Source organism: Apodemus sylvaticus, chromosome 9, assembly GCF_947179515.1.
Source record: "Apodemus sylvaticus chromosome 9, mApoSyl1.1, whole genome shotgun sequence".
In the NCBI taxonomy this organism is placed as follows: Eukaryota; Metazoa; Chordata; class Mammalia; order Rodentia; family Muridae; genus Apodemus; species Apodemus sylvaticus.
In genome coordinates this window covers 101,407,566-102,560,998 of record NC_067480.1, presented here as the reverse complement: position 1 = coordinate 102,560,998, position 1,153,433 = coordinate 101,407,566, and the positions used below count along the sequence as shown (strand labels likewise).

Below are 1,153,433 nucleotides of genomic sequence, written 5' to 3'. Positions count from 1 at the left end.
CCATCTATAACTTTGGTGCTGGAGGATTGTGTATGTGCATGTGCGTGCGTGGTATGTGTGTGTGTGTGTGTTTGTGTGTGTAGGAAATGGCATGGTCCTTTGAGATCACTGGTTAATAGAGCCTACAGGTGATCTGGTTTCAGTGAGAAAACCTGTGTCCAAAAACTACTGAAGAAGATACTATAAAACAACTTCTGGCCACTACATGCATATACACACACACATACACACGTGAGTACACACAAAACTATTATACATATTGTACAGATATATTCATTCAGACATACAAAGTGAGGGAGAATGTTCATGTTGACAAAATAATAGGAATTACTTAGAAATATTATTTTAAATTTTATTATGTAGGGAAGTTTGATAAGTGGATATATGTTTTCAGAGCAAAAGACTATGTTCCTTAAGTGCAAAGCAATAGTATAAATGCAGGGTTTGAAATTCATATTTAAGTACCCTCCTCTTAGTCAATAAACTCTAAGGTATGATTTGAAACAAATCCCATGAGTTTGAAATACTTCCAAAAAACTGCAAAACTAAACACAATGTAAATAAGAGCAAAGGAAACTCAACAACTCCTTGTTCGCAGGGAACAATCAAACTGCAGCTTAGAGAAAGAGCAAGGAGAGGAGACAGTCAAGGATTCGCTTTCTTCTGTGAAATTTCTTTGTAGAGGTAAATTGACTTACAGTCCGCCCCCTGAACTCAGCTGAAGGTACTTAACTGCCTTCTGTGCAGCAAGTGAGGCAGTTTACAGCTTCCACATACCTTAACTTGCCCTCTAAGTCCTAGCTAGGTTCTGAGCAAGGTTGGTTTTTGTTGTTGTTGTTTTATTGGTTATTTTATGTGTTTACATTTCAAATGTTGTCCCTTTCCCAGTTTCCTCTCTGCATGCCCTCATTTCATCCCTGCCCCTCCGCCCCTCCCCACCTCCCCACCCCCCCACCCCCGCCTCTATGAGGGTGCTCCCGACTGACCCACCCTTCCACTCCCACCTCACTGCCTAGCATCCCCTATGCTGAAGCACCGAGCCTCCACAGGATCAAGGGCCATTGATGTCTCCCATTGATGCCAAATAAGGCCATCCTCTGCTACATCTACAGCTGGAGCCATGGGTCCCTCCATGTGTACTCTTTGGTTGGTGGTTTGGTCCCTGGGAGATCTTTGGGGTCTGGTTAGCTGATATTGTTGTTCTTCCAATGGAATTGCAATGCCCCTCAGTTCCTTTAGTCCTTCCCCTTTCCTTGGGGTCCATGTGCTCAGTCTGATAGCTAGTTGTAAGCATCCATATCTGTATTTGTCAGTCTCTAGCAGAGCCTCTCAGGAGACAGCTATATCAGGCTCCTGTCAATAAACACTTCTAGATATCAGCAATAGTTTCTGGGTTTGGAGTCTGCAGATGGGATGATCCCTAGGTGGGACAGTCTCTGGATGGCCTTTCCTTCAGTCTCTGTTCCATTCTTTGTCCATGCATTTCCTTTAGATAGGAACAATTCTGGGTTTAAATTTTTGAGATTGGTGGGCGGCCCCATCCCTCAACTGGGACTGTGCCTATCTACTAGATATGGTCTCTACAGGTTCTCTCTGCCCTATGTTGGGCATTTAGGCTAATGTCATACCTGTTGGGTCCTGGGAACTTCTTGCTTCCCTGGCATCTGGGACTTTCTAGTCACTACTGCCAGTTCCCCATGCCTACTTCCACACACCTCCATTCAATTTCCTGATTCTCTGTATTTCTCTTCTATCTCCTCCCACACCTGATCCTGCCCAGCTTTATCATCATCATCATCCTCCTCCTACTCCTCTTCCTCTCACCCTCCCAAATCCTTTCCTCCCTCTACCTCCTGTAGTTACTTTGCTCTTCCTTCTAAGTAGAATTGAAGCATCTATACTTTGGTCTTACTTCTTCTTGAGCTTCCTATGATCTGTGAGTTGTATTGTGGCTTTTCGGCTAATATTGTAAGAAGACCTCAAAAGATGGAAATATCTATCTCCCATGCTCATGGATTGGCAGGATTAACTTAGTAAAAAGTGGCCATCTTTGCAAAAGCAATCTACGAATTCAATGCAATCACCATAAAAATTCCAACTCAATTCTTCACAGAGATCGAAAGAGCAATTCTCAGATTCATCTGGAACAACAAAAACCTCAGGACAGCAAAAACTATTCTCAGCAATAAGAGAACTTCAGGGGGAATCACCATCCCTAACCTCAAGTTGTACATGTGGTATGTACTCACTGAGCTAGGTTATTGTACTCTGGCCCTGTCTATTCTATTTCTTCTGGGAATAGGAGATGGCTAATAATTTCCAGAGTTTACTGTTGGGCTGGCATGAAACTTTTTGTTCCAACAGCTGAATTATGCTGTTCAAATTCTCCCTCTATTCAAATTCTCTCTCCCTCTCTCCCTCCCCCCCCCCTCTGTCTGTCTCTTTCTACATGGACCCAGAAAATGTCTTACACTCTGTCTGCTCTCCTAACTCTATCTTGGGAACACACTGGCAAGGCATCTAAAGGGCAATGTAAAGGAGACCTTGGATGAATTAAAAGTCAAAGGAAAGCAATGACATTTTTAGTCAGTTGTGGAAATTTGAATAAGAGGACCTGGAGACATGGCGTTACTGCTGGTACTGCTCTTACACAGGGTCCAAATTAAGTTTCCATCATCCATGGGTGGCTCAGAAAGTCATGCAATTCCAGTTCCAGGGGGTTCAGCACCCTCTTCTTACTTGTAAGTGTACCTCACACCAGTGAACAACAACCCTCAACATACACACATAATTGAAAAAAGCTATAATTCTTCATAAGAAATAAATGTGATTATGCATTGAGTATTGCCCTCACTAAGATCTGCTAACACTGTTGTGTATGACAGTGACAATCTGGTTGCATCTCAAGTATTCATATGATTGGATGACTGAAATACATGAGGAGATGATAACTACTTCTGGGATTTGGTAGAAAGACAGGATCATGGGACAAGTCAAGAAATAATCCTGAGGATCATATTAAGGATGAAGACTGTAGCCATTGCAGTATGGTTATAAGTGCAGGACAAGTTTCAGATGCTTGTCATGTTACCTGGATAAATTGGCAATGAGGTAGAAAAACAAGCCCTTTTTTGAGGAAAGCATGAAATGGGAACCTAGAAGGAAGAGGAGGCTACTTATCAAGCAGTTTGGGAAAGGAGAATGGTGTCTCTATTAGTCATTTCACATTGTGAGACCTATAATTTCAACTAACTTCATTTGTTTATTTATTTTTTATTTAGTTAGTTGCGCGACAGAGTCTCATTGTATAGCCCTGTCTGATCTGTAACTTGTTGTCTCACTGTATACACTATCCTGGTTTTCACCAGATATCCACCTGCCTCTGCCTCTTGACTGCAGAGATTAAATGTGTGCATAACCGTATCTGTGTGACCTTGTCATTTTCACATGCATAAAGCTATGGAGTAAAGTACATTCTTCTTTAAATCAGAATACCTAAGCTTTATGTATTCCCTTCAGCATTTACAAGGCATCTTTATTAGGACAATTTGAGTAATAGTTTCTAAAATTAATGAGAACAGTAATTCCCATTATAATTCATTATTGATCTTTGCATATTTGTAAATGGATAAAATGACAAGGTGCTAATTATTTTATTTGTTATACAATAAACAAAATGGCCAAGTTTCAGGTTTATATTTGCATATTGCCATCTCATGTAGAGACAACCCTAATAAAGTAAAAATATGCACATAAAATACAAAGGAGGAGCAGGAGACGACACTTGGCCTCCACAATTACTACCATCAGGAGGAGCCAGCCAGTTCTTTTGTTCATGCTGCATTGTCATACTTATTTATTCACATGTTTTCTGCATTGCATTTTTCTGGCCACATAAAAATAGCATTAATTCTTTGGATAAGTAGAGGAGCAGCTACTGAGGAAGGCAGATAATATTATTCTCCATTTAAAAGCATTTTAACAATGTAATATAGAATTGTTCTTTCAAAAATTGTAAAGTACAGGGCCAGAGAGGTGGCCCTGCAGTAAGAGCTCATGTTGCTCTTACAGTGACCCTGGTTTCAGTTCCCAGAGCCACAGGAAGGCTTACAACTGTTTGAACTCTAGTTCTCAGGTATCTGATGCCATCTTTTGACCTCTGCAGGCACCAGTCAATCCTGTGGTACATGTATGTATGTATGTATACAAACACAGGCAGAACATACACTTAATCACAAAGCCTAAGAATGTGAGGTAATACATGATAATACATTGAGCACTTATTTGGTATCATACTATGGGTTTTCATTTAATCTTAAGAATCATATGGTTTGGGACTGATACAGAGAGCTGGAACTTTTTATAAATATAAGACACTGCAGGACCCTATCACAAGAGCATGTAAGATGACAGAAAAATGAGGTCTTAGTCTCCGTGCATCCTTTTGGAAATAACACTTGTCATTTATTTAGGCCTGTGAAGTACAACCAGCATTTAAACTGCTTTTGATGAAAAACAATAAATTCATGTGAAAACTGAAATTCCTTTGTCATCCTGATTTTCTAAAACCAGCTGGGTAGTGGTGGCATATGCCTTTAATACCAGCACCGAGGGGGCAGAGGCAGGCGGATCTCTGAGGTTAAAGCCAGCCTAGTCTACAGAGTAATGTCTAATCTGGCCAGGGCTACACAGAGAAAAGCTGTCTTGAAAAACTAAAAACCTTCAATGAAGTAGTTAGATACAAGATTAACCCCTAAATAAGTAGCCCTCATATATACAAAACACAAATGGGCTGATGAGTTCTTTGGAAAACCAGTTGGATGGTGTTTTGCTGGGGCAAACATATAAAGAAGCATTTAGCTAAAGCAGACACAGGTGAAAGGTTGTTCTGCTAAAGCAAGCACATGAAAGGACACATGATGATGGATTCTTTGCTAATGACATGCATGTACTGTTCTGCCTTACATTGTGCAGTTGAGGTGCGTTTGTCTGAACTCCATAGAGAGAAACACACCAAAAATCTTCTGGGGATATGCTGTAGTTTCTTGCCACTTCCACAAAGTTGGGCCGGTTGACAAAATGATGACAACTGAGACAGATGCAGATACTGAGGCAAGACCTGTGGAGGTCTTGTGATGTTTGGAGGGTATAAATAGGACTTGACCCACACTGAAAGAGGCTGAGCTAGGCTTGGTTATATAGCTAGCTGTGCACTGCTTGTGGGTCTCTCTTCCCTGATCCTCACTCCCCTATGAAAGGCACAGTCAAGAACCTCTCTCCTGGTACCCCTGCTGGTCTCTCCTGTTAACTGAGGCTGAGGCCTGGCTGTCTCTGCTAGGTAGTGCCACCTCTGCTATTCTACTGATTTGTGTTTGCTATCCCAACTCTACCAAACTGGACTGCTGGTGTATGTAAGTGGGTAGAGCTGCCACTGCTAATCTGTGAATTGAACTGCTGATTTCCAGACATGGGAATTGCTCCTAAGAACCTTTCAAAAGAGGTCTACTTCCCTGGTATCCTTTTGTAGTGCCAAGAAAGTACTAGTGAACTCTGAAAGATCAGACAGGAACTGATCCGATGTAATCACACCATTACCTTTAGTCAGGATAGCTTGGGCCCCCACCCCACCCCACCACCGACATACAGAACAGTTTTGGTGGACGGGAGCCTTGAACATCTATCTATCAGGGTAAGGTTTTATAGAAAGCAGCAAGCAGGGGGAGAGAGTGAGTGTTTCTAGCCTGGCACTCATCTAATTGGAAGGAGAGCTACTATGGTCTTTAGCATAATTGGCTGGTGCTGGGAGTCAAACCATAAACTTAACTTCTACTTCCCTCTGCATTGGTGAGTTTTAAGGAGTGGGCAGGGTTGTTGGGGATTAACCTGGAAACATTGGATTTGTTGGGGGTGATTAATCTGGAGATATAGGTCTTGTTGGGGTTATCCAAGAAACTGGAGCTAGGTTTGGGTTTTGTTGGGGGGGGGGGAACTTGATGTTTGAAAAAGATTAAAATTATAGGCTGAGAAAGAATTCGGGAAAACAATTTCATTCATAATAGCCACAAATAATATAAAATATCCTGCAGTAACTAATCCCACAAGTGACACTATTAGATGTGGCCTTGTTGGAGCAGGTGTGGCCTCATTGGAGTAGGTGTGGCCTTGTTGGAGGAGGTGCATCACTGTAGGGGTGGGTTTAAGCCCTGCCCAGTGTGCTAGAGAGAGCCTCTTGTCTGACTTTAGGTCAATATATAGAACTCTCCTTCTCTAGCACCATGTCTACCTGTATGCTACCATGCTTCTCACCATGAGGAAAATGGACTGTACCTCTGAATTTGTAAGCCAGATCCATTTAAATGTCTTTTATAAGACTTGCCTTGGTCATAGTATCTCTTCACAGCAATGAAACCCTAAATAATGTACTAACCAAGCAGATGAATGACTTATACTTCAAGTCTTGGAATAAACAAATTGAAAAAGGTATCAGAAGATGGAAAGATCTTCCATGCTCATGGGTCAGTAGTATTAACATAGTAAAAATGGCCATTCTACCTAAAGAAATCTACAGATTCAATGTAAGTCTAATTAAAATTCCAATAAAATTTTTTACAGACCTTGAAAAATCAATACTCAACTTCATATGTAAAAACAAAAAAGAGCAAGGATAACTAAAAAGAGTGCTATACAATAAAACTTACTTCTTGAGGTAAGTATCACTATTCCTGATTTCAAGTTGTACTACAGAGTTATAGTCTTAAAAATAGCATGATATTGGCATAAAAAAGACAGACTGATCAATGAAATTGAATCAAAGACCCAGATGTTCAAATACATATGGACATCTGCTTTTTTATTAAGAAGCCAGAAATATACAATAGAAAAAAAGAAAACATCTTCAATAAATGGTGCTGTCTGAACTGGATGTCAGCATGTAGAATACAAATAAATCCATATCTATCACCCTGCACAAAACTCAAGTCCACGTGGATCAAAAACCTCAACTAAAATCTGATAGAAGAGAAAGTGAAGAATAGCCTTGAACATTTTGACATAGAAACAATATCCTGAACAGAACAGCCACAGTGCAGGCACTAAGAGTAGCAATTAAATGGGACCTCATGAAGTTTCTATAAGGCAAAGGACACCTTCAAAAGTACAAAGTAGCAGCCTACAGAATGGAAAAGATTTTCACAAACTCCTCATCTGACAGAGGGTTAATATCCAAAACATATAAAGAACTCAAAAAATTATATACCAATAAACCAAATAACTTAATTAAAAATGAGGTACAGATAATTCTCAATAGAAGAATCTCAAAAGACCTAGATGTATTTTAAGAAATGTTCAACATCCTTAGCTAACAGGGAAATGCAAATAAAATAGCTTTGAGATTCCATCTTACATCTATCAGAATGGCTAAGCTAAGACACCTAAGTGACAGCTCATGCTGGAGAGGTTGTGGAGTCAGGGAACACTCCTACATTGCTGCTGGGAGTGCACATGTGTACAGCCACCTTGGACATCTATACAGTAGTGTCTCAGAATCTACCTCAAGATTCAGCTATACCACTCTCAGTCATATACCCAGGTGATGTTCCATCCTTCCACAAGGACACTTATATAACTATGTTCATAGCAGTTTTATTCACAATAGCCAGCAACTAGAAACAACCTAGATATTCCTCAACCAAAGAACAGTTCGAGAAAATGTGGTATAATTAGATATCAGAGTGTTACTCAGATGTTAAAGAAAATAAAATCATGAAATTTGCTGGTAAATGAATGGAACTAGAAAAATATCCCAAGTGAGGTAACCCAAACCCAGAAAGACAAACATGGTATGTACTCATAAGTGGATATTAGTTTTTAAGTAAAGGATAATCAGGCTACTCTCCACAGATCCAGAGAGGCTAAGTGACAAGGAATATTCAAGGGAGGATATAAGAATCTCCTTAGTGAGGGCAAATGAATAGTTTTCAAGGGTTAATTGTTTATGGGTGTGGATAGAAACTGGAGGGGTCAGGTAGTGTAAGACCCCCCAAAACTGAGGGTGCCCCAGCACCCCACACCCTGGAAGGCGACACCCAAATCATTCGCTAGAAACGGTCTCGATGCAATAGGATGAGGATTTCTTTATTCCAGAATTCTGGGTTCCACAGCCATACACCACGCAGGAGTAGAGGACTGAGGACCACGAGTGCCGAATTGCAACCTCTTTTATAAGTTTACGACAGAGCCCGAGAATCACAAACCAATCATTTCTTAGCATCGAGAGCCCATGAAATTCGAGCCAATTGATTTGTACCACTCCATAGTTTTTAGGCCAATCAGTTTAAATTGTTGGAGCCCGCGCTCAGTGGACCAATTAGTTTCTTATAATGTCTATAGCTGCGTGAACTCCTGCATAGGGGTAATGGCGTTAAGTTTACAGAAGCAAGATAAGCTTAGCCCATTTCCAGTTACCTTATGGGGCCAGGATCACCTATTCAAGGCCTGTCTGCTAGGTCTAAACAAAGGGCGGGCTCTGGAATGTGACCTTTTACCTAGTTTCTAAGAAAGCGAGATAGCATTTTAAACTCCTGATTTCTTGGGGTCATTAGAATTAGGCTGTATTATTTTCTATCCTTTCAGTAGCAGACAAAGATAGAGGGGAGAGAACTTGAAAATATGGCTGAAATTGGGAAGGGCTTGAGGGTGAGGCAGAAACTTAGTGCAGTGGAATCTCCTTGGTATCTAAGGGTGATTCTAGCAAAAATTCCTAGTAATGGGGGACCCAGAGCCTGAACCAGCCATCTTCTGTAACCCGACGAGGCTTCCAGTAGAAGAACCATGACACTAACCCATACATAACATCTTCAACCTACCTGTAAGATGTGCTGGGAGACACAGAACTTGAGGGCATGGTCAACCAGTGACGGTTCCAACACGAGACCCACGCTATGAGACGGAGCCCATGCGTGACACTGCCTGGAGGTCCAGGAACCATAGACTGGATAGCTCAGAGACCTGGAGCCTTCACATAATTGTCATCAGAGAGGCTTCATCCAGGAACTGATGGGAACAGATGCAGAGACCCACAGCCAAACACTAGAAGGAATGTACAAACCATTGCTATATAAACTAGGCCCCCACCCTTCCTTGTTTTCAGAGTTTTCATGCATGAAGTTATATTTAGTTCCTATTTTTCCCACCATGTCTGGAAGCTTACTTACACTTTTTCATTCAATAATCCTTACATAGTTTCTGTTACAGTTCTTCCCTGTAAACTTCTCATTTGTATTTTCTCTTATTGATGGATCTGGAGTTCATAAACTCTCTAGTAAGTTAGACACTTTAAGTCTCTCAACCTAAAAGTGTTACTGAATTCCAGAAATTATTTTTAAAATTAAGCTGAAGAAGTGAAGTCAGTTTGGGGCTGATCTAAATGCTGACCACCTGGAGTCCTCAAGCTTATTGTATGAGGTCTATGGTATAGAGTTCATCTATCATTCTCTTCAATCAACAAAGAGCGCATTTCCTCAGGTCCTGTTAACAAGAGTGATTGCTTAGCCACAGGAAACTCAGAGCTTTAAAGTTAAAGAAGTTGAGAGCTCCCTTAGCTCCCATTGTGTCTTGTTCTGCACAGCTGAGTGTACTTCTGTCTCTAGAGAGGAACCCACTCCTTGCAATATATGCTAATGTTTACTAAGTGATCAACCAAAGACCCCAGACCTTGGAGAAAGCTAACAAATAACTCTCATAAGCAACTGCTCTCCTTGGCAGCTCCTGCTGACTGAGGTACTTAGGTCTCAGAACCTCTTCTTGCAAATGCAAATTGTCACTATTACCAGGTGTTAGAAGTCAGGCTTGCCTGAATTGAAGGGCATTCTAAAAATACCTGAGATCTTAGGACTGCCACCTACTAAATCTCTCAAGGTCATCCCAAACAAAGAATGTGAGAAACTGATGGTCCAGAGAAGCCTAGAGGCCCTGTAACAGGAAGTGGACATTAGAAAGAATGTAACAAAATCTAAATAAAGTGTAGCTTTTGGTTACTAATTGTGTCTTTGTGTTGCTTCATTAGTCACAGCAAATGGAACATACTAGCGAGAGAGTCAGTCCTCCCAGGGAGAAAACTGTGCCTGAGATCTAACAGCATACTGAACACTACATTTGCAATTTTCTGTTAAAAATAAACTCTAATATAATACTTTCATTTATATAAATATCATCCAACCATAGGAAGGATGCTTTTAGACAGGCTCTAAGATACCCTGAAGAGAGTGAAAGGATAGAAAATAATACAGCCTAACTCTAATGACCCCAAGGAATCAGGAGTTTAAAATGCTATCTCGCTTTGTTAGAAACTAGGTAAAAGGTCACATTCCAGAGCCCGCCCTTTGTTTAGACCTAGCAGAAAGGCCTTGAATAGGTGATCCTGGCCCCATAAGGTAACTGGAAATGAGCTAAGCTTATCTTCTGTAATCTTACGCCATTACCCCTAAGCAGGAGTTCACACAGCTGTAGACATTATAGGAAACTAATTGGTCCACTGAGCGCGGGCTCCAATAATTTAAACTGATTGGCCTAAAAACTATGGAGTGGTACAAATCAATTGGCTCGCATTTCGCGGGCTCTCCATGCTAAGAAATGATTGGTTTGTGATTCAAGGGCTCTGTCGTAAACTTATAAAAGCTGTCGCAATTCGGCACTTGGGGTCCATAGTCCTCTAACCCTGCGTGGTGCATGGCTATGGAACCCAGAATTCTGGAAATAAAGAAATCCTCATGCTATTGCTTCGAGACCGTTTCTCGCGAGTGATTTGGGTGTTGCCTTCCGGGGTGTGGGGTGCTGGGGCATCCTCGGTTTTGGGGGTCTTACAAGAGCAAAGTTTCCCAGTCACTTTGCTTACAAGATCCTAAGCCAGGGCAGGGTGGTAGACTGTGGTGAATATTCTTTCTCTCTCCTCCCCCCTTCCTCTCTTCTTCTCCCTCTCTCCTTTCCCCTTCCCCCTCTTCTCCTCTCCCTCTTTCCCTCTCCCCTCCCCCCTCTCTCCCTCTTTCCCTCTCCCCCTCCTCTTCCCTCTCCCCCACTGTGTGTGTATATGTGTGAGAGATAGAGACAGACAGACAGAGACAGACATGCATGTGTCACTGTCTTTCTCACTTGCTCTCTGTCTTATCTTTTTGAGATAGGTTGTCCTTTTGAACCCAGAGCTCAGAGACTGGCTAGACCGGCTATCCAGTGAGTCTCAGCACTGGGCTTGAGGTTGTGCAATGCTAAGGTTAGCTTCTATGTGGATGCTGGACATCTGAGCTCAGGTCCACATGTTTATGCAGTCAGTACTTTACCCACAGAGACATCTCTATGTCCCACCACAGACTTTAACCTCAAGCAACTCTTAGAGAGTGGGTGTCCCGTGAAACAGTCACTGTTCATGCTCAGGTTGTTTTAGTGAGAGTTAGCTTCAGAAGGAAGAACAACTGCTTGCCAAAATTTGAAAAAGAAAAATATCAACAGGTCATTTACCATCAGATAAGAATCTCAACACTTTAAGTAGTGTCCTCAAAACGGCATGCCACAAATTATGCTTGATGGTATAGACAGTCACAGTCTTATTCCATCTTATATTCTAAACTCCCTCTTAATGGTATGCACTCACTAATAAGTGGGTGTTAACCTAGAAAACTGGAATACCCAAAACATAATCCACACATCAAATGAGATGCAAGAAGAAAGGAGGAGTGGCCCCTTGTTCTGGAAAGACTCAGTGAAGCAGTATTTGGCAAAACCAGAACGGGGAAGTGGGAAGGGGTGGGTGGGAGGACAGGGGGAGAGAAGGGGGCTTATGGGACTTTCGGGGTGTGGGGGGCTAGAAAAGGGGAAATCATTTGAAATGTAAATAAAAAATATATCGAAAAAATATTTAAAAAAAAGAAATCAAGCTAAAAAAATGACATCATCCATTTTAAGTCTTAAATGGAAGACACATTTCTCATTTTGATTATTTCTTATTCAAGCGTTTATATCACTCATGCTGAGTTGGCTCATTTTTTATGAACAAATAATGTAAAGGAGACAATTATATCACATATCACATCTCTGTGCTTGTTTAGTTAATGTTTTATCTTTAACAAGTGAGTTAGTAGCCCTTTTAATACTTTGGATAAAATTTTTCTGCTCTTCAGAAATACATAATACATCCCTTTATTTGACCTTCGTAATGAGGTGGAGTTGATATTGTAAGACTAATGAAGCAATCATTCTTACAGAGAACATCAGTCATAAAGGCACAATGTCTTCCTAGCTTTATTAGGCACATTAATTAAAATAATCTTTCTTGTTATTTGCATTGGTAAGTAACCAAGAATGGGAGTCATGCTATGACCCTGTGTCTCCCATGAAACCTGAAGCTCTGTCTTTTGTAACAACACTTTCTTGCATGATAGAGATTTTTCAAGTTTCCTTGCATGGTTTTCTGTGGTTGTTTTGTTTTTGCTTTTGTTGTTGTTGTTACAAAGGCAGAAATAATGGGTGTTACTATGAAAAAAATATTATACATGAAAGTTGAAATTGTTTCTAAATCTGCCCTTGACTATCACCTTAAAGAGTACTCAGCTGGTTGACTGTGACATTTAATCATGAATAGTCCAAATTTATACTTTGAGTTATTTTTCATGTTGAATTTATTTAGGGCATAATAAATGAATTTTTATTAATAAAAGTACATTTCTATTAATCATATCAATATTCCTAACAGAACAGAAATCTTAATATTTCTTTCATTCTTCCACAGCAATTAGCAAACCTCTATTGATTAATGATTGATTGATTGATTGAATCAAGTATATGAATGATTAATATGTTTAAGTAAGCATTATTTGACTCCACTACTGTAACTTTTTATACTTAAACCAAAGACAACTGTCACATTACAAATATATGCATCTCTTACATCTGAATTTAGACATATATGTTTGCTGAAAATTCAGAGTTTGACTTAAAAATATCTAACAGTGCATACCCTGCTGCAGCTTAGAGGATAGACATATGCTTCTCAGCGGGCCTCTTTTTCTTTTGTAAAATGCTCTGAGGAGACATTAGGTTGTGAAAATTAGGACTAGAACATAGCTAGAAGGGATGAGAACCAAACACTGCGCTGCTCTTCATAACAAATAATGTTTTCGGTTTCTAACGAGAGGTTGAGAAGGGAATGGACAGGCTCACTGCAAAAGAAAGCACCGGAAGCCAACAGTACATATGATTGCACCGGAAGTCTACAGTACTTGTGATTGCGGTGGTGGAAGATGGATGCCAGAGGGATGCTAGGACCAGATTCTCTGAACCCAAAGTGAAGTGTTTTGAGCGTCCCCTGTCCCCATGGTGACGGTTCCGGCAGAGGGCTATCCCTTTGAGAAGCAGGGTATTACAAGCCCTTTCTGGCTCGCAAGACCCAGAGAAGGGCAGCAGCAGCTTCACTCAGACAAAAATCCTCAGCCTGGTTCACTGTGGCCCAAGGAAGGACTCAGAAACTTTCAAACACCAGTGAGTTAGATGTCCTCACGTTAAAAATCTAAATATCACTATTTGCAGCAGTACCGCCATGCTCCGGTTTCAAAATACTTCACGCACATCATCCGCAAGACTATCGCACTGTGGCTTTGAGTATAACATAAAGATCCGTGAACACCTTCATCACACGAAACAGAAAGGGTAAGTGTCTACGTAGTGAACACTCAAGCTATTTCTTCCTCTGTAGCCTGTTGCGATATCAGAAATCCAGGGCTGGCTTCTCACATCTGTCCTTTAAAAACCACGGAGGAGAAACCATAGAGTGCTACCAGGCTTCCAGAACTGGAGGAAGGTGAGTCGGAGCTCTGCTTTGATTTTATGATTAAGGAAGTGACCTAACATTTTACTATTTCTTAAGCGATTTGGAAGCACTTTGACAAGGTTTAAACCTAGTCTCAAAGTGGGTGGCAAATAACTTCATAGGTCTATTAATTAAGCTGGTAAACAGTTTATATATTTGCTTTTGGTATATTTTCAACATAATGACTTCTGTAAAGGAGAAATTATACCGATTATGATGATCTTTTCCTCTTCTTACCGGATCAGGAAGGAATTGTGAACTTTGGCCTCTTCCACTGAAGTTAATTTTGTAATTCAGAAACTCATTGGATAATAACTGGCTTCAAGTAGAAATACTTGGCGATTATTAGTCATTTTTACCTTGGCATGAACTGCTTGTTAGATGACCTTGTCCCTAACATATGTAAAAATCATCCACAATGAATAATTCAGAATGCAGTAGAGCCAGAGAAGGGGGCTTAATTTGCAGCAGGGGTCAGTGACACAGCATCACTGGTAGTGACCTGAGGCAGGTCAGGGCCAAGGAAGGGATGGAAATAAGATAAGAAAGGATCAGGATAAAATCCCCTCTCAGCTTTCTCACATTAATCCATACATTTATTACACTCAGCTGTGGGGGTAACCATGGAGATTTAGGGTGGCCAGGGAAAATGCATTCTTAAAGCTAATGGAACAAAAGATTTTAAATCTATTTTTAAAAACGGTGCTGTTTGTGTGTAGTCTCTAGATGCCTGCACGTACCAACAGTAAATCAACAACAGCCTCATGAAACTTCTCGGCTTCTGGGGGAGAAGGATGAGCTGAGAGCCATCAAACACCCACTTGGAAGCAGCTCATCTGTGGGAACCTGCACTGGGTGCCTTTATTTCATTTTGATGAGTAGCTTTACTGTTTCCTGGAGAACAGAGCCCCCATGTCTAGGAGCTTTCGTGTCTCCTGAGCACACAATGTCTGCGCCCAGGGGTATCTCATAGACAGTAACTACTGTGATTCAGTGGGCTTAGACAATATTAAATTTCCTGAATATTTTTTCCTGAGAAGATGCTCCTCAGACAGCTATTTTGTTTAGGGATTTACACACAGACACACACACACACACACACACACACACACACACACACACACGCACAGTGTAAAAGCAATTCTTTGTTGATATAATGGAATGTAACACATATTTTGGTATGAGATTCGGTTGGGGCCTTGAACACAGAGTGGACAAAGTCTGTTGGTTGACGTAAGACTGGTCTGACCCAAGGCTTGCCACTCCCCATAGGATTGTGGGAAGGATCGAGTGCATGAGAGGACATGTACGTAACACAGTAAAGTCCAAAGCACATAGAAGGACACATTCACATTCTTAATTCTTACAACTCCCTACAGCATATTTTGCTTTTGTTGTCTACCAGAACTCTAAGGTATGGGAAACATAGAAACCTAAAATTTTATGTTAGGTCATACACAACAGAATCATTTTCTGCTATCAAAATGCATCAATCATATTTGAAAAACCTAGGCTGGCATGTGGGCTGTCATTTAAGTTCTCTGAATTTTCAATTACTTTTGCTGCCATGCAAGGGCAGAGGTGACAGGGGGAGCTGAGTCTATCTAATCTCTAAGGCCCTTTCAGCTTTAATATTTTATCATGTGAGACTCAGGCCCCTTTCTATAACAAGAAGTGAGCTCCCAAAAGTATAAAGCAGGTAGGTTTCAGAAAAAAAAATTATACACCTTGTTTTAAATATCTCGACATTTTGCTAGACACCATGGTGAACTATTTTTAGTTGAATATTTTAGACAAGTATATTTATTGAAGCTAAGTGTGCAATTAGCTATGGTTACACAAGAGTAGCTCGCAAATGAAATCAGTGCCCTTGAAAACACGTTCTTGACATGCTTGTGTTTTCTATCAGATTGGGATTTACTAGGGGGAGCAGAAACCACTCAACATAAAGGTAATTAGGAGCTAATGACATTGTCTGATATTCTGAAGATGCAAGGCTGTGTGTTCATGCTTGTTGCTTTGACACCAGGCTAACCCCACGTCCACATGGCTATGAAGGCTCCAGGGAACAGGAGGACTAACTAAGGCGACTTGATTGCCATTGTCCCTGACATTTCATCTACAGAGCATCATTCCTGTTGTCAACAGGAGCCAGGAGCTGACTTCCCCCAAGACACAGGCGATAGTCTGCAGTTCCCTGAACCATGAACAAGTACTTGTAACTGATGGAGACTGAACTCACATCTCGATATCTGCTGTGAGGGAAGCTACCTAGAGCAATTCTCACTTTCTGGGCCAGTATCAGAAGGTGATTCTCAAAGCTTACTTTATCCCCATCCCCATCCCTCTTCCCATCCCCATCCCTCTTCCTCTTCCCATCCCTCTTCCCATCCCCATCCCTCTTCCCATCCCCATCCCTCTTCCTCTTCCCATCCCTCTTCCCATCCCTCTTCCCATCCCCATCCCTCTTCCCATCCCCATCCCCTTCCCATCCCTCTTCCCATTCCCATCCCCCTTCCCATACCCATCCCTCTTCCCATCCCCATCTCCATCCCTCTTCCCATTCCCATCCCTCTTCCCATCCCCATCCCCAGCCCCCTTCCCATCCCCATCCCCTTCCCATCCCTCTTTCCATCACTCTTCCCATTCCCATTCCCATCCCCATCCCTCTTCCCATCCCCATCCCTCTTCCCATCCCCATCCCCCTTCCCATCCCCCTTCCCATCCCTCTTTCCATCCCAGTCCCCATCTCCATCCCCATCCCCCTTCCCATTCCTATCCCTCTTCCCATCCCATCCCTCTTCCCATCCCCATCTCTACCCCATCCCCATCTCTACCCCATCCCCATCTCTACCCCATCCCCATCTCCATCCCCATCCCTCTTCCCATCCCCATCCCTCTTCCCATCCCCATCTCTACCCCATCTCCATCTCTACCCCATCTCCATCTCTACCCCATCCCCATCTCTACCCCATCCCCATCTCCATCCCCATCCTTCTTCCCATCCCCATCCCTCTTCTCATCCCCATCCCTCCTCCCATCCCCACCCCCATCCCCCTTCCCATCCCCATCCCTCTTCCCATCCCCATCTCTATCCCCATCCCCATGCTCCTTCCCAATCCTATCCCTCTTCCCAATCCCATCCCTCTTCCCAATTCCATTTCTCTTCCCATCCGCATCCCCATCCACATCCCTATCTCTGTCTGCAGTCTCATCCTCATCGTCATCCTTAGGGTAAAAACACCCACACAGCCACAGACCCTGAGACATTGTGGGAAACACAAAATTGTGGCCTACTGAGTTGTGGTCCTGTGCTTTGTAATCCCCGGAAACTTGTAGCTGATTCTGATTCAGAGTCTGCAAGACAGAAAACTGGAACTATTATAAAGGCCCTGGCTATTTCTTTTGCAATGATCTCCATTCCACTTCACAACAACAGGTAGAGGAGTGCGTGGAACACGGGGTGAGCCACACATGATGCTCTGCACCTGGAGGACCAGGCAGGTGCAAGCCAAGACCAGGCAGCAAGGCCAATAGCTTGGGCTATATAAGGAACAAACAAACAAATAAAACACACCAATGACCCAAAGATGGAAATAAAAGGTAAATTGCTGAAAATGCAAATTATAGACCTTTTATTAACATATTTCAAAATTAAATTTATTCTCTCTTTCTCTGTTGAGGGATTGAAGATATCTGTATATGTGTGTGTGTGTGTGTGTGTGTGTGTGTGTGTGTGTGTGTGTGTATGTGTATATGAGGGCAGGTAACACAATGGGCATGGAGGAGTCCTTTGGTCAACCATAGATATAGGGCCTTGCTTTTCATCTTGTTTGAGACTGGGTCTTTCTTTTATGTTGTATCCCCAAGCTAGCTGGCTCATGCACATCTTGGGGTTCTCCTGCCTGTGCCTTATTTCTTTCCCGATGGGTACTGGGGTTACAGACTCCAGGTATCATACTTAACTTTGTATAGGCTCTGGGGAATTGAACTCAGATCCTCATGCTTGCAAAACAGGTGCTTTGTCCTCTGAGCTGTCTCTCCATTCCTGAATTGGCTCATTTGTTTTTGCTATCATTATGCAATCCTTTTACTACATTAATATAATCAGTATAGGGACTTATATTCTTAACATGTGAAGTAGTTAAGTGCTGTGTTACTCTTGTGTGTGCATCTTCTTGAAAAAGTGTTATTTTAACATTTTATTCTCTATATTTAATTATAACACTAACAACACAATAGAGATGTTTTAAGGGGTTACCTTTCAAAATCCTCATAGAAAAATCTCCCAATGGCAAATTGCTTGCTGAGCATATACAAACCCTGGATTTGATTCCCAGGGCAAGCAAAGCACAAGACCAAACATGGCAAAAACAAAATCAAAAACAAAAACAAAAACAAAAACAAAAACAAAACAAAACAAAAAACCCAAAAACAAAAAAAAAGTCAAATCTTATTGATTTTTATGTTCTTTTATTTAGCTCTCAAAGATTATAGATGGAGGCATGGAGCTGACTCATTGGCTAAAACACCTGCTGTGCAAATATGAGGTCTTGAGCTCAGTTCTTCAGATCCCATGTGAGGCTGGGCCACTAACATGCATCTGTAACCTTGATGCTCCAAGGGCATGCTAGAAGGCAGAGACAGGGAAAGCCCTAGAAGCCACCTGACCAGCTAGCCTGGCAAACACAGCAGGAAACAAAAGGCCCCAGCTTACACAAATAAGCCAAGTGATGAGGACTCTCCTCTGATCTCCACACTCATGACATATTACAAGCACCCCTATACTCACACACAAATATGCACATATACACATAAACACACAAAAATAATTGGCATATAAATCATGCATGCAAACACACACACATGCAAAGATTTTTCAAAGTCACAGGAAGGATGGAGTAAGCCCGTCTTCTTTCTCTCCCTTTCTCCAGTCCCAATTCCTCAGTCTCATCCCTAGTCCTCCCACAGAAGAGCCTCTGCAGCCTCCTTCCCCACTGCTCACTTCTCCTGTAGATCCCATAAGCCATTCACTCCTAACGTCCCTCTCCCCATCCATTGAATTTGGGGGCTGTCTCTCAAATCCACCAGGCATACCTGCTAAAGCACAGGCCACGGCTGTCAGAAAGTCAGGTTGACTGCTTGCAATCCTTCTCCCTTCTCTTTGTTTCCCTAGATCCATCTCCCAGCCTCCTCGCCAACTTTACAGCAGAAGACCTGTGGCAGCCTTCCCTGCCTGCCTACTCCCATCTCCTGTGAATCCTTCAGCTCTTCATAGTCTACCCACTCCCCATGCCCCACTTGTTGCCTTGTCTAGTCAGGCAGCCTCTGCAAACCCAAGGGTTCCTCCTCCCAGGGCAGCAAGTAGGCTAAGGGCATAACCACACCTCTCCTATTACTCCAGAGATCACCTTAGTTTTACACCCAGCTCTGTAGTTGGAAACCTGCTGTTGTTTCTCTTTCTTCTTTGACCCCATCTCCAATGCATTTCAAAGACCTCCACCAACCTCCCTCTCACCATGCATTCCTGTATTCCACCCTCCAACCTCAGAAGATATTCTCTGTGAACACATCAGCTGAGCAGGTCAGGAAACCAGAGCAAAACATTCATCTAACAAAGACAAATCCAGAAATTAGCACCTAGAAATATAATCCCAAACCCAGATGTCTGAACATCAGTTTAAAAACACAATCAATAATAACCAGGGCAGTATGTATCTGTTTAGAACAGAGCTGTCCTGCCACAACATTCCCTGAATATTCCAACATAGCTGAATTACAAGAAAAGGGCATTAGTATCAACTAAATGAAGATGATAGAGGTCCTTAGAGAGGAACCAAATAAATCCATTAACCCTTAACCCCTAAATGGAGGAAATAAAGCTCTTAAAGAAATTCAGTTAATCACAAACAAAAAGTTAAAAGAAATGAATAAAACTATTCAAGATCTGAAAATGGAACTAGAATCAATAAAGAAGACACAAACTGAGGGAATTCTGGCAATGAAAAGTTGGGAAATTCAAACAGGAACTACATTGGCAAACTTCACTAACGGAATAAAAGAGATGGAAAAGAGAATCTCGGGTATTGAAGATACAGTAGATGAAATAGAAACATCAGTCAAAGAAAATGTTAAATCCAAAAACATCTGACATAAAACATTTAGGAAATTTGAGACACTTTGTAAAGACCAAACTAAAATTAATAGATATAGAGGAAAGAGAAGAAACCCATATCAAAGACCCAGAACATGACTTAAAAAAAATCATGGAAGAGAATTTGCCTAACCTAAAACATGATATGTCTATAAAGGTAAAAGAAGCATATCAAACAGCAAATAGATTGGACCAGAAAAGAAAGTCTCTTTGCCACATGATAATCAATGAACTAAACATACAGAACAAAGAAAGAACATTAAAAATTGCAAGGGGGAAAAGGCCAAGTAATACACAAAGGCAGTCCTTTCAGTTACACCTGACTTCTCAGTAGAGACTGTAAAAGCCAGAAGGGCCTGGCAGATAACAGATGCTAGCCCAGACTGGTGTACCATAGATGAATAACCCAAGGAGGTTAACCACAGCCATTAAAACACAGGAAATAGTCACATACCAGCAGAAGAAGAAGAAAAAAGGGACACACACACACACACACTCACGTGGAGAGAGACATAGACAGAGATAAAGAGAGACAGAGAGAGAGACACACAGCAAAAAAGAGAACACCACCATCAACAACAAGATGAATCAACAATCATTGATCATTGATATCTTTGCTATCAATGATTCAATTCTCCAATAAAATGACAGACTAAGAGACTCAATGTGGAAACAATTCATTCACTCTTCTTTCTCCTCCTTCTCCTCTCTATTCTTCTTCTTCTTCTTCTTCTTCTTCTTCTTCTTCTTCTTCTTCTTCTTCTTCTTCTTCTTCTTCTTCATTTAAGAAAGATACTTTAGCATCAAGGATAAACATTACCTCAGGGTAATGGATCAGAAAAAGTAATATTCCAAGTAAATGGACCTAAGAACAAGCCAGTGTAGCCACTTTAATATCTAACAAAAATAGTCTCCCAATGAAAACTATTTTAAAAAAAGATAGTTAAAGACACTATATACTCATCAGAGGAAAAATTTAGCAAGATGACCTTTCATTTCTTAACATCTATGCTTCAAATGCAAGAGTACTCAAGTTTGTTAAAAGAAATACTACTACAGATTAAATCACATATTGACCCTCACCCACTAATAGTGGGAGACTTCAGTACTCCACTCTCACCATTGGACAGGTCATCCAGAGAAAAACTAATCAGAGAAATATGGCTAATAGCCACTATAAACCAAATGACCCTTACAGATATCTACAGAACATTTCACCCAACCACAAAGGAATATACCTTTTTTTTCTCAGCACCTCATGAAACTTTCTCCAAAACTGACCACATTCTGGGACATAGATCAACTCTTAACAGACACAAGAAAATTAAAATAACTCCCTGCATCCTATAAGGCCACCAGGGCTTAAAGCTGAGTATCAACAACAGAGATAACAGAAGGTTTACACACTCATGGGAACTGAAGAAACTCCTGAATGAAAAATGAGTCAAGACAGAAATAAAGAAATTAAAGACTTCCTAGAATTCAATGAAAATCAATGTGTAGCATACCCAAACACTGGAGACACAATGAAAATAGTACTAAGAGGAAAGTCCATAGCACTAATTGCCTACCTTTAAGAGAGAGAGAGAGAGAGAGAGAGAGAGAGACAGACAGACAGACAGAGACAGACAGAGAGAGAGATCTCAGACTAGTAACTCAACAGCACATCTGAATGTTCTAAAACAAAAAGAGAAAAGCAGACCCAAGAGGAATAGACAATAAATAAACTGAGGTCTGAAATCAATAAAATAGGAATACAAACAATCAATGAAACAGAGTTGGTTCTTTGAGAAAATCAACAAGATAGATAAACACTTATCCAAACTAACTAAAAGACACAGATTATCCAAATTAACAAAATCAGAAATGAAAAGGGGGACAGAATACCAGACACTAAGGAAATCCAGAAAATCATAAGAATATATTTCAAAAACCTATACTCCACAAAATTTGAAAATGTAAAAGAAATTGATAATTTTCTCAATAAGTATCAATTACCAAAGTTAAGATCATATGCACAATCTAAATACACCTATAACTCCTAATGAAATGTGAAATCAAAGGAGACGTTAAAAGTCTTCCAACCAACCAACAAAACAAACAATCAGAATAGAACAAAACAAATAAATAAACAACAACAAAAACACTCAGGGTCAGATAATTTTAGGGTAGAATTCTACCAGACTTTCAAGGAAAAGCTAATAATACCAATATTCCTCAAATTAGTCCCCAAAACAGAATCACAAGGAACATTGCAAAATTCACTTTTCTGAGGCCACATTCACCGTGATGCCCAGACCACATAAAAGATTCAAAAGTAAAAAAATGAAGAGAGAGAGAGAGAAAGAGAGAGAGAGAGAGAGAGAGAGAGAGAGATCTATGAACCCATTTCCCTTATGGGCATAGATGCAAAAATAATTGATGAAATGCTTGTAAACTAAATCCTAGACCACATTTAAAAGATAATCTATGGTAATCACGTAGGCATCATCTCAACGATGGAGAGATATTTTTGTATATAAAAATCAGTGAACGTAATCTATCATATAAACCACTTGAAAGAAAAAAGATCACAAGATCAATTCATTAAATGCAGAAAATGCCTCTGATGAAATGCAACACTACTTCATGATTAATGGAGAATATAAGAAATCAAGGGAAATACTACAACATAATAAAGGTAAGTTACAGCAGGCCTAGAACCAACATCAAATTAAATGGAGAGAAACTTACACTTAGATCAGGAACAAGACAGGGCTGCTTACTTTCTCCATACATATTTAATATAGTATTTGAAATTTTAGAGAAATAATACAACTGAAGGAGATCAAGAAGATACAAATTAGAAGAAAAATTAAAGTATCATTATTTGATACAAAAGTAGCCCTTAATATCCTACGAGGGAACTCATACAGCTGATAAACGCTTTTAGCAAAGTGTTTATCATACAAGATTAACTAAAAAATCAGTAGCCTGCCTATATACCAAATGACAAATTGAGAAATCAATCTATCATGGAAACAGAACCTTTCACAATAGCCTTAACTAATATAAATTTTCCTGGAGTATCTCTGACCAAACAAATGAAAGAGTTTTATGATAAAAACTTCAAGCCTTTGAAAAGGAAATTGAAGTAGATATCAGAAGACAGATTGCCAATGTTCATGGGTGTGTAAGATTAACAGCAAAAATGGTGATCCTACCAAAAGGGATCGTCAGCTTCAGTGCAGTCCCCATCAAAATTCCAATGCAATTCTTTACAGACCTTGAAAGACAACTCTCAACTTCATATGGAAAAAAAAAAAAAAAAAACAACTCAGGATAAGTAGAAGGATCCTAAACAATAAAAGAACTGATGGAGCTATCACTGTTCTTGATTTCAAGGCGTACTATAGAGCTATAATAATGAAACCATCATAGTATTGGCACAAAAACAGACACGTTGATCAATGGGAGAGAATACAAAACCTAGAAATCTAGACACATATGATTTAGATTTTTCACTGGAAAAGAGAAAGCGTTTTCATCAAGTGATGCTGGTCAAACTGGATGCCTGCTTATAGAAAAATGCAGATGGATTCATATTTACCATCCTGTACAAAAATCAAGTGCAAGTTAAACAAATACCTCAACATAAAAAAGCAAGCAAACAAACAAATTAAGCAGCTACACTGGACCTGATAGTCCAGGAAAGCGGGACATTAGCCTTGAACACATTGGCACAGAAGATGAGTTTCTGAATGGAATACTGTGCCAGGAGCCATCTTCATTTAGATCTCAATGCCAAGAACTCTCCATACCAGGAGCCATCCCCACCTGGCTCACAATGCCAGGAGACCTTGATACCAGGAGTCATTCTCACTTAGATCTCCATGCCAGGAACTATTCCTACATAAATCCCAAAACCCCTTCCTTTTGAAGTTCATCTGTAGATAGGTTACTATAGCAACCCCTTTCCACTTCACCGCCTCATGACCCCCCCTTTTATCATGCCAGAATTCCAACAGCAATAACTAGATTTACCAGAAATTATGAGAAACTGTTTCTTAGAAATGATGCCAACCTCCTGAGATTGTTCCCCCCTTTCCCCTCCCAAAACTTGTATACTTTCCTTTATATTGACTTGTGTAAAAATTAAAGTTTGACAGCTTGATCTGGATTAGACTTGCTGTCCGGCCTCTCTCTATTGTCTTGTTGCCCCATCACCTTTCTTCTAGGTGGCTTAAGGAACCCTGTTGACTGTTCTGTGGGTTGGGACAATACTGTTAGCACAGGCATGAAGATCAATAATTAATAAGTCGGACCTCATGAAACTGAAAACCTTCTGCAAGAGAAAGGGCACCATCAATAGGACAAAATGGCAGCCTACAGAATGGGAAAACATCTTTACCAACTCCACATCTGACAAAGAGCTAATATCTAAAATATATAAAGAATTTAAGAAACTAGATATTGCAAAACCAAATAGTCCAATTAAAAATGAAGTACAAATCTACACAGAGAATACTCAATAGAAGAATCTCAAAAGGCTGAGAAACACTTAAATGTTCAAAATCCTTAGCCATCAGGAAAATACAAATCAGAACAACTTTGAGATTCTATCTTATACCTTTCATAATTGGTAAGACCAAAAACTTAAGTGACAGTTCATGTTGATGAGGGTGTGGAGCAAGGAGAACACTCCTCCATTGCCTTTGGGAGTACAAATTTATACTCTTGGAAATCATTATTATGGTGTCTAAGAGATATGATCTTCCTGAAGACCCAGTTATTCCAGTCTTAGGTATAAACCCAAAGGATGCTTTATCACATCACAAGGATACTTGCTCAACTATGTTTATAGCAGCTTATATATAATATCCAGAATCTGGTAACAATATAGATATCCCTCAGTGAAAGAATGAATAAGAAAAATATGGTATGTTTACACAATTGAGTATTACTCAGCTATTAAAACATGAAATCATTAAATTTGCAGATAAAAAAAAAAAACAACAACCTGAGTGAGGTAACCCAGACCCAGTGCAATGGACCCCATGCGCTCAGAGGGAATGACACTGTTAGGAGTGTGGCCTTGTTAGAGACATTGTGTCACTAGGGGCAGGTCTTGGACTAAACCTCTGAATTATAATCCAGCCCCAATTAAATGTTTTTCTTGATAAGGGTTGCTGTGGCCCTGGTGTCTCTTCATAGCAATAAAAACCCTAATAAAGACAAATAATGTATGTATTCATTTATAAGTGAATATTATCCATTAAGTAAGTCCTAATCAAGCTACAATCGATATACCCAGAGAAGTTAGGTTAAAAAAGGAGAAGAACACATGGATCTCCTTGGAAGTAGAAAGTATGATAGATTTTTTTTTGGTGGATTGGGGATAGGTGGAGACAGAGTAGGAGGGATCAGGGATGTGGGAGGTGTAAAATGGAGGGAAAGAGTATGGGGTATGGGGGATTGCTTGAAATGAGGATAATAGGTGGGTAGTGTGAAAACTCCCTGGAATAAAGGTAGTCTTAATGAGAATTCTCAGTAACAGGGTAGATAATAGAGCCTTAACTGGCTATTTCTTATTGCCAGGTGATGCTTCCAGTGGTGTGACTGAGTGCATTCAATTGAGTTGTTGGCTAAGCGGTCTCATGGAAATCCCTAAGCAACATAGGCTAATGCTAAGACAAAAAGATTGCTTTCCATAAACAGTGTTGCTGAGAACACTGTCCATATAGCTCTTTAAGCATGGAAAAGTCTAGCTTGCTCTTACATGAAGCCTTCACCCCATGTTCTAGTATGTAAGGTACTCTGCAGGCTACAAAAATAGAAACATAAATGCCAACTAAGCCATGAAATGTTTGACTTAAGATTTTTCCTGCCTGAAAAATATGCTAGGGCAATAGTGGCACAGGAGTTGTGGGAGTAACCAACCAATGTCCCAGTTGACTTAAGGACCAAACCACAAGAAGGAATCTATATCTGACACTTCTTGAGTAACAGAGAACAAGAGAGTAGATAGCTCAGGGATCAAGGATGAAAATGGAACATCATGGGTCTAAAAAAAAATCAATAAAATGATTCCTAATGATATTCTGCTATGATCCTAGGTCCTATGACCTTATCCTGTCATCATCAGAGAGGCATCTTCTGGCAGCAGATGGAAACAGATGCAGAGACCTACAGCCAGACATGATGATGAGAGTATAAAGTGGAGGTCTCCATCAAATCCCTGTCCTCAGAGTTCAAGGATCCCGAGGAACAGGAAGTGGAAGATTGTAAGAATCATAGGGAATGGAAGATACTAGGAGAACAAGGCCCTCTGAATCCACTAAACACGGCCTATATGAGCCCACAGAACCTAAAGAAGGAAGCCCATAGGTCTACTGTAAAGTCTTCTGTGTATATATTACAATGCTTAGATTAGTATTTTTATGGGGTTCCTGACTCTGAGAAGTAGTAGTTCCTTGTTTTGTCATGTTTGCTTGTTATCTCTTAGAAGCCTGTTATTTTGTAACAAAAGATAGAAAGAGAGTTGATCTGGAGGAAAGGGAAGATGGTGAGGACCTGCGGGAAGTAGAAGGAGGAGAAAATAAAAATCAGGATATATTATTGAGAAAACCATCTATTTTCAATGAAAGAAAAAGGAAATATGGGCTTAGTTGTTTTAAGTGCTGCCATGTAAGGGGGAATCTGTATTCACATCGCCAACAGGAGGGTGCAGTGCTATGTATCTATTATTCTAGCACTGAGGAGATGGAGACCTAGGTCACAGTGATCAGCCTCTGTAGCTGAATTGATTAGCTTCAGGTTTTATGAGAATGTCTTTCTGAAAAAAATGTTGATAGTGATAAAGACTCTTGATGTCATCTTGTTTTCTCACACACGTGCATGTACATTGGTACTCTCATGGGCAGACATGAACACAGACATGAACACACATGTGCATATACCCCACACAATTAAAAAGTTCCTAGGAATTTGAGACAAAATGTTCTTTTCAAGTTAAACTTGTAAGCTTTCTTCGAAAATGGGTTGGTGTGTTCGTAGTGAGAGGGCAGAAATTAGTTAACTGGAGCACTAATGTTTTCTGTGCTACAGTTCATTGTTTCCCTTTTTGTAAAGTAGAGATTCTTGTGTGTTGAGGATATTTACTACACGTTCATTACATATACTTTATACGTGCACGTTATATGTGTATTTTGAGTTGGTTGTAGACAGGCGTGTTGATGTGTACCTATAATCCTAGCACTCTGCAGGCCTCGATAAGAACATCATCTCCCCGCTAGGGTCAGGGTGGTCTACTCAGGGAACCCATGTCTCAAATCCTCAACAATAAAACCTGTAAACATATTTAATGGCTTCAGCCTTAACATCTATCTCTTTTTAAAAAGTATCTCTAATAGATTTATGTTTTATTATAAATATGTTTTTATTAATTATTTTATACACTCCATATTTTATTTCCCACCCTGATAACCCTTGTCCACCCTCCGACTGTTCCACATCCCATACCTCCTCCCCTCCCCCTGTCTCCAAGTGGATGTCCCTATCCCCCACCCCACCTGACCTCTAAACTCCTTGGGACCTCCAGTCTCTTGAAGGTTAGGTGAATCATCTCTAAATGAACACAAACCCGGCAGTCCTCTATTGTATGTGTGCTAGGGGTCTCATATCAGCTGGTGTATGCTGCCTGTTTGGTGGGCCAGTGTTTGAGAGATCCCAGGGGTCCAGATTAATTGAGTATGATGGTCCTCCTACAGAGTCACCCTCAGCTTCATTCAGCCGTCCCTGATTCAACAGCAGGGGTCAGCTGCTTCTGTCCACTGGTTGGGTGCAAATATCTGCGTCTGAGTCTTTCAGCTGCTTGCTGGGTCTTCTGGAGTGCTGTCATGCTAGGTCCCTTTCTCTGAGTGCTCCACAGCCTCCGTAATAGTGTCAGGCCTTGGGACCTCCCCTTGCTACTTAGAACCTGTCGCTGGACCTTCTTTTCTTCGGGCTCTTCTCCATTTCCATCTCTGTAATTCTTTCAGAAAATGGATGGTTTTTCTAGACAGATGCCACATACCAAAGTTAAATCAAGAGCAGGTAAACTATCTAAACAGGCCTATATCACACAAGGAAATAGAAGTCATTAAAAACCTCCCAATCAAAAAATGCCCAGGGCCAGAAGGATTTAGTGCAGAATTCTACTAGACCTTCAAAGAAGACGTGATAGCAATTTTCCTTAAACTATTCCATAAAATAGAAAGAGTAAAAACACTACCTAACTCATTCTATGAAGCCACAATTATTCTAATACCTAAACCACGCAAGGACTCAACCAATATAGAGAACTTTAGACCAATCTTGCTTAAGAAAATCGATGCAAAAATACTCAATAAAATTCTTACAAACCAAATTCAAGAACATATCAAAGCCATCATTCACCACGATCAAGTAGGCTTCATCCCAGGGATACAAGGTTGGTTTAATGTAGATTTATTTTTTAATTGCACATGTTTCACAACTCATATGCTTATTTTGTTTTATACATCACACCTTTAATATGCTGATAACATAATGTATGTTAATGTATCTCATTACATAGCCATGAAGATGATGTCACTGGCTGGGAGATCTGGAAGAAGGCCAGATCTCTTCCAGAGATAAAATGCCAGTGTCTCCATGTGCTGTTAAATACTGAGGCCTGAATCTCACCTTTCGGTCTGTGCTCTTCACGTTGACCTTGTTCTATCAGTGCATCAGTGTTTTGTGACCATAGTGTTCCAGTGTTATGCTTTGTCCCTGTGCAGTGATGCTTAGACTGGAATGCTCAGAGAGCCAGCTTACTCTCCTCCCAGCAGTCTTTAATACTGTACATTAACTGTACAAAATGTCCAGTGAGTCTAGATCCTCCTTTTCAGCCACTTTCTAATCATTTCTTCAGAGCTTAATATAAATATTAATTAGCCTTTAATCAGATGGTATTAAAGGTCTGTATAAAATACCTACACGTAAGCGCTGGGAGTATTTGTTAAAATAGTCACCATTTAATGCTGCTTGTATATAAATGTTTTTGTGATTTAAATGCTTATTATAATATTTTAATTTTTAAAATTTAATGTGAGCTTTTGCATTTCTGCACATATGTGTATGCACTATTTGTGTTACTAGTTCCTGCAGAAGTGAAGAGGGCCTCAGATCACCTAGAAGTGAAGCTACAGATGCTAGTGAACATCTGGGTAGGTGCTGGCACCAAACTCATCTCTCCAGGCCCTGAAGCCTTTTTTGCATTGCTATATAAATATTTATAGTTCACAGTTTCCGTTCTAATATCTGATGCTCTACTGTGAATAGAGACAGTATAGAAACATCAAACATTACTGATATGAACTTAAATTTTAAAGAGACTTGAAATTTAATATAACGCACACACACACACACACACACACACACACACACACACACACACACACCAGCTCACAGAGTATCAAGTGTCCTCATGTATTGTCATACATAGTTCTTGTCTAGCTTTCCCCCAGTCTCTCCCCTACCTCATGTCCCTGCCCCTCCTAGTCCTTGCTTAAACCCTTATGTCCCCAGGATTTCCTAATCCACTTGCATATCACATGTGTTCTGCTTTCTTCCCCCTTGAAGCGTCTATTTTCTTTCTTACAGAGCCCCTTTCTATTTGACTATCTTCTGAACACACCTGCTCCCACATAAATCTACATATATAAAAAATTAGAAGCTAGTATCTACGTACAAGAGCAAACATGTGGCATTTGTCTTTCTGAGCCCAGATTATCTTATTTAGTACGACAATTTCCAGTTCTATACATTTTCCTGAAAATATCATAATTTCACTTTTCTTTGCAATTTAGCAGAATTCCATTGTATCTCTCTCTATAAAACACATTTCCATTGTTGATTCATGTGTTAATGAACCATTAATGAGCGGTAGACTGAGCCAACTTCCTAAAGGGATCTTTTCAAAACAAACCTGGAAAATAGGCGTTTAACTGACTAAGGGATGGAATTACTGTTGTTACATTCTAAATGGTTATTACGTGGTATTGGGTCTTATTAGGAACCTTTAACAAATGTTTATTGAGTGTCTTAGTTAGGGTTACTATTGATAGGGTAAAACACCGTGACGGAAAAGCGACTTGGTGAGGAAAGGGTTTCTGTCATTCACAGTTACATATAACAGTTCACCAAAAGCAGTAAGGGCAGGAACCCAAGCAAATGGAGAGCCCGGAGGGAGAAGCTGATGAAGAGACCAAGTAGGAGTGCAGGTTCCTGCCTTGTTCACCATGGCTTTCCCAGTCTGCTTTCTTATAGAACCCGAGGTCACCAGCTCAGGGTTGGTCTCACTCACACTGGCCTGGGCCTTGCTACATCAATCAAATATAAGAATGTGCCCTACAGATTCCTTACAGCCTGATCCGAAGGAGACATGTTCTCTATTGAGGCTCCCTCTTGTCTCTGATGACTCTAGCTTGTGTCAAGTTGGTGTAAAACTAGCCAGCACAAGTGACCCTTTGTCAACTTAAGACACAAACACAGACAATAATAGGTATCAACCAGTACCCCCAGAGCTCCCAGGGACTAAACCACCAACCAAAGAGTACACATGGAGGGACCCATGCCTTCAGCAGAGGATGGCCTTTTCAGACAACAATGAGAGGAGAGGCCAGTGGTCCTGTGAAGAGTCAATGCCCCAGTGTAGAGAAATGCCAGCTCAGGAAAGAGGGAGGGGGGTTAGTAAGGAGGGGGAAAGGGGGAGGGGATAGGGGATTTCTGGAGGAAAGGGGATACCATTTGAAATGTAAATAAAGCAAATATCTAATAAAAATAAATAAAATTACACTCAACACTACCCAGCCTCCAGAATGATAAGCTGTAACTATTGTCTAAGTCCTCACTAGTGGTACTCCGTTGTAGCAGCTCAAGGGAACAAATACACTGTTTCTAGATTCAGATTTTTTTTAAAAAGGCACAAGCATATAACTCTTTCAACTAGAATCTTCTCTTTCTCATTTATCCACAAGAAGCATGTTAGTAATGTCACAATATTAAAAAATAACTTAAAAACCCTCCACATTCTTTGTAAATCCATATACATTTACAGTTTAGTTTCTCTAAATTAGTCAATCATTTAAAAAACAAACAGAAACCTCTTTAAAAAATTTAAACTCTCAACTGTGGGTTCCTGTCAAAGTCAAAATTAAGTCAAATATGTTCTTGCTTCAAGAAGGAAGAACCAGGGCACAGTCACAATTAGAATAAAGTAAAACCAAATTTCACCAGTGTAAATAACTGTTTCCAGTGTCTGGGATTCGCTCACACTCTTCCGGGCTCCTCTGGAGGTCTTAAGTCACTTTTCTGCAGCATATACAGTTTATCTTCCAGGATTTGGCAGACTCCACTCCATCACTGATTCTATTCTTGGTGGTCATCCCATGATCCAGGCATCTCCAAATCGTTGGGGTCTTCCTCTGCAGCGGGACTGCACTTTCTCCTATAGCCACTTCTGAGAGCCTTCATGATGCCAAGCCTCAGTTTCTTTGCACGTGACTCCTTCAATCTTGAGGCTTCAGCTTTACCAAAGCTCTCTCCTGGACTCTTACTGTGCCAAAGCTCAGCTGTTCTCCATGACTCCTTCATGACTTCAAAATGGGTACCACCTTGGCTCTCACACTACTAAGTTTAGCTGCAAGTGCTAGATACAACTTTGGACACCTCTGGAACCTTCCTTCTGTTGGCTCTCAGAAAGGAGTTCCTAGAATATTTCACCTCAGTGATGCTGGTCTCTTCTTTTTTGGGGGGGTGGGGGATGGTTTTTTTCGAGACATGGTTTCTCTGTGTAGCCCTGGCTATCCAGGAACTCACTCTATAGACCAGGCTTGCCTTGAACTCAGAAATTCGCCTGCTTCTGCCTCCCAAGTCCTGGGATTAAAGGTGTGTCCACCACTGCCTGGCTGCTGGTTTCTTCTTAACTAGCCTCAAGTGTCACAGAAACACCTAAGTTTCCCTTCAATGGTCCAGCCTCTATTTTTGTAAGAGGGATGTTCTGTGATAACCAACCCTTGACTCTGGTGATCCTCCATGCATCTATTATGGCTACATCTTCTATCAAATATCATTGGCCCTCTGGCACTGATACTGCTGTCCTTCTGTGTTTCCAGTTTTCAGATGATTCTGACTCCTTGTCTAGAGTCTAAGATGCTTAATAGCATTGGTTGGTTTCTTAGCAAATTAACCTTATTGTTGTCTTTTTTCTTTTTCTTTCCTTCTTTCCTTCTTTCCTTTCTTCCTCCCTCCCTCCCTTCTTCCTTCTTTCCTCCCTTCCTCCCTTCCTCCCTTCCTCTCTTCCTCCCTTCCTCCCTTCCTCCCTTCCTCCCTTTCTTTCTTTCTTTCTTTCTTTCTTTCTTTCTTTCTTTCTTTCTTTCTTTCTTTCTTTCTTTCTTTCTTTCTTTCTTTCTTTCTTTCTTTCTTTCTTTCCTTCCTTCCTTCCTTCCTTCCTTCCTTCCTTCCTTCCTTCCTTCCTTCCTTTCTTTCTTTCTTTCTTTCTTTCTTTCTTTCTTTCTTTCTTTCTTTCTTTCTTTCTTTCTTTCTTTCTTTCTTTCCTTCCTTCCTTCCTTCCTTCCTTCCTTCCTTCCTTCCTTCCTTCCTTCCTTCCTTCCTTCTTTCTTTCTTTCTTTCTTTCTTTCTTTCTTTCTTTCTTTCTTTCTTTCTTTCTTTCTAACAAATCTCTGGAATAAAATCTCCTTTTATTTTAAACATCAATTAGTAACTCTATTTTTTTCTGTTTGAATCCTATGATTAGACATTGTATGAAATTATTTCTTATTTGGCTAACACATCTTTTTCCTTGTATATAATGGAAAAAACACACAATCACTATAATACATGCTATTTTGTTTTCTTCAGAGGAGAAAAGTCAGATTTAGTATTATATTGCTTCATTGAAAGCAATGGTGTCTTATTCTAGGGGTGACTGCTGGGCAGATTTCGTGATGATTGTAGTGTGCACGTGTAGATAAAATGGAGTTAACTGGACTATAAGAAAATGAAAAGTATTAACTTAAGCTCAGCAGAATGTTTGAGGGAAATGAACCAATAAGTCACAAAAGATCCAGGAATGCATGCTGCAGCAATACCCATTTGTAAATGGATGGTTGAAGGTGACCTTCATAGCCATTACAGTTTAAAAGGCACTTCTCTCAGTGGGCCCACCCTGTGAACTAGTCAGACCATTTAACACCTTTCATATCCTTGGGTTTGCTCCTCTTGCCCTTAGCTCACTCCAGCCACAAACAAATCATCAAGTCAGAAGAAGCTCATCTGGAATTTGATTTCCTGCATAGTACATAGTCAGTTTGAGACATGTTGCCACTAATTGCAGAAAAGGGAAAGAAGGATTTTCTCAGCTTGATATTTTCATATTTACCCTTTAACTGGCACAGATCCCTGAGAGGTAGAGAGCTGTAATTTCACATTATGTAAATATTTTAATAGAACTGGACAGTGAATGTCAGAGCCTGGAAAATATATCAATTAAGTAGTAGTAAGTTTATGAGAAATTAGAAACAGATGAAGAATCCTAGCTTCCAAAGAAAATGGTGGGCAACGTATTAGATCATAATCGAAAGACATAGGTTAAAATTCAGTTTTGCCCCTCTGGTTGTTGTAGGACTTTTAAGAAAATTCTTTTTCAGTAATACCATTATCCAGGCCAAGAGAATGGTTACAGATGTATAGAGTAATAGAAGCAACTACATTTTAATGAACATAAAGAAATATATATACATATACATATATATCATATACATATACAAATACATATACATACACATACACACACATACACACACACACATATATATACATTCAATGTATATATATATATATATATATATATATATATATATATATGATCTCTATGATCCCAAAACATTATCTAGCTTTAATGAGATGGGCCATGGATTGATTGTGGTGGGTATGATGGACTTTTCCTGCTGAGACAACACACATCTATTCAGACTAGAGAAAGAACTCAAAGGAGACCAATGCAGGGATTTCCTCATTGTCCAACTTGGTGAGTCAGTTACTAACTTGGGGTTACTAACAGGAGTGTGGGTTGTAGGTTACTTTCAAGGAGCAGTAGCATACTAATGTAGCTGCACAGAAGAAACATGGATGAACATGAGCTCCTGAAATCTGTAGCCTTGGAACTCTTGGTAAATCTTACAAGCAGCTCTGTAGTCAGAATCTTGGCTTTCTAGAGTTGAGCAGGCCATCACGAGTCTTCCAACTTACTGACCTTCCAGTACTAGACCCCACCCTTTAAATACTGACCCACTCCTAGTAACATGGCAATACTGTAACCAAGCTTTTAACACAGATGCCTTGGGTGTACACATCACTTCAAGATCACCACACAACCTGGATGTATGCTTCTTTCTCCATGCTTCTTTTTCCATTCACCCAGAAATCACTTCTGCCATCTGTTCTCTTAGGGCCTTTATTTAGAAATGTAGAAATATTGTGGGCAAGAAAGAGAAATGGATGACTTACCATGTTTTCCCATTCTTGAAGTTTCTAGGAGAAGTCCCCTCCCCATCAATGTCTGCTAAATAAAGATTGGAAGTACCACACTTTTCTCTTTACTGAGAATGATATTAGGGGTGATGACTAATTTTGCAGGTGGGACCAAACACAGAGCTTAGGATGTGTCCCCAAATCACATTAGGTATGTGGTTGTTAAATCCCATATTTCTCATCCTGAGCCCCACAGCCACGTCTACTGTCTTAATTTGTGATACATTCAAAAATCCTATTTTTCTATCAGCAGTGGTGGTCCTCTGGGTGACCCACCTGTCAGAGACCCCTTCTGCTTATCTTCTGTAGTCCCTGACATTGGCACCTTTGTCCTTATGTGTTTCAGATGAAGTGGTAGTTATTCATCGCCTGGCTGCAACATAATTCCTGATCAAAACAACAAAGGAAGGAAGGAAGGGTTGATTTTTTGACTTATGGCTTCAATGGAAGTAGCTCATGAGGGTGGGACAGGCATGGCAAAGAAGGTGGCTGCCGGTCACACTGTATGCATACTCAGTTAGCATTGCCATGCTTTATTTTATTTAGACCAAGACTCCAGCCAATGCAATGGTAAAAAATTCTACATTTAGAGTGCATCTTCCCACCTCAATTAACCCATCAATATAGCCCCTCACAGAAATTCCCAGACGTTGGTTTCCATGGTGATTCTAAGTCCCATCAAGTTGACAATTAAGATTAGACACCACAGATGGCCCCTGGGGCAGCCTTATCTTTAGACACTTGAAATTTTCTCTCCTTTCATTTCTGAACTGCAGTTATCTCTTAGGTGATTGTCTCCCAGTATTTTCCTGGCAGCTCAAGCTGACTTCCTTTTCCACCCGTGGTGAGGGTTGTAGCTGTTTTAGTTCTTTACTCTCATTTGCAGAAGGCTCTGCGTTTGATAAAGAGGGATAAGTTTTGCTTTGTTCACTAGGATCTGGTTTTATAAGACTCCAGTCCTATATTGCAAAGCACAGGAAGGAGGTTCAGTAATCTCAAATATGGATCTTCTTGATATTGCACTTTAAGCTTTTCTCCTTGTTTATGTGTATTTTAAACAATGTGGATATGAACAATTTTGTTTTTAAATTTGGATGGCTAGTTTATTCCTGCCTGTTTAAAATGGCACAGCATACTAAAAGAAACCTGAAACCTACAACCACAGCCATAATTTACATGTGTGGATCACTAGAGTATGCTTTGGAAAGAAGCACACTAAGTCTGCAAAGACTGAAGAGTTCTTTTTTAAGACATGAAATAGTTCATAAAATTTAGTCTCTCGAATGATAAAAAAAATCCTGTTAAATCATGCCAACTTACCTCGGAAACAGCCTTTAGTCTCCGGTGATTTTATCTGGTACTCATTGAGAGTTGGCTTTCTGAGCCTTTGATTTTTGTCTCTTTACCTTATCAGTTAGCTTAGTACAAAGACTTCTTTGCAGAACTCGAGTGTGAAGGTAGGAGATAAAGATCAAATTACCAGAGCAAGAAAGAGAAATAGATGACTTACCTTGTTTTCCCATTCTTGAGGTTTCTAGGAGAAATCCCCTCCTCGTCAATGTCTGCTAAGTAAAGATTGGAAGCACCACAATGTTCTCTTTACTGAGAATGATATTAGAGGTGATGACTTATTTTGCAGGTGGGACTAAACACAGAGCTTAGGATTTGTCCCAAAATCACTGCTTAATTTCTAGCAGTGAGTTTTTATTTAATTATAATGACTGAAGCAGGCCTGTGAAGGCATCCACCATGTAAGTGAAGAAGAATTACAATAATTATTTCAAGAACCTATCATTTTATATAGTTTTATTGTCTTGGCTTTTCCCCTATGGTTAACAGCTTGAAAAATTTTGTATGATAAGTTTTAAAGCAATATTTATTTTTTTAAAAAAGTGCATCTAAGCGCTATTTATTTTTTAACACAAGTTATTTATTTAATAGCTTACAAATGTAAGTATATTTAGATTAAATATATCATAATAGATTAAATACATACACAAACACACATGGAAAGTAATACAGTTTTTAAGCCTAAATTATACATTTGTACTATAAAAAATAAATTCTTGTGATGTGCCTTTTGTGTATTTAAATATTTCCAAAACTGGAGGGATACTCTCTCTCTGATTGGCTCAAGGAGCAACAGTCTCAGTCTTAAGTCTTTAGTCCAGTCTTCAGATGACCAGGCACATGCGTCATCATCATAGGAATGGAAGCTCTGTGCCTGCATGGATTCTGTAATATAGTCCAAGTCCCTTGCTGGGGCCTGACTTGATGTGGTGGGTTCCCTGGTCAACGGTAAGATGTTTGGGAATCTTTCACTGGTGATTCACCATCCATTGAAAAGGACAACTTTCATAAAGGATGAAGAACAGGACTCCATGCAGTGTCTTCGGTCATAAATGAGTTTCGGGGCTCTCGGGACTTGCAAATCAGAGACTCTGATGGCTAAATTCTCATCTTAACATAAAGGAAATCTCTCTGGTAAGCCCTGCCTGCAGGAATAAGTCTGTCATCAAAAGGCAAAGTACTGATACACATGCATTGGACCAAGAATAAATCAGGGCAGGCCCACGAGGGCGTTAGACAGCAAAACTAATGAGGGGCAGGCAGGCAGTACACAGAAAAGGGTAATACACTCCACTCCCCTTTGCAGTCTCTCTGATTAGTTTTCTTTTATCAAGCTCTGGGGAGCAGGCTCCACCTCACATGCACATCAGGAGGGATCTGCTCCTTTGTGGATCAGTGCTATGGAAGCAGGAACTGGGGAGGCTTAAATGTGCAGAGGAATAATACAAACTTTGGAAGCAGCATAAACATGTCTGTCTGCAGAATATTATAAAAGACAGTATTGTTAGAAAAGGAATATATTATTATAATCTTGCCATTTGAGACCAACCCACCAAGTAAAGATCTTTATTTTTTTAATTTTGGGGTATTATTATTATTATTATTATTATTAGCATTTATATTAAAGGGCCTCAACCTATATTTTTGGAATGCCACAATGTAGCTGTTTTGTTTTTGTTTTATTGGCTAGAGTAAACACACACACAAACATTTCAGCTTAAGATTCTTAACAATTTCAATTTTGTATCAAGTCATACTAGACTTGAAGAAAAATACTGTGTCTGCAGATGGTGCTGAATTAATTATATGTGCAAGGCTTGAGCAATTAACTCCAGCAAGACCTGTAAAAAATTGATTGTGAACAGAATTCCATGCTTTTTAACTTCCTGGCTTCTAACCTGAAGATTTCTTCTTGTTTTTGTTTGTTTGTTTGGTTGGTTGGTTGGTTTTTCGAGAAAGGGTTTCTCTGTGTAGTCCTGGAACTCACTCTGTAGACCAGGTTGGCCGGGAACTCAGGAATCTGCCTGCCTCTGTCTCCCAAGTGCTGGGATTAAAGGTGTGCGTCACCACTATTTCTTTTGCAATGCTGAGAAGAAATGAAAGTGACACGGAATCAGAGCTGTCATTTGGGAAATGCACAAAGTGCTGGTGATAAAACGGGACTAGCCTCTGGCTTGCGGAGCCACATAGTTCTCGGGTGCTGCAGGTTTCAGTTACAGTACACTTGTCTCTGCAGTGGATAAGAAGATCATCCCTGTCTGCTGGTGCTGATACTGTTGTCTTGTGTATACTTTCTAGTCATATCTAGGAGACTAGCCAGGCATTGGTTCAGCATCGATCACCTTTTATACTGCTGTGAGATTTTCATTTTTCAGTGTTTTTTGTTATCTTAATGAAGGAATGCTCACATCCCCCAAATTCATTTCATACAACTGAATATTAATATACCTTGTCCAAAGCAGTAATGCATCTGGTCTTGCATAAGGGGCTACTGTTATTGGATGCAAAAGAAATGGGAAAGTTTCAATTTTTCAATTCATGCTGATAATATTTTATGTTTGTTTCTAAATTCTATGTTTGAGAGAGGGTCTTTCTATTATATAGTCCTGGTTGTCCTGGAATTTATTACATAGAACAGACTGGTCTCTAACTCACAAAGATTATCCTGCCTTAGCCTCCATGGTACCGCAATGAAAGGCAGAAAACACTACTGACAAGACTGATGATATTTTGAAATGAGGATTTTCACTACTTATTTTGATTGCATTCTGAATCATGGACCTTTAAATTTTCTGTGGTTGTGAACTGTGGAAACTTTGAGCCAGTCGAATTTTATCCACATGGCATAAAGCACTATCTATGATAAATACGGAGACTGCTTGAATAAAGGCATTGTTTAGTTTAAGGATTAATTCAGGTGGATAAAGTTGGATTCTGATAGTATATGTTATTTTTTATTTATTTTTTAACACTCCAGATTTTATTCCCCTCCCCTTCTACTGTTCCACATCCTACATCTCCTCCCCATAGTCCTGTGACCCTGGACCCCACCTGACCTTTAAACTCTCTGGGCCCTCCAATCTCTTGAGAGTTAGGTGCATCTTCTCTGATTGAGCACAGATCCAACAGTCCTCTGTTGTGTATGTGTTGGGGGCCTCTTATTAGGTGGTATATGCTGCTTGTTTAGTGGTCCAGTGTTTGAAAGATCCCTGGGGTCCAGATTAATTGAGACTGCAGGTCCTCCTACAGGGTCACTCCTCTTCAGTTTCTTCCAGCCTTTCCCTGATTCAACCACATGTGTCAGCAGCTTCTATCCATTGGCTTGGTACAAATATCTGCATTTGAGTCTTTCAGCTGCTTGTTGGGTCTTCCGGAGTGCAATCATATTAGGTCCGTTTTTGTGAGCACTCCATAGCCTCAGTAAGATTGTCAAGTCTTGGGACCTCCCCTTGAGCTGGATCCCACTTTGGGCCTCAAGCTATACGACAGACCAATAGTAATAAAAATTGCATGGTATGGAACAGAGACAGATAGGTTGACCAATGGAATAGAATTGAAGAACCAGTCATAAAACCACACACTTACAGACACTTGATCTTTGATAAAGAAGCCAGAAATATACAATGGAAAAAAAAAACATCTTCAATAAATAGTGCTGGTCTTACTAGCAGTCTGTAAGTAGAAAAATAAGAATAGATTTATATTTTTCACTTTGCACAAAGCTCAAGCCCAAGTGGATCAAGGACCTCAACATAAAACCAGATACACTGAATCTAATAGAAGAGAATGTGGGAAAGAGCCTCGAACTCATTGGCATTGGGGGAGGGATTTCCTAAACAGAACTTCAATGGCTCAGGCTCTAAGATCAAAAATTGATAAATGGGACCTCATGAAATTGACAAGCTTCTGTATGGCAAAGGACATAGTAAATAGGACAAATCGGCAACCTACAAATTGGGAAAAAAATTGTCACTAAACCCGCATCTGATAGAGGCCTAATATCCAAAATATATAAAGAACTCAGGAAGCTAATCACCAACAAACCAAACAACCCAATCAAAAAATGGGGCATAGAACTAAACTGAGAAGTCACAACAGGAATCTTGAATGGCTGGGAAGCACCTAAAGACATGTTTAAAGTCCTTAGTGATCAGAGAAATGCAAATCAAATCAACCCTGAAATTCCACCTTACACCAGTCAGAATGGCTAAGATCAAAATCTCAGGTTACAACACATGTTGGCGAGGATGTGGAGAAAGAGGAAGACTTTCACACTGCTGGTGGGATTGCAAACTGGTACAACCACTCTGGAAATTATTCTGGAGGTTCCTTAGGAAACATGTGAAATTATTTTAAGTATAAGTTTGGAAGTCCCTCAGAAATAACCAGAAATAATATATTACTTTTAAATAAATTATTATCCTAGTTCTTTATCTATACATATACCCGAACTGACTGTAAGAAAATGTGACTAAGGAGTCCTATAGGATAAATTTAATGCTAGTTTTACCCCAGACAAAGAATGACCCACTCTTATACCTATGGATACATCCACAACTAAGCTGTTTCTTGGCTATCATTCAGACAAAAATATGCTGTTCATTTGGGGGGAGGTGCTCAGGTATTTTACTTTCTAAGTATATGCTATTCATTCTAGGTTCCTTAATTATCTCATGTCTGAAGAAAGATTATGGTAAATTATATTAATAATTCAACAATTGAGATTAATATTCAGTTTCTGGCATTTATAGAACTTAAAATAATAGATTAGACATGAAACTTAATTTTAGAAGATTGTCTAAATTTCTTTAGTACCATCCAACTGCCAAGGGGGAAGGCAGCACCTTAGAATTTATAAGGTAATATATAGATCTTACTTCAAACCAAACGAATGGACTGCTCTTCACTGTACTGCCTCATTAGTATTTCTAAGCCTGGTTCCTCATAGAAAGAGGATTTCTGTGATCCTTGCTTTCTGTTAATGATTCTGTCACATACGTTTTTAGGATCTGGGACCATTGCCATATTATAGTTGACATCCTGGGAGAGACTGGAAAGATGGGGGCCATGGTGTAAGTTTTCTCTGATATTAGAACTGTCAGGTCGACAGAGTTCAGGACTACCTGTGAGATCACTGTTTGGTGAGTCCTGTGGGATATTATCTTGATTACATTACTTGACCTGAGAAGACTCATCTTGACCTTGACAGGAAATCCTGTGCTATATAAGTGTAGAGATCAATTGTGGCCTTAGAAGTACTGCTGTTTCTTGACTAAGAATATGATGGGACCATTTGCTTCAATGTCCTCCTTCTGTGGCTACTGTTCATCGAGCACAATGGACTGCAACTTAGAACTCCAGGTGGAATAAACCTTTCATCCTCAGGATGGTCTTATCATGATGGTTTTTCACAGCAGTATGAAGGAAACAAGACATCTTTGCTGCTATAGAGCAGAACCAAAAATATCACGGTGCCTGTCCTGGAAACTTGGCAGAGGAGAAAACCATATCCATTCAGAGTAGATGGCTATCACGAAGGTGAAATGGTCTGTGGAGTCTTGCCTCAGCTGGAGAGGGATCTGCGCATCATAAGCTGAAGGCACCAGTATCAGAGGCCAGCAGGGCATGCAGTGACTAGCAATGACCAGATGCTGCTTCAGTGAGAACAGTGAAGCCAGCACACCTGAGAAACCATACAAAGCCAGAGACCATCCAGTCAACCTCACGAGAATGTGGATGTCATGGTCCTTCCTTATGGTTAACTGAATATTATTCTAGATAACAAATGAAAAAAGGGGATCATTATGTGAGTGACTATATAATCCTATTTATCCTATACATTTGCTTCAAATATAATTTCAAGACATTCTCTGGAGGCCAGTGAAATGGCTTAGTGGGGGAAAGCTGCTTAACAAGAAGAATCTGATGACCCAAGTTTGAGACCCAGATCCTGTGTAAAAAGATGGGTATGATAGCCCCTATCCCAAATCCTAACATTCCTGCAGTGTGGGAGGTAGAGACAGGAGAGCCATCTGGAAATGGACAGGCCAACCAGCCCTGAATATGCAGCATGGAAGAAATAAGAGAAACATGGCTTATAAAACAAGGTAGAAGATAGCCAAGAATTATCTCCTGAAAATTCTCTTCTGTGCATGTGCCCCCCCCACACACACAGAGAAACACACACAAACACACACACACACACACACACACACACACACACACACACACACACACACTCATATACATTCACACATCATATACACACAGTGACACTAATGATAAATACAATTAAGAAAATGTAAAGTATACTTTAAAACTGAAAATCTTTTGTTTGAGTCTTGTTTACATAAAATGTCTCACACAAAAACTGGAATTTTTCTTGTGCTAGGGGTAGTGAATGATATGGTTTCATTGATGCAGAATTGAATTACCAAGTTTACTAGCCTGCTCAGGGTGCCATAAAAAGAGAATAGGACGGTAGCTCAAGCAAAGAAATGTATTTATTCATAATTCTGGAGGTCTACACTGGCTGTAAGCAGCCACCTTCTCAATGTGGTTCTGCAGAGAATGACCTATGCCTTTTTCATTGTATGTGGCAAGAATTTTATTAGACTGGGGACACACCCTACGATTTTACTATTGTAAATCACACTGAGTAGCAGGATTCCAATTTTGAAGTGGCAATTGCGGGTTTCTTTACCAACTCAGTTGTGTCATATGATGTGATGATGCTTTTCTGGAAGCTGTCTTTTGAGTGGGCACTTGATCTTTTGCTGAAAACAGACAGTCTGAAAGGTCATGTGATATTTTGCTGAAAACATACACTTGAAATGGTTTCTGATATTTAGAAAGAATATCACTAGGACCCCCCCAAATAGTGAGAAGGTGGTCTTACATTGCAAGGCTTCACTTCTTCACTAGTTGTTGGGCATCCGTGAACTTAGCTCAATGCCCCCATTTGAGCTGTTTGCACAGAAAGCATCCCGCAGAACATCCTGCGGAACATCCTGCAGCTTAATTTCCCGCTCAGTGTGGTAACAACCTCCCTGGTGCCTAACCTATGGCTATGATTGTTTCTTCCTGTTGTTTTCCCTGGCCTCTAGTATATATATTGCTGGTCCCTCAGTAAAGCGTTGGCATTCTCCTTACAGAATGACCTGAGTCTGTGTTTTCTGTCAATCGCCCAGGCCTATGCCTGATACTTGGTTCCTTGGCAGTGCGGGCGCTGTCAACGGGTCATCACTTGTCTTTGCTGGTTTTGCTTCTTCATTTGTAGAGAGAAACAAGCCAAAGAACTTCTCATGGTATTCCAGCTGACTCTGGCTACTTCCTCTGACTTGTGCTGTCTCAGGGAAGCCTTGTTGATTCTGCTGGTTTGTACCTTTGCATTTAAAAACCCCAAATAAAGTAGGCTTTGAAAAAACCAAGCCTACACAATTTATTCATCGTAGAGGGAAATATTTGTCTATTGTGATCATATAAATTATAGTATTTTAACACAGTTCCAGCCCACCATACTACATGTGGTGTACACCAACTTCAGGCTATGTAAAATACTGAGCTGATTTCTAAAGCATAAGCAAAGAGTTAAATTACATACATTATACATCTTGTGTTAAATTGCCTTTTAAACTTTATAGCGAATGGGGTGATGTGCAGTACACAGTATGATAAGTTGGCTGTCTATGTAATCTTTTACTAATTCTGAGAAAATAGAATGTATCATGTTTTCAGCTTGGAAACTTATGTAACTTGGAAGATATTTTAAAGTCCTTCCTTTATTTACTTTATTTAGACTAAGACTTTTTCTAATGTACACAATAGCTAAGAAGCCATTCTGTTACTCATTATTAACAATTTAAATAAGCATTCAAAATTGCCACATTTTTGAAGCTTCTTAGTATGGTTTTCATTACCTGTCCTTATAATTAATTAATGCTGGAGTGAATGTGGACAGTACCTTTCTTAGAAGGCACTGGCCTTTATCTCCAGGCTCCCACAAATAGCTACACTGGTTGTGGCACATACGGTTCCACTTACATAACATAATAGGCATTGTGGTTTATATACATATTTCTGCAAAACCTTTCCAGCAGATGGCAGTAAGAAGATGTCTCCTTCTCTGGAAATCAGTGTAAGATAACAATTTTCTGAAATGTAGAAATAACGGTTTGCAAGGAAAGAACATGGGTTTGTAATTTACAAAAGGACTCACGCAGAGTGTGCCTCCTGCAGCATGTGCCTGGGTTAAGTCATCTGCAGTCATTCCTGGTTTAGTCACAGACTGAATGAAGATGAGCTACTAACATTTCTTAACAGTTTCTCATTCTGCCCATTAACAGTATCCACAAGACCAAGTTAAAGAGCCTACACGTGGATGAGCAACCTATTCGGGAAAGGGAGATGTTATGGAATTCTCTGTTCCTGAAAATGGATTCTTTTGATAATATTAAGATACTCAGTGTAAGACTTAATCTTTGCCTACAATGAATATTCAAGCTTAGATAGACTGATATATTTGACATATATAATTTTTCTCATAATATGCTGGGAAGTAAGGATTAAAGTTTCTGGATAATATATTATTTTTAAAGTCACTTTCCCCTTAGTCATGAGCAAATTTTTTCGCTTAAGTCCTGTGACAGGAAGGTTCAAAGACATGATTGGAATAGCATAGGGAATCCTTCAGACTACAACATAGGCCTTCAACCTGTGAAAGAAAAAAAAACTGAAGGAAAGGATTGTAGCAATCTGAGAGAATGTGGCACATTTCTGTAAAAGCCTTGGTGACGCCAACATGAGTCTCTAAATAAAGACTGTTCACATTGGACAGAAATATCCTGTCTCCAGCACTCTTATCAAGCTGTTATTAGTTGGAAGCAGCCTAGTTTGTTCTCTGACTTAACTCAATGGCAGATCCAATGTTGTAGCAAGTAGAGAGGTCTGTCCTCATTTCCCATAGCACTTGAAGAAACATTTAAATGAGAAGTGTCTTGCTTTATGTATTTTAAAATACAGTATAACACACCCATATATTTTCACCTCTTAATACATGTGATAGTGTAATATAAATATTTATATAATTGAGGGATAAGACATACAGCTGCAATAGAAGTGAGATACCTCCAGTCCCCATTTTCAGTAATAAATTGTGCAACACATATCAATCATGATGTAGCTGACTGGGACCATATTCATCAGGTTTAGCAGGTACCTGATGAACATTTTATGTGACAAAAATAGAACATGCATTTTTTCAAGAGCACACAGAGCATTTTCAACAATATTTTGGGTCTCAGAAAAATCCTAGTAAGCTTTTAAATATTGAAATAATGTTGTTTTGAGATCACAATAGAATAGCATTAGAAATCAAGTAGGGAAGAAAGGCCAGAAATGCATGAGAATGTCTGGAAATTAACAACATATTAACAATTAACCATTAGCAGCCAGAGAATGAATAAAAGAGAAACATGCAGACAACTCAAATGAAAACACACTATAAGACATGAGCTTAAAACATACAGTGCTAACTTCAAAATCGCCTGTAAATTCTCTCTTTAAAATGGAGAAATATCTCTGATTAATAAATATACTTTATTCTTACTGGAAATACAAAATGAGAGCCAGATTAAGCTTAAAGCACAAAGCAGAAAATGGGGAGCAATCCAGCGATAAAATACAAACACCCAGAAAACAATAGAAATAATGAATGAGGCTAAGAAATCTGTTTTGTATTAAAATACCCATGAAACATTAGGAAAGAGATCACCTCAATGCTACTTTTACAGAAACAGAATGCAGTATGAGGGAAGAGTGAATAAAGGTGTACATCAGCAAACAGGAAAGCTTGGTTGAAGCAGATAAATTACTAGCAACACATCACTAGCCAAGAGTAAATCATGAATTAAAAACATGAATAAACTTAGCAAAGTATTGACCCAGTCTGTAATAAAAATATTACAAGAACAAAATCCCAAGAACCATTGACTTTTCTGTTGAATTCTATCCTAACATTTAAGGAAGAAACACCAATCTCATCCAACCAGTTGAAGAAAACTTGAAGCAATCCCACTAAAATCAGGATCTAGACAAGGCTGTCCACTCTCTCCCTACCAGTTCAATATAGTACTTGAAGTCATAGCCAAAGCAATTAGATAACAAAGGAGGTCAAAGGGATACAAATTGGAAAGGAAGAAGTCAAAGTATCATTATTTGCAGATGATATGATAGTATACTTAAGTGACCCCCAAAATTCCACCAGAGAACTCCTAAACCTGATAACAACTTTAGCAAAATGTCTGGATATAAAACTAACTGAAATAAATCAGTAGCCTTCCTATCCTCAAAGGATAAAAAAGCTGGGAAAGAAACTAGGGAAATGATGCCATTCATAATAGTCACAAATAATATAAAATACCTTGGTGTGACTCTAACCAATCAAGTGAAAGATCTGTATGACAAGAACTTCAAGTCTCTGAAGAAAGAAATTGAAGATCTCAGAAGATGGAAAGATGTCCCATGCTCATGGATTGGCAGGGTTAACATAGTAAAAATATAGGCCATCTTGCCTAAAGCAATGTACAGATTCAATGCAATCTCCATCAATATTCCAACTAAATTCTTAATAGAGTTAGAAAGAGCAATTTCCAAATTTATCTGGAATAATAGAAAACCCAGGATAGCGAAAACTATTCTTAACAATAAAAGAACCTCTGGCAGAATCACCATCTGCGACCTCAAGCTATACTACAGAGCAATAGTGATTTAAAACTGTTTGGTATTGGTATAATAACAGGCAGGTAGATCAATGAAATACAATTTAAGACCCAGAAATGAACCCACACACTTATGATCACTTGATCTTTGACAAAGGAGCTAAAACCATCCAGTGGAAAAAAGAGCATTTTCCACAAATTTTGCTGCTTCAACTGACAGTCAATATGTAGAAGGATGCAGATTGATCCATTCTTATCTCCCTGTACAAAGCTCAAGTCCAAGTGGATCAAGGACCTCCACATAAATCCATCTAATCTAATAGAAGAGAAAGTGGGAAAGATCCTTAAACATATTGGCATCGGGGAAAACTTCCTGAACAGAATACCAATAGCTTATGCTCTTTGATCAAGAATTGACACATGGGAACACATAAAATTGCAAAACTTCTGTAAGGCAAATAACACTGTCAATAGGACAAAATGGCAGCCAACAGATTGGGAAAAGATCGTTACCAATCTTACATTCAATAGAGGACTAATATCCAATATATACAAAGAACTCAAGAAGTTAGACTCCAGAGAACCAAATAACCCTATTAAAAATGGGGTACAGAGCTAAACAAAGAATTCTCAACTGAGGATTGTTGAAAGACACCTAAAGAAATGTTTAACATTCTTAATCATCAGGAAAATGCAAATCAAAACAACCCTGACGTTGCACCTCACATCAGTCAGAATGGCCAAAATAAAAAAATTCAGGGGGCAGCAGATGCTGGAGAGGATGTGGACATTGCAAGTTGGTAAAACCACTCTGGAAATCAGTTTGCTGGTTCATCAGAAAATTGGGCACAGTACTACCTGAGTACCCAGCTATACCACTCCTGGGCATATACTCAGAAGATGCTCTAACATATAATAAGGACACATGCTCCACCATGTTCATTGCAGCCCCATTTATAATAGCCAGAAGCTGGAAAGAACCCAGATGTCCCTCAACAGAGGAATGGATACAGAAAATGTGGTACATTTACACAATGGGGTACTTCTCAGTTATTAAAAACAATGAATTCATGAAATTCTTAGACAAATGAATGGAACTAGAAAATATCATCATGAATGAGGTAACCTGATACCAAAAGAACACACATGTTATGTACTCACTGATAAGTGGATATTAGCCCAAAAGCTTGGAATACCCAAAATACAACTCACAGACCACATGAAGCTCAAGAAGAAGGAAGACCAAATTATGGATGCTTTGGTCTGTTTTAGAAGGAGGATCAAAATACCCATGGCTCACAGCCAACCAAATGGACTGAGCATAGGGTCCAATGGAGGAACTAGAGAAAGGACCCATGAAGATGAAGAGGTTTGCAGCCCCATAGGAGGAACAATAATATATACCAACTAGTACCTCCAGAACTACCAGGGACTAAACCCCTAACCAAAGAGTACACATGGAAGGACCCCTGGCTCCAGCTACATATGTAGCAGAAGATGGCCTTTTCAGACATCAATGAGATGAGAGGCCATTGGTCCTATGAAGAATTGATGCCCCAGTGTAGAGGAATGCCAGGTCAGGAAAGTGGGAGGGGGTTGTAAGAAGAAGGAGTGGGATGGGATAGGGGTTTTTTGAAAGGGTAATGAAGAAAGGGGCTACCATTTGAAATGTAAATCAAGCAAATATCTAATAAAAATCATAACAATAAAATTAAAAAAACCAATACATCCATTTTATTCCCAAAAGGTTGACCCCAAAACTAGAGAAAGACTTAAAGGAAGAAAAGCTGCACAGTTCTGGCAACTTGTATGTCTTGGCTCTGGAAATTTTACTAGGGTAGAGGAGGAATGGAGAAAGGAGACATAGTAACAGACATACAGAATAGCTGGGGCCATGGTCAGATGGGGTGACATCAACCTCCACAGCTATCCAGAGCCTCGGTGTATTTATTGTGTACAGCAAGTGGGAGAAATGAGCTTGTCTCAGTAGAAGGTGTCTATGTACAAGCAGTTTCAAGCTGTGAAACAACTAGAGGATGAAGTTGCTGTTGTAATTTGGGTAGACATTAGTCAAACATTCCTAAGTACTCAGACTTGGGCCAGAGGACAGCTTCATTGCTTTTAGCCTTATGCGGTGAGTAGGAAGCTTGGGTAGATTCTTATGGATCTGAGACATTGATCGTTGACATAGCCATACCCACACTAACAATATACACTCTTTCAGGAATTTATCCATTGTTTACCCACTTACAAGATCAATAGTCTTGAACATTGAAGTAAAATCCTGTGTAAGATCCAGTCTACATAATTAAACAGTATGCTGAGATTATACATTTTGAAAGATTTAGTTTTAGTTGTGGGGTGTGTGTGTGTGTGTGTGTGTGTGTGTGTGTGTGTGTAAATCAGTGTTAATGCCTGTGGACACCAGAGGCATTATATCTTATGGAGCTGAAGTTATTGAAAGCCACATGGCATGGATTCTAGAAAAGAACCAAACTGTGTTTCTCTGGAGGGTAGCAAATGCTCTTAACTGATGCTCTTAACCTTTTCAGCCTCAAGGTTAAACTTTATAATCAAGTAAAATTTATTACTGGCATATTAGAATTTTCTCACATACAAAATTTAGTATTATATTTCACATGAATAAAATGAAGAAACAGATACACACTTTAATTGAAGAAAAATATCAAACAAAATTTGTGCTTTTTCATTATAAAACCTCCCATCAAACTAGGGTTGGAAGGAAGGGATTTCAATACAGTTCCAAAATCCAGTTATCTTTGTATTTGCTGGTCAATTGCTGAACATTTTCATCATGGGATTAGGTTAGGGACAACTTACCTTAACTAATTTTTACCCAGAAAAATTAGGTAAGAATATAGTGTCTTAGTTAGGGTTTTACTGCTGTGAAGAGACACCATGACCAAGGCAACTCTTATAAAGTTAATATTTAATCAGGGCTGGCTTTCAGGTTCAGAGGTTCAGTCCATTATCACCGAAGTGGAAACATGGTAGCATCTAAGCAGGCATGGTAGGGGAGGAGCTGAAATGTATTACATCTTGTTCCAAAGGGAAACAGGAGAAGACTGGCTTCCAGGCAGCTAGGATGGGGGTTTTAAAGCCCATGCTCACAGTGACATACTTCCTCCAACAAGTCCATACCTACTCCAAAAAGGTCACACCTCCTAATAGTGTCATCCCTGGGCCAAGCATATTCAAACTACCACATTCCACTCTCTCCCTCCATCAGCTTCTTCAAACATATGAGTCTATGGGTGACCATACCTAAACACAGCATAATGCAAAATATATTTAGTTCAACTTCCAAAGTCCCCATAGTCTATTGTAATCTCAACAGTGTTCAAAGTTCAAAGTTCAAAGTCCCTTCTTCTGATCTAATCTAATCACTAAACTGTAATCCCCAAAGCAAGACAGGAACCCAGCTGTGCAAACTCCATGTCTCTTCACGTCTGATATCAAAGCAGCCTTTAGATTTCTAACTCCTTTCACATCTTTGTTGACTGCAACAAACTTCTTTCTCCTGGGATGCTTTCACTTTCTGTTAGCAGCTTTCCTTAGCAGATATCTCATGGTTCTGGCATTTTGAATATCTTGGGGTCTCCAAGGCAACTTCAGCATTACAACTTCTTGTTCCAATGTCTGCGATCCACACATGCTCCTCTAGGCTCCTCCAAAGGGCTTGGGTTACATGTCCAGCTCTGACCTCTGTAGAACTCTAGGCTTTGGTCGACTCCACTCCACTGTTGCTGCTGTTCTTGGTGATCATCCTATGGTAATGATGCCTTCAATATACTGGGGTCTTCCACTACAACTAGGCTTTACCAATAGCCTTTCATAGGCTCTCTTCATGGTTCTAAGCCTCAACTTCTGTTTGTGGCCCCTTCAGTCTCTGGCTGTCAACTGCAACTGATGCTGTATCTTCACCAATGACCTTCCCTGTCTTTCTCTGTGCCAAGCCTCAGCTGCTCTACATGACCCCTTCATACCTTCAAAACAAGTACTATGTTGTTGATTCTTACATATTACCAATTCCACCTGCAGCACAAGGTACAACCTTGGCTATCCTGGAGCACTGCTTCTTTAGACTCTCAAAAAACACTTCCTAGATTTCATTCAGTAATGCTGGTCTCTTTTTAATCCCTGCTAATTTCTTAGCTCCAACTACAGCATTTGTCCTAGTAGTCCCTTCTATTCTTGACTCTAAAGCCAGAGCTACATGGCCAAAGCTACTGATTTCTGCTGCTTCCTGGGGCTAGAACATGGCCTCCTTTATTCTATTACTAGATTTCTGTTTTCCAACTTCCTCACTTTCTAAGCTTGACTGTCCTGGAACTTTCTCTGTATATTTATGCTGAATTCAGAGTTCTGCATGTCCCTGTCTCCTGGTATTAAGAATATGTACCACCATGCCAGGACTTAAATTTAACTGGGTGTGTTCTTGCCCCAATGTCCCATTCCCTTAATCTGTTATCTCCTAGAACATAGGATCCAGTTCCATTCTACTTCCTGATGTCCCTTTAATACTTGAACCATATATTTTGTATTTTTCTTTTCTTAGCTTGCTGCTTTTCATTAAAACAGATTGAACTCTAGTAACTGCACAGCAAAATTTATACCAGGCTGTTTTGAGACTTTTTTTTTCAAAGCAATTAATCTAAATCTCTTCGCCTTAACCTTGGGCAGACTCTTTAGACAGTGGCGAAAAGCAACCATATTCTTCACCAAATTACCACAAAAATAATCTCTATGCCACATACTGAAATGTTTCTCCACTGAAACTTCTTGGACCAGCTGCACAGTTCAAATCACTCTCAGCAACAAAGACTTCCATATTCCTATCAGGATAACCCATTAGATCTCACTTAAAGTATTCCACTGGTTTCCAAATCCAAAGTCCCCAAATCCACATTCTTCCAGACAAAAGCAGGATCAAGCCTATCACAGCAATACTCCACACCTGGAATGAATTTCTGTCTTAGGGTTTTACTGCTGTGAATGGATACTATGACCAAGGCAACTCTTATAAAGACAACATTTAATTAGGGCTGGCTTACAGATTCAGAATATCAGAACATTATCATCAAGATGAGAGCAGGGCAGCATCCAGGCAGACATGGAACTGGAGCAGTTGAGAGTTCTACATCTTGTTCCAAATGCAATCAGAATACTGACTTCCAGGAAGCTAGGATGAGTGTCTTAAAGCCCATACCCATAGTGGCACACTTCCTCCAACAAGGACACAACTCCAAATACTGGGACAAGCATACTCAAATCACCACACATAGTAAAGTTTTCTGATACCAGACTAACTCCCTTTTTTTACCTCACTTGTTTTGTGCTCATTCTTAGCTTCCTCTCTCCTAGACTTCCTCTCTATTATTGCCTCAGTTCTTGAGTCTTTCTTTTGTCTTCTCTTCCTACCTTCCAACCTCCTTTACCCCTTCTCCACCTCATACTCCTTTACCTTTCTCAGTGATGTTCTAATTGACTCTTATGTCTGTCTGCCTTAGAGTGGATGAGTAAACACAGTGATATATGTGCATAAAACAGAATATATTCAATTTTAAGAATGAAAAAAAAAATGGGCCAAGAGTGTAGCTCATTGGGGAGTGTTTTCTAGCATACACAGGCCCCATGTTTGAGTCTAGCCTTGTGACCAAATAAGCAAAGAAATTCAGACAAAATGATGGCAAGGATGGACCTTGAAGACATTATGTCAAGTGAAATAAGCAGTAACAAAAGCACAGGAACTAAATGACTCCACTTCTCCAGTAATGTCACTAGAGGCTTTTAGCTTTAATGGTGTAAAGTGGCCCTTTTGAAAGACAAGGAAAGTTGTGAAGATGGGTGTTCATGGTGGTCATACAACAACAAAAATGTATTTAACACCATTAAATGTATATTCAAATTTCTGAATTTTGTTTTATATACATATATATGTTATTTATTTTGTCATGTATTAGTGTTAATTAAAATGGAAATTAAAATGAACAAAATATTAAATATATTGTATATATTTATAATACATAACAATGTGACAACATTAATCATGAATAATTTAAGCAATGATAATCTGTGACAAGAAAGCCAGATTGGAGTAACAAATTTGAATTTAGTTATTAACTTACCAAGGCACAGAGTCTGAACACTCAAATCCCTCCAAAGTATCCTGAGTATATTTGAATTTTAGAATGATATTACCAAAAAACAAAAACATAAATAAAAGGCTTCTAAACTCAAAATTTGGAAAAATCCCATAGGTAAATTATTCTCTACATTTCTAAGGCACTTTGATAACAGAATTGAAGTACTGAAACTCTGACCCTTTCCTTGACTAAAATTGTGCTATTTCTGTATGTGCCCACTTAAGCTTATAGCAGATATAAAATTTTTACTGTAGAATTTATTTAAAGACAAGCAATGCCTTTATTTGGTGATTGTGTGTTTTTCATGAAGAGTGTTTACCACACATCACAGATGTGAAATCAATATGTGGTTAAGGGAAAAACTGTGTTATCAAAAAGTCACTAGTCCCAGTGGTTGTCATTATTAAACAACCAAGTGCAGTCATGTAGCAGTGTTTCATCAATGAGAAATCCCTTTTCAACTGTTGTTTGGCAAGGCCATCATGTGGCTGAAATACTCAGTTACTGTCTTTGTTCTGTTTCTATTGCTGTGATGAGACACCATGGCCAAAGTAACTGATAAAAGAACATGTTTGATCAGTGGCTTACAGTTCCAGAGGACTACAGTCCATGACCATCACAACAGGGAGGCAGGCATGGTGCTACTGATACACAAACAAGAAACAGATGGGGGGGGGGCTGCTCTGTAAATAGCACCAACATTTAAAAGCTCAAAGCCCAACCCCCAGTGACATAACTTCCCCACAAGGCCAAGTTCTTAATCCTTCCTAAACATTTTCCCCAGCTAGGGACTAAGTATTCACACAGACATGTTAAACTATGGGAGCATTTCCATTCAAAACACCACAACCACCTAGTGATACCATGGCCCACTGTAATGTTAAAACTTTTTATCACTCCTGTGTGTCTGGCGGAATGGGTATAAACTACCCCATAGTGTTGTTAAGCATACTTATAATGCACACACACACACACACACACACACACACACATTCTTTCTAAGATTAAAATATGGTTTGTATAATAGAATTAAAATTATTTTATACAGTTGTACAATGTATTTATATTTTAATTAATGAAGTGTTACAGATGGAAAGTTTATTAAGTAAATATCTATAGGAAATGTGTTAATTTATTATTGAAAAAATGTTTTAAACTAATTTAATGTATCTGAAGAGGCTAAATGGTTAAGACTGCTGCTCTTCCAGAAGACTTGAGTTCTATTTCCAGGATCCAGGTCAGTCAGTTCATAAAATCCTGTATCTTTAGCTCCAGGATACTTCACTATCCTCTTATAGCCTCTGTAGGTGCAGGCAGGTTCAATTACACACACACCACACACACACACACACACACACACACTCATGCACACACACACACTCACACACACAGACATACACACATATGCATGCACACATGGGCAATCAAATAAGCAATAAATACTGTACCTATCTATGTTTATATGTCACTATTAGTCTCAGTAATTCACAGTCCAGTGAATTCTCAGAGTCCTTCATAAGCACATCTCTTCCTCACTGATTCACAGGAAGTAACTTCATTATCCCTCATAGGAAGTTGCTCAAATGGTGTATATATAAGTTTTAGGTTTTAGACTGTGTTTTTGTGATAGCTATTCTTCGCTGTCAACTTGACTATACCTTGAATGAGCTACAATCAGGGAATAGATGGCACACGTTTGAAAGATTTTTCTGTTTGGTTTGACAAGGATGAATCCCCTTCTAATCCAGACCTTTGAGGTAGGAAGACACACTTATAATCTGGATTTTGAGGAAGGAAGTCACTGGCTTTTGATGTTTATCTTGAGGTGGGAGGACCTACCTTTAATCAGGGCCATACCTTCTGTATGGTGGCAGGTTGCCATATGATAGTAACTGTCATCATTTAAAGAAGCATGGTCTAGGAAAAGAAGCAGATGGTGGGTGGAGAGGATATAAGAGGGAAGAGATAGTGTGAAAGGAGAAGAAAGATTGATAAGAGAAAGAAGAAGGGGGAAAATAGAAGTAGGGGGAGGGAGAGAGGGGGAGAGGGGGAGGTGGGAGAAAGAGAAAGAGGAATAAAATATTCAGGTAATAATCAAAGGTAGAAAGTAGATTCTAAATACCAGAGACAGAAACCTGTTTGGCAGCTTGGAAGGATTAAACAACTCTAGGACAGCCATCATCATTAAGTAGTACAATTCATTGCACATATATTGTACATTCTTATATTTTCCAAGGCTTGAGTTTCACTATTTGATCAACCAAAAACACAGTTGGCATTGGATTTTTGAACTGTGTAGGTGTACAGACTCCAAAGATCATGGAAAGAGTCTTGTTACATTTGGGTTATAATTTCACACCCTTAGCTTAATGGTGTACAGGAAGCTGAGAGCCAGTTTTTGAGGGGTATTAAAAATACATTACCTTTAATATTGCTTTGCACCATTCTCAGGTCTATCAATATTTTTCGACTTTTTAAACCAACATTAGAACTTTGACTGTTCATTTACATATATCAGAGGACTCAGCTTAGACATTAATGTCTCCATCTACAAGATCATACTGACACTCTAATCCTAATAAATCTATCCCTTTCTCAGCAACCCAGGCAAGCTTAGAGTCTCACCATTTCTGTCCATACATTATTAATAAAATCTTACATGTATCTTTAGAATCATACAAGCTAATAAGCAAGCCAGTTTCACAAACACAGTTTGTATGGGCCATCTATGAAGACAGACATTTTAAAAGGTTATGGGTGGGAGCAGAGGTCTTTGAGACAAAGACTGTAGGTCCAGAACTGTCCCTATTACAAATTAGTTATGGGACCTTGGCTGCCCCAATTTTACTCCTTGGGCTTCTTTTCTCTTATCTTTTATATAAGAATTTTTATCTCAGTGACATTTAAACCTCTTCCAACTCAAAACCTTTATGTGTGATATAAGGGTTGATCACTTGGAAAATCAGGAGTCAAGGGATACAACTCCAACAATAGAAGTAAGAAACGATGTTTATGGTCTGTTGTGAACTTGATGTTTAGCTGTAAAGTAAGGATCAGCTGACATCAGCAATACAGCTTCTTTGGAGAATTACTTTTATATCTGAATAAACAATCACTTTCTTCAGATATTGCTAAGTACTTTTGGAAAGTTTCCAAATATTTTTATGTTCATGTATGACTAAGATTTGATTGGAGAAGAGGAGACTCTCATTTTCTGATTTATTCTCTTCAAATTACTTTTTTTAATGTTCAGAAAACTATATAAGCTCACTTGTGGTAAGAAATAATATAGGTAGATTCTATGTCCTCTTGGCCTATATTTTTGTTATTAGATGATGACACTGTTTCTCTCTCTCTCTCTCTCTCTCTCTCTCTCTCTCTCTCTCTCTCTCCTCTCTTTCTGTGTGTGTGTATATGTGTGCATGCATGCATGATATAGAGATATAGAAAATAGATAGATGGATAGATAGATAGATAGATCCTTCCTATGAAGAGTCCAGGTTAACATCAGTCTTATGATTTTTCTGCCTCAGCCTCCTAAATTCCCTCAAATGCTAGTTTCAAAGTTGTGTACCAGCAGGCCCAGCAATGTATCATCTTGTAGAAAATGTGGTGAAAATCACAACCAAGATTTTGCCATTGATGTATTCAAGGTATAAGTCAATGCTGTCACATAAGAATCCTTGATATTGCCTTTTATAGCCATACTACAAGATATAATAGCAATTTTCCTGGTAAAATATCCCCAAAGGGTCCTTACTGGCATGAGAGTTAACACCAATTTCTTATTTGACTTAAGGTCAACTTTACAAGGTGCAACTCATGCCTGATAGAATCAATTGTCAAAAAAACACAGGAAATATGGATGCCCAGGTTATAGGCCCTAATGGAGAATCTAATACTGTTATTCTGCTAAATAGGCATAGTGTTAAAATATACCTAATTTCTTACCCATAGTTTAGTGCATCCCTTAACCCTCATCAGAGAAGTTTCTTTTTGCAGTAGATGGTGTTTAACACAGCTAATCAATGGGCAGAGAATAATGAACTACAGAATAATCCGGTTTAAATAGGACACCTACTTTGTGGATAGCCCTGATTCTGTTGTTTGTAGTTTGATGCAAATTTAGCTTCCCCCAGGAGGGGCTGCCTGGGGTGAGTAGTGAATCAGGTACTCAGAACTTCATAAGACCCTTCTAATCAATAAAGAAACCAATCACTGGGTAAGTAGGCGGGACTTCAGGGTCAGAGAGAGGAAGGGAAGAGGCAGGATAGGGATACAGGCTTTTGGATGGGGAGAGTGGGAGGACAAGACATAGCTACTAGTGACCCCTAGTTTAGATCCTGGAGGATTTGCCACTGGAGGATTTAGATTTACTATGACTTACAAAATTAGGATTCTAGCTGTTGTGCCCAGCAATTGTATTACTATGATTCTGATCTAAATTTTCCTTCCACTGGTTTTCCTTCACACTGTTGCTTGACTGGGTTCCAGAGAGAAAGGTTACGGTGGCAAAGAGTGGGTTTGACAGAAGTGCACCCCAAAAGGCCATGGGAATTTTGAAGTATGGGGCAGGTGTGGTAGCAACCCACTGGTGGGAACTTAGTGAGATGGGTGAAGAGATTTTGAAGCTTTGAATCAATCGCCATGAGATGAGAACAGGCTGGCCACGCCACCAGTGCCCACCAGGGCCTGCCAGTGTTGAGAAAATTGCATTTTAATATTCACAGCAACACACCTATTTCATATCCCTTTCATGAAAGCCTAAGTGATCATCGTAGAAGAGGAAGAGGAAAGATTTAAGAGCCAAAGATAATGGATATCTGCAACACATGAATACTTGTAGGACATGACTAGACCATTGCACATATCAACTCAGTGCCTAGGGATGCATGAAGATCATGCTTTCCAAAATCCCAGTTTTGATGGACAAAGGGCTCATGAAATACTCCCTCTAGTGAGGAGCTATTGACAGTTGATTGCTTTGGAAGGGAGAGTCTGTTTTCTTCAGGGATGGTGAATTACTAAGTAGACTCTGTGGTTTAAAAACAAAGCACAAAAAGTTGAGAGGAAAGAGTAGTGAAAGGGTTAAGACATGAACTGGGGGTTAGTGGGGGACAGTAGTGGATGGAATGCTCAAAACACATTATGTAAATAAATGAGAGTCTCAAACAAAGAACAAAGCTTATTAGGACCTTTCTTTAAAAAGTCTGGTAACGATCATGTCATATTTTCCTCAATATACCTTGCTTTTTCCTTTATTCCTGAAGAATGCTCTGGCTAGAGATAGTTTTAAAAATATTCTAGTGCATTTGATGTCTTTGGTTTCTTATGAGAACTCTCTATTGTCCTATGTCATTCAAAGTCATTTGTTTGTTTGTTTGTTTGTTTGTTTGACATACCATTTCATGCCATAGGACTCTGGGTCTGTTTTAAGGCTTGTAAGTTAGCTAAGAGGTCACTGCCATAGTCACAGGAGCAACACCATCAGTCATGTTTGGGTTTAATCTGTACTCTCAAGGTCCTGCAGAAGCAGGATAACTCAACTCTCTCTGTCTACAGAACTGGGATGAACAGCCCTGTGCATCATCATGGTATGAGGCCCCTACAAGGAGAAAAACACCAAGATTATATGAAATGGGGTTTGTGCTTGTCATTCTATTCTGACATTACTACCTTCTGCCAGAGCTTGCAGAGCAAAGGAGGAGATCAACAGTGTCAGCCAGAGCCAGCTACTCAACATGGTGATCTAGTCTTCAATGATGCCAAGACGGAAAGACAATACCACAACCCATGATCTCCAAGTACAAGGCCTTTGTCTTTTGCAAGGACATCAGAGAGAGTGCATCAGATATGTATATATATAACAGGAATACTAAAAGTTCTGGTCCTCTGATATCACTCTAAGGAATGAGGAGATGTCTCTGTTTCATCAGCTAAGAGTTGAAAACCAAGGCCTGCATTCCTCTTGTTACCCAGGAGGAAGATGAGATATAAGCCTGAGCATGAGCATCCTTCTTGATCTCTTCTGACACTATTAGAAGGGAGGATAGAGTATTTCAGCATAGCCATTTCAAGATTAAGATGGGGCTAACCACTGACACTTTGCTGCCATGGGTAGGTGTTGGATTGTTTGTCATGGATACGGTAGCTATGGTGTAAGAGGTTAATATTTTTTCTAGGTTTCCCATTCTCTCTGCTTGGGACCCAAATGTGAAGCTTTGTTCCTGTTATTGTTCCATCTTAACTCTTGGGTGTTTGTGATTTTCCAGGTTTTTGTTCCCAGTCTGGAACACCTAGTATTCCCAAGACCATGGACTCATCCCTGAATTGTGCCTTGGGTCTTGAAGTTATGAAAAGTCCATGTTCTCCCTCTCCTCTCTCTCTCTCTCTCTCTCTCTCTCTCTCTCTCTCTCTCTCTCTCTTCTCTCTCTCTTTCCCACCCTCCCTCCCTCAGACCTATTGTTCATTTGAAATACAATAGCCCAGGATTTTCTTGGGGGTACTAAAGAAAATGGCTCTACTTCACTGCCCAGACATGGAACTGGATTGCTTTCTGCATGCGGATAAAGACCTGTCTTAAAACTTCAAAGTAAGGTAAGTTTAAAGTTAAACATTGTGTCCCCATTCTAAGGAAACCAAGTTTTTTCCTTTAAAATAATAATAAAAAAAAACCTTTGATAAAATGTATTTACTATGTAGTTGTTGTATCTAAGATGGGTACCACTATTAATCTTGTCATTATTTCTGATCTTCCTTCAGTGTTTTCACTCCCAGATGGCATTGCCCAGCAGGGCTAATGTTTACAGCATCTTAACTCTGTGGGTTTTGTTTGTTTGTTTGGCTGGCTGGCTGGTTTGCTCCATTGACTGATTAATGCAAGTTTGGTCATTGTACTCTCAGGGTTGAAAAATGTGTTCCTTCATGACTACTTGAACTAGTATTTTTTATCCTGATTTTTAAAAAATGCTTAGTTGTAGAGCTAAATGATTCTGATAATCAATGACAAAATTCTTTCTTTCTTCCTTCCTTCCTTCCTTCCTTCCTTCCTTCCTTCCTTCCTTCCTTCCTTTCCTTTTTCTCTCTTCCTTTTTCTCTCCTTTTTTCATGGCTGAAAGACACTTTTATTTGGTGTAGTATTTTAGACTGGTAGTTTTTTTTTAATTAATTAAGTTATTTATTTATTTATTGTACAGCATAGCTTCCCCTCCCTTCTCTTCTCACAGTCTCCCCTTCTCACCTCACCCCCAATCTATTTTTTTCCTGCTTTAGCATCAGTCTTTGTTGGGTGAAATTTAACATTTAAACTGTCATTGTAAATTTCCATATTTATTCTTATATTTATGATGGCTTTAGTAAGTATGACGTTTAACTATTTAGAATTTCCAAGTACACAAGTAAACATGTGTGGACATTCTGTTCTTACAGAGCAAGGCCTGCTCAACCCTGGAATTGGTTTCACCTTCATATATGTGCTTGTGCTGAATGTGAGGAATGGAACTATGTCTTGCTCTCTGTCCCTTCCCCAGAATCATTTTTAGCTTCATTTACTAGCTAATGCAGGGAAGTAGCATGAGTAGGAAAGGATATGATTGTGTTCCCTGAGTGTTATGTTTTCAGGACGCTGTTGCTTTGCTTTTATACTTCAAGCAAATGGTTTGTTAAAATGGAAAGCTGGTGCCTGCTTCCTGAACCGTTTCTGTTTGGAGAGTCGAGACAAAAGTAATTGAATCAAAATCATCATTAATAAAACCCTGTTTTCAGATTTGTTGTTTCTTTTATGTAACAAATCAAGGTTAATGTTCTAGGCAAAGGTTTTTAGATCAACTCAGGGATGAATATTTTGCATATAAATTGGAGGAGACACTTTGTGAGAAAGGCTATTCTCTTTCTGGCTGTATTGTTTTTTACACCATAAGCCTGGGAAATCTGGAGAGTGGCTCTCTCTTCTGCATCCTCTGATGCTGACCAAACACAAATGGAAGGAGCTTAAAATGTTGTTGGAGGGCTATTCTCAGTAGAGAGCATTCTAAAGTTTCTGTAGAAATGGGGTACTGTCTTCCGAAATGACAGATGCTATCCTGGTTCCTAAGTATATTTTCTATATGTGATTCAAATGGTATCACACACTAATCATAAGAGATACTTTTTCTCCTGTGTATGCTCAGTCAACACCTCTCAGGTGTCTTTGTGTCTTTTCAAGCATCTGTAGTAGCTCTGGGGACAGAGGACGTAACTTGTGGCTTATGGGCGGTGATATCAGACTTGACTCAGAAAGTGTTAATGGGTCTCCTCATTTTAAACTATAGACTACTATCCATCATGGTGAAGTTTGCTTGCGTATCTGTGCAAGAAACTTTAGTACAACCAGAAAAAAAGGCATAGATCTGAGAGAAAGCTAAAACACAACAAGACATGTTTTAAAATAGGGTGAATATGGGTAAAAAAGGAACTGGAATTGAGAGATCAGTGAAGGGAAATCAAGACGTGTCCTAATGTCTACCTAGAGCTGAGTATATTTATGTCACTGCTCTTAATAGTACCTGACACACAGAATATGCTAACAGACTGTACTAACAGACTGTAAGATTACCAGAGTTGTCACCATTTTTATTTGACTTGAGAAAGCTGGATAGTGCTTGATAAATATGCAAATTCTAAAATGGTCTCTTAGATATTTTTTTTTCAGATGCAAGTAGACACTTGGTGCCTGCTGTTCAACTGGAATGCCACTGAACCTCATGGCGCATGTACCTTTACCTTTATTTGGAACTGTAGAAGTCCCTGTCTACTCAGGATGAGCTCAGTGATTTGGAAGTCAAACGCTGCAGCCCCATTACCTATTCAGCTGCTCAAGTGGGACACAGTTGTCATTAGTCATTTCCAGCTCTTTGGAAAATACATCTCATCAACCTATAAATTATGGAGCTGTTGTTATAAATTCATAACACAACTGTATGAAAGTTTGAGATTAAGTTCATATCTCTTTGCCTGAATTAAAATATGAATGAGCTACTTTGCATCCCAGACTGTGGTCCCCTCCAAGTTTGATGTGGGAGGACAATGTTAGAATGAAAAAATGAGATGAGGACGCTGTGTTATTTGAAGTCTGTATCTAGGCTGTCACTTTGACAGATGCGTGTTCTTGGCTTATTTTAATGCTTAGCTCAAGAGAGAGAAAAATGTAAGAATTCTCATTTGGTTTTCTTATGGATTTTCAAATCTACAAGGATTTGTACTCCCATGGGAAATAGATCATGAGCAACTCTAAGGAAAAAGAGAAAGTTTTATGTCTGATGTTGATCATCTATCCAGGAAGCTGTTTACAGTTCAAATAGGACTTTGTGTCATTTGATTATGTCTGTAATTCACTCAAGAGAATCTCACTACCAGTGTGTTGTAGGTTACACACAATTAGCAAGCTTAACACCCACAGTCACGGAGCATGCAATAAGCACATTGGGCCATGATGTAGATTCCTTAAAAGGCAACAGGGGTAGAGAAGCTGTTATGTTAACAAATAACACCAACAGCAATTGCTACCAATCTTCTGGAAACTGCCCTGTTCTCTGAAACCACTGCAGGGAATCAACTGTAAGGTAAAGAGCAACTCTTTTGCAGAAAGTTGCAGCCTGATTTCCAGCTTTGATCCCCTTACAGACCTGAGGTTTTTAACTGTGTACAGAGATAGCCCCAAGCAGGATTTGCTTAGGGCATAGGAAGAATTGTAAAGTGGCCAACACATTGTAGTCCCCTTAAACTTATCATCACATGATAACAGTTTTTGTTTGTTGTGCTTGTCTGTTGTGATGATGCTTACCAGTCCTGATATGGGGTGCATAATCAAAGATATATAAAGTTGTTTTTATCTATATCTGACTGTCATTACTCACAAACTTTTAAAATACCATTTCAACATAAATTTGAATGTTCGCAGATGTATCAATCATATACCATATTTACATCACAACCAGCCCTTTCAACAATACTCCTCCTGCAGTTACCCCCTTTAACAGATATTTCCCACAGTGCTTGCTCCTCAGAAAGAGCTTTGGAATATACTTTCTACATTAATCTCTGCATATTTTACTTCTACATACACTTTTTTGGTTTTGGTTATTATTATTTCTTCAATTTTTTTATTATCAGGAGTAACTGAAATAAAAAATATAATTGAGTCCCATCATTATCGTCATTATGGAAATAGCTTTAAGAGAAAACTGGTCAGATGAATATTATTGCTTTCCACGTTTCAACTGGTAAATAGTAGCCATTGATAAAACAGACAAGGCCAGAGAATCTGTCCAGAATGTTCAGGATATGGTATATTATATAACATGCCTGTTCTCTGGAGGAACACCTAGGACATAATTATGTGTATTTCTTGATCTCATTGTATAAGACAAACACAAAGGCACCACCCATGCCTCTGAGCACATTGGATCATGCACCTTTGAAAAAAGCCTTGTTTCCTTCATTGCCAGAGATCTTCCACCAGCAGTCAAGCATGCCTGTACACATGATATCAGTTCCTTTGCATCCTGACTGCATCATCATGTGACTGAACCGTGTCAAAAGGATAGGAAGTCAGTCCATACGACAGCAGTGACAGACTGTGCAATCATCCAGCTGATGAAGATTTGAGTATTCTTGGGATCTGGGATCATTCCCTTTGCAATGTCATAGATACTAAAGAAAAGTCAGGACTTGACTCATGCTGTAAACTCTCACTTGTCATCAACAGAATTGGGAACGTCAAGCAGTAAGATGGGAGGAAGTTCTTGTGGTGAAGACGGACCTGATGGGAAAACGGAAGTTTGAGCACCAGCGGTAGATATCATATGACATACACAAGAAAAGAAGACACACACAACTGGTTAATAGATTGGATGCAGGTTATGAAAGAAGTGAAGGCTGCTGCCAAAGTTTTCAGAAGCACAGGGCTGTACTTACTGTGTCCAGGGTCTGTGGATAGAGGATTGGTTGTTTGTTCTTTGAAGTTAAATCTTTCCATTGAGATCCACTGATACCATCCATTGTCAAACATAAAAGTGAGAGCCTGGAGCCTAGGTTGGGAGAAGCAGAGACCTGATATCGGATCTGGAGTCTTCTGTGGAAGACTATGGCACCTGGTACGTGGGCCAGTTAGAAGCTTGCAGAGGACAGAGGCTAGAGGACTGTCTTCCCAGAACCGCAAAATATGAAGGTAAAGGAGTTGGAGTAGAATGATTCACAGTTCCTGCTGTGAGGAGGTTGTGAGATAGAGTTATAAAATCCAGGATGCTTCAGGAAGATAAATGTTTATAAGTCATGCAACAGACTTATAGAGAACAGATGATTGACTGAAAGATTTTACAATATCAAGATCGTAGTAACCTCTCCTTGAAAATGACCTTTCCCCTGCTTTTTATCTAGCTGATCCCTACCCACACTTTTCATTTCTCTGTGGTGCTGAAGGAGAAATAGAGAGAGAGGAGTGAGGGAGAGGAGGAAGAGAGGGAGAGAATATTGTAACTAATCTTTGCATGTCTTTTTCTTTTTCTTTTTTCTTTCTTTTTTTCTTTCTTTCTTTTTTCTTTTTTTCTTTTTGGATTTTCAAGACAGGGTTTCTCTGTGTATCCATGGTTGTTCTGGAACTCACTCTGTAGACCAGGCTGGCCTCGAACTCAGAAATCCACCTGCCTCTGCCTCCCAAGTGCTGGGATTAAAAGCATGCACCACCATTGCCCAGCTCACATGTCTTTTACATGAAAAATGAGCTTGATCTTTGGAGCAAGGCCTAGGTGAGGACATGGTCAGGTGTTTTCCTGTGTAGTTGTGCCATAGGCACTGAACTCGCTATGGTGGAGCATGCACTAAGCAGAGGGGAGGCTTAAGAGCTCTGTACTTGTTGCAGCATCCATTAATGTGAGCACAAAGAAGAACCAACATTTAGATATGTGCCATTGTCTTCTTGGGAAAACGAGCTGTTGATATCATTTTGAAAAGCAATTGATTTTCACACATTTTTGAGACTTTCTTGGAAGCAGAGTGCACATGTACTTTGAACTCAAAACTAAAATATTTGAGGTGCATTCTTGCTGCCATAAAATAATTCTTAATAAGAAAAATAGTTGCAGTGAAATATAAAGGAAGCAATTGAAGCTTCTTCCCTCCCCACCCCAGAAGAGGCATTTCAGGGGTGGCTCATCAGATAATCCTGTGGATTAAGGAAAATGCAGTTATCAGCGGATGCTATGACATTCTTCCTAAAGGAATTATGTAACAGATTAAAATAAGCTTTTAGACAGTTGTTTTCTTAAGTCTTCCTATTTAGGAGAGAACAGAATTGAGATTAAAATACATTTATTTTACTTCAATGTAAAGCTACAAATGTGCAGCTTCGTCCGTTATATTGGAAAACTACAGGATACCAGAAGAAGCAAGGCTAATAGATGGCGTGATCATTTAAAGTTTGTCAGGCTCTGAGAGCATTTTTTTCAGAAGCTGTTATCACTGTTTCTCTGAATGGAGGGTGATGACTGTGCCGTGCCAAGAGGATTTAGCTTCTGTTGTTAATATCAATATGTTGTTATAAAGCAGATATGATGGATGAAAAGGTGAATGCTGCATACTTTGGGTGTATTCCAATGCTTCTCAGAGTTAATGCACAGCAGACTGCCATACAGGGCTGGGTCATTCAGTCAAGTTCCATAAGGCTAGAATGAGATTCCACATTTTCAGCCTAGTCCCAAGTGAAGCCAAGGCTGTTGCCTGACAAGTGACTCTGAGAAGAAAAACATAGAGAAAGTGTTACTGCACTGACTTGGATTTGTGTTTGATCATATTTCACAGCTGACTCTTCTCGCCTGATTAACATCATCTGGCCTTCATTGTTTCTTATAAATGAAACTCGAGATCTTGAGGGATATTATAGCATGCTCTCAGGAGAAGTGATGGATTTGCAGTGTTGCTTCCTGACTATTAGGTATGTTTCTTGATGGCCAAGAGGAGCATTGGAGCATTGGAGAATGAACATCCTGTGGCTATCAGACAAGAAAATCAGTAGAGAGTAGATGGAGGAATGGGGGAGGGAAGAGGGCTTATGGGACTTGCAGGGAGTGGGAACCCAGAAAAGGGGAAATCATTTGAAATGTAAATAAAGAATATATTGAATGAAAAAAAAAAGAAAATCGGTAGACTGATAAAAAAAAAACAAAAAACAAACAAAAAAACCTTAACTGTCTTTCATTAGCACTGTGTTCTAAAACACTCTTTATTAATGTGTGTGTGTGTGTGTGTGTATCTGTGTGTATACGTGCACTCGTGCACTTGTGCACTCGTGTATGCAAATGTACCACAATCTGTGTGCAGAGGTCAGTGTGCAGAGGTCAGTGTGCAGAGGTCAGTGTGCAGAAGGGTCTATTCTCTCATATTTTGTTTCTGCTGTTCTGTACATTTCAGGTGAGCTGACATATGGGTTCTGGACAAATTCTTCCTTCTTGGTCTCCCAAGTGCCTATTAAGGTCCATCTGAAAGCCAGGTGGTGGTGGTGCATGTCTGTAATCCTAGTACTTGGGAGGCAGAGGCAGGCAGATTTCTGAGTTCGAGGCCAGGCTGGTCTACAGAGTGAATTCCAGGACAGCCAGGGCTATACAGAGAAACCCTGTCTTGAAAAAAACTAAAAAAACAAACAAACAAACAAAAACAAAAAACCCACCCCCCCAAAAAAAAGTTCCATCTGAAATAAGTGTAACATATAATACACATATGCATAAGAAAGAATTAGCCATGTTCTGGCAATATAAACATTGGTGGATCTCTTTACACTGTTGTTGTATCTTTTCTGTAAGTAATCCTAAAGTTATTTGAAAATATAACATTAGAAGTACAGAACGTGAGGACAGCTGATTTACTTAATGCCATGCTAAGGATCTGGGAGACAAGACAGATATTGGCCATTGAGATGGCTCAGTGGGTCAAAGTTCAGTCCCCAGATCCACATGCAGGAAGCAGAGAACTGATGCCTTCAACTTGTCTGTTGACCTTCACATATGAGGTACATGCGCATATAAAATAAATAAATAATAATAAATACATTTATAAAATTAATAAACGTTAAAAGGAAAGAAGAGGAATCTGGTGAGTGCAATAGAAAGCAGTGAAGATGGAGTGTTTGGGAAATGTTGCTGAGGATGAAGGAGAGCCGAGGGGACAGGCAGGGCTGGGAGAAGGGTTATGTAAGTGCAATGACCTTTATGTGACCAGCTGTCTGGATCTCCACTTTGTGATCATTTCAGTGAACTGTAAAAGCCATCCTTCCACCCAGATGCCAGAGAGATCTAACAGACAGCGCCAGCTACGCAGACATAGCCCGAGGCTAACATCACTTGGGTCTCAGCCTGTCAGGCTTTTGCCTGCACTGAGGACCTGGGCAGCTCTGGGGGGGGGGGGTCGTTTGCCCTGCAGAGCAATTAGCACTTGGAAAAGGTCCCCATAGCACCCACCATCTTTGCTCCCTGTCGGAGCAGATGGGCAGCACCAGGTTCACAAAGACAACCAGAGTATAGCATTGCTTGGGGCAAGACACACCAGGGCTCCAAGGGCACCCAAGAGGAGGGCAGCATATCAGTAATCTGTGCCAGGGGAAACCCAGTCATCCAGAGGTGTGGAAATAGCCTTACAGGCTCACAGGAGGTTCAAACACCAGCCAGTGACAACGAGACCAATTAACATCAGAGATAACAAGATGGCAGAAGGCAAATGTAAGAACATTACTAACAGAAATCAAGGCAATATGGCAGTATCTGAACCCAATTATACAACAACAGCAAGTCCTGGATACCGCAACAGACTAGAAAAACAAGATTTGGATTTAAAATCACTGATCATGATACTGTTAGAGGAATGCAAAAAAGACATAAATAAATCTCTTAAAGAAATACAGGGGAACATGAATAAGTTAAAAGCCCTTACAATGGAAACAAAAAAATCACTTAAAGAAATGCAGGGGAAATTGAATCAACAGCAGAAGTCATGAAAGAGGAAACACAAAAATTTCTTAATGAATTACAGGAAAACACAAACAAACAAGTGAAGGAACTGAGCAAAACCATCCAGAATCTAAAAATAGAAGTAGAAACAACTAAGAAATCACAAAGGGAGAAAACTTTGGAGACAGAAAACCTTGGGAAGAAATCAGGGGCCATAGGTGTAACTATCAACAACAGAATACAAGAGATAGAAGAAAGAATCTCAGATGCCGAAGATACCATAGAAACCATGGACTCAAAAGTCAAAGAGAATGCAAAATGCAAAAAGCTTGTAACCCAAAATATCCAGGAAATCCAGGACACAATGAGAAGACCAAACCTAAGGATTATAAGTATAGATGAGAGTGAAGATTTACAACTTAAAGGCCCAGTAAAAATTTTCAACAAAATTATGGAAGAAAACTTCCCTAACCTAAAGAGAGAGATGCCCATGAATATACAAGAATCCTACAGAACTCCAAACAGACTGGACCAGAACAGAAATACCTCCTGTCCCATAATAATTAAAACCCCAAATGTACTAAACAAAGAAAGAATATTAAAGGCAGTAAGAGAAAAAGACCAAGTAACATATAAAGGAAGACCTATCAGAATTACACCAGACTTCTCACCAGAGACCATGAAAGCTAGAAGATCCTGAGCAAATCTTATGAAGACTCTAAGAGAACACAAATGTCAGCCAAGACAACTATACCCAGGAAAACTCTCAATCACCATAGATGGAGAAACCAAGATATTCCATGACAAAACCAAATTTACACAATAGCTTTCCACAAACCCAGCCCTACAAAGGATAATAGGTGGAAAAATCCAATCCAAGAAGGGAAGCTACACACTGGAAAAAACAAGATAGTAACATTCTTTCAACACAAAAGAAGATAACCACTCAAATATAAAAATAACATCAAAAATGACAGGAAGCAATAATCACTATTCCGTAATATCTCTTAACATCAATGGACTCAATTCCCCAATAAAAAGACATAGACTAACAGACTGGATACATAAACGGGACCCTACATTTTGCTGCATATAGGAAGCACAACTCAGTGTCAAAGACAAACACTACCTTAGGGTAAAAGGCTGGAAGAAAATTTTACAAACAAATGGTCTCAGGAAACAAGCTGGGGTAGCCATTGTAATACCAGATAAAATTGACTTTCAACCTACATTCATCAAAAGAGACACCGAAGGACACTTCTAGCTGGTCAAAGGAAAAATACACCAAGAAGAACCCTCAATTCTGAGCATCTTTGCTCCAAATTCAAGGGCACCCTCATTCGTAAAAGAAACCTTACTAAAGCTTAAAGCATACCTTGCACCTAACACAATAATTGTGGGTGACTTCAACACTCCACTCTCTTCAATGGACCAATCAGGAAAATGGAAATTAAACAGGGACACAGTGAAACTAATTGAAGCTTTGGACCAATTGGATTTAACATATGTATGTATATATATAAAGAACATTTCATCCTAAGGCAAAAGAATATACCTTTTCTCAGCACCTCATGGTACCTTCTCCATAATCAACCATGTAATTCGTCACAAGACAGTTCTCAACAAATATAAGAAGGCTGAACTAGTCATAGCCTTCTATCAGATCACTATGGAGTAAGAGTGGTCTTCAATACCAACAAAAACAACAGAAAGCCCACATACACATGGAGACTGAACAATACTCTACTTAATAATAACTTGGCCAAAGAAGAAATAAAGAAATCAAAGACTTTTTGGGATTTAATGAAAATGAAGGCAAAACATACCCAAATCTATGGGACACAATGGAAGCAGTGCTAAGAGGAAAACTCATAGCCCTGAGTGACTCCAAAAAGAAACTGGAGAGAGCATACACTAGCAGCTTAACGGGACATGTGAAAGCTCTGGAACAAAAAGAAGCTAATTCACCCAGGATGAGTAGAAGGCCGGAAATCATCAAACTTAGGGCTGAAATCAATCAAGTGGAAACAAAGAGAACCATACAAAGAATCAACAAAACAAAAAGCTAGTTCTTTGGGTTCCAGTCTTGAGGCCTCTGGCGGGAGCCCTCAGATCTCCGCTTCGGGATCCAGAACAGCCTGAGCTGCAACACCACATCTCCAGGTCCTGCAAGAGGCAAGAGGGGCATCCAGGAGGCCGGCTGGGAGGAGTAATTGTGCTCTGGTGAGTCCAGCAGGCCCCTGCGGGAGCCTTCAGGTGTCTGCTTCAGGATCTGAACAGCCTGGGCCACAGCACTTGGTCTCCAGGAAGTACAAGAGACCTGGTGTGCACCTGGAAGCAGACTGGGAGCACACAGCTTGCTCCAGCAGCATGGAGCTTAGGTTCCAGTCCTGAGGCCTCTGGTGGGAGCCTTCAGGTCTCCGCTTCGAGATCCAGAACAGCCTGGGCTGCAACACCACATCTCCAGGTCCTGCAAGAGGCAAGAGGGGCATCCAGGAGGCCGGCTGGGAGGAGTAAGTGTGCTCTGGTGAGTCCAGCAGGCCTGGGCGGGAGCTTTCAGGTGTCTGCTTCAGGATCTGAACAGCCTGGGCCAAAGCACCCTGTCTCCAGGCAGTGCCAGAGGTCAGCTGTGCACCAGAGGCCACCTGGGAAGAGGCAGCTTGCACTGGTGAGTCCAGCATTGACAAGACTAACTAATACCAGTGAGAACTAGATGGCAAAAGGCAAATGCAGGAACGTCACTAACAGAAATCAAGGCAATATGGCAGCATCTGAACCCAATTCTCCTTTAACAGCATGTCCTGGATACCCCATCACACCAGTAAAACAAGATTTGGATTTAAAATCACTGGTCATGATGCTGGTACAGGAACACATGAGGGACATACTTAAAGAAATTCAGGAGAAAATAGATCAAAAGTTAGAAGCCCTTACAAGGGAAACACAAAAATCATTGAAAGAAATTCAGGAGAATACAAAAGCCAATAAGGAGGAAATGCAAAAATCACTTAAAGAAATACAAAGGAGAACTTTGGTCAACAGGCTGAGGTCATGAAAGAGGAAACACAAAAATCTCTTAAAGAATTACAGGAAAGCACAAACAAGCAAGTGAAGGAGCTAAGCAAAACCATTCAGGATCTAAAATCAGAAGTAGAAACAACTAAGAAAACTCAAAGGGAGACAAATTTGAAGATAGAAAACCTTGGGAAGATATCAGGGGACATAGATGCAAATATCAACAACAGAATACAAGAGATAGAAGAAAGAATCTCAGATGCTGAAGATACCATAGAAACCATGGACTCAACAGTTAAAGAAAATGCAAAATGCAAAAAGCATGTAACACAAAATATCCAGGAAATCCAGGACACAATGGGAAGACCAAACCTAAGGATTATAGGCATAGATGAGAGTGAAGATTTACAACTTAAAGGGCCAGCAAATATCTTCAATAAAATTATGGAAGAAAACTTCCCTAACCTAAAGAGAGAGATGCCCATGAATATACAAGAAGCCTACAGAATTCCAAACAGACTGGACCAGAACAGAAATACCTCCCATCACATAATAATCAAAACACCAAATGTACTAAACAAAGAAAGAATATTAAAGGCAGTAAGAGAAAAAGGCCAAGTAACATATAAAGGAAGACCTATCAGAATCACAGCAGACTTTTCACCTGAGCCTATGAAAGCCAGAAGATCCTGGGCAGATGTCATGAAGACTCTAAGAGAACATAAATGTCAGCCAAAACTACTATACCCAGCAAAACTCTCAATCACCATAGATGGAGAAACTAAGATATTCCATGACAAAACCAAGTTTATCTAATATCTATCCACAAACCCAGCCCTACAAAGGATAATAGGAGGAAAACACCAATACAAGGAGGGAAACTTCACCCTGGAAAAAGCAAGATAGTAACCTTCTCTCATCAAACCCAAAAGAAGTTAACTAATCAAATTTAAAAAATAACATAAAAAATGACAGGAAGTAACAATCACTATTCCTTAATACCTCTTAACATCAATGAACTCAATGCCCCAATAAAAAGACATAGACTAACCGACTGGATATGTAAACAGGACCCTACATTTTGCTGTTTACAGGAAACACACCTCAGTGTCAAAGACAAACACTACCTTAGAGTAAAAGGCTGGAAGATAATTTTACAAGCAAATGGTCTCAGGAAACAAGCTGGAGTAGCCATTCTAATATCAGATAAAATTGACTTTCAACCCCAAATCATCAAAAGAGACTCTGAGGGACACTTCTTGCTGGTCAAAAGAAAAATACAACAAGAACTCTCAATCCTGAACATCTATGCTCCAAACGCAAGGGCACCCTCATTCATAAAAGAAACTTTACTAAAGCTCAAAGCACACATTGCACCTAACACAATAATTGTGGGTGACTTCAACACTGCACTTTCCTCAATGGACCGATCAGGAAAAAAGAAACTGAACAGGGACACAATGAAACTCATTGAAGCTTTGGACCAATTAGATTTAACAGATATATATATAGAACATTCTATCCTAAAGCAGAAAAAAATATACCTTTTTCTCAGCACCTCATGGTACCTTCTCCAAAATCGACCATATAATTGGTCACAAGACAGACCTCAACAAATATAAGAAGATTGAACTACTCCCATGCCTCCTATCAGATCACTATGGAGTAAAAGTGGTCTTCAATAGCAACAAAAACAACAGAAAACCCACATACACGTGGAAACTGAACAATATTCTACTCAGTGATACCTTGGTCAAGGAAGAAATAAAGAAAGAAATTAAAGACTTTTTAGAACTTAATGAAAATGAAGACACAACATACCCAAATCTATGGGACACAATGAAAGCAGTGCTAAGAGGAAAACTCATAGCCCTGAGCGCCTCCAAAAAGAAAATGGAGAGAGCATACACTAACTAACAGCTTAATGACACACCTGAAAGCCCTGGAACAAAAAGAAGCTATTTCACCCAGGAGGAGTAGAAGGCAGGAAATCATCAAACTCAGGGCCAAAATCAATCAAGTAGAAACAAAGAGAACCATACAAAGAATCAACAAAACCTGGAGCTGGTTCTTTGAGAAAATCAACAAGATAGATAAACCCTTTGCCAGACTAACCAAAGGGCACAGAGACAGTATCCAGATTAACAAATTTAGAAATGAAAAGGGAGATATAACAACAGAAACAGAGGAAATACAAAAAATCATCAGATCCTACTACAAAAGCCTATACTCAACACAACTGGAGAATCTGGAGGAAATGGACAGTTTCCTAGACAGATATCCGACACTAAAATGAAATCAGGATCAAATAGATCAACTAAACAGTCCCATAACACCTGAAGAAATAAAAAGGATCATAGAAAGTCTCCCATCCAGAAAAACACGGGACCAGATGGCTTCAGTGTAGAATTCTATCAGACCTTCATAGAAGACCTAATACCAAACTCTTCAAACTATTCCACAAAATAGAAACAGAAGGAACTCTACCCAACTCGTTCTATGAAGCCACAATTACGCTGATACCAAAACCACACAAAGATCCAACAAAGAAAGAGAACTTCAGGCCAATTTTTCTTATGAATATTGATGCAAAAATACTTAATAAAATTCTTGCCAACTGAATCCAAGAATACATCAAAACGATCATCCACCATGATCAAGTAGGCTTCATCCCAGGGATGCAGGGATGGTTCAATGTAAGAAAATCCATCAATGCTATCCACTACATAAACAAACTCAAAGAAAAAAACCATATGATCATCTCTTTAGATGCATAAAAAGCATTTGACAAAATTCAGCATCCTTTCATGCTAAAAGTCTTGGAAAGAACAGGAATTCAAGGCCCATACTTAAACATCATTAAAGCAATATACAGCAAACCGGTAGCCAACATCAAACTAAACGGAGAGAAACTTGAAGCAATCCCACTAAAATCAGGGACTAGACAAGGCTGTCCTCTCTCTCCATATCTTTTCTTTCTTTTTTTTTTAATAAATATTTTTATTTTCAATATTCTTTGTTTACATTCCAAATGATTTCCCCTTTCCCAGCTCCCCCCTTCCCATATGTCTTATAAACCTTCTTCTCTCCATCTATTCTCCAATCACCTCTCTCCTTTTTCTCTGTCCGTATATTCCCCTCCAATGCTAGATCAATCCTTTCCAGGATTAGGACCCTCTCCATACTTCTTCATGGGAGTCATTTGCTATGTGATTTGTACCTTGGGTATTCAGAGCTTCTGGGCTAATTAATATCCACTTATCAGAGATTACATTCCATGTGTATTCTTTTGTAATTGGGTTACCTCACTTAGGATGATATTTTCCAGATCAAACCATTTGCCTAAAAAATTTGTGAATTCATTGTTTCTAATTGCTGAGTAGTATTCCATTGTGTAAATACACCACATTTTCTGTATCCATTCCTCCTTTGAGGGACATCTGGGTTCTTTCCAGCTTCTGGCTATTATAAATAAGGCTACTATGAATATAATGGAGCATGTGTCTTTATTGCTCCATATCTTTTCAATATAGTACTTGAAGTTCTAGCCAGAGCAATCAGACAACATAAGGGGATCAAGGGGTTACAAATTGGAAAGGAAGAAGTCAAATTATCACTATTTGCAGATGACATGATAGTCTACTTAAGTGACCCAAAAACCTCCACCAGAGAACTCCTACAGCTGATAAACAACTTCAGCAAAGTGGTTGGTTATAAAATCAACTCAAGCAAATCAGTTGCCTTCCTATACTCAAAGGATAAGCAGACTGAGAAAGAAGTTAGGGAAATGAGACCCTTCACAATAGCCACAAACAATATAAAGTATCTTGGTGTGACTCTAACCAAACAAGTGAAAGATCTATATGACAAAAACTTCAGATCTCTGAAGAAGGGAATCGAAGAAGACCTCAGAAAATGGAAAAATCTGCCATGGCGTGGATCAGCAGGATTAATATAGTTAAAATGGCCATCTTGCCAAAAGCAATCTACAGATTCAATGCAATCCCCATCAAAATCCCAACTCAGTTCTTCACAGAGTTAGAAAAAGCAATTCTCAAATTCCTCTGGAATAACAAAAAACCCAGGATAGCTAAAACTATTCTCAACAACAAAAGAAATTCTGGGGGAATCAGTATTCCTGATTTCAAGCAATACTACAGAGCAATAGTATTAAAAACTGCATGGTATTGGCACAGTAACAGACAAGTGGACCAATGGAATAGAATTGAAGATCCAGAAATGAACCCACACACCTATGGTCACTTGATCTTCGACAAAGGAGCCAAAAATATCCAGTGGAAAAAAGATAGCCTTTTCAACAAATGGTGCTGGTTCAATTGGAGGTCAGCATGCAGAAGAATGCGAATTGATCCATTCTTATCTCAATGTACTAAACTTCACTCCAAGTGGATCAAGGACCTCCATGTAAAACCAGACACACTGAAACTAATAGAAATGAAACTGGGGAAGACCCTAGAGGACATGGGCATGGGGAAAAAGTTCCTGAACAGATCACCAATAGCTTATGCTCTAAGATCAAGAATTGACAAATGGGACCTCATAAAATTACAAAGTTTCTGTAAGGCAAAGGACACTGTTAAAAGGACAAAACGGCAACCATCAAATTGGGAAAGGATACTCACCAACCCTACATCTGATAGAGGGCTAATATCCAATATATACAAAGAACTCAAGAAGTTAGACCCAGGGAACCAAATAACCCTATTAAAAATGGGGTACAGATCTAAACAAAGAATTTTCACCTGAAGAAATTTGGATGGCCGAGAGGCACCTTAAGAAGTGCTCAACATCATTAGTCATTAGGGAAATGCAAATCAAAATACCCCTGAGATTTCACCTTACACCAGTCAGAATGGCTAAGGTCAAAAACTTAGGAGACAGCAGGTGTTGGCGAGGATGTGGAGAAAGAGGAACACTCCTCCACTGCTGGTGGGGCTGTAAGATGGTACAACCACTTTGGAAATCAGTCTGGTGGTTCCTCAGAATACTGGACATGACACTTCCGGAGGACCCTGCTATACCTCTCCTGGGCATATACCCAAAGGATTCCCCTGCATGCAATAAAGACACATGCTCCATTATGTTCATAGCAGCCTTATTTATAATAGCCAGAAGGTGGAAAGAACCCAGATGCCCCTCAAAGGAGGAATGGATACAGAAAATGTGGTATATTTACACAATGGAATACTACTCAGCAATTAGAAACAATGAATTCACAAAATTTTTAGGCAAATGGTTTGATTTGGAAAATATCATCCTAAGTGAGGTAACCCTGTCACAAAAGAATACACATGGAATGCAATCTCTGATAAGTGGATATTAATTAGACCAGAAGCCCTGAATACCCAAGGCACAAATCGCATAACAAATGACTCCCATGAAGAAGTATGGAGAAGGTCCTGATCCTGGAAAGGATTGATCTAGCATTGGAGGGGAATATAAGGACATAGAAAAAAAGGAGGGAGGTGATTGGAGAAAAGATGGAGAGAAGAAGGTTTATGGGACATATGGGGAGGGGGGATCTGGGAAAGGGGAAATCATTTGGAATGTAAACAAAGAATATAGAAAATAAAAATATTTTTTAAAAAGCTGGTTCTTTGAGAAAATCAACAAGATAGATAAACCCTTAGCCAGACTAACCAAAGGGCACAGAGAAAGCATCCAAATTAACAAAATTAGAAATGAAAAGTGAGATATAACAACAGAAACTGAGGAAATTCAAAAAATCATCAGATCTTACTACAAAAGCCTATACTCAACACAACTGTACAATCTGGAGGAAATGGACAATTTCCTAGAGAGGTACCAAATACCAAATTAAATCAGGATCAAATAGATCATCTAAAGAGTCCCTTAACCCCTAAGAAATATAAGGTGACATAGACAGCCTTCCAACCAAAAAAAGAACAGGACCAGATGGTTTTAGTGCAGAATTCTATCAGACATTCAAAGAAGACCTAACACCAATACTCTTCAAACTATTCCACAAAATAGAAACAGAAGGAACACTACCCAACTTGTTCTACAAAACCACAATTAAGCTGATACCATAACCACAAAAAGATCCAACAAAGAAAGAGAACTTCAGGCCAATTTCCCTGTTGAACATTGATGCAAAAATACTCAATAAAATTCTTGCCAACTGAATCCAAGAACACATCAAAACGATCATTCATCATGATCAAGTTGACTTCATCCCAGGGATGCAGGGATGGTGAAATATACGCAAATCCATCAATGCAATCCACTACATAAACAAACTCAAAGAAAAAAAATCACATGGTCATTTCATTAGATGCTGAAAAAGCATTTGACCAAATACAGTATTCTTTCATGCTAAAAGTCTTGGAAAGAACAGGAATTCAAGGCCCATACCTAAACATAGTAAAAACAATATACAGCAAACTGGTAGCAAACATCAAACTAAATGGAGAGAAACTTGAAGCAATTCCACTAAAATCAGGGACTAGAGAAGGCTGCCCTCTCTCTCCATATCTTTTCAATATAGTACTTGAAGTACTAGCTAGAGCAATTAGACAACATAAGGAGGTCAAAGGGATACAAATTGGAAAGGAAGAATTCAAACTATCACTATTTGCAGATGATATGGTAGTATACTTAAGTGACCCAAAAAAACCTCTACCAGAGAACTCCTACAGCTGACAAACAACTTCAGCAAAGTGGCAGGTTATAAAATCAACTCAAACAAATCAGTAGCCTTCCTATACTCAAAGGATAAGCAGGCTGAGAAAGAAGTTAGGGAAATGAGACCCTTCACAATAGCCACAAACAATATAAAGTATCTTGGTGTGACTCTAACCAAACAAGTGAAAGATCTGTATAACAGTAACTTCAGGTCTCTGAAGAAGGGAATCGAAGACCTCAGAAAATGGAAAAATCTGCCATGCTCGTGGATTGGCAGGATTAATATAGTTAAAATGGCCATCTTGCCAAAAGCAATCTACAGATTCAACACAATCTCCATCAAAATCCCATCCCAGTTCTTCATAGAGTTAGAAAGAGCAATTCTCAAATTCATCTAGAATAACAAAAATCCCAGGATAGCTAAAACTATTCTCAACAGAAAAAGAACTTTTGGGGAATCAGTATCCTGGGCCTACCTCAAGCAATACTACAGATCAATACTGTTAAATGCTGCATGGTATTGGTATAGTGACAGGCAGGTGGATCAATGGAATAGGATTGAAGATATAGAAATGAACCCACACACCTATGGTCACTTGATCTTCAACAAAGGAGCTCAAAACATCCAGTTGAAAAGATAGCCTTTTCAACAAATGGTGCTGGTTCAATTGGAGGTCAGCATGCAGAAGAATGTGAATTGATCCATTCTTATCTCCTAGTACTAAGCTCAACTCCAAGTAGATCAAGGACCTCTGATTAAAGCTAAACACACTGAAACTAATAGAAAAGAAACTGGGGAAGACCCTTGAGGACATGGGCACAGGGGGAAAGTTCCAGAACAGAATACCAATAGCTTTTGCTCTAAGATCAAGAATTGACAAATGGGACCTCATGAAATTACCATGTTTCTGTAAGGCAATGGACACTGTCAAAAGGACAAATCAGCAACCAACAAATTGGGAATAGATCTTCACCAATCCTTCATCAGACAGAGGGCTAATATCCAATATATACAACGAACTCAAGAAGTTAGACTCCAGAAAACCAAATAACCCTATTAAAATTGGAGTACAGAGCTAAACAAAGAATTTTCACCCGAAGAACTTTGGATGACTGAGAAGCATCTTAAGAAATGTTCAACATCATTAGTCATTAGGGAAATGCAAATCAAAACAACCCTGAAATTTCACCTCACACCAGTCAGAATGGCTAAGATTAAAAACTCAGGAGACAGCAGGTGTTGGCAAGGGTGTGGAGAAAGAGGAACACTCTTCTACTGCTGGTAGGATTGCAAGCTGGTACAACCACTCTGGAGATCAGTCTGGCAGTTCCTCAGAAAACTGGGCACAACACTTCCGGAGGACCCTGCTATACCACTCCTGGGCATATACCCAGAGGATTTCCCAGCATGAAGCAAGGATACATGCTCCACTATGTTCATAGCAGCCCTATTTATAATAGCCAGAAGCTGGAAATGACCCAGATGTCCCTCAACAGAGGAATGGATACAAAAATTGTGGTATATATACACAATGGAGTACTATTCAGCCTTTAGAAACAACGAGTTCATGAAATTCTTAGATAAATGGATGGAGCTGGAGAACATCATCCTAAGTGTGGTAACCCAGCCTCAAAAGAACACTCATGGTATGCACTCATTGATAAGCAGATATTAGCCTAGAAGCTTGGAATACCCAAGACACAATGCACATATCAAATGATGTCCAAGAAGGAAGGAGTGGCCCCTTGTTCTGGAAAGGCTCAGTGCAGCAATGTAGGGGAATACCAGAACAGGGAAGTGGGAAGGGGTGGATGGGGGAACAGGGGCTGGGAAGTGGGCTTATGGGATTTGAGTGGAGGGGGATCAAGGAAAGGGGAAATCATTTGAAATGCAAATAAAGAATATATAGAATTAAAAAAAAAAGCCATCCTTCTCCCATAGCCACTCTCTATGACTGTTAGCTGACCCTGTATAAGTTAAATGCATCCACTAAATTATTCTTTTAGTTTTCCTCTGCCAGACAGGAACTTTCCTAGGGTAGTCACATGACTTTAAAAATAGAAGAACTTTTATGAAAACGTCATAGAACTCCCAGTGGGAGTGAGACACCATCAGGCTGTATTATATGCACTCACAGCATCAGAGAAAGCAAGAAGCAAGGAAAAAAATGGATCTGTTCTGAGAACGTGCTCCCACCCCATTGGAAACATTGGAGGAGGAATGAAAGGGACATGGAATCTCTCTTGGAAAGAACAGGATACCTACTAGGTGGCAAAGTCACTTAAATGGCTTCAGAACAATCAGGGAAATGTGGCCTATCAGGTTTAACATTCCTCCCTTTTCCTGTGCAAAAAAGTTAACCAGAGATTAGAGAGTGAGGGCAATTCTTGCTCATGAGTACCGCAATCAAGATTTCAATGAAAGGTATACACCCAGAAGATATGTACTCTGTATGGTAATTTCCTAGATTTAAGACTGATTACTGCCTTTCTCAATACAAGTTTACTTTTGATATCTTAGAATATTATTCACCAGATGGCAAGTATGTCAAGTTTCCTTTCATAATAAGATTCTGGAGAATTTGTAGCTCCACAAGAATCACATACAACGACTCTTTGAAGTCTTTTTCTTGTCTCCAGTGAAAAGTCTATGATGGATTATGACTTTATATTTCAATATTGCAGGATGGCTGATATCTAGGAGAACCTTACTATACTCTCCATTGCCAGAGAGCTCAGAATTCACATTTGGCTCCTATGGCTGGAATTATAACAAAGTGAGAGGAAATGAGAATGTGTTGTTTTCTCCTGTGTGTGTGTGTGTGTGTGTGTGTGTGTACATTCTCAGAAGAGCTTTGGATGTGTGTGTGTACATTCTCAGAAGAGCTTTGGAATGGCTCTAAAGTCTCAAAGTCACATAGAAATCAAACAGAATCAATGAGAGTTAGCTAAGATATTTAAGAATATCTTAAAAATGACTATAGATAGTAAAAGTCATTGTGTAGATATTGCATACAGTATTAATTGGGGTTCTCCAGAATCATAGAATTTATAGAATGCATCTCTCTCTCTCTCTCTCTCTCTCTCTAACTTTCTTCATTTCATATATATCTTTCACATATATTTCATATAGTGAATATGAAGTATATATATATACTTCCAGCACAAGGTGTGGTCTCATCCCATCTCAAGATCCAGGTGAAAGCTGTGTATCTTCCTACTTTAAAGGTCCAGATGAGAAGTGGATTCACACGATTCAAACAAAGCAGACAGTCTCTTACGGGTGTTTCCTCCACTTCTGGATTATAATTCATTCCAAACAGAGTCAGGTTGGCAGCCAAGAATATCCATTATAGATACCCTTATTACAAACATGGGAGAACATTTACCAATAACAGCTTTGAGAATGACAATATTTGTTTAATGCTGTATTCTTGTTTTTACAGATCATTTAACCTGTAAAATTGAGTTAAGTTGTCTACTTATGTTTATGGAAAAATAGTGATCTGGTAAAAGGCATATAGTAATGCAAAGCAATAATATAAGCCAAGACATAAATACACATGAGAGACCCAAATGCAATGCAAGGGGTGTTAAATGACTCGAAGGATAAAAATGTCCAATTGTATTAGTGGGTGGTGAAGATAATCCAGACAGTGGCTGCTTCAAAACAATTTAAAATGGCAATATATTCTCAATGTGAGATTAACTGAACCCTCACATTGAAAATAAGAAGAAAATGTGATTTCCTATATTTGTCTCACCAGAACTTTCTTAGTAAATGGCAGTCTTTTGACTATCATTGCAATAGCCAGCAGCAAGAAAATTTCAGAATGTCAAACAAGCAAACTAGAAACCAAAAAGTTTGAATCCCAGTAGAAATACAGAAAAAAAAAACCCCTCAGTTTACAAAGCTTGGCCAAATTGAAATAACCCCAGATGAGAATCTGTAGGGTATAAAGGAAAAAAGAAAAATTGTTTAGAATGCAGTAATGGGATGCAATTAGGGGGAAGAAAATGCAGGCTGAATATCAGAAGCAAGTTCCTAACAGTCTATTAGACTGTGCATTAGTATCCTAGGGGAAGAAATGGAAGCCTCATTGCTTCAGCCATTTAGAGCCAGACTGATTCCCAGAGGGTGTGGCAGCTGGGAAGGAAATGAAAAATGGAAGAGTCGGGGAAGTCAGTCCAACTTAATTTTATAGCAGAATGAAATTCTGCTCTAGGTGTCAAAAGGGGCCAGAGTCTTTGCAATAGACATATGTGATCACCTTTAAATAAAGAGTTCACCTATCCATGTTTCTGGACAGGTGGGCTCTCTAAGACTCAGGTAACCAGTGTGATCACTGGGCAGAAGGATAGGAAAAAAAACAGAATTATAACATGAGAAAAACAGGCTAAAGATACTTAGCCTTGGATCACCCAGCTCCTTCCATATCTACTGCTTCTGCTTGCTTTGTGTCTTAAGATAGGGTTTCATTGCTGTGAAGAGACATCATGACCTAGGAGACTTGTATAAAAGAAAACATATAATTGGGGCTGGCTACAATTTCAGAGGTTTAGTCCATTACATGGCAGGAAGCATGGCAGCATACAGGCAGACAGAGTGTTGGAGATGGAGTTCTACATCATGATCAAAAACCAGGCAGCAGGAGATTGCCTTCTGCAGGAAGCTAGGAGCTAGACTCTTCTAGGGACTGGGTAGAGCCTGAGCATAGGAGACTCATAGCCTACCTACATAGTGACATACTTTCTCCAACAAGGCCACACTTCCTCTAATAAGGCGACACCTCCTAATAGTGCCACTTCCCATGAGAAAAGGATATTCAAACCACCACACCTAGGATATTCTTTCCACAACTCCAAGTAAATAAGAGAATGTACCATAATGACAGGCAGGAGGATCAATGGAACAGGATTGAAGATCCAGAAATGAACCCACACACCTATGGCCACTTGATCCTCGACAAAGAGGCTGAAAACATCCAATGGAAAAAAGATAGCCTTTTCAACAAATGGTGCTGGTTCAACTGGAGGTCAGCATGCAGAAGAATGCGAATTGATCCATCCTTGTCTCCTTGTACTAAGCTCAAATCCAAATGGATCAAGGACCTCCACATAAAGCCAGACACTCTGAAGCTAATAGAAAAGAAATTGGGGAAGACCCTTGAGGATATCGGTACAGGGAGAAAGTTTCTGAACAGAACACCAATAGCGTATGCTCTAAGAGCAAGAATTGACAAATGGGACCTCATAAAATTACAAAGTTTCTGTAAGGCAAAGAACACCATCAAGAGGACAAATCGGCAACCAACAAATTGGGAAAAGATCTTCACCAATCCTACATCAGATAGAGGGCTAATATCCAATATATATAAAGAACTCAAGAAGTTAGACTCCAGAAAACCAAACAACCCTATTAAAAATGGGGTACAGAGTTAAACAAAGAATTCTCACCTGAAGAACTTCGGATGGCGGAGAAACATCTTAAAAAATGCTCAACTTCATTAGTCATTAGGGAAATGCAAATCAAAACAACCCTAAGATTTCATCTTACACCAGTCAGAATGGCTAAGATTAAAAATTCAGGAGACAGCAGGTGTTGGAGAGGGTGTAGAGAAAGAGGAACACTCCTCCACTGCTGGTGGGGTTGCAAATTGGTACAACCACTCTGGAAATCAGTCTGGCGGTTCCTCCGAAAACTGGGCACCTTACTTCCAGAAGATCCTGCTATACCACTCCTGGGCATATACCCAGAAGACTCCCCACCATGTAATAAGGATACATGTTCTACTATGTTCATAGCAGCCCTATTTGTAATTGCCAGATGCTGGAAAGAACCCAGGTATCCCTCAACAGAAGAGTGGATGCAAAAAATGTGGTATATCTACACAATGGAGTACTATTCAGCCATTAGAAACAATGAATTCATGAAATTCTTAGGCAAATGGATGGAGCTAGAGAATATCATACTAAGTGAGGTAACCCAGACTCAAAAGGTGAATCATGGTATGCACTCACTAATAAGTGGATATTAACCTAGAAAACTGGAATACCCAAAACATAATCCACACATCAAATGAGGTACAAGAAGAAAGGAGGAGTGGCCCCTGGTTCTGGAAAGACTCAGTGAAACAGTATTCAGCAAAACCAGAACGGGGAAGTGGGAAGGGGTGGGTGGGAGGACAGGGGAAGAGAAGGGGGTTTGCGGGACTTTCGGGGAGTGGGGGGGCTAGAAAAGGGGAAATCATTTGAAATGTAAATTATATCGAATAAAAAAAAAAGAATAAAAAAAAAGAGAATGTACCATAAAAACAAACAAACAAATAAATAAACAAAAAAACAAAAAAACCCATTGTTTTCTCTTGGGACCCCCTTCCCAGATAGAATTCCACACTTTTAAGTTCTCTCCAAACTAGTGTGTCTTGCTCATCTGGGCTATTTCAGGGACTTCTAGTGTTTTAGTGAATATCCATTTTCTCACCACAGAGATAAGATTTTGTGTGCTTACCCTGATCCTCCCCCAAGGTTTTTCAGATATTTAAGATCTAATCAGCATCAACATAAAATAGACTTTAAGGGAGATTAATGCAAGATAACAGCATTAAGTTTAACAATGATGAAAACTACCATTCTGACCACAAGTTTGTGTCATGATAGTTTATCTTTTAAAGATTTTATTCTGTACTAATTTAAAGGCATTTTCATTATTTTTATAGATTACTCAAGATCAGAGTATGTTTTAAATAGATAAAGTTACTGAACAGAATCCAAACTTTAATTTCATGCCATCAGTATAAATTTCCCTCATCAAAAGAGCTCAGTATTGGCTTACCTTTTTTCTTCATCCTCTAAATCCTGGGTGTGTGTCTTTCTAATATCCAGAACCAGGTGTACAGACATCCAGATAAAGCAGTCTCCACTTTCTGTCTGCAGGTGTATAAAACAGTGGGTCTCCGTACCACTTCTGCCACGGGGAGGATCCTACTTCCTGATACTTTCTAGAGAACTGGCAGGAGCAGGGAATTCAGTAAGAATTCACAGACACCCCCCACTTCTAGAGGCCCAGAGCCACTCTGGGATTCACTACCCAGCAACCTCCACATCACCACTCCCTTCCCTCCCTTCTATCCTTCCTTCCTCCCTCACTACCACACTGTTCCCTGTGGTAGACCTGCACCATTTCTACCACTGGGAGGATGCTACTTCCTGATACTTTCTAGAGAATTGGCAGCAGCAGGGCATTCAAACTGGCAGAAGCAGGGCATTCAAGACCTGGCAGCAGCAGGACATTTGAGACTAGCAAGCTGCAGGGCATTTGACCATTGCCAAGTATGCCACAGGGAAGACCCCATCACCTGATACTTCCTGGAGAACCAGCTGTTTGCAGGGCATTGAAGAGAAAGGGAATCCAAGGAGTACAGACACACAGGCCTGCAGGGCAGAGAAGTTAGAGACAGCAAGACCAGCTAACACCAGAGATAACGAGATGGCCAAACACAAACGCAAGATCATTACCAACGGAAACCAAAGCAATATGGCACCATCAGAACTCAGTTCTCACAATAGCAAATCCTGGATACTCCATCACATCAGAAAAGCAAGAGCTATATTTAAAATCACATCTCATATTTCTGATGGAGGACTTCAAGAAGGACATAAATAACTCCCTTAAAGAAATACAGGAGAACATGGAGCAACAGGTAGAAGCTGTTAAAGAGGAAACACAAAAATCCCTTAAAGCAATACAAGAGAACATGGGTCAACATGCAGAAGCCCTTAAAGAGGAATCACAAATATCCATAAAAGAAACACAGGACAACATGGGTCAACAGGTAGAAGTCCTCAAAGAGGAAACACACACACACAAAAAAAATCCTTAAAGAATTTCAGGAAAAAACAAACAAGTGAAGAAACTGAACAAAATTATCCAGTATCTAAAAATGGAAATAGAAACAATAAAGACATTGCAAAGTGAGACATCTCTGAAGATAGAAAACCTTGGAAAGAATTCAGGAGTCATAGATGCAAGCATCAACAACAGAATACAAGAGATAGAAGAAAGAATCTCAGATGCTGAAGATTCCATAGAAAACATTTACTCGACAGTCAAAGAAAATGCAAAATGCAAAAAGCTTGTAACCCAAAACATCCAGGAAATACAGGACACAATGAGAAGACCAAACCCAAGGATTATAGGTATAGAAGAATGTGAAAATTTACATCTTAAAGGTCTAGTAAATAACTTCAACAAAATTATAGATGAAAATTTCCCTAACCTAAATAAAGAGTTGCCCATGAACATGCAAGAAGCCTACAGAACTCTAAACAAGATTGGACCAGAGCAGAAATTCCTCCCATCACATAATAATCAAAACACCAAATGCCCTAAACAAAGAAAGAAAGCAGTAAAAAAAAAAAAAAAAAAAAAAAAAAAAAAAAAAAAAAAAAAAAAAAAAAAAAAAGGTTAAGTAGCATATAAAGGCAGACCTATCAGAATTACACCAGACTTCTCAGCAGAGATTATGAAAGTCAGAAGATCCTGGGCAGATGCCATACAAACTCTAAGAGAACATAAATGTCAGCCCAGACTACTATACCCAGCAAAACATTCAACTACCATAGACAGAGAAAAAAAGACATTCTATGACAGAAGCAAATTTACACAATATCTTTCCACAAATCCAGCTCTGCAAAGGATAATGGGTGGAAAATACTAGCACAAGGCAGGAAACCACACCATAGAAAAATCAATAAGGTAATCTTTCAACAAACCCAATAGAAGATAGCTACACAACCAGAATTTCACCTTTAACTAAGAAGATAACAGTAAGCAACAAACACTTTTCCTTAATATCTCTTACTATCAATGGTCTCAATTCCCCTATAAAAAGACATACACTAATAGACTATTTTAAACAGGTCCCAACGTTTTGTTGCATACAAGAAAACCACCTTAGTGACAAAGACAGTTACTATTTCAGAGTCAAAGGTTGGAAAACAGTTTTCCAAGCAAATGGTCCCAAGAAACAAGCTGGAGTGGCCATTCCTATATCAGATAAAATTGACTTTCAACCAAAAGTTGGTCAAAGGAAAACTCTACTCAACTCAATTCTGAACATCTATGCTCTGAATGCAAAGGCACCCACATTCATAAAAGAAACTTTAATAAATCTCAAAGCACACATTGCATCCTACACAATAATAGTGGGAAACTTCAACACCCCACTGCCAAAAATGGACAAATCATGGAATCAGAAACTAAACAGAGATACAGTGAAACTAACTAAAGTTATGGAGCAAATGGATCTAACAGATATTTACATGACATTCCACCCTAAAACAAAAGAATATACCTTGTTCTCAGCACCTCATGGTACCTTCTCCAAAACTGACCATATAATTGGTCACAAAATTGGCCTCAACAGATACAGAAATATTGAAATTATTCCACGTACCTTATCAGATCATCACAGCCTAAGGCTGGTCTTATGCTCAAAGAAAAACAATGGAAAACACACATACACGTGGACTTTGAACAATGCTCTTCTCAATGACAGCTTGGTCAAGGAAGAAATAAAGAAAGAAATGAAAGACTTTTTAGAATTAATGAAAATAAGACACATCATACCAAAATTTATGGGACACAATAAAAGCAGCGCTAAGAGGAAAACTCATAGCTCTGAGTGCCTCCAAAAAGAGAATGGAGAGGTTGCACTAACAGTTTGACAGTGCACTTAAAAACATTAGAACAAAAAGAAACAAATACACCCAAGAGGAGTAGACAGCAGGAAATAATCAAACTCAGGGCTGAAATCAATCAAACAGCAATAAAAATAACTATACAAAGCATCAACAAAACAAGGAACTGGTTCTAAGAAAAAAAATCACCAAGATAGATAAACCCTTAGCCAGACTAATCAGAGGGCACAGAGGCAGTATCCAAATTAATCAAATCAGAAATCAAAATAACAACAGAGACATAATAACAACAGAAACTGGAAATTCAAAAAAATCATCAGATGCTACTACAAGAGTTTATAATCTACAAAGTTTGAAAATCTGAATAAAATGGACAACTTTCTAGATACATACCAGGTGCGAACGTTAAAACAGAATCAGTTAAACTATCTAAATAGTGCCATAATTCCTAAGGAAATAGAAACAGTCATTAATATTCTCCCATCAAAAAAAAAAAAAAAAAAGCCCAGTATCAGATGGGTTTAGCAGGGAATTCTATCAGATTTTCAAAGAAGAGCTAATACCTATACTCTTCAAACTATTACATGAAATAGAAACTCAAGGAACACTACCCAAATCATTCTATGAAGCCACAATAATGCTTATACCTAAATCAAACATAGACCAAACAAGGAAGGAGAACTTCAGACCAATCTCCCTCATGAACATTGATACAAAAAATGCTGAACAAAATCCTGGCCAATAGAATCCAAGAATGCATCAAAACTATAATTCACTACCATCAGGTAGGCTTCATCCCAGGGATGCAGGGGTGGTTCAATATACGGAAATCTGTCAATGTAATCTACTACCATAACAAACTAAAGGAATAAAAACACATGGTCATTTCATTAGATGCTGAAAAGGCTTTTGACAAAATCCAGTGTCCCTTCATGATAAAAGTCTTAGAACAGGAATTCAAGGCCCATACCTAAGCATAGTAAAAGTCAAAAGCAATCTACAGATTCAATGCAATCTGCATCAAAATCCCAAATCAATTCTTCATCGATCTAGAAAGAGTAATCCTCAAATTCATCTGGAATAACAAAAAACCCAGGATAGCTAAAACTATTCTCCACAATAAATGATCTTCTGGGGGAATCACCATCCCTAACCTCAAGCTCTACTACAGAGCAATAGTGATAAAAAACTATTTGGGATTGGTATGCAGAGAGGCAGGAAGATCAATGGAACAGAATTGAAGACCCAAAAAAGAACCCACACACGTACGGTCACTTGATATTTGACAAAAGAGCTAAAACCATCCAGTGGAAAAAAGACGGCATTTTAAACAAATGGTGCTGGATCAACTGGAGGTCTGCATGCAGAAAAATGTAAATCAACCCATTCTTATCTCCTTGCACAAAGCTCAAGTCCAAGTGGATCAAGTATCTACCCATAAAACCAGACACACTGAAGCTTACAGAGGAGAACGTGGGGATGAATCTTGAACACATGGGCCCAGGGGAAAAGTTCCTGAACAAAACACCAATGAATCCAAGAACAAGAATTGACAAATGGGACCTAATAAAACTGCAAAGCTTCCGTTAGGCAAAGGACATAGTCAATTGGACAAAATGACTATGCTCTAAGATCAAGAATTGAGAAAATTTACAAAGGACATTATCAAAAGGACAAAATGGTAATGAACAAATTGGGAAAAGATCTTTACCAACCCTATATCCGACAGAGGGCTAATATCCAAGATATACAAGAACTCAAGAAGTTAGACTCCAGAGAGCCAAATAACTCTATTAAAAAATGGGGTACAGAGCTAAACAAAGAATTTTCTCCTGAGAAAACTTGAATGGCTCTAAAGCTCCTTAGTCATCAGAGAAATGCAAATCAAAACAACCCTGAGATTTCACCTCACACCAGTGAGAATGGCTAAGATCAAAAACTCAGGAGAAAACAGGTGCTGGCAAGGATGTGGAGAAAGAGGAACACTCCTCCACTGCTGGTGAGGTTGCAAACTGGTACAACCACTCTGGAAATCAGGCTGGCGGTTCCTCAGAAAACTGGGCATAATACTATGGGAGGACCCTGCTATACCACTCCTGGGCATATACCCAGAGGATTCCCCTGCTGGTAATAAGGATACATGCTCTGCTATGTTCAGAGCAGCCCCATTTATAATAGCCAGAAGCTGGAAAGAACCCAGATGCCCCTCAATGGAGAAATGGATACAGAAAATGTATATTTACACTATGGAATACTACTCAGCTATTAAAAACAATAAATTCATGAAATTCTTACACAAGTGGGTAGAACTGAAGAATGTCATCCTGAGTGAGGTGACCCAATCACAAAAGAACACACATGTTATGTCCTCACTGATAAGTGGATATTATCCCAGAACCTTGGAATACCCAAGAAACAATTCACATATCAAACGATGCCCAAGAAGAAGGAATCAGAAGCCCCTGGTCCTAGAAAGGCTCAGTGCAGCAGTGTAGTGGAATTCCAGGACAGGGAAGCTAGAAGGGGTTGATTGGGGAACAGTGTGAGGGAAGAGGGATTATGGGACTTTCGGGGAGGGGGCATCCTGGAAAGGGGGATAAATGTAAATAAAGAATATATCAAATAAGAAAATAATTTTTAAAAAATGGGGTACAGAGCTAAAGAGGGAATTCTCAACTGAGGAAACTCGAATGGCACTAAATCACCCAAAGAAATGTTCAGCATCCTTAGTTATCAGGGAAATGCAAATCAAAACAACACTGAGATTCCTCACACTGGTCAGAATGACCAAGATGAAAAACTCAGGGTCAGCAGATGCTGGAGAAGATGTGGGGCAAAAGGATTACTTCTCCATTGTTGGTGGGATTGCAAGCTGGTGAAACCACTCTGGAAATCAGTTTGGCAATTCCTCAGAAAATTAGACATAGTAATACCTGAGGACCCAGCTATATCGCTCTTGGCCATATATCCAGAAGATGCTCTGTAATAAGGACACATGTTCCACTATGTTCATAGTAGCCTTATTTATAATAGTCAGAAGCTGGAAAGAACCCAGATGTCCTTCAACAGAGGAATGGATACAGAAACTGTGGTATATATACACAATGGAGTACTATTCAGCTATTCAAAACAATGAATTCATGAAATTCTTAGGCAAATGGATGTAACTAGAATGTGTCACCTTGAGCGAGGTAACCCAATCACAAAAGAACGCACATGGTATGTACTCACTAATAAGTAGATGTTAGCCCAAAAGCTCAAAATAAACAAGTTACAATTCACCCAAGGCAGGAAGCTCAAGAAGGAGGAGGACTTAAGTGAGGGTGCTTTGGTTCCTCTGAGAAAGAGAACAAAATAATCACAGGAGCAATAATGGAGACAGTGTGTAGTAGAGACTGAAGTAAAGGCCACCCAGAGACTGCCCTACCTGGGAATTCATCCTATAAACAGTCACCAAACCCAGACACTACTATGGATGACAAGAAGTGTATACCAAAAAGAGCATGCCATAGTTGTCTCCAGAGGGGCCCTGCCAGAGCCTTACAAATACAGAGGCAGATGCTAGCAGCCAACCACTGGACTGGGCATGGGGTCCCCAATGAAGGATCTGGAGGAGCTGCAGGGGTTTACGGCCCCATGGGGATTTTGGCCACCCAGATGCCCCAGGACTTCCAGGGACTGAACCATCAACAAAGTGGTACACATGGTTCCAGAGGAATGAATACCTTGTTGGGCATCAGTGGGAGGAGTGGTCCTTGGTCAGGTGAAGGCTCAGTAGATGCCCCAAGAAATGGAAAATGAGGACAGAGGAGGCGGGAGTGGGTCAGGTAGAGGGGCATATATGTGGAGGCAGGGGGTGGGAGGAGGGGTTGGGGGCCTTTGGGGAGGGGGGAAATAGGGAAAGGTTTTACCATTGGCAGTGTAAATGAAGATGATAGTCAATAAAAAAAAAAGACAGTGGGGTTCCAATCCTGATCCTTACAGAAGAAGCACTAACATCCCCTAAAAAGTTGTGAAAAATGAAAACACTGTGTCTTCTTTTAAACTCAGAGTTGTTACTCCTAATTGGAAGTTTGTTACCCAATAGCTTCTTCTGTACTATTGGATTAATTTCATTCCTGCTGCTCTGATAAAACACTACAACAAGAACAACAAATGTCTTAAAAGAAAGAAACAGCTTAATTTTGCTTACAGCTCCAGAAGGATTGGTGCCAGTCATGTCAAGGAACTGTGGCAGTGAGGAGCAGGTACAGTGACAGGAACAGAAAGTGGAGGATTCATGTATCAACCTCAAGTAGAGATAGAATTGCTGGTAGCATGGGACATTTAATAATAAAGTTTATTCCCATTTGACATATTTTCCCCAGTAGGGCATTGCAACTTAAGCCTCCCCAGCTGTTGCCAACTGAAGAGTAAGTATTTAAAGTTATGAGCCTATGGAGGACATTCTCATTCAAACTGCCACAGCCATCCAAGACAGACAGGCATTCGACAATGCTTGAAAGCATTCCACTGCAGATTATTGAATCTCCTTACAATCTGTTGATCTTTGTTTTGTAAAATCTGTTGCCAGAACACTCTTCCTTGGCACATAATAAGCGAAAGGAAGACATATATCTCCTTACCTCCCTGAAGTACTTGCCTTCTTTCACTCCAACAGTTCATTTTGCTTTTGCTTTCCAAGTAAATATATACTTTCATTTATGATATCGAGGAGAGGTACTTGTCTGTATGTGACTTAAGGATGTGCCCCCACGTATGATCGCTGAGATTTTCAAAACAGTTATTTCCACTTCAGTGCAGAATCAGAATGTAGTTCTTGAAAACATTTTAAATGACAATTACATTTAACACAACACACAAATATAATTTACGTAAATGTCAATGTCAAGAGTTAGGAAGCTTTGCTTCTGTACGAATAACTGCATCTACATCATAGCTGTCACTTGGTTGATAATGACAGGGAGATGTGAAAAATGAAAGTATTTTTCTGGAAATAGCTCAAGTCCTTTGTTTTTATATTTTTTCCAGGCCTTGTTAACCCATCTATAAAATTTCAACTACTGCTGAGTTAAATCTAGAGTTACTGAGAAGCAATCACTGGGGTGTTTTGTGGAGACCTTTCTTTTCCACATCACTAGGTGAACATCCCAGGTGATTAAAGGACATGGTTTTGAGGGAGAGTTTTCCTGAGACAGTCTATCACTGTAGCCAAGGCTGTCTGAAATTCATTGCATAAACACAGCTGGCCTCTGATTCCTGATGATCTCTAAGCTTTAGCCTTCAGGGTGCTGGAATTAGGCATGCTACCCAATGCCTGGCTGAAAGACTTGTCTTACAGGGTTGGAGGCTCTGCTTAATGTCAGACCTTTTTACTACTTGTAAGAGGAACTGTGCCCTGTCCCCAACAACTTATAAACTTTCTTTCTCCTATGATGACTTTGAAGTACTTTTTTCAGCGGTGTTAGAAGATTACATTTCTAATGTTTTAATAAAGCACGATGATCAAGGCAACTGGTACAAGGAAGAGTTTATTTGACTCATAGAGTTCCAGAAGGAGAGTCCATGACCATCACATCAGGGAAGCATGGCAGCTCACAGGTATGGTGACTGGAGCTGGAAGCTGAACACTGAATGCTCATATTTATCAGCACAGAGAGAGAAAACTCAAAATGGCATGAGTCTTTGGAAACCCTCAAAACCCGCTCTCTGGGACACACTTTCTTCAGGAAGGCCAAATCTCATAAACCTCCCCTACGAAGAGGTGACCAAATATTCAAATACCCAGACTATGGAGGACATCTTATTCAAAGCACTAGAGAAGGATATAGCCTCCAGTTCATTCAGCTCCTTGTAGTCATTCAACAAATATCATTAACTTTGAAAAGGAATTTCTACATTAGAGGTGTGCTTCCAGCTGATGCAAAAGATTACAGGGCATTTGATAGCCCGTTTTATTGTTTAGTTTTTCTTGGCTTTTAAAGTCAGTTATGGCATATAGGCTCATAGTCACAAAGACTATCTGGGATGCCGGTCTTAGAGTTCAATAAGAACTTTGGGGGAGACTTATCAGATAAGTGGGTACCATGGAAGTTATAGATCTCAGGTCATCTCTTTCACTCAAAAAATGTCAAAGCTTCTGACATTTATAGATCCCCACATGCTCTGGGGTTCATATATCTAAGAAAAGTATTGACTAGAAAGTCTTGTGACTTGTGTCCTTTTAGCATATTTTCCCTAAGTATAGTTGATTCTGCAGTTAATTACAAGGACACAAACTTTCTCCAGAAAACAGGGGAGAATAACCGGGAGCTATTTTCTTTCCCCAGAGGACCAGGGAGTTAGAGAAAAGCAATTTCCTCAGAAGACAGGGACAAATAATATTTGCTGTTAGGTGACTCCCATCTGTAGTGTTTTCTATAGCAAAGCCAATGGAAATCTAAGAACATGTAAGTTGGTGCTACATAATACCTGAACTAATAACGTTTAGCACTGGTTAAAAACAAGTCTAGGGATGTAGCTTTGTGTATAGCATTTAATTTTCATGTACAAAAGACCTGGGTTCAATCCTTAACACTATCCAAAAAGAGGAAATTAATTAATCGATAGTGAATGGAGCTGCAATATTTACTTAATCCCTCCCTTGGTAAGATAACTGCATATCCCTTATTCTGGAGAGGCACTTTAAGAGACACCAACATGGCTAGGAAACACATGTGGACACTCCTAACCTTGTAAATCTGTACTCCCTTTTCCCAATAAACAAGTAATTACTGAGCACATACCGTGTGTCATTTTTAGTATCAAGCTCTAGAGAGAACTCTCTTGTTAGGTATGGCTTCTAACCTGGGACTTACATAAAAGATTCTATCAGCAATGGTGAAGATCCTGTAGTACTGGACAGCTCAGTGTCCCAGTTACAGAGGACATGAATAGTGCCAAAGGAAATGGCACTATTGTGTCTCACAATAGCTTTTGAGCCTTGTGTATCTGTGACTATGTTAGCATGCATAATTACAGCAGAATTCTACGAAGGACAGACAACTTGCAGGAGAAGAAGAAAGACAATAGAGGTTTTCTGTGGTTATGTAGGAGCTCCTGCAAATGCTGCAATAATCTTGGAACAACCAAATGAAGAAGAATTTTCCAGGATTCTGCATACTTCAAAGGATTTAAGTGGAGATATAAAGAATAGCTGTATAAATTTAACTTTGAAGAGACACAAATAATCTCCTTCAAGCCGTTCTAAATTTCCAAAGGCAAGTAAATTGATAATTGAACATTTAATTGACATTTACTGTTTAGTGTATTAGTTTGGCCTGACTCACATTTAGTACTAGAATAGAGCCATTCTCTGGCTACCACTGTGCACATTATAACGTATCCAGCCCAATGTATAATCAACTCCTGGTTCATCTATGCTCATTTTGTGATATTGTCATATAACTTCCACCCTTTAAAGATGATAAGAGTTTATAGTTCTGTTACTGCTTCCACCAAACTCATTAAGGTAAGAGAAGCAGTGGGAGTTAGCCCTGAAAGTGGAAGTGTCTGTCAATTGCCAGGGTCACATGTTAGGAAGTTTACCCAAGAATTGTGGGTAGTTTTCAGTTCACTTTAAATATGGGGATGGCATGGACATCCTTTTGTTTTAAAATAATTTCTTCCAGGAAGGGACAGAGAGAGATTTGAGGATTTTGAGCTCTATTCATTAATCTAATAATGGACATAGTAAAAGATGAAGACAATGGATTGTGATGTCTTTTTTATAGCAGTTGAATTCCGTCCTCCTCTTCTTGTACATGAACCTCTACATTCCTAGCTCAGATGTGGTACTCACTAATTCAACATTTAATATGTTCCGTTATTTTTTTCATTATAATAAAAACATACATGGCAGCTAAACTCATAGAGGAAACTGGTGTAAGTAACACATTGGTAAACACACTACCACTATATTTCAGCTACTTGAAATATAAGTAGTCTGTATATGCTGAATGAGGTGTAGAATTTAAAATAACCAAATACTAATCCACACTTTTGTACATCATGACTAGTGTGCTGAGTAACTAGTGATCATTACATCACTCAATGGCCAGATTGAACCACAATAAGTATATCACTACTTAAGTCTAGAAACTGCTTTCTCTTAAGTTAAGGGCATAGTTATTTTTTTTTATCAGTTTCAGTATTCCTTAGTAGCCAATAGTTTAAGTGAATATTACTCACAGCATCTCTGTGTTGATACCCTGCAGTCAATAACATATGGACTCACTCAGCCAGCTTTAAATAAAGATTTACACTGGTAATTTGTAAGGAAATCCTCAACCATTTAAGTCCTTAGTATCAAAGACTGGGCTTTCTTGAAACAAAAAATGATGAACTATGACTGAAGAATCTATCTTAGAAATATTGCCCAATTTCCAGTTGTATGACATTTGATTTCAAAGATCAACAAAAGCTTTCAGCCTGTGTGGCCAGTCTGCTGCTCTTCCTTATAGGTTTCTGTCCTGGTGCTTTGGCAGATACTTAAATGGATGCCTTTAAATCAAACATGCTCACACACATGCACACACACACACACACACACACACACACACACACACACACACTTTTTGGAAATCATTCTTTCTGTTTCTTTAGAGAATGCTGACATTGTTTAGTTGTTGGCTTGGGTTTATTTCCAAGCTGAAGAGCAGAAATGGAAGATGGAGAAAAATCTCCACCTACTCCATGCAAGAATATCATGGGATCCAAAGAATGAAATCACTTGGAATTAATTTACCCTGCCTGAGGCTCTTGCTCTTCGTTGTTCCTCAGTCTTATTTTTATTATGAGACCTATCTCAGGTCCTCTAATTAGACCAAACCTGTCATAGGAAATAGCAATCATTTTCAGGTCCTTGTTATGCTATTTAGTGTTGGGTGTCAACATTTTCTCTTAGTTCTATGAACAATAAAGGAACTAGCGATGTTTCAATATTAATATAAAAATAAATAGTTTTTTCACCTCTGGCATTCACGTTTATGTTCAGGAGGCAATAAGTGATGGTTATTAATTGCAGTCATTTCCACAAACAACATTCTTAGTATTTTATTTGTTAGGTAAGATGCTCAAACCATCCTGTTTATGAAATGCAGAGGTGCTTTCTCCCCTATGGTTTCCAACTAGCACTGCTTTCAGAAGCACAACAAATCTTTTATATTCATTGGAACATTGTGGGTAATGAGCCTGTCAGTTTCTAGCCATTCTCTCTAATTAGAGCCTCCCCAGGGAGGAGGTGGCGCCAGGGGGAAGAAAATTAACTATTTGGGCAATGTATTGATTAATGTTGCTACAATAGGAATAGACAAGAAAATAATTTTTGAATTATTAAATTAATTCAATGGAAACCAATGCATTGACTCATACTTTGGTCAAGGACAATAGTGCTACTCTTTATAAATAGACTTAAAAGATCTTAAGCTAAGGCTTGGGAGACAGGGAACAAAGCTTTGCAACCAAATAGCATAAGTAAAGAAATACATTTAGGCTTAGAGAGAGGGAACAAGACACAGGAAATTGCTACATTTCCTTTACAGGACTTGTAGTTCACACTGGGCTGAGGGAAGTCAGTAGCTGGTTTCTAGAAATCACCCATAAGTGGTTGCAGGCCTAGCTCCAAGAAGTGGTACCCAGAGCAGTTGTAAGATTAACTCCAATCTGTAAGGATGTTGAATTTGTCTCATTTGTCTTCATCCGACCCAGCAGACAGATGTCATGGGACTTTTCCTCTCAGCAAAGATTCAGAAGAAAGATGCTCCATGTGAAGAAGCTGTTCTTGAGTCAGCTGCCATTCTGTTTGGTTATTTCTATCACTGTGGGTAAGTTGTACAGTGGGTATCAATTGCAAGAAGCATAAAGAGAATTCATGACTTTTGAGTTCAAGCCTGATCTTTCCATAAGCAGGATCACTGATTTCACCCACACCTTTGAAAGGTATAAGGCAAATTGGAATCTAAAGATGGGTTAGCCACTGGCATTGAGGAAGCACAAAGGATTTGAATCTGAAGATTCTTTAGTTCTGGGTGCAGCAGTGAGCCATGCCCTCTTTTATTACTCATCAGAATGGGGAAGAATGTAACTTTCCCCAGAACTTAAATATAAATCTGCATATACCAGAACAGAGCCTAGCTTTGTAAAATCATTTTAAGGGTTTGGCCAGCACTTATGTAAGGTCTAAACTAGCCATCTTCCTCTAGGTTAGATACCTTTACCTTAGAAAGATTTTCACTGAAATTCGGCATTAATCTCTTGCATCATTTTTTCCCCTAAGGTTCACAAGAATTTTCTTGGGAGCATTTTGGATAAGTCTGGCAAAAGCTATGTTAGTGATTATAGTCTCATGTTCAATCACTAATTAAGTGATTGATCGTGAAGCATATTTGACTAGTTTCCAAACATATACCAGCCTACAGTGATAATATTGAACGAGAGTATATGGCTGTTCCTGCTTTAGTCCTCTGCATAAAAACATCTGCAGCATCATTTCCAAATACTATCAATCCATTGTGCCACAGTTTGTGCCTCCACACTGTAACAGGACCTTGTCCACTGGATGCTTTAAATGCAGTTGATGTCTCTTCATGATATCCACATTTAATTTTACTTATAGAAAAGTAAAATTTATCTCTGTATTTAAACGTATTATTTAATATATAGATTTTTGTTAAATTGAAAAATGAGAAGTGTTTTAGTGAGGAAGCACCTACGAATGAATTTGCATCCGTGGGATTTTCTCCAGGTACCACCACAGATACTGTATTCATTTTTTCTCTGTTGCCATGACAACATGCCTGGCAGAAGCAAGTTAAGGGAAGATGAATCTATTCTGGCTCATGGTTAAGAGGAGCTACAGAGGCTGGTCACACTGTATCCTTGGTCAGAAAGCAGGACAAGATAAATGCTGAAGGTCAGCTAGCTTTCTTCTTTCCTACCTCTTTTATAGTATGGGGCCCTGTAGAATACTATCATCCATATTCAGAGAGATCAGAGTTCTAACACAGGCTCTGTTCCAGGACTAATAAGATCTAAGCCAAAGTATCTGAAACAAAGTATATGAGAAAATACTTAGCTTAAAAATAGGGACAGTCAGACCTTGAATAACCTCTTGCCTCTACTCTATTTCTGACTTTGAATGTAGGTTGATGCAGCAGGCATCTTTTGAAGACCTAAAGGTAAAAACCTAATCCCTCTTGGTGGCAAACAAAGATAAAAACAGTGCTATCACCTGTAAAAAAATAAAAGAAACAACAACAACAAAAATAAAGAACATTAATCTTTGCTATTATCTGAGTATATGTTTTCTGTCTGTCAAATAAAAGTGCATGGCATTGTAATTAGTAATTGCCATGTATTTGGATTATTCTAACAACTTGTATTCATGATTTTTAGCTATATATCTTTCTTCTTGGTTTATAATTGAAATAACATATAGGAAATAGGAAACAGTCTTAAGAGAAAAATCTGTTAAGACACAAAGAATTCATATGGTTTCCCCTAAAATCTTTAATAAATGGAGCCCTTTAGAAGTTTCAAAATGACCTTGCTATTGTGTACTTATTACCCAATTTCTCAACATTATAATTTTTCAGTAATTACATATTATTCTTAAAAATATTTTAAACCTAGAAGGGAGCATATATTAACTGAAGAAACTCTTGCAGTGTCTTGGATTATTAGTTACTACTCTGTTACCTTGCCAAAAAATCATGAACAAGGCAACATATAAAAGAAAGAACTTATTTGTGGATTAATTTTTCAGAGTCTATGACTATCATGGTGGGGATCATGGAACTAGGCATGGTGATGGAGCAGTAGATGAGAGCTCACATTTGATCTACAACGGTGTGGGGGAAGACTTGGAATCTTGGAATGGCATGGACTATTCCCACTCTCCAGTGACACAGTTCCTTCAACAAAGTTATGCATAATCATTCCCCAAACAGATCTACCAACTGGGGACCAAATATTAAAACATATGAGATGATGGGGGCCATTGTCACTCAAATCCCTGGGATGATTTAGGTTGTCACATCGGAAAAATGCTTCTTGTGTCAAGTTTGTCAAGGTAAAAGGTGTTGCCAAACATCCTCTAATGCAAAGAAGGATCATGCAAGGCACAGGATTCTACCTAACCCAACAGAAATGATGCTCTCAATGTCATGAGTGCTGAATTTGTGCAAAGGATTTGGAGTTCTTAAGGGACTTATTGAAGAGGATTGAGCCAATTAAGCTATTAATTATTAGTTAACACAATGGGCAGATTATACTTGTGATAAAACAAGAGCTAAAGTTCAGGTATTCTATATAGCTGTTTTTTCTTTTCTTTTTTCTTTTCTTTCTTTCTTTCTTTCTTTCTTTCTTTCTTTCTTTCTTTCTTTCTTTCTTTCTTTCTTTCTTTTCCTTTCTTTCTTTCTTTCTTCTTCTTTTTATTGTTATTATTTTTTTATTTTCTAAATTCTTTGTTTACATTTCAAAATGCTTTCCCCTTTCACAGTTCCCCCCCTCCCCATATGTCCCATAAGCCTTCTCTACACCCATATTCCAATCACCCCCCTCCTTTTTTTTCTGTCCTGGTAATCCCCTAAAATGCTGGATCAGGCCTTTCCAGGATCAGGGCCCTCTCCTTACTTCTTCATGGGAGTCATTTGATATGTTACTTGTGTCTTGGGTATTCAGAGCTTCTGGGCTAGTTAATATCCACTTATCAGTGATTGCAATCCATGTATATTCTTGTGTGATTGGGTTACCTCACTTAAAATGATATTTTCCAGTTCCAACCATTTGCTTAAAAATTTCATGAATTCATTGTTTTTAATTACTGAGTAGTATTCCATTGTGTAAATATACCACATTTTCTGTATCCATTTCTCCATTGAGGGACATCTGGGTTCTTTCCAGCTTCTGGCTATTATAAATAAGGCTGCTATGAACATAGTGGAGCATGTGTCCTTATTACATGCTGGGGAATCCTCTGGGTATATGCCCAGGAGTGGTATAGCAGGGTCCTCCAGTAGTGTCACATTCAGTTTTCTGAGGAACCTCCAGACTGATTTCCATAGTGGTTGTACCATCTTACAATCCCACCAGCAGTGGAGTAGTGTTTCTCTTTCTCCACAGTCTCACCAACACCTGCTGTCTCCTGAGTTCTTAACCTTAGCCATTCTGACTGGTGTGAGGTGAAATCTTAGGGTTGTTTTGATTTGCATTTCCCTAATGACTAATGATGATGAGCATTTCTTAAGGTGCTTCTCAGCCATCCGAATTTCTTCAGGTGAAAATTCTTTGTTTAGATCTGCACCCCATTTTTTAATAGGGTTATTTGGTTCTCTGGGGTCTAACTTCTTGAGTTCTTTGTATATATTGAATATTAGCCCTCTATCTGATGTAGGGTTGGTGATGATCTTTTCCCAGTTTGTTGGTTGCCGTTTTGTCCTTTTGCCAGTGTTCTTTGCCTTACAGAAACTTTGTAGTTTTATGAGGTCCCATTTGTCAATTCTTGATCTTAGAGCTTAAGCTGTTGGTGTTCTGTTCAGGAACTTTTCCCCTGTGCCCATGTCCTCAAGGGTCTTCCCCAGTTTCTTTTCTATTAGTTTCAGTGTGTCTGGTTTTATGTGGAGGTCCTTGATCCACTTGGAGTTGAGCATAGTACAAGGAGATAAGAATGGATCAATTCGCAATCTGACCTCCAGTTGAACCAGCACCATTTGTTGAAAAGGCTATCTTTTTTTTCCACTGGATGTTTTCTGCTCCTTTGTCGAAGATCAAGTGACCATAGGTGTGTGGATTCATTTCTGGATCTTCACTTCTATGCCATTGACCCACTTGTCTGTTGCTGTGCCAATACCATGCAGTTTTTAACACTATTGCTCTGTAGTATTGCTTGAGGTCTGGGATATTGATTCCCCCAGAAGCCCTTTTACTGTTGAGAATAGTTTTAGCTATCCTGGGTTTTTTGTTATTCCAGATGAATTTGAGAATTGCTTTTTCTAACTCTAAGAAGAACTGAGTTGGGATTTTGATGGGGATTGCGATGAATCTGTATATTGCTTTTGGCAAGATGGCCATTTTAACTATATTAATCCTGCAAATCCAAGAGCATGGCAGATTTTTTCCAATTTCTGAGGTTTTCTTCAATTTCCTTCTTCAGAGACCTAAAGTTCTTTTCATACAGATCTTTTATATTTTTGGTTAGAGTCACACCAAGATACTTTATATTGTTTGTGGCTATTGTGAAGGGTGTCATTTCCCTAACATCTTTCTCAGCCTGTTTATCCTTTGAGTATAGGAAGGCTACTGATTTGCTTGAGTTGATTTTACAACCAGCCACTTTGCTGAAGTTGTTTATCAGCTGTAGAAGTTCTCTGGTAGAGTTTTTTGGGTCACTTAAGTATACTATCATATCATCTGCAAATAGTGATAATTTGATTTTTTTCCTTTCCAATTTGTATCCCTTTGACCTCCTTATGTTGTCTAATTGCTCTAGCTAGGACTTCAAGAACTATATTGAAAAGATATGGAGAGGGGGGGGAAGCCTTGTCTAGTCCCTGATTTTAGTGGGATTGCTTCAAGTTTCTCTCCATTTAGTTTGATGTTGGCTACAGGTTTGCTGTATATTGCTTTAACTATGTTTAGGGATGGGCCTTGAATTCCTGTTCTTTCCAAGACTTTCAGCATGAAAGGATGCTGAATTTTGTCAAATGCTTTCTCAGCATCTCATGAAATGATCATGTGGTTTTGTTCTTTGAGTTTGTTTATGTAGTGGATTGCATGGATGGATTTCCTTATATTGAACCATCTCTGCATCCCTGGGATGAAGCCTACTTGATCCTGGTGGATGATTGTTTTGATGTGTTCTTGGATTTGGTTGGCAAGAATTTTATTGAGTGTTTTTGCATCAATATTCATAAGGGAAATTGGCCTGAAGTTCTCTTTCTTTGTTGGATCTTTGTGTGGTTTTGGTATCAGCATAATAGTGGCTTCGTAGAACGAGTTGGGTAGTATTCCTTCTGTTTCTATTTTGTGGAATACTTTGAAGAGTATTGGTGTTAGGTCTTCTTTGAAGTTCTGATAGAATTCTGCACTTGGATTGGCAGAATTCATGCTCTTGGATTGGCAGGATTAAAACAAGATGGTTTTACATCTGGTCCCCGTGCTTTTTTGGGTAGGGAGACTTTCTATGACCTCTTTTATCTCTTTAAGGGTTATGGGACTGTTTAGATGGTCTAATTGATCCTGATTTAACTTTGGTGTTTGATATCTGTCCAGAAAAGTATCCATTTCATCCAGATTCTCCAGTTGTGTTGAGTATAGGCTTTTGTAGTAGGATCTGATGATTTTTTAAATTTTCTCCGTTTCTGTTGTTATATCTCCCTTTTCATTTCTAATTTTGTTAATCTGGATACTGTCTCTGTGCCCCTTGGTTAGTCTGTCTAAGGGCTTATCTATATTGTTGATTTTGTCAAAGAATCAGCTCCTGGTTTTGTTGATTCTTTGTATGGTTCTCTTTGTTTTTACTTGATTGATTTCAGCGCTGACTTTGATGATTTCCTGTCTTCTACTCCTCGTGGGTGAATTAGCTTCTTCTTGTTCCAGGGCTTTCAGGTGTGTCGTTAAGCTGCTAGTGTATGCTCTCTCCATTTTCTTTTTGGAGGCACTCGGGGCTATGAGTTGTCCTCTTAGCACTGCTTTCATTGTGTCCCATAGATTTGGGTATGTTGTGCCTTCATTTTCATTAAATTCTAAAAAGTCTTTGATTTCTTTCTGTATTTCTTCCTTGACCAAGGCATCATTGAGTAGAGTATTGTTCAGTTTCTATGTGTATGTGGGCTTTCTGTTGATTTTGTTGCTATTGAAGACCACTTTTACTCCATAGTGATCTGATAGGAGGCATGGGATTAGTTTGATCTTCTTATATTTGTTGAGGTCTGTCTTGTGACCAATTTTATGATCGATTTTGGAGAAGGTCCCATGAGGTGCTGAGAAAAAGGTATATTCTTTTGCTTTAGGATGAAATGTTCTATATGTATCTGTTAACTCTAATTGGTCCAAAGCTTCAATTAGTTTCATTGTGTCCCTGTTTAGTTTCTGTTTTCTTGATCGGTCCATTGAGGAGAGTGGAGTGTTGAAGTCACCCACAATTATTGTGTTAGGTGCAATATGTGCTTTGAGCTTTAGTAAACTTTCTTTTATAAATGAGGGTGCTTTTGCATTTGGAGCATAGATGTTCAGGATGGAGAGTTCTTCTTGTTGTATTTTTCCTTTGACCAGCAAGAAGTGTCCCTCAGTGTCTCTTTTGATGACTTTAGGTTGAAAGTCAATTTTATCTAATATTAAAGTGGCTAGTCTGGCTTGTTTCCTGAGACCATTTTCTTGTAAAAATCATCTTCCAGCCCTTTACTCTAAGGGAGCGTTTGTCTTTGTCACTGAGGTGTGTTTCCTGTATGCAGCAAAATGTAGGGTCCTGTTTATGTATCCAGTCTGTTAGTCTATGTCTTTTTATTGGGGAATTGAGTCCATTGATGTCAAGAGTTATTAAGGAATAGTGATTTTTACTTCCTGTCATTTATGATGTTTTTTATATTTGATTGGTTATCTTCTTTTGTGTTTGATGAAAGAAGGTTACTATCTTGCTTTTTCCAGGGTGAAGTTTCCCTCCTTGTATTGGTGTTTTCCTCCTACTACCCTTTGTAGGGCTGGGTTTGTGAAATGATATTGGTTAAACTTGGTTTTGTCATGGAATATCTTGTTTTCTCCATCTATGATGATTGAGAGTTTTGCTGGATATAGCAGTTTTGGCTGGCATTTGTGTTCTCTTAGAGTCTGCATGAGGTCTGCCCAGGATTTTCTAGCTTTCATAGTCTCTGGTGTGAAGTCTGGGGTGATTCTGATAGGTCTTCCTTTATATGTTACTTGGCCTTTTTCTCTTACTGCCTTTAATATTCTTTCTCTGTTTAGTATATTTGGGGTTTTGATTATTATGTGTCGGGAGGTATTTCTGTTCTGGTCCAGTCTGTTTGGAGTTCTGTAGGCTTCTTGTATATTCATGGGCATCTCTCTCTCTTTAGGTTAGGGGAAGTTTTCTTCCATAATTTTATTGAAGATATTTGCTGGCCTTTTAAGTTGTAAATCTTCACGCTCATCTATGCCTATTATCCTTAGGTTTGGCCTTCTCATTGTGTCCTGAATTTCCTGGATGTTTTGGGTTACAAGCTTTTTGCATTTTGCATTTTCTTTGACTGTTGAGTCTATGGTTTCTATGGTATCTTAGGCATCTGAGATTCTTTCTTCTATCTCTTGTATTCTGTTGTTGATATTTGCATCTATGGCGCCTGATTTCTTCCCAAGGTTTTCTGTCTCCATAGTTGTCTCCCTTTGTGATTTCTTAGTTGTTTCTACTTATGTTTTTAGATCCTGGATGTTTTTGCTCAGCTCCTTCACTTGCTTGTTTGTGTTTTCCTCTAATTTTTTAAGAGATTTTTGTGTTTCCTCTTTCACGATCTCAGCCTGTTGACCAAACTTCTCCTGTATTTCTTTAAATGATTTTTGCATTTCCTCCTTATTGGTTTCTCTCTTTTGACCCATATTCTCCTGAATTTCTTTTAATGATTTTTGTGTTTACCTTGTAAGGGCTTCTAACTTTTGATCCATTTCCTCCTGAGTTTCTCTAAGAGATTTATTTATGTCCTTCATGTGTTCCTGTAACAGCATCATGACCAGTGCTTTTACATCCAAATCTTGTTTTTCTGGTGTTTTCAGGTATACTGGACTTGCTGTTAATGGAGAATTGGGTTCAGATGCTGCCATATTGCCTTGATTTCTGTTAGTAACGTCCCTATGTTTGCCTTTTGCCATCTAGTTCTCACTGGTGTTAGTTGGTCTAGTCACTGACTGGCACTTCAACCTCCGTTGAACCTATAAGGCTAATTTTACAACAGTGGATGGCTGGGTTTCCCCTGTCACAGATTGCGGATGTGCTGCCCTCCTCTTGGGTGCTGTTGGAGCCCTGGTGTGTCCTGCCCCAATCAATGTTATGCTTGGGTTGTCTCTGTGGACTGAACCTGGTACTGCCTGTCTGCTCTGTCAGAGAGTTAGGATGGCAGCAGGGATCCCTCAGAGTACCGGCCCCACGCCGGGCTGGCACAAAGAGGAACCACTGCTCTCCCAGTTCCTGGGCGCAGGTGGCAGCCCGCAGCTTGGTTGTCTGTGTCCCCCTAGGTCTTACACTCGGGATAGCTCAGTACCTGGGGTGGCCTGTCTCCACTGGCTTGGAACAAAGATGGCGACCCTTCTTTCTTCTTGTTCTTGTTCTTCTTGTTCTTCTTGTTCTTCTTGTTCTTGTTCTTGTTCTTGTTCTTCTTCTTCTTCTTCTTCTTCTTCTTCTTCTTCTTCTTCTTCTTCTTCTTCTTCTTCTTCTTCTTCTCCTCCTCCTCCTCCTCCTCCTCTTCCTCCTCCTCCTCCTCTTCTTCCTCCTCCTCCTCTTCCTCCTCCTCCTCTTCCTCCTCCTTCTCCTTCTCCTCTTCCTCTTCCTCCTCCTTCTCCTCCTCCTCTTTGTCCTCCTCTTCTTCCTCCTCCTCCTCCTCTTCCTCATCCTCCTCCTCTTCTTCCTCCTCTTCCTTCTCCTTCTTCTCTTTCTCCTTCTCCTCTTTCTCTTCCTTCTCCTCCTCCTTCTCTGCCTTCTCCTCCTTCTCCACCTCCTCCTTCTTCTTCCTCCTCCTCCTCTTTCTCCTCCTTCTTCTTCTCTTTCTCCTTCTCCTCCTTCTCTGCCTTCTCCTCCTTCTCCTCCTCCTCCTTCTTCTTCTTCCTCCTCCTTCTTCCTCTCTCTCTCTCTCTCTCTCTCTCTCTCTCTCTCTCTCTCTCTCTCTCTCTCTCTTGCTTTTGACAAGCTAGCAATGTCCATGTGTAAGGTTTGATTATACACCTGTAGAGAGAGCAGTTGACTAAACAACCTATGGTAAAAAACCTGAGAAAATCCCAACATCATAAAATTTCTACTCTGTTAACTACTGATAAGTATTGTTACTGTTTTTCAAGCTTCATCACCTCATACTCTCACACACTTATGCATAAATAATAAAGTTTTAAAGTCTGTTTTCATGATCTCTATTGGCATAAATATTTTAGTTATGGAGATGGTGAATAATCATTTTGGATGCAATACAATATTAGACAATTTTGCACACCTTAAAAAAACACAGTATTAGAACTTTGAACACTGGAAGATGAGCTGTAATAGTTGATTAATAGTGCTAACAAAAACATAAAATATATTTTCTCCAATTCAGTGCTTTAAAAAAAATAAGATCAAACTATGTAATTATCATTGCTGGAAATACTGATAAGTCACTAGGAATAAAGGGTGAATTGAATTACTATCACATATTTTACTATATATGCCACACAGATCAACCATTAAAGCATAAAACCTTGCCAAAAACTAAAAACCTGAGTGAGACAAACATCACACATTACAAGGTTCTAGTAACATCAGTGTTGTTTTTATAAACCATATATAAAATAAAGCAGGTAGAGAAGCAAGCAAGCAAAGTTAATAGAAAAATATAAAAAGGAAAAATAAATATATAAATCAGACAATTCACGAATAATAAAAAAAATCCACAAATAAAACACAATTTCACTTTCTTGCCAAACGCACAAAATTGCCAGGATGCATGAATGGTAAGGGAACCAGTGGTGGGGTTACTCAGACCCTACTGGAAAGAACAGATTTCATTCTTTTTAAGAATATTTGATAACAGGTTTAATAATTTAATAACAGAGGTCTTCAGGTACACAAAGTTAGATAAGTAAACCTACTCCTTAAAAATATTTTAAAGTATGATGCAGTGATTTACAAATAAAAGTGCTCATGCTTGACTGATTCTGAATAGACTAATATTCTAATTTAATATTGTAAAAAGAATTTTGGCACAGCTTTTTAATGACTAACTGGGTCATCTTCACTAGTTGTTATCTTATGACTTTAAGCCACTCTATCAATGTTTTATATAACAGAGGCTGTAGTAAGAATTTAATGAAATTATGTAAGAAAAAAAGTGTATTTATTTCATTACCTGGCACAGAATGTGATTAATGTTAATATTTTTCCATATTGGTAATCTTGATCTTGCAAAAGTGGTTTCAGTGATTCAACACTCATGGCAATGACTTGAATGCTAATTTGTTTTGCTTGAGATACATTTGTGTTCTAAAAGAAGGAATATAATTCCTCTTGTCCTCTACTAAAACTATCTTTGTTATTGATATTGAGTGCTCATTAAGTGTAGTTAATTTGTCTTTAATTATGTAGAGTTCGTTGGTGAAGTAGTAGAGAAATGGAAACATAGACTGTTGTTGAAAATTAAATTGAACAGCTAGGAACGCATGGGACATAGAGTGATCTCCCAGCAGTGCTTTCACTTCTGAGCACTGAGTTGAGATCTCCAATTTCTCTCTGAAGTGTAACAGCTGGGAGCACACTGGGAAGATGATCAGTGGAGCAGCTGGGATAGAGGTCTTCAGGCTGCCATTGCACCAGGGAGCCAGGCAGTTGCACAGCCTTCTGTGCCCAGACCCTTCTAGAAGAGAGTTGGTCTCCCAGGAGTGCAGGCACAGGCTTACAGGCCCACCAGAGGCACAAGCTTCAGCCAGAGCCAGAAAGACCAACTAGCACCAGAGATAACCAGATGGCAAAAGGCAAGCACAAGAACCCTACCAACAGAAACCAAGGCTACTTTGCAACATCAGAATCCAGTTCTCCCACCCAAGCAAGTCTCGGATACCCCAACACACCAGAATAGCAAGAGTTGGATTTAAAATTGTACCTCATGATGCTGATAGAGGGATTCAAGAAGGACTTAAAGAAACACAGGAGAACATGGGTCAACAGGCAGAAACCCTTAAAGAGGAAGCACAAAAGTCCCTTAAAGAATTACAGGAAAACACAATCAAGTGAACAAAACCATCCAGGATCTAAAAGTATAAGTAGAAACAATAAAGAAATCACAAAATGAGACATCTCTGGAGATAGAAAACCTTGAAAAGAATTCAGGAGTCATATATGCAAGCATCAACAACAGAATACAAGAGAGAGAAGAAAGGATCTAAGGGTGAAGATACTATAGAAAACATTGACTCAACAATCAAAGAAAGTGCAAAATGCATAAAGCTTGTAATCCAAAACATCCAGGCAATCCAGGACACAATGAAAAGACCAAACCTAAGAATTTTATATATACATATATATTTTTTTAAATTTTCTATATTCTTTGTTTACATTCCAAATGCTTTCCCCTTTCCCAGTTCCTCTTTCCCCATATGTCCCATAAGTCCTCTTCTCTCCATCCATTCTCCAATCATTCCCCCTGCCTTTTCTCTGTCCTGGTACTCCTCTACAATGCTCGATCAAGTCTTTCCAGGATCAGGGCCCTCTTCTTTCTTCAAACCTAAGAATTATATAGGTATAGGAGAGAGTGAATATTTACAACTTAAAGGGCCAGTAAATATCTTCAACAAAATTATAACAAAATTATAGGAAAAAAGTCCCTAAACTAAAGAAAGAAATGCCCATGAACATACAAGAAGCCCACAGAACTCCAAATTGACTGGACCAGAACAGATAGTCCTCCCAGCACATAATAATCAGAACAGCAAATGCACTAAAGAAAGAAGGAATGTTAAAATCAGTAAGAGGAAAAGGACAAGTAACTTATAAAGGCAGACCTATCAGAATTACACCAGACTTCTCACCAGAGACCATGAAAGCTAGAATATCCTGGGCAGATCTCATACAGACCCTAAGAAAATATAAATGCTAGCCAGACTACTATACCCAGGAAAATTCTCAATCACCATACACAGAGAAACCAAGATATTCCATAATAAAACCAAATTCACACAATATCATCCCATAAACCCAGCCCTACAACAAAGGATAATATATGGAAAATGCCAACACAAGAGGGAAACTACACCCTAGAAAAGGCAAGAAAGTAATCATCTGACAAACCCAAAAGAAGATAACCACACAAACATATAAATAACATCAAAAAATAACAGGAAGTAATTCCTATCATCACTATTCCTTAGTATCTCTTAACACCAAATGGACTCAATTTACCAATAAAAAGCAATATACTAACAGAAATATTTTTCCTGTAAATCTTCAATTTTATAAGAAAATGTTTGTAATTCCTCTTTCAATTAATTTAGTAATGTTTTTTGTTTACCATTTTATCTGCATTATTTTTATGATAATCCTCAATTTTAACATGTTTTTCTGTATATTTCTTCTATTTTATCAGAAATGTTATTCATATAAATCTCTCATTTTATCATAAAGTGTTTTCAATTCCACCGTCAATTAATTTAGAAAGGGTTATTTTTCTTTTCTTTTTTTTTATTCGATATATTCTTTATTTACATTTCAAATGATTTCCCCTTTTCTGGGTTCCCACTCCCTGCAAGTCCCATAAGTCCTCTTCCCTCCCCCTGTTCTTCCATCTACTCCTTCCCACTTCCCTGTTCTGGAATTCCCCTATACTGTTGCACTGAGTCTTTCCAGAACTGGGGGCTACTCCTCTGATCTTTTTGGACATCATTTAATATGTGGATTATTTCTTGGGTATTCCAGGTTTCTAGGTTAATATCCACTTATCAGTGAGTGCATACCATGATTCATCTTTGGAGACTGGGTTACCTCACTTAATATGATGTTCTCCAGCTCCATCCATTTGTCTAAGAATTTCATGAATTCATTGTTTCTAATGGCTGAATAGTTCTCCATTGTGTAAAAATGCCACATTTTTTGTATCCATTCCTCCGTTGAGGGACATCTGGGTTCTTTCCAGCTTCTGGCTACTACAAATAGGGCTGCTATGAACATAGTGGAGCATGTGTCCTTATTGCATGCTGGGGAATCTTCTGGGTATATGCCCAGGAGTGGTATAGCAGGGTCCTCTGGAAGTATCATGCCCAGTTTTCTGAGGAACGTCCAGACTGATTACCAAAGTGGTTGCACCACTTTACAATCCCACCAGCAGTGGAGGAGTGTTCCTCTTTCTCCACATCCTCTCCAGCACCTGCTGTCTCCTGAGTTTTTGACCTTACCCATTCTGACTGGTGCGAGGTGAAATTTCAGGGTTGTTTTGATTTGCATTTCCCTAATGATTAATGATGATGAACATTTCTTAAGGTGTTTCTCAGCCCTCTGAAGTTCTTCATGTGAAAATTCTTTGTTTAGCTCAGTACCCCACTTTTTAATGGGGTTATTTGGTTCTCTGTGTTCTACCATCTTGAGTTCTTTGTATATGTTAGATATCACCCTTCTGTCAGATTTAGGGTTGGTGAAGATCCTTTCTCAATCTGTTGGTTGAAGTTTTGTCCTTTTGACAGTGTCCTTTGCCTTACAGAAACTTTGTAGTTTTATGAGGTCCAATTGGTCAATTCTTGATCTTAGAGCATAAGCTATTGGTGTTCTATTCAGGAACTTTTCCCCTGTGCCAATGTCCTCAAGGGGCTTGCCCAGTTTCTTCCTTATTAGTTTCAGTGTGTCAGGTTTTATGTGGAGGTCCTTGATCCATTTGGAGTTGAGCTTAGTGCAAAGAGATAAGAATGGATCAATTCACATTCTTCTGCATGTTGACCTCCAAGTGAACCAGCACCATTTGTTGAAAAGGCTATCCTTTTTTCCACTGGATGCTTTTAGCTCCTTTGTTGAAGCAAGTGACCATAGGTGTGTGGGTTCATTTCTGGATCTTCAATCTTATTCCATTGATCCATTTGCCTGACATTGTACCACTACCATGCAATTTTTATCACTATTGCTTTTAGTAAAGTTTGAGGTCTGGGATACTATATCCCCCCGAAGTTCTGTTACTGTTGAGAATAGTTTTAGCTATCCTGGGTTTTTTGTTATTCCAGATGAATTTGAGAATTGCTCTTTCTAGCTCTATGAAGAACTGGGTTGGGATTTTGATGGGGATTGCACTGAATCTGTAGATTGCCTTTGGCAAGATGGCCATTTTAACTATATTAATCCTACCAATCCACAAGCATGGAAGATTTTTCCATTTTCTAAGATCTTCGATTTCCTTCTTAAGAGATTTGAAGTTCTTGTCATATAGGTCTTTCACTTGTTTGGTTAGAGTCACCCCAAGATACTTTATGCTGTCTGTGGCTATTGTGAAGGGTGTCATTTCCCTAATTTCTTTCTCAGTATTCTTATCCTTTGAGTATAAAGGCTACTGATTTGCTTGAGTTGATTTTGTAGCCAGCCACTTTGCTGAAGTTGTTTATCAGCTGTAGGAGTTCTCTAGTAGAGTTTTTTTGGGTCTCTTAAGTATACTATCTTATGATATGCAAATAGTGATAGTTTGACTTCTTCCTTTCCAATTTGAATCCCTTTGACCTTATGTTGTCTAATTGCTCTAGCTAGGATTTCAAGAACTATATTGAAATGATATGGAGAGAGGGGGCAGCCTTGTCTAGTCCCTGATTTTAGTGGGATTTCTTCAAGTTTCTCTCTATTTAGTTTGATGTTGGCCGGTTTGCTGTATATTGCTTTTACTATGTTTAGATATGGGCCTTGGATTCCTGTCCTTTCCAAGACTTTTAGCACGAAAGGATGCTGAATTTTGTCAAATGCTTTTTCAGCAACTAATGAAATGATCATGTGGTTTTTTTCTTTGAGTTTGTTTATGTAGTGGATAGCATTTATGGATTTCCTTATATTGAACCATCCCTGCATCCCTGGGATGAAGCCTTTTTGATCCTGGTGGATGATCGTTTTGATGTGTTCTTGAATTCGGTTGGCAAGAATTTTATTGAGTATTTTTGCATCGATATTCATAAGGGAAATTGGCCTGAAATTCTCTTTCTTAGTTGGATCTCTGTGTGGTTTTGGTATCAGTGTAATTGTGGCTTCATAGAAGGAGTTGGGTATTGTTCCGTCTGTTTCTATTTGGTGGAATAATTTGAAGAGTATTGGTGTTAAGTCTTCTTTGAAGTTCTGATAGAATTCTGCATTGAAACCATCTGGTCCTGTCCTTTTTTTTGGTTGGTAGACTTTCTATGACCCCTTCTATTCCTTTAGGGGTTATGGGTCTGTTTAGATGATCTATTTGATCCTGGTTTAATTTGGGTATTTGGTATCTGTCTAAGAAATTGTCCATTTCCTCCAGATTCTCCAGTTGTGTTGAGTATAGGCTTTTGTAGTAGGATCTGATGATTTTTTTGAATTTCCTCAGTTTCTGTTTTAATATCTCCCTTTTCATTTCTAATTTTGTTAATTTGGATATTTTCTCTGTGCCCTTTTGTTAGTCTGGCTAAGGGTTTGTCTATCTTGTTGATTTTTGTTGGTTTTGTTGATTCTTTGTATGGTTCTCTTGGTTTCTACTTGATTGATTTCAGCCCTGAGTTTGATGATTTCCTGTCTTCTCCTCCTCCTGGGTGAATTAGCTTCTTTTTGTTCCAGGACTTTCAGTTGTTCCATTAAGGTCCTAGTGTATGGTCTCTTGAATTTCTTTTTGGAGGCACTCAAAGCTATGAATTTTCCTCTTAGCACTGCTTTCATTGTGTCCCATAGATTTGTGTATGTTGTGCCTTCATTTTCGTTAAATTCTAAAAAATCTTTGATTTCTTTCTTTCTTTCTCCCTTGACCAAGGTATCATTGTGTAGAGTATTGTTCAGTTTCCATGTGTATGTGGACTTTCTGTTGTTTTTATTGTAATTAAATACTACATTTACTCCATAGTGATCTGATAGGAGGCATGGGATTATTTCAATCTTCTTATATTTGTTGAAGTCTCTCTTGTGACCAACTATATGATCGATTTTGGAGGAGGTACTATGAGGTGCTGAGTGACCAACTATATGATCAATTTTGGAGAAGGTACTGTGAGGTGCTGAGAAAAAGGTATATCCTTTTCCTTTGGAATGAAAAGTTCTGTATATATCTGTTAAATCCAATTGGTCCCTGTTTACTTTCGTTTTCCTGACTCATCCATTGAGGAGAGTGGAGTGTTGAAGTCACCCACATTTATTGTGTTAGGTGCAATGTGTGCTTTGAGCTTTAGTAAAGTTTCTTTTATGAATGAGGGTGCCCTTGTATTTGGAGCATAGATTTTCAGGATTGAGAGTTCTTCTTGTTGGATTTTTTCTTTGATTAGCAAGAAGTGACCTTCCATGTCTCTTTTGATGACATTAGGTTTAAAGTCAATTTTATCTGATATTAGAATGGCAACTCCAGCTTGTTTCCTGAGACCATTTGCTTGTAGAATTGTATTCCAGCCTTTTACTCCAAGGTAGCTTTTGTCTTTGACACTGAGGTGTGTTTCCTGTATGCAGCAAAATGTAGGGTCCTGTTTCCTTATCCAGTCTCTTAGTCTATGTCTTTTTATTAGGGAATTGAGTCCATTGATGTTAAGAGATTTTAAGGAGTAGTTCTTATTGCTTCCTATCATTTTTTATGTTAATATTATACTTGTGTGGTTATCTTCTTTTGGGTTTGATGAAAGAAGCTTAATATCCTGCTTTTTCCAGGGTATAGTTTCCCTCGTTGTAATGGTGTTTTCCCCCTATTATCCTTTGTAGGGCTGGGTTTGTGAAAAGATATTGTATAAATTTGGTTTTGTCATGGAATATCTTGGTTTCTCCATCTCTAGTGATTGAAAGTTTTGCTGGGTATAGTAGTCTTGGCTGGCATTTGTGTTCTCTTAGAGTCTGCATGAGCTCCACCCAGGATCTTCTAGCTTTCATGGTCTTTGGTGAGATGTCTGGTGTAATTCTGGTAGGTCTTCCTTTATATGTTACTTGCCCTTTTCTCTTACTGCCCTAAGTATTCTCTCTGTTTAGTATATTTGGGGTTTTGATTATTATGTGACGGGAGGTAGTTCTGTTTTGGTCCAGTCTGTTTGGAGTTCTGTAGGCTTCTTGTATATTCATGGGCATCTCTCTCTTTAGGCTAGGGACGTTTTCTTCCATAATTTTATTGAAGATATTTGCTGGCCCTTTAAGTTGTAAATCTTCACTCTCATCAATGCCTATAATCCTTAGATTTGGCTCTCTCATTGTGTACTGGATTTCTTGGATGTTTTGGGTTACAAGCTTTTTGCATTTTGCATTTTCTTTGACTATTGAGTCCATGGTTTCTATGGTATCTTAGGCATCTGAGATTCCTTCTTCTATCTCTTGTATTCTGTTGTTGATATTTACATCTATGGTCCCTGATTTCTTCCCAAGGTTTTCTATCTCCATATTTGTCTCCCTTTGGGCTTTCTTAGTTGTTTCTACTTCTGTTTTTAGATCCTGGATGTTTTTGCTCAGTTCTGTCATTTGCTTGTTTCTATTTTCCTCTAATTCTTTGAAAGATTTTTGTGTTTCCTCTTTCATGACTTCTGCCTGTTGACCAAAGTTCTCCTGTATTTTTTTTAAGTGATTTTTGCATTTCCTCCTTATTGGCTACAAACTTCTGACCCATATTGGCCTGAATTTCTTTAAGTGATTTTTGTGTTTCCCTTGTAAGGGCTTCTACCTTTTGATAATTTTCCTCCTAAATTTCTTTAAGAGATTTATTTATGTCCTTAATGTGTTCCTCTAACAGCATCCTTACCAGTGCTTTTAAATCCAACTCTTGTTTTTCTGGTGTGTTGGGGGTATCCAGGATTTGCTATTGTTGGAGAATCAGGTTCAGATGCTGCCATAATGCCTTGGTTTCTGTTAGTAATATTCTTACACTTGCCTTTAGCCATCTAGTTCTCACTGATGTTAGATGGTCTTATTGTCACTGGCTGGTGCTTCAACCTACTGTGGACCTTTAGGGCTATTTCCGTGACACTGGATGACTGGGTTTCCTCTGGCACAGATTACTGATATGCTGCCTTCCTCTTTTGTGCCTTTGGAGCCCTGCTCAGTCTTGCCTCAAGAAATGTTATACTTGGGTTGTCAAGGTGAACCAGGTGTTCTCAGACTCCTCTGTTATGGAGCAAAGATGGTGTGTGTGGGGTCATTCCCTCTATTGATTCTCACGTAGGACACAGTCCCCACGACCAACCAGCTTGCAGATAAACCGCCTATGTTCTCAGGTCCTGGGCACAGGCAGAACCCTGGAGATTTCCACCCCTAGAGATCTTAAGCTCAGGATAATACAGTACCTAGTGATGTTTTTCTGCCCTGGCAGGCCACAAAGATGGCCACGGAGAGTGGCTCCCTCTGCTGCCCTCCATGCAGGACACAGGCCCCACAACCTACTAGCTGGGAGATGAACCAACTGTGTGCTCAGCTCTTGGGTGCAGGCAAACCTCTGCTGGTTTTCACCCACAGAGATCTTAAGCTTGGGGTGATACAGTACCTAGTGAAGCTTTTCTGCCCAGGCAGGCAGCAAATATGGCAGCTATGATTCTCTTCTTCTGCTGTTCTCCAGGCAGGACACAGGCCCCACGCCTGGAGGTCTGGCATACGAACCGCCTATATGCTCAGTTCTTGGATGCAGGCAGACCCCTGGCGGTTTGCACCCCCCAGAGATCTAAAGCTCAGGGTGATACAGTACCCAGTGAAGCTCTTCTGCTCTGGCAGGCAGCGAATATGGCCACAGGGATTCTCTCCCTCTGCTGGTCTCCAGGCAGTACACAAGCCCCATGCCCAGTGGACTGGCAGATAAACCGCCTATGTGCTCAGTTCCTGAGTGCAGGCAGACCCCTGGTGGTTTGCACCCCCAGAGATCTAAAACTCGGGATAATACAGTACCTAGTGATGCTCTTCTGCCGCAGCAGGCTGCGAATATGGCCGCAGGGATTCTCTCCCTCTGCTGTTCTCCAGGCAGGACACAGGCCCCAAGCCCGGAGGTCTGGCAGATGAACTGCCTATGTGCTCAGTTCCTGAGTACAGGCAGACCCCTGGTGGTTTGCACCCTCAGAGATCTAAAGCTTGGGTTGGTACAGTACCTAGTGAAGCTCTTCTGCCCCGGCTGGCATCGAATATGACCACGGGGATTCTCTCTCTCTGCTGTTCTCCCAGAAAGGGGTTTTATGTCTACCATTTTATCTATATAATTTTCCATGAAATAGTCCATTTTAATGTCTTTTTCTATATGTTTCTTTAATTTAGTTAAAAATATTTTCCATGTAAATCTTCAATTTTACCTGAAAATGTTTATAATTCCACTTTTAATCAACTTAGAATTATTTTTATGTCTACTATTTTATCTATATAATTTTCCATGATTTTTAATTTTAGCATATTTTCTATATATTTCTTCAATTTTATCAGAAATATTTTCCATATAAATCTTCAATTTTACCTGAAAATGTTTATAATTCCACTTTCAATCAACTTAGGAATACTTTTGTGCCTACTATTATTATATCTATATAAAATTATCCATTATAATCTTCAATTTTAACATGTTTTCTACATTTTCTACAATTTAATCAGAAATAGTTTCCACATAAATCTTCAATTCTATCATAAAATGTTTCTACTTCCATTTTCAATTAATTTAGCAATGTTTTTATGTCTACCACTTTACTCTTTAATTTTCCATGAAAATTGTCAATTTTAATGTGTTTATATATATATATATCTTCTATTTTATCAGAAATACTTTCCATGTTAATCTTCAATTTTATCATAAAATGTTTTTACTTCCTTTTTCAATAAAAGAACACGCTTTTCAAAAAAAAAAAAAAAGAAAATTAAATTGAAGTCCTGCAATTTGAGCCAATGTCTGATGTTAAGTAAATAGTGCTTTATATGCCTTTTCATTAACATTAATTTAAGGTATTAGCTGTTCCTTCTTTATATTCATAAGAAATAATATTATTGAGTCCACTGCGACCCTTTCAGAAAAGTTTTCTTGTCTCAATAACTCCAGGATAATATATTCTATGATGTAATTTAATAAATATTATCAAGTCCATTGCAACCCTTTCAGAAAAGACTTCTTTATCCTGTATACCCCAGGGTAATAAATTCTTTAAGAAGATATACAGATATATAAGTTGCTTAGACAAATGTCTTTCTTTCCAGGGCATATAATACTACTTTCCTCTTCATGGGAAGCCCTGTGTCTCAGGTTCCTTTTGCTGTGATAAAACACTGTGACCAAAAGCAACTTGAGGCTGAGGATGAAGGGTTCATTTCAGCTTACAATTGCAATCCATCTCTGAGTGAAGACAGAGAGGAATCTCACATCAGGAACCTGGGGGCTGGAAGTAAAGCACAGATCGTGGAGAAACACTGCTTACTGACTTGCTCCTCCTGGCTTGTTCAGTTGATTTGTTTTGTATCATAGGACCACCTTTCCAGGGATGACACCACTTCCCATTGATCTTCCCCATCAATCATCCATCAAGAAAATGCCCCCCACAGACTTGCTTATAGGCCAATCTGATGGCAGCATTTTCTCAATTGAAGTTTTCTTTTCTCTAGTGATTTAAGCTTCTGCCACGTTGATGAAACTTACCAACACAATTGACCCCTGTCAGCTTGACACACAAATACATCATCATTGTTAAACAACAAACATTGCTTTCTTGTTTGTCTGCAAGATCTCATACTACACACAAGGTAATATAATACAATACTATAATATAAAGCATTTCAAATTTTAAAAGTTCCACAGTTTCAAAGATTTTAACATAAAACACATTAAAATTCAGTTCCTTTAGAATATTTAAAATCTCTTTGAAAGCTCTAAGTTTCTTAAATGTGGATTCCTACTTAAAAGTAAAATGACTGGTTACATATTTTCTTGTTCCAAGAGAGATGATTTAGAGCACTGATTCAAGGCAAGGGACTGAGGCAGGAATCAGAGCCCGTGGAGAAATACTTCCTTCTGGCCTGTACCTCCAGCTTGCTTGGAATTCTCTTCTTCCTTCCTTTCTTCCTTCCTCTCTACCTTCCTCTTTTCCTTCCTCTCTTCCATCCTCTCTTCCTTCCTTCCTTCCTTCCTTCCTTCCTTTCTTTCTTTCTTTCTTTCTTTCTTTCTTTCTTTCTTTCTTTCTTTCTTTCTTTCTTTCTTTCTTTCTTTCTTTCCTTCTCCTTCTCCTTCTCCTTCTCCTTCTCCTTCTCCTTCTCCTTCTCCTTCTCCTTCTCCTTCTCCTTCTCCTTCTCCTTCTCCTTCTCCTTCTCCTTCTCCTTCTCCTTCTCCTCCTTCTCCTTCTCCTTCTCCTTCTCCTTCTCCTTCTCCTTCTCCTTCTCCTTCTCCTTCTCCTTCTCCTTCTCCTTCTCCTTCTCCTTCTCCTTCTCCTTCTCCTTCTCCTTCCTTCTCCTTCTCCTTCTCCTTCTCCTTCCTTCTCCTTCTCCTTCCTTCTCCTTCTCCTTCTCCTTCTTCTTTCTTTGTTTCTTTCTTCCTTTCTTCCTTTCTACCTTTCTTTCTCTCTCCCTCCCTCTCCATCCCTCTCTCTTTCTCTCTCTCCCTCTCCTTTCTTTTTTATTTTTCTTTTATTTATTTTCTGAATTCTTTGTTTTCATTCCAAATGATTTCCCCTTTCCCCGTTTCCCCCCTTCCCATATGTCCCATAGGCCCTCTTCTCTCCACTCATTCTCCAATCACCTCTCTCCCTTTTCTCTGTCCTGGCACTCCCCTACAATGCTGGATCAAGCCTATCCAGGATCCAGGCCCTCTCTTTACTTCTTCATGGGAGTCATTTGATATGCTAACTGTGTCTTAGGTATTCAGGGCTTCTGGGCTAATTGATATCCACTTATCAGTGAATGCATTCCATGTGTATTCTTTTGTGATTGGGTTACCTCACTTAGGATGATATTTTCCAGTTCCAACCATTTGCTTAAAAATTTCAAGAATTCATTGTTTTTATTTTTTGAGTAGTATTCCATTGTATAAATATACCACATTTTCTGTATCCATTCCTCCATTGAGGGATATCTGGTTTTTTTTTCAGCTTCTGGCTGTTATAAATAAGGCTGCAATGAACATAGTGGAGCATGTGTCCTTATTGCACGCAGGGGAATCCTCTGGGTATATGCCCAGGAGTGGTATAGCTGGGTCCTCCAGAAATGTCATGCCCAGTTTTCTGAGGAACCTCCAGACTGATTTCCATAGTGGTTGTACCATCTTACACTCCCACCAGCAGTGGAGCAGTGTTCTTCTTTCCCTACATCCTTGCCAACACCTGCTGTATCCTGAGTTTTTAACCTTAGCCATTCTGACTGGTGTGAGATGAAATCTCAGGGCTGTTTTGATTCTCATTTCCCTAATGAGTAATGATGTTGAGCATTTCTTAAGGTGCTTCTTGGCCATCCGAATTTCTTCAGGCAAAAATTCTTTGTTTAGCTCTGTACCCCATTTTTTAATAGGGTTATTTGGTTTCTTGGGGTCTAACTTCTTGAGTTCTTTGTATATATTGGATATTAGCCCTCAGTTAGCCAATTTTATTTTAATCATCAAATGAAAAACATATCAAGGCATTTAGCATATTAGCGATTATTCCACAAACCAAAATCACTCCACTTAACCTGGAACATTGGTGATGTTCCCTGAAGGTTATGCATGAAGGTTGTTTAAGAATAAAGGAAATTATCCATCATTTAGTGTCTGCCCACCAGCGTATAAGACACTGTGCTAGTCGCTGTATTTCATGTTGATTAAGCCAGGACATTGGTAACTTTTGGATTCCAACATCCAAAACAAAAGTTTTGTAAGGGCACTGTCATTGCTTTTCCTGTAAACCCTTCAGTGTTCTTTTCATTGAATTTACTATAAAACTCAAAATAGTTCTCTTTCCTTCAGGTCCCCTGGTCTTCTTTCTGCCTTTCTTACATTATGAAACCTTCTTCTGCCTTCTAAGTCTCAGGGATTTTGTTGTGCTTCAAGTTTTCCTTGTATTTTTTTTTCTTTTCTTTTCTTTTTCTCTTTTTTTATTGGATATTTTCTTTATTTACATTTCAAAGTTTTTGCCCTTTCCAGGTCTCTACTTTGGAAAGTTCCCCTATCCCGTCCCCCCTCCCCCTACCTCTATGAGGTTGCTCCTTCACCTACTCCCATCCTCCTGCCCTGGCATTCCACTGCACTGGGGCATAGAACACCCTCAGGCTCAGGGGCCTTTCTTCTCATTAGTGTCCAACAAGGCCATCCTCTGCCACATATGGCCAGAGCTGCGAGTCCCTCCATGTGTACTCTTTGGTTGGTGGTCCAGTTCCTGGGAGCTCCGGGGGTCTGGCAGGTTGACACCACTCCATGAGGCTGCAAACCCCCTCAGCTCCTTCAGTCCCTTCTCCAACTCCTCCATCGGGGACCTGGTGCTCAGTCCAGTTGTCAGTTGTAAGCATCTGCCTCTGTATTTGTCAGATTCTGGCAGGGCCTCTCCAGAGACAGCCATATCAGGTTCCTGTCAGCAAGCACTTCCTGGCATTCACAAGAGCATCTGGGTTTGGTGATTGTATATGGGATGGATCCCAAGGTGGGGCAGTCTCTGGATGGCCTTTCCTTCAGTCTCTGCTCAACACTTTGTCTCCATATATACTACTGTGAATATTTCGTCCCCATTTCTAAGAAACACTGAAGCATCACCTTTGGTCTTCCTTCTTCTTGGGTTTCATATGAATTGAATCTTGGTATGTACTCACTGATAAGTGGATATTACCCCAAAAGTTCAAATGCTTTCTTATATGCCCAGGACCATGCCCCTAGAGGTGGCCCTGCTATAATGACAATAGGTTGGGCCCTTCCATATCTATCATTAGTCAGAAGATGTAGCACAGGTTAACTAGCCTATATGCCAATTTGTTGTATTTGTTTGTTTGTTTGTTTGAGATAGGATTTCTCTTTGTAACTCTGGCTATCCTGGAAATCACTCTGTAAACCAAGCTGGTCTCTTATTCACAGAGATCCACCTGTCTCTGCCTCCGAGTATTGGGAATAAAGACTTGTACTACCACACCTGGCTCCCTACAGGGCAATCTTGTTAGGGGATATTTTTATTATCCAGGATTCCTTTTATCAGATGAATCGACATTGTGTCAAGTTAATGAAAGTCTAATCAACATACCCTGCAGGGTAAGTTGAAGGTTTCTCAGATGGTGCCCAATGATTTCATAAAATTTAATTTCATGCTCATTTTTTTTACTGGGGACACCTTTGTCATCAAGAAAAATTTCCTTTGAAAGTTTGGAGCTTCCCAAATGTCTTGACAGCAGACATGAATTTTTCTAAACAGGGACCCAACAGGGGACCATTTAGGGTTAGGGTTTAATATTATACACACACACACACACACATTGCACACACATACACACACAGAGACATAGATACATATATATATGAATATTTCACTTTTTCTTTATTCAGACTGTTCCATAATTTTGAATATTAATTCATTCTAATTTGTAAACTACAAATGAGCTCTGAAAATTTCCAAGATCTCTGAAAGTTCCTCATTTCAGATTATATCTTAGAACTACAACCAGCTTGTCCGTTTAAGGCAGTGGTCCTCATCCTGGGGGTTGTGATGCCTGTGGGAGTGCCATATGATCTTTTCACAGGGCTATCAGATATCTGGCATATCATATGCTTACATTAAGATTCACAACAGTAGAAAATTACAGTTATAAAGTAGCAGCAAAAATATTTTTATGGTTAGGAGGAGTCACCACAACATGAGGAACAGTATTAATGGTTTGCAGCATTAGGAAAGCTGAGAGCCATTGCTTTAAAGAACCAGACTCCAAAGGCACACACATATTTCGATGTAAAGAGCTATCCGCTTACAGAACTCCCTTAGCACCTAGGCTGGGATTTGTCTAGATGAGTTTCAGACCTGCTCCCAGGCCTTGAGCAGCCCATCTGTTTAGGCAGGATCATCTTCCTTGTGTCTGGTACAGACCCGATACCCACTTTGCTGAGATTTTCTCCTTCCTCTTTGAGTATGCAAGTGACATTTTCCCATTCATCCAAAGAATGAAGTAAACTCGATTAGATTTGTTCTCCATCTGGGAGCAGGAAATTAACTTTGAAAATGATTTAAATCTCTTGCCTAGGGGAGGACTTTCACCATTCCAAGTTCAATAGTTCAATTTGACAGAGGTCTCTGCTGGAATTTTAATATATAGCTGTGTTTTTAAAAAGATGAAAACGTGGCTGCTTTCACTTTTATTAACTGAATATTTACATTAATTGGAGACTGGTCAGATAGACAAAGGTAGGTGAATAAACATTTTAGGCAGACTCATTAGTTTCAGGGGAAAATAAAGACATGCTTTTTTTGGGTGAGATGAAAATATTTAAGATTGGAACTTATTCTGCATTACTATTTCTTATATTGATCATTGTTCTAGTTTTCCTTCTATTGCTGTGATGAACATTGTGACCTAAGTAACTTTGGAAGGAAAGAATTTATTTCATTTGATATTTTATGGTCCATCATCAAGGGAAGCCATGAGAAGAATTTGAGGTAGAAGCTTGTAGCATGGAGGAATTTTGCTTATTGGTCCCCCTTTGGGCTCTTTTGGCTACTTTTTTGATACAGCTCTAGCCCAGAAGGAATTTGGTACTGCTCACAGTAGGCTAGGCCTTCCTACCTGAAGTAGAAATCAATAAAATGCCCAGAAAACACACTCACAGACAATCTAGTGGAGGGAATTCTTCAGTTAAGGTTCCCTTTTCCTAGGTGTGTCAAGTTGTAACCCAACATCGCTCATCATAGCCATAAATTCAGGTACCACAGGACCAGAAACTAGGATTCGCTGTTTAGAATCCAGAAGATAACACGGGGCTAGACATGTACTTTAGTTGGTAGGGTTGCCTAACATGCATGAAGCCCTGTGCTTAATTCCCAACATCACGGAGAGTTGGGAGAGAGTAATGGATAACATCACTTGGGAGGGAGATGGAAGCAGGCAGATCAGAAGTTCTTGGACATTCCTAGGTAAATAGTAAGTTCAAAGCCAGCCTATGACACAGAAGACTCTGTCTCAAAAAATAAATAAATAAAAGATAAAGTAAAATAATAATAAAATGAAATGGAAAAACAAGATTAGAAAAATTATTTTGACATATTTTTGATGTATATATACAATTTTACTGAAAGATAAGCAAGCAGTCCAAGACAGAACTATCTATCTCTTAATTTTTATATGAAGATATATTAAAATTTTAGTAATTATTTCTTCTAAATTAATGTGCATATATCTATAACTAGTGTTGGTGTTGACAATAATCCCTATGAAGCAACATCACAGAGGCATAAATATATCTCGCTTCAACGTGAACTTATACGGCTGTGCACCACATCAATACCTTCTGTGTGCATTGCATTCCTTTCCTGTGTCCCTGAGCAAGATCATTACTTTTTTTTTTCATGTACTTACACCTGAACTATTTTCTTGTCAATGGAAAGAGATCTTTGGAATCCTCTCCACAGGTAGTAGTTAATTGTGCCAAGTTGTATCGTGGTAGAAAATGACCATAAATCTGCCACCCTTTCCAATCCTGTTCTCTTTTTTTTTCTGATTTATGTCTAATAGGAGCTGGCTGCCATCCTGATTTATGATATTTTCACACTGAGACATAGGTATATGGAATGAGTGCTATCTGAAACTGTCTTAGTCATTTTCTGTTTCTCATAACAGAAGACCACAGACTGGCTTAAATGATAAACACTCAGGGTTGGTTGGCTCAAGGTTTTGTTTCAAGATGGGGCCACATTTGGTCACCAGCAGAATCCTAAGACAAGACAGGACATCTGAGATGAAACAGAGAGAATATCAGAGTCCTACAAGATTGTCCCTATAGCAGACTGACCCTCCTGATCACCCAACCACTACTCATTGATTAATTGTGTGCATGAGTTAATGCAGTCCTAGTGGCAGATCACTAGTGCCTCTTTAAGGAGTTACCCATTAGCACTACAGAGTAAGTTTTAAATTTCAAAATGAGTGTCAGAGGGAAAATATATTTAAACCATGGCAGAAATGCTATCAGATTTACGGTAGAGGAAGAATAAAAATGGATCATCAGATGTCCTCTGAGTCTTCTCTTTTCAGGTGGTCCATATTACTCGCCTTCATATTTAATTTTCAGACAAGATCACGTAACCAAGCTCAATGTCAGTGGAGCAGGAAATAGAATTCTCCTATAAGGAGTCTCTTGAGAGGTAAGAATTCCAGGCTTGTCAAATGTATGAGCCTGTAACCTTAAGTAAAATGCCATGTGCATGCCACAGTACATACATGTGCACAGAACCCAATCTCAGAGATCACTAGTGGTGCTCAGTAAAGATATCTAGAATGAATTATTGAAAGAACACGACATGACATGGTTCACTTAGATATCCCTTTCCTTTCGTGTTCTGTCCTAATTTTATAAGCTCTCATTGCCCATTAAATGTCAGGATCTACAACCTTAGATGCCATTGTCATTTTCAATCCTTGATTCTGCATTTTCCCACGAGTCACGAATACTCATTCAATGAACTTTTTTTTTTAATGTTAGCACTGATGTTAGGAAGTAATTATAATGAGATGAATTAGACATTTAAGAAGCTCAGAACTAATGCTGTCACTGCAAATTTAATAGAAATACATGGTGATGAGAGAGATCTGTTGGCTGGGGGCATTTGAAAATGCTTATGCAAGGAACAGACACTTAAATATGTCAGGAATGATGAGGTTTAGAAAGACAAGAAAAATTTGTGTAAGACACTTCATGTTATCATGGGAATTCATGGTGAGTTTGAAGCTGTCTAGCAGGTATGAGGGTGGATGGTCTTTTTCATAATCACTGAACTACTCCTTAATTACTAGGTCAATCAGGAATTCCTGGTCTGTAATTCTAGGCTTAAAGGGGAGGAGAAAAGAGAGCGGAGGAATAGAACTAAGGTTGCTACTCTATAAATAGATGAGACTTCAGGTTAACAAGTTCTATTTCATATAATTGCTAGATAAGGTTTGTCTTCGAAGCATAGCGAGCTGACTTTTCTCTTAAATCCTCCCATTTGAGGTTTGCCAGGTACCAATTACATAGTTATAAAACAAATTGGCCTCATTTCCTTATCTATATAAATAAATGCATAATAGCTACTTTGTGCACCATGTAGGAAACACTTGGCAGCATGTAATAGAAAGGAAATTAACTTTAATCAAGTAAGAGGGAGGGAGATAAGCCTGGTTCATATGGTTCATATGGAGATGCGGTGTAAGCCAAGGTCACTCCATTCTCACGCTTTCCCAAATGATTGCCAGGTGCTTGCTGGTCTTTCAAATACAGGATGCATGCATGTATAAGGAATTAGACAAAGGAGAAAGGTAAGGAATCAAGTACACACCTGCAAAACACACTTCCGACCCCCCCCAGCTACTTTTGAGTTGAACTTATTAAAGTCTTATTATTTTTAGACAACCATGCCTATCTTAAAAGAGGCCTGAAAGGACATTAAGAGCCAATCATAGCCTTATTGTCTTGAGCATGATGAGAGTTACTTATAATTTTGGAAAGGGATTGAGGAACTGCCACATCCTACTTCACAGACTCCTGAGGGAATTAATACATTTTATGCATATAAGGGGATTTTGAGAAACACCAAATAGCCTCAAGTATTCTTTTGTTAAAATTAAGAAATCCTCACAACTATTCCTAACTAATTAATTATGTCTGACACAGTCCATTAACACATAGCAAAATACTAGAAAACTGTGTTCTGCTCAGCACTTAGTAGAATGAATGTTTGCTAATTTCCCCCATGATAATCCTGAGTGGAAAAACTAGTTATTTTTTAACTTTCTTTTCTTTTTAGCTTGGAGGAGGACATCCTTGTGAGTGCACAATGACTTATGCTGTAGTGTAGATTGTTTGATCTACACTAACCCACGTGTCAACATGGTAGAAAAGGTAGACAATTAATTTCTTATTGTGAAAACACTCATTTCAACTGGAAAGAGCCAGAGATGTGCCCTCAGACCCTTTGACTGCAACTGAGACCAGGGCTACTTTGCGTGATGACATCAGCAGAGAGCTCTTTGCTAAAGTAGCATAACAATGCTGTTACATTATTTACATTTTTAATATTGGTTTATATTATGATCCTTCACAATACTACATTATTTTCATCACAGCATAAATATATAATGTTACTGAGCCATTGAGTCAGCTAATAATAACAGTGCAGAAAGAAACATAGCCATCCAGAAGTATGGGACCTATGAGATGCTTTGACCTACTAACTACTAACTCAAACTTAACATCCATTCAGTTCTTCCTGACATTTCTTATGAGGTCAGAAGTCTTATTAATACATCTATGCTGCATAATGACGTCAATATTTTGAAATTATTTACAATTCATTCAAACTTTTAAGTTAGCAGATGAACAGATGCCTTTAGTACAGCAGCACAGAGTTCTGTTCTATATCCTGCATGCCTACTTCTTTCCTTCGTGCATTTCTCTTCTCTTCTCTCCTTCCCATTCTCTTCCTCTCCTTTCTCCCTTGCCTCCTTAACCACCCTGTCTTCCCCCTCTATATCCTTTCTCCCTTCTTTCTTCTCTTCTCTGGCTCCTCTCTCATCTTCTACATCTCTTCTCCCTTGTCCTCCCTCGTTTCTTCCTTCCCTTCACCCCCTCCCTTCCTCCTTCCATTCTTCCCCTCATCTTTCTTCCCCCCTCCTCTCTCCTCCTCCTTCCTCCTCTCTTCCCTCTTCCATACTCCTCCTTTTCTCCTTTCCTCCTCTCTCTTCTTCTTTCCCTCCTCTGTTCCTCCTTCCCTTCTCCCCTCTGTTCCTCCTTCCCTCCTCCCCTCTGTTCCTCCTTCCCTTCTCCCTTCTGTTCCTCCTTCCCTCCTCCCCTCTGTTCCTCCTTCCCTCCTCCCCTCTGTTCCTCCTTCCCTCCTCCCCTCTGTTCCTCCTTCCCTCCTCCCCTCTGTTCCTCCTTCCCTCCTCCCCTCTGTTCCTCCTTCCCTCCTCTCCTCTCTTCCTCCTTCCCTCCTCCCCTCTCTTCCTCCTTCCCTCCTCCCCTCTCTTCCTCCTTCCCTCCTCCCCTCTCTTCCTCCTTCCCTCCTCCCCTCTCTTCCTCCTTCCCTTCTGCCCCCTGTTCTTCTTCCCCTCTTCCATCTTCTTATTTATCTTCCTGCAGGCATCATCTTCCTCTTTCTCTTCCTCAACCTTTATGCTAGAGTTTAAACACAGAGCCCACTGGCACGTATCCTGTTACTGAACTGTATCCACAGCTCTTGCTATGGCTTTATAAAGGGTTCTCAAAGTTGAATGAGGAAATACCACCTGATAAATTTGGAAGTAGAAGCAAATAAAATTAGTCATAATCTTCTGAAAGTATTAATTTTTTCTTCCTCGTTCCTATTACCTAAGTGGATAGGTTTTCTTCACATACTTCAACCAAAATATACAACTATAAAAGTAAATACAAAAGCAAATTAGAGAACCAAGTGTTTCTAAAATTTGATTTACAAAAATAATACAGCACCTCTCATTATATTTTGTTTTGGAAAATATCATTGTTTTCAAATATATTTTGATATTAATAATTGAGTTATCACCACTATTTCCTCAAAGTTTGTTATATTAATTGTAAAAATTATTGAGGGAGGTCTGGTGATATGGGTTTACAGTCATAGGTGGATAGAAAGCTAAGGCAGGAGAATGACAACTTCAAAACTTTTCTGTGATACAGACACAAGAAAGAGTTATAACTCAGCGAGAGCCTTAGTCAAAATACAAAGTAAAGAAAGGGTTGGCTACATGCTATCATATCAGATATATTACTTAGCATGTGGAAGGCCCCAAATTCCCCCCACAGTACCACAACATAAACAATGTAAAAATAAATTAAGTTTAAGTTTCCATGTTTTACTTTCAATGTTGTAAATAATTAATATGTTCATATAATAAATGTATTTAGGATTTTTGATTAATTATAAGACTGCACAGGATTCTTGAGACCAAATTTCAAAAATGAGACAAATTATTTCTGTGAAATAATATTACCAAGAACTCACTAAATAATTATTATTATTATACCAGTTAACACAATTAAGTCTTTTATTAATCTATTGTTTGTGTTCTTCATATGTCCTACAGTTATTATTTGTTTTTCAGTATTTGTTTTCATTATTTAGATAATCAGACAGGCTTTTCATTTCCCAATGTTTTTTAAATCTCAAAGGTCTACAACTGTGGTTCTGAAACCTTCATAATGCAGTGATACTTGAATACAGTTCTTCATGCTGTGGTGACCTCTCCCCCCACAGTCATATAAAATTACTCTGTTGCCACTTCATAACTTTTTCTGAAACCATTATGAATTGTAATGTGAATATCTATGTTTTCTAATTGTCTTAGGTGACCCTTGTGAAAGGTTCATTCAACACCCCAAAAGAGTCCTGACCCAGACTCTTATATATGTTCTGATATGCTTCTATTCTATTTTCTTTTCTTTTAAAATCACATGGTAGTCTAGAAGCTAAACTGATATTGTAGTTTATACATGTTTCTGGAAAAAGTAAGTGTGTTACAGCCTTGGTCAGTACCTGTGGTGCAATTGATAGTTGACTAGATCATGAAGTCACTACCTTCGCTAATGTGGCTTTTATGAGTTGGGTCTGTTAGAAGTGAGTCATAAGGAAGTCTTTGCTGATGATGCCTTTCCCGTCTTTCACTGTCTCTGCTTCTTTTCTACTATAAGGTGAGTAATTTTGCCCCTATGATGCCTTCAACTATGATGGATATGTATGTATATATATGTATATATATATATACATATATATATATGTATATATATATATATGTACATGTATATGTATATGTGTGTGCATGTATGCATATGTATGTGTATGTGTATGTGTTTGTGTATGTGTATGTATAAATAAGTATATGTATATGTATATGTATATGTATATGTATATGTATATGTATACGTATATGATGTATGAAAATAAACCTCTGAAACTCTGGGATGAAATAAACCATCCCTTTTAACTTGATTTATCAGGTGTTGTGACACTTGTAACTCAAAACTAACATAGATCAATGGAATGCAAAAATTGAGGTCATTGGTACAGTTGTTGTGAATGATGCAAAAGGTTCAAGAACCTTGTGAGAAGAATTTGGAATAATTTCAATTTTGGATATAGATGCTCTAGAATGTTATAATCAGAGTCTCAATGGTGATTCTTTTGGTGTTTCAGAAGACAAGAATAGATGTAGGAATACTAATGGAGAAAATCACGTGCACCTGAGTTCAGAATGGGACAGGGAAAAGATTAGGATTTGGGCTAAAGCTAACTTGTGTTACATCAAAGTAAAGAACATTTCTATGCTTTGTTCATGGCCTGAGACTTACAGGGAATCTGTTTTAAAAGGTAATGGATGGGTGAATTGGCAAATGAAATTTCAATGCATCCCACTGTTCACGTTGTTGCATGAATCTTATTGGCTGCTTCTTTCTACATTTGCAGTGAGGATTGAGGGGAAATATCAGAACAAAATTATTTAAAAATGTTTCTCTTTGGCCAAGAAGAAAAACACATGAATGAAGTTGAGGATAATTGGCATGTGGCTTTAATGAGATTGGCACGTTTATAGAGAAGTCAAGTCCTACACATTAAAATGTGAAAGGTGGCTGAGGGTATCTTGGGAGGCAAGAAACCTACACACTATAGGCTCAAGGGTACAAAAGCAAAGACTCATTGGAAAGAAAAGGTGTTCCCTTTAACAGAGACCATTATTAGAGCATGCTGGTCACTTAAAACTAACTAAAGAAGTATTTTCTTAGGGTTAGTCACTAAAGTAACAATGATCCCAGAGAGTTCAGTTACTACTGTAACTGGCAGATATTTTCCATATGATGCTGGCTTGGTAAGTATGAAAAATACAAGATATATCTATCTCTTATATATATATGGAGAGAGAGAGAGAGAGAGAGAGAGAGAGAGAGAGAGAGAGAGAGAGAGAGAGAGAGGTGGAGGTAGCGATAGAGATAGAGATAGGTAGAGATAGAGATAGAGATAGAGATAGAGATAGAGATAGAGATAGAGATAGAGATAGAGATAGAGATAGAGATAGAGATGGGTAAAGGCTTTCTACTCATATCTTTAGTAAAATCCTTATGGTTCAGGATTCTCCTGAGTTCAATGTCTGAAGCTGAGAAAACAAATCCTACACTGTAGTAGATACAAGGATATTGAACAAAGCATCATAAGAAACATCTGCAACAGAGAATAACAGGCAGTGAGCAGAGCCCATTCAGGAATGAGACAGATGGAAATCACAGAGATACACTTGCCTCTACCTCCTAGATGTTGGGATTAAAGTCATATACCACCACCCCTAGCTGCCTAGAGTTTATGAACTAGACTTTTTGAATAGTTTTGTAACTTTGAAGAGTAGTGGAGTTAAATTTAATACATCTTATAGTCCGTCCAGAGATCAAGGATTCAGTATTCCACTTTGGATATGAAATGTGCCTGTAGAGTTCATGTATTAAAGGCTTTCTTCCCAGTTGGTGACTCTAGGGAAGGAGGGCTCATGAAGGGAAAGGTCTTATTGGAGAAAAATGTAGAATTTGGCAGCAATGATTACTCCATAAGGCCTTTGACTTAAACATTAGATTAAGCCACCAATGGCTCTATAACCGAATGGACTATGGTGAGATACTCATGTAATCAAAGGATGGCTGGAATAATTGGGTTAGTGGGGCTATATCTTCTTGGAGCTTCTATTTGTCTCTTACTTCTTTTTTATTCTCTCACTCTGCTTCTTGTTTTACATAAAAGGAGTAGCACTACTATCCATTCATGTCTCCGTAATGTTCTGTCTCAGTCTCACCATGAACCCATAAAAAAGGAGCAGAAAATGAGCCTTTCCTTTGGGTTACTATATCAGACAGTTTGTCACTGTGATGAAAAACTGAGGAACAAGGTTCATTTTCCTGTTTTAAACCCCCCACCCCCATTATCTGTTGGTGACAGCACTGATACCATTGCCAAAAATTAAACTTGATCTACATATCAATTACAGTTGATCTTAATCAAAAGGCCAAGAAGCAATACATATCAATTTTTTAATCTACAGCCAGCTACTTATAGCCTCAGTGTGTGGTGGAGACAAAGCAGTAACGAGTAGCAGAGGTTCTCTGCCCTTCCTGTACAAACTCACAGAATGCACTTTACATCTTAAATTTGATTATTATGTGGATACTTTCATCTGTGTAGATATTAAAATGAATAACTTCCCATAGTAATGCTCAAACATTAGTTCTTGCCCTGAAACTTCCTATCCCCTGGGAGTTTGTTAGAAATTCAGACACTTGGGCTTCACAAATACTTAATCAAAATCTGCATTTTAACAAGTTCCCTAGGAGGCTTATGGGCATCATGTTTGTAGCGATGCCATAGAGTTGTCTGAGCCCTAATGATCTCAGCATGCCGTCTTATAATTGGCAAATGGTCACTATATAAATAGAGCTCCAACAAATGTGTTATATTTCAAGATGTTAGATAAAATATCCCATCTACCCTGTTTCTCCATGTGTTTTCATGTTCCCTAGTTAACTGAACTTTTCTCCTTTCAAATATTGGAATGGTTTTATATATGTTTTATAGTTCATTTTTAACTAAATACCATAGAACTTGTACTTTTTGGAGCATAAGATCTATTATTTCAGTTCCTATTGGATATTTTGTCCTTGAAAATACTGATGTATAAATTTCATGCTCTGTAGAATGATCAGCCAGAGTTGATACATATTTCCCTCTCTGGCAGTTTGGGGGCTCGTTTTTATGTATTACTCAATTAGCAGTGTTCAAATACTGTGCCTCTGGATTCTGTGAGTCACCTCTAACCTTCTGACTACAAAGCCCCTCAAAAATTTACTACGATGTAGTTCAAGAGCTTGGGCAGAATTAACTGGCCAAAGAGGAGAAAGAATACATATAAAGTGTGCTAATTTGTTTTTAGGAGTTTAAACAAGACCCTCTAAGTCAGATAATCTCATGTTGGCTGCACTTAGAATTGCCTGTGAAAGGTTTAAGAAATGCAAGCCCTAGGTCTTTGGTTAATTCCTCCAGAGACTCCAGTTTCCTTAGACCAGTATTATTTCCAAGCATCAGTATTTTTAGAAATTACATTGTATTAGTCTCTTTTCTATTGATGTGCCAAGACACCATGACCAAGATAAGCTATAAAAGAAAATATGTAATCAGGCTTACAGTTTCAGGGCGTTAGAGTCCATGTGAGCTTCACTAAGGCATCATGGCACAAATAGCTGAGGGCTCACATAGAAGAAGGAGGCAGAGGGCACACTGGAACTGATATGAGCTTTCGGAAACCTCAAAGTTATCCTCAGGACGAACCCTCTCCAACAAGGACACATTCCCTAATGCTTTTCAAATATTTTCATCAAACTGGGGACCAAATATTCATACAGATGAGTTTATGGGAGCCATTCTCATTTGAAACACCATATACTTACTTTTCATCTTTGCATTTCCAAGTGTTTAAATGGTGTTCATATGTGTGCATGTGCATTCCTGTTTGCAAATATGGGGACACACATGGAGGAGACTCAGAGTTCATGTAAAAAATTAGGAATTATCCTTGGTACTTTTCCTCCTTATCCATAGAGGTAAGGTCTCTCAAAGACAGAGATCACTGATATGGCTAGTTCATTTAGACAGCTTGCTCTAGGAAATACCTTGTCTTTGTATTCCAAGGTTGGAATCCAAGGCTGGCTGCAATGGCACCCAGAATTTACATGGGTTCTGGGGATCTGGACACTGGTTTTCATATTTGTATGGCATGTGCTTTAACAACTGAATCATCACTCTATCCAGAAATGCTCATTTAGAACATTCACTATGTAAGTGAAGAAAACCAGGGGCTGGAAGTCATTGTTCTACAGAACGGTGAATCAAAAATATCCATGCCTTGATGAGCCTTGGAACAAGCAGCATTTTCTTTTACTAAGCTCTCTCTAGGTATCAGGATGGATAGTGTTTACAAAGGTCAGCGACGTCTGTCAGGTTTATTTAAATATCTGAAGAATTATTTAAGGGTTTGTTTTTGTTCTTAATAAAGGTTATATTGTATCTTAATAAAGATTCAAAAGATCAAATGAACTGATGAGGCTATACTATGAAATAAATTACATAAAACTAAATAAATATTGAAGACCACATTAGGTCTATGTGAATAAAACTAAAATGAATCTAAGCACATCAAAGTGGATAACAAGTTACCCAAACTTCGAATTCTTGACTGAATCTGATGCATGATCCCACTGGAGCCCAAACACAAACTGGCCTCGTATAATAACCTGCAGGCATATGACATTTCATTTCTTTCTTAAAGTTTTATGTCATTTTGGCATCTTATTTCATAAATGTTTCATAGTGCTATATTTCACATATCATAATATATATGCATAAGAGGCACTGATGTAAATCTTTAAATGCAATAGCTATTTCAAAGTTCTCATGTTTAAATCTTTTCAGACTATTTCCATGAGAAGTTTCAGTTAGGTCAGAGGAATAATACATTAAATTTTTTCAGGTCAATGTCATGTATTGTCTTTGTTCTTGATTACAATTTTAGCCTTGGGGCTAAGTGCTTTTTTATTTTAAAAATAATAAGAAATTTAATAAAGGACTGTGACATTCAAAAGTAGCTTAGAATTCACCTGAGATACTAACAGATCTACAGGGGCCTGTGTTGAAGTACTAACTATGTACCACCCCTACTGATTATTACTGGGTGATTTGGTGAGGGAAAAATGGTGTGATTTGGTCTGCAGAGTCTGTACCTGAATTTTGAATTTTATCTTATACATATCTTTTTGTTTGTTTGCTCCTCTGTCTTCTTAGTAAAGATGAGGTAAAATAGCAGCTATTTATTTTTAGTGTTTAGTACAATAGAATTTATAATAATCTTATGGCTGTTTTATACATCTTTGCAGAGATAATTATTGCAAATAACAACAGGCCAAATGACCAGGTTTTCAACAAGGATATTAAAAAGAAAACCATAGGCTCAGGAGATGGCTTTGTGTGTGTGCTAGTTTGCTCTACATTGTTGTGAGAAAGACCGTTACCAAAAGCACATTGGAGTAGAAATTGTTATTACAAATCTTACAGGTTAGAGTTCATCACTGAGGGAGATCATGGCCAAAACCTGGATGGGAAACTGAGGCAGATAGCATGGGGAAAGGCTGCTTGCTTTCTATGGCTTTCTCTGCTTACTGTTCTAGATGACCCAGGACCACCTGACCGGGTGAAATCACCCCAGTGGGCTGGGCATTCCACATACATGCCTGCTGCGGATTTGATAGAAGCATCTTGTCAATGGTGGTTCCTTGATGTGTCAAGTTGACAGAAAACAAACCAACAGAAACAAAAAGAACTGAGCAGCTCAGTCGGTAAACTGCTTACCACGCAAGTAGGCTCTGTATTAAATTGGCAGAATTTAAATCTAGTTGCCTGGCATAGAAAACGTTTTCAAACAAGGTAGAAGGAAAGGACCCACAATTGACACTGCCCTCTCACTCTTCACATAGCATATCACATGTACACACACACACACACACATAATTGAAAAACAAAATAAAATATAAAAATAAAACCTTGAGACATGTTCACTCAAACAAACAATTACCTCTAGGCCACAGGATAATATTTGTTTACTTAACTTTTGTGCTTGATAATGTTACGACTCAAAAGTTGGTGCTGGAGAGAGTTTCTAGTGGTTAAAGGCAGTTTCTTTACCTTCAGAGGACTGAAGTTCGATTCTCAGCATCATGCCCTGTGGCCCACAATTGCTGCAATTTTAGTTCCAGATGAGGGCCTCTGTGAGATCATGCCTTCATGTGTGTAAAAGCTTCTGCATTTTTAAAACTAACAAAAACATAAATAAAATAGAAAGAAGTTAAATGTTTGTTGGGGTGTGATGGCTTGTTGTTGAAATGTCAGCTCTTTCAGAGGCATCAGAATTTTCATAAAGTCAAGGCCAGCTTGGTCTATATAGAAGGCCCCAAACTGGTCAAGGAGACAGCACACAACAATAACAATAACAAAAATGAGGGTTTTTTTCCTTTTCTTATATCATCTGATAAAATTTACCTTTGAGAAATGTTTTTGGTTTTACCCAGTGTAGAACAAAACCAGAGATTATCATAGTCAGAGAGGCAAACTCAGAGGGAATTATCTATATAAAAACCACAGATCTTATCTGGAGCACAGATTTGAGTTACCTCAAATTCCATGTTCCAATGTTGAAGCAATTTCATGAAGTTGTTATAGTTTTGCGGAACAAAGAAAGCCATAAATTAAGACTAGTTTAGAATACCTCAGGGAGATGAATACAGTGAATTGGGAAAACTTTTCTATTGGGCCAAGATGCTCCCGAGCTTTTGGATTGATGCAAGTTAGTGGTCTGCTAAGTTAATAGATTATAAAATGTTTTTACCTATCACTCACAAGATGTTAATTAGACATTGAAGTAGACAAGGGGTGACTTTGTTGGAGGGCCAGAGCTAGCCCAATTCAAGGCAACTAGCTTCTGAGCTTATAACACAGAAACCTTTTTCCGACACTGTAACGTTTTTCCAGCACTGAAATTCTAGTCAGCCAGTCTTTGCAGACACATAGCTTCTTTCCTGGAGTTCTCCTTTACAGTACCCTCTGTTGGTCGAACACCACATTTTGTGTATGTGGGGGCCACATACTTTTTACTGAATATTATAATTTCTCTCAGAAGTAGGAAGTCTCATCCTTAGGATCCAATACAGATGAGGATATATAGAAGGACGGCAACCTTCATGATACAGAAATAAGTGGTAAAGACAATTAACAAACAAATTCTTGCATCGTGTCAAAACCATTAGCCACCATGATCCAGCTCTCACGTTTTTTTGTACTTCTCTTATCTGACATAACACTTACATGTAACATTTTACTTTGATGACCAGTTCATTCATTTATGATTTCATTTTACTTTAGGTGTGTAAAATGCTTCACTGTGTACATAAATCACTTTTTCCCATTCTCTGGTCCTGTGGATCCTTGATCCCTTCCATAGATTAGCTATTTTGACCAGAGGAAAACCAAAGCTAGGTATGTACAGATCTTTATTGTATGCTTTGAGTATTACTCACCAGTGGTAATCTGATTAACCATCATAAATAAGACGATAGTTCTAGTTTTAGTTCTTTGAGGCACCTTCATATTTCCAAAGTGGCTGCAGTAACTTACAGTCCCGTTAGTAGTGTATAATGACATCCCCTCTTCCAACACTTACCTGCTTTCTTTGTCACATCTTAATAACAGCTCTTCTAACTGGGGTGTAGTTGAGTCTCAGTAAACTTTGATTTGCATGTCCTTGATGGCATTAAATGGCAGCATTTTTCACATATTTACTAGCCATTTGAGCTTCTTTTGAGAAGTACCTGTTTAGATGATTTGTTGTTTGGTCTATTTATTCTTTCCACATTTAGTATGATCGTTCTCTATGTGATTTGAATTTTAATCCCTTGTCAGATAAACAGCTAGTGCAGTCAGTCCCTCATCTGGTAGGCTGTGTCTACACTTTGCTGCATCTTTTGCTAGGCAGAAGCTTTTTAATTTCATGGAGTTCTGTTGGTCAACTATTATTTTCAAGATACTTGAGTTCTGTTTGGAAAGTCATTTCCCATGCCTATGTCTTGAAGTGATTTCCCTATATTTTCCCTAAGCAGCTTCAAAGTTTTCAGGTTGTGGCCTTGAGGTCTTTCATCTACATGACTTGTCTTTCTGAAAGAGATTTCACACTGTTCTAAGACAGGACTGAAACACAGACAATTGTGAGTCAAGGGTTGGCAGGACCATATCTTGACCAAGACTGCTTAGATGTGCTGATTCTTGGTGACCTGTTTAAACTCTTATACTACGTCATGACCTTGCAGATGAACTTGAGGGGTTTTCTGGATCTCTCTTATCCTATTCTTAATAAATTAAAAACAAAACAAAATAAAACAAGACAAAGCAAAACAAACAAACACTCCTTATTTGTTTTTCTATTATTAAGCTGGCTTTCCCCCTTTTTTTTCTTTTTCTTTTTGGCTTCTTTGGGATAGGATACATTTTGTAGCACCCCAAGTTCAATAACAGATATTTAAGATGCCATCCTTCTCCAGTAGTTGGGTTTTTTTGTTTGTTTGTTTTTTATCAGTTTTGTTGCTATCTCAAGGGCTGTGGTTTCATGAACTGTTTCTGGGTCTTTAGTTTCATGGGTCTGTGTAGCTGTTCTTGGGTTGGAATCATGTTGCCTTTTCTGACCTGTGATATAGTTTGAAGGTGAGAATTAGGTTCTCTCTGTTGTTGCTTTATTGATTGCTATTGCTTGGGTTCTATGAGAAAGCAAGTTGAGCAAGTCAGGGGAAGCAAGTCAGTAAGGAACATCCCTCAATGGCCTCTGCATCAGCTCCTGCTTCCTGGCCTGCTTGAGTTCCAGTCCTGACTTCCTTTGGTGATGAACAGCAATGTGGAAGTGTAAGCTGAACAAACCCTTTCCTCCCCAACTTGCTTCTTGGTCATAATGTTTGTGCAGGAATAGATACCTTGACTAAGACAAATTAGTACCAGCATAGTGGGGTCCTAAAATGTCTCCATTTGAATATTAGGCCTGTCTTTTCTGTTTCTATACAGAGCTCTTGTATTTTAATGGCTACTGAGTTGGTAGATGACTTGGATTCTGTGGTTATTTCAACCACATATAATTCTACTAATTTACCAACTACTATTCAAATCTAAGGGTGTCCACTTTCAAGTGTCTTCTTGATGTCCTTAATGATTTTATTCTCATTGTGAATTTCTCTCACTTCTTTGCTTAGGATTATTCTGTGGACTTTATTTTGGTTTGTGCATATACTGCGAATGTGAATTTTCCCCCCTAGCTGTTTTGAATATTTTATGTTCTTTCTTTTTCACCCCTCTTAGAGCTTTGCTGATTTACTAAGTTACTCTAGTTGATTCTTTCCTATTTATTATTTTTTATCTATTTCCTAGTGAGATTCATTTCTTCACCAGACCTTGCATTTGCATGCTATCCTAGTCAGGATTTCTATTCTCCCACAAACATCATGACCAAGAAGCAAGTTGGGGAGGAAAGAGTTTATTCAGCTTACACCTTCCACATTGCTGTTCATCACCAAAGGAAGTCAGGACTGGAACTCAAGCAGGTCAGGAAGCAGGAGCTGATGAAGAGACCATGGAGGGATGTTCCTTACTGGCTTGCTCAGCTTGCTCTCTTATAGAACCCAAGACTACCAGGCCAGGGATGGCACCACACACAAGGTGCTAGGCTCTCCCCCCCTTGATCACTAATTGAGAAAATGCCCCACAGCTGCATCTCATGGAGGCACTTCCCCAACTGAAGCTCCTTTCTCTGTGATAACCTTAGCTTGTATCAAGTTGACACAAAACCAGTCAGTACACATGCATTTTCCTTGTCTATTTGTAGTTTCCCTATAAGTACATTCTGTAGTACTGACTTAGTAGTAGTAGTTGTGTGTGTGTGTGTGTGTGTGTGTTATTCTGAGTTTTAAAGTGTAGAGATGGTAGAGACAGTAACCGTGGCCACAGGTTTTTCCTATCATTCTGTAATTTATTAGTTTGAAATGTTGTCCATGTTTTCATCATATTTATCATCCTCCACCTCCTCCCTGATCCATCCTCATTTACTACCCAGCCAGACTGCTTCTTATGCATGTTTTAATCCTATCATTTCCAATTTGTACTGCCCATATATTCTTGGATGTGTGGTCTTGCACTAGAAGAAGATATATAGTCGATTTACCAGGGGCTATATTCTTAAAGGGAAATGACTCTGTATTCCAACAACTATCAATTGCAATTAGCTCCTCTACTGGCAACCGACTGAGACAGATGCAGATATTTACAGCCAATCATTGGACTGAGATCTGGGACTCCTATGGAAGAGTTAGGGGAAGGATCAAAGGAGCTGATGGGGATGGCAACTCCCTAGGAAGAACAACAGTATCATCTAACCCAGACCCCTGGGAGCTCCCAGAGACTAAGCCATCAACCAAAGAGCGTCATCAAAGATGATGGCTGGTTTGTGGTCCCTGGCACATATGCAGCAAAGGGCTGCCTTGTCTGGCCTCAATGGGAGAGGATGAGCCTAATTCTGAAGAGACTTGATGTCCCAGGGAAGGGAGATTATGGGGGGGGGTGAGTGAGTTGGGTGGGTCAGGACACCCTCTCAGAGTCAAAGGGAAGGAGAGAATGAGGTGATGACCTCTCAGAGGGCAACTAGGAAGGGGGCGGGGACAGTTGAAATGTAAATAAATAAAATCATTTAATTTTGAGAGAGAGAGAGAGAGAGAGAGAGAGAGAGAGAGAGAGAGAAGGAACTGGAGAGGCAATGACTGTAACAGGTGTGAGAGGGCTGTGGTCCTTGCACAGGGGGATCGGTGTGGTGGTGTGCAGCAACCTAGAGCTTATGCAGACACAGACTTGGCCCCTGGACATGCTGCCAAATCTGCGGGGTCACCCTGGCTCCTGACTGAAGGGGTTCTTCCTTTTTGTCATTTTTTCCCCTGTTGCTCTCATCAGGGGTTTTTCTTATTCTTCCAACTTGGCACCAGTGTTTGCTACCAGAATTCCCTCTTTTGCTTATAGTCCTAAAATCCAGTGTTTCTGTCATCTATTTGCTGACTATTACTGCAACCCACTAGTTGTCAGGAAACCTAACATCTCTCCCTGCAGCCTATTGTACAGATTCAGTCTGCTGGACATATAGGGAAGTACTAACATCTTCAGTCTATATCCTCATCTCCTACATGATAGTTTCTTGCTCATCAAACAATGAAAGAGTTCTCTATCTTATTCCATTTATGGACACTTCTTTTTGGGGGCAGTTTATTTTTAATTATACTTCCCTAGGTCTGATTTCCTAGCAATCTTTCTTCTGTAGAAGTTGATATCTAATATGTCAATTTCTGAGGTCCAACTACATGTGTTTTCAGGCTCTGTTGAATATAATTTTCAAAATGTAAACCTGGCAGTGGCTTGGGAGGCAGAGGCAGGCAGATTTCTGAGTTTGAGGCCAGCCTAGTCTACAGAGTAAGTTCCAGGACAGCCAGGAGTATATAGAGAAACCCTGTCTCAAAAAAAAATTTTTTTTCCAAAATGTAGCCTTGCAAGATTCTACTTTCTCAGTTGGATTTAATTATTTTCATTATACCTACATCTTTACCAAGACTTTGGCAAATACAGAGTTCTTGGGAAGTTTTGTTTCTGAGAGCAATACATTTTACAGATGTTGCCTACGCTGTCCTCTCTTGTCTATATTTCTGAGATAGAAGGTGTTTTAACTCTATCCTTAATGGTCCTGCAGAGATTCAGTTTTAAATGGTAAATGGTAATTGCCACTGCTGAGTTGAATTTTAACTAAGGTTGGTGACCTTTTGTTTATTAAAATTAATATTGATTGGTTCAATCTATTTTGCTAACAACCAAGAGAAGGTGCAGGCATTGTACATGGAGTCAGTAGCACTCGGATTCACAGGAATCAGGACTCTCCATGCAACTTTGCTTTGCACTTTCTGAAAGGCTTCGATTTAAGCATGACTTGTAGCTGTTCTAGGCAAAATATGGACAGAGAGATGTCTACTAAGATAGATCCTAAAGCTATTACTGCTGAGAGCAAGTCACAGAAAATATATCACACAGTGCCTATGAGAACCTAAGAGGGAAAGGTCTTGCTGACATCAACCAAGACAGCTCATGGCAGCCTTCGAAAAGGTGTCTTAAAGGTCATTTGCACATAAGCGAACAGTTTCTTCACTGCAGCATGCCCAGGGTTTAGAACTAGGAAGCGTTAGCAGAATGGGAGTCAGCCATACTCTTGCCGAGTCAGCAAAACCCAGAAGTCTTGTTATTTTCAATGTGATGATCACAAAGTCATAACAAGTCAAAGGATCTTCTGTGTGATTCCTGCTCTGAGCTCACCAGTGTGGAGAGAAGCAGTAGCTAGCTGGCCAAGAGCAGTGATCAACAACGGTGCTTGTCTAGAGCTCAGAGTGCAGATCAATTGTTCACATGTCCAGCTTCAGTCTATGAGCATTTTCCTCAGAACTTTGCAAACGACGCTAAGTTCCATGAAGGGAACAGAAGTTATAGTTACTGCCCTTTAAAAAATTACAATAGTTGTAATAAAGAGGGCAATTTCTGTTGTTCCAAGTAACTCTTTGTCTTTGTCTTTGAGAGAACAGTCTTTATGTAAAATGGAGGTCTCCTCCAAACCAAAAAGATAGGGCTGAGAAACTGCCAAAGAAGGAAAGATCAAGACAGAAACAGAAAATGTGGATTTAAAAAAATCAGTGTGGGTCTGGAGAGAGGCTAAAAGCATTGGCTGTTCTATTCCTCTAGGTCCTGAGTCAATCAATTCCCAGCAAACCAACCCATGGTGGCTCATAACCATTTGTAACTGGGTGGATATCCTCTGCTGATGAACAGACATACATGTAGGCAAAGCACACCACACACAAACATAGACAATCCTTTAAAAAAATCAGTGGTGTTTATCATAGCACAAAAATAAGACTTTATTATGAATGGTGGCAGTCGCTATTGCATTGCATTGGGGTCTGGAAGTATGAGAGATGGGTTTGGCTCAGCTCTGATCACAGAATGGGAAAGTACAGATTATAGCCAAGGACCAGGTGGAGGTCAACAAATGGTAGATTACTAAGAGCATCGGTAGGAGGGAGTGTGGATCTATCACCCTAACAGTCTTGTTGCTGAAGACCTGGCATAGTATTCAGTTATCACCTGAGGGATAATGGAGGACAAGCATCCAATCATGTAGAGAAGTACTATGGGGAAGAGCATTTTCTGCTAAACTGACTTAGCAGGGTTCTTAGGATAAACAATTTTACAGTGCAGCACAGATGGTCTAGCAGAAGGTTCACGAACCTGACTAACATTTGGACAAGCAAACAATCTCTGTCACTGTCTGTTTCTGCATTGCTTGTGCAATTTTATTAAGGAGAAAGAGTCTGTGGGAATGGAGAGGAACCTGACCCATTGGGATTCAATTATAGTAAGCATTTTAGCTTTGGACACTGTTTCTCAAAGGATCTGTCACTTCCCTCCTCTGTGTCAGACTGCTTCCCAAAGAAAATGAACGGCTTCAAAAGGCCATGTCTCTTTGAATCAATCAAACTCTCTACAGTGATTTATTTGGGGATATGGGAGTCACATATGCAGAGGATGGGGATATGTGTTTTGGGGACTAGGGGTCAGGAGTTCTGGTGTACACTTGTTAGAGTGTGCACAAGGTGAGCTAAACAAAGCTAGATAACTTTCAGGAAATTAAATGTCAAAAGAACAAACTCAGCAGACTAGACAGACTTTAGTGAACACTCCTCTGAAGGAGAACGAGAATGAACTCTGAGACAAGAGACAGGGAGATTTTCAAATGCTGGGATGAGTAAGTTCATCAAAAAAGACTGGTGGCCTTTGGGATGGAGATCAGTGAGTGTGACTAGACCAGGTGTTGGAGCTAGGATCCCTCCTATGAATCCACAGACTGAGAGACAGGGATTCTACCTCTTTCAATAGTTACTTCTCCAAGCAAAGACTCTCTGCCTAAGAGGGTTAGCACTGGGTTATAGAAGATGTATATCTCAAAGGGCCAAAGAACACATTTACAAATGTGTTTTCCAAAGTCAATGTATGGAAGAAAGATGAAGAATCCAATGTGATAAAGATGCCTGTCTAAAGTTAAGTTCAACTATGAATTATATTTGGCAAATGTTGGTTAAACACAGAAGGGAAATATGTTCAAAGTTTTCTCCCTTTTTCTCTCATTTTCTGTCCCTATGTTTGTTGTTTATTCTCTCTGTCGTTTCTCTCTTCCTTTTCTCTTTTCCCTTTTCTTTCCCTTGCTTCTCTCTCTCTCTCTCTCTCTCTCTCTCTCTCTCTCTCTCTCTCTCTCTCTGTCTCTCTCTCTTTCCTTCCCTCCCTCCCTCCCTCCCTCCCTCCCTCCCTCCCTCCCTCCCTCCCTCCCTCCCTTCTTTCTTTCTTTCTTTCTTTCTTTCTTTCTTTCTTTCTTTCTTTCTTTCTTTCTTTCTTTCTTTCTTTCTTTCTTTCTTTCTTTCTTTCTTTCTTTCTTTCTTTCCCATAAAGCTAAACCTTGATCATATCTTTAAGTCTGGATGACTTGAATGTGGCTATTTGGTTCAATAACAAAATTTGCAATGATTGATCACCAATAATCTGTTAGAATGAGGTGAAATATATTTAGCATAACAATAAATACAATTGAGTGTATCATTTAAAAGATAAATAAGATGTTTGTAGGAAGTAATAAAATCACTATTAGTTACATAATATCAGATGCCCTGAACTAACTATGGATAGTTTATAATATAGATTGAAGTAAAATATTGTTTATGAACTTTTCCTCATGGATGCTAACAAATGCCTACCCATTCTCTCCAAATAGGGCACCAACAACAGAGCAAAACAATAATTCTACCAGAGTCTAATTTGGTGGAGCAATGAGTTTTATTGACTTTTATTTACAGGAGTATAGGTGGGCTTTCACATGAGCATGAGTGACACCAAGGCAGCTTTACCACCAGAGTCTCACCTCAGGCTGGATAATAATGACTTGTCTGATTCAGTCAAAATTACACAGTCTGTATATTTTGGCACTTTCCAGGACTGCAAAACCACTTACAGTGAGGATGTAACAGGTAATGGGGAACCAGGAAGAAGTGGTTGGTGGCAGTGTATCCGATGAGCCACCCACCTCTCTCTCTATGATGCAGTATTAGCAAGCCCAGTCTTGGTTGCATCTAATGAAAATGTTAATGGCTTATGTGATTAAAGGGCAGAATTCTACAATAAATGTGCAAGATAGATTTTGATGGCATGTAAGTTGTGAAAAGATAGTTTATGGAAATAATATTTATTCTCCTAAATAGGAAATAGAATATTTGGCATTTTCTATGTTAAGGTTAATATTAAAAGATCTAAAATGTATTATGATCCAAGGTAAAAGTTGATATTAAGAAGTCACTTAAATAAGTATACCCCAAAATATTCATAATGTACCCTTGTTCCATTTGGTGACATCGTTTGACATGGTCATTCACCATCTCTGTATGTATTCTGCTAGAACATGATCTTTTATTTTTTTAGAACACATTTCACCTGCTTCCAGCATGTTGCTAGCAGATATGCTAATCTATAATCATAGATCAGGACCTGATAGACAATCTGATTGCAAATAATCTCTATTCAGTCATATGTGGTTAGTGCTGGGCTATTTATTAAAGCCAAGCAAAGACATATACTTTTAAAAACCTAGAAATTTAAGAAAGGATATATTTACATATTAAAATCTCTCTCTCTCTCTCTCTCTCTCTCTGTGTGTGTGTGTGTTGTGTGTGTGCATGTGTGTGTGTGTATATATATATATATATATATATATATATATATATATATACTCAAAGTGGCTAGAAAAGTACAGTGGATCCCATGGAGCAAGAGTTATAGGCAATTGTAAATCATTTAACATTGGCATTGGAAAAATACACTTGGATCTTCTGGAAGACCAGCCAACGTTCTTAACTATGGAGCTATTTCTAAAGCTCCCAAGGTTAAGTATTTGGAAATCAAAACGATACCCAGAGCCACAAAAAGAATAAGGCAAAGTAGGCAGGAAACAAAATGTGAAGATTATTATAGCAGATGTAATTTGAAAGAAAATTACATAAGAAAATGTGATCTTCATCTAAAAGTTGACACATTCCCAAGCATTGTCCACCACAGGCTTTCAGGCAGAGGTCTAGAAATAAATGAAATTATAGAATTTGGTGAAAAGCTCCTATTTATGAAAACATTACACACTTGAGCCATAGAACAGAGAAATCAAGCAGGTACTGGCAAGAACATGGTCCTATATCTAGCCATGAAGACTGTGAGCTGCAGTATCAGCTGGCCTGGTAAAATATGCTCATTGGTACAATAGTGGCACAGACATTATAGGAGTTACCAACTAATTTATGGCTGTATTTCTGGTCTTTTCTGCAAGAGGAAACTCATGCCTGGTCTTGAATTCTGGCCCAAGAACTGATGACAATGTAGATTATAAGTCCTGGAGAGAGAACCTATTACTGTTATTCTGATAAATGGGTACACTGTCAAACTGAATTCTAAATATTTATCCATTGGAACTGGAGAAATGGCTCAGTAGCTAAGAATATTTGCTGATCTTCCAGAAGACTCAAACTCTGACACTTCTCTATAGAGTCTCCACCACATAAATGTCTGTGTCTCTATTGTGTTACTAACTCATGTGATAAAATTCTTATCCTACAATGAGTCTACCTCAGTGCCCTTCTTGTACTCTAAACCTGAAATATTATAACTTATCATCCAAAATTTTTTATTTATTTAATAAAAATGATACTTTAAAGAACTTTTTCCTGGTATAGTATCCCAGTTCTGACAGGTGAATATAAACAGTATTTTTCTTTAATATTTTTATTTTCTATATTCTTTGTTTACATTCCAAATGATTTCCCCTTTCCCAGATCCCCCATCCCCGTATGTCCCATAAACCTTCTTCTCTCCATCCATTCTCCAATCGCCTCCCTCCTTTCTCTCTGTCCTTATAATCGCCTCCAATGCTAGATCAATCCTTTCCAGGATCCAGACCCTCTCCATACTTCTTCATGGGAGTCATTTGTTGTGCGATTTGTGCCTTGGGTATTCAGAGCTTCTGGGCTAATTAATATCCACTTATCAGAGATTGCATTCCATGTGCATTCTTCTGTGATTGGGTTACCTCACTTAGGATGATATTTTCCAGATCAAACCATTTGCCAAAAATTTTTGTGAATTCATTGTTTCTAATTGCTGAGTAGTATTCCATTGTGTAAATATACCACATTTTCTGTATCAATTCCTCCTTTGAGGGACATCTGGGTTCTTTCCAGCTTTTGGCTTTTATAAATAGGGCTGCTATGAAAATAATGGAGCATGAGTCTTTATTGCATGCCAGGGAATCCTTTGGGTATATGCCCAGGAGAGGTATAGCAGGGTCTTCCGGAAGTGTCATGTCCAGTGTTCTGAGGAACCGCCAGACTGATTTCCAAAGTGGTTGTACCATCTTACAGTCCCACCAGCAGTGGAGGAGTGTTCTTCTTTCTCCACATCCTGCTGTCTCCTGAGTTTTTGACCTTAGCCATTCTGACTGGTGTAAGGTGAAATCTCAGGGTTGTTTTGATTTGCATTTGCCTAATGACTAATGATGTGGAGCACTTCTTAAGGTGCCTCTCCGCCATCCAAATTTCTTCAGGTGGAAATTCTTTGTTTAGATCTATACCCCATTTTTAATAGGGTTATTTGGTTCCCTGGGGTTTAACTTCTTGAGTTCTTTGTATATATTGGATATTAGCCCTCTATCAGATGTAGGGTTGGTGAATATCCTTTCCCAATTTGATGGTTGCCATTTTGTCCTTTTAACAGTGTCCTTTGCCTTACAGAAACTTTGTAATTTTATGAGGTCCCATTTGTCAGTTCTTGATCTTAGAGCATAAGCTATTGGTGATCTGTTCAGGAACTTTTCCCCCGTGCCCATTCCTCAAGGTTCTTCCCCAGTTTCCTTTCTATTAGTTTCAGTGTGTCTGGTTTTACATGGAGGTCCTTGATCCACTTGGAGTGAAGATTAGTACGTGGAGATAAGAATGGATCAATTCGCATTCTTCTGCATGCTGACCTCCAATTGAACCAGCACCATTTGTTGAAAAGTCTATCTTTTTTTTTCCACTGCATGTTTTTGGCTCCTTTATCAAAGGTCAAGTGACCATAGGTGTGTGAATTCATTTCTGGATCTTCAATTCTTTTCCATTGGTCCACTTGTCTGTCACTGTGCTAATACCATGCAGTTTTTAACACTATTGCTCTGTAGTATTGCTTGAAGTCAGAGATACTGATTCCCCCAGAATTTCTTTTGTTGTTGAGAATAGTTTTAGCTATCCTGGGTTTTTTGTTATTCCAGATGAATTTGAGAATTGCTTTTTCTAACTCTGTGAAGAACTGAGTTGGGATTTTGATGGGGGTTACGTTGAATCTGTAGATTGCTTTTGGCAAGATGGCCATTTAAACTATATTAATCCTGCAGATCCACGAGCATGGCAGATTTTTCCATTTTCTGAAGTCTTCTTCGATTTCCTTCTTCAGAGACCTGAAGTTCTTGTCATATAGATCTTTCACTTGTTTGGTTAGAGTCACACCAAGATACTTTATATTGTTTGTGGCTATTGTGAAGGGTGTCATTTCCCTAACTTCTTTCTCAGCCTGCTTATCCTTTGAGTATAGGAAGGCAAATGATCTGCTTGAGTTGATTTTATAACCAGCCACTTTGCTGAAGTTGTTTATCAGCTGTAGGAGTTCTCTGGTGGAGGTTTTCGGGTCACTTAAGTAGACTATCATGTCATCTGCAAATAGTGATAATTTGATTTCTTCCTTTCCAATTTGTATCCCCTTGACCTCCTTATGTTGTCGAATTGCTCTAGCTAGAACTTCAAGTACTATATTGAAAAGATATGGAGAGAGAGGACAGCCTTGTCTAGTCCCTGATTTTAGTTGGATTGCTTCAAGTTTCTCTCCATTTAGTTTGATGTTGGCTACCAGTTTGCTGTATATTGCTTTAACGATGTTTAGGTATGGGCCTTGAATTCCTGTTCTTTCCAATACTTTTTGCATGAAAGGATGCTGATTCTGTCAAATTCTTTTTCTGCATCTAATGACATAATCATATGGTTTTTTTCTTTGAGTTTGTTTATGTAGTGGATAGCATTGATGGATTTCCTTATATTGAACCATCCCTGCATCCCTGGGATGAAGCCTACTTGTTCATGGTGGATGATCGTTTTGATGTGTTCTTGGATTTGGTTGGCAAGAATTTTATTAAGTATTTTTGCATCAATATTCATAAGGGAAATTGGCCTGAAGTTCTCTTTCTTTGTTGGATCTTTGTGTGGTTTTGGTATCAGCGTAATTATGGCTTCATAGAACAAGTTGGGTAGAGTTCCTTTTGTTTCTATTTTGTGGAATAGTTTGAAGAGTATTGGTGTTAGGTCTTCTATGAAGGTCTGATAGAATTCTGCACTGAAGCCATCTTGTCCCGTGCTTTTCTTGGTTGGGAGATTTTTTTATGACCCTTTTTATTTCTTCAGGTGTTATGGGATGATCTATTTGATCCTGATTTAGTTTTGGTGTCAGATATCTGTCTAGAAAACTGTCCATTTCCTCCAGATTCTCCAGTTGTGTTGAGTATAGGCTTTTGTAGTAGGATCTAATGATTTTTTGAATTTCCTCAGTTTCTGTTGTTATATCTCCCTTTTCATTTCTAAGTTTGTTAATCTGGATACTATCTCTGTGCTCTTTGGTTAGTCTGGCTAAGGGTTTATCTATCTTGTTGATTTTCTCAAAGAACCAGCTCCTGGTTTTGTTGATTCTTTGTATGGTATTCTTTGTTTATAATTGATTGATTTTAGCCCTGAGTTTGATGATTTCCTGCCTTCTACTCCTCCTAGGTGAAATAGCTTCTTTTTGTTCCAGGGCTTTCAGGTGTGTCATTAAGCTGTTAAGGTGTGTAGGCTCCCTCCATTTTCTTTTTGGAGGCACTCAGGGCTACGAGTTTTCTTCTTAGCACTGCTTTCATTGTGTCCCATAGATTTGGGTATGTTGTGTCTTCATTTTCATTAAGTTCTAAAAAGTCTTTAATTTCTTTCTTTATTTCTTCCTTGACCAAGGTATCATTGAGTAGAATATTGTTCAGTTTCCATGTGTATGTGGGTTTTCTATTGTTTTTGTTGCTATTGAAGACCACTTTTACTCCATAGTAATCTGATAGGAGGCATGGGATTAGTTCGATCTTCTTATATTTGTTGAGGTCTGTCTTGTGACCAATTATATGGTCGATTTTGGAGAAGGTACCATGAGGTGCTGAGAAAAAGGTATATTCTTTTGCTTTAGGATAGAATGTTCTATATATATCTGTTAAATCTAATTGGTCCAAAGCTTCAATTAGTTTCACTGTGTCCCTGTTCAGTTTCTATTTTCCTGATCTGTCCGTTGAGGAAAGTTCAGTGTTGAAGTCACCAACAATTATTGTGTTAGGTGCAATGTGTGCTTTGAGCTTCAGTAAGGTTTCTTTTATGAATGAGGATGCCCTTGCATTTGGAGAATAGATGTTCAGGATTGAGAGTTCTACTTGTTGTGTTTTTCTTTTGACCAGCAAGAAGAGTCTCTTGAGACCCTCAGTGTCTCTTTTGATGACTTTGGGTTGAAAGTCAATTTTATCTGATATTAGAATGGCTACTCCAGCTTGTTTCCTGAGACCATTTGCTTGTAAAATTGTCTTCCAGCCTTTTACTCTAAGGTAGTGTTTGTCTTTGACACTGAGGTGTGTTTCCTATATGCAGCAAATTGTAGGGTCCTGTTTACGTATCCAGTCGGCTAGTCTATGTCTTTTTATTGGGGCATTGAACCCATTGATGTTAAGAGATATTAAGGAATAGTGATTATTACTTCCTGTCATTTGTGATGTTATTTTTTATATTTGATTGGTTATCTTCTTTTGGGTTTGATGAAAGAAGGTTACTATCTTGCTTTTTCCAGGGTGAAATTTCCCTCCTTGTATTGGTGTTTTCCCCCTATTATCCTTTGTAGGGCTGGGTTTGTGGATAGATATTGAGTAAACTTGGTTTTGTCATGGAATATCTTAGTTTCTCCATCTATGGTGATTGAGAGTTTTGCTGGGTGTAGTAGTTTTGGCTGGCATTTGTCTTCTCTTAGAGTCTGCATGAGATCTGCCCAGGAGCTTCTAGCTTTCATAGTCTCTGGTGAGAAGTCTGGTGTGATTCTGATAGGTCTTCCTTTATATGTTACTTGGCCTTTTTCTCTTACTGCCTTTAAAATTCTTTCCTTGGGGTTTTGATGATTATGTGACGGGAGGTATTTCTGTTCTGGTTCAGTCTGTTTGGAGTTCTGTAGGCTTCTTGTATATTCATGGGCATCTCTCTCTTATGGGAAGTTTTCTTCCATAATTTTAATGAAGATATTTGCTGGCCCTTTAAGTTGTAAATCTTCACTCTCATCCATGCCTATAATCCTTGGGTTTGGTCTTCTCATTGTGTCCTGGATTTCCTGGATGTTTTGGGTTACAAGCTTTTTGCATTTTGCATTTTCTGTAACTGTTGAGTCCATGGTTTCTATGGTATCTTCAGCATCCGAGATTTTTTCTTCTATCTCTTGTATTCTGTTGTTGATATTTGCATCTATGCCCCCTGATTTCTTCCCAAGGTTTTCTATCTCCAAAGTTGTCTCCCTTTGAGTTTTCTTAGTTGTTTCTACTTCTGATTTTAGATCCTGGATGGTTTTGCTTAGCTCCTTCACTTGCTTGTTTGTGCTTTCCTGTAATTCTTTTTTTTTTTTCCTGTAATTCTTTAAGAGATTTTTGTGTTTCCTCTTTCATGACTTCAGTCTGGTGACCAACATTCTCCTGTATTTCTTTAAGTGGTTTTTGTGTTTCCTCCTTATTGGCTTTTGTATTCTCCTGAATTTCTTTTAATGATTTTGTGTTTCTCTTGTAAGGGCTTCTATCTTTTGATCCATTTTCTTCTGAATTTCATTAAGTATGTCCTTCATGTTTGCCTCTACGAGCATCATGACCAGTGATTTCTTTTTTTTTTTATTTTATTTTTTTATTCAATATAATTTATTTACATTTCAAATTATTTCCCTTTTCTAGCCCCCCCACTCCCCGAAAGTCCCGTAAGCCCCCTTCTCTTCCCCTGTCCTCCCACCCACCCCTTCACACTTCCCCGTTCTGGTTTTGCCGAATACTGTTTCACTGAGTCTTTCCAGAACCAGGGGCCACTCCTCTTTCTTCTTGTACCTCATTTGATGTGTGGATTATGTTTTGGGTATTCCAGTTTTCTAGGTTAATATCCACTTATTAGTGAGTGCATACCATGATTCACCTTTTGAGTCTGGGTTACCTCACTTAGTATGATATTCTCTAGCTCCATCCATTTGCCTAAGAATTTCATGAATTCATTGTTTCTAATGGCTGAATAGTACTGCATTGTGTAGATATACCACATTTTTTGCATCCACTCTTCTGTTGAGGGATACCTGGGTTCTTTCCAGCATCTGGCAATTATAAATAGGGCTGCTATGAACATAGTAGAACATGTATCCTTATTACATGGTGGGGAGTCTTCTGGGTATATGCCCAGGAGTGGTATAGCAGGATCTTCTGGAAGTGAGGTGCCCAGTTTTCGGAGGAACCGCCAGACTGCTTTCCAGAGTGGTTGTACCAATTTGCAACCCCACCAGCAGTGGAGGACTGTTCCTCTTTCTCCACACCCTCTCCAACACCTGCTGTCTCCTGAATTTTTAATCTTAGCCATTCTGACTGGTGTAAGATGAAATCTTAGGGTTGTTTTGATTTGCATTTCCCTAATGAGCATTTTTTAAGATGCTTCTCTGCCATCCGAAGTTCTTCAGGTGAGAATTCTTTGTTTAACTCTGTACCCCCATTTTTTAATAGGGTTGTTTGGTTTTCTGGAGTCTAACTTCTTGAGTTCTTTATATATATTGGATATTAGCCCTCTATCTGATGTAGGATTGGTGAAGATCTTTTCCCAATTTGTTGGTTGCCGATTTGTCTTCTTGATGGTGTCCTTTGCCTTACAGAAAATTTGTAATTTTATGAGGTCCCATTTGTCAATTCTTGCTCTTAGAGCATACGCTATTGGTGTTCTGTTCAGAAACTTTCTCCCTGTACCGATGTCCTCAAGGGTCTTCCCCAGTTTCTTTCCTATTAGCTTCAGAGTGTCTGGCTTTATGTGGAGGTCCTTGATCCATTTGGATTTGAGCTTAGTACAAGGAGACAAGGATGGATCAATTCGCATTCTTCTGCATGCTGACCTCCAGTTGAACCAGCACCATTTGTTGAAAAGGCTATCTTTTTTCCATTGGATGTTTTCAGCCTCTTTGTCGAGGATCAAGTGGCCATAGGTGTGTGGGTTCATTTCTGGATCTTCAATCCTGTTCCATTGATCCTCCTGCCTGTCACTGTACCAATACCATGCAGTTTTTAACACTATTGCTCTGTAGTATTGCTCGAGGTCAGGGATACTGATTCCCCCAGATTTTCTTTTGTTGCTGAGAATAGTTTTAGCTATCCTGGGTTTTTTGTTGTTCCAGATGAATTTGATAATTGCTCTTTCTAACTCTGTGAAGAATTGAGTTGGGATTTTGATGGGTATTGCATTGAATCTGTATAGTGCTTTAGGCAAAATGGCCATTTTAACTATAATGATTCTACCGATCCATGAGCATGGGAGGTTTTCCCATTTTTTGAGGTCTTCTTCTATTTCCTTCTTCAGAGTCTTGAAGTTCTTGTCATACAGATCTTTCACATGTTTGGTAAGAGTCACCCCAAGATACTTTATACTGTTTGTGGCTATTGTGAAGGGGGTCATTTCCCTAATTTCTTTCTCAGCCTGCTTATCCTTTGAGTATAGGAAGGCCACTGATTTGCTTGAGTTGATTTTATAACCTGCCACTTTGCTGAAGTTGTTTATCAGCTGTAGGAGCTCTCTAGTGGAGTTCTTTGGGTCACTTAGGTAGACGATCATGTCGTCTGCAAATAATGATAGTTTGACTTCTTCCTTTCCAATTTGTATCCCTTTGACCTCCTTATGTTGTCGAATTGCCCGAGCTAGTACCTCAAGTACAATATTGAAAAGATAAGGAGAAAGGGGGCAGCCTTGTCTGGTCCCTGATTTCAGTGGGATTGCTTCAAGTTTCTCTCCATTTAGTTTGATGCTGGCTACCGGTTTGCTGTATATTGCTTTTACTATGTTTAGGTATGGGTCTTGAATTCCTGTTCTCTCCAAGACTTTAAGCATGAAAGGATGCTGAATTTTGTCAAATGCTTTTTCAGCATCCAATGAAATGACCATGTGGTTTTTTTCTTTGATTTTGTTTATGTAGTGGATTGTATTGATGGATTTCCGTATATTGAACCAACCCTGCATTCCCGGGATAAAGCCTACTTGATCATGGTGGATGATCGTTTTGATGTGTTCTTGGATTCGGTTGGCAAGAATTTTATTGAGTATTTTTGCATCGATGTTCATAAGGGAAATTGGTCTGAAGTTCTCTTTCTTTGTTGGATCTTTTTGTGGCTTTGGTATCAGCGTAAGTGTGGCTTCGTAGAAGGAATTGGGTAGTGTTCCTTCTGTTTCTATTTTGTGGAATAATTTGAAGAGTATTGGTGTTAACTCTTCTTTGAAGGTCTGGTAGAATTCTGCACTGAAGCCATCTGGTCCTGTGCTTTTTTTGGTTGGAAGACTTTCTATGACTCCTTCTATTTCTTTAGGCATTATGGGACTGTTTAGATGGTCTAGTTGGTCCTGATTTAATTTTGGTATTTGGTATCTGTCAAGGAAATGGTCCATTTCCTCCAGATTCTCCAGTTGTGTTGAGTACAGGCTCTTGTAGTAGGATCTGATGATTTTTTGGATTTCCTCAGTTTCCGTTGTTATATCTCCCTTTTCATTTCTAAGTTTGTTAATTTGGATACTTTCTCTGTGCCCTTTGGTCAGTCTGGCTAAGGGTTTATCTATCTTGTTGATTTTCTCAAAGAACCAGCTCCTGGTTTTGTTGATTTTTTGTATGGTTCTCTTTGTTTCTACTTGATTGATTTCTGCCCTGAGTTTGATGATTTCCTGCCTTCTACTCCTCCTGGGCGAAATAGCTTCTTTTTGTTCTAGGGCTTTCAGGTGTGTCATTAAGCTGGTAATGTATGCTCTCTCCATTTTCTTTTTGGAGGCACTCAGGGCTATGAGTTTTCCTCTTAGCACTGCTTTCATTGTGTCCCATAGATTTGGGTATGTTGTGTTTTCATTTTCATTGTGTTCTAAAAAGTCTTTAATTTCTTTCTTTATTTCTTCCTTGACCAAGGTATCATTGAGTAGAGTATTGTTCAGTTTCCACGTGTATGTGGGTTTTCTGTTGTTTCTGTTGCTATTGAAGACCACTTTTACTCCATAGTGATCAGATAGGAGGCATGGGATTAGTTCGATCTTATATTTGTTGAGGTCTGTCTTGTGACCAATTATATGGTCAATTTTGGAGAAGGTACCATGAGGTGCTGAGAAAAAGGTATATTCTTTTGTTTTAGGATAGAATGTTCTATATATATCTGTTAAATCTAATTGGTCCAAAGCTTCAATTAGTTTCATTGTGTCCCTGTTTAGTTTCTGTTTTCCTGATCGGTCCATTGAGGAAAGTGCAGTGTTGAAGTCACCCACAATTATTGTGTTAGGTGCAATGTGTGCTTTTAGTTTTCTTTTTTTTTTTTGTTTTTGTTTTTGTTTTTGATTTTTTTTTTAATTTTTTTTATTCGATATATTTACATTTCAAATGATTTCCCCTTTTCTAGCCCCCCCACTCCCCGAAAGTCCCGTAAGCCCCCTTCTCTTCCCCTGTCCTCCCACCCACCCCTTCACACTTCCCCGTTCTGGTTTTGCTGAATACTGTTTCACTGAGTCTTTCCAGAACCAGGGGACACTCCTCCTTTCTTCTTGTACCTCATTTGATGTGTGGATTATGTTTTGGGTATTCCAGTTTTCTAGGTTAATATCCACTTATTAGTGAGTGCATACCATGATTCACCTTTTGAGTCTGGGATACCTCACTGAGTATGATATTCTCTAGCTCCATCCATTTGCCTAAGAATTTCATGAATTCGTTGTTTCTAATGGCTGAATAGTACTCCATTGTGTAGATATACCACATTTTTTGCATCCACTCTTCTGTTGAGGGATACCTGGGTTCTTTCCAACATCTGGCAATTATAAATAGGGCTGCTATGAACATAGAAGAACATGTATCCTTATTACATGGTGGGGAGTCTTCTGGGTATATGCCCAGGAGTGGTATAGCAGGATCTTCTGGAAGTGAGGTGCCCAGTTTTCGGAGGAACCGCCAGACTGCTTTCCAGAGTGGTTGTACCAATTTGCAACCCCACCAGCAGTGGAGGACTGTTCCTCTTTCTCCACACCCTCTCCAACACCTGCTGTCTCCTGAATTTTTAATCTTAGCCATTCTGACTGGTGTAAGATGAAATCTTAGGGTTGTTTTGATTTGCATTTCCCTAATGAGCATTTTTTAAGATGCTTCTCTGCCATCCGAAGTTCTTCAGGTGAGAATTCTTTGTTTAACTCTGTACCCCATTTTTTAATAGGGTTGTTTGGTTTTCTGGAGTCTAACTTCTTGAGTTCTTTATATATATTGGATATTAGCCCTCTATCTGATGTAGGATTGGTGAAGATCTTTTCCCAATTTGTTGGTTGCCGATTTGTCTTCTTGATGGTGTCCTTTGCCTTACAGAAAATTTGTAATTTTATGAGGTCCCATTTGTCAATTCTTGCTCTTAGAGCATACGCTATTGGTGTTCTGTTCAGAAACTTTCTCCCTGTACCGATGTCCTCAAGGGTCTTCCCCAGTTTCTTTCCTATTAGCTTCAGAGTGTCTGGCTTTATGTGGAGGTCCTTGATCCATTTGGATTTGAGCTTAGTACAAGGAGACAAGGATGGATCAATTCGCATTCTTCTGCATGCTGACCTCCAGTTGAACCAGCACCATTTGTTGAAAAGGCTATCTTTTTTCCATTGGATGTTTTCAGCCTCTTTGTCGAGGATCAAGTGGCCATAGGTGTGTGGGTTCATTTCTGGATCTTCAATCCTGTTCCATTGATCCTCCTGTCTGTCACTGTACCAATACCATGCAGTTTTTAACACTATTGCTCTGTAGTATTGCTCGAGGTCAGGGATACTGATTCCCCCAGATTTTCTTTTGTTGCTGAGAATAGTTTTAGCTATCCTGGGTTTTTTGTTGTTCCAGATGAATTTGATAATTGCTCTTTCTAACTCTGTGAAGAATTGAGTTGGGATTTTGATGGGTATTGCATTGAATCTGTATAGTGCTTTAGGCAAAATGGCCATTTTAACTATATTGATTCTACCGATCCATGACCATGGGAGGTTTTCCCATTTTTTGAGGTCTTCTTCCATTTCTTTCTTCAGAGTCTTGAAGTTCTTGTCATACAGATCTTTCACATGTTTGGTAAGAGTCACCCCAAGATACTTTATACTGTTTGAGGCTATTGTGAAGGGGGTCATTTCCCTAATTTCTTTCTCAGCCTGCTTATCCTTTGAGTATAGGAAGGCCACTGATTTGCTTGAGTTGATTTTATAACCTGCCACTTTGCTGAAGTTGTTTATCAGCTGTAGGAGCTCTCTAGTGGAGTTCTTTGGGTCACTTAGGTAGACGATCATGTCGTCTGCAAATAATGATAGTTTGACTTCTTCCTTTCCAATTTGTATCCCTCTGACCTCCTTATGTTGTCGAATTGCCCGAGCTAGTACCTCAAGTACAATATTGAAAAGATAAGGAGAAAGGGGGCAGCCTTGTCTGGTCCCTGATTTCAGTGGGATTGCTTCAAGTTTCTCTCCATTTAGTTTGATGCTGGCTACCGGTTTGCTGTATATTGCTTTTACTATGTTTAGGTATGGGCCTTGAATTCCTGTTCTCTCCAAGGCTTTAAGCATGAAGGGATGCTGAATTTTGTCAAATGCTTTTTCAGCATCCAATGAAATGACCATGTGGTTTTTTTCTTTGAGTTTGTTTATGTAGTGGATTGTATTGACGGATTTCCGTATATTGAACCAACCCTGCATTCACGGGATAAAGCCTGCTTGATCATGGTGGATGATCATTTTGATGTGTTCTTGGATTCGGTTGGCAAAAATTTTATTGAGTATTTTTACATCGATGTTCATAAGGGAAATTGGTCTGAAGTTCTCTTTCTTTGTTGGATCTTTGTGTGGCTTTGGTATCAGCGTAATTGTGGCTTCATAGAAGGAATTGGGTAGTGTTCCTTCTGTTTCTATTTTGTGGAATAGTTTGAAGAGTATTGGTGTTAACTCTTCTTTGAAGGTCTGGTAGAATTCTGCACTGAAGCCATCTGGTCCTGTGCTTTTTTTGGTTGGAAGACTTTCTATGACTCCTTCTATTTCTTTAGGCATTATGGGACTGTTTAGATGGTCTAGTTGGTCCTGATTTAATTTTGGTATCTGGTATCTTTCAAGGAAATTGTCCATTTCCTCCAGATTCTCCAGTTGTGTTGAGTACAGGCTCTTGTAGTAGGATCTGATGATTTTTTGGATTTCCTCAGTTTCCGTTGTTATATCTCCCTTTTCATTTCTAAGTTTGTTAATTTGGATACTTTCTCTGTGCCCTTTGGTCAGTCTGGCTAAGGGTTTATCTATCTTGTTGATTTTCTCAAAGAACCAGCTCCTGGTTTTGTTGATTTTTTGTATGGTTCTCTTTGTTTCTACTTGATTGATTTCTGCCCTGAGTTTGATGATTTCCTGCCTTCTACTCCTCCTGGGCAAAGTAGCTTCTTTTTGTTCTAGGGCTTTCAGGTGTGTCATTAAGCTGGTAATGTATGCTCTCTCCATTTTCTTTTTGGAGGCACTCAGGGCTATGAGTTTTCCTCTTAGCACTGCTTTCATTGTGTCCCATAGATTTGGGTATGTTGTGTTTTCATTTTCATTGTGTTCTAAAAAGTCTTTAATTTCTTTCTTTATTTCTTCCTTGACCAAGGTATCATTGAGTAGAGTATTGTTAAGTTTCCACGTGTATGTGGGTTTTCTGTTGTTTCTGTTGCTATTGAAGACCACTTTTACTCCATAGTGATCAGATAGGAGCCACGGGATTAGTTCTATCTTCTTATATTTGTTGAGGTCTGTCTTGTGACCAATTATATGGTCGATTTTGGAGAAGGTACCATGAGGTGCTGAGAAAAAGGTATATTCTTTTGTTTTAGGATAGAATGTTCTATATATATCTGTTAAATCTAATTGGTCCAAAGCTTCAATTAGTTTCATTGTGTCCCTGTTTAGTTTCTGTTTTCCTGATCGGTCCATTGAGGAAAGTGCAGTGTTGAAGTCACCCACAATTATTGTGTTAGGTGCAATGTGTGCTTTTAGTTTTAATAAAGTTTCTTTTACGAAAGAGGGTGCCCTTGCATTTGGGGCATAGATGTTCAGGATTGACAGTTCTTCTTTTTGTATTTTTCCTTTGACCAGCAAGAAGTGTCCCTCAGGGTCTCTTTTGATGACTTTGGGTTGAAAGTCAATTTTATCTGATATTAAAATGGCTACTCCAGCTTGTTTCCTGAGACCATTTGCTTGTAAAATTGTCTTCCAGCCTTTTACTCTAAGGTAGTGTTTGTCTTTGACCCTGAGGTGTGTTTCCTGTAAGCAGCAAAATGTAGGGTCCTGTTTACGTATCCATTCAGTTAGTCTGTGTCTTTTTATTGGGGCATTAAGTCCATTGATGTTAAGAGATATTAAGGAATAGTGATTGTTACTTCCTATCATTTTTGACGTTATTTTTTAAATTTGAATGCTTAACTTCTTTTGGGTTTGATGGAAGGTTACTATCTTGCTTTTTCCAGGGTGAAGTTTCCCTCCTTGTATTGGTGTTGCCCTCCTATTATCCTTTTTAGGGCTGGGTTTGTGGACAGATATTGGGTAAACTTGGTTTTGTCATGAAATATTTTAGTTTCTCCATCTATGGTGATTGAGAGTTTTGCTGGATATAGTAGTTTTGGTTGGCATTTGTGTTCTCTTAGAGTCTGCATGAGATCTGCCCAGGACCTTCTAGCCTTCATAGTCTCAGGTGAAAAGTCTGCTGTGATTCTGATAGGTCTTCCTTTATATGTTACTTGGTCTTTTTCTCTTACTGCCTTTAGTATTCTTTCTTTGTTTAGAACATTTGGTGTTTTGATTATTATGTGACTGGAAGTATTTCTGTTCTGGTCCAGTCTTTTTGGAGTTCTGTAGGCTTCTTGTATATTCATGGGCATCTCTCTCTTTAGGTTAGGGAAGTTTTCTTCCATAATTTTATTGAAGATATTTGCTGGCCCTTTAAGTTGTAAATCTTCACTCTCATCTATGCCTATAATCCTTAGGTTTGGTCTTCTCATTGTGTCCTGGATTTCCTGGATATTTTGGGTTACAAGCTTTTTGCATTTTGCATTTTCTTTAACTGTTGAGTCCATGGTTTCTATGGAATCTTCAGCATCTGAGATTCTTTCTTCTATCTCTTGTATTCTGTTGTTGATATTTGCATCTCTGTCCCCTGATTTCTTCCCAAGGCTTTCTATCTCCAAAGTTGTCTCCCTTTGAGTTTTCTTAGTTGTTTCTACTTCTGATTTTAGATCCTGGATGGTTTTGCTTAGCTCCTTCACTTGCTTGTTTGTGCTTTCCTGTAATTCTTTAAGAGATTTTTGTGTTTCCTCTTTCATGACCTCAGCCTGTTGACCAAAGTTCTCCTGTATTTCTTTAAGTGTTTTTTGCATTTCCTCCTTGTTGGCTTTTGTATTCTCCTGGATTTCTTTCAATGATTTTTGTGTTTCCCTTGCAAGGGCTTCTAACTTTTGATCCATTTTCTCCTGAATTTCTTTACGCATTTCCTTCATATGTTCCTGTACCAGCATCTTGACCAGCGATTTTAAATCCAAATCTTGTTTTACTGGTGTGATGGGGTATCCAGGACATGTTGGTAGAGGAGAATTGGGTTCAGATGTTGCCATATTGCCTTGATTTCTGTTAGTGACGTTCCTGCGTTTGCCTTTTGCCATCTAGTTCTCACTGGTGTTAGTTTGTCTTGTCAGTGCAGGACTCACCAGTGCAAGCTGCCCCTTCCCAGTTGGCCTCTGGTGCACAGCTTACCTCCTGCACTGCTTGTAGACAGGGTGCTGCTGCCCAGGCTGTTCAGATCCCAAAGCAGGCACCCGAAGGCTCCTGCTGGGGCCCGCTGGATTCACTGGAGCACACTGACTTCTCCCAGCTGGCCGCCCGGAAGCCCAGCTAGCCTCTTGCAGGACTTGGAGATGTGGTGCTGCAGCTCAGGCTGATCTGGATCCGGAAGCAGAGAGAGTAGAGCTGAGGGCTTCTGCCTGAGGCCTTGCCCCAGATTGTGTCTGTGGACCAGATGGAGCCCGTGTGCACCCCCAGGGAGTGCCGACGGTGTATGCTGCTGTGACCTCCCCTATGTTCCGCTCACTCCGCTGGGCAGCCGATCCGCCAATCGTGCTGGCGCACACAAGGTTAGCCTGGCCGCCCAGTCCCTGAGTCCAGGCAAAAGCCTGGGAGGCCAAGGTCCGAGCAAGGTTCCCCTAGGGCTATGACTGTTAATTGGGTCCGCCAGGTAATTAGGCTGGTGGGCGTGCGCGCCCGCGCTCCCTGAAAGCGCCGGGAGAGTCTGCTGTGCTAACAACCTCCTGGGCGGGTTGACTCACAGATGGCCCACCAAGCCGCCCAGTTCTTGGGGTCAGTACTGTGCCTTTTGGGGCCTAGACCCCTGCTTTGTTAGCCTCAGGCTATGCCTGTTACAGGTCTGCCCGCCAGAGCTCTCTGTCGTCCTGCAGGCAAAATGGCGGTGGCGCGCGCGCAGGCCTGGGCAAAAAACCTCCTGGCTGGGTTGGCACCCCGATGGCCCCCCCGACCAGCCCAGGGCCTGGGTGCAGGCCAACGCCCGTCGGGCTCAGACCACCACGGTGTTGGCCTCGGATTATGTTTGTGTACCTCAGTCTGTCTGATCCCTGGAGTCCGAGACCAAGATGGATGCACCTCTCCTGACTGGTGGGAGGCCGAGTTCTGAAGTGGCTTCCGTGCAGGAAAGGCGCCGCACAACCGCCGCTGCTTGCCGCCCGGCTGGTCAGCGAAGGTCAGTGGTCGTGGGCGCAGGGCCTAACTGGACCCTGTGTCGCCTTGGTTCCACTGCTGATGGCCCTTCAGCTGGACCAGCCACTGCTGCACTGCCGCCGCCGCCGCCGCCGCAGCCGCCTCCGATGACCAGTGATTTCAAATCCAAATCTTTTTCTGGTGTGATGGGGTATCCAGGACATGCTGTTAAAGGATAATTGGGTTCAGATGCTGCCATATTGCCTTGATTTCTGTTAGTGACTTTCCTGTGTTTGCCTTTTGCCATCTAGTTCTCACTGGTGTTAGTTGGTCTAGTCAATGCTGGACTCACCAGTGCAAGCTGCCTCTTCCCAGGTAGCCTCTGGTGCAAAGCTGACCTCCTGCACTGCCTGGAGACAGGGTACTGTGACCCAGGCTGTTCAGATCCAGAAGCAGACACCTGAAGGCTCCAGCCGGGGCCTGCTGGACTCACCAGAGCACACTGACTACTCCCAGCTGGCTTCCTGGGTGCCCCTCTGGCCTCTTGCAGGACCTGGAGATGTGGTGTTCTAGCCCAGGCTATTCTGGATCCCGAAGTGGAGATCTGAAGGCTCTGGTCAGAGGCCTCAGGACTGGAACCTAAGCTTTGTGGTGCTGACCCACAGGAGCAAGCTGTGTGCTCCCAGTATGCCTCTGGGTGCACACCAGGCCTCTTGCACTTTCTGGAGACCGAGTGCTGTGGCCCAGGCTGTTCAGATCCCGAAGCAGACACCGGAAGGCTCCCGCCGGGGCCTACTGAACTCACCAGTGCACACTGAATCCTCCCAGCTGGCCTCCCGGGTGCCCCTCTGGCCTCTTGCAGGACCTGGAGATGTGGCGTTGTAGTCCAGGCTGTTCTGGATCCCAAAGTGGAGATCTGAAGGCTCCTGCCAGAGGCCTCAGGACTGGAACCTAAGCTCTGTGGTGCCAATCCACCGGAGCAAGCTGTGTGCTTCCAGTCTGCCTCCGGGTGCACACAAGGCCTCTTGCACTTCATGGAGACTGAGTGCTGTGGCCCAGGCTGTTCAGATCCTGAAGCAGACACCTGAAGGCTCCCGCTGGGGCCTGCTCGAATAAAAACAGTATCATTCGACACTTTTCTACAGGTGAAGCTCTGTGCCATTCTATGCTGCCCCTATCCTTGTCTTCCACACACCAACACACTCCCTAGACCTGTGGTAAAGATCATTGTTTGTGTTGCTAATAGAAATTCAGTTATAACTTACCTTTTCTGTTTTGGAGAATTTAATGTACTAAAGAGAGGAAGAAAAGGCAAAAGAATTGCAGGCATAAAGCATACAATTTATAGTTTTGTTTTTCAGTGGCATAAGAGCATAATAGAGCTCCTTTTTCATCAGACATAAGAGATGAAGTTTTATCCCCGTATGAACTGATGTACAGTGACTGGCCTGGAGAGACTGCAGGGAACATATGTATTAATGTTTGCAGAGACTAGACTAAAGAGAGAGCTAGGAGCACTCACACTAATGTGTGCTATGATGTCCCTGGAGTGACAGTTTGGAGTACTCACATTAATGTATTAATTGACTAACATCGGGAAAGAGCTTAGTTCACAGGCACTAACAGGGAGTACATGCTTCTTGCTGCAAACAAGGTGTCTTAATAAAAAGACATGGGTGAACGTCAAAGAACTAAGGGCCTGATGGAGGAGGATGTAGGGTTTTCTGACTCGATTTGTACATTTGTACATCATGTCAGGCAGTGGCCCCTTTGTTTCCGATGTTCCCTGACTCTGTGTGTTTTATTCATGCTGACAAGAGTGTACTGACAAAGTGCCTGTGGGTCATCAAATATGTATTCATCATCGAGCTGATATAACACCTCTCTTAGGAACCTGCTGTGCTTCTCATGCATTTTTTAAATGGAACACCTAATTTCTTGATGGGATCTTATGTGCAGAAACAGTAAAGTCCAATGTGGAGCCTGAAGTAGAAGGAAGGGGGAGAAGAAAGGAAAGGCTTGTGTTTGATAACAATGACCTTGGCCAAGAAATGCTCAAGCCAAATACCCATGAACAGGGCCATGGTTCTATTTACATTTGTTAGGGTATGAGGCAGGGCATTTACAGAAGTGCCTATTTCCTTAAACATCTGCTTGCACAGAAAATTGTGAAGAATCACCATCCAATTATTTTTATTATGTATATCTCATAACAGCTCAGATCCTAAACTAGTGGTCCTTGTCCTCAGTCTAAATGTGGCCCTCTCGGATTTACTATGAAAGTATGACACCTGGAACAGAGGACACCCAGGAATAGAGGCAGACAGTTATTCCAATACTCCAAAGGGCCACAAAGATGTGAATTGGTGACGTGAGCTCACATAATGAGCTGGGAGAGAATATCAGAACTTCTGGTTCTGTCCAGAAGTGCTCAACCTCGTCTCCAATGTGGTACAACCCATGGATATCAACATAGCCCTCTGCTACTACATGGGCGATGCACACCATCATAGCTCTTGCTGGCAGCACAGGCCAAAGACATCAACAAGGCTCAGGTGGTAGTGCAGGCCACTTAAAACTTATGGCTTCTGAGAGGAGAATAATAGCATCTCCATGGTAACATCAATGAAACTGTTTGTATATACAAGCTTCAGAAATAGGAGGTTTTCATATAGCTTTTTCAAATCACCTTAGTTAAGTGGAGGCTTCCAGTTTCTTTGGAAAGTGATTAATGTCAAATGTTGTTTTGCTGGGGCACCCAGGTGAAAGAATGTTTTGCTGGAGCAGGCATAGGAAAAAAAGCTTTCTTTAAGCAGACACAGGTGAAAGGAGTCCAAGAACTCATAATACAGACCAGAGTGGCCATCAACTTACGCAGATGTACCTTCCTTTGCTTCCTGAGAGTTGCCATTAAACCTGTGTATTACCTGTTTCTTAAAACAGTATAAGCTATTGTATTTTCTCTTAGTTGCCCATCTGAATTTAAGGGTTATACCCTGTTACTGAAGCCACAACACACTTTGGTCACAAGACAGAAAAATCAAGTTGATACTGACTGGGAAGCTTTCTTTCTGATTACTAGACTTCCTAGTGCCAGAAGTGCTACAGGATTTTTGTTGTTGGTTGGTTGTTTGGTTGGTGGTTTTTTTTGAGGGTGTAGGGCAAGTCATTATTAGTCTTACACACCAGTAAGTGCTGAGTTATAATAATGACTACCATGGCAAAATGTGCTTGTGAATACAATATTGGAAAGAAAGTTATGGTGATTATCAACTTCTTTCTCATTGGATTTAAGACCCACTGCACAGGAGGAAATGCATGCTTAGCACTATAACTGGCCAAGAAAACACAGGGAATGCATAGATCCCATGTATGATCCTAATACTATTATTCTGCTAAGTGGACACAGTATCAAACTACCCTCTAAATTTGTTTCTCTATAACTGTAGGTGAGCACAGCTGTCAGACCACATCAGATATATTTTCATGTGGTGTCCAGGGATTACCAGGTAGGAAATGGTCAAAATGCATAGAATAAATGTCCATGGATCTATGGAATAACCAGCCACAAGTAGGGCACTTATATTTATCATGTTTCCATGTCTCAATAGTGGGTCAAGAGAAAGGGGATTATAAAATCCAGTGGTTAGGAAGAACTTGAGCAAAATAATGCCTTCTGAAAGTGACAGAATTGCTGTACTCATTAATTAACAATGTATGTCACAACTGCACAAGACCAAGCTAGTCAGCATTTATAGAGAACAATGGGCTCATGGGCCCTATGCCTACATGAGGAACTAAAGATAGTTGATTGCTTCTGAGCCAGGGAAAGTCAATTTTCTTTAGTGGCATGGGCCGTGGTAGGTAAGTCTTTATCTAGTGACTATATAAGGACATCATAAATTGGAGCCAATGGATTATGAAACCAAGAGAGAATATAAAAGTTAGGAGGGGGTGGAAGGGTGAGGGATGGGTCTACAAGGAGTTAGGGTTAAAATAGCAGGTAAATATTGTACAGAGCCATATTGGGGTGTCATGCCACATAGTAGGAACTTGACATTGGCCAAGGACAAGGGCTTTGGGCAGGAATCAGACATTAGGGCATAATAGGGAAGTAGGTTACAGCAGGAATTACATATCCTAGGGTGGAATGCTCAGAGTGTACTTGACATTGGTCAAGGTGAACTTCTCCCAGACTAAGTTGAGCATGGATTCCCATGCTAATCAGGATCCTGTTCCACCTAGGGTGGAATGCTCAGAGTGAAGGTGAAGTTCATTGTTCCTCCAGGTCTACGAATTCCTGAATTAAGCAGGTGACCCACCCAACTGCCTGAGCATTGGAGCCAAGGACCACCAGATGACTTCCCCGGAACTCAGCCTGGAGTCTGGGGTGAGAGGCTTGCACAAACTCTTAAGTGGTCTGACCGCCATTAAAGGTGGGGCCTCAATCGGTAAATTATCATCCTGGCCTCCTTCTTTTCTCCCCTTCCCCATCCAACCCTCAGCTTCTCTTCCAGGAACCCAGTTTGCAGTAGTTGTGGGAAGCTACAGAATACAACAAATATGATCAAAATAAATTATAATCATAAGGAAAATTCTCAAAGAATTACTAAAATATTATATAGTAAAATAAATATTTGTTGAGTGAGTGAATGAATGAATGAATATACAGTGCATTTATATATACTTGAGCCTTTCCTTTGTGTTTTATGAGAAGGACTCAAGGTCCAGATTCAAACTTGTCTTGGACCATAATCCTCCCGACTCAACATTCTGGGTGCTGGCAATGTTGGCTTATATTACCATGTCTGGTTTCCATTGTTCTTTTGAGCTGGTCTTTTCTAAATAAATTTCAGTTTTGATGATTTCCATTTAAGTTGTACTTTGTATAATAATCTGGACACTATGAAAGAGGAATCCCAGGACATTGTATGGCTTTGCTGTTAACATAGTTACCTAGAATTTCCCACATGGCTGATAATATTGGCCATGTAGGTTGTTCCTACTTTCTATCACATTTTTAAAAACTGTATTTTGTCAAATTAGAATACAACAAAACACCATTATCATCAATCTCTTATCTACCCATAGACCCAATTTATTCTTTGATAAATCTAAAGACTGAGACACCTGGCATCAGTTCCTCTATATTTATTAAAAGTCATATTTCACAGAATTTTGGTGCTGTAGAGTAATAATGACTCTCCCATTGACTGCATGTTGGACAATGTCTATACTTTCAAACCTAACATTCCCTTAATTCTTACACGTCAGAGAAACATATCATGCAACTCTTAAGATGATCACTTTGAGTGCCACAGGATATGTTTTACTGCTATATAAATAAAATTAATAGCAAGAACATAAATGTATGGGTTTTCTGTCTTATAAAGCATTATAGGGATATAATAAAGTTTATGACTATTAGGGTCTCATGCCTGGGAGTCTATACTTTGGAAAGAAAGGCTGACAAATGTATGTGGTAGTTATTATGACTATTAAAAATGACCCTATGTTTTTAAGTTGCAGAGAGGGCAATACCTCCCTCAAAGAAAAGAAGAAAATGAAATAAATGCCTATTTTGATTCTTGTAAATAGGTGCCCCAATGACTAAATGACAGAGGGAAGGGGAGGAGATTTGGGCAATAGCAAAAAATTTAGAATAGTTCAACATCTTCTATGAGAGGAAAGACAGAGAGAGAGAGAGAGAGAGAGAGAGAGAGAGAGAGACAGTGATTTGGTAGAGAGATATGTTTACATTTTGAAATTTCTTTGGAAGTTAATAAGATATTCTTGGGCTGTGTAGACCCTTGAAACAGAAACCACAGCCTTCCTCCTTTATCCTACCCTTTTGTGGCAGCAGCCAATATTTGGAGACACTCTCTACCTGGTAACCTGCTGGCCAGGCCGTCTTGGGAATAGAGTAATGTCTTTCCTCTCTTTCCAGTCCTTCATTGCAAATCCCCAATCTCATACCCAGCCATGTAATAGACCACTTGTAGGGGACTGTCTTTCTTTTTTTTCTTTTTGCCCCCATTTCGTGGGAGCTCCACTGATTCTCCCTGAAGACACAGCTCTCCTTCCTGTGAACCTTCCTCACCTGACTATAGTGTATCCCAATTCCCCACAAATGTTCTACCTGAAACTTCCAGTGACCACAGATGGCAGGAAATCAGGAGCTACCTACCAGACAACCCACAGCCACCACACTTTCCTAAGATTTAGGGCAATAGACACCAAATGATGGAACACTCATTCCAGAAAGACAAGACCAGATATCACTATCTAGAGTCACTAACATCTCAGATTCAGATGTATAGACAACAGCATTAAAACACAATCACTAGCATGCGGAACAATATGTCTATACCAGACCCATCCACCTTATATAGTAGGCTCTGCGAAATGCAATATGGCTGAAGCATGAGACAAGGACATCAACATAACTGTTAAGAATGGGTTCAAAAACTTTAAAGAGAATGTGAGAAAGTCCCTTACTTTGAAACCAAACCAAACCAAACTAAAGAAACTGACCAGCAGAATGAAATAATGAATAGTTTAGAACATAAAATAGAAATAGACTCAATAAAAATTGAAATAGACTCAAAAAAGAAAACTCAAACTGAGGTAAAACTGGAGATAAAAATTTAGAAAGTCGACCTGAAGGGCCATCAGCAGTGGAACCAAGGCGACACAGGGACCAGTTAGGCCCTGCGCCCACGACCACTGACCTTCACTGACCAGCCGGGCGGCAAGCAACTGCAGTTGTGCGGCGCCTTTCCTGCACGGAAGCCACTTCAGAACTCGGCCTCCCACCAGTCAGGAGAGGTGCATCCATCTTGGTTCTGTACTCCAGGGATCGGACAAACTGAGGTACACAAACATAATCCGAGGCCAACACCGTGGTGGTCTGAGCCCAACGGGCGTTGGCCTGCATCCAGGCCCTGGGCCGGTCGGGGGGGCCATCGGGGTGCCAACCCAGCCAGGAGGTTTTTTGCCCAGGCCTGCGTGTGCGCCACCGCCATTTTGCCTGCAGGACGACAGAGAGCTCTGGCGGGCAGACCTGTAACAGGCATAGCCTGAGGCTAACAAAGCGGGGGTCTAGGCCCCAAAAGGCACAGGGCTGACCCCAAGAACTGGGCGGCTTGGTGGGCCATCTGTGAGTCAACCCGCCCAGGTGATTGTTAGCACAGCAGACTCTCCCCACGCTTTCAGGGAACGCGGGCGCGCACGCCCGCCATCCTAGTCACCTGGCGGACCCAATTAACAGTCATAGCCCTAGGGGAACTTTGCTCGGACCTTGGCCTCCCAGGCTTTTGCCTGGACTCAGGGACTGGGCAGACAGGCTAACCTTGTGTGCGACAGCCCGGTTGGCAGATCGGCTGCCCAGCGGAGTGAGCGGAACACAGGGGAGGTCACAGCAGCATACACCGTCAGCACTCCCTGGGGGTGCACACAGACTCCATCTGGTCCACAGACACAATCTGGGGCAAGGCCTCAGGCAGAAGCCCTCAGTTCTACTCTCTCCTCTTCTGGATCCAGATCAGCCTGGGCGGCAGCACCACATCTCCAAGTCCTGCAAGTGGCTAGCTGGGCTTCCGGGCGGCCAGCAGGGAGAAGTCAGTGTGCTCCAGTGAATCCAGCGGGCCCCAGCAGGAGCCTTCGGGTGCCTGCTTTGGGATCTGAACAGCCTGGGCAGCAGCACCCTGTATACAAGCAGTGCAGGAGGTAAGCTGTGCACCAGAGGTCAACTGGGAAGGGGCAGCTTGCACTGGTGAGTCCAGCACTGACAAGACAAACTAACACCAGTGAGAACTAGATGGCAAAAAGCAAACGCAGGAACGTCACTAACAGAAATCAAGGCAATATGGCAACATCTGAACCCAATTCCCCTCTACCAACATGTCCTGGATACCCCATCACACCAGTAAAACAAGATTTGGATTTAAAATCACTGGTCATGATGCTGGTACAGGAACACATTAAGGACATACTTAAAGAAATTCAGGAGAAAATGGATCAAAAGTTAGAAGCCCTTGCAAGGGAAACACAAAAATCATTGAAAGAAATCCAGGAGAATACAAAAGCCAACAAGGAGGAAATGCAAAAAACACTTAAAGAAATACAGGAGAACTTTGATCAACAGGCTGAGGTCATGAAAGACGAAACACAAAAATCTCTTAAAGAAATACAGGAGAACTTTGGTCAACAGGCTGAGGTCATGAAAGAGGAAACACAAAAATCTCTTAAAGAATTACAGGAAAACACAAACATGCAAGTGAAGGAGCTAAGCAAAACCATCCAGGATCTAAAATCAGAAGTAGAAACAACTAAGAAAACTCAAAGGGAGACAACTTTGGAGATAGAAAGCCTTGGGAAGAAATCAGGGGACAGAGATGCAAATATCAACAACAGAATACAAGAGATAGAAGAAAGAATCTCAGATGCTGAAGATTCCATAGAAACCATGGACTCAACAGTTAAAGAAAATGCAAAATGCAAAAAGTTTGTAACCCAAAATATCCAGGAAATCCAGGACACAACGAGAAGACCAAACCTAAGGATTATAGGCATAGATGAGAGTGAAGATTTACAACTTAAAGGGCCAGCAAACATCTTCAATAAAATTATGGAAGAAAACTTCCCTAACCTAAAGAGAGAGATGCCCATGAATATACAAGAAGCCTACAGAACTCCAAACAGACTGGACCAGAACAGAAATACTTCCCGTCACATAATAATCAAAACACCAAATGTTCTAAACAAAGAAAGAATACTAAAGGCAGTAAGAGAAAAAGGCCAAGTAACATATAAAGGAAGACCTATCAGAATCACAGCAGACTTTTCACCTGAGACTATAAAGGCTAGAAGGTCCTGGGCAGATCTCATGCAGACTCTAAGAGAACACAAATGCCAACCAAAACTACTATATCCAGCAAAACTCTCAATCACCATAGATGGAGAAACTAAGATATTTCATGACAAAACCAAGTTTACCCAATATCTATCCACAAACCCGGCCCCAAAAAGGATAATAGGAGGACAACACCAATACAAGGAGGGAAACCTCACCCTGGAAAAAGCAAGATAGTAACCTTTCATCAAACCCAAAAGAAGTTAAGCATTCAAATTTAAAAAATAACGTCAAAAATGATAGGAAGTAACAATCACTATTCCTTAATATCTCTTAACATCAATGGACTTAATGCCCCAATAAAAAGACACAGACTAACTGAATGGAAACGTAAACAGGACCCTACATTTTGCTGCTTACAGGAAACACACCTCAGGGTCAAAGGCAAACACTACCTTAGAGTAAAAGGCTGGAAGACAATTTTACAAGCAAATGGTCTCAGGAAACAAGCTGGAGTAGCCATTTTAATATCAGATAAAATTGACTTTCAACCCAAAGTCATCAAAAGAGACCCTGAGGGACACTTCTTGCTGGTCAAAGGAAAAATACAAAAAGAAAAACTGTCAATCCTGAACATCTATGCCCCAAATGCAAGGGCACCCTCTTTCGTAAAAGAAACTTTATTAAAACTAAAAGCACACATTACACCTAACACAATAATTGTGGGTGACTTCAACACTGCACTTTCCTCAATGGACCGATCAGGAAAACAGAAACTAAACAGGGACACAATGAAACTAATTGAAGCTTTGGACCAATTAGATTTAACAGATATATATAGAACATTCTATCCTAAAACAAAAGAATATACCTTTTTCTCAGCACCTCATGGTACCTTCTCCAAAATCGACCATATAATTGGTCACAAGACAGACCTCAACAAATATAAGAAGACAGAAGTAATCCCATGCCTCCTATCTGATCACTATGGAGTAAAAGTGGTCTTCAATAGCAACAGAAACAACAGAAAACCCACATACACGTGGAAACTGAACAATACTCTACTCAATGATACCTTGGTCAAGGAAGAAATAAAGAAAGAAATTAAAGACTTTTTAGAACACAATGAAAATGAAAACACAACATACCCAAATCTATGGGACACAATGAAAGCAGTGCTAAGAGGAAAACTCATAGCCCTGAGTGCCTCCAAAAAGAAAATGGAGAGAGCATACATTACCAGCTTAATGACACACCTGAAAGCCCTAGAGCAAAAAGAAGCTATTTCGCCCAGGAGGAGTAGAAGGCAGGAAATCATCAAACTCAGGGCCGAAATCAATCAAGTAGAAACAAAGAGAACCATACAAAAAATCAACAAAACCAGGAGCTGGTTCTTTGAGAAAATCAACAAGATAGATAAACCCTTAGTCAGACTGACCAAAGGGCACAGAGAAAGTATCCAAATTAACAAACTTAGAAATGAAAAGGGAGATATAACAACGGAAACTGAGGAAATCCAAAAAAATCAGCAGATCCTACTACAAGAGCCTGTACTCAACACAACTGGAGAATCTGGAGGAAATGGACCATTTCCTTGACAGATACCAAATACCAAAATTAAATCAGGACCAACTAGACCATCTAAACAGTCCCATAATGCCTAAAGAAATAGAAGGAGTCATAGAAAGTCTTCCAACCAAAAAAAGCACAGGACCAGATGGCTTCAGTGCAGAATTCTACCAGACCTTCAAAGAAGAGTTAACACCAATACTCTTCAAACTATTCCACAAAATAGAAACAGAAGGAACACTACCCAATTCCTTCTACGAAGCCACAATTACGCTGATACCAAAGCCACAAAAAGATCCAACAAAGAAAGAGAACTTCAGACCAATTTCCCTTATGAACATCGATGCAAAAATACTCAATAAAATTCTTGCCAACCGAATCCAAGAACACATCAAAACGATCATCCACCACGATCAAGTAGGCTTTATCCTGGGAATGCAGGGTTGGTTCAATATAGGGAAATCCATCAATACAATCCACTACAAAAACAAACTCAAAGAACAAAACCACATGGTCATTTCATTGGATGCTGAAAAAGCATTTGACAAAATTCAGCATCCCTTCATGCTTAAAGTCTTGGAGAGAACAGGAATTCAAGGCCCATACCTAAGCATAGTAAAAGCAATATACAGAAAACCGGTAGCCAGCATCAAACTAAATGGAGAGAAACTTGAAGCAATCCCACTGAAATCAGGGACCAGACAAGGCTGCCCTCTTTCTCCTTATCTTTTCAATATTGTACTTGAGGTACTAGCTCGGGCAATTTGACAACATAAGGAGGTCAAAGGGATACAAATTGGAAAGGAAGAAGTCAAACTATCATTATTTGCAGACGACATGATCGTCTACCTAAGTGACCCAAAGAACTCCACTAGAGAGCTCCTACAGCTGATAAACAACTTCAGCAAAGTGGCAGGTTATAAAATCAACTCAAGCAAATCAGTGGCCTTCCTATACTCAAAGGATAAGCAGGCTGAGAAAGAAATTAGGAAAATGACCCCCTTCCCAATAGCCACAAACAGTATAAAGTATCTTGGGGTGACTCTTACCAAACATGTGAAAGATCTGTATGACAAGAACTTCAAGACTCTGAAGAAGGAAATGGAAGAAGACCTCAAAAAATGGGAAAACCTCCCATGCTCATGGATTGGTAGAATCAACATAGTTAAAATGGCCATTTTGCCTAAAGCACTATACAGATTCAATGCAATACCCATCAAAATCCCAACCCAATTCTTCACAGAGTTAGAAAGAGCAATTATCAAATTCATCTGGGACAACAAAAAACCCAGGATAGCTAAAACTATTCTCAGCAACAAAAGAAAATCTGGGGGAATCAGTATTCCTGACCTCAAGCAATACTACAGAGCAATAGTGTTAAAAACTGCATGGTATTGGTACAGTGACAGGCAGGAGGATCAATGGAACAGGATTGAAGATCCAGAAATGAACCCACACACCTATGGCCACTTGATCCTCGACAAAGAGGCTGAAAACATCCAATGGAAAAAAGATAGCCTTTTCAACAAATGGTGCTGGTTCAACTGGAGGTCAGCATGCAGAAGAATGCGAATTGATCCATCCTTGTCTCCTTGTACTAAGCTCAAATCCAAATGGATCAAGGACCTCCACATAAAGCCAGACACTCTGAAGCTAATAGAAAAGAAACTGGGGAAGACCCTTGAGGACATCGGTACAGGGAGAAAGTTTCTGAACAGAACACCAATAGCGTATGCTCTAAGAGCACGAATTGACAAATGGGACCTCATAAAATTACAAAGTTTCTGTAAGGCAAAGGACACCATCAAGAGGACAAATCGGCAACCAACAAAATGGGAAAAGATCTTCACCAATCCTACATCAGATAGAGGGCTAATATCCAATATATGTAAAGAACTCAAGAAGTTAGACTCCAGAAAACCAAACAACCCTATAAAAAATGGGGTACAGAGTTAAACAAAGAATTCTCACCTGAAGAACTTCGGATGGCGGAGAAGCATCTTAAAAAATGCTCAACTTCATTAGTCATTAGGGAAATGCAAATCAAAACAACCCTAAGATTTCATCTTACACCAGTCAGAATGGCTAAGATTAAAAATTCAGGAGACAGCAGGTGTTGGAGAGGGTGTGGAGAAAGAGGAACACTCCTCCACTGCTGGTGGGGTTGCAAATTGGTACAACCACTCTGGAAATCAGTCTGGTGGTTCCTCCGAAAACTGGGCACCTCACTTCCAGAAGATCCTGCTATACCACTCCTGGGCATAAACCCAGAAGACTCCCCACCATGTAATAAGGATACATGTTCTACTATGTTCATAGCAGCCCTATTTATAATTGCCAGATGCTGGAAAGAACCCAGGTATCCCTCAACAGAAGAGTGGATGCAAAAAATGTGGTATATCTACACAATGGAGTACTATTCAGCCATTAGAAACAATGAATTCATGAAATTCTTAGGCAAATGGATGGAGCTAGAGAATATCATACTAAGTGAGGTAACCCAGACTCAAAAGGTGAATCATGGTATGCACTCACTAATAAGTGGATATTAACCTAGAAAACTGGAATACCCAAAACATAATCCACACATCAAATGAGGTACAAGAAGAAAGGAGGAGTGGCCCCTGGTTCTGGAAAGACTCAGTGAAACAGTATTCGGCAAAACCAGAACGGGGAAGTGGGAAGGGGTGGGTGGGAGGACAGGGGAAGAGAAGGGTGTTTACTGGACTTTCGGGGAGTGGGGGGGGCTAGAAAAGGGGAAATCATTTGAAATGTAAATAAATTATATCGAATAAAAAAAATTTAGAAAGTCTAAAAAAAAAAAAAAAAAAAAAAAAACCAGTAGAAGGAAGCTTTACCAAGAGAGAATTATTTCAGGTACTAAAGACATAGATGAAAGCTTCTTTCTCTCTTTCTTTCTTCCTTCCTTTTTCTTTCTTTCTTTCTTTCTTTCTTTCTTTCTTTCTTTCTTTCTTTGTTTTCTGAGAGGAAAGTGTTTATATCATCTTGAAACTTGTTCTCTATTATCAGAAAAGTCTAAACAGAACTTCAAGACAGGTACTTGGAGTCTGAAAATGATGCAGAAGCCATGAAGGAGTGCTGCTAATGAGCTTCCTTCAGCCTGCTTTCTTTCTTTTTTAAAGATATTTGCCTTACTTACATTTTAAATGGTATCCCCTTTCTGAGTTACCCTCTGAAAATCCCCTATCTTATACCCCCTGCTCACCTCCAAATTTCCTGACTTGCATACCCATATTCTGGGGAAATGAGCCTTCACAGAATCAGTGGTCTCTCCTCTTATAGATGCCTGAAATGGTCATCTTCTGCTACATATGTAGCTGGAGCCATGGGTCCCTCCATGTATACTCTTTGATTGGTGGTTTAGTCCCTGGGAACTCTGGGGGTACTGGTTGGTACATATTATTGCTCCCCCAGCAGGGCTGCAAACCTGTTCAGCTTCTTGGGTCCTTTCTCTAGCTGCTCCATTGGGGACCCTATGTTCATTCTATTAGTTGACTGTGAACCGTGGGTATTGGTATTTTGATCCATTTTCAAATAAGGATCAAAGGCACTTGGGCCTTCCTTCTTCTTGAGCTTCATGCAATCTATGAGTTGTATCTTGGGTATTCCTAGCTTTTGAGCTAATATCCACTTATCAGCGAGTGCATACCATATGTGTCCTTTTGTGATTGGGTTACTTCACTCAGGATATTTTCTAGCTCCATCCATTTGCCTAAGAATTTCATGAATTCATTGTTTTTAATAGCTGAGTAGTATTCCATTGTGTAAATGTACCACAGTTTCTGTATCCATTCCTCTGTTGAGGGACATCTGGGTTCTTTCCAGCTTCTGGCTATTATAAATAAGGCAGCTATGAACATAGTGAAGCATGTGTCCTTATTATATGTTGGAGCATCTTCTGGGTATATGCCGAGGAGTGGTATAACTGGGTCCTCAAGTAGTGCTATGTCCAGTTTTCTGAGGAACCACCAAACTGATTTCCACAGTGGTTTTACCAGCTTGCAATCCCACCAGCAATGGAGGACTGTTCTTCTTTCTCCACATCCTCTTCAGCATTTGTTTTCCCCTGAGTTTTTGATCTTGGCCATTCTGACTGGTGTGAGGTGGAATCTCAGGGTTGTTTTGATTTGCATCTCCCTGACTAAGGATGTTGAACATTTCTTTAAGTGCTTCTCAGCCAGTATTCCTCAGTTGAAAATTCTTTGTTTGGCTCTGTACCCCATTTTTAAAAAGTGTTATTTGGTTCTCTGGAATCTAACTTCTTGTGTTCTTTGTATATATTGAATATTAGCCCTCTATCAGATGTAGGATTGATAGAAGAAAGTTTCTAATGAGAGAGAGAAAATAAAGGTATGGATTTTTGTGGGTAGCGAGGTGGAAAAGATCCAGGAGGAGTTGGGGGAGGGGAACCATGATCAGAATATATTGAATGACAAAAATCTATTCAATAAAAATAAAACAAATAAGTTAATGATTATTTATCCCGGTTCATTGATTTGTACTTTCTTTTTATGTATTTTTTAAGATGCTAACTTTTTGAAAGTTTCATAAACATACTTTGAGAGAGGGAAGGCACATGAACAAATGGTAATGTTTCTTTTTCTCCTTTCTTCTCTGGCCTTTCTTCAATGTGCTTGGGGTGGGTCCTCACATATAACCCAAGGCAGTTAAGACAATACCTCCCGTTGTTCTAATTTAAGGAAAGTTGCTATTAGAAGCATCATCCCAACAACTAATATAAATTTTTTTCTGTTTAAATATACTTTTCAATTATCTATAAATTTCTTAGAACTTTGTTTCTTGTTGGGGACTTCACTTTTATCTTAATAGAGAACTTTAATAACAACGTTTCATATTTAAAGGGAATTAGATTATGTTGGAAATGGAATGCACTTCTAAATTTTTCTACTTTTACTATGATGATTACAGTGGCTATTCCTGGTTGTCAACTTGACTATATCTGGAATGAACTACAATCCAGAATTGGAAGGCTCACCTGTGATCCTAATCTGGAGGCTGGAAGATACAAGTTTTTGATCTGGATCTTGGCATGGAGATCTTGAAGCATATTGGCTATGAATTCCAGAAGATTAAGACAGGGAGATCTCTGAGTTCAAGGTCATCTTGGATTAAAGACATTGTGGTACATACCTTTAATCTGGGCCACACTCTCTGCTGGAGTCTTACATAAGGACATTGGAAGAAGGAAGACTCACTCTTCTTTGCCTGCTTACCCTGTGGGACTGAGCAACTGCTAGATCCTTGGACTTACATTCACAGCCGCTGCTGGCCATTATTGAGAAATTGGACTACAGACTGTTAAGTCATCAACAAATTCCCTAAATATATAGAGACTACCCATACGTTCTGTGACTCTAGAGAACCCTGACTAATACAATGACGTTCTATGTTACTATGTTATTATATCTATGTTCAGCATCATTATCACCACCTTTTTCCTTGTTTGTGATTTTTGAGAGTGTTTCCCATGGCCACGTCAGCCTCCTTATGCAACTTAGGCTGACCTTGATCTCTTGATCTACAACCAGATACCTCCCACAAGATCTCTTCACCAGCAAGCACCATTACAGCTTGCCTCAAGGTCATTATTTATCATCTTTATGAAATTCAATTTTTCATCAACAAAATCAAAATGTGTTCTTCATACTTTTTTTGGACATAATTAAAATCTGTATGTAATTAGAAGTTTTGGCCTTTAAGACCAGCATAAATAATCAGCATAACTAAACTAAACATATATGGTTTTAAAATAGAACATGCTGGTAACACTATAAATGACACAGTATACATATACACTATTTTTCAAATGTTTTCACACACACACATATATATGTGCATATATATGCATGCACACATTTCCCTCCCTTTTTTGGAGACTGTATCATGCTTTGGGCTCAGGATGGCCTTGAACTTATGATTCCCAGCTTGTCTCCCAAATGCTCCACTTCATACTACATTGACTCCCTCCACACATTTGTTTAACAATCTCAACAAAGCAATGATATGTCTTGCTGTTATGTTTGTTTTACAAAACCACTTCTAATTTCATTTCTGATAGAACATAGCCTCTCTACCCTTGTGTCCTGCTTCTTGTGGGTCACTGTGCTTAACCTTTTTTCTAGCTAGGTTTCATGCATCAAATCTGATTTCTAAATGAACATGCAAATCCAACCCTGTTCCATTATCTTTGGGTGAGTTCTATGTCATCAAACTTTATGGTTTTATAATTTGTGGCATATGTCATTTGTGTTCCTTGTAGAAAGATCTCTAGCATGGAAAGGTGTTGTTTGTTTGTTTGCTTGCTTGTTTTGTTGTTACAAGTTTTATCCTAGTATCTTGTGTTTGTTTTTCTGCAAGTTGTTTTGGGGTAAAATGTGAATTATAGGGATAGAATACTTGTCACTATCTACTTTATGTAAGCTCTAGTTTTTTACTGAATAAATTATTATCCACCTCACACAAATCCTATTATTTATTGACTAAATGTAGATATTTACCCCATGATAATTCCAATATGCATTCAACATAGCTCCTCATTGCTAAATCTTTATCCATTCATGAGCTAATTCCACAGTTTTAATTTTTGTGTTTTGAAATTTTTAAAAAGTTACAGTGATCTTGAATGGATAGACTTTGTATTCAATACAATAATATTTGAGACAATAACAGCAACACATAGCAGTGTTTTAGTGAGACTACTAAACCAATGTGTGGAGGGAGTCAACAAAGTAAGAATTGGAGCATTTGGGAGACAGAAGCAGGGAATCACAAGTTCAAGGCCAGCCTGAGCACATAATAAGATACTATCTCAAATCCAGGTATCCATCTTGCCTTCCAGCAAGATATTACAAGGTTTTAATTTAAAAAGCCATACCTGGTGGCTGTTTCTTAAGAGGTTCAGTCAGCAACTGACCAATGCAGATATGGATGCTTTGAGTCAATCATCAGACTGAGCTCAGGGACCCTGGTGGGGGAGCTGGTGGAAGGACTGGAGGAACAGAGGGGGGTTGTGACCCCATAGGAAGAACGATATCAGCTGGCTGGACCACGCAGTGCCGCCAGGAACTCTACCGTCAACCAAGGAGTGTATAGGGAGGGATCAATGGCTCCAGATATATATGTAGCAGAGAATGGCCTTGTCTGACATCAACGGAAGGGGAGGCTCTTGGTCCTGTGGAGGTTTGATGTCCCAGCATAGGAAGATGCTTGAGCAGTGGGAAGGGAGGGGGTGGGCTGGTTGGGGAGCACCCTCACCGAGGCAAAGGGGAGGGAGGAGAGGGAGGTTGTGAGATGGGGGACTTGTTGAGGGGTAAACAGCCAGGATAGTATTTGACATGTAAACGAAAGTAGTGATTAATAAAAAACTTTTAAAAATTCTTGACACGCACACAATAAAAATAAAAATAAAGCCACACCTGGATTTCCATTTCTATGTGTTCTGGAGTTTGGATGTAGGCCTTTATGACTGCAAGCACATTTCCACTGAACTATTTCTTTAGCCCAGTGATATCTTTAGTCTCATTTGCTTATGTAGAATTTGAAGCATATTGAATAGAATATACTTCTCCCTTTTTTTCAGGGTATTGTGTGTGTATATTGGTAAATGAATATTCATGTCCACATGTATTTACCTCTGTGTGAGTGTGGCATGTGTGTGTGTGTGTGTTATATGTTGAAGTGTGAAGGTAGAGAGGTCTGAGGACAACTTTCAAGAGTTGGTTCTTACCTTTCACTTTGTTGAGGCGCTTCTTGTTGTTTCTGCTGTGCAGGACACTTGTGGCTGCCTTGCTCTGGAGTTTCAGAGTGATTCTCCTGTCTCTACCTCTCACCTCACCCATAGGCGTTCTGGGATCTCAGATGGGTGCCACCACATTTGACTTTCTATGTGTGTTCTGGGATTGAATTTGGGTTTTCAGGTTTACCAGCAAGTACCTTTCCCCCTCTGAGCCCTCTCCCCAAACCTTCTCTAACTCCTTTTGTTGAGGCAGCATGTCTCACTGGCTGGTGAGCACCAGAAACCCAGGTCTTCATCCTGCCCTCCAGTGTGATATTACAAGGCTGCATGGCTACACCTAGCTTTTACTTCTGTGTGTTCTGGAGTTTCGATGCACATTTATGACTGCAAGAGCATTACCAACTGAGCTATTTCTCTAGCCTAGCAATATCTTTGGTCTTATTTGTTCATGTAGAATTTGAAACATTTCTGTCTCTGTGAGACCTTGAGTCACTTTGAACAAATTATAGATAACTTTTGTTGATTGTATTCCATTGTATTTTTACTATTTTAAATTTTATTTAATTTTTGCATATGTTGAAAATTATTCCTAGAGTTTTAAGGCCATGAACAGTTATATCACTTCCACAAGTATAGTCTTTTCTTCTTTTGACTTTTTAAGCAAATGATACAAAAATCATCTGTGGTTTATTATTAAAACAAATACTGGTTGGCGCATCTAGCATTAATTGTCCCATTAAAGTGATCTTATCTTTGTACCTTACCTGAACTGTTAACTTTGTGTAAATAAGTACTTGTTAACCTCAAGTGGAGGCGTGAAATGAATAAGCGGTTTTAGCAGCAATGAAGTGAAAAGCACAGGAACAGCCAGAGACATTTCTATATTGCTGTAGAGTCACGTTTTTCACCCCCATCCCCATCACCACAGACTTTAATATTGAGAAAAGTAATTACTTAGAAGACTGTAAAAATAAAAATTGCATACAATTAGTATGAATGTTTTCAGAAATTATGTAAATACAGAATCCTTTCTCTAAAACTCTATCATATCATATAGCATACAGATTAATAATACTAAAATTTAAATTATGTTAACTGAAATGTTCTCTATTTAATAGGTATTTTATATAGAATTAAAGATAGCATAGAAGCATTATTCTAGTAAAGTGTCTATTAGTAAACACTATAGAGTAATTATTCTGGGATAGCCAAAATCTAGAATTCTTTGTGTTTCAATATTCCCATCATAGAGGAGATTAAAAAAAATTAAGGTTAAGAACATTTTTCTCCCAAATTTTAATTGAATTATGATGATTTGACTTGATCTAATAAAATTGTATCATTGTATAGACAGGCATTTGAAAATTACTGACAAAGAGAGTAAATTTGTATAAATAAACATTCAATCAGATTATTTTCTTGAACACATATATTCATAATTAAGCTTTGAATCATAGTCTAAAGGCAGAGGACTCCTGGTTAAAAAAAATAATGCTTAATGTGGGGATGTAGAGATTGCTCAGCAGTAAAGAGCAAAGGCTGTTCTTGCAGCTGGTCTGAATTTAGTTCCAAGTACCCCTATGGGAGTTCCTACTGTTTGTTTGTTACTTCAATCCTAGGGCATCTGATGTCCTATCATGACCTTGGTGTGTACTACACACAGGTGGGGCACAAAATACATGCAGGTAAACCTTTTTATGTCATACACATAAAGTTAAAAAAAACTTGTTGTAAAAGTCTCCTTAGCTAGGTTTAAGCAGGAAAGGCAGAAGCAGGAAAGAATGTCATGGTAGAGGAATGGTGAAACAGTATGAGGGTGGAGGGGTGAGGGTGGAGGGTGGAGGGGTGAGGGTGGAGGGTGGAGGGGTGAGGGTGGAGGGTGAAGGCGTGAGGGTGGAGGGTGGAGGGGTGAGGGTGTGGGGTGAGGGGTGAGGGGTGAGGGGTGAGGGTGGAGGGTGAAGGGGTGAGGGTGGAGGGTGGAGGGGTGAGGGTGGAGGGTGGAGGGGTGAGGGTGGAGGGGTGAGGGTGGAGGGGTGAGGGTGGAGGGGTGAGGGTGGAGGGTGGAGGCAGGAGGCATAAGGGTGGAGGGGTGAGGGTGGAGGGTGAGGGTGGAGGGTGGAAAGGTGAGGGTGAATGAATGTGAGAGTGGAGGGGTGAGGGTGGAGGAGAGTGAGAGTAGAGGGATGAGGGTGGAGGGTGGAGGGGTGAGGGTGGAGGGGTGAGGGTGGAGGGTGGAGGGGTGAGGGTGGAGGGTGGAGGGGCTAGGTTAGAGGGGTGAGTATGAGGGTGGAGGGGTGGAGAAATGAAGAGAAAGTCAGGTCTTGGCCACAGGGGAGCAGGTTTTCTTTATAGCTCACGGATGCTGCATCACACCAATATTTTGTCAAAGGTTTGTGTTATTGTTTATTTTCATTTAAGAATCCAGAGCGGTCATCACGAAATGTGACTGAGCCATGCGTCTGAGAGAGTCCAGTGAATGTTACACATCACGATTGCCTTTGGAACTGAGAAGACGTGTGGCTGTAAAAGCCCTGACTTTTATAGAAGACGTTAGTTTAGTAGGCTGGGCACTGGTTCCTCTGTAGCCTTAAAGCTTTCAGTTACACAAAGCCTTCCTCCTCTAAATCTACTTTTATCTGATAGTAAAAACCGTACCTTATAAAAACTGAACCGGATTCATCACATCGGAAACGTGTGTAGTCCGTGGCATACACATCATTGTTGTGATGATAACACATTTTTAAAGTCATAAAGTTACAATAAAATCAGATTCATGGACAACAAAATTCTCCTCATCAAATACAGGAGGCCAATGTATTGAGTACGTTGAGAAGATTTTTTTTTTTTTTTTAGAATTTAACTAGAAATTTCTATTTCTGTGATACTCTTACTTTCCTTGGGATATACAAATTACTGGTAATTTCCTCTCTTGGCCCAGGAGGCCGGTTGATAATAGTATTAGTCCTATTTAAACAGTGTCACAGTATGGCAGTTTGTCACGAAATATTAGCTCTATCCTGTCTCTGAAGAAGGGATAGACAGATGGGGAACCAGGACTACGAATAACACAGAGAGGGCACAGTGGGATGAGTCCGGGAGAAGCGCTCAAGGGCAGACTGGAGTGAGCCGCAAGCTCTAACTACTGACAGACACATTGGCGTTTTGTTCCATGGCCCTCAGAACATCCTCTGTGGGGTTTTAATCATGCATCTCTAACCTTGGCTTAGTTCTTCTTGGGTTAGGAAGGACAGAGGATGGGGATCAACTTTGAAATGGTGCCTTATAGCTTCATATATCTAAGGCCAGGTCTCCAACTGATAGCAGCACTGACTTAGAAAGGGAAGACATTCTGGGAGGTAGGAACTACATACAGGAGCTTGGGCTTTTCCTGAATGTCGACTTTGGACATGTCTTTCCTCAGCGCGTACCGCGAATTTTCTCCCTCCCCCTCCCCTTCTCCTCCTCCTTCTCCTCTCCTCCCCCTCCCTCAATCTCTCTTTCCCTTGCTACCCTAAGGTGTGCTGCGTTCCTCTTACCTTCGATATGTTTCTTCCTTGTCATAGCCTTTAAAAGCAATACAGACATCTCATCACCAGAGACTGAAAATTTGGAAACAGCTAAAATAAACTGTTTCCTCCCTTGTTTCTCTCAACCGTTTGTCTCAGCCACGAAGACTTGATTAGCACAGAAGTACTGGTGCCTTTTTGTTCAGGTTTTTAACATCAGATATAGATGGCTAGTAAACGTGTGTGGTTCAAAGTACAGAGCTACTGGGGCACCAGAATGGTTTCTTCTTGTTGAGGGCGGGGCATACTGACCTCACACTCCCGTATTCTCTAAGCCTTGCCTCGCTCCTTTTCCCATGGTTTGGCCAATGTCTTGAATCCTGTAGGTTGGTGACCCTCACCTTCTTGTGGTTTGGTGGGTCTATTCTCTGAGAAACTGGGATGAGGTTTGGTATCATCTAAATACTGTTTTGGATTTATCTGGTTCATTCTGCGTTTGATCTCTGTCACTAATCAGAGCTGTTATATTGTTTTGAGACAAGGCCTTGGTATGTAGGCTATGTGAGTTACGATATAATTACCTGGCTCAGTTACTTACATTTTAACATAATATATGGGGCCAAATAATGTTTGAAGTTTATGTCAAGACAGAAAATGAAAACATCCAGAACATATAGGAAAGATGTAAAACCTAAGACACAACATGAGGAAATACATACAAATAAAGGGTTTTTTCTTGTTTTTTGTTTTTGTTTGTTTTGGTTTTTTGTTTTGGTTTTTGGTTTTGGTTTTTCAAGACAGGGTTTCTCTGTGTAGCCCTGGCTGTCCTGGAACTCACTCTGTAGACCAGGCTGGCCTCAAACTCAGAAATCTGCCTGCCTCTGCCTCCCAAGTGCTGGGATTAAAGGCATGCACCACGAGTTGATGATCACTCTGTTTTCATTGTGGCCCAACAATCCCAGTCGATAGGAAGAAATGCTGAGCTTGCAATACCGAACAGAGGCAATTAAAGAGACACGGCTTTGCAGTCCCAATCAAAATAAGAGGGAAAAGTTCCAAGCTTCCACAGAGTATTTCAAATGTACAGAAGTCTGCAAAAATAGGAACCTTAAACATTAGAAGGAAAATTTAGAAATCATAGTAACTTCATTATCCAACTCTAAATTTCAGCAGTAAATATCATGTAAAGAAATAGCCCCAAACTTAGAGATCTGCCAAAGGAATATTCACTTATACAAAAGGACAGAACAGGAACCCAGGCTTGCAGAAGAGCAAGAGGGAGAGGAAGAGGGGGAGGGGGAAAGGAAGAAAAGGAAGAGGGAGGAGGAAGAGGAAGGGAAAAAAACAAGAAAACAAATAAAGCAAGTGTGGAACATAGAATGCATAATAAGGTCAGCATTTTTAAACCATTTGCACTAAAAAGAGAAATTTAAAAGAACACCAGTGACACAGGCATCTAGACAAAAGAATCTAAACATAAGGATGAATGTGGGGGGCTGGGAATGAAAGAATGTGACAATCAAGAATGTACGGTGTGGCAAGTTGATCTATCCCAGTAGTTTTGTTTAGAAACGAAACAGGAGAAACCTAAAGAGCCAAAATGAGAGATGAAAAAAAAAGATACACTGTGGATCCTGAAGATGTTAAAATTATGAACTTCTGGTAAGTATATGACCTGATGAACTCTGTGCTTGAAAACAACATCAATGCATGATTTAAAAGAAAGAAAAGCAGAAATAGAGTTCAAACTCTCACTTAAACATACTATAGTGATGCGCAGAAGCTGACGCATGTGCAGGTACGTGTATTCAAACCTCTAAGAACAAAATCCCTGTAAAGTGTTGGAATGATTTTATGAAAGTAGCAAAACCTTATTATCTGACTAAGATAAATCCTTCCAGAATTATGATTCTCATGTATGTCTGTACCTCTATGGTACTATCCCCTTAGAGGCACAGGGATAAAATGAAAACTTCACGATGGAGTTGTATGATTGTCTTCTTTCTGTTTCCTTCCTTTGGTCACAGTGATAATTGTTGCTAGTTCTCTCTAGACCTCATTTTACATTTTAATTTATTATGCTGTACATTCACACTACAGACTTAAAATTATGTGTGTGTGTGTGTGTGTGTGTGTGTATTTAATATACATGTTTTCAAATTCTTCACAGAATAACATTTGGAAAATTATTTTCTTTAGGATATGTTAAAAACCAAGTTCCATGCAGACAGAAAATTTATGAATAGTAATTTAAATTTCTCTCTATTATTGAGTCACTTAACACTAACATTCAGCCCAATTTTCATGCTCAAGAGCAGATTATAATTAGGAATCCATTTAAGATGTGGTTACTGATAATCGAACTCAGGACCTCTGGAAGAGCAGAGCATCTTAGTCACTGAGCCATCTCTCCAGGACACCATATAATAAGTTTTAATTAAAATTAAAAATATACTGTTCATCTAAAAAAAAGGGGGGAATCCATTTAACATTATATTTTTCTAACCTTTTGAGTGAGCCCCGCCCCCCCCCATCCCTGAGAAGTAACCATTAATTTTACTTGTAACCATGGACAATTTTTATCTATTCTAGAATTGTGCTAATTCAAAATAATATCTATTCTAAATGCCAAACTTATTTCCTTCAACAACATAGTTTTAAACTATTATTTGCATATCTTAGTAGAGCATGCTGTAATAATTGGCTAGGTATATATGAAGAATGCTGATCAAATCAGTGTCAAAGCCCATTATTTTGTTGAAGCAGTTCTGTGCATTACAGAGGCTCACACTTTGTAGTTACTTTGAAACATGTCACATTGTAGCAATGTTTATCTACCAGGCTTTTCAAAACCATAGACAGTTCTTGCTTTGTAACTGAATGTTGGAATAATTTGTGTGGTTTAATTTCTGACTTTTCCTCTCTGTCCTTCCCTGGCTTTTCTCTAGTGTACTATTTTACTCCATTCTCCTAATAAAAACTCCCAGACACCAGTGACAACATAATAGCACAGGGCTCCCTGCCTCTGACTTATTCCTTCTGCACTAAGGACCTCAGGCTCCATACATGTTGCTGCAAATGACAGGATTTCGTTCCGTGTTGTGGCTGAATAGTGGTTCTAACCACACAGGTACCCTTCTTCTCATTGAAGATCCTGTATCTTCATCCTCCTCCATGTCTGCTGTTGTCTATAATACTACATGAACACAGACATGCAGATCTAATGAGTGCATTTCACTTGCATATTTATGCAGCAGTGGGGCTGCTAGATTATACTGTAGCTCTATTTTTAGTTTTTAAAGGAATCTTCATTCTGTGTTCCCTGGTGGTGGGATGAGTCTGCAGTGCCACCAGCAGTGCCTCATGTGTCCCTTTCTGCACAGCTCTGCCTGTAAAGAAAAAGGAAAGTATTTATGTTTTACTTTTGTTTTTGATAATAGCTTTTCTAAACAATGTGGTACTTTTATTTTGGTTTTGATTTGCAACACCGTGAGTAGTTAATATTGCAAAACCATTTGTACATCTACATTTGAGAGATGTCCAGTCAAGCTTTTTGTTCTTTTTAAAATTAGATCTTTTTGGTGTTGAGTTTCTTATTTAGTCTGTGTATTGATTTAGGGTAAGAGAAATAGTTTTCTAGCATTTTATTCTATGCTAAATGTTGTTTCAACTCCTTTCCTTGAAGATGCTTTTTAATTTGTCATAACTTTATATCTATCTTTCCTTTTGTTACCTGTGCTTCTGGACAGGTTCTACTGCCTACCCCAAATCTTTGCTTTCAATGAGTTAACTCAAATTTGATACTGGATATGTGGATCCAATTCCTCTTGTACCATTTACTCAAGGTACTGTCACTTGCTCATGTTTCCAACATCAGCAAAGTGACTTAGAGAGTCATCTCTATTGTTGAAAGTGAATGTTGTCTGCTCTTATGGCCAAGTAGTATTCTATTGAATAAAATAGAATTAGTATCTTGTTCCTGTGTTTAACAATTGGATTATTTCAAGTTTTTGGTTGCAATAAGTAAATGCAAGCATTACGAATATTATGAAAAATGTAGGCACTGGGGAGCCGGGCAGCTCCACAGCCTTCTGCGCATGGCCTACCAGGAGAGAGTGATCTCCCAGCAGACCTTTCACTTCTGATCATGGAGGTGAGATCTCCACCTTCTCTCTGGAGGAGAACAGCTAGGAACACACAAGGCATATGATCAGTGGAGCAGCTGCAACAGAAGTCTTCAGGGCTCCATTTGTACCAGGGAGCCAGGCCGCTCCAGAGCCTTTTGTACACAGACCCTGCCAGAAGAGAATTGGTCTCCCAGGAGTACAGACACAAGCTTACAGGCCCACAGAAGGGGCAAGCTCCATCCAGAGACAGCAAGGCCAACTAGCATCAGAGATAACCAGATGGCAAAAGGCAAGCACAAGAACCCTACCAACAGAAACCAAGGCAACATCAGAACCCAGTTCTCCCACCACAGCAAGGCCTGGATACCCCAACACACCGGAAAAGCAAGAATTGAATTTAAAATCTCATCTCATAATGCTGATAAAGAGCTTCAAGAAGGACTTAAATATCTCCCTTAAAGAAATACAGGAGAACATGGTCAACAACTAAAATCCCTTAAAGAGGAAACACAAAGATCCCTTAAGGAATTACAGGAAAACATGAATGATCAAGTGAAGGAAATGAACAAAGCCAAGATCTAAAAGTGGAAACAATGAAGAAATAACAAAAGGAAACAACTGTAGAGATAGAAAACCTTGGGAAGAAATCAGGAGTCATAGGTGCAAGCATCAACAATAGAATACAAGAGATAGAAGAAAGGATCTCAGGTGCTGAAGATACCATAGCAAACATTGATGCAACAGTTAAAGAAAATGCAAAATACAAAAATCTTGTATCCCAAAACATCCAGGAACTCTAGGACACAATGAGAAGACCAAACCTAAGGATTATAGGTATAGAAGAGAGTAAAGATTTACAACTTAAAGAGCCAGTAAATATCTTCAACAAAATTATAGAAGAAAACTTCCCTAACCTAAAGAGAGAGATGCCCATGAACATACAAGAAACCTACAGATCTCCAAAGGGGCAAGTAACTTATAAAGGCAGACGTATCAGAATCACACCAGACTTCTCACCAGAGACCATGAAAGCTAGAAGATCCTGGGCAGATCTCGTACAGACCCTAAGAGAACGCAAATGCCAACCCAGACTACTATACCCAGCAAAACTCTCAATCACCATAGATGGAGAAACCAATATATTCCATGATAAAACCAAAATTACATAATATCTTTCCACAAATCCAGCCTTACAAAGGATAATGGATGGAAAACGCCAATACAAGGAGGGAAACAACATGCTAGAAAAAGCAATAAAATAATCTTCTTTCAACAAACCCAAAAGAAGATAAGCAAACAAACATAAAAATAACATCAAAAATAACAGGAAGCAACAATCACTATTCTTTACTATCTCTTAACATCAATGGACTTAATTCTCCAATAAAAAGACATAGACTCACAGAAATAATTTTAATGTAAATCTTCAGTTTTATCAGAAAATGTTTGTAATTCCTCTTTCAATTAATTTAGTAATTTTTATGTCTACCATTTTATCTGCATTATTTTTTATATTTTTTAATTTTAACATGTTTTTCTATATATTTCTTCTATTTTATCAGAAATGTTTTCCATGTAACTCTCTGATCTTATCACAAAATATTTTTAACTCTACTTTCAATTAATTTAGAAAGGTGTTTTATGTATGCCATTTTATCTGTGTAATTTTCCATGAAATAGTCAATTTTAATGTGTTTTTCTTTATATTTCTTGAATTTTATCACAAATATTTTCCATGTAAATTTTCAATTTTACCTGAAAATGTTTATAATTCCACTTTCAATTAACTTAGAATTATTTTTATGCCTACAATTTTATCTGTATTTTTCCTTGATAATCTTCAATTTTTAACATTTTTTCTATATATTTCTTCAATTTTATCAGAAATATTTCCCATGTAACTCTTCAACTTTATCACAAAATGTTTATAATTTCATCTTCAATCAAATTAGGAATACTTTTATGCCTACCAGTATATATCTATATAAAATTTTCTATGATAATCTTCAATTTTAACATGTTTTTCTACATTTTCTACAATTTTATCAGAAATATTTTCCACATAAATTTTCAATTCTATCATAAAATGTTTCTACTTCCTTTTTCAATTAATGTAACAATGTTCTTGTATCTACCATTTTACTCTTTAAGTTTCCATGAAAATTGTCAATTTTAACGTGTTTTTCTATATATCTCTTGTATTTTTATCAGAAATATTTTCCATATAAATCTTTAATTTTATCATAAAATATTTTTACTTCCTTTTTCAATAAAAGAATATGTTTTTTAAAATGTAAGATTTTTAATAAGAATAGGTAGTTCATTCAGTATCATTTATTCACAATTTACTGTCTCCTTCACTGAATTATTTGGCTGCATTGTTGAAAACGCCTCTGGCCATGTTTGTTTGAATCTTGTTTTTTCTTTGTTTCATCCTGTTGGCTGTATGTTCATTCTTTCTTTGAGAAGACTTCACTACTGTGGACTTGTAAAAAGTCCAGAGTCAGAATAATTTATCTGACTTTGTTCTTTTAGAATACGTTGCTTATTTCAGTTTGTCTTTTAAACTTTCTTTTTTATGAAAGCCAGACTTTACAATTGTAGAATGAGTTCTATAAATTTGTTAATTAAGACTGAACTACATTTATGGATCCATTTATGGAAAATCAGGCACTTAAGATTATTGAATATTCTAACTCATAAACACAATACACTTCTCACTGATTTAAATCTTTAAATGAACTCAGAATTGTTTTGCCATCTTCAATGCAGATTCTTATGAATAACATGCAATAAGTTTGTGCATAAGCATTTTGATGTCTTAAATGCTATTGTAGATGGCATTCCTTATTTCTTATTCAGATTTCCCTGTTGGTATGTATAAACAGCGTCAATATTGGTAAGTTGATTTTATATTACATGATATCAATATACTTTTTCCCCCATGACATTTCCAACAGATTCTTTTGGACTGTGCACTTGGCATTGTCTTCATGAGAAAGAGGAGTACAGTTTCATGCCTTCTTTCCAATGTGCATGTCTGCTGTGCATTTGATTATGGGCTGTGCTGGGTATTGAAGAGTTTTAAATGTAAGCATCCATCAAAATCATTTCTAACATATACATATATATATATACATATTCATAATCATATGCGTATACATACACATATACGCACATGTACACGTACAAGTACATGTACATATACATATATGTCCATACATGTAAGGTTATTTAGGCAATTGGATACTTCACTAAACATGTTGACTTCAAAATAGATTTTGTAGGTAATTAAAATACGAATATGGTAGTATGTGAATGCAGGGTTTTTGGTTTCCTCTTGTGGGGTTGCTTGATGATTTTCTGGGAACAGAAGATGAAAGACATCATGGGAATGTGCAGTGGGATCAGGTATCATAATACAAAAACCAATTTCAGTTTCTTTTCATTCTAAAATAGTTGAAGCAAATTTTAAAATACTGTCAAAATTCTTCCTATATTGACCTTTTTCAATTGAGATTGTTCTTTGTTGTGCTGAAAGTTTGTTTTAAAAATTGTCATGTTTCAAAGACTATATCCAATTTCATAGAAAAATAAACATAATGCAGAAATAGTAAACCCCAGGATTTTATGGACCTTACAGAAGAATTACAACAAACAACTGGAATGGAGTGTATTCACCACAGCACCAATGTCTGGCACTTAGAAGCACTGAGACCTGTCCCTGTGGCCATCTCTCATCCAGTGCATGAAAGAGAACATGCTGCAGGAAAGCCGGAGCAATCATTAGACACAAGTGTGGTTTGCGAAAGTCCTCAGAATACATAAAACAGGGGAACATGGACCGCCATCATTTATGAGGCTTCATGATGGACGCACCTACCACACAGGAGTGTCGGGCTAGCGGTTCCTGCGGTGGTGAGCTGGAATAGCCCAGACACCCGAATAAAAACTGCAGTGTGCACCATTGCAGCTTTAGAGACACTTCAGGTTTCTAAACTTGTGTGCTAGTCTCTGCCACAGGCTTAGTCAGCCAGGCTTATAGGGTGACTTTTCAGACTCTATAATAATGTAAGACCATACCTGGAGGAAAATAATCATCACCGTGACCCAAAAGTTCCAAATGTTCTGAGAATTTATGTTGCAAACGACGTTTGATATGGATATGTGCCACGTCGGTCTGTCAGTCACTCCCCTTGGAAAAGGCAGTCAGATCCTTATGTGAACATTAGTTCTGTCTTTCAGAGTCCTGGTGGGCTTAAGTTTAAAATCATTGCCCTGATTTCGGCAATTTGTGGGTATAGGCCAATATAATTAATTTGATCATTTCAACCTTAGATCTTGTGCTTAGGTATTATAGAAAACCTATTTCTGTGCTATTGTGAATAAGAAAGCAACAGGTCTTACCCCGGCACAGGCAGCAACTACCTGCTGATCACAAAGGAGGGGCTGATAATGAAGCTTGGGACAAACAGAAAAGGAAGACCTGGCATGGAGTTGCATACATTTTGTTCGAATTTTCAAATCAAGCCCTGCCAAAGATAATGAAACCTTCACAATGCTTTATGTACTCAATAACTATTTTGCTTTGAATGTTTGTTATCTAGTGAAACTAAAATCATCTTGGCGATATTAACCAGGAAACGCAGTGATTTAGAACATTCTTCCTGGAGTATGTGGCCTTCTATATTTATACGCCCCTCCCCTCCCCCCCAGTGTTAGCTCAGTGTTACCATAGTGGTTGGTTCCTCCTAAGTTCACTGATTTCTCAAGACTATTCTTCTATGAAACAGATGTATTTCCTTGGAGAACCTCTTCCACATTTTCTACCTCAATTCTTCCATGAGTAGTTCTCGATTTCCTTATGGGAACTCTCTCGGTCTGTCTGTGTGTCTCTTTCAGCATCTATAAAGACAACCTTCCTGATTTCTGTGATAGCTGCAGCCTACCAAAGATTTCAGAATTTCTCAGAAAAGTAACTGGAGTATGGCTACTCAGAGCCCTCCATAGAGAAAACACGTGTTTGCGCGAAGTGAGTCTTTATGTTTAGAAAGAGGACTTTTTTCTTTTGCTTGCATTTCTCAGAGGCCTTGCTTCCCGTCACTTCAAAGACACGCACAAAGAGGAAAGGAGCAAAGCCAGTCTTGCAAACAAAATGGAGACGTGGGGAGAGAGGAAGTCCCAGAACAGAAAAGACCATGCCTGAAGCCAGTTTCATTCTTCAACTTTTCTGCTCTTTTGGGTCATTAAATTAAATTTCCCTTTGAGCTTGGCTGCCATGATTCCGTTGGTGTACTTCTCAAATACTGACTAATAATACATTAGAAAACCTGTTCAAATTTCTATATGCACAAAGATAACTGCTAACTAATTCAACAGTGCATCTGCTCCCTTCCTGTCCCTCCTTGTCATCTGCACTGTTTCTCAGCGCTTGATGTTCCTGCAGATCTGGGGTAACTCATGGCACACCCTACCTCTCTCTGCATCTCTGCTGCTAATGGCGCTCTGGTCAGCCACGCTCCTAAGGAGGAAGCAGCACTGCTGGTGGTTTGAGTTGCTGCCTGGGCTGTGAGTCAGCTAGGGCTTAGTAGGCATGTCTCTAGGTGGTGTCCAATAATGCATGCTGGTTTTTTTAAAGCTGGTGAAAATCTCAGCATCATTTTGCTGACCATGTGCCCAGTGACAGTCAGCTGGTAGCAACTAAATTATGAACAGTCAAAAAATGTTATGAATTTCTGTGCATGGTCTAGGAATGTAAAACCATGACCAGTTTCTCATTCCTTCATGAAAATATATGATTATGTTACTTTGCAGAACACAGACTGCTTCATCCTTTCCAGCCATGTCTAGTTCATTAATTTTCAGCCATTTATGAGCAGCATATTATAAGCTCAATGGCAAACACAGACATGGCACATGCTACCATCAAACTAGCAGATAAGCTGGTGGTCCTTCATTCTGCTTCCATTTAGTCAGCAGTTTATTAGGATTTTAATGTATTATCTCAAATTTATTATTATTATTATTATTATTATTATTATTTGTTTTTTTTCGAGACAGGGTTTCACTGTGTAGTCCTGGCTGTCCTGGACCTCACTCTGTAGACCAGGCTGGCCTTAAACTCAGAAATTCACCTGCCTCTGCCTCCTAAATGCTGGGATTAAAGGCATGTGCCACCACAAATTTTAATGACATAATTATTATTTGAATGGTCCTTGGAAATGACTAGGGTGTAACAAAATTCGTGACTGTGTCAAAACCACGAAAGCACCCATAGGATAACAAGGGCAAACAAGTGCTGGGCATGGTGGCATCTGCCTTTAATCCCAACCATTGGGAGGGAGAGGCAAGTGGATCTCTGTTATTTCAAGGCTATCCTGGTCTACAGAGTGAGTTCTAGGACAGCCAGGATGACATAGAGAGACCCAGTCTCAAAAAAAAAAAAAAAAAAAAAAAAAAAAAAGAGCATCTTACAGATTTGGGGATAATTAAAATGTCTTTGCCTGAGGATGTGACAGTGGTATGGCTCCTTATATTTCAGTTGAAATGCTCCAAAATTATACACAGGCATAACTCACAAAACAGACATGGAGATCTCACAGATATCTTGTTAATTTCCTGATTGTAGTTGGATGATTTAGATAATTCTAGGCTTCAACTCCTATATTCTAGAAAGAACTGAAGCCACTGAAGATCTTAGAAGACACTTTGCCTTTCTTGGAATAAAACACAAATTTAATGCTATGATTAAAAAGTAGCATGATTCCCAATAAGTAAATTCTAGTATATTTTCTCATGAATAGAATTTTCTTCTTTCTTCTATGTGCCCAGATTTCCCTGGAGACTGTAACACAGCTTACTAGTTATATCATGCAAATGTATTCAAAACCATGTTACCTTCTTACCACTTGGATATTATTTCACAAAAAACAATAAACTTAGTAAGAAAGGGCTAAAATAGTAGAAATTCCTGATTCTTGATCTTGGTGCTGTTCTGTTCCTGTGTCTCCGTGGACCAAGGTATTTGATAATTAGAAAGAAATGTGCTTGCTGAAAGGGAAAGTTTGTAATTGTTGGAAAATAATCTCTTTAGTTACACTTTCCCTGCAGTATTAGTTTTTCATACAGGAGACTATACATAACCATGCCCACATTCTCCATGGGGTTAATCAGTGTTATCTACAAACAGATGAAGGAGGCAACCTTCAGGTAGTCTTTCAAATCCCTCAGTGTTCAATTGCTCAGAAATTGCCCCGCCATGACAACAGAAAGGCCTACCACTGGGTGACCCTCTTTCTGTATGTGATGAACACATTGTGTATCCAAGAAGCATCTACTAATGAATAAAATGCCAACTGCAGAAGAAACAAATATTAGCCATGGAAATTGTGCTGGATAGTTTATGTCAACTTGACATAAGCTAGAGTCATCTGAGAGGAGGGAGCCTCAGTTAAGAAATGCTTTCATAATATCCAACTATAAGATGTTTTCTTAATTAGTTATTGATGTCAGAGGACCCAGCCCATTGTGGGCGTGGCCATCCCTGGGCTGGTGGTCTTGGGTTTTATAAGAAAGCAGGATGAGCAAGCCATGAAAAGAAAGCCAGTAAGAAGCATCCCACAGTGGTCTCTGCATCAGCTCCTGCCTCCGGGTTCCTGCCCTGCTTGAGTCCCTGTCCTGACTTCTTTTGAAGGACAGTGGTGTGGAAGTGTGTGTCAAGTAAACCCTTTCTTCACCAATATGCATTTGTGTCATGGCAATGCATTGCAACAATAGAAAGTCTAAGACAGAAATCCTGCATCTCAACCTGTTAAAAAGTTTTCAATTTTTGTAAACTTTATATTCCTGGATTTATTATTCTTGTCATAAGTCTTACAGTGCTAAAATCTTTTAAAATAATCTGCAGTGGTAAACAAGACTGTTAAAAGTATGACACACCTAGGCAGCATGGAATATTGGCATTAAGTATACACTTTAAAAGCTACAAGTCTTAAAATCTCAATTATTACCATATACAATGGGACTATTTTGGGATTTCCCATGGACACATAACCATCCTGTGCTATCCCAGGACCACCAGAATGATATTTGCTTGGTACACAGTTTCTATTCCCAAAGCCTTATATGAAGAAATAATTTATATCAGGTACTTAAAATAGCAGATTTATTGAGCCAAGTAAGGATATTTCATACATGAAAGTGCTTTAAAAGACTCTCATTCATTACTATAAGGATCCAAGAAATCATAAATTAATGAAACATATTTAACACTTCACACAGCACACCTCTAGTCTAAAAAGAAAATCGTATCCACTGGTTTTGCTCTGGGAGGTATGACTTCCTGGGGATTTTCTTTTGGATGACTAGCTACTTTCTTAGATGAGAACACCTAGAGTAAAAGATGTTGCATTTTACTAACTTAGCAGCCCTGGAATTCAAACTTAAGTTTCTTTATTTCCAATTCCAGTTATTTTCCGACACACACTGAAAAGTTTAACCTTCTACCTTTGTTTCTAAAGCTCAGGGTGTCCTTCTATAGGGCTGAAGTTACATGAAACCATTTCCAGAGGTTGAAGTTTTAGATCAGAACACTTAATTTATACTATAAGAAAGAAATTGTCTTGTTGAAGATTAGAACCTTCAAAATGAATCATTCATTTATATGTGGTTATTCCTTGTTTTTAAAAATGCACAAGCACTCGAGTCACACAATTTTGCTTCTAATAACATGTTGCAAGAAAGACCTGCACAGATGCAGGAGCTACAGAACAGGCACTTGTTACTACAGCTTTGTTTTTAATTTAAAACAAACAAACAAACAAACAAACAAAAAGCAAGCAAGCAACCAAACAACAACAACAAAACCCAAAACTAAACTAGAGCTAAATCTCTAGTCCATCCTGAAGTAATGTAGCTCTCATTACTGTGTCAGAATACACGGGCTAATAATCTTAAGAAGAGAAATGCTTATTTGCGGCTTAAGGTGTTGAAAGTTATGGTTTATGGTCTGTTGGCCTATTACAAAGGCAGTCTACCACTGTGACTTGGAAACAAAGGAGAAAGATGAACAGGCACAGAGAGCAAGAGACAGACAGTGGGACAGACACACAGAGACAGAGAGTAGGGCCAGGATCCTAATATACATGTAAAGGTCATAATCCAATGACACAGCCTCTTCCACTGGTTTCCATGTCTGAAGGCTCTATTGCCTGTTGGAAGAGCCTCCAAGTCTTCAACACAAAGAGCTTTGAGAGGCATTCAAGATTCAAGCTTTGTTTTCCTTTTTTATAGAAGAAGCTGGCTACATATCCCTGGCTGGGAGGGTATTCACTATGTAAGTAGTATGTTGCTCAGGCTAGCCTCCTACAGAAATCCACCTGGCTCAGTCTATTGAGTACTGAATTTATATATATAAATTCACTGGTTTTAGGCATGCCTTGGAGTCTTGGTCAGCAATGGACCAAGGAAATGTTGAAGGATTAGTTAGTTTTGAGTTAGCTTTGCCTGTTTTGGGTAGGAGGCAGGAATCACATACATTAGGAAGAAGCTAGTGAATTTACCACTGGCCTGGTCTCTCTCTCTCTCTCTCTCTCTCTTTCTCTCTCTCTCTCTCTCTCTCTCTCTCTCTCTCTCTCTCTCTCTCTCTCTCTCTCTCTCTCTCCCTACCTCTCCCCTCCCCCCATCTTTCTACTTTACTCCAATAGAATCTAATTGCCCACATATGCACCCTTTGCTAGAGTGTGGTTAATTTACCAGCGGCCATGCTCTTAAGGACACTCTTGAAGGAAACAGACACTCCATCTCCTGGCGGCCATTAATTGCCAATAGCTTCTTGGGTAGAGATTAGACTCCATGCCCATCTCTCCTTTCCAGGCTAGACTTTTGTGCTGTTGTGTGTTTCATATTTCCTCCCTGTGGATTCGTCCTTGCACTGCTGCACAGGGACTGGAAGGAGGAAGAGCCTGGAATGGGTAGGGGCTGCAGGACCTAGGTCTGGCTGAGAGTGCCCAGGGGAGAAGGCATTCCAAGAATCCCAGATAAGCTGGGTGGGTTCTTCTTGGGGAAAGAGGAAGCTGAATCTGTAGTTTTTGCTGAGGACCTTATGACTTTAGTCAGAGTGTATGGAGATCAGACTTCCCAGATAAGGTCGGGCAGAAAAAAGGAAGCCCTGTTGGAGATGGAGTCCTATATTTTGTGATGTGCTCAGAGGAGCTATCCAGATATGGCAGACTGAGACTTTAAATAGCAGAATCCAACACCGTTACAACTTCTGTGAGTTCCTATGTGCAGCTGTTCTGTTGGGAGTGGAAAATACTGTTTCTTTGTACTTACCCACGGCCTTTGGCTCTTACATTTTCTGCTGTGCCTTTCAAAATGGCTGATAATTCTCACAGTGTTAAGACCTACGGTTTGAGAGGAGAGGAACTAGACACTTCTTATGCCCAGGGATTTTCTACAATGAAACCTTAAATTTGCCTTTTCTCTCAACTGTGTTCCTGAAACATCTGAATGCTGGAACAGCAAATCTTCATATACACAGTTGGCGTATATGGAGAGGATTCATTTGGCAGGTTCTACTTGCTCTCATTTTATTATATTTTAAAGCATTTTAAATACCGTTCTCCATCCAGGAATAATTTACATCAGCCACATAAAGAAGATCTAAAGGAATCCATTCATTTCAAATGCATGGAATATATACATATATATGTGTGTGTGCATATCTATATATATAATATATATATATATATATATATATATATATATATTATATATATCAGAAAATACATGCACCCTTTCATGATTGCATTCAAATAGGGAATGCATATTTTTTTCTCAGGAAATTTGCTACACTAAAAGCAGCTAGCAATACTTTGTGTGTGCAAACCCCCCTCACTATCTGCACATGTGAGGGTCCCAGGATATTTATAGGATACCAGGATTGCATAGCTCATGCTTTCACACCAGCCACAGAGCTCAAATACCAACTAGTCATAAAACTGAGGTTGAGCACTAAAGCCCCAGCACTATGGTCAGGCTTGGGAAGCGGTTATTGTCTGTCGGAGTAAATGTAAGTTTCACAGTATGTTTCCAAAAGCGTTTACTGTCTGTGAGACCAATGTTCTATTTATTTCCATTCATGGAGTTAAAGACTTTTTTTTTAACCTGAGAAATTACTAACTTCTAGATGTTGATTGATAATAGTTTACATGCATTTCATGCTGGAGTCAAACATCAGAGATATGAGTCCGAAGTCCATTACGGCTTTGTAATGGCAGCTGGATAAGTTCAAAGGTCACCAATCCATAACAGTCTATGAAGGGAGCATTAGGACTGTTTCTGTATATTATAAAGAAAACTAGTCATTTTTCCTTGAAATGTCACTTTTCAATTCCATTAAGACAGAAGTTTGAGTTGGATGGATTGTAGCGCCTTCTCAAAATGGCTTTTTCTTCCTGAAAAGGACTGACTAGAGGCGAACATCTACATTTCTGTGTCTCCCACAGAAGCTGGACAGCAGGAAGAGAGATTAGAAGTACAAGCAAGCTTTGTATTTATCTGAAATGTGCTAAAGATTATCCTGAAAGTGTTTTTCCAGGGGGATGAAACCAATGATTTATGGTCTAGTGCTGTGGTAGCTCTCTGCGCCAAAACCAACTCATCTGCATGTAGAGCAGAGGGAGCAGGAAAGGAACCAAAACAGACCAATAATACCAAAACAGGTAAATAATATTCTGGCAAAATTTTTGTTATAAGGTAAAATAACTTTCATATGATGTTACTGCTTCCTTCTTTAAGCTTTATTCTAGTTTGATGGTTTTGCCTGCGTGTCTGCCATGCATGTCCGCACCATGTGTTCATGGAGTACAGGAAGATGTGAAGGGAGCATAAGAACCTTCGGAAACCCAAATCAGGCTTTCAAAAGGGCAACAAATTCTCTTAAGCACAGAAACATCTCTTTACATCCCGGACCCCTTCTTTATGTTAAACATAATGTCTTAACTGGTACATAAAAGAACAGTATTTGTACATACTTACTGGGTAGCATCTGATGGACCTTTCAATTGTATAGTATTGAAACTAGTGTAAAAATATTTATTTTCTCAAACATTTATTAGCCTTGGTAAAATTTTACTTAAAAAGAAATCCTTTCCACAGTCACCCCTGTAGCTTTGCAAAGTAGACTGTTAGTTTTACAGTTACTCTTCTGTGTAACAGTGTACAACCACAGAGCATAAACCTGATTGTTTTCTAAACCATCTGTATCATAAGCTATTTTAGATCATTTCCAGCTTTCACGTGACTTAATTAATTTGAATGTCCTGTTAGCATGGATCCTCTGCATTTGTTCAGGCCAAATAAGAAGGAGCAACTTGCAGATCTTAAACATATTGATGAAACTGAACATTTTCTTTTCTTTTACTGGACTCTGATCACCCTGTGAGAGACATCTGAAGAAGAGTACAGAGACTTCAAGGGCTCCAGAGTCCACTTAGCCAGATCATTAAGATGTAGAGTCAGCTCTCTGACTGCCCAGCTTAAGTGTATTTTGTTTGTTTGTTTGTTTGTTTTAATTCAAGAAAAGCTTCTTTTGCAGGACTCTATCTGAACATGCTTAAAGGAGAAATGTTGAGATGACTATTTTGATTCTTAGGAACAACTTTCTTTCTTGAGTAGCTCTTTTTTTTTTTTTCCTTTCCTTTTCCATGTGCGAAGAAAATTGGAGTGAGGTCACAAAGACCAGTGATACAGATTTCAAGACAAAAGGAACATGAGTCTTGATGCAGATGAAAGGTCATTAAGCATTTGTGGCAGAAATAATTGAACTACTGGGACTTTAAAATGCATCGAGAGTATGACCGATCGGGTTTGATATGTGTGCTTACTGGATTCTAAACCTTAACTTTAGAATCATTAACTAGGTTCATAACACCGTCTTTCTACAGGTCCGTACACGTTTGAAGACTAGTACCCGAGGAAAAAAAATCACTTCGTCCTTCACTAGCATGCTGTCTGTCCAATGCCCCAGGCATTCAGATTCACTGTTTTCCTAAGAGCAATGTCTCAGTCCAGACTGGCATCCAACTCACAATAATCCTGCTATCTCTCTTTCCTAAGTGCTGAGGATTCTTTGTTTGTTTGTTTGTTTGTTTTTTGTTGTTTTTTTTTGTTTGTTTTTCGGGGGTTTTTTTTGGTTTTTTTCGATACAGGGTTTCTCTGTGTAGGCCTGGCTGTCCTGGAACTCACTCTGTAGACCAGGCTGGCCTCGAACTCAGAAATCCGCCTGCCTCTGCCTCCCAGAGTGCTGGGATTACAGGCGTGTGCCACCACCGCCCGGCTGTGTTGAGGATTCTAAGTGGGAACCCCCATGCCTGGCTTTGGATGTTCGTTTTTGAGATCTCTGTACATTGATTCAGCCCACTTGTTTCATTTTCTGAGTTACCTTATTTCACTTCTCTTCTTGCTAAAATGCTACCTGTTATTAAAGATGTTACCAGTGATTATCGAGTGGCGACATTGCTGCAGCACTTCAATTCATGTAAGCAGTATTTATCTTGACATGTTAAGCAGCCAGAGGATGTGATTACCACTGGATATTAAAAATACAAATTGAGCAAAAAAAAATACTAATTAATCTTGTTCCAAAATCTTATTAACTCAAGAAGGCTCTGATATTTTAAAATCTATTTTGTGTATATCATGCCAGCAGTACCCTGCTCACAGTATACCCCATTAAATAAACTAATTAACAAAACACTGCGTCCAAATGAATTTTAGTAACTTCTGGAGACACTAGTAAAATTGAACTGTGTGAGAAATTATTATTATTTCTATGCTTAGATACTAGGCAGTAATTAATTTCAAGATATGTTCAAGAAATTGAGAAACAACATTTTTAATTTAAAAATTTTTTAAAATATTATATTTAAGAAGGAAAAATTCTATTTATTCCCCAAGTTGTCAACTTTTCCAGAAAATCACCACTATTTTACCTCAGTTTGCCATTCATTTTCAAATTCTTTCTTTTCTTTTTATAACATTTCAAATACAATTGCTTGTGTGTTATTAGGTATGAATTTTGTAATTTAGGAAGGGATTTGGATCAACGCAGTAAAACTACTGTAGTTAGTAATGAGTTAGTGGGCAGAAATAACTTTTTTCTTCTTTTGTGTTAAATAAAGTCCCCCATGTAGCCGAGGATGGCTCTAAACTCTCCATCCTACCGGGTTAGGCTCCTGAGGGCTTGGATTCCAGGTATGCATTATCATGATACAGAGATAATATTTTGAAGGATTAAGCCTTCCTTTTGTGATCTTGTTATTCATTGGATACTGTTTTGAACACACCTATGCAGCAAGAGATTTGTATCTGGTAAATAAAAGGCTCTCTTTGCTTGCTGAACTCTTAGCTATTGACCATTGTGGAGTCTGAAGTCTACCAGTATAATCGGATGATGTTTAGTATGACTGATTTGGGGAATTTGAGGCAGGTGCTGGGTGGGCAGGGGGTTAGGGGGATGTCATTCTTAAATTTTCAAAATTAAATTATTTATGCATTTAATTTGTGTATGTATGTGTGCATGTCTATGTATGTGCATGTGCTGTAGCATGCATGCTGAGGTGAGAAGACAATTTACACCACTTAATTCTCTCCTTTTACTATGTAAGCTACAAGAATAGAACTCAGATCATCAGGCTTTTCCCTGCTAAAGCCATCTTGCGGGAGAAGACAGTTTTAAAGGACTTTTGAATGTGCTTTAATTTCTGCTTTGTACATTTTTATGAAACTATGATTGGTCTATTTGTACACTAGCCTTTGGAGCTCTTTGACTAGGCATCTGCTGCTATTTATATACCTGGCTTTTAAGAGCCTGCTTGGATACAGTAGCTGGGAAGCGCAGCTACTAATACAACCTTGATTTTGTTTCTCTTGCTAGAAAGAAGAAAACAAAACAACACAAAAACAAAAATGGGCAAAAACCCCAACAAAACAAAACAAATCAAAACAAAACACACCTTTCTCAGTCCCTGCAGAACATGGCTATTTTCCTAATGGTGTTAAAGAGTAAGTAAGCCAAGTTTTGTGAGATCAATGTTTAAGAACTCTAAGTCTTAATTAAAATCAGTCATTCTGCATTAAGAACTCTGTTCTGTTTCTTGAATGATTTGCTCAGTTTGGAGTGAAGATCGGAAATGTGATCCATCATTCAGTATCGCTCAGCCCAATGCTTGCCATGTGGCGATCACTCCATCGCTATCAGTTATTTCCCACCTGCTTCATGTGTAGTTTTTTTATTCACTTGAAGGAGTTTCAATTTTAAAGAAATTCATTATATTTTTAAAGTACACATAATAGTGACATAATTTAAAAGGTGAAAGTATAAAGTTCACCCTAGTCTACCTCTGTCTTCTCACTTTTTCCTTTGCACATATTTTTGGTCGTCAATTTTAAAACTTTTGTATTTCACCTGCAAGCATCAGTTTAAGTAACTAGACTCAAAGAACATTCTATCTTGAGTATTGCCTTATTATTCATTAATATTGAAATTAGTATTTTTAACATATATGTCATGTATTAAAAAACAGTAATTATTTTCATAGTCCATTTGCTGACTCACCATGGGAATAAAATATTCTAAAAATATATTTTACATTGTAAGATGATGAAACTTTTCTAGACCATCATCTTCAGAGGTAAAAAAAAATATATACCATGAATTTACTTAAGACTAAGTACTAAAAGTACTTAGTGTGCACTCAACCTGTTTGTTTAACCTGTCTTTAAGGGAAAATGTAGTAATCAACTTAGTTGCTTTGAATTTCCCAAGCAGTCCACATATACAGCAATCTAAACTAATGTATAACTGCAATCTCAAATCATCTACTCTTCCATGTCCTTGGCCTTGCATGTGTATGTATGGCTTGCTGAAAGCATCAAATACCAAAGTTGAAAGCAACTCTCTAAAATCTACCACAAAACAAAGCAACCTAAGTCTTTGGCTGAAGAGAAATGATGTTTGTTGCCTGGATCCATTGTTATCATTTGGAGCAAGAGACTGAATCTTTCAGAAAACTGTTAAAGATGTCTGTAAAGCAACTCATTCCTTCCCCATATACTGCTTTCTATGCTAATCAATAAATGAGTTAAGCTCTTTTGATGAGGACAGAAATGGACAGACAGACAAGGGTAAGCATAGACACATGGACAAACAGTCTTACAAGACAGCCTTCAGCTAGGCCCAGGTTCAGTCTCACACAACAGAGGGCAGACAATGTAGAAGATGGAAGCAGGGAGCACGCAGGAGAGAAATTAGATCTGTACTCATTCTTGGTTAAATGGCTCTAAGAGGAAGCATTTCTGCGATTCTCCTTAATGTGACATAGATGCATTTGTTAGTAACTTGGAGTTAATCACTAACTTTTGTAATCCCTGCAAGCCAGAGGGATTAATGACCTCCTGGAAAGAGAGCACAGGTTTTAGAACATCCTCCATAATTCAGACTCAACAACGCTTCAGGCCCAGCTTTACCCTGTGGCCGACAGGTACCTGAGCTCAGAAGGGGAAACAGCTCGCAGATGCTCATCCTCCCCATTTCTCCTTTCTTCACTCATTTCCTAGGTGTTAGGTCTTCCCTGCAGTCTCAAATTCACACCCCTGCTCCACACCTGACATTTAACCCTGGTATTTATCCTAAAAAAAGCTCTCCTACATTTACATTGGTAGCTTCTTCCCATAGGACTGAAACTAATCCAGTTGCCACAGAAGTGGTTCCAGAGGCCATGTAGTAAATATCATTTGGGGACAATTCTGCTTGCGCCAGCTTTATGGGGACACCTACTTAAGTAAAATGTGGCATGGAAGGTAGAGAAACAATTGCTGATGACTGTCTACTGACAGTCTAAGATATCCCTTGCAATGTCAAGAATGTCCTTGGCAGTACAGTGATCCAGGCATTTGAAATATATTGGGAGAATGATGTCTGTAATAACAGTGGAGTTGTCTATTCGTTACTAATTTGCAGCAATGTCTGCAAAGGGGAAAAAGTAGGAACTGAGAAAGAGTGGCAAATAGTGTTTAGTTAGGCAGGGAGCTAGAGGATATTCAAGTAGTAATTTGAATAATAATGTCTCCCACAGGCTCACATATTTAAATGCATAGTCATCAGAGAGTGCTGTAGCTACCTGAGAAGGATTAGGAGGTGTTGTCCTACTGGAATGTGTGACATTGTTGAAGAAAGTGTGTCACTATGGGTGTGCTTTAAGGCTTCAAAATCCCAAGCTAGGCCCAGTGTCTCCCTCTTCCTACTGCCTGTGGGTTTGGATATAGAACCCTCCTTAGCTCTTTCTCCAGTGTTAGTTTTATCTGTGTGGGCCATGCTGCACACCATGATGATAATGGACTAAACCTCTAAACCATAAGCAAGCTTCAATTAAGTGCTTTCTCTTATAGGAGTTGCCTTGGTCATAGTATGTTTTCTCAGCAATAGAACATTGACTAAGACAACCTCTTTAGTGGTTTCGATGACTCCTGCCTCATTTAGTGGAAGTTGAAGTGGCTTAAGAGCAGCTGAAAATTTGCGAGCTAGTAGTTCTCAAAACATTTAGATCTGCAGGCAAATTAGGCCTCTTCTAATAAGGTCAGAATCCTGCTTAGGAAAATCTGGTTCACTAAAACATCAGATGTAAACCTCTAGGTGGAATAATCCCAAAGATTCTTTATACTTGTGATGAACAAACAATAAATTGACCCTTGAAGATCTTTATTCTTGTGTGATCTTTTCCCAGTGATGAATGGAACCCCTGATTTGGTTCTAACCACAGTAGAATGGTGAGGGAAGATGCAAGGGACAAGTCCGCCCTTGCATGTTATGACCCATGACACCCTGAATTCAATCCCAGCAACATGCACAAAACCACCCAGTAGAAGTGAGATATCTCTTCTGAGATTTTATTTTCATTATATAATATTTTTTTAGAGGGAAGAATAGGTTTGTCATGCTTTTGAGACTATTTATGGAGACCATCAGGTGACAGAGAATTTATATATCCATTAGGACTGGAAAGAGGTCGTAACCTCTCTCCAGTGAGAGGCTTGAAACCTCAGGCAGAGTCTTAAATTTAATTCTTGCTAGCTCAAGTGAGTTCAGACGTTTTGCCAGGCGCACCTCCCAATAAGAATACAACTCATCTGCCCTTTGATTGTAAGCTTGAATGATACTTATCAGAGGACCCAGTCAGGCTATAAGATTTGCTTGGACTTTTGTCCTAAGGAACATGGAGATAATCAGAGTGTGTTACTTTAAGTTACCAAGCTTGGGGTAATTTGTTTAACAACAAAAACTAATATAGCTCAGTAGATGTCTATAAAATCCTTAATTGCTCACATAGGTATTCTCCTTTCTCCACAAAGGAAAACAGTAAAGTTATCACAAGGTTTCTACAAGACAAGAGAGTCATGCTTATACTTCTTCTTGGTAAGCTGATAACTAAGGTGAAATCTCAGTATAGCCTGGCTGGAGACAAGATGATGTTGATAATGGAGAGAGAATATGATACCACAAGGAATGGCAAAAAATAGTAAACATGAACCAATTAGATCCAAGGGTACTCACTCCCTATGATTTATGGGTACTTGATCAAGCCAGCTAAAGCATAAATCTGAATAAACAAGACTAAAATTACACAGGTGTCGTTCACTGCAACAGAGACTTCAACCCTGTATAATGACCCGAGATAATGAGAAAAACTCAGAGTAAAGGAGCAGCAATTAGCATTCAGGGGAAAGTGATGGCCTGTGCAAAACATTGGAGAAACATCTGGGGTTCCTTAGCAAACACAAGAAAAGTTATAAAAGTGGGCAGGCTGGGATAGGTCACATTATCTGAGATCAGAGAACCATGCTGCATGGATGAACTCAGAAGACACACATTCATCAATGCTTTCAGTAACATTGAATGGTAGGGGTATCAAGGGCACCATGAAAACTCTTCTCTTCTGTAGGCCACCATGATGGCTGAAGGGCTCAGAGCTCTGGGTTCATCAACAGTGAAGATAATCACAAGGCCTAAGGTAATGAAGGCCATTTAGTGATGTTTGCTTGACTAATGCCATGGGGTCTCACGGGGCCAGTGAGGTTGCAGGAGCAATCATAGAGAATAGTTTTGCAAGCCATTGTGGGTAATTATGGTATCTCTAGAGAAATGGATGATAGCCACTAAAGGTGTTGCTTAATATCTACTCATAGAACAAGGCACATTTGGGAAACATGAACTGTAAGTAGTCATTTCTACTTAAGGTAATGAGCTCTTATTTAGCTTCTGGATCTGGACAAACTTTATGATACAAATACAGTGGACTAATATATGTGGCTCTGTACTAATGGTGCTCTAACAGTGTGGCACCTCCAGGCTACCCAAATTCCTCAGTCCAGTGGCCACACTGTAGTGACGGCAATGTCATTTGAAGTTAAGAGGTAGAATGTGGACTTTATCAGCCCTATTGGGAAAATTGCAACACAGGTGTCTAGCTATGATATAGTCCTTCTGATAAGCAGTCCTGGTATGTCACTGACTCTTGGTAGAGACAGACTACTGTACATGGGGTAATAAGTGACCTGCATTCAGGATATCCCATAATAAATTATATTATTGGTAGGAGTAATTGATCCATAATAAAATAAGGCTAATTCTGCCATGAGGAGACAGAGGCATTATGTGGGTTTTCGGTGAATCTCAAGGAGGCCTTATAGTAATCTCTGGGTAGGTTACTAGTGACTAGACAAACTGTTGCCCTGTTGTGTCATGTTTATCCAGGGCCAGGAATGAGTGTGCATCCCTCAGCAGATAACCACAGGCAGGGCTATCTCTATTCTATTCCTATTTTAAAATTTCTCTCAAGAATAGAGGCCCAAAGAAATCAGTGACTGTGTCTTAAGGGTGTATAGATACAGATTCTAGGACACTAACAGACTGAATTGTGGTGGTCAGGCAAAGAGACAGCCAATTTATGCCTACATTTTCAAGATTCACTGAAGGGTTCCTTGAAAGGCCATGGACTCTATATCAGCAGTTTCCTGCCTATAACTTAACAGAACTACCAGGGCCATGCAATTTCATTTCTATGTAAGGCTCTGCCAGTGGTCAAATTGGTTCAGGATTTTAGTTGCCTTTTTACTTTATTTTTTTAAAGATTTATTTATTTATATGTATATCAATACACTGTCACTCTCTTCAAACACACCAGAAGAGGGCATCGAATCACATTACAGATGGTTGTGAGCACAATGTGGTTGTTGGGAATTGACCTCAGGACCTCTGGAAGAGCAGCCAGTGCTCTTAACCACTGAACCATTTCTCCAACCCTTTTCTTTATTTTTACTATCAAAGATATAAGCCTTCCCTCAGAAACAGAACACTTTTTCTATGCAGAACCACAGTTTATCCTACCAGTAAATCACTGGTGTATCTAATTCTGTCTCAGAATCTGCTCTCACAGAATTCAGACTGACACACTGGATAATACCCAAGAAGTTCCCATCAGTTTTGAGTAAAACTAAGAAGTATGTATTCCTTAAAACAATTTCTGATGTATCTTAACTATTGATCTGTGACTGTTTTGTGTGGACACAGGTCTGATGAGAGAGGATTATAATTATCCTTTATCAAATGGTTATGTATTGAATAGAACTAAGAAATACTCATATATACTATTACAAACATACTATGAAAGTATAGAGAAGTCAAGTTAAAATGTATTTTATTTCATAATACAATATAGCTCTTTTCTAGCTAATACTTCAAAAGGCAAATACATGTGGGTATTTTTGTATGCTAGTTGAGAGAAATTGACTTTTCATTTATCAAGCAAGAATTAAATATTTCTACATTTTAGGCATCTGATTAAGAAAGAAAAGATGGACAATGATCATTTCTCTTCAAGGTAATGTCTGTATCATGCTGTTTCTAAAATGTATACTATTTATGCTTACGTGCTTTTCCGCATACATACCCTCCTGTTATGTGACAAAGCTCTGGTTCTCATTTCTCCTTTCAACTCTCTGCTAGAGTTTGCACCAGAGCAGCCCTGGCTGCCATATCAAATTTATTCTGCTGTGTAAAAATGAATTTGGCTTGTGCTGGGTTTGGTCATTGGTAGGGAGTCTGTAAATCCTCAGACGTTTCCAATGATAGCCGTATCTTTGATATTCATGGTAGTACTTCTGAGTATGCCAGCTTAAATTTCTACTAAGATGAGTCATGCAGAGAAGTACACTGTTTATGTTAGTGAGATGAGTCAGGATGAAGACCTGACTAGAAAGACCATTCCTTGTGATTAGATAGATAGGTAAGTAGGTGTGTGTGTGTGTACATGCAAGTTTGAGTGTATGCAATCCACAGTGTGAATGTGATCATAGAACAGTTTATAGCAGTTAGTTCTCTCCTTTTGCCCTGTAGGTCTTGGGACTAGGACTCCGGTGATAAGGCTTGGTGGCAAATGCTTTTACCAACTGTGGTGATTAGTTTCAAATGTCATCTTGTCACAACTATAATCACCTGAGAGGGGAGCTCTGCTTAAGGATTTGGCTAGAGTAGATTGTGTGTGGACATATCTGCAGGGGATTGTCTTGATCATTAATTGACAGAAGGAGAGCCCACCCATTGTGGGTGGCACCATTCCCTACTCAGGGTGCCCTGACTATAAAGGACAGGAGAAAACTATATGAAAACAATGAGTCAACAGCAGAGGTGTACTGGCTGGTTTTGTGTGTCAACTTGACACAGGCTGCAGTTATCACAGAGAAAGGAGCTTCAGGTGAGGAAGTGCCTCCATGAGATCCAGCTATAAGGTATTTTCTCAATCAGTGATCAAGGTGGGAGGGCCCTTTGTGGGTGGTATCACCTCTGGGCTGGTAGTCTTGGGTTCTATAAGAAAGCAAGCTGAGCAAGCCAGGGGAAACAATCCAATAAGGAACATCCTTCCATGGCCTCTGCATCAGCTCCTACTTCCTGGCCTGCTTGAGTTCCAGTCTTGACCTCCTTTAGTGCTGAACAGCAATCTAGAAATATAAGCTGAATAAAGCCTTTTCTCCCAAACTTGCTTCTTGGTCATGATGGTCATGATGGTCATGATGATCATGATGTTTGTGCAGGAAGAGTAACCCTGACTAAGACAAGAAGCATAGGCACATTGATCTCTTTCTGTTTTTTTACTCTTGATATGATGTGACTGGCTGCTTTGAGGTCCTACCTTCTCTTCCTCTCAACAACATACTGTGAGCTAGAATTGTAAGTCAGATGAAATCCTTGCTTCCCTCAGTTGTTTTTGGCCAGAGTGTTTTATTACACTAACAGAAACAAAAGCTGAGCCCCCTCCCCCAAGTGAGCCATTTCTCAGGCCCAGCCAGTTTATGCTGTTGGCCAGTGACACATACTGATGTGTCACAGGGGTATACCCTTAGGGTGCAGAATTTCATGTCTCAAAGTATTCCAGGTCTTGCTCTCAACTTTTATTTGGCTGGTCTTGAATTTTTTTTTTTTTTAATCTCATACAAAACTGTTAAGCCTGGTGCTTTCCAAAGCTTTGTGTTTATCTAGTAAATCTTTAGAAGTGAATTCAGAAACTTCACAAATGTTAGCCAATTTGCCTTTCTCATGGGCTGGACTCTCAAGACCTTGCACCTAGAATACAAGGTCTAGAATATGAAGCTTAGAATATGAAGCAAAAGCTGTGTCATGTATTTGTGCCTCTAACCTGACTTTGCCATATGTAGAAGTTTGACCTAAGTTATTGGCTTGAGGACACCATTGCTTTCCTCCCTCAACCATTTCTTCCCCTTAATACCACTATCTTACGTTCCAAAGTTCATGTCTCTTTCCACATCTATCAGCCATAAAATCCAATTTCTTCTTTCTTCAAAAACATCACAGGTCTCTCCTTCAGTCTAACATTACGTACCTGTATTTTTTTTCTTCAAATTTTCCCACCTACCATTCAAGCTCAAATTTCATTTTCAAAGATGTAAGAAGCCATGCACGAAGGACAGTAAAACAGCATTAGAACTCATGGTTTACAGATCACCTGTTAGCACAATCATTATGAGTGAGCGATAGAGGCCTCCAAGATTGTGTGACCTGAGGACTTCACGCTCTTATGGAGAAACCCTCTGCTTGTCACCCTCACAGTGTCACCTTGTCTTATCTTTCCTAATCTATGTATTTCATGACAGATCCAAGGTCCTTCCAGCCCCTTCATGGGCAGTATCCTTGGTACTCACAGTAATAGTGTTTGACCTTTACCAAGAACTGTGACTGGAGCAGATTAACGATTCAATAACCACCCTTGGAAAAAACTTAGAAATGTAGATGGCTAGCAATGATCACCACCCTTAGAAAGAATTTGGAGAAGAAGATTGTTAGTAAAGTTTGGTTGAGATTTTTTTTGTCAATGGCTCTGATGTAGAAAATTTTAGAAAACAGTTCTAAGTTCAGAAATATACACTCTTAATGTGTGGGATTTTAAAGGTCACATAGAGCACAAGAGCAGTGACCAACACACATGCACAAGTGGGACTCTTGAGGAAGCTGTGCTGATTATCAAGGTGACAATTTCTTGTACCCATTTTTTGTCCTGAAATTCCTAATATGATTTAATAAAAAAGTTAATTATGAGAAGTATACCCTGAGGATTTAAGTGAAATGACTGATTGGTTTTGTCAGAGAAGTTTCTTGCACTTTCACAGTCTTTGTTTATGTATATATGTGTATGTGAGTGTACAAGTGCTAGAGACTTAAACTCAGGTCCCCGTGCAGATACGAAAATGCTCTTTTCAACTGAGCCGTTTTCCCAACCCAATCACCTCTGAAGTCTTGCCACATGTATTTTGTGCGTATTGTCTATGTTGATAGCAGTTCTCATTGGCTGCTAGGCTGAGGCAAAGGATATGTGGGATATGTTATTCCATATCCTTTAAAAAAATTATACCAAAGACTTTTATAGACACAAATAAAGTTCATGATCTGAAGCACCTGTTTGTGTGATAGGTTCATATGCTTTTGAATGTTGTTACAGTTTTTTGTTTATCTAGTTAGTATAAGCAGTCATCTGAGCTTTAGCAACAAGAAGAAAACAGTAATGCAATTAATTGTGGACAGTTTTTAGTTGATTCCATAAGTTAACTGTCATTGAAGTCTTATGGATAATATTGTCCATATTACCTCCTTTGTAGCTATAGTTACAGATAAATTGATAGTTATGTTATTATTCAATAACATGTATACATACGATTTTTCATTTATTTGTTGTAATCAAAATTTTTTCACTGAAGCCCTAAAGCCAACAAGTCTCTTATCTCTCATTATAGAAATATTTGGCAATTCACTGGGCACAGAAGGGGTTGTCTTTGCTGCTCCCAAACAGAGGAGGAGCTCTGTCCCAAGCCTTATTAGAAAATTGCAGCATGTTCAGGTAGTGTTGTAAGTCTTTGGCATTAGTGCTAACACTGCTCATACACCTACAAGTAGTTGGAGACTACACACTGGCATTCTCTAAGTTCCTCATTGTTGAAAAGATAAGAAAACCAGACTCTAGTTATGCTGATGATGAAGGATACATAATAATTCAGTGTTCAATCACTAGATATCTACCTTGGGAAGCTTTGAGGTATATAGCATAATTTTTTTAATATATCAAATATCTGAGGTGATAACATGGAATTTACTAATAAGCCCTTTGGGCAAATGTATTCTAGGGAAATACACCCACATTTGTTTTAAGCATGTGTGTATATTCTGGACCTACATGATCAATAAAAATGCTGGAAGAACAGAATGTTGATAGTTGAGTTTTATCATTCAGTGTGTAATGCCTTGATAAAAATAAATGCATTTGAAAATAAAGATGGACAGAATGGTAAACATTGACATCTATGAATAGCCTTATCTGATAAATTTCAAATTTCTTAAGAGTCTACATTACTTTTACTTACTGTTCTCAGAGCTACATTTTTAAAGATCTTGTTTTGTCAGATATAATTTTGCAATTGCTTTGTATTTTAACAACTAAGCTGGTGTTTTCTCTCAAATAGCACTTTCAATCATTTATACCTTTATGGGTCAATGCACATTTTAAATTGGCCAGTAGGAAAAATTCAAATTAATTTTCATCTGTTCAAAAGGATGACTAGATATTGTACTGATAAAATAGTCTCTAACATGACACTGTGATGGAAAAGTTCACTGATTTTTGCTTTTAAATTCTGACTCTTAAAACAGTTCACAAAATTGAATTCACAAAATTATCAATAGTAGTAGAAATGTACACATGCATATAGTTTTGGTACCTGTTTATTATAAAAATTCAATATATTTTGAGTGGTAAGATAGATCCAATATTAGGAACCCAATAGTTCAATCAAAGTTGACTTTGAGTCAAAACACACTTTATTCAGATAGAACACTGTACTTAGATAGTCAATGATATGTCAATGATTTTCTTGATTGGTGAAGACCCAGTTATAAGCAGTGGATGGGCCAGAGACTCCAGCAATGAGCAGGAAGATCTTTAGCTGAAAATACAGTAAACCAGACATACATGAATTGAGAATTGCTGCTTGGGAGATTTTTCACAGAAAATTCAAGATTCATGGTGCATTAACAACAAAGTACATGCTGTAAGTTTAGAGAGAAGTCCAGCACCAGTCCTGAAACGAGAAAGCATGGAAAGGCTCCCAATAGGGCAATTCCATCTTTTTGTTTGTTTGTTTGTTTGTTTTGGAAAATTTTTTTATTAAATATTTTCTTTATTTACATCTCAAATGTAAATAAACCCTTTCCTGGTTCCCCTCTGAAAAAACTCCTATCCCATTCCCTCTCCCCTGTGTCTATGAAGGTGCTCCCCTCCCCACCCACCCACTCCCACTTCTCTATCCTAGCATTCTCCTACAGTGGTACCTGAAGCCTTCACAGGACTAAGGGCAATTTCATCTCTTAAGACACCCATTCCCAGTGGGTGGGACAGAAAAAAATTACCAGGACACAGAAGAATCCAGAGTAGAGAACAGAAGATAGATTTCATTCTGTCAACACAGGGTAGGAGACTTGGGCTGTAATTATGGGGGAGATCTTAACCCCATAGATACTCTTTTAGAGTTCAGAGTGGATCATAGGACTAAGTTTGCAGGAAGCATACCTGATCAGACAGACAATAGTGCCTATTTGCCTCATAGCTCAATCTCCATGGTGCTTTTATGAATGGTCAGGGCCCATTACCCCAGAGCCTGTTCTCTTGGTGTTCAATCTCCTCAGTGCCCATTTTTCTGTGTGCACAAATAACTACTCTTCCCAGAGTTCAATTTTCCTAGTCCCCAACCTCACTAGAGCATACTTTTCCAAAAGCACATTCTTCCCAGTGTCCATTCTCCCCAGAACCAAACCTCCATTATGATTTCTCCCCCCAGCATCCATTCTCCACAGAGCTCACTCTTCCCAGGTTCTACTCTCCTCAAGGTCCCCTGCCTCTATCCAGGCAGATGCTCCCTGACAGACATTCAGACAGACCTAGACAGATAGACACAAACACACACACCCAACACACTAGCCATAATAGAAGAATGGAATCATATGGCTTTCAGCATAATGACTGAAGCTGGAGAGAATCATGTCAGTATAATGAATGCAAAAGGATAGATAGAGAATGTTTCCCCTCCCCCCAAATACAGAATCTGGAAATTTCTTTAAAGACATGAAAGTGGAAGAGGGATTGTTTTGGAAATGAAATGGGACTAGTGATGGACACAGGCAAGGATAAGAGGGAGTGAAAGAGGAATGGGTTATTCATAACTGTTTTACATAATGAATATATTCTCATCAAAATTTAAACAGAAGATTAGAATAACTATGTGAGAGGATTATAACAAATTTGAATGTGGCCACTCAAAGTGTGTCAATTAAAAATAGTCCCTAACCCACCTAAATATTATTTTGTGCCAAAAAAAAATCTCTAAGAGAAAATAAATACCATGGAATGTTAAATCTCCATGGAATGAAAATTTTACCATCTCAGAATAAATTATGATCATATGGTCACAGAATGGCTACAGTCATTCCATTTACGTTGCAGACCCTGTGGTCATCACTGTATTTGAAAAATGGTAATGCCTGAGCTATCATGTGTACATATTACATTTTATCATTTGATTGAAAGTTGTGGATTGGCAGGATTAACATAATAAAAATGGCCATCTTGCCAAAAGCAATCTGCAGATTCAATGAAATCCCCATCAAAATCTCCACTTAATTCTTCATAGAGTTAGAAAGAGCAATTTGCAAATTCATCTGGCATAACAAATACCATGCAGTTTTTATCACTACTGCTCTGCAATACAGCTTGACGTCAGGAATGGTGATTTCCCCCAAAAGTTCTTTTATTGAGAATAGTTTTTGCTATTCTGGGTTTTTTATTTTTTATTTTTTTATTAACTTATTTTTGTGGATGGAATTAAAACCATCCAGTGGGAAAAAGATAGCATTTTCAACCAATGGTGCTGGTTCAACTCGCAGTCAGCATGTAGAAAATGCAAATTGATCCATTCTTATCTCCTTGTACAAAGCTCAAGTCCAAGTGGATCAAGGACCTCCACATAAAACCAGATACACTGAAACTAATAGAAAAGGAACTGGGAAAGAGCCTTGAGAACATGGGCACAAAGGAAAATTTCCTCAACAGAACAATAACAGCTTATGCTCTAAGATCAAGCATTGACAAAATGGGACCTCAAATAACAAAGCTTCTGTAAGGCAAAGGACACTGCCAATAGAACAAAACAGCAACCAACATATTGGAAAAATATCTTTACCAATCCTACATCCGATAGAGGGCTAATATCCAATATATACAAAGAACTCAAGAAGCTAGACTCCAGAGAACTAAATAACCCTATTTAAAAAAACGAGGAATAGAGTTAAGCAGAGAATTCTCAATTGAGAAAGCTCAAATGGCCAAGAAGCACCTAAAGAAATGTACAGCATCCTTAGTCATCAGGAAAATGGAAATCAAAACCACCTTGAGATTCTACCTCACACCAGTCTGAATAGCTAAGATCAAAAACTCAGGTGACAGCAGATGCTGGCAAGCATGTGGAAAAAGAAGAACACTCCTCCATTGTTGGTGGGATTGCAAGGTGGTACAACCACTCTGGAAATCAGTTTGGTGGTTCCTCAGAAAATTGGACATAATACTACCTGAGGACTGAGCCATACCATTCCTGAGGATATACCCAGAAGATGTTCCAATGTGTAATAAGGACGCATGCTCCACTATGTTCATAACAGCCATATTTATAATAGCTAGAAGCTGTAAAGAACCCAGATATCCCTCAACAGAGGAATGGAAACAGAAAATGTGGTACATTTACACAATGGAGTACTACTCAGCTTTTAAAGACAATGAATTTATGAAATTCTTAGGCAAATGGATGGAACTAGAAAATATTATCCTAGTGAGGTAACCCAATCACAAAAGAACACATATTGTATGCACTCACTGATAAATGGATATTAGCCTAGAAGCTCAGAATACTCAAGATACAATTTGCAGACCACATGAAGCTCAAGAAGGATGATCTAAGTGTGGATACATTGGTCCTTCTTAAATGGGGGGACAAAATACTCACGGGAGGAGTACAAAGACAAAGTGTAGAGCAGAAACTAAAGATCATTCAGAGACTACCCCACCTGGGGATCCACCCCATATATAGTCACCAAACCCAGACACTATTGGGGATGCCAACAAGTGCTTGCTGACAGGAGACTGATATAGCTGTCTCCTGAGAGGCTCTGCCAATGACTGACAAACACAGAGGTGGATGCTCTCAGCCAACCATTTGACTAAGCACAGGGTCCCCAATGGAGCAGCTAGAGAAAGGGTCAAAGAAGTTGAAGGGGATTGCAGTCCATAGGAAGAACAACAATACTAACCAACCAGAAGCCCCAGGGACTAAACCACCAGCCAAAGAGTACATATGTAGGGACCCATGGTTCCAACCACAAATGTAGCAGAGGATGACATTGTTGGACATCAATAGGATGAGAGGCTCTTGGTCCTGTGAAGGCTCAATGCTCCAGTGTGGGTGAATGTCAGGACAGAGAAGTGGGAGTTGGGTGGATTGGTGAGCATGGGAAGGGTGATGGGATAGGGGATTTTCGGAGGGGGAACCAGGAAAGGGGATATCATTTGAAATGTAAATAAAGAAAATATCTAATAAAAGAATTAAAAATACATTAAAATATTATGCTCATTTTTAAAAAAGTTCAGTAGAATGACATTAGTTTATTGAACACATAAAGTTCTAACACTGCCAAGTTTAAAAAATAATTTAAAAGTCACAAAGAAAATATCCAGATAAAACTCAGCCTACTAGGTAGTTGGTTGCCAAGGATCTTTTTCTGAGCACACGTACTTGCTACTTTGTTTAAATGTAATTTCTTAATGCCAGTGGTTTAGGGTCCGGCCTTTAGAAGACAGCCATTTTGCTTACCCTATAGGTAGAAGAAACTCTGTGACAGGATCATTTTCACATTTTTCTCAATGATGGATCACTTTAAATTTATCACTGCCACAGACAAAGCAAATATCCCACAGATCTCAGGTCACAGCCAGCTTCTCTGCACACTGAAGGACAAGCAGAAATGAAAACCAACACACACACACACACACACACACACACAGACACACACACACACCCTTCCTTAATTGTTCTAATTTATCACCTAGTTATCTCTTTTGAAGAATTTATGCTTTGATTATTTTTAAAAGTAAATAGTAAAAGCATACTTACAACAAAATAAATTACTCTTTGATCTCCAGTTCAGTAGCTTAGCATTTGAGAAAAACAGGACTCCACAAAGCTGTCTATTTTTCACAAGAACCTTCGAAGATTTGGGATGAAAATTTTAAACACACTAGAGGAGGAAAATAAACAATGTAAAAATGCATCCACACCCTGGCTATGTCTTTTTCACTGCTGTGGTAGCATGTTTTACATGTGCTGATTTAATTTCTCCTCTTTTCCCAGATTAAAGAAAATAATAAGAAAAACAAAGAGAGAGAGGAAAAAAAACATTGGGGCCCTCTGGCAATTCCTCATAAAAGAGAAACATTGTAATGACAATGTACTGTGGTTTCAAATAAGAGAATGAAGCATTTTCTAAGTTTTTATCCAAAATAAATTTGAGGCACTACAACTCTTTAAGTTGACTGATATATCATACAATGCATGGGTGTATCCAAACACTATTTCCACATTAACATATACAAATACATGTTCTGTAATGCAATTTAAATAAAAAGTGAAACTATGTAACAGAAAGGAACAGTGCTGAATCTTTAGTGCATGTTTCAGTGTAGAATTTTTGTGGCTCAGTGCAAAACAAACACATTTTCATACAGATTCAGATACCTTCCTTCACTCATGCTTATGATTGGAGTAATGTGTTTCCTGATTTTTATTTTATTTTATTTTATTTTATTTTATTTTATTTTATTTTATTTTATTTTATTACCTGATTATATATAATGGATCCAAAGTCCTTCCAAGGCTTTATATGAAAGAAGATCATTTGCATAACAATACCATCACTGATATAATAAATATGGGTTGTATAAGATACATTGTAAGTATTATTATAATAAATACTACTTCTTTAGGAGTTCCAGGTTGTGCCTCCTAGGTCAACAAACTAGAACAATCCCAGACTCATTTCATTTCTTCACCACTTATCTCATTTGACAGTGTTCTTGGAATTAGGAGAAACTAAAATTTAGACCAAAACAAAAAGGGAGTTTCTGACAATCTCAGTGTTAAATTATTAAACAAACAAACAACCAAACAAAAAACTACAACAGTACAGGTGTAATGTTATATAAAAGGATTTAAAAAGGGAATATGTTCCTATATTCCCTGCCAAACGCTGCCAATGGCCTGATCATTTCCTTCTACAATGTTACAGGTCAAATAAAGAAAGAAAGGGAATAGCTTTTGAGACCCTTGTAAAACACCTCCCATCTAAAGCCAGGAGAGTACAAATGACCAACACTGGGCCTGCCTGCTCTCGTTCATTTCCTTTATTGTGCACACTCATATACTCGGAAGCTTTGCAGGGGACCAGGAAAGATTTCAGTTCTTTAGACCGAAGATAAGTTCAGCGGCTAGTGTGGCTCCCTCCTGTCAGAAGCATGACACTTAGGTGCAGACTAGTGAGCAGTTGATCTGATCTGCCTGCGACTGTGAGCTGAATCTCCCCTCATGGTTATTGTTATTTTGCGGAAAGCTTCCTAATTTACCAGTGGATCATCTTCAAACATGTAAAGTGAGGTAGTGTAGGTATTACAGTCTCAAGTAAATCTTAATATTCAACAGCATCATTTCTATATCTGTAGCGACTGCCCTACTTCGAGGAAGGATTGATTTGTATCATTAATACTGTGGGATTTTTTTATCCATACTGGAAGAAATTTATTTCAATTTGCTAGTATTTTAATTGAAAAATATTTTTTAATTTATTTATTTAAAAAACTTTTATTAACTAATTTATACACTCCATATTTTCTTCCCCACCTCGCCAACCCGTCCACCCTTCTATCATTCTACATTCCATACCTCCTCCCCTCCCCCTGTCTCCACAGAGATGTCACTACCCCTCACCCCACCTGACCTCTAAACTCCCTGGGGCCTCCAGTCTCTTGAGGGTTAGGTGCATCATCTCTGAATGAACACAGACCCGGCAGTCCTCTAGTGTATGTGTGCTGGGGATCTCATGTCAGCTGGTGTATGCTGCCTGCTTAGTGGTCCAGTGTTTGAGAGATCCTGGGGGTCTAAATTAATCAAGTCTGCTGGTCCTCCTACAGGGTCACCCTCAGCTTCATTCAGCCTTCCCTAATTCAATAGCAGGGGTCAGCTGCTTCTGTCCATTGGTTGGGTGCAATATTTGCATCTGACTTTTTCAGCTGCTTGTTGGGTCTTCCAGATATTAATTAATTAATTAATTTTACTGATTCACTTTACATCTCACTGCCCCTTCCTGGTCACCCCTACCCCAAACCTCCACCCATCCCCCATCCCCTTCCCCTCTCAAAAGGTGGGGTCTCCCCCGCATATCCCCCCCACCCAGGCATTTCAATTCTCTCTGAGGCTAGGCGCTTTCTCTTCCACTCCCACTGAGGCGAGCCAAGGCAGCCCAACTAGAAGAACATATCCCATATGCAGGCATCAGGACCCACATGCAGACCAAGCCACACATCTGCTATGTATGTGCAGGGAGGCCTAGGTTCAGCCCATGTATGTTCTTTGCTTGGTGGTTCAGACTCTGAGAGCTGCAATGGTCAAAGTTAGTTGACTCTGTTGGTCTTCCTGTGGAGTTCCTATGCCCTTGAGGGCTGCAATCCTTCCTCTTATTATTCCACAAGAGTTCCCAAGCTCCATCCACTGTTTCTTTGTGGATCTGTATCTGTCTGAATCAGCTGCTGGGTGGGGCCTCTCAGAGGACAGCATGTTCCTGTCTGTAAACATAACAGAGTATTATTAATAGTGTCAGGGATTGGTGTTTGTCCATGGGATGGGTCTCAAGTTGGGCCGGTTATTGGTTAGCCTTTCCCTCAGTCTCTGCTCCATCCACCATGCCTGCATTTCTTGTAGACAGGATACATTTGGGGTTGAAAAGTTTGTGGGTAGATTGGAGCTCCTCTGGAGTTCATGCTTGGCTACAGGAGGTGGACTCTTCAGGTTCCATATCCCCAACTTAGCTAGTCACAACTAAGGTCACTCCCACTGATTCTTGGGTGTCTCCTTTATCCCAGGTCTCTGTCACATCCTGGAGATGCCTCCACCTCCTCAGCCCTGTCAGCTGTAGATTTCCATTCATTTTCATGACCATTTACCATTTCTCCTGTCCTTTCACACCTGATTCTGAAGCCACACTTACTTAAATACTGTGCTTGATAAATAAACATTTAAATTTTTGTAACAATTTCTTAACTTCTCTCATGCAACCTTTCTCCAATTATTAACCATCTTATATATCTAACTTCCAGGAAGTGATATCTCCTGAATTTACCAATATATGTATTTTTTCCTGGTTATGAAACAAATTTACTATGTAGCAATCAAAAATACTTGTGTCTGAGATGACATTTTTCCCACTAAGCTCCTACATTTTCAGTTCTCCTGACTAGAGGATCTTGGCTTACTTCACTATGTTTTCATATTTGAACACGTATACTTAAATATTTATGTGACTACTATAAAATATACTCATAATCTCAAAATGAAAGTTTTAAGAAATTTCAAAATCAGCAAATATTAGTTCATGAGTGAGCACAACAAAATCTCATGTCTTCGTGGCTTGGGCAGAATGGAAGGTGTGTAAGGAGAGGGACAAGCGCCTGTACCAGTGTTTGATTTTATTTTCCTGTGTCAACACCATATCATCACATATACAGGAAAGCTTTTATATTTACACAGAATATAACTGCTCAAAGGAAAGGAATAATTGAGCTACTGACCAAGGGCAAATTAATTTAACTGTATGGTTTACTTGTTCAGGGAGGGATTCTCAGGATCTTACCATCTTGGTTGTAGGGCACTTAAGTAGTATTGGGTCATGTCTTGCCTCAGTAATTCATACTGAAAATGAGCAAATGATGGTAATCTTCAACTGTTGCTCTGAAAAGTATCGGAGAGGTGCAGAGCTTTGGTATCACCTTGTGCATGGTGAAAACATCAACACGCACTAAGACACATTATAGAAATCTTCATTGGGGACTGGGAGATGGCTCACTTGGCAAAGTGCTTACCATGCAAGCATGAGGACCCGAGGTCAGACTCCCGACGTCCACATAAAGGACCAGACATCATCGTGCTGTGCACTTGTAACCTCATGCTGGGGAGGTAGAAAAAGGAAGAAATCCTTGAGGCTTGCTGGTCACCAGCCTAGCTTAACTGGTATGCTCTGGGCTCAGTGAGGAAGACACTGTCTCAATAGATGATGACGGAAAGAGCAGACCAAGAAAAATACTTGATACCCACACATGGGCCCATGCACATGTGGGAGCACACACACAGACATACAGACACATAAGCACATAAACACACAAACACATACACAAGAAATCTTCACCAAGCAGGCAAATACTGAACAATTGATGTGTCCAAGGGTTTTAAGTGTATTAATCTTTCTCCAATGAGACTATCGAAAAGTGCAGATGTATACCTTCTGTGTCACCGCAGAACTTCTATTTGGAGTCACATCATCTTTGGCCTCAACATTTTGCAACATCAACTTCAACTTTCTGAACAAAGTTCCAGTGTCTGAGCAAATCTGTTGATCAGCTCTACCACAGCATCGACTCCTTGAGACAACTTGACAACTTACAAGCTCAGACACTGACATGAGGTAGAGTTAAATACTTGTTATTTCCACCCACCTCCCATTGAGATGCCTGTCCTCAGGCCTCCAATATCTTCCAGGCTATATTCTTCATTGTATCACACACTTCAAACAGTCTCTTAATACCCTTGCCCAGAAATACCACACTGACATTTCCAAAATCATGTTTTATTAATTCCATTTGTACAATCAAATATCATTTTTATAAAATGGAAAAAAAACTTTTATTTAAAGATCTCAACAATTTGATTGCTTTTTATAGTGCCAGGGCTTGCATTATTCCTTATACATTTTTATTAACTATATCCCAAATACCGAGTGCTGCATGGGCCCTGAACACAACTTGTATTTAACTATTTCCATTATGGATTTGTGTTTTACTACCTTTTCTATAGTATCAGCCGCTGACGAACACTATGAATTTCCCAACATTTCCTCAGCAGTATGTTGTCTTCATTAGCAAGTTACATTTAGAAATTTCCTTCTAATCCATTAGTTCAAGCAGCAGGGGATTTTATCTTCAGTTCACAGGGAACTTTTGGAAGTCTCTGCAGACAACAGACAGTTTTGGTTTTCACAATTTAAAGGTGATATCTCTCCAGACCTAGGAAGTTACTTTATGCCAAATGTTAATAGTTTGCTAATGAGAAACCCTAACCTAGAATGAATGACACTTTTACTTGGTGGTGGGACACATAGTGTGCGTCTGCATGTCTGTGTGCATGTGCTTATTACTATGGTGTGTGTGTGTGTATTTTGTAGGTACACAAGCACACTATGGTTGACACAGTTTGTGTTGTGTATATAGTGTGAATAATGTGTGTTTGTGTGTGGTCATCTATTCCTGAATGTATAGCATTGGAATACTATATATGATTTTATTATCTCCAAAGCCTAGCACAAATCCTGACATATATATTTAGTCTAAAATATTCTAAAATTTAAAAATATACAGACTATCTTATTCATTATTTTAAAAGAATAAACATGCAAGAGATTACTTACCAATAAAGCTGTATCACAGTCAACATATAATTTCTTTGATGAATTTGACATCTTAGTCACCATTTGAATATTTCAATAATGAAAATCAGTATTGTTCTGGTAAACAAAAGATATCATAAGTCAGTTCATATTTATCATCAAAAGGAAGAAAATACAAACTTTTATAATAGATGAAAAGTTGACTTTGGCATATCTGTGTTTACTAGTTTTTCTCATGATAAATTCGTCAAGTTTTTAGTTTATACCAAGCTTTTAAATTCTTGCTTGTGAAGGTCTCTCTGCTCCCTGTAGTGTATGTGTTGGTTACATCAGCTTGAATTTGTTTAGATTTTTTTTTTAAATGGAGCACCTAGCTGTTGGGCAAAATAAAACATTAAGCTTTCTTGCAAATGTTAGAAATACTTAAAAGTGACTACCTTTGGAATATATAAACCACTTAAAGTTCCTTGTGAAATGAGATGATTAATTTTTCCTATTAGTAAAATATCTAATTTTACATAATATCCAGTTGCTTATCATATGTGGAAAAATGAAGGAGTCTTGTAGTCTCTGGGTCTAGGAGACAATATTTAGATGATTTTGCTTGCCATTTAATGTCCTTCCAAATCTTTCACACGTGTCCTGTCAGTGCATTTGATTCTTGTTCTCTTGAGACCATCTCTCATTTTCTCCATTCATATTTTGGGTCTATACCCAATAACTTTTGATCACAATGCAAACTTGGTCTTCTGCCTAAAGTGTGAAATTACATAGTAAATTCTTTCTTCTGATTTCTTCCTAACCTAACTTCCTCTCAAATTACTGATTATTTTAACCTCTCCATCTTTTCTGCTGAATTTCTTCTAAAGCTCAATTCATCCCTTGGTTCACTAAAAGACTGTAGCATTTACCCCTGGACTAAATTATATAACCATCAGTTAACATTACCCCTGTGCATTTTGATCTTTATTTTCTTTTTCTTCAGATTCTTCAGTATTGGAGGCATGGATCTGATTGACAGATGTCTGCAATTCCCACTTATTATCTAGTATGATGACCTGCACATGGTAATTATGACACAGGTGAAGGAAGGGTAGATGAATCATCATTTTTCCTTAGGAGTAGAAAATAGTGCAGCAGCCTAGTTACGGAACATAAAACAATATTATCCAACAAATAAACGTAGATGAACATACAGACAGAAGCATGCTAATAATCACAAAGTAACCTGGTCAAAGTATGTTGTATACATGACAGCCAAAAAATAAAGTGCAGATCTTGTCAGCATTTGGATTTGAACAAATTATAGGGGGGTCACATTGAAGCAACTGGAGAAACATACACAATTGTGTAAAACACTAACAATGTGAAAAGACATCATTAAAGACCTACTGTATAAGAAAGGGATGCATACGTGGCCCTTATCACAGGTAAATGCATGATTAGTTTTAAATAACAGGCTGATCGTTGTTTGTTTAAACATTCCAATAAAAACATGAGGAAACAAAGTAGTCCTTAACAGTTGGAAAAATGTCGATCATTACTGGCACAGTGAGGGTGCCATGATGTTCCTTGTGCTGTAGCCAGACATAGGTCTGAAGAGTTCATTAATTAGTTCATGTTGTGATGACGTTAGTGAGTTGTCCATTGGTCTTTTTATTTTTCAGTTTTTATTAGATATTTCCTTTATTTTAAATGTTATCCCCTTTCCAGGTTTCCCCTTAAAAAACACCCTATCCCATCCCCCTTCCCCCTACTCACCACTCACCCACTCCCTCTACCCTGTCTTGGCATTCTCCTATACTGGGACATCCAGCCTTCTCAGGACTCTTAGGCAAATGGATGGAACTAGAAAATATCATCCTGAGTGAGGTAACTCAATCACAAAAGAGCACACATGGAATGCACTCTTATTACTCCCATTATTTTTTCTCTCTCTAGCATTCGTATGGGCAGCCTCCAGTTTAGATTTCCTGAACTAAACATCCACCATATGGCTCTACATTCAAAAGCTATCAGTGCTTTACTACTGCCTACTATGCAAAACCCACTGTTAATTCTTTCAGTGTTACAGAACTCAGATTCCTGTAATGTCCAAGTCTTAATTGTGAGACTTCCATTACACAGTAAGTCAACTGAAACATCTGTGTTTCCCTGAAATACTCCACACTTTGGGGGTCTCTCTTCTTTGATTTACAACGTTCCTGTTCCTAACTTTTCTATATAAGCTACCCTTCCAGTCTACCTTCCATCTCCGTAAGCACGGAACATTTCCATAAGGTGCTAGCACACATTGCGTACGTACTTTCCTTGGATATGTTTGTATCTTGTAGTATAATGCAGCATAATCTTTACCACTGCACTTTAACACAACCTTTCCTAATACAGCTTAGCTCTAATATCTGATACAGATCTGTGTGTGGAATATATTTAAATAATACTGGTAAGCAGGCAGATAGAAGAGTACTAATAGATATAAACAAATAGTGTGAAATCAAGAAAAATGTCTTCATAAATATGAAAACTGTGGTTTAAAAATGTAGTAGTGAAGTGATTGTTATTCCATGAAAGTACCTGGTCATTAGAACAAATATGGTATTTTCACTGCTATGTTTAATCTATTTAATACTGGAATTGTATTGATGAAGAAACTGAGACTTGATCATATTTGATAATTTCCATTTACATAGTTCATCTGAGTTAAAATCTGAGTCAGGCCTTAACTACCTTTATTTTTAACTGTGTAAAAGAAGCCTGAGTTCTGAGGACATAGCTAACAAGTTATTCAGAAGATTTAACAGAACAGAAACAGATGGTCTTGTCCTTCCTCTCCTGACTTCAGCAACTAGCTTCTCTTTAATTGGTTTTATGCAATGACTTAGAGGTTGTTTTTTCTTTTTTAGCCCTGTATAAAGACATATAACATCCACATTTTTATTTGCCATTTTTTCCCTTTGTCTTTTACACAAGGACTCCTCGTACTGAAATTGTTGACTGAATGTGTGAGAACACCCTTCACTGAACTGATCGAAAGTGGTTTTAATATGCAGATTAGAAACTGCAAGCACTGCCCATGGGCCTGCTAACCAACATGTTGCTGCACACACCCACTGCAGTAATTACTCTTAGACCAGATTTCAAATTTCATAAGAAAATCGTCATTACTTGATAAATTTCAGATCCCACTTGATTTAAATACTTTTGTTTCTTTCTAGAAAAAAAACCCCACCCACCCACCCCCCAAAAAACCCACCCACCCACCCCCCAAAAAACCCACAAAATCTCCCTGGAAAGATGAGATAATTGTAAGAACATTTAAAGTGTAGATTCTCTAAGCCAACTCCAAATTGTGGTTTAAAAACTGTTTAGGAGATGCATATCTCTCCAAGGTGACCATTTAAAGGAACTTCTTTGACTATGTAAATCATTTGATAAATATGTGCATATATCTGCATATATTCCCTGATATCTCCGTCTATAATACATGTATTCATATGTTGATATGTATCTATATTCTCATAGTTTATATACTAAGTATTATAAATCTACTAAATATTAGACATGACAAAAATTTGGAAAGTGAGACATGTTCTCTTTGGAAGGAATGATGGGAATGTTTGTGGGAAGTGTCCATGGGGCTTTGGCATAGACAGGTAGCTACCTTAAGAATATTCCAGGTTATGTCATTCCAAAGTAGTTTCTGGACTGCTGGACCCATAACATGCTACTCTGTACTGTATGGAGGGTGAAACTTACGGAACATAAGAGCCTATTAAAGACTCAGAAACATTTGTAGAGACAAAAATATTTCATTAAATTGCCAACACATAATATAATGGATAGCCCTTTCTTTCCTTTTTTTTTTATTCTTTATTTTAAATGTATGGTTGTTCATTCTTCATGTATGTCTGTGTGCGAAGTATGTGCAGTGCCTTCAGAGGTCAGAAGAGAGCATCATATATCCTGGACCTGGAGTTAAGATAGTGGTTAGCCACCATGTGGGTGTTGGGAATAGAAAGAGAATTCTGCAAAAACAGCAAATCTTAAGTTCTGGGCTCTCTCTGCGGCCTCTGCTTTTCTACACAGCCTGTAGCAGCTGATATCCACTCTCTGCCTAGACCAATGATTGCTAGGATGAGAGTTGTGATGTTGGTGCAGATGCTGATATTGTAGTATCCTTCTTATACCTTCCAATAAGCACGCATGCTTCTGCGTTTTAATTAGTTTCCAGTGCCTTATTCAGTTTCTCTCTTACAGATTGTATAAGCGTGGCACATTTTAAAATCACACTGAGTGTTGGTTCCCTATGGATAAAATAGAGATAACCTAATGCCTAAGAAGAGTTATTTTAATAATCAGTAATGTTCAATATGCTTAGAAAGATGAGTGGCTCATCACCAGTCTGGTCTTGGACAATTCCAGCAGCTCAGGGGGAAACATTAATATTTTTATAGTTACAATCTTCCCTTTAGTAGTTGCAGAAATGTTACAGGAATGGGAACCTGATGGTGTAAATATGGATTCCCAGCCATGAACACTACATAAGCTCTGAGATTATGAAATATTTTAAAATACTTGTTAATAATAAAATAACAGATGGTGCCCCGAGCCCTTGCTTGCCAGATACAGAGAGGTAGGAGTGTGGCCTTGGAGGAGAAGAGGAAGGGGGAGGAGGAGAATGTGTGGGAATTGTGGGAAAACACTCCAACACATATTACTGATTGCCCTTGCTTTTATTTGTTGAACCTGGGCAGTATGCAACCCAGGTTGGCATTAGCCCCACAGATTCTCTGCTATCAGCTTCCTCAGTGTTAGGGGTGAATCCTTGTATCACCACGCAAGACTAATTTGCCTACTGTAAATATCACTATGCAGGTGGTTTTTCCATTTTTTTTTTTTTTTGCTTTTTTAAAATTTTTTTAATTCAATATATTTTTTATTTACATTTCAAATGATTTCCCCTTTTCTAGACCCCCCACTCCCCGAAAGTCCCATCAGCCCAGGTGTTTATTTTTTTTAACTGAAAATACATTTAGAAAAGTTTAGAAAAGTCCCTGATGTTTCATGGCCCCCAGAGCATCACCTTCATCTGCCAGAAAGCATTTCACCCCTGGAGCAGCAATGAGGAAAGCTTATTTCACTTTTAATTTTTTGGGGGGCAGTTCTGAGACTATTTTTGTCATTAGCAGAGGACTTCTGGAATATGAATACATACAATGAATGTTTAAATATGCATTATTACTTAAACTTTTAGGCTTCTATAGCTAAAATGAGGTCATTGAGGAATAATTACGAAGCTGTTTTATAAGTAGCAAGCCACTGTGAAAACATTTAATGAGAGTAGAGGTAATAATTTACTATGAGGGGGATTTTGATATTTAGGCTTATGATTTGTCTGGAGAGGATGAAGAGGCCAATACACACAGGGAGACAAATCAAAGAACTAATAGTGATTGAAAAGACCACAATGAAAAAACAATTTTGCTTATTTAAAATTTAACATATATATGTTAAATATATATATGTATATATATACACACACATATACATGTGTGTATGATTATGCATGTGCTAATGTGGATAATAATACCCAACTCAAGAGCAATAGATAATTTAACACAAATTCCAGTGCCAGGCGTAGGCAACCTCTCTTCTAGTTCTAGGTTAAGGGAATCTAAAGACTGTCTAAATAATGTAGGCTATACCATGGCCTTGTTTGTCTCCCTGTAGACTGAAGGTAAGAAACTCATGACTTGAAGGAATCAAGCTAGAACTGACCTGGAAGCCTCATCCCCAAGCACTAGCTGTCCTCATATCCGAAGTTGCTATACGGGCTTTCAAAGGGGGGAAGATCAGCCACAGTCCTACCTAGCTGTAAAGCCCATGAACCACAACGTTGCATGCTGCTTGGGGCTTCTGACTTTAATTTTAGACATCAGGAGACAGAGGTAGGCAGGTCTATGTGAGGGAGTTTAAGGGCAGCTTGGCAATAGATCTGCAATGTTGTGATAATAGCACTTATATAATGCTGACAACCAGCAGCTGTTTTATTGGATGTAAGGCCTGCTCAGCAGAAGGTAATCCATGTCTGGTGCTGTCAACTTAGCCAACTCCCATGGCTGGTGACGTGACAGACCTTAGACCAGAATTGACTATTGCCACTCTCCTAAATCAGTATCACTGTCAACTGCATTCTAGATATTTATCTTCATGTCCACACGAAGAAGTAGCTGTCCCTCCTCCTTCATGTAACTTCTTTTTGGCAGAGACCATTACAGAAACCTACAGGTGGTCACAGTGAAGAGAACTGACCTTGGGTTCCCTTCCTCAATTGGTACATCTATAATGGAAACCTTACACCAAAGTGTCAGTGAGCTTGGCAGAAGTGGGAACAGTCAGATGCAAGGGTCAGAGGACCAGTGGACATTCCAGCACAGGTGGGGGGAGTCCCACAAGTCCCACCCCTAGAGGAAGAGCTACAGACCACTCCCAGCTGCTGACAAATGACCAATTTTCTCCTCTTGGGATGGGCCCCCTTCTAGGTTATTCAGTCCCAAATGATCAGCCCTAATCGCACACCTATGAACAACACTAAGTGGACTAAGCAGAATCTATTTTTATAAACATCACACACACACACACACACACACACACACACACCATATACTTGAAGAAGTTGTGAATTTGAGAGGAAATTAGGGAAGCTGGAGGAACTGGAGGGATTCAAAGGGTAGTATAAAATGATGTAAATACAGGAATCATATAGGAAATTCTCAAAAAATTTGAATTGTTTTATATCTTAGAGGAATTTTTACAAACAGCCAGTATTTTTACAAACAGGTATCAGTAAGCCAAAAGATGTGATATGTATGTAAGTTAGTGCAGAATTATCTACAATTATGTACAGCTGTGTCACTTAAAACAGAACTCTTTTGTTGGGTAACTGTTCCTGCCTGCCAGGGAGATGAATTTGTTTCAGTTATGAGTTGTGACACAATGGATTAGAAAATCAATTCTAAAAAATGCACTTAGTGAAATTTAAAATTTAGTATGCAGCTGCTTCTCACAATGGCCAAAACTTGCTGATCATTTCCTTTTGTACTGAAATGTTTTCATTAAATATGTAACAAGTTTTACATCCAAACTTCTGCCACAACTAAGGAAACAGGCATCTTGCTCCCATGTATCTAGAGATCTTGTAGATAATTTCGTATTACTCAATTAGCCATAATAATTTTGTATGCACCTTATTTACTTGTTATTGTTGTTGTTGGAGACAGGGTCTGTGTGCAGCACTGGGTGACCTGAATCTCACTCTGTAGAGCAGACTGGCCCTGAATGCTACCTCTACCTCCCAAGTGCTGGGATTAAAGACTTGTGACACTACATTTGTTTTCATTACTTATTTTTGTTGTTGTTGTTGTTGTTGTTAAGAATTTATGCCATCTGAGAGGAAGGATCCTCAATTGAGAAAATACCTCCATAAGATTCAACTGTAGGCAAACCTGTAGGGCCTTGTCTCCTTTAGTGATTGCTGGGGCAGGGTTCAGCTCACTGTGGGTGGTGCCATCTCTGGGTTGTTCCTGGGCTCTATAAGAAAGCAGGATGAACTAGCCACCGGGAGTCAGTAAGTAAGCAGCACCCCTCCATGGCCTCTGCATCAGCTCCTGACTCCAAGTTCCTTCCCTGCTTGAGTTTCTGTCCTCACTGCTTTTGAGGATAAAATGTTAAATGGATGGAACTGTGAATGAAATGATACCATTCCTCCCTAAGATGCTTTCGGTCATAGTATATCATCACAGCAATAGTAACCTAAGACAAATGGCATACTGTGTAGTAAGAAGAAGCATCCTAGTAGGAAAAGTAAGGAAAAGTAATCTTGTTCATAACATCCTGGGACTGGGTTTGCTCTCTGGACTGAAAAGCCCAAGGGGAACAGCACTGATATCAGAGAAGGGATGATAATTCAAAACAAAGATATCCCAAAGTGACTCAGACTGATAGCATATACAACACAATCTAAAATGCCGTTATTTCTTCATCACAATTTGTTTTAAGGAAGGAAAGTGAAGTTAATATAACGTTAAAAGGTCAACTTTAAACTAGCCATTGGTGTTGCGCCATTCCGAGTTTTTGTGTAACTAGCTGTTTTTGTAATTAACTGAAATATTTACCTATGACTCCATTATTTCTCTAGTTTCTGTGGTGCAGTGCATGAGCATCTGAAGTTCTAATTGTCTATGTTTTAGGAAAGAGTGAGATCTAGTCTGACACGAAAAATAATTGTCAGTATGAAAGCTAAGATGCCCTACCCCGCCCCAGGCACTTGTAGTCTATCAACATACCACCATTACTTATTTTTCTGTTCCTATTTTACTTTGGCTATATCATTCATTCATTCATTCATTCAAATAATTTGTGCCATAAAAATAGCAATTTGCAGTTGAGATCTGTATTTAGACACAGGCTTCTCGGAAACTAACTCTGTTGCTGATCGCTGGTTGGTTTGTGCTCTATGTTTGCTATTGTATCAGGGGCCTAGTGCAGTGCAGTGTCCATAAACGACTCTATAACTAAATATGTGTTAAATGAACCATAATACTCTTAGGGAGTACAGCAGCAAAGAACACAGTGCTATTTATAAGGATATACAGGGAGAATGTAATTAGTTGTGTCTTTTTGGACGAAGGAAAGAGGTTCAAACAGCCTTTGAATGAGGAAGTCTACTAACCTCCGAGTTAAGTCAGTGGAGACTCCTTAGAAATACTGAGCTGAATATGGAGCAGATGGTGATTAATTGTTCTCCAAATTGTTGAGACTACAGGGGACGGTGCAGGAGTAGTCTTGGTTAGATACTTGACAGATACATGAAGTCATGGTTTCTAGTGGATTAAGAACTGAGGAGAACAAGCCGACAACCCTGGCTTTGTGTTGTGCTGTTTTGTTTCTCCCACAGCTTTGATCATGATGGCTTTTAATGCTTGCTAAGTCCTAGTGTGCATTTCTCATCCCCTGCCCACACCTTACTCCATCTTGTTGAAATTTTGTTCATCATATATTGGCAGCAATCTCATCTTAATTTCGGGATGGCAGCAAAAGTAATTATTAAAAAAATTACTGATGAGCAATTACTAAACATGCTAGACTTTATTCCGGAGGTTTTGTGCATCCTGTTATTTAATTTCAGAACGAAGTCCTGTGAATTAGATTCTTTTATGATCTCTGCTTAGAAAGGAAGTGGGATAGTGAAGGAAAGCAGGGGTTCAAAAGGAATGAGGCCAGAACTGGAGACCAAGATGGTCTGCTTCCCAGTATGCTCCAAGGTCTGCTTCCCGGCATGCTCTGCGTCCTGCTCTTGCAGTTATATCGTGTTCTTCCTCAGTTCTAAGCAGATTTGATTTATGATAACTGAGCAAACACTCATCTGTGCTCTGTGTTTTTGATGAGATCCCTGTTGAGAAGAAGCAAGACGCTGCAGCAGAATGTGGAAAAGCACCCACTTACGTTTTTCCCCTCTCTGGTTGGACCGCGGGGTTTCAGACAGGTGTTTTACTGAACCAGACATGGCTTCTTTAGCAGGCTGCTACAGCAGTGAACAGCGGAGACTTTTTTCCACCTTTTTCTTTCTCATGTTAAGGTGAAATCAAACCGAGAAGAAGAGGAGCCTTTCCCGGAAGGAGGCTGATCATAAACCCGTGAAGTTTTATAACAGACAAAAGCAATTTTTTTTTAATGTTCCTGGTTTTCTACTTTCTATACTTTTTTGTTTGTTTTTGCTCAAGACCAATTGAGAGTTGAAATAACTAATGATTAGGAAAGGCTGTGGACTCCCAAGGATTCATTCAGTCAATGAGCAGTTTTGCTTACCTGCTATGTCCCAGGCTGTGTGTGAGGTATGATGTTTACTGGTGACAGAAACTTGGGTACAGAAAAACTGTTGAGGGAAACAAATTGAGCATAAAACTCACTTTCATACAAATGCATATATGGATGTATTTTAAAATGCTAATTATGCATATGTATCTTTTATGTATACTATTTTACATATCCATGCTTAGAACTGTGCATTTTCTTATATGGTTATCATATATACAGATATAAAACATACACACACAATATCATTATGCACTGTGAAGAAAAGGAATAGGTTCTATGATACCTACTTATCAGTGATGAAAGTTCTAGAAAGATAATGGTGAGTCCCTGGGGAGATCAATTTAAGGATACCCCTTATTTCATTAGTATCATTTTTGTTCCTGATTGTTTTGAGACAGGATCTTTCTACAGAGCCCAGGCTGTTCTGGAACTTGCTATGTAGACCTGGCTATCCTCGGACTCATTCACACAGACCTGCCTGCCTCTGCGTCCTGATTTCTGGAATTAAAGTCAAAAGCCACAAGTGGCAAAGTCTCTGAAGTTCCTGTTCTGCCAGACCTAGCTCACAGACTGGAGAAGAAGCCACCCTGACCTACGTTCTGTGTAGCAGACCAAATAGCCACTTATCTATCTACAGTGAGAGTACACAGTGTGCTTACTTGACAAAGAACTAAAAACTAGTTCTAGAAGACGTTCAGTTCACAAGCCTGTGCTGTGGAGAATAAAAGAACGAAACCCAGACTCCTGTCTGTGAAGCTCCGAGTCTAATTGCAGAGTAAACAGATGCTTAAGAAACGGTACTGGAGGCGATGGACCACTGTGAGCAGAGACAGCCATTATGACTGAATAAGCAGAGCTTGGCTGAGCTCTGCCTCTGGAAGGAAATGAGTTGGAGGCTAGACATTTACTTAATTGACGGTGGAGGAAGCGAGGACATATTTGGATGGATATGGAAGGAAAGTCTTAGTCAGCAGCCTAAGAGAGAGGACAAGGCTTCTGGTGGAAGAGAATACAACTGAGAACAGACTTGAGAATTTTTGTCTAAATTTGTTAAAGTGCTTTCATTTCTCTCCCACTTCACCATTGTTCAACAAAGATATAATTATCTTTATGAACAGAGAACAAACACTGGGTGTTAGAACAATAACCTGTTTGTTGGTAAAAATATGTCTTACCATTACAAACCTTGAACAACACACCACTTTCTTGCCAAGAGCTCCTACTAATTTCAACCTAGCGGGTGAGGCCCCAGAGCTTATACTACTGTTTTGGTAGCTCGACAAACTGTGTTTCAAATAACTCCCATGTGTTGGGGATGCTTCTGGGCAGTAGATGTAGGAATTCAAGGCAGACCTTTTATTTTGGACCCTGAAATCTGACAGGAAAGGGGAGCATTCTATTGTAAGTAACGCACCCCTGAGATACAAGCAAGAACCTGCAAGCAACAGCTCATGGAGTGAGTGCGGTAGGTCATATAACCCAACAAGAGGGACTGGGAGGGAAAATGCCCTTTGAGAAAGAGAAGTGGAATAATGGAATGGTGTGTGTCAAAGGAGCTTGGGAGACCCCACCCAAGGCTATTTTTAGAAACTCCGCATTGGTATATGTTCAACACCCCAAGAAGGCTTAACAGTTTCCAGGGTTGCAGACCAATAGTTTGTAGTTTGACACTTTTGGTTTAAGATGGGTGAATAACCACAAATTAAGCCTTTTTGAAACAGACATGGTTTGTGGCCTGCATTTCTTTCATTTGAAGAAGCACAAGGAAAAGAATATTTGAGTAGAAACTAGCAAACTATACATTCTAGCTCTGCTGATTGCCTATAGGGAAGTCTAGGAGCCTTGTTATCCTTTGTGATTTACTAGGGGAAACGCCATCTTTTGATAGGAGAAATCAGCTCCGGTGACATATATGAGGGATGCTCTGTGCAAAAGAGGGAGAGGCTAGGTTAGCAGTCAAAGGAGATTCTTAAGGGTGTTCTGACATTAAAGTTAGCAGAGACTAAGGCAATATGTTCTGCCTCCACCTCTGAGACAGCACTGGTAGACTCAGGTGGAACAGTCACTGAACAAAGAATTGCTAAAGGGAACACACTGTGCAGGAGCTCCTGACCCGAAAGTGTCTTCAAGGTCGGAAGAGTCATGACAGGACAGAGGCAGCAGCCAACAGTCTTTCTTTCCCAGGAATTCAGTAAGAGCCTGTGGCCCATGTCCGACATGGAATCTCCCAGAGACCAAATAGGTAATGAAGACTCACTTGGACTCTTTGAATGGGACTGTAATTCAGGTACTGAGAAAAAGAGGAAATTGATAATTTCCAAAAATAAGCTAGGAAATAGAAAAATGATAAAATACGAAACACCAGAAATTAGTACCTGGAAAAACCAACATAACAAAACTAGACTAGGGGAGAATGGGAAAGGGCTATCACAGCACGGGGAACTGGATGCTATGTGGTGGGAATCAGAGTCCAGGTAGGCGTGCGAGGGAAGAGGAAAGAGACAGCTCTGAAGGAGTGGGAAGGAGACAGCAGCAGCTGGAGCACAGTTCCATCTTCTGCCTGCTCATCTCTAGTCTCCAGAGACTCCGCTTGCAGAAGCCAGCTGTACTAGATGGAACTGCTCTGTGGGAAGGGAGCTCCAGGGAATAGCTTCCTCCTTACAGAGCCAGAGAAAGTGCACAGACAGGGTTCAAGGGCAAACAGACCTAGAAACTGCAAAACCCAGTGAAGAGAGTTGAGCTGTAGATGTTGTGGAAAGGAAGCCTTGCACTCTCTTAAAAGGCCTGCATATAAAGGAAATATGTGGCACACAAATCTCCTCCTCCTTTGCTTGGCCAGGTCAGGAGGGAACAGTGATGTGTGCATATACCACGAATCCAGATGCGCAAGCAAACTGGTTTCAATTTGTCTAGAAATGCTCACCAGAAAAGACAAAGTGACTTTTCCCCTTCCTCTTAAAGAAATTGCTGCTTTCCCCCCTCAAACTTAGCTGGCATGCAAGAATTTCTGTTTATGTCACCACCATATTTGATTTATCAGCAACCCCTTGAATTTGTCAACAAAGGTTTGTTTGCCTAAATTACCATGCTGCGTGTTACTGAGATAGAGAGTTCTCTTTGATTCTTTAAACTGACCTGCAGTATTTTGATAAATGCTATTGCCTAGAAGGCGTCAGTAGGAAGTTTGGGCACCATCTGTGTTTGTTTCTGTAGCAATAGTAACTGCCTGGAGAAAAATCTGATGCTCATGTAAAAGATGCAGTATAAGCAGAATCCAAGATGATGCCTTTAGGATAATTACTGTACCTTTCATTGACACAGTGCTTTATGTATTTCAAACTGTTTTGATGTGCTTTTATCACGGATTTCTACAAACCTTGTGAAGAGGGGGAATTGGTTTTTAGACAAAAAAGCTCAGCCTGGAAAAGTACCATGATACTGGGCACTCTTTGTAAGACTACAAAGTTAGTTACACAGTCTAATCTGCTGCTTGTATGCCAGATCACACTTGCCAAGCACTTCATTTGTGCCAGGAACATTCTAAAAGGGCAAAAGAATCATAGCTTATTAAATATATATTTTTTTCATCATGAAAAGAACCATAAAAGAGGATATTGTTTTATTCTGATTTCAAGGAAGGAGAGGCTGAGGCAAGGTCTTCTATGCCCTGTCAGTCAGTGAAGGATCTGTACTGAAGCGATCTAACAGAACACAATTTCTCCTAAGCAGTGCCTTCTTTATGTATTTAGTCAGCCAGCAATATCCCTCATTATAGAGACTCATGTTTAGCTTACACAGCTACCGTTCTTCCACATCCCAGGCCAGCTTACCCAGGGATAAACTTACTACATTTCGATGTGCCCTTTCCTCTTACATCTATTAGTTATCAAGAAAATGTCCCACGGACATGGTCACAGACCAATCTGAGGGTGGTAATTCCTTAATTGAGATTCCCAGGTATGTCAGGTTGATAACTAACAAGAGCTATCATACGAAAAATGTGATGGCCTCTGCTCGGAATAGCCTTTATACAGGAATTCATTGTGTTCTCAGCTGTTTCGTGTGACCCAGTGTAAATGGCCTATTTTAGTTATGATTGTGGTTAATCATTGCTCATAAAGAATTGTGTAAACATGCTTTTCCTCCCAGTGTTGTTCTCTGATCATGATGATTCCTCTCTAGGATGAGCCTGGGAAGAAGGGAGGGTGATCCAGTGCCGGTGATTTCAGAGGCCAGGAGAGCTGGGGCTACTTGGCAGGCAACTTAAATACTAATATTCCGTTGAGCTATTTGAAGTTGTAAAGTTTCTTTTGATCCTGAATTTCACATATCTTGAGAGCTTACTGAATGTTACAGTTGATGCTTTTTCATAGATATGTTATAAATGCTATGCTATTTGAGCATTTCTAGGTATTTGTGAGTATGTTTTTACCTAGACTAGATTGACCTACTAGCTTGGATCTAATCTCATCTGAGATGTAGTCTGGAAATCTTAGTATAAAGTTTTAATTTTGAAAACATTAAAGATTTATTTTATTATTTAAAGGTGTGTGTGTGTGTGTGTGTGTGTGTGTGTGTGTGTGAGAGAGAGAGAGAGAGAGAGAGAGAGAGAGAGAGACTCTAACTTTAGGACTTCTTACTTTAGGGTGGGTGGCTACTTTTTAAAGTGTTTCTCTTTAAGATCCTGGTCAAATGGATCCAAAACAATGGAGAGAACCAGCCAAGTGGTTCAAGTGGCCTAAAGCTGAGGTCCCCAGTGGCCCAGTGCTACAGCAATGGGTTCTGCCCAGGCTCCTTCTGGGTCCTACTGATTTCCTAATTCCAAAGAACTAGGACTTAGAATTGTCTCACTGGAATTCATTTGTCATGCCTTACAAAGTGACTGACACACTGTATAAATGATAAATCAAAGTTTTTTTTCTCATCAGTTCATCATGGCTTTTCTCCATCTGTATTCTGCTTTCTTCCTCTCATCACCTTCTCCCTGTTTCAAAAAGGTCTCCTTACATTCCTCCAGAAGAATATGAACATCTGACCATTCTCTACCACAGAAAACAACACTAAGGATGTTTGATTTGACTGGGACCAAGATGTAGAGTAAGATGAAGATTCTTGGTTATCTTTTTGGCTATGACTTTAAAAGCTTTCTTAACATACCCAATCAAAACAGTGAGTAGTCAGTCAAGCATCTCTTACGGAAAAAGTAGTGAGCCACAGATAGAGTTTCCCTCAAACTTGGGAAACTATGGTCCTATTGATGGATAGGGTTGTTGGCTTTGCTGCTTCCTGTGAAGGGACTGATCTTAGAAAAGGATTTAGTAGTTTTGCAGGCTCAAATGAGATGTTCTCAACAGTCTTGGGTGTTTGACCTCTTATCTTCCAGTTAGCAGCAGTGTTTACAAGTTTCAAGAAATGTGGCTCTGCTGGGGAAAGTCTGTCTTTGGAATTTGACTTTGAAAATTTAAAGACTCTTGCTATCTCTGTTTCTTGCTTGTGATTCAAGATGTGAGCTGAGGTGCTCCTCTGGCTGTCATGCCTGCTGACTGTTGTGTACATAGCACTATCACGGACTCTAATATTCTGCTGGAACCAATAAGCCCCAAAAAACTCTTTGCCACAGTCATGGAGTTTCATCATGACGATAGAAAAGTCACCAATATAGCAGCTGTTCTCAGAAAAGAACACCCTGCAGCTAACATGGTCAAAGCTCCTCCCACTTTCCCATCCTTTCTTCTGGAAAAAAAAAGCCTAAAAGCTTGCATCATAAGGTTATGATAATTGTGAAAGCCTTTAGTTCCAGAACAATAACAAAAACAATGACAACAATGACAATAACAGCAATGCAAAAGCAAACAAAAATACAAACAATAAGACAAATAGAAGACACTGCTATAGCTAAAGTACTCAGTCTTTACAAGGAGAACACTGTAATTGGCCTCATAGACAAGAGAGATGAATATATCAAGTGTCTGAGCTGTCCCATTCATTTAATGTCTAAATAGCATATAAAGTTTCTATGCTTGTCCTACTGGTAACAACCTAAAAGTCAAAATGTAAACCAAAACATAGAAACCCCATTGATAGTTTGCAGTCTAAATTAGGTTTACTGGCTATGAATCAATTTATTAGAGATATTAATATAAACATATAATCATATATAAAGTCCCAATACTTTTTGTTGATGCTTTTTCATAGATATGTTATAAATGCTATGCTATTTGAGCATTTCTAGGTATTTGTGGGTATGTTTTTACCTAGACTAGATTGACCTACTAGCTTGGATCTAATCTCATCTGAGATGTAGTCTGGAAATCTTAGTATAAAGTTTTAATTTTGAAAACATTAAAGATTTATTTTATTATTTAAAGGTGTGTGTGTGTGTGTGTGTGTGTGTGTGTGTGTGTGTGAGAGAGAGAGAGAGAGAGAGAGAGAGAGAGAGAGAGAGAGAGAGAGAGACTGTATGCTCATGTTGAGGCTAAAGGAATGAGGTACCACTAGGAGTTATAGGTGGTTTTGAGAAATCTGGCATGGGTGATGAGAACCGAACTTAGGTTTTCTTTAATCACAATATGGAACTTTAAATCACTGAACCATCTCCAAAGCCCTAGAGTCAACATAATAATTTTAGTTAAGAAAGAAAGACAAAGTTTCTTTTCACCTGCTTTTTCTCTGTATCTGATAGTCCATCCAACTCTCATCTCTATTGTAATGCCGTCCTTTTCAGCTGTAGGCCAAATTAGCTTCTTTAGTCTGTAATGACAGCACACAGTCCATGTTTGTACACATATTTTTGTATCAGGAAGTAAACTGTAATCTTATTTCACGCATAGGCCTGGTCATATTTACTTGCTTCTCTATAGAACAGAGATCTTAGGGAATACTTACATGAACTTCTACTTTTTAGTTAGAGATATCGACTAAACATTTAGGTACAATAACATTTCTGCACATATGTTTTGTGACATGGCTTACACAGTGGTATAACAATGTTAATTATATATAAATGTTATTTATGTTCATTTAAGTTATTTTATCAGAAATATTTCTAAACTAAGGCAATATTTAGATATTTCAGAGAAGAGTACCCTGTATAGTGTAACAGAGAAGAATTTTCATTGGTTCAAATGCATTTCTTATGGTGACAAGATTAAATAAAGATAAGCAGTATGTAAAGAACATGTCCTTATCAAGTATTCAGTAGACAATTGTGACTATAAATATGAGATGTTGGGGAGTTCTTCTTCCACTAAGAATTTTCCTTTAATTTTGATTCTGTGTCCAGTATCCTGAAAATAGTCACTCCCAGATGCCCAGCATAGAAGTTTTTGAGATGGAGAGTCTATGGAAACAACACCGATGTAATCCCTCATTCTTCATTTTAATCTTATGAACCAATTTAGAATTATTAGCTGAAGCAATGCATTTGTATTTGCGAGAGTCATATATTCTGTCTTGCAGAACTGTTTTACAAAGTTGTGGCCTAACACATGGACAGTCAAAAATACAGTGTCTGGCATAAGCCAGTCATTCAGCAAATCTTCTTCATTAGTATAGAGACATTAGTACCTTCAACTACTTCCCAGCTGAGATCAGATTTTTTGCTGTATCTTAAAGAGCACTTGGCTTTATAAAAATACAGTTATAAGAGCTCAGGATAATCAAGGTAGAACTACTGATCATATTTGAACATTTTAAGCAAAATAATTATACAAGCTGCTAATTAATAAAAAAAATAACATCTTCTGTCGTATGTTGAGGTCTAGGCACACCACGCTTGTTTACTTATGTTTCCTTCACTGTTGTGTGGAAATAATAAAACCCTTGGCTCATTGTTGCATCTCCTTTTGTTTCACTGCTGCTCAGAGAAGCCCAGGCTTTGTGGAAATGATCTACCTCTGAACCCTGTGTCCCCAGCCGGTGCCTTATTGGGTTATTATTAAGAATTCATTATTTACTGAAAGCATTTTAAGGTCTCTAACAATTGGCCAGCATCTAATAAACAAGTAATAAATACTGAAAGCCTTTTATTATTGTTGATAGGTGAGGTTACCCTATTTTCTCATGTATATTAAAATCTTGAAAAGGAAAAGGTGGTATTGGTCAGAATTATGATGGAGCAACCATTGTCATCTAAGACTAGTGGGCACTCTATTTACCATGAATGCATGCATTTCTCATTTTGCTTTAGAGAAAATTAGAATTTCAGGAAGGAACTCCTTGCCCTATTTTATCACTTTCTGTTTACACTGCTCAACTTCATATTGTCCGGCAGATTTTTACTGACTGTCTCCATGATGGCTCTTTGTAAGAAAAAAAAAAAAACCTTTCTGCTAATGTAAAAGGCAAAATTTGGAAAATGTCCTCAATGATCCTTTAAGCGGGGGTCCTGAAAATTTCTATCAGGTATGACAGATGCCATTTCCCTTCACGGGAACTATTGTCTCCCGATCCATTTATTGTCAAAAATGGTTCAAACATTTATCATGTTCTTTCAACAAAATTAATCTCTTTGCTGACTTATTTTAGTTTTCTTATTTTACTCTAATACTCAAGAATTCATAACTTCAAATTCAGGTGATAAAAGACATGAAAACTACGGGCAAATGAGAGTCAATATATTACTATTATGTTGCTATAGTGCTCAATAAAATCAGGAGCCATTCACCTGTTTGACAAAAATTTAATATACCACTCAGCTTCTATCTGAAGCAAAGAGCTATTCCACTTTAAACATTTCTGCTTAGGCGCACAATGAATCCACTCAGTACCAACCTTAAAAACAGAATTCATAAATGAAATCACAAATGGTTGATGAAGGGTTCACCTCACTGCTGGCAATACTGACCCTCAAAAGATATCAGTGTCAGATTTATGGTAAATTTTGGGCTTCCCGTGATATATCATCACATATTCCTAAGTGAACAGAGTAACTTTGAAACATCACGCAATCTTACCCAGATAGGCACCTCTTAGGCATTCAATAGAAGATCTCAATTCACTCCATAGTGAGTTTAACCACAACCAGTGGTTGTCAGAAAGACTCAAAACAAAATAAATTGTCGTTCTCACCTTTTATATTTAAGTGCTTTTATAGTCTGTGTTGTACGAAAACAGTTTAACTAACAGCATTGTAGCTATGATTGGTCTCTCCTGAGGAAGTCTTTTATGACAGTAAGTGAAGGTAATGATAACCATTTATCACAACACAGTGATGTGTATAAGCAGCTAAGACAACATGAGAAGCAGATGATTCCTGAGCTGAGCAGGCTTCTGACTTCAGTTGACTGTCACTGTCCTGGGGGTTGGCAGAGACATCAAGCTTGGTGTACGGTGAAGAAAGACAATCAGGTTTCTTGATGTACATGTTTCTAAGGTTAGACCAGTTCCACTACAGTGGAGAGAAGAAGGTTTATGGGGCATATGGGGAGGGGGGATCCGGGAAAGGGGAAATCATTTGGAATGTAAACAAAGAATATAGAAAATAAAAATATTTTTAAAAAAAGAATATATGTTCTATGGGGGTGTATATGGTGAGGTATGGGGGAAGAGGGTGCCTCAGTGGGCCCATGCCGAGGCATCCCTCAGGGACCAGCCAAACAATGGTATAACATAAAATAGAGTTTATTCAGGGCATAGGGAGGGGAGCTAAGGGGGTAGTAGAGGCAGAGAAAGGCAGAGAGAGGGAGAGAAAAGAGAAGTAGAGGTCAGCCATGACCACATGGAGAGAGATGGGGGAAAGGAAGGGGAACAGAAGGAGAACAAGGGAACAAGGGAGTAAGAGAACAGGAGAGTAAGAGAGCAAGAAAGAGGGCAAGCATCCCCTTTCATAGTGGGCCAGGCCTACCTGTTGCCAGGTAACTGTGGGGAGGAGCCTACCTGGCTGCTGCTAGGTAACTGTAGGGGTGGAGTCCAGACAGAGCACCAACAACCTTCCTAAGTCATTGTTTCTCAACCTTCTTAACGCTGAAACCCTCTAATACAGTCCCTCATGTTGTGGTGACCTGTAACCATAAAATTATTCATGTTGCTGCTTCATAGCTGTAATTCTGCTAGTTATGAATCATAATATAAATAGAGGATATGCAGCATATCTGATATTTGACTCCTGTGAAGGGTCATTTGAACCCCCAAAAGGGTCACTGATCTAGGTGACAAGGAATATGGATCAATATTCAGAGTTCTTACTTTGTACAGGAATAAGAGATGAACATGAAGAAATGACTCATTCCAGTTGAGCTTTACTGCCCTCGCACTGAGATTAAAATGGAATTTGAACAGAAGACTATATTAGAACAACCCAAAAGCAAATCTTACTTTAGAGTGCCAAAAGTCTAAACTTGTCCATATGTAACTGATAACATCACTGATTATAGTATACTTTTCTTAAATAAAATTTATCACCCTTAAAGCAATGGTTAATTGGATGACGTTAGCAACATGTTTCTTCTAGTTTATAGTATTGCTGAGAAGATATTTATGCAGATTCTGGTCAGTTTTAAACATGAAAAGCTCTTTCTGGTTTTATTGTTATTTGGACAGAACATATTATAATATTTTCTATCCTGTTGAACATCCTAATTCACAGGAGGGAGAAGCAATGCTCACTGAGAGAGGAAGAGCACGTGTTGTCTTGCATAAGGATAACATTACATTACACACAGCATGCGCGTGTGCTGCTGCAAATATATTTTAATAAAACTGTAGCTGCACTCTTCTTCATGTCCTCTGCTTGAACCCATCAACAAGAGGTTCAGAAATGGTGACTGACAGGAGGGAGGTTTAAGGGGTCCTGCTGATTTCACACTATGAACACAACCAAATAATAGCAGACTTGACATTCCTGATAAGAGCTTTGGACATTAGCACAATGGGTTGTTGATTTATTAGCTGATTTGGCATATCCTAACAGTGTTGCATTAAAATATATGCTGTTGAATTCCTTACAATTTGATTATTTCAGCTCCATATTTTTGTCATGATCAGGGATTGCTCACCCGTCATTGATGCTTTAACACAAAATCTGTGTTTTCAACAGTTAAGGTGGTCAGTCAGTTTTTGTTACTGTTCCAGATGGGTTGAACAACCTTGCATACATAGCATTAAGGAGCACATTATCTGAGCATTTGACTTATTTTAATTTACTTTTATCTTAATTCAAACATATATATGTGTATTATTTGATGTCATATACATATAATTTGATGTTAAAACAAGTCATGAACTGCCAATAAATATGTTCTGTCTAACTCTGTATATTATTATATATCAATTCATATAATAATTAATATCTATATTTTTGAAGCTATTGAACAACTAAGGAACAAAAAACTTTGAGCACATTCTCTGGGCATTTCAAACACATACTGATAGACATTAAATAATAAATCCTCAGTCTTGCCTCAGTCAGTTAAAATTAATACAGAATGTCACCACAGATATTTTATAGTTGTTTTTGTATAGTGACAAAAAACAAAGGATAGTTTAGAACATATACTGGGTATAAGGTTTAGGTTTTGGTATGCTAACACAAGCTTTAAGTTATTGTTTAACTGTAGCTAAAATTGTTGGGAAATGTTCTAGTCTTTTATGTTATAGGCATTCTGTTATAAAAGTGTATGCTTTGAAATACTCCAAGAGCTATTTGAAATATAACACCTGATGTTATAATGTAAGTAATGTTAGTTCTCTCTACCAAAAAAGTATGAATAATGACTCAGTGTTTGTTGCCTATTTGGCAAATGACTTATTTATGACAAGTGATTAGTTTAGTAAATACTTTTTTCAAAACTTTATTGTTTAAAGTAGAAATGTGGCTTATTAATAAGGTTGAAGTCATGTAAATGCCTGATATTGAAATTAGAAATTTTATACAAATAATGTTCAATTTAAGTTTGAAGTAAGAGTCTTATTTATGAAAGTTCTACAAGACTTGAAACCTTTGACTAATATAACAAAGCATTTTTCTCAGCAATGCAAGCTCCTGTTTGAATTCTTTTGATTACACTTTTATTTTGTATGTGTGCAGATGCAGTTGTCACTTTCTGAGTATGGAGACCAGAGGATGACTTGTGGGAGAAGGTCCTAGTCTTCCACCATGTGTGTCCCTAAGATTGAATTCTGATAGTCACATTGGGTAGCAAGTATCTTGAACCACTGAGCCATCTTGCTGCTACTTGTTAGCATTTTTATCTTATGGGTATGGATGTTTTGTGGGCATGTACATGTGTGTATCCTGTGCATACATAATGACAGTTAGGGTCAGGAGAACACAGATATTTATAAGCAACCATGTGGGTACTGAGACTTGAACTTGGGTTCTCTGTAAGAGCAGCTACTGCTCTTAACCACTGAGGTATCTATATTTCCATCTCCTTTTTTTGTTTAACCTTAAAAACTATTTTTGATACAAGGTTTTATTGTGTAGCTACTGCTGGTCCTAAAATAATGATTCTTCCCCATTTTCTGGCTTCTGAGATTAAAGGTATGTATCAGCATCCTACCTAGCTTTATAGATTATTGTTTTACATTAATAATTTGACTTTAAAAATTTAATTCCAAAGGAATACGTAACCATTGACACACTAATGGCTTGCTTGGTTCTAACATTTCTACTTTCAAATTATGCTTTCCTAATTGTATTTTGATGATAATTACAGATAAATAATAAATATACATAGGAACCTCCAATCAGCCAAGTTGGACAATAATAAAATAAAAATATTAGCTACATATGCAAATATTTTGAAAAATTACTTCTCTCTGAGGACATGCAACACCAGGCCCTGGTGCTATGTCAAAAGAGTAAATATTTAAGAACCTATTTCCAATGCAGAAATGAGATTTCTCCTGGAGTCTGAGAAAACTCAAAACTCCTACATATTTTGATTTTATAACAGAAAAGGTTTCAAGGCATGTGCCCACACTAATGCAGCAGATATCAAGCAAAACACAAAAATCATTCACAAAAATGACAAGGTTAATTATCTTAGAGAGATGATCTTTCACACCAGGTCCTAACATGCAGAATTCAGGTAACATTTTTGATTTGATTTGTTTTGAACAAATCTTTTAATTATGTCTCTTTTTTTTTTTAAAGAAAAAAGTTAAAACTGTTTTACTGGCAAGTGTGGCAGTTCAGTAGGTAAAGAACAGTGCTCACTGCTAAGACTGATGGCCTGCGTCCCTTCGGCAGCCCACCCATGGCAGAGAAACAGAACAGACACCTGAAAGTCGTCCTCTGTCTCTGAAGGCATGAAGTGGTAAGTGCTCCCTCACCCTCAAATAAATATATAATTAAAATACAATTTAAAAAATTTTAATAATTTTTCCCATAGGAAACATTTTGCCTTTCTTGAATCAATGTCTTTCTTTGCTTGTTTCTGCTGAGATAAATGCTATGACAAAGCAACTTGGAGGCAAAAGGATTTATTTCAGGTTATGGTTTATAGTCTATCGTGGAGGGAAGTCAGAGCAGGAATTTAAGGCAGGAAACTGGAGGCAGGAACTGAGGTAGAGGCCTTAGAGGAATGCTGCTTACTGGCTTGCTCCTCACGGCTTGCTCAACCTGCATTCTTATACTGCCCAGTAATAGCATTGTCCATAGTGATATGGACACTCCCCATTAGTCATTAATCAAAAAAATGCCCCCCCCCAGTCCTATCCACGGGCTATTTTAATGGAGGCAATTGCTTGGCTGAGATTTCCTCTTCCCATTTGTCTAGGTCATTGGCAAAAACCAACTAAGACACCCTGAATTATCTTAGGAGTATTTTTTAAGTATTAACCTCTTCATTTATAAATATATACATGTAAATGTCATGCCCCATTAAAAATTAGCAGTTTATATACAAATAAATATAATAATTTGCCAAAGTCATAGACACTACCTACAGAATATAAGACATTCATATAAAAATTAGAGGCAAAGCATTAAGTTATCTCTTTTGTATTTATTTGATAACTGCCTCTTATCAGGTTTGACTAATATCCTGGCTTAGATTTTAAAAGTTATACTTTTTCCTAGGAGACATTGACTCTTGCAGTGAGGAAGGTGAAGTCTAGCTGTTCTTTCAGAATGTTTCCTAGAGATATTTAAAGAGAAATGTAATCTTTGATGGTAGTCTTGACAGCTAAGGATATAGTCAGCTTAGCCAATAATTCAGCCTTCACTGAAAATGTTTCAGCTGTAGAATTTTATGAGACCACTCTTAATAAGGGTCCTTCATTTGTTACTGTTTCCTGGAATGATTGTGTTGAAATCATATAGTTACTGGTAGAAAACTATGGATTCTGTGAGTCCTTTAAATATCAAGATATTCAAGGACATTAGAGTTAAAACCAGAGAATTGAAGTCCTAATGATTGGTACCAAGTCAACTCATCATTGGTTTTATTTTATAGAAACTAACTTTCTACAATAATAATCTAGGATTCCAGAAGCCAGAGGCATCAAAGATATCACAAAAAAGAAAAAAACCCAACAGAATCAATTAACGTGGGCTCATGGGAGCTCACAGACATTGAACTGACAATTGAGAGCCTGCGCTCTAGAGTACAGTCTTGGTCCTCTGGATATATGTTGTGGTTGGATAGTTTTGTCTTCTTGTGGTACTCCTAATAGTGGGATCAGGGGCTATCTCTGTCTCTTTTGATGGTACTCTTTTGGGAATCTTTTCCCCCCCACCGGGTCGCCACGTTGAACCTTTTATAGAAGAAGGCACCTAGTTTTATTGCAACTTGATTTGCCATGGTTGGTTGATGTCTCTGGGAGGCCTGCCTTTTTCTGAAGAGATATGGAGGAGGAGTGGATCTGGGGAAGAGGGAAATGTGGGGGGATGATCTGGGAGAAGGGGAAAGGAGGGGAATCTGTGGTAAGGATTTTGTGATATATTGCACGAGAAAAGAATAAATTAATAAAAGAAAACCCTTTTTCAATAATACAAATGCATTAAGTCAACATTTAATTCTTATTAAAATCTTTCTTAGAATTGAAGCTTCTAGTATCTGTATACTCTATCAAGTTATATGACTCAGAAGACATAAACGGATGGATAATATCACTCAAAAATACCAGTGGTATTATAAAAAAAATATGGTAAGATAGATATAGAATCAGTACTTATATATTCTGTACTTATTTCTTAAAATAAGTTTGCTTGTGTGTATGAGTGTTTTGCTTATGTATGTCTCAGTGCCACGGAAGCTTGAAGAATTGAACTCTCTGAACCAGCCCAAAATTGTAATGTACGGTACTTGTAATTTCATAAAATCTCAGTGTAATTACCAAAAACTGTGAGAAGCTGGCACTATTTTATATTGTTTATTCAACATTGTGCACCTAGAAAAGTTTTAAAGTTCTAAAAATATCCCAAAAGAAAGTTCAATGATTTAAGAAAATGGTGGTAGTTACATAATAGCCAGGAATTTAAGGCCAGCTGAACTAACACAGGAAATTCAGATATCGTCTTTAATGACAAGTTGAATGTGATGGAGGCTTGAGACATCACCTGCTCTGGAGATGCAGGAGAAGCTTCCCTCTTCTTTCTCTTGCTCTTGAACTTGTAATCGATCCTTATTATTTTTCTCTCCAAATCTAGCTTGTTCTCTATTTCTTTGTTGACTTTCACTTGAGTATCTTAACTATAATAAAAGATAATGCACATTTCAGTTGTGTGTATTATCTGATAGAAAAAGGGAGAACATCTGAGATATTGGTTTGCAAGAATGTATATAGATACATCAATGCAAAGAAAGCATGTCTTTGGCAAGAACTGATCAGGATTATTGTTTGAGACAAACATTTCCTAGTTCACTTTCGTTTTTATTAAAGCTCATGTTACTTGATTGTTTATTACATACCTAATCTAGAAGGGTGTGTACTTAGCTATATGCAGGTTCTTTTCGGGAACAGAAGGCTGGGAGTCAGTTGTAATAATACCTGAAATTGATGGGGTTTTGTGAAAAAGTAAATACTTTAACCAGTACTACCTGTGTTACACATGAAAGTATTAAGAAAATAAGTGAAGCTGTTTATAGGCACAGAAACAATAATGTGCTATGTGATCCATTAGTTTAGCTGCCATTTTCTTTACATTATTAATATAACAATTATATCAAATTACTGCTGGAATTGCATTCATTTTAGATGTATAACCTATTGCTATATCTGTGTATATATCATTTTATAAAAAATTTTAGAATATAAATATCTTACATTTCCCATTATTTATTTTATATATGAGGCTAAAGACTAAATATGATGATGAATATTTCATAAGTGTGTGTAGCCGTGAATTGTTAATCTACTTTTGCTCCCGGCGGGTTGTGCACACACTGCACCTGCCCAAGAGCTCTCAGGATTTGCAAATGAAACACACACACACACACACACACACACACACACACAAACACACACACACACATACACACACACACCAATTAATTTTGATATGCCTTGACTAGCTCAATAGCTGGGCACTTCTAAACCTCCCCGTGGCTCGCACTCACTTCCTCAACACCTTCTGAATCTACATTTTATCTTTTCTACCCTGTTACTTGCTGGGCATTTCCTTCCCATAGGGTCTCTTTCCCTTTCCACCTACATTGTTGGATGCTTTCTCTCCTGCAGTTCTTAAATCTGATCTTTCTCCCTCCAAGTCACGCTGATTCTCCTCTCCTTTTCCCTCTCTTCCTTGGACCCTTGCTTGCCCATGCAATCTAAAAGTCCTGCCTCCATCTCCCTGTCCAGCCATTGGCTATATAGCAATTCTTTATCACCAACTGAAGGCAGCTGGGGGCAGGGACCCTCAGGTCAGGAATACGGCTTTTGGGAGCCAAATTAAGATAAAACATTAGAACCAATTCCAAGCAACCATGTTCTAAGATATATACTATGCCACACCAACTCCAGTGTCATCTGTGTGACATGACAGTACGTCATTAAGGCAGACAGGAGAAAAATGCCCCTTGGGGCTAGGCTCCCTGGAGGTCCCTGGCAGTGTGCCCACCTCTGGCCTAAGAAAGGGCCTTGATGTTCTCTAAGGATATTGCACTTCCTGGGTTATGGGTTTTGCACTGTGTCTTTCTTCTTCCTATTCTTAATTCTTTATACAGCTCGATCCCAGCCTACAAGCTGGTTAATTGATAAAGTAGAACTTGGTATTCTGGTGAAAGAGAGGATGTGGCCATTATGCCTACTGCTTCCAGTCCTAAACTCAATGAACTCATATTGAACCTTAGTGAAAGAAAGCCTTGGAATGCTTTAACAGGGTCCGTCTTTATTACTAGCCTTAGTAAAGGTAATGATGAATAGTTTGTAGCAGGAAGAAAAACAATATAAAAAAGTATAGGACTACTGATGAGCTATTGCTTTATACAGGACTTATAAAAAGATAATAGATAGATAAAAAAACATTGAAGGTTAGAAGGTTCTATAATTTTCTTGAGATTATGGACATAGATTAGCTTGAGCCAGACCACCTTGGTGTTTGCTGTCCAAGGCAGTAGAGAAGGCTCTTGTAATGTATATGTGTTCATTTTTAAAGCATTTTGACTTTTGATGACAGAAGAAGGCTTTAAGCATACAAATTAGTCTGAAGGCCCAAGCTCTCCTGTTGATTATTAACACAGCTTTAATATTTTTTTTTTTTTTTTTGTCTTTTTTTTTATTTGATATAATTTATTTACATTTCAAATGATTTCCCCTTTTCTAGCCCCCCCCCACTCCCCGAAAGTCCCGTAAGCCCCCTTCTCTACCCCTGTCCTCCCTCCCACCCCTTCCCAGTTCCCCGTTCTGGTTTTGCCAAATACTGTTTCACTGAGTCTTTCCAGAACCAGGGACCACTCCTGCTTTCTTCTTGTATCTCATTTGATGTGTGGATTATGTTTTGGGTATTCCAGTTTTCTAGGTTAACAACCACTTATTAGTGAGTGCATACCATGATTCACCTTTTGAGTCTGGGTTACCTCACTTAGTATGATGTTCTCTAGCTCCATCCATTTGCCTAAGAATTTCATGAATTCATTGTTTCTAATGGCTGAATAGTACTCCATTGTGTAGATATACCACATTTTTTGTATCCACTCTTCTGTTGAGGGATACCTGGGTTCTTTCCAGCATCTGGCAATTATAAATAGGGCTGCTATGAACATAGTAGAGCATGTATCCTTATTACATGGTGGGGAATCCTCTGGGTATATGCCCAGGAGTGGTATAGCAGGATCTTCTGGAAGTGAGGTGCCCAGTTTTCGGAGGAACCGCCAGACTGCTTTCCAGAGTGGTTGTACCAATTTGCAACCCCACCAGCAGTGGAGGAGTGTTCCTCTTTCTCCGCACCCTCTCCAACACCTGCTGTCTCCTGAATTTTTAATCTTAGCCATTCTGACTGGTGTAAGATGAAATCTTAGGGTTGTTTTGATTTGCATTTCCCTAATGACTAATGAAGTGGAGCATTTTTTAAGATGCTTCTCCGCCATCCGAAGTTCTTCAGGTGTGAATTCTTTGTTTAACTCTGTACCCCATTTTTTAATAGGGTTGTTCGGTTTTCTGGAGTCTAACTTCTTGAGTTCTTTATATATATTGGATATTAGCCCTCTATCTGATGTAGGATTGGTGAAGATCTTTTCCCAATTTGTTGGTTGCCGATCTGTCCTCTTGACGGTGTCCTTTGCCTTACAGAAACTCTGTAACCTTATGAGGTCCCATTTGTCAATTCTTGCTCTTAGAGCATACGCTATTGGTGTTCTGTTCAGAAACTTTCTCCCTGTACCGATGTCCTCAAGGGTCTTCCCCAGTTTCTTTTCTATTAGCTTCAGAGTGTCTGGCTTTATGTGGAGGTCCTTGATCCATTTGGATTTGAGCTTAGTACAAGGAGACAAGGATGGATCAATTCGCATTCTTCTGCATGCTGACCTCCAGTTGAACCAGCACCATTTGTTGAAAAGGCTATCTTTTTTCCATTGGATGTTTTCAGCCTCTTTGTCGAGGATCAAGTGGCCATAGGTGTGTGGGTTCATTTCTGGATCTTCAATCCTGTTCCAATGATCCTCCTGCCTGTCACTGTACCAATACCATGCAGTTTTTAACACTATTGCTCTGTAGTATTGCTTGAGGTCAGGGATACTGATTCCCCCAGATTTTCTTTTGTTGCTGAGAATAGTTTTAGCTATCCTGGGTTTTTTGTTGTTCCAGATGAATTTGATAATTGCTCTTTCTAACTCTGTGAAGAATTGAGTTGGGATTTTGATGGGTATTGCATTGAATCTGTATAGTGCTTTAGGCAAAATGGCCATTTTAACTATATTGATTCTACCGATCCATGAGCATGGGAGGTTTTCCCATTTTTTGAGGTCTTCTTCCATTTCCTTCTTCAGAGTCTTGAAGTTCTTGCCATACAGATCTTTCGCATGTTTGGTAAGAGTCACCCCAAGATACTTTATACTGTTTGTGGCTATTGTGAAGGGGGTCATTTCCCTAATTTCTTTCTCAGCCTGCTTATCCTTTGAGTATAGGAAGGCCACTGATTTGCTTGAGTTGATTTTGTAACCTGCCACTTTGCTGAAGTTGTTTATCAGCTGTAGGAGCTCTCTAGTGGAGTTCTTTGGGTCACTTAGGTAGACGATCATGTCGTCTGCAAATAATGATAGTTTGACTTCCTCCTTTCCAATTTGTATCCCTTTGACCTCCTTATGTTGTCGAATTGCCCGAGCTAGTACCTCAAGTACAATATTGAAAAGATAAGGAGAAAGGGGGCAGCCTTGTCTGGTCCCTGATTTCAGTGGGATTGCTTCAAGTTTCTCTCCGTTTAGTTTGATGCTGGCTACCGGTTTGCTGTATATTGCTTTTACTATGTTTAGGTATGGGCCTTGAATTCCTGTTCTCTCCAAGACTTTAAGCATGAAAGGATGCTGAATTTTGTCAAATGCTTTTTCAGCATCCAATGAAATGACCATATGATTTTGTTCTTTGAGTTTGTTTATGTAGTGGATTGTATTGATGGATTTCCGTATATTGAACCAACCCTGCATTCCCGGGATAAAGCCTACTTGATCATGGTGGATGATCGTTTTGATGTGTTCTTGGATTCGGTTGGCAAGAATTTTGTTGAGTATTTTTGCATCGATGTTCATAAGGGAAATTGGTCTGAAGTTCTCTTTCTTTGTTGGATCTTTGTGTGGCTTTGGTATCAGCGTAATTGTGGCTTCGTAGAAGGAATTGGGTAGTGTTCCTTCTGTTTCTATTTTGTGGAATAGTTTGAAGAGTATTGGTGTTAACTCTTCTTTGAAGGTCTGGTAGAATTCTGCACTGAAACCATCTGGTCCTGTGCTTTTTTTGGTTGGAAGACTTTCTATGACTCCTTCTATTTCTTTAGGCTTTATGGGACTGTTTAGATGGTCTAGTTGGTCCTGATTTAATTTTGGTATTTGGTATCTGTCAAGGAAATTGTCCATTTCCTCCAGATTCTCCAGTTGTGTTGAGTACAGGCTCTTGTAGTAGGATCTGATGATTTTTTGGATTTCCTCAGTTTCCGTTGTTATGTCTCCCTTTTCATTTCTAAGTTTGTTAATTTGGATACTTTCTCTGTGCCCTTTGGTCAGTCTGGCTAAGGGTTTATCTATCTTGTTGATTTTCTCAAAGAACCAGCTCCTAGTTTTGTTGATTTTTTGTATGGTTCTCTTTGTTTCTACTTGATTGATTTCGGCCCTGAGTTTGATGATTTCCTGCCTTCTACTCCTCCTGGGTGAAATAGCTTCTTTTTGTTCTAGGGCTTTCAGGTGTGTCATTAAGTTGGTAATGTATGCTCTCTCCATTTTCTTTTTGGAGGCACTCAGGGCTATGAGTTTTCCTCTTAGCACTGCTTTCATTGTGTCCCATAGATTTGGGTATGTTGTGTTTTCATTTTCATTGTGTTCTAAAAAGTCTTTAATTTCTTTCTTTATTTCTTCCTTGACCAAGGTGTCATTGAGTAGAGTATTGTTCAATCTCCACGTGTTTGTGGGTTTTCTGTTGTTTCTGTTGCTATTGAAGACCACTTTTATTCCATAGTGATCAGATAGGAGGCATGGGATTAGTTCTATCTTTTTATATTTGTTGAGGTCTGTCTTGTGACCAATTATATGGTCGATTTTGGAGAAGGTACCATGAGGTGCTGAAAAAAAGGTATATTCTTTTGTTTTAGGATAGAATGTTCTATATATATCAGTTAAATCTAATTGGTCCAAAGCTTCAATTAGTTTCATTGTGTCCTTGTTTAGTTTCTGTTTTCCTGATCGGTCCATTGAGGAAAGTGCAGTGTTGAAGTCACCAACAATTATTGTGTTCGGTGCAATGTGTGCTTTGAGTTTTAATAAAGTTTCTTTTATGAAAGAGGGTGCCCTTGCATTTGGAGCATAGATGTTCAGGATTGAGAGTTCTTCTTGTTGTATTTTTCCTTTGACCAGCAAGAAGTGTCCCTCAGAGTCTCTTTTGATGACTTTGGGTTGAAAGTCAATTTTATCTGATATTAAAATGGCTACTCCAGCTTGTTTCCTGAGACCATTTGCTTGTAAAATTGTCTTCCAGCCTTTTACTCTAAGGTAGTGTTTGTCTTTGACCCTTAGGTGTGTTTCCTGTAAGCAGCAAAATGTAGGGTCCTGTTTACGTATCCAGTCAGTTAGTCTGTGTCTTTTTATTGGGGCATTGAGTCCATTGATGTTAAGAGATATTAAGGAATAGTGATTGTTACTTCCTATCATTTTTGACGTTATTTTTTAAATTTGATTGCTTAACTTATTTGGGTTTGATGAAAGGTTACTATCTTGCTTTTTTCAGGGTGGAGTTTCCCTCCTTGTATTGGTGTTGTCCTCCTATTATCCTTTTTAGGGCTGGGTTTGTGGATAGATATTGGGTGAACTTGGTTTTGTCGTGAAATATCTTAGTTTCTCCATCTATGGTGATTGAGAGTTTTGCTGGATATAGTAGTTTTGGTTGGCATTTGTGTTCTCTTAGAGTCTGCATGAGATCTGCCCAGGACCTTCTAGCCTTCATAGTCTCAGGTGAAAAGTCTGCTGTGATTCTGATAGGTCTTCCTTTATATGTTACTTGGCCTTTTTCTCTTACTGCCTTTAGTATTCTTTCTTTATTAACACAGCTTTAAAGTTAGAATCGAACACTTTATGTCTGAGGTTCATGATCATAGTTTGCTTTTGATCACGGTTCACAGAGTAAGAGTTCCTGTGGACATCATCTCATGTCTACTTGCTGTTCTAATTAAGATGGAAATGTACCTTGTTTAGCAATTGTTTGAGTGTTTCTGGAGGTGTGCCAACCTCGATCTGTTCCTCAATGTATTATAAATATGCCTGACTAAAAAGTAAAGTTGCAGCAGATTCAAACCACTCTCTGGTGTGTCTGTCTGTCATCTCGTCACACCTGTGCCTTCCTGAATACCAAAGCCCAGATTTTCCCTTGGTCGTGACTCCCCCGGCTGGGTCAGTCTGTGGCAATACTAGATGAATATTAATATTATTAAAATTATAATTTTAAAGTAGTATATTAAATATATTTGCACTCTAATCCTTTCTTATAAAATGAATTTTTATTTGCCTGCTTATATATACTGAACGCAGTATGAAGATGTTCTACATTTAGAATTTATTGCAAGGAGTAAGAACCAATTTGGGAGCCTAGTAACTAAATTTGGGAGGAAATGGTGTAACTTTATCATTTTACTTCACCTCATAACAGGATGAACTGTTATGACAATTTTACCTATGACAAAAATGCAGCTAGAAAGTTAAAATAATTTTGTTCACCCTCCAGTTCATTTCTTGTTCCCCAGACAGTTGGTGGAGCTTTCATCCTTACATACACACTAACCTCAGCACCCTGGGTTTTAGATTACTTTTTCTCTCCAAACTGAAAGTCAGCTCATGTCTAAAAATTCCAGTCCTGTGCATTTAAACCAGTCATGGTAGTGCAAACCAGTACTCCAAGCATATGTGAGGCGACCGGCCTGTGTTGAGCAGGAATTTGAGAATAAACTTTTCTTTATAATGTGAACTGCTGCAAACAAATAGAAACAGGAAATCGACCCCTTTGGGATGTTAACTGTATTTATCTACTAGTAAGTTATTTAAAAGAAATAACATCTGAGGAATGGAAAAAAGTAATACAGGTAAAAAAGATAAAAATACAAAGTCTATCTCTAAGAACTAGTAGTGGACACTTAGGTTTTATGTTAGCCATCAGCTTTGTTTCATGGTTTTTTTTAGACTGAATAATTGAAAGCAACATAAAAAAAAAATAGAGCCCTGCTAAAAATTACCCATTCACTGTTAAATCTGTTCAGAGACAATGATTTTTTAGTAGTCACTAGGAACAAAAAAATTAGAAAAATAATTAATAGCTAATTATTCAGTCAATTTATACTGAGGTTTTCAATGATTAAAGAATCTAAGAGAAGTTTCTTAGAAGGTAGATATATATGTTTTTACAGTTTTCTGCATTTGGAGTCCCGAGAGATGGTTCAGCAGTTGAGAGCACTCAACTGCTCTTTGAGAGGACTCAGGATGTATGTCTAGCAGCCAGGCCTGCTGGCTCACAACCACCTCTGACTCCAGTTCCAGGGAGATATGATGCCTCAGGTTTCCATACCTGTAGCCACATGCACATATCCATCCATCCATACACAAAACTTAGAAAATAAACAAAATCTTATATTAAACATTGTTCACATATCTGTCAGATGTGTGACAAGTTTCACAGTCACTATTTCATTAGGAGGATGCAAATTAAATTCCCAATGGGCTATTACCAAACTCCAAGAAATAATCCAAGAATGATAACTATGATGCAGTTCAGGAATCCTGCTTGTAGGCAGGGCTGAAGGAAACAAAATGGGTAAAATAAGTAAATACCTGCATTCCTATGTTCACTGTAGCCAAGACATGGGAATACCAAAATGACCATCAACTGATGAACAGGTAAAGTACATGTAGTCACATGCATAGCAGGGTTCTATTCCGCCACACAAAGGAAAGAAGTCCTGCCATTTGAAACGACATGGATAGAATTAGCGATTAATGCATTAAGTGAAATAAGACAGGCACAGAAAACTATGTGTGGAATGTAAAAGTATTGACCTCATTGCAGCTGAGAGTTGAATTGAGCTAAGAACGGGTTGGGGAAAATAACTAAGAATTGCTAAAAGTTAAACTTAGGAGCAAGAAGCTTGGGTCTTACTGTTCAGGAGAGAGGGGGGTACAGTCAATGGCAAAGCTCTTGTGTATTTCTAAATGCTGGCAAAATGACTTCTAATGTTTTTAACCCCAAGACAAGGTATTTGAGCAGACACATGTGTTTGACCTGATTTAAACATTGCACAACGTAACACATATTGATTCATTATAGGGTACCTTATTAATATGTAAAACCTTTACATTTTTATGTTGTGGTTAGAATAAATTTAAATAGAAAACTATAATGAAAGTTGGCAAATGATCTAAGGAACCTTATTTCAAAGAAGAGAACTTGAGCTTCTCTCGTCTCTTACTATGTCCTCTCCTCTCCTCCCCTCTCCTCTCTTTTCCCTCTGTGTGTGTATGTGTGTGTAAATGTAAACCGAAACCTCATAAGCTGGAGAGTGTGTATAAATCTGGCGTCTCATTCTCTCTCAGTTCCTCTCCTTACCAAGTACAAAAGACCCAGATGGAAAATGCATACTGAGTATAGTGATCTTTTCTCTCTCACGGTAAACAATATTTCAAGAGCCAATTGATATATTCTGCATAAGGAGCCAGGAGATTAATCTCCAAGCTAGATGAAGAAGATGAGTGCCTGTCAGCCAATGACACCACTGTTTGTTAACTCAGCTATGCATCGGGACACCAGAATAATCAGAGAAATGGAACATATTACCCTGGCAGCAGGGATTTCGAAAAAGTATTTGAGATGGGCTGGTTCCTTCCTTCATTTGTGCTCATAACACATGATTGCTTGGCTCGCAAAAGTATTTCTGTATTGAAATTGACTCTAATTCTTTAATGGAGTTCCAGTCTGTGACTGTGGAACAAAAACCCTGCAATGACTTTTGTGCTCAATTTATCATGTGAGAGTTTTCTCATAATGTCAAAGGGAACATAGACTATAAATGGAAGCACATGCTCTACAGAAGGGTACAGTCATGCTTGATGACTAAGATGTGACGCTCTCATCTGCATCTTTCAGGGATGGAGTCAGAAATTTTAGAAGAATGATAGGTTTGGGAAAATATCAAAGTAAAAATGCATTTCAAAGTAAAAGAAAACCACTCCAGTGTGTTGAAAGTGTATTCATTTTATTGCTACAGAATAGAAATTAGGATAAATTTGGGGTTCCCAAGTTTGTTCTAAGTTATAACTATACGAATATTTTACTGTATGGAATTATTTAATGTGTGTGTGTGTGTGTGTGTATGTGTGTGTGTGTGCGCGTGCACATGCACAAGCGAATACCTCAGATGCACAACCATCCACAGGGCCCATAAAAGGGCATCAGATCCCTTGGAGGTGGAGTTAGCAGAAGTTGTGCAAACCCTGCTCCCAGGTTGGGCACCTGAATCCAAACTCAGATCCTCTGTAAGAGCAGCAAATGTTCTTAACTGTTGAGCTATCTCTCCTGTCCCTTTCCATATAATTGTTAATAATATAAATTCTCAAACATTCCAACTCATTTGGACTGTAAACAAAGAATATAGAAAATAAAAATATTAAAAAAAAAAAAAAAGAAAGCAGAGAAGATAAACTTACAGCCTGTTCTCACGTAGCATTAAACTTTGGCTGAAGCCAAAGTCACATTTTCCAATAAATAAATAAATAAACACCAAAAAAAATTCTTAAACAGAAAGGTAAAAATAAATCTTGTGGGACAGAAAGCTTTTTTTCCCATATTTCCTAATTGTTTCTAATTAGCAGCATGAAGTTAATGTCTTCTCTATAATATGGGGCTACTTTCTTTGTTCCATAGTTTTTTGTAAAAATAATAGGTGTTTAATATTAGTGTTTATGTAAAATTTCTGGTTCTGTGTTTGACATGTGTATCCAAGACAAAAAGTTTGCATCTTGCTTATTCTTAGTATAATTAGTGTTCTACCTTTATACCAGTTATAATCTATGTGTAATTAATTTTTAAATTGCCACATAATTACATGTTGCCACACATTTGCTTAAGTATTTCTATAATAAGAAGTAAGCCTTCCCAAAGAGCCAGCAGGAGTGGCAAACAACACTTTTAGCGACAGGTGTCATCTCATCGGAATTAGAAATATTTTGCCCACTCAAATTTCTTACGAGTACACTGTATTCCTGTTGGGCCTTATTCGGCCAGATACCGAGGCCTAGTGAGGGAGCCTCAGCCTGCATTTGCCTAGCTACTGCTGATGTGGAATAACTTTATTGGCCCTGTCAGTCACCCCATACCCTTCGTCACCCTTCCCCACCTCCTATGCCATGTCACCCCACGAGAAATCCCCACCTCCTCCCTCAACCCTATATAAACAAGAGACTGATACAATAAAAGGAGTTCCTGCTTTCACAGACTCCCCGTTTGAAATGGTTATTCTCTGAAGGCTGGAGATCCAGGCCAGGACACCAGCATATCCCCATTATAACCAAACAGAACCAAAGCTTGAATATGTTGTTATGTTGCATGAACTAAGAGAGAATGCTGTAATGGGTGTCTTTCCAAGGACATATGTGGTTTTGAAATCACCAGCCCAGGTGATTTTAAATGAACAACCAAATAAATAAAGACAGCATTTTAAAAATGTATTTCGGCAACATTGATTACTTTCATTGAATTAAAAAAATTATATGTGACTTAATGTAAACATAATTTAAAAGTGGTTAGCAATTCATTTGTTATCAAGCTGAATGGCTTTGGCTCCATTAACAAACAGAAGGTGAATACTACCTAAATATTAAAAGAAAGACTTGAAATTACTGGCAAGGTTCTCAAATGCCAGCAAATTGATTCTATTTAAGCCAAGCTTGTATACTGTAAGACTTTGTTTGGCAAATATTAGTAGGCACAAAACTTTCTTAATTACTAATGTTGTTTTTATTTAAAATACTTTGTTAAGAACTCAGATTTGGTGTTTTAGTGAGTTCTCACTTGTCATGGGATTATCAGTGTGCCACTGGAAAACTCATTGTCTGAAGAAATCCACAAGAAGTTCAAGCAGATCTTCAGAATGTATGTAAATAGAATGCACAAGGATTGATTCAGACTGTGCCATGCGAATTTTATCACTTGTGTGAGATGGCGTCAGACATAAGAATGTTCAGCATATTTAGGAGCCAGAATTGACTTGAGTTCTTGACAGTAGATAGGATGCTGGCAGTAGAACCCAGCATAGCTTGCTACTGCTCATGGGAGAAACATCCTGTTAAAAACACTGGGTGAAGGATTGTCATTCTAAACTGGTAGAATTTTCCACACTCCATCTCCAAAGAATCACACTGTATTTATTTCCAATTATTTGAAGACTTGATAAATTATCAAGTAAGCATATCTGATATATATCATATGTATAACTTACATGTTTATATATAAATATATGTATAAAATATGCATATCTATATACACATGTATGTGTACACATTTGTATATACATTTATATATGTGTGTGTGTTTTCATATTTTCAAGTTTAATTTCATACTACACTGTCATTTCTTCCAGGTAGGAAAAAATAATCTTAGCCGATCTAGACTATGGATTTTAGGGATTTTATGTCATGAGTTCCTGTATAATTCAAGGGATTATTTTCCTTCTTTTTCTTCCGTGGTTTGAGTTTAAGTCATATGGGTGTCAGACCTAACTTTTCTCTCTTTTCTCATTTGGTTGTGTCCACAGACATTTCTTCATCCTGGTCAGCACTGGTCCTGCCTTTCTGCAGAAGGCTGGCAGGTGTCTAAGGCTTCCCAAAGAAGCCTTGCCCTTTCTCCCTCTAATAAGCCAAGGGAACATTTCACAACTTCTTCCACGGGACAGTGGGTGAGTCCTAATGCCATGGGGGAGGTTCTGAGTTTATACCTTATATAAACTTGCACATAATTTATATAACTTCCATAAACATATATGAGTTTCCAAACTTATGTGAGCTTTGTATAGAATACATGGGAGCCAGACTAGCTCCTATGTCCCCAAGGACAGCCAGGTTATTATAATGAACATAAATTAGAGCTGTCATATCAAAGAGTTACACTCAATGGCCAGGCTTCTTTCATTGCATTGTCACATCCTGCTGTCCATCCTGTTGAAAGAAGCAGGGAACCTGAACCTCGGCTGCCACCATTTGCTTTATAAAAATATTCACGGTGTTAATTGTAATTAACTTCTGTTTTTTTTCCCCTCTGTAACTCTGAACATTTGAGGCTACAAAGGATCTGTGTCTGAATCCCAGAGAGTGTTCTGTAGCAATTTGAACAATTTTAATTTGGAGAAACTATCATACACTAAGACACGCTTAGAAATTAAAAATGGCTCCATGCTGCTTTTGGCTGGTTTCCCTGTAGATGTTTTCAGTATCCCCCCAAACCGGCATTTAGAGTTTTACTCTGCTACGACTGCTTCCCGTTGTTCCATACTTTGGTAAAGATTATGTCAGATATGACAGAACTCAGCCTACCTGTATCCCTTTTAGTCCAACATCTCTGCTACCATTTATGAGCTCATTGTGCGGACCTGGAATAGTAAGAAAGAATAGAAAATGGAAGCATAACTGAGCAGCATTGTTTAAGAGGTGAATGTGTACAATTTTAATCGAGGACAAACACACACTTCGTAAAACTATTAGCATGCAACTCCAGCTGCAGAAACTAAACAGCAAAATGCCTCCGCTTAGTGAGAAGCAGCAAAAAAAGTAAACCAACCACATTGACAAAAAGCCACCATAAACAAAAAAAACTATGTTCAAAAGAGTAATGGTTTTGGTATCTATCCCTGCTATCAAGTTTTTTGCTCTCTTTCTCTCCATCAAAATTTAGCTTAACGTTTGATGTTAGCAAGAGTTGCATTACTGTTATTGCTAATTTTAGTTCTGTTTATTACCTTGAGGGTTATAGATTGTAAAATCATTTTTGCTGCCTCTAGTTAATTTTAATTAGTTGTTTTAAAAGCCTGTAGACCTATTTTTTATATATATATATTTTTGTAGGTTTACTTTTTTAACTATCAGGAACTTAATAACTGAGAAGATTTAACATTACTGCTGCATAGGCAAACTTACAGAGTTACTATTAGTGTTACCTGTTTAACGTTTAGTCATCCTGTGAGTCCTGCGACATATTTCCTTAATAATCATCAGCCATCAAGTCTGATAGTCTCAAAAGAAATATCAGCCCTCTAAACTGCCTTCAAGGGCGGTGATATTTAGCACTGAAAATTACAAATAAAGTGTTTTGAGGTTGAGTAGCAACATCTAGCCATTGACACTGATGATTTCTTGGTCAAACAAACTGTTATAAACTACGCGAATGAAGTCCACGCACTCCTTCGAGTGAAAACAATAACGTGAGTCTACGCAACGCTTACATGTTGGATGGGATATTTAAATGTGCGGGGAAACTCAAAGGTTGAAGAACTAGGCATTTAGACAGTGGTAAGTGGTAATCTTACCTCTTTATACTCCATTACTCTTTCTCACGAGAGACATGCTAGTGCAAACAAGTCAATCAGAATTTCTGTTTAGCAAGATAAAGCTTAGAGGATAGTTTAAAATCCATTTATTATTCTAAATCCATTTCTTCCATTAACATGTTATACATTAGTGTTTACTAACCATGATTCATGTCACAGTTTAGTTTGTTAACTTTTAAATTATTTAACAACCATAAGTTATTGATACATTTTTTAAGTATTACACAGATATCTTAAAACAGGCTTGGGTTCATTTTTGTAATTTTTAAATAGAAAACATTTTAGGCATCTCTTGAAAAAGAAATAAAGCAGGCATTTAAAGTTAGAAAACAAGTAATTCCAAATTTAGTTTTTACAAAAGCCTTCAGCTTTATTGACAAATTATGGCAAACATATTTGACAACTTGTGGTTCCTATTTAGGGAAGCTTACACATGGTACTCCATGTGTGTTTTTTTCTTTTTTCTTTTTTTAACAAATACAGGTTAAAACACTGAACAAATTCAGTTAGCTACATACATACAGTAGCTGCTTATTTTCAACCCCATTAAAACAGCATTTAAAAATTAAATTTACAACTTAATATTGAACATCTCCATCTGACTAACATATATTAAAAGACAGGTTAAAACATCTTATCTACAACTTTATTATCAGCTAGTTCAAAATCATATTACAGTTTTTTAACAACCCTAAACAAAGGTTCTGCTAGTTGGTTGAGACTCAAAAATCTAACAAATTCATGCTCTTTCTTACAAAAGAAAACAGAAAAGGAAATTAAAAAGAAAAGAGAAGAGGGGTTTACACACAACGATTAAAAAAAAACAATCAAGAGAATATCAACCTACAGAACGGTTTATAAAGTACGCTTGCCAGTCTCTTTTTCAGTCTGTTTTGTAAAATAATACTAATGTCCATGTCACGTTAACAGTATAAGGGAATACAAGAAATAGTGGGAGCAATTATGAGCAGCTATCCCTAGAATAGAAAAAACAAACAAACAAAAAAAGGACTATTACTTGTCTTGTTGCTGTTTAAGTGGAGAGCACAGGCTATGAATTGTCTTTGAGGAGGTCACAGGTGAAGAGGACCTTCAATATCTACCATAGGGGTGTTCCCTGTATCCCCCTCTGGCTGACCTTGGTGGTGGTGCCTTCAGGCTGGAGCGAGTTGTGGCCCATTCTTCTGGTGCTATGGGTAAGAGAAAGATAGTAACAGACACATGACTTCACGATTTCAGGTGAAGAAAGTCATTCAAGAAACAGTGGTTCACTAACAAAAAAGAATGACTTCAATGACGAAAGCTAAAGCCTAGTACTGTTTCAGAAGGTGAGACTATGCAAGCTAGCTGTGATAGCTATTTGAATTAAACAGTCAAACTACTAAGATAAATGCACCGCTTGCTATGCACTCTATTTCCAAGCTACTACATTGCAAGAAGTATTTAAACATAATCTTGTCATTTAATCTTTCAATGCAAACTTCTAAAGCAAAGTGCACATAGTAAACCAGTGGTTCTCACCCCTTGATTATCGTGAGAATCAAAGAAGACTCCGAGTAAAACAGAACAAAACAAAATGTCTATTCTCTGTCCCATAAACTAATGAACTGAAATGCTCTGTGAAGCAGGATCTCTGTGTCGTACCTTTTCAGGGCCTCTCAGTTAAAATCTACGATAAACTTCAGATGACAAAATGAGGGCAGAGAGCAGAAGAAGTTGAAGTATGGAAGTATGTACAGAAAGACTTCTCAAAACCCTTTCCCAAAGGCTATTCGGAAAATAAGATGGCCCTTAAAAAGCTAGGGAAATTCTTAGGCAAATGGATGGAGCTGGAGAACATCATACTAAGTGAGGTAACCCAGTCTCAAAAGATCAATCATGGTATGCACTCACTAATAAGTGGATATTAGCTTGGAAAACTGGAATATGTAAAACATAATCCACACTTCAAATGAGGTACAAGAAGGCCCCTAGTTCTGGAAAGACCCAGTGTAGCAGTATAAGACAAAACCAGAACAGGGAAGTGGGAAGGAATGGGTGGGAGAACAGAGGGAGGGAAGGAGGCTTATGTGACTTTCGGGGAGTGGGGAACCAGAAAAGGGGAAATCATTTGAAATGTAAATAAAAAATATATCGAAAAAAAAAAAGCTAGGGAAGCCCCTTAGTGTTTTAAAACTTAGCCAATCCTTCCAAAGAAGAACCCAGAAATCAAAAGCCAGCCAAGTATTTGAGAGGTGTGTGAAACAGAGACTGTATGTAAATTCTGTGTTCCCAGAAAAGGAACTGATTCTTCCTCTTCATAGCTTACAGGTAGATTCATGGTGACAAACCATATGACTCCAGAAACAAGCTTATCTGGGCCAGTTACTCAGAACGTACGCACTCATGGGCAGACAGCAGGCATGAAAAGGCAACTCCCAGTAAGAAGGACACATTAATAAAATTATAGACATACATAGAATCAATGAAAATATCTACTGGGGAATCTCCACTAAGCGCAATTGATGTAGCCCTCTGCCCTGTGGTGCTTCTTGTAAAAGGTTTTAAAAGGTTTCTAAAATAGGATATTAAGATTTAAATTTCAGTACAAGATAACCTTCAACTTACTAAAAACAAACACATGTCAATATTAGGAAAAGACTGCATTTAAGTATACAAATGTTTCTGAGACAACGTCATTATGACGAACGATATTCATGATTGAAATACTCTGTATTATTCATTATTTAAGACAGTGGTGGTTTGAATGAGATGTCCCTCCAATCTCAGACATTTGAATCCTTGATTGACAGGGAGTGGTTCTGTTTGAGAAGGCATAGGAGATGCAGCTTTGTTGGAGGACGCATGTCACTGGTGGTAGTTTTAAGTATTTGATGACTTTGCATGCAATGCATTATCTTTAAATATTTCATCATGTTTCACAAAACGTATTCATTTGTATCGATGTTTGAATTAATACAATGCTTTTCCTCTCTGCGTCAAGCTTGGAAAACGACTAATGTTACTTGCTTAGGATAACTGAAACCCTGAAGTTTCTGAAGTTTCTGAAGTTTTTGAAACATCAAAAACGAATTCCTACTCAGCAAACGCCAAGTTTGTGACTGTATCACTAATAGAGGAAATCAGGGGTTTATGTGTCTTAATCAGGGCCTTGCTTCTGCTTCATACATACTCTGAATTAACAGCTGTAGATCACGGTTTGGAAAATCATTATTCGTTTTGTGTCCAGTTTCCTTCCTCAATATCTTTATCATGATGGCCATGCTTTATGTAGTTGTCACATTTGCCACTCCTGGCAATCAGCTACAGTGTAGACATGGGCAGTACACCGACCTCGAGAGAGTAATCACTGAGTCAGTGTTTCCTGTTGTCACCACTGCCTGTGTCTTTAAACTTGCCATGGTGTGTCCCTCACCCCTCATCTATAATACTTGCAATCCTATATTTTTAATGCAACTACCAAAGACAGAAGGGATCGTCCGAAGTCATCCTAAGCTCAGGCAAGTATGGAACTTTCTGGGGGCTCAGAACAGAAGCAAGAGTGAGAGGAAGAAGCATAAGGTCCCTGGAGGTGGAGGTTTGGAGAATGACAGAGGAATACAATTTAGAAGTGCATTTGGAATTTAGCTGCTCCTTTGGGACTTTATTTACTAGACACTACAGTCTTAAAAATATCTTCAAATTTAGTACATGATTTGGATTCATAGCCGATTGTTTTCAGTCCCATCATGTTGTTACAAGATGTCTCTTAAAAACCAATCCTTACAGCAAAGCTTTAAGACATCCCTGTCTCTTTGAAAATAACAGAGGAAACATGGTGTGTTCCATACCAGGCGATTGCTATGTGAGAAACACTGATTGGGTTATGGTTATAAAATAAATGAATAACAAAATTACTTTTCAGAGAGGTTACATGTACATTTCTACCACGCTGAAATGACTAGAATACCATATACCATAAATCTATAAATTATGAAGTAAATTCATATTTATTTGTCAATAACAAATTGCAGCAAATCTCCTATGCACCAGCTGCTATCCTATGCTATGGCAACAGACACAGTCAAGGAAAACTCACAGAAAAACATGTGTAAATTGTCACAGATCCTAGCACCTTCTTAACTTGTCTTCTAGGAAAATATTCAGAAAAGTAGTGTTGGGGGAGCCCCTAACTTTCCTCATTTCGCTGAAGTTAGACTGAACTCTAATGGCCATCTAGATGAAGAAAAGGTTTTCTGAGCATATCTAGAAATCCATTATGAACTCAGGTCGTATTTAACCTATTTCAGATTATTTTTTCTATAAGACTTTTCTACATTAATTATCTTGTATTAATTGAACTTATCTCTAAAGTGGCTTTCAAGTTCTATCAGGGAAGGAACTTTGTACAGTGGCAAATGTAATAAAAGAACGTAAATGGAAAGTAAGCCAACGGTGTTATTAAACAATGGAAGAGTTTTTAAATCACTTATGAGGAATAAAACAAGCATAGACATTGCTAACAACTTGATTTGTGTGGGGATATATGTGTATTTCTTTTCAAAGTTCTTTTTTTTTATTGCTGAGAGTGAGTAATATATTACCTCCTAACTTGAGTTTCCCAGAATGCCTGGGGTTCATGCCTGTTACATGAGAGACTGTGCCCTTGAGGAGCATTTTCCTTCCTTTGGAGTATAAGTCATCCAGGTTCCTCTTCCTGTGCTCTGACTATTACTCAAATGACCTGCACTCTCTCCACCTCAAAGGCTCTGCTCAGCAGATTCAGGCCCATTAAGCCTCATGCAGATTGTAATGTGCTTGCATTTCTGCAGTGAAACTAGATACTTTAGGGAGCACTCATGGTGGGGAAAAAATCTAGATGATTTTTAAAGTTGCAAAAAAAAATGTCCTAGATATTTTAAACATTTAGCTTCTTGGTGAACATGAAATGCAAGGACTAGCAAGTACTTTTTAAAAATCTGGTGTTATTAAAGTTAAATGGAAGACTAATGTTTTAATATTTGGGTTTTAGGAGGTAGATTTAAAATAACGCATCCATTTCGAAACAATTCAAAAACAGATGGCATGGCGACGTTTTATCATGAGGGCTAAGATAATGTGTTCATGCATTGGTCATTCTCCATAAAGCTTTGCATTTCTGAAACTCACAAAAGAATATCAGAAGAAAGACAGGGACAAATAATGGAACAGGGACTGGTGGAAAGGCCATCCAGAGACCCCACCTGTGGATCTATTCCATCTGCAGATACCAAACCCAGACACCATTGCTGATATCAAGAAGCCCTTGCTGACAGAGCCTGGTATGGCTGTTCCCTGAGAGGCTCTGCCAGAGCTTGACCAATGGAGATGCTGGTAGTCAACCTTGGTCCCCAGTGGAAGAGCTAGGGGGAGAACTGAAGGAGCTGAAGGGGATTGTAACCCCATAGGAAAAATAATAATATCAGCTAACTGGACCACCTAGAGCTACCAGAGACTAAACCACCAACCAAAGAGAATACATGGAGGGAGCCAAGACGCCAGATACATATGTAGCAGAGGATGGCCTTGTTTGACATCAGTGGGAGGAGAGGCCCTTGGTCCTGTGGAGGCTTGATGTCCCAGTGTAGGGGGATGCTAGAGTGGTGAGGTGGGGGTGGGTAAGTGGGTGGAGGAACACCCTCATAGATGCAAAGGGGGGGAAGGGGATGGGGGTTGTGGGGGAAAACCAGGAAGAAGGGATAATATTTGAAATGTAAACAAATAAAATGATTAATTAAAAAAAGAATCTCAGAAAAGTGGTTTAAACCCACCATAAAACCCACCATAAACCCACATACTGCTCATTTGTGTCCTGTTGCAGATCAACAAGTGAAATTCATAACTCATAGGAGGGTTGTGGTTTGGATATGAAGTGTTCGTCCCAGTGCAATGCTGATGGAAGCTTGCTTACAAGTAAAAGGGCTTCTGCAACTTGCCCAGTTCCAGAACGTTAAGTCATTGCCAGACTAACCCACAAATGTGGTCATAGCCAAATGCGTGCTAGGAAATAAGTTAGTGAGGGCACACCCACAGAGATAAATCCTCCCATTCCCCCCTTCCTGATTTTCTGTCTGTCTCCATTCCCTCTATCATTTACTTCTGCCATGATCTTCCTCAACCCAGGAGCCCAATTGGACCTTTCCTCTTTTAAATGCTGCTTCTTAGGTTTTCATCCCCTGAAGACACTAAGCCAGCAGAGAGCACAAACTGATCTCTCCCCCCTTCCCTGTCAAATTCTGCTAAGGGTATTAGGAATGTGACTCAACACCATGGCTGTGTGGCTGAGTAAGACTTTCCCGGGCTGTAAAGCACTTATACAAAGCTCCTCACAAATCTATACCTAGAAGTTGTCTCCTGACTGTTCCTACAGGATATGTTAAGATTAGCGCTTTTGCCATTTTTGTAATTCATTACAATGCCACTTTCTGAGCATCAAATGCAGTCTTATAGTATCATAAGCAATCTTCACAGTTTTCCTACTGGTAGAAATTCTCTAAATCATGAGTGAAGTGTAGATCAGGGGCTGAGTTGGGAGAGATACAGCTTTCCACCTTTGTTGTTTCTTGTGTGGTATGATGTTTTCTTAGCAAGTCTTATCTTTTTGTCCAGATTTACCTGAAACTTACTATATAGCTCAAATTCTCTATGTCAGTGACAGAAGAGTCTGTCTTAACTCATTCCTGTACCACAGAGAACCTAAAGATTGTAGTGAAGTATATTCTTATTGTAGAGTTCAGGTCCAACCTCATTAAAAATGTAGCCAAAAGGACAACTGAAAAAAGGGTTAATGTAACAGAATGCAGAAAATTAAATAGCAAATGATAACTGAATGCAATATAGAAACTGGTCTCACTTGAACTTAAACTTTATTTTCTTTTTGTCAAAGTCTGAACTCTACCAAAAGCTGAGGCATTCATCTACAGACTAGAAAAGTATACAAGCACTTGATAAGAAGCAACACAGGGCAGAATCAAATGGTAACATAGAGCAATGTTATGATTCTTTTCCTTTAGTTCAATGAAGAGGGTGGGCAATGGTTACATTCCTTCACTGATAAGAAAACGTAAGTTCTAGTTTCCTGCTTCTTTCACTTTCCTCTATTTTCTGTTATAATGCAGTGTTTGGGCTCAGAAAGACACTCAACAAGGCGGTTAGTAAATGGAGGAAGAAACAATAAAAACCAGGCTTATACTCCATGATCTGCTCTAAAGGACTGTGCTGCCATGTTCCTCTGTTTGTTGGTTGCCTCTGAGATATAAGCACTACTACTGCCTAAACTTAAATTTAGCTTACAAAGGAACCATTTAGAAAATATTACTATCTCACTGTACCCTAAAGTAGCCTTGAACTCATGAACAATGGGATCACAAGTGTATGCCACATATGACATCTAAAGAGCTTTTAAATAATCCTTACCACTATATTTTTATCTCAAAAGGCTTTTGACACACTGATCAAGAGTGAAAATCAGATGTGTGTATTGTTTTTTTTCTCAGCATACCAAGGAAATTAAAGTTTACCATCCTTAAAATAGGCATTTGAGAGTGGATAATTCAAAGCAAAATTGAGATCTTAAATATACTTAATAATGTAAAATTACCAAATAAGCAATGAAATAATGAGACTCTGGTGCATGTATTTATACATGTGTGTGTGTATGTGTGTGTGTGTATGTGTACATGTGATCACCTCTGGTATGAAACCTATGGAGATCTGAGAACAGTCTTACAGCATTTGTCCTTCATCTTGTTTGAGATAGGAACATAGGGTCTCTTCGTGGTTCAATAAACCAGCCTAACTGGCCTGTAAGTAGAGTCTCATTCCTTAAGTCTGCTTCCCATAATCCTGGAGTAGGGACGCTGGGATCACAGGGAACTGTGTGATTGCCACAGCGTCCAGTTTTCATTTTATTTCATGCTGGCAAGCTTGAACCATCTCCCACCCTTGCTTATTTAGACTGTGCCACCTCTTAGGGAAATGATATCCAGGTACTATCACTAAAAATGATTACAGGTACTTGTAAGAGATGTCTACTTAATTGTAATCTCTTAAATAGTAGAAGAGAAATTAGCCTATTCTAAAATTAATTTTATGAGAACTTCAAAATACTTTGGGAACACAATTTCAGTGGGCTGTCTTGGAGTTAAAAATAGACTTCAAAATTTTATATTAAGATGAAATAACTGTGATATTATTCTTGGGAACACGTAAACATTTCAATATTAAATCCTAGGACAAACAAATTGTTTGCATGTATTATATTTTTTCAGTGACTTTTATGTTCTTGGTAATTTTAGAAAACTCATCTTTTGGAAAATCAATTTCTCAAATGTGTATCTCTATTGATTGTTAAGTATAGCAGGCTTTTGTTCTTCAATCCCAGGGCTGGCAAGAACGCTAGTTGGCTTCATTTTCTTTAGCTGTTTGCACAGATTAATCAATGCAGGCTTATTTTCACACTGGGATAATAATCATCTCACTCCTCAACACAAAATGAGGATGTGCGTGTTCTGCAATCGACGTGAAGTGTGGCAATCGGGTGCCCTGGATTGAAGTATTGCACCCAGCTTCTTTATGCTTCCATTCAAGACTGTATTGATATTATCTTTCTTGGTTCCACACAGCTGTCATTTATGATGCTACTAACGAATGGATGCATAATTAGCTCTCCAGTTCATACATTAAATACATTTTAATAAACAGCTCTTTCCTCTGAGCAGATAATATTGCTGTCCATTCATTGCTGCCAATCTCAGAGAGAAGCAAGAGGGTGTTTCTTATGTGAAGCATCGCATAGCTAAGCCCTGTAATTAAAACACATCCCCATTGAATTATGAGCTATTCAGACATATCCAAAGTAATTTTAGTAATTCTGTTTTAATTAGAAAATATTTTAGATGTGCAGAAACTAATTTTAAATTCTTATTAGTCAAATATTCATTCTCTAAAAATCAATTCAGTGTATAATGTAACAAATCTTAGTTTAATAAAAAAGGATCTGATAATACACTAAATGTTACATGATCTTTATAATCAATACATTTAAATATTTAGTTATATTTAAATTCTAGTATTACAGTGTTGCAAGGAAAGCATTTAATATTATCTACAAATATACAGTTTATATTTCCTACTTCATCAATGAGACCTGGGACACACACACAAAAAAATCTTTACATCTCATGATAAACAAAATAGACTGTAAATAAATGAACTCTTAGATTTGGAGTCCTAGCTACTTGGTAGTTTAACAGGAGAATTACATGACTCCAATTTGAAACTAGTCTTGGATATGTAAGAAAATGTTGCATTCCTGAAAACTATAGAGTAAATCAGTAAATATTCAGTTACCACACGCATGCATGCATACACATATACACACATACAATAACAATAAAAAATCATGCTAGTAGTGTTCATGCTACTTAGCTCAATTTAGCCATTCTACAGAGTGTACCAATTTTTCAAGATACATTCATTCCATATGTCCAACATCAAGCTGAAAACATACTTACAATGTATTATGACTCTGAATTAAGTGTTAATTGGAAAGCATTGGATATTTAGTTTCATTTCAAACCAGCTGTGAACATGAACCCTGGGAAGGAGAATCTATCTGTGAATTTACTTTCAGAGCTCATTCTGATGCCCTCTAAAGATAATATTGCTGACCATTTATTGCTGCTAATCTCAAGGAAAATGAATTCTCTGGTTCTTTCTGTCATCCTCATGAGGAGATGGAGGTGTCTGGGCCAACCTACTGTCAACTCCTCCCACTGTTGATTGGGTAAAGGAGCATTCTAGGAAACTGACTATCCATTTCATAAGAGAAAACCAAAAACCACTGGAGTTTAATGTCTGTATCCACCATAAAGCCAAACGGAACTGTAAAAGGGAAGACTAATTCAAATGAAATCCGGGATGAATGTATGTATGCTTGGAATAAAGAGTATTAACCTACAAGACTGTCTACAGTTCATTAACTAGAGGATACAAATGGATAATAATATACAGGAGGTACATGGAGTTTGACTTGAATGGGCATTTGGATCATCTTTTTCCTGTGTTTGTAAATATTACCATCTTGCTTTGTGTTTTGATGTTTTGTTTTAGTATTTGCTTGTGTCTGTGTGTGTGTTTCCTGTGGAATTTTTTCTTATTTTTTAAGAGTGAGGAAAGTCTAATTAGAACACATTGTATCAAAAAGTTATTTTCAATAATAAAAGAAAAAAATCTAGATGTTATAAGAAAAGATTCTTACCATCTTACTACTTTGTTGTTATAAGATGAATCACTTATCAACAATTATCAACATAATCCATAATCTTGATAACTTGGTGTATAACATTTTATACCAAAATCTGAATTCTCATGATATATATATATCTTAACTAGCCTTTGAGATTTGGGTGCTGAGTCCCTATATTTCTTGTATTTTCTTGGGTCTTGTTTTCCCCTACACAGAGTATGAGTGCAGTAGAATCTTCAGAACTTCACTCTCACAATACATGATTGATGTCAATTTACTTTATTCTATGATTATGCAAAAGAGAGCATACCAATTTCAAATGAACATATGAACAGTTAATTATTGCAATTTGTGTGCAGTACATTAAAATCGATATTTATCATAGTACAGTGCTACTGATAGAGAAGCAGAAGAAAATACTTTTACAGAACAGTAAAATGAGAAAAATCTTTGTGTTTAAATGATATTTTAATGGACATACAAGGCAATAGGTTTCATATGCCATCATCAACCATGTCTAGTATTGGTCTCTTACCTAATCCCTTTCTCATGCCCTTGCTCCCAACTCTTGCTGGTCCCAATGGTTTCCCCTTCTTCTTTGTGTACATGCATACTATTACTGTCTTTGCACCTTGCATATGCTCCGCTTAAGATCCCTCTTCCTTTATCATGGACACACACACACATACACACACACACACATATACCCACACATCAGAGCATTTGTGATGTCTGTTCTTCTGAGTTTAGCTTATCTCACTCTATATATTGATTTCCAGTTGTGTTCAAATATCATGATTTCATTTTCATTTTCAGCTCAATAAAACTTTACCATGTATAGCTGCTAAATTTTTCGTTATTCTGTGATGGTCATCCTGCCTTGTGTTCTTAGCTGCTGTGAATCTGGCAGAAATAATAGTGATGTTCAAGTGTCTCTGTAATAAAGAGACATTTGGGTATATAGCCCAGAGTGATACAAAATGGGCCATGTGATGTGGTGATTCTACTTGCATTTTTCTGAGAAACCTCATTATTTCAGTAGTGGCTCCATAAGTTAATGCTACTACCAGCAGTGAAGAAGGGTTTCTCTTTCCTCATATACTCACATCTGTTTTCATTTTTTTCATGATATTTTCCATTCTTATGGGTGGGATAAAATTTTAAAGTATTTTCAATTTTCATCCTTCTGATGGATAAAGATGGTGGCTATTTTTTTCAAGTGTTTATTGGCCATTTGTGTTTCTTCTTCTGAGAACTGTCTGTTCATTTTGTTCCTGATGGAATTTTTTTAGAAACTAATATTTCATCTCTTCACAAACCATCCTGCTGCATATCACCAAATACAGCACTAATTCCAGTGCATGTGATTCCATAAAGAAAACATGGGAGCTATTTTCCTCAAACTGATGTATCAACTCTGAAAACTAGTGACTTCACTGAAAATATCAAGACATTTCATGAATAATAATATATTCCTCATTAGAAAAAATATATTAGGAGATTTGTAGTCTTCCCACCCAGGAATACATGTGATAGCATTGTAACTTAAACATTATTAAATAAGTAATGTTGTCTAACTGTGAACAGCATTATACTATTTTGGAACACTTGTTTTCTAAGTTCTAGGTTCTAAACTCATAACGATTGTAATCTGGTATAATATGTATGCATTCATCTATTTCTGAACTGAAAACAATGGGAGCAATAGAAACACAATATACTTTGTAAAGAAAGCATCACAATGCTCACACCTACCAGTACCTATGTGCAAAATATGCTCTCCAGTGGCCTTTAAACTAGCTGGGCTTTCTCAACACCCCTGCAGGTGTTATCTATGATCCTGTTGCCTAGAGACCTTTCTAAACACAGATTGCCTTGGCAATGTCATCACCAACATTTCTGGGGACAGACAAAGGGGATGGATCACGGGGGTTATCATGGTTACTTTTTTTCTGTGATAAGAAACAAAGTGACAAAGGCAACTTAGAAAAAAGTGTTTAATTTGGGCTTATGGATTCAGAGGGTTAAAGTCCATGATGGAAGGACAAAGGCGTTGAGGCAGGAACAGCTGAGAACCATGTCTTGGTAAGCAAATGAGAGAGAGAGGAGAGAGAGAGAGAGAGAGAGAGAGAGAGAGAGAGAGAGAGAGAGAGAGAGAGAGAGAGAATATGCAGGAGTACAGTAGGAACAACAACAGCACAAATCTTTTGAAACCTCAAAGCCTGTCCCCAGTGACATGCCTCCTCCAACAAGGATCCTTCCCAAACAGTTCCTATTAATTAGGCACAAATATATGGACCTACTGGGCACAGAGGCCAAGACAGACGGGGCACTGATCTTGGCTCTGATTGCATGTTAGATACATTATTTTGATCTCATTTTGGTTAAACTTGAGGAAAATGATGGGAGGTGACAGATGATCCTGGATCTAGATTGACCAAAGAAAGCTACACTGTAGCATTCTCTATGATAAAAGCAGAAAAAGGAAGTGTGTATTTTATTCATTGATCATCTTCAGTAGAAATTTGGGCAAGGCATGTTGCATGATTCCAGTTCAAGAAGAGACAGGGTTGGAAGATAAGTATAGTTATTTTTGTTGTCATTGTTGAATCGAGGGAACTGTAGATCTCATGGGGTGTTTAGCCTTGTATCTCAACCTAAATGGGTAGTGGTGACCTTGCCAGAATTAAAGTGCTAGATTCTCTTCTCGCTTCCAGAATCATTGCTAGCATTTTTGGGGAAAGAACACCAATCAGTCACTTTGGCATTGCATTTCATGTGAATTGTTCAATGAAGGGAAATTACTTAATGCTACAGCCTTAGATCCTCATCTCTAAAATGCAGGTGTGAGAGATTGTTCCTATAAGATGCTGATGGAGACTATCATATGGAAGATATGTCTATACCTTTTTTCTTCCCTACTTCTCCTTTGAATCCCACTTATTCAGATCTGTAGTCAAGCCTTCTAATGTAACCTATACTCCCAGATCCCATACTTTGTAATCAGGGGCATTTTCATTAGATATAGACTTCCTTAGGATTTGCTTAGTCCTGAGTCACAGTAAGCACCCACATGTGATATCAGCACTGAGTGAAGTTCCGACTATTGATGAAGTACAAAGACAGAGGAGGAGTCTCAGAGCTATACTTTCATTCTGACTTATTTGTCATAAATTGCTTGATATGTTCACATAAAATGAATAAATGTGTAAGAATTTATATGGAGGGCATCAACTTTTGCTGTGCATGGGACACAGTGATATGTTCTCTTGCTGGGTGTGGCATTGCATTATTAAGTAATGACTGCTTCCAAGCATGATTCCATTTTGTAATCTTTATGTTTTCCTTCCCTCACCTGACCATCTGTGCTTTCCTTCCCCCACTTGCCTACCTGACCATCTATCCCTCCCCTCACCTGACCATCTGTGCTTTCCTTCCCCTACCTGCCTACCTGACCATCTATCCCTCTCCCCACCTGACCATCTGTGTTTTCTTTCCCCCACCTGGCTGGTCTTCTGTGTTTTCCTCCCCCTACTCCACAACCATTTGTGCCTTTCTTTCTACATCCTGACATGGCATTACACTTCTATGATATGGCATTTCAAACTCATTGTCTTCTTCATTCTCTATCAGAGGAAGAGGGAGCCTTGTTCAACAAAAGTCCAAGACTATACATTTCTAAATGTCATTTCAAGGCAAACCTGTTTAATAAACATTTTGTAGAATCAGACACCACCCATCACAATGTGATATTATGTTGATAGATCATAAGCAGTCAGCAAGTATTGCTAGATAGAATTATGATTAATTTTTAGTGATACTCAATTCAATAACAGTACATTTTAAAATCAATTTTACATACTAATATTTTATTGACTGTTTCTTAATACATATAAGAAAAATGTTATTTGGGATTTTAAGAGTTACATATGATGGAGAAATAATTTCAAAATCATATGATAAAAATATTTCTGATCTTTCAAGTCTAAATATATTTTAAATGTAGATTACACTGATATCTTTGTGACAAAAGGAATGACACAATATTGAGGTTACACCACGGACTGGACAATGGGCGTGATGGAACATGCTCACCAATGAAGTGGAAATGATCTATGATTGTGATTAATTTCTTTTGAAATTTTGATCAAAACTGATCTGTCCAATTTTCTACACTGGTTCTGTAAGTCAAATCTTACTGTGGAATAACATAAATTAATGTAGCGGACACTTCTGTGAAAATGGGGCAGTGCGTTGGATATAGAAATAATTTCTGAGTTGTCAGAGACAAGATGGGTGTTCTGATCTCTTACCCATAGTAAGGAAAGGGTCTTACCGTAGCTGTCATAAGCATCCTCATTCACTCCATGACCATAGTCATAGTATTCAGGCACACTGCAACAGATTTAGACAGAAGTCAATGATTCTGTAAGCAGGAGAACCAACCCAGAACTTCACATGAAATTTCAAGTCAAAATATGGCCTTCATATTTTGAACCTTCAGCCATAAAAACAATTTTAAAAGAAATGCACAATGATTAAAATGGAGGTTATTGATAAAAGTATTATGATTGCATTATCATTATCATCTATCTTTCTATCATCTATCTATCTATCTATCTATCTATCTATCTATCTATCTATCTATCTATCTATCTATCTGTCTGTCTTTTTATTCTGAATCTGTATATCCAAAGACTTTTATTTATTTATTTTTTATTAGAAATACTCTTTACTTACATTTCAAATGATTTTCCCTTTCCTGGTTCCCTCTCTCCCCGAAAGTCCCATAAGCTCTCTCCTGTCCCCTCACCTTGTTCCCCAATTGACCCCCTCCCACTTCCCTGTCCTGCATGGAGCCTTTCTAGGACCAAGGGTCTCTCCTCCCCTTTGATGTCCAACAAGGCCATCCTCAGCTGCCTATGTATCTGGATTCATGGGCAACACCATGTGCACTATCTGGTTGATGGTTTTGTCCCTGGGAGCTCTGGGAGTACTGGGTGGCTCATCTTGATGTTCCTCCTATGGCGCTGCAAACCCCTTCAGCTCTGTGGGTCCTTTCTCTAGCTCCTCCATTGGGGACCCTGTGCTCAGTTCAATGGCTGGCTGAGAGTGTTCCCATCTGTATTTGTCATGCACTAGCAGAGCCTCTCAGGTGACTGCTATATCTGGCTCCAGTCAGCAAGTAGTTGTGGGCATCGATAATAGAGTCTGGATTTTGTAACTGTATTTGGGATGGATCACTAGATGGGGTAGTCTCTGGATGGTCTTTCCATCAGTCTCTGCTCCACATTTTGTCTCTTTATCTCCTTCTGTGGGTATTTTGTTTCCCCTTCTAAGAAGGACCAGTGTATCCATACTTTGTTCTTCCTTCTTCTTGGGCATCATTTATATGTGAATTGTGTATTGGGTATTGCAAGCTTCTGGGCTAATATCCACTTATCAGTGAGTGCATGCCATGTGTGTTCTTTTGTGACTGGGTTACCTCACTCAGGATGATATTCCACCCATTTGCCTAAGGATTTCATGAATTCATTGTTTTTAATAGCTGAGTAGTATTCCATTGTGTATATATACCACATTTTCTGTATCCATTCCTCCATTGAGGGACATCTGGGCTCTTTCCAGCTTCTGGCTATTATAAATAGGGCTGCTATGAGCATAGTGGAGCATTTGTCCTTATTAGATGCTGGGGAATCCTCTGGGTATATGCCAAGGAGTGGTATAACAGGGTCCTAGAGTAGTATGATGCCCAGTTTTCTGAGGAACTGCCAAACTGCTAGAGACAAGGCTCAGTGGTTAAGAGCACAGACTGCTCTTCCAAAGGTCATGAGTTCAAATCCCAGCAACCACGTGGTGGCTCACAATCATCTGTAAAGCTCTCTTCTCGAGTGTCTGAAGGCAGCTACAGTATACTTATATATAATAAATTATCTATCTATCTATCTATCTATCTATCTATCTATCTATCATATATCCATCCATTGTCATTTATTTATTTATTTATTTATTTATTTATTTATGGAATATTTATGTTGGTCTTCACTTCTTATTTGACACATTAAATTTCTCTTCACACACAAGTCTAAAGCTTCAAAAATTGGTGAGAGAAAAGATGTAGAGTCTAGTTTTAAGGAAAAGATCGCATTGGTGATCTGATGTGTGTGGCCTTTACTATTGACAAGTTTAGAAATATGTATCTTCTTTTCTGGTCTATAGCCATGTCAACTATTTAATCTATTTACTTTCCCTCAGTCTTTCCCTATTCAATAACTATGAAAATGGCACTGGGTTCTGTTTCTCTTTAAAGGATCACAAAGTCTTCCTCGCTCACAGTAGTTTCCTGCTTGGCCCCAAGGCACTGCTACTTCCTGTCACAGACCTCATTTCAGTTGGCATCTATCCTTTGCTGTGATTAGCCCTCTCCCTGTGAGGTTTCCCAGTGCCCTTCCTAGTTTCTGTTTGATGACATCAGGCTGCTATTGCCATGACTCCACTAAAAGAACTCTTATGCAGATCCTGATGTTTTCAAATACAATACCATTTCCGTGTCATTTCTCTTTAAAGTCATGTGACACCATTGGTCATTCATGCTCCTTTACATGCTCTCCTTGCTTTGAGGTATGTCTAACTCATTTCTTCAATTTTCTGTATTAGTAAGCTTTTTATTTTCTGACTACCTACTCTCATCCATTTATTAGAAATGTTTTCTTTTCTGTTCTAAGAACAAGCTCATTGGTGGCTATATTTAAACACCCACTCTATTCTTAGGACTTTTAAAATACATCTCCACCTTCTGCACTTCCCCTTTGCTCTCAAATGTCTGACAGTCCACTGTCTATTTCTATTCATTTGTCAAATGCACTTTTACAAATTCAAAAATTAAAATGGTTTTCTTCCCACCTCGTCCCTGTTTATTTCACATTCTTCTATCATTATTACTGGAAGTATGTTACTGTCACTCAAGTGGTAATATGTGGGCTTCTATTTCTTATCTCATGTGTGATGTTCAACCTGAATGGCAAATTCCTTCATTTCCACTTGCAAATATGTTCACAACCTGAACATACCCCAACATTTCCACAGTTGCAGCTGTAGCAAAAGAGTTTGCCATTTCTCTCTCAAATGATGCAACCTCTCGCTAACTGCTTTTTGTGCTCCCCTCACTTTCATCTGTCTACTTTTCTACATAGCAGTCATTTTTATTGATAAGTTAAATCATCTGAGTTTTCTACTAAAAATCCACAGATGTCTTCCCAATGTCCTTTGTGGGGGGTGGGGTGGGGAAGAAGGCAAAAAAGTTATAAAAGTCTGTTATCAGGCTGCACTCTGTCACTTCCCCCTTCCTTATTCAATTCAGGGCACATCATGCCAAAGAAAGTTCTCGAATTATGGAGACATACTACTGTGCAGTGTCTTCACAGCTGCTGACCCATTATATAGAAAATGCTTTTCCTAAATGTTCAGTTTTACTTTCTTTCCACGTTTGTAAATGACATCTGTCATTTCCAATAGGTTCTCCTGGTCATTCCGACGAGCATACAGCCACATACCCACTGTTTATTCAGCGTGGCACTTGCCAATCTTAGCCTGTTTTCACCTAACACAACGACTGCATGCTCATGTCCTCAGCATCTACTTTCCACTTCTGCTTAGGCTTCTAGCTTTTGCGTATTTGCTTCTCCCTGATTTACTGTCTGTCAGTGTCCCAGGCTGATTTTCTGTAGCACTGGTTGGTATGTGACAGCCTCTCCAGATTTATGACATGCAGGAGGAGTTCATTGTCTATAGGAGGGTAATTACAGACTTGGGCATAATGCAGTCCCAAGAATCTTAAGACATCTTAAGAATAATATACAAGAATTAGAAGTTATCACTTTGATAATTCTTTTTTTTTTTTTGAAAAACAGACAGAAAACTATTTTTTTCTATATTGTTTACATTCCAAATGCTTTCCCCTTTCCTGGTTCACCCCTCCCATAAGTCCCATAAGCCCTCTTCCCTCTGCCCATTCCCCAATCAACCCCCTCCCACTTCTCTGTCCTGGTACTCCCCTACAATGCTGTATCAAGCCATTCCAGGACCAGGGCCCTCTCCTTCCTTCTTCTTGGGAATGGTGCACTCTGGAAATCAGTCTGGCGGTTCCTCAGAAAACTGGGCATGACACTTCCAGAGGACCCTGCTATACCACTCCTGGGCATATACCCAGAGGATTCCCTAGCATGCAATGAGGACAAATATTCCACTATGTTCATAGTAGCCTTATTTATAATAGCCAGAAGCTGGAAAGAACCCAGATGTCCCTCGATGGAGAAATGGATATAGAAAATGTGGTATATTTACACAATGGAATACTACTCAGCAATTAAAAACAATGAATTCATGAAATTCTTAGGCAAATGGTTGGAACTGGAAAATATCTTCCTAAGTGAGGTAACCCATTCACAAAAGAATACACATTTTGATAATTCTTACATTTTACTATTCTTATAGGCTCTAGAGTAAGAAAGAAAAGTCTATACTTTAGTTATGAATATCATGTTTTGCCTAAACAATTCCCTGGTTTAAATTATCTATAATCCATTGTCATCTACTTGAATATTACATTAATTAAATATCTTAGTATTATTGATTCCTTTAATTGGCAACGTCAGACCTTGAACCCACTAAACAAGTGTTCCATCAAAGAGCTCCGTTCCCAGCCCCAAATCCCTTTAGGTAGAGAGCACAATGGCAAGAAAATAATTTCATACCAAATATCAAATGGTATATAAAATTTAAGGATTGATATAGGTGTCGAATTTTAGGTAAAAAGAAAACACAAAAGGAACTAGAATGATGTGCTTTGTGAGCGTGGATCTTACTCTTCAAGAGAATCCTCTAGATAGTAACAGATCAAGTATCGAAAATGTTACTGAAAGTAAAGGCACAGAAAGAAAAGTCTATACTTTAGAAAGTAATGAGAAACATAGAGACATTTGATTGCATTTATTTTCCCAGGATGCCATTTATAGTGAACAACTGTAATTTTTTTGTAAGAGGAGCTACAAAAAGATAAAATTTCTTAGCCCACCCTTGCTGCTTTCAGTATTTACACAGAAGCTTTTAAAATAATGCTGAACGATAGATATTCTCCCCATCTCTCTATCATAGAAAGTTAATGGCACCGACTGGTAACTGACCATCTCTATCTTCTTTCATACATATATCTTAATAGAAATGATTCACACTTGGGCTGACGAGATGACTCAGCAGTTCAGAATCAAGGTCTTCTTACAGAAGAATATGAATTAGGCTCCCAGCAGCTAAGTCCACTGGCTCACAACCACCTCTAACTAGAACTTCCTTTTTTCCCCACAGATATTTTTCATCTTTCTTTCTTTTTGCTTTTTTATTAGATATTTGCTTTTTTATTAGATATTTATTTATTAGATAATTTCAAATGGCATCCCCTTTCTGCATCACCCCTCTGAAAACCCCTTATCCCATCCCCCCCTCCTCCTCCTTCCCCCACCCCCAATTTCCTGACTTGCATTCCCCTATTGGAAAGTGGATCAAAATACCCATGGCTCACAACAAACCAATAGAATGAGCATAGGGTCCCCAATGGAGCAGCTAGAGAAAGGATCCAAGGAGCTGAAAAGGTTTGCAGCCCTGCAGGAAGAATAATAATATAAAAAAAGCAGTACCCCCAGAGCTCCCAGGGACTAAACCATCAACCAAAGAGTACACGGAGGGGCCCATGGCTCCAGCTACATATGTAGTAGAAGATGACCATTTCAGACATCAATGAAAGGAGAGGCCATTGGTCCTGTAAGTTGGCATTCTCTTTTGGATTCTGTAGACACCCGCATTTATCTATCTATCTATCTATCTATCTATCTATCTATCTATCTATCTATCTATCTACTATCTATCTATCTCTCCACTCCTACATGTATATGCATGCTAAAAATAAAAATAAACATTAAAAACAAAAGGAAGGATACAAACTATTTCAGGGTCCTCATACAGAGTCTGCAAATTCCTGTTAGACATTGAGTTAAGTTTCTGAGACTTACAATGTGACAGACATGAGAAATTGATTTAATGATCAACACTGGAAGGGGAGGATGCTGACATTGGTAAGAGCTTTTCTTTGAATAAATCCCTGGTTCTACTTCCAGGAATATACTGTCTCTGGACAGTATTGCCGAACATTATCTGCTGCCATTACTACATCACATCATTTGGCCATCATCAAGATTTGCATTGATTAAGCCAGTGGAAGTCAAGGAGAAAGACTATTATTAAGAAACCACAATTATTGTTTCTCATGAAAGACATAATCATACCAAGAGGGAATTGTCTCTTTCAGATTATAAGACACACAATGGAAAGCCATAGAAAATGATGGCTAACTGTCATAATGGACTTAGTAGGGCCTGGCTCTTTGTTTACTCAGAGTTATTTCCATAGGAAGAGCTTTACTTTGACAAAGAGTTCTTAAGCAATGAGCATGCCCAGATACCCTTCTGGCTATATGTACTTTAGAGACAAAACAAAGAAGCCAAGGTGTATGCAGATATAATGGGAAAAGCAAGTTCATTTCAGATTTAAGAACAATCTCCTTCTCTTGGATTTGTGCACCTTAACTTTCTTTTTTTTTTTTTGGATTTTATTTTTTTATTATTTTTTATTTACATTGCAAATGATTTCCCCTTTTCTGGGTCCCCACTCCCCGCAAGTCCCATAAGCCCTCTTCCGTCCCCCTATTCTTCCATCCACCCCTTCTCACTTCCCTGTTCTGGAATTCCCCTATACTCTTGCACTGAGTCTTTCCAGAACCAGGGGCCCACTCCTCCATTCTTTTTGGACATCATTTAATTTGTGGATTATGTCCTGGGTATTCAACGTTTCTAGGCTAATATCCACTTATCAGTGAGTGCATACCATGATTGATCTTTTGAGACTGGGTTACCTCACTTAGTATGATGTTTTCCAAAAAATGTGGTATATTTACACAATGGAGTACTATTCAGCCATTAGAAACAATGAATTCATGAAATTCTTAGACAAATGGATGGAGCTGGAGAGCACCTTAACTTTCTTACTGATGGTCAAGCACTGGCTCCATGAGTAAGGACAATGCCGGGCATGTGGCAGCCTGTGCCATGGGCAGCACTGCAGCTTCAGACTTTCTACAAGAAGAAACTTCACTCTACAGCGTTGCTTAACTCACAGTTTTTTAAGAAAAACAAATGTTTTAAATATTGCTTTAAAAAAAGACAGAAGGGTGAAGAACATTTTGCTGAGAGAGGCTGGCTGACTCTATCTGGTGTGTGCTAGCTCTAGAATTTAGATTGATAGATGTTTTGGAAATGTAGACCTTATTGAGAAGTTGCATTTTCGGTATTCCAACAGCAAGACATGATTAATATTGCTTTCAGGTATCATCACACTTTTCCATTAGGTTCCCCAACATTGATGGTTTTGGGAACAGTCCTTGCACGTCTTCCAGTAGGAAGGAAAATATACAAACTGCAAAGTCTCCAAAAAGGAAAAATGTTGATGTATTCCCTTTAGATCGGCATATGAATACATACATTCCCCAGGAAGATGCAGGGGAACCTTCCTGGAGAGCTGCCATGGTTCCCAGAAAAGAGCATCAGAATTGCCAGATGCGCTAATCAGAAACATTTATCACCACTCTCACATCTCTCCTTGGCTCTATTTCATTTACTGTTATGGCTACTGAGTCTTCACTGTCTCCTGTTTTCACAATCATAGCTTCTAGAATACCTAATATGTTCCTTTCTGATCACTTTATACCAGGTGCCTTGTCTGGGGAGAGGTAGGAAGAATCCTGTGCTGAGAATTTTACAAGGTACCAGACCTTACAGAATCCCCTCAGTACCTAACTGATCATGGAGATATGTACATCTCAGAGATCCTGTGTTTTGAGCTAGTTCCAGTAATTAGAAGCTGAGATATTCTGTATTGAGGGAATGGTGTGTATTTTTTTTTAACAACGGAAAGAAGAAACGCCACTCATAGTTGATGACTAGAAAGAGGACCTAATAATAGAATAGTTCTTGTTATCTCCTCCGAAACAGGCAGTACTTTCCTTCCTTCCTATGACACTGCCTGGCTCAGTGTTCCTTGGTGCCATCTAAGACATGCAGAGCGATACTCCAAATTCATTAAAATGTATGTGAGAGTAAATCTCCTTTCTTCTATTTCTGTTGGCCTCTCCTGATGCTGGCTGGAGAAATCAGCTATTCATCCCACTTTTACAGGTCATTAGTATTAGCCTCCCAACAACCGGAGTCCTTGTGTGGAGAGGTGGACTCTTACAAACCCTTCATCTCGTGGGCAAGCTTTGCTCAGCGACTCACACTCAACTATAGGACTCTCTACTATGTAATTTTAACCCACACCTCACTTAACAAAGCTGACAATAAAAGATTTCCTTTGTGGTTAACACTCATTGTTGAATGGATGAATGAACGATGGATTAAAAAGAAGTTAAGAAGGAGATCATTGTATTTCAGTATCAGGAATATTGAAGTATTTTTCTGGAAGAGATGGGATAGAGGAAAGACATCTGCTTGCATTGAGAGCAACGGAGCAGTAGTAGTATACATGCACACACACAGGTGGGGAGAGGGAGGGAGAGAGAGAAAGAGAGAGGGAGAGAGAAAGAGAGATAGAGAGAGAGGATAAAAACAACAACAAAACCACTCTTTTCCTTTTTGATTTATTATAGCTAAAATTTGTGAGAAATTATTCTGTTAAGGATCCTATCTCTTATATTCCAATTTTCCCATTTATTTCATTTTTCAAATATTTGCTAATACTAAAGCCATTTAAATATAAAATGCTAATAAATAGGTATTGTTTGAGCAAATCATAAGAAAATTCAGATTTTGTATATTGCAGGTCTTAGAAAAATTAGATTCAGTATGGTCACGATAATAACTAAGCTCTCAATCACTAATAATGTCCTAATTTTAACTAACACTTCTATAATTGTAACTGAGCTGAGAAACCCTTCCCTTTATGTTTTATAAAATATGAGATAGAATGTTAAGAAATTGAGACTGCAACAATCAGGCTGTGTTTATACAGAATTCATTGGTCCTCTTAAGTGACTTCAAAAACAGAATAAATGAAAGACACATAATGATGGCGCAGCATTCTGAAATATAAATAAAAGTATAAACACCACATTTTATTATGATTAAGGTCAGTTTAAGTATTAATTTCATTTTTCTTTTATATAAAAAATCAAGCATGGTACTTTGGTACATATAAAGAAAAAAGTGATTGCTATATTTAGGCAAATTAACATGTTTAAAAATAATGCAATTTTCTGAACATCACATCTGAAGCTATGTAATACTGATGCAACTACACTTAGCATTAGGACACATGCTTCACTTTGTTCATAGCAGTTTTATTAGTAATAGCCAGAAGCTAGAAAGAACCCAGATGTCTCCCAACAGAGGAATTGGATACAAAAAATGTGGTACATTTACACAAAGGAGTACTAGTCAACTATTCAAAACAATAAATTCATGAAATTCTTAGGCAAATGGATGGAACTACAAAGCATCATCCTGAGTGAGGTAACCCAATCACAAAATAACACACATGGTATGTTCTCACTGGTAAGTGGATATTAGCCCAAAAGCTCAGAATACCCAAGATACAACTCATAGACCACATGAAGCTCACAAAAAAGGAAGACCAAAGTGTGAATACTTTGGTTCTTCTTAGATGGGGGGGGGCAAAATAACCATGAGAGGAAATATAGAGACAAAGTGTGGAGCAGAGACTGAAGGAAAGACCATGCAGAAACTGGCCCCATCTGGGATCCAAACCCAGACACTATTGTGGATGCCAACAATCACTAGCTGGCAGGAGCCTGATATAGCTGTCTCCTAAACAGCTCTGCCATAGCCTGGCCAATACAGATGCAGATGCTTGCAGCTAACCATTGGACTGATCACAGGGTCCTCAATGGAGGAAATGGAGAAAGGACTGAAGAAGCTGAAGAGGTTTGCAGCCCCACAGGAAGAACAACAATATGGATCAACCAGTATCCCCTAGAGCGCTCAGGTACTTAACCACCAACCAAAGAGTACACATGGAGGGGCCCATGGTTCTATCAGCATGGAAAACAGAGGATGACCTAGGTGGACATCAATGAGAGGAGAGGCCCTTGGATCTGTGAAGGCTCATTGCCCCAGGCTAGGGGAATGCCAGGTTAGGGAAATGGGAGATCTGTAAAGATCACTGAGTAAAACATGTAGGTCAATGTATGTACTTCAGTAGCATTCTGAACGTTAAGGGACCATCACTGGCAGGGATACTCTATCAAATACCTTATCACTCTTATGTTAGATCCTGGTTCTGATGGGTATTCCCAAATATTCACAAATTCGGGGAGTCTTCTATTATTTCCAGTAGGAAGAATGAATTTCTCCAATACAGCATAAGATTGTGCTGAGAGATTCCCTTTTATGTTTTGATGACTATGCCACTTTGGAAACATTATTTAATCTCTTTGTACTCCAGAGTTCACTTTTATCAGTAATAATTTTATAACCCTCAAGTATGAAGGGCATAACCTGTGATAACTCTGTAAAGTGCCCACAATATATCATGGGCTCGACTGCTGTTAATGAGAGATTCTCCCACCAATGAAAGTACAGCCACATGGCTTGGCTTTTTAGTATTCATAAAGGTTGAAGTGCCAAGGAGGATTTCAGGTTGAAATATTCTGAGACATTAAATAGCTATACATGCCTCCCTAAGTTTCACTTGATGGTAATCAGTGTTCATAGGATGAAATATAGGCTGATTATTCATGAGGTAAGTGACATATTTGTTCTGCTTATAGATTAAGGATGAAGACAGATGATCTATGTAAGGCATCCAGTGTAGAATTATCATCAGCTTGGTAACAATCTCCATTACATAAAGTGGGTATTTTCAGGGTACGGCACAGCAAGCGGTAGAGAAATAGGTTTCTGTGTGCCACTGTTTGCAGATCTAGCACCACTCATGCATTTTTACAAATAAAATCCTCTTACAAGGCACAATTTTATCCTCTGCTCCCAATTTAGTTTATTATCATTGGCTTTTTTGACCCTTTCTTGCATAAGTGAAGTGTGAGAAAGTTTACAATGAGAACATTAATCTTCTGTCTAGTTACACAAAATTATTATTAGAATGTAGCAATTATTTTCAGACACAAGACCATCAAATGACTCATTAATTAGGGTGTATGGCACATGACACTGTTAAGTGCACTGTTATATGCCTTTGGTACAAATACTTAGATGTTACTCAACTCTGGCTTGAAACAGACACAACTTAAACTGCATACACATATTTTTTGGCTGAGTCATATTTCACATGTGTCAATAGGATTTCAGTGCTATAAGCATTGGTATTGTTCCTATTTATTTAAATACAGTAGGTTACAATGAGACTGAAAACAGCGAGATGCTGTGCCTGTCTAGCAACTGTGATTCATCATTCAAACCACAAACATTCTCCCCTGTGCTGAGTAATGTTCTTAATCCACTTAGTCCCAATGCAAGAGCTATTTCCACACACCATACTTTGGAAGTTAAGACACACATACATAACTGAGTCTGAGGAGGAAACACATACATTTACAAAAGGGATTTTTTTTTTTTTGGTCAACATGTGAGGCTACATTCATCCCAGAAACAGCATGCGACAGATGCCAGGCAAGTCTTGTATTGCTCATGGGTAAAAGCATCATAAAACATGCTTACTGTTAAACATTAGAAGTATGCAGATTTCAACCGGAGCCTCACGGAATCACCATCAGAGACTAGAGAGACATTATCCAGAAACAAATGGGAGCAGATACAGAGTGCTACAGCCAAACAGTGCTCTGGCTGTTCTGCTGAGGAGGGAGACGAACTATCAGTGAACCAGAGGGGTCAGGGACCCACCAAGATCATGGCTCACTGAAAAGCTCAATGGGAATCATGGGGTCTCTCAGAGAGCAGGGAGCCTATAAGGGTCTGACCTAGCTCCTCTGTGAAAATGCTATGGCTGGGTAGTTTGGTGTTCTTGAGTGACTCCTAAGAGTGGGATCAGGGTCTGTCCCTAATTCTTTTGCCTATGTGTGGGCTTCTTTTCTGTAAGCTAGGTTGCCTCATCCAAACCTTGATATGATGATATATGCCTGGTCTTATCCTAGCTTGTTATGCTGGCTTGACTGATGTCTCTAAGAGGCCTGCTTTTCCTAAGCAGAGGCAGAGTGGATGAGGAGTGGATCTGGAGGAGAGGGGAGGTGCTAGGAAGAGATTGGCTTGAGGGGAGCGAGGGGAAACTGGTTGGAGTATAAAATATGAGTAAAGGACACTAACATTAAAAAATTTTAAAAGTATATAGATTTCTTGTGAAACGGTGAATCAGAATTCGAATCAGGTGTCTTCCCACACCATGGCCGCAGCATATTTGAAGTGACTTGTGGCTTTATATTTTCAGACTTCCTTTTCTTGAGTTACAGACTGGACTGTGAGCGGCAGTTCCTGAGTATAAATAAAGCACAGCTCTCTAGGTTCCAGTCCTGCCTAGTCTTTTCGTCCTCCTTCCCCTGTCAACATACACGGTGTCTGTACATGGCGCAGTGAGGCAGGAAGGCAGACTTCTGACTATGGTTGTCTTAAATCTTTGCGTCTAAGGTTTTCCTCCTCCCCTAGGATCCAGGTCAACAGTCACCTTCTCTGGAAGGGGCCATCAACTTACTCTCCTGTCACACTTGCTTCTGTGGGCCTGTTCTCATGGTTCCTCGCAGAGTATCTCCCCACATCAGAGCTCTTTCAGGTTTCAAAGCTCCACCTCATCTATAGCAATGACTCTACTAATACCTAATACATATGACACTATGCTAAAATGAAGATTCACCTTCTGATTCAACGCTCCTTGGCTGGTGTACAGACATTTAAATTTTGCTTGCAGTGATTTTGATGCAGAGGGCCAAGTCACACTTTGTCAAACCGTGCAAGAGCAATGATACCGTAAGAAAGAACCTACACTAACCAAGAAGACACACACGTCTGAGCTACAGTTTTGTTTCTATACATCTCGTGCTAAGCCTCTAAGTGGTGGCCTCATTAGCATTGTTGAAGGTCGATGCCTTTGGAAATGCTGATGTGTTCCCTGCCAGGCCCCTCAGCTTCTCATCTGTTTCCTTCTGTCTCCTGGAATTCAATTTTATTGTATATTGGATAGCTAAATTCCACAACTATTGATTTGAAGTAAGCTTGGAAAATTTTAAATTCAAACACACAGGAATTTTCCATTTTTAATTTCAAATCTCCAAACTCTGCAACCAATTACTCCTTCACAAGTTTTCTGTCAGAAATAAGCAGACAGTCCAATGCCAAGCCAAAGCAACAAGAAGTTATGCCTATTTATAATTCACTAGACATGCTTAATGACTTGTATGCAAAGTTATTAGCATGTATCTTGGGCACAGATGACACTGAGGGCATTGTATAATATGCTGTGTGCACATTACTTTGACTTTCTAAAATAAAAAGAATTCTAAAATTAAGGTCTCTGTATTGCAACTATAGGATGAAAGCCTATACTTGTTTTAATCCTTGCGTGTGATATGCTTGGATATAAGATGTGTGTGTGTATATGTGTGTATGTAATATATGTATATATAAGTGTATGGTATATGTGTTATATTTATGATTCAGGGTGTAATGTGTGTTTGATAAGTATGATGTGTGAGGGGAAGTATGTGAAGTGTGCATGTATGTGTATATGTATGTGTATATGTATGTGTATATGTAATATAAGTCCACAGTATATGTGTTATATTTATGATGCATGTGTCTGATAAGTATGATGTGTGTGAGCAGAAGATGTGATGTGTGCGCATATGTATATGTAATATGAATGTATATAAGTGTGTGATATATGTCTTATATTTATGATGCATGTATATGATGTGTGTTTGATAAGTACAATGTGTGAATGGTCGTAAGTGATGCGTGTGTGATGTGTATAATATGTGTATAATTGGTAGTGGCACATAATCCCATGGCCCTCAGTGGAGTTCAGAGGATAAGCTTGAGTATTGGTTCTTTTCTTCTACCCCATGCATACCACAGCATATGTCAGGATAGTTGATTCTCAAGCTTCCAGCATTTCTTTCTCTCCTTTCCATGACATCACATACTTCTACTCACACATCATACTTATCACAGACATGCATCATAAATATAACACATATACCATGCACTTATATACACATATATTACATACACACATACATGTATGGTGCCAGGCCTTTTCGTGGGTTCTGGAGATCCAGGCTCGGGACCTCACACTTGTGTGGCCATATCCCAAGTCCTAATAAATTTGTCCTAATATAGCATATCTTTCTTTTTTTCCCTTTTTAATTATTTTTCTTTTGGTATCTCTAGAACTGTGTTTTTTAATTAACAAATGAAAATTATATTTTATAGTATATAACATAATATTTTATTCATGTATGGATATGTATACCTTATATATACGTATCCATGATGGATACATACAGCTTAGAATTATATAGCTATTAACTGAGAATTATGTACATTTATTTTCAGTGTTAGATTTTGGTAGTAGTAAGACTTGAGCATCTATTTATTATCTTCTAGCATATGTGATATGATTAGCAACTACAGACATTAGGAGGCATAGACAGTGTTTCCTGTGTATTCTTGGAGAATGTTTCCTCTAGGATCCATGATCTCAACACTCTCAGATGGTTGACTATGCTTGTAGTAGCAGACATGAATTTCTTCCCTGTGGACTGTGTGGACCACAGGTCCAATTAAACTAATCTGTTAGTTACCTCTAAGATATAAGTGTCACTATTGTACCCTTGGGCACATTCTGCCATGCTGTGATAGTCATTTGTGGGCTTTATCACTGGTTAGGACTACTGCTTATGAGTCTCACTTGGAATCTTTCACCACACCTCTGCCACGATGAGAGCTAGTACTCAGGCGGAAGGCTTGTAGTTTGTTGCAGGACTTTCCCTGTCTGATCACATTAGCGTAGTGGGAGGCCTGTGATCGGACAGGGAAAAGGAAGGCAGAGCTAGGATAGGCAGAGACAGGGAGCATCTAGGGGTAGGAGGAGGAACCTAGATGGCTGCTGACGTGTAGCTGCATGGTGTTTTCCAGCCACAAATAGTTATAATTTCACAAGGTTAGAAATATTGGGTAAAGCTTTTATCATTGTTAATTGGCTCTGAAATTACTGTATCAGCATCTTATAAATTGTGAATTTATTGTTACATAAGTCCGATTAGTGAATAAAGCTTTAAGAGTCATGACTCTACCAGATTACTGGGAATTGTGTTATGCAACCATGAGGTTGGCGGCTCCATTGAGTTACTGGGATGTGAGATCACGGACTACATGGGTTTATGGTTGAGGAAGAGCTAGTGGTTCCAGGGACAAGTGAATCAGAGCTGGTAATGCAGAGATATGGAGCAAGTGGGCTAGCTGTGGAGAGTGGCTCAGCGAGAACACACCAGCGCTGGCTAGAGCGTGAGGGCGAAGTCTGACACCACAGAGAGTTGGTGGGCTTGCTTTTTAATATTTTCTGCAACAGTAGTTAAGCTCCACTTCAGTGCCATCATCGGTCTGGTGTGTGGCACCCTCAGCAGTAGGGTCTTACCTTCTTGTTCTGGTAGGGAACCGAGGGCAAAGGCGGTGGCCTAGACTGTTTGGGGGGAACTCTTAAATTCTCTTGTACAATAATTTTAAGGGAGATTTCCTGTGCTTGGGACTGAATAGTACAGATAGCCTGTGTCTCTTTGATGAGGCAACTGTCAAACCACGTGGCATGACTTTATTTAATATATATGGAATATATAATTCATAATGTATATTCTAAATTATATAGAAAGATAATCAGTAGCTCTCCCCACTCATTTTTCCCATTTCCCCCTCCACAGCCCTTGTATCCTGCTAACTTCTATTCTAAAGACGTGGAGTTATGGTCAACAGGTAAATAAGAACATGCAGCATTTATCTTTCTGTTTCTGAATGACCTTACACAGACTCATATTTTCTGGTTCTGCCTCTACACCTAGAATATGTCAGAATTTCACTTTTCTTTATAGCTGAATAAAATTACATTATATATACATGCTAAATTTTCCTTATCCATCCATCAAGCAAAGGACATTGAGGTTCTTTCCATTTCCTAGCTATTGTAAATAGACCAAAAATGAACATAGCTATAATATGAACATAGCTAAGTATCTGCAGATAAATATATCTAATCCTCTGGGCTTGTGCTACAGAGTAATATAATTGATTGCATGGTAGATTTACTTTTGTAATTTCAAAATCATAACAAAAAAAGTATGTGTTGTGCTTCAGTGTATCACATCAGTTTAGTGCAAAAACAGTTTTAAATTTAATTTTCTTTAGTTTTTGAGAACTTTATAATGTGCATGCAATGCAATTTGATCACATCTATCCTGGCTCTCCGTCTAACTTCTCGCTTGTTTCGCTTCTGCATCCCTGCACCCTGACTTCATGTTTTCTTTGTAACTCACAGTGTGCTGCCACTATATGCAGAGGTGTAGAACTATCCACTGGAGCACTGACAACCTATTCTGGACCTGAAGAAAACTGCTCTTCCTCGCCCAGCAGCCATTTTGTCCAAAAACTCTCCTGAAGGGAATTTGAGTTTCTGAGCCTGTCACCCCATTCTTACTAAAACATCAGTTGGCTTCATCTTGTGCAGGTCTCGTGCAGGTAGCCTTAGTTGGTGTGAGGTCATGACAACATCATGCCCAGAAGACACAATTTGCAGTAGTCTCTATTTACCTCTGGCTCTTACTATATTTTCTATTTTCATACATAATTTCATCCCCAAACCAAAGATAAGCTTGGAGATGGGGTCTTAGTTTTCATGAAAATCTAGAACTCTGCCAAATGCTTTCTTAGTCCTTGATAATGTGTTGAGCCCTTCCTAGCATTTCCAGGAATGCGTTTCTCAGCCGTAAGTACTTTATAATTGGTACTCTGGAAGTACATGTGGCTCTTTAGTAGTAAATTACACTCCAATTTCTTTGTCTTTTCCCTAGCTTCGCTTTACCCATCAGAAAAATCCCAGCAGAGCATCAGTTCCTGAAAGCCTTGTGGTACTGCCTCTTACTCGCCACAGGAGAGCAACTCAGGTTCTCTCACATTCTCTCATATTCTGGTTTCTAGCACATTATATATTAGCTTGTTTTCTCCCTGACCATGCACATACATTGCCCTGATCTCTATGACACATTTTGCAGAGCATTTAATGCTTTAAATGGTAACTCTGAATGAATCATTATAACCATGGCCTTGGAAGTAGTATCTGTACATTGATTTTGTTTTTTATACTCAGTTGTTGTGTACAGTAGAAATTAGAAAATAGTGGACATAATATTTAGTTTAATTCACAAAGTTTTTAATGTCTTTCTAGATATCATCAGCATCTAAATATACTATGCTGTTATTAAATAACTGATGTACCAGGCTATGTTTTTAAAACATGTGGTTTGAGTGACCCATTTGGCATGATGAACTGCCACACTGTGAGGAAACCTGGGGTGACAAAAAGGCTGATAATGAACACTCTACACAATAGTTCCATTTCTGGTGCTGAAGAAGCATTTAATCAGAGGCAATCTCCTGATAACTCCAGTGTTCTGTCACTGAGACTACTGGCCTCTACGCCATCCCAGACACAGTGGGACTGAGGAAAGCCATGGCTATACCTTGATGAAATTCCTAATGAACAAAATCTATATTTTTGTTTTTAATGTCACTATCTCTCAAGTGTTTTTCTTTTTTTCTAATGTACAAACAGTGGTTAAAAGCCCAGATTCCTTTGGTCCTTTGAGGCCTCAGTGTAGATGAATTTGAGGGTGAGGAGGCAGGAGTGGGTCAGAGAGTGGGGGAACACCCTCAGAGAAGCAGGGGCAACAGGGATGGGATAGAGAGGTTAGGTTTGGGGGCGGGGGGAGACAGGGAAAGGGGATAACATTTGAAATGTAAATAAAAAAGAAAAACTTTTCCCCCACAAAAAGTTAAAAAAAAATTCAGTTTCCACCTTTTATTCAGAAGAGCCAAATAAAGACTAGAACCCTTGGCCAACTTCATCATCATAAGGGCCACATGGCTCTAGCATTCTATGTTTGAACAAAGGGTTTGTTCACAGCATTTGCCGCTCCTTATTTTATATTTTGACACGCATATATTCAGCTACAATCCTTACTTTTCCATGTGTTGTTTCACTATATGCTAAATAGATTTCTTTCTATTTGTTGATTATTTTATTTTTGGTAATATCACGCTTCCCCACCTACCACTTAAACAAGGTTTTCACCTCACCTGACCATCAGGATGCATCCTTTCCAACACACTGGGTTTTTGAGAGTTTATGCTGATTTAGTACTACTAATTTCTGGAGCTCTGAGTGTGTGGGGTTTGCCCATCCACTCTCAAGTTTCCTCTTGAGGAGTGTCTCTAATTCTAAATTAACCCAGTGAGATCTCTTAATCTCCATAGAAGAGTGAGCAAGTTTTACTAAAACTGGGACATCCGGATTTTGTGGAAGACTGATCCTTCATGCGACTAAGGACAACATAGTTTCTAATTGGTACTATTAAAGTGATGTAGATAGGTTTTTTTGCAAGCAGTCTAGTTATTGTGAACATTAAGTTTAAATGAATGAAAAATGGTTATCAAAAATATATACTGACTGATTTCCTTTATATTTATGCTGTGTCTCTATGGTACATATCTGAAATAAGGATTCAAAAGATAACAAGTACATCAAGAAACTTGAGTTTCATTCAAAAAATATGAAACTTACATTTTATTCATGTGGAAATTTTTAGATAGCGTAAATATACAAATGACCTGTGCAATAGCTAGGGGAAGCCAGATCAAATTCAATAATCCTATAAATTTAATAGTATCATGGGTTCTGGCAAAGTGAATTGAATTTTAAAGTGGAGGTGAACAGTTTTACAGTGAATGGCGACACCTACAAGAAAAGGACAAGCAGTTATCTACCTAATATAATAACAATAACCCTTATTAATGTACAGTGGGTTTTACACTCTCAGGTCTTTATTAGAAGGATTTCCGTAAATGCAGCACCTTAATCTCACAGCCTGACAAAATGATTAAATAATTTGATTTTCTCATGTTTAGAAGAACTTTTCAGTTTGAGTTTTTTTGAAGCCGGAAGGTAAAGCCCTTTATTCTTATGAGATGCATGTCCCCCCTGTTTTGTTCTGGTGTGTATTGGCATTTATGATCCAGCTCAAAGGTCCAGGCAGTATTTATCAGTCTTCATATCTAAGGCTGTAGACGTAACACATATGGGTTTGAATTTACTGTTGGAATTAACTACAATTAGAAATCAGTGCCTTTGTCATAGTTTGCAGTGAGGGAGATAAACACCCTAACATGAGCATGGAGTTCCTACTTCATTGGCTCTGATGAAATGCCAATGGTAAGCAGACTCTGAGCAAAAACATGCTAATTCCTATCCTTAGCGCAAAGAACTTTTAAAAGTTGGTCTTAGAATGTGATTGTCTATTTACTCTGCATTTCATGTGTTCCCTGTACCTTTCAAAGAAGTAATGAATGTTTTCAAAACTGCAAAAGAAAGTCATTTAGAACCTCAATACAAGGATGACTGTTTCTATTACAATTTCATGCCATTGTTAGAACCTTGGAACAGCTGACATGGATCCTTACAATTCCTAGTTATTTTAAGTATATTCCTTTTGGATGTCCTAATGGGTCTCCTCCATTAACCTTCTCAAAGCCCTCAATCCTTCTAGCATGGATTCTATTGGGAGGATGACTAGTGGCCTCTCCATCTCCTGCTTCCTAAAGTGTCAAAATGGTGGGAACCATGGAGAGACACCATGGAGAAGACACTCGTGCTTCAATATTTTACCAGTTCTTTAGCTCTTCCTTCCCACTCTGAAGTGAAGGTGTCAGTTCATGTCTGGTGGCTTCACCTATGGGGTTCTTTATCTCCCTTTAATTTCACATGTGGTTGAAGAACAATTCAGTTATAGGAGTCTTGACCTCTCAGATGAATGAACTCTTCCTTTTGGCAATCTGCCAGTGAAAATCCCCATACTACATACACCTCTCTGGAAGTACCTTAAGTGTCTCATCCATCGTGCAGAGCAGACATTGTACAGTGACCATTATAGGCAATCATACAAATGGATCTTTTACACTAAGAAATTATAAAACTTAGTATTTACACCTAAATCAAAACCTCAGACCTGATCTTTTAATTTTCATTTGTGGCAAGAGCACTTATATCTAAGTAAATGAAACTTATATTCCCATGTCAATGACTTGCTTTGATATAGATTTTTTTTAATATTGAGAAAGGTTAACAAAATATTCACAAAAATGTGTGATTTTGCTTTTTTAGAAAGATGATCTCTGAAAATGTTAACATCTCAAGGGGTGATATAAATTTGGCAAATGGCATAAAAGATTGGTTCAGGTGTTAAGGTGCTAAGGTGTTAAGGTGTTAAACTTAGGATGTAAGTGGTTTTAAACCAAAGGCTTCTCAAATGTGAGTCACCGTGGAAACAGCAGTTGAAGTTCTGTACTTTGGAGATTGTGTAATAACTCTGAGCTCTGTTCTTTCACTTTTTCTACTAGGCCTAGATCAAGAGAAAAGATGGTTGGATATCCTTATAATGTTATTATGCTCAGCAGTCATTAATGCCATTCAATAAGCTGTCTCCCAACATAGTTTGGTACAGAACCTTTTCTGATCCATTTGAAAAGTTTCAGAATTCATGGTGCCTTATACAACGAGGGGCTAATTATACTGTTCCATCTTTTGAACTCCAGTGAACCTTTACAGCTGTTACCTTGTGAACGCCCTTGGAATTTGTGCTGAGGATAATACAATGGTACTGGTATGGTAGCACATGGCTTCTGCTTCAGGATTCTTACAACTCTATATTTATCAGCTGACTAGCCATCCAAACAAGCCCCTTTTATTACTGAAAACTGTACATATCCTATTTAGTTCCAGAATTCAATGTTAGCATTTCTTCTGATCTTGATTTTAACAAAACAAATATGATTTTTATCTACCCAAAATACTCAAATTGTTGACAAATGCTGGAGTCATGTTTCAAGTATTTCTTACTTTATTTCTTTTACTTCTTTATTTCAAATCTTATATCATTTTCTTTTCTTTCTTTTTCTTTCTTTCTTTTTTTTTTTTTTTTTACTAATTCTAAATGTCTTTTTTTCTTGGTTTCAGTAATGTATAACATATATTCAATAGTGAAAGCATAAAAGCCATTGTGAAATTCCATTCCTTTCATGTTGATTGGCTGATCTGACTATATGGTAGGCCACTGAGTTTCAGTCTTTGGGTCTGGTTAATTTTATGTCTTTTATTTGTAATATTTTTCTTTCATATAATAAAATTTTAAAGAAAGTCTTACAACAATAGTTCAATTAAGGAGTCATGTCTTAGAAAAAAATCTGAAGCAATTCTTGAGAAAATGAACTTCATTTCACACCATTTTATTTTAAAAGGCTCCTCAGAGAAATCATTAGCAGAAAATATTATATCACCATTTAAAAATTAAGTATTGTCTCTCCTATACTGTTATGTATCCACTCTCACTTAGTAAGTGCTTATTTAAACAGACTTTTGGGATGATGGAATGAATTCTGGTGCCTTCTTCAGACCACACTGCCAGTTTGTCACTGAGCTGCTACATCTTGAACCATTCTGAGTGGGTATAGCCAGGCAACACAGATTTAGGTTAACCCAAATTTCATCTTCCAACATGGAGGCAGTCTGGTGAAGTTTTATAGTTTTACAGAATGAAGAAAGTTATACATCAAATCAAGTTCCAAATGTATTGTGAATATACAACAATGGCAGTATAGCAGGGCAAGGGTAGCATTCCTATAGGCCCAGGATGTCATCTGATGACATTCCAGCCAGCTGAATTGTTAAGTATACCTTATTCTCAGATGTTCCAATAGAAATAATGTAATGCTGACTATTTAATACATTTGGCAATAAATTCTCCAGTGTTCTCCCTTACTAGTACATATTGATATTATACTAACTAAAATCTTAATACTGTTTTATGAAATAATGGTTCTTACACTGATGAATTTATTCAAACTTGTTGAAAAGTGTCCTCTCTGCCTCTCTGTTTCTCTATCTCTGTTTCTCATCTCTTCTCTTTCTTTTTCTTACTATGTAGCCCTGGTTGGTTTGTGACTCATTAATTATATAGGCCAGCATGACTGTATTATGTATGAATTCTCTTGCAAGATTTTGTATTACTGAATGATATTTGACAAAACAGAAATTTATGATTATTACACATTATAGCATTAGAATTATTATTAATTTTAGTACCTGTTTCCCTTACTTTAATTAGTAAGGACTTATGTCAACATAAACATTCCCAATTTAGGCCAGTGCTTGAAGATAAGGAAAGCTCAATGCTGGATTTGTGTTACCACCCCTCAAACGGTTAAGAGTATCTCGAAGTTCCCGGAAACAATTCATGCTATTTTATGGACTGTTTATTATGGTTTCCCACTGTAGTTGGGATGCGTGTGACAATGTTGCTGAAGACAATACACACTTTGGTCATAGGATTTGAAGAAATAAAGGTAATAGCCAGGCATCTTCCTCCTTGTTCTTGAGTTTTCATAGCATTGGGAGGGGATCTAGGCTGTTTCAGCATAGCAACCCTAACTAGGACAGTGGGTGAAAGAAAATGTCCATCTGTGTGCAATATCCATCAGTGTATGTTTTACTCCAAAGAATGGAATCCTGCTACATGCATGAAAATGAACAGACATGGAGATTATCATATCAAGTGAACTATGACACAGTCAGAGACAGACAGTCCTTATTTTCTGAATCATGTAGAAACTGAAATAGCAACGAAAAACCCTCAAAGTGGAAGAGGATCTATTGGGGTCTTGGAAATGGAGCAGGAAGGGAGGAAGCAAAAGGAAAGAGGGAAGAAGGAAGAACCGTTACTTTCCATGACAGACACATTGGTAGGAATGCCACAGTGAATCTCACTAATGATAAATACATGTGAATTTTCATGAGAAAGGAAAAATGGTGAACTACAGTATCTACTAACGTGGACACTTCAGAGCTCCCAGAGACTAAGCCATCAACCAAAGAGCATACATGGGCTAGTCCCCACCCCCTGACACATATGTAGCACAGAAATGGCTTGTCTGCCTCAGTGGCAGAGGATGTGCCTAATCCTGTAGAGACTTGATGTCTCAGGGAAGGGGGATGCTGGGGAGTATGAGGTGGAAGTTGGTGCATGAGGGGGGTTGGTGGGTGGATGGGTGAGGGAGATGGGTGTGTGTGGGAGCACCCTCTCCAAGGCAAAGGGGAGTGGAGATGGGATGAGAACTCTGGGAGGGGGGGACCGGGAAAGAGGACAACATTTGGAATGTAAATAAATAAACTATTTTAATAAAAAAAATTTTAAAAAGAGAAAGAAAGGTTGTTGTTTTTTTTTTATATGACATTGTAGAAAGGGCAAGAATACAGCAATAAAGCCAACTTGTGTATTTCATAGTGTGTTAAGGGAAAGGAAAGTCTAGGATAACAAATATCATTGCCAAGAGAAGCTTTGGGGCTGATGGGATGCTCCACGTATATGATATTTATGGGGCTTGTTGCCCTGTGGATGACATTTGTGATCCTCTCACAGGGGGAGCTCTAATTGGGTAAGTTTTATCAGTTGTAAGCAGTATCTCACTAAATTCGACTTTCAAGTAGTACAGATTCATCAACATTACAAATTCCAGGTCAATGCAAAGAGATATTCGACAATTTACAGATGTTGATGAGAAAGAAGAGGAGTATCTTTTATCCCAGGAGCTACTTTTTCAATTGCCTATTTTCAGCTTATCAATAACATTTCCTTGTGATTTGCTTTATAAACAAAAAATTACAGGTTTGTAAAACATGTCACATGGAGCAAGCTTTGTTAATTGAATCAGAAGTTCATTAATATAGTTTCTAAACACAGTGGTGCTTAGTTGAGTGTAAGACTCTCTAGTGAGTTCACTGGTATACTCACTCTTCCTCAGGTTACACGGTATTGTGTCCATGCTTGCAATTATAGAGTTACTATATTTTATATTTTATCTCTTATGGTTTAGTAAGCAATTTGATAATTTAGGAAGGTAATGGAGATTAAATCCATTGCTTGAAACCCTCATATAATGTAACTATAAATCACATGGGTATTATAAAATAGAGCAGAGATAACACCTGAAAATGTGATTTGCTAGCAAATGCCTTACCTTTGTGTTGGGGTCACGTAGCTATTATCATACGTTTCATAGGTCTGGTCATCATATTCACCCCCATAGCCATCATCGTACCCCTGAAATAGTAAGAAAACATAATATTTTTAACTAATCAGTCCGCTTTGATTTAATTATATTTTCTAAGAATTTATATACCATTAAGTTTGGGTTCATTTTTATGCTTGATATTATTTGTATATTTTTTACAGTTTCCACATAATCCTGAAAAATAGTTTTTTTTTCCTTTTCCCTTTTTGTGGCTTTGTGTGCTATTTTTTAATAGAATGAAAGAATATGAAGTTGTGTGGATAAGGAAGATATGGGTTCTCCTCCTGGGAGGAGTTGGAAGAGGAGAAAGAAGATGAAGAAAACATTTTCATATACATATGATATATATATATATATAATAAAATATGAAGTATATATAAAAGATTTAGTACTTGTTAAATAAGCTCAGTCTACCAATGACATAAACACTTACTGTAAGATGCATTTACAATTTTGATATATAATAAAGATAAGTTAAGAAATTAAAATCTAATCCTTCATTTTCAGAATTCCATGTGTGAGAGACACAAAGAGATAGCTCTTCTGGCAGAGGACTTTATGTTCAGGTCCCATCATGCACACTGGGTGTAACACCAGTTCAGGGGGCTCTGGCATCTTCTGGCCTCAGTGGTACCTGTACTCATGTGCATATAATAGACACCTCCATACACACAGACACAGATAACACACATAGACAAAATTGCAAATGAATAATTACAACAAAAATATAGGTATCTAGGAACACTAGCCTAATAGTAGTGTAAAGTATTGGTGGCAGTCCTACTCAAAATATTGTTTTCTCCTAATAACCATCATTTTTATTAAGACAGAAAACACAGTACAGGGTGATTAAATTGTGATCAGGTTTCAGGTTGTGAATGTGGAGTCATTATTTAAAAGGTACATAAATAAATGAACAAATGAATAAAAGGAGAGAGGAAAAGGAGAGTGTGATTGAAGAACTCTTAGTTTGTTATAAACTTTATCGTTTTTAAATCTGGTAAGCAATGTGGTGTACCAAGTTTGATGAAATCACACTGACAAATTTCCTGGAGATTTGTCATTCTGGAGTGTGCAAGCAGGCTAGCAATTCCATGTTGCAGCTATCAATCATTCTGCGCGAGAGAGATTCAGTTTAATGTCCCTTAATGGTCATCGACTTTAAACCCTATCAATTCACTGGGGCTACTCCCCAGGTCTGCCTCCAGGTCTTTGCTGTAGCAATTTTCTCCCTGAAATATTCTTACACCATACCCTACCAGTTCATACCTTCACTTTCCTCTGGGGACTTACAAATCTCTTAAGTCTTGTGCCAAAAACCAAAAATGAAAATTGCAAGTTGTAAAATTTTTCACACTCATCTTGAATAATTTTTTAAAAAATTTTATTAATCAGAACACTAGTATTTTATTACTGAAGGGTTTATTTTAATGTTTGAAAATTGATGTTTCCTTATTTCCATCTGTTTTCTTTATTTGATGCTATTATACATCACATATTCTGAGATTAAATTCTGTGTTATTAATTATCTCATTCATTTTTCTGTCATATATTTTTGCATGAAATATGAAAGACTTCCTCCATGTAATTTTTAATTATGCTACTTTAGCTATCTTTGATTTTTAAGTGAAATATTCCAAAGTTATCTTCAGAGAAGTATTCATGAAATAAAGTATGCAATTAAAATTAAGATCCTTTATGGTAAAATAAAGGATTTATACCTGGATTATTTCAAAAGCACTAAAGGCTGTGTCAACAAGATGGGAATTATTTTTCCAGTGAGCAATGCTCTTTCAGCCCTTCCTGATATTTTTATTGTACTCTGGTTCACAGAGATAGGTAGATCTGATGGTGGGTTAATTTTCCTAATTTCCTTGTGTAGTCCCACAGGCTCAAACTCACAGAGGTGCCCCTCCCTTCTTGCTTCATGATCCACCATGCCTGGCTCTTATGCCCTCTTTACCATAGTTTCCTTAAAATAGGTTCACCTTTTCCGAATTTCACCTTCTTTTTTTTTTTTTATTTGATATATTTTTTATTTACATTTCAAATGATTTCCCCTTTTCTGGCTCCCCACTTCCCAAAAATCCCATAAGCCCTCTTCCCTCCCCCTATTCCCCCATCCACCCCTTCCCACTTCCCTCTTCTGATATTGCCCTATACTGCTGTACTGAGTCTTTCAAGAACCAGGGGCCACTCCTCCGATCCTCTTGGACATCATTTAATATGTGGATTATGTCTTGGGTATTCCATGTTTCAAGGCTAATATCCATTTATCAGTGAGTGCATACCATGATTGAGCTTTTGAGACTGGGTTACCTCATTTAATATAATGTTCTCCAGCTCCATCCATTTGTCTAAGAATTTCATGAATTCATTGTTTCTAATGGCTGAATAGTACTCTATTGTGTAAATATACCACATTTTTTTGTATCCATTCCTCCATTGAGGGACACCTGGGTTCTTTTCAGCTTCTGGCTATTACAAACAGGGATGCTACGAACATAGTGGAACAAGTGTCCTTATTGCATGCCAGGGAATCCTCTGGGTATATGCCCAGGAGTGGTATAGCAGGGTCCTCTGGAAGTGTCATGCCCAGATTTCTGAGGAACTTCCAGACTGATTTCCAGAGTGGTTGTACCTTCTGGCAATCCCACCAACAGTGGAAGAGTGTTCCTCTTTCTCCACATCCTCGCCAATACCTGCTGTCTCCTGAGTTTTTAACCTTAGCCATTCTGTATGACCGATGTGGCTCTACTGAGCTGCCAAAAAGTAGACCCTGTCCACAAGAGACATGGAGAGAATGATTTGCTCATGTAGGAACAAATGGTGGATACTCAATTCCTTGCATGTGCCAGTGTCAGTGAAACTAGTCAGAATGGCTAAGATTAAAAATTCAGGAGACAGCAGGTGTTGGCGAGGATGTGGAGAAAGAGGAACACTCCTCCACTGCTGGTGGGGTTGCAAATTGGTACAACCACTCTGGAAAGCAGTCTGGCGGTTCCTCCGAAAACTGGGCACCTCACTTCCAGAAGATCCTGCTATACCACTCCTGGGCATATACCCAGAAGATTCCCCACCATGTAATAAGGATACATGTTCCACTATGTTCATAGCAGCCCTATTTATAATTGCCAGAAGCTGGAAAGAACCCAGGTGTCCCTCAATAGAAGAGTGGATGCAAAAAAATGTGGTATATATACACAATGGAGTACTATTCAGCCATTAGAAACAATGAATTCATGAAATTCTTAGGCAAATGGGTGGAGCTGGAGAACATCATACTAAGTGAGGTAACCCAGACTCAAAAGATGAATAATGGTATGCACTCACTAATAAGTGGATACTAACCTAGAAAACTGGAATATCCAAAGCATAATCCACACATCAAATGAGGTAGAAGAAGAATGGAGGAGTGGCCCCTTGTTCTGGAAAGACTCAGTGAAGCAGCATAGGGCAAAACCAGAACGGGGAAGTGGGAAGGGGTGGCTGGGAGGACAGGGGGAAAGAAGGGGGCTTATGCGACTTTCGGGGAGTGGGGGGCTAGAAAAGGGGAAATTATTTGAAATGTAAATAAAAAATATATCGAATAATAAAAAAAGTCTTTTCTGGCCTTGAATTCACATAGGTCTGTATTGTCTTCTATGAGTTTTGAGCTTTCCCTTTTGCTCTTAGTCTGTAACTCTGGCTTTCACTGAATTTCACCTTCTTGTTGAAATATTTCCACAGTAATTTCTACTGTGAGGATACGTGAGAGATTATCTTTCTCTCTCCAGTTTCTTTTATATTCCATCTTCTCCCTAATCTACCTTTTGTTTAGGGACAGAAGTTGAAAATTTTAAATTGTACAAAAATGATAAACTGATAACAGATAATAGAAACTCACCTACCCTTTACCTGCTTATTTGCAAATTGTTGCCATCTTACCTTTTTGTATTATTATATGTTTTATATATTATATGGTATTACATATTATATACACACATATTTTTAAATCATTTGCAACCCAATTCTTGAAACATAGATAAGCTATACTATCAATAATAACCATAATCTAATAATGGTCTTACCTGATTTTGTGAGAAAAGACATAGTTTATTGCTTCTTAGTAATAAACATTATTTAGAAAAAAATTAGCTAAAAATTTAGAGGCATATTTTAATGCTTTCAAGATTATTCATGTAGTTTCAGACACACAACAAAATACATCACTTGATAAAATTCTTGAAGTTATCATATTGTTGTTGTAGATAAGTGTGACAGTTTGAATGTGAATGCCCCCCCCCACACACACACATCTAGGCTCATAGATTTGAATGCTAAGTCACCAGAAAATGACACCATATAGGCTTAGGAGGTGGGCCTTTTCAAAATAGTGTATCACTGGTGGTGGGTTTTGAGGTCCCAAAAGCCTAAGATAGGCTCAGTATCTCTCTCATACTGCTGCCAGTGGATCCAGCTGTAGAGCTCTGAGCTATTTCTCCAGCACAGTGTCTGTCTGCATGCTGCCATGCACCCAGTTATAAAGACAATGGGCGAAATTTCTGAAATTATAATCCAGCTCTCATTAAATGCTTTTCTTCATAAGAGTTGCCTGTGTCATAGTATGCCTCTTCACAGCAATGGAGCACTAAGATAGCTGGGGAGACATGTTCCTCTGTATGCTAACAAAATGTTAAGAATGGAATAGTGGAAATAAGTTTGGGGAAATCATTTTCAAATCAAAATTTGTAAGGTCTGATTTTAATGTTTTCTGTTTCTACTACTGATGTTGAGAATTTCTTTTGCTTTTATATGATAGAGATTTTAATTTCTTTCCCATTTTAGATGCCTTTCCAATTGTTGGTAGCCTTTCTCTTTGTCTGTTCTTTTATTAGGTTTTAGTTGGCATGCATTAGCTTCTCTGTGTTACTGATATCTAGTGTCTTAATTCTACAGATGCCCTCAACACACACTGCTCAAAGGCAGCCTCCTGTAACCACCTTCCCCAACCCTGTCTATTTGCTGTGAGTCACAGGCACACATCCATGTGGACTGTCTTAATATATGAGGTTATGTGCAGTAGTTGTGTCTCTGTGCTGGCTTATTTAAGTTAATATCTTCCAGTTACACCCATTTTGCCGCAACTGACAAGATGGCATTCTTATGAATAGTTAATGAATGATAGTGCTTCATATGTGGGGCTCTAACTTTTCATTGTGGTCTGCTCCTGCAGATTTCTCTTGATTGTGTTGGATGCATAATCTAAATCTAAATAGTTCTTTTAATCTAGAGTCTTATACTCTTTAAGGTTAAGACCTCTTAATAAAGTTGGTATTGTAGATTAGAACTGTAATGCATCTTTTTGTTCTACATCATTCTTATTTTATTTTTACTTGATGAAGAATTGAAGAATTCATCATAATGATTATTCATATGGAACATTTTGCTTTGATTATACACATGTGCTACGAATGGGGTGTGGAGAGGACCCTCACATTGCATCTACAGTTTAAGCAGCTATTATCAACACAGGAATCATCTTTCCTATTTGGTGAACAACAGTTCCCAGTCCAGTGGAATCTTCTGAAGCGGTCATAGAGCAACCCTGAACACTATACATCAAATATAACACAGTGGGCAGCTCTAAGACTGATTTGACTTACAAGAGGCCTCAACAGATTTGAATATCTAGCATCTATGTTTTGGATCTTCCAACAAATTTTACAGAAGTCACATGCTGTGTTGTTTTCCTTCTCCTTGCAGATCTCTATATTCTAGCTTTGTTTTTTGTCTTTTTATTTGTTAGTTACAGCGTGTTTATTGACCCTTGTTGTTTATTTTACAAGCATAAAATATTTAATGCTGTAAATGTCAGTTTTTTCTTTTTTAATTTTTTGTTAAATATTTTCTTTATTTAAATTTCAAATGTTATCCACTTTCCTGGTAGATGATCCAGGGGTCAGAGTAGGTTTCTGTTTTTATGGCCCTGATATCCTTCCCTGTTTCTTCTATCTCTATCTGTTGAAATTCTGCTGATTCTTCAAAGTCATATTATATGATACTTCTTAAGGAAATACTTTTTGTAGTCACAAAGTATATGGTGACCTCTGAGTGATTATAACCTGTTATTTTCTCTGATATTTATACTGTTTGTATATACAATTTTTCTACATTTTCCTACCTTTTTCAGGTTTTAGAATTTTGGCTCTTTAACAAAAAAGGAGTATATGATAGTTAATGACATTTTAGGCCTATTATATTCAGGATAGTATATTCTATAGAGCACTTATCTGATTAATCTATATTGAGTTGCTAATGTAGTACAAGAGTATTCTTTTACAATGTGGATACAGCTTGGCTCAAGTCCATCAAAATCCAAGGAGAAATACTTCAGATGGTTGGATCTAGCAGTATCATCTTCCTTCTTCAAGAATAATGTTAGAACTTGGTCTGAGGAGAGTACAGAATTTTATTTTTTTCTGTACATTTTTTTAATGTGATATATTCTTTATTTACATTTCAAGTGAGTTTCCCTTTCCTGGATCCCCCCTCTCTGAAAGCCCCATAAATCTTCTTCCCTCCCCCTGTTCCCCAATCCACCCCTTCCCCGACACTGCTACACTGAGCTTTTTCAGGACCATGGGCCACTCCTTCCTCCTTCTTGGGAATCATTTCATATGTGCATTGTGTCTTGGGTATTCCAAGCTTGTAGGCTAATATCCATTTATCAGTGAGTCTTTTGAGACTGGGTTACCTCACTTAGGATGATGTTCTCCAGCTCCATCCATTTGTGTAAGAATTTCATGAATTCATTGTTTCTAATGGCTGAATAGTACTCCATTGTGTATATATACCACATTTTCTGTATCCATTCCTCCACTGAGGGACATGTGGGTTCTTTCCAGCTTCTGGCTATTATAAATAGGGCTGCTATGAACATAGTGGAGCATGTATCCTTATTACATGCTGGGGAGTCCTCTAGGTATATGCCCAGGAGTGGTATAGTGCGGTCCTCCAGAAGTATCATTCCCAGTTTTCTTAGGAACTACCAGACTGATTTCCAGAGTGGTTGTCCCATCTTGCAACCCCACCAGCAGTGGAGGAGTGTTCCTCTTTCTCTACATCCTCTCCAGCACCTGTTTTCTCCTGAGTTTTTGACCTTAGCCATTCTGACTGGTGTGAGGTGAAATCTCAGGGTTGTTTTGAATTGCGTTTCCCTGATGACTAAGGATGTTGAACATTTCTTTAGGTGCTTCTCAGCCATTCAATATTCCTCAGGTGAAAATTCTTTGTTTAGCTCTGTACCACATTTTTTAAGGGGGATATTTTTGAAAAAAATTTTAGACAGCAAATTCTCAGAGTAGAGAGATAGCTTCTCTCTTAATCCACAATTTTATAAAGTGCAAGGTTCAATTGTTCTTCGTAATTAGATACTAATGAAGAAAAATTAGATGATGACACATACACATTATTTTTGTTTCCTAATACTTGGCCTATTTTAAAAGCAACTTTTAGTGCAAAGTTTTTAGTATGATGAATATTCATTAATGTGTTTGTATATATGTAGATGTTTAAAATAAACAGTTCTGCAAAGTAGCAAATGCCACTAATTAGTCCACAGCCCCAGAAGACAACACGCTTACTGATATTCCATTCTAAGCATTCAAAACAAAGTCTTACATTATTCATAGGTCAGTTCCCCCTCCATAACCCTGGTTTTCTAAAGGAGATGGAAGAAAACAAGAATGTTTTAGAAATTGGGCAGGGAGATGTGATAGCACAGCCCAAGTGGCAACCTACTCCAGCTTCACCCTAGCTTCCAGTGGGAGTTCCTAACCAGGTGTGGAATACTACCATGGTTATCTCTACCCCGTAGCTCAGTTCTTACATGGATAAGATGGTAGCAATTACCATATAATCTCACTGCAGTAATTTAGCCACATGGAAGCTTCGAAAAACACCATCCCCAATACAAGACTGCTTCAGAGCTATTTACTGTCATGGTCCTAGAATCTGGATTTGAAGAACATTTTGTATAATATAGAAGGCATGTAGAACACATGGGAGCAGGCAGAGACAGAAGTTAGAAAGAGAACCAGAAAAAAAAAATCTTATTTGTGTAGAGATTATACCAGATTTATCCCTCTGCCATTGTTCCCTTGGAAATTTGGATTTGGAACTAAGGATCTAGCTCAACTTAGGTTTGTGTATTTACTCATTCCATTGACCTTTGTTGAGCATCTATTGACGTTGTTGCATACTATGGACTTCTCTAAGAACTATCCTGTCAAGGTATAGGGTTTCCAAACTTTAAAAAAAAAAATGCTACAGGAAGTTCATAGGACCACCCAATGGACACAGAAACTTCAACCCTGGTGGATTCACTGAAGAAGACAGGCTTTCTCCTACCAGCATCAGCTACCTAAAGCTTTCCCTCTGGGATGAGACTTTCCTAGTGTGCCCCATCAGTGCTGGAATGTTAGCCAGCTTGATCTGCAGCTTGGAAGACAAGTGATGGAGGGAATATCTGAGAGGAGTTAGAGGAAAGGCTAGGACTGGATTTGCTCAAAACCCATATCATAGATGCATGGAATTCTCCACCAACAAAAAGGGAAAACCAGGAGAATCATATGTGAAGAAATGTAGTAAAGGCATAGAGCTACACAAAGGTAGCAAATTAATTCAGCAGGTCTTTTTCGAGAAAGAACTACTGTATGGTTTTCTGAGCCTGTGGGGCAGACGAAAACAATAAAGTCCCAGTGCGAAGCCAAGAAGGGTTAAAGTGTCTGGCCAGTTAATGTGAACTACGCTGCAAGTCAGCATGCATCGATTACAGTCATTGGGTAGAAGAGTGACTTGCTTCATTTTCTACAGTTCCCTTGAAGGAAAACACCATTCTATCTAACCTGTGAGTACCTTGTGTCTAACAACCCACTTTATGTTAGATGCTGAAAATAGCACAGAAGATTTCAAAGTCTTTAAGTGGTGTTTCCAAAAACAGACAGAGTAATCCTGATGTCCCAGTAAGAGAAAAATGTCTGTAATAAACACTTATCCTCCTCTGTTCCTAGATACATGTTCCTATCTATGAGTGAATATGACATTTCTTTGGGAAATATGGCAAGAAATAATATAACTTCTAAAATATATCTTCTCTTTAAGATTTCTTCCTATTTGTGTACCTATATGTTGTTTGCTTTCCTATTCTTTCAATCAAATATAAAAGGCATTAACAACATCTTTAAAAAGCCCATTTTTGGCTGTTTTTTGGTTTTTCCTAACACTTATACAATTAACTTTTGGTACAAGGTGTAGGTCTAAATTAAAGGCCTTCGGAAAGGGAAACTAAATGAGTTAACATTTCATAAAACGTATAGATAATTCATATCTCTGAGTATTGTGAAAAGCACTGTGGGAAACAAATGCATAGTACTTTAACTATGCTGCTATGTAACATCAGACTATTATTTTTATCAGGTTCAGATACTGTAATGCATGGGGCTGGAGCAATGGCTCAGCAGTTAGAAGCATGCACTGTTCATAGCCTGGCTTTGGCTTACAGTACCCATGTGGCAGCTAAGAACCATCTGTAAACCAAGGTCCAGAAGATATGATGCTCTCTTCTGGCCTCCATGAGCACTGGACACATTTGGTACATATACCAACATCTAGGCACACACACACACATACACACACATACACACACACACACACAAATGAAATAAACTTTTATTTAAAATAAAAAAAATGTGGTGAATCTTCTTTTACATGTCTAGTAGTTTTTCTTATTAAGAATTCATTTTGACTTATATATTAATTCTTAAACTATAACTTCTATACCAACATTGGTTGTCAAATCTAAATAATATTGGCTTTACATGTAAGCTTCAAATTACCAAAGTAGAATGTACAGAGCCATATTGGGGCAGTCATGCACTTGGTCGGAGTTTGACTTTGGTCAAGGACAATCCCTGGCTTCCAGGAATCTGCCTTTAGCACATAATAGGGAAGTAGGTTAAAGCAGGAATTTTTATCCTTGGGTGGAGTGCTAAGAGTGTACTTAACTATGTTCAAGGTTAACGTCTCCCAGATAGCCAGGGTCCTGCTTCACCTAGGGTGGAGTGCTCGAAGTAAAGGTTAAGTTCATTGTTCCTCCAGGTCTAGCAATTCCTGAATTAAGCAGGTGACCCACCCAGCTGCCTGACCAGTCAAGATGAGGACCTCCAAGAGAAGCTAGACAGCTTCCTCCAGAACTGAGCCCAGAGTCTGGGGGGAAGGGTTTGCCCAAACTGTTAAAAGGTCTGGCACCATTAAAGTTTCCTGCCTCGATCAGTGAAACATTGTCCTGGTCCTTATTTCTTTTCGCCCCTTCCCTATTCATCCCTTGGCTTCTGTTCCAGAAACCCACATCATAATAGCTGCAGGCAGCTATGGAACCCAACAGAGTGGTGCCCGGACGCGGGGATGGATGCCATAAGACTTCCTGAGGTGATCCTGTCTTGGCGAAGCTTCATGGAAAACGGAAAAAGGAAAAGATAGTATCCTACTATCACTCAGGTGATAGTAACTCACCTCATGGTGAGTTAGAGGATACAGACTAAGTGAGGCAGTATGGACCTAGTGCTGTACTCGCTTAGGGGGCAAACAGTGGAATATGGGGAAGGAATTTGGTAGGCATTTGTCCAAAGCTCGTAAGAGATGATTTAGGCGAAAAAGAAAGGGGTTTTAAATATAGGCATATGTCCACAGCCTCTAAGAGATGTTTAAAGAGGAAAATGGATGCAATTGCTTAACAAGCATGCTTTTCTTTCTGTGTATCTTTCTGTTGTTTGTCCAGGTGCACTGACTGTTTGTCTATGTGTACGTTTATGTCCTCTCAGTGTTTTTGTGTGAATGACTGTTTTATGTTAAAAAGAAAAATTGGTAAGGATTTCATCTGATGGCAAACTCTTGAGCCAGCCGCAGTTTGTGTGGGGACTGATTTAAAGCCATGCCACAGTGAGAGGTAAACATGGCTGGAAAAAAAAAAAGCTGCTTTTAAAAGCCCAGAAGCCTCAAGGTTTGGGAAATCTTTGGTTTGGCTTGTGAAATTCGTGTAATCGCTTTATAATTGTTTCTAATTGGTTTTAATGGTATAAGGTTTTACATATCTTGACTAAAGAGTTATAAATTAATTGGTTATTTAAAAGGTATAGTGTTATTAAGAAAAGGTTAGTTTAAAACTGGTGATTCGGTGTTGGAGCCATCTTAACTAGCTACACGTGGCCTAACGCAACTCATGCTTTGTTCTTGTTTATAATTGGTCTTAAAGGTATATTTTGCATGTCTTGACTATATAGAGTATTGGCTTATAAGTCATTGGACATGATTTAAAAGGTATAATGTTATTAACAAAAAGTTAGATTAAAGCTGGTAGTTTAGGGTAGTCGCCATTTTTAAACAACACGTAGCATGACGCAACCCAGGAAATACAGGCCTTTAAGATGCTCCTAAATTGGCATGGTGTTTTGTGTGAATCTTAACCTAGAAATTAGACTTAATAAAGATAAAGATTTAAGATAATGTCTCTTTAATAAGTCACACTGCCATACACATGCAAGCTGGAAAACACTCTACTCAATGATAACTTGGTTAAGGAAGAAATAAAGAAATTAAAGAAATTTAATGAAAATGAAGGTACAACATACCAAAAGCAATGCTATGCAGAAAACTCATATCTCTAAGTGCCTCCAAAAGAAAATGGTGTGCTAGCAGCTTGACAGCACACCTGAAAGCTCTAGAAAAAAAGCACCAAATACACCCAAGGGGAGTAGATGAAAGGAAATAATCAAACTCAGGGCTAAAGTCAACCAAGTAGAAACAAAAAGAACTATACAAAGAATCAACAAAACCAGGAGCTGGTTCTTTGAGAAAATCAACAAGATAGATAAGCCCTTAGCCAGAGTAACTAGAACGCACAGAGACATTATCCAAATTAACAAAATCAGAATAAAAAGGGAGACATAACAAGGAAATTAAAAAGCAAGGAAATTAAAAAAAGTTATCAGATCCTATTACCAAAGCCTATACTCAACAAACCTGGGAAATCTGGGTGAAATGTACAACTTTCTAGACAGATACCAGGTACCAATGTTAAATTAGGATCATCTAAACAGTCCCATAACCCCTAAAGAAATAGTAGCAGTCATTAAAAGTCTCCCAACCATAAAAAAGCCCAGGATCAGATGGGTTCAGTGCAGAATTCTATCAGATCTTCAAGGAAGAACTAATCCCAATACTCTTCAAACCATTCCACAAAAAAGAAACAGAAGGAACACTACACAATTCATTCTATGAAGCCATGCTTATACCTAAACCACAGAAAGACCCAACAAAGAAAGAACTTCAGACTAATTTCCCTTATAAATATCAATATAAAAATAACATTTTTCCAAACCAAATCCAAGAATACATCAAAATGATCATCTATCATGATCAAGTAGGCTTCATCCTAGGGATACAGGGATGGTTCAATACATGGAAATCCATCAACGTAATCCACTACATAAAGAAACTCAAAGGAAAAAAAAACAACACATGATAATCTCATTAGATGCTGAGAAAGCATTTGACAAAATCTAGCACCCCTTCGTGGTAAAAGTCTTGGAAAGATCAAGACCTCACTTTTTAATTGCCTACCATGTTCAATATGAGGTTTTGGTTAACTTGTTTCATTTTAGCACAGACCGCTGAGTATTTCTTACTACATTCTTATGACCTACAATTACTGCCCCACAGTCAAATACTTTTAAAGACACAGAAACATAAACAGCATATTACATATCATGTAGGGCTGGGGAATTGGTTTATGGGTAGATTGATTGTTTAGCATAAGCAAGGAACTGGGTTCAGTTTTCAACAGTAAAAATAAAATCAATAGCCACCAGAAATAGAGTATTTTTTTCCATTTCAAAATTACTGTTTCTCTGTGAGAGCCAGAGCCCGAAAGAAGTTAGAGATAGTTAGATAGATAGTAGATAAAAATATGATAGACAGACACACAGACAGACAGACAGATAAATAGAACATCTAGTCTTCCATGAAGGTCACAGGACCACTCTTTGTAGTCGGGTCTCTGCTTCCATCATATGAGTTCTGAGGACTGACTCAGGCAGTCAGATTTCAATAAGGATTTATTTTGTCAGTTGAGTGACCTCACTGGCCCATAAATAAGAGAATTTCTAATCACTACATATTTATAGAGTTATAAGATTTGAATATTTCTTGTCACTTAAGAAAGGGAACTGTGAAAGATGGGGAAAACCTAGCTTGAGTTAGAGAGGAGAAAGAAATGTCAATGTGCCATTGATGATAGAGTGAGATATTATAAAGCATGAACATTTTAAAAATAAATAAGTAAATAAATAAATAAATCCAGGTAATAGGCACATCCCCCAGTTGAGGGATGGGACCACCCACCCATAGCAAAAATTTTAATCTAGAAGTGTCTATGTCCAAAGGAAAGACATGGAGAAAAAATGGAACAGAGACCAAAGAAAAGGTCAGCCTGAGACTGCCCCATCTAGGGATGCATCCTATCTGCAGACACCAAACCCAGATACTATTGCTGATGCCAAGAAGCGCTTGCTGACAGGAGCCTGGTATGGCTGTTCCCTGAGAGGTTCTACCAGCACCTGACCAATATAGATGCAAATATTCACAGCCAACCACTGGACTGAGCCTAGGGTCCCCAAGGGAAGAGGTAGGGTAGGACTGAAGGAGCTGAAAGGGATTGCAACCCAATAAGAAGAACAATAATATCAACTAACTAGACCACCCAGAGCTCTCAAGGACTAAACCACAAACCAAAGAGCACACATGGAGGAATCCATGGTTCCAGATACATATGTAGCAGAGGAAGGTCTTGTCTGACATCAGTGGGAGGGGGGCCTTTGGTTGTGTGGAGGCTTTATGCCCAGCATAGGGGATGTTAGAGTGGTGAGGTGGGGATGGGTGAGTGAGTGGAGGAGAACCCTCGTAGAGTCAAAGGGGAGGATGAGAGGGGGGATAGGATGGGGAGTTTGTAGAGAGGGAACCAGAAAGGAGAATATCATTTGAAATATAAACAAATAAAATGATTAAAAAAAAATCTCAAAATAAGTTTAAAAAAAAGAAAGAAGGAAAAGAAAAGCCTTGGCAGCTTTGTATCAAAGAAATGACCAATGTCTGAAGGAATCCTCACACAAGATTGAATATTATGCACAATTCACTTTATCACATACTCACATAGGACTTGGGGTTCCGATCTGTGTAAAGCATTGCCTAGTATGCATGAAGCCATGGGTTTAGCCCCACAAATCATAAAAATGTATATCTGGATATAAATATTTGCAATTTAGGTGTCAATTAAAATTAAGTAAAAAGGAAGAAAAACCAATAAATAAATAAATTCTCATAGAAAACAACCTTAACACTATTCTTGCCATATATTTCTGGAAATAAGCATCCCATAATTGGTCACTGGCAGTGCAACGAACCTTTATGTACCAAATCTTCCAGTTTCACAAGTTAAATTAGACCACAGGAAACAGCCAATGTCAAAGATCCAGTGTTTGGATGTTGGTAGTTTCCTGAAGTACAATGTGACATGAATAATAAAACATAGAGATCTGAATTCTTTAATCTAAAGGAAACTGAGAAATGTCTTGAAATGTATTGAAAATACCAATATACTTGTAAATTATAATGACTTAACCAAAAGTAATTTACACTTTTAGATTTGTTTATTTTCATTTTATGAATGTGGACCGTGTGAATGCAGGTACCTGTGGAGGACAGAAAATGATGTTAGAATATCTAAAGATGGAGTTACATATGGTCCTGAGCTGTCTGATATGGGTGATGGGAACTGAACCCAGGTCCTATGCCAGAGCAGTGTGTGCTTTTAACTGCTGAGTCATCTTTCCAGGCCCCTCAATTGGAAGGTTAATTTATATGCAATATCACATTGACTTTGCTATTTACTTACAATTTCATTTACATTTTAAATTAGGAAAAATATAAGTGATAGATTAAGCATTTGGTCATCATCTGCATTTTGGGTTTTACATTATGGAAAAAGTCAATGGATATTAAAACCAAACAAATAAGTAACATTCTGTATCTTCAAAAGCAAGCAAGGGAAACAATAAATTCAAATAATCAATAATAATAAAAACTATAAAACATCCTAGAATTAGGTAATTTAATTATGAGGGTCAGAGTTATAATTCTGTCACCAAACATTAAAATGCTTGGCACTGAGGCAGTTTGCCAATGATGACCTTTAATATTATTGAATGCAATTAGCTAGTCAAATGGGAACTTGACATTTATTAGTTAAGTGTGGTTAATTCTTAAATGCATATTCCTTTCTTAGCTTAATGATATAAACAATAAAATTTAGACTGTCTCTTTTGTGTATGAGCCCTTCTAACTATATATGCTCATGTAAGAGCTATAATTGTAAGACATACATAAAAATTTATTAGAGAAACATCATAAAACGCCAATACTTTACAAGACTTCATTAGTACATAATCGATCAATGTTTATGACCAGTATACCTTGACCGTGGGTTCACCCATTTAAACATTCTTGTTTTTAAGTCTTATACATTCCTACTCGTGTTCATCACATACTGTGTTCTTGATATTACACAGATGGGTTTCTGTAAAATAGATGGGGATTCTAATGGCATCTTCAAATGATTTTTACATCAAAAAGAAGAGGTTCCAGTTTGGACAATGGGTAGCCTTGTTTGGATACCCCTCTGATGTGTAGCTTTTATTGCTAACTAAACAAGTGAGTTTTTGTCGGAGACCAAACCCTAGAAAACCAGAGTTTCAACAGCCCTCACCTTGAAAGTTCACCAACCTTGTGGTTTACAGCTGGACCCCTCCCCCCCTTCTTCACACAAGGCCGATCAACTGGTTCTCATCCTGGCCGAACACCTGGGATGGTCTGGGCAGAACCAGCATTCCAGGGAAGCTGCAGATGCCTCAAACCAGAGTCAACTTCTGCCCTGATGACCTTTCCTCCTTCTGTGCTTCTAGTATCCCCCTCAGCCCCTCCCTACTTCCTCTTACTGAGGGTTCATAACCAGGTGTTTTATGTTTCATTAAAGAGGCCTTGACAAAGATACCCTGATTGCTTGGCCTCGCTTCTCTCTCCCTCCTGTTCTCTCTTTCAGGCTTGGGTTCTCCTCGACACCCCGAATTACTACGTCCCGCTGGTTGGGACAAGTTTTCTCACTTTGGGAAGTCATTATATACTGAAAACCACTCCAAATCCTAGGACACACTGACTCAGCATGGAATGCAGTGACTCCCAACACTCTAGTTCTTAGGAGATCATACTTAACTTTGTAGAGTTTTTCTAGGAATTTAGTGAATGGGGCACCAAATAAGGAATTCTAGGAAATCATTGTCCCTTTATAGAGTGAAGCTATGGGGTAATATTCCTGAATGTCTGTATACTCAATACACTGCTGCAAGGTTCATGTTTCTGATATGCCTTCTGTGGAAATTAAACTCTAAAAGCCATGTAAAAACCCCGGCAGTCCAGCATACATTCCCCAAAGTTCTATGTTAATATATTAATCTCTGAGGGGAATAATACTGATTCAAAAATCCATTGGATAAGATAAAATAACAAACCTCATGAGGGACATATGGAAGAAATATGAATACACACACACAAACACACACACACACGCGCGCGCGCGCACACACACACACACACACTTTTCCTTGTAAGTGAGTTAAAATGTGCCTATTTGAATGGAATATTCTTCACTTCATGCTCAATATATTTCTAATGTACAACTTGGTAAAAACAGGTAGAATGTTGTGATTTCACAGTTCCCAAGATTAAATTTCAATATTCTTACTTCAAATTGTTGATTGTTTGAGGTGATAGCTGGGAAACCTTAACTCAAAATTATCTTAAATTATATTTGTAAATCACATCACTTTGTACCCTACAAATTGATACAAAATATCAAATGTAATATAAAAAGCAGTGTTTTATCCTCAAGTGGTTCTATAGTTTTAAAAGAATATTTCAAGAGATCTGCAAGTTAGGGCACTGCTAGGTCCTTACAAGTTAAGCATCCCAATGCTGCTTTGTGGACAGTCACACATGGCATGAGACCCCTGGATTAGAAAATGGGATTTTACTGCCCAAAGTAGGGGGAGCTACAGTGTAGGAGTGTGTATAATCATTTGTGTGAGGCCTGTTTCAGCCCCTTATCCCAAAGGGAAGGAAGAGGGCCAAACTGAATGAATGTCTTATAGGAGAAAAATAGTAAGAGAAGGAAAATTTCAAAATAACCCCCTTTGGAGGGGATGGTGCGTGCTCCTCAGTCTTGCTAGTGGCATAAATAGGCCAAGACAATAGAACTAGTAGAGAAATCATGTCTTGTAAGATAGTACATACCCAGTAAGGAAGTATAGGGACTATGGATGCAGATACTTGCACCCAAGGAATGAACTGAAGTCGGGGATCCCTGTGTTTGAATTAGGGAAAGGCTGGAAGAAGGTGAAGAAGAGAGCAATCCTATAGGAAGATCAGTACCCTTAACTAACCTGGACACCTGAGATCTCTCAAACACTGGGCCACCAACCAGGCAGCAGACACCAGCTGATATGAGGCCTCCAACACATACACAGCAGAGGACTGTATTCGACTCAGTGAGAGAAGATGCACCTATCCCTTGAGAGACTTGAGGCCCCAGGGAATGGGGAGGCCTGGAAGAGGTGTGGGGATGTTGGGGTATGGGGTGTGGGGACATCCTCTTGGAGATTGGGGGGGTGAGAAATGGGATGAAGAATGTCAGAGGGCAGAAAGGGAGGGTGATAATGACTAGAGTAACTGAAAAGATCATAATAATAAGAAAGAAAGAGAGAGAGAGAGAGAGAGAGAGAGAGAGAAAGAGAGAGAAAGAAAGAAAGAAAGAAAGAAAGAAAGAAAGAAAGAAAGAAAGAAAGAAAGAAAGAAAGAAAGAAAGAAAGAAAGAAAGGGACAGGTAAAGCCCAGAGTAGACTGTGTTGTTCAAGAGTAACATTCTGCAACAGTAATTTAGAGTGTTAAGAACAGGTGAATTATAATTATAATCCTGTTTCCTTGTGTGTGCACTATCTGTAGGCTAGGTTAGTAGATGAGAGCAAATGCCTTTAAACTTATTTAATAATTATAATTTAATATATCTCTGCCTTTTCATCAGTCCTTTTGTTTCATAGGTTCCTATACTTTACCTGGTACAGTGTTACTTTTTCCTGACAGCAATAGACACTGTCAATCATGGCATAGTGTCTCCTAAACTCAGACATAAATCTCCAGTGAGGTTCTCCAGTTAATGCAGGATCTTAATACTTTCCCTCAAAAACATCCATTTCAAGTCATCTTCTTGTTATCTGAAACAATGACTGAAAATTAATTTCCAAAGTTGCACATGTCCTTCAGCTCACCTAATTATTTTTGTTGATCAAGGTATTCAGTGACCTAGGTTTGCAAGTAGGCCATTCTCAATCATTAACAGTTGTATTAATTTTCTATTAGTAATAAAACTATATAAGAAGACTGGCATCACAAAAACTATATTAATGAAAATAATAAAATTTGGTGCTTGGTGGAGACAGAGGAAGACTGTGTTAATTAGAAAGTCTTTCAAGGTTGTTATTAAAATTAAATCTCTTGGAACATTTTAGCTATTTTTTTCTAATACATTACAAGAGGATATTAACATTGTGTGTGTGTGACTTTTTAAACATTCCATTCTTAGTAGAGTTTCTCTAGCCCTGTTCTCATTAGTGCTTTTAAACATGTTAAAAATCCAACAGAGGTATGTTCAGTCCAGTTGACCAATGGGTCTGTGATTGGTAAGGTGCAAGCTTATAGCACTGTGGTGCCAGATATCAATGGTGTTATTTCAGTGTGGTGATGCTCCCTGTGTGTCTCATACAGCTTCTGCCTTGGAGCTCAGAAGTCAGTTGCATAGACCTCTAAGGCTGACTAGCTCACTCCGCTGCTAAAAGACAGAAAATTGCTAACACAGCTAAGAAGAGTAACAAGCTTTAGAAGGCAAGTAGTGTTTTTCATTGTAAGTACCAAAAGGTTAAGGGTGAACACAGGGGCAATGACTCAAGTTAAGACCTTGTAATCATAGGAATTCAGGAGGCTGGCACACCAACAAGGTAGGTTGTTGCCAAAAGAACCAAAGGGCTGAAGACAGATGCTCCAAAGTTATAAGAAAGGCTCTACAGTCAACAGTCAACAATTTGTTTATTTTTAGAAGCCATGTTTTGTATTCAGGAAATATTTCATTTTTCTTGGATTTCTGACAGGGTCAAAGACTAGTTATTGTCTCATAAACAAAGAAGTTGTTTAATATTGAGACATATGATATAGATTTGAAAGGATGGTTTTCAGATGCTAATACAAGCTAAAAATCAGAACATAATTCAGGTATAGAATTATAAAGTCTTTAGTTAGGATAGGTGGCAGAGTACTTTATCTAATTGACAAATATGATAGACTAAATGTTAATTGTATATCATACTTTGTAATTTACATAATTATTATGATTATGTTCAATTTATGTCTGAGAGAAAAGCCCATTTTTTGTTTTTAATTTGGATAGAAATGGTGAGATGTTGGGGATTGGTTCTAATGCTTTGAATTAATCCGGCCCACAAAATCAGGAATCTGCATGTTCAAACACTGAAGGTTCTTGGCCTCAATTGGTTTTTGACCAATAAATAAAGAGTCAAGGGCCCATGGTTGTGCAGATAGACTAAGGAGGGACTTTGAGATTTGCCCAGCTAGGAACCTCGAGAGAGGAGATAGCACCGTGACAGGAAGAAGAAAGACCAGATGTAAAGGCCTGCCAACATGTGAGAAAATGCCCACATGGGACACCCACTTCCTCAATTGTGTTTGGGGTAGCAGAGATGAAATACAGATTTTAAAAGATGTTAACTCAGTACTGAAGGGGTGTGTTTGCCAGCAGTGGGGAGAATTAGAAATGCCCAGCCATTAAGCTAGTCAAGGGATATTAAAATTGACTGACGTGTGTGTGTGTGTGTGTGTGTGTGTGTGTGTGCGCGCGCGCGCGCGCGCGCGCGTTTTATTCCCAAATCCAGATAGCTCTTGGGCAGGTGCATGCATGAGACCTCTCAGGAGCAGTTACCAGGCTACCACTACAGGAGCACAAGCCTGAGAGTTTGAGTTTGGATCCCAGCAGTCACATCAAAAGCTGGGTGTGGCAGTACACCAGTGCTGGGAGGCTATAATGGGGACATCCTGGGTATTCCAGGTGAGCATGCTGTTCTCTGAGACTTTGCCTCAAAAAAACAAAGCCAAAAGTGACATAGGTAGACTCTATACGTTGACCTTGTTCTTGGCACTCACATGCCTTAGCATGCATGCTCAAAAATAATAAGTGCACACACACACACACACACACACACACACATACTTGAAAGTATGGTGATATTTCCACCATTTTTATTTTTGCTCAGAATTACTTTTAGATATCTAAGTTCTTTTGTGCTCCCACATGAGGTGTGTGCCTGTGTGCTTGGGGCAATGTTAGATGTTGACTGTCTTCTGCCATCCTTCTACAACTTGTTTTTTTGAGACTGACTCTCTCTGAACTGGGAGCACACCTATTAGCTAGGCTGAATGTTTTGTGTGTTCCTGGGATCTCAGATCTCCATTATTTCCATGGCCTTGGCATTGCACCTGTCACACTGTGCATTAATGTGTGTGCTTGAGATGGAAATTCTGGTTCTCATGCCTGGGTGTCACCAACTGACAATTCTTTGTAGCCTCTTGCATAGGAGCTATTCTAGGAGGAAATGGCACTGGGAATTTGATGGGAATTGCACTGAAACTGTGCATCATTGCTTTCAGTAATATGGGCATTTCACAACATTGGTTCTTTCAATCCATAATTATTGAAGGTTATTTCATGTTCTAGTATGTTTTATATTGCTGTTGTAATCTATCAGCTTACAATGCTGATATAAACATAAGTGATCTTATTCAAAGGGTCTAATTCAACCTGGCTATGACAGAGGATGAGTTAGATATTAACAGTATAAAACCACATTTCATGACAATCTCTGTTTTGCTTAGTAATATTGTGTTGTTTGTTGAAAAGGGCAATCTTTTAAAATAAGAGCATTCTAACATGATGAATCTACTTTATAATATTCTTTTCAATCCTCCCTAAAAAATAGGAATTCAGGTCTTTAACAAAATTTGTCTACTGCTTCCATACTAAATAATATGTTTCTTGTATTTTTTTCATATAACTGTTTCTTTCCTGGAAATTATGTAAGCCAAACAATACAGAAATATAATAAATAATCAGTTTGGTATCTTCGTTTTTATGAGTTTTTCCTGATATATGAACGAGGATAGCAGACATTTCTTTATTTCTCCAAGAACAAGGCACTTGTAACTCTTCTAGGATCCTGGTGATTAAAAATACACTAGGGTGTGGCAATGCCTTTAACCTTTTGTTACTTACATGTGTAAAGCTGAGTTGTCTTCTAAAATGTGGTTCTGATCTTAGCCATGGCAGCTATATTAATCTGATTTTCCTGAATTCATTTTTCCTAAAGCAGTAGAGTGGATTGATATATAAAATTTAATTGTTCAAGTTAAATAAAACTTTGCCTGTATAGGGCCTTCAAACCTTAAAATTAGGTCCAGATCTGACCCATACCATTCTTTACAAAATGGAGTTTTGTACTTTAACTAGACTGTTCATAAACTCTGAAGTTAAAGCAAAGCTGTCCAGGTCTCTTAAGCAGATAAGATCAGAGATCTTGGCCTCCAGGCCTAGTATAGTGCTGATTTTTAATAGGCTGATCTTGAAGATATTCTAGTCATGCCTCAACATTAATGAAGAAAGAAACCACAAGACCAATCAAATAACAGGCCAGGCCTTCCTTAGAGCTGGCCATTCAGTTGACAGCGTTAGCAGCAGAGTCACCAGTTTTGTTGGGTTGGTACTACTGCCTTATTGGAGGCCCTCTGGTTGGTTGGCACTACTGCCTGGTTAGTCTTAGTTTAAGTTTTACACGGCATTTCTTTAAATAATTTTCTTTAAATCTTTTTTAAAATTCATTCCACACAACATTCTTCTTTCTCAAACATTTCCACGTGATCATGCAACTGCAACCTGCAAGCTGTTTGGGCTAAAAATATCCAGTGGCCACACTGAAACCCACATCAAAGGACTGTTTAAATTGCCATATTATCATAATTCCTTATTTTTTGTGAAGTGACTCTTTTCTTTCCAACTTCTCACAATGATATTTTATAATATTAACACCTCTCCCTTATTTCACACTGGGAGATTTATATACACTGCTGTGCTGCCCAGCAGGTCATTTCAAGATGGTGGGCTTCATAATGTGTGCTGTCCACTATGGTAGTCTCTGGGCAGATGTGGCCAATGAGTACAGTGTGGTTAGTGAAAGTTAAGAACTGCATCTTAATTTTAGCCAATGCTACACTCCCTAAAGACTGCATTTAAAACTTAAGTTATATTTATTTATTACAGGGATAGGATGAATACTAGCCATGGCTAAGGAAGGCAAGATTCAAAATTTTAACTTATATTTGGTTTTTTTTTTTGGAGGGGGAAGTTTGCATACATAAGCCATGGCTGAATATAGAGATCAGAGGGCAACTTTAGGGATTTCAGATTTCAGTAGCCTTGTGTGGATTCATTGTATTACTCAGGTTGGAAAACATGGGGACAGGATTATATGACAGTATTCAACTGACCAGAAGTCTGGCTAATGTCTAATTACTTTTCCAGTTCAAACTCAGGCATAGAAAAACAAAAACAAACACAAAAACACCAACACAGTCAAAAAGGTAAAATAAACAAGTTTGAATTAAACATAACTGAGATCATAGGCAGTGCAGGCCTGATGCTGTGCATAAGGTCAAGTCTTGTTAGACAGCCATGGTTAGAGTTTTCCTCATTATATTTGGATGCATACTTCAGGATTACATTCTCCAGTCTCTAAGTCCGAATACCACCTGATTTGCACATCTGTGTTTACTGCTGCATCAAACCCAATACCAAGGAAATAGAATGAGTCTATCTTCCCATCAACGAGGATTAAAAAAATTGTGGTACATATATAATTTTATTCAACTGTAAAGAAAAGTAAAATTATAACATTTGTCACACCTCCCACCAAGGATCTACTTCACCAGAAAGCATGCTGAGGGGAGGGAAGAATTAATTATTCTGTTAATGAGAAAATATTTTTCCTTCCCAGAAGCCTTTCTCCTGTTTGTTGGGTCTCAACTGTCGATTTGTAACTTTCCTTTCTCTTCTTTCTTTTCTTTTAGATAGTGGCTGAATCCTGAACCCTGAAACTTTTTACTTGATTTCTCTAATCCCATCCCTTCTGCCATTCAGCTGCTTGCAGAAATCCACTCCTGACCCTGCCTGTTGGACTTGAACTTAAGGGAGCATGACTTTCTCTCTTTCCTTTGTCTGTCTTCTCCAGGGAGCTGCCAAGTTTTATAGCTTGCATGCTCCATTGTTTCCTTCTCAAATTTTAATATTAAAATTGCCCTCAAATTTCCTTCTGAGTCCATTAAAAATATTTAGTAGCAAGATCAAGGCCCCATTGAAAGGGGTGACCGGTTTGACTGGTAATTTATGGTGCCCCCATTTTCCCAATAACAGTGAGCGCACAATAATTTACTACTAGTGTTGCTGGCTGTTGATGTCCTCCTGGCTTTTCTTTCTCAGAGCCTCTTTCTACTTCTCCTCTCTCTTTGTCTTTCGGGCATCCTCTTTTGGCAGCCACACTGGGACTTCTCTGTAGGCACACTGTGTGCTCTCAAGCTGAAGAAAAAGAACAGCTTAGCCTCAGATTTCAAACTCAGAAAGAGGTTTAGGCTTCAAACTCAGCTTACTTTAGGTGCTTCCTGTCATTACAGTCTGTCTGCCAGTGAATGCTACTTTACTGGAATGCCACTCCCCTGGGTAGAAAGGGTGGTGTTATGGACATGTGAAACTAATTAGTAAACTAGGCACAAACACCTTTAAGGAGAGAACCTCCATTGCAAATTAGCAGATTAGCAGAGTTAATGAATAGGATCTTTTGCTCATTTGTGTGTGGTGCGAGGATGTTTGGTTTCCTCTAAGAGCTATGTGTGTGTGTGTGGGGGGGGATGGAAGTAGGAAAGAGGAGAGATGTAAGAAATGCTCAAACCTCTGTTCTACACCACAGAAGAAGTGTGGAAGGTGGTGAGGTAAGCCCACCGTCACCTTGGTGATGTCCACATCTGCTCACAGGAATCCTCAAAACTCACTTTATTTGGGGAAAAAAAAAGCTTTCCAAATGTAATTACATTAAAGATCTTGATATGAATAACACCTAAATGTCTCCTGAGAGCCATCTGGGAGTGTTCAAAGATGACACACTGGAGTGCACGGGATGTGAAGCTGAGGCAGAATGGGGGTGATGTACCCAGGGGTGAAATGCTGTTGCAAACATGGAAGAGGTCTCACAACATGCACAGAGGAAGTACAGTGTGCTGCCACCTTCATTTTGTACGTCTGGTCTTAAGGACCATGGAATTTTTTTTCCTGGTTAAACCATAGAACTTAGTAGTCAGTCACCATAAATCTCATTAGTTCAGGTTTTCATAGGTGTGACAAAATACTGCAGGAAAGCAAAGGAGAAAGGTTCCTTTTAGCTCTTACTTCCAAGGATTTTAGCTCCCGGCCCACCTGCTTCTGTCACTTTTAGTTCTGTAGTAAGGCAGGACAAGGTTGAAAGATATGACATAACTCATGCCTTGCAAACAACCTGGAAGGAGAGACCAGGGAAGACGTAGCGAGAGCAAAACCAAATATTCTTCAATGCTCAACTCTAGTGACTTCTGTCTACCACCTGGGTCCTACCTCCTAAGAGCCCATTCCAGCTGATCCATTGATAACATTAGCACCTATGTCACCCAATCACCTCTCCATAGTGTCAGCAAGGACAGGCCAAGCCATCAGTGCATGAGCAAAGAAAATCTAAGAGTGCTTAGAGAAGTTGGTAAAAAGTAAGCCTCTCAAAGTTAATGACCAATGCAATTGTCTTCTAAGATACAAAAGGATGGCAGTTGTGCTGGCTGGGTTTGTGTCAACTTGACACAGGCTGGAGTTATCACAGTGAAAGAAGCTTCAGGTGAGGAAATGCCTCCATGAGATCCAGCTGTGGGCATTTTCTCAATTAGTGATCAAGGAGGGAGGGCCCCTTGTGGGTGGTGCCATCCCTGGGCTGGTAGTCTTGGGTTCTATAAGAAAGTAAGCTGAGCAAGTCAGGGGAAGGAAGCCAGTAAGTAACATCCCTCCATGGCCTCTGCATCAGCTCCTGCTTCCTGACCTGCTTGAGTTCCAGTCCTGACTTTCTTTGGTGATGAACAGCAATGTGGAATTGCAATAAACCCTTTCCTTGATCATGATGCTTGTATAGAAATTTCCCAGGTTCATTACCCAGAATTTTGAATAAAGATTTTATAACAATACACATTTATGATAGAATCTAACATAATGTAATATCAGTTTGAGCTCAGATTATATTCTTACCTTTTTTAGCATCTAACAAATCATTATTCCATGAAACTATACATAAGTTACTTTTAGGCACTTTTTTAAAAGGATGGCAACTGTGGGCTTATGTTACCTTGTGTACAAGTGAATTATTATTTCGTTTAGTTCAAAGAGCTGTAAAAATTGAACTTCAATAGGAATTAGCTAAAATATTTTTTGAAGAAATGCTGTCAAAATTACTTTTGAAAAACATTTATTAAAATCTTTTGATATTTGCATGCTTCAAAATCCAATTTTGTAATTTAATTATTTTGTGTTAGTGATCAAGCATTGGTGACTTGTTAAAGTTTCTTAGGGTACAGAAATGAACAACCAGGTATTACAGCTATGAAGAATTCACTCATAAAGAAAAGTTTTTAATGTGTCTAAAAGTTCACCAAAGCCATTCTACCAAGAAAAAAAAAATCTTGTGAGGAAATGTAGCTGCTATGAGAACCAAGGGAGCTCTGACAGCATCAGCCTAATGTGATCTTAAGATTCAACAGTCTTCAGAAATTCGTGTATTGGCATGGGGAACTCCACTCTAGAAATGGGAGAGGGTAAGACAGAGCAAAGAGAGGAAAGAGCAGTAAATCACATTAAAAGTGTGTGAAAAAGCCATCAGGAAAACATTATTTTATAAGCTTACTTGATATATATATATATATATATATATATATATATATATATATATATACACATACACACATGTGTGTATACACATATATACATGCACACATATGTATATGTACATATACACATATATACATACACACACACATATATATGTATACATATATATGTAATACAGAACAAAGAGAGGAAGGAGCAATAAATCACATTAAGAATGTTTAGAAAAGTGACAGGTGGTGGTGGCACATGCCTGTAATCCCAACACTCTGGGAGGCAGAGGCAGGCAGATTTCTGAGTTCGACGCCAGCCTGGTCTACAGAGTGAGTTCCAGGACAGCCAGGGCTATATAGAGAAACCTTGTCTTGAAAAAACCAAATCACCCCCCCCCAAAAAAAACCAAAAAAATAAAAAAAAGAGAGAATGTTTGGAAAAGCCATCAGAAAACTTATTTTATAAGTTTACTTGAAATATACATATACAAATACGTATATATACATATATATATATATATATGAGTTTGCAGACAATATATATATACACATATATATACATAGATACATGTGTATATATATATATGTATGTATATATATATATATACATACATATATATATATGGAGCTCTTTCACATGAGGTAATAATGTTCTTCCAAGAACCATAGATTATCAAAAATCCCAGTGCCAAAATTGGAAAGTGTTCATTTGAGTTATGGTCAATAGTGGTAGGCGGGTGTCCAAGCAGTGTAGGCTGTGGCATTTGTGCTCGGTTTCCTCCTAGGACTTGAGGATATGACCTTATTGCTGAATATGCCACATGCTTTAGACGTGGTCCTTGAAGAAGACGACCCGAAGTGAGCTACCAGCCTCCTCACTGAGGAGTGGCCGCCTTCATATCTAGAAGTGCTCAGCATGCTGCCTGGGGTGAAAAGCAATCGATAGTCTCAAACAGCTGTCAAGTAGTCTTTGAACCACAAGAGTGACCTGCCCAGAGTCGCATCCTAATGGTTCAACAGTGTGTCACTTTTACTTGGGACTAACCAATGTAGAAGCTTTCTAACTGGCCAACTCAGTAGAAATAGACTCAGGCTGTTACTGCAAATGTAGTCAACTGCTATTGGCTACAAGGGGCATAAGCCCAAGGGGAGATGCTACTAATCCGGTTTTCTTAAACCATTCTAATTTCTAACTATATTCTAAATATTTACTCTTATGCCCATAAATAAGTGTAGCCTTTATTCCTCATCAAAGAGTTATATTTTGGTGAGCAGATGGAAACTATTTCAGAGATCCACAACTGATCAAAACACTAAGAAGAACAGATCATCATGCCCAGTCCCAATTATTATATCTAGACATAACTCCTACACCTAAGGCTACGGAACATCATGAATGAGGGGACAGAAATATTCTAAGAGTGAGAGGACCAGAATGCCTGCTTGAGATAGTGTCTTCTCAACTTGACAGGGAAGCTGTGCCCAAGAAATCTTGACAGTATATAGTTGGGTAAAACAAACAAACAAACAAACAAACAAACAAAACAAAGATGCATAATGATGTAGAGGTTTGGTCTGTTGCTATGTATTGTAATGCTAATACTGATCCCCTAGGCCTGGTTGCTCTCAGGGACTAGGAAATCCTCGTGTACACCAAGTGATACCACATAGCCTTGCTCCTTAAGTTAAAACTACTGGTTGAGTAAAGATGGCTACAGCCTGCAGCTGGGCAGAAGAGAGTTAGGTGTGGGTTCAGTTCCTGGGCTTGGGGTCTGAGGCAGAGACCCTGGGGGAGAGAGAGAGAGAGGAGAGAGAGAGAGAGAGAGAGAGACAGAGAGAGAGAGAGAGAGAGAGAGAGAGAGAGAGAGAGAGAGAGAAAGAGAGAGAGAGAGACAGAGAGAGAGAGAGAGAGAGACAGAGAGAGACAGAGAGAGACAGAGAGAGAGAGAGACAGAGAGGAGAGAGGAAAATGCGATAGGATAAGGGACTGTGAGAACGGGACATGAGTTCTGGCCAATCTGAGTAAGATCTGCTCAGGTGGAGCATGGCAATCATATCTTGGGGTTATTGACAGCGAAGCAAACAAATAGCTTAGAGGGTTGATACCAGCCCAGCTCTAATGCTTTTAAGGCTTATTATAAATAATAAAGGTTTTGTGTCTTTTATATAGGAACTAAATAATCAAAGGTGGAGTAGAAACCCCCACAGCACAGTGACAACTGCAGTCAATATGCCAAAAAAGAATAGGCAAAATTTCACAAGGTCCTACCATGAGCTTATTTCAAGTCAAAAATATATCTGCTTCCCGTTACTGTAATTGGTTTGCATTTTTCTTTCATTTTCTCTAAAATACAGTAGTACAGAATGGTCACTTCCCAATGACTACCTTTCACCTAGCACAACCGTTTTAAGCCTCATTGCTGTTTTATCATCCCTCAGTGGCCATTCTTCTTTATAACTGAATAGTAGCCTAATGCTCATAACCGTTCTGCTCCATTCCTGTCTGAACATAATGTGCATATGTTGTTACCCATTGCTGGAATATTCTGTAAGTGTAGCTTGTCTGAGCTGGCAGTGTTCCTCAAGCTATTCACATTCTTGATGATTTTCCATTTCTCTACTGGTTTATGGAATCTCTTCCTATGTTTGCTGAAGGCATGTGAAGTCTTGTTATTAGAAGACTAAACATTCACGACTGGCATGCTTTGAAACTGTGAACCCTAGCCACAAAGTCCTCTGGGAATTACAGGCCTCTACCGTAAGCCCCAGCTGGGACATTATTTGGTTCCATATAATAAAGGGTTTTCTTCATTGATGCTGTATGCAACATTAATTTTTTTCTGGTAATACATCCAATGTAATTTTCTCTAAACATATTGAAATAAGATTGACAATACCATAATTTAATATTTAAAATAAACAACTACACATTAGTTTTAAGCATTTCTCTCAATCTCCCACCAGCTTGTACCCATTAAGTCTTCTCCCTACATACCTACCCCTTTACTCCCAATCCTATTTGGAGATCAAGTAACAGTCTAATTTATATCTCTGTTTATTTGTCTTGTACAATCATTGTGGGACCATACCCTATGCAGCCTTTTTTTTTTCACAGAGCATTTCTGCAGATTGTGTATCATATCCACTTGTGGTATGTAGTTTTCTATGGTCAAGTAATATCACATTCTATACTTCAGTTGCTTTCCATTCATCAGGTGATAAGGACTTAGGTTGTTCCCACTTCTTGATTTTGGAAATAATGCTACCTTGGATAAGAAGGTCCAATTTTTGAGGGAATGTTTTCATCTATCTTAGGTATATTTTAACAGATACAATTATAACTTAATGTGGTTACTCTATTTTGAACTATTTTTCCAAAGGTTAAGTGGAGGCACTATATTTCACTTCTACTAGTAATGATTAGGGATATCATATCTTCTACATAAACACCTTTGGCATTTCTATGAGTAATGCCTTAAGGTTTTTTTGATAGGTATTAGGAAAAGAAAGATTATCTTTTAATTATTTTTATAAACTGTATCGAGAATTGTGCCTTTAAAATTATTCAATGTGACAATATTTTTATTACACATTTTGAGCAATCAACCACAAAAGTAGTTTAACTCTACCAGGCCATTGGTTCTTTGGGAGGGTGTTCATGCAGGATTTAGCTATAAAGCTCATACTCACTTGTAAGACCAGAACTGCATGGAATTCATGATCCTGCTGCCTTCTAAGTGATAGTGTTATATGTATTATCACTATTCCAATGTCACCATTTGATCTTTTTGGTTTTTATTTTTCATTTCTTTTCCTCAACTCATTATTAATTCAATACTTTTGTTATTTATATTTTATCTTCTCTATTGTCTTTTTAGATGTAGTTTTGTTTCCTTATTCCAGTACTGTCTTTATATAATTTTTGTATCTGGGTTATCACAGTCTGTCGTCTGTGATGTTATAATACAACACTCAGAATCTAGGAGTTATATTTCAGTTGGCTTCCATGTTCTCCTTCATGGACTGCCAGGGTTTTGTCATATGGTTTACTTTCTTCTTCCTCTTATGCACTATTACTTTTGTCTAAACAATCAATTGTCATGAGGTGATGTGGCTGTCCCTCTGTAACTTGGGAGGTCAAGTTCCAGAACTCCTGTGTGCTTAGATGCTCAAAGTCCTATAGTAGATGGCAAAGCATTTACATATATGTTACACAACTATTCAGTTTAAGTCATTTCAAAATTATCTTACTATATGTAATTGGTTATAGAGTTTAGGCAATGGCTGTAAAATGGTATGTTAAATACAGATTGAACTATCTTTATGCATGCTTTTACTCTGTAGTTGAGTATAGAGATGTGGCCCTCTTGGCTGTTGAGAGCTCCCTATGTATACTTTGTTCCCAGTGCTGTTCTGTCTGTGTGCAGATGCACGTTCTCATCTGGCAGAATGTGTTCCTCCTACTTAATGAACTGTTTAAAATGTTTTCTGTAGTTTCAGTCTGTGGCTGACGAATGGTGTTGGCTTTTGTACATCTGAATAAATGCTTGCTTCATTTTCATTTCTGAAAGACAGTCTTAAAGATACAGACCTCCAAGCAGATGCTGATGTGCCCCCCCCCTCTGTCTCTCTCTCCCTCTGCCAGTTCCCCTTCCCCCCACCTCTCACACACACACACTTGGGTTTCATTCAGAACTTTAGAAATCGCTCCAGAACACAAGAGTGGCAGAGCAGCTGGGACAGGGTCCATCCGGGGATCCTGCACTCAGGGGCTGGGCAGCACCACAGCAATCTGTGCACCGATCCTGCCAGGGGACAACTGCTCTTCAGGGAATGATTTGACTCCTCTGTTTGGAGGTGAGGTCATCTTCTCTCCAGTGACTGAGCAGGCTTGTACAGCCAGGAGTGTAGGGAACATAGAAGTGCCAGAACAGCTGGGACAGGGTGCATCTGGGCCCCACCTATACCTAGGAGCTGGGCAGCACCATAGCACTCTGTTCTAGGGGAGAGCCAGTTACCCAGGGGTGCTGAGACAAACTTGCAGGCACACAGGAGGGACAAGCACCAGCCAGAGACAGCAGGTCCAACTAACACCAGAGATAACCAGATCGCAAAAGACAAACTAGGAACATTGCCAACAGAAATTAAGACAACATGGCACCACCCAAACCCAATTCTCCTGCAACAGCAAGTCCTGGATACCCCAACACACCAGAAAAGCAAGATTTAGATTTAAAATCACAGCTCATGATGCTGATAGAAGGCTTCAAGAAGGACATAATAACCCTATTAAAAATGGGGTACAGATCTAAACAAAGAATTTTCACCTGAAGAAATTCGGATGGCCGAGAGGCAACTTAAGAAGTGCTCAACATCATTAGTCATTAGAAAAATGCAAATCAAAACAACTGAGATTTCATCTTACACCAGTCAGAACGGCTAAGGTCAAAAACTCAGGAGACAGCAGGTGTTGGTGAGGATGTGGAGAAAGAGGAACACTCCTCCACTGCTGGTGGGGTTGCAAATTGGCACAACCACTTTGGAAATCAGTCTGGCGGTTCCTCAGAAAACTGGACATGACACTTCCGGAGGACCCTGCTATACCTCTCCTGGGCATATACCCAAAGGATTCCCGAACATGCAATAAAGACACATGCTCCATTATGTTCATAGCAGCCTTATTTATAATAGCCAGAAGCTGGAAAGAACCCAGATGCCCCTCAAAGGAGGAATGGATACAGATAATGTGGTATATTTACACAATGGAATACTACTCAGCAATTAGAAACAATGAATTCACAAAATTTTTAGGCAAATGGTTTGATTTGGAAAATATCATCCTAAGTGAGGTAACCCAGTCACAAAAGAATACAAGTGGATATTAGCCCAAAAGCTTGGAATACCCAAGATATAACTCACAGACCACATGAAGGTCAAGAAGAAGGAAGACCAAAGTGTGAATACTTTGAGCCTTATTGGAAAGTGGATCAAAATACCCATGGCTCACAGCCAACCAATAGAATGAGCATAGGGTCCTCAATGGAGCAGCTAGAGACAGGAGCTGAAGAGGTTTGCAGCCCTGTAGGAGGTACAATAATATGTACCAACCAGTACCCCCAGAGCTCCCAGGGACTAAACCACCAACCAAAGAGTACACATGGAGGGACCCATGATTCCAGCTACATATGTAGCAGAAGATGACCCTTTCAGACATCAATGAGAGGAGAGGACATTAGTCCTGTGAAAGCTCAATTTCCCAGAATAGGGAAATACAAGTGAGGAAATTGGGAGGGGTTTGATCAGGGAGAAGAGGGATAGGAGAGAGGGTTTTCAGAGGGGTAACATGGAAAAGGGGTACTATTTGAAATGTAAATAAGCAAATATTTAATAAAATAAAAAGAAATCACTCCATTACTGTTCACAGGACATCTGTTAGTCTTTATAGGCATTACCCATTTCTTTGTAGCCCTGTACAAATGCACCCTTATTTCTGGTGACATTGAAGATGTTCTATTAATTGACAGTTGGATCCATTTACTTCTCATGGTTTTCTTCCTGCATCTGGGGCTGAGAAGAGCTGAGCTTCTTCATACTCTAGTCTACAGCGTTGTCAGAAGAACTACAAATACTCAGGCATCACCTTTTATACATGTTTGCCATCTCTCTTGCTCTCTTTCTCTCTACTTTTTTTCTTGAAGTTGTGAGAGAAACTCTCTTGTGTTCTATTAGTTTTCCTTGCTATGCCTTGTCACAAATAATTTCCATCATTCTCTTTTGAATAGATAGAAAATCAATATCTACTTTTGTCATCTGTTACGAAGTCGATTTGGCTTACACAGTCCAGTTTTCCTCTCTGCTCTAGAAACTTTGCTTCTGGTCATCTGCTTTGGTCATTGGTTTTTATTTTTTTTTAATTAGTACATTTTTCTTTATTTAAACTTTTCATAATAAATTTTGATTATATTCTTTGTCCTCCCTTGTGTCTTCCCAGGTCCTGAATAACTTCCAACCTAACCATCTTCATGCTCTTTCTCATTAAAACTTTAACAATGAAAACTAAAAAGAAAAAAAAAAAAACTAAGCCACCAAACCCCAGAGCATACAAACAAATACTCAACCAGAGCACTCACATATAAAATGCAGTACATTTGGGTGGCCAACTACTTCTGAGTATGGAGCATGGTTGATAAACCCAGAGTCACTCCAGTAGAGAAATTGTCAGATGCTTTTCTTGTGTTCTGTTAGTTTGTCTTGCTATGTTTTATGCTTTATGTAAATGTTTTAATATACAGAAAATGAATGTATATTAAAATGAATGTATATTAAAGTCAGCTTGATGGTTTGGAATGGAACGTTGTGCCCACTTTCTCTTCACCATGCTGATTTCTCTGACTTGAATGTCTGCTGTCACAGTCTCTATGAACTCCTGTGTGCAACAACCTTTTATAGCTGGAAGATGTGCCTTCCTCAGAGTCATCCACTAGCCACTAGCTCTGTCTCTTATATTCTTTCCATGGGCATCTTGGCACTTTACAATTTCTGGCTATTTTGAATACAGCACACACACACACACACACACACACACACACACACCCTCACATACACACCCCTAAGAATGGTGCATCTGGATCTTGTGGTAGATCTATTTTCCTATCTTCAGGAGACCTCCACACTCATTTCAGTAGTGTCTGTATCAGTCTCAATTAGAGTTCCTCTTTCCCTACATTTTTGCCATCACCTGATGTCTTTTTTTTTTTTTAACTGATCTTGGCTATTCTGACTTGGATAGAAAGAAATCTCAAATTCATTGTAATTTGTATTTCCCTGATGTGTCTTGACTTAACACTCTGAAAGACTAGATATAGCTGCGACAACAATTTTACTGTCATTGTTTACTAATGAAACACAGTGTTAATTGTGGGTCAGTTTTGATCAGTCCGTTCATCTCCTTATTGTGCATCAGGCTTTGATAGTGCTTTTGCATATCTGGAATGTTCTGTTGATTTATGCCACACGAGTTTTAGGTGTTGGTAGCTTGACCCATTTCATTTTCATGTACGTGCTCTAAGATTCTCTCTGGGATTTTGCTTAATTATATGGAGATGTGCTTCTTTCTAGTCTTGCACCTTAGACTCCATAGGTGGGGGACAGTAACAGTCAGTTTAGTTCTCATTATTTCCTGCTACTTAGTAAGTCTTTCATGGATGCTCTGCTTGGTATACTATTAATAGTAAGTGCCTTTTTTCTAATATAACTGTGGGCAGGCATTCACAGGACTATGTTAATGCTGGGCAATGATGTCTCCAATGTTTTCATACCATGTATACTGAGACTTGTTTATTTAGTCTCTGTCTCTCTGTTTCTCTGTCTCTGTATCTGTCTCTCTGTCTGTCTCTCTGTCTCTCTGTCTCTGTCTGTCTGTCTGTCTCTCTCTCTCTCTCTCTCTCTCTCTCTCTCTCACACACACACACACACACACACACACACACACACACACACACACACACGATACTTTGTAGATTTGTGGAGTTCTCAATGTGCCTCTCACTTCTGCCTAATATTCTAAGGGTCTCCATCAACATTGGTCTCTCTGGACTCAGTTCTGTATTTTAAGTTGAGGATTCCTTCAACTACCTATGTTTCTCATCTCCATGTGCCATGCTCTGGCTACTCTTCAGGACCACAGACTAAATGACAGGTTTTTCTTGCCTGTTCCCTCTCTCCCACTGATCACTGAGCTTCAGTGACAGCCAGTCAGCACTGCACCTTGTTCTGCAACGTTTGCGTGCTTTGGTTGTTTTTGGTAGGTGAGAAGCTATGAGATGTTCACATTTATTACGTTTGTCCAGTAGCGTGAGTTACCTTCATTCTGGCTGGAATGACACTGGCTCTCTTTCTCCTTTATCAAGTATGAATACTTGAGCTTCTGATTTTGTATTCTTTATTATTGCTGTCTTTCTTGTGCAGATTCTGTGCTGTTTGTGCATATCATACCATCAATATTTTGCTCATTTGTGGGAATCAAAGAGAAATCAAAGTTTGGAGTTGTTCTATTTTGTCCTGTGACCTTTCTGTACCTTGACATGTGGATAGGCAAACTTCTCAAAACCATCTCAGTTTGTCTTTGTGCAAAACATCATACACAAGCATTGGTAAGTTTTCTAAATTGAGTTAAAGTTCAATATAAAATGTAGTCTTGAGCCTGGAGAGATGGCTAGTGGTCGAGAGCACCTGCTGTGTTTTCAGAAGTCTAGAGTTTGTTTTGCAGGGCCCTAAGTCATTCAGCTCACACAAACCTGTATCACCCTTCCCAGGAGGCCAGACATCCCCTTTTGGCTTCTGTGGTCACCTTTATATATGAGGCAAATGCACACAGATGCACACATTAACAAAGAAGAAATTTAGTTTTCGAAATTTAATTTTCTTACTATGACTATATTAGTAAAAAAAGGATATAAAAATAATCTTATCAATTTCTTTGTTTCTAAGAGAAAACTCATCGTTCCAGTTAGGTAATATAAAGCCGTGCATACAACTCTGCAGTGCTGGTGACTCCAAAGGAGAACCATGCACACAGTAATGCTTACCTGACCTCGCCCCTGACCTCACTGCTTAAGACACTGGCCTCTTTCTTGTCCTCCTTTTCTTTGTAAATGAGAACTTGTTTGTGTACTTCTTAATGACTCCAAAAATTAAGACACTATACCTACTTCCTTGGTATCATAGGCCTTTAACTATATACATAAAAACTTTCACACATTTGGTAATTTAAAACTCATGAAAATATTTAAATCAATGTATTTCTTGTAATTCATTTAAGTTTATAAATATATAAAAATATTAAATATAAACACACATACACACACACATATAATATAATTATAATAATCCATGTTTTAATTTGCCTATTAGATTCTGGTATCCTAAAGGTGAACCAAATGACCTTCAAAATATACCCATGGTCACTAAGCCACTAGTTCCCAGTAGATAACTGATTCCTTTTTATAAATTTATAAAACCATCAAATTATTTGGAAGTATATGGGTTTTTCCATTTCCTCTATTAGCACAATTGAGCCCTGTGCTTCAAATCAGGCCTTTGGTGTAACAGCAGGCATCCCCTATGGCAGGCTTTACTAATCCAAAAAAATTAGTGAATACTAGTGGCTACGAAACCTTGAATGTGTGCTATGGGTGGTTTCCTCCAGCTATAATAATTTTCTTCCATCTAGAATATGCTATATTTTAAGCCCTGAAAACTTTATATTTAAAGATCTGAGCATCTGGTAAGGCTCACAGACAAACTCACCTTTCTAGAAGAGAATTCATCTTGTTTGTGCCTGTTTACTTAGCTACAAGTTATCTTGAACTATGTAACATGTGCATAAATTAATTTTTCCTAATATTAAATGAGCGCTATTTTTAATTTGTTGAAGTAATCATACACAATCATAGTTTTTGAAGGCAGTATAGGTGAGAAAATTCAGTAAATGTGCATTTCATTTTCTAAAACAACCATACTGCTGTCTTATACAAGGGTTGTGCCCAACCACGGAAATAAAAGAATGGTCCTCAAATTTCTTGATTTCATAAAAGCAAGCAGAGACCCAAGGAAGGCTGTCCATGCAGAAGCATGGTGACCAATGGTGCCCCAATTGGGTTGCATTCACAACGTCTTTATGTAAGTCTCCCCTACACACACACACACACACACACACACACACACACACACACACACACCAGAAATGAGTATATTCTATGAAGACACTATGTGCCCACCTTTTTGGCTATCAGATTATTGAAAGAACAAACACAAATAAATTAAGAATTTCCCTAGGACTCTGCATTAGAGAAAGAAAAATTTGAAACCTTATGGCAGCCTGGAGAGGAACATGTGTCCCAGAAGATTTAGTAATTGTCAGATTGCTGGAGCTGAGAGATGGGGGCCTGGAGAGAGGGTGGGCAAACACTGCTTAGTTATGGATATTTCTCTGCTTCTGCTTAAATCCTACCCTTATAGTGTAGCATCATCATGAAGGGTCCAGATATTTCTGCTGTCTTTTAGGTGAAGTTTTAACGTTTGGTCAGTGCAGGTGAAAGTTTGCATGTGTTATACAGAAAGGCATTGCCAGTTAAAGGGCCGGCCTAGGTAATTCATCAGGGCAGTTGAGTCTGAAGGTGGCTGGCACCTCTGACTATTACACATTTTAGAATGTATTTACATTTCTGCTTAGCAATCTCTATATACATCTGTTTGATTTTATACCAGTGACACATTATTTACTTAGTTTCTGTTGTAATGAGACTCTGTTCATATCAGCTTACAAAATCCTAATGGTTTGTTCATTTTAATCTAGGAGGGTTTTTTTCTTTTTCTTTTTTACAAAGCAGCTCATATGTTCTTGCATATTTAGAAAATAGAATTGCATTCCATTTCTGCTGAGGCATTTCGTACCATTTGTCTAGAGACTAACACGATAAATGTCAACTGGAGATCGCTTAGCTCAGGTTCATTTCATTCAGTGAGGGGAACTCTATGAAATATCTACATGTGGACTAAATAGAGTTGTCACTACTATTTGATGCTGTGGAGATTTATGGAATTTAAAACCAAATTAGCATGTGCTTGAGTTTTGACTTTAACACTTTCCTATTTTGTAAAGTGTAGAGACAGATACATACAAACTACAACCAGATGCCCTGATACCTTAAAATTATACATAATTTTTCTAAGATTCATTTGTTCTATTAGGAATTATGGACATTTTATATAATATTTTTCATGGCGGTAGAGTATGGATTGAGGAAGATACATAGAGAGTAATGCAAAGGAAGCCAGTCTGCAGAAGAAAGGTGGAATTTTTCCTTCCTGGGGTTCACGGAGCATGGGGAGGCTGGGACATCCAGACTGGAGAGACAGACCACTCTAAAGAGCCATACACTGCTCGCCTCTGGTCAACCTGTTGGGCTCCTGCCTCAGCTCATTAGCCGACTTCTGTTCTTGGGAGAGTTTGTCCTCTCTGTTTCAAATTTTCAAATAGTTTTGAACAATTTACTTTATTATTTGTCTGTGTCTGGGGGGGGTATGTATATGCACATGTGTGCACACATAAGAGGGTGTCAGAACTCTGGGAACTAGAACTACATGTGGTTGTGAGCCACCTGATTTGAGTGTTGGGAACTAAATTCCAAACTTTGTATGTAGCAAACACTCTTAACTCACTATAGGCTTTTCTTTCTTTTTTCGTTTCTCTCTTTGTTTTTTTCTTTCTTTGTTTGTTTCTTTCTCTGTTTTTTGTTTGTTTGTTTGTTTGTTTGTTTGTTTGTTTGTTTCTTTCTTTCTTTCTTTCTTTCTTTCTTTCTTTCTTTCTTTCTTTCTTTGTTTCTTTCTTCCTGTCTGTCTGTCTGTCTGTCTGTCTTTTTCTTTTTCCTTCCTTCCTTTCTCTTTCTTTTTCTCTCCCTCTATCTTTCTATCTCTCCATCTTTCTATACTATGGGTTGACCTAAAACTCTTTATTTAGACAGGCTGGTCTTGAACTCACAGAAATCTACCCCTCTCCATTCTACACATCTCCCCAGTGCTGGAATTAAAAGTATGGTCCTAGAAAGGCTTAATGTAACAGTGTAGGGGAATACCAGGACAGGGAGGGTGTTGATTGGGGAATGGGGGAGGAAAGAGGGCTTATGGAACTTTTGGGGAGAGGGATCCAGGAAAGGGGAAATCATTTGAAATGTAAATAAAGAATATATCTAATAAAAAATAAATTAAAAAAGTATGGACTGCCATACCTACTTCTATTTGTATTTGTCTGACCCCAGGTACATTTTGTTTGTTTGTTTGTTTGTTTGTTTTACCCTGTGACACAAAAACCCAGATGGAATACTCAGAACTTGAATCAATAGCTTGGCACATTTCCTGCTACATGTCAGGCTTTCTTATCCTTCCCCCTCCATGTTTAACTTAGAAGCCCAAGCTTTTGTCTGTCTCCCTGATAGGGGCTGCTGGGATTTTAACTTGTTGGGACTGTTGTTTTTATCTTTCAAACTCTACTAGATTTGATTTGAGTTTCTGGCTGCATTTTTAAATTATTTTAAAAGTGATAATAAGAACCCTCCCAAAGGAACTTCAGTCTTCCTGGTAGTACTATTATTACTAATGAAATGTAAGTCCAGGTATTAAACAAGAAGCAGAGATATTAATAGCAATATATTTTGTGGTCTAATGTATAAACATATGCATGATGTTTAAAATGATGTAAAATGTAAAAAGTATAGCTTTCAATATCTGTGTTTTCTCATTTGCTCCTTCATTCATTCTTGAGATGCTTTCTCCAAGTCCTGGGCTCCAGCCATCCTTCTATGTCAATTTCCTCAGTGGCTCAAACTAGAGGGTGTTTTCTGTTCACTTCTTGTGGTTCAGAGATATTCAGGACCATTCTAGCCTAAATCCAGGACTTGCTTTATCAACTGTGAGATTCAGCCATAGGAAGACACATTTTTATCTTCAACTTTTTATTTCCAAAGAGACTTGTTTTTGTTGCCTTGTATTTCTCAAATTAACCAAGGCTCACTGTTAGCCACCAACACTATGATGCTAAATATAGCAAAGAATAAAGTTAAGGCCACCAGTCCTAAATAATCAGCATGCAAAATACTCCAAGCAAGAAGCAGTGAAGGCTATGTCACAGAACTGAAGGTTCTGTTCATCCCTTATATACTTACCTCCTTTCGCAGCACCCTCATCTTCAAATCCCAGGCCCATAGGAAGGAGGGCAGTGGGAGATGGAGGAGGGAGAAGGCTCTCTCCAGGCATTCCTGCTCCTCCTATATACTCAGTCATGTTCTTCCCATGATCTACTCTGCCCTGCATAGCAAACTGGTCTTTCTAATATGTAATAGTGTGAGATCCTTGTTTGCATAATTTGCTCATTGTCTGTGACATCCACCAGAACAGGAGAAAGACTAGAAACAAAGCTGAAAAAGATAATCAAAAGTTCCTCTAAGAATTGGGTTGTAGAAAAAGTAACTGAACTCAAGGTAGCTGGTATTTGTCTTCTACTCTGTTCTCTAGTGCATCTCCCTGACTCTGCTCATGGAAAGGGCTCTAATTACTAATAGAGAGACTCTCTTGTGCAATGTATGGAAGCTTTATATGTCAGTCAATAGGGCCATGGCCAATGAGTTGAGGCAGGTTTAGAATAGAGGAAAATCTGGAAGAGATAGTGGGAGGGAGGCACAGAATGAAGATTTGCCTTGGGACTCTGAAGAAGGCCGAGACTCACATGAGAGGAAACTAACAAGCCCTGTGCTCAGACAGAGCTAGATCAACAGTTTCCTTAGATGAGTTGGCTGACAGTCTTCCAGCTAAGGCCAAGCTTTCACAATTAATGAAAGGTCCCTGTGTCATTATCGGATGGTGATAGCTTATAGAAATTCCAAACAGTTACAATTAATATTATAGACTACTTGGATAAATGGCTCAACAACTATTTATGCACATTTGTGATACTAGGCAAGTGTTCTGCCATTAAAGTACATATAAATACTTCAATATTAGCTTCTATAGATTAATACCTTGATTTCTAGTAGTTGTCTATTTAGCATTTACACTGTGGAGAGTATATGCAGGTCTTAGATTTTTACACTGAAGAATTTAAAATAATGCTCTTAATGTAGATGATGTAGGAGTTAATGAGTCCAATATTTCCTTCAGAATCTGTACTAACTGCCAGAAAATATGAGTTTCCAACCAAGTTCAAACCAAGGCTGGGACATAGAATAGTGTTGGAGCACTTGCCCAATATTCATGAGACCCACTATGGCAAAGAACACATATATTGGAGATATGCTATAATCTCCAGAAACAGAAGAAATAAATATGAATACATAAATAAGACAAAATCATTAAGATGGGAAATGTTGGATTAATAGGATTCCCACTATAAACCAACTAAATGGATACTTCTCTAAAGTATAAGATAAAACAAACAAACAAGACCCCAACCACTCAGAGAGAGAAGAAATCTTCCAAGACCTTACACTTGTACAAATCACAGCAAATTCTAGGATCTAATGACAGTCCAAAATATAGTGCATAGCAATGTGAAACCAAATGGATAAGTCAAATAAAATGACAGTTCCTAGGGTAGAGACTCCTGGGATGCGACAGCCTGCCTAGCAATGGCTAAAGCCCCCAAAGTCATACATTCTCTCACAAATCCTTCACGTTAGGTCAGCATTCTGTCACATAGGCACATACTTATGCCTGCTCATCTTCATCTATCCTTTCTTCCCTCTACCATCAATGCTATTGAGGTATGTCATTTCCCTATGTCAATGGGAAGCAGACTGTATTTTTACTATCAATGTTCAGTGAGTTTAAAGGCTAGGATATTATATAAAGGGTTTTAAATACTTCTAAAGCCCAAACCCATTTGCCTTGGCTTCAACTCCTTTTCAATTTGACTCTCCTTGCTTCTGTGACTATATTTTCACAACAACCTTCTATTTACATCCTGGCTGATCACTTGTCAAGCTCATCTCCACCCTAACATCTCCTTTACTGCTAACTAGCTCAGTGACATTCACTCAAGAATAATCTAAATGCTTTGAGAATAGAAAGTAGATAGTTTGTTTACTTGGTAGTGGGTACATTGGCAAGCATATGAGTTATCCCTTCATCCTGCTGTCCATCAGAGATTAAAATAGATTAATTCAGATTACATGTTTCAATAAACAATGCAGTATCTATCTTATGAAATTTTAATGACAATGAAAGCCTTCAATGTTTATTTATTTAGACTTTCTTGTGTCTACTTATTAATTCCTTATATAAGAAGATTTCTAACCCAGAAGTCATTTGCCAAGCAAGATATGTGGGTACAACAAGCATAGCTATATCTTATAGTATTTTCCTGCAACATATATTATTTCATCTTGGACAGAAATTTGTTAATACCCAGGGTGTTCTAAAGTAAGGTCAAGCATTCTATCCTCCAGAGGGATGTTTACTAAAGCATAGGAATTAAACAAGTTTAATAACTTCAAGAAGTCCCTGAAACTTAAATATTTAGTAGACCTTCTTTCCCCAGCTCTTGAGGGAAACTCTCTGACCCTCCCATGCAAGCTGCTTGGAAGAGGCTCAGACCACTGAGCTTCCTGATGTCCAGTGTGCTGAGCTGCCTCTATGTTTTATAGTTTGCTCCAGGTTGGCATCGTTTATAAGCTGTCACCTACATTAGGGTGGGCTTCTGGTGATGCCATTGTCATTTAGTCATTTATGTTTTTGGAACAGTTCCTAACTCATGTACTTTTAAGAAATCCCAATAGACTTATTGATTCACCAACAGGGACTTAAGGTTATGGCAAATTTCCTTCTGGGAGTGAGTAGACATTTATCTCTATCTCCCAGGAATACTGACTTATAATGGGTGGGATGGACGTTAACAAACTGACTTTATGGTTGGACTGAAGTAACAGTGCAAAGAAAGACATCTGCATTTGGTACTGTAAGCCAGGGCAGAATCTTATGATTAGGAAGGATATAGGCCCTTGTGGAGATATTATCCCTATTATTTCCTCATCCCATTACATAACTTCTAAACGTTCCTATTTATTCTACAGATGACCGCTTTTGTAGGCTATGCACAGGTCTTACAACTGGGCCAAGCGTTCAGAATAAATGATACCGGCTCTGACAAAGGGGCCCAAGTATTAGCCAGAAATGACAGAAAATCAATAAATATTGAAGTTTCTAAGGCTCGGGGAACATTAAAGGACAAGGATCATTAAAAATGTAAAAGGAAGAAGAAGGAGGGACGTGCTCAAGCATGAATAGCTCTCGCCATCTTGAGGTCAGAGCATCTGAGGTTACCTACAGCAGTGGCTCGCAACCTTCCTACTGCTGCAACCCTGTACTATAGTTCCTCATGCTCACGTGGCCCTGAAAGTAAATCATTTTTGTTGCTATCTACAACTGTAATTTGACTACTGTTACGAATTGTAAATGTCTCTGTTTTCTGAGAGTCTTATGTGACTCCTGTGAAAGCATCCTTCAACCTCAAAGGGTTGCAGCACACAGGTTGAGAACTACTGACCAACAGGAAGTCTTCACAAGATTGAGCCCTCCAATATCTCATTGTGGAAGGATAAGAAGACAGATTAAGCTGCAGGTTATGAGGTAACTCATGAGGCTCAGTTGTTACTGAGAATAAATAAATGAGTAGCAATTGCTAGGATGTGGAGAGAGACTATTTTTGGATGATATAGCTGTCTGCAAATTGTTCATGCTATTGTAAATGTCCTGCATTCATGCTTCTGTAACTAATCTAATTAAACTCATTGATTTACCAAGCTAGATTGCTAGACTCTTTTCTTTGGTCTGTCATGAGTGCATTGAGGTAAGTAGACATTTGCTCACATCTTCCCAGAAAATATTAATGTAACAAGAACCAAACATACAACAATTATAGATTATTTAAACACATAACAATGTATTCCAGCATATATGATTCATTTTTCTCTTGTTCTCTTTCTGTTTTATCTTTTCTTTTTTTTTGCAACACATTCCTATATAAATCAAGCTAAGAGTGAATTCTTGATCGTTATGTCCATCACTTAAGTGCTATGATTACGTTTGGTCATTTCTTTCTAGTTTAATATTTTTCTTATTGTAGTCACTGAGTTTCTTATAGATTCATTCTTGCCCTGGAAACAAATATTCCTATGACTCTCTCACAATTTCCTTCTAACAAATGGCTTTTCATTGACATCTTAGCAGATAGTTCTGAACCTACGTTTGATCAGTTTGGGATAGATAATTTGAAGCTGTTCACAGTGTGATGACTAACAATATGTTTAAGTTTAGATTACTGTGCTTAAGAGATCTATAAATATCTCTAACCTGTAAGCCTCACTTGCCTAAAAGACAGATATCTTCATGGAATGCTGGGTACTGTTGTTCTTTTAAGATAATAATCAACCTTGTGGGTTTTTGTCCGTAAATAAGCTTGGTTGCTCCAACTACACAGATGTATGCTTGATTACAGATAGACAGGCGGTACTACCTAGCCAGGAAGTACATCACAATGTCTTCTTGTCTGGACGAAGATGGGAAGTGCTTAGCCTGTGGGTTTTGCCTTTCATTAGCTCCTGACTAATTCTGCTATGTCAAACTCTGGGAATCCTGGGTTTAGACCTGGCCAGTATACATGGTCCTGGCTAGTATTTAATAAAGCTTTCTTCAAATCTGCCTCAAAAATTGTAGTAATGGTCTAATTCTTGACTGGTGGTATTGACATAAACAAATGGTGTTATTAGCCACTACTGTTCACATAAGATGCAAGCTGCTGGTATCATTGACTCCTCTGGAGTGGTCGGTGAGCATTCCTGTCTGACAACAAGTTATGTTTCATCAGAGCTACCTTCATTCATGGAAGGCATCCATCTCATTTATGAGGCGTTAATGGTCATTCCCTAAATCTCAATTTCCATTATGACAGAGGATTATGAACTTATAAATTGATTTAACCAAAGTTGTATAACCCACTGGCCTGTATGTTAAAATCAATCACAACACCAAAAGTGTGCTTAATCATCTACTGTTATATTTATAAGTATTTAGATAAATTTGGTTAAATGAAATTGTTATACATGTAAATTCTGTTTATCAATAGAATTAAAATTTTAGATCATTTAGAAAATAAAAATTATATTTTCCAGTTCAATTTGGTAGGAATCATTTATCTCATTATTTAGAACAGTGCAAAAGTCTACATTTCTGTTTTATTATAGGTTGTTGTTTAAAGCATTATTGGATCACAAACTGAATCCTGTATGGATTTTATTCAAAGAACAAACATCATTGTTAACTTTAAAAAGTATAGCTGGAAAGACTCAGTGAAACAGTATTTGGCAAAACCAGAACAGGGAACTGGGAAGGGGTGGGAGGGAGGACAGGGGAAGAGAAGGGGGCTTACGGGACTTTCGGGGAGTGGGGGGGGCTAGAAAAGGGGAAGTCATTTGAAATGTAAATAAATTATATCAAATAAAAAAATGGTAAATAAAAAAATATACTAATATAAAAATAAAAAAAATAAAAAAAAAGTATAGGTGAGATACCTTGCAAAAAAGCAATAAACTTTACTAATGTACAACCTTCAAAATCTAATCTAATAATTTTTTATAAATTTTCTTGAGAAGATCATTAGCTATAGATACACACTTCCAAGGTGGTTATTAAATCTATTCATCAAAATAAGAAAAGTGATAAGAAATGACATAAAATTGATATTTTACAGTTAGAATTTTTCCTTCTTTTTGCTTTCTCCATTATAGTTTGGAGGGCAATAGCTGCAACCGAAGTTCCATATACAGATGGATGACTGACTATACTTTTCCCACACTGACAAAGGAAGATAAATAGGTGATGTCCAGAAAGAATCTACATGACCCTGTTAGCTTAAAATATGTGTAATATTAAAAATATTATTCCAGGTAATGTTAGGAAGAAGATATTTTTAATAATAATAATGATGATGGTGGTGGTGGTAGTGATGATAATGATAATAAATAATAACTACGTTTAAAAATTGGAGTACAGTGATATCATTTCTCTCCCTCACCTTTCCTTCCTGTCTTCCTTCTACCAAGCTCTGCCTCTTCCTCCCAGCCTCTTTTCCCTTAATAGTTATACATATTCATTACAGAATACTTCTGGTGTTCTGCATTCCTTAGTTGCCTGTTATTCTTTGTCTAGGGTTGAGACCCTGGCCCATGATTTCTCCCCTTCTACATTAGCATATCTATTGGTTTTTATCCTTGGTCAGATCTTATTTAAATATTCATATTTTTGAGGCATCTAGGTGAAGCTGCCCTGAGGGCAGTTTTCCTGATCCTCTGTCTCTTCCAAATTTTTCTGTACTATCTCCTGCTATGATCTCTTAGCCTTACAGGCAGAAGTTATAATATAGATTGATCATTGGTGTTTGGCAAGCCCCTATCAGTTGTTTCCTGTACTTTCAACGTATCTCAACTAGAGAACAAAGAAGTAGGAGTCCCGGTTTTGTTTTGGGTTGGAGTTTTATAACTGAAAATCCAGTTTGTCATTGGCAAGGAAATCAGTCTGCTCACTGTTGACTGGACTGTGTTGAATGACTGATAGAACCTTGATTTGCTGGTAAGTTACCTTTTAGGCAATAAGGCAACAATCCTTAGACCAGGTTTCTAAGGCAGTCCACTTGTTGTTGGCAGTGGCTGGTTTAGCTGTTGTCCTATCAGATATGTCTGCCATCAGGTAGGGTGGCTGTGTCTCTTTCTCTCTCCATTTATCTATTATCTATCCATGTTGTTATATCTGCAGTCCCAAGGGAATTAATTATATGGTGGTCCAATGTTAACTATTTTAATAAATCTGACTCTATAAAAAAACAACCTCAATGAATTAAAATTGGCTTTCTGGTCAAAAAATATGTACTGACTAGGACTATGGCAAAGTTCAAGCTCAGATAGCTATTAGAACAAAGATAATGCAATAATTCCTGTCTCATGTAGGTTCATACTATTCATGTATATATCTAGGGTTATATTTGTTTGGACAAATCCAGGTTTCTGCTTTCTGGGCCCACTTTTCTCTGTGCTTCTTGGATTACATAGCTATTCAGGCCATAGTGTGTTGGCATTAGGAGAGGCCGAGGAGAAAGCACACAGGAGCCAAGATTTTACTCACTTTATTTACACTAGATATGTAAATTGGATAGAATTTAAAAAAACTGGATAGTACAAGTCACATAACCAGATCTATTGGTAAAGACTAAGTATTCTCCCTACTAAAAAACCATAGGAAACATATGGATGAGGAATTTGACTTCAGGGTCATTAAAAAGCACAGTTGTGTCAACTACTAATGTTCAGAAAAAAGAAAAATTACATTGACTGTGAACAATTAGTTTATAAGAACAAAGTCTTCGGCCTTCATTTTTTCTTTATGGCTCAATAATTACTACATTTCCTCTCAATGAGTTATACTAAAATTGACTTAAGTATCTATTATATAAAGTCATAACAGAGGGAACAGGAATTCAAAGGTAATGATAATATATTTTTACAGTTAAAGGGAGAAGAATTTTTCAGTGTGAAAGATAAGTTAATCAAAACATTAGTATTGTTTCTAATTATTAATAAAGACATTAATAATGGTATTACAATCATTATCAAGAGACCTGAAACAAAATATTTGCAAGAGCAAGTCTTAAAAGTGGTTATTGTAGACATTAGTATTAAAAACAGTTGTTCAAGACTTTAGGAAATGGAAGGTCATTGAAGAATTTTAGTAAAATAAACAAATATTCTGATTTTCATCTTAGCAATGCTAAGCTGGTTCTACATTCAGGATGAATTCATTAGCATGACTACAAAGGCCAATGAAATCTTACCTGCTACTGGATAATCTTAGAGCTCCATGGAAGCACATGCTGTGTGTCATAGTTAATGCAAATCCAGCAGTGCTCATTTCTATATACACTAAGCATATGGACCATTTGGAAGGGTCTGAAAAATATTTGTTAAACAGAATGGAATTTTTGACCTTCATGTTTATAAAATCCTATTCATTCCCTGAGCATCTTCACATCTACTACTTCTAGGATGTCTCATAATTATTATTACCATTACTATTATTATTTTATTTATTTATTTGTTTGTTTACATTTCAAATAATATTCCCCTTCCCAGTTATCCCTCCACAAACCCTTCATCCTATCCTCCCTCTCCCCCTCCCTTTTGCCTGTGAGTGCTTCTCTACTCACTCAGGGAGTTTCCCTGATCCCATTATTTTTTAAATGTATTTATTCTCTAAAATGACTTTCTTTTCGTTTTACATACAACTATGAAATGAGAAGATTGGTGAGAGATACCAGAGTCCACATATGCCTAGGCTTTGTTATTAATAATATTTTAACAACTGGACTATTATGTTTTAGGGGAAAATACTTCATTTCTATCAATAGTTTTTTATATTAAACTACATTTATTTGACAATATTAAGTACTACTACTTTAAAGTACAAAATGTAAATCACTGAAGCAATTAAGTCAAAACTCCCAAAGTTCATTAAAGTGTTAGAAAAGCTAAACTGTGAATGTCTCAATTAAGTAAGTTTCTTTTTATTAAATTAAAAACATAAGCTTTGAAAAACAATAGCCCTGAAATTAAATCCAGATATAAATGCAGGCTTCTGAGCTAGGAATAATTTTTAAAAATAGCTCTTTAGACTAGAATGACTTTGATATTTGGATGCAGAGTTGTATTATGTTATACATTAGTTAATTGGAAGATACACGCATATCCTTAAAAGTTTTAGCATGTCAATAATCTTAAGCTTGTGTTCTGATACACAGCCTCTTTTCAGAATATGAAATGTATTGATCATTCTAATTACCATAGTGATTGGACAGCTTCAACGTTACACTTATTTATTTACTCTTTGTGTAAGTGCATGCTGCTGTGTGCATGCTTGTGAGCCTGGGTGCAATGCCATGGTTGTGGAGATCAGAGAAGAATCTGTGGGAATCAGTTCTCCCCATCGTGTGGGTGCCAAAGATTGAACTCTGGTTTTAGGGCTTAATAATAAGTATCTGGCTGGACCTATGGAATCACCTCACCAGCTCTGGATGAGAACTTTAAGCTATCTATTCCCATGTAATAATCTTTACCAAGAACTGCATTCATCATTCAACAAACACATTCACTTCCATGTTTTGAACTAGTAACTAAAGATGATTCTACAAAAAAAAAAAAAACATATCATAGGTGAGGATCTCTAAAATTACAACGGACATTTTTTTCTCTACAGTATCATTTTTATCATGTAACGTCCTGGCATCCTAAATCAACTTTATTAAAAAAGTATGATCTGTGGTAATGATTTAAATGACAAGGGATATATATGATCAATAAAAATAAATAAATAGGAAGAATATTATTGAAATACTGATTATGTAATTTCTGGAGAGAATGAGTTTGATGAGTATAAAATTGAGACTAATAAAATTTTTACTTACAGAATCATAATTTCATGTGGTTCGCATTAACAGAAAGTTCATTGAAAGCTCCTATACCGTGATGCTAATGTTTATTTTTGTTACTTTTCATTTGTTTATTGTACGTTTTGGAGATATGGACTGGAGCTGTCCTTGTATGCTGGACTGGCTTCAAGCTTGAAGTTCTTCTGCTTTACCAGAATGGTACATTTTTGTTTATCAATAGCATAAAGATTGCTATATTGGGAACTGTTCTGGCAAGATTTCTATCAACTTGACACAAGCTATAGTCATCTGAAAGGAGGGAACCTCAGTTGAGAAAAGACTTCTATAAGAGGCATCTGTAGGACATTTTCTCAATTAGTGATAGCTCCATTGTGGACAAGGACATCCCTAGGCTGGTGGTCCTGGCTTCTGTAAGAAAGCAGGCTGAGCAAGCCAGGAGGAGCAAGCCAATAAGCAGCACTCCTCCATGGCCTCTGCACCAGCTTCTGCCTCCAGGTTCCAGCCCTGGTTGAGTCCTGTCCTGACTTCCTTTACTTATGAACAATGATGTGGAAGCATGAGTAAACTAAATAAACCCTTTACTCCCTCAGTTGCCTTTGGTCATAGTGTTTCATCATAGCAATAGAAACATTAACTATGAATTGGAACAGGTTAAAATTAATAAAAATTTTAAGAGTGTGAGGTATACTACATACTATACCTGAAAGTGAGAGCATGTAGATTTATAAAAGAAAATGTTTGCCTCTTACCCCATCAAGAGGATTATTCATAATGTGAGAAAGGAATATTCTCATTCTTTAAGGAAATATAGCTTTGCATATAACTTTATAATGTGCAGACCTTACAGGTGATCAATATAATTTTTAGGTCTTTTTCTAACAAATACATTAAGTTGAAAATAAAATTGGGTCTTTTTCCTGGAAAAAGAAATATATAAATCTTTGTCAGTAATATCAAGAACACTTAAAGACAACTATATTAATTGTCTGTAAGCTCATATATTTTATTTTTATTTACTTATATATTTATCATATTTTACTTATATATTTAATAATTATATACTAGATTTCTTTATTTATATAAGCATTTATATTTCTGTAAGTATAATACATTGATATTTAATATATTTTATTTATTTATACTTATATTTTATTAATTTATAGTTTATATTTTATATATTTAAGATACTCCATCACTAATAGAATGAGAAAGAAATTGAATCACTTATTTCATATTTCATGTGTATTTGAAATAAACGGCCTATAAAATAACAGCAATGAAAACCTACTGCTTTCCTTTCTTACCTCCAGTCATCATATAAAAAGTATCATTAAAAACAAGTATAGCTAAAATAGTATAGTTAAAAACAAGGTTCATGGCTTTCCACCATGTAAGAGCTATAATATAGGATATACTTCCTTTTCTCAAAGTGGTGAGGTACTAAATTTCTGGTGTCCCATTGTTTTGTTAGTCAGATTACTAGGCAAACACAACAACTAATTCTTATATCTGCTTTGCTGATAACTAGATCCTTGGCTAAAAACTGTATCAAGACAGCATGTATAATATTCAGAGTCAGATTCATCCCTGACTCTTTCTCTCTCATGTATGTAGATGGGCACACACACACACACAAACACACACACACACACACACACACTGCTGAGTCCTGCATGGCTGCAGAAGGCAGGGCATGACAGTGTTACCAACCCTGAAGTAGAGCCAACAGAATGTGGGCCTATGCAATGATTGCTGTAGGTATAAGGCTTCTTTGTATAATAATGTACATATTTAACTTCACATTTCTCCTTCAGGAAATGTTCTTCATGCCAAGGTTAATGACTCCATGATAATTAGGAGCAGCATTATTTCAGGAAGTACAACTGTGTCTAATGTTCCTCAGCAAAATGTTAATACTGTGACATCCAGAATAGCCCTTAAGGCTGTGGAAAAGAACTGTGAAAACATAAGTTCAAGAATATATAATTTCTCAACTATGCAAAATATAAGGATGCAATATGAATTATATGAGGGTTTTCACAGACCCAAAAGGCTCATTGACAGCTGCACTAATGAGTTAATATAGTGAAAGGAATAGTTAAAAACAAGGCTAATGGTTCAGGTAACGAAGAGGTTATCAGGAGGTAGTAGTGATCTCAGGGTGGGATCCCACCAAGGTAAGCTTACTGTTTGTGTTTACAAAGGTAGGGGAGATCTCTGAGTTCATTTTCTGTGTTAAAAAAAATATATATACTTGTCTTTTTGTAAGCATAAAGGGGCTAAGGTTAGAAAACGCTTATTTGTATGATAATCAAAAGGAAATCTGTGGCAAATGACTGAATTGATATGTAACAAAAAGACTGGGCTTGGTCTGACAGAGAGAGCTACGTAGAACTGCTTGGAGAGCTAACACACCTCTTTTAGACTTTTCTAGCAGGTTTTCTGGCTTTGGTCAGAAAACCAAAAACCTTCTAAGAGAGCAAACACAACTCTGTTAAAATTTTGTCTAGCAGGAAATCTAAGAGATGTTCAGAGAGCTATTGCAGCTCTTTTGGAATTTTTCTAGCAGTTTTTCACACTTTGGTCAGAAGACCCATGAGCTACCTACCTAGAGAGCTCTCTAAAGAGCTATCTCAAGAAGACCACAGAGCTTTCAGCTGGCAACCATAATTGACTTCGAGTCAATTCTTCTGTTGCTCCCAAATACCCCTTCCTCAGGACCCCCAACCAAGCTGAAGCTGGTTCTTGGCAACAGACTTCTGATCTCATATAATAATTATTAATTTTCACTTTATGACAGAAAGCGGTGTATACATAGGTAGCTTTCAATAGCATTTGTTTACTTAGTTCTTTTAAGGGTATGTGAGAGACATTGTGAAGAAAGAGGCACCAAGGGTGTTAAAGATGAAGATGTTTTAAAACGAGAACCTGTTATTCTTAATTAAGATATGTGTTGAAAACTATTCTATTGCTTCAACATAGTGGATCCTCTAGGTCTCCCATGAAGCAATTATTTCATGATTCATTCATGGTCCTACTATCTATCTATCTATCTATCTATCTATCTATCTATCTATCTATATATATATATATATATATATATATATATATACTTTAACAATAATTTAAAATTAAAATTATATGGAATCAATAATAAATATTTTAAAGAACTTTTAAAGAATTAAAATCACACATAATCCTATAAAGAATTTCTAGAATGTAGGTAGGTTCCCAGGTAAGGAATTTGGAACAGAGGGAATTTACATCATAATAACTAAATTGCTAATAAACACAGTTGAGGTCCTGAGCTGGAATAGTAACTAAGGGGGGTAGTCTTTCAAATAGACAGTTTTCTGGTTTCAAGTCTTAAGTCTAGAAGCAAGTATCAGAACTTAAATGCTATTTCTGACTCTCAGTGTAGCTTAACAAACACACATACAGGTTGACAGACAGACATTCACAAACACACACATGACTGTATATATACATATATAAATGCATGTATATGTCAGAAATAAATACTTTGTTGAAGAATTATTTAAAGTGTAGTAAATTACTGTAGTATATTTCCTCCTATAATACTAGTATTTAGAAGTAATTTTATTTTTATATGAATTTTTTTTATAGTTGCTCAGAATCTTATGTTTAAAGTTATGTGTCTGACCGCATCTGAAATAAGAGGTTTTACATTTAATTGTGCCTCAACCACCTCTGCTTTTGTATAGAGTAATGTGCAGCTGGACAAGATGGTCGCACTCACAGTGCTACTGCTATGGAAGACAGTGAGGTTGAAAACACACAATGGTTTATTTTACCCAGTTACTTTTCTTAGATATTTAGTTTGTTTCCAACACTTGACTGTTACAAATGCTGCTGTAATGAATATCTGTGCACATGAATCTTTGACCTCATCTATCTCCCTGCATGTTTCTAGAGATAAATTTACTTGCCAAAAGATGTCCATCTCTATCTGGTATGAAATCAGTTATGATTTTCACCATGATTACAGTTTTTAATCTTCTTGTAATTCTGAAGAATTACACATGGCAGACATTATTCCAGACCACGAGTAATTTACAGTCTTAAGACTTCTAGTTTTTTATTACAGATGAAAACCTTGGACTCACTCTCCTTATGGTAGATTGCAGCCAGCGCAGCAGATATGACAGTGGCTGTTGCCTTTAAAAGAGCTAGACAAACCAGGCCTGCTAATAGTCAGTTCCAGCCTAAGGAAGGGCCAGCTGACCTTAACTCTCTCTTCTGAGCTATGATCTACCGATAGATACTAGGGCAAGGGGCAGACACTGTCTTCAATTTGGGACCAACTGACAAATGCACCAGGAGGCACAGGTCCAAACCTGTGGTCACATTGACAGCTGCGGATAAGCTCAGAGGATAGGTCACAAAACCAAATCAAAAGACATGAATGTGAGAAATGTACTCATGGTGAGAAGCTGATAAAGACAGGGGAGATTAGAGAACAACAGCGATAGTAATCAGCATATTTTACATATATACTTATGAAACTCGCAAAGAACAGATCAAATAAAATGATAAACATGCAATGGGGTTAGTTACTCAATGTAGGCCTCTCAGTTTCAAAAGGCAAAAAACAACAACAACAAAAAACAAACAAACAAACAAAAAACCCATCATTTATGGGTAGACAACTTAACAAGTGTTTAGAGACAACCTGGATCCAATAATCAGATGTGTTGTCGCATGCCTAGAAAGATTTATTGCAGTGAACTCTAAGAGGCCAAGGAAGATCTTGTTAATTGCCCCAGTGTGGTGGCTGGTTTTATGGGTCAACTTGACACAAACTTGTCATCAGAGAGGAAGGGCACTCAATTGAGGAAATGCCTCCATGAAATCCAACTGTAAGGCATGTTCTCAATTAATGATCAATGAGGTAGGGCTTAACCCATGGTAAGTGGTGCCATTCCTGGGCTGGTGGTCCTGGGTTCTATAAGAAAGCAGGCTGAGCAAGACAGGAGGAGCAAGTCAGTAAGCAGCATCCCTCCATGGCCTCTGCATCAGCTACCTCCAGATTCCTGCCCTTTTTCGGTTCCTGTCCTGACTTCCCTCAGTGAAGGACTATGATGAACAGGGAGTGTACAGCCTAAATAAACCCCTTCCACTCCTACCCTCCCCCAATTCTTATTAATCAGTTCTCTCTTCCTTTAATTAAGTTTTTGCCTCTTTTCTCTTTCAATTTGTCAATTGTTCTGGGCCCTGATACATTCAAAGCACTCATAATTCTTCACAAAGATCCAGGTCCTAACGTGTAATGTCTCTACACTAATGGGAAACTATCTGTCGCCTATGTTATTCTACACAGATTCCCTTGAGAAGGGTTTTCTTGTCTACTTTAGGAATTACAGTCCTTGCTACTTTTCTATGAAAGATTTTCAAAACAGACTGGAATTTTAACTCTTATGTTTACAGTGAGGTCTGTTCAGTTCAGCAATCCTAAACAGTCAGTCTGTATACTAAACCATTTGACCACACAGTTACTCTCTGCATAGCTCTGAATTCTAATGCATAGGTTAACACAGTCTACCACTGTGAGCAGCACGCTAAAATATTATTGCAATCATACCAATGAATTTCTTATAAATAATTTTGATCTCATATTAGGTAAAAAAAAAAGCCACTTACAAATAAGGGTAAAATAATGATTTAAAGTTCTTATGAGATAAAATTCTCTACTAAACATTGCTGGTTAAAAATGTCAGTTTGCTTTTGTGTAAGAAATACTGACTTGCTCTCTGCTCTGATTTATATTGTCTGCGGATGAAACAGAAACATTGAGAAACATAAATTACGGAAAATTCCTACTATATTTAGCAGTTAAGAGGGGCTTCATTTCTGATGGTGACAGGATGGGTGCCATTTTAAAGCAATTATTTTCTCAGTATCATTGTATCTTAATGAGAAGAAGAATGAATTTCTATTTGTTGCCAGCTGGAGCTCAAATGTAGCTTTATTTAATTATGCAAAGTACTAGTCTGAAAATTTGTTAGTACACATTTAACATTTAATTGGTAGCTATTTATGCAATCTTTCACACATATTCTGAGTTGGCTTTGTAAAAGATATGCATTTAGTTAAGTAAAACTATGTTTTTTGTGTAGTTTCAAATAAGCTAATGTTATTTAAAATGAAATTGCCTAGTTTTTCTTTCATTTTAAAACTATTTGAAATTAAAATATAATCACATCATTTTTCTTGTTCTCCTTTCTCCCTCCAATCTGTGTCATCTTCTTGATCTTGGGGACACACACACACACACACACACAGAGGAACACTCATAAATACATAACATATAAACTGCTCTGTCAGTATAATGTTACACACACATATGTTTTCTGTGCTGACCATTTGGTATTGGATAACCAATTGATGTGCTCCTCTGTGAAGAAGGCTGTTTGTCCAGGGCTCAGCATCTCTTTGGTGTATAGAGTTGAGACCTTGTGAGAATCTTCATTTTCATGATAGCATGCATTTTTGTTCTTCTTCAGGTCTTGTTTAGTAAGCATTTGGTTGAGACACCGTAAATACCACTTCCCTGACATTTCTAGGACATGAAATCTAGTAGTGGACTTCCTGTTCCCCTGGTTCTTACAACCTTTCACAACCTTCTCCCACAGTGTTTCTGAGCTTTAGGTGCAGGAATTGTGTTGGGGTTGTCTTCTGAATAATAATTTTTAGTTGTAGGTTTCACTGAGGCTCAACTGGCTTTAACTTAGGCAGAATATTCAACTGTGAGGATGAGGAAGAGTTCTGAGCCTGTATAACAGTTCTATATTATGATGCTCAGAATGCACAGTTTGTGTTCCTTGAACACACTTTTGTATGGGCTTACCATGATGCAGTTAGCAATGATGATATGTAAATGTCATGTGAGAACGACACATGTTTCTAAACTCAGATTTTTAGAACTGGGATAATTATTAAGCAATCTGACACTTGAGCCACTTGAGAATTTTCTTAAACCCTGTTTCTTAGTTCTCTCTTCTGTAAGATTTTGAAGATTATAGTAGGTATCTTTATATAAAACAGTATATATATATATATATATATATATATATATATATATATATATATATATATATATATAACTTGTATTTCATACACTTCAAAATATGAAAGCATAGTAGCAGCATCTTACAGACAACTGGCATCCAAACGTTAGTAAAGATTTTTGGAAACACAATCAATGCGTAGGAATGTGTGGATATTAGCAACTAGCTAAAATGAGCTGGAAAAAAAAGCAAATTTTGAGAATTCAAGATGGAAAAGAGAAGGAGCAGAAAAGACTGTTCAACAACAAAGTAGGTTATACTAGTAAAACAAAAGGAAACAAAAAGTGGCAGAGAAGGAAATGACAAAATTATATAAAATAAATAGGCTAGTATAATCAAATTTAAAGGATAAATATATTGTAAGCATAGCAATATGTAAGAATTAAAACTATAGCACCAGTGTTTTAAAAGACACTTAACATTTATTTCCAAGCCCTCTCTATACAGTATCAGCCAAAAGAAAACTTAAATTGTTTTAAGACTTGATTAGTGTTTGTTGCAGATTTGTCATAACATATAAATATAAAGCTTTGGGCTATTCTTACAGGAACATGGCTCAGCTGTCTCATAATTCTACAATTCTCAAATACCTTATGGCCAGGAGAATAATTTTCAAGATGGAGTTTGGTTAGCAAAAAAGATTTAGTTTAGGATGTATGAACATGTGTATATGTAAGTAGAATATGCATGCATATGTATAGAACTAGAATATTATGTGTATGTATGTAACTAGAAGACGTGTGTGTGTGTGTGTGTGTGTGTGTGTGTGTGTGTGTGTATGTGTGTGTATAACTAGGGTAACCTACATGAGGACACTCTTGTCCCTCCCTCAGTCCTCAAAAGGATGAAGTCATAAAGGCTCTACTATATTGCAACGTCAACCACTGAAACTCATCTTCTTCACAGGCTTGTCTATTCGTTGCTCTTAAACAGCAACACAAGTCATTTTAAGCATTGGATACCTTCTGTGGTTTTCTCTGGATATCATACCATGTTAATAAAAATAAAGAGTGAAGAACAAAGAGGGAGGGAAGACATGGAGGATCTTAAAAGCACCACCCATTTGAAACAGGTAGATTATAGTGAGAAAGCAAGAAAGGAGGGCAAATTTGTTTTCAAACTGTGGACTAGACTATATTTAAAAATAAAAAGTGTGCAGCTAGCTAAATGGTTCAGTAACTATATATCTTTATAAAATAAAATGATAGTATTGCTTAATGGTCATGAATTACAGAATCTCAGGGGCCTATTAGAAAGCTCAGTGAAATTTCTCAGATATGTTTTCCAAAGATAAAATATATATATTTACCTAATTATGTTGACCTGGATGCTACTGAATTAACCGAAGCACATAACCCCTTGTAAAAACAGTGACATTTTGAGTCTGAAAGGTTAGAGGCTGTCCTGACCGAAATGACACATGCACTTTCTAGAGGCTACTTTGCAAAAGATGTCTTTATGAACAATAAAATAAATCACTTTAAACTTACAGTGTAGGTAAGAGTTCCTCATTGGGTAGGCACCAGGATGATTTTGCTTTACTCTTGACTTATTTGTAAGTATTTGCCCTGTAGTTTCATCAAGATTTCTAATCCATTAAGTTTGAGAGATGATTCAGTGTGTGCATTTTAAGCCGCAGTTGCTGGGGGAATTAATCACTGCTCTCACAATATGCCTTACTTAGGACTTTCTGAGATCAGCAGCAGAGAAAGACAACAGAAGACTGAACCAGCAGGAATGATTCCTCAACCGCAGTTCACATGAAAAAGCTCCTCGCTTGCGTTTTCCACCTGATCCTCAAAATAACTCCGACTTGAGGAGAGATGGCAAACAATGAGTTATAGAAAAAAGAAAGATGGCTCTTTCTTTTAATCACTTCTAGTGGCAGGTTCATTTTTTGACTTTTAAGCCAAGCCACCACACGGTTTTAGGATGAACCATCTATCCAGCCTCCATTGCCAGATGCAGCAGCTAATATGTCACTTTGGATATGTTTCATTTGTGCTGAGAAGCCATCGTGCCCAGTAATTTACTGTTCAAGTGTGATTCATCAGCCTTTGCTATCCAGCATAAATAAATTTAATTTGTTTTCTTTTTCCTGCATTGTGGGAGAGTCTGTTTAAACACCAGCTTCCATTTAGGAAGTGTTTTACCTGACTTGGTCCCAAAGTTTTAAGAATCTAGGATTGAAACACCTCTTTGACAGCTGCAGGATTATTCACATTTTCCCACCCTTTAGATCATTTTGTCATTTTTGTATATATTGTCATGAAGAAAATTTAAATACAGCCCTGTTATTTTGGTGATATATATTGTCTTCCATTTTAATATGTTTGTATCATATATATAGATACATAAATGTACAATATATATATGTTCAATATATATTTATAAAAATATATAATATATTGTTTCCTGTTATTTGAATCAGAAAATGGTCATATTTACTACTTATTTTTAAGAATTACTTTTTGGCCTTAAAGACTGTATCTTTCTCCTCCTCTTTTTTCTCCTCTTCCTCCTGCTCCTCCTTATAAAGGTGATTTATATTTTTCTTTTCCTTTTGTTGAAAGTAGATGTTTTCCAATCACAGTATATATCCAGTTATGGTTTTTCCTCTGTCTACTCCTCCAAATTCCTCCCACACCCTTTCCCATCTCCTTTCTGTCTCTCAAAAACCAAAATGGGTCATTTTTTGTGGTCTTCAATGTTCAATCTTGAGGTGTGCATTTAATAAACTATTGTTGCTTAGCTGTGACGGATACTTGTATGGTTTGTGTGGTAATTCCTGAACCCCAACAAGAGAAAATGAGAAGCTAGAACTCTTTAAAAATCATCTCCCTCGAAATCTAAAATCCGGGCTTAGAACTCCTATAATATCCAAGTGAAACTAAGTTCATTCCTTTTTCTGATTAAATTTCTGTTCACCAATGACTGGGTTATACCCCACTGTCTTAGCTAGGTTTCGATTGATGCGAAGGGACACTATGACCAAAGCAACATTTATAAGGGACAACCTTTAAAATGGGGCTGGTTTACAGGGTCAGAGGTTCAGTCCATTATTATCCTGGCAGGAAGCATGACAGCATCTGGGTAGACATAGTGCTGGAGAAGGAGCCAAGAGTTCTACAACTTGATCCAAATGCAGTCAGGAAAAGCCTGACAGTTTGCCAGGCAGTTAGGAGGAGGGACCCAAAGCCCACCTGCACAGTGACACACTTCTTCCAGCAAGGCCATTCCTATTCAAATGAAGCCACTACTTCAAATAGTGTCAGTCTCTGGGCCAAGCATATTCAAACCACCACATCTACTTTTAAGGTGAACTACAACTGACTCTGTACTGTCTGTTCCAGGGAATGGCAACTATGGCTTTGTTCCAGGGGGTTGTAATGACCATCTTGATATGCTTAGGTTCTGCTTCTGCAATGCTGCTTGTTTGCCTGCCCAATTCTCCATTCTCTACCCCTGAACTATGAAATTCTCATCTTCCCCATGTCCAGCGCTGATCTCTTGAACCCTGTAGGTCTTAGAGTGAAGCAGCCTTTGTAAACAGACAAAGTTTGTTCCAATTCTTCCACTTGGGTCAGTGGTCTTTTATTCTTGTCTGGTGGGACTAGCAGCACTTGCAAATCATGAAAGTATCTCATATAGAGCATGTGGTGTCTTGATGGAATGCTTTGTCCCCAGATGGTAGTGCCATTTTGGCAGATTCAGAAGGTGCCTTCTTGCTGGAGGAAGTTTGCCACTGAGGGTGGGCTTTGAGAGTTTAAAACCTTTCACCATTCTCAGTTTGATCTCTGCTTCCTGCTTCTTGTGCTTAACATTCGAGAGCCCAGATTCTGTTCCAGCTTCCATGCCTCTTGCTCACTGCCACTGCTCCATCATCATGGAGTGTAACCCTGAAGAACAATGCATCAAATACACTTCTTCTACAAATCGCCTTGATCATAAGGATTTTTCACAGCAAAAGAAAAGTAACCAATACAGAACATTTTAAATAAAGAAATATATGATATGTACCTGGATACCAAGACTCAATTTTTTTTTGTTTTTTGTTTTTTTTGGATTTGGTTTTTTCGAGACAGGGTTTCTCTATATAGCCCTGGCTGTCCTGGAACTCACTCTGTAGACCAGGCTGGCCTCGAACTCAGAAATCCACCTGCCTCTGCCTCCCAAAGACTCAATATTAAAGTATGCCAATTCTCTAAATTAATTTGATAATACAATGCAATTTTAATTGAAATTGTAAAAGTTATATGATTTGTGCATATGTGCATTACATCCCAAAATTCACCTGCAAATTCAAGAAGCTCCAAAAAAGTAATATAGGGTATTAAGACCAATAAATAATGTGGGTTTCTTCTACACTTAATTAAGGAACAAACACAACTAATCAAAGAATTGGTGATTGATATTTTATCATTGTCTTTATTTGGGAATGAACAAAAGAGAGGTTCATAGTGAAAGGACTTAGGAACAAATGTAAATAATTGACCAGCATGCCAATGCCTATACGCTACCTTGGTATGTGATAGCAGAGATGATTATTGTATTTAATAACAGCTCAGAGAATAGGCTTATACAGGAAAAAGAACTTTGATGTCACTCTCATACTCATTATAAAGGCTTAAAACCAACACCAAAATTTAAAAATATTGTGATCAATTTAGACCACACATTAGGGATGCATACTGCTCTTTCAGAGGTTGTTTGATTAGATCCCAACATCTGGGTGGCAGCTCACAACTGCCCAGAACTCTTGTTTGAGGGAATCCCTCACTTTGATCAGGCAACCATAGGCCCCTCAGCCATGTATACATATAAATAAAAAATTAAACTAAAAATTGTTTAGAATTTTAAGTATCAAAATATTAATGAATACAGGGTAATGCATGTTCATGAGAACATAGAATCAGGCTTTTCAAATAAGATATGTTCAAATTATTAAGAAACATTTTTGTGAATTATGAAGACAATGAAAGTATGAATATGTAAGCAGAAACTTACCTACCAAATAAACAAATGACTTCCAAGAAGTGGTAGTCAGGTGATCAGAATAGAAATGTAGAAGGAAAGTCATGTTTTATTTTTTTCAAAATGTATTGAATAAAAATCAAAAGAATTAATGTGGTTGCTGAGTGGATGGAATTGTGACACTTTCCTTTGCATATCATTCACTATATTAAATATTAAAATGTTACTTTTAAAAAATAGAATCTGAAATACAAGCCTTCTTGTAAAAATTGTACCAAACACCACACATCTAATCAATCAAATGCTATAAAAAGGGCACAAAATCAAAATGGTATAAGCTTTTTGTATTGTGAGAGCCCTGAGCATGTAAACTATGGTCATTATAAGAAAAATAAAAGTATTTTTAAATGTTTAGAGACCAAGCAATAAACCCACACACCTATGGACACCTGACCATCGGCAGAGAAGCCAAAACCAAACAATGAAAAAAAGAAAGCATCTTCCACAAATGATGCTGGCCTTACTGGCAGTCTGTAAGTAAAAGAATGCAAATTGATCCATATTTATCACCTTGTACAAAGCTCAAGACCAACTGGATAAATGACCTCCAAATAAAATCAGATACACTGAATCTAATAGAAGAGGAAGTAAGAAATGGCCACAAACACATTGGCACAGGGGAAATTTTCCTGAACAGATCACCAATGGCTCAGGGTCTAAGATCAACAATTGACAAATAGGAACTTGTGAAACTGAAAAGTTCTGCAAGGCAAAGAACACTATTACTAAATCAAAATTGGAGCCTATAGATTGAGAAAAGATCTTCATTAACCCTACATCCCATAGAGGGCTTATATATAAAATATACACAGATCTCAAGCAGTTAGACTTCAGAAACCTAAATAACCTAGTTTAAAAATGAAGTACAGAGCTAAACAGAATTCTCAATAGAGGAATTGTGAATGGATGAGAAGCACTTAAAGAAATGTTCAACATCCTTAGTCATCAGGAAAATGCAAATCAAGATGACCCTGAGATTCCACGTTATACAAATCACAATAGCCAAAATGAAAAACTTAGATGATTGCATATGTTGGTGAGGATGTGGAGTAAGAGGAACACTCCTCCATTGCTGGTGGGATTGCAAGCTGGGAATCAGTTTGGTGCTTTCTCAGAAAATTGGACATAGTACTACCTGAGGACCCACGCCCTAAACAGCTCTGACTCTCCCATTCCCATCTTTCTTCTATCCAAGTTTAACTAGACAACCCTTTTTGAACTGTTTTTCACTCCCTTAGCACCTTCTGATTCCAATATTATTTATAGACCACTCAGGTACTTAGAGAAAATACAAGAATGTCTAAAGCCCTCAGAATAATATAAAATTAAAGCAAGTTGATGTGAGATAATATGCAAGACATGTAAATGAAGTTTAACAGTATTAAAACAGAGCAACTGTGAATGTTGCTTTTGCAGCTTTATTCTGTGTCAACACAATATGCAGTTGTCATGAAAATGAAAACATAGCATGTATCCTCAAGGTGTGTTGCCATGCAGGTTAGAGGGCCATGGCAGCAAGGCATCTGGGGAGTCAAAACACAAATGTAGAAAGGGACATTTACAACCACCTCATTAGAGTTCCTTGTATAGGATTGGAGAGATAGCTCTGTGGTTAAGGGGTCTTGATGCCCTTGCAGAGGATCCAGATCAGTTTTCAGAACCTACATCATGTTTCAGAACCATCTGTAACACTCACTCCAGAAAATGTGATGCCCTCTTCTCTAAAGGGACCTGCTTATCCCTACCTAGACACACATATATACACCTAATTTGCAATAAATATCTTTTTAAAAGGTAAAATTAATTACAACTCCATTAATGGTAAGACCTGCCTTTGAAAAACCACTTCAGAGAACATCGCCTCATGTCACTATGCCACATCAGGCACTTACGTTAAATAGTAACACTTGAGTGCTGTTTGAGATAGTAGACACATGATTTATATCTGCTCCGTGTTCCTCTATTCAAACTGAAATCCATTTGGATTATTTTTGACAAAGAAAGTCTACTAGTGATCAGCCTTTTGGCTGGCAGAGAACTGTATATGTCACTCATTGTCCCTCCTCTTCCTGTGGTGATGATAACATGAGAGAAACAAACCAGTGGTGACAGCAGCATGCAGCAACATGGAGTTATTCTTCCCTAAGAACTGTAGGGTTTTATGTGCTTCATCCCGTGTCATCCTCATCAAAGACACTGTTTTGGTTTAAACTGAAGGATTCTCACACAGTCTCAGGGTTAAATGATTGTTACACAGCTGGGAAGAATTTATTTAGAAGGTCTTGGAATCTTTGGGAAGTAGGGCCTAGCTCAGAAAAATAGTCTGTTGTCTGTTTCTTGATCTGTCACATGATCTCTACATTACTTCCTCATGATTACAAATAAGCCATAATCCTGTCACTAGCATATGAACTGAAGTACCCTGAGACCAGGAGTCAAAATGTATTTTTCTTCCTAAAATTGTTCTGCAACATAATCTGTGACAATGACACAGGAATAATTATTAGCACATGTATAATTACATAACAATCTCTAACACTGCAATTCATTAGCAAGCACACAACTTCTTTGAATTATTTAACTAAATACCAATCTAGCCACTGAAATAATAGCTTTTGCAAATAAATCAATGTCTCAATCAGTTGACCTTGCAGAAGATATATTATCCAAGAAGCTACATTTAAACATGTAAGCCTTTTAATTTAAATCAAGCAAAGTCAGAAAGATTCAATACAAGAGATGGGTTCAGTTACTGGTATCAATTTTGAAGAAGGGGATAAAGGCACAAAACAAGAACAAGGATGGTTTTTAGGCTACGATATGACTCCTCAGTAATAGCCAGAAGGGAAGTGTGGCCTGGTGGACCCAAGCATCATATGCAACAGCCTGGTAGGAAGTTTGGCTTCTTTTTTATAAAACTTTGAATAGAAAGGCCAGGCTAGTCTTGTCAAGGCTTTTGACTTACAGAAATGTAAGCTAATGAATGACCTTAACCTTACATTTGGTTTTTGATAATTTGCCATTCTACAATAGAAAGGTGATAGAATTAATTTACCAATCATACAAATGATGAACAAAATTATGACAATAATTTTGCCTTTATTTATTAGGCAATAAAGTTACGCAAAGAAACCTAAAGAGGCTACATGCTCCGAAGCACCCAGGACAATATTTTAAAAGTGTCTTATTGTTATTTTCAGTAGCATAGGGAATAGTGCATTTGCTATCTGGAACACGGTTTTACATATTTTACTCTGTGTCAGTTTTGTGGACTTGGTGGTCCTCACAAATGCCTCATTCTCATTTATTCTTTGGTGACTCATTCCTCAACTAAAATATGAATAAGTAAAGAAGAGAATCGAAGGTACAGCTTCATTCATACATTAATATCTTGAAAAGAATGAATATGAAGTGGCAATGTGTATTAAATGCTCTCTCTCTTTCTCTCTCTCTCTCTCTCTCTCTCTCTGTGTGTGTGTGTGTGTGTGTGTGTGTGTGTGTAGAAGGAGGAGAAGGAGAATAGAGGGAGAAGGAGGAGAAGGAGGAGAAGGAGATGGAGAAAAGGAGAATGAGGAGGAAGAGGATGAGAGAAGGAGGAGGAGGAAGTGGAGGAGGAGGAGGAAGTGGAGGAGGAGGAGGAAGGGGAGAAGGAGAAGGAGGAGGAGAAGGAGAAGGAGGAGAAGAAGAAGAAGAAGAAGAAGAAGAAGAAGAAGAAGAAGAAGAAGAAGAAGAAGAAGAAGAAGAAGAAGAAGAAGAAGAAGAAGAAGAAGAAGAGAAGAAACCTGGAAGAAACAGGGAAGTAGAGATGAGTAGAGGGAGGCAGAGGTAGATATGTGTAAGGATACAGCTATGTCTCCACATACTGACATTCATGGCTTGCACTTTCTATTATATGACTATATAAATGTAATTTAAAACTCAACTTTGTTTTTTACAGGAAAACTGTACTTTCTAAATCCTGGAAGGTATGTGGTTCATTGTAAATTTTCTCATTTCACAACTGGCTGTGTGCTTGTTCAATGAGAGATGGGCAGAGAATGAGGTGGATTTATCAGTCCTTTGCAGACACAAGGCAGGATTCTCCTATAGGTAGCCCAGGAGTATGATGAAACAATTATCAATGTGTGGTGAATTAAGCACTTTCCAGTGTCCCATATAGAAAGACACTTCATGAATATCCTTCTAAGCAAACATATTAAAAGCCTACTAATTTAGAAGCTATTAGAATGTCCCCCACACTCGTATTTACATTTGTGAGTTCAGTCTGTATAATAATAATTGCATAGGTCTCATCTTGCCCACAATAGTCAGTGCATTGCTCATGGCATCTCTACATTATTTCACTAAAGGTTCACAGAACATTATAGGGCAGAAATAATATCAAGCTTTCTTGAAAGATTAAAAACAAAACACCACTTATGATGAAAATCAAGATGTGACACTTCAGCTTCTCTCTAACTAGTGATGCAGTGATGTCTCCACTCAGATTTAAAAACCAAGTGATTTCTCTCACAATGTAGGACTGAAACACTTTCGGTTAAGAGACAGCACCTTCTCTTTTCTTAAATCTGAGCAGGGATGCCTGTAGGCCTCAAACCATTGAGTAATGGGAACTCCTTTCTTCAGGAGTTGAACAGAATCAGTTTATATAGGTTTATTAACAGAGAACCAGATAGCAGCTTTGAAGGATGAAGAGCTTGGCATGTGTATGAGCTTAGTTCTGGTAAGGACCTCATGGTAGACCGTGATGGCACAGTGTCAGGGAAAGCACTCCTATTTCAAACAGGAAGTGAAGGATGCTCCCTGGGAACAAGCTTGATCTTTTTTATCCCCTATTGGGAATTCAAGGAGCCAAATCCTAACTAACTTACATATCCCAAGTCCCAGTGTTCTCCCACAAATCCTCATATCCTCACATCCTCTCAGCTCTCCAACACCCAACAAACCCATGCTGATAAAGCCAATAGTCTTCAGTAAGTTCAGGGACATTTATGCCACACCAATGCCATTGCCTTCAGTAACCACTTCTACCCTGTCTCAGGGCACTAAACCCTTTAAGGAACCACAGTAAGTAGATTATAAAACTTTAAACTATGGTTGTTGTTGTTTTTGCCATTGACAAAAATAATGTGTATTTATGATAAACAACATGATGTTTTCAAACCAAATATGAATATACTTGATACACAACTACAGAGTGAGTATACAGCAGTGTATTCTCTCTTGGGCAACAACATTCAATCAAATGTCCTGTCACTGAGAGACTGGGAATGTAGAAGTAAAGCCATGTTCAGCTACTCAAATAGACGACTATTTGAGTACCCACCATAGCACCCCACCTCGTTACTCAGTGGGTACCTTATCTGAGATTGTTTTTATCCACTGGCAAATGTATTCATTGCATGATTTTTTTGTCTGTTTTTTATTTGATATATTTTTTATTTACATTTCAAATGATTTCCCCTCATTGCATGATTTTTATCTGTTATTTGGAGGAGAAGGTAGTAGAGACAGTCTAACTACTATTGAAAACTAAAGTCTGTAAATGGATTCATCTTACATATGACAGAGTAAAAATGTTCCTGATGGACCATCAGTGTTTTCACACATATTCACTAAAGAGATATAGACATTGCTATATATCAATTAATATGAATTTAAGAATAGTCCAAGGGCCTCCAAGTAAAAGACAACATTTTTTACGTTAAATCATAAACGAAGCTGAGTTCAAAATGCCTTCACTCAATTGTCCCCTAGAAAGTAGCATAGGCATAGAGACAGTAAGCATGGATATATGTTTCTAAAATACAGATCAAAAGGGAGACATAGTTGCTCAATGTCCTGGTGTATTTTCTCTTTAAAGGGGCCCCTCATAAGCACTGATAAAACAGATAAACGAGAAATGAATTCTATCCAAGATATTTTAGGTTGGTGTGAGGTACTGTCCAAATGTTTATATTTCAGTGGTTGTAATTATCCTTAGAGGAACTATTAGATACTTTATGGTTTTAAATGAGTCAAGATGTTACAGAAACATGGAAAACGTCCCATCTTTTAGATGCTTTGAAAACTAAATCCAATATTTTCCTCTCAATAGTCACATAGATGAAGCAACCTATGAATTCATTTTCCTAAAACAGATAATGCAAAAAAAAGATGTTAAATGAGATTCCATTTCCTTTGACATAAACATGTATTTGTAGCAGTTAGCTAAATGAAACATGTATTCCTTCATTTCCAGGACTGGAGTAGAAATGACCTGTAAGCAATGATTGCCTGAATACAAGTTTCATCTCAACTGAAGCACGTATATTTCATTGAATGGCAGGATGAACTACTACAAGCAGCTTGTCACATTGAAGCACTGGTCTCCTTCCTTCTATTTGCAGAAATCAAAATGCACTAATATCAGACAGACACACGCTTTGCAGTCGCTGCATGTAGATGGCGGCAGAGCAAGCATAATAAATCAATGGAACAAATTGTGGGTGCAGTAATGTGGCTTCTGTTGTGCTTCTCATTAACAGCAGTGGCAATTGAAGAAAAGCTATTACCGCAACCAGAATTCTTAATGAGGTTTGCGACCAATTAGTTTACTGTCCAAGTAGATGCTTTGACATTTGGTTAGCTAGAAACTTGGGCAACTCTTCATCTGAGAGGATATTACTCCACATAAGCTGAAATGATTAGTTTTTCTAACGTCTGAGCCAGTTATTATAATTGTTGGCTGCAACATATCCTAAGGCAACATTGACCTTCAGACTCCTGCTTTCTTCTGGGCTGATGTCAAATCAATAATACAGGAAAAAAAAAAACCCACACACTCTGAAAGCCAATGTTTTATTGATATCTAAACTAATACAGTTTGCAAACAGTTTTTATTAAACTTTGCAAGCCACTCTTAGGTTAAAGTATTGCATTCAGAAAATGTCAGGCTTGGAAAATTAGCTGACAAATGTGATGCGGTGTCTCTGACACATTCTAGTCAAGACCCAGATGGGGTGTCTCTGACACATTCTAGTCAAGACACTCTTCTCTTTTACTGCTCCAAATTATGATTAAATATTGTAACTTTTTTTTATACTGTAATTATCATTTAAGCTGTATGAATACTGGGGACATCCCAGTATATCAGTCATTAAATATTTTCAGTTTTATTATTTTAAAGTAAGATTCAGAATGGAAGAAAAATCCATTAAATATTATAGGATAAATTATAGGCTATCTTCTACATATAGGATATAGCTTGTATCACAGTATCTCAATAAAAAATGTTTCAAATAATAGAAGTAATCGTATATATGAGAAATTTGGGGGCTGGAAAGATGTTGAGTCAATGTGTAAAGAGCTTATTTTGCAAGTATAAGGACCTGAGTTCCATCCCCAGAATCTATATAAACAACCACATTTTCCCATTGTTTGGCAATGGGAAGCAGAGATAGATGCCTGAGGCTTGCTGGCGAGGCAGTCTTCCTTAAGTCCTGAACTCCAGGCCAAAGAGAGACCCACCCTATCTCAAAGGAAGTGGATGGCAATCCTGAGGACCAAGGGCGAGGTTGTTATATGCCTCACTTGTGCATGTGCGCATGTGTGCATTAGCTCGCCCCCCTTCCACTAAAGAAAGTGTATTTGGATAAATTATTAAAAAGCAACTGTTTATGGAAAGTTAAAAATAATATAAAGTGTTACCGATAAGTTGTTAATACTTTAATACTAAGTAGAAAAAAAACAGCTTTCGAAGACATTTAGAGGGAGAAAAGTAAGCTTCTTCCTAGTGGGAGTTGGGTGAATAATTCATCACAGTCTAAAGATCAAAGCATGAGGGTATTTGGAGGTTACTCAGGAAAAGGCCTCTATACTTATTTCCTGATAACTGCAGTATGATCTGCAAAATCCAGTTTCTCTGTGTTTGGACTTTTTTTTTTATTTATGTCTAGATTAAGGACTTTTAACATTTTCCCTCTCTTCTACATTTCTTCCAGAAATCTATAGCTGAAAAGCTATATGAATTAATCTTCCGAGATTTATACTCCAAATCTGACACTCTCACATTTCCAGAGTAACAGATCTGAAGTCTTCTAGGTCCCCTATGACATGTCCTTTAGCATCCTCTACCTTTATGTGAACAGAAAGAATGATGTAGGTTTCAAGTTTTATTATAAAAATCGATACAGTTTGTATCTTTGCCTCAAACCAACTGTCTTTGCACCTTTCACAATTCTGCATGAAAATGTGTGTCACCTGCTTTATTAGTGTTGCCCGTATCACAACCATTCTGACTAATTCCACTTACGTGGAGGAGTCCCTAATATTTTTCCTGATATCCAGACAAGACAGCCTTTCAGCTTTCTCAAATGCTTCAAAGCAGTGGTTCTCAAACTTTCTAATACTGATAGCCTTTAGAAGAGTTTCTCATGTTGTGCTGATACCCTACCATAAAAATATTTCATTGCTACTTCATAAATGTAGCTTTGCTACTGTTATGAATCATAATTCCAGTATCTTATGTACAGGATATCGGATCTACAATCCCCCAAGGGGTCCCAAAAGACAGGTTGAAAACCACTGACCTAGAGTTTTATAAATATGATTGTATGTATATTCCAGTCAAATCATGTTCCTTTATGGTTTCCTGTGCATCATTGCCTTCCATATACTAGATAGTGTTTATCAAATGGCCCTTAATGAGTACCTTGTGGTACTCAATAACTTCCTAAGTGATAACCCAGATGCAGCATTTACTAAATTTTATAGCTTTACTAATTTACATGAACCATCAGATTGAATCTTTCCAGCAACCCCTAAAGAAAATAAGGGGTTACCCCAGATCAACTTCATATGATGGAATGAGAAAATTTAAGTTAGTATATTGCCATTAGTAAGTTAATATATTGCTTAATTTTGTACATGCCATCATGAGTCTTCAATATATTTTATACAAATAATTTTAGCACTGTTTAAAATATAAAAGAAATCACTATTTTATAAAGCAGAATGAAAATCAATTGAGATTCAATGAAGGTTCCTTAAAAAGAAACCAAAATTAAAACGATTTTAATGCTTTAAAAATTCATTACAAAGAAGCAAATTGTGCACATTATAGTGTGAGAGAGATGGATCTACTTGTACGTCTTGTTATTGTAGTAGCCCTTGAAAATTAACTGTAACTTTATGGTTCACCATGCTCCTAGCCTGTCCCCAAAATTCACTTTTCCCCTTACATGGATAGTTTTCATGTATATTACAGTCATGCAATTTTAAGTTCCCTAAAGACATCTATTGTTTTATTCTGGAGTCACATATAATCTGATTTAGCTTGCAAGAAACATAATTCACTAGTCCCATAAAAGGTCTGACTGGCACATACACATGTAGATTTGAATAATTATATACAAAAATCAGATTGAGAGGTAAGGATGTTTTGATTTATAAGGCAAATGAAAGAACCACATGAGAATTAGGATATAAATGATATTGCTGGATATTATAAAAATGATTTATAGTACCAAGGGAGACATGATCCAAGATGAGAGTTTGCATGGTTTCTGTCATCAGACAGATGGTACTTAGGTGTTAGGAGATCTATTCTTCTATCTCGTGGTCAAAATACTACGTTTAGAACTGTCATCTTACCATTAAAAAGAGTTGTCTGTCACTCTTAAATGGCTGGGGAACCACTGAATTGTCAGGGATTGGTCAGAATCTGTAAACAAAGGATTCCTGAACTAAATACAACTGGAATTACTGCTAAGCCTTAGTGCTGCTCCTAGAAATAGACCCATGGGTGGATTTATTGAAAGAATTTTATGCATGCCATTTTCAAAATAGCCACAAATATTTGGTAAGGTACATCTGTTTTTCAGATCACAGCAGTATTGTGTGAGTGGATCTATGCTAGTGCTTGGGCCACTGCTCATCACTTACCTGCCTGCAGAACTGCTTTTATTTATTTATTTATTTATTTATTTATTTATTTATTTATTTATTTATTTTAATGAGAAAAAGAATATTTATTTAGATTATGTAGTGTGATGAACTTGTAGTGTTCAGAGAAGCACTACTACCTATACCTCTTCCTTTTTTGTATAAATATATATTTTTATTCAATATATTTTATTTACATTTCAAATGATTTCCCCTTTTTCTGCCCCCCTCCACTCCCTGAAAGTCCCATAAGCCCCCATCCCTCCCCCTGTTCTCCCATCCACTCCATCCCACTTCCCTGTCCTGGTTTTGCCCTATACTGCTACACTGAGTCTTTCCAGAACCAGTTCTTCTTGTACATCATTTGATATGTGGATTATGTTTTGGGTATTCCAATTTTCTAGGCTAATATCCACTTATTAGTGAGTTCATACCACGAATAATATTTTGACACTGGGTTACCTCACTTAGTATGATGTTCTCCAGCTCCATCCATTTGTCTAAGAATTTCATGGATTAATTGTTTCTAATGGCTGAATAGTACTCCATTGTGTAGATATACCACATTTTTTTTTTTGCATCCTTTCTTCCATTGAGGGATACGTGGGTTCTTTCCAGGTTCTGGCTATTATAAATAGGGCTGTTATGAACATAGTGGGGCACATATTCTTATTACCTGCTGGGGAATCCTTTGGGTATATGCCCAGGAGTGGTATAGCAGGATCCTCCCGAAGTGACTGCCCAGTTTTCTGAGGAACCACCAGACTGATTTCCAAAGTGGTTGTACCAATTTGCAATCCCACCAGCAGTGGAGGAATGTTCCTCTTTCTCCAAATCCTCGCCAACACATGCTGTCTCCTAAATTTTTAATCTTAGCCATTCTGACTGGTGTAAGGTGAAATCTCAGGGTTGTTTTGATTTGCATTTCCCTAATGACTAATGAAGTTGAGCATTTTTTAAGATGTTTCTCTGCCATCCGAAGTTCTTTGGGTGAAAATTCTTTGTTTAGCTTTACACCCCATTTTTTAATAGGGTTATTTGGCTTTCTGGGGTCTTACTTCTTGAGTTCTTTGTATATATTGGATATTAGCCCACTATCTGATGTAGGGTTGGTGAATATCTTTTCCCAATTTGTTGGTTGCCGATTTGTCCTTTTGATGGTGTCCTTTGCCTTACAGAAACTTTGTAATTTTATGAGGTTCCATTTGCTAATTCTTGATCTTAGAGCATAGGCTATTGGTGTTCTGTTCAGGAACTTTCCCCCTGTACCAATGTCCTCAAGGGTCTTCTCCAGTTTCTTTTCTATTACTTCAGAGTGTCTGACTTTATGTGGAGGTCCTTGATCCATTTGGAGTTGAGCTTAGTACAAGAAGATAAGGATTGATCAATTTGCATTCTTCTGCATGCTGACCTCCAGTTGAACCAGCACCATTTGTTGAAAAGTCTATCTTTTATTCCACTGGATGTTTTCAGCTCCTTTGTCGAGGATCAAGTGGCCATAGGTATATGGGTTCATTTCTGGATCGTCAATCTTATTCCATTGATCCACCTGCCTGTCATTGTACCAATACCATGCAATTTTTAACACTATTGCTCTGCAGTGTTGCTTGAGGTCAGGGATACTAATTCCCCCAGAATTTCTTTTGTTGTTGAGAATAGTTTTAGCTATCCTGAGTTTTTTTGTTATTCCAGATGAATTTGAGAATTGCTCTTTCTAACTCTATGAAGAACAGAGTTGGGATTTTGATGGGTATTGCATTGAATCTGTATATTGCTTTTGGCAAGATGGCCATTTTAACTATATCAATCCTGCCAATCCATGAGCATGGGAGATTTTTCCATTTTCTGAGGTCTTCTTCCATTTCCTTCTTCAGAGTCTTGAAGTTCTTGTCATACAGATTTTTCACTTGTTTGGTCAGAGTCACACCAAGATACGTTATACTGTTTGTAGCTATTGTGAAGGGTGTCGTTTCTTTCTCAGCCTGCTTATCCTTTGAATATAGGAAGGCTACTGATTTGCTTGAGTTGATTTTGTAACCAGCCACTTTGCTGAAGTTGCTTATCAGCTGTAGGAGTTCTCTACTGGAGTTTTTTGGGTCACTTAGATAGACTATCATATCATCTGCAAATAGTGATAGTTTGACTTCTTCCTTTGCAATTTGTATCCCTTTGACCTCCTTATGTTGTCTAATTGCTCTAGGTAGAACTTCAAGTACTATATTGAAAAGGTATGGAGAGAGAGGGCAGATTTGTCTAATCCCTGCTTTTAGTGGGATTGCTTCAAGTTTCTCTTCATTCAGTTTGATGTTGGCTACCAGTTTGCTGTATATTGCTTTTACTATGTTTAGATATGGGCCTTGAATTCTTGTTCTTTCCAAGACTTTAAGCATAAAAGGATGCTGAATTTTTTCAAATGCTTTTTCAGCATCCAATGAAATGACTATGTGGTTTTTTTCTTTGAGTTTGTTTATGTAGTGGATTGCATTGATGGATTTCAGTATATTGAACCATCCCTGCATCCCTGGGATAAAGCCTAGTTTATCATGGTGGATGATTGTTTTTAAGTGTTCTTGGATTCAGTTGGCAAGCATTTTATTGAGTGTTTTTGCATCGATGTTCATAAGGGAAATTGGTCTGAAGTTCTCTTTCTTTGTTGGATCTTTGTGTGGTTTTGGTATGAGTGTAATTGTGGCTTTGTAGAAGGAGTTGGGTAGTGTTCCTTCTGTTTCTATTTTGTGGAATAGTTTGAAGAGTATTGGTGTTAGGTCTTCTTTGAAGGTCTGATAGAGTTCTGCACTGAAACCATCTGGTACTGTGCTTTTTTTTTTCCCTGTTGGAAGACTTTCTATGACCCCTTATATTTCTTTAGGGGTTATGGGACTATTTAGATGATCTATTTGGTCCTGATTTAATTTTCGTATTTGGTATCTGTCTAGGAAATTGTCCATTTCCTCCAGATTCTCCAGTGTTGAGTAAAGGCTTTTGTAGTAGGATCTGATGATTTTTTGAATTTCCTCAGTTTCTGTTGTTATATCCTCCTTTTCATTTCTAATTTTGTTAATTTGGATACTTTCTCTGTGCCATTTGGTCAGTCTGGCTAAGGGTTTATCTATCTTGTTGAGTTTCTCAAAGAACCAGCTCCTGAATTTGTTGATTCTTTTATGGTTCTCTTTGTTTCTACTTGATTGATTTCAGACCTGAGTTTGATGATTTCCTGTCTTCTTCTCCTCCTGGGTAAATTAGCTTCTTTTTGTTCCAGAGCTTTCACGAGTGCCATTAAGCTGCTAGTGTATGCTCTCTCCATTTTCTTTTTGGAGGCACTCAGGACTATGAGTTTTCCTCTTAGCACTGCTTTCATTGTGTCCCAAAGATTTGGGTATGTTGTGCCTTCATTTTCATTAAATTCTAAAAAGTCTCTGATTTCTTTCTTTATTTCTTCTTTGGCCAATGTGTCATTGAGTAGAGTATTGTTCACCCTTCATGTGTATGTGGGCTTTCTGTTGTTTTTGTTGCTATTGAAGACCACTCTTACTCCATAGTGATCTGATAGGAGGCATAAGATTAGTTCGATCTTATATTTGTTGAAGTCTGTCTTGTGACCAATTATATGGCTGATTTTGGAGAAGGTACCATGAGGTGCTAAGAAAAAGGTATATTCTTTTGCTTTAGGGTGAAATGTTCTACAAATATCAGTCAAATCCAATTGGTCCAAAACTTCAATTAGTTTTACTGTGTCCCTGTTTAGATTCTGTTTTCCTGATTGGTCCATTGAGGATAGTGGAGTGTTGAAGTCACATACAATTATTGTGTTAGGTGCAATGCGTGCTTTGTGCTTTAGTAAAGTTTCTTTTACAAATGATTGTGCCCTTGCATTTGGCGCATAGGTGTTCAGAATTGAGAGTTCTTGGTGTATTTTTCCTTTGGCCAGCAAGAAGTGTCCTTCCATGTCTCTTTTGATGACTTTAGGTTGAAAGTCAATTTTATCTGATATTAGAATGGCTACTCCAGCTTGTTTCCTGAGACCATTGGCTTGTAAAATTGTCTTCCAGCCTTTTAGTCTAAGGTAGTTTTTGTCTTTGACACTGAGGTGTGTTTCCTGTATGCAGCAAAATGTAGGGTCCTGTTTCCTTATCCAGTCTATTAGTCTATGTCTTTTTATTGGGGAATTGAGTCCATTGATGTTAAGAGATATTAAGGAATAGTGATTATTACTTCCTGTCATTTTTTATGTTATTTTTATATTTGAGTGGTTATCTTCTTTTGGGTTTGATGAAAGAAGGTTACTATTTTGCTTTTACCAGGATGTAGTTTCCCTCCTTATATTGAAGTTTTCCTCCTATTATTCTTTGTAGGGCTGGGTTTGTGGAAAGTTATTGTGTAAATTTAGTTTTGTCATGGAATATCTTGCTTTCTCCATCTATGGTGATTGAGAGTTTTGCTGGGTATAGTAGTCTTGGCTGACATTTGTGTTCTCTTCGAGTCTGCATGAGATCTGCCCAGGATCTTCGATCTTTTATGGTCTCTGGTGAGAAGTCTGGTGTGATTCTGATAGGTCTTCCTTTATATGTTACTTGGCCTTTTTCTCTTACTGCCTTTAATATTCTTTCTTTGTTTAGTACATTTGGGATTTTAATTATTATGTGACAGGAAGTATTTCTGCTCAGGTCCAGTCTGTTTGGAGTTCTGTAGGCTTCTTGTATATTCATGGGCATCTCTCTCTTTAGGTTAGGGAAATTTTCTTCCATAATTTTGTTGAAGATATTTGCTGGCCCTTTCAGTTGTAAATCTTCACTCTCATCTATACCTATAATCCTTAGGTTTGGTCTTGTCATTGTGTCTTGGATTTCCTGGATGTTCTGGGATACAAGCTTTTTGCATTTTGTATTTTCTTTGACTGTTGAGTCAATGGTTTCTATGGTATCTTCGGCCTCTGAGATTCTTTCTTCCATCTCTTGTTTTCTGTTGTTGATATTTGCATCTATGGCCCCTGATTTCTTCCCAAGGTTTTCTATCTCCAAACTTGTCTCCCTTTGTAATTTCTTAGTTGTTTCTACTTCTGTTTTTAGATCCAAGATGGTTTTTCACAGTTCCTTCATTTGTTTGTTTGTGTTTTCCTTTAATTCTTTAAGAGATTTTTGTGTTTCCTATTTCATGACTTCTGCAATTTGACTCACTTTTTTTGTTTTGCGTTTCTTCTTTATTGGCTTCTATCTCTTGAGCCTTATTCCCCTGAATTTCTTTAAATGATTTTTGTGTTTCTATTATATGGGTTTCTAGCTTATTCATGTTTCCTCGTATTTCTTTAAGAGATTCATTTATGTCCTTTTTGTGTTCCTCTAGCAACTTCATGACCAGTGATTTTAAATCCAAATCTTGTTTTTCTGGTGTGTTGGGGTATCCAGGACTTGCTGTTGTTGGCGAGTTTGGTTCAGATGCTGCCATATTGCCTAGATTTCTGTTGGTAGCATTCCTACGTTTGCCGTTTTCCATCTTGTTATCTCTGGTGTTAGTTGATCTTGGCTCTGGCTGGTGTTTGAGCCTCCTGTGAGGTTGTAAGGTGATTTTCATATCACTGGATGGCTGGGTTTCCCCTGTTGCAGATTGCTGATGTGCTGCCCTTCTCTTGGGTGCCCTTGGAGCCCTAATGTGCCTTGCCCCAGATTGTCTCTGTGAACCAGGTGATGCCCATTTGCTCCTTCAGGGAGTGCTGATGTTGTAACGAGACCTTTTCCAAGTGCTGATCACTCTGACAGGCAGCCGATCCTGGGTTGGTGCACACAAGGCTAGCCTAGCTGTTCAGGCCCTGAGTCCAGGCAAACCATGACAGGCTTAGGCCTAAGCAATGTTCTCCTCAGGCTATGACTGCTAATTGGTTCTGTCAGGTAGCCAAGATGGTGCTGTGCACGCCCCCTGCAAGTCCCAGGACAGTTTGCCAGGCTAACAACCTCCTGGCCGGGTTGGCAAACAGATGGCCCATTGAACACCTCAATGCCTATTGGGCTTAGACCCCTGCGATGTTAGCCTCGGGCTATGACTGTAAGCTGGCTTTGCCTGCTAGAACTCTCTGGCATCCCATAGCCAAAATGGCTGCGTGTGCATGCCGGGACAGACTGCTGGGTAAACAACCTCCTGGCTGGGTTGGCACACCGATGGACCCCCAAACAGCCCAGGGTCTAGGTGCAGGCCAATGCCTGTCAGGCTTAGACCTCCACGATGTTGGCCTCGGGCTAAGTCTGCGTATCTCAGGCTGTCAGTTCTCTCTGGGGTCCGAGAGCCAAGATGGCGAAGAGACTCTCATAACTGACTGGTGGGAGGCGGAGTTCTGATGTGGATTCAGTGCGGTGAAAAGCGCTGTAACTCTGCCACTTGTAGCCCAGCTGTCCAGCGATGGTCAGTGGTAGCAGGTGCAGGGCCTGCCACCACCCTGTCACCTTGGTTCTACTGATGGTGGCCCTTCCGCTGGACTAGCTTCCTTTTTTTATTAGATATATTCTTTATTTACATTCAAATATTATCCCCTTTCCACATTTCCCCTCTGAAAACCTCCTATCCCATCCTCCCTCCCCTGCTGACTAACCTACCTACTCCTGCTTCACTATCCTGGCATTCCCCTACACTGGGGCATCAAGCCTTCAAAGGACCAAGGGTCTCACCTCCCGTTGATGACAGACAAGGCCATCCTCTGCTACATATGTGGCTGGAGCTATGGGTCCCTCCATGTGTACTCTTTGATTGGTGATGAAGTCCCTGGGAGCTCTGGGAGTATTGGCTGGTTCATACTTTGTTCCTCCTATGGGGCTGCAAACCTTTCAACTTCTTGGGTTCTTTCTCTAGCTCCACCATTGGGGTCCCTCTGCTCAGTTCAATGGTTGGCTGAGAGCATTCCCCTCTGTATTTGTCAGGCACTGGCAGGGCCTCTCAGTAGACAGCTATATCAGGCTCCTGTCAGCTAGGACTTGTTAGGATCCACAGTAGTGTCTGGGTTTGGTGACTGTATATGGGATGGATCCCCTGGTGGGGCAGTCTCTGAAATACCCATAGGAGGAAATACAGAGACGAAGTGTGGAGCAGAGACTGCTTTTATTTTTATCAGTATCAGTTACATTGAACACTATAGGACTTAAAGTTAGAATATTTAGGAATGACTTGGTTATTTAATCTTAACCAAGAAATGTTATGCCTCCTAGACAGACTAAGCACCTAGCTTGCATTATTACCTTCTTCTTTGTATTGCTACACACTATAACTGTATAGAATCTGATGGAGAACTGGGTCTGGATTCCACTCTCTGATGACAGTGTGAACAGAGCTAGACACTGCGTTTATTCTGGTAGAACTCTAAGGTTTGTTAGAGCAATCAATAAACTTACTGGTTCCTTAAGGCGAAATGCACGAAAATTTACATCGACTAATTTTCAAGTTCTATTCAAACAACAGATTATATGAATTTAAAAATAATATGGCCAAGAACCATCACATGACTTCTTCATGGTAAAATAACTTCATTCAATAAAGGTCAGAATTTTCAGCTACTATTGTCCTCTATGTTAGTGTAACATGAAAATACAACACAAACCAAATTAAATTGAACAAATACAGTTCTTAAGCTGATCAGAAATTTTCAAACTCAAATGTATGATGTTAATATGGCTTTGCTTTACACACAATTTAAATTGGAAACAAATGATACAATGAAAATTATGTTTTATCTTACCAAATAACATTAATCACTATGTTTCTGTAATTTTATCAAATGTAAGAGGTTTTGTGTGATCTTTCAGAAGTTTCCAGTGACCTTATAACTTACTATGCAGTTTCAAGGTTTGGGATTATTCCCTTAGTCAATGATAATGAACATGAGGGAAAGGACTGATTCCTCCAGCATACAACTGCATGACCTCTGTTAGAAGATGATGGTGTCTTATCCCAGTATTGGAGTTATTCTCACAAAGAGAACACACGTTGATCGCTGGAAAGGATGGGGTAACAGAGCCATGATAAAATGCAAGGAACTGATGATAAAATCAGGAGCCAGTGAGAAGCAGGGAGAGTTCTAGGCAGACTCTCAGGGAAGTGCCTGTTGATGTTAGCTTCAAATAAAACAGAACCAAGAATTTGGATCAAATGCATCCCTACCATCAATTTGGCCACACATTGTTTCCATCTGTTGGGGATTGGTTCTAATGCTTTGAATTAATCCAGCACCCAAAATCAGGAATCTGCATGTCTAAATGCTGAAGGTCCTTGTACCCGATTGGTTTTTGTTTGATCAATAAAGAGACAATGGCCAATGGCTGGGAAAGTAGACTGAGCTGAGAGCTTTAGATTTACATGGGCGGGGAAAACTGGAAGAAAAGAAGGAGAGAGAGAGTCCCCATGACTTGGGGGAGAAGGATGGGACTTGAGAGCTGCAGGAGAGCATGTCAACCAGCCATGTAAGATTTCCGGTTAAGTTGCCACCGACCACTTCTCTGATTGGATCTGGCATAGCAGGGGAAGTTTTGGAGTCTCAGGAGCAGCAGAGGGGAGTGTTTGTTAGGAGTGGAAGTTTTAAGAGTGCCTAACCTTTGAGCTAGTCACAATGTGTGTGCCTCTGTGTGTGTGTGTGTGTGTGTGTGTGTGTGTTTGTGTGTGTGTGTGTGTGTGTGTGTGCTCCATTTGAGAATCCAAAGAGCTCCTGGGCACTGGGAGCATGACCTGCCAGGAGCCAAAGTGATGCAGCTAAACTTGCCACTACATCCATACGCTAAGAAACATCAGTATCATGAGTGCAAATACAACACTTCAAAGACAGGTTGGTTTATTGAGAGAGAATGGATCTATTAAAATGTAAAATGTCACTTATGCAATAAAACAAAATTAAATCATTACTTCCACTTTAGGTGACATTTTGGTCCCTTCCACATGATTTTCTTCTTTTGCTAATATTTCTATGTGCAAAGTAGACAAGTTATTCCTTTCAAATATATAAGGTCTTAATGTATGTGTGTGTGTGTGTGTGTGTGTGTGTGTGTGTATGTGTGTGTGTGTGTGTGTGTGTGTGTGTGTGTGTGAGAGAGAGAGAGAGAGAGAGAGAGAGAGAGAGAGAGAGAGAGAGAGAGATTAGTCTGTAGTTCCTAGAAATTAGCAGATTTGCATTTTTAGTGAACACATAACTCACTCCCAGAATGAAGGAAGGCAGTGGCAGTATTTGCTGAAACATTAACTAGGGACATCTAGTTATAAAATCTGTAGATGATATGTAGCACTATCCTCAAAAAGAATATCCAAAATACAGCTTTTTCTACAAAGAATGTAAATACTGCTGCCTGAATGACATTTCTCCTGCCAAGTGATATTTCTTGAGAATCACATTTGACAGTAATGAAAAACAGCATTACTGCTGCTGGTGTTTGAGTTAAAAATAGCCCATAGAAAATGTTAAGATAAAATCTACTGCTTTTGATTCCTTTGTGCTCTTACAGGAGTCTAATGCAATTTTAATACGCATTAGGTTGAATGATATAGTCTTTAATTTGTCACTTATGTTGTCAAAATATCACATTAAGTGTTCTACTGTACCACAGTAGTATGGCACACAAATGGTCAACCAATCAATCAATCAATCAGTCAATCAATCAATCAGTCACAGCAACATAAATATCTACTGGTACATGACATTTATTTTAGGTATGTGAAAAAGTAAATTCTTCTTAAAGAAACAAATAACAATACATTTGAAAAATATCATATATTGATTTATAATGGTTTCTTTAAATATATTTTATTTCAGGGGTTTTGTGGGCTTTTAAATTTCATGTATTCATTTCTTGTTATGAATCAGTAGTTTGACTATTTTTTTTTTTTGGTTATTGGCCATATTAGTGCCAAGTCAGAGCCGTGATTTGTAAACAGTGGCCTGCAATTTCACATTAGTGACCTTTACATAGACTGGTAAGTCATTGGTGCATATTAAGCATAGTCTCTATTAATGAAGGTAGAGCTTTCTATTTTAACACTCACTTCAAAAACCAATTAACTCTGGCCTTATTGAACAAATTGAACAGGAAATAAATCAAGTGTTAAAACATTGGTGATGGACCAGACTCAGTGCGATTAGACTGCTGATAGGCATTGTGTGTGTAGTGTTATGTTTTGATTGGCAATGTTCAGAGATTAAAGACATTAATTTATTTTAAGGCATTGCCCTCATCTTCTATCTCAAATCCCAAGTCTTGCATCATAGAACCCTAAACTTACTATATAATTTACATAGAAATTAGACTTTTCACTTCACACTAAACCTGTGCAGATAATGTCTGTCAAGATGGCACACCACTGCCCTTCACATCAGGTAATATTCCAAAATAAGATGTATTACTCTTAAAAATCTTCAATTATTAAAATCAGAATATTACACGTTGGAAATACCTTGAAGTTACAAAAAAGACAATATACGGATCAGAGGTCAGATAAGGGATGAAGAAAGGGAATTCAAGTATACTTCAATTTCTGAAATATGCCATCATGGAGCTGGATGAAAAGACTTGTCAGCTGTGGCAGTAAGACATTGGGAACAGAACTTTGGTACTACTTAGAGACCAAGGAGTGGGCATAAGGTTGACAGAGAATCCTGGTCTCAGAGTGGCAGTTCTGAACTTTGGCCGGGTGAAATACAATTCAAGAGTATATAAGACCACATTCATTCATCAGGCAGTTTGACATTGAATAATGGAAATGAAACGAGGTTTGCGTAGAGGCCTTGGGATGGGCCCCATTGGCAAACTGCTGACTGACTACAGGAGCATGAAAATCTGAGTTTTAAGCTCCAGCAAAACTTCCAGTTATAACTGGAGGTACCTGTATCTCAACACACACACACACACACACACACACACACACACACACACACACACACACACTTGCAAACACAGTGAGAAACACAAACTCATAGACAGGCATATTCATACAAAGCTGTTAGAAACGTGTAGCTCCTTTTGTGGATGATTAATGTAATAGTTATATTCATCAAATTTCTGGGAATATGCTCACTAGATTTTTTTTTTTGAATCTAAATCTAGTAGGTAGGAAATAAAATTGAGCTTCTAGACATAAAACCTGGACAGGATAAGTAGCAAAGAGTATGCCATAAATTCATTCTATGCTTAGCAAAACTTTCCTTTAGTTGTCGTGCTTAAGTGATTTTCTGTAAGACGTCCCCAGAGACTGATGGTTAACTACACAGAAAACCTGCCCTTATAAATGAATTAGTTTATAGCACACTTAGAAGCTTTGGTAAATACATATTCTGTAGTAGGATTAGAAGATAATTGGTGCAACTGTCTCCTCTAAATTCCTCTCCTCTTTTATTTTCTCCCATATGCTTGTTTTTTATTTTAGTTCTAAAGTCTTTCTTCATTTTTAGTACTTGAAAAACCTTTGGCCCAATCAAAAGCTTGGCAACACTTAATGTTTGAAATATAAAATAGTTCGCTTCATACAAATTATTTAAGGGAAATAAATGTTTGGATATGTCAAAGGAGGGAATAAAACAATAAAAATTTGAGAGGCCATGCCAGTTTCAATGAATTCCAGTTTCAATTAATAATTTAAACATTAGTTTCACCTTACATTATTTCCCCCAGTTCAATATACTATAGGGAGATATGTAATCACATAAAGGCTCACTGTGTTTAAGTGTTATTTTCTTTATTTCTCCCTTTATTTTCTTAGTCAAGTCCAGAATTATTTTTGCTCTTTCAATGCTAGACACAGATGCCTTTAAAATCAGTATCAACACTGTGTTTTCAATATGATGTCTCACCCTACCATTAACAACTGAGGATAATCTTCTCTGAGATTAAACAAGATCCACAGCCACTTTTTGTGTTTGTTTTTTTTTCCAGATATGAAAGTGAGAATAAATTAGATCGTATTCTCACTGTTTAAGAAGGAAAATTTCCAGTTTTCCAATCTTAATGTGAAAAGAAAAATCAAAAAAAAATTTAAATAAATACACATAAAAATCTCTAAAGTGAAGGCACATCTAAAGGGTGATGAGAGAAAGCTTTTCAGAATTGAGGAATTCCAATAGAAGTGAGATTGATGAAACTGTGTAGCCAAGATCTGAGCATGGACCATCTAATTCAGGTATGGGAAATTTAGGGGTCTGAGTTGTGAAGAAGCAGCACAGGCAAACTTTTCCACGAAACGAAAGCATGGGCTACCACCAACCATCTCATCATTTGTTTACAGGTGATGCACAGGAAGATTGTTAACTTGCCCAAACTGGAAAGTAAAAAGCCAAGAGACAAACCCAGTCAGTGTGTTTCTACAACCTTGCTTTCTGTGCAGGACAGCACTTGGTTGTATTGTAGCATTCAGAGTTAATAGAGTTGTGCTATGATGGTAGTAGTTAAGGGGCTTCATTTTCTATAAAGAGAGACTTTCTTTTGAAATGTGCTTTTCAGCATTGTAATGGAAAGGTATGGAATATTCAAAACATTTCATTTAAATTTGACAAGAACGAAACTAGCTGCTGGAAGAGAATGATTTATTAGATATAGGTATTTTCATGAACATATTTTCTTGGAATGCCTTCATGCAAATATTAGAAAGGTTGATGATAACACAGACCATGCGATACTCTATCTGGAGAGGTTCATGATGTGTCTCTTAAATAAGCAAAAAACTTTTCTGATGTATTTTAAATAAATGTTTAAGAAATGAGGAAACCTAGCATGTTCCCACTTTTTTATGAGTCAGGTGCTAGCCTCAAGATTAAAAATCAATGAAAAAGGGATATGGTTTGCTTAACTTGTGTTTATTAAATAGAAACCAGAAAGACTATTTTAAGCATTTAATTGAATTTAAAACTGTGTGTCATGAGGGAAGTTTGATTCTAGAAAATTAATTTTGTTTTGGAGAAAGAGAAACTAATCAGAGGATCACACTAATCAATTATTTTTATGATGAATAATTTTTATCCTTACGTATTCTTTAGGATCCTTATTGTATCTATATCTTCTTTAATGGAGATGTATGAATCACTAACACTGATGTATATTTACCTGTTAGGGTATCTCCTGTACTGGAAGAATTTTATGGTTTCTTCTGCTCATAAGGAACATAGTTAGCTCATATTAATAATTGGCACTGTGGTTTTTAACGTCAGTTTTGGGGGGGTGTAAAATGGCAAAAATCACAAGAGAACTGAAGACAAACATATTCCTCTTATATCAATCATGATGGCACTGACTACACTATTGTAACTGAAAAAAGAGCAATTTTGCTCAGAATGAAGAAATCAATATGAGGTGATTAAACAGACACCCAGAACTGAAACTTGTCTCTTGTTATTTTTTCTTCTTTAAAACTCTCAAGTATTTCTTGAGAACCCTGCCTCATTTTAATCAATTAAACTAGTCCTCCTCCTTAGTTCCCCAAATCACCTGCCTTGGGATCATTGGCTCTCATTTTTCCCTCTACTTCAGAAGATCTCAGAATGTACTTTCTGGGCTTTCTCTGGTATATAATTTTTGTGTAGAAATAATTTATGTGCAGAAGAGACCATAAAATGGCATAACATTTCACTCTTATTTTTTTAACCTATAAGACCTTAAATTGATAAATTTAATTCAGCTAAAGTTTTCAATAACTAGAGGGTATTTCCAATACTTTTGTTATTATATTGCTACTTTTTTAGATATTACTTTTACTGATATTACTTGTATCAGACAAGTAATGTCTTCTTGGCTTTCAAAAATACAGTGAATTAACGTTAGAGAAAACTAGTGATTGTTTATATACTCAATATGCCATGGTTTAGTCAAGATTTTACAAGTACTAGTAATATTTTAATCCATAAATTAATCCACAAAACTTTCTTTGTTTATTATTTAAAAACAGAAGTGGCAGATTGTATAAAAATTTTCTAAAAATTTATAAGAATATCTTTGAATGTTTAAATTATTTTTCCATTGTCTTACTTTTATTAAAATACACCCAGAAGGAGAATAACTTCATTTATTTCTGAGACTTTAGTAACTGGTCTATGAATGAATCACCATCTATTTTATGGTCTCCGACCTTTTTTTTTCTAACAAACTTTAGATCTGTATTCCACAATGCTAATTGATTACACAACTTTTTTTATGCTGATGTGTCTTTCTCAAGAAACTGTGCCCTAAACTGACTTCATCTTCTTCTTGTAATCCATTATTCACTCTCAAAGGTCATCTCAGTCAATAATGCCACTTTTTATCTAGTTTTCTAAGTCTACAACCAGACACCCTCTTGGAATCTGGTGTCCTTCCTTTATACGTGCTCCTGAACACAGTCTAGTGAAATGTACTCTAAGGAGCTTGCCAATGTCCTACCTTTCTCCCTTCACAGGACCAATGTCCTCATAGTACACCGCTTTTTTTGTCAGTATTTTAACATCCTAAAGTGGTTCCACTTTATCAGTTCCTCTTATTTATCCTCAACACACACGCACGCACACACACACACACACACACACACACACACACGTCTCCTCTAAAAATATTTTATACATCTTAATAGGTTTCTATTATTTCTTGGATAAATTTTAACTTCTGAAAATATCTTAAAAATTTATTTACACATTCTTGGATTAACACTTCAAAAGGTCTTTCCATATTTTTTTCCCAGTAAATTCTCTGAGTTTAGCAAGTTTTGTGGACCAGTGTCTTCTGTCCAATTTTCTATGTTAACTTTCTTGGCTGTCACTTAGGCTGGAATCCAGAAGAACAACACATTTTTTTCACATTGACTTACATTGAGAATACCATTTGATATACATAACTACCTTTGTTTTGTCTTTCATATTCTCATATAAAAATATCTCTAGGAGCCAGGTTGGGAATAGCTTGCCTGATGGCTAAAATAAACTGTCTAAAGACTTAGTGAATCACCTCAGAAAAAGAATATTCCTTCTCCAATGTTGTCCTCATCTGCGTTGCATCAATCAAAACATGACACATATTATAAGCAAACCAGTTTACTATTATGGTTTTATTAATCTGTGAGGTAATTGCTTGAAAGAGGTTTCCTTTCCTTCTTTTCTTGAGTGTTGAGGAAGATCACTGATTCCTTGTATAATATACAGCTTGCTGCCTAAGGATTTGTGTGTGTTTAGGATAACTTTGTTTTGGAAGACAAGGTTGTTAAAATTTACAATTTTCAAAAAATAGGTGACCAGCACAAAACCTAGAGATTACAAAATTAATTCTAAGGAACTTGGGACCAATAAAATATTACTCTGAGTTTCCCAATGAAAAAACATACGCTAAATTTTCAGCTCTGTTACCCCAAATCAGATTATTTAGAAATGTTTCATATAAACCTTTACTAAATTTGGTGATACAGCATCAAATTCATTTTTAGTTTTCCCAGGAGACAATTTCTTGATGTTTTATCAACTCAAAAGGTTACATGAATTTCAATGATAAAGGAACATTTGAAGAGAATAAAAGACTTATTTCTACTGGTGGTAAACATCTATTTCTTTGTTAGAATTTTGTAGTTGAGTTTATAATTCCAGCTAACCTAGATAAAAGACACACAACCTAGGTATTTTATTTAGAAACTGTAAGCATAGAGGGAACAGGTTTCTATAAATAAGGTATTCTAACTTATTTCTCAGCTGTATTTTCCCATAAAACATGCTACTTTTCCTGGCCACATGCTCATGGTCAATCTCCTCTCATGATGTTTTCCTCCACTACCTGTGTCCTTTTGCTCTCTCTTCCCTGTGTAACCCCCAACCAGGTGACTTAAAACCTGCCTATCTCTAACCCCTCCAGTAATTAGCTAGAGCCATTTTATTTAACTAATAATTTAAAATTAAGGAACGAGGTTTGCATAAAAAATAAAGAGCTGTGAAATGTGAGAGAATTTACTCATAAGCAACTTGACCTTCAGGTACAGAATTGACAACTACAATCCATAGGAAGAGACCAAGCCTCAGTTTCCCCTTTCCTGTCTAAGTACAAAGGCTCTTTCTTTTATAATAATAAACAACAGACGGTAGGTAGGAACAATTATGAATATTATTAGGTAAAAGTTACATTAAAAAAGTCCAGTCTGTTTTTATTTGTCAACTCAGGAGAAAGTATTTGGTTTTCTATTCTTTCCTGGTGAATTCAGAGTTCTGAATATACATGCATTTCTATTCTAATTTTCTTCATAAACTTTCTTATGGGGGATATAATGGAGACATTTTCTCAGTTGGGGTTCCTATTGCCAAATGATTCCAACTTGTGTTAAATTGACAAATTCATACAAGCTTACAAATTAGCCAGATACATTTGCTTTTGGGGGCTTCAAGGATGCATACTTAAAATGTAATTCATAATTAAATATGTAAATAACATTTAATAAATAATTTAAAGTATAATGATATAATTTATAAAAATCTCTCCCTCAAGACCACCAAAAATATATTTTCACAAAGGTACTACTTTGAAAACTCCATCACACCAGAAAACCATAGCAAACATACGAATTGAGACAGTACATTCTTTAAATTGACTCTTTTCTATGAGGTAATCTTGTGATGTACCTGGATATGTGACTGGTCATAATAAATAAACATGTATGTTTCACATGAAAGGTGGACCTGGGAGACATCTCCTATACCTAGTTTTTTCTTGTTTGCTTCCTGAATCTTTGAGTTATGAAACCCAATGCTAGCTGCACATTGTGATCAATGTTAGTTCATGCATTTACAGAAGATGTGGTTCTCATGTAAAAACCACAGGATCAGGTATTTTAAAGGAATATAGAGCAAGATTCACACTTAGTGTTAATATAAATGTTAGCGGATTAATCTGACAAGGGCAACTTTGGATTTAAGCTTCAAACTTATGTCTTAATATACAAAATTGGTTACATTATTTGCATTGTTGAAGTTAAATCATGTTTTATAGTAAAGTTTGCTTACCTTCATATTATATATTTTCTTTATTCTGTGTGTATATCAAGAGTTTCATACAATTTTATCTAAACGATATAATAAAGACTATAACCAGCCATCAGAAAGTTTGGCTGTCTCATGTGATTTGAGAAGCTACTAGATCTATTTTCCATAAAGGAGATCTTAAAATATTTAGCTGGTAGGTGCATGTATGAAAATTCTCTTATGATTCCTTCTAAATGGTAAAGTACCTGTTAGGGAAATAGCATTTTGATGTTGAGTGAAGACCGCTGATGGATGACCACATCCTTTAAAATGGTCCAAGTACAGGAAGATACAATGAAAAGGAGATGTGGCCTCAGTACTGGTGCTGTTTGCCCTACGTATGGAAACGTGCAAGTCACCAACATAACAGCTTTCTGTGTCAAATGGTTTTGTGTGATCAAACAATGACTTTAGCAAAAAGTACTCCTATGGAAAATAATGCAATTTATAAATGCTTTGGAAGTTTATTTGTGCATCCACAGTTTTCCCTCCATAACAACTGTATACTGACTGAAGTTAATTTTTGTAACTTGATGTGACAGGGCAAGGCAGTACAGAGCTTCCTCCATCTAATATTGTTGCTGAGGCTTTTCAGGTTTAGTTAGAATTTGATATTCTTCATCTGGATAGAGAATCCTCTGGAAACTTGAGATTAAGATACCTTAGCTAATTTATGTTAGCTTCTGTTAAATTACCTGCTTGTACAACCCTTCCCCTCCTGCTAACTATTTATATTAGCTTGTTATAGTGCTTGCTTACACAAAACCCCCTCCCTTCAGCTGTCAGTAAGACACCATGATGTGGTTTTTGATTCTAAAAGCCCTTAACCATAAACATGCAGGAGTACACTCGGGGTCTGAAAAAGTGGGTAGAGTCCTAGCTGTCTGGAATAAAGACTTATAATTAGCTATAAACTGTCTAAGTCAACATCTCTAGGGAGCTCCTTATAAAGCTTATAGGACATAATTTTTTTATTCATCAAGAACATAATTTATGCTTGTCCTCATGTGTATATAGTAGTTACAATATGATGTCTGTTATCACTTTTTCTAAAACACCATCTACTTTTTACTATTTCGATGGTTTATACAGAATAGATACTTGCAGGGAAAAATAAGCAGGCTGTTTACATTAGATATCCGAGAATATCTATGAAATTACAGTTTGTAGTGCTATTGTTGACATTGCTATAAAAGATGCCTATAGCACAAAGCTATTGAATTTGGTAAGAATGCTTTCTAGACTGAGTAATATTTTTCACATTACCTGCATCTTTTATCCTGGAGTCTTTTCATAGCTTTTGCTGTTGACCAAATTCTACACCAAGAAATTATCAACATGTCCAAAAAGCATAATATATTTGAAAAAAAAAAAAACAATTTCCTTATTCCCTTTTCATACCTCGGAATTTTCTACTTTCCATTGTCACATATTCAGGGTCTACCACATGTTCACAAGTCAAAACAAAACAAAGCAAAAACAAAAACAAAACAAAAAACAACAAAACCAAAAAATCCTGAAGATGGCCTATCAGTCAGCGAGGCAAGCTATAACATTCCTTCTAGATTCCCACTAAATCAAACTCCACCATTGATCACTAGAAGTAGTAGAAAGACAGGTTTGAAGGACATGAATAGTTCATCCAAGGACAACTGTGGTCTCATTGAAAAATACCATAGTGATATTGACTTTGTGCCCACTAGCTCTTCAATAAAATATATTCCTGAAACAAGAGGACATTTATTTTTTAAGACAGTGTCTCAATTAGCCTGAGATGACCCCAAAGATACATAGGTGCTTTTGAACTCTTGATCTTTCTGCTTCTACCTTCCAATGGTGAGATGACAGGCTAGTATTACCATTCCCTATTGAAAGGACATACTATAGCTCAAGAACTCTTAAAAGCACACTTTTTTAAAATAACCCTTCTTCCTTCACTTTCCTTTATTTACCCTTCATGTGAACGATTTTCTAATTTTCAGATGATGCCCCAGGGGCATTGAAACAGCAACTGGAATTAGTAGTGATGGGTGGGTGCAGATGGACCAATTCGTGGTAGAAATGGACCAAACTTCATCAATACAGATGGCTGGCTCTGCATCTGAAAGTTTCTAAATAGAAAATCATTACACTTTCATGTTTGGTGAAAACATAACCTTCACTCATCCTTCCACTCACCTCATGAGTATTTCTGTTTTGCCTTTTAAATCACACATATTATTTATGTGTATCTTATTGAACATAATAACTTCAAAATGCTCCTATGGTAGAATTAATCAAACAGATACATTTTGAGGGGCCAGAAGTATTCTAATTTTTGGAATCCAAATCCACAAAGGGTTTTCTTCCTCAGTTTCTACAATCCAGTCATTTAAAAACAAATTGCATGTTTAATCAGCATCTTAAATACAAGGCTCGGGGACGTGCATAACAAAGAAAACATGTAAATGCAATCACTTAGCACTGTGAACCTAATTAGCATTGAGAGAATGAATTCTTTCACCTCTGGTAGTTTAAATTTTGGCTTAACATTCTTTATCATAATTGAGGTAGAAAATACACTCAAAAGTGTATTCCTCTTGGTTTAAAGGCATGTTGTGTATTTACATTTATGCTTGGCCCTCTGCAAGCCATCCTACAGATGTCACTATGCCACTGCCCTTTGCAGATAGAAAGCAACTTGTTAATGGTATTCACCATCTAATTTTGCCAAATGAAAAGGTATGGAAAAAGTATGTTTGATTTTCAATACTGTATTTTAATTAAACCTTACATTTTTTTTTTTAAAAACTGAGTTTAATTGAAAAGAATAATTATAATTTTGTAACCAACTCATCAAGATTAAGTCTTGCAAATTCCTCACAAAAGAGTATATATTGTTTTCTTTTGAGAAGATTTCTTATATATTCTGTCCTTCCCCCAGCCTTGAGCAGGCTAAATAGAGCTTAACTGTTTGGGACAGTTGGTCTCCTGGCCAACTTAGCCAACCTAGGGTGGAGCCTTCCACCTCTGAGTACCTGCAATTTCCTACAGGAGCAGATTTGTAACTTAATCCATCTGAAACAAAGCAACATAATCCAGCTGAAACAAAGGACGGGTCTGTGGGCTCTCCCTATACAAATACAGTGCTAAACATTAAACTTTGAGTCTTGATCAGAAACTGTTGCAAGATATTTCCTATCCATTCACATTGAGGCAGTGAGAGGCCAGTGATTGGAGGGGAGAGAGGAGGAGTTAAGAGAAGAGAGGGGCGGAGAAAGGCTGGGTGGACCAGAGGAGGGGAGCAGAGAAGGAGGTGTGGATATCTAGATGGCTTCTGGTGTTTTGGAGAAGTTAGAAAATTGGGTTAAGACCTTATCATTGTAAATTGGCATTATGTAATTGGGAGGCTTATATACAAAAAGATATTTGGGAGACTATTCACGTTTAAGAGTCATGCTTTACCAGATACTTGGAAGGAGTGGTGCAGAGGCCTGGCGGGTGGGAACATTTTATTAATTATTACCCACTACAAGAAACCCTTGTCTTGGCTTCATCCTTACCCCGCCCCCATCCTTTTTTCATTTATAGCCTCCCTTTCAGGTAACCCAGTTCTCCATGGCTCCTGGACAGCTACAATATATTTCATTTCTCTCTTCTCCCTTCTTTCTGCTTGAAGAGAAAGTATAACAAATGTAGCTATACAGATCTTACTTTGCTTTATTCTCAATTCTAGAATGGGATAGTAGTCTTGAACAAACAGAGTTTTGAATTATTATGCCCCAGTTTTCAAAAGTTTTATTCAAAGAAAGGAAAGAAAGATGGAAGGAAGGAAGAAAAGAAGAAAGGAAGGAAAGAAAGAGGAAGGAAGGGGGAAAAGAGAGGCAAAGACACAGAGACAGAGATTGACAGAGAGACACAGACAGAAAGAGCCAGAGACCTGGAGACATGCCTTCTTTCTCATTTTCTATTGTCCACTTACTCCCTGCTCTGTCTTTCCTCCTTCCCATTTATATTTTATCACTTATTTTCTCTCAAAAATTTTTGATTCCTTTCATACATATAGAGAGGGAAATGTAATGTATTTGTTAGACCCCTGACTAGAAATCTTTTTATCAGAATCATGCCTCCATTCATGATGGACTTTACCTTTATTAAAACAAAACAAATTAAAACATCAGTTTAGCAATGTAATTTTGAAAATGTGAAGTGTTTTGAGCTAGAAGTTTGAATTTGTTAGCTTTTATTTTATTTATACACACACACACATATACACACACGTTTGTTTATTAGCTACGTGCTTGTGAATGTGTGTTTATATGTGGGTACGTGCACGTGATTGTAGATGTCTGTGAAGGATAGAACAGTTGGGTATTTTAGATTTGACTGAAATTTTAAGTATGTGAGAGTTATCTGTGATATGGGAAACAAATTTGGATCCTAAGTAAGATCAGTATGTTAATTTTAACCATTGATCCAATTCTCTGTCTTGCAGCTGCTAAGTCTATAGAGAAGCATCCAGAATCTCCTGTAGATACTTCAGCTAACCTCCAGGGGGATTCAAAACATAGATATCAATAACAGAGGGGTCACAAGCAGTTAAGAGTATTTGCTACTCTTATATGGCCCAGTTTCAGTTCCCAGCACCCATATGTCAGAAGGAAGACAGGAGGTTGGTCCTCGGAGAATGAGGAGAAGTCAGTGACAGATGAATTACATCAAACTGTACAAATACGTTTTCAAGGAATAAATAAAAATATTGTTTCAAAAAACTATTAACCAATATGGACTCATATTAGCCATCATTTCATTTATTGAAAAGTAGCTAACCCAAGAGTCTCTGAAATTGTCTCCTCTCTAGGCATCGTGTTTGCCAGTGCAGAAACCTTAGAGCATATATCCCAACTAATACTTGATTACCATATGCAGACACCTAGCAAAGAAAGAGTCATATTTTGCTGTATAAACCTTGCCTATCTGGCAAAATTATAAGACGGTAGATGCCTTTTTAATTTTATGAATTGTTTTGCTTTATTATCTATTTATTTAAACAAAATTAAGAAGGACACATTCTAAATATGTAGAAGAGAATGTGCCCACAGAATGAAAACTCCTCAGCTATTCGGTCTTATATGCAACAGATGACTCTGATGTGTATTTGGCGATCAGTGCCATAATTAACTATAAAGATACAGGGATGCATTTGACCTCTCCACAATTACCTCATATAGATAGATCATCAATTGGCTAAAAGTAGTCTCATCACAGATAGGCTTTTATTGCACCTATTAGACAGAAATCATGGATGGAATGCAAACATGGACATGTGCAAGAGATTAATAACAACAAAATCAAACTACCTGAAACCATCTTATTATTGGGTCCAACATGGGTATGTAAGATGAGGTGCGATACAGTTCCTGCCCCTGGAGCAGTGCCAGACAATTGGTCCCCATGTGAGCTGGTAGTTGCTGTTGTTCTTAAACTGGTATACTGTCACTTCTATTTTCAATCTCTTTTTCTGGGGAATACACTTCCCCCATTATTCAGAGCTAATCACTCCATAATAAACAAAACATGTGGTTCTCAGGAATGAGGAATGGAAGTGGTAATGAGGATGCAGAGAACGAGGAACAAGCCTTCTGCTTGGCCCTAAGACAACATAACCATAGAGTCCATAAAAGCCTACATGGTCCATTAGAAAATGTTCATTATGAGACTTGGCTTTGAATTGGGGATTATGAGGAGATACATGTACCCTCTGGTCGAAGGTCTGCCACATTAAATAGACAAGGTGAACTTGGGAACATCAAGGATAGATAGTTAAAAGGGTCTCAAAAAGAAAAGGTACGGATAGGAAAATAAGGAAGAATCTATAAAAACCAAGCAAATGATAGATGGGTTTATCGTATAGGAGGAAGGCTTACATATTATCTAGAAATAAACAGTATTAGAAGGAGAGTACATGAGCTATGGAATTGCTAGGGTGAGGAAACAAAGATTAGAAGATTAAAAGGATATTAGAGGATGACAAGCATTTAAAAAGTTAGTACTTTGTTCTCCTACCTACTTGAAGGATTGGTGATGGTGATGCCTAGAGAGACTAGAGTGAGCTAGCTGCTTTACTTGTATAAATCTTAAGAGTTTGTAAAGAATTATTTTAACCTTTAGTAGTCTATCACCTTTTTGTTTTTACATGGAAATAGCTACTAAAGACTGCTGTCTGCCATACTAGGAAACTGCAAGAGCTGGGCCCAGCTACCCATGAAGAACAGGCTGTGTAAACCTATAAGGAAGTGTGCTTTTGCTTTGTCTTTTGTTCCTGCTGTAAGGAAGCATGGGTTGAACTAATGATCCACAATTCATAAAATTTATATAAATTTAAGGATTTCTAAAAGTATTATTAACAATATTCAAAGCCTTGATGATGTAGCTATAGTAAATTGAAGACTGGGTTCAGGCTCTCTGGTAGGGAGAAGGCAAAAGAACAAACAGGGAGACCGAAGAGAGGAGAAGAAGGGAGAATGATGAGAATCCTCAGACAAGGAGAGAGCACTTGAACTGACAGCTTGCATCCACTACTGACTACAAGTCATTATTAAATCAGCAAGGCTCTCATTCCTTTCTCAGGACCCTCCTCCTGCTGAAACTGGGCCTTGGCATCTTAGTACTTTAGGAGACCAATGTATTCACACTTTAATTACTTGGCGTTGGCAAGAGGTCTAAAGTTCTTCACACATTGCAAATACGATTCAATTTTTCTTTTAAACACTTCTATGCTCAGAAATAGATTGTTTGCAGTGTAGATCTGTTCCTATTGAGCAATAAAAGAAGACGTTGTTTAATGACACAGTCCTTCTATACCACATCAGATGTGGCCAGAATGACATCTTAAATGTCAAATAAAGTGAATTAAGGAAATGAATGTTTAACTATAAGTGATCGGCAGCTAATATTCTTAAAACAAGAAGGGCTGGAGAAATGGTCGTGCAGGGAAGAGCATCTAGCGCTCTTGCAGGGTTCCTGGGTCGTTCCCAGCATTCTCATGACACCTCACACCTATCTATGACTCTGGATCCAATGACCTTTTCAGGCCTCTCTGGTCATTGCATGCCCATAGTACACACACGCACAGACAGACAAAATATTCATCCACATAGAAATAAATAAAAACTAAAGACAAACTACAATTCATAAGTTTGGACATACTTTGGGACTATCACTAAATAAAAACAAACATGACCACTAAGTATGCACACAATGATTCAAAGTGCACATTGTTTTTCTTCATTTTAACAATGTTTAAAATATTAGCAAATGCTCACAATTCTTTACCTATACAACCCTTTACATACAAGCAGGCAGACACTGTGAGCTACTGCTTTCATCAATGTATGGTTGCAATAAAGACCCAAGCTGAAGGCAAGAGTTTCATAGTATGATGAAAATAAAACATAGACAAATCTTAGTGTAGGGACAGAACATGCAAATGTTTACTCTCACAGTGAAAAAGCAGGGCCATTTTCCTTCCACGGAAATAATTCATGGTGTAATTACAAGGACGATGTGAAGATATGTCAAAATGGACTGTTTAATGTACCACTAAATCATGACATCAAAAAGCCACTGCTATTCATCCAAATAGGAGGTCATCCAGAGAGCATCACCAGTGACCTCCTGTGCATTTTTCGGATAGAGACAAACAATATCTTCTATAAAGGAACCAACCAATCTTACTTAACAGCTCCTGGAAATGTTACCATTTTTCCTCAGGCATGGGCTAGTTGGGGCATACCTTGTCTACTGGAGCCATTTTCCAAGTGAGTCCTCAGTACTGCCTTTCCAAGGAGCTGATGAGGTTCAGAAGTTTTAATTAAAGAGAAAAGTGATTCTTACTCTGCTTCTGTGCCGGAGGAGAGAAATCGCTCTTTGACACTGCCTAAGTCCTAACATAGAAAATTAAAAAAAAAAAGCTGAAATGGAGAAAGGAAGCTCAATCAGGAGTCCTCAGTGGCCACCAGGAACTCCAGCCTTAAGAGTGTTCATTTATCCCAGAATTATATCTAAAAGTTAAATTTTTTAATCAAAATAAGTTGGAATTTACATTGGACTTGATAACACATCAAAGCCTCATAACCTCAGTGTATTTTAGTTCTACTGATACCAAGGAATGGCAAGTATCTTCATTTGTTGACATTATTGTTTATCTTTGAAACTGTATTATTGTCACAGCATTTCTAGTTCTTTGAAAACTATCATATATCCCTCTTCCTTCCCTTCAAATTCATGGTCTTTTTCACTCTTTTCCTGAAGAAATTGCCATTACAATATAACAACTAATACATACATATATATATATACACATGTATATATATATATATATATATATATATATATATATATATATATATATCATGCTATAACATAGAAGAAAAAAAGAAATTAGATATCCTGACTCTGAAGATCAAACTTTCTCTGAAGAACTTGATGCCCCCAACCAGCAAGAAGTAGTCTAATAATAGCATCACCCCTTTCCTTTCTATTCTTTTTCTCTGTTATATAGCACTAGGGTGTTAAGCTTGTGGACAAAGACTGGAGAATGGTAGAAGAAAGAAGAGCCCACAAAGCAGCAGAGATCAGCTACAGGTCCTCCAATCTCATTCTTAATATTAAAATAAAGCAACAAAGTAGGAGAGAATGTGCCTTTCCAAGGACTAATGGCACTCTCTGATTTTATTAGCGAACTGATCAGATGACACTGGCTTGCCCTTGTTGCCATGGTGTTGGTGCTGATGCTGTGGAGTGAGCTCATTTCCATGCCTTTGACTAGGACAGGGTGGACTACAACTTTCCAGATGAGTCCCATCATTGCATCTTCCTCACAACCATATGAATCATGCACAAGAGCTAACATTTAAAAGCATAGTCAAGGCAGCATTAGTCATGAAGCACACTCAACTGAAGCAATCATTGCTCTGCTAAGGGTGCTGCCCTCTATAAAACTTCGTGAAGAGATGGTTTTTATTTTTACTATGAAGATGCAGCTCATACTTTTTTCAGTAGTTACTAAGTACAAGGCCTGAGTAACTTTCCTATTTTTTGCATGTCACTACTCTGAGGCCATCACTAGCTATTGTACTTATTTATGATCACAGCACCCAAGCTTTAAACGGAAGCCGACTTTGTTCCTTTTCCTGACAGTTGAAGAATATACAGTTTATATTCTTAGCTGCACAACAACATGCACCTCAATAAGCATTCTATTAGCTTCTATGACATGCAGAATTCGAACCTGATTACTTTTCTGCTGGGTTTCAACTGAAAGCAGGCTTTTGTAGCTCCCCAACCCAAAAGATGCTAAGGTTCTTTGTAATGGAACCTATGACAAAACAAGGTCAGGATACAAATTTAGCCAAAGATATCCAAGGCTTGTTGCATATGCAGTATTCCAGTGACATACACATTGAAGAACAAAAGTTTACTGCTGTAGAGACTGGCAGGGTCCAGTATCCTATCTGGGGGACCCATGTTTCTGTTACTCAATGGGTCACAAACATTCCTACTAGAAACGTGTTTTAAATAATGACAGTCTATGCTAGCTTTGCACATGTGACCCACATTTCACAGGACAGAGGGGGCAAGTACCACTTGCTTCCCATGAACTGGTGGTATCTGTGTGGTAACTGTTAAAGGATCTGAAAATCCCACTATGGGAGACAGACTGAACTACTACCTGATTTGCTAATTACTTGTCCATTCCTAGTGCTGGCAAGGATGTGGCAATATTGGAATCATTTCTGCACCATTGATGGAGCTGTAACTTGAAGCAGCAACTTTGAAAAATACCTGGCATATTAACCTAGAAAACTGGAATACCCAAAACATAATCCACACATCAAATGAGGTACAAGACGAAGGGAGGAGTGGCCCCTGGTTCTGGAAAGACTCAGTGAAACAGTATCCGGCAAAACCAGAACGGGGAAGTGGGAAGGGGTGAGTGGGAGGACAGGGGAAGAAAAGGGGACTTATGGGACTTTTGGGGAGTTGGGGGCTAGAAAAGGGGAAATCATTTAAAATGTAAATAAATTATATCGAATAAAAAAAATAAAAAAAAAAAGAAAAATACCTGGCATTTCCATAAATAGTTAACTGCAGATATCATACTGTCTGATGTTAGGCATATGCACACAGAACTGGGACAGTTACACCAATTAAAAAGTGTACATACATGTATATAACATTATCATATATAACCACTAATGTGGAAAGAACACCAATGTCCATCAAGTCATTAATGGAAAAATCAAATATGGCATATCTGCAAAACAGACTGGCATTTGGAACAAGAGGCTATGATGTCTTCCTACACAAAAGACATGGTGTAAGAGACAGACACCCTAGTCACCCCATTCTCCGTATATGAAATGACAAGAGAGGGAATAGAGATCAGAGCAGATCAGCACAGGTCAGGAAGCAGAGGAGAGAACAATGGTGGCTATTGCTGTTGAGAAAGAGATTTCTTCTGAGAATAAAGCAAGTGGTCATTAATGAGGCTGTCAGTGGCTCGGATGCCTAAAATATCCCAAAAACTCTTGAAAGGGGGAATGTCAAGGTATGCTATTTATATGTACAAAAGCACTGATAGGTTATGATAATTTCAGGGCATGAAGAAGCTGACTTGCAGCAAAGTGTTTCAAACAATATTTACATTAATCACTATTCTTTACTTTATCAAATAGTCAAGGTTTAAAATAGCTTGGTAAAGTGTGACCACTGTGTCTCACATTTTATTATTACAACCTCAGATTTTCTTCATTGCGTTTTGTTTTAACATGGGCCACTCAGCAATATTTTTCTGATGGGTAATAAATATAATGGCCATTCAGTTGGTTTTCAATCTGCAGCTTACTCTTTTGCTTTTTGGGAGATGAATGAAGGGGAGGAAGGTGTCTTTAGTTTATAATTCCAATCCCAGTTGACTTCAGGAAATACAGTACTGGGTCACAGGTAGAAATTAATATACTTTAAAGGCCTCAAATTACCATTTTCTTCAAAACCTATTATTACCTTTCTCAGGGACAATAAAAAAAATGGTCTGTTAACTGGAATCACCCAACCTCTCACCCCACCTTCCTAATTTATCCTTCACGTTTAGTATCCAGCAAGGGAAACCCTGTATGGTGTTCCTCTCTTCAAACACCAGTTTCCCACTGATTATACAGAGGTATAATTTTCACCATGGATCCTGCCTTCTGTGACATTCCAACCCATATTGCATTTCTATATTTACCTTTTATTTTAGACCAGTAAGCGCTTCCTTCTTCTCCTTTTCCTTTACACCCCACTGTGATCTTTGTGAAAACTGATGACTAGGTCCTTAGCATTCCTGTTAATAGCCTATCCAGTTTTACAGATGATAATATAGTTGGGTAACACCAGAGCTGCCTGCTACCAGGGACCTTGGCATATCACATTTTAACCTCAATGAACAAAATGGTTCATGATGCAAAACAGAAATTCACCGTATAAATAAAGTGAAATTATTAATAAAGCATAAAAATCAATATATTCTTGGCATCTATAATCATCTATATATTCTCTGTGTTATGTCAATTTGTTCTATCCCGAAAACATGTAAAGCGTTGTTTCATTCATACTGATGTCATTCCTTCTGTCCTTGCTTACCCCACATATTATTCTTTCTTACTGTGAGGATTAAAAGCAGAGATGCAGGATAGTCAAGTGATTGACCACTGAGTTGATTTCTCAGCTCCACTGAACACGTTAGTTGAATATTCATTTCTCTTGACTCATTAATTCCATATTTTGTGAAGTTTATGGCATCGTGCGCTGCACTTGGTTACTCTGCAGCCAATGGTGGACAAGTTAACCACTGGATCTCAATAAAATCACAAATATTTTGAAGTTTTCTCGCTGTAGGCTGATGTACATAAGTACCAGCCTGTTAGCATGCAAAGAAGTTGAGTAGGGAGGTCAGCTGACACCAAAGGCCATTTGAGGGAGGGTCATATGGAAATCAATTACTTTAAAAGCTTCCTATAAACTAAATACATATATGAAAGAAATCTACATGGAGTTACTTAATACTGGTATTTTGCATGTATAGTATAGTTTCAGATTTTGTGTGTTTAATACTTTATTTTATTTATTATTTATTTTTTATTATTTGTGTTATGTTTGTGTTTGTTGTTGTTGTTTGCCTGTTTATTTTCTAAAGATGGAGAAAGAGCTTGGTGTTTGGTGGGTAGGAAGATCTGGGAATAGTTAAGAGAGGAGAAACCATGATTAGAAAATATTTTATGAAAACACTATTTTCAATGAACAAGAACATTAATTTATTTAGTTTTAATTGTTTGTTTTTTTAAAATCATCTATGCCATCTATGATAATTTTTGATTTGTATAGAATGGATCTATTAAACACAAGTGTAACTAACACATTTTTAAATAAATCATTAAAGAATAAATTTTACATAAAACATTAAAGAATGTGGGAGTTTTGGAGATTATCACACATATTATACAGGCAAGTCTGCTCATACTTATTACAGAGGATATTTTAATTTTAAGTAGTAGTAACATATTTTCATAATGTCTTTGAGATCAATTGTTGCTTATGTGATTTGAGAACCCTTCACATTAATTGTCATGCGGCACACGTGTCGACCGCATCAATACTAAATCTGAGCAAGCGTTTCCATCTGTCCTTCTATGAAGTACAACAGTGCTTCACAGAGGTGAACTTTTCTATTTTTCTTACTGTTCCCTCAACTATCATTTCTTTGCAAGGGTAAAAGAAACATTCTCCTTATTAAGTGTGATGCTTATATAAATTTAGAAGTAAAATTTTCATATAATAGAAACCTAAGTCGTAGCTGGTACTTTTATCACTCCACAGTGCCTTCGATTTTCGGACCATGTGTGGCACACCCATGATCTATGTTTTCTGCATCACGTCTTTGAGCATGACATGCTATAAACCATATTTGCAAAGGTCATCTCAGAGGCTTACTGCTGAACAAACTCACTTTTTCTAGCTCTTTCTGATCTCTGCGTGGTTGGTTTAACTCAGCTGTTCTGGTTTAAACTTCTCCCCAAGCTGAGTGCCTCAAACTTGCTTCTAACCTTCTGGTTCCTTCTTATTCTCTGGCTCCTTCTGTCCCCCCCTCCCCCCCCCCCACCGTGACCCTTCTCTGTAAAACTGTCCTGTAAGACTGCTTCTCTCTCCTGTGCTGTTCTTGTCTGACTTGGGTGTATCCTCTCTCTGACTCATTCTGTCAAATCTTTCTCTCATGCTTATTGCCCTTCAATTAGATATCACTCTCAAATATGGCTGCTTCCTTCTTCAAACTAACTTTGCTTTCATTGTTAGGGATTAAAGTTGCATATTAAGGGTGTGTCTGTATCTAAACCAGATTACACTGTAATCCAGGGCATGTTTGAATTTTGGCTGAATCATATGTAGATTTAGATCTAGAAGGTCTTTGGACGTGATCCCTTGCCAGAACAAACATGTTGCTAGATTAAAATTTCTCTACACAAGTCACAAAATCTGCTTTGACTTGGAATTTGCCATTATACTTTTCCGACTTTGAATGTTCCCATCAGAAAAGCTAGAAGCAAGAATATAAATATTACTACAAATTATTAGTATATATAATTTCTTCTATCCACTATGAACTTACATTCTACTGTTATAGTGTGTACATATATAATAACTTCTATAGTGAGAATATATGTTTATATGTAATAACCTCTACTAGAGAGAGTTATAATTCAAATTTTCTCATAATTATAGGGTTGAAATCAGTGATCTTCAATTTCTCTTATGATGTTATTCTTTAATTCAGTTCCTCATATTGTGGTAATCCCCTAACCATAAAATTGTTTTCATTGATACTTCAAAAAATGTAATTTTGCTATGGTTATAAATCATAAAGTAAATATCTGTGTTTTCTGATGGTTTTAGGCAACCCATTTGAAAGGGTCATTTGACTCCAAAGGGTTACGACTCATGGGGTGAGAACTACTGGTTTAAACGGTTACATAGGTTACGAACACCCTTAAAAACATTCTAGGAAATTTAGTGATTCTAAAAATACAAAATGATTTCAATATATACCTAATTTGTTGTAAAGAAAAGGAAAACATTTTAAAATATGTATTTCTATTTATGTTTTACTTTGAAGCCTTTTAAACACAGAAAACAAGATGCTATTTTGTTTAAATATTATGATAGTTATTTATGCATTACAGTTTCCAGTACTGTATAGAAAGAAAATTATAATTATATTTTCTCCTGATAAATACATCTTAATTTTAAATGTATACTGAATAAAATGTTCATCATACAATATATACTATGATCATTTAGAACAAACTCTGTGAATTGAATGAGTTGCAAAAGTGGTTCAAATTTTACCTTTTGTTTTTCAAACAATAGTGTTTTAATGTGTTCTTACTTGAAAAGGGGCTTAGATTTTGCTTAGAAAAACATGTCATGGATCTGATTTGTTTGGTTATAACAAGTATGAATTTCCTTTTTTTATTAACATATGAGATCCTTATCACATTCAGACTTAAAGTTCATTCATTAAAACAACTCTCTTCTTTCTATCACTTGATCGACAGGATTGCTGGGTTGAGTAATATTTTGCTTTGAATTTCATTCCCTAACAATTTAACTCATTAGGATATGCGTGTGTGTTTTTCAGTAACAATACACATAAATCAACTAATTTTATGTCAAAAACTACAATGTATTTTAAGTGTCATCAGAAACTCTTGCTTTTGCTGACTTCATCCTAAGTAAGCAGAGCTTTACCATAAATTTGTATGTCAGAGGATATTCTAGCATTTTTCTCCTTATTGGAGTATTCCAGGTACACTTGATGAAATTGCAAAACAGCTGGCCAAACACCCGCTGGAGTACCTGCTCCTACAGTGGAGTGAAGCAGGTCACTGCCTCAGTATCATCACATGCTGGACTTAGAGAGGTCAGGGGCTGACAGCAGAATACAGAATAAGGCAAGATGTCTGAGTTGTATGCCTTTTGAACAGACTTCATTCTGATGCAGATGTCTCTGTGCCCACGTTTCCTACAACACTGTTTAAATAACTGATTCATTCCTCTGCATTTATTTGCTTATACATCCAAAAATCCGAAACCTACGCATGCTTATAGAGTTGCTTAATAGATAGGCAAGTCAGGATGCAGGTAGCAGTGCTAGCTGTATTTTAAGATTAGTGTGTATGAAACTTCCCATTTACAAATGAAGACAAATGTACCAAAGTTTACATTTGAAAAAGGTTTCAACACAATCCATTCTTCAATGAGTGTTGGATTACATTTTTACTCCAAGCCATTTTCCTAGTGACCAAACCCTAAAATTCCTGGACTCCTTTAAAATCCACTGGTCATGTATTCATATTCCTCTTATTTGTGTCATAAGCTTTGCATATCTTCTTTCTCACTCACACTTTGCAAAAATAAGATAAAATTTGTATTTACATTTTGAACTTACATTAAGTACATTGACAAGTGGTCAGAAATTATTTGTTGTATGAATGTGAGTAGTATAAATGTAAGATAATAGATCTTCTCAGAAATTTTAATTTGAAAAGTAGAGTAATTCAAGACAAAAAAAAGGGCAGTGCAGAATATACAGGAGCAAGGACCCCTAGACATGTTCTAATGATGTGCTTGGTGAACCATTATACATTTGTGGGTAAAGCCAAACTTATAACTTACCTCTGGAAACACTGAAATAATTTTTGTCCACTGAAAGAGTCTGGCATACATATTGATGATCTGGTAGAAATTAACCATTTAGCATTTAATTATTTGATGATTTATAGCATATCCTAATGCTTTTTGAACAAGTTGAATATTAAAAATCCTCTTAGCTTCTAAGTTTTCTTCAAACTTGAGAGGATATCACCATTTTCCTCATTAATTAATGTGCTAAATTGGATTGTTAACATCAATTTAGTTAATGTTTGCCTAAGAATAACTTATTTATTTACCATTTTATTTTAACACTGATATTTTATTTATTTAAATAATTTCTATTTTTAAACATCACTCAGTAATTTTATACAATGAAATTCGTTCTATTTTGAGTGATGTTGTAGATAAAAAATTCATAATATGCCAATAAGATTCTTTTGCTACTTGGAAATCTCTTTAATGAGTACTGAATAATGAATACTTTCAGTTTCGCTTTAGATTATTAACAATAACTTATTTTAACAGAAGCCTCCTTGATAGAGAATATACCTGCCCTTAATAATAACTTTAGATTTCAGTAGTCTGATGAGTAATATCCCTCAGGGAATTTTTTTTTAAGCTAAATCTTTCCCAAAGACACAGAATGAGCTTTCAATGAGATTCATAAAACATTATTAATGTGTATTACACACCACGATCCAGCCTCTACCAAATTTTATAGTAGATAAAGATCTCTTAAGATTTCCCTTGTGCTTTAAGGTTTATTAGGAATAATCTTAACCTTATGGCAGAAAAGGGTTAGCCTGCCGTGCAGTGATGTTGCAGGGTCCCAAGGTTTACTGTTCACAATGGAAGATCCAGAATATACTATCCACATTACTTTAGACTAGATCACCAGAGTCCCAGTTAGCTAAACATGTCTCCAGTCTAGAGAACACAGATATACTATATACTAAGACTTTTACAAGCTCCTTCTAAAGTTTATGCTTCAGTGTCTGGTAGGCAAGGCCTTACTGCCCTGAGATTTGCGTCTAATCTAAATTTGAACCTCTCTAACTCCAAGTCCCATAGTGGCCTGTTTGAGCTGCAGCCTCCTGTAGAGAAAGCATGGTGATCTGAATCTGTTTCATGGGCTCACTGGGAATGTGAAGTAGAATCAATGTGGATTCTTAAGCCTGAGAATCAACGCATCACACCTACAATTTCAAATAGTTAGCCAGTAATGTTTTCCTGGGCAGTGTTCGCAAGTACTTCAGCTTGGTTGCTTCCTGAGCAGTGACTTCTTTCCTCCCTTTGTCCCATTTCTCTGTTCTCTGTACTTTTTTTTTTATATCCAGTACTCACACCTCCTCCGGTTGGTTTTCTCATGTTCCACCCCCTTTTGTTAAAACCTGTTTTTTTCCCCCAGTCATATGGGCACCTTTCTGGATTCCTGGGTTTTACCCAAGTTTCTCCCACTTGGATACATACACCTAACAATTAGAAGCTTGGATCCATGCACAATAACATATGGTATTCATATGTCTGAGCCTGGGCTAATTTTTGTTTCCAAAAATGTTTCCAGTTCTATTTTCCTGTAGACTTCATTTTCATTTCCAGCTGAATAAAATGCCATTGCTAACATTTTAGCGGGTCGTATTTAAACTTTCTTTTTGATCAGCTTGAAGTTACCACTGTTAATCACAATTAAGTGAAAATAATGAAAACTGAAGAAAAATATGGTCATTTATATTATAACAGAAAGAGCATTATTGATTATCATCAGTAAATGATTAGCAGGATAAAATGAGTCAATTAAAGCATGAAAGCTTCAGATAATATTTATAGTTTCTTATGCCATGTGGTGCTGATTAAGCACGTGAGGCTTATTTAAAATAATTTATAGGAGCCACTCTTAATAATGGATATCAGATATTTCTTACTTGATAGGTTCATCCCAAAATTTAAATGGGTTCAATTTAATCAACAATGGATTACCTCAAAACCCATGGTCACACATATGACCCTGGTTAAACTCAGCAAGTCACAACATCAAACAAAAAGACATGAGCATTGGAAAATAACCCGCAGAAAGCAATCAGGTTAATAGGGATAGAGAAGATAAGAAAGGCTTAAGAGAGACGTATCAGAATATATTGCATACATGTATGAAACTGTCATTAACAGAAGACTTATTTACAACAAACAAGAGTTGTTTGTTTGTTGTGTTCCCTTGGCAAAATAGATTATCCCAATGTAAGGATAAAGATTGATTTCTGATGCTTAGCTACCTAGTAAGGAACGTGGATCAATCTAGAGTACCAACTGCTTAAGGAAGTCTGAGGCTAGGGTACCACTGAGAACCAACAAGATCATGAAACATGACTCTCCTAAATAACCACTAAGAAACTTCTGCCATATCTACCAGGACTGCTTATCAGAAGACTGCGAACTGCTTTTTGTAAAACAGAAACCCTCCTGAATGACACTCCCATCCAGTATCCACCACTGAATTCCAAGGAGCTCAGGGTGTCCTCATATCCAGTCCTCGCCAGAACCCTTCAACAAGGAGCTCTGATATATTCTTTGTTTTCCTTTTTTTTACATTGTTGCAGTTAGTGAACACAAAAGTATATATATTTTATTTCTTTGTCTAAAATTCTGTTCTGGTACAATGAAAAAAAAAAAAAAAGGCTCAACCAGCTAGCCAAAACCAATCCCACACCAAACAAACTTTAAAAAATACCATCCTCCTTTCTACTGTTGGAGTAGGGATTTTCATGCCATAAAGTAGGATAGTATCTTAACCAAAATTTCATGTTGATCAACTAAAAGTGAAAAATCTCATAAGATGCTGAATTTTAAAACAAGTTTTTTTTCTTTTAACAAAGCATACGATGAAATGAGATCTTACAGGCTGGTTGAATATAGTAAGACTGATGTCATCATAAGCAGAGGAAATTAGGACCTAGACAAAATAATGGAAATTGACAATGTAGGCAACCAGAAGGAACCTCAGGGATGAGGCTCAAAAGACCACCAGCTTTTAGAGGTCTTCTTCTTCTCTAACTGTACTGCTCACAGAATCAGTCTGTGTATGTAGTAATGATCACCCTGAGCACACTAACATAATTGTGATGAATGAAGAACGTGAGTCTCATTCTACATATGCAATTGTGTCAAAAGAATTATGATGTAATATGTATTTTTATAGATAGGATTAGAATATTAATATAGAACTTATAGAAGTACTATAATTAGTATAGAGTTACGAAAAGGTCTATTTCATCTATTAATCAAGGAAATGTAAAACAGGTTAACATTGACTTTCACACCAATTAAATACATTTTCCCCTTTTAATGATTTCTGATAATACCCACTGCAATTAATGAAGATCAAATCAATCATTGATAGCAGGTAAATTTGCTACCCTTGGGAAATGATTAAGGGAATAAGAAGAGTTAACATGAAAGTGAAATGTACTGTCTCCATAAATTCAAGTTTCAGATGGTATATGAAAATCATCTAAAAATTAGAGTTTGATATACAGAATATAACAAGGTACTGCATGCAAAAAAGTAGAATACCATTCAGCTGTAAGGAAGAATGAAGTCATGAAGTTTGCAACCAAATGGGTGAGTTATATTAGACTGGATGAAATATCTGAAATCCTAGAAGACTAACCTAGATATTCTCTCTTACTAGTGGATCCTACCTCCAAATATTCAGATGTGAATTTATAACCTGGAGTAATCACAGAATCCAGGAAAGCAGAGAAGGATTGTAGAGTGGGGGTAGGGGTGAGACTGTGGAAGAGAGAGGAAAATAGTAACTTGTGGGTGCTCTGAAGATGAAGATGAGAAAAGAAGGGGGGCGTATCTGGGGAGACAGGTAGCCAGAAGGAGAGAGAAGGAAGAAGGAGGAGTAAATAACATTAAGAGTATTTGAAAAAAGAAACCACCAGGAGTATTACTATTTGATGTTTACCTAAAAAATATGATGTGTAATGTCCACACACATATATGGAATTATAAAAGAGTAGGATGATGCTTCCTCCACAGGACATATTCAAGCCAACAAAAGCCAACTTCCAGGCATGGACAATCTCGTTTTGAGCTGTGGGTCAGTTGAATCCAGGAAACAGCTGTAATACAACATGAATTGTTGCAGTTGCCCTTGGCAGCCTCCTGGAATTTGAAGGTAAATCTCTCCTGCTGAAGTCAGTCAGCACTTGGAGAAGTTGAAAGAGAACTAATTTAAGTACATCCTTCCTGAGGACTAGCTCTTACCATGTTGGAAAATGCTATTTAAATTTCCTAGAAAGAAAAGGTAATCAATAGTCTTACCAAGCCGTGACATCTATTAACCACAACAAGGACCAGCATAGAAAGATAACCTGGAAGGTGGAATGGTGACATTGATATCTTGGTAATAACCAACAGCTGTCTAATTTAACTTAACACCCACCCAATAAGGGGAAATGCATGCCTAGTCCTGTAAACCTAGCCAAGACTGCTAAAAATATGAAACCAAAAGGAGAACCTACAACTGCCACTTTTCTAAACTGGTATAATTCCTAATTCCACTTGTAATATTCATCTTTATGCACACAGGTAAGTATAGCTTTTACTCTTCAAAAATGTCCTTTTGCAGCAGATAGATATTATTATAGAAAGCCACAATTGTCCAGACCGTAGAGAACAACTGTTCATTATGTATATATAGGCTGGTTTTATGTCAACTTGACACAAACTAGTTATCAGAATAGAGCATGCTACAATTGAGGAAATGCCTCCAAAATATCTGTTTGTAGGTAAGGCTGTAGGACATTTTTAAAATTAATCTTTGATGGGATAGGAGCTAGCTTAGTATGGGTGCAGTTAATCCGTGGATAGTGGTCCTGGGTTCAGCAAGAAAGCAGGCTGCACAAGGCACAGAGAGCTAGTAAGCAGTGCTTTGCTGTGCCCCCCCGCCCCCCATCAGCTCCTGATTTCAGCTTCCTACCCTGCTTGAGCTCCTGTCCTGACTTTCTAGTGAGCTGAATAAACCCTTTCCTTCCCAAGTTGCTTTGTTCATGGTGAATCACCATAGGAAGAATAACCCTAACCACAATTGGTACATCTACGATGTAAATCCTGTACAAAGATTCAGGGAAATTTAGGAGAAGAAGTCAGAAAGGTTGTAAGAGCCGGAAGACCAGTATGTCTGCTGTGCAATAGTGAATTCTATATGACAGGGTAGCTGCATCGATGATAGCTCGACAATATGATGGCCTAAATAGGATCTGAACAATGACAGTGTCAGTTGACTCGCCAACATGGATGGAGAAATCTTTTAAAACCCCAGACCTAAATGAAAAGCCATAGGCAATTAATGATTGTCTAGAGAGAGAAAATCATCTCCGGCAGGGACAACCACCGAAACTGGCTATCTAATACCAAGTGAAAAACAATAAAAAAGTATACCCTCAGAAATTTATATGTGTGTATGTATGTATATAATGTATATATTATATTTTATGCAATATATTATGCATATTTTATATATGTGTACATATTTATGCATATATACACATATGTATAAAAATATGCATACATATAAAATATATAACAATTAAAGAAAAGCAAAAGACAGTCCAGAGAATTGCTTGAGTTTGTAAGACCATGGAGGTTCTACAGTAAGGGCAATAAAAAAATCAAAGTAAAGACTATGATGTGAATGCAATCTTTATGGATTATAACAGTGTACAATCTACATATCTCCCATGGCAGTATCAAGAGCAACACTGATTCAGCTTCTATATATGATATCTTGGCTTAACATTTGACACATATAATTTTTTAGAATTAAATTTCTCTTCTGAAAAAAATATGATTTGGTTTTTGTTAATTTTTTTGATAAGTTTGTTAAGTTTTTTTAATAAGTATCCTGTAGTAAATATACCCTTTTGGGAAATAAATTATTTAGCAATAACAGTGACACTTCTACAGGGTTTATATCTATGTATAACAGTGTGTGTGCATGTGTTTGTGTGTGTATAAAACAACCTTTTCATATAGAACTGTAATACAGTTGATTTCACCTTATCATGCCAATTTTACTATCAAATAAGTATTTGTTCTTCCTTGTTCTTCTTTCCTTGAAGACTGGAAAATATGATCCATCAACACAGATACAGCTGAGAGGCACTAGACACGCAGGTTCTTGACAGCTGCAGTCCATAGATAAACGTCTATGTTACTCTTCACATCTAGGAGAAAATTTTGAGTGCCTGGCACTTAGTTCTTGCAAAGTCCCCCAGGAGACACATTCTTTACTCTCTGCCCTACTACCCAAGTCACGGGTCCAAGTGCTGCTTTTCCTCTTTCTTGCCATTAGCTCACACCTGACTTTGTTTCCTGGAATTTCCTCTCAAGTAAGCTTCTTGTACACAAACCCTTGCTTCTGGTTCTGCTTTCATCTAAACAAAGAGACACGCGTGAACATCGAGAGTTCAGCTTGCCTCTCATGTGGGCGCCTTGCACAAGTATTGGAGTCTCGATGCCTTTCTTTTCTCTTACCATGTTCAGTGTTACACAGCTTACTTTTACTGTTCACAGAATGTCTGACAATCGCCAGACATCATCTGTGTCTGCCTTTCTCTGATCTATGTACCAGAGATCTCTTGACTTTTCATTGCCCATGCTTGGTTAATATGTTGGCTACCTTTATTGCACCTTTTGTAGTCAAAACAAAGTATTCACTTCTCCATCTTTTCAATGATCTTTATTATTTACTTATCTGAGAAAATGTGTCTGAACCTGAGATTCTTCTAAGTTCTTTATGCATTAGCTGAATATTTTGTAATTTAATTTACCTGAAAAAATACTTTGTATACATTTAAAAGGTGCATACTGAAATCGCTTTTTTAAAAAAAATGATATCTAGGAAATATTTTTTTCTATATATTTTGGGGTTTCTTTTCTTGCTTAGATCTGGGAAGAGGAGAAAGGATTCAGAAGGTAGATTTAGAACATTTCTTTTTCCCAGACTTCTGAGTATTGTTCATTTTAAAACCACCATATTTCATCCTGCTTTTCTGTAGGCATATAAATGTATTTTTCTGCTTAGAATCCACAACAGTGGCTTTTATGATTCACAGGCACTGGCCGGGGTCACCGCTCACTCATGGGACTGCTGGCGGGAGGACAGAGCTTGTAGGGTAATTTAGTAGCTGCTTCAATCCTTCTACTTTGACACTTGGTGATGATAGACTATCTTAAGAAAAAACAGTTTATCTGTCCAGATCATGAGACAGGTTATAAAAGACAACCCAGCATCTCTCTTCAATACTGTACCGGTGAGCCCTGCATGGACAAGAGTACATTAAAATCTGTTGAATTGCTTTGGGGCACACTTACTCTTATAATCATAGTAATTCCACTAATGAAAATAGATTAAAACAGACATTAATCAAGAAGATATCCTTTCTTGAAGTCTAGATGTTTCTCTGTGAAACTTAAGGATTCAGTAATTATCTGAATTATATATTTTAAAAATTGGTAAATTTTGAACTTTCAAAAATTCACCATTAAAAATTTAGACTAATTTAAAAATTCTCTTCCATGACTTTATTATGTTCCATGTAGTTTAAGCCGCCCCTTTACCCATCACTACTGTTTTCAAGATGGCTTCAAATGAACGTTAACTTAGGTAACTTTCACAAAGATTTAACAACAAAAACAGCAATGGCAACAACAACAGTTAAAATTACTCTGATCACTTTTGAGGAAATGACATGTTAGTTTTGCACGGATCTTATTGCCAGAGCAAATGCTAACAATTTACTCAGACACACAGAGCTTTTGAAAATGATTAAAGAGTATGATCCTCTGAACTTCCAGCAGGGAAATGCCAGTGTGGATGTAAATCACTTCTTCCAGCTTCTAACTACATAGTGAGGGTTTTTCAGACAAACAAAACCCTTTGGGCTCATGAGATCTCTACTTAATAGTTGATAGGAATCTCATCAATGGGATCTTGTTGAGTGTACTACCTGGCATTTGTTGTACAATTATAGGCGTCTTATGCAATATTGTCACGAAGGATCACTTCATGTTATTAGGCTTGCAAAGCATTCCAGATTTCCAGGGCTAAGTGACATGGATTCACTGGGACAATGACATATGACTGACTTGCCATCACACTGTGCATATTTTTCACCTCATGACAAATTTTGTACATTTTCTTGATTTTCTACCCCTGCTTGAGTTGAACGAGCCGTGATTCAAATGATGTGTTCTGCTTCAATGTTCCCTATCTCCCTTCCCTTTCACTAAAGCAGGATTTACAATCCTTCCCTGTCAGCCTTCCAGTGGTGAAGATTACAGGTGTGCATTACCACTGCAACTCCTCTACCTGTTACAGGATGGTTGTCTGTGTCTAAATTGCCACAGAAATTTCTCATGCAATTATGAAGATGAAACAATGTCACTCAACAATCTTATTCTCAATGACCTGAAAGATCCTGAATACCATCATTCCACTTGTGTTACTGTCAATGGAATAGTCAAAAACTGGCAAATTATAGTTTACTTATATTTCAATAATAGGTTTATAACTGGTCTAATCAATACATGTTCTCTAAGAAGACATTCTAGATGAAATATTTATTTAGAGTATTTGGTGTGATTAATTTTATTTGATCATTTCAGTAATATGTTATGTTTACTCCTACTACCTTTTTTATTGTCTTTCTATTCTTATCAGCTGTACTCCTTATGGCCTACCAGTCCCTTTCTGAGATTGATAACTTTTGATTTTGGAGGGTGGGGACGGGACTATTTCATTTAGCCAGAGACATCTGTGTGACCATTGGATTGGACCTATCCACTGGAGTATGGCAGGGTTATCAATTGGTACACACCAGAAAGCTGTGTTTACCCCTCTCCATGAATCTATCAGCAGCAAATAGTTAAGCAGTGAGAGGTTAGGCTGCCCTGAGTCTTCTCCTCTAAGCCTTCCTGATGACAGCCTCACATTTGTGCACACACAGTGCAGAAATTTGTAACTACTATAAAACCATGATTCCAGTCCCTGTGTCTTTTCCAGGAGATGGAATTTCACAGTCTTTCTCCCAATATTCCTGCTTACACTGTCGCTGATGTAACTACTTCAAATTTTATGAAAAGGTAATCTGCAACACTATTTGATCTTCTGATTATTTGGAAAACAATAACTTCTTAATTTACTGTAACATCATGAATGTGGATATTTTGCTGAATTTTTATTGAAGCATATGGAGAAAGTAAACATTGTTTTTTTTTCCTAGAGTGAAATCAGTCTACATCAAATCTTGACCATACATTTTAATACTAAAATGTATTATTTCTAACATTTCACTGCAATTTTTTTTTACATAATAACTAGTTCCTATACAAGGAGTATATACTGGCTGTATTCCCCAAGAAACAATGTAAACACTTAAGTCAACTTCAAACTCACTATATCCTTGTGTCTGTAAGAGTGTGTGTGTGTGTGTGTGTGTGTGTCTGTGCCTGTCTGTGTGCATGTGTAACAGTGTATGCATGTCTGCAGGTACATGTGTGTGCATATGTGTGAATGTGTATGTACATATTTAGGCGTGCATGTGTGTGTAAACAAAATGGAAATTTAAATTGATAAAGCTAAGACTGTTTTTAACTGCAGACAATGATTGGGGAAGAATAAAAAAAAAAAAAAACACCTTAAAGTTATTTGAAGTACTGTGGGTACTTCAGTAAATATATATTCAGTGTTCCCCCTGTGGCTCCGAAAGGAGCACACAAGAGCAGAAAGCCTGTGGGAACCAGCGGATGCAGGTGTGCTGTAACAGACACCGGAGCATAGTATGGGCTCTGCGCCCAGGAACTCAGTGTTGGATCTGCCTGATGTTGGGGCCATCAGCATTTCCTCATGGATCATGAGGAGCTCCTGAGGCCCCACCCCTCCCTGAGGGATGATTGGCATATGATCTTAGGAGGAGATGTCGCACTGAAAAATAGTCCAAGTTCCGCTGCAGAAAAACCATAACAGGTAAGGGACCGGGTGAGAGAGAAATGGGGTATTAAAGTACTAAATGCCATTCTATATGAGAATGAAGAAGCAAAGAATATGCCCAGAGTGGGTTCCCATTCACGGAATTTAAGAAGGCACACACTGGAGAACTGTTTAGGTGCACACATATGTGGATGATGTCAAGCTAAATGTGAGAAGCAGGCTGTGAGGGCTCAGTGCTCGGGGTTACAGCCCAGGCAGAGGAGGCATGCTTGCCAAGGCCAAGTGAGACTTTCAGGATTGCAATGTGGTCTTAATGGGAGCTTTATCCATACTTGGTTCACGAACATTGCAATCTTTAATATTTATATTTTAATGATAACAGCTACATTGCATTTATAAAGTTTTTCGCAGTAATGGAGAATAATGGCAACAATAATGTCGTACAAATGGGGCTTTTTGCATTTTTAATTTTTGGAAAATTGTCTTCGGTTATATAACGTAATGTGCCACAACAGTTGATTCATTGGTATGAATTTTCTTTTCACAAAAGAACTATTAGGTTCTTATACTTAGCGTTCAGTATACGTGCTTACAAAAATATCTCTTATGGCAGTGAATATTGAGAGTTAAGTTTTTGACACGATCTAATATTTACCATCTTCTGCCAGGAAATTACATAAGAATTCATACTGATTAAAGAAATTAGCTTGCATGCAATGTACAATTTTAGTGTCTAATTGTAGGTCAGGATCTAATTACATTTATTTAGTTCTCTCGCAAGTGGATATACTTTTTATTGCAATACCAATCTAACAAATTGGCATTAGTGAATACTTTCTACTTCTTTGCTCTTTGTCTCTATACATGTGTTGCATGTGGTAAAGAGATCTCTGTGTCACAAGATTACAGAGCTGTACATGAGAGAAGAGCAGCGCTCCATCCCAGTATCTGAGATCTTAGCGATAGGCTTGAAAGAAGTCTGAACATCCTGATCTGGCATTCCTACACATCTAGGGGTTGGTCTGCTCTGGATGTGCACCTCAATGTATCTCAAATCCACCTCTGCACTAACGCTCGTGAAAGCATGCTAGGATTTCAAAGCCCCTGGGATATCTCAAGCCCTTCTGATCACGAGAAAGGGATAGATTTTGTTCCAATAGTCTGGCTAGATTGATAAAAGTCATTGATTTATTAATTTTTCTTCATTGCTTGCCTTCAAAACTCTACAAAATCAGAAAAAACTGTACACATTCTTCCACAGAGGTCACATTTTAGTGGAATACCTGACCTTTTCAGTAAGGAGTTAGCTAAGGAAGAGAGATAACAATTCTTGCTTGAGGTCAAAAGTGTAGATTCCACTCCTTGTAAACATGTGTGTGTGTGTGTGTGTGTGTGTGTGTGTGTGTGTGTGTGTGAAGGCTAAAACCTATAATCAGGGAGATGTGAAAAATCCAATAATATAGTGCAGTGAAAAGACTTTGAGGAACTAGGTTTTTCATTTTAGAACTAAGGTATGGTGACAGGTGGGTGGGGCAGGGAGTGAGCTATCCCCAAAAGGCCAATATCAAAGTAGCCAAATAAACCAATGCTGCCACAGGGACATTACCGGCAGGCAAGGAGGGGGGCACTAAGTGCTGCCTTTTGGTCTGATTCACCCAGAATCCACATCTTCCTGAAAAATGCTGTTGCTCATAAATTGTACATCATTTCAGGAGCTGTTCAGTCTTTGCTGAGACTTCAGACACAATTAAGTATCCATAAGTATGCCCTTCCTTGATGAGGGGATCCTGGAAGACATTCTCCGGATTCCTCCCAAGTATTGCATTTGTTAGCATGCTGTAACATGTCATAAAAACCAGCCATGGAACAGTCAACAAACCCAAAGAAGAGTTTCGACCTTTTCCTCATAACTCAATAATTAGTTCGATTTTCAATTCTGTAATAGCTGATTTTTTAATGACTTTTAAATACACAATCATTTTAGATTTTAAGTCTCCAATATTAAGACTAATAATTTCTTATTCATCATTAATTGTTACTAATAAATAGTTGATATGTTCATTGTTCATTAATTAAACTATGTATTAATTGTTAATTATTTAGATCATGGTATTATTTTAAAACATATTTGGTATATGTTTTTGATATTTCCCTGCTGGTCTCCTATAGAGCCAGAACAATCGGGTTCTGATTTTAAAGAAATGCCCAAGAGGGCACCATCATTTATGCATCTGGGATGTAGAGTTTACTGACAGTCAACAAATGGTGGGCCCACGTAAAGGACCTGGTTGTGTAATGGCTGCCATTCCTCATGGTGGGGTGTACAAACCAGAATCATCCCTTTGGATCTCATTTGTTGCATCTCTGCCTTATTGATGGTGGAAGCCTCTAAGTGGCCTTAATGTCAAATCTAAGGTGCTAAATTTTCTGACAAGATCAATTTCTACAGTGTTTTTACTGCCGGATACATTTTTTAAAAGGATGCATTAAATTTTGAGTCTGTCTAAAGGATAGTTGCTAACAGGTTGTTTCAGGAGAAAACCTGTGGTGTGCTTGTGTGAATATTTATCTGACTGTGCCTCTCCATACTAGATTATTACAGATGGCAGGGGCAGAGCACTTCAGTGATGCGACATGGGCAAATTTATCATCAGAAGGAGGTTGTTTCTTAGACTGTCGGCATTGCTGTTCCTACATTCTGTTAAAAAACATGAGTACTCCAGTTCATTTTTCACTGAACAAGACACTCACCTGCGCACTACCTTCAGAAGCTCTGCTGAACACCTGATCATCCTGCCCCTTTACTGTAAGTCTTGCTGTTGTAGTGGACAATTTCACATGTGCTCTATGTCATATGCACATGTAAAGAAAAAGGGTGAAAGGCACACATGAGGCAGTAATCCCGTGTAGACTATTCTCTCTGGAAATGGATGAGTCTGAAAATTGTGATGTCCTGCCTCTCTTGTTTTCATACAGTCTGAATTGGAAATGATTAGCCTTAGATAATACACTGGAACTTACGGAAATTCATGATTGATGACATGGCTTAACCTCAGCTCTGGGTCTGGTTCCTTGGACATGTCTGCTGTTTACCCAGGCTCTTCTGCACACAAGCTTCTGTATCTAAGACTTAAAGGCATAACTTAAGTCTTCACATGAGCAGCGCCCAGACAAGTACCTGCTCTGTATTTAGTGGTATCAGGTTAGAGCCTGAAAGCCATCAGCTCTGCCCCTGCATTCTTGCACAAAGTCTGGTTTGGCTGCCTTTGTTTTTGTCATAAGATTAAATATTTTATGCTCCTATTTTTTCCATTTTAAAATGGTAATGCCATCCTCAAAACAAAGTTGTTACAAAATAAAATACTGAAGGCACAAACTGTGTATGCTACGTAGATCACAGCAAATATGAAGTTAGATTAGTTTCTTTTGATACAGAAATACCATTAAGAGTCTCCTTTTGTTTGCCATTTCAGTGTTAGAAGCTATACCTACCCCATAGCTGTTTCTGCCTCCCAATTTCCTAAAATTTCACTGAATCATTAGGTAGTATTGGTCCTAAACACTGCAGATGTTTAGGTAAGAGTTTCTAATTGGTGTCATAACAACTTTTCCCACAGTCAATAAGGTATGCCAAAAAATATCAGATACTATCACAGAGATTGGAGTTTGGCTCTCATGTCTTCTACTTAGTTGATAAGACCCTTGAGATTTCCTGGTAGTTTAGGAGTCTTACCAGCTACCCTGGCTTTTGGCTGTTGCATCACACTGAATAACATGTTAGCTCTCTAGACAGACCTATCTGCCTGTTTCTAGGCCTGCATCTGGCATATTGTCAAAAAGTTTAGTCCTAAAACTCTTTAATGGCAGAAAACATGTTATGCTTCCTACTTTTATCATGGTTGTTAGATTACATGTGAATAATTTTAATGTACAATGGAGAGGTGAGGAGTGGTTTTTTCATCCTTCATTGACTCTGCCTTTGGAAAATACCTTACATGAAATGTACACTTAGTAGATGTTTAATAAACTGTATATGAATATATGAAGAATGGTAAAGTCGCTGCTTACACTACAGACCCAGAGTTTGCTCTCTTTTTGTGCGCATCTACTTTATTTCTACTTTTGGTTAAAATCCTTTGGGAAAAAAATCTTTTAGTGTAAGGCACTTACCACAGTCATTATATTTTTATGTTTACTGCTTTAAAATACATTCATGAAAAACTAGAAATTGGAAATTCATCCTTTAGGCAATGTGAAGTTGTTTGAAAAAAGAAGTGATACAATCAATTGAATACCAACCTAAATTTCATATTTGAGGGGGAAAATCAATGAGAAAACTAAATGACACCTTGTAGACTTTTGTTGTAATGAAAGAAAGCAAATCAGGAGATAACCAGGTAGGCTGCCTACAGACCTTCTGCCCTCCATGTTCCCCTAGACCCAATTTTCCAATCTTATTATTAGGTGCAAGAAACACTAACTGCAGCCTTCTCTCAGCCCTGCCCACATTGTCCAGAAATGCCACAAGCCTTCCCTCTTAACCTGTCTTTCCAAACCTTTTCTTTGTCCCAGACCCAACTCCAGCAAGCACCTCCCTGCCAACCCAAGGACTTTTACTTCAAATGAAATAAGTAGGCTAGAGTTAGATCCAAACATCTCCTACTGCTGCTGAGAACCAATTTCCTCAACTCTCTTCTACTGCTCTGTCGCTGGATATCTGCTATGATTTCCCATTCCTGTCGGACTCCATCCCCCGAAGGATCACAAAACCCTTCCCCAACCTTCATTCCCTTGTCTCATCTCACTATTCAGCCTCCAACATGAGTAGGCATCCTTGTGAACACATCAGCTGTGAAGGCCAAGGAAACAGGCAACACAGAATGGAATGTAAAAATAGAATCCAGCCTTCTGCTACATGTAAGAAACACAGCTCAGTATTAAGGATCACCACATGATCAAGAATAAACATTTCCTTAGGGTAAAGTGTTGGAAAGATATTCAAAGCAAATGGACATAATAAATAAGCCACTCTACCCATTTTAATATCCACCAAAATATAAATTAAACCAAAATTAATCAAAAGAGATAGGAAAGGACATTATATATTCAGCAAAGGAAAAATCTACCAAGAGAATATTTCAATTCTTAAGGTTTATGCCCCAAACACAAGGGTATTCAAGTTTGCAAAACAAACAAAACAAACACAACAGTTTAAATCACATATTGACTCTCATACTTGTACAATCACTATGGAAATTGATACAGTTATTCCTCAGAAAGTGAGGAGTAAATGTACCTCAAAATCCAGCAATGGCCTTCTTGGGAATAAAACCAAAGTATACTCCTACCTACCACAAGGACTCTTGCTCAGCCACGATCACTGTGGCTTTATTCATACTATCCAGAACCTGAAAATAAACTAGATGTATCTGAGAAGAAGAATGGACAAAGAAAATGCTGTACATTTATATAATAGATTATTACTGGCCTGTTAAAAAAAGGGGGGGCAGGGATCATAAAATTTTCAGACAAATGTGTAGAACTCAAAAAATAAATCATCCTGAGTGATGTAAACCAGGTCTAAAAAAATAAATATGGTATGTATTCACTTAAACTGGGATATTAGCCATTGAGTAAATGGTAACCAAACTATAACTCATAGACCCAGAGAGGTTACGGTAAAGAGAAAGGGTCTAAGGAGAACTCATGGATCTCTGTGCGAGGTGGAAATAGAGGAGAGTTTCCATGCATACTGGGTGCAGTGGGGGATGGGAGTAGGGGGGAATCTGGTGAGGGAGTAGATGGGGTGAACAGTAATAGTGTTGGGGGGGACAGCTGGGATTGGGTGGCATTTGGGGGGATGGTGTGGAATCCTAGTGCTGAGGAAACTTTCTGGAATCTGTAAAGGTGACCCTAATGAGGACTTCTCACAAGATGGGATAAGGATTCTCAACTAGTCATCTCTTGTTAGCTAGGAGAGTCTTCTAGTCGGGGGACTAGATAGTAGTCAAATAAGTTGTTGGCTAAGGGGATTCCTTGGAAATCCCCAAACAATCAATCCTGTTAAGACAAATGTGGCTTTCTGCAAACTGACAGTGGGGTTTCTTTGCCAAGGACAATACTCTCACAACTCATTGAACATGGGGCTGTTGATATGCTACCTACACAGAGCTCTATGCTGATGACCTCTTTGGTGCAAGCATGTATTATGAAGGCTACCAAACGAGAAATTTGGATGCCAACACTTCTACAAAACTTTTTACTTATAATCTGTCCTTCCTGCACCATATGCTAAGGCAATGAACTTGTGGGAATAACCAACCAATGTCCGAATTGACCTAAGTTCCACTTCAAGAGAAGGAACCCATACCTGACATTGCTTGAGTAACCAAGGACCAAGTAACCAAGCTCAGAGACAGAGGGTAAAACTAAATAATATTGGCCTAAAAACATCCATAAAATGAATCCTAAAGGTATTCTGCTATACTCATAGATTGGTACTTTATCCAGTTCTCATCAAAGAGGCTTCCTCTGGCTGCAGATGAGAGCAGATGCAGAGAAAAAGAAAAGAATTGGATAAAAAAAGAAAGGAAAAGAAAAGAAAGCAAAAATGGATGAATTTTAATTTGGGAGACGTCTAAGGAGAGCTGTTTAGATGCACGGTCATAGGAGAAGAGGGACTTTTTAAACAGAATGGTTCCAAGTAACTACAGTATTCCAAACACTTGTCAGGAGAGTCAGGAAACATTTTTAACAGTTTTGGAGACAAAAGATAAAATTGTGTTATGACAGCCTATGAAATCCTGGGACTGGAAGCAAAGCAGACGGATACAGCTTAGTGGCATTTATTATTTTGTAAACAATTTCAATGGAGGTAGTATTTCAGAAAGGGAAAATATAGTGATTTATTTTACAATGATACTTGTTGCATAATGGTTTATGAAAAGTATCAGAGGCTACCATTTAAGTCTGAAGAACATATTTTCAGTGCAAAAGATAATAAGGAGGATCCAGATGTGAGGAAAAACACTTTTAGGAATGATATTTGCAGTGGATTAAAAATTCAGGAGACAGCAGGTATTGGCAAGGATGTAGAGAAAGAGGAACACTCCTCCATGCTGGTGGGGTTGCAAACTGGTGGGGGTACAACCACTCTGGCGGTTCCTCAGAAAACTGGGCATGTCACTTCTGGAGGATCCTGCTATACCACTCCTGGGCATATACCCAGAGGATTCCCCAGCATGTAATATGGATACATGCTCCACTATGTTCATAGCAGCCCTATTTATAGTGTCCAGAACCTGGAAAGAACTCAGGTATCCCTCAATGGAAGAATGGATGCAAAAAATGTGGTATATTTACACAATGGAGTACTATTCAGCCATTAGAAACAATGAATTCATGAAATTCTTAGACAAATGGATGGAGTTGGAGAACATCATACTAAGTGAGGTAACCCAGTCTCAAAAGATGAATCATAGTATGTACTCACTAATAAGTGGATATTAGCCTAGAAAATTGTAATACCCAAAACATAATCCACACATCAAATGATGTACAAGAAGAACGGAGGACTGGCCTGGTTCTGGAAAGACCCAGTGTAGCAGTATAGGACAAAACCAGAACAGGGAAGTGGGAAGGGGTGGATGGGAGAACAGGGGGAGGGAAGAGGGCTTATGGGACTTTCGGGGGGTGGGGGGGCAGAAAAGGGGAAATCATTTGAAATGTAAATAAAAAATATATTGAATTTTTAAAAAAAGGTCTTTTGAATCACATAATGACGTGGAGATCCTTCTGATAACATTCTCTAAGATACTACTAGCAAAAATATTTGGACTGTTGTGAAACAGTATCCTTAGGACATGGTAGAACTACTGCACTAGTTAACTCACCCAAAAGGACTTGCACCAGATCAATCCAAGCATCATTTTAACATGCATGCAAGGGATCATGAGTCCCTGTATGTATGTATGAGTTTGTGTGTGCATGTGTGTGTGTGTGTGTGTTTGTGTGTGTGTGTATGGCTTTTGTCAACATTTAGAAATATGTGAGAGGGGGACATATAATCTAGTCTACAGCCCGTCTTCTTGAGGGGGTACCTATAATGGCTAGAGCAGCTCAGACCTTAGTGCTGCACACATGTGTAGATGGAGACAGAGAGCTGAGAGATGGCTCCACAGCCAGGCGCAGCCTTCAGAGGCTTGCCTTAGTGATCTACTTCCTTATGGCCACCACTCCCTTTGAGGGCTCCACAGCCTTCAAAACAGTGCCGCATGTTTGGGGGAGATCATAAAACAAAATAAGCCTGTGGGGGACATCTCAAGGTTAAGCCCTAGCTGGATACAGTTTTCAACCTTACCACAAAGCAGGCAAAAAATGTGAACATATTATTTGTGACACGCAGAGCCTGTGAGAACACCTGTGGAAGCAACTCAGACCAAAAACCTTTCACTCAGTTTTGATTTTGAGGCCTTGTACACGAAACAAAGATGGAAGCAAAATTACCTCAAATACACTAGTATTACTAATGTAATGTTATATTATCAGATAGAGTGAGAACTTACTTTTTGAAACTAATGATAAACCTAAACTTCAGACTGCCGCCCAGGACTCTCATCCTTGTCCCCCTCTCCTTGTCCACAGGGGATCCATAAAAGGATCAAAACTGGGCCTGGAGAAGACTTCAATATTCTGTTCACTTTACATAATACTTTCCAGTAGGAAGCAGAACAACAAAGAAAAACAAAGAAGAGAAAACCCATTTTTGTCATTGCATTATAAGAGATCTTCATTGTCCTCGTAATTTTTAGGGAGAAGTTTGGATGCAATCCTGAGTGTTGTTGCCAAGAGAAGTATCCTCATTTATTTAACACTGACATCTCACACATTAGTAAGATTGCTCATTAAGATTTGAAGTTACAGGGTAAGAGTTCTAGTTAAAGAATGAATTATTATTATTATTATTATTATTATTATTTGTGGAAGTCATTCAGATAGTTGGGCTTGAATGGCACTAACTTTCTCTGAATTCAGAATCACTGAACTCAGAAGCACCGTAATATGATGCCCAGCCCAAAGCTTTGCGACACATTCCTTTTACCTTGCATGGCTTGGCTATTTTAAATATTAGTTACATTTCAACAAACAAAACCCCACCATGCATTCTGGTAAATTAGTCTCTAATAAGAAGAGACTAAAGCATGACAGTCCAACAAGAATGCCTAATGGAATACAAATATCCAATCTGGAGGCTCTAATAAAAGTCTCTTCTCTTTGGGTGAAGGCTCTAGGCTATTAACACAGAAACCAGCATACGTGGCTGCCCTCAAAATGCATTATAGATCAGACTCATAATCTTCCCTTCCACAAATGGCACAAGAATTGATTTCAATTATCATTTAATACTGATTTCCCTCTCCTGTCAAAAAGTTCTCTGTGTACATGAGACTGGAGGTTGGTGATTTGAGCTCATTTACAGAACTTTTAAGGACTATTGATTTATCAGTGAAATTTCTAGTTCTCTCATAGTTACTGGAAGGATACCTCAGGGGCTGAGTTGGATGATAGGATGGGCCGGAATGCCAACAGGCTTAGTGCAGACAGATGAAAAGAGAAGCTCTCAAAATTTGTTAGAACGCATGTTGTAAATTAGGTTAACATGATTGATTATCCTAAGCCAAAATTTCTCATGTAGCATCGGCCTGCATTTTAAATATCCCCTCTTCCTGCTTGCTTTTTTTGCTTTGGTGTGTGTCTTTGATGTCTGCACATTAACCTTTGGAGAAGGTTTAAAAATGAAATGGCTTTATGTGTTTGGAAAGCACAAGATGTGCTTCCTAAGGAGACTTTGTTTCAACCCCACCAGCACATGTGTTAGAGCATTTATATAAGCACCCACGCATGGCAAGTGTTCCTTTTTGTAAAATTTAAATGCTTTTCCGGGCATTTAAAGAATACAAGGTCCTTTATCTTCACTTTAATCGTCTCAAAATTATTATGAAAAGGACCATTTTCCGTAAGCAGTAGCTTTTCAACAGTGCTGACGTCATTCTGAGTAATGGCTGATGTACCTTTTAGGCACAAGCATTGTTTCCTTTAAACAACCCCTCCCTGTCCTGTCTCTACACATAGGATTATCTATAAAGGTTGCATAGGCATATCTCTATAGGATCAGATTCAGCCTTTGTGTGGCTTTAAAAGATACAGGTTTGCACTCTGTTAGAAAAAAAAATTCTCAGGATTATAGATATAAAATCTACATGAGCGTGTTTTGTTTGAAAAATCACAGCCATCAGCATTTTAAGCTTAAAACCTAGAACCATTATAAAACCACAAGGCAATATCATAGTTCCCTTCTTTAAAATCTCACTCTTCACTCCCACTCATGTGTGTGCGTGTGTGTGTGTGAGTGAGAGAGAGAGAGAGAGAGAGAGGTAGTCTTGAGTGTAAGTCTCTGCCTTGCACCTTGTTTGAGGCACAGGGCGCCAGCTCACTGCTCTCATATCTTTCCTGGAAGCCTCTGTTTTTGGCCATGAAGCACTGGGATCGGAGATGTTTGCACTCTGTGTCAGCTCTATGTCTCTAGTGGGATCTGCAGATACACACTCAGACTCACACGCTTGAGCAGTGACTGCTTTAACCACTGAGCCATCACCCTACACCCTTCTGCTTTTGTTCAAAGTACAGTCTCTGATCAGTTTGTAACATAAATGTGGTTTTTATAAAACAAATTCTGTAGAGGAGAGAAAATACAGGCTGCTTTTTCATCTTCGGTGACAGAAAAATAGTTGTTATTATTGATATCTTATTACTGATCTTTATATGTGGGTGGTTCACAACTCTTGCTGGTTCTGTGACAGATTCTTTGCACCTCTCTTCTTTCAGAGCTGTGCTGAATCAAATGAAGAGCTTCTGTGAAATTCTTAGGCAAATGGGTAGAACTGGAGAACATCATCCTCAGTGAGGTAACCCAATCACAAAAGAACGCTCATGGTATGCACTCACTGATAAGTGGATATTAGCCCAGAAGCTCGGAATACCCAAGACACAATTCACATATCAAATGATGTCCGAAAAGAAGGAAGGAGAGGCCCCTGGTCCTGGAAAGGCTTGATGCAGCATTGTAGGGGATTACCAGGACAGGGAAGTGGGAGGGGGTTGATTGGGGAACAGAGGGAGGGGAGAGGTCTTATGGGACTTTTAGGGAAAGGGGAACCAGGAAAGGGGAAATCATTTGAAATGTAAATAAAGAATATATATAGTAAAAATAAGTAATATTACACACACACACACACACACACACACACACAAAGGTTTCCAGAGGAGAGATTCTGACCAATCCACTTCAAACCTTGGATAAACACATGCCTTCTGGGCCAGCATTGCCATTCTAAGAGCAGGCAGATCTCTGTGCAAGAATACTGTGTCAGAATGCCGGGGATGGGGGGGTGGGGGGGTGGAGGGTGGAGGGGTGGGGGGTGGGGGGTGGTGGTGGTGGTGGCAGAACATTCCTAAGATTTCTATATCAGAACAAGAATGGCACTCAGCTGCCACAAATGAAATATTCCAGGTAGCCCACCAGCCACGCCTCCGAGACTCCGCACACAGTGCGCATGATTCGTGAGAACTGCTTCATTTTCTCGCTGCTCCACTGCTTACATGCATCTGCTGGCTTTCTGGATCAGTGTTGTCATCTTTGGCTTTCATTTGCCATGATAACTACATCCATCCTAACCTTACAGCCCAGACCGGGTCTCAGGAAGGCTCCCCAAATCTTTGCCCTTGGTTCTCTTTTCTTCCTTTCCTTTCCTTTTTCCTTCCTTCCCTTCCTTCCTTCCTTCCTTCCTTCCTTCCTTCCTTCCTTCCTTCCAAAATAAGTTATTCTATTTAGAATTTTCATACATATTGAAATCAAAACTCAAAGACACAAAATAATGAAAAATATAGATCCTCATCTGAGAACGGGATAAACAGAACCGACACTGGTGATTCCGTGACTAGAAACTTTGAGAAATATGCCTTTGGGATATTAGTGCCTATTATTTAAGACACTCACATAGCTGAAAGTCCAGTGGAGGTGAACTCTAGCTTCGACTTTCAATCCTGAAAATGTGAATTCTAAATTTTCATTGGCTTTGTTCTCTTTTCTATTCTTCTAAAACTTTGAAAAAAATCAATTTTCTCACAAACACTAGTTTATCTTTTCTGAAACCTGCAGGTTGATGTCTTTCTCTCTCTTTTTCTTTCTCTCTTTCTCTCTTCCTTCCTTCCTCTCTCTCTCTCTCTCTCTCTCTCTCTCTCTCTCTCTCTCTCTCACACACACACACACACACACACACAGTTAGGAAGTTACAAAGCCTGCCTCTGTCCCCACTCTCCTGCCCTACCACCTAATGAACTATCTCACTAACTTGTTCTCTCAGATTCACTAACCGGCCATGAAGATCCTTTCCCTGGCTCTTCCGGTGCCATTCCCTGATCTTGGTCACTCTCTTCCCTCTGCTTCTCCAAGGCTTGCTCATGATCCCCACCTTAGAAACACTGTCAAACACCCACAGCATGAATGGCCACGCCTTTTCCTGCAACAAGGGCAGTGCTAATTAGACATGCATTTTATGCTATTCTGTATTCTTGTTATTTTGATATTAACAAAGTTTGCATATGTGCTTTAAAACATATATATTTGCAATATTTCTAAAACATAATAAGTTGATTAATGCCATTGTTGCTGCCGAGCAGATTACCTTTAACTGGAAAGACACGCTTAAGAAATATTTTTCTGCCTTCGGAATATATAACAGCTTGCGATTAGGAAAAAGAATAAGGTGTAATGACTTCCAGTGATTGTGGGAATAAGTAGAGAGCCTTACACAGGAAATCCATCAAGGGTGGTGTTTATTGGACCAACTCAGTCTCTCCCAGAATGCAACTTTCTGACAGTCTTTCCAAACTCTGTAGGTGGCATATTTCTAGCACTGCTTGTCTGGAATGTCCACCCAGTTCTCTGTAGTTGGAAGAATTCATGAAGGGAAAGGGAAGGTGTGTTAAATATTGACTGGGACATTCAGTCACCTCCTGGCTGAAGATGACATGCAGGCCATCTGTTTACGCAGGTGCATATTCTCTGTGAGCTTAGACTAGGGAGGATTCTGCTCTTTATTGAGAGAAAGACCAGCGTTCCGATGACAGCAGAGCCCTGGAGACTGAAAACAACCGACTCTAAGCTTCTGTTTCCTTCTCCAGTAATATAGTGAAATTAATAACTCATTGGTGGCATCTGCATCAGCCCGTGTGCCTTAATAGACCCTGAATGGAGCCAGCTGTACCTTCAAAAGTTTCACTTTTCACTTCTTCCAATGGATTGGCCTCTGGCAGATCTGATGACATTACTATTCTATTCTATATGAGTTCTTGCTAAAATCCAAGTTTCAGTTTTCCTAATGTACCTCAGTTATGATGATGGATCTGTAATTGTAGATGTGTTCCACTCCAAAGAGGTTTAACAATATTTTAAGAAGCTTAAAAATATTTAAAGTCAAGATATGTAAGAACCCCCCCCACACACACACAAGCATGCACACACACAGAAGCATGCACGCACACACATTCAGCTAACACTAATGATCTTAAAACAGCAGTCTCAATTACTGTAAGCACTTTCTTGTCAGACCAGCTGCTTGGAGTGGATTTGATTACCTCCATGCATTCCGTGTGGCTAGAAACTTAATCCTGAGGCTCAGCAGGAGAAGGTGTATGTAAGGCGGGAATTGGCTCATACTGTGATTTATAATAAAGGGAACCTTTTTTTTTTCTGAGAAATTTTATCTGAGAGTTAAGAACTCCTTTGCGATTTCCAGCATCAACTCAGCGTGGTACTATTATTTTGTTACTGAGACACTTAAACTTTTGTTTTTCTTACCTCTTACAGAGGAATCAATAGTTTCAAAGTACAGCCCTGAGCAGCATCAGCGTCATCTCTGAATATAATCCCTCCCTGTCTGGTGCTACACAGATCATCACTAGAGGCTTAGCACACTCACTTGAAATTTGTATGCACCCATTCAATTAGTTTTTAACAACAACAAAAAATTAAAATGTGGTCAGTGACAGGTTTTCATATAATTTAAGAGATTAAAAAAAAAAAACTATGTATACTGGGCTTTTCTATTATCCATGCTGTGCTATTGTAGAAATAGTGAGATGCCTGCCCTTGTAGTTGCATGAAGACTTCCCTGTGTGGCTGCTTCGGTGTTACCCATTCTCCTGACAGTAACATCTCGTCATGAGAGCTATAAGTTAGCCTAATATACTAATGTGTGCCTCAGGAGGAACTCTAGCGCAATGGAACTTTTGTTGCCACTGTGACCTTTTAAGGTGGTGGAGTGGACACTGCCGTGTTCTGCCCCACCCAACCAGGAGAAATACTGGAGACAGAGGGGGATGGGAGGAGGGTACTTAGAGGCACCACATTTCCTGTTTACTCTATACATTTCAGGTCTGGAAGCCAATCTCATCTCTTCCAAATGGCGAAACATAAAGGAAGTCATGGCAACGGGATGCTAGCTGTGTGTTTCGCATCTTTGTTGATCAGCTTTCCCGCGCACGTTTGTTAGGTTCCAAGTGAATTCTCTGATCGTGTGAGGATTCATAGCCTGCTTATAATAACTTGTAATTATTTCCAACTTGAAAGCTGACTGAACTTTTTAAAGTCAGGCATATTTCAGCAGAGTTTGATTCTTCACATGTGAGAGATCCTGGTGTCACAGCGCCGATGAGATCCGTGAATGAAAGGTTTTCTCAGAGCGTTCTCAGAGTGTAAACTTGGGGCCTAACTTCTGCTGTAAATGACATTAGGGTTTGGCAATTAAAATTACATTTGATATTCACAGAACAGAATTTACCTCTTTTTTTTGTTTGTTTGTTTTGGTTTTGTTTTGTTTTGTTTTTCGAGACAGGGTTTCTCTGTGTAGCCCTGCCTGTCCTGGAACTCACTCTGTAGTCCAGGCTGGCCTCCAACTCAAAAATCTGCCTTCCTCTGTCTCCCAAATTCTGGGATTAAAGGTGTGTGCCACCTTCTGAGTTGGTAAATTTAAACCTTCCCTGAGGCTGATTTCTTTGGGGGTACTTACATATTCTTCATAAGCCTCAGGAGCTGGAGGTGGCGGAGCTCTGTATCCTGGTACTGCTGCTGTCCCCCGGGCTCGCGGTGTCAGGACACCTCTTGCTATTGGGGGCACTGGAAGAGCTCCGCGGGTCACAGTGGTCCCTCGAGGGGTAAGGACACCTCGTCCAGGTGGTGGTGGTGGTGGAACAGCACCCCCACGGCCCCTGGAAGAAATAGTTGACATGCACATGAGGCGACAGAAAGACAGGAAATGACTTTCTCAGCTCACTGCCTTCAGACAAATCAGTCTCTCCTTCTGATAGATATTATATAATTCCTAAAGTGGTTTGAATCATATTAAAATACATTTCTTTAAATATTATGATCATGCAATCAATATGTTTCATGCAATGTATTTTGATATTTTCTAATAAATAATTTGGAAAAGAAAAAAAAACATGGAAAGAGAACATGGAAATCTACCTTGTTTGTATTCCAAACTTAGAAAGACAAACCAGAGTATTGCTTGAGATGTGACATTGGCTACTGTGAGACAGAGTGTGGTGTGTGTGTGTGTTCATGTGTGTTCATGTGTGTGTGGGGGGGGATTACTTCCATGCTTGGGATTATTGACAATGATCTTTGATGTGGTCACATTTCAAAAAAAAAAAAAAAAACCCACCCACAACAACAACAACAACAGCAAAAGGATCTTAATAAAATGTGATCTTCTGAGCAGAATGATGACATTGTATAGTTACAGTAGCTAAAACTTCACAATCCCGATTTATCAGCATGCAGCATGCCTTCACCGTGTGAGCTGGAGCAGTCACTGACATATTTTTACATGCTAACTCGAGGGTTGCGGAATTAGCGCTCAACAATGAGAAGGCTGATTGAATGTTCCATACCACGGACTTAACACAAAAGCGATCTGAACAAAAGCGTGAGATCAAAGGATGCAGCCGCTCTTCTACCATTCTAAAACCTTTAGAAAGGATGTTTATCTGCCGTCTTTGAGCAAATACATGGTTATTTCACCGTGTATTATGCCTGAAAGTTGGCCTCTAGAAAGCACTGCTATCAGCGGGGCCACGAAAGCTTTCAGGAAAATGATGATCTTTGGCACACCTACAATCACAGTGTTTGCCTGTGCCTTTGCAGGGAGGCGCAGGTTACAGGTTCGGCTCTGAATAGCCATCAGACTGGCTCTTTCTTCCCAGAAGAAAATGAGCTTTAGGAAAGAAGAAAAGGCGCGCTGCTGGCAGAGCGTTTTAAAATCCTTGGCTTACCCGGCTAAGAGTAGATAATTTCATGCGAACTAAATATACAAAACAGTAGCCTGGATCAGAGGACATAAAGCTTCCAAAGCTAGAACACCAGCTATGAGCACAATGGCTGGGAAGCCAAGATTATGCTATCCTAATGAATTAAAGACATCTGTTAGGTGCAATTCACCTTCCCTGAGAGTTGTCATTTGCATTTGAGATGTTTGAACATGCTGTATCCAACTCGTGATGGTTTAGACTCTGTAGGATGGAGTGGGCAAGTCTTGCTGGAGGAATTAGTTCTCTGTAGACAGGCCTTGAGGTTTGCAGCCCAACCCCCATCCTGTCCACCGCTGAACCAGTGGGAGCTAAGCTGTTCCAGTCACAGGTTCGCATTGCTATGAGCCACCATCCGCTGTGCCTTTCCAAACATTAAGGACTACATTCCTTTCAAACATTGAGCCAAAATAAGCCCTTCTTTCCTCAGTTAGGTTGCTTTGTGTCAAGTATTTGTTCATAACAAGTATCTCACACAGGCTCCAGAAGCCTGTTTCTCACAAGTAACATACTCCCAGGTCTGACAATGGCAATAATAATTACTGCTGAGCTTAGCACTTTAATACCATCAAATGTCCACATGTTGATCATAAATTACATGTGCAGGCTATGTCTGTGAGTAACGGTGGGTAGATATTTTAATTACCCAGGCCTAAAATCATGATTGTTCTTAATAGATGCTATCTAGATTTCTGAATCGATATCATGTTTTTGCTCTGCAATGGCGTCATGCTCATGTGGATTCTAATTTTTCATCCTATTTCTTCTCCAACTGACATTCAATCCCCGCCATAGTGTCTGTCTCATTCTCCCTTATATGCTCGGCCCTTTCCTGGCAATATTAGCACCATCACCTTCTCCCATGCAACTTACAACATCCGTCATCTATTTTAGGATCCCGTCTAGGGCCAAATCCCCAGTGCATGATTCTTTTAGTTTCTGACTTCTTCCAAGAACATTTTTTGCATTTAATCTTCACGTCCTGTTCTTTTCTGAACTGAACGCCGTCATCTCTTTAGCTCTGGTCTCAGCACTGGGAAAAGACTCTTGGCCAAACCCACCAAGCTCCCAGCCTACCGATTTTCTCTTACAGCTCCCATGACCCTGCGTCTCCTGAGTTATATTTAAGACTCCCCTGAACTACTATCTGGAAAATGTTCCTTTGGACTTTTATTCTTTTCTTCACTCTGTCTCTCTGTATTTCAGGTGCTGTTCATTTCTAGCCTTGGGCAATAGGTTCATCCTGGTTGTCTCCCCAGGCAAGATTTATTGTCTTTCTCCACTTCTTATCTCTGGACCCAATCCATTGCTCTTATCATCACAGCATTGTGTGCGATCCTCATTCTGAAAATGAGATATGGTTATGCCTCTCTTTTAATACACCATGAGTTCTGTATGTTAGTTCTTAACATTGTCCACATTATACTTTAAAACCTGCTCTTAATGATAATAGTGCTACATGATTTATTCAGTTAAGAACTTTAGAATAAATATTTACCAAAGGGAAAGTCTATTCAAATTTGGCAAATAATCTAAGCCAAAAGGTCCCATCAAGCACCCAATTCTGTATGTCAATAATATGGCAAAATCTGTTACTACTATTTGCTTTTGAGATTTCATAATAAAACACATGAATTATTTTAAGGAACTACAGTCTCAAAGAATGCAGAAGAAATGTGTGACTTCATTTGGTGTACCAAATATGTGGTTAAGGTATTCCTGCTCAACTGTTATAACTGTTAAAAAATTATATTTCTGAACCACAGAAGTGATTAACCTATTTGAGATGACTTGCAAGAATGCTGCTTCAGAGTCTAACAACATCAGGTTAGAAATGCAAAATTTTTATAAAAGACTGGTCTCATAAAAAGTGTTGTATCTGGTCAGGAAAGTGCATATCAATGAGCAAATGACCCTGAAAAGTGTTACCACGATTAGATTTTATTTTTGAAATGAAATAGGAAAAGAAGCTCTAGAATTTCTCTGGTCTTTTCCTTGTAAGAATTCATTTCCCCAGAATTTCACTGCTTAATATTCCATTTGGAAATATAAGATTTTTTTCTGATCAATGTACAAGGTTTTAAAATATTAAATGTAAAAAGGGTGGAATATTCTCAAAGATTGAAATGTTTGGGGCATTAATTAGAGTTGCAGCATACCTTAGCAAGTCTTAAAATGATTTCTGTGTGACAGATGAGATATTATTTTAGGTAATACTCTTTGAAAATATATGAGTCAACTATAGAGGGAAGGAGCTAAATGAATTAAACAGTCTGTGTGTGAGAGCTGTGAGGGAGGGGTGTGTGTGTGTGTGTGTGTGTGTATGTGTGTTAGATGAAACTTTGTTAGATTTGGCTCCAAGTTTTCTAAGATCCAGGCCAGAAATGAGAAGATTCACAGTGATCACACTTTTCATAGAAGTCTAGACAGAGTGTAGGCGTTCTCAAAATAGATGGGGCAGCAAGATAGAGCAAATAGATGCGGCAATAGCAATATGGACAAAACAAAAGCCAAGACAGAGTGATGGCGAACGCATCCTCGGAAGGCAGAAGGAACTCAATCCTATGACCCCAGACTTCCCACAATGCCTGGCTTAATGATGTTTCTATTCTGCCTATGGAATTGATGTTCAGGTATTTTAGTCTGCATTCTCTTTCTTCTGTTTTGTTTCTGGCTTTGGTATTGGAATATGCATCCGTCTTTGCCTTTATGCAAATGGATGTTTTCTGGTAAAAAACTCAACAATGACAAAGACCTACAAAACCAAAAGAATGTGATATTCTGTTCATTTTGACAAGATTGTATCCATTGAAGAACTATGTACACCATAAATTAAATTTGTATTTTTCCACTGTGAAAAGATGTTCTTCAATTTAAAAGTAAGCAAAGACTGTATAACTTCTCTTACCTAATTCTGGGGTCAGAGAGGAGAGCAGAGATTCATTGGTACCGCTTTAGGCTTTTAAGGATAGTTGTTAAGTACTCTGGAGTCAGAATGTATCTATTATTCAGGTAGTATTTTAATATTCTATCAAACTTTCATTGTTTTGTTTTTGAAACTAGTTCCATGGCTAGCCTGAAACTCATCATGTAGACCAGGCTGGCACTGAACTTCACCTTTCTCAGTCTCTTGAGTTCTGGGATAAAGGGCCTGGACTACCATACTTGGCCCACCCAACTTTTGTTCCTTACTTGTAAAAATAGTTATGGGCTGGAGAGATGGATCAGCGTTTAAAACACCACCTGCTCTTCCAGAGGTCCTGAGTTCAATTCCTAGCAACTACATGGTGGCTCACAACCATCTGAAATGGGATCTGATGCTCTCTTCAGTTTTGTCTGAAGGAGCAATGGTGTACAAACATACATAAAATAAATAAATCTTTTTTAAAAAGAAGTAGTTATCTCAAGTTTAAAAAGAACCGCGATGGATGAGTTCATGTGTATAATCATCCCATTGAGTAGATGTGCCTCTTATCTTGTGTAAGCATCCAGTCTTACTGACTTGTGGTGTGAGACCTTTTAGCTCTCTTTAGATTCATGACAGAGCAGAATGGCACAGCACAGGCCTGTGGTCATCATCTGCTATCAGCATTTGTTGTTAATACACTCAGAGTGAGAATGTGTACCTTGATGGAGCTGCGGGAGTTATTCTGATTCCTCTGCCTCTAATACCTCGACCCCGGCCAGATTCTTCTGAGCCATTCAAGTAAGACAACTCCCGGAGTTGCTCTTGACGAATTTCATCATTGTAGTCCTAGAAGATAAAAACACAACGAGATGAGTCTCTATCAGAAATTGAGTTCTTGGAGCTGAAACACAAACACACCATAAACAATAAGAGAAATGATGAGGATTCCACTCAGTGACAGAACATATGTGTAACATGGGAGAGACCCCAAAATCAGTCACCGTCATTTCAAAACACGAAACAGAGCCAAGGCTAGTTCCATGTCTTCCCTCAATGCTCTGACCCAAGTACTCAGGAGCCTGAGGTGGAAAAGGGTGCTTCCCGGGAGCCCAGGGGACTGCGGGAGAACATCCTGAATTCTAGGTCAATCTGGGCTACAGTGGAACGAGACAAAAAGCACAGCTTTGTCTGCCCCTTTGCTCTTAGTGCACAACGCCCTGATATGATGCTAAAGAACCTGCAAATCTCTTCAAGCCTCTTATTGTATAAAGAACGTGAAGCTGCTTCTTCCGTTGGGAAAGTGTTCTTTGCGACACTGGATTTAATTACCTTAAATACCATTTTAGGCTTTATCTGAAGGAGAAAGGCAGTCCTGTAGTATCAACACACGGAAGGTACCTCAGCTACAACTGCCAGCACCAATATTCTTCACTTGGATGAATATGTATAGATCAGGAGTGCCTGCTACTCAAATAGCTCCTGGTTCGCAGCCCAAACAGGAATAGCCCTAAGACACAGAGCAGGTGAGAGTCTCTTAAATTCATTAAAATAATGTGCAGCACCAGGCTCTCAGACACAGGAATCCCACCAAAGAGGCTGGCCTACAATGCTGTTCCAACTGGGGACTTCCTTATGTACCTTATCTGTGGGAAGGGAGTCACAATGTAAAGCAAGTTTCACAGTTGAGGACTTGGGTGAAGCACTTGTCTTTATCTTTAATTCTCTCCTCATTTAATAAACACATACACACAAACACACAAATACAGATGCTTAAATACATACACACATCCATATACATACACAAAACACACATTTACAGACACATTAAATATACACACACAGAGATATACACACTGACACACACACACACACACACAGAGTATAGGTCCTAAAACTTAACATTTTTGAGGCACTTGAGCCAATAGGGAGGACATGTGGAGCCCAGTCTTGAGATAAATGTCCAGGGTATCAGCAGACAGTAGCCATTTATCTCAGTATAAAGTGTGTGTATGTAGTGACTGAGGTGAAATGAAGAAAGACAGTCAGCCACACACCTCTGCTGCACAAGGTCTGGGAAATTCTTGATGCACAGTTTTACTTCATACTCAAGAAACTGTCTTGATTACAAGTGAAGGGCTAATCACGCTGAAGAGTTTATTTTCTTGTTTTCAACATGTTGCTTTAATGTGCATCCTCTTCGGCACCTGATTATAGTGATGGTGGGTTTACTACAGCTGACAGAAGAGGTATAAAGGATAAATTCCGACTTCTAACAAGTTGTATGTTATTCAGTTTCTACCTCCCAGCCTTTATGTTTAAGTGCCAACTAGACTGGAGAAAAAGAATAAAAACATGTCTATTACTTTACTAGAGCCATGAATGCAGACCAATCCTCCTGCTACTGAATCCAAACAGCTGGTCATCATAATGGAACATGAATCCCATAATCGTCCCATGTAATCTTGCTGATTACAACGCTGTTTCTGCTGCCTTTCCCATGTGGCAAATCTGTATTTGTCCAACATCCTTATGAATTAAGAAAAGATAGACTGGCATTGTTACACAGCAGGGAGATATGATAAATCAGTCCTCAGTTTGTTTGGCACTTCCAGAATCCATGCCTTTGAAAAGTTCTAGAAACCTTAACCTGGCCTTGGTTGTGTTAAAAATTTCAGCTCATTACAAATGTAACCAAAGTGAGTGTAAAGTGCTTGTGTAGTGGAATTTGAGCTTTTTGCCATTGGGAAGTCTTATGTCACAAGGAGGAAAAGTCTAGCTCAGTTTTCTGGAAAGGAAGAGAACATGTGGAGAAATTCTAGTCACGCTGTCCCTTCTGCAGTCCTTTCTGGGACACGTAGAGGCCCTTTTGAGAGTTCTCCCCTGTTGGTCAAACCGATAGAGATCAGAAACATCAGCAGCAAACCTCAGAAATCTATTTTTCCAGGATAAAAGACAATAAACCGGTACTTCAACGCCATTAAGAATCTTGTGTTGATTTGATCTAAAGTTGTTAACAACACAGGTGATTTGTCAGTGTAGGATGCACAAGTTGTGCTTCAGAGTCATGCTTAAATAGCTACTGCCCACCCACTACTTTGTATGAGAGTTCCTGGTCTGACGTTACCATTTCTTTCTTGGGCCAGATGCAGTGTCAGATGGAATTCAATATTTCTGAACAAAATATCTAGGGATTATAATAATTTGAATTACTTATTGAATCTCTTTGTTTAATATGTGCATTCACTAATTCAGTGACATTGTTATTTTTCTGCTCTGGAGACATCTACTAACCTAGAAGGAATAGCCATTTTGGATAGATGCGTATTTCACACCAAAGAATAACTTTATGTATGTAAAATCACTATTTGACAATGTCCACCTGAGTTCCTTGTGAACTTATCTAGAAATGTTCTCTTTCACAGATTAGTCACTTTCCAGGTTTATGGTGACCAAGAGAACAGAGTCAAGTAATTACAAGTGTAACTGACCAAGAACTGTGTTTGCTACTGCAGTTGTGAAATACTACATGCCTCAGGCCATGTTACCAAGAGCTTTTCTCAGGTCCTGATGGTAAAATAAATCCGTTCCAGCAGATGCTGGAGTCCTGTGTTATAAGGACTCATTTATAGCATTGCTGAATTGAAGAATTGTTCATAACTTCATTACATCAAAGAACCCCAGAAATTCATACTTCTCTTTCCTTGGTTTCAATAAAAAAAGAGTCCTTCTTATTTCTCACAATTATTTTGATATTGTCAAAAGAGCAGTTTCTCTGACAAGATCCCTCCATGTTTAATCACCTCTTGCATTCACTTCTTCAAGGACTCAAGTGGAAATATAGAATTCTGAAAATGTCAAGTTCCTAAGATCACGAAGCATTCTATATTTTTTCCTGTAATTTCTAAAATGTTTTGCCTTTTTCAATTTTTGAAATAATAACATGCATACTCTCAATAACTTTCATCTGTTCCTTCCCCAGAATGAGATAATTTTATGAAACAATTGCCATGAAATGTATGTGCTCCCTTTTGCTTCTCAGATAAGGCCCTCCCCCTGTGCTGGCATATGGTGTAAACAATATAAAAAAAGCCGAGAGCAGAAGGGTGTTCGGATGTTCCTTGAAAGGACTACTGTGCACAGTCCGCACATTAAATGTATATGCATAATTTCCCAGTTACATACAGTCTTTTCCATCTGCTGTGGTGGCGTTTTGCCAACATACAAATTGGGAAGATTATTTAACTTACATTTAGATGGCAGGTAATGGCAGGTGTTAATAGGCAACCTGGGGGTTTAGTCAGGAACCGTTTTACTGCCAAATCCTCTCCATTAAGACTCCACAGGCTCTGGTGCCACACATTTAAGACTGTGGAACAAGCTGGGGACATGCCTCACTCAATAAAGGCACTTAGCGCCAAGGCAGACAATCCGAGTTATCCTGCAAATCTGCATGGTACAAGGAAAGAACCTCTTCCTGTACGAGGTCCTTTCCCTCCCTATGGTTGTCATTGTCACAGCAAACTACGCATACATGCACACACACAGAACCACACAGGCAGAGACATACATACACATTAAGTAAATAAATACATAAATATAAAAAAAAAGAAATGTAGCTTGCAGTCCTTTGGGGGGCTTACAAAGAGGACTGCAGAAATATCAACATCTAGAAGTTGTAGTCAAGACCAAGAATGTGAAACTGAAGGGGGCAGCACATGCTTGCAATTCTAGAATCTGGAAACTTAGACACGGGATTATGTGTTAAGGTCCACCCTGTCTTATCAAAGTAAAAACTAAATAAAAAGGAAATATGGGCTCTGAGCCAATATCATACTTATAACTAAGCTGGAATGGATGGGAAACTTAATAAACAAAACACCCCCCCAACCAAACTTTAGTAGACATTGTCTAAAAAAAACAAAACAAACAAACAAAAAAATAGGCAGCTTCACAGAGCCACCACAGAACAAGCTTTGCTCACTAGAAATTAGGAAATCCATTAGCAAAATAGAGTCAAACAAGAGTAAATTAAAATTTGTTAGGAATCTGCCCAATCTATGACTTCGTGTAAAGTTCATATAAAACCTCTATGAATACCAATTCATCAAAGAAAATGGAATATCAGAAATTCAAAATGTCTTTGACTTTGAGACAAATTGTTATTGATGGCAACTTCTGGTTTCAAATATCTTTTACTTTTGTTCCTGTTATTAAAATTTCTCATTATGAACTATTCAAAACTCATGACCAATTGTGATGATTACAAAACAGGTTGAATGCATATATTATGTAGAATTATTAGAATGGCTCATTTTCTTTCTTAGTTTTGTATTTTCTTTATAAAACATTAGCTACTGACATGAGTTCTGCCTGTAAAGATATGTGAAACAAATAAAACAGAAAAATAATCATTGTAAAATTTTTAACTTATGCTAGTGTAGAAAATGTGTTATTACCTGATACTAGATAGATTTAGGATACTAGAAAATTATTCATTTACTATATATGTCAAGTTTTAGCTGCCTCAAATATCAAGTTCCGTTTATCAAAGTTACTTTGGGCTTATATATTAAATGCTCTTGGCATATTCATAAAAATTCCAGCATTAAGGAAGGGAATTAGGCACACAGACCCACCTCTAGATAAGGAGATATTGGAATTTGATTGTGTGTGTGTGTGAGAGAGAGAGAGAGAGAGAGAGAGAGAGAGAAGAAATTTATTCAGTGGAGTAACAGCAGTCTATGGCTCACATTTTAGGGCAGGGCTGGCTCACAGGTTAAGTTGGTCAGCAAGAACTACAAGAAAGAGAGAGGGAGATGGAGAGGGAGGGGGAGGGGAGAGGAAGGGGGAGGGGGAGGGAGAGAGAGAGACAGAGAGAGAGAGAGAACACAAGACACAAGACATGAAATTAGATGTATAAGGAATTGGGAGAAAATCTCAGTGGAGATGATTATTAAAAACACACATTAGATGATTGTTTTAAAATAATAAATGAGAACATTACTTAATTTTTTGGCAAACTGTCAAGCACATGACATGGGAATAATATTGAACTTTCAATAATAATAATAATAGGCTTTAATTTAATCCTTTAACATATGCTAATTTATCCTTATAAAGCAAACCCTTTTAAAACACTTTTTACAATAACAATGGTCCTCAAAGATTCTTCAATGTTAAATCATAGTGTAAGGCATAATTTCAGAAAAATACATAAAATATCAGTTCATAAACAGGATTGATATGGTTGGCTGCTGCCAATAATCCTACAACATCAGCCCTTTTTGTAGAAAAGGTAAAATTCTAATGCTAATTTTTCTTAATGCCTGTATTTTCGATGTTTTGAAGCTTACTCTTCAGTTTCAAAGTTCACAGATATTTATAAAATGTCAACTAACCAACCACTCTGAATATATTTGAAGCCTGTTTCATAGGACTAGATTCATGTCTGATACTGCAAACATGGCAAAAACCTATGTCTGTGAGGTGATGGTCACACTACCTGGTGTGTAAGCTACATGCACTGTTTTGCTAAATGGTTGTGCTGGCAAACTGCCTTCTAAATATTATGTTTATACCAATGATTGTGTATCACAGGCTGGCTTCAAGTTTCCAAGCTAGTCTAGGAAGAGAGATTTCTGACCTTTCATCCTCTACCTCCCTAGTTCTGAGTTTAAGGGTATGCGACCATGCCTGTTTATGATATACTGGGGATATGTTCATGCCAGGCAAGAGTTTATCAACTCAGATAAATAGCACTCCTTACAGTCTTTAAGTTACTGAAATTTTGATAGTTAATGTTGTGTCTCTGAAGGCAGGAAACCAGTGCTCTCAAAATTACTCACTATCCCTCTAAATCATTTTTAAAGTTGTTTGTTTTTAGAAATTTAGGAAACTTTCAATACGTGTATATATATATCCTTATATATAAGGATATATGTATACATATATACATATCCACTATCACTATTTATAAATAAATATAATATTTTTAATATAATATTTTAAATAATATATTAAATGACTTATCAGGTTCTGCCTAAGCATCACACGAGAGTTTATATGCATGGTAATTATTAATGCAAGCAGTGATTTGATTATTTCCAAACAGTTTGAAAATCATTGCAGGCTAAATGAAAGATTTCATCATGATTTCAAGAGAGTGAGAAGAAATGGTACCTTCTTGACACACTTTATAAAAGCATATCTGATATAGGACTGTATTTGTAAAGACCCAATGAACTCATAAAAGTCAATGAGGAAAAAAAAAAACCCAGCAGTTCTGAAATAGCTAGAAGGTTGGACACGATGGTTCAACAAAGAGGATGTACAAGTGGGAAATGAGCCTCTCGAAAGATGGTTGACAATGTACACCACCAGAGAGCTGAAATTGAAGCAGTGGAAGTGAGTCAAAGACTTGCAGTCATACATTAATCTACACAAGGAGATTTGAAAGTGCCTTTATTCATGAGCATCAGTACTTTTAAACAACTATGATGACGTCCATGTCCATGAGGACTGGGAAACCTGGTACATGCAGAACAGAGAATGTTCATGGTAAGTAAAATGGCGTGAGCAAGCCGCAGAAAGATAGGCTGTAGGATTTAGTGTTTGTTATTAAGTAAAAGCCAATTAGAAAGAGCTATATAGATGTTCATGCATGTGTCAGTCTGAAACTAGGTCAATAAATCTTAGCTAAATATAGTAGATAGGACACTAATAAAGCCTCCTTGTAGGAACTGCTGACTTCAAAGCAGTCTAAAGTGCATCACAAGTAAACCCCATGCATCTTATGATTGCACCTTGATGGATAAAGGATCGATATCCACATGTACAGCATCAGGGATTTAAATGAGGGATACAAGGCCCCTCATGTGCAGGGGAAAGTATTCCTCACATTTCCTACCACTCTTCACTTTTTGATTTGTTCTTGTTCTGATATACTGGCACATTTCTGTGGATGTAGGAAGCACACCTCTTTAGTATGCCATCTCCTACAATTAGAAAGAAAATGAAGAATACAGGCATCGACCAAATTAGCAAAAACATTGTCCTCACAGACAGAGTCAATATGAAGTGAACAGAGAATACATTTTCATAATCAAAAGATAATTTTATGGTGTCAGAAAAGGTCTAGAAAGACAAACAAAACTGTGATTACTAGCGCAAAATACACAGGCTTGAGTAGCTCATATAACAGAATGGGCAATAAATGATTATTTCATGATTTGTGGGAAAGTTGGAAATTGACTGTGTAGAGCTAGATGAAATCTAAACTCACAATGTTATTAGACAGAACTGCTGTTTCAGAACTATTCCCGTAAACCAGCTGGCACATAAAGCCATTTTTTCCAACTTGCATTATATATTTCAAGTTGGAAAAAATTTATATATATATATATATATATATATATATATATATATATAATATATATATATATATATATATATATATATATATATAAATGCAAAGGAACACCAAGGGAAATTCACAACAAGGAAAAGAGAAAAACAACAAACTCTTAGTGAGTTGAAACTTTCCCAGTACTGACATAAATGTTGGCTTTAGGTGTAAGGCAATTAAAACAGCAATTATAAATGATATTTCATATAATTAAGCAGTTAGATATCTAGTTATGGGACACAAAATGTTAAGATAAAAATTCTACAGATTAAAACATGGAAAAAATTAAAGATCAATAGAAAATGAAATTGTAGTAGAGTAGCCAATCCAGCATAAATGATATAAGATCAAGGCCAAAGAAACAGAAGCTATTTAAATAAACAACTGGGATAATAAACACACAAAATAAGTAAAAGTCATGTATTATAAGTGGAATATAAAATTTGATATAATCTGTTTGTACAAATTAAAATATCACATGAGATTTTAAGTAAATTTATGATCAAAGAAAAACTTAGATGAAGTGTCTGAGACACTTATAAAACAAAACTAATAAAGTCATTGAAGGATATATAAAAATAGAAATTAAAATGATGCATGACCAGAAATATGCCATATTTATTATATTATTAAAATATTTTAAATCAAAGTAAAAATACATATGTACAAATGTCTTTTTTATTTTTTATTATTATTATTTTCTAAATTCTTTGTTTACATTCCCAATGCTTTCCCCTTTCCTGGTTATCCCCTCCCCATATGTCCCATAAGCCTTCTCTCCACCCATTCTCTAATCACCTCCCTCCTTTTTCTCTGTCCTGGTACTCCCATACAATGCTGGATCAGGCCTTTCCAGGAAAAGGGCCCTCTCCTTACTTCTTCATGGGAGTCATTTGATATGTTACTTATGTCTTGGGTATTTAGAGCTTCTGAGCTAATTAATATCCACTTATCAGTGATTGCATTCCATGTGTATTCTTTTGTGATTGGGTTACCTCACATAGGATGATATTTTCCAGTTCCAACCATTGTGTACATTTCCAGTTCCAACCATTGCCTAAATTAGGAAATTGCCTAAAAATTTCCTGACTTCATTGTTTTTAATTGCTGAGTAGTATTCCATTGTGTAAATATACCACATTTTCTTTATCCATTCATCCATTGAGGGATATCTGGGTTCTTTCCAGCTTCTGGCTATTACAAATAAGGCTGCTATGAACATAGTGGAGCAGGTATCCTTATTGCATGCCAGGGAATCCTCTGGATATATGCCCACAAGTAGTATAGCAGGGTCCTCCGAAAGTGTCATGCCCAGTTTTCTGAGGAACTGTCAGACTGATTTCCAAAGTTGTTGTACCATCTTGCAGTCCCACCAGCAGTGGAGGAGTGTTCTTCTTTCTCCACATCCTCACCAACACCTGCTGTCTCCTGAGTTTTTAAACCTTAGCCATTCTGACTGGTGTGAGTTGAAATCTCAGGGTTGTTTTGATTTGCATTTCCCTAATGACTAATGATGTTGAGAATTTCTTAAGGTGCTTCTCGGCCATCCGAATTTCTTCAGGTGAAAATTCTTTGTTTTAGATCTGTACCCCATTTTTAATAGGGTTATTTGGTTCCCTGGGGTCTAACTTCTTGAGTTCTTTGTATATATTGGATATTAGCCCTCTATCAGATGTAGGGTTGGTGAAGATCTTTTCCTACTTTGTTCTATACTGTTTTGTCCTTTTGACAGTGGCCTTTGCCTTACAGAAACTTTGTAATTTTATGAGGTCCCATATGTCAATTCTTGATCTTTTGAGCATAAGCTATTGGTATTCTGTTCAGGAACTTTCCCCCTGTGGCCATGTCCTCAAGGGTTTTTCCCCAATTTCCTTTCTATCAGTTTCAGTGTGCCTGGTTTATGTGGAGGTCCTTGATCCACTTGGAGTTGAACTTAGTACAAGGAGATAAGAATGGATCAATTTGCAATCTTCTGCATGCTGACCTCCAGTTGAACCAGAACCATTTGTTGAAAAGGCTATCTTTTTTGCACTGGATGTTTTCAGCTCCTTTGTCAAAGTCAAGTGACCATAGGTATGTGGATTCATTTCTGGGTCTTCAATTCTATTCCATTGGTCCACTTGCCTGTCCCTGTGCCAATACCATGCAGTTTTTAACACTATTGCTCTGTAGTATTGCTTGAGGTTTGGGATACTGATTCCCCCAGAAGTTCTTTTACTGTTGAGAATAGTTTTAGCTATACTGGGTTTTTTGTTATTCCAGATGAATTTGAGAATTGCTTTTTCTAACTCTATGAAGAACTGATTGGGATTTTGATGGGGATTGCGTTGAATTTGTATATTGCTTTTGGCAAGATGGCCATTTTAACTATATTAATCCTGCCAATCCAAGAGCATGGAAGATTTTTCTATTTTCTGAGGTCTTCTTCGATTTCTTTCTTCAGAGACCTGAAGATATTCTCATACAGATCTTTTATTTGTTTGGTTAGAGTCACCCCAAGATACTTTATGCTGTTTGTGGCTATTGTGAAGAGTGTCATTTCCCTAACTTCTTTTTCAGCCTGTTTATCCTTTGAGTATAGGAAGGCTACTGATTTGCTTGAGTTGATTTTATAACCAGCCACTTTGCTGAAGTTGTTTATCAGCTGTAGGAGTTCTCTGGTAGGGTATTTTGGGTCACTTAATTATACTATCATATCATCTGCAAATAGTGATAATTTCATTTCTTCCTTTCCAATTTGTATCCCTTTGACCTCCTTATGTTGTCTAATTGCTCTAGGTAGAATTTCAAGTACTATATTGAAAAGGTATGGAGAGAGAGGCAACCTTGTCTAGTCCCTGATTTTAGTGGGATTGCTTCAAGTTTCTCTCCGTTTAGTTTGATGTTGGCTACCGGTTTGCTGTACATTGCTTTTACTATGTATAGGTATGGACCTTGAATTCCTGTTCTTTCCAAAACTTTTAGCATGAAAGGATGCTGAATTTTGTCAAATGCTTTTTCAGCATCTAATGAAATGATCATGTGGTTTTTTTTTCCTTTGAGTTTGTTTATGTAGTGGATTGCATTGATGGATTTCCTTATATTGAACCATCCCTGCATCCCTGGGATGAAGCCTACATGGTCATGGTGTCATTTTGATGTGTTCTTGGATTTGGTTGGCAAGATATTTAGTATTTTTGCATCGATATTCATAAGGGAAATTGGCCTGAAGTTCTCTTTCTTTGTTGGATCTTTGTGTGGTTTTGGTATCAGCGTTATTATGGCTTCGTAGAACGAGTTGGGTAGTGTTCCTTCTGATTCTATTTTGTGGAATAGTTTGAAGAGTATTGGTATTGGGTCTTCTTTGAAGGTTTGATAGAATTCTGCACTAAAACCATCTGGTCCCGTGCTTTTTTTGGTTTGGGAGACTTTCTATGACCCCTTTTATTTCTTTAGGGGTTATGGGACTGTTTAGATGATCTATTTGATCCTGATTTAATTTTGGTATTTGGTATCTCTCTAGGAAACTGTCCATTTCTTCCAGATTCTCCAGTTGTGTTGACTATAGGCTTTTGTAGAAGGATCTGATGATTTTAAATTTCTTCAGTTTCTGTTGTTATATCTCCCTTTTCATTTCTAATTTTGTTAATCTGCATACTGTCTCTGTGCCCTTTGGTTAGTCTGGCTAAGGGTTTGTCTATCTTGTTGATTTCTCAAAGAACCAGCTCCTGGTTTTGTTGATTCTTTTATGGTTCTCTTTGTTTCTACTTGATTGATTTCAGCCCTGAGTTTGATGATTTCTTGTCTTCTTCTCCTCCTGGGTGAATTAGCTTCTTTTTTTTCCAGGGCTTTCAGGTGTGTCATTAAGATGCTATTGTATGCTCTCTCCATTATCTTTTTGGAGGCACTCAGGGCTATGAGTTTTCTTCTTAGCACTGCTTTCATTGTGTCCCATAGATTTGGGTATGTTGTATCTTCATTTTCATTAAATTCTAAAAAGTCTTTGATTTATTTCTGTATTTCTTCCTTAACCTAGGTATCATCAAGTAGAGTATTGTTCACTTTTCATGTGTATGTGGGATTTCTGTTGTTTTTTTGCTATTGAAGACCACTTTTACTCCATAGTGATCTGATAGGAGGCATGGGATTATTTTGATCTTCTTATATTTGTTGAGGTCTGTCTTGTGATCAATTATATGATCGATTTTGGAGAAGGTACCATGAGGTCCTGAGAAAAAGGTATATTCTTTTGCTTTAGGATGAAATGTTCTATATATATCTGTTAACTCTAATTGGTCCAAAGCTTCAATTAGTTTCAGTGTGTCCCTATTTAGTTTCTGTTTTCCTAATCAGTCCATTGAGGAGAGTGGAATGTTGAAGTCACACACAATTATTGTGTTAGGTACAATGTGTGCTTTGAGCTTTAGTCAAGTTTCTTTTACGAATGAGGGTGCCCTTGCATTTGGAGCATAGATGTTCAGGATTGGGAGTTCTTCTTGGTGTATTTTCCTTTGACCAGCAAGAAGTTTGCATCCCCAGACGTCTTAGACTTGGAATAACTCAGTACCGACGTTGCCTATCCCATCTGGCTGGGGACAAAACTGGTGGCTGCTGACTTCTCCACAGCAGAGTACCCGTGCCTGGCTGGCATACTGACAAACCGCTGCTCTCCCAGGTCCTGGGCACAGGCAGCAGTCTGCAGCTCAGTGGTCTGTGTCCCCAGATGTCTTAGACTTGGGATAACTCAGTACCTGGGGTCGCCTGTCCTGTCCAGCTGGGGACAAAGTTGGCGGCTGCCAACCTCTCCACAGCAGAGTACCTGCGCCTGGCTGGCACACTGACCAAAATGTCATGCATGAATTTATAGCATGAATTAATATACTTTTGTTAATGATAGTAGATAATAAAATGATAACAGAGAATGTAAAAAAAATAAAAGCAGAAGTCAAATTTGGCAAAGTAGAGAGAATTCAGAAAAAAGGAACATATGATAAGAACTAACAAGTCACCAACTCAGGACCACTTGGCTATCTCAAATGTCTTAATATTGAACTTACAAAGGAACTAAAATCCTAGGACATTGGATTGGATGAAGGATTTTTTTTAAGTTAGTGTGCAAGAATAAATTAATTATTTTTAAAGAAATTGCAGTTTACAACACTGAGAATATTATAAGCCATCTCCTATGTGGGGGATAAAAAGCATTTGACAGAAAATGTAACATTGAAACAAAGGAAGAAAAATGTCACAGAAAAATAAGTACAGAGGAGTCCTGGCCAAATTGTAAATGGCATCCCTAGAAAACCTCAGTAAAATACAAAAGTTAGGAGGACAGACTTTTTCCTTCGCACTATGAGCAGAGAGGGCCAGTGTGCGGTGGTCTCTCTCCATAGCCTCATACTGCCAATAGGAGCTTCAGAACTTCCGGGAGATGCACCATGGAAAGGAAGACAGAAACAAGCCAAACCAAGGAAAATGTGGTTGCTCTGTATTTAACAGTCTCTCGTTACCTGAACAATACCGTTCTCTTAGTTACATGTTGATAACTTGTAGAAGACTCAGAAATGAATGGGGTGAATCAGAGGTAAGGGCAAAATAGAGGCATGGGTGTGTAAAGTAGTTAATAATTACAAGTAGGCGTGGCACTGTCTGCTTCTGTTCTCATCACTCTGAAGACTGAGATGGAATAAATGGAGTTCAAGCCAACGGGGCGACACAGACAGACCTCATCTTACAATGCCAACAAAACCAAACCAAACCTTAGAACATCTTTATGTTAGTCTATTTAATTAATTATCTTTCATGCATGGTTAAAAATATATTGTATCTTAAGTACTCTTGTCTGTAAATTAGAAAAGTTTATTACTTGTTAGAAAAGGGATCATTAAAACCTATTAAGCATCAAAATAAATAGTAAAGAGACTCACTATTTTACAGGTATGAATTAGTCATTGTTTAATCCACATAATGTTATATTATCAATGTATACACTTTGAAAAAAAGAAAGATGGTTCAGATTATTGCTTTGGCAATGTTGAGGAATAGTAACTCACAAAATTTATTGAGCAAATGCAATACGCATGAACAGCAGCTCTCTCAAATTTATATAGATGAAACTATAATACTTTTATTAAGAAATTTGTATCGTTGGGAGAAGAGAGATGGGTAAGCAGGTAAAGGTACTTGCTGCTCTTGCAGAGGCTCTGGCTTCAGTTCTTAACACCCAGGTGGCTGTTTGCAAGCATTCCTAACTGCTGCTTGACAGGATCGGGCCCCTTCTGACCTCTATCGGAAAAAGGAATGCAAATTCTGTACATATATACACACAAGCACAACAGAAATACAAAAGAAAATAAAAATAAAAATCAAATAAAAGGTTTAAAATGAAATCTGTGGGGTTATAATAAAATTTCATTTATGTACCCATACATATAAATATGTTTACATAATGACAGATGTGCTGTGTGTGTAATCCACATTTAGCCATAAAACAGGTAGTAACTATTGACCTTTGGAGACTGAAATGAAAGCATGCTTACAATCAATTACATAAGGAAGGTATCAATTGTGAACTCAGGCTTAATTTTTCAGTCATCCAAGAGAAATTTAAGGCCACATTCTTATACACCACTTTGAAAACACCAACCAAAGAGTACACATGGAGGGACCCATGGCTCCAGCCCCATATGTAGAAGAGGATGGCCTTGTTGGACATTAATGAGAGGAGAGGCCCTTGGGCCTGTGAAGGCTTCATGCCCCAGCCAGGTCAGAGAAGCGGGAGTGGGTGGCTTGGGGAGCAGGGGGAGGGGGGAGGGGGTGGGGGTTTGGGGAGGGGAAATGAGGAAAGGGGATAACATTTGAAATGGGAATAAAGAAAATATCTAATAAAAAATAGGGTTGATTCAATTCACAATGACAAGATCAAAGCATGCTTTAATTCTAATCCTCTGCAATGTCTATTAACAGGTCATACATGGGAACATAAATTTATATATCTCTATGTATATACCTGCAATAATCTCCGATAAAAAATACTGTGAATTTGCAGAGTGAGGAGGGATATATAGGGGTATTTTTAGGGAGGAAAAGGAAGGGGAAAATGCAGATCAAATACAATCTCAGAAGTGAATAAGAAATGGGAAAACAAATGGAGGGAATATTTGTTTCACATTTGACAGCTGTATTTTTCCATCAGTCACGAGGTTCTCTAGCTTCCCACAGTTCTACCAAGTAGAGAACTGTTATATCCATGTAGAGACTTAGAAGCTGGTGCACTGACTGTTCCTCCCTGAGCTTTGGCTGATCTGGAACACTATGTGCAAGCATATATCTGGGGTCAGAGGAGAGACTAGCTAGATTCCTAGCCTGTACATTGGAGTGGATTACAGAAAATACCATAATTTCCATAGGACTAGTGGAAGTTTTCTGTAGAAGACAATGTGACTGCAGTCCAGTCACATTTTGATTGCCTATTCAAATCATTTTGCAATAAAGCAATTCTATTTTCATTCTGCATTCGTATTTTTACCTTCGTAGTTCATTTAGTTCTTGGAATTTAAACTTACTGTAAAGTGTGAGCAGAGCTCAATGAACTACAGAAACAGTCATAGTTTCCTTTTCTTTAGTTATACCTCTCCATTATCCAGAGGGGAGATTATATTTTCTTGATAAAATTATAAAAATCTGTATATTGAAACACATAAGGTAAGGCAAAAGGATGAGCCTGGATAATTGACATCCTGTTGAGGTATACACAGTTTATGTTCTAAATTTTTAATCCATAATGATCTCTTCCACTTTACTAATTTATGTATTATAATTCTGTACATTGTCCAGCATATCTTAACTGGCAATCACATAAAGAGTCCTTATCTTAGTATATCAGTATCAGGACGAATGCATACACCCCAGACCTTGGAAGACCAAGGCAAGTGGATTCCCAGTTCAGGTGCAGCTTGTAGATGCTGGGGATTTATGTATGTATTGTATAGCACTGCATTTTTTGTATGTGAGAAATAACAAACACCACGATGATTTATTAGTTATAACACATGTATGGCTAAAATTAAATTTTGTGTTGTTTTGGGATGATTCTTTGAGTAATATTTTTTTCTGTTTTATTTTCATTGACATCCTTATTTTTAAAAGACCTACTGGGAACTCTCTGGTAAAATATGGATGTAAATAATGAAACTTGTTAGAAAATACATTTGAATAATAACATAAAAATTCAGGTCTGAGACAAGAATATATTATTCCTCTGATGATAGCTGACAAAGGACCAGGCTATGTGAGGTAGCATTCTTCTAGATAGAGGGAAATTGTAGGTCAGTCTGCTCCTATAAGGCTGCCAATGTCATCAAAAAGGCCTTGTTGGACATCAATGGGAGGAGAGGCCCTTGGTCCTGAGAAGGCTAGATGCCCCAGTGTAGGGGAATGCCAGGACAAGGAAGCAGGAGTGGGTGGGTTGGTGAATAGGGAGAGGGGAGATAGAATAGGGGGATAGCGGTTTTTTTGGGGGGGAGCAAAGAAAGGAGATAACATTTGAAATGTAAATAAAGAAAATATCTAATTAAAAAAAACAGAATTTGAAGTGCTTACTTGGGAAATCATTGAACACCCCATTTGTGTAACATTATGTCCAAAAAAATGCACAATTTTCAGTCAGCTATTGGTAATGGTGTGTTTTATGTAGTTAGTGTAGTTCTGTGTAAATGAAGCTAGAAAATGGTTTTATATATTTATATATGTAAAATAGAAAATTCCTTACATGTTTTATATATCTAGGACATTTATTTTCAGGATATTCCAGGGTGGTATTATTTTGACTACCCCTGACTATGATATCAATATTCAAGGTCAGTTTCTGAGCACCAGAGGCATCTAGCATTCTGTAGATATCTTGCATACCTAATATTACAATACTCATTTACATTTTGCATTTTCAGAAGTCCAAAGTAATTTTTATAGCAAGCAAAAATAAATAAATACACTAACATAATAAACATTAATAAATAAAAGAAACATGCTCAATACCTTCCCAAGAAACCATGTTGAGGGCTAATCCATAGTACGACTGCATTTTGAGGTACACACATTGGGAGATCCTTAGTATGAGGCAGCCCCTCAGACTACCTATTAGGATTACTACCTTTATCAGCATGTGGGTACAAGCCTCTCCATTTCTTGCATGTACCAAGAAAAGTCTGAGAGAATAAAGTGAGGAAAAGAAAGTCAAAAAGACCACATTTGTGTTATCAAGTAATGTTGGACTTCCAGACCCTGGATTCAAGAAAAATAAGATTGTTTATTTAGCTCTACAGCATTTGTTTAGAGCATCCCCAATTAGTAAATAATATGATAAACATTCTGCCTGAATGGAATGGTTGAAGTGTTTTTATTTTAATTTCAACACTTATATGAAAAATAATTACCAAATTTTATAATTTTATGGATAGTTATATTATAAAATTTTAAAATATTAATATGTACATACTGATTATCATAGCTCTTTTTAACATCGATGGTTTAGACTAAAATCAGTGGTACACATTATTTTCTTTATGCTTCATGACTTGCCTTATGTTGCAATTTATTACAATAACAAGCATCATTTATCCATCTTGGGAACAATATGTGCACCCTCAAAGTCATTTCTAACATTTGAAGATTTTGAGTTGCTAATACCCCTTGTTCATTCTGTCTATTGAAAGATCATAAAAAAATAAAGAGGTAAATACTCAACTGAATCTAACCATTCTTGATCCTCTTGAGGCTCAAAGCCTTAGCATGTAGGAATGCTAGGGTAGTGAGGTAGAAGTGGGTGGGTGGGTAGGGTAGCACCCTCATAGAGGCAAGGGAAGGGGAGGGGATAGGATAGAGAGCTTAGAGAGGGGAAACCAGGAAGGGAGACAACATTTGAAATGTAAACAAATAAAATAACCAATAAAAAATAAAATAAAATAATAAAATATAAGTATTTATTAATGAAGAAGAGTTTATTCCATGCTTCTTACCCACACAAACACATATACATATATATATCATATATATATATATATATATATATATATATATTATATATATATATATATATATATATATCACTCCAAATTGTTTGGTGAACTTAAGCATTCCAATTTATTTATTTATTTATTTATTTTTTGGTAGAGTCCTCATCCATGAAAAAAACTGTATCTTCTGCTTTCTCCGTGCTCTGATATGAACATGTGCTCTCGCTATATTTCTGGTTGTTTGATAAAACATCTGACTAAATGGCTTGAGGAAAGAAGGGTTTCTTTCTCTTTCAGCTTGAACTACTATCTGTAATGGCAGGGGGAGCTTGGAAGAAGCAGGGTGGCTGGTCACATCAACCTGGGTCAGCAAGCAAAGGGAAGAATTCCGATCTCCAGCCAGCTCTGCTCTTCAGTCTTGCATAGCAGCCCAAGAGTCTTTCCATCTCAATTAATTTAATTAAGAAAATTCCTTACAGATAAGCCTTCGGTTTTGTTTGCTATTGATTCTGTGTCCAAAGAGTTAAACTTTGACATAAATGATCACATTCCCCATAAACCTTTTGTTTAAACTTAATCACAGATAATGATGGCATTAAGGGAGGCCTTTAACAGCTGATTATGTATAGGGAGGGTTTCTTTCTTGGTAAGATTACAACCTATAGAAGAGGGCTTGAGAGACTGGATTTATTGCTTCGCATCTTTCCTACCATGTGAAGACAGACTCTCATCCTTACTAGAAGCACTGGATCAGAAACAGAGAGCTAATTATTTATAGTTTTGCTACAACAGCAAAAAAAAGACTAAAGTATTTTCTCCAATCTAGCATCAAATGACTTGATATATATGACCTTATCTAGTTGTAAAGGCAATGAAAAAAAAAAAAAAAAGAAAAAACAGAAGCATAAAGACAGGAATGGGTCTGATTGAGGGAGTCATAAACCTGTAAAACCAGCAACATAGGAAACCAAGACAGGATGTGTGTGTGTGTGTGTGTGTGTGTGTGTGTGTGTGTGTGTGTGTGCATGCAACTGCAAAGTTACAGAGCATGTTCACAAAAGTCTAGACAAGTTAGCAAAACCAGAAAAAATTAAAATTGAGTATGTTGATATACTCAATATATATTTCAATATAATGATAGAGATATATCATATATATCACTATATAGGTCAGTATTAGAGCTCTGAGTGAGCATGTGTGGAGCTCGGGTTGTGGGACAGATTAAGGAGGAGAAGGGGACAAGTGGATTTTAAAAAAGGTATTTTGCTTTAAGAATTTCACACAAGTGGTTTATTTACATTGTTTTTCTCTCTCTCTCTCTCTCTCTCTCTCTCTCTCTCTCTCTCCTTGGTTGCTCTTGCTCTTCCTGTAATTCCTCCTGTGTCTCTCCCAACTTTGTCCCAAATTAATAACCTCTTATTCTTTTAGTATTATTGTCATATATAAATATACACATATACACATATCCTTATGCACACAACACACACACACACACACACACACACACACACTATTGAATCCATTTAGTCTTGCTGTGTGCATATGCTTTTACAGCTGACTACTGTAATCCTATCGGGGAGCTCCTGCCTGAAGAAAGCTGACTCTCCTCTCAGCAGCCATTAATTTTCTATAGTTCTCCAGCTAGTGTTAGCGGTGGGGTCTTGTGAAATCTCTACCACACTGGCATGCCAACGAATATAGTAGTCATGTGGTCTTGTTCAGTCAACGGCACTGTTGACATTGCGTGGACTCAGCTTTCCTAATGTATCTAGGAGACAGGAACTTGCAGCAGGTGTCCTGGTCCAGCTTCTCTGGGGATCTCTTTGTTCCTTTTTCCTTTCTGGGCCTGGCGTTAACACGGTGCTTTTGCAGGTGGACCAAAAGAGGCCGGGCGATTAGCAGTCGGTTGATTTCTGCATTTTGACCTGTTGTGAATTTCTGCAACAGCCTCCCTTTGATTCAAAAAGAGGCTTCTTTGATGAGAACTGAGAGCTACACTCATTTGTGGGCATAAGTATTTAAAGAATAGGTATTGCATTGGTTAAGAAATGGCAGAAAGAGGTTCTCCTTCCAAGCCCCATGACTTGAGAGGGATTGAGAGGAAGGGTTAGTTTTTATGGTCAACTATAAAACTAGTTGGCTAGTTTTATAATGCTAGATAAAAAAATCTTTATTGATTATGACTTAAGTGCAATTAGACAGCTGTCTTCAAGGCAAACTGCCACAATTTCATCCTTGGAAATATCTTGTATTTTTGGCTATTGTGTTCAAGGCTTTACAGTGGGATAGAAGTATTCATAGTTTTTATTCTTTGGCAGCTTCCTAGCACCTCTGGATACTATGAGAACTGGTTCTCAGGGATCAGTCTCCAAATTAGTTTTGGCTGAATTTCTCCAAGTCCTAAGGCCAAAGTTATAATTCCTTCAGCCATAAGGTCTCATCTTCAAGTTCTGCAGTGCAACCAAAGTCAATGTCAGAAGCCTAAATGATGGTGGGGTAGTTTCTTGGGCCACCCTAACCAGCCACTCAAAGGGAAGCTTCTCATGTGTGACATTGTAATTTCTATTAGAGAGTCTTTCAGGGAGCATTCTAGTCTTGTTAGGCACAAGTCCATTTAAGCTATACATGTACACACATGTACTCACATACATATTTTCAACATGCTAATAAAGTAATGTTGTATCATGGCCTTTACAATCATCCTTAAGGTTATGTGTCTCTGATTCACTCTTCTATGTGTGTAGATTTCCAGTCTGCTGTACACATCATTTTTTTGGTTTATTCTTCATAGTAGCATATATACCCTACTATTTTTCTAGACTTCCTTACTGTCCCACCTTGTTCTTTTTTAAAAATTTTCTTAGCTTCTATATTACTTTAGGTTATATACTTAAATAGAAAGATTTTAGTTTAGATCCATAAATTTAAATGTGTAAATTAAAAAATGTGTATTTGTCTTTCTGAATGGCCTCATTCAGTATGCTATTTCCCAGCTCTGTTTGTTTACTTGCAGACTTCATTGTTCTTTACAGCTGTGTATGATTTCCTCTGGTGTGTGTGTGTGTGTGTAGCACATTCTCATCCGTCTCTCCACAGTTACAGGACATGGAGGCTGTTTTCATTTCCTACACGCTGTGAATAGAGCAAACGGGCACGTGCTAAGGAATGGTGTATCTGAGTCACGTGGTAGGCCAATTGGCCTGTAGCTGTTTGAGGATTTTCCCATTTCCTGGACAGCTGCTCCAGGTGGTGATCACACCAATAGTCTGTGAGGGCTCCCTTCACACTACATCCTTGCCAGGATTTGCTCTCCTCCTTTTTTTTTTTTTTTTTTTTTTTTTTTTTTTTGATTTTTAGACATTCTGGGTAAGATGGAACCACAGAGTTGTTTTGATTACAATTTTCCAACTGAGCTGTTTAGATGCCTGTTTGGTACATTTTTAATTAGGTCATTCATTTTCTTAGATCTTTGTTTATTAAGATGTAGTATTTGGCAATGGTTCCCTCCTACTCTCTTGGCTTTCTCTTCCTACGTGTCTCTTTTTCTGTGCAGGTGCCTTTTAGTTTTATGAGGTCCTGTTTATCAACTGTTGGCTTTGCTTCATGGATCTTAATTCAGAAAGTCCTCTCTTGCACCTTAATCTCCTTGGTTGTTCTTTTTATATTTTTGTTTCTCTGAGAATTTCATACATGAATACCTATTATACAACATTTCCATCTCCTTACTCCAATGTTATCATGTCACTTATTATTAACTTGCAATCTATGATCACTTCTATTTAATTACACTCACACAAACACACACACACACACACACACACACACACACAGAAACACACACAGAGACACACACACACCTCAATGAGTCTATACCTAGTTCCTTCTCTGTATGTGTCTTTAGGAATGACCACTTGACATTGAAGAACTAGAGGGGACTTACCCTTCATTTCTTCTCAGCAGCAACCAGACTGCTTTTAGTCAGTCATCCAAGGTGAAGTTTTAATCTTGCAGATTCATACTTTTTTTTTTGTCTAAGAGTTTTGTTCTAGATTTCACTCTGAGCAGTGAGGTCAAGTGGGCAAGATGAAAGATATGGATCTATTTCTAACACCATTCACTGTTGATGTTGTTTTTCAATCAGTCTGTATTCCTTTTGGGGGGTTAATTATTGCTTTTTTGTTATCTACAGATGACAGTAATCATATGCACTCATGTTTTCGTCTTCTGTTTTATTTCATTGATGAGAATCTCTTTTTCGAGTCAGTGTCAGACTGTTTTGAGAACTGGGTAAGGTTTTTTTTTTAATTTTTTTTTTATTTTCTAAATTCTTTGTTTACATTCAAAACACTTTCCCCTTTCCCAGTTCTCCCCTCCCCATATGTCCCATAAGCCTTCTCTACACCCATACTCCAATCACCTCCCTCCTTCTTCTCTGTCCTGGAAATCCCCTACAATGCCGGATCAGGCCTTTCCAAGATCAGGGCCCTCTCCTTACTTCTTCTTGGGAGTCATTTGATATGCTACTTGTGTCTTGGGTATTCAGAGCTTCTGGGCTATTTAATATCCACTTATCAGTGATTGCATTCCATGTATATTCTTTTGTGGTTGGGTTACCTCACTTAGGATGATATTTTCCAGTTCCAACCATTTGCCTACAAATTTCATGAATTCATTGTTTTTAATTGCTGAGTAGTATTCCATTGTGTAAATATACCAAATTTTCTGTATCTATTCCTCCATTGAGGGACATCTGAGTTCTTTCCAGCTTCTAGATATTATAAATAAGGCTGCTATGAACATAGTGGAGCATGGGTCCTTATTACATGCTGGGGAATCCTCTGGGTGCCTAGGAGTGGTATAGCAGGGTCCTCTGATAGTGTCACATTCAGTTTTCTGAGGAACTTCTGGACTGATTTCCTGAGTGGTTGTTCCTTCTTGCAATCCCACCAGCAGTGGAGGAGTGTTCCTCCTCCACATCCTCACCAACACCTGTTGTCTCCTGAGTTTTTAACTTTAGCCATTCTGACTGGAGTGAAACTCCACGAGAGAACTTCTACAGCTGATAAACAGCTTCAGAAAAGTGGCTGGTTATAAAATCAACTCAAGCAAATCAGTAGCCTTCCTATACTCAAAGGATAAACAGGCTGAAAAAGAAGTTAGGGAAATGACACCCTTCACAATAGCCACAAACAATATAAAGTATCTTGGTGTGACTCTAACCAAACATATAAAAGATCTGTATAAGAAGAACTTTAGGTCTCTGAAGAAGGAAATCAAGAAGACCTCAGAAAGTGGAAAAATCTGCCATGCTCTTGGATTGGCAGGATTAATATAGTTAAAATGGCCATCTTGCCAAAAGCAATCTATAGATTCAACGCAATCCCCATCAAAATCCCAACTCAGTTCTTCTTAGAGTTAGAAAAAACAATTCTCAAATTCATCTGGAATAACAAAAAACAAAGCCAGGATAGCTAAAATTATTTATTCTCAACAGTAAAAGAGCTTCTGGGGGAATCAATATCTCAGACCTCAAGCAATACTACAGAACAATAGTGTTAAAAACTGCATGGTATTGGCACAGCAACAGACAAATGGACCAATGGAATAGAATTTGAAGATTCAGAAATGAATCCACACACCTATGGTCACTTGATCTTCGACAAAGGAGCTGAAAACATCCAGTGGAAAAAGATAGCCTTTTCAACAAATGGTGCTGGTTCAATTGGAGGTCAGCATGCAGAAGATTGAGAATTGATCCATTCTTATCTCTTTGTACTAAGCTCAACTCCAAGTGGATCAAGGACCTCCATGTAAAACCAGACACACTGAAACTAATAGAAAAGTAACTGGGGAAAACCCTTGAGGACATGGGCACAGGGGAAAAGTTCCTGAACAGAACACCAATAGATTATGCTCTAAGATCAAGCATTGACAAATAAGATGTCATAAAATTACAAAATTTCTGTACGGCAAAGGACACTGTTAAAAGGACAAAATGGCAACCAACAAACTGGGAAAAGATCTTCACCAACCCTACATATGATAGAGGGCTAATATCCAATATATACAAAGAATTCAAGAAGTTAGAACCCAGGGAACCAAATAACCCTATTAAAAATGGGGTACAAGTCTAAACAAAGAATTTTCACCTGAAGAAATTTGGATGGCCGAGAAGCACCTTAAGAATGGCCCCCTGTTCTGGAAAGACTCAGTGAAGCAGTATTCAGCAAAACCAGAACGGGGAAGTGGGAAGGGGTGGGTGGGAGGACAGGGGGAGAGAAGGGGGCTTGCGGGACTTTCGGGGAGTGGGGGGCTAGAAAAGGGGAAATCATTTGAAATGTAAATAAAAAATATATTGAATAAAAAAAAACTAAATAAAAAGAAATGCTCATCATCATTATTCATTAGGGAAATGCAAATCAAAACAACCCTAAGGTTTTAATGATCTATGCTTCCATTTCCCATTATCTCTGTTCTGGACTGGCACTTTGTTCTGGGTGAGCAATGAGTAAGACAACATGGAGACACTAATAACTGACAGATATCCAAGTAGCATCTGAACGGAACAGTGGAGTTCAGAAAGACTCTGGGCAAGACCAAGCATAGCCATTTCTGTGTGCTACACTGCATACTGGGGTCAGACTAGCCTCGGGCACTAGGGATCTAATTACCTAGCAAACTCAACGACACCATCTGTGTTTCGCAGTATCAAATAAGTTATCTTCTGAAGATAGGAAATAAATTCCTCTGTTTTGCTCAATTCTACTAACTTCTTGTTAATATCTCTATGTTATATACTGTACAGTGTACTATGGTTCTGTCGGCTTCATGGGGTGACTCAGTGAATACTGGCCGGTTTTGTGTGTCAACTTGACACATGCTGGAGTTATCACAGAAAAAGGAACCTCTGTTGAGGAAATACCTCCATGATATCTAGCTATAAGGGTATTTTCTCTATTAGTGATCAAGGGTGGGATGTGAGGGCCCATTAGGGGTGGTGCCATCCCTGGGCTGGTAGTCTTGGATTCTATAAGAAAGCAAACTGAGCAAGCCAGGGGAAGCAAGCCAGTAAGGAACATCCCTCCATGGCCTCTGCATCAGCTCCTGCTTCCTGACCTGCCTGAGTTCTAGTCCTGACTTTCTTTGGTCAACAGCAATGTGCAAATACAAGCAGAATAAATCATTTCCACCCCAACTTGCTTCTTGGTCATGATGCTTGTGCAGGAATCGAAACTCTGAGACACAGTTGAAACTGACTCATTTAAAATGTTTAAGTTAAAATTCATGACCAGCAAGATTTAAAGAACTCTCCTTAATGTCAAGATGGAACTAGGATTCGTGTCTCTTCACTCCATATTTTTCCAACAGTATTTAATGAAAAGGACTTTAATGCTAATCTTGTAGTACTGATTTTGGCATTCTTGACATTAGATGGGTAAAACTTTCAGTTCCACCATTTCCCTTTAGGACTCTCTTTTCCGAGTATATGTTTGAGATGCTCTCTTCTTATTCTTGCTTTTAAATTTTGAATGCATCACTATCCTTACATATTTATGTATTCATTAACAAGAAATATTTTAGATAGCAATCCTTCAGCAATTTCCCTCAGTCAGCCCAGCTTCCTAAAATCTATCTATACATGAATAGATTATATATGTATATTTACCCATTTTATATTACTTTTTCCTGCTCTTTTCTGTCTTCTATGTCTTCCCTTCCTCCCTCCTTCCTTCCTTCCTTCCTTCCTTCCTTCCTTCCTTCCTTCCTTCCTTCCTTCCTTCCCTCCTTTCTCTCTCTCTCTTTCTTTCTTCTTTCTTTCTTTCTTTCTTTCTTTCTTTCTTTCTTTCTTTCTTCCTTCCTTCCTTCCTTCCTTCCTTCCTTCCTTTACTTCCTTCCTTCCTCCTTCCTTCCTTCCTTCCTTCCTTCCTTCCTTTCTTTCTTTCTTTCTTTCTTTCTTTCTTTCTTTCTTTCTTTCTTTCTTTCTTTCTTTCTTTCTTTCTTTCTTTCTTTCCTTCCTTCCTTCCTTCCTCCTTGGTATAACTAAGAAACTACATGTTCTATTATATAATTTGAACAACCAAAATGGCTTGAGACACTTGCTCACTGATAACTCTAGCTTCTCTAAGGAGACCGTTGTTATTCCATCTCTTCTTACAGTGATGCATGTTTTGCTCTCAGTTGCTGACCTATTTTTAATTTTTCATCTCATCGTCATTTTTTATCTTGCTCCAGACTGTTTAAATTGCTTCTCCACCCAGTCTTATGTTTACTCTCAATGCAATAATTACTCATTCTACGATTGAGTCCAGTGGCTAATGCTCAGAATGTCTTTTATGCCTGCATGTACTTTTTGGGGGGTTAAAATATACTAGTCATAGTTTTGTTCACTGATAAAATGCAGCTGGTAAATATCCATTTCATGCCTAAGGTATAAAATATCCTTATTCATGCCTAAATTTAATTTTATGTTGAATTGAAGGTCAACTTTCAGTTGGGGCTAGAGGAGGCAATCCCTCATCACTTTCTCTACCTGATGCTAATTTGTGAGCCCAGGGTTCTATATCATTGTGTCTTTGTTCTTGAAACATTTAAGAATGTTGTTTTACTTTGATGGCCCATGCTATAACCTACCTAATAATTCTTAGATTTGAACACTTTTAATGGAATGGACTCTCCCATCATAAAGATGCCTCATTGCCTTGATTTCCTCCTTGACATTCTGAAAGATACACACTAGAGAATCTTTTTGTTTCTTAGGATTTTGTCCTTTATGTGATAACACGCTTTCCCCAGGATTAACCTAGGAACATGCAATATTCCTAGTACCAATTCTACAGAGGTTTTCTTTATATTAGTCTTTCTTGTTTTCTACATTTAATATTTGAATCTTTACCTTATTGATCATATTCTCTTTTACTTACTTATGGATGGGCAATTTTAAAAATTCATATTTTAAACTCTCATTTGGATTTTATAGTATCGTTTGATTTCTTTTCCTGAGTGAGACATGTTATCAACAGGTTTATTTTTCCTTTGTGTGTCTTAATATTTACTGCTGAATTATCTTTGGCCTATTTGGTTGATACATTAATATGTTATTTGTGAATTTTTTCTGTATACACAATGTAAACATTTAGGACCCATGACACATATGGTATAATGTATTCGGGATCACAGGTTCTTCTTTGGCTTATGCCAACAGAAAGGACTATTCCACTGGGTCATCCTTTATTCTGCAGCTAGGTTTATAAATGAGTCCCCTTTCCAGCAACTCATAACTACAAGCAGACTCGCATCTTTACTGAGACCTCCAAAGAGGACCCAAGCCCATCTTTCAAACCTCATAGACAAGCCCTTACTCCCATGATTTCCTTGGCATGGCTAACGATTGTCAGCAGCCACTGACACACAAGTGTATCCCTGAGCCACACTTCCAGCAACATCTTAATTCTTCAATAGCATATTTCTAAATGAATAAATTTCATGAACATAATACAGGATCACCTTGTTTGCAAGGCTGTTGCAATTTTTATCAGTTTAGAAGCTATAGATTCAGTTCATAAGCAAAGCATATGCTTTGTATTATGGAAGATGGGACATTTGAAGTAAATGTGTCCTGATGTTTATCACACTAAATTTTGGGGCAAGCATCTCCAGGAAGCAGCAGACTGTGTTGTCCCCATGAGGTCAACCATTCTTCCATCTTTCCTTGCACTGTAGCAAGGTGTATGGGCTTCATCTACATTCTTAACTGAACTCAACATCAGAATATACCCCAACATATCAGAGGTAAACTTCCACTTATTTTAGAAGGGTATTTGTTGCAATCTGATTTCTGTTTCTCTGGTATAGATCTTAATGAGTTTAATTTATATACATTTTCTTCATTTTAATTGTAAAATTTTTATGTAAGAACAGCTACATTGTTATTTTAGTAATGTTCTGGATGCAAAAATATAATTGAGATCATCAAGCAGGAAACATAAATATGTTAGGATACTCATAATATCTATATAAAGACAGGAATTATGTCATGACCAACTAGAGGCAATATTATTCATAATATTTATAATTTATTTATAAGGAACAGTCAACTAATAACCAGCCCAACTCAAAAAGAATCCATGGGCAAACATCAATTCCTGACATTATTAATGACACTCTGTTATGCTTACAGATAGGAGCCTAGCATAACTGTTCTTTGAGAGGCTCTACTGAGCAGCTGATGAAAGCAGATGTCAAGATGGACAGCTAAATACTGGATGGAGGTCGGGGACCCTTATGGAAGAGTTGAGGCAAGAACTGAAGGCCATGAAGGGGATAGAGTCCACACAGGAAGACCAACAGTGTTAACTAACCTGGAACCCTGGGAGCTCTCAGAGACTGAGCCACCAACCAAAGAGCATGTGTGGGCTGGACAAAGGCCCTGGTATACATGTAGCAGAGAACTTCTTTGTCCACCCTCAGTGAGAGAGGATCCACCTAATCTTGCAGAAATTTGATGTGCCAGGGTAAGGGAATACCCAGTGGGCCCCACCCTCTCAGAGGCAAAGGGGTTGGGGGAACCAGGACAGTTCAGTATTTGGGATGTAAATAAATAAGTAAATAAAATTTAAAAAAGAAAATAAAAGAATCAACAAGATGGAATATTTGACCATATGTTATCTTAATTTATGCTCATTTTACCTTTCATACCTAATGTGTTCATAGTAAACAGATGACAATCATATTTTTCTCAATAGTAACTATGACATAGTATATGACCTGTGCAACACTCACGTAAGCTATAGCTCAGTCAGTAAGAGCTGGCAATGGAAAGTGTCACAAGTTATAATTCATGTAAGAGTGCACAATGGAGACCAATTCCATTACTGGAGAACTGGCTTGCATTCCAGAGGACAGGCATTATACAAAATTTGATGAATCTGGTTCCTGCCATACATTCTCCACCCTAATAGAAAAAGCTCACCAAATGCTTTAGATATGTAGAAGGGATGAAGTTTGTTAGTGTATGCTATTTCTGCATAACACGAGCATAAACACTAGGTGTTTTCATTTTTTAATCTGCATTTACACTTTAGTACACTGACTTACAGCATAAAGAATATGTATTATTACAATGCTCAGTTCAAACGTTTTTTATAACTTTTATTTATTTTTTTGTTCGTGTTATGCCTATATGTATGCCTGTCCAGATGCCAGATCCCCTGAACTGGAGTTAAAGACAGACAGTTGTGAGCTTCCATGTGGCTGCTAGGGATTAAATCCAGGTTCTCTGGAAGAGCAGCCAGTGCTCTTAAGAGCCCCAGAGGTCAAACATTTTTTAAATCTACCAGTACATGCCAGTGAGGCAGGCACTAATAGGATTTCAATCTGAGGTTAAAAACAAAACACAATTAACAAAGAAGGAGGGCTGTGCGGATGCCTCAGTAGTTCAGAGCTCTTGTTGCTCTCGCAAGGAACCTGGTTCACCTCCCAACACCTACATGTGGGTGCACAACACAATATTCTTTAACACCTCCAATTCTGGGAGATCTGACCTCTGTGGGTACTGGGAAAGTGTGTATGTGATGCACATAAACGTACCCAGGCAAAACCAGTACATACATAAACAAAACGAAACGAAATGAAACTAAACTAAACTATACTAAACTAAACTAAACTAAATATAACTCTAAAAAGTAATCATGACAAAAACAAAACAAGCAAGAGCAATGCATAGAAAATGGCGCCCAGGGTAGTTTATATACTAACAGTATGAAAAGAGTGCTAATAATTCACCAAATAACAATGTTAACATAAGTTAGATGGCTATAAGGAATGCAAATTATATAAGTAAATATGTAGCAAGCATCAAGTCTTAATACTGTAAAAAAAAATTGTGTGTTTTGGAGTAGATGGTTCTTGACACACTCCCCTTTGTTTTAATATCTTTTTCATTATTTTATCAGCACATCTGGCATGTCTGTGGCTTTAAACTAGTAATAATTACATTTAAAGGGGATATAAAATTTAGACTTCTTACTCTTTAATAAAATGAATATATTTTTAGTTATTTCTTTTATTTACAGTGTTACCCTAGTAATTCAAGGATAAAAAATATGAATCTGGTATATGACAGAATCCACATATCTCCGAGAAAATAACCTAAAGTATTTTCCTTTGCTTCTTTTTCGCAGACATGGGACTTTCTTGTAATAAAGTATCACTTAAGATTAAGTTAAGAACCAGGTTCAGTGAGGCCTCACATTTTCCAGCATTTAGAAGTCACTGCTCTTAGTAGTTGTCACCTTAAGAAAGGTGAACAGAGTCCATTGTTCAGATTTACAGATAGAACGATGTCATCAGAGATGCCTGGTGTTTCCACTCGCACACTCCATCAGTGACTGAGTTGCTTCATGAGAGAACCAGCCCATCTGGCTGAGCACCATCCTCCTTCTTTCCAGAGTCATCCTTATCTTGGGAGGACATCCTATTTTCCGCTACAAGATGACATCATCAAGAAGACATGTCCCTAGATGAGACTAGTGCCATGAGAGATGACACTTCTTTCAAACGCTTTTGGGTGATATTGAATGTGACTCAGTTTGATTTCAAATAAAGTTGATGGTTTATTTTTGACTTTGCTCTTTGGCTTGTCATCTGTTTTAATGCAGGAAGAGAAAGGCAGGTTTGCTACCATCCTATACTGGTGAATCATGAGGCTTAATGTTTTTGTACTCTTTTTACTAGCAGGTACTTTGGTTATTATCATCATCATTATTGCTTTTATTATTACTATTGTATGTGTGTAAAATATATGCAGGCCTGTCACATTTATCACTGTGATATGAATACTCTGTAAAGTGTCTTATGTTCTTCTACCTCTTAAAATTTATTTACTGACTTTACATCCAAGTTGCACCCCCAACCTCTCTTTTCTTCCTAGTCTCTCCTTTACAATTTCTTCCCCTCATTACCACCTCCCCTTGGGTACCACCACATCTTGGAGCATCCAGTCATGGTAGGACTAAGCACTTCTCCCACTGAAGCCTATCCAAGAAGACCAGTTAGGGGAAGGGAACTGAATGGCTGTCATCGGATTTAGAGACAGCCCCCACTTCAAGTTGTCAGGGAAACACATGAAGACCAAACTGTACATCTGTTACAAACATGGCCTTCAAATGAAAATGTAACATTCCACTAAACTTGAAAACCCTTAAAACCTACAGTTAATATAAGAAAAGAAAGCGTGTCAACAGAAAGGTAGGTATTCATGTGACCACACAGTATTCCTCTCTATGGGAGGATGTCTGTCTTTGGCAGGCTTATTCTGTAGGAGCTGATATGATCTCTGGGAAGATTGTCTATGACAATTTCTTTGTTGCTTGTGAATTTACTTCTCCTGTAATCAATGCATTTCTCTGACAAGAATGTCTTACTATTTAACAGCAGTTACTGATGCTGAAAACCATGACATATCACAAATGGTCTCTAGTAATCACTACTGAGGTCATCAAGCTGAAGATGCTAGGAAATGTTTTTCCTGGATTGTGGTGGTGGAGAGCAGGTTAAGACCCCAGGTGTCTTTAGAATTTCCTCTAACATTTTCTTTCTTTCTATCTCATACAGTGGGAGCTAAAAATCTGTTTTCGCTTTGATCAGTGGTGTTGGTATTATTCTGGGTTGTGTGTTACTGTGTTTCATACAAATAGATGTGAGATGTATATTTTATATCTAATTCTTTTATCTTGAAATATTTATTTCAACTCTGTTGTCTTTTGGTTTCGGGTCCTCCCTGGAGAAGGATTACTTTTCTTTACAAGACTGAGCATGTGGAAGAGAACCCATCCCCTGAGAATTTTAAGTGGCATTACCTTTAAGTTGATTTTCCTTGAAGTGAGACTGAATGTCAAAGTGAAATAGATCCAACCCACCCTCAGTGCATTTGTATAATGCTTTGTTTATACAAATAATCTTAAATAGTCAATGTGCCCAAATTAATTCTAGGGGTGTCTATAATAATGAAAAGTTTCATCTTTCTGGCTCAGAACTATTTACCAAGTACAGTTATTTATTCTGTTTGAATGATTGGGAATTATCACAGGTGTACATATATGTGCAAATACATAGCTATAATGGGTATTCTATCTTTTGGGTTTTTCTTGCAGGGACTCCAAATAGACAAGGAAGTATGAAAATTGCTTGCCAGTGATATGTTTTGATTTTGTTTCATCTCTTTGAACTTATGTAGGCATCTTCAAAATTGAGCAATAATATGTAATTGAGAAACTCTGTTACCCGTCAACCTGTATGAGGAGCAGATTATTTTACTAAGAAAATTTCTACAAAGAATCTTTAATGTAAAAAGACAGACAAACAAACAAAATGTAGACCTACAATTAATAAAGGGTATCATGCAAACAGCAGGTAAAATTTCTTGTGAAGAAATCCTTAGAGAAATATTAAGTGGTCTTTACATACACTGGAGTTGAAAAACTGAAGTGCATATTTTGTAGCTATCTGTTTTTAATGAACATTAACTGGTGTGTTCTAGTATATTACACACACACACACTCACACATGCACACACACTCACACATACACACACACACTCACACATACACACACACTCACACATACACACACACTCACACACACACGTATTCTTGCTACTTTGCTTACCACAAACATTTTCTAGGAAGGCTCCCACTCTTGCTCCCAACATAATGGTCAAGAATATAGAACATGTGTCCTATTGTAATAGCTGTATTCCGCTCACACATTCATCTAATTCTATAAAATGTGTTAATCTGGCAGAAAAGACATTCAAAGGTGGGATAAGGAAAGCCATCACAGAGAAAATTGCTGAACATTTTATAAGATTCACTGATCACGAGATATTAGCCACAAAGTAACCTTGAAAAAGCTATTCACATCAATACTTAAAGGTCAAAAACTCAGGAGACAGCAGGTGTTGGTGAGGATGTGGAGAAAGAGGAACACTCCTCCACTGCTGGTGGGGCTGTGAGATGGTACAACCACTGTGGAAATCAGTCTGGAGGTTCCTCAGAAAACTGGACATGAGACTTCCAGAGGACCCTGCTATACCTCTCCTGGGCATATACCCAAAGGACTCCCCGGCATGCAATAAAGACACATGCTCCATTATGTTCATAGCAGCCTTATTTATAATAGCCAGAAGCTGGAAAGAACCCAGATGCCCCTCAAAGGAGGAATGGATACAGAAAATGTGGTATATTTACACAATGGAATACTACTCAGCAATTAGAAACAATGAATTCACAAAATTTTTAGGCAAATGGTTTGATCTGGAAAATATCATCCTAAGTGAGGTAACCCAATCACAAAAGACTACACATGGAATGCAATCTCTGATAAGTGGATATTAATTAGCCCAGAAGCTCTGAATACCCAAGGCACAAATCGCATAACAAATGACTCCCATGAAGAAGTATGGAGAAGGTCCTGATCCTGGAAAGGATTGATATAACATGGGAAGGGAATAAAAGGACAGAGAAAAAGGAGGGAGGTGATTGGAGAAGGGATGGAGAGAAGAAGGTTTATGGGACATATGGGGAGGAGGGATCCGGGAAAGGGGAAATCATTTGGAATGTAAACAAAGAATATAGAAAATAAAAATATTAAAAAAATAATATGCCAAAAAAGACATACAAATAAAAGGCATTTATCACCTCCTGTATACGTGTCTGTATACGGACCCCCTGTCTTGTGGCAAGCCGTCTATCTATCCATCTATCTATCATCTATCTATCTATCTATCTATCTATCTATCTATCTATCTATCTATCTATCTATCCATCTATCGCTTTCTATTCATTTTGCTACCAAAGAAGTTCAAAAACACATCACAAAGGTTCTCTAATTTTAGTTTCAATAGTCGTTTAAAGTAAAATAAATCACAATTTGTACATTACAGAAAATCTCCCCTTAGACTGAGGTAAACTATTTAGTAAACTTCTGTAATTTGACAGACATGCACAATTTCTATTTATGCCACTGGCTGCTGCAATGGCTGCTTTCCTGCTTGCTGACAACAATGTATTTCAGTCACTAACCAAGGAATGGGTTTTCTACAGCAATAAAGAGCACTGTCAGCCACAGAATTGTGCAAATGAAGCACCTACTCATCTTCACAGAACACATCCCTCTGTAGGAAACAACGTGCCTGTGAGTCATATGTGCTGCAGAAATCACAACAGTCTGCGAGTCTGAGGGCAGAGAAAGCATGCCATGGCCTCTCATCCCACTCAGATGATATGTGTGGCATGAGACATTACATTTACAGGATGACTCGTAAAGGAAAAGCAGGAGCCAGAAGGAAACGAAACCCAGACAAGACATTACGGCTAACTCTGCAGCTAATGGAAGATCGTGAGCGATTTGAAGAGCATATAAGATACATTTCTCAGCAGAAAAATGGAGGGCTGGGGAAGGAAACAGGTGGCGATAAAAACAGCAAAAGGGATCAGGACCCAAGGACAGGGATGCCACTCAGTCGAGCTCTGTGAAACAGTAATGGAAATATCCTGGCAAAGGTTTCCTGAGCATCTTGGAGAGCTGCAGCACAACACAAGGAACCGCATTCCCTGGTGTGCATTCTTTCTGGAAACACCTGGCAAGTTTGGGTACAGAGTTGGTGCCTTTGCTGGCTTACATTTAGGGAGGAGTATGAGGTGTGTGTGTGTGTGTGTGTGTGTGTGTGTGTGTGTGTGTGTGTGTGTGTGTAAGATAATTTCAGTAAAAACAAGTAGCATTTAATGAGTATTTTTCACATCAGTTACTAGCAAAAGGCTGAGAAGGGTCCGATGGACTCACTATTTCAATCATCTAATTATTATCTTTATCCATTTACTGATGCAAATCCTGGGGCTCAGAGCAGGAACCTCATCCAGTTACAACTAAAGAAGGTAACAAAGAAGACTGGTTGCGGGCTCCATGCTTCCACGCTCCTTTATTAAATGTTCAAAGGTCGGGATACTGATCAATGTACTTTCTTTGCTATAAATAATTTTAATTCCCATGATGCAATTTAACTGCCCTTTACTTTGTCCCTCAACTAGTGCATTAAAGTAAATTCATAGACTATCAACCGATGAACAATTTAACATGTGTTGACAAAGTTAAGAGTAGAAACTTGGTCTCTCTTTTCATGTCTTGATTTCAGAGATTGTGGTATTGAAGTTGGCATTTTGTTGTCTACCATCTTCAGCTCCTATGTCTTGCTATTCTTCAGGCTGATTCCTACTATGGTCACTATTTGGAGACATAGTGGAAACTTTCAAACAGATTATATGAATCCCACTGAACCCACCATCCTCTTCAGCACACACGGAGATAGATGCTCTTGAAGTCTTGATGCTGGTGTCAGCAAAGACAAAAAGCTCACGAGGCCAGGCTCACTCGTTAATTTTTACACAGCCCTGAGTTCTTGGGCACTAGACAACAGCCACTAAACCATGAGGCTTTACCAACAAATGACAGGTTCAAGGTCTCCAAAACTCTCTGAGCCTCAGCTTTGACCACATATTAAAATTCAAGACAGTAGTACCTTGCCTGGTTGTCTTTCCATCTGTCCGAGATACACAGCCAAACAATGAGCACCTGGTAGCTGATTTCCTACTGTCATGGTTACTGTGGGATCTGAGTTTATCTAGTATCCTCATCTGTATGTTCTCACTGTCTTAGTCTCTGATTGAACTTCTTCTGTACTCAGATCTGCACCACTGCACTCTACACTCCATGGTCTAGCAAAACGCACAGCAGAAAAAATTCCCGAGATTTGCAGTCTCTTGATGGACAAGAATTCTCTTGTTCTTACTGTACTCAGGGTCAGAAGAGAAATATGTTCCTCCGTCCTCAACTGCACTGGTTTTAAACCACTACTTTTCAGTTTGAGGAATACAAATGTCTACATCCTTGAAAAAAAAAAGTATTTAAGACCTGGAGAGATGGCTCAAAACTTAAGAGCATCAGTTGTTCTTCTGAAGGACCTGGGTTTAAATTATAGCACACACGTGGTAGCTCCCAGCCATCACTGGTTTCAGAGGATCTAATGTTTTCTTCTGGCTTCATTCACTATGTCTGGGTGCGGTACTCAGACATATATGGAGGTAAAACACTCATACGCATGAAATTAAATGTATAATTAGAAAAAAAACATATTTATCTCTGCCTCACACCATTGCCTGTGAGCTGCTCTGTGGCGTGTGCTTGTGATTTAAATCTCGGTTCATTCCAGCAAGCTGCTCATCACCATCTTCAGTTTCCTATCCCTCATGAGCTGCTGTTCTGAGTGATTGCCATCTTAATGCTCCCATCCTTGATTTGCATTGATTGTAATTGCTTCCTTGTCTCAATGCTCCATTTAAATACCAGGAGCTTTCCACATAGCTTTGTTCTAAGCCAATCTTAAATACTTCCACTGCAACTGATCTTAAAAACATAACCATCTTTCATCCACCTTCTTTGCCCTGCATCCTTTCTCCCATCTGTCTTCATTGTCTATTCTACTGAGCATTGCCCTGTGCTCTCCAATTCACGGGATGCTCTTGCTAATGCCTTTAATCCTCCCTCTCTTTGTCCAAGCCTGACAAAAACCCAACTAGGGATCTCTGCTTGTGAGCATCTCTATTAGATACTTTTTATAATATTCTTACAAAATACTTAACAAAAAGCATTGCAGGGGAGGACTTATTCAGACCACAAAGCCCATCATGGTATGGATGATGGTATGGTAGTAGGATCAGGGTATGGTTGTAGCAGGAGGAGGCTGCCTGCTCATCTCTGAGCAGATTCTGGAAGCATCAAAAACTAAAAAATTTATCCTCTTTCTCTTTCTACTCAGCCCACAACTATGTTCAAAAATATCTTTCTCTATTCACTAACTCTCTCTGGATAAGCCCTCATGAATACAAACAAAGTTGTCCTGCCTTAATGCTCTAGGTTTTATTAACTAAATTAACCATTACAACAACTCTGTTTAGGTTGTTGCCGACAGCTACAGGGACAGAAATAATGCCTTGTACATTCTGTGGCACAGCATTAACTGCCCCCATTCCAACAACTGGCCCTTCTTCTGTGGGATACACTAGGCTCTCCTACTGCTTACATCCTGCCTGCCCTTCCTCTTTATCCATTCTTCCACCCTCACACTTGGCAGATAATATTGCCTTCTATTTCACAGGAAGTTGTTGAAAAGAGAATCCATAATGTGAAATATTGACTTGGGATAAAAATTACAAAGGCAGGCTGGAGAGATGGCTGAGGAGTTAAGAGTACTGACTGCTCTTCCAGAGGTCCTGAGTTCAATTCTCAGCAACCGCATGGTGGCTCACAACCATGAAGGGGAGTCACAAGACAGAAGGGGAGTCAATGCCCTCTTCTGTCTTCTGGTGTGTCTGAAGACAGTGACAGTGTACTCATGTACATAAAATAAATATTTATATGTATATATCTATATTCACATCTATACCTATATCTATATCTATATCTATATCCATATCCATATCATATCCATATCTATACCTATCTATCTATATCTCTATATCTCTATATCTCTATATCTATATATCTATATAGCTATATAGCTATATATCTATATCTATCTCTATCTCTATCTCTATCTCTATCTCTAGATAGAGATATATATCTATATCTCTATCTATATCCCTATCTATATCTAATCTATATGTTACCACATATTACCTGTTGAGAAAAATACCTTAAGCTATATTTAAAGTTATCAAGAGTTCTTTAAAGGTTTAATCATAAATGTCATGAAATCTCAGTTAATATAAATAGGAAACATGGACTTTTAAGCTTCTCCAACTTAGATTTTTATGGATGTAACAGACACAGGTAAATCAAGTCTGGTAGTTCTTAATAAAGTCAGAGAATAAATTAAATTGAAAGCACACGCATTTCAGTCAGATTTCCTTTGGCATTAACAAGCTGTAAAATAATCTACCACATACTGCCAAGCTGCAGAGTTCTGTAGACTGATTCCAAAATGGAGTATGTAGTTTGTGGCAACCATCTGCTAAAATCATTTTCTTTCCTGTCATTTAGCTCACATGAAATTAAAATATCGATAGAAACAATTTCAGCATGGAGATTGGAAAAGTTAATAAGAAAGTCAATTAAAGGTTTCAGCAGATTGTTTAGTCTAGGTTTTTTGGTTTTTTGTTTTTGGATATTTCCATTGTTCTGAGTTGTCTAACAGGATGAAGAGTAAAATATCAAATGCAAGAGTGTAGACTCTGCCAAGTAAAAGTGAAAATATGAAGGCAATTATAGGATAGGCAAATGCAATAGAGGATTCAATTCACTACAAACGCTGTCTGGATGCAGAGGCATCCTTATGAGCAAACAAACTGCATGACAAATCTTAGACCCGGAAGAAAATTCTGACTGTCAGAATGTCTTGGCCTGCCTCTGTGCTTTTACATTTCAAACTTGGAGCCTGGTTTCCTTTTCCAAAGACATAAGATGAGTCTGATTTCACTATTTTTTAAATAACTAAGATCCCTATTCGTAGGAAATGCTCTATCTTTGTCAAGACGTCTTTGTGAAACAGGCAGGTTAGAATTTGTGCTCATTGTCTTCATCTTTGTCTCCAAGGCTTGCTGGGCATCTCTCAGGCCCTTGGCTTTGTTTCTTGGATATCTGAGGTTTCCCTCAGGACCCAGATGCTTCCTCTATGAAATGCTGTACTTTCCTGCTGAGATAACCTCTCCCAGCTGTGAGCTGCTTCATTACCCAGGCTTACTGTATCATTCCTTTCCCTTTCATTCTAATCATGTCATTGGCCATAGGCAGACCTTAGTCCTAAAATGCTTGGATATTCTCCAGGCCCTCTGCCCTTGTCGCTACTAACCTGCTTCTATTGATACAAATTGAGCCTACAAGAGGTAAAAATGATGTATGGGGCTCTCATCCAAAAAAGTTGAAAAAGCACAGAATAATCAATAGATGCCAGAGAAAACACCAGGGTCAAATAGTTTGTAGCTAATCATCATATTTTAGTTCCTTTATAAGATTATCTACATTGTCTCTTTGTATTGTCATTAAATTGACAGAACAACAAATTTTAGTTGCAGAATGTCAGAATGTTGTATTCTGTTAATATTTTCATACATGTGATAGCAAAATCATAATAGAGTTTCAGGTAAATGATGAATGGCCGCCACTTATGACATAAACAGTCATTGTCTCAGAAGAGTCATTATTTTATGAAGGAAACATCAATTAACAGAGAAACCACATGTGGACAAATCCACTTAGCATATAATAGTGGACAGAATTATTTAAGATACAAATTTTAATTCTGAAAATACCTATTAATTATAAGCTAAATTCATAGTCAAAATAACATGGATAAAGTAATAGATATATCTATTTTATAAAGAAGAGATATAAATATACATTTGCTAAAAATAAACCAAAAAACTTTCTATATTTGAAATTTTGTAATATTAATAAAGCATTACAACAGATGTACTGTGATAAATTTTTATGCCATGAAACAAAACACACAAAGCTAAAAGGTAGGCTCTTCAGAAATTGGTTTTGAATCACTGTTACAAAAAGTTTTTAAACCCAGATGTTAAATATAATATGAGAAAGTTAACAAACATCTGGTCCCTTCTGCTGTTTTTTGGATCAATTACAAGTATGAATATTCAAATGTTTACCTAGTGTAAAGGAACAGAGAGAAATTGTATCATCTGGATTCATTTTACCCAACTAACCAACTGTTAGCAATCACAATTACATATAGTTTGATAATTTGATATAGGAATATCAAATAAAATCATCCATTTTAGAAGCAAGAGAAACACAGGGCATAAGATCAATGAAAGCCCAGTGAGCTTATATTGATTATTTTTTATAAAACAAACAGAGTTATACTGCTACATTTCAGCAAGAAACAAGATTTCAAATCTAAGGAGTAAAATTCAGTTAAAGATATTTTTCTGAATATTTTAATACATTTGCTGAAAAATTATTATTTCTTTTATTTATTCATTTGATATTTTCATATTATTTAATTTCTTTATTATTTATTTATTTGCTACACGCATTTATTTTTATAGGAATTGCATTCATTGCAATGAGATGCACTGAGATATCCTGACTGGGCTTAACAGGAAATAAACATATTATACATTGTTGCTAGCATAGAATGCAAGGAGCCTGCACTGGGGAGCATGACCTAGGAATCCCAACACATGGATACAGGGTAAGGAAAGACCTTTAGGAGCACTGTTGGACTGGGTGTACAGTTTTCCCTTCAGTACTTCCTGGGCCTGCACTCAACACAGTGGAAGTGAAGCAGCAGTGTGAATCTTCCCTGAGATCTCCTCAAAGGTGAGCATCAGGCAGGCTGTGATAAGTGCCCTACAGTGGACCTTCCCACAGTTACCCATGCAATCAGGAGCATGCTCACCTACTGATTCATGTGAAGTTATTTCCTGAGTAGTTGCCACGGCCAGGCCTGGAACAGGTTGCTGGCTGGTGGTAGCCAATGCATAAAGCAGAGGCCACTGCATTGAACTGCCCACTAAGGGGAAGCAGACAATAAGTCGTGGAGCTAATTTGAAGAAAGAGATGTAAGTGATTTATTTCTTAAAAAAAAAAAAAAGATAGAAAATGAGCTGGGAGGGCGGGGCGGAAGCTGTTCAAACTTGCTTCAGGGGAAGGATTCACTGTGGAAGAATGACATCTGATCCCGGTTAGGGGGAACATGAGGAAACCTACAGACAGAATCAGAGGAGGAAACAGAAACATGTGATCCAAGATTCTAAAGAGGAGGCAGGTTTGCCTCAACCAAGGTAAAGTAACAAGGGGAAAGAGTCTGGAACAAACATAAAGAGGAAGAGAGGTGGAGGATATGAGACCAGAGAGAAAATCTGGGGTGGGAAAAATATGTGTGTCTGCTCAGCATAAAAGAAAAGAGAAAGTGTGGGATTCAGGCCTAGGATCTTCATGGTCGCCATGATACTTTAATAAGGATGGCTCTAGCAGCTGTTTGAGAAATAGCCTTTGTGGAGACCATGTACAGAGTAACATGTTTCAAGTAACCAGGGTATAAAACACTGTTCATGCTGTAGTATAGTCATATACAAATTTCTCTGTGTGGCTATTGTATGTGAGTGTGTGTGTGTGTGTCTACATGTGTGCATGTGTGTCTGTGTGTGTGCATGCACATGCAGGCTTGTGTGTATACAAGCATGTATATGTACATATGTGAATATCTGTGCATGCTTGAATGGGTATGTGTATATTGTATATTTTTGGTGAAGCCCATATTTCTGTGTATATGTGCATGATTGTATGTGAGTGTCTGTGCATATATATTTGTGTACATGTATATGTATGTATGTGTGAGGATATGTGCATACTTATTTGGGTATGGTCCTTAAGTCTGTGTATAAGTATTAGTCAATGTGTGTGTGCATGCGTGCATGTATGTATATTGCATGTGTTTGGATATGTATATGTGTGTATGTTTATATATGTACATTTGTTTCTGAGTTTGTATTTGTTCTTTTCAAATACTCAATGGAGATTTGTGTGTCACAGAAAATGTTTCAGAAAATGAAATTCATAAATTCATTCATGTTCTAAATGCTAGTCTGTCTTGCAGGCAGTCTTCAGCAGGTGTGTCTCACAAACAAACATTGATAGGAATGGGACAGCTAAGCGTCTGGATTTCTAATCTCCAGCAGGATTTGAAGGGCAGGCTTATTGTGTTGACCGTCAAAAGTATAATCATTCTTTGAATGTTGATAGTCTTGTCAATAAAGCCGATCTTCTTGCTCCCTGATATAAGGCTAATTTTTGTACCACTCGTGGTGGTACAATCAATGAGGGGCTCTTCCCAGGATGTCTGCCATGGGAGAAGGAAGCACGTCTATTGCCTTCAGTCAGCTTATGAAGGAGAAAGAAACAGTGATGAACAGGTGCTCTAGCACATGGACAAAGTAACACCATCACCCACATGTGGCCTCCATTACAGTAGTTTCTACTTCAAAAACAGACTTCTGCAAGTGTCACATTCCTAAGAGAACATGTGTTATTCATCTATATTTTCATGTAATTTTTTTCCCACAGATTGTAACTTATGGTTGCTACACAATTGAAGATCCATTGATTTTTTTTCCAACACTAAGCATGCTTAAAATGAAAGAATGATCATAAGTAGTAGAGTACGATAAGCACATTTGATCGATATTTGTTAAAATAATATTTTTATCATTGATATTTATATTTTCATTCTGACAAAAGTTAGATAGTACTTGAGATGTATGTCAGATAACTTGTAACCACAAACAATAAAATATGATGTTTTATATAAATCACACAAGATGAATATATATGAAAGGGCCCTCCATGTTAAATGTTAGTTCTGGAGGCTAGAATTTAGATGTTTAAGATGGCATATCACATATGAATCTGTCTTTTCTCGAGATGACTGTGATTAGACAGAAATCACCCTCAACATTAAGGGTTGTCTCATCATTCAATTTTTATTTTGCAAAACAGTTGCAGCAGATTTGAGGACTTTCTGGCACCAGTGACTGGCAGCTAGTTGCTAGTAAAATAAAACATTGCAAGACGTCCACTTTACAGACAGCCCTGGCGCAGGCAGTGAAGTAGATAATAGTCTGCGTTGATTTGTCTACCAGGACGTGGCCCTGGCAGAGGGAGGGATGCAGTCACCATTTAGGACGATGACAACATATATTCACTATGATGTACTTACATGGCACTCATTGTGATGATAATGATAAGGATGGTAATGACCTTATGATAATGCAAACAAGTCAATTCAGTAACCTGAGAACATCCGCACATACAAATATGTATGGATGGTATGAAGTAAGTAGCTGGTATGAATTAAATATCGTTGTTCCCAAACCCTCTTCAAAGCTGAACTATCCCTATGATATTCCTATGAGCTTCTCCTACTATAAGTAGAGTCTCAAAAGTCTGTTGAGAAGGAATGAGGAAACCTTCTGGATAGAAAGATACTGGGTGGAACTTCAGTTGAAGAAATGATCTTTAGATATGTTCTGCAGCTTGTGAATTTCACGCAATGCCTATCAGCCACATCCACTTTTCATCCTCCACATTCTTCCTAACCAAGATCCCATCCCACTTTCCTACAAAACTTTGTCTCCTTTTTTCTTGTTTTCTCCCCAACCTATTCAGGGATGTATGTGCTGCCTTGGTATCTACACATGGGTGTTGACCCATCCTTGGGAGGGTCACACATTGATCCAAACCCAACTCTCCTTCTCCGGGCAGCTAGCAACTGTCGCCAGCACTTCAATGGGAGTGGGGACTTCATGAACAACTTCCCACTCCATTTTGGCAGGCTGTAGCTTGCACGGGGCCTTGTGTACTCTATCACATCTTGTGTGAGTTCCTAAGTGTAAGTGCCATGGCGGCTCCAGGAAGCATACTGTGTTTCCAGCTTTCACAAACTCTCTGCTCCATATTTCCCAATGGGCCCGAGCCTTGGGAGGGAGGGCTGAGTCCAAGAGGAGAAAGCTGGGTTGTAGAGTCTAGTACTGAAGCAGCACTGCTGGCTCAGTCATCCCAGGGTATGTGTCTTTGCCTCTTCCAGGCTGCTTTCAAACTCTATATAAGGACACTGAGATCTAAGCCTTTTCTTGATAACAAAAGACAATAGCTCTTACAGGCTCTGCATTAGAATGATTTCTAATGTATTTTTAAACACCAAGGGTGAATGAAATGTTGTTTATTTCTGCTTAACGTCTAGCTATTCACATTTTTTTTTCCACAAGGAAAGGACAAGTGTTAAGATTTGAGTTGTGCCTGATGAGTGGCCCATTGGAACTCTGTTTCCAGTTGACGCTTTTATGTTGAGACTTACGATGGACTCTGGGCTCCGGTCAGTAATCCTAGCCATTCACTACACTGCAATACAAAGTACTTCACTGCCTTGATCTGCAGTTCATTTACACATGGGGTCATTTGCGGGGATGATCAAGGGTGAATGCAAACGACACTTAAAAACTTGCACATACTATAGAAATTGTGGAACAATATAATAGAAACTATGAAAGTTCAGGCAAATGTTCTTTTGGTGTTCTCACTGAAAGTGTTTATTTCTTTGAGTCAGAAGCTTGGAAGCTGATGGATGCCAGACTGATGTTTGTGCCAGCATGGTGCTTATAGACTCTAATGCAGCGGTGCTTCCAATTTCATGAAGCTACAGTACAGACTCTTGGCAAGTAGCTCAGCCTCATCATTGCACACACATAGTCTGCTAACACAAGCCTGCCCATCACTCAGCCTTTTGATTTCTAAAAGCAGATGTCTGTGGAAAACAAACTAGTCTCTTGAAACCCACAGTCTATTATTACTTGCTGTGATTGGATTGTTTTTGAATGTTTTAAAGTAACTACTGATGAATTTAATTAGCTGATGTGATTTTCAGGCATTGAGCTATCAGGAAATAAATTAAGGAATCATTGTTTTGGTCTAGCCTTCAAGTGATGCTGACACCCTAGTCATAACATACATAACAGATGAATGAGCCACACAGTAGTGGCAGAAGTCTGTTTCAAGCAAAAACTGATTAAACAGATTCTCTATGCAGGTGTTTAGGCAAAAATCGTCTGCCTGCAAGATAAAAAATGTCTTTCAAAAAGTACCTGTACATTTTATTTCTGTACATGGTAAAAGTATCCAGATGCTTATAAACATTGAGATGTTTTACTGTTTCATGTTATGTTGCAATTCATGTGCACTTATATATAATTTGTAAATAACAATTTGTGTTTTGCTCAATTTATTAATCACATTATTAAGCACATTAACACCCTCCGTTCAGAGTATGGTAAGTATTGCTTCTGTTTTTAAAAGGAGAGTTTGATGTTGTCATCTTAGATTTGTGATAGAAAAATTATAGAAAGGGATGTTGAATTCAAATCAAATGGAAACCAACAGAGGGTCTTGATACATTCTCAATAAGAGTTTAGGGTTTGTAGTGGGCCAGCACCTAAGTGGCCTCAATGGAAGTGCTGCAAAGGCAGTAATCACTACTCTTGGTCTGAAACCATGAACATCTTGAAGAGGAAAGAAGACTTAATTCCAGATGCTGGATACAGCCTACACTGGGCCTGGGAGAAGGCTGGAGATATGTTAGGCACACCTACTCTTTCTATCATTTCTAAATGTTGCAATAGACAATACGACAACGGGGAGGTAGGAGGTGTTTAAGTTTATCTTTACTTTCCACAGTTGTTTCCCTCCATGAAAATCCTATTTTCCATCAAGCAAAGCATGAGTAGAAAGCATGAGTGCCTGGCATATCCCAGACAGGCTAGATGGGGGCTAGAGGCAGATTGCTATCCTAAAGCATCTGCTCCGGCTACTAAGTTATGATAGCATTTTCCCTTTGTGATATCTAACAATCATCTGTAATTTTCAAAGAGTCAAATATGAGTAAGTGAAATTTGTCAATGTGGATGTTCTGGACTGTGGTAAATGTTCCTTTTCTGAGCATAAGGTAAGGCACTTATTGCAGAACAGATTAGGTTACAATGAGGTTATTGCAATTACAAATAACTATATTGACATTCCTTTTTTTGGAAATTATATCATGATCACATAATTTCCCTTTTCCTTTTCCTCTCCATAAGCCCTATCATATACTCATCTTCAATGTCTTTGAAATTTATAGCCTGTTTTTCACTAACTGTTGTTTTTAAATACTACTTAGGAATAAATGTTTTGAGTACTATTACATGTATGTATGTTTTTTAATTGACTACGTGGTGTTGGGTAACCATCTGGTATGCTCTTGCATAGAGAAGTCTCAACCACATAACTGCCTGACTGTGAGCTACTGATAGTTTGATAAATGCTTAGAAATCCATTTCAACTGGAGATGTAAATCTGAGCTATTATCATAAATTAATCTGAAATATAAAGTTTATAAATAAATGCCTTTATATTTCTCTCTACTTCTTTAAATTAACTACACATAATGTTTCTATTACTAAGATGAACCTTTTTAATAATGCTAAATAATGTCTATTAGAAAAAAACATTAAATAAATTCTCATATTTATTTATTTATTTATTTATTTAATGTATATGAGTACACTGTTATCTTCAGACACACCATAAGAGGGCATTGGATCCCATTATAGATGGTTGTGAGCCACCATGTGGTTGTTGGGAATTGAACTCAGGACCTCTAGAAGAGCAGTGAGTGTTCTTAACTACTGAGCCATCTCTCCAGCCCACTGATGTTTATTCGGACTCAGGCACTCTCTTCCCTTGTACAACAGACCAAGTGATATAATTTATATTAAGATAAACCAAATCCCTAGTTAAAATATGTTATATATATACTCTAGTTTATAGAACATTTATATCAAGTTTAAAATGAAATTTGGAAGTGAGAAATCTGCTGCAAGGTATTGATAAAATTACCTCATTATGAAATAAAAATATGCATTTAGTTAAATGTATAACTGTGAGCAACTCTGCTTTTCTATTGTAACAGTCTCCAGGCGGTTTGAGGCACAATGACCTATCTTTGTCAATATAGAACATTTCAATTCAAAATATAGTATAAATTTAGCATCTTTATATATAGTCTAGTTATGAATTTTTATACTTTCTTCTCCCATGCTATAGATTTGATGCTTCTTGGTCTTGGATTCATGCATATGAACTTTTGTGTAAATGCTCTCTCTCTCTCTCTCTCTCTCTCTCTCTCTCTATATATATATATATATATATATATATATATATAATTTTCTATATTCTATGTTTACATTCCAAATGATTTCCCCTTTCCCAGTTCCCCCCTCCCCATATGTCCCATAAGCCTTCTCTCCACCCATTCTCCAACCACCTCCCTCCTTTTAATCCATCCTGGTACTCCCCTACAATGCTAGATCAAGCCTTTCCAGGATCAGGGCCTCTCCTTACTTCTTCATGGGAGTCATTTGTTATGCTAATTGCGCCTTGGGTATTCAGAGCTTCTGGGCTAATTTTTATCCACTTATTAGAGATTGCATTCCATGAATAGTCTTTTGTGATCGGGTTACCTCACTTAGGATGATATTTTCTAGTTCCAACCATTTGCCTAAAAATTTCATGAACTCATTGTTTTTAATTGCTGAGTAATATTTCATTGTGTAAATATACCACATTTTCTGTATCCATTCCTCCATTGAGGGACATCTGGGTTGTTTCCAGCTTCTGGCTATTATAAATAAGGCTGCTATGAACATAATGGAGCATGTGTCCTTATTGCATGCCGGCGAATCCTTTGGGTATATGCCCAGGAGATGTATAGCAGGGTCCTCCAGAAGTGTCATGTCCAGTTTTCTGAGGAACCGCCAGAATGATTTCCATAGTGGCTATACCATCTTGCAATCCTACCAGCAGTGGAGGAGTGTTCCTCTTTCTCCACATCCTCGCCAACACCTGCTGCCTCCTGAGTTTTTAACCTTAGCCATTCTGACTGGTGTGAAGTGAAATCTCAGGGTTGTTTTGATTTGCATTTCCCTAATGACTAATGATGTTGAGAATTTCTTAAGGTGCTTCTTGGCCATCTGAATTTCTTCAGGTAAAAATTCTTTGTTTAGCTCTGTATGCCACTTTTAATAGGGTTATTTGGTTCCTTGGGGTCTAACTTCTTGAGTTCTTTGTATATATTGGATATTAGCCCTCTATCTGATGTAGGGTTGGTGAAGATCTTTTCCTAATTTGTTGGTTACAGTTTTGTCCCTTTGACAGTGTCCTTTGCCTTACAGAAACTTTGTAATTTTATGAGGTCCCATTTGTCAAATCTCGATCTTAGAGCATAAGCTATTGGTGTTCTGTTCAGGAACTTTTTCCCTGTGCCCATGTCCTCAAAGGTTTCCCCCAGTTTCTTTTGTATTAGTTTCAGTGTGTCTGGTTTTACATGGAGGTCCTTGATCCACTTGGAGTTGAGTTTAGTACAAGGGATAAGAATGGATCAATTCTCATTCTTCTGCATGCTGACCTCCAGTTGAACCAGCACCATTTGTTGAAAAGGCTATCTTTTTTCCACTGGATGTTTTATGCTCCTTTGTCGAAGATCAAGTGACCATAGGTGTGTGGATTCATTTCTGGGTCTTCAACTATATTCCATTGGTCCACTTGCCTGTCCCTGTGCCAATACCATGCAGTTTTTAACACTATTACTCTGTAGTATTGCTTGAAGTCTGGGATACTGATTCCCCCAGAAGTTCTTTTACTGTTGAGAATAGTTTTAGCTATCCTGGGTTTTTTGTTATTCCAGATGAATTTGAGAATTGCTTTTTATACCTCTGTGAAGAACTGAGTTGGCATTTTGATGGGGATTGCGTTGAATCTGTAGATTGCTTTTGGCAAGATGGCCATTTTAACTATATTAATCCTGCCAATCCACGAGCATGGAAGATTTTTTTCCATTTTCTGAGGTCTTCTTTGATTTCCTTCTTCAGAGACCTGAAGTTCTTGTCATATAGATCTTCTACTTGTTTGGTTAGAGTCACCCCAAGATACTTTATACTGCTTGTGGCTATTGTGAAGGGTGCCATTTCCCTAACTTCTTTCTCAGCCTGCTTATCCTTTGAGTATAGGAATGCAACTGATTTGCTTGAGTTGATTTTATAACCAGCCACTTTGCTGAAGTTGTTTATCAGCTATAGGAGTTCTCTGGTGGAGTTTTTTGGGTCACTTAAGTATACTATAATATCATCTGCAAATAGTGATAATTTGACTTCTTCCTTTCCAATTTGTGTCCCTTTGACCTTTTTATGTTGTCTAATTGCTCTAGCTAGAACTTCAAGTACTATATTGAAAAGGTATGGAGAGAGAGCTGCCTTGTCTAGTCCCTGATTTTAGTGGGATTGCTTCAAGTTTCTCTCCATTTAGTTTGATGTAGGCTACCGGTTTGCTGTATATTGCTTTAACTATGTTTAGGTATGCGCCTTGAATTCCTGTTCTTTCCAAGACTTTTATCATGAAAGGATGCTGAATTTTGTCAAATGCTTTTTCAGTATTTAATGAAATGATCGTATGGTTTTTTTCTTTGAGTTTCTTTATGTAGTGGATTGCATTGATGGATTTCCTTATATTGAACCATCCCTGCATTCCCTGGGATGAAGCCTACTTGATCATGGTGGATGATTGTTTTGATGTGTTCTTGGATTCAGTGGGCAAGAATTTTATTTAGTATTTTTGCATCGATATTCATAAGGGAAATTGGCCTGAAGATCTCTTTCTTTGTTGGATCTTTGTGTGGTTTTGGAATCAGCGTTATTATGGCTTCATAAAACGAGTTGGGTAGTGTTCCTTCTATTTTGTGGAACATTTTGAAGAGTATTGGTATTAGGTCTTCTTTAAAGGTCTGATAGAATTCTGCACTAAAACCATCTGATCCCCTGCTTTTTTAGGCTGGAGGACTTTCTATGACCTCTTTTATTTCTTTAGGGGTTATGGGACTCTTTAGATGATCTTTTTGATCCTGATTTATATTTGGTGTTTGACATCTGTCTAGGAAATTGTCCATTTCCTCCAGATTTTCCAATGTGTAAATGCTCTTAAACACCATTCAGAAGTTCAATTTACCAGGAGCCACATTTGCTTGACCTAAGCATCACCATTTTGTTTCTTAAGGCCCGCATAGTATTAACAAATTAAACCTCCTCCTGCCTCTGCCTCCTAAGTGCTGGGATTAAAGGCATGTGCCACCACAGCCCCACAGGTTTCATTTCTTGTTAGTAGAAACTCTTCTCAGAAATCATGATGGACTTGTGGTTTGGACTTGACCCAGAATAACCCACTGCCTAGCCACAGATCCTCCTGGCAGATCATCTGTTACCAGCTGATATTCCCCAGTAAGTCCCCTTTTGCCTTTAAACGGGGCTGCTTTTCCTTCAATAAACAAGGCTTGATCAGAATGTTGTCTTGCCTCCATCTCTCTGGCCTCTTGCCTCCTCATCCCCACCCAGTTTCTTAGAGTTCCTGTCTACTGTCCTAGCAGGCTGGGGCACCAATTCTCTTTTCAATTATGTTTTCCAATTTGTTTAAAAAATACTAGATTTCAATGTGGTTTCTCACTTTCTTACTTTTGGTTATCTGTCCTCCATATCTCTTCTCCATCAACTCCTCCTCCCATCTCTGCTAAATCAAAAAATCTTGTCTCTGGAATGAGAGCAGTATATCCGAAAACACTGGGTTATCCATGGTGCTAAGAACCAATGCTAGTCCACTGCTCCCTGTTAAAAAGGAGACGTCCTTCATCCCCTTCAAAGCCCAGGGAATATTGCCAAACATGGTACAGAGGAGAATGTAGAGTTTGATTGGTGGGGACAGCTCTCTTAATAGTGCTGTATGACCTTGAAGGAGTTCTTGGCCCCTAAACATAGATTTATAGATGGAGGACAGGTTCCTATGATTGGCACTAAAAACATGCTGATGACAGAAGCTCACTGTCTTCAGGGGTAGAATGACTACGCTGAAGTACCTGTGTCCATTCTGCATCCCATGCTAAGTCAAACATTAATAAAAGCAATTAAAATGTGAAGAAAGAAGAGGAAAGACAAAAGGAAGTGAGGGAAAAGAGGCAAAATGCATACCTCACTGAAGACTGAGTCAGTGTATCTGCGATCCCAGAAGTAGAAATAGATTCATGAGAAAATACTCTGAACTAAAGGCAATATTCCATGCTGTCTAGCTCAAATCATAATTTCAGATAAACACAAGCTTGAGAACAAGAAGCAAAGATAGTATCCAAAGCGTAGAATGGAGAAAACAGTGCAGAACCCATGATAGCAAATTCAGACTCCAACAGTTGCAGTCTGACTGAGGAGCTACTGTGAATGAAGTGGAGATAGAGTTCAGAAAAGAAAGCTACAAAGGAAGACCCTGCACAGTGAAGAGGCTTCCACAGAGAAGGCTGGCATCCTCCCTTATAGTGCATTTCCTGTGCTCGTCCATGAGGAAGTACAGTCTTCTACACAAGGCTGTGTTCCTATTTCTTCAAACTCAGATGATGGTAAATACCATTCTATCTTTCCCTCTGCTTAATGTTTCTCTTCCCCTTCATTCCCCTCTCTGTCTCTCACACATATACATACAGGAACACATGATAAATAGGCAACATTGATCCCTTCCTCCTGCTCTTTCCATGAGTATCAAATACTAGTTAGATTGATAATCTGATTATGAATATAAGAACATACTAAAGATCCAGAATAGTCATTTCCTACATACCTCATTGTATGGAGAACAATGGAATAATCGATGATTTATCTTCTTCTTCCAACTTAGTTTCTTTTCCATGTTAATGAAATATACTATTAACTATTGCTATTAGCCAAGAAGGGGAGGACATCAGCGAGCCTTCAGAAGGAAGTCAGATAACATAAATTTAACAATATCAGTTTTACATTTCCAGCATAACCAGAGATCTGGTGCACACCACTTATCTGTCTTTAAAGTAACTAGAAAGCACTGCTTCCAAGTTATAAGTATATTTTTGTTATGAACACTAAAGGCCACAAGACAGAAAATACATGAAAACATCCTTGAATATATTGATAAAGTGCATGGTATACCTTATCTGCTTCAGTGCTGGAAGTAAGGTTGGAAATATTAATGAATTATAGTAGCTTTGACAAGAATCCATATATATGATTCTCAGAATATATAGAAACTTTGCAGTGACTATATAAATATTGCCATGGTCTCACACCCTCTATTGTTTTCTTCAGTACTAAAGGATAATCTAGTGACATTGATGCTTTTGCAGTTTTTTCTTTATATTAATTCAATTTTTTTTTTACTTATTTACTTTGCATCCTTCTCATTCCTGGTCAGCCCCTCCTATAACCATTTTCCCATCCCCACCCTTCTCCTCTGAGTAGGTAGGGGTTCTCCAGGGCATTTTCCACCCTGGTACTTCAAGTCTCTTCAAGGCTAGGTGCTTGCTCTCCCACTGAGGCTAGACAAGGCTGTCTATTTAGTAGAAGATATGGGCAACATCTTTTGGTATAGCCTAAAGATCCAACTATACCACTCCTGTCCATATACCCCATAGATACTCAACTATGTTTATAGCAGCTTTATTCATGATAGCCAGAAACTGGAAACAACCTAGATGTACCTCAATTGAAGAATGGATAAAGAAAATGTGGTACATCTAACCAATGGAATACTATTCAGCTATTAAAAACAAAACTACAACATGAATTTTGGTAAATGTATGGAACTTGATATTATCATCTTGGGTGAGGTAATCCAGTCTCAAAAAGACATTCACAGTATGTACTCACTCTTTCATAGTTTTTAAATTTTATTTGTAAAGTTCTATATGTGTCTATTGTTGGTCTGCCACTGAAAATTTCAGGACACTTAACTTTCACGGACAGGGGAACTCTCTGCAACATTAACTTTACATCTACTAGGAAAATATCCAATCTAACACTTCTGTGCGGCTCTGTAAATAAGAACGTTTACTATATAGTTGATCACTTGTGAACAGTAAACATGGTGTCTGCACTTTCCAAGGGACTGGGTTTTAGTTGATACTCAACCTTAGCATAACATGTCTATTCTTAGATTTATGAAGAATGGTCATAAACATTTTATTAATGGGCGGTTTTCCTTTCATTTAAAAAAATGTCTCACAGTTTGTAATTTCTACCATTGCATGTAAATTATCTTACTGAATCTTCTCTGATTCCTCAAATAAGCCTGAAAATCACCAAGAAAGGGCAGAAAAGGGGAAATGTCAGTCATTTTAGGAAAATGTGCTAATAGCAGATGGTGTTGTTCTCCCTTCAGTTGCGCTCTGGAAATCACAAAGGACCTCTGGGACTGGGCACGATTAGTTACAAGACATGCGAGTGGAAAAATTTATCGTGCTGAAACAAATGTTCAACAATGGTTGGAAAATGTTAAGTCCCAGATGAGAGATGTAGTTTCAACAAACCAACCAGAAACTCTTAAAATTATAAAATCCTACCTGTTTTGTTACATGGCAGCAGTGGGAATGTCCACTGATAAAAGCCAAGCCCTAAAATTCCACACTGAAGAAGTAAAAAATGAAAATGATCAAATAACATCTGAGATATGACAGAAAAAAAAAAAAGGTCAGGTCAGGTTCTGAGTGAACATTCCCACAGACATACAAAACCATGTGCACTGGAATGACCAGAATCACGTCACTAAATGTGGACTTACACTGTCTGTCCCATGACGCCATTGTATCAGTTGGAGGGAAAGCTTTCAGTTTGAACAAGCACAATAACAAATCTGTTTTTAAATAATCCCATCTTTATTTGTATTTTGTTTCACGGGATCCTAAACTGTGTTTAATGTGACACACAACAGTGGAAAACGTCCAGATATTTCTGATGATGCCAATCTCATTGTTTTTTGTGTTTGACACACTAGGTGCCAAGGTATGCCTCCTGTATCTCTCTCTCTCTCTCTCTCTCTCTCTCTCTCTCTCTCTCTCTCTCTCTCTCTCTCTCTTTCTCTCTCTTTGACCCTCTCTCTCTCTTATCATTTCTGAGTAAGCAAACAGAAAACAAGTAAGAGTAGCTATACAGAGTGGTGGCTGGCAGGGTCTGCACCGGCCATCCTTGCTTGTCAGTCATGAATGAAGACTGAAATGTTCTCTGTAATTTCAGTAACTTAATCAGAGCGAACTACTCCTCTCTGGTCATTTCCACCCACATTCATCACAGGTTAGTATTCAAAGACAACAGTAGCACTGCAGACATAGTGTTCCTGTATTTCATCTGAATCTAGTTAATGCACTTAGGAACTTTGATGCTAAGTACAGATGTCTAAGTAAACTGAATGCTAGCTGTGTTGTTCTTCTGTTACCAAATGTGGAAAACTTGCTTACTATATGCTCATTATATATAATGAACTACTGAGTTCAATTATATGAAAGCTAGGTAGGCTTTGCTGTGACGTGCAATAATGGCACTTACAGATTTATTCATTCTTGGTACTTATCTATGTAAGTAACATTGTTCATTCCTCTAGGGACATATTAACCTGACAACTGAAATCTAAATAAAACATATGGAAACACAGACACACACACACACACATATATGTGTGTGTGTGTGTGTGTGTGTGATATACATATATATATATGTGTGTGTGTGTGTCCATAAAACATATGGAAATATATATATGTATATATAAAATTAAAGTTTAGATAGGTCAATATCAATATGACACATTTTCTTATACAATTTAGTATATTTTAAAATAAGTAAGTTTTAACTCATTAAAAAACAAATATTATTTTAGAAGTACCTTATGATGTAAAAAGGCATCACTAAAACCTAAAACTTGTGGTAGGTAAGAAGTTAACATTGGATGGCTTCTCCTTTAGGCTAGACATAAAGAAAGCTCAGTGACTTAAATGTGGAAGACCTAGCACATTTGAGGAGAGATAGGCTGAGTCACAAGTATATTAGCATCTTTTGCATCCTAACTAAGAGGGATCTTCAGAAGCCTATGTACTGTCAGGCTCAAGGGCTTCTGGGAATCTGGATCAGAGGACTGCCTGCTGAAGTCATTTCGGATCAGGGATATCTGTGTTGGAAAAGAAATCTCAGAATACTGTTGGTGGATAGAATACATGAGAAGGTTTGGCTTGTAAAAGGCTATTCTTTGCTCATAAGTTGGCACAGACTCACTTTAGTCTACGATCCATGGCCAGCAAGAGGGAAAGACAATGAACTGAATGAGCAGACTGTCAAATGCAGGACAGCTGCAGATATTCAAGAGATGTATGCAATTTTTAAGAATTCAAGGATTTGATTGCCAAGTATCTTATTGAGTATATTTGCATATATGTATATAAGAGTCGGTCTGTAATTATTTGTTTGTTGAGGCTTTATGTGGTTTGAATGTCAGGGTAACTGTGGCCATGACTTGGACAATGTTCCCTCTGTTTCTACTTTGTGGAAAGTACTGGTATTAACTCTTAGAGTGTCTTTGTAGAATTCTGTGCTAAAACCATGTAGTGCTGAGCTTTTATTGGTTGGGAGATTTTTAATGAGCTTCTAGTTCACTAGGACTTACACATCTATTTAAGTTGTTGATCTGATCATCCACCATCAAATAGGCTTCATTCCAGAGTTACAGACATGGTTCAATATATGACAACCAGTAAATATAATCAACCATTTAAACAAATGAAAAGAAAAAATACACATGATCATCTCTTTAGAAGCAAGGAAAAATATCAGTAGCCCTCCTGTATAGAAATGACAAACAGATATAAACAAATCAGAGAACCAACACATTTTAACAATAGATTCAAATAATATAGTATATTTTGGGATAACTCTAACCAAACACATAAAAGTCTTCCATGATGAAATATTCAAGCCTTTGAAGAAGGAAACTGAAGAAAATATTAGAAGATGGAAAAATCTCTATCACAGACCTTGACTGGAAAATTCTCATCTTCATATGAAAAAAAATTTCCTACACAGTAAAATAAATCCTGGAGGTCTCACCATGTCTGATTTGTACTACAGAGGTATAGAATAAAACCAATATAGTTTTGGCATAAAAATAGATATGTTGATTAATGGAATCACATTGAAGATACAGATATAAATCCACAAACCAAATTAACACCTGGAAATTTTGGTAAAGAAACCAGAAATAGAAAATGGGGGTGGGGAGCTTCTTCAACAAATGATGTTGGTAAAGCTAAATGTCTGTATGCAGAAGAATACAAATAGATCCATATTCATCAGCATGCACAAAACTTAAGTCCAAGTGGATAAAAGATTTCAGCATAGAAAAAGGTACATTGAATCTGATAGAGGAGAGAGTAGGGGACTTCCTTGAATAAATTAGTTTAGGAGAAGACTTTCTGAACAGAACACCAATAACACAGGCAATACAATCAACAATTAATAAACGGGACTTTATGAAACTATGTAAGGGAAAGGACACTGTCAATTGGACAAAGCAGCATCCTATGGAATGGCAAAATATTTTTAACCAACTCCACATCTGATAAATGAGTAATATCCAAAATATCTAAAGAATTCACACTAGATATTTTAAAACATAATTCAATTACAAAACCGGTGTACAGATTTAAGCAGAGAATTCTTAGCAGGGGAATCTAAAATGATTGAGAAACAAAGAAATATACAAAGTCCTTAGCCATCAGGAAAATGCAAATCAAAGCTACTTTGAGATTTCATCTTATACCTGTTAGAATAGAAAGACTGATAACACAAACAACAGCTCATGCTGGCGAGGATGTAGAGCATGTGGTAAGTTCAAACTTGCAGAGTCACAGTGGAAATCAATATGGTAGTTCCTCAGAAAGCTGGGAATCAATTTAGCTCATATCCAACTCTACTACTCTTAGGCATATACTCAAAGGATGCTCCGTCCTACCACAAGGATATTTGTCCAATAATTATCATTGATGCTTTATTCATAATAGCCAGGAGCTACAAGTAGCCTACATGTCCCTCAACAGAGGAATGGATAAGGAAAATGTAAATACACAATGGAGTATTACTTGGGAAAAAAACAATATGAACCAACCAGTAACCCCAGATCTCCAAGGGACTAAACCACCAACCAAAGAATACATATGGAGGCACCCATGGCTTCAGCTGCATATATAGCCAAGGATGGCCTTGCTGGACATCAATGAGAAGAGAGGCCCTTAGACCTGTGAAGGCTCGTTGCCCTAATGTATGAGAATGCAATGCCAGGACAGGGAAGCAGGAGTAGGTAGGTTGGTGAGCAGGGGAAAGGTGTATGGGATTGGGGTGCATTGGAGGGAAAACAAGGAAAGGGGATAACATTTGAAATGTAAATCAAGAAAATATCTAATAAAAACAGAAAAGCAATGAAATGTGCAGGTTAATGGATGGAATTAGAAAGAAAATTATGCTGAGTGAGATAAACTAAACTCAGAAAGGTAAATATGGCATACATCTACTTATTAGGGGATATTAGCAGATAAGTGCATGATAACCATACTGCAATCCATAGGCTTACCAAAGCAGAATCATGGACATAAACATGTCTATAAATCATCTGACTTATAACTTGACCGGCCTGTAAAATAATGCTAGGTCAATGTTGTTACTGGCCTAATAGGATTAGCCAACCAATGTCTGATTTGACTTAGCATATTCTCCATGAGAAGGAATCTATACTCAACACTGCTTGGGGAACCAAGGTCCAGAGAATAGATAGCACATTCATCAAAAGAAAGAAAGAAAAAAAGAAAAGAAAAGAAAACAAAACAAAAGAAAAGAAAAGAAAACTCAATAAAATATCTTCTAATGATATTCTGCTATACTAAGAGATCAATGCCTTATCTAGTAACCAACAGAGAGGCTTCCTTGAGCAGATTATCAGAACAGATTCAAAGACCCACAGCTGGACATTACAAAGACAGAGAGTTTAAATGGGATTTCTCTATCAAATGCATCCCCTTGATGCTCAGGGAATCCTGCAGAAGAAGAGGTGGAAAGATTGTAAGATTCAGAGACAATGAGGGACCTAAGGAGAACAAAGGCCCCTAATCAACTAAGCAAGGTGCATATGAGCTCTTAATGTCTGAAATAGCAACCACAGGCCTATGCGGGTCTGTACCAGGTCCTTTGCATATATGATAGATATTAGCTTATGTTTTTTTTTATTTTTATTTTGTTTTGTTTTTATGGTACTTCTGATTGTGAGAATGATTGAGTCTCTGACTCTTGTGCCAATTCTTGGGACTCTTTTCCTTCTGTTTGGTTGCTGTGTCCAACTCTGGTAGATCATTTCTGCTTTACCTTTTCTTATTTTATTTGGTCATTTTTGTCTATTAGAAGCACATTCCATTTTGATGAGAAACAAAAAAAAAATGGTGAATTTGGAGGAGAAGGGAGGGAGGATCATAGAGAAATGGAAGAAGGAACAGTTGTATGAGAAAATAACCCATGTTCAGTAAAAGGAAAGAATCAAATCATACTTCAATATGCTACCAAATAACAGTGAGGCTTAACCATCTGGGAGAAATAATCTTCCCAAGGGAAGAGAACAAAAACTGGATATCTAGTACCAAATGATTAGATCTGAAAAACATACTTTCGAGTAACACAAAGACTGAGGAAGTTGGGTCTATTTATTTGGAAGGTGTGTGTGTGTGTGTGTGTGTGTGTGCACGCATGCACGTGCATATGTGTACATGTGTGTGTGCACATATGCATGTATGTGCATATGTGTGTGTATGCATGTGTGTGTATGCATGTGTGTGTGTATGCATGTGTGTGTTTAACAACATTTAACATAGAAAGAGGCCATTGATTTGAAATTCTGAGTCAAGGGGTATTAGATGAGCTTTGGACGGAAGAAAGGTAAGGGAGAAATGATGCAATTATATTTTAATCTGGAAAAATAGAAGAAAAAAATTGTCACCAAGTTGCCAATAGCCTTTTTGGCTCGCTCTTTTTTACTTGAGGGAGATTTCTTCACATTGAAAAGTATAGGGCAACTAATAGTTTGGGACAAATGTCAGTGATAGAACACTCTTCTAATAGATGCCAGGCTCTTGTTCAATTCCCCTACTTCACGAGTCTGATGTGTGGTTCATGTATGTAATCCTAGTATGTACAGGACTGATCTAGGAAGCTTTTGAGCTGAAAGTCAGTCTGTGCTACATAGAGTGACTGTTAGATGCTGGGAGGAGGGGGGGGGGGTTAAGTATATATTTACATTTTATTCTCTAAAGCACAACCTGTGGGTTGTGGCCCCTTTGGTAGTCAACAATACTTTTACAAGGGTCTCATATCAAATATCCTGTATATCAGATACTTATAATTTATAACACTTACAACTTGCAGCAATTATGAATTATCAATGAAAATAACTTTATGGTTGAGGAGCACTACAACATGGGGGGGTTAAACTAGTGCAGCATTAGGAAAGTTGAGAACCATTCTTCTAAGGGAATTATATATGTATATATACATATATATGCATATATACACACACAATATTTTTATTATATGTATATGTTTATATTTGGAATATTGAGTTCCACTAAAGGACTTCTATAATATTAACAAGCAATATTCCTGTATTGCAGATTAAATCTGTTTGGTAGTATCTATAGGTCTTTGGCAACACAGACAACCCTCTAAGGGTGCCATGAAAGTTTTGTTCTGGGGACTAACAGAGCTGTAGAAGTAATTCTATTAAATAGAATACCAACTAGTGTAGAAGAAGTAGCTCATGAGGATGTATTTAAGGCACTGGTGGAAACAAGAAAATGAAGGCTGCTGTTAGGGATGTTTGGTGACTAACCTCAGAGCTCTGAGACTGAGTTCCAAAATCCAAGTAAAACCTTAAGCATAATAGGTTTAATCTTAGTAAACATAGTATTGGTATACTGATAGGGAATCAAATAGGAAGATTCCTGGAGTTTTCTGGCCATTGAATCTTGCCAAATCAGTGAGCTCCTGGTTTAGTAAAATACCCTGACTCAAAAATTAACACAGAGAATAAATGATAAAGATGCCTTATTTCACCATTTGACATATATACACACAAACACACAAATGCACACAGGGTAAGGGAGGGATGGAAGGAGAGAGAAAGATAGAGAGGGAGATGGGGATGGCACAGAAACAATCACTCTGCATGTAAAAAACAATATGAAATCTTAAAAATATGGCTTGGGAATGTCAAAATTCTAAGTTGTCACAAGTAAAAACAGGCTTATATAGTGAGAATATTATTTCTAAGGATGCAATGCCCATGATAACTGTATTCATAAATTATCACCCTTACTACAAAGTGAGAACTTTTATTATATTGACACATTTTCTAGCTTGTGAGGAAAAAATCTCAATTAATAGTTAATAGCTTCCTTCCCCCCCCCCATGTTTTATGCTAAGCCAATCAATTAGGAATGCTAACATATTCTCTTTTTTCAGCAATGATGTTAATATATTTCTATTCAAAACTAATAATGATTTTAGCTATGTTTGAAGTCATAGGTATGATATTTTATGACCATTCAGAAATTAAGAAACTCTAATATTAGGGTTACAGTACCACAGCAACAGAGGGAGACTTGCTGAGTGGGTTACAAGGACACAGATTCCTGCCTTTCTTTGTTGCATTTCCATTAACACAATCCCACATGGTTACATTACAATTTCCTGCATAGAAAGGGAGGTGATGATTTTCACTACAGCAATGTGAGGAATTTCTGGGTACTACTTAACAACTACCACATTGAAGAACTGGTGACAGCTTAAGGTTTCTCCCTTCCTTACTGAACCTAATGTTAACGTTATATCCCACAGCTGGTCATGCTCTTATTTGTAGGCTGGGACTGGGATGCTGTGCAATGCTTATCTCCCACCAAAGTGAGCTCACAGACATCTGCCACCTCCCATCTTCTATGACTTCCCACACACTAATATAATTTGTGTTGGCTTGTGGGCTCTTGTTTAATCCATTATTTCTCCTACATGTTCATTTGCATAAAACACTGATGTAAGCTCCATTTAAAATAATATTGTGGCATGGATTTCATGGTAATACTCCTTATGTTCCTATTATATAAATAAATACATTATTATGTCCATAGATTAATTCAACTCTCAGTCTTCACCAGAGAAGCTTCTATCTGTGGTAGATGTTGATTAATGCAATGACCCATAATTAGGCAAATAGAGATAATAAGATTCTTTGCAATGCTCACTCCGAAATGAGACAGTAATTACCTCTTCTTCCTAGGATATAAGAGAAGACAGAAAGAGTACAAAGCCCAAAGGAATGACCACAGGAAGGTGTCTTCCAGACTCAGGAGGGCAGTTGGACATATGAACTCACTGTGGTTATGATGGTATGTACAAGTCTCATGCAAGCTTAAGCCAGATATAATCTGACCATGGAGAAGGAAGGTGGGCATGGAGTTCTAACCTTAGCTGAAGAACTATTGGCCACTCATAGCAGGTGAGAGAGAAGCAGTCAATGTTCTCTAAGAGTATGGCTCCTGTTAGGTCTACCACACCCCAGTGATTATTTTCTGTACTGAATTAAAACTTTTTACGAGACTGGTAAATGGGACATACAACTATACAAAGGCAAAAATGAAATAGTATGCATTTGCATGAATCTACAATGAGTCTATATACCTACCTACCAACTTACCTGTCTACCTATTTTCCACACTTTACTTTGAACAAAATCTCTGGTTCAGAACACATGACGCTTAAGTCAAGCAAGGCAAAGACTTGTCAACTTGTAGATTCTGATAAAGTGCTGCTTTATGACTTCTTATTTAGGTCTCTAACATCACTAATTGGTGAAGGCAACAAAGATGTCTATTTTTCTGTTTTCTAAGAGTAATTTCTTGTTTGTGTGGAAGTTTGCTGTTCATCTTTTCTATGGAAAATGTATGAGCAAACAGTAATAGATAATAAATTATTATAATTATCAGTTTCTTATTATTTGTGTGTGTGACGGGTATGCACATGCTGCAGAATACATTTGGAGGTCAGAGGACCATTTTCATGACATTGCTTCTTTGCTTCTACTTTTGTTTTATTTCCTGGGATGGAACACAGGCCTGTGGGCTAAGTTCCTTTACCTGCTGAGCTATCTCACTGACTCCCGAATTGAATTTTGAATACTTCACACTTTCTATTTGGGAGGCAATGCCTTAAGTTTCAGTCATATATAAACTATTAATCATTAGCAAAACTGACAAATTTATTTAATTAAAACTGAGACCTTGTCAATTTAACAACATAGAACACTATCACTATTTTGATTTAGCCTGCTGACTAGATTTGGGAAATATATATTAATTTAGAGATCTAAGACATTCCTGACACAAACTTTAGCATAAATGCTGCCCTCTAAAGTTCCACAAGCCATTATCCACACAAAATATGCTGGTGTCCTAGTATCTCAGTTATATAAGAAAAGAAAACTGTTGAGCTAGAGCGATGACTCAGTAGTAAAGAGCACTCACTGGCAGCTCTTCCAGAGGTCCTGAGTTCAATTTGAAGCAACCACGAGGTGGCTCACAACTATCTGTAATGGGATCTGATGCCCTCTTCTGGTGTGTCTGAAGAAAGCAACAGTGTACTTATACATATAAATCTCAATAAAAACAGAAAGGAACACTGTGAAATAGAACAGTGGCCAGTTACATCCAGTTGTTCCAGTGTAAGGAGGAAAATGGAAATGAATTCCCCACTTAAGCATCAATTGTATAATTTTAGAATTAGAGCATTTTCTCTAGATTATTAATCTCTATTTTAAGGCGAACTAATGAGCAATAATTTTTGGTAGTGCTTATTCTTAAAATGTGAAGAATTTGAAAGTGGCAATGTTCAGTTTAATATTTTACTGGAGTGAGGTCATGCTTGGTTCCATTTTGTGAGCGCTCCATAACCTCAGTAATGCTGTCACGGACTTGGAACCTCACTTGAGCTGTATCCCACTTTGGGTCTGTCTCTGGACCTTCCTTTCCTCAGGCTCCTCTCCATTTCCATCCCTGTAATTCTTTCAGAGAGGCACAATTATAGGTCATAGCTGTGACTGTGGGATGGCTCCCCTCCTGATTTGGTGCCCTGTTTTCCTGCTGGAGGTGGGTTCTATGAGTTCCCTTTCCCTACTGTTAGTCTTTCATCTAAATTCCTGATGAAAGTCATCTCTCACCTCCCAGGTCTCTGGTGAAATCTGGAGGGCTCCCCCAGCCTCCTATCTGGAGGCCCCAGGGAGTTTACAGGTCAGGGGTGGGGGGTGGGGGTGGGGACATCCACACAGAGACAGGGGCGGGGGGTTGGGAGGAGGTATGTGATATGGAACAGTCAGAGGGTAGGTGGGGGTGGGGTGGGGAATAAAATATGGAAAATAAATTAATAATAGAAAGACAAAGCTGAAAAATAGTTTACTGACTAAAGCATTACAGATTTTAATTTGGAAGCATTTATACTAGTTTCAGTAACTAGTCATTCATTTTTTTTCAAGACCTTTCAACACCTAATTTAATTGAAGAAAGTGAGTAGTTTCTTACATCCTAAAGTATTCAGATCTTTCCTAAAGGATTTACTTCACTCATACTGGTAGTTATGATGACTATACGCTCTGGGGAGTAGCTTTAGTAATTATAACTAAGATGACAAGGAAAAGATGAACAATTCCTAGGATGGAAAGACACAGTTTTACAGAAGAAGATGTAAGCAGAGTGTCGGTGTCCAAGCCTGAATAGGTCTTCTATATGGTGATAGAATTCATCATGTTGATCTGAATAGTCAACTCTGATGTTAATAAATATTAATGTCTAGTGATTTTGTCATCATCTAATATATATATATATTATATCATCATAATATATATGCATATGTATGTATATATATATAATATATAATTAGTTTGTTTTAGCTCTTTGTTTTTTTTAGCTGATGATAAAGTAGACAGATACTATCCTTTGCCAGGAGATAAGGAAGGTAAGAAGGTAAACAAAGTTAATCAGAATAAATGGTATAGCCTATAAAAATTTGGGGGATAGGTTCACAGCCACAATCCTTAGGAGATTCATGTTCTAGCAGGTAAGCAAATGATAAAGGAATCTAGGTATATATGTATATATGTATGTATGTATCTATGTATCTATGTATGTATATATCTATTTATGTATCTATGTATGTATCATCTATGTATCATCTATCAATCTATGTATCTATCTATGTATCTATCTATCTATCTATCTATCTATCTATGTATCTATGTATGTATCTATGTATGTATCATCTATGTATCATCTATCTATCTATCTATCTATCTAGCTATCTATCTAAGATCTAATTATAATAAATACCTATGAGGATGTGAAGAAAGAGGAACACTCCTCCAGTGCTGGTGGGGTTGCAAATTGGTACAACCACTCTGGAAATCAGTCTGGCGGTTCCTCCGAAAACTGGGCACCTCACTTCCAGAAGATCCTGTTATACCACTCCTGGGCATATACCCAGAGGATTCCCCACCATGTAATAAGGATACATGCTCTACTATATTCATAGCAGCCCTATTTATAATTGCCAGATGCTGGAAAGAACCCAGGTATCCCTCAACAGAAGAGTGGATGCAAAAAAAAATGTGGTATATCTACACAATGGAGTACTATTCAGCCATTAGAAACAATGAATTCATGAAATTCTTAGGCAAATGGATGGAGCTAGAGAAGTGACTCTTTCACAGGCATTGTATAAGACCATTGAAAAACACAGACATTTACATGATAATTATCACAGTTATGAAATGGCAACAACAATAATTTTGTTGTGGGGGCTACCACAAAGTGAATAACTGTATAAAAGGGTTGCAGCATTAGGAGAACTGAGAAAACCACTGTGTTAAAAGGAGACGAGACAATGTTAACAAGAAATAAATTGCCAACCATAGCATGTTTCAGTGCATACAATAGAAGTGAACTGGTTACAAGGTACAATATAGAAGAAAGTGATGCATATCATTTATATTTACTATACAAGGGCATATATTATATGTTCAAAATATATGCATTAAAGACATACTAAACTGAACATTATATGGATTGACAAGGTGCTATTTAGGAATAAGGTAACAATTAGTGAAATAGAAGCAATGTAAGTGAAATAGGTCAGGGAGGCATAGATGGGGAAAGTGTAGAGAAAGGAAAGGATATATATCCATTCAAAAAAGACATACTACTATATCTAACACATTTTTTCCCACACAAAGTCATCATAGTTTTTCTTCTTAATAGATTTAAAAAATAAATTTCTGCTGTGCTTTCTTATTTAATCCCCTTTAGCATGCATTATTCTGTTTAATATTCATAATAGTTGCGACTGAATAAATTGTGAACACTTTCATTTTAAAGATTCATAAACTGATGCTATAAACACTTAAGTAATTTTGCTAAAGCTATACAATGAGTCTGTGATGTAAGTAGGCCTGGCCTCACTACACATGCATGCATCTAATCTGTTCTGAAGTAAGTTGACTAGAATGCTTACTCCGTGTTAAATATTTTCTTGGAGACCAATGGAAGAAAGAACATAGAATCACCAATCTTGAGAATGAGATACATTTAGGAAGATTTCCAGATGATGAGACCCAAGTACTAACGGTGCTCATGAAGTTAAGAAACACTTAACTTAGCGCGGCATTATTTTCTATTGTGTCTTGACAAAGATTAATATTTGGATCAGACATGTAACTAGAATATGTGGATAGACCCTAATGCTTATACACCTAGAAAATTCTAAGGTACTTTTGCTTTCCAATTTTTAATACTACTAATCAATGAGTCATAAATGGCATATTCTTTGAAGTTTTTACTGAGTGTAAAAATCCCCAGTTCCTTCATTTGCAGAGTAATCTCAGGGAGCCTCTCTCTGAGCTCAGGATTTCTCCAAGATCTTCAGAGGAACATTACTCAGCATTCTCTCAATATCTCAGCCCTAAAACCCCTGCAAGATTTCTATTGAACAGCCTCTTCCTAGAATGCTCGATTTTCATCCTTAAGGCTCCATGCATTTACTTCCTCCTACTTCTTTTTCAGTAGAGGACTCCATTCAGTTTGCAGTCGAATCGACAAGTGAGTATCCTGTATCATTCTTACACTGCCAAGTGAGATTGTATTTCTGACTTTTAAAATTAACACTTATCTACTGCCATTAATATAATCTCATATTCTATTCTATATCAACTAGCACTTGACATACTGTCACATAAAAATCATTTCCTCTTTTAAAATACTATCAATGCTTTGCTATAATAATATTCAATCCCATCCCCTTTATAGTGGACTTTTTGTACCAATTATAAACTATCAAAATACATGTCAAGCCCAATTCCTTCTACGAAGCCACAATTACGCTGATACCAAAGCCACACAAAGATCCAACAAAGAAAGAGAACTTCAGACCAATTTCCCTTATGAACATCGATGCAAAAATACTCAATAAAATTCTTGCCAACCGAATCCAAGAACACATCAAAACGATCATCCACCATGATCAAGTAGGCTTTATCCCGGGAATGCAGGGTTGGTTCAATATACGGAAATCCATCAATACAATCCACTACATAAACAAACTCAAAGAACAAAACCACATGGTCATTTCATTGGATGCTGAAAAAGCATTTGACAAAATTCAGCATCCTTTCATGCTTAAAGTCTTGGAGAGAACAGGAATTCAAGGCCCATACCTAAACATAGTAAAAGCAATATACAGCAAACCGGTAGCCAGCATCAAACTAAACGGAGAGAAACTTGAAGCAATCCCACTGAAATCAGGGACCAGACAAGGCTGCCCCCTTTCTCCTTATCTTTTCAATATTGTACTTGAGGTACTAGCTCGGGCAATTCGACAACATAAGAAGGTCAAAGGGATACAAATTGGAAAGGAGGAAGTCAAACTATCATTATTTGCAGACGACATGATCGTCTACCTAAGTGACCCAAAGAACTCCACTAGAGAGCTCCTACAGCTGATAAACAACTTCAGCAAAGTGGCAGGTTACAAAATCAACTCAAGCAAATCAGTGGCCTTCCTATACTCAAAGGATAAGCAGGCTGAGAAAGAAATTAGGGAAATGACCCCCTTCACAATAGCCACAAACAGTATAAAGTATCTTGGGGTGACTCTTACCAAACATGCGAAAGATCTGTATGACAAGAACTTCAAGACTCTGAAGAAGGAAATGGAAGAAGACCTCAAAAAATGGGAAAACCTCCCATGCTCATGGATCGGTAGAATCAATATAGTTAAAATGGCCATTTTGCCTAAAGCACTATACAGATTCAATGCAATACCCATCAAAATCCCAACTCAATTCTTCACAGAGTTAGAAAGAGCAATTATCAAATTCATCTGGAACAACAAAAAACCCAGGATAGCTAAAACTATTCTCAGCAACAAAAGAAAATCTGGGGGAATCAGTATCCCTGACCTCAAGCAATACTACAGAGCAATAGTGTTAAAAACTGCATGGTATTGGTACAGTGACAGGCAGGAGGATCAATGGAACAGGATTGAAGATCCAGAAATGAACCCACACACCTATGGCCACTTGATCCTCGACAAAGAGGCTGAAAACATCCAATGGAAAAAAGATAGCCTTTTCAACAAATGGTGCTGGTTCAACTGGAGGTCAGCATGCAGAAGAATGCGAATTGATCCATCCTTGTCTCCTTGTACTAAGCTCAAATCCAAATGGATCAAGGACCTCCACATAAAGCCAGACACTCTGAAGCTAATAGAAAAGAAACTGGGGAAGACCCTTGAGGACATCGGTACAGGGAGAAAGTTTCTGAACAGAACACCAATAGCGTATGCTCTAAGAGCAAGAATTGACAAATGGGACCTCATAAGGTTACAGAGTTTCTGTAAGGCAAAGGACACCATCAAGAGGACAGATCGGCAACCAACAAATTGGGAAAAGATCTTCACCAATCCTACATCAGATAGAGGGCTAATATCCAATATATATAAAGAACTCAAGAAGTTAGACTCCAGAAAACCGAACAACCCTATTAAAAAATGGGGTACAGAGTTAAACAAAGAATTCTCACCTGAAGAACTTCGGATGGCAGAGAAGCATCTTAAAAAATGCTCAACTTCATTAGTCATTAGGGAAATGCAAATCAAAACAACCCTAAGATTTCATCTTACACCAGTCAGAATGGCTAAGATTAAAAATTCAGGAGACAGCAGGTGTTGGAGAGGGTGCGGAGAAAGAGGAACACTCCTCCACTGCTGGTGGGGTTGCAAATTGGTACAACCACTCTGGAAAGCAGTCTGGCGGTTCCTCCGAAAACTGGGCACCTCACTTCCAGAAGATCCTGCTATACCACTCCTGGGCATATACCCAGAGGATTCCCCACCATGTAATAAGGATACATGCTCTACTATGTTCATAGCAGCCCTATTTATAATTGCCAGATGCTGGAAAGAACCCAGGTATCCCTCAACAGAAGAGTGGATACAAAAAATGTGGTATATCTACACAATGGAGTACTATTCAGCCATTAGAAACAATGAATTCATGAAATTCTTAGGCAAATGGATGGAGCTAGAGAACATCATACTAAGTGAGGTAACCCAGACTCAAAAGGTGAATCATGGTATGCACTCACTAATAAGTGGTTATTAACCTAGAAAACTGGAATACCCAAAACATAATCCACACATCAAATGAGATACAAGAAGAAAGCAGGAGTGGTCCCTGGTTCTGGAAAGACTCAGTGAAACAGTATTTGGCAAAACCAGAACGGGGAACTGGGAAGGGGTGGGAGGGAGGACAGGGGAAGAGAAGGGGGCTTACGGGACTTTCGGGGAGTGGGGGGGCTAGAAAAGGGGAAATCATTTGAAATGTAAATAAATTATATCGAATAAAAAAAATACATGTCAAGGGCTTAAAAGAAGGAAAGATTGCATAAATAATGTATCTTTGTATGCTTTTTTTCTTATTCTTGATGGTGGTGGACTGGTGGTATGCTATCTAACTGCCTGGTGATGAATACTTTTATCAGATTAGTAGAAAATGCCAACAAGCCAGGTCTTCCAATATGTACCTAGTCAATTTAAGCTTGGTATTCACATAGATAACAAAAGAGCCTTGAACTCGTTGGCACAGGTAGAAATTTCCTAAATAGAACTCCAATGGCTCAGGCTTTAAGATCAAGAATTGATAAATGGGACCTCATGACACTGAAAAGCTTCTGTAAGGCAAAAGTCATAGTCAATAGGATAAACCAGCAACCTACCAATTGGGAAAAAGATCTTCATTAACCCCACATCCGATAGAAAGCTAATATCCAAAATATATAAAGAACTCGAGAAGCTAACCTCCAGTAAAACCAAGCAAGCCTTTCAAAAATCAATGGAGACCAAAGATACAACTTAAAATAGAAACTGATAAGAAAGCATTTATAAAAATCAAAAGCCACTTACGGGAACCAGGAATTTTTTAATCTCTTCCAAAGCATGACTCATCCGTGAATAAGCTTCCCCGGGTGGAGCAAACACTTCAATTAAAACGTGCAGCTCGTCACACAGGTGGGCATACTTGGCCTCCCCGCTCTTCCTCAGCTCTTCTTCCTGTGAAGAAGTTATATTTAGAAATATGGATCCATTCATTTTGCCTTAGCATTTCCTGAGACTATGGCAGAGGGACACAATCTAAGCAAAATTTCCCAAGGTAGAAAGAATTTCTCTGAGAAAAATCTGCTGTAAGCTGGTTAACCATTTTCAAATCATTTTCAAGCATTAACTTTTAAAGGAACCTGCCATTGTCCTTGTCCACACAATTTTTAATCAGTCTGATGAAATGTTAACCTAGTGAAGGCAAGACATCAAGGTGCTGTTTATTCTTATACAAACATCAGTACACATTTGAGGGACAAAGTTCTTTTGTGTCTGGTGTGTAGTACTTTTCAAATAATAAATACTACAGGAAAACCAGAGTTTCAATATTTGCAGAAATTACATGAAATATTGGTAGGAAACAGGGGCTCATTCTTCAGCCATCTCCTCCATTGCCAAAATTATCACAGAGAAAAATAAACAACCAAACACATCAAACAGACCAACACTTTTAGAATCTAAAATTGAACAAACTTTAAGAAATAAAAGGGGCTAGGAGGCACCCTTGAAAATATTCACAGTCAGAGCCATGAGGGAAATGAAAATCAGAGCTGCTTCAGAAAGCCATCTTTCTCCAGTCAGAATGGCCATCATCGCAAATCACATACCAATGCCGCATGTGTGGATGTGACAAAGGTGTAATATTTTACACTGATGGTGGGGGTGAAAGCAGTCTGGAAATTAGACTGGAAGTTTCTCAAAAACCAGAAGTACTGTATGGCCTCATACTCTAGGCCACGCCCAAGGACTTTCTGTCATTACAGAGACACTTCCGCTGCCACCCTTTTGGCACTGGCTGGGAATGTACCCAAGCCTAGGCATTCCAAAACAGATAAGAGGGTAATAAAAATATGGTACATAAATACATTGCAATACCATCCAGCTATATTGATAACAAAAATTGCCCAATTTTCAGGTAACTGGATAGACTGGGAAAAGATCCTACTATGTGAAGGACAAAGGGCACAGGTTCTCTCTCATAAGTGCATCCTTACTTCAGGGTGTCTGCTTTGCATACTTAAGTTGCAGCCCAAGCAGAAGCCATGGAAACCCATAGGGGAAAAAAAGCAAGAGCATTAATGAAGGAAAGGAATAGGCGATTACAGATGAAGAAAAACTGAAGAGATGAATGCTGTGGGGGGTGAAAGGTTTAGGCAAGGAGGCATATAGTAGCTATGAGGTAGGGGAAATACATGCAATATGAAGCAAGAGAGAGTTACCTGCAACTAAAAGATAGATGTGGGGGGGGACTGGAGCTAGAAGGGAGAGGAAGTTCTTATTTGGAATAATCAATATTAAAGATGTATAAGAAGATTTTATACTGGTTAATAAGACCATGGTTAATAAAGTAGTTCTAAAATATAATTTAAAAAAAAAAGGCCATGGATTAGAGAGATGGCTCAGTGGTTAATAGGACATATACAAATCACAAAACAAAATTACAGGGGTTCCAAACCAAGAAAGCTTTTTGTTTTTTAGTTTTGTCTTGCTTTTATTTTTTATTTTTGTCTTTTTATAATATCTGTTTAATGTGACATTAGAGAGCATTATTATTTCGTACCATATTCCAAAAGGGAACTATCCAACTTACAAACAATTCTACTGATGGGTAAGAAAGAAAATCCCAGAATTTGTTAAATTAGGCATATAGGGAGATGGGTTAGAGTTTTTAATAAAGGTTCTTTTGAAAATTTTTGTATTTGTTTATTCAGTTTACATTCCAATCGCTGTCCTCCGGTTTCCCCTCACACAGTCCTTCCCTCCATCCCCCTCCCCCTTCTCCTCTGAGAGGGTTGGGCCCCGTGTGTATACTCCCACCTGGCATATCAAGTCTCTACAGGCTTGGGTGCAGCCTCTCTTGCTGAGGCCAGAAAAGGCAGCCCAGTTAGGGGAAAGGATTCCACAGAGAGGCAACAGCTTTAGGACAGTTCCTTCTCCAGTTGCTGGGGACCCACATGAAGACTGAACTGCACATCTGCCTGGGGCCTTGGCCCAGCCTGTGTATGCTTCTTGGTTTGTGGCTCAGTCTCTGAGTGTTCTCAGGGGTCCAGGGTAGTTAACTGTGTTGGTTACCGCTAGGTGGTTTCTATCGCCTTTAGGACATTCACTCCTTCCCCCAACTCTTCCACAGGGTCCCTGACCTTGGTTCAAGGCTGGGCTGTGGGTCCCTGTATCTGTTTTTGTCAGAAGCTCAGTGGAACCTCTCAGAGGACAGTTATGCTAGGCTCCTCTCTGAAACCAGCAGAGAAGTTTAAATCTTAGGCACCTTCTTTAGGTCCTGTACCCTTAACCCACCACACTAGTATCTGTGCTTTCAGTTCAGCAGGGCAAACATTTACACATTTTACCCATTCTACTAAGTTCACTGTTGTGAGCTGGTAAAGCTTGAATAATTTATAAGGCTATCATTTACAGGGTGTTGGAACATGGTCATGTTATGTTGAAAGTTAACCCATCCAGTTTTTCCATGTGTTAGCATGCAAATTTGGCAGATTTTTAACTCATGATTTGATGTGTCTAACTCCTTACTCTCAAAATGCAGTAAGCTGTAAGAAGAACCACAGAGAAAGCAGTAAGCACCTGTCTCTAATGCTAAATGTTTTTACCATATACAGCTCATGTTCAAAACAATATACCAAATTATACATGAACAAATGAGTTCATGTCTTCTAAGATCCCAATTAATCTCCCACGGTGGCTTTTCCAGTGACATAAACAAACTAGATAATAGAAAAGTTGAAAATGCATTATCTACAGTATATGAAGTTTTATGCTTTCGTTTTTACTTAAGCAATAATTATTGTCATGTTTTATCCTAAGAGTTATAATTTACTAAAGTGCTTTTTGCAGGCTTTTTCTTCCTAATGCCCAAGGGATCTTTTTTCTAACATAAATCCTTTTCAGAAATAAATAAGACTATTGTCTGCAGGACTTTCACCATCAAGAAGTTCAAATAAACACACATTTATTATTCATGTGGTGGCCAGAATGGGATTTGTCTAAATCCCCAGTTTAAAAGCATTTCTAAATAGGCGCATGTTGAAAACTTATGAGTGAGTATAAATAAGTAGTACAAATTATGTACAGACAAAACAGATACACGTAAGTCCACAGTACAGGGCCAACAGCTGAATGCTGAGCAAGACCTCAGCCCTGCTTTCTGCACTGTTTACAGTAGCAGTTCTTCTAGGCTAAGGCCTTTCATATACCTGGCAGTCAGCCCTATGAAGGTAATCTTTTCATGGTTATACACCTCACATTCAATAGGGCTTGGTACAGTTTGGGCAGATGTTGAGTGGAGGCACAGCTACTTGGTTGTCTTAGAATTTTTACTTGTGCAAAGAGACACCATAACCAAAAACCAAGTTAGGGAGGAAGGGTTTACTTGATTTACTCTTTCATATCACTCTTCCTTATTGAAGGAAGTCAGGACAGGAATTCACATAAGGCAGGAATCTGGAGGCAGGCTCTGATGCAGAGGCCAGGGAGAGATGCCGCTTATTAGCTTGCTTCTCTTGCCTTGCTCAGCCTGCTTTCTTATAGAACCCAGGCCTACCACCCACAATGCGGGGTCCTCTTCCACCAATCCTTAATGCCCTACAGGCCTGCCTACAACCTAATCTTATAGAGGCCTTTTCTTAATTGAGGCCCTTTCTTCTCAGATGATTCCAGCATATGCCAAGTTGACAGAACTACCCAGCACACTGGCATGAGTAACTATGTCTTGAACTTCTGGTCATCAACTTTGTTTTTCTTCTTAAACACTCTTAGGGAGGACCTTTGGGGAGCAGGAATAATAAGACCAGTAGATGGGTCAGATTTCAAGCTATATTACAGAGATACTGTCATGAAAATTGCATGGTACTGTCACTAGAAGGATAATAAGATTAATAGACTAAAGCAGACAGCCATCATAGTTGCATGTTACTAGAGGACATCTGATCTTTTACAAAGATGTCAAAAATGCACATTGGAAAAATTCATGAATCTTCAACAAATGTTGCTAGGAGAACTGGATGCCCAAATGGGGAAACTTTAAATTAGAAGGATGTTCATAATGCTGCAGGAAAAACCCAGCTCCAAATGTATCACAAAAGCCTCAAGGTAAATCCCAAATCATTAAGATATTCAGAAGAAAATACAGGCAGTACTCGACAAGATATAAGGGTAAGAAAGGAATTTCTAAATAGGATTCCATTCACTCAGTAATTAAGGCCAGTAATTGATAATTATTCCTCAGAAAAATGAAACAGTTAATTGAACAAAGCAGAAGCAGAGCAGCAGATAGACTTTGCCAGCTATACATTTGACAGATGATTAATACCCAGCATATATAAATAATTTTTAAAATGTCAAGAAAACAAATGACCCAATTAAAAAACAGGCTGTGTATCAGAAGAATTATTTCTCAAAAGAAGAAATGAAAATGGCTAAGAAGAAATATCTTTAAAATGTTCAATAGGGCCTGGGAGCAGAGCTTAGCAGTTAAGAACACTTAGTGCTCTTTCTGAGATCCTGGCTTTGGTTTCCAGCACCCACATGAGGCACATAGCAATGTCTGATAATTCCAGCTCCACTGGATCCAGCGCCCTCTTCTGGACTACATGGGTACCTGCATACATGTGCAGCACAAAAATCCATGCAGGTACACAGGCATACACTTGATAAATAAATATAACAAATAAATATAAATAAGTATTTTTGAAACAATGTGTTTAACATCCTTAGTAATTAGAGAAATGCAATTTAAAAATATTCTAAGATTTCATTGTATCCTACTCCATATGGTTACAATCAAGTAAACATCTGACAAGCCAAGCCTAGGAGGCTATGGGGAAAAGGAGCCATATTCACTGTTGGTGAGATTTTAAGTTAGAAGCACTTAAGCTGACATCACTCAGTAGATTAAATTTAAACCATGACTGAGATCATGCAGACATTCAAGAAAATTAAATGTCAAGGAACCTCCATAAGTATACACAAACTACAGAATAACTGCAGTGGAGAGTGGTAGCTCTAACTCACTGTGGGGTGAGCAATCCTAATGTATACATCTACAACAGGACTCCTACTGGAGTGTCAGGTAACATCATGGGAGAGGGACAGAAAGGTTGCCAAAGACTGTAATAAGAGAAAGCATTCTAAATATGACAGGGAAGCTGTAGTCATGAGATCTCAAAACTGTGACTACCTAAATAAGATACCCACAAGAACAACAGCTGTTGACGTGCGAATATGAACAGAGAAAACTCCACAAGGTCCTATGCCAAAACCCAGAGTTGAAGGTGATAAATGATGCCCAGAGAGGGAGAATCTCACCTCTGTGGGGACAAGCTCCCTGATATGTTATCTAATTAAGTAGTCATCCATGAACATATACAAAGCAATACACCAGACTCAGTAGTCTGTATCTGAATGTACATATGTATACATATACACCACACACATACACATACATGCATGCACAAATTCCTAATTAACTCCTCGAATTCCTGTCAATTTCTTTACATATTTAAACTTATTTTTACACAAACATACACTCACATACATAAGCATATAGTTACAAACATACATACATATATGCATATTTATGTATACATATATGCACATACACACACATGTGTATACATACATATACACACATGGGTATGTATGTGTATATACACATATATACACAGGTATATGTATGTATATATGTATATGAATGTGAATATGTGGAAATAAGATAAAAGGAAGTAATGAATTTGACAGGAATTTAGGAAATTCAGCAGGGAAAAAGAAGGGATATAAATGATTTAATTCAGTACTATTCTTATATGAAATTCTGAAAAAAGTTAAAGTAAAAAAAGCAGATCTTACCATCGTGCCTTTTCTGGAAGGACATACTCTAATACCATTTGGCAAGTTAATTAAGGAATCAATGATTGAAATCAGGAAGTCTTCTAAGAAAATGAAGTGTGAAGGGAATTTCATAAACAAACAAAAATAAAAGAAACAAGAGATGTTCAGGCGGATCTAAGAATGCTGATATATATAAATAATAGGGTTTCCATGGTGATAGCAGATTGTGGGAACATAGGAACAACTTCAGATTTCAAAGATTCATTTCACTCTGTCAGGGGTTAAAGGGAAGGATGGAAAAAGTACACTACAGAAACTCTGAAGTAATTTTATTCTTTTTCCTTAATTTTGATTTGAGATAGGCTCTAGCTATATAACCTCGGTTAGCTTGGAACTTTGTAGCTCAAGCCAGACTGTAATGCATAGCCATCATAGCTTAGCCCCAATGAATATTAGTATTTATAGATACATGCCATAATCCCTGACTTAGAATCTCTGAATAAGCAAAATCAAAAGTCCATACATGATTTTAGATACATTCCTACAAGGGAAACAATCTAAGTGTGCTTGGATTTCTAAATTGAGTTTGGAAAGAGAGATAATAAAATACCTATGTATTAGGTGCTTTTTATGTAGCAAAGCAAATTTTATTTACTAATCAAGGAATGCCATTCAGCATTATATAACCCTTCTTAATGTTTTAAAACATTTATTTTATTTTTTGTGTGTGATGTGTGTGAGTGTTCTGCTTGGTTGTATGTCTGTGGCCCGTACATACGACTGCCTACAGAGAGCATAAGAGGGACCTTCATCTCCTGAAACTGTAGTTACTGAAAGTTTTTGAGCTAATGCTTGGATGCTGAAAATCAAAGCCAAGGTACTATGGAGAGGCAGCTAGTGCTCCTGACCACGGAGCAACCTCCCCAGCCACTAGTATTCATTTAATTTTTATAACTGATATATTTTTGTGTGTTTCATGAGCATGTGTAAGAGGTAAGAGGAAACCTTTCAGGACGTTGGTCTCTTCTTCCACCATAAACAGAATCTGTGGCCAAAGATGAACAAAATGCTGTTTACACAGAACAAGGATGAATGTGAAAAGTACCACCCATACTCAGAGGATCTGACTTTGTATTCCAATCCGGGGAAGAGATATCCTCAAGGAAGGCTGAGATGGGTATTTTGTAAGCTGGACAAGCAAGGTATTCTGAAAACAAGGCTGGGAAGCAATTAAGTAAAGATAGCTAGCCAGCTGGTGAAAGAGGGGATCTCAGCATAGCGTCTGGTCTGTAACCTGATAAGCATGGCCAGAACCTCTCCTTATCACAGTGCTGACAAAGCAGTCATCAACAAGGGGGAAGCCAATACTGTGAATCCCAGAGTGCCGGGAGCAAGGGAGCAACAGGGTGATCCCTGCTTCTCAAAGATGTTTTGGATGCAAGATGTCAATTTTGGAAAGAAAGAAAAAATCTTGTGCAAACAGACATACTTGTGCAGGAGACAGAAGTTGGATACAAAATGAGATATGAGCTAAAGCTCATTGACTGAGATAGAGAGGGGGTGGAGTAACAACACAAGCTAACATTTTGCAGAGCTGTTCAGTTGTTGCCCCACATGGGAGGCAATAGCTACAGATGGATCAATTTGGCTCTTGACCATGTGATATGGAGTACTGTACTTTGATCAAATACATTATGCTCAGACAAGCAGACTGAGAAGCCAATGCCATTAGGACCTATGCCGTGGGCTAACCACTGACTAGATTATCCATGGCAGCAGTTTGAAACGGTATGTATATTATAGCATGGATTCAACGCCATTCAATGAGAGAGCAGAAGAAAATATGCCGCCCCTCCTAGCTCATGGAATATAAAACTTTATCATATTAGTTCCTCTGTAACTCCTTCCCTGACAGCTCATTTACCTAAATTCCAACAATTATAACGTGGAATTCACCTCTTTATCACCCGACAGTGGCTTGGTTAGCCAGTTTTATCATCTGTCATCTCTTTCACAGACACCATTTTCAACCACAAGACAATTATCACCTTACTCTGAAGTAATTATCCTTTTTCAAGTCCTTATTGACCTTTGCTCTTGCAAGGGTCAGAGAAAATCTATTCATCTGGACACCAGAGAGAGCCAGCAATGCTTAAAATGATGGCTTCTCAGAGTCCTAAGTAGACCATCACCTAAAGTGATAAGATGCCATAAATGTTTGGTAATGTCTTAGCAGTATCTGTTACTAGGGAGGAAGGGACTCTGGAATCAGAGCTGGGAAGCCAAGCGTCAGGGAAAGGAGCCAGTGGTGGTTTCCAGGCTGCCACCAGGATGGATTGGATGGTCTCAGTTGTCAGAGAAGCAGCAACCTTTAAGGAAATGTGAAATCCACAGCAAGGCAGAACCTGGCCCATATGGGGAGTCCTGAAACACACATGGGGCAAGAAACAGGCTGCAGTCTGGAAGTTCCCTAAGGATGCTCTACAGAGACAGCTGTAGGAAAACAAGAGGAGGAAGGTGAACTGATCAGAATGCCCCACAGCAACTGGAAACCAGCAGCTAAGTGCCTGCTCCCTACCTCACACAGGGATCTGCTCGGAAGCAAACTTCCATGGCTCTGTTATCTTCTGGTCCTGTCCAAGCCTAACAGCTCAGAGCTGACTTTTCTGATTTTACCCCAACTCTCCCAATCAGAACCCAACTGTGCCCCTGTAAGAATATGTGTACACTCTGGATATCTTCCATATATACTGGAGACAGACTCTTTGGGGGTTGTTCTGAACCTGAAACTTCTGCCTCACTCAGAGACCTTGGTTGGGCTCCCATTGCTTTAGCTTCCAAGACTCCACTGATGCTGCAGGGGGACTCATTCCTGTTTCACTCTCTGAAAAATCTATGCTTGGGCTACACCCAGGAAATCTTTCCTACCACTGGATCTAGTCTCTGCTTCTCCAGACTACTAGGCATGTGGAGCCAGTCAACTTCAAGATCTTTAACACTTGTAGTGGTAACATTCTCTATTTTTTCTTAGCCCTTGGCTTTTTTTTTTTTATTGATATATTTTTATTTACATTTCAAATGATTTCCCCTTTTCTGGGTCCCCACTCCCCACAAGTCCCATAAGCCCTCTTCCCTCCCCCTGTTCTTCCATCTACCCCTTCCTGCTTCCCTGTTCTGGAATTCCCCTATACTCTTGCACTGAGTCTTTCCAGAAACAGGGGCCACTGCTCCATTCTTTTTGGACATCATTTAATATGTGGATTAGTGGTAACATTCTTAAAGTGTTGGCGGGCTCTTGGCTCTCATGGTTACGGCTACTGAGAATTCATGTCTCTCAGTGCTCTACTCTGGATAGTACCCCCATGTGGTGAATTGTCAGTTTGTTTTGTTTTACATTTAAGGTGGTTAACCCTGAGTTGATAGAATCATCATTTATCCACCATATACTGCCTGGACACATCAGTTTTGGAGAGGAAATGAAAAAAGCAAGGTTAAAAATGGGAGAATTGACTTTCTTGTCAGCAATATCCTTCATTCTGACTCCATAGATCCTTCTAGATGCAGAGGGCTTCTTCTGTTGGCACATGGCTGATACTTTTGTGGGCTTAAGTGCACACATATATTTAAAGGTGCATAATCATAGATTTGGATGGCTTATAATTAAGTAATTCTTCTTAAATAACATCTAAATGGCAAAAGAAATGTAACATTTCATATAGTTATATTAATTGCTTTCATTTATAAACGGAAAAAAAAACACTTAAAATTCTTTTTACCTGGAAAACATATTTTTCCCAGGGTGATATAAAAATTCTACCTTTCTAAAAATAAGGGATTGTGTGTGATCAGGCCTAAATTGGACATCTTGTAAACCCTATCAAAGCCTCAGCAAGACAAACTAACACCTTGGAAGAGGAGGTGGTCACACCGTTATTGCAAAATGATGCACAAGTCAGCAAATTTCAAGCCAAGGTAGAGGAGCTCCTTTCCTAACCTAACGCCATACTGTGGAGGTGTTGGCTGTTAGTATTTGCTGAGAGATGGAGAGCATTCTTCCTCAGTGATGATCAGGACTGTTAGACTTCTCATGTTCCAAGGCATGTCTCCACACCTATGCACACATGACACTAGACTTAGTGGGTTCTCAGCAACACCTGAGATGATATGAGATAAGGAGCAGGCTGTGGATCTGGGGTTTGCTTTCTGAGATTCTAACCTTAATTCCAGAGGGCTTATTCATGTTTGAATACTTGGTCTCTAGCTAGGGATACTGATTGGGTCATGGCGCCTTGAAAAAGCTGGAACCTTGATATGCAAAGTGAGGCACTGGGGATGTGGGGGAGCATTGCTTGGGGGAGCAGACACTGAGGTTTTATAGCCAGGCCTCGATTTTTGTGCCCTTTTCTTCCTGTGTGCACGGAATGTGATCAATCTGTTTCCCGACTTCCAGGCTGGAGTCAGGCCCCACTACTGTATTACCCCAGCCATACCCATGCCCCTCACAGAAGAGTAAGAAGCAAAAGTGAACCATTCTCTTACACTGTTTTTTGTCACGGTAGCTCATCCTACCAGAAGGAAAGGAAGTGATCTGAAATTGGGAGTGAAACTGAACTTGTTGCTCTGACCATCCTGATAAACGTAGTTTTGGAGAGGACTATGGGGGATGTGGAACTTGCAGCTAGGAAGGCCATGGAGGGCCATGAGCAGCCCGTGACCACTCATTCTTGTAGAAGTTTAGAACAGGGCTGTGCTGAGATTCATGTGGGCAGTGGGTGTCCTGCTGCTGAGGGTTTTCAAACGGGAAGAAGAATCTACTGACACCTAACTAGAGGCAATGCAGTCAATACTTTGACAGAGAATTTGGCTGCATTCTTCCCATGAACTGAAATTTTTTGTAAGGCAGAATTGAAAACTATTGGATTTTCTTGTTTGTTTTGAGACAAGGTTTTTCTCTGTGGCTCTGGCTATCCTGGAGCTCCCTCTATAGAATTCCCTCTATAGGGTGGTCTGGCTTCCAGTTCAGGAATCCTCCTGCCTTTGTCTCTGGAGTACTGGGATAAAGGGCATGTACTACTACCATCTGGCTATTTACTTACTTATTACTTAGATACCTACTTACTCACTAATTGATGAAGGAACTTCTAAGGCAGTAGTATTACATCATATCTATGGAATGGATACTACTGATTAAAGATGTCATGGATTCTTCATACTAGGTTTCAGAGAGCTTTGGAGGCCAGACAATTCATGACAGTGTTAGTTGGACTCACTGTCAGGTGGCTCTGAGAGGCTATTTAATAAAGCTGTGAAGACGAAGGTTTGGATTTGATTGAAATCTTACGATGCTGGGGAAAACAGTGCTAGTGGGGATCTGCCAGGTGGTGCAGGGAGAGTATCCAGGCCAAGGGAAAGAGAGAGAGTTATGACACATATACCAAAACTGGAGCCACATGAGCCCTTTGAAACTAAAGCCCCAGATTCCAGACATAGAATTATAGGAGTTGATATTTAACCTGCTCTGATTTTTGTATTTGTTTGGTCTATTTTTTCTCATTATTGACCCCATTTTGTCCTTTTGGAACTGGGCTATATAGTCTATGCTACTATATATTAGAAGTATGAAATTTACACCTTGATTTGCAGGGAATTATAGAAAGGGATTAATTTGAATTCCAGAAGCAATTTAGACTTTGGACTTTTGAACCACATTGGGACTTTGAGAGTTATGAGTGAGGACTCAGGATCTTGCATGCATGCATTTACCAAAGTGAGAGGGCCATCACACTATGGGAGACAGGGATGGAATGTTGCAATTTGGACAGGAATCAATCATTCCCAGGTGTTTGAACACTTGGTATCCAGCATATGATACTGTTTGAGAAGGTCATGGAACGTTGAGGGGGTCAAAGCTTGACAGAGAAAGTATGTAGTGACCTGCGAGGTAGGCTTTGGAGTTTTATAACCAGCCCCACTCCCTGTTCACTGTCTCTCTAATTCTTGTATGTGCTTACTGTATGAAATATGGCCAGTTAGCTCTCTGACTCCCATTTCTTTTCTGTCATGATGGGATATATCCCTTCTGTAATTATAAGAGAAAATAAGCCATACTCCCTAACTTTCCTGGGTCAGGGTAATTTATCACAACAACAAAAAAGTAACTAACACAGGAGGTGTTGGTAAGGAAAAAGTGGATATGATCCAATTTTAATATATATTTCTGAAAATTTCAAAAGAATTACAATAAATAAGAAAAAAGACGTTGACCTCTGGAGCACTGTCTTGTTACATGAATTTCCAGTTTTGTCCTGAGGCCTAATTTCACAAAAGTACCTAGAATTATTTAGTAGAAAGTATTTTTTATGCAGGTAGCAAAAAGGGGGGGTGCAAATATAATCATTTTCAAGGATATAAATAAATTGCATTACATTACTTCTCTGGTATGCTCATGTCTTTGGTTCTTTTTTGTTTGTTTATTTGTTTGTTTTTTATGGACTGGCTGAGTACCCCAGCAGCTATGGAATATGTACTGAGAGTTTACTGAGAGCACAGAAGAGTTAGGACACATGCAATGGGATGCTTGTGATGGCTGAACCCAATCTTCAAGTGCCACAGCCTACCAGGAGGCTCAATGTGAACAAGCTACTCAAACAGCTACAAAAGTTCTGTTATGTCTGAAAAAAATGTGTTTGAACCCAAAAACGTCTTTGAAATTGATTTTAGTTTAGAAGAAGTATAAGGCAGTGTGTACCAGCTCAGACCTACGTGTATGTTCCCAGGATACCTCATACATTCTTGATGTGTTGCTGAATATAGCCCAACAACATCTTGTTTTTTTTTTTTTTTCAGAAGAGCAACAGATTCCTCATGGACTTTCCCAGTTTTTTTCACTCATTCTGCTTTCCTTGGAAGTGGGCATCTGAAGACATGAATAGAATGGGGGGAAAGGAATCATAATACTTTAATGTTTTAGGTGTCTATAACTTGGCGCTGATATTTAGAAATTGGATGCCAAAATGTTAGCAGAATCTATCACACCTACCCACCTCTGCTTCTACCACCTCCATTTCTATTAGACTTTTATCTATCCTTGCCTACTAGACCTAATAGAAAGATGTGAAGAAGTCAGGCTGTTCAGCAGTGATTACAAAATATAGAAAGGGAAGGTGAGGACCAGGAAAGATACAACTTTCTCCTACTAATTGACTTGTGTAAAACCACAGAATAAATTGTGTTTTTGTGTGTGTATATGTGTGTGTGTGCCTGTGTGTATGAAAGAGACAGAGAGAGACAGAGATAGAGAGTGAGAGACAGAGAGTCAGAGAGATTGAGAGAAAGGGAGAGAAAAAGAGAAAGATTATGTTTTCTTTTTTGCTGTTTGTTTTTTCGAGACAAGGTTTCACTGTATAGCCCTGGTGGTCCTGGAACTCACTCTGTAGACCAGGCTGGCCTCGAACTCAGAAATCTGCCTGCCTCTGCCTCCCAAGTTCTGGGATTAAATTCGTGGGCCAACACAGCCCGGCAAGATTATGTTTTCAACTGCTTGTTTCTGGTAGTAGAACCTTTGCTAGTTCAAGCCCTGAGTATGAATGAAGTCATCTTGATGGTTCTGAGTCTTAGAACCATATACTTCACTGTTATCTTACTTAACTCACATTCTATCAATATTATTTGTGCTTTGATTATTAAAGAAATAAATAGCTGGGTGGTGGTGGCGCATACCTTTAATCCCAGCACTTAGGAGGCAGAGGCAGGTGGATTTCTGAGTTTGAGGCCATCCTGGTCTACAGAGTGAGTTCCAGGACAGCCAAGGCTACACAGAGAAACCTTGTCTCAAAAAAACAAAAACAAAAACAAACAAACAAACAAAAAATAAAAAACAAAAAAAGAGAAAGAAATAAAATTTGGAATAATCCATCAGAATTTTGAGAAATGATTGACTCATAAGTTTTGGCAAAGGTAATTGTTGATTCCCAAACCAGTAGTGTATCACAAGAATGGTGCACTGAGTCAAGCTGGTATCTGGATTCTGATCTGAATGGTGTTTTGCTATTTACCTTTTGGCCAGCTATTCAAAGAAGTAGTTATGAGGACTACTATGTAGAAGAAGCATTCCTTAGTAAGATAACTAAAACTCATAAGGTGACATAAGCTCCTGCTCTGGATGGTGACGGAAATTCCAAGAAACCCTCCCTGGCATGGGCATGAAATGTTTCAACATCCCACACTAAGGCCAGAAAAGACATCCCCGTTATGGAAAAGCAAGCAACAAATTCAGACAGTCCTCGGTCCAGTTGTTAAGGGACCCACATGAAGGTCAAGCTGCACATCTGTAACTAATGTATCTGGGTCCATATTATTTGACTCTGTAGGTCTTCTTGTGGTGTCCTTGACCTCTCCAGCTTGCTTAATTCTGTCCTCTACTTTTCCACAAGACCCTGCTAGCTACACCTAATGTTTGGCTGTGGGGAATCTACATCTGTTTCCATCTGTTGCTGGACAAAGTCTCTCAGGAGACAGTTATGCTTGGCTCCTATCTGTAAGCATAGTTGAGTATCATTAATAGTATCAGGTATTGGCTCTCTCCCATGGGATAGACTTCATGTTGGGCCAGCCATTGGGTGGTCAATCATTTTCTCAATTTCTGCTCTATCTTTATCCCTGGGTATCCTGTAGACAGGACAAGTTTTGGGTCAAAGTTTTGTGGGTGGGTTGATGTCCTCCTCCCTCCACTAGAAGTCTCACGTGGCTAGAGGAGGTGGCCACTTCAGTATCCATATTCTCAGTTGCTAGGAGTTTCAGCTATGGTCTTTTCCATAGACTTTCAAGAGCCTCCCCTGTTCCAGGTCTTCAGTTAGTCCCAGAGATGTCCCCCACGATGTTTCCCTTCTCTCTCCCAGCCCTCTTCCTCTCCTCTCCCCACATTTAATCTCCACTCCTATAGCTCTCCATATCCTCTCTCCCGCCAATTTCTTTCTCCATCTAGCTCTGATGTATATTTTATTTCCCCTTCTGAGTGAAATTTAAGCATCCTCTCTTGGGTACTCCTTGTTACTAAGTTTCTTTGGGTCTGTGGGTTATAGCATGGTTATCCTGTATTTTATGGCTGTTAGCCATACATTTTAATGGAAGATTTTCTACAAATATAGGTGTAAGCCAATGGTATAAGACTCTTCAGTCTTAAAAGTCCTCAGCTGGAAGGAAAATAGTATCATGATATATATGTATATAACTCATATTTAAAGGTTTTAAAACTCATCTTTCAGGTCAACACAGATGGTCAGTGTAGAATATCTATTTCTGAGGATAACTCTGAATAGATAGGATTTAATCACTTATTTAAAGATACTCTAACATTAATTTCTTTCCATAAAATCTGGGTCTACTTGAAAAATGGGCAGAAAGTAGTTCACTTCATGGTTCTGCTCTGGTTAATAACTTCAAATTCAAATGAGAAGATAGTATGCTGTGCGTTTCAACACAGACTCCTCTGACCTGAAAAAGCTGATTATTTATGAAGATCTAAAGTATCTACTTAGAGGTCTTCTCTGCAAAACAGCTCAGAAGAGAGATTATATGAATTTATTAAGAAACACCATACAATTTACATGGGTCTACGATGGCTTATTTTAAAGAGACAGGGCAGAAACTAACTGTCTACTGAGATAACATTTTGTGAAAGAAGGTAAAACTTGATCCAAAATATTTACTAATTAAGCCACTGACTTCACAAAATATATGGGTAGGAGGCTCCTACCTGGATGATACATGAATTGGAAAATGTTATCTGGAGGCAACTTAAGGATGAATAGGTGAATGCAGAGGCCTGGCTATGGTCAGATGGCAAGGAAGAAAAAGAATGAGATAGGATATTAAGAAGGAAGAAAAAAGATCAACATGTCTGCGAAGCAGAGCTTATAGATATAGCATAAACATAGGAATTAGACACAAAATGAGGCACAAGGGGAGATATGGAAGCAGGAGTCCTAGACCAAAAGAATGGGCTCTGTGGCCACACTAAGGATTCCAGGATGAAGAAAGCTGTTTCTCATTGTGGACGTGCATACTTGGGGAGAGTACCCTATGCTTCTGAGTTTTGCAAAGTTACACAGACATATTGCTGAAATTGTAAACCTAGTAGAATAGTGATAAATTGTTCAGTTTCAGGGTAATAAATTGCTAAAATAATATTTTAAAATATATAACATATAATACTTTTAAATAGAAGTGATTGTTATTGTTATACTTTTATGTCATGATTGGTGTCTACTTTCCTAAAGTTCAGCTGTGCTTTGAGGGTGCATTAATATCCCACCCTGCATATGAGGAAGGGGAGCATTCAAAAGAAATTTTGTTAATATGATATTGCTCAGCTGTTTCGTAGAGACCCATTTACATGAGAGTCCTTCTCCTATAGTAATGGTACCTTCTTCCACTCTTGAAAGTATACATGTTCAGCAAGAGATTGTGTTCTAATCACAAACAAACTTGTGCAGGCAGAAAAGCAAGATATTTATTTGGTCAAAAAGTAACAAAGCTCCTGTTCATTTGTTGCTGTTGTTTGTTTTGTTTTTCTGAATGCTATAGAGTAGTAAAATGGGACAATGAGATTTCAAGGGCAAATATTGGGAAAGTCAAGAATTGAGGCTCTATAGGCAGAACTGAATTGAGCACTCTTAATATTTAAACTGTAAGTTGCCCTGTCTGCATGTGCTTCGTATGTGTCCTTAGAGATTCACGTGTTTTAAACGTCTTTCTCACTGTTATTGCGAGATGATGGGTCTTAAGAAGCAGTTGTCATGAAAGGTTATTGGGCCAGTATAGGACTTAGGGAAAGGGTTCAATGGTTCTAGTATGATATATTGGTTCTTCTGAGAGACAAGTTTGCCATAACCTAAGCAATCTCTGCACATACATGGTTTCTTTCTGACTTTATTGCAATTTTCAATATTGTCTTGACTTAGCCATCGGAGCCCATAATGGTACAGGAATTATACTGTTTAAAATTTCTTATGCCCCAAATTTTAAGCCAAATAAACCTATTTTCTTGGTAAAGAATCTAGTCCCAGACATGTACTTTCAGTATCATAACAGAATATGAACGAAGTCAGGAAGGTTACTTAAGAAGGGAAATGCCAACTAACACAAATTTCAAAATATGCAAAGCAGCCAGCAGTTTAGAGCACCTTACACCAGCCCAGGTTTACGCTAATTCACCTTTTGCCATTCTTTCCCTGAAAAGAGAGATGTTTCTTAAACATAGCTTTGAGTTTCATATTACAAAAAATTCCTTGGTTTCTTGTCTTAAAAAAATACCACTTGTAACAGGAATGATAGTCTATGAAATCTATCACTGAATCTATAGATAAACTGGTTGCATTGATCAATAAAAGGTCAATAAATTGAACATAAGAGTAATTATCCATTGAGATTCAAACTGCGATTGTTTATATATAATATATAAAGATCACATTCATAACCACACTGCCATGTTTCTTTTCTCTACTGTGCACATATAGAAATAGTTTTAAGGTTGAATAAAGGAATACCTGTGACATACAATGAAATACCCTATTGAAGTAATAATGTGTGTTGTGATTTGGATATAAAATAGAACCTGCTGGAATCTGTGTGCTGAAGAGTGGTAGGTGAATCCAGCCACTGAGAAGTATTTTGCCTTCACCAGCTGATTAGTACATTGGTGGGTTCATACTGTCAAGGTATTATTCAGAGATGTTAGAAAGTTAGTTGAGGAAGCAGTCATTAGAGGCGTGCCTTGGAAAGGCATATTCTAGCATCTCCCTGATTATCTGCTCTCTTTCTCTTCTCCCTCTACTCCCTTTCTTTCTGTTACAACAACAAAGTGAGGAATGTTGCTGTATCATAGTCTTCAACAAGAATACTCTTCCCCCTACACTCAGAAACAATGGAGGCAGCCAACTAAGGACTCTAAAGTCTGAAAAGAAACACTGGTGTATATGATTTCCTTAAACTGTTTCTCTTGAGACTCTGCCACAGAGAAAATATACTAACACATGGTATCATAAACAATGAACTGGAAATGAAAACAATATGCTAAGAAAAGCATTTTAATTACCCAATATCTGGTTAAAGGAGATACTGCTGTCAAGATATTGACAAATACATTGTATATATGAATGGAATAGAAAAAAAGGAAATGTTATTTAAATTCACTTCTACTTAATATAGTTATTATAACAAGTAGATTTGGAAAATATATATATATTTAATGTCTTCATAATCAAGTGTGCCACATATTTTATGTGACCTTTTTCATTAGGATAAGGTATTCACAGTGTGGTCTGGATGCCTAGTTAGTAATTGAAATATAAAATGCCTCACCTGAAAAAAAAAATAAAAGCAAACAAAAACAAACTTATTCTGATTCAGAGCAGCTTAAATATTTTTGATGAAATTCTCCAAACTGAGCTAATGCTTAGTGTTTCCTTCTGCTGTTGTTCATTTTTTTTAACCTTACATCCAAAGAATGATCACTTTTTAAACACAAAAGGCAAGCACAGGCGTGCATTTCACAGCTGCTCAGCCTACTGTGTTTCCAGATCAAGCAATGCTTTGTGTCTCTTGCTGAGCTTCCAAGCCCAGCATGGTCATCCTCTCCTTAAAAACCATCTACAACTTTTAAGACACTTTTACTCACAACCAAGAGAAAAGTGAGTGCTCCCTTGTTGTTTCTAAGTGTAAAGGGACATTGATTAGCATTTTGAGGCAGTGGTGATCTAGAAATGTCTCTGTTGCCATTAAAGCTCTTAAGACATCATTTGTTACTGACTCTGAACTTAGAAAAAAATGGTCTCTAAAGGCTCTTCCAACTACCTACAAGGGTCTTATGTCCCCAGCCCAAGATCTAATTGCAGGCTGAGTACCTTGTGTAAGAAAGAAATAGGGCTATTTTGGAGACAATTACCACATTCAGAATATATCAGACTTGTCAAGTCATATCTAAGAATAATGCTTTAGGCAAACTTGGATCTCAATACCAGGTAGAATTAAAAGATTAGTATTCTGTTCATCAAAGGAACTCAGTCTGATGTTGAGGCAATCATAATTTTATGATGAAATTATAGATATAAACATCAGTGTAATCATTGGGCTTACAGAAGTACTAGAAATGAAATGTATTTTCATTTCCACAAGTTTAAATTCAAACTTAATTAATGAATTTCTTCAAAAAATTCATAGCATTCTAGAGCCTATTAATGAAATTTTAAAAAGGCAAGAAGGCAATTTTAAAGGAAGAATCATTTGCACTAATTCATTGCATGAATACTTAATGTAGCATTTGAAAACACAGTTCATTGACAAAACACATTCAGTTGCTATTTCCTGTTCTCTTTTAAAAAACCATTGGCAAAGTCCCTGAAAGATAGAAAGCTCCCTCTCAGGAAGGGAGCCGTGGTGTCATAAGTTGCTTTCACAGCTCACTGTCTAGCTAGCAATCTCCATTGGTTACATTCTTCAGAATGTAGCTTCAGTCTAAACACATGGATAGCAGCATCAGAGTGGATTCTCGCAGTCTTCCTCTCTGGAGTCCTCTTAACACTCACTGTCCCCTTGTCTTTTGTTTGTGATTTCTAAAGCCACATCCAAAATTTCAGTTTGAAGACATAAAAGAGAGAGATAAAGGGAATGTTAATTCTATTTTAATTCATTTGCAAGATTAATATGAATCTATTCCTTGATGTTTTCTAACCTCAAATCATACATAACACAGTGAGCTCATCTTATAACTCTACCTTATATTAGCATATGCACATATATGGGCATTTGTATTTTAATTGAATCTTATAAATACTGGCCTTTGTCATATTTCAAAAGTGTGCACTTATGACTTATTTTTCTCATTTCCTTTTTGCTACCCTCCTTATCCATACACATTAATAATAATGACTAAAATGATTTCTTTCACTAAGGCATTGCAGATTATTTTGAAAATTTTCAGTAGTGGATATAGGGGAACTGCTGCATTAGTCTAGAGAATGATGTGTCTCATTGACACTAACTCACTGTCTCCCCAACAATCTCCACTGTTCATTTCCCTGTAAAGTCAAGCTAACATGCTTTGTATCAATGAGAAGAGTCTCAAGTATGTTTTGAAGTTTCTATGGATATCACCGTACTTCTACCTTAACAAGCAAACAATTCCGTGAAGAAAACTTGCAATCAAATTTTCATACTCACTGAATGTTGAATGTGTTAAATTACCCATTATGTGTGTAGTACATAATAGGTACTTGAACAGATTAACACCTTGGTCATGTATAATTGTAATTAGCAACCATGCTGTTACCATTTAATGAAGAATGCAGTATGTCCCTTACATTTATAAGCTATAACTGCATCTTGCTTTTGTGTGTACATGGAATTACCATTTTCTAAATTGTTCTCGTCTTAAAGGAAATGCAGGGAGAAAAAAAAATGGAGCAGAGACTGAAGGAAAGGTCATCCAGAGACTACTGCACCTTTGGATCTATCTCATCTGTAGACAACTCCAACACTATTGCTGATGTCAAGAAGTACTTGCCAACAGGAGCCTGGTGTAGCTATCCTCTGAGAGGCTCTGCAGGCACTTAACTAATACAGATGCAGATACTCATAGCCAACCATCTGACCCCAATGGAGGAGTTAGGGGAAGGACTGAGGAGCTGACAGAGATTGCGAGCCCACAGGAAGAACAACAATATCAATTAAGTGGAACCCCCAGAGCTCCCAGAGATTAAACTACCAGTCAAGAATATACAAGGATGGGTCCATGGCTCCAGCTACATATGTAGCAGAGGATTGTCTTATCTGGCATTAGTGGGAGGGGAGGACCTTGGTCATGTGGTGACTTGATGTCTCAGCAAAGGGGGATGCTGGAGTGGTGAGGCAGGAGTGGGTAGATGGGTGGGGGAACACCCACTTAGAGGCAAAGGGGAGGGAGGATGGGATGGGGAGTTTGAAAGGGGGAACTGGGAAGGGGGACAACATTTGAAATGTAAATAAATAAACAATTTTTAAAAATTATACTTATTCTTGTGTGTTTTAATATTATAATATTTTCATTATTTCCCATATTGTATCTAATTCATACAGCCAACATAAACTAGATAACAAATGATTAGTCAAAGGGTTTTGGTGATACGGAAGTATCAAGTCAATTATAGAAACCTCTCATAAAGCTACAGCTTGGACTGGTGAGAGAGTTCCATAGCAAAGAGGTAAAACGACAGTTCTAATCATGAGGATCTGAGGATGGACCCTGGAAACTCATAAAGGCCACGTACAATAGTATGCACCTACAACATCAGTGCTGGGTGTAGGTACTGGAGAAAAACTGGTTTTTGGAGATCACTGGCCAAACAGCTTTTACCTTATCAATGGGCTCCATGTTTAAGTAGCTGTCTTTACAAAATGAAAGTAAGGAGGAACAGAGGACGATTCCTGACATTATTCTCTGACCTGTATATCATGTCCAACTATACAGATATGCATGTTCATGTTATTTACAAACACATATACAAAACACACAAAAATCCAGAAATAATCATTCACTAACTAATTAATGGATGGGAGCTAAAATACTGGGTATATATCCAAAGAGAATTAAATCAGTGTGTGAAGGAGGAAATACTTCTACTCCCGGTTTTGATTGCAGCACTTTTCATGAGAGTAAGAAATAGAAAAGGTTGAATTTCTGTCACCTGATGGGCAGATTAACAGAACATGGTAACACAACAACGGAATACCATGCTGACAGAAAATGGGAATAAAAATCGGACCTTTTAGACAATGTGGGAAAGGAAATCATGATAGTATGTGTAGTAAATTGTTTCTTTAAATTGTAGGTTTCACACTGATCAATCTATAGGCTGAGCTATTAAAAGAAAGTTCCTTTGTAATAGACCTCAAATGACAATATAAAGGGGCCGTTTTGGAAAGCAAGGTATGCTGGTTGTAAAGTCTCCAGGGACCATGACTTCGCCAGCTCTGGGTAATTGGCAAGGTTTCCTGTATCAGGCATTATTTTCCTCTTGGTGAGAGGGTCGGAAGTCCAATCAGAGAGTGACTGGTTACTGCCAGGCTATGTGTGCCACTGCTGCACCATGCGGGTTTCATGGCATGCTGGGCACTGGGCTCTGCTGGCATCATAGAGTAGAGCTGCTGGTTGCTTCTCTGCCTTGGAAACTTGAATGCTGCCCTCTGATATAAACACTGTTCCTCAGGGAAGAAGCATTTCACTCAGTTTCAGCTCAGGGTCTTGTGTGTGAGATGCATGGTGCCTTCAGTAATTGGGGTTACCCTCTAAGTATGAAGGTAAGCAAAGGCAATAGAATACAATGTTTGGGAGTATCAAGAACAACTCTGACCAATGACTCAAAAAATGTCTTATGCCTGGTGCTGCTGTTTTGGGGGATGGGGTGGAGCCTCTTGAAGGAAGCATTGTTAGCCCAGAATGCAAAACTCCATTTAAAACTATGGATGTATATTTATGCACTGTCTCATATGTACCATAGGTAATTTGAGGTATAGTTTTCCTTAATGACTTAAAATGCCCTTACTATTATTTTAACATTTTCCCTTCATGTGCATATACTTCTTCTCCCCTCCCTAGTTAGAACCCCCTCTCTGTTTTTTTTTCCATTTCTACCATCAGATAACATGCTCCCTAAGTTTTACCTATTGCCCCCACACCCTACTGTGAATTATCCTTCTTTTACTTCCCAAGTTCCGGCTGTTATACTAGGACATGAATAATGTCTGATCATCTAAAGTGAGAAACCTCCAAGGCTCATACATACAAAACATATTTTTGTCTTTCTGGGTCGCAGTCACCTCACCCAATGAGATCTTTCCTAGTTACATTAGTTTTCCCACAAATTCCATAATTTCAGTTTTCTTTACCACTGAATAGTATGGCATAGAGCACCCTATCCAATTGAACAGAGGGAGGTGTACAGTCAGGGCAAAACTCCATCCAGGTAAACATAGGTCTACTAAAAGGAAAGATAATTTTATGCTGCTAAAAAGAAATTACAAAGAAAAAACATCTGCAAATGCAATCCAGGAGGGTCGGGCTGTGTCTAAACATGCTGCATAGTCATGTGGTTCTGGCTTTAGAATTATGGCATATACATAAGTAAAGAGGTCTATAAGGACAGGCTGTGTGTGTGTGTGTGTGTGTGTGTGTGTGTGTGTGTGTGTGTGTGTATAAGAGAGAGAGAGAGAGAGAGAGAGAGAGAGAGAGAGAGAGAGAGAGAGAGAGAGAGAGAGAGAGGCAGGTCTCTGCATGGAGACTCAGAGGCCATTGGATGAAGCTGTGAAAGTGAACCCTAAATTTTATTGGAGGCAAGTTGTTAGAGGAAGCAGCCATGGAATATCTTCCAAGGACAGCTGGATATACACAGGGCATGGAACACGGCCATGAGAGAGAAGTGAGTTGAAAATAACAAGGCCTGGAGCAGAGAGTCATCTATGCCCGCTGAAATCACGCATACTTGTGCAGAATGTGGAGGCTGCCCTGCTGGATTTTGGCCTTTTCTTCAGTACAGTGTTTTCCATGTCTCCATTTCTCTCTTTTTTAACAATACTGTGCCATTGTATATTGGAATCAAGTTTTTGTTTTTGCTTTTGAGTTGATGGAACGGTACAATTATGACTTTTCTTGAGTATCTGAAGAGACTTGGGGCTTTGGACTTTCAAAGTCTGATGAGACTGTGAAGGACTATATGGACCTTTGAAGTTGGACTAAATGCATTTTTCATTAAGGTATCACCATGAGCCTATGGGTGTCTGGGAATGGAATTTGGTGCTTTGAATGAGAGTGGGCCTTATAGGATCATATGTCTGAATGCTTGGTCCCCAGTTAGAAGAACTGATTGAGAAAGAGTGGGAGGTGTGGCCTTTTTAGAGGAGGTATGTCCCTGGGGGAAGGTTTTGAGGTTTAAAAAAAAAAAAAAAAAAAAAACAGGAGCTGTCACAAACCACCCAAGCCTGGTATGGGGGAGCCTGGGATGAAGGTCCTTGAAGTGCAGGTGGGAAAGAATTTGGCAGTGACAAACAGAAACAAACACAGGGTCCCAAGGGAGAGCTGAAAGGGAAAGGGGAGATGGGTGTAATTTTATTTTAGTTAAATGTGCTTAAAAATCCAGAGAAGTAAATTAGAGAATTAGGTGGGGAAAAAAAAAACAAAAGAGCACAGAACTTCCTTCCTTCCGTAAGGTGTGTGTCTCACATTTAGTCATATTTGCACACCCACAGAAACAAACAAACCAAAAAATATAAACGTCATAAAAGAAAAAGGGAAAACTCCCCAGGTGTGTAACATTGTGCAGGGTTGCATTCCCTCTGGCCTCAGCAATGGTTCCAACTTTCTCCCTCCTACTTCCTACATGCACTTCCTATGTGTGGCTCCTCTCTCTGGTTACAAAGTCTGCCATAGCAAACCCCGATTCTGACCGACATCTTGGCTCTACTGATTCCATAGTCAATACCACCACTGATAGGGCTGAGCATTAAAACTGAAGGAAACCCAGTGTCCCTTTCTTCTCTGAAGCGTGCCATAGAGCAACCAGGAAAAATGGGTGCTGTTACAAGAGTATAAAATTTAACAGGATCATGGGAAATAATATATAATTAATATATAAACTAAAACAGAGAGGAACCCTTGTCGGTTGCAATACAGGCTGCCACTCCCTCCCTGATGGGACTTTGGTTCTGTTCACTTGGCTGGTGGTTTTTTATATCACTCAACAGCCTACAATGTTTTTTCCACTTTGCTTTAGGGAAAACATATTAAATGATGAGTGAAATACAAGAACGAGTGAGATGCTTCAGACAAAGTCCTTAAATAACGTGTAAATTAAGTTTCACCACAATTAGTGGGTTAATGGGTCAGTAATCTGGTTATAGTTTAAAGGTAACTAATAAACCCATAATTTTTGGCAATATTGTCTTTGAACAGAATCTGTAATTGGATGTTATAAAACTGAAGGTCTTATAATTGTGTATGTGTTTACATCAAGGGCTTTTATAGTGATTTTATGTTATAAATGGCGAATATCTCAGAAAAAGTATTTTAAAATTTAAAATTGGGATATATGAGATCAATTCTCTGAAATGTCTACTAGAAATTGTTCAGGAGGAAAAAACATAAAACCCTGAAAACAGGTCTGAAACAACACAAATTTCAGTGAGTATATATATGAGATCTCAGAAAGAAATACTATTTTTACAAGGGAAACTTAACTTCAGATCTTAATTTTGTTTGATGATATGAATTCTGACATTAATTTAACATTAAGTTTCAAAATACTTTTTTTATTCGATATATTCTTTATTTACATTTTAAATGATATCCCCTTTCCTGGATACCCCCTCCCCGAAAGTCCCATAAGATCTCTTCCCTCCCCCTGTTCCCCTTCCTGTTTCCCTATCCTGGTATTCCCCTACACTGCTGCACTGAGCCTTAAAGCCATTGTGATTGAAAGTAATTAGTTACTTTGGGAAAATCCCTAAGCTAACATTACATTCATTGATATAGACTATATATAACAAAGAAGTCATAGAATCTCTTATTGTCTTATCTCCTGAACCATCCATAACAAACTATGTTCAATTGTTGAATAACTATAGCAACAAAGGTATCTCAGAGCATTCCTCTAAAATAATGTAACAAAGAAAAAAATCATTATTGAATATGCAGTTAATCTTCATTTAATTATCCTTGATGTATCTCTTTCATATAGAACAATCAATCAAGTGTGCATTATTTACTACAAAATCTATGCTTAATGACAACTTTCAGTAGCTCATTTGCTGTTATCAAAATAAGATTAGATCATTTCATTTTGATGATATTCCACCATGCCATATTTTAACTGCTCCCAGATTTACCTCCTGGGTTGGTCTTGTGAGCAGCAAGTGGGACCATGCTACCAGACAGGCATAATAACTGGTAAGGCTGAATGAGCTCATATCTTGGGAATCTTGGAGATCTGAGAATGGCAGGAATGGAGTTGTTCCTACCTGTCTCTACCTGCTCTGGGACAGGTAACCATGATACCCTAAGGACCATGGGCACTCAGTAACACAACATAACACCCAGAGTTCTTCCTCATGCTATGAAGTAAGGTATCTAGACAGCCTTGAATAGTCAGAAAATGAGCTTACCTTCCTGGGCATTCCTTCCCCCAAAAGATATATGATCCCTGCCCCCACCAGTTAAAATATACATGTTTTCATCCACCACCAAATAAAGCAATATGAATAAGCAAGGATTGTCTCAAAGAGCTACCTCATTAAGGATCACTGACAGGAAGGACTTTGACTAAAGAGTCTTGCCTAAGACTCCCAAGGAAGACTTCCACCTCTCCATCCCCTCCTCCCGCTGACATGCTTGCAAACATGGCAGACAAATAGGGTACAATATGACAGTCTTATACTGGTCTTTTCCAGGCAGTCTTATATTTTATGTTCATAAGCAAATGAGTTTGTCAGATACAGAAGACAGTTTTACCTAGATCCTCCCAGTTGTTTGCATCCTGTCTTTTGAGATAATCTTTGGGATTATGTTTAAGTCTTCAACAAAATTATGAATGCAGAATCATTATTGAGTAAAAAACATAATTAGGTTTGGGAAATTCCTTGGCAAGTATAGGAGCTTGTTGACAGGCCCAAGGACCCAGGTTTGAGCCCTGGGATCTGCACAGAGGAAGGAGAGAACTTGTTCCTGGTATTGTTCTTTGTCCTACTTCTCACCCTTGACCAAAACAAACACACTAACAACCACCCTCTGACCAGATTCCAAGGCTCATTCCAAAAGAGCGACCTCAAACCGACATTGTTCAAAAGGCCATGAACATGTGGATGATAAATAGGCAATAAGCTAAACACTCCAAGAGATACATATACAATGAGGAAATTATCCAAAGTTCATTGCCTTATCAAAGAACATGAAATTTTTGAAATCAGAATTAAGAGAGAGGGAGTGCCAAATAAGATTCTCTAGCACACTGGAGCCCCCAATAAGAAAATAGAATGAAGAAGGGAAAACATTTTAAAGAACAAGACTCTCTAATATATAATTCAGAATAAGAATAAATAACATATAAATTATGAATCTCTCTTAGATGTCAGGCATGTAGATGACCAGTGATGAATGAACCAATTAGAAACTGTGGCTAAATAGCTCATAGGTCCAAGTGGAGAATCTACCATTATTGTTATATTTAATGGACAAGGAATTATATTCTCAGTGAATTGATTAATTGAATAATATAATTATTATTATTATTATTCCCATAGATCAGAGCATCTGTCAACCCCCATCAGACAAGCTTCTCTCTTCTTGCAGCATGTGCAACATGATGACCTAAAACAAATATACAAAAGCTGGTACAGTATAAAATATCTGTAATCTCTGAGCCTGGGTGCTAAAGATCCCTGGTGTTCACTGAGCAGCCAAACAAGTTGTACCAGTGAGTTTCAGGTCCAGTGAAAAAAGTCCTACCTCTGAAACTATAGAGAACACATGACAAAGAAGCCTGAAGCCCACTGCTGCCTGCCCCCACATCTGCACGATTACACACACACACACACACACACACACACACACACACACACAGAGTCTCTAAATGCAAGTATGTGTTAATTTATTCTTTTAATCCACCTTTATGTTATTTATCACATGAACTATAAAAACAGATTAATATTGAGGATCAAAATTGATTAAAATTGTATGTCAAAAGAAATGAAGGACATACAGTATTAAATCAGCTAGAACTCAGTCCTTATGTAAGTCAGGGGTGGAATGGGCACTTTTCATTGATCAGGATGTTTACTTTACTATCTTCTCCAAGGAATGACTATATTTTTTTAACTATGTGTGAATTTAATTCTCACCTTAACCCATTTATGTATCAAACTCATGTTACAATTTTTTATGACTGCTTCCCAGAAAAACTTTGATTTACTGAATTAATTATTGGCTCTTGAAAATAAAATATAAAACTTAAGATATAATTAACATTTTGAATAAAACCATTAAAATCTGGCTTTATAAATCCGAATCAAGGGGATGCCACTTCTCCACTCTCTAGGGAATACCAACTATCTACTACAAGTCAATTGACTGGAAAATGGTTAACTCAAACCTTCCCTAGTTTAAGCTGTAAAGAAACAAAAAGTAGTTTGCGGCTTTATCTACATAACTACATCTTATGCTTAAAGGCACACTGGATACTGGGAGGACAATAAAATTCACATAAATATGGGAAGTCTCCACTATCCGATCTCATACTCCAATACTAAGGATTCATGAAAGAGTAAGAAATGTAAGAGGCACAATGAATTCCTATCTTTTTATGTATGTATATATGTATATATGTATATATGTCATATATATATATATATGACAAGTGTGGGCCAGAGTCAGATGTGGGACTCCTTATCTGTAACAACAGGAAAAAGCAGCACACTCTAGTTGAAATTTCACATAGATTTAATGCCTCTTTCCTCATAAAAGTTCTAAATGACAACTTATTCACAATTGTTTAAGGCACATAAAACCCTAATGAGATGTGTAGCCATGACCTGAGGTATTTTCACCTCTATGCAATTTTATATTTCCTAATCAAAAAATACATAAAATGTTGTCTTGCTCAGAATGACATTTTATTTATTTCTTTTTTATTGGTTAATTTATTTATTTACATTTCAAATGTTGTATCCCTTTCTGATTTTCCCTCCACAAATCCCCTATACCATCCCCTATCCCCCCTGCTTCTATAAGGGTGCTCCCCACCCACTCATCCACTCCTGCCTCACTGCCCCAGCATTTACCTACACTGGGGCATACAGCTCTCACGGGAGAAGGTCCCCCTCCCATTGATGCCTGACAAGGCATCGATGCTAAATATGTGGCTGGAGCCATGGGTCCCCACACATGTAGTCTTTGGTTGGTAGTTTAGTTCTTGGGAGCTCTGGGAGGTCTAGTTGGTTAATATTGTTGTTCTTCCTAAGGGGTTGCAAACCCCTTCAGCTCCCTCTGTCCTTCCCCTAACTCCAGAAAATGTGGTACATTTACACAAAGGAATACTACTCAGCTATTAAAAACAATGACTTCACGAAATTTGCAAGCAAATGGATGGAATTAGAAAATATCATCCTGAGTGGGATAACCCAGTCACAAAAGAACATACATGGTATATACTTACTAATAAGTTCATATGAGGAAAAAAAAGCTTGTAATACCCACAATACAAGTCTCTTAGATTTCGTATACTGATTTCCTCATTGATAGTGAGAGCTGGTAATAACAGCCCCTTTACAATTTGGTAAAGAACAGGGACACATAGATAACATTTAGATAACCACTAATAATTAACTATGACAGGTATAATTAGCTTTATTATGACTGTATCAATTTTTATCCCTGATCAATGCAATAAAAAACACACAGGCCTGTGATCCCAGTCCCATGTCAAATATGGGATTCACTGAAACTTCATGACTTTCCCGAGAAACACAGTAAGTTCAAGGACATCCAAGCAGGCTAGATCATGGAGGAAAAAGATGCTAGGGAATATCTTGCTTTGGTAGTCTTTACCCAGCAAGTGCACGGTCACAGGTTCAAACACCAGCTCCAAAATCAACAGCTGAAAACCAAGTGATACCAAACAAAGCACAAGGTTCCCAAATGACTACTTTATCAAAGAGTATTTAAATTTACCAATTTAAAGTAAATATTGGTAGGGAATCTAGCAATAGCAAAATACAGGCAATAAGAGGGCTCCTTGGATCCTCAGTATAGTGAGTAACAGCATAAAGGCTGTCTGTGCATCACACTCATCTGAACGCAGAAGCTCCAGATCTCTGAAGAGGCACAGGGTTTCATTGGACACGATCTTTAATGTTTTTAAAAGACACAGCTGCTTCCCTAGTAAGCACTCCAACCCACCACCATTACCATGGCTACATGGGAGTAGATTCTGGAACACAGTAAGTATTGAAAATAGCAGGAGATGTTACTGTGTTCCAGAAACTACTCCCATGTAGCCATGGTAATGGTGATGGCCCCGAGTCCTTAAAAGTGAAGGGATCTATATTATCAATAACCCTGGCAACCAGGAAAATGGAAGGTAACAGCATCATGGGCTAGTGGATACTGGCTCCGTGACATTAAATACAGTGCTGTTTCAGGCTTATTTCTCTACAACAGAGCTTGATGGATCAAATTTGTCTCCTATACACTCCTAGGTTTACTTTTAAAAAATCATACAAAGCATTGAGCACCAAGGTAAGTGGGTTAACAAGGAAACTCCTAATTGTCAGTGCCAATCAGCAAAAATGGATTATGACGTTTACAGTAGATAGAATTTTGGTCAAAGGTGTGCAACATTGAGAACTGTAGTGCTCTAGGAAAATACAGGCAATATGTGGAGTGGAAGAGGAGCATCAGTTATAAAGCCTAATACTATATCAGTGAGTGTAGTCAGACAAAGTATAGATTCATAGAATAAGAATCTTCAGACATGTTCAATTTCTGTATAATTAAATATAAATGAAACCCATCACTCTCTAAACCTCATATACAAAGCAATATGAGCCTTTCTTGAATTGAAGCAGTATTTCCAGTACAGGTGATTTGAAGCATTATGACAAAATTACCAATGTTCTATAAAATGAAAAAAAAAAGTATATTCCAGATTTGATTGTATGACTTATAGAGAGGTATGACTAATAATTTCACTAGTTTTCTATGTATTAACATCTGGGTATTTACTTAACTGCTACTATATAGCACATTTCTGAAATAGTGGCACTTTGGAAATTCATCTTTTAGAAAGGAAAAACACAGAAAAGAAAAAACGGAAAAAAAATGAGAAAGAAATCTTCTACCTCAGACTCCAATTGTGAACACAGCTGTGTTTCCTTTTCCGCATTCTATGCTGCGGTGTGCACTTTAAATTCTTCACATACGTCTCTTTGTGATTTCAAACTAAGAGCTCATTATTAAATAATGAGCAGGCAAAAAATGACAATAATATTTTGATAGCTTACACATGCCTCTGAAACAGTATAATCAGGCTGCTGTGGATGAAATTATTAGGAGAAATTGTTAAAGAATTCTGCCATCTGTTCTGAATTACATACAACAAACTCAAGTATCTCCCAGCATGCAAAGCAGCAAGCCAGGGAGCAGTGGGCGTGCATCAGTTAGAGGGAATGCATTGTTGTCTGTAGAGTGCAGAGCTTACAGACAGTGCTAGAAACCGGGACTGTTAAACACCCAGGTTTTATTCTTCAAAGGAAGGAAAGGATACCTGTTCTCCCTGAAGACTGGAGTGGATGTTGCCTAACAACCTGGTAACCATTTGCTATTCTTTGGAGCCATCCTTCATCTGAATCTCCCCAAATCCTCAGTTAATGTGTTTTTATGCTCATTACAAATCCTTCATCTCTGGGCTTTTATTTTGAACACATGACCCAAGCATTCAGAAGGTGAAAGAACTTTATGTGTATACATGTTTGTAGGTATTCATGCCCCCACCCCGTGTGTGTGTGTGAGAGAGAGAGAGAGAGAGAGAGAGAGAGAGAGAAAGAGAGAGAGAGAGACAGACAGAGAGACAGCGAGACAGAGAGAGACATAGAGAGAGACAGAGTGTGTTTCTCTGTTTCTGAGGAATGCAACCAAGGCAGTAGACATACTCCACTACTAAAGTTAGATCTCCAGTCCTTAGCTTGTAAGAAAAGCTCTCACTGTAGCTGATCTTGAACTTGGTCTCTGTTTGCTACTGCCTTTTGAACGTTGGAGTGAGAAGTCTGAACAACCATACCAAGTTAAGGAATGACCTTAAACTCACACACACACACACACACACACACACACACACACACACAGACACACACAGACAGACAGACAGACAGACAGACACATGCACACACACACACACACACACACCCCAAAAACAAAAACAAGTCAGTGTTTGTTTTGGGAGAATATTAGTCTTCAGTTTAATTACCACAACAGCAATATCAAAACACCAAGACATAGTGACACATAATTCTAAAGCCTGAACTTTTGGTATAATTTTGGTGGGAAGATGCTGGGAATTGGTTCTAATGCTTTGTCTTATTTCTGCTCCCAAAAGCCACACTTCCAGACCTGAGAGTTTCTGCCCCCAGCTGCCTTTGGCTGATAATAAAGAATTTCCAGTGGCTGGGCAAGGAGATGGGGTGGGACTTTCAGATTGTGAAGGCAAGGGACATGGGGAGGGGAAAGGAGGGAGAGAATCACCATGACCCAGAGGGAGAGGTATCATTTTCAAGAGGTGCCATAGAGAAACCACCTACTAGTGTAGGTAGAAAAGGAAGTGGCCCTATGGTGGGCAAAGAGCTGCCCAAAAGGTAACAGGGCAGCAAAGATAAAAAGTAGACTTAGAAAGTGCTAAGCCAGGAATACAAGATGGAAATGTATGCTAATTTCCCAGAGAGCTTTTAGGTGGGTGCAGCATTTGTTCCACCTGCTGGGAGCCAAAGAAGTTTAACTAATTCACTGCAACAGGAAGATCCTAAGTCTTCAGTTGATATGGGTTATATGCAGAGTTGCCTGACTGACAGAGAACACATCATGCCTATATCTTAAGAAAACATACATAAATGAACCACAAATACTGGTTTTTTTCCCCTTCTCTTCTCCCACTTGCTCCAGGCCCCACTCACTTCAGGCCCCACTCACTCTGACCCATAGGTTTTTTTATCTGTTTCTCATTATGGATGGTTGTGAGCCACCATGTGGTTGCTAGAATTTGAATTTATGACCTACTACGGAAGAGCAGTCAGTGTTCTTAACCACTGAGGCATCTCACCAGTCCACAAATAGTTAATATATTCACCTAATTGATTACTTGGTTTATAATGGAATTAAACATGAATCTTCATTGAACATTATCCCTATTATGTATATTTTTAGTCAAAACTGCCACATATGAACCTAATAGAACAGACAGAAAAATAGATGGCAAATATTTCTATGTCCTTATCAGAGTCCCACCAGCTAACTGACTGAGAGATTCATGTGAGTTCTCAGGTAAATAAGGAGGTTTTTGGGCAGGGATATTTGGGGGAATTTGCCAATTAGACTTGGATCCATCTCACAGAGCTAGATGATCTTCCACAGCTTGTGACCTAAATCCCATCATCAGCCCACTGTCTTGAACATTCATCCAACACACACAGAGCGTCCTATACTCAGTGCATTGTGATGGATCCAGAGGAAACCTGAACTGCACAGTGGATGGCAATGGGCAGGATAGTTTATCAGCTACACCAATTGAAAGGCTCTACAGTGGGCGTAGGCTCTGCTGATGCATCTGTTGTACTTGCTCAGTCTTTTTAAAGCAATCTTTCCTCAAGCCAAAAAGCTAAACTCCCATTGTCTATACTTCCATCTTTACACTACCTACAATTCTTCCAGTTAAAGTATTCTTCCCCTTCTTCATCAAAAACAAAGTGAAACAGGTCAAACTTAAGACATTCAGGTGTGCCCTGTTTCTTAACTATTCCTTCTGCTGATTAAACTTTCTAGCCAAGAACCTTTCTCCTAACTTCTAGTGCTAAAACTTTTCAGGATTTTAACAACACCAACAGCAGCAACACACATCTGATCCCTGACCACACTCTCTTCTACAAACTCATGTCAACTTGATTTCAGCAAGGTGTTAGTACTTCAATGTCTTGGTGCTATTTGCTGGGAGCACACTGTGTAACACTATGCATGACCCACGCTGCATGACATACTGTTAATACCTAAATATCTATGAAGAAAAATATATAAATACTTCTCCAAGGGCCACTTAGTGTCAGAGAATGGTTTTGTCACTAGGTGAGGGTTTAATGGGTATTCATGAAGGACATGCATTCCCTACTCTCCAGTTCTGTAGCTGTTCATTGCCTGAGTTACAAGGTTGTTAAGTGTGTCTGTAACATGAACTACACTGATGGTTACCACTCCTATGAAAAGAGATTTTGAAAATGGGATGAAATGTGGGGTTTACATGTCAATCCCAAACACCTTAACTATCTAATTCTTAGGTGGGGTATTTACTTGTCTTAGTTAGGGCTTCTATTGCTGCAATGAAACACCATGGCCAAAAAGCAAGTTGGGGAGGAAAGGGTTTCATTGGCTTACACTTACAGATCATAGTCCATTATTGAAGGAAGTTAGGACCGGAATTCAAGCAGCTCAGAATCCTGGAGGCAGGAACTGATGCAGTGACCATGGAAGGATGCGACTTACTGGCTTACTCCACATGGCTTGCTCAACTTGCTTTATTGTAGAACACAGGGTAGGGATCTTCCCACCCACAATGAGCTGGACACTCCCCCATTCTTCACTAATTGATAAAATTTCCCACAGTTGGATCTCATGGAGGTGTTTGCTAAACTGAGGCTCCTTTCTCTGTGATGTGTCTAACTTGAGTCAAATTGACACACAAAACCTGTCAGTGCACTACTCTAAAAGAGGTGTTGTATGTATTAGCCAATCTTTACTGCTTCATATTTAAGTAAGTTTGATAAGAACCAGTGATACAAGTCTTTATTCTTAAAGTTTCTGATAAAAACTGGATCAGTACAATGGATCATTATGCCTCCTATGTACTATGTACTCCTAAGGATAAATAAACATTCAATTTCTTAATTTTTCAATCTGTATAAGTTTAGGATAAGTGAACACATGCAGAATAAAAAGTGAATCTGAAGCAGTAACCATCAAAGGAAAACGGATGGACAAAATTCATCACAGCTGAGTTCTTATAAACAACTTCAGCATTATATATTAACAATTATAGGAATTCTTAAGCTACTTCAAAGAATTTGCAAGGAGAAAAATTATCAAACATACTCTCCCAAGGCCAGCACAATGTGCTTAGAAAGGCACATTAGGACACGCTAAGAAAGCAAGCTGTACAGCATATACTTGAGCACAGGTGCAAAAGCTTTCATCCAAATAATGGGAAACTGAATCCAAAAATACACTGAGATATCAACCATGAGTCAGTGGCATTTAGTTCAGGGATTCAAGGATGGCTCAGTGCAGCTCCCCTTCACGTGGATGAAAACATGAGCATGCTCACTGTCCTAGTTTGATTTCTGTGGCCATCATAAAACATTGACCAATATTAACTTGGAGATCAGTGGATTAATAGCATCTTTCAGGAAGCTTGTCCACCATCAAGGAAGCCAGAACTAAAGTAGGAATCTGGACGCAGACATGGAAGCAGAGACCCTGGAGGAATGCCACTCACTGGCTTGCATGGCTTTTTCTTCTTTTTTTCTTTCCTTCTTTCCATCTTTCCATCTTTCTTTCCTTCCTTCCTTCCTTCTTTCTTTCTCTCACCCCCTTTCTCTCTCTTCCACATCCCAGGACCACCTCTAAAGGCATGGCACTGTACAATGGGCTGGGTTCTCCCACATGAATGTTAGTCAAGAAAATACCCCAAAAATATGTCTATAGGAAATTTAGTAGATGCAATCACTCAATTAAGATTCTTTTTTCCCAAATGACTTGCCCTTGTGTCAAGGTGGCTATAACAATAAGAAGCACAGTCTTTTTTTTTTTAAATAAAACATATTATTGGTATCACAGGTTAGAGAAATCTGGGAATAAGATAAGTAACATTTAAATATTATACACAAAAATCTTCAAAACTTTTATCAAAAATACTAAGGTAAATAATTCGGGACAGAGAGACAAACAAACACACAAAAAGAAAGACTGAGAGAGAAGGGGGAGAAAAGGAGGGAGGGAGGGATGGAGGGAGGGAGGGAGGGAGGGAAAGAAAGAAGGAAGGAAGGAAGGAAAGAAGGAAGGAAGAAAGGAAGGAAAGAAGGAAGGAAAGAAGTTCCAAAGGAAGCAAGCAAGCAAGCAAATAAAGTAGGTGGGTAGATGGTATCTGAAGAACAACCGCTGAAGAAGGTGTTCTGTTCTCCACATGTATATGCATAAGAAAACCACATATGCATGTGAACACACACACACACACACACACAGAGAGAGAGAGAGAGAGAGAGAGAGAGAGAGAGAGAGAGAGAGAGAGAAATGTGCTTCCCTACACTAAGTAGTAAGCTGAGATTATCATTATCTGACATCAAATAATATGGCAAAACTGTACTACTACAAAATAATTACTGTATAAAAAACAAACTGATGGAAAAATGGAGATGGAGAAGCTGATATTCATATAAAGCCAATGGACCTTCAGACTTTCAGCAAACAGAGTAAACTATAGTTAGGAGAAAGGACATTCAGTAAATGGCCTGTGGGAAATTACATAACACAAGTGATGGGGAGGAGGTATGACCTCTCTCACCTGCTACAAACATCCGCTCAAAGTGAATTTAACACTTATAGGGGAAATCTGATAGATACAGCTGTGAAAAATGCTTTCAGATATTGGAATAGGCAATCATCCATTGGAAATGACCTCAAAAGTATAGGGAAAATAAACTAAGAACAACAAGCATTTCTTTGTTATTAGCAATAAATACATAACTATAAATAGCTATTCCTATTACTAAAGCAAATGGAAAAGGTTTTTGCCCAGCAGAGGGTACAATCAAGAGAGAGAAGAGGCAGGCCACAAAATGGGAGAAAATAATTTCAAGTGATACTTCTCTTAAGGAATTAAGAAACAGAATACATATTTGAACACTCAATAACAAAGAAAAATAAATATTTGATTAAAAACATACAACAGTTGCAGTGAGTATTCTCTAAAAATAATACAATTGACCAGCAAGTGTATGAATAGATAGTTGTCCAAATTTGAAATAATTGCGGAAATGAAATTGAAAGCCATGGGGCGTCGCTTCATCCCAGTGTGTAAAATAAGTATCAACAAGGCACAAGTTACACAACTGCAAGGGAGAATGCGAAGAAAAAGGAACCAATGATGTTAGTAGAAAGTTAAATTAGCACAGCCATAATGGAAAATAGCATAGAATGCATATTATTATACAATTATAATGCAGCCCAGAAATTTCTCTACTGATTACACATGCAGAGGATATGGAAGCAGCATGCTGGAGATAAATATACGTTCAATGCAGAGCTGCTCACAAGAGCTAAGAAAAAGGTGAAATCTTAAGTGCCCATCACTTGAGGGATGGAAAGAAAATAGTGTATGTATTCTAAATAAATTACTGTTTACCCTTAGATAACACAGATACAGAAATTCTCAGGGATATTGGCCTGAAATTCTCCTTCTTTGTTGGATCTTTGTATGGTTTTGGTATCAGCATAATTGTGGCTTAGTAGAAGGAGTTGTGCAGTGTTCCTTCTGTTTCTATTTTGTGGAATAATTTGAAGAGTATTGGTATTAGGTCTTCTTTGAAGATCTGATAGAATTCTGCACTGAAACCATCTGGTCCTGTGCTTTTTTTGCTTGGGAAACTTTCTATGCCCCCTTCTATTTCTTTAGGGGTTATGGGACTGTTTAGATGATCTATTTGATCCTGATGTAATTTTGGTATTTGGTATGTGTCTAGGAAATTGTCCATTTCCTCCAGATTCTGCAGTTGTGTTGCATATTGACTTTTGTAGTAGGATCTGATGATTTTTTGGATTTACTCTGTTTCTGTTGTTTTATCTCCCTTTTCATTTCTAAGTTTGTTAATTTGGATACTTTCTCTGTGCCCTTTGGTTAGTCTGGCTAAGGGTTTATCTATCTTGCTGATTTTCTTGAAGGACCAGCTCCTGGTTTTGTTGATTCTTTGTATGGTTCTCTTAGTTTCTACTTGATTGATTTCAGCCCTGAGTTTGATGATTTCCTGTCTTCTACTCCTCCTGGGTGAATTAGCTTCTTTTTGTTCCAGGGCTTTCAGGTGTGCCATTAAGCTGCTAGCGTATGCTCTCTCCCGTTTCTTTTTGGAGGCACTCAGGGCTATGAGTTTTACTTTTAGCACTGCTTTCATTGTGTCCCAAAGATTTGGGTATGCTGTGCCTTCATTTTCATTAAATTCTAAAAAGTCTTTGATTTCTTTATTTCTTCTTTAGCCAAGGCATCATGAAGTAGAGTATTTCAATGAAATTAATTCACAAAAATGAGGAGCCTTTCTATATAGAAATAACAGACTGAGAAAGAAATTAGGAAAACTTCCCCTGTCATGATAGCCCCCAAAATATCAAATATCTTGAGGTAACTCTAACCAAACAGGTGAACAACTTGTAGGATAAAACATTTGAGACACTGAAGACAGAAATTCACGAAGATATCAGGAGAAATGTCAAGACGCTTAAGAGATGGTACAGTACCAACATGGTGCTAATTTAAGTTCCATGGGACCCCATACCCTCTGCTGACCTCTGCACACACACACGTGTGTGTGTGTGTGTGTGTGTGTGTGTTGCAAATAGATGCAATGCAATCTCACATGTAAAAATAAAATAACATCTTAAATAAAAAATATTATGAGATTTTAAACATACAGTCGGTTACTTATTACGAATTCAGAAAACCTCTGAGTACATAGGTTCTCATGACCTTCAAAAAGACAGAAAAAGAATATATGTATATATTTATATTGCAAATATACTGTAGATATGTGTATATTTATGTGTATTTATGTAAATATATACTGATATACTACAAATACATTTATACTATATAAAATGTATGTACTCATATAACTAATATTTAAATACATATTTATATTTATTTACCTATAAACACATATATAAATAGAATATATCATCCTACATATATAGAACTTATTGGTACTTATCTATGACATATGCAATAGGGAATGGCAGGAAGATAATGACATTTAGAGTATTCAAGAATCACTAACAGTGAATCAATATGCTCACTGGTGAAAGGTTCCAAATACCCACTGAGCAAACCAAAACTATGCTCCTCCCAAGCAGCAGCCATTGGCACATTCCTAAATAAATGTCAACCATGGGAGGAGGCCAGCATGTCTAAGGTGGCCTCTGCAATCCTAAACCGTGACAATGACAGAGAGCACGCACTTCACCTGATCAAGTTTTATCCTTGACGGATTGAGTTTTAATAAATATTCAACAAAGCACAGGATAGCAAACAATTGAAACCAATGTATCTGCCTTTCATTTTTATATGAAGTAAATTCCCTTTTGGTCTCTATTTTACTTTCTCATCATTGGAAACATAACAATGAAAGCAAGAGTGAACACGAGTCACTGTACACAAGTCACTGTTCTCAGTCTGCCATTTGCCCTGAAGCTCTGCTGAGAGGACCCTGGTGTGGTGATACTCAGTCCTCTGAGCTCATTGCAGGTCACTCAAAACTGCTTTGGGCAGGCCAGGATGGCATTCTAACGTGGACTCATCGGAATTTCCACCAAATCAAGGACAAAATGCTCCAAAGGGAACATTAATATCACATGGGAAAGAGAAACAGGTTCATCATTCAAATGTGAACTGAAAACAAAAACTTTAAAGCAACCATGAAATTTAAATTAATTGGACTGTCAGATGAGAAAATTATACTACCCAGTAATTGTCTTGTCTCTTCAACACCTCTGAAAATGAATGTCATAAAATACTGCATTCTGATCAAGAGGTGTCTTTGTCTAATAACTGAGTGAGTCAGTTTCTAAAATAAAATGAGTTGATACTTTTAAACTCGATTTTAATAAAAGGGAAAAAGGGAAGATAACAAAGTAGACTGGAATTTGCCTCATGTGTTGCAGTGTTGATAAGTTTTGAGCTCAACTGTATAAAGCTAATTTAAAATACTAAATTTAGATAACAATTTACACTGTAATATCTTTGCTTCTAAAAGGTAAATAAGTATTGAAATAACGGCACTTTCCAAGTGTGGGCATGTTCAGAACAACGCTTCATTTGAACTGTGATATTATACGGAGGAAGGCCATAGCTATTTTAATACATCTACTTGCTTATATTTATGATATAAAATCTTCATTCCCAAGGCAAGTTACTGAATTTAAGAATGATTTAAGAATATATGATATAATTCTCATTTTAAAAATTATTACAAATATAAAATTACAGCTTGTGGTCATTAGTGTTTCAAATGCTGTAGATGATTAGGGATTCAAACCAAAATAATTCTCTGAATACTTTTACAATGTAAATATAGCAATGTATAATTTATGTTCATAATGCCAATTAATATATTACTTTGGTAAATCTATTAACAATGGGCTTTCTCTCATCCACACCAGCATGTCTATTGGTGTGGTCCTTGTTTGGTTCATGTTAAGGTGGCCATGCTGGTGAGACTTATAGGTATAGCATCTGACATTATTAAGAGACAGTAAGTATATCAAAGTAAACTCCAGCATCCTTAGGTTCTTACAGTCTTTACACCTCCTCTTCCACAATGTTCCCCGACTCTTAGGTCCTGGATTGAGTTTTGTAGAGAGCAGGGGAAAATAGTCTTACTTGGAGATAAGCACACTGATTGCTTATCTAATATCCAAATGTCAGTCCAGGAAACATAAACACAACTAGCATAATACAAAGAGCAGACTATATTATGTGTATATGCACACACACACACATGCACATACATACACACATATACACAAGTATACATATACATGTATATATATGAAAATGAATGAAAAGTAGAGGTCATACATTGGAAAGAGAGCAAAGAGCGGTATCTGTGGTAGAGGTATACTTGGTAGAGGTATGTAGGGTGAAGGTATGTGTGGTAGAGGTATGCATAGCAGAGGTATGTGGGGTGGAGTTATGTAGGGGAGAGGTATGTGGGGGAGCAGTATATGGGGGGAGCAGGATGTGGGGAAGGTGTATGCAGGGAGAGGTATGTGGGGGGGGTTGGAGGAAGGACTGGGAGAAAAAGTGATATCATTATGTTAATACTTCAAACACAAGGGAAATTAAAAATAATTAACAGAATTTTTAATATTTCCTTTCCCTTCCACCAATTAGTCATCACCTGGGACTCTTAGAGTCTGTACAGGTAACTGAACATTACTGGAATAACTGAGTTAATGACCTATGGCAGTATCATACAATACCATAATATGGAGATGAGGTTAAATGAGAAATGAATACTATGTAAGGATTTATTTTCACCACTCCTAACAATCTTTACTGTGGAAGTATGCATTTCAGGACTTGGGCAGAAAGATTCCTTCTGATTACTTCTAATTCTATTTCCATTGTCAAGTGAAATACCTCAAATAGACTACATGATATATAGAGGAAGATATGCTTGGACTCCTGGTCTCCCTTGTGCCATGATTCTCAGTCATTTCATATATTTTAGAAAAGCATAAATCGCCAAAACCTCCCCTATCTGAACCTAAGCAATATCATACTTTAAAATTAAAATCACTCACCATTGAAAAGCGATATGACATGCATTATAAGATCTATTTATCAAGATAAAATAATTTGTGCGTTCATCACTCTTTCTAAATGAGAGAACATTAATCTTGGATGGTGATATTATAAAGAAAATTACTTTGTTTAGTGATCTCAATTTTTGTTTATCATCTTCCTGAGCTGTTAATCAAAGAATCTAATTTCTCTGGGCTCCAAAGAATTGGTGCTTTGAGCCTTTATTATTTCTTCATTCTATTTAATTGTAATCCCGTAACTTAATTTAATGTAATGTAAATACTCCCTGTGTTGTGGCAGCACAAAGTTTCCTGAAACAGTAAGCCCATTAAAGCATATTAAAAGTATTTATCATGAGCCTCTTGAGTACCAGTAAAACAGAAAATGGAAATGGGGGATACATAATTGGAAGAAATAATTCAGAAAAATGTCTCACCATTTGTCTATGTAAAACAACCAGAACAACAGCCATTAAAATGAAAACTTTTTTTTCTAAAAGTAAAGTCCTCAAATTAGTCACTTATGTCTATATCTAAAAAGTGGTAGTAATTAAGTTTAATGGAATTTTTTTCCAAAATTTTACATTGCTAGTAGTACATATCTAATAAAACAAATTTAATTTTGATAGATGTTTATCCCAGTTTTGTTCCAGCTAGACATTCAGCAATGTCAATAGCTCTTTAGAAAAAGTCTGACTATTGATGATGTTCAATTTTCTATGTCACTCCCAATCATTATTTTCTCAAGTAATATTTTGATTTGATTCCTAAATTCATATTCTTAGGTTATATGACTTCATGAAGAAAAACTTTAACGATACTGATATCTATTTATTTATGCAGAAATCACTTTGTTTTTATTGCATTATTTATATATTGATTCATTCATTCATTCATTCATTCATTCATTCATCTGTGCTGGGGTTGTCACAAGTTATTACTTCATAGGCCGAGGTCCATACATAGAGGTCAGAGGACAGTTTGGAAGAGGCAGTTCATACTTTCCATCACGGAGGTTCCAGGCAACAAACTGAGATTTGTCAGCCCTGGTGGCCTTCTCAATGACTTTACAAACTGAATCTGGAGTAGCTAAATGTCAACAGATATTACTAATATTAGATTCTCCAGTTACTCGTTCACATTTTTTTTCTTAGAAACAAGATCAAGCGCAGCTTCGGGGTTAGCCATCAGTTCACATTTCCTAAGCATCTTTCTCCCCCTTTTTAACATACATTATTTAAAATTTTGCAGGGGTTGGTGCCATGTGTGCCACAGCATACATGTGAAAGTCAGAGAAAAGTTTGTGGGAGTTCGTTCTCTCCTTCTACCAAGGACGTCCGAAGAAGTGAACTCAAGATGGTCATGCTTGGCAGGTGAGTTAACATTTTCACCTGCGGAGCTATCTTGACCATCTGAGAATTTTTTATTGAATTTGCGGGGCTCTCAGGCGATTACAATGCCAACTGTTTTCTTACCTTATACCTATGCGCTTGGCCTGTTTTGCAGTGGTAATCCAGTTTTACTTATCCATCACTGCTACACTGTGCATGCATCTTGCTCTTCCATGCCCTGTTTCCCTAGAAAAAGTTAGTATCTAAAACCTTAACAAAAGTAAGATTTAAAATTTTCAGGTATTTTTTCACTGGCTACATTTCATACTTCTATTTTGGAGTTTAAGATATTTGACCTTCAGCTGTTGCCCTCATTGGCGATCAATCTGCCTTGTCTTTCCGTGGAAGGAATTATCTCAAGTCGGACCCTGATATGAAGGGCCATCACTCTGAAACAAGTACGTCTTGACTTCTATTATGACATGCTTCAAGCTCAAAGGGCCATTTTGTTCTTTTTTTTCTTTAACAACTGACACTTTTTTTCACTTAACTAACATATCATGGAGATGACTCAATCACACCATGACATTTTGCCTTTGTGGAAAATTACTTAGAAAAGATTCAAGAGAGCAAGCTCTCCTACAGCGTTACCAACTGTATCAAGGCTTTCATATACATTGGTTAGGTAAGATAAATAAAATGTTCCTGGCTCATGGCAATTCGCCAGTCTCCCATCCTTACTTCTATCAAGGTCACTGATGCGAGAGTATGGTCTAAAAACATGCGCCTCTCTACAAACAGCCTTGGATTCTTTACTTACATACATTACTGATTTTCTGAAATCTAATTTTTTTTTTGTGGAATATGAGGATGTGTCTAAAGCTTTGTTGAATTTTTCTAGGTATATGATGTGCTATTCATGCAGAGTGTTGAAGCTTGGATTTCGTTCCAGGATAATTTTTTCCATTAGAAAGTCTATTGTTTTTCCTTATTTTGTGTCTATGCTCTTTATAATTCTAATGTGGTGGGTGGTGTCTTCTTATATTTTATATCCACTTATTAAGATTTTTAATTAATTAATTAATTAATATTAATCTGTTTTGCTGTGTAGGAGTATGTCCGATTGTGTAGACACATATATAGTACCATAAATACTAGGAAATTATACAAATAACCTGCTTAATAAATTAATGCTCAACGTTCAACTAACATACTTCTTAAAGTGTGTAAATTTATTAAGATCTTAGGTAATTAGTAAGATCCTATTCTTAGTGCATAAGTAGCACATCTTAAGAAAAAAAAACTAGAAGAATAACGGTATGTTTAGATATTTTTTCCTAAATCATAATTTTTTTCCTTCAATACATAGTTGTCTGATTATTTAGGAAACTAGATCTGAAAAATCTCATTCGTACCCCACTGACTTCAAGAATTAACTGATCACAAATTATTTCATAATCTTCTTATGTATAGAAATAGTTATGATTTATAGCTTTTGCATACAAAGTATGCAATCATAATTCTGATACTATGGTTTAACTAAAATTTAAGTAGTAGCTCCAATAAAATACTATGGCTATACCTAGAAAATGATTTGTGAAGAAAAGCACTAACCAGGGGCAGCTACTGCTTTTTAGTAATTATCCAAATAATTTTAAGACATCCTCTACTCATCTAGCATTCTTTGTTGTAACTGTTTCAAATATTTTCTTGATGTAGAAACTTAACCGATTGTGAGTGATAAAAGTCCAAAATACTTTTGTGTCAATGGTATTGTAAGAAATCATGGGGAGGTTTAGAAGTTAATTTTTAATTCCTATCCAGAAAGTCATAGAGATCACCTTTCTTTATATTAGTTATCTGAGCATCCACAAGGATCAGTAGTATTTGGCCCTAGAACTCAGCACAAAGTGGATGATCATAATTCTAAACTGCCAAGAAAAGCAAAAGTGAATTCAGCATATTAACAGACTTGTGGGGTTTCATTTTAAACCCTTCTACAATATTTCTACATGAAGTATATACCTTATGGATGATATCTACATGGATATAATTCTATTAATATTATACAGATGCATTGTATTTTCTGTGTTGAAGTGAATATCCATGTGCAAATACAGTAATCTTATGAAGAAATGAGTCTGAGTGCGAGGGAAAGGATATTCTTATCTGAAACAAATCCTATAACTTCCCCTAGTAAAAAAAACTAAAATGAGAAAGCCAACAAAGTTTACACAGCAGATTGGAAGAAAACAAGTACTCAATTTCCAAGTAGAACAGAAGAGGAAAAGACAGAACATTGTTGTAACGGACACACACGATCATCCTAACACTAAGCTCTCAGAGCTGAGACATAGGAAGCATTCAATTCAGCATAGGATGCAAGAGAGGATGTGAATATTTCCACTATCCTCCCTCCACCTCCCTAGTTACGAGGCCGTGCTGCATCTACACAGTCTGACATCATTCTTTGGTAAACAATCCCTAGAACAATGTAATTTTCCATACTATCAACTCTACAGTGTGATTCTTTACAAAAGGATTTGTTTTGTTCTTGGTTATAGATTTAAAAATACTACCTCTAATTACAGGAACATATCAGGTACTCCAGGAATCAATTAATTAATGAAGATGGCTTCATTTATCTAACAAATCTAGTCTTTCTGAGAAGGGAATGAATCACAACTATGATTGTATCCTAGGCTGTGGGGCTTCTTACTCAGGAAACTGCTGAGAACATATTCTCTCAAACCTTTATTTAAACATGATTACTCACAGACAAACTATGAACTGATGACATTTATGGAAACAATGCATGCTAGTAAATTATGTTCTAATCAGATTTCAAATATACAACCAATACGCAGGAGAGCTTTCTATATTATCAGAAATTATACTCACGGAATATATGAATAATATGAACATGAGATGTATGTCCTTATGTCCTAACTCTGGATGAGAAATTCTTAAATTCTCAGACTAGAATTGCATAAATTGGGGCAGCCATCTTTACTTACAGTAGCCCAATGTAGAAAGTAAATTGCTATCTAAAGAATATATGTAAGAAAGTAGTGATGTTTGCCCCTTGATCCACAAGAACTCTTGATGTTCAAGAGATCACAGGAAACCCAATGGAGAAACATAGAAATAAGTCTATTGTGTGCACCACTGATATTAAATTAGGAGATTCTAAAAGAAACACAGAGAACAGTAATAGAAAACAAGCACTTACTGGGGGCCTTCAGTAGAGGAAGACAGCAAGTATTTGAAATTAAAACAAAAGACTTAATGATGATTGCAATGAAACAAAATAACATAGTAGACATTAGAATTCTCTAGACAGTTAATCTTAATACCTCAAAGATAAATTGTTGAGTGTGAGGGAACGAACAGAATCGTCTGGTGACAAAGTAAACCAGGAAAAGTAAACACTTGAGGCTTACAGTGGCTCAGAGGTAAAATGCTTGCAGCAAAAAAGTGAGGACCAGATTTTAGATCCCTGGGACCTAGACTTGACCTTCATAGCATACATCTAATTTCCCAGCACTGGGTGAGCAGACAGGTGGATCCCCAGAGTGACTTGGTCTAGCCAAAATAACAAAATCTAGGTTCAATGAGAGAGATCCTATCTCAAAATATATGGTGGAAAGCAATGAGAGAAGATATCAGGCTTGCCTACATACAAACACACACACACACACACACACACACACACACACAAATACAAACATACAAGGGAAAGAGAAATCTATAAAAGTGCAATCTGAACAATATTTATAGCAATGTGTAATGATTCCTCATTATATGTACCGTACAATATTTTCATTAATTTTTTTTTGCCTATAGAATGCTATAGTGATGAAATGAGAAAAAAAAAGTCTTCTTCTCTTTCTCTAGCAAAAGGACGGTTTCCTGAAGAGCCCAGCTGCTGACAGAATTTGGGTGAACATGAAATGCATGTCCAGCTTGTTTCCAAGTGAAGGACCAAGTGCAGATGGTGCCAAGCTCTGGTTATAGGCTCCAGCAGCCCCAGAACTAAGTGCCCAGCTCCCCTTTTCCAAGGTACACATTGTAATTAACAGGAGAAACGATGTATTGTGGTATTCTCAGAAGTAAATCAGATCTAAACATTCAGTTCATAGCAGCCAGATCATGACAGGGAATACTATTTATTTTCCTGTTTACCAGGAACTTGAAATTATTTCTTTAAATAACTCAGATACAAATCATATTTAAATAAATATGTATTTATCTTTAATTATCTAGTTTAGATTTAGTATTTTACAAAATGTTAAGAGAAAACAGTCCAGCTTATTTCTCCTATAATTTTGATCATTTTGTGTTAACCTAATAGATAAAGTAAGCTAATATTACAAAACAGGTCCTGATGTTTTGGGAGCCCCTGTAATTAAACATTTCCTCCCTTGGTTACACAGTTGTCTCAGGCAATTATATAAAACACCCACATATACAGATTGAATTCTTTCCCCATGTTTTCTAAATTTAAGTTTGAAAATGGAATGCACTATATATATGGTAATGCACTGACAGTGTACTCAGCTGCAAACTAACCACCAGCACTAGTGTTCTGAAGCAGGAACTGGTTGACCAATTTTAATTTCCATGACCCAGGATATGTTTAAGGTAGAAGACGGTCCTAGTGAGAGGCAGGTGTGTCTTAGTCACATTATGAAATCTTCCTTAACGTAGGTAATAACAGTTTCAAGAACAAGTTTTCCTGAATTTTATTTTAGATTATTATTACATATAAGTGTCATAAAAATTGGATAAAATCATGGAACTCTTACCTGGTCTCAGGGAGAATATACCTGCTTATTGTACAGCTTAGTGTACAGCCAGTCACAGGGCTGGGCTTTATTTACTCTCCCTCAATGGCTGGAGTGACTACAGACTCGGAGGAGGCTGACTGACATAATCATGTGGGCAACGCCACTCTCAGTCATTTGGGAAATAAGGATTTGAGTATCAGCTTTTATTGTTATTATTATTATTATTAGTTTTCAAAACTGAAAAGCACCTTTATGTTTCCTGTGTATATGTGAGGTATGTGTTTTTATAGTATAAGAAACACAACCTTCATGGTTTGTATGTATATGTGAGGAACAGACTTTTATACAATAGGAAAGGTACCCTTCATGTTTTGTGTGTGTGTGAGGTTCATGCTTTTATAGTATACAGAAAGTAATCTTTGCATTTTGTGTGGATAAGTAGAGTACATGTGTTTATAATATAACATGTGTTTATGTTTTATTTGAATATATGAGATGTATGTGTTGATAGTATGGGAATCATAACCTTTATGTTTTATATGTATCTGTGAGGTACATGTATTTATAGTATAGAAAAGTTAACTTTCCATTGTGAAGTTCCTTGTTTTGTACTGTTTCCACAGAGGACATTACTAAGTCTTCTTTTCTGGCTAGCTTAGCATTTTGTTTCAAATTTAAAAACATTGCTTTTAAATTTCTTTATTTTCTGAGGTTAAATTTAGTGGCAGCCTATATATATATATATATATATATATACACACACACACATATATAAGTGTATATATATTATTTTTGGTTAAACTTTTTATACAATAAATTTGAACTTTACCCTACTCTGCCTATTACTTCACTTAGATAAGGGATCTAATATTAAACCCTAGGGAAATAAATGTTGATGCATAGAAATGAATCCTCATTATAGGTTTTATAATGTTTGTACAAGGCAGGGCACAAAAAGTGAGTGATGTTTTTATAGCACATAGGTCATAAGGAATTCTAATGGGAACCAAAAAAATCAAGTATGTATCTTCTATTGGCATTTGAGGTGCTTATCCTTGCAACTAGCAGAAAGGCTACATTGGACAGTGTCATTGACAGTGTCCGTGACCTTGTGAACAGAAGTCCTGCCAGTGCAAAAAACACAGGCAGGCTGTAAAAGGCAAGTGCAAATCCACAGAGTTTGCAGAAAAATACGTAAATATCCACATATGCCCTCTACTTCACTTTCTTTGGCCTTTCTGACTTCCGTCCTTTGTACCTAGACTCAGAGAAAATTATTATATGAGAGCTTAGTGATATTGCCCCTTCATTCAATTAAGAACGTGGTTATTGCTCTGCCATTGCCTGGCCTCTGTGTGGCATCCTTAAGTAGAGCAAGTAAACAAATGCCGTTCTATACTGTTTTTACCCAAGGTTAGCAAGTACCCAGACATTGTCCAATTCTTCATGATATCTATACTCAGCTAAGGAGCCTAACTTTCAAATATTTATGACTGATGGACTTAGTACTATTCAACCGGTGAGCGACTTGTGAAGAGGCAAATTATTAAGATGGCTCGGAATAGTGAGACAAATACACATCACCACAACGAAAGAAGCACAGAAGATGAATCCAGGCGATAAACTCTTATGCTGAGCATGGGATTTTGCTCTTGGGTTTTTCTACACTGAACTTATTATCCTCTTAATTAAACCTCTGCATGTCTCACATTGTCTCGGACCAGTTTTCCAAATTTCTCTTCTAAGAGCTTGGTTTATGTTAGGGTCAAGTTTCTCCTCTGAAAAAGAAAAGTATTTGATGGTGTCTTCCTGAAAGCCTACAAATAACAGTGAACTTTCAATCCCAAGATATGCTAAGGGATTGATTACTAGAGACTTGAAAAGGGGGTGGTCAGGAAGGGTAGGAAAGGAGGGAGAATAGCACTTATCCAAAAGTAAGACTGAGCACTCGTGTTCGGTAGCACAGTGTGGGGACTGCAGTCCACAGGAGGTTTTAGGAAGCTCTGGAAGAGAAGACCTTGCAGTGTGTGTAATGAGTGCAACACAGAAAGGGCAGCATCAGTGAAAATGCACATACATGCTTAAAATATCGCTCTGTGCCTGCCACATCAATATGTATAAATATTCCAGGTATAAAAAAGTTAAATTAAGAAGACAGAACAATTAACGACCTCGGTTTTATAACTGGTGATTGCACAAATATCACCAGCTATCAAATATTACATTGCAGAAACATAATTACAATAGGGTTTAATTTGAAAACACTTTAAACATACACTAATATTAAGTAATGTGTATATATGTACTTTTGTCTGTACATGCCTATGTGTGAGTTCCAGACGACAACCTCAATCGGTGTTCTTAAGCATCTTCATCTTGGTCATTGGGACAACATTTTCTTGTGACTTGCCAAGTAGTGTATGCTGGCTCCTCAGTGAGCCCCAGGCTCTACCTCTTCCAAGCTTGAAGGTAAGGGGTGGGTGTTACAAGTGCTGCTGTTTGTTTTCATGGGCTCAGAGAATCAAACTGGGACCCTCTCATGCATTCATAGTAAGCAACTTACCAACTGACTGTTCTCACCAGCCCCATTATTGAAATTGGTGCATAACTCTCCCTATTTAGTTTAGTATTAAAATCATGTATGAGATTAAAAAAAAGATATTCTATTTAACTAAAAACACAGTGGCTATGAGAAATTATTCTTTTGACACACAATCCCCAGGGAATGATGTCTTCTTTGTGTATACTGCTTTATCATATTTGGGTTCAAGCAAAAAGACAGCTGCACATATCACAACTAAGAAATTCATGCAGCTTGGTCAAAGTATGTAACATGGAACTCAAGAAGCTACCATCTGTTCTAGGTTTGATAATCATACTACTGGGGGTACTTTTGCTAATAATAAAAGTTGTTTAGTTGTAACATACTATATCATAGATCACGTACTGAAAGGCAGAGCAGTAAAGACATGTATTGAAATAATTAAAATTTCAACTTGACACATCCTAATTAACTATATCAGTTCTATAACTGCTGGTTACACATATATTGAGTTATCACACATTACGTGATAGAATTAATTGCAATTAAAATAGCAGTTAATTTAAAAATCAACTTAAACATACACTAATATTAATTGACTTTTAGATGTATATGTGTTTTCTCCAAAAGAAATAGCAAAAAAAAATTCAACCAATTCCAAAAGCGCCCATGATGTTTTGTGAGGGCCAAGGTTAACCTTTACGTCCCACTTGCCTGAGGACATATAATTTTTACAGTGCTGGAGGATATTGTTTGTGGGAAATAACAAAACACTTATTTTTGCTCTTCAAAACAAATTTGCTTGACTCAGTTGCACCAGATGTACTTGATCACATATAGGTGGCATGTCCATAGGCAGGAAATAACACAGCAGAATTGCCCAGGATTGGATGTATGTGGGAAGTATTGTTGAAAAATACCTTGAGATATACACTTGCCATTGATTGGACCTATTGAGTAATAAATATGGTGACCTTATGGGTTTGCCTTTGTGCCAGCAAAATGTGACTTATTGTCATTTTCTGGGAACCCCAGAATGGTTCTGGCCAGAATCTATTATCTGGGCCAATATTTAATTAAATCTTGCTTCAAATTGGCTCAAATAATGTGCAATTGGTCTTTCGAGAGTTTCAGGTTTAACAGTGATTTTCAAGATGTTCCAAGGTGCAATTGGTCCTTTTGTAGGTTAATCAGCCTTTTTGTTTTATTTTGTTTTCTTTTTTATTAAAGCAAAGCACATGATTAACAGATAAAAAGCTTTCCTCAGTGGCATAAAAAAACATGCTATTATTGTTCTGCTTATAAACTGCTGGATTTCACTTTTCATGGCTATATTTCCAGAGAGTTTCCTAAATAATAGCATACTGAAAGAGACTTTTGATTGTGGGATTCACTTATTTCTCTCTTACTGGGATATAAGAGTGAAGACCAAACAATGGGTGGCAAGTGGTTGACTGACAGATAATAAATCCCTGAAATGTTCTAAAGGCTCTTTGCTCTGTAGTGATGTTTTCCAAACAGAATACGTTACTCTTTGGATGACGAGATAAAATTTCTAAATCTCAGAAAACTGAAACTTACAAGTCTCCCAAGGTTCCTCCCTGGGGTTATGCTTGCAGTAAACAATGTTGAGAAAAGGAGACATGGACACCTGGGGGTCAGGCAGGCAGTTCCAAGGATACTGTTGAGAGTCACCTCCCTCCATGTTGGGGTCAGCTTCTCAAGGTATCTGTGCCTTGAGTCAGCTGTGGTCTTGTTGATGGCTCCCAAATCCTCCCTGGTTCAATACTTGAGGCTTGCGTGGAATCCTTCTTGAATTTGTCTTGGGTACCATGTATGAAGTGACTAAATATTTGCTTATACTTCCCCAGAAAAATTAGGCAACACATTCATGTTTATAATAATTAAACCTAATTATTCCAGCTGTTGATAAAGTCAGAGAAATTTACTAATTTAGGTAAAATGTGTATGAATCACAGAAGTGCAACCTTATATTTTGTCAGACGATTATAAAGAAAAACTAAACCTGGATAGATTTATGTATTTTTCCTTTTTCATTTTAAGGTCATGGTACACTAGAGCAAATGACAAATTGCTCGTACATAAAATGAAAAGACACTAATATAAAAATCACATTTCTCAAATATGATGATATATTTTAGCTTCAACTAAAACTTAATCCCTGTAATTACTTGATCACTAGAGTCTAAATATATCATATTTTGAAATAATATATTAGTTCAACATTGAAAGGCATATTTCATTTTGTCCTCATAAAATATGTGCTCATAATTCAGTACCCTGAACTATTTATTTATTAGGTTCTTCTGCTCAAATGAGACCTGCCACACTGTCATCTTAACCCTTTAGAGTTGAGATAAGCAAGACAGAAGAATGCAGTGAAGAAAAAGGACAAAACATCTGTAATTTATACTATTCATTGCTTTTCACAAAACCCAGTGGTATGTAATCCAATAAAGATGAATATTCCACATCTCTGCTGGAAATGGTGATGAACAAAGAAAGCTTTTCTATAGAAGGAAAGTTAAAAAGGAAATGCTGTTGAGATGCTGCCCACTGTATCTGGCCATAGCAAAGGTGGAAACTGCTGTGTCTGAGTTCTGGAGCCTGTATGGTTACGTTTTGCTAGTTATATTAAGGGACTCAAACACATGTCTATGTAGCCAACTACACATGATTGACAGTCAATGAATATGTCTTTGCCCCTTCAGGATCTGAGAAACTATGAATCCCCTTTGATGTCAAGTAGAGCCCAGGATGCTGAGGTTTACACCAGCAATGCCCACCAGGCAACAATTTCTCTTTGAAGGATTTTAGTTGATTTTATTGTTGATGAAAATCAATTTTGCCATGAAATCAGAAAGGATTTTCTAAAGCAGACATTTCTGGACACAGATCTATTATGGAACAGAAAATTCTCATGTTATTAGCACATCAAAGAATTAAAGTTTGCCTCAAGAATTATTATATTTTCATACTTATCCCAAATCCCTTTCCTTTCCACATATACCCTAGCAAGTTGCAAGAATATATGTCAAAATTTCTACCAACCTTCTTATTAGATAAGGCAAAATGACTTTCATTATAATGTCATTTGTTTGCAATGGCCATTTGTAAATTCCATTTGTGGACATCACTTTAATGAGCTCCTGATTCGGCAGTCTTCTTTTGGTATGTTTAGCTACCACGGTTTTCTCTAACTACTCTGATGAGGTTTCATGGGAATAATATACTTGTTACTCATACTGTCTGAAGATGAGCTTGTACAATCACTGCCCTAAGTTCCCCCTCACTGACTTCAATAACTGCTCCACTATAAATAGCCTTTCCATCTGGAGCTGCAGTAAGTTACCCCAAAGACGGTGTGCAAGCAACTGCCTGTCACGCCTGCAGCTCTGTGGCTGCTCAAGATTGCCCAGCCATATGGCTTAATGAAGGAATTTGACTTTCAAGAAATTTCTAAACGGTCAGCTACTTTTCTTGAGGTGTTTTTAACATAAAGCCAACATACTGGGGTTTTTTGTTTGTTTGCTTGTTTGTTTTCTGAATTTCTCTCAAAGCACAGTATCCCAGCAGTTTATAATGTATTAATTGTTGGACCAGAGTCAAAGGAATGTCCCATGGTAAACAAGATCTTACAGAACAGGGAGAGAGGCTCCAGGAAGAAAAACAGAGTGGCTTTAATGTCAGGGGCATTTTGTTCTCTGGATTGTTCTGGGACCTGTTTTCATTGCCTCCTAAGACAACTATTTACATTCAATTTATAAGAGATGTAGTTTCTTATTGAATGTCAGAACATAACTATGGAACTCCTTCTGGTCAGGGTACCCTGAATTTGGATAAGACCTTATGCCTTATTTGTGTGTTTTCCTACATATAATCCATGCAAGGCAGTTGTGTTTAAATTGGTTTATCCTGAGAAAGGTCTTGGGAAAGGACTTCCCAAGAAATTCTTTGTATGTGCCTCCAGGCATTTGTTTATATGTTTTTCTGAACTCAAACAGCCTTGATTTCATTACTTGCTGTGTTATATTACTGTAAAAACGTACACTGAAATGGAAATCAGGTAGTCTATTGCATTAGGCTGTAGCCTGCACGAATTTTTCAGGTCCTCAGATCCCAAGTCCAACAACTAGTGAAAATCAATGAATGTTCTAGCATGTCTCCTGGATTATTTAACATATGCTATATTTCAAAGATAATAGAAAGAAGCTGGAAAGAACCCAGATGTCCCTCAACAGAGGAATGGATACAGAAATTGTGGTACATTTACACAATAGAGTACTACTCAGCAATTAAAAGCAATGAATTCATGAAATTCTTAGGCAAATGGATAGAGCTAGAAAATGATCATCCTGAGTGAGGTAACCCAATCACAAAAGAACACACACAGTATGCAATCACTGATAAGTGGATATTAGGCCAGAAGCTTGGAATACTCAAGGTACAATTCATAGACTAAAAGAAGCTCAAGAAGAAGGAACACCAAAGTATGGATACTTTGGTCCTTCTTAGAAAGGGGAACAAAATATCCATGGGAGGAGATACAGAGACAAAGTGTGGAGCAGAGAATGAAGGAAAGACCATCCAGAGACTGCCCTACCTGGGGTTCCATCCCATATACAGTCGCCAAACCCAGACACTATTATGGATGCCAACAAGCGCCTGCTAACAGGAGCCTGATATGGCTGTCTCCTGAGATGCTCTGCCAGTACCTGACAAATACAGAGGTGGGTGCTCTCAGCCAACCACTGGACTGAACACAGGGTCCCCAATAGAGGAGGTAGAGAAAGGACCCAAGGAACTGAAGGATCTTGCAGCCCCATAGGAGGAACAACGATATGTACCAACCAGCACCACCAGAGCTCCTAGGGTCTAAACTACCAACCAAACAGTACACATGGAAAGACCCATGGCTCCAGCTGCATATGTAGCAGAGGATGGCCTTATTAGGGAAGAGAGGCCTTTGGTCCTGAGAAGGCTTGATGCCCAGCATAGGGGAATACCAAGCCAGGGAAGAGGGAGTGGGTGGGTTGGTGAGCAGGGGGAGGGGGGATTGGATAGGGGTTTTCGGAGGGGAAGCCAGGAAAGGGGATAACATTTGAAATGTAAATAAATAAAATATCCAACAAAAAAGAAAATATTCAGTTTGCTAAGCCTTCTGACATAGTTCTAGAACTCTTTGATATTTTACACAATTAACTTTCTAGTGATTCTGGAATAAACCTTAAAACTTAATGTTTTAAACAAAAGGGTTAAAGGTCCTTCATAGTCCCTGCAGACAAATCCAAGTCAATGTTTTTCTATGCAAACAATCAACCTTGTCTTAATTGTTTTTACGGACAATATTAAATGGGCCAGGCAGTATAATTCAATTACAGGTTTTGTAAACATAGGAAAGGTGCTTAATATTTTATAAAACACAATATTGAATTTACCTTTGAGAACATAATTAGAATAGAATAAATATTTCTGACTAATTCACTTCTTCCTTGATTTAGATAATTAATCAAATATCTCATTTTATCATGAGATGACATTCAAGTTTAAGACATACATTATGCATTCTATCAGTAGCATATCTAATGCAGAAATACAGTCTCTATGATAATTTCTGAACAAAAGTCAAGTAGGTGACTTATTTGAATAATATAATCATTATATGGGGGAATCATTATATGGGGCAATCATGGGAGCGATACTGAGCAGAACAAATAGCTTTATCTGTGGGTACATAAGGGATACCCCATTATTCTTCAGTTTTCCTTGATTTAAAAAATGTATATTGGTTATGTTTTTATCAACTTGATACAAGGTAATGTCATGGGAGCAGAGAGAACTTCCTCAGACTGGTCTAGAAAGCATTTTCTTGATGTGTGGTGGGAGGGTCCAGCTCACTATGCATGGTGCTACTAATCCTGGACAGGAGTGGGGGATCAAAGCAGGCTGAGCAAGCTATAAGGAAGAAATGAATAAACTGCATTTCTTCCTGCCTTCTGCTTCAGTTCCTACCTCCAGGTTCCTGTGCTGAGTTCTATGACAAAGCAGGCTGAGCAAGCTGGAGGAAACCAGTTGGTGAGCAGCACTCTTCCACAGACTCTGTACCAGTCCCTGCCTCCAGATTTTTGCCCAATTTGAGTCCCTTTTCTGACTTCCATTACTGATGAAAATGACTTTGAAATGTAAGCAAACTAAACCATTTACTTGCCCAAGTTGCTTTTGGTCATGGTGTTTATGAGCAAATATGACATGCTATCACAGTCATGGGAAAACATCTAAAACAATAGAGAAAATGTTGTTCTCCTTAATGACCACTGCATCAAACTAGCACTGATTTTGATACATACATAAAGAAGACAAACTGAGCAAAGACTGGTTAGGCTAATCATTGTTTATACATTCACATGCATGCACAAATGTCCCCTCAATACACACACACACACACACACACACACACACACACACAGAGAGAGAGAGAGAGAGAGAGAGAGAGAGAGAGAGAGAGAGAGAGAGAGAGAGAGAGAGAGAGAGAGAAAGCACACACAGAGACATATACACATATGTTCCTATTAGACTTCTTTTTTTTTTGAGCAGTTACTTCTTTTATTTTCTCTGTTTAAAATCAAACAGAAAAAAAAAAACATCAACTCTGTGATATACTAACAGTCTTCAAAGGATATCTTTTGTACAAGAGAAGTACTGAGAACCAAACTGTTTACAGAGATTCAGTCACAAGTGAGAGAGAGCACAGCCCTCACACAGCCTTCCAGGGGAACTCAGAAGGAGACACCTCATAATCACTGGCACTGAACTGAGTTGCAGAATTCTTTGCCAGGTACTTGAGGAAATCGTGTAGATAATTCAGTAATAAAGCAAGGCTTTTCTCATCTAGAGGTGTATAGGCTAACTTTGCTCCAATTCACACAAATAATCTCAGTAAACCAGCATTTCAGACTGGTGAATAACAAATCTCTAAACTTCATGACAAAGCCAGCTAGATGGCCAACAGTCAACAATAAAGCTTCAGATTGGAAGCATGTAGATCACAGGGTATATGATGAACATAAAAACAAAATAATGGCCTTGGAGGCCACCTAATGAGGAACAGAACATATCTGCAGAGACTGGGGAGTAGAAGTGAGAGGAATACATAAGAACCAAGGGCAAAGCCATTTGCAGTAATCTTTGCCACAGTTATGAGTCAACAATCTGAATATCTCTAACATAACAAATTCAACAAACTCTGATATTTGTTGCTATGGTTATTAGAAGGATAAAGGTAAAGGTACATGTAGTTCCTAGAAGCATTACACGCTGCATCCTTTCTCTCAATTCGGTGTGTTTCATGGTTGGGTCTCTGATACCTGGCAATTATCTTGATCCCTGTGTCGAATGATTGCTTCCAGTACTACTAATTTCCTCTCATTTTTTAAAAATTCTAATAACTATCAAAGAATCACAGTTCAAAATTCATTCACTTATACATTTTCTGCCTCTTGATCAGAATATAAATTCTAAGAGGAAAACCATTATTTATGAACTGGTCATAGTAGGTTTAATGAATACTACTGAAATTACTTCATGTATTCAAGGCTATTAAATAACTGACTATATACACACACCTATATATAGTCATTGAAAAATTAGATAAAATTTACTTATATATTTTAAAATATCAAACCAGATGAAATCAAGTCATGTTCCTAAGCAGCAAAGCAGCAACAAAGTAACTTACTGACAACTTATTTTAGTCAAATGTGTACCAAAAAAGAGGATTTAATTTTATGTGTGTGATTGTATTTCAGTAGTTTGACTTTAAAGTCATGGCCTAATGTGAGAAAAACCTTTTGTGTAGTATGATGAAACATTATTATTAATCACTTCATTTTGTTTTATTGTATTTTTTTATATTTAATTTTGTAGCATAAACTGAAAAAATTCCAAGCAGAACCAACTATATTGGTATGGTCACAAAAATTAATTAGAAACAGAATTTTAAGTAATAAGGAACTTTGGTAAATCAAACTCAATAGAAACTCACTGGAAGAGAATATATTTCCTACTGGATTTTCACAGAAATTTGCTGGTACCTAACATGTTTTTAGGGAAAGACATCCAATTTGGTACTTTATACATCAAACAGAGATGAAAAACACACACTTATCCATTTTAAAAGTCAGGAAGGAATGGCATAGAGGTTCCTAATGCACAATACTAATCAGGCCATTTCCTTCCTGGGAGGGTGAAGACTTCAATGAGATCTACAGAAAAATCAGTCAGCTATGTCTTAAGTATAACAAGGATGCTATGATACTTCAGAGTTCCCTAAAACTTACAAGAGACATAATGCCTAATCTAATCCTTAATCCTTGGAAAAGCGGACAGTTTATAAGAACTTGGCATAGGTGGAGAAAACAACAATTTCAGATATAAGGTTTTATATTGATTAATTAAATATTCAATATTAAAGAATATTTGAAAATATAATTAAATGTATAAATTTCATCTTGTTTAGGAAGAAAATATAAATTGGATTACATGGACACCTGGCAATGAATTATCTTACAACAACAAGCTCTTAAATGTTTACATTGTTTCTTCTAAATGGGACCAGAGTAACTAGAATAGAGGTGCCTGGCCACAATTTATTCATTTCTGAAAGTACTATGACAAAAATGATGAAATTATTGACCAGATTAGTGACATTTTTCATTTTAAATTCATTCATTCATTTAAGATCTCTCCTTATTTGTTTAATGCTAAAAGTCATACATGCTTTTTTATGCACTCTCATAGTGAAAGTTTGACATCTGAGCTTTCCCTTTCCCAGAATAGTGTAATATATGAAAGGATAAAAATAGAGTTTGGACAAATGGTGTAACTGCAGACATTCCTCTGCTTACCAAATTATTTTTCATGTTTCCTCATGACCACATCTCCACAAACCCTGAGTTCTAACTGACAAATTGCCACCATTTTAGAAAATGTGCAGCTAAGTGGCTCAGATATGAAATAAATTATTACAAACATTAAACTTGATGTTCCTTAGCGTGTTGTTGCCTTCGGGTCAGATGACACATGTAATAATTCAAGGCATAACCAGGATTCTCCAGTTTTAGGATAAATATATACAGCATAACCCCGGCAAACAGGACCCAATGAGCGAATGGACATCATTATGTGGTAGAAGAAAGAAATGTGTCCAACTAGGGAATTTAAAAACCCAAGCATTGCCCCACCTGGGGATCCATCCCATATACAGTCACCAAACCCAGACACTATTGAGGATGCCAAGAAGTATTTGGCCATAGGAGCCTGATATAGCTGTCTCCTGAGAGGTGCTCTGCCAGAGCATGACAAATAGAGAAGTAGAGGCTCACAACCAACCATTGGACTAAGCACGGGGTCCACAATGGAGAAGTTAAAGGACTGAAGAACCTGAAGGGGTTTGCAACCCCATAGGAAGAACAGTATCAGTCAACCAGCCCCCCAGAGCTCCCAGGGACTAAGCCACCAACCAGAATACACATGGAGAGGCCCATGGCTCCAGCTGTGCATATAGCAGAGGATGACCTTATCAGACATCAATGGGAGGTAAGGCCCTTGGTCCTGTGAAAGCTCGATGCCATCCCCATGTAGGGAAATGCCAGAGCAGGAAGGCAGGAGTGAATGTTTGAGTGGGTGGGTTGATTGGTGGGGGAACACCCTCATCAAAGGAAGAAGGGGGATGGGATATGGGGCATCTTGGTGGGAAACAGGGAAAGGAGATAGCATTTGAAATATAAATAAAGAAAATAACCAATTTAAAAAAATAATGGAAACATAAACAAAACAAAACAAACAACAAAACAAAACAAACAAACAAACAACAAAACAAAAAATCCAAGCACCAAAATGGAGAACCATCCCACCAAGGTTTTAAAAAGTGTAGCAATATAACAGCAAACTACAAAGAGAACTATAAGAGGCAACACAGAGGGTATGTCCTGAGAGGAGGTAGGGGGCTGATAGAAGAAGAGAGTGACATCAGACTGGGCACTTTGTGGTACCAGAAAGCAAGCCTCATAGAAAACAGGGAAAGCCACACCTGCATGTTGTAAACAGGGCTCCCTGCATAGCTGGAGCCTGTTCAATATAAGAAGACACAACTACAAAGCTCAGTACCTTTGCCTTATCACGCATCGATCCTTTGCCCAGGATAGACATTTTAGCACCCGTTTCTTCTTGTAGCCTCTTCAAGGAGTTTCCTCTTGGTCCAAGCAATTTCCCCACAAAATTGAACTGAAATAAAAATCAACAGCACGTCTGAATTAAGAAAGAGTAAAGAATATCTTGTACCAAGTATAACTAATGATTACAAGCTTTTAAACTTTATCATTAAGAAGAAGTTATAAAGTGTACCACTACAATATGTACACTTTTGCACATGTGCACACAGCAACACTGGGAATTACTTCAGACTTCCAATCCACAAGGCTCTTAAGGGAATACTACCTCCTAAAAGCAAGCCAAAATCAATAGTATATTGAAAACATTATTTGCTCCATAATTAAATAAAATATATCTGGCAAAAATAAGGTTCCTCGAGTAATACAAAAGGTTCTTCAAAGCAAGAATGTGCCAGGTGCTTGATGTAATGTTAGAACAACATTATAAGCAGTTTAGTATGTGGATTCTTTTGAAATTCATTCTGTCTCTGCTTTTGTCTCTTTGTCTCTCTGTCTCTCTGTGTCTGTCTCTGTCTGTCTGTCTGTCTGTCTCTGGGTATCTGTCTCTGTCTCTCTGTCTCTCTGTCTCTCTGTCTCTGTCTCTGTCTCTGTCTCTCTCTCTCTCTCTCCCCCTCTGTGTGTGTGTGTGTGTGTGTGTGTGTCCTATGTGCTTGGGGACACATAGAAGCCATAAGAGGGCACCAAATCAGTCGGAGCAGGTGCTACAGGTGCTCAGGAGCACCCTGAAGTAGGTGCTGAGAACCAAACATGAGTCCTCTGGAAAAACAAAGCAAGGTAACACTGAGATATTTCTCCATCCCTGAAATATATGCTTTATATTTTATTTCATTTCAAACATACAGGTTGCAGAATAATATAAAGTTAGAAACATAAGAAAGACAAAGGTTTTATGTACTTTATATACATAGTCAATGGTGTCAGTTATAAATCTTAGCACAGTTTTCCTACAGTAATATAAAATCAATCTCTGTTTGTATATTGCTAATACATAATTTGAAAATACATCTTTTGAGGGTGATAATATTTATAATGGACTAAAATATTTCAGAAATAAATATAACTATATAAATTCAAAGTCATTGGATATGACATAAAATATAATACTAGAATTAACTAGATAATTGATTATCTACTTAGTAGATAGCATTAAACTAATTGAAAGATAATTGAAGTTAATCAAATTAATGGATATGGAAATACACACACACACACACACACATATATTCCTAAATTAATTCCAACAGTTGGTATAATGAAATTACAATTAAAACAAGGCTTTAGGTTACTTTATAAACTAGGACTAACATTTCTTTGAAAAAGTAAACGTTTATGCCATACAAACCCTAAAAGCAAAATAGTACACAATCATTTTTTAAGGTGTTCTTTTTTTTTAAATTTTTTTATTCAATAAATTTTTTATTTACATTTCAAATGATTTCCCCTTTTCTAGACCCCCATTCCCCCAAAGTCCCATCACCCCATTCCCTCCCCCTGTTTCCCTACCCAATCCTTCCCACTTCCCCATTCTGGTTTTGCCCTATACTGCATCACTGAGTCTTTCCAGAACAAGGGGCCACTCCTCCATTCTTCTTGTACCTCATTTGATTTGTGGATTATGTTTTTGGTATTCCAGTTTTCTAGGTTAATATCCACTTATTAGTGAGTACATACCATGATTCATCTTTTGAGTCTCGGTTACCTCACTTAGTATGATGTTCTCCAGCTCCATCCATTTGCCTAAGAATTTCATGAATTCATTGTTTCTAATGGCTGAATAGTACTCCATTGTGTAAATATACCACATTTTTTGCATCCACTCTACTGTTGAGGGATACATGGGTTCTTTCCAGCTTCTGGAAATTATAAATAGGGCTGCTATGAACATAGTGGAACATGTATCCTTATTACATGCTGGGGAATCTTCTGGGTATATGCCCAGGAGTGGTATAGCAAGATCTTCTGGAAGTGAGGTGCCCAGTTTTCGGAGGAACTGCCAGACTGATTTGTAGAGTGGTTGTACCAATTTGCAACCCCACCAGCAGTAGAGGAGTGTTCCTCTTTCTCCACATCCTCACCAACATCTGCTGTCTCCTGAATTTGTAATCTTAGCTATTCTGACTGGTGTAAGGTGAAATCTCAAGGTTGTTTTGATTTCCCTAATGACTAATGAAGTTGAGCATTTTTTAAGATGATTCTCTGCCATCTGAATTTCTTCAGGTGACAATTCTTTGTTTAACTCTGTACTCCATTTTTTAATAGGATTATTTGGTTTTCTGGAGTCTAACTTCTTAAGTTCTTTATATATATTGGATATTAGCCCTCTATCTGATGTAGGGTTGGTGAAGATCTTTTCCCAATTTGTTGGTTGCCGATTTGCCCTTTTGATGGTGTCCTTTGCCTTACAGAAACTTTGTAATTTTATGAGGTCCCATTTGTCAATTCTTGATCTTAGAGCATAAGCTATTGGTGTTCTGTGCAGGAACATTCCCCCTGTACAGATGTCCTCAAGGGTCTTCCCCAGTTTCTTTTCTATTAGCTTCAGAGTGTCTGGCTTTATGTGGAAGTCCTTGATCCATTTGAAGTTGAGTTTAGTACAAGGAGACAAGGATGGATCAATTTGCATTCTTCTGCATGCTGACCTCCAGTTGAACCAGCACCATTTGTTGAAAAGGCTATCTTTTTTCCATTGGATGTTTTAAGCCCCTTTGTTGAGGATCAAGTGGCCATAGGTGTGTGGGTACATTTCTGGATCTTCAATCCTGTTCCATTGATCCTCCTGCCTGTCACTGTACCAATACCATGCAGTTTTTAACACTATTGCTCTGTAGTATTGCTTGAGGTCAGGGATACTGATACCCCCAGAATTTCTTTTATTGTTGAGAATAGTTTTAGCTATCCTGGGTTTTTTGTTATTCCAGATGAATTTGAGGATTGCTCTTTCTAACTCTGTGAAGAATTGAGCTGGGATTTTAATGGGTATTGCGTTGAATCTGTATATTGCTTTTGGCAAAATGGCCATTTTAACTATATTAATCCTGCCGATCCATGAGCATGGGAGGTTTTTCCATTTTTTGAGGTCTTCTTCCATTTCCTTCTTCATAGTCTTGAAGTTCGTGCCATACAGATCTTGCACATGTTTAGTAAGAGTCACCCCAAGGTACTTTATACTGTTCGTGGCTATTGTGAAGGGTGTCATTTCCCTAATTTCTTTCTCAGCCTGCTTATCCTTTGAGTATAGGAAGAGCTGGTTCTTTGAGAAAATCAACAAGATAGATAAACCCTTAGCCAGAGTGACCAAAGGGCACAGAGAAAGTATCCAAATTAACAAACTTAGAAATGAAAAGGGAGATATAACAACAGAAACTGAGGAAATCCAAAAAATCATCAGATCCTACTACAAGAGCCTGTACTCAACACAACTGGAGAATCTGGAGGAAATGGACAATTTCCTTGACATATACCAAATACCAAAATTAAATCAGGACCAAATAGATCATCTAAACAGTCCCATAACCCCTAAAGGAATAGAAGGGGTCATAGAAAGTCTTCCAACCAAAAAAAAGCACAGGACCACATGGTTTCAGTGCAGAATTCTATCAGACCTTCAAAGAAGACCTAACACCAATACTCTTCAAACTATTCCACAAAATAGAAACAGAAGGAACACTACCCAATTCCTTCTACGAAGCCACAATCACACTGATACCAAAATCACACAAAGATCCAACAAAGAAAGAGAACTTCAGACCAATTTCCCTTATGAACATCGATGCAAAAATACTCAATAAAATTCTTGCAAACCGAATCCAAGAACACATCAAAACGATTATCCACCATGATCAAGTAGGCTTTATCCCGGGAATGCAGTGTTGGTTCAATATACGGAAATCCATCAATGCAATCCACTACATAAACAAACTCAAAGAAAAAAACCACATGGTCATTTCATTGGATGCTGAAAAGCATTTGACAACATTCAGCATCCTTTCATGCTTAAAGTCTTGGAAAGAACAGGAATTCAAGGCCCATACCTAAACATAGTAAAAGCAATATACAGCAAACCGGTAGCCAGCATCAAACTAAATGGAGAGAAACTTGAAGCAATCCCACTAAAATCAGGCACTAGATAGGGCTACCCCATTTCTCCTTATCTTTTCAATATTGTACTTGAGGTACTAGCTCGGGCAATTAGACAACATAAGGAGGTCAAAGGGATACAAATTGGAAAGGAAGAAGTCAAACTATCATTATTTGCAGATGATATGATAGTCTACCTAAGTGACCCAAAAAATCTCCACTAGAGAACTCCTACAGCTGATAAACAACTTCAGCAAAGTGGCAGGTTATAAAAGTACACAATCATTCTTACAGCACAGATTTATCTCTTTCACCACTGGGGCTCAAAATTTAGTTTAATACCCTATTCTGTTTCTTCTTTTCTTCCCCATATAGTTTCTTTAGAAAACCTAGAAAGCCTTGGATCATGTCTTGGAGAAATAACTCAAGCAGTCTCTAGGTATGATTAAGTCTGACTGCCTTAGATGATGTCTTAGTGAATCTATTGTTCTAACTGGGTAAAAATACCACATACAGAAACTGTGGTTTTCCATTAGTATGAACTAGTTTAACAAGCAGTTTCCCAAAGGTCTTAAGTCCCAGCCAACCTTGAAATCTCATACCATGCCATGCTTGAGTGGAATAAAATGGCATCAAGCACCATCTTGTGTCTTGGAGCTGACAGGGAGGTTAAAACGTTTAGGAGTTAAACTGTACAAGTCAAAACTGTATTAGGTGTGGATACCAAATGGTCCCTGATGGAGTACTGGCTCACTTTTTGATGTGCATGTGCTCATGAAGAGAAAGTAGCAATGTTTATTTCCATCTTCTTGACTGACAGCATAGGTATGGGGGATGCCATACCACCACATTGCCATAAACTACATTTTACTCAGTAAACATATTTCTATAATATCAAAGGTGGAACATGATACAATTATTTATCATCTTCAATTTTGGAAATGTAGAATAAAAATGTCTATGAAATTACCACATCACTAAGAGGAAGTGGGTCTCATACATAAAAGACTACATAATTACACAAAATGTTGTAAATGGTATGAAACAAAGTAAAGATGGAGGCCAGGGAGATTTTAGAAAGAATTGTTTCGACTAGGGGGAAATTATGAGATCTGTCCTTCCTTTCCCCTTTTTGTTTTCTTACTGGGCATAGAAAAGGGGAACAACATAAGGAAATTCTAAGTGGGAAAACTTTGGACACTATGTTCCAGAATTTGAGGCCCTAAGAAATGTTAGAGCTCAATGGAAATTCTTTACTGTAAGTTAATGAGCAGCAAGATGTTTATGATCTGAAGACAGGCCAGTGTAGGAAAGAGCACAAGAAGAGTTGGCAATAAACAAAACAAAGGAGATGTGAAGGCTTTGGCCATAAGGTATGGATGGTTACAAGCTTGGGATGATCTGGTAACTCTAAGCTCTAATAAATTATATGTCCTCATTTGACAATATAAAACATAATGAAATATAATCACAGCAGACATGAAAAAGACAATTTACTAGTGGCAGAATAATTGGATAAGGAAGCAAGTAGTTGAGCACATTTTGAAATATTTGCAATTGCAAAGTTGGTGGCACTGCAAACAGAGAAATCTAGGAGTCCTAGCAGCTATGCACATTGAGAGAGAGAAGGTAATGATACATGTTTGGTACTCTGTGCCCAGTTCTTAGGTAGAAGGATGACTTAAATTGCATAACACAGACAGAAAGACATAAACAAGATCAGACCAGATGTATGTAGGTAGGAACATGTCAAGGTTTACGTGCATGGATGTGGAGGGATGAGTAGGTATTTGGTGTCTTCTTTAGCTATCCTTGACTGTTAAGAGACAAGGTCTCTCATCTGAAGCTAACTGGCTAAGTTAGCTATCCAACCAACTCCATGTATTTTCCTGTCTTCCTCATGTACTGTGATTATATAAACACATAGCTGCTGTTGACCATGTGCTGGTGATAGACTCGGATTCTCATGCTTGCATAGCTAACAATATCCTGAAGTTACTTTCTAACACCAAGTAAAGGTCAACAGACAAGAGAGTTACATCTGAGAATTTTTCATTATAGTTACAGTCTTCATAGTTAACACTTAACTCTCTGCTTGTCATACATAACTTCAGATATTTTACTTCTTTTTGAGTTGGTTTTAGGAAAGTATACCTTTTCCCCAATCTTCCCTTGTGTCTACGATATCTAATTTGTGAGCATACTAATGCATATAATACTGTGTCATGATACTTTAAGTATAATGTTGGTAGTGATGCCTCAGTGTCTGTTGATAAGTTCAGTCATCCCATCTCCTCCTTCTCATAGTGTAAATATCTGGTGGTTTTGCTCAACTTTGCAAAGAACTGGCTTTGTCTTTGATTTTTCCTAATAATTTGTTATTTCATTTTCTATTTTATTTAAAAACATCAACAGAATATCCTTTCAGTTGCTCTTAGTTTGCTGTCCAGGGTCACACATTAGTAATCTGGAACATTTCTCTATTCTAATCTAGGATTGCCATCCCAGGACAGGTCTTGGCTTTTACTCGCCACCTATTGACCATCTAGATGCTATCCTGTTCTATAGCAATTTTACTGCAAGCATGTACCTATCAGGTTTTCTTGGCTGTTCCCTAACAATATCTCCATTATTTTTAAACATTATTAGTCATGGGCTTATCTAGCCCAATAACATCTATATATGTTTGAGAACTATGAAGGTTCTCTATGAGGTGGTTAGGACATGAGGTTTCTGACTACATGAATGAGATCAAATAGCTTAAAATGAGATCTAGGAGACACGCTCATCATGTAGGCCATGTAAGGATAAAATGAGGTGTTACCTATCAAGTAAATAACAAGCCCTCACTAAATCTAGACATCAAGATGCTGACCTCCCAATTTTGAATCCCCACCATGCTAGACCTGTGAAAAAATAAATCGTGCTGTGAATTCCACAGGTGAAAAAATCTGTGTGGTTTACAAATGACTTTTTGTTTTAGAGAAGTCTCAACAAAATATCATATACTTGCATATCAATAGCCCTGATTAAATGTTAATAGTTATAGGAGATAGTCATTATTAAATGTTAATTTTACATGGGAATGGGAATGTAGACTTCACTAGTATCTGATGTGTGAGGTAGTAAATGCACATCAACAAGACAATACTTCATTTGTTTTCTTTTAATTTTTTAGTTAATACACAAAATGGTGAGGTTGTAGCACTTGCATGCGTGAAGCAGCCTGAGAGAAGGCTCTAGATTTTGCTATATCAGTCAGTCATATTGCTCTGAGATTTGCAGAACTGTCCTGTGTTGCATATTCAGGTGTTTGATGAGAAACCATTTTGGCTAGATTTAGGTCAGTTTTAGGTCATATAATGAAGGGATTTGACATCATTGAGAAAATATCAGGCACCTTAAAAATACATAACAAAGTCATAGATTTATTTTCATTCAAAACTGCATTTATGAGGCTTCATGTGGACACCAAAATGATCAGAAACGAGTAGAGACCCCACAATTACAAATGAACAAATAAACAATAAAAGCTTTAGCAAACAAAAGGTCCAATTAGGTCCAAGGTACAATTAGGAATTAATTATACAAGTCACCACAATAATAAATATTTTGGGTTCTAAGAAGCTTATTTGAAGCAAAGCAATAGTCTAAAGAGCAGGGGCTCTGAAGTCAAAATCCTATCGATGACCAAAGAGGTCTAATGATAGGAAATTATGGCAATTTCTCTGTCAGGAAATACAAGGGAAAACTACTGTTCCCTCCCCAGGCTTGGAACAGTTTTCAGGAAGATAGTGCATTCAGTCAGGATGGAGCTCCTGGCTACCTAGGCTCATATGAACATCTGCATTCCTGCACATCTGCATTCCTGTCTAGGGCACCAGTGCATACAACTCTGGTTTTTGTTTTTTGTTTTGTTTTGTTTTGTTTTTGAATGAGGCAAATACCCTGCTTTGAATCACTACCTTTCTGCTCTTCACCTTGTGCAACTCTATTATAGAACTCCACCATCCCTCAGCCTCAAAAGGTAACTTCCAGATACAGCATCTTCCCAGTAGCTGAGCATTCTTACTACACGGACTGAGTTCAGCAGGAATTTGCTTGCCGATGGTCCTTGGAGAACAATATTCAAAGCACCTTGTGTTGCTTAATCACACTAATGGTGAACATGAACAAAGGCTTAATTTGTTAACTTCAGTCTCGTTCTGCCCTAATTAATAATGTTCATACATGTAAACAGCTTGTCTATGGACTGGAAGCTATCTATAATCAAAAGGAAAGAAGGAGTTGAACTAACGAATGCAGTAAGAGAAGTGTCACGTCATCTGGTGATATGAGAGTGAGACAAACAGAATACAACAGAGCTATGAGGTGACAATAGGCATAATGTCACCTCTGAATAGAAGGCTAATAAATAAGAAAGACCACCCCATCCCATCTGGAGACATCAAACCTTGGTACTATTGAAGATCCCAAGAATTGCTTGCTGACAGGAGCCTGGTATGACTGTTCCCTGACCAATACAGATGCAGATACTCCTAGCCACCCATCCATCACACTGAGCCAGGAAACCCCAAGGGAAGGAAGAGTCAGAGGAAGGACTGAAGGAATTGAATGGAATTGCAACCCCATAGGAAGAACAATGATATCAACTAACCCAACTACCCAGAGCTCCCGGGGACTAAACCAACAATGAAAGAGTATACATGAAAATAAATGAATGAATAAATACATAAATACATAAATAAATAAATAAGGCTATACATGGAGGAATCCATGATTATAGATAACTATGTAGCAGAGGATGGCTTTACCTGACATCAAGGAGGGGAAGCACTTGGTCCTGCGGAGGCCTGATGCCCCAGTGTAGGGGATGCTAAAGCAATGAGGCAAGATGGAGGTGTAAGGAGATGGAAGAGCACCCTCATAGAAGCCAAGGATAGGGGGAAGAGGGAGCATAGGATGGAGGGTTTGCAGAGGGGTAACCAGGAGGGGGATGTCATTTGAAATATAAACAAAGAAAATGATTAATTAAAAGAAAGAAAGAAGAGAAACTGAGAGTTCTATCATTCTAAGCACTTTCTTTAAGGAGACAAAAGTCACCCAAGCGCCCATTTGTGCACACACATACAACATTTCTGAATGGAATGTTTATGTTCAGCAATGACTCAATAAATGTGACCCATTAAAAACATATACCTGACCCCCTATTTATAAAACCAGTCAGTTTTGACTTGACTATGACTATGTTAACTTTTAATGAGTACAAATGGACAAAATATAGATTTTACATGAAGGAAAAAATTTACAATTTGTACCTTAGAACATTATGATTATTATCACATGTGAATAGCGATGGCATTATGAAAGGAAACTATGTCTATTATTTCTTTTGTTTTATCAATTATCTTAGAAATTTATCAGAAGTATATACCTTTATTAGGGAATTATTTTACTATTAAATATGCAAAGCAGTGTTGTTTAAATTTTCACATTTATAATTTATATGAATAGTGCATTTTTTTCCTTCTAGGTGAATAAAGAATTCTCTCAGTAATTTCCTCCAAAATACATATGAAATTGCTAAATGTTTGACTTCCAAAAGAAAATATTTTAATTTATCTTACACTATATGTGAAGAATGAAAAAAAGACTACTTTGCAATTATGCTATAGAAGCCATGACAGGCACTGAAGGAAAAACTTAATTCATGAAAATGTGAATAATGCAGTCATTATTCTATACTTAAGATCAAATATTCTTAAGAAATTACACCACAGAGAGTACATTTAAAGTACTTTAGCCTCAACTTCCTTGTTGTTAAAAGGTTTTAAAATGCTTTAATGCAAAATGGCAAATGACATGCTTTAGATAAAAAAAAAATCAATATTTTTTTTTTTTTGCATTTGGTACTAAAAGGGAACACTTTTATGTGTCACTGTTAGGAGACTTGCTTTTACAGAGGAAGCCAAGTATATTTTTAAACAATTTCTTCAAGGTTTGAAGCATAATCATACTTCACCATAGGCAAACTGCATCCCAAATTGCTGAGGAAGAATAAGAACACATCAGAGCCTTTTAGAATAGCATCCAACTGCTGAGTGACTCCTGCAAGTCAGGAGCAAACAGGATTGTCCCATGGCCCTTTATTGTCTGTCCACTGTGTAGGTCTTGAGTTTCTCAGTTTATAAATGTCACCGTGTTTTAGTTAACATGTTGAGAATGCTTCTCTTAAGAAACATACATTTTCCTCAATTGGATACACTACCATTTGCAGATTAACCCATTTACCATTATCTTACAGTACAACTATTAAAAATGGTTGGCTTTATTTAAATTTGTATCACAGAACATGAGTCAGAAATCCTGTGGAACAACTCCCATAAATCAAGGCTTGTTGATTAGCTTGGAGTCATGCATCCGCACCTGTGAAACTTAAGAATGTTTCTGCTAGACAAACTTCTAAGACCATTGAGTTCTATGCACAAGTTTCTGAGAAAAAAAAAGTATAACACATAAAAGAGTCTTAATGATTGTGGATTTGACTAGTGAATAGCAACCTAGAGAAAAAAGTAATTTTGCTAACCAAATGTAAAAGTATAATATTATTTATTTCAAATATCTGTTACTATTTATTTTACTCTGTGTACAACCATGTAAGTTTATTTTCTGTTATTGTGATAAAAGGCCATGGTTAATGCAACTTACAGAAGAGGTTATCCAGGCTTACAGTTCCAAAGAGTTAGCGGTCATGATGCCAGAGTGGACATAGCAGCTGAAGCAGCAAGCTGAAAGTTGAACCTAAACTAGGAAGCCTAGAAAGTCAACTGGGAATATAGTCAGATTTGAGACCTCAACATCCACTAATGATATATTTCTTCTAGGAAGGCCACACCTCTAAGCCTCAAAATAGCATCACCAACAGAAGAAAAAGTATTCCAACATCTGTGATAATGAACTACATCTCATTCAAAACATCCCAAAGAACTTAGATAAAGCAGAATTACCATCACACAAGGAACTATGGTAAATCTATTATTACCCATAATGTCTATGCAAGGAAAGATGAGGTAGGACAAAGAATTTTGTCAAATATATGTATGTATGTATGCATGTATGTATGTATGTGTATATATAAAATTCACATATAAGGAAAACATTCATAACTAAATGCTTACAATGTCAAACTTTGAAAGGAAATTGCTAAGAATGTAACTCTACAGTATAGATTAAAATTATTGTCTATGAAACCTGAATGCGGTGGTGCTGGCAGGGTTTCTGAAATGTGATCTTTCTTGTGGGAAAATCCAAATGAGAGATAAGGTGTTATAAAGTATACAAGATTAGGAAGGGAAATTGTATTTTAAAGCAAAGTGGATGTTGAAACATAATATGAAAGGACTCGAAATACATTTTTAATGGCAGAACTTTGAAATACATTATCCACTGCATGTAGTAAAATGCTGGAAGCCACGATTTATAAAGTAGCATTCCTCAATATATGCTGGTAGACCTGATATTTATTAAAGGTATATAATGTGCTAAGAACCCCAATGAAAATTTCATATACATTACCCTCCCTAGGTCATATGTCCAAACAACAAAGAACATACTAATTCGTTATTGACATGGAGTTATCAAAATACTGACCAGCTGCCACCATGATTCACTTACCCTGACAGCAGGTACATAAGCCCTTCCATCTATATGTTGTGTTTATTGAAATTTTTCTATTTGATTAATCAGATCAAGAGGAAAAATAACAAATAAAAATATTAATAGTATGAAACTATAATATTAACATTGGTCTGTGTTTTGCATTATTCTTGCCTTTATTGCATCTGCCATTATAGTTTTACTGCTAATAATTAGAGGTCCTTGTATCATCATATAGTTTTGAGGACCATGTTTCTCTCTCTCTCTCTCTCTCTCTCTCTCTCTCTCTCTCTCTCTCTCTCTCTGTGTGTGTGTGTGTGTGTGTGTGTGTGTGTGTGTGTATACATGTGATTATCTCAGGGATAAAAGTTACAATGACTAATAAAAGCTTATTTTCAAGATAATCAGATACTCTCATTAACAGTGTATAAAAATAATTCAAAAAATTAACTACAACTTCATAATAAATCAGAAACACCCCAGTATTTAATTGAGAATTTAGAATGAAGAAAAATGTATGACTAATAACAATTGGTAATTTATCATTTAAAAATCTACTTTATAGGGAGTCTGAGCCAAGATTGGGTTTATCTCTTAAAAGAGAGCCAAGAGGCAGACAGGCAGAGCCAGGATTACATCCCACCAAAACTGATCCCCAGAATAAGAAAAAGATTACTAAAGAGTTTTAAAAGAGTTTTAATATACATGTTCAGACAAGACAAAGAGCCAAGAAGTTATTTTATTCACAAAATAAAGACATTGTATGTTAAAAACTCAACTTTATTGCATGCCACAGAATATTTTCCAAATTTACCAGTACAAAATCTTGTTTCTTCTGGCCTAGGTTGAAACATGAGAATATAAAGCATTACGAACAAGAATGTTGAGTTGTGAGGTGGTGGCACATGCTTTAAATTCCAGTGCTGGGGACACAAAGCAGGTGAATCTCTGAGTTCAAGGACAACCTTGTCTACAGAATAAGCTCCAGGGCAGCTACAGCTACAGATACAAATACAGCTACACACACACACACACACACATTTGCACACATATATACATATGACAGTAATATGGTTATCAAAATTATATATACATATACATACATACATACATAAATAGCTACAAACATACATACAAACATAAATACATACACACATGGAGAGAGGAAGTAGGAAATAAAATAATGAAAATAAGAGAGATTCATTCTATAAGTTCTACTTCTCTAGAGAATTGTGGCAAATATATACCCCACAACCATTACCTCATGCATTCAAGGAAAGCACAGATTTTTTGTGCTATCTTGACATTTGAGAAAGAGACATGGATCCTTTTTGCTAATAGATATATACATCTAAGGGAACACCTTCTATCCCATGGAGAACTGTGCCAGGGGAAGATATGATCCCATTCATGTCATTCAAGAGTCTCATTTGTGACATATTTGCTTTCACGGGTATGGCTTTTGTGTCTGTGCATGTTTACATGTTTATATTAGAGGTCTGATGCTGATTTTGGGGCTCCACATTGATCACTCTCCACCTTCATTCCTGTTTAATCTTTCATGTATACGTATGGTGTTTTGTATGCGTTATTACATGTATGTTTTGAGATGGTACAAATACACGAGTATTTAGGCCAGAAAATAATATCAGGCATCTTCCCTAGTCGCTCTCTAGTTTACGGAGGCCAAGATCTCTTGCTTACCTCAGAGCTTGCCAATTCAGGTTGGTCTACTTAGCCAACTTGTCCAAGAGACGCTTTGCCTCTGCCCTCTAAGTACAAGAATAATAGCCTGGCCACCAGATGCCCACATCTTTTATTGGCATTGGTCCTGAGAATCCGAATTCAGGTCCCTGCATGTGAATGGCAAACATTTTATATACTCTTTCCCCTCTACAATGCTTTTCTTCATTCTGAAGAAGGGTGTCTCAATCAATCCCAGAATTCATCCTTTCAGCTACTCCTCAGGTAGCTGATACCCTTTGGAGGTGAAATTATAGACAGGCTCACACACACACACACACACACACACACACACACACACACACACACACACACTCAGTAACTGCCTGAGTTCAAGGGATCTGCTTTGCTTCTCTTGCTCACATAGCAAACTCTTTAGCTGCCATCTCTCCAGCCCACTTTTGAATTGATTAAATGTAGAATTAAGGAATAAAACCCCCAAACCTATACTATGATTGGTGTCTTAACATGAAATTCACAACTAAGAACAGTATATTTTTGCCACAGGAAACTAATTTATAGTGGGGGGAAAATGGAAGTGATTAGAGGGTAGTGCATACTAGAGATGAAGTGCATCTTGATATTTCAGTCACCTTCACTGATATTCTTGTGGCCTTAATGTATCCTCTATTGCTTCTTAATATGAATAAAAACTTTCTTGATATATGTGATGTACCTGAGATTCCACCTATTAATTCTAAAGTAAGCTGAATTGATATTATTTGCAATCAACAAAATATGGAACAAAACATATTTAACAGCATCAATTCAGAGCTTGCTACCATCAAAGTTCTTTGTTATATCGGGAAAGTAGGAATAGATACAATGAAGAGAAATGCTCAACAATTAAATGAACCATGGAATAAATGACATGGAAAATAGGATTCATTTCTCATTCTTACATGTGGAGAAAATATAAGCCAAATGTATCCTGATTTCTGTGTGGCTATGTTGTTCCACTCAGTGGGATCTTAAGTGTCACTGGATAACCAAGACTGTGAATGCTTAATGTCCTCGCTTGGTATGTATTAGCATACAGCTTTGCTGATGGGATGAGTGATGGGGAAAAAGTAGGAAAATGAGGGTTTACTGTCTACATCCACTCACATCATTGTTCTGCCTTTGATTCCTGACAGGGAGGTGCATATAAAAAAAGTTATTATTTTTTAAGATGATTCAGTGATACTGAGGGTTTGGGCTATACAGCTCCATCCAATATAGAAACAAAAGGTCCCCTCTTCCTAGGTGACATAAAAAGGAAGAAATCAGTACAGAAAACACATCACAACATGGCTCTGGGGGTGCTGGATAGAGGCAGACCCCAGGGAGACCAGCACTTCCTCAAAGGAGCAATAGGTAGCAAGTGAAATCTGAGAAGGTGCCTTGTGTTGGAATCTCTTGAAACATGAAAGAGGTTCATGTGGCAAAAAATATATTAGTATTGATTAAATTGGTTAGAAATTTCTCTGGAATTGATGTAATAATTCTGAGTTTATAACAAACATGAAAAACCACATGAATTAGTCATGTTGTATTATTATATAAAATACACATGTTCAGTAAACAGTTTTGATAAAACATTCTATCATCCTGATTTCTCATCTATCTCCAAATTTACTCTGAGAAACAACTCCTTTCAGTAGATAGATTACATTTCACTCACGACTGAAACATAAATTTCTTGACAAATTCAATTGCAAATATTTATTTTTCCTTCAAGAATAAATGTTGTAGCATATACTAGGAATTCATAGCATGTGACTATAAAATCACTATAACAAAAAAGTTAAATATTTGTAGTTGGCACGCAAACATGCTATATATAACATTGAAGCTCTTAGAAATTAAAGTGTAAAAATTACTAATTTTTCTGAGATTGTAAAGGAGAAGTCTTCAGTACCTCCTAGCTTAAAAATTAGGGTATGCTGTCTGGAGAGATTGTTCAGAGGTTAAGAACACTATTCTTCCACAGGACCTTGGTTCAATTTCCAGCACCCACATGGCAGCTCAAAACTGTCTGTAACTAGACTTCCATAGCATCGGACACTTACATACAGACACCATATATCATACAGGCATGCAGGTAAATACCAATGCACATACAAAAGAAATAAAGTAATTAAAAAAACGATAGCAAAATTGGCATAAGCTATATTTTAGATATCAATAAAAGCACATAAGACATCACATACTAGTTACTTGACACTCCCAGAAAGATGTTGAGGCATGCTAGGTAAACTATGTTAGCCAGATAAAATGAAGAACTGCATGGAGGGAACTGAGAATGTGCATAGAAGAATAACTAACTAACTAACTAAATAAATAAATAAATAAATAAATAAGGTAAGCAAACAAAGCAAACCATGGAATTCAAGGGATAAACTGACAGAATGTGGAGAATGAGGCTCTGAAATCCACAGGGACGAAAGTCAAAAGTCAACATGAGAAGGTAAAAAGATGGGTAAAGCACTAGAAAAAGATCCTCCTTAGAGGAGACTGAAAAGGAAGGTTGGTGTTAAAAGAGTAACATGACTTAAAGAATATGGAAAACATCATAAAATCCAGATGTTTTACACTTAAGTCAAAATCAATGGTATCTTCTTGGGTGAGCAGCTGGAAAAAAACTTGACAACTAGATGGTAAATGGAGGCAACCAAAACATACAGCATCTATACTAATAATTGTACTCCATGAGTTTAAACCAAAAATGACATCCTAATTGAACACAGTAAAATTAAAAGGTCTCCTGAAAATTGTACCTAAAGCAATATGATGCAATATAAAGTTGATAACCCTTTTAGTTTGAAAACAGAGGATATATATTTAATGAATATATCAATTATCTGTAAAGGTCGGAACCACATAACACTAAAATGTTTCAGGTCTGGAGTGATTAATAAAGGGAGGAAATGGGATCATCATTGGTCTGCATGTCTCCATAAGGTATTTCATAGATTTATTCAATCAACTGATAAATAAAAACATGTCATTGAAAAGAAGAAGGGGGTATTAGACAGAACTTTGTAGTAATGCTACGGAAGAGTACTCACATTTTGATAATAACACAGATACATTAATAGGGCCATCATTTTAAGTATTGTTTTATTTTAATAATCTGTTTTTGAGATTATAATATAATTATATTATTTCCTCACTTCTTCATCTTTTTCAAAATCATGGCCTTGTTGTTCATTCATTGCTGTTAGATATACCAATGTATAGCAGGACCACTAACTGCCACTTAGAGACAACACATGCCATCCTTTTTCCTTTCCTTTTTACTCCCTTCCTGTTTTTCCTTTCCTAGTTTGCAGTAAGTCTAGTGAGGAGATTTTATGTAGGTCATTTGTTTTAAAGAAAGTGAATCTCTATGGGATGATCTCCATTTTGTATTGCTGCATAACAAATTTCCATGGATGGATTATTGCATAAAATGGGCACTGGCATTTTCTATGTACCAGAAATTCATATATAAAACAGTGTGAATTTCACTCACACCCCAAATTTTAAGAATTTCAAGACTGATTTACTGAAGAGAATGACCTGGGGAAGCTGTCTCTTCTGCGAGCAAGGATATTGACGTTGCTCATTCCACAGCAGCTTCTTTCAGGACTAGTCTCCTTGCCACGCTGCCAGAAGCCATTCCTGCTTCCAGGAGCTGTTGGCAAGAGGCCAGTGAACATCCTGGAAGTTGCCTGTAGTTACTAGAAACCACCTAAAGCTCTTTCCTTGTGCCATCTCTAACAACCATTGAATGAGGCCATGAAAAGTTTCTGTAGTGTTGGTTGGCTGAGGAAAGAAAATCATATGTAACTCTATTGCAGAAATGGAGTCTATCACCTTTGTGTATTCAAAAAAAACTTAAGTCTATAATCAAAACTTAGAATGTGTAACAGAGATATAAATACTTGTATGTTGTATCTCAGCATTCCGTCCTTTTAAGGTTCAGGCACAGCAGGTATGGTTACCTCTAGGATCAACAGTGTCTTACACACTTACACACTTCTGTCCACTGAAATTCTATAGACAATTGCCAGAAGATTAGGAAGATTGCAATGTCAGAAGCTACAAGCCGTCATGTCTTACCTCACTGCCCAAACACAAGCTGAACAAGGATGACCCTGACGGACTTGCCAAATTGATGAGGGGAAGCCCATAAGGCCTCAACACTAAACAGGGCGACAGTCAACTGAGTAAACCTGGGAGTGTGAATGGTCTGCTAGAGGGCAGAGCACACCTAGGTGTTTTCTAGTGCCAAAGAGTCTGGTGAGAAAAATATGTATAAGTAACACTATACAGTGTGAGTAGGTTATATTAAAGAATATATATGTATGCATGCATGTGCACACACACATGCATGCACATACACACGCGTACACACACACACACACACACACATACACTGAGGCTGTGATTTTGAAGGAGAGTATGGGAGTGTTTGAAGGAAGGAAATGGGAGGGAAAATATAATTATATATTTATTTATTTATTTATTTATTTTGAAAGTAAAATTAAAAGTTAAAATTTCTTCAAAGCTATTGTATAAATAAAACAAAACAATCATGTTCTAAGTCAAGGAGCGGGTGGATGGAAGCATTTCTTTATACATTCTACTACTAAATTAAAAATATTAATAAAATATTTGATTAATCAATAATTTCCACTGTCACAATGACTTAGGAGCCCTAGGCACTCGATATGGGTTACTTCGCAATTCGCAGAAACAGGGAGACACTGAATTGATGGCCACTCTTGAAAATAAACAAAGAGAAAAATGGAGGGATCAGAGCACACATGCAAGATGAAAAAGGAGTTTAGAGTCAACAAAACAAGGTTCACAGGACCTGAACAATTTGATTGGCCAAAGAGTAGGTCAATGTAATGATATAAATATATTAAGGAAAATAATTGTTTTAAAAAAAATTGAACAATTACAAAGAATATCAGAAATAATCAAAATTAATTAAAATATAAAAATCAGAATAAGTAGTTAATTTAAGGGCTAGACCATTTTCATTGAATTTTACATATAGGGACATTCTAGCAATATGTTTGTCTGACTGTTTTATTTTTAATATTTGGGCAATTATGTTGTCCCAACACTCTTGTTCTATAGCAGATTTACAGAGGATAAACAATTCATAGAACATTCTAGATTTAAGAAAAGCTGTTCTGGGATACATACATAGGGATTCTAAGTTCAGGTTAATTAAAATGGTTGAGAAACTGGAAGTCTGCAACTTGTTTGGAAATACATGTGGATGAAAAATCCCCAGGCAATGGGAGGACAATTATTTTCAAATAAAAAAGTCCAATTTGGAAATCAGGATAATAGTGAAGACGTGAAGAATGGAAGTAACGAACCTCCAATAAGAAAACAAGAATAAAGTTTAGTGTTTTAAATAATCTGGGAATTGGTATGGGATTGCAAGGATTACTTAAGAAAATAACTGCTTATATTTTCAAGAGACTCAACTGTGAGAGGGTTAAGAATGTTCATTAGAGTAATACATTTCAACTCACAGTTGCTAGTCTTAGCTGCCTCAAGTATAGTTAGTTCTAAAAATAGCCATTGTTTATGTACTTCAAAAAGGAAATAGAAATTTACATCCATTATCGGCCAATATGTATTAATCAACAGCTGTGTGCTTGGCATTGTAAAAGCACACATTGGCACATAATTTAGTGGCAAAGCTAATTCCCTTCTAGTGCATAAGTGGAATAATGGATCAGGGCTGTATCTGCCAGAAACTCCAGCAGCTATAGAAAAATGTCTGTTCAGTACTTATTGAACACCAACCATGCATGATGCGCCAAAGAAAAGTGAACATGGTAATGTGCCAAAGAAAATGGAGGTATTTCATCATCCAAAAGTCTCATTATAAAAGAAACAGAATTCTCTAAAATAACATGCATGCTACCAACGTTTCTTGCAGTTAAATGAACTTCTCCAAACGATCCATCATTCTACGTTGCAAACTTTAATTGAAATTCTCTTACATTGTTGAGATATATTTAAGAGTATGTGCTTTGCACCTATATAAAGAAATTTGAACTGGCAAGCATTTTTAAGCCTCATTTGTTGAAGTTAAGATGGAGAGAAAAATTCAATTTACCATAGGTAGAGTATGGTCTCCATAACCTGAGAGGTTATAAAACAAGGAAATGGAGCCTTAGCACTCCTGGTAAAAGCTGCTGATATACCTACCACAGGGCAAAGGTGTTAAGCCACCCTGCAGGGGACTGGAGGACATAGGACTGGCACATCGCTGACCACATAGGACCCTGTTTACAGAGAATCCTGTTTGGAGAGAAACATCATGGGCATTGTCATAGACTCATAGACATAAAATAAAGAGCAGGGTTTCAACATATACCTCATCACAGCACAGTGCATTTTGCTAGTTTGTGTAACACAGTACAGGCTATAATGTTCTAATAACACATTATAGCATATCCATGTTTATTATCCCAGGGCTACTGATAGCGAATGTTAAGATAGCATAACTTTGCTTATATTTATAATTCACTAATCATTTTAAAGGGTTTGTTTCACATTGGTAGAATTTGATAATGTATTCTTTACTCTTCACAATAAAGGATAACTGTACGAGTATTTAAAGGCCCACATGACACAACCAATGACTGCAAATGGATTACCTATGACGCTATAGACCATGTGTAGAAGGCATCGTTAGGTGGTAAGTAGACGAAACAGCCTCTTCATTTCCATTGAAGAAAAGAAACTTGTTATATAATTTAGCAGCCAAGTGGATCAGGATGAATTAAGGAACAACTGTAGTTCCTCTTCTAGCTAACCTCCAGCATTTAGATGACATTCCCAGGAGGCATTGTCAGAAAGACCAAACTCTAAAATGATCATAGCAAGATTTTCAGAGTTTTATGTGGGTAGTTCATTCCGTATTGTAAGTCAATGATCACAGAAATCATATTCTGTTATCTGTATATCTGGAAGCCTTGGTTTCTTATACAGACATTATCATGAATAGCAAGATATATAAACTCTTGAAAAAAAAGTAGAATCCATCTGTCTGTAATCATTAATCTCGGTACATATATGTCAATAATTTGTACTAGTAAAAATATGTTGGCAACCCAATATTTAGAGAGTGATCACCTATCTATACTGTACTCTCTATATAAATTTCTACCTACCAATGTTTATCATCTGCTTTCATCCCCAAGGCTCTTAAGTATGTAACTCTAAAGTAGAATCATCAATTAGATTTCGAAGTCTGTTCCAATACTCCTTAAAGATAACTATATTTATAGGACAGTTCACTAATGCTCAAATATCTATAAAGTTAGGATTTAGAAAAGTACATCATTGAATATCATAAAGTATAATAAAGTCATGAGTAGATATACATTTCTGATGGCTTAAATATGATTGAACCAAATAATGCTAAAAGAAAAAGAGAAGAGTGAAAACTCATATGAAGATAGATGGACCTTTGACTAACAGACGAGAAAAAATAAACTGTGAATCAAGAAAAAAAAGGTAAGAAAATAGATGAAGTAAAATCAACAATCCAAATTAATATTTCTGAGATGATGACAAACAAACACTTCCCTGAAAGAGAGGAAACACATGAGGCAAACTTGAAGTATCTTATGTTTACTGCTTGATGTGGGGTTTCTGCACAGTTATATAACTGTTTCCAGACAGAAAGGAATGTTCTCCCTGATTGTAAGGATCAAAGGTAGAGTCCAGCGAGAGTGAGTAAAGTAAAATTTATATTATCACAGTGAAAAATAAAACACTACATATAAAAGGAAATGAAAGACAATCAGAGAGTCAATATTGATTATGACATACATTTTAATCATATAAATCTGTCCTGAAATGTTTATAGATGATAGAATTGATAAACTTCAAAATTAAAAATGTTCCTGCTATTAAAGGCATTTTTTCAAAATCTAAATAATTTCTATAGAAAATAGCTAGAATACCTTAAAAAATAAGATATTTTAAATATTTTATAATTTTAAATATAAATATTTAAATTCTTGGAATTTGTAAATATTTTAAATTCTTGAAACTTGTAAATATTTTAAATTCTTCAAAACCACATATATGAAGATGCATCTCAAAGCACTCAGCAAGCACCATTAAGAAGAAGAAAACCAGTGAAAGTTGTGCAGTACAACATACTCCAGTCATTTGTGTGAGCAACAAAGTTAAATATGTCTATGCTTCTAGAGAACAGATGCACTTTGAATGAAAGTATGAACTTCATATTTTCCATCAGGAGCAAGGCAAGTGCAAAGATAAAGCCAAACTTAAAGAAAAAAAAAAGTAAAACTGTCAACCAAGAATACTTTGCATAGCAAAATGAAAAATATCTTAAAATGTAGATGAAATGTAGAATTCTTTCACATATAAAAGCTGAACATATTTATTAGAATGTATGGCAAGAAATGTAAAAGAAAAACAGTAATATAATGAAAAATGATAACAGAAGAAAATGAAGTTCTACATAAAGATTCAAACAACACTAGACAAGCTATTTGGTAATATGTTTTAGATTTTCATCATATAAATCACTTTAAAATATAATAATTATTTTAAAATACTGCTTTTGAATCAATCAAATTATTTGAAGATGAACAAAATTAGGTATCATATGTTGAGACTATCAACAGTTTTTCAATAATTCCCAGCAATAGTGTATATGCAGTTCTACTATATATATCTAACACATGTACAAAACTACATTTTATTATGAAGTAGGTATCATCAATTTAAAATTATTCAACACATTAAGTATGCATTTTATAAACAAAATTGAAATAATTTGTATATTACTAATTCAAAAACATCTTGAATATTTTCAAATATTTGGAAAGAGAGCACTATGTATTTAAATAACATAAGGAAGAAATAAGTAAAAATGTAAGCTAAGGTGAAGGAAACACACAGGAAAACCACAGAAACCAAAAAGAATATATATGCAGTGTAAGTAACAGTAGTGTATCCTTACAAGAAAGCCTTAGGCAGTGATCCCAGGTTCACATTCCACAAACTAGAAAAGAGAGAGTACATAAAATCTTAACTAAGAGCAGAAGAAATGTCACAATGCAAACAAGGGACATGGCCAACAAAGCAACACTAGAAAAGAATCAGTGAAATAAAGGGCCTTTCCAAAAACTTAACAAACTTTCATCCAGATTGGTCAGGGAAAAGCAGAGGGAAAAATCAGATAATCAAAATGAATTTCTGTCATCACTGCATAGTTACATAAAGGACAAGAGAGAGAGAGAGAGAGAGAGAGAGAGAGAGAGAGAGAGAGAGAGAGAGAGAGAGAATAAGAATGAATCATTAAGTGTCCAAGCAATATCGAAGAAATAATATATTTGAAAAACAAAACTTCAACCCCCATCAGGGACAGATTGTTCCTATAGCTCTTCAGAATTGAAGCAAGTCTTTTATTTTGAACACTTGTTATTTTGTTACACTGAAGTATTTTGTTACACTGAAGACATAACTTCATTTGATTAATATTAGTTTTACACAGACCAAATGAAGAAGTACTAAAACACCCACAATTCAAACAGGCCACTGTTGGAGGGATGATTTTGTACACTTTGTAAAAATTGTCTCTTTAGTTTACAAACGTTGGTTTCTCAACTTGCAAAGACCTGATTACAGGCTGAACTTTGGTACTATTAAGCATCACTTGACTCAATGTTTTGTAAACACTGGCTCTTGCACCTTCTGATTGGTTTAACAGACAAGTTAATCAATAGGATAGAATCGAAGACCCAGATAAAATCCCACACACCTACAGATACTTGATCTTTGACAAAGAAGCCAAAACCATACAATGAAAAAAAGAGAGCAGAGTAGAATTCATCCACACATGCTTACAACTACTTTTGAAAAGTTCCTTCTGTTTAATAAGAGAAAGAACAGGATTTACATTTTTTCAAAATGATTCATAAATATCTATATATGTATATGACAGAGAAGAGAGAAGGAATGAAGGAAAAGAAATCTCATTCTAAGCTCACTTCATATATCAAAATTAATGTAGATCATATAGCTCATGTAAAGCTTAAGCCATGAACTTAATACAAAAACAATCCTTTTTTACTTTGATGATATTATGTCTTCTGTATGAGACCATACACACAACCCATAACAGGAAACACTGCTATATTCAAAAAACGAATCTTATCAAAATTAAAATGTCTATTCTTGGAAAGAAAAAAAGAGGCTACACACTGGGATAAACTTTCAGAGCACGTGTCTAGCTATGGAGTTCTATCCAGAAACATGGAGAAAGTTTAAGACATAGTGGTAAGAAAGGAAACATATACCCCAGATGCTCATCATAGAGATCTGCAGACAGTTTGAAGCATAAGGCAATATGCTCTGCTCTGTCAGTAATTTACCAGTACTAATCAAAGAGCAAGATGCTGAAACTTAGCTATTGGAAAGACTCAAGTTAAAAAATAAGGGTTATACCAAGTATCAGTGATGAAAAAGAGACATTTACATATTGTAGGAAATATTAAAACCAACCAGTAAGCATCCTGTGCTACTGCCAGCAACTCCCTGCCCCACTGAAGTCCTGCCTGGCTAATCTCTGCCTGCCAGCTCTCCAGGGGTTCGGAGCTCCCAAGTTCCCTTCACTGCCAAGCTAGTCCCATGCAATGACTGTCCATCCAATGGTCAGCCGTCACAATACCCATTTACCCGGTAGAAACAAAACTCTAGAGCCTTATAATTAACAAGTCAGATTTAATGTAACAATATATTCTCAATTCACAAGATGCCAATACAATAATTTCAGAACCAACTGAGAATGATAAAAGCTGTCCTCCTAAATTAGACAAAAAACAATCCCAATTATTCTAACCTTTATGATGTCATAATTACCTATGGCTATTTAAAGCCATGCTGGTCTAGGTTCTTCCTGTTTGACCATTTCCATCTTGGCTTCCCCTCTCTCCTGAGACACTCTCTGTCTCTACAACTTTTAGCTCTGCCTCCCTTTTCCCTGTCCAATCACAGGCCTCCTGCTGCACTACTATTTTAGTGTGATTGGACAGGGAAAATTCTGTCCCAGTTACTTATGTAAATACTAAATAGCACACTAAAATATTAGTGCAGCAATCATTTTGAATGATTCATAGATTCAAATTAAAGTTCATCATTTTTTATAACAGAGTTTCTTTGCCTAACAAAAGTTTTCACTCTGATGGTTACAGAATTTTTATGTTTATTAACAATATCTAGAAAACACAAACAAACATTTCACCATTCAATCAATGAGTAAATTCTTAGGACTACAGTTTCCGTACAGAATGCCACTCACAGTAGAAGGAACCTCTTGTTAATGGGCTAGTGATCTGAGGCATCTCCTAATAATTACATGCACTGATTTGAAAGGCTGCTTTCAAAACACAGTACAAACCACAGAATATTGTTTATGTAAAATTTGATGTTATGCAAAATTATACATTATTACAAAAACAGAATGATAATTCCTTTGGGGACTATGTCACCTAAAGAAACATAGGAGTTAAAGATTAAAAAACAATCTTCTGCGAAGAAAAAGTTGAAGGTAGAGAATTATGTTCATTATCATGTTTATACTGATAGTTAGAGAGGAGTGTTCTTGTAAAAATATCAAATCACAGCAATAGACCAGTGCAATTTTACTTTAACAATGCTGTTGAAATTAAGAAGGTGTTAACAACCAACCAAGATAATACATATGTGTTATAATTTTATAAGTTAGTCACTTCAGACCTAACACCTTTCTTTGGTAAATTTGAATCATTCGGTGGTCTGAAACTTCAGGTATATTGATAAAAAAGGGATTTTTTTTTTAAGAGAAAAGAAAGGGAAGGTGCAGAAACCAAGCAACTGTAGATTTCTGGCTTAGGATGTGTAGGCTGGGTATCAACAGTGTATTCCTTTGGAAAGCTTGTTCTTTATATTTGGAAGTTTTTTAAAGTTTTGATGCATTAGATCAACTTGCTTCTTTACCAAGAATAGAGCTCAGTGACACTAAGGGACTGCTCAGTGGATACACTTATATGCTATAAGAGTGAGGTTGGGAGCTAATATACCTGTCTCCTGAGAGGTTCTACCAGCACCTGACCAATACAGATGCAGACACTCCCAGCCAACCATAGGACTGAGCCCAGGGACTCCATTGGAAGAGCTAGGGGAAGGACTGAAGGAGCTGAAGGGGATATCAACAATATCAACTAACTGGACCACCCAGAGCTCTCAGAAACTAAAGGCCCAACCAAAGAGTTCATATGGAGTGAGCCTGGCTCCAGATACATATATAGCAGAGGATGCCCTTGTCTGACGTCAATGGGAGGGTAGGAAGGTTTGATGCCCCAGTATAAGGGGATGCTAGATAGGTGAGGAAGGAGTGGGTGGGTGGGTGGAGAAACACCCTCACAGAGGTAAAGGGGAGGGGGAAAGTGGGAATGAGATGGGGAGATTTGGGAGGGGTGACCAGGAAGGGAGAATATCTTTTGAAATGTAAATGAATAAAATGATTTAAAAAAAAAAAGAGTGAGGATCGGAAAATATCTGTTATCCCGTGTTCCTAAAGTGAGATGGAGGGTAGAACAGGGAGAAGCAGCAGAAGCTGAAAGTCCAGGTAGCCTGGCAAAGGAAACTGTGAATAACTGGAGACCATGTCTCAAGCAGGGTGGCAGGTAAGTGACAAACGTCAAATTGTCCTCTGATACCTACATTCACATAACAGAATGTGCTCATCTGTATTTATACACATACACATACACACACAGACAGATTTTTTTTTCATTTTGTAGTGGAGCTTACTTAACACCTACCAAACATTAAGGTCAAAGTGCATCTATATATAAAGAGGAAAGGAAAATAAATAGTGTCCAGGAAGAACTATTAATTTTGAATCTTAACTCAGAAATCTTGTTTAGAAATGTGAAAGTCTATAGCTAAACTAAGCCACGGCTCCTCGAGTTGGCATTCACACCTGCAAGGCTTCCTTCACACGATGGAAAGAACATTTATGTAATCCTAAAACCTGAGTTATTCCCTCAGTTAATGGAGAGTCATGTAAATACTGCTATAATAGAACAAATGATTGCATTAAGCAATTCTGTGGCTTGAGTCATCTGTATCTATACCATAAACATTAAAAATATCACAATGAAAAAGAGCATCAGAAGAAAACCTTTGGGCACCGACGATGCAGGGAACACTGAATAAATAGGGCATCTCCATGGGGATTTATATGCTGGCAAATCTGTTCTCTGAGCTCCCAGGAGAAACATACAAGAGAAGGCTGGAACTTAGTGAAAAGTGATAAAACCAGCTTCACATCTCCTACGATGATTCGTTCTATAAATGACAACAGTTATATAATTGCAAGGGATGAAAATTTAACAAAGAGCCAGTTGTAATACATTTTAAAAACTTTTTAAACCTGTGTGTATATATGTGTGCACGTGTGCATGAATATGTGTGCTCTGTGCGTGTGTGTGTGTGTAGGTGTGTCATAGCACATGTTTAGATCAGAGGAGACTGCTCTACCTTGTCACCTTCTCTTGAGATGATTTCTCAATATTTCTGCTGTCCAGATATACATTCCAGGCCCATTAGTTTCTGGGTGACCCTTTTGTCTCACCTCCCATCCTTACCAAAGAAATGCTGGGAAATACATACAGGCTTCTGCACCTGTATTTTGATATGAGTTTTGGGAATCAAAGCCCTGATGAAAGGTTTACACAGCTAGTAATTTTGCCTACTGAGCATACTCCCAGAACACCTGGTACAATTTTTTGATTAATATGTTTTTGTGTGAAAATTTCACAGCACTTTAATCTCACTGAAATAGGTTAGGTAAGTGGGAACTATGCCTATTGAAGAGTTTAATGATCTCTATGCTTTAAAAGCATAGTAAAATACAAGTATTATCAGAACAATGGGGAAGCTTATACGTCAGAACTGCAGTCAATTAGAAGTCTTTCCAGGAATTGTTATATAAAGTAGAAAGATTTCACAGAAAAACTAAAATACCAGACAAAGTTATGATAGCTCAGAGATTTGGAATTTAAGTATGGGAGCCTGAGGAATTCTCTCCTCTTAGTCTTGATTTGTTCATTTCATTAAAAAAAAAAAACAGAGAGGGGGCAATACAAAGTCAGGTGGGTAGGGAAGGAGGCATCGAGGGGCAGTTGGGAGAGAGGAAACATGATCAAAATATATTTTGTGAACTTTTTTCAATAAAAGTAAATTAATAATGAACAAACAAGAAAAAATGAAAATTAGCTTGGAGTGAAGTGTATTCCTGTAGTTCAGGCACTTAGGAGGCAGAAGCTGCAAAATCCTTGGAGTAAGGCTGATCTGGGGTGAGCAGTGTGGCCTGAGTGTCAGGCTGATGGTGCTGCACAATAAGGCCTCACACCTAAGAAGTGACAGAACAACGTGACACACACGAAGTTAGGCAAGACCTGACAGTAAGACAAGACTGGAAATAGGTGTAGGGAGACTTGAAATGCATATACACACATATGATACATATAAATATATGCATACATATATCTTGAGGGGAAAATATAAAATTTAATTTGCAAAATTTCTTTGAAAAAATCCTGATTTTGACTTCTATATTTAGACCTTATATGTGTTAGTATTTTCTAACACAAGGACAATTAAGTGCTTCTTGCTTTCCTTCTTTCTTTCCTCTTTTCTTTCTTTCCTCTTTTCTTTCTTTCTTTCTTTCTTTCTTTCTTTCTTTCTTTCTTTCTTTCTTTCTTTCTTTCTTTCTTTCTTTCTTTCCTTCTTTTTTCTTTCTCTTTCTTCCTTCCTTTTTTTCTTTCCCTCCTTCCTTCCTTCTTTCCTTCCTTCCTTCCTTCCTTCCTTCCTTCCTTCCTCCCTTCCTTCCTTCCTTCCTTCTTTCTTTGTTTTTTTTCCCTTTCTTTATCTATACGCAAAGAACCATGTCAAATGATCTTTGTATGCATATAACAAAAGGAAGCTGTCACCAAAATGCTTGTAGAAGCAGATACCCACTCTGTCTGATCATACTTTTGTAGGTCAGGCACTAAGTTTGCTAGAGTCTTTTTAAATGTTTGAAATGCTGTCTGTATACATGTGTGGTTTATCAGTTATGGAGAGCTACCTGACAAACTAGTGGGAGAGATCTGACAAATGCATTTAATAACAGGACATTACAAATCCTAAACACTAATGATATCTCAGTTCACACAGCTAATACTGACAGCCAGGAACTAAGAAAGTGGCAAAAATCCCTAAGAATAAAAAGAAAAGAAGTGAGTTATTGTTTTAGGGCTTTCTATTTAACTGCACATATACTACAAGAAGAGACTGAGAAGAGGCAATACCAGGTTATAACAAAATGCTTACAAATATGAAAAATTTCTACATAAATAAGTTCATTAAACCAACCCCACACTTTATTTTTCCTTTTTTGAGAGGTATGACAAGAACAAGATTACTCCTAAAGAATATGAAAAACTGGAAGGTGTAGGAATAGAATCAAAAGTCTTCAATAAATAAATACTATTATTAATCTAATTACAGAAATCCTCAGCTATGAAAGAAAGACAGGCTATCAATAGTGCAAGTGGCTTCTAACATTTAGTTAGCTTAACCACACCCTAACTTTTGTCCCAAGAACTTCTATAGGACAGCTCTTTAAATATATCAATGACTCTATGGTAGAAATTTTACAAACAAGTAATCATGTACATTAAACGCATACATGTAGGTCATGCTCTAAATTCTCAGTCACTTCAATCATTTTGAACAGAAGAGAAAAAAACACTAAAATTAATAATCTGAATTATTCAAAGATATTAGCTTTAAAAAATGACATTAAAATCATGAGAAAAACCTATTTTCACGAATGAGAACATATAGCATTGAATATTGATTAAGTAAATCTCAAGTTATTAGTCTATTCATTGAAATAATATTTTAGAGTGTAGAAATAAACTAGATGGCAGCTGTCGTGTTTTTGCACTCATTCATCATGGAAGTCTTTCACCTAAATTAAAATTAACCTTATCTTGAATATATAAAAAATATTTTACTTATTTTATGAATATATGTACATACCTCAGCCCATTTCTGTGCATTATGTGTGCACAGGTGCTCAAGGATGACAGAAGATGGCATTAGAACTCTTGGGCCTGGATTTGCGATAACTTTAAGCCACCACCTGGGTCCTTTGAGTTGAACCTGAGGTTTGCTGAAGGGCAGCCAGTGCTTCCAACCACTGAGCCATTTTTCTACCTCCCGGTCACAATTTTACAAAAGAAGTAGAAAAATAATGGAAATTCTCCATGACAGATATATGTTGTCTATTGTCTGACTACACTCAGACATTAGTTTTGCCTGTAAAAAGAATGAGTTTATGTCCCTCCATGTGTACTCTTTGGTTGGTGGTTTAGTCCCTGGGAGCTCTGGGGGTACTAGTTGGTTAATATTGTTGTTTCTCCTATGGGGTTGCAAAGACCTTCAGCTCCTTTGGTCCTTTCTCTAGCTCCTCCATTGGGGACCCTGTGCTCAATCCAATGATTGGCTGCAAGCATCTACCTCTGTATTTGTCAGGCACTCGCAGAGTCTCCTGAGGAGACAGCTATATCAGGTTCCTGTTAGCTTGCAACAGTTTGAATACACAATAATGTCTGGGTTTGATGACTATATATGAGATGGATCCCCAGGTGGGTCAGTCTCTGGATGGCCTTTCCTTCAGTCTCTACTCCAGACTTTGTCTCTGTATCTCCTCCCATGGATATTTTGTTCTCCCTTTTAAGAATGACCCATCCACACTTTGGTCTTCCTTCTTCTTGAGCTTCATGTGGTTTATGATTTGTATCTTGGGTATTTTGGACTTCTGGGCTAATATCCACTTATCAATGAGTACATCCCATATGTGTTCTTTTGTGATTGGGTTACCTCACTCAGTATAATATTTTCTAGTTCCATCCATTTGCCTAAGAATTTCATTAATTCATTGTCTTTAATAGCTGTGCAGTACTCCATTGTGTAGATTTACCACATTATCTGTATAAATTCCTCTGTTGAGGGACATCTGGGTTTTTTCTCAGTTTCTGGCTATCATGGCTCCATCTGCATATGTAGCAGAGGGTGGCCTTGTTGGACATCAATGGGAGGTGCGTCCCTTGGTCCTGAGAAGGCTCGATGCCCCAGTGTAGGAGGACGCCAGGACAGGGAAGCAGGAGTGGGTGGGTTGGTGCAAGGTTGAGGGGGGATGGGATAGGAGGTTTTCAGAGGAAACACCAGGAAAGGGGATAACATTTAAAATGTAAAAAGAGAAAATATCTAATTAAAAAAAAAAAGAATGAGTTTGAGAATTAAGATATCATTATTTTTGTAACAAGGGCTTCCCAACATGAGGCCATGGTTAGCGTGATTTTATTTCATTCAAGTTATTCTATTACTAATGCCCCAGCTCACCCTATCCTGGCCACTCTTGAAGTCCGCACTGGTATATACTGCTTGATATTCATGGCAGCAGTACTGTTATTGTGCAGACATAGTTACATTGAAGCTTAGAGAGGCTACAAAGCCAACAGCAGAAGTGGGATAAAACAGAAGCCCCGAGCTCTAAAGAAGAACTTGACAACCTTATTTTCTGAACTGTAAAGTGGTTCTTTCAGTAAAGGAGAAGGCGGCCAATATGGCATAGGACATGCATGGTTTTGTTTTGCTTTGAGTGACTGATAAAATACAACTCTAAATTTTCAGAAAAATAATATTTATTTGTAATTAGGTAAAATATCATTTTGTGAGACTACATCTACACTACGATAATGGAAGCTTCTGTCATTACTTGATGCTAATGCCTTCTTTTATGTCCAGCCAGTGCAAAGATCTACATGTGAATCAAGACTGGCTTCATTACAATCAAAATATTTGTGGTAAACTGCAAATACATCCTTTAAAAGAAAGCCTAGTATAGATTCATCCTTAAATGATGACTATAGTTTTCAATATTGCATAGACACATAGATAGTATATTCTTATATTACATTTTATATTGTTACATTAGCCATGAATAAAATGACCTATAGACTTCCGTGAGAAACACTGGGTCTTCATGCTCAGCCATTGCAGACTCAGAAATACTTGCAAACATTATTGCTTGTGTGTTCTGTAATGCTGAGAGATTCACATTTGTCGATGTGGCTACAAACAAATGGCATATGTTCCTTGCAGATCAAGTGCCCTTTTCAGACCCGAGAGCATGCAGGACACACCAAACAACAGCACCTCCACTCACTGATTGCTTCCCCCTTTGTGTCTGCCCTTTTCACCGTGTGTGTTTAGAGTGCTCTGGCAAAGGTTAAGAATGACTTCAAAACTGCTAAAATTGATGGACATTTTTCTGCTCTTATCTTACTTGACTGCTCTGTAAAGTCTTGCTCTCTAAATATCAGTATCCTCACAGGTCTGAGTGTGACCTTCTTAACTTCTGTAAGTGACCTTGCTTAGTCCATTGGCTTTGAGCCCGAGCACCACATAATAAATGTCAATTGGAACCTTAATCCTGAGCAGTAAGCACAAGCAATGAATAACTTCCTGCAAGACATTGTAGAAGCCCAAAGTTTCTACAGGAAAATAGTTCTTAGTGATGTAATTCTCATCCTTCATCCAACCCTGTGATGCTTTCAACAAGTAACTACTATCAATGAAGAGGTACTTGCTCACAAATCTCTCAGTCCATGATTCAAGCCTATATTACATCCACATGAACACACCCTCCTCTTGGAATTCTCTGTTCTTTAAAAGAAACTTGTTCTATTTACAAATTGACCTCAATTTTTAAACTGTTCTAAATGTCCCCTCATCATATGCTCCTGGGGACAGAGACCAGACACAGACTGAAATACACATCGGAGATTGTCACTCAGCTCTCCTCCTTCCAAACCCACCAGTCATGCAGACAAAGGCAAAAGCTGTACAGATTTTCTTGGTTACTTTCACTATATAGCTTAATATTATATAGAGATATTTAGTAATGTAAAAGTCTTTACTGTGCTTAATATTAGCACTGATACAAATCAATCATGTAATTTGTAAAGTATCTGGTTTCATTATATGTAGACTAGTCTATTAGGAACATATTTTCTTTTATTGTTTTCTTTACAATTATTGCACTTCTCTTTGCTGTATGAACTTGACTTTTTTAGTAGAAAAGTGTTCAGGATTGCCATCCCATTAATACCAGCCATCTAACAAGCTTGCATCTCTTTACAGATCTCTTGCAAATTTTAACTGGTTCTTGGGAAGCATTCATCTTCTACACATGTTGAAGCTTTTTATTCCTTACAAGGTCACAGAAAATTCTCTCACCTATTTTTTTTCTTTCTTTTTACATGGGGTTTATGGAAGTAAAGTGTTAATGGATGATCATTCGAGAAGAAAACATTCTAATTTTGCCTTTAGAACCATGACTTTGTTAACAAGAGATGTAAAACCTGGTATCAACAGCAAGAAAGTTTCCACTATCCATCTTTGAAAGGCCAATTGATGAGAGAAAAAAACAGCGAGAAGCAAAGATTTATTCAACATGGCTACATTGAGAAGAGGAGAAAATAATGGCATCCAGTGACACACAAATCTGTCTCTAAAGTCAAGTCTAGATTTAGGGTCTTGTAATAAAGGCTTGGGTTTTATTACAGGCAAGAGGTATACCTAGCAAAGCAGTCTGTGTCAGGATGGGGTCTACTCCACAATTGTGTTTGTTCTAGACTGTCATTCATCGTGGTGTGTTAAGTCACAATTGCCTAAAATATCTTCTTGGCAGACAAATTGCTACTCCCCTTGGCACCATGACCCATACTCTTCCCTCTTCATCATGAGATTCCTTGGGAAGATGCAGTTCCTCAGAGTCCATTTTCTCCATGTTTTAAACCAATGAAGTGTTTCAGGGTGTTTCTCTGTGAACATATTCATTGCATTCATTAGAGTCTCTTTAATTGCCAATCCATGTTATTTGAGTACTCAGCCAAAGAACAGGGCTTTTTGCACAGCTGGATGAATGGAGAATGAGAGGAAATTATTATCTCATTCAAAATAAGGTGAAGTAAACAGTGAGTTTTTAGAAAATACTTATTTCAACTTCTACACAGAGACATTTTACTTGATGCAGTTTAGATTAGGGGCCTACTATTCAAGAGTCTCCTTTCTATGAAACAATTTCAGATTCCAGAGCTAAGGGATTCATGCCTACTTTGAGTGTAGAGAGAATATCTTGAGTATTGTATGGATGTATTGCAGGTCAATTTGAAAGCCTTGGCTTATGTCTCAGGTAGGAACATTGAGACATCCAGGAGGAGAAAGAATTCTGAAATAGAGCCAGGTGGGAGATTTCCCTGGTAAGATGTAACAAGACAGACATGTGGTAACTGAAAACAAGTAACCATCCATGTGACAGAATGCAGATTCAAATAAATGGATTATTTTAAGTTATGATTTAGTCATGGAAGAGCCTAGCTATATGACCAAAGTATCTGTAAATATATTTTGATTCTGAGTCTTATTTCTGGGAGCATGGAGTTGGGAGGCAGAACCAGGCCCAATATATATATTTGAATAATAACCACATATATCCTGGAGGTGTTTTTTTTAAATAGGGGCAAATATCTTAAATTTGAACGTGTTATATCTATTTACCTGGCACGAATAAACCATGGTGGAAAATACTGTATTAGTTTAAGGGCTGGAACAACTTTAGGAGAAAGTACTTCCAAAAAAGTGAAGCATCTTCTTCTTACTAAAGGATTTCTGGTACAATTAAAGCTGACTTTGTCTGACAGGAGTCACAATTTTAGATTCCATGTATTTCAAGATTCAGTAGCATTCTGAGTATGGTTTCTGTAAAGTCCATCATGCACTCATCCTTGAGATCATTTGTTGATTAATTCATTTATTAAGTCATGCAGACATTTCACACTTACTGTCTGCCAGAAGCCAGGGTCCATGCTGGGGGTGGGGGGTGGGGGTGGGGAGAGGGCCCTTGATTGACAGAAGCCAGTAGCTAACACTAAAGTCAGAGGGTGAAGACAGCTACAGTATACTTATATATAATTAATCTTTAAAAAGGTACCTGGACAAGACCCCTTAAGGCAAGGCACATGAAATTTGTGTCCCAGGCAGGCTACATAGAAACAACTGGCCATACAAGCATATTCTTTATATCATCAAAAGGGTAATGGCTTAAAAAATAATTTTATATTTTTGTGCACATCAAATTATGAAGATTTGTTCTTGGTGTCCTCAATTTATACCTCTACCACATAATGGTGTTAATTCTAGAGGACTTAATTAATTATTACAGATAAATGATTTTCATATATCTAATTTAGAAAATTAAAATATGTGCATGTTGCTAATGATTCATTTTTAGGCTTTCTAGTTGCAACTGCTCTAGCAGAAAAAGCAACTAAAAATGCTATGTTTATTTTCTATAATTACATAGTTATTGCCTATATTATGGTATATGGTTGGTGTTCCAACTTGAATTAAAACAGACAATGGAACAGGCCATTTAATGAATAAAAGTTATCAAACATTTGAGATGTCTTTGACAATTTAATTCTTTATAATCCTCAAAGGTAATATAAAATTTTTTAAAACAATATCTTCTTAAAAAAGGAAAAGAGAGGGAAATTGTATCCCCGGGCATATCATTTAAATTATGCTTGTATATTTTTAAGAAAATTTTAAAATTTGGATGCCAAGGAACTCCTTGCTGAGTGTATATGGCATCCTATAACTAAGCCTAGGTGAGATGGAAGAATTCACTTATTGGCATATGACATGATTCTGACTTAATATTGGGGAAGAAGGCATGTCTAGGTTTTTTCCACAGAATGCTGCAGAAGCATGCTAGCTGCCAGAGTAATTGATGTGGTATTGAAGATAATGTTGACTATGTGCTTGCTGAGTGCCTAGACAATGGTTACAGAAAAGCTATAATGAGTATACTTTAATTGTCAAATGTCCCAGATTAAATAAACTGCCTTGCTTCAAGCTTTTAGAACTTGCGGAACAGATACATTGGAGACTGTTAAACTAACTTAGAAAAATTCATCTAAAGGAAAAATAATAATGACTCATTCACCTACAGGATTATTATGGCAAAAGGCTCCTCCTATATGGATTCATTTGAGGGTGTCTCCTAAACGAAATATCCTGCCATATTATGAGGCAGTGGCCCAGATAATTGTGCTTGGAAGGAAGCAGTCGCTAACTTGTTTTGGCAAAGAACCAGATATCATTATTCAGCCTTTTAATGTAGATCAAGATGCTTGGCTGAAGCAGCATGGCACAGATTGGTTACTTGCTCAAATGAGATTTGAAGGAACTATAGATAACCACTATCAAGATAAATTAATAAAGTTTTTTATATAGGCATGAGGTTGTATTTCCTAATATGACATCTTTACAACTGCTGTATAATGCTCTTTTGATTTTCACAGATAGCTCCTCTAAAGGAAGAGCTGGATACCTTATTAATAATCAACAGGTGGTTATATAGAGACCCTGAATCAGCTGGTAAGTATGACTAATTCAATAGTGTTCTTAAAGCCTCTTCTCCCTTATTGGGAAGGTAGGCTTTTTTCCCTCTATTTGCATTAATTTGCAAGCCAGGTTTTGTTCCTGAGCTACTAATTTGCAACTGAATTAAATACCTTGGGCCTTCCAGAGACAGTCTAAGCAGTTTTTTTTTCCCCTCTTAATCTCTTCTTTTGTGATTCAAGCAGATTTCTTTCAGACACAACTCAGCAGGGGCCCAGGACTCAAAAAAGGTGGGCTATGAGGGCCAGCCAGCTAACATTCACAGGGCACTTACTTAACCAGTGGATCTCAAAAAAGGAGCCAAATAGAACTCAGATCTATGTGTGTTTGCTAATTGAGCGAACATGGGCACCAGCAGGAGGTGCAAGGCAAAGCACTGCAAGGAAAGGAACATATGCTATGGCTCTGAGTTCCCTGGAAACACACCTGACTGCATAGGGGTTGAGGTTGAAAGACTGTCCTTATAATAACAATAAGGAAGTCTAGTCCCCTCCTCTGCAGAAGAAGTCATATAATATTTAAGGAGATCATGGTCAATGCTTTCCCCTTTCAATTCTTTCTTCTCCTCTGCCACAGGATTCCCTGCGCTCTGCCTAATGTTTGAGTGTGATCCTCTGCATCAGTTTCCATCATCAGCTTTTGGGTGAAGACTCTCGGATGACAGTTATGCTCAGTTCCTAACCCTGCACATTTTGTAGTCGAGATGAATTGTGGGTTAAATGTTTGCATCCCTCCATTCCCCAGTCTTGACTGGTTATAGTAAATGGCTTTGTCAGATTCCATATTCCGCATTGCTGGAAGTGTCAGCTAGTGTCACCCTTAGGGTGACTATGTATTTCTTTGTGCATGTCTTCAGCTCTACTATGGAAAAACTACAGATTGATCAAGTGTGTGTTACTGGGGGCATTGCTATGACTGCATTCTTCAGTGTATTTTCATTTTGGCATAAGGATATGTCCTGATACCCACTGCATAGTCTTTCTATTGAAGCTATGTGTTAAAGGCATTGCATGCACATTAAAAAGAGATGTTTAGGAACTAGATGCCATTTAACCTAAAAACTCAAAACATGATCTTTGCCATTCCCTTCCTTTCCACACATGTATGTATAATAACGATGCAAACACACACACACACTTCCTTTTTCTGTCTTTCTTTGTCTTTTATCCCTTTCTTTAAAAAGACAGGATCCAGCTCAGGAGTCACTAGGCTATCCTCAATGTCAAGGTTCTCTTGCTCTAGCTCCTGAATGTGAACCTGGGTGCATGAACACCTAAGCTAGACGTATTACATTTAATGGAAAACTGTGCAAAGAATATAGTCTCTTTGAAGTCTATCACAGCAAACAAGTAAACTGTTATGTGATTAATTCAATATTTCTTTTAACTTAATACATTTAAGTTTTATAGGTTTTAAGTATATCTATAATTCATATATGTAACAACATGACAGAGCAAAAACTTCTTCCAGAAGAAAACCATTCTGACACAATTCAATATTTTAAAACCACGTACCATCCATATTTCTAAAAAATTTAATATCTTGGAATACGTATATTCTTTGTATATGCATAATGATTATAATTGCTTCATACTCTGTTATTTCCACATAGTAAAGTAACAGAGTTTCAGCCAATAACTTACTCCTTTACAGACATGATAAATATGATGTGTATGACTATTACCACATGATAAATGACATCTTTTTTTATTCATGAAGCTGGATGCCAGGCCCAGCTGAAAAATGGGTATCATATTCAATGTATTTATTCCAAGCCTTGTTAAAACTACCACATTTACTAGAGAGGGATAAAATAACAACCACTTTCTCTGTATTTTATGGATTAAAACAGCAGGAAATAAAGACTTTAAATTTTCTATGCTTACTGGTTTATTAAAAACCACACAACAAGCTATGTACTTGATTAAAGATTTATGGAAGATACATTGGACTATATTCTAGGTAAATGTCACGATTTCATGGGAGACTGCTCACAGGTTGGAAATTTTCTGACAACATCCATCATGTAGAGAAGGGTAAGCTCTAGGTAGAGTAAAACTATAGCCACAAAAAATAAATATAACAGAGGAGCAAAATGAGTATGCCAATATGCCCAGAATACAAAAGTGTAACTGCATTTTTTATACACTGGTTACAAATTAAAAGAGCCATACAAAAGGATAAATTAATGAGGCTAAAAAGCTTTAGTTCTTAAATCTATTATCTACTTTCATGTTTAAAATAATAAAAAACCCATATTTAAAATACTATTCATGTTTCTTCAACAGAATTAATGACAAGATAATATCACGCAGCATGCTTTCTAGATAATGCTGATAATAATATGACCACCAGTCATATCACATTGCCTGCATTTAAGTCATATGAAAATTAGTAATGTCTAAGAACACAACTGTTAAGCTGCATTAGCGCTTCTCAGGTGCTCAGCAGTCACGTGACTAGGGTCAGTTGTGTGAGTGCTATGAGAACACTTCTTTCTATTCAGTAAGTGCTGGTAGACAGCAGTATCCCTGAGGAATCAAGATCAGAAAATGAAATCGTGACTATAACCTGAAGAGAAAGTCCAGATACCTAATAACCTGAAGAAAAAGTCAAGACCCCTTAATGTCTTCTAAAACTGAGAAAACAATAGCATAAATAGGATGTGCATTTTCTGGCTACATACATCTGCCAACATGAGGTTATTATGTTTAAATTTCAAAATATTCAGAAGACATATAACTTTATTAAAATTAATGAATAGAGACAGAAATCAGATAATAGTGTGAATTTAACAGTCCTTGGGATACTTACAGTATAATCATCCCATCTGGAGTGTAATTATAAAGTCAAGTAGTTCATTGAAGGTCCAATGTCAGTGGCCTGGTGAAGCAGTCCTTTGCCCTTACATGACTAAGTAAATACGTAGGATTGTAACTCTAAACAAGGAACCTAAAATGACTTGGCCTCTCCACTGATCCTAACAGATGAGAGGTTCTGAGTTGGAAACCTAAGGGTATCTTTCCAAGCTCAGAAAGATTCTAATGAGCTTGAGCTTGAATGGGGCTTGTTTATTGGAAAAACTGTCAAAGTCTGTGGTCAGGTACCACAGCTGAACTGGAGTATTTAGAAGGAACTCTACTGTAGGTTAGCATATTCCAAATGTTGTAGCCTCACCAGATCATAAATTTGATTCAATGGTACACCATGAGCAATTGTTGCTCTTTCTGGAACCATGCTTACTCTAAAAATACAACCTTGCTACATCACTGGTCATAATATTTTAACAGAGTAAGATGTCATTATCCTCTTTCTCTCTGATGGTGATGGAAAATTCAGTATAGAGGCTAGACATAATGCATCATGATGTATATCCAAAGTGTTCTGAGCCAGGTTACCATGGCTTAGTCTGATGTAATATATTTGCAGATGTTAGATGAGGAATGAAGCCTCATAAATCTACAAAGATTTTCTATGAAAGGCCAAATGATTCACATTATAAGTTTTGGGACTCTGTGATCTACTGAATTGTTCAACTGTCACCACAGGGCAGTACATGGTTGACAAGGTCAGTTACAATCTCATAAAGATGACCACTGTGGGAAAAATAGAGATGAAAATGATGCATGAGAAAAGATGGATGCAAGTACAGTTAGAGTAAATATGTAAGCTGGGATCACCATGCTCAGGAAAACTCTACTGATAGTTCCAAAGAAATAGATGGTGGAACTGTCACCTGTCTCAGCACTCCCTACTCTTGACATGTGATAAAGAGGGGAAATAGAATAGATACTGATAGATGGATGAGAATGGGGACTAGAACAGAAGGATGAATGAGACAGATGAGACAGGGAACACATGCAGTGACAGGTAAAAACAAAAGTGGCCATTGTGTATGTGGGGTTGGGGGGGAGAGGAGGTAGAGTAGGAACATTATAGAGTAGAAGTCCCCTAAAATACACAAATGAAGGCAATATAAATGAAATCAGAAAATAATGGGAGAGGTAAAGCCCCAACTGTGCATGTCAATATCACCAAAACATTGAGTTCTTGTAGTAGATCATGCCATTTTGAGTTGTGGGTCAAAGGGGCTTCATGTAAACCCACAAACATGCCTGGCTATTACCAATGCTATTGTTTGCTCTCCACAAAATGAGCATAAGTCCTTATCAATGAAGGCAACACCTACACAATTCACTGGATGGAGAGTGGCAGACCTGGTATCTACCTGCAGTATTTACCTATGCTGAATACTATTCATAGTACTGTTGTGTACAACCAAGTTGCTAAAGTATTCACTTGGTCCGTGTCGGACCTGTATTCTGAGCATGGTGCATAGGCCATGACTGATTCTTATGCTCTGAATGACATTTACGGACTAAGCTACAGCACTCAGGGACCGGTATTCATGCATACAAAGCCTGCATGGATAAACATCATCACCCAATATTTTTCAGCTATGCAGGTTATCTGGACAGGATTCAATTACCCTGTGGTTGACACCAATTTTCAACACTTGAGTCCTTGGAATGCATTTGCTCTTTCCACCAATCAGATAGTTTAAGAAGTCAGTGTTACTCTGCAATGAAAGCAGCATCAATAAGTGTCATTTGGCGCATTTCAAAGGATTCATGTATCAGGAGAAAAATCATACAATCAAATGCTATTGATGATAAAATTCTTGTTAATTGTAAAATGAATAAAACAATAAATGTATGCTTATAATTCTTGTTTGAAAAATGCTTTTAGTACTGTAATAAGTTCAGAGGCAGATGAATATGCGATTCTACAATGAGTGCTTATATTGAATTTTCACTTAATCCCGAAATAGCAGTCTGTTGCCAAACAATAGAAATAACAGAATAACTGAAGCTTGTCAAGTGCATCTAGGAGGTTGATTAAACCCAGAAATGGTTCTGTGTGAAATTGACTGTGAACTAGAATTTATGAACCCATTATGTTCTGCAGATACAACCTATATAGATTACTCCCTCAAGAAAAACGTGAGACTAGGAGACAAGCATCAGGGACAAGTACGTGTTTCTCTTATAATAAAGGTTTAATAAAAACAAGCATCAGTGTGCACCTTTAATGTTCTGTCTTATCAAACTGCCCATGATCTCTTCCAGGAAGAGTGTAAAATTGGTTATTTAAAAATGATTGCAGTGTGGTGTATGAAATGACAAGTCCTGAGTGGCTGTAGGCAATGCACTCTAGATTTGCAAATACAATGTTATTCTTTTCATCCTAAAATAAGTAATACTGGAAACAAATTGCTTGATACTTTACATGGAAAAGAATTTGAGAACATTGTACTTTTAAATATTTAGTGTCAGATTCTATTACTTTTCATAAACAACCTGATAGAAATTTTCAAAAAAAAAAAAGTTTCCCTGCATGCCAGTGAAAAGGACAGTGCAGATATATATATATATATATATATATATATTTGACTTTATAAAAATGACTTTATGATGTTGAGTTATTATGTCCTTCATCATTTATATAACCTGACACATCTGGGGAGAATATAGAGATTCCGAAGACTTCTGTTTCCTGCCCCATCTCCTGAATATCGACTGAGCCCATAGTGTTGCCATGCAGGACTTTACTCAATAAAACACACACTTCATCAAAGCTCAACCATGCTGGCTAGTTAGAACATGACAAGGTCATTGACTCTTCAGTCATTATCATAACATGAGGTAAATCAAACCATTCATGAAGTAGCAATCAAGTATAACGTTGCTTGATAGTGGGCAACTTCTGAGCAGTGTGTTCTGCTGCTCCCCCTAATGCCAGTTCCTCCTCTTGACTTGGTGGGCGAGATTTCACCTGGTAACCACTATCAAGCTTGAGTCCACTTCACTACTCACATATGCCCATAGAGTATGATAAATATCTGGTGTAAATAAATAGAAAAACAAACAAACTCCACAGCCAATTCATCTTAACTCATTAAGTATATAATCTAAAATTTGAAAAACACCCCCTTTAATATGACTTTCTTACTACATTTCTCAAAAGCTGTACAGTTTTGTAGTTTCTGTTAAGAAACTTTTCTAGCTTTAATCAACCTCCTACATGTGAACTTTTGAGATAAGAATGATGAAATAAAAATTCAAGATCTTGACTCGTAGAAAAAGTCTACAGAAAGCATTTATGTGCAGCAGTAGACATGCATGTGACAGAAGAGAAGGGTAGGAGATAAATCGTGAGAATCAGATTACATAAGACTGTAAAACTTATGTTTGAGATTAGATGATCATATAAATTAGATGATAGTTCTAGCAATACCATTGGCAATATTCTTGTGGAGTAATTCTAGATGTTTGAACAGTTAGGAAACTATAATGGCAGGCATGGAATGAATTGAACAAATGGGATTATCAAAATTAACTGAAGTCAGGGTAAATGATCAGGGGTTATTAAAAGAAATCTCATTATCCAGGTACATGGGCTAACATCTGTAATTCAAAGCACTTGGGAGTTTAAGGACAGGAGACTGCCATTGAGGCCAGCCTGTGCTACAGCAAATAACTTCTAAGATAGTCTTGACTGGTATGAGACCATACTTCAGATATTTCAGATACATACATATATATGTGTGTGTGTGTGTGTGTGTGTGTGTTTGTGTGTGTGTACATATATACATATATGTACACATACATGTACATGTATATGTATGTGTATGTATATGTATATTTATATGTATATGTATAAATAGTTTGTGTCTGTATATGTCTATAGACTTATATATGTATGAAATATAAATATATATCATTTATAAATATTATAAATTTACATGTATTATATGTACAAAAGCCAAAATGAAGAAGGCACAGCATAATGACTTGAACATGTGACAGTAGGATGCACGTTTAAAGGTAGAATAAGAGAGTGAGAATAGGACAGTAAGCAGGGACTAGATGTGTATTTTCTCTGTACAGCAGGTAAAGTTTAAAATGTATTTTGACTATATGAAAAATACAGGTAGACAAGATGATATTGAGAAATAATAGTAGTAAAAGAAGACTTTTATCTTTATCCTTAAACCTTTACCATCTATATAATCAAGGCTGATGTTTTTAGGTTTGGAACTAGCTGTTGATAGATCTGGCTTATAACTGCAATTTTAACAATAAAGTAGGTGACAGCCAACAGCACATGCAAGTCCTTATTTTCTTCTATTTTGTACAATAAACTGTCTTAAAATTCTTAACATTCTTTCACTATGACTGAAAAATATAAAACCCCAGTTGCCATCATTGAAGAATTAAAAGCTTCATCTCTCACACATACATACACACATACAAACACACACCACATACACATATGTATATATACACATATACATGCTTTATATACTGAAGCATCTCTCTATCTCCAACATGAATAGCTTTTCTAGTAACTTTCTATAAGTGGGAAATTCATCTAAACATTATATCGTCATTTTTAGTATGTGTTTCATCTCAAGGACATGATGGACAAACAGTGACTGTAAAACTGTGCATTTGTTCTGGTGCCAATCCTGTTAGTGCATGCTGATATGACTCTGTATCCAGGTATTAAATGAGAATAAAAGTAAATGAGTTAACTTATCAATCAAACATATTGCTTCTAAGACATATTGCCTAGGGTGACCTTTCCTACACCTAAAATTTAGTATTTCTAATATTTTAATCAAGTATTATACACAGGGGACAGATTCCAAATTATTTAAGATAATTCTTGAAATGTAAATCTTCAAAAGGAGAAAAAGTTCTGGCCATCACTAGTTTTTGGAGTTTCAACAACTAACCATTGCCTCCTGCGGTCATGCCCCTGTTTTCTCTCATCTCACTGAAAATTTCAGGGATCACAGAATGAAGGATTGATGCAAGGCAGCCTCTAACCTGCCGGGAGTTTGTAAAACACCAATGAGCACATGGAACAGGGTGTGAGCTTAGCAAGGTCACAAGAAGGGTCAGTTAATGTCCATTTTCAGCTTGACCGGATTGGGCATCACCTAGAAGGCAAACCTCTGCATGTGTCTGAGAAGATTTACAGTCATAACTGACAAACCCTACATGTGGGGACCATCATCCAATCAACTGTAATCTGGCCTGCTCAGAAAGATGAAATGGAGGAATGAGGGGACCATGAGTATTCATTGCTGACTTTGCATCCAACTACACAAACAGTAGCCACTTGTCTCACACCCTTGTGCTTCCAAGCCATGACTAAAGAGATGGGGGGGGGGGGGGTATGAAAATAAGCCATGTCTTTCTTAAGTTCCTTTTGTCATTGCAAAAATTAATGAATAAACAAGTCTAGACAAGAAGGAAAGAACATTAAATAGTATGAAATAATTCTGAATTCTTAATAACTTGTGATTTTACACCCGTTATAATGTATTTTTAATCTGAAAGGCTATTCATTTATATGCGCTGAAGATACAACTGTATGGCCTTCCAGCTCCAAAGAAACTCTTACGTGGATTTCACTGAGATACATTCAATGCCCATAAATATGATTAGTTCTTGCAAACACAAAAACAGTGTTTTACATGTAAATATGTTTATTTTCCACATAAAACTGTAATTAATATAATTATCCTTAGGTAAACATCAGTAGTACCATTTCTAGACACAATGGAGTAATCAACATGAATGTGTGAACATTTTGGATAATGAGGAAATAGGACCACTCCAAATGGTGACACATTCTGAATTTGTTCTCTGAAGAACTACATGAGTCCTGAAGCTGTCAGTCATAGGCTAATACTTCTGGAAAAATATGTACTTAATACAGTTAATTACTATATGTAAATCAAGAGTAAGAGTACAATGAGATATATGTAGACAACCATTATATATTATATAGATTAAGGACAGAGCTAACGTAGAGAAACAGATTATTTATCATACATATGACTTCAAATGTTTTATGTCATTGCATTGTAAATAATTGAGGTGATTAGTCCCATGTTTTTGTTATTAGTAATACTATATTGATTCTGTTTTATCACTATAAAGATAAATGTGAATGTATACAATATATTATCACATATATGAATAAACACACATTTTCTTAATGAAACAACAAGAGATTTTTAATGTTACTACACATATTTGATGTTGGAACATTTTAACAATATATCTATATATCACTACTATGATACAGATTTATTATAACTAAACTAATAATTATCAATTCCAATTCATGTTCTTCATACAAAAGATTCCCTCTTCTGACCCATATTTTCAACTACACTGAACTCATAAATTATAATTTTTTTTACATTATGGTAGTTGGCTGGTTTTACACAGATGTAGATTAATTTTAATGTATATATCTTTATTTAATTTTAATGTATATAATTTTAATGTATATATTCAATGTCCAAGGATTATATGTGTTTAATCTGTAGAAAATTTGCCTAGCATTTAGAAGGTCTTAGGTTCAATGGCAAGCACACACAAGGTTGCCACTGTTCCAGTGAGTTTTAATCAAGTAGAATGGATTCTGTGTAATTCCAGACTCTTAGAAATGGATATGGTCTATGTAAATAAATAAAATATGCAATAAAAAAGAGAAATAGGTACATTCCATGGAGCTTGAAAGTGCATGTACCCCCTTACCAAGTCTGAAGATTCCTCTTTTCCACTTTGACCTCATCCCTTCATTTCCCAGTTTCCCTTTGCATTTTCCTTCCTTCCACTATCTCCTACACCCATTAAATCTCATCACTTAAGGCAGAGTAAGCACTCCTGGGCAAAAAGCACTTGCTGTACATGTCTGAAGACCCCAGCTGAATCTCTAGAAACAATGACAGAAGCAGAAAATCAATCACAAAGGATTTTCTATGTGTATGACAAGGCATTTGCCCAGCTATATTAACAAATACACAAACACATACACACATACACACACACACACACACACACACACACACACACATGCACGCATGCACACAAATGCATGCAGACAGTAGACAACACAATAATTATGAATTTAATATAATTTAAAAATATGTCATTATGTCATCCAACCTGATCTTGAACTCAAACCTTCTTGCTTAGTCTCCTGAGAAAATTACAGATACATGCCCAAAGTGTGGATCAGAATTGCTACATTTTTATTCAGCAGGAAATCTCTTTTTCAAAGGCAAAATTCCAGTTGCTTGTATTCTTCCCATGAGATTATTCTGAACAACTCTCTAATCATAGTTTATATGGCCATTCTTGCCTGGGTAGTTTCAGAGTACTATTTTTCCCTATTTGAGAGTACCAGACTTAAAAGCAGACAGTGTTTACGAGTCTGAGGCATAGACAGGGTAATAGGAACTCACTTATTTGAAGAGTGTGTAGCTGTCTTAAAGCAGCCCTGTCCCATGGTTTTATGTGACAGTGTCTCAGACTTCAGTGTTGGGAACAAATGATACCACCTTCTATTTATTTCTTTGAAATGTACAAAATATAGTTAATACAGTCAAATACCTATCATTTGCAGCTTGAAACAGAAAAGTATGATGGAAAAATGAGTCTACAGTGCCTCAGGCAGACAAGGACCAAAGAGTGCATACAGTTCTGTACACTACCAATAGATAGTGTCTGAAATTAACTTTTCCATATCTCCAGGTAGGACCTTTCAGTTACTATTCTCATAGTTACTTTGTACCTGTATATATGTGTATGTATGTATGTGTGTGTGTTTGTATGTGTGTGTATGATATACATATATATGTATATATTTCATTTTTTCTATTTTAACTTAGAACAAAAGTTGTATTTTAATAATTTTTCTATGATGATTAACTTTAGAACTGATATCCAATCAATAGTTTGTAACTCAACTCACCCATAGCAGTCAGTTACCATTTTAAATCCCTGCAAAGCTCTAAATATCCACGCTACTTTTCATTATCAAACATACACAGTAGCTTGGTGGTATTGTCCGCCATGTCCTTTAATGTTGCTCTATGCAACTGCTATGTACTAAGGGTCTGGAATTATTGTAAACATACTTCTTCCATCCTTGTGTGGCACATGGACAGCACCACCTAAAGAACTGGCACAGAACTGGTGAGGAGAAGCACTGCCTTAACCCCGGAAGTCTCAAAATCTGATACTTAACATCATATCCTGAGACTGGCAGGAGCAGGTCTAACTCCCTCTCTGTTTCTGTGCCTGCCTGATGACCCCAACCAGGAGGTCACAGGTGGTCAGTTATGTAGTCCAGCACCTGATGTTCTTTCCCATGTAAATAGAGCATCAACAGGATCTTATCCTCAGCCAACAGAAAGCAAATACCCCCAAATCCCATCCTATTTACCAAGGTTCATATAGTCCCTGTCCACATGGAGTAAATAACACGGCTTCTTTCAGCAAGTATCTTCTGAGTCTGGCTGATTTTAATGAGCTGTAACACTTGGGGGAGACTATCCCTGGAAGCATTTATCCTTAGACCTCTGCACCAGAATGCCTGGCCATGCTGGAGGCACTCATGGATGCTTGCATCACAGTGCAGTCACTCTTCTCATGACCAACATCATCACCTGACCAGTGCCTCCACTGGCGTGAACCTCTTTACTCCTTTGCTAAGAACTTTAAAGCTATTTGGGGCATTCCCGGCCAGATACTGCAGACACTATTAGTCCTAGACTCTGCTTCACCCCTCCCAAACTGGTGTGCAGTGGCACCTGACTCTCTGGAGGGAGGGAGAAACAGATTGTGGACCCCACCTGTTCCAGACTTCACCCAGTCCTCTCCAAGGTGGTGTCCAGATGGCTATCCAGACACATCAAAATGAGAGTTGGCACCAGGACCACACTTCCTTATACCATCCAAACCAGGGATAGTTTGAATGAGCTGTAGCAGCCACTGGGCCAGCTCCTTACCTGTAGTTGTTGCTGGGAACCACGCTCAGAGAACATTGTCAAGCTTGCCAGACAAGCATTCTCCCTCTCATCCTGTCCTAGCCTTGTTTTTACATTTCTTTGAATTTTGATATAATATATAAATTGAAATCACCCTATAACCCAGAACAGTAGTAATTACCAGAGCACTGGGAATTACATGTCTGTGCCAGCAGGCCCCTCTCCAAATTTTTATCTAGTCAATAAAACTCTAATGAACATTCTTTTATGCGATTTTGTGAATTACAAATTCAAAATTTTTATTCTTAATTATGATGTTCACTGCTTCCCAAATGAGGTTATAGAAGTATATTTATATATCATAATATTTGTTGTTTATATGTACAATCCAATGGACTGTTGAATATTTATAATAGACTCGGTTTGTTATTCAAACGATCTGTCAATCTTTCCTAGGCTAGTGTTACTCCTTCCTGCCTCTGCCTCCCACCATGGTGGGACTACCAGTGTACACCACTACATGTGGGTTCTCCCATTCTCTTTATCCTACCATTCAACTTCTCGATCTTCTAATTAGAATATGATTCATTTCAAGGCCAATTGCTCCATCCAGAACAGACTTAATCATTTATTGGGCAATATAACAAGAGCACAGACTAGGTATTTTATCCAACAAAATAGAGTTTCCAGTCGGTGCAGAGGCTAGAATTTCAGGACCAATTCCACTCTACTCTAAAAGTAAACATAGATTTTTTTTTAATCAACAATATTCTTACTGTTGAAGTATTTACTACGTTAAAGTAATGTTCGGTTGTGGCAGTGATGAGGTTCACAGTTGAGTAGATAAATCCTCGGGACATTGCTCAAGGGACTGCATGCTATGCCTCAGTCACTCCAAGTGATACACTTGAAGTGTATCAGACACACAGTGGGAACTGCAGAAGCACACATAGTGGCTGGTGGGCAGGTTCATAAATGAAATGCTGCACGTCAACGTCAATTAAAAATAAAGACACCGTTAATTTCAATTACTACTGGGGTTATGAATACGGATACTACAGTGTATTCTAGGATACTATGAAATGAAAGTACTCTGTATAAAGACAGGATTAGGTTAACTGATGAGGAAAAAAGCTATAACACAAAGTAGCTAGAAAGGGGAAGCTGGAGTATCAGGTTAAAGGTAAGTAAAGCTATGCAAGTTTATGCTTAACAAGGAAATAGAGAAAAGGTGTTTCTCTATTTAGAGAAACAGAAATAGAGAAAAGTTGGAGAAGAAGGAAAGAGAAAATGAGGAAGGAGAAAGAAAGTGTATGAGTTGCACAGGAAGAAAGATAAATACACAATGGAATAGGTAAAGAAATACATAGAAATCCCATTAAATCACTATATAGTACTTATACAAGTGCATGCTAAAAAACCATGAACTTAAAAATTAACAGTAATAAAAAGATAAAGGATGAAGAAAAATTAAATTTAAACATTTTGTGTAGTTCAGTAACTCTTTCAAACCAATGAATTTGAATTCTCTTCTTTCCATGATATTCCATGAAGCAAAATGTACTCATGGGGGAGAGGAACGGGATGAACTGGGGGCATTAATCTTATTCCACAACTGAGGGTCGTTCTTTTACCCTAGAGCTCACTGGTGGACTAGGCAGGCTAACTTATGATCCCTAGAGGTCCATCTGTCTCTCCTTCCACTTCTAGCTCTAAGGTTACAGATATGTGACATGGGACCTGACCTTTTACAAAGGTATGAGTGACCCAAGTGTGAGTATTCAGGTTTGTGGTAGTACAAAGTGAACCATGTAGTAAGCCCCACAAAATAGCACTAAAATACCAACAGGCACATCACATGCAGATAGAAAACAAAATATATCTGAAAAAAAAATACAACCCTCATAGGCTTATCTACTCTGTCATAAGAGTCCTGAGTAGCACTCAGTGAGTGAGGCAGTCAGTGATTCCTACTGTAGGAGGTTGCTTTTGTGAGGCGTGTGTTCAGCATCACTAGTCATTAGGGAAATGCAAATCAAAACAACCCTGAGATTTCACCTTACACTAGTCAGAATGGCTAAGATTAAAAACTCAGGAGACAGCAGGTGTTGGTGACGATATGGAGAAAGCGGAACACTCCTCCACTGCTGGTGGGAATGCAAGTTGGTACAACCACTCTGGAAATCAGTCTGGAGGTTCCTCAGAAAACTGGGCATGACACTTCCGGAGGACCCTGTTATACCTCTCCTGGGCATATACCCAGAGGATTCCCTGGCATGCAATAAGGACACATGCTCCACTATGTTCATAGCAGCCCTATTTATAATACCCAGAAGCTGGAAAGAACCCAGATGTCCCTCAATGGAGGAATGAGTACAGAAAATGTGGTATATTTACACAATGGAACACTACTCAGCTATTCAAAACAATGAATTCATGAAACTCTTAGGCAAATGGTTGGATCTGGAAAATATCGTCCTATGTGAGGTAACAAAAGAACACACATGGAATGCAGTCACTGATAAGTGGATATTAGCCCAGAAGCTCTGAGTTCCCAAGACACAATTCACATATCAAATGACTTTCAAGAAGAAGAAAGGAGAGGTCCCTAGTCCTGGAAAGGCTTGATCCAGCATTATAGGGGAGTACCAGGACAGAGAAGTAGGAGGGGGTTGATTGGAGAATGGGCAGAGAGAAGAGGGCTTATGGGACTTTGGGGGAGAGGGAACCAGGAAAGGGAAAATCTTTTGGAATGTAAACAAAAAATATAGAAAATAAATTTGTTTTAAAAAAAGATCTATTACATTTAAGACTGATTACGGTATAAGGCACACAAGGCATATTCACATGCCCATATGTACTTTCATTCAAGCCCTCTAAGGGTATTCCATTCATAAACTCTAAGTATCTACTAGTTAAACTGTGTATGATGCAAACAAACCAAGAGTTTGGTAGTTTGCTGGACATAGCATAAATCTCTGAGGATGATCAATCTTAATGATTTAAAGACTGGAGACCATCCAATCTGAAGTAAGCAAAAGTTTCCCTGCTACCTCTTCTCACAAATGTCTTGCTAAGCAGAAGATTTTCTTCAAATCCACCAAATAACTAGTAAAAGTGTTTTGTAAGCTTGTTCTGTTTTATAAATGGCACTATGGTATCTTACAAAAGCGAAAGGGCTGATCCACATGTCCCTGGTCGTGGTCTTGCCCTTGCTTAGCATTCTCTTCTTCCAATCTTCAGGGTATTCTACTCTCACAACAGGTTACTGCTGTGACCCTTTATGGATGCTTCACAGATGAGAAGCCACTAAGAATGTCTCATTAGTGACAACATGTCACAAGAGGGGTGGGGTATCCTGAAGGGTTCGAGATAATTCTAAAGCCAGGGATCTCAAGCATTTCAGTGTGTCCAAGACTAATATGGAGGTAGAGTGTATGCAGAGGTGGTGATAAAAGCCACCATTAGGCCACTCACAGTTCACTATAAAGAAAGACTGTAAGTTTTCAGATGCTGGTAGCATTATCTTTTCTTTCCACCAAAGGTTTCCTCTTCTTCACTGGCATCTATTTCAGAGGAGGGCAGGAAACCTAAGCAATCTGCATATGCAGGGATGAGAAACACAAAAAGCTCTGCATCATCCACTAGGAGCAAGCACTCATGGACAGCTATCCCCCACAGGTCAAAGAACAGCAAGTCATTACAGTGCACAAAGCAGGTTGAGACATTTTAATTGTGAAAAATCAGTTTGGACAATATTCTGGTGATGTTTAAAGAACAGATGCACTTCTGGAATTGACTGGAAATTAATAAATAATTGTGATAACTAGATTATCTTTGGTCCTGTTTTAATTGATTGTATCCAATAGAAAAAGTAAAACTCACGCTATCATTATTTTTAATGCTGACTTTTTCTGGCCATAAGGCATACTCTAATTTTGAGTATTTATCAATAAAGGGAACAAGGCTTATTATATAGGCACTAATGACTGATTACCTACTTGTTCACTTACCTATCTTTGTGTGGAACTATGCTCCATGCGAAGAGTATGGTATTAAGAATTCATTCTAAGGTCAAGAAGTCTATGAGTCTTGGAGACAAGCACAATGGCTTAAAACAGTAGGTATTATGTGATGGCATTGTGGCAGCATACACAGGTTCCATCATAAATGTTTCTGGAAATATTAAAAAATGGATTTGTAACTGTATATGGGATGGATCACTAGGTGGGATAGTCTCTGGATGCTCTTTCCCTCAGCCTCTGCTCCACACTTTGTATGTCCTTTGGTGGGTATTTTGTTCCCCCTTCTAAGGACCAGAGTAGACATACTTTGTCCTTCCTTCTTCATGGGCATATTTTGATATGTGAATTGTATCTTGGGAATTCCAAGCTTCTGGACTAATATCAGTGAGTGCATACCATGAGTGTTCTTTTGTTATTGGGTTATCTCACATAGGATGATATCTTCCATTTCCACTCGTTTGCCTAAGAATTTCATGAATTCATTGTTTTTAATAGCTGAGTAGTATTCCATTGTGTAAATATATCACATTTTCTGTATTCATTCCTCCATTGAGGGATATCTGGGTTCTTTCCAGCTTCTGGGTATTATAAATAGGGCTGCTATGAACATAGTGGATCATGTGTCCTTATTACATGCTGGGGAATCCTCTGGGTATATGCCCAGGAGTGGTATAACAGTGTCCTCCGGAAGTGTCAACACAGTTTTCTGAGGAACCACCAGACTGATTTTCAGAATTGTTGTACCAACTTGCAATCCCACCAGCAGTGGAGGAGTGTTCTTTCTCTACATCTTCACCAGTGCCTGCTGTCTCCTGTGTTTTTTATCTTAGCCATTCTAACTGGTGTGAGGTGAAATCTCAGGGTTGTTTTAATTTGCATTTCCCTAAGGATGTTGAGTATTTCTTTAGGTGCTTCTCAGCCATTCAATATTCCTCAAGTGAAAATTCTTTGTTTAGCTCTCTACCCCACCTAGTGATCCATCCCATATATGGTTACACAACCCAGACACTGTTATCAATGCCCTCAAGTACTTGCTGACTGGAGCTGGATATAGCTGTCACTTGGAAGGCTTTGTTAGTGCATGACAAATACAGAGGGGAACACTCTCAGTCAGCCATTAAACTGAGCATAGGGTCCCCAGTGGGGGAGCTAGAGAAAGGACCCAAGGAGCTGAAGGGGTTTGCAGTGCCATAGGAGAAACAAAGATATGAGCTACCCAGTACTCCCAGAGCTCCCAGGGACAAAACCATCAACCAGATAGTCACATGGAGTTACCCATGGCTCCAGACACATAGGCAGCAGAGGATGGCCTTGTTGAACATGAAAGGGAGGAGAGGCCCTTGGTCTTGGAAAGGCTAGATGCAGCAGTGTAGGGGAATACCAGAACAGGGAAACAGGAGGGGGTTGATTGGGGAACAGGGGGAGGAGAGATGGCTTATGGGACTTTCTGGGGCGAGGGGAACCAGGAAAGGAGAAATCATTTGAAATGTAAATAAAGAATATATCTAATAAAAAATAGTCAATAAAGTAGTTAAAAAATAATTTGATCACAATAGTCAAAATAATAATAATAATAATAATAATAATAATAATAAGTAATGTCTGGCTTCCCAAACAAGTAATCACCAGGCAAGCAGTGGCCACATGACTCCAGCCAGGCGATCTCAACTTGGCCATCTCTCTGGGCCAGAGCTCTGGAGTCCCTCTGCAGATCACTGTGGCCAGCCCCTCTCTTTGCTGCCAGCTTCTCTCAGTCCATCAGCTCCCCAGCAGCAGCACCATATAGGCAAGCATCCCACAATGAGTGTCCGCCCACAATCAGCACCCATACCACCCATCAACCAAGTAAAGCAATGCTCTTGAAGCTTATAGTTAACCTATCAGATTTATGTATCATTAAAATAACAATTTACAAGATGCCAATACAATAATTTCAGAACCAATTGATAATCATAAAAGCTTTATCCCAATTATTCTAACTTTATGAAATCATAACTACCTATGGCTGCTAAAAGTTACACTGGTATACATCTGCCTCTGTCTTCCCTTCCTTCTCTCCCCTGTGATGCTCTGTGTCTGTTCAATTCTAGCTCGACCCCCCTTTCCCTACCCAATCACAGGCCTCCTCTGCGCTAATAAAATTGGAAATGGAAAATCCTATGATATATAATCACAGAAATAAGACCAAGATGAGAAAAAAAAGGAAAAATAAAAACAGCACAAATTTCTATGTTAGGCATTAGAGTAAGAGCTGTAACACAAAGACCTTTTAGCATATACCTGAATCTCCCTACAGCATCCTCATCTCCCTACAGCATCCTCATCTCCCTACAGCACCCTCATCTCCCTACAGCACCCTCATCTCCCTACAGCATCCTCATCTCCCTACAGCATCCTCATCTCCCTACAGCATCCTCATCTCCCTACAGCATCCTCATCTCCCTACAGCATCCTCATCTCCCTACAGCATCCTCATCTCCCTACAGCACCCTCATCTCCCTACAGCATCCTCATCTCCCTACAGCATCCTCATCTCCCTACAGCATCCTCATCTCCCTACAGCATCCTCATCTCTCTACAGCATCCTCATCTCCCTACAGCACCCTCATCTCTCTACATCATCCTATCTCCCTAGAGCATCTTCATCTCCCTACAGCACCCTCATCTCCCTACAGCATCCTCATCTCCCTACAGCATCCTCATCTCTCTACAGCACCCTCATCTCCCTACAGCATCCTCATCTCCCTACAGCATCCTCATCTCTCTACAGCATCCTCATCTCCCTACAGCACCCTCATCTCTCTACAGCACCCTCATCTCCCTACAGCATCCTCATCTCCCTACAGCATCCTCATCTCCCTACAGCATCCTCATCTCCCTACAGCATCCTCATCTCCCTACAGCACCCTCATCTCTCTACATCATCCTATCTCCCTAGAGCATCTTCATCTCCCTACAGCATCCTCATCTTCCTACAGCATCCTCATCTCCCTACAGCATCCTCATCTTCCTACAGCATCCTCATCTCCCTACAGCATCCTCATCTCCCTACAGCACCCTCATCTCCCTACAGCATCCTCATCTCCCTACAGCATCCTCATCTCCCTACAGCACCCTCATCTCCCTACAGCATCCTCATCTCCCTACAGCATCCTCATCTCCCTACAGCATCCTCATCTCTCTACAGCATCCTCATCTTCCTACAGCACCCTCATCTCCCTACAGCATCCTCATCTCCCTACAGCATCCTCATCTCCCTACAGCATCCTCATCTCTCTACAGCATCCTATCTCCCTAGAGCATCTTCATCTCCCTACAGCATCCTCATCTTCCTACAGCATCCTCATCTCCCTACAGCATCCTCATCTCCCTACAGCATCCTCATCTCTCTACAGCATCCTCATCTTCCTACAGCACCCTCATCTCCCTACAGCATCCTCATCTCCCTACAGCATCCTCATCTCTCTACAGCATCCTCATCTCCCTACAGCACCCTCATCTCCCTACAGCACCCTCATCTCCCTACAGCACCCTCATCTCCCTACAGCATCCTCATCTCTCTACAGCATCCTCATCTCCCTACAGCATCCTCATCTCCCTACAGCATCCTCATCTCTCTACAGCATCCTCATCTCCCTACAGCGTCCTCATCTCTCTACAGCATCCTCATCTCCCTACAGCATCCTCATCTCCCTACAGCATCCTCATCTCCCTACAGCATCCTCATCTCTCTACAGCATCCTCATCTCCCTACAGCATCCTCATCTCCCTACAGCACCTTCATCTTCCTACAGCATCCTCATCTTCCTACAGCACCCTCATCTTCCTACAGCACCCTCATCTCCCTACAGCATCCTCATCTCCCTACAGCACCCTCATCTCCCTACAGCATCCTCATCTCTCTACAGCATCCTCATCTCCCTACAGCATCCTCATCTCCCTACAGCATCCTCATCTCCCTACAGCACCTTCATCTTCCTACAGCATCCTCATCTTCCTACAGCACCCTCATCTTCCTACAGCACCCTCATCTCCCTACAGCATCCTCATCTCCCTACAGCACCCTCATCTCCCTACAGCATCCTCATCTCTCTACAGCATCCTCATCTCCCTACAGCATCCTCATCTCTCTACAGCACCTTCATCTTCCTACAGCATCCTCATCTTCCTACAGCACCCTCATCTTCCTACAGCACCCTCATCTCCCTAGAGCATCCTCATCTCCCTACAGCATCCTCATCTCCCTACAGCATCCTCATCTCCCTACAGCATCCTCATCTTGCAGCCGTGTTCTCTTCCTATATTTTCTCTTCTACCTAGGAATTTCCAAATGTTCTTCAGGTCCTCTGAAGAGTACATCCTCATTCTAAGCTGGGGCACTGATGACCTTCCATGTTACATAACTCCCCACGCAGTATACTTCTTTTGTGGTCTCCCACAGTTCTCTCCTGATGTGCTCATCTGGCCCTTTACTGAGCTCCACAGCAGAAGCCAGTGAGTGGAAGGAGCAATTGTTTCTATGGGAGTCTGGGACTCCTATAACCTAGTGCACTACAGATCAGAAGTAATTTTCTCAACACTCATTTGTTACACACTTGAGATTATGAAGAATAAATCCAATTAGCTGATATAATACAAGTAAAGTACATTTTAAGAATGGTAAGCAACATTCTATTCAAGGGTAAGTACAAGAAGATACAGGGCATAGGAACTTACTGTTGATGTCTCAAGCCAAAAACAAATGGTGTTAGAAGAAAAAAACCTTCTAGGCTTATGAACAGTGTAGTTAAGGAGAACCTGGTACCTCATCAGGCCAGCCCTAAGCTGTCTAAGCTGGGTTTTTTTCTTCTTACATCTCAAAGTATTAGCAGTTAGTAGCAAACCAATAATGTATAATGGATGAATTCTAGTATTTCCTATGTGGTTTGCAAGCTAGTCATCTACCTTTATTTATTTTAACTCACAGTAACAATAGATCAGCATTACATCAGTCCTAGAGAGTAAACAAAACCAAAGCAAATATTAACTTCTGCCCATCTGCTTGGTTTGGATTCATTCATTACTGCACAGTAGTTCTATTATTATGGAGAACAAATGTTTCTTTTTCGTAAGAACCCAGAAAGTATGTTTGTTGCCACCATCTGTGTGCTGGTGTTTAATGAAATGATGCTTAGGAAATAACTGGCACAAAACAGAAAAAAATTAAATACTATACATTGAAGATTTGCTCATTCTTGAATAGAAGATATTTGATATATTTAGTTCAATTTTATAATGAAATAAAGGACAATTTTATTTTAAAAATGGTCTTTTTTTCCTTATAAATTTCATACAACTATACAATGGTTTACAATTTCTACTCCATTTTCCTTCTCTAAGTCACTCTGCATATCCTCAATTTGCCCTTCCTCCCAACCTCATGTATTCTTTTACATGAACATCTGGAGAGCTCTAAATAAACTTAGTAAACTATTCAAAACAAAAGCAAAATGCTTTTCTGCTGGTGCTAGTTCTCCTTTATTTCATATCTTTCAGTGGGAGGACAGTACCTTGCATCTGTCTCTGTAACTTTTTAGTGGCCCATTAGCACATTTGTTATAGCAGCAGGAAAGAACACAGAAATATTTAAGGTCTTTGGCCTCCAGTCCTCAAATTCTACTTTAGATAGAGCCTAGTAAATCACAGGTAAATGTGTAAAAATTCCCTTAGCCTCCTTGTTCTTCACATCTCTGACTTGGATACAATAACTAATTATACTATAATTTACCTCTTGTATTCTCAGCAGACATTAGTGCTCTAATATTTAGCTAGCATAAAACAGAAACTGGACTGACAAACTGTCCTTTACCATGCTTTACAATCATTGATGGAAATTGCTCCACTCTTGAAATGTTCCTTTAGAACTACACTAAACAATGGAGTCCATATTGTCTATAAGATTTTGTTCTTCACTGATGAATAGAACTTACTTTCTCCTTTCCTTTCTTCCACCTTTCTTTCCTTTCTTCCATCTTTCCTTCCTTTCTTCTCTCTCCTCTCTCTCTCTCTCTCTCTCCCTCTCTCTCTCTCTCTCTCTCTTCTAAATAATACAAATGCTTTATTTAACAGTTGTAGATCATCCCATGGACTAAGTAGTATATATCCAGGATGCAGCAGCAAGGTCAACACAACGTCAGAGACTCCCTTTTAACTATAATAGAGCTTTTATTATAGTTACCCTCTCAAGTGGTCCTTTGATGTTTCTGATAATAGAGCACCTAGTATCATCCATAAATGCACATACACCTGCATGCACTGTTCCTGCGACCCAGTCCTGGACAGCATTTGGGTTACCCTACCCAGTTTAATGAGCTGCATTTGACTCATGTCTAAGATTGCAGCACACGGGAATTTCTTTAAGTAAACACACCTAAAGTCATAGAAAATTGAAATGCAATTTAATCTTCTCCAGGACTATATAGCATATGAAATACAATAAACCTTAACAGTTATAGATTCATCAAACAGATGTAGAAGGAGGAGGAAGCATGGTTCTGATTGTTGGACCTTGAGTTAAACTCCTTGTCAACACAAAAATTAAAAAAAAAAAAGTCACATGTGCATGTAAGTTCAAGCAGTGCACCACAATTGAAAAGCATCCCAGTACATGACTAACAACAGCATACTTCATGTAGGGGTTGGAGAGATGGCTCAGTGGTTAGCAGCACCGACTGTTCTTCCAAAGGTCCTGAGTTTAGTTTCCAGCAGACACATAGTGGCTCACAACCAACTGTAATGGGATCTGACGCTCTCTTCTGGTGTGTGTCTGAAGACAGTTACAGTGTACTCATATAAATAAAAAATAAAAAAAATACGTCATATAGAACATAAGTAAAAAGGCAATATCTTAATTTGTGGTTTTATGTAACAAAGATCAACCATATGAGTAGGATGTTTTGAAAGTGATAAACTACCCTACATCAGATAGAGGGCTAATATCCAATATATACAAGAACTCAAGAAGTTAGACCCCAGAAAAGCAAGGTCCAACAAAGAAAGAAAACTTCAGACCAATCTCCCTTATGAACATCGATGCAAAAATACTCAATAAAATTCTTGCCAACCGAATCCAAGAACACATCAAACCGATCATCCACCATGATCAAGTAAGCTTTATCCCAGGGATGCAGGGTTGGTTGGTTCAATATACGGAAATCCATCAATGCAATCCACTACATAAACAAACTCAAAGAAAAAAACCACATGGTCATTTCATTGGATGCTGAAAAAGCATTTGACAAAATTCAGCATCCTTTCATGCTTAAAGTCTTGGAAAGAACAGGAATTCAAGGCCCATACCTAAACATCGTTAAAGCAATATACAGCAAACCAGTAGCCAGCATCAAACTAAATGGAGAGAAACTTGAAGCAATCCCTCTAAAATCAGGGACTAGACAGGGCTGCCCCCTTTCTCCTTATCTTTTCAATATTGTACTTGAGGTACTAGCTCAGGCAATTCGACAACACAAGGAGGTCAAAGGGATACAAATTGGAAAGGAAGAAGTCAAACTATCATTATTTGCAGATGACATGATAGTCTACCTAAGTGACCCAAAAAACTCCACTAGAGAACTCCTACAGCTGATAAACAACTTCAGCAAAGTGGCAGGTTATAAAATCAACTCAAGCAAATCAGTGGCCTTCCTATACTCAAAGGATAAGCAGGCTGAGAAAGAAATTAGGGAAATGACCCCCTTCACAATAGCCACAAACAGTATAAAGTATCTTGGGGTGACTCTTACCAAACATGTAAAAGATCTGTATGACAAGAACTTCAAGACGCTGAAAAAGGAAATGGAAGAAGACTTCAAAAAATGGGAAAACCTCCCATGCTCATGGATTGGCAGGATCAATATAGTTAAAATGGCCATTTAGCCAAAAGCAATATACAGATTCAATGCAATACCCATCAAAATCCCAACTCAATTCTTCACAGAGTTAGAAAGAGCAATTACCAAATTCATCTGGAATAACAAAAAACCCAGGATAGCTAAAACTATTATCAGCAACAAAAGAAATTCTGGGGGAATCAGTATCCCTGACCTCAAGCAATACTACAGAGCAATAGTGTTAAAAACTGCATGGTATTGGTACAGTGACAGGCAGGAGGATCAATGGAACAGGATTGAAGATCCAGAAATGAACCCACACACCTATGGTCACTTGATCCTCGACAAAGAGGCTGAAAACATCCAATGGAAAAAAGATAGCCTTTTCAACAAATGGTGCTGGTTCAACTGGAGGTTAGCATGCAGAAGAATGCGAATTGATCCATCCTTGTCTCCTTGTACTAAGCTCAAATCCAAATGGATCAAGGACCTCCACATAAAGCCAGACACTCTGAAGCTAATAGAAAAGAAACTGGGGAAGACCCTTGAGGACATCGGTACAGGGAGAAAGTTTCTGAACAGAACACCAATAGCGTATGCTCTAAGAGCAAGAATTGACAAATGGGACCTCATAAAATTACAAAGTTTCTGTAAGGCAAAGGACACCATCAAGAGGACAAATCGGCAACCAACAAATTGGGAAAAGATCTTCACCAATCCTACATCAGATAGAGGGCTAATATCCAATATATATAAAGAACTCAAGAAGTTAGACTCCAGAAAACCAAACAACCCTATTAAAAAATGGGGGTACATAGTTAAACAAAGAATTCTCACCTGAAGAATTTCGGATGGTGGAGAAACATCTTAAAAAATGCTCAACTTCATTAGTCATTAGGGAAATGCAAATCAAAACAACCCTGAGATTTCACCTTACATGAGTCAGAATGGCGAAGATTAAAAATTCAGGAGACAGCAAGTGTTGGAGAGGGTGTGGAGAAAGAGGAACACTCCTCCACTGCTGGTGGGGTTGCAAATTGGTACAACCACTCTGGAAATCAGTCTGGCGGTTCCTCAGAAAACTGGGCACCTCACTTCCAGAAGATCCTGCTATACCACTCCTGGGCATATACCCAAAAGATTCCCCACCATGTAATAAGGATACATGTTCTACTATGTTCATAGCAGCCCTATTTATAATTGCCAGATGCTGGAAAGAACCCATGTATCCCTCAACAGAAGAGTGGATGCAAAAAATGTGGTATATATACACAATGGAGTACTATTCAGCCATTAGAAACAATGAATTCATGAAATCCTTAGGCAAATGGATGGAGCTGGAGAACATCATACTAAGTGAGGTAGCCCAGACTCAAAAGATGAATCATGGTATGCACTCACTAATAAGTGGATATTAACCTAGAAAACTCGAATACCCAAAACATAATCCACACATCAAATGAGGTACAAGAAGAACGAAGGAGTGGCCCCTTGTTCTGGAAAGACTCAGTGAAGCAGTATAGAGCAAAATCAGAACAGGGAAGTGGGAAGGGTTGGGTGGGAAAACAGGGGGAGGGAAGGGGACTGATGGGACTTTCGGGGAGTGGGGGTCCAGAAAAGGGGAAATCATTTGACATGTAAATAAATATATCAATAATTTTAAAAAAAGAAAAAGAAAAAGAAAAGCAAATAACCTATTAAAAAATGGGGTACAGAGTTAAACAAAGAATTTTCACCCAAAGAATTTCAGATGGTTGAGAAGTGTCTTAAATAAATGCTCAACTTCATTAGTCATCAAGGAAATGCAAATCAAAAAAACTCTGAGATTTCACCTTACACCAGTCAGAATGGCTAAGATTAAAAATTCAGGAGACAGCAGGTGTTGGCAAGGATGTGGAGAAAGAGGAACACTCCTCCACTGCTTATGGGGTTGCAAATTGTTACAACCACTCTGGAAATCAGTCTGGCGGTTTTGCACAAAACTGGGCATGTCACTTCCAGAAGATCCTGCTATACCACTCATGGGGACATACCCAGAGGATTCCCCAGCATGTAATAAGGATACGTGTTCCACTATGTTCATAGCAGCCCTATTTATAATAGCCAGAATCTGGAAAGAACTCAGGTATCCCTCAACAGAAGAGTGGATGCAAAAAAATGTATTATATACACAATGGAGTACTATTCAGCCATTAGAAACAATGAATTCATGAAATTCTTAGGCAAATGGATGGAGCTCGAGATCATACTAAGTGAGGTAACCCAGACTCAAAAGATGAATCATGGTATGCACTTACTAATAAGTGGATATTAACCTAGAAAAATGGAATACCCAAAACATAATCCATACATCAAATGAGGTACAAGAAGAACGGAGGAGTGGCCCCTTGTTCTGGAAAGACTCAGTGTAACAGTATAGGGCAAAACCAGAACAGGGATGTGGGAAGGGGTGGGTGGGAGAACAGAGGGAGGGAAGGAGGCTTATGGGACTTTCGGAGAGTGTGGGGCCAGAAAAGGGGAAATTATTTGAAATGTAAATAAAAAATATATCGAAGAAAAAAAGAAAAAAAAGAAAGTGGTAAACTATATACAACAATATATTTATAGACCAGCCAACAGAAGCTGCTTCTTAAACTGCCAAATTTAGCACCTACACCTGTATCTTGATCTAACCCTTACACCTTAGGATTGTCATTCAGTAGGATTAATAGTGATAATCACATGGATGTATATGGGATTTAGCCAATGCAAGTGAAGCAATTATCACAATGACAGAACACAATGAATATCTAAATATTAATATTAAAATATCTAAATGTTAATTTTTAAGTGCAGTAAAGCAAATAGACAGGAATCTTTCTTTTTTATCTATCTGTCTGTCCGTCTGTCTATCTATTTTTTACACTCCAGATTTTATTCTTCTCCTGGTCCATCCTCTGACTGTCCCGCATTCCATAACAACTCCCCGCTCTTGTCTCCATGAGGATGTCCCTACCTCCCATTACCACTCTACCAGAACTTTACACTCCCAGGGCCTTCATTCTCTTGAGGGTTAGGTGCATCTTCTTTGATTGAACCCAGACCCAGCAGTCCTCTACTCTATATGTGTTGGGGGCCTCATATCAGCTGGTGTATGCTGCCTGGTTGGTGGTCCAGTGTCTGAGATATATCGGGGGTCCAGGTTAATTGAGGTCCTCTTTGCCTTCCTCCTCAGCTTTAGGACAGGCACTATTTTCTTCATTTACTTTGAGTGACTTCGAAAGAGTCAAGTGAGCCATTTCCTTAAATATCCTACTTTCTCTTCTTTTATAACCGAGTTTATATAACCTTTACTTTAGCATGTTGATTGTTATTGTCCTTGTTTAGCTCATGTTTGGCAGTCATGTGGGTGAGACTTTATGAGTAGAGCTACTGACATCGCATGGAGAAACAGTGTTACTGTAAATTTCCAGACCCTCTGTTTCTACAATCCTTCCGTCCCGTGAGCCTTAGGTGTAGGTACTGTCTAGTAGATGTTTGTATTCTAAGGCAAAACTAAGTGAAAAACTTAGGCAGTGAAAAACTAAGAAACCTCAACCCAACACAGAGAAACAAAGAAAGCTGAGGGCAGGAATAATAGTTTCCCCTAGAAAGAACACCATAATTGCTTATCTATTACCAAACAATCACCCTTGAGAACATATATACACTTAGTATGATGTTCTCTAGCTCCATCCATTTGCTTAAGAATTTCATGAATTCATTGTTTCTAATGGCTGAATAGTACTCCATTGTGTAGATATACCACATTTTTGGCATCCACTCTTCTGTTGAGGGATACCTGGGTTCTTTCCAGCATCTGGCAATTATAAATAGGGCTGCTATGAACATAGTAGAGCATGTATCCTTATTACATGGTGGGGAATCCTCTGGGTATATGCCCAGGAGTGGTACAGCAGTATCTTCTGGAAGTGAGGTGCCCAGTTTTCTGAGGAACCGCCAGACTGATTTCCAGAGTGGTTGTACCAATTTGCAACCCCACCAGCAGTGGAGGAGTGTTCCTCTTTCTCCACACCCTCTCCAACACCTGCTGTCTCCTGAATTTTTAATCTTAGCCATTATGACTGGTGTAAGGTAAAAACTCAGGGTTGTTCTGATTTGCATTTCCCTAATGACTAATGAAGTTGAGCATTTTTTAAGATGCTTCTCTGCCATCCTAAGTTCTTCAGGTGAGAATTCTTTGTTTAACTCTGTACCCCATTTTTAATAGGGTTGTTTGGTTTTCTGGAGTCTAACTTCTTGAGGTCTTTATATATATTGGATATTAGCCCTCTATCTGATGTAGGAATAGTGAAGATCTTTTCCCAATTTGTTGGTTGCCGATTTGTCCTCTTGATGGTGTCCTTTGCTTTACAGAAACTTTGTAATTTTATGAGGTCCCATTTGTCAATTCTTGCTCTTAGAGCATATGCTATTGGTGTTCTGTTCAGAAACTTTCTCCCTGTACCGATGTCCTCAAGAGTCTTCCCCAGTTTCTTTTCTATTAGCTTCAGAATGTCTGGCTTTATGTGGAGGTCCTTGATCCATTTGGATTTGAGCTTAGTACAAGGAGACAAGGATGGATCAATTCGCATTCTTCTGCATGCTGACCTCCAGTTGAACCAGCACCATTTGTTGAAAAGGCTATCTTTTTTCCATTGGATGTTTTCAGCCTCTTTGTCGAGGATCAAGTGGCCATAGGTGTGTGGGTTCATTTCTGGATCTTCAATACTGTTCCATTGATCCTCCTGCCTGTCACTGTACCAATACCATGCAGTTTTTAACACTATTGCTCCTTCCTATTGCTTGAGGTCAGAGATACTGATTCCCCAAGACTTTCTTTTGTTGCTGAGAATAGTTTTAGCTATCCTGGGTTTTTTGTTATTCCAGATGAATTTGATAATTGCTCTTTCTAACTCTGTGAAGAATAGAGTTGGGATTTTGATGGGTATTGCATTGAATCTGTAGATTGCTTTTGGCAAAATGGCCATTTTAACTATATTGATTCTACCGATCCATGAGCATGGGAGGTTTTCCCATTTTTTGAGGTCTTCTTCTATTTCCTTCTTCAGAGTCTTGAAGTTCTTGTCGTACAGATCTTTCACATGTTTGGTAAGAGTCACCCCAAGATACTTTATACTGTTTGTGGCTATTGTGAAGGGGGTCATTTCCCTAATTTCTTTCTCAGCCTGCTTATCCTTTGAGTATAGGAAGGCCACTGATTTGCTTGAGTTGATTTTATAACCTGCCACTTTGCTGAAGTTGTTTATCAGCTGTAGGAGTTCTCTAGTGGAGTTTTTTGGGTCACTTAGGTAGACTATCATGTCATCTGCAAATAATGATAGTTTGACTTCTTCCTTTCTAATTTGTATCCCTTTGACCTCCTTATGCTGTCGAATTGCCTGAGCTAGTACCTCAAGTACAATATTGAAAAGATAAGGAGAAAGGGGGCAGCCCTGTCTAGTCCCTGATTTTAGAGGGATTGCTTCAAGTTTCTCTCCATTTAGTTTGATGCTGGCTACTGGTTTGCTGTATATTGCTTTAACGATGTTTAGGTATGGGCCTTGAATTCCTGTTCTTTCCAAGACTTTAAGCATGAAAGGATGCTGAATTTTGTCAAATGCTTTTTCAGCATCCAATGAAATGACCATGTGGTTTTTTTCTTTGAGTTTGTTTATGTAGTGGATTGCATTGATGGATTTCCGTATATTGAACCAACCAACCCTGCATCCCTGGGATAAAGCCTACTTGATCATGGTGGATGATCATTTTGATGTGTTCTTGGATTCGGTTGGCAAGAATTTTATTGAGTATTTTTGCATTGATGTTCATAAGGGAAATTGGTCTGAAGTTCTCTTTCTTTGTTGGATCTTATACAGACTGAGCAGGTTTTATTTGTGTATTTAGGAATACATATGTATACAAATACATATATATATATATATATATATTATTTCATATGTGTGAAAGCAAGCAAAGAAAAGGTACTTAGGACTGTTTTGAAGGGAAACAAAAGGAAGGGAAAAAGATGTAATTATATTATGATCTCAAAAATTAAAATAAATAATAAAAATTACCTGACAATACAATTTGGAAAAATTCATGTATGAGGATTTAGAGAATTATTATTATTCAAAATTATTTATTTTATTAATATGAGTACACTGTAATTGTCTGCAGGCATAATAAAAGAGAACATCAGATCACATTATAGATAGCTGTATGCCCCCACATGTTTGGAAGAGCAGTCAGTGCTCTTAACCACCGAACCATCTCTGCATCTGAGAATTAATATTAATGCCAAAATTGTGCAGAAGGTAATCCATAAATTTAATAAAATAACTATCATTATGATTCTTTCTTTATCAAAATAAGAAATCAAATCCTATAACTCATATAAAAGTACAAAAAAACAAATCTCCACCAAAATCTATAAAACAATTCAAGTACAAAGAACAATGATGAACAATAATGAATTCAAAATCCCAAATTTAAAACATACTACAGTGCCATAATATCCATGCCCTGGCTTTTACATACAAATGGACATGTAGACCAATTAAATATAGTGTGGAAGACCTGGATAATATCATATATCTAGAGCCACAAGCATGTAGACAGTAATGTTGAAAACACATATCAAAAAAAAAATCAAATAAACAATGACCTCCTCAAAACGTTAGGTGTGAAGATGGTACATACTCATGCAGAAAAATGGACTCAAATTCTTATTTCTTAACTCTATAAAAATCACCTCTAAATGAATTCTACATCTTACTACAAGATCTGAAGCTTCCAAAATACTAAAAGGAAACATAGCAGAAATATTCGACATTTGCATGAGTAAAATCTCCTAAGGTGATGTTTAAAATTCAGGAAATAAAAGTCAGAATTCATAAATGACAACTTATCATACTAAAGAACTTCCAGAACAGCAAATGGAAGAAGAGACTGAAGACATCCTTCTCAATGATTTAAAATTTGATTAGCTATTCATCAACCAAATGATTAATATAGGCTATAAAGCCTCAAAATCATGAATAGCAAAACTATCCCAAGCCATAAATGGGCACGTAAACAGAACTGTCTAGATTTTTGACAAGGAAAGGCAAATAACTAAAAACTGAATAAAGAAATGCCCAACATCCTTGGTTATCAGAGCGAGGCAAAGTAAACTGAACTGAGAGTATATCTCAACCCAGTTAAAATGGTTATCACCAAAATAGTAATAAAAAATACTAGTTCAGCTATGGGGAAGATGAACCTAAAGATTAATTGTAGAAATAGAAAAAATAGTCTAGGAACTACAGAAACAATAGCGGGGTCCTACAAAATATTAAAAAGAAAACATCCAAATGCATACCCCAGATGGAGAACAAGCTAGCTTACTGTAGAGATAGCAAATGTCTGTGTTTACAGATGGATTTTTTATATTTGTCAAGATATGGTGTCCACTGATGAATAGATATGGTGTATGCACATAATGAAATATTGTCCAACCATAAAGAACAATATTATTCCACTTGTGAAAAAGTGGGTGAAAGCAGAGACCATCCTATCTGCCCACCTGTTTATTTGTTATTTATTTATTATTTATCAAAATAAGAGTGACTTGCAATACACCTTTCAGACATGAAATCTAGAGCAAAGAAAACTAAATATGTAAGAAAGTTCAAGGGGGTAGTTACAGGCAAGAGCTAAAGGGCAAGGGCAGGTAAATATAATGCAGACATATATGGCCAAATTATGTATTATAGATGTATAAACTTGTAATAGGACATTCAACAAATAATATATACCGAAATTTTATTCCAAAAAAAATGAAGAGGTAGAATTTTCATTGAAGATCCTAAAATGTTACTAGCAATTATGATAAGAAATCCATATTCAAATCTTAGCCTGACTACCTGCTTCTCTACAGTTCACTTATGCTGTTACCACCTGCTTGCCCTGGGGAGATGATTGGCATAGATTGGCACAATCCGTTCTGTGGCTGTCACTCACAAACTTATGACTCCTTAGGAATGAGTGAGTTGTAATGTGTGCATGACAAGTATCCCCAGGGAATATAACTCAGACCCGAAATAAACAGATTAATATCTAGCCTGTTACTAATACTCCTACAGCATGTATTTGGATTCTGTGAGCACACCAGAGTGAAGGCAGAGGCTTGGACCAACTAGTAGCATTAAGGCTTTGGTGAAGGTGAGGTTTCCTGTTGATTATGCATGCAAATCATGGTTTGAGGGGAAACCCTGGACTGTGGAACATTATTCCATAGCTTGTTCAAAGGATGAATATTAAACTACACAATTTAAGACCATATCTTAAGGATTAGTTTCCTTCTCTTCCAAACTTAAGTTCATTACCATAAACTACAAATGAACTGAACATCAGGGAAATAACCTGCTATAAACTGCTTCATTTAAATGGGACATGCTGCAGAGTCAAAATCCAAATCCAAATTTTCTTGTATAATTCTAACCCTGAGCAAATAATGAAATTCCTGAACTTTTATTATAAGCTAAAATTGTTTAGTAATACAAAATAGAACTGCATTCTTGGGCATTCACACATGATTCATCGCATATAGAAAATGGTTCTTTTATTTTCCATATCACTCTGATAAATGCATGCCCATGAAAATATCAGGTTTCAGTTTTATACTGTATTTTTTAAAGCAAATAATCAGTGCATCAACCTTAAAGGGAGATTAAATGTTGCAATGGTTTCTATATGCTTGGCCCAGGGAATGGCACTATCAGCAGGTATGACCTTGTTGAAGTAAGTGTGTCACTGTGGGCGTGGACTTAAGACCCTCACCTATGCTTCCTGGAAGTCAATCTTCCATAGCAGCCTTCAGGTGAAGATGTAGAACTCTCATCTCTGCCTGGATCATGCCTGCCTAGATGCTACCCTGTAAACCAGCCAAGCTAAGTGCTGTCCTTACAAGAGTTGGTTTGGTCATGGGATTTCTTCACAGCAGTAAAACCCTGACTAAGACAATGGTTTTATCCTATAATGGATGGACGGTTTTCCTCCTAAATACTATAGGTTATCTGCAACAAAGCCCACTGCCAGGTATGGGTGCTTCTTTTTGAATTGTTATTCAGTGGAGTCACATAGCCCTTCCCCAAACAGTACAGGCTATTGGCATTCTACTTGACTATCCTCTGGAATTTGATGTGGTGGACCTATTCCTTAAGATACCAACCACTAACTCGAATAATAGAATATGGAAAATCAATCTGGTACTGACCTGGAATCCTTGTCCTTACTGGCTCGCTTTCACAGTCCCTGGTGTTTCTATCTATGCTTTGGGGGAACAACATCTTCAACAGTCTTACCACTGTGAATCCTGTAAGCTACAATAACAGGTCCAGCAAGAGAGAAAGACTAGTATAATAGCACAAATGCTATAGTGGTGACTAGCGATTTCCTAAGTAACTTTAAATCCTGCTCCAAATCATGGAACCCATACTTAGGACCAAAAACTGAGCTAAGCACTGTAACTGGCTAGGAGCCATAGACTCTAGGAGAAAATATCATATTCTTTTTTTTTATTCGATATAATTTATTTACATTTCAAATGATTTCCCCTTTTCTAGCCCCCCCACTCCCCGATAGTCCCATAAGCCCCCTTCTCTTCCCCTGTCCTCCCTCCCACCCCTTCCCACTTCCCCGTTCTGGTTTTGCAGAATACTGTTTCACTGAGTCTTTCCAGAACCAGGGGCCACTCCTCCTTTCTTCTTGTATCTCATTTGATGTGTGGATTATGTTTTGGGTATTCCAGTTTTCTAGGTTAATAACCACTTATTAGTGAGTGCATACCATGATTCACCTTTTGAGTCTGGGTTACCTCACTTAGTATGATGTTCTCTAGCTCCATCCATTTGCCTAAGAATTTCATGAATTCATTGTTTCTAATGGCTGAATAGTACTCCATTGTGTAGATATACCACATTTTTTGCATCCACTCTTCTGTTGAGGGATACCTGGGTTCTTTCCAGCATCTGGCAATTATAAATAGGGCTGCTATGAAGAATATGATATTTCCAGGGAGGGAAACTTCACCCTGGAAATATCATATTCTTTATTCTGCTAAATGGAAACATTATGAAATTCCCTCCTCAGTTCTTGTCTTCCTACCTACTAATCAGTTCATCTTTCAATTGAGAATTTTTTTGTGGTAGATGTAGATTAATAGAGACCTACAACTAGTACGTTTGCAGAGAATGGGAGAATGTGGAAGGCTCAACTCTAAATGACACGTTAATATCACACACTAAGTATCAGGGATCATCATGGAAAGGGGGTCAGGAGCATTACAGGAGCCAGAAGTAGTTAACATTTGCAGTAAAACAATATTTGATGAAGATGACAAAGCCGGGCACACATCAACTCACAGCATCTGTGACCACATGCATCAGAAATGTGGAAAATCAAACTGACCAACTCTCCTAGGAAGGACCCAGTAAAGGTTCATGAAGTCCAACCCCTAGTTGAGAAGCTACCGGCCACTGATGACTGCTGGTTGAGGAAGAGTATGATTTTTTTTTCAGAGAACGTAGGCTCTGAAAAACAGGTCTAGTGCATGTTCTTACACCCAAGCACAAACAGGAAGGTATTATGTAGTCACAAGGGGGTTAAGAACAAAGCAAACTACATGATATTTTCAGAATAAAGTTGTAATAAGGATTGCGGTGAACTACAGGGGAAAGAATGGGGTTTGGGTGTGATCAGACATTATATGCATGTAACGAATTCTCAAAATTATAAAAAAAATAAGTGATATAAAACCTACTCTTGATCTTTATGCTTGCTGAGTTTTGTCCGGGCAGATAGAGAGAATGATCAAGCTATTGGTGCTTTCTTTTGGGAACCTCGGTACCCTATAACTTGATCAAGGACCCAAGAGCAGTTACTGTCCGGACTATCATGCTTGCTTTTTGAAAAGTGTCTGGTGTGAAGTATGCTCACTATGTTGAATCGAGAATACCGTCCAAGGAACGTACTTTGCTGCCCTGTCCCAGTCCATTGCTCCAGAGGTTATCTAAAGTTTCATGATGTGATTTAAAGGTAGCACTCACCTATGCCTGTGGCTTCCCCACTTGGCTACTGAAAATCATAAAACAGATATTCCCTGAAGTTTTTTGGCTAGAAAGGTTCTATGAAACTGGTTTACTTTTTCACTGACTGTGGTTTTTAAAAAAAAAAAAAAAACACCTTTGAGTATGTGATCGTGTTATGAACGTATCTCCTAAGAGGCAACAAAGAGTGTGAAGCTAAGACGCAGGATCCTAAGCAGTCACAGTGAGAGGCTGAGTGTGAGGGCATCAGAAAAGTCTTTGTAGATGGTGCAGCCGCAGGAAGACTGGGTAAGGAGAGCAAGCAGTGCTAGTAGGGGTTGGATCTGAGTAGCGGTACATTAAGTTGAACATGCCAACTAAGTTAAGCTACACATAAATGGAGTTGAAAGAGGCGAGGGAGTAATAGCTGAAAATACTAATCAGTAAATAATGAGCAAATCCTGACGATAAAAATCATGTCAGGAAATAAGATGGCTATTGTCAGGTATCAGGTCAGTGTGAGGAACCCAGGCCAAGGACATAAGGCTGATGCTTTTCTCTTTGTAAGATGGAAAGACAATTTCCTTTGGCTCTGTGTAACACCTGCAGGACATACACCAAAAAGCATGAGCTATTTGATTCTGGCCAACACAGAACCTACCATTTTTCTTAAATGCATCAACACTATTCAGACAATCAAAAATGATTTTCTTCACTTGATTCTTTAAAAATTCATAGTAAATATTATTTTCGGATATGTCTCTCAATATTTACAAAAAATCAGAATTTCAAATAACTCATTAGAAAAAAGGATGGAAATAGGGTAAAAATAAAGGTGTCTATAATTTTTCCTTTACTGAACATTAGAGTATTATATCTTCAATGCTGGAAACAATTCTTTTCAAACTTTCAGAGGATCAAAGCACTTTTTCTGTCTAGTTAGAAAACATTTGTCAGTAGAATTTTGTATGTTAATTCAAATGCCTTTCCCATTCAGTTTCCAAAATGCAGAAAAAGTGATTCTAGATACTTTGAAAAAATAAAGAGATCCTAGAAATACTAAGTACACCTGAAGAATGAGTGTGGGTTCAAACTGTTTGAAAATTTCAAGCCTCTTGTGACACAAAGATGAAAGCATTGGACCAGTAGGATGTGCCTCAAGTCATATCCAATGATGCATTTTTATGTTTATTGCATAATGTATTTCATCAACTGATGACTATTTGGATAAGTCTGTAAAGCACGTGATCTCACCATTCCATCTTTACAATGCACACCATACACGTAGGTCAGAATCACCCCAGTGCCCTGTAACATCTCCTCCTCCCTATTCTTCCTGGCTGCTGCCCTCATTCCAACACACTCGGCTCTATTTCCACATTCTCTATACTTGTAACTGATGTTTTACTTAGTATACAAATAGTTTCTTTCTTTTAACATCTTCATACACATAGGTAGTCAATATCCATTGCCTCATCCTATCCCCTCTTCGCCTTCGGCTTTTCCCTTTCTTTTCCTCCAATGGAAATGGATATTCACTGTAATATCAGGCTGTGTGGATATATATGGATACAGAGGTAGGGAGCTAAGTTCTGCACTCGAGAGTAAATAGATATTTGCCATATCTCATACCTATTATTCTCTCTTGCCCCTCTTGTTTTCCCTTCCCCTCTCTCCCTTTTCACTTATATTATCCATATATTATATTTCTGTTTTCCTTTCTCTTCCTATTGAAAAAGTCATAAAAATCTATCATTTATCCATCTCTGTCTTTCTATCTACAACCACTGAGTTACTCTCCAAAAATCACTATTTTATTTTCATAACCCACTGACAAAAACTATACAACGCTTTGATCTTTGTCAAATTCGGGAGTCCTATCATAAGCACTCAGAAGACTGTACACTGCAGAGACTTCACCCTTGTTTAAAGGTACTATTAATTAAAAGAAACCACTGTCTGAAATATTAGGTATTAGATACAAGGGCATCTCAAAGACAGTTGTCAGACAAAAGAGTGGCAAGTGAGTAATATATTAATCAAGGACAAAATATAACCAATAGGTCAAAATAAAACCAAGTCAATAATTTACACATAAAACAATATGGTTTATAGCAACTTCTGTAAATATTTACTCTGTAAATATGTGGAGTATTTAACTTCCAGTATTTAATCCTCTCCACTTGGGCATAACTAGGCAAAGACTGAAAGAGCAATGTTTTACAATTGTATTCATGAAACCCATCATTGGTCCACTTTAATGATAGGGCATCTGAAATGGGCGCACGTGTATACAAGTCATGGTTTGAGTCTTTTTCTCTAACATTTTTCCTCCATAGTTCTCTTTACTGTCTCTGTTTTGACTTGACTTTTGCCAGATATAAAGAAACTTCACTGGAAACAGACTACAGCATTACATGGAGCTCAGGGAGTCCTGAGGAAGTTTTGTGAGAAGGATTGAGGTTCCAGGAGGGGATAGGGACTCCACAGAAAGATCAACACAATCAGCTAACCTGGACTCTTGGAGGCTCTCAGAGACAGAGCCAACAACCAAAGAGCCTACAAGGGCTGGACCTAAGCCCCCTACTCATATATAACAGAAGTGCAGCTCAGTCTTCATTTAGGTCCCCAACAGGTGGAACAGGGACTGTCCCTAAATCTAACTGTGCTTGTGGATCCTGTTACCCCAACTGGGCTGCCTTGTCTGGCCTCAGTGAGAGAGGAGGTGGCTAGTCTTCTGTGGCTTGAGGAACTAAAGTGGGTTGTTATGTGTGTGTGGGGGGGGGGGATTTCCCCTTCTCAGGGATGAAGGAGATGGGAGATGGGGGAGGAGCCATGTGAGAGTGGGGACTTGGAGGAGAGGGGTGCTGTGATCACAAAGTAAACTGAATAAATAAAGGGGAAAATGACCAAGTTATAAAGACAAGTGTAGGAATAAATGTTTCTCCCAAGAAGATATGAAAATGAATGCAGCATCAGAATTTACGTTAGTCACTCTTAACCTTGCATGCTAAATATTTATTTATTAATGTTCAGTCTTAGTCTCTGAGCCTCTCTGTCCTGCTCACCCTCTGCCCTCTCTTCCCAGCCTCTTCCTCTTCTCTTCTTTTCCTGTCTGACTCTGTCAAATAATGACCTTATATTATATCCTCATTTATTTTTTCATAAAAATACATTTCTCTACATTTTAAGAAGAATTGTTTTAAAAATTAAATTGCTTTAAAAATTGCTTTAATTATTGCTTAATTTAATCGTTTAAATTGTTTTAAAAATTAATTTTGAGATTTTTTATGTGAATTTTTATGTATCCATCATAATATAGAACATATGAAGAAGACTGCTTAATATTCACCAGAATTCCATCTTTTTCACATTCATAATTATGAGATGAATGCCAAATATCTGATAAGGATCTAATAAATATCTCTCAAATGCCTGAATGAATTAATTGAAATTAATACTCTGGAGGATGATGTACAGGCTATGAAAGCTCTTCTGTAAAAGGTCAAATAATGTTCAATATACTGTACTTAGTAAAAATGGGTGATTAAGTAATAAAACCATAATACAATATTCAATGATAAGTTGAAACTGATTTCTGAGTTAACCTTTTAACTTAATTTTAAGCAGGAAATTTGATTAGGTAACATAATTGGTAAGAGAGGCATGAGAGTCAAGTAAATTTTCCACTAGAATTATTTTTATTCTCACAGGCAGACTCTGTGGCATGATTAGAGCAGCAGCGGGGAGGTGACAGTGGCATTAGCAGTTCTGGTCTCCTCCTATGTGTCTGTGGTGACTTCTCCATGGTGGCAGAATTACAGAAATTCTGCAGATGAAGGATGACCCAGGGAATGCATATTCTAGCCTAGTTTCATAAAACCTGTGTTTACACAAGCAAGCTTATCCCGGGACAGATTAAATTCTGTGTAGTCTAAAAATATTTTGTGCTTAGATGCTTCTACATAACCGGAATAAAAGACAGACACAGTGCAACAACATGCCGACTTGCTCCATGTAAGACAGGGACTCACCAGCAGCAAATAAGGAGAGTATAATTGTGCTGAACGGTGAAGCACACTGGGAAAAGGGAAGGTGGGGAAGGTTGCAGTGACTGTGAGTACCACAGCAGGGTCCCACAGAGCTTCCCTGAGGAATTTCTTTTTTTTTTTCTTTTCAGAGCAAAAAAGGGAAGTGCTAGAGATGTTCTGTATGATCTTAAATCAATTCTCTGAAAAATTACTGAAAGATATGTCATGATCTGAGCTGTATCTTCTGGGGTGAGCTTCTGGGTCTGCTGGGAAGAGTTTGGAAAGGCTACTAGAGAAATAAGAACAGTAAAGAAGCCTCTACCATTGTAAACTTGGGAGAAATTGATGGCAGAGGACAAGGTAAAGGAAGCAGATGGTCCTGCTTCTTCAACTCATTGAAATATACAAAGGCGCTCATGAAAATTTAATCTGCTCATGTCTATAATTGAGTGGAACTAAATACATCTATAATGGTATGTCAATGATTATGTCCTACGATGCTGTTCTCCTGTATAGATATTATTTAATCATTAAATAATCACTCTCCCCCATTCCCCAAGTATCGGGGATTAAATTAAGTAATAGAAAATAGAATAAAGACTCTTACAGTAAGTCTTGACCTGCCTGCATTAACTTATCCACATTAAAATGTTCTCTTCAGTTCTTCATAGATCTTAAGCTGATTGTCTCCTAGCCCTTGGTTTGACCTGAAAGGTGTGTTCAATATTCTTATAGGAAAGATCTAGTGGTAATAATCTCCCTTTGTGTTTGTTAATCAGGTGCTGCCTTAATTTCCCTACTATTTTTGAGTACAAATTTGCTTGCTATAATCATCCTTAGCATGCCTATTTGACAGTTTGTTTTGTTTCTGTTTGTTTGTTTTGTTGTGCTTTGTTTTAAAGACATTAAAGATAGAAAACCACAGTATTTACAATGTTGGATAAGAAATCTGCAGGGAGTCATACTACGTATCCTTGTACGTAACAAGTTACCTTGCCTTTTCTGCTGATTATTAATCTCTCTGTCGTGTTAAATTTTATTGTAATGTGTTTGTAAGTGTATGAGTTTATCTCCCTGAAGATTCTAATTTCTTTTAGGATATTTATTTTGTGTCGTTTGTCAGATTTTAGAAGCTTCCCATTATTATCTCCTCATGTACCTTCTGCGTTTCCTCCACTGCTCTGGGGTTATAATGGCACTTTTCCTGCTAATGCTGTACTATAAATCTCTTTGAGTCACCTCGCTTTTCTTGGATCTTCAGACTCCATAGTTTCTATAGTCCTATCCTCATATTTGTTGATTGTTTCTTCTGTTTATATATTTCTTTGAATGCCTATTAATAATTTTCAAAGAGTGCCATAGTATTCCAGCTTGTGTTTGATTTCGGCTCTTTTGTAATACCTCTAATTACTTACACACTGTGGTTTTGGTTCATTCTTTGCTTTGGTTCTCGAGTAGCTTCAAGGCAGCTATGCTAAACACTTTGGTTAGAGGATGAGCCACCAGGTTATTTTTATAGACACTTTCTACTGATTTCTATATTTTCTATTGAATAGGATATATCATCCTTCCTTCATTTCACATATACAAGCACACATATACACAAAGGCACAACAGTTTCCTCAGACTCCTCAATATACCTACACACTCCACTGACCCAGGATTCTTTTTGAAGAAAAGATTACTCACTTAGATGGGTGGACATCTAATAATTGAAAAGCAAAAGGATCAAGAGCAGTTTAGTCTGTGAGGTAATGACAAAAGTGTATAGTGAGACAACTATCTATCTACTCCCTGCTATACCTAGATAACTATGTGACAAGAGCAAGAAGATCAACTACCAGGAGAGAGAATCCACAAGAGAACACTAAGGCAGGTCCAAACCCTTTGATCTATGATGGTGTCTTGCCTGCAAGATGTTACAGCAGTCATTTACAAAGCTTATGGGAGTAACTACTCAATAGCTTATGCGATTTAAGGGTCACTCCACAAGATGGAACCCAGGTACCCAACACTGTTTGAAGGACCAAGAACCAGATACTACAAAGCCAGAGACTTAAAATAAAACCAAATACTACTGGTTTCCAAAAAATAATAACAATAAAATGATTCGTAATGATATGCTGCTATACTTACGTAAAGGTTCCTTATTCAGCCAACATCAGACCAGCTTCCTCATGCAGCAAACAGGAAGCAATACAGAGACCTATGCAAACCGTACACCCAAAGAGAGAAACCTTCGAACATTCAGCCCTGAATGGGATCCCTCCAAAAAATCTCTACCCTCAATGTTCAGTGAATACCATGTTAGAGGACTCAGGAAGAGTACAAGATCCAAAAGGGATGGAGGACATTGAGGAAGAAGGGCCTACTGAATCATCATGATCAAAACTCTCAGATGAACCCACAGAGACCACGGCAGCATGCACAAGAGCATACATGGTTCTGTCCCAGATCGTCTGCACTATATATTATGGTTGCCAGTTTGGAGTTCTTATGGGATTCTGAAGGTGGGATTCCTGAATGAATGCATCTCTGCTTCTTGTCCCTTCTTTTAGTCTCTTTTTCTTCCATTTGATTGTCTTGTCCAACTCCAATGTGAGAGTTTTGTTTTATCTTATATTTTACTTTGTTATACCTTATTATTATCCTTTAGAAGCCTGTTCTTTTCTATTGACTGACAGAAAGGGAGTGGATCCAGATGTGAGGGGAGGAAGAGGGGAACAGAAGGGAGTAGAGGGCAAAGAGAACCATAACCCGGACATATTTATGTCAGAAAAGAATCTGTTTTCAATTAAAAGAGGAAAAAATTTCACCCCCAAAATTCATTGTCATTATAAGTTAGTAACAATAATAAGAACTGCACAATGAAATAGCAACAGTATGGAAAGGCACAGAAAGGCCAGTAAGTAAGAGAAAAGGTCATAAAAGATGAGATGGAGGAGATATTGTACCATTGAACATTTCTAAATTTTGTTGTAAACAGGATCAATTCAAGGAGATAAGGAAGCACTCAAGCATTTTTGCAATGTGTATCTTCGTATAAAATTTGAATCTAGGTGGCTGATTCAATCTATTTTTTCCAGGTGATATTTAAATTCAAAGGTGACAGGCTGGGGAACTGATATAAATTAAACTGAAAATTAAACAGCTTATCAAATTTGGTCCATATGTCATTGAAAAAAATAATCAAGAATCAATTCTATAGTGTCCTCCCTGCAGAGCTTACTAGTTCTCCAGTAATTTCCAGATGCCAGTACCACGTAGATATACACTAACTGTTTCCACAAAGGCCACAACATAATATGAAAAATAGCAAGTGGTCTTTTGGACAAATTAGGTTGAAGAAAAGGTATAATACATCTTAGAGGATTCTGAATATACCAAGAGAGGGGTTTTAAAGTCACTGAGAAGCTGAATTGTCATGTGGAAAAAGTCTACAAGAAACAAGCAATTATCACCTTACAATGGAAGCCTCCATGTCTAAGTTTCTAACATTCCACAAAATTACCCAGAACATTGGACATTTTTACATTAACATGACAGAGCATGTTAACATGACATAACATACAGAGTATGGCTCTCGACATTTGTATGTATCTTGGGTTCTTAAGTCCTATCCAGATATTATTTTTGGTTGTGTTTCAAAGCACATTGCAGGGTCTTAGTCTTCCAAGATTACAAATTCACGTCATTGAGATGCATACTGCACCCGAAAGTATTGCATTGTTGTAGTTTTTTTATTTATTTCTCTCATATTGTTATTTGGCATTATCTCTCAGGTGTTTTGCTGGTATATTATGGTTTCAGATACTCTGTTTTTATGAGGTTTTGCATGTAAGTTTTGTGTTTCTTAGGAGTTTTTAGTTTTTATTATATTTTTAATTTCTTTGTTTCTTATAGAGAGAATGGGGGGGTGATGAGATGGGTATGTGGAGAGAGGATCAGGATCTTAGGTGGAGTTTGAGAGGATAGGAAAGAAACCTTGATAAGAATATATTGTAAAAACTGCTCTTCTCCATACTAATAAAACAAACACAAGGATGTTGTTTATACCTGTTCCAACACTACCCATGAGCTACAACAATAGCTTGCTTGACAGGCTGAAAATGATTCTAACTCTAATATGCATATGAATTTTATATTTTAAAACTGAGAAGTGTGTGTTGAACTATGAAATAAAGCGCAGATGGATTTGGGGAAGAAAAGCTAATGTTAAAGAATGGACACCTTTTCCATGACAGAGATTGAATTTCTTATCAAGATTGACTCCCAAGAAATAGTTTTTGTTTTTCCTTGCACAGGAAAGGATATATACAATACCTATTTCTAAAACAGTAGATGGCTTCGAAAGAATAACACCTGGGTTTTCCCTAAACCTACACATACATGAACACACACACACACACACACAAACACCCCATAGAGGAAATCTTGTCTATATTTGAAATAATTTCTCTAGTGTTATTAGAAACATAAAAACAATATGAAATATTACAGTGAACCAAACATCTGCCACTGTTATACATTCTAGTGGAGACTGGAGAGAAAAAAAAACAAGAACAGAAATGCTATTAATATTGTCACTCAAATATTAAAAACTGTATGTTAAAATTATTTGATACTATAGAATATTTTTCCTAAATTAAACCAATAAACACAAAAGGCTAGGGCTAGATAAGTCATTATTAAAACCCTTCAACAGCATTCTTATCGTTTCTATAATTTAAGATCTTAAACTTCTTTCAATTCCTTGTAGTATTCAACTAAGTCAGCAAATTAGCCTGAAGTTGGAGACTAATTGAAACAAAATCTATGTGGAAAAGGTCATGTAGTAAAGTCATGATAAGGTCATTTCCCCCAAGAATTTCCACACTTCTTTACTGCCCTTTGCTTGAAAGGACCAGGTCATCAACACACTAATTACTGGTACAAACAGGCAGCAGACATCAGGGTGAGAGAGTCTCAGACAGCCTTGTATAAAGCAGGTCATACTGGAGAGCACATACACAAACAGTAAGTCAGATTTTTAATATACAAGAATAAGTTCTATATCCATATCACTGCTCAGTGTTTCATGGTATCACAACATACCATGCTAACTAAGCTCATGAATATACATCAGACAGCAAAGGTTCAATAATCAAAATGAAAATTTTCTGGTCGTCTATGAGACGTGTCAATAAATACGTCAAGAAAATCAATACTTTGTAATAAATCTGGTGCTCTTTCAAAATATTAGAGAAAATGGTGAAACAAGGTATGTTTTTGAAATATGATTTTATTGAGTCTTTCCATGAAGCAGTATTCAGCAAAACCAGAACGGGGAAGTGGGAAGGGGTGGGTGGGAGGACAGGGGGAGAGAAGGGGGTTTACGGGACTCTTTGGGAGTGGGGAAATCATTTGAAATGTAAATAAAAAATATATCGAATAAAAAAAAGATTCAAAAAAAAAGAAATATGATTTTATTGTAGTATTATAAAAACCAAATAGGTTACCACTGACAGGTGACAAAACAAGATGGGTAATAGTCTGTGAAGAGACACCATGACTAAGACAACTCTGATAAAGGACAACATTTAATAGGGGCAAGCTGGACTAAGTATATGCTCGGCTTTTCTGAGAATTTTTTTTTTTTTTTTTTTTTTTGGTCAATGTAAGTAATCTGATTCTCTACACCTTGGGCGTAGACTAATAAAATCTTCAGACACACAGGCACAAAGCAGCCACATTCTTCACCAAATTACCACAAAAAGAGTCTCTTCTGAAACCTCCTGAGAGAGGTCTCCACAGTTCAAATCACCCTCAGCACCAATATCTTCTGTATTCCTACTAGGATGGCCCATTACGCCTCATTAAAAGAATTTCAGTGCTTTCGAAATCCAAGACACAAAATGTACATTCCTCCAAAAAAAAACATGGTCAGTTCTATCACAGCAATACCAGACTCCCTGGTACCAACTTCTGTTTTAGGTAGGGTTTTCCTTGCTCTGAAGAGACACCATAACCAAGGCAACTCTTATAAAGGACATCACTTAACTGGGGCTGGCTTACTAGTTCTGAGGTTCAGTCCACAATCATCAAGGCAAGAAGCATGGCAGCATCCAGGTAGGCATGGAGCTGGAGGATCTGAGAGTTCTACATCTTGTTCCTAAGGCGAATTGGAGAAGACTGGCTTCCACAGAGCTAGAAGAAGGGTCTGAAAGCACACACCCACAGTGGCACACTTCCTGCAACAAGGCCACTCCTACTCCGACAATGCCACACCTAATAGTGTCACTCCCTGAGCTAAGCATATTCAAACCACCAAAGTTAGTTTGGTTACCTTTTTGACAGTATTTCTTTCTTCTATAAAGAACTCTAGAGTTCTCATCTGTGTGATCAATAAATGGAATTGGCATTGACTGAAATATTAAAAGCGTTGGCAAGCTATTCAGCAATTAAGAAGATGGGAGATTTTTCTGAAGCATAAGTTGTCGAAAGACTATTCTGTAGACTACTATTAGCTATTTGAAAGCCATCAGCTGTCCATATTTTACATGAAAACAAACACTTAAGCATGATCAATTAAATTAAAATTTTAACTGCTTGAAAATGGAAACAAAAAATGTTCATCAGTAACAAAGACCTTTTTTAAAAAATTCACAAAATTCCTTCTGATCTGTAGCATAAATGTTACAAATTCTTTGACACTCCAACATTAGCCCTAACTTAAGCATTCTGATTCCAAAACATCTAAATAAAAAGAATTTCCAAAGTTTTGTGGTTTGAATATCATCAAATTAATTAGGAAATTATACAGCACATAAAAGTTTGATGCTATAGAATATTCCTGTTCTAATAGTTGTCATTATGAATCAATCATGGACTCTTAACATTTAGTATTTAACAATACACATACTTGAAAAGCCTTCAGGTCTCTGAGTGCCTTCTATTTAGCCAACAACATTTGACCAGAGGCTACAGAGAAAAACTTCATTGTCATACTTTCAGAAACCCAGACTGACAAGTGTCATACCAAGAGACAGAATCAAGTAATATCATATTTACTTATATATTAAAGAAAGAACATTATATTAAAAACATAATTGGTTAATTCCTTCTTGAAAGTCAACTGTCTTGAAATAATCAATTGCTGTGCAATACACCCCTTCATACACTTTCATAAGATTGCTCAAATCAATATTCACAAAAATCAAATAATATTTATGACAAAATATTCCTACTGACTATGCTTTGCTACAACAGATTAGGCCTGGTTTAATAAAATAAAATCAAAATGCACTTGATCCTTAAGAATATTATCAGATAGCTAAATTTTAAGTCTTATGGATAGAATAGTTTTTCCCATATTTCAGGTGAGAGTAAACAAAGTAATTGACTTAATTGTATTTATTTCATTTTATCACAGTGAGGGGCAATTGTAAAACTACAGCATTCATTTCTGTAATCTTTATTTATTAAGATAATTACATGGTCCTTGCTTCCAACTCACTCATTATAAAGTATCTTATCAGTTTGATTTAGTTGATCTATTTTTAGATTTTTCATTTATTTGCAAAAGTAGAAACAGCTTTTATTAACTGAAATTTACTAATAATGCCCATGAAACCATATCAATGAAAGCTGTATTATATTATAATCGATTACTTGTAGGGACAAACATAGTTAGAGATGTATTACACTGTAAACAATACCATAATTAGTTTTAAAAACTGTCTGTAGAAGAAAAAAGAGTAACCATTAAACAAGTAATATACTGTATTCTTGATGGTAATAATAATTGAAATAATATCAATTGCCCAGTGATGAGCTAATGTTGTACCCTTTCTGTTCTCTCCAAAAACAAGAATACATGTGTGCATGTGAGTGCGTGCATATGTGTGTGTGTGAGTGTGTGTGTGTGTATGTGTGTGTGAGTGTGTGTATAAATGCCAAAAGAAAACATAATAATGTGGTGTAAATAATTGGGCAAATTGGTGAGTCACTGTCATGATGTCTAAATGATAAAAACATGTAATTATGTTTTCCATACCCATAATAAAAATGCACTAGAAATACAAATTTCACTGGAAAATAATGCCTTCCATTGTCCTTTCAGTGTTTCTGCCTCTATCATTGCTATACACTTGCATAGATTCAGATAGCAAAGCCTTCCGTGTTTTAACTCCTAAGCACCAAGACTGCTATTGTTTTCCTTCCACACACTGAGCACCACGCATGTGCTGCATGCATGCAGTACCTTTGGATACTGTTTCACTGGAATCAATACTCTTTCCGAGAGCTTTATGTTTTTGTTGCTGATGACATCGAGATATTTCTTTTCTTCGTCTTCCTTTTTCCCATCTGAACCTTGAAATTTCTCAATTTCTGAAAGGAACAACAAAAAAAAAAAATCACAAAAGCAAGATGAGTGACATGAAAAATGAGCAGCCCTGATGTGGTGATTGTGTGTACTATTACACATACAGTTTGAGAACTTCTGATAAAGGCGGAAGCTGCACCTTGCAGACAGCTATCTGAATCCCACTGCAGGGCAACCTCTGCCAACAGCAACTAAGAAGTGATACTGCAGGAGGAAGAAAGGAAGCTATGCGCTTAGCTGCTGTGTGGATCTTCTGACAAAACAGAAGAAAAATATATCTTGAGACTACTTAAACCATCTGTGCAAGCAGCTTTCCTGGAAATAGTGTTAGAGCCAAGCATATTGTACGTTCATATTTTTTACTTTATATAAGATTATTCCTAAAACGTATTTAGTAGTTATCATCCAGTTTTCCAAAATAGAGCAAAAATAATGTTTTTATGTTTTAAATAATCTGTTAAAAGGATCACATAAAATATAAAGATTGTGATTAGTAAATGTTGAGAAAAAATGGTTATCTTGCCCTTTAAGAATGTTCCGACATGGCTGTTCTAAAATAATTATACCCTTAATTCATTCTTTCATTTTCAATATTTTCATTAAAAATGTGGATCTCTACTATGAATATCAGAGAAAGAATAAAAAACAGAAAGGGATCTGGTTCCCTTGCATACGTATCCTAATGAGAAAAGCAAACAAGAAATACATGATTATTTGTATTTCCTCCAATACATATATTGGAAGAGAAAATACACACCATGAAGCTACTAAAAAAATGAGAAAGAAATGAGAATATACACCAGGGATGTAGTTTGTGCTTGAGACTTCTCAGCATGACATCAGTCCAGTTAGATACATAGCAGTTACTACTTAGCGTGCTGACACCTGCTTTCGTCTCTCTTACTCCAGTATCAAATATACTCAATATATTAAGAGATCATTTTAAATTGGCTGCTTTACAAACCCCAAGATGGTCTTCAGATCTCTCCCTACCTGCATCCTTTCACAAGCAGAACACTGGCAACTGCAGCTCAAAGCTGTGGTTATGCACTCATTAGTGACAATGGACACCAGATCACTGCCCTTGGGACTTGCACCTACCCCGCCCCCCGCCCCCTGCACTTTGCTTCTTACTCTGTGGAGGAAACCGTAAGAAGAGACACACTGATGTTCACTCTGTTACATGAATACCTTCTTTGCTGATCCCATTACAAAAAGAAACTGAATTTGTCTGACATTCTTTGCCTCCCGACAACTGGAAGTTAGATGTTTTTAGACACTTACGATTTGATCATTCTATGAATAAATCTAATAATGTTCCTATCAAGAAGAAGAGCTAAATGAAATCCTATTCTCGCTGTTCTTCCTGTTCATTGCCATAGTTTCCCTTTGAGATGCTTGCCATTTCTTTCAGCCTCCTGACAGATTTACACAGTCATCTTTTCTTCTCTGGCATATCTGTGTGAGCAATAGTTCAACAATTCCATGTCAAGGGCAGTGCCACAAAATGGTAGAACCAAACCTTACCTGATTTCAAAACCAGAGAATTCAAACTTAGGTAGCCCATTTCCTATTTTATTTTTGTTTTCAGGTTCTTTATTTTCATACCTAAAATAATTATTTGAATTTTGGCTCAATAGTTAGCTAGTTATAGTACTATGGATAGATCTCAGGGCCTCATGTGCAATGCTAGGCAAACTCTACCACTAAGGAATCCCTCCAGCCCTCTTTCCTTTGCTCATGTTTACGTTCAAGAATGATCCTTAAGATTCCCACAGTGAACCGAACTCACTCTGTATTACACAGTGTCTCTAAACATAAGACAGTCTAGCCTCAGCTATATGTAACATCAGATCCTAAACATTTTCTTATTAAAATATTAAAACTCAACTAGAGTTGTTTATAAAGTATAATGAAGCTTCGGAAAATCACTTTTAAAGAAATGAAATGGATGTAGGAGAAATGAAGTAATAGAACATCAGAAATGACCTTCCTTTTGCGATGCTCTCTCCTGTGGCCTTCTTCTAATGCCTTCCAGTCGTTAAGTGGTCGGAGACATGATGAAGGATGGGTCCGTTGCATTTTCATATAACTCAGGCTGAGGGAGCTTAGGACGTAGGCTTGAGATACCAGGAAAACTTAAAACGATCCTTTCTTTTATTGCACAGTTAAGGCATGTGCTTTGTAACATTTAAAGAGTACAGTTATTCATAAAGTTCCAAAGGCTCACAGATTACAAAGTATTGTGTAGAAAATCAAATCATTTCAGATTCCCACAGAGCATCAATTTAAATCTGAACAGTACATCACGATGTATGTTATTTAATGTATTAGAGATGATTGTTTCAAATATTGATATGCGTTCTCTGTTCTCTTTCAACTTATTTATTTGTGAATATTTTCATTCAAGAGGTTTTAACACTAACACTACAGAGCCTGAGGTACATGAAAATGCAAAGGACCTATCTTTCATCATGTCTCCGACCACTTAACGACTCGAAGGCATTAGAAGAAGGCCACAGGAGAGAGCATCGCAAAGGGAAGGTCATTTCTGATTTTCTATTACTTCATTTCAGCTTTAGCCATAACATTTCCTTAAAAGTGATTTTTCCCAAGCTTCATTATACTTTATAAGCAACTTTTGTTGAGTTTTAATATTTTAACAAGAAAATTTTTAGGATCTGATGTTACATATGCAGATTAATTGTCTTCCCTTAAAAGTCTGTTACAAAACTTCTGAAATTTCATTTCCTTTTCTCTAAATGTTGTTAAGCAGCATATTATAGAAACTGGGTGTGGCACATGCTTTCATTTTATGTCAATATTAATTTTTTTAAATAATTTTTATCTGTTAGTTGTGAATTTTAGAACTCAAATATGGGTTTCTTTGTAGTTAAAGTTTACATGATTAAATAATATTTCATTACAATGGTATGTATTCTTTGTTGTTGGAGTCAACAGTAGGATATAAATACATGAGACAGCTCCACCCCAATAGGTACTCAGCAATAGAATGGTGTTTTTATATCGTGTACATAATTAAAACAACCAAATCTCTGCTATTTGAGTTTAGAAATTATATTGGGTCCATTTGAACAGACAAAGGATGAATGTTCCGATGACCATACATACATGCCTCACATAGGGATAGCTTTTGAATTACCTACAAAAGAAAACAGAGTAAAAATGGTGGCACTGAGAAACTAAATGTTGAAGATGGGCTCACAATCCAAGAACAAAATAGTGATTATTTAAATCTAGAAGCTTTAGAAAAATGTAATGAGAAACTGTGAGAAAATTCTGAAAGAAAGAAGAACCCTGCTAAGAGTCCTTGGACTAGTAATGAAGACCTGCTCAACACAGACATCTCAAAACTGTGCAAAGAGAACAATGCTGGAGGGAACACAGTATCTCACATCACAGTATCTCACGTCACAGTATCTCACGTCACAGTATCTCACGTCATATGTCAGAGGCATGGGAATGAGGCGACATAGAAACAAAAAACAGGCAGGCAGGTTAGAAAAGGACATAACCATGAGAACACAGTTATAGCCCTGATTTTTAATAAGGTTACTAAAATATACTTCCAAAAAGAGTCTCTCTAAACAGTAGTTCTGGGAAGACTGGATAAAACATGTAAGAGAAGTGTCCCTTTTCCCCCACATCCTCTCCAGCATCTGCTGTCCCCTGAGTTTTTCATCTTAGCCATTCTGACCTGTAAAAGGTGGAATCTCAGTATTGTTTTCATTTGCATTTCCCAGATAACTAAGGATGCTGAATGAGAGCCATTCAAGTTTCCTCAGCCAAGAGTTCCCTGTTTAGCTCTGTACCCCATTTTTTAATAGGGTTGACTCTCATTCCTTACAATTATGTATTGCCTTGCATTAGAAATATTATTCCAACAATCTTAACATTGCAAAATTTGTTTGGTTTCTACTTGTGGTTTGTGGAATTAAATTTGATTTAAACAAAACAAAACAAACTAAAAAAACCAAAAAGAACAAACTTTCCTCCTGCTTAGATTGTTGATCTGAAGAAAGGATATTAGATTCAGGATTCCTGTACTTCAGAGAAAGTAAAGCTATCAAAAATACCTTTGGGTTATCATCTTGTGGCCAAAATTCATACAGACTTGGCTCTATAATATCTCATACCTGTCTCCTTCTACTTTGAAATGTCTCAAGAAATATTTTATTTTACAGTTCTTTATAGCCTCTCTCCCAAACCCACTGACTACAAAGGCTGAAGAAAAAGTATAGCCTAAAACTGGCTCCAAACACAGAAAAATGGAATGGATAGTTACATTTAAAAATATCTCTTGGATATATGCCCAGGAGTAGTATAGATGGGTCCTCAGGTAATAATATACCCAATTTTCTGAGGAACGGCCAGACTGATTTCCAGAATGCTTGTACCAGCTTGCAATCCCTCCAGCAATTGGGGATTGTATTTCTGTCTCCACATCCTCTCCATCATCTGCTGTCCCCTGAGTTTTTGACCTTAGCCATTCTGACTGATGTAAGGTAGAATCTCAGGTTTGTTTTGATTTGCATTTTCCTGATAACTAAGGATGTTGAAAATGTCTTTAGGTGCTTCTCAACCATTCAGGTTTCCTCCATTGAGAATTCATTGTTTAGCTCTGTACCCCATTTTAATAGGGTTATTTGATTGTCTGGAGTCTCATTTCTTTACTTCTTTATATATATATATATATATATATATATATATATATATATATATATATATATATATATATATATGATATTAGCCCTCTATCAGATGTAAGATTGGTAAACCAACCCGAGCTCCCAGGATCTAAACCACCAACCAAGGAGTACACTTGGAGGGACCCATGGCTCCAGCCGCATATGTAGCAGAGGATGGCCCTGTCAGGCATCAATGGTATTAGACTCCTTTGGTCATGTGAAAGCTAGGTGCCCCAGAGTAGGGGAATTTGAGTGTAGGGATGTGGGAGTGGGTGGGCGGGTTGGCAAGAAGAGGGGGAATGGGATAGGGGTATAAGGGAGGGAAATCAGGAAAGGAGCTAACACTTGAAATGTAAATAAATAAAATGTCCAATACAAATTTTTCCTCAGTACTAAGATGGTTATTGTATGTGTAAACAATGCTAACAGAAATATTCTTATACAATAATAGCTTATTCAGATTCATGGTCATCAGAGAACTGGATACCTCTATCTAGTTCACAAAGCACTTAAAGTTTAGAACATTGGTTGTGAAGGTGAGATAAAATTAATCATTCATGGAAAGCAAGAAAATGTCATATTTGTTAGTAGTAATACTGAACAACTTGGCAATAATTCTTCAAATTGAGCCAGTAATACTATTTGGAGGTTTGGAAGAGAAAGAAGAGCTGTTACAAATGAATTGAGGGATAAAAGCGTTGGGGACTATTAGGGAGGGGGGCCCTCAGCAAGCAAGGAGAAAAGGTGATGAAGCAAAGAGGTGTGGGGCAACGAAGAACAGAGTGTAGTGATACAAACACATGCTGTTGGCCTAGTGAAACCCATTACATTGTATGCTAGTGAGAAAATAATGCAAAACAACGCAAGGACCAGGAAGATGGTCAAGCAGATAAATGTTCTTGCCACAGATGCCTGAGAACCTGAGTTCAATCGTGAAAACAGAGAACTGACTGCTACAAGCTGTCCTCTGGCCTCCACAGCTGTCCTGCCTGTATGGCTGCGCACACTGATGTAGGTGCAAGTTATAGAGGGGACACACATACTATGCTCTATGTGCCAATATGCCTTTCATCACACTAACCGCATTACACATATGCTAATAATATGCAAATTACATTAGATATAAATAGGAGAGAATGAAATAGATTGAAAAAATTAGGCCACAATGATAGCAAGAAGAATATGATTATGTTCTTGATTTGTGAGATACATCTTTGAACATTTAAAACCGTTTTGAATAGGAGTGTAACATTATACACAGAAATACAGTCGTATTTCACCAAATGGAGAACGGGCTTTGCTCATTTCTAATTGTTACACACTGGCCACGAAATGTCTTTGTTTAATACTAAACATTTTAATTTGGAAAAAAAAACAATAGAGATGTGTATTGACATGTGCTTCTTGCCCGGCTTGGGCACCTCGCTTTGCATGGATTCCAGTTGTATTTTCTTCGGGGATCAAACCCACTGTGCCCTGCCACTGGCACTCCTGCTCTGTAAGTCTTCCCACTGTGGGCGTTAGTTCCTAAAGACCCAGGGGGACTTTCCTTCTTCATCACCATAGTGATTTTAATACAGACATATGATGACTATTAGCCATGTCTTCCTTTTACTTACATTGGTGTTTGTCATGTTTATACTATGTCTACATAAAGTACTCACAGTTACTACTGCAGAATATACTGGACACTTACTATCTAACTAACTAAAGGTTACCTATCTAACATTTTCCTGTCACTGTTCAATCAACCATTCCAATCTTATGCTTACCAAATTAGACTTTTGGCTCATGGCCTCCTGAGACAGAAAGGCTGAATCAGTTTCCTCACTCCCACTAAGCTTATACACTAAGTGAACCATGAGCACAGGCAGAAAACTATACATGCTCTCTGAAAACTAGTGTCTTGCCAAAAAGAATCTTTAAATACACAGTAGTAATAAAAATAAATCATCCCAATGACAAGCAGACACTCTGGTTTTCTTGGTTTGCATAAATTTTAAACACTACTTTTCTGAGCCTTAACTGTGATAATTATATAAAATAACATTTATTCACCATTTACACTTAAGTCTACAGAAAGCTACAACCAGATGTGCATGAATTTGTATTAATTTATCTTCAAAATGTTTGGAAGCCTAATTACATTAGACATTCCTTGAGTTTAAAAATACACTTCCCTGAACTTTCCAAACTATGTCATAACTCATCAGAAAAAAATCAACTTTTACAATTTCTCCTTGTCATCACTTTTATTGAAATATGAGTGAATAAGATCTGCTTCATATTCATCATGCTCCATTAATGGTACCTGGCATATTTATAACCAGAAAAAAAAAACATTCTCAGGTCAATTGTTGACTGATAACTGTATTAAGTATTACCGTTATTCTTTAGAATCTGTCACTAATTCTGTACTGCATGAAGAATTTAGAGACATTTTATATTATTAAATTTGTTTTCATATCCTTAGTATTTTCAGCATAGAAATTTTTATTTTGATTTAGTATAACTGTATGATATATATGCAGTTTTATATATATATATATATACACACACTGCATATACATGCATATGTGCATTTATTAAGTTGGTTGGATCTGGAAAATATCATCCTAAGTGAGGTAACCCAATCACAAAAGAATACACATGGAATGCAATCTCTGATAAGTGGATATTAATTAGCCCAGAAGCTCTAACTACCCAAGGCACAATTAGCATAACAAATGACTCCCATGAGGAAGTAAGGAGAGGGTCCTGATCCTGGAAAGGCTTGATCTAGCATTGGAGGGTAGTACCAGAACAGAGAAAAAGGAGAGAGGTGATTGTAGAATGGGTGGAGAGAAGAAGGTTTATGGGAAATATGGGGAGGGAGGAACTGGGAAAGGGGAAATCATTTGGAATGGAAACAAAGAATATAGAAAATAGAAATATATAATAAAAAAGAATAATCCAAAAAAAGTAATGAAAATTCTCAATATTAGTGTTGAAATTTTAAAAGTACAGACATGTTCTCCCAATTTAAACTTCAGGGCAAAGTAAGCATTAATGAAGATAAGTCACCCAATCATCGTGCACAATGTTAATGCACATCTACAACAATAAAAGTCATGAGGGCTCAGTCAGGAGAAAATCTAAGAAGTTTAAACCCTTCCCAAAGAACTACAGAATACTGAAGGATGTTGGGAACAAGAGAAATAGTTTTCCTTTAGAAAGAGGACAACTGGTTATCCAAAAGATCAGCCCTGTGTGGAAGTAACATTATAAAGACTGAATTTAGGAACACATATTTATATACATATACACATATGCATACAATGGCAATTAATGAAAAAGAAAGTCATGGACTAGAAAACGGGCTAATAGTGTTACATGCAATGATTCTGGAGGGAAGAAAAGTAAAGGTGGAGATGATGTAATTATATCATAATAATAAATTATATTATAGTTTCAAAATGTTAATTCATTAAAACTAAAAATTACAAAATTTACTCTTAATCACTTGACATGAAATGTAAACATCACGTGTCCTTGATCATTATAGCATCGGCATATGTTTTGAAGTCAGGAACAGTGGGTTATCCACGTGTGTTCATCTTTGTCATAACAGCTTAGCCAGTTTAGGCCTCTTGGATTCCATGTGATTTAATTAATTCTTCATGAATTAATTAATTCTTCCATGTGAATTAATTAATTCTTCTAACATTAATTCTTCAAGTCATGTAAAATGAAACGGAATTTCTGGACATATTTCATTGGGTACATAGTCTTGCCATCTGAACAGTACTTTATCAAGCTATAAACACAGGGTATACTCCCAGTTTTACAGATTTTCCGCATGGCATTCCGATTGTGTCCTGTAGCTGTCAGCTCACAGGCTTCCTGGGTCCTCTTTTCTCCCTGACTGGTTGGGTTACTCCCAAGTCTTCTCTAAGATGGAAGCAACATCTGATACAGTTCTCAAATTTATTTGTAAAATTTCCTTTTTAGATACTTTGCTATTGATGCAAAGAAATGAAACCCACAGCATATGACTGCACATCCTACGATATTGCTGAATCTGTTCTTCAGTTCTAATATTTGTGGGTTGAGTCTTCAGGACTTTCTGCAGCCATTCCCAGTTGGATTCTTGCATTCTCCCAATAATGAATCTTTCTTATGTTGCCTCACAAAGTTTTAGAAGCAAAAAAATCACATTATATTTTTCTTTTGAATCAACTAAATTCATAATGATACAAATTTAAACAGGAAATAATGCTCAACTGAAAATTTTCATAGTCATTAAGAAAAATATCTCCCTTAGAAAAAGAATACATTTGTTATAAAACACAACTTAATATTTTCTTTATTCTGAGAGAAGGGAAAGCAATGCTGGAAATAGTAACAGCACTTGTCAAATCTTTTCTAAGCTTAAGAATGAATCAAAAGCCCTTGGGAAGGAAGCATTCCATACATCTCCAGTGATTGAATGCAAAATGAATGGCATGCATAATAATACATCCACTGAGGCTAGTCCAACTAAGACCTCTCAGTAGATTTCCACCCTCACCAGAAAATGTCAGTGAAGAACAGAAAGTTTGTCGAGGGTTTGGATAAAGCTAGACTGAGATAATTCAAATCAACTCCACCTGACTCCATGGAGAAAAGATGAATATGGTTACACAATAGAAATTACACATTAGAAATTACATCCTATTAGCCTTAATCTCCTGCTCTCAAGTGATCTTCCTGCTTCCACTCTAAGCATCTTGGACTACAAACAAACAGGACACCAAACACTAAACATAAATGGATTTATCAGTCTGGCGGTTCCTCAGAAAACTGGGCACGTCACTTCCGGAGGATCCTGCTATACCACTCCTGGGCACATACCCAGAGGATTCCCCAGCATGTAATAAGGATACGTGTTCCACTATGTTCATAGCAGCCCTATTTATAATAGCCAGAAGCTGAAAAGAACCCAGGTATCCCTCAACAGAAGAGTGGATGCAAAAAATGTGGTATATATACACAATGGCGTACTATTCAGCTTAGAAACAATGAATTCATGAAATTCTTAGACAAATGGATTGAGCTGGAGAACATCATACTAAGTGAGGTAACCCAGTCTCAAAAGATCAATCATAGTATGCACTCACTAATAAATGGATATTAGCCTAGAAAATTGGAATACCCAAAACCTAATCCACACATCAAAAGATGTCCAAGAAGAATGAAGGAGTGGCCCCTGGTTCTGGAAAGACTCAGTGTAGCAGTATAGGGCAAAACCAGAACAGGGAAGTAGGAAGTGGTGGATGGGAGAACAGGGGGAGGGAAGGGGGCTTATGTGACTTTTGGGGAGTGAGGGGAGGCCAGAAAAGGGGAAATGATTTGAAATGTAAATAAAAAATATATCGAATAAAAAAATGCTCTATGGATAACTATTAAATCAATTTGGTCCATAAAAAAAAAAATGGACTTATGTCCTGCTTGTCAAGAAGGGAACCAGGCCTGGGACTAGAAGTCTAGACAATTATCCAAAGCTAGTGAGGTTATGGACCTTAAGGGAGAATCTACTACTTCTATTTTTTATAGACTCATGTAATTCCTAACTGTCTAGAATGTCTAAAATGTATTCTTTTCCTTATGGATAAGTGTAGCCTTCATCCCTTATTAAATAATTTTCTCTTTGCAGCACACAAAGACCATTTTAGAAAACCACAACTGTCATGATGCAGAGATCAGCAGATCACAGGAGGCCAAGCTCCAATGAATACAGCTCCAGCACAGCTCTTCCTCCCAAGGTTTATGGAATCCTATGGACAAGAGCTCAGACAAATTACGAAAGACCAGTAGGTCTGCTGAGATTGTGTCCCCTAGAAATGTTAATATAGCTTTACCCATTAAACTTCATCCATATGGCTGCCTAAACAAAACCCAAATGACAATCCTAATAGGCAGGCTAACATACAAAGAGGGAATCTTATGGGATCCCACCTTTAGACAAGGAACTACAGATAACTAATGATTGCTGAGAGAGGGAAAATTAGTCTAGCTCAAGGATGAGCCTATTACGCAGTTATCCAATACAAAATTATTTGACTGAAAATTATATATCCAGAAGTAATACTAAGTATAGGTAGCAGGTTGCGTTTATATGATGCAATATTAATAAACATAAAAGAGACCATGAATTATCAATAGAGAAAAAAAGACATGGAGAGATTAGAGGGAAGGACTAGAGGAAGAAAATGGAATACGTGATACAATTCATTTTAACTAAAACATAAAAAGTGATTAAAAAAGAAAATATAAACTATAAATTTAAAAAACTGAAGAAGCTGATTAGTGGGGTGTTTCCTTTGAATAAAATACTAAGATAGAAGGCAAATAAAAATTTGTTACAGATTTTATAATCTGGTCTTTCTTGACTCTGGGTAGCAAGTGTCATCAATAAACTCCAAGTTCATCACTTTTATGAGCTAGTCCCAAGTTAAACATAGACACTGATTTTACCAAACAGGCTTTGTAATCAGTGTCTACCCAGGGCTCTTCTGCTATACCTCCAAGTAGGTAGCAATCTGATGGGACTTAGATTTCTAGAATTACTCTGAATGATATATTGGAAAGTATAATGAGATCTAGGCTTACTTCATCTACACGTTAGGAAGCCATGGCATCAAGCATCAAGCATATAATACTTAAGTCCACGTCACCAACGTCCCTGCACAGTCATCCCTTGAAATAGATTGGCTTGATGTGTGTCCAACTCAGATGTGGCCCCAATAGTACCTTTCCTTAGAATTTTTTCAGATATGCTTTCAGACACTATGTGACCATAATTCTGAAGCCCAATGACCTTAACGTGGGGGTTTCTTTCATGTGACCAGAATATTCTACACAATGGGGAGATGCAGTGTTGTACAAAGGCACAACTTAGTCCTATAAGATTTTACATTACAAAAGACAATGTGGTGGTTGAAAAGGAATAATCTCTGCAGACTCAGGTGTTTGAAGGTTTGATCCACAGGGAGTGGCACTATTAGGAGGTGTGCTATTATTGGAGTAGGTGTGGCTTTGTTATAGGAGCTATGTCATAAGGGGGTCTTGAGTCTCAGAGGTTCAAAACAGTTCACTTCCTACTGCCTTCTAATGAATCAAGGCGTAGAATTCTCAACTCCTTCTCCAGTACCATGTCTCCCTGCATTCTGCCATGCTTCTAACCAGGATGATAACTGAAACTCTAAGCTAATCCCAATTAAGAATTTTTCTTTATAACTGTTGCCATGGTCATGGTGTCTCTTCAAGAGCAATAGAAACCCTAAGACAGAAGTTGGTACCATAGACTGGAGTATTGTCATAAGACTGACCATGCTTTTGTTTGGAGGAATGTGGACTTTGGGATTTTTAAATTAGTAAACCATTTGAATGCATTAAATGGGAAGACTGAAATGATGGGGGTGATTTAAACTATGGGGCCTGGCTTAATAGATTACAGAGGAGAAGCATATTAATATAAAATCTAGAGATTATTCTTGTAATATTTTGATGAAGAATGTGGCTGTTTACTGACTGCCCTTTTCCAAAAACATCTGCTTGAAGCTAAGTTGAAGTGTGGAATAACAACTTTAGCAGAATACATTTCAAAGCAAGCTAGCATTAACTCTGTTGTGTGGCTATCAGTGTTCACTTTTATGCAGTTCTGTAAGGAAAATATATAGTTTAAGAAGGGGCACCAGGAGATGGAATGGAATGAAGTCCTTTGTGCAAGAAGATAAAAAGATTAAAGAAAAGCTTAATGCTAAATGAAGTAAAGGGAATGGTGACCTCAGTATAAGATCCTACCCAGAGAAGCTGCCAAGATGTGAAAATGAATTGAAAGCTTAGAGCCCAGTGTGGTGGTTCATGTCTTTTGTCCCAGCAATCCAGTGGTAGAGGCAGAGGGAGATCTGAGTTAAAGGCCAACCTGGTTTACGGAACAAGTTCAAAGGCAACTAAGCTTGGGCAGTGAAAGAAATGACTGAAAAGAGGAAGTTGGTAAAGATGTATTTGACTGAGGAGCCTTGTTCTAGCCCCAGCAAGCAGTAGAATTCATAGCTTCAGTCACGTGGTTCTGGCTTTAGAGTCGAGGATACAAGAAATGGATTATGGAATCTCTTTCCATGTCTAAGGGAAGCTGCTAAGGGTAGGCATGTGCCAGGGATATCCCAGCATGGAGGACTAGAGAGACCATTGCATGAATCTCTGAAGATGAAGCCTGGATTGCCGTGGAGACACCAAAATATTCAAGATGTCAGAGTCATGAAATACTTGCCCCAAAAGAGGAGCTAATGGGGAGTGGAACCAGCCCAGGAGAAAAAAAAAGTGTGCTGCTATGAACAAAATTAAAAGAAGAGTGCTTTGCTATCAGACTTGGAGATGCAGAGTTGGGAATTAACCGAGCTGGTTTCTGGTCTTGCTTTGCTAAAGTACTTCCTCAGTATGCTCCCTTCCCTCCAATTTGGAATGCTAATGCATATCCTGTACCATTATTTGTTGGAAGTATGTGATTTGCTTCTTCATATTGATTGTACAGTGGAGTGCAGATCAGAAATTAGATGAGTCTCAGAAGAGACTTTGAACTTTAGACTTTTAAATGAGTTAGAAACTGTAATAGACTATGGAAACTTTTGAAATTGTATGGAATGGCTGCAAGCCTATGGGAGCCAGGAGTGAAATGTGGCAGTTTGAACAGGAATGGTCTCCATACACTGATTCGTCTAAATACTTGGTCAAGAGGGAGTGGCAATATTAGGAGCTGTGGCCTTCTTGGAATGGGTGTGGCTAATCGGAGGAGCTATTTCACTAGATGATGGACTTTGTGGTCTCAGAAGCTCAGGCCAGTTCACTTCCATCTGCCTGTAGATCAAGATGTAGATCAGCTCTTCAGACTTTACAGTGCCTGCCTGTGTGTTGCCAGGCTTCCTGTCATGAAAATAAACTACATCTCTGAACTCTAAGCCAATCCCAGTTAAATGGTTTCCTTTATAAGAGTTGTGGAGGTCATGGTGTTTCTTCACAGCGATAGAACCCTAAAGACATCTGACAAGGCCACAGAAGATCATGAGGAAATCACACTACCGCAAGAGCTCAGGAGAAGCCCCCTTCAGAAATCTGTCGCTACTTTGTTCTCTACACTTTATCATGTGATTAAAATTTTTCACTGAAAAAAACATTGTTAAACAATTACAAGGCAACTATTTATGCATGGGATTTTCATGGAAAAGTTGTAGAATAAATATAGAAGAAATGAAACTTTGCTCCCAAAAGTATTACATTTATGTGATAAGAAACAAACTGATCGTACATAGCAATTTCAAGTCCCTTAGGATGTGTAACTAAATCGAATAGTGTCACACTGTCCTGAAAATTCCATCACAACCTAAGGCAGCCATGATAACATAATATACCAAGATAACAAGTTAAAATGCCCAGACTCGATTTAGAACGCAGACCAAACAGCGCTTCTGCCCAGCGGTAGTTTATTGAGAAAAACCTGCGGTTAAAATCTAATCAGCATGATTTGTGACTGGTATCATGCAATTCATCACCCAACATTTACTGAAAACACTCCTTAAGATTCCTCTGAGAGCAAAGGTGCTAGGGATATGGGTCCTAAGGGAGTTTACTCTTCTCATAACACATGCGGCCAACTCAAGTATTGATCACGCCAAGCATTAAAAATGTGCTTTCGTGAGGCATGCATGCTTTCAGACTAACAAACATGAAAGCTCTCTACTGTGTGTAGAAGACAAAGCCCATGAATTTATAAACACAGCTCTCATGGCACTGATAAGAATTTAAATGCTTGTACAAACAGATGAACAACGTCCACAAAAGCATAGAACAGGAAGGATTAATTAATGTGTGGCAGATGTGAGAGGTCTCTGAAAGTTTCAAACTAGAAAGGGCTGTGAATTTTTAAACACACTGAGAACAACATTGTGTTGGGTAGTTTAAGATATTATATCATGGAAATCTACTAGTTTGCAAATGACAATTGCCCATGAGCTATAAACTGGAAAAACATACTTCAAATAAAATAAGTGACTCCAAAAGCCACCCTTATCATTAGCTTGGACAAATATATTAGAAGAATAAAACATTCCATCCTGCAAATATGAATATACTAGAACAGTTAAGTGCCTTAAGGTAGTATAAAAATTGTATTAAAAATAAATAACATTCAGTCATTCCAATTTTTATACAATTTGAACTTAAGCATTTTCATTAAAGTAAGACATAATTTTTAGGGATCTTCAGATCTATAAAATTTAAGAAATATTTATGTATATATTAGAATAACATACTTAAAAGATCTTAGAGTTAAAATTATAAAATTGTTTAAGTGTATATGCAATAAATATTTACTATTGTTCATAGCGGCCCTGTGTGTAATAGCCAGAAGCTGGAAAGAACCCAGGTGTCCCTCGATGGAGGAATGGATACAAAAAATGTGGTATGTTTACACAATGGAGTACTTTTCAGCCATCAGAAACAATGAATTTATGAAATTCTTGGTCAAATGGATGGAGCTGGAGAACATCATACTAAGTGAGGCAACCCAATCTCAAAAGATCAATCATGGCATGCACCCCCTGATAAGTGGATATTAGCCTAGAAACATGGAATACCCAAGACATAAATGTACTAAACAGAATACTTAGGGCAGTAAGAGAAAAAGGCAAGTAACATATAAAGGAAGACCTATCAGAATTACACCAGACTTCTTACCAGAGACCATGAAAGCTAGAAGATCCTGGGCAGAGCTCATGCAGACTCTAAGAGAACACAAATGTCAGCCAAGACTATGATACCCAGCGAAACTCTTAATCACAGATGGAGAAACCAAGATATTTACACAATATCTTTCCGCAAACCCAGCCCTACAAAGGATAATAGGGGGAAAACACCATTACAACAAGGGAAACTATACCCTGAAAAAAGCAGGATATTAAGCTTCTTTCATCAAACGCAAAAGAAGATAACCACACAAGTATAAAATTAACGTCAAAAATGATAGGAAACAATAACCACTACTCCTTAATATCTCTTAACATCAATGGACTCAATTTTCCAATAAAAAGGCATAGACTAACAGACTGGTTACTTAAACAGGACCCTACATTTTGTTGCATACAGGAAACACACCTCAGTATCAAAGACAAAAACTACCTTAGAGTAAAAGGCTGGAAGACAATTCTACAAGCAAATGGTCTCAGGAAACAAGCAGGAGTTGCCATTCTAATTTCAGATAAAATTGACTTCCAACCGAATGTCATCAAAAGAGACATGTAAGGTCACTTCTTGCTGGTCAAAGAAAAAGTCCAACAAGAAGAACTCTCAATCCTGAACATCTATGCTCCAAATACAGGGGCGCTCTCATTCATAAAAGAAACTTTACTAAAGCTCAAAGTACACATTGCACCTAACATAGTAATTGTGGGTGACTTCAACACTCCACTCTTATCAATGAACCGATCAGGAAAACAGAAACTAAACTGGGAGACAGTGAAACTCTTTGAAGCTTTGGACCAATTGGATTTAACAGATATATATATATATATATATATATATATATATATATATATATATAGAACTTTTCATCCCAAAGCAAAAGAATATACCTTTTTCTCAGCACCTCACAGTACCTTCTCCAAAATCGATCATATAGTTGGTCACAAGACCTCAACAAATATAAGAAGATTGAAATAATCCCATGCCTCCTATCAGATCACTATGGAGTAAAAGTCGTATTTAATAACAATAAAAACAACAGAAAGCACACATACACATGGAAACTGAACAATACTCTACTCAATGATACCTTGGTCAAGGAAGAAATAAAGAAAGAAATCAAAGATTTTTTAGAATTTAATGAAAATGAAGGCACAACAAACACAAATCTATGGGACACAATGAAAGCAGTGCTAAGAGGAAAATTCACAGCTTTGAGAGCCTCCAAAAAGAAATTAGAGAGCATACAATAGAAGATTAACGGAACAACTGAAAGCCCTGGGAAAAAAAGAAGCTAATTCACCCAGGAGGAGGAGAAGACAAGAAATTATCCAACTCAGGGCTGAAATCAATCAAGTAGAAACCAAGAGAACCATACAAAGAATCAACAAAACCAGGAGCTGGTTCTTTGAAAAAATCAACAAGATAGATAAACCCTTAGCCAGACTAACCAAAGGGCACAGAGAAAGTATCCAAATTAACAAAATTAGAAATGAAAAGGGAGCTATTACAAGAGAAACTGAGGAAATTCAAAAAATCATCAGATCTTACTACAAAAGCCTGTACTCAACACAACTGGAGAATCTGGAGGAAATGGACAATTTCTTAGACAGAACCAAATACCAAAATTAAACCAGGATCAAATAGATCATCTAAACAGACTCATAGCCCCTAAAGAAATAGAAGGGGTCATAGATAGCCCACTGACCAAAAAAAAAGCACAGGACGAGATGGATTCAGTGGAGAATTCTATCAGACCTTCAAAGAAGACCTAACACCAATACTCTTCAAACTATTCCACCAAATAGAAACAGAAGGAACACTGCCCAACTCCTTCTATGAAGCCACAATTATGCTGATACCAAAAACCACACAAATATCCAACTAAAAAAGAGAATCTCAGGCCAATTTCCCTCATGAATATTGATGCAAAAATACTCAATAAAATTCTTGCCCATCAAATCCAAGAACATATCAAAACAATCATCCATCAGGATCAAGTAGGCTTTATCCCAGAGATGCAGGGATGGTTCAATATAAGGAAATCAATCAATGCAATCTACTACATAAACAAACTCAAAGAAAAAACCACATAATCATTTCATTAGATGCTGAAAAGGCATTTGATAAAATTCAGCATCCTTTTATGCTAAAAGTCTTGGAAAGAACAGGAATTCAAGGTCCATATCTAAACATAGTAAAAGCAATATACAGCAAACTGATAGCCAACATCAAACTAAACAGAGAGAAACTTGAAGCAATCCCACTAAAATCAGGGACTAGACAAGGCTGCCCCCTCTATATATATCTTTTCAATATAGTTCTTGAAGTACTAGCTAGAGCAATTAGACAACATAAGGAGGTCAAAGGGATAGAAACTGGAAAGGAAGAAGTCAAACTATCACTATTTGCAGATGATATGATAGTATACTTAAGTGACCCAAAAAACTCTACTAGAGAACTCCTACAGCTGCTAAACAACTTCAGCAAAATGGCTGGCTACAAAATCAACTCAAGCAAATCAGTAGCCTTTATATACTCAAAGGACAAGCGGACTGAGAAAGAAATTAGGCAAATGACACCCTTCACAATAGCCACAAACAGCATAAAGTATCTTGGGGTGACTCTAACCAAACAAGTGAAAGACCTATATGACAAGAACTTCAGATCTCTGAAGAAGGAAATAGAAGATCTCAGAAAATGGGAAAATCTTCCATGCTCATGGATTGGCAGGATTAATATAGTTAAAATGGCCATATTGCCAAAGGCAATCTACAGATTCAGTGCAATCCCCACCAAAATCGCAACCCAGTTCTTCATAGAGCTAGAAAAAGCAATGCTCAAATTCATCTGGAGTAACAAAAAACTCAGGATAGCTAAAACTATTCTCAACAGTAAAAGAACTTCAGGAGGATTCAGTATCCCAGACCTCAAATTAACTACAGAGCAATAGTGATAAAAACTGCATGGTATTGGGACAATGTCAGGCAAGCGGATCAATGGAATAGGATTGAAGACCCAGAAATGAACCCACACACCTATGGTCACTTGATCTTGGACAAAGGCGCTGAAAGCATCCAGTGAAAAAAAGATAGTCTTTTCAACAAATGGTGCTGGTTCAATTGGAGGTCAGCATACAGAAGAATGCGAATTGATCCATTCTTATCTCCTTGTACTAAGCTCAACTCCAAATGGATCAAGGACCTCCACATAAAACCTGACACACTGAAACTAATCGAAAAGAAACTCCAGAAGACCCTTGAGGACATGGGCACAGGGGAAAAGTTCCTGAATAGAACACCAATAGCTTATGTTCTAAGATCAAGAATTGACAAATGGGACCTTATAAAACTACAAAGTTTCTGTAAGGCAAAGGACACTTCAAAAGGACAGATGTCAACCAACAGATTGGGAAAGGATCTTCACCAACCCTAAATCTGACAGAGGGCTAATATCTAATATATACAAAGAACTCAAGAAGGTAGAACCCAGAGAACCAAATAACCCCATTAAAAAGTGGGGTACCGAGCTAAACAAAGAATTTTCACATGAAGAACTTCGGAGGGCTGAGAAACACCTTAAGAAATGTTCAACATCATTTATCATTAGGGAAATGCAAATCAAAACAACACTGAGATTTCACCTCATACCAGTCAGAATGGCTAAGGTCAAAAACTCAGGAGACAGCAGGTGCTGGTGAGAAGGTGGAGAAAGAGGAACACTCCTCCACTCCTGGTGGGATTGTAAGATGGTTCAACCACTTTGGAAATCAGTCTGGAGGTTCCTCAGAAAACTGGATTGGCATTTCCGGAGGACCCTGCTATAACTCTCTTAGGCACATACCCAGAGGATTCCCCAGCATGTAATAAGGACACATGCTCCACTATGTTCATAGCAGCCCTATTTGTAGTAGCCAAAAGCTGGAAAGAACCCAGTTGTCCCTCAACAGAGGAATGGATACAAAAAATGTAGGATATTTACACAATGGAGTATTATTCAGCCATTAGAAACCATTCATAAAATTCGTAGACAAATGGATGGAGCTGGAGAACATCAAATTAAGTGAGGTAACCCAGTCTCAAAAGATCAATCATGGTATGCACTCACTGATAAGTGGATATTAACCTAGAAACTTGGAATACCCAAGAAATAATCCACATATTAAATGATGTCCAAAAAGAACAGAGGAGAGGCCCCTGGTTCTGGAAAGACTCAATGCAATAGTGTAGGGGAATACCAGAACAGGGAAGTAGGAAGGAGTAGAGGGAGGAACAGGGGGAGGGAAGAGGGCTTATGGGACTTGTGGGGAGTGGGGACCCAGAAAAGGGGAAATCATTTGAAATGTAAATAAAGAATACATCGAATAAAAAAAAATCTGATCCCTCCAGTGGCAGATCTTTGTGGATCCATCATGATACTAGGAAACTATAGCAGCTACATCTTATTCCTCTGCTGTCCCAGCTCCAAAGAGAAATTACCCTCTCCTGCTTCCTCTCTTTATCAGTCCAACCTGGAAGTCCTGCCTACTTGCCCAGTGATTGGCTCCTTTATTTTTAGGAGATTGATTACTAAGAATAGCACAAGGCCCATCCACAACAAAATGTATTTAAGGCAAGCAGTGTCCAAAAAAATCATTTTGAGACAAACATCTCCTTTATTACTGTTGAGTTTATTTTGTCTTGGCTGTTTGCTACTGGGCATGGGGCCAGACTTAGGTGAGCTTTGTATACTCAGTGAAACTCTGTTGGAGGAAATTAATTTTTTTCATAAATGAAGAGTGTTAGAGATAAAGCTTCTAGGTTAGGGATATGTGCACATGTCCATGTCCCTTCTCAGTACTTGGAACACAACTGACTTGGACTAGGGCAGGCCCTGTACATTTTCAAAGTCCCTATGAGTTCATATGTACATTAGTCCTGATGTGTCCGGAAGACAGTTTCTTTAGTGACATCCATCCCTACTCATTCTTGTAATCTTTCTGATTTCTCTTCCAGAGTTCCTTGAGCCCTGGGGGGAGGACTTTGGTGAAGTCCTAAATGGTGACATACCATTTAGAAATGAGCATTTCAAAATACTCATTCTCTGTAAATTATCCAATTATTTTCTTTGTATTAGTTCTTATCTCCTGGAGGAGGAAGATTCTGGTCTGAATGAGACACTGATATATAGGTATAGTACTGTGTTCTTAGAAGACATTTTATTACTACATTCCTGTAGCAGAGCAATAGTACTTGGATTTTCCCAAGGTCCATGTCCTATTTAGTCTCAGGTTCTTGACCACCAAAGCAGTATTACTCTATCTAGTGGAGTGAGCCTTAAATCCAAGTCACATCAAGTATTTGGTTACTAGCACAAATGCTGTGCCACAATTCTATCAAAGATTCAGGTAAAAAGTTACTTGTAGATTGATCGAAGGGTTTGTAGCTGGGTTTGTGTTTGGTTTTCTTCTCTGGTAGTATGAAGAGTATCTTCCAATATAATTAACATTCATCAGTAGTGTGAAGTCTCTAATTAGGCACTAGCTTGTCTTCACTCCATGTTAAATGATAGGTAGTTGTTGTTGTCACCAATAGAGCCTTACCATTACTTTACAAGCAGCCTTGTAAATAGTATGAGTTGTTTGGTGGTTCCCATGGAAACCCACTGGCCAACAATTAAAGGTAGTTTCAATTAAAATTATTTCTGATTCTTAGAAGAAATCTTGAAGGCGTCTCTGATCATACTCCCCCATCGTACAGGCAGCTCCTCTGTGCCTGTTAAGAGTTAGAGCTCATCTCATGACCATTTGCTTTCTTTCCTTCTTTTTTCTTTCTTTCCTTCTTTTTTCTTTCTTTCTTTCTTTCTTTCTTTCTTTCTTTTTTTTTCTTTCGAGACTTCAACTCTTCATACCATGCAGAAACAAATATATTTCAGAATTGATTGTATGACTATGTTTCCTTGGTTTATGTCCATGTGTTGATAAAAGGGTTCATCCAGTACCTTTCTAAAAAATGTTTAGCGCTCAAATCATAATTTATTCAATTCTTATGAATCTTGATAATCAACTGCAATAGACTCTAAGGTTGAAAATAACACTTCTTCTTAATTTTGATTATACCATTCCTCAATTCTCCTATATCCCATATTGTGATACAAATTGTCATCCTTTTAGAATCCCATATTTATCCCTCTTCCTGGATATTGAATATGGGGTATAAGTTTTAAATATGTGTACTTATATCCTTCATTTTAAGATATTGTGTTTTCATTATCTCTTTGGTGATTTTTATTTTTTACTTTCTTTATGGAACAAATCCAATAAAATATTAAATGGTATGAAAAAAAAGAACTGTGGAGTTCTTTGACCATCCTAAGAAAACTTTATCTTTTGAGTCATCACCTTCTGCTAACCCTCAAACATAAAAAACTAGTCAATCCAAATCTCTACTGCATTATAACTAATATATCTAAAATGTCAGTCAATTTTTCTAGTTTCCTACAAGTACTTTTCCATAAATATTTATAAATAGTTATATTTTTATTTTAGAATATTTTATTTAATGTAATTATTTTTAATTAAATAATATAAATATAAAATATAATTTATAACTGTTTTGATAAACTATATTATTAAAATATTGCTGATAAAATAAGTATTAATGCCAAATTTAGGCAGGCACTTTGAAGGGTGTTTCTGAAACTGGAATTTACAGTGGATTTTACACTTTTGCTATCACATATATTTTAAATGCTTACCTATCACCAAAAACAAAATGTCCATGACAGAATTATAATGAAAAGGCATTAATTTGTTTATATCCTCCTTTACAACAAATATTTCATGTGATACTTTCTTTAGTAGTTACTTTTACCATTTTTAATTAAATATTTGTGTGTCAGTATGTGTGTGCATATATAAAGTAAAATGTAGGGGGCCATGGAAGGTGAATACCAAAGGGATCCACTTGGAGCTTGAGTTATAGATGCCTGTGAACCACCCAATGAGGATGCTAGGAGCCGAACGTGGGTCTTCCCAAATGCAATGAGTTCTCTTACCTGCTGGTCCATCCTTGCTGTTGTTAGTATTTGTTGAGAACTGCATACCTGACTACGGTATTAACAGTGTCTCCACCCCTCCTTCTCTCTGCTCGAGTTCTGCCCATGTCCACCCAGGGCCTCTCAGATATATGACCTCCTCTTCTTTCATTTTATCCTGCACTACAGTAGACCACTGAGAAACGTAGTGCAGTGGCCACACATTTCCAAGAAAAATCAGCTTCAGGAACACAAGTGAGGAAGAGACATGTAAGTACTAAAACTTGTTCCAGGACATTGACTGTAACATGACTCGCTCACTTTCCTTGAGATCTTGTAGGTACAGCACTGAAGGCCTTACTTGAAACCAGCTTCTCATAGATTTTTCTGCAGCCCTAAACTCAACAGTAGTGAAGTATTTCCCCCTAACGAATATGTACTTAGTAATAAAAGTAAAAATTATTTTGGGGGAAATTCCAGTCATTTTACTGCCCAGGGTAAAAGATCCCATATTCCTAACATTGTTGCCCTGCCTGAGATGAAATCTACTGCCTCTCTTGTCAAGACCTGGCACATTCCCATCACCCTATGGGAAATTAAAGCAAAGGTACCAACAAATATAGACACTTTGTCCATTGTTCCTGCTCTGAGAAATAGTAGATCTTCTGTCACTGTCCACAAGAATGTGACCAGATAAGTTATCAGCAAACTACAATATCTTGCTAGAATTAATCCAAGCCACTTACAATGTTCACTGCTCTTAGGGCAAACAACAAAAATACCCAAGTCTATGTTTAATCACTAGCATTGCACCTAAAATGTCATGTCTTAGGATGCAAGAATGGAGATTATTGCTTTCCATACTCCTCGGTTTATTTGATTCAAATAGCTACAATGATGTCCCTTGAACTGTGAAACAATTGCTTTCATCTATAAATCCAGGTGAAAGTAAATGGATATCAGGGAGCAGGGAAGAGAGGGAGGCAGTCTACATTACAAATGAAAGGGCTGAGGTGCTCGGATATCAGAAAATAAAAGGCACAGGAACCACAATGATGAGGAGTTCTATTTCTCAGTATGTTTCTTATTCCCATATACCAAATAAAACATACACTGCAAGGGCATGGCAGAAAGTGTCTGATATTATATTATAATACTACTATTAATTTCTGGCCTAATTTTGATATTAGCTGGAATGGAAAGTGTAAAAGTAATACTAGTTATGATGGAGTAGGAGAAATGATCAAGCTCTGTTAATCTTAAATGAGTTATGATGCTGACTTACACGGAGAAGGAAAACTAATTATCCCAGGAATATTTATATCTTAAGATCAGATGAACAACCTAAATAAAGGTTAGAGAAATAATACATATACGTAAACATTTAAGATTTATAGCAAAAGCACAAGATGGTCTATAGCAAGAGATTCGGAAGTGATGGGTAATTAATAAGTAATAGTAGGTCTTGGGGATAACAATGGAGTGAACAGAATTAGAAAGAAATGATCAGAGCAATGAATTAATATCTTAGAAGCCAGGAAGCAGTGTAAACTTGAAAAGGAATGGCATTGATATGGTCGAATGAGTCTTAGTCCAGCTATGGGTGCTTGAGTTGGGGCAGCCAGATTGAGTGGTCTAGTATAAAAAGACACACTTAGAGGGACTATGAAACATACGCTAGCAGATCTGCTGTCAATAACACGGAGGTTTATGCATGAAAAATAATCATTGATTATTGCTGTCTAAGGCACAGTTCTAACACGGTACAGCCTAAATGTGGTGGAACCCATCCAGAAAATCACCTTTATTAAAATCAGCATTTTAGTTCATGAAATTATGCCAAAATTTAGGAAACTCATATGGCTTTAGCAAAATCCATGAAGTACTTCATAAGTTGCCATTTCAACTGACATCTTTAGGCAAGAGTGTGAATGTATATCTAGTAGTGTTCGGAAAGGCAACTATATGACTGTAGTTTCCTTCCTGGGTGCTTGATTAAAAAAAAAACAACAAACACATATTGATTGAACCATGTATTGAGTGTAAATGGATGGCATCCTCAGATGCCTTTATCAATAGAAACCACTTGTGCTTAAAAATCTGAAACACGGATATTGTGTGGACTACTCGTACTTCTCACAAAACACTATGGCATATTTTATTGATTGAAATGGCTAACAACTTTCAGTAAAAGTGGGAAACAGATTTGTCTGTTTTATTCCTGATAAGTATACAAATAGAACAATGAAAATCTATAATGAGGAATGCTTTTGCAGGTGTTTACAACACTCACACAATTAATCACTGTTTATAGAGTTATTTATTTTTTGATCATTTTCCTGTCTCAAATGTCTTCTGTGTCCACACATGTCACATACATGTATGTCAGTGAAGATACACGTGGAGAGTATGTGTGGACAAAAATGAGGAAGAGAACTGGAAGAATGATGTCTTTGATCCTTGTGACAGAGAATGAAATTTGATTATCTGCCTGTTAGCTTGCTTTAATTTGTAAAACAAGTCTACGGTTAATTCTTAGGAACAAAAATTACTTTTCACCTCAAATTGTTCACATGGTATTTATGCTCACGTATCTATGTAAGGGCATGTTGGCAAATACCATTTTGGTGGTCTGAATGAGCATGGTTCATAAATTTGGGTACTTGACCTTGGTGGGTAGAACCCTTTGGGAAGGATTTGGAGGTGTGGCCTTGTTGAAGGAGGTGTGTCAATAGGCTTTGAGTTTTCCAAAGGCTTGTAGATTTCTCAGTGTTCTCTGTCTGCTGCACAGTTGTGGATCAAAATATGAGCTCTGAGCTGTCCCTTTGCTCAGCCATCATGGACTCTAGTCAAAGATGTGGACTAGATGTGGACATGACTGGACTGTAAGCCAATGAAATGTTTTCTATTGAGGTTGCATTAATATATGGTGAGAACCCCCCATACACACACAAGGATAACACATGAAAGAAACAATAGATTTTAGTAGACTTTAATCTTGTAGTCTTTAATTTTGTAGGCTTAAGTATCCAACTGTAAATCTACACTGCTCTATTTCATCTCCCAGAGTCAATTTTAAAGTAAAACATGGTGCATATACACATGAAATTTTATTTATCTGTAAGTAAATTAAAAATAATGAAATTTGCAAATGCATGGATATAACTGGAAAATATTATACTGACTTAGGTAACCCAGATCCAGAAAGACGAACATGATGTGTTCTCTATGGTCTGTGGCTCCTAGCTCAGAATCAGTAGGACTGATTATATAGTAGTTTCTATAGAAACCAGAAAAACAGGCAAGAGAGCAATTAGGAAATGGGGGAAAGCTATAAAGAGGCTAATAGTTGGACACAAGTGCTTTGAAGAAGAAATGGGGGAATAGGGATAAGAAAACCTTAGTAAAGAGTAGGCAAGTATGGCAATGCAGAGGGAGGGTGGAGGAAAAAATAACACTAGGAGTGTTTACAAAAGCTATAGGGAGACATATTGCTTTAAAACATTTCTTATAACACATAAAAAACACATGGTATGCATGCACACACAGATACACACATATGCACACACAGAGAGAGTTAAGTTAGTTAGTTAAATCAGGCTTATCCATATACACTGATAGTGTACCTACCAAATTCCATAAACTATCTCATAAAAAGCCCAGGACCAGATGATGGATGTGTCCCTTTGAGTTATTGTTCAACGGGGTCTAAGAGATTTCCAGAGCAATACAACTATTGTTGTTTTTCTTTGTTGGCCTCTACAACTTGAGGAGTAGAACACTGTTACTGAAAACATTACATACTTTGGTCCTAGGACAGGGAAATGAAGCTGGCAGTGACCTGCAGGAATCTTCTCTGAAGGCTCCTTCCACAGTGCCAGACGATGCAGTGAAGAATGACTAGAATGGAAGTAAGCAAGTCTTCCCTAGCAATGAGCTTAGCGAGCTACAATTACAAGCAGCCTCAAAAGAAAGGCCAATATTGTGAAATCAGCACCAACATCTTGAAGCTAATCAACAGCCATCTGACTGCATTAAAGCTTCCCTCAGCAGCTTGGAGGAACTCATGCCTGGTACTATAAACCTAGCCAAGAACTCATGAGTTAAAGTGTCCAGGGACACTAGAGGACAACTGATTGCTACCATTTTACCAAATTAAATTAAATGCTCCTCTCATGTCTCATCAAAGAAAAATATATTTGCTGCAAGGGCTGGCTACTACAGAGATCCACTTCTAGTCAAAAAGCAGATAATAAATGACCGTAGGATACATGTCCCTAAATTGGACTGTATCAAAACCTCTACACCAAATGCTCAGGGAACATTAAAGGAAAGGGAAAGAAAAGATCTTTAAGAGCCAGAGGACCTGTAGGACTGTTGTAAGATGGCTGCATTTGGAGACTACAGGAATGTTACACCCATGAACTCTGAACAATATAGTTGCATGCACAACACACCAGTCAGCATGCTGGTATGAATGGGGGAAATATTCTCGAGGTCTTACATGTAGGTGAAGAACTACAGGTATTCAGTGTGAGATTCTGTTTTCTTCATGGATTACCTCCCTGATAGATTGCCCAAACATAAGCACTCAGTCCTGACTCCATGTATGAAACACTATGCAATAACTCGACTCTGTAAGGATTGTGTGTGTATATGTGTTGGTGTGTGTGTGTGTGTGTGTGTGTGTGTGTATGTGTGTGTGCATGTGCATGTGTGTGTGTGCGTGCATATGTTTGTACATGTGTGTGTGTGTGTGTGTTGCAAGCTGGTACAACCACTCTGGAAATCAGTCTGGCTGTTCCTCAGAAAATTAGACATAGTTCTGCCTGAGGACCCAGCTATACCACTCCTGGCCATATACACGAAAGAGGCTCTAACATAACAAGGACACATGTTCCACTATATTCATAGCAGCCTTAGTTATAATAGCCAGAAGCTGGAAAGGACCCAGATGTCCTTCAACAGAAGAATGGATACAGAAAATGTGGTACATTTATACAATGGAGTACTACTCAGGTATTAAAATCAATGAATTCATGAAATTAATAGGCAAATGGATGGAATTAGAAAATATCATGCTGAGTGAGGTAACCCAACCACAAAAGAACACACATGGTATGCACTCATCGATAAGTGGATATCCAGAAGCCTGGAATAACTAAGATATAATTCACAGCTTAAGAAGGAAGACCAAAGTGTGGATACTTTGGTCGTTCTCAGAAGGGGGAACAAAATACCCATAGGAGGACATACAGAGACAAACTGTGGAGTGGAGACTGAAGGAAAGACCAACCAGATACCTCCCCATCTAGGGATCCATTCCATATACAGTCAGAAAACCGAGACACTATTGAAGAAGCTAACAAGTGCTTGCTGACAGGGGCCTGATATAGCTGTCTCCTGAGGAGGCTCTGCCAGTGCATAACAAATACAGAGGCAGATGCTCACAGCCAACCATTGGACTGAGCACAGGGTCCCCAATGGAAGAGTTAGAGAAAGGACCCAAGGAGCTGAAGGGGTTTGCAGCCCCATAGGAGGAGCAACAATATGAACCAACCAGACGCTCCAGAGCTCCCAGGGACTAAACCACCAACCAAAGAGTACACATGGAGGGACCAATGACTCGGGCCACTTATGTAGCAGAGGATGCCCTTGTTGGGAAGAGAGGCCCTTGTTCCTGTGAAGGCTCAATGCCCCAGTGTAGGGGAAGGCCAGGATGGGGAGAGGAAAGTGGGTAGATGAATTGGGGAGCACCCTCATAAAAGCAGGAGGATAAGGAGAAGATAGGGGGTTTGGGGAGGGGAAACCAGGAAAGGGGATAAGATTTGAAATGTAAATAAAGAAAATATCTAACAAGAAATTTCAAAAATAAATAAATAAGTAAATAAATAATAAAGGGCATGAATTTGTGAGGGGTGTGATGGCAGAACAAGAACATGGAAGGAGTTGTGGGGGAGAAGGCGTGAGAGTTATATAAGTATATTCAATGTACTTATGTATAAAGTTATAAAATAAAACTGGCTCATGACTAAAATTAGTTGACCAAAAGTTATGAAAAATGTATTGTATTCTACATCAAATTCTATAAGCTATAAAACCAAATCATGCCTGTGATGAGAAAGGCAATCGAAAAGTGTTAAAGTTTCTATAAATGAAAACCAGTTAAAATGGGAATGTCACATACGTGCATGTAAAATTCATAAAAAGAGTGAATTTATTTATTTTAAAAGGTCTGTTTTTTTCTATGATACACTCTTTTATATAATCTCACTCCTTACTTTGTGCCCATGTTCACAGCCAGTATGGTTTACATGTTTATAACAAGAGCCCTGACTCTGTAAGCCTGAGCTTAGAAAGGATGGGAGCAAAGGAATCCAAGAGTGTGACACCCACTCCTCCCTGGAAGCCAAAGAAGAAACCCTCCTGAACTTTCCATTCAAAAGCTTTGCAACAAAGGAAATGCACAAAAGAGAAACAAACGGGGCTTTAAGTGGACTCTGCCACTCTCCTTTGTGTTGTACACCATTAGTCTAAGACTATCTTGCCTTTATCCTCCTCAATCTTCTTATTTAGTCAGGCACGATGCCCTCAGAGGACTTTCCAAGAATAAATTTTATAGTTGAGGTTTAAATGTTAGCACACATCTTTAGATTTCAAAACAGAAGCTACAGGGAAACAGATTAACATACTGAGTTTCTAAACTACTCCTGCCTTTGCAAAGAAAGCCTGTAAAATCCGCAAACCTAACAAACACCCACCACAAAGGTGCTCTTACCTATGCTGCTCATGTTGTATGTTAGTTATTCAGACGTGTACGTATTTGCTGATTTGTATATTTTAAGATACTTCAGCTAATGCCATTCCCTCTCCAAATACAAGGTGTCTGCTTTTGGATTCTCTGTATATATCACTGTCTTTTTTATAAAATATTCCTCTTGTGAGATGGCACAATATTTTTCTTTGAATCTAGTTTGTTACATTTAGAAAACTGTCCTCTACTGCGTGGAATAGTGTAGGACCTTATTTTGCTAAGAGTTAAATACTAAATTGTATATATCTCATATTTTCTTCATCTATTTATCTGCTAATGTTGTTTCCATAGCTTGCTTGTTGTTAACAGTGTAACTTGAACTGTACGAATATGTCTGCAGACACACACACACACTACCACCATACATTAAACAAAATAGAATAAAACATTAGATTCTATATACCCTAAGTATGCGGGAAATTGTGTTTCATGTATCTCATAAGTAAAATGATGATCTCAACCTATCTTGTTTCTTACTACAATAGTAGTAAACAAGAAGGTACCTTTAAAATTCTCCTGTTGAATAGTCAAACAACATTTTTCTAGCCCTCTGGGGTCCTTCTCTTTGTATACTCGCGTCCTTTGCATGCACAAATTTGTTTGCATCAATGATTTGATTCACCTTGACTAAAGGGCACCCATAACCCCTGTCCTGTGCACAAAGTTTTCTGTGAGACTGCTGGTATTCCTTATTTCAATCAACCATGCACGATACAGAAAAAATTACATAATCAATTAAAACTATTAAATCACGAGTATATAAAGTGAGGTAAGTACAAACATTTAAAACATTATACATTTTAAAATAATAAATACAATATTCCTAAATGGCTAAAATTTCCTAGCCGAGCAGTGGTGGCGCACGCCTTTAATCCCATCACTTGGGAGGCAGAGGCAAGCAGATTTCTGAGTTCGAGGCCAGCCTGGTCTACAGAGTGAGTTCCAGGACAGCCAGGGCTATACAGAGAAACCCTGTCTCAAAAAAACCAAAAACTAAAAACCAAACAAATAAACAAAAAAACAAAAAAAATCCTATCATAACATACATACGCTATATATGTTCATAAAAGTTATTGTTAACCATTGTCCTTGTCATGCCTTTCTTCTTTAGACATCACAAGAGAACTCTAGGGATAATTAAGGAAAGCAGCTCATTGAAAGCATTGTAAGGATGGAAGTGGATGTGGATAATGGTTTTGCTTGCATCTCCTTATCCATAACTCACTCACAGTGTTTCTGACATTTCTCTTGGGTCCACACTACAACTTCACTATAACACTATGTAGCTGAAAATACCCCACATAATTGCCAATTACACACAGAGGAAAGCAATTTTAAAACTAGAAATGGTATTAATCCGATATATATATATATATATCTGATACAGGCATGTTGCATATCTGTGTACACACACACACACACACACACACACTGAAATTACATACATCAGAAAAACATACCTGAAACCCAAGGTGTTAGTTACTGTTCTATGGTTATGAACAGACACCATGAAAAAGGGAGTTTATAAAAGAATCATTTAATTGCAGGCATGTCTCATATGATTAGTCCACAACCATCATAATGAGGAACACAGCAGCAAGCAGGCAGGCATGGCTCTGGATATGTAGCTGAGAGCTTAAATCTATCTGATCCACATGTGGGAGGCAGAGAGAAACTAGGCATAATATGCGCTTCCAAAACCCTAAACCCCACTCCCGGTACCACACCTCCTCCAACTTATATTTGTTATTAAACAGTCTGCCGCTTAGGAACCAAATATTCAAATATTGGAGCCTAGAGAGTTATTCTTAGATTACCATACCCAATGTTATTCCAAAGAATAATATATTACTTAAATGCATACCTTTACCTTGATAAACAGATATATGTCTTCTAGGGAAGGTTTGTAAAGGATTTTTTTGTAAGGAAACATTACCAAGTTGCTTTCTTTTGCGTCTGTCTGTTTTGTGGTGTCAGAAGGAGAATCTGGGCTCTAAGCAACACCCCTCCTGTCTGAGCACTGAGCTTCACTCTCACCTGTATATCCTGCTGGCTTGTTTGTTGGGGAGTGCTTGCCATGTTGAGCACACTGCTCTTGATCTTAGTCCTCTGCTCAGGAAGGCCTTGAATGCTTGATTCTCCTGCCTCCACTCAGAAGCTGGGATCACTGGCCAGCCCCACAGGCTCAGCTCCCATGATTGTTTTAAAGTGCTAATTAAAAAATAAAATAAAATAAAAACACTGGGATGCACTCCAACCAGGTAACCTATTATCTAACATATTTAGAAGTCTAGAATTAAAGCAGGCCATGAGGGGACTAGAGGCCACCAACAGAGTTTAACTAGGCCACAGGGAGTTTGTCTCTCAGCTCTGTCCCCCATTTACCATCACAGCTTGTCTCAGCTGCTCTGAGAAGCTGGGAACACAGAGAATCTCAAGGAAGGTGTCTGAATCCTGCTTTCCCACAGACCTGTGGCAGGCTTCCTCTCTCTCCCTGAGTGAAGTTTAATGTTACTGCTAATTGCTGCGTCCTTTTGCTATAAAGATGTACATGCAAGGAGAACAGAGGGAAGTGGCCGGTATTCACTGAGTACTTTATAAATGCAGGCATGAACAAAGCATTGATGAGAATGTAGTCTCCTTATAAGCTGGATCTGCATGTAGAATATTCAGAGCCAGTTTGATGAACACAGGTATCAGTTACATCAGGGCCTAGCATTCCCTTGGCACTGAGAATCCCATGTTCGATTTGAGCAGGGAGATGTGATTTCAAGAGACAAAGGGACCACCATGTAAGCCTTCCGCCTCCACCACACAGTGGCTACCTATTACCATTTCTGATGGCTGACCAAAGGTGCCCTAAAAACGAAAGGAAAGTTTTGGTGGCCACCAGGGGGAAGAGAGAGGGAGGGAGGGAGGGAGGAGAGAGAGAGAGAGAGAGAGAGAGAGAGAGAGAGAGAGAGAGAGAGAGAGAGAGAGAGGATGAAGAAGAAAAGAAGAGGAGGAGGAGGAGAAAGAAAAAGAAAAAGAAGAAGAAGAAAGAACAAGGAGGAGGAGGAAGAGGAGAAAGAGAAGGAGGAGGAAGGAGAGAGAGGAAGAAGAAGGGAGGAAGGAGGGATGGAAGGAGGGAGGGAGGGAGATACATTCTGAGCCTACTTAAAATTGTTGCTACCAGAGGGAGAGTCCATTTTCTACAACAATGTAGCCCTGAGAAATCATGCCAGCTCCAGTGGAGTGTTTTCCAAATAGAATATATCAGCAGCTAAAAGTACTCAGTCTGATTTTTTAAAAAGAAAGAATGGGGGAGAGGCACATAAAGATGGGAGAGAAAGGGGTGGAGGATATTGGCACAACATCCTGGTAACAGAGTGGAGAGATACTTAGAGTTACAAGGTGACTTTTATATAAATGTAAACAATATTAGTTACTATGTGAGTCTTACGTTACCTTTTGTTTTCTGTTTCTTTCTTTATCCCTACTGTGTTCATATAACAGTATCTAAAATAATTCCACATAAAATTGAAAAACATTAGCACATGTAAAATACTTAAAGTCTTCACCCCACCCACCCCACCCCTGCCACCAAAAACAAAGAATCAATGGCTCTGTAGACAACATTACCCACAGCTAGGCATGCAGAGGAGAGAATACACAGCTGGAACTGAACTCTGTAATTTGGAATTTTTGAGAATGTTGTTTTAACATTGATTCAGAATGTTGTCTTGTGAAATAATACATCAAAATGATTGATCCATAGAGAGGGAATGCATTATTTTATGACACACAGTCCACCTCAGAAATAATGCTGTGCCCAGGGCTTCTACAGGAAAGCATACTTCCTCACCAAACCATGGCTATCTTAATTTCTATCTTTTTCATTATTTTCTTCTTTCAACGGGCTGCCATTGATTTAAATGTTCTGCTTTCAACATGCAAGGGATGCCCTAAGATTACATATGCATTTTTAAAGTGTTTTGTAAAGGAAGAGTCTCTGAGGGTTGTCCTTTTGTTGATTTTACATTTCTTAGCACCAAGAATCTGATATGGTTACAGTGAAATATTACAGGCACACATTTATTTAAAGGTTAGGAGGTTTAATGCCAAGGGCCTCTATCAGTATATGATTTTATATCAATAAAATGTCAAAGAGCTGTTGAAGATTTAAAGTAATGTTTAAAATTACTAAAGTCCTGTCTTATTACCTACATGAACAACTGGATTTAGATGTCAAAAATGTTAGGATGGAGTAGTTTATTTGTTTCGTAGTGTGTAAAAGGAGGAGATGTGATAATAGTGAAATAATATTCTAAAAATAAAATTACAAAGGCAATTACAAAATAATGTTTTTTTACTTAATTATTTTATTTATTTACATTCCAAATGTTCTCCCCCTCTTGGTCAACTCTCCCAGAGTTCTTCACCCCATACCCCCTTCCCTTCACCTATGAGAGGGTGCTCTCCCTCCCCCTACCCCACATTCCCCTTCCCTAGGGCATCATATGTGCCAGGGGCCTCAGGCCAGCTTGTGTATGCTCTTTGGTTGGTGGCCTAGTCCCTGGGAGCTCCCAGAGGTCTGGGTTAATTGATTCTGTTGTGCTTCCTATAGGGTTGTCATCCCATTCAGCTCCTTCAATCTTTCCTCTAACTCTACCATAGGGGTCCCTGACCTCAGTCCAATGATGGGATGTGAGCATCTTCATCTGCCTCAGTGAGCTGCTGGTAGAGCCTCTCAGAGGACAGCCATGCTAGGCTCCTGTCTGCAAGCACAACACAGCATCAGTAATAGTCTGGGTTTGATGCCCACACATGGGATGGATCCCAACCTGAGCCAGTCTCTGGTCGTCCTTTCCTTCAGTCTCTGCTCCATTTATTGCCCCTGTATTTCTTTTAGACAGGAACAGTCCTAGGTCAAAAAAATTGAAGATGGTTGGTGTCTCCGTCTCTCCACTGGGAATCCCTGTCTATCTACGGGAGGTGGTCTCTTCGGGTTCTATCTCCCCACTGTTGGGTATTTGGGCTAAGGTCACCTGCATTGAGTCATGGGAGCCTCTCACATCCTAGGTCTCTGGGACTTTCTAAAGGTTCACCCCAACCCTGATTAACTGCATATTTCCATTCACTCTCCTGCCCTCTGAGCGTCTCTCCTGTCTCACCCCATTCCGGATCATGATCCTTTCCCTCCCCCATACGCTTCCCTCCCACCCTCTGCCTCCCAGGATTATTTTGTTACACCTCATACACTGGATTAGACCTTCCTTCCTCTTAACCTTCTTAAGGGCTGTGGGTTGTGCCATGGGTATTCTGTACTTTTAGGCTAATATCCCCTTATCATTGAGTATATACTATGCATGTCCTTTTGGGTCTCTGCTAACACACTCAGGTTTATGCTTTCTAGTTCCATCCATTTACCTGCAAAAGTCATGATCTCATTTTTAATAGCCGAATAGCATTCCATTGTGTAAATCAATCACATTTTCTGTATCAATTCTTCTGTTTAGGGAACATCTGGTTTGCTTCTAGTTTCGGTCTATTACAAATAAGGCTTCTATGAACATAGTGGAGCAGCTTTCTTTGGTAATGTGGAACATCTTCTGGGTATATGCCCAGCAGTGGTATAGCTGGGTCTTCAAACTATAAATATTGTACAATAAATAAACCAATAAAGGAGGAACAGGAAAATGCAGGAGCTGTTCCCATGAGAAGGAACACATCAGGAGGCCAAGATAGTGTCCTCATAGCTCCATCTCACACTAACACAAAGGCGCAGGACTCTCTTATACACCACTCTCATTTCTTACAGACTCATAAATAACTACTGTACCCATATACTCAGATACACATCACTCTTCACCTTAGTTTGTTAAGTGCTATGGAAAGAAATTCAATTCTTTATGTACTGGGTATGTGGGCATTATTCCTGGAGGCCTCAGAAGCAGATACACAGTGACTGCTCTGTTTCAACTACAAGTGACATCAGTGTCGTTTTGGGTTGCAAACTTTCCAGATAAGCTTTGGTACCTTAGTCCTGATTCCCTTTATTCTTTCTTTAAAGGACAACATAGACATAGCATGCTTGATATCCCACATTTCTCTACATCTGAGAATAAATAAAAAGAATTAAAATTTGTTTGGGAGACAAAGGAAAACAATATCTCCAATCATCCAAGCAAGAAATTTTCTGGACATTTTCATCAATGGATGTCATTGTGTCAAAGCTTCTTGGCCTTGACAAAAGTCTATCATGTCAGTCTCCAGCTGTAGCCCCAAAGTATATAAGGCAAATCTCCAGCCATAGCCCCAATGTATGTAAGGTCAGTCTCCAACCATAGCCCCAAAGCATATAAGGTCAGTCTCCAGTCATAGTCCCAAAGGAGATTTTTTTTTTAAATTATAACAGGAGACTTACTTTGCAACTTAATATTAAGTGCAAACCTTGTATAAGCAGTAATGGAATATACTGAACTTTTGGTCTCTCAATTTTACATAAAGAGAATTTCATATTTTATGTATTAATTATCATAAAATATTTACCCTGAGCTTAATTAGGAAAAAAGCCCTGAGTTAATGTTTCACGCTATACAATAGTTTTAAGTTTTTCAAGCTAAAGTAAGAAAATAAGGAAGTCTGGAGAATAAAAGGGAACAGAGGTAAGACAACCAAAAGGTGTTATGTGAAATTTTATCTAATTCTCATTTTTAATATATTTATACAATGTAAATTGATCATAGACATTCATCACTACTTTTCAACTCTTCTGAGATTGGCCACCCCATGTCCTCTGAATTCAAGTCCTGTATGATATCAATGTATAAAAAATGGCACGGGAAGATGATTTTCTCTCCATCAGCATCCATAAACTATCCAGGGCACCTCTGATAGGTCTGGGGCCCCAGGGATACTTGCTCGGTTCAAGCTTGCATTTTGTTTTCTTTATCATTTGTGCATCTTGTGCAGGTAATTTCATGCTGTAAGTTACCATGCCTGATAGCCATATCCTCTTGAGAAGGATTTTATTTTTATACTTCGTGATTGTGACAGTGGTGGTATATAGGGAGGGTGCCCTCACTGAACCCAAGTAAATGCTAACCAATTAGAATAAGAGGGAAATATCCCATAGTCTGTAACTTGTATACAAGTGGTTAACAGAAACACAGGTGTTGAAGTATAAACATGCTTATGGATAAAGAAGCAATGATAAAATATCATTTGGGAAGGTAGGTAGCTGCATTTTAATCACTTAATATAACTACTTTAACTTAGAGCTGATGTAGAACATATACCTGTATGGTACATACTATTTTCTTCTATTATCAACATGGTGTATTACATTTGTCACAAAAGATGAACTGACACGGATACTTTATCATAGACCAAACTTCACAGTTAACTCAGACAGCCTGAGGTTTTTCTCACTGTTCTTTCTGTGTTTCAAGACATCGTGTCGGATGGTCGTTACCCAGAAATCGGTAGCTTTTTCCCTATAACAAGAGTCAAAAGTCTCCAGACATAGACAGACGCCCCGGGGATGTACAGCTCGCGTTGAGAAATAATACTTGAGTGGAACGGCACTCAGTGAAGCAGAACACAAGAGCCTCTGATGATGCAGTAATCAGGAAAGCTAGAAAGAGCTTCTGCTACAGGTTAACTAACTTCTACTGCAAACCAGACTGAACCCCAGTAGCAATGAAGAAATAAGTTTGCATCTCTTATTAATCACATCCTCAGAAGTGGAGAACTGCGCAGTGTGATTTCTTTCAGAACCAATGCTTTTTGCCTGTTTCTCTGAAGATGTCTGCCCTTACGGAACTGACACGATTTAAAATCCAATCCAAAGCCGGTCTTCATGTTACACCTGCAGGGCATGGCTTTTTATTTTTATATACCTTGTCAGGTACCATGAGCACAACACTTACAGATGACATATCAGAGAGAAGTGGGCTGTACCCAGGTCATTCCATTCAGAAACCACTCTCTTCCTGTGAGCTTGGCACCAGGTCTGAGTCTGACATTAAAAAGAAGTGACAAAGAAGCTATATATCAACCTCAGAGCTGTTTGGGCACAGGGTGAGGTGTAACCGCAAAACAACCGATACACATTAAATTCACTTTAGAAAGGAAAGCTCTGGAGTCTAAAAGGCAGGAAACAATGATTTTACACAGAACCCCTTGATCAAGCCCAATGGTACACTTAAATGGCTTTGTGGATCCATTTCAAATTTTATAATACAAATACTCCTACAATATACTGAATCTACCAAGATTCAGAAGCACAAGAGAAAAATATAAAACAAAAATCGTCACACTACCAGGCAAGCCTGTGTTTCATAGATATGTAAACTCCCGAGACACCCAACATCAAGGACATTTTTAATGCTCTTCATTTGTTTTGAAATATGGTGGGAGTGGGCAGGGTCTTCAGAGGGAAATGATGCATACTAATTATTTGGAAGGAATATGCCATCATTATAAGGAGACAGAATGCAAGCATGTACTAGGTAATAAGGGGCAAGCAGGGAATGCAGGTTTTTGGAGGCTGGCTCTCCAACGTAAAACCATGGTTCTCAGTGCTAAGAAGAATGCCATTGTCACACATGCACAATGGCTGAAGGACAGGGTGAAGTGGCATCACAAATGGCGGGCACAGGCCCTGGCAAAGCAGAATCTCAGCATCCCTGTCTGCCAGACATGGCATAGAAAGAGCCACAGGAGTGCTGCAATGCCTTGTCAGTTTCCGAGAAGCCACGCACCCTCATGCCTCCTTACTCAACTATTGCGGTTATTTCTGTGAGTTCTCCTCCAGCTACTGAACTATGGCACATTTCTCCAGAGCAGGGTGAAGCAGCCTGCTCCTCTTGCCTGCTACTCTTACATATAAGATGGCTGTGTATATTGATGAGTTATTCAAGGCTAAGTGTCTAAACTTAAACATGAAATTATTTTATGCTGAGCGCTTTTCACTTCCTCCTGTTGAAGTATCAGTTTGTCTTGCATTGTTTTACTCTTAAAAAGGCAATGCTCCTGTTGCCTAGGATGGCATTCGGACCCCTGGGATCACCCTGGTCTTCAGCCTCTGGTGCCCATGCATCTCGGATTAGAATTCAATGCTCCATGACTCGCTATTTCCAAAACCTTCTGCCCACCAAAAGCAAGTACATATATTACATAGATTTAAAAAAAAAAATACTGAATACTGAATGGGTCCTGTTTATTTTTTAAATGTTCTTTATATTGCTAATAACAGAACTCAAGGGATTATGGGAGACTGTGTGCCTATGAACTCACTTCATGGTTCCTATTCTAACTTAGACAACAAACAAACGAATAAAAGAGCTTATAGGCATAAAGAAAAAGTGGTATGTGTCACCATTATGAGAAAATAGTAAAAGGACATGGGCATTGTCTAGTACAGACTAACAGAGTATATTGAAAATAAATGGCAGGACAAACAAGGAGTTTAGACCTTCATGAAGCTCAGATAGCAAGAAAAATTGATTTTCAGTTTATTTAGCATTCTTATGAAGCTCCTTACCTGTAAATGAGAGGAAACAGCACAATACAGGTTTCGTGATCTATTACATATGAATAAATCTTCACCACAGATCTTTGAACTGATAATTCCTTCTACATACAAACATCGAGAACAAGTCTCTAGAAGGCTATCTCAATAATCATGTACTGGCTCAATAGCAGTTCATGATATTAAGTCGTTAGGATGGACAGAATGTTGAGACAAACACCCAGACTGTCTAATATATGACTGTGTTCTCAGCAGCAGCACAGTAGAACACACCACCTTTGCTTGTATCGAGACTGTGAGGGTGACCTTCTGTTCAGAAGGAGCGGGAATTACAGCTCATTCCCAAGATCCCTGTGTAATAGAAAACTGCACACAAGGGCAGTATTCCCATGCTGCTGGAAAGGCTTTGGACACCACCAAGTATCCAAACACAAAAGAAAGATCCAATTCAGACATCCTTGTATTAACCCTCACAAGCAATTCTTCCTTCTCTTCTTAAAGATGTTTATGTCCTAATTGTTTTCTATTTTTTCCATATTAAAAATGTCATCTCTGTTGCAAGATATCTTATGAGGGAATTAGTAAAAGTAAAAGAGGAATAGAAGAAGGTAATTGGGCATGATCATGAATGCAATACATTTTAAACATGCATGTAATATCAATAAAAAAAAATATTGGGACATAAAAGAAGCATGTTGTAAGATGGACAGAAAAACAAAATCCCAGGGTAGCTAAAGCAAAATGTTGAAAAGTAAGGAACTGATCGAGTTCCCATCATTCCCAATTTTAAGTTGTGCTGCAAAGCTTTAGAAAGAAAAAAAACACTATTGGCTTAAAAATTGATCAATGAAATCAAATTGAAGAGCCAGATATAAATCCACACACATATGAACACCTGACTTTTGATAAATAAGCCAAAAAATACACATGAAAAGAAAAGACAGCATTGTCAAAAAATGGTTCCAGTCAAACTGGATGTCTTCATGTAGAAGAATGGAAATAGATCCATGCTGATTACCCTACACAAAACTCAACTCCAATTAGAACAAAAACCTCAATCAACCCAGTCACAAAATCTTTGGCTTACAATCTGCCGTGCTTGCAACACATGCTAGGGTAATGTGACAGAACATGTAGAAATAACCAAACAATATCTGATTAGATCAAAGGCCTGCTCTAGAGGGAAGTCGGACCCAACACTGCTTAAGTAACCAAGAACCAGAGACTAGACAGACCTGAGATCTTTGGTAAAATCTAACACAACTGGTGTTAAAACGTGTAAATGAACTGACTCCTAATGATATTCTGCTATATTCATAGGTCAATGTTTTATTCAAGCATCTTCCTCAGCAGATGGGGACAAATACAGAAACTCACAGCCAGAAATTATGCAGAGAGAGAGTCTCAATTTGAGGTCTCCATCAAATCCCTCCTATCAGAGCTCAAGGAATCCCTCAGAAGAGAAGGCAGAAAGATCGTAGGAGTCAGAGGGGATGGAGGACACCAGGAGAACAAGGCCTCTGGATCAACAAAGCAAGGTACAGGTGAACTCACAGAGACTGAAGCAGCAACCACATGACCTACCCGGTCTGCACCAGGATCTCTGCATGTATATATTAGACATTGGTATTTTAATGCGACTCCTCTGAGTGAGAAAAAGTGGGTCTCTGGCTGTTGTGCCTGCTCTTGGGACTCTTCCTCCTGTTGGATTGCTGAGGACAACTTCAATATAAGAGGTGCTGCTTCATCTTGTGATATGTTATTTTATCCTCTTTGGTTATTGTAATCTCAGATGCCTGTTCTATTCTAATGAGAAACACAAGAGAGTGAGTGCAGAGGAGAGGGGGTAGAGAGGAACTGGGGCAGGTGGAGGGAAGGAAAGCTATAATCCAGAAGTATTAAGTGAGAAAATAATCTATGTTCAATAAAAGAAAAAGTATATAATAATAATGGTAACAACAACAACAAAGACCTTTTGGCAAGCATCAGTCCCAACAGTGTTTATGCTGATCTTTCTAATATCCCATTTATGTTTCCCATAATACATAAAAGTTATGTGCCAATGCTTACATCTTTAAGAAATTTTCTAGGCATACGATAGCCACATATTCTTTATATGTATATGCACATAACACACCCACTCATGGGCTCCTGAGAGTTTTTAAGCCTTAACAAAACTATTTGATATTTCAATATGTCACCTATATTAAAACTATGCCACAAGCTAAGATTATCTTTATTTGACTCATGAAACACTTGCATAAACTGGGGGTTGGGGTGGGGATACACACTAATGTGTGGGTTCCTGACTTCTACAAAAAAAGGTCAGAAAGGGTAAAGAGCAGAAAACCAGGGACAGGTGCAGATACAGGGTAGGAGATGCGTGGCATGCACTAGAATTTAGGGCATAACGCACAAGTCTCATGTGCTAGCCAGACTTAGACACTGCCATATCTTAGAAAATGTATTTTCTCGGCTCCCTTAATAGCGTGATATTTGTATTTGAGACTGCTTTGCCCTCTCACCAGGCCCTGCTCACTGCTCGAAGGTAGTTTCCTAGCTTTGATAACTGAAAGGGTTGAAATCCTGCCCTTATTCTCTGATATCTTTAGAATATAACTTCAAGCATCCTGCTCCCTGAAATAAAAGGTAAGAGAAACTTTTGGGTGCAGCGCACAAGGGAGGGATATTTAATCTGCTTTCAGAGGGAAGGTGTGGAGCCATTCCATGCTGACAAAGTAGGAAAAGAGCAATGAACCCTCATGTATCTTTAATGAAGCTTTCAGGGAAATATATCTGTGTCTCTATCAGCGCATCTCTCAGACAGAAGCTGCTGCTTTTAATGTCTGCTTTCCTATTTGGTAAATGAAAATATCACTGGACCATAATCACTCCGGTTTATTTGGATTTTAAGCTACTACGGTACCACGGTCAATCGTAAGGTATTACATTTTAGTAAGACGGGCTGAAAATTAGCAGCAAAGCCCCAGGAGTGATCACACGGAAGAGAGCCTCTGACACAGAAGTGCATTATACTTCACCAGGGAAATCGGCAGATCGAGTTCGAAGTCAAAAGATGCAGTCCCGAGACTTTTTATCAATGATTCATTACTCGTACGGAAGGTTACTTCGATCAATACCCAAACTCGTCCGCGCAAACTCTTGCTTGGGAAGAGAAGGGGAAAGCATTGACAGTAAAACTCAGAGAAATATCATTGGTCTTCGCTCTGGATTTCTGTGGTCACCAGCAGTATGGTGGCTCGCGGTTTGCTGAACATTTTAATCTAATGACCTGAGCTAAACTCGGCTACAGGATGAGGTCTGATTTCACTAATATTGTAGCACAAGTCACACCACACCAACACTGCATGCTTCTAGGGGGAGCTATGAAGAGAATAAAAGGGAACATTTTAACATGGGAGGAGACGGGAGATTCTTCAGATCTGTGCATCTTTCATACAACTGCGTCTTTATTACTTTATATAACTGAGCGGCACATAGCGGTCTCGGCTCCTTGGGCTCTAGGCCGCGCTGCTCCATTTGTTTCCTCCGCTTACTTTGTTTTGATTCTAGGCTCTATAACCTTTATCTGAAATGAGAGTAAAGGGTGCCTTGGACTTCATGAAGTAATGGTGACTATGGAAAACAAAACAAAACAAAACAAAAACAAAAAACGCTACAGGGCCTGGCAAGAGGTTCACTGAGGGGAGCTGAGTACGCAAGGGTGGTGATCTCACTTCTTTTCTGCAACTCACACAGAAGTGTGTTAAGAAAAGCAGAATATTTGGCTATCGGTCTCTACATCTGTTTCCATCTGCTGCTGGATGAAGTCTCTCAGGAGACAGTTATGCTAGAGGAGAGGAGGGAGGCAGTGCTGTGATTGTGATGTAGTATGAATAAAATAAAATAAATTATGGAAAGTAAAAAAGATAAAAGAAAAGTGGAAACTTACAGGAAAGTGTCTACTGTAAGCTGTCTTCTGCTGACTTTACTTACACACAATGACACACACACACACAGAGGGAAGGAGGGAAGCAGAAACAGAGAGAGGGGGAGAAAGAAGGGGTGAGAGAGAGAAGAGAGAAGAGAGATCCAATACTTAAACGATTTAAATAAGAAAATAAAAGTGTAGCCATTTTTAAAATTACCTGTATAAAGCTGTACTTTTTTTTTCTCATGAGACTAATCATGAGTGATTAGAGAAGCAAGATGGTGGCACTATCGATCAGTCTCCCTCCCTACAAAGCGCTACAGACCACCTGCATGCCCCCAGGTAAGGAGCAGCACACCTAGCATCCACACTGCTGACATCTACTGTGATGAAATACAAGATTCAAACACACCACCATAAGCTTAGCACCAAAAGGATTTCTAGATAGAAAAAAATGCTTATAAAATAATAGTCCTGGGCTTTTCAACTTATGTTGAAGTTTTTAACTCTATTTTATATAGTCAGTTGTCATAAAATAAATTTAAGGAGCTCAGCATAGATTATACTTGTTAGTCTATGCTGGCTTTCTTTAACTTTGTGAGTCAGAAAAAAAAAAACAGGGAGGGAAGTCATGCAAAATCATGCATAATTTAAATTAATTAGATGAATTTACTTATTTGTAGAATATCAGGTGTAAGTGTGTGCTTAAACTTTTGCACCACAAAATATCTCTTCCAATTTCATTTTTTGTTGATGATAATGTATCCTCAACTTCAAAACTTGGTGGTGCAGAACTCAGTGGAGCAAGCTGACTTTCTGCTCAGAGGAAAACCCAACTGGGTAAGGACACTGTACGTAATGGCTGAATCTGTAGTGGATTTCTATAAGAATACCATTCTTCCCATGGCTAAGACAGCAGAAAGGAAGCATTTTTAAATGCCCTAGGTGATCAGATGTTCCACTTACCTACATGCTGCCTCTTAATGATCATCTGTTTAGCTGTAGTACTCTGTTCTGGAATTAAGTTAGAAAAAAATTACTTCTGAGTTACTTCAGACAATAAATGGAGATAGTTCTACGGACAATGATGTGCTAGCAAGAACAACATCATCATCTTAAAAAACTCAACCACAGGAATACAAAACACACTTTAGGGTCAATCAAAGGTTCCCCTTCAAATGATGAACTACTTTCTCAACATTACTGGCTGTTAATGAAACACTACAATTATAAATCACTGTCTAGTCATGTAAGTAACAAAGTCTCTCATTGATTCTATAAATAAGGCCATACAATACAAATGTGAGTACAAAACTAGCCAGGAGTGATCTGAATGTAAGGTAATGAGGTAAGGGCCATGGAAACCCAACAAAACAGTCCCTGTCAGTCTGCTTGTTTTTAGATAACTTCCAGTAAGGAAGTCTACAATCCAATTTAGAAACCACATATGCACTCTGAATTCAAATGAAAATAGAGCTCATCTAAAGATAAAGCCATTAAGCAAAGACTGAAGAAGGAGATGCTTCGGTGGGAAGGGAGATTGCTGGTTTTCGGCCGAACGAATGGGGTGGTAGCACGTGGGGAGAAAATTTTCCTAGACTGGAAATCACGATATGTCAATCATCTTAAAGAAAACTGCGAATCAAGCATAAATATCAATGAATCCATGTACTTAAAATGTCTCTTTATATATACATACACACACACACACACACACACACACACACACACACACATATATATATATATATATATATATATATATATATATATAAAGGGTTAGTCAAATAATTCTTAAATTTTTGAACTCCCAATTTGAACAAATATTCCTTCATAAAATTTTCCAGTTTCCCCTCCAGTCCCATTCTGTTGAGAAGAGTCTGAACTGCAGATCTTTATTCAGAATAGTAAGTAGATACTGCAATTTTAAAAAATAAAAATGTCTATAAAACATTATCATGGCTAATAAAAGCAAAAAACTCTGCAAACCAAACAGAATAACACATAATACAGAGATAGTGAGCAACAGCTGTACTTTCAGCTGTTCCAGCCCTTCCTCCCAAACCATCCTCGAAGAGCGTATGTAACAACGGTATCCCTGAGGGAACAGAATGGGATTGACAATGACGTTTGTTTTATGTGTCCAAAATTCCAGGAGGATTTTCAAGATTTATTTATTTATGTGTATGACTGCTCTATTCGCATGTATGCCCGCATGACAAAAAAACAACATTGGGCAGGAGAGGGCATCAGATCCCATTACAGATGGTTGCGAGCCCCCATGTGGTTGCTGGGAACTGAACTCAGGACATCTGGAAGAGCAGCCAGTGCCCTTAACCACTGAGCCATCTCTCCAGCCCCCAAAGAGATTTTTGAAGCAACAAACTACATTTTAATTTCATGCTGCCATGTCCAGACCTGTATTCTCTACAAGGAGTGTTATTAACACTGTCTACTTATTTAAACTAGGGGAGATATCCTGCCATATATATATAATTATACATATACAGATTTTATGTAAGTTTTCATGTAATTATACATCTTCGTAAGCATTAACCTTAATCTCTATCTGATCCTCTGGAGAAGCAACACTTGAGCCTAGACTGGGTTGGTAAGATGCTACTCTGCAAGTTTGTATGTAATGATTATAAAATTAAAACAATTCAAATACTTTCTTTCTTGAGAAAAATGTAAGTGTTTCTCCCCCCCCCTCCGCTTACCGTCCCCTCACTCGCTCACTCGTCTGTCTAATGTCCCTCCACTTGTTACCCTTCCTCTTAAGGAAATATGCAAGGATGTACTACTTAAAAACTACTTGATATCCAGGAGTACTTTCCTTTAAAAAAAAAAATCAGCAAACATATGAATAAAGATGTCATACAGAAGTAGTATAAAGAAGAATTCAAAGGGAAAGAAATTAACCCAGTATATATTTAAAATATGAACAATAGCCTTTATAAATAATGTACTTCATAATAACTATTACAATGATACTCAGGGTTCCTGGAGCCTAAATACTTGCCAAATGCCTTTTTCCACCTTTCTTTAATCTTTCTCTAATAATCATATTTCAAAATTATACCCATATTTTCCTATCTGTAGGTTAGTGCACATGAGTGCAGTTCCCATGGAAGCCAAAAGAGGGCATCAGATCCCTTTCACCAACCGTGAAAGGAACTTACATGGGTGCTGGGAACATGTTCAGGAATTCTCAGCAAAAGCCAGTAAATGCTCGTAGCAACTGAGTCATCTTTCCAACACCCCTAATACCATGTTTGATTTGTGGTCTACTGCAATTAGCAAGAACATGCTAAAATAACAGAACATGACTATTTCTGGTATAACTAGAGGAATTTTTTGCCACCTCTCTCACAGCCTTGGGGATCAGACACCACAGCTGTTTCTTTTGAGCAATCCTCGTATTAGTTAGCAACCCTGTAGAAGAACACAGCAGAATTTCTAGAACATCACTGACCCAGAACATCACTGCTGACAGAGACACATGAGAAGGAAAGAAGCAGTAGGAGCTAAAGCAGGCCTTTCCTCCTTGTACAAAGGTTGTCAGAAGAAAGCAAATTTTGAAAGCTAACATATCATATCTCATCTTAAAGCTTGGATTTGAGAGCTGCTCCTGCATTTCATTGATCTGCAACTTAAGCTAAGAGGTTTGCATTTCTGTATTAGCGAATCCTTGTGTAAAACATGGGAGACACTCTTTAACTTAATGGATTTATTCTGTAGCCTTTCTAAAATATACCCACCCTTTCGTTTAGTCAACAAATAATCTTAATATTTTATGCATGCCAAGGGCATTTCTAGGAACAGTGAAGCAGAGGGACACAAGAGCTGCTATAAAACACTCAAAGTGATCAAAGAAAGGAAGTATTTGCAGAAGCTAGCACATCAAAGTTGGTGGCATCTTCAATAAAGAAAAAAGCAATGATGAAGCAAAAAAGGTGTGGTTACTATAAAGTTGCTCACAGAAGGTGACTTAGCTGAAGTAAAACAGGCAAGCTGACAGGGGTCAAACAGAGATCTGGGGTGATGCTTTCTCAGAAGTGTAAACAAGCAGCACAGGCAGCAGAGGCTGAGAAGAGAAGGGTCATCTGCACAACTGGAGTGAATGAGCAGTGGATTACGTATAAATCAGGTCATAAGGACAGAAGGGGGCCAGTGGGAAGCAGAGTTGACCATGACCACGACTATAACCATGACCTAGAATTATACTGCACTCCACCCACAGTAGGCAGATAGAAGGAATGAATTAAGGAAGTTCATAAGAGGTGATGATACTACCACCCAATTATTGTTCACTGACTTGACAATGTCCATCAAGTATTAATAAGGTACTCAGTATATCATCGTATGTCCAAACTAACACTTAGTGATAACTATTTATGTCCTATGGATTATGAAAAAAAAAGTTGTTCACCAATACATTATCCTGAGAATCAAACTACAGTAAAATCTCTAGTTATGAAAAACATAGCACATCACTGCAGAGGGCAAGAACTTTGTAATCTGGGACTTGGGGAGGACTTAAGGATTTCTCTTCTGTATCAGATATCTTTCTATTGCTGTGATAGGATACCATGACCAAGGGAACTTTCCAAAGAAAGAGCTTGTTTGTGGATTTCAGTTTTGGAGGCTTAGAGATCATGATGACAGAGCAGGTCTAAAACAAGCAGGGGTATTAAGCATAAAATGTCTAAAGCAGCCTATGCAAACACATATGAACCACAAGCAGGGGCAGGGAGCACAAGAATAGTATGCATCTTCTGAAACCTCAGTCTGCCTCAATGATACTCCTCCTCCAATAGACCACACCTCCTTATCCCTCCAAAACAGTTCCACCAACAAAATATATATGAGTCTCTTGAGTCTATTCTCATTCAAACCACCACACACACTTACAAATGGATCATCTTCCAAAGTTCACTTCAGGATAGACGAAATGAAGGTCAGTTAAGTAGCCACAAAAGCCTGGAAATCCGCATCTTATCCATTGCCTTGCTACCTATTTCATTGAAACACTAGGAATCAATATAACAAGCCTATGCACATCAAAAGTCTAACTCAGACTGGAATTTGAAATCGTCTTAACATTCATGGAATTCATGGAACTCATTCTCATACTTCATCTTTGCACACACACACACACACACACACACACACAGTAGAAAGAGCTGTCATTTTCCTGTGGACTCTTAATAAAATTTTGTAAAATTTTATGCCACTAAATTTTTTCTTTTTTTTCCTCTTTTTTATTAAATATATTCTTTATTTACATGTCAAATATTGTCCCCTTTCTTGGTTCTCCCCTCCCTGTGGAAAATCCCATAACCCATCTCCCTTCCCTCTGTTCCACAATCAATCCTCTCATGCTTCCCTGTCCTATTATTCCCCTACAATACTGCATTGAGCCTTCCCAGGACAAAGGGCCTCTCCTCCCTTTGATGTCCAATAAGGCCATTCTCTGCTACCTGTGCATTAGAAGTCATAGGTAACTCCATGTGTACTCTTTGGTTGATGGTTTTGTCCCTGAGAGCTCTGGGTGGCTCATATTGTTTGTTGTTCCTCCTATGGCACTGCAAACCCCTTCAGCTCCTCGGTCCTTTCTCTAGCTCCAACACTGGTGACCTTGTGCATAGTGAAGTTAGACTACAGAGAACAAAATAGCCCTATTAAAAAGTGGGGTACAGGGGTTGAGCGGCGGCGGCAGCAGCAGCAGCAGCAGCAGCAGCAGCAGCAGCGGCTAGTCCAGAGGAAGGGCCATCAGCAGTAGAACCAAGCGGACAGGGTCCAGGCAGACCCGGCGCCCACGACCACTGGCCATCGCTGGCCAGCCAGGCTGCAAGCAGCGGCGGATTTACAGTGCCTTTCACCACACAGAAGCCACATCAGAACTCTGCCTCCCGCCAGTCAGTTACCAGGGCTCCATATTGGTTCTCGGTCGCCAGAGAAATCAGACTGAGGTACGCAAATATAACCCGAGACCAACATCGCGGGGGTCTAAGCCCGACGGGCGTTGGCCTGCACCCAGGCCCTGGGCTGATCGGGGGTCCACCGGGGTGCAAACCCGGCCAGGAGGTTTTTTTCCTCCCGGGCCGGCGCGCGCACCACCACCATTTTGCCTAAGGGAAGCCAGGGAGACCTAGCAGGCAAAACCAAACCGGCTAACAGGCATAGCCCGAGGCAGACATAGCAGGGGTCTCAGACGGTCAGGCCCCGGACTGCCCCCGGGTCCTGGGCTGCTCGGCGGGCCATCTGTGTGCCAACCCAGCCAGGAGCTTGTTTGCCTGGGCTGGCGCGCACCACCGCCATTTTGCCTACGGGAAGCCAGACAGACCTAGCAGGCAAAACCAAACCAGCTAACAGGCATAGCCCAAGGCGGACATAGCAGGGGTCTCAGACGGTCAGGCCCTGGACTGCCCCCAGGCCCAGGACTGCTCGGTGGGCCATCTGTGTGTCAACCCAGCCAGGAGGTTGTTTATCGGGGCCCTGTGCGTACCACCGCCATTTTGCCTACGGGAAGCCAGAGAGACCTAGCAGGCAAAACCAAACCGGCTAACAGGCATAGCCCGAGGCGGACATAGCAGGGGTCTCAGACGGTCAGGCCCTGGACTGCCCCCAGGCCCTGGGCTGCTCGGTGGGCCATCTGTGTGCCAACCCGGCCAGGAGGTTGTTTATCCGGGCAGGTTTGCGCACCACCGCCATTTTGACTACGGGAAGCCAGAGAGACCTAGCAGGCAAAACCAAACCAGCTAACAGGCATAGCCCAAGGCAGACATAGCAGGGGTCTCAGACGGTCAGGCCCTGGACTGCCCCCAGGCCCTGGGCTGCTCGTTGGGCCATCTGTGTGCTGACGCAGCCAGGAGGTTGTTAGCCCAGCAGACTCTCCCAGCACTCTCAGGGAACTCGCGCATGCCACCATCCTAGCCAACTGACACACCCAATTAACACCCACAGCTGAGGGGAGCTTTGCATCAACATTGGCCTGCCAGGCTTTTGCCTAGACTCAGGGCCTGAGCAGCTAGGCTAGCCTTGTATGCACCAACCCGGTTGGGAGTTCTGCTGCCCAGATCAGCCTGGGCGGCAGCACCACATCTCCAAGTCCTGCAAGTGGCTAGCTGGGTTTCCGGGCGGCCAACTGGAAGAAGTCAGTGTGCTCCAGTGAATCCAGCGGGCCCCAGCGGGAGCCTTCGGGTGCCTGCTTTGGGATCTGAACAGCCTGGGCAGCAGCACCCTGTCTACAAGCAGTGCAGGAGGTAAGCTGTGCACCAGAGGCCAACTGGGAAGGGGCAGCTTGCACTGGTGAGTCCAGCACTGACAAGAAAAACTAACACCAGTGAGAACTAGATGGCAAAAGGCAAACGCAGGAACGTCACTAACAGAAATCAAGGCAATATGGCAACATCTGAACCCAATTCTCCTCTACCAACATGTCCTGGATACCCCATCACACCAGTAAAACAAGATTTGGATTTAAAATCACTGGTCATGATGCTGGTACAGGAACACATGAACGACACACTTAAAGAAATTCAGGAGAAAATGGATCAAAAGTTAGAAGCTCTTGCAAGGGAAACACAAAAATCATTGAAAGAAATCCAGGAGAATACAAAAGCCAACAAGGAGGAAATGCAAAAAACACTTAAAGAAATACAGGAGAACTTTGGTCAACAGGCTGAGGTCATGAAAGACGAAACACAAAAATCTCTTAAAGAAATACAGGAGAACTTTGGTCAACAGGCTGAGCTCATGAAAGAGGAAACACAAAAATCTCTTAAAGAATTACAGGAAAACACAAACATGCAAGTGAAGGAGCTAAGCAAAACCATCCAGGATCTAAAATCAGAAGTAGAAACAACTAAGAAAACTCAAAGGGAGACAACTTTGGAGATAGAAAGCCTTGGGAAGAAATCAGGGGACAGAGATACAAATATCAACAACAGAATACAAGAGATAGAAGAAAGAATCTCAGATGCTGAAGATTCCATAGAAACCATGGACTCAACAGTTAAAGAAAATGCAAAATGCAAAAAGCTTGTAACCCAAAATATCCAGGAAATCCAGGACACAATGAGAAGACCAAACCTAAGGATTATAGGCATAGATGAGAGTGAAGATTTACAACTTAAAGGGCCAGCAAATATCTTCAATAAAATTATGGAAGAAAACTTCCCTAACCTAAAGAGAGAGATGCCCATGAATATACAAGAAGCCTACAGAACTCCAAACAGACTGGACCAGAACAGAAATACTTCCCGTCACATAATAAACAAAACACCAAATGTTCTAAACAAAGAAAGAAAACTAAAGGCAGTAAGAGAAAAAGGCCAAGTAACATATAAAGGAAGACCTATCAGAATCACAGCAGACTTTTCACCTGAGACTATGAAGGCTAGAAGGTCCTGGGCAGATCTCATGCAGACTCTAAGAGAACACAAATGCCAACCAAAACTACTATATCCAGCAAAACTCTCAATCACCATAGATGGAGAAACTAAGATATTTCATGACAAAACCAAGTTTACCCAATATCTATCCACAAACCCGGCCCTAAAAAGGATAATAGGAGGACAACACCAATACAAGGAGGGAAAACCTTTCATCAAACCCAAACCTTCACCCTGGAAAAAGCAAGATAATTACCTTTCATCAAACCCAAAAGAAGTTAAGCATTCAAATTTAAAAAATAACGTCAATCAAAATTCAGCATCCCTTCATGCTTACTTCATTAGTCATTAGGGAAATGCAAATCAAAACAACCCTAAGATTTCATCTTACACCAGTCAGAATGGCTAAGATCAAAAATTCAGGAGACAGCAGGTGTTGGAGAGGGTGTGGAGAAAGAGGAACACTCCTCCACTGCTGGTGGGGTTGCAAATTGGTACTAGCTCGGGCAATTCGACAACATAAGGAGGTCAAAGGGATACAAATTGGAAAGGAAGAAGTCAAACTATCATTATTTGCAGACGACATGATCGTCTACCTAAGTGACCCAAAGAACTCCACTAGAGAGCTCCTACAGCTGATAAACAACTTCAGCAAAGTGGCAGGTTATAAAGTCAACTCAAGCAAATCAGTGGCCTTCCTATACTTAAAGGATAAGCAGGTTGAGAAAGAAATTAGGGAAATGACCCCCTTCACAATAGCCACAAACAGTATAAAGTATCTTGGGGTGACTCTTACCAAACATGTGAAAGATCTGTATGACAAGAACTTCAAGACTCTGAAGAAGGAAATGGAAGAAGACCTCAAAAAATGGGAAAACCTCCCATGCTCATGGATCGGTAGAATCAATATAGTTAAAATGGCCATTTTGCCTAAAGCACTATACAGATTCAATGCAATACCCATCAAAATCCCAACTCAATTCTTCACAGAGTTAGAAAGAGCAATTATCAAATTCATCTGGAACAACAAAAAACCCAGGATAGCTAAAACTATTCTCAGCAACAAAAGGAAATCTGGGGGAATCAGTATCCCTGACCTCAAGCAATACTACAGAGCAATAGTGTTAAAAACTGCATGGTATTGGTACAGTGACAGGCAGGAGGATCAATGGAACAGGATTGAAGATCCAGAAATGAACCCACACACCTATGGCCACTTGATCCTCGACAAAGAGGCTGAAAACATCCAATGGAAAAAAAGATAGCCTTTTCAACAAATGGTGCTGGTTCAACTGGAGGTCAGCATGCAGAAGAATGCGAATTGATCCATCCTTGTCTCCTTGTACTAAGCTCAAATCCAAATGGATCAAGGACCTCCACATAAAGCCAGACACTCTGAAGCTAATAGAAAAGAAACTGGGGAAGACCCTTGAGGACATCGGCACAGGGAGAAAGTTTCTGAACAGAACACCAATAGCGTATGCTCTAAGAGCAAGAATTGACAAATGGGACCTCATAAAATTACAAAGTTTCTGTAAGGCAAAGGACACCATCAAGAGGACAAATCGGCAACCAACAAATTGGGAAAAGATCTTCACCAATCCTACATCAGATAGAGGGCTAATATCCAATATATATAAAGAACTCAAGAAGTTAGACTCCAGAAAACCAAACAACCCTATTAAAAAATGGGGTACAGAGTTAAACAAAGAATTCTCACCTGAAGAACTTCGGATGGCGGAGAAGCATCTTAAAAAATGCTCAACTTCATTAGTCATTAGGGAAATGCAAATCAAAACAACCCTAAGATTTCATCTTACACCAGTCAGAATGGCTAAGATTAAAAATTCAGGAGACAGCAGGTGTTGGAGAGGGTGTGGAGAAAGAGGAACACTCCTCCACTGCTGGTGGGGTTGCAAATTGGTACAACCACTCTGGAAATCAGTCTGGCAGTTCCTCCGAAAACTGGGCACCTTACTTCCAGAAGATCCTGCTATACCACACTCCTGGGCATATACCCAGAAGACTCCCCACCATGTAATAAGGATACATGTTCTACTATGTTCATAGCAGCCCTATTTGTAATTGCCAGATGCTGGAAAGAACCCAGGTATCCCTCAACAGAAGAGTGGATGCAAAAAATGTGGTATATCTACACAATGGAGTACTATTCAGCCATTAGAAACAATGAATTCATGAAATTCTTAGGCAAATGGATGGAGCTAGAGAATATCATACTAAGTGAGGTAACCCAGACTCAAAAGGTGAATCATGGTATGCACTCACTAATAAGTGGATATTAACCTAGAAAACTGGAATACCCAAAACATAATCCACACATCAAATGAGGTACAAGAAGAAAGGAGGAGTGGCCCCTGGTTCTGGAAAGACTCAGTGAAACAGTATTCAGCAAAACCAGAACGGGGAAGTGGGAAGGGGTGGGTGGGAGGACAGGGGAAGAGAAGGGGGCTTGCGGGACTTTCGGGGAGTGGGGGGGCTAGAAGAGGGGAAATCATTTGAAATGTAAATAAATTATATCGAATAATAAAAAAAAATAACGTCAAAAATGATAGGAAGTAACAATCACTATTCCTTAATATCTCTTAACATCAATGGACTTAATGCCCCAATAAAAAGACACAGACTAACTGAATGGATACGTAAACAGGGCCCTACATTTTGCTGCTTACAGGAAACACACCTCAGGGTCAAAGAAAAACACTACCTTAGAGTAAAAGGCTGGAAGACAATTTTACAAGCAAATGGTCTCAGGAAACAAGCTGGAGTAGCCATTTTAATATCAGATAAAATTGACTTTCAACCCAAAGTCATCAAAAGAGACCCTGAGGGACACTTCTTGCTGGTCAAAGGAAAAATACAAAAAGAAGAACTGTCAATCCTGAACATCTATGCCCCAAATGCAAGGGCACCCTCTTTCGTAAAAGAAACTTTATTAAAACTAAAAGCACACATTGCACCTAACACAATAATTGTGGGTGACTTCAACACTGCACTTTCCTCAATGGACCGATCAGGAAAACAGAAACTAAACAGGGACACAATGAAACTAATTGAAGCTTTGGACCAATTAGATTTAACAGATATATATAGAACATTCTATCCTAAAACAAAAGAATATACCTTTTTCTCAGCACCTCATGGTACCTTCTCCAAAATCGACCATATAATTGGTCACAAGACAGACCTCAACAAATATAAGAAGATAGAACTAATCCCATGCCTCCTATCTGATCACTATGGAGTAAAAGTGGTCTTCAATAGCAACAGAAACAACAGAAAACCCACATACACGTGGAAACTTAACAATACTCTACTCAATGATACCTTGGTCAAGGAAGAAATAAAGAAAGAAATTAAAGACTTTTTAGAACACAATGAAAATGAAAACACAACATACCCAAATCTATGGGACACAATGAAAGCAGTGCTAAGAGGAAAACTCATAGCCCTGAGTGCCTCCAAAAAGAAAATGGAGAGAGCATACATTACCAGCTTAATGACACACCTGAAAGCCCTAGAACAAAAAGAAGCTACTTCGCCCAGGAGGAGTAGAAGGCAGGAAATCATCAAACTCAGGGCCGAAATCAATCAAGTAGAAACAAAGAGAACCATACAAAAAATCAACAAAACCAGGAGCTGGTTCTTTGAGAAAATCAACAAGATAGATAAACCCTTAGCCAGACTGACCAAAGGGCACAGAGAAAGTATCCAAATTAACAAACTTAGAAATGAAAAGGGAGATATAACAACGGAAACTGAGGAAATCTAAAAAATCATCAGATCCTACTACAAGAGCCTGTACTCAACACAACTGGAGAATCTGGAGGAAATGGACAATTTCCTTGACAGATACCAGATACCAAAATTAAATCAGGACCAACTTGACCATCTAAACAGTCCCATAATGCCTAAAGAAATAGAAGGAGTCATAGAAAGCCTTCCAACCAAAAAAATCACAGGACCAGATGGCTTCAGTGCAGAATTCTACCAGACCTTCAAAGAAGAGTTAACACCAATACTCTTCAAACTATTCCACAAAATAGAAACAGAAGGAACACTACCCAATTCCTTCTATGAAGCCACAATTACGCTGATACCAAAGCCACAAAAAGATCCAACAAAGAAAGAGAACTTCAGACCAATTTCCCTTATGAACATCGATGCAAAAATACTCAATAAAATTCTTGCCAACCGAATCCAAGAACACATCAAAACGATCATCCACCATGATCAAGTAGGCTTTATCCCGGGAATGCAGGGATGGTTCAATATACGGAAATCCATCAATACAATCCACTACATAAACAAACTCAAAGAACAAAACCACATGGTCATTTCATTGGATGCTGAAAAAGCATTTGACAAAATTCAGCATCCTTTCATGCTTAAAGTCTTGGAGAGAACAGGAATGCAAGGCCCATACCTAAACATAGTAAAAGCAATATACAGCAAACCGGTAGCCAGCATCAAACTAAATGGAGAGAAACTTGAAGCAATCCCACTGAAATCAGGGACCAGACAAGGCTGCCCCCTTTCTCCTTATCTTTTCAATATTGTACTTGAGGTACTAGCTCGGGCAATTCGACAACATAAGGAGGTCAAAGGGACACAAATTGGAAAGGAAGAAGTCAAACTATCATTATTTGCAGACGACATGATCGTCTACCTAAGTGACCCAAAGAACTCCACTAGAGAGCTCCTACAGCTGATAAACAACTTCAGCAAAGTGGCAGGTTATAAAATCAACTCAAGCAAATCAGTGGCCTTCCTATACTCAAAGCATAAGCAGGCTGAGAAAGAAATTAGGGAAATGACCCCCTTCACAATAGCCTCAAACAGTATAAAGTATCTTGGGGTGACTCTTACTAAACATGTGAAAGATCTGTATGACAAGAACTTCAAGACTCTGAAGAAGGAAATGGAAGAAGACCTCAAAAAATGGGAAAACCTCCCATGCTCATGGATCGGTAGAATCAATATAGTTAAAATGGCCATTTTGCCTAAAGCACTATACAGATTCAATGCAATACCCATCAAAATCCCAACTCAATTCTTCACAGAGTTAGAAAGAGCAACTATCAAATTCATCTGGAACAACAAAAAACCCAGGATAGCTAAAACTATTCTCAGCAACAAAAGAAAATCTGGGGGAATCAGTATCCCTGACCTCAAGCAATACTACAGAGCAATAGTGTTAAAAACTGCATGGTATTGGTACAGTGACAGACAGGAGGATCAATGGAACAGGATTGAAGATCCAGAAATGAACCCACACACCTATGGCCACTTGATCCTCGACAAAGAGGCTGAAAACATCCAATGGAAAAAAGATAGCCTTTTCAACAAATGGTGCTGGTTCAACTGGAGGTCAGCATGCAGAAGAATGCGAATTGATCCATCCTTGTCTCCTTGTACTAAGCTCAAATCCAAATGGATCAAGGACCTCCACATAAAGCCAGACACTCTGAAGCTAATAGAAAAGAAACTGGGGAAGACCCTTGAGGACATCGGCACAGGGAGAAAGTTTCTGAACAGAACACCAATAGCGTATGCTCTAAGAGCAAGAATTGACAAATGGGACCTCATAAAATTACAAAGTTTCTGTAAGGCAAAGGACACCATCAAGAGGACAAATCGGCAACCAACAAATTGGGAAAAGATCTTCACCAATCCTACATCAGATAGAGGGCTAATATCCAATATATATAAAGAACTCAAGAAGTTAGACTCCAGAAAACCAAACAACCCTATTAAAAAATGGGGTACAGAGTTAAACAAAGAATTCTCACCTGAAGAACTTCGGATGGCAGAGAAGCATCTTAAAAAATGCTCAACTTCATTAGTCATTAGGGAAATGCAAATCAAAACAACCCTAAGATTTCATCTTACACCAGTCAGAATGGCTAAGACTAAAAATTCAGGAGACAGCAGGTGTTGGAGAGGGTGTGGAGAAAGAGGAACACTCCTCCACTGCTGGTGGGGTTGCAAATTGGTACAACCACTCTGGAAATCAGTCTGGCGGTTCCTCCGAAAACTGGGCACCTCACTTCCAGAAGATCCTGCTATACCACTCCTGGGCATATACCCAGAAGACTCCCCACCATGTAATAAGGATACATGTTCTACTATGTTCATAGCAGCCCTATTTATAATTGCCAGATGCTGGAAAGAACCCAGGTATCCCTCAACAGAAGAGTGGATGCAAAAAATGTGGTATATCTACACAATGGAGTACTATTCAGCCATTAGAAACAACGAATTCATGAAATTCTTAGGCAAATGGATGGAGCTAGAGAATATCATACTCAGTGAGGTAACCCAGACTCAAAAGGTGAATCATGGTATGCTCTCACTAATAAGTGGATATTAACCTAGAAAACTGGAATACCCAAAACATAATCCACACATCAAATGAGGTACAAGAAGAAAGGAGGAGTGGCCCCTGGTCCTGGAAAGACTCAGTGAAACAGTATTCAGCAAAACCAGAACGGGGAAGTGGGAAGGGGTGGGTGGGAGGACAGGGAAAGAGAAGGGGGCGTACGGGACTTTCGGGGAGTGGGGGGGCTAGAAAAGGGGAAATCATTTGAAATGTAAATAAATTATATCGAATAAAAAAAAATAAAAAAAAATAAAAAAAAATAAAAAAAAAAGTGGGGTACAGAGCTAAACAAAGAATTTTCTCCTGAGGAATATCAAATGGCTGAGAAGCACCTAAAGAAATGCTCAACATCCTTAGTCACCAGGGAAATGCAAATCAAAACAACCCTGAGATTTCACCTTACACCACTCAGAATAGCTAAGATCAAAAACTCAGGAGACAGCAGGTGCCGGTGAGGAGTGGAGAAAGAAGAACACTCCTCCACTGCTGGTGGGATTGCAAGCTGGTGCAACCACTTTGGATATCAGTCTGGCGGTTCCTCAGAAAACCGGACATAACACTTCCAGAGGACCCCGCTATACCACTCCTGGGCATTTACCCAAAGGATTCCCCAGCATGTAATAAGGACACATGCTCCACTATGTTCATAGCAGCCCTGTTTATAATAGCAAGAAGCTGGAAAGAACCCAGATGTCCCTCAATGGAGGAATGGATACAGAAAATGTGGTATATTTACACAATGGACCAGCTATTAAAACAATGAATTCATGAAATTCTTAGGCAAATGGGTTGAACTAGAAAATATTATCCTGAGTGAGGTAACCCTATCACAAAAGAACATACATGGAATGCAGTCACTGATAAGTAGATATTAACCAAGAAGCTTGGAATACCCAAGACACAATTCACAGATCAAATGAAGCTCAAGAAGAAGGAAGAACAAAGTATGGATACTCTGGCCCTTCTTAGAAGGGGGAACAAATTACCCACAGAAGGAGATACATAGACAAAGTATAGACCAGAGACTGAGGGAAAGACCATCCAGAGACTGCCCCTCCTAGGGATCCATCCCATATACAGTTATAAAACCCAGACACTATTGTGGATGCCAACAAGTGCTTGTTGACAGAAGCTGGATATAGCTGTCACGTGGGAGACTCTGCTAGTGCATGACAAATATAGAGGGGAGACACTCAGATTTTAAGTTTTAAGACTTAGCTACATAGGCCGCCTCTGTTCCGATACCAGGCTCCAAGATGATGACGCAGAGGACCTGGCACCATTTTACTCAGTGTCTTGCATGTACTTCTGAAGAATTCAAATTGCTGTGTTCAGGAAGTAAGTAAGAAAAGGGCAGCAGTGGTGATGGGCCAGGGACGCTATCAATCCCTCGCTACAGGATGAACAATAGTAAAACCAAACACGAGAACAGTGCCTGGTGTTTCTTTATAAACCATGTGGCAGGTTACTGTTGACCTTCAGTCCTCAGAATCCTTAATCTGTGAGAACAAAACACTATATGCCCCCACCATAACATGCAGAAAGGAAGGACATAGCACTTGCTCTTTATGCCCCCCTGTGTCACCTGTTTCCCAGGCATCAACCTTCAGTACTAACTCACGTAAATCTGATGCTCATTTTACTGAAGCACAGACTGACCTGTGTCAGATGATATAAGTGCTTTCCCCTAGGTAATTTGGGGTACTTGGATTTGAATGCTGGCTGCCTAGATTGTAAGTCAAAGTTTCAACCAGGACGCTCTATATTCTCCTAACCATGTAGTTAGAGAAAAAAAATGAATTGCTATGGGGTTGACCCATTCTTGCTATCAACACTATCACATCGGTGTTACATGAAAATCCAATATTCCATATATTGTCAGTTATCTGTTTAGCCTTATTTAAACCATCACACCTGAAAACATCTGAAACAAAAACCAGACTGTTCTTTGCAGAATGTGAAGTAATTCTCTCATCATACATAGTTCAGGCTTTTATCACTGACTCTTATTTTTAAAGATTTAAATGTGTTGAATAGACACTATGGATATTAAATTTAGTACCAGAAAGCCTTCAGGTATTTCCTTTCCCTAACCCTGGGCTTAATGCTCCCAGTAAATAAGAAAGCATCTAAATTGTGCTTGCCTGGGAACTGGACAGCACCCTCAGTTATGGGGTCCCGTTTTCTCAGCTACTTTAAGAGTTTTATTTTTCTTAGTCAGCTCTCTTCTAAACAAGGTTTTTATTTGTGTAACAAAGCTTTAGAAGCTTCAACTCAAAATGCTGTGAGTTCCATACAAGTATCTGCTCGAACCTGTCATCTCTACTTAAGTATGGGAGATGCATTTTACTCTATTCCCTAGAATCACTGTCCTGTCCTCAAGCAGGAAGACTGAAGAGCTATTCGGCAATGCTAGGTGGCTATCACTCTGGCCATGTCCCCAACACTGTGCCTTCTTAGACTTGACAGCATTTTGAAAAGTGACAGTGTGCCCTACAAGGGGGCTTCCGGTGAGCCACCATGATGCCTTAATTCAAAAAAGAAAATGGTGAAATGATAATTTGATATTTTTTTCAATGTGTCAATTACCAAGACCCAAACTAGGAGACAAGCTAACGCTTTGTTCAAATGGACTAAGAGGAGAACATCCAATTAAAAAAAAAACAGTGCCTTCTATAGAACAAAAGCATAATAGAAATGATTTGATTTTTCCTATAATAATTTTTCTCTAGTTCTAAATGAAACTTATTATCATTACTAAAAATTTAGATATTAACAAAATACAATAAAAAATATTAGAATTAAAGAATTCAGAAATAACAGCATATATCCCTTATTATCATAGGACAAATGTAATTCTGTCATTTTAATTAGCCCTTAAATGTAACCCAAGTAATATATTTTAATGGGCTTAATATACCTCAGTAAGGCTACATTGCTCATAAATAGTTATCGAGTGAACAGTCACACAATGCTTCTTTCTTGGTCTTGGAGACGGAGCTCAGGGCTCATGGACCTGGGTAAGCTCGCTGTCATCCAGCTCTGGAAAGGCTTACGGCCAGCTCACTTTGTACCTTTAATTTGGGGACAGGGTCTCACTGAGTTGCCTGTTCTGACCATGAACTCACTCTGCAGTCCAGGCAAGTTCTTGGATTTGCTATCCTAACTTAAAAACTTTGCCGTTCCCCCACTTCATTTACAGCTCCTCACTGGCCACTGCTGTCTGCGCCACCATGATGAGCGCATGTGCAAAAGGGCGGAGACCCCTTAGCATTTTCTTTGACTAACATGATTAGGGAACACGGTGAAGCCTGGAATGTTTAAAATGGAAATTAGATGTTGAGAGGAATCTCGACTGAAAATGACAGACTCTTGTTCTGATAAGTTGATTAAATAAGCAGCTTGGTGCTCTGTGATGAATTTGTGATATTAAGTCCTAGAATGTGAAAAGACGAAAGCCGCCCTAAGGCAGTCTTACACTTACCAGGCTCTTCCTAAACAAATTCATGAAGTTCTAATCAAAACGAGCCCTTAAAACCTCCATGTGGGGTCTAGCCCAGGAGCAAGCCTTGTGCACAGTCATGTGCTTTGCAAGTATAATTTTCCAGGTGGGGTTCGCACATTGGACTCCATCATATGTCATATGTGGTGCGTGCAGGGGACTTTGGACCTTGCTGCCAGTAAGATTTATGCGTCCATTCTAGCCTGCACCCTCTCTCAATGAGTAGGCTTGGTGGCGTGGCGATAAACAAGTGAATGATTCTACATGTGTGAGACGGCACTGTGTGAGTTCTAACATCAGTCTACACAATCTTTAAGACTAGACTGTGCTTCCACATGAGAGGATAGAATGGCAACCCTATTATTTATAACTCCTCCTCCTATTGTCAAAATTCCGGTGGCCAGGGAATCCTGTGCTAAACTGCATGTTTACATTAAAGAAAACCAGTGACAGCCATCACCCAATTCTCCCTAAATCAGTAACACTCACATTTTTAAAGGAAAAAAAATGTCTACACTATTGCCAAGAAGTTACCCGCTACACCTTGATCTCTGCTTCTGCTCCCCTATCCAGGGAAAAGCAATTATACATACAGATGTGAACCCCACCCCCCAAAGGGAAGGCAGAAGTTTCAAGGGGAAAGGAGACATTAGCCTGGCCATTTTAACCTGAAATGCTCAATGAATTTTTTTGAGACTGACCTACGTAGAATGTGTATATATGTGTGCTTATATGTAAATATTTATTTATCTAGATATCTGCATCTATCCATATCCATCTATGGATAAATATATGTGTTCTTATATGTAAACATATATATATGTATATTCATATTTATCTATGTATACATATATGAGTGTTTATATGCAAATATTAGTATGTCTAGATATCTATATCTATCCATATCTATCAATGTTTATGTGTGTATATATATGTGTATATATGTATGTGTATGCTTATATGTGAATATTAATAGAGCTAGATATCTATATCATCTATGCATATCCATCTATGGATACATATTATTGTAAAATCAAATTGTTTTAATAACTTAGGCAAGTTGAGGATATACTGCATACCACTAGGCTATACTGCTGGGCGGCAAATGGTTACGATCTTATCATTTAATCTCTGTTTCACAGGTTTAAGTTACTGCGGAAAGAGTTTTCTTCAACTTCCAGTTCTGGGACTCTTCAGTTCTATTTAATTTAAATGAGTGTGACACATACACACACAAAAAAAATTGAAAGCCAAAATCTTACAAAATATATTTTATACAGAAAAAGTTAATAATCATCAATAATGTAATTAGGTTGGCCTCCTTTTCCACTATATTTTCTTTCTGCAAAGCCAAAATTCTCTTGAAATCTAGCCACTGGCAATATATCTAATTCAATGCTAAATAACAAATGTACTTGCTTTTGCTAATTTATAATGATAGATTTAATTGGGTAAGATCCCAAATGAGCAGGCTGATGTTGTTTAGCTGAGTAGAATTAAGTAAATATAATTTTACATCTTTATTTTAATTATTCCTTATTATCCGAAACAGCAGCACTAAGTTGACTGGGGCATAGATTTCTTCAGGCTCTTACCCCACTCATGTCTTCCAGTGGCAACCACGCACACTTGCCTATCCTCATCCTCAGTGGGGCACCAAGACTTCACACTGTATCCATAGGCTATAACGTATACAGTGGGAACCCACAGTCGAAAGTTATCAAAGGCAGTATTCAAAAAATAAAAACATATTCTTCGTTTACATTTCAAATGTTATACCCTTTCCTGGTTTCCCTTCTCCCAGAAAACCAGCAACCCGTCCTCACCCCCCCTTCCAAAAATATGCCTCCCCACTCAACCCACTCCCACCTACCTCCCCTCGATTTCCTCACACTGGGGCATCTATTGAGCCTTCATAGGACCAAGGACCTCTCCTCCCACTGATGCCCAACAATTCATTCCTCTGCCACACTTTTGGCTGGACCCATGTGTACCCCTTGGCTTAATCCCTGGGAGTCCTGGGGTGTCTGGGTGGCCTACATCATCATTCTTCCCATGAGGCTGTAAACCTCTTCAGCTCCTCCAGTCCTTCCTCCAACTCCCCCATTGGGGACCCCACACTCAGACCAATGGTTGGTTAGTAGCATGTGCCTCTGTATCCGTAAGGATCTAGCAGGACCCTCTGGAGACAACCATGACAGGCTCCTTTAGGCACACACTTGTCATCCATAATAGTGTCTGGTTTGGTAACTGTTTATAGGATGAATCCCCAGGAAGAGCAATCTCTGGGAGGCTTTTCCTTCAGTCTCTGTTACACACTTTGTCACCATTATTGCTCCTGTGAGTATTTTGTTCCATCAAACTAACCCATCAACCAAGGGGTATACATGGTTCCAGCCAAAAATGTGACAGAGGAAAGCCTTGTAGGGCATCAGTGGGAGGAGAGGTCCTTGGTCCTGTGAAGGCTCAATAGATGCCCCAACAAAGGGAAATGGAGGGAGGTGGTGTTGGGAGTGGGTAGGGTGGAGGGGCATATACTTGGAAGCAGGGGGTGGGGGGAGGGGCTGGAGGTTTTGGGGGAGGGGGGAAAATGGGAAAGGTTTTAGCACTTGAAATGTAAATGAAGATTATATTCAATAAAAAAAGAAAGAATGAAAGAAAGAAATTGCAGGGTAAAACATGATTTGAGATAAGACTTTGTCTTACAAGATATTTAGGGTTGCTGTATAATAAAAAGTTTACTTATCTAAGTCTAAGTTATTATGTTATTGTAGCTGACCTGACTTCTGTGTTCCTCTGAGGTGAGGCCAGAGACTGCAGTCTCAGGCACTTAGCACCTCATAGTAAAACAGCAGGGAGATTAAGTAAAGGGTTAATTGCTGGAGCCTTTTCCCTACTGTCCACATGCCTCTGCCTCTTACTTGTCCAGCCAGGGGGAAAGTTTGGAGCAATAAACTTCTACTGAACCAGGAGAAGAGCATAACACTCGCAGAAAGAAAAACTTCTACATAAGCAAATGCACAACTTCAAACATACAGAGTTCTCATTTATACAATTCCATACAAATTCAGCTGGACCCAGCTTGCATGCATTCTCACAATTACATGCGTACACACACATCCCTACTTACATATGCATATGGAGCAAAAGGCCAAGCACCGGTGTAGAAAGAACTCACTCATTCTGGATGAAAAACGAACTCCAATATGTATTGCATCGAGAAAGAAAAAGCTTCCACCCTTTTAATGTTAAATGAGTTAAATCCATGTTTGTGAGGAAAAGGCTTTGTTCCTTTTAATAAGACTAAGCCTGCCTTGTCCTTACCATGGGACCTGCTCTGCCCCATGGTGAGGAGAAGCCTGCCTGCTCCTCTGCTCTCTGCAGTGTCTTCTTTTTTCCTCTTTCCTTCTGCATTCTGAACACTGCTCTCTTAGGTTTTTTTTTTAATGTTGCCTACAGTTTTTAAGTTATTCCACTCTGCATTCTCTTTCAAATTTTGTTCTCTTCTGACTTCTCAGTTGAGTTCCTCTCTCAGCTCAGTTCTTCTCATCTCTGTTCCTCTCACATAAGTGCCTCTGGTCTAACTCTTCTCTTTGTCCTCAGCCCTTAAACATCTTTCAGAATACATGATCACATGTTACAAAGTTCATCACAAGTTCATACAAAAAATCAAGTCAAAAATTGAAATAGAGGTTTACAACAGAGAATGTTTACATGCAGATCCATTAGGAGTAATTATCTAGCTAAACATTTATCACCTGTCTGAGCTCTACAGGTTCACTGAAAATGTAAAACAATAAGTTATTAGTGAAGGAGATATACACATATATAAACCCTGTCAACATTTTATCTTCTGTCCTAGCACCTGTAATATGTCCTAGTTCCCTTTTTATGACCTTTGGATAATTGTTTTACAACCTCTTAGAATGTGCTCTGAGTAGGAGAAAGGTTACCATCTAAGAGAAATTACCTTGTGACACTTGGGAGACTGGCAGAGTTCTCATTGCAGTTTTGACTATCAGAAAAGGACCTAATAGCAGTCCCATTATAAAAGAGCTTAATAATCACAGATATAATTTTAGGAATTCTTATAGAATCATCACTAAAATTTAAGTCATCTATTTGTCTACATAGCATCAGTATAAGACAGTACATCTTTGTGGATCTGCAGAGATCTGCTCCAAAGGGGTGTGCCCTTATTGATTATTGATTATTATGTATGTTTAATAATAACAGGAAAAGCATATTAATAGCAAGAATCTTTCCTAAAATTGTTGTTGATGATGATGATGATGTCACTGCTGCTGCTGTTGCTGTTACCAGACCAAAGGCCCAAGGAATGCTTTTACTGTCAGAAGATGCCTTCCAGTCTGTGGCTATTCACAGAATGCAATCAGAATTATCAACAAGATACCATCTCTCATTTAAAATAGATCTTGCTTGATATGGCAAGGACAGTGTGGGTATCTGCCCAAGAGATTTACACAAACATAAACACATACTTTATGACACCTCAAATTAGCATAAATTAGTAAATATCAACTGAGCCATATCATTTCAACCAAAAGAATTTGGCTGAGAACCTTACTATAACTTCTGTATGTTTCAAATTTTAATGCAAATCACAAAAATAGTAATTATCAGTGTTTCAAGGACCTACAAAAGGGTTGTACTGTTAGCAGCCTGATCAAAACCCCTAATACTCAGAAAAATAGATCAATAACATTTTAATTTCACACATTGACACATGGTTCAATTTCTTTTTAAATAAGGAAGGCTCACTAGCTCTCATACTGACTTCCAAATTCAATATGGTAGCCTGTGAGGTGCCCAGAGCAGATGTCATATGTCATTTTTCGTTTATGAGGCATCATCCTCTCTTCCTCCTGTAAGTCTTGGGGGGGGGGGTACAACAAATCTCATAGACTGATTAATAAGTTTACATTAATTTTCTTACAGAATGATCAGTGGATATGCTTTTCTATGCTGATATATACAGTGACTTATCACTTAAGCCTGTCTTCACTAATTATTCAGTTCATTAAACTTATCTTTTTCCTATACCTCTCTAAAATCACTTAGTCAAAAACATTAGGACAATAGCCACTGTTCTGTCTTTCAGTGCACAACTGTATCCTAACCCTAACAGCTGTGTCACCACCACTGGATTTTTCTGTCCTAACAAAGGCTCCACAAGTTAACGATTCCAGTGTTCTGATATGAAGATAAAATTAAATGCAAAAGGTCCAGATGAGCAGTATCAGAGAATCTGAATTTAGCCACTGTATTTCAGTGTGCAATGCCTGAGAACTAGGTCAGTAGAGAGGAAGGGAGAGGAGAGAATAGGGAAGGGGAGGGAAGGGGAAGGGGGAGGGATGAGGGGAGGGGAGGGGAGGGAAGAGGAGAGGAGAGGAGAGAGGAGGGGAGGGGAGGGGAGGGGAGAGGAGAGGGGAAGGGAGAGGAAAGGGAGAGGAGAGGGGAAGAGAGGAGAAGGGAGAGGAAAGGGGAAGGGAGAGGAGAAGGGAGAGGAAAGGGGAAGGGAGGGGAAGGGAGAGGAGAAGAGAGGGGACTGGAAGGGAAGAGGAGAGGAAAGGGGACAGAAGGGGAAGGGAGGGAGGGGAATGGGAGGGGAGGGGAGAGGAGAGGAGGGGAGAAGGGAGGGGAGAGGAGAAGGGAGGGGAAGGGAGGGGAGAGGAGAGGAAAGGGGAGGGGAGGGGAGAGGGAAGGGGAGGGGAGAGGGGAGGGGAGGGGAGAGGGGAGGGGAGGGGAGGAGAGGAAGAGAGGGAAGGGGAGGGGAGGGGAGAAGAGGGGAGGGGAGGGGAAGGGAGGGGAAGGGAGGGGAAGGGAGGGGAAAGGTTAATGTCTGGAATATATAAGGACCTCAAAACTCAAACAGCAACAAACAACCCAAATAAAATGTGGGCTATGGAACTGACCAGAATTCTCAGAAGAAGAAATGCAAATGGCTAATAAATACTTTAAAATCTGTCATCTTACCCATGAGAAAATGAAAATTAAAAAGTATTGCATGAGTCAACTCAGTACAGAGTACACAGAGTACAAATCAGTGCAGTGGAAATAATGGGAAGAATCTCAGAAATAAATCTACCATCTGACCCAGCTACTCCACCTCAGCATATACACCAAATGGGAGACTATTCCCTACGACTGCTGTATTCGCATTAGCTAGCACTGCTGTAACTATTTGGGGGATTGTTGTACCCCTTATATTTCTTAGTGTCTATTGAAGTTTCTACTCTAATTTTGCACATTTTCCTTTCAAGACAATCACACAGAAACACTTTAACTTTTTAATAAGCTATCAACCCTAAGCCGGGCAGGTTACAAGCTGTATTAATCCTTCCATGCTCTTAAAACTTACATGAATGTCTCATTACTTGTCAAACTAGTGTTTTCCAGGCAGCTTCTGATACAGTTGCTGTCCTCACAGTGACCTTCTCTTGGCCATTTGTTCTTGGTCCATCACACAGAGTGGTGACCTCCTCTTCCTCTCTTCTCCTCTCCTCCTCCTTCTCCCGGCCCTATCAGAGACCCCTACTCAAGTTCTACCTTCCTCTCTCTCCTGCCCTATCACAGGCTCTGGTCTTTGATTAACAACTCAGAGATGACTGGGGAGCATTCTTTACAACACATTGGTCAATACGATGTCCACGTTCAGGCCACATCCTCCTCTTGGGCCACTGTACTCAGTATCTGAATGCACGTGCACACGACCAACCCCAACAAGCTAGGACATGAACTCTGCATCCATCAACTCATCAATGGAGGATAAAAATGTGGTGCCAGTATTCAGTGTCATGCTATTCAGGTGCAAAGAAACATTAAAATGTAAGAAATTCACAGGCAAACATTTGATGAGAGGAAAACTACATTGAGTGAATAGAACCATAACCCAGAAAGACAAAGGTCACACATGTGTTCTCTCTTTGTAGATCATGTCATCAGATCTAAAGATGTGTGCATTTACTTTGGAATGAATGCAGAAGATGGTAAAATAATGTGGAATGAAATTAAATTTATAAACTTTATGAATTTATAAACTTTCAGAGAGTTGCCAAGATACATTTTTCAATTAAGACTGGGCCAAGAGAAGCAGTAGAGGAGCTGAAGAAGTTTATAGCCCCAAGGGAAGAATGATGATGTAGGCCACCCAGACACCCCAGGACTCCCAGGGATTAAGCCAAGGGGTACACATGGGTCCAGCCAAAAGTGTGGCAGAGGAATGAATTGTTGGGCATCACTGGGAGGAGAGGTCCTTGGTCCTATGAAGGCTCAATAGATGCCCCAGTGTGAGGAAATCGAGGGGGGGGGGGTATTACTTATTAATAAGCTCTGAAAGTATTGGTGGCCAACAGTCTTCAAAAGACTTGAAGAACATCCAGAGCTACAAAGTTAGGTCCTATATCCAAAAAGGAAATAGCAGTAGTAGTAGGAGTAATAGTAGTGGCAGTAGTAGTAGTAGTAATAGTAATAGTAATAATAATAGAAGTAGTAGTAGCAGCAGCAGCAGCAGCAGCAGTGGTAGTGGTGGTGGTGCTGGTGGTGGTGGTGGTGGTGGTGGTGGTAGGAGGAAGAGGGGGAAGAAGGGGAAGAGGGGGAGGAAAAGAAGGGGGAAAAGGAGAAATATATATTAAAATATTATTTAGAAAATGAAATGTCTTGATGTTGCTCAAATATAAAAGTAAATGATAGAAGGGAAGAATAATCCAGATTATTCCTGAGAATGCCCCTCACTTCCACTTGGCAAAGCTCAGCTAAGTCCTCTCAGTTACGAACCGGAAACAGTTTGCATCCACATTGGAGGAAATGAACGGCAGCTGTCTGAGATACTTCTTAGTGGTATAGATGAGTGTACGTCTGAGAGCAGCTACTTAAATCATATGGACTGTTCTTGGTTTAACAGAAGGATCAATGGGACTGGAGAAGAACTGACATTAAGATTAAGAAAGTGAGTGAAATAAATAGGAAATAAATATGAAAGTGAGTGAAAGTTTCCACTAGATTTAGTTGACCCATCCAAAAGCACAGAAATATTACAGTAAGAACATGAAAAACATTGTGACTGTTTCACACACAAAAAAAACTTTCTTTCCATACTTTCTCGATTAGAAGTATCTTCTATTCACCTATTCATGCAGGCTTTCAGCTCTAGCAGTCAGGAAAGAGGCATAGCATGGCAATGGGGCCTTTGAAACCCAAAGAAAAGACTGTCACTCCCAAATTCCCAGCTATTTCTCTCTGAATACAAACATACCATTTGAAGTAACTCGTTTAGCGGTTTCTAAAGGGGCCTGGTGTAACCTTGCAAGTAGCGATTTGTAACATGGCAGGCTGCTATCGGGCCGCTACAATAACAATAAAGAGCAGCCTCACTCTGAGGTTCATCCATCCAGAAACAGTGCCTGGGAGGCACACTCCAACCCCAGGTCCTGTGTGTACATGAGGGAAGGGGAGGTAGCACAGAAAAAGAACTTGGTGCATTCATTTCTAAGCAATCTTACGTGTTGTGTTGAGTGTGTACTGTAAAGCAAAGAGGATTAAAAATCACCTTCCACTACAGCAGGTGCATGCCCAATGGAGTATGGTTTGCTTCTTGTTATTGTTTTGCATTTGGGGGATATGTGTGTGTGTGTGTGTGTGTGTGTGTGTGTGTGTGTGTTTCTCAGTTTGGAGTATTTTGTTGGTGGTGTTCTTAGTTTTGCTTTTGCTTTATTTCTGGGTGTTTTGGGGGTGGTTAAGAGAGTAGATTTTTTTTCTTAATGATAAGTATGATCTAGTAGGGAATTCACACTCTCTAGAAGAAGCTTTCCATCGACAAATAATGAAAACTGCTCTAAATACTTCAACTCTCAGTTTGTGTATATTTTACCCTTTTAGGGTAAATCTCTATGCATGATGAAGTACCAGTTTCCTATACCTTGCTTGAAATCAAACTCTTTGGGGCCACCTTTCCATTCACTGTGGTTTCCCCCCCCCCCAGAACACTTTAAAATACTTAGCAACCTTTTGGGGACCAGATGCCTGCCAATGCATGGATTTACTTCATAGTCATCCATCTTAATCATGGGGTATATGTGTCTGTCCCAACAGAATAAAGAGAACATCTGTAGAATGGGAGAAAATCTTTACCATCTCTTCTAGCAGAAGATTAACGATGAGAATATGGTACCTCAGAAAGTACAAACAATTCAGCAGAAGAACAAACAATCCAAACAATAAATAAGGGGATGCTCTGAACACTTCGCTATTGGTAAAGATACAGAAAAATGCTCAACATCTTTAGTTATCAGAAATGAAATTAAAACCACATTGGAATCCTACCTCACCACAAGCAAGATGGCTATTAACAACAACGATAAAGATGTGAGTTAGGACATTCAGGAAAAGGGACCGTTGTACATCATTGTCTAGTGCATACAGTAAGGAAAACATAAAACCTTCTTACAAGTCTATAAAAGAATTAGCACATCATCCAAACAGGTCAGCACTTCATTTACACTCAAAAATAAATAAAGTCACCATTAAAAGAGACAAATAAGACCATGTTTATTAAAACAAAATAATCACAACATATAGGACATGAGATGAATCTCTGTAACTGCCAGCAGGTGAATGGATAAAGAAAAGGTGGAATATGTACGGGAACAATCTTCAGTTATCACCAAGAATGAAATTGTGCTATTTGAAAAAAAGTGGATGGAAATACAAGCTAATCACCACTGAAATAAGTCAGACACAAAAAGGGGAGTGTCTAATGTATTTTCTCACATATGGGGAGAGAGAAATGATTACCACCAATCAGAAGAGGAACCAAAGAGAGGATCTGAAGGGAAGGGATATGTGAACCAAGGGAGGGAGAAGAGGACAACAGAGGACTGTGGGTAACTGGATACCATGAGCACAGAAGTGAATAGTACGTGCATGCATTAATTGGTGTACACACATAACTGATACCCATTAATTTGTACAAATAGATATTAATCAATAATTAAAATAACAATAATAAGTAAATCATTTATGTTTCAAGAAAACTTTCTCAAGAGCTCCTTCTGGAGAAAGCTCTAAGACAGCGCATATCTTATATTAATTGTGTGCCAAAGTGAACAAATTCTGAAATTGGTATTGACTCCAATAAGCCAGCAATTAGGAAGATGGTAATGGAATAGCTATATTCTATATCCTTCATACCTCCATCCCTAAGGATGGAAGGCTTTTGAAAGAGAACCAGTTAAAGAATATTCCATTTTAATTTACACATAATTAGAATTATTCACATTCAAGCAAAGAAAAACATCCACCTATTTAGATTGATAAGGCTTCTTGGGAATTAGTGATAATATAAAAATTGATAATACTTCTTGGGAGTTAGTGATAATATAAAAAGTTACCATGTGAAGCTTCCCATTTCAGTGTCTACCTGTAGGAAAACTGAACTTATATCCTAAAAGACGGCCATTGCTTTTACATTCACTCTATTTCCCTTTAGTCAAATTCCCTTTGGTATTTTTTTTTTTTTTTGCAAATATAACAAATAATAATGATCTCACATAATAATAATCAGATCAATTCTATTACAAAAGAATTACAGTTCTTGGTCCATGGCGTTCTTGAAAATGTGAAAGTGAAAATACCGTGTGTACATTTATTTTTCTTTCAGGGCTCTAGCCTTCTCGCCTGGAATGAAACATACTCGTGCGGGAATCATCTTGTGAGATGCCAGCGCTGATGGTTTCTCTCAGTCTGGATCACCGTCCACTCTCCTTTGGGTTCTTAGTGAGGATGTGATGAGGGGGAATGTGTTTACTGAGTGGCTGTGCTTTGTAATCTGTGCTTTAAACACTAAGTCACCAGTTATGCCCTTAAGCAACCTCAGAAAATGTATGTCATATTCCAGGTGACATTTGTCAGTTAACACGCCAATGAAGATCCAGAGTTAAAGATGGGAAATTGTGTTGAGCATGGACGTAGGCTTCTGGTCATAGTTTACAACTGTAAACCATTGAACTTTGCTGAGGGTAAGGGCTGTTTTGTTCTATCTAGCATTTTTTTTCCTGGGAAAATTAGAAAAGCCATATAATTCATAACTAAGTGTGTGTATGCACACTTACACTGGAAATACCTGGGTTTCTATGGCTCCCTTTCCTCTCATGGATCTAGAACATACATTACAGCTCAGGACAATCATGCTAGTTTTTTCTTTTCTTTTTTCTCAAAATGTCAGCTTCTTTCTAGCAATAAATATGTCGCTTCTTCACTGATAGAATAAAGCACTCATTGGAAACATCAAACACCAGCACCTCTAAGATGGTTCCTCATGTTTTCAGTTACGATTCGCAGAGTATACTCATGTCTCCTGCAGTGACTGTGTCCTAAAATGGGAAAGAAAAGGAAAACTTCCACACAGTCGAATGTGGGTTTAAATGCATCTTGACTAACACTGCCGCTCTCTTTTGATGGGATGCAGATAGATATACAGATATGCAGATATGCAAATATACAGAAATGCAGATAAGCAGATATGCAGATATATAGATATAGAGAGAGGCCATGACACAAGGTTATCCACCTATCATTAAACATTATAATCTTATTTTTTTCCATTTTAATGTTTAGCAATACACCTCATTTTGTCTGTGCACCTTGCTTTGAACACTTTAAAAATAACATTAATCAAAGAAAGCCTTCAGAAAACTATACTGAAAAGTCTGGCTATTATCACCTTAAGCAAAAGAACATTACCCTCCCTGGCTTACAAGAAGAAACAGTGAATCTGTATGGAATATAAAACTATGCTTAAAGGCTAAACACAAGCTGTAGAACACATGAGGACAACTTCCTGAAAAAAGCAAAGGTTGAAAAGGAAAAGGTTCCTAAGATTGACACATCAGTATAAAGGAAAAAATGTTAAAGTTGACAACTAAAATTAATAACATTCCTTCAAAAGACATTATTATTATTATTATTATTATATCTTTTTTTTATAGTTCAGTCATTATCCCCTTCCCAGTCTCCCTCCCCAGACTCCAAGAGGATGTCACCCCCACCCCACTAGACCTCCCCACCCCCTGAGGCTGCAAGTCTCTTGAAGATTAGGTCCTTCTCTCACTGAGGCCAGACTAGGCAGTCCTCTGCTGTATGTGTGTTGGGGACCTCATATCAGCTGGTATATGCTGTCTGGTTGGTGGCTCAGTATCTAAGAGCTCATGGGGGTCCAGGTTAGTTGAGACTTCTGGTCTACCTATGGGGTTGCCCTCCTCCTCAGCTTCTTTCAGCTTTTCCCACAGGAGTTCCCAGCTTCTGCCCCTTGTCTGGGTGTAAGTATCTGCATCTGACTCTTTCAGCTGCTTGCTGGGCCTTTTAGAGGGCATCCATGCTAGACTCCTGTCTGTAAGCACACCATAGCATCAGTAATAACATCAGGTCTTGGAGCCTACTCTTGAGCTGGATCCCAATTTGGGCCTGTCACTGAGCCTCCTTTCCCTCAGTTGCTTCCCCATTTTTGTCCCTGCAGTTTGTTCTGGCAGGAACAATTCTGGGTCAGAGCTTTTGACTGTGGGATGGCAACCCCATCCCTCAACTTTATGTCCTGTCCCTCCACTGGATGTAGATTCTACAAGTTCTCTCTCCCCACTGTAGAGCACTTCATCTAAGGGCCCTCCCTTTGAATCCTGGGAGTCTCTCACCTCCCAGGTCTGTGGTACATTCCAGTGGATCCTCCTAACTCCTACCTCCTGAGGGTGCCTGTTTCCATTCTTTCTGCTGGCCCTCAGGGCTTCCAGAGATCTACCTGAAGACCCAGCTATGCCACTCTTGTGCATATAACCAAAAGATGCCCCACCAGGCCACAGGGACACTGTTCCACTATGTTCACAGTGACCTTGTTTGTGACATCCATAAGACAGTTCTTAAAATGAAAATTTGAGTTGTACACTGGGGTGAGATATTTGCAATGTGTGTGGTTAATAAAGGACACAAATACAGAACATATACATGACCCCCATGACTGTAAAAGAGCAACAGTCCAATTTAAAATGTCAATGCAATTGTTTTGATGAAAACAAAAAAACACATGAAACATGTTCCCCATCATTATGGATCAAGGAAACCCAAATAAAAGCCACCTTGCCTTAACTCTTAAAATTAACAGAATTCCTGTTATTAAACAGACTGGGAACTTCAACAGATGGCCTGAAAGAGCGACCACTGCCAGAATGCTAACACATTCCTTGAGAGACGGTGACACGGTCTGGTGGACGGTAGAGAACGGACCATGCATCTCACATAAGGTAAACAAAACCGTGGTTCAATAACGGCTACCTGTGCTCCACACAGAAACATTGCCTAAGCCAAGCACGATGACGCAAGACTGTGCTCTCTACTTAAGAAGCCAAGGAAGCAGATCCTAACATCCATCTTGGGGATACATGGAGCATCCCAGGACAGCTGGAGCTACATTGATGTTCTACCAGACAGGCCAAAGTGGATTATGAGCATTTGTGACAATTGATTCAGATAATAATTTACCACAGAAAACTGTCCACACGTCTACTCAGAAGAGAGGATAAACTGTGGCACATTATAAGATGGAGCAGATATTCTGCAATAAAGGAAATGAGTAGCTGAGGGATACCACAGCACCGATGACAACTGAAGATACAGTGAGCTCTTGAGAGGGATGATTAGATGGTATATTAATGTTGTTAAATGAAATGAGAATCATGGGAAGGGCAGGTGAAGGCACTATCTGAGCTGATGGGAACGTTATCTCTGTAGCCAAGGGTGTCACTTACAAAAATTTTATAATTAACAAATTTTGCCAAGTGTCCATCTTAAAGATCCGTATGGTTAACAAATTTCACCTCATTTTTTTTAAGTAAGACAACTGCAAACAATGAAAGAGTTAAAGAAAATAGGTACTGTTAATATCTGTACCATATAAACACTTCATATAAAAATACAAATAATTTAGCAGGTAATTTGTGGATCCAAGAAACTGTTTTCACAAGGAAATAAAGGCCAATGGGAATTGAGAAAATTAGGAAACAACCAGGTAGCAGATATGGAATTTGGCTTTCCACTTGACCTGCCAAGTTCTTTTTGCTAGAACAGTGGCAGCTTTCAAATGATTCTTTTTTATCACATACCAGAGTAAGAAATAAGCTAGTAATTTTACAAACAAATCTCCCATACAAGTTATAATAAATGCTTCACAAAATGATGTTTAATCCAAAACATATATTCTAAGTGGCACAAAAGTACCTGCTTTTTCTTATGTTCTCACTGCCTTTGCTATTCCAGAATGAAACAGGTCTGGTGTCCCTTGCCACAAGGAAAGAGGATATGCTTGGGTGTGTTCACGAGTGCTTATCTACAAAGGAATATGTGTGTCTTTTTATCCAGCCCAGTACACCAGAAGAAATGTTAGGATTTCCAGCATGGGTGATTTAGGCCTCCTATCTCCTGATCATGAGTAGACCATTACTCCACTAGTCAAATTACAAGTGGTACATTTTTAACTGAAGTGTGGAACCACACAAGAAGGAGAAAGAGCATCAGGAAGGACACAATGGTTTTCAAGGTCAGACATTCCAACAAGTCAGTATAAACCAGCAGAGGAAAAATCAGGTGTAAACAAGGAATCTGGGAGAGTAAAAGGCTTAGAATGCCAAGGATGGGCCTTAGAAAAGATCCTAGGATGAATGTTATGATGTTATCATATGATGTAATTCTAATAAATATGTTCTTTGTCACAGTGATGAACTGGGGAAATAGATTAAATCAGGTAAATAATGGGCATGGAGGGACAAAGGGTAGTAATGTGCTATTTATAGATAGCAAAATAATTACAGTAGTTAATATTAAACAGAACACCATCATTATTTCCTCAGTTTAGTACTGCTCTCACATTAGACACGAGGCCAAGGAGCACATTAAGTTTAAAAGCCTCACCTCAAAATCAAGGCCTTCACTTACAGGAACAGAAAACAGACGGGAGGAACAGAGCTGCAACATTGGTGATTTAATCTATACTCTAACAGCTCTCTCCTCCCTTCACTCCCTACGACATTTAACCACACAAATTCACTAGGTATGTAGGTTAAGATGATAACTATCATCAGCTTCAGACAGTTCCATATGCTGCCCTATGAAGTCAGCATTCACCTTCTCAGGACGTGGGCTCCTATTTTTGCTTCCACTGTATGTGGATTTTCTCTACATTTCTGTGTTTATTTTCTTTTCTGTCTTGAAACCCATTAGATCTCATTTGTGGCTCTTTTCTTTTCTTTTGCATTTATTTTGTCTATTGTTGCTGCTGCTGGTGATGGTAGGGTTTCAGAACGTGTATCAGTATGTGGAGTAGGCTGGCCTCAAACTCACAGTCCTCCTGCTTTTGCTTCCAGAGCACCATGGTTGCAGGTGTGCACCATCAAGCCTACTTAGTTATTTCACTGAGAACACTGGAGCACAGAACTTTCTCCATACCCATGTCTTGAATGGTACCCTTGAATTCGCACTAAGATGGTCCTTCAATGGATATCCACCTGACCTCAGCACTAACATTTGGAAAACATCTCAGCAACTGCCAGCCCGTGTAACCCTGTTAGCGAGCAGCATCTCAGACAGCAGCCATTGTGACTTTCATCTTCTCTATAGAAACCAAGTTTTTACACTATGCTGGTAAGATCTAAACAGACCTTTGCATTATCCCTCTCTGCACTGTAGGATCTGACTCTGGTTCTCCAGAGCTTCTGAACCAGCCTACTGTTCTAGCCACACCCTGTCCTGCATCTAATAGGTACACTGGCCATTTTCCAAGGGTGCAGCCATATCATGTACTAATGAAATGCTGAACCATTTGCTACTTCTTAAATCCTCTTAAAAGACTATTGTTTTTTGCAGGTGGCCCAAACTCTTAAATATCCCTTACAAGGCATGCATGATGAAAGACGACCATTCTCTTTAGACATTAATCTTCACTTCTGTTATTTCAAGTGACATTGGGATTCATTAAGAGTAGTTTTAAGTTCTAGCCCAAAGTTCCAAAGTCTTTCCACAGTACTCCCCAAAACATGGTCAGGTTGTCACAGGAATACCCAACTAAACATTAAGACCAAAAAGCAAGTTGGGGAGGAAAGGGTTTGTTCAGCTTACACTTCCACATTGCTGTTCATCACCAAAGAAAGTCAGGACTGGAACTCAAGCAGGTCAGGTAGCAGGAGCAGAGGCCATGGAGGGATGTTTCTTACTGGCTTGCTTCCCCTGGCTTGCTCAGCCTGCTCTCTTATAGAACCCAAGACTACCAGCCCAGGGATGGCACCACCCACAAGGGGCCCTTACACCTTGATCACTAATTGATGAAATGACTTACAGCTGGATCTCATGGAAACAATTCCCCAACTGAAGCTCCTTTCTCTGTGATAGCTCCAGCTTGTGTCCAGTTGACACAAAATCAGCCAGTACACTATGGAAATTATTTATGTAGTTTCCTGTACTCCCTTCCACCTTGTCCCTAATGCAGATGTGAGACGGTGCTAGCAGAGAGAACCATTTTGAACAAGTCTTTACTGTTACTCCATAAATCCCATGTCTAGTATAGGATCAGCACATACATGATAAGCATTTTGCGCATGTGTGTGCTTGTGTGCATTCTATGGATTTTAGTCAGAGGGAAAACATCTGGCTTATTGCAAACCATTGCCAATACCTATCGCTTATTTTATCTCCACTGAATTGCTTTTAATTATCATAATGGTCTATTCTACCAAACTCTCCTTCTGTGGATGTGATATAACCTCCAGTATTTCACTAATTTTAGTGTACTAGTTTAACTCAATCTCAGAATGTATCATTCTGTAAGTCCATTCCAAAGCAATAACATTCCATAAAATGCCATCTGCCTCAGCCCGCCAAATATTCTTTCAAACTGATACAACTTAAAGGGCCCTACTTCACAGGGTCTTGAATTCCAGAAGAAGAAATGCAAACTCAACCTAAGTCTTTCTGTGAATAGCCCCCTTGTCCAGTTTTATACTTAATTCAATTTTTTGTTTATAACATTTATATGCTTAAGTATACTACGTGGATTCTATTGCTATGTTTTCAATTGACAGAAAATGAATGCCCTACTGTGTGTAAATCAAATTCTTTAATTTATTGAAGAAAATTATTTTAAAAGAAACAGGAAGTTCTACAATATCAAACATTTTACTAAAGTAGGATTTTTATATTCCCTGAAACAAGTATGATATATATATATGCATATATATGCATATATATATATATATATATATAAATTTTTAGTAACATCTTTTGACATGTTTTTAAATCATAACAAATATATGCCTATGGTCCCACCCCTAAAGGAAAAGCAGAAGTGACCAATGGCTGCAGAGAGCTGGAGAATCATCTTCCTACAGGACTGAGCTCTGGCATGGGTTCTGCAGTACCAAATTGTCAGCCTGGACATATGAATGTGTAAGTAATGCTAACTGGACCAAAGAGACTCAGTAAACTGGACATGAACATGTGTATGTATATGTATAAGCACATATACATATAGAAATGGTATCTTTTAAAGTGGTCATGAATTTATTCTGTAGGAGTTGGGAGGAGTTGGAGACAGGAGGGAAGGAGAAGATAGTTATAGAAGCAGTGCTCATGAATGAACTTCTCAAAGCAAATGTGCATGAGTAATGCGACCGTCTGATCAGTTGCTTTACCTTTTCTCATAAAATGAGAGCACTATTCCTTATTTGTTGTAAGATAATCTAAAAACTTGTGAAAGAAAACATGTCAAATGAGTGTCTCATTACTTAATCATCCTATTCCAGTCATTAAATAAATTCTTTCATTGTTTTTTTGCCACTAAGGCTACATCTGCTGAGCTGCTCTTGGAGCCTGACATCACCCAGCATACAGACATACGCCTGCTAAAATACACGCTGGAGAAAACCCGCAGATACTGCTCTTTGATTAGTAGAGTAAAACCTAATCATGACAGTTTTAAAGGACATAAGCATTGATTGCATATTCTGTGATAATAGGACAGTAACACCAATCAATATGTTTGCAACTTATTAAATCCTAAAAAAAACCTCACAACCTATGACTAACACTTAAATCAAGACATCTCTTTCTGCCCAAATCTGCAGACTTGCTTTCCAACAAAGCCCTCACTGCCCAAGAGCCATGAAAGAGGCTACTGGTTTTGTTGGTTGAGAAAAATTCAACAAATATAAGCAGTTCTCTTTTAAAAGAAATTGGAAAGAAAGTACCTTGGCAAATCACACAACTCCTCCAATAATTTCTTAGTTATTAAACTGAAAATAAAACCATACTGAAATGTTCACTTATGCCTCTCTGGAATATTACTAAGCATCCTTAACGGCACACTTAAATATAAGGTATTTGTGGCTTCTCCGTGTGAGTGTATACTGTAAATCCCCACACCGCTAATCTATGCATCTTTTCCTCATTGTAGTTATTTTATAACTGCATATTAATTCATGTAATAGTTGAATTGGTAAACTAATATGAGCAGTTAACTGAAAACTTAATATTAACTCTCCTACATGAACTTTACACATTGATATCTGACCTTCCTTCAAAGCATGAATAATTCTTATCTCTTTCCTGGAAAGCAGTATATTTTGATGGCCTCTGGGCGTGAAAATCTGGATTTCAGATCAGCATTTATTTTCTTATATGAAATTTGTTAAATAATAAGCATTAAGTCCTGGAACTTGTAAAAACAGTGCCAATAATAGTCTAATGTGATTTGTGGGTAAAGTCAAGGTAAGCCTTGTACAACACCCCATGCAGTCCCCCACAAAGATCATGTCCTATGATCTATGACCTATGAGCAGTCAATAGTAGGCATGGTGACTCTGAATCCCCGTGATCTTCAAAATAACTGTTCTTCGAGATTCACATGAAACCTAGCAGATCATCCATAAAATACTGACATCTGATCTCTTACATGATATCTGATAAACATACAAGTAAGCATGTATGTGTACTTGTGTGCACTGCACACACACACATGAATGTATTAAATCCCCTACTGCCAAAAGACTTCATGAATTAATCAAGTAATATCTCTATGTATGCCAACAGCATATCTTTATTGTAGAAACTTGTCACCAGCTCACATTAAAGCACAGGTGTGATTGTGTGATTAAATGTAATAGGGCCTAGCTCAATAGAATGTCTCCCAAACTATAGCTAAATTAAGAATGTTTATGGCTAGGCGGTGGTGGCGCATGCCTGTAATCCCAGAACTGGGAGGCAGAGGCAGGCGGATTTCTGAGTTCGAGGCCAGCCTGGTCTACAGAGTGAGTTGCCAGGACTACACAGAGAAACCCTGTCTCGAAAAAACCAAATCAAAAAAAAAATAAATAAATAAAAATAAAAATAAAAAAAGAATGTTTATAGAAAGTAACTTAAAGCAATTACATTGTTCTTAAATGTTTACATCTTTCTATTGTGAATCAGTGAGCTTACGAATGAAGATAAGTTGTGGGTAACTTATTTCAGGAAGAAGTTAGTGATATAGCAAAGAAATGAGTGGGTCCTGCCTCCTCAAATGCTGGGAGTATCAAGCATGTAGTCATTACAGGATTTTTCACTTAAGAAAATGAGGGCTCCTATAACATGAGTGTTTGCTATTTGAGAAATCAACTACTAATTGTGCCTCTTTAAAAAAGAAAAAAATCTATTTCTACGTCATTCTTATTTTATTTAAATTTACCATTTTTTATTTTTGAAAGTATAATTTTAAACCTACAATTATAGTAAAACATAACTATTGATAGCTTTAAAACTATAAATGTGTAAGAATATAATTTCAGTTAATATATATTTCATTTATTTATCCTGCCTCAATAAATAAATAAATAATATGTAGCCCTTGAACTCTGTTGACCAGGTTGGCCTCAAACTCACAGAGAGAAAAATTGGTTGAGAGAAAAAAAATCAACAAATATAAGCAGTTCTCCTTTAAAAGAAATTAGAAAATACATTGGCAAATCACACAATTTCCCCAATAATTTCTGAGTTATTAAATTGAAAAATAAAAAAATACTGAAATGTACACTTTTGCCTCTCTAGAATATTACTAAGAATCCTTAACAGCACACTTAAATATAAAGTATTTGTGGCCCCTCAGTGTCTCTGCCTCCTGAATGCAGGCATTAAAGGCATGAGCCACAACCACCCAACAATACATATTTCTTATAATATATACAGAACAAAAAAGATATATGACAAGAAGGAAGACCCAAGTGAGGACGCTTCAATTACACTTAGAAGGCAGAACAAAAATAATTACTAGAGACAGAGGGAGGGAGGAACCTGGGTTGGAGAGGGAAGGGGGAGGGGAAAAGGAGGGCAGGATCAGGTATTGGGTAAAACAGTAGAGAAACCCAGAGGGCCAGGAGAATGAATGGAAATATGGCAGGAGTGGAGATTAGGGGGATCCTCTAGAAAGTCCCAGGAACCTGGCATGGAGGAGGAGACTCCCAGGACTCAATGTGAGCAACCTTAGCAGAAGTTCCCAACAATGGGGATATGGAACCTGAAGACTCCATCTCCAATAGTTAGCCAGTGCCCATAATGAAGGATGGGGACACCAACCAACCTTCAAAAAAATGTTGACCCAAAATGTTGTTCCTCTCTAAAAGAAATACAGAGATAATAAGTGAGCAGAGACTGAATGACTGCCTGACCAGTGAGCAGCCCAATTTGGGATCCATTCCATGAACAGACACTAAACACGAGCACTATTACTGATGCTATGTTGAGTGTGTAGACAGGAACCTAACATGGTTGTCTTCTGAAAAGCTCTCTTCCAGCAGCTGAATGAGACAGTTGCAGATACCCATTGCCAGCCACTGGCTGGAGGTCAGAGACTAAAGAAAAAGGTGTATACCCTTTTTCATGAGAATCCAAGAAGGAAAGGGAAAGGAAGGGATGTTGGACAAAAACCTGAGTTGACTGTAAACAAACAGTCAAAAACACTGTGAGGGGAGTAACCTAGGCATGAACGGAAGAAAATCTCGGTGGTAAGGGCAGTCGGGCATCTCAACAGTGGTAATCAAACAGGCCTGCAGGACCACACAAAACAAAACAAAGCTGTGCCCACACACAATGTCTAAATGCCATCTTCTCAGTGTTGGATATTATACACTAAAACAGCCTCTGATTTCACAATTATGGCAAATACATAACTATCGCAAAACAAATTTGAGGGATTTTTTTTTGGTGAATACATGCTCTTAAAACGATCCTCTGTGTGTGGGGGTAAAGCTTGATAAAATATGGCTGAATGCAACAAGGAAGGGATTTTGTTTGCTGGAGACGTCTTCTAACTAGAATAAGGGTAATATGTAAGACCGATGTCATCCACTTAGCAACCATCTATCAGACCCAGAGAATGAAGTCAGGCAGTAGGGATTCAGAGACCTAAGTCACAAGTCCAACCTCCCAGCTAGAGGGAAGAAAGACAAAATCCAATAGAAACTGCACATTGCAGTATAGCTGCGCTAAGGTCAAAAACAAGAGAGGCGGGTTCTCCTAATCCGTAACAAGTAACAATTGAGTAAATAAGCTATTTTCCCAGATTAAAGGGTAGCCTGGCCCAAATTGTTGAGTTAATAATAATTTTAACCAGGTAGACAAATGAAGGAAGGTCTTTCCAGGGAGACGCAACCCATACAAAACCCTAGTTACAGGAGGGAGAAAAGAGGCAGGCAACTCTATACCATGCCAGATGGCGTAGGAACGAGGCCCCCGGGGACAGATTCTGGAGTCTGCTGAAGAACAACTTTCTCTCAGTGTGCTGAGCAGCATGGTAAGGACAGCTCTCACAGGGGATACTATTGATTCAATCCTGATGTTTCGCTCTGTTTTATGAGAGAAGTCTACTGAGATGGACCAGTCCACCCTAGAATGATGAAATCCATGATCTTGAGAAACCAGGTAGAGCAGCTTGTGTGCACAGGTAAGGATGAGGAGAATGGCCACAGGGAAGTGACTTCTTTGTCACAGGTGAGATAAATCAAGCAGAAAGGATCGACTGATGAGACTGACAATGGGGATATGTAGCAAGAGTGCCGGAGAGGATGAACCACGTTTCCATTTTGGATGAATCCTTGTAAACACAGTGTTTACTGAAGTGAGGCGAGAGCCAGGACGGTAAAGCCAACACGGCCAGAGGGACAAGCCAGGGAGGAGACAGGCCCTGCTAGAGTACCAGCAGTAGCAAGTACAGGCCTGATGGGTAGGGAGAAACTGGGCAGGGCAGGGACTGTGTGTGTGACTCTGTCAGTAGAGTGACTGTTTTAGGGCAGTGGTGAGGATACCGGCTAGACTGAAGCATTCCGAGGACATAAAGGAAGAAAAATGAGGGAACCAGGTGCAGATTGATAACATCAGACACTTGAAAGACACAAGGGAGGATAAGTGTCAAGAAAGATTAATACTATTGCTTTTGCAAGTGAGACACATTCTATTCTTTAAGTTATTCACGTTGAAAAGGCAGCTACAAGAATAAACAGAAGTGGGAGATCCGAGGCAAGAATGTGTCTCTAAAACAACCTCACAGTACATGGGAAGCACTGGTGATGCAGACGTGGGTTAACCCTGAAAGAACATAAGCTGTCCTTTGTCCTTTTTTACTAAAAGAATGTGAGGATGGACATAGAGCCTACATAAAAGGATGGACATGGGAGCCCCATGTAAGGATGGACATAGCTCAGTTTAGATATGTTATTGTTGGTGATAAATAAAAATTTATGTTAGCTTCCCATTTTTAAAAATCCATATATATATATATATATATATATATATATATATATATATATATATATATATATATATATATATATATGTAAACATAAAGGTTGACTGTGGTTGTCGGGTCAAATCTTTCACCAAACTCTGGAAATAGCACCTAGAGCAGCTCAGAAACTACTTGTATTTGTTAATGTTTGATTTCACCTCACCACTAATTAGCTAAAAACATTGGTTAAGCCATTAATATTTGTGAAGAACCAAACTAGAAAGCCTTGTCTGAATCATTTTCACTTGAATTTAATAATACTTCTGAAAGTATTAAATGCCACTTTTGAATTGAGAAGTATGAATCTGCCACACAGCATGTTCAACCACAAACAAGCACATGTTCAAATGTGTACTTCACATTCAAGACCCAGGCCTTCAAAGTCGTTCAAGTGAATCTGTCTCCACTATACGGCATCATGTATAGGCCTCAAATAGTGCTATAGTGAAATAAATGTATTATTATTACATTTAATTATACTGGGAAGGAATGAAAAAATAGCAAAAATGTTCAGCTATTGATTTATGTTTCCTGTTCGAAATGTGAAAACATCACTCTTCTCAGCTGGGGCATCTGGGAGTGAATTCCAGAAACATTCAGATCTCCTATTCTCACTCTTTTCTTTGAGGCAAGAACACTGGGCCCAGGGAAGGAAAGCTTACAAAATTAGGTTAAATAATCATGGAATCAAATGTAGAGAGCATAGGTACAAATAACCTCATGCAACCCCAGTGCTAAAGTAGAATCGGACCTGGGCCAGAACTATGCTGGGTTTGCTCTGTTAGCAGGTTCAAAAACATCTTCCATAACAAATGGCTAACTACATAAAATTGCAATTACAGCAGGGAAGTTACTTTAACCAAATGCATTATGCAATCCCCTTTAAACCATATTATTCAAGATCTGCTGTAACTAATAGTCAAAATCATAAATTATTTGCTTTTAATTGTTTTAGTATGACCCCTACTGAAAACATAAAACAGAAACAAATGAAATAAAATTCAATAAAAAGAACAACAAAAAAAAAAGTAATCCGAAGCCCACAGACGTGCTCCCTAAATGAAGCAGGCGCAAGCGAGGAGAGGATTGTATCCGTCACTAACTGCAAAGCAAAAGAAGTCACTGTGAGAGTTCCCTGCTTTATATCACTGTTTCTACAAACTCATTCCACTGGAATCATCTGACTCATATTTATTGCCCGCCTCAGTCTCGAGACTGTCGGCCCAGCACTGCTGACATGCACTCCAGTATGCACCTTCCTTCCAGTTGAGTATCTGTGTCAGGTTTATTTATAGCTGATGCCGTCAAAGGCAGCATTTCCAGGTATGAGAAATAAAATCTCTACCATGATCCTAGAAACCTTCACAAATGGCCTTTGAGAAGACAATGGAAAAAAATCTATAATGCAACACGTGCATTATGATTCGCTCAGACTCCAAAGCACACTCACCTTACACTCTGGAAAGCATGTGTAAGAACCTGGGTAGAGTTGCAGTGATGGGGACCCTGTGCGTCTCTTAATGGAAGCATCCGACTACTCTAGGATTACTGCCACCACCTCTTCCCTCTCTCTCTCTTTTCTCATTAGGAATTCTCTGATATTTAGGCACCCTCTTTGTTTCTTACTAAGATGCCTTTCTAGTCCGGAGCTTTTTTTTTTTTTTTTTTTTTTTTTTTTTTTTTTTTTTTTTTAATAATCCATTACAAAAGCAGGCCATGCTTCCCCCTGCTGGGAAAAAATTAAATTACAAGGTACATTAGAACAATTTCCTAAGTCTCAAGAAATCTAGGGTTTGGGAAAGAAAAAACAGCAGGAAACCAAATACTTAGTGGTCTCCTAACTGTTTTACTGGTCGAGAATATGCATGCATCTCACCCTGGTAAGACTTTTATCTACATCTCTTAGTTCTGTAACTTTTAGAAGTACAATTAATGCACATTAATAACTGATGAGCTAATTATTGAGCCTTCTGTCCCAAAGAGAGCTCCAGTTACCAGGTCAGAGAAGATAATGAATCCGTTTTCATTGTACACTGAATGGAAACACTTCTGAAGGAAGGACTGAAGTGAACAATCGAAGAATACATTTTTAATCTGCTCATGTTTGTTGAGTCTTTAGTTTCCAATATGCTCTCTGTTCATGCGTGGCTTAATTTTTCCAGTTTCATGTATTATCACTTGATTATTACATAGTGGTAAACATGACTGCAAATCACTGCCTAACTACTCTACAAAGCCAGCTTTTCCCTTGAAAACGGTGTATTTCAAATCTTCTACATTTTTCCTGGCAGTCTTTCATGAGATACTTTGTTATTGTAGGTTAAAATAAATAGCAACCACTAAAAATGCCCAAATACATCTAATGTCTCTGAATCATATGAGAAGTAAAAATTTTTCTACGATGTACAACTAAATCTCAAACGTATTTTAATCCTGAGAGGGCTAGAGGTGAGAAAGATATGACTGATTCTTCTAGCGGGTAAGACCTCAAGCTACAAAGCTGCACTGTAGCCAGTTTGAGGACGAAGCACTTCATTTTTAATGAAACATACAACCAAAAACTGCAGTTGTGTTAAAGAGGAGAGTGCAGGGTGCCAGGTATCAGGGATGTCTTTAGTTGCTACCATTGCTTCACATATATGGAATTATCGGGAGTTAATGTTTCTGATGGAGAAGTTTTCATGCGTACCTCTTCTCAAACGACCTTTCAAAGCAATGCAAGAGGCAAAGCATAGATAAGCCTCTGGGAACTGAATCTCCGCTAAATCACAGGTACAGCAGACAAAAAGAAAACGCACACCTGGTTTAAAAATCGGTTGATCAATGATGGAGCGTTCCTAGGGACCAATATTTTGAATACTACCCAATCATCACGTTTCGAATACATTTATAAACCCTTTAGCCTCTGCTTACCACACTCACATAAATATAGGAACATGCATACTTCATTGCTGAATAATTCTAAGACTTTCCAGGGGAAATGCCGATTAAATGGGTATCAAAATCACTTCGAAACGCAGAAGGAAAAAATATAAATAAATAAATAAATGAATGAATAAATAAATAAATAAATAAATAACGCTGATCTGTGACCAAGATACTCTTAGAACACTCCATGGATCGCATTTACTCCTAAACTGATTTTGCTGGCTTCTGCAAAGTGACAAGGTCCCGGTGGACCACCTGACACTTGCTGGTTTCCCTGTCCAGGACCCTAACAGGTCGCATCACCCTACCATTAGACCTCAGGGCTAATTGAGCCTCGGAGGAGCCCGGCAACCAGCACTGTGCTCCTGCATTCGGAAGCAGCTCTCGGGGACAGTTTCTGCCCAACGGAGCAGTCACCCTCCCCAACTTCGCCCTGCTGGAGCTGGCAGGAGCCCAGCCGGTCCTACCTTCCGCCAGAAGGCGCGACGCGTGCACAAAAGATGGATCCAGGCTATCCTTCTCTGCCATCAGCTCAGGCAAGTATTTCTCTTCTCCCATAGCGCGGACTTCGGACCGTGCCCGGCCAGGCGCAAATCCCGCCTGCTCGGACGCCTCGGTCCCTGGCTCCCCCGGGAACCGTCCTTCCTGCCGTGAGCGCAGCTCTAGCGCCTGGGGCTGCGCGGACCGCGCTGGTACCTGCCTCTCCCGCGCCCCAGCCTGGCTCTGGCCGCGGCCTCAGCTGGAGAGGATGCCCGCGCGGCCCGCCCCCGCCGGCCTCCTATTGGAAGCAGGGTCCGGAGGCGGGGCGCAAGGGGAGACGCTGGACTATCATTGGGCGGGGCCACCAGTCGAATCGCCTGAGTGACAAGAGGCTGCTGCGGAGGGGAGGGGTGTGCGAAGTGCAAGCGCACCCTCCTGGCTGCCTTAGCCGGCTGTGTTCTCAGGCCTGGCGGGTGCTCTGGAGTGGGTGCGGGCTTCCAGATGGGCAGGAGAATGAGAGAGCTAGAATGTGCGTCCCATGAGCGCAGAAGTGAGCACTTTCACCTGGGTCCTCAAGGCACAGGTGTCTCTCCCCTGGCGGATCGCAGGCTCATGGGCAGGGTTGGAAATCCGAGACAAAATGTGAGCTGTTTCCTACATCTGTGACCTATATCTTGGGGCAGAAAGATGTCCACTGATGTACAAATGAAGAAGTGCCTGGATTCTGTAGTTGAGCAAAAGGCTTCCAGGGTACACCACCGTGATACGGAATTAGTTCTAGGGATCCACCCATCCCTGTCGTGGAAAATTTACTCACTGTGTAAACTTGGCGGGGAGAATTGTGAATGAAAGAAGCTAGATGATGCCTAACTTCCTTTGCTCTAATGTTCTCATCCTTTTTGACCCGAGGGTCTCTTTCGCTGCCATGGAAATGTTGCTGAACTACTTTATATCTGCCCCACCTTTATTCAAATGAACATTTTACCCTCAAGAATCTACGGTGAAGGAGGAATAAGGGCGTCCTTTTCCTTACAGATGGGATCCCTGAGCTGTACCTTGCCTACTTCAAATGAAATGAATCTGTCTTCACTTTGATCTTGTCTTTTTCCAAACAGTCCTACCAAATATTTCTACCCCACTTTTAACTGGAACAACTTTCTCAGTCTATAAATCCTGCCGGAAGTTTCTTAGCTTCTCTTATTCTGCCCACGGTGTTCTATGAGTGTTTATTTTAGATGAACTTGGAATAGTATATTGATTTTGTATGACATTTTAAAAAGGTAACATGTTTCGCATTCATGAGATAACTCACTCCAGCTCAGAAAAACACTGAACAACCCAAAGATACCAGGTTTTGCTTCTGTAGTTGGTGTAATATGCCTCATAGCCGTGCTAAAGCTGAAGCTAAAATTCAAATCTAAGGAATAGGAGGCTTCAGGGGGCAGGGTTTACCCTACGCGCCCATATCCTAAGCCTCCATCCAATTAGCGATTATACGTATTGAAAGGCATCTAGGGACTGGACTTGAGTAATTGCCAAATGAGATAGACACATTGTGTTGTGTTTTCTCTCACAGTGGGGATGCTTTCTAATGAGTGATGACACCAGGGACCAGAAACACTGACAAATGTCAGAAATAATACTAGACTAGACCGAATCCTACTCTTTAGGAGTTCTTGGTGAATTTAGTACATGATGCACATCGTAAAATAAAAATAAGCTGTATTGACCCTTAGAAACAAACGTTCTTCAGCAACATGGAAGTGTAAGCTCAATAAACCTTTTCCTCCCCATCTTTCTTCATGGTCATGATGTTTGTGCAGGAATAGAAACCCTGACGAGGACACACTCTTAGCATTTTTACCAGCCTAGGAAATTTATATTGGAAATTTATATTTATTTTTGTTAGTTACTTTTTGTGCTCAATTAAAATCTTTTTCATACAAAAAAAAAAGAAAGAAACTAACATTCTTACTATTCACTTTCAGAGGATAAGCAACCAAAGGCAAAACCCAAATGCCCTGGACAGGTCCTCTCATCCACATTCAAATCCATATGCTCCCAGTAGGTGACTCCATATCACTATGTTCTCCCCTGACTCATATATTTTGTGGTCACCAAAACTCTGCATTAAATATTTTAAAAGCAACCTTAGGACTGAGAACATCTTATAAATACAAATGTAAATAAATTGATAACCTATAAATAAATTATTATTGAATAGCGTATTTATGGTTATACATAAATAAATTATAACTGTTTATATGCTTCCCCCTTCTGATGCTAGAAAGACTCAAATCATACCTTAATTGATTTTCAAACTGAGTTCTAGTCCTGAGAGACAATTTAAAATTTGATTTTGCTTATTGTACCATTATTTCAAACGTGGTTTATTATGAAAAAAAAATGTTCCAAGTTAATTAGTATCCAGAGGATGCACAAGGCACATATTCTATAGACTCTGTCCTGTGGTGATGTGTCCTTTCACTTATTTAGTCCTCTCACAGATCCTGTGAGCATCCAAGAAATTTAATCAGCTTATCTCGCCAGGCTAGTGGGAACTACATATTGTAAATTATTAAATAAGATACAGCATTTGTATTTCCTTCATTGTTTCAATCAACCTTTTGGATAACATACTGTCACAGAACATATTCACAATAACAATCTAGGCAGATAGATCAGTCAGCAAGAGGTCTTGTTTCCCTGTTGTGAAGACTGGACTTCTCACACCTTCATAGCAAGCTCAGTGTCCACCAAATGCCTGCAATGTCATCTCTACAGTAGGCAGACACAAGAGGGTCGCTAAAGCTATGGTCTAGCTTATGGTATAGCTGAGAAAGGGTGAGCCATATTTTTAGGGAGGGAGGGAGAGTCCCTCAAAGGAGTCAATCAATGAAGGACAGGGTTGCCTTCTTCTGGCCCCTAAGCATCCACAGGAGAATCAACTCACAGAAATGCATACAAAGAAAGAAGGGAGGAGAAAGAAAGGAAAGAAGGAAGGAAGGAAAAAACGGAAGGAGAGAGAGGGTGAGAGGGAAAGAAGGAAATAGAAAAAGAAAGAAGGAAAGAAGCAAAGAAGGCAGGATGACAGATTAACAAAACTGGCAGAAATTAGTAATTTGTACAATAATATGGAGACAACTGTCCTCCATGCGTGTAATCACTGTTTAGACTTCTAATGAGTAGGTGTATTGTCTAATATAATTGAGAATTGAAATGTTAACTGATTAACATTTTGCTGAAGAGTCTCACAGATTCTCATTAGTGAAAAGCCTCTATTTTGATGCTCAGTTTCCTTTTCTTTCATTAAATACACAAGTCATCTGTCAGTGCACATCTCAAATAATTTCCATAATATACTTTAGAATTATAAAAGGGAATGGGGAATCCTGGCGAATGTCTCACCAGGTGTAAGTACTTAGTACTCAAGAACTACATGAGCATACCCCTCCCAACACACAGCAACACTAATAAAATACAAAGCAAAGAACTTTTTTAGGGGAAGAGTGGAGATGTTGTAATACCGACTATCAAAAGCAGTGAAATAAATACTGCAAAAGATTTCTCTTTGCAAATCCTCTGCTAGGAGAAGTTAAGGAGAGGAATTTGGGTGAATATGACCAAAGTACATTGTATTATAATCTCAAAAAAATTGAAAATAGCAGAGTAGGAAAAGAAAAGGAAAAGCCAGTCATTTGTAAAGCGCTGAGAGTCAAAAGTGGATATACGCTGATGTGTCAGTGCACAAGTTAATATGCACCACTTATATCCTACTTATACGCATGCTGGTTTTAGAAAAGTTAAAATAGCCATCATGGCATACCTTAGGCGAAATGTGTATAAGTTAAACATAGCAGAAGAACCACACAGAGAAGAGACTCTGTCAGTTGAGGGTTGGCCACTGAGTTGTAATACTGCCGTTCTGAATGCTCACAATTAGAGCAAAGGGCCAAGAAAACAAAAACAGAAAACTGTCCTAGTGATGAAGTGGCCTCACAATCTGAGTAATTCATCTCTGGTCTTTAAATCATCTGTTTTTGTGAAATTTACCAAAGTGAACCACTGGATAGCTACTACCCCTGATAGGAGATTCCAGCGTGCAGTGAGGCGGTCATTACCATGCCAAGGCAAACTATTGACTGAGGTCTTAATATTAAATCCAATGGCTGTTGACTTGTTGCTCAATTATTATTTTCTGGAGATCAACATATTAAAGGAAGGAATCACAGCACAAATATGTAATATTTTCTGTGCACAACAAATCAAAATCTGATCTCCATTGTCTTTGGCATAAACTAAGGAGATGAAGGCCACAAGAAATTTTTTTTAATATATATTTTTATTTTCTATATTCTTTGTTTACAATCCAAAAGCTTTCCCCTTTCCCAGTCCCGCCCCCATATGTCCCATAAGTCCTCTTCTCTCCATCCATTCTCCTATCTTTCCCCCTCCCTTTCTCTGTCCTGGTACTCCCCTACAATGCTGGATCAAGCCTTTCCAGGATCAGGGCCCTCTTCTTCCTTCTTCATGGGAATCATTTGATATGCTAATTGTATCTTCAGTATTCAGAGCTTCAGGGCTAATTAATATCCACTTATCAATGATGGCATTCCATGTGTATTCTTTTGTGATTGCGTTACCTCACTTAGGATGATATTTTCCAGTTCCATCCATTTGCCTAAAAAAATTCATGAATTCATTGTTTTTAATTGCTGAGTAGTACTCCACTGTGTATATATACCACATTTTCTGTATCCATTCCTCCATTCAATTTGAACAACAACAACAAAAAAACCTTTTAAGTAAATTAAAACTCTTTTCACACAGTATGTATCATGACTAATAAAAGGGGAAAAGATTGGATTGAGTTTTAATTTTGATTTGGAAATTACTTAAGGACATTTCTGAAAGAACTGAGTAATATTAAAACAGAGCCATAGGAGAATGGCTTCCCACTCAAGGTTTAAATCACTGCAAGTAGTCAGGTGATGCAAGCTCCGTCGCTCTTCATCTGTGTGTAACATACTGCTGCACACAGCATAGTCACTGTGATGTCCTGGTATAGAGAATAAGCATACCATGTTATGTAAAATATTTTTATAAATCAGCTACAAACTATAGAAGTAAATATTTCAAAGACAGGGCAGGAGGTAGGACTGATGAGAAGAATAATTTTTTCACATGTGCAGAGTTGAAGTTTCATACTAAGAAAAAGTTCTGAAGATGGCTTGTGCAAAATTCTAAATATTCTTAAAATACAGACAGTATCTGCCTAAAGTGGTTTAAGATGATGAACATTAAAAACTAGTAGGTATTTGAAGAAAATAATGAAATTGAAAATGAAATGCTAGCCTTGTCTGGTAGTGCACACATACAATCCCAACATAGCTAAGGAAAGGGCTAGCCCTGAGTTCCAGATCAGAGTTGACTACATTGAGGGAGTGTCTCCAGAAAAAAAATAATATGCAAATTTAAGAACTCACCCATCCTACATAATAGAGAAAATCAGGAAAACTTTAATATTGGGATGCAGGGCAGTGTCACAGGTCAGGCTTTGTGGGGACAGGAACTTGTGAACATAAAAACGGTATAAAGCTGGTGGTTACAGCTAAAACCGTCTCAATGAGAAACAGTTCAATAGTGGATTAGATGCCGGGACAGATTCTTTTTTTCTCTTAACAGACCTGACAGTGGAACTGAGAAAACAAGAATAATATCGATGATTCCAGTCTCCTACTTTTTCGTATTGTATGATGATTGTTCAAACAATCCCCTGTGCTTCTCAGAAAGCAGATAATGTGTCTGAGGAGTAAACAAGCATCATATTATTCTCAACTGAGAAAAAAATCATATAGACACAAGAGCAGAAATGGAGACCATGGCACAAGGATATAGTAAGTAGGGTGGAATATTAGCATTGGGGAAAATTGCCATGACATTTGCCACGTTTCTTGTATGTGATGTGATTTCAGAATAAGCAAACAAAAATAAATGTTAGTAAAATAACTTCGATAGATATAACTCACAAATCATGTGATGCATCGTACTTTATTAGCTGACCTTGAAGATAGCAGGCCTGCATCTCAGCCATACAGTGCCAATGACTGTCTACATGGAATTTACAAATTGACTGAGAAGCTGGTAGTATTTTGAACACATATAACTTTACAAAATTGGAAATATAAAAAAAATAGGTAAATAAGTGAATTTTCATTGTGTTTCTAAATTCCAAACAATAACATAAATTATTGTGTTTTAGTTTCATTTGTTCTTTAAAATTATGTTGGCATATATTTATTAAAACAACTATTATTGAAAACTAGGCTAGATCATACCTCTGATTATAGTACTCTGGACATGGATGTTGGAAAATCATGAGCTTAAGACCATTCTGGGATACATATATATATAAACTGTCATACACACATTACATATATTAGATCACAATCGGCACTAGAACCTCAGCCTGGGCTGAGGTCCAAAGGGAACCCACAAGCATTTCAAGATTCTCAACTTCCAGAAGGAACTGTACCAGAGAGAAACTGATAGTGCTACAGATAGAGTATATTTAAGGGGAAGACACTCCTGTGAACTGGAGAGGCTCAGAACTGAAGAGAGAAAGAAAGAAACCATGAAAGTGTCAAATGTTTGTGGGCTGTGTCTATGTCGCCTGCCTTCCTCAGCATCTGTAGATGGTAGGATTTCCTGTGCCTGTTCTGGGAGGTCCCAGTCATTCTCATGGTCCTGGGTTTCCCTCATATCTGAATCTTGATGCCTCCTTTGCCCCTGTACCATACTCTTCTACCACACTTTCCACTTGTGATCCATAGCTCAGATCACTGACAAGTCTTCAGTAACCTCCACCACATTGATGAGCAGTATGATTCCTGGTTAGGAGAAATCCCAGACTCTTCCTATGTTATCCATGGGATGGAGAATCTGCTTTGAACCCTTGCTGTATGAGTTGCTAGAATCCCTGTATGACAGGAAATTTACCTCCGGGTGTCTTAGAAGAATCAAACTTTACAGGTTTTGAACTACAGTGTCATGAGTAGCAAAATCATGCCAAACAATGGTCCAAGAAGGATCAAGTGTCAAGAAAGATGTAGTCATGTTTATCCCAGGAGAGCCATCCTTAGAGTGTGATCTCATGCAGAACCAAACGCACCAAAGCAAAAACATATGCACACATACACATATATACATATATGTATACACATACACATATACATATATATGATGTGATGCTGATAGTGATAAGAAAATAGTAATTAATAAAACCCAATGATAAAAGAGGGTTACAACTACTTACATGTATATAAATTGGGCCTGTCTTGATATTTCATAATTGAAGATTATTTTTAAGTATTTTTAGTCCTTCAGCATATTTTAAGTTAAGTAGCCTTCACTTTAATGTTCTTGTCTCAAGAATCTTGATGTTTTAGACACCCAAAATGGTTCTCTTCTAGAAAACAATAAGTAACATCTTTTAGTCTAGGTGGGTAGGTATTTTATGTCCCTGGGAAACTGACATAAGGAGGTATTTATATCCTTCACAATGCCCATCTGTTAGCTCCAATGTAGCTGCTATAATTTATAAGCATTCTATATGTCCACATCTTTCAGATGATGACCAATGGGCCCAAGAATGTCCCCTAATTTTCAAAGAATTTACAATGAAAAGTCTAGCTGTATGTGACAACTGCTAAGAATGGATGGCAGAAATAATTCCTTTGCTGTTGGGGCATCCCATTAGCAATAGCTAATATAAGCTGATTAAGGAAAGAGCCTTGGGTTATTAATTCAGAGACAGACAATCCATTGTTAAAGACATTAACATTTTTCCTGTCATATCATGAGTCATTCAAGGTTCCTTAATAGCCATCTATAAAATGAAACAGAAAGGGAAAACGCTGTTGAAGATAAGTTCTAATGTTGAGATAGTAGGAGACAGGGAAATGAGATGCTGGCAGGAAACTTAACCAAAGTAAAAGCTGTACGAACAAGCTATATGCAAACCTGCCGTCTTCCAAGGGGGGTAAAAATCAATAGATAAATAGTAAACACAGACGGCATGGCAGGAATTATGGGAAGTACTCCGGGTTAAAGGTTTATGTCTGGGTAGGGGAACTGGAGAGAGGAGGGGGGTCTTAGGTTTACTGTTGCTGGGGAGAAACACCATGACAAAAGAAACTTGGGGAAGAAACAGTTTATACACCTTACATATGCACGGCACTGTTCTTCACTGAAGGAGTTCAGCACAGACATTCAAACAGGGAAGGATACTGGAGGTAGGAGCTGAGGAAGAGGCTGTAGAGGAACTGGCTTGCTTCCCTGGCTCTGCACAGAGTGTTTTCTTACAGGATCTAGGACCACAAGCGAGGGGATAGCACCACCCACCACCGGCTGGGCCCTCTCCCATCAATCACTAATTAAGAAAATGACCTACAGGTGGATCGTGGGAGGGATTTCTCTCAGTTGAGGTTTCCTCCTTTCTGATGACTCCAGTCTGTATCAAGTTGACATAAAACTAGCCTGGACAAGTAAATTAGTAATTTTATGAGCCTGTTTAGCTCCGAATAAAAGACACAGAAACTTGGTATTTTTATTAACAACCGGGAAGCCTAAACTGGACAGGTTCTGAGCTATTTTAACCTACATCTCAGCCACAGACCCCTGCTACTTTCTAACTGAATCTTGCGGTTTTCTCTGCTCCGTGTGTGTCCTCGGGGCGATTTTCTCTTGGCCATATGCTTGTGGTCCATACTCATGGACAATTCTACCTCATGTCTATATCATCTTCGCCTACCCTTTTCAGTCTCCTCCAGATCCCTACCCGAGACCCACTGCTAGATCTCAAGTAGTGCCTTCCTTACTCTCCTGCCCCATCTAAGGAGCTGGCCTTTTATTATCCAATCAGAGATTATGGGAGAGCATTCTTTCAGCTCATTGGTCAATACAATCACCTCCCCCACCCCCACCACCCCACCCCAGTGTCCAGAATGCAACCTGCTATTGGGATGCAAAACTCAGCGTCTGATTCACAGTGAACAAACAAAGCAACCCCAACAGACTAGAGGTTAGGAGATGGCTTGGTTAAAACTGAGAACATGGAAGTCCAGTAGTATTTAAGCCGATGTTTAAAAATTATGACATATTAAAAAGGGAGTTTGAACAAAAGTTATCCTGGTTTAGTAGACAATGATGCTTTCAAAAGAAGAAATGCCAGTAACTGGCATGGATGCATCCCCAAAAGGAGGATGCAGAGGTCCCTTAAACAACACAGCTTATCGCTGGTGTTTTTGGCGTAGCATAACTAGGTATTAATACCATATTGCTGAAGAAACTACTCACATTGGAGACAGGACAGAGAGAAGCATGACCACAGACTGGCCAGGAAACTTTCCCGTGAGTGAAAGCCTCCGTTTTTTACTGGCTACCATCAATGGAGCGGGGGACTCCTTCCCTCTCCTAAAGGTAGGACTGATTACATTTTTACAACGGTTTTCTTCTTTGCTAAGAGAGAAAAGACAAATATGGGCATCACTCCCCCATTGTCCACCCAAGCAGTAGTTGTGTAGTAGCCTCTCTTCAGCTAAAGGTATTTCTTAGGGACAAGTTTTCTCTGTGAGAACACTTCATTTCCAGAGTTAAAATTACCATCAGGATATTTTGCGTGTCAAAAGAAACTTTCTCTGAGCTTTTTGGAAGCTCGGTTTTGTCTTGATTGTTGAGAATCCCAGAAAGTAAACAGCAAGTTAAGGTCAGACAGACTGGTAACTCATCGCTTCTTCTTCTTTCTTTTTTTTTTTTTTTTTTTTTTGGTTTTCGAGACAGGGTTTCTCTGTGTAGCCCTGGCTGTCCTGGAACTCACTCTGTAGACCAGGCTGGCCTCGAACTCAGAAATCCCCGTACCTGTGCCTCTGCCTCCCAAGTGCTGGGATTAAAGGCTTGCGCCACCACCGCCCAGCTGTCGCTTCTTTTTGTAGCTTCTGCCTAGAGTCTGAAGCACATTGATGACGTAAGAATCTGGCACTATCTGATATTAGGAAAATTTTACTTAGCCTTTAATTATAGCAAACTATCATATGTTTGCCATCACTAAATGTGTCTTTCATTAATCTTTTAGAGACTTGCTCAGTCTTTTTATAGTGTCTTTGAGCTGTTTGGTTGTATTCTCTCTCTCTCTCTTTCTCTCTCTCTCTTTCTCTCTCTCTCTCTCTCTCTCTCTCTCTCTCTTCTCTCTCTGTCTCTCTCAATTTCTACTTTGAAACAATTCTTACATTCTACAAATCTATTATGCAAATGTATTTTATTCTCTGAAAGTATTTTCCTTTTCTTTAACTTGTGTGTGTAATATCTTTTCCTACTGGATAGTTACTATCTTATATTTCTTTACAAAAATCAGACATTTTGTAACTAATGAAGTAACTACATTCCAGTGAAAAGACAGCAAGATATGTTAACTATGTTAATTAAAATTTTTGGTTTTTACTGACAAGTTTAAAGATAATTTATTTATGGTTATATCTAAGTACACTGTAGCTGCCTTCAGACACACAAGAGGGCATCAGATTCCCATTACGGATGGTTGTGAGCCACCATGTGGTTGCTGGGATTTGACCTCATGATCTTTGGAAGAGCAGTCAGTGCTCTTAACAGCTGAGCCATCTCTCCAGCCGTACTGACAAGTTTAAACTGACCTGTTTTTGAGAAATTGAATACCTGTTGTTACAGACATTTTAAAAACTAGCTCTTTTTAAAGGATGCACAAGGTTGTTAAAAAAATACAAAGGTAATTAAAAACAATAAAAATTTGGCCTTCTCTCTTGACCTTGTTTTGACCTCCTATATTTTTATAACTTACCACTGTACACAAGTATATTAAATCACAGAGGTAAGTCATTGTTTTAAAACTTTTGACACCTAGAATTCCAGCATGCTGGGAGCCAAACTGACCTTACTTTATGTTTAGAGTTCATTTGAAAGATAGGCTTAGGTTTTGACTTCTCCTCAGCTACAGACCTTGGAGAGATTGGGTGGTCAATGGTCACTGTGCCCTCCCAGAAGAAGAAAACATCTTGCAGCTGCCAGAGATTCACCTTGGCTGAATGCCCGGGCTATGTGAAGAATCCCACTTGCTTGCTTCTTCCCCTGCCTGTATAAGTTCCCTGAGAAAATACAGTTTGGGAGGTCTTGAGCAGTTAATTTTTCTTGACCTCATTCTTCGCGTCTCCTGTCTCTGTTTCTCTGCCCTTCTCTTCTAGGGTCCCCTGTCGAAGACCCCCGTGGGCTGGGACACCAGCACATACAAAATCTCCCAAGGTAGATCATGTTCCAAATAAGGATAATTGTCCAGGAGAGGAAGGTTGTACTATGCAGCAGTAGTAATCTGGCTTAAGAACTGTTTTTTCTTCCTGTGAAACAAGAATAACTTATTTATATCACAGTACTTCAGAAAGAATCCAGCAATTCTAGCACACCTCAGCTTCTAATTATTAGTGCCACAAAATAGTAGAGTATTATTCATAACTAGGACTTGGATTATAATGTGACTATTGTTTAGCCCACCATAACATTCATATTTTCATTTAAATGGATTCTGAAGTATGAATATCCATAATTAGGTTAGTCAATAATGTGTTGCCCTCCACTTAAGTGATCATAATACACACACACACACACACACACACACACACATACACACACACGCACGCGCGCGCGCGCGTGTGTGTGTGTGTGTGTGTGTGTGTGAGTGTGTGTGTAATAGTTTCACAAGGTATGCAGGAATGTAATATATATATATATATATATATATATATATATATATATATATATATATGTAAAGATCATAACCTCTGTACTAAAAATACACTTGCTACACTAGAAGTTGGGAAGTGGATTTTACAGGATTTTCTCCTTATATATATATTTTTTTTTCTGAGAAACCTAACATAACAAAGAATTACCTATACAAAGCAGTCAAATGGAAATATGATGTGTAAAAACTATTAATATCTTCCGATGAATGCTGAACATGTTCTCGATTAAGAATAAAGCATAGCTTAGCCAAGCATTGCCAATACATACCTTTATCAGCTTAGCCAAAACATTGCCAATACATACCTTTATCAGCTTACAAAACTTTCTTTTGGAAAACTTTTTCATTTCAAAGGTGGCTTGGCTTATGGGAAATTACCAGTTCCTCTAACACAAACTGAAAGAAAAAAATGAAATCATGACAGAAAAACACAAATGCTGTTCAGCCCAAACAATGTCAAAATTCCTTTCTGTACATGAGCGTGGTGTGCGTCTATGTTTATTTGGGTCTGAACATGTGTTTGGAGGTCAACTTCCCACATCTTTCTCTGAGACTTTCTAACTCTGAGCCTGGAGCTCATCAATGCTTCTCCATGGTCTGGCCAGTGGATTTCTTCTCTGTTGCCCAGTGCTGGAATTATGGAAGCGTACTTCCATGTCAGGCCTTTTACATGGCTGTTGGGTTTTTATGCATGCCAGCTGGCACATTACCAACTGAAACATCTCCCCATTCCCCTGTTATTTTTTAATTAGATAAGGTACATGGTTGGCTAAATATGGTGAGAACAAAATGTGATATATTTGTGGCATGTTTTGGCTCTGGCTTCAGGTTTGATAGTCATTATAAAAGGTAATTCTATCATCCTGAAAAGGTCAAAGCTATTGAACACTGAACACAATCACATTTGCAAGTTATGCTTAGGATTGGCAAAACTTCCACAAGGTAGGCAGGAATATAATACAGTTACATTAACTTGTTGGGAGTATTGGATTCTTGGTATACGTCCGTATTCATTACTGAACAGGCAGAAGGAATTCTAGAGTATTTCACTTCCCCATGACTAAGTAAAGCAGAAAAGTGCTTTTTAAGACACTACTTATGTTGATGAAATTTCTATGGTTTTGTCCCTGGACTTGCAGAGATGCATGCAAGATCTTTTCAATAAAGGCTTGTCTGGAAATGTATACAGCATTCCAAACCTCATTAAAGACTTTCTCTTACCAGGCAATGTGGAAATGATTTAAAACCTTTGGACTCACTGTTCTGTTTCCATTAGGGGATTAGATCCAGTGGATAAAAATTTTATGATGCTGTTTCTAAAGAGATTTTATAGTCCATGCTGATTGCTTTTATGCTTACAATCAAATAACTCCCTCTGTTGATATTTGTTAAATTACATATGTAGTTTTCAAACTATAACTGTGAGGTAAGGAGATTGAAAAATATTCACCCAGAAAGGCTCCTTAAGGCAATAGGTGAGTGAGATAGAAATCAATTACAAGGAAAAGAGCACATAGCATCATCAATAGAGTCCCAAAGGGAAAAATGGGCTTCTAGATAGAAGAACAGAAAGGTAGTGATTTTTTCAAGAGTCTCAAGGTAGATCAGTTTAGAAAAGTTTCATGGACATAAATCTGAAAAATGAGGGTTGGTTGTCTAGTGTATGAATGGAGCTAAACAAACCAGGCAGATAAGTGCATGTGCTAGTGCTGTAGATTGGGATGGAGCTTAACACAGCCTTGGACCGCAGCACAGAAGAATGCTAGGACGCAATTGCAGCATTAGGTCAGAAGGCCAGCAAGAACCTGGTGAAAACAGCAGCCATATTGCCAGGTGGGTACATCACCTGAGAGGGTGGAGGATGCTCTGTGGATCATTAACGTAACAAGGAACACACTCTTCTGTGCTTCCTCTACAGTCTTGCACATGGTGCCTGAAGCTCTTGCTGTGGCTGTGAGTTATCCTGAGAGCCATTTTCCATGTCCTAAACTGGACAGAACCTGATTCTGAATTTCTGTAAAGCACCATGATAAGATCTAGATTACTTAACTCTTTTTTAAATTTTCATATTAGAAAGAAAACAACAACATTTGTTGTTTTGTTGGGTGTTAGGATGTTTTGGTTAATGCATATAATACCCAGAAGATTGATTTCATAGTTAAAAGAGTCTTAGAGTACTGGTGAGTATGAAGAAGAGGAATAAGTCTAGATAATTTTTTGAGGTATAGTATGAAAAGACTTAATAGAATGGAGATGGGGGGTTGAAAATGTTAAAAGGCATTCAAAGCTTTGTTCCTAGAATCACCATAGGAGAGATTGCTGTGGTGACAGATTGAAGCACAAGTCTGAGGAGAGGAAACATTTCATTTCTGGCAAATCTTCAATCACACTCTTCATCCTTTGCATTTAGTTTCCATAAGTACTATATTTATCCGGCATCAGAAAGGAATCTGTTCCCTAACTTCATTACAAAGTGCATAGAGATATGTTGCCAAGACATCAATGGCTAATTTGGAAATTCTTTAGGCCACTATTTGTATTTTATTACCAAAGAGCAGATTAAGCTTCTGTGAAAATATGTGCCCTTCCCCCAGCCATAAGCAGGCTAAATAGACCTTAATTGTTTGGCACAGTTGGTCTTCCACTGACCTAGGTGGAGTCCTCCACCTTACTGTGCCTGCGATTTCCTACAGGAGCAGACTGCCTGCTGAGCTTGCTTTACAACATAATCCAGCTGAAACAAAGGTTGGGTCTGTTGGGCTCTCCCTACATAAACAGAGCCCTAAACGTTAATCTTTGAGCCTTGATCAGAAACTTTGTCTTGCATTCTTCCCACCCTCTCCCACTCCCTCACCCTCTCACCCCCATCCTTTTTCATTTCCAGCCTCCCTTTCAGGTAACCCAGTTCTCCACGGCGGCTGCTGGACAACTACAAAAATGTGCAGTTTGTTTGTTAAGTGCTCAAGATCTCAACACCACCAACACCTGTATTTAGACCAATTGCTTCTCTTAGTTTTCTGAGGGGAAAGACAATGTCTCCAAAGCTTGACACTAGTGATTTACAGCGCCATTGCATTTGACCTGAGTTGTACGGCTTGTTGTCATTTTCCAGATGGATAACTCAGAGAAATTAAGTAACATCACCAAAGTTTCATAGCTAGAAAAATGCAGGCCAAGAATGTATATCTAGTCAGGCATGGTGGTAACTGAGGCAGGAGTATCAAGAGTGCAAGACCAAACTGTCTAAGAAATGTAAAAGTGAATGATGGGAGGTAGTCAAAGCTATTTTGTCAAACCAAGGCCCTTGTTCTTTCTATTCTTTTATGTTTATCCTACAAAGAGCATTATCCCAAAGACAGTTTACTTATAACATTAAAAGACATATTTACATAATTACACATGCATATTCATATATTTATACTGTGAAAGTTTTGCAGCAAAAGAAAAAAAAAAACCAATACACCAAGAGTTCAAGTAGAGTAAAACTTTTTGTGAGAAAAATCTATATCTCTGAGTAGCCTCTGGCACTGACTAAATTGAAGTTTGAAAAAAATTATAATTCAGTTCCATCTTCAGACAGTCCATTATCAAAGCATAATGCCTTTTAAATGAGTTGGAAGAAGAAAGCCCATAGGCAGTAAAAAGTGGTAAAATCGAGAATGGTTGTCTAATGTATGATATTTAAATCAGAAAGAAGGGGAGTAAATAAAGAACAGCCACTGCCTGCCATGAGAAAAAGCAGTGTCCACTCAAGAAGAGACTGAACACTCTCTTACAGGAAAGCAATAATTTGGTGATGTATCATTCTTTAACCTTGATTCCCTCTTTTAAATGCACTTCTTGTCCTTCATATATTATTACAGGGTGTCCTCGGTATTGACCATGTGTATAGGTTCAGCATGCTAATTGATCACAGTGATTTTAGATACAAATGCAAAAAGTTTCCAAACATACACACACACACACACACACACATACACACAGTATAACATGTTTAGAGTGATTAAAAATTGCTTACAGGGAAGGATTTCTTCTAGGTGCATGGATATGAAAGAGAAATGAATAATTTATCCTCTGAAAGAGTTCATATTCAGCTAAAGCAACACACAAATAACCAAATTACTATGAAGGCTGTCATTATTATAAACTACATTTTTTTTAAAGTCAACAAAAATGAGCTTTGCCACTTGTGAACTTTCTTACTATGTAGCCCATTGCTATTGAATATGTGGTAGGGATAAATAATAATTTAACACATAAATAAATTATACCTTCAGAGTGACCTTAAATTTTCTCTCTGTTGGCATATTTAAACAGAATATTGACAACCTGGTGATTTTAAATTCCACAGTAACACCTGGCTGTTTACTATTGAGGAAATTAGAGCTATTCCACTCACGTCATTCTGGTATTTTGTTTTTCTCTTTAGTTATGCTCCTTAACTTGTGTCAAAGAAACCTCCTACTGCATCATTCTACATATTAAACAGAAATCTTTGCTTTCAGTAATGTACACATACTTATGATACCCTCAGATGTTTTGCTGTTCATGAACCTCCTGTAAGTCAAGTTCCTGGCTGGGTTGCTCAGCACCCTGGGGTTCATTTATCCCTACACGAACAAAGGCAACACCCTTCCTTTCTCTGGAAATAAAGTCAGCATCTCTTGCCATATCCCTAGATATCCTAATATTTTTGCATATTAGATATTTTGTATGTTTCTTATTTGATTATCTCTTCCCATTAAAATATAAAAGCACATATAATGGTTTTTTGGTCCCATGATATATTTTCTTCTTCTTTTGTTTACATCTTGGTAAAAAAGAATTATATGTTTTCAAAATCACTGTTTTCATGAGAACATTTTCTCAAAAAAAGAAAGAAAGAAAGTCGTTCCTGAGAAGTGTCTAGTATATTTTAACACATCATAAAATGAAATAAATGTATGAGACATTTGTAAAAATTAAAATTGGTAAATAGATAAAGTATTTTATGGGTGATAGCTCTTTAATTTTGATAGATGCTTTCAAAGGAAATGTCTACAATTTCTGACAGCTTTATGTGTCTCCAGTAAACTCAAATAGAAATGAAGGTAACTTTTAATCTTTTTAATAAGAAGCAATCCCGGTTTAAACAAACACAAATTATGTCCATATTTGTACCTCAAAGTCAAAATCTTAATACTGAAGGAGAACAGTAGGCTTCCCTTGTGTACTTCTTACAGGAAGCACATGGAGACATCCTTGAAGGCTCTGTATGTGAGCTGTCATGGTGGCTATATGATGAATGGAAGACTCCCTTCGCCCTTCGGAGGAACAAGTTACCCAGGTGTCAATTTAATTTGGAGATGAAACAGAAATATCTTCTCTTATTTATGAAAGCTATGGGTTATAAAGAGTGTGTGTATGTGTGTTTGCATGCTTGTGTGTGTGTGTGTGTGTGTGTGAGAGAGAGAGAGAGAGAGAGATTAAATCAGAATAGCTAACCTTGTTAACTTCCTAAACTAAAAAGACTACTAGTGCATAGTAATCATACACATTTACTCATTACAGTGTCATGTTCCATGCATGTATATACCATTTTTTACTGACTCAGGGTCATGCATGATTTCAACTCCTTGTTAATTACTTCGTGTTCAAAACTTTCAACTCTCTCATTTGCTATTCATAAATATTATAGCAAGTTATGTTGTGTTGTAATTTCTCTACTTTTTATAGTATAGTCGAACTTGTTATACAGTGGGATACTATTAAGTCATAAAAAGAATCACATCCTGTCCCTTACAATAAAATTGATAGACCTGGAGAATTTCAACGAAACTAAAAGAAATCAGTCATAGGACAACTACCACACTGGGACTCGTGGATATAGAGTCACTGATTGGAGAGTATGATAGCTCAAAATATAAGTAAAATATTTGGTTCTTACATATAAGAAAAGGTCAGATCACAAATAAATGGAAACTTATTTTTACTGGGGAAACTTCTGGGCTATTGGGGATGCAAGAAGAGAATCAAGGAGATTAAAAGAATGACTGTCCTCTAGCCTTATGTCTTACAAGGGAGTGCCATCCGAGTTGCCAGACCAGTCACCTTCATGTTGAGCACTGGTATTTCAGGGTAAGAAATAGGGCAGTAAAAGAAAAATAGAAAAGAGATTATGAATTTGTGTGAATAAGGAGCTAGAGTGGTTGGGAATATGGTTGAAACACAGAAGTGTGTAGCGATTGGGAATGGGGAATTGGGGGGTAGCCACCAGAAAGTCCCAGATGCCAGGAAAGCAAGAGGCTCCCAGGACCCAATAGGGATGGCATTAGCTGAAATACCCAACAAAGGAGAGAGAACCTGTAGAGACCATATCCAGAGGTTAGGGACGGCCCCCCATTGGGGCATGGGGCCACCCACCCATCTAAAAATTTTTAACCCAGATTTTCTCCTGTCTAAAAGAAATGTGGGAACAGAGCTTGGAGCAGAAACTGAAGGAAAGGCCATCCAGAGACTGCCCCACCTAGGGAGCCAACCCATTTGCAGCCACCACACCCAGGCAGTATTGCTGATGCCAAGTGCTTGCTGATAGTAGCCTGATGTAGCTGTCCCCTGAGGGTCTCTGCCATAGTCTTACTAATACAAATGTGGATGCTTGCAGCCAACCATCAGACTAAGCATGGAGACCCTAATGTAAGAGTTAGGAAAAGGATTGAAGGAGCTGAAGGGATTTGCAACCCCCATAGGAAAAGCAACAACATGAACCAACCAGACCACCCCAGAGCTCCCAGGGACACAACCACCAACCAAAGAGTGCACATGGAGGGGCCCACGGCTCCAGCTGCAGTTAACATATGGTTAGCTGTGACAAAATCCCCTGCAAACAAAAGTTTGTCAAAGCTGGCTTTAGTGTGAGGTGTATTATGTAAGGTCAATGCTATTCAAATATCCAATGTTTATTGTCTTAGTATGTTTGTATTTCCATTGTATGGATTGAATGTGTTTCACTGCAAGAATAAATACTAAAGACTAGAATGCAGTAGATATGGCTCAGTGGTTGATGTTTTGCGGGAGGATATGAGTTTGGTTTCCAGCCCCAATGTTAGGCAGTTCACAACTGCCTGTAAGTCTTGCTTTTGTGTATCTGTCATTCTCTTCTTGCTGAGCACTGGAAAAGTTTCAGGACATACACAGACACAGCCAGAAATATGTACACATAGGAAAATATAAGATAAGCCTTTAAAATGAAGATTATTATATCCTCTAGTTTAGTTGATTCTATTACATCCATCACTTGCTGAGACAATTTATCACCTTCTTACAATATTCCTTCAGAGAATCATCCATTGAAGGTCTTCTGTGTATATTTATTTGACTCCATATCTAATGATTTTATTTCCAAAAATACATTTTCAGTAAAGACACTGTTCTCTGGTGGCAGGGTTTTATTCTTATACTTTAGCACTTCAAATCTCATTTCAATGTATGCGTTTTTGTTTTAGAATTCATTTTGCTTAGTTGTGGGCTAAGTACAATTTAGTTTTTTTCTCATTCTGCAGACATAAACTGAAGAATAATTGCTTTATTTGATCTGGTTTTGGTACAGAATTACTATATAGCCCAGGTTGGCCGAGAACTCACAATGTGTGAGGCTGGCCTTGAACTTCTGCCAAAGCTCCCAGCTGAAGAAAAAGAAAAAGATACAGTTCAAAACCACTATGTCCAGCTGTTCTGAAGAGTTTTGTGCCAGCTACTAGACTCATGCTGTCAGATCGGGCACTACAAATATTACTCTGATTTTCCATCAAAAATCATTCATTTTTATACAACAGCAGATATTGCTCAGAGGTTTACAACTCTGGCTGCTCTTGCAAAGGATATGCTTTGATTTTTAGAACCTACATGGAGTTAGCTTTCTGTACCTCGTATTCCATGGGATCCAAAGACTTCTACATGCCTCTGAGAACATTAAGCTGTTAAAAATGCAGGCAAAACACCCATGTGCCTAAGATGAAAACAAGTAATCTTAAAATCTTTTTTAAAACATTCATTCCTTGGGGCTCAAGGCATCAAGTCAGTGTTGGGGCACTTTCCTAGTGTGGCTTTTTGAATATGCTTGGCCCATGGGGAGTGGCACTATTAGAAGGCATGGCCTTGTTGGAATAGGTGTGGCCTTGTTGGAGGAAGCATGACACAGTGTAGACAGGCTTTGAAGGCTCCTAGTGCTGTTTATGGAAGAGATCCTCCTCCTGGATGCCCAGGTTTTCCACCATGATGATAGTGGACTGAACCGCTGAAGCTAATTAAAAGTTGTAATATTTATAGCAGTTGCCTTAGTCATGGTATCCCTTCACAGCTATGGAAACCATAAGACACCTAGTGTGCATGAGGTTCCAATTTCAATCCTCAGGATCAAGCTCCTCTCAAAAAATATCACCCACAGCCCCAACCTTGTCCTAAGATACAGCTTTTCAAATTTCTGTCCTACCGATTGGTTTTGACTCTTCTAGAACAATTCTTAATACACTGAATCACACATTACAAGGATATTTTTGTTGCAGGTGGTATTGGTTCCTTTTATTTCCCTTATGTTTTTTTGTAATTTTTCTTATTGAGGAAGAGCTTCTGGAAATCTTCCATAAGGCTTCTAAGAAATTATCATATATAAATATAAAAAATATAAATAGAGATTAAATAGAGATAGATATAAATGTAGATATAAATATAAATATAAAAATAAATATATACTTTTATAGACACATAGATATTTTTATGATTTTGTGTGTATGAAGCTTTTGGGAGAAATTTTAATGTGGTAGGCAAATATTTAGTTTTAAAAAACAGAAATATTTGTAAAGTAGTTTCTTAACATCATGTCACCTTGTCATGCTAGCTAACTTGGAATATTTTCACTTAATGTACTGGTTTTCCTTACACTTAAACTTCTGTCCCCTAGTGGCATATAAAGTTAAATATTTTTAAGTATGTACAGGCTGTTGTGAACCTTCACAGATGAAGTTTTTACTCCTTTTCATTTATTTTAAAGTTATTTCACTATTATCTTTTAGCAAAGTACAGCACCTTTCACTATACTCCAATGCTTTAGTAAACTGAGGCAGAGGATTGACACAAGTTTGAGTATATCTTAGGCTATCTTGTGAGGTTCAGTGCAGCCTGGAAAATAGATTTGTCCCTATTTTACAGGAATAAATATAAAATATAAATTTTTAGCATAAATATTGCAATATATGTGCCATTAAACAATTATGAGTCCTACTGAAGTGAAAATTCTGTGTGGCAAATTATATATCATCCCAATCATTTATAATTTGCTTTAAGATTCTTCTTTGTATATCAGAACTATTATAATCCATATTTCATTAAGTATGGCAATATTATTGTTGATTTTCAATTTTATTATTTTCCAGTACACAATATATTCATTTTTAGTGCTTTTTGTCATCAATATACAGTTTATCTCTGTTAAAGTTCTTTGAGCAGTGCTGTGGAATACAAAAGGGCATTTCTGGGTTACTTGCTCAAAAGTGATATTTTTCTTTATTAAATTATTTAAATCCTGATATTTTTGTTATTTATATTTTATATATTTTCTTTGGAATATTGAAATCCATCTATTAAGTGCTAGCATATTTAACGTCTTTGCAGTCCCCTGAGAAGCTGCCATCTTGGACTGGTATGAAATGGTCACCTGTATCCTGTAGTCATCTTCTGTTCCTTGGAACTATGATGAGTACAGTACATAGAGTGCTTATGATTCAGATTTAAATCATTTGTTATTTTCCAACCTTACACTATTCTGAACTTATCTAATAGTAAGAAGTATCCCTTAACTTTTTATTCTCTCTGAAAATAAGATCTGTATTTCATATAATCACCTATCATTTGATTTTAATCTATAATGTGTAACATGTTTGCTTATTTATTTTTAAAATTTACTATCTTTAAAATTTATCTAATTATTTATTTTTAGTTTTTATTTTTTTATATTCTACATTTCTCCCTCTCCCTATCCCATACCTCCTCCCACTCCCCTGTCTCAATGAGGATGCCTCTACCACTCACCCATTCACTATCCAACCAGATCTCTAAACCCCCTGGGGCCTCAATAGTTAGGTGCATCTTCTCTGACTGAAACCAGACCCTGAAGTTCTCTACTGTATATGTGTTGGGGGCCTCACATCAGCTGGTGTATGAGGCCTGATTGGTGGTCCAGTATTTGAGAGTTTGTGGGAGGTGCAGGCTAGTTGAGATTGCTGGTTCTCCTACAGGCTCACCCTCCTCCTCAGCTTCTTCCAGCCTTTCCCTCATTCAACCAGGATTGACTCAGTGATTCTGGAGCATCACTTACTTAACCCATGACTGACTTCTTTCTTCAGGAGACTTTCTGCGAGTGCAAACTATGTCCTGTAGGATGAGTATTTCAGTTTGTGAGAACAGGTATAGTTCCTCTCAGTCCATCTGGATGGTTGTTTCCTTGGATTTGAATAGTTTGTTTGGATCCACATAATAGTGATGTTTTTCTGGATATTTGGAAGTCTTCTGTAGACTTCTGGGCTTTCATCTATGGAGTAGCCTTATTTTGGGTCTCTTGGGGACTCAGGCTACCTTCATTTCCCTCAGTTCTACCAACACTACTTGGGCTTCCTTTCATGTACTATGGATTAGAGACTTCTCATAGTAGTAAAAAAGATAGAGGGAACAAATCATATATATATGTGTGTGTGTGTGTGTGCGTGCATTATATGTATACAGTTATAAAATATATACATATGTACATTTATTTATACATATATGTATATATTATATACACATAATATTGTTTGGATATTTGGAAGTACAATATTGGAAAACAATATTGTAATTTTGTTTCTTGGTATTTTCTTTCCATTATGACAGGATGTGGATTTTTCCTCTGTTTATTTGTTTATTTTAATTTAGAGAGTAAGTACAGTATTGTTTTCTTCATCCAAAAATTGAAATCCATGAGTAAAAAGTCCCTGAACATACTACTTTCTGCTCTGGCTCTAAGAGCAAATGAATTACACATTCAAATGATAACATTTACAATAGAGTTTATTATCAATAGTATGTATTTACAGAGAACGTGTGGTGCCTTTGGAAACCACAATAGGCAGTGGTATAATCTTAGGCTTTCAGCAGCAGACATGTTACTAACCCCAGGCCCTTGGGTATAAGACCACAGGTGATTAATAATTACTGTCTCATATAGTTATTCTTTTCTCTCCAATTTTATTACCACCTGTTCCTGAACACAGTAATCTCTCCTTTTCTTTTAATTTCTAATAACTTCATAAATATTTTCATATGATCTATGCTAGTAGTGGGTGTTTTCGCTAAGAATTTTGACTGATTTACTTAGGTTTTCATTTCCAGCATTTCAAAAAGCCATTGATGGCTTCTAATGAAAATACCATGGAAGAATTAACAGACAGAACATTCAAAAGAATGATTCTATCTGTTAGATTAGGAAAATTGGTGCTATCTTTTTTCCAATTATGCCATGGAGAATTCCCTCTGGACTGTCTGAGTCTTCACATTCTAAAAGAAGTTTGCCACAAGTCATAGTATACAGGAGAATTGTGTGAAGACTCAGACAATCCAGAGTATGAAAATATTAGGAAAATATAATGTATAATTATATATATTACAGTTATATAATAGTCATATCATATAATTATTAATTCATATTATATAATTATATAATGATAATTACATAATTGTAATATATTATAACAAATTATAATGTATAAGATATAAAATATTATATTGTTATATAACAATGAATATTAGGATAACATAAAATATATAATTTTTGCTCTAGCTCCCTCTCTATATTCATCTCCTGAGGGGCCTCCCCCTAATTGTTCAGTTTTGTGTTCATACTCTCTTCCTGACTTCTGGCCTTTCTCGCTGTCATTGGAGCAAGCGTATGAATAACTCTTCCACTGAAACCTGTCTCCCTCAAATCTCTACACGACTCAGCGATCATTTCTTGATGCTCTTCTCATGTCTGTCTTGTTCATTCTGTTTCCTCTGCTTCCTGCTTTATTTTCCCACATGATATTTATGACCATGCCTATTATTACTAAGTGACTTGTTTATTCTTGCCCCTACTAATCGAAATAAATTCAATGGTGAAAGGTCTTATGCTATTAAAAACAACTCACTATAGTTTCCCACTGACTAGTATGTATTAACAACTTGCATAATATTAACTAAAATTAGAAAATTACAATAAATTTACAAATGTATCTTTAAATTTTTTATTTGATACAGGTAAAGTATTAGCCCCTCTCACCATTTCCCCCTTTCCCTTCATGGGAAAGTGGGACAAAAGGCAAATAATACCATGGCTGTTTGGTAAAGCGTCAAGGAATCATATTATTTTATATTTACTTCAAATCATATGTACTGTAAATATATATGTAATATAATATGTAATTATAAATATAACTATATGTAATATAATTTTAACATATACATGAAGTTATGCAGTTAGTGTTACAGTGCTCCCTAATAAAGCCATGATTCTCCAACAAAGCCTCTCGTTCAAAGCACCACAAACTTCTGTTGTAGCTGCTGGCTAGGACAGTGACTTCTGAAATAATGTTGTCATCTGCTCTTGTCCTAGTATCCTACCGATTGAATTTGAGCCCCTGTTGCTGAAGACAGCATTCAGTTCAGACTCAGGAACAAGATGATTCTCGCTGGATCTAAGGTGGAAATCTAGTCCTATGTATACTCCCAACTGAGGGAAGCAATCTGAAATCCCTCCCAACTGTGATGTCTATGGATAACAGTTATGACCAGCATGACAAGATATCACCAAAGATGCAATAGTGTCACTCACATCTTGGCTATAATCAGCAACTGTCTAGTTGGACTTAGAGCATACTCAACAGGATATTAACCATATTTAGTTCTAAATGCCTAGACCAGCATTTTCCCTAACCACACTCTAAAATGTCTTCATATACCTGCAGATAAATGTAACTCTTACTCTCATTAGATAAAGTTCTCATTGCATCAAGTGAAGACCATTGCTTAGACCTGCAACAAGTCACAAAACAGAGACAAACTGATGGTGCCCAGCCCCTGTGGACACACCTACAACACAACTCCTGTACCTAACACTCAGGATACATTGCAGAAGAAAGGGTGTCTCTTAGAAATGACAGGGCTACTATTCCTATGATATCTCAACAACATGGCTATCTATTCAAGACCTAAGTAATAAAAATACCAGTAGACATGCTAACGTGGAAGGGGGAAATCACAGAGTCCTGACCCTATACAAAGAACTACAAGTAACTACTGCTGAGAGAGAAATTTGTTTCACTATATATGAACCCCTATTTGCTTATCCAACACAAATTATCAGTTCTGAAACCCCAACACACACCACCACTAAACAGACTCAGTCAATTGGATCTAGCTACTTATGTTTATGTTTGCCTGTGTTACAATCACAAAGAGAAAGATGCCATAAGCTTGAGACAAGGGTGGGAAAAATTAATAATATTTTAATTAAAAATAATGAAAATCAAGTTAACAGAGTAGCGAGGAAGAATGCTCAGTGGTTAAGAGTGCCTAGTACTCTGACAGAGAATCTGAATAAAGTTCCCAACACCCACATTATGTAGTTTATAATTGCCTGTTTCTCCAAGTCCAGAGGATCTCACACTCTTTATGACACCTGAACTCACACACATACACATATGTGTGTATGCATATATGTTTATTTGTATGTGTGTGTATATGTGTATATACATACATATATATGTATATACATATATATGAGTTAAACAATAAAAATAAATCTTGAAAGAGAACACCCCACAAAATACATTTATTTATCAACCATGATTCAACTTAAAATCATAACGTATAATGAAAACCAAACAAGTTTCTCAGTGTTTTCTTATCCTGTCATGTTACTCTTTAACATTCGGGACAAGAAGCCAGTGTTCACGGTTACTCTTGAGTTTTCCTTTTCTATCGCGAATAGAGCCATAATAAACACGACGGTGTGTGCCTTCTAGAAACATATGGAGCTCTCTGAATATATGTTCAGGAGTGAAATTACTGGGCCATAAACTAGTTCTCCTTTCATTTTTTTGAGGAGCCTCCAACATTATTTCCATAATGTCTACATTATCTTGTATTAAATTGTGTACTCACATTTATATATTTTAGTCCTAAGGACTATAATCCTGGACCCAGCAATAGGGACTTTCAAGACACACTTAAGATGAAATGAGGCTGTAGACGTGTGTCTTATTGCTTCATTTTCTTGCAAAACTTATTTTGAGTAAGGAAATGATGGTCAAGGAAGGTTATGCAAAGAGATGGCAGAAAGGAATGAGAACATTACACAATCCTTCCTTTGCCCTGCCATGCCTAAGGCTTTCACCCACAGCGAGAAGCCTCCTGAAATAAAAGACAGTACAAATTTATTTTTAAGGACAGCAAGGAGAGATGGTTATGAAACACATACAAAACTGGCACCGTGTTGTAAACTTTGACGTAGAATCCTTTACTCTTGAAAGAACTGTCAAAGAGCAAGGCACACACCCAGAAAATTAGAAAAACCTTTATTCATTCATAGTCACTCCTATCCATTGATATTAGAAGAACCTTTTTACATTAAAAAGGGAGAACTTTTAAATGAGTCATAAAGTCAGAGAAATATCCTTATCAGAATAAATGAAAATAACATGAACCATAGATAAGTACCAAATTTCCTTGTGAAAATGTTTTACAAGTTCAATTAATTTTTAAAATGCACCATACTCATTCATTATTTATTCCTTGCATTATTTCAAATATTTTACATTCTTCTTCCTGTACTCTTTTTCTCTTAACAGTCCATATTCTAGAAAAAATTCAAAAGTCCAGCTCATACTTCCTATAGCTACTCATTATGATATGAGAAAGAAGCACACTTTTTTGCCATGAGTGTGAGTTTAATTTTCTCTCATAAATATCCCAGAATTCCATCAGAAGATAGATGAGGCCTCTCTCTTCTCTTAAACAAAAATAAGTTTCTGCTCTGTGTGGGCATTGACCCTCTGACCTGAATACTCAAGTCTGTATCCTCCTCCTCCTTCTTTCTCTCCTCCTCCTTTTACTCCTTCTTCCTCCTCCTCCTCTTTCTCTCCTCCTTGTCCTCTTCTCCTTTTCCTTCTCCTCCCTCTTCTCATTCTCCCTCTCCCTCTTCTCCTTTTGTCCTTCTCCTCTTCCTATTCCTCCTCTTCCTTCTCCTTCTTCTGCATCTTCATTTTCTTCTCATTTTACTCCTGTTTTACTATCATGTCTCACTCATTATATTCTGTTATCTCTATTAGCCTTCATAGACAAAGAAAATATACAGCTATCTGTGTGGGAAGCCACTTTATGCAGCGCCATTGCAAGAAAATTTTAGTCCTGGTAAACAACTCTGGCGCATGCAAGGTAGGACCACACAGTGACTCAATACTGGTATGCTAATGAGGTGCACCTTAGTTCTCCTATCACAATGTGACACGCCCCTAAGCGAGGGCTGCTGGGATGTATAAGGGCGGCAAAAGACAGCTGGTGGCCCCGTGTTGGAGAAGAAAAGCAAGTTCCTGAATAAAGCGCTGCAGAAAAGAACCTGGTCCTGTCTCGTCTTTCCTTGTGGGACGAGGTTGGGGTGACATATCTGAAATTAATTTTTCTCTGTTTTATTTTGTATCTAATGCATGTCACAGCTAAGAAAACATGTTAGCTTCTAATTATTTCTCTTCAGACCAGAACATGCCAAGTAGCTACTAGGACTGTGTGTGTGAAAGTTCAAGATAAATAATAGGATGAGGGAGAAGTAAGAGAGGGATGAGAGGGGAGAGGTAGGAATGCGAGTGGCTTGTCCCAGAAGGGAGGTGTGTAAGTAGGACTTAGAAGTTGAAACCCAGGTGCCCTTTTTGTTATTCTGTTTCTTTCATTAGCCTGGAATTTAACGCCAAGGATCATGGATTTTATTATTAGTGAACATGCTCTACTTTGCAGATTTTGTCTGCAGACATTAATCTAAGACATCAAAAAATTTAATTGAGTTTTATCATTAAAAATAAAAAAATGACAAATTACCAAGTATCTTCTTTTGTAATGTCTGTATGCTTGTCTAGAAAAGGGGAAATCATTTGGAATGTAAATAAAAAATATATCGAATAAAAAAAATTAAAAAAACAAACAAAAAAGAAACAATTTCAGGGAAAAACATCTGAGAACATCCACTTTGCGAAAGCACAATATGTCAAGGTCTCTAAAATATGAAGCATTTAGAGAAATATCAAGGTTCTAAGCCAGTGTTAATACAGAGACACTATGAAGTTAGTTGGAGGTCACAAGCAAACATTAACAATGAATATTCTAGCAAGGACTTGCCAGTCTGCCTTGAAACTTGAGGCAGTGAATGTAGGGTATTTAATGACTTAACTGCAGCTTTCATGGGTATCTCAAGTCTAGTTCAAGGGAATTGAAAGAAACAGAGACAGAGGTTTGTAATATTAAATCACATCTTCAGCCATAAAAGTGCTGGGTGTGGATTTATTTTCATCTTTTCTTTCTCATGCTTATTTCAGCGGCTATTAACAACTTGAATCAATAAGTACACATTAGCCCAAGGATTGAAAAACACTGATAGAAAATATGGGATTTACCAAAAGTAATGGAATGAATTACTTAAATCATAGACTTTGGGTCCCAAATTCAGACCATGACTCAATATATGTTATGTTGAATCACTAAGATCCAAACCTATGAATCATGCCAATCTGTATATGTAAGAAAGGTTGGCTCAGGGCAGTACAATATACCCTTATAGCTATGATGAAAGAAGGGCTAAGTGCCTATAGGTTCATTCTAAATACATATTCAAGTATGTCTATATGAAACAAAAGAATTTACCAACACAATAAATACTTGCTATTCCTTGAAAGTGTTCTAATTAGTAAAAGAGGTAGAACCGTCTATTTAAAAAAAAAAAGTACTGTAAGATGTAAATTACAAGCAAATATTATTCATTATATTTAAAAATGGAAATGCTTTAGGAGAAGAGCTCCATTGTGAGGGAAAAATTAGTATCATTAAGGTTACTCTTAATATAGAAAAATTATAAGATTTTAATTTATTTAAATACTTTCTAGTCAAATATATTTAGTTTTACCAAACTCAGATGAATTTGATTGTTAACACAAAGCAAATTTAGAAACTTTGTCATGGGATTGGAGAAATGCTCAGTAACATAAGGGTGCTTGTGGCTTTTCCAGAGGATGTGAGTGAGTTTTGTTTTTAGTCCATGTCAGGAGTTTCTCCTGTAACTCCAGCTCCTGATCTGATGCATTTTCCTGGAGTCCACGAACACCTGCACACAGAGATATAGACACATAATTAAAAGCAAAATAGAGGAAACTGTCATTTTATTAGCCACTTTCTTCTCTAGACTTTACTTGACATTTAATTAGTATATGTATATTAATACATTGGATTTAATTAAAGCACATAATTGAAATTTAATGTGTGTTTAAATAACATGTCTAGACACATATATTCCTTATCCCTATGAAATACTCTGTGGGTTAGAATTCAGAACTACATTTTAGACTGCGCAGACCATAGAACAAAGACAAAGAGCCCCCACCTAACCCATACCATACATCTCACTACCCATTGCCAGGAATATGACTGAATGGAGAAGTAAATATTGTGGAAAGCATAGAAGATCAAGTGATTAACAGCAGACACAGAGCACATGAGATCCAAGAATACTAAGGATGAAATTTGTAAAAGAATCAACCGAGACTATCTGTCCTGTGCTAGGCAAGTAAACAAGGAAGGAAGAGAACCTGTTACGCTGTGAGCATAACAGAAGAGGCAAGCCACAGGATGCACAATGACCTCAACCCTGGCTTCCTATAAAGGTATGGCTTAAGATGAGAGAACCGTTAACAGTGCAGCAAACAGTCGCCAGGGCAATGGTCCCTGATCTTCCTTGCTTTGTCAGTGGGAATCATCTCCACAGAAGTCTGATTCAAATCTTATACATTCATCACATACCAGATTTCACGTTGTCTTTTGTTTCCTTTCTCGACACCAGTTATTTCTAGGTACATTTCTTTAATAATTCCAATTTTATTTCATTCTATATATATTATAGTTCATTTCTTCTTTATCTTCTATTGAAAATACTTTTAATTTTGTAGCTGTCTTTAGAATTACATTGATTTCTGTATTTATTCTCTCTCTCTCTCTCTCTCTCTCTCTCTCTCTCTCTCTCTGCCCCGTGTATGTGCACGCAAGTCAGTTTTCTCCTTCTACTATGTGGGTTCTTGGGACTGAACCCAGATCCTCACATTTCGCAGCAAGTCCCTATATTCCTAAAACCTTCTCCCAGGTCCTTTTCTTTCATTTAAATACAAGGTTTGTATTTGAATTATTGTGTTCTGTCCTTTTAATAACAGTAGAGATTAAGTCCTACAGGAATTTTGCATAAGATAAAACTCAAAGGAGAAATGCAAGAAATGTGAAAAGCCAGGGCAATACAATGTCTTCAAAAATAATAATTCTTTAGAAATTGGATCTACAAATATTGAGAAGGATGAAACCTAGGTATTTATTCAAAGTTCTAGTTTAAATATAATCAATGACTTTGAAGAGGATTTAAATAAATACATATAAATGAAGTAAAAAATTCAGTTCAAACCTAAATGAAAATTCATCAAAGAGACTAATAATCTGGAATAAAGCAAAACAGAGAAACCAGAGGAAAAGAAAATTTACCAAGTCAAGTATAAAAATTGGAATCTGAGATCAGCAAGTCCTATACAAAACATCACTAATAGGAAGCAGAAGAAAGAATGTGTAGGATCTAAGACAGGTTGAAGAATTATTACATTCAGACACAAACAAAAGTGAAAATACAACTTTAAATCATCCAGACAAGTGGCTGTCAACTTGTATGGAATGACCTCTTTGAGGATAGAATGACCCTTTCACAGGGGCAGCCTAGGACCCTAAGTAAACACAAATATTTACATCATGATTCACAAAATTACAGTTGAGAAGTAGTAACAACAATGGTTTTATGGTTGGGATCATCAATATAAGGAACTGTATTAAAAGGGTCTCAGCAGGACGAAGTTTGAGAACCACTGCTCTAGAACATGATCAAGAAAAGGGTTAGGACACAATGGGATAAACTAAAAAATTATAGCAGAAAATTCTTTAAATCTGGGGTGGTGGTGGACATAAACACACACAGATGTGCAGGACACAGACATATAGAGAAATCTAAACAGGCAGGCTCAACACATAAAGCCTCCATTTCACAGAGTAGAAAAATATATACAGAGCATTGCCATTGGCATCAATTGAGGGGGGAGCTCCTTGGTCCTGGGGAGACTGGATGACCCAGCATAGGGGAATGCTAGAGCACCAAGGTGGGAGGGTGGGTGGTGGAGCACCCTTGTAGAGGCAAGCGGTAGGGATAGGAGGCTTGTGGAGGGAAAACTGGGAAGTGGGATAACATTTAAAATGTAAATAAATAAAATAACCAATAAAAAAGGGAAGAAAAATGTATACAAAGCAATGAAAGAAATTAATAATCTCAGAATCAAAAATTCAAGATAATTACAAAGTTAAACTCATCAGAATATCAGAAAACCTAGAAAAAACAACCAAATGGATACTGTTTTTCACATTATGAGATTTAATAACTGTCAAAATTGTTACATTCAGCATAGCTATCCTTTAAAAACTTCTAAGAGAAGTACAAGTAAAAGTAATTCATTTTCAAAGAACAAGCATCCATGAAGATCTTTGAACAAGTCTTATACACAGGCAAGGAAAGAAGACAGTAACAACCATGAGAACTCAAGAAAAACTGAATTTCGAAAGAGAAATGAAGGAACATGAAAGTTGCAAAGAATCACAAATATCCAGGAAGTTAATCCACAAAGCCTAATGTGCCAACAGAACCAAAACCAAAAAGAAAATCAACAAAATTGGAAAAGCAAGCATATTCCTCTTCATAACAGACTCAAATGTAAATGGAATCTAAATTACATTAACTGTAAATGGAAATATCGGAAAGATACAGGCTTGTAGACCACATTATCAAAGTCCAGTGATTGTTGTCTGCAAAACTACATCTCACCCATGAAGATATATAGAAGCAGAACGTGCAAGGATAGAGATTAATATCCCTGTGCTTCTCAACACTCAAACAACCTTCCTTCATGGATAGTATTGCTTGAAGGTTTTTCTACAGTGCTGTCTTAGTTATAACTAATTGCATTAGTGTGAGTTTACCCTGAAATGTCATTTACCTTTTTATAATTTTTAAAATTAATTTTAAGAAGTAACTTTGCTGGAAATAAAAGTCTTGATTGACAGTCATTTACTTTCAGAACTTAAAATATATCATACCACAAGTTCCTGGATTTCAGGGTTGATGATGAAAATATGATATGTTTATGGTATTTCTGCTTTTATATATGAAGTGGCATTTTCTTACAGTTTTAGATATTGTTTCTTTGATATTTACTTTTGACATCTTAATAAAGTATAATACAAATGGCCAATAATTTTTCAATGATTTCAATATCCTCTGCCACCAGGGAAATGAAAAGTAAAACTACTTTAATTGTATCTCACTCAATCATTTTTGCTATCGTCAAGAAATAAAGTTTTATGAAATCTTGATGTGGGAGTATTTATAGTCACAATAATAGGGAAATAGAATCAGCCTAGATGTCTATCGACTGATAATGGATAATGAAAATGTGGTATATACACACAATGGACTTAATCAGCTGTTAAAAAAGAAAGCCAAGAAATGTGAACAGAAGTACAGTCTTCGAAATACAAATGTTTCATATTGTGTTGTGTGTGTGTGTGTGCGTGTGTTTGTATGTGTGTATGTTTGTGTGTATGTATGTGTTTCTATGTATCTGAGTGTGAGCATTAGGATAGGGACTATGACAATGGGGGAAACAGCTTTGAGGAAAGGAAGAGCACCCTAGAACACCTAGGCATGAAAACAGAGAAAGGACTACCAGAAGTACAATGGTCAAGGTGATGGGGATAAGGGGCAGAAAATGAGAATCATTAAAAATTAAATCTTCTATTAAAAATAGCTCACACTCAGTATTAATTTACAAAAAGAAAATATAAACTTAGAACACAATAATAAAGTAAATATGAACATAAGAAACAGCAGATAGAATCACCTTTTAAAGGTTCTACAGAGCAAAATAAACAAATAAACAGAATGAAGACACATCATATATAAGCACAGCAAATCCTTGCCAGTTCTTTATCTTAAAACTTAAAGGACATCAAAGCAACTCTAAAGTAAGTACAAATGGTATAAGTAATCTAATCAATAAAAGCACAAATTAACCAAATTAGTCATTGCCTTTTGAATTATGCATTCTTTTGTTTAGTATATGTTTGCATATATGTGGATTTATGTGCACCACATGTATATAGAGATCCATGAGAGTCAGGAAATATGTCAGACCTCTGGAGAGGGAGTAGCAGTAAATTGGGAGCCAGCATGTGTGTCGGCTGCACTGAAGGGGCAATGGAACAAACATGTGTTCCCCGTCTAATTAAAATTAGACATTTTAATACAACGTACACATAGTTAGTAAACACATGTCATGAGAAAACATAACCATCATTAAACATCGGAGAATTGCAAATTAAAATTACCTTAACACTCAATTTCACCAGTCAAAATAGTTGTAATTAACATAAAGCAATTTTTCTTTAAAATTCAGGAAAGAGAAACCCATTTTTAAGTATCACAAATATAAGTTACTTCATCTACTGCAAAATCATTAGGAAAGTTTCTTAAAAAGTTGAAGGTATACCCTTTGGGTATATTCCCCAAAGTATGGAAGTCCTTTAATTAAAGATATGCTTGCACCCCCATGTTTATTGATGAATTATCCAACCCCCTAATTATGCAACAGCAGAGGTGACAGTCATTGAATGTGTGGATAAAGTCAGGGTAAAGAAAAATGAAATGATACCTCCAGGAAAGTCAATAAACCAGAAGTTAATCCCATTGATTAAAATAATTCAGGTCCAGAAAGACAAATACAGTACTCATTCTGCAGGTATGCCATGTAACAGGAAAGGGGTGTTTAAAACAAAAAGGAGAGCCTCACCACCAAATATGACAAGTAGGTGCTGGACTGGGATAAGAACACATAATAAAGGAGAAGAATATGATTAGCTCATGTTTTATATATTTAACAAGAAATAAATGTGAAATACATCATTTTGTACAATTCCAATGGGCTGATTAAAAAATAAATTATAGGATATCAAAATTAACCATGTATATTTTTGTCTATACATGCACACACAAATATTAAACATTGAAATTGCATTGTCAAACACCATTCTTTCAGAAATGCACATCAACCCAGCAAGATGCTGCCATACAACCTCTAGGATGGTCAAAACCTCAGACAACTGTATGATAGCAAGGCCGTGGAGACCAGACTCTCCTCCATTGCTGATGGGAACAAATAATGGAATGGAATGTTGACATTGGAAGAAAGTTTGGCAATTTCCTAAAACCTAACCTAATTTGAGTATATGACTCTAGCAACATCTTCCTTAGCATTTACACAAACGTATTGCAAACACATCCACACAAAGTCCTGTAGCTTGTCATCATAGCTTGGTAAGTGGCAAAATTTGGAGCAACCACAATTTCTTCTGCTAAAAAAATGGAAAACAATATTGGTGTACGCCTGTGCAATAGTAGGTGAGTTTAAATATTTGAGTGTCAAGCTATAACATGTTGACATTCATTGAACACAGACTCCCAAGAGTGGGCCTAATGTAAGGTGTGTTGTTCGTGATAGCCATGTGTCAGTGTTCCCAATGCAGCCATCGCTCTGTTCCCACTCAGAGAGGATCCTGAGTGCTGTAAGCTATGGATGCCTCTGTCAGAGCACATGGCACTTTGTGCTCAGTTCTGCAGTGTGCCTGAAACTGCTCTGACTCCACAATTTTTATCCTGTGGGTATTTTCTTCCCCCTTCTAAGAAGGACCAGAGTATCCCCACTTTGTTCTTCCTTCTTCTTGAGCTTCATTTGATATGTGAATCATGACTTGGGTATTCCAAGTTTCTGGTCTAATATCCACTAATCAGAGAGGTCATACCATGTGTGTTCTTTTGTTACTGGATGACCTCATTCAGGATGATATTTTCCAGTTCCACCCATTTGCCTAAGAATTTCATGAATTCATTGTTTTAAATAGCTGAGTAGTATTCCATTGTGTAAATGTACCACATTTTCTATATCCATTCCTCTGTTGAGGAACATCTGGGTTCTTTCCAGCTTCTAGCTATTATAAACAGGGCTGCTATGAACATAGTGGATCATGTGTCCTTACTGCATGCTAGAGAATCCTCTGAGTATATGCCCAGGAGTGGTATAGCAGGGTCTTCAGGTAGTATTATGCCCAATTTTCTGAGGAACCACCAAAATGATTTCCAGAGTCTGAGAGAAAGACCATCCAGAGACTGCCCCACCTAGAGATCCATCCCATATACAGCTACAAAACCCAGACACTGTTATCGATGCCCACAAGTGCTTACTGACTGGAGCCGGATACAACTGTCACCTGGGAGGCTCTGCTAGTGCATGACAAATACAGAGGGGGATACTCTCAGCCAACAATCGAACTGAGCACAGGGTCCACAATGGGGGAGCTAGAGAAAGGACGGAAGGAGCTGAAGGGGTTTGCACTGCCATAGGAGGAACAATGATATGAGCCACCCAGTACTCCCTGAGTGCCCAGGGACAAAACCATTAACCAAAGAGTATACATGGAGTTACCCATGGCTCCAGATGCATAGACAGCAGAGGATGGCCTTTTTGGACACCAAAGGGAGGAGAGGCCCCTTGTCCTGGGAAGCCTAAATGCAGCAGTGTAGGGGAATACCAGGACGGGGAAGCAGGAGAGGGTTGATTGGGGAACAGGAGGAGGGGAGATGGGTTATGAGACTTTCTGGGTGTGGGGGGAATCAAGAAAGGGGACAACATTTGAAGTTTAAATAAAGAATATGTCTAATGGGGAAAAAGGGGGAAAACTGCTCTGATTTTTCTCTTTAAACAAAAAACATAAACAATTTATATTCAATATTTCCTCTCGTAATTCTTATGATCCTTTCTGTTAAAATTATTTTAGTTATCTGGCATGTGGGCTCTCTGGATAAAATAGGAAAATCAAGCTCTCCATGGGTGCGCAAATGCCTGCTACGTTGCTCCAGCTGGAGTCTTATTGTTGCACGTACATTTTTGTTTGTTTTGTTGCCTTCTCCTTTCTTCCGCACAGAAGCCACAATAAAGAGGCATTGTTCTCGCTCAGCCATCAGCATGCCTTTTCTTCCTCAACCCAGGAAGATGGCTTTGTGGCTGCCTCGTTTATGAAAATTGGGCCATCGAGCACAAACCGCTCATCTGTTCCCCACAGATGCCGTTGCCCTAACAGTTTCTAAACCGACACAAAAACATCTAAAATTTCTGCCCATTATTGTCAAATTTCCTCAAGCTTATGTTTTATGTTTTGGATGACTCTTTCTGGGTAGAGCCACATCTATGGTTCACACGTTCACTGTCCCCTTGCATGGTGTCTATAAATTCTTATGATTTCTTTCTCTAATGTACATGTAGAGAAATCGACCATTTCTCTCAGCCCTCTTGCTCTTCCTGCCTACTTAGTTATTTCCTACATTGTGTGACTCAGATTGATCCTGATGCCTTGTTAATTTTAAGGTGCAATTAGTCTATTCATAAATTCCTTAAAAATGGGAGAGGGGGCAGTGAATAGTAGAGACATGTCCCAAATTTAGAGAAATTACCGTTTGAAATTTTACCATTCAATTACCAGTGAATTGTCATATAAAATTAAGTAGCCTGAGAATAAATTATGAATTTCAGGTGCTATTCAGACCAAACAAAATGGTATAGCGATTAACTACAAATGTTTGCTAAATAAAAGCCCAATCACTAAGATTTAGGGAATAATGAAAAGACTGTGACAGTATCTTTTATTTGTCCAGTGTAATTGTTGTCTCTGAGGCTTACTGCCTCCTTCTGCTAATCAGGCCTATCCCTGGAAACTTCTAGCCTCTTTACAATCTTCTAGAATGTTTTCAGCCTCTGAGACTTACTGCTGAATATCCTCAAACTTTCTCGTTCCTTTAGAACTCTTGCTGATTGTTTCGCTCTGGCTTCTTTCGGTTTCTTACTGAATTGTTCTGTTTGGCCTTATAGTAATGCTGGCAATGTGTTCTAACCTTCTGGTTCATTCCCTTTCTCTAGCTGGTTCTCTCTTCAACCTGTGTCTGTAAACGTCTCCCAGTAAGACTACCTTCTCTCTCCCTGTACTGATCTCTCTTTTAAGTAGTTTTCCTTTCTTCTCTCTTCTCATGAGAGCTGGACATATATCCTATTCTGTCAAATTTGTCTCTGACTCATCACTTTGTCTGCCACTCAATTCACCATCACTTTCAAACATGGGTGGTTTTGTTTGTTTAATTATTTTTTTTTAACAAACTAACTTTACATTCATTATTTGGGATTAAAGGTGAGTACCAAGGGCATGTCTATCCCCCAGCCAGAGGGATTAAGGTGTGTACTAAGGCTGAGCTGCACCATAACTAGAAACAGGTCTTTCCAGTAAATAATGTAATTTGGGGTTTACAGTGTGATCAAATATTGTGCAACAAATTACCTAGCAGGGAATAAACTAGGTAGTGCCAAGGAAGAATGATCTAGAAGAGATAATCTATGACAACAGAAAACTTGCAGAGTTTAACCAGCAACCATTATGCAAGAGAAGTAAGAGGAAATAAAATGAGATTTGGGCTTCAGATTTGGGCTGGGACACTGAGGATTGAAATTTTACCTAGCTGCAAAGGCAATGGACAACCACTAGAAGTTTCAAATGAAGCTGATATAATTGTAGGTTTACATTACCACAAAAGCTCCCCGACAGCAAGGCTTATGATAAGCAGGGCCTGAAGATGACTGTCAGGTGGAGGGCAGGCTTCCAACAGACATCTTTTAAGTTGTTCTTTCATAATGTAGCAAAGGGCTCAGTGACAGACCTGTGAGTGCCTGAGAGAGTTCTGAGCTGTACGATGTGGTTGGCTGGCTCCTGAGTACCAACTCTTAAGTATGTTATTGGATACAACTTCACCTCCCTTCCAGTCACTTGTGGAAATGATATAAAGTGTGGTGTGAGAACTACTTACTACATGGGTGCATACTAAGTATTAATCAAATAAGTCACACTATTGCCACTTTCAAAAGCATTAACTGTATGGTTATACAACTGTGGATATATAGGATAAAATACAGAATCAAGAGATACATGCTTATATTATATAATATCAGATGTATGTGGTAAGGAACCAGAAATTTAATTTTAGATGAATTGGATATTTCAAATGTCATTAATTAAAATATACAAGTCAGCAGGTATTTCTGACTTTCAAACTTAAGTCTTAAATTGAGGGTTTTTATGCTTATCTTCAAGAGCAAATAGGTTATCCAGGTACGTCTCTGGAAAAGAGAATTCACAAGTTTGAATGACACTGTAAATCCTAGGTTCATTGACACAGTGAACAACTTAAGATGCAATAAAACATCTAAAGTAATAGTTGCAGAAATGAAAGACTCCTCATAAATATTTCACATATTCCCGAGTCTTCTTTCTGACCCATATTTTCAAGTCTCACAAGTGAAACTCTACTGATCCTACTGAAACTCTACTCAGCCTCACACAGCTCCATAAGTTTATCCACATATGTTTTTTTAAAAAACATCTTTTTAAAAGAGTTCTTTATTTATGTATTTGGTGTATATGGGAGCTTTGTCTGCATGTACATTTGCATACAAGAAGAGTGCATCAGACAGTTGTGAGCTGCCATGCAGGTGCTGGGAATTGAACTTAGGACCTTCTGACTGCTCTCAACCTCTCTTTCCAGTCTCACATATGATTTTCTTCTTTTTTTAAAAATTTTATTCGATATATTTTTTATTTACATTTCAAATGATTTCCCCTTTTCTGGTCCCCCACTCCCCGAAAGTCACATAAACCCCCTTCCCTCCCTCTGTTCTCCCACCCATCCCTTTCCACTTCCCTGTTCTGGTTTTGTCTTATACTGCTACAATGAGTCTTAGAAAATAGCCACTTTGCTCTGCATGGCTATACCCAAAGCAGTTGAAGAAAGTGAAGACATTTTTTTATCTAATGCCTCAATGATTCATGCCAGTGTAACAAGTCCTTCTGTGATGTTATGACGCTTCCGTGGACTCTCAAACCAGATTAGAAAGGGCCTAAAAAAGCTAGACTCATGCCAGTCACTATCAAGCATTCAGAAAATGGTTTATTTGAGTAGCTATATTCCCAAGGGAATGTTTAGTCCATATTCTAGTTAGTTTTAGAATTTAATAGTGTGTGTCTGTGTATACTTGATTATATGTATGTGTATCATGTGCAAGGGACTGAGATGCTGGAGGGGCATGTCAAATTACTGGAGACTCCAGAGATTGGCAGTTGTTGCCTACATATCTGGTGTGGGTGCTGGGAAATCCACCATGATTCTCTGCAAGAGTAGGAAGTGTTTTAATACAAAATAGAGATAACATAAATTGGTAAATTATCATATGCATCCTCATAGCTGAAGTCAAGGAAACTTTGCAGTCCTTAATAACCTGGGCTACATACTTTATAATTTTAAAATATTTAACAAATCAAGATTATATAGATATATAAACATTTTAGTGCTCACTAAGTAAGTATGTTTCCAGATCCACCACTAATACAATTTCTAATACATCACATCCATTGTCTGTTGAAGGCTGATCAAGAACTGGGGAAGCTACAGAACGGAATTGGAAGTTCCCAACTTTACAACAGCTGACATTTTCTGTTTTTGTAATTTAGCATAGTTTTGCAGCACCATAATCTAAGGAATGCACCGAAATGCACCATATAGAGACATTTGTGCAAAGGCATTAATTTTGCACAATGGCAATTTTGCAAATTTATTGCAAAGGCAATAAAATTCCTCAGATAGGGTTATCTTCAAACAAGTGCAGCAGAGTTCTGATAATCAAATCCAGTGTTGATAATGAGTTTACTGATTGAACTTCAAGACACATAATGAATGGGCCAAGGTGTATGGTAGTTAAGAAACATCAACATAAGATATTCCAAGTTATTAGTTAAAGGAGCCTGAGATTATTAACTTTCGTTACTCCTTCTTGATTTAATATAATTGACATTTTTCAGCACCCAAACCCAATACCCATTGGTTGTTTGCTTATAATCAACATGTAGGGGTCAATATACAGAGACTATGGTACTTCCCCAAAGGTTATTCAGATATTTAAATTATTACATAATTTCATGCTCATAGCCATTTCCGTATGTTCTTTTTTTTTTTCATTGCTCTCAAACAATCCAAAGATTGATTTATTTTCTGAATCACTGCACATTGCAAATTAAAACTGTATTTCAGCATTATATTTTAGTATAGGCCAAACATCTAATTTTGAAACCAAGGTTATCTAAAGATACTTACAAAGCCATGTACTTCTTAGGAAGTCATTTACAATTGCCGTCCTTGTCTTTGACGTATTTGTAATCTCAGCATTGAAGACAACTGTTGGCATGTAGCAGGCAGTGAAAATAGTAAACTAAGTGGAAGAGCATGACTTGTCATGTTCCAGAGGCGAGAAGTGTAAACATCGATTGTTAAATGCTATAGCACTAAAGATAATAGTAACATTAAAGCTATATTAGTGACTGCCATCACTAATGAGCAGGAATGGGCAGCCACATAACAGTACAAATCATTCTTTAAAGTCGCGATTTATAGACCACACTGATAATGATTAAATTCTATTGAAAACTACCTTACATTTTATTTTCATTAACAATTATTGTCCCCATTTGTCAATGTAAGTCTTTTCTTAAAGCTTTTAACTATCTAAATTTAAAGATTTAATGGACATGTGAAAACATAAAAAGTATGATCTATGAAGCAAGCAACCATATGATGGTTTGTTCCATGCATTTTGTGCTATTTAAATCAGGATAAATATATCTTCCTCCTCTGAGAACTGTTATTGATCTGTGGGGAAAGTTTGCAGTACTGCGCATTATGTTCTCATAGCAAACCTCACCTCACTTAAAGACTAGTCTACACGATAAGTACTCAGATGAATTGTCTGTACAAGTCCAATTCCAAAAGGATGGGGATTGCTGAGTGGCTCTTATTGGGAAGATGTGAACAAGAATATAGTCACCAAAGAAAGACACGAGTGACAGACCAACACATTAATTCTACCAAAGTCCAGTGTAGCACTCTGATGATTCCACTGGCTCTCTTTGAAGGCATGAATGAGGGGTTATTTAAGGAACCATGTACGATCCAAAGTCAGTAACACCATCGAAAACGGCTAATGGCCTAAAAGCTGGCTCTCTGGAGCGTCTTCCACACTTTATAAACTGCTCCATAATTAGTCTCCTCTCCCAGAATTGTTTCTTGTGTAATCTTGGAAAGGGTCCTTATAAATCTTCATTTCAGGAGATTCCTGATACTTGTTAATTTCTTTAGTTCCTAAGTCTTATGAGTCTCACTACTTCCTAAAGGGAGAAATCTGATAATTTATAGACAACAATAAAAGGAGATTTATATCTCATATATATAGATATAGATATAGATACAGATACAGATACAGATAGACTTAGTATTTGTTGACTACTCAAATAGTGAGCATATAAATATTTACTGATAATTATTAAAAAATATGTGTGATGATATATATCAACAGTAAATCAGAATATTCGATCTACTTTAGAATTCCACCTACTTTGCAGGTCCTTAAAATATATATTTGTGTACAAAATGAAATGTTTTATAATGAAGTTAAGGAACACAGTCTGATTTGGACAGATTTATGTTATTTCTTAAACATAATTTTGAAAGATTTTTTTTGTCTTTTATCCACTTTTAACAGCCCTGGAATGGGACCTAAATTGCCATCTAGATTCCAAGGCTGAATATGCACAGTCACAGGCAATGGGTCACCCAGGTATTCCAGAGTACCTTTATCAGAATCTTGAAACTTGTCTCCTTTGTTCTTAGTCATCTTCTTCCTTTTCTCAAATCTCAAAACAACAACAGGAATACATAAGAGACAGTACACTAGACACAGAGTTGCACTTTTGGAAAGAACTAAAGATATTGTTTATGGATGATTCTCGTCTCCCTTAGAGCTATCAGTGCTGGAGTCAGAAGGGCTGTAGGCACGTGGCAAGACCATGACCAAAGGCCATTGTGTTTGAGATGACCTCTACCTCAGGCACATCAATAGTGTTTAATGCTGGAAGTAACCTCAGCATTACCATTGAGGAAATACGTCAATTCAAGGCTATGTAGAAAATGCTCTAAGCTGATAATTTTTTAATATCTAAAGTACTGCTTTCAAATCCCTGGGTTTCAGGTGGATTAGCTTTAAAATATCTACATTGGCCTCTTAGGAAAACAATATCTCTAACAATTCCTGCCTAGTATAATTTTAATTATTTAATTGGGTTTTAGGGTTTTTAGTCTTATTTTCCTGTTTTTGCCTCTTATTCACATTTCCACGTGGTCTCTAGGTGGCTAGTTTCTCAATCTCTAAGATTTACAGTGAGATGAATAATTATCTTCAACATCAATATAAGTAATGACCTTTAGTCCAATGTAGTGAGAAGGATACAGTGCCAGAGAGACAGAAATCCTGAGGCTAAATCAGGAGTCCACAAAAGAAAACTATTTATACTTGCATGTCTAAAATGTGGAAGGCCCCCAACCAAATTACTAAGGTGCCCTAGGGGTTACATCTAAAGAAGGCAAAAATAAAATAACCACACAAAATAGTGAGAATCTTCTACTCTCTCCAGAAACAGCATTTAAATCAATAGATTAAGAATTTGATTTTGGGATCTGCAGAGATTACAAAAACAGAAAATGTCAGCTGTTGTAAAGCTGGGACTTCTATTCCCATAATGGACGTTGTTCTGTATCTTGATCAGTCTAGGACAATGGATGTGATGTAATAAAAATAGTATTAGTGGTGGATCAAAGAAAAGTACTTTGTACTTACTGAGCACTAAAATATTTATATATCTATATAATCTTCATTTGTTAAATATTTTAAAACTACAAAGTATGTATCCCAGGTTATCAGGGGCTGCAAAGTTTCCTTGACTTCAGCTATGAGGTTACATGTAGTAATTTACCAATTTATGTCATCTCTATTTTCTATTTTCAATATATACTTAATACAAAGTTCACAAAGATATTTTATCTGCAAACATTTGCATCACTATAGTTATTTCTAGTCTTACACTGATGCACAATATATATTGATAAAAAGAGATTATATTCTGAGCTATTATTATCATTATTATTATTTTGTTGTTGTTGTTGTTTATCTATTCTCTCATATGATAATCCAGATTGCACATTCCCTCCTTCTACTGCTTCCAGCCCCTCCCCAAACTCACCCAGATCCACGTCTCTTTTTGTGTCATTTCAGAAAAGAACAGGCCTTCCATAGATATCAACTGAATTCAGTGTAACCAGATGCAATTAGACTATGCCCAAACCTTCATATCAAGGCTGGGCTACCTAACCCAGTAGGATAAAAAGGATCCCATAAGCATGCAATAGACGGAGAGATATCTTTAGCACTTAGCATGGATACTAAGCTCTTTAGGACTGAGATCTGTAGGTACATGTAGTTAGTAAGTAGATGTGACACTATGACTTATTCTTTAGTGGGGGTATACCAAATGCCCTTTAAAAAACATACATGGCTATGTGTTTAAGACCTTTTATTTTTCTTGTAGAGAACTAGAGTTCTGTTCCCAGAAGCTCTCTGGTGGCTCAAAAATACTTGTAATTTCAGTTCTAGGAGATCTAATGACCTCTTTTGGTCTTCGTGGCTGTCAGACCCTGAAAGACAGTCTGTGCTCTCTCTGGTTGAGCTAGGTTTAAACCCTGGCAACTCAGTGTATTGAATCTACAAGGGATGGAAGGCTGTTTGCCCATGCTCCCAGATTCTAGGCTCCTGACACCATGATGGCCCATAATTTTGTGGCCATCAGTCACTCATGTAGGGCCACGCCTCAAGCCCCTAGTATTCTGGATGGACTCCACCCCACAGTCACCATGGCAACAGCCAGGTAGGTTGGCCCACTGTGAAAGGTGCTGCTTGGCCCCTCCTCTCTCCTTTTATTCTCTCTTACTTTTCAGCTCTCTTGTTCTGTCTCTAGTCCCCTCCCCCACACCTCCCCTGCCCCATTCCCTTCCCCTGTGCCACCCCTCCCACGTCCCATTCCCTTCCCCCTCTCTCCACATGGCCCAGAATGTCTTCCCTCACCTTCCTTTTCTCCTTTGACCCCGGGGCTGACAGAGCTGCCCTGTTCTCAGCTCTCCAGCAGTACCCAGCAATGCCTTGTAATGCTATGGAACCTGTTGCCCCTGGCCTCCATGAGGCCAACGGGTCAGGAGACTGCTCCCTCCCCGCCCCTGCGGTTTGGGGTCCTGTGGCTTTCCTAGGCCAGACACCCACCCAGTGGCCTGTGGGGTCGTGCAGCAGTTTCCCTGCATCTGCCCTGCCAGAGCTGATGAGCTCTGGTGAGAAGTGGTTTTTCTTCCACTCCCCTTTCCCCACAAGGTGCATACGACAAGCCGCTGGAGCGCCCTACATGTGGTCACCTATGCACATGGATATTTGCTTGTATGTGGGAATACCACCTAATCCCCCATACACATGTGCCCGTGCACATGTGCACACGTGTATGTACACACACACACACACACACAATGTTAAATTAAAACAGCACAGTCTCATGTTCATGTCAATGTATCATGGCCTAAGCGTCCTCAGTGCTAGGCACCATGGGAGAGTGTGAAATCAGTTTCTGTTTATATCATGTCGTCTTTTGCCGAGAAATGACCACTGGGAGGACATGTGATGTTTGGAGATAGAATAATTGGGACTTAAAGGACAGTGCTGGCACATTTGCATGGTTACTCTTGCAATGTTTTGTTGGTGTAGAGAGTTCATTGATCATCACTTTCTTGAGAGAGGCAAGGCAGAGAACTTCTGGCATCCCAGCTGGTCCTGGTCACTCCTGCTGACTCATGCCGATCAACTGTTTCTGGTGGATCTTGCCACCCCTGCCTACGCATGTTTGGTGTCCTGACATGGCTGAACTGGAATTGCCTCAAAGAACTACGTCTAAGCAATGTTCACATCCCCTTCTCCTATCTACCATCTTTCTTTCCCTGCCCTTTGATAGTAGTAGGCTGGAAGGGAGTCAAAGCATTTTAGAATCTTTATTAAAATAGATTTTGGAAAGTCTAATCCTACAGGGGTATCTGCTGATTTTCTATTGGATATCTTGATTCTATTGGTATGACCAATAATCTCTTCTCAGTGTGTAGGAATAGAAAACTTTACTCCATATCTGTACTTGGCTCCCAAGCCATTTGTTTAGGAGTTAAGATTGTAAGTGACCCAACTTTTTTTTTTCCAGATCCCCTCTTTAGGCTACCAGGGACATATTTTCTTTGTCTCTCTTTCTTTGTATTTTTCTTTATCATTCCCTTTCTCTCATTATCATCTATCTATCTATCTATCTATCTATCTATCTATCCATCCATCCATTCACCCACCCACCCACCCACCCCCACCCACCCACCCACCCACCCATCTACACCCATCTATCTATCTATCTATCTATCTATCTATCTATCTATCTATCTTTCTATCTATGCCATATGACATCATGAGAGAACTAAGTTAGCCAGAGCCAGGCTGACTCTATGACAGGCTGCACACTGTCAGTTTGGGAGTCCAGGCCTAAGTTCCTGCTTCCCAGAAATGGGAACCCAGATGCATTAACCTGTGATCAGTCAGTACAGCTGCAGGAAGCCAACCCAAGGATACCTTACCATCTGGTCTGAAGTAAGAATAGGTAAGTAGAATGAGTTGGCAAGCCCCTGGGGAATCTCAGGAACCTAACCAATTATAGAATCAGTCAGAATCCTAGAGATAGTGTTAAGCAATCCAGATAAAAGAGCAGATAACCCTCTCTGGAATTCCCCTAACTGACAATAAAAGCTAGGCCTGAGAGTCTACCAGAGGTCTCCATTTCCAAATGGGAAGACCCCGGCAAGAAGGAAATTCAGATGAATAGATGTTCTTTGTTTTTGCATAGTATTTGAGTGTAGGGTCTTCATTCAGCGATTCTTGAACCCTAGCAATCAAACCCAGGACCTCAAGCTTGCCACACAAGAGCTCAACCACTGTACTTCATTTCTAACACTTCTTTTTGTTTCCTTAAAGAATGTATACATCTCTCTGAAGTAAAGTTTGCAGATTGCAGACTGATTACTAATAGGTAATCAGTAAATAACACCAAAGTGGTCCACTATATTTTACCTAAGAGATAGAATTACTATATTAAGTCTATTTATTATAATAAGAGTCACAGAAGTTCCAACACTGCTATAAATATTAAATCACCAAAGCACAAGAGGAAAAAGATTCCAAATTTAAACCCCATATAGACACCCCATTTCCCATTCTGTTCTAATGTCTTCAACACGGAACTTTACAATGCTTTCTCTTTCTGATTATCTTCCTACAGAACTTTCTGTTGTAGAGGTTTCTTCACTATAAATGTCCAGGCCTCTGACAAAGTATATTAATCATTTTAGGCTAACCGGAATACCACAGGCTGTGGGGAATAAACAAAAGTAATTCATTTCCTCATAGTTCTGGGTTTGAGGATACTCTCAATTCTCAGGCAAGGTTTTATGGCCAGTGAGGGCCCCCTTTGTAGCTCGCAGATGGCATCCTTCTGGCTGTGTCCTTACATGAACTTTTTTTTAGCACAATTATCTACCTCTTAGATTTCCCATAACTGGTGGTATTGGAATCTAACCCTTATGTTCCTTACAGAAATACAGTCTTAAGAAACAATTAGACAATAGGGTCTCATCATGTGAACTTAAGGCAGAGAGACACAATCCGGTCACTACCAGGTAGACTGAGCCAGTCTATTATTTATGCTGAAGCTCAAGCCTAAAAACAATGACCTTACCTTTGATTGATGGGTGACTTCTGAAGCTGCCTCCTGTCTTTGCTACTATATTTTTTTCTGTCTTTCCAAGTCCCCCTCTCTCTTTACACTTATTATTTCATATCACACAATGTATACATAGATAGACACATACACACACAGATACACACACACTACAACTATTTGCAAAAAATATATTATTTTTAATGAAAATAAATTTTAAGTTTAGAACCTTGCACATAAAACAAATGTCACACCAAGAATCTCAGTTTATCCCATGAATTTTAATATTGTGACCTTCAGCCTCTAAACACAAACATAAGGGAATGTTCTCTAACAAAACCACTTGGAGCTAGCTACATTTCATACTTCCTATTATACCAGAGCTGTCCATGCTTTTTCTCCTCCTTTATCTACATGTTACCCTTTTGCCTACATCATGACCGCTACCCTGGGGAAAAGTGACAGAGCTTGCTTTGCTATGTCCACACTGACTATCTCAGAGATAGACTCTCAAGCATAGACATGTCTTCATGCTCCCAGTCTGGGATGGGGTTGCTCTTATTTTATTCCTATAGGAATCCATACTTGCTTGCTTGGTAACAAGAACAAAGAGCACAGCAAGACAGAGAATGCCTATCACCCCACCACTTGGAAGCTGACACACGGGAGGGAGGGTTGTGAAGTTGAAGTCAGCTGGCTCTGTAGGTCGAGACTGTGCCCAAAACCAAACCAAACCTACAAATAACACCAGAGCAAAGTTAGCTAAAGCCTTATTCTGCTGAGAAATATTTCAGATTAAAAGGACTGGACTGAGACTCCCTTCTACATAAGAACATGAGAGAGACATTCTTTAATAGGTAAGATGGGTTTTTGTAGGCTTTGAGTCAATTTCTTTTTTCTTTTCTTTTTCTTTTTTTTTAATTGGATATTTTCTTTATTTGCATTTCAATGTTTTCCCCATTCCAGGTCTCCCCTTCAGGAAGACCCTCTCCTCTCCCCACCTCCCTGCCTCTGTGAGAATACTCACCCACCCACCCACCCACCCACTCCCATCTTCCAACCCTGGCATTTGCCTACATTGGGGCATGAACACCATCAGGCCCAAGGGCATCTCCTCACACTGTTGTCCAACAAGGTCATCCTCTGCCACATATGCAGCCAGCGCCATGGGTCTCTCCATGTGTATTGTTTGGTTGGTGGTCCAGTCTCTGAAAGCTACAGGGGGTCTGGCCTGTTGCTTCCTCTATGGGGCTGTAGAGCCCCTCTGCTCCTTCAGTCCCTTCTCCAACTCCTCCATCAGGGACCCCCCAGCTCAATTCAAAGGTTGGCTGCGAGCATCTGCCTCTGTGTTCGTCAGGCTCTGGCAGTTGCTTTAACCTTCAATCCTACAATTGCAAAGGATTGAAATCACCTAACTTACTAACTCTGAGAAGTTACTGCAAGGTGTGAACACAAATACATAGAAAAGTGAATTCAGTTCTAACATGGGAGCCACTAGAGAGTCCCAGATGCCAGGGATGTGAGCCAGGGATGGCTCCCAGACCCAATGGCGATGACATTAGCTGAAATATCCAACAAAGGGAGATAGAACCTGAAGAGACCACCTCCAGTAGATAGGCACTGCTCACAGTTGAGGGATGGGGCCACCCACCCATCTCAAAAATTTTAACCCAGCATTGTTCCTGCCTAAAGGAAAGGCATGGACAAAAATTGGATCAGAGATGGAAGGAAAGACTGTTCAGAGGCCGCACCTTCTTGGGATACTTATGGAATTTCAAAACAGTATAGGTGATTAGAAGGGAAAATTTTCATATCTTGAAACTAAGGCTAATTTTTAAATATCACCTTGAAATTGTTGATGTATTTATGAAAGGTCAACTATTTGACTACAGAACTAATTTACACAAATTAACTGCCTTTAATGCACAACATTCTGTAATAATTCCACGTGATGATATACATGATCCTGGAATGTTAATTTAAAAGCCATTATGGAACTTTATTATTTATTTGTTTGTGTGTTTTTAAAAGTTTAGGGTATCAAATTCGATGTCTCAGAGATGGAAAGCAATTACTCTTTCACTAATTTGTAACCCCAGCACAGAATTCTGTTACTTAAAAGGCAAAAATTTTATTTTCTATATTAAATTGACATAATCTGAATTTTTTAGGGCTATGGTTATAAAATTGTACTATATTTATTTTTGGTATATTTTTTGTAAATATATATATGTGTATATAAATTGTACTGTACCATAAGGAACATTGATATTTGTTCTATTGTGATTGTAAAGTTAGATTTACTTTCTGTGTACTTTGACCATTCACTTTTCTACTGATTATGAAATTGCAATTGTGTTTTTCTGATATTTCAATAAGTGTTGTTTAGTCATTTTTGGCTTGATTTAAGATTTGAGACTGGGCCATGTAGGTGTTGGATTCCTACCTGTCTTTTCTGACATTCTTTCCCTCTTTTCCTCTGCGTTTTTTTTCTTTTAATCATTTTTACCTGAGACTTTTTTCAAAACACCATTTTATTTTCTTAACCCCTTAATAATTACTTAATAGAACATCAATGCCTATTTATTTAAATCTAGGTCCTCTTGGACTAGAATGACCAAAGCTTTGGTGAACAAGATCCAATTTCCTTTCTGCTAATAAAGGCAATTTTCTCTACTGGCCTTGGAATTTACGAGAACCACTTCCTGCTCAACGTTTCCTTGCAGTCTAGAGTATACATGCCCTTCATCTCTCATTTATTGATATAAATCCTACCATATCTGCACACCTGGGATTTCAAGAATATTAACTTAAAGGTGCAGTCTTTTTCTCACAGCAATCCAGTTATTTAAAAGCCCCCGAAAAACTTCTAAGGGCACAATATCCACTTCATAATCACATAAAAAGAGGGTAAGGGGCATTTAACAAGACCTTTCTGGAGAAGAGAAGAAATTGGAGAGGAGAGTTCTGCTAAGTTTAGAGACCAGAGAGAGAAGAATTTAAGCTAAAATGTATGAGTGAAGACAAAGGCAATATATATATATATATATATATATATATATATATATATATATATAGTGAGGAATAGTATTTAATAACAATAGAGACAGAAAATACATTTCTAACACAGTGAAAGGATAAGAGACCATGTGTTGAGAATAAGAGAGATGCGGTCACTATATTAAAGAAAGTCACAGAAAATCTTTGGACGTAGCACTGACTAGGAAATCTGTAAGAGAACCTCACAAAGGATCGAGTAAGAACACTAACAGAAGTTATGCAGAAAAAAACAAATGTTTTTATTCTTAGTGTTTGTGTGGGGCAGCATCTGCTGGCTATCTGAAACTAAGTTTGTCACACTGACTATAGAGATATATATTATTAAAATCCATCCTGCTGTCCTCTCCAGGCTACTGGATAGCTTTCATGTCTTTGTAGGTAATAGAGCTTTGTGGATGCTATATGGGGTGTGTAACACAATTACCACAAAGTGAATCCATCATAGAGAGGTGTTATTACTAACTGGTGAGTTATGTGAAATGTTGGTGAATTTCTGGAACCTTACAGATATTTAAATGAGATCAGAAACATTTTGCAAAGATAATGAAACATATATCAAATGGGGAGTAAATACCATCTGAACAGAGAGGAACAAATGGAGAGCCCCTTCGGTTAAATCTTGCTATGATGTTTAGAATTCACTTGGTACATGTACCACTATGCACCTTTACTGCATGCACAGAATCACTTAAGTTTTATTATTTGTCAGAGAAAATACATTGATTTTTGAAACAACAAACTTCTCTAATTAAAAAGAATGGATGTATTTGCAACTAATGGCTCATCCTCAAAGACACTGACCAAGAGACAGGAGTGAATTTTAAAGCAAATGGTTATGTAATATCACTACATTGTAATGCTGTAATTCAGTATACCATGGAGTTAGAAACAGATTAGAAACATAAAATTATTAGCTTTTGTCTCAAGAAAGGGGATGTTGTACAGAGGAATGCAAATTGATTCATTCTTATCTCCTTGTACTAAGCTCAACTCCAAGGGTATCAAAGATCTCCACAAAAACCAGACACACTGAAACTAATAAAAAAGAAACTGGGAAAAACCCTTGAGGACATGGGCACAGGGGAAAAATTCCTGAACAGAACACCAATAGCTTATGCTCTAAGATCAAGAACTGACAAATGGGACCTCATAAAATTACAAAGTTTCTGTAAGGCAAACTTCTGTAAGACACCGTCAAAAGGACAAAATGGCAACCAACAAATTGGGAAAAGATCTTCATCAATCCTACATCTGACAAAGGGCTAATATCCAATATATACAAAGAACTCAAGGAGTTAGACCCCAGAGAACCAAATAACCCTATTAAAAATGGGGTACAGAGCTAAACAAAAAATTTTCACCTGAAGAAATTCGGATGGCTGAGAAGCACCTTAAAAAATGTTCAACATCATTAGTCATTAGGGAAATGCAAATCAAAACAACCCTGAGATTTCACCTCACACCAGTCAGAATGGCTAAGATTAAAAACTCAGGAGACAGCAGTTGTTGGCGAGGATGTGGAGAAAGAGGAACACTCCTCCACTGCTGGTGGGGCTGTAAGATGGTACAACCACTCTGGAAATCAGAAAACTGTGCATGACATTTCCGGAGAACCCTGCTATACCACTCCTGGGCATATACCCAAGGATTCCCCGGCATGCAATAAGGACACATGCTCTACTATGTTCAAAGCAGTCTTATTTATAATAGCCAGAAGCTGGAAAGAACCCAGATGTCCCTCAATGGAGGAATGGATAAAGAAAATATGGTATATTTACACAGTGGAATACTACTCAGCAATTAAAAACAATGAACTCATGAAATTTTTAAGCAAATGGTTGGAACTGGAAAATATCATCCTAAGTGAAGTAACCCAATCACAAAAGAGTACACATGGAATGCAATCACTGATAAGTGGATATTAATTGGCCCAGAAACTCTGAATACTCAAGACACAATTAGCATATCAAATGATTCCCAAAAAGAAGGAAGGAGAGGGCCCTGGTCCTAGAAAGGCTTGATCCAGCATTGTAGGGGAGTACCAGGACAGAGAAATGGGAGGGGGGTGATTGGGGAATGGGTGGAGAGAAGAGGGCTTATGGAACAGATGGGGTGGGGGGAACTGGAAAAGGGGAAAGCATTTGGAATGTAAACAAGAATATGGAAAATAAATAAAAAAAAAGAAAGAAAGAAAATTGGAACTAGATCTACCTGAAGACCCAGCTATACCACTCTTGGGCATATACCCAAAAGATGCCCTACCACACGACAGGCATGTGATAGCCAGAAACTGGAAATAATGAGATATTCCAGGACAGAAAAATGGATACAGAAAAGATGGTTCATTTATACAATAGAATACTACTCAGCTTTTAGAAACAAGAACATCCTGAGTTTTCCAGGCAAATGGATGGAACTAAAAAATATCCTCAGTGAGAAAACTCAGACCCAAAAGCACCTGCATGGTATGTACTCACTAAGTGGATTGTACTGACTGATTTTGTGTGTCAACTTGACACAGGCTGGAGTTATCACAGAGAAAAAGCTTCAGTTGGGGAAGTGCCTCCATGAGATCCAGCTGTGGGGCATTTTCTCAATTAGTGATCCAAGGGGGAGGGCCCCTTGTGGGTGGCGCCATCCCTGGAATGTAAGTCTGGAATGAGTTCTATAAGAGAGCAGGCTGAGCAAGCTAGTGGAAGCAAGCCAGTAAGAAACATCCCTCCATGGCCTCTGCATCAACTCCTGCTTCCTGACCTGCTTGAGTTCCAATCCTGACTTCCTTTGGTAATGAACAGCAGTGTGGAAATGTAAGCTGAATAAACCCTTTCCTCCCTGCCCCCCCCCCCCCAAAAAAGAAAGGGGATGTTGCTTACTGTGTGAGGTCTAAATGCTAAAAGTAATGTGAGGTATTTATATTATTTCAATTACTAGAACACTGGAGTAAGACCCATCAGTTACTTAAGTAAAATAGAATAACATGTTATGTCTTAGACTAAGGAATGAATACATATCAGATGAAAAGCATTCTGGAGTCAGGATCCTCACACTGCAACACATTAACAAATCCTTAAATGTTTGCTTGTTTTTTAACATTTGAAGAACATGTCATCTTGCCAAATCTAGTTCTATAAATTGCCCCAGTGAATAAGAATTAATAAATTTTCTTTTTTCATTGGTTATTTTTAATTCATTTTTTGGGCTATTTTCTTTATTTATATTTCAAATGTTGTCCCCTTTCCTGATTACCAACCCCAGAACTCACTATCCCATTCTCCCTCCCCCTGCTTCTATGAGGGTGTTCCCCCACCCACCGACTCCTGCCTTCCCACTCTCAAATTCCCCTACACTGGTATATCTATTGAGCTTTCACAGGACCAAGGGTCTCTCCTACCATTGATGCCCTGCAAGGCCATCCTTTGCTACATATGTGGCTAGAGAGCCAGGGGTCCTCCCATATGTTCAGTCCAATGGTTGGTTTCAAACATTCCACCTCTCTATTTTTCAGCCTCTGGCAGAGCCTCTCAGGAAACAGCTTATATCAGGCTCCTGTCAGCAAGTACTTGTTGTCATCTACAATATTGTCTGGGTTTGGTGTCTGCAGATGGTCTGGGTCCCCAGGTGGGGCAGTCTCTGGACGGCCTTTCCTTCAGTCTCTGTTTTATTCTTTGACCAAAGAATTAATGAATTTTCTTGTGAAAAAATTTAAAGCTCTATATTATCTGGCAAGGAACTAGAAAGAGATTGAGGTTGACATTATTAGACCTGATCATATGACTTTGGCATATGACTTGACATCTCTCATATATGTCTCTATACCTCATAAACTGCAACAATCATGTGTTACTCCAGACAGGCTCCAACAGCCAACTCTCTCCAGGCTTGACTAGCTTCTTGAGGGTGCAGCTAAGCCCAGTATCTTCCACTGTCATACACCTGGAGCTTACAACCTCAGGCCAAGGCCAGCATCATCTGGTACCCTACATCATGAAACTAAAACCAGCATCCTCCACTGCCCTACAAACTGCAACTAAGACTAGCCTCCTTCACCATCCCTACAACCTATGACTAAAACCAGTCTCCCCCACTCTTCTACAATGGACCTCTATAACCAATCTCCACTATTGTACAGCCTACCCAGTCTCTCTCATTTCTCTCCTGTCTGCTAGAAACTCAATGTCATGGTCTCATACAAATGTCAGTTATCATGAGAAAGAAGCCAATTTCACAATAGCTTATATCTCTGAGAAATGGAAATGATTCTGAACTTATTTTATAAGATGCATCTTCACACATAGCACTAAGCATTTCAATAGACATATTTCTATTTTCACTTATTTTTCACTGTGTGCTTGCGTGTTGCTCTTGTATACTAGGCTTAGATTTCCAAATAAATTACACACATGTCTCTGTAACAAGTTCTCTGTGTGGAAACCTAGGCTATGCCCTCATATAAATCTCTTTTCCAAAATCAAGGATGATTTGTAACTGACAAAGTCTAGTATCTTCTTTTCTTAGATATAAACAGGGGTTAAACATGCTAGTTTTTGTTTTATAGCATATCATTGTCTTATTCTGTTTTTCATAAGTGTAGTCTGCCAATATCATCATATTTCTATTTTGTTTATTTGAAAAGTGAAATGACAAGAGATAAACATTGTTATTTTGGTGAAAAAATAAAAGTAAGGTTAGTATTGGGTCTTGTGTCTAAACAAATATAATTCACAGTGCTTGAGCTCATTTATATGTCTGTCTGATTAGTTTATATATCTTACTGATTAGAGTACTCTGCTATAATCTGTGGTGATTTGTATAGGTATGGCATTTGTAGACTCATATGTTTGAGTGCTTGGCCCATAAGGAGTCGCACTATTAGGAGGTGTGGCCTTGTTGGAGGAAGCGTGTCACTGTGAGGTTGTGCTTTGAGGTCTCCTATTCTCCTATGCTCAAGCTATGCACAGTGTTGCATGCAATCTCCCTCTGCTGACTGCAGATCCAGATGTAGAACTCTCAGTTCCTTCTCCAGCACTATGTCTGCTTGCCTGCATCCATCTTCCACCACGATGTTAATGGACTAAACATCTGAAAGTGTAAGCCAGCACCAATGAAGCGTTTTCCTTTATAAGAGTTGTCATTGTTATGGTGTTTCTTCACAGCAATAAAACCCTAAATAAGACAACAACTAAACATGAATCTTACATTGTTGGGGCAGTATTTATTTTATGTGTGTGTGTGTGTGTGTATACCACCTTCTTTCAGACTTTCAGGTACCTGAGAAGAGGCCATTGGATCCCTTACAATTAGAGTTCTGGACAGGTATGAGCCATCCTCCTGATAAAGGTGAAGAGAGCCAAACCTCTCCACTCTGCTAGGGCAGCAAGTACACTTGAGTGATGCTCCATCTCACCAGCCTCTGCAAAGGTATTTAAAGCTGAGTCTAGTCTTTAATGACAGGCGTGTTTCTTCAGCCCAGTCTGCTGAATTTAAGTAAAAGTTATCCTCAACAATGCACGTGAACCTTACATGTTATTCAAAGTCGTTAAAAGCAAATGTAGAAATTTCCATATAAGGGTAAATTACAACACACAGGGGCAGGCAGGATTAACTCCTTTCTGACAGCTTCTTCCCAGATCTCCTACCTTGATCCAATTAAGTAGATTCCACAAGAGTTAGTACCTTGAAGATTATTTCTACAACAGATGAAAATATAAAAATTATTAATATACATAGGTTTTCATGGAAGCTCTAATATTATGTTTTGTGGCACACCATGATTGTTACACTGTGTTATATCTTGAAATAATAATGAAAATGCATTACAGAACCTTAATGTCATGGCTCCTTCCAAGGAATGGAGTGGGAAAAGGCACACACAGTAACTTTGCAGTTGGAAAACTAGCAATTGTCAGATACACAAAAGATGACAGCATCCTTTATGTGCTACAACTAGGAATATTGGGTGCCTGGGATATTAACATTATGTTCACAACTTTGAAATATTTTATGAGTTAAAAATATTTTATTACGTTTATTTTTTTAATTTAAAATTCAGTCATTACCCTCATCCCAATTCGACCTCTCAGTTCCTCATCCCATTCCTCCTCCCTCCATCTCCAAGAGGAAGTTCCCCCTTCCCCACCAGACCTCCCCACTCTCTGGGGCATCAAGTATCTCTAGGGGTAGCTAGTCTTCTCCCACTGAGGCCAGACCAGGCAGCCATCTGCTGTATATGTATTGGGGGCCTTGGACCAGCTTGTGTATGCTGCCTGGTTGGCAGCTCCATGTCTGAGAGATCGCAAGGATCTGGGTTAGTTGAGATTGCTGCTCTTCCTATGGGGTTGCCCTCCTCCTCAGCTTCTTCCAACCTTTCCTTAATTCAACCCCAGCAATCCCCGACTTCAGTGTAATGGTTGTATGTAAGTATCTGCATCTTCTCAGCTGCTTGTTGGGCCTCTCAGAGGAAAGCCATACTAGTGTCCTGTCTGTAAGCACACCATAGCATCAGTAATAGTGTTAGGTGTTGGGTGCCCACCAATGGAATGGATCCCAATTTAGGCCAGTCACTAGACCTCCTTCCCCTTAGTCTCTTCTGCATTTTTATCCCTGCAGTTCTTTTAGACAGGAACAATTCTGGATCAGTTTTTGACTGTGGGATGGCAACCCCATCTCTCCATTTGATGCCCTGTCTTTCTACTGGATGGGATAAAAAGATTACTCAAATCCTCTGTTGATAAATTCATGCTAAGATTTATTAATTTTGAAAATCAGTTTAAGCACAAATGTTCTTAAGATAAAAATTTTCAGTGATTAAATGTTTTATTTCATGAAAATAGTAGTAAATTAGTAACTGTGAACTTACATTATATATATATATATATATGTGTGTGTGTGTGTGTGTGTGTGTGTGTATAAAGATTTTTTTAAAAACTTGACAGCTAAGTGATAATGTGTCTACTTTAGGGTCATATTCCAAAGACATTAAAATTATGGGCAATATGATACATCATATAACATGACTTCTTTTTCATTTTGTATAAACTCAAACTGAAGAATAATTGAAATTGATAATATAATTTCAATTTAATATAAATACTGTCATTTTATTTATAATATAGAATGATCTAAATAATATATAAACAGACTTTTTATAGTTATGACATATTATTCTATGTCTTACTTATAAAATATTGACAACAAATCTATCCTGATATCAAAGCAGTTCATTTGAAATAAACTGAAGAAAACAAAATTTAATAAGTTGTTTCTACATTTTCATAGCTATTTCAATAAGCACTGGCAAAGCATTTATGTATCACAGGTGGAATAAAAACATTATTTGAAACATTTTACTTGTATTTATTTGTGACAAGAAGCAAAAAGTGGCAAAGAAGAGTGAGTTTTCCTTCTTCCAATGTCCCTATGTTGGCCTCCAGCAGAAACTGTGGCTCAGATTAAAGGTGTGTACCACCATTCTTGTATCTGAAACTTGCTTTGTCTCAGGTTGACCTTGAACCCAGAGACCTGCTTGTCTCAGTCTCCTGAGATTAAAGGCATGTACTGACTTACCTGGGCTTAAGATTTTCATGGCCGCTATGCCTCAAGATCTGAATCACAGGTGTGACCCCCATTTCTGGATTATAGTTCATTCTAGACATAGTCAAGTTGACCACTAGGACTAGCCATCAGAGCAAGGATATAGCTTCTGCTCTGTATACGCTGTCCTCATTGCCTGTCCAATATTGAGTATGACTTCATCATCCGTAGCCTCAAAGTCAGAGTGCACATATCACACAAAGCAGCAAACAAAGCTTTACTGGCCCATAGTTCCTGCTTACTCAAACAGTTTACCAGCTGTATTGGCTGGTTTTGTGTATTAACTTGACACAGGCTGGAGTTATCACAGAGAAAGTTTCAGTTGGGAAAGTGCCTCCATGAGGTCCAACTGTGGGGCATTTTCTCAATTAGTGATCAAGGGGGAGGACCCCTTGTGGGTGGTACCATCTCTGGGCTGTATTCTTGGGTTCTCTAAGAGATCGGGCTGAGTAAGCCAGTAAGGAACATCTCGCCATGGCCTCTGCATCAGCTCCTGCTTCCTAACCTGCTTGAGTTCCAGTCCTGACTTCCTTTTGTGATGAATAGCAACACAGACGTGTAAGCTGAATAAACCCTTTCCTCCCCAACTTGCTTCTTTGTCATGATGATTGTGCAGGAATAGAAACCCTGACTAAGACAAAATAATACCAGCGTAGTAGGGTATTCCTGTGACAACCTGACCATGTTTTGGGGAGGACTGTGGAAGGACTTTGGAACTTTGGGCTAGATGATCCATTCGATATTAAGAGCTTGGTGGAAAGTTCTGTAGGAGCTTGGAAGACAATGTTAAGAACAGTGCAGAAGATGGAGGCCTGGCTTGTGAAATTTCAGAGGGAAGATTAAAGGCCATGTTTTGATTGTGAAGATTCTGTGGTTTTGGTTAGCTGGGGCTGAAGAATCAGCTGTGATTAACAAGACACAAGAACCACTAAAGCAACCCTTTGTGTTACTGGGACTATTGATGCTGGTTAGCTGGAGCTAAGAAATTAGCAGTGATTAAGAAGAGAGCAGCATCACTGAGGCGAAATCTTCTGGGAAGTGTTTTCTGAGAGCACAGAGTGTGTTCCAGAGATGGCCACAGTTGTATTTTGTGCTGCGGCTGGACTTGGTACTGTGTAAGAGTCACCCAGATGGTACTGGTTTTGAAGGCATGCTCAGGCTCTTGGCACAGTGAGAGGCCACAGAAGGCCACTGGTGAAGGTGCAGCCTCAGTTGCAATTGACGACCCAGGACTTGAAGGGGTCATGCATAGGAGCAGAGGCTTGTCACCATGAAGAGAGCCTATGAGAGGCTATTGGTGAAGCCTAATTACAGTGGAAGATAGCAGTGTTTTGGAGATGCCAGTACCATATAATGACCACCAAGAACAGCAGCAGCAGTGGAGTACAGTCAGCTGGAGCCTAGAAGACAAGGTGTGTGCTACAAAGGGCAGAGCTGGAGGAGTGACCCAAGCCCTTGGAGGAGCCTGGAAGATGGTGAGTTGGATCCCAGACATTGAACCACTGGAGTTTGAGTTTTGTTTTTGGTTGAAACTGTGCCCTGATATGTTTCCCTCTTGAAGGAAGAAAGTATTTTAGTGGAGTCCATAGTTAAGGACTTTGAATTTTAAAGATATTGGACATTTTGAAGTGATTGAACTTTCAATATGCAAAGACTGTGGGACTTTTAAAGTAATTTAAATCTTGGGGATGAATAAGAATGTAAGGGTTGAGGCTTAATAGTGATGGTTTGTGTGTCAAGTTGACAAGGAGTCAGTTGTACTGCCTGGTTTTGTGTGTCAACTTGACACAGGCTGGAGTTTTCACAGAGAAAGGAGCTTCAGTTGGGGAAGTGCCTCCATGAGATCCAACTGTGGGGCATTTTCTCAATTAGTGATCAAGGGGGAGGACCCCTTGTGGGTGGTACCATTTCTGGGCTGGTGCTCTTGGGTTCTATAAGAGAGCAGGCTGAGCAAGCCAGTAAGGAACATCTCTCCATGGCCTCTGCATCAGCTCCTGCTTCCTGACCTGCTTGAGTTCCAGTCCTGACTTCCTTTGGTGATGAACAGCAATGTGGAAGTGTGAGCTCAATAAACCCTTTCCTCCCCAACTTGCTTCTTGGTCATGATGTTTGTGCAGGAATAGAAACCTGGACTAAGGCACGAGCTTTGCTCTGCCTCCTGGCAAATAACTGCTATGTAGTCAAAACTTTTGCAGGGTTTTGGTACATTCAAATTGCATCCCTAGATTATCTTGTAATTCTCTTATTCAGTTTTCCTCTATTTTTTCTTCTTGGATAGTTAATCATTTGTGTTGCTCTCTTCTAGACTTGTTATTCCATCTTTTTTTTTTTTTTAAATCTTTTGTTAGAAATTGTGAAATCCAGGTTGTATGTTTTCTGTGTTTCTGACATCTGAGTTATTTATCTGGTATGGTCTTGTCCTCTAGGATATTTGTACTGTTTGTAGTAATCTCTCTTCTAGATTACTTGTATTGTTGGATAACTATAGATAATCATGTACTAGGAAGTCTCTTGCTTTGTGCCCCAGCTAGTGCTTATAGCAACCAAAGAGAATGAGGATAGTGGACATCCTGGTCTCATTCCTGGTTTAAATGGTTTAGCTTCTAGTTCTCTTTATTTTTCTATTTAGGCTAATGTCTGCTGTTGAGTTTTGATATATGCCCTCATTCTATTGAGATATGATCCCACAATCCTGCTTTCTCTAGAATTTTTATAATGAAACTAAGTTATATTTTTTTTACAATTTTTGAATATATTGAAATGATTATGTTAATTTGTCTTTAATTCATTTATATGATTTATTATATTTATTGACTTACACATGTTTAATCAGTCCTGTATTTCTTAGAATAAGGACAACTTGATGAAGTAGATAATCCTTTTATACATGCTTGTACTCAGTTTGCTGGTTTGCTTATTTGTCTGTAGCTTTGAACTTTTTCTGTTAATTTTTTTGTTATGTATTTACTAGATTTATTAAGTATTATAATAATACATACTCCATAGGAGAAGTATTGTAGTTATTTTTCTATTTCTTTGGTTGGTATTTATTTAATTTATTTTTCTAAGAGCTTAAGAAAAAATATTTGCAATTCTTCTTTGAAAAGGTGATAAAAGTTTTCAGTGAATCCAGCTGGACCCAGAGTTTGGTGAGAATGGTTTTCATTACTGTTTAAATCGTCTTCTGTGTATTGCTCAGCTAGGTTCCTGGCCTCTTTTTAATTTAACTTTGGTAATTTGGATGAGCCAATAAATTAATTCTCTCTTCCCCAACCTACAAACCCTGTTACTTTAACATAGTTTAGTACAGGTTTTTAAAGTGTCTCCTTATAACTTATAATATCCTGAAATTATTTTGGTGTCTGTTGTTAGTCTTCTCTGTTCATTTCTTATCCTGTTAATTTGGGTCATTTGTAATTTTTTTTCCTTTTCTTTACTTAGGCCAAGATTTTGTTAATCTTGTTTATCTTCTCAGAAATCCAGCTCTTAGATTCATTGATTTATTTTGTGCTATTTCTATTTAATAATTTCTGTTTTGATTTCTTTCCTGTCTTTTGTGTTTGGGCAATCTTATTCACAATAAGCAGGAATTGAAAACAATGCCAACGTGTTTCAAAAAAATGAATGTTTAAAAAAATGTGGTAATATAGACAATGGAATATTATTCACTTGTAAAAGTAATGAAATTTCTAAGTAAATGAATCAGCCTAATCAAAAGGAAAGGTTATATTCAGTGAGGTAACCAAGATCAAGAATTAACATGCCATAGAGTCTCTCACATTTACAGTTCCTTGTTCCAATTCTTCTAATGTGAGTATACAGTATGGAGTAAAACCAGAGACAAGGGAAGCATATGTGTGGGAGGAGGGGCTTCTGAGGCAGTGGGGAAAGAATAGCTCCTATGAAGTGGAACACAGAAAAATAGGGAGGGGCTCCACTGGGGCTGATGTCAATGTAGAAGGCAAAGAAAGGACAAAGAAAAACAATACAGCCCAGGTTATTTATAATCACATTAACTTTTATTTATCTTAAATTATAATATATAATCTATAGTATATATTATGTAATATATAGTAGAGATAGAGAGACAAATTTGTGCCAGTTAGGCTCACCATGCTCCCCTTATGAACGGCAGCCTAGCGAAAACAACTCCAGTACAAGGCATGAGAAATCTTCCATACAGTGGTGGGCCTGCATATTGCGAGAGGCTTCTCAAATAGTATGGACAACTGATGTAGCTATGATAAAGTCAAAACAAGCAGGAGGCATGGAGAAAATATAAAGTAAAGAGTTATAAAATAATCCTGCCCCGTGTTGGCTGCTATAATTGCACAGGCAGCATTCTCCATTTGTAGACGTGGAGATATCTGCTGATAATGGGAGACTAAATAACACACTCGGGCAAATAAACAGGTCATTCAGACAAAAACTAAGCGGAGAAATGTGGGAGCTGAAATGAAGTTATAAACCAAAGGGACCTAAGAGATTTAGAACATTTCACCAAAACACAAGAGGGTATACCTTCTTCTTGGCAACCCATGGAGCTTTGTTCAAATTGACTACATACACAAACACAAAGCAAGTCATAGATCACGACACAGGCACAAGAAAACTGAATTGATGCCCACAATCCTACCACACCACCACCTACCCATGGTGACTATCAACAACAGAAAGCCTTCAAACTTAGGGAAACTGAGCACCTTACTGCTAAATGAAAAAATGAACAAGAATGAACCTATGAAAGAAATAAAAACTTTCTAGAATTAAATGAAATTGAAAATACAACACACTCAGACACTCAGGACACAATGAAGGTTGGCTTTTTTTCTGAATATTTTGTTTATTTACATTTCAAATGGTATCCCCTTTCCCAGTTTTACCCCCCAAAGCCCCTATCTTATCCCTTCTCCCCCTGCATCTATGATGGTGTCTCCCCACCCACACACCCACTCTCTGCTTTCAAATTCCCCTACACTGGAGCATTGAGCCTTGACAGGACCAAGAGAATATCCTCCCATTAATGCCATCCTCTACTACATATGTGATTGGAGCCATGGGTTCCTCCATGTGTACTCTAGATGGTGGTTTAGTCACTGGGAGCTCTGGAGGGTCTGGTTGGTTGATAGTGTTGTTCTTCCTATTGGGTTGGAAACCCCTTTAGCTCCTTCAGTCTTTTCTCTAACTCCTCCATTAGGGACCCTGTGCTCAGTCCAATGGTTGGCTGTGAACATCTGCCTCTGTATGTGTCAGGTGCAGGCAGAACCTCTCTGGAGACAGCTATAGCTCCTGTCAGCAAGCGCTTGTTGGCATCCACAACAGTGTTAGGGTTTGATGACTGCATATGGGATGAATCCCCAGGTGGGAGAGGCTCTGGATGGCTTTTCCTTCAGTCTCTCCTATACACTTTATATCCATATTTGTTCCTTTGAATATTTTGTTCCCCTTCTCCGAAGAACCGAAACACCCTCATTTGGTCTTCCTTCTTCTTTAGCTTCATGTGGTCTGTGAGTTGTATCTTGAGTATTCTGAGTTTCTGGGTGAATATCTACTTATCAGGGAGGGCTCGTTTATGACTGGGTTGCTTCAGTAAGGATATTTTCTAGTTCCATCAGTTTACTTGTGAATTTCATGAAGTCATTGTTTTTAATAGTTAAGTGGTGTAAATGTATCACATTTTCTGTATCCATTCTTCTGTTGAAGGACATCTGAGTTCTTTCCAGCTTCTGGCTATTATAAATAAGGCTGCTATGAAAATAGTAGAGTATGTGTTCTTATTACAAATTGGTGAATATTTTGGGTATATGCCCAGGAATGATATAGTGGGATACTTAGGTAATAATACTATGTCCGATTTTCTGAGAAACCACCAGACTGTTTTACAGAGTAGTTGTACCTCCTTGCAATCCTACAAGCAATAGAGGAGCGTTCCTCTTTCTCGACATTCTTATCTGAGTTTTTTGTTGTTGTTTTGTTTTTTGTTTTCTTTTTTTAAGATTTTTTTTATCCGATATATTTTTTATTTACATTTCAAATGATTTCCCCTTTTCTGACCCTCCCACTCCCTGAGAGTCCCATAAGCCCTCTTCCTTCCCCCTGTTCTCCCATCCACCCCTTCCCACTTTCCTGTTCTGGTTTTGCCCTATACTGCTACACTGAGTCTTTCAAGAACCAGAGGCCACTCCTCCATTCTTCTTGTACATCATTTGATTTGTGGATTATGTTTTGGGTATTCCAATTTTCTAGGCTAATATCCACTTATTAGTGAGTGCATACCATGAGTAATATTTTAAGACTGGATTACCACACTTAGTATGATGTTCTCCAGCTCCATCCATTTGTCTAAGAATTTCATGAATTCATTGTTTCTAATGGCTGAATAGTACTCCATTGTGTATATATACCACTTTTTTTTTTTTTTTTGCAACCATTCTTCTGTTGAGGGATACCTGGGTTCTTTCCAGCTTCTGGCTATTATAAATAGGGCTGCTATGAACATAGTGGAACACGTATCCTTATTACATGCTGGGAAATCCTCTGGGTATATGCCCAGGAGTGGTATAGCAGGATCCTCCGGAAGTGATGTGCCCAGATTTCTGAGGAACAGCTAGAGTGATTTCCAGAGTGGTTGTACCAATTTGCAATCCCACCAGCAGTGGAGGAGTGTTCCTCTTTCTCCACATCCTGGCCAACCCCTGCTGTCTCCTGAATTTTTAATCTTAGCCATTCTGACTGGTGTAAGGTGAAAACTCAGGGTTGTTTTGATTTGCATTTCCCTAATGACTAATGAAATTGAGCATTTTTAAAGATGCTTCTCAGCTATCTGAAGTTCTTCTGGTGAAAATTCTTTGATTAGCTCTGTACCCCATTTTTAATAGGTTTATTTGGCTTTCTGTGGTCTAACTTCTTGACTTCTTCTTCTATATTGGATATTAGCCCTCTATCTGATGTAGGGTTGGTGAAGATCTTTTCCCAATTTGTTGGTTGCCAATTTGTCCTTTTGATGGTGTCCTTTGCCTGACAGAAACTTTGTAGTTTTATGAGGTCCCATTTGTCAATTCTTGATCTTAGAGCATACACTATTGATGCTTTGTTCAGGAAATTTCCCCCTGTACCAATGTCTTCAAGGGTTTTCCCCCGTTTCTTTTTTATTAGCTTCAGAGTGTCTGGCTTTATGTGGAGGTCCTTGATCCATTTGGAGTTGAGCTTAGTACAAGGAGATAAGGATGGCTCAATTTGCATTCTTCTGCATGCTGACCTCCAGTTGAACAAGCAGCATTTGTTGAAAAGGCTATCTTTTTTCCACTGGATATTTTCAGCTCCTTTGTCGAGGATCAAGTGGCCATAGGTGTGTGGGTTCATTTCTGGATCTTCAATCCTGTTCCATTGATCCTTCTGCCTGTCACTGTACCAATACCATGCAGTTTTTAACACTATTGTTCTGTAGTATTGCTTGAGGTCAGGGATACTGACTCACCCAGAATTTCTTTTGTTGCTGAGAATAGTTTTAGCTATCCTGGGTTTTTTTGTTATTCCAGATGAATTTGGGAATTGCTCTTTTTAACTCTATGAAGAACTGAGTTTGGATTTTGATGGGTATTGAGTTGAATCTGTATATTGCTTTTGGCAAATGGCCATTTTAACTATATTAATCCTGCCAATCCATGAGCATGGGAGATTTTTTTTCCATTTTTTTGAGATCTTCTTCTATTTCCTTCTTCAGAATCTTGAAGTTCTTGTCATACAGATCATTCACTTGTTTGGTCAGAGTCACCCCAAGATACTTTATACTGTTTGTGGCTATTGTGAAGGGTGTCATTTCCCTAATTTCTTTCTCAGCCTGCTTATCCTTTGAGTATAGGAAGGCTACTGATTTTATTGAGTTGATGTTATAACCTGCCACATTGCTGAAGTTGTTTATCAGTTGTAGGAGTTCTCTAGTGGAGTTTTTTGGGTCACTTAGGTAGACTATCATATCATCTGCAAATAGTGATAGTTTGACTTCTTCATTTGCAATTTGTATCCCTTTGACCTCTTTATGTTGTCTAATTGCCCAAGCTAGTACCTCAAGTACAATATTGAAAAGATAAGGAGAAAGGGGGCAGCCTTGTCTAGACACTGATTTTAGTGGGATTGCTTCAAGTTTCTCTCCATTTAGTTTGATGTTGGCTACCAGTTTGCTGTATATTTCTTTTACTATGTATAGGTATGGGCATTGAATTCCTGTTCTTTCCAAGACTTTAAGCATGAAAGGATGCTGCATTTTATTAAATGCTTTTTCAGCATCCAATGAAATGACCATGTGGTTTTTTTTCTTTGAGTTTGTTTATGTAGTGGATTGCATTGATCAATATCTGTATATTGAACCATCTCAGCATCCCTGGGATAAAGCCAACTTGATCATGGTAGATGATCGTTTTGATGTGTTATTGGATTTGGTAGGCAAGAATTTTATTGAGTATTTTTGCATTGATGTTCATAAGGGAAATTGGTCTGAAGTTCTCTTTGTTAGATCTTTGTGTGGTTTTGGTGTCAGTATAATTGTGGCTTCATAGAAGTAGTTGGGTAGTGTTCCTTCCATTTCTATTTTGTGGAATAGTTTGAAGAGTATTGGTGTTAGGTCTTCTTTGAAGGTCTGATAGAATTCTGCCCTGAAACCATATGGTCCTGTGCTTTTTTTGGTTGGGAGACTTTCTATGACGCCTTCTATTTCTTTAGGGGTTATGGGACTGTTTAGGTGATCTATTTGGTCCTGATTTAATTTTGGTGTTTGATATCTGTCTAGGAAATTGTCCATTTCCTCCAGATTCTCCAATTGTGTTGAGTATAGGCTTTTGTAGTAGGATCTGATGATTTTTTGAATTTTCTGTTTCTGTTGTTATATCCCCCTTTTCATTTCTAATTTTGTTGATTTGGATACTTTCTCTGTGCCCTTTGGTCAGTCTGGCTAAGGGTTTACATATCTTGTTGATTTTCTCAAAGAACCAGCTCCTGGATTCATTGACTCTTTGTATGGTTCTCTTTGTTTCCACTTGATTGATTTTAGCCCTGAATTTGATTTGTTCTACTCCTCCTGGGTGAATTAGCTTCTTTTTGTTCCAGAGCTTTCATGTGTGCCATTAAGCTGCTAGTGTATGCTCTCTCCCATTTCTTTTTGGAGGCACTCAGAGCTATGAGTTTTCCTCTTAGCACTGCTTTCATTGTGTCCCAAAGATTTGGGTATGTTGTGCCTTCATTTTCATTAAATTCTAAAAATTCTCTGATTTCTTTTTTTATTTTTTCTTTGGCCAAGGTGTCATTGAGTAGAATATTGTTCAGCCTTCATGTGTATGTGGACTTTCTGTTATTTTTGTTGCTATTGAACAACTTTTGTTCAATAGCAATTTTGAGAAACTTTTGAGAAACTTTTGTTTCTCAGTACCATGAGGTGCTGAGAAAAAGGTATATTCTTTTGCTTTAGGGTGAAATGTTCTATAATTATCAGTCAAATCCAATTGGTCCAAAGCTTTGACTAGTATTACTGTGTCCCTGTTTAATTTCTGTTTTCCTGATTGATCCAATGAGGATTGTGGAGTGTTGAGGTCACCCACAATTATTGTGTTAGGTGCAATGTGTACTTTGAGCTTTAGTAAAGTTTCTTTTATGAATGAGGGTGCCCTTGCATTTGGCACTTAGATGTTCAGAATGGAGAGTTCCTCTTGGTGGATTTTTCCTTTGGCCAGAAAGAAGTGTTTTTCTGTGTCTCTTTTGATGACTTTAGGTTGAAAGTCAGTTTTATCTGATATTAGAATGGCTACTCCAGCTCATTTCCTGAGACCATTGGCTTGTAAATTTGTCTTTCAGCCTTTTACTCTAAGGTTGTTTTTGTCTTTGACACTGAAGTATGTTTCCTGTATGCAGCAAAATGTAGGGTCCTGTTTTCTTATCCAGTCTGTTAGTCTATGTCTTTTTTGGGGGGGAATTGAGTCCATTGATGTTAAGAGCTATTAAGGAATAGTGATAATTACTTCCTGTCATTTTTAATGTTATTTTTATATTTGAGTGGTTATCTTCTTTTGGGTTCGATGAAAGAAAGTTACTGTCTTGCTTTTTCCAGGGTGTAGTTTCCCTCCTTGTGTTGGGGTTTTCCTCCTATTACTCTTTGTAGGGTTGGGTTTGTAGAAAGATATTGTGTGAATTTGGTTTTGTCATGGAATATCTTAGTTTCTCCATCTATTGTGATTGAGAGTTTTGCTGGATATAGTAATCTTGGCTGACATTTGTGTTCTCTTCGAGTCTGCATGAGATCTGCCCAGAATCTTCTAGCTTTCATGGTCTCTGGTGAGAAGTCTGGTGTGATTCTGATAGGTCTTCCTTTATTTGTTACTTGACCTTTTTCTCTTACTGTCTTTAATAATCTTTCTTTGTTTAGTACATTTGGGGTTTTGATTATTATGTGACGGGAAATATTTCTGCTCAGGTCCAGTCTGTTTGGAATTTTGTAGGCTTCTTGTATATTCATGGGCATCTCTCTCTTTAGGTTAGGGAAGTTTTCTTCCATAATTTTGTTGGAGATAGTTTCTGGCCTTTTCAGTTGTAAATCTTCACTCTCATCTATGTCTATAATCCTTAGGTTTGGTCTTCTCATTGTGTCCTGGATTTCCTGGATGTTCTGGGATACAAGCTTTGTGAATTTTGCATTTTCTTTGACTGTTGAGTCAATGGTTTCTATGGTATCTTCGGCATCTGAGATTCTTTCTTCCATCTCTTGTATTCTGTTGTTGATATTTGCATCTATGGCCCCTGATTTCTTCCCAAGGTTTTTTATCTCCAACATTGTCTCCCTTTGTGATTTCTTAGTTGTTTCTACTTCTAGATAGTTTTGCTCAGTTCCTTCATTTGTTTGTTTGTGTTTTCCTTTAATTCTTTAAGAGATTTTTGTTTCTTCTTTCATGACTTCTGCCATTTGACTTACTTTCTCCTGCCTTTCTTTAAGGTTTTGTGTGTGTGTGTGTGTGTGTTTCCTCTTTATTGGCTTCTATCTCTTGAGCCTTATTCTCCTGAATTTACGTGATTTTTGTATTACCATTATACGGGTTTCTAGCTTATTCATGTTCCCCCGTATTTCTTTAAGAGATTCATTTATGTCTTTTTTGTGTTCCTCTAGCAACATCATGACCAGTGATTTTAAATCCAAATCTTGTTTTTCTGGTGTGTTGAGGTATCCAGGACTTGCTGCTGTTGGAGAGTTTGATTCAAACATTGCTGTATTGCCTAGATTTCTGTTGGTAGCGTTCCTAAGTTTGCCTTTTGCCATCTTGTTATCTCTGGCGTTAGTTGGTCTTGTCTCTGGCTGGTGTTTGAGCCTCCTGTGAGGCTGTAAGGCTATTTTCGCAACACTGGATGGCTGGGTTTCCCCTGTTGCAGATTGCTGATGTGCTGCCCTCCTCTTGGGTGCCCTTGGAGCCCTAGTGTGCCTTGCTCCAGATTGTCTCTGTGAACCAGGTGATGCCCATTTGCTCCTTCAGGGAGTGCTGATGGTGTATGCTGCGGGAACATTTTCTGAGTGCTGATCACTCTGCTGGGCAGCTGATCCCCCAACTGGGTTGGTGCACACAAGGCTAGCCTAGCTGCTCAGGCCCTGAGTCCAGGCAAAAGCCTGATAGGCTTAGGCGAGAAATGTTTGTCTAAGGGTATGACTGCTAACTGGTTCTTTTAGATAGTCAAGATGGTGCTGTGCATGACCCCTGTATGTCCTGGTACAGTCTGCTGGGCTGAAAACCTCCTTGCCGGGTTGGCACACAGATGGCCCATTGGACAGCCCAGGGCCTGGGTACAGTCCAATGCCTGTTGGACTTAGACCCCTGCGATGTTGGCCTCAGACTAAGTTTGTGTACCTCAGGCTGTCAGTTTTCTGGCGTCTGAGAGCCAAGATGGTGGAGAGCCTCTTGTAACTGACTGGCCCTTATCTGAGTTTTTGATCTTAGCCATTCTAATTGGTGTGAGGTAGAATCTCATGGTTGTTTTGATTTGCATTTCCCTGATGAATAAGTGTGTTGAACATTTCTTTAGGTGCTTCTCAGCAATTCCAGTTTTCTCAGTTGAGAATTCTTTGTTTAGCTCTGTACACCATTTTTAATAGGGTTATTTTGTTGTCAGGAGTATAACTTCTTGACTTCTTTGTATATATTGGATATTAGCCCTCTATCGGGTGTAGGGTTGGTAATGATCTTTTCACAATCTGTTGGTTGTCATTTTGTTCTATTGCCAGTGTCCTTTGATTTACTGAAGCTTTGCAATTTTTTTTGACCCTTGCAGAGGATTTATTGCAGTCCATAGAAGAATTAAAACACAATAAATGTAAAAAGATCAAGTGACTCTTGTAGCAGCTTCAGAAAAGGTGCACACCTGACATGGAGACAGGATTTTACCCCAGCTTAGGTCCACAAACTCATGGGAAGTTCTATCCATATCCCCTCTGTTTGTTTGGGCTGAAACATGAAGACATGGGTAATCCTGAAGCAGTGTAAGAATTACTGGTGCTCCGGAGAGCTCTACATGCTCCAACAGCTTTAGGAGGAGCAGCAGACTCCAGGTGGGACCAACTTTGACTCTGGTTTAGGCCTAGGAGCACATGATATGAGGGAAAGTTCCATATCTTACAGCTGTTTTAGAAACGAAACTGTGATTATCTCCTTAGATGCAGAAAAGGTCTTTAACAAAATGTATTTTCTCTTCATGATAAAAGTCCCAAGGAATCTAGGGGTACATGGGAGTTATCACAATATAACGAAAGCAATACATGACAAGCCCACCACTAACTTCTTGCTAAATGGAGAAAACAAAAAGCATTTCTATTAAACTTAGACATGAGAAAAGGACATCCCAGGCTGTCCTGGAACTCAGTATGTAGACCAGGCTAGCCTCAAACTCAAAGAGAACCACCTACCTCTGCTTTCCAAGTGCTAACCTTGAAGGCTTGAGTTTTGTTCTCCGCCCCCCCCCTTTGGCTTCTTTTTTTATTTATTTTTATTTTTATATTTTTTTATTTATTCAATAAATTTTTTATTTACATTTGAAATGATTTCCCCTTTTCTAGACCCCCACTCCCCCAAAGTCCCATCAGCTCCCTTCCCTCCCCCTGTTTTCCCACCCAACCCTTCCCATTTCCCTGTTCTGGTTTGCCCTATACTGCTACACTGAGTCTTTCCAGAACAAGGGGCCACTCCTCAGCTCTTCTTGTACCTCATTTGATGTGTGGATTATGTTTTTGGTATTCCAGTTTTCTAGGTTAATATCCACTTATTAGTGAGTGCATACCATGATTCATCTTTTGACTCTGGGTTACCTCACTTAGTATGATGTTCTCCAGCTCCATCCATTTGCCTAAGAATTTCATGAATTCACTGTTTCTAATGGCTGAATAGTACTCCATTGTGTATATATACCACATTTTTTTGCATCCACTTTTCTGTTGAGGGATACCTGGGTTCTTTCCAGCTTCTGGCAATTATAAATAGGGCTGCTATGAACATAGTAGAAAGCTGGGCACCTCACTTCCAGAAGATCCTGCTATACCAGCTTTGCAATTTTTTAAAAGATTTATTTATTTGTTTTATGTATGTGAGTACACTGTCACTCTCTTCAGATACACCAGAAGAGGGGTTCAGATCCCATTACAGATGGTTTTAAGCTACCATGTGGTCACGGGAATTGAACTCAGGACCTCTGGAAGAGCAGTCAGTGCTCTTAATTGCTGAGCCATTGTTCCAGCCCAAACTTTGCAATTTTCATAGGTCCCATTTGTCTATTTTAGATCTTAGAGCATAAGTCATTGGTGTTCTGTTCAGGAAACTTTCCCTTATGCCCATGTTTTCGAAGCTCTTCCCCAAATTAATCTTCTATTAGTTTCAGTGTATCTGGTTTTATGTGGCAGTACTTGATCCATTTGAACTTGAGCTTTGTACAGGGAGATAAGAATGGATCAGTTTTCATTCTTCTGCATGTTGAGTGCCAGTTGATCCAGCACCATTTGTTGAAAATGCTGTCTTTTTCCACTGGATGATTTTAGCTCCTTTGTCAATGATCAAGTGACCATAGGTGTATGCCTTAATTTCTGGGTCTTCAGTTCTATTCCATTGATCTACCTGCCTGTCTCTGTACCAGCACCATACAGTTTTATCACTATTACTCTGTAATACAGTTTGAGGTTAGGGATGGTGACTCCCCCAGAAGTTTTCTTATTGTTGAGAATAGTTTTCACAATCCTCGGGTTTTTGGTATTCCTCAAGAAATTGTCCATTTCCTCCCAATTCTCCAGTTGTGCTGAGTACAGGCTCTTGTAGTAGGATCTGATGATTTTTTGGATTTCCTCAGTTTCCGTTGTTATATCTCCCTTTTCATTTCTAAGTTTGTTAATTTGGATACTTTCTCTGTGCCCTTTGGTCAGTCTGGCTAAGGGTTTATCTATCTTGTTGATTTTCTCAAAGAACCAGCTCCTGGTTTTGTTGATTCTTTGTATGGTTCTCTTTGTTTCTACTTGATTGATTTCGGCCCTGATTTTGATGATTTCCTGCCTTCTACTCCTCCTGGGTGAAATAGCTTCTTTTTGTTCCAGGACTTTCAGGTGTGTCATTAAGCTGGTAATGTATGCTCTCTCCATTTTCTTTTTGGAGGCACTCAGGGCTATGAGTTTTCCTCTTAGCACTGCTTTCATTGTGTCCCATAGATTTGGGTATGTTGTGTCTTCATTTTCATTGTGTTCTAAAAAGTCTTTCATTTCTTTCCTTATTTCTTCCTTGACCAAGGTATCATTGAGTAGAATATTGTTCAGTTTCCACGTGTATGTGGGTTTTCTGTTTTTGTTGCTATTGAAGACCACTTTTACTCCATAATGATCTGATAGGAGGCATGGGATTAGTTCGATCTTCTTGTATTTGTTGAGGTCTATCTTGTGACCAAGTATATGGTCGATTTTGAAGAAGGTACCATGAGGTGCTGAGAAAAAGGTATATTCTTTTGCTTTAGTATAGAATGTTCTCTCTATATATATCTGTTAAATCTAATTGGTCCAAAGCTTCCATTAGTTTCATTGTGTCCCTGTTTAGTTTCTGTTTTCCTGATCAGTCCATTGAGGAAAGTGCAGTGTTGAAGTCACCCACAATTATTGTGTTAGGTGCAATGTGTGCTTTGAGTTTCAATAAAGTTTCTTTTACGAAAGAGGGTGCCCTTGCATTTGGAGCATAGATGTTCAGAATTGAGAGTTCTTCTTGTTGTATTTTTCCTTTGACCATCAAGAAGTGTCCCTCAGAGTCTCTTTTGATGACTTTGGGTTGAAAGTCAATTTTATCTGATATTAAAATGGCTACTCCAGCTTGTTTCCTGAGACCATTTGCTTGTAAAATTGTCTTCCAGCCTTTTACTCTAAGGCAGTGTTTGTCTTTGACCCTGAGGTGTGTTTCCTGTAAGCAGCAAAATGGAGGGTCCTGTTTACGTATCCAGTCAGTTAGTCTGTGTCTTTTTATTGGAGCATTAAGTCCATTGATGTTAAGAGATATTAAGGAATAGTGATTGTTACTTCCTATCATTTTTGACGTTTTTTTTTTTTTTAAATTTGATTGGTTAACTTCTTTTGGGTTTGATGAAAGGTTACTATCTTGCTTTTTCCAGGGTGAAGTTTCCCTCCTTGTATTGGTGTTTTCCTCCTATTATCCTTTGTAGGGCTGGGTTTGTGGATAGATATTGGGTAAACTTGGTTTTGTCATGAAATATCTTAGTTTCTCCATCTATGGTGATTGAGAGTTTTGCTGGATATAGTAGTTTTGGCTGGTATTTGTGTTCTCTTAGAGTCTGCATGAGATCTGCCTAGGATCTTCTAGCCTTCATAGTCTCAGGTGAAAAGTCTGCTGTGATTCTGATAGGTCTTCCTTTATATGTTACTTGGCCTTTTTCTCTTACTGCCTTTAATATTCTTTCTTTGTTTAGAACATTTGGTGTTTTGATTATTATGTGACGGGAAGTATTTCTGTTCTGGTCCAGTCTGTTTGGAGTTCTGTAGGCTTCTTGTATATTCATGGGCATCTCTCTTTAGGTTAGGGAAGTTTTCTTCCATAATTTTATTGAAGATATTTGCTGGCCCTTTAAGTTGTAAATCTTCACTCTCATCTATGCCTATAATCCTTAGGTTTGGTCTTCTCACTGTGTCCTGCATTTCCTGGATATTTTGGGTTACAAGCTTTTTGCATTTTGCATTTTCTTTAACTGTTGAGTCCATGGTTTCTATGGAATCTTCAGCATCTGAGATTCTTTCTTCTATCTCTTGTATTCTGTTGTTGATATTTGCATCTCTGTCCCCTGATTTCTTCCCAAGGCTTTCTATCTCCAAAGTTGTCTCCCTTTGAGTTTTCTTAGTTGATTCTACTTCTAATTTTAGATCCTGGATGGTTTTGCTTAGCTCCTTCACTTGCTTGTTTGTGCTTTCCTGTAATTGTTTAAGAGATTTTAGTGTTTCCTCTTTCATGACCTCAGCCTGTTGACCAAAGTTCTCCTGTATTTCTTTAAGTGTTTTTTGTGTTTCCTCATTATTGGCTTTTGTATTCTCCTGGATTTCTTTCAATGATTTTTGTGTTTCCCTTGCAAGGGCTTCTAACTTTTGATCCATTTTCTCCTGAATTTCTTTAAGTATGTCCTTCATGTGTTCCTGTACCAGCATCTTGACCAGTGATTTTAAATCTAAATCTTGTTTTACTGGTGTGATGGGGTATCCAGGATATGCTGGTAGAGGAGAATTGGGTTCAGATGTTGCCATATTGCCTTGATTTCTGTTAGTGACGTTCCTGCGTTTGCCTTTTGCCATCTAGTTCTCACTGGTGTTAGTTGGCCTTGTCAGTGCTGGACTCACCAGTGCAAGCTGCCCCTTCCCAGGTGGCCTCTGGCGCACAGCTTACCTCCTGCACTGCCTGGAGACAGGGTGCTGTTGTCTGGGCTGTTCAGATCTCGAAGCAGACACCCGAAGGCTCCAGCTGGTGCCCGCTGGATTCACAGGAGCACACCGACTTCTCCCCACTGGCCGCCCGGAAGCCCCTCTTCCCTGTATTTCTTTAAGGGATTTTTGTGTTTCTTCTTTAAGGGCTTCTGCCTGTTGACCCATGATTTCCTGGATTTCTTTAAGGGATCTTTGTGTTTCCTCTTTAAGGTCTTTTACCTGTTGACTGATGTTCTTCAGCATTTATTTAAGGGAGCTATTTAAGTCTTTCTTGAAGCCCTGTATCAGCATCATGAAAGCCAATTTTAAATCCAACTCTTGCTTTTCTGGTGTGTTGGGGTATCCGGGGACTTGCTGTGGTGGGAGAACTGGGTTCTGATGTTGCAGTGTGGCCTTGGTTTCTGTTGGTAGGGTTCTTGTGCTTGCCTTTTGCCATCTGGTTATCTCTGGTGCTGGTTGGTATTGTTGTCTCTGACTGGAGTTTATTCCTCCTGTGGTCCTGTAAGCCTGTATCCTTACTCCTTTAAGCTCAAAAGTGAAAGCACTGCTGGGAGATCTTTCTCTCCTGGTGGGCTATGCACAGGAGGCTGTGGAGTTTCCTGGATCCCTGGTGCAAATGGAGGTAGGAAAACTTCTGTCCCAGCTGCTCCACTGATCAAAGAAGGCTGTGGAAGCTTCCTGGTGCAAATGGCCGCAGGCAAGAAATTATTTCCAATTGATAACCACTTATAAATGAAAATATAGCTTTTTCCAAGAGAGTTTCACAGGGGAAACAAATACTCTTATGTATAAGCTGTATGACCAGCAGGAGACAGCCCACAGAAAACAAATTCAAAAGCATCTTTGTAGGTTCTTGGTTTCATAAAAATCAAGTCAGGGATTTTTAAAAAAAGATTCCATTTTTATTTTTATTTTATTTACATATTTAATATTTTTTCTTATATTTTACCCTGCAGGTCCTTTGTGTGAGCAAGTAGGCTTCTCCATCTATATCTGTTTCCTGTGTTCTTCCTTCCTTCCTTCCTTCCTTCTTTCCTTCCTTCCTTTTTTCTTTGTTTCCTTCTTTCTTTCTTTTCTTTCTTTCTTTCTTTCTTTCTTTCTTTCTTTCTTTCTTTCTTTCTTTCTTTCTTTCTTTCTTTCTTTCTTTCTTTCTTTCTTTCTTTCTTCATTTTCTCTTATTCTGATATGTTAGGTTTTGTTTTAGCTCATTTTATTTTAATTATTATCCCTTACAAGTCTGTTTGTTTTCTACTGAGAAACAGAAAGGTAGTGGACCCAGGTGTGAGTGGTTGTGGAGAGGAACAGATGATATATGAGGGGAAAATTAATTCTACTTTGAATAAAAAGAAAAAAAAGAGGAAACACGGCATTGTTTTACACTAAGTTACATACCCACATTTTATTCATTGTTTTGCTTTTTAAAATAAAATATTTATAGTATAGAAAATAAAAGTTTATTTTGATCTCCCTTTCAAATCCGAGTTCATTTGGCTCTTACAATTTGATGGTCAAAGACTATTCTCTGTAATTCTAAAAATACCTTTCCAGGAAAAACTCCTTTCCAGGCCTCACCTTGGCATGTGGTTGATTTCCTTTATCTGTCTTATCTGTAGATAAGAAGAGTCTGGGTTACAACTGGGATGATGGTGAATAGGAGATGTAAGAATGGATTGGTGGAGGACAGTGTCCCTGAATCACAGAGCTACTTGCTTTCTTGTCCTCTTGGTCTGCCTGTGCCTCTGCCAACCTCTGGAGCATCTGACTCTGTTTCCTGAGAAGTCAGTAGCTACAGTAGCACCACCTACTGCTCTTCTGAACTCTAGCACAACCTCTACTAGAACTCCTGAGGGCTTATTGTTTACTGTACAAATACACTTTATGTTTTACTTACTCATGCTCTTTTTTATCCTAACTTTACCTTCTTCCTGTTTTTGTCAGGAAGACAAATCACTCTGGCGCTACTATGAGTCACATTTGAAAGAAACAAAGATGAATATGAAGGGACCTAAGAGTGAACTCTCTCAGGGAGAACAAAGAGCTCTCCTACTAACGTCATAATTATGGTGTGATGGTTAAACCTCATTGACAACTTGGCTAGATTTATAATCACCATGGAAACACGTTTATAGATGTGTCTAGAGAGAGTTTTCAGGAAGATTTAACTGAGCCCTCACACTCAGCCCCAATGGGCATAGCAGCATTCTGTGGGCTTGGGGCTTGGACTGAATGTTAAAGTTGCTAACTTCAGCAATTCCTTCCACTCTCTGCTTCCTGCCTGTAGTTGAAATATGATCCACTGTCTCTTGGATCTGCTGCCATGCTTCGCAGTCTGTGAAGACTCTATGTTTAAACCAGAAACAATAGTCACTTGAAAGACTGTATTCCCACAAACCCATGCCTATAAATGCACACGGAGAAATACGAAATGTGTGGTGGGTGGAGACGAAACAGGAAAGCAGTGAGCCATAAGTGGCATCAGAGACCAATCCTGATGGCAGCTCTAATTTGGACTTCCAAGGCTTTAGGAAAAAAGTGTCTGCTGTATCTGCATCTGTAAGGGTAATCCATCCATAGAGATACTAATCTTTATTGTTTGTTTCATAGTCAACCTTTTATACATATGCACTTTTCATATTATCAAGGATACTGGGATTCTTATCAGTTTTTAATACTGCTGTGGTACCTACAAATGTCTATTAATTCCCATAATCTAGAAGATTATCATTTTAGAACTGAGCCGGTCACCTTTTCACTAATTTCTGCAGATATAATCTTAAGTGTTAATCAGGCCAGAATCCAGCCATATAACCGATGCCTTTGTCCCAAATTGGTAGTACTGATGGAAGATTAGAAGAAAGTTGGGCTACTTTTTAAAATAACAATATAGCAGTTGATATTTCTTTTCTAAATCTCCTAAGAATTTCTGAATGTCAATGAAAAAACTTCAGAAGATTCATTCATTCCACACATTTCTGAAGATTCAATATGTAACCACTCATTTTCAATTTCTTCTTTCCCAGACAGGTTTTCATATATCCAAGGGGGTACTAAGGATCAACTTCTGATTCCCTTGCCTCCTCTTGAGTGCAGATATTACAGACATATACCATCACACCCAGTTAATGTGGTACTAGGTAGCAAACGTGAGGTTCTGGGCATGGTAAGTGTCTTAGTAAGGGTTTCTATTGCTGTAATATAATAAACTCACTAAAAACAAGGTGGTGAGAAAAAGGTTTGTTTCATCTCAAAGCTTGAAAGTCCATCACTGAGGGAGCTGAGGGCAGGAAGTGAGGGCAGGGATCTTGAACAAGGACTGGTGCAGAGACAACGGAGGTTTGCCGCTTACTACCTTGCTCATCTGTTTGCTTACAGCTTAGCTCTCATGGCTACCAGCCCAGAAATGGCACCACCCAGAATGACTGGGCTTTCCTACATAAAGCTCCAGCCAAGAGTATGCACTACACGCTTACACATGAATCAGTCTGGTAGACCTGATTTTCTGAACTGATGTTTCCTCTTCTGAAATGACTGTAGCTTGCATCAAATTGATGTGAAAATGAGTCAACCCAATAAGCAAACACTCTACTGACCAAGTCATATTCTGAGTCACAGCTGTGCATCTTGAAACCCCTGTACTTCTTATCTATGCCATTATCATTTCCTGCATGTGCTCAGTAATGTCTAGAAATCTGTTAGAACTACTTTCTGTACTCTAATTATAATTGACTATTTTGTCTAAAATTTCTAATATATAAAAGTAGAATATTAATGATACTTTCATGTATAGACTGGAAATATACTGATACATATACTCTTATGACCCTTAAATAAGACAATTCTTGTAATATTTTATAGTATAATTTAGGGATAATTTAGTCTTAAAGTTATCTTTATGTATTTGCATAATCTGTTCTTTTGCTTTTTTCTTTGGTACTGGGGATTGAAGCTACACCATTGTGCATGGTAAGCAAATTCTCTACCATTTGTTTTTTATACAAAATATTTATTTTTTGTTCTTAGATGTTTTTGTCTAGATTATAAAAGAATCTATTGTTAAAGGTACACTGTTAAAGTTAGGATGACCAATGATTTATGCCTGCACAGCTTTTATATTGAGCAAAGGTCTTGCTTAACTGTCCAGGCTGGCCTTGAGCTTGTGATTTTTCTCTCTCAGACTTCCAAGTAGCTGGGATTATAAGTCTGCACCTCCAGACCCAAATTTTTGCCTCTTTACAAAAAAAAATTATCTACAGTAACTTGAAGTATAATTAATGATTTCAACTCTCTTCACTGTCAAAACTATTTTTCCCAAAATATCTCCTTGAATCTTTCACTACCCCAAGAATGCTTTGTGCCCTTCAGACTTAATTAGGAAGAAATGAATATATTTCATTTCTGTTGAGATTGCAATTATTTATTTCCTGTTATCTTGTTAAAAGCATCAATAGGTGAGAGGTATTTTGACAGAGCAACAGAGTTGGAGTAAAACTTAATTCCTTAAGAAAAGTCATCTTCACATTGTTAGATTTGCTTCTAATTTTCAGATACACATTTTCTTTTTCTACCATGTTTCTGTGGTTGTGTTTTTCACTCACAATGCTTCCTAACATACTTTCACTTCCATACTACTTGTCATATTAATAGCTTATTTACAAAATTATATTGCTTCAAGCAGAAAGATGGAACAAGTTGGAGGCTACAAACTCCTAGTGATTTTCTCTCCCAGAGTTCCAGTTTGAATAGTTATTCATGCAGCAAAATACCTTTACATGTGCTAAGGTGGCCAGCCATATAAAAGATCATAAGTATCTGGTTTTCATTATAATGAAAGAAGAAAATGTAATTAGCAGATTCAGAGGCTGTGGAGATGAAGTGATAGAAGTATGAGAATAATAAACCAATGATCATTAAATCATAATTGGATAAATCACTGTATATTTCTCAGTAGAATGGTGATAGACTCTGGATATTTCCAAAAGTTTGAAGAAAGATTCTCAGTGTTTTAATAAACAACAATACATTACATTCATTAAGAAATGGAAACAATCTAAATCACCTTCAACCAATGAATGGAGAGTGAAAATGTGGTACACAATAGATTTCTTTTTTTTTTAATTTTCTGTTGTTTTATTTTTGAGATTATAATTACAATATGGATCCCTTTCATTGTCTTCTTTCTTTTTTTCTATTCTTTTTTTATATTTTTATTTTCTATATTCTTTGTTTACATTCCAAATGATTTCCCCTTTCCCAGATCCCCCCTCCCCATATGTCCCATAAACCTTCTTCTCTCCACCCATTCTCCAATCACCTCTCTCCTTTTTCTTTGTCCTGATACCCCCCTCCAACACTAGATCAATCCTTTCTAGGATCAGGACCCTCTCCATACTTCTTCATGAGAGTCATTTGTTATGCTATTTGTGCCTTGGGTATTCAGAGCTTCTGGGCTAATTAATATCCACTTATCAGAGATTGCATTCCATGAGTGTTTTTTTGTGATTGGGTTACCTCACTTAGGATGATATTTTCCAGATCAAACCATTTTCCTAAAAATTTCTATTCAACTGTAGTTGAGAATAAAATCTGAAATTTGAAGCTAAATGGATGGAAGCAGAAAATATTAGTGACCTAAATCCTGAAAGTCAAATACTATATGTTCTCTCTCATGTATACCCTAGTTTCAAATATTTAGATATGAGTATATGAGTAACAACAGAAGCCAGGAAATTACAAAAGAACCTGGGGAGTACAGGAAGAGCTCTAGAGGTGGATAAAAGAACACAGGTTCTGTGAATATGGAAAATAGAAAAGATGAGGCAAGATATTAATCAGGAAGTAGTACCAGGGGAGGAGAATGGGTGAAATGCCTATTAGCATATCAAAGCAGACCTGGCTGCCAGGTTCTTCCAGCATCTCTCAGTCCCTACCTGTTACAGAGTCCCCTGCCCTCTTTTCTGAACTCTTTAGCCCACAAGCTAGGCTGCCCTAGCTTCTCTTCACCATCATATAATCCAGCCAATTTGGTTATGCTGATCTCTTGGCTTCCTAGCTCAGGCTGCCTTTCAGTCTCTTGCTTCCCCTCCCCATCTCTTCTCTCATGGTATAGTTTAGTCTGCCAGGCATGTTCTGGACTCTTCCCTCTACTACTTTCTCTCTTCTATTTACAAAAAAACTCCATACTTTACGAGTAGTCATGTCTTCCTTATTTTATTTCAGAAACATTATTCTGTAGTTTTACCTACACACACACACACACACACACACACACACACATGAGTTTTTTGGTATGAAGAGACTTCTAGACAATATGTGGTATGGCCATTGGCTTAGTTGCTTTCCATAACTTGAGGATTAAGACCCTATTGTTGAAGAAAGTATACATGTAGGATACAGGGTTTAGAGGAAGCAAGATGGAACTGACTTGGAAACCTCCTTTCAGAAGACCCGTAATCTGAGGGTACTATGTAAGCCCCAAGGCATTCTTACTCAGCTGTGATATTTTGATGAAGCACAATAATGACTGGTTTTGAAAGATATCCCCCAAATGGTACAGTATGGCACTGCTATCTTAGGAGTAACTAACTGTAGGCATATGCTTTCTATAGCCTACTTTAATAAGAGTTTAACCTCCCTGCTAGCCCAACACCAACCAGAGGTAGTAGAAATGAATGATTATTAGGATACAGGGGAAGTGGACATGTTTAGAAATAGTTCTTTGGGGGGAGATTCTAAACTTTGTTGTTCTCAGTCCAGTCCACTAACAAACACCACACATGAATCAGCAGCTGTAACCAGTCTAGTCAGCAGATATCACACACACAAATCAGCAAGGCCAGTTCAATTCAGAAGAAACTATGAGGCTCACCAACTGGCCTGAGTCTGTGGAAACAGCAAAAAGCTGCAGTAACCACATGAAAAGTTCTTTGGCAAGTTTCTCTCTATGAAGTCACCACAAGTGACTCAGCAATGCAATGTAAGACAAACCAACACATGCATGTCATCAGCAAAAGCTCACTTGATGTAACAGCCAAAGGGTAGTTGTGTTTGTGTATGTGAGCACACATGCATGTATGTATATTACAAGCTCTAATTTAGAGTAAAACTAGATTTTATTGAATATTAAGAGAAGATTAAAATGAAGACTATAAAGAATAATTTTTATATTGTCAACATTTTCAATTTTTAAACAAAATAAAATGACTTTAGAACCTAATTGATAGGAACTAAATTTATAAATACCTTTTAAAAATTGTGTTAGAATGAGTTATAGTCTCAGGTATAAAAATTCCATAATAGTCCCATAAATAATTACTGTTTCTTCACATGATCTTACAGTTGTGTGAGATCTTAAGACATATTTGCATGTAAATCTGGGAAGGAATGGCTCTTATGTGTAATGACAAAAGACCATAGACACCGATTACTTTCTTTTCTTTCCTTTAATGATGTCCAGTGGCTAATCTCTTCTGAAAAACCCAGGGTAAGAGTATCAGCAAGCTCAGAGAGTTTGGTGTCTTCCCCAGGCATCAGAAGAAGTTATCACATGCAAATTTCCATCAATTCTAATAGTAGTTACTTTAGATATATAATATATATGTATATAATATATATGATTTACATATGTCACATATATGATTTATACTTTGAACTTATAAACTAAGAACATATTTAATGCTACCCACTATGAATCTTCCCATTGCCTACCAAATTCCCAGTAAACATGGAAGAATAAATATTGACATGGTTGCTGTCATTTTAAAATTTGTACATGAAATTGTGCATTTACTTATAATTGGACAATTTTAATGAGAAATTTATTTTTCCTTTCACTCTTTTTACTTGGCCTAATGGAGATTAATTTTAATAGTAGGCTAATTTGCTAGCATTTTTTTAATCATAATACATTGAAAATCTAAATATAATAGAGGGTCTTTGGTTTTGTTTCGTTTTTCTCTCTAAATGATGAGCATAATTTAAAGTAGGCTTCTATGTAACTATCATATTATTATTAGAAATTTCAAAGCACTGAACTGGATCAATCTGGGGGGAGTGCATACTTTTACTTTCTTTTCAGGAAACATGTGATTTGGCTGTCCTTGCTCATTTCTTCAGGATTTTTTCTTATCCTGTATATTCCTTTCCTCCTTCTAGGCAGTAAAATCACTGGGTGATATCTCTAGAGAGGAAGAGTATACAAAACACTGAATAGAAAGAGTCACTTCTGCTCCTCCTGAGTTTCAAATCATGAAACACAAGGGGAGGACATAAAGAGCTCATGAGGAGTGACAGCAAGTGTAGGGTGATGGATGTCTCTGAGTAAGATTGCCTACCCCTGAGGCAAGATAATGTCACCCAAGGGGAGGGGAAATGAGGAGAGTTAAATCATTACCTGTCACTGAGCACACTGTTTTCACCTTATCATGTCTCTGTCTTGCTTTGGGTCACTTCCTGTTTAGGCACTGGAGACTGGATAAAATGTCACCCTTTCTACAGTTTCTGGGAAACTCTGGCTCCTTGGAGAATAAAAATAAAAAAGAGAAATCAGACTTAGAATGATAATAACCTGTCTCTTGGGATCTATCTTGGTACAATATGGTGAAAGTTGGAAATGTTTCCTGAAAGAAAACCCAGACGTCCATTACAGTAAGAGAAGCTGAAACAGCACTAGAGAGTACCATTGAACTGGCCAGAGCTAAAAATCAGGTAAGAAAGAAAATTGCTCAGAAAGAGATAAATTAAAAGCAAGCATTCTCTGCTCCATACTTTGTCTCCATATTTGCTTCCATGAATATTTTCTCCCCCTTTCTAAGAAGGACGGAAGCACCCACACTTTGATCTTCCTTCTTGAGCTTCATATGGTCTGTGAATTGTGTCTTGGGTATTTGGAGCTTTTGGGATAATATCCACTTATCAGTGAGTGCATGTTGCATTCTACTGCTGCCTACAACTACTGCGAACTGGTTCTTGGAAGAGAAGCTGAGGGAAGGATGGGGAAGTGGCAAAAAGAACGAGGGCCAGGGCAACAGTAGCTGGTCAAGACCGAAACTTTAATAAATGTTAGTCAATATATAGCTTGGGAAAACCTCTCCTCCCAGATTCCGAGCTTAGTTCTGGGGAAGTCTGGCGTTCTTGGCTCTACTGCTCATGCAGCTGGGTGGGTCACCTGCTTAATTCAGGAATTCATAGACCTGGCAGAACAAAGAACTTCACCTTCTCTCTGAGCACTCCACCCTAGGTGGAGCACGATCCTGAATAGCACAGGAACCCTGGCTCCACAAAGGCTGGGAGAAGAAGTTCACCTTGATCAATGTCAAGTTCCTACCTTGTGGCATGACACCCATTATAGCTCTGTACAAGTGCATATCACGTGTGTTCTTTTGTGATTGGTTACCTCACTCAGGATGATATTTTATGGTTCCATCCATTTACCTCTGAATTTTATGAAGTCATTGTTTTTAATAACTGAGTAGTACTCCATTGTGTAAATGTACCACATTTTCCGTATCAATTCCTCTGTTGAAGGACATCTGCCCACCTGGGGATCCATCCCATATACAGTCACCAAACCCAGACTATTTTGGATGCCAAGTGCATGCTGACAGGAACCTGATATAGCTGTCTCCTGAGAGGCTCTGCTAGAGTCTGACAAATACAGAGGCAGATGGTGACAGCCAACCATTGGACTGAGCATGGGGTCTCCAACGGAGGAATTAGAGAAAGGACTGAAGGAGCTGAAGAGGTTTGCAACCCCATAGAAAGAACAATATCAATTAATCATACCCCCAGAGTGCTCAGGGACTAAAACACCAACCAAAGAGTATACAAGAAGTGACCCATGGCCCCAGCCACATATGTAGTAGAGGATGGTCTTGTCAGAAATCAATGAGAGGAGAAGCCCTCGGCCCTGAGAAGGCTCAATGCCCCAGTGTAGGGGAATTTGAGGGTGGAGTGTGGATGGGTGGGTGGGGAAACACCCTCATAGAAGCAAGGTAAGGAGGGATGGGATAGTGGGTTTTTCCCCAGGGAAAACCAGGAAGGGGATAACATTTGAAATGTAACTAAAGAAAATATCCAATTAAAAAAAAAACAGGAAAAAGAAAAACAAGCATAAGAGATAAACTCTGATATGAGAAAATGACTTCACCTTGAGCCTGATACTGTCGCACTGTAGTCCCATGGTACTTGTGTTACAACAGTACTCTAAGGGTAGGGGGATATAATTAGCTCACTTTCAGTTTCCTCCCAATGTCAAATGAATGATAGTAAATTTGTGGTGTCTTGAAGACAAAAATTGATGAAACCTAAACATCCCAGAGACTTTGGATTTTGTCTTTATATAAACAGTACATAGCAAAAGACCTTTATAGTAGATATGGCAATTAGACATGGTGGTAATTTGGAACCATGAAACAAGGAGAGGGATAAGAGAGAGTTAAAATACCCCGGCTAGAATACACAGTTCCTTTTTCAGGAATTATACTATCAACATAGGAATGATTGTATTTTAAATGGCTAGGATCAAGAAAAAGATAAATATAAGGATATTATTAATTTATATTTCATTAAATCTACTTTGTCTCATAGATAAAATAATAGTTTGATTGGAAAGCTCTTCCCAAAATTCTAATTATGACTAGCTGAAAGATCCTGGAAGAGGTTCTTGCATGCTAAATAAGTTAGAGCTACAAACCATTAGGGTTCATCTCAATGTCTACATTCTGCAGTTTCAACATACTAGAAACCTAGAAAATGGAATTGAATTGACAGATTGTTTACTGTATGTAGAGTTATAATTAAGGAGGGGTTAAGCACACGTCTTAGATTACTGATATAAAATACACATTATTATTCTGTTTTGTTTTATATTTTCATGAGTATTAAATTATTCTGTTATTGCATTATCTTGGCTCACAGAATAGAACTTATTCCTACTTGGATCATTTCCATGAGTATTTCGATCTTTGGGACAAAATGAGCCCTGGGAATTTTGCTTATGAAATGACATAGTTCCAAGAAAGCACTTTGTGGGGAAGTTTATATGGAAGGCCTGCTTCTGTTCAAATGAGCAAAGAGGGCTTTTTGGAAAAACCAAAAACCAAACCAAAAACAAATCCCAATTATTCTCACCAGTTAATTTTAACCTTTAACGAAAAAAACTTGAGTAATTGTTCACCGTGTTCTTAAATATTCTTAACTGTTCTTAAATATTCAAGAAAACGTGCAAGGCTGGCGTGGTTCTCATGTTTTCCGTTTAAGACTAGTGTATTAAGTTAACTGTGTTTTCAGGAAATGATGACTAAAAGTCAGTCAAAGAAAGAACTTTTGAGGAGAAAAAACATGAAATAATATATGTTCAACCACAGAAAAAATTTGTGGATGTCAGCAACAAAGTTTAAAATGATGAGTAACAATTTATATATGCCTTTAGTGTTGGCTTGATGATAAAAGTCTCCTTTAAATATTTCATCTATATTTACACTTGCTAATGATGGATATGATGGCATTCTTATTATAAATAATATGATTCAACTAAAATTATTTCTAAGTATATTTTAAGAATTATATTGACTATATTTTGTACAGCATATAAAGCAGAAAACTTCCCTGATAGAAATTTTATGTAAAGGTGAAATAAAATCTCCATGACAAAATAAATTCTTGTGTATATATGACTTAAAAAACAAAGGACAGAGATTAATATTAAACCAGAAACCTTAAGAGGTTGGGGGAGAGGAAGGATATGTAGTGTTGAAATATGATGGCCCAGCTAAAAGTGTGCAATTTAACTGGACACACATGATTACTCTCCCATTGAAAATCTCTTTCTCATCAACACCTTTTAGACTCCTTTGAGCTTTACTGCTCCTGCACCCCATCTAAATACAGGAGACTTCAAGGACGAATGCAAAAGTGTCTTTCTTCATTTCACATCCCTGATTTTAATTGCATTGGATGACGGCTATGGCTATCCATCTCTTGTTAGATTATAGTGTATACTTGTTTTCAAATAGTTATTTTGTCTTTATAAGTAAGGGGCATTAATTTTAATTATTTCTTTATAATACTATTTATTAGTTATATCCCAGCCTTAGTCAACAGTATGAATGCTTGCCATAGATTCAAATTCAATTTACAGTAGCAACTTTTTGTAGGGTCTCTTTTTATCTCCCATTTCTTACACCCAAACTTTGTCATTACTTCAGGGTTAGGGTTAGGGTTATGGTTAGGGTTATGGTTAGGGTTATGGTTATGGTTAGGTTAGGGTTAGGGTTAGGGTTATCAATACATCTACTCACTTAAAAATGTATATCAGGGACCAAAATTCAATCCAAATTTATGTTAATATTGATTAATTGTTTTAAAATAAAGCTACTTAGTAGTTTATTTGAGCCAAATAAATATTACCAAATAAATTTTTAAATTGATCAATCCATTGTCTAGTCATTTTGCTGGGTTTGTTAATTAAAAAACAGATTACTAAAATATACCTTTTATAACCTGGTTATCAAAAATACTAATACAATATATAGCACTTATATACTTTAGTAAATCAAAATACATGAATAACTTCAATAAAATTTGATTTAAATCATGAAAGAGTAGTTTAAATAGTGTCCAAATATCACTCTAGACTTTTGACAGTAAAGCATTTAAAGAGTTCATTTAAAGGCCTTGTAAGAGTGATTCAGATTTTACACCATAGGAAATCCTCAAGGACAAATTTATTTTAATGGTGAATATATGACTGATAATCTATTGTCAATTGAAAATACACTCTTCTAAATTATAGCATTGAACATATGCCTAAGATGTGTCATTGAAGGTGCAAAATATATTTCCTTAAACCTGTGCATATTGGAACCACCAGTAATGTAATAATTTTGCTTTCCTTAGTGAAATACATAATAATAAAATCTAACTGAATATAAAAATTGACACTGTAAGACTTATTGAATCATTTTTAAATTAACCTATTTGTTTACATCCCAAATGCCTTCCTGCCTCACAGAGTCCGTTTCCCCTATACCTGCTCCCCTTTGCCTCCAAGAAGGTATCCTCGTATCCCCCCACCCTGGTGCATCCTGTCTCTACCAGATTCGGCAAATCCTCTCCCACTGAGGCCAGACAAGGTAGGCCTCTGCTACATAAGTGCCAGGATCCTCTTTCCAACCTGTGTATGTTCTTTGGTTGGTGGCTCAAATTCCCGAGAGCTCCAAGATCTTCAGGTTAGTTGACGCTGACACTGTTGGTCTTCCTATGGGTTTCCTATCCCCTTCTGGGCCTTTAATCCTGCTCCCAAGTCTTCCACAAGTGTCCCTGACTTCCATCAAATTTTTGACTGTGGGTATCTGCATCTGTTTCAGTCAGCTGCTGGGTAGACCCCTTCATAGGACAGCTATGCTAGGCTCACGTCTGTAAGCATAACAGAGTATCATTAATAGTGTCAGGGATTAGCACCCAACTATGGGAGGAATCTCAAGTTGGGCTTCGCATTGGTTGACCATTTCCCGAGTCTCTGCTTCATGCTCTTCCCTGTCTCTGGATTTCTTTTAGATAGGACAAATATTGGGTTGAACAAATATCTTAGGATGTGATCCATTGCCAAAGTAGCCATGTTGTAGGATTCCTTTACAAGTTAGTTTGTACAGTCTCCTGTTCAACTAGCCATGTCAAGTAATTACTATTCCTTCCAAGGGTTTTAGTTAATAATTGACTTGTGGCTAAATTTAAGAGAATGGGGGTTGTAAGCTTATCTTCTAATATCTAGAATTAGTGCTGGGCAGTGGTGGCACATGCCTTTAATCCCAGCACTTGGAAGGCAGAGGCAGGTGGATTTTTGAGGCCAGCCTGGTCTACAGAGTCAGTTTCAGGACAACCAGGGCTACACAGAGAAACCTTGTCTTGAAAAACTAAAAACTAAAAACTAAAAAAAAAAAAAAAAAAAAAAAAAAAAAAAAAGTGTTCAGTGAATTTAGAATTAGTGTGGTAAGTTTTATGAAAAAAATGTACCTTAAATGTCATTTGGCATGTATATGATATAAAAGTATTTGAGATAAAATAAAATATCTAAATATTCATGCCTTAGATTTAAAAAAAAGAGTACATGTGTGCAAAGTATAACTTTGGTACATCATAGCTCTAAAGAGCTAAGATTAAGCAAATGTTTTCCTCTGTGCTCTTGTTTGTTTTACATCTTATTTTCTAAAATCTAAATTTTTTATAAAATTTAAATAACAAGAATTTAAATATTAAGTTTATGTAGGAGGATTAATTCACAAAAAGAAATTTGCTCTAAAAATTAAAATAAAAAAATTAAATTGTGGGGTGTGTTTAGAATCATATCTGTCAGGCCAAGGTAGTAGTTCCATGTGAGGCTAGCCTGTGGTATAGATTAAATTGGATAACAGCCTGAGTTGGGATATAGAACAGGACAATGTCTCAGGAATCAGATTTTATTCTTTTATTTTTTTATTTCTGTTTTTCATAAAATTACTTGAATAAATATTTATTGATTAATATTTAGTGAGGTACTTGATGATATGTCTAACATCTATAGAGGTAAAAGACTATACCATAGTAGAGGAACATAAATTCTTTACTGGAGATGAAAAATAAAATCTACTATTGAACTGTATTATTTTGGCAAAATATCATTACACAGCATGTTGTCAAGGAAATAGAGAACAAAATAAAGAAAGCCAGCATGTTCTCAGAAAGGCTAGCTAGTAAAGTGTGTCACCAACAGAGCAAAATGCTCCTATCCAAGCTAATAGCCCATAGAATGGCGTTAGAGTGCAGTTTATAATTTGACTGCAAGCCACAGATTTAGATGTTATTCTAAATGTCAGTACTTCCAACATGTCACAATGGACAAAAGGTAACCCCCCAGGTGCAAGTGACAGATGTGTCACTTTGAATCTCTTCTTGGGTAAATAGTGTGTCCTAGATTCAGGGTGGCATGAAAACAGATTCCGAGGTCCTGGCACTTGTTCAACTCCATGTAGTAGCAATTTTGTAGTAGGGTCAGCCTAACATGACAAGCCTCCATAAATTCTGAAGCAACAAAATCTTGGAAACACATTCACTTCTGCTGGAGTCAAATCAACTTAGCAAAAACAAATGGATTGCAATGGCTTGCTGAATAACTGCTTTATGCAAACCAAAATCACGGTGGAAAAATGAAATTCTATAAGGACATGCTGAAGCATAATGTCAAGCAACAAAGAATATCCAGTGACTGCTGGGAAACCATAGCAACAGAATGACCAAGCTGGCGTCTTAGTGATCTTACATAGGATGGTTCCTGAAAAGGAAGGATGCTAGAAGCCTGAAGCAGGATCAAGCTGTAAACAGAAAATAGGCATGCTTCCTCATGAACAGAGTGCTGCTGTGTTGGTTACAACATTCAGATAGATGTAAGAACAGCACCATCCTGAACAAAGAATCAGGGCCTTCCGAAAGGGTGGAATCTATGTACTGGGAGCGTTTCCTAATAACGCAATCTTGCAAATTCAACAAATTAGCACCTTTGGAATTCATTTCAGGAAATATTTTGATCATAAAAAATTAATTATTGTAGGGAGTGAGTATACCCTGGTATGCATGGCTGTTCATATGTAGGCATGGCCATACTGAGGACCTCAATGTCTCATACTCACAGGAGTGGCAAGGTTTTCTTCGGGTCTGCTGCAGAAGAATGGTAAGTCCTTCCCTTAGTCCAGCTATGGATGTTGACATATGTTTGACTTTTAGGTTCAAAAAAGTATGTACAAGAATAGGGACTGCTGTTTCCTTGCCCTGGGTGACTGAATGATCATGTCCTCCTGAGAGTGCTTTCCTGTACAGACATCTCACTAAGATGAGCTAACCTTCCTGCCCACCCATGCTGTCTATAACAAATGTGCTGGGATGTTCGTCCATCTCTATTTGAATGCTCAGTCCATCTGCCCCCAGCTCTGCATTACCTGTGTCTGTCTTTCTTATACTCCTGTCACTCTCAGTCAGATTTCCAGTTCCCAGCTATACAAGCTGTGGCAAAGAATGAAGCCAACTGCCAAGGCCCAGCCAGAGCATGAGGAGGGTCTTGAGGCTGGGGGATGGGAGCAGGGCTGATTAAATAATGACTTGGAGTCAGATGTGGGTGCGAGCTGTCAGTTCAAGTGCTCTCTCTGTTCCCCGAGCGTTCTCAGCATCCTTTCTTCTCCTTTCTTCATTCTCCCACCTCAGTCTTTAGCCTTCTGCTGACCAGAGAGCGTGAACCCAGTCTTTTATTTACTAAAGCTGCATCATCAAGGCTTTGACCATTATTAATAATATTTTTTTTAGGAATCCTTAAATTTACATAAATGTTCCGAGTCGTGGATCATTAGTCCAACCTCTGCTTCCTTAAAAGAGACACAAAGCACAGAGCAAAAGCACACTTCCTTATAGGCTCACAAGCCTGCTCTTCATAGATAGTTGGGCACAGCTCTTCCGGTTTCCTAGTATAGCAGACAGCAGTCTTCAGTAACTACTTTCAGGTAAGAATAGAACAGTGACAGACTACTAGGGTTAAAGTGATTTCTTAGAAAGTTTTTAAAATTTATTCAAATAAAACAGCTAACTCTCTCTAATATATCTCTAGGTATTGTCATCTCCAATCCTTCGAGAAGCTAGGAGAACAAAGTACTCACCTTTATGTGCTTGTACACCATCTTTTAATTCTCTAATCTTTGTTTCCGCATGCTAGCGATTCCAAAGCCTCATGCTCTCTGCTTCTAACACTCTTTGTTTCTAGATACATACAAGCCTTTCTGTTACAAGATAAACCCATCTATCATTGGCTTGTTTTCTATGGATTTCTCCATCTTTTCTTTTCCTACCCATGCCTTTTCTTCCTGATACCATTTTAACTTTCTGTCCTTGATGTCCTCAAGTTCACCCTGGCTAATTAATGCAGCAGTCATTGGACTGCAGGATACAGGTATCTCCTCGTGATTCCAAATTGCCAAGTCTTGCAATGAACAATTTCCACAAAGGACTATGTAGGCTTTTACGACATCTGTGGTTATGTTGTCTAGAATAGCCCTACAGGCCAAGCAGAAGGTCTGTTCCTTGTCCTCCACAGCCTCATGACCTCCTCCACTCCTCATTCCTGAGAACCACATCTGTTTCATTTACTGTGGTATGATTAGCACTGAGTAATGAGGGAAGTGTGTGTATTTGCCAGAAAGAGAGATCAAAAGAAAAATAGAAGAGTTTGGAAATGAGCTGCAGAGCTACAGGAGCCACCACCAGGAACACTAGAATTCCTTTCATATATTGAGAAAGTTTTTAATATATGTAATTTCAAAATACTTTAAGAAATTGAAGAGTGAAAATTGCAAATACTGAGGGAATTCTGCACATAGTTATTTGGGGTAAATGACTGTCCCTGCCATCGAGGTTGAGCATCATCCAGGTTCTCCGTATTTCACAAGGATGTATGGTACTTGGGCACATTGGAAAACTTCATAGCAAAGCACATGTTTCCAAGAATCTGATATAGTCCTTTTCTTCCAAGCTGTCAAAGTCATTTCATGCCTTTAGTTTTCATTGATGAAATCACGTGATTTTCGCTTACATTCACTAGTTTTTACTTTTCCTAGAGACTAATTGTGGACTGTATAATCAGTATTGAATTTGTAGTTATGATGATAACCATTTACAAAGGTATATATGTCTCTTTATGTTAGATAGATCATGCAATTTTAAAATTAACCATATATAATTTTGCGAGAAGTTAACAGAAGCTTTCTAAAAGGTGTAGGTTTTAGAATCAGAAGAGTTGCTAAAGTTTATCCAACTAAGGAAGGTAAAAGTGAATTGATTTTTCTTATGGAGGTACATCTTTATCATGTATTCCAGACGATTGATGATGATAAACACAATAAAAGTTTGTACATCAGGTGAAAATTTTAAATAATTTAAAATTTTTGTTTATGACAGAAGGAAGACTAGAGAGGGGAAAGAGGGAAGGTTGTGGAAGGATGTTTTGTATGAGAAAGAAAAAGAAAAAATATTTACAATTATCCCCCAACTTTTAAAATAATTCTCACACATTTTAACCTCCTTATCTTTCCTCTATTTTATTTTATTGGAATGATCTTTGGCCTTAGGGTAAAAACTTATAAAATTCTTTTTGTAATCTAAAAATATCACCCCTTTTTTGTACTTTCTTTTTAGTTCCAATTTTTTGAAACCATATCTGTCCTATAGTTGGGTGAGATAAGATCTTTGAACATTTTTTTAAATCTCTGCAAGAATCAGTAGCATTTAAATATCATCCAGAAATGTTTATGTTTATACAAATGCATGCATAAACACTCACAAATCTATTAGGAATTTGAGGAATGTTAATCACTGAAGTCAACCTAGAAAAAGGAACACAGAGTTCATATGATGATTTTACTTGGTACAATAAATAACTTAGTACATGAATGAGTTAATTCTTTTCTTTTCCTGTGAATTGGTTGTTTGCCTCTCCAGGTATGCACTAATTACCCAAGACAAGCTAAAATGGCAAAAATAAGTCACAGTTTCAGGGCCTAAATTCCAGGGTCTGCTGAAATCCTTTCCCCAGGAGGAAGGAAATTATCAAGGCTGCCCTACTATATTGGTCAGCTTTGGAAGTAATGCAACATCTTAACACCCATAATCATATGAACCCAGAGAAGAAGTTGAAGGGAAAAAGAAAGGGAACAAAAGAGGGTCAGAAAGTGTTTGAAACCTAAGTGTTTGTAGTTTGGATCAGCTCTGAAGATCAGAAATAATATTGCAAAGGGAATTCACCTTGTAGCAGGGATTTTTCTTAAGCCATTAAACACACTTGGCTTGCGGTGAGTCGGTTGATAGTGTTGGCATAGAAGTCACACTATAGTATTGTTGTTTCTTGTTTCCTGCTCATTGTAGGAGAGCTCTAATATATGTATATGTCTGGTTTATCCATCCAATTCCAAAAGGGAAGACCAGAGGTCTTCTGTTTTGTAAAACTGCACAAATGCTATTGAATGTGTATCTGCTTGAACTAGTTTTCACTCCCGTGAAAACAATGTCTGAAGCAAATGCAAGTCATTTATTTTGAAGCTAACTCTAGTAAGTAAGAGAATAGGACCAGGAGAAATTAAGGAGAGTGAAAGCAAATGCATGACAAATTAGCAAGACCGTTTCATAAAAGAGGATGCTGTTCCTCCAGGAATTGTAAAATGCACATGGCTATTTCTCAGGGGGATCTACTGACCAGGCATAGCTCGCAGTATTGAACCAGTTTGCACAACTGTTTGGAGAGGATTATACTCAGAAGGGCATCCTTGCTGAATTTCTGAATTGCATGCTGAGTGTTCTGTTCATTTGAGAGACTCCTTGGAGTGTAATGCTACAATGCTAGTCTAAAATGCTAGACTTTCCACACTAGCAGGGAGACCTGACATGAAAGCAAAACCTGAGGTCACACTGAACTTTCTGTCAGGATGTAAAGCTGAGTCAGGTAGACTGAGGACATTTCTAAAATATACTTGCTTCAGTCTTCAGGTTACTTTGTTCAGTTTAAAAGAATACTCGTATGTTGGGTAGAAAAGACAGAGACTATTAGAAATTGAAAAAATAATTAGGATAAAAGCAGGAAGAGGAATAAATGAAAGAAAACATTATTAATGACAGAAATGGTCACCTAAATCTGGTCAAATATTAAATTTTGTAAGGTATACCAGAATGGTGTGCAGAGAAAGTCCATTGAATTAGGTTAATGAGTGAATATAATTGACTAGTAAGAAGAACTTCTTGGATAAATTAAGCCTGACAGACAACATTAAGATGCATAAATACTGCCTCCTTTTGCATCTATAAGCTAATTCTTCTCTTAAAAGATCCTCTTGACCAAATACTTGCATTTTTGTGAGAATTAAATTGTTAACACAACTAACATTACTATAACTTGTTTCTGATGCCTTGTGAACTTACTCTGATAATGAAGGGTATGAGCTGTTTCCTGGCCTCTCTAGCTTCTCCTGTCTTTGAAACCTGAATCCCCACAACTTCACCACTTTATTATCTTTACTTGAATTTTCAACATTCTTATGACTTGAAACAAGATCTATTATTTTTGAAATTCTCAAAATTGGTCTCTACACACATCATAATGTTAGAACTCCAACAAAGGGGACAACAATGTTTACTTACAGCTCTTTAAAGAATATATATTCAGCAAACTAAGTAATGAAATTATGGAAATTGTTTTCAGAGAATAATTTTCTGATTAGAGATATTGAGACATAATTTTAGCCTTCATAGGTATAGTTAACCTAGGATTTCTTTTTTTATTTATTCAATATATTTTTTATTTACATTTCAGATGATTTTCTCTTTTCTGGCTCCCCACTCCCTGAAAGTCCCATATTTCTAATATCTGAGTTTTTCAGTGACTATGTCAATAATCAATGTAATGATAAAAAATATATTACTGAGCTTGCAACTTCTCAAAGTTGTATAACAATATTTTTATTATATTGACATTAACAATATTAATTTCTAATTTGGCAAGAAGCTAAAGTTTTGGAAAGATTATAAGATGGCATCTTATTTAATATTTTCTTTATAATTTCACTGATTACTCTCTAATCCTTCATTCTAATTACTACAACACTGATTTAAAGATACAGGACCCTGCTATACCACTCCTGGGCATATACCCCGAGGATTCCCCTGCATGCAATAAGGACACATGCTCTACTATGTTCATAGCAGCCTTATTTATAATATTCAGAAGCTGGAAAGAACACAGATGTCCCTCAATGGAGGAATGGATACAGAAAATGTGGTATATTTACACAATGGAATACTACTCAGCAATTAAAAACAATGAATTCATGAAATTTGTAGGCAAATGTTTGGAACTGGAAAATATCATCATAAGTGAGATAACCCAATCACAAAAGAATACATATGGAAGGCAATCACTGATAAGTGGACATTAATTAGCCCAGAAGCTCTGAATATCCAAGGTGCAATTAGCATAACAAATGACTCCCATGAAGAAGTAGGGAGAGGGCCCTGATCCTGGAAAGGCCTGATCCAGCATGGTAAGGGAGTAACAGGACAGAGAAAAAGGAGGGAGGTGATTGGAGTATGGGTGTAGAGAAGGTTTATGGGACATATGGGGAGGGGGGAACTGGGAAAGGCGAAAGCGTTTGGAATGTAAACAAAGAATTTAGAAAATAAATAAAATAAAATAAAATAAAAAAGATACAGCGTTTGCTTGTGTTTTTATTTATTCACTTTGCAATCTAATATCAGCCCCCCCTTCTCCCAGTACCCCCACAGATCCTTCCTCCATTTCCCCTTCTCTGAGAAGGGGGAACCTTCCCCCACGTACCACCCCCCCACACACACACACATACATCCTGTCACTGCAAGGTTAGGTCCATCCTCTCCCACTGAGGCCAGACAAGGCAGCCCACTTAGGGGGAAGTGATCCACAGACAGGCAACAGATCCAGTTGTTGGAGGATCTGTGTGAAGGTCAAACTGCACTTCTGCAATGCATGTCCAGGGTGACTCAGGTGCATCCCATGCTTGGTCTTCATTTGGTAGATCAGTCTCTGAGAGCTCCCAAGGGTCCAGTACAGTTGACTCTGTTGGCCTTCCTGTGGAGTCCCTGTCCTCTTTGGGTCTCTCAATTCTTTTTATTAAAATTATATTAGTAAGATGGTATTCATATTGTTTTATTGGATAAAAACTTATGCAGCACATAAATGTCCCACACTAACAGACTCTAACTGATTCTCTATATTAGTCAGTTTTCTCATTGCTGTGACTAAATACCTAATAGAAAAAACTTAGAGGAATAGGATTTTGGACCACAGAGGGTTCAGTGAGATTTCTTGGCTTAGTGTACTCGTGAGAATGTGGCTGGGAGAACTATTCACTTTGTGTCAGTTAGGAAGCTCAGAGAAAAAGTGAATGTGCCCTTCAGTTCTCTCTCTTTTCTCCCCTCTCTCATTTGTTCAGGATTCCCACCTTCAGGTACTGCCTCCTCAGTCAATCCTTTCTTGAGAGGCTGAAGCAGACACACCCACAGCTGTGTCTCTTTAATCAGGTAATTCTAAATGCAGTCTAGTTGACATGACAACCACTCTCACACCTTTGTGAAGTTAGCCTAGTTTTCTTCTCTCTCTGTTAGTGTGCAGTAACTAATCTTCATAGTTTTATATTTACCTTACATATAAATATATTTGCTTTGCACTTTCTTTTTTTGGGGGGGTGGGGTGGTGTTTCGAGACAGGGTTTCTCTGTGTAGCCCTGGCTGTCCTGGAACTCACTCTGTAGACCAGGCTGGCCTCGAATTCAGAAATCTTCCTGCCTCTGCCTCCCAAGTGCTAGGATTAAAGGCATGGGCCACCACTCCCAGGCTTGCTTTGCACTTTCAAATAAAACATTTTTTCTAAGAAGGTCCAGCAACAGGACCAAAGTGGGATCCAGCTCAAGGGGAGGTCCCAAGGCCTGACACTATTACTGAGGCTATGGAACACTCACGAAAAGGACCTAACATGACCACACTCTGGAAGACCCAACAAGAAACTGAAAGAGTCAGATGCAGATATTTGTACCCAACCAATGGTCAGAAGCAGCTGACCCCTGCTGTTGAATTAGGGAAAGCTGAATGAAGCTGAGGGCAACCCTGTAGGAAGAACAACAGTCTCAATCTGGACCCTTGAGATTTCTTAGACACTGGACCACCAACCAGGCAGCATTCACCAACTGATATGAGGCCCCCAACACAAATACAACAGAGGACTGCTGGGTCTGTGTTCATTCAGAGATTATGCACCTAACCCTCAAGAGACTAGAGGCACCAGGGAGTTTAGAGGTCAGGTAGGGTGAGGGGTAGGGACATCTACGTGGAGACATGGGGAGGGGAGGAGGTATGGGATGTGAAACCATTGGAGGGGGCACAGCACAGGGGTTGGTGGGGTGGGAAATAAAATATGGAGTGTATAAAAATAATAAAAATATTTCAAAACAAAATTTTCTGTGCTTCATGGGTCCCATTGTCACCTTTGTAGAAGGATTTCTACTTATTCTCAATATCTGTTCGCTTATTGCACACAACATAAGCTTTTTTCTGATCAATGGGCAAATATTGAAATATTGAAAATGTCTTCAATTTTGTTACCTAGAATAATTTTTCAGATTTATACATTAGTCACTTACTTTTTATCCTTATCACAGATTATAAGAATCAAAGATACATCCACCTCAATGCCTTCCAGCTTTCTCAAAAACAGTCTATCAAAGTGTTATTATTTTACACAGAAGAGTGAGTGTTCTTATACTACTATGGTAGTGATGGTTTCAAATCAATATGGATATGATCTCACTCTCCAGGAAGAATCTTTATGTTCCCATGTGTATAGCAACACCAGATGAATCTTCAGTGTGAAAAATTATTTCATGTGACTATGAAACCTCCTGCAAGTTAGCATATGAATAAATGGTTTACAAGCCTCCCCTGATACATGATTTCTTGGAAACATGTCTTCCATGAACTCTGATCATAAATTACCAACCTGAAGAAAGTCATCCACTCAGATCACTGAAAAAAGAAATGAACCCTTTTTTTTTTAACATAAAGAAACACTTACAGCTAAATATTTTCAAATCCTTTTGGAAATGTATTGAATTTACCCATTTGCCTGGTGAGACAAGCAACAAACTAAGGAAAGACACAGAAAATGTCTTCTCTATGTCTTATGCAAGTGGTGGCACACACCTGTAATCCCAGCACGTGGAAGGCAGAGGCAGGCAGATTTCTGAGTTTGAGGCCAGCCTGGTCTACAGTGTTTCAGGACAGCCAGGGCTACACAGAGAAACCCTGGGGGGGGGAAGGGGGGAGTATGCTATAATCACTCCCTTCCAGTGTTGTGATTTGAATTCAGTGAGATTATTACAATGCCCTCCTCTAAACCCAATAAATGTATCCTCATTCATGTCTCCAACAGAAGGGATCTCTTTGTATTACAGCCAAGTTCAATACTTTCAAAGGATTTAAATATTTACAAGAAGTACTTAATGAAGCTAGCTGGTTATTCCAATTAACTTCCTGTTAAACATGAATAATGGTTTGTTTCCAATCTTCTCTGTTAAGATGCTAGAAATTACTTCATTCATTTATTTGCTCATCAGCCGATAAATGTCAAATGGATGCCACTTACACAGAATGGCTCTAACCTTGAAGTTAAAACAACAAAACTCCCAGGCTGCGATAAAAGCTGAATTTGTAAAGTGACTGCCATGGAAAAATAAGGACATACGTGCAGTCCCAAGAATTAATGTAAAAGAGGTAGGTGTGTTGATGCATGCTCCTTAACCCAGGGCTGGGAAGGCAAATGCTCTCACATCCCTGTGGGCTCCTTGTGTAGCCAGCCTAACTTAATCATCAAGCTTCAAGCCAGTGTGAAGACCTGCCTCACAAAACAAGGTTGAGATGTCATGTGAAGGCAACACCCACGGTGGGCCGGGCCTCTGACATGCATCCATAAGTGATCACACACACACACACACACACACACACACACACACACACACAATACACCTTCCACAGTATAACCTTTCTAAATATAATAAAAATCATACTTTTCTGAAATCAAATACAAAATGTCAAGTTGAAAATAGAAGGCATATTAACTGCCCACAGTAAAATAGAACCAAAGCCAAATTTATTATTACATTTCAAATTTGTTTTAAATTTAATTCCTGGCAATTCTGTGTCATAATAATTGTGACCATACCATACCCTTTAATATACCATTGCTTTTGTAAGTTTGGCTCGTCTTGTGAGAGGATCATATTCATAGAGGTGAAGGAGGGCAGTGATAATGGTAATGTTACTAATAATGGTATTATTTGTATTACAATCCTATTATTATTGCTGGGAGCAAGTTCAAGACACTGATATCAGTTAATGTGGTAAACCCTCTGCATCTTTATGAAGTAGATGATGTCATACCCACAACCTAAAGACAGAAAACTTAAGTGACAAAGAGATGCTCTAATCTCTCCCAGTTAACATTGGTATTATATAAATAAAGGAGAAAGATAAATCACCTGGCTCTGGAGTTCATAATTGGACGAGTAGCCTAACATTTATATATAAAGGTCAATGAGGAAGGTGTGGTGACACACACTGAAACCCAGCACTTGGAAAGTAGAGTTGGAAGTCAGGAATTTGAAGGGAATTAAGGTAATCCTGGGCTGCACAGGAGTTTTAAGAAGAGCTGTCTCAAAGTAAACATACACAAATTATCAAATACTAAAATATGGCAGTGCTTGAATTGAATGACTTGATTTAGTGTGTGTGTGTGTGTGTGTGTGTGTGTGTTTCAAGATAAGGTTTATTTGTTTCTTTGTGTAGCCCTGGCTGTCCTGGAACTAGCTCTGTAGACCAGACTGTCCTGCAACTCAGAGATCCATCTTCCTCTGATTCCCAAGTGTTGGGATTGAAGATGTATGACACCACCGCCCAGTTGATTTGATGTATTTCAAGGTTTAGTTTTCTCCTGCACTCTGACTTTGTGTATTGTTTGCTTGCTTTCCTGTATCTTGGAAACTCTGAATTATTGCTTCTGTTTCAAATGCCATGTGTCCATAGAAAAATTCAGGATTTTTAGCAATCTGTGAAATGGATCTGATGTTGAAAATTCCCTGCCTAAATTACTTGAGATTCTCAGATTCTAAAAGACATTTATCAAATTAGCATTATCCTTTAAGTCAAAATCCTCCCAAACTGTCAACATTTGCTTGTAATCAATGTGAAACAGTACAAGCACTTTGTAATGTACATTAAGAGTGCATTCTGGTGAATTCTCACATTAGATATGAGGTGTGAATTTTCTAAGTAATGGTGATAGTAATACTCACACATAAATTGTTATTTGAACATATATTTTCTCCTTGTAGGTGAAAACAAAATAACAAGAAAAATATCTGATTTTAGATTTAAAATTAATTTTGAAACTCAAATGTGTATTTTTGTATGTGTTGTTTTGTGGTTTTCCTCTAGTCTTAACAAAGTCTTTGATAATTTCATGCGATGCATTTTAAAGATAGTTACCTGCCTCCTTCAACCCTTTCCAGAACCCCTGCCTTTCCCTACCACCCCATATAATATCTTCTTTAAAAAAATAATCACATTGAATATAGTGTGTGCTGGAGATTTTCTGTTGGATACATGGCATTCCATTGGAGCATGACTGACCTTCCAGGGAACATACCCTAAACCAAACCAAACCAAACCAAACCAAACCAAACCAAACCAAACCAAACCAAACTAAACCAAACCAAACCAAACCAAACCAAAACAACTTACTGTCCCTATCTTAGAAGCTGTCAGTTGCCAATATTTCCTCAACTAGTGAAAGATTGTGTCCAAGGCAGTGTTTTCCTCCAGCTTGAGCTTGCACAACTCTTGTACATGATATGTGCAAATCTTGTGCAGATCTTCTCTTCTGCTATGAGTCCATATGTCCAACTGCTCTGCTGGGCCTGGAACTGGTTTCATGGCAGTCATCTCTACCTCAGGCTCTTAGAACCTTTCTGCTCCTGGCTACAAGTATAAAATGTTCCCATCAGAGGTATAGTGGTTTTGGGTTGCCTGGCCTTAAGCCCTGTACACTGTCAGCCTTTCTATTTTTCCTTTTAATTGAGTATGTGGTGTTACCTCGTCATGACTTTAATTTATTCTCATTTCTGTTCCCACTTGAATAGTTGTCACATACACATCTAAATACCCTTTCAAACATTCTCTACTTTAAAAATTAGCTTTTATAATCCAATTGTGTTTTAGAGGTCACATATATTCACCCCAGACCATCTCCACTCCAGACCAGACCATCAAGATGTCCACTTGATTAGGTCTTAATTCAAACGTGCTGATAACGAATTATCTCAGTTTATGATTTATTGAAAAGAATTTTTAAAAGACATTCTCCCTGAATGGATAGTTCTTGGTGGAAGTAAGTTTCCTTTTCTGCAAGGCATGCTCCAGTTTCTTCTAGCTTTTGTGTTTTCTCACAGAAAGCCCGTTGTGTCTGATCTTTATTTATCTGTTTACAGTATTTTATGACTCATCTTCTTTTGATTCCTACTAGGTGACTTCAAGAGTTGCATTTTCACCTTTGTCTTTTAACTATTCAGATATCTCAGATCTCTTGTGTGTGAGAGAAAATGTACATGTGCATCTGGGTATGCATTGCTGTGGTATGTGTTGCTGGCAGTATGTGGGTACATGTATATACAGATGTTTGTGTGTGTGTGTGTGTGTGTGTGTGTGTGTTTAGGCATGAGTTCACGAACACATAGGGCAGTGTGTGTGTTCTCATTTGGTTTTAGATTGTGCAATATTAGATCAGGAATCTGAGGTGTTTCATTATTATGGTAAGAATTTTTGGCTTTAATCATTTCAAATATTAAAATATTTCTTTTCACCACTTTCCCAAATTGGAAATTTTATTTAAATACATGACAGACAACTCTACAGCTCTTTTTTCCCCATCTCTTTTTCTCTCTGTGTTTTTGTGTCTCTGCCTTCTGGTCCATGTTTTTGTTTCTATTTGAACCAAAAATGTCTTAACTTTAGAATACCCCCTTCCTTTTGTTCTAGTCTGTGTCACTGATAAAACTGCAAATGGCATATATAGTTTCTTTAACATTCTTCCCAGAAAATTGCAAACCATCTCTTTCTTATAATCTTCTCTCATTTGCTGCTACCTCTCTGCCCTTGGATGTTCTATATATTTTCTAGGAGCTCCTTGGGTATAACCATCCTATTTATTTCAAATTGTGTTACCAATGAATCCAGCACCCATGATATTTGAGACACCACATAGCTCCGTACTCATACCAATGTTTCTTTATTCACACAAAACCAAAGAGAACATTAAAAGATGGATGTACTCTGGTGGACACAGAGCTGGTATTCCTTGGTCCAATAGTAAGTGGTCAGTGTTCATTTAATGGCATAAGACTATGTCTAAATGACATTCAGTTTCCTTCATTGTCTCCATTTCTACCTCTTCCCTATCAGCAAAGTGCTGAGGGTACCACCCAGACAGGAAATCAAATTATACTGTTCTTTCCTGATTTGTCTGCTTAGACTGCTAACTTCTAAGAGCAATGTTTTTTATGTTCTCTATATAACTTGAGTTACTTATTAAATCAAAGAAAAAATTGAAGACTTTGCAAGTATCATGCATGCTTTCTCTTTTTGATTTTGCCTTTTTCTCCCTCTGAGACATAATAACATTCTCCGTTGGCCACAAGTAGTAGTCACAGAACAGAATCAATGAGGGGTCTTCCAGTAATAATGGCACATCTGACAGTGGTTTGATCAGGTTTCTATATCAGTTATTGCTCCATTAAATCATAAATTGGAGGGAGAAGTACAGGACAAATATCACATTTAATTATAGACATGTATGAAAATTTTAAGAAAATATGAATAAATCTTTTTAAGTGTTTCTTTTTAAAATTCTAATTGCTGCCTCCCCTGCTGACCTCTCATAGGGTCCCTCCCTCAAAACCCCTCTCCCCTTCTCCTCTGAGAGGGTGTGCCCCTCTGGGAATCCTCCCATCCTGGTGCATCAAGTCTCTGCAGGGCTAGGCACATCCTTTGCCATTGAGGCCAGTCAAGAAAGCCCTGTTGGGAAACCTATTCTACACACAGGCAAAAGCTTTAGTTACAGCACCCACTCCAGTTGTTGAGAAACCCACATGGAGACTGAGCTGCACATCTGCCACTTATGTGCCAGGGGCCTTGGTCCAGCCCATGTATGCTCTTTTACCTGTACATTTGTTTTTCTGGTTTTGTTTGTTTGTTTGTTTTTAGTCAAATCAGTCTGGAGGTTCCTCAGAAAACTGGACACGACACTTCTGGAGGACCCTGCTATACTACTCCTGGACATATACCCAGAGGATTCCCCAGCATGCAGTAAGGATACATGCTCCACTATGTTCATAGCAGCCTTATTTATAATAGCCAGAAGCTGGAAAAAACCCAGATGTCCTTCAACGGAGGAATGGATACAGAAAATGTGGTATATTTACACAATGGAATACCTCTCAGCAATTAAAAACAATGAATTCATGAAATTCTTAGGCAAATGGTTGGACCTGGAAAATGTCATCCTAAGTGAGGTAACCCATTCACAAAATAACACACGTGGAATGCAATCACTGATAAGTGGATGTTAGCCCAGAAGCTTTGAATACCCAAGACACAATTCATATATCAAATCATTCCCAAGAAGAAGGCAGGAGAGGCCCCTGGTCCTGGAAAGGCTCAGTGCAGCAATGTAGGGCATTACTAGGACAGAGAGGTGGGAGGGACTTGATTGGGAACAGGGCAGAGGGAAGAGGGCATATGGGGTGGGGGTGGGAGGGAAAGCAGGAAAGGGGAAATCATTTGGAATGTAAACAAAGAATATAAAGAATAAAAAAAATAAAAAGACCTCCTGCAAATTTATGATTATTTAGTCTCAACCTTGGTATAAAAGGCATAGGAATCACTCTTGGATTTTGCTTGTTTCTTGGTGTGTGTGTGTGTGTTCATGCATGTGAAAATACATGCTAGTGGGCGGAGTGGAGAGCAGCAGTTGAAATCTTGCATCTTCTTCCATTGCTCTCCATCATATATGCTGAGACAAGTCTCTCATTTGAACCCAGGACTGGTGAATGTGGGTGTGCTAGACAGTTTTAGGTCAACTTGATATAAGCTAGAGTCTTCTGAAGGAAGGGAACCTTAGCTGAGAAAATGCCTATGTAAGATCTGGCTGTAAGGCATTTTCTTACTTGGTGGCCAATGGTGGAGGTTCTAGCCCATTCCTCCCTGTGCTGGTGGCTTCCTTCTGGAGGTTCCATAAGGAAAGTAGTGGAGCAAGCACGGAGGAGCCTGCTAGCACCCTCCATGCATTAGCTCCCGCTCCCAGGTTCATGCCCTGTTTGAGTTCTTGTCCTGACATCCTTCGATGATGTAGGCAAAATAACCCCTTTCCTTTCAACTTTTTTTTGAGAGGTGGGGGTCATCCTATTTCTTAGCAGCAACAGAAACCCTAACTATAAAAGTTAATAATAGACTGGTATGAAATTGCTGTGACAGACCTGAACACCTTGTTTTGGGATAGGCTTGTGGAAGGACTTTGGAACTTTGGGCAAAAAAGGCAACTGATTGTTCAGTGTTGGGGGAGCAGTTCTTTAGGAGATAAGCACGTTGAGAGCAGTGTAGAAGATGCAAACCTGGCTTGTGAAATCTCAGAATGGAAATTTAAAACCATCAGGACCATTTGTTAATTTAAAATTAAGATCTTTATGGTTCTTGTTAGCTGGGGCTGAAGAATCAGTTACTATCTGAACTACTAAAGCGAAACCCTTGCTTTGCTGAGATACTCAATGTCAGTTTTCAGAACTTGAGACGTTAGAGGTCATTAAGAAGAGACTATCATCGCTGACTAAAAATCTTCTGGCAAGTGATTCCAGAGAACACAAAGAAACTGTGTTCTAGAGGTGGCTTAGGTTGAACCTCATGCTGGCTGCCAGATTTGGGGGTGTAAGAGTTGTCTAGGTGGTACTGGTTTTGAAGACCTTAGGTATCATGGAGAATAGCTGAGGATTAACACCATGAAGAAAGTCTATGAGACAGTATTGGTGAAGTTAAAGCCCAATTGGACACCAGCATTTGTTGATGCCAGTTCTGTAGGATGACCACAATGAACACCATCAATAGTAAAATAGAGCGAGCTGTAGCCTAGAAGACAAGGTATGTGTGTTACAGAGGATATGGAGAAGTAGCTCAAACATTTTGGAGGAATCCAGAAGAATGCGAGTGGATCCCAGATATCGAACATTGAGTTACTTACACTTTTGAAGTTTGATTTTGCTCTGTTAAGATTGTGATTATGACCTGCTTCTTTCTTTTTAAAGTAAGAAGTACTTTATTATTATTATTATTATTGTTGTTGTTGTTGTTGTTGTTGTTATCGTATTTTATTTTACAGGAGTCCACTGTGTCAGACAGTAAACTTGAGAGAGAGAGATTTAGGGGTTATACAGAGAATTTGGATTTTTAAAAAAAGAGCATATTATTCCCTTGTAAAGAGCTTTATTAGTATTGGATTATACATTCTTTATTATTATTATTTTTATTTTTTTTTACACTTCAGATTTTATTTCCCTCTTGGTCCACCCTCTGACTGTTCCACATCCCATACCTTCTGCCTGACCTCATCTCTACAAGGATGTCCCCACCACACCCCTATCCCGCCTGACCTCTAAACTCTCTGGGGCCTCCAGCCTCTTGAGTTGCATCTTTTCTGAGGGAACCCAGATCTGGGAGTCCTCTGTTGTATATATGCTGGGGGGGGGGTCTCATATCAGCTGGGGTATGCTGCCTGGCTAGTATTCCAGTGTTTGATATTTCTTAGGAGTCCAGGTTAATTGAGACTATTGTTCCTCCTACAGATTTTAAAAAAAAAAAAAAAAAAAAAAAAAACCTTTGCAGTGTTTTAATTCATAAGGTTAGGATTTTTGGTAAAATTTCTTAGGCTGTGATGTTTCTATTAATGTGTAATCTTGGGAATGAACAAGAAAGCAAAAGTTGTAGTTTAACAGTGATGTGTTTGTGTGTCAAGTTGACAAGGGATTAGTTGTGCAGGTTAGCTTCATGTCAACTTGACACAAGCTCCAGTCTTCTGAAAACCTCAATTGAGAAAATGTCTCCATAAGATCTGGCTCTAGGACATTTTCCTAATTAGTGATGAGTAGAGGAGGGTTCAGCCCATTACGAGTGCTGCTGTACCTCAGCTGGTAGTCCTTTGTTCTACAAGAAAGTAGGGTGAGCAAGCTATGTAGAACAAGCCAGAAGACAGTACTCATGGCCTCTTTATCAACTCTTGCCTTCTGGTAAGGCAGCCATTTTGGATTTGCCAATCACGTATTATAAGTCAATCTAATAAATCTCCTTTAATCTATATTTATTTTTTGACATGGTTCCTCTAAAGATGGTTAACACAAGGGGCAAGAATGTCACCTACTGAAGTATCTCTTTGCCCTTTCTTTGTTTTTTATGATGGGTTCATATTTGTGCTTCCTTAATGATACCAGCATGTGCTCTCAAAAATAATTGTTCAAAACCAGGATATTGCATGCTTTTCAGAGTTTAAGGCCTACATCTGAGTGTGATAAGAATATTAGTATGTCCTTGCATCTGTCAGAATTCTTCCCTTTCATGCTATGGAGATGACTGCCATGTTTGAAAAGGTGCTATGCTTTTCAGTTTTGTCAACTTGGTATAATCTAGATTCTTGTGGTAAGAGGGGACCTCAACGGATGAGTTGTTTCCATCCCTACACCTTTGGCATGTATTCATTTATATGAGGGAACTTTCCTGATAAATAGTTTATGTGGGAAAGTCTAGGCCAGTGTGGATAGTACCCATCCATCTACAGGCAGGCAAGGCAGTAAGCAGCACTCCCTGGCCTCCGCTTCAGCTTGTGCCTCCAGGCTCCTAGCTTAATTTTTTTCTTGCCTTCCTTTGAGGATGGATTATGACATCCTCAAGTGTAAGATGGAAGTGTAAGATAAACCATTTTCTTCCCAACCTTTTTTCTCAATGTTGGATAAAATAGGATGACTAACATGATTGAACCTCAACTCCTTCCTTGATAAATGCAAAACCAAAACCTACCCCACAAGGCTCTTTGGAAGACAAAATATTGGACAACAGTGTAATGTGAAATTAGCTATATATTATATATAAATGCGAGGTGTATTAAAATAGAGTTTTATTTACAAATTATTTCATTTTAAAGGAGTTTTAGCTATATTCACAAGAATTTGACTGACCATATACCTTATAGCATGTATAATTATGTATTTTTCTCTGTAAGCAAAGAACCATAAAATAATCTTGGAACCCAGAGGTATGTCTACCTTATTTTTCCTTTTACATATGCTGATGATTAGTGTATGAGCACCCCAAATGCCCACTGTTGATAATAGATTATTCCTTCATCAGGATGCAATAATCCATTCCCAGCCTCACTTTCCTCTACTCTCATTAGCCCACAGAGTGTTGTGGAGAGTAATGTAATATGGTGTCTCTTCTCTGGTGGCATTTCTTAGAAAACTATCAGATGTTATATATCATTTGTATCAAGTGATGGCAGAGTTGTCAAGGTTGCCACCAAAACGAGTGTCTTGCCATTTGGCAATGAGAAAGCCAGTCATACTCCTCAAAGGCATTCTTGTATCAATAACAAGGTGTCAAAGAAAGTATTCAAAATCTAAAAACGGCACCTGCTTTTTCACTTTGATTCAAACCTTTAAAACCTTTTTCCTTGCTCAACTCATTGTGTGATTCTTTTTAAAGACTTACCTTGGATGAAATAATCTTTTAAATTTACTACATTTTAGTATTTCTAAGTATTTCTAATTAGATAGTTACAACCACTTAAATATTCACACAGAAAGCAATCATTTAAGAGCCTTCACAGGAAGCAATTGTACAATGTCTATATTTTCTGCATTATACAGCTCATTCCTTGTCTTTCTCGGGAGATTTTTATATGGGATAATAACTTCAGAAAATGATATTAATATACCTAATGCCAGGACTGCTACAAATTTTAATACACACTTCCATGCTAGTTTGAATATTTTATTTATGCTTAAATGTCAATTATGCAACTAAAAATGTCCCCAAAGGGTTATTAGCCACCCACCCCTTTGGCTATAATCTCAGAATAATTCATGACTATATTAAGTGTGCAATCAGATGGGTGTGCACATATTTTGTGTTTGTGGATTATTCAAAAATGAAATCCCCACATGTATTTGTTTCCTTATATATCTCAGATAGAAATTTTCTCTTGTAAAAGTGCATTCAGGATGGAAAGATTGCTCGGTAGGTAAAGGTATTTGCTGGAAAAAAATGGCTATAAACCTATTGTATTTTATTCCTGGAATGTACAGTGGAGAGAAACAATGGACTCCACAAAGCTGTTATCTAACTTTTACATGGCATACACCCGTGTGTGTGTGTGTGTGTGTGTGTGTGTGTGTGTGTGTGTGTATGCATCCACACACATGCATCCACCTGCATACACACACACACACACACAATTGTAAAAGCTAAACATTTTATACTCAATATCAGTTACTTTGGATGTTGTTATGATTCAAATTTGTATATGATAGAGAAGATGTACTTTAAAGAAGTTTATGCATAGACATTGTGTTTTATGAGGAACAGGGCCTGTAGAGCTAGCATCTGAATTACCAAGTGCAAGATAGCATAGAAACACAACTGGACCACATTAGACAAAAAAATAATAGTACCTACCATCATTCAGACATTTACAATTCTTGATGGTGGAGTATGAGGTTCTTAGCTTGTCCTATCCCACATGGCCTTGAGACAAGTGGGTAAATACAAGTCTCTGACCACTTTCCTTGCATTCCCAACATGAGAGTAAGAGTCTCAGGATGATATATATAGTCAGAGGAGTATCTTTTATGAGCTGGAGATCCCAGCCCAATATATCCAGGAACATAGCCAAGCAATATTTTGTGTCACTTGTGAAACTGAAGAATTTAAATGAATAAGACTAACTTTTAATTATTACACCTAGATCTCAATAATTAAAACTAATAAAATTTTATGAATTTTTTCTGAAGATATTAGTAATGAAGATTTTACTATGATATATACAAATTCCAAAGCAATTATAGAATGTTCTTTGATAATACTGATAATGTAAATAAAATATCTTATACTTATCTGAAATTATTAAGTTAAAGTGTTAAAATTAAAGATTTAAGGGATTTTATTTTTTTAAAAATTACCAAAATTGTCACTATATATGGTTTATGAACCTAAAATTTCTTTGGGAGTTTATTTATGTTACTTACATCCAACCTGTTCACAAGACATTTTAAAGAGCCTCTTTTGTGTAAAATAAATATAAATACAATGTCAAGTGAAAAAGAATGTAACAATTCTTTTAATCCATGTATCTTAAATGTATCTTGCAAAATAACATTATTTTGGAATAGTTGTTTAGTCTCCTGGGCACACTAATAACTCTAAGGGTCTTCCTAGGTTTGACAGAAAGGGTGCCTGCCATTCTAGTTAGTTCTCTCAATTGAAGTTCAGCTTCTCGTAGTGCGTCAACTGTGCTCAGTTCCATACTACTACCACCTTGCCCTGTGTGGCTCTGGTGGTAGGCCATGTGCGTAGAGACACTGGCATTCAGCTCATATCATCCCCCTCAGACCTTCAAGGCCCAGCGTCGTGAGAATGGAAAGGATCCTCAGAGTCTTTGTACTTTCCGATGTCTGCTCCAAGGTTTTGGGTGAGATCTTAATGATTCAAATACAAGACAGAGTTGCTAAAATACACATTTGACTTTTCCTAAGTTTATTCCATAACTGCTGCTTATTTTGTCTATGGTTCAGCTCCTTATGACATTTGTCACCTAAAAGTCACATACTTGTCTAATCCTTAGTTTAGCCCTCTCAGTCCATGACTCATCTCAATTATAATAGTTGTCACACCTGATGCTTAAGACATGTTTTATTCTGAAACAATTTTTTTTTCAGGATTTTCTTGTGTTTGTTGATCTTTTCTTAAACATGTCTGTCATTATGTGGACAATCTTTGATATTGAAGTAAACCCTAACCAGAAGATGCCTACAGTGTTGGAGTCATTTCCACAGTCAAAAATTTTATTTTTTAATCACAAGATCTTAGAGCGTGCGTAATCTTCAATGAAGAAGGTACTCATTTCATTACCCAAATTAAGCCAATTAATTAGATTTTTCTGTCCTTTCACAGAAAAGTAAGATAAAATACTCCTTCAAAGTTACTACAAATAAATTACGTTGAAGATAGTAGTAGCAGAGTCTTACCATAAAATAGAGTAATAATGAAAGACAAAAGCCATTTGCTCTGACTAGATACAAATTTTATGTCACCATTGACTAATGTTATTTTCACTTTTAGACCTCCTAGTCTGATGAGATTAGGAGATTTTCTAAACAAATCATATTAGTATATTTTCTACTATGTCATTGTCATTTTTGGATGCCTGGAGTCAATGCATGTTTCTTAAAATAAATGATGGTTTATCTACTGTAGTTTTGAAACTGATTTGATGGCATTTTAAGAAAGTACATGTATCCTATAGCTATTTTATAGAAAAATGCATCTCTGTAGCCTGAGTTGTATTGAAAACATCTGCCATGTATGCTCAAGGTAGATATTTGGTGAAAGCGAAATGAGGCTACTGACTCAGTGGGTCAAGCTTCTCATAGCACAATCAAGACTTGAACTGCTGTCATTACCCTTGGTCTATGTCTGCACTGGTTTATCATTCTTTCCTCTTAAACATTTCACAAGTTTCAAAGGATACAGTTCTTATTCATAAAAGTTTCTCTTTTATGAAGATATTTGTACCTAACCTATTTTTTTACTTATTATTCCTTCATATTTTTTTGAAATATTCTTTAATCCCAGTACTTGGGAGGCAGATGCTGGCAGATCTCTGTGAGTTTAAGGATAGCATGGCCTACAGAGTGAGTTCCAGCTTAGCCTGAGCCATACAGAAAAAAAGTGTCTCAAAAAACAAACCTAAGAAATATTCATTTTAAAAGATACATCATTTTTCCTTATGTTTGCGAGAGTGTAAATATTTTTTCTCATGTGTGCATGCTTCTGTATGCAGAGATGAGAATCAGAGACCTCCAAGCTGGACTTACAAATGTGTGAGGGAAATATGCCTTGTTATATGGGTACTGGGATCCAAACTGTAATCCTCTTGATAATGTAGCTGGTGTCCTGAGACATTGAACTTTATCTCCAACTCTGATGTATTCTGTGACATTAGGTCTTACAAAATTAAGTCAATTCACTTTTAAAATTGGCTTTATTTTTTTACATTCCAAATGTTGTCTCCCTTCCCAGTCTCCTCTCTGCAAGCCCCCTCCCATTCCCCCTCCACTTTGCCTCTAAGACAATGCTCCTTCACCCACCCACCCACTCCCACCTCACTCCTCTAGCATCCCCCTACCCTGTGGTTTCATGCCTATACAGGAACAAGGGCATCCCCTCCCACTATACCAGATAAGGCAATCCTCTGCTGTTTATGTAGGTGGAGTCATGGACCCATACATCTATACTTTTTGATTGGTGGTTTGTCCATGGGATCAGGTTAGTTGATATTGTTGTTCTTCCTATGCTGTTGAATTTCCTTTTAGTCCTTCCCCTAACTTTTCCATTGGGATCCCCGGGCTCAGTCCAATGGTTGGCTGTATCTGTATCTGTACTAGTAAGGTGTTGGCTTAGTAAAGCTTTTCATCCTCAGAATATATTTACTTCAGATTTATGATATAGAGACAATCAGGGAGAAGTACCAATTTTAATGTCAAAAACCTGAAATTAGAGTAGTATTAATTCTTTTAGTTATATGATGACTGATTTTATTGAGAAATAAAATATTGATAAATTTAGAAATACTTATTTTAATTGTTGCAGGTAGGTTTTATTTTAATTAACTTTCTGAAGCTTGGAAAATAACTCCATACTTCTTGAAGAGAATGTACGTTTGGAGACTTAAACTTGTTAGAATAGGTTCTCTCATGTGGAGACTGGAGATCAAACTCTGAAGTTCAGACTTGAGTCATGAACTATCCACCCTGCTGGCCTAAACCTGCTTTTCTTAAACTTCTGTATATTGTTTAATAGGTTTTGTGCCATTGACTTACTGAAGAGAATTTTCTAAATATTTTTTGAGTTTTGGTTTCTTCAGAGTTGGTCAATTTCTTTAAATTCACTTTAATTTTTACCTATATTTGTTACATATCAACAGAGTGCTTTAATACCTCATTGTGCTGGAATATAGATATTTCTTATTGCAATTCTGTCATTTTAAGTTGTATATTATATAATTTTTTATTCGATATATTTTTTTATTTACATTTCAAATGATTCCGCTTTTCTGGTCTCCCACTCCCCGAAAGTCACATAAGCCCTCTTCCCTCCCCCTGTTCTCCCACCCACCCCTTCCCACTTCCCTGTTCTAGTTTTGCCCTATACTGCTACACTGAGTCTTTCCAGAACCAGGAGCTACTCCTCTGTTCTTCTTGTACCTCATTGGATGTGTAGATTATGTTTTGGGTATTCCAGTTTTCCAGGCTAATATCCACTTATTAGTGAGTGCATACCATGATTGATCTTTTGAGACTGGGTTACCTCACTTAGTATGATGTTCTCCAGCTCCATTCATTTGCCTAAGAATTTCATGAATTGATTGTTTCTAATGGCTGAATAGTACTCCATTGTGTATATATACCATGTTTTTTTGCATCCATTCTTCTGTTGAGGGATACCTGGGTTCTTTCCAGCTTCTGGCTATAATAAATAAGGCTGCTATGAACATAGTGGAGCATATATCCTTATTACATGCTAGGGAATCTTCTGGGTATATGCCCAGGAGTGGTATAGCAGGATCTTTCAGAAGTGACATACTCAGTTTTCTGAGGAACTGCCAAACTGATTTCCAGAGTGGTTGTACCAATTTGCAACCCCACCAGCAGTGGAGGAATGTTCCTTTTTCTCCACATCCTCCCCAACACCTGCTGTCTCCTGAGTTTTTAATCTTAGCCATTCTGACTGGTGTAAGGTGAAATCTCAGGGTTGTTTTGATTTGCATTACCCTGATGACTAGTGAAGTTGAGCATTTTTAAAGATGTTTCTCTGCCATCCGAAGTTCTTCAGGTGAGAATTCTTTGTTTAACTCTGTACCCCATTTTTTTAATAGGGTTATTTTGTTTTCTGGGGTATAACTTCTTGAGTTCTTTGTATATATTGGACATTAGCCCTCTATCTGATGTAGGGTTGGTGGAGATCTTTTCCCAATTTGTTGGTTGCCGATTTGTCCTTTTGATGGTGTCCTTTGCTTTACAGAAACTTTGTAATTTTATGAGGTCCCATTTGTCAATTCTTGATCTTAGAACATATGCTATAGGTGTTCTATTCAGGAACTTTCCTCCTGTACCAATGTCCTCAAGGGTCTTCCCCAGTTTCTTTTCTAGTAGCTTCAGCGTGTCTGGCTTTATGTGGAGGTCATTGATCCATTTGGAGTTGAGCTTAGTACAAGGAGACAAGGATGGATCAATTCACATTCTTCTGCATGCTGACCTCCAGTTGAACCAGCACCATTTGTTGAAAAGGCTATCTTTTTTCCATTGGATGTTTTCAGCCCCTTTGTTGAGGATCAAGTGGCCATAGGTGTGTGGGTTCATTTCTGGATCTTCAATCCTGTTCCATTGATCCACCTGCCTATCACTGTACCAATACCATGCAGTTTTTAACAATATTGTTCGGTAATATTGCTTGAGGTCAGGGATACTGATTCCCCCAGAATTTCTTTTGTTGTTGAGAATAGTTTTAGCTATCCTGGGTTTTTTGTTACTCCAGATGAATTTGAGAATTGCTCTTTCTAACTCTATGAAGAATTGAGTTGGGATTTTGATGGGTATTGCGTTGAATCTGTATATTGCTTTTGGCAAAATGGCCATTTTAACTATATTGCATGGGAGGTTTTTTCCATTTTTTGAGGTCTTCTTCTATTTCCTTCTTCAGAGTCTTGAAGTTCCTGTCATAAAGATCTTTCACATGTTTGGTAAGAGTCACCCCAAGGTACTTTATACTGTTTGTGGCTATAGTGAAGGGTGTTATTTCTCTAATTTCATTCTCAGCCTGCTTATCCTTTGAGTATAGGAAGGCTACTGATTTGCTTGAGTTGATTTTATAACCAGCCACTTTGCTGAAGTTGTTTATCAGCTGTAGGAGTTCTCTAGTGGAGTTTTTTGGGTCACTTAGGTAGACTATCATATCATCTGCAAATAATGATAGTTTGACTTCTTCCTTTGCAATTTGTATCCCTTTGACCTCCTTATGTTGTCTAATTGCCCGAGCTATTACCTCAAGTACAATATTGAAAAGATAAGGAGAAAGGGGGCAGCCCTGTCTAGTCCCTGATTTTAGTGGGATAGCTTCAAGTTTCTCTCCATTTAGTTTGATGCTGGCTACCGGTTTGCTGTGTATTGTTTTTACTATGTTTAGATATGGGCCTTGAATTCCTGTTCTTTCCAAGACTTTAAGCATGAAAGGATGTTGAATTTTGTCAAATGCTTTTTCAGCATCCAATGAAATGACCATGTTGTTTTTTCCTTTGAGTTTGTTTATGTAGTGGATTGTATTGATGGATTTCCGTATATTGAACCAACCCTGCAACCCTGGAATAAAGCCTACTTGGTCATATTGGATGATCATTTTTATGTGTTCTTGGATTCGGTTGGCAAGAATTTTACTGAGTATTTTTGCATCGATGTTCATAAGGGAAATTGGTCTGAAGTTCTCTTTCTTGTTGGATCTTTGTGTGGTTTTGGTATCAGCGTAATTGTGGCTTCATAGAAGGAATTGGGTAGTGTTCCTTCTGTTTCTATTTTGTGGAATAGTTTGAAGAGTATTGGTGTTAGGTCTTCTTTGAAGGTCTGATAGAATTCTGCACTGAAGCCATCTGGTCCTGTGCTTTTTTTTTTTTTTTTTTTTTTTTTTGGTTGGAAGGCTTTCTATGACCCCTTCTATTTCTTTAGGGACTATGGGACTGTTTGGATGGTCTATTTGGTCCTGATTTAATTTGTGTATTTGGTATCTGTCTAGGAAATTGTCCATTTCCTCCAGATTCTCCAGTTTTGTTGAGTATAGGCTTTGGTAGTAGGATCTGATGATTTTTTGAATTTCCTCAGTTTCTGTTGTTATATCCCCCTTTTCATTTCTAATTTTGCTAATTTGGATACTTTCTCTGTGCCCTTTGGTCAGTCTGGCTAAGGGTCTATATATCTTGTTGATTTTCTCAAAAAACCAGTTTCTGGATTCTTTGATTCTTTGTATGGTTCTCTTTGTTTCCACTTGACTGATTTCAGCCCTGAGTTTGATGGTTTCTTGTCTTCTACTCCTCCTAGGTAAATTGGCTTCTTTTTGTTCCAGAGCTTTCAAGTTTGTCCTTAAGCTGCTAGTGTATGCACTCTCCATTTTCTTTTTGGAGGCACTCAGGGCTTTGAGTTTTCCTCTTAGCACTGCTTTCATTGTATCCCAAAGATTTGGGTATGTTGTGCCTTCATTTTCATTAAATTCTAAAAAGTCTCTGATTTCTTTCTTTATTTCTTCTTTGGCCAATGTGTCATTGAGTAGAGTATTGTTCAGCCTCCATGTGTATGCGGGCTTTCTGTTGTTTTTGTTGCCATTGAAGACCACTCTTACTCCATAATGATCTGATAGGAGGCATGGGATTAGTTCAATCTTTTTATAATTTAATAACATATAATACATCATTAATTTCCACATTTTTATAATCTTGCAAAATTTACATTTAAAGACAAATCTTCTTTGATGATCATATTCAGTAGCAGTATTTTCACAGACCATTACCTATCCCTGGAATTTAAATTATGTAGTTTGTTGTTGTTTTTATTTACCATATATGTTTTCTAACATGAAAGCTTTGGTATATTCTTCTGAGACTTCTTAGCAGCATATGTTTATGGTTCAGCTATAATATATTTCCTTTTATCTGTAAGTCTTCTCAGTGCATAATATGATTTGCTCCATGTCATATATTCTGTTTGAAACTGCTTTTATTTTTACTCTTAAGACATTTTGGGTCAATTAAGTAGATTGTACATTCTGTTTCTCTTCTTTTATCTGTTTAGAAATGATATTTTGAACTATATTTTTATTGATTATATCCTATAAATGATAGATAACTCATTAAATGCCAGAGCTGACTATTGTATAAGTTCTTTATAAATACAGTTTCAGTTCTGAATAGTCCTATATCATATATCATCATTTATACAACACTGCTATTGCTTTTTTGTTTGTTTTAATAACTCAGCTATTATAAACAGGATTTTGCAAACCCAATACAGATATAACTTGTCAAAAAACTTCATATTTTATCCATTTTATTATAGCAATTCAGAAGTCATTCATGGGGTTACATTACAAGATGCTGAGTGGATGTCAGATACAGAATATGTCTTTTCTATATACATGATTGTAGCTGCCCAGAAGTCACAGAGAACTGGGTACCTGAAACAGAGGCTGGGAATGAAAAATTATGGGTGTGTGAGAGAAGAATGAAGCCAATACAAAGATTTCTGATCAATGCTCGAAGTTTAATAGTCAGCACTGTGTTTATATAGGGAAAGCCCACAGACTTTGTTTCAGCCAGATAGAGTTGCAAAGCAAGTTCAGCAGGCAGTCTGCTCCTGTAGGAAATTGACTCCACCTGGGTCATTAAGGTCCAACTTAGGTTGGCAAAACTGTGTTTAGGCAAACACTGAAGGTCTATTTAGCCTGCTCAAGGCTCGGGGAAGGGCACACATGATGAGGTTAAACTTCAATTTATAAATTTGTCACAGCTATGAATGAAGAACTAACAATAAAAGAGTACAATTACAAAAACATGTTACACAAATTGTGTGACTATGAATCATTCAAAATATATAATACTGTGTTTATCCTTCTCATGGTGATGTGAAGTGGCACAAATCATACAAAATGGGATGAAACAGCTGAATAAGATAGACACTATGGGGTGCCATCAGATTGCAACTAGGTACAGGTACTAAGACAGCCTTAATTGATCTAATAAATGAGAAATGCTACTGAATTACAGATAGGTGGAGAGGATACTAGCATGGACATAGTGAGCAAGGACATGACTTAATCTCCTCCAAGACAGGGAGGAATAATACGAGATTTCATCACACTTATCTGAATAATAATGATTATTTATTCTGGAAGTTTGAACTTCATATTTTCAGAGCAGAAGTGAACATGTTAAATGAATCAGCATAAGGTAGACAAGATAGAAAAAGAGTATCTCTGTACTTGTATCAGAATAGTTGTAAAAATTTTATTTGTGGATAACATAAAATTGTTTTCATTGAGAATTTTCTTTTTTTTTTAATTCGATATAATTTATTTACATTTCAAATGATTTCCCCTTTTCTAGCCCCCCCCACTCCCCGAAAGTCCCGTAAGCCCCCTTCTCTTCCCCTGTCCTCCCTCCCACCCCTTCCCAGTTCCCCGTTCTGGTTTTGCCAAATACTGTTTCACTGAGTCTTTCCAGAACCAGGGGCCACTCCTCCTTTCTTCTTGTATCTCATTTGATGTGTGGATTATGTTTTGGGTATTCCAGTTTTCTAGGTTAATAACCACTTATTAGTGAGTGCATACCATGATTCACCTTTTGAGTCTGGGTTACCTCACTTAGTATGATGTTCCCTAGCTCCATCCATTTGCCTAAGAATTTCATGAATTCATTGTTTCTAATGGCTGAATAGTACTCCATTGTGTAGATATACCACATTTTTTGCATCCACTCTTCTGTTGAGGGATACCTGGGTTCTTTCCAGCATCTGGCAATTATAAATAGGGCTGCTATGAACATAGTAGAGCATGTATCCTTATTACATGGTGGGGAATCCTCTGGGTATATGCCCAGGAGTGGTATAGCAGGATCTTCTGGAAGTGAGGTGCCCAGTTTTCTGAGGAACCACCAGACTGATTTCCAGAGTGGTTGTACCAATTTGCAACCCCACCAGCAGTGGAGGAGTGTTCCTCTTTCTCCACACCCTCTCCAACACCTGCTGTCTCCTGAATTTTTAATCTTAGCCATTCTGACTGGTGTAAGATGAAATCTTAGGGTTGTTTTGATTTGCATTTCCCTAATGACTAATGAAGTTGAGCATTTTTTAAGATGCTTCTCCGCCATCTGAAGTTCTTCAGGTGAGAATTCTTTGTTTAACTCTGTACCCCATTTTTTAATAGGGTTGTTCGGTTTTCTGGAGTCTAACTTCTTGAGTTCTTTATATATATTGGATATTAGCCCTCTATCTGATGTAGGATTGGTGAAGATCTTTTCCCAATTTGTTGGTTGCCGATCTGTCCTCTTGATGGTGTCCTTTGCCTTACAGAAACTCTGTAACCTTATGAGGTCCCATACTCTCAATGTTTTAAAGCCAATATTAGATTAAACTCATTTTCAAATATTGCTATTTGTCAATTACTGATGAACAATTATTTTAGTCATAGTTTCTAAATGTTATATTATGATCTAAAATTGCCCACCTAATTAATAATGTTATCTAGTCTTCATTTACACTCCCTTATAAACAATATTAGTTGAGATAGGACTACAGATTTTCTCATTTTGAGAGATACCAAGATATTCTAAGACTCATGGGGCAGCTTCTCAAATAAACTGCTCAGTTTTGAAGGTATGGCTCACTCTAAAGTAATTTTATAATCTTTTTATTTATAAATTACTATAACCCCTTGTAGGAGAAATTGAATAGATAGGTTATCAGATATATTGATTGAAGAGATAATTCCATTTAAACTTGTAATTTGAATAAGCAATAATATTTTATGATAATAGTGTTTTAAGCTTCACATACAAGCATCCATAAATTAATTAATGTTTACCAGAAAATAAAATTTGAATGGCTACTTTGATTTTATTGGAAACTCTACTTTCAACCATTTTTAAAACATGGTGATAATATGAACTAAAAAGAGATTGATTATTAAGATTTGGGATTTGTTTTAAAATTCTCAATGACATACAATATGCTAAACTACTTATATTCTTCATAGTCTTATATTTACAGATGATATAACAAATGCCAGCATTGGTTATTCCTTCAAAGATTCATATCAACTGTACAATATGGCTAATACTAATCCTGATTTATGTTTTCACTATGGTTGGTCAACGTGTAGATCAATAAGAAAAGTTGTACTTGTGATTACTTCATTAATTAATTAATGCTTACATATCTCACAAGATTTCCCATATTTTCTAAAATTGTCCAAACAAATGAAGGCTTCTGTGACTTAATTAATGATGCAATACTTCAGTTACACTATATCAATGATCATGTCTGATCCTGTGAGACACATGTGAAAAATTGTATGTTTGTTCTAAATAATGAACAAGGTGGCTTGGGTAAGTTTTAGAAAAACATTGATATATTGAAAGTCATACAGTTAAACATTAGTGAGTTCTGAATTTATTTTATTAGAATAAACAAACAGAAAAAAATAACTGTTTTATGTCCTCTGGTAGTACAAATTTATTATCATGAAACAATAGATGTAAACAAGAAACACATTCCAACGTGAATCATTAATTATAAATTGAAATGGTGATTTTCTTCTGCATCTATACTGAAAAAAAACTGAAAACCATCATTGATAAAAGAAGTATTCTATTGTATGTGATGATGAGGAAGAAAGATAAAATGGAAAAATCAACAAAAGAGAATGATGAATTTTTCTTAGTGAAACTATTAGTGGATAAGTCTATTTCTCATTTTTTCTAGCTAATCCAGTTATAACAACTCTTTCTTTGTACTATTCTTTAACATGTGTATGGCATGCTCTTAGAAATGTGGGAGAAGTAGAAGCAGCCTTAAGAGCTTAATGTGAGTTGTTAATCCATTCATTTGCCTTGTAAAAGTTATAGACTCAATCACTGCTCGAAAATTGTCTTAATACTTGGTGAGAAGCATGGGTTTGCTTTATTTTTTCTCTCTGCACCCACACAATTTCTTCCTCCTTCATTTATGCACTATTCAAAAATGAGCTGAATTCTAATACAACATCACAAAGCATCCTGTCTTCTTGCTAGTCAGAAGTGAATATATAACATTAGCTTCTTTCAATGAACCTATAAGCTATTACAAAAAAAAGATACAAAAATAACTTATTGGTACAATACATAAACAGTGCCTCAAATTAGAGAAACACAAAGTAAGAACAGATGATGGGTGTATTATGGAAGGGAATATATATAAAGAAAGGGAATATATATATATATATATATATATATATATATATATATATAAAACACTGCTAAAATTATACCCAAGAGTTTAAACACACACCCTACATTCTTAGTCGAAAACATAACCACATATAATGCATGTGGAAGGCAAAATCTGAACCCGAGGCAGTATCAAGATGGACGTACCAGGGGTGCATATGAATGTTTCCTTCTGATGATGCAATAAACCACCAAGACCATTAACTTCTTAGAGAAGGAGTTTATCATGGTATTAAAGCATGGCCATGAGTAGGAGTTAGGGCACTGGGAACAGGATGCTTAAAGATTCATAGAGTTAGAAAGAGCAATTCTCAAATTCATCTGGAATAACAAAAAACGATTCTCAACACCAAAAGAAATTCTGGGGGTATCAGTATCCCTGACTTCAAGCAATACTACAGAGCAATAGTGTTAAAAACTGCATGGTATTGGTACAGGGACAGGTAGGCAGATCAATGGAACAGGATTGAAGATCCAGAAATGAACCGAAACCTATGGCCACTTGATCCTCGACAAAGGGGCTGAAAACATCCAATGGAAAAAAGATAGCCTTTTCAACAAATGATGCTGGTTCAACTGGAAGTCAGCATGCAGAAGAATGTGAATTGATCCATCCTTATCTCCTTATACTAAGCTCAACTCCAAATGGATCAAGGACCTCCACATAAAGCCAGACACTCTGAAGCTAATTGAAAAGAAACTGGGGAAGACCCTTGAGGACATCGGTACAGGGGGAAAGTTCCTGAACAGACCACCAATAGCATATGGTCTAAGATCAAGAATTGACAAATGGGACCTCATAAAATTACAAAGTTTCTGTAAGGCAAAGGACACCATCAAAAGGACAAATCGGCAACCAACAAATTGGGAAAAGATCTTCACCAACTCTACATCAGATAGAGGGGTAATGTCCAATATATACAAAGAACTCAAGAAGTTAGACCCTAGAAAACCAAATAACTCTATTTTTTTTATTCATATATTTTTTATTTGTTATATTTTTTATTTACATTTCAAATGATTTCCCCTTTTCTAGCTCCCCCCCCCACTCCCCGAAAGTCCCACAAGCCCCCTTCTCTCCCCCTGTCCTCCCACCCACCCCTTCCCACTTCCCTGTTCTGATTTTGCTGAATACTGCTTCACTGAGTCTTTCCAGAACAAGGGGCCACTCTTCCTTTCTTCTTGTACCTCATTTGATGTGTGGATTATGTTTTGGGTATTCCAGTTTTCTAGGTTAATATCCACTTATTAGTGAGTGCATACCATGATTCACCTTTTGAGTCAGGGTTACCTCACTTAGTATGATGTTCTATAGCTCCATCCATTTGCCTAAGAATTTCATGAATTCATTGTTCCTAATGGCTGAATAGTACTCCATTGTGTATATATAACACATTTTTTGCATCCATTCTTCTGTTGAGGGATACCTGGGTTCTTTCCAGCATCTGGCAATTATAAATAGGGCTGCTATGAACATAGTAGAGCATGTATCCTTATTACATGGTGGGGAATCCTCTGGGTATGTGCCCAGGAGTGGTATAGCAGGGTCTTCTGGAAGTGAGGGGCCCAATTTTCGGAGGAACGGCAAGACTGATTTCCAGAGTGGTTGTACCAATTTGTAACCCCACCAGCAGTGGAGGAGTGTTCCTCTTTCTCCACACCCTCTCCAACACCTGCTGTCTCCTGAATTTTTAATCTTAGCCATTCTGACTGGTGTAAGGTGAAATCTCAGGGTTTTGATTTGCATTTCCCTAATGACTAATGAAGGTGAGCATTTTTTAAGATGCTTCTCCGCCATCCGATGTCCTTCAGGTGAGAATTTTTTGTTTAACTCTGTACCCCATTTATTAATAGGGTTGTTTGATTTCGGCCCTGAGTTTGATGATTTCCTGCCTTCTACTCCTCCTGGGTGAAATAGCTTCTTTTTGTTCCAGGGCTTTCAGGTGTGTCATTAAGCTGGTAATGTATGCTCTCTCCATTTTCTTTTTGGAGGCACTCAGGGCTATGAGTTTTCCTCTTAGCACTGCTTTCATTGTGTCCCATAGATTTGGGTATGTTGTGTTTTCATTTTCATTGTGTTCTAAAAAGTCTTTAATTTCTTTCTTTATTTCTTCCTTGACCAAGGTATCATTGAGTAGAATATTGTTCAGTTTCCACGTGTATGTGGGTTTTCTGTTGTTTCTGTTGCTATTGAAGACCACTTTTACTCCATAGTGATCAGATAGGAGGCATGGGATTAGTTCGATCTTCTTATATTTGTTGAGGTCTGTCTTGTGACCAATTATATGGTCGATTTTGGAGAAGGTACAATGAGGTGCTGAGAAAAAGGTATATTCTTTTGTTTTAGGGTAGAATGTTCTATATATATCTGTTAAGTCTAATTGGTCCAAAGCTTCCATTAGTTTCATTGTGTCCCTGTTTAGTTTCTGTTTTCCTGATCGGTCCATTGAGGAAAGTGCAGTGTTGAAGTCACCCACAATTACTGTGTTAGGTGCAATGTGTGCTTTGAGTTTTAATAAAGTTTCTTTTACGAAAGAGGGTGCCCTTGCATTTGGAGCATAGATGTTCAGGATTGAGAGTTCTTCTTGTTGTATTTTTTCTTTGACCAGCAAGAAGTGTCCCTCAGAGTCTCTTTTGATGACTTTGGGTTGAAAGTCAATTTTATCTGATATTAAAATGGCTACTCCAGCTTGTTTCCTGAGACCATTTGCTTGTAAAATTGTCTTCCAGACTTTTACTCTAAGGTAGTGTTTGTCTTTGACCCTGAGGTGTGTTTCCTGTAAGCAGCAAAATGTAGGGTCCTGTTTACGTATCCAGTCAGTTAGTCTGTGTCTTTTTATTGGGGCATTAAGTCCATTGATGTTAACCAGTCAGAATTAAGATTAAAAATTCAGGAAACAGAAGATGTTGATGAGGAAGTGGAGAAAGAGCAACACTCCTCCACTTCTGGTGGGGTTGCAAACTGGTACAACTACTCTGGAAATGAGTCTGACGGTTCCTCAGAAAACTGGGCATGACACTTCTGGAGGATCCTGCTATACCACTCCTGGGCATATACCCAGAGGATTTCCCAGCAGGTAATAAGGATATGTGCTCCACTATGTTCATAGCAGCCCTATTTATAATAGCCAGAAGCTGGAAAGAACCCAGGTATCCCTTAACAGAAGAATGGATGCAAAAAAATGTGGTACATCTACACAATGGAGTACTATTCAGCCATTAGAAACAATGAATTCATGAAATTCTTAGGCAAATGGATGGAGCTGGAGAATACTATACTAAGTGAGGTAACCCAGTCTCAAAAGATCAATCAAGGTATGCACTCACTAATAAGTGGATATTAGCCTAGAAAACTGGAATACCCCAAACATAATCTACACATCCAATGAGGTACAAGAAGAATGGAGGAGTGGCCCCTGGTTCTGGAAAGACTCAGTGTAGCAGTTAGGGCAAAACCAGAACAGGGAAGTGGGAAGGGGTGGATGGGAGAACAGGGGGAGGGAAGGGAGCTTATGTGACTTTCGGGGAGTAGGGGGGGCTGAAAAGGGGAAATCATTTGAAATGTAATTAAAAAATATGTCGAATAAAAAAAGAGAGAGAAAAAATCTAATGGCCAATTATCTGGGCAGGAAGTGAAAGATGGGACTTCCTGGGAGGGAGAAAGGAACTCTGGGGAAAAAGTGGAAGGCCTTTCTTCAAGAGATATGGCAGGAGAAAGATGTGACTATTGGCCTGGATGCTATAGCTAGCCATTAGAAAAAAAAAACAAACAAAAAACAAACTAACAAACAAAAGATCACATCCTGAAGAGACTAAACTGTATGTGACATAAAGCTTTTAACTTTTTCCTGCAGCAAGGCCACATCCTCTAACCTTCCTAATCAGTGGATCAAGTGTTCAATTATTAGAGCCAGTGGAGTACATTCTCATTGAACTGCTGCATTAGATGCTAGGGATTCTGTGAAAGGTTCAAAGCATATTATATGGTGAAACCAAACCTAGATGTAAGGTAGATCAGGAAGCAAAATAAGCAAGGCAAAGGGTTAGATGTGAATTCTCAAGGGCTCAGCCCCAAAGTGAAAATTTTGAAACTCATCCTGGTCAAATTCATCTACTACTATAATATTGCGCAATGTTTTAAACTTGCTTGTTTGAAAGTTCAAATCAAAGCAAAATAGGAACTATTGAACTATTTGAACTATTGAACAGTTTCAAGGTGGCACCACTTACAATTATAAAATAATTCTCCAAGCAGGCATTAGTAGCTTCATTTATTGAGATAGAGCTTCATGGTGGAGCCTTGACTAGTCTGTAACCTATGATTCTCCTACTTCCATGCCCTGAGCACCAGAATTAGAGGCATAGGAGCTACCTGACTTAATTTTTATTTAGCAAGCTTCATCTTCATGGTAAAACACGCTCTGACCCATGGGAATCTATTGTGTTGTTTTGTGGTAAATGGTTGGAGTTATTTCATTGAAAAGTTCTATGTTTTAGGTAAGTCAAGAAATAATAGTTCTGACATCAAAATTAATTTTAAGGCTTACTGTCTTAGTCAGGGTTTCTATTCCTGCACAAACATCATGACCAAGAAGCAAGTTGGGGAGGGAAAGGTTTATTCAGCTTCCTCTTCCATGTTGCTGCTTGTTACCAAAGGAAGTCAGGACTGGAACTCAGGCAGGTCAGGAAGCAGGAGCTGATGCAGAGGACATGGAGGAATGTTTTCTTATTGGCTTACTTCCTCTTGCTTGTTCAGCTTGCTTTATTATAGAACCCCAAACTACCAACCCAGGGATGGCACCACTCACAACTTCTCCTCCCTTGATCACTAATTAAGAAAATGCTTTGTGCTGGATCTCATGGAGGCATTTCCTCAACTGAAGCTCTTTTTTTTTCTGTGATAACTTCAGCCTGTGTCAAGCCAGTGCACTTGACTAAGAAAATTTCATATGGAGTTTTGTTGTTGTTGTTTCCTTGTTTGTTTGTTTGTTTGTTTGTTTGTTATTAATATAAAGAACTGGAAGTTTCCAAAGTGTTGACTAATACTTTTTGTATAAGCATGGCAGAGCAGCTTGAATAAAAGCTGATAGCAAATTGATTTTCACTGATTCCTTTCTTTTACAAAACATTCATGTATCACTTTTACTAAGTAGATGTCAGAATACATAGTCATAGATAAGACTTGATCATATCATTCCATCTTGTTTGAACAAGTAAAAATTCAAAGTAGTACTTAATACATAATAATGTTTATTGAATTAAAACAGATTCCCTCTAAATTAGGAGGTAAAATGCATAGATTACTCCAATAAATAAAAAAACTTAAGCAGAATTTTATTTCTTATCTATTTATTCAATATTTTAAAATATTTTAAAGTTTAAAAGTTCGCCTTTAAATATTTATGTAAAGCAAAGACAAAGTAGAATTGAATGGTGAATATTTTGAAAGATTAATCATTCAACCCTTGGAAATGAAATAATGACAATTGAACATATGTTTCTTAAAACTAATTTTTATAAAGAATATTCACTGGCTTTGCTGTAAAAATATAAAGTGAAGAGAATAATTAGAACTACAGTGCTTTATGTACGTTATTTCTTCTTTCTCATTTAACAAGTGGCTGTGGCTATAGAGACAGAAAGAGGATATACTTTTCCTGCCTAAATAGAAGATGTTCAGCTATTAAAATTCCTGCCTATCTGTCAGAAAGGTCTCACAACAAAATAAAGTAAAATTCATAAATGAAATTGATAAAAAGCACTACTATATATGAGAAGTGATTATTAATAATAGCTTCTATGTGATGCCATATATCCTCAAATTTTTAATAAAATTTTATTTATAATTTATGTGTTATTATTTTACCTTAGTGAAATAACCTATCATCTAATCAGAAAAACTTAAAGGGAAATAGTCTTAACAGTTGATACATTGATTCATCTTTTAAAAATACCATATGTACATAATGGAGCATGTGTCTTTATTGCATGCCGGGGAATCCTTTGGGTATATGCCCAGAAGAGGTATAGCAGGGTCCTCTGGAAGTCTCATGCCCAGTTTTCTGAGGAACCTCCAGACTGATTTCCAGAGTGGTTGTACTATCTTACAGCCCCACCAGCAGTGAAGGAATGTTCCTCTTTCTCCGCATCCTCGCCAACACCTACTGTCTCCTGAGTTTTTGACCTTAGCCATTCTGACTGGTGTGAGGTGAAATCTCAGGGTTGTTTTGATTTGCATTTCCCTAATGACTAATGAAGTTGAGCACTTCTTAAGGTGCCTCTTGACCATCCGAATTTCTTCAGGTGAAAATTCTTTGTTAAGATCTGTATAGCCAGAAGCTGGAAAGAACCCAGATGCCCCTCAAAGGAGGAGTGGATACAGAAAATGTGGTATATTTACACAATGGAATACTACTCAGCAATTAGAAACAATGAATTCACAAATTTTTAGGCAAATGGTTTGATCTGGAAAATATCATCCTAAGTGAGGTAACCCAATCACAAAAGAATACACATGGAATGCAATCTCTGATAAGTGGATATTAATTAGCCCAGAAGCCCTGAATACCCAAGGCACAAATTGCATAACAAATGACTCCCATGAAGAAGTATGGAGAGGGTCCTAATCCTGGAAAGGATTGATCTAGCATGGGAAGGGATTATAAGGACAGAGAAAAAGGAGGGAGGTGATTGGAGAAGGGATGGAGAGAAGAAGGTTTATGGGACATATGGGGAGGGGGGATCCTGGAAAGGGGAAATCATTTGGAATGTAAACAAAGAATATAGAAAATAAAAATATTTAAAAAATACCATATGCATGTCCCTGAAATGAAGCAAATCTTGAAGAAGACAATTCTTGATATAAATATTCCTTGTATTTATGTCTTCTTTTGTTCAAATACAACAAGAAACAACTCACCAATTAGAAGAGGACAGCTATAAATTTCTATCTGTACTTCAGCTACTTCTGCCTCTGTGATGCAATAGCCTCTCCCTGGGGATGAAGCCTCTCCGTGACTGTCACAGCAATTGTCAAAAGTGTCTACACTTGTTTCCCTGATCATCTCTAATCTAATCCTCTCATCTTTTTACTGCTTCTGTATTAGTCTGCTCAAAATGAAGGGACATCTAGTTCCATGGAAATTGTAATAGTTTGTTATGATTTGAATGAGTGTACCTCATAGGCTCTTGTTTCCAAATGCATCATCTCTACATGATGACCTGTTTGGGGATGCTGTGGCAGTTTTAAAGGTTCCTTAGGTGCTAGCCGGTGAAAGTAGAAAACTAGGGACAGGTTTTCAAAGCTTAAGGCCAGTACTTTTTGCCCCGTAGCTTCTGTGCATGTATCTGTCAAGATGTGAAATAATTTTAAGGCAAGCTTTGTGTGTCACAATCAATCCATGGTTTGTTTCCCAGCCTTGAGGGATCATGCCTTCTGATACCAGGAGGCAAACTAAAGCCTCCATCCACTCTAGAGTTACATCTGTTAAATCTTTGCTGTGGTAATAAGGACTGTTTTCAAGGCATACAAATAGAAAGCTGAATCTTTAGCAGTTGGAATAGTTTTCCTAGTTGCATAATTGAATAGTAATTCAAGTTTATCCCTCTTACAGCACCGAGGATTACTCTTGCAGGCACATGACAACAAACTGTACCAAGTATTTTACAAATTATCTTTTCAAAATCCCCACAAACTACAGAGTAACAGAGATTTTTATTAACTTTATTTATTCATTGAGATTTATGTTCATATACAGATTATATTAGTACCAGAGTCTTCTTTATCACACACTGAAAATATATGTATTGACATCCTAGTTGCTTGTCTTTATGGTTGAATTTTTCATTGTTTATTGGATACTTTATATATTTACATTTCAAATGTTATCTCCTTTCCTGGTTTCCCCTCCAGAATAGCATTCTCCCATCCCCCGTCGTCTCCCTGCTCCTATAAGGATGCTCCCCTGCCCACCCACCTACTCCCTCCTCACTGCGCTGGCATTTCCCTACACTGGTGAATTGAGCCTTCACAGGACCAAAGGCTTCTACTTTTATTGATGCTAGACAGTGGCACCTCTGCTATATATGCAGTTGGAGCCATGGGACCCTCCATGTGTGCTCTTTGGTTGGTGGTTTAGTCCCTGGAAACTCTGGGGGGGGGGTCTGGATGGTTGATATTGTTGTTCTTCTTAGGGTGTTGCAAACCCCTTCAGCTCCTTCAGTCCTTGCTTTTACTCCTCCATTAGGGTGCACATGCTCAGTCTGATTTTAAGAATTCAGAGATAGTTTCTAGTTCCATTCATTTGCCCAAGAATTTCATGAATTCATTGTTTTTAATAGCTGAGTAGTATTCCATTGTGTAAATGTACCACATACTTTGTATTCCATTCCTCTGTTGAGGGACATCTGGGTTCTTTCCAGCTTCTGGCTATTATAAATAAGGCTGCTATGAACATAGTAGAGCATGTGTCCTTATTACATGTTGGAGCATCTTCTAGGTATATGCCCAGGAGTGGTATAGCTGGATCCTCCGGTCGTACTATGTCCAATTTTCTGAGGAACCACCAAACTGATTTCCAGAGTGGTTGTACCAGCTTGCAATCCTACCAGCAATGGAAGAGTGTTCCTCTTTCTCCACATCCTCTCTAGCACTTGCTGTCACCTGAGTTTTTGATCTTAGTCATTCTGACTGGTGTGAGGTGGAATCTCAGGTGGGGTGGAATCCCTGATAACTAAGGATGTTGAATATTTTGCTTCTCAGGCATTCAGCATTCCTCAGTTGAGAATTTTTTGTTTAGCTCTGTACTACATTTTTAAATAGGGTTATTTGGTTCTCTAGAGTCTAACTTGAGTTCTTTGTATATATTGGATATTAACCCTCTATCAGATGTAGGGTTGGTAATAAAGGGGAATAGGAAGAGTGTGTTACACTGTCAAAAGGCCAAAACGTCAACCAACAGATTGGGAAAGGATCTTCACCAACCCTAAATCTGACAGAGGGCTAATATCTAATATATACAGAGAACTCAAGAAGGTAGAACCTAGAGAACCAAATAACCCCATTAAAAAGTGGGGTACCAAGCTAAACAAAGATTTTTCACATGAAGAACTTCGGAGAGCTGAGAAACACCTTAAGAAATGTTCAACATCATTAATCATTAGGGAAATGCAAATCAAAACAACCCTGAGATTTCACCTCACACTAGTCAGAATGGCTACCGTCAAAAACTCAGGAGACAGCAGGTGCTGGCAAGGATGTGGAGAAAGAGGAACACTCCTCCACTGCTGGTGGGATTGTAAGATTGTGAAACCACTTTGGAAATCAGTCTGGAGGTTCCTCAGAAAACTGAGCATGGCACTTCTGGAGGACCCTGCTATACCTCTCCTGGGCATATACCCAGAGGATTCCCCAGCATGTAATAAGGACACATGCTCCACTATGTTCATAGCAGCCCTATTTGTAGTAGCCAGAAGCTGGAAACAACCCAGGTATCCCTCAACAGAGGAATGGATACAAAAAATGTGGTATATTTACACAATGGAGTACTATTCAGCCATTAGAAACAACAAATTCATGAAATTTGTAGACAAATGGATGGAGCTGGAGAACATTATACTAAGTGAGGTAACCCAGTCTCAAAAGATCAATCATGGTATGCACTCACTGATAAGTGGATATTAACCTAGAAACTTGGAATACCCAAGAAATAATTCACATATTAAATGATGTCCAAAAAGAACAGAGGAGTGGCCCCTGGTTCTGGAAAGACTCAAGGCAACAGTATAGGGGAATACCAGAACAGGGAATTGGGAAGGAGTAGATGGAGGAACAGGGGGAGGGAAGAGGGCTTATGGGACTTGCGGGGAGTGGGGACCCAGAAAAGGGGAAATCATTTGATATGTAAATAAAGAATACATCGAATAAAAAAATAAAAAAAGAAGACTGTGCTAAAATCTGTAGATTTACATTTATAATCTATTAGAATTGTGGGTTTTAGTTGATAGATTATGCGTATAATTCATTGCATAATCCATCAGTGTGGTTCAGTCTTACATGGAAGGTCAGAAAAGGAATAATAACTACAATGGTATAGTCTAAAAGTGAAGACCACAGAAGAGCCTTGGATAGTAATTGATACAGGTCTCAATATCAACATGCAACAAACCAACAAATCAACCAAAAATAAATCCAAACTAAAAGCAGGAGTTGTGATGTCTAAGAGCAGGAAAGTAAGCATATGTGACTGCAGAAGAGGGTCTTCTCATGTCTTCTCTTCACTTATTCCATCTGCAACCACAGACAATTGAATTATCACTATCTGCATTGAGGTGCATTATACACACTATCACTGTCTTATATGTTAACTTTTAAAAGATTCTCACAACTTATCTACTGACAGAGCCGGTCACCAGCTCTATTTCACCAGCCTGTTGAGCTTCCATTTATGCAGTCAGCTTGACAGCTGACACTACCAATCTCATGGGAGTAGACACTCAAATGAAAAAATAAACATACTTTAGCTCATATTTCCATTTCATTCCATTATTATGAAGCCAGATATAAAATTGCCTTTCAACCCAGCAATTACTGGGGATATGTAACTTTATCCTACTTGAGACTTCACAACTGTTCTGTAGCTGTCAGCAAGATGGGTGACTAGGAGCTCAACTTGTGTGCCCATGCTCTAACCTTCAGAAAGTGAACAGTGAATAACAGCAGAAATATCTCTGGGACTATAGTCATAGACCTGGAATATAGCAAACGACACCAAGCCAGTGGGGCACAAATCCTGTAGATAGTGTTTCAAAAAGGGTTGTAAAAATTTGATCAGTGACACCTCACTGATATATGTAGACATATATCTACAGAGTTAAGATGAACTACAAGATTCATAGGGGAAAGATACACTCCAGCATTTTGGGAGTCACAAAGATCCCTTCATCTTCACCTTTGTGGCATATCTGCAAATGTCTCACCCCCAAGGAACTAAAAGTCTTTCAGCGATGAAAACTTGGGATACCTTTACCTCGTGCCACTTGCTTTGCTCATCCACAGCCAGCACCACCACACTTACTCCATGAACCCTAGCCTATTTCAGACTCAGCCTATTTCAAACCTGCATGTGTACATGTGCACACATAATTAAAAATAACCCTATTAAAAAATGGAGTACAGAGTTAAACAAAGAATTTTCACCTGAAGAACTTTGGGTGGCGGAGAAGCATCTTAAAAAATGCTCAACTTCATTAGTCATTAGGGAAATGCAAATCAAAACAACCCTGAGATTTCACCTTACACCAGTCAGAATGGCTAAGATTAAAAATTCAGAAGACAGCAGGTGTTGGCGAGGATGTGGAGAAAGAGGAACACTCCTCCACTGCTTGTGGGGTTGCAAATTGGTACAACCATTCTGGAAATCAGTCTGGCGGTTCCTCAGAAAACTAGGCACCTCACTTCCAGAAGATCCTGCTATACCACTCCTGGGCATATACCCAGAAGATTCTCCAGCAGGTAATAAGGATACATGTTCCACTATGTTCATAGCAGCCCTATTTATAATTGCCAGAAGCTGAAAAGAACCCAGGTATCCCTCAACAGAAGAGTGGATGCAAAAAATTGTGGTATATCTACACAATGGAGTACTATTCAGCCATTAGAAACAATGAATTCATAAAATTCTTAGGCAAATGGATGGAGCTGGAGAACATCATACTAAGTGAGGTAACCCAGACTCAAAAGATAAATCATGGTATGCACTCACTAAGTGGATATTAATCTAGAAAACTGGAATACCCAAAACATAATCCACACATCAAATGAGGTACAAGAAAAACGGAGGAGTGGCCCCTTGTTCTGCAAAGACTAAGTGTAGTAGTATAGGGCAAAACCAGAACAGGGAAGTGGGGAGGGTTGGGTGGGAAAACAGGGGGAGGGAAGGGGGCTGATGGGACTTTCGGTGAGTGGGGGTCTAAAAAAGGGGAAATCATTTGAAATGTAAATAAAAAATATATCAAATAAAAAATAAAAAAAGAAGTACGATATTCATCTACTATACTAAAAAAAAGAAAAGAAATCTTTAAAGTAAAAAAATCCAAAATAGTCATAAAGAAGCATAAGATTCTTGATATTCATCATGAGACAGTAATAAAAATATATAAAAAATATAAGTTTGGTGAAGATTATACTACTAAACAAAATACTTATATTTATATTATATAAAATATATGAATATTTATATACATATATCACAGATTATAATCTGTATATCAAGGAGAAAATTATGACAATCTGGATAATTTGGAATACCAGGTTAGATGAATAAATCATACAGGGAATAACCTATACGGTATGAGCTCATTCAGAGCTCTTTCATTTGTGGGTTGACAAAATTCACAGAACCAGATGATATAATGGTACTTGCAAACTAAGATGAAGAGATGGAGGAATGTTGGGGAAAGTACAAATTGTTATAAAAGACAGATAAATCCTACATATTTAATTTATCACTCGGTGTTCAGTTAACAACACTGAATTATATATCTGAAACTTTCTTAGATTGTGTACTTTGAATATCCTAACCAGCAAGGTTAAAGAAAATGATGAGATTACAATATGCCAATTAATTTGATTTGAGTGATCATTATACAACATATGCAAAGACCACAATATGAAAATTCACCCTAACCAGTCAACTTTAAATAATGAAGTGTACTCAGTTAAAGTAACATCAAGTTAATAAGTCTACTTTGAAAGTTGATACAGTACTGACAATTTTCATTTGAACCCCATGACTTTAAAATAGATTTTTTAATAAATTTAATTCTTAGTTACCAAATACATCACATATAAGTAGATACCATTTCCTATAATTTTCCCTATTACTCAAAGACTTACCTATTTTTTTAATTGTGAGGAAATATTTTTCCTTCAAGTTGAAGAAATTTTGTGTAGAGTTCTCTTTTCCTCCCTCCTTTTTTTTTTTTAAAGATTTTATTTATTTATACATGTAAGTCCACTGTAGCTGTCTTCAGACATCAGAAGAGGTGTCAGATCTCATTACAGATGATTGTGAGCCACCATGTGGTTGCTGGAATTTGAACTCAGGACCTTCAGAAGAACAGTCAGTGTTCTTAACCACTGAGCCATCTCACCAGCCGGAGACACTGAACTTTTTTTTTTTTTAATTTTTTTTATTCGATATAATTTATTTACATTTCAAATGATTTCCCCTTTTCTAGCCCCCCCCACTCCCCGAAAGTCCCATAAGCCCCCTTCTCTTCCCCTGTCCTCCCTCCCACCCCTTTCCAGTTCCCCGTTCTGGTTTTGCCAAATACTGTTTCACTGAATCTTTCCAGAACCAGGGACCACTCCTCCTTTCTTCTTGTATCTCATTTGATGTGTGGATTATGTTTTGGGTATTCTGGCAATTATAAATAGGGCTGCTATGAACATAGTAGAACATGTATCCTTATTACATGGTGGGGAATCCTCTGGGTATATGCCCAGGAGTGGTATAGCAGGATCTTCTGGAAGTGAGGTGCCCAGTTTTCGGAGGAATCGCCAGACTGATTTCCAGAGTGGTTGTACCAATTTCCTCCCTCCTTTTCTTTCTTTTGCCATACCACTTTTATTTCATCAGGTATGTGATTTGAATACAAAAGATCCTAGCTCTATATCTTTTTGGTCATGTTGTTACATTTTATTTTTTACAACCTTCACATTTTATACCAGAATTCCTGATAGTCTCTATTTCCATAAATTGAGAAACTGTATATATTATATAATGTTTTGATCAAATCTGCCTGCCACTCCCTCTCCTATACCTCCTTCCCTTTGAACTGCATCATTTTCCCTTTATAACTTCATGTCCTTTTTTGTAGTGTTCATTTGTTTTTAAAACCTACTGAATCAATTTAGTGATCAGTGTAGGGTTATTTGTTGGAATATACATAGCCTTTTAGTGACCTCATTCCTGAAGAAAGCTTAATCACCTTCCTGACCATCAAGAAACAACAGTTTTTCAGCTTAGGGAGGGACTTTTAGGAGTCCACTCAAAATCGATGGTGGGATTTAGGGTTGGCTTATCTTGTACAGGTCTTGTGCAGGTATTCATATATTCAATGGTCTGTCAAAAGTCCAACAAATAATGTTTCACTTCAAATATCCACTACCTCTACTTCTTTCTATCTTTTTGTTTCCCTATCATCTACATTCTTTGAATGGGGTGTGATATATTTGATACACTTAGTTGAACACTCCACAGTCTCATGTGTTGGCGCTAATGTTGATTAGCTGTAAGTCCTTCTAGTAATCATTAACGTATTTAAAACAGAAACTTCTCTTAGGAAGAATTAAATGTGCTAATATATGAGCATAAATATAAAGTCTAGGGGGCTTTTTAATACTATGTCTATAATAATAATATTAGTTTCCTTTCTATGATCTAGCTAATTGTTGGCTCAAGTAATTCTTTTTTTTAATTTGATATATTTTTATTGACATTTCAAAATGATTTCCCCTTTTCTGCCCCCCCCCACTCCCCAAAAGTCACATAAATCCACTTCCCTCCCCCTGTTTTCCCATCCACCCCTTCCCACTTCCCTGTTCTTGTTTTGCCCTATACTGCTACACTGAGTCTTTCCAAAACCAGGGGCCACTCCTCCATTCTTCTTGTACCTCATTTGATGTGTGGATTATGTTTTGGGTATTCCAGTTTTCCAGGCTAATATCCACTTATTAGTGAGTGCATACCATGATTGATCTTTTGAGACTGGGTTACCTCACTTAGTATGGTATTCTCCAGCTCCATCCATTTGCCTAAGAATTTCATGAATTCATTGTTTCTAATGGCTGAATAGTACTCCATTGTGTAGATATACCACCTTTTTTGCATCCATTCTTCTGTTGAGGGATACCTGGGTTCTTTTCAGCTTCTGGTTATTATAAATAGGGCTGCTATGAACATAGTGGAACACGTATCCTTATTACCTGCTGGGAAATCCTCTGGGTATATGCCCAGGAGTGGTATAGCCGGATCTTCCGGAAGTGACATGCCCAGTTTTCTGAGGAACTGCCAGACTGATTTCCAGAGTGGTTGTACCAATTTGTAACCCCACCAGCAGTGGAGGAGTGTTCCTCTTTCTCACATCCTGGCCAACACCTGCTGTCTCCTGAATTTTTAATCTTAGCCATTCTGACTGGTGTAAGGTGAAATCTCAAGGTTGCTTTGATTTGCATTTCCCTAATGACTAATGAAGTTGAGCATTTTTTAAGATGCTTCTCAGCCATTTGAAGTTCTTCTGGTGAAAATTCTTTGTTTAGCTCTGTACTCCATTTTTAATAGGGTTATTTGGTTTTCTGGGGTCTAATTTCTTGAGTTCTTTGTATATATTGGATATTAGTCCTCTATCTGATGTAGGGTTCGTGAAGATCTTTTCCCAATTTGTTGGTTGCCAATTTGCCCTTTTGATGGTGTGCTTTGCTTTACAGAAACTTTGTAATTTTATGAGGTCCCACTTGTCAATTCTTGATCTTAGAGCATACGCTATTGGTGTTCTCTTCAGGAACTTTCCCCCTGTACCGAAGTCCTCCAGGGTCTTCCCCAATTTCTTTTCTATTAGTTTCAGAGTGTCTGGCTTTATGTGGAGGTCCTTGATCCATTTGGAGTGGCTCAATTAATTCTAACAGGCATGAGTTTAATCTTGTTATCAGCCCAGGGACCATTCTCCTGTTACCATATAATGCTAAATTCCATTACATATAAACTCTTCCTGGAGACCCAGTCATCATTTGTAGTTATCTATCCATAACTATTATAATATAATATTTTATATGTGTTTTATATTTAGACTATTTGATTATTGACTGAAAATCTTGTTGAAATGTGGTAGCTGGATCTGTAAGCCTAAAATTTAAGTCGGACTAATATTTTTCTTTTTAAAATTGACCTGCATTTGCATTTGATTAATAAGATAGTCTTGTAAGTAATGATTTTTTTAATCAGGAGGAAAGCAGAAAGTGTTGAGTTTGGTAATGATTAAATATTTCTGCATCTATGCAGCAAAAGTTCAGTGTTAAGAATAGTGCCATATTCACACAGCTGAAATACTCTCTAGGAGAGAGTGACAGATGCCAATTTTGTCTGCTTAAGAGACAGGATAGGAATATAGAAAACAGAAAGTACAGCCAATCATCAATGTATATCCACATTCATCTGAGCAACCTAATGCCCGAGACACATTTATTCACTAGACACTTGTGCAGTTGGAGCTATGTCTGATGATTTAGGATAAATCTTTATATGATATTCTTAGGTAGAGAAACAAAATGGCAATGTCGAAATCCAGGTCACTACAGAGAAACAGCCAGAAATCAAAAGAATCATTTAGAACACAAATTGTTGAAATCGTCATGTAGTAATTTTTAAAAAAAAGAGCATATTTCAAGTTGTAATTTTAAAACTGTAAGAAAAAAGAAAAAAGTGCTTCAATTTTACTAAAGTCTCCTGAATATAGCCATGCCTCTCATAAAAAGCATCTTCCAATAATAGTAGCCATTCTACACACTGTTAAGACTTTCATTCACTATCATGTATGTGTTTACTGATAGGTACTTTCAACAATCTATGAACATTTTCTAATATTAATAATAACAATAGAAAGAATCCATATTTTCTGTTTTGCAAATAAGGTCTCATTCAAGTTAAACATGTGGAAATTAAAAATTAATCAATACCTGAAAAATATGAGTATATTATTTCAATATGTCTTCAAAGTTTAATTTAACAACCCCCCCCCCAAGATGAAAAACTATTAGTGAGTCTTAGGTTATATCTCTTCAGTAGGTTCTTGTATCCATATTTGTGGTTTTGTCCATTCTCATGATATTCAATTGATTTCAACATTCAAGTGAATTTTATTGAGTTTAAATAATTTCATTATGTTTAATGCTAGAATTCCTATTCAGCTATGTATTATTTCAAACAGTCCTTGTGTATCTTATATCTCCACTAGAATTACTTATTCTAGAGTTGAGAATATTAGAAAACTTACCACAAATTTACACCCACCATACATATATTTTTAGATATAGCTCAAAAATTACGTTACTCCTGCTAAGACACTGATATTGAAGTTTATGGCTATTTTATAACTTTTTTGTTAGTTTTGTTAAATAATCTAAATCTATTTATTTTCACCCAAATTTTTTAAAAGTTCATAAATGTATTAAATCCATTAATTTAGTTGATTTAAAAATGTATTGTTTCAATTAGGATATATTTTCATACCAATTATACTAATAAACAAGACAACACACTACAGACAGCCTATAGTCTAACTTGATCATTCTAGATAATTCTTCAATGAGATCCTTTCTAGTTAACTCTAGGTTTAGATAGATTGGCAATAAAAACTAGTCATCAGAAACTTCAACAACTATGAAAGCAAGACTACTTCTGCATGAATGGATATTCATGACATGAACATGGCCTTGTCATGGACCCCCAAATCTCATGCTCATGGGACTAGCAAAGCCTATTCTAAGTGTAATTGTTGCCAGTGTGTGTAAAATCATACCTTCCTTTTTCGAAATGACTGTAGCCTTCAACTGTTCCCTTACAGCAGTAGTCTTCAATATTCCTAATGCTGCAACCTCCGAACCATATAAACTGTTACTACTTCATAACTAATTTATGAATTAATAACTGTTATGGATTGTAATATAAATATGCTTTTGGAAATAGAGGGGTTTTGGAAACCAAAGGGGTTGCAAACTACAGGTTGAGAACCACTACCCTATAGAAAAATCCTTTAGAGATCAGCTAACTGTCCTCCACATTCAGCTATATATATTAAAGGCACTGAGTTTTTAGGCTACTGGAATATCTCCATCAGAGCACATCACTCATTTCATCCAAGCATCTCTGTAGTTATATCTATTAGCTATTTGTTTCTTATTATCCACTTGGGTCAATCCCAAAGTTTCTTAGGGCACAAAAAACTACCTTTACTATAAGAATGTTAAGAAATGAGGATAGATGGAACTCACCAAAGTAAAGAGTATAGATGGCAAAACTGTTGCCTAGGTAACACTAAATGTGAAAAAAGGCATTTTCTCTAAAATTGGAAATGAGAAAAGAGTGCTGATTTTCTCCACTCTTTTCAATATACTGTTTTATGTCTTAGCTATAGTAACAGAGCAGGAGAAATTAATGAGACATTAATATGAGAAAGGATATTAGGAACACTCCTCCACTGCTGGTGGGGTTACAAATTGGTACAACCACTCTGGAAATCAGTCTGGCGGTTCCTCCGAAAACTGGGCACGTCACTTCTGAAAGATCCTGCTATACCACTCCTGGGCATATACCCAGAGGATTCCCCAGCATGTAATAAGGATATATGCTCCACTATGTTCATAGCAGCCCTATTTATAATAGCCAGAAGCTGGAAAGAACTGAGGTATCCCTCAACAGAAGAATGGATGCAAATAAATGTGGTATATCTACACAATGGAGTACTATTCAGCCATTAGAAACAATGAATTCATGAAATTCTTAGGCAAATGGATAGAGCTGGAGAACATCATACTAAGTGAGGTAACCCAGTCTCAAAAGATCAATCATGGTATGCACTCACTAATAAGTGGATATTAGCCTGGAAAACTGGAATACCCAAAACATAGTCCACACATCAAATGAGGTACAAGAAGAACAAAGGAGTAGCCCCTGGTTCTGGAAAGACTCAGTGTAGCAGTATAAGGCAAAACCAGAACAGGGAAGTGGGAAGGGGTGGATGGGAAAACAGGGGGAGGGAAGTGGGCTTATGTGATTTTCGGAGAGTGGGGGGCCAGAAAAGGGGAAATCATTTGAAATGTAAATAAAAAATATATCGAATTAAAAAAAAAAGAAAAAAAATGTATCTATCTTCATGCCTCATATGGACACTTTTAGCAAAGTAGCAGATTTTGAAATTAACCTACAAAATTAGCTGAGAAGAAAATAAAATATGTTCTAACTTTAAACATGTTAAAAAACAAACACACAAACAATCAAAAACCAAAACTAGAAATAAACCTAAGAGGGGAAAACTCTTCATTGAGGACTTTAAAATCTTAAAGCAACAAGTTGAAGAAAACAACTGAAAATGTAAATAGGTTCAGAGTCCAATGATTTACAATTAATAGTGAGAAATGGCTTTATTAGAGAAAGTGGCCTATAAATCCAATAAATGTCACAGTGAAATCCGGTGATGTTATTCATAGAGGTTGAAAAATAAACTCTATACTTCTTATGGCTACGCAAATTATCTCAAAGCAATCTTAAGCAGATACAGTAATATGGGAAGTATAGGAACACTTTCTCCCTGATTATAATACTGAATTATATTAATGAAAACATCTTGGTGGTAGCACCAAAACACCATGACCCATGGAAAAGAAAACGGAAAAAAAAAAAAAAAAAACCAAACCAAACCAAACAAAACCCCAAATACATTATCTTAGTTTTTTTTCCCTTACTGTGAGAAATCATTATCACTAAAAGCAAATTGGGAAGGACAGGGTTGATTTGGCTATCATCTGTCATCAGAGGAAGACAAGGCAGGAACTGAAGTTAAGAACCTGGGGTCATGACTGAAGCAGAGACTGTCTTGCTCTCCTTGACTTTCTCAGTCTGTTTGCTTATGTAGCCTAGAACTAACTGCCCAGGCATGACAGTGCTCTCACTGTGCTGGCTCCTCCCACATCAACCATCAATCAAAACACAGCCTTGCCTAAAGGCATTATGATGGATGCATTCTCTTAGTTTCGGGGCTCCTCTTCCCAAATGACTCTAGCTTCTGATATTTGGAATAAAAGGTTGTATGAAAACCAGATATTATTGGGGGGATTGGCGAACAGGTTTCTATTACAGATTTTAAAAATGGTATTTTACTATCCCTGAATTTCCTATTTCTATTGTGAACTTTAATCAACTGCCCACAATTTCAAGACCCTAGGATTTTTTTTCAAGTAAAGAGATGAATTGGTGATGAGAAAGGCTAGTTGTTTTCATAATGATGCTCTAAATCACAGTTGTTTATGTTGGTAGAAGTTATTTTCTCTGTAAAAGAAGGCCACGGGTTTGAGCAGAGTTTCTACAGATGCAAGCTATTGTGTTTGCATTGGTGTGTTTAGCAGATAAATTATGTCTTTGAACTTAGGGGAGTCTTCTGTTTTTTACCATCTTACTGTCAATGGAAAAGGCAAAGAGGAACCAAAGACCAATTATCTTCTTTAAAAGAATATGACCTGAAAGTTTACAAAATTCTCATCACATTTCACTGATATTTGGACCAATTGGATTTAACAGATATGTATAGAACTTTTCATCCCAAAGCAAAAGAATATACCGTTTGCTCAGCACCTCATGGTACCTTCTCCAAAATCGATCATATAGTTGGTCAGACAAGACAGACCTCAACAAATATAAGAAGATCAAAATAATCCCATGCCTTCTATCAGATCACTAGGGAGTAAAAGTGGTCTTTAATAGCAACAAAAACAACAGAAAGCCCACATACACATGGAAACTGAACAATATTCTACTCAACGATACCTTGGTCAAGGAAGAAATAAAGAAAGAAATCAAAGACTTTTTAAAATTTAATGAAAATGAAGGATGGGTTGAAACACAGACTATCATCCCTACCCCTTACTAATATTCCTTACTAATGATAGGAAGCTGGGTATCAGTGTGTATAAATACCAAACAGGTAGGCAGGTGGAATAGATAGGGTGTGTAGTTGTTTCCACTACAAAGAGTTCCTTCTTCAGAAGGATAATCTATACATCAGATTCAGCAATATTTATATATATTTTTTCTGCTACAAGTTGCTACTGCTTTTCTATAAATTTGTTCTGAAACTTTTATAGAAATCTCTTTCAATAATAACTCTTATTACTCCTGGTATTTGTATGAACTTAAAAATGTGTTACATTACTTTTAAAGAAAGAAAATATATAGTGCCAATCTTCAGTCTGGATTTTTAAATTGTTAAGCTTTTAACATCGTCTAGATGACTTTCTTAAACTCATCTTATGGAAACCTTTTAGTTTTATTCAACTACAGTACCGTACTTCCATTAATAATTGAAATATGGGACATTAAATCACACTCTAATACATTGCATGAGACTTTGAAGGACATATTACCATTTATCTTGAAGTTAGAGACCAGTGACATACCAAATAAACAATTCCACACATATATCTTGGTGAACCAATAAGCTTAATGGTTTACTCACTGAAGGATAAGAGCAGAATTACGTATGGGAACATGAACTAATCAGAGACAAGTGTATCACCAAAAAGCTTCTCTAAACATGGGTTGAGAAAAAGCTACATCTGAAGCTTCCTTCCAAAACTGCTCTGACACAATCTCCTTCATAGAGTGCAATAACACAGTTTAGATGTATAGATCCAACTTGCATGTATGTTTTCTAATAGGTCAGTTTCACATAGGTCATTGGCATGTGAATGTGTGTGTGTGTGTGTGTGTGTGTGTGTGTGTATACATTTCTCTGTGTAAGTGATTGTACTTGTAAGCCAATGATTTGAACACAGGCTAGAAGACTAAAACCAATTATTAAGACTCAGCATGACTTTCATTTATTACCCAATTAAGTGTGCATTCTGCAGAAAGCATTATTTTATTCCATGTGTAGCAATTTGATATTATCTCATAGATATTCTGTTTAGCTGTTTAAAACTTAGTGGGGGAATTTATGATGTCTGCATTTCCAGATTTCCCTCAACTCTTCAGTCTCTCTGATAAATTCTCTCTAAATCTACCATTTGCCTAAACTGAGACCAAACCTTCTGTCTGTACATTTGACATTCTTTTTCTATTTTTTCCTCTGTTCCTATTTTGAATCCACAAATGTTATAAATTCCCTGGAAACAAATCAATACTTATTGCAGTAAAGTTGCTGATTTTCACAGAAAGCCTCATATGCCTCTGGTGGAGCTGGATCCTTAACTGCTGGGTAACAGGGGAGGCAAAGGCAAACCCCAGAGACTCATGATCGTTCTCACCGGACTCTGTGCTAGCTTGAGGAAATGCATTCTTCTTGTTTGGCTGTCACTGAGCTCTGATTCATTCCATGAAACAGTTGCTTTTGACAACATTGTTTATTTCCTTGCTTTCCCTTTGTAGGAGCAAAAATTGTCCAACTTTCTCATATGTTATCCTGATCATATTTATATCAGGCTCTCTATATATGAGCTTATAGAATAAGAAAGTAAGATTAAAATGTCTTAGCCAAAGCGGGGGGGGGGGGGGGTCAGTTTGACTGGCAAATATTTAGAAGAATGACTATGTTGTTATATGATTTCTAAACATTTAAGTTGTAATAACTAAGACTTATAGAGTACAGAATACATAGTGGATAAATTGGTCTTTGGCCAAAGAAACTTTACACTGTATTCCTGGCTCCTGGATGGTTATATCTAAACCCTTGGGATCCCCTAAAGGATGAAATGTTAAAAGTCTTCATGATGAAGCCTTGAATTCCCAATGTGTAATTAGGCAGTGAATAATATATTGAAAATGTAATGTCAGTATAACCTGTGACCCTGAAGGTGTTGTGAGTTTCCTCCAATGAAGGTGTACGATTCATATCATATATGCACGCTTTAGTGTGCAACACTCCCTGAAGACACAGGAAGTTTGCATTGGGAATACTCCCAAATATTGTTTGACTAGTAAAATGTGCCTATTTTTTAGTATAAGCCACAAATTTTGAATTCATTTGCCCGGTGAATACTATGACACTAACAAGAAAATATTGAGCCTGACTGTGATTTATAAAATCCTTCCATTCATCTCTTTAAGTTTTACCTACAAAGTACTGTAAAGCTGCAATAATATTGTATTTTAATGTTAGAGTATGAAGAGGACTATAAATAATGTGATGCTATTGCAAAGTATTGTTTTCATTGAAGTTCAATAATAAGAATTTAAAGAACATTACACATATATGATTTATACTTATATTTGAGAAATTATTATATAAAATTGGAAATTTCATATATATGTAGTTATATTTACTCCTCTTCCCCAGCTCCTCCCAGATCAACCCTCTCCCATTCAATACATTTTATGACTTTTCAAAAAGACCTATCAAATCTAAAAACAATTTGTTTTGTCCATATACTATGTAGCCTGCATGTGTCACAGCCTTAAAGAAAACTCCCAGGAGCTATCAATTGCAAATGGCTCCTTAGCTAGAGTTGGGCCCTTATCTCTCTCTCTCCTCTTCAATTCTGGGCGTTCTTCCCCCCTGGCTTGATCTCCTTCAGGTCTTCCTACAACTACACTAAATTCATTTCTGAAACTTCCCTGTGTCTTGGAATTCACTCTATACTTGAAATTTTTCATGTCCTTAGACTGGGGAAATTTTTTCAATGCCTTTTCAGAAAAGATCCCAGAACCTTGGGAAGAGTTTGTAATTCAAATGGAGTTATATTACAATGGAGAAACAACACTGTTATTTGACAATATAACCTAACAAACAGAAGACTCAGTGCCAGTGATGGCACAATTGGCCTCACAGACCCCCTTAAACATTCTGTGCTACTTTCAATACCCTTCTTTACCCTGCAGAATGTGACAGCAAAAACTTATTGCTAAAGGTATCCCATACATAAGTCATAGAACACACGGAGAACATGGAAATCAACTTGCCAAATCTTTCCTCATGGCTGTCTTTTAAGTTGCTGTCGTTTGCTATGAATGCTACCAGAGTTAAAAGAAAATTATCAGGCTCACCCATCTGAGAATCCTGAAAGTTATAAAAATGACTAAGCTAGTAAGACATACTGCAGATATGGTACTGTAAGTACAAGGACTGCTGAAACTTGTGATATCATATAGGTGACGGTGAGACCTACACACCTGTTGCTAAGGCAATGGCCACCATATTCCCAGAATCCATTGGGCTCACCTTTACCTGTGACCAAGTCACCATCCATCTCTCTCTCTCTCTCTCTCTCTCTCTCTCTCTCTCTCCCTATTCTCTTTTCTCCACCAACTTTGCCCTTTACCCTCTCAATAAACCTCATGTAGAACTGTTTGGCCTGGTGTGGTCCTTCTGAAGCCACGCAACATTCAAGATCATAACAAACTTCAGCTTGTGGTGGCAATAACATCTGTGACTAACAAACTATCTTCTGACCAGATTTATTTTTTACTCCACAAGATGAAAACCATGTCTGGCACTATTGTAGGGTCAAGAACCTGTGACTAGAAAAGTCATTTTCCCTACTGGAGAATCTACTCCTGCTTATTCTGATAAATGGACATAGTATAAAGAAACTCCTAATTACTTATTATATCTGTAAATAAATGCACCTCTCAGTCCTCATCAGAGAGGCTTCCTTATGGGGTAGATGGCAGTGAACATACCAACCTACTGTTGATAAAACTCCAAAGAAGAAACTGTGCAGTGTCAAAGCTAAGTGAGAAAAAATATTCTTCATAGTTTATTTGCCCTATAGATGAGAAGATCGAAATGAGTAGGTTCCTTTTCTCTGTCAGGAAAATAAAGACAAGAAAGCAACACAATGCTAAGCTAAATTTTGCTGGCAAGCATTCCATACATCTAGGGTAGAGAAGGACCTCTCAGAACTGGAGACCACTGGCTTAAAGGTGATTTGAGTTTTTATTTAGATTTAAGGTGTATCCTGTTGATCTAATCCTCCGGTTCCTTCTCCATTGGTTTAACAGTGTTTGTGTATCTCTACTGGCTGTACCTACAACTGCTCCCTTGAAAGTTATAGAAGGCATATATTTTAAGGAATAAGGAATTAGTTTCTTCTAATAGCTACATATGTTTTAAAAATTATTCTTTAGCTTTCTTAGAATTTCAAACAATATGTTTTGATAATCATTCTCTCAAATGCTTCCAGATTCATGCTTCTTTCTCTACCCACCCAACACTGTGACCTCTTTTTAACCAGTGGAAATATGGTTTGGCTGCACAATTTTTTTTTTTTTTTGGATGAGAGGCCTTCTACAGGAGCATGTTTAACCTCCAAGAGGCTACACCTTTAGAGGAAACTGACTATCTCTCTCAGCCATAGCAATTTCGAATAGCCCCTTGGTGTAGGTTGGGACAGCATACCCAATTACCCCCTCCATGCTGTAATTTGACCTGCATCTAGACTTGCAGAAGTCTTGTCCATGTTATCAGAAGCTCTGCTTATCCATATGAACAGCCTCCCTACTGTTTCTAGAGGACCTTGCTTGTTTCCTTGTAGCTGTCCAACATCCACAGCAGTACTGTTTTTCTGCCACTTCTTCATGAGCCTTAGATACAAAGTATGTGGTATATATGTTACAGTTACAGCAAAGCATTCTCCAGGCTCTTAGTCTCTGTTTCCTGGCCAGTTGTTGTTTTCTATATCAATAACTATCTAGTCCAAAGAGAAACTTCTCTGTTGAGAGTTGAGAGATGAATTGATTTACGGGTTTAATGATAATCATTCAGAATATATTTCACAATATGCTTGTTCATTAAAATACATCATATTTTTCTCATGTAAAGATGTTAACTTTGAATCTTTGAAGGTGCATGTTTCAGAAACTACTGAATGAATGTCAGAAAACTACTAAAGTACCATAGGGAGGCTTTCAAGAGAGAAGAGTTAGAATGCACTAGACTAATATAAATTATATTATATTATTAATTATATATGTATGTACATACACATGCACACACACACACACACACCCCTAGACACTTCATCTCTAGTGACTAGTTTTTATGATGCTGGATGGTGCTACATGGTACTTCAAGAGATAGTTATCAGTCATACACAGCTGTAACTTACAATAACAGTAATGGATGTCCTGGAAAGACACACCCACTGTTGTAATAATGGCATGAATATCATGTGAGAAACCAACCACTTTCTGACTGAATCTAGGGTCTTGCTTACAAGATGAAATCCATACATATACTATTCTATCTAGAACCTGCTGTTAGAACGGTCCTAAGCCCTAAAGAAGAACCTGTTGGATATGTTTTAAAATAGCCTACTTAACATCTTCTTTTCAATTGAATTGCTTTTATTTTATGTGCATGAATACCTTGCCATTAGAGGTGCTTGTGTATCTTGTACATGCATTACATTCTGAGGCTAGAAGAGGATTTTTCATCCCTGAAAGTAAAATAGAGATATGTTTGTACCAGCATATGGGCACTGCAGATAGAACCTGAATTGTCTTCAACATTAGCAAGTGCTCCTACCCTCTTAGCCACTTCTCTGCTCCTGTAATCAAACTTTTAAAATTGACTCTGTATGAATATATTAAATGACTATGTATGAATGTATTATGTATTATGACTCTGTATGAATATATTAATTATATGAATATATTAATTGAAACTATGGTTAAAATGGCTGTTGTTCTGCACATAACTTTTCAGTCATTCATCATTTAGTCAAAACTTACCATTATGACTGAATCAAGAATTGTTGTGCTCTATTATACACAAAACTTTGTCCTTCCCTTCTGAAGCTCCTATTTCAGCTTTATCTTTCAAATCTTTGCTTATTCCAGCTGTCAACCTCTCTCCATGAGTCTTCCCAACTGAATTACTTGTCTTATTTGAAAAGGTGCAGATTATCTATGGAATAGAAGTTGGATCTTGCCACATTTCTAAGCAGTCATTAAAACCAGATTCTCAGAAAAGTTTCTCTGCATACAATTAAAAAAATACCCTTTCCTTTTTAAAAGAAATCTAGCACTGTCCCAAGAAGATATAACTTTTGTTATTTTGGGGTAGCACAGTAGAAAGATTTTTGACCCCAAATCCATACATCTCTGTCCTGGTTTTCTCATTGTCAGTGATGATGGAGATATAGCCAATATTTCATTCTCTATGATTCTGGGGGTCTTTTTATGAATAACAACTTGGGAAGGACAGAGTTTATCTTACACTTCTACATTGTTCATCATCAAAGGAATTCAGGACAGGAACTCAAACAGGGCAGGAACCATGTGGTAGGAACTGATGCCTCTTAATCCTCGTAGCATGCTCAGCCCTTTTTCTTATAAAACCCAAGATCCCCAAGCCTAGGAATAGTACCACCCACAGAGGGCATGCCCTCTCCTATAGATCACTAATTAAGAAAATGCTCTACAGGCTTTCATACAATCTGATCTTGTGGAGGAATTTTCTTAACTGAGGTTTCTTTCTCTCACATGACTTACCTTGTGTCAAGTTGACATAAGCTGTCCAGAACAGATATATTCCTCCTTAGCTAGAAAGTTTCCTTTATTTCTCTGCTACATTCTATGCTGGTCTCTGCCTTAAGATACACATGATGTTAGGTATTCATAAATGATCATTTTATGTATGTTTTATATAAAAGGGCATTGAGTTTCTTCAGATGTCTTTTCTTGTATTTATAAAATAATGGTAGTCCCTTTAAATTATTCAATCAATTCAAAATACTTTTCATCAAAACACAAAAAATTATAAAATTCAGCAACTGAAATTTATATTACAAATTAATATACAAAAATTGTCACTTGAACTGCTAAGAAAATTAGAACTACATGAGATCAAAGAGGCTGAAATACATCTAAAAATACATAAAGATATATTTTGCTGAAATATAAGTAAAATATTTCTTTATACATTTTATGTAATTTATGGAGTTGAAAAGTCATTTGGATTAAACAGATGCTATACTTTACACTTGTAATGTCACCAAAAGGACAAATTGATAAAAGTTTTGCCCATAGCTTGTGACTATTGGGAGCTAGAAGAATTTTAACAAACAGGGTTTAAAGGAATTCTTCCAGATACAAAGTCTTCATACTTCAAGAAATCTATAGTCTCCCAGTGTCTTCCTGTCTTGCTCTCTTCCAAATTCTGTCTTAGTCAGGGTTTTTATTCCTGCACAAACTTCATGACTGAGAGGCAAGTTGGGGAGGAAAGGGTTTATTCAGCTTACACTTCCAAATTGCTGTTTATCACCAAAGGAAGTCAGGACTGGAACTCAAGCAGGTCAGGAAGCAGGAGCTGATGCAGAGGCCAGGGAGGGATGTTACTAACTGGCTTGCTTCCCCTGCCTTGCTCAGGTTGCTCTCTTATGGAACGTAAGACTACCAGCTCCTCCAAGTGCGTGGGTCACTTCTCCAGCTCTGCCCTTTATAGCACATAGCTTGTCTTCTAGGCTCCAGCTGCCTGTCCTCCACTGCTGCTACTGTTCTTGGTGGTCATTTCATGGTACTGGTATCTACAAAACACTGCTGTCTTCTGCTGCAACTAGGTGTCACCAATAGCCTCTCACAGGGTCTCTTCATGGTGCCAAACCTCAATTCCTTTGCATGGCCCCTGCAGTCCTGGGCCATCAATTGTGACTGAGACTGCGCCTTCACCAGTGGCCTTCCACGGCTTCTCACAGTGCTGAGTTTCAGTTGCTCTTCAGGACCAATTCATGCCTTCAAAATCAGTACCACCTGGGTGACTCTTACACATTACCAAGTCCTGATGCAGCAAGAGGTACAATCTTGTCTATCTCTGGAACACAGCCTCTTTGTGCTCTCAGAAAACACTTACCAGAAGATTTCACCTCAATGATGCTGGTCTCTTCTTACTTACCACTAATTTATTAGCTCCAGGTCACCAGCACCAATAGTCCCAGTAACACAAAGGTTTTGTTCTAGTAGTTCTGGTATCTTGTTAATCACAGGTAATTATTCAGTTCCAGCTAACCAAAACCACAGAATCTTCACAATCAAAACAGCAATGGCACTGATAATAGTCTTTAATCTTTCCTCTGAAGTTTCACTAGCCAGGCCTCTATCTTCTGCACTGTCCTCAACATTATCTTCCAAGCTCCTACAAACACCCCACAGAGCTCTTAACATCCCAAAGCCTCTCTTAGCTCAAAGTTCCAAAGTCCTTCCATAGTCCTCCCGGAAACATGGTCAGGTTGTCACAGGATACCCCAACATCCTGGTACCAATTTGTCTTAGTAAGGGTTTCTATTCCTCCACAAACATCATAACCAAGAAGCAAGCTGGGAAGGAAAGGGTTTATTCAGCTTATACTTCCACATTGTTGTTCATTACCACAGGAAATCTGGACTGAAACTCAAGCAGGTCAGGAAGCAGGAGATGATGCAGAGGCCATGGAGGGATGTTACTTACTGGCTTGTTTTCTCTGCCTTGCTCTGCTCGATTTCTTTTAGAAGCCAAGACTACCAGCCCTGGGATGTCACCATCCACGTGGTGCTCTCCCCATTTGATCACTAATTAAGAAAATGCTTTACAGCTGGATCTCATGGAGGCATTTCCTCACCTGAAGCTACATTCTCAGTGATAACTCCAGCCTGTGTCAAGTTGATACAAAACCAGCCAGTACAGGGCTTAAAGGACTTCTTCCAAATACCAAGTCTTTCCACTTTGAGACATCTATGGGTTCCCAGTGTCTACCTGTCTCTCTCTTCCATATTCTGTACATGGATAGCTTTCCCCCACTGCAATCTGCTACATAGTCACAGGCCCAAAGGAAACATGTTAGCATACCTGGAGCCTACAGAATCCTTCTATCATACATTCTGTCGACTGAAGAATCATTCATGAATTCATTGGGAAGTGAAATGTTTTGTTACATATTATTCATAAAGTGAGCTTAAGAAAATAGAATTAGATGGGTTTTATATACTTCTGTCTGATAATATTAGTAATTAATGGTGTTGTGGCAACTTTAATAATTCATCTAGCTTTTGATACTTGACTTGAGTGATTATTTTATACTTCAAATCTATAAGATCAAATCTTTGCAAGTGTTGAAAATAATCAGTAACTGGGACTTTAAGTAACTTTCTTCTTGTTGATGTAATGACTCCCACATTATTTAATGGATGAGGGAGTCATTATATCAATGATAAGAAGTAGAGCATCTTCATCTTTGTCTTCATTGTACTAAGTGTACAGAAATGTTATTAAATCTCTCACACACATATATCTATGCATACATATGTACATAAAATACATGCATATAAATACAGACATGCACACATATATATACATATACATACATCATCACACACAAACACTAACACACAAACATATATGTACTGTTTTGGAACTATTGTTAAATGTAGTCTATTTTAGTGCGGTAGAAAATGTCAACCATAGGAAATGTGTATGTGAACAACCTCACCTGATATATAGAAAGTGCAAAAATAATACTCTGTGACATATATCAGCAGTACAAATCAGGCCATATTCTGTCTTCAACTTGGTCAAATTAACAGTTCTTAGTGGAATCATGACTTCTTTAGCAATGTGGTTGCTCTGGTAGAATATCCACTAAACTCTATGGATTAAGCATTTTTATTCCTCCCAAACATTCTGTTTCTTAGTTTCTACTAGACTTCTGAAAAACAAATTCCTAGAGACACTCCTGTGCAGAGGAAAAGATAAGCCTTAATTAATTCATTTTGATAAATTTGTATTAATTTTAAATACAACTTTGTATATTATTTACAAATGTATTTATAAAATATATTTGATAAATTTGTATTAATTTTAAATAAACTGTATGTTTTAGATTAAATATCAACAGTAATGAATTTATCTGATTGTCCCAAATAAATAAATAAATAAATAAATAAATAAATAAATAAAGCTAAGCATTTTTGGCTAAATAACAGATTTGGTATTATTTTAGGAAACACAGTAGAACTCTTTCAAGTCACATAGCATGATAGAAAAAACACATAATTTTATGTACATCAGTAAATGTTCATCACATATTTTCATATTATCCACCCACAAATTGATGGTTAGTATTTTAAGTTCCCATTAGTAATTTAGAATTTTAAATTTTTTTTTTTTACTGTATCAAGTGTACAAAAGTATAATGGTTTAAGAACCACTGTAGCTTAGCAAATCCCACATAAATTATTTCATGTTTGTTTAACTTGTTGACATGACATTCATTTTATACATATTCTGTTGTTTAAATAAATGTTGATCCATATGCACATTTTAACCCACTGATGTGGGCTGTACATTACTCCTATACCTTGTGTTCAATAAATCTAATCCTGCATAAAATAGGGGAACAACAAATTGAATACTAAAACTGCCTAGGAAAGCCACTGTAAATGATATATGAAAATCATAAGTATTTCCATACAAAATTTCACATTACTAGTCTTTGCATAACTGTTTTTGTTATCATTCAACAAAAGGTTTTGTTAAAGGGCCAGAGAGTAGTGATTTTGGTATTTTGAGCTATATATTTTAAAGAAGTTATGAAAGTTTATATCTATTTATTGAGTGCACACATGTGTGCACTCACATGGCATGTGTATATGTGTGCAAGCAGACATCCACAGACAAGTTGTGTATGTGACATTCTCCTTTGTGTTTCATGGCTCTGGTTCTCAGGCATGGTAAGTACGTTTCTGTACATGCTGAGACTTCTCTCTCGGCCTCTTCAGAATTTTAGTAATATGAAATCAGCCGAAAGAATACTTAAAGAATGGACAAAACAGTGTTCAAGCTTCACATCAGAATTTAGTCCACAGCAGACTGGAGACCATGTAAGAGTTGTGACAGCTCATCAACTTTCTTGTAAATAAAAGACAGATCTCTTATAGCTAATTTTCAGTGCAGAAGAAAGCTAGATTTTTCAGTTTTATTTGGTAAAACATCTCAAAAATCTTTATTGATTTTTGAGTACTGTTAAATATTTTATTGTCAATTTGAGGCAAAAAAAGAGAGAAAACTTTTCAACTAATTATCCCTTATATCCATATTTTTCTATAAGAATTCTCACTCTTTGACTTAGTATCTAATCTTATTAATATCTTCAAGGCAAATGTAGCAGTGTTGATCAAAGGCATGAAGCCTCAGGCTACAGAATCTGCTCTAGGCCATTAAACAAATTAAAGATGAAGTTCAAACAAAAATTTTCTTGCCCCTAGTACTTAGCTTGCATTACTATTGAGTAATTACTCTGCAAAGTCCTGTGAGCTGACGGGATCTGAGACACAAAATTTGAGGAACAGTACCCTACTCTGCCCATCTGGCTCCCTTTAGATCCTTTTCTAGTTCTGGTGAGTTTTCCTTGCTGTTTTCTGTGCTGTGTCTTTTGGCTTATGGTTCTTTGATTTCTCTCACTTCCTTTTGTCTGTCCTCTGTCCTCTCAGCACACAAATATTTAAGTATTTGTCTCCCCACAGAATCTTTTCCACATAACCTGCCATTACTCCATTCTTTATGCCTGTTTTAAATTTCCCATAGTGTAAACCCCCAGAGTTATATTTTATGTTCCTATGTTGTTTTTTATTTATGATCTTAATGAGTACATTTTGGTAGCTCTAAGCAGCAGGAAGACTTGTGTGCCTTCCTTAATTTGTTGAGTCTAGAATATGAGTTCATTGTAAATACTCATTGAGTACTCATGGTAAATACTCACTAATAATTTCAGATATTCGTCTAATGAATGCATAGTGTGCTCAGTCAACTGATATTCAGGAGACAAAAAATTGGGAAGAGAAGACAAAGTGTAAAATAAGATAATTACAATAATGTTCTTACTGTACTCATTTTTAAAAAGTTCGGCAGGTGTCTAAATAGTATTTATTAAAATACATTAGTAATAACCTCAGTGTATTTAAAATGTATCAGTCTTGCATTAAAGAAGTATTAAAGCACTACTCCTTACAATAGTTGAACCAAGAGCAAGTCAAGATGTGAATTCTCTACTCTGTCTCTGTACTCTGTACTCTCTACTCTGTTCATCCAGCCTTTCTGTAGCTCATGGCTTTTACTTTGTCAATTATCTGTCTTTTGTATGTATCTGAACTGTGCCTGTTTGACATTTAAGTGTCTTGACTTCTCTTGTCTCGTCCCTACAAATGGATTTTATTCTGTCTTTAAAGCAAAGAAAGTACCATATTGGAAAATAACAAGACAAAATTTACAGAAATATTTAGGAGAGTTTCAAAAGGGATCATGTCTCTCACTATAATTGACCCCAGCTTATCCAGATAACTGGAAAAAGTTACCATATTGGAAAAAGATCAGCATCAAGTACCATCAGAATTCTGTTTGCAGCTTTGGCGGAAAATATTTATTATATAAGTTGTCTTTACATTTATCTGCTGTTTTCACCCTTGATTACCATAGTAGACATGCATGTACTTATGTACTGCTTTCCAAGTCAGGGCCGTGGGAGAGTGAATAAAATTGCAGCTGTGTACTGGGCTGAGCTTGTAAAAACTGATTACATGGGAAATCTGAGGCAAGAACAATTAGTCGTTCCATTGCTCTATGAAAGGCAAATTAAACAAAGAAGCTGAGGGCACAGTAGGTCATAAGTGACCACAATGTGCATTATTAATTCTGACTGTGAGGTCCAGCAGAAGTTCAGGTATCTTTGAATGAAAGATATGTTGTTATAGTAGTATACCACCATACATTTGTTTCTAATCTGAGATTTAAAGAAGGGATTAGAACTGAACTGAGCTTTGAGTTGCCTTGGAAATGCAGGGTTTCAGAAGAAAGGATGATACTGAGTACAGATACAGGCAGAAATGATCTTGTGGGTATTTACAAAGGTTTTGGGGGTAAACTAAGATGGAATTACATATTTGCTTGAAGTATAACTCCAACTGGAAATGAAAAGTCAGTTTTTTAAAACTGAAAATAATAACTTTTATCTTAAAAGTCAAAACTACTTACATTACATGTACTACTAGAATTATATGTTAAATTGCAAAGATTGAAGAAACCTGATTTGAGTTTTATTGAGGATTTCCTGACCACATCATGTTCACCAAATAATTACATCTTCCACTGTGTGCAGAGACTTGATACACACCCACAGAAGTAGGTGCTCAGTGAGTCTCATTTCTTTATTCATTTGACTTTGATGAAAATGCTAGTTCTTGGTCTTATCTAAATAAGCTTATTTTAATTAATTATAACTTAAGTGATGCTAGAGGCTGGGTTGAGGTATGCTTCCAATTGAAATGTTGTAGAATTTGTTTAAATATAAGCTTATATTGCTCCGGTGGCACAGAGCTTAGGTTCCAGTCTTGAGGCCTCTGGCAGGAGCCTTCAGATCTCTGCTTCAGGATCCAGAACAGCCTGGGCTGCAATGCCACATGTCCAGGTCCTGCAAGAGGCCAGAGGGGCATCTGGGAGGCTGGCTGGGAGGAGTCAGTGTGCTCTGGTGAGTCCAGCAGGCCCCTGCGGGAGCCTTCCAGTGTCTGCTTTGGGATCTGAAAAGCCTGGGCCACAGCACTCGGTCTCTATAAAGTACAAGAGGCCTGGTGTGCACCCGGAGGCAGACTGGGAGCATACAACTTGCTCCGGAGGCACGGAGCTTAGGTTCCAGTCCTGAGGCCTCTGGCAGGAGCCTTCAGATCTCCACTTCGGGATCCAGAACAGCCTGGGCTACAACACCACATCTCCAGGTCCTGCAAGAAGTCAGAGGGGTACCTGGGAGGCTGGCAGGGAGGAGTCAGTGTGCTCTGGTGAGTTCAGCAGGCCCCGGCAGGAGCCTTCAGGTGTCTGCTTCAGGATCTGAACAACATGGGCCACAGCACCCTGTCTCCAGGCAGTGCCGGAGGTCAGCTGTGCACCAGAGGCCACCTGGGAAGAGGCAGCTTGCACTGGTGAGTCCAGCATTGACAAGACCAACTAATACCAGTAAGAAGTAGATGGCAAAAGGCAAATGCAGGAATGTCACTAACAGAAATCAAGGCATTATGGCAGCATCTGAACCCAATTCTCCTTTAACAGCATGTCCTGGATACCCCATCACACCAGAAAAACAAGATTTGGATTTAAAATCACTGGTCATGATGCTGGTACAGGAACACATGAAGGACATACTTAAAGAAATTCAGGAGAAAGTGGATCAAAAGTTAGAAGCCCTTACAAGGGAAACACAAAAATCACTGAAAGAAATTCAGGAGAATACAAAAGCCAATAAGGAGGAAACACAAAAATCACTTAAAGAAATACAGGAGAACTTTGGTCAACAGGCTGAGGTCATGAAAGAGGAAACACAAAAATCTCTTAAAGAATTACAGGAAAGCCCAAACAAGCAAGTGAAGGAGCTAAGCAAAACCATCCAGGATCTAAAATCAGAAGTAGAAACAACTAAGAAAACTCAAAGGGAGTAACTTTGTAGATAGCAAACCTTGGGAAGGAATCAGGGAACATAGATGAAAATATCAACAACAGAATACAAGAAATAGAAGAAAGAATCTCAGATGCTGAAGATAACATAGAAATCATGGACTCAACAGTTAAAGAAAATGCAAAATGCAAAAAAGCTTGTAATCCAAAACATCCAGGAAATCCAGGACACAATGAGAAGAGGATTATAGGATTATAGGCATAAATGAGAGTGAAGATTTACAACTTAAAGGGCCAACAAATATCTTCAATAAAATTATGGAAGAAAACTTCCCTAACCATAAAGAGAGAGATGCACATGAATATACAAGAAGCCTACAGAACTCCAAACAAACTGGATCAGAACAGAAATACCTCCCGTCACATAATAATCAAAACCCCAAATGTACTAAACAAAGAAAGAATATTAAAGGCAGTAAGAGAAAAAGGCCAAGTAACATATAAAGGAAGACCTATTAGGATCACAGCAGACTTCTCACCTGAGACTATGAAAGCTAGAAGATCCTGGACAGATTTCACGCAGACTCTAAGAGAACACAAATGCCAGCCAAAACTACTATACCCAGCAAAACTCTCAATCACCATAGATGGAGAAACTAAGATATTCCATGACAAAAACAAGTTCACCCAATATCTAGCCACAAACCCAGCCCTACAAAGGATAATAGGAGGAAAACAGCAATACAAGAAGGGAAACTTCACCCTGGAAAAAGGAAGATAGCAACCTTCTTTCATCAAACCCAAAAGAAGTTAACCAATCAAATTTAAAAAATAACATCAAAAATGACAGGAAGTAATAATCACTATTCCTTAATATCTCTTAACATCAATGGACTCAATGCCCCAATAAAAAGTCATTGACTAACCCACTGGATATGTAAACAGGAACCTACATTTAGACTAAAAGGCTGCAAGACAATTTTACAAGCAAATGGTCTCAGGAAACAAGCTGGAGTAGCCATTCTAATATCAGATAAAATTGACTTTCAACCCAAAGTCATCAAAAGAGACTCTGAGGGACACTTCTTGCTGGTCAAAGGAAAAATACAACAAGAAGAACTCTCAATCCTGAACATCTATGCTCCAAATGCAAGGGAACCCACATTTATAAAAGAAATTTTATTAAAGCTCAAAGTACACATTGCACCTAACACAATAATTGTGGGTGATTTCAACACTGCACTTTCCTCAATGGACCGGTCAGGAAAACAGTAAATGAACAGGGACACAGTGAAATTAATTGAAGTTTTGGACCAATTAGATTTAACATATATATATATATATATATATACATATATATATATATATATATGTGTGTGTGTGTGTGTGTGTATACACATATATTTAACATATATATACATATATTTAACATATATATATATATATATATACATATATATAGAAAATCTATCCTAAAGCAAAACAATATACCTTTTTCTCAGCACCTCATGGTACCTTCTCCAAAATCAACCATATAATTGGTCACAAGACAGGCCTCAACAAATATAAGAGCGAACTAATCCCATGCCTCTTATCAGATCACTATGGAGTAAAAGTGGTCTTCAATAGCAACAAAAATAGCAGAAAACCCACATACACGTAGAAACTGGACAATATTCTACTCAATGATAACTTGGTCAAGGAAGAAATAAAGAAAGAAATTAAAGACTTTTTAGAACTTAATGAAAATGAAGACACAATATACCCAAATCTATGGGACACAGTGAAAGCAGTGCTAAGAGGAAAACTCATAGCCCTGAGTGCTTCCAAAAAAGAAAATGGAGAGAGCATACAATAACAGCTTAATGACACACCTGAAAGCCCTGGAACAAAAAGAAGCTATTTCACCCAGGAGGAGTAGAAGGCAGGAATCATCAAACTCAGGGCCGAAATCAATCAAGTAGAAACAAAGAGAACTATACAAAGAATCAGCAAAACCAAGAGCTGGTTCTTTGAGAAAACCAACAAGATAGATAAATCCTTAGCCAGACTAACCAAAGGGCACAAAGACAGTATCCAGATTAACAAACTTAGAAATGAAAAGGGAGATATAACAACAGAAACTGAGGAAATTCAAAAAAATCATTAGATCCTACTACAAAAGCCTATACTCAACACAACTGGAGAATATGGAGGAAATGGACAGTTTCCTAGACAGATACCTGACACCAAAACTAAATCAGGATCAAATAGATCATCTAAACAGTCCCATAACACCCGAAGAAATAAAAAGGTTCATAGAAAGTCTCCCAACCAAAAAAAGCACAGGACCAGATGGCTTCAGTGCAGAATTCTATCAGACCTTCATAGAAGACCTAACACCAATACTCTTCAAAGTATTCCACAAAATAGAAACAGAAGGAACTCTACCCAACTCGTTCTATGAAGCCACAATTACGCTGATACCAAAACAACACAAAGATCCAACAAAGAAAGAGAACTTCAGACCAATTTCCCTTATGAATATCAATGCAAAAATACTTAATAAAATTCTTGCCAACCGAATCCAAGAACACATCAAAACGATCATCCACCATGATTGAGTAGGCTTCATCCCAGGGATGCAGGGATGGTTCAATATAAGGAAATCCATCAATGCAATCCGCCACATAAATAAACTCAAAGAAAAAAACCATATGATCATCTCATTAGATGCAGAAAAAGCATTTGACAAAATTCAGCATCCTTTCATGCTAAAAGTCTTGGAAAGAACAGGAATTCAAGGCCCATACCTAAACATAGTTAAAGCAATATACAGCAAACAGGTAGCCAACATCAAACTAAATGGAGAGAAACTTGAGGCAATCCCACTAAAATCAGGGACTAGACAAGGCTGTCCTCTCTCTCCATATCTTTTCAATATAGTTCTTGAAGTCCTAGCTAGAGCAATTAGACAACATAAGGAGGTCAAGGGGATACAAATTGGAAAGGAAGAAGTCAAATTATCACTATTTGCAGATGACATGATAGTCTACTTAAGTGACCTGAAAACCTCCACCAGAGAACTCCTACAGCTGATAAACAACTTCACCAAAGTGGTTGGTTATAAAATCAACTCAAGCAAATCAGTTGCCTTCCTATACTCAAAGGATAAGCAGGCTGAGAAAAAAGTTAGGGAAATGACACCCTTCACAATAGCCACAAACAATATAAAGTATCTTGGTGTGACTCTAACCAAACAAGTGAAAGATCTATACGACAGGAACTTCAGGTCTCTGAAGAAGGAAATCAAAGAAGACCTCAGAAAATGGAAAAATCTGCCATGCTCGTGAATCGGCAGGATTAATATAGTTAAAATGGCCCTCTTGCCAAAAGCAATCTACAGATTCAGCGCAATCCCCATCAAAATCCAAACTCAGTTCTTCACAGAGTCAGAAAAAGCAATTTTCAAATTCATCTGGAATAACAAAAAACCCAAGATAGCTGAAACTATTCTCAACAACAAAAGAAATTCTGGTGGAATCAGTATCCCTGACTTCAAGCAATACTACAGAGCAATTGTGTTAAAAACTGCATGGTATTGGTACAGTGACAGACAAGTGGACCAATGGAATAGAATTGAAGATCCAGAAATGAATCCACATACCTATGGCCACTTGATCTTTGACAAAGGAGCGGAAAACATCCAGTGGAGAAAAGATAGCCTTTTCAACAAATGGTGCTGGTTCAACTGGAGGTCAGCATGCAGAAGAATGCGAGTTGATCCATCTTTATCTCCTTGTACTAAAGTTCACTCCAAGTGGATCAAAGACCTTCATGTAAAACCAGACACACTGAAACTAATGGAAAAGAAACTGGGGAAGACCCTTGAGGACATGGGCACAGGGGCAAAGTTCCTGAACAGATCACCAATAGCTTATACTCTAAGATCAAGAATTGACAAATGGGACCTCATAAAATTACAAAGTTTCTGTAAGGCAAAGGACACTTTTAAAAGGACAAAATGGCAACCATCAAACTGGGAAAGGATATTCACCAACCCTACATCTGATAGAGGGCTAATATCCAATATACACAAAGAATTCAAGTAGTTAGACCCCAGGGAACCAAATAACCCTATTAAAAATGGGGTACAGATCTAAACAAAGAATTTTCACTTGAAGAAATTTGGATGGCCAAGAGGCACCTTAAGAAGTGCTCAACATCATTAGTCATTAGGGAAATGCAAATCAAAACAACCCTGAGATTTCACCTTACACCAGTCAGAATAGCTAAGGTCAAAAACTCAGGAGACAGCAGATGTTGGCAAGGATGTGGAGAAAGAGGAACACTCCTCCACTGCTGGTGGGGCTGTAAGATGGTACAACCACTTTGGAAATCAGTCTGGCCGTTCCTCAGAAAACTGGACATGACACTTCCGGAGGACCCTGATATACCTCCCTTGGGCATATACCCAAAGTATTCCCTGGAATGCAATAAAGACACATGCTCCATTATGTTCATAGCAGCCTTATTTATAATAGCCAGAAAGTGGAAAGAACCCAGATGCCCCTCAAAGGAGGAATGGATACAGAAAATGTGGTATATTTACACAATGGAATACTACTCAGCAATTAGAAACAATGAATTCACAAAATTTTTAGGCAAATGTTTTGATCTGGAAAATATCATCCTAAGTGAGGTAACCCAATCACAAAAGAATACACATGGAATGCAATCTCTGATAAGTGGATATTAATTAGCCCAGAAGCCCTGAATACCCAAGGCACAAATCACATAACAAATGACTCCCATGAAGAAGTATGGAGAGGGTCCTGATCCTGGAAAGGATTGATCTAGCATTGGAGGGGAATATAAGGACAGAGAAAAAGGAGGGAGGTGATTGGAGAATGAATGGAGAGAAGAAGGTTTATGGGACATATGGGGAGGGGGGACCTGGGAAAAGGGAAATCATTTAGAATGTAAACAAATAATATAGAAAATAAAAATTAAAAAAAACAAATATAAACTTATTGTGCATGGATACTTTGTAAAATCGAGAATTATGCCACAAGAAAAAAAAAAGTCAATGAAATAATTTGTTCTTGGTAATAATACCTAAATTAGAATAAAATATTAATCAACAACATAATATATGGAATGAACTCTGCTGTGATTTATTTTATGTTTAAAGTAAAAAATATTCTTACTCTTTCTAATTCTAAAGAGGGAAATTAGGTACTTAAATTTACTATTATTAAAATTAAGTGTAAGTAAACAATTCAGGTAATTTAATATACAGATATCAGGTAGATGTTTCTCTTAATGCTAACTCAAATAAAATTATTTAGTCATATGTTTTAAGTGATGAATATTATATTTATTTTAAAGATATATAGTAGATATCCCACCTACAGAGATTATTAAGCATTGCCTATTCCTCCAAACAGATTATTAAAAAATGTAATAGAAAGTGATTGGCCTTTGAAATTGAAACTTGCAAAGTATTCCAGAAAAAATATTGTTTTTAAATGCACTTGTATTGTACAGGGAACAATACATATATTACTAGAAAAATGCTCAAAGTCAATTTCCAGAGTCATCTACATTCTTCATGAATAAAGCTTAACAAAAATTTCATATGTATTCATGTAAGTTTTAAAATAAATATATATTAAAATAATGGCAAGGTAAAATTAAAACTAGTCTTTGCTACATTCATCTCTATGTATTTTCTGCAATTAGCCCAAAAAAGGCTTATTACCTTAAATGTACAGATACCCGATGTTCGTGATTTAAATGTTTGTGTTTCTTTATTAAGTGTTCAACTCAGTCCCAAGGATGAATCAGATTCACTGCTTTTATAAGTAATGGAATACAGCACTCATGAGCAGGCACAGGCATGGGTGGATGTATGCAGGACTCTAGTGACCATTGTGCTTAAGTGGAAATTGTCCCTATTAGCAAACTAGATTACAACACATGGTCCAGAAGGCCTTGAAATGACAGTGCACATGCTACACTACATTGTTCATATGCTATACATGATTAAATTTAAGTGTAGTATATATTATTTTGTTAATTTATCTTTTTTCATGATACACATTTCTAAGGACAAACCTTAGGGTTTAGAAGAGCAAACTGGCAGAGAGGGAAGAAGCAAAAGTTGAAGAATTCGCTACAAGGCACAGATGGCTTGGTTGGAAAAATTTAATTGAGGAGCTAATACTTATTATATAGTAAAACAAAGTCAGACTAATAATGCTTATTCCTGGAGTTCAAACAACTTGTGTCTATAACATGGATCTACTTAGAGGTAGAATTTTTAGACATCTAAGAGTCAGTAGAAGGGTGCTCACTGATGTTTTTGCTTCAGAAGATGTAATTAATATAAACAAGGTTTATGAAACTTAGAAAAGCTATATAAATTGTGTAAAGGATGAGTTAATGAAATACATTGTTTAATGTAATGTGACTTTTCCAGAGACTTTAACAAACATCTACTTGCTACTATATGAGGTAATAATAGTACACTAAAGACGTTTTCCACCCAGATCCAACTTAATGAATCCATGAGTTTATCAGTGTTACTAACAGGTGTATATGTGACTCAAAACCATATAGATCTCAGAAACGCTCACTCTAGCATGAGTGATGTGTGTAATGCTGCATTTCTCAAACTCCCTACACAAACTGAAGAATCCTGGGTCGGTGGGGGACAATCTATAGTTTACATAACCTTGGGGGGGTCCATCATGAATCTTGTATATTTTCTTTACTTCCAGAGTTTTGGCTCCCTCTTGTTTTGAGGTGGTTGATGTTTCAATTTTAAGGATATAGCTATACAGGATCATAAAAATAAGCCTTGGAAGTACATTAGAAATGTGTGAATGAGAATTCAGCTACAAATTAAACTGGGATGAAGTCTGTATATACGTCTTATCTTCTATGAAACAAAATATTTGTAACAATTTCTTTTCATTATATCAATAACTGAATTTAAATGATTGAAACATAAGAATCTTCAAAAGTACATTTTTGGAGGTTTTAAGTTTGCTAGCCTTTAATGACTGAGCCATCTTACCAGCCCCCAAAATACATTTATAAAAACCCATCAACCAAGATTTAAAATTCCATTCTTGTCTTTTTGATCAACATTCTAGCAATAAAACATAATCTGTCAAATCGGGTGAATTAAATGATGTTTTGCAGGTGTATTGATTCATTGCACAAACTAGAGTGCAATGAAGAGTTGCAAACTAGAGTGACCTGTGAAGACTGAACCTCCATTGGGAATTTTTCTCTATCAGATTTGCAGGAAGGCAAGTCTGTGGGGGATTTTCTTGGTTGTTGATTGATATGGGAGGGCCAACTCTGCAGTGGACAGTGACAGTCTTTTACTGGCAGTCTTAGCTTCTATATAAAAAAAAAAATTGAGTAACCAAGGGGAAAAATACAGTAAGCAGCATTTCTCATATTCTTTGCTTCAGTTCCTGCACCCAGAGTCCTGCTTTGACTTCCTTTGTTCAGGAGAGTGAAATAAATCCTTTTCTTCACAGTTAGTTTTTATCAGTGTTTTGTCACAACAATATAAAAGGAGCTACAGCAGAAATTAGTACCAGACAGTGCTATGCTAATATAGTTGCCTGATCCTGTTATCTGTCTGTCTTCCTGCCTGTCTGTCCGCGTGTGTATTTGTCTGTCTGTCCATCCATCCATCCATCCTCCATCCATCCATCCATCCATCCATCCATCCATCCATCCATCCATCCATCATGTGTGTGTGTGTCTATATGTGCATGTGTGTGTATATGGAAGAACTGTTGGACCTTTGGGATAGAAAAGGTCAGTGAGCAATCAGAACTTATGAGCTATTGTAAAAGTCTAAACAGGAACTTTTAGAGAGTTTCAGACAAGGAAGTCAGACTCTAAAAGTTCAGAGAAATAAACAGAGACTGTCTTTGTACTTCATGATGTTCATGTGGCCTTGCTCTGGGCTGCTCTTGTGATATTTCAGATTATGAATCTATGGAAATAGGAACTTTGTTTTACTGGGAAATTTTATACTGGTTAGCAGGGGCTTAAAAATTAGTTGTTTCCAAGACAAGGCAAGGTTAGCTTCCCTGAAGAGGTCAGAAGGAGCATTTGGTAAGAATGCAGCCTCCGTTGCCCCGAATACCCAGCATACTAGCAGTGCTGGGACTTTGTGATATCGACCAAGGCCAGTGGCAGGTGAGGAATGGAGTTGGCTTGAGCCTAGAAGACAAGATACCCAAGTCTTCTGGAGCTCAGTGAGTTAGTCCCAGACATCCTATACTGAAATTTTTATTCTGTTGGATTTGGGATGCTTTCTTTGATTTTATTACATTTATGTCTTAGTCCATATTAAGATTAGAAAATATGCAACTTGTTTTGGATTTTAAAAAAACCATAGTTAAAAACTTTCATTTTTGAAGGAGGACTTGAACTTTTAAAGTGTCTGAATTATTAAAAGAGTGTTGAACTTTAAAAGTTATAGTGTGTTTTATATCAGGATATTAACATGAGATCTTAGGGATAAATAGAGAAAGAACAATTATGGTTTGATAGTAATGTACTAGTCTGTGTTTTTTAATTTAATTTCTATATTCTTTGTTTACATTCTAAAAGCTTTCCCATTTCCCAGTCCCCCCCATATGTCCCATAAGTCCTCTTCTCTCCATACATTCTCCTATCTTTCCCCCTCCCTTTTCTCTGCCCTGGTACTCCCCTACAATGCTGGATCAAGCCTTTCCAGGATTAGGGCCCTCTTCTTCCTTCTTCATGGGATCATTTGATATGCTAATTGTATCTTCATTATTCAGAGCTTCAGGGCTAACTAATATCCACTTATCAATGATTGCATTCCATGTGTATTCTTTGGGATTGCGTTACCTCGCTTAGGATAATATTTTCCAGTTCCATCCATTTGCCTAAAAAATTCATGAATCCATTGTTTTTAATTGCTGAATAGTACTCCATTGTGTATATATACCACATTTTCTGTATCCATTCCTCCACTGAGGGATATCTTGGTTCTTTCCAGCTTCTGGCTATTATAAATAAGGCTGCTATAGCATAGTGGAGCATGTGTCCTTATTGCATGCTGGGGAATCCTCTGGGTATATGGCCAGGAGAGGTATAGCAGGTTCCTCCAAAAGTGTCATATCCAGTTTTCTTAGGAACCGCCAGACTGATTTCCATAGTGGTTATACCATCTTACAATCCCACCAGCACTGAAAGAGTGTTCCTCTTTCTCCACATCCTCACCAGCACCTGCTGTCTCCTGAGTTTTTAACCTTAGCCATTCTGACTGGTGTGAGGTGAAATCTCAGGGCTGTCTTGATTTGCATTTCCCTAATGACTAATGGCATCGAGCATTTCTTAAGGTGCTTCTTGGCCATTTGAATTTCTTCAGGTGAAAATTCTTTGTTTAGGTCTGTACCCCATTTTTTCTGTACCCCATTTTTAATAGGGGTATTTGGTTCCCTGGGGTCTAACTTCTTGAGTTCTTGTATATTGCTTTTGGCAAGATAGCCATTTTAACTATATTAATCCTGCCAATCCATGAGCATGGCAGATTTTTCCATTTTCTGAGGTCTTCTTCAATTTCCTTCTTGAGAGACCTGAAGTTCTTGTTGCATAGATCATTCACTTGTTTGGTTAGTGTCACCCCAAGGTACTTTATATTGTTTGTGGCTATTGTGAAGGGTATTATTTCTCTAACTTCTTTCTCAGCCCAATTATCCTTTGAGTATAGGAAGGCAAATGATTTGCTTGAGTTGCTGAATTTTGTCAAATGCTTGTTATGCATCTAATGAAATGATCATATGGTTTTTTTCTTTGAGTTTGTTTGTGTAGTGGATTGCATTATATAACCTGCCACTTTGCTGAAGTTGTTTATCAGCTGTAGGAGTTCTCTGGTGGAGTTTTTTGGGTCGCTTAAGTATCATGTCACCTGCAAATAGTGACAATTTGACTTCTTCCTTTCCAATTTGTATCCCTTTGACCTCCTTATGTTGTCTTATTGCTCTAGCTAGAACTTCAAGTACTATATTGAAAAGATATGGAGATAGAGGGAAGCCTTGTCTAGTCCCTGATTTTAGTGGGTTTGCTTCAAGTTTCTCTCCATTTAGTTTGATGTTGACTACCAGTTTGCTCTATATTGCTTTTACTATGTTTAGGTATGGGACTTGAATTCCTGCTCTTTCCAAGACTTTTAGCATGAAAGGATGCTGAATTTTGTCAAATGCTTTTTATGCATCTAATGAAATGATCATATGGTTTTTTTCTTTGAGTTTGTTTGTGTAGTGGATTGCATTAATGGATTTCCTTTTATTGAACCATCCCTGCATCCCTGGAGTGAAGCCCACTTGATCGTGGTGGATGATCATTTTGATGTGTTCTTGGATTCGGTTGGCAAGAATTTTATTGAGTATTTTTGCATTGATATTCAAAAGGGAAATTGGCCTGAAGTTCTCTTTCTTTGTTGGATCTTTGTGTGGTTTTGGTATCAGTGTTATTGTGGCTTCTACCCAACTGTAGAACGAGTTGGGTAGTGTTCCTTCTGTTTCTATTTTGTGGAACAGTTTGAAGAGTATTGGTGTTAGGTCTTCTTTGAAGGTCTGATAGAATTCTGCACTGAAGCCATCTGGTTCCGTGCGTTTTTTGGTTGGGAGACTGTCTATGATCCCTCTTATTTCTTGAGGGGTTATGGGCCTGTGTAGATGATCTATTTGATCCTGATTTAATTTTGGTGTTTGGTATCTGTCTAGGAAATTGTCCATTTCCTCCAGATTCTCCAGTTGTGTTGAGTATAGGCTTTGGTAGTAAGATCTGATGATTTTTTAAATTTCCTCCATTTCTGTTGTTATATCTCCCTTTTCATTTCTAATTTCGTTAATCTGGATACTGTCTCTGTGCCCTTTGGTCAGTCTGGCTAAGGGTTTATCTATCTTGTTGGTTTTTTCAAAGAACCAGCTCCTGGTTTTGTTGATTCTTTGTATGGTTCTCTTTGTTTCTACTTGATTGATTTCAGCCCTGAGTTTGATGATTTCCTGCCTTCTACTCCTCCTGGGTGAATTCACTTCTTTTTGCTCCAGGGCTTTCAGGTGTGTCATTAAGCTGCTAGTGTATGCTCTCTCCATTTTTTTTTTTTTTTGAGGCACTCAGAGCTATGAGTTTTCCTCTTAGCAATGCTTTCATTGTGTCCCATAGATTTCGGTATGTTTTGTCTTCATTTTCATTAAATTCTAAAAAGTCTTTGATTTCTTTCTTTATTTCTTCCTTGAGTATCATTGAGTAGAGTATTGTTCGGTTTCCATGTGTCTGTGGGCTTTCTGTTGTTTTTGTTGCTATTGAAGACCACTTTATTCCTTAGTGATCTGATCGGAAGCATGGGATTATTTTGATCATCTTATATTTGTTAAGGTCTGTCTTGTGAGCAATTATATGGTCGATTTTGGAGAAGGTACCATGAGGTGTTGAGAAAAGGGTATATTCTTTTGCTTTAAGGGTGAAATGTTCTATATGTAGCTGTTAAATCTAATTGGTCCAAAGCTTCAATTAGTTTCACTGTCTCCCTGTTTAGTTTCCGTTTTCCTGATTGGTCCATTGAGGAAAGTGCAGTGTTGATGTCACCCACAATTATTGTGTTAGGTGCAATGTGTGCTTTGCGCTTTAGTAAAGTTTCTTTTATGAATGAGGGTGCCTTTGCATTTGGAGCATAGATGTTCAGGATTGAGAGTTCTTCTTGCTGTATTTTTCCTTTGAACAGCAAGAAGTGTCCCTCAGTGTCTCTTTTGATGACTTTAGATTGAAAGTCAGTTTTATCTGATATTAGAATGGCTACTCTGGCTTGTTTCCTGAGACCATTTGCTTGTAAAATTGTCTTCCAGCCTTTTACTCTAAGGTAGTGTTTGTCTTTGACACTGAGGTGTGTTTCCTGTATGCAGCAAAATGTAGGATCCTGTTTATGTATCCAGGCTGTTAGTCTGTGTCTTTTTATTGGGGAATTGAGTCCATTGATGTTAAGAGATATTAAGGAGTAGTGATTATTACTTCCTGTCATTTTTGATGTTATCTTTTATATTTGATTGGTTATCTTCTTTTGGGTTTGAAGAAAGAAGGTTACTAGCTTGCATTTTCCATGGTGAAGTTTCTCTCCTTGTATTGGTGTTTTCCTCCTATTATCCTTTGTAGGGCTGGGTTTGTGGTAAGATATTGGGTGAACTTGGTTTTATCATGGAATATCTTGGTTTCTCCATCTATGGTGATTGAGAGTTTTGCTGGGTATAATAGCTTTGTTTGGCATTTGTGTTCTCTTAGAGTCTGCATGAGATCTGCCCAGGATCTTCTAGCTTTCATAGTCTCTGGTGAGAAGTCTGGTGTGATTCTGATAGGTCTTCCTTTATATGTTACTTGGCCTCTTTCTCTTACTGCCTTTAATATTCTTTCTTTGTTTAGTACATTTGGGGTTTGATTATTATGTGACGGGATGTATTTCTGTTTTGGTCCAGTCTGTTTTCGTGGGCATCTCTCTCTTTAAGTTAGGGAAGTTTTCTTCCACAATTTTATTGAAGATATTTGCTGGCCCTTTAAGTTGTAAATCTTGGCTCTCATCTATGCCTATAATCCTTAGGTTTGGCCTTCTCATTGTGTCCTGGATTTCCTGGATTTTTGGGTTACAAGTTTTTTGCATTTTGCATTTTCTTTGACTGTTGAGTCCATGGTCTATGATATCTTTGGCATCTGAGATTCTTTCTTTTATCTCTTATATTCTGTTGTAGATATTTACATCTATGGCCCCTGATTTCTTCCTGAGGTTTTCTATCTCCAAAGTTGTCTCCCTTTATGATTTCTTAGTTGTTTCTACTTTTGTTTTCAGATCCTGGATGTTTTCGCTCAGTTCCTTCACTTGCTTGTTTGTGTTTTCCTGTAATTCTTTGAGAGATTTTTGTGTTTCCTCTTTCATGACTTCTGCCTGTTGATCAAAGTTCTCCAGTATTTTTTTAAGTGATTTTTGCATTTCCTCCTTATTGGCTACTATCTTTTGACCCATATTCTCCTAAATTTCTTTAAGTGATTTTTGTGTTTCCCTTGTAAGGGCTTCTAGCTTTTCATCATTTTTCTCCTGAATTTCTTTAAGAGATTTATTTATTCCCTTCATGTGTTCTTGTAACAGCATCATGACCAGTGATTTTTAAATCCAAATCTTGTTTTTCTGGAGTGTTGGGGTATTCAGGACTTGCTGCTTATGGAGAATTGGGTTTAGATGCTGTCATATTGCCTTGATTTCTGTTAGTAACGTTCCTATATTTGCCTTTTGCCATCTAGATCTCACTGGTGTTAGTTGGTCTTGTTGTCAATGCAGGACTCACCCATGCAAGCTGCCTCCCTGCAGCTGGCCTCTGGATGCACCACTGGCCCTCTGCACTATCTGGAGAAGGGGCGCATGGCCCAGGCTGCTCCCTATCCAGAGGTGGCAAAGGGAAGGCTCCCACCAGAGGCCTGCGGACTGGATCCTCAGCTCTTGCCAGGTCAGATGGACTCACAAGTGCAAACTCCCTCCCTGCAGCCGGCCTCCGGAAGCACCATCCGCTGGCCCTCTGCACTTCTTGGGGACAGGGCGCGTGGCCCAGGCTGCTCCCGATCCAGAGGTGGAGACCCAAGTGTACTAGTCTGTTAAGTTGACAAGAATCCCAAGTGCTGGCAAGTTTTCTTTTAGATTTTTTTATTTTATTTTATTTTATCTTATTTTATTTTATTTCTCATCAACTGTATATCAACTCAAGACCTGGGGATAAGTATGAATGGTCCTTAGTAAGGAAGACTGGAGTATAATGCTGTAGATAACCTTTTTAAAAACTGGATTTCTATGGTGGATATTTTCACTTTGGGTTTTTTTCCTCACTATATAAAATAATGCTCTGGAAAACACTTTTGTTATGACACTTCATCAGTGTAGCTATCAGTAGAACTGGGCTTTCTTTTTCTAATGTCAATATTTTATAAATTATTTCAATTTCCATTCATAGACAATGTGCTTTGAAACTCTGGGCAAACAATCTCATAGGTGGTCGGATTTGTTAGTTTACTTTCAAAGTTGAAGTATTTACTAGACTTTTGTTAAATTAAATAGTACTACTACTCTCTTAGGTAGTAGTCTCAAGTAGTCTCTATTAGGTAGAAGGTCTCAAATATTTGTGACCTTCAATTTTAAAAATTCAAAAGGAAACAACTGCACAATTCTTTGACCTAATTGTACAGTCTTTAGTATATTTTTTAAAGTAGTATTCTACATCCTCAAGTAAATTCAGCAGTTGACCATGACAAGAGGAAAACTAAACATTTAAAAGGCCGGCATGAGCAAGGCGAAGCACAGCTGACAGAAAAGTGAAGTATTGCTCCAGTCACAGCACCAGGTTACACTTGTCAATGTCCACACCCTCCGAGTCCCCTGGACAAACAGGATGGGCTAGCCGACACGCCACTGCTCACCATGGATTTTTGGTTTATTCATATGAAAATATTGTGGCAAATGAAAGAAACAAAGAATTGATCACAGTTTGTTATGAGAATCGTGCTTAACACGTGATAATAAAGGCATTGTTTTTCTTCATACAATTGCAAATCAGATTTTTTTATGCTTTCAAACTCAATTCTTTGTAATAAACAGCAACAAATTCTCTGTTAAAATGTTTAAATGGAGACAAAACATAAGTCCAACTGTTGGAAGAAAATTCAATAAATAGCTATTTTACATGAATAAAGTCCTAGTGGTACAATTTATGAATGTCACATCAGGCATGTACAAAAATGTATCAGACATGACAGGAGCAGTCAGAAAATATTGAATCAGGTCTAAAGAGATATGCAGGCTTTACTGTACACATATATACAAAAATCTTGCAAATTATTGCTCATTTTAACAAAGATTAAAAGTAAATGTTACCAGTTAGGTTACTGGGCTTTCATGTGCCTAATAAAAACTGATCAAAACATTCATAGTCATTAGTACTAGGAATCATGGCAACATATACTTTTCTATATATTTTCTTCAAAATGAAGATAATTTAATGTTAAAATGAAAACATTTAAAAATCATGAAATATTTTCATCTCTATGACCTAATTTTTATTTACTGGGGGAGATAAATTCAATGTAAGTCTTCATATAAATTTACTTCAAAGTTTATTGACATAATCTTTCCACATTGTTTGAATAATTCAATAATTTGCAACAGAAAAATTATGAAAGGCTTCTAATCAATTCTACATGTTCAAGAGGAAGAACTCCAAATTGAACAACTATTTGTGTTTCCTTTTAATTCATAAAGAAAATAGATGCAGAATGTTAAACTACTTTCCTGAACTTATAAACCAGATGATTATGAGGAAGATGCAAATTAAGCCTTAAGTGCTAATGGGAAACAAGGGAGAGATGATGAAGAAAACTTAAACACTACTTTTGAGATCTTGTGAATTTTCTCTTTTAGAAATCCTTCGTCCAGGTAAACTACAAACTCAAACTTCAATGTAAAAATGTTAATTTAAGAATTCAATTTACTGTCAGTTAACATAAGTTTTTATTTTATAACATATTTACTTGAATAATAATAATGATTATCTTTCTGTCTTCTTGAGAATGTTAGGGAGACTTTAACTGTTAACAGGTGTGAAAAAACATTAAAAGAGCAGTATGTACAGTATTTACTACAGGAAGGTACTCTACGTGTTCCCAAAAGAGAAAATGTCAACACGAGGCCAGTCACAAATACTTTGATCTACAACAGTGCACTACCTACAAAATATCCAAGGAGAGTGGTTCCATCTTGTGGAGTGGGCCTAAAGTCAGATCAGTTATTGTTTGGTTACACCCACAAGCTTGGGGTCATCAGCCTATGCAAAATCTCTAGTGTCTTTCTCAAGGATGGCTTAATTCAGTTAACATAACATTAACCTCTAACACCCTTTGCCTGAAGAAGGCCAGAGGAAGATAGAGGCATCCACAGTATTTATCCTGCAACCTTGAGAATTAGAAGGCTTTTCATTGTCTGGTATCTTTAAAAGCTTTCATTAGTGTCTTGACATCGCCATTATACAAATATTTTTCCATCTTTGTTTATGTTATTCTTCAGTGGTTTTATTTTCTTTGATGTCATTGTGGTGAATTTTTCATTAGAATACAAAATGAAAACAAAATAAAAGAAACAGACAAACAAAAACCCAAACATACTGCTGAATATTTATTGTTGTTGTTGTTGTTATCATTATTATTATTATTATTAATCTTCTTTTTTTACATTCCAGATTTTATTCCCCTCCTGGTCCACACTCTGACTATTCCACATCCCATACATCCTCCATACTCCCTGTTTCCATGAAGATGTCCCCACTCTCCTAACCCTGTCCTCAAGAAACCTCTAAAATCTCTGGGGCCTCCAGTCTCTTGAACTGCTAGATTTTTAGGGGTCTTTATGCATACTATCATATCATCTGCAAATATTGATACCTTTATTTCTTCTTTGCCAATTTGCATCCCCTTGATCTCTTTTTGTTGTCTTATTGTTCTAGCTAGCACTTCGAGTATTATATTGAATAGGTATGAGGAATGTGGGCATCCTTGTCTTGCCTCTGATTTTAGTGGGATTACTTCAAGTATTTCTCCATTTAATTTGATATTCACTGTTGGCTTGCAGTAAATTGCTCCTATGATGTTTAGGTATGGGCCTTGAATACCTGATCTCTCCATTACTTTTAACATTAAGAGGTTATATATTTTGTCAAATTCTTTTTCATCACCTAAGGAGATGATCATGTGATTTTTTTCTTTGCATATTTTTAGATAGTTGATTACATTAATGGATTTTCATATATTGAACCAACCTTGCATCTCTGGGATGAAGCCTACTTGATTGTGGTAAATGATGGTTTTGATGTGTTCTTAGATTCTGAGTGCAAGAATTTTATTGAGTATTTTTGCATTGATATTCATAAGAATAATTGGTCTGAAGTTCTTTTTTGATTGGGTCCTTGTGTGGTTTAGGTATCAGAGTATTTGTGGCTTCACAGAATGAATTAGACAGTGTTCCTTCTGTTTCTATTTCATGAAATAGTTTCAGGAATTTTGATATTAGGTCTTCTTTGAAGGTCTGGTAGAATTCTGCACAAAATTCATCAGGGCCTGGGCTATTTTTGGTTGGGAGGTTTTTAATGACTTCTATTTCCTTATTGGATACGGGCCTGTTGAATATTTTCTAATTTTCAAGTTAATAATATTTTTTATGCTCATTGAGAATTTCATATATTCATGCAATTTAAATCATATATACTTTTCATGATTTCTTCTCAAATTCCTATTGCTTTCTCCCAATGCCTCTTTCCCTTTTCGTGTGTTCTTTTAAAATCCATTAAATCTCTTTGCTACATGCATGTGGGTAGATGTAGAATTGCATACTAAAGCTTGACTCACTTCCAAAGCAAGTATCAATGGTCAAAACCTCCACAGATTGTATACATTCTGTTATTTCAATGAAAGTGTTTATTTAAGTGTTTTTTTCTTTCCTATTTAATTTAATTTATTTCTTTTATCTTACTGATCTGACTGGGACATTAAACTTTTCATGAAATAAGTGCTGAGAATGGACAGTGCTTCTGTCCAGGCATTAGAATAAACACTTTGGTTTTTACCTTCCTTAATGCCAACTATAGTTTTATATGTTGAGATTTGTACCTTTTATTCTTCAGGATATATAGCATGAGAAGAATATTGAAATTTATCATGTGTCTTTTCTTTACCTGTTAATATAATCATGTGCTTCCTGGCTTTAGGTCTACTTGTTGTATTGCATTTATTAATTAGTTTATATTGAATCAGTCTTGCATCCCGTAGAAAATTTAGAAATTCCCATAACTGGTGTATGATCTTAATAGGATTTTGATTTCAGATAGCAAATAATTTAATAAGAATTTTTACATCTGTTTATCAAGAAATCTATTCTTGTAGTGCTCTTATCGTATCCAGATAATACTGGCGTTGTAAAAGAAATTTGGTAGTATCTCTAATTTTATATTTTAGGGAATTGTTTGAGATTTGCTTGTATTAACTATTTATTACAAATTTGGTAGAATTTATCACTGAATACATTTGATTGTAGGCTTTTCCTTCTTATAATTAGTTTTAAATTTGTTCCCTTTATGGGGATATTTAAGTTGTTTATTATAAAATGAATACTGAATTACTGATGCAACTACTAGGAAGTAGTAGAAAATTAATTACTGATGAAATTAATGGAAGAGAAGCACTTTAAAAATATCAGAGAAGCCATTTTTGCAAGTGCATGGAGTGCAGATATGTAGCACCCACTCAGTCCATTTTATTGAAAGCTGAGTTAAAAGTAAACACCACAAAAAATCTTAAGAATGTAATGATTAGATTTGAAAAAGATGGGAAATATGATATCTTCTAAATATTTTTTCCAATATTCTTGGCTACAGTCTTGTTTGTTGTGTTAAAGGAGTGTATCTACTTAATGATTATTAATAGTATTCTTATGTAGTCACAGATCAATATCCTGCTCAGCCATCATTAGAGAGGCTTTTATATGCAGTAGACATGAATAAATAGAGAGGCCCAGAGCTAGACAGAGTGTGAGAAACTTTGGAGCACTCACCTATAAAGGGAATGGCTCTGTCAAATATCTCCCCTTAGGAGTCAGGGAACTCTGTAGAAGAGTTGAAAGGTCAGAGCCAATACAGGATGAACAACACTAAGGAAACAAATCTCCTAGACACAAGGGGAATGACACACATATGAACTCACAGAAATGGTGGCAGCACAGGTGTCCATGGGTCTAAGCCAGATGGGTCACACTGCTGAGATGGGAGCTAGATACAGCCCCATCAGCAACCCAGAAGCCATCTTAAATATATAACCACTCGCAAAAGCAAAAAAAAAAAAAAAAAAAAAAAAAAAACAAACAAAAAAAACAAAAACAAAAAAAAAAAAACTTGTTTTCTTCCCTGGGTACATAACACTTAGAAGTTTACTCCAATTCAGATGTGGATAAACAAATTGTGGTGTGGCCTTAAGAAGGGCAGGTTCCAGGGATGAGATGGATCATTAGGTAAAAGTACCTGCCACCAAGCTTGATGGCAATTTGATCCCCATAGTCCACGTAGTAGAAGAAGAGAACCAAATCCTGTACTCTGATCTTTACATGTTCTCCATGGTTAGTTTACAGAAAATCATGCACACTGTATACACACACACACACACACACACACACATACATATAAGCATGCACTGATTCACATGAACACAAATATGCCCATACACATGTACATAAAATAGATTATATTTTATAATCATGCAATAGGAATAGAAGTCTCTTCACCTATTTAAAAATGATATTTTATAAAAAATTAAATTGAATATTCATATGTATGGGTAATTTGCACCTGTCAACCTCAAGCACAAAACAGAGAGTGAAAGATGGATGTTGGGTAAGGTTGTATAATCTCAGTGTCTGCCCCAAGTAATGTTTGTCCTCCAGCAAGGCTATACGATCCAAACCTCCCCACACAGGACTGCCAACTATGAATAAAGTGTTCAAATATACAAACCTGTCAGAGGTATTTCTCATACAATCCATCATAATCAAATATGAATATTTCACAATGTGCCACTTAATTTCATACTTTCTGTCTTTTAACAAATTTAATTCTGATAATTATTTTTTCAGTTTGTTGTTTTGTTTTCAATTTTGAAACCACCAAACAATGATTTCTGTAGAATATCTGCATGCGTAGCATCTCCCAAAATAAACATTGAAATAGAAATGCTGCAAGTGTGAAGTAACATCTTCTTCAACAATAAAGGCAAGTATTTTACTCTTGTTAAACTTCAATGATCTTTAAGTTACCTATACTCTAATTTCTAAATGAAGAAACACCAAGTGCCTTAGATTTACTCCATAAAAGCACAACAGTGTGATGACTGCCTTTATGGATTTTGATTCAAATCATTTTAGTTTTGATGTTGTTGGAGTCCTACAGGATAAAAACAAATCCTTTTGTTTGCATAACTGATTGTTTAGGAAGACTGAACAAATGCAGATGATATACATTGTAATATCTTTTAACTTTCTTGGGGCTCTCTGTGTCAAGTCATATACATTCAACTGTCTAAACCAAAATTAAAGTATAATTCCTACCAAATCTTTTAAAAGTCTCCCCTGGAAAGAGAGAATGGGAGGGTATAACTCTAAGGAGTAGCTAACTGATATACTCATTTCCAGTCAGTTTGAAATTAAATTATATTTCTGATTATTTGATAAATATCTGCTATTTTCACTATGTATTTAGCAATGTGAGAGAATAAAAACTATATGCTTTTTATTTACCACTTTTTCACATCTCAAGGGATAACAGAGTAAAACGTAATACAGAGAACAGAAAGGTGAAGCAAACTTAGGCTTCAGAATTAAGTATTAGATACTTATTAGATATTTATTAGTGTTAGATATTTATGGGTCTTGCCAATGAAAATGGAAAATAGATGTAATCAGACAACATTATATGTGAGAATGAATCTATCAAAAATAAGTTAATAGAAAATGTAAAACATAAAAAATACAAATGTCATTCATTTGTTTATTTAACTTAACTAGGACATAGCTATTCACTAACATGGGTGCCAAAGACAGATTGAGTGGACACTAAATATATGTTGAAAAATAAAAATAATAAGTATAATAACAAGAAAAATAAAGTAAGGTAGACTTTTCTGTATATAAACAATTCCCTCATTATAATCTGCAAGCTATACTTTGGGAGCTTCTCAGTGCCCACCACATATCAAGGTGTCGTAGACACTTCAACCAATAGTTTGGGCCCAAAATTTGATCCATAGTAGTAATTTTGAATATTTATGGTAATTAGTCAATAAATATTGAAAACTTGCTAAGTAAACATGGTACATAGCATGTCATATAAAATGGATATTTTTCATTTAGAACAATCATTAAAGAAAATTTAACAATATTGATAATTTAATATGAGATTTTAAATAAGGTAAATGTAAATGTGGTCATATTTATTTTAAAGTTTATTTGGAGAAAAATGTACCTAAATTGGGTGTGACACAGCACTGTGATAGTGCCTACACATCTATTATACACAAATGGATATGGTACATGCAATGACTGTCACAGACCACATTCGAGTTTAGGACACAAACAAAAGGGCAATCAAGTTGAAAGATGAAGTATAGGCTAGTGCGATAAAATTGGCAAGTTTTTAATAATATACAAGAAATAAAATAGAAAAACTCCAGGCAATGCAAGTTATGTTAGACATAAAAGTTGTTCATTGTGTCTGGAGAGCGATTGAATGAATGATAGGTTGGACTTACAGTCAGCTTTGATAGCAATGTCATGACATAAGGATTATGAGCAAAGTTACAGAGAAGATTCTAGGAAATGTGGGCTAAGCATGATGTGTCACACTTACACATGAGAAATGCCATAGAGGCCATTTGGATAAAATGAATTAATTGGAGTGTGGGGGGATAGAATGGAATGGAAAGACTTTAGGTAGAAGGAAAATAGTTCATTAAAAATGATAAGGCAGCCGGTTTGCTGTATATTGCTTTTCATCCTAAGAGAGGTAACTCATTCAGAAAAGAACACACATGGAATGCAGTCACTGATAAGCGGATTTTAGCCCAGAAGCTCTGAATACCCAAGACACAATTCACATATCAAATCATTCCCAAGAAGAAGAAAGGAAAGGGCCCTGATCCTGGAAAAGCTTGATGCAGCATTGTAGGGGATTCCCAGGACAGAGAAGTGGGAGGGGGTTGATTGGAGAATGGGCAGAGGGAAGAGGGCTTATGGGACTTATGGGGAGGGGGGAACTGGGAAAGGGAAAATCATAAACAAAGAATATAAAAAATAATAAAAAAAGAGAAAAATATAATAAGGTAGAGTAACAGAGAGACGATCAGGAAGATGAAGAAGGACCTGTATTATTAAGGAGTTTTTATCTAGAGAAAATTCCTTGAACTGAAAAGATGTGTCATTTTCTCACAGGATAAATGAAGAATCATGTAATAGAGCATTTAAGTGTGTTAGTGATCTCTAACATGAAGGAGTACATGTATTAAATTCAACTTAGCCCATTAATTTAATGCTGGAGAGAAATGGCTTTGAAAAGGGATACATTTGATGCGTAAATAAATAAACTCATCAATAAAAAGTATCCATACAAAAAGTGGCAGTGATAGGTGGTAGATACTGTGAAAATGCTTATGTAGAAGAAAATTACAAATGAGCATTAAAGATAGACTAGACACAACACCACTTTCTAATAAAGACACGATTCTGAGTAGGTAGAAACACTCAATTTTTAAAATAATGCTGATTTATACAGTCATATGATTTCCCCCAATTCTTACCCTATTTTTATTCATTCACTTTGCTCACAAATATTTTCTACTTTTTGAAATTGCCTAAGGAATCCACGAGTTTGTAGTCCTCTTCATCTCTTCCTGTTTAGGTCTAGGTCTGAAGCTATGTACCAGCAGACTCAGCTGGTTAGCCACTCTTTTAGATCTTTAACATTTACACAGAGAGATTGTAGTATTAGACAGAGGTGAGCAGAGAAATGAATCTGCTTCTCAAGAAAGCAGGGTTTGGGGGATAAAATAGGAAAGTGACATAGGTTGTTTAGGAAATACAGATGGTAAATAAAAAGCAGAAAGTCCACTTCTCAATTACATTATGAATCTGGGGTGGGCCTAGATTATAACATGGCAATACTGCTTGTTATAGTCAACAATAGCATCAGTGTAGCTTAAGGGCTAACTATATGCAGCACAATTTATGTTTATTGTGACATATTGACGGAAACTTATTAGCACATTGTTACTCTTACATAGTTAAGTCTTGGAAAAATATGTAACCTTAAGACTTAGGTAGAAGATGATCTTACAGGCCATGTATAGAAATGTCATCCCATACTTGTGTTGACATTGAATCATCTCGTCATAGATTAATCAAATGACAAATGATGATCTCAGTGCTGATTTGGATATTAGAAGACGCAGGGTTCTTACTGGAATACATAGGTCCCTAGGCTGTTGTCCTTGAAGAGTATATGTGGTCCCTCATCACTCACACATTTCTTTGCTCTACTGTGGAATAGTGTAAGCTTTGTTCCATTGTTCCCTATGCTATTATTTTGGGCCAACACAGGATCAAAACATAATTGATCTAGCCAGCCACAGGCTGAAATCTCTAATCCAAGGAACAATAAATTTTTCCTACCTTTAAGATTTGTTTTTTGTCCTATTGTTGTCTGATTGCTCTAGCTAGAACTTCAAGTATTATATTGAAAAGATATGGAGAGAGGGGGTAGCCTTGTCTAGTCCCTGATTTTAGTGGGTTTGCTTCAAGTTTCTCTCCATTTAGTTTGATGTTGGCTACCAGTTTGCTCTATATTGCTTTTACTATGTTTAGGTATGGGACTTGAATTCCTGGTCTTTCCAAGACTTTTATCATGAAAGGATGCTGAATTTTGTCAAATGCTTTTTCAGCATCTAATTAAATGATCATATGGTTTTTTTCTTTGAGTTTGTTTATGTAGTGGATAGCATTGATGAATTTCCTTATACTGAACTATTCCTGCATCCCTTGCATGAAGCCTATCATGGTGGATGATAATTTTGATGTGTTCTTGGATTCGGTTGGCAAGAATTTTATTAAGTATTTTTTCATCGATATTCATAAGGGAAATTGCTCTGAAGTTCTCTTTCTTTGTTGGATCTTTGTGTGGTTTTGGTATCAGTGTAATTGTGGCTTTGTAGAATAAACTGGGTAGTGTTCCTTCTGTTTCTATTTTGTGGAATAATTTGAAGAGTATTGGTGTTAGGTGTTAGTATTTGAGGGTCTGATAGAATTCTGTATTAAAACCATCTGGTCCTGTGCTTTTTACGCTTTTTCTATGATCCCTTCTATTTCTTTAGGGGTTATGGGATTGTTTAGATGATCTATTTGATCCTAGTTTAATTTTGGTATTTGGTATCTATCCAGGAAATATTCCATTTCCTCCAGATTCTCCAATTGTGATGAGTATAGGCTTTGGTATTAAGATCTGATGATTTTCTTAATTTCCTCAGTTTCTGTTGCTATATCTCCCTTTTCATTTCTTTTTTTTTTTGTTTGTTTGTTTTGTTTTTGTTTTTTTTTGTTTTTATTTTTTATGTTTTATTTATTTATTTATTTATTTATTTTTATTTACATTGCAAATGATTTCCCCTTTTCTGGGTCCCCACTCCTCCCTTTTCATTTCTAATTTTGTTAATTTGGATACTGTGTATGTGCCCTTTGGTTAGTCTAGCTAAGGGTTTATCTATTTTGTTGATTTTCTTGAAGAACCAGCTCCTGGTGTTGTTGATTCTTTGTATGGTTCTCTTTGTTTCTACTTGATTGATTTCAGCCCTGAGTTTGATAATATCCTGTCTTCTGCTCCTCCTGCCTGAATTAGTTTCTTTTTGTTCTAGGGCTTTCAGGTGTGTCATTAAGCTGCTAGTGTATGTTCTCTCTAGTTTCTTTTTGGAGGCACAAAGGGCTATGAGTTTTCCTCTTAGCACTGCTTTCATTGTGTCCCATAGATTTGGGTATGTTGTGACTACAATTTTAATACATACTAAAAAGTCTTTAATTTTTTCTTTATTACTTCTTTGGCCAAGGTATCATTGAGTAGAGTATTGTTCAGACTCCTAGAGTATGTGGGCATGCTGTTGCCTTTGTAATGTTTTGCAGAGGCAATTAGAATGACTTTTGGCCTTCACTCTTGAGCCCAGACCCACAGAGACCCAAACAGTGTAAACATTATTCTATCACCACTGTTAGGGGTCTTTATCAGCTCCACCCCACACTTACCTGGTAATAGCAAGGTAGCTCTGACCCATATCAAAAGGGCTGCTTGCCCCTCTTCCTCTCTCTCATCCCCTCATTCTCTTGCCCTCTTGGGCTCTTCCATTCCCCTCTCCCCCCCCCCCCACGTCTCTACACATATGGTCATGGCAACCTTCTACTTCTCTCCTTCTCTCTGCCTTTCTCTGCCTCTTAACTCTCCCCCTTAACTCCCCTCCCCAACACCAAATCAGAAGCTTTATTTATTTCATAGACTTCTCCCAGACTTCCTCTTACCTCTTAAATCAGTTAGATTTCTTTTATCTAGGTATCTTGGGGGAACACTCTGAAGAGAAGAGATGGCATCCAACTCAGAGATCTGCCTTCCTCTGTCTCCCAAGTGCTTCGCTGAAAGCTTTTGACACCTGATGAAACAGAACACCATCTCTAAACTCCTCCCATAAGATAGGAAAAACAGAAAACAAAGAAACAAAGAAGGAAACAAAAACACAGCCAAAAGAAAATAGACACACATTACAAGATTCTGTGACTGCAACATAGAGGGAATGAGAGAATGTCCTCTAGAGGGGTGTCACAAAGACAGACAGCCACTAATTGTGTTCATTGCTGGGCATCTCACCCATGGCTGCACAGGTGCCATGCAAGTACTGTGCCAGTGAGACCCTCTTGGAACCCTCCTGGAAGGATCTTAAGAAGGAAAATAAAAAGTACGGATATCATACTAAAAGAAGGAAGGCTTTGAGATATGGGGGTGGGGGGGTGGAGGAGGCTTAGTGTACAAGACATTGGGCTCAGCCATCAATTCCATTGGAATGCAACTCATTGGGTCCCATTCTCAGATTCATCTCAGTGTTTTTAATGGTGTAGACAGAGAACATTGGTTTGTTTGTTTGGCTATCCTTTAAGATCTAGTCAGACTCTGTAGCCTAGCACTTGATACTTGGCCAAGGCTGGCCTCAGAATCATAGATTTGCTTAACTCCCTCTACAGAGTAGTGAGACAAAAACCCATGGACCACTATGCCCAGATCAGAGAAGTAGTTTTGAGACAAGTATCTTTCTTCTAAATCTTTGAAATGAAAAACATCATCACTATGGTAGTCAGGGTTCTCTAGAGAACACAACTTACAGAATGAATCTCTACATACATACAGAAAGGGGATTGAGTTGAGTGACTTACAAGTTGTGGTCCAACTAATCCAGTGGTTTGCAATGATGAATGGAAAGTTCAGAATTCCAGAATCCACTCAGTCCACAATGCTGGAGGTCTCTACTGGTCTTCAGTAGAGATGCCGGGATCCCAGTGAAGAAATGGACTTGCTAGCAAGGTGAGAGCTAGCAGGCAAAGAGGCAAAGCTCCTTCTTCCAGGTCTTTATATAGGCTTTGAGAAGAAGGTGTGGCCCAGTTTAGATTAGATTAGAATCCCAATTGATCCTGACTGAATGTTCTCAAGGCAAGATTCAGATGAAAGCTGTGTGTCTGCCTGCCTGGAGATCTGGATCAGAAGTGATCTACTCATGGTCTCCTCATGTCACATTAAGCACCACACCTATCAGCTTTTTGAAATTAGAGCAGACCTCTACTTGACATGCTCTGCCAGGATCGTTTGTTGTTGTTGTTGTTGTTGTTGTTTTGTTGTTGTTATGTTGTTTTTTGTTTTGTTTTGTTTTGTGCTTTCAACACCCATCTCAATTACCTCTTAAAAGAACCGAGTCAAATGAACTGTTTCCCATTACAGTTGCAGTCACAGGCTGGCCAATGGTTAAGCAGATTTGTGCCTGCCCCCATTTCCTGAATGATTTAGTCTCTAAACTTTCAACAGGATTTAACTCCTCTGCCCTTGTATATGAAAACCACAAATTCTAGTTTCCTCCACTCCCAATGAGCAAAGACACTATCTGTTCCTTGCTAGTAAACTACATGGTCTGCAGACATCACTCTGAGACCCTGAGATGGAGAATACTTGCTGACTCCCAGAGAAGATTGAGAAACCTAGCTCTACTGAACCACTGGAATAGTTAGACCATGTAAGTGGATTCGAGGCCAATTTTAATTCCACTCTCTTGGGTGACAACAATATATGCAGGCCATACCTGTGAATGTTTTTAAGAGGCAAATACCATGACCTTTGGCCTTCACTCTTGAGCCCAGACCCAAAGAGGCCCAAACTGTGTAAACATTATTCTATCACCACTGTTCAGGGTCTTTCTCAGCTCCACCCCAAGCTTACCTGGCAATAGCCAGGTAGCTCTGACCCATATCAAAGTGGCTGTTTGCCCCTCTTCTGTCTCTGTCTCTGTCTCTCTCTCTCTCTCTCTCTCTCTCTGTCTCTCATGCTCTCATTCTCTTGCCCTCTTGGGCTCTTCTATGTTCCTTTCCGTTTCCCCCTCTCTCCACATATGGTCATGGCCAGCTTCTACTTCTCTCCTCCTCTCTGCCTCTTAACTCTCGCCCTCAACTCCCCTCCCCATGCCCCAAAGAAACTCTCTTCCATTCTATAGCATCCTGTGTGTGGTCCCTTGGGGTGAAGGGTTGCCTCTGCATGGGTCCACTGAGGCCCGCCCTTCCCCACACAGGCCCCGAGAACATAATGTGATGCCACCTTCTACTTTGATAATTACAACAACCCCCCAAAAAGTCAGTCTCCAAGGTGAATTACTACTTTAGTACCTTAGAATGCCTGTTCTCCCGCCCCATCACACACCTTTCTCTTTTACTATGGCAAAGGTGAAAATGTTACCTTCAACACAACAGCAACAAGTAAAATGTATTCCCCCAAATAACTAGGGCCAAAGAGGTCTGTTTCAGAAATAAAAATCAAACTAACCAACACAGAAAAAAAAAAAAACAAATAACATTAGACTGTAGGTTTTATTTGAAAACAGGCAAGGAAAAGAGGAGAAATCCAAAGGAGCAAAACACAAATCCACACTGGTTTGCACAGTCCAGATGCCAACCCTCCCTCCCTCCCTCCCTGCCCCTAGGCATCACAGATGAGGCTTCTGGGTCCCATTTCTCGCATGGATTTGCTCAGTCAGTGTCCATGCTTTCCATATAAGCATCCAACTGTGCGTCCAACCCCTCTGCAGTAAGCTGCTGCTTCGAGTTGCTGCTGGCCCCTCTAGATCGTCCCTGGTAGCCTCCACTTGTCCCTCTCCTGGTGACTCCGGCATGCGAACCTCCCGAGCCAGGGTTTCTTGTCATGCCTCCTCTGTTGATGCTTTGTGCAGGTCTTGGTTGCATAAGGATCTGGGATGTGACGAGCTGGATCTTCATGCGGCGGCCATCCAAAGGCACACCATTGTACTCTTGCATAGCCTTCAGGGCATCTGCTTCCCGTTCAAAGTGCACCTCTGCTGTCCCCAAACTTTGTCCAGAGCGATCATAGTGCACGGTGGCTTTCTTCAAGGTTCCGGATGAAGCAAAGACTTCCTGTATATCAGCATCGGACACTGCAAAGTCCAGGTTGGACACAAGCAGCTTCCCACCGCTGTCCACGCTGGCTCCACCCACGAAGGCCCTGTGGACTAGGTCCTGCTGCCACTTGTCCCGACGTTGCTTCTGGTGGCTGTATGGTGCCACCCAGTTCCTGCCGCGCAGGGCCATGGCAGGCTGCTTCCTCCTAGGCTCACCACCGCCGCCTGCTTTGAAGCCACGGAAGTTCTGGTAGCCGGCCCCTCTGCGACCCCGGCCCCACCAGGGACCTCCTTGCTGCCTCCGGTTCAGCTTGATGATGTCATCCAAAGACATGTCCACTTTGTTGGCCATCGCCAGTGTGGATTCGGGCATCAGATCGAGCCCACCTGTTTTGAAAACAAAGGTTTAACCTTATGTTCAAAGTCTCTCCCTGGTGCTTTTAGCATAGTAAATCACTGAGCAACAGGGAAGAGGTCCTGAGAACTTGATGAGGAAAAACAAGAATTTTCAACAGGAACACTCTTTATCGACAAAGGTTTCAATTGAAACCATTACAGGTGGCTGTATCTCCTCCTGATTGTTTGGTAAGTGATAGAAGTGCTTAATTACATTTCTGGCCTACTCAGAGTGCTTCCTATACAACTCTTAACACCACACTTTCCAAACAACATTGGAAACATCTGAACAGGCAAACCCAATGAGCTGAGGCCAGTCTCTGGGAACCAGTACCTATCGAGGAGACAATTCACCCATCCAAGTCTTCTGAGCTCTACCTGACTCCTGTACCAACACACCACCAAACAAACCAGAAAGGAATTTGAGGAATTTGAACAGAAAATAAAATATAACCGCATTGTCCAGGTTTGCATAGGGGAACACTGTCACAAACAAAATAGAGTAAACTAAAGGGGAAAAAAAAAAGGTTCAGTGTGGTGGCCAATGCTTTGGATCCCAGCCCTCAAGAGGCAGAGACAGGAGGACCTTTTCAAGTTAGATGACATCCTGCTACTACACCTAGACAGCTCTAGACTGTCCAGGGCAGCCTAGTACGACTGAAACTAGAGAAAAAACAACAACAACAACAACAACAACAACACTATCTGTATATTTTATCTACAGAAGATAAAAACATGGAAACAATCATAAGTAGAATGATAAGTATAAACCTCCAAAATACACAATTTCAAAATGACAACGTTACTTAAAAGCGAGTACAATATAGAGTTGAATGTTAAGTTTAAGTCTTGGGATTTTTTTTTTGTTCACACCACAAATCATCATCCCCTATAAAGAGACAGGATAACAATGAAAGCAATGTTTGGGAGCTGTAACCTAGATGCCTAAAGAAAATACTGTGGCTAATTCTCTGTGAAACCCACTAATCTGACTGAAAGCTTCATTTTTTCATAGCCTTCTCCCAGAGTCCCTCTTACCTCTTAAATCAGTTGGCTTTCTTTTATGTAGGTATCGTGGGGGAACACGCTGTAGAGCAGAGGTGGCGTCCAACTCAGAGATCTGCCTGCCTCTGTCTCCCAAGTGCTTCGGTGAAAGCTTTTGACACCTAAAGAAACAGAACACCATCTCTAAACTCCTCCCATTAGATAGGAAAAAACAGAAAACAAAGAAACAAAGAAAGAAACAACAGCAGAGCCAAAAAATAAAAAAAAATAAAAAAATGGACACACATCCCAAGATTCTGTGACTGCAACATAGGGGGAATCAGAGACTGTCCTCTAGAGGGGTGTCACAAAGACAGACAGCTACTACTTGTGTTTATTGCTGGGCATCTCACCCATGGCTGCACACATGGGTACTGCACGCAAGTACTCGGCCATGGAGACCCTCTTGGAACCCTCCTGGAAGGATCTTAAGAAGGAGAATAAAATGTATGGAGTGTATACTAAAAGAAGGAAGGCTTGGAGATACGGGGGGCTTAGTGTTCTAGACACTGGGCTCTGCCATCGATTCCATTGGAATGCAACTCACTGGGTCCCATTCTCAGATTCATCTCAGTGTCTTTAATGGTGCAGAGAGAGAACATTGGTTTGTTTGTTTGGGTTCCCTTTAAGACCTAGTCAGACTCTGTAGCCTAGTAGTTGATCTATGGCCCAGGCTGGCCTCAGAATCCTAGATTTGCTTAACTCCCTCTACAGAGTAGTGAGACATCAACCCATGGGCCACTATGCCCAGCTCAGAGAAATAGTTTTGAGACAAGTATCTTTCTTCTAAATCTTTGAAATGAAAAGCATCATCACTATGGTAGTCAGGGTTCTCTCTAGAGAAGCACAACTTACAGAATGAATCTCTACATACATACAGAAAGGGGATTGAGTTGAATGACTTACAAGGTGTGGTCCCACTAATCCAGTGGTTTGCTATGATGATGGAAAGTTCAGAGTTCCAGAATCCACTCAGTCCACAAGGCTGGAGGTCTCAACTGGTCTTCAGTAGAGATGCTGGGATCCCGGTGAAGGAATGGACTTGCTAGCAAGGTGAGAGCAAGCAGGCAAAGAGGAAAAGCTCCTTCTTCCCTGTCTTTATATAGGCTTTGAGAAGGAGGTGTGGCCCAGTTTGGATTAGATTAGAATCTCTCCTGATTGGATGTCCTCAAGGCAAGATTGGGATTAAAGGTGTGTGTCTGCCTGCCTGGAGATGTGGATCAGAAGTGATCTAATTGCCCAGCAGTGGTGGCACACACCTTTAATCCCATTTAATGCTGGGATTAAACAAAACAAAGAACAAAACAGAAAACAAACACAAACCAAAACCAAATAAACAACAAAGACAAACAAACAAGGAAACCAAAAAGTGACCTAATCATGATCACCTCACGGCACATTCAGCACCACACCTATCAGCTTTTTGAAATTAGACCAGACCTCTTCTTGAGATGCTTTGCTAGCATGGTTGTTGTGGTTGTCATTGTTGTTGTTGTTGTTCTGTTTTTTTTTTGTTTTGTTTTGCTTTCTGCTTTCAACACCCATCGCAATGACCTCTTAAAAGACCCGAGTCAAATGAACTGTTTGCCATTCGAGTTGCAGTCACAGGCTGGCCAATGGTTAAGCAGATTTGTGCCTGCCACCATTTCCTGAATGGTTTAGTCTGTAAACATTCAAGGGGATTGAACTGGTCTGCCCTTGTATATGAAAACCCCAAATTCTAGTTTACTCCCAATGAGCAATGACACTATCTATTCCTTGCTAGTAAACTACATGGTCCCCAGATATCACTCTAAGACCCTGAGATGTAGAATATTTGCTGACTCCCAGGCAAGATTGAGAAACCTAGCTCTATTGAAGCCCTGGAATATAATATACCATGGAAGTGGCTTTGAGGCCAGCTTTAATTCCACTCTCTTGGGTGACAACAATATTTGTAGGCCATACTTGTGAATGTTTTTAAGAGGCAAATACCATGAGCTTTGGCCTTCACTCTTGAGCCCAGACCCACAGAGACCCAAACTGTGTAAAGATTATTCTATCACGACTGTTTGTGGCCTTTCTCAGCTCCACCCCACGCTTACCTGGCCATGGCCAGGTAGCTCTGACCCATATCAAAGGGGCTGCTTGCCCCTCTTCTCCCTCTCTCTCTCATCCTCTCATTCTCTTGCCCTCTTTGGCTCTTCCATTTTCCTTTCCGGTCCCCACTCCCTCCACATACGGTCCTGGCCAGCTTCTACTTCTCTCCTCCTCTCTGCCTCTTAACTCTCCCCATCAACTCCCTTCCCCATGCCCCAAAGAAACTCTCTTCCATGCTATACCATCCTGTGGGTGGTCCCTCTGGGTGTAGGGTTGCCTCTGCATGGGTCCACTGAGGCACGCTCTTCCCCCCACAGGCCCAGAGAACGCAATCTTATTCCACCTTCTACTTTGATGATTACAACAACCACCAAAGAAATCAGTCTCCAAGGTGAAGGTGAATTACTACTTTAGTACCCTAGAATGCCTGTTCCCCCACCCCAGCACACCTTTGCCTTTTAGTATGGCAAAGGTGAAAATGCTACCTTCAACACAACAGCAACAAGTAAAATGTATCCCCAAGATAAGTCAGGGCCAAAGAGGTCTGTTTCAGAGTTAAAAATCAAACTAAAACACACAAAAAGGCAAAAAGAAATTACATTAGATTGTAGATTTTATTTGAAAACAGGCAAGGAAAAGAGGAGAAATCCAAAGAAGCAAAACCCAAATCCCCCATGGTCTGCACAGTCCAGTTGCCAACCCTCCCTCCCTCCCTCCCCCTAGGCATCACAGATGAGGCTTCTGGGTCCCATTTCTCGCATGGATTTGCTCAGTCAGTGTCCATGCTTTCCATATAAGCATCCAACTGTGCGTCCAACCCCTCTGCAGTAAGCTGCTGCTTCGAGTTGCTGCTGGCCCCTCTAGCTCGTCCCTGGTAGCCTCCACTTGTCCCTCTCCTGGTGACTCCGGCACGCGAACCTCCCGAGCCAGGGTTTCTTGTCATGCCTCCTCTGTTGATGCTTTGTGCAGGTCTTGGTTGCATAAGGATCTGGGATGTGACGAGCTGGATCTTCATGCGGCGGCCATCCAAAGGCACACCATTGTACTCTTGCATAGCCTTCAGGGCATCTGCTTCCCGTTCAAAGTGCACCTCTGCTGTCCCCAAACTTTGTCCAGAGCGATCATAGTGCACGGTGGCTTTCTTCAAGGTTCCTGATGAAGCAAAGACTTCCTGTATATCAGCATCGGACACTGCAAAGTCCAGGTTGGACACAAGCAGCTTCCCACCGCTGTCCACGCTGGCTCCACCCACGAAGGCCCTGTGGACTAGGTCCTGCTGCCACTTGTCCCGACGTTGCTTCTGGTGGCTGTATGGTGCCACCCGGTTCCTGCCGCGCAGGGCCATGGCAGGCTGCTTCCTCCTAGGCTCACCACCGCCGCCTGCTTTGAAGCCACGGAAGTTCTGGTAGCCGGCCCCTCTGCGACCCCGGCCCCACCAGGGACCTCCTTGCTGCCTCCGGTTCAGCTTGATGATGTCATCCAAAGACATGTCCACTTTGTCGGCCATCGCCAGTGTGGATTCGGGCATCAGATCGAGCCCACCTGTTTTGAAAACAAAGGTTTAACCTTATGTTCAAAGTCTCTCCCTGGTGCTTTTAGCATAGTAAATCACTGAGCAACAGGGAAGAGGTCCTGAGAACTTGATGAGGAAAAACAAGAATTTTCAACAGGAACACTCTTTATCGACAAAGGTTTCAATTGAAACCATTACAGGTGGCTGTATCTCCTCCTGATTGTTTGGTAAGTGATAGAAGTGCTTAATTACATTTCTGGCCTACTCAGAGTGCTTCCTATACAACTCTTAACACCACACTTTCCAAACAACATTGGAAACATCTGAACAGGCAAACCCAATGAGCTGAGGCCAGTCTCTGGGAACCAGTACCTATCGAGGAGACAATTCACCCATCCAAGTCTTCTGAGCTCTACCTGACTCCTGTACCAACACACCACCAAACAAACCAGAAAGGAATTTGAGGAATTTGAACAGAAAATAAAATATAACCGCATTGTCCAGGTTTGCATAGGGGAACACTGTCACAAACAAAATAGAGTAAACTAAAGGGGAAAAAAAAAAGGTTCAGTGTGGTGGCCAATGCTTTGGATCCCAGCCCTCAAGAGGCAGAGACAGGAGGACCTTTTCAAGTTAGATGACATCCTGCTACTACACCTAGACAGCTCTAGACTGTCCAGGGCAGCCTAGTACGACTGAAACTAGAGAAAAAACAACAACAACAACAACAACAACAACACTATCTGTATATTTTATCTACAGAAGATAAAAACATGGAAACAATCATAAGTAGAATGATAAGTATAAACCTCCAAAATACACAATTTCAAAATGACAACGTTACTTAAAAGCGAGTACAATATAGAGTTGAATGTTAAGTTTAAGTCTTGGGATTTTTTTTTTGTTCACACCACAAATCATCATCCCCTATAAAGAGACAGGATAACAATGAAAGCAATGTTTGGGAGCTGTAACCTAGATGCCTAAAGAAAATACTGTGGCTAATTCTCTGTGAAACCCACTAATCTGACTGAAAGCTTCATTTTTTCATAGCCTTCTCCCAGAGTCCCTCTTACCTCTTAAATCAGTTGGCTTTCTTTTATGTAGGTATCGTGGGGGAACACGCTGTAGAGCAGAGGTGGCGTCCAACTCAGAGATCTGCCTGCCTCTGTCTCCCAAGTGCTTCGGTGAAAGCTTTTGACACCTAAAGAAACAGAACACCATCTCTAAACTCCTCCCATTAGATAGGAAAAAACAGAAAACAAAGAAACAAAGAAAGAAACAACAGCAGAGCCAAAAAATAAAAAAAATAAAAAAATGGACACACATCCCAAGATTCTGTGACTGCAACATAGGGGGAATCAGAGACTGTCCTCTAGAGGGGTGTCACAAAGACAGACAGCTACTACTTGTGTTTATTGCTGGGCATCTCACCCATGGCTGCACACATGGGTACTGCACGCAAGTACTCGGCCATGGAGACCCTCTTGGAACCCTCCTGGAAGGATCTTAAGAAGGAGAATAAAATGTATGGAGTGTATACTAAAAGAAGGAAGGCTTGGAGATACGGGGGGCTTAGTGTTCTAGACACTGGGCTCTGCCATCGATTCCATTGGAATGCAACTCACTGGGTCCCATTCTCAGATTCATCTCAGTGTCTTTAATGGTGCAGAGAGAGAACATTGGTTTGTTTGTTTGGGTTCCCTTTAAGACCTAGTCAGACTCTGTAGCCTAGTAGTTGATCTATGGCCCAGGCTGGCCTCAGAATCCTAGATTTGCTTAACTCCCTCTACAGAGTAGTGAGACATCAACCCATGGGCCACTATGCCCAGCTCAGAGAAATAGTTTTGAGACAAGTATCTTTCTTCTAAATCTTTGAAATGAAAAGCATCATCACTATGGTAGTCAGGGTTCTCTCTAGAGAAGCACAACTTACAGAATGAATCTCTACATACATACAGAAAGGGGATTGAGTTGAATGACTTACAAGGTGTGGTCCCACTAATCCAGTGGTTTGCTATGATGATGGAAAGTTCAGAGTTCCAGAATCCACTCAGTCCACAAGGCTGGAGGTCTCAACTGGTCTTCAGTAGAGATGCTGGGATCCCGGTGAAGGAATGGACTTGCTAGCAAGGTGAGAGCAAGCAGGCAAAGAGGAAAAGCTCCTTCTTCCCTGTCTTTATATAGGCTTTGAGAAGGAGGTGTGGCCCAGTTTGGATTAGATTAGAATCTCTCCTGATTGGATGTCCTCAAGGCAAGATTGGGATTAAAGGTGTGTGTCTGCCTGCCTGGAGATGTGGATCAGAAGTGATCTAATTGCCCAGCAGTGGTGGCACACACCTTTAATCCCATTTAATGCTGGGATTAAACAAAACAAAGAACAAAACAGAAAACAAACACAAACCAAAACCAAATAAACAACAAAGACAAACAAACAAGGAAACCAAAAAGTGACCTAATCATGATCACCTCACGGCACATTCAGCACCACACCTATCAGCTTTTTGAAATTAGACCAGACCTCTTCTTGAGATGCTTTGCTAGCATGGTTGTTGTGGTTGTCATTGTTGTTGTTGTTGTTCTGTTTTTTTTTTGTTTTGTTTTGCTTTCTGCTTTCAACACCCATCGCAATGACCTCTTAAAAGACCCGAGTCAAATGAACTGTTTGCCATTCGAGTTGCAGTCACAGGCTGGCCAATGGTTAAGCAGATTTGTGCCTGCCACCATTTCCTGAATGGTTTAGTCTGTAAACATTCAAGGGGATTGAACTGGTCTGCCCTTGTATATGAAAACCCCAAATTCTAGTTTACTCCCAATGAGCAATGACACTATCTATTCCTTGCTAGTAAACTACATGGTCCCCAGATATCACTCTAAGACCCTGAGATGTAGAATATTTGCTGACTCCCAGGCAAGATTGAGAAACCTAGCTCTATTGAAGCCCTGGAATATAATATACCATGGAAGTGGCTTTGAGGCCAGCTTTAATTCCACTCTCTTGGGTGACAACAATATTTGTAGGCCATACTTGTGAATGTTTTTAAGAGGCAAATACCATGAGCTTTGGCCTTCACTCTTGAGCCCAGACCCACAGAGACCCAAACTGTGTAAAGATTATTCTATCACGACTGTTTGTGGCCTTTCTCAGCTCCACCCCACGCTTACCTGGCCATGGCCAGGTAGCTCTGACCCATATCAAAGGGGCTGCTTGCCCCTCTTCTCCCTCTCTCTCTCATCCTCTCATTCTCTTGCCCTCTTTGGCTCTTCCATTTTCCTTTCCGGTCCCCACTCCCTCCACATACGGTCCTGGCCAGCTTCTACTTCTCTCCTCCTCTCTGCCTCTTAACTCTCCCCATCAACTCCCTTCCCCATGCCCCAAAGAAACTCTCTTCCATGCTATACCATCCTGTGGGTGGTCCCTCTGGGTGTAGGGTTGCCTCTGCATGGGTCCACTGAGGCACGCTCTTCCCCCCACAGGCCCAGAGAATGCAATCTTATTCCACCTTCTACTTTGATGATTACAACAACCACCAAAGAAATCAGTCTCCAAGGTGAAGGTGAATTACTACTTTAGTACCCTAGAATGCCTGTTCCCCCACCCCAGCACACCTTTGCCTTTTAGTATGGCAAAGGTGAAAATGCTACCTTCAACACAACAGCAACAAGTAAAATGTATCCCCAAGATAAGTCAGGGCCAAAGAGGTCTGTTTCAGAGTTAAAAATCAAACTAAAACACACAAAAAGGCAAAAAGAAATTACATTAGATTGTAGATTTTATTTGAAAACAGGCAAGGAAAAGAGGAGAAATCCAAAGAAGCAAAACCCAAATCCCCCATGGTCTGCACAGTCCAGTTGCCAACCCTCCCTCCCTCCCTCCCCCTAGGCATCACAGATGAGGGTTCTGGGTCCCATTTCTCGCATGGATTTGCTCAGTCAGTGTCCATGCTTTCCATATAAGCATCCAACTGTGCGTCCAACCCCTCTGCAGTAAGCTGCTGCTTCGAGTTGCTGCTGGCCCCTCTAGCTCGTCCCTGGTAGCCTCCACTTGTCCCTCTCCTGGTGACTCCGGCACGCGAACCTCCCGAGCCAGGGTTTCTTGTCATGCCTCCTCTGTTGATGCTTTGTGCAGGTCTTGGTTGCATAAGGATCTGGGATGTGACGAGCTGGATCTTCATGCGGCGGCCATCCAAAGGCACACCATTGTACTCTTGCATAGCCTTCAGGGCATCTGCTTCCCGTTCAAAGTGCACCTCTGCTGTCCCCAAACTTTGTCCAGAGCGATCATAGTGCACGGTGGCTTTCTTCAAGGTTCCGGATGAAGCAAAGACTTCCTGTATATCAGCATCGGACACTGCAAAGTCCAGGTTGGACACAAGCAGCTTCCCACCGCTGTCCACGCTGGCTCCACCCACGAAGGCCCTGTGGACTAGGTCCTGTTGCCACTTGTCCCGACGTTGCTTCTGGTGGCTGTATGGTGCCACCCGGTTCCTGCCGCGCAGGGCCATGGCAGGCTGCTTCCTCCTAGGCTCACCACCGCCGCCTGCTTTGAAGCCACGGAAGTTCTGGTAGCCGGCCCCTCTGCGACCCCGGCCCCACCAGGGACCTCCTTGCTGCCTCCGGTTCAGCTTGATGATGTCATCCAAAGACATGTCCACTTTGTCGGCCATCGCCAGTGTGGATTCGGGCATCAGATCGAGCCCACCTGTTTTGAAAACAAAGGTTTAACCTTATGTTCAAAGTCTCTCCCTGGTGCTTTTAGCATAGTAAATCACTGAGCAACAGGGAAGAGGTCCTGAGAACTTGATGAGGAAAAACAAGAATTTTCAACAGGAACACTCTTTATCGACAAAGGTTTCAATTGAAACCATTACAGGTGGCTGTATCTCCTCCTGATTGTTTGGTAAGTGATAGAAGTGCTTAATTACATTTCTGGCCTACTCAGAGTGCTTCCTATACAACTCTTAACACCACACTTTCCAAACAACATTGGAAACATCTGAACAGGCAAACCCAATGAGCTGAGGCCAGTCTCTGGGAACCAGTACCTATCGAGGAGACAATTCACCCATCCAAGTCTTCTGAGCTCTACCTGACTCCTGTACCAACACACCACCAAACAAACCAGAAAGGAATTTGAGGAATTTGAACAGAAAATAAAATATAACCGCATTGTCCAGGTTTGCATAGGGGAACACTGTCACAAACAAAATAGAGTAAACTAAAGGGGAAAAAAAAAAGGTTCAGTGTGGTGGCCAATGCTTTGGATCCCAGCCCTCAAGAGGCAGAGACAGGAGGACCTTTTCAAGTTAGATGACATCCTGCTACTACACCTAGACAGCTCTAGACTGTCCAGGGCAGCCTAGTACGACTGAAACTAGAGAAAAAACAACAACAACAACAACAACAACACTATCTGTATATTTTATCTACAGAAGATAAAAACATGGAAACAATCATAAGTAGAATGATAAGTATAAACCTCCAAAATACACAATTTCAAAATGACAACGTTACTTAAAAGCGAGTACAATATAGAGTTGAATGTTAAGTTTAAGTCTTGGGATTTTTTTTTTGTTCACACCACAAATCATCATCCCCTATAAAGAGACAGGATAACAATGAAAGCAATGTTTGGGAGCTGTAACCTAGATGCCTAAAGAAAATACTGTGGCTAATTCTCTGTGAAACCCACTAATCTGACTGAAAGCTTCATTTTTTCATAGCCTTCTCCCAGAGTCCCTCTTACCTCTTAAATCAGTTGGCTTTCTTTTATGTAGGTATCGTGGGGGAACACGCTGTAGAGCAGAGGTGGCGTCCAACTCAGAGATCTGCCTGCCTCTGTCTCCCAAGTGCTTCGGTGAAAGCTTTTGACACCTAAAGAAACAGAACACCATCTCTAAACTCCTCCCATTAGATACGAAAAAACAGAAAACAAAGAAACAAAGAAAGAAACAACAGCAGAGCCAAAAAATAAAAAAAATAAAAAAATGGACACACATCCCAAGATTCTGTGACTGCAACATAGGGGGAATCAGAGACTGTCCTCTAGAGGGGTGTCACAAAGACAGACAGCTACTACTTGTGTTTATTGCTGGGCATCTCACCCATGGCTGCACACATGGGTACTGCACGCAAGTACTCGGCCATGGAGACCCTCTTGGAACCCTCCTGGAAGGATCTTAAGAAGGAGAATAAAATGTATGGAGTGTATACTAAAAGAAGGAAGGCTTGGAGATACGGGGGGCTTAGTGTTCTAGACACTGGGCTCTGCCATCGATTCCATTGGAATGCAACTCACTGGGTCCCATTCTCAGATTCATCTCAGTGTCTTTAATGGTGCAGAGAGAGAACATTGGTTTGTTTGTTTGGGTTCCCTTTAAGACCTAGTCAGACTCTGTAGCCTAGTAGTTGATCTATGGCCCAGGCTGGCCTCAGAATCCTAGATTTGCTTAACTCCCTCTACAGAGTAGTGAGACATCAACCCATGGGCCACTATGCCCAGCTCAGAGAAATAGTTTTGAGACAAGTATCTTTCTTCTAAATCTTTGAAATGAAAAGCATCATCACTATGGTAGTCAGGGTTCTCTCTAGAGAAGCACAACTTACAGAATGAATCTCTACATACATACAGAAAGGGGATTGAGTTGAATGACTTACAAGGTGTGGTCCCACTAATCCAGTGGTTTGCTATGATGATGGAAAGTTCAGAGTTCCAGAATCCACTCAGTCCACAAGGCTGGAGGTCTCAACTGGTCTTCAGTAGAGATGCTGGGATCCCGGTGAAGGAATGGACTTGCTAGCAAGGTGAGAGCAAGCAGGCAAAGAGGAAAAGCTCCTTCTTCCCTGTCTTTATATAGGCTTTGAGAAGGAGGTGTGGCCCAGTTTGGATTAGATTAGAATCTCTCCTGATTGGATGTCCTCAAGGCAAGATTGGGATTAAAGGTGTGTGTCTGCCTGCCTGGAGATGTGGATCAGAAGTGATCTAATTGCCCAGCAGTGGTGGCACACACCTTTAATCCCATTTAATGCTGGGATTAAACAAAACAAAGAACAAAACAGAAAACAAACACAAACCAAAACCAAATAAACAACAAAGACAAACAAACAAGGAAACCAAAAAGTGACCTAATCATGATCACCTCACGGCACATTCAGCACCACACCTATCAGCTTTTTGAAATTAGACCAGACCTCTTCTTGAGATGCTTTGCTAGCATGGTTGTTGTGGTTGTCATTGTTGTTGTTGTTGTTCTGTTTTTTTTTTTGTTTTGTTTTGCTTTCTGCTTTCAACACCCATCGCAATGACCTCTTAAAAGACCCGAGTCAAATGAACTGTTTGCCATTCGAGTTGCAGTCACAGGCTGGCCAATGGTTAAGCAGATTTGTGCCTGCCACCATTTCCTGAATGGTTTAGTCTGTAAACATTCAAGGGGATTGAACTGGTCTGCCCTTGTATATGAAAACCCCAAATTCTAGTTTACTCCCAATGAGCAATGACACTATCTATTCCTTGCTAGTAAACTACATGGTCCCCAGATATCACTCTAAGACCCTGAGATGTAGAATATTTGCTGACTCCCAGGCAAGATTGAGAAACCTAGCTCTATTGAAGCCCTGGAATATAATATACCATGGAAGTGGCTTTGAGGCCAGCTTTAATTCCACTCTCTTGGGTGACAACAATATTTGCAGGCCATACTTGTGAATGTTTTTAAGAGGCAAATACCATGAGCTTTGGCCTTCACTCTTGAGCCCAGACCCACAGAGACCCAAACTGTGTAAAGATTATTCTATCACGACTGTTTGTGGCCTTTCTCAGCTCCACCCCACGCTTACCTGGCCATGGCCAGGTAGCTCTGACCCATATCAAAGGGGCTGCTTGCCCCTCTTCTCCCTCTCTCTCTCATCCTCTCATTCTCTTGCCCTCTTTGGCTCTTCCATTTTCCTTTCCGGTCCCCACTCCCTCCACATACGGTCCTGGCCAGCTTCTACTTCTCTCCTCCTCTCTGCCTCTTAACTCTCCCCATCAACTCCCTTCCCCATGCCCCAAAGAAACTCTCTTCCATGCTATACCATCCTGTGGGTGGTCCCTCTGGGTGAAGGGTTGCCTCTGCATGGGTCCACTGAGGCAAGTTCTTCCCCCCACAGGCCCAGAGAACGCAATCTTATTCCACCTTCTACTTTGATGATTACAACAACCACCAAAGAAATCAGTCTCCAAGGTGAAGGTGAATTACTACTTTAGTACCCTAGAATGCCTGTTCCCCCACCCCAGCACACCTTTGCCTTTTAGTATGGCAAAGGTGAAAATGCTACCTTCAACACAACAGCAACAAGTAAAATGTATCCCCAAGATAAGTCAGGGCCAAAGAGGTCTGTTTCAGAGTTAAAAATCAAACTAAAACACACAAAAAGGCAAAAAGAAATTACATTAGATTGTAGATTTTATTTGAAAACAGGCAAGGAAAAGAGGAGAAATCCAAAGAAGCCAAACCCAAATCCCCCATGGTCTGCACAGTCCAGTTGCCAACCCTCCCTCCCTCCCTCCCCCTAGGCATCACAGATGAGGCTTCTGGGTCCCATTTCTCGCATGGATTTGCTCAGTCAGTGTCCATGCTTTCCATATAAGCATCCAACTGTGCGTCCAACCCCTCTGCAGTAAGCTGCTGCTTCGAGTTGCTGCTGGCCCCTCTAGCTCGTCCCTGGTAGCCTCCACTTGTCCCTCTCCTGGTGACTCCGGCACGCGAACCTCCCGAGCCAGGGTTTCTTGTCATGCCTCCTCTGTTGATGCTTTGTGCAGGTCTTGGTTGCATAAGGATCTGGGATGTGACGAGCTGGATCTTCATGCGGCGGCCATCCAAAGGCACACCATTGTACTCTTGCATAGCCTTCAGGGCATCTGCTTCCCGTTCAAAGTGCACCTCTGCTGTCCCCAAACTTTGTCCAGAGCGATCATAGTGCACGGTGGCTTTCTTCAAGGTTCCGGATGAAGCAAAGACTTCCTGTATATCAGCATCGGACACTGCAAAGTCCAGGTTGGACACAAGCAGCTTCCCACCGCTGTCCACGCTGGCTCCACCCACGAAGGCCCTGTGGACTAGGTCCTGCTGCCACTTGTCCCGACGTTGCTTCTGGTGGCTGTATGGTGCCACCCGGTTCCTGCCGCGCAGGGCCATGGCAGGCTGCTTCCTCCTAGGCTCACCACCGCCGCCTGCTTTGAAGCCACGGAAGTTCTGGTAGCCGGCCCCTCTGCGACCCCGGCCCCACCAGGGACCTCCTTGCTGCCTCCGGTTCAGCTTGATGATGTCATCCAAAGACATGTCCACTTTGTCGGCCATCGCCAGTGTGGATTCGGGCATCAGATCGAGCCCACCTGTTTTGAAAACAAAGGTTTAACCTTATGTTCAAAGTCTCTCCCTGGTGCTTTTAGCATAGTAAATCACTGAGCAACAGGGAAGAGGTCCTGAGAACTTGATGAGGAAAAACAAGAATTTTCAACAGGAACACTCTTTATCGACAAAGGTTTCAATTGAAACCATTACAGGTGGCTGTATCTCCTCCTGATTGTTTGGTAAGTGATAGAAGTGCTTAATTACATTTCTGGCCTACTCAGAGTGCTTCCTATACAACTCTTAACACCACACTTTCCAAACAACATTGGAAACATCTGAACAGGCAAACCCAATGAGCTGAGGCCAGTCTCTGGGAACCAGTACCTATCGAGGAGACAATTCACCCATCCAAGTCTTCTGAGCTCTACCTGACTCCTGTACCAACACACCACCAAACAAACCAGAAAGGAATTTGAGGAATTTGAACAGAAAATAAAATATAACCGCATTGTCCAGGTTTGCATAGGGGAACACTGTCACAAACAAAATAGAGTAAACTAAAGGGGGAAAAAAAAAGGTTCAGTGTGGTGGCCAATGCTTTTGATCCCAGCCCTCAAGAGGCAGAGACAGGAGGACCTTTTCAAGTTAGATGACATCCTGCTACTACACCTAGACAGCTCTAGACTGTCCAGGGCAGCCTAGTACGACTGAAACTAGAGAAAAAAAAAAAAAACAACAACAACAACACTATCTGTATATTTTATCTACAGAAGATAAAAACATGGAAACAATCATAAGTAGAATGATAAGTATAAACCTCCAAAATACACAATTTCAAAATGACAACGTTATTTAAAAGCGAGTACAATATAGAGTTGAATGTTAAGTTTAAGTGTTGGGATTTTTTTTTGTTCACACCACAAATCATCATCCCCTATAAAGAGACAGGATAACAATGAAAGCAATGTTTGGGAGCTGTAACCTAGATGCCTAAAGAAAATACTGTGGCTAATTCTCTGTGAAACCCACTAATCTGACTGAAAGCTTCATTTTTTCATAGCCTTCTCCCAGAGTCCCTCTTACCTCTTAAATCAGTTGGCTTTCTTTTATGTAGGTATCGTGGGGGAACACGCTGTAGAGCAGAGGTGGCGTCCAACTCAGAGATCTGCCTGCCTCTGTCTCCCAAGTGCTTCGGTGAAAGCTTTTGACACCTAAAGAAACAGAACACCATCTCTAAACTCCTCCCATTAGATAGGAAAAAACAGAAAACAAAGAAACAAAGAAAGAAACAACAGCAGAGCCAAAAAATAAAAAAAATAAAAAAATGGACACACATCCCAAGATTCTGTGACTGCAACATAGGGGGAATCAGAGACTGTCCTCTAGAGGGGTGTCACAAAGACAGACAGCTACTACTTGTGTTTATTGCTGGGCATCTCACCCATGGCTGCACACATGGGTACTGCACGCAAGTACTCGGCCATGGAGACCCTCTTGGAACCCTCCTGGAAGGATCTTAAGAAGGAGAATAAAATGTATGGAGTGTATACTAAAAGAAGGAAGGCTTGGAGATACGGGGGGCTTAGTGTTCTAGACACTGGGCTCTGCCATCGATTCCATTGGAATGCAACTCACTGGGTCCCATTCTCAGATTCATCTCAGTGTCTTTAATGGTGCAGAGAGAGAACATTGGTTTGTTTGTTTGGGTTCCCTTTAAGACCTAGTCAGACTCTGTAGCCTAGTAGTTGATCTATGGCCCAGGCTGGCCTCAGAATCCTAGATTTGCTTAACTCCCTCTACAGAGTAGTGAGACATCAACCCATGGGCCACTATGCCCAGCTCAGAGAAATAGTTTTGAGACAAGTATCTTTCTTCTAAATCTTTGAAATGAAAAGCATCATCACTATGGTAGTCAGGGTTCTCTCTAGAGAAGCACAACTTACAGAATGAATCTCTACATACATACAGAAAGGGGATTGAGTTGAATGACTTACAAGGTGTGGTCCCACTAATCCAGTGGTTTGCTATGATGATGGAAAGTTCAGAGTTCCAGAATCCACTCAGTCCACAAGGCTGGAGGTCTCAACTGGTCTTCAGTAGAGATGCTGGGATCCCGGTGAAGGAATGGACTTGCTAGCAAGGTGAGAGCAAGCAGGCAAAGAGGAAAAGCTCCTTCTTCCCTATCTTTATATAGGCTTTGAGAAGGAGGTGTGGCCCAGTTTGGATTAGATTAGAATCTCTCCTGATTAGATGTCCTCAAGGCAAGATTGGGATTAAAGGTGTGTGTCTGCCTGCCTGGAGATGTGGATCAGAAGTGATCTAATTGCCCAGCAGTGGTGGCACACACCTTTAATCCCATTTAATGCTGGGATTAAACAAAACAAAGAACAAAACAGAAAACAAACACAAACCAAAACCAAATAAACAACAAAGACAAACAAACAAGGAAACCAAAAAGTGACCTAATCATGATCACCTCACGGCACATTCAGCACCACACCTATCAGCTTTTTGAAATTAGACCAGACCTCTTCTTGAGATGCTTTGCTAGCATGGTTGTTGTGGTTGTCATTGTTGTTGTTGTTGTTCTGTTTTTTTTTTGTTTGTTTGTTTTGTTTTACTTTCTGCTTTCAACACCCATCGCAATGACCTCTTAAAAGACCCGAGTCAAATGAACTGTTTGCCATTCGAGTTGCAGTCACAGGCTGGCCAATGGTTAAGCAGATTTGTGCCTGCCACCATTTCCTGAATGGTTTAGTCTGTAAACATTCAAGGGGATTGAACTGGTCTGCCCTTGTATATGAAAACCCCAAATTCTAGTTTACTCCCAATGAGCAATGACACTATCTATTCCTTGCTAGTAAACTACATGGTCCCCAGATATCACTCTAAGACCCTGAGATGTAGAATATTTGCTGACTCCCAGGCAAGATTGAGAAACCTAGCTCTATTGAAGCACTGGAATATAATATACCATGGAAGTGGCTTTGAGGCCAGCTTTAATTCCACTCTCTTGGGTGACAACAATATTTGTAGGCCATACTTGTGAATGTTTTTAAGAGGCAAATACCATGAGCTTTGGCCTTCACTCTTGAGCCCAGACCCACAGAGACCCAAACTGTGTAAAGATTATTCTATCACGACTGTTTGTGGCCTTTCTCAGCTCCACCCCACGCTTACCTGGCCATGGCCAGGTAGCTCTGACCCATATCAAAGGGGCTGCTTGCCCCTCTTCTCCCTCTCTCTCTCATCCTCTCATTCTCTTGCCCTCTTTGGCTCTTCCATTTTCCTTTCCGGTCCCCACTCCCTCCACATACGGTCCTGGCCAGCTTCTACTTCTCTCCTCCTCTCTGCCTCTTAACTCTCCCCATCAACTCCCTTCCCCATGCCCCAAAGAAACTCTCTTCCATGCTATACCATCCTGTGGGTGGTCCCTCTGGGTGTAGGGTTGCCTCTGCATGGGTCCACTGAGGCACGCTCTTCCCCCCACAGGCCCAGAGAACGCAATCTTATTCCACCTTCTACTTTGATGATTACAACAACCACCAAAGAAATCAGTCTCCAAGGTGAAGGTGAATTACTACTTTAGTACCCTAGAATGCCTGTTCCCCCACCCCAGCACACCTTTGCCTTTTAGTATGGCAAAGGTGAAAATGCTACCTTCAACACAACAGCAACAAGTAAAATGTATCCCCAAGATAAGTCAGGGCCAAAGAGGTCTGTTTCAGAGTTAAAAATCAAACTAAAACACACAAAAAGGCAAAAAGAAATTACATTAGATTGTAGATTTTATTTGAAAACAGGCAAGGAAAAGAGGAGAAATCCAAAGAAGCAAAACCCAAATCCCCCATGGTCTGCACAGTCCAGTTGCCAACCCTCCCTCCCTCCCTCCCCCTAGGCATCACAGATGAGGCTTCTGGGTCCCATTTCTCGCATGGATTTGCTCAGTCAGTGTCCATGCTTTCCATATAAGCATCCAACTGTGCGTCCAACCCCTCTGCAGTAAGCTGCTGCTTCGAGTTGCTGCTGGCCCCTCTAGCTCGTCCCTGGTAGCCTCCACTTGTCCCTCTCCTGGTGACTCCGGCACGCGAACCTCCCGAGCCAGGGTTTCTTGTCATGCCTCCTCTGTTGATGCTTTGTGCAGGTCTTGGTTGCATAAGGATCTGGGATGTGACGAGCTGGATCTTCATGCGGCGGCCATCCAAAGGCACACCATTGTACTCTTGCATAGCCTTCAGGGCATCTGCTTCCCGTTCAAAGTGCACCTCTGCTGTCCCCAAACTTTGTCCAGAGCGATCATAGTGCACGGTGGCTTTCTTCAAGGTTCCGGATGAAGCAAAGACTTCCTGTATATCAGCATCGGACACTGCAAAGTCCAGGTTGGACACAAGCAGCTTCCCACCGCTGTCCACGCTGGCTCCACCCACGAAGGCCCTGTGGACTAGGTCCTGCTGCCACTTGTCCCGACGTTGCTTCTGGTGGCTGTATGGTGCCACCCGGTTCCTGCCGCGCAGGGCCATGGCAGGCTGCTTCCTCCTAGGCTCACCACCGCCGCCTGCTTTGAAGCCACGGAAGTTCTGGTAGCCGGCCCCTCTGCGACCCCGGCCCCACCAGGGACCTCCTTGCTGCCTCCGGTTCAGCTTGATGATGTCATCCAAAGACATGTCCACTTTGTCGGCCATCGCCAGTGTGGATTCGGGCATCAGATCGAGCCCACCTGTTTTGAAAACAAAGGTTTAACCTTATGTTCAAAGTCTCTCCCTGGTGCTTTTAGCATAGTAAATCACTGAGCAACAGGGAAGAGGTCCTGAGAACTTGATGAGGAAAAACAAGAATTTTCAACAGGAACACTCTTTATCGACAAAGGTTTCAATTGAAACCATTACAGGTGGCTGTATCTCCTCCTGATTGTTTGGTAAGTGATAGAAGTGCTTAATTACATTTCTGGCCTACTCAGAGTGCTTCCTATACAACTCTTAACACCACACTTTCCAAACAACATTGGAAACATCTGAACAGGCAAACCCAATGAGCTGAGGCCAGTCTCTGGGAACCAGTACCTATCGAGGAGACAATTCACCCATCCAAGTCTTCTGAGCTCTACCTGACTCCTGTACCAACACACCACCAAACAAACCAGAAAGGAATTTGAGGAATTTGAACAGAAAATAAAATATAACCGCATTGTCCAGGTTTGCATAGGGGAACACTGTCACAAACAAAATAGAGTAAACTAAAGGGGGAAAAAAAAAGGTTCAGTGTGGTGGCCAATGCTTTTGATCCCAGCCCTCAAGAGGCAGAGACAGGAGGACCTTTTCAAGTTAGATGACATCCTGTTACTACACCTAGACAGCTCTAGACTGTCCAGGGCAGCCTAGTACGACTGAAACTAGAGGAAAAAAAAAAAAACACAACAACAACACTATCTGTATATTTTATCTACAGAAGATAAAAACATGGAAACAATCATAAGTAGAATGATAAGTATAAACCTCCAAAATACACAATTTCAAAATGACAACGTTACTTAAAAGCGAGTACAATATAGAGTTGAATGTTAAGTTTAAGTGTTGGGATTTTTTTTTGTTCACACCACAAATCATCATCCCCTATAAAGAGACAGGATAACAATGAAAGCAATGTTTGGGAGCTGTAACCTAGATGCCTAAAGAAAATACTGTGGCTAATTCTCTGTGAAACCCACTAATCTGACTGAAAGCTTCATTTTTTCATAGCCTTCTCCCAGAGTCCCTCTTACCTCTTAAATCAGTTGGCTTTCTTTTATGTAGGTATCGTGGGGGAACACGCTGTAGAGCAGAGGTGGCGTCCAACTCAGAGATCTGCCTGCCTCTGTCTCCCAAGTGCTTCGGTGAAAGCTTTTGACACCTAAAGAAACAGAACACCATCTCTAAACTCCTCCCATTAGATAGGAAAAAACAGAAAACAAAGAAACAAAGAAAGAAACAACAGCAGAGCCAAAAAATAAAAAAAATAAAAAAATGGACACACATCCCAAGATTCTGTGACTGCAACATAGGGGGAATCAGAGACTGTCCTCTAGAGGGGTGTCACAAAGACAGACAGCTACTACTTGTGTTTATTGCTGGGCATCTCACCCATGGCTGCACACATGGGTACTGCATGCAAGTACTCGGCCATGGAGACCCTCTTGGAACCCTCCTGGAAGGATCTTAAGAAGGAGAATAAAATGTATGGAGTGTATACTAAAAGAAGGAAGGCTTGGAGATACGGGGGGCTTAGTGTTCTAGACACTGGGCTCTGCCATCGATTCCATTGGAATGCAACTCACTGGGTCCCATTCTCAGATTCATCTCAGTGTCTTTAATGGTGCAGAGAGAGAACATTGGTTTGTTTGTTTGGGTTCCCTTTAAGACCTAGTCAGACTCTGTAGCCTAGTAGTTGATCTATGGCCCAGGCTGGCCTCAGAATCCTAGATTTGCTTAACTCCCTCTACAGAGTAGTGAGACATCAACCCATGGGCCACTATGCCCAGCTCAGAGAAATAGTTTTGAGACAAGTATCTTTCTTCTAAATCTTTGAAATGAAAAGCATCATCACTATGGTAGTCAGGGTTCTCTCTAGAGAAGCACAACTTACAGAATGAATCTCTACATACATACAGAAAGGGGATTGAGTTGAATGACTTACAAGGTGTGGTCCCACTAATCCAGTGGTTTGCTATGATGATGGAAAGTTCAGAGTTCCAGAATCCACTCAGTCCACAAGGCTGGAGGTCTCAACTGGTCTTCAGTAGAGATGCTGGGATCCCGGTGAAGGAATGGACTTGCTAGCAAGGTGAGAGCAAGCAGGCAAAGAGGAAAAGCTCCTTCTTCCCTGTCTTTATATAGGCTTTGAGAAGGAGGTGTGGCCCAGTTTGGATTAGATTAGAATCTCTCCTGATTGGATGTCCTCAAGGCAAGATTGGGATTAAAGGTGTGTGTCTGCCTGCCTGGAGATGTGGATCAGAAGTGATCTAATTGCCCAGCAGTGGTGGCACACACCTTTAATCCCATTTAATGCTGGGATTAAACAAAACAAAGAACAAAACAGAAAACAAACACAAACCAAAACCAAATAAACAACAAAGACAAACAAACAAGGAAATCAAAAAGTGACCTAATCATGATCACCTCACGGCACATTCAGCACCACACCTATCAGCTTTTTGAAATTAGACCAGACCTCTTCTTGAGATGCTTTGCTAGCATGGTTGTTGTGGTTGTCATTGTTGTTGTTGTTGTTCTGTTTTTTTTTTTTTTGTTTTGCTTTCTGCTTTCGACACCCATCGCAATGACCTCTTAAAAGACCCGAGTCAAATGAACTGTTTGCCATTCGAGTTGCAGTCACAGGCTGGCCAATGGTTAAGCAGATTTGTGCCTGCCACCATTTCCTGAATGGTTTAGTCTGTAAACATTCAAGGGGATTGAACTGGTCTGCCCTTGTATATGAAAACCCCAAATTCTAGTTTACTCCCAATGAGCAATGACACTATCTATTCCTTGCTAGTAAACTACATGGTCCCCAGATATCACTCTAAGACCCTGAGATGTAGAATATTTGCTGACTCCCAGGCAAGATTGAGAAACCTAGCTCTATTGAAGCCCTGGAATATAATATACCATGGACGTGGCTTTGAGGCCAGCTTTAATTCCACTCTCTTGGGTGACAACAATATTTGTAGGCCATACTTGTGAATGTTTTTAAGAGGCAAATACCATGAGCTTTGGCCTTCACTCTTGAGCCCAGACCCACAGAGACCCAAACTGTGTAAAGATTATTCTATCACGACTGTTTGTGGCCTTTCTCAGCTCCACCCCACGCTTACCTGGCCATGGCCAGGTAGCTCTGACCCATATCAAAGGGGCTGCTTGCCCCTCTTCTCCCTCTCTCTCTCATCCTCTCATTCTCTTGCCCTCTTTGGCTCTTCCATTTTCCTTTCCGGTCCCCACTCCCTCCACATACGGTCCTGGCCAGCTTCTACTTCTCTCCTCCTCTCTGCCTCTTAACTCTCCCCATCAACTCCCTTCCCCATGCCCCAAAGAAACTCTCTTCCATGCTATACCATCCTGTGGGTGGTCCCTCTGGGTGTAGGGTTGCCTCTGCATGGGTCCACTGAGGCACGCTCTTCCCCCCACAGGCCCAGAGAACGCAATCTTATTCCACCTTCTACTTTGATGATTACAACAACCACCAAAGAAATCAGTCTCCAAGGTGAAGGTGAATTACTACTTTAGTACCCTAGAATGCCTGTTCCCCCACCCCAGCACACCTTTGCCTTTTAGTATGGCAAAGGTGAAAATGCTACCTTCAACACAACAGCAACAAGTAAAATGTATCCCCAAGATAAGTCAGGGCCAAAGAGGTCTGTTTCAGAGTTAAAAATCAAACTAAAACACACAAAAAGGCAAAAAGAAATTACATTAGATTGTAGATTTTATTTGAAAACAGGCAAGGAAAAGAGGAGGAAATCCAAAGAAGCAAAACCCAAATCCCCCATGGTCTGCACAGTCCAGTTGCCAACCCTCCCTCCCTCCCTCCCCCTAGGCATCACAGATGAGGCTTCTGGGTCCCATTTCTCGCATGGATTTGCTCAGTCAGTGTCCATGCTTTCCATATAAGCATCCAACTGTGCGTCCAACCCCTCTGCAGTAAGCTGCTGCTTCGAGTTGCTGCTGGCCCCTCTAGCTCGTCCCTGGTAGCCTCCACTTGTCCCTCTCCTGGTGACTCCGGCACGCGAACCTCCCGAGCCAGGGTTTCTTGTCATGCCTCCTCTGTTGATGCTTTGTGCAGGTCTTGGTTGCATAAGGATCTGGGATGTGACGAGCTGGATCTTCATGCGGCGGCCATCCAAAGGCACACCATTGTACTCTTGCATAGCCTTCAGGGCATCTGCTTCCCGTTCAAAGTGCACCTCTGCTGTCCCCAAACTTTGTCCAGAGCGATCATAGTGCACGGTGGCTTTCTTCAAGGTTCCGGATGAAGCAAAGACTTCCTGTATATCAGCATCGGACACTGCAAAGTCCAGGTTGGACACAAGCAGCTTCCCACCGCTGTCCACGCTGGCTCCACCCACGAAGGCCCTGTGGACTAGGTCCTGCTGCCACTTGTCCCGACGTTGCTTCTGGTGGCTGTATGGTGCCACCCGGTTCCTGCCGCGCAGGGCCATGGCAGGCTGCTTCCTCCTAGGCTCACCACCGCCGCCTGCTTTGAAGCCACGGAAGTTCTGGTAGCCGGCCCCTCTGCGACCCCGGCCCCACCAGGGACCTCCTTGCTGCCTCCGGTTCAGCTTGATGATGTCATCCAAAGACATGTCCACTTTGTCGGCCATCGCCAGTGTGGATTCGGGCATCAGATCGAGCCCACCTGTTTTGAAAACAAAGGTTTAACCTTATGTTCAAAGTCTCTCCCTGGTGCTTTTAGCATAGTAAATCACTGAGCAACAGGGAAGAGGTCCTGAGAACTTGATGAGGAAAAACAAGAATTTTCAACAGGAACACTCTTTATCGACAAAGGTTTCAATTGAAACCATTACAGGTGGCTGTATCTCCTCCTGATTGTTTGGTAAGTGATAGAAGTGCTTAATTACATTTCTGGCCTACTCAGAGTGCTTCCTATACAACTCTTAACACCACACTTTCCAAACAACATTGGAAACATCTGAACAGGCAAACCCAATGAGCTGAGGCCAGTCTCTGGGAACCAGTACCTATCGAGGAGACAATTCACCCATCCAAGTCTTCTGAGCTCTACCTGACTCCTGTACCAACACACCACCAAACAAACCAGAAAGGAATTTGAGGAATTTGAACAGAAAATAAAATATAACCGCATTGTCCAGGTTTGCATAGGGGAACACTGTCACAAACAAAATAGAGTAAACTAAAGGGGAAAAAAAAAAGGTTCAGTGTGGTGGCCAATGCTTTGGATCCCAGCCCTCAAGAGGCAGAGACAGGAGGACCTTTTCAAGTTAGATGACATCCTGCTACTACACCTAGACAGCTCTAGACTGTCCAGGGCAGCCTAGTACGACTGAAACTAGAGGAAAAAAAAAAAACACAACAACAACACTATCTGTATATTTTATCTACAGAAGATAAAAACATGGAAACAATCATAAGTAGAGTGATAAGTATAAACCTCCAAAATACACAATTTCAAAATGACAACGTTACTTAAAAGCGAGTACAATATAGAGTTGAATGTTAAGTTTAAGTGTTGGGATTTTTTTTTGTTCACACCACAAATCATCATCCCCTATAAAGAGACAGGATAACAATGAAAGCAATGTTTGGGAGCTGTAACCTAGATGCCTAAAGAAAATACTGTGGCTAATTCTCTGTGAAACCCACTAATCTGACTGAAAGCTTCATTTTTTCATAGCCTTCTCCCAGAGTCCCTCTTACCTCTTAAATCAGTTGGCTTTCTTTTATGTAGGTATCGTGGGGGAACACGCTGTAGAGCAGAGGTGGCGTCCAACTCAGAGATCTGCCTGCCTCTGTCTCCCAAGTGCTTCGGTGAAAGCTTTTGACACCTAAAGAAACAGAACACCATCTCTAAACTCCTCCCATTAGATAGGAAAAAACAGAAAACAAAGAAACAAAGAAAGAAACAACAGCAGAGCCAAAAAATAAAAAAAATAAAAAAATGGACACACATCCCAAGATTCTGTGACTGCAACATAGGGGGAATCAGAGACTGTCCTCTAGAGGGGTGTCACAAAGACAGACAGCTACTACTTGTGTTTATTGCTGGGCATCTCACCCATGGCTGCACACATGGGTACTGCACGCAAGTACTCGGCCATGGAGACCCTCTTGGAACCCTCCTGGAAGGATCTTAAGAAGGAGAATAAAATGTATGGAGTGTATACTAAAAGAAGGAAGGCTTGGAGATACGGGGGGCTTAGTGTTCTAGACACTGGGCTCTGCCATCGATTCCATTGGAATGCAACTCACTGGGTCCCATTCTCAGATTCATCTCAGTGTCTTTAATGGTGCAGAGAGAGAACATTGGTTTGTTTGTTTGGGTTCCCTTTAAGACCTAGTCAGACTCTGTAGCCTAGTAGTTGATCTATGGCCCAGGCTGGCCTCAGAATCCTAGATTTGCTTAACTCCCTCTACAGAGTAGTGAGACATCAACCCATGGGCCACTATGCCCAGCTCAGAGAAATAGTTTTGAGACAAGTATCTTTCTTCTAAATCTTTGAAATGAAAAGCATCATCACTATGGTAGTCAGGGTTCTCTCTAGAGAAGCACAACTTACAGAATGAATCTCTACATACATACAGAAAGGGGATTGAGTTGAATGACTTACAAGGTGTGGTCCCACTAGTCCAGTGGTTTGCTATGATGATGGAAAGTTCAGAGTTCCAGAATCCACTCAGTCCACAAGGCTGGAGGTCTCAACTGGTCTTCAGTAGAGATGCTGGGATCCCGGTGAAGGAATGGACTTGCTAGCAAGGTGAGAGCAAGCAGGCAAAGAGGAAAAGCTCCTTCTTCCCTGTCTTTATATAGGCTTTGAGAAGGAGGTGTGGCCCAGTTTGGATTAGATTAGAATCTCTCCTGATTGGATGTCCTCAAGGCAAGATTGGGATTAAAGGTGTGTGTCTGCCTGCCTGGAGATGTGGATCAGAAGTGATCTAATTGCCCAGCAGTGGTGGCACACACCTTTAATCCCATTTAATGCTGGGATTAAACAAAACAAAGAACAAAACAGAAAACAAACACAAACCAAAACCAAATAAACAACAAAGACAAACAAACAAGGAAACCAAAAAGTGACCTAATCATGATCACCTCACGGCACATTCAGCACCACACCTATCAGCTTTTTGAAATTAGACCAGACCTCTTCTTGAGATGCTTTGCTAGCATGGTTGTTGTGGTTGTCATTGTTGTTGTTGTTGTTCTGGTTTTTTTTTTTTTTTTTTTTTTTTTTTGTTTTGCTTTCTGCTTTCGACACCCATCGCAATGACCTCTTAAAAGACCCGAGTCAAATGAACTGTTTGCCATTCGAGTTGCAGTCACAGGCTGGCCAATGGTTAAGCAGATTTGTGCCTGCCACCATTTCCTGAATGGTTTAGTCTGTAAACATTCAAGGGGATTGAACTGGTCTGCCCTTGTATATGAAAACCCCAAATTCTAGTTTACTCCCAATGAGCAATGACACTATCTATTCCTTGCTAGTAAACTACATGGTCCCCAGATATCACTCTAAGACCCTGAGATGTAGAATATTTGCTGACTCCCAGGCAAGATTGAGAAACCTAGCTCTATTGAAGCACTGGAATATAATATACCATGGAAGTGGCTTTGAGGCCAGCTTTAATTCCACTCTCTTGGGTGACAACAATATTTGTAGGCCATACTTGTGAATGTTTTTAAGAGGCAAATACCATGAGCTTTGGCCTTCACTCTTGAGCCCAGACCCACAGAGACCCAAACTGTGTAAAGATTATTCTATCACGACTGTTTGTGGCCTTTCTCAGCTCCACCCCACGCTTACCTGGCCATGGCCAGGTAGCTCTGACCCATATCAAAGGGGCTGCTTGCCCCTCTTCTCCCTCTCTCTCTCATCCTCTCATTCTCTTGCCCTCTTTGGCTCTTCCATTTTCCTTTCCGGTCCCCACTCCCTCCACATACGGTCCTGGCCAGCTTCTACTTCTCTCCTCCTCTCTGCCTCTTAACTCTCCCCATCAACTCCCTTCCCCATGCCCCAAAGAAACTCTCTTCCATGCTATACCATCCTGTGGGTGGTCCCTCTGGGTGTAGGGTTGCCTCTGCATGGGTCCACTGAGGCACGCTCTTCCCCCCACAGGCCCAGAGAACGCAATCTTATTCCACCTTCTACTTTGATGATTACAACAACCACCAAAGAAATCAGTCTCCAAGGTGAAGGTGAATTACTACTTTAGTACCCTAGAATGCCTGTTCCCCCACCCCAGCACACCTTTGCCTTTTAGTATGGCAAAGGTGAAAATGCTACCTTCAACACAACAGCAACAAGTAAAATGTATCCCCAAGATAAGTCAGGGCCAAAGAGGTCTGTTTCAGAGTTAAAAATCAAACTAAAACACACAAAAAGGCAAAAAGAAATTACATTAGATTGTAGATTTTATTTGAAAACAGGCAAGGAAAAGAGGAGAAATCCAAAGAAGCAAAACCCAAATCCCCCATGGTCTGCACAGTCCAGTTGCCAACCCTCCCTCCCTCCCTCCCCCTAGGCATCACAGATGAGGCTTCTGGGTCCCATTTCTCGCATGGATTTGCTCAGTCAGTGTCCATGCTTTCCATATAAGCATCCAACTGTGCGTCCAACCCCTCTGCAGTAAGCTGCTGCTTCGAGTTGCTGCTGGCCCCTCTAGCTCGTCCCTGGTAGCCTCCACTTGTCCCTCTCCTGGTGACTCCGGCACGCGAACCTCCCGAGCCAGGGTTTCTTGTCATGCCTCCTCTGTTGATGCTTTGTGCAGGTCTTGGTTGCATAAGGATCTGGGATGTGACGAGCTGGATCTTCATGCGGCGGCCATCCAAAGGCACACCATTGTACTCTTGCATAGCCTTCAGGGCATCTGCTTCCCGTTCAAAGTGCACCTCTGCTGTCCCCAAACTTTGTCCAGAGCGATCATAGTGCACGGTGGCTTTCTTCAAGGTTCCGGATGAAGCAAAGACTTCCTGTATATCAGCATCGGACACTGCAAAGTCCAGGTTGGACACAAGCAGCTTCCCACCGCTGTCCACGCTGGCTCCACCCACGAAGGCCCTGTGGACTAGGTCCTGCTGCCACTTGTCCCGACGTTGCTTCTGGTGGCTGTATGGTGCCACCCGGTTCCTGCCGCGCAGGGCCATGGCAGGCTGCTTCCTCCTAGGCTCACCACCGCCGCCTGCTTTGAAGCCACGGAAGTTCTGGTAGCCGGCCCCTCTGCGACCCCGGCCCCACGAGGGACCTCCTTGCTGCCTCCGGTTCAGCTTGATGATGTCATCCAAAGACATGTCCACTTTGTCGGCCATCGCCAGTGTGGATTCGGGCATCAGATCGAGCCCACCTGTTTTGAAAACAAAGGTTTAACCTTATGTTCAAAGTCTCTCCCTGGTGCTTTTAGCATAGTAAATCACTGAGCAACAGGGAAGAGGTCCTGAGAACTTGATGAGGAAAAACAAGAATTTTCAACAGGAACACTCTTTATCGACAAAGGTTTCAATTGAAACCATTACAGGTGGCTGTATCTCCTCCTGATTGTTTGGTAAGTGATAGAAGTGCTTAATTACATTTCTGGCCTACTCAGAGTGCTTCCTATACAACTCTTAACACCACACTTTCCAAACAACATTGGAAACATCTGAACAGGCAAACCCAATGAGCTGAGGCCAGTCTCTGGGAACCAATACCTATCGAGGAGACAATTCACCCATCCAAGTCTTCTGAGCTCTACCTGACTCCTGTACCAACACACCACCAAACAAACCAGAAAGGAATTTGAGGAATTTGAACAGAAAATAAAATATAACCGCATTGTCCAGGTTTGCATAGGGGAACACTGTCACAAACAAAATAGAGTAAACTAAAGGGGAAAAAAAAAAGGTTCAGTGTGGTGGCCAATGCTTTTGATCCCAGCCCTCAAGAGGCAGAGACAGGAGGACCTTTTCAAGTTAGATGACATCCTGCTACTACACCTAGACAGCTCTAGACTGTCCAGGGCAGCCTAGTACGACTGAAACTAGAGAAAAAACAACAACAACAACAACAACAACAACAACAACACTATCTGTATATTTTATCTACAGAAGATAAAAACATGGAAACAATCATAAGTAGAATGATAAGTATAAACCTCCAAAATACACAATTTCAAAATGACAACGTTATTTAAAAGCGAGTACAATATAGAGTTGAATGTTAAGTTTAAGTCTTGGGATTTTTTTTTGTTCACACCACAAATCATCATCCCCTATAAAGAGACAGGATAACAATGAAAGCAATGTTTGAGAGCTGTAAGCTAGATGCCTAAAGAAAATACTGTGGCTAATTCTCTGTGAAACCCACTAATCTGACTGAAAGCTTCATTTTTTCATAGCCTTCTCCCAGAGTCCCTCTTACCTCTTAAATCAGTTGGCTTTCTTTTATGTAGGTATCGTGGGGGAACACGCTGTAGAGCAGAGGTGGCGTCCAACTCAGAGATCTGCCTGCCTCTGTCTCCCAAGTGCTTCGGTGAAAGCTTTTGACACCTAAAGAAACAGAACACCATCTCTAAACTCCTCCCATTAGATAGGAAAAAACAGAAAACAAAGAAACAAAGAAAGAAACAACAGCAGAGCCAAAAAATAAAAAAAATAAAAAAATGGACACACATCCCAAGATTCTGTGACTGCAACATAGGGGGAATCAGAGACTGTCCTCTAGAGGGGTGTCACAAAGACAGACAGCTACTACTTGTGTTTATTGCTGGGCATCTCACCCATGGCTGCACACATGGGTACTGCACGCAAGTACTCGGCCATGGAGACCCTCTTGGAACCCTCCTGGAAGGATCTTAAGAAGGAGAATAAAATGTATGGAGTGTATACTAAAAGAAGGAAGGCTTGGAGATACGGGGGGCTTAGTGTTCTAGACACTGGGCTCTGCCATCGATTCCATTGGAATGCAACTCACTGGGTCCCATTCTCAGATTCATCTCAGTGTCTTTAATGGTGCAGAGAGAGAACATTGGTTTGTTTGTTTGGGTTCCCTTTAAGACCTAGTCAGACTCTGTAGCCTAGTAGTTGATCTATGGCCCAGGCTGGCCTCAGAATCCTAGATTTGCTTAACTCCCTCTACAGAGTAGTGAGACATCAACCCATGGGCCACTATGCCCAGCTCAGAGAAATAGTTTTGAGACAAGTATCTTTCTTCTAAATCTTTGAAATGAAAAGCATCATCACTATGGTAGTCAGGGTTCTCTCTAGAGAAGCACAACTTACAGAATGAATCTCTACATACATACAGAAAGGGGATTGAGTTGAATGACTTACAAGGTGTGGTCCCACTAATCCAGTGGTTTGCTATGATGATGGAAAGTTCAGAGTTCCAGAATCCACTCAGTCCACAAGGCTGGAGGTCTCAACTGGTCTTCAGTAGAGATGCTGGGATCCCGGTGAAGGAATGGACTTGCTAGCAAGGTGAGAGCAAGCAGGCAAAGAGGAAAAGCTCCTTCTTCCCTGTCTTTATATAGGCTTTGAGAAGGAGGTGTGGCCCAGTTTGGATTAGATTAGAATCTCTCCTGATTGGATGTCCTCAAGGCAAGATTGGGATTAAAGGTGTGTGTCTGCCTGCCTGGAGATGTGGATCAGAAGTGATCTAATTGCCCAGCAGTGGTGGCACACACCTTTAATCCCATTTAATGCTGGGATTAAACAAAACAAAGAACAAAACAGAAAACAAACACAAACCAAAACCAAATAAACAACAAAGACAAACAAACAAGGAAATCAAAAAGTGACCTAATCATGATCACCTCACGGCACATTCAGCACCACACCTATCAGCTTTTTGAAATTAGACCAGACCTCTTCTTGAGATGCTTTGCTAGCATGGTTGTTCTGGTTGTCATTGTTGTTGTTGTTGTTCTGTTTTTTTTTTTTTGATTTGTTTTGCTTTCTGCTTTCAACACCCATCGCAATGACCTCTTAAAAGACCCGAGTCAAATGAACTGTTTGCCATTCGAGTTGCAGTCACAGGCTGGCCAATGGTTAAGCAGATTTGTGCCTGCCACCATTTCCTGAATGGTTTAGTCTGTAAACATTCAAGGGGATTGAACTGGTCTGCCCTTGTATATGAAAACCCCAAATTCTAGTTTACTCCCAATGAGCAATGACACTATCTATTCCTTGCTAGTAAACTACATGGTCCCCAGATATCACTCTAAGACCCTGAGATGTAGAATATTTGCTGACTCCCAGGCAAGATTGAGAAACCTAGCTCTATTGAAGCCCTGGAATATAATATACCATGGAAGTGGCTTTGAGGCCAGCTTTAATTCCACTCTCTTGGGTGACAACAATATTTGTAGGCCATACTTGTGAATGTTTTTAAGAGGCAAATACCATGAGCTTTGGCCTTCACTCTTGAGCCCAGACCCACAGAGACCCAAACTGTGTAAAGATTATTCTATCACGACTGTTTGTGGCCTTTCTCAGCTCCACCCCACGCTTACCTGGCCATGGCCAGGTAGCTCTGACCCATATCAAAGGGGCTGCTTGCCCCTCTTCTCCCTCTCTCTCTCATCCTCTCATTCTCTTGCCCTCTTTGGCTCTTCCATTTTCCTTTCCGGTCCCCACTCCCTCCACATACGGTCCTGGCCAGCTTCTACTTCTCTCCTCCTCTCTGCCTCTTAACTCTCCCCATCAACTCCCTTCCCCATGCCCCAAAGAAACTCTCTTCCATGCTATACCATCCTGTGGGTGGTCCCTCTGGGTGTAGGGTTGCCTCTGCATGGGTCCACTGAGGCACGCTCTTCCCCCCATAGGCCCAGAGAACGCAATCTTATTCCACCTTCTACTTTGATGATTACAACAACCACCAAAGAAATCAGTCTCCAAGGTGAAGGTGAATTACTACTTTAGTACCCTAGAATGCCTGTTCCCCCACCCCAGCACACCTTTGCCTTTTAGTATGGCAAAGGTGAAAATGCTACCTTCAACACAACAGCAACAAGTAAAATGTATCCCCAAGATAAGTCAGGGCCAAAGAGGTCTGTTTCAGAGTTAAAAATCAAACTAAAACACACAAAAAGGCAAAAAGAAATTACATTAGATTGTAGATTTTATTTGAAAACAGGCAAGGAAAAGAGGAGAAATCCAAAGAAGCAAAACCCAAATCCCCCATGGTCTGCACAGTCCAGTTGCCAACCCTCCCTCCCTCCCTCCCCCTAGGCATCACAGATGAGGCTTCTGGGTCCCATTTCTCGCATGGATTTGCTCAGTCAGTGTCCATGCTTTCCATATAAGCATCCAACTGTGCGTCCAACCCCTCTGCAGTAAGCTGCTGCTTCGAGTTGCTGCTGGCCCCTCTAGCTCGTCCCTGGTAGCCTCCACTTGTCCCTCTCCTGGTGACTCCGGCACGCGAACCTCCCGAGCCAGGGTTTCTTGTCATGCCTCCTCTGTTGATGCTTTGTGCAGGTCTTGGTTGCATAAGGATCTGGGATGTGACGAGCTGGATCTTCATGCGGCGGCCATCCAAAGGCACACCATTGTACTCTTGCATAGCCTTCAGGGCATCTGCTTCCCGTTCAAAGTGCACCTCTGCTGTCCCCAAACTTTGTCCAGAGCGATCATAGTGCACGGTGGCTTTCTTCAAGGTTCCGGATGAAGCAAAGACTTCCTGTATATCAGCATCGGACACTGCAAAGTCCAGGTTGGACACAAGCAGCTTCCCACCGCTGTCCACGCTGGCTCCACCCACGAAGGCCCTGTGGACTAGGTCCTGCTGCCACTTGTCCCGACGTTGCTTCTGGTGGCTGTATGGTGCCACCCGGTTCCTGCCGCGCAGGGCCATGGCAGGCTGCTTCCTCCTAGGCTCACCACCGCCGCCTGCTTTGAAGCCACGGAAGTTCTGGTAGCCGGCCCCTCTGCGACCCCGGCCCCACCAGGGACCTCCTTGCTGCCTCCGGTTCAGCTTGATGATGTCATCCAAAGACATGTCCACTTTGTCGGCCATCGCCAGTGTGGATTCGGGCATCAGATCGAGCCCACCTGTTTTGAAAACAAAGGTTTAACCTTATGTTCAAAGTCTCTCCCTGGTGCTTTTAGCATAGTAAATCACTGAGCAACAGGGAAGAGGTCCTGAGAACTTGATGAGGAAAAACAAGAATTTTCAACAGGAACACTCTTTATCGACAAAGGTTTCAATTGAAACCATTACAGGTGGCTGTATCTCCTCCTGATTGTTTGGTAAGTGATAGAAGTGCTTAATTACATTTCTGGCCTACTCAGAGTGCTTCCTATACAACTCTTAACACCACACTTTCCAAACAACATTGGAAACATCTGAACAGGCAAACCCAATGAGCTGAGGCCAGTCTCTGGGAACCAATACCTATCGAGGAGACAATTCACCCATCCAAGTCTTCTGAGCTCTACCTGACTCCTGTACCAACACACCACCAAACAAACCAGAAAGGAATTTGAGGAATTTGAACAGAAAATAAAATATAACCGCATTGTCCAGGTTTGCATAGGGGAACACTGTCACAAACAAAATAGAGTAAACTAAAGGGGAAAAAAAAAAGGTTCAGTGTGGTGGCCAATGCTTTTGATCCCAGCCCTCAAAAGGCAGAGACAGGAGGACCTTTTCAAGTTAGATGACATCCTGCTACTACACCTAGACAGCTCTAGACTGTCCAGGGCAGCCTAGTACGACTGAAACTAGAGAAAAAACAACAACAACAACAACAACAACAACAACACTATCTGTATATTTTATCTACAGAAGATAAAAACATGGAAACAATCATAAGTAGAATGATAAGTATAAACCTCCAAAATACACAATTTCAAAATGACAACGTTATTTAAAAGCGAGTACAATATAGAGTTGAATGTTAAGTTTAAGTCTTGGGATTTTTTTTTGTTCACACCACAAATCATCATCCCCTATAAAGAGACAGGATAACAATGAAAGCAATGTTTGAGAGCTGTAACCTAGATGCCTAAAGAAAATACTGTGGCTAATTCTCTGTGAAACCCACTAATCTGACTGAAAGCTTCATTTTTTCATAGCCTTCTCCCAGAGTCCCTCTTACCTCTTAAATCAGTTGGCTTTCTTTTATGTAGGTATCGTGGGGGAACACGCTGTAGAGCAGAGGTGGCGTCCAACTCAGAGATCTGCCTGCCTCTGTCTCCCAAGTGCTTCGGTGAAAGCTTTTGACACCTAAAGAAACAGAACACCATCTCTAAACTCCTCCCATTAGATAGGAAAAAACAGAAAACAAAGAAACAAAGAAAGAAACAACAGCAGAGCCAAAAAATAAAAAAAATAAAAAAATGGACACACATCCCAAGATTCTGTGACTGCAACATAGGGGGAATCAGAGACTGTCCTCTAGAGGGGTGTCACAAAGACAGACAGCTACTACTTGTGTTTATTGCTGGGCATCTCACCCATGGCTGCACACATGGGTACTGCACGCAAGTACTCGGCCATGGAGACCCTCTTGGAACCCTCCTGGAAGGATCTTAAGAAGGAGAATAAAATGTATGGAGTGTATACTAAAAGAAGGAAGGCTTGGAGATACGGGGGGCTTAGTGTTCTAGACACTGGGCTCTGCCATCGATTCCATTGGAATGCAACTCACTGGGTCCCATTCTCAGATTCATCTCAGTGTCTTTAATGGTGCAGAGAGAGAACATTGGTTTGTTTGTTTGGGTTCCCTTTAAGACCTAGTCAGACTCTGTAGCCTAGTAGTTGATCTATGGCCCAGGCTGGCCTCAGAATCCTAGATTTGCTTAACTCCCTCTACAGAGTAGTGAGACATCAACCCATGGGCCACTATGCCCAGCTCAGAGAAATAGTTTTGAGACAAGTATCTTTCTTCTAAATCTTTGAAATGAAAAGCATCATCACTATGGTAGTCAGGGTTCTCTCTAGAGAAGCACAACTTACAGAATGAATCTCTACATACATACAGAAAGGGGATTGAGTTGAATGACTTACAAGGTGTGGTCCCACTAATCCAGTGGTTTGCTATGATGATGGAAAGTTCAGAGTTCCAGAATCCACTCAGTCCACAAGGCTGGAGGTCTCAACTGGTCTTCAGTAGAGATGCTGGGATCCCGGTGAAGGAATGGACTTGCTAGCAAGGTGAGAGCAAGCAGGCAAAGAGGAAAAGCTCCTTCTTCCCTGTCTTTATATAGGCTTTGAGAAGGAGGTGTGGCCCAGTTTGGATTAGATTAGAATCTCTCCTGATTGGATGTCCTCAAGGCAAGATTGGGATTAAAGGTGTGTGTCTGCCTGCCTGGAGATGTGGATCAGAAGTGATCTAATTGCCCAGCAGTGGTGGCACACACCTTTAATCCCATTTAATGCTGGGATTAAACAAAACAAAGAACAAAACAGAAAACAAACACAAACCAAAACCAAATAAACAACAAAGACAAACAAACAAGGAAACCAAAAAGTGACCTAATCATGATCACCTCACGGCACATTCAGCACCACACCTATCAGCTTTTTGAAATTAGACCAGACCTCTTCTTGAGATGCTTTGCTAGCATGGTTGTTGTGGTTGTCATTGTTGTTGTTGTTGTTCTGTTTTTTTTTTTTTTGTTTTGCTTTCTGCTTTCGACACCCATCGCAATGACCTCTTAAAAGACCCGAGTCAAATGAACTGTTTGCCATTCGAGTTGCAGTCACAGGCTGGCCAATGGTTAAGCAGATTTGTGCCTGCCACCATTTCCTGAATGGTTTAGTCTGTAAACATTCAAGGGGATTGAACTGGTCTGCCCTTGTATATGAAAACCCCAAATTCTAGTTTACTCCCAATGAGCAATGACACTATCTATTCCTTGCTAGTAAACTACATGGTCCCCAGATATCACTCTAAGACCCTGAGATGTAGAATATTTGCTGACTCCCAGGCAAGATTGAGAAACCTAGCTCTATTGAAGCACTGGAATATAATATACCATGGAAGTGGCTTTGAGGCCAGCTTTAATTCCACTCTCTTGGGTGACAACAATATTTGTAGGCCATACTTGTGAATGTTTTTAAGAGGCAAATACCATGAGCTTTGGCCTTCACTCTTGAGCCCAGACCCACAGAGACCCAAACTGTGTAAAGATTATTCTATCACGACTGTTTGTGGCCTTTCTCAGCTCCACCCCACGCTTACCTGGCCATGGCCAGGTAGCTCTGACCCATATCAAAGGGGCTGCTTGCCCCTCTTCTCCCTCTCTCTCTCATCCTCTCATTCTCTTGCCCTCTTTGGCTCTTCCATTTTCCTTTCCGGTCCCCACTCCCTCCACATACGGTCCTGGCCAGCTTCTACTTCTCTCCTCCTCTCTGCCTCTTAACTCTCCCCATCAACTCCCTTCCCCATGCCCCAAAGAAACTCTCTTCCATGCTATACCATCCTGTGGGTGGTCCCTCTGGGTGTAGGGTTGCCTCTGCATGGGTCCACTGAGGCACGCTCTTCCCCCCACAGGCCCAGAGAACGCAATCTTATTCCACCTTCTACTTTGATGATTACAACAACCACCAAAGAAATCAGTCTCCAAGGTGAAGGTGAATTACTACTTTAGTACCCTAGAATGCCTGTTCCCCCACCCCAGCACACCTTTGCCTTTTAGTATGGCAAAGGTGAAAATGCTACCTTCAACACAACAGCAACAAGTAAAATGTATCCCCAAGATAAGTCAGGGCCAAAGAGGTCTGTTTCAGAGTTAAAAATCAAACTAAAACACACAAAAAGGCAAAAAGAAATTACATTAGATTGTAGATTTTATTTGAAAACAGGCAAGGAAAAGAGGAGAAATCCAAAGAAGCAAAACCCAAATCCCCCATGGTCTGCACAGTCCAGTTGCCAACCCTCCCTCCCTCCCTCCCCCTAGGCATCACAGATGAGGCTTCTGGGTCCCATTTCTCGCATGGATTTGCTCAGTCAGTGTCCATGCTTTCCATATAAGCATCCAACTGTGCGTCCAACCCCTCTGCAGTAAGCTGCTGCTTCGAGTTGCTGCTGGCCCCTCTAGCTCGTCCCTGGTAGCCTCCACTTGTCCCTCTCCTGGTGACTCCGGCACGCGAACCTCCCGAGCCAGGGTTTCTTGTCATGCCTCCTCTGTTGATGCTTTGTGCAGGTCTTGGTTGCATAAGGATCTGGGATGTGACGAGCTGGATCTTCATGCGGCGGCCATCCAAAGGCACACCATTGTACTCTTGCATAGCCTTCAGGGCATCTGCTTCCCGTTCAAAGTGCACCTCTGCTGTCCCCAAACTTTGTCCAGAGCGATCATAGTGCACGGTGGCTTTCTTCAAGGTTCCGGATGAAGCAAAGACTTCCTGTATATCAGCATCGGACACTGCAAAGTCCAGGTTGGACACAAGCAGCTTCCCACCGCTGTCCACGCTGGCTCCACCCACGAAGGCCCTGTGGACTAGGTCCTGCTGCCACTTGTCCCGACGTTGCTTCTGGTGGCTGTATGGTGCCACCCGGTTCCTGCCGCGCAGGGCCATGGCAGGCTGCTTCCTCCTAGGCTCACCACTGCCGCCTGCTTTGAAGCCACGGAAGTTCTGGTAGCCGGCCCCTCTGCGACCCCGGCCCCACCAGGGACCTCCTTGCTGCCTCCGGTTCAGCTTGATGATGTCATCCAAAGACATGTCCACTTTGTCGGCCATCGCCAGTGTGGATTCGGGCATCAGATCGAGCCCACCTGTTTTGAAAACAAAGGTTTAACCTTATGTTCAAAGTCTCTCCCTGGTGCTTTTAGCATAGTAAATCACTGAGCAACAGGGAAGAGGTCCTGAGAACTTGATGAGGAAAAACAAGAATTTTCAACAGGAACACTCTTTATCGACAAAGGTTTCAATTGAAACCATTACAGGTGGCTGTATCTCCTCCTGATTGTTTGGTAAGTGATAGAAGTGCTTAATTACATTTCTGGCCTACTCAGAGTGCTTCCTATACAACTCTTAACACCACACTTTCCAAACAACATTGGAAACATCTGAACAGGCAAACCCAATGAGCTGAGGCCAGTCTCTGGGAACCAGTACCTATCGAGGAGACAATTCACCCATCCAAGTCTTCTGAGCTCTACCTGACTCCTGTACCAACACACCACCAAACAAACCAGAAAGGAATTTGAGGAATTTGAACAGAAAATAAAATATAACCGCATTGTCCAGGTTTGCATAGGGGAACACTGTCACAAACAAAATAGAGTAAACTAAAGGGGAAAAAAAAAAGGTTCAGTGTGGTGGCCAATGCTTTTGATCCCAGCCCTCAAGAGGCAGAGACAGGAGGACCTTTTCAAGTTAGATGACATCCTGCTACTACACCTAGACAGCTCTAGACTGTCCAGGGCAGCCTAGTACGACTGAAACTAGAGAAAAAACAACAACAACAACAACAACAACACTATCTGTATATTTTATCTACAGAAGATAAAAACATGGAAACAATCATAAGTAGAATGATAAGTATAAACCTCCAAAATACACAATTTCAAAATGACAACGTTACTTAAAAGCGAGTACAATATAGAGTTGAATGTTAAGTTTAAGTCTTGGGATTTTTTTTTTGTTCACACCACAAATCATCATCCCCTATAAAGAGACAGGATAACAATGAAAGCAATGTTTGGGAGCTGTAACCTAGATGCCTAAAGAAAATACTGTGGCTAATTCTCTGTGAAACCCACTAATCTGACTGAAAGCTTCATTTTTTCATAGCCTTCTCCCAGAGTCCCTCTTACCTCTTAAATCAGTTGGCTTTCTTTTATGTAGGTATCGTGGGGGAACACGCTGTAGAGCAGAGGTGGCGTCCAACTCAGAGATCTGCCTGCCTCTGTCTCCCAAGTGCTTCGGTGAAAGCTTTTGACACCTAAAGAAACAGAACACCATCTCTAAACTCCTCCCATTAGATAGGAAAAAACAGAAAACAAAGAAACAAAGAAAGAAACAACAGCAGAGCCAAAAAATAAAAAAAATAAAAAAATGGACACACATCCCAAGATTCTGTGACTGCAACATAGGGGGAATCAGAGACTGTCCTCTAGAGGGGTGTCACAAAGACAGACAGCTACTACTTGTGTTTATTGCTGGGCATCTCACCCATGGCTGCACACATGGGTACTGCACGCAAGTACTCGGCCATGGAGACCCTCTTGGAACCCTCCTGGAAGGATCTTAAGAAGGAGAATAAAATGTATGGAGTGTATACTAAAAGAAGGAAGGCTTGGAGATACGGGGGGCTTAGTGTTCTAGACACTGGGCTCTGCCATCGATTCCATTGGAATGCAACTCACTGGGTCCCATTCTCAGATTCATCTCAGTGTCTTTAATGGTGCAGAGAGAGAACATTGGTTTGTTTGTTTGGGTTCCCTTTAAGACCTAGTCAGACTCTGTAGCCTAGTAGTTGATCTATGGCCCAGGCTGGCCTCAGAATCCTAGATTTGCTTAACTCCCTCTACAGAGTAGTGAGACATCAACCCATGGGCCACTATGCCCAGCTCAGAGAAATAGTTTTGAGACAAGTATCTTTCTTCTAAATCTTTGAAATGAAAAGCATCATCACTATGGTAGTCAGGGTTCTCTCTAGAGAAGCACAACTTACAGAATGAATCTCTACATACATACAGAAAGGGGATTGAGTTGAATGACTTACAAGGTGTGGTCCCACTAATCCAGTGGTTTGCTATGATGATGGAAAGTTCAGAGTTCCAGAATCCACTCAGTCCACAAGGCTGGAGGTCTCAACTGGTCTTCAGTAGAGATGCTGGGATCCCGGTGAAGGAATGGACTTGCTAGCAAGGTGAGAGCAAGCAGGCAAAGAGGAAAAGCTCCTTCTTCCCTGTCTTTATATAGGCTTTGAGAAGGAGGTGTGGCCCAGTTTGGATTAGATTAGAATCTCTCCTGATTGGATGTCCTCAAGGCAAGATTGGGATTAAAGGTGTGTGTCTGCCTGCCTGGAGATGTGGATCAGAAGTGATCTAATTGCCCAGCAGTGGTGGCACACACCTTTAATCCCATTTAATGCTGGGATTAAACAAAACAAAGAACAAAACAGAAAACAAACACAAACCAAAACCAAATAAACAACAAAGACAAACAAACAAGGAAATCAAAAAGTGACCTAATCATGATCACCTCACGGCACATTCAGCACCACACCTATCAGCTTTTTGAAATTAGACCAGACCTCTTCTTGAGATGCTTTGCTAGCATGGTTGTTGTGGTTGTCATTGTTGTTGTTGTTGTTCTGTTTTTTTTTTTTTGTTTTGCTTTCTGCTTTCGACACCCATCGCAATGACCTCTTAAAAGACCCGAGTCAAATGAACTGTTTGCCATTCGAGTTGCAGTCACAGGCTGGCCAATGGTTAAGCAGATTTGTGCCTGCCACCATTTCCTGAATGGTTTAGTCTGTAAACATTCAAGGGGATTGAACTGGTCTGCCCTTGTATATGAAAACCCCAAATTCTAGTTTACTCCCAATGAGCAATGACACTATCTATTCCTTGCTAGTAAACTACATGGTCCCCAGATATCACTCTAAGACCCTGAGATGTAGAATATTTGCTGACTCCCAGGCAAGATTGAGAAACCTAGCTCTATTGAAGCACTGGAATATAATATACCATGGAAGTGGCTTTGAGGCCAGCTTTAATTCCACTCTCTTGGGTGACAACAATATTTGTAGGCCATACTTGTGAATGTTTTTAAGAGGCAAATACCATGAGCTTTGGCCTTCACTCTTGAGCCCAGACCCACAGAGACCCAAACTGTGTAAAGATTATTCTATCACGACTGTTTGTGGCCTTTCTCAGCTCCACCCCACGCTTACCTGGCCATGGCCAGGTAGCTCTGACCCATATCAAAGGGGCTGCTTGCCCCTCTTCTCCCTCTCTCTCTCATCCTCTCATTCTCTTGCCCTCTTTGGCTCTTCCATTTTCCTTTCCGGTCCCCACTCCCTCCACATACGGTCCTGGCCAGCTTCTACTTCTCTCCTCCTCTCTGCCTCTTAACTCTCCCCATCAACTCCCTTCCCCATGCCCCAAAGAAACTCTCTTCCATGCTATACCATCCTGTGGGTGGTCCCTCTGGGTGTAGGGTTGCCTCTGCATGGGTCCACTGAGGCACGCTCTTCCCCCCACAGGCCCAGAGAACGCAATCTTATTCCACCTTCTACTTTGATGATTACAACAACCACCAAAGAAATCAGTCTCCAAGGTGAAGGTGAATTACTACTTTAGTACCCTAGAATGCCTGTTCCCCCACCCCAGCACACCTTTGCCTTTTAGTATGGCAAAGGTGAAAATGCTACCTTCAACACAACAGCAACAAGTAAAATGTATCCCCAAGATAAGTCAGGGCCAAAGAGGTCTGTTTCAGAGTTAAAAATCAAACTAAAACACACAAAAAGGCAAAAAGAAATTACATTAGATTGTAGATTTTATTTGAAAACAGGCAAGGAAAAGAGGAGAAATCCAAAGAAGCAAAACCCAAATCCCCCATGGTCTGCACAGTCCAGTTGCCAACCCTCCCTCCCTCCCTCCCCCTAGGCATCACAGATGAGGCTTCTGGGTCCCATTTCTCGCATGGATTTGCTCAGTCAGTGTCCATGCTTTCCATATAAGCATCCAACTGTGCGTCCAACCCCTCTGCAGTAAGCTGCTGCTTCGAGTTGCTGCTGGCCCCTCTAGCTCGTCCCTGGTAGCCTCCACTTGTCCCTCTCCTGGTGACTCCGGCACGCGAACCTCCCGAGCCAGGGTTTCTTGTCATGCCTCCTCTGTTGATGCTTTGTGCAGGTCTTGGTTGCATAAGGATCTGGGATGTGACGAGCTGGATCTTCATGCGGCGGCCATCCAAAGGCACACCATTGTACTCTTGCATAGCCTTCAGGGCATCTGCTTCCCGTTCAAAGTGCACCTCTGCTGTCCCCAAACTTTGTCCAGAGCGATCATAGTGCACGGTGGCTTTCTTCAAGGTTCCGGATGAAGCAAAGACTTCCTGTATATCAGCATCGGACACTGCAAAGTCCAGGTTGGACACAAGCAGCTTCCCACCGCTGTCCACGCTGGCTCCACCCACGAAGGCCCTGTGGACTAGGTCCTGCTGCCACTTGTCTCGACGTTGCTTCTGGTGGCTGTATGGTGCCACCCGGTTCCTGCCGCGCAGGGCCATGGCAGGCTGCTTCCTCCTAGGCTCACCACCGCCGCCTGCTTTGAAGCCACGGAAGTTCTGGTAGCCGGCCCCTCTGCGACCCCGGCCCCACGAGGGACCTCCTTGCTGCCTCCGGTTCAGCTTGATGATGTCATCCAAAGACATGTCCACTTTGTCGGCCATCGCCAGTGTGGATTCGGGCATCAGATCGAGCCCACCTGTTTTGAAAACAAAGGTTTAACCTTATGTTCAAAGTCTCTCCCTGGTGCTTTTAGCATAGTAAATCACTGAGCAACAGGGAAGAGGTCCTGAGAACTTGATGAGGAAAAACAAGAATTTTCAACAGGAACACTCTTTATCGACAAAGGTTTCAATTGAAACCATTACAGGTGGCTGTATCTCCTCCTGATTGTTTGGTAAGTGATAGAAGTGCTTAATTACATTTCTGGCCTACTCAGAGTGCTTCCTATACAACTCTTAACACCACACTTTCCAAACAACATTGGAAACATCTGAACAGGCAAACCCAATGAGCTGAGGCCAGTCTCTGGGAACCAGTACCTATCGAGGAGACAATTCACCCATCCAAGTCTTCTGAGCTCTACCTGACTCCTGTACCAACACACCACCAAACAAACCAGAAAGGAATTTGAGGAATTTGAACAGAAAATAAAATATAACCGCATTGTCCAGGTTTGCATAGGGGAACACTGTCACAAACAAAATAGAGTAAACTAAAGGGGAAAAAAAAAGGTTCAGTGTGGTGGCCAATGCTTTTGATCCCAGCCCTCAAGAGGCAGAGACAGGAGGACCTTTTCAAGTTAGATGACATCCTGCTACTACACCTAGACAGCTCTAGACTGTCCAGGGCAGCCTAGTACGACTGAAACTAGAGAAAAAACAACAACAACAACAACAACAACACTATCTGTATATTTTATCTACAGAAGATAAAAACATGGAAACAATCATAAGTAGAGTGATAAGTATAAACCTCCAAAATACACAATTTCAAAATGACAACGTTACTTAAAAGCGAGTACAATATAGAGTTGAATGTTAAGTTTAAGTGTTGGGATTTTTTTTTGTTCACACCACAAATCATCATCCCCTATAAAGAGACAGGATAACAATGAAAGCAATGTTTGGGAGCTGTAACCTAGATGCCTAAAGAAAATACTGTGGCTAATTCTCTGTGAAACCCACTAATCTGACTGAAAGCTTCATTTTTTCATAGCCTTCTCCCAGAGTCCCTCTTACCTCTTAAATCAGTTGGCTTTCTTTTATGTAGGTATCGTGGGGGAACACGCTGTAGAGCAGAGGTGGCGTCCAACTCAGAGATCTGCCTGCCTCTGTCTCCCAAGTGCTTCGGTGAAAGCTTTTGACACCTAAAGAAACAGAACACCATCTCTAAACTCCTCCCATTAGATAGGAAAAAACAGAAAACAAAGAAACAAAGAAAGAAACAACAGCAGAGCCAAAAAATAAAAAAAATAAAAAAATGGACACACATCCCAAGATTCTGTGACTGCAACATAGGGGGAATCAGAGACTGTCCTCTAGAGGGGTGTCACAAAGACAGACAGCTACTACTTGTGTTTATTGCTGGGCATCTCACCCATGGCTGCACACATGGGTACTGCACGCAAGTACTCGGCCATGGAGACCCTCTTGGAACCCTCCTGGAAGGATCTTAAGAAGGAGAATAAAATGTATGGAGTGTATACTAAAAGAAGGAAGGCTTGGAGATACGGGGGGCTTAGTGTTCTAGACACTGGGCTCTGCCATCGATTCCATTGGAATGCAACTCACTGGGTCCCATTCTCAGATTCATCTCAGTGTCTTTAATGGTGCAGAGAGAGAACATTGGTTTGTTTGTTTGGGTTCCCTTTAAGACCTAGTCAGACTCTGTAGCCTAGTAGTTGATCTATGGCCCAGGCTGGCCTCAGAATCCTAGATTTGCTTAACTCCCTCTACAGAGTAGTGAGACATCAACCCATGGGCCACTATGCCCAGCTCAGAGAAATAGTTTTGAGACAAGTATCTTTCTTCTAAATCTTTGAAATGAAAAGCATCATCACTATGGTAGTCAGGGTTCTCTCTAGAGAAGCACAACTTACAGAATGAATCTCTACATACATACAGAAAGGGGATTGAGTTGAATGACTTACAAGGTGTGGTCCCACTAATCCAGTGGTTTGCTATGATGATGGAAAGTTCAGAGTTCCAGAATCCACTCAGTCCACAAGGCTGGAGGTCTCAACTGGTCTTCAGTAGAGATGCTGGGATCCCGGTGAAGGAATGGACTTGCTAGCAAGGTGAGAGCAAGCAGGCAAAGAGGAAAAGCTCCTTCTTCCCTGTCTTTATATAGGCTTTGAGAAGGAGGTGTGGCCCAGTTTGGATTAGATTAGAATCTCTCCTGATTGGATGTCCTCAAGGCAAGATTGGGATTAAAGGTGTGTGTCTGCCTGCCTGGAGATGTGGATCAGAAGTGATCTAATTGCCCAGCAGTGGTGGCACACACCTTTAATCCCATTTAATGCTGGGATTAAACAAAACAAAGAACAAAACAGAAAACAAACACAAACCAAAACCAAATAAACAACAAAGACAAACAAACAAGGAAACCAAAAAGTGACCTAATCATGATCACCTCACGGCACATTCAGCACCACACCTATCAGCTTTTTGAAATTAGACCAGACCTCTTCTTGAGATGCTTTGCTAGCATGGTTGTTGTGGTTGTCATTGTTGTTGTTGTTGTTCTGGTTTTTTTTTTTTTTTTTTTTTTTTTTTGTTTTGCTTTCTGCTTTCGACACCCATCGCAATGACCTCTTAAAAGACCCGAGTCAAATGAACTGTTTGCCATTCGAGTTGCAGTCACAGGCTGGCCAATGGTTAAGCAGATTTGTGCCTGCCACCATTTCCTGAATGGTTTAGTCTGTAAACATTCAAGGGGATTGAACTGGTCTGCCCTTGTATATGAAAACTCCAAATTCTAGTTTACTCCCAATGAGCAATGACACTATCTATTCCTTGCTAGTAAACTACATGGTCCCCAGATATCACTCTAAGACCCTGAGATGTAGAATATTTGCTGACTCCCAGGCAAGATTGAGAAACCTAGCTCTATTGAAGCACTGGAATATAATATACCATGGAAGTGGCTTTGAGGCCAGCTTTAATTCCACTCTCTTGGGTGACAACAATATTTGTAGGCCATACTTGTGAATGTTTTTAAGAGGCAAATACCTTGAGCTTTGGCCTTCACTCTTGAGCCCAGACCCACAGAGACCCAAACTGTGTAAAGATTATTCTATCACGACTGTTTGTGGCCTTTCTCAGCTCCACCCCACGCTTACCTGGCCATGGCCAGGTAGCTCTGACCCATATCAAAGGGGCTGCTTGCCCCTCTTCTCCCTCTCTCTCTCATCCTCTCATTCTCTTGCCCTCTTTGGCTCTTCCATTTTCCTTTCCGGTCCCCACTCCCTCCACATACGGTCCTGGCCAGCTTCTACTTCTCTCCTCCTCTCTGCCTCTTAACTCTCCCCATCAACTCCCTTCCCCATGCCCCAAAGAAACTCTCTTCCATGCTATACCATCCTGTGGGTGGTCCCTCTGGGTGTAGGGTTGCCTCTGCATGGGTCCACTGAGGCACGCTCTTCCCCCCACAGGCCCAGAGAACGCAATCTTATTCCACCTTCTACTTTGATGATTACAACAACCACCAAAGAAATCAGTCTCCAAGGTGAAGGTGAATTACTACTTTAGTACCCTAGAATGCCTGTTCCCCCACCCCAGCACACCTTTGCCTTTTAGTATGGCAAAGGTGAAAATGCTACCTTCAACACAACAGCAACAAGTAAAATGTATCCCCAAGATAAGTCAGGGCCAAAGAGGTCTGTTTCAGAGTTAAAAATCAAACTAAAACACACAAAAAGGCAAAAAGAAATTACATTAGATTGTAGATTTTATTTGAAAACAGGCAAGGAAAAGAGGAGAAATCCAAAGAAGCAAAACCCAAATCCCCCATGGTCTGCACAGTCCAGTTGCCAACCCTCCCTCCCTCCCTCCCCCTAGGCATCACAGATGAGGCTTCTGGGTCCCATTTCTCGCATGGATTTGCTCAGTCAGTGTCCATGCTTTCCATATAAGCATCCAACTGTGCGTCCAACCCCTCTGCAGTAAGCTGCTGCTTCGAGTTGCTGCTGGCCCCTCTAGCTCGTCCCTGGTAGCCTCCACTTGTCCCTCTCCTGGTGACTCCGGCACGCGAACCTCCCGAGCCAGGGTTTCTTGTCATGCCTCCTCTGTTGATGCTTTGTGCAGGTCTTGGTTGCATAAGGATCTGGGATGTGACGAGCTGGATCTTCATGCGGCGGCCATCCAAAGGCACACCATTGTACTCTTGCATAGCCTTCAGGGCATCTGCTTCCCGTTCAAAGTGCACCTCTGCTGTCCCCAAACTTTGTCCAGAGCGATCATAGTGCACGGTGGCTTTCTTCAAGGTTCCGGATGAAGCAAAGACTTCCTGTATATCAGCATCGGACACTGCAAAGTCCAGGTTGGACACAAGCAGCTTCCCACCGCTGTCCACGCTGGCTCCACCCACGAAGGCCCTGTGGACTAGGTCCTGCTGCCACTTGTCCCGACGTTGCTTCTGGTGGCTGTATGGTGCCACCCGGTTCCTGCCGCGCAGGGCCATGGCAGGCTGCTTCCTCCTAGGCTCACCACCGCCGCCTGCTTTGAAGCCACGGAAGTTCTGGTAGCCGGCCCCTCTGCGACCCCGGCCCCACGAGGGACCTCCTTGCTGCCTCCGGTTCAGCTTGATGATGTCATCCAAAGACATGTCCACTTTGTCGGCCATCGCCAGTGTGGATTCGGGCATCAGATCGAGCCCACCTGTTTTGAAAACAAAGGTTTAACCTTATGTTCAAAGTCTCTCCCTGGTGCTTTTAGCATAGTAAATCACTGAGCAACAGGGAAGAGGTCCTGAGAACTTGATGAGGAAAAACAAGAATTTTCAACAGGAACACTCTTTATCGACAAAGGTTTCAATTGAAACCATTACAGGTGGCTGTATCTCCTCCTGATTGTTTGGTAAGTGATAGAAGTGCTTAATTACATTTCTGGCCTACTCAGAGTGCTTCCTATACAACTCTTAACACCACACTTTCCAAACAACATTGGAAACATCTGAACAGGCAAACCCAATGAGCTGAGGCCAGTCTCTGGGAACCAGTACCTATCGAGGAGACAATTCACCCATCCAAGTCTTCTGAGCTCTACCTGACTCCTGTACCAACACACCACCAAACAAACCAGAAAGGAATTTGAGGAATTTGAACAGAAAATAAAATATAACCGCATTGTCCAGGTTTGCATAGGGGAACACTGTCACAAACAAAATAGAGTAAACTAAAGGGGAAAAAAAAAGGTTCAGTGTGGTGGCCAATGCTTTTGATCCCAGCCCTCAAGAGGCAGAGACAGGAGGACCTTTTCAAGTTAGATGACATCCTGCTACTACACCTAGACAGCTCTAGACTGTCCAGGGCAGCCTAGTACGACTGAAACTAGAGAAAAAACAACAACAACAACAACAACAACACTATCTGTATATTTTATCTACAGAAGATAAAAACATGGAAACAATCATAAGTAGAGTGATAAGTATAAACCTCCAAAATACACAATTTCAAAATGACAACGTTACTTAAAAGCGAGTACAATATAGAGTTGAATGTTAAGTTTAAGTGTTGGGATTTTTTTTTGTTCACACCACAAATCATCATCCCCTATAAAGAGACAGGATAACAATGAAAGCAATGTTTGGGAGCTGTAACCTAGATGCCTAAAGAAAATACTGTGGCTAATTCTCTGTGAAACCCACTAATCTGACTGAAAGCTTCATTTTTTCATAGCCTTCTCCCAGAGTCCCTCTTACCTCTTAAATCAGTTGGCTTTCTTTTATGTAGGTATCGTGGGGGAACACGCTGTAGAGCAGAGGTGGCGTCCAACTCAGAGATCTGCCTGCCTCTGTCTCCCAAGTGCTTCGGTGAAAGCTTTTGACACCTAAAGAAACAGAACACCATCTCTAAACTCCTCCCATTAGATAGGAAAAAACAGAAAACAAAGAAACAAAGAAAGAAACAACAGCAGAGCCAAAAAATAAAAAAAATAAAAAAATGGACACACATCCCAAGATTCTGTGACTGCAACATAGGGGGAATCAGAGACTGTCCTCTAGAGGGGTGTCACAAAGACAGACAGCTACTACTTGTGTTTATTGCTGGGCATCTCACCCATGGCTGCACACATGGGTACTGCACGCAAGTACTCGGCCATGGAGACCCTCTTGGAACCCTCCTGGAAGGATCTTAAGAAGGAGAATAAAATGTATGGAGTGTATACTAAAAGAAGGAAGGCTTGGAGATACGGGGGGCTTAGTGTTCTAGACACTGGGCTCTGCCATCGATTCCATTGGAATGCAACTCACTGGGTCCCATTCTCAGATTCATCTCAGTGTCTTTAATGGTGCAGAGAGAGAACATTGGTTTGTTTGTTTGGGTTCCCTTTAAGACCTAGTCAGACTCTGTAGCCTAGTAGTTGATCTATGGCCCAGGCTGGCCTCAGAATCCTAGATTTGCTTAACTCCCTCTACAGAGTAGTGAGACATCAACCCATGGGCCACTATGCCCAGCTCAGAGAAATAGTTTTGAGACAAGTATCTTTCTTCTAAATCTTTGAAATGAAAAGCATCATCACTATGGTAGTCAGGGTTCTCTCTAGAGAAGCACAACTTACAGAATGAATCTCTACATACATACAGAAAGGGGATTGAGTTGAATGACTTACAAGGTGTGGTCCCACTAATCCAGTGGTTTGCTATGATGATGGAAAGTTCAGAGTTCCAGAATCCACTCAGTCCACAAGGCTGGAGGTCTCAACTGGTCTTCAGTAGAGATGCTGGGATCCCGGTGAAGGAATGGACTTGCTAGCAAGGTGAGAGCAAGCAGGCAAAGAGGAAAAGCTCCTTCTTCCCTGTCTTTATATAGGCTTTGAGAAGGAGGTGTGGCCCAGTTTGGATTAGATTAGAATCTCTCCTGATTGGATGTCCTCAAGGCAAGATTGGGATTAAAGGTGTGTGTCTGCCTGCCTGGAGATGTGGATCAGAAGTGATCTAATTGCCCAGCAGTGGTGGCACACACCTTTAATCCCATTTAATGCTGGGATTAAACAAAACAAAGAACAAAACAGAAAACAAACACAAACCAAAACCAAATAAACAACAAAGACAAACAAACAAGGAAATCAAAAAGTGACCTAATCATGATCACCTCACGGCACATTCAGCACCACACCTATCAGCTTTTTGAAATTAGACCAGACCTCTTCTTGAGATGCTTTGCTAGCATGGTTGTTGTGGTTGTCATTGTTGTTGTTGTTGTTCTGTTTTTTTTTTTTTTTGTTTTGCTTTCTGCTTTCGACACCCATCGCAATGACCTCTTAAAAGACCCGAGTCAAATGAACTGTTTGCCATTCGAGTTGCAGTCACAGGCTGGCCAATGGTTAAGCAGATTTGTGCCTGCCACCATTTCCTGAATGGTTTAGTCTGTAAACATTCAAGGGGTTTGAACTGGTCTGCCCTTGTATATGAAAACCCCAAATTCTAGTTTACTCCCAATGAGCAATGACACTATCTATTCCTTGCTAGTAAACTACATGGTCCCCAGATATCACTCTAAGACCCTGAGATGTAGAATATTTGCTGACTCCCAGGCAAGATTGAGAAACCTAGCTCTATTGAAGCACTGGAATATAATATACCATGGAAGTGGCTTTGAGGCCAGCTTTAATTCCACTCTCTTGGGTGACAACAATATTTGTAGGCCATACTTGTGAATGTTTTTAAGAGGCAAATACCATGAGCTTTGGCCTTCACTCTTGAGCCCAGACCCACAGAGACCCAAACTGTGTAAAGATTATTCTATCACGACTGTTTGTGGCCTTTCTCAGCTCCACCCCACGCTTACCTGGCCATGGCCAGGTAGCTCTGACCCATATCAAAGGGGCTGCTTGCCCCTCTTCTCCCTCTCTCTCTCATCCTCTCATTCTCTTGCCCTCTTTGGCTCTTCCATTTTCCTTTCCGGTCCCCACTCCCTCCACATACGGTCCTGGCCAGCTTCTACTTCTCTCCTCCTCTCTGCCTCTTAACTCTCCCCATCAACTCCCTTCCCCATGCCCCAAAGAAACTCTCTTCCATGCTATACCATCCTGTGGGTGGTCCCTCTGGGTGTAGGGTTGCCTCTGCATGGGTCCACTGAGGCACGCTCTTCCCCCCACAGGCCCAGAGAACGCAATCTTATTCCACCTTCTACTTTGATGATTACAACAACCACCAAAGAAATCAGTCTCCAAGGTGAAGGTGAATTACTACTTTAGTACCCTAGAATGCCTGTTCCCCCACCCCAGCACACCTTTGCCTTTTAGTATGGCAAAGGTGAAAATGCTACCTTCAACACAACAGCAACAAGTAAAATGTATCCCCAAGATAAGTCAGGGCCAAAGAGGTCTGTTTCAGAGTTAAAAATCAAACTAAAACACACAAAAAGGCAAAAAGAAATTACATTAGATTGTAGATTTTATTTGAAAACAGGCAAGGAAAAGAGGAGAAATCCAAAGAAGCAAAACCCAAATCCCCCATGGTCTGCACAGTCCAGTTGCCAACCCTCCCTCCCTCCCTCCCCCTAGGCATCACAGATGAGGCTTCTGGGTCCCATTTCTCGCATGGATTTGCTCAGTCAGTGTCCATGCTTTCCATATAAGCATCCAACTGTGCGTCCAACCCCTCTGCAGTAAGCTGCTGCTTCGAGTTGCTGCTGGCCCCTCTAGCTCGTCCCTGGTAGCCTCCACTTGTCCCTCTCCTGGTGACTCCGGCACGCGAACCTCCCGAGCCAGGGTTTCTTGTCATGCCTCCTCTGTTGATGCTTTGTGCAGGTCTTGGTTGCATAAGGATCTGGGATGTGACGAGCTGGATCTTCATGCGGCGGCCATCCAAAGGCACACCATTGTACTCTTGCATAGCCTTCAGGGCATCTGCTTCCCGTTCAAAGTGCACCTCTGCTGTCCCCAAACTTTGTCCAGAGCGATCATAGTGCACGGTGGCTTTCTTCAAGGTTCCGGATGAAGCAAAGACTTCCTGTATATCAGCATCGGACACTGCAAAGTCCAGGTTGGACACAAGCAGCTTCCCACCGCTGTCCACGCTGGCTCCACCCACGAAGGCCCTGTGGACTAGGTCCTGCTGCCACTTGTCCCGACGTTGCTTCTGGTGGCTGTATGGTGCCACCCGGTTCCTGCCGCGCAGGGCCATGGCAGGCTGCTTCCTCCTAGGCTCACCACCGCCGCCTGCTTTGAAGCCACGGAAGTTCTGGTAGCCGGCCCCTCTGCGACCCCCGGCCCCACCAGGGACCTCCTTGCTGCCTCCGGTTCAGCTTGATGATGTCATCCAAAGACATGTCCACTTTGTCGGCCATCGCCAGTGTGGATTCGGGCATCAGATCGAGCCCACCTGTTTTGAAAACAAAGGTTTAACCTTATGTTCAAAGTCTCTCCCTGGTGCTTTTAGCATAGTAAATCACTGAGCAACAGGGAAGAGGTCCTGAGAACTTGATGAGGAAAAACAAGAATTTTCAACAGGAACACTCTTTATCGACAAAGGTTTCAATTGAAACCATTACAGGTGGCTGTATCTCCTCCTGATTGTTTGGTAAGTGATAGAAGTGCTTAATTACATTTCTGGCCTACTCAGAGTGCTTCCTATACAACTCTTAACACCACACTTTCCAAACAACATTGGAAACATCTGAACAGGCAAACCCAATGAGCTGAGGCCAGTCTCTGGGAACCAGTACCTATCGAGGAGACAATTCACCCATCCAAGTCTTCTGAGCTCTACCTGACTCCTGTACCAACACACCACCAAACAAACCAGAAAGGAATTTGAGGAATTTGAACAGAAAATAAAATATAACCGCATTGTCCAGGTTTGCATAGGGGAACACTGTCACAAACAAAATAGAGTAAACTAAAGGGGAAAAAAAAAAAGGTTCAGTGTGGTGGCCAATGCTTTTGATCCCAGCCCTCAAGAGGCAGAGACAGGAGGACCTTTTCAAGTTAGATGACATCCTGCTACTACACCTAGACAGCTCTAGACTGTCCAGGGCAGCCTAGTACGACTGAAACTAGAGAAAAAACAACAACAACAACAACAACAACACTATCTGTATATTTTATCTACAGAAGATAAAAACATGGAAACAATCATAAGTAGAATGATAAGTATAAACCTCCAAAATACACAATTTCAAAATGACAACGTTACTTAAAAGCGAGTACAATATAGAGTTGAATGTTAAGTTTAAGTGTTGGGATTTTTTTTTGTTCACACCACAAATCATCATCCCCTATAAAGAGACAGGATAACAATGAAAGCAATGTTTGGGAGCTGTAACCTAGATGCCTAAAGAAAATACTGTGGCTAATTCTCTGTGAAACCCACTAATCTGACTGAAAGCTTCATTTTTTCATAGCCTTCTCCCGAGTCCCTCTTACCTCTTAAATCAGTTGGCTTTCTTTTATGTAGGTATCGTGGGGGAACACGCTGTAGAGCAGAGGTGGCGTCCAACTCAGAGATCTGCCTGCCTCTGTCTCCCAAGTGCTTCGGTGAAAGCTTTTGACACCTAAAGAAACAGAACACCATCTCTAAACTCCTCCCATTAGATAGGAAAAAACAGAAAACAAAGAAACAAAGAAAGAAACAACAGCAGAGCCAAAAAATAAAAAAAATAAAAAAATGGACACACATCCCAAGATTCTGTGACTGCAACATAGGGGGAATCAGAGACTGTCCTCTAGAGGGGTGTCACAAAGACAGACAGCTACTACTTGTGTTTATTGCTGGGCATCTCACCCATGGCTGCACACATGGGTACTGCACGCAAGTACTCGGCCATGGAGACCCTCTTGGAACCCTCCTGGAAGGATCTTAAGAAGGAGAATAAAATGTATGGAGTGTATACTAAAAGAAGGAAGGCTTGGAGATACGGGGGGCTTAGTGTTCTAGACACTGGGCTCTGCCATCGATTCCATTGGAATGCAACTCACTGGGTCCCATTCTCAGATTCATCTCAGTGTCTTTAATGGTGCAGAGAGAGAACATTGGTTTGTTTGTTTGGGTTCCCTTTAAGACCTAGTCAGACTCTGTAGCCTAGTAGTTGATCTATGGCCCAGGCTGGCCTCAGAATCCTAGATTTGCTTAACTCCCTCTACAGAGTAGTGAGACATCAACCCATGGGCCACTATGCCCAGCTCAGAGAAATAGTTTTGAGACAAGTATCTTTCTTCTAAATCTTTGAAATGAAAAGCATCATCACTATGGTAGTCAGGGTTCTCTCTAGAGAAGCACAACTTACAGAATGAATCTCTACATACATACAGAAAGGGGATTGAGTTGAATGACTTACAAGGTGTGGTCCCACTAATCCAGTGGTTTGCTATGATGATGGAAAGTTCAGAGTTCCAGAATCCACTCAGTCCACAAGGCTGGAGGTCTCAACTGGTCTTCAGTAGAGATGCTGGGATCCCGGTGAAGGAATGGACTTGCTAGCAAGGTGAGAGCAAGCAGGCAAAGAGGAAAAGCTCCTTCTTCCCTGTCTTTATATAGGCTTTGAGAAGGAGGTGTGGCCCAGTTTGGATTAGATTAGAATCTCTCCTGATTGGATGTCCTCAAGGCAAGATTGGGATTAAAGGTGTGTGTCTGCCTGCCTGGAGATGTGGATCAGAAGTGATCTAATTGCCCAGCAGTGGTGGCACACACCTTTAATCCCATTTAATGCTGGGATTAAACAAAACAAAGAACAAAACAGAAAACAAACACAAACCAAAACCAAATAAACAACAAAGACAAACAAACAAGGAAATCAAAAAGTGACCTAATCATGATCACCTCACGGCACATTCAGCACCACACCTATCAGCTTTTTGAAATTAGACCAGACCTCTTCTTGAGATGCTTTGCTAGCATGGTTGTTGTGGTTGTCATTGTTGTTGTTGTTGTTCTGTTTTTTTTTTTTTTTTGTTTTGCTTTCTGCTTTCGACACCCATCGCAATGACCTCTTAAAAGACCCGAGTCAAATGAACTGTTTGCCATTCGAGTTGCAGTCACAGGCTGGCCAATGGTTAAGCAGATTTGTGCCTGCCACCATTTCCTGAATGGTTTAGTCTGTAAACATTCAAGGGGATTGAACTGGTCTGCCCTTGTATATGAAAACCCCAAATTCTAGTTTACTCCCAATGAGCAATGACACTATCTATTCCTTGCTAGTAAACTACATGGTCCCCAGATATCACTCTAAGACCCTGAGATGTAGAATATTTGCTGACTCCCAGGCAAGATTGAGAAACCTAGCTCTATTGAAGCACTGGAATATAATATACCATGGAAGTGGCTTTGAGGCCAGCTTTAATTCCACTCTCTTGGGTGACAACAATATTTGTAGGCCATACTTGTGAATGTTTTTAAGAGGCAAATACCATGAGCTTTGGCCTTCACTCTTGAGCCCAGACCCACAGAGACCCAAACTGTGTAAAGATTATTCTATCACGACTGTTTGTGGCCTTTCTCAGCTCCACCCCACGCTTACCTGGCCATGGCCAGGTAGCTCTGACCCATATCAAAGGGGCTGCTTGCCCCTCTTCTCCCTCTCTCTCTCATCCTCTCATTCTCTTGCCCTCTTTGGCTCTTCCATTTTCCTTTCCGGTCCCCACTCCCTCCACATACGGTCCTGGCCAGCTTCTACTTCTCTCCTCCTCTCTGCCTCTTAACTCTCCCCATCAACTCCCTTCCCCATGCCCCAAAGAAACTCTCTTCCATGCTATACCATCCTGTGGGTGGTCCCTCTGGGTGTAGGGTTGCCTCTGCATGGGTCCACTGAGGCACGCTCTTCCCCCCACAGGCCCAGAGAACGCAATCTTATTCCACCTTCTACTTTGATGATTACAACAACCACCAAAGAAATCAGTCTCCAAGGTGAAGGTGAATTACTACTTTAGTACCCTAGAATGCCTGTTCCCCCACCCCAGCACACCTTTGCCTTTTAGTATGGCAAAGGTGAAAATGCTACCTTCAACACAACAGCAACAAGTAAAATGTATCCCCAAGATAAGTCAGGGCCAAAGAGGTCTGTTTCAGAGTTAAAAATCAAACTAAAACACACAAAAAGGCAAAAAGAAATTACATTAGATTGTAGATTTTATTTGAAAACAGGCAAGGAAAAGAGGAGAAATCCAAAGAAGCAAAACCCAAATCCCCCATGGTCTGCACAGTCCAGTTGCCAACCCTCCCTCCCTCCCTCCCCCTAGGCATCACAGATGAGGCTTCTGGGTCCCATTTCTCGCATGGATTTGCTCAGTCAGTGTCCATGCTTTCCATATAAGCATCCAACTGTGCGTCCAACCCCTCTGCAGTAAGCTGCTGCTTCGAGTTGCTGCTGGCCCCTCTAGCTCGTCCCTGGTAGCCTCCACTTGTCCCTCTCCTGGTGACTCCGGCACGCGAACCTCCCGAGCCAGGGTTTCTTGTCATGCCTCCTCTGTTGATGCTTTGTGCAGGTCTTGGTTGCATAAGGATCTGGGATGTGACGAGCTGGATCTTCATGCGGCGGCCATCCAAAGGCACACCATTGTACTCTTGCATAGCCTTCAGGGCATCTGCTTCCCGTTCAAAGTGCACCTCTGCTGTCCCCAAACTTTGTCCAGAGCGATCATAGTGCACGGTGGCTTTCTTCAAGGTTCCGGATGAAGCAAAGACTTCCTGTATATCAGCATCGGACACTGCAAAGTCCAGGTTGGACACAAGCAGCTTCCCACCGCTGTCCACGCTGGCTCCACCCACGAAGGCCCTGTGGACTAGGTCCTGCTGCCACTTGTCTCGACGTTGCTTCTGGTGGCTGTATGGTGCCACCCGGTTCCTGCCGCGCAGGGCCATGGCAGGCTGCTTCCTCCTAGGCTCACCACCGCCGCCTGCTTTGAAGCCACGGAAGTTCTGGTAGCCGGCCCCTCTGCGACCCCGGCCCCACGAGGGACCTCCTTGCTGCCTCCGGTTCAGCTTGATGATGTCATCCAAAGACATGTCCACTTTGTCGGCCATCGCCAGTGTGGATTCGGGCATCAGATCGAGCCCACCTGTTTTGAAAACAAAGGTTTAACCTTATGTTCAAAGTCTCTCCCTGGTGCTTTTAGCATAGTAAATCACTGAGCAACAGGGAAGAGGTCCTGAGAACTTGATGAGGAAAAACAAGAATTTTCAACAGGAACACTCTTTATCGACAAAGGTTTCAATTGAAACCATTACAGGTGGCTGTATCTCCTCCTGATTGTTTGGTAAGTGATAGAAGTGCTTAATTACATTTCTGGCCTACTCAGAGTGCTTCCTATACAACTCTTAACACCACACTTTCCAAACAACATTGGAAACATCTGAACAGGCAAACCCAATGAGCTGAGGCCAGTCTCTGGGAACCAGTACCTATCGAGGAGACAATTCACCCATCCAAGTCTTCTGAGCTCTACCTGACTCCTGTACCAACACACCACCAAACAAACCAGAAAGGAATTTGAGGAATTTGAACAGAAAATAAAATATAACCGCATTGTCCAGGTTTGCATAGGGGAACACTGTCACAAACAAAATAGAGTAAACTAAAGGGGAAAAAAAAAGGTTCAGTGTGGTGGCCAATGCTTTTGATCCCAGCCCTCAAGAGGCAGAGACAGGAGGACCTTTTCAAGTTAGATGACATCCTGCTACTACACCTAGACAGCTCTAGACTGTCCAGGGCAGCCTAGTACGACTGAAACTAGAGAAAAAACAACAACAACAACAACAACAACACTATCTGTATATTTTATCTACAGAAGATAAAAACATGGAAACAATCATAAGTAGAGTGATAAGTATAAACCTCCAAAATACACAATTTCAAAATGACAACGTTACTTAAAAGCGAGTACAATATAGAGTTGAATGTTAAGTTTAAGTGTTGGGATTTTTTTTTGTTCACACCACAAATCATCATCCCCTATAAAGAGACAGGATAACAATGAAAGCAATGTTTGGGAGCTGTAACCTAGATGCCTAAAGAAAATACTGTGGCTAATTCTCTGTGAAACCCACTAATCTGACTGAAAGCTTCATTTTTTCATAGCCTTCTCCCAGAGTCCCTCTTACCTCTTAAATCAGTTGGCTTTCTTTTATGTAGGTATCGTGGGGGAACACGCTGTAGAGCAGAGGTGGCGTCCAACTCAGAGATCTGCCTGCCTCTGTCTCCCAAGTGCTTCGGTGAAAGCTTTTGACACCTAAAGAAACAGAACACCATCTCTAAACTCCTCCCATTAGATAGGAAAAAACAGAAAACAAAGAAACAAAGAAAGAAACAACAGCAGAGCCAAAAAATAAAAAAAATAAAAAAATGGACACACATCCCAAGATTCTGTGACTGCAACATAGGGGGAATCAGAGACTGTCCTCTAGAGGGGTGTCACAAAGACAGACAGCTACTACTTGTGTTTATTGCTGGGCATCTCACCCATGGCTGCACACATGGGTACTGCACGCAAGTACTCGGCCATGGAGACCCTCTTGGAACCCTCCTGGAAGGATCTTAAGAAGGAGAATAAAATGTATGGAGTGTATACTAAAAGAAGGAAGGCTTGGAGATACGGGGGGCTTAGTGTTCTAGACACTGGGCTCTGCCATCCATTCCATTGGAATGCAACTCACTGGGTCCCATTCTCAGATTCATCTCAGTGTCTTTAATGGTGCAGAGAGAGAACATTGGTTTGTTTGTTTGGGTTCCCTTTAAGACCTAGTCAGACTCTGTAGCCTAGTAGTTGATCTATGGCCCAGGCTGGCCTCAGAATCCTAGATTTGCTTAACTCCCTCTACAGAGTAGTGAGACATCAACCCATGGGCCACTATGCCCAGCTCAGAGAAATAGTTTTGAGACAAGTATCTTTCTTCTAAATCTTTGAAATGAAAAGCATCATCACTATGGTAGTCAGGGTTCTCTCTAGAGAAGCACAACTTACAGAATGAATCTCTACATACATACAGAAAGGGGATTGAGTTGAATGACTTACAAGGTGTGGTCCCACTAATCCAGTGGTTTGCTATGATGATGGAAAGTTCAGAGTTCCAGAATCCACTCAGTCCACAAGGCTGGAGGTCTCAACTGGTCTTCAGTAGAGATGCTGGGATCCCGGTGAAGGAATGGACTTGCTAGCAAGGTGAGAGCAAGCAGGCAAAGAGGAAAAGCTCCTTCTTCCCTGTCTTTATATAGGCTTTGAGAAGGAGGTGTGGCCCAGTTTGGATTAGATTAGAATCTCTCCTGATTGGATGTCCTCAAGGCAAGATTGGGATTAAAGGTGTGTGTCTGCCTGCCTGGAGATGTGGATCAGAAGTGATCTAATTGCCCAGCAGTGGTGGCACACACCTTTAATCCCATTTAATGCTGGGATTAAACAAAACAAAGAACAAAACAGAAAACAAACACAAACCAAAACCAAATAAACAACAAAGACAAACAAACAAGGAAATCAAAAAGTGACCTAATCATGATCACCTCACGGCACATTCAGCACCACACCTATCAGCTTTTTGAAATTAGACCAGACCTCTTCTTGAGATGCTTTGCTAGCATGGTTGTTGTGGTTGTCATTGTTGTTGTTGTTGTTCTGTTTTTTTTTTTTTTGTTTTGCTTTCTGCTTTCGACACCCATCGCAATGACCTCTTAAAAGACCCGAGTCAAATGAACTGTTTGCCATTCGAGTTGCAGTCACAGGCTGGCCAATGGTTAAGCAGATTTGTGCCTGCCACCATTTCCTGAATGGTTTAGTCTGTAAACATTCAAGGGGATTGAACTGGTCTGCCCTTGTATATGAAAACCCCAAATTCTAGTTTACTCCCAATGAGCAATGACACTATCTATTCCTTGCTAGTAAACTACATGGTCCCCAGATATCACTCTAAGACCCTGAGATGTAGAATATTTGCTGACTCCCAGGCAAGATTGAGAAACCTAGCTCTATTGAAGCACTGGAATATAATATACCATGGAAGTGGCTTTGAGGCCAGCTTTAATTCCACTCTCTTGGGTGACAACAATATTTGTAGGCCATACTTGTGAATGTTTTTAAGAGGCAAATACCATGAGCTTTGGCCTTCACTCTTGAGCCCAGACCCACAGAGACCCAAACTGTGTAAAGATTATTCTATCACGACTGTTTGTGGCCTTTCTCAGCTCCACCCCACGCTTACCTGGCCATGGCCAGGTAGCTCTGACCCATATCAAAGGGGCTGCTTGCCCCTCTTCTCCCTCTCTCTCTCATCCTCTCATTCTCTTGCCCTCTTTGGCTCTTCCATTTTCCTTTCCGGTCCCCACTCCCTCCACATACGGTCCTGGCCAGCTTCTACTTCTCTCCTCCTCTCTGCCTCTTAACTCTCCCCATCAACTCCCTTCCCCATGCCCCAAAGAAACTCTCTTCCATGCTATACCATCCTGTGGGTGGTCCCTCTGGGTGTAGGGTTGCCTCTGCATGGGTCCACTGAGGCACGCTCTTCCCCCCACAGGCCCAGAGAACGCAATCTTATTCCACCTTCTACTTTGATGATTACAACAACCACCAAAGAAATCAGTCTCCAAGGTGAAGGTGAATTACTACTTTAGTACCCTAGAATGCCTGTTCCCCCACCCCAGCACACCTTTGCCTTTTAGTATGGCAAAGGTGAAAATGCTACCTTCAACACAACAGCAACAAGTAAAATGTATCCCCAAGATAAGTCAGGGCCAAAGAGGTCTGTTTCAGAGTTAAAAATCAAACTAAAACACACAAAAAGGCAAAAAGAAATTACATTAGATTGTAGATTTTATTTGAAAACAGGCAAGGAAAAGAGGAGAAATCCAAAGAAGCAAAACCCAAATCCCCCATGGTCTGCACAGTCCAGTTGCCAACCCTCCCTCCCTCCCTCCCCCTAGGCATCACAGATGAGGCTTCTGGGTCCCATTTCTCGCATGGATTTGCTCAGTCAGTGTCCATGCTTTCCATATAAGCATCCAACTGTGCGTCCAACCCCTCTGCAGTAAGCTGCTGCTTCGAGTTGCTGCTGGCCCCTCTAGCTCGTCCCTGGTAGCCTCCACTTGTCCCTCTCCTGGTGACTCCGGCACGCGAACCTCCCGAGCCAGGGTTTCTTGTCATGCCTCCTCTGTTGATGCTTTGTGCAGGTCTTGGTTGCATAAGGATCTGGGATGTGACGAGCTGGATCTTCATGCGGCGGCCATCCAAAGGCACACCATTGTACTCTTGCATAGCCTTCAGGGCATCTGCTTCCCGTTCAAAGTGCACCTCTGCTGTCCCCAAACTTTGTCCAGAGCGATCATAGTGCACGGTGGCTTTCTTCAAGGTTCCGGATGAAGCAAAGACTTCCTGTATATCAGCATCGGACACTGCAAAGTCCAGGTTGGACACAAGCAGCTTCCCACCGCTGTCCACGCTGGCTCCACCCACGAAGGCCCTGTGGACTAGGTCCTGCTGCCACTTGTCTCGACGTTGCTTCTGGTGGCTGTATGGTGCCACCCGGTTCCTGCCGCGCAGGGCCATGGCAGGCTGCTTCCTCCTAGGCTCACCACCGCCGCCTGCTTTGAAGCCACGGAAGTTCTGGTAGCCGGCCCCTCTGCGACCCCGGCCCCTTGCTGCCTCCGGTTCAGCTTGATGATGTCATCCAAAGACATGTCCACTTTGTCGGCCATCGCCAGTGTGGATTCGGGCATCAGATCGAGCCCACCTGTTTTGAAAACAAAGGTTTAACCTTATGTTCAAAGTCTCTCCCTGGTGCTTTTAGCATAGTAAATCACTGAGCAACAGGGAAGAGGTCCTGAGAACTTGATGAGGAAAAACAAGAATTTTCAACAGGAACACTCTTTATCGACAAAGGTTTCAATTGAAACCATTACAGGTGGCTGTATCTCCTCCTGATTGTTTGGTAAGTGATAGAAGTGCTTAATTACATTTCTGGCCTACTCAGAGTGCTTCCTATACAACTCTTAACACCACACTTTCCAAACAACATTGGAAACATCTGAACAGGCAAACCCAATGAGCTGAGGCCAGTCTCTGGGAACCAGTACCTATCGAGGAGACAATTCACCCATCCAAGTCTTCTGAGCTCTACCTGACTCCTGTACCAACACACCACCAAACAAACCAGAAAGGAATTTGAGGAATTTGAACAGAAAATAAAATATAACCGCATTGTCCAGGTTTGCATAGGGGAACACTGTCACAAACAAAATAGAGTAAACTAAAGGGGAAAAAAAAAGGTTCAGTGTGGTGGCCAATGCTTTTGATCCCAGCCCTCAAGAGGCAGAGACAGGAGGACCTTTTCAAGTTAGATGACATCCTGCTACTACACCTAGACAGCTCTAGACTGTCCAGGGCAGCCTAGTACGACTGAAACTAGAGAAAAAACAACAACAACAACAACAACAACACTATCTGTATATTTTATCTACAGAAGATAAAAACATGGAAACAATCATAAGTAGAGTGATAAGTATAAACCTCCAAAATACACAATTTCAAAATGACAACGTTACTTAAAAGCGAGTACAATATAGAGTTGAATGTTAAGTTTAAGTGTTGGGATTTTTTTTTGTTCACACCACAAATCATCATCCCCTATAAAGAGACAGGATAACAATGAAAGCAATGTTTGGGAGCTGTAACCTAGATGCCTAAAGAAAATACTGTGGCTAATTCTCTGTGAAACCCACTAATCTGACTGAAAGCTTCATTTTTTCATAGCCTTCTCCCAGAGTCCCTCTTACCTCTTAAATCAGTTGGCTTTCTTTTATGTAGGTATCGTGGGGGAACACGCTGTAGAGCAGAGGTGGCGTCCAACTCAGAGATCTGCCTGCCTCTGTCTCCCAAGTGCTTCGGTGAAAGCTTTTGACACCTAAAGAAACAGAACACCATCTCTAAACTCCTCCCATTAGATAGGAAAAAACAGAAAACAAAGAAACAAAGAAAGAAACAACAGCAGAGCCAAAAAATAAAAAAAATAAAAAAATGGACACACATCCCAAGATTCTGTGACTGCAACATAGGGGGAATCAGAGACTGTCCTCTAGAGGGGTGTCACAAAGACAGACAGCTACTACTTGTGTTTATTGCTGGGCATCTCACCCATGGCTGCACACATGGGTACTGCACGCAAGTACTCGGCCATGGAGACCCTCTTGGAACCCTCCTGGAAGGATCTTAAGAAGGAGAATAAAATGTATGGAGTGTATACTAAAAGAAGGAAGGCTTGGAGATACGGGGGGCTTAGTGTTCTAGACACTGGGCTCTGCCATCGATTCCATTGGAATGCAACTCACTGGGTCCCATTCTCAGATTCATCTCAGTGTCTTTAATGGTGCAGAGAGAGAACATTGGTTTGTTTGTTTGGGTTCCCTTTAAGACCTAGTCAGACTCTGTAGCCTAGTAGTTGATCTATGGCCCAGGCTGGCCTCAGAATCCTAGATTTGCTTAACTCCCTCTACAGAGTAGTGAGACATCAACCCATGGGCCACTATGCCCAGCTCAGAGAAATAGTTTTGAGACAAGTATCTTTCTTCTAAATCTTTGAAATGAAAAGCATCATCACTATGGTAGTCAGGGTTCTCTCTAGAGAAGCACAACTTACAGAATGAATCTCTACATACATACAGAAAGGGGATTGAGTTGAATGACTTACAAGGTGTGGTCCCACTAATCCAGTGGTTTGCTATGATGATGGAAAGTTCAGAGTTCCAGAATCCACTCAGTCCACAAGGCTGGAGGTCTCAACTGGTCTTCAGTAGAGATGCTGGGATCCCGGTGAAGGAATGGACTTGCTAGCAAGGTGAGAGCAAGCAGGCAAAGAGGAAAAGCTCCTTCTTCCCTATCTTTATATAGGCTTTGAGAAGGAGGTGTGGCCCAGTTTGGATTAGATTAGAATCTCTCCTGATTAGATGTCCTCAAGGCAAGATTGGGATTAAAGGTGTGTGTCTGCCTGCCTGGAGATGTGGATCAGAAGTGATCTAATTGCCCAGCAGTGGTGGCACACACCTTTAATCCCATTTAATGCTGGGATTAAACAAAACAAAGAACAAAACAGAAAACAAACACAAACCAAAACCAAATAAACAACAAAGACAAACAAACAAGGAAACCAAAAAGTGACCTAATCATGATCACCTCACGGCACATTCAGCACCACACCTATCAGCTTTTTGAAATTAGACCAGACCTCTTCTTGAGATGCTTTGCTAGCATGGTTGTTGTGGTTGTCATTGTTGTTGTTGTTGTTCTGTTTTTTTTTTGTTTGTTTGTTTTGTTTTACTTTCTGCTTTCAACACCCATCGCAATGACCTCTTAAAAGACCCGAGTCAAATGAACTGTTTGCCATTCGAGTTGCAGTCACAGGCTGGCCAATGGTTAAGCAGATTTGTGCCTGCCACCATTTCCTGAATGGTTTAGTCTGTAAACATTCAAGGGGATTGAACTGGTCTGCCCTTGTATATGAAAACCCCAAATTCTAGTTTACTCCCAATGAGCAATGACACTATCTATTCCTTGCTAGTAAACTACATGGTCCCCAGATATCACTCTAAGACCCTGAGATGTAGAATATTTGCTGACTCCCAGGCAAGATTGAGAAACCTAGCTCTATTGAAGCACTGGAATATAATATACCATGGAAGTGGCTTTGAGGCCAGCTTTAATTCCACTCTCTTGGGTGACAACAATATTTGTAGGCCATACTTGTGAATGTTTTTAAGAGGCAAATACCATGAGCTTTGGCCTTCACTCTTGAGCCCAGACCCACAGAGACCCAAACTGTGTAAAGATTATTCTATCACGACTGTTTGTGGCCTTTCTCAGCTCCACCCCACGCTTACCTGGCCATGGCCAGGTAGCTCTGACCCATATCAAAGGGGCTGCTTGCCCCTCTTCTCCCTCTCTCTCTCATCCTCTCATTCTCTTGCCCTCTTTGGCTCTTCCATTTTCCTTTCCGGTCCCCACTCCCTCCACATACGGTCCTGGCCAGCTTCTACTTCTCTCCTCCTCTCTGCCTCTTAACTCTCCCCATCAACTCCCTTCCCCATGCCCCAAAGAAACTCTCTTCCATGCTATACCATCCTGTGGGTGGTCCCTCTGGGTGTAGGGTTGCCTCTGCATGGGTCCACTGAGGCACGCTCTTCCCCCCACAGGCCCAGAGAACGCAATCTTATTCCACCTTCTACTTTGATGATTACAACAACCACCAAAGAAATCAGTCTCCAAGGTGAAGGTGAATTACTACTTTAGTACCCTAGAATGCCTGTTCCCCCACCCCAGCACACCTTTGCCTTTTAGTATGGCAAAGGTGAAAATGCTACCTTCAACACAACAGCAACAAGTAAAATGTATCCCCAAGATAAGTCAGGGCCAAAGAGGTCTGTTTCAGAGTTAAAAATCAAACTAAAACACACAAAAAGGCAAAAAGAAATTACATTAGATTGTAGATTTTATTTGAAAACAGGCAAGGAAAAGAGGAGAAATCCAAAGAAGCAAAACCCAAATCCCCCATGGTCTGCACAGTCCAGTTGCCAACCCTCCCTCCCTCCCTCCCCCTAGGCATCACAGATGAGGCTTCTGGGTCCCATTTCTCGCATGGATTTGCTCAGTCAGTGTCCATGCTTTCCATATAAGCATCCAACTGTGCGTCCAACCCCTCTGCAGTAAGCTGCTGCTTCGAGTTGCTGCTGGCCCCTCTAGCTCGTCCCTGGTAGCCTCCACTTGTCCCTCTCCTGGTGACTCCGGCACGCGAACCTCCCGAGCCAGGGTTTCTTGTCATGCCTCCTCTGTTGATGCTTTGTGCAGGTCTTGGTTGCATAAGGATCTGGGATGTGACGAGCTGGATCTTCATGCGGCGGCCATCCAAAGGCACACCATTGTACTCTTGCATAGCCTTCAGGGCATCTGCTTCCCGTTCAAAGTGCACCTCTGCTGTCCCCAAACTTTGTCCAGAGCGATCATAGTGCACGGTGGCTTTCTTCAAGGTTCCGGATGAAGCAAAGACTTCCTGTATATCAGCATCGGACACTGCAAAGTCCAGGTTGGACACAAGCAGCTTCCCACCGCTGTCCACGCTGGCTCCACCCACGAAGGCCCTGTGGACTAGGTCCTGCTGCCACTTGTCTCGACGTTCCTTCTGGTGGCTGTATGGTGCCACCCGGTTCCTGCCGCGCAGGGCCATGGCAGGCTGCTTCCTCCTAGGCTCACCACCGCCGCCTGCTTTGAAGCCACGGAAGTTCTGGTAGCCGGCCCCTCTGCGACCCCGGCCCCACGAGGGACCTCCTTGCTGCCTCCGGTTCAGCTTGATGATGTCATCCAAAGACATGTCCACTTTGTCGGCCATCGCCAGTGTGGATTCGGGCATCAGATCGAGCCCACCTGTTTTGAAAACAAAGGTTTAACCTTATGTTCAAAGTCTCTCCCTGGTGCTTTTAGCATAGTAAATCACTGAGCAACAGGGAAGAGGTCCTGAGAACTTGATGAGGAAAAACAAGAATTTTCAACAGGAACACTCTTTATCGACAAAGGTTTCAATTGAAACCATTACAGGTGGCTGTATCTCCTCCTGATTGTTTGGTAAGTGATAGAAGTGCTTAATTACATTTCTGGCCTACTCAGAGTGCTTCCTATACAACTCTTAACACCACACTTTCCAAACAACATTGGAAACATCTGAACAGGCAAACCCAATGAGCTGAGGCCAGTCTCTGGGAACCAGTACCTATCGAGGAGACAATTCACCCATCCAAGTCTTCTGAGCTCTACCTGACTCCTGTACCAACACACCACCAAACAAACCAGAAAGGAATTTGAGGAATTTGAACAGAAAATAAAATATAACCGCATTGTCCAGGTTTGCATAGGGGAACACTGTCACAAACAAAATAGAGTAAACTAAAGGGGAAAAAAAAAGGTTCAGTGTGGTGGCCAATGCTTTTGATCCCAGCCCTCAAGAGGCAGAGACAGGAGGACCTTTTCAAGTTAGATGACATCCTGCTACTACACCTAGACAGCTCTAGACTGTCCAGGGCAGCCTAGTACGACTGAAACTAGAGAAAAAACAACAACAACAACAACAACAACACTATCTGTATATTTTATCTACAGAAGATAAAAACATGGAAACAATCATAAGTAGAGTGATAAGTATAAACCTCCAAAATACACAATTTCAAAATGACAACGTTACTTAAAAGCGAGTACAATATAGAGTTGAATGTTAAGTTTAAGTGTTGGGATTTTTTTTTGTTCACACCACAAATCATCATCCCCTATAAAGAGACAGGATAACAATGAAAGCAATGTTTGGGAGCTGTAACCTAGATGCCTAAAGAAAATACTGTGGCTAATTCTCTGTGAAACCCACTAATCTGACTGAAAGCTTCATTTTTTCATAGCCTTCTCCCAGAGTCCCTCTTACCTCTTAAATCAGTTGGCTTTCTTTTATGTAGGTATCGTGGGGGAACACGCTGTAGAGCAGAGGTGGCGTCCAACTCAGAGATCTGCCTGCCTCTGTCTCCCAAGTGCTTCGGTGAAAGCTTTTGACACCTAAAGAAACAGAACACCATCTCTAAACTCCTCCCATTAGATAGGAAAAAACAGAAAACAAAGAAACAAAGAAAGAAACAACAGCAGAGCCAAAAAATAAAAAAAATAAAAAAATGGACACACATCCCAAGATTCTGTGACTGCAACATAGGGGGAATCAGAGACTGTCCTCTAGAGGGGTGTCACAAAGACAGACAGCTACTACTTGTGTTTATTGCTGGGCATCTCACCCATGGCTGCACACATGGGTACTGCACGCAAGTACTCGGCCATGGAGACCCTCTTGGAACCCTCCTGGAAGGATCTTAAGAAGGAGAATAAAATGTATGGAGTGTATACTAAAAGAAGGAAGGCTTGGAGATACGGGGGGCTTAGTGTTCTAGACACTGGGCTCTGCCATCGATTCCATTGGAATGCAACTCACTGGGTCCCATTCTCAGATTCATCTCAGTGTCTTTAATGGTGCAGAGAGAGAACATTGGTTTGTTTGTTTGGGTTCCCTTTAAGACCTAGTCAGACTCTGTAGCCTAGTAGTTGATCTATGGCCCAGGCTGGCCTCAGAATCCTAGATTTGCTTAACTCCCTCTACAGAGTAGTGAGACATCAACCCATGGGCCACTATGCCCAGCTCAGAGAAATAGTTTTGAGACAAGTATCTTTCTTCTAAATCTTTGAAATGAAAAGCATCATCACTATGGTAGTCAGGGTTCTCTCTAGAGAAGCACAACTTACAGAATGAATCTCTACATACATACAGAAAGGGGATTGAGTTGAATGACTTACAAGGTGTGGTCCCACTAATCCAGTGGTTTGCTATGATGATGGAAAGTTCAGAGTTCCAGAATCCACTCAGTCCACAAGGCTGGAGGTCTCAACTGGTCTTCAGTAGAGATGCTGGGATCCCGGTGAAGGAATGGACTTGCTAGCAAGGTGAGAGCAAGCAGGCAAAGAGGAAAAGCTCCTTCTTCCCTGTCTTTATATAGGCTTTGAGAAGGAGGTGTGGCCCAGTTTGGATTAGATTAGAATCTCTCCTGATTGGATGTCCTCAAGGCAAGATTGGGATTAAAGGTGTGTGTCTGCCTGCCTGGAGATGTGGATCAGAAGTGATCTAATTGCCCAGCAGTGGTGGCACACACCTTTAATCCCATTTAATGCTGGGATTAAACAAAACAAAGAACAAAACAGAAAACAAACACAAACCAAAACCAAATAAACAACAAAGACAAACAAACAAGGAAATCAAAAAGTGACCTAATCATGATCACCTCACGGCACATTCAGCACCACACCTATCAGCTTTTTGAAATTAGACCAGACCTCTTCTTGAGATGCTTTGCTAGCATGGTTGTTGTGGTTGTCATTGTTGTTGTTGTTGTTCTGTTTTTTTTTTTTTTTTGTTTTGCTTTCTGCTTTCGACACCCATCGCAATGACCTCTTAAAAGACCCGAGTCAAATGAACTGTTTGCCATTCGAGTTGCAGTCACAGGCTGGCCAATGGTTAAGCAGATTTGTGCCTGCCACCATTTCCTGAATGGTTTAGTCTGTAAACATTCAAGGGGATTGAACTGGTCTGCCCTTGTATATGAAAACCCCAAATTCTAGTTTACTCCCAATGAGCAATGACACTATCTATTCCTTGCTAGTAAACTACATGGTCCCCAGATATCACTCTAAGACCCTGAGATGTAGAATATTTGCTGACTCCCAGGCAAGATTGAGAAACCTAGCTCTATTGAAGCACTGGAATATAATATACCATGGAAGTGGCTTTGAGGCCAGCTTTAATTCCACTCTCTTGGGTGACAACAATATTTGTAGGCCATACTTGTGAATGTTTTTAAGAGGCAAATACCATGAGCTTTGGCCTTCACTCTTGAGCCCAGACCCACAGAGACCCAAACTGTGTAAAGATTATTCTATCACGACTGTTTGTGGCCTTTCTCAGCTCCACCCCACGCTTACCTGGCCATGGCCAGGTAGCTCTGACCCATATCAAAGGGGCTGCTTGCCCCTCTTCTCCCTCTCTCTCTCATCCTCTCATTCTCTTGCCCTCTTTGGCTCTTCCATTTTCCTTTCCGGTCCCCACTCCCTCCACATACGGTCCTGGCCAGCTTCTACTTCTCTCCTCCTCTCTGCCTCTTAACTCTCCCCATCAACTCCCTTCCCCATGCCCCAAAGAAACTCTCTTCCATGCTATACCATCCTGTGGGTGGTCCCTCTGGGTGTAGGGTTGCCTCTGCATGGGTCCACTGAGGCACGCTCTTCCCCCCACAGGCCCAGAGAACGCAATCTTATTCCACCTTCTACTTTGATGATTACAACAACCACCAAAGAAATCAGTCTCCAAGGTGAAGGTGAATTACTACTTTAGTACCCTAGAATGCCTGTTCCCCCACCCCAGCACACCTTTGCCTTTTAGTATGGCAAAGGTGAAAATGCTACCTTCAACACAACAGCAACAAGTAAAATGTATCCCCAAGATAAGTCAGGGCCAAAGAGGTCTGTTTCAGAGTTAAAAATCAAACTAAAACACACAAAAAGGCAAAAAGAAATTACATTAGATTGTAGATTTTATTTGAAAACAGGCAAGGAAAAGAGGAGAAATCCAAAGAAGCAAAACCCAAATCCCCCATGGTCTGCACAGTCCAGTTGCCAACCCTCCCTCCCTCCCTCCCCCTAGGCATCACAGATGAGGCTTCTGGGTCCCATTTCTCGCATGGATTTGCTCAGTCAGTGTCCATGCTTTCCATATAAGCATCCAACTGTGCGTCCAACCCCTCTGCAGTAAGCTGCTGCTTCGAGTTGCTGCTGGCCCCTCTAGCTCGTCCCTGGTAGCCTCCACTTGTCCCTCTCCTGGTGACTCCGGCACGCGAACCTCCCGAGCCAGGGTTTCTTGTCATGCCTCCTCTGTTGATGCTTTGTGCAGGTCTTGGTTGCATAAGGATCTGGGATGTGACGAGCTGGATCTTCATGCGGCGGCCATCCAAAGGCACACCATTGTACTCTTGCATAGCCTTCAGGGCATCTGCTTCCCGTTCAAAGTGCACCTCTGCTGTCCCCAAACTTTGTCCAGAGCGATCATAGTGCACGGTGGCTTTCTTCAAGGTTCCGGATGAAGCAAAGACTTCCTGTATATCAGCATCGGACACTGCAAAGTCCAGGTTGGACACAAGCAGCTTCCCACCGCTGTCCACGCTGGCTCCACCCACGAAGGCCCTGTGGACTAGGTCCTGCTGCCACTTGTCCCGACGTTGCTTCTGGTGGCTGTATGGTGCCACCCGGTTCCTGCCGCGCAGGGCCATGGCAGGCTGCTTCCTCCTAGGCTCACCACCGCCGCCTGCTTTGAAGCCACGGAAGTTCTGGTAGCCGGCCCCTCTGCGACCCCGGCCCCACGAGGGACCTCCTTGCTGCCTCCGGTTCAGCTTGATGATGTCATCCAAAGACATGTCCACTTTGTCGGCCATCGCCAGTGTGGATTCGGGCATCAGATCGAGCCCACCTGTTTTGAAAACAAAGGTTTAACCTTATGTTCAAAGTCTCTCCCTGGTGCTTTTAGCATAGTAAATCACTGAGCAACAGGGAAGAGGTCCTGAGAACTTGATGAGGAAAAACAAGAATTTTCAACAGGAACACTCTTTATCGACAAAGGTTTCAATTGAAACCATTACAGGTGGCTGTATCTCCTCCTGATTGTTTGGTAAGTGATAGAAGTGCTTAATTACATTTCTGGCCTACTCAGAGTGCTTCCTATACAACTCTTAACACCACACTTTCCAAACAACATTGGAAACATCTGAACAGGCAAACCCAATGAGCTGAGGCCAGTCTCTGGGAACCAATACCTATCGAGGAGACAATTCACCCATCCAAGTCTTCTGAGCTCTACCTGACTCCTGTACCAACACACCACCAAACAAACCAGAAAGGAATTTGAGGAATTTGAACAGAAAATAAAATATAACCGCATTGTCCAGGTTTGCATAGGGGAACACTGTCACAAACAAAATAGAGTAAACTAAAGGGGAAAAAAAAAAGGTTCAGTGTGGTGGCCAATGCTTTTGATCCCAGCCCTCAAGAGGCAGAGACAGGAGGACCTTTTCAAGTTAGATGACATCCTGCTACTACACCTAGACAGCTCTAGACTGTCCAGGGCAGCCTAGTACGACTGAAACTAGAGAAAAAACAACAACAACAACAACAACAACACTATCTGTATATTTTATCTACAGAAGATAAAAACATGGAAACAATCATAAGTAGAATGATAAGTATAAACCTCCAAAATACACAATTTCAAAATGACAACGTTACTTAAAAGCGAGTACAATATAGAGTTGAATGTTAAGTTTAAGTGTTGGGATTTTTTTTTGTTCACACCACAAATCATCATCCCCTATAAAGAGACAGGATAACAATGAAAGCAATGTTTGGGAGCTGTAACCTAGATGCCTAAAGAAAATACTGTGGCTAATTCTCTGTGAAACCCACTAATCTGACTGAAAGCTTCATTTTTTCATAGCCTTCTCCCAGAGTCCCTCTTACCTCTTAAATCAGTTGGCTTTCTTTTATGTAGGTATCGTGGGGGAACACGCTGTAGAGCAGAGGTGGCGTCCAACTCAGAGATCTGCCTGCCTCTGTCTCCCAAGTGCTTCGGTGAAAGCTTTTGACACCTAAAGAAACAGAACACCATCTCTAAACTCCTCCCATTAGATAGGAAAAAACAGAAAACAAAGAAACAAAGAAAGAAACAACAGCAGAGCCAAAAAATAAAAAAAATAAAAAAATGGACACACATCCCAAGATTCTGTGACTGCAACATAGGGGGAATCAGAGACTGTCCTCTAGAGGGGTGTCACAAAGACAGACAGCTACTACTTGTGTTTATTGCTGGGCATCTCACCCATGGCTGCACACATGGGTACTGCACGCAAGTACTCGGCCATGGAGACCCTCTTGGAACCCTCCTGGAAGGATCTTAAGAAGGAGAATAAAATGTATGGAGTGTATACTAAAAGAAGGAAGGCTTGGAGATACGGGGGGCTTAGTGTTCTAGACACTGGGCTCTGCCATCGATTCCATTGGAATGCAACTCACTGGGTCCCATTCTCAGATTCATCTCAGTGTCTTTAATGGTGCAGAGAGAGAACATTGGTTTGTTTGTTTGGGTTCCCTTTAAGACCTAGTCAGACTCTGTAGCCTAGTAGTTGATCTATGGCCCAGGCTGGCCTCAGAATCCTAGATTTGCTTAACTCCCTCTACAGAGTAGTGAGACATCAACCCATGGGCCACTATGCCCAGCTCAGAGAAATAGTTTTGAGACAAGTATCTTTCTTCTAAATCTTTGAAATGAAAAGCATCATCACTATGGTAGTCAGGGTTCTCTCTAGAGAAGCACAACTTACAGAATGAATCTCTACATACATACAGAAAGGGGATTGAGTTGAATGACTTACAAGGTGTGGTCCCACTAATCCAGTGGTTTGCTATGATGATGGAAAGTTCAGAGTTCCAGAATCCACTCAGTCCACAAGGCTGGAGGTCTCAACTGGTCTTCAGTAGAGATGCTGGGATCCTGGTGAAGGAATGGACTTGCTAGCAAGGTGAGAGCAAGCAGGCAAAGAGGAAAAGCTCCTTCTTCCCTGTCTTTATATAGGCTTTGAGAAGGAGGTGTGGCCCAGTTTGGATTAGATTAGAATCTCTCCTGATTGGATGTCCTCAAGGCAAGATTGGGATTAAAGGTGTGTGTCTGCCTGCCTGGAGATGTGGATCAGAAGTGATCTAATTGCCCAGCAGTGGTGGCACACACCTTTAATCCCATTTAATGCTGGGATTAAACAAAACAAAGAACAAAACAGAAAACAAACACAAACCAAAACCAAATAAACAACAAAGACAAACAAACAAGGAAATCAAAAAGTGACCTAATCATGATCACCTCACGGCACATTCAGCACCACACCTATCAGCTTTTTGAAATTAGACCAGACCTCTTCTTGAGATGCTTTGCTAGCATGGTTGTTGTGGTTGTCATTGTTGTTGTTGTTGTTCTGTTTTTTTTTTTTTGTTTTGCTTTCTGCTTTCGACACCCATCGCAATGACCTCTTAAAAGACCCGAGTCAAATGAACTGTTTGCCATTCGAGTTGCAGTCACAGGCTGGCCAATGGTTAAGCAGATTTGTGCCTGCCACCATTTCCTGAATGGTTTAGTCTGTAAACATTCAAGGGGATTGAACTGGTCTGCCCTTGTATATGAAAACCCCAAATTCTAGTTTACTCCCAATGAGCAATGACACTATCTATTCCTTGCTAGTAAACTACATGGTCCCCAGATATCACTCTAAGACCCTGAGATGTAGAATATTTGCTGACTCCCAGGCAAGATTGAGAAACCTAGCTCTATTGAAGCACTGGAATATAATATACCATGGAAGTGGCTTTGAGGCCAGCTTTAATTCCACTCTCTTGGGTGACAACAATATTTGTAGGCCATACTTGTGAATGTTTTTAAGAGGCAAATACCATGAGCTTTGGCCTTCACTCTTGAGCCCAGACCCACAGAGACCCAAACTGTGTAAAGATTATTCTATCACGACTGTTTGTGGCCTTTCTCAGCTCCACCCCACGCTTACCTGGCCATGGCCAGGTAGCTCTGACCCATATCAAAGGGGCTGCTTGCCCCTCTTCTCCCTCTCTCTCTCATCCTCTCATTCTCTTGCCCTCTTTGGCTCTTCCATTTTCCTTTCCGGTCCCCACTCCCTCCACATACGGTCCTGGCCAGCTTCTACTTCTCTCCTCCTCTCTGCCTCTTAACTCTCCCCATCAACTCCCTTCCCCATGCCCCAAAGAAACTCTCTTCCATGCTATACCATCCTGTGGGTGGTCCCTCTGGGTGTAGGGTTGCCTCTGCATGGGTCCACTGAGGCACGCTCTTCCCCCCACAGGCCCAGAGAACGCAATCTTATTCCACCTTCTACTTTGATGATTACAACAACCACCAAAGAAATCAGTCTCCAAGGTGAAGGTGAATTACTACTTTAGTACCCTAGAATGCCTGTTCCCCCACCCCAGCACACCTTTGCCTTTTAGTATGGCAAAGGTGAAAATGCTACCTTCAACACAACAGCAACAAGTAAAATGTATCCCCAAGATAAGTCAGGGCCAAAGAGGTCTGTTTCAGAGTTAAAAATCAAACTAAAACACACAAAAAGGCAAAAAGAAATTACATTAGATTGTAGATTTTATTTGAAAACAGGCAAGGAAAAGAGGAGAAATCCAAAGAAGCAAAACCCAAATCCCCCATGGTCTGCACAGTCCAGTTGCCAACCCTCCCTCCCTCCCTCCCCCTAGGCATCACAGATGAGGCTTCTGGGTCCCATTTCTCGCATGGATTTGCTCAGTCAGTGTCCATGCTTTCCATATAAGCATCCAACTGTGCGTCCAACCCCTCTGCAGTAAGCTGCTGCTTCGAGTTGCTGCTGGCCCCTCTAGCTCGTCCCTGGTAGCCTCCACTTGTCCCTCTCCTGGTGACTCCGGCACGCGAACCTCCCGAGCCAGGGTTTCTTGTCATGCCTCCTCTGTTGATGCTTTGTGCAGGTCTTGGTTGCATAAGGATCTGGGATGTGACGAGCTGGATCTTCATGCGGCGGCCATCCAAAGGCACACCATTGTACTCTTGCATAGCCTTCAGGGCATCTGCTTCCCGTTCAAAGTGCACCTCTGCTGTCCCCAAACTTTGTCCAGAGCGATCATAGTGCACGGTGGCTTTCTTCAAGGTTCCGGATGAAGCAAAGACTTCCTGTATATCAGCATCGGACACTGCAAAGTCCAGGTTGGACACAAGCAGCTTCCCACCGCTGTCCACGCTGGCTCCACCCACGAAGGCCCTGTGGACTAGGTCCTGCTGCCACTTGTCCCGACGTTGCTTCTGGTGGCTGTATGGTGCCACCCGGTTCCTGCCGCGCAGGGCCATGGCAGGCTGCTTCCTCCTAGGCTCACCACCGCCGCCTGCTTTGAAGCCACGGAAGTTCTGGTAGCCGGCCCCTCTGCGACCCCGGCCCCACGAGGGACCTCCTTGCTGCCTCCGGTTCAGCTTGATGATGTCATCCAAAGACATGTCCACTTTGTCGGCCATCGCCAGTGTGGATTCGGGCATCAGATCGAGCCCACCTGTTTTGAAAACAAAGGTTTAACCTTATGTTCAAAGTCTCTCCCTGGTGCTTTTAGCATAGTAAATCACTGAGCAACAGGGAAGAGGTCCTGAGAACTTGATGAGGAAAAACAAGAATTTTCAACAGGAACACTCTTTATCGACAAAGGTTTCAATTGAAACCATTACAGGTGGCTGTATCTCCTCCTGATTGTTTGGTAAGTGATAGAAGTGCTTAATTACATTTCTGGCCTACTCAGAGTGCTTCCTATACAACTCTTAACACCACACTTTCCAAACAACATTGGAAACATCTGAACAGGCAAACCCAATGAGCTGAGGCCAGTCTCTGGGAACCAATACCTATCGAGGAGACAATTCACCCATCCAAGTCTTCTGAGCTCTACCTGACTCCTGTACCAACACACCACCAAACAAACCAGAAAGGAATTTGAGGAATTTGAACAGAAAATAAAATATAACCGCATTGTCCAGGTTTGCATAGGGGAACACTGTCACAAACAAAATAGAGTAAACTAAAGGGGAAAAAAAAAAGGTTCAGTGTGGTGGCCAATGCTTTTGATCCCAGCCCTCAAGAGGCAGAGACAGGAGGACCTTTTCAAGTTAGATGACATCCTGCTACTACACCTAGACAGCTCTAGACTGTCCAGGGCAGCCTAGTATGACTGAAACTAGAGAAAAAAAAACAACAACAACAACAACAACACTATCTGTATATTTTATCTACAGAAGATAAAAACATGGAAACAATCATAAGTAGAATGATAAGTATAAACCTCCAAAATACACAATTTCAAAATGACAACGTTACTTAAAAGCGAGTACAATATAGAGTTGAATGTTAAGTTTAAGTGTTGGGATTTTTTTTTGTTCACACCACAAATCATCATCCCCTATAAAGAGACAGGATAACAATGAAAGCAATGTTTGGGAGCTGTAACCTAGATGCCTAAAGAAAATACTGTGGCTAATTCTCTGTGAAACCCACTAATCTGACTGAAAGCTTCATTTTTTCATAGCCTTCTCCCAGAGTCCCTCTTACCTCTTAAATCAGTTGGCTTTCTTTTATGTAGGTATCGTGGGGGAACACGCTGTAGAGCAGAGGTGGCGTCCAACTCAGAGATCTGCCTGCCTCTGTCTCCCAAGTGCTTCGGTGAAAGCTTTTGACACCTAAAGAAACAGAACACCATCTCTAAACTCCTCCCATTAGATAGGAAAAAACAGAAAACAAAGAAACAAAGAAAGAAACAACAGCAGAGCCAAAAAATAAAAAAAATAAAAAAATGGACACACATCCCAAGATTCTGTGACTGCAACATAGGGGGAATCAGAGACTGTCCTCTAGAGGGGTGTCACAAAGACAGACAGCTACTACTTGTGTTTATTGCTGGGCATCTCACCCATGGCTGCACACATGGGTACTGCACGCAAGTACTCGGCCATGGAGACCCTCTTGGAACCCTCCTGGAAGGATCTTAAGAAGGAGAATAAAATGTATGGAGTGTATACTAAAAGAAGGAAGGCTTGGAGATACGGGGGGCTTAGTGTTCTAGACACTGGGCTCTGCCATCGATTCCATTGGAATGCAACTCACTGGGTCCCATTCTCAGATTCATCTCAGTGTCTTTAATGGTGCAGAGAGAGAACATTGGTTTGTTTGTTTGGGTTCCCTTTAAGACCTAGTCAGACTCTGTAGCCTAGTAGTTGATCTATGGCCCAGGCTGGCCTCAGAATCCTAGATTTGCTTAACTCCCTCTACAGAGTAGTGAGACATCAACCCATGGGCCACTATGCCCAGCTCAGAGAAATAGTTTTGAGACAAGTATCTTTCTTCTAAATCTTTGAAATGAAAAGCATCATCACTATGGTAGTCAGGGTTCTCTCTAGAGAAGCACAACTTACAGAATGAATCTCTACATACATACAGAAAGGGGATTGAGTTGAATGACTTACAAGGTGTGGTCCCACTAATCCAGTGGTTTGCTATGATGATGGAAAGTTCAGAGTTCCAGAATCCACTCAGTCCACAAGGCTGGAGGTCTCAACTGGTCTTCAGTAGAGATGCTGGGATCCTGGTGAAGGAATGGACTTGCTAGCAAGGTGAGAGCAAGCAGGCAAAGAGGAAAAGCTCCTTCTTCCCTGTCTTTATATAGGCTTTGAGAAGGAGGTGTGGCCCAGTTTGGATTAGATTAGAATCTCTCCTGATTGGATGTCCTCAAGGCAAGATTGGGATTAAAGGTGTGTGTCTGCCTGCCTGGAGATGTGGATCAGAAGTGATCTAATTGCCCAGCAGTGGTGGCACACACCTTTAATCCCATTTAATGCTGGGATTAAACAAAACAAAGAACAAAACAGAAAACAAACACAAACCAAAACCAAATAAACAACAAAGACAAACAAACAAGGAAATCAAAAAGTGACCTAATCATGATCACCTCACGGCACATTCAGCACCACACCTATCAGCTTTTTGAAATTAGACCAGACCTCTTCTTGAGATGCTTTGCTAGCATGGTTGTTGTGGTTGTCATTGTTGTTGTTGTTGTTCTGTTTTTTTTTTTTTGTTTTGCTTTCTGCTTTCGACACCCATCGCAATGACCTCTTAAAAGACCCGAGTCAAATGAACTGTTTGCCATTCGAGTTGCAGTCACAGGCTGGCCAATGGTTAAGCAGATTTGTGCCTGCCACCATTTCCTGAATGGTTTAGTCTGTAAACATTCAAGGGGATTGAACTGGTCTGCCCTTGTATATGAAAACCCCAAATTCTAGTTTACTCCCAATGAGCAATGACACTATCTATTCCTTGCTAGTAAACTACATGGTCCCCAGATATCACTCTAAGACCCTGAGATGTAGAATATTTGCTGACTCCCAGGCAAGATTGAGAAACCTAGCTCTATTGAAGCACTGGAATATAATATACCATGGAAGTGGCTTTGAGGCCAGCTTTAATTCCACTCTCTTGGGTGACAACAATATTTGTAGGCCATACTTGTGAATGTTTTTAAGAGGCAAATACCATGAGCTTTGGCCTTCACTCTTGAGCCCAGACCCACAGAGACCCAAACTGTGTAAAGATTATTCTATCACGACTGTTTGTGGCCTTTCTCAGCTCCACCCCACGCTTACCTGGCCATGGCCAGGTAGCTCTGACCCATATCAAAGGGGCTGCTTGCCCCTCTTCTCCCTCTCTCTCTCATCCTCTCATTCTCTTGCCCTCTTTGGCTCTTCCATTTTCCTTTCCGGTCCCCACTCCCTCCACATACGGTCCTGGCCAGCTTCTACTTCTCTCCTCCTCTCTGCCTCTTAACTCTCCCCATCAACTCCCTTCCCCATGCCCCAAAGAAACTCTCTTCCATGCTATACCATCCTGTGGGTGGTCCCTCTGGGTGTAGGGTTGCCTCTGCATGGGTCCACTGAGGCACGCTCTTCTCCCCACAGGCCCAGAGAACGCAATCTTATTCCACCTTCTACTTTGATGATTACAACAACCACCAAAGAAATCAGTCTCCAAGGTGAAGGTGAATTACTACTTTAGTACCCTAGAATGCCTGTTCCCCCACCCCAGCACACCTTTGCCTTTTAGTATGGCAAAGGTGAAAATGCTACCTTCAACACAACAGCAACAAGTAAAATGTATCCCCAAGATAAGTCAGGGCCAAAGAGGTCTGTTTCAGAGTTAAAAATCAAACTAAAACACACAAAAAGGCAAAAAGAAATTACATTAGATTGTAGATTTTATTTGAAAACAGGCAAGGAAAAGAGGAGAAATCCAAAGAAGCAAAACCCAAATCCCCCATGGTCTGCACAGTCCAGTTGCCAACCCTCCCTCCCTCCCTCCCCCTAGGCATCACAGATGAGGCTTCTGGGTCCCATTTCTCGCATGGATTTGCTCAGTCAGTGTCCATGCTTTCCATATAAGCATCCAACTGTGCGTCCAACCCCTCTGCAGTAAGCTGCTGCTTCGAGTTGCTGCTGGCCCCTCTAGCTCGTCCCTGGTAGCCTCCACTTGTCCCTCTCCTGGTGACTCCGGCACGCGAACCTCCCGAGCCAGGGTTTCTTGTCATGCCTCCTCTGTTGATGCTTTGTGCAGGTCTTGGTTGCATAAGGATCTGGGATGTGACGAGCTGGATCTTCATGCGGCGGCCATCCAAAGGCACACCATTGTACTCTTGCATAGCCTTCAGGGCATCTGCTTCCCGTTCAAAGTGCACCTCTGCTGTCCCCAAACTTTGTCCAGAGCGATCATAGTGCACGGTGGCTTTCTTCAAGGTTCCGGATGAAGCAAAGACTTCCTGTATATCAGCATCGGACACTGCAAAGTCCAGGTTGGACACAAGCAGCTTCCCACCGCTGTCCACGCTGGCTCCACCCACGAAGGCCCTGTGGACTAGGTCCTGCTGCCACTTGTCTCGACGTTGCTTCTGGTGGCTGTATGGTGCCACCCGGTTCCTGCCGCGCAGGGCCATGGCAGGCTGCTTCCTCCTAGGCTCACCACCGCCGCCTGCTTTGAAGCCACGGAAGTTCTGGTAGCCGGCCCCTCTGCGACCCCGGCCCCACGAGGGACCTCCTTGCTGCCTCCGGTTCAGCTTGATGATGTCATCCAAAGACATGTCCACTTTGTCGGCCATCGCCAGTGTGGATTCGGGCATCAGATCGAGCCCACCTGTTTTGAAAACAAAGGTTTAACCTTATGTTCAAAGTCTCTCCCTGGTGCTTTTAGCATAGTAAATCACTGAGCAACAGGGAAGAGGTCCTGAGAACTTGATGAGGAAAAACAAGAATTTTCAACAGGAACACTCTTTATCGACAAAGGTTTCAATTGAAACCATTACAGGTGGCTGTATCTCCTCCTGATTGTTTGGTAAGTGATAGAAGTGCTTAATTACATTTCTGGCCTACTCAGAGTGCTTCCTATACAACTCTTAACACCACACTTTCCAAACAACATTGGAAACATCTGAACAGGCAAACCCAATGAGCTGAGGCCAGTCTCTGGGAACCAATACCTATCGAGGAGACAATTCACCCATCCAAGTCTTCTGAGCTCTACCTGACTCCTGTACCAACACACCACCAAACAAACCAGAAAGGAATTTGAGGAATTTGAACAGAAAATAAAATATAACCGCATTGTCCAGGTTTGCATAGGGGAACACTGTCACAAACAAAATAGAGTAAACTAAAGGGGAAAAAAAAAAGGTTCAGTGTGGTGGCCAATGCTTTTGATCCCAGCCCTCAAGAGGCAGAGACAGGAGGACCTTTTCAAGTTAGATGACATCCTGCTACTACACCTAGACAGCTCTAGACTGTCCAGGGCAGCCTAGTACGACTGAAACTAGAGAAAAAACAACAACAACAACAACAACAACACTATCTGTATATTTTATCTACAGAAGATAAAAACATGGAAACAATCATAAGTAGAATGATAAGTATAAACCTCCAAAATACACAATTTCAAAATGACAACGTTACTTAAAAGCGAGTACAATATAGAGTTGAATGTTAAGTTTAAGTGTTGGGATTTTTTTTTGTTCACACCACAAATCATCATCCCCTATAAAGAGACAGGATAACAATGAAAGCAATGTTTGGGAGCTGTAACCTAGATGCCTAAAGAAAATACTGTGGCTAATTCTCTGTGAAACCCACTAATCTGACTGAAAGCTTCATTTTTTCATAGCCTTCTCCCAGAGTCCCTCTTACCTCTTAAATCAGTTGGCTTTCTTTTATGTAGGTATCGTGGGGGAACACGCTGTAGAGCAGAGGTGGCGTCCAACTCAGAGATCTGCCTGCCTCTGTCTCCCAAGTGCTTCGGTGAAAGCTTTTGACACCTAAAGAAACAGAACACCATCTCTAAACTCCTCCCATTAGATAGGAAAAAACAGAAAACAAAGAAACAAAGAAAGAAACAACAGCAGAGCCAAAAAATAAAAAAAATAAAAAAATGGACACACATCCCAAGATTCTGTGACTGCAACATAGGGGGAATCAGAGACTGTCCTCTAGAGGGGTGTCACAAAGACAGACAGCTACTACTTGTGTTTATTGCTGGGCATCTCACCCATGGCTGCACACATGGGTACTGCACGCAAGTACTCGGCCATGGAGACCCTCTTGGAACCCTCCTGGAAGGATCTTAAGAAGGAGAATAAAATGTATGGAGTGTATACTAAAAGAAGGAAGGCTTGGAGATACGGGGGGCTTAGTGTTCTAGACACTGGGCTCTGCCATCGATTCCATTGGAATGCAACTCACTGGGTCCCATTCTCAGATTCATCTCAGTGTCTTTAATGGTGCAGAGAGAGAACATTGGTTTGTTTGTTTGGGTTCCCTTTAAGACCTAGTCAGACTCTGTAGCCTAGTAGTTGATCTATGGCCCAGGCTGGCCTCAGAATCCTAGATTTGCTTAACTCCCTCTACAGAGTAGTGAGACATCAACCCATGGGCCACTATGCCCAGCTCAGAGAAATAGTTTTGAGACAAGTATCTTTCTTCTAAATCTTTGAAATGAAAAGCATCATCACTATGGTAGTCAGGGTTCTCTCTAGAGAAGCACAACTTACAGAATGAATCTCTACATACATACAGAAAGGGGATTGAGTTGAATGACTTACAAGGTGTGGTCCCACTAATCCAGTGGTTTGCTATGATGATGGAAAGTTCAGAGTTCCAGAATCCACTCAGTCCACAAGGCTGGAGGTCTCAACTGGTCTTCAGTAGAGATGCTGGGATCCCGGTGAAGGAATGGACTTGCTAGCAAGGTGAGAGCAAGCAGGCAAAGAGGAAAAGCTCCTTCTTCCCTGTCTTTATATAGGCTTTGAGAAGGAGGTGTGGCCCAGTTTGGATTAGATTAGAATCTCTCCTGATTGGATGTCCTCAAGGCAAGATTGGGATTAAAGGTGTGTGTCTGCCTGCCTGGAGATGTGGATCAGAAGTGATCTAATTGCCCAGCAGTGGTGGCACACACCTTTAATCCCATTTAATGCTGGGATTAAACAAAACAAAGAACAAAACAGAAAACAAACACAAACCAAAACCAAATAAACAACAAAGACAAACAAACAAGGAAACCAAAAAGTGACCTAATCATGATCACCTCACGGCACATTCAGCACCACACCTATCAGCTTTTTGAAATTAGACCAGACCTCTTCTTGAGATGCTTTGCTAGCATGGTTGTTGTGGTTGTCATTGTTGTTGTTGTTGTTCTGTTTTTTTTTTTTTTGTTTTGCTTTCTGCTTTCGACACCCATCGCAATGACCTCTTAAAAGACCCGAGTCAAATGAACTGTTTGCCATTCGAGTTGCAGTCACAGGCTGGCCAATGGTTAAGCAGATTTGTGCCTGCCACCATTTCCTGAATGGTTTAGTCTGTAAACATTCAAGGGGATTGAACTGGTCTGCCCTTGTATATGAAAACCCCAAATTCTAGTTTACTCCCAATGAGCAATGACACTATCTATTCCTTGCTAGTAAACTACATGGTCCCCAGATATCACTCTAAGACCCTGAGATGTAGAATATTTGCTGACTCCCAGGCAAGATTGAGAAACCTAGCTCTATTGAAGCACTGGAATATAATATACCATGGAAGTGGCTTTGAGGCCAGCTTTAATTCCACTCTCTTGGGTGACAACAATATTCGTAGGCCATACTTGTGAATGTTTTTAAGAGGCAAATACCATGAGCTTTGGCCTTCACTCTTGAGCCCAGACCCACAGAGACCCAAACTGTGTAAAGATTATTCTATCACGACTGATTGTGGCCTTTCTCAGCTCCACCCCACGCTTACCTGGCCATGGCCAGGTAGCTCTGACCCATATCAAAGGGGCTGCTTGCCCCTCTTCTCCCTCTCTCTCTCATCCTCTCATTCTCTTGCCCTCTTTGGCTCTTCCATTTTCCTTTCCGGTCCCCACTCCCTCCACATACGGTCCTGGCCAGCTTCTACTTCTCTCCTCCTCTCTGCCTCTTAACTCTCCCCATCAACTCCCTTCCCCATGCCCCAAAGAAACTCTCTTCCATGCTATACCATCCTGTGGGTGGTCCCTCTGGGTGTAGGGTTGCCTCTGCATGGGTCCACTGAGGCACGCTCTTCCCCCCACAGGCCCAGAGAATGCAATCTTATTCCACCTTCTACTTTGATGATTACAACAACCACCAAAGAAATCAGTCTCCAAGGTGAAGGTGAATTACTACTTTAGTACCCTAGAATGCCTGTTCCCCCACCCCAGCACACCTTTGCCTTTTAGTATGGCAAAGGTGAAAATGCTACCTTCAACACAACAGCAACAAGTAAAATGTATCCCCAAGATAAGTCAGGGCCAAAGAGGTCTGTTTCAGAGTTAAAAATCAAACTAAAACACACAAAAAGGCAAAAAGAAATTACATTAGATTGTAGATTTTATTTGAAAACAGGCAAGGAAAAGAGGAGAAATCCAAAGAAGCAAAACCCAAATCCCCCATGGTCTGCACAGTCCAGTTGCCAACCCTCCCTCCCTCCCTCCCCCTAGGCATCACAGATGAGGCTTCTGGGTCCCATTTCTCGCATGGATTTGCTCAGTCAGTGTCCATGCTTTCCATATAAGCATCCAACTGTGCGTCCAACCCCTCTGCAGTAAGCTGCTGCTTCGAGTTGCTGCTGGCCCCTCTAGCTCGTCCCTGGTAGCCTCCACTTGTCCCTCTCCTGGTGACTCCGGCACGCGAACCTCCCGAGCCAGGGTTTCTTGTCATGCCTCCTCTGTTGATGCTTTGTGCAGGTCTTGGTTGCATAAGGATCTGGGATGTGACGAGCTGGATCTTCATGCGGCGGCCATCCAAAGGCACACCATTGTACTCTTGCATAGCCTTCAGGGCATCTGCTTCCCGTTCAAAGTGCACCTCTGCTGTCCCCAAACTTTGTCCAGAGCGATCATAGTGCACGGTGGCTTTCTTCAAGGTTCCGGATGAAGCAAAGACTTCCTGTATATCAGCATCGGACACTGCAAAGTCCAGGTTGGACACAAGCAGCTTCCCACCGCTGTCCACGCTGGCTCCACCCACGAAGGCCCTGTGGACTAGGTCCTGCTGCCACTTGTCCCGACGTTGCTTCTGGTGGCTGTATGGTGCCACCCGGTTCCTGCCGCGCAGGGCCATGGCAGGCTGCTTCCTCCTAGGCTCACCACCGCCGCCTGCTTTGAAGCCACGGAAGTTCTGGTAGCCGGCCCCTCTGCGACCCCGGCCCCACGAGGGACCTCCTTGCTGCCTCCGGTTCAGCTTGATGATGTCATCCAAAGACATGTCCACTTTGTCGGCCATCGCCAGTGTGGATTCGGGCATCAGATCGAGCCCACCTGTTTTGAAAACAAAGGTTTAACCTTATGTTCAAAGTCTCTCCCTGGTGCTTTTAGCATAGTAAATCACTGAGCAACAGGGAAGAGGTCCTGAGAACTTGATGAGGAAAAACAAGAATTTTCAACAGGAACACTCTTTATCGACAAAGGTTTCAATTGAAACCATTACAGGTGGCTGTATCTCCTCCTGATTGTTTGGTAAGTGATAGAAGTGCTTAATTACATTTCTGGCCTACTCAGAGTGCTTCCTATACAACTCTTAACACCACACTTTCCAAACAACATTGGAAACATCTGAACAGGCAAACCCAATGAGCTGAGGCCAGTCTCTGGGAACCAATACCTATCGAGGAGACAATTCACCCATCCAAGTCTTCTGAGCTCTACCTGACTCCTGTACCAACACACCACCAAACAAACCAGAAAGGAATTTGAGGAATTTGAACAGAAAATAAAATATAACCGCATTGTCCAGGTTTGCATAGGGGAACACTGTCACAAACAAAATAGAGTAAACTAAAGGGGAAAAAAAAAAGGTTCAGTGTGGTGGCCAATGCTTTTGATCCCAGCCCTCAAGAGGCAGAGACAGGAGGACCTTTTCAAGTTAGATGACATCCTGCTACTACACCTAGACAGCTCTAGACTGTCCAGGGCAGCCTAGTACGACTGAAACTAGAGAAAAAACAACAACAACAACAACAACAACACTATCTGTATATTTTATCTACAGAAGATAAAAACATGGAAACAATCATAAGTAGAATGATAAGTATAAACCTCCAAAATACACAATTTCAAAATGACAACGTTACTTAAAAGCGAGTACAATATAGAGTTGAATGTTAAGTTTAAGTGTTGGGATTTTTTTTTGTTCACACCACAAATCATCATCCCCTATAAAGAGACAGGATAACAATGAAAGCAATGTTTGGGAGCTGTAACCTAGATGCCTAAAGAAAATACTGTGGCTAATTCTCTGTGAAACCCACTAATCTGACTGAAAGCTTCATTTTTTCATAGCCTTCTCCCAGAGTCCCTCTTACCTCTTAAATCAGTTGGCTTTCTTTTATGTAGGTATCGTGGGGGAACACGCTGTAGAGCAGAGGTGGCGTCCAACTCAGAGATCTGCCTGCCTCTGTCTCCCAAGTGCTTCGGTGAAAGCTTTTGACACCTAAAGAAACAGAACACCATCTCTAAACTCCTCCCATTAGATAGGAAAAAACAGAAAACAAAGAAACAAAGAAAGAAACAACAGCAGAGCCAAAAAATAAAAAAAATAAAAAAATGGACACACATCCCAAGATTCTGTGACTGCAACATAGGGGGAATCAGAGACTGTCCTCTAGAGGGGTGTCACAAAGACAGACAGCTACTACTTGTGTTTATTGCTGGGCATCTCACCCATGGCTGCACACATGGGTACTGCACGCAAGTACTCGGCCATGGAGACCCTCTTGGAACCCTCCTGGAAGGATCTTAAGAAGGAGAATAAAATGTATGGAGTGTATACTAAAAGAAGGAAGGCTTGGAGATACGGGGGGCTTAGTGTTCTAGACACTGGGCTCTGCCATCGATTCCATTGGAATGCAACTCACTGGGTCCCATTCTCAGATTCATCTCAGTGTCTTTAATGGTGCAGAGAGAGAACATTGGTTTGTTTGTTTGGGTTCCCTTTAAGACCTAGTCAGACTCTGTAGCCTAGTAGTTGATCTATGGCCCAGGCTGGCCTCAGAATCCTAGATTTGCTTAACTCCCTCTACAGAGTAGTGAGACATCAACCCATGGGCCACTATGCCCAGCTCAGAGAAATAGTTTTGAGACAAGTATCTTTCTTCTAAATCTTTGAAATGAAAAGCATCATCACTATGGTAGTCAGGGTTCTCTCTAGAGAAGCACAACTTACAGAATGAATCTCTACATACATACAGAAAGGGGATTGAGTTGAATGACTTACAAGGTGTGGTCCCACTAATCCAGTGGTTTGCTATGATGATGGAAAGTTCAGAGTTCCAGAATCCACTCAGTCCACAAGGCTGGAGGTCTCAACTGGTCTTCAGTAGAGATGCTGGGATCCTGGTGAAGGAATGGACTTGCTAGCAAGGTGAGAGCAAGCAGGCAAAGAGGAAAAGCTCCTTCTTCCCTGTCTTTATATAGGCTTTGAGAAGGAGGTGTGGCCCAGTTTGGATTAGATTAGAATCTCTCCTGATTGGATGTCCTCAAGGCAAGATTGGGATTAAAGGTGTGTGTCTGCCTGCCTGGAGATGTGGATCAGAAGTGATCTAATTGCCCAGCAGTGGTGGCACACACCTTTAATCCCATTTAATGCTGGGATTAAACAAAACAAAGAACAAAACAGAAAACAAACACAAACCAAAACCAAATAAACAACAAAGACAAACAAACAAGGAAATCAAAAAGTGACCTAATCATGATCACCTCACGGCACATTCAGCACCACACCTATCAGCTTTTTGAAATTAGACCAGACCTCTTCTTGAGATGCTTTGCTAGCATGGTTGTTGTGGTTGTCATTGTTGTTGTTGTTGTTCTGTTTTTTTTTTTTTTGTTTTGCTTTCTGCTTTCGACACCCATCGCAATGACCTCTTAAAAGACCCGAGTCAAATGAACTGTTTGCCATTCGAGTTGCAGTCACAGGCTGGCCAATGGTTAAGCAGATTTGTGCCTGCCACCATTTCCTGAATGGTTTAGTCTGTAAACATTCAAGGGGATTGAACTGGTCTGCCCTTGTATATGAAAACCCCAAATTCTAGTTTACTCCCAATGAGCAATGACACTATCTATTCCTTGCTAGTAAACTACATGGTCCCCAGATATCACTCTAAGACCCTGAGATGTAGAATATTTGCTGACTCCCAGGCAAGATTGAGAAACCTAGCTCTATTGAAGCACTGGAATATAATATACCATGGAAGTGGCTTTGAGGCCAGCTTTAATTCCACTCTCTTGGGTGACAACAATATTTGTAGGCCATACTTGTGAATGTTTTTAAGAGGCAAATACCATGAGCTTTGGCCTTCACTCTTGAGCCCAGACCCACAGAGACCCAAACTGTGTAAAGATTATTCTATCACGACTGTTTGTGGCCTTTCTCAGCTCCACCCCACGCTTACCTGGCCATGGCCAGGTAGCTCTGACCCATATCAAAGGGGCTGCTTGCCCCTCTTCTCCCTCTCTCTCTCATCCTCTCATTCTCTTGCCCTCTTTGGCTCTTCCATTTTCCTTTCCGGTCCCCACTCCCTCCACATACGGTCCTGGCCAGCTTCTACTTCTCTCCTCCTCTCTGCCTCTTAACTCTCCCCATCAACTCCCTTCCCCATGCCCCAAAGAAACTCTCTTCCATGCTATACCATCCTGTGGGTGGTCCCTCTGGGTGTAGGGTTGCCTCTGCATGGGTCCACTGAGGCACGCTCTTCCCCCCACAGGCCCAGAGAACGCAATCTTATTCCACCTTCTACTTTGATGATTACAACAACCACCAAAGAAATCAGTCTCCAAGGTGAAGGTGAATTACTACTTTAGTACCCTAGAATGCCTGTTCCCCCACCCCAGCACACCTTTGCCTTTTAGTATGGCAAAGGTGAAAATGCTACCTTCAACACAACAGCAACAAGTAAAATGTATCCCCAAGATAAGTCAGGGCCAAAGAGGTCTGTTTCAGAGTTAAAAATCAAACTAAAACACACAAAAAGGCAAAAAGAAATTACATTAGATTGTAGATTTTATTTGAAAACAGGCAAGGAAAAGAGGAGAAATCCAAAGAAGCAAAACCCAAATCCCCCATGGTCTGCACAGTCCAGTTGCCAACCCTCCCTCCCTCCCTCCCCCTAGGCATCACAGATGAGGCTTCTGGGTCCCATTTCTCGCATGGATTTGCTCAGTCAGTGTCCATGCTTTCCATATAAGCATCCAACTGTGCGTCCAACCCCTCTGCAGTAAGCTGCTGCTTCGAGTTGCTGCTGGCCCCTCTAGCTCGTCCCTGGTAGCCTCCACTTGTCCCTCTCCTGGTGACTCCGGCACGCGAACCTCCCGAGCCAGGGTTTCTTGTCATGCCTCCTCTGTTGATGCTTTGTGCAGGTCTTGGTTGCATAAGGATCTGGGATGTGACGAGCTGGATCTTCATGCGGCGGCCATCCAAAGGCACACCATTGTACTCTTGCATAGCCTTCAGGGCATCTGCTTCCCGTTCAAAGTGCACCTCTGCTGTCCCCAAACTTTGTCCAGAGCGATCATAGTGCACGGTGGCTTTCTTCAAGGTTCCGGATGAAGCAAAGACTTCCTGTATATCAGCATCGGACACTGCAAAGTCCAGGTTGGACACAAGCAGCTTCCCACCGCTGTCCACGCTGGCTCCACCCACGAAGGCCCTGTGGACTAGGTCCTGCTGCCACTTGTCTCGACGTTGCTTCTGGTGGCTGTATGGTGCCACCCGGTTCCTGCCGCGCAGGGCCATGGCAGGCTGCTTCCTCCTAGGCTCACCACCGCCGCCTGCTTTGAAGCCACGGAAGTTCTGGTAGCCGGCCCCTCTGCGACCCCGGCCCCACGAGGGACCTCCTTGCTGCCTCCGGTTCAGCTTGATGATGTCATCCAAAGACATGTCCACTTTGTCGGCCATCGCCAGTGTGGATTCGGGCATCAGATCGAGCCCACCTGTTTTGAAAACAAAGGTTTAACCTTATGTTCAAAGTCTCTCCCTGGTGCTTTTAGCATAGTAAATCACTGAGCAACAGGGAAGAGGTCCTGAGAACTTGATGAGGAAAAACAAGAATTTTCAACAGGAACACTCTTTATCGACAAAGGTTTCAATTGAAACCATTACAGGTGGCTGTATCTCCTCCTGATTGTTTGGTAAGTGATAGAAGTGCTTAATTACATTTCTGGCCTACTCAGAGTGCTTCCTATACAACTCTTAACACCACACTTTCCAAACAACATTGGAAACATCTGAACAGGCAAACCCAATGAGCTGAGGCCAGTCTCTGGGAACCAATACCTATCGAGGAGACAATTCACCCATCCAAGTCTTCTGAGCTCTACATGACTCCTGTACCAACACACCACCAAACAAACCAGAAAGGAATTTGAGGAATTTGAACAGAAAATAAAATATAACCGCATTGTCCAGGTTTGCATAGGGGAACACTGTCACAAACAAAATAGAGTAAACTAAAGGGGAAAAAAAAAAGGTTCAGTGTGGTGGCCAATGCTTTGGATCCCAGCCCTCAAGAGGCAGAGACAGGAGGACCTTTTCAAGTTAGATGACATCCTGCTACTACACCTAGACAGCTCTAGACTGTCCAGGGCAGCCTAGTACGACTGAAACTAGAGAAAAAACAACAACAACAACAACAACAACACTATCTGTATATTTTATCTACAGAAGATAAAAACATGGAAACAATCATAAGTAGAATGATAAGTATAAACCTCCAAAATACACAATTTCAAAATGACAACGTTACTTAAAAGCGAGTACAATATAGAGTTGAATGTTAAGTTTAAGTGTTGGGATTTTTTTTTGTTCACACCACAAATCATCATCCCCTATAAAGAGACAGGATAACAATGAAAGCAATGTTTGGGAGCTGTAACCTAGATGCCTAAAGAAAATACTGTGGCTAATTCTCTGTGAAACCCACTAATCTGACTGAAAGCTTCATTTTTTCATAGCCTTCTCCCAGAGTCTCTCTTACCTCTTAAATCAGTTGGCTTTCTTTTATGTAGGTATCGTGGGGGAACACGCTGTAGAGCAGAGGTGGCGTCCAACTCAGAGATCTGCCTGCCTCTGTCTCCCAAGTGCTTCGGTGAAAGCTTTTGACACCTAAAGAAACAGAACACCATCTCTAAACTCCTCCCATTAGATAGGAAAAAACAGAAAACAAAGAAACAAAGAAAGAAACAACAGCAGAGCCAAAAAATAAAAAAAATAAAAAAATGGACACACATCCCAAGATTCTGTGACTGCAACATAGGGGGAATCAGAGACTGTCCTCTAGAGGGGTGTCACAAAGACAGACAGCTACTACTTGTGTTTATTGCTGGGCATCTCACCCATGGCTGCACACATGGGTACTGCACGCAAGTACTCGGCCATGGAGACCCTCTTGGAACCCTCCTGGAAGGATCTTAAGAAGGAGAATAAAATGTATGGAGTGTATACTAAAAGAAGGAAGGCTTGGAGATACGGGGGGCTTAGTGTTCTAGACACTGGGCTCTGCCATCGATTCCATTGGAATGCAACTCACTGGGTCCCATTCTCAGATTCATCTCAGTGTCTTTAATGGTGCAGAGAGAGAACATTGGTTTGTTTGTTTGGGTTCCCTTTAAGACCTAGTCAGACTCTGTAGCCTAGTAGTTGATCTATGGCCCAGGCTGGCCTCAGAATCCTAGATTTGCTTAACTCCCTCTACAGAGTAGTGAGACATCAACCCATGGGCCACTATGCCCAGCTCAGAGAAATAGTTTTGAGACAAGTATCTTTCTTCTAAATCTTTGAAATGAAAAGCATCATCACTATGGTAGTCAGGGTTCTCTCTAGAGAAGCACAACTTACAGAATGAATCTCTACATACATACAGAAAGGGGATTGAGTTGAATGACTTACAAGGTGTGGTCCCACTAATCCAGTGGTTTGCTATGATGATGGAAAGTTCAGAGTTCCAGAATCCACTCAGTCCACAAGGCTGGAGGTCTCAACTGGTCTTCAGTAGAGATGCTGGGATCCCGGTGAAGGAATGGACTTGCTAGCAAGGTGAGAGCAAGCAGGCAAAGAGGAAAAGCTCCTTCTTCCCTGTCTTTATATAGGCTTTGAGAAGGAGGTGTGGCCCAGTTTGGATTAGATTAGAATCTCTCCTGATTGGATGTCCTCAAGGCAAGATTGGGATTAAAGGTGTGTGTCTGCCTGCCTGGAGATGTGGATCAGAAGTGATCTAATTGCCCAGCAGTGGTGGCACACACCTTTAATCCCATTTAATGCTGGGATTAAACAAAACAAAGAACAAAACAGAAAACAAACACAAACCAAAACCAAATAAACAACAAAGACAAACAAACAAGGAAACCAAAAAGTGACCTAATCATGATCACCTCACGGCACATTCAGCACCACACCTATCAGCTTTTTGAAATTAGACCAGACCTCTTCTTGAGATGCTTTGCTAGCATGGTTGTTGTGGTTGTCATTGTTGTTGTTGTTGTTCTGTTTTTTTTTTTTTGTTTTGCTTTCTGCTTTCGACACCCATCGCAATGACCTCTTAAAAGACCCGAGTCAAATGAACTGTTTGCCATTCGAGTTGCAGTCACAGGCTGGCCAATGGTTAAGCAGATTTGTGCCTGCCACCATTTCCTGAATGGTTTAGTCTGTAAACATTCAAGGGGATTGAACTGGTCTGCCCTTGTATATGAAAACCCCAAATTCTAGTTTACTCCCAATGAGCAATGACACTATCTATTCCTTGCTAGTAAACTACATGGTCCCCAGATATCACTCTAAGACCCTGAGATGTAGAATATTTGCTGACTCCCAGGCAAGATTGAGAAACCTAGCTCTATTGAAGCACTGGAATATAATATACCATGGAAGTGGCTTTGAGGCCAGCTTTAATTCCACTCTCTTGGGTGACAACAATATTCGTAGGCCATACTTGTGAATGTTTTTAAGAGGCAAATACCATGAGCTTTGGCCTTCACTCTTGAGCCCAGACCCACAGAGACCCAAACTGTGTAAAGATTATTCTATCACGACTGATTGTGGCCTTTCTCAGCTCCACCCCACGCTTACCTGGCCATGGCCAGGTAGCTCTGACCCATATCAAAGGGGCTGCTTGCCCCTCTTCTCCCTCTCTCTCTCATCCTCTCATTCTCTTGCCCTCTTTGGCTCTTCCATTTTCCTTTCCGGTCCCCACTCCCTCCACATACGGTCCTGGCCAGCTTCTACTTCTCTCCTCCTCTCTGCCTCTTAACTCTCCCCATCAACTCCCTTCCCCATGCCCCAAAGAAACTCTCTTCCATGCTATACCATCCTGTGGGTGGTCCCTCTGGGTGTAGGGTTGCCTCTGCATGGGTCCACTGAGGCACGCTCTTCCCCCCACAGGCCCAGAGAATGCAATCTTATTCCACCTTCTACTTTGATGATTACAACAACCACCAAAGAAATCAGTCTCCAAGGTGAAGGTGAATTACTACTTTAGTACCCTAGAATGCCTGTTCCCCCACCCCAGCACACCTTTGCCTTTTAGTATGGCAAAGGTGAAAATGCTACCTTCAACACAACAGCAACAAGTAAAATGTATCCCCAAGATAAGTCAGGGCCAAAGAGGTCTGTTTCAGAGTTAAAAATCAAACTAAAACACACAAAAAGGCAAAAAGAAATTACATTAGATTGTAGATTTTATTTGAAAACAGGCAAGGAAAAGAGGAGAAATCCAAAGAAGCAAAACCCAAATCCCCCATGGTCTGCACAGTCCAGTTGCCAACCCTCCCTCCCTCCCTCCCCCTAGGCATCACAGATGAGGCTTCTGGGTCCCATTTCTCGCATGGATTTGCTCAGTCAGTGTCCATGCTTTCCATATAAGCATCCAACTGTGCGTCCAACCCCTCTGCAGTAAGCTGCTGCTTCGAGTTGCTGCTGGCCCCTCTAGCTTGTCCCTGGTAGCCTCCACTTGTCCCTCTCCTGGTGACTCCGGCACGCGAACCTCCCGAGCCAGGGTTTCTTGTCATGCCTCCTCTGTTGATGCTTTGTGCAGGTCTTGGTTGCATAAGGATCTGGGATGTGACGAGCTGGATCTTCATGCGGCGGCCATCCAAAGGCACACCATTGTACTCTTGCATAGCCTTCAGGGCATCTGCTTCCCGTTCAAAGTGCACCTCTGCTGTCCCCAAACTTTGTCCAGAGCGATCATAGTGCACGGTGGCTTTCTTCAAGGTTCCGGATGAAGCAAAGACTTCCTGTATATCAGCATCGGACACTGCAAAGTCCAGGTTGGACACAAGCAGCTTCCCACCGCTGTCCACGCTGGCTCCACCCACGAAGGCCCTGTGGACTAGGTCCTGCTGCCACTTGTCCCGACGTTGCTTCTGGTGGCTGTATGGTGCCACCCGGTTCCTGCCGCGCAGGGCCATGGCAGGCTGCTTCCTCCTAGGCTCACCACCGCCGCCTGCTTTGAAGCCACGGAAGTTCTGGTAGCCGGCCCCTCTGCGACCCCGGCCCCACCAGGGACCTCCTTGCTGCCTCCGGTTCAGCTTGATGATGTCATCCAAAGACATGTCCACTTTGTCGGCCATCGCCAGTGTGGATTCGGGCATCAGATCGAGCCCACCTGTTTTGAAAACAAAGGTTTAACCTTATGTTCAAAGTCTCTCCCTGGTGCTTTTAGCATAGTAAATCACTGAGCAACAGGGAAGAGGTCCTGAGAACTTGATGAGGAAAAACAAGAATTTTCAACAGGAACACTCTTTATCGACAAAGGTTTCAATTGAAACCATTACAGGTGGCTGTATCTCCTCCTGATTGTTTGGTAAGTGATAGAAGTGCTTAATTACATTTCTGGCCTACTCAGAGTGCTTCCTATACAACTCTTAACACCACACTTTCCAAACAACATTGGAAACATCTGAACAGGCAAACCCAATGAGCTGAGGCCAGTCTCTGGGAACCAGTACCTATCGAGGAGACAATTCACCCATCCAAGTCTTCTGAGCTCTACCTGACTCCTGTACCAACACACCACCAAACAAACCAGAAAGGAATTTGAGGAATTTGAACAGAAAATAAAATATAACCGCATTGTCCAGGTTTGCATAGGGGAACACTGTCACAAACAAAATAGAGTAAACTAAAGGGGAAAAAAAAAAGGTTCAGTGTGGTGGCCAATGCTTTTGATCCCAGCCCTCAAGAGGCAGAGACAGGAGGACCTTTTCAAGTTAGATGACATCCTGCTACTACACCTAGACAGCTCTAGACTGTCCAGGGCAGCCTAGTACGACTGAAACTAGAGAAAAAAAAAAAACAACAACAACACTATCTGTATATTTTATCTACAGAAGATAAAAACATGGAAACAATCATAAGTAGAAAGATAAGTATAAACCTCCAAAATACACAATTTCAAAATGACAACGTTACTTAAAAGCGAGTACAATATAGAGTTGAATGTTAAGTTTAAGTGTTGGGATTTTTTTTTGTTCACACCACAAATCATCATCCCCTATAAAGAGACAGGATAACAATGAAAGCAATGTTTGGGAGCTGTAACCTAGATGCCTAAAGAAAATACTGTGGCTAATTCTCTGTGAAACCCACTAATCTGACTGAAAGCTTCATTTTTTCATAGCCTTCTCCCAGAGTCCCTCTTACCTCTTAAATCAGTTGGCTTTCTTTTATGTAGGTATCGTGGGGGAACACGCTGTAGAGCAGAGGTGGCGTCCAACTCAGAGATCTGCCTGCCTCTGTCTCCCAAGTGCTTCGGTGAAAGCTTTTGACACCTAAAGAAACAGAACACCATCTCTAAACTCCTCCCATTAGATAGGAAAAAACAGAAAACAAAGAAACAAAGAAAGAAACAACAGCAGAGCCAAAAAATAAAAAAAATAAAAAAATGGACACACATCCCAAGATTCTGTGACTGCAACATAGGGGGAATCAGAGACTGTCCTCTAGAGGGGTGTCACAAAGACAGACAGCTACTACTTGTGTTTATTGCTGGGCATCTCACCCATGGCTGCACACATGGGTACTGCACGCAAGTACTCGGCCATGGAGACCCTCTTGGAACCCTCCTGGAAGGATCTTAAGAAGGAGAATAAAATGTATGGAGTGTATACTAAAAGAAGGAAGGCTTGGAGATACGGGGGGCTTAGTGTTCTAGACACTGGGCTCTGCCATCGATTCCATTGGAATGCAACTCACTGGGTCCCATTCTCAGATTCATCTCAGTGTCTTTAATGGTGCAGAGAGAGAACATTGGTTTGTTTGTTTGGGTTCCCTTTAAGACCTAGTCAGACTCTGTAGCCTAGTAGTTGATCTATGGCCCAGGCTGGCCTCAGAATCCTAGATTTGCTTAACTCCCTCTACAGAGTAGTGAGACATCAACCCATGGGCCACTATGCCCAGCTCAGAGAAATAGTTTTGAGACAAGTATCTTTCTTCTAAATCTTTGAAATGAAAAGCATCATCACTATGGTAGTCAGGGTTCTCTCTAGAGAAGCACAACTTACAGAATGAATCTCTACATACATACAGAAAGGGGATTGAGTTGAATGACTTACAAGGTGTGGTCCCACTAATCCAGTGGTTTGCTATGATGATGGAAAGTTCAGAGTTCCAGAATCCACTCAGTCCACAAGGCTGGAGGTCTCAACTGGTCTTCAGTAGAGATGCTGGGATCCCGGTGAAGGAATGGACTTGCTAGCAAGGTGAGAGCAAGCAGGCAAAGAGGAAAAGCTCCTTCTTCCCTGTCTTTATATAGGCTTTGAGAAGGAGGTGTGGCCCAGTTTGGATTAGATTAGAATCTCAGTCGATTGATCCTGATTGGATGTCCTCAAGGCAAGATTGGGATTAAAGGTGTGTGTCTGCCTGCCTGGAGATGTGGATCAGAAGTGATCTAATTGCCCAGCAGTGGTGGCACACACCTTTAATCCCATTTAATGCTGGGATTAAACAAAACAAAGAACAAAACAGAAAACAAACACAAACCAAAACCAAATAAACAACAAAGACAAACAAACAAGGAAACCAAAAAGTGACCTAATCATGATCACCTCACGGCACATTCAGCACCACACCTATCAGCTTTTTGAAATTAGACCAGACCTCTTCTTGAGATGCTTTGCTAGCATGGTTGTTGTGGTTGTCATTGTTGTTGTTGTTGTTCTGTTTTTTTTTTTTTTTTTTTTTTGTTTTGCTTTCTGCTTTCAACACCCATCGCAATGACCTCTTAAAAGACCCGAGTCAAATGAACTGTTTGCCATTCGAGTTGCAGTCACAGGCTGGCCAATGGTTAAGCAGATTTGTGCCTGCCACCATTTCCTGAATGGTTTAGTCTGTAAACATTCAAGGGGATTGAACTGGTCTGCCCTTGTATATGAAAACCCCAAATTCTAGTTTACTCCCAATGAGCAATGACACTATCTATTCCTTGCTAGTAAACTACATGGTCCCCAGATATCACTCTAAGACCCTGAGATGTAGAATATTTGCTGACTCCCAGGCAAGATTGAGAAACCTAGCTCTATTGAAGCACTGGAATATAATATACCATGGAAGTGGCTTTGAGGCCAGCTTTAATTCCACTCTCTTGGGTGACAACAATATTTGTAGGCCATACTTGTGAATGTTTTTAAGAGGCAAATACCATGAGCTTTGGCCTTCACTCTTGAGCCCAGACCCACAGAGACCCAAACTATGTAAAGATTATTCTATCACGACTGTTTGTGGCCTTTCTCAGCTCCACCCCACGCTTACCTGGCCATGGCCAGGTAGCTCTGACCCATATCAAAGGGGCTGCTTGCCCCTCTTCTCCCTCTCTCTCTCATCCTCTCATTCTCTTGCCCTCTTTGGCTCTTCCATTTTCCTTTCCGGTCCCCACTCCCTCCACATACGGTCCTGGCCAGCTTCTACTTCTCTCCTCCTCTCTGCCTCTTAACTCTCCCCATCAACTCCCTTCCCCATGCCCCAAAGAAACTCTCTTCCATGCTATACCATCCTGTGGGTGGTCCCTCTGGGTGTAGGGTTGCCTCTGCATGGGTCCACTGAGGCACGCTCTTCCCCCCACAGGCCCAGAGAACGCAATCTTATTCCACCTTCTACTTTGATGATTACAACAACCACCAAAGAAATCAGTCTCCAAGGTGAAGGTGAATTACTACTTTAGTACCCTAGAATGCCTGTTCCCCCACCCCAGCACACCTTTGCCTTTTAGTATGGCAAAGGTGAAAATGCTACCTTCAACACAACAGCAACAAGTAAAATGTATCCCCAAGATAAGTCAGGGCCAAAGAGGTCTGTTTCAGAGTTAAAAATCAAACTAAAACACACAAAAAGGCAAAAAGAAATTACATTAGATTGTAGATTTTATTTGAAAACAGGCAAGGAAAAGAGGAGAAATCCAAAGAAGCAAAACCCAAATCCCCCATGGTCTGCACAGTCCAGTTGCCAACCCTCCCTCCCTCCCTCCCCCTAGGCATCACAGATGAGGCTTCTGGGTCCCATTTCTCGCATGGATTTGCTCAGTCAGTGTCCATGCTTTCCATATAAGCATCCAACTGTGCGTCCAACCCCTCTGCAGTAAGCTGCTGCTTCGAGTTGCTGCTGGCCCCCTCTAGCTCGTCCCTGGTAGCCTCCACTTGTCCCTCTCCTGGTGACTCCGGCACGCGAACCTCCCGAGCCAGGGTTTCTTGTCATGCCTCCTCTGTTGATGCTTTGTGCAGGTCTTGGTTGCATAAGGATCTGGGATGTGACGAGCTGGATCTTCATGCGGCGGCCATCCAAAGGCACACCATTGTACTCTTGCATAGCCTTCAGGGCATCTGCTTCCCGTTCAAAGTGCACCTCTGCTGTCCCCAAACTTTGTCCAGAGCGATCATAGTGCACGGTGGCTTTCTTCAAGGTTCCGGATGAAGCAAAGACTTCCTGTATATCAGCATCGGACACTGCAAAGTCCAGGTTGGACACAAGCAGCTTCCCACCGCTGTCCACGCTGGCTCCACCCACGAAGGCCCTGTGGACTAGGTCCTGCTGCCACTTGTCCCGACGTTGCTTCTGGTGGCTGTATGGTGCCACCCGGTTCCTGCCGCGCAGGGCCATGGCAGGCTGCTTCCTCCTAGGCTCACCACCGCCGCCTGCTTTGAAGCCACGGAAGTTCTGGTAGCCGGCCCCTCTGCGACCCCGGCCCCACCAGGGACCTCCTTGCTGCCTCCGGTTCAGCTTGATGATGTCATCCAAAGACATGTCCACTTTGTCGGCCATCGCCAGTGTGGATTCGGGCATCAGATCGAGCCCACCTGTTTTGAAAACAAAGGTTTAACCTTATGTTCAAAGTCTCTCCCTGGTGCTTTTAGCATAGTAAATCACTGAGCAACAGGGAAGAGGTCCTGAGAACTTGATGAGGAAAAACAAGAATTTTCAACAGGAACACTCTTTATCGACAAAGGTTTCAATTGAAACCATTACAGGTGGCTGTATCTCCTCCTGATTGTTTGGTAAGTGATAGAAGTGCTTAATTACATTTCTGGCCTACTCAGAGTGCTTCCTATACAACTCTTAACACCACACTTTCCAAACAACATTGGAAACATCTGAACAGGCAAACCCAATGAGCTGAGGCCAGTCTCTGGGAACCAGTACCTATCGAGGAGACAATTCACCCATCCAAGTCTTCTGAGCTCTACCTGACTCCTGTACCAACACACCACCAAACAAACCAGAAAGGAATTTGAGGAATTTGAACAGAAAATAAAATATAACCGCATTGTCCAGGTTTGCATAGGGGAACACTGTCACAAACAAAATAGAAAACTAAAGGGGAAAAAAAAAAGGTTCAGTGTGGTGGCCAATGCTTTTGATCCCAGCCCTCAAGAGGCAGAGACAGGAGGACCTTTTCAAGTTAGATGACATCCTGCTACTACACCTAGACAGCTCTAGACTGTCCAGGGCAGCCTAGTACGACTGAAACTAGAGAAAAAAAAAAAAAACAACAACAACACTATCTGTATATTTTATCTACAGAAGATAAAAACATGGAAACAATCATAAGTAGAAAGATAAGTATAAACCTCCAAAATACACAATTTCAAAATGACAACGTTACTTAAAAGCGAGTACAATATAGAGTTGAATGTTAAGTTTAAGTGTTGGGATTTTTTTTTGTTCACACCACAAATCATCATCCCCTATAAAGAGACAGGATAACAATGAAAGCAATGTTTGGGAGCTGTAACCTAGATGCCTAAAGAAAATACTGTGGCTAATTCTCTGTGAAACCCACTAATCTGACTGAAAGCTTCATTTTTTCATAGCCTTCTCCCAGAGTCCCTCTTACCTCTTAAATCAGTTGGCTTTCTTTTATGTAGGTATCGTGGGGGAACACGCTGTAGAGCAGAGGTGGCGTCCAACTCAGAGATCTGCCTGCCTCTGTCTCCCAAGTGCTTCGGTGAAAGCTTTTGACACCTAAAGAAACAGAACACCATCTCTAAACTCCTCCCATTAGATAGGAAAAAACAGAAAACAAAGAAACAAAGAAAGAAACAACAGCAGAGCCAAAAAATAAAAAAAATAAAAAAATGGACACACATCCCAAGATTCTGTGACTGCAACATAGGGGGAATCAGAGACTGTCCTCTAGAGGGGTGTCACAAAGACAGACAGCTACTACTTGTGTTTATTGCTGGGCATCTCACCCATGGCTGCACACATGGGTACTGCACGCAAGTACTCGGCCATGGAGACCCTCTTGGAACCCTCCTGGAAGGATCTTAAGAAGGAGAATAAAATGTATGGAGTGTATACTAAAAGAAGGAAGGCTTGGAGATACGGGGGGCTTAGTGTTCTAGACACTGGGCTCTGCCATCGATTCCATTGGAATGCAACTCACTGGGTCCCATTCTCAGATTCATCTCAGTGTCTTTAATGGTGCAGAGAGAGAACATTGGTTTGTTTGTTTGGGTTCCCTTTAAGACCTAGTCAGACTCTGTAGCCTAGTAGTTGATCTATGGCCCAGGCTGGCCTCAGAATCCTAGATTTGCTTAACTCCCTCTACAGAGTAGTGAGACATCAACCCATGGGCCACTATGCCCAGCTCAGAGAAATAGTTTTGAGACAAGTATCTTTCTTCTAAATCTTTGAAATGAAAAGCATCATCACTATGGTAGTCAGGGTTCTCTCTAGAGAAGCACAACTTACAGAATGAATCTCTACATACATACAGAAAGGGGATTGAGTTGAATGACTTACAAGGTGTGGTCCCACTAATCCAGTGGTTTGCTATGATGATGGAAAGTTCAGAGTTCCAGAATCCACTCAGTCCACAAGGCTGGAGGTCTCAACTGGTCTTCAGTAGAGATGCTGGGATCCCGGTGAAGGAATGGACTTGCTAGCAAGGTGAGAGCAAGCAGGCAAAGAGGAAAAGCTCCTTCTTCCCTGTCTTTATATAGGCTTTGAGAAGGAGGTGTGGCCCAGTTTGGATTAGATTAGAATCTCAGTCGATTGATCCTGATTGGATGTCCTCAAGGCAAGATTGGGATTAAAGGTGTGTGTCTGCCTGCCTGGAGATGTGGATCAGAAGTGATCTAATTGCCCAGCAGTGGTGGCACACACCTTTAATCCCATTTAATGCTGGGATTAAACAAAACAAAGAACAAAACAGAAAACAAACACAAACCAAAACCAAATAAACAACAAAGACAAACAAACAAGGAAACCAAAAAGTGACCTAATCATGATCACCTCACGGCACATTCAGCACCACACCTATCAGCTTTTTGAAATTAGACCAGACCTCTTCTTGAGATGCTTTGCTAGCATGGTTGTTGTGGTTGTCATTGTTGTTGTTGTTGTTCTGTTTTTTTTTTTTTTTTTTTTTGTTTTGCTTTCTGCTTTCAACACCCATCGCAATGACCTCTTAAAAGACCCGAGTCAAATGAACTGTTTGCCATTCGAGTTGCAGTCACAGGCTGGCCAATGGTTAAGCAGATTTGTGCCTGCCACCATTTCCTGAATGGTTTAGTCTGTAAACATTCAAGGGGATTGAACTGGTCTGCCCTTGTATATGAAAACCCCAAATTCTAGTTTACTCCCAATGAGCAATGACACTATCTATTCCTTGCTAGTAAACTACATGGTCCCCAGATATCACTCTAAGACCCTGAGATGTAGAATATTTGCTGACTCCCAGGCAAGATTGAGAAACCTAGCTCTATTGAAGCACTGGAATATAATATACCATGGAAGTGGCTTTGAGGCCAGCTTTAATTCCACTCTCTTGGGTGACAACAATATTTGTAGGCCATACTTGTGAATGTTTTTAAGAGGCAAATACCATGAGCTTTGGCCTTCACTCTTGAGCCCAGACCCACAGAGACCCAAACTATGTAAAGATTATTCTATCACGACTGTTTGTGGCCTTTCTCAGCTCCACCCCACGCTTACCTGGCCATGGCCAGGTAGCTCTGACCCATATCAAAGGGGCTGCTTGCCCCTCTTCTCCCTCTCTCTCTCATCCTCTCATTCTCTTGCCCTCTTTGGCTCTTCCATTTTCCTTTCCGGTCCCCACTCCCTCCACATACGGTCCTGGCCAGCTTCTACTTCTCTCCTCCTCTCTGCCTCTTAACTCTCCCCATCAACTCCCTTCCCCATGCCCCAAAGAAACTCTCTTCCATGCTATACCATCCTGTGGGTGGTCCCTCTGGGTGTAGGGTTGCCTCTGCATGGGTCCACTGAGGCACGCTCTTCCCCCCACAGGCCCAGAGAACGCAATCTTATTCCACCTTCTACTTTGATGATTACAACAACCACCAAAGAAATCAGTCTCCAAGGTGAAGGTGAATTACTACTTTAGTACCCTAGAATGCCTGTTCCCCCACCCCAGCACACCTTTGCCTTTTAGTATGGCAAAGGTGAAAATGCTACCTTCAACACAACAGCAACAAGTAAAATGTATCCCCAAGATAAGTCAGGGCCAAAGAGGTCTGTTTCAGAGTTAAAAATCAAACTAAAACACACAAAAAGGCAAAAAGAAATTACATTAGATTGTAGATTTTATTTGAAAACAGGCAAGGAAAAGAGGAGAAATCCAAAGAAGCAAAACCCAAATCCCCCATGGTCTGCACAGTCCAGTTGCCAACCCTCCCTCCCTCCCTCCCCCTAGGCATCACAGATGAGGCTTCTGGGTCCCATTTCTCGCATGGATTTGCTCAGTCAGTGTCCATGCTTTCCATATAAGCATCCAACTGTGCGTCCAACCCCTCTGCAGTAAGCTGCTGCTTCGAGTTGCTGCTGGCCCCTCTAGCTCGTCCCTGGTAGCCTCCACTTGTCCCTCTCCTGGTGACTCCGGCACGCGAACCTCCCGAGCCAGGGTTTCTTGTCATGCCTCCTCTGTTGATGCTTTGTGCAGGTCTTGGTTGCATAAGGATCTGGGATGTGACGAGCTGGATCTTCATGCGGCGGCCATCCAAAGGCACACCATTGTACTCTTGCATAGCCTTCAGGGCATCTGCTTCCCGTTCAAAGTGCACCTCTGCTGTCCCCAAACTTTGTCCAGAGCGATCATAGTGCACGGTGGCTTTCTTCAAGGTTCCGGATGAAGCAAAGACTTCCTGTATATCAGCATCGGACACTGCAAAGTCCAGGTTGGACACAAGCAGCTTCCCACCGCTGTCCACGCTGGCTCCACCCACGAAGGCCCTGTGGACTAGGTCCTGCTGCCACTTGTCCCGACGTTGCTTCTGGTGGCTGTATGGTGCCACCCGGTTCCTGCCGCGCAGGGCCATGGCAGGCTGCTTCCTCCTAGGCTCACCACCGCCGCCTGCTTTGAAGCCACGGAAGTTCTGGTAGCCGGCCCCTCTGCGACCCCGGCCCCACCAGGGACCTCCTTGCTGCCTCCGGTTCAGCTTGATGATGTCATCCAAAGACATGTCCACTTTGTCGGCCATCGCCAGTGTGGATTCGGGCATCAGATCGAGCCCACCTTTTTGAAAACAAAGGTTTAACCTTATGTTCAAAGTCTCTCCCTGGTGCTTTTAGCATAGTAAATCACTGAGCAACAGGGAAGAGGTCCTGAGAACTTGATGAGGAAAAACAAGAATTTTCAACAGGAACACTCTTTATCGACAAAGGTTTCAATTGAAACCATTACAGGTGGCTGTATCTCCTCCTGTTTGTTTGGTAAGTGATAGAAGTGCTTAATTACATTTCTGGCCTACTCAGAGTGCTTCCTATACAACTCTTAACACCACACTTTCCAAACAACATTGGAAACATCTGAACAGGCAAACCCAATGAGCTGAGACCAGTCTCTGGGAACCAGTACCTATCGAGGAGACAATTCACCCATCCAAGTCTTCTGAGCTCTACCTGACTCCTGTACCAACACACCACCAAACAAACCAGAAAGGAATTTGAGGAATTTGAACAGAAAATAAAATATAACCACATTGTCCAGGTTTGCATAGGGGAACACTGTCACAAACAAAATAGAGTAAACTGAAGGGGAAAAAAAAAAGGTTCAGTGTGGTGGCCAATGCTTTTGATCCCAGCCCTCAAGAGGCAGAGACAGGAGGACCTTTTCAAGTTAGATGACATCCTGCTACTACACCTAGACAGCTCTAGACTGTCCAGGGCAGCCTAGTACGACTGAAACTAGAGAAAAAAACAACAACAACAACAACAACAACAACACTATCTGTATATTTTATCTACAGAAGATAAAAACATGGAAACAATCATAAGTAGAATGATAAGTATAAACCTCCAAAATACACAATTTCAAAATGACAACGTTACTTAAAAGCGAGTACAATATAGAGTTGAATGTTAAGTTTAAGTCTTGGGATTTTTTTTTTGTTCACACCACAAATCATCATCCCCTATAAAGAGACAGGATAACAATGAAAGCAATGTTTGGGAGCTGTAACCTAGATGCCTAAAGAAAATACTGTGGCTAATTCTCTGTGAAACCCACTAATCTGACTGAAAACTTCATTTTTTCATAGCCTTCTCCCAGAGTCCCTCTTACCTCTTAAATCAGTAGGCTTTCTTTTATGTAGGTATCGTGGGGGAACACGCTGTAGAGCAGAGGTGGCGTCCAACTCAGAGATCTGCCTGCCTCTGTCTCCCAAGTGCTTCGGTGAAAGCTTTTGACACCTAAAGAAACAGAACACCATCTCTAAACTCCTCCCATTAGATAGGAAAAAACAGAAAACAAAGAAACAAAGAAAGAAACAACAGCAGAGCCAAAAAATAAAAAAAAATAAAAAAATGGACACACATCCCAAGATTCTGTGACTGCAACATAGGGGGAATCAGAGACTGTCCTCTAGAGGGGTGTCACAAAGACAGACAGCTACTACTTGTGTTTATTGCTGGGCATCTCACCCATGGCTGCACACATGGGTACTGCACGCAAGTACTCGGCCATGGAGACCCTCTTGGAACCCTCCTGGAAGGATCTTAAGAAGGAGAATAAAATGTATGGAGTGTATACTAAAAGAAGGAAGGCTTGGAGATACGGGGGGCTTAGTGTTCTAGACACTGGGCTCTGCCATCGATTCCATTGGAATGCAACTCACTGGGTCCCATTCTCAGATTCATCTCAGTGTCTTTAATGGTGCAGAGAGAGAACATTGGTTTGTTTGTTTGGGTTCCCTTTAAGACCTAGTCAGACTCTGTAGCCTAGTAGTTGATCTATGGCCCAGGCTGGCCTCAGAATCCTAGATTTGCTTAACTCCCTCTACAGAGTAGTGAGACATCAACCCATGGGCCACTATGCCCAGCTCAGAGAAATAGTTTTGAGACAAGTATCTTTCTTCTAAATCTTTGAAATGAAAAGCATCATCACTATGGTAGTCAGGGTTCTCTCTAGAGAAGCACAACTTACAGAATGAATCTCTACATACATACAGAAAGGGGATTGAGTTGAATGACTTACAAGGTGTGGTCCCACTAATCCAGTGGTTTGCTATGATGATGGAAAGTTCAGAGTTCCAGAATCCACTCAGTCCACAAGGCTGGAGGTCTCAACTGGTCTTCAGTAGAGATGCTGGGATCCCGGTGAAGGAATGGACTTGCTAGCAAGGTGAGAGCAAGCAGGCAAAGAGGAAAAGCTCCTTCTTCCCTGTCTTTATATAGTCTTTGAGAAGGAGGTGTGGCCCAGTTTGGATTAGATTAGAATCTCTCCTGATTGGATGTCCTCAAGGCAAGATTGGGATTAAAGGTGTGTGTCTGCCTGCCTGGAGATGTGGATCAGAAGTGATCTAATTGCCCAGCAGTGGTGGCACACACCTTTAATCCCATTTAATGCTGGGATTAAACAAAACAAAGAACAAAACAGAAAACAAACACAAACCAAAACCAAATAAACAACAAAGACAAACAAACAAGGAAACCAAAAAGTGACCTAATCATGATCACCTCACGGCACATTCAGCACCACACCTATCAGCTTTTTGAAATTAGACCAGACCTCTTCTTGAGATGCTTTGCTAGCATGGTTGTTGTGGTTGTCATTGTTGTTGTTGTTCTGTTTTTTTTTTTTTTTTTTTTTTTTGTTTTGCTTTCTGCTTTCAACACCCATCGCAATGACCTCTTAAAAGACCCGAGTCAAATGAACTGTTTGCCATTCGAGTTGCAGTCACAGGCTGGCCAATGGTTAAGCAGATTTGTGCCTGCCACCATTTCCTGAATGGTTTAGTCTGTAAACATTCAAGGGGATTGAACTGGTCTGCCCTTGTATATGAAAACCCCAAATTCTAGTTTACTCCCAATGAGCAATGACACTATCTATTCCTTGCTAGTAAACTACATGGTCCCCAGATATCACTCTAAGACCCTGAGATGTAGAATATTTGCTGACTCCCAGGCAAGATTGAGAAACCTAGCTCTATTGAAGCACTGGAATATAATATACCATGGAAGTGGCTTTGAGGCCAGCTTTAATTCCACTCTCTTGGGTGACAACAATATTTGTAGGCCATACTTGTGAATGTTTTTAAGAGGCAAATACCATGAGCTTTGGCCTTCACTCTTGAGCCCAGACCCACAGAGACCCAAACTGTGTAAAGATTATTCTATCACGACTGTTTGTGGCCTTTCTCAGCTCCACCCCACGCTTACCTGGCCATGGCCGGGTAGCTCTGACCCATATCAAAGGGGCTGCTTGCCCCTCTTCTCCCTCTCTCTCTCATCCTCTCATTCTCTTGCCCTCTTTGGCTCTTCTATTTTCCTTTCCGGTCCCCACTCCCTCCACATAAGGTCCTGGCCAGCTTCTACTTCTCTCCTCCTCTCTGCCTCTTAACTCTCCCCATCAACTCCCTTCCCCATGCCCCAAAGAAACTCTCTTCCATGCTATACCATCCTGTGGGTGGTCCCTCTGGGTGTAGGGTTGCCTCTGCATGGGTCCACTGAGGCACGCTCTTCCCCCCACAGGCCCAGAGAACGCAATCTTATTCCACCTTCTACTTTGATGATTACAACAACCACCAAAGAAATCAGTCTCCAAGGTGAAGGTGAATTACTACTTTAGTACCCTAGAATGATTGTTCCCCCACCCCAGCACACCTTTGCCTTTTAGTATGGCAAAGGTGAAAATGCTACCTTCAACACAACAGCAACAAGTAAATTGTATCCCCAAGATAAGTCAGGGCCAAAGAGGTCTGTTTCAGAGTTAAAAATCAAACTAAAACACACAAAAAGGCAAAAAGAAATTACATTAGATTGTAGATTTTATTTGAAAACAGGCAAGGAAAAGAGGAGAAATCCAAAGAAGCCAAACCCAAATCCCCCATGGTCTGCACAGTCCAGTTGCCAACCCTCCCTCCCTCCCTCCCCCTAGGCATCACAGATGAGGCTTCTGGGTCCCATTTCTCGCATGGATTTGCTCAGTCAGTGTCCATGCTTTCCATATAAGCATCCAACTGTGCGTCCAACCCCTCTGCAGTAAGCTGCTGCTTCGAGTTGCTGCTGGCCCCTCTAGCTCGTCCCTGGTAGCCTCCACTTGTCCCTCTCCTGGTGACTCCGGCACGCGAACCTCCCGAGCCAGGGTTTCTTGTCATGCCTCCTCTGTTGATGCTTTGTGCAGGTCTTGGTTGCATAAGGATCTGGGATGTGACGAGCTGGATCTTCATGCGGCGGCCATCCAAAGGCACACCATTGTACTCTTACATAGCCTTCAGGGCATCTGCTTCCCGTTCAAAGTGCACCTCTGCTGTCCCCAAACTTTGTCCAGAGCGATCATAGTGCACGGTGGCTTTCTTCAAGGTTCCGGATGAAGCAAAGACTTCCTGTATATCAGCATCGGACACTGCAAAGTCCAGGTTGGACACAAGCAGCTTCCCACCGCTGTCCACGCTGGCTCCACCCACGAAGGCCCTGTGGACTAGGTCCTGCTGCCACTTGTCCCGACGTTGCTTCTGGTGGCTGTATGGTGCCACCCGGTTCCTGCCGCGCAGGGCCATGGCAGGCTGCTTCCTCCTAGGCTCACCACCGCCGCCTGCTTTGAAGCCACGGAAGTTCTGGTAGCCGGCCCCTCTGCGACCCCGGCCCCACCAGGGACCTCCTTGCTGCCTCCGGTTCAGCTTGATGATGTCATCCAAAGACATGTCCACTTTGTCGGCCATCGCCAGTGTGGATTCGGGCATCAGATCGAGCCCACCTGTTTTGAAAACAAAGGTTTAACCTTATGTTCAAAGTCTCTCCCTGGTGCTTTTAGCATAGTAAATCACTGAGCAACAGGGAAGAGGTCCTGAGAACTTGATGAGGAAAAACAAGAATTTTCAACAGGAACACTCTTTATCGACAAAGGTTTCAATTGAAACCATTACAGGTGGCTGTATCTCCTCCTGATTGTTTGGTAAGTGATAGAAGTGCTTAATTACATTTCTGGCCTACTCAGAGTGCTTCCTATACAACTCTTAACACCACACTTTCCAAACAACATTGGAAACATCTGAACAGGCAAACCCAATGAGCTGAGGCCAGTCTCTGGGAACCAGTACCTATCGAGGAGACAATTCACCCATCCAAGTCTTCTGAGCTCTACCTGACTCCTGTACCAACACACCACCAAACAAACCAGAAAGGAATTTGAGGAATTTGAACAGAAAATAAAATATAACCGCATTGTCCAGGTTTGCATAGGGGAACACTGTCACAAACAAAATAGAGTAAACTAAAGGGGAAAAAAAAAAGGTTCAGTGTGGTGGCCAATGCTTTGGATCCCAGCCCTCAAGAGGCAGAGACAGGAGGACCTTTTCAAGTTAGATGACATCCTGCTACTACACCTAGACAGCTCTAGACTGTCCAGGGCAGCCTAGTACGACTGAAACTAGAGAAAAAACAACAACAACAACAACAACAACAACACTATCTGTATATTTTATCTACAGAAGATAAAAACATGGAAACAATCATAAGTAGAATGATAAGTATAAACCTCCAAAATACACAATTTCAAAATGACAACGTTACTTAAAAGCGAGTACAATATAGAGTTGAATGTTAAGTTTAAGTGTTGGGATTTTTTTTTGTTCACACCACAAATCATCATCCCCTATAAAGAGACAGGATAACAATGAAAGCAATGTTTGGGAGCTGTAACCTAGATGCCTAAAGAAAATACTGTGGCTAATTCTCTGTGAAACCCACTAATCTGACTGAAAGCTTCATTTTTTCATAGCCTTCTCCCAGAGTCCCTCTTACCTCTTAAATCAGTTGGCTTTCTTTTATGTAGGTATCGTGGGGGAACACGCTGTAGAGCAGAGGTGGCGTCCAACTCAGAGATCTGCCTGCCTCTGTCTCCCAAGTGCTTCGGTGAAAGCTTTTGACACCTAAAGAAACAGAACACCATCTCTAAACTCCTCCCATTAGATAGGAAAAAACAGAAAACAAAGAAACAAAGAAAGAAACAACAGCAGAGCCAAAAAATAAAAAAAATAAAAAAATGGACACACATCCCAAGATTCTGTGACTGCAACATAGGGGGAATCAGAGACTGTCCTCTAGAGGGGTGTCACAAAGACAGACAGCTACTACTTGTGTTTATTGCTGGGCATCTCACCCATGGCTGCACACATGGGTACTGCACGCAAGTACTCGGCCATGGAGACCCTCTTGGAACCCTCCTGGAAGGATCTTAAGAAGGAGAATAAAATGTATGGAGTGTATACTAAAAGAAGGAAGGCTTGGAGATACGGGGGGCTTAGTGTTCTAGACACTGGGCTCTGCCATCGATTCCATTGGAATGCAACTCACTGGGTCCCATTCTCAGATTCATCTCAGTGTCTTTAATGGTGCAGAGAGAGAACATTGGTTTGTTTGTTTGGGTTCCCTTTAAGACCTAGTCAGACTCTGTAGCCTAGTAGTTGATCTATGGCCCAGGCTGGCCTCAGAATCCTAGATTTGCTTAACTCCCTCTACAGAGTAGTGAGACATCAACCCATGGGCCACTATGCCCAGCTCAGAGAAATAGTTTTGAGACAAGTATCTTTCTTCTAAATCTTTGAAATGAAAAGCATCATCACTATGGTAGTCAGGGTTCTCTCTAGAGAAGCACAACTTACAGAATGAATCTCTACATACATACAGAAAGGGGATTGAGTTGAATGACTTACAAGGTGTGGTCCCACTAATCCAGTGGTTTGCTATGATGATGGAAAGTTCAGAGTTCCAGAATCCACTCAGTCCACAAGGCTGGAGGTCTCAACTGGTCTTCAGTAGAGATGCTGGGATCCCGGTGAAGGAATGGACTTGCTAGCAAGGTGAGAGCAAGCAGGCAAAGAGGAAAAGCTCCTTCTTCCCTGTCTTTATATAGGCTTTGAGAAGGAGGTGTGGCCCAGTTTGGATTAGATTAGAATCTCAGTCGATTGATCCTGATTGGATGTCCTCAAGGCAAGATTGGGATTAAAGGTGTGTGTCTGCCTGCCTGGAGATGTGGATCAGAAGTGATCTAATTGCCCAGCAGTGGTGGCACACACCTTTAATCCCATTTAATGCTGGGATTAAACAAAACAAAGAACAAAACAGAAAACAAACACAAACCAAAACCAAATAAACAACAAAGACAAACAAACAAGGAAACCAAAAAGTGACCTAATCATGATCACCTCACGGCACATTCAGCACCACACCTATCAGCTTTTTGAAATTAGACCAGACCTCTTCTTGAGATGCTTTGCTAGCATGGTTGTTGTGGTTGTCATTGTTGTTGTTGTTCTGTTTTTTTTTTTTTTTTTTTTTTTGTTTTGCTTTCTGCTTTCAACACCCATCGCAATGACCTCTTAAAAGACCCGAGTCAAATGAACTGTTTGCCATTCGAGTTGCAGTCACAGGCTGGCCAATGGTTAAGCAGATTTGTGCCTGCCACCATTTCCTGAATGGTTTAGTCTGTAAACATTCAAGGGGATTGAACTGGTCTGCCCTTGTATATGAAAACCCCAAATTCTAGTTTACTCCCAATGAGCAATGACACTATCTATTCCTTGCTAGTAAACTACATGGTCCCCAGATATCACTCTAAGACCCTGAGATGTAGAATATTTGCTGACTCCCAGGCAAGATTGAGAAACCTAGCTCTATTGAAGCACTGGAATATAATATACCATGGAAGTGGCTTTGAGGCCAGCTTTAATTCCACTCTCTTGGGTGACAACAATATTTGTAGGCCATACTTGTGAATGTTTTTAAGAGGCAAATACCATGAGCTTTGGCCTTCACTCTTGAGCCCAGACCCACAGAGACCCAAACTATGTAAAGATTATTCTATCACGACTGTTTGTGGCCTTTCTCAGCTCCACCCCACGCTTACCTGGCCATGGCCAGGTAGCTCTGACCCATATCAAAGGGGCTGCTTGCCCCTCTTCTCCCTCTCTCTCTCATCCTCTCATTCTCTTGCCCTCTTTGGCTCTTCCATTTTCCTTTCCGGTCCCCACTCCCTCCATATACGGTCCTGGCCAGCTTCTACTTCTCTCCTCCTCTCTGCCTCTTAACTCTCCCCATCAACTCCCTTCCCCATGCCCCAAAGAAACTCTCTTCCATGCTATACCATCCTGTGGGTGGTCCCTCTGGGTGTAGGGTTGCCTCTGCATGGGTCCACTGAGGCACGCTCTTCCCCCCACAGGCCCAGAGAACGCAATCTTATTCCACCTTCTACTTTGATGATTACAACAACCACCAAAGAAATCAGTCTCCAAGGTGAAGGTGAATTACTACTTTAGTACCCTAGAATGCCTGTTCCCCCACCCCAGCACACCTTTGCCTTTTAGTATGGCAAAGGTGAAAATGCTACCTTCAACACAACAGCAACAAGTAAAATGTATCCCCAAGATAAGTCAGGGCCAAAGAGGTCTGTTTCAGAGTTAAAAATCAAACTAAAACACACAAAAAGGCAAAAAGAAATTACATTAGATTGTAGATTTTATTTGAAAACAGGCAAGGAAAAGAGGAGAAATCCAAAGAAGCAAAACCCAAATCCCCCATGGTCTGCACAGTCCAGTTGCCAACCCTCCCTCCCTCCCTCCCCCTAGGCATCACAGATGAGGCTTCTGGGTCCCATTTCTCGCATGGATTTGCTCAGTCAGTGTCCATGCTTTCCATATAAGCATCCAACTGTGCGTCCAACCCCTCTGCAGTAAGCTGCTGCTTCGAGTTGCTGCTGGCCCCTCTAGCTCGTCCCTGGTAGCCTCCACTTGTCCCTCTCCTGGTGACTCCGGCACGCGAACCTCCCGAGCCAGGGTTTCTTGTCATGCCTCCTCTGTTGATGCTTTGTGCAGGTCTTGGTTGCATAAGGATCTGGGATGTGACGAGCTGGATCTTCATGCGGCGGCCATCCAAAGGCACACCATTGTACTCTTGCATAGCCTTCAGGGCATCTGCTTCCCGTTCAAAGTGCACCTCTGCTGTCCCCAAACTTTGTCCAGAGCGATCATAGTGCACGGTGGCTTTCTTCAAGGTTCCGGATGAAGCAAAGACTTCCTGTATATCAGCATCGGACACTGCAAAGTCCAGGTTGGACACAAGCAGCTTCCCACCGCTGTCCACGCTGGCTCCACCCACGAAGGCCCTGTGGACTAGGTCCTGCTGCCACTTGTCCCGACGTTGCTTCTGGTGGCTGTATGGTGCCACCCGGTTCCTGCCGCGCAGGGCCATGGCAGGCTGCTTCCTCCTAGGCTCACCACCGCCGCCTGCTTTGAAGCCACGGAAGTTCTGGTAGCCGGCCCCTCTGCGACCCCGGCCCCACGAGGGACCTCCTTGCTGCCTCCGGTTCAGCTTGAGGATGTCATCCAAAGACATGTCCACTTTGTCGGCCATCGCCAGTGTGGATTCGGGCATCAGATCGAGCCCACCTGTTTTGAAAACAAAGGTTTAACCTTATGTTCAAAGTCTCTCCCTGGTGCTTTTAGCATAGTAAATCACTGAGCAACAGGGAAGAGGTCCTGAGAACTTGATGAGGAAAAACAAGAATTTTCAACAGGAACACTCTTTATCGACAAAGGTTTCAATTGAAACCATTACAGGTGGCTGTATCTCCTCCTGATTGTTTGGTAAGTGATAGAAGTGCTTAATTACATTTCTGGCCTACTCAGAGTGCTTCCTATACAACTCTTAACACCACACTTTCCAAACAACATTGGAAACATCTGAACAGGCAAACCCAATGAGCTGAGACCAGTCTCTGGGAACCAGTACCAATCGAGGAGACAATTCACCCATCCAAGTCTTCTGAGCTCTACCTGACTCCTGTACCAACACACCACCAAACAAACCAGAAAGGAATTTGAGGAATTTGAACAGAAAATAAAATATAACCACATTGTCCAGGTTTGCATAGGGGAACACTGTCACAAACAAAATAGAGTAAACTGAAGGGGAAAAAAAAAAGGTTCAGTGTGGTGGCCAATGCTTTTGATCCCAGCCCTCAAGAGGCAGAGACAGGAGGACCTTTTCAAGTTAGATGACATCCTGCTACTACACCTAGACAGCTCTAGACTGTCCAGGGCAGCCTAGTACGACTGAAACTAGAGAAAAAAACAACAACAACAACAACAACAACAACACTATCTGTATATTTTATCTACAGAAGATAAAAACATGGAAACAATCATAAGTAGAATGATAAGTATAAACCTCCAAAATACACAATTTCAAAATGACAACGTTACTTAAAAGCGAGTACAATATAGAGTTGAATGTTAAGTTTAAGTCTTGGGATTTTTTTTTTGTTCACACCACAAATCATCATCCCCTATAAAGAGACAGGATAACAATGAAAGCAATGTTTGGGAGCTGTAACCTAGATGCCTAAAGAAAATACTGTGGCTAATTCTCTGTGAAACCCACTAATCTGACTGAAAACTTCATTTTTTCATAGCCTTCTCCCAGAGTCCCTCTTACCTCTTAAATCAGTAGGCTTTCTTTTATGTAGGTATCGTGGGGGAACACGCTGTAGAGCAGAGGTGGCGTCCAACTCAGAGATCTGCCTGCCTCTGTCTCCCAAGTGCTTCGGTGAAAGCTTTTGACACCTAAAGAAACAGAACACCATCTCTAAACTCCTCCCATTAGATAGGAAAAAACAGAAAACAAAGAAACAAAGAAAGAAACAACAGCAGAGCCAAAAAATAAAAAAAAATAAAAAAATGGACACACATCCCAAGATTCTGTGACTGCAACATAGGGGGAATCAGAGACTGTCCTCTAGAGGGGTGTCACAAAGACAGACAGCTACTACTTGTGTTTATTGCTGGGCATCTCACCCATGGCTGCACACATGGGTACTGCACGCAAGTACTCGGCCATGGAGACCCTCTTGGAACCCTCCTGGAAGGATCTTAAGAAGGAGAATAAAATGTATGGAGTGTATACTAAAAGAAGGAAGGCTTGGAGATACGGGGGGCTTAGTGTTCTAGACACTGGGCTCTGCCATCGATTCCATTGGAATGCAACTCACTGGGTCCCATTCTCAGATTCATCTCAGTGTCTTTAATGGTGCAGAGAGAGAACATTGGTTTGTTTGTTTGGGTTCCCTTTAAGACCTAGTCAGACTCTGTAGCCTAGTAGTTGATCTATGGCCCAGGCTGGCCTCAGAATCCTAGATTTGCTTAACTCCCTCTACAGAGTAGTGAGACATCAACCCATGGGCCACTATGCCCAGCTCAGAGAAATAGTTTTGAGACAAGTATCTTTCTTCTAAATCTTTGAAATGAAAAGCATCATCACTATGGTAGTCAGGGTTCTCTCTAGAGAAGCACAACTTACAGAATGAATCTCTACATACATACAGAAAGGGGATTGAGTTGAATGACTTACAAGGTGTGGTCCCACTAATCCAGTGGTTTGCTATGATGATGGAAAGTTCAGAGTTCCAGAATCCACTCAGTCCACAAGGCTGGAGGTCTCAACTGGTCTTCAGTAGAGATGCTGGGATCCCGGTGAAGGAATGGACTTGCTAGCAAGGTGAGAGCAAGCAGGCAAAGAGGAAAAGCTCCTTCTTCCCTGTCTTTATATAGTCTTTGAGAAGGAGGTGTGGCCCAGTTTGGATTAGATTAGAATCTCTCCTGATTGGATGTCCTCAAGGCAAGATTGGGATTAAAGGTGTGTGTCTGCCTGCCTGGAGATGTGGATCAGAAGTGATCTAATTGCCCAGCAGTGGTGGCACACACCTTTAATCCCATTTAATGCTGGGATTAAACAAAACAAAGAACAAAACAGAAAACAAACACAAACCAAAACCAAATAAACAACAAAGACAAACAAACAAGGAAACCAAAAAGTGACCTAATCATGATCACCTCACGGCACATTCAGCACCACACCTATCAGCTTTTTGAAATTAGACCAGACCTCTTCTTGAGATGCTTTGCTAGCATGGTTGTTGTGGTTGTCATTGTTGTTGTTGTTGTTCTGTTTTTTTTTTTTTTTTTTTTTTTTTGTTTTGCTTTCTGCTTTCAACACCCATCGCAATGACCTCTTAAAAGACCCGAGTCAAATGAACTGTTTGCCATTCGAGTTGCAGTCACAGGCTGGCCAATGGTTAAGCAGATTTGTGCCTGCCACCATTTCCTGAATGGTTTAGTCTGTAAACATTCAAGGGGATTGAACTGGTCTGCCCTTGTATATGAAAACCCCAAATTCTAGTTTACTCCCAATGAGCAATGACACTATCTATTCCTTGCTAGTAAACTACATGGTCCCCAGATATCACTCTAAGACCCTGAGATGTAGAATATTTGCTGACTCCCAGGCAAGATTGAGAAACCTAGCTCTATTGAAGCACTGGAATATAATATACCATGGAAGTGGCTTTGAGGCCAGCTTTAATTCCACTCTCTTGGGTGACAACAATATTTGTAGGCCATACTTGTGAATGTTTTTAAGAGGCAAATACCATGAGCTTTGGCCTTCACTCTTGAGCCCAGACCCACAGAGACCCAAACTGTGTAAAGATTATTCTATCACGACTGTTTGTGGCCTTTCTCAGCTCCACCCCACGCTTACCTGGCCATGGCCGGGTAGCTCTGACCCATATCAAAGGGGCTGCTTGCCCCTCTTCTCCCTCTCTCTCTCATCCTCTCATTCTCTTGCCCTCTTTGGCTCTTCTATTTTCCTTTCCGGTCCCCACTCCCTCCACATAAGGTCCTGGCCAGCTTCTACTTCTCTCCTCCTCTCTGCCTCTTAACTCTCCCCATCAACTCCCTTCCCCATGCCCCAAAGAAACTCTCTTCCATGCTATACCATCCTGTGGGTGGTCCCTCTGGGTGTAGGGTTGCCTCTGCATGGGTCCACTGAGGCACGCTCTTCCCCCCACAGGCCCAGAGAACGCAATCTTATTCCACCTTCTACTTTGATGATTACAACAACCACCAAAGAAATCAGTCTCCAAGGTGAAGGTGAATTACTACTTTAGTACCCTAGAATGATTGTTCCCCCACCCCAGCACACCTTTGCCTTTTAGTATGGCAAAGGTGAAAATGCTACCTTCAACACAACAGCAACAAGTAAATTGTATCCCCAAGATAAGTCAGGGCCAAAGAGGTCTGTTTCAGAGTTAAAAATCAAACTAAAACACACAAAAAGGCAAAAAGAAATTACATTAGATTGTAGATTTTATTTGAAAACAGGCAAGGAAAAGAGGAGAAATCCAAAGAAGCCAAACCCAAATCCCCCATGGTCTGCACAGTCCAGTTGCCAACCCTCCCTCCCTCCCTCCCCCTAGGCATCACAGATGAGGCTTCTGGGTCCCATTTCTCGCATGGATTTGCTCAGTCAGTGTCCATGCTTTCCATATAAGCATCCAACTGTGCGTCCAACCCCTCTGCAGTAAGCTGCTGCTTCGAGTTGCTGCTGGCCCCTCTAGCTCGTCCCTGGTAGCCTCCACTTGTCCCTCTCCTGGTGACTCCGGCACGCGAACCTCCCGAGCCAGGGTTTCTTGTCATGCCTCCTCTGTTGATGCTTTGTGCAGGTCTTGGTTGCATAAGGATCTGGGATGTGACGAGCTGGATCTTCATGCGGCGGCCATCCAAAGGCACACCATTGTACTCTTACATAGCCTTCAGGGCATCTGCTTCCCGTTCAAAGTGCACCTCTGCTGTCCCCAAACTTTGTCCAGAGCGATCATAGTGCACGGTGGCTTTCTTCAAGGTTCCGGATGAAGCAAAGACTTCCTGTATATCAGCATCGGACACTGCAAAGTCCAGGTTGGACACAAGCAGCTTCCCACCGCTGTCCACGCTGGCTCCACCCACGAAGGCCCTGTGGACTAGGTCCTGCTGCCACTTGTCCCGACGTTGCTTCTGGTGGCTGTATGGTGCCACCCGGTTCCTGCCGCGCAGGGCCATGGCAGGCTGCTTCCTCCTAGGCTCACCACCGCCGCCTGCTTTGAAGCCACGGAAGTTCTGGTAGCCGGCCCCTCTGCGACCCCGGCCCCACCAGGGACCTCCTTGCTGCCTCCGGTTCAGCTTGATGATGTCATCCAAAGACATGTCCACTTTGTCGGCCATCGCCAGTGTGGATTCGGGCATCAGATCGAGCCCACCTGTTTTGAAAACAAAGGTTTAACCTTATGTTCAAAGTCTCTCCCTGGTGCTTTTAGCATAGTAAATCACTGAGCAACAGGGAAGAGGTCCTGAGAACTTGATGAGGAAAAACAAGAATTTTCAACAGGAACACTCTTTATCGACAAAGGTTTCAATTGAAACCATTACAGGTGGCTGTATCTCCTCCTGATTGTTTGGTAAGTGATAGAAGTGCTTAATTACATTTCTGGCCTACTCAGAGTGCTTCCTATACAACTCTTAACACCACACTTTCCAAACAACATTGGAAACATCTGAACAGGCAAACCCAATGAGCTGAGGCCAGTCTCTGGGAACCAGTACCTATCGAGGAGACAATTCACCCATCCAAGTCTTCTGAGCTCTACCTGACTCCTGTACCAACACACCACCAAACAAACCAGAAAGGAATTTGAGGAATTTGAACAGAAAATAAAATATAACCGCATTGTCCAGGTTTGCATAGGGGAACACTGTCACAAACAAAATAGAGTAAACTAAAGGGGAAAAAAAAAAGGTTCAGTGTGGTGGCCAATGCTTTGGATCCCAGCCCTCAAGAGGCAGAGACAGGAGGACCTTTTCAAGTTAGATGACATCCTGCTACTACACCTAGACAGCTCTAGACTGTCCAGGGCAGCCTAGTACGACTGAAACTAGAGAAAAAACAACAACAACAACAACAACAACAACACTATCTGTATATTTTATCTACAGAAGATAAAAACATGGAAACAATCATAAGTAGAATGATAAGTATAAACCTCCAAAATACACAATTTCAAAATGACAACGTTACTTAAAAGCGAGTACAATATAGAGTTGAATGTTAAGTTTAAGTGTTGGGATTTTTTTTTGTTCACACCACAAATCATCATCCCCTATAAAGAGACAGGATAACAATGAAAGCAATGTTTGGGAGCTGTAACCTAGATGCCTAAAGAAAATACTGTGGCTAATTCTCTGTGAAACCCACTAATCTGACTGAAAGCTTCATTTTTTCATAGCCTTCTCCCAGAGTCCCTCTTACCTCTTAAATCAGTTGGCTTTCTTTTATGTAGGTATCGTGGGGGAACACGCTGTAGAGCAGAGGTGGCGTCCAACTCAGAGATCTGCCTGCCTCTGTCTCCCAAGTGCTTCGGTGAAAGCTTTTGACACCTAAAGAAACAGAACACCATCTCTAAACTCCTCCCATTAGATAGGAAAAAACAGAAAACAAAGAAACAAAGAAAGAAACAACAGCAGAGCCAAAAAATAAAAAAAATAAAAAAATGGACACACATCCCAAGATTCTGTGACTGCAACATAGGGGGAATCAGAGACTGTCCTCTAGAGGGGTGTCACAAAGACAGACAGCTACTACTTGTGTTTATTGCTGGGCATCTCACCCATGGCTGCACACATGGGTACTGCACGCAAGTACTCGGCCATGGAGACCCTCTTGGAACCCTCCTGGAAGGATCTTAAGAAGGAGAATAAAATGTATGGAGTGTATACTAAAAGAAGGAAGGCTTGGAGATACGGGGGGCTTAGTGTTCTAGACACTGGGCTCTGCCATCGATTCCATTGGAATGCAACTCACTGGGTCCCATTCTCAGATTCATCTCAGTGTCTTTAATGGTGCAGAGAGAGAACATTGGTTTGTTTGTTTGGGTTCCCTTTAAGACCTAGTCAGACTCTGTAGCCTAGTAGTTGATCTATGGCCCAGGCTGGCCTCAGAATCCTAGATTTGCTTAACTCCCTCTACAGAGTAGTGAGACATCAACCCATGGGCCACTATGCCCAGCTCAGAGAAATAGTTTTGAGACAAGTATCTTTCTTCTAAATCTTTGAAATGAAAAGCATCATCACTATGGTAGTCAGGGTTCTCTCTAGAGAAGCACAACTTACAGAATGAATCTCTACATACATACAGAAAGGGGATTGAGTTGAATGACTTACAAGGTGTGGTCCCACTAATCCAGTGGTTTGCTATGATGATGGAAAGTTCAGAGTTCCAGAATCCACTCAGTCCACAAGGCTGGAGGTCTCAACTGGTCTTCAGTAGAGATGCTGGGATCCCGGTGAAGGAATGGACTTGCTAGCAAGGTGAGAGCAAGCAGGCAAAGAGGAAAAGCTCCTTCTTCCCTGTCTTTATATAGGCTTTGAGAAGGAGGTGTGGCCCAGTTTGGATTAGATTAGAATCTCAGTCGATTGATCCTGATTGGATGTCCTCAAGGCAAGATTGGGATTAAAGGTGTGTGTCTGCCTGCCTGGAGATGTGGATCAGAAGTGATCTAATTGCCCAGCAGTGGTGGCACACACCTTTAATCCCATTTAATGCTGGGATTAAACAAAACAAAGAACAAAACAGAAAACAAACACAAACCAAAACCAAATAAACAACAAAGACAAACAAACAAGGAAACCAAAAAGTGACCTAATCATGATCACCTCACGGCACATTCAGCACCACACCTATCAGCTTTTTGAAATTAGACCAGACCTCTTCTTGAGATGCTTTGCTAGCATGGTTGTTGTGGTTGTCATTGTTGTTGTTGTTCTGTTTTTTTTTTTTTTTTTTTTTTTGTTTTGCTTTCTGCTTTCAACACCCATCGCAATGACCTCTTAAAAGACCCGAGTCAAATGAACTGTTTGCCATTCGAGTTGCAGTCACAGGCTGGCCAATGGTTAAGCAGATTTGTGCCTGCCACCATTTCCTGAATGGTTTAGTCTGTAAACATTCAAGGGGATTGAACTGGTCTGCCCTTGTATATGAAAACCCCAAATTCTAGTTTACTCCCAATGAGCAATGACACTATCTATTCCTTGCTAGTAAACTACATGGTCCACTCTAAGACCCTGAGATGTAGAATATTTGCTGACTCCCAGGCAAGATTGAGAAACCTAGCTCTATTGAAGCACTGGAATATAATATACCATGGAAGTGGCTTTGAGGCCAGCTTTAATTCCACTCTCTTGGGTGACAACAATATTTGTAGGCCATACTTGTGAATGTTTTTAAGAGGCAAATACCATGAGCTTTGGCCTTCACTCTTGAGCCCAGACCCACAGAGACCCAAACTGTGTAAAGATTATTCTATCACGACTGTTTGTGGCCTTTCTCAGCTCCACCCCACGCTTACCTGGCCATGGCCAGGTAGCTCTGACCCATATCAAAGGGGCTGCTTGCCCCTCTTCTCCCTCTCTCTCTCATCCTCTCATTCTCTTGCCCTCTTTGGCTCTTCCATTTTCCTTTCCGGTCCCCACTCCCTCCACATACGGTCCTGGCCAGCTTCTACTTCTCTCCTCCTCTCTGCCTCTTAACTCTCCCCATCAACTCCCTTCCCCATGCCCCAAAGAAACTCTCTTCCATGCTATACCATCCTGTGGGTGGTCCCTCTGGGTGTAGGGTTGCCTCTGCATGGGTCCACTGAGGCACGCTCTTCCCCCCACAGGCCCAGAGAACGCAATCTTATTCCACCTTCTACTTTGATGATTACAACAACCACCAAAGAAATCAGTCTCCAAGGTGAAGGTGAATTACTACTTTAGTACCCTAGAATGCCTGTTCCCCCACCCCAGCACACCTTTGCCTTTTAGTATGGCAAAGGTGAAAATGCTACCTTCAACACAACAGCAACAAGTAAAATGTATCCCCAAGATAAGTCAGGGCCAAAGAGGTCTGTTTCAGAGTTAAAAATCAAACTAAAACACACAAAAAGGCAAAAAGAAATTACATTAGATTGTAGATTTTATTTGAAAACAGGCAAGGAAAAGAGGAGAAATCCAAAGAAGCAAAACCCAAATCCCCCATGGTCTGCACAGTCCAGTTGCCAACCCTCCCTCCCTCCCTCCCCCTAGGCATCACAGATGAGGCTTCTGGGTCCCATTTCTCGCATGGATTTGCTCAGTCAGTGTCCATGCTTTCCATATAAGCATCCAACTGTGCGTCCAACCCCTCTGCAGCAAGCTGCTGCTTCGAGTTGCTGCTGGCCCCTCTAGCTCGTCCCTGGTAGCCTCCACTTGTCCCTCTCCTGGTGACTCCGGCACGCGAACCTCCCGAGCCAGGGTTTCTTGTCATGCCTCCTCTGTTGATGCTTTGTGCAGGTCTTGGTTGCATAAGGATCTGGGATGTGACGAGCTGGATCTTCATGCGGCGGCCATCCAAAGGCACACCATTGTACTCTTGCATAGCCTTCAGGGCATCTGCTTCCCGTTCAAAGTGCACCTCTGCTGTCCCCAAACTTTGTCCAGAGCGATCATAGTGCACGGTGGCTTTCTTCAAGGTTCCGGATGAAGCAAAGACTTCCTGTATATCAGCATCGGACACTGCAAAGTCCAGATTGGACACAAGCAGCTTCCCACCGCTGTCCACGCTGGCTCCACCCACGAAGGCCCTGTGGACTAGGTCCTGCTGCCACTTGTCCCGACGTTGCTTCTGGTGGCTGTATGGTGCCACCCGGTTCCTGCCGCGCAGGGCCATGGCAGGCTGCTTCCTCCTAGGCTCACCACCGCCGCCTGCTTTGAAGCCACGGAAGTTCTGGTAGCCGGCCCCTCTGCGACCCCGGCCCCACCAGGGACCTCCTTGCTGCCTCTGGTTCAACTTGATGATGTCATCCAAAGACATGTCCACTTTGTTGGCCATCGCCAGTGTGGATTCGGGCATCAGATCGAGCCCACCTGTTTTGAAAACAAAGGTTTAACCTTATGTTCAAAGTCTCTCCCTGGTGCTTTTAGCATAGTAAATCACTGAACAACAGGGAAGAGGTCCTGAGAACTTGATGAGGAAACACAAGAAGTTTCAACAGGAACACTCTTCATGGAAAAAGGATTCAATTGAACCCATTACAGGGGGCTGTATCTTCTCCTGACTGTTTTGTAAGTGATAGAACTGCTTAATTACATTTCTGGCCTACTCAGAGTCATTCCTATAGAACTCTTAACACCACAGTTTCCAAACAACATTGGAAACATCTGAACATGCAATCCCAAATGAGCTGAGGCCAGTCTCTGGGAACCAGTATCTATGGAGGAGACAATTCACCCATCTAAGTCTTCTGAGCTCTATATGACTCCTGTACCAACAAACCACCAAACACACCAGAAAGGAAGTTGAGGAATTTGAACAGAAAAGAAAATATAACCATATTGGCCAGGTTTGCAGAGGGAAACACTGTCACAAACAAAATAGAGTAAACTAAAAGGGAAAAAGAAAAGGTGCTGTGTGGTGGCCAATGCTTTTGATCCCAGCCCTCAAGAGGCAGAGACAGGAAGATCTTTTCAACTTAGGTGACAGCCTGCTCCTACACCTAGACAGCTCTAGACTGTCCAGGGCAGCCTAGGAAGACCCGCACTACAGAAAAGAATAACACTATCTGTATATTTTATCTGAAGAAGATAAAAACATGTAAACAATCATAAGTAGAATGATAAATATAAACCTCCAAAATACACAATTTCAAAATATCAACCTTACTTAAAATCGAGTAAAATTTAGAGTTGAATGTTAAGTTTAAGACTTGGGATTTTTTTCTTTTTTTCACACCAGAAATCATTATCCTCTATAAAGAGACAGGATACCAATGAAGGCAATGTTTGGGAACTGTACCCTAGATGCCAAAAGAAAATACTATGGCTAATTCCCTGTGATAGCCACTAATCAGACTGAAATCTTCATATTCATAGCCTTCTCCAAGACTTTCTCTTAACTCTTAGACCAGTTAGATTTCTTTTATCTTGGGGGAACACTCTGCAGAGCAGAGATGGCGTCCAACCCAGAGATCTGCCTTCCTCTGTTTCCCAAGTGCTTTGCTGAAAGCTTTTGACACCTGAAGAAACAGAACACCATTTCTAAACTCCTCCCATAAGATAGGATAAACAGAAAACAAAGAAACAAACAAAGAAACAAAAACAGAGCCCCCCCCCCCAAATGGACACATATCCCAAGATTCTGTGACTGCAACATAAAAGGAATGATAGAATGTCCTGTAGAGGGGTGTCACAAAGACAGACGGCCACTAATTGTGTTCATCGCTGGGCATCTCACCCATGGCTGCACAGGTGCCATGCAAGTACTCTGCCATGGAGACCCTCTTGGAACCCTCCTGGAAAGATCTTAAGAAGGAAAATAAAAAGTATGGATATTATACTAAAAGAAGGAAGGCTTTGAGATAAGGGGTTGGGGGTTGGGGGAGGCTTAGTGTTCAAGACATTGGGCTCAGCCATCAATTCCATTGGAATGCAACTCACTGGGTCCCATTCTCAGATTCATCTCAGTGTCTTTAATGGGGCAGACAGAGAACATTGGTTTGTTCATTTGGCTTTCTTTTAAGACCTAGTCAGACTCTGCAGCCTAGCACTTGATACTTGGCCCAGGCTGGCCTCAGAATCATAGATTTGCTTAACTCCCTCTCTTGAGTAGTGAGAGAAAAAACCCATGGGTCACTATGCCCAGATCAGAGAAGTAGTTTTGAGACAAGTATCTTTCCTCTAAATCTTTGAAATGAAAAGCATCATCACTATGGTAGTCAGGGTTCTCTCTAGAGAAGCACAACTTACAGAATGAATCTCTACATACATATAGAAAGGGGATTGAGTTGAGTGACTTACAAGTTGTGGTCCAACTAATCCAGTGGTTTGCAATGATGAATGGAAAGTTCAGAATTCCAGAATCCACTCAGTCCACAAGGCTGGAGGTCTCTACTGGTCTTCAGTAGAGATGCCGGGATCCCAGTGAAGAAATGGACTTGCTAGCAAGGTGAGAGCTAGCAGGCAAAGAGGCAAAGCTCCTTCTTCCAGGTCTTTATATAGGCTTTGAGAAGAAGGTGTGGCCCAGTTTAGATTAGATTAGAATCCCAATTGATCCTGACTGAATGTCCTCAAGGCAAGATTCAGATGAAAGTTGTGTGTCTGCCTGCCTGGAGATCTGGATCAGAAGTGATCTAATCATGGTCTCCTCATGTCACATTAAGCACCACACCTATCAGCTTTTTGAAATTAGAGCAGACCTCTACTTGACATGCTCTGCTAGGATCGTTTGTTGTTGTTGTTTTTGTTGTTGTTGTTGTTATGTTGTTTTCTGTTTTGTTTTGTTTTGTGCTTTCAACAGCCAAAATTAGCTCTTAAAAGACCTGAGTCAAATGAACTGTTTTCCATTACAGTTGCAGTCACAGGCTGGCCAATGGTTAAGCAGATTTGTGCCTGCCACCATTTCCTGGATGGTTTAGTCTCTAAACTTTCAACAGGATTTAACTCCTCTGCCCTTGTATATGAAAACCCCAAATTCTAGTTTCCTCCACTCCCAATGAGCAAAGACACTATCTGTTCCTTGCTAGTAAACTACATGGTCTGCAGACATCACTCTGAGACCCTGAGATGTAGAATATTTGCCGACTCTCAGGGAAGATTGTGAAACCTAGCTCTCTTGAACCACTGGAATAGTTAAACCATATAAGTGGATTCGAGGCCAGCTTTAATTCCACTCTCTTGGGTGACAACAATATTTGCAGGCCATACTTGTGAATGTTTTTAAGAGGCAAATACCAGGACCTTTGGCCTTCACTCTTGAGCCCAGACCCAAAGAGGCCCAAACTGTGTAAACATTATTCTATCACCACTGTTCGGGGTCTTTCTCAGCTCCACCCATGCTTACCTGGCAATAGCCAGGTAGCTCTGACCCATATCAAAGTGGCTGTTTGCCCCTCTTCTCTCTCTCTCTCTCTCTCTCTCTCTCTCTCTCTCTCTCTCTCTCTCATCCTCTCATTCTCTTGCCATCTTGGGCTCTTCTATGTTCTTTTCCCTTTCTCCCTCTCTCCACATATGGTCATGGCCAGCTTCTTCTTCTCTCCATGCTATAGCATCCTGTGTGGGGAGGGGGGGAACCAGGAAAGGGAAAATCATTTGGAATGTAAACAAAGAATATACAAAATAAAAAAATAAGATTTGTTCTTTGTCATTTCCTTAGTTACAATGTAACCAAACTCAATGGACACAGAAACAAAGTTTTCAATATCTATTTCATAGGAAAACAGCTGTATCTATATGTGTATGTAAAGATATTTTCTGCTTGCTTTAAGGATAATTTAAAGACATATATTATATAGGTTAGATTGCCCTTCTGTGATATTAGCTAACTAAACATTTTATGTATTTTATTTTTTATATTCATATTTATCTTTTATTATATTTATATTTCTACTTATTTAATATTTATTTTATTAAATATTTTATTCATTACATATTTCATTGATTTTTAAATTTGTGTGTATATTTATGCATGTGTGTGTCTGTGTTTGTGTATGCTTGTTTGTGTGTGTTTCAGTGCATGTGCATCTTGAAAAAGCAGACTGCTATTTAATGTCAAGTGTCTTCTATTCCCTTCTATTTTGTTTTTGAATCTGTCTCTTTACTACCTGAATTTCACTTATAGGCTAGACTGGCTAGACAACTGTCTTTGGTCATCCTCCTCTTACTCCAACCAAAGTTCTTGTTTATTTTATAATATTTAAGCTACTAAATAATGTTTTTAAAGCATTTAAAATAAAAGGCTTATTCCAAGAAAGGATATTCATATGACTCAAAGAAACCATTGTTTTTTTCAAGTCAAATGCAAATATGTAATCAAAACAGAGTAATCAATGACTAATTATTATCCTATTACCCTTTATTTAATTAGTCAAATAAAATGTATAATCATATCATGCACAACAAATGCTTAATTAGCTTTACTTGCAAAATTCTGAATGCCTTACTTGTAATCAATTAATTTATATACTGACTAGATAATTTGCCAAATTGACTTGGAAGTAAAACATAAGCAAACTGTTACTATAGTATATGGTTAACAACATTCTTTTTTTCATAAACCTCTACCCAAGACAGTCCACATCAGTGTTTACCTCCTTGAGGTCAGAACTCCAGTGTTTCAGGGTTTTTTTTTCTATTATTCAAAGGCCTTTGATTTGGTAGTCCTGGCAACAAAGTAATAGGATGAGTTTTTCTCAGAAGTGATACAACAAAAAATAGCATTGGACAGCCTAACACCAATACAAGAATGTAGAAATCCTAAAGAGAAATTCTCCAATCAACTGTTCTGTGGAGACTATAAGAAACAACAGTAGAACATCTCCAAGACTCAAAAATCACTTCTATTTATTAAAGCCACAAGGCACATGAAATTCATGTTTTCTGTAAACATGCCATGGAAGCAGACTTGACCTGACACTAACTAGGTGTAAACTGTGTGCCCCCTATGATGGCAGAAGTTGAAGAAAAGGATGCATGAGTTTTGGTGTGGACAACTAGATACCAATGGAGAATATAATATATTTTATTTTACTCCTCTTTCAGTCTCTTTTTTATTTGTATGTTTGGAAATTTGTACTCCTATGTAATATTTATGATCTTTTGGTCTTTGTATTGTGAGTTTATTCCTGTAGTGCTTTGCACTTATTCTGTGGTTCCTGGTACTGTTTTGCTTTTCTTCAACCCACCTCTTTTCATTATCAATACTTATTTTCTACTCTTCCTTTCCCATTCTGTTAGTTCTTGATTATTATTATGTTTTGCAACTTTACTATCATTAATCATTCTTCTAAAACATGCTAATTATTTCATCTAAACTCACCATTAAATATGTAATTTAGTCACCCAATTAAATTTTATTCTATTTCAATATCAGGAGTTTTAGAAATAGTCTTTCCCATTACCTTATATAACAAGGAATACATCCCAGGATGAAGATCTATATAAAATAAAGCAAACAGAATTGGTAGGGTAAGTGAGAGACACATGTACTCCAATGAAATTATAAATGACAACATAGAAACACACAAAAAATATGTAAAGTCCAGCCAATTTGTCACCCCCAAAACTCACAGCCTCAATATCTGAAATAAGTGATATTGAGATAACTGAATTGTGAGGACAATATTTCAATATCCTACTTTTAAGAATGTCCAACAATTTCAAAGAAAATTTCCATGATCAAACAAATGAAGTAACACCATCAAGAAGAATTCAATTAGAAACTAATTAAGAAAATAAGACAAAAACTCAACAGAATCATAAAACAACAGGACTAACTCCTTTTCTATATACAACAAAACAATTTCAAACCGAAAATTCAGTGGAAAGACTAAAGGCAGCATCTACAAAATATTTGTTTTACTGAATTTTCTCCCAAAGATAATAAGTCAACTCTTAACAATCCCAAAGAACCCAAATAATCACCTTATTCTTAACCTGATCATAATGGAATAAAACTGAAAATCAATAACAAAAGGCACCACAGAAATAAAGCTACACATGGGGTCAGTACTTACATGGGACTATTGAGGAAATCAGAGAGGAGATTTATTTTTTTAATGATTAGAATAAAACTGAATTTAAATGAAAAACTAATCCACTTACCAACAATTTACAATAATCTTAGGATAAAAATAAAGGATGTGATAAAAGGAAAGTTTCTGAACATGAATACACTTATTTAAAATGGTGAGATAAATCCCTACAATATATCCTAGCGATGCAGTTCAAGTGTTCTGGAAACATAAGAAAAATTGCTAAGGCCCAAGTTAGTAAGTAGAAATTAATATTAAAAATAAAGGTAGTAAGTAATAAGTTAAAGAAAAAATACAATAAATTCAATGAAACAAGGAATGTGTTCTTTGGAAACGTGCACAAAATTGACAGACCCTTAGCCAAACTAGCAATACAAGAAAGAAAAAAAAATCAAAATAATAAGCCTAGACATTAGATGACTCATCATAACAGATAGCAAAAAAACTGAGAAGATATCCCTTGGATACATTAAAATCTCACATAAAAATAACTTGGATAATATTGAGTAAATAAGTAATTCTTTAGACATGAAATGAACACAGAGGTTGGAAAACTTACATAACTCTATAAAAAAAACAGTCTATGTTGAACTGAAAAAAGACAGGGCCAGATAGCCTCACTGATATATTTTATATATTTTTAACATAGTTAGTAGAGAATTAGCCTAAATATTCCTCAAATTATTAAATAAATTTCAAACTAAATTTTTAAGATAATACTATCCTGATACCAAAATGAGGTAAAATCTTATTTATAAAACTATAGGTAAACATCATTGATAAACATGACTTATTAACATTATCCACAAAGTACATAAAAATCAAATTCAGTGAACAAATTATGACAAAGTTGATTTTGATACAGGAGCATAAGAGTGATCCAGCATATATAAATTGACAATTATAAAATAAAATTAAAATAAAAACCACAAAGACTGATGACCAGAAATCTCATGACCATCACAATAAATGGTCAAATCAAAAATGGAAAAAGACACTAGAAGATGGGAAGACCTCCTATATTTATGGAATGACAGAATTAATATCATCAAAGATAGGTGGATACAGAGTCAATAAAAAGGAATGTAATTCTTGTCAAAGTTCTTATGTATCCTTACATGTCCCATTATGTTCATAGCAGCCTTATTTATAATAGCCAGAAGCTGGAAAGAACCCAGATGTCCCTCAAAGGAGGAATGGATACAGAAAAGTTGGTATATTTACACAATGGAATACTACTCAGCAATTAGAAACAATGAAGTCACAAAATTTTTAGGCAAATGGTTTGATCTGGAAAATATCATCCTAAGTGAGGTAACCCGATCACAAAAGAATACACATGGAATGCAATCTCTGATAAGTGGATATTAATTAGCCCAGAAGCTCTGAAGATCCAAGGCACAAATAGCATAACAAATGACTCCCATGAAGAAGTATAGAGAGGGTCCTGATCCTGTAAAGGATTGATCTAGCATTGGAGGAGAGTATCAGGACAGAGAAAAAGGAGAGAGGTGATTGGAGAATGAGTGGAGAGAAGGTTTATGAGACATATGGGGAGGGGGGATCCGGGAAAGGGGAAATCATTTGGAATGTAAACAAAGAATATAGAAAATAAAAATATCTAAAAAAAAAATAAATTAAAAAAATGCAACAGACACGAGTGTCAGACACGAAGCATTGAAAGTACTTGAAAAAAAAACACATAGGGAAAATGCTTCAAAACATAAAGATAACCAGTGACTTGTTATAAATGACAAAAGGGAAAGAAATAATTCTGAGATTACATAAAATTAAAAAGCTGTACAGCAGAGAAAACAACAGAGTGAAGAGACAGCCACTAGAAAATGTTTAGTAGCAAATATATGATGAGGGTTAACATTTACCATTTATAAAGATCTCTCTCTCTCTCTCTTTCTCTCTCTCTCTGAATAACTTGGCAAATACAGTGACCAGAACCTTCTCATACATGCCAAAAGAGTAGAAGACAAATGCTGAGTGTCTTTAGTCATTAAAAAAAAACACAGATAAAATTTATTCTGAGATTTTTACTGAAAATTCCACTCCTGCTGGAATTTCAGGATTCTCTTTTAATTCATTGCCTGCTTTATTAGTCGTTGTTATATGCACAAAGGAGTGCAATTGGGGTAGATGTGGGAGGGTCTGGACTGAGAAGAGGGAAAAGTGAAATTATGTAATTATGTTATAATCTTAAAATAAAAGAAAAATGTCACTTTCTGAGTTTTACTGTTTTCACAAGCATGCACAAGTAAATACTAAAACATTGTGTGAGAGTGAGCTTTGACCGTTGGATCCCCCAATTTTCTTCCAACTTCCATCAGTAGGATATGGATGCAAGGCCTCCAAAAAGGATTTATGTTTGTTTTACTTTCTTGGTTGTAAGAAATAGGTAATTCAGCTGGGTGGTGGTGGCACACTCCTGTAATCCCAGGACTCTGGGAGGCAGATGCAGGCAGATTTCTGAGTTTGAGGCCAGCCTGGTCTACAGAGTGAGTTCCAGGACAGCCAGGGCTATACAGAGAAACCCTGTCTCAAAAAAACCAAATCAAAAAAGAAGAAGAAGAAGAAGAAGAAGAAGAAGAAGAAGAAGAAGAAGAAGAAGAAGAAGAAGAAGAAGAAGAAGAAGAAGAAGACAAGAAAAAAAGAAAAGAAAAGACAAGAAAGAGGTATTTCTGAACCTTTATGGAACTGATCAGCCATGGTATAACTCTCTTCTTGGCTAGACTGTACTTTTCTTAGACATCTACTGTTGACCCTGTCTTCCTTGTCAAACTACCATTCACAAATCTACATACTCTAACCCAAGATGGGGATCTTCACTATGTTCTTCAAGTACTACTAGCATAAGTAATGGTGGAATGAAAAATATGGGAGCAAATTGGGGGGTTGAAGTTTTAAAAGAGGGTGGGACAGACAGAGGGGAGAGAGGAATGAGTAGAAGATGGATTAACCAAAATGAATGATGTATGCAAAGAGTATGAAAACCCACTAAGTAGATAATTTTAAAATATGTGTAATTTAAATGAAATATAAGTGTAGGGCTGGAGAGATGGCTCAGTGGTTAAGAGTACCGACTGCTCTTCCAAAGGTCCTGAGTTCAAATCCCAGCAACCGCATGGTGGCTCACAGCCATCCATAGTGAGATCTGACACCCTCTTCTGGTGTGTCTGAAGACAGCGACATTGTACTTACACATAATAAATAATAATAAGTAAATCTTTAAAAAAAGAAATATTAGTGTAAGTACCATGTATGAATGAACAATTCTGTTCTTATAAAACTTCTTTATTAAATGAAATATCACAGTTCTTGACATAGTATACTACCTATGATTTATTGCTCAGTGAGGCCTCAAATGTCCTCAGAATAACATATGATATTTTGTAATTTTTGTGGCTATTGTGAAGGGTGTTTTCTTTAATTTATTTCTCAACCCAATTATCATTTGTATAAAGGAAGGCTACTGATTTATTTGAGTTAATTTAGTATCCACTCACTCTGCTGAGAGTTATCAGTTGTAGAACTTCTCTGGTAGAATTTTTGAGGTTGCTTATGTATTCTATCATCTGCAAATAGTGATATCTTTACTTCTTTACCAATTTGTATCCCCTTGATCTCCTTTAAGTCTTATTGCTCCAGCTCAAACTTCTAGTACTATTTTGAATAGATATGGGGTGAGTGGGCAGCCTTGTCTTGTCCATGATTTTAGTGGGATTGCTTCAAGTATCTTTCCATTTCATTTGATATTGGCTATTGGTTTACTGTTTGTTCCTTTATATTAGGTTTTGGTATGGGCCCTGAATTCCTGATCCTTCCAATACTTTTAACATGGAGGGACGCTATATTTTGTCAAAGGCTTTTCAGCATCTAAGGAAATGACCATGTGATTTTTTTCTTTGAGTTTATTTATATAGTGAATTTTGTTAATGTATTTTCATATATTGAACCAACCTTGCATCCCTGGGATGAAGCCTACTTGGTCATGGTGAATGATGGTTTTGATGTGTTCTTTGATTCTGTTTGCAAGAATTTTATTGAGTATTTTTGTGTGAGACTTGAGGCCCTGGGGAGTGGAGAGGTCTCTTAGGGTGGGGATTTTGCAGGGGTGGGGACATCTTCTTAGAGACAGGGGTGGCGGGAAGGAGGAATGGGATGTGGAGCCAAGTGCAGACTAGGAGGAGCATAAAGACTGGATTGTAAACAAAGATTAATGAATAAAAGATAACACGTGATATTGTCACTTCTCTTGGTTACATTTCTAAAACATCATCTTACAGGAGATTGAAGGAAACAGAAATCTATTTTGATATGATCAAGAAGCTTTTTTCCTGCTTACCATTTTCATACCTCTAAAATATAATGTAAAGTTCACTGGGGAAGAAAAGGTATCAGTGGTATTAGACATCTTTGGAATATTCATCACAAACTTGCTAGGCAAAATTCACCCATTGGTGCGGTAGTATGAATGCAGGCTGTTATGGTGCAGGCTGTTATGAATTAACCACAATTTTCTGATTGTATTTGAAGCCTGTTCCATGGGAGGGTGTCTCAGGCTTACATTGCTGTGAAGAGACATCATGACCAAGGCAACTCTTATAAAGGCAAACGTTTGCTTGGGGATGGCTTACAGTTTCAGAGTTTTAGGCCATTAGCATCATGCTGGGAAGCATGGCAGTGTGCAGGCAGACGTGCTGCTGAAGGAGCTGAGAGTTCTACATCTTTATCTGAAGGTAGCCAGAAGGAGGCAATCTTCCACACTGGGTGGAGCCTGAGCATAAGACACACTTCTTTCAATAAGGCCACACCTCCTAATAGCACCACTCCCTATGACCAAGCATTCAAATTCATGAATCTATGGGGGCTGAGCCTACTCAGACCATCACAGAGGGATTTCTTTCTTGGTAATGTAGACCTGGTCAGGATCCCATGGTGGAGGAGTTTATAAGATCTAGAGTGGAAAATACTTGTATAATTAAGATTTTCAAAGGAATGGAATGGATGAGATTTCTTAAGCCAGATTATATTTAAGAAGTAACAACATCTGAATCACACATAGGAGGCTGAGAACTGGTAGTTGCTTGGTCGTTGAGGATAGATGCTCAAGTAGATGAAGTAGTCCCAGTGGACAATCTCTGGTCTACAACGATCAGAGAGCCTTGGCAGTCATGATCTGGTGCAGAAAGCCAGGAATGCTCTTGTAGGGCTCTTGGTACCTAGTCCATCAGGAAGCCTGGAAATGCTGGTTGTGATATCAGCTAAGAAGTCATCACCAACAACACAGGAAAATATCAACTCAGTGGCAAGAACGGAGGCCAAATGAGCAAAAGACAGGTAACCTTTATGTGATCTTTACCAGATGATATATTATACAACCCAGGTGTTTCTCTGATCAATGGAAACAATTAGAGCAGTCCTTCAATTAAGACTCACTTCACAAATGACTCTAATTTGTGGCAAACTGATATTAAAAGCAACCATAATATGTATTGAAAAGGTAATGCTGTCCTAGTGTTTTCTAAATAGTTATGCTTCTACTTATAGACTTGTAATGCTTTCAACACTGGTCAGAAAAAACTTCCCTTTACCATAGATAAAAATCGATGTAGAGTCATAACTTGTCAAAATAGTGAGAGCAGTTGACAAAGTACTTGCCCTTAGCTAAAAAAAAAAAAAAAAAAAAAAAAAAAAAAAAAAAAAAAGCATTGATTTTCTAGTTATTAGAATATCTAGCAACTTAGTGTTTGGTTTTTCAATGGAATAGAATTTCAGCCCTGAGAAATGTTCATGTATCAAAGGAAGGACTAAAATGTGTCAGAGATGGGCATAGTGACAGAAGTCTACAAGTCCAGCACCCCAAAACAGAAATATGAATCACATATGAATTTGAGGCTGGCCTGAGCTACTTCCTCTGAGTATCTCAAAAATCCAATAGCTGGGAATTTGACTTACTTATCGAGAACTTGTCTAAGTTCTCCTGAATAAACATTTTAATGTCATTTTAAATGCTTATTTGTATTTCTCTCTCTCTCTCTCTCTCTCTCTCTCTCTCTCTCTCTCTCTCTGTGTGTGTGTGTGTGTGTGTGTGTATGTGTGTGTGTGTATGTGTATACAATTGTACATAGGCATGTGTATGCACCCATGAGCCTGATTATGTGTGCATGCATAACAATGTAGGAAGAAAGCTTCAGATCTCTTGGAACTGGAGTTTCAGGTGGTGTTTTGTCAGCTGATGTGGGTGCTGGAAGCTGAATTCAGGTCCTTTGCAAGAGTAGCAATCTTTAATATTGATCCATTTCTCCTGCTATTCAAATATCCATTTGTAATAACAGGTTTCAAATCTGTTGTGGAATAGCATTACAGTTTCATAGAAATAATTTAAGAATGGGATGTATTTAATACTAATGAAAAGTAAACCAGCATCTTTTTTCTCCTGCCAGCATTGCACATTCATAATTCAAAGATGTGGCTGGGAAATTCAATTAATTAGACATTGTGGTATGTTTTCAAAGTAAAATCCAAGTATAATTATTGGAGCTTATGGTCATATTATTGTTGTAAGCTCCCATTACCTCCTTCAGGGAACATTTTCACTATTGCAAATGTGAATCTTTTTCCTGTAATTATGCTCACCCTTTGCCTCTAAACCACCCTGATGGATACACATGGATTATAGATGTAATAAACTAAAGGCATAGTCAAATAAGACATGTGAAAACTCAACCTTCATTGTACTTTCTCATGTCATTGGCAAAGAAGTTGTGAATAAATGCTTGATGTAGTTAGACAGCACAGCATCGTTAGAATATTGTTGACATGATTGCATTGAAACTTTTTTTTTACACATGGAAGAGAGAGCTCAGGAAGTAAAATACTTACCATGAAAGAATGAGAGTCTGTATTCAAATTTGTAGAAATCTCATAAAAGTTAGAGAGGCCATACCAACCTGTAATCCAAATGTTCTGACAGCAAGAAGGGAAGTAAAGGCAGAAGACTCCAGATCACCTAGGCTAATCTTCAAGCAAAAGAGCAGACATCAAGAGACCCACAATCAAATGAGGTGGAGAGTGATGGCAAAAGTGGCCCTCTGACCACCACAGGTGTGCCACAGCAATGCACATATGTACATACCCATCAAGCACACACATGGATGAATGGATACTATATACACAATTTTCATTTACCACTCATATATTGACTTTTTTTCCTGAGTCTCTAACATCCCCATGTGATCATTTTTAACTGAAAAAAAGATGTATTTAAACGTATTTGAAAAGAAAACCATGAACAGCCAATTGTTTTAAATTTAAACAAGATGTAGTGAGAATGCCAGAGAGAGGAGGACACTGTGTGAGGACAAACTTGGATCTTTCAGAGGAGTAAGACATCATAAAACTTTGGATTCCAGGTGCTTTTAAAACTGTAACATACAACAATATTATATCCTCCAAACAAAGACTGGGTATCTTGATTTTCTCTTCCCTCTTTAGCTCTAGCCTATATAGAGCTGTGTTTAATGTTATTATTTAATAAATAATGCTACATATCATATAAATAATATTATATGTAAATACTTTCATTTATATGTAATAGAATTGTATTCATAGTTAGTATCATTTCATAATTTCCAGTATACTATTTAATCATTACTAGTTATTCTAATTTATATGTAAAACCAAGAACCTAAAAATAACATGAAAGCTACAATCACTCATCCTGATATCATATAAAGAGCTACTTTTTCTTTTAATACTGTAATATGATTCTCTTTATCTCATTTCTACAGTTATTAATTTGGCTACATAGTTTCTTAACAAATATATATTCCAAATCTCACTTTATTTTTCATTTATATGCAAGATTGAATCATTGTTTGATCATTTCAAAAGTTTATTATGCTAGTTTATGAAAGTACTCTCTATTTGAATTATGTAATTTTTTTAATAAATTGTCCTGTTTTCTATTGATAAGGGAAGGTAAGGAATATAGAACAGAATGCCAACTAAAATGTCAAACCTAATATTTTTTGAAACATCATTTAATGAAGGCAAAATTTCAGTTCAATTCACTTTGTAAATGGTGTCATGAGCTTTGTAATAGTCATTTCATATTAGTTTAGAAAGAGACAGTGTACTTTGTAAAGGCTCTTGGATATGTAAATTAACAAGCATTAATTAGCTCCAGCATCCATATATTTTAAGTATTAGAATTGAGCTAAGGCAATAAGACCAAATCAGGTCTCAGTAATTTGCATTTTTATAGTTCTTCCTAAAGCAATCTAGAATTGACTCTTATTGGCAAGAGAAGGTAACAACTCGTTTGTTAAACTCACTTTACAGTAGGCTGTGCGTTTAAACAAGTACACTCACTGATTCTCAAGATTTCTGATTAAAATGCTATTATTTTAATAAAGCATGTTCCTTTTAGTGTTAAACTATGTTAAATAGACTCTCTGAAATGAGTTGACATTGAAAGGATTACAAGACTATTTTGTTTTCTTTATTCTGTTTCTCTGCTGTCGTCATCTTGGCCCTTGCCATCTTTCAAGGCACACACTTATCACTGTCAATAGCATCCCACTCTGCCCCAATATTAAAACAGACAGGAACCAGGATTAAAGTGACTTAAATGTGTTCCTGTATTTGTTTTCCAGCCGTGATATTGGAAATTCCTTAATTAGATGCAATCAGCTCTGATGCCAATGAGAGAACTTATTGAAAGTGATTTACTAAACACTCATGGTATTTCAAGGAATTAGAGAAGACCTATTTGAAAAGAGAAACTTTCAAAAGGGACACATTCTGCCTTGTTCAGTGCCACTGCATGACAGGAGAATGCATATCTTCTTAGCGAATCCTGTTAATAAAACAGAGACAATGATGGCATCAATACCTTGACTATAGGAGATAGTGACTGGTAGTCACACTGTTCTATACCAGCCAGAATGTGCTCAATAAGCAGTGTCTAGTGGAGACTTGGAAGTGTGAGGCAGCTTAGGCTCTGTGTTGAGAAAGCAGACTGCATCTCACACTGTTCTTAGTGAATTTGATAATTCAGACTTCTTCCCTATGGAACCCTTGAGTAATATGTCATTTTCCCGTATTGAATACAGTGAATATCTAGGTCAATGCTTTCTTTGGTATCTTCAGCACCTGAGGTTCTTTCTTCTACCTCTTGTATTCTGTTGTTGATGCTTGCATCTATGACTCCTGAATTCTTTCCAAGGTCTTCTATGCCCAGAGATGTCTCACTTGGTGATTTCTTTATTGTTTCTACTTCCACTTTTAGATCCTGGATTGTTTTGTTCAATTCCTTCACTTGATTGTTTGTGTTTTCCTGTAATTCTTTAAGGGATTTTTGTGTTTCTTCTTTAAGGGCTTCTGCCTGTTGACCCATGATCTCCTGTATTTCTTTTTGTTTTGTTTTGTTTTTTTTTGGTTTTTTTGGTTTTTTTGTTTTGTTTTTTTATTCGATATATTTTTTATTTACATTTCAAATGATTTCCCCTTTCCTAGCCCCCCCACTCCCCGAAAGTCCCGTAAGCCCCCTTCTCTCCCCCTGTCCTCCCACCCACCCCTTCCCACTTCCCCGTTCTGGTTTTGCTGAATACTGCTTCACTGAGTCTTTCCAGAACAAGGGGCCACTCCTCCGTTCTTCTTGTACCTCATTTGATGTGTAGATTATGTTTTGGGTATTCCAGTTTACTAGGTTAATATCCACTTATTAGTGAGTACATACCATGATTCACCTTTTGAGTCTGGGTTACCTCACTTAGTATGATATTCTCTAGCTCCATCCATTTGCCTAAGAATTTCATGAATTCATTGTTTCTAATGGCTGAATAGTACTCCATTGTGTAGATATACCACATTTTTTGCATCCACTCTTCTGTTGAGGGATACCTGGGTTCTTTCCAGCATCTGCCAATTATAAATAGGGCGGCTATGAACATAGTAGAGCATGTATCCTTATTACATGGTGGGGAATCCTCTGGGTATATGCCCAGGAGTGGTATAGCAGGATCTTCAGGAAGTGAGGTGCCCAGTTTTCAGAGGAACTGACAGACTGATTTCCAGAGTGGTTGTACCAATTTGCAACCCCACCATCAGTGGAGGAGTGTTCCTCTTTCTCCACACCCTCTCCAACACCTGCTATCTCCTGAATTTTTAATCTTAGCCATTCTGACTGGTGTAAGGTGAAATCTCAGGGTTGTTTTGATTTGCATTTCCCTAATGACTAATGAAGTTGAGCATTTTTTAAGATGCTTCTCCGCCATCCGAAGTTCTTCAGGTGAGAATTCTTTGTTTAATTCTGTACCCCATTTTTTAATAGGGTTGTTTGGTTTTCTGGAGTCTAACTTCTTGAGTTCTTTATATATATTGGATATTAGCCCTCTATCTGATGTAGGATTGGTGACGATCTTTTCCCAATTTGTTGGTTGCCGATTTGTCCTCTTGATGGTGTCCTTTGCCTTACAGAAACTTTGTAATTTTATGAGGTCCCATTTGTCAATTCTTGCTCTTAGAGCATACACTATTGGTGTTCTGTACAGAAACTTTCTCCCTGTACCGATGTCCTCAAGGGTCTTCCCCAGTTTCTTTTCTATTAGCTTCAGAGTGTCTGGCTTTATGTGGAGGTCCTTGATCCATTTGGATTTGAGCTTAGTCCAAGGAGACAAGGATGGATCAGTTCGCATTCTTCTGCATGCTGACCTCCAGTTGAAGCATTTGTTGAAAAGGCTATCTTTTTTCCATTGGATGTTTTCAGCCTCTTTGTCGAGGATCAAGTGGCCATAGGTATGTGGGTTCATTTCTGGATCTTCAATCCTGTTCCATTGATTCTCATGCCTGTCACTGTACTAATACCATGCAGTTTTTAACACTATTGCTCTGTAGTATTGCTTGAGGTCAGGGATACTGATTCCCCCAGACTTTCTTTTGTTGCTGAGAATAGTTTTATCTATCCTGGGTTTTTTGTTATTCCAGATGAATTTGATAATTGCTCTTTCTAACTCTGTGAAGAATTGAGTTGGGATTTTGATGGGTATTGCATTGAATCTGTAGATTACTTTTGGCAAAATGGCCATTTTAACAATATTGATTCTACCGATCCATGAGCATGGGAGGTTTTCCCATTTTTGAGGTCTTCTTCCATTTCCTTCTTCAGAGTCTTGAAGTTCTTGTCATACAGATCTTTCACATGTTTGGTAAGAGTCACCCCAAGATACTTTATACTGTTTGTGGCTATTGTGAAGGGAGTCATTTCCCTAATTTCTTTCTCAGCCTACTTATCCTTTGAGTATAGGAAGGCCACTGATTTGCTTGAGTTGATTTTATAACCTGTCACTATGTTGAAGTTGTTTATCAGCTGTAGGAGTTCTCTAGTGGAGTTTTTTGGGTCACTTAGGTAGACTATCATGTCATCTGCAAATAATGATAGTTTGACTTCTTCCTTTCCAATTTGTATCCCTTGGACCTCCTTATGTTGTCGAATTGCCTGAGCTAGTACCTCAAGTACAATATTGAAAAGAAAAGGAGAAAGGGGGCAGCCCTGTCTAGTCCCTGATTTTAGTGGGATTGCTTCAAGTTTCTCTCCATTTAGTTTGATGCTGGCTACCGGTTTGCTGTATATTGCTTTTACTATGTTTAGGTATGGGCCTTGAATTCCTGTTCTTTCCAAGACTTTAAGCATGAAAGGATGCTGAATTTTGTCAAATGCTTTTTCAGCATCCAATGAAATGAACATGTGGTTTTTTTCTTTGAGTTTGTTTATGTAGTGGATTGCATTGATGGATTTCCGTATATTGAACCAACCCTGCATTCCCGGGATAAAGCCTACTTGATCATGGTGGATGATCGTTTTGATGTGTTCTTGGATTCAGTTGGCAAGAATTTTATTGAGTATTTTTGCATCGATGTTCATAAGGGAAATTGGTCTGAAGTTCTCTTTCTTTGTTGGATCTTTGTGTGGTTTTGGTATCAGCGTAATTGTGGCTTCATAGAAGGAATTGGGTAGTGTTCCTTCTGTTTCTATTTTGTGGAATAATTTGAAGAGTATTGGTGTTAACTCTTCTTTGAAGGTCTGATAGAATTCTGCACTGAAGCCATCTGGTCCTGTGCTTTTTTTGGTTGGAAGACTTTCTATGACTCCTTCTATTTCTTTAGGCATTATGGGACTGTTTAGATGATTTATTTGGTCCTGATTTAATTTTGGTATTTGGTATCTGTCAAGGAAATTGTCCATTTCCTCCAGATTCTCCAGTTGTGTTGAGTACAGGCTCTTGTAGTAGGATCTTATGATTTTTTGGATTTCCTCAGTTTCCATTGTTATATCTCCCTTTTCATTTCTAAGTTTGTTAATTTGAATACTTTCTCTGTGCCCTTTGGTCAGTCTGGCTAAGGGTTTATCTATCTTGTTGATTTTCTCAAAGAACCAGCTCCTGGTTTTGTTGATTCTTTGTATGGTTCTCTTTGTTTCTACTTGATTGATTTCAGCCCTGAGTTTGATGATTTCCTGCCTTCTACTCCTCCTGGGTGAAATAGCTTCTTTTTGTTCCAGGGCTTTCAGGTGTGTCATTAAGCTGGTAATGTATGCTCTCTCCATTTTCTTTTTGGAGGCACTCAGGGCTATGAGTTTTCCTCTTAGCACTGCTTTCACTGTGTCCCATAGATTTGGGTATGTTGTGTCTTCATTTTCATTGTGTTCTAAAAAGTCTTTAATTTCTTTCTTTATTTCTTCCTTGACCAAGGTATCATTGAGTAGAATATTTTTCAATTTCCTCGTGTATGTGGGTTTTCTGTTGTTTCTGTTGCTATTGAAGACCACTTTTACTCCATAGTGATCAGATAGGAGGCATGGGATTAGTTCGATCTTCTTATATTTGTTGAGGTCTGTCTTGTGACCAATTATATGGTTGATTTTGGAGAAGGTACCATGAGGTGCTGAGAAAAAGGTATATTCTTTTGCTTTAGGATAAAATTTTCTATATATATCTGTTAAATCTAATTGGTCCAAAGCTTCAATTAGTTTCATTGTGTCTCTGCTTAGTTTCTGTTTTCCTGATCGGTCCATTGAGGAAAGTGCAGTGTTGAAGTCACCCACAATTATTGTGTTAGGTGCAATGTGTGCTTTGAGTTTTAACAAAGTTTCTTTTACGAAATAGGGTGCCCTTGCATTTGGAGCATAGATGTTCAGGATTGAGAGTTCTTCTTGTTGTATTTTTCCTTTGCCCAGCAAGAAGTGTCCCTCAGAGTCTCTTTTGATGACTTTGGGTTGAAAGTCAATTTTATCTGATATTAAAATGGCTACTCCAGCTTGTTTCCTGAGACCATTTGCTTGTAAAATTGTCTTCCAGCCTTTCACTCTAAGGTAGTGTTTGTCTTTGACCCTTAGGTGTGTTTCCTGTAAGCAGCAAAATGTAGGGTCCTGTTTACGTATGCAGTCAGTTAGTCTATGTCTTTTTATTGGGGCATTGAGTCCATTGATGTTAAGAGATATTAAGGAATAATGATTGTAACTTCCTGTCATTTTTGACGTTATTTTTTAAATTTGATTGGTTAACTTCTTTTGGGTTTGATGAAAGGTTACTATCTTGCTTTTTCCAGGGTGAAGTTTCCCTCCTTGTATTGGTGTGTTCCTACTATTATCCTTTGTAGGGCTGGGTTTGTGGATAGATATTGGGTAAACTTGGTTTTGTCATGGAATATCTTAGTTTCTCCATCTATGGTGATTGAGAGTTTTGCTGGATATAGTAGTTTTGGCTGGCATTTGTGTTCTCTTAGAGTCTGCATGAGATCAGCCCAGGATCTTCTAGCTTTCATAGTCTCAGGTGAAAAGTCTGCTGTGATTCTGATAGGTCTTCCTTTATATGTTACTTGGCCTTTTTCTCTTACTGCCTTTAATATTCTTTCTTTGTTCAGTACATTTGGGGTTTTGATTATTATGTGACGGGAAGTTTTTCTGTTCTGGTCCAGTCTGTTTGGAGTTCTGTAGGCTTCTTGTATATTCATGGGCATCTCTTCTTTAGGTTAGGGAAGTTTTCTTCCATAGTTTTATTGAAGATATTTGCTGGCCCTTTAAGTTGTAAATCTTCACTCTCATCTATGCCTATAATCCTTAGGTTTGGTCTTCTCATTGTGTCCTGGATTTCCTGGATATTTTGGGTTATAAGCTTTTTGCTTTTTGCATTTTCTTTAACTGTTGAGTCCATGGTTTCTATGGTATCTTCAGCATCTGAGATTCTTTCTTCTATCTCTTGTATTCTGTTGTTGATATTTGCATCTATGTCCACTGATTTCTTCCCAAGGCTTTCTATCTCCAAAGTTGTCTCCCTTTGAGTTTTCTTAGTTGTTTCTACTTCTGATTTTAGATCCTGGATGGTTTTGCTTAGCTCCTTCACTTGCTTGTTTGTGCTTTCCTGTTCCTCTTTCATGACCTCAGCCTGTTGACCAAAGTTCTCCTGTATTTCTTTAAGTGTTTTTGTGTTTCCTCATTATTGTCTTTTGTATTCTCCTGGATTTCTTTCAATGATTTTTGTGTTTCCCTTGCAAGGGCTTCTAACTTTTGATCCATTTTCTCCTGAATTTCTTTAAGTATGTCCTTCATGTGTTCCTGTACCAGCATCATGACCAGTGATTTTAAATCCAAATCTTGTTTTACTGGTGTGATGGGGTATCCAGGACATGCTGGTAAAGGAGAATTGGGTTCAGATGTTGCCATGTTGCCTTGATTTCTGTTAGTGAAGTTCCTGCGTTTGCCTTTTGCCATCTAGTTCTCACTGGTGTTAGTTGGTCTTGTCAATGCTGGACTCACCAGTGCAAGCTGCCCCTTCCCAGGTGGCCTCTGGTGCACAGCTTACCTATTGCACTGCCTGGAGACAGGGTGTTGTTGTCCAGGCTGTTCAGACTGGAAGCAGACACTTGAAGGCTCCTGCTGGGCCCCGCTGGATTCACTGGAGCACACCAACTTCTCCCTGCTGGCCGCCCAGAAGCCTCACTTGCCTCTTTCAGGACCTGGAGATGTGGTGTTGTTGCTCAGGCTGATCTGTGTCTGGAAGCAGAGAGGTCTGAGGGCTACTGCCAGAGGCCTCAGGATTGAAGCCTAAGCTCTGTGCCACAGGAACCAGCTGTGCTGTGAGCTCCCAGACTGCCTCTGGGTGCACACCAGGTCTCCAGCACTTACTGGGGACCGAGTGCTGTGGCCCAGGCTGTTCACATCCCAAAGCAGGTGCCTGAAGGCTCCTGCTGGGGCCCTCTGGATTCACTGGAGCACCCTGACTTCTCCCCGCTGGCTGCCCGGAAGCCCCACTTTCTCCTGTATTTCTTTAAGGGATTTTTGTGTTTCCACATTAAGGGCTTTTACCTGTTGACCGATGTTCTCTTGTATTTCTTTAAGGGAGTTATTTATGTCTTTCTTGAAGCCCTCTATCAGCATCATGAGATATGATTTCAAATCCAACTCTTGCTTTTCTGGTGTTTTGAGGTATCTGGGACTTGCTGTGGTGGGAGAACTGGTTTCTGATGTTACCATGTGGCCTTGATTTCTGTTGGTAGGGTTCTTGTGCTTGCTTTTTGCCATCTGGTTATCTCTGGTGTTAGTTGGTATTGTTGTCTCTGGCTGGAATTTGTTCCTCTTGTGGGCCTGTAAGCCTGTGTCCTTACTCCTCTGAGCTCAGAAGTGAAAGCGTTGCTGGGAGATCACTCTTTCCTGGTGTGTTGTGCTCAGAAGGCTGTGGAGTCTTCTGGATCCCTGATGCCAATGAAAGCAGGAAGACTTCCACCCCAGCTGCTCCATTCAAGTACTTTTCTAATATATGTTTTTCTAGTTGTTTCCAAGTCCATTTCGATTACTGTTCTATTTTGAGTAGATTTTTGTAGACAATGATAGATAGGAATCAAGTTTTAATATTCTGCACATAAATTGCCAGGTCTTTCTCAATTTGCCTGAGTTAAACTGTCTGTCTCCTTGTGCTAAATTCCAATTGACCTCTGAATATTATTTTCAATGAGCTAGTAGATTTTGTTTGTTCAGATTTTCTTGAGATGCTTTGTCTGAGTGTGGTTTCAGTCACAGAAAAACGACTGTTATAAAATGAAGTAAGAAGAATTCTTATTTCATGTCTGAAATGAGTTGAGTTATATTTTAAATATTTCCTTAAACATTTGATGTAATAGGAGAAGTAAAGCTGCCACTTCCAGAGTGGCCTTATTAGGAGACTTTATCATTGACTCCACGTGACGAATCATTTTTGTTCTGTTTGAGTTATATGTGATTTCATGTTTACATAGATTATATATGTACATAGATTTAATCTTTTCTTGTAGGCTTTACAACGTATTGCCTTATAAATCTTTTAGTCTAGTGTGACCTTTTGTATGCCCATTGTTTTAGCTGTAATATCTCTTTTATATCTCCAGTGGTATTTATTTGAATATTCTCTGCTGCATTAATAAAAAATATTTATTTTATTACATTCTTGATTATCTATCGTCTATCTATCTACTTACCTGTCTGTCTGTCTGTTTCTCTGTCTATCTATTATTTATTATTTAGTTCATCTGGGTACCAGAACTTGAATTCAGGTCATCAGGTAGGAACAACTTCTACCCCCTGTGACATATCAACGTCACTCTTTGTTTCTTTTGACTACTGAGAATTTTGAACATTTTCTGTATCACTTTAAGAACCAACTCTTTATTTCAAAAGAAAAACAGTTTTGAAGCAAAGCACAAGGAAAGTGCACAAGTCACAGAAGTTAACAGCAAGGAGAGGAGGGCATATAATTAAGATATAATATGTCTTGAATATAAATCCCTTCATGGTAATACATGGATCAGCATTATTGCTGCATAATTTTACCAATCTGTTTTCACACCACTATCTTACATTAATAAATTACTTATAATTTATATAAATACTTCATATAGTGACATGGTAATGTCTTCTAGAAGATATGGCTGCCTAAATTAGAGGAAATTATTATCACTTGAAAGGTTTCATTTTTCTTAATGTAGTCTCAGAAAATTGGTCCTGTAATTTAGGGAAAATCATTTTTCTATATCAGAACATCATAAGCTTTCTGTTCCGCTGTTCTCCAGTTTCCTTTGTGTAAATGTGCAAGAGGGCAGGCCTTTGCATAAGCTTGGAAATTCAAGATGAGCCAAAGACTCTGTTTAGTGATGTCCTGAAGCATCATGACCCAAATTCAGACCATTAACCTTCTCAGAAATTCACAAAACTCTCAGGAACAGGATGCATTAAATTTGAACAGAAAAGGGCTTTAGGCCATTGACACACTAAAATTATATTTACTTACTATATAATCAGTCACTTGTTTGAATTACAAATTAATTAGCAAATGCCATTAATTTTTCAGAATCTATTTTAAGACTTAATTAAATCTTTGACTTTGTTTTCAATAGCACTCTGCATTTGGAAATAACGTTATGGAAAAATTTGTCTTAAGTATTATCATGAATGTGATTAACTAGCTTTGCTATCATTCATTATATGCATATTACAGTTTTCCTTAATTAGAATTTTAACTATCACTGTAAATGCTCCTCTTATTAATGTGTCCTATTATAAATGGCCCTGGAGTTTTAGCACTTATATAGGTGAATCAAATGTTTAAAAGGTCCTTTAGTTTAAAAGAAGAAAAATAACATTAAAATTCAGTTTCCAATGGAATAGAATAAAATACCCAGAGGTAAGGGCACCTTATTTTTAACAAAGAAGCCAAAATTATAAAATAAGGGAAAAAGGCATCTTCAACCAATGGTGCTGGTCTTACTGAATGTCTACACATAGAAGAATTGAAATAGTAACATATCTATCACCCAGCACAAAACATACACCAAGTGGATCAAAGACCTCAACATAAAAACAGACATACTAAATCTGATAGCAGAGAAATTGAAGAACAGCATTAAATGCACTGGCACAGGAAGCAACTTTCTGAACAGAATACCAACAGCTCAGGCACTAAAAATCAACAAATAATAAATGGGACCTCCTGAAACTGAAAGGCCTTTGTAAACCAAAAGACACTGACAATAAGTCAAACCAGTAGCCTACAGAGTGGGAAATGGTTTTCATCAACTCCACATGTGACAGAGGGATGACATCCCATATATATGTATATATACATATCCATATATATGTATATATCCATATCCATATATATACATATCCATGTATATATCCACATACATACACACACACACACATATATATGTGAGTGCATGCATGCACATGCACATGCATATGTATATATGTGTGTAATATTTAAAGAAACTAGACATTAAAAAAACAAATAATTTAATTAAAAATAGGTGCAGATCTAAACAGAGAATTCTCAGCAGGGAAATCTCAAATGGCTGAGAAACACTTGTTCAACATTCTTTGCCATCACAGAAATGCAAATCAAAAATTACCCTAAGATTCCATCTTACACCTGTCAGAATGACTAAGATAAAAAAAAAAAAACAAGTGATGATTAATATTGATGAGGAACACACCTCCATTGCTGGTGGGAGTGCAAACTGTTCAAGCACCTTGGAAATCAATTTTGTGTTTTCTCAGAAAATTGTTAATAGTCACTTCAAGACCCAGCTGCTACACCACTCCTGGGTATACACCCAAAAGATGTTTAATCCTACCACAATTATTTTTACAATTACCACAATTTATTTTGACCTAATAAATCCTATTTATTTATAATAACCACAAACTGAAAACAAACTAGATGTCTCTCAAATGAAAGAATGAATGAAATAAATATTTTTCATTGACACAATGGAGTAGTACTCAACTGTTAAAAAATTACATCATAAAATTCGCAGGCAAATGAATGCAATTATGAAAACTCATCCTGTGTGAGATAATCCTGATCCAGAAAGATAAATATGGTTTGTACTCACTTATAAGTGGCTATTACCTGTAAATTAAAGGATAACCATGCTACCATCCACAGACTGAGCAACGCTGAATAGCAGAGTGTGCTCAAGTCAGTCAGGGATGCAGGAATCTCTCTGGGAAAAGGAAGTAGAATAGAATTGGCAGGTGGCCTGGGAGATTTGGTTGAGAACATGAATCAGGAGAGGGGAGGATGGAGGGAAGGAGTACTGGGAGAGACAACTGGGATTGGGAAGCATCCCGGGGAAGAGCTAGAGACCTAGTACAATGAAAACTCCAAAGGATGTACAAGGGTGACTCTAGCTAATATTCCTAGCAATGGGGGATATAGAGCCTAAACCATCCCTGCACCTAGACAAGATTTGCAGTGGAGGGATTGTGACAGCAAACCAGCCACAAAACCATCAACCTACAGTTTGTCCTGACTATAAGGTGTGCTAGGGTAATGTTGGTGCAGAAATTGTGGGAGTGGCCAAACAATGACTGGTCCAGAGTGGGAGCCCACCTCTGATACTATTGGAAATTCTAGGATCCAGAGGCTGGATTGCCCAGAGACCCAGGTTAGGACTAAACATAACTGGAGAAAAAGTCAATGGAATGATTAATAATGATATTCTGCTATGCTTATATATTTTATATATTGGTGACTAGCCCACTTATCATCAGAGAGGCTTCATCCAGCCACTAATGGAAATGGATCAGAGACTCACAACCAAGCATTAGGTAGAGGTAGATAAAGAACTATAGGAGACAGAAGGTACCATAAGAAAAGCTATAGAGTCAACTAACCTGGGCTCATGTTGGCTCATAGAGCCTGAAGTGACAACCAGAGAGCTTTCATGCCTCTGATATAAACCCCCTCAGAACAATTATAGTAAACACTTTTAGAGTTTATTATGTTTTATTTTAGTAAAGACAGTTATTTTTGGATTTTTACTGAATTTCTTAATATCAGCAAATATAAAAATTGTTATAAAGAACAACCACCTTGGTTAGGGGGAGAGCTTAGTGGTTAAGGGGTTTCCATGTAAGTATGTAAGTGTGAGAACTATATACAGAGTGTCCAGAATCTGTATAGATGCCATACAGGTCTGAATACCTATAAACACAGCACTTCAGAGGAAGACACAAGATTTTCTACAAGGAAGGTGGTTTGAGGACTAGTAGATATATTATAGACATTTCACAACTGACATTTTTCATTGTGGTATGTATATGAACTTTTAGAATGAAAGGGTTTAATACTAAAGGTAAGGTATGTAAAGACCAGTATGAGAAAAAGGCAGGGAGTTATCAGTGAGCTACAAGAACTGAGAGCTGTGAATACCCAATGAATACAGAGTGTAATGGGAATGGCAAGGCCACGATTGATGTTAAGACTATAGCACCATAGCCCCACAACAGGCCTTAGATGGCTACCTGAAGATATTCAGAAGTGCTCAAAGCCAATGGAAATAATATCAATGTCGTGCAGATATTTTCTTTTGAAGGGGCAGATGAAAATAATTGATACATTTTTTTCTTCTTGGTTGTATGTATAATATACATTCTGAATTACTAAGGAAAATATTTACCATAAACTAGCTGAAGCAGTCTGTTCTCTGTACTGCTAATAGACAGAGAAATGTAACCATCCCTTTGGTGTGTGGGCTATCCACTGAGATTGGAACTTACTGTATACACCACAATATGATTTCACAGACCCTTTTAGAACTTATCAACTATGTCACAGACTTTATCGGTTTTTGGTAAAAATTCTATTTGCAGTTTTCATGTTCCAAGTTCACCATTCATAAATTTCATATGTGATACATCATTTTGAAAATAGTTACACAAATATATGGGCAAAGATTAGTGTATTTCCTTTGGACATATGTTTTTGCATAATATAAGAAATACAATGTGAACATTCAGTACATTGTACCATGTTTTTTTAAATATTAAAAAAGAAACCATGAGTTAAAATGTACTCCTAACTAGAGGAAACAGTGGTCAGGTAAACAGATGGGTCATGCATTTCTGGTTGCTTTACATCTTATTTGTTGTGCTACAATATAAATAAAGAATGCTGTTTTTAATTTGACAGTTTTCAATTTTCTGTGTAGTTCACCAAATGCAGACTATTTTGTGGCCACTTGCTTGAGATTTTCAGGTTAGATTACCACAAGCAATAAACCTTTTGGTATAATACTTCTTCCTAACTTGAATAAAGCATCTCATAGCAATAAATTATGTTTTTATTTTTATGTAACTCTCTATAGAACCTGAAAAGATTTTCAAGTCACATAGTTTTGTAATACAATCCTTATATTTGTTTCAATTTTGTAAGACATAGTTTATATATTATATGCTGTTAATTATTTGCTTCAGGATTGTAACTTTCAGTTTTCTCCTACTTATCTACTTAATTTCAATTCTTCTAGGTTATTAAAATACCTGTGTTTCCTCAACATAATATGAAACTGATTTTCACTGAGTTTCATATTATGAGTTTCAGCATGAGAAATTTTCTTTCCTTTAAATAGATAAATGTAATTTATATTTATGAGATAAAATAATGCTTTCATGTTTTCCATTTTAATGTTCTTTTGAGTGTCTACCTTTTACTTATTTTCTTTCTCTGAAAGATCCGGGTTTCCTTTATTGCATATGCGTATTTTTGATAACTTAAAAGCATGTGCACTTTCCATGCTTGTTTTGCATGTTCTTGTTTATCATTGTAATCTATTATGTAGAATGAATTATTTACCTATTATTGCCCATTGATATGAAATTATCAAGAATGTTCCTTCCTCCTCTGTAATCCTCACTATGCACAGTTTGCTAATTGTGTAACTTTTGTTTCTTCCTCAGCTTCTCCTTTTAACATTTAATCACACACACAATCTTTACTTGTCTTCAAGATGTAAACAATACATTTTTATCTTAGATCCATATTTTTTTCTAAGTAGAGCCCCCCCCCCCCCCCAGCAAAGCTTCACTTCTCTCTGGCATGCAGTTATAGAAATGGCAAGTTTCTGTCATTAATTCTGCTTCCTTTACAACATTCCAAATTAATTGATCTTATAAAAATTTTGATATCAAGGCTTACCTGACCCTAACCAGTTGATCTCTACCAGTGGTCAGGACACCACAGGGTTGCATGGCAGATATTCACATCAGAATTCATAACATTAGTAAAGTTAAAGTTATGAGGCAACAATGAAATAATTTTATGGTTGAGGGTCACCACAACATGAAGAAATGTATCAAAGAGCCACAGCATTAGGAAAGTTTAGAACCACTGATCTAAATCAATATGTTTTCTAAGCAAGAGATAACTGACTTTGTCCCTTGGGATGGTCCTCCAGCGTTAAGAGACAGTGTCTTTAGAATCTCTGCCTGAATGTCACTCCCTCTGGTAGGCAAGCAATTGGAAAATTAAGTCTCACTTGTGCTTCGATTGTAGTACAATGGGAAATGAATATAGAATCGTCTGTATTCTTTTCTTTCTTACTGTCAGGAAAGATTTCCATTTTTTTATCCTATGCATCCTGTCATCCACTGAAGTTGAATAAAAAAGAAAAGAAAAGAAAAGAAAAAAAAAGAAAAGAAAAGAAAAGAAAAGGGTGCCTTGTTCCATGTGTCAGATGGAAATTCCCTTTAAGGGTATTATAATTTTTATTCTATTTTAGAAAGACACATTCAAAAAAAGAAAGAAAGAAAGGAAGGAAGGAAGGAAGGAAGGAAGAAAGGAAGGAAAAAGGAAGGAAGACACATTCAGTGATATAAAGCACAATATATAAAGTATGTTCTTATTTATATTTATTACATATTTTACTTATACTCTCAAATTATTTTATGTGCATGCTGATGTGTCACCATATATGTCTGGGAACCATTTGTATTGTCGGAGCCCTCAAAGGCCAGAATTGGCTGTCAGTTTTCAGTAAATGGAATAATATACAGTTGTAATCTGCTGTGTGGGTGCTGGGAATCAGACCCAGGCCTTCTGTAAAGTCAGAGAATGTTGTTAAACAATGAGTCATCACACTAGTCCTTAGTTTTGCACTTTTGAAAATATTTGAATATTACAGATACCATTCAATTGACCTAAATAATTTTGTTGTATGGCAACCTCCATGGCTTCTGTGAATGATGCAAGCATTCTGCATGGTCCAGCTTAGCTTGAAATTTACAGCTATGGATAGCAGCTTGAGTTGATGATGTGAATAAATGAATTCGGGACCAGAAAAGTATGGAAAAAACTGTGTATACAACATGACATTTTACAAAAGCTTAATCCTGTCTTAAGAGGGCAGCAAACCATGCATGGCCCTGAGAAAAAAGCAGTGCTTCCAAGAATCTTCAGGGTGCACTGAGGCTTGAGGAATGCTTATTAACAGGAAGTCTATACAGTACTTAATTATGAGTGAGTTGTTCTGGAGTGCTGTTGCATAACAAGATTACGGTTGACAAGCTGGATGCAGTGATATTGTGACTAATTCCCCATCATCAGATCCAGTCCTAGGGAAGTAAGATTCTTATTTGCCTTTGATGTTTAGGAATAGGTAATTGCTTTTTGTTATTTTCCTTATCAATTATATTTCACAGTACCTGTCTATTTAACCCTACCTTCTCATGCTACTCTCTAGCAATCTAGTATAATATTTTGTTCTAATTTTATTTTTGTCGCTGTGATACTATATCCTAACTAAAAGCAAGAATCTTACTTCCCCTTAAAAGCAAATTATAGGAGAAGGGGTTTATTTTAGGCCACAATTCCAGCTTATCGTCCACTAGTACAGGCACATTGGAATAGTGAGGCGCGAGATGTCTTCTCACATTTCACTCAACACCAGGAGCAGACAGCAATAAATCCATGCACACTGCCTACTTGTTTGCTTGTGTTCACCTTGATCACGTCACTTCAATGCTCCATGCTGAGGGAATGGTGCTGCCTACAGGGGGCTCCAGCTTCCCACATTCATTAACTCAATTAAGACAAGTCCCCACACATTAAGACTCTCTTCCAAGATGTTTTTAAATGATAATAAGCAAATATCTGCATCTGATTCTTTCAGCTGCTTGTTGGGTCATCTAGAGTACTGTCATGCTAGGTCCCCTTTGGTGAGCACTCCATAGCCTCAGTAATAGTGTCAGGCCTTGGGACATCCCCTTGAGCTGGATCCCACCTTGGGCCTGTTGCTGGACCTTCTTTTCCTCAGGCTTCTTCTCTCCATTTCCATCCCTGTAATTCTTTCAGACAGGAACAAATTTGGGTTAGAGTTGTGACTGTGGTCTGGCCCCCCTCTCCCTTATTTGATGCCCTGTCTTCCGGCTGGAGGTAGGCTCTATAAGTTCCCTCTCCACACTGTCAGGCATTTCATCTAAGGTTCCTCCCTCTGAGTCCTAGGAGTCTTTCACCTCCCAGGTCTCTGGTGCCTTCTGGACATCTCCCCGAACCTCCTATCTCCCAAGGTTGCCTGTGTCCCTTCTTTCTGCTGGCCCTCAGGGCTTCAATCCTTTTTCCTCACCCAATATCAGATCAGGTTGCCCTCTCTCCCCCACGCCCCAGCTCCATCCACTTTCCCTCCCAGATCCCTCCTTCCCCACTTATGATTGCTTTCTTCTCCCTCTCAAATGGGAGTTAGTTAACAAGGAGTTATTGAAATAACTACATGTTACATTTTTTCATACAGAAATATATACATCTCTTTTCTTCTTCATAAGAAAGACAAATATGTCCTGAGAAGTTATTGGTTACCATTCAAAGCAAAGGTGTTCACTGTTTCCCAAATATAAGCCCCTGCCAGTTAAATCCATTCCTGTATATTCTTGTAAAATCTAAGCTCACTTTCCCTTCAGGACAGTGGGATGCTGCTTATTGCAGGTCTTTAAGCGTGACCTGAGAACACTTTACATAAGTAGAACTTTCTCCGTCTCTCCTCTGTTCCCTTCTCTATTTTCATCCATTTCCTGAGCTCTTATTTCTTAATTGGCAGGAAATATGGTCAGAGCAATTAAATTGCAACTAATTTTCCCACTGTGCCCCAAATGACTTAGAATCCTGTACTACAAGATGTGCTATGAAAAACACTCTGGGTGGAATGACTTTCTGGTCATATCCTCAATCTCAGATGGTCACTCTATCTGGGAAGGGCAGAGATTTCAGGCAGTAGTGGTGACCTGACCCAGTGTTCAGCAGAGGAGGAAACTATTATCAGCAAGTAGTCCAAAGAAGATATTGAAGAGATAGTAATAACTAATGTGAATTACAACATAGAATCCAAACAACTCATGCCAATTTTAACATGAAATTTCTTTTGACTAGAGAACAGAATAGATGCTGATATTCATAGCAGGGTGACAGATGAGACATATTTGTAAAAGGGAATGAATGAAAAGGTCTTCTGGTAATGTTATTCTTCGAATCTGAGATTCTAAAAATTATTCTGACTGTTTGATTTTTGTCTTAAAAGGTATTGAATAATACCTGGATCTGATTTTCTTTCAAAAGTCAAGTTTTTTTTTTCAAAAAAGAAACTGTGTGAATTCTATGTAGTATGTTTCTCCTTCCAGTGTATAACTCAGCGGTACTGGTAAACCCAATGGCATCTTCATCTTGCCAACGGATTTTGTTACAAATACCCCTAAAATCCAGCAACATGCTATCTGCTCACATCTAGTACTGTTTTGATCTCTTAGTCTGTCATTTGTATTAGCCTCATAAAACTATCATAACAAATATGATCTAAGATTCTGCAGAGATATATGTTCTAAGTAGTAAGCAACAAAACAAATACAAAAACCTGAATATATATCTAATATTCCCATTCTCTTTGGGGGAATGAGGATTTTCCATTTTATTTATGATCTAAAACATGTTTAAGGCAACAATGGAGTTTTACTGAACTTTTGAAAGGGCAAATAACAGAATAAAAGATTTTATGGCTCACAGGAGGGCTCAGAGACAACCTGAGTTCAATTACACTTAAAACCACCATACTAGAAAGAAGCTAATTCACGAAGTTGTCTTCTGACCCTCCACATGCCTGCTTTGTAATGTATGCATTCTCCCACTCTCACCCCTACACAAAATAAATAGCTGTAATAAAATTTTAAAAGAATTTACCCTTTCTTATGTATTCTTTAAATGTAGAAGTAAGTATATTAATAAAGAGACAATTACATTATCCTTTAGGGATAAAACGCAATTAACAGTTTAATGTCATGAAACCCCTGTAAAATTACATTGTGAAATATTGCTCACAGAAGTGTCTTGGATGATCAATGCTAATTCTATTTGGCTTTAAGGTTTGTCTGTTTCTTTATGCAGGTGGGATTTACTTTTGCAGTTAAATTCTGGCATTTCCCATTTGGTCTTGAACTATGTGACAGAAAGTTATGATTTGAGATTTATTTATAACACATTTTGGGAAAACTTTGAGAATTTACTGTTTTAAAGATTGCCTTTGTTCCTATATCTACGTTTTTCATTGTACTTCAATGTAACAAAGTAATAGAGGATTCAAATGTTTCTGGCAAAGAAAATGGACACCACTAATTTCCATCAATTTTTTTCTCTTTTCTTTTGTAGCTATTTAATTATATTATAAAACAAAATTTGAAACTTTTCTATGTATGTGCCTTTCTCTAGTGAAAGTACTATGTAACTATGCACATTTTAATAACCACAGTACTTCAAGATAATTCGCATGCTATGCAATTCACTCGCATATAATATCAGAGTTTTATAGTGTTGTCACAGAATTATACAACCATCAGCAAAATAGATGCTAGAACATGTGCATAAATTACCCTCTGAAGAAACCCTATACCTATTTTTCAGTCATTCTTCATTTCTTATTTTTTAAAACATTTGGCTTTTTCTTTTTTTAATTATATTCTTTATTTGCATTTCAATTGATTTCCCCTTTCCTGGTTCCCCCTCCCCAAAAGTCCCATAAACCCTCTTCCCTTCCCCTGTTCCCCAATCAACCCTCTCCCACTTCTCTGTCCTGGTATTCCCCTACACTGCTGCATCAAACCTTTCCAGGACCAGGGACCTCTCCTTCCTTCTTCTTGGGCATCATTTGATATGTGAATTGTGTCTTTGGTATTCCGAGATTCTGGGCTTTTATCCACTTATGAGTGAGTGCATACCATGTGTGTTCTTTTGTGGTTGGGTTACCTCACGTAGGATGATATTTTCCAGTTCCATCCATTTGCCTAAGAATTTGATGAATTCATTGTTTTAATAGCTGATAGTATTCTATAGTATAAATATTCCACATTTTCTGTAACTATTCCTCTGTTGAGGGCTATGTGGACAGCATACCCAAAGTCAGTCAATCAAATTCTTTAAAATATTTTGTATGCCTAAAAATATATTTTCTAAAATAGGAAATAATCCTTCAGAATCTTTTACTAGGCTAAAATATTAGATGATCATTTCCTGAATATCTCTATATGTAGGTCACTCATATTAATATCATGGGGGAATAATATAGTATAGCCAATGTCAGTAAAACCACCTACATCTCATGCTGTCATGATGTAGAGTAGGCAGAACACTTATCCTTTACTGGTAGGAGTGCAAACTTGTAAAGCTACTATGGAAATCAGTGTGGCACTTCCTCAGGGAAATGGGTTTCGATTCACTTTAACATCCAGCTATACCACTGTTAGGCATATCCACAAATGACTATTATAGAGATACTTGCTCTACTATGTTCATTATTGTTCTATTTATAATAGGTGGAAATTGAAAAAAACTAGATGCCTTTCAACAGATGAGTGGATAAAATTATACAATGGACTGTTACTCAGACATTACAAAAATTAAATTAGATGCTAAATGGATTTTGCTAGAATTCATGCTGAGTGAACTAATCTAGACACAAAAAGATAAAAACGCTATATATTCTCCTACATGTGGATGTTAGCTGTTAAGATACTGATAGGGAAACTGCAAACCATATAGCCAGAGGTTAGCTAGAGAATAAGGGACTAATGGGAATGGATTAGGAGGAGGAATATAATAGATAGTTATAGATGGCTAAGGTAGGTGGTACTGGAAGGGGAGGAATGGGGAAGGCGAGGGAAGAGGAGGTTGAGAGAGAGAATATCCTGAAGGATAGTTAAAATTAAGGTCCATTTGAGGTGTAGTATGGAAACTTGATGCAGTAGAAGCTTCCTAAAATATATACATATATAAAGGTGATCTAACTGAAATAACGAAAGAACAGGGTAGGGTAGAGCACCCAACTGAACTTCTGTATCAGCAAATGAAGCTACCAGTCCCAGGAATCTGTTACGTCTGATCCAGTTGCTCACCAAAGGATTCTAATGGGAACCTTCAGATAACCTAGGGTATTTTCAAGGATATTTATTGGTTTCCACAAACAGACAGTATAGCCTTACTGGTGAAGACAAACCTACACAACTTATTGAACATGGAGAAGTCAAGCTGATAACTACATAAAGACTTCACCTCTAGGGACTAGTATTCACAGTACTAGAAGGTATTCTTTTTGATATCAAAGGGAAAATGAAAATACAAACCCAGCTACAAACCCTTTGATGTAAAATGCTGACCTGCCTGAAAAACATGCTGTTACAATAGTGGCATAAAACTTGTGGGAGTGACCTATGCAAGTCATTATTTGGGTGGCCAAGATCATGACAGTAGATTGGCCAAGAACTTCGAAGAAAACCAAATCCTACTTCTGCTGAAGAGATGTAACAATGCAATGATTCCTAATTTCATTCTGCTAAACTCATACATCAGTACCTTGTTTGGGCATCATCTAAGAAATTTCCTCTTGCAGATGATGGGAGCAAATACAGACATTTATATCCAGAAAATAAGCAGAAAATGAATGACCTTAGAATACCTAGCTTCACATGGGATATCTCCATCAAATACCTCCTATCATGGGTATGAGAACTGTGCCATACAGGAAGTTGCAAGAGAGTAAGAGCCTGAGGGGAAGAGGGGTACCAAGGAAACATGATAGTTTCAATGCAGCATTACCAACACACATGAAATCACAGAGATGGTGACAGAATGGGCAAGAGCTGCACTGTTCTGCATCAGATGATATCTAAGAGCTGTAAGGAGAGGTTGACATGCACCCTCATTTCTAGCTTAGATGATATGTCCGATTGATAGCTACTTGCAAATAAAAAATGAGGCTTTTCCCAAAAGAATTTCATTGGGAAAACAAACAATTCTTAAGGGTAGGCCCCATTGCCAACATTTGATGGCCAAGATGTAACAAAGGCAATCATCTTTGGAGGTTCTTTGTCTCGTAATTTTAACTCAGGGAATTCTCCTCCTACCTCCCCCTTCTCTATTTCATGGTTATCTATCAGGACTTCCAGTTTCATGTTTTTATGGGAGTCCCAAGTGAATCAACATGTGTAAGTGTGTGTGTGTGTGTGTGTGTGTGTGTGTGTGTGTGTGTGTGAGAGAGAGTCTGTGTGAGTCTTTTGCGTTTCTTGTGTGTTTACTTTGGATTTTTTTCCCTGTGTGCTGTTTTTGCTTATCCCAACTCATTTGTTTTACTTTTATTTTGTTATTGTATCCTTTGATGCTTGTTTGTTTTCTAAAGGGAGACAGAAAAGATGTGGGTCTTGATTGGGGGAGAGATGGAGAAGAACTGGGAGGAGTATGGATAAGGGAAACCATAATCAGAGTATTTGTATGAAAAAACACCTATTTCTATAAAAGAAAAATGAAACATTGGAACATGGTGCTTAAGAGTGATAGTTGCTTATTGGAGAATAAGAAGAAAATCAATTTTTGAAGCTTTTATGATACAAGTATACCAAATTGATTTTTTTCTAATAATGACTCCCTTTACCCTAGTACCATTGATCTTCATTTCTTTGTTTTATACAGTGTTTGCTAAATAAATATCCATCAGTAATTCCCATTCTTAAATCTTTCCCAAGTTTATTCCAGTGGTTCAGCCCTACATTCTTTTCTGAACACTCAATTTTTCTTGGGCCTGAAGCAGTCTACTACACAAGAAAAATGTCACTTAGCAAATTTATTGTCTGTTGCTTTTTTCACAAATGATCCTAGAGTTATTGTCTTGAAACAATACAAGATTATTAACAAACAGCGCTGAAAGCTAGATCTCTAAGACAGGGTTTTCAGATATAACATTGTACTGGCTGGTTTTGTGTGTAAACTTGACACAAGTTGGAGTTATCACAGAGAAGGGAGTTTCAGTTGGGGAAGGGCCCCCATGTGATCGATCTGTGGGGCATTTTCTCAATTACTGATCAAGGGGGGAGGGCCCTTTGTGGGTGGTACCATCTCTTGATGGTATTCTTGAGTTCTATAAGAGAGCAGGCTGAGCAAGCCAGGGGAAGCAAGCCAGTAAGGAACATCCCTCCATGGCTTCTGCATCAGATCCTGCTTCCTGACCTGCTTGAGTTCCAGGCCTGACTTCCTTTTGTGATGAACAGCAATGCAGAACTGTAAGCTGAATAAACCCTTTCCTCCCTAACTTGCTTCTTTATCATGATGTTTGTGCAGGAATAGAAACCCTGACTAAGACAAATTGGTACCAGCGTAGTGGGGTATTCCTGTAATAACCTGACCATGTTTTGGGGAAGGCTGTGGAAGTGCTTTGGAACTTTGAGCTGGAACAGCCATTAGGATGTTAAGAGCTCTGTGGAAAGTTCTATAGGAGCTTGGAAGATAATGTTAAGAACAGTGCAGAAGATGAAGGCCTGACTTGTGAAATTTCAGAGGGAAGATTAAAGACTCTTATCAGGGCCATGGTTTGATTGTGAAGATTCTGTAGTTTTGGTTAGCTGGGGCTGAAGAATCAGCTGTGATTAACAAGATACCAGAACCACTAAATTGAACCTTTATGTTACTGGGACTATTGATGCTAGTTAGCTGGAGCTAAGAAATTAGCAGTGATTAAGAAGAAACCAGTATCAATGAGGTGAAATCTTCTGGGAAGTGTTTTTCTGAGAGCACAGAGGCTGTGCTCTAGAGATAGCCACAGTTGTATTTTGTGCTGTGGCTGGATTGGTACTGTGTAAGAGTCACTCAGGTGGTACTGGTTTTGAAGGCATGAAGGGGTCATGAAGAGCAGCTGAGGCTCGGCACTGTGAGAGGCCATGGAAGGCCATTGGTGAAGATGCAACCTCAGTTGCAATTGATGGCCCAGGACTTGAAGGGGTCATGCATAGGAGTTGAGGCTTGGCACCCTGAAGAGAGCCTAGGGGAGGCTATTGGTGAAGTCTAGTTACAGCAGAAGACAGCAGTATTTTGGAGATGCCAGTGCCATGAGATGACCACCAAGAACCAAGAAGAGCAGCAGCAGTGGAGTACAGGCAGCTGGAGCCTAGAAGACAAGCTGTGTGCTACAAAGGGAAGAGTAGGAGAAGTGACCCAAGCCCTTGAAGGAGCCCAGAAGATGGTGAGTTGGATCCCAGACACTGAACCATTGGAGTTTGAGTTTTGCTTTTGATTATGATTGTGCCCTGATATTTTCCCCTCTTTATGAAAGAAAGTATTTTAGTGGCACCCACAGTTAAGAGAACTTTGGATTTTTAAAAGATTTTGAATTTTAAAAGATATTGAACATTTTAAAGGGATTGAAATTTTAATATGTAAAGACTGTGGGACTTTTAAAGTTATGTACATCTTGGGGATGAATAACAAAGTAAGGGTTGAGGCTTAATAGTGATGTGTTTGTGTGTCAAGTTGACAAGGGGTCAATTGTATTGGCTGGTTTTGTGTCAACTTGACACAGGTTGGAGTTATCACAGAGAAAGGAGTTTCAGTGGGGGAAGTGCTCCCATGTGATCCGTCTGTGGGGCATTTTCTCAATTACTGATCAAGGGGGGAGGGTCCCTTGTGGGTGGTACCATCTCTGGGCTGGTAGTCTTGGGTTCTATAAGAGAGCAGGCTGAGCAAGCCAGGGGAAGCAAGCCAGTAAGAAACATCCCTCCATGGCTTTTGCATCAGCTCCTGCTTCCTGACCTGCTTGAGTTCCAGTCCTGACTTCCTTTTGTGATGAACAGCAATGTGGAAGTGTGAGCTCAATAAACCCTTTCCTCCCCAACTTGCTTCTTGGTCATGCAGGAATAGAAACCCTGACTAAGACAAACATTGTGTTGTTAGCATCCCTTTGATTATTTAGGAGAATTTTCTTGTCAAATTTCAGAACTGTTTTCACTGTACACTTGATCCATGGTGCTGTCCTGGTCTTTAAATCCATTAGTGTAGGGGTTTGTTGTTGTTGTTTTGTTTTGATTCTGTTGGTACTTTTGTTTTTATTTCATGTGAAACGGACCCTAGATATCTATGGTTATCTTGTTAAGAAGAAACCTCACTTGAGGAGTTGTCTTTATCAAATTATCTGTGGGAAAGTCTATGGGAAACTTTCTTGATTAATTATTGCAGTAGGAATGCCTAGCCCATTACAGGTGGTGACAGTCTTGGGCATCTGGTCCCAAGTGGTCTCAGAAAGCAAACTGAGCAAATCATGAGGCCTGTAAGAGGTGTTCCATAATGGTTCTTGACTCTGACCCTGCTTGAGTTCATTTGATGACTTCTCTCAGTGAAGAACTGTGAAGACCTTGGAGATGTAAGTTGTAATAAACCTTCTCTTCCTCAAGTTCATTTTGACTGTGGTGTTTTATCACAGTGACATGAAATGAAATAAGACACATCTCCAATCTGTTTCTGCTTGTGTCTTCACATTGACACCTTTTCTTCTGATCCATATCTTTTTCTTGTAGGAGGATCTGTGATTGCACCAAGTCCCCTATACTATCCAGAGTAATATACTACCTTAACCTTACCTTGTTACCAAGGTGACATTTGTAGGTTCTGGGCACTTTGGAATGTCATTATTTAGTCCAACACCTAGGACATGCTTTTATGTTGTAGATGCAACTAACAAAATCTTAGAATTTCATTTTCATAGAGTCAGACTGGAAAACATTAATGTAACTTTTAAATCAACAAATCTATTTTGAAATCAAAAAAACCAGTTATTCAGGAAACCGACCTGATATTAACATCAATTGTTTAATTTCCATTGGCATATCTCAATTATTAAAGATTTTCTCAATAGATTTTAGAACAATTGCAGTCAATATTATTAGAATTTTTATGTTCTCCTAATGTTAGTAAGTGTAAGTCTCAAGCAGAGTTGATGGCGAAAGGGAATAAGACATTTAGTGGGTCATAGTTCTTGTGGATGGGGTCAATGCTATTAACAAAGATCCTTGAGAGACTTTGTATGCCTGCTTTCCTGTCAAGACACAAGAGAGAAGAGCCATGTGTGAAAGGCCATCAGCTGACATCAAATCTGCTGATCTTGGGAATTTCTAAATCTCTGACAAGCACAATTTTCATATTTCTAAGACGCAGCATAGAATATTTGTTATAGCAACCCATGAGCAAATTAAATCACCAGTAGAGATCTAAATAATTTGGAAATACATTATAAATGACCACTTAAAATATTTATGGAATTAATGTTCTAATTTTTGCCTTTAAGAAATGTACTGAGTCAGACTGAAACGAGCTTCCCAGTGAATGTGCTTGGTTAACTATATCCCATTCCTCTTTCAATACACAGTAAGACCCATAGAGTAGAGAAATATGCTGATTTCTAGACAACAAAAAAATTAGGAAACAAGCGTGTCATATTTTTTATGGCATATCTGTGACATTAAACAATATTTTCACATCTCTTGTAAACTTCAGGAAGAATATTGATGACCCTGGAAGAGGAAAGTGATGGGGACACATGTCAAAATTCATGACTGACACTTATATTTCCCCAGTAACTAGGGAAGATTTTTATTTTTTGTAAAACCAAATGTAGTAGACTGAGAAAATTCACAACACCTACAAGTACTTTACTTAGTTTATGTCAAAGAGCTAAGTTGAGGGCTGGAGAGATGACTCAGTGGTTAAAAGCACTGACTGCTCTTCTGAAGGTCCTGAGTTCAAATCCCAACAACCACATGGTAGCTCACAACCATCCTCAATGATATCTGAAGCCCTCTTCTGGAGTGCCTGAAGACAGCTACAGTGCACCTACATATAATAAAAAATAAATCTTTTTTTTTAAAGAGTTAAGTTGACTGTGAGCAAAAGAAAAAATGCATAATAAATTCTGTGAATTGTAATCTTTGACCCGACCTGGGAAGCATTATATCACTATCCATGATGTGATGCTGGTTTTTTGAAGATTAGAAAAGTATGTTGGTAACTTTTTACAATTTGCTCTGTTCTGTAATGGAACTGGGAGATCAGCTTGGAAGTGCTGTCATAAAGAAATCACTCCTCTTGAACAGGAAGACAGTGTAAGAAAAATGGAGAGAATACTTGCATAAATACATCTCTTAGTATTATAGAGTGCACTGGATGTAGAAGGAAGAACAATATTATAACTATGAGGATTGTATTCAGATTATACAAGAAGCCTCAGGTTTCCGAGGTCTCACTAAACAGGAGTTATATTTCTTTCAAACAACAGCACAAAACTAATAGAGTTTGGCCTTAGTGCTATTTACTCCAGTGTTGAAAATTCACAGGGCTTTCCACATCTGATGCTCTTCTTGTAATATGGTTTTTGAATCATCCATAACATGACTAATTTTATCCAATCCTTCTGGTAGAAAAATCTTAGCAGAAGACTTACTGCTGTTGGAACATGATTAAAAGAATGAGGAGTGGTGAACAACAACTTGAGGATCAGTGAAAGAGATTCCCCTCCCCCCAAAAAGGCAGAGGGCCTTTTACTTCAGGAGCATTTTATCACCTGGATTGTTCTTGGTTGCCTCCTGTGACAAACATTTGCACTCAGTTTACAAGACATGTTCTAGTGGAGAAGATCTGCACAAGTGATCTGAAAAGTTGACCATTACTCTACTTCACCTATCTGAATTATGTCTAGGCTTGCATCCAATTTTGAAAACAGAAACAAATCCACCCAACTAGGTTAGAATTTTATATAAAGCATGAGTTACCCTCTAATTATGACTAGTACAGTATTTGGGATGTGAAAATTTTTCATGATTCATTTAAGATTTGGGATTGACTGTATGTTCTCTAATAAGCTTAATAATCCTAACTGGCTACTTCTGACATGCAAGTAATGGCTGTGTTGAACCAATCATGATCTAGCATATAGATTTGAACACACAGCCTGTGTGAGAACAATAGTCAACAGAAACAAGGAAGGTTTTGCAAGAAAAAAGTATAAGCAAGAAACAGAAGGTTACTAATAAGAGCTGTCAGAAGCTGTGTGTCTGTACTTACTGGGTTTAGGAAATGGTTACTTTCAGGAGTCTGAGCAGCATGTACTTCAAAACACGGCCCAAATGTGCCTTTACCAGCCAGACATGGTGACCTGCTTCTATAATCCCATCCCTGGCTCAGACCAGAAATTCTTCAGTTTGAATCAGCCTGAGCTACAGAGTGGGACTTTAGTCTGAACAACCAAAATATACATCTACAAACAGTATTGGACTAAACCAAATGAAAGGGATGAGCTCATAAACCTTTTTATTTTTATTAACTTTGTCTTGTGTGAGTGAGTGTGTGTGTGTGTGAATTGTGAATGTGTGTGAGAGTGTGTGTATGTGAGAACATGAGTGTGCGTGTGTGAACTTCAGAGCATATGTGAGAATCCAACAATAATTGCTTCAATCACGTGGGACCCACAGACCAAGTTCCCTTTGTCAGAGTTGGTAACAAGAGCACTTTTACATGCTGAGCCACTCTGCCAGCCTGATAATCAACTTTTAATTTCTCAACTCAATCAATTTTTAAAAATTCAGTAAAGAAAGACAATCTGAAAGTTATTTTGTAATAAATGAAACAGGTATATGTTTATTCATATTTTAAAGGATGTTTTCAAGTTAAAAGGTTAAAAGATAAAGTTAGAAGTCCCCAGAAACTACATGAAGGCAGAAAGAGAAAACCAACTCTACAAAGTTGTCCTTTGACTCTCACAAGCACACTGTGGCAATGTGCTCCTCCACATACATTGCATACTCACAGACATGCACACAACAATAATAATTTTTTAAAATGGGCAATAAAACTAATGTACATAAAACAGAAACTGAAAAATACTGAGTAAATGACATCATTTTTTTCTGTCATGGTTTTAGCCAACAATAAAGTGTCTGTATGGAGGACAGCTTTGGGTACAAATGACAGAGGCAAAGGTTGAGACACATTTTTGCAAAGCAATGAGGAACACGTTTGGAAAATTTAAATATCATGTTCTCTGAATAAATAATTTTGAACAAAGGAATCACTTCTGAGCAAAAAAGTTATTTCTCAGGCAAGTAATTCTTCAGACACCCATTTTTCCATAATTTGAAAAGAAACATTAATATAGTAATGAGGGAGTATGGTCAAAGTGCATTACATACTTCTATGAAGATGCCCTTAGGAAATTTAATATTATGCACAATTAATATATGCCAAAAGTGTATTTCCAGAACATCTGTGGGATTCTTGAAAAAAGAAATCTTATGTATTGAAAACCAGTTTAGGGGCTACTGGAATTATAGTAACAAAGTGGATCTGACTAAACTGTATCAGGATGAGAAAAGTTGGAGGGTGATAGATTGTTGGACATCATTTTAGTGATGGTGGTTGCTAGAAACTGTATATATGTCAAAGTTAATAAGCCTGTAGCCTTGTATCTTGTGTTTTGATTCCTATTAGTCTGTTTTGTTTTCATCAACTGGACACAGCTAGAGTTATCTGAAAGGAAGCACAATTGAAAAAAATCTTAGGCAGCATTGGCTTGTAGGCAATTCTGTGGGGTATTTTCATTTTTTTCTTTCTTTATTAGATATATTTTTATTTACATTTCAAATGTTGTCCCCCTTCCTGGTTTCCCCCCCCCCAAAAAAATTCCATAACCCATCTTCCTCCCCCTGTTCCCCAATCAATCCATTCCCACTTCCATGTCCTGGTAATCCCCTCCACTGCAGGCAGCATTGAGGCTTCCTAGGACCAGGGGCCACTCCTCCCTTTGATATCCAAAAAACCCACCTCTGCTATGTGTCTGGAGCCATGGCTAACTCTATGTGTAATCTTTGGTTGATGGTTTATTTTCTGGGAGCTCTGAGGGAACTACAATATGAGCGGGGTATTTTCTTAATGGGTAACTGATATAGCAGAGGATAGCCCTTTATAGGTGGCAACACCTGGGAAGGTGGTCCTGAGTTGTGTAATAGAGTTGGTATAGCAAGATATGGGGAAATAACCATCAAGCACTGCTTCTCCATAGCTTCTGCTTCATTTCATGCATTTGGATTCAAGCCTTGAGTTCCTGCCCTGACTTCTTTCTAGGCTGGACTGGGCTGTAGAACTGTAAGATGAAGCCAAACATTTTCTCCCAAAGGTGCTTTTGGCCATGGTATTTTATTGCAGCAATAATAACACTATCTAAAACAATCTCTCTATCACAACAAAGAGAAATAGGTATAAGCAAAAAAGAAAGAAAAAAGAAAAAAAGAAAGAAAGAAAAAGGAAGAAAGAAAGAAAAAAAGAAAAGAAAAGAAAGAAAGAAAGAAAGAAAGAAAGAAAGAAAGAAAGAAAGAAAGAAAGAAAGAAAGAAAGAAAGAAAGTATGAAGACATGAGAACATGGACAGAAGCAGAAAGCAGTGGAGAGAGAAGCAGCAGGGCAACTCTTCCAGAATGGACAACATCTAGCAGTGAAGCAGCTGTTAGCAGCTGTATTGCAGCTGCCCAATGACTCAAGGACTACCACTGATGCTGCAGGGGTCCTTGCCATTCAGCCATGTTTCCACTTGTCCACAGTAATGAGGAAATGAGGTATAGTGTAGGACAGTGTAGAAGTGGGAGGAGCCACATGACAGGCAGCAAGGTTGCTAGGCAGCCCAGCCAACTACTTTACATCTACAATTGTACTCTAATGAGAGGAATCTCTTGCTCCATAAGACCCAGGAAGTAGAATTGAAACAGCGTCCCTTGTGACTCACCACCAGGCCACTGCCTTTCCCCCCTCGAGAGGTCAGAGTATTCAGTACAGTCCTGGCTCTCATGGCATGCTCCACAGGCACGTGGGAATTACCAGAAAATGAAGGGCAGTTCTCCCCCTACTCATGAAGAGTCAGAGGAGGGTTAGGGATTAAACCTATGGAAGAAGGAGATTGTCAGAAGCCTTGCTTGGGTTTCATTAAACTAAGATTCTGCTCCTGTGCAGAGAAAGAGTGGATTTTCTGAGAGCCAAAAACAACAACAACAACAACAAAAAAAAATCCCCTTGTCTTTCCTACAGTTTTACAGCTATATGTAGGAAGCTTCAGTCACTCTCTAGTGTCAGGGTGACAAGTTCTGGACAGGAGACTATCCTATTTCACTTCCCACACTGAGATCAGACCTTGGCTCCTTTCCTCTCTCAAAATCATCTACCTGGATTTAAATCATTGATTTCTAAACCCACGAATTTGCTGAAGATCCATTTACTGGGCCCTGGTAGGCATTGTTTCAAATTTCTTCGTTAAGCACTGGAGGCAATTATCATTGTGGGAACATTTCAAAACGAATCACACTCGTGTTGTAAATCCTGAAATAAGTAAAATTAGAGAGAATAGGATGAGAGTTTTCGTAGGGCCGTCAGGCTCTGGAACACTGAGTTCCTCACTGACATTTCTTAAATGATGTTATGGAGAAGCATAGCTAATATGCAGATATTAAAATATACCATAAATTTCTATTTAACATTATTATAATTCATTTACCTGATAGTTACCTGGGTAAATATTATTCGGGTATAAAACATAAGCAATGTCACAAAAATTAATTCTACCCATTGAATTAATCCACTTACATATTTGAATTAGCATATTTTTAATCTGTATTGATTCTGGCTTCTTCCTAAGCTCTTTAAAGGTAAAAGTGATATTTTTACTTATTTTAATCTATAACATATTTAGTAATTCTCCAAACATCTATTCAAACCCTATCTAAGAATTATAACCTTTCCAATTTCTCCTGTGTTATTTGTATCCCAAGCTCCACAGGCATCTTTCCAGTCAAAACCATCTCTTCTCATGGTTCTCTAGACAAGACTCTAAGCTGCAGGAATTAGATGAAGACATGCCACTGAGTCAGGGCTAAAGGAGAATACAAAACAGCAAAGGACTTGGTCATGTAGAACATAACAAACCAATCTTTGTCCTGGTTCTAAATAGAATGGAAAATTGTTGATTTGATATGGAGGCACTTAGTGTACACACACACACACACACACCCCCAAAAAAAACCTTCTTTCTAGTAAAAATAAACATTTCCAGTATACAGAAAGAAATGTATTGTGGAAGGATATTTGTTTCTCTTAAAATCCTGGCATGATTTCTCAGAGATAGACTACCTTGCACCTAATAAAGTGTTTCTCTTTGTTTTGATTCCAGAAGCACCCTGTATGAAGTCATGTCACAAGGTTAGCATAAAACTGTCAGTGGCTCACCTAGCCAATCTGGAAACCACATGAATTGTGCAGATGGAGGCATTCAAGTATGACGGGAGGAGCAAGACAGAGTGTATAGAAACTAGAGAAGAGCTTCATGCCAGACACATGCAACGCTACTTTGAGAAAAAGGTGAGGCAAATATAACTGGAAGTGTTACAGAATATTTTTGAGCTCAGAGAGCTGGCTCAGTGAGGAAAGTGCTTGCTGTGCGTTTGAGACCCCTTGAGTTCAGATCCCCAGAATACAAACACATCTGGACTGGTGGCATGCATCAGAACTACCACCTCTACTAGCTATGTAGAGATAGGAGGTGAAGACAGGAATCTCTGGAAGACTTAATACATGCTAACATATGTGGTGCAGGACATCTGAGGGACCTTGTGGCCAAAAATAAAAAGTAGGAGATGAAAACTTTTGCTGAGGTTGCTGTCCAAACACACATCAGCCACAGAGCATCATATATGCTCTCAGACACATGCATACTCACACATACACAGAGACACATACACGCTCACGGAGATGCACCATTCCTACTCACACATAGACACATACACAGGAATGCAGATACACCATTCCTACTGACACATAGACACATACACACGGATGCAGCTACACCATTCCTACTGACACATAGACACATACACACTCACACAATACACCATTCCTACTGACACATACACACTCATGTAGATACACCATTTCTACTCTCTCAAATATTTTAAAGAAAAAATCTTCAATTCATTTTAAGCAATTATTAACTCTTAAATGTTATAGAACAGAATGAATTAACTTTATTTCTTTACCCAAATCTCTTTCTCTCTCTTTGTATATGCATATGTATATATGTATGTATATATATATATATATATATATATATATATATATATAGAAATTATTTGAAAAGCATAAGATAAAGCTACATTAATCACTTTTAGTGTTAAGATCAGAATAAAGTAGGAGCTTGAAATTTTATTTTCTATCCACATTCTATTTTCCTAGATATTTCTTTAAAAGTGTCTTTTATGATAAGCAGTAAAGTCAATATTAGAATGGAAAATGTAAATAATAGCTGAACAATAGAAGTCAAAAAGAATAATCTTTAAACAGCTCCCTCTATCGTCCTAGACTTTCTTAATCCTGATTTTATTAGCTGAAGGTAGCACTATCATACTTCAGCTTAAAGTTCTATGAATACATTTCAAACCTGCTAAACCTAACTTTAATTTCTCAAGTAATATCAAATAATTTTGTTTCAAATTACCTATAGTATATTATCCACCTTTGTATTTAAATGTAATATAAATGTTTATCTTGCAAATGGATTTCATTAATGAGATATAAAACTAAACTTGAATAAGATTGAAGTGGAAATTTCTGTTTCTTTGGAAACTCACTTGAGTCATGTGATATTTTCCTGTAAGCTGTCTGATGAGAGGATGTTTTGCCCAAACAGACATGAGAGGTTGTTTTGCTAAAGTAGAAATGTGAGAGGGCATATGATGTTCTGCTGAACGAACACTTCAAAGGACATGTGATGTTTAGAAAGAATATAAATACAACCTCACAGACAGTGACGAGACACTCTGGAATTGCTAGGCCTTGGAACGCTTTGCTGGTCTTCCCTGATTTTTGCTTTCTGTGACTTCTTAGAGAAAAGGAGCTTCTGGTGGTATTCTCAATGCTTTTTGACACCTCTGCTGATTGTGCTGATTTGACAGAGCTTCCAGATTTCTGCTGGATACAACTGATTGTGTTTGTTGTTTACTTTTTTACTAAACTCCTGATAAGGAAGATTGGAATCACCCCCAAAGAATTACTTCTGAACAGGTCCACAATCCACTTTATCCTTTTAACCATCTTTCTCCCATACCATTGGTTGGTAGGCTAGAAAGAAGGTTGAATCATTAAAGAACCCTAAGTAAAGTAGGCTTTGAAAAATCTAAGCCTTCATGTTAGTGCATATTAGTTATTAATTATCATGTTCCAAAAAGTCTACCTGAAATGTCTTTCTTCACCGCTAAGTATCTGAAAAATATGGCTAGCATTAATAAACTACCTTTGCAAAGTATTTATTTCAGTTTATAGGTCATTTTCTATCTGAAAAGTGAAAAGTATTTATAAAATACATTTAATTATTTTAAATTATGTGTGTGTGTGTGTATTGGGAGAGAGGGAGATGTGTTGTAGCTTATGAGAAATTGTAGTGGACTAAAGTAGTAATTAGATATGATATTAGTTGATATATGATATATCACATATCTATCTATCTATATCAATATATATACCTATCTCTATAGTTAGAGATATAGACACATATATAGACAAAGACAATATAGACATAGACAGACATAGATATATAGAGATTATATAGAGATTATATACTATCTCTCTCTCTCTCTCTCTCTCTCTCTCTCTCTATATATATATATATATATATATATATATATATATATATATATATAATTTCTTATACCCTCTAGCCAAAGATTACTGTGGCATATTACTATGACCCTGCTATTTCCCTTGCAGATTCTATAACATGAACTAAGTATGTTATTTTCACACATACACACATACCTTTACTTTTTGATGAAGAAAGGAGATAGAAAACAGCTAGGCTGTTTGGGAGCAGAGACCCGAAAGTGAGCAGTACCTTTATTTCCTAAGCCATAATCCAGAAGGATCCTTGTTTCTGAAGCAAGAAAAAAATGCCATTAGGCTGTTCTGGTTCCTCTAATCAGTTCTCCTAACTTCTGCCTAGAAGGATGTGTCTGAATCTCCAGTCTAGAGATTCTTTCTGGTGAATAACTATGGAAATAGTTATCTGACTTTTCATATAGGAAGTGATTATATTTATGCTATAGTTTCAGCCTAAGCCTTAAGTGATGTTAGGGTCTCTTTCTCAGAACTGATATTATATTATCTCTAAAGAATGCCTGGTCATAACTGAATGCTTTTTAAAAGAATAAAATTATTATCCCTATTTATTGACAGATGCAAACATCACACAATTGGTTGAATAAATCACCAAAACATTTGTCTGTTCCCAAACTTCATGTGTGTCAGTGAATTTCCATTCTGAAGCAATAGAGCCTCATTTAGTGTACTGAGGCCCAGTGGAGCATAACAATTTTTTTTCCTGGAATAACACGGAACATAAATTCTATTTCTTGTTCTAGGTGGAGAACAAATACTCTAAGCTTCCCAAAATCATAAAGAGTTAATCCTAGGTGTACAAATGAGTTTATATCTACTTTTGTGCTTCTGTTATGGGGTAACTTCTTGTGTGTGTCCTGGACAGCTCTCTGCCTGACCCTACCTGCCCTAGGGTGTCAATGACTCTGGGAGCAGGTGAGAAACACAAGTTCATCTCACTATTGCTGCGAGCCTCTTTATACCCTCCGCCTACACCCCCAGGAGTCCCAAGAAAGTATCTCTTCTAAATAACAGTTCCTGTTGGGCTGGCTTTGTTTGCATCAGCAATCCTTGGTCTCTTAGGCAGTCCTCAATTAGGTCCTCCTGCAGGAGATGCTTCTGCAGCTGTAAGGCACCCAGCATTGACACAGAGGCAGCCCTGACATTCCTTTTATAGTACTTGAAGATAAAAACTCCCAAGAGGCATAAATAAGTTTAATGAAGTCTACATTAACCACCACTGAAACTGTCCCAAGCAGATTAGTGGAACTCAGCCTTGACTTACAGTTGGTTCAAGTTTTTAATGGTAAAAAAAAATGTAATGGTCATGTATACAGAAAGCCAGCTCTGGACACCTTAAGCAAGCAGGTGTTGATTAAAGAGGCAAAGATAACAGTTAAACCTTTAGGTGGTAAAACTTTAGCTCAGGGTTACATTGTACAAGCATTTAGAGCAGGTCCAGAGACTTTTTTTTTTTTAAAGAAATTTATAGCTGGTCTAAGTGACCAGGTGTTGCAAGGTCCGACTGTTAAAAAGGATTACAACCCACCATGTTCATACAGCTCTCTGAACTCAGAGTTAAATGGAGGACTCCCCTTCTTTGTGGGGTTTCCCTTCTTCACCTGACCTCCACTGGAGAATGTCTCTAAGTACAGATGTTTGAGCTTATTTAGAAGATAACCCTGCTCAAATCTTCCTGCAAGTTCTGTTCTTCCTGCCTGTATGATAATTAGATACTGTGCTATAACCAGTCAGCCCTTCCTTCCCATAGCCCTAACAGCCCCTGTATAACTTACCCACCTCTCCAAGAATAAAATGACTATGTGTCTGAAGATGACTCTCAGTTCTGTCTAGCATACTTATGGCTATCTGAACCCTGACTGCCGCTTCTGCTGCCTTTGTCCTTGCAAACTGGTGGTCAGTGCCCCATTGAGGAAAAGGAAGACTCCTAACCAAAGACCAGTTGGTTATCCAAGATAGTTTTAGCACTTAAAAGTATTCTTAGGAATATCTTGATGGCACGGCATAACTATAGTTCAATAGCCTATTACTCATTTTTCTGGGCTCTTTTCCTTCTGTTTGTTAGTCTTTGTTTTATCTTATGATATTTTATTTTATTTTGCTGTTATTCCTTAGAAGTCTGCTTGTTTTCTAATGAGATGCAGAAAGGGGTCGGATCTAGACTGAAAGGGGGTGACGAGGAACTGGGAGGAGTGGAGAGACAGAAAACCATTAACAGGATGTAAGAAAAAATATTTTTAATAAAGGGAAAAATAAGAACTTGGATTTTATATACTATTCTCAATACCATTTTCAAAATGCTATCCTGTAATGTTTTCAAAGTATCACTTCCAATGTGAATATTGAACTATGAAAAAACAAGAGATAAACTAAATTATATTAGAACAAATATAATTTTTCTGATTACTTGTCGTGACCACCCTCGCCAGCAAGGAATGACGAAATGCAGGAAGATCTTCAAGCAGTTTATTCCCAGGGGGATTAAAAAAACACAGACACAGGTCATTATGCAAGGAGATGCCCCCCCCCCCTTTAAACCTTACTGAGAGACCAGCAATATATATACACTAGAGGCCAGGGAAGGAACAGGAAATATCAATTTTAGTCATAGGTCAGGCACCTGGGAAATCCCTACCACACCGGGCAGGAAAGCAGGAATCAAGTTAAGCCACGGGATGTTTTGCTCTCAAGAAACCTGTGCAAAAAGCTCAGCTGGGGACGTTGAGCCAAGCTCTCTGGTTCCCAACATTTACTGAAAACAAAAACAAACAAACAACAATAAAAAAAAAGCAGAGAGCAGAACAAGCCCAAGAGAGTGAAGTGTGCTGCTGCTGAGTGACAGATCTGCCAACAGCAGGCAACAGGAATGAAAGGTGTTAGAGATCTGAAGGCCACTGCGACATCAGACAGGAAAGTGTCAAGTCTAGAGCTGGACTAGGTGGCTTTGGGTCTTGCTTTGGTCCAGTATTTCCTTGTTATGACATTTTGGAATGACAATCTATATCCTGTGATGTTGGAAGTAGGTGATTTGCTTTTTGCTTTTGATTTTATAGTGGATTATAGTTAAGTGATTGGGTGAATCTCAGAAGAGACTTTGAATTTTCAACATTGTTGAGACTATTATAGAGTATAGGATTTTTTAAGTTGGATTAAATGTCTTTTACATATACAGTGGCTAGATATGACCCCCATAGACTCATGTGTTTCTACAAGCCTATGGGGGCCAGGGAGTGAAGTGTGGTGGTTTGAGTATGTTTGTCCCAGGGAGTACAGCATTAGGGGGTGTGGCCTTGTTGGAGTAGGTGTGGTCTTGTAGAGTAGGTGTGTCACTATGTGGGTGGGCTTTGAGACCCTTCTCTTCACTGCCTAGAAGCCAATCTTCTCCTTTTTACCTTCAGAACAAGATGTAGAATTCTTAACTACTCCAGTGTCATGCCTGCCTGGACACTGCCATTCGTCCAGTCATGATAACAGACTGAACCTCTGAACCTGTAAGCCAGACCCAGTTAAGTGTTGTCCTTAGAAGTTTACATTCTAATTATTAAATAAATAATACTTTCAACTAAAACCATGACCTATATGATTTATTACACCTTATCTTATTGCATAAGATAAACACTTAAATATAAGCCCACTTCAGATGAAATCATATTGCTTTAGTCAACTCAGTGAAACAGTATTTGGCAAAACCAGAACGGGGAACTGGGAAGGGGTGGGAGGGAGGACAGGGGAAGAGAAGGGGGCTTACGGGACTTTCGGGGAGTGGGGGGGGCTAGAAAAGGGGAAATCATTTGAAATGTAAATAAATTATATCGAATTAAAAAAAAGTAGTTTAAAAAAAAAAAAAAAAAAAAAGAACATACCCAACCACTAATGCATGTTAGTGTAAGGAAATGGTATGGTCTGTTGTAGTTATATCACAGTAGAGCAAGTGCCATTAATATTGTCATCTTTGTAAAGATGTAAAGGCCTGTTAGTCTAAAACAGAAAGCCAAAATGAATCCCATATCCAATGTTGTAATTCAAAATTCTTTTGACAAACTTTATAACTTTTTGTAAAATAAAGACAAACATTAAAAATGCTGTGCTTACAATTAGAAATTTGTAAATAAATAAAATTTTCTGGTTACCTCTAAAATTAAAAAAAAAAGTTTGAACTGTTTATCATATATTACTTTGCAGATGTCTGAAACAAAGAATGAAGGATTAGTTTAGAAAGTGGGGTGCAAGTTGCAGCTGTCCTCCCTGAATGTGTCACATGACCTCTAAGCCTGGCAACCATGCTGCCATCAGCAGCTGCCATCTAATCCAAGGCAGCTGAGACCTGCTCCACTTCTGTTCCTTCACCAGGCATCACCAGACTAGAGATATCTTTTATAATTAAATTAATCAAAGTGGACTTTATCAAAATTGTGGTCATTTAAGTCACACACAGAATGCTACCACCATTCCCTGATTCATGTGAAATCGTAGAAGAGGGGTATCTTTTGCACCTAATTTCTCCTGTGCAGGAGAGAACAGACAATGCTTCCTTTTCAAATGAATCTCTGTAGCAAAAATCTACAAGGTGCTTTGTTCCGAACAATAGCAGTGTGGAGTAAATTCAGTATCTTTTAAGGTAATTGGCTATTGAAGGCATCTTATGAGTCTCAGCTCTAATAATAAAAGGATGGACCCTTTTGTCTCCATAAGAATGTCTTTCAAGGTCTGTAAAGATGAATCCTCCAGGAAATAACTTGCTGCACAAACACAGTGATCTGAGTCTGGATGCCCAGCATCTATATACAAATCTGTGTATACAGTGTGCACTTATAATAACATCGCTGGGAAACCTCAGAAGGATTGCTGGGACCTTCCGGCTGTCCAGCTGAATCAGTGAGCTCCTGATTGGGTGAGTTATCCTGAATCAATACATAAGGCAGAGAATGAGAAAAATACACTGTCAACCTCTGATCTCCAAACTCAGGTACACACACACACAGACAAACACACACACAGAGACACAGACACACACACCTCTGCATACACATATAAACATGTCTATTCATTACATAAAGAAGCAGAGAAGTGAGGAGAAAGAGAGACACACACGCACACACACACACACACACACAGAGAGGGGGGGGGGGGAGAGGGAGAATGTCATGTAGCCTGTCTCCTCCAGGAGCTGAATTTGTCATGGAACAGGTACATTGGCTGTGCTGATGCTGTGAAAAGTTTCACAGCTTGGAACCAGGAGCTATGGAGATTAAATTTATTTATTTATTTATTTATCCATTGGGATAGCTGCAGGAAAGTATCTGGATTGTGTGTCATTACAGAACATTTAAAATATATCTGTAAATGGCTTTTGCTTATCAATCCAAATTAGCTTTCTACATGCTTAGCTTTCATTCGGAATGGAGGCTCTGAGTGTCTCTTCATGCAGAAATTTGCAAATGATGATAGCCCTCGTATTCCAATTAAGAGAGTGATACATTAATATTGCAGTCCATCGTCAGAACTAATGAGGAAATTTAACAGGTGGCAAAGAGCAGAGCAATGCCCCTTGCCCTATACAATGTTCAGGTAGAGAGGAAAGAGGAAGTGTTCTCTTCCAGACAAATTGATGTTAGAGAGGGTTCGGACTCAGGGGTGAAATATCCTGATGCTATTGACACATCCACACACTATTCAACCTTTGTGCTCAGAGCAGTGTAATGACACTTGAAATGCAGAAGGCTATGGAGTGAAGGTTGTCAGGTCAATGGGCATTGGATCCAGTTTGCAGGGTGAAAGACACAGAGGAGCTACATTACACACACAGTTTTACTTATTAGTTCCAAACTGGATCTACATCATTTTCCCCCATGTGTGTTACTGCAACTTTAAGAGAACATAGAGTGCAGCTGAAAGTGTTTGATCCCTGACGTCCTCTTCCTAAGCAGCATCCATGGGTGCTTCACAGCTGTTTCGGACAAATACATCACCACACACATCTGCTTCAAATCACTAGTTCATCAGCTTGGCAAGCACAAGTTCTGGCTTTGTTTTGGAGGCTAACATATTTCCTTTACATGTAACAAAATAACCTTGCCCTTAACAATGGTTTCATGTGTCATGACTTCACATATTGATGGTTCCAAAAATTTAAATTTAGGGAATGTTTGGGGAACGTGACAGAAAGATCATGTTGTTCTGCTCCAGCTACTTGTAGGAAGAACCATGCTTCCAGGACTCAATGTAGACTACTTAGTCACCTAGTGGGCACTTTTGTTGTCAAATAGAGCTTTTGGTGCCATCTTTCTTTTATCAAAATGAAGCTTCTACAGTGACCACATCGATCATCTGTCATGTCATTTCTCTTTTTTATAAGTTTTCAGAATGTATTGCATGTCTTTTTAAAAATGTATTTAATATTATTTCTTTGCTTACTCATTTGCATCCCACTCACTGTCACCCTCCCAGTCACCCCTTCCCACAATCCTTCACCTATGTCCCCCTTCTCCTTTGAGTAGGTGTCCTTCTTCATCCTGGCACCTCAATCCTTCCTTTCTAGATCTGTTTTCATTCCTTGGAGATAGATATATACTTTTCTTTGTTAAAATTTCCTGAGACTCTTCTACCTGAACATTGCTATTATATTCCTATCTGACAGAACGCATGTTTTGAAGTCACTGAACATGCAGAGACCTTTGTCTTTCCCGGATAGTCTGCTAAGGACAAAATAACACTTATTTATTTTTAATTTTTTATTTGAGGTATTTTTTTATTCAATAAATTTGATCATATTCTTTTTCTTCCAGCACTTTATATCATATCTTTTCCATTTCCCTACCCAACCAACTTCATGTTCTTTTTCTCTCTCTCCAGAAAAAAGGAAAAGGAACAACACATCAAAAATCAAGACAAACTTAAAGCAAACAAATTCAAAAAATTACAAAAGAAAAGCAAAATGTGATCAAAATTGTTGCTTTGAAATCTAATTTTAATGATCTTACTCTCTCTTATCCAAATACATGTGATGAGTGAGAAAGAACTTTAAAGGACACTCTTAACCGCCCCGCCCCCCACAAACACACATATAGCCAAGGTTCCCAACTGAACTGCATTGGAAATTGTGGGGGTGAGGAGGGAAGCAGCTTATCCTGACCCCAGACACTTAGGGATTGCATAAAGAGACAACTGGGACTCTGCAGTTTCAAAATCAGCTTGCCTAGGAAAAACAGTTAACACCCCATTCTTCTTTTAATGAAACCCCTCCCCACTTTTATCTCTTTATCTACAAGCATACCAGTTAAACCCTGTGGTCTGTATTCTATGGAACCCCAAGGCACTGGGTTGCTGGGTCCTGCACTATGATCACAGTGTAGTTGGACCTCTCAGGTTAAATAAAGCTTGCTCTCATGGTCTAGGTTATTTTTAGTTGTTTATTATTAATGTAAATACTTGATCTTTCTTTCTTTCTACACATTTAATTGTCACAGGTCTTCCAGACTCATGCATTTGGGTATAAAGTTCCCCCTGCTCTTGTTGCTGTTTGGGGAGTGTATGAAACCCCTGGAAGGCTGAGTCTTGCTAGAGTCATCATTGGGGGTGGCTTTAATAGGTGATAGTTCCATTCTGCTTCCATTTTTCTTTTTCTTCTTCTCTCATGTAGATGAAACATGGTCTTTGTGCTTCCTCATTGCCACGCTGACTTCATATTCTTGTTCCCATAACTTCTCCATGATCAGAACCACTCTGCTTCTCTATGAAATCATACATCAGAATAAACCCTTCTTTCTTGCTTGTTTAGTTGCACACACCCAACATATAACAAATGTGTTGTTTATCCTCAGATTTTTATAACAATAAGCAACTAAACTAGGTTCTTTGGCATCATGAATATGATTTCTAGTTTTATATGCTGTCCTTTGTGGGAAAAGCATTTTTTTTTTGGTTGAGCCTAATAACAATGTTAGGTGAAAAATATAGAACAAAGAATTTCATTCAGTGTGAATAGTTTCACTATGAATTATTGTTTTAAACAGGAATTCTATTCCTTACCAGAACATACACTTATCTACAGCCTTCTCATTTACATCCACCATGATAACAGCGTGGTCTCACAAATGATTAATACTCAATACTTCCTTATACACTGTTTTTTTTTCAAGTATTTTTGTCTTTCAATATTGATTTATAAGCATAATTGGATTTGGTTGCTATTACCCAGAATGAGAATAAGTTATATCATAGATAAGTCTTATAATAATATTTCCTTGCATTATATGTCAACTATCAATTCATTGTTTTATGCTACCTTCAATGGTCTTTGGAATTATGTAAGAAAAAATAGTCTTTTTTCATTAACTTATTTATTTATTCACTTTATACCCTATCACAAAAGAGTCTTAATTAAAATATTACTGTATCTTAAAATTTAGTCATAACATTCACATCATCTCTAAGTTAGACCTTGTTCTTATATGTATTTTTTCTTCTTAAAATCCTTTACTTGTATAGACTTTGCAAGATTCGTTTCCCCAGTCATTATCTGAACCATCATTATTTTCTAGGGTAAATTATTTAGAAGCTAGAGATCTAATGTGTTCTAGAAACAAGTATTGTGCATGAGTTCAGAGCAATTTGTCAAAGTTCAGAAAAAAATATCTCAACTTGACATTAGACCTTCACAAAGAGGAGTCTGGTAAACTCACTGGTCTCATTAGCTCTGTGGGTTAGAGAGTAATTTGAGAGAGCACAAACAGCTGACTCACACACTTTTCCCTTCACCTTCTTTATACTAAATTAGTGAGTAGTATTTGTTACTATTTTCTAAGCCTGGTGCTTCTATTGGACCATTACAAATAAACAATAAAAAACTAATGTTTCAAGAAACTTTTAACCCAGTATACCACCATCATGACCGTTACACAACAGGAAACTGATTAAGTAAGTTTTGCTCATAAAAATTTTGTTGTCTTCACTTTCCACCTTGCCTGAGGTAGGGTCTCTTTTGATGGTCACTGCTGCTTATGCCAGGCTACCTGACTTGAGAGCATCTTTTCCCAATCCCCTCTGCCTCCATCTCCCTGTAGCTGCACTGAGATTACAGATGAGTGGTACTGCATCAGTTCTTATGTGTGTGCTGGGGTTTTTCTAGCACATAGTTCCAAAGTCCTTCCACATTCCTTCCCAAAACTGTCTTCCACAGCAGTATCCCGTGTCTTGGTACTAATATGTTTCAGCTTGGTTTCTATTGCTGTGATAAAACACTGACCAAGAGTGACTTGGTGAGGAAAGGATTTATTTTACCTTACACTTCCACCACACAGTCCATCACTGAGGGAAGTCAGAGAAGAAACTCAACGCAGGAACCTGGAGGCAGGAATTGAAGCAGTCTATGGCTTGGTCTTCATGACTTTCTCTTTCCTTTAATTTTTTTTTCCATGAGTACTTTGAAATCTAAGTTCTTTTTTATCTATTATACATAACTAGGATTTGTTTCTAAGTATTGTTAGGGAGATTACATATGTTTTATATCTAGCCACTTCTTCAAAATAGCCAAGTAGTTGAAAATCAATGGAAAGAGCACAAGTTCTTGGCAACAATAAAACACTCCTATCATCTCTTTGTAGACACCAGTGAATTAAGTCTTGGGGGGACACTTAACTATAAGTTACATTCATTTTGAAAGGTGAAAAATCAATGACCACAATATAAGTAACTTTTGCAGCTGTGTTAAAAATTATTCTTTGTCTGAAAATATAGAGTATGTATATATCATTTGATTGCTAAAATAAACAAAACATGATTTGAATTTGCCATTGAACTTGGTTTTAACTTCTCTCTTATATTTTCATAACTTCTGTTCAGAAAAAGGAGTTACCGCTACTCTTATCTCTATATTGTTAGTGATGAGCTGTTTGGATTCTCAATGTTAATTTCTAACTCCTCTATTATGTAATGTAAACTATTCATTTAATGTTTTGATTTACAAGTTACAGCCATTAACAATTGCCTCCTATTTTAGTGGGTGACCATAACATTTGTAATGTAAATTAAGAAGATATCTAATAAAAAAAGAAAGACAATTGAACCTTCATTGCTCCAAAAAATTTTAACTTTCCCCTATACTTCTTAAAATGTGGTCATCAAAAATTAACTGGTAATTTCTGGAGTAATATTATGATTAGTAAGCCTGTGACCTAACTCTGAAATCTCTGCCCTGACTAAATGAACTGTCATAGTCTGAATTCATAAATAACTATGGAGAATAGTTAAGGCTCTTGATTAAAAAACTAGGATCGGAAAAGAAGTAAGAGAGTGAAGAAGAAAATATAACTGCCAGAGAAAGTCTCCTGGACTGCTAGAAACACAAAATGGGAGGAACAGAAGCTGCTGGTGCTCTTGACAAATTGGCAGAGTCAACATAACTCACACATCCCTTCATGGTGACTGTACTACATTTGTGGCTGAAGTGTGCCTAGCTCATTGCAGGAAAAAAGAATTTAAGCAGTTTCTTTTTTTTTTTATTCTATATATTTTTTATTTACATTTCAAATGATTTCCTCTTTTCTAGACCCCCCACTCCCTGAAAGTCCCATCAGTCCCCTTCCCTCCCCCTGTTTTCCCACCCAACCCTTCTCACTTCCCTGTTCTGCTTTTGCCCTATACTGCTTCACTGAGTCTTTCCAGAACAAGGGGCCACTCCTCCGTTCTTCTTGTACCTCATTTGATGTGTGGATTATGTTTTGGGTATTCCAGTTTTCTAGGTTAACACCCACTTATTAGTGAGTGCATACCATGATTCATCTTTTGAGTCTGGGTTACCTCACTTAGTATGATGTTCTCTAGCTCCATCAATTTGCCTAGAATTTCATGAATTCATTGTTTCTAATGGCTGAATAGTACTCCATTGTGTGAATATACCACATTTTTTGCATCCACTCTTCTGTTGAGGGATACCTGGGTTCTTTCCAGCTTCTGGCTACTACAAATAGGGCTGCTATGAACATAGTGGAGCATGTGTCCTTATTGCATGCTGAAGAATCCTCTGGATATATGCCCAGGAGTGGTATAACAGGGTCTTCAGGAAGTGTCATGCCCAGTTTTCTGAGGAACTGCCAGACTGATTTCCAAAGTGGTTGCACCATCTTGCAATCCCACCAACAGTGGAGGAGTGTTCCTCTTTCTCCACATCCTCGCCAATACCTGCTGTCTCCTGAGTTTTCGACCTTAGCCATTCTGACTGGTGTGAGGTGAAATCTCAGGGTTGTTTTGATTTGCATTTCCCTAATGAGTAATGATGTTGAACATTTCTTAAGGTGTTTCTCAGCTCTCCGAAGTTCTTCATGTGAAAATTCTTTGTTTAGCTCTGTACCACACTTTTTAATGGGGTTATTTGGTTCTCTGGGTTCTTCTTTCTTGAGTTCTTTGTATATATTAGATATTAGCCCTCTGTCGGATTTGGGATTGGAGAAAATCCTTTCCTAGTCTGTTGGTTGATGCTTTGTCCTTTTGATGGTGTCCTTTGCCTTACAGAAACTTTGTAGTTTTATGAGGTCCCATTTGTCAATTCTTGATCTTAGAGCATAAGCTATTGGTGTTCTATTCAGGAACTTTTCCCCTGTGCCCATGTCCTCCAGGGTCTTCCCCAGTTTCTTTTCGATTAGTTTCAGTGTGTCAGGTTTTATATGGAGGTCCTTGATCCATTTGGAGTTGAGCTTGGTACAAAGATGATAAGAATGGATCGATGTGCATCTAATTCCTTTCTCAGCCTGCTTATCCTTTGAGTATAGGAAGGCTACTGATTTGCTTGAGTTGATTTTATAACCTGCCACTTTGCTGAAGTTGTTTATCAGCTGTAGGAGCTCTCTAGTGGAGTTTTTTGGGTCACATAGGTAGACTGTCATATCATCTGCAAATAATGATAGTTTGACTTCTTCCTTTCCAATTTGTATCCCTTGGACCTCCTTATGTTGTCGAATTGGCTGAGCTAGTACCTCAAGTACAATATTGAAAAGATAAGGAGAAAGGGTGCAGCCCTGTCTAGTCCCTGATTTTAGTGGGATTGCTTCAAGTTTCTCTCCATTTAGCTTGATGCTGGCTACCGGTTTGCTGTATATTGCTTTTACTATGTTTAGATATGGGCCTTGAATTCCTGTTCTTTCCAAGACTTTAAGCATGAAAGGATGCTGAATTTTGTCAAATGCTTTTTCAGCATCCAATGAAATGACCATGTTTTTTTCTTTGAGTTTGTTTATGTAGTGGATTGCATTGATGGATTTCCGTATATTGAACCAACTCTGCATCCCTGGGATAAAGCCTACTTGATCATGGTGCATGGTCGTTTTGATGTGTTCTTGGATTCGGTTGGCAAGAATTTTATTGAGTATTTTTGCATCGATGTTCGTAAGGGAAATTGGTCTGACGTTCTCTTTCTTTGTTGGATCTTTGTGTGGTTTTGGTATCAGCATAATTGTGGCTTCGTAGAAGGAATTGGGTAGTATTCTTTCTGTTTCTATTTTGTGGAATAGTTTGAAGAGTATTAGTGTTAGGTCTTCTTTGAAGGTCTGTTAGAATTCTGTACTGAAACCATCTGGTCCTGTGCTTTTTTTGGTTGGAAGACTTTCTATGACCCCTTCTATTTCTTTAGGGGTTATGGGACAGTTTAGATGATCTATTTGGTCCTGTTTTAATTTTGGTATTTGGTATCTGTCAAGGAAATTGTCCATTTCCTCCAGATTCTCCAGTTGTGTTGAGTATCAGCTTTTGTAGTAGGATCTGATGATTTTTTTGGATTTCCTCAGTTTCTGTTGTAATATCTCCCTTTTCATTTCTAATTTTGTTAATTTGGATACTTTCTCTGTGCCCTTTGGTCAGTCTGGCTAAGGGTTTATCTATCTTGTTGATTTTCTCAAAGAACCAGCTCCTGGACTTGTTGATTCTTTGTATGGTTCTCTTTGCTTCCACTTGATTGATTTCAGCCCTCAGTTTGATGATTTCCTGTCTTTTACTCCTCCTGAGTGAAATAGCTTCTTTTTGTTCCAGGGCATTCAGGTGTGTCGTTAAGCTGCTAGTGTATGCTCTCTCCATTTTCTTTTTGGAGGCACTCAGGGCTATGAGTTTTCCTCTTATCACTGCTTTCATTGTGTCCCAAAGATTTGGGTATGTTGTGCCTTCATTTTCATTAAATTCTAAAAAGTCTCTGATTTCTTTCTTTATTTCTTCTTTGGCCAAGGTGTCATTGAGTAGAGTATTGCTCAGCCTCCATGTGTATGTGGGCTTTCTGTTGTTTTTGTTGCTATTGAAAACCACTCTTACACCATAGTGATCTGATAGGAGGCATAGGATTAGTTCGATCTTCTTGTATTTGTTGAGGTCTGTCTTGTGACCAATTATATGGTCAATTTTGGAGAAGGTACCATGAGGTGCTGAGAAAAAAGGTATATTATTTTGCTTTAGGGTGAAATGTTCTATAAATATCAGTCAAATCCAATTGGTCCAAAGCTTCAATTAGTTTTACTGTGTCCCTGTTTAGTTTCTGTTTTTCTGATTGGTCCATTGAGGAGAGAGGAGTGTTGAAGTCCCCCACAATTATTGTGTTAGGTGAAATGTGTGCTTTGAGCTTTAGTAGAGTTTCTTTTACGAATGAGGGTGCCCTTGCATTTGGAGCATAGATGTTCAGAATTGAAAGTTCTTCTTGGTGGATTTTTCCTTTGACCAGCAAGAAGTGTTCCACAGTGTCTCTTTTGATGACTTTAGGTTGAAAGTCAATTTTATCTGATATTAGAATGGCTACTCCGGCTTGTTTCCTGAGACCATTGACTTGTAAAATTGTCTTCCAGCCTTTTACTCTAAGGTAGTTTTTGTCTTTGACATTTAGGTGTGTTTCCTGTATGCAGCAAAATGTAGGGTCCTGTTTCCTTATCCAGTCTGTTAGTTATTGGGGCATTGAGTCCACTGATATTAAGAGATTTAAGGAATAGTGATTATTACTTCCTATCATTTTTGATGTTATTTTTATATTTGAGTGGTTATCTTCTTTTGGGTTTGATGAAGGAAGGTAACTATCTTGCTTTTTCCAGGGTGTAGTTTCCCTCCTTGTATTGGAGTTTTCCTTCTATTATTCTTTGCAGAGCTGGGTTTGTGGAAAGATATTGTGTAAATTTGGTTTTGTCATGGAAGGTCTTGGTTTCTCCATCTATTGTGATTGAGAGTTTTGCTGGGTATAGTAGTCTTGGCTGACATTTGTGTTCTCTTAAAGTCTGCATGAGATCTGCCCAGGATCTTCTAGCTTTCAGGGTCTCTGGTGAGAAGTCTGGTGTGATTCTGATAGGTCTTCCTTTATATGTTACTTGGCCTTTTTCTCTTACTGCCTTTAATATTCTTTCTATGTTTAGTGCATTTGGGGTTTTCATTATTATGTGGCGAGAGGAATTTCTGCTCAGATCCAGTCTGTTTGGAGTTCTGTAGGCTTCTTATATATTCATAGGCATCTGTCTCTTTAAGTTGGGAAAGTTTTCTTCCATAATTTTGTTGAAGATATTTGCTGGCCCTTTCAGTTGTAAATCTTCACTCTCATCTATACCTATAATCCTTAGGTTTGGTCTTCTCATTGTATCCTGGATTTCCTGGATGTTCTGGGATACAAGCTTTTTGCATTTTGCATTTTCTTTGACTGTTGAATCAATGGTTTCTATGGTATCTTCAGCATCTGAGATTCTTTCTTCCATCTCTTGTATTCTGTTCTTTATATTTGCATCTATGGCCCCTGATTTCTTCTCAAGGTTTTCTATCTCCAAAGTTGTGTCCCTTTGTGGTTTCTTAGTTGTTTATACGTCTGTTTTTAGATCCAGGATGGTTTTGCTCAGTTACATCATTTGTTTGTGTTTTCCTGTAATTCTTTAAGAGATTTTTGTGTTTTCTCTTTCATGACTTCTGCCTCTTGACTCAAGTTCTCCTGCTTTTCTTTAAGTTTTTTTTTGTTTTTTTTGTGTGTGTGTGTGTGTGTGTGTGTGTGTGTGTGTTCTTTATTGGCTTCTATCTCTTGAGCCTTATTCTCCTGCATTTCTTTAAGTGATTTTTGTGTTTCCATTATACGGGTTTCTAGCTTATTCATGTTCCCCTGTATTTCTTTAAGAGATTCATTTATGTCCTTTTTGTGTTCTTCTAGCAGCATCATGACCAGTGATTTTAAATCCAAATCTTGTTTCTCTGGTGTGTTGGCATAACCAGGACTTGCTGATGTTGGAGAGTTTGGTTCAGATCCTGCCATATTGCCTAGATTTCTGTTAGTAGCGTTCCAGTGTTTGCCCTTTGCCATCTTGTTCTCTGGAGTTAGTTGGTCTTGTCTCTGGCTGGTGTTTGGGCCTCCTGGGGGGGCTCTGGGGCTATTTCTGCAACACTATATGGCTGGGTTTACCCTGTAGCAGATTGCTTATGTGCTGTCCTCCTCTTGGGTGCCCTTGCAGGCCTAGTGCACTTTGCCCCAGATTGTGTCTGTGAACCAGATGGTGCCCGTTTGCACCTTCAGGGAGTGCTGAAGGGCGTATGCTGCTGGGACCTTTTCTGCATGCTGATCACTCTGCTGGGCAGCCGATCTCCCAACCAGGTTGGTGCACACAAGGCTAGCCTAGCTGCTCAGGCCCTGAGTCTAGGCAAAAGCCTGGGAGGCCAAGGTCCAAGCAAAGTTCCCCCAGGCTATGACTGTTAATTGGGTCTGTCAGGTGGCCAGGATGGCGAGCGGGTGCACACAAGCGGGTGCGCGCTCCCTGAAAGTCCCGGGAGAGTCTGCTGGGCTAACAACCTCCTGGGCGGGTTGACACACAGATGGCCCACTGGGCAGGCCAGTTCTTGGCGTCAGTCCAGGGCCTGTAGGGGCCTACACCCCCACTATGTTAGCCTCGGGCTATGCCTGTTAGCAGGCTTTGCCTTCTAGAGCTCTCTTCCGTCCTGTAGACAAAATGGCGGTGAGCGCGCTGGCCCAGGCAAAAACCTCCTGGCTGGGTTGGCACCCCAATGCCCCCCCCCAAACAGCCCAGGGCCTGGGTGCAGGCCAACACCCGTCAGGCTTAGTCCCCCGCAATGTTGGCCTTGGGTTATGTTTGCGTACCTCAGTCTGTCTGATCTCTCTGGAGTCCGAGAACCAAGATGGAGGTGAGTCTCTTGAGACTGGCGGGAGGCAGCTTTAAGCAGTTTCTTAAAGGAATATATGTTTCTTTTTTTTTTTTTTTTTATCTTCTTTTTTTTTTATTTTTTTTTTATTATTCGATATAATTTATTTACATTTCAAATGATTTCCCCTTTTCTAGCCCCCCCACTCCCCGAAAGTCCTGCAAGCCCCCTTCTCTTCCCCTGTCCTCCCACCCACCCCTTCCCACTTCCCCGTTCTGGTTTTGCTGAATACTGTTTCACTGAGTCTTTCCAGAACCAGGGGCCACTCCTCCTTTCTTCTTGAACCTCATTTGATGTGTGGATTATGTTTTGGGTATTCCAGTTTTCAAGGTTAATATCCACTTATTAGTGAGTGCATACCATGATTCACCTTTTGAGTCTGGGTTACCTCACTTAGTATGATATTCTCTAGCTCCATCCATTTGCCTAAGAATTTCATGAATTCATTGTTTCTAATGGCTGAATAGTACTCCATTGTGTAGATATACCACATTTTTTGCATCCACTCTTCTGTTGAGGGATACCTGGGTTCTTTCCAGCATCTGGCAATTACAAATAGGGCTGCTATGAACATAGTAGAACATGTATCCTTATTACATGGTGGGGAGTCTTCTGGGTATATGCCCAGGAGTGGTATAGCAGGATCTTCTGGAAGTAAGGTGCCCAGTTTTCGGAGGAACCGCCAGACTGATTTCCAGAGTGGTTGTACCAATTTGCAACCCCACCAGCAGTGGAGGAGTGTTCCTCTTTCTCCACACCCTCTCCAACACCTGCTGTCTCCTGAATTTTTAATCTTAGCCATTCTGACTGGTGTAAGATGAAATCTTAGGGATGTTTTGATTTGCATTTCCCTAATGACTAATGAAGTTGAGCATTTTTTAAGATGCTTCTCCGCCATCCGAAGTTCTTCAGGTGAGAATTCTTTGTTTAACTCTGTACCCCCATTTTTTAATAGGGTTGTTTGGTTTTCTGGAGTCTAACTTCTTCAGTTCTTTATATATATTGGATATTAGCCCTCTATCTGATGTAGGATTGGTGAAGATCTTTTCCCAATTTGTTGGTTGCCGATTTGTCCTCTTGATGGTGTCCTTTGCCTTACAGAAACTTTGTAATTTTATGAGGTCCCATTTGTCAATTCTTGCTCTTAGAGCATACGCTATTGGTGTTCTGTTCAGAAACTTTCTCCCTGTACCGATGTCCTCAATGGTCTTCCCCAGTTTTTTTTCTATTAGCTTCAGAGTGTCTGGCTTTATGTGGAGGTCCTTGATCCATTTGGATTTGAGCTTAGTACAAGGAGACAAGGATGGATCAATTCGCATTCTTCTGCATGCTGACCTCCAGTTGAACCAGCACCATTTGTTGAAAAGGCTATCTTTTTTCCAATGGATGTTTTCAGCCTCTTTGTCGAGGATCAAGTGGCCATAGGTGTGTGGGTTCATTTCTGGATCTTCAATCCTGTTCCATTGATCCTCCTGCCTGTCACTACTACCCAATTCCTTCTACGAAGCCACAATTACGCTGATACCAAAGCCACACAAAGATCCAACAAAGAAAGAGAACTTCAGACCAATTTCCCTTATGAACATCGATGCAAAAATACTCAATAAAATTCTTGTCAACCGAATCCAAGAACACATCAAAACGATCATCCACCATGATCAAGTAGGCTTTATCCCGGGAATGCAGGGTTGGTTCAATATACGGAAATCCATCAATACAATCCACTACATAAACAAACTCAAAGAACAAAACCACATGGTCATTTCATTGGATGCTGAAAAAGCATTTGACAAAATTCAGCATCCCTTCATGCTTAAAGTCTTGGAGAGAACAGGAATTCAAGGCCCATACCTAAACATAGTAAAAGCAATATACAGCAAACCGGTAGCCAGCATCAAACTAAATGGAGAGAAACTTGAAGCAATCCCACTGAAATCAGGGACCAGACAAGGCTGCCCCCTTTCTCCTTATCTTTTCAATATTGTACTTGAGGTACTAGCTCGGGCAATTCGACAACATAAGGAGGTCAAAGGGATACAAATTGGAAAGGAAGAAGTCAAACTATCATTATTTGCAGATGACATGATCGTCTACCTAAGTGACCCAAAGAACTCCACTAGAGAGCTCCTACAGCTGATAAACAACTTCAGCAAAGTGGCAGGTTATAAAGTCAACTCAAGCAAATCAGTGGCCTTCCTATACTCAAAGGATAAGCAGGCTGAGAAAGAAATTAGGGAAATGACCCCCTTCACAATAGCCACAAACAGTATAAAGTATCTTGGGGTGACTCTTACCAAACATGTGAAAGATCTTTATGACAAGAACTTCAAGACTCTGAAGAAGGAAATGGAAGAAGACCTCAAAAAATGGGAAAACCTCCCATGCTCATGGATCGGCAGAATCAATATAGTTAAAATGGCCATTTTGCCTAAAGCACTATACAGATTCAATGCAATACCCATCAAAATCCCAACTCAATTCTTCACAGAGTTAGAAAGAGCAATTATCAAATTCATCTGGAACAACAAAAAACCCAGGATAGCTAAAACTATTCTCAGCAACAAAAGGAAATCTGGGGGAATCAGTATCCCTGACCTCAAGCAATACTACAGAGCAATAGTGTTAAAAACTGCATGGAATATATGTTTCTTGCTGAATTTACCTCAATCTGAATAGAATTGCTAAGGTTTAACAAGAATAAGATGCCAGAAGAGGCATGATAGCTTTAGCAAGGAGCTACTCCTATAAGAAGATAAATAAAAAGCAAAAGTGATAAGGGAAAGCCAGCACTGAGCCAGGGAGTGCACGCAAACACCAGTGACGAAGACTGTGTCCCAAGGGGGCTCCTTGTGTGTCATTGTTCCAGAGTTTCCGAAGGAAGCAAATAATCACGCTTTTACAGTAACCATTTCAAAATTCACAGACAATACCCGGATCTTTCATTCCCAACTGTTCTCTATGGAACTCTTCTCTGTGGGTTTGATTCCCTAAGCATTGTTCCCCATCAGAAATAAAAAGCAGCTCACTTATCAGCTGTCTGCTATGACTCTCCCATTCTCTTTCCCTCTCTCCTCATATGTGTCTCATCTGCTGATTTTAGTCTCTGCTCTCATAAGGCATAGGATGTTATGTCCAATACAATTAATGCATTTAAGTTTCCTAAAACAAAACTGCAAGTCAGGAAAAAGGAAAATACTTAAACCCAAATAAACACAATAAGACAACGACTGGAAAATATCAAACTCATGGTGAATGGTATAACACTAGAAATAAGAGGCTAATAGAAGAGGGAACAAACCATTTTTACCAGTCAGCATAAACATGGGACGGGTAAGATGCTGAGGTCCTGGCAACCCCCGGGTCTGAGAGATAGTGAGGTCATAGCAGGCCCTGGTGTAAGAGATGATGGGTACCTGGCAGGTACTGGTATGTGGACTAATGGAGATCTGGCAGGTCAAAGGTGCTGTCCTTGATGCTGCCAGCCTTGACAATGTGAAAAGCATTCTGAAGGGTTATCTGGCTCTAAAAAATGCCAGCAGAGCATAGGACAATGCAAGTTTGAAAGAGTTGTGGCTAAACAAGAAGGAAGAAAGTTTTCATGAAGCTTGGTAGTAAGACTGAAGCAGAAAGCTAGTCTTGTTCACAATTTTAGTCAGGAACTAAGGTTTCCAGGCCAAAAAAGCAATCACAGGAAACATGGATGGGAAAAGAGGAACAAAGCAAACAATAAAACAGAAGAAAAGTTGAGGGTAGAGAAGAAACTGAAGGAATAGGGGAAGGGAAAAGAATACCAAAAAGAGAAGGGGAGGCTCAGCTGCAGCAAGAGAGGAGGCCTTCAGAAGCATGTGAGGGTTGAGAAACGGGGCTTCACAGTGACAGGAGTGGGGAAGACAACCTGGGAGATTAAGCAACTTGGAATTGTAATGAAAGACATCATTTTATAGCTTTTTGTCTCAGCCTTATTGTTTAAAGACAAAGATATTGTTGTCACTAAGAGTTTTTTTTTCTTTTAAAGTGATTTCAAAGCTAACTTCTAGAGGAAATGAGAAACAAACCGAAACCAGCAACACGTGTTAAAATGATTGAAAGAATTGGTTAAAAGACTTTGTCCAAAACAAAACAGAACATAAAAAGGTTACTGGTGAAATTGCAAGAAATTTTGTGGAAGAGAGCTTACCTAGCATACACAAACCTCAGGTACTACCTTCCAGCATATTCTCTCTCTCTCTCTCTCTCTCCTCTCTCTCTCTCTCTCTCTCTCTCTCTCTCTCTCTCTCTCTCTCTCTCTCTCTCTCTCTCTCCTTCCCTTCCTCCTTCCCTCCCTCCTCTGTCTCTCTGTTTTTCTCTCTCTGTCTCTGTTTCTCTCTCCTTCCCTCCTCTCTGTCTCTCTCTGTCTCTCTGTCTCTCTCCTCTCTCTCCTCTGTCTCTGACTCTGTCTCTCTTTCTCTGTCTCTGTCTCCCACCCACCCCCCTCTCCCTTTCCCTTGCTCTATTTTTCCTGCCTCTATCTCACACAATAGCTGCAGTTTGACAGTTGTGGTGGTTTGAATATGTTTGGTATAGGGAATGGTGCTATTAGTAGGTATGACCTTGTTGGAATAGCTGTGGCTTTGTCAGAGGTTAAGTGTGTCATTTTGGAGGTTGACTTTGAGACCCTCCTTCTCGCTGCCTAGAAGCCTGTCTTCTCCTTTTTGCTTTTGGAACAAAATGCAGAACAGATCCTTTTCCAGAACCACGTCTGCCTGCATGCCGCCATGCTTCCTGCTGCGATGATAATAAACTAAACGTTTGAAACTGCAAGCCTGTCCCAATTAAGTGTTTCCCTTTATAAGAGTTACTTTGGCCATGATGTCTCTTCACAACAATGGAAATCCAACCTAAGACAACTGTGAAATGTCCAAAATAAGCTTGTGACTTGAAACACTTGGTCTCCAGTTGATGATACTATTAAGAACCTTTTTGAGCCTATAGGAGGTGGAGTTTTGCTGGAGAAAAGGGACACTGGAGACCTGCCTTAAGGCATTATTCATAGGCTCTATGTGATGCTTCTCTCCTGTTTCCTGGAGTGTGGATGAAGGATGACCAGATGTCTCTTGCGCATATACTACCATGCATTTCCTGCCTTCTGCCACATTTCCATGATGATGGACAGATCTCTTCTAGAACAGCAAGACAAAATGAAGCCTTGCTTGTTAAGTTGCATTTTTTTTATTATTCAGAAGAGAAAAACACATGTACACAAACACTAACAAGAAGTTTTAGACATTTCTTCTCCAGTTTTCTAATGCAAACATTAGATTCAATAAATAACAAATTGATGTGAAATGTATCATTAGACAGTGATAACTGACAAACACATCCCAGAGCTGAAAAATCTGAAGGGCAGGTTACTAGAGAATGTTCTTAATATAGTTTGAAGAATTCCCATGAGCACTTAGTAAGTCATGAACTTCGCTCAGGTTTGTTGTTGGAGTTAGTGTAACCTCACAAGATGTTTTATTGTTTGACATGTTTTAAAGCTAGATAGGCATCTCTTTGTGAGGAAGAGTTACTTGTAAATGATGTGTGATGTTGTGAATAGAATCACTAGCACTGAGTGACAGATGTGTCTTCATGTCTGTCATGGTTTCCCTCTTTTCTTCTAATAAGATGTACTGATTGTCCACACTGGAAGTGTTCACTGTGACATTTCCATACAGGAATATGTTCTGTGCTGCTTATGTGTCATTGTCTTCTACCCTGTCACTCTACCTTCCTTCAACTCCTCTCCAGATTCTTCTCAGTCTCCAAAGATCGCTCTTCTTTCAGGCCTTGTTTGTCTTATTTTCTTTCTTTTATTGAAGACTTCACATTTCAAAGAAAACACGTGTTTTTATATCTGGATTTGTTTCACCAAGCATGATGTTTTATTGTTCCTTCCATTGTTAAGGAGCATGAAGAATTTTATTCTTTGTAGTATACTATACATATATTATATTTCACTTATTCAGACCCATGGCTCTATAACATATATGATATAATGAATATGGGTATACTTATAAAAACAAACATAGAGCTGTTAAGATTTGTTAACAATACTCCTTCAAAAGACTCAAATATTGAAATTTCCCTTCTTGATGCAAATGGTATTCACAGTAGATCACTTCATGATGACATCGTTGGTAAGTGATGATAGATAGGAAGGAGGTACCAGAGAGCCTGTCCTGGAGAGATGAATCTCATCTCCAGCCCCTGTGTCCTTTTCTTTCTCTCTCTGCTTGCTACTGTCCAGGGGTGAGTAGCTTTTCTCTACCTTGATCCTTCCTCATTGTTTCTGCTTTTCCATGGTCTCAAAAAATTATGTATCTGATCATGGGCTGAAAAGCCTAAACCAATGAGCCAAGGTCAGTCTATTTTCACTTTATTATTCTCTTCTACTTTGTCATAGTGCCAAATCCAGCATCGAACAAAAACAAAAACTAACACATCCACATAGGAGAGGAACAAAAGAAAAAAAATAACAGAAAAATTAAATTACAAAATTTACATAAAATACTAAACTTCAGTGGTAATTTAAGGATAGTCACTGTGAAAGCTAAGGAGTCAGCTAAGATTGAAATGAGATAGAAGATATTTAATAAATTATGGGACAAGTTATGGTCAGTTCTGTTTAACTGTATTTGAAGGCATAATGAAAACATGAGTTCCTATAGAAATAATATACTAATCCAGTGAATGTTTCAGTAAGTGAATTCTGATGTATCATTTATTCACTGAATTAGGAGAAATACTCAGCAAATGATCATTTTTATATATTTGGTATGACAATTCAAAATAAAATTATCCATTCTATAGATCCATACATTGTTATGTTATCAATAGCCTAAGAAAACAATTGAAAAAACAAAAATTAAACAACACAATTTCAAATAAATACTTATATAATCAAGTTGACTCTATTGTATAGCCAAAGCTTTCATGAATTAACAGTAAGAGAGTCTTCCTTCACACCTAGTGTTGGCCCACATATTCTGTAATATAATTCTGTCAAAGATTCAAAGATCAAACAGATATAAAATTGTATAAATAGTTCTTAAGAAGGCCGGGCGTGGTGGCACACACTTGTAATCCCAGCCCTTGGGAAGCAGAGGCAGACGGATTTCTGAGTTTGAGGCCAGCCTGGTTTACAGAGTGAGTTCCATTACAGCCAGGACCACACAGAGAAATACTGTCTCGAAAAACCAAAAAAAGAAAAAAAAAAAAACAAGAAACAAAAACAAGAATAGTTCTTAAGAATTATTAGTGATTTGTACTGCCTAATGATTTTACATAGAAAATATGATTGAGAATTAAATTTAAAAAATATAAATGTGTTTATATTTTTAAGGTAAAAAAAAAAAGAAAATTACTAGAAAACCAAGTCCAAGAGTATATCAAGAAAGTGATTTAAAAAGAAAAGAGTTTCAGATGTACTTTGCTGGCAGAATGTTTGCTTAATATGACAAAGCTCCAAATTAGATTAGGTGGAGCATGGTAATAATACAAATGATCATATAATGAGATATGACATATTCAGAATAAGAAAGAAATATTTTCATGGAAGCTAATAAAGCCAAGAATGCCAAATTCAACAATTCTCGTTAATGAAACTTAAGAAAATAAAGAATTTAGAACTACTATGCTTATTTTATAAAAATGAAAAATACTTGTTGTTTTAATTAAGAACAAGAAGAAAGATACCTACTGCCATAATTGGGGTTTCTATTTCTAAGAGACACCATGACCATAGAAACTCTTATAAAGGAAAACGTTTCACTCTGGCTGCCTGAAAGTTCAGAGGTTTAGTCTGTCATTATCTTGGGAAGCATGGTGTCACATGGGCAGACATGGTGCTGGAGGGGTAGCAAAAATTCCACATTTGGGTCTATAGGCAGCAGAAAGAGGGTGACACTGGGTGTGATGGTTTGTACATGCTTGGCCCAGGGAGTGGCACTATTAGGAGTTGTGGCCTTGTTGGAATAGACTTGTCACTGTGGGCATGGGTTTAAGATACTAATCCTAGCTGCCTGGAAGGCAGTATTCTGCTAGCCCCAATTTAAATGTTGTCCTTATAAGAGTTGCATTGGTCATGGTATCTGTTCATAGCAGTAAAACCCTAATAAAGACACTGGATCTGGCTTGAGCATTTGAAACCCAGAAGTGACATACTTCCTCCTACAAAGGCACAACTTCTCTAAAAGTGCCACATCTCCTAATAGTGTCTGTCCCTATGAGCATGGAAGGGCCATTATCATCATTCTCACTACAACCCAAACTGTCTTTGCTTATATTTACTATTCCATATATTCCATAGTATTCCATATACTGCTACTATTAGTGAGTCTGTGGGGACTATGTAAATACTTCATAAACATAGAACCTGTGTAGAATCAACCTTGATGTTCTAGATATAATTCAGAGTACTCCAAAAGATCCTGTATTATAGCCCAAGGGAACTCAGACTCTCTGTGTCTTTTTTTCTGTGTCTCTCTGTCTTTCTGTGTGTCTCTGTCTTTTTGTGTCTGTCTTTTTGTGTCTCTGTCTCTGTCTCTTTGTGTGTGTCTGTGTGTGTGTGTGTTTGTGTGTATTTGTGTGTGTGTGTGTGTATGAGTGTGGGTATGCGTATGTGAATGTGTTCCCTATGGAACTTTATAAAGATGTATTAGGCAAAATATTTAGTAAATAATTGAAATACCTGTTTGCAGATGACGTGATAAAAAATTTGGGATTCTAAGAGCATCATCCATTAAATTAGCAATTAAATGCTAATAACATAATAATGAAAAACAATGAAACAATTCAGTAAGGGCTATAAAATTAACACACAAAAATCAATAACTTCCTTTACACAGGCAATAACCAGCTAGAGAACAAAGCAGAAAAAACCTCATTTGCAAGAGCAAGAAAATCAAACACTAAAAAATTAAAAGCAATAACCAAAAGCTTTATGAGAAGAAACTTAAGTGTTTCAGAAAGTTACAGAATTGCTTTTAGGTATGAGATGTCATCTGCTCCTGAAAAGTATGGCCCAAAGCCATTGCCTGTCAACTCTCTTGAGATAATCTATAAAAGCAGGTAATCTGAATAAAAGAAATCAGGAAGCTCTCAAATAGAGTCAGACAGGCTGAGACTAAAATCCGCACAGCAAAACCAAGGCCTCCAGTGAAGTCAGAAAAACTTCAAAAAGAGAAAGGACATCAGACTTTCAGGCCTACTTTAAAGTTCTTTATTGTAACTACATTGTGCTGACACATGAAAATGGAGGAATAAAACAGAAGGCTCAGAAGCAAATCTGAAACAGATTGAAAATTAACAAACAATCAAGGTAGCTTCTCAAATCAGTAGCACAAAATAGATTTAAACGAAATATAAAAGAGGACTAGAAGGAAATACACATATTTGTGGGAAGAGACTGACCAAAAGATATAATCCATAAATTAATAATTAGAAGTGGAGAGAGAATAATTAGAAAGACAGAATGAATGAGGAAGGAATGACACTGAGCAGGTATTGGTGTATGGGTGGACATGCACTGCACACATTGAATACCTGGTTTTGTAAGCGTGTATGAGTTATACAAAGTTATGCTTCATTATGACACATTTATAAAAACATATTAATGCCTTATTAACCCCAAGAGATTCTTGTTCCCTTTGTCCTTGTCCACATCATAATTACCTCTTCTGCCTTCATGGGCCTTCTCTCCTCCGACATTCCTACTAGACATGCCATCCCTTTTCTCCTAGAATCATAAAATCCCCTTACTTAAGCTAGGTGTGTGACATCACTCACTTCCACCTGTGAGATTGGTGAACCCACCCGAGAGCTGCCTCACAATAAACCTGCCTTTATATGCTTTTAATCTGGTTCAATCTGTCCTATATCTGAGTCATGGAGCAGAGAACAAGCCTGGTTATTAATGTATTAACATATATTAATTCTTGGTTATAGTGACTATGCTATTGTTGTCCAGGACAGCAAGTCTTATCCTGGGCCAATGAATTCAAGTTTATCTTCCATTTTCTCTTCTGTCAGATTCAGAATATCTGGCCTTTTGTTGGTGTCCTTGATTCATTTGGAGTTTAATTTTATGCAGGATGATATGTATGTATGTATGTATGTATGTATGTATGTATTTACATACTAATACATATATGTATACATGCACATTTCATTCTTCTATGGCTTCAATTTGACTACTCCTTCCAATTTTTTCAATTTGATCGTTTGTTTCCATGCCAGTAACATGGTGTTCTTATTAGTACAGTTTTGTAATACAATCTGAAATCTGAAATGATGATACCTCTGAGGTTCATTATTCAGAAATGTTTGTAGCTTTTCCTGAGCCTTCACTGTTTCCACAGGAACTTGAAGGATAATTTGCCAATTTCTATGAAGGACTTTGTGAAAAATTTTGTGGGCATTGCAGTTAATCTGTAGATTGTTTTGGTAAAATGGTCATTTTCCCAGTATTAATCATACTGATCTATGATCATGGGATATTTTCCCATCTCCAATTTTTTATAGACTGTAACTTTTTTGTTTGACCACGTTTTTGTCTTTTTGACAATTTGACTATTTGCTTTGGGTTTTGTTTTTTTAGTGCGGTGTCTCTTGCTTTTAGTGCATTTTTTTCATGTGGTGATGTTGTTAGAGAGCACACATAAGGTTTGGTAAAGAGGTGCAGAGCAGTTCCAGTCCTGAGGCCTCTGGCGGTAGCCCTCAGACCTCTCCGCTTCTGGATCCAGATCAGCCTGGGCAGCAACACCACATCTCCAGGTCCTGCAAGAGGCAAGAGGGGCTTCCGGGCGGCCAGTGGGGAGAAGTCGGTGTGCTCAGGTGAATCCAGCAGGCCCCAGTGGGAGCCTTCAGGTGTCTGCTTCAGGATCTGAACAGCCTGGGCGACAGCACCCTGTCTCCAGGCAGTGCAGGAGGTAAGCTGTGCACCAGAGGCCACCTGGGAAGGGGCAGCTTGCACTGGTGAGTCCAGCATTGACAAGACCAACTAACACCAGTGAGAACTTGATGGCAAAAGACAAATGCAGGAACGTCACTAACAGAAATCAAGACAATATGGCAACATCTGAACACAGTTCTCCTTTACCAGCATGTCCTGGATACCCCATCACACCAGTAAAACAAGATTTGGATTTAAAATCACTGGTCATGATGCTGATACAGGAACACATGAAGGACATACTTAAAGAAATTCAGGAGAAAATGGATCAAAAGTTAGAAGCCCTTGCAAGGGAAACACAAAAAACATTGAAAGAAATCCAGGAGAATACAAAAGCCAATAAGGAGGAAATGCAAAAAACACTTAAAGAAATACAGGAGAACTTTGGTCAACAGGCTGAGGTCATAAAAGAGGAAACACAAAAATCTCTTAAAGAATTACAGGAAAGCACAAACAAGCAAGTGAAGGAGCTAAAGAAAACCATCGAGGATCTAAAATCAGAAGTAGAAACAACTAAGAAAACTCAAAGGGAGAAAACTTTGGAGATAGAAAGCCTTGGGAAGAAATCAGGGGACATAGATGCAAATATCAAAAACAGAATACAAGAGATAGAAGAAAGAATCTCAGATGCTGAAGATATCATAGAAACCATGGACTCAACAATTAAAGAAAATGCAAAATGCAAAAAGCTTGTAACCCAAAATATCCAGGAAATCCAGGACACAATGAGAAGACCAAACGTAAGGATTATAGGCATAGATGAGAGTGAAGATTTACAACTTAAAGGGCCAGCAAATATCTTCAATAAAATTATGGAAGAAAACTTCCCTAACTTAAAGAGAGATGCCCATGAATATACAAGAAGCCTACAGAATTCCAAACAGACTGGACCAGAACGGAAATACTTCCTGTCACATAATAATCAAAACACCAAATGTTCTAAACAAAGAAAGAATATTAAAGGCAGTAAGAGAAAAAGGCCAAGTAACATATAAAGGAAGACCTATCAGAATCACAGCAGACTTTTCCCCTGAGACTATGAAGGCTAGAAGGTCCTGGGCAGATCTCATGCAGACTCTAAGAGAACACAAATGCCAACCAAAACTACTATATCCAGCAAAACTCTCAATCACCGTAGATGGAGAAACTAAGATATTCCATGACAAAACCAAGTTTACCCAATATCTATCCACAAACCCAGCCCTACAAAGGATAATAGCAGGAAAACACCAATACAAGGAGGGAAACTTCACCCTGGAAAAAGCAAGATAGTAACCTTTCATCAAACCCAAAAGAAGTTAACCAATCAAATCTAAAAAATAACATCAAAAATGATAGGAAGTAACAATCACTATTCCATAATATCTCTTAACATCAATGGACTCAATGCTCCAATAAAAAGACACAGACTAACTGACTGGATACGTAAACAGGACCCTACATTTTGCTGCTTACAGGAAACACACCTCAGGGTCAAAGACAAACACTACCTTAGAGTAAAAGGCTGGAAGACAATTTTACAAGCAAATGGTCTCAGGAAACAAGCTGGAGTAGCCATTTTAATATCAGATAAAATTGACTTTCAACCCAAAGTCATCAAAAGAGACTCTGAGGGACACTTCTTGCTGGGTCAAAGGAAAAATACAACAAGAAGAACTCTCAATCCTGAACATCTATGCTCCAAATGCAAGGGCACACTCTTTCGTAAAAGAAACTTTATTAAAGGTCAAAGCACACATTGCACCTAACACAATAATTGTGGGTGACTTCAACACTGCACTTTCCTCAATGGACCGATCAGGAAAACAGAAACTAAGCAGAGACACAATGAAACTAATTGAAGCTTTGGACCAATTAGATTAACAGATATATATAGAACATTCTATCCTAAAGCAAAAGAATATACCTTTTTCTCAGCACTTCATGGTACCTTCTCCAAAATCGACCATATAATTGGTCACAAGACAGACCTCAACAAATATAAGAAGATCGAACTAATCCCATGCCTCCTATCAGATCACTATGGAGTAAAGTGGTCTTCAATATCAACAAAAACAACAGAAAACCCACATATATGTGGAAACTGAACAATATTCTACTCAATGATACCTTGGTCAAGGAAGAAATAAAGAAATTAAAGACTTTTTAGAACACAATGAAAATGAAGACACAACATACCCAAATCTATGGGACACAATGAAAGCAGTGCTAAGAGGAAAACTCATAGCCCTGAGTGCCTCCAAAAAGAAAATGGAGAGAGCATACATTACCAGCTTAATGACACACCTGAAAGCCCTGGAACAAAATGAAGCGATTTCACCCAGGAGGAGTAGAAGGCAGGAAATCATCAAACTCAGGGCTGAAATCAATCAAGAAGAAACAAAGAGAACCATACAAAGAATCAGCAAAACCAGGAGCTGGTTCTTTGAGAAAATCAACAAGATAGATAAACCCTTAGCCAGACTGACCAAAGGGCACAGAGAAAGTATCCAAATTAACAAACTTACAAATGAAAGGGAGATATAACAATGGGAAACTGAGGAAATCCAAAAAATCATCAGATCCTACTACAAGAGCCTGTACTCAACACAACTGGAGAATCTGGAGGAAATGGACAATTTCCTTGACAGATACCAAATACCAAAATTAAATCAGGACCAAATAGATCATCTAAACAGTTCCATAATGCCTAAAGAAATAGAAGGAGTCATAGAAAGTCTTCCAACCAAAAAAAGCACAGGACCAGATGGTTTCAGTGCAGAATTCTATCAGACCTTCAAAGAAGACTTAACACCAATACTCTTCAAACTATTCCACAAAATAGAAACAGAAGGAACACTACCCAATTCCTTCTACGGAGCCGACAATTACGCTGATACCAAAACCACACAAAGATCCAACAAAGAAAGAGAACTTCAGACCAATTTCCCTTATGAACATCGATGCAAAAATACTCAATAAAATTCTTGCCAACCGAATCCAAGAACACATCAAAACGATCATCCACCATGATCAAGTAGGCTTTATCCCGGGAATGCAGGGTTGGTTCAATATACGGAAATCCATCAATGCAATCCACTACATAAACAAACTCAAAGAAAAAAACCACATGGTCATTTCATTGGATGCTGAAAAGCATTTGACAAAATTCAGCATCCTTTCATGCTTAAAGTCTTGGAAAGAACACTAATTCAAGGCCCATACCTAAACACAGAAAAAGCAAAACACAGCAAACTGGTAGCCAGCATCAAACTAAATGGAGAGAAACTTGAAGCAATCCTACTAAAATCAGGGACTAGACAGGGCTGCCCCCTTCTCCTTATCTTTTCAATATTGTACTTGAGGTACCAGTTTGGGCAATTTGGCAACATAAGGAGGTTAAGGGATACAAATTGGAAAGGAAGAAGTCAAACTATCATTATTTGCAGATGACATGATAGTCTACCTATGTGACCCAAAAAACTCCACTAGAGAACTCCTACAGCTGATAAACAACTTCAGCAAAGTGGCAGGTTATAAAATCATCTCAAGCAAATCAGGGGCCTTCCTATACTCAAAGGATAAGCAGGCTGAGAAAGAAATTAGTGGAAATGACCCCCTTCACAATAGCCACAAACAATATAAAGTATCTTGGGGTGACTCTTACCAAACATTGTGAAAGATCTGTATGACAAGAACTTCAAGACTCTGAAGAAGGAAATCGAAGAAGACCTCAAAAAATGGGTAAACCTCCGATGCTCATGGATTGGTAGAATCAATATAGTTAAAATGGCCATTTTGACAAAAGCAATATACATATTCAATGCAATACCCATCAAAATCCCAACTCAGTTCTTCACAGAGTTAGAAAGAGTAATTCTCAAATTCATCTGGAATAACAAAAAACCCAGGATAGCTAAAACTATTCTCAGCAACAAAGAAATTCTGGGGGAATCAGTATCCCTGACCTCAAGCAATACTACAGAGAAATAGTGTTAAAAACTGCATGGTATTGGTACAGTGACAGGCAGGAGGATCAATGGAACAGGATTGAAGATCCAGAAATGAACCCACACACCTATGGCCACTTGATCCTCGACAAAGAGGCTGAAAACATCCAATGGAAAAAAAGATAGCCTTTTCAACAAATGGTGCTGGTTCAACTGGAGGTCAACATGCAGAAGAATGCGAATTGATCCATCCTTGTCTCCTTGTACTAAGCTCAAATCCAAATGGATCAAGGACCTCCACATAAAGCCAGATACTCTGAAGCTAATAGAAAAGAAACTGGGAGAGACCCTTGAGGACATCGGTACAGGGAGAAAGTTTCTGAACAGAACACCAATAGTGTATGCTCTAAGAGCAAGAATTGACAAATGGGACCTCATAAAATTGCAAAGTTTCTGTAAGGCAAAGGACACCATCAAGAGGACAAATCAGCAACCAACAAATTGGGAAAAGATCTTCACCAATCCTACATCAGATAGAGGGCTAATATCCAATATATACAAAGAACTCAAGAAGTTAGACTACAGAAATCCAAACAACTCTATTAAAAAATGGAGTACAGAGTTTTTTTTAATATTTTTATTCGATATAATTTATTTACATTTCAAATGATTTCCCCTTTTCTAGCCCCCCACTCTCCGAAAGTCCTGTAAGCCCCCCTTCTCTTCCCCTGTCCTCCCACCCACCCCTTCCCACTTCCCCATTCTGGTTTTGCCGAATACTGCTTCACTGAGTCTTTCCAGAACCAGGGGCCACTCCTCCTTTCTTCTTGTACCTCATTTAATGTGTGGATTATGTTTTGGGTATTCTAGTTTTCTAGGTTAATATCCACTTATTAGTGAGTGCATACCATGATTCACCTTTTGCGTCTGGGTTACCTCACTTAGTATGATGTTCTCTAGCTCCATCCATTTGCCTAAGAATTTCATGAATTCATTGTTTCTAATGGCTGAATAGTACTCCATTGTGTAGATATACCACATTTTTTTGCATCCACTCTTCTGTTGAGGGATACCTGGGTTCTTTCCAGCATCTGGCAATTATAAATAGGGCTGCTATGAACATAGTAGAGCATGTATCCTTATTACATGGTGCGGAATCCTCTGGGTATATGCCCAGGAGTGGTATAGCAGGATTTTCTGGAAGTGAGGTGCCAGTTTTCGGAGGAACCGCCAGACTGATTTCCAGAGTGGTTGTACCAATTTGCAACCCCACCAGCAGTGGAGGAGTGTTCCTCTTTCTCCACACCCTCTCCAACACCTGCTGTCTCCTGAATTTTTAATTTTAGCTATTCTGACTGGTGTAAGATGAAATCTAAGGGTTGTTTTGATTTGCATTTCCCTAATGACTAATGAAGTTGAGCATATTTTAAGATGCTTCTCTGCCATCCGAAGTTCTTCAGGTGATAATTCTTTGTTTAAACTCTGTACCCCATTTTTTAATAGGATTGTTCGGTTTTCTGGAGTCCAACGTCTTGAGTTCTTTATATATATTGGATATTAGCCCTCTATCTGATGTAGGATTGGTGAAGATCTTTTCCCAGTTTGTTGGTTGCCGATTTGTCCTCTTGACGGTGTACTTTGCCTTACAGAAACTTTGTAATTTTATGAGGTCCCAAAAAATGGGGTACAGAGTTAAACAAGGAATTCTCACCTGAAGAACTTTGGATGGCAGAGAAGCATCTTAAAAAATGCTCAACTTCATTAGTCATTAGGGAAATGCAAATCAAAACAACCCTGAGATTTCACCTTACACCAGTCAGAATGAATAAGATTAAAAATTCAGGAGACAGCAGTTGTTGGAGAGGGTGTGGAGAAAGAGGAACACTCCTCCACTGCTGGGTGGGGTTGCAAATTGGTACAACCACTCTGGAAATCAGTCTGGCCGTTCCTCCGAAAACTGGGCACCTCATTTCCAGAAGATCCTGCTGTATCACTCCTGGGCATATACCCAGAGGATTCCCCACCATATAATAAGGTTACATGCTCTAGTATGTTCATAGCAGCCCTATTTATAATATCCAGATGCTGGAAAGAACCCAGGTATCCCTCAACAGAAGAGTGGATGCAAAAAATGTGGTATATATACACAATGGAGTACTATTCAGCCATTAGAAACAATGAATTCATGAAATTCTTAGGCAAATGGATGGAGCTAGAGATCATCATACTAAGTGAGGTAACCCTGACTCAAAAGGTGAATCATGGTACGCACTAACTAATAAGTGGATATTAACCTAGAAAACTAGAATACCCAAAACATAATCCACACATCAAATGAGGTACAAGAATAAAGGAAGAGTGGCCCCTTGTTCTGGAAAGACTCAGTGAGGCAGTATTCGGCAAAACCAGAACGGGGAAGTGGGAAGGGGTGGGTGGAAGGACAGGGGGAGAGAAGGGGGCTTGCGGGACTTTCGGTGAGTGGGTGGCTAGAAAAGGGGAAATCATTTGAAATATAAATAAAAAATATATCGAATAAAAAAAAAGAGGTGCAGAGCACCTTGGAAGAGTTAGGGGAAGAAAAACCATCATCAAAATATAATGAGTAAAAAATAATATTCCTTATCTTCACAATCATTCCACAGGAAGCTTCTTTGCAATTCTATGCATTATTTAAAGTATCAATTAAAGTGATAGTATCTAATACTTCATTATTTTACCGCTAAGAATAGTTTTCTTACTTAGGTTGCTCTCTGAATGCATTTTACATGGAGGTTCTGACATCTTTATTACTTTGGCATACATCTATGTACAGTTGATGTATCAGCTTTTTGAAAGACAATTTTATTTGGAGCCCAGGAAGTATTAAACATGATCTTTGCAGACAGAAGGATCTGTATTATATACAATATATAAGAAGTTGAAGGAATCTACAAGGCAAATATCACAAGCTGGTCATAGAGCAGGTATGAGAGAACTATTGTCTGGTTGATGGTTTTTGGTTGTTGTTATTTGCTTGTTTTAATTTCCTTGTTTCTCAAATAGCACGTATAATTTATTCTCCAAATTTTAGATGAGCAAGCTACATTCCTGGGAAATGTCAGTCTTTTAAGGCATGTGACCCCAATAGCTTAGGAACAATTATACTGTGGGGGTCTTCCCAAATTAGAATGAGTCTGTAAATCTTTTCTTTACATGTCCCATGACTCTTTTAAGCTGATACTGTAGAGCTTTCTGTCTAGGATTGAATAATAAATGATATATCCAATCAGATAAACTCTTGCTTCCTTAACCCATATGGTCTATGCTGTTGTGACACTGAGAGTTATGGCCAGCAGCTTGAGATTGATATGATTATGAATAGCCATTTTCTGAATGTTGTAACTTGGATATTATGGTTATAGTTAAAAATGAGCATTCTGAAATTTCTCATTGTAGATTCCTGACCTGCCATTAGTAGTTACATGACATAGAGAAGACACATAGCCACTCAGGTTCTGATGGTCCTTATAAACAGGTAAAACATGAAAGAATGGAGATATGTTGAAAAGTTTTGTCATTGTTGTTAAGATCATCCAATCATTATCAAATGTGGATAATATTTTCTTTTGTATTTCCTAGTCTAATTAAATGGAAGGAATACAGACTAAATTGTTCAAGTGAGATTTGACTCTTTCCCTGAACACCTTCCCTGTCATACTTCATATATAATTAGTTGTCAAGATCTATTTATTTTACTCTTGTGATGGAGACTACTGGCTGTTCAAGAAAATTGATTACTCTAGATTTTGAACACCTGGCTAGGCTCCATTCCCAAAGTAATGTTATATTTAGAAAGGTCCTAAGAATGAGTTCTAATGGAGATAATGTGCATACAAGTTTTGTTATATGTTCCTTCCATGCTTAACTCCAAATGAGTTGAAGATTTCATTTACCTCAGGTTTCCTTCATGTTCTTTACATTTTAACTCTCAAGGGTAACATTGGGCATATGTCTGGAAGGCAAGAGACTTTGCCTGCCTCTAGAGACCACAGAGAGCCCCAGAATGCCCTACTTCCCTTTGTCCAATAAAACATACCTGAGACTTGTCTCCATGCTTTTTAGATTTTTTTCAGATAAGCAGTAAGTAGATTCATATTGTCCTTGGGTTGTGAAATATTGGAGTCAGTATTGTTATAGTTATTTGCTTACTTAGAAATTCTATAAAAATTCTCTCATGCCTACAATGTATTCATATAGATTTATCTGTTTGATTGTGTAACTCCATAGGCTTTTCTACATTGCTCTTAAAATATTTTCTATTTTAAAACCTTTTTTAATGTTTAATTATATGTAAATGTGCAAGTAGTGGGGTCTCTGCATGCAGGAGTGAAGATGTATGCAGAGTCCAGAAGTGGATGTCAGATTGATGTGTGATGCTTTTATTAAAGTTTATAAAAAAATTTTAAAAGTATGGGAGAAGAATTCTAAGACCCACTGCTCACACAGATTCACAGAAAAGTTTTACAGCCACTAAGAGACCACTGAATCTATGGTCCAAGAAAGCCTGGTATTACCTTAGTTGGCTGCAAATCTACACACCAAGGAGAGGCCTAGAAGACCAGCAAACAGGTGACAGGCCAGGATCCCTGCTGACATCTACAAACCCACAAGTGAAGCTGAGGAGACCCAGGAAGTAGGAGATGACAGGAATGTGGAGGCCAGATGAAGAGAGGTGCAGGCATTAAGAAGAGCTAGCTTAAAAAAATATAAATCATGTAGAGTGAGCTGGAGAAAATGAAAGAGTTTTCCAAGCCTTTGAATCATGATAACAAATGGCTTAAGTACAAGGTTTAGATGTACGTGATTTAATGTTTCCTCTGCTGGGTTTTACTCTTGTTGTTAATTCACCTTGCTTTTGGAATCAGAATATAGACTCTTTACCATTGTACCTTGGGAATATATGTATCAGTTTTTACAGGACTTCACAGCTCAGAGATTTCGTTGGGTCTCAAATGAAACACTGAACTTGAACTATTAAATGCTACTGGGACTTTTAAGACCTTGAGTACTCTTAGTCCATCTTAGAGATGGACTAATGGCTTTTGTATTAGGAGATGGATATGAATTTCTGCAGGCAAAGGGGTGCTATGTTATACTTTAAGGAGTGATGCTTAGATGTCAGGCTGAAAGGGGTAGGCGTGTGTTGGTTAATTTTGATTGCCAGTTTGGTAAGGTTTGTAAAGTATACATTCAGGAGTATCTAAGAAAGGATTCCTAGAGAAGATTAAGTAAAGGTTGATGATCTGTCCAGAGTATGGGCCATTCTATCCTGTAGGATGAAGTCTCAAATGGAAGATGGATGGTATATAAGGGTAGAGGGTATAGAAGATGGAGGGTATAGAAGAAAGAGTCAGCAAGTTCAATGCAGGCATCACTCTACTTTCTGGCTATCATAGGGTGAACTGTTCATTTCTTTCATATCTATTTTACAAACCTAAGCTAAAATTCCAGAAACTAATGCCCTAATAAAAGAATCCTCTTTTAACTTGGTTTTTACAGATTATTTGTCACAGACACAATAAATCTGACTCATGCAGGCTTCCCTATAGACTATGACACTTAGTGAAAATAACAATGCATATTTTATCATCACCTTTAATTTACCAATATGAATATACTGGTGATATGCTAGGTTTCTGGTCTAACATTTTATGTGACTCTAAAACTCACATTTTCAATGGATATTTGAATATTTTCTACAACGTGTTTTGATCATATTGATCTCCCATATCTATATCATCCCCTTCTTTACATGCTCTAAAGCAAAATTTGCTTTCTTTTTTTTTAATTATTTTAGATAAAACTCTTTAAGTCCAGTTTGGGTACCTTATATGCCTGAATGTTTGGCTTCTCCTGGAATGTGGTTGCCTCAAATGGGAATATATTCTTAGAGAAAACTGAATTTCCAATTCCCTAGAAGCTATCAATTGCCAATAACTCATTGGTTGTGGCTAGGGCAGCTGATGCTATCCATCTCCTCCTATCCTCTATACTAGTATTTTGTTGATCTTGACCTTACTGTGTCTTGTACACGCCATCCAAACCACTGTGAGTTGACACATGCATCTGCCCTGCTCTATCAAGAAGATCCTAGGTATATGTAGTTATCTACAAACTTTGGCTCTTAAACACTTTCTATCCTATCATCAGGAATGACTTCTTAATAGTCTTTGGAAGAGGAGGTGTGATACTGATGTGTTGCTTAGGACTGAGCTCTCCAAAGTCTATTATTTCCTGATGCTTGGCTCTTTGTGGGTCTCTGTGTTAGTCACCAACTACAACAAATAGAATCTTTTCTTGCTGAAGGTTGTGAAGTGCATAGTTTATTGGCAGAAACACCTAGAGTTACCTGGGATGTCTGAGCAGAGGGATTGCTTGTACTGTTCTGTGAACATATCCATAGGGTATTGTTGTCATCAGTGACTGAGGTTTGAAAGTCCAGCTCTCTGTGGGTTGCACCATCCCCAGGATTATGGTCCTGGGAATTAAGAAGTCAGACTGAGCATGAAACAGTAGTCAGTCAGTAAGCAGCATTCTTCTATGGTTTCAATTCCTGTTTGACTTACTTCCCTGAAACCCTCAGATAGATTGTTGCCTGAAAGTGTAAGCCAAATAAGCATCTCATCCCCTAAGTGGTTTGGGGCCATGGTATATATCATGGTAACATGAAGAAAACTAGAATATTTATAAAGTTGAAATATTAAACACAGAGACATATATAGTAAGCATATTAATCAAGCAAACTAAATGATCAGCAATTTGGGAAGTCAAAATATGATGCAGTATGATTATGATCATAGTTTTATTCAGACTATAAATAAAATCAATATAAGACCAAAGTTAAAACATTTATTTAAAAAATTTAATATTTGTATTACATTATATTAACTTTGACAGCAGCTAGTAAGTCCATGGGAAGATGTATTTTAAAATTAGGCAGCCTTTAAAAACGTGGAAACTATGGCATAATTATTGTATAGATAAGTGATGTTGTATTTTATTGCATTTTAGAGAAGGAAATTTTTCTGTGTTAGAATTTTAACAGGAAGAACAGTTGATGTATATGGCTTATCTTGATGTAGTGATTACTATAGAATAGATATGCCTTAACCAAAATACTCTGAGCTAAATGTATTTCAAAATTCTCAGATTTGTTATATTATATATAATATATAATATTTAGCATATAATAGATAATATTTAATATGATATATGATATGTAATGAAATATATAATATATGGTATATTTTATGTGATATATATGTATAATATTACAAGATATCTTGTTGATGGCATTTGAGTCTACAGATGAAATTCATGTATGTTTTATATATATTTTGGTGGTTAATCTTCACCTTCAATTGATAGAATTAAGAATCACAATGGGAATGAAGCTCTGAGCATGCCTGTGAATACATTTCCCACGTAGGTTAATTCATGAGGAAGACTCATTCTAATTGCAGTGCACAGACTATGACTTGAAATCCTGGATTGTATAGAAAGGGGAAAGGAGCTGAGCACCAGCATTCATGACTGTTTCCTGACAAAGAAGACCATGTGACCAGTTGCCTTCTCTTCCAACAGCCGTGACTTCCTGAACAAGCTGCACGGTGCCTTTGAATTATGATCCCAAATAAACACCACAGGAGCTTACTTTTATCAGATATTTACTCTCAGAAATATAATAAGATTCTACTGTGCATACCTTGCTTACTTGTCTTGATGGTAACTTTATACAACATTTGAACAATATTTTGCATAAAGCAGTGAATGGGTTGCAAAATCGTGCCTTCTGTTGGAGACAAAGAATATATGATACCTCTTGTACATGGCTCTGCATTGGTTTGTGAGTCCAGGTTCCTGCTTTCTTTGAATTTTTTCTTTGTCTTCTTCCAGCAATGAGGAGTGTGACCTGTGTTGTAAGCTGAAATAAATCCTTTCCTACTCGAGATGCTATGTCCGTGGTGTTTTGTACAGCAACAGAAACCTTAAGAAGCCTACATCTTAGCTGTGGTGTTGCCTACAATCATATGGTAAGACATGTGTAGAGCCATTAGTAGAGTTGGATTATGGCAATTTGGTAAGCAAAAAGAATGTGTCTTTATCTTTTTTATATCAGGAACTAATAGAACTCTCATTATAAGCCATTATGTGACCCCCAAAATGTTTTAGAAATACTATTCATACATTACCCACTTTGCGAATGGATTTGAGAATAAGTCAAAATGACAAAAATGACTATAAAATCTATCTACAAGAAAAGCAGCTGAGACTGCAAGAAAATAATGCAGAAAAGTTCGTGCCTGTATTCAGCCAAGTTTGTTACCAACCATGAGTAACAGTCACCCACTAAGCTCTTGTAAGGACTGTAGTACTGAAATTCAGAAATAAATAATGCTGCTTGCTTACCCTCCCTGGAGAGCAGCATATACCTGTATCATAATGAGAATAACAGGTTCTGGGGGTTGCTTTTATGCAGCAGGCTCCACTAAACATGCTGGTAGCCATGGGGCAGTGGTTGTGGTACGGCTGTAAATGTCAGTGCTTCTCCAAAGTTCCGAAGCTAGTGACCAGATCATGCCAGGAGCACTCCGTGACATCATGACAAGTCAGCCGGCAGCAAAAGCAGAAGCTGCTTCACCCAGGCCTCCGAATCCCTTTGGAGTGCACTGAATGGATTGACCATAATGAACATTGTAATTCTAGTTCTGTGGATGTCTGAAGAGTAGGTTTGGCTTTGTCTGTTTATTTGTTTTAAGTTTTACACATTTTCCATTTTAGAAAGTCAGGTAGAGAAGCCAGAAGGTTGGAATGGCTAATAGTTGACATTCTGCCTCATCTCCTGCATGATGCTTAGGATTCCCAAGCAGTGAGTAGCCAGGAGTAAATACTCTATTGACCGAATGTCCCAGGACTGTGTAGAAAGCATCAGCAGTTATCACAACTTGTTTATTTTTTTTATCTTTTCCCAATTTGTTGGTTGCCGTTTTGTTCTTTATTTTTATTTTTATTTATTTTTAAAATTTATTTTCTATATTCTTTGTTTACATTCCAAATGATTTCCCCTTTCCCGATTCCCCCATCCCCATAAGTTCCCTAAGCCCTCTTCCCTCTGCCCATTCCCCAATCACCCTGTTCCCATTTCTCTGTCCTGGTATTCCCCTACAATGCTGGAACAAGCCTTTCCAGGACCAGGGACCTCTCCTTCCTTCTTGTTGGGAATCATTTGATATGTTAATTGTGTCTTGAGTATTCAGAACTTCTGAGCTAATATCCACTTATCAGTGACTGCATTCCATGTGTATTCTTTTGTGATTGGGTTACCTCACTTAGGATATTTTCCAGTTCCAACCATTTGCCTAAAAATTTCATGAATTTTTTTTAATTGCTGAGTAGTATTCCATTGTGTAAATATACCACATTTTCTGTATCCATTCTATTTGCTCAATCAAAACATAATCGATATACAAGTTCAGCATAGAATTAACAATTTTACCCTAAAACAAACAAGCAAACAAAGAAACAAACATAAAATTCAAAAAGCAAACCTTGAACCCAAACTTCCTGATCTCCTAAATATAACTTCAGTATAAACTTATCTATCATCATTTCTGACCAATAGGGTCCTGTAAATGGAATCTCATGTCTAAATGTCAAGGAAGGTCTTTATAAATAATGGAATTATTTGTCTTTTTTATGAGTTTATAAACCACACAATAGTATTAAATCTAAATGGCACAATTTTGCTAACTTGGGATAGTGTGGTATAAAACAGGAAACCTGGATTCTTGGCCAGGCTGCCTTTCACTAAGCAGGTGGCTGAACTGCACTGATGCTTTTCTCTCTTGTGTTGGTTGAACACATGATAACTACCATCAAAATCTGTGATCCTACAGTACGTGGTTATGTTGACTGGATTAAAAATAAGTATACAAATAAAAATGTAACTCTTACAATACTTACATAGTTACTTCCTGAGAAGACTAAGAACTAAAAAGTCTCCAATTATATTGTTTTATCTAGAAAAACAGATGATTAAAACGAACAAGTTATTCTTGAAATTGGAATAGCATACATACATGTGACTAGTTATCAGCTAGTTTGGGATTATCTCAAATGGGTAAAGATAAATCTATAACACGCCCTATGTCAAATGTTAAAGACTCTCTTTTACATTGTCAAGTTCTCATAACACTTTCACTATGATCCTATTTCCATTGATTCTGGTCCTTTATTATCTTCAATTTTTGGGTCTTTTATTGGTATGTAGGTATTATTAGTGTTAACATATAAGGAGTACACATGGAGGGACCCATGGCTCCAGCTGCATATGTACCAGAAGATGACCATTTCAGACATCAATGAGAGGAGAGGCCATTGGTCCTGTGAAGGCTCGCTTCCCCAGTGTAGGGGAATGCAAGTCAGGAAACTGAAGAGGGATTGGGAGGGAGAGGGAGGGATGGGATGGGGTTTTTGAAGAAGTAATGTGAGAAGGGGATACCATTTGAAATGTAAAGAAAGCAAATATCTAATAAAAAACATATATCCGGGTAAACATACATGAAAAGCTGAATGTATGAGTGAGTGTGCATGTGTGTGTGTGGGGGGGGTGGTGGTGGTGTGGTGTGGTGTAGCTCCCAGAAAGATTTTTGAATCTCAACCACTCTTTTCTCACTGTTTTTGAGACAATGTATGTCAGTCAAACCCAGAGCTGCTCAGTGTGGCTACTTGTGCTGTTTGTCTTCTTTCAGAAAAGCCCTGCCCACACTTCAAAGGTGCTCATCCCTCCACCCAAGTGCAGGAATCCACACTTCAAAGGTGCTTATCCCTCCACCCAAGTGCAGGAATCCACACTTTGGTCTTCTTACTTGCACAGTACATTCCGTGAACAGGAAGCCACACCTCCAAGCTTTGACTGCATTTAAGATTTTTTTATTTTAATAGCCAACTGCCTTAAGTTTTAACATTTGGTATGATTTTAATTTTCATTCTATTGATGAAATTAATAGAATTGTTTAAATAATATTGCCCAAATTAATTAATGCCCAAGCACAAAACCATTTTTTCCTCAATTATAGAAGTGATAATCTTCTATAATTCTCAGGGACAAAGGTAGTAAATAAAATTAGAATAACAGTGGCTCTGACATCCTGCTGCAGTATTGTAGTGAGGCTGTGCTTCATGAATTATATATTGTATAGAAGTAATATCTAGAGGAATGCATGGTAATTTGCAACAGAAGCAGCTTATATTCTGACATCTAAGAAGCATTTGTCCCTAGTTAAAAACCAAAGACTGAAAAGTAGGAAACAGCCTAGAAATCTCAAGGTAGAATGAAAGGCAAATAAAAGCAAACAGATCAATAACAACATAGCACACAACAATGTAATTACAATTCACCTTAAGAATGTATTTTCATGATGTTTTTCTTATTTTTTTAAGTTTAGATGTTGAATAAATGCTATTAATAATCTGCATAATTTTGATATTTAATATTTATAGCTTTAATCACATAAATTAAAAATATATTGAGAAATGATTATAATGGATCCTTTAATTGCTACATATTAAATAAAATAATGTTGATTTGTTCTTCATTGGATAATGAATTTCAGGTATGTTCTTTCTTTTGTTAAACTCTAAGAAACTATTATTGTAATATCAAAATCACTGACAGATTGGGTCAAGGGAAGAGGGATAAAAATTAAAATTAAAAAGATATTACTAAACCCAATCCAGCCCAACCCAAACCAAACCAAAAACTAAAATTCCTCAAAGTATAGGCCAATATACCTGATGCACATAGATAAAAATTCTCAAAACAAACAAAACCTGCAAAGCAAATACAGGCAAATATCAAATAGATAATCTACTGTAATCAAGTCGGTTTTGTACTTGAGATAGCAGGCATGGCTCAATTTACATAAGTCACTAAATGTAATCAATCATATAAATAGGTTTAAAAACAAAGATCACATAATTTTCTCAATTAATGCAGAAAAGGCTCTTGACAAAATCTAACTTGCCTTCATGATAAAAGTTCTAGAAGCAATATGACTAGAGGGACCATACTTCAACATAATAAAGTCTCTATATGACAAAAATATTCATAGTCAACATCATTCTAAGTGGAGAAAATTCAAAGCAATCCCAGTAAAATCAAGAATGTTATAGGGTTGTTCATAATCCTTATTCAATTGAAATGTAGTGCTCTATCTGGGCCAAGTTTTAAAAAGAAAATAAAGTGGTAAGTAGAAAATGAATTAAAATTATTCATATTTGCTGTAGATATTACACAGAAATCATCCCAAAAGTTCCACTAGAAAAAAATTCTAGAAATGACTCACCTTATCTTTTTTTTTTCTTTTTTCTTTTTTTTATTCGATACATTTTTTATTTACATTTCCAATGATTTCCCCTTTCCTGGCTTCCTACTCCTGGAAAGTCCCATAAGCCCTTTTCCATCTCCCTGTTCCCCCATCTACCCATTCCCACTTCCCTGTTCTGCTATTCCCCTATACTGCTGCACTGAGTCTTTCCAGAACCAGGGGCTACTCTGTCCTTCTTCTTGTACATCATTTGATATGTGGATTATGTCTTGGGTATTCCAAGTTTCTAGGCTAATATCCACTTATCAGTGAGTGCATACCATGATTGATCTTTTGAGACTGGGTTACCTCATGTAGTATGATGTTCTCCAGCTCTATCCATTTGTCTAAGAATTTCATGAATGGCTAAATAGTACTCCATTGTGTATATATACCACATTTTTTGTATCCATTTCTCCATTGAGGGATATCTGGGTTCTTTCCAGCTTCTGGCTATTATAAATAGGGCTGCTATGAACATAGTGGAGCATGTATCCTTATTACATGCTGGGGAATCCTCTGGGGATGATTTCACCCCACACCAGTCAGAATGGCTAAGATTAAAATCTCAGGAGACAGCAGGTATTGGCAAGGATGTAGAGAAAGAGGAACACTCCTCCACTGCTGGTGGGGTTGCAAGTTGGTACAACCACTCTGGAAATCAGTCTGGCAGTTCCTCAGAAAATTGGGCACGTCACTTCTGGAAGACTTTATCTTTTTTTAAGCAAGGTCTCGCACTGTACTTGGAGTTCACCAGTTCAGTCAGTCCATTGGTCAACACTCTCTAGGCTTTCTGCTGCCTCTGCTTAAACACATTTTTGGGATTACAGATGTACATCTCATGCATTCTATCCTTGTGCTAGGGATTTGAACTGAAGGCCTTATGATTGTGTAAGAAGTACTTTAGCTACTGAGCCATTAATCTAGTCCTCAAAGACATACTATCAATATAACCATCAATTAATTTATTTGCATGTGATATTTATGAGTTTGAAGAAATTGATTCTGTAATTGATAACCAGAGGAGCTTAGTTGCAAAAACTTTAAGAAGATATTTCACTCTTTGGCTATCTATAGACTCTGAAGAAAAGGCAAATATATTTGTCAGGAAAGTCCCCTGAGAAATGCTTCATTTTCAGAAAACATTGAAACTATATTTATCCACATGTCAGATACTAATGAAAGTAAGATATTTATATATACAGATATACATATATACAGGAGATTCCTTATTGTGTCCCTATCAGAAACTCCATGAGTCTTCAACATTGCAATGGAAAAGAATGGAATTCCCAAATAAATAAGCTAGAAATGAACTACATAAAAAACAACATCACTGTAGAAATATTAAAATTATTATGAACCATCTAGAGTAGATAATTTGATTTACTTTGGCTTTATATTATCTAAGCAGTAAAATAAGAAATGGTACAATGATTGATTAGTATCCAGTAACAATACCCTGCACTCTTTCATATATCTAACTTAAATTATCTTCACTTTTAAAAATACTTTCCTAGTTTTTAATATTATGTAAAGATTTTTAGTTTCATCTCTTAGATATAAAGAAACTTGTTATTGAGTAGGCTGATTTTCTTTATTTTCTTGAGTATTGCTTACTGTTTTCTTCTTAGAAGAATAATAAATAACCATTATATTATTACAAAGAATTGATGAACTTTCTGTGTTTGAGAAGCTTGTGAAAACTGTGAGACACAGAAGTCTCTTACATATGTGTCCCTTTATGGTGCTGGCTGATATTATTTAAATTCTTGACACCTGAAAAAAAATATTTCAGTGCCAGTACATTAATACCTATATCTTAGCATAGATGCATTTATACCTCTATCTCCAGCTATATAATCATTGATGTCTTGGATTGCTATGCAGCACTTTATAGAAAACGGCATAATGATAACAAAACATATTACATATTTTTATATTTGTGATTCTGATCTTTATCATAACACCTGCATCTATTGTATTCATTAGCCATTTCATCTTTATTTAATTCTTTCCTGTCCCCTACCCTTTTCTTTCAGGGACATTAGTAGGTAGCACTATAATTTAGCATTTATTCTGTAGACTATACACTATTGGGTAGTTGTGTGTAATATATCAACAACTTTGGTAGGTGATGAGTAAAGCTGAAAAGTTAACATCACCCTGAAATGAATACAGGGACTCATATCCCTTCTGTTTTTCCTTTTATTAAGTCAACTTAACTTGTACAAAATATAGGTACCTTCTAAGGTAAATGGAAGAATTTTTTTAATACTATGCGAGACAGATTAACATAAACGACGTGATGAGATTAGGTAGAAAAGAGCCAGGGAGAGGGACCATTGCTCATGGTACACGTTGGCAGTCAGATCTACTCTCATCCTTCAATTTTTTTTTCCCCATTAAAATTTAAATCAGTGGATCTGGGAGCCAGAAAAGAGAGAATTGTTTGGCAACCATCTTCTCCCTGGGAGCTGGAACTGGGGCAATCTGGTGATAATATAAAAAGGTATGAAGACAATAACAATGTCTCCTAGTCCTTCTGGGGTCCCTATGTGGCAGCAGAAGTAATGTGCGATGTGGCTTTCTGGGTCAGTTTCAAACAGCTGTGGTGACTGTCCTAGCAACAGTAGAAGTGCAGTGCCCATGGGCTCTGGGTCTGACTGAGGCATTTATGAACACACTGTTGTGTTTTTGTGTAGACTGCAGGCAGAATTATGTCCCCCATGGAAAGACAAAAGAATGGAGAACAGTCAACTTGAACTTAAACCTGTAACTCGGCAATGTTGGTTAACATAATTCTCCTTTTTTGTGTTTAAATAATTAGAAAAGAAAGCTTGTGGGAATGAGAGTAACATAAAGCTAAGGCAGAGACTTCATGAATATAAGAGTCAATTAAAACTAATTATTGGGATCTATTTGAGAATGGAATTCAGAAGAATACTTCCAGAGCAGATTGTGGTTTGCTAGGAAATCCACATCTTCAAAGGAGAACCATATAATATGCCATTGTTCAGAAAGAAAACAAACCTCTGGAAATAATTTTTCCAATGAAGACAAGCCTGATGGTGATGGTTATTTGTCAGATAAAAGTAGTTTATATCGAATCCAGCACCAGCTCAACCTTCTCTGTGTGTGTGCTGTTGTGAGGACAGAGCCTGCATAGTTGGCAGTTTGTTTGATTTTTGCTGGCTTGCTTGTTTTTTGTTTTTGTTTTTCTTTTAACTCTTACACCTATACATTGACCTAAAAGTCTTTTAAGAACTCCAGGTCAGTAGTGATGAAATATTGGTGTTCTGAAAAACTATGTTTGACCTGTTTTGAAAATAGAATCCTGGTAAACCAACAGCCATCATATATATTGAAGAGATAAAATGCACTTATTTTATAAATGATATTGGGCAATTTTTACGAACTCCCTATTCTCAACAAACATCCTAGAGTAATCTTGTATAATTTTTTGAGAATTTCAAATATGGATACTGAATTTATATTATTTAGACTCCTTCTCCACTTATAATTACATCCCAAATATTTATTTAGATAAATAATATTCATATATATTTCTCTATATATGAATATATAACATATACATCGTATATATATATATATACACACAAGCACATATGGTTTATAGATATATAAATATATGGATGTATTGCCATATATATCATAATATATACCATATATCCATATATACCGCATATCCATATATATACCATATATGTGTGTGTGTGTGTGTGTGTATACAAATAATAAAAATATATGATGAATTTATAGAGATTGTTGGACATAAGGCAAACACACACACACACACAGACACACCCCAACTAGGGCACTCGCACCTAAGAGAACTAATTATTCTTCTCTCAGAAGTCATTAATTATTTGTAGCACTTCATCTAGGTATATGGCCTTTTGAGATTTTCTCCATACATTTGCAATTCAATTAGTTTTATTTTTTTTGGATTTTTTTTTTTTTTTTTTTTTTTTTTGAGAGAGAGTACCTCTGTATAGCCCTGACTGTCCTGGAACTCACTCTTTAGACCAGGCTGGCCTCGAACTCAGAAATCCGCCTGCCTCTGTCTCCCAGAGTTTTGGGATTACAGGTGTGTGACACCACCACCTGGCTGCAATTCAATTAGTATTTCCCCTTGTGTATGTCTTGTTTAGGCAACCACGTTTTCGATATATCATGGGTCAGCTTCCCCATTATATTTAGAAGACATTGTCTCACATAAGATTTCCAGACCCTCCTCTGGCTCTTACAATCTTACTTCTTCAATGATCCTTGAGCTCATATGTAAAGACTGTGTTGCAGATGTAGACTCAGGATTGGGGACCACATAGTCAGTCATGCTTGGTATCTTGGCTATTTGTGGATTCCTGTAATGGGTTCAGCCTGTTGCAAAACACAGCTTCTTTGATGAAGAGTTAGAGGAACATCTATCTATGGGTATATTTAGAATGTAGTTACAAATTACTCTGGTCAAGAAGAGTGGCAGTAGTAGGGTCTCCTTTAGTCTGTATGACCTCTCCAGCCATGGGCAGTTAGCTGGGTTTACAATGCCAGGCATGAGTTACCTCCTATTGAATTGGCCATAGCTCTGACTCCTGATATTAGTGACTGTATTGCATCTTTGGGATCATCTCACCACGCCTGTCAGCGTCTGGTTCATGAACTTTATAGGAATTTAGGTGTTGTCTCTTGTCAGCTTGCACAGCACATTCAGATATTATAAAAGCTAGTTCTCAAGAAAGAGATTTCCATGTCAATTTTTTTTGTGAATTTCTCTAACCCTGTGTCCGAAATGTGTGATGTCTCTAGAAATAGGGTTTTAGCTTCAGGTTATATCCAGCTTCTATGACTCTACTATGTTGAAATGTAGGCAATTATTCCTTTTTTATCTTAAATTGTTAATGTTATATGGCTTGCTCTAATAAAAATAGTTAGAGTTACCATTCGGTGCTTGTGATTTGAGACTAGATCAAGAAACATGAAACTTTTCATTCATTAAAGAGAGTATCTAGCCTTCTGGTGGTTAGTATGTACTCTTTAAGATCCTGTGTAGATCTCTCGCTTTCCCCCAAGGATGCCCAGGACACACCTTACTCAACAATGAGCTGATGGGTGGTCCCTTCACTGATTAAAGCAAGCTTTCCTGTTTGAAATCCTTAGCATGAAGAATTGCTTATAAGGAGATCACAGAAATCTTAGGTTGCCATTGGCTCTTTAAAACATATTTGGGCCTTTGTAGATTTGTGTATAATATGGATTGAGGGTTGAACAAAAACTGTTATCTTGGGATTCACTGAGGTGGATGCCAAAGAACAAGAACAAACAAACCAGTTCTCATCGAAAACTGTCACAATTTGAACTGTTGTGGTATCTCAGCAGAAAACACTTGATGTGAAAGTCTGACAGACTAAATGTGATCAAAGTGCCCACCCACCCAGCAGTGTGGTAGTCAATAGCTATAATCCCAGCTCTCTAATATTGAAATAGGAGATGTAGTCACGTGGAATCTTGAAGACCAGATAGCCTAGACAGATCAGCATAAACATGCCATTAAAGAAGAAGCTAACCACTCAGACTTTTCCTCTGACCTCCAGTTTTGCAATTCAGCACGCACACAGATAGACCCTTACATACAAAATTATAATAATTTTAAATATTGTATATCAATAATATAAAATACTTTAACATATTATTTAACATATGTAATACAAATAATTGTTAAAATAATGTGAAAATTAAAAAATAAAAGATTAATTTATATAGCTTCTCACATATCAAATATATGGTTCTGTAAAACAATACTGTAGAGAAAATATTAATTTCCACCAAGCTCAGTTTTTCTCTCCATATCCCTTTTATATTAAAAGAACTTTTCATCATGGATGATGCTTGACTATTCAAGACACAGACACTGAGCATTCTTCCAAGGCAGACTTGTCAGAATGACTAGGGAAGGAGACTTTCTAGTTAGAATATCAGTAGAGTCCAAGATGGAGATGAATTCCTTACAGTTCAGTCTAAATGACAAGCATGAATCTCCATGGTAGATAAACATGTAGCTAGACAGTCTATTAAAAAAGGCATTAACAATTTTAAAGGTGCCATTGAACATTTTATTACCTTTACCTATCAGCCAAAAGTTCAGTATATAGAAAGAAAAATACCTAAATTAATATACATTTTTATGTGTAATGTATGTGTATTGATTTAGTCTTTAACCAATTAATATTTTTTAAATGCCAAGGTCAGCAGTATAGAATTAAAATTGTGTGCCTTCAAGTAAAAATGCTGTGTAACTATAACAATAAACATGTTCATGGAAGGCAATTACTTGCTCTCTGTTAACTCACATTTTTGTGGATTTTAATGCTATGTTATTTGAAGTGTATGTTATAAATAAAATGGTAACTCTAAGCTTGATAATAATTTTATTAAACTAAATAATTAGGTCATATTATCAGAAAATAATGATATTGAACTTTTGGAAAAGCATTTTAAAAGCTACTTAAAAACTAAATTTTATATTATTTGCTCCAAGCCTATCATCTGTGGCAAATACAAACAACATTAACACTTATAAACATGAGACAATGAATAGAACAGATCAGATATTCAGGTAACAGAAGAAGCTGTGGAACTTTCAGAATATCTCGCCAGGATGGTCATTATTGTGTTTCACGGAAATTACAGCCAAAGACAACTGTGGAATGCTTTTGTCCTTTAGTAGCTGGCATAGTTTCTTCTGATGAAACTTCATTCATTCTTCTTTTGAGGGACATCTAGGTTGTTCCAGTTTCTAGTTATAACAAACAAAAGTGCTATGAGCATAGTTGATCAAGTGTCTTCTGCTCAGTTCATATGTTATTTGCATATATATGGTTTTATGCTTACTGTTTGATATTGGATAAACCCTTGATTTCATTATCCCTGGGGAAGACTATTTCTCCTTTTCTTATCATTCCTTTAATTGCCTGTAATTCTTTGACTAGGCTTGAAGCCTCCTGAGCTTTTCCTCTTCCATGTTACCATACCTACTGATGTCTTCCCAAATTGAGAATCTAAAAAGGGGGACTGACTGTACACATTTGTTAATGGAATGGGATAGGACAATCAATGCAAGTGCAAAATGGGATTCTGGGTAAAAGCATGAACATATGGAAACCAGATATCAAACTATATTCTGAACCCACTCCTGGTGCTGTCCAGAAATTACTGGGGCTAAAGACCACCCAGAGGTCCCATGAGAAATGGACCAACAAAGAGCTACAAATTAATGTTAGAGAAACACAAAGATGAAGAGAGTCTAGAGAGAAGAAGGGAGAGTATGAAGGGTCTGACTTCTCTCAAGGTCTTAATAGTGCTATTCATGGACTTAGTAGGTGCAGTGCTTTCAATAGAAATGTTCTCCATAAACCCCTGTGTTTGAATGCTTGGCCCACAGGGATTCACACTATTAGGAGGTGTGGCTTTGTTGGAGTAGGTGTAGACTTGCTGGAGGAAGTGTATTGTGGGGGCAGGAGCTTCAAGATGTTCTATGCTCAATCTACACCCACAGTGACACACAATTCCTTTCTGCTGCCTTCCGATCAAGATATAGAACTCTCAGCTCCTTCATCAGTACCATTTCTGCCTGCATGCGGCCATCCTTCCTGCTCTGATGATAATGGACTAAACCTCTGGACAGGTAAGTCAGCCTCAATTAAATGTTTTCCTTTATAAAAGATGTGGTCATAGTTTTTCTTCACAGCTATAAAATCCATACTAAGACAGTTGGTGTCCATTAAAATTGAAGATGGAAAGATATGTTGGATGGCCTAAAAATGTATGACAGAACCTCTGAGAAAACCGCTGAGAAAATACAACAAAGACTTCTGTTGCTTTGCTGCTGGATCTATCTTGTGCTCACAGCACACTTCTAGAGAATGGAGGCATTAATACAGTCCCATTGCTCCACGGCATGTTTCTATTTAGCAAGTAATTGTACCCTGAAGCCCTCTCTACCAACCTAGTCAATGTTGTCCAATGTTGCACTGTACTTTGACACACTTTCTTCTCAACTCCTCGTTTTTCCTCCTTCTGTTTCAAAGGGGGCATATAACACTGTTCCCTGAAGTTTCCCCTGTTACTTGTTCCTGCAATTTTTCTTCACAAGATTGCTTCGAGACATCTGTTTTATTTGCCTTTGGAAGCTTGCAGAAATTTCTTGCAGTGGACTGGCTGATTCAGCTGAGGAGGACTGAAGTTCTGATAGTCAATCACAGAATTCCAGTGGCATTGAAAAGTTCAATCAAGGAAGGTGTCTAGTGTTGTGTTCAGCATCCAGTTAAGGCCAGACTACAAGGAGAGAAAATATAAAAATGAACAAAATCAGAAATGAAAGAGAGGACATAACATCAGTTATTCAGGAAATCCAGAGAATCATAAGGATGTACTTTAGATACCTAAAATCTAAAAGAAATGGATAATTTTTTCAACACATACCACTTACCAGAATTAAATCAAAATCAGATAAACAATTTAAATGGATCTATAATCTCTAGTGAAATAGAAGCAGTCATTAAAATCTACCAACTAAAACAACCTAGTGTCAGGCAGGTTTAGCACAGAATCCTATCAGACTTTCCAACACAATTTAGTGCAGTTTTGCATTTCTTACTGCTGGGGTGTCAGAATCCTGATGGGTAGGCAATATGCAGGGGTGCTAAGCTGAGCTTCTTCCTCAACAGTCCTAGCCCATGTTTCTCCAGGTGAGAAACAGTGGGGGCTGGAACAGAGGTTGTGGTTCTCAAACTCCTGGGCACCCAGATGCAGCTGGGTACCTCAAAGAGTAGTTGTGGACAAGAGTCTACAATGATCCTGGGCTGAGTGGAATCTGGCTTAGCTCTGAGTGAGTGACAAGAGTGAGAAGGGTCTAGAAGAAATGTCCTCTACCAGAGACTTAGGTGATATTGTGTATGACAAAGACCTCCCCATATGATGGTCCTTGAAAAAGGAGTCAGTACTTGCTTGTACCAACTGCTTTATTCATGGTAAATGAATGACTTATTCAGGATGAACCAGAGATTAAAAGTCATTTGCAGGAAGGGATGCCGAGGAAGGGATGCTCATTGGCTAATCACTTGGGTTCCTAGATACCTCATGAATATGGAGAACTCTAGATTCTATGCTATGGGACTGGTTGTCATGGTCCTCTTAGAGGGGTGTCGTGGTCATATGCTCCAGGACAGGAATCTGATAGGGAGCTAGTGTGAACTCCTGCCGTTCTAAATTATGAATATCACTGGGGCTCTGAACTTTGCTACTACCTTACCAGTTCTTCTGTCTGGTGTGCCAATACTACTGAAATTATCCCACAAAATAAAAGCAGAAGGAACTTTGGCCAATGTGTTGTATGAGGCCATAGTTACCATGATGCCCAAACCACACAAAAACCCAACAAAGAAAGAATATCATAGATAACTTTATCTTATGAACACACATGCAAAATTACTTTCAGACAGACTCCAAGAACATATCAAAAATACAACCCACCATAATCAAGCAGGCTTTATCATAGAGATGCACAGATTGTTCAACATGTAACAATCAATAACTGTAATCTACCATATAAACAAGAAAAAGGACAGAAAATAATATATAACCATCTCATTAGCTTCAGAAGAGGCCTTTGAGAAAATACAACATCCTTTAAGTATAAAAGTTGTGGAGATATTAGGGATACAAGGAACACACTCAACATAATGAAGGTAGTTACAGCAAGTCCATGGCCAATATCAATTTATATGGAAAGAAACTCAAAGAAATGTCACTAAAATCAAGAACAAGACATATCATTCAATATAGCACATGAAGTCTTAGCTAGAGCAATAAGACATCTTAAGGAGATCAAGGGGATTCAAGATGAAAAAAAATGTCTTTATTTGCAGATATATGCATGATACTATACATAAGTTAACCTCCAAAGTTCCACCAGGAAATTACCACAGCTTATAAATACAATTCTAATAAGTGATACAACACTGTTTCAACAATGTAGCTAGATACAAGTTTTAACTAAAAAAATTTGTAGCCTTCCCATGTAAAACCAATAAAGAAACTGTTAAATAAATCAGGGAAATAAGACTTTTTATAATAGCCTCAAATAGTATAACATACCTTGGGGCAACTCTAACAAAGCAAATAAAACACTTATATGATAAATACCTTATGACATTGAAGAAAAATTGAAGAAGACATCAGAAGATATGGAAAGATGTTTCATGCTCACGGATCAGTAGGATTAATATACTAAAAATGGTCATCCTACCAAAATCAATCTAAAGATTCAATGCCTTCCCCATAAGTATTGCAGCACAATTCTTGCAGATATTGAAAGAACAATCTTCAGTGTCCAATGATGCAGGGAACTGTGGAGCTGTTCTGGTCTAGTTGCCTTGAGAGGAGTGAGTCAGGGATTTTTTCAGGTTAGAGTTCATGGATCCTGCACATCTTTCTCCTCCTGAGAGGCTGATACAATGAAAGCAATGAAGCCTTCAGACCAAGGATGTTTCTCTGTGTCCCTAGAAGTGATCAAAGCATATAGAAGTTTGGCAGAATTAATCTTATACATTAATCTCATATGCTCTGTCTAGTTTGCAACTACCATTGTATTGTATCCTGGCAAACATCATTGTATTCATCCTAGCAATCTCCACTGTATTCTGCTTTTGATAAGTATACAAAAAGTCTGATTGAAAAAATACCAACAAAAATAACAACAAAAAGTAAAACACACACAATATAAAAAAAGTTGTCTCAGCCTCAGTCTTTCGTAGACCTCTCCGAATTGCCCTGGTTTTCATTCCTACTGACCATATCAAGAGACCCTGGTTCAGTAAGTAACCATTGCCATTTAATGCTATGATAATGCTATGCTAATATGGTAACACAAAACCCAGGATACCTACCACAATTTTGAATAATTAGTGAACTGCTAGAAATGTCATTATCCCATATTGAAATTTCTACAAATCTACAGTAATAAAAACAGTATGGTGTTGGTATAAACACAGATACCATGGACTTTCCTTCAGTCTCCGCTCTATACTTTGTTTCCATATTTTCTCCTGGGAGTATTTTGTTCCCTCTTTTAAGAAGCATTGAAGCATCCACACTTTGGTCTTCCTTCTTCTTGAGCTACATATGGTCTCTGAATTGTATCGTTCGTATTCCAAACTTCTGGGCTAATATCCACTTAGTGAGTGTACACCATGTGTATTCTTTTGTGATTGGGTTACCTCACTCAGGATATTTTCAAGTTGAAACTTGAAACCATTTGCCTGTGAATTTCATGGAGTCATTATTTTTAATAGTTCATCTTTTGAGGGACATCTGGGCTGTTTCCAGCTTCTGCCTATTATAAATAAGGCTGCTATGAACATAGTGTAGCATGTGTCCTTATTACATGCTGGAGCATCTTCTGGGTATTTGGCCAAGAGTGGTATAGCTGGGTCTTCAGGTAGTACTATGTCCAATCTTTCTCTACATCCTTGCCAGCATCAGCTGTCACCTGAGTTTTTGATCTAGCCATTCTGACTGTTGTGAGGTGGAATTTTAGGGTCATTTTGATTTGCATTTCCCTGATAACTAAGGATGATCTATGCCATATACAGTCACCAAACCCAGATGCTATTGCAGAAGCCAGGAAGTGTTTGCTGACAGGAGCCTGATTTGACTGTTTCCTGAAAGGCTGTGCCAGGGCCTGACAAATACAAAGGCAGATGCTTGCAGCAAACCATTGGACTGAGTGTGGGTTCTCAGTTGGGACAGTTGGAGAAGGGACTGAAGGAGCTGAGAGACTTTGCAGCCCCATGGGGGGAGCAAAAGTGTCAACTGACCAGACCCCCTGAAGTTCCCAGGGATTGGTCCACCAACCAAAGTGTACACATGAAGAAACCCATGGCTCTAGCTGCATATGTGGCAGAGAATGGCCTTATTGGACATCAGTGGGAGGTGTGGCCTTGCCCCAGTGTAGGGGAATGCCAGAACTGAAAGGTAGGAGTGGGTAGATGGGTGGAGGAGCACCCTCAAAGAGGATGGGGGGGAGATGCGATAGGAGATTTCTGTATCCCCGTGCATATCATTTGAATTATGCTTGTATATTTTTAAGAAAATTTTAAAATTTGAATGCCAAGGAACTCCTTGCTGAGGGTATATGAGATCCTCTAACTAGGCATATTGATGCCTGGGTTAAATGAAGGAATTCACTTATTAACATATGACATGATCCTGACGTAATATTGGGAAAGAAGGCGTGTCTATGTTTCTCCACAGAATGCTGCAGAAGCATGCTAGCTGCAAAGTGATTGGTGTAGCAGGCTGAAGATAAGCTGACTGTGGGCTTGCTGAGTGCCCAGACAATGGTAACATAAGCGCTATATTGGGTATATGTTCTTGACTTACTTTAATTGTCAAATGTCCCAGATTAGATAATTTTCCTTGCTTCAGGATTTTAGACTTTATAGGACAGAATATAGAGACTGTTAAACTAACTTAGAAAAATTAATCTAAAGAGGAGTTATAATGACTCTTCTCTTTCCTTTAATGTGATCAGCTGACTCAACCATAGACTGATCTAGAAATAAATCCAATATTGAAGATTCAAATTATGAAGATGGCTAACAATCTTCTTCAGCCAGCAGAGTTAATTTAAAATATAGTCTCCATGTTTCCTAAGAAGTAACAGCTTTTGATACACAAAGCTACCTCCCCCACCCCAGAAGCCAGGCTTTCTGTCTTTTGAGTTGCTAATTTGGAACTGAATTGGATACCTCAGGAACATCTGCAGACAAGTTAATCCTGTTCTACCTTTAACTCTTGACCTTGTTTGTTAAGCAGACAGGCTGTTTCTACCCAGGCTCACCTGGATAGAAAGATCACTTGTCTGTTAAAGACACTTGACGGCCCCCTGGCTTCAAAACTTACACAAGTGGATCTCCAAAAAGGGAGTCACCTATAGCTCAGATCTATGTGTTTGTTTATGAGCGAACATGGGCACCAGTGAGAGGTGTGAGGCAAGGCACCACATGGGGAGGAACATGGTTTCTGCCTCTGAGTCCCCAGGAAGTGCACCTAATTGCATAAGGGTTAACATAGAGAGGCTGTCCTCAAAATAATAAGGGAGCCTATCACCCCTCCTCTGAAAAAGACATCATACAATATTTAAGAGGAATTACAGTCAATGCTTCCCCTCCCTTGTTAAAGCCCACCTTCTTATGATGGATGCTTATCTACTTGTTTTCTACCTCCTCATTTTCAAATTAATAAAAAGGGAGGAAATGTACAGAGCCATATTGGGGTGTCATGTCACTTGATAGGAACTCCACATTGATCACAGTGAACTTCCTCTCCCAGACATTTCTGAGCAGGGATTCCTGTGCTATTCAGGATCCTGTTCTACCTAGGGTGGAGTGCTCAGAGTGAAGGTGAAATTCATTGTTCCTCCAGGTCTACAAATTCCTGAATTAAACAGGTGACCCACCCAGCTTCCTGAGCAGTGGAGCCAAGGACCGCCAGATGACTTCCCCAGAACTCAGCCTGGAGTCTGGTGGAGGGGCTTGCCCAAACTGTTAAATGGTCTGACCATCATTAAAGTGGGGGCCTCAATCGGTAAACTATCATCCTGGCCTCCTTCTTTTAGCCATTTCCCTGATTCATCCCTCAGTTTCTGTTCCAGGAACCCAGTTTGCAGTAGCTGCAGGCAGCTACAGAAGGCAACAGGTTTCCAGAGGGGATACCTGGAAAGGGGATAACATTTAACATATAAATAAAGAAAATATTCAATTAAAAATGAAAAGAAAAAGAAAAAAGAGAACAATATACACAATAAAAAACAGATACAATAATTAATAAAAATATGATTAAAGACCCAAATATTAAATACCCAAATATGAAAGACCCACACACCTATGTACACCTAAATTTTATTGATAAAGAAGTTAGAAATATTCACTATAAAAAAGAAAGAATCTTCAATAGTTGTTGCTTCTCAACTTAAATGGATGAATGTAGAAGAATCTACATAGATCCACCCTATCACCCTACACAAAATTCAACTCCAAATGGATAATAACAAAGTGAACATAAAAATTGATAAGCGAAGAAGTATCTGCATGGAAAAGGCACCATTATTTGTACATAGTACCAGTCTACAGAATAGGAAAAGATTTTACCAACTCCTTATCCAACAAATATTATAATATTTATTATATTTATAATATTATATCAAAAGTATGTAAAGAACTCAAGCAACTATATATTCAAAACCAGGGGTACAGATCTAAACAGAGTATTCTCAATAGAGGAAAGTCAAATGATTGAGAAGAACACAGAAACTTTGAACATCCTTTACCATCAAGGAACTGCGAATCAAAAGAACTTTGAGATTTCATCTTAACACCTGTTAGAAGGACTAAGATCAATAACAGAAGTGACAGCTCATGCTGGCAAGCATGGGAAGCACTTCTGTGACTGCTGGATGTAGAAAGTTGCACAGCCACTGTGGAAATCAATATAGCAGTTCTTCTGAAAATTGAGAATTGATCTACTTCAAGACCAAGCTATACCACTCTTGGGATGTACCCAAAAGGATGCTCCATCCTACCACAAGGAAACAAGCACAACCATATTCACTGAAGCTTTATTCATAATATCTAGTAACTGGAAACAACCTAGATATCCCTCAATCATTGAATAGATGACAAAATGTGGTATATTTATAGGTAATGGCATATTACTCATCTATTAGAAATGAAATCACAAAATTTTCAGATAGATGGAACTAGGCAAAAGTAATCATGAGTAAAGTATCTTAGACTGTAAGATAAATATGGTACATCACTTGTCCAGCCATCATCAGAGAATCTTCCTTTTACAGCTGATGGGAACAAATTACAAAGACCCACAGCCAGACAGTATGTGGAGTCTAAGAGATGTTGGAACACTCAGGCGCCAAAAGTATGTTTCTATCAAATCGTACTCCTTAGGGTTTAAGGATCCTTGAGCAAGTATAAAAGGAAAGTGAAAATGAACCAGAAAAGAGGGAGGACAGCAAGAAAACAGGTCCTATAAATCAACATGTTCAAACACTTAGGAACTTACAGACTGAAGTAGTACAGACAGGGTCTTCGAGGGTCTGCACCAGAAGAGAATGTGCTGAGTTTACTTACACTACATGTACTTATAGGAGAAGAAACTCACATATTATCATACATGTTATACCATACATACATATTATATCTGGACCTACCTGAGGCTTTGACAAGACATCAGTAATACTTCAGCTACTATTTATGCTGTAAAGAGTGTACATGAGGAGACATGCTGATTCATACTCTCTCTGTGCCCTTCCAGTATCTTCATTGTCTCTCTGCAAGTCAAATCCTTTAGGATTGCTTTTGGTTTCTCATAAACAAGTATGTTAACCATAAACCAATCAATCAATAAGTCAACCAATCAATGAAGTCATGAGATGACTTAAAAAAAAGAAGAAAAGAAAAATGAGATATGATGCTGAAGAAGATGCTCACCTGTTAAGAGCACAGGATCCTCTTGCTGAAGACCGGATTTGATACCTGGCACCCACTTGACCACATGACAGCTCACAACCTGCAGAAATTGTAATCCTAATTCCAGGGCATCTGACATTTAATTCAATTCCTCTGAAGATATCAGGAGTGCACAAAATACCCAGACATACTTGCAGACAAACACACATGTACATAAAGTAAGTCAATAATTAAAAAGAGAGAAAGAGAAGAGAGAGAGAGAGAGAGAGAGAGAGAGAGAGAGAGAGAGAGAGAGAGAGAGAGAGGAAGGAAGGAGGGAGGGAGGGAAGGAAGGAAGGAAGGAAAGAAGGAAGGAAGGAAGGAAGGAAGGAAGGAAGGAAGGAAGGAAACAAAATGATGAAACTCAGGGACAATACATCACCTTGAGATGAATGCCCTTGGGCACGATTACTACAGAACTCCTTAACCCTGTAAAATGATCCCTTTGACCCAGAAGCTCTGCCTTATAATCTAATATATGTCTCTATACTTTCTCCAGGACCACAGATAGATATTAATATATAATAATATCAGTGTAATCTTGCTAAGGTGATTGTGACTTAATAGGGAAGTAAATCAAGTTCCTAGCATGTTCTGTTCTGAATAGAATTTGAAGCGACGCAATCAAGGGTTGGGATTGGAAATCCATTCACTTGGAGGCTGTATGACTATGATGTGTATAGTTCTAGTGCTGGACCAGAGCATTCACATAAAAGCGTCCTTCAGATTTCCTAATGTGATAGTATAACTGAGACCTCAGCAGTTGTTCTCCTACATCATCACTTCTATGCTCACTATAGATGCTAAAGCAGACACATGCCTGGAAGCTTATGAAGTCTTCCTGCTACATCATCTCTTTGCAGACATCAATAGGCACTTTGTTCTGATGTCTCTTTCCCTGTTTCTCAGCTCACTGCCCTCTTTCCTTCACAGACACTCCTTACAATGTTTCACGTAGGTCTACAGAATTTTGACAGCTGCTTATCAAAGGAACTGAAATAAAACATTTCTGTAGCACTAACTATGGTGGAAAAGCACAGAAATGGTTCAGGTTGGCAAATATTCAAGTTTCTGTAAAATATTTAAGAAAGCATGTATTTCAAAATCCATCATTTTATGTGCTTATGTATTTATTTATAAAATTATATCTTTATACATAAAATAAATATATTAATTTATATATTAATAAATATAAAAGAAATAAATATATTAATATCTAAAATATATAAATATGTTTTTCTTTGATATTAAGTCAGCATCCCTTTAGAAAGATTACACTGAGTTCTATAATTCATTTTTATTTTTACACTTTCTTCAGGAAATAACTTTATCATATCAAAATATTAATTTTATTCTCATATTGCTAAGTTTTATTATTTATGAGTTATATGTTCTGTTAACAATATTTCAAACTTTTTTATTAATAAGAATTTGTTTAATTTTCTTCTAATATCCTACATCATTATGATTCTTTTGTAAAATATACACTTCTAATAGTTCAATTTGTTCATGTATTGTATCTTAAATTGCTAAAAATAAAAACATAAAATGGGTGACATTAATCTTCATACCCTGTGCTTTAAATCAGATGGCTGGAAATAACAGACCTCTAATATGAAGTGAAATAATGAATCAATACATACTCCTCATATACAATGTATAAAAATAATGAAAATGAACAAATGGTACACAATAATGTGGATGAATAAAAAACATTATACTCTACAACAGATCGCAGATGCAAAAGGATGCACTAATTCCTTTCATTTACAATGAAATGGAGAGATCCTAAGAAGGTAGCAGCTTACAGGCTGGGAGCGAGAATAGACTGGAGATGGGAGAACCAGGGGTGTGTGGTACTTCTTTTCCTTATCGAGTATGGAAGAAATTCGCTCTGTTGGCTTCAGAAAGATGCTAAAATTATGTGCTGTAAACTTTATTTACCTTAAGCCATGCAAAAATATATTATATACACACACACACACACACACACACACACACTCATATCTTAAAAGCTGGCCCACTATCATCTAACATTTGTTTTATTTTTTATTTTTTTATTTTCTATATTCTTTGTTTCCATTCCAAATGATTTCTCCTTTTCCAGTTCCCCCCTCCCCACATGTCCCATAAACCTTCTTCTCTCCACCCATTCTCCAATCACCTCTCTCCTTTTTCTCTGTCCTTATATTCCCCTCCAATGCTAGATCAAACCTTTCCAGGATCAGGATCCTCTCCATACTTCTTCATGAGAGTCATTTGCTATGCTAATTGTGCCTTGGGTATTCAGGGCTTCTGGGCTAATTAAAATCCACTTATCAGAGATTGCATTCCATGTGTATTCTTTTGTGATTGGGTTACCTCACTTAGGATGCTATTTTCCAGATCAAACCATTTGCCTAAAAATTTCATGAATTCATTGTTTTTAATTGCTGAGTATCTCAGAGGCTTTCAATGACATCTCCTTGTTACTGTTGATCATTAAAACTTTTATCATATCCTACAAATCTGTCCTTGTCTGCAGGCCCAGCCAGCCTTACATCCTTTTACTCTGTGCTTTCTATCTTGGATGAACTTCATTAAGTCTCCTGCATTGGCTGGATCTCCACCCACATCGTAGCTATTCTGTTCCACGTCTCTGCTGTTGCCTTCTCTTCTTCTCCACTCACTCAGAGTTAAGTCCCAGTCAACATTCTGGCTTCCATAAGGCAAGCCTCACAGTTGTCTGGCTGGTACAGACTTCATAAGGCTTTTGATATTCAGTGCTGTGCTTCAAAGAACTGATATCAAATAGAACTTAGTTCCATACAATTTTGTGATTGTTTGAATCTGAGCTTGTTTTATGTCTTTTGCCACCATGCCTGCCTGACTGTGTTTATAATACTCTTAGCAATATTGCTCATAAGCAGATATATACATCACCAGAATGTGTTTATGCAGCTTCTCATGAATATATCAGTTAAGATGACCACAGCATACTATCAAAGTAGAAAATCAATATTGGTAAAATATTATTGATTTAAATATAGTATATGAATTTTATTATCTTATAGATCATCCATTTAAGTTTAATGTCTAATAGGCATTGGCTATACAAAATATTTTAAATGAATATCAAAAGATAATAGAAACTTCATTACCATCTAAGCGTATTCATATATTAGAGAGATGATGGTTTTACAAAGGATAAATTCTCTGAAATTAAAGCTCTTTTATTTTTCTATTCTTTCTGAAGAGAATGTGTATGTAGACTGTGTTATACAAAGTTATGATGAATTTGCTTGATTTATTCTCATTTTTCCTAACCAATGCTAACTCACCACCATAAAATGTATATTTATTTCTAGAAACTTGTCATTTAGAGAAAGCAATCTATATATATTAGCGGTCTACTTTATAGAACAGAGTTACTGAGCTCTATGGGAGATTTGTGATAATCTCCAGAAAAGGAGGATATTTTAAAATTCCCATTGTGTCTGAAAAAACACACAAAAAATTACTGGGCTTTTTAATTCTATGTTTACTTAGGACATAAGGTCAGTCTGCCTGGGCATGTCAGACATTGTTACAGGGCTGTGGAGGAGATTTCTGTCTCTTATATTGACCCTTTTACAGTTTCTTATCTTTATTACTGTTAAGAACATTCAACAGTTCCAGGATTTGCTCTGTCTCCCACGTAAACAGTGACTTTCTAAAAGGTAAATTTGAATTTTGAGGTATTCTGAAGTGACACACTGAATAGACACACAGGCAATGAGGCTCAGTATGCAATTTCTCAAAGAACCAGTTTCTCAAAGAACCTGTCTTAGGTGTGGTGTTGCTTGATGGTCCTGTTTCTTCATCAGTAATTTAAACCTTCCTCTTCAGTTCTTTCTATTTTTATTAGATATTTTATTTACATTTCAGATGTTATCCCCTTTCCTGGATTCTGACCCGTCCAGCAGGTCCAGTTATTCCCGGGTCCCGAAGGGGCACTACCTGTGGGTCAAAAATGGGGGTGGGGAGAGAAAAGGGAAGCCAAGCATGCTAATAAAGACAAGTCAGTCTGGGTTGTGTCAAGGCTTCATTTAGTGTCGGGGAGGTAAGTGGGTTTTAAGGCTTACAGAGAAGGAATTAATCTTCACACCAGACAAAGGAGGGAAGGGCGGAGACACCCCTAGGGATGGAAGCAGGAAGCAAGGAGGTCATCCAGGTAGGAACACCCGGAGTTAATGCTGGCAAGTACATTCTGCTGTTAGGGCAGGAACATCTTGTGGTATTCTCGGGAATCTTCTCACACCGATAGCTCATGGGGAAGGCTCTAGTTAATTGTTCTCATATTTTAGCGGCCACCACCTTAGGGCCATGAGTAAGCGTAAGTCTGAATAGCTCAGGATGGCTTCCCACAGGTTTCCCCTCCAAAAACCCCCTATCCCATCATCCTCCCCCTGCTCACCAAACCACCCACTCCCTCTTCCCTGTCCAGACATTCCCATACACCAGGGCATCTAGCCTTCTCAGGGCCAAGGGCCTCTCCTCCCTTTGATGTCCAACAAGGCCATCCTCTGCTACATATGTAGCTGGAGCCATGGGTCCTTCCACCTCCATGTGTACTTGGCTGGTGGTTTATTCCCTGGGAGCTCTGGGGGTACTGATTTGTTCATATTGTTGTACTTTCTATGGGGCTGCAAACTCCTTCAACTCCTTGGATCCTTTCTCTAGCTCCTCCATTGGAGACCCTGTGCTCAGTCCAATGGTTGGGTGAAAACATCCACCTCTGTGTTTGTCAGACACTGGCAGAGTCTCTCAGGAGACAGCTATATCAGGTCTTGTCAGCAAGCCCTTATTGGCATTCACAATAGTGTCTGGGTTTGGTGACTGTATAAGGGATGGATTCCCACCAAAAGTCATCTTTAGTACATTCTTAAAATAGAGCTCTTCTCAATGCTTTCAGAGGAAAATATAGCCAAACCACCTGGTTTTCTGCTCTACACACTTACCTTGTTCTTTCCTAGTTTTAACCTAGTAGGATCAAGTGTGTGTGTGTGTGTGTGTGTGTGTGTGTGTATGAGTGCATGTGTGCTTGCATACATGTGCACCTATGTACTTTAACAAGCCTCAGTTTAGCTAGTCCTCTTTCAAAGGAGGTATATGAGCGTGGGCTGTTAAGCAAGGCTAAAAACTAGAGAGTATCTACATGATGAATCCCTATAAGTTAATTATTAAAGGGATTATCTGAGGAGTGTGCTTGCTCTCTCACATTATTAATATTACTTTCTCTTGAACCATCCTAAAAATTTAGCCTTATATCTCTTTAAAGATGGTATTTCATTTATGAGACCATCCAGAAGGTCATCTTTAAGGGGTGCTCATCATCCATCCTTTCTTACCAAGATGTAAACATTTTGAAAAATAATTTGCTACAAATTCCCTGTGGCTTGATCAGTGTGCTCCTATAATGTAGTCATAAATCTTGAAAGAAAAGAAAAACGGTGTTTTACACAATAAAATATGGTACAAATTAAATTCACTATGAAAATATTAATTACTCAAAAGTAGTTAATTTAAGCAACAATTTCAATAGGTAGCCAAGGGAAAAGTTTATTCAGTCCTAAATTGTATTTAGTCAACTTTGTATGTCTCCCAGCATTCATCTGTTCATCATTGACTCTAAAAGTAACTGAAGCAATTATCAGGAAAAAATTATTTCATTTTGATTACTAGAAAAGCATCTTTTAAATGATTAAGATCTTCAGGCAAATGTAAAACCTATAATTATGCATTTAAAAACAAGGCAGCATTTGACAGTTATTAAAATACCTCTTCCCTGGAGGAACTCAGAAAAATTGCTGTTTTTCAGATTGTAAACAGCAGGTATTAGATACAGAGGACTTCATACCTAAGTACTCTCAAACGAACTTTAATGTGCTCAGTCAGATTGTGGTCTGCATGTCTGAACAAGAAACCTAAATGGATAATTGAGTAAATGTACACACAGCTATAAACAAACAAAGCATTCTGAAGCATGACAATGAGATATTGAAAAAAATTAACAACCTAACCCTTTTTTTCCTAGAGTGTGTGGGGTAGTCTAAGAACTGGACACTGGCTTAGCTTTAAGTTCTTGCTATTCTATGTGTAATAAATTGTTTTGCCTCATGGGGGTAGATGATTTAGCATGCTAGCAATGTTGCTTTCTAGAGAGAGTTCTAAACCAAGTAAGTTTGTGAAAAACTTTTGTTTGCTTTAGTATTTCAGACTCCATCTTAGAGAACCTGACCTAAGATTGAACTAACAGGTTGGTACCTAGCACCAGTTTCCAGGTTAACCTCCAAGACCTACCTTTAACGCCAGTTATTCCCCCAAAACTCTGCACCTCCAGGGTATAAGCCTGCCCCTGGCAC

General features: G+C 38.9%; 21 protein-coding genes, 2 non-coding genes and 2 pseudogenes across 27 annotated transcripts; 2 read left to right on the top strand and 23 right to left on the bottom strand.

The window, feature by feature from the left end:
• Positions 1–262,896: 262,896 nt before the first annotated feature.
• Khdrbs2 (KH RNA binding domain containing, signal transduction associated 2) lies at positions 262,897–734,424 on the bottom strand. The gene is made up of 9 exons (XM_052192875.1): positions 734,334–734,424; positions 646,914–647,041; positions 563,646–563,762; positions 503,370–503,516; positions 434,624–434,751; positions 429,698–429,896; positions 300,487–300,569; positions 276,408–276,466; positions 262,897–262,994 (listed from the first exon to the last, which is right to left on the bottom strand). The coding sequence occupies exons 1-9, from the start codon at positions 734,422–734,424 to the stop codon at positions 262,897–262,899; spliced, it is 1,050 nt and encodes a 349-aa protein (XP_052048835.1).
• Positions 352,239–352,299, top strand: LOC127693112 (U7 small nuclear RNA). Its single transcript, XR_007979589.1, has one exon. It is a non-coding gene; the product is annotated as a U7 small nuclear RNA (small nuclear RNA).
• Positions 352,370–352,430, top strand: LOC127693114 (U7 small nuclear RNA). The gene has a single exon (XR_007979591.1). It is a non-coding gene; the product is annotated as a U7 small nuclear RNA (small nuclear RNA).
• Positions 734,425–734,528: 104 nt separating the features above from the next.
• On the bottom strand, positions 734,529–923,616 carry LOC127692011 (THO complex subunit 4-like). The gene is made up of 2 exons (XM_052191893.1): positions 922,888–923,616; positions 734,529–734,840 (listed from the first exon to the last, which is right to left on the bottom strand). Exons 1-2 carry the CDS (start codon positions 923,614–923,616, stop codon positions 734,529–734,531), a joined length of 1,041 nt encoding a protein of 346 aa, XP_052047853.1.
• A 3,944-nt stretch (positions 923,617–927,560) lies between these two features.
• LOC127692706 (THO complex subunit 4-like) lies at positions 927,561–928,289 on the bottom strand (the record flags this gene model as incomplete). Its single annotated transcript, XM_052193318.1, has 1 exon — positions 927,561–928,289. A coding segment is annotated over exon 1 (729 nt), but the record flags the coding sequence as incomplete, so codon positions are not given.
• A 3,942-nt stretch (positions 928,290–932,231) lies between these two features.
• On the bottom strand, positions 932,232–932,960 carry LOC127692704 (THO complex subunit 4-like; the record flags this gene model as incomplete). The annotated part of the gene is made up of 1 exon (XM_052193316.1): positions 932,232–932,960. A coding segment is annotated over exon 1 (729 nt), but the record flags the coding sequence as incomplete, so codon positions are not given.
• A 3,947-nt stretch (positions 932,961–936,907) lies between these two features.
• Positions 936,908–937,636, bottom strand: LOC127692705 (THO complex subunit 4-like; the record flags this gene model as incomplete). Its single annotated transcript, XM_052193317.1, has 1 exon — positions 936,908–937,636. A coding segment is annotated over exon 1 (729 nt), but the record flags the coding sequence as incomplete, so codon positions are not given.
• A 671-nt stretch (positions 937,637–938,307) lies between these two features.
• Positions 938,308–942,303, bottom strand: LOC127692010 (THO complex subunit 4-like). The gene is made up of 2 exons (XM_052191891.1): positions 941,575–942,303; positions 938,308–938,322 (listed from the first exon to the last, which is right to left on the bottom strand). The coding sequence occupies exons 1-2, from the start codon at positions 942,301–942,303 to the stop codon at positions 938,308–938,310; spliced, it is 744 nt and encodes a 247-aa protein (XP_052047851.1).
• Positions 942,304–942,974: 671 nt separating this feature from the next.
• LOC127692009 (THO complex subunit 4-like) lies at positions 942,975–946,982 on the bottom strand. Its single transcript, XM_052191890.1, has 2 exons — positions 946,254–946,982; positions 942,975–942,989 (listed from the first exon to the last, which is right to left on the bottom strand). The coding sequence occupies exons 1-2, from the start codon at positions 946,980–946,982 to the stop codon at positions 942,975–942,977; spliced, it is 744 nt and encodes a 247-aa protein (XP_052047850.1).
• A 3,952-nt stretch (positions 946,983–950,934) lies between these two features.
• On the bottom strand, positions 950,935–951,663 carry LOC127692656 (THO complex subunit 4-like; the record flags this gene model as incomplete). The annotated part of the gene is made up of 1 exon (XM_052193244.1): positions 950,935–951,663. A coding segment is annotated over exon 1 (729 nt), but the record flags the coding sequence as incomplete, so codon positions are not given.
• An 8,613-nt stretch (positions 951,664–960,276) lies between these two features.
• LOC127692657 (THO complex subunit 4-like) lies at positions 960,277–961,005 on the bottom strand (the record flags this gene model as incomplete). The annotated part of the gene is made up of 1 exon (XM_052193245.1): positions 960,277–961,005. A coding segment is annotated over exon 1 (729 nt), but the record flags the coding sequence as incomplete, so codon positions are not given.
• A 2,541-nt stretch (positions 961,006–963,546) lies between these two features.
• LOC127692654 (THO complex subunit 4-like) lies at positions 963,547–965,665 on the bottom strand. Of its 2 annotated transcripts, none has more exons than XM_052193242.1 (2): positions 964,977–965,665; positions 963,547–963,610 (listed from the first exon to the last, which is right to left on the bottom strand). In XM_052193242.1, the coding sequence occupies exons 1-2, from the start codon at positions 965,663–965,665 to the stop codon at positions 963,547–963,549; spliced, it is 753 nt and encodes a 250-aa protein (XP_052049202.1). The 2 variants fall into 2 exon arrangements, with proteins under 2 accessions (XP_052049202.1, XP_052049203.1); XM_052193243.1 differs by having other exon boundaries at positions 963,547–963,607; positions 964,992–965,665.
• Positions 965,666–969,625: 3,960 nt separating this feature from the next.
• Positions 969,626–970,334, bottom strand: LOC127692912 (THO complex subunit 4-like; annotated as a pseudogene).
• Positions 970,335–972,897: 2,563 nt separating this feature from the next.
• On the bottom strand, positions 972,898–975,004 carry LOC127692911 (THO complex subunit 4-like). Of its 2 annotated transcripts, none has more exons than XM_052193532.1 (2): positions 974,331–975,004; positions 972,898–972,946 (listed from the first exon to the last, which is right to left on the bottom strand). In XM_052193532.1, exons 1-2 carry the CDS (start codon positions 975,002–975,004, stop codon positions 972,898–972,900), a joined length of 723 nt encoding a protein of 240 aa, XP_052049492.1. The 2 variants fall into 2 exon arrangements, with proteins under 2 accessions (XP_052049492.1, XP_052049493.1); XM_052193533.1 differs by having other exon boundaries at positions 974,334–975,004.
• A 3,959-nt stretch (positions 975,005–978,963) lies between these two features.
• On the bottom strand, positions 978,964–979,679 carry LOC127693089 (THO complex subunit 4-like; annotated as a pseudogene).
• A 3,947-nt stretch (positions 979,680–983,626) lies between these two features.
• Positions 983,627–984,355, bottom strand: LOC127692936 (THO complex subunit 4-like; the record flags this gene model as incomplete). The annotated part of the gene is made up of 1 exon (XM_052193573.1): positions 983,627–984,355. A coding segment is annotated over exon 1 (729 nt), but the record flags the coding sequence as incomplete, so codon positions are not given.
• A 2,541-nt stretch (positions 984,356–986,896) lies between these two features.
• Positions 986,897–989,003, bottom strand: LOC127692937 (THO complex subunit 4-like). 2 transcript variants are annotated; one of them, XM_052193574.1, is made up of 2 exons: positions 988,330–989,003; positions 986,897–986,945 (listed from the first exon to the last, which is right to left on the bottom strand). In XM_052193574.1, the coding sequence occupies exons 1-2, from the start codon at positions 989,001–989,003 to the stop codon at positions 986,897–986,899; spliced, it is 723 nt and encodes a 240-aa protein (XP_052049534.1). The 2 variants fall into 2 exon arrangements, with proteins under 2 accessions (XP_052049534.1, XP_052049535.1); XM_052193575.1 differs by having other exon boundaries at positions 988,333–989,003.
• Positions 989,004–992,962: 3,959 nt separating this feature from the next.
• Positions 992,963–993,691, bottom strand: LOC127692837 (THO complex subunit 4-like; the record flags this gene model as incomplete). Its single annotated transcript, XM_052193436.1, has 1 exon — positions 992,963–993,691. A coding segment is annotated over exon 1 (729 nt), but the record flags the coding sequence as incomplete, so codon positions are not given.
• A 2,542-nt stretch (positions 993,692–996,233) lies between these two features.
• On the bottom strand, positions 996,234–998,337 carry LOC127692838 (THO complex subunit 4-like). Of its 2 annotated transcripts, none has more exons than XM_052193437.1 (2): positions 997,664–998,337; positions 996,234–996,279 (listed from the first exon to the last, which is right to left on the bottom strand). In XM_052193437.1, the coding sequence occupies exons 1-2, from the start codon at positions 998,335–998,337 to the stop codon at positions 996,234–996,236; spliced, it is 720 nt and encodes a 239-aa protein (XP_052049397.1). The 2 variants fall into 2 exon arrangements, with proteins under 2 accessions (XP_052049397.1, XP_052049398.1); XM_052193438.1 differs by having other exon boundaries at positions 997,670–998,337.
• Positions 998,338–1,002,297: 3,960 nt separating this feature from the next.
• LOC127693037 (THO complex subunit 4-like) lies at positions 1,002,298–1,003,026 on the bottom strand (the record flags this gene model as incomplete). The annotated part of the gene is made up of 1 exon (XM_052193720.1): positions 1,002,298–1,003,026. A coding segment is annotated over exon 1 (729 nt), but the record flags the coding sequence as incomplete, so codon positions are not given.
• A 3,939-nt stretch (positions 1,003,027–1,006,965) lies between these two features.
• Positions 1,006,966–1,007,694, bottom strand: LOC127692908 (THO complex subunit 4-like; the record flags this gene model as incomplete). Its single annotated transcript, XM_052193529.1, has 1 exon — positions 1,006,966–1,007,694. A coding segment is annotated over exon 1 (729 nt), but the record flags the coding sequence as incomplete, so codon positions are not given.
• A 2,542-nt stretch (positions 1,007,695–1,010,236) lies between these two features.
• On the bottom strand, positions 1,010,237–1,012,342 carry LOC127692909 (THO complex subunit 4-like). The gene is made up of 2 exons (XM_052193530.1): positions 1,011,667–1,012,342; positions 1,010,237–1,010,282 (listed from the first exon to the last, which is right to left on the bottom strand). Exons 1-2 carry the CDS (start codon positions 1,012,338–1,012,340, stop codon positions 1,010,237–1,010,239), a joined length of 720 nt encoding a protein of 239 aa, XP_052049490.1. The 5' UTR covers positions 1,012,341–1,012,342.
• A 4,202-nt stretch (positions 1,012,343–1,016,544) lies between these two features.
• LOC127692910 (THO complex subunit 4-like) lies at positions 1,016,545–1,017,023 on the bottom strand (the record flags this gene model as incomplete). Its single annotated transcript, XM_052193531.1, has 1 exon — positions 1,016,545–1,017,023. A coding segment is annotated over exon 1 (477 nt), but the record flags the coding sequence as incomplete, so codon positions are not given.
• Positions 1,017,024–1,020,992: 3,969 nt separating this feature from the next.
• LOC127693022 (THO complex subunit 4-like) lies at positions 1,020,993–1,021,721 on the bottom strand (the record flags this gene model as incomplete). Its single annotated transcript, XM_052193702.1, has 1 exon — positions 1,020,993–1,021,721. A coding segment is annotated over exon 1 (729 nt), but the record flags the coding sequence as incomplete, so codon positions are not given.
• Positions 1,021,722–1,030,359: 8,638 nt separating this feature from the next.
• LOC127692316 (THO complex subunit 4-like) lies at positions 1,030,360–1,031,088 on the bottom strand (the record flags this gene model as incomplete). Its single annotated transcript, XM_052192531.1, has 1 exon — positions 1,030,360–1,031,088. A coding segment is annotated over exon 1 (729 nt), but the record flags the coding sequence as incomplete, so codon positions are not given.
• Positions 1,031,089–1,153,433: the final 122,345 nt, after the last annotated feature.

Coding starts and splice junctions, on each gene's coding strand:
- LOC127692654 (XM_052193242.1), bottom strand. CDS start 965,665: ATGGCCGACAAAGTGGACATGTCTTTGGATGACATCATCAAGCTGAAC. Junction 963,611..964,976: donor CAGCAGCTTACTGCAGAGGG/GTTGGACGCACA, acceptor GGGTGTCGAAAG/CAGAAAGCAAAACAAAAAAA.
- LOC127692011 (XM_052191893.1), bottom strand. CDS start 923,616: ATGCCCGAATCCACACTGGCGATGGCCGACAAAGTGGACATGTCTTTG. Junction 734,841..922,887: donor GGTTGGACGCACAGTTGGAT/GCTTATATGGAA, acceptor CCCATCTGGAAG/CCCGCACCCACTCCAGAGCA.
- LOC127692909 (XM_052193530.1), bottom strand. CDS start 1,012,340: ATGGCCGACAAAGTGGACATGTCTTTGGATGACATCATCAAGCTGAAC. Junction 1,010,283..1,011,666: donor AGCAGCAACTCGAAGCAGCA/GCTTACTGCAGA, acceptor TGTCGAAAGCAG/AAAGCAAAACAAAAAAAAAA.
- LOC127692937 (XM_052193574.1), bottom strand. CDS start 989,003: ATGGCCGACAAAGTGGACATGTCTTTGGATGACATCATCAAGCTGAAC. Junction 986,946..988,329: donor AGCAGCAACTCGAAGCAGCA/GCTTACTGCAGA, acceptor TGTCGAAAGCAG/AAAGCAAAACAAAAAAAAAA.
- LOC127692911 (XM_052193532.1), bottom strand. CDS start 975,004: ATGGCCGACAAAGTGGACATGTCTTTGGATGACATCATCAAGCTGAAC. Junction 972,947..974,330: donor AGCAGCAACTCGAAGCAGCA/GCTTACTGCAGA, acceptor TGTCGAAAGCAG/AAAGCAAAACAAAAAAAAAA.
- LOC127692009 (XM_052191890.1), bottom strand. CDS start 946,982: ATGCCCGAATCCACACTGGCGATGGCCGACAAAGTGGACATGTCTTTG.
- LOC127692010 (XM_052191891.1), bottom strand. CDS start 942,303: ATGCCCGAATCCACACTGGCGATGGCCGACAAAGTGGACATGTCTTTG.
- LOC127692838 (XM_052193437.1), bottom strand. CDS start 998,337: ATGGCCGACAAAGTGGACATGTCTTTGGATGACATCATCAAGCTGAAC. Junction 996,280..997,663: donor AGCAGCAACTCGAAGCAGCA/GCTTACTGCAGA, acceptor TGTCGAAAGCAG/AAAGCAAAACAAAAAAAAAA.
- Khdrbs2 (XM_052192875.1), bottom strand. CDS start 734,424: ATGGGAGAAGAGAAATACTTGCCTGAGCTGATGGCAGAGAAGGATAGC. Junction 276,467..300,486: donor TACGTGACCCCAACACAAAG/GTAAGGCATTTG, acceptor AATCTGTTGCAG/TGTGCCTGAATACTATGACT. Junction 262,995..276,407: donor GGATGCTTATGACAGCTACG/GTAAGACCCTTT, acceptor TCTTACCCATAG/CACCAGAAGAATGGGCCACA.